This window comes from Antedon mediterranea, chromosome 10 (assembly GCF_964355755.1).
Source record: "Antedon mediterranea chromosome 10, ecAntMedi1.1, whole genome shotgun sequence".
NCBI lineage: Eukaryota > Metazoa > Echinodermata > Crinoidea > Comatulida > Antedonidae > Antedon > Antedon mediterranea.
Window position 1 is genome coordinate 16,537,182 of NC_092679.1, and position 1,113,657 is coordinate 17,650,838.

The 1,113,657-nt window shown below is 33.8% G+C and overlaps 77 protein-coding genes, 3 long non-coding RNA genes and 1 other non-coding gene across 133 annotated transcripts; 40 read left to right on the forward strand and 41 right to left on the reverse strand.

The window, feature by feature from the left end:
* Positions 1–10,446: 10,446 nt before the first annotated feature.
* LOC140059849 (probable cardiolipin synthase (CMP-forming)) lies at positions 10,447–17,181 on the reverse strand. 2 transcript variants are annotated; one of them, XM_072105800.1, is made up of 6 exons: positions 16,612–17,181; positions 16,160–16,297; positions 15,648–15,777; positions 14,921–15,075; positions 14,358–14,449; positions 10,447–10,651 (listed from the first exon to the last, which is right to left on the reverse strand). In XM_072105800.1, the coding sequence occupies exons 1-6, from the start codon at positions 17,080–17,082 to the stop codon at positions 10,624–10,626; spliced, it is 1,014 nt and encodes a 337-aa protein (XP_071961901.1). In that variant the 5' UTR covers positions 17,083–17,181; the 3' UTR covers positions 10,447–10,623. The 2 variants fall into 2 exon arrangements, with proteins under 2 accessions (XP_071961901.1, XP_071961900.1); XM_072105799.1 differs by lacking the exon at positions 10,447–10,651 and adding an exon at positions 13,056–13,898.
* Positions 17,182–17,404: 223 nt separating this feature from the next.
* LOC140059852 (glucosamine 6-phosphate N-acetyltransferase-like) lies at positions 17,405–20,852 on the forward strand. The gene is made up of 6 exons (XM_072105805.1): positions 17,405–17,496; positions 17,742–17,898; positions 18,274–18,336; positions 18,682–18,812; positions 19,329–19,390; positions 19,534–20,852. Exons 1-6 carry the CDS (start codon positions 17,491–17,493, stop codon positions 19,682–19,684), a joined length of 570 nt encoding a protein of 189 aa, XP_071961906.1. The 5' UTR covers positions 17,405–17,490; the 3' UTR covers positions 19,685–20,852.
* A 427-nt stretch (positions 20,853–21,279) lies between these two features.
* Positions 21,280–24,245, reverse strand: LOC140059850 (complex I intermediate-associated protein 30, mitochondrial-like). Its single transcript, XM_072105801.1, has 4 exons — positions 24,159–24,245; positions 23,183–23,615; positions 22,793–22,978; positions 21,280–22,353 (listed from the first exon to the last, which is right to left on the reverse strand). Exons 2-4 carry the CDS (start codon positions 23,585–23,587, stop codon positions 22,144–22,146), a joined length of 801 nt encoding a protein of 266 aa, XP_071961902.1. The 5' UTR covers positions 23,588–23,615; positions 24,159–24,245; the 3' UTR covers positions 21,280–22,143.
* A 4,883-nt stretch (positions 24,246–29,128) lies between these two features.
* LOC140061285 (sperm motility kinase X-like) lies at positions 29,129–29,893 on the forward strand. The gene has a single exon (XM_072107794.1). It carries the CDS (start codon positions 29,129–29,131, stop codon positions 29,891–29,893), a length of 765 nt encoding a protein of 254 aa, XP_071963895.1.
* A 4,035-nt stretch (positions 29,894–33,928) lies between these two features.
* LOC140060319 (betaine--homocysteine S-methyltransferase 1-like) lies at positions 33,929–38,654 on the reverse strand. Its single transcript, XM_072106471.1, has 7 exons — positions 38,584–38,654; positions 36,868–37,058; positions 36,291–36,485; positions 35,672–35,783; positions 35,027–35,220; positions 34,491–34,572; positions 33,929–34,373 (listed from the first exon to the last, which is right to left on the reverse strand). Exons 1-7 carry the CDS (start codon positions 38,600–38,602, stop codon positions 34,096–34,098), a joined length of 1,071 nt encoding a protein of 356 aa, XP_071962572.1. The 5' UTR covers positions 38,603–38,654; the 3' UTR covers positions 33,929–34,095.
* A 2,220-nt stretch (positions 38,655–40,874) lies between these two features.
* LOC140060539 (post-GPI attachment to proteins factor 4-like) lies at positions 40,875–43,038 on the reverse strand. 3 transcript variants are annotated; one of them, XM_072106800.1, is made up of 2 exons: positions 42,955–43,038; positions 40,875–42,431 (listed from the first exon to the last, which is right to left on the reverse strand). In XM_072106800.1, the coding sequence occupies exon 2, from the start codon at positions 42,402–42,404 to the stop codon at positions 41,151–41,153; it is 1,254 nt and encodes a 417-aa protein (XP_071962901.1). In that variant the 5' UTR covers positions 42,405–42,431; positions 42,955–43,038; the 3' UTR covers positions 40,875–41,150. The 3 variants fall into 3 exon arrangements, with proteins under 3 accessions (XP_071962901.1, XP_071962903.1, XP_071962902.1); XM_072106802.1 differs by lacking the exon at positions 42,955–43,038 and adding an exon at positions 42,730–42,799; XM_072106801.1 differs by lacking the exon at positions 42,955–43,038 and adding an exon at positions 42,714–42,728.
* A 388-nt stretch (positions 43,039–43,426) lies between these two features.
* On the forward strand, positions 43,427–57,690 carry LOC140060716 (CCAAT/enhancer-binding protein zeta-like). The gene is made up of 24 exons (XM_072107035.1): positions 43,427–43,592; positions 43,890–44,035; positions 45,053–45,218; positions 45,587–45,695; positions 46,597–46,853; positions 47,672–47,797; positions 48,262–48,351; positions 48,560–48,644; positions 49,104–49,188; positions 49,836–49,932; positions 50,310–50,394; positions 50,806–50,920; positions 51,548–51,689; positions 52,125–52,253; positions 52,718–52,877; positions 53,169–53,251; positions 53,805–53,958; positions 54,292–54,418; positions 54,659–54,768; positions 55,599–55,644; positions 55,803–56,014; positions 56,166–56,341; positions 56,750–56,831; positions 57,166–57,690. Exons 1-24 carry the CDS (start codon positions 43,443–43,445, stop codon positions 57,309–57,311), a joined length of 3,078 nt encoding a protein of 1,025 aa, XP_071963136.1. The 5' UTR covers positions 43,427–43,442; the 3' UTR covers positions 57,312–57,690.
* Positions 57,691–64,150: 6,460 nt separating this feature from the next.
* LOC140060771 (BTB/POZ domain-containing protein 7-like) lies at positions 64,151–74,313 on the forward strand. Its single transcript, XM_072107114.1, has 7 exons — positions 64,151–65,720; positions 67,198–67,406; positions 68,008–68,083; positions 68,767–69,071; positions 69,636–69,807; positions 71,478–71,782; positions 72,719–74,313. The coding sequence occupies exons 1-7, from the start codon at positions 64,541–64,543 to the stop codon at positions 72,935–72,937; spliced, it is 2,466 nt and encodes an 821-aa protein (XP_071963215.1). The 5' UTR covers positions 64,151–64,540; the 3' UTR covers positions 72,938–74,313.
* A 3,704-nt stretch (positions 74,314–78,017) lies between these two features.
* LOC140059756 (uncharacterized) lies at positions 78,018–104,409 on the forward strand. Its single transcript, XM_072105637.1, has 15 exons — positions 78,018–78,408; positions 79,690–79,886; positions 82,051–82,214; positions 88,254–88,442; positions 88,767–88,954; positions 90,652–90,758; positions 91,900–92,047; positions 92,566–92,696; positions 95,158–95,241; positions 95,922–96,058; positions 96,312–96,395; positions 97,284–97,426; positions 98,092–99,047; positions 99,961–100,085; positions 100,874–104,409. The coding sequence occupies exons 1-15, from the start codon at positions 78,329–78,331 to the stop codon at positions 101,084–101,086; spliced, it is 2,946 nt and encodes a 981-aa protein (XP_071961738.1). The 5' UTR covers positions 78,018–78,328; the 3' UTR covers positions 101,087–104,409.
* A 741-nt stretch (positions 104,410–105,150) lies between these two features.
* Positions 105,151–121,802, forward strand: LOC140060749 (uncharacterized). Of its 2 annotated transcripts, XM_072107086.1 has the most exons (22): positions 105,151–105,204; positions 106,531–106,619; positions 107,208–107,389; positions 107,721–107,995; positions 108,251–108,421; positions 108,849–108,987; positions 109,457–109,688; positions 110,277–110,425; positions 110,769–110,954; positions 111,506–111,820; positions 112,052–112,209; positions 112,809–112,968; positions 113,168–113,308; positions 114,451–114,504; positions 115,138–115,437; positions 115,928–116,104; positions 116,402–116,534; positions 117,114–117,251; positions 118,041–118,334; positions 118,720–118,912; positions 119,612–119,769; positions 120,160–121,802. In XM_072107086.1, the coding sequence occupies exons 1-22, from the start codon at positions 105,198–105,200 to the stop codon at positions 120,358–120,360; spliced, it is 3,852 nt and encodes a 1,283-aa protein (XP_071963187.1). In that variant the 5' UTR covers positions 105,151–105,197; the 3' UTR covers positions 120,361–121,802. The 2 variants fall into 2 exon arrangements, with proteins under 2 accessions (XP_071963187.1, XP_071963188.1); XM_072107087.1 differs by lacking the exon at positions 114,451–114,504.
* A 636-nt stretch (positions 121,803–122,438) lies between these two features.
* Positions 122,439–125,444, reverse strand: LOC140060092 (uncharacterized). Its single transcript, XM_072106159.1, has 6 exons — positions 125,300–125,444; positions 124,866–124,984; positions 124,407–124,501; positions 124,182–124,271; positions 123,316–123,436; positions 122,439–122,833 (listed from the first exon to the last, which is right to left on the reverse strand). The coding sequence occupies exons 1-6, from the start codon at positions 125,357–125,359 to the stop codon at positions 122,662–122,664; spliced, it is 657 nt and encodes a 218-aa protein (XP_071962260.1). The 5' UTR covers positions 125,360–125,444; the 3' UTR covers positions 122,439–122,661.
* A 58-nt stretch (positions 125,445–125,502) lies between these two features.
* On the forward strand, positions 125,503–130,515 carry LOC140060091 (uncharacterized). Its single transcript, XM_072106158.1, has 7 exons — positions 125,503–125,588; positions 126,124–126,196; positions 126,627–126,720; positions 127,391–127,528; positions 128,370–128,466; positions 129,351–129,427; positions 129,582–130,515. The coding sequence occupies exons 1-7, from the start codon at positions 125,547–125,549 to the stop codon at positions 129,781–129,783; spliced, it is 723 nt and encodes a 240-aa protein (XP_071962259.1). The 5' UTR covers positions 125,503–125,546; the 3' UTR covers positions 129,784–130,515.
* A 268-nt stretch (positions 130,516–130,783) lies between these two features.
* Positions 130,784–134,697, forward strand: LOC140060216 (rRNA-processing protein FCF1 homolog). The gene is made up of 6 exons (XM_072106336.1): positions 130,784–130,867; positions 131,429–131,496; positions 131,673–131,908; positions 132,160–132,320; positions 133,106–133,200; positions 133,481–134,697. The coding sequence occupies exons 1-6, from the start codon at positions 130,787–130,789 to the stop codon at positions 133,527–133,529; spliced, it is 690 nt and encodes a 229-aa protein (XP_071962437.1). The 5' UTR covers positions 130,784–130,786; the 3' UTR covers positions 133,530–134,697.
* Positions 134,698–135,881: 1,184 nt separating this feature from the next.
* Positions 135,882–136,984, reverse strand: LOC140060726 (uncharacterized). Its single transcript, XM_072107060.1, has 2 exons — positions 136,918–136,984; positions 135,882–136,615 (listed from the first exon to the last, which is right to left on the reverse strand). Exon 2 carries the CDS (start codon positions 136,579–136,581, stop codon positions 135,994–135,996), a length of 588 nt encoding a protein of 195 aa, XP_071963161.1. The 5' UTR covers positions 136,582–136,615; positions 136,918–136,984; the 3' UTR covers positions 135,882–135,993.
* Positions 136,985–138,883: 1,899 nt separating this feature from the next.
* LOC140059825 (tubulin alpha chain-like) lies at positions 138,884–144,935 on the forward strand. Its single transcript, XM_072105758.1, has 3 exons — positions 138,884–139,081; positions 143,068–143,287; positions 143,444–144,935. The coding sequence occupies exons 1-3, from the start codon at positions 139,079–139,081 to the stop codon at positions 144,565–144,567; spliced, it is 1,347 nt and encodes a 448-aa protein (XP_071961859.1). The 5' UTR covers positions 138,884–139,078; the 3' UTR covers positions 144,568–144,935.
* A 1,091-nt stretch (positions 144,936–146,026) lies between these two features.
* Positions 146,027–194,301, reverse strand: LOC140061143 (neo-calmodulin-like). Of its 3 annotated transcripts, none has more exons than XM_072107605.1 (6): positions 194,112–194,301; positions 165,119–165,152; positions 164,039–164,182; positions 152,174–152,300; positions 149,399–149,514; positions 146,027–148,416 (listed from the first exon to the last, which is right to left on the reverse strand). In XM_072107605.1, the coding sequence occupies exons 1-6, from the start codon at positions 194,112–194,114 to the stop codon at positions 148,388–148,390; spliced, it is 453 nt and encodes a 150-aa protein (XP_071963706.1). In that variant the 5' UTR covers positions 194,115–194,301; the 3' UTR covers positions 146,027–148,387. The 3 variants fall into 3 exon arrangements, with proteins under 3 accessions (XP_071963706.1, XP_071963705.1, XP_071963704.1); XM_072107604.1 differs by lacking the exon at positions 194,112–194,301 and adding an exon at positions 179,555–179,805; XM_072107603.1 differs by lacking the exon at positions 194,112–194,301 and adding an exon at positions 171,519–171,671.
* Positions 194,302–195,528: 1,227 nt separating this feature from the next.
* LOC140061168 (ADP-dependent glucokinase-like) lies at positions 195,529–206,839 on the forward strand. The gene is made up of 5 exons (XM_072107648.1): positions 195,529–195,898; positions 196,295–196,482; positions 197,815–197,911; positions 204,430–204,566; positions 205,608–206,839. The coding sequence occupies exons 1-5, from the start codon at positions 195,561–195,563 to the stop codon at positions 206,273–206,275; spliced, it is 1,428 nt and encodes a 475-aa protein (XP_071963749.1). The 5' UTR covers positions 195,529–195,560; the 3' UTR covers positions 206,276–206,839.
* Positions 206,840–208,509: 1,670 nt separating this feature from the next.
* Positions 208,510–214,057, reverse strand: LOC140061167 (uncharacterized). The gene is made up of 5 exons (XM_072107647.1): positions 213,921–214,057; positions 213,053–213,267; positions 211,926–212,050; positions 209,915–211,838; positions 208,510–209,528 (listed from the first exon to the last, which is right to left on the reverse strand). The coding sequence occupies exons 1-5, from the start codon at positions 213,989–213,991 to the stop codon at positions 208,981–208,983; spliced, it is 2,883 nt and encodes a 960-aa protein (XP_071963748.1). The 5' UTR covers positions 213,992–214,057; the 3' UTR covers positions 208,510–208,980.
* A 345-nt stretch (positions 214,058–214,402) lies between these two features.
* Positions 214,403–219,984, reverse strand: LOC140059826 (uncharacterized). The gene is made up of 3 exons (XM_072105759.1): positions 219,888–219,984; positions 216,601–218,011; positions 214,403–216,257 (listed from the first exon to the last, which is right to left on the reverse strand). The coding sequence occupies exons 2-3, from the start codon at positions 217,778–217,780 to the stop codon at positions 216,073–216,075; spliced, it is 1,365 nt and encodes a 454-aa protein (XP_071961860.1). The 5' UTR covers positions 217,781–218,011; positions 219,888–219,984; the 3' UTR covers positions 214,403–216,072.
* On the reverse strand, positions 219,694–222,957 carry LOC140059827 (interferon-induced 35 kDa protein homolog). Its single transcript, XM_072105760.1, has 5 exons — positions 222,611–222,957; positions 221,156–221,363; positions 220,762–220,889; positions 220,438–220,636; positions 219,694–220,054 (listed from the first exon to the last, which is right to left on the reverse strand). The coding sequence occupies exons 2-5, from the start codon at positions 221,361–221,363 to the stop codon at positions 219,858–219,860; spliced, it is 732 nt and encodes a 243-aa protein (XP_071961861.1). The 5' UTR covers positions 222,611–222,957; the 3' UTR covers positions 219,694–219,857.
* Positions 222,958–222,977: 20 nt separating this feature from the next.
* LOC140059828 (calmodulin-alpha-like) lies at positions 222,978–226,479 on the reverse strand. Its single transcript, XM_072105762.1, has 6 exons — positions 226,369–226,479; positions 225,720–225,750; positions 225,245–225,397; positions 224,708–224,834; positions 224,110–224,225; positions 222,978–223,932 (listed from the first exon to the last, which is right to left on the reverse strand). Exons 1-6 carry the CDS (start codon positions 226,369–226,371, stop codon positions 223,904–223,906), a joined length of 459 nt encoding a protein of 152 aa, XP_071961863.1. The 5' UTR covers positions 226,372–226,479; the 3' UTR covers positions 222,978–223,903.
* A 481-nt stretch (positions 226,480–226,960) lies between these two features.
* LOC140061110 (calmodulin-like) lies at positions 226,961–231,806 on the reverse strand. Its single transcript, XM_072107561.1, has 6 exons — positions 231,653–231,806; positions 230,457–230,487; positions 230,137–230,280; positions 228,810–228,936; positions 228,539–228,654; positions 226,961–227,344 (listed from the first exon to the last, which is right to left on the reverse strand). Exons 1-6 carry the CDS (start codon positions 231,653–231,655, stop codon positions 227,316–227,318), a joined length of 450 nt encoding a protein of 149 aa, XP_071963662.1. The 5' UTR covers positions 231,656–231,806; the 3' UTR covers positions 226,961–227,315.
* A 3,132-nt stretch (positions 231,807–234,938) lies between these two features.
* LOC140061109 (uncharacterized) lies at positions 234,939–242,763 on the reverse strand. 2 transcript variants are annotated; one of them, XM_072107560.1, is made up of 5 exons: positions 242,711–242,763; positions 241,728–241,925; positions 241,004–241,095; positions 238,222–240,841; positions 234,939–237,816 (listed from the first exon to the last, which is right to left on the reverse strand). In XM_072107560.1, exons 2-5 carry the CDS (start codon positions 241,912–241,914, stop codon positions 237,356–237,358), a joined length of 3,360 nt encoding a protein of 1,119 aa, XP_071963661.1. In that variant the 5' UTR covers positions 241,915–241,925; positions 242,711–242,763; the 3' UTR covers positions 234,939–237,355. The 2 variants fall into 2 exon arrangements, with proteins under 2 accessions (XP_071963661.1, XP_071963660.1); XM_072107559.1 differs by lacking the exon at positions 242,711–242,763 and having other exon boundaries at positions 241,728–242,664.
* Positions 242,764–244,480: 1,717 nt separating this feature from the next.
* Positions 244,481–246,559, reverse strand: LOC140060694 (uncharacterized). The gene is made up of 3 exons (XR_011847357.1): positions 246,467–246,559; positions 246,231–246,247; positions 244,481–245,769 (listed from the first exon to the last, which is right to left on the reverse strand). It is a non-coding gene; the product is annotated as an uncharacterized lncRNA (long non-coding RNA).
* Positions 246,560–252,542: 5,983 nt separating this feature from the next.
* On the forward strand, positions 252,543–312,297 carry LOC140060754 (protein PALS1-like). 3 transcript variants are annotated; one of them, XM_072107091.1, is made up of 18 exons: positions 252,543–252,658; positions 257,501–257,666; positions 258,270–258,387; positions 269,272–269,381; positions 271,979–272,039; positions 281,669–282,297; positions 283,080–283,197; positions 284,411–284,694; positions 286,246–286,389; positions 288,228–288,389; positions 288,894–288,968; positions 291,463–291,662; positions 293,362–293,486; positions 300,218–300,382; positions 300,708–300,910; positions 302,670–302,717; positions 307,116–307,226; positions 307,609–312,297. In XM_072107091.1, the coding sequence occupies exons 2-18, from the start codon at positions 257,535–257,537 to the stop codon at positions 307,783–307,785; spliced, it is 2,862 nt and encodes a 953-aa protein (XP_071963192.1). In that variant the 5' UTR covers positions 252,543–252,658; positions 257,501–257,534; the 3' UTR covers positions 307,786–312,297. The 3 variants fall into 3 exon arrangements, with proteins under 3 accessions (XP_071963192.1, XP_071963193.1, XP_071963194.1); XM_072107092.1 differs by lacking the exon at positions 302,670–302,717; XM_072107093.1 differs by lacking the exons at positions 252,543–252,658; positions 257,501–257,666; positions 258,270–258,387; positions 269,272–269,381; positions 271,979–272,039 and adding an exon at positions 275,287–275,767.
* Positions 312,298–312,601: 304 nt separating this feature from the next.
* On the reverse strand, positions 312,602–317,290 carry LOC140060127 (tubulin-folding cofactor B-like). 2 transcript variants are annotated; one of them, XM_072106204.1, is made up of 6 exons: positions 317,179–317,290; positions 315,252–315,395; positions 315,024–315,123; positions 314,396–314,599; positions 313,918–313,990; positions 312,602–313,658 (listed from the first exon to the last, which is right to left on the reverse strand). In XM_072106204.1, the coding sequence occupies exons 2-6, from the start codon at positions 315,381–315,383 to the stop codon at positions 313,550–313,552; spliced, it is 618 nt and encodes a 205-aa protein (XP_071962305.1). In that variant the 5' UTR covers positions 315,384–315,395; positions 317,179–317,290; the 3' UTR covers positions 312,602–313,549. The 2 variants fall into 2 exon arrangements, with proteins under 2 accessions (XP_071962305.1, XP_071962304.1); XM_072106203.1 differs by lacking the exon at positions 317,179–317,290 and adding an exon at positions 315,589–315,750.
* A 10,018-nt stretch (positions 317,291–327,308) lies between these two features.
* Positions 327,309–359,046, forward strand: LOC140061030 (striatin-3-like). Of its 4 annotated transcripts, none has more exons than XM_072107433.1 (17): positions 327,309–327,562; positions 330,432–330,535; positions 333,819–333,889; positions 334,497–334,575; positions 335,242–335,436; positions 344,953–345,142; positions 347,262–347,409; positions 349,450–349,563; positions 352,825–352,941; positions 353,037–353,173; positions 353,286–353,467; positions 353,943–353,990; positions 354,295–354,416; positions 356,017–356,184; positions 356,318–356,566; positions 356,879–356,965; positions 357,541–359,046. In XM_072107433.1, the coding sequence occupies exons 1-17, from the start codon at positions 327,344–327,346 to the stop codon at positions 357,708–357,710; spliced, it is 2,400 nt and encodes a 799-aa protein (XP_071963534.1). In that variant the 5' UTR covers positions 327,309–327,343; the 3' UTR covers positions 357,711–359,046. The 4 variants fall into 4 exon arrangements, with proteins under 4 accessions (XP_071963534.1, XP_071963535.1, XP_071963536.1 ...); XM_072107434.1 differs by having other exon boundaries at positions 347,262–347,394; XM_072107435.1 differs by lacking the exon at positions 349,450–349,563.
* LOC140061031 (uncharacterized) lies at positions 337,281–339,590 on the forward strand. Its single transcript, XM_072107438.1, has one exon. The coding sequence runs from the start codon at positions 337,962–337,964 to the stop codon at positions 339,489–339,491; it is 1,530 nt and encodes a 509-aa protein (XP_071963539.1). The 5' UTR covers positions 337,281–337,961; the 3' UTR covers positions 339,492–339,590.
* A 1,012-nt stretch (positions 359,047–360,058) lies between the features above and the next one.
* Positions 360,059–381,279, forward strand: LOC140060176 (methionine synthase-like). 2 transcript variants are annotated; one of them, XM_072106274.1, is made up of 26 exons: positions 360,059–360,192; positions 360,555–360,620; positions 361,350–361,580; positions 362,520–362,609; positions 362,851–363,013; positions 364,115–364,281; positions 366,532–366,727; positions 367,816–368,025; positions 368,181–368,293; positions 368,530–368,670; positions 369,305–369,490; positions 369,841–370,020; positions 370,663–370,779; positions 371,315–371,455; positions 372,060–372,149; positions 372,611–372,709; positions 373,296–373,466; positions 373,960–374,128; positions 374,389–374,591; positions 374,877–375,054; positions 375,572–375,727; positions 376,146–376,342; positions 377,331–377,525; positions 378,280–378,381; positions 379,228–379,431; positions 380,198–381,279. In XM_072106274.1, exons 3-26 carry the CDS (start codon positions 361,377–361,379, stop codon positions 380,279–380,281), a joined length of 3,756 nt encoding a protein of 1,251 aa, XP_071962375.1. In that variant the 5' UTR covers positions 360,059–360,192; positions 360,555–360,620; positions 361,350–361,376; the 3' UTR covers positions 380,282–381,279. The 2 variants fall into 2 exon arrangements, with proteins under 2 accessions (XP_071962375.1, XP_071962376.1); XM_072106275.1 differs by lacking the exon at positions 360,555–360,620 and having other exon boundaries at positions 360,094–360,192.
* Positions 381,280–388,305: 7,026 nt separating this feature from the next.
* Positions 388,306–396,836, reverse strand: LOC140060758 (L-asparaginase-like). 2 transcript variants are annotated; one of them, XM_072107098.1, is made up of 12 exons: positions 396,517–396,836; positions 395,969–396,092; positions 395,116–395,437; positions 394,719–394,845; positions 394,273–394,385; positions 393,058–393,243; positions 392,552–392,791; positions 392,009–392,104; positions 390,148–390,311; positions 389,807–389,893; positions 389,402–389,501; positions 388,306–389,239 (listed from the first exon to the last, which is right to left on the reverse strand). In XM_072107098.1, the coding sequence occupies exons 1-12, from the start codon at positions 396,710–396,712 to the stop codon at positions 389,087–389,089; spliced, it is 1,908 nt and encodes a 635-aa protein (XP_071963199.1). In that variant the 5' UTR covers positions 396,713–396,836; the 3' UTR covers positions 388,306–389,086. The 2 variants fall into 2 exon arrangements, with proteins under 2 accessions (XP_071963199.1, XP_071963200.1); XM_072107099.1 differs by lacking the exon at positions 392,009–392,104 and having other exon boundaries at positions 388,308–389,239.
* A 1,817-nt stretch (positions 396,837–398,653) lies between these two features.
* Positions 398,654–434,080, forward strand: LOC140061101 (SPARC-related modular calcium-binding protein 2-like). Of its 2 annotated transcripts, XM_072107547.1 has the most exons (13): positions 398,654–399,245; positions 404,966–405,134; positions 407,705–407,932; positions 412,818–412,862; positions 416,866–417,189; positions 418,146–418,226; positions 419,455–419,508; positions 424,090–424,137; positions 426,298–426,588; positions 428,423–428,525; positions 429,339–429,574; positions 430,161–430,211; positions 432,545–434,080. In XM_072107547.1, exons 1-13 carry the CDS (start codon positions 399,153–399,155, stop codon positions 432,556–432,558), a joined length of 1,737 nt encoding a protein of 578 aa, XP_071963648.1. In that variant the 5' UTR covers positions 398,654–399,152; the 3' UTR covers positions 432,559–434,080. The 2 variants fall into 2 exon arrangements, with proteins under 2 accessions (XP_071963648.1, XP_071963649.1); XM_072107548.1 differs by lacking the exon at positions 412,818–412,862 and having other exon boundaries at positions 432,545–434,079.
* On the reverse strand, positions 399,885–445,036 carry LOC140061102 (dnaJ homolog subfamily C member 4-like). 6 transcript variants are annotated; one of them, XM_072107553.1, is made up of 8 exons: positions 444,868–445,036; positions 443,798–443,895; positions 443,426–443,525; positions 443,141–443,340; positions 442,227–442,385; positions 441,736–441,822; positions 435,895–435,995; positions 399,885–400,190 (listed from the first exon to the last, which is right to left on the reverse strand). In XM_072107553.1, the coding sequence occupies exons 2-7, from the start codon at positions 443,881–443,883 to the stop codon at positions 435,902–435,904; spliced, it is 726 nt and encodes a 241-aa protein (XP_071963654.1). In that variant the 5' UTR covers positions 443,884–443,895; positions 444,868–445,036; the 3' UTR covers positions 399,885–400,190; positions 435,895–435,901. The 6 variants fall into 6 exon arrangements, with proteins under 6 accessions (XP_071963654.1, XP_071963652.1, XP_071963655.1 ...); XM_072107551.1 differs by lacking the exon at positions 399,885–400,190 and adding an exon at positions 407,867–408,235; XM_072107554.1 differs by lacking the exon at positions 399,885–400,190 and adding an exon at positions 421,125–422,500.
* A 250-nt stretch (positions 445,037–445,286) lies between these two features.
* On the reverse strand, positions 445,287–452,605 carry LOC140060592 (fibroblast growth factor receptor-like). Its single transcript, XM_072106870.1, has 11 exons — positions 452,485–452,605; positions 451,923–452,055; positions 451,457–451,677; positions 450,912–451,012; positions 449,716–449,867; positions 447,836–447,946; positions 447,223–447,410; positions 446,978–447,100; positions 446,333–446,541; positions 445,918–446,023; positions 445,287–445,691 (listed from the first exon to the last, which is right to left on the reverse strand). The coding sequence occupies exons 2-11, from the start codon at positions 451,978–451,980 to the stop codon at positions 445,605–445,607; spliced, it is 1,356 nt and encodes a 451-aa protein (XP_071962971.1). The 5' UTR covers positions 451,981–452,055; positions 452,485–452,605; the 3' UTR covers positions 445,287–445,604.
* A 1,059-nt stretch (positions 452,606–453,664) lies between these two features.
* On the reverse strand, positions 453,665–456,640 carry LOC140059974 (uncharacterized). Its single transcript, XR_011847267.1, has 4 exons — positions 456,529–456,640; positions 455,939–456,079; positions 455,653–455,852; positions 453,665–453,675 (listed from the first exon to the last, which is right to left on the reverse strand). It is a non-coding gene; the product is annotated as an uncharacterized lncRNA (long non-coding RNA).
* A 526-nt stretch (positions 456,641–457,166) lies between these two features.
* Positions 457,167–458,513, reverse strand: LOC140060797 (homeobox protein Nkx-2.5-like). Its single transcript, XM_072107147.1, has 2 exons — positions 458,399–458,513; positions 457,167–458,123 (listed from the first exon to the last, which is right to left on the reverse strand). The coding sequence occupies exons 1-2, from the start codon at positions 458,490–458,492 to the stop codon at positions 457,639–457,641; spliced, it is 579 nt and encodes a 192-aa protein (XP_071963248.1). The 5' UTR covers positions 458,493–458,513; the 3' UTR covers positions 457,167–457,638.
* Positions 458,514–461,453: 2,940 nt separating this feature from the next.
* LOC140060208 (LON peptidase N-terminal domain and RING finger protein 1-like) lies at positions 461,454–471,971 on the forward strand. 4 transcript variants are annotated; one of them, XR_011847295.1, is made up of 12 exons: positions 461,454–462,405; positions 462,843–462,961; positions 463,286–463,408; positions 465,496–465,729; positions 466,269–466,347; positions 467,695–467,790; positions 468,256–468,452; positions 468,549–468,670; positions 468,904–469,077; positions 469,555–469,724; positions 470,287–471,100; positions 471,173–471,971. XR_011847295.1 is itself a non-coding variant. In XM_072106326.1 (11 exons), exons 1-11 carry the CDS (start codon positions 461,808–461,810, stop codon positions 470,580–470,582), a joined length of 2,208 nt encoding a protein of 735 aa, XP_071962427.1. In that variant the 5' UTR covers positions 461,454–461,807; the 3' UTR covers positions 470,583–471,970. The 4 variants fall into 4 exon arrangements, 1 of the variants encoding a protein (XP_071962427.1); XR_011847296.1 differs by having other exon boundaries at positions 471,197–471,971; XR_011847294.1 differs by having other exon boundaries at positions 470,287–471,341; positions 471,387–471,970.
* A 4,173-nt stretch (positions 471,972–476,144) lies between these two features.
* LOC140060116 (3-hydroxyanthranilate 3,4-dioxygenase-like) lies at positions 476,145–482,795 on the reverse strand. Its single transcript, XM_072106194.1, has 9 exons — positions 482,545–482,795; positions 481,044–481,125; positions 480,671–480,754; positions 480,037–480,143; positions 479,567–479,700; positions 479,307–479,455; positions 478,944–479,012; positions 478,439–478,530; positions 476,145–477,527 (listed from the first exon to the last, which is right to left on the reverse strand). The coding sequence occupies exons 1-9, from the start codon at positions 482,625–482,627 to the stop codon at positions 477,446–477,448; spliced, it is 882 nt and encodes a 293-aa protein (XP_071962295.1). The 5' UTR covers positions 482,628–482,795; the 3' UTR covers positions 476,145–477,445.
* Positions 482,796–483,546: 751 nt separating this feature from the next.
* On the reverse strand, positions 483,547–486,891 carry LOC140060462 (N-alpha-acetyltransferase 80-like). Of its 2 annotated transcripts, none has more exons than XM_072106687.1 (4): positions 486,734–486,891; positions 486,234–486,382; positions 485,568–485,749; positions 483,547–484,560 (listed from the first exon to the last, which is right to left on the reverse strand). In XM_072106687.1, the coding sequence occupies exons 1-4, from the start codon at positions 486,799–486,801 to the stop codon at positions 484,342–484,344; spliced, it is 618 nt and encodes a 205-aa protein (XP_071962788.1). In that variant the 5' UTR covers positions 486,802–486,891; the 3' UTR covers positions 483,547–484,341. The 2 variants fall into 2 exon arrangements, with proteins under 2 accessions (XP_071962788.1, XP_071962787.1); XM_072106686.1 differs by having other exon boundaries at positions 483,548–484,560; positions 486,647–486,888.
* Positions 486,892–487,443: 552 nt separating this feature from the next.
* On the forward strand, positions 487,444–489,985 carry LOC140061171 (uncharacterized). Of its 3 annotated transcripts, XM_072107651.1 has the most exons (5): positions 487,444–487,530; positions 488,105–488,275; positions 488,445–488,538; positions 488,652–488,767; positions 489,095–489,985. In XM_072107651.1, the coding sequence occupies exons 2-5, from the start codon at positions 488,206–488,208 to the stop codon at positions 489,490–489,492; spliced, it is 678 nt and encodes a 225-aa protein (XP_071963752.1). In that variant the 5' UTR covers positions 487,444–487,530; positions 488,105–488,205; the 3' UTR covers positions 489,493–489,985. The 3 variants fall into 3 exon arrangements, with proteins under 3 accessions (XP_071963752.1, XP_071963754.1, XP_071963753.1); XM_072107653.1 differs by lacking the exon at positions 488,105–488,275; XM_072107652.1 differs by lacking the exon at positions 487,444–487,530 and having other exon boundaries at positions 487,642–488,275.
* Positions 489,986–490,519: 534 nt separating this feature from the next.
* On the reverse strand, positions 490,520–522,797 carry LOC140061169 (N-alpha-acetyltransferase 80-like). Of its 2 annotated transcripts, XM_072107649.1 has the most exons (6): positions 522,356–522,797; positions 518,827–518,881; positions 515,978–516,423; positions 514,807–514,869; positions 502,199–502,330; positions 491,656–491,745 (listed from the first exon to the last, which is right to left on the reverse strand). In XM_072107649.1, the coding sequence occupies exons 1-5, from the start codon at positions 522,428–522,430 to the stop codon at positions 502,199–502,201; spliced, it is 771 nt and encodes a 256-aa protein (XP_071963750.1). In that variant the 5' UTR covers positions 522,431–522,797; the 3' UTR covers positions 491,656–491,745. The 2 variants fall into 2 exon arrangements, with proteins under 2 accessions (XP_071963751.1, XP_071963750.1); XM_072107650.1 differs by lacking the exons at positions 502,199–502,330; positions 514,807–514,869; positions 515,978–516,423; positions 518,827–518,881; positions 522,356–522,797 and adding exons at positions 490,520–490,912; positions 491,241–491,419; positions 492,039–492,294 and having other exon boundaries at positions 491,597–491,745.
* LOC140060339 (uncharacterized) lies at positions 492,656–498,864 on the forward strand. Its single transcript, XM_072106498.1, has 12 exons — positions 492,656–492,785; positions 492,888–493,166; positions 493,585–493,646; positions 493,804–493,952; positions 494,127–494,200; positions 494,392–494,500; positions 494,793–494,917; positions 495,294–495,455; positions 495,792–495,824; positions 496,026–496,597; positions 497,312–497,485; positions 498,177–498,864. The coding sequence occupies exons 1-12, from the start codon at positions 492,750–492,752 to the stop codon at positions 498,382–498,384; spliced, it is 1,983 nt and encodes a 660-aa protein (XP_071962599.1). The 5' UTR covers positions 492,656–492,749; the 3' UTR covers positions 498,385–498,864.
* Positions 522,798–523,787: 990 nt separating the features above from the next.
* Positions 523,788–529,352, forward strand: LOC140060079 (UPF0764 protein C16orf89-like). 2 transcript variants are annotated; one of them, XM_072106146.1, is made up of 7 exons: positions 523,788–524,031; positions 524,325–524,579; positions 525,151–525,317; positions 525,760–525,922; positions 526,407–526,650; positions 526,987–527,066; positions 527,294–529,352. In XM_072106146.1, the coding sequence occupies exons 1-7, from the start codon at positions 523,836–523,838 to the stop codon at positions 527,644–527,646; spliced, it is 1,458 nt and encodes a 485-aa protein (XP_071962247.1). In that variant the 5' UTR covers positions 523,788–523,835; the 3' UTR covers positions 527,647–529,352. The 2 variants fall into 2 exon arrangements, with proteins under 2 accessions (XP_071962247.1, XP_071962248.1); XM_072106147.1 differs by having other exon boundaries at positions 525,154–525,317.
* A 2,495-nt stretch (positions 529,353–531,847) lies between these two features.
* Positions 531,848–537,108, forward strand: LOC140061286 (photoreceptor outer segment membrane glycoprotein 2-like). The gene is made up of 5 exons (XM_072107795.1): positions 531,848–532,024; positions 532,176–532,481; positions 532,668–532,807; positions 533,933–534,167; positions 534,459–537,108. The coding sequence occupies exons 1-5, from the start codon at positions 531,848–531,850 to the stop codon at positions 535,308–535,310; spliced, it is 1,710 nt and encodes a 569-aa protein (XP_071963896.1). The 3' UTR covers positions 535,311–537,108.
* A 154-nt stretch (positions 537,109–537,262) lies between these two features.
* On the reverse strand, positions 537,263–565,569 carry LOC140061139 (zinc finger FYVE domain-containing protein 26-like). Its single transcript, XM_072107595.1, has 40 exons — positions 565,012–565,569; positions 564,711–564,795; positions 564,065–564,148; positions 563,144–563,764; positions 562,489–562,653; positions 562,234–562,316; positions 560,493–560,641; positions 559,182–560,006; positions 558,668–558,837; positions 557,369–558,296; positions 556,773–556,872; positions 556,401–556,618; positions 556,021–556,244; positions 555,042–555,214; positions 554,698–554,783; positions 554,073–554,173; positions 552,833–552,925; positions 552,337–552,532; positions 551,121–552,016; positions 550,463–550,690; positions 550,180–550,245; positions 549,695–549,874; positions 549,477–549,572; positions 548,681–548,828; positions 547,995–548,185; positions 547,287–547,429; positions 547,106–547,146; positions 546,743–546,909; positions 546,177–546,337; positions 545,171–545,347; positions 544,639–544,804; positions 544,221–544,313; positions 543,853–543,915; positions 543,443–543,589; positions 542,691–542,888; positions 541,891–542,072; positions 541,418–541,571; positions 541,010–541,069; positions 538,896–539,129; positions 537,263–538,317 (listed from the first exon to the last, which is right to left on the reverse strand). The coding sequence occupies exons 1-40, from the start codon at positions 565,407–565,409 to the stop codon at positions 538,150–538,152; spliced, it is 8,658 nt and encodes a 2,885-aa protein (XP_071963696.1). The 5' UTR covers positions 565,410–565,569; the 3' UTR covers positions 537,263–538,149.
* Positions 565,570–566,595: 1,026 nt separating this feature from the next.
* Positions 566,596–582,241, forward strand: LOC140060326 (legumain-like). Its single transcript, XM_072106479.1, has 12 exons — positions 566,596–566,860; positions 571,341–571,438; positions 571,571–571,652; positions 573,987–574,072; positions 575,928–576,003; positions 576,491–576,553; positions 576,788–576,973; positions 579,058–579,222; positions 579,705–579,821; positions 580,586–580,753; positions 581,252–581,319; positions 581,683–582,241. Exons 1-12 carry the CDS (start codon positions 566,720–566,722, stop codon positions 581,732–581,734), a joined length of 1,302 nt encoding a protein of 433 aa, XP_071962580.1. The 5' UTR covers positions 566,596–566,719; the 3' UTR covers positions 581,735–582,241.
* Positions 582,242–590,673: 8,432 nt separating this feature from the next.
* On the reverse strand, positions 590,674–614,949 carry LOC140060814 (uncharacterized). The gene is made up of 3 exons (XR_011847373.1): positions 614,914–614,949; positions 592,871–593,167; positions 590,674–591,094 (listed from the first exon to the last, which is right to left on the reverse strand). It is a non-coding gene; the product is annotated as an uncharacterized lncRNA (long non-coding RNA).
* On the forward strand, positions 605,299–619,931 carry LOC140060812 (legumain-like). The gene is made up of 10 exons (XM_072107160.1): positions 605,299–605,486; positions 611,141–611,238; positions 611,715–611,796; positions 613,654–613,739; positions 614,503–614,581; positions 616,160–616,222; positions 616,705–616,881; positions 616,964–617,143; positions 618,018–618,146; positions 618,567–619,931. The coding sequence occupies exons 1-10, from the start codon at positions 605,427–605,429 to the stop codon at positions 618,582–618,584; spliced, it is 972 nt and encodes a 323-aa protein (XP_071963261.1). The 5' UTR covers positions 605,299–605,426; the 3' UTR covers positions 618,585–619,931.
* A 1,625-nt stretch (positions 619,932–621,556) lies between these two features.
* LOC140060813 (uncharacterized) lies at positions 621,557–623,556 on the reverse strand. The gene is made up of 2 exons (XM_072107161.1): positions 623,408–623,556; positions 621,557–622,791 (listed from the first exon to the last, which is right to left on the reverse strand). Exon 2 carries the CDS (start codon positions 622,757–622,759, stop codon positions 622,163–622,165), a length of 597 nt encoding a protein of 198 aa, XP_071963262.1. The 5' UTR covers positions 622,760–622,791; positions 623,408–623,556; the 3' UTR covers positions 621,557–622,162.
* A 738-nt stretch (positions 623,557–624,294) lies between these two features.
* On the reverse strand, positions 624,295–639,721 carry LOC140061350 (poly(A) polymerase beta-like). 2 transcript variants are annotated; one of them, XM_072107860.1, is made up of 24 exons: positions 639,539–639,721; positions 638,463–638,603; positions 638,039–638,187; positions 637,579–637,688; positions 636,826–636,879; positions 636,381–636,492; positions 636,162–636,251; positions 635,528–635,666; positions 634,962–635,037; positions 634,242–634,362; positions 633,730–633,814; positions 633,325–633,378; positions 632,234–632,350; positions 631,582–631,758; positions 631,061–631,346; positions 630,461–630,526; positions 629,826–629,927; positions 629,362–629,466; positions 628,941–629,039; positions 628,730–628,849; positions 628,070–628,132; positions 627,653–627,694; positions 626,862–626,984; positions 624,295–626,510 (listed from the first exon to the last, which is right to left on the reverse strand). In XM_072107860.1, the coding sequence occupies exons 1-23, from the start codon at positions 639,544–639,546 to the stop codon at positions 626,886–626,888; spliced, it is 2,415 nt and encodes an 804-aa protein (XP_071963961.1). In that variant the 5' UTR covers positions 639,547–639,721; the 3' UTR covers positions 624,295–626,510; positions 626,862–626,885. The 2 variants fall into 2 exon arrangements, with proteins under 2 accessions (XP_071963961.1, XP_071963960.1); XM_072107859.1 differs by having other exon boundaries at positions 624,295–626,984.
* A 16,065-nt stretch (positions 639,722–655,786) lies between these two features.
* Positions 655,787–658,999, forward strand: LOC140060767 (seipin-like). The gene is made up of 8 exons (XM_072107109.1): positions 655,787–656,144; positions 656,468–656,549; positions 656,644–656,719; positions 656,913–656,980; positions 657,121–657,255; positions 657,533–657,630; positions 657,762–657,982; positions 658,258–658,999. Exons 1-8 carry the CDS (start codon positions 655,924–655,926, stop codon positions 658,638–658,640), a joined length of 1,284 nt encoding a protein of 427 aa, XP_071963210.1. The 5' UTR covers positions 655,787–655,923; the 3' UTR covers positions 658,641–658,999.
* LOC140061287 (uncharacterized) lies at positions 658,926–662,983 on the reverse strand. Its single transcript, XM_072107796.1, has 5 exons — positions 662,687–662,983; positions 660,177–660,292; positions 659,766–659,879; positions 659,467–659,575; positions 658,926–659,329 (listed from the first exon to the last, which is right to left on the reverse strand). The coding sequence occupies exons 1-5, from the start codon at positions 662,981–662,983 to the stop codon at positions 659,204–659,206; spliced, it is 762 nt and encodes a 253-aa protein (XP_071963897.1). The 3' UTR covers positions 658,926–659,203.
* Positions 662,984–663,105: 122 nt separating this feature from the next.
* LOC140059832 (E3 ubiquitin-protein ligase synoviolin A-like) lies at positions 663,106–672,629 on the reverse strand. The gene is made up of 14 exons (XM_072105767.1): positions 672,451–672,629; positions 671,874–671,966; positions 671,600–671,752; positions 671,405–671,453; positions 671,128–671,231; positions 670,451–670,577; positions 669,540–669,639; positions 668,527–668,592; positions 667,793–668,040; positions 667,332–667,493; positions 666,817–666,930; positions 666,172–666,355; positions 665,656–665,822; positions 663,106–663,891 (listed from the first exon to the last, which is right to left on the reverse strand). Exons 1-14 carry the CDS (start codon positions 672,577–672,579, stop codon positions 663,695–663,697), a joined length of 1,893 nt encoding a protein of 630 aa, XP_071961868.1. The 5' UTR covers positions 672,580–672,629; the 3' UTR covers positions 663,106–663,694.
* Positions 672,630–673,376: 747 nt separating this feature from the next.
* LOC140060366 (speedy protein A-like) lies at positions 673,377–677,246 on the forward strand. Its single transcript, XM_072106542.1, has 6 exons — positions 673,377–673,708; positions 673,818–673,876; positions 674,042–674,127; positions 674,357–674,528; positions 675,041–675,317; positions 675,835–677,246. Exons 1-6 carry the CDS (start codon positions 673,438–673,440, stop codon positions 675,900–675,902), a joined length of 933 nt encoding a protein of 310 aa, XP_071962643.1. The 5' UTR covers positions 673,377–673,437; the 3' UTR covers positions 675,903–677,246.
* A 3,196-nt stretch (positions 677,247–680,442) lies between these two features.
* Positions 680,443–683,849, forward strand: LOC140061288 (transmembrane protein 26-like). The gene is made up of 3 exons (XM_072107797.1): positions 680,443–680,978; positions 682,274–682,433; positions 683,196–683,849. The coding sequence occupies exons 1-3, from the start codon at positions 680,728–680,730 to the stop codon at positions 683,847–683,849; spliced, it is 1,065 nt and encodes a 354-aa protein (XP_071963898.1). The 5' UTR covers positions 680,443–680,727.
* Positions 683,850–685,261: 1,412 nt separating this feature from the next.
* LOC140060705 (uncharacterized) lies at positions 685,262–688,954 on the reverse strand. Its single transcript, XM_072107024.1, has 3 exons — positions 688,699–688,954; positions 686,380–687,545; positions 685,262–686,193 (listed from the first exon to the last, which is right to left on the reverse strand). The coding sequence occupies exons 1-3, from the start codon at positions 688,868–688,870 to the stop codon at positions 685,804–685,806; spliced, it is 1,728 nt and encodes a 575-aa protein (XP_071963125.1). The 5' UTR covers positions 688,871–688,954; the 3' UTR covers positions 685,262–685,803.
* A 2,380-nt stretch (positions 688,955–691,334) lies between these two features.
* LOC140060101 (uncharacterized) lies at positions 691,335–701,294 on the forward strand. 2 transcript variants are annotated; one of them, XM_072106172.1, is made up of 4 exons: positions 691,335–691,766; positions 693,985–694,070; positions 698,725–699,123; positions 700,012–701,294. In XM_072106172.1, exons 1-4 carry the CDS (start codon positions 691,454–691,456, stop codon positions 700,198–700,200), a joined length of 987 nt encoding a protein of 328 aa, XP_071962273.1. In that variant the 5' UTR covers positions 691,335–691,453; the 3' UTR covers positions 700,201–701,294. The 2 variants fall into 2 exon arrangements, with proteins under 2 accessions (XP_071962273.1, XP_071962272.1); XM_072106171.1 differs by lacking the exons at positions 691,335–691,766; positions 698,725–699,123; positions 700,012–701,294 and adding exons at positions 694,342–694,679; positions 694,804–694,919; positions 695,997–696,808.
* On the reverse strand, positions 695,026–698,440 carry LOC140060102 (uncharacterized). 3 transcript variants are annotated; one of them, XR_011847280.1, is made up of 3 exons: positions 697,883–698,059; positions 696,802–697,581; positions 695,026–695,932 (listed from the first exon to the last, which is right to left on the reverse strand). XR_011847280.1 is itself a non-coding variant. In XM_072106174.1 (3 exons), the coding sequence occupies exons 1-3, from the start codon at positions 698,423–698,425 to the stop codon at positions 695,549–695,551; spliced, it is 729 nt and encodes a 242-aa protein (XP_071962275.1). In that variant the 5' UTR covers positions 698,426–698,440; the 3' UTR covers positions 695,026–695,548. The 3 variants fall into 3 exon arrangements, 1 of the variants encoding a protein (XP_071962275.1); XR_011847281.1 differs by having other exon boundaries at positions 696,802–696,983; positions 697,935–698,006; XM_072106174.1 differs by lacking the exon at positions 697,883–698,059 and adding an exon at positions 698,263–698,440 and having other exon boundaries at positions 696,802–696,983.
* A 2,063-nt stretch (positions 701,295–703,357) lies between the features above and the next one.
* On the reverse strand, positions 703,358–746,754 carry LOC140061190 (synaptotagmin-14-like). Of its 5 annotated transcripts, none has more exons than XM_072107682.1 (8): positions 746,618–746,754; positions 736,173–736,340; positions 735,433–735,597; positions 734,729–734,785; positions 716,504–716,625; positions 707,641–708,054; positions 706,331–706,526; positions 703,358–705,574 (listed from the first exon to the last, which is right to left on the reverse strand). In XM_072107682.1, the coding sequence occupies exons 1-8, from the start codon at positions 746,661–746,663 to the stop codon at positions 705,261–705,263; spliced, it is 1,482 nt and encodes a 493-aa protein (XP_071963783.1). In that variant the 5' UTR covers positions 746,664–746,754; the 3' UTR covers positions 703,358–705,260. The 5 variants fall into 5 exon arrangements, with proteins under 5 accessions (XP_071963783.1, XP_071963784.1, XP_071963785.1 ...); XM_072107683.1 differs by lacking the exon at positions 746,618–746,754 and adding an exon at positions 743,467–743,614; XM_072107684.1 differs by lacking the exon at positions 734,729–734,785.
* A 311-nt stretch (positions 746,755–747,065) lies between these two features.
* Positions 747,066–748,354, forward strand: LOC140060533 (optic atrophy 3 protein homolog). Its single transcript, XM_072106791.1, has 2 exons — positions 747,066–747,230; positions 747,616–748,354. The coding sequence occupies exons 1-2, from the start codon at positions 747,095–747,097 to the stop codon at positions 747,948–747,950; spliced, it is 471 nt and encodes a 156-aa protein (XP_071962892.1). The 5' UTR covers positions 747,066–747,094; the 3' UTR covers positions 747,951–748,354.
* A 1,733-nt stretch (positions 748,355–750,087) lies between these two features.
* Positions 750,088–765,821, reverse strand: LOC140059947 (centrosomal protein CCDC61-like). 4 transcript variants are annotated; one of them, XR_011847262.1, is made up of 17 exons: positions 765,687–765,821; positions 764,635–764,801; positions 763,632–763,714; positions 763,110–763,270; positions 762,478–762,583; positions 759,394–759,440; positions 758,032–758,248; positions 757,506–757,588; positions 757,189–757,412; positions 756,798–756,876; positions 756,566–756,642; positions 756,122–756,230; positions 755,798–755,855; positions 755,650–755,695; positions 754,500–754,596; positions 751,464–751,533; positions 750,443–750,462 (listed from the first exon to the last, which is right to left on the reverse strand). XR_011847262.1 is itself a non-coding variant. In XM_072105951.1 (16 exons), the coding sequence occupies exons 2-16, from the start codon at positions 764,774–764,776 to the stop codon at positions 750,374–750,376; spliced, it is 1,608 nt and encodes a 535-aa protein (XP_071962052.1). In that variant the 5' UTR covers positions 764,777–764,801; positions 765,687–765,821; the 3' UTR covers positions 750,088–750,373. The 4 variants fall into 4 exon arrangements, 3 of the variants coding, with proteins under 3 accessions (XP_071962052.1, XP_071962053.1, XP_071962054.1); XM_072105951.1 differs by lacking the exons at positions 751,464–751,533; positions 754,500–754,596 and adding an exon at positions 751,277–751,364 and having other exon boundaries at positions 750,088–750,462; positions 755,651–755,695; XM_072105952.1 differs by lacking the exons at positions 751,464–751,533; positions 754,500–754,596; positions 765,687–765,821 and adding exons at positions 751,277–751,364; positions 765,432–765,490 and having other exon boundaries at positions 750,088–750,462; positions 755,651–755,695.
* A 17,557-nt stretch (positions 765,822–783,378) lies between these two features.
* LOC140060391 (DNA replication complex GINS protein PSF1-like) lies at positions 783,379–790,659 on the forward strand. Its single transcript, XM_072106577.1, has 8 exons — positions 783,379–783,498; positions 784,105–784,169; positions 785,896–785,991; positions 788,541–788,631; positions 788,937–789,017; positions 789,420–789,452; positions 789,959–790,033; positions 790,352–790,659. Exons 1-8 carry the CDS (start codon positions 783,424–783,426, stop codon positions 790,418–790,420), a joined length of 585 nt encoding a protein of 194 aa, XP_071962678.1. The 5' UTR covers positions 783,379–783,423; the 3' UTR covers positions 790,421–790,659.
* Positions 790,660–794,930: 4,271 nt separating this feature from the next.
* LOC140059788 (serine/threonine-protein kinase D1-like) lies at positions 794,931–827,175 on the reverse strand. 5 transcript variants are annotated; one of them, XM_072105697.1, is made up of 18 exons: positions 826,740–827,175; positions 819,392–819,530; positions 817,407–817,538; positions 816,011–816,174; positions 815,154–815,358; positions 812,296–812,373; positions 810,170–810,241; positions 805,075–805,228; positions 804,232–804,355; positions 802,466–802,543; positions 800,854–801,130; positions 800,006–800,149; positions 799,634–799,740; positions 798,913–799,074; positions 798,231–798,329; positions 797,549–797,709; positions 797,053–797,245; positions 794,931–796,248 (listed from the first exon to the last, which is right to left on the reverse strand). In XM_072105697.1, the coding sequence occupies exons 1-18, from the start codon at positions 826,893–826,895 to the stop codon at positions 796,066–796,068; spliced, it is 2,628 nt and encodes an 875-aa protein (XP_071961798.1). In that variant the 5' UTR covers positions 826,896–827,175; the 3' UTR covers positions 794,931–796,065. The 5 variants fall into 5 exon arrangements, with proteins under 5 accessions (XP_071961798.1, XP_071961799.1, XP_071961797.1 ...); XM_072105698.1 differs by having other exon boundaries at positions 800,869–801,130; positions 816,005–816,174; XM_072105696.1 differs by having other exon boundaries at positions 816,005–816,174.
* Positions 827,176–830,880: 3,705 nt separating this feature from the next.
* LOC140060770 (kinase suppressor of Ras 2-like) lies at positions 830,881–836,411 on the forward strand. Its single transcript, XM_072107113.1, has 3 exons — positions 830,881–830,949; positions 831,694–832,458; positions 833,101–836,411. Exons 2-3 carry the CDS (start codon positions 831,733–831,735, stop codon positions 834,082–834,084), a joined length of 1,710 nt encoding a protein of 569 aa, XP_071963214.1. The 5' UTR covers positions 830,881–830,949; positions 831,694–831,732; the 3' UTR covers positions 834,085–836,411.
* Trnad-auc (transfer RNA aspartic acid (anticodon AUC)) lies at positions 834,710–834,781 on the forward strand. The gene has a single exon. It is a non-coding gene; the product is annotated as a tRNA-Asp (tRNA).
* A 6,570-nt stretch (positions 836,412–842,981) lies between the features above and the next one.
* On the forward strand, positions 842,982–848,213 carry LOC140060621 (uncharacterized). Of its 2 annotated transcripts, none has more exons than XM_072106911.1 (3): positions 842,982–843,124; positions 844,204–845,295; positions 845,906–848,213. In XM_072106911.1, exons 2-3 carry the CDS (start codon positions 844,273–844,275, stop codon positions 846,869–846,871), a joined length of 1,989 nt encoding a protein of 662 aa, XP_071963012.1. In that variant the 5' UTR covers positions 842,982–843,124; positions 844,204–844,272; the 3' UTR covers positions 846,872–848,213. The 2 variants fall into 2 exon arrangements, with proteins under 2 accessions (XP_071963012.1, XP_071963011.1); XM_072106910.1 differs by having other exon boundaries at positions 844,236–845,295.
* Positions 848,214–849,334: 1,121 nt separating this feature from the next.
* On the forward strand, positions 849,335–868,066 carry LOC140059883 (uncharacterized). Its single transcript, XM_072105857.1, has 27 exons — positions 849,335–849,535; positions 850,321–852,275; positions 852,496–852,949; positions 853,120–853,286; positions 853,491–853,616; positions 854,130–854,299; positions 854,701–854,903; positions 855,196–855,551; positions 855,733–855,984; positions 856,161–856,302; positions 856,386–856,946; positions 857,128–857,308; positions 857,460–857,595; positions 857,955–858,080; positions 858,177–858,324; positions 858,486–858,598; positions 858,733–858,889; positions 859,074–859,307; positions 859,484–859,723; positions 859,936–860,117; positions 860,582–860,786; positions 861,030–861,178; positions 861,554–863,393; positions 863,557–863,691; positions 864,340–864,450; positions 864,614–864,718; positions 865,037–868,066. Exons 2-27 carry the CDS (start codon positions 850,341–850,343, stop codon positions 865,849–865,851), a joined length of 9,243 nt encoding a protein of 3,080 aa, XP_071961958.1. The 5' UTR covers positions 849,335–849,535; positions 850,321–850,340; the 3' UTR covers positions 865,852–868,066.
* A 3,676-nt stretch (positions 868,067–871,742) lies between these two features.
* Positions 871,743–888,166, forward strand: LOC140059996 (intraflagellar transport protein 172 homolog). Its single transcript, XM_072106014.1, has 35 exons — positions 871,743–871,904; positions 872,230–872,373; positions 872,540–872,652; positions 872,779–872,964; positions 873,262–873,564; positions 873,927–874,050; positions 874,702–874,860; positions 875,293–875,445; positions 875,622–875,725; positions 876,322–876,520; positions 876,708–876,773; positions 877,129–877,230; positions 877,406–877,542; positions 878,080–878,272; positions 878,587–878,679; positions 878,960–879,037; positions 879,672–879,920; positions 880,291–880,369; positions 880,598–880,718; positions 881,203–881,437; positions 881,738–881,971; positions 882,281–882,397; positions 882,639–882,781; positions 882,889–883,047; positions 883,337–883,517; positions 883,664–883,773; positions 883,992–884,127; positions 884,379–884,651; positions 884,887–885,090; positions 885,460–885,690; positions 885,871–886,026; positions 886,382–886,480; positions 886,848–887,001; positions 887,222–887,313; positions 887,584–888,166. Exons 1-35 carry the CDS (start codon positions 871,866–871,868, stop codon positions 887,671–887,673), a joined length of 5,256 nt encoding a protein of 1,751 aa, XP_071962115.1. The 5' UTR covers positions 871,743–871,865; the 3' UTR covers positions 887,674–888,166.
* LOC140059998 (cytoplasmic dynein 2 light intermediate chain 1-like) lies at positions 888,137–893,924 on the reverse strand. 2 transcript variants are annotated; one of them, XM_072106016.1, is made up of 13 exons: positions 893,826–893,924; positions 893,365–893,435; positions 892,790–892,851; positions 892,534–892,638; positions 892,011–892,099; positions 891,276–891,462; positions 890,621–890,689; positions 890,307–890,384; positions 890,139–890,218; positions 889,885–889,955; positions 889,657–889,754; positions 889,138–889,230; positions 888,137–888,621 (listed from the first exon to the last, which is right to left on the reverse strand). In XM_072106016.1, exons 1-13 carry the CDS (start codon positions 893,834–893,836, stop codon positions 888,541–888,543), a joined length of 1,095 nt encoding a protein of 364 aa, XP_071962117.1. In that variant the 5' UTR covers positions 893,837–893,924; the 3' UTR covers positions 888,137–888,540. The 2 variants fall into 2 exon arrangements, with proteins under 2 accessions (XP_071962117.1, XP_071962116.1); XM_072106015.1 differs by having other exon boundaries at positions 888,185–888,621; positions 889,097–889,230.
* Positions 893,925–894,007: 83 nt separating this feature from the next.
* On the forward strand, positions 894,008–899,767 carry LOC140060301 (clathrin heavy chain linker domain-containing protein 1-like). Its single transcript, XM_072106449.1, has 10 exons — positions 894,008–894,056; positions 894,564–894,746; positions 894,825–895,012; positions 895,427–895,581; positions 895,921–896,250; positions 896,594–896,782; positions 897,511–897,685; positions 898,143–898,345; positions 898,610–898,795; positions 898,968–899,767. The coding sequence occupies exons 2-10, from the start codon at positions 894,567–894,569 to the stop codon at positions 899,168–899,170; spliced, it is 1,809 nt and encodes a 602-aa protein (XP_071962550.1). The 5' UTR covers positions 894,008–894,056; positions 894,564–894,566; the 3' UTR covers positions 899,171–899,767.
* A 101-nt stretch (positions 899,768–899,868) lies between these two features.
* LOC140060591 (leucine-rich repeat-containing protein 9-like) lies at positions 899,869–916,966 on the reverse strand. Its single transcript, XM_072106869.1, has 32 exons — positions 916,876–916,966; positions 916,313–916,450; positions 915,678–915,899; positions 915,112–915,252; positions 914,893–914,956; positions 914,675–914,745; positions 914,372–914,554; positions 913,960–914,115; positions 913,170–913,372; positions 912,250–912,381; positions 911,546–911,725; positions 911,322–911,445; positions 910,560–910,750; positions 910,054–910,240; positions 909,516–909,652; positions 908,862–909,048; positions 908,616–908,675; positions 908,057–908,188; positions 907,624–907,890; positions 907,139–907,316; positions 906,617–906,837; positions 906,380–906,502; positions 905,897–906,072; positions 905,130–905,193; positions 904,122–904,264; positions 903,850–903,923; positions 903,166–903,383; positions 902,817–902,885; positions 902,325–902,450; positions 901,869–902,040; positions 901,072–901,318; positions 899,869–900,840 (listed from the first exon to the last, which is right to left on the reverse strand). Exons 2-32 carry the CDS (start codon positions 916,397–916,399, stop codon positions 900,816–900,818), a joined length of 4,560 nt encoding a protein of 1,519 aa, XP_071962970.1. The 5' UTR covers positions 916,400–916,450; positions 916,876–916,966; the 3' UTR covers positions 899,869–900,815.
* A 5,057-nt stretch (positions 916,967–922,023) lies between these two features.
* Positions 922,024–932,615, forward strand: LOC140060014 (serine--tRNA ligase, mitochondrial-like). Its single transcript, XM_072106043.1, has 10 exons — positions 922,024–922,065; positions 923,451–923,778; positions 924,391–924,624; positions 924,990–925,108; positions 925,529–925,682; positions 930,477–930,722; positions 931,165–931,277; positions 931,698–931,791; positions 932,029–932,121; positions 932,448–932,615. Exons 2-10 carry the CDS (start codon positions 923,467–923,469, stop codon positions 932,613–932,615), a joined length of 1,533 nt encoding a protein of 510 aa, XP_071962144.1. The 5' UTR covers positions 922,024–922,065; positions 923,451–923,466.
* Positions 932,616–933,041: 426 nt separating this feature from the next.
* Positions 933,042–946,919, reverse strand: LOC140061290 (thioredoxin domain-containing protein 16-like). Its single transcript, XM_072107798.1, has 19 exons — positions 946,914–946,919; positions 946,634–946,796; positions 944,046–944,125; positions 941,901–941,980; positions 941,331–941,405; positions 940,467–940,588; positions 940,290–940,380; positions 939,906–940,062; positions 939,644–939,801; positions 939,050–939,155; positions 938,400–938,529; positions 937,571–937,726; positions 936,884–937,121; positions 936,298–936,434; positions 935,385–935,469; positions 935,144–935,288; positions 934,585–934,748; positions 934,158–934,351; positions 933,042–933,690 (listed from the first exon to the last, which is right to left on the reverse strand). The coding sequence occupies exons 1-19, from the start codon at positions 946,917–946,919 to the stop codon at positions 933,434–933,436; spliced, it is 2,544 nt and encodes an 847-aa protein (XP_071963899.1). The 3' UTR covers positions 933,042–933,433.
* Positions 946,920–947,586: 667 nt separating this feature from the next.
* On the reverse strand, positions 947,587–952,043 carry LOC140060275 (2-Hydroxyacid oxidase 1-like). Its single transcript, XM_072106417.1, has 8 exons — positions 951,849–952,043; positions 951,412–951,566; positions 950,733–951,000; positions 950,308–950,447; positions 949,851–949,942; positions 948,624–948,785; positions 948,009–948,078; positions 947,587–947,862 (listed from the first exon to the last, which is right to left on the reverse strand). Exons 1-8 carry the CDS (start codon positions 951,989–951,991, stop codon positions 947,789–947,791), a joined length of 1,104 nt encoding a protein of 367 aa, XP_071962518.1. The 5' UTR covers positions 951,992–952,043; the 3' UTR covers positions 947,587–947,788.
* A 428-nt stretch (positions 952,044–952,471) lies between these two features.
* On the reverse strand, positions 952,472–958,733 carry LOC140060276 (2-Hydroxyacid oxidase 1-like). Of its 2 annotated transcripts, XM_072106418.1 has the most exons (8): positions 958,531–958,733; positions 958,017–958,171; positions 955,719–955,980; positions 954,929–955,038; positions 954,182–954,273; positions 953,918–954,079; positions 953,715–953,784; positions 952,472–952,993 (listed from the first exon to the last, which is right to left on the reverse strand). In XM_072106418.1, exons 1-8 carry the CDS (start codon positions 958,680–958,682, stop codon positions 952,917–952,919), a joined length of 1,080 nt encoding a protein of 359 aa, XP_071962519.1. In that variant the 5' UTR covers positions 958,683–958,733; the 3' UTR covers positions 952,472–952,916. The 2 variants fall into 2 exon arrangements, with proteins under 2 accessions (XP_071962519.1, XP_071962520.1); XM_072106419.1 differs by lacking the exon at positions 953,715–953,784.
* A 2,809-nt stretch (positions 958,734–961,542) lies between these two features.
* Positions 961,543–1,004,247, forward strand: LOC140061010 (77 kDa echinoderm microtubule-associated protein-like). 6 transcript variants are annotated; one of them, XM_072107406.1, is made up of 20 exons: positions 961,543–961,680; positions 971,089–971,271; positions 975,239–975,277; positions 975,750–975,921; positions 980,947–981,006; positions 988,330–988,358; positions 989,951–990,077; positions 991,131–991,280; positions 991,389–991,461; positions 993,277–993,378; positions 994,554–994,649; positions 997,839–997,973; positions 998,352–998,451; positions 999,075–999,229; positions 999,588–999,713; positions 999,921–1,000,052; positions 1,000,339–1,000,495; positions 1,000,873–1,001,154; positions 1,002,025–1,002,155; positions 1,002,794–1,004,247. In XM_072107406.1, exons 1-20 carry the CDS (start codon positions 961,614–961,616, stop codon positions 1,002,923–1,002,925), a joined length of 2,448 nt encoding a protein of 815 aa, XP_071963507.1. In that variant the 5' UTR covers positions 961,543–961,613; the 3' UTR covers positions 1,002,926–1,004,247. The 6 variants fall into 6 exon arrangements, with proteins under 6 accessions (XP_071963507.1, XP_071963510.1, XP_071963508.1 ...); XM_072107408.1 differs by lacking the exon at positions 961,543–961,680 and adding an exon at positions 965,503–965,578; XM_072107409.1 differs by lacking the exon at positions 980,947–981,006.
* A 3,260-nt stretch (positions 1,004,248–1,007,507) lies between these two features.
* On the forward strand, positions 1,007,508–1,014,726 carry LOC140060527 (protein SPEC3-like). The gene is made up of 3 exons (XM_072106783.1): positions 1,007,508–1,008,185; positions 1,012,185–1,012,367; positions 1,012,739–1,014,726. The coding sequence occupies exons 1-3, from the start codon at positions 1,008,014–1,008,016 to the stop codon at positions 1,012,927–1,012,929; spliced, it is 546 nt and encodes a 181-aa protein (XP_071962884.1). The 5' UTR covers positions 1,007,508–1,008,013; the 3' UTR covers positions 1,012,930–1,014,726.
* Positions 1,014,727–1,014,819: 93 nt separating this feature from the next.
* LOC140060178 (uncharacterized) lies at positions 1,014,820–1,021,006 on the forward strand. Its single transcript, XM_072106276.1, has 3 exons — positions 1,014,820–1,016,042; positions 1,018,628–1,018,822; positions 1,019,272–1,021,006. The coding sequence occupies exons 1-3, from the start codon at positions 1,015,538–1,015,540 to the stop codon at positions 1,019,349–1,019,351; spliced, it is 780 nt and encodes a 259-aa protein (XP_071962377.1). The 5' UTR covers positions 1,014,820–1,015,537; the 3' UTR covers positions 1,019,352–1,021,006.
* A 2,466-nt stretch (positions 1,021,007–1,023,472) lies between these two features.
* On the forward strand, positions 1,023,473–1,030,691 carry LOC140060547 (protein SPEC3-like). Its single transcript, XM_072106809.1, has 3 exons — positions 1,023,473–1,024,150; positions 1,028,150–1,028,332; positions 1,028,704–1,030,691. Exons 1-3 carry the CDS (start codon positions 1,023,979–1,023,981, stop codon positions 1,028,892–1,028,894), a joined length of 546 nt encoding a protein of 181 aa, XP_071962910.1. The 5' UTR covers positions 1,023,473–1,023,978; the 3' UTR covers positions 1,028,895–1,030,691.
* A 93-nt stretch (positions 1,030,692–1,030,784) lies between these two features.
* LOC140060836 (uncharacterized) lies at positions 1,030,785–1,038,933 on the forward strand. Its single transcript, XM_072107188.1, has 5 exons — positions 1,030,785–1,032,007; positions 1,034,593–1,034,787; positions 1,035,237–1,036,937; positions 1,037,818–1,038,012; positions 1,038,904–1,038,933. Exons 1-3 carry the CDS (start codon positions 1,031,503–1,031,505, stop codon positions 1,035,314–1,035,316), a joined length of 780 nt encoding a protein of 259 aa, XP_071963289.1. The 5' UTR covers positions 1,030,785–1,031,502; the 3' UTR covers positions 1,035,317–1,036,937; positions 1,037,818–1,038,012; positions 1,038,904–1,038,933.
* A 5,719-nt stretch (positions 1,038,934–1,044,652) lies between these two features.
* LOC140060066 (transmembrane protein 26-like) lies at positions 1,044,653–1,059,238 on the reverse strand. The gene is made up of 3 exons (XM_072106124.1): positions 1,058,714–1,059,238; positions 1,046,762–1,046,927; positions 1,044,653–1,046,423 (listed from the first exon to the last, which is right to left on the reverse strand). The coding sequence occupies exons 1-3, from the start codon at positions 1,058,902–1,058,904 to the stop codon at positions 1,045,761–1,045,763; spliced, it is 1,020 nt and encodes a 339-aa protein (XP_071962225.1). The 5' UTR covers positions 1,058,905–1,059,238; the 3' UTR covers positions 1,044,653–1,045,760.
* Positions 1,059,239–1,100,139: 40,901 nt separating this feature from the next.
* LOC140060687 (fibroblast growth factor 12-like) lies at positions 1,100,140–1,104,191 on the reverse strand. Its single transcript, XM_072107000.1, has 3 exons — positions 1,103,676–1,104,191; positions 1,102,106–1,102,212; positions 1,100,140–1,101,432 (listed from the first exon to the last, which is right to left on the reverse strand). The coding sequence occupies exons 1-3, from the start codon at positions 1,103,911–1,103,913 to the stop codon at positions 1,101,184–1,101,186; spliced, it is 594 nt and encodes a 197-aa protein (XP_071963101.1). The 5' UTR covers positions 1,103,914–1,104,191; the 3' UTR covers positions 1,100,140–1,101,183.
* Between the last annotated feature and the right edge of the window lie 9,466 nt (positions 1,104,192–1,113,657).

Below are 1,113,657 nucleotides of genomic sequence, written 5' to 3' on the forward strand. Positions count from 1 at the left end.
GGTAAAACTAATACCTGATTATAGCAATGATCGGCAATGAGCCTCCATACCCCCTCCAATATCTCATTTTGAAACAATGGGAATCAATATCATTAAAGCAAGAAATATTTCTTACAAAAAACGCCGCTCAACTCAATGACAGTTTTAATTAGTGTTCTTTCTTCATTAAATGATTATTTTATTGATAGGTCTATTCTATTTAATAAATTAAGAAACACACAGTGATTTATTATCAATCCTTTTTGTTCAACAATCATTTAACATTTTAGATAACGTAAAATAACCTGAAATGCTACATTTGGTTACGTCGTTAGTTTTTGCATGGGTCGGTAAATAGAAAATCTCACGAGACTGCTCTCTTCTCCCAGACGTTTTGGGGTGTGCGAATGCCCAGTACGAGTTTACAAATTCCCATTTTCAGCCTTTCTACGTATATAGCTTCCGCGTTTATAGGCGTACTGTTTGTAATGATTCCGTCCTCTGGACTATATAATAGCTGCCTGAAAGGTGGTGCGCGCGAAAATAGAATAGGTAGACTTAATCAATTTGTTCCTGTTTAAGCTCTGCGCATATAGAATCTTTAGGCTCTCAATTCCGAAATACTAAGACATTGGAAATTGAAAATTTGAAAATTGGATCAAATTTTAAATAAATTGGATCGTCTATCTATTTTGGATATAACGTATTTGCCTAGTATGCATGAGTATACCATCAATTGTATTTTCAATGTTGATTGGATTTATGGAAATGAATGAATCTCAACTGCAATCTGAAAGCCAAAAAAAAAAAATTTAAAAATAGCTACCATCATGTTTCATAGAATGCTAAAACAAGTAACCCAACTCAACTGACAACTTATGTAGTGTCACATCTAATAAAACGATAAGGCACAACCTTTGGATTTTGTCTTTACTTAGAAGTTACACACAATGTTTATTAAATGAATGATTTATCGACACTGATTTGGTGGATTAGTCGATCATTTTGCCTGTAATAATCAGGCTAAACGCACGTGATGGCAGACACACTCGAATCATCAAATTGCAGAGTAAAAAAATCGATTAATATTGGCAACAGAGTAGTTGACAACTTGATTAAAATCGTACTCTAATATGTCATCATTGAGTTATTGCAACCGCCGCCTTAGCTGAAACATATTCATTTTGGTATATAGGCCTATAATGCTTTTGGTTACAGCATCGAAATCTTTCCTCGTCAGAGGGCTGTTTGCGGCCCATTCGACCCTCTGTATTTGGAGGGTGGTTGACACGACAGGCTACGACGAATTTTGGAGTTTTGCGTTAGTACACTACTTCTTGTTAATATTTGAAGGACTTGTTACGTGTGTTGCCACAAAGAAGGGCGAGTGGACAGTGTAAGTATTAGTTATTTGTCAGTTCTTTAATTCAGATAAGAAAACAATCACGGTTTAAACTTATATTTAATGAGACTATGTAATTTTATATTATTGTGTTTTAGCCTACAGTATTATTATGGATGTAATATTAACATCATAAATTCTTCTATCCGGTTCAGTACATTATAAATCATCAGAAAATGATCCAAGCCAACATACAGAATATATTAAGTTTAAGATTGCATTTTACAATGTTTAGACTCCTCCTACCACTATTTCAAATCATTGCAGACGCTGATTTCGCTGTTTCCTACCGTATCTTTTTCCTATTATAGCCTACTTTGGTTCCCACTCTAGAACGCAACGCAATGACGTAGTGAACGCGAGTTGACCATTAAAGCTTGGTTCCCACTAGAACGTAACGCAAGGACGTAAACGCAACGCAAGCGTTTTAACCAATGACAAGCGAAGTTATAGACAGTTAGTAATCACAAGCGAATAAGCCATCGCTTGTGATTGGTCAATTCATTTGCATTGTGCTGTCATCCTAAAGCGTGGTTCCCACTAGCGACGCAACACAAGAACGTAACGCAACGCAAGCGTTTTAACCAATGACAAGCGAAGTTATAGTTATCAACTCCATCTGTGACTGTAAAGCGTGGTTCTCACTAGCCATCGCTTGTGATTGGTCAATTCATTTGCATTGTGCTGTCATCCTAAAGCGTGGTTCCCACTAGAACGTAACGCAAGGACGTAAACGCAACGCAAGCGTTTTAACCAATGACAAGCGAAGTTATAGACAGTTAGCAATCACAAGCGAATAAGCCATCGCTTGTGATTGGTCAATTCACTTGCGTTGCGTTACGTCCTTGCGTTGCGTCGCTAGTGGGAACCACGCTTTACAGTCACAGATGGAGTTGATAATCCATCGCGTCATGATTGGTCAAATTGATTGCGTTGCGCTTACGTCCGTACGTTGCGTCTAATTCTTGGTTCCCAATAAATAGGAGGCAACGCAAGTATGTAGACGCAACGCAAGTGAGTTGACTAATCACACGCGACTACTGTTCGAATAATCTGCTTGTGATTGGTCAAATCACTTTGCGTTTCGCTACGTTTTTGCGTTGCGTCCTAGTGGTAACCGATCTTAAAGATGTAATGTCCCTCTGAAAAATTAATTTGTAAAAATGTCTTTGTTGAATACGCCATTTTAATGTTGCATAATAGTTATTCACTTTGACATAAAATTGGAACGGAAAAAAAATTATTTACCTAAAAAACTGTAATTTAAAGAAAAAAATAGTCAAATTGGTTGCCAGCAATGGGTTTTTGGTTGAATTTAATCGTTCATCTTTTCATTTTATAAGTGAAAACATTATTCTTCGGGGGTTTATTTTCTATGCAATTATTGATTAAAACTACAAAATTACCTATTCAAAGTCAGATTTTATTAATCTTCATTTTTCATGTTTTTGGGGGACAATACATCTTTAAGTGGGAATCACTCTTAAGCGGGAACCGAGCATTAGTTGTACCTTTTACTTTCAGATTTTCACCATGTGTTCTTATATATCTGTTGACGGTTATACCATGTATTTGGATCTTGGAATTTTATCTGTACGCTGATCAATTGGAATTTGCAGAGAAGAATGACGTTGAATGTGAAGAAGTGACTGACATGTACAATATAACTGCTATTGATCTTGAAATTGTAAGAATCCTCAACAATTAAGTTTAACAAACCGTTCGTGTTTATCTTCGATTTATTTTAATTAAAGGCTAAATTTGGCGGATTTAAGTAGGCTCACCGAAAACCTAACCTCGAGACGTGTTGCGCAAGAGATGGTTCCAAAGCTTGTTTCCCACTAGGACGCAACAAAGTGATTTGACCAATCTCAAGCGATGGATTATTCGAACAGTCACTTGTCATTAGTCAACTCGCCTGCGTCTACGTCTTTGCGTTACGTCCTAGTGGGAATCAAGCTTTACAGAATCAACTAGCGTTGGGTTGGGCTCACTTCTTCATCAACATCTAAACAACTTTCAGCTTCTAAAGCTCTGCCTATACTATCAAACTAAAATGTGTGATGTGCCCAAATATGGTAGTGATATGGCATCATAATGTCCATATCACATTTGGTAAAAAGTTTGATAGTGTAGACAGAGCATTAAACGAATGGCGACGCGTTAATTACAAAAAACGATAGGACACGTTACTGTCTGGATAAAGCAAAGTTTCCGATCATTTGCGACAAATTTAATCGTGGAAGGAAGGTCTAATAATACTATTATAAAATGAATGTTTAGACCTATGATAAAATAAATTCCTCGAAGAGGAACGAACTATAGAACTAAATATTATTGCGATTTTTAATACTTTGTTTCAGATACCCGTTGTACTTTACTTGGATTACCAACAATGGACTTTAGCGTTGCAGCAGATTTTCGTATTTGTTCTCATCCTCGGCAGATGGCTTTTACCGAAGGGGCACATGACCCGTGACCAACTGTCGCAGTTGCTACTGGTGTATATTGGCATGGCAGCTGACATCTTAGAGTTTATCACCGAAGGAGTGAGTATAAACCCCGTCAGGTGCTCTGCTCTTATGATGTTGTTAATCTTAAGTATCTGGTCATGGAGTCTGTTGCAGTTTACCATCGGTCTAACGTTAACAAAACGTCGCAAGACTCGAGCGCGCAATGATACGCAGTCATGTCGAATCGGAGATGCGATCTGCATCTGCTGCGAGACGGACGTATGGGCAATTATGATAACAGTGATAATGCAGGATGGTCCGTTTCTTGCCATGAGGATTTATATTATCACACAATTTAATTTCGTATCACAAATGATGTTTTTCTTTACCGCCAAAAATGCACTTGTTCTGTTTCTACAACTGTATCGTCTGGTTGTACTGTTTTGTGAAAAAGGGAAACCGGAAGAAGAATCGTTCTTGGCAGACGAGAATGAACGATTAGAATACGCGCCCGATTGGGATCTGGAATCAAATGCTGTGCTATCACAACTTAGTAAAAGTAACACTATTGTCATTTACAACTTTGGAGATTACGACGAAGACACGTGGACGCACACAAGTGAAAGAGAAGTTGTTGAAAATGTTGAGTTGGACTCAAAGGAGGAAACAGACGAGCCATTTCGATCATCGTCTGCAAGAAGTCGCAGTTACAAAACAGACGATAAAAATCAACATAACACGCATGCGCACGGAATATTTGGGAAAGCTTACAGATCAAAATACTTCACTCGCGATAACATGTTAAAAGTATTGAGATTGAAGCAAAGTAGTAAAAGAGAATTTGATGCAATGCCTTCAACAACCCAAGAAAATAAACGATCGGATCTAAATGACACGTTGCCTTCGAACACATTCTTCAATCCCACATTTGTGACTACTGAAAGTGAGATTGAAATGGACATTCCTACAGATAGACCAACAGACGTGCAGATGGAATCTGCAAGTTCTTCTGATACTAATAAACAAGTAACCCGCAAATCTGGTTTTACAAAAGAACACACTGAAGACGGTAGTGGTGTTGTAGACAATGTTTTAAATAAGGGTATACCGTTAGAAGAGTCTGCGGGTTATCTTGACATGATCAAACAAGAAAGCAGAGAATCTGGTTTTACAAAAGAAAATGACATTGAAGACGATGATAGGCCTAATGCTATTAACAATGGGCCAAAGGAAAGTGGCTAATTGCGTCTACGAAATCTCATGTTCTATTGTGATCACACCTACATTGGAGAAACGGGTCGTTGTTTTGGCACAAGGTTAAAAGAACATAGAAAAGAAACAGAAAAGATAACCCAACAGAGAAAGAACTTCACTCGTCAATCACATAGAGAATCAAAAAATGAACTGAGCAAATCAGCTATAGCAGATCATGCCGTCAAGTTAAATCACATAATAGACTGGACACAACCTAAAATCATCGACAGGGAACCAGATACAAACAACCGACGCATCAGAGAAGCCATCTGGATCCGCAGACGAGGAAACCAAATCATCAACAGAGACGAGGGCACCCACCAACTCAGTCACGTGTATGACCCTGTCATTAAACAGAATAGGCCCTCTAGAGGTCAGTCTGTTTGATGATAGATCGTCATTATTTTTGAAGAAGCTGTCCGATCAGGACAGCGAAACTGTCAAGGTTAGTTTTTACTAATTATTGGTTTGAAAAAAAGAATATTTTCAAGATAACAAATGTACGATATTGATGTCCTACCAGAGGATAATGAAAAAAAATAAGTAGGAATCATTCAATCTCAAAATTGAAACACTTTCGGATGTGACTACCTAAGTTGTTTCATCTAACCATAGGCCTACTGATGAAATTGATAATCTTGACACATTTTAGAAATTTGCTTTGTTTGCATATTTTTAAGTTATGGATCTGGATCATTATACTCCAATAAAGCAGGAAAACTGCATCAACCTAGAGTTAAACTGCATCACACTAGAGTTAGTTTAACTTATTAAATTGTCAAGTATAAACATGAGCGAATTCATTCATATCCGTCTTAAAGCTGGCAACCCTGTTCATCTCAACTTTTACTCCCGCCCTCACACCAAACAAAACGCAGGTGAAATCCAGGTGTGTAAGTGTGTGTAAAGCAAGTTTTCTAGTTAATTGGGAGTAGAGTTGATTTTTAATTATATGAAGAAAAAAAAACAGTAACCTGCCTGTTATATATAATGTTCTGGGAATTCATATTTTCTTTCAGCAATAGCAATTGAATATGCTTTGAGATATGTTCATCGTTAAAACTCACATTTCGGTGCATTTCAAATGTATTATTATTTTTTGCCGTGAGAACTTACCCCCCATTAAAATTGTATCCATTTGTTTTTTGCATTTCAGTAATTTTTTATTTCTTACTTTACTACAATCCAACACAAACTATCTTACATAATGAAACCAAGGTCAGTAAGTAAATACTGTATTTCTGAGTATTGTCTTTATATTATACACCGTTTACCAGAGTGCCACTCTCGTAATTTAATAATAATAAATCAGGCTTGATAGAGCGCATTATGCTAATAGCCCCAATGCGATTTACATTAAAACAAAAAAAAAACAGTCAAAAGATAGCTTAAATAGATGAGTTTTTAATAATTGTTTGAATGTAACGATGGTGGGTGCTTGTTGAATTGCAGTTGGTAAGTTGTTCAAAGAGCAACTGAGGCACAGATGAATGACCGACTTCCATAAAACTGTGTAGAAGGGCGGACAGAATGTGAGAGAAGAGACTCAGAAGAAGAAGACCTCAGAGTTCTTTTAGGAGCATATAATTTGATGAGTTCTTTTATAAATGTTGGTGAAGAGTTGTGCATGGCTTTTATGTAAGCAACATAATTTAGTTTCCTATTACATATTATAATGGCAGTTTCCGTACCAGGTGTTGAGCAACGCAAGTCAATAGTATGGTGAACGTATCCTTGGAGATGCCGATCCTCGTAATGAGAACAAATTGTTCCGTTATTTCAGCCAGTTTATTTATAGTTTTCATTTCATTTCAAAAGACATTTATTTTCCTCCATAGCAACACAAAATAGTATACAGAAATGATAAGTAATGAAGCAAAACAAATATCGATTTTGAATGATGTTGTATATGCCTATATCTTTTCTTATACATTTCTGGGGCGTATTCACTTTAAGAAAATGGCTTGCTGTAAAGTAATACACTCTTGCATCGTCAGAGTCACGTTTGCGGTTTATTGTATCATCTGCATTGTGTTCCTGATATTCAGGGGAGGTTATCATCCACTATGGGAATATGTGTTAGTATCGTATATCATATATTTAATATTCGGAGGATGGTTTACGTGTAGGCCTATCACAAACAAGTGCGAATGGTTAATGTAAGTATCATTTCAAGTAAAAGTACTTTACGGTTCATTCTATTAAGCCAGTCATTTATATTTTTAAAAGCCTAAAAAATCCCGTTCTTTAGTACAATTACAAACAACCAAAACAAAAAATATCTAGATTGCGCCAAAGAGTGTCAAAAGAGGCCGACCGCTTCTGTCGCCGATTAGGCGTGCCACTCGCACTCGTGCAAACGTAGAAATCAATATAAATTTATAAAAAAATGATATGGTTCTACAATGATTTTTTTAAATATCTTTAAAGATGTATTGTACTCCAAAAACATGAAAATGAAGATTAATTAAATTAGATTTTGGATAGGTTATTTTGAAGTTACTCACTTTCGTAAAAAAAAAAATTGGTTGCACTTATAAAATGACAAAATAAATTATTAAATTCAACCAAAACCCCACTGGCTGGCAGTCAATTTGGTGATTTTTTGCTTTAAACAGTTTTTTTCAGGTAAATAAATTTTGTTTCGATTCAATTTTTGTTCAAAGTGGATATCACTATTATGTGACATTAAAATTGCATATTCAACAAAAAAAAATGTAAAAAAAAATGTTGATAATGATGATTCCATACAATAACAAGGACTAAATATTGCGGATAACTAATACAGATTTTATACAATAAAAATAGGTGATCATTTAGAATATAAAATGATTCACCATGATAAAAAGGTCCATAGCAGAAATTGAACTATTAACTATTTGTGTAATTGTTATTACACCAATGGTTCATAGTTCAATTTAACTCCCATTTACAAATTTTGTATTGCAATTAGCATAATCGAATTCGGCACTAAGACACACAAATAAAAAAAAAGAGATTTACATTAACAGTAGACGGACGTAACTCTCGGGGTGCCCGTCTAGTTAAATTATTTATTGGTGAACATTATTTTTCAGCTTTTCACCATGTGTTCTTATACAAATGCTAACATCGGTTATACCATGTATTTGGATCTTGGAACTTAATGTCTATCATATAAATCTAGAGAAATTTGAACCGAAGTATGACTCCAGTATAGTGTTAATGGACAACACAACTACAAATTATTTTGTAACTGTAAGAATTCTTTACAATTTCTTTTAATGATAATAATATTTGTTGGGTCTTTCATTTCATCCGTATTTTTTTACTATTGACTAAAAAGAATTACATTGCTTCTCAAGAGCATTGTTCAATTTAAGAATTGTCTAAGATCTCTAATTCATTCTAATGAAAGCTAACTCTGCTAACAATTGGAGATGAGGGAATCACTGAAAGCCTCGAAGAGTAAGATCCAAAACAACTAGTATATTAGGTGGGGTTGACAAAGCTAAAACAATGTCTAAACGTAATAATGTTAGCAACGTTTGCAACAACGCCGTAGAAAACAAGGCCATATAGATGACTGCAGTCGCGTGCTCAAGTTAGTGTTTACCGACCAACTGACCGACCAACCGACCGAAATTGCTGAACATGTTTAAAAATGTTGAAAATGTTGAAAAACATTTTTATTTTTTTAATTTACACACGTGCGTAGCTTGTCTCTTTTGACGTGCTCGTATAACGTAATTTTGAGTTGAAAAGTGAATCAAATATGATGATATTATTATAGAAAAGTTGTAAAACAGAAATCGGGCAAAAAGAGTGCATATTAACATTTAACGCGCAGTGCGCGTGCAAAAATCTGCGCACTCATGGCAATTTTTGAAACGCTTAAAATTGCCTTAAACGTTGTCTTATTTCATCAAAAAAAAAATAAATAGAAAATTTTAAGCGCGCGTACGCATGCGTTACGCACGTAATTGTATTGCCATATGATGATTTATGCCCTGAAATTTATGAGTACCAAATTTTATTTAATTGTGATTCATGCTTGTGAAGATATGATTACAAACATGATTTCGTTAAATCGTGCGTAGACCGCGTAGGGGCGTGTGGTGCAGTGTGTTGGACGTTGGACTACCGATCGTCAGACCTAGGTTCGAATCCAACTCTCGCCGCATTGCTTGTATCCGTAGGCAAGATACTTTACTTACGTTGCCTCTCTCCACCCAGGTGTATAAATGGGTACCCAGTTAGATCTAGACACAACTTTGCGCTGGTTACCGGCTGCATGGGAGTATGTTTCCATACGTGTTTGATCCCAAAAAATACTGGGGTAATAATGCTTGTAAAGCGCCTTTGAGCATGATTACTCATGAAAAGGGCGCTATGTAAATGTGGTATTATCAAAGAACTTATAACGCAAGAATCTCCTGTTCGTCCGAAGCGCGTAACAATTTCGAAAGGCATTGTGGGATAGAATAGAGCTATGAGTGGCGCCATTGTGAGCCATGGAGTAGGGCGCCCGCATCAAATTAGAAAGTCAAAATCATAGAGGGGATCTGCTAATACTCTAGGGGGTAGAATAATTGACTTCCTAGTTTGGAGGGGGCGCTGCTCCATGCTGTGAAATGGCGTCGCCCAGTTTGACCTTTTAACCCTGTACTTCCGATACTGTGTTTTGAATGCAAATTGAAGAACAGGAGATTCTTGTGTTATAAGTTCTTTGGTATTATTTAATATTATTAATTTTTGATGGCGCACCGTGAAAACATAACCACATCGATTCCTGGCCATAAGGAATACACTGTGAAAAACTGACTTACCTAGGTGAAACTGATATCAAGACAAGGCCATATACAAGTTAGTGTTTACCGACCGACCGACCGACATAGTGAGCTGTAGAGTCGCGTTGAACGCGACTAAAAATACTGTAATGATAACGATATCACTGTCCTATAAAGCAAAGTTTCACGTGACATGGAGATTTAACAATATTCTAATAAATGACTTTAAATTTTATAAACTAAATTTATTGCGCTTTACATTTTTTTTCAGACGAGCAGTGATCGTGTCTTTGACCCACTTTCAGTAATAGCGCAGCAGATCTTCATATTTGTTCACATCATTGGCAGATTCTTTCTTCTAAGAAGGCGCATTTCTCCTGATAAACTGTCAAAACTGTTATTCATGTATATTGGCATGGCAGCTGACATCTTTGTGTTTATCACCGAAGGACTGAATGTAGTCTACATCAAGGATTCTGATGAAAGTACGATGTATATGATCTTGAGTATCTGGTCATGGAGTATGTTGCAGTTTACCATCGGTCTAACGTTAACAAAACGTCGCAAGACTCGAGCAGTTAGTGGTACTGTTACGCACTCATATCGACGTTTCTTTGAAACGGACGTATGGGCAATAATGATAACAGTGATAATGCAGGATGGTCCGTTTCTTGCCATGAGAATTTATATAATCACACAGTTTAATTTCATATCACAGATGTGGTTGTTCTTCACAGCCAAAAATGCACTTGTTATACTTCTTCAATTATTTCGCCTGATCGTTCTTTATGGTGCTATCAAAGAAGAAGACAGAACATCTAGTTTTACTACAGAACACACAGGAGAAGATCGTGATGTTGCTGACAACAATGGGACAAATGAACACGTTCCTTCTGATGCTATTAAAGAAGAAGACAGAGAATCTAGTTTTACTACAGAACACACAGTAGAAGATCGTGCTGTTGCTGACAACAATTCGACAAAGGAACACGTTCCTTCTGATGCTATCAAAGAAGAAGACAGAGAATCAAGTTTTACTACAGAACACACAAGAGAAGATCGTGATGTTGCTGACAACAATGGGACAAAGGAACACGTTCCTTCTGATGCTATCAAAGAAGAAGACAGAACATCTAGTTTTACTACAGAACACACAGGAGAAGATCGTGATGTTGCTGACAGCAATTCGACAAAGGAACACGTTCCTTCTGATGCTGTCAAAGAAGAAGACAGAGAATCTAGTTTTACTACAGAACACACAGGAGAAGATCGTGATGTTGTTGATAACAATGGGACAAAGGAACACGTTCCTTCTGATGCTATCAAAGAAGAAGACAGAGAATCCAGTTTTACTACAGAACACACAGGAGAAGATCGTGATGTTGCTGACAACAATGGGACAAAGGAACACGTTCCTTCTGATGCTATCAAAGAAGAAGACAGAGAATCTAGTTTTACTACAGAACACACAGTAGAAGATCGTGATGTTGCTGACAACAATGGGACAAAGGAACACGTTCCTTCTGATGCTATTAAAGAAGAAGACAGAGAATCTCGTTTTACTACAGAACACACAGTAGAAGATCGTGATGTTGCTGACAACAATTCGACAAAGGAACACGTTCCTTCTGATGCTATAAAAAAAAAAGACAGAGAATCTAGTTTTACTACAGAACACACAGTAGAAGATCGTGATGTTGCTGACAACAATGGGACAAAGGAACACGTTCCTTCTGATGCTATTAAAGAAGAAGACAGAGAATCTAGTTTTACTACAGAACACACAGTAGAAGATCGTGATGTTGCTGACAGCAATTCGACAAAGGAACACGTTCCTTCTGATGCTATCAAAGAAGAAGACAGAGAATCTAGTTTTACTACAGAACACACAGGAGAAGATCGTGATGTTGCTGACAACAATGGGACAAAGGAACACGTTCCTTCTGATGCTATTAAAGAAGAAGACATAGAATCTAATTTTACTACAGAACAAACAGGAGAAGATCGTGATGTTGCTGACAACAATTCGACAAAAAAACACGTTCCTTCTAATGCTATCAAAGAAGAAGACAGAGAATCTAGTTTTACTACAGAACACACAGTAGAAGATCGTGATGTTGCTGACAACAATGGGACAAAGGAACACGTTCCTTCTGATGCTATCAAAGAAGAAGACAGAAAATATAATTTTACTACAGAAAACACAGTAGAAGATCGTGATGTTGCTGACAGCAATTCGACAAAGGAACACGTTCCTTCTGATGCTATCAAAGAAGACAGAGAATCTAGTTTTACTACAGAACACACAGTAGAAGATCGTGATGTTGCTGACAACAATGGGACAAAGGAACACGTTCCTTCTGATGCTATCAAAGAAGAAGACAGAGAATCTAGTTTTACTACAGAACACACAGCAAAAGCCGGTGATATTGCTGTCATTGGGATAAAGGAACATTGAAAATATTACTGTTACAATTTTAATAGAACTGGTATTAGACTATGAACAAAAGCTAATCTATGTAGAACTAGGAAATCCTTTGTTGTAAATAGTATTTATGTATTCAGTTGAAACTCTGTGAGCGGCCACCTCCCTTAATTAGTACATTTGGTACCTTCCGTAAGGGGCCACCTCCCTTAATTAGTGCATTTGGTACCTTCAGTAAGCGGCCACCTCCCTTATTAGTGCATTTGGTACCTTCCGTAAGCGGCCACTCACCTTATTTAGTGCATTTGGTACCTTCCGTAAGCGGCCACCTCCCTTATTAGTGCATTTAATACCTTCCGTAAGCGGCCACCTCCCTTATTAGTGCATTTGATACCTTCCGTAAGGGGCCACCTCCCTTAAGTAGTGCATTTGGTACCTTCCGTAAGGGGTCACCTCCCTTAATTAGTGCATTTGATACCTTTCGTAAGCGGCCACCTCTCTTAATTAGTGCATTTGGTACCTTTCGTAAGCGGCCACCTCCCTTAATTAGTGCATTTGGTACCTTCCGTAACGGGCCACCTCCCTTAATTAGTGAATTTGGTACCTCCCGTAAGCGGCCGCGGCCACTTTTTTTTTTACAAAAAATTAGATTTTTTGTATGGTAAATTACCTCTCGTAAGCGGCCACCCGAAAAATTTGTATTGACTTTTGACAACAAAAATACAGTTTTCATACTTATGTGCTTTATATATTAGTTTTATTTCGAAGCGGTTTTAAAAACATTTCTGTAAAAAACATTCCTGTGTTTTTAGGTGAGATGAGAAAACTGCACAGATTTTGACCATGTTTTGACCGACCATTTTCATATGATAAAAGCTTCTAAAATGTGTCTGAAAATCATCATAAATAATACTAAACCACCTGATCATAAGCAATAAAATACAACCATTTGGAGAACTTAGAGGCCCGTTGCGTTAAAAACGCCGAAAATACAGTACATAGCCCAACGGCGCAGATCCGTTTTTAATAGTGAGGGGTGGGTAGGGGGGGGGGGTATAAAAATGAAATATTTTTCGAGCGAAGCGAGCAACATTAGGCTGGGGGCCAGGAGGCCGCCAAGGGGTCGAGGGGCGAAACTAAGATTTCATATTTTATTGGACCATGATTATTTGAATCTACTTTAATTTACAGGTGCAGCTAAGTTGAGAAAAGCTGTGGCAGATTTAGGATTTTGAATTACATGGGTAGGGCTCATTAAAAGAAGTACTAACCTAAAATATCTTTTACAATTGTAATTTTAAATATAAAATTTGCATTTTAACAATACAATTATAGAAATCAATGGAATTTAATTGCAGCATTATCATCAAATTGATTAGTTTTTTGTTTTAAAGATAAAAAATTAAAATTTGTCTCTAGTAAAACATTGTACAGTAAATAAAGTGCAGTAAAATATTAAGTGATTATTGTAAAATAATAATACTGTAATGCTTACACTAAGCTTAATAAATTCCTTAATATATTTACTTCATCTGATCTTCTTTAAATACTTGACTGTGTCTTTTGTGAACATGTAACTTAAACTAGATGTTATTGTGGTCGCTGCTGTAGTGTACCTATTACAAGGGAAAAAAAATGTGCTTTGGTCTTTTGATTGTGAGGGTTGGGTTCAAGTCCATATAAAAAATCCTTTTAACTTTTATACTTTCTCATTTGGGTCACACATGTCATGGTCAGAGAACACCTCTATTATTGGGACACTTTCCTATGATACAAACAAACTGGAAATATATTTTGTAACATATGATCAACCCTGATTCTGGGGACACCTCTATTCAGTGGATACACTTATTCAGTAAAGCGACTTTTTGTTGGGTCTCAAAGGTGTCTCCTCAAATTTGGAGATAAAAGAATTATAAGGATTTATAATGTTTTAACACTATGGCCAAAACTAGGTGATAAGTTTACTCAGGGGTCATCAGTATTCAGACGATACCCCTACTCAGACACCCGTATAGGAGGAATTTTGTTGGGTTCCAAGTGTCCCCCTTTAATAGGGGTTCCGCTACACTTACCTTAACATTTGTAGATAGGAATGGTCAACATAATTGAAAACAGGAGCACCAAGAGTGAATCCAAGAAGAGCTAATGTAACAGCAGTATGAAACTAAAGAAAATAATGAAACTTTGTCAAAACATAAGCTCCTAAGTGGAGGTAACAAAACTTCCTGAAATCTGGAAATTGAAAAATTTAGATCTGCCTATGTACATTAATCCATGGTGTTTTGTTCGTGTGTTCGTTTTCCCATGACATAGGTGTCGTAGGGGCGTAGCAGAAGCCATATCTCCTCTCTGGGCCGGCGTGGGTTTTTGCTGGATGGCCGTCGTCGGTTCTCTTGAACCGACGCCCTTGTGGGTGTCCAACCACCTTCCACACCATGCTCCTAAAGGAGTTGATATGGTTACCGGTTTGGTCGCCAGTTTGTGACAGTGGCTGTGTTTTGTTGGACTAGTACACCGGGGTAACCCCCTAAAGATGTACTAGGTTCTTTAAAGTGCACATGAGCTATGTGTACATTGGACTTACAGTTGAGCAAACAAATAATTGAACATCTTAATGAATGTATGAATGACTCACCTTTCCAAGGAATGTTGGTTGCATCTGAATGGTGGCATGCCGTACATCAAAGAACCGTTGTAAAGTGAATGGTGGTGGTAGTGATATAAAACGGTAATAAAACCCAGCAAGAACCAAACCAATATCTCTACCAATGATCAAGGCTGTCAGAGACACTGTAAAAGAAAATGTTCTTGAATGGAAACTGTACTACAGTGGAAACCCTATGTGTGTGTGTGCTAAAATTATGAACTACATTTTGATGTCTATTTAGTATTAATATTATTAATTACCAATAGTAAATAAATCACTGAATAAATCAGATAGGTGGTAATCCCCTTGAAGAGGGGCAATCTTGTGAACCAGTTCACCAGGGTAACCCCCTACTCGTCTCGAATGATGAACTGGGTTCTTTAAAGTGCACACAGACAAACTTTTATTTTATAATTGTATTTTTGGAATTTTTTTCTTTTTAGACACATTTTATGTTTCCTTTTCATTTTTCACTCCTTTTTAAAACATTGGAAATATTGTCGGTCTTTGTATTTGTATTAAACTTTTATTGAAAATTGTTTAATGTCTTTTTATGAATGTTTTTAATCTATTGTTCTAAAAAGACAGGACCATATCCTGTCTAAAGATGTTTTTAAATAAATACAAAAGTTTATAGTCCTCAATTTTAAAAATATCTTGGATATGCCTCTGAGTAGTGAATTTAATTTTTTTTTTTTTTAAATGGATAAAATACCTGGTATAAGTCCTTGCATACATAGTGTTATCATTAATATTCCAACCAGAAACTTATCTGCTAACGGATCTAAGATTGATCCAAGGACGGATTGCTGGTTTTTGAAGTTGCGGGCAATGTAACCATCAAGCTGAAACAAAAATGATAATTTTGTTGGTTATCCTTCTTTACTTTGAGTTTAATATAGACATTGTGGGTGTAGGGGAAAATTATGCTTGGTGATTTTTCCACCCACACCTCGAACTACAGTAGAAAATAAAGAACAAAAATTAAAGTCAAGATTGCGGCAGTTTTCCTTTTCTATATCAGAGCAATAATTGGAACGACTTATCACTTACTTAGAAAGCAGTTGTGGCACCAACGATTAATAAATATAAATCAGAGATTGAGAGCTACTGGACAAACCGCCCATTGAAGTTTAACCCATTAGGAGAACGTAGGAAGGAAGGCCCAGCGAGGCATATAGTACAAGCACTTGCTTTAAGTGCAAAAAGAAACTAAGTAAAACCAACCATATCAGTTATCCCTGTGAAAACGAATAATCCAAAGCTGAGAAGGTAGTATTCATTAAGCACTAGATAGCCAAGAACAGGTGAGAGAATGATTCTTGAGGTTGTCAGAAGATTTGGTATAGTCATGATGTTTTCTCTCTAAAATATAAACAATTAAAGTCAATTTTTTGTATGGTAAATTAATCAAACATTTAAATCAGGTCAAATTACCTGAATATTTGCATTTAACAAATCATTTATACATTTTTCTATTGTATTCAAATAACAATAATAATATATATATATATTTGCTTTTCTGGCTGTTTTGATTTAGCTTTTCTCTTTTTTTTTAAATCTCCATTGAGATCCAGCCACTGATACCCACAGCATTTCCTTTGTTTTGTCATTTTCACTAATTTGACTTTGGATTTATATAATAATTTTAAAAATATAATATCCGTTTCTAATCTTACCCATTCTTTCACTTTCTTCTCAACCTTCTTGGTCACATTTCTTGCTTTTGTTTGGATTTCTCTTCTAGAAAAGCTTTGGAAATAAATTGGTGACAGACAGCCAAACTGACGTGTCAATCTTCTGCAATCTTGACTCCAAAGTTGGTGAGAAGTCATTGATTTTGTTATTATTGGCAAATGTTTTATTGCATTATTAATATTAGATGAATGTTTGTATATTTCATTATCATAAAATGGGTTTATATAACAATCCGTTTGTAAAAACAAGTCATCGCCTCCATGTAGCTTCCTAGGCTTGCTTCCAACAGTGTTCAAAGCCAGCTTCTGTGTGTTCTGACCGTGGGGTGTTTCGGATGAGCAGTCCGTTTGAAAGTTTGCCACAGGCCTAGCCCTACTAGACCAGGAGAACGACGTAGATTCACAGGCTAACAACCTGCTTTGCAATCTATTCATTAAATAGTAACCTTTCATCTTTTCTACGCCATATATAATTGCATATTGTACTTAATAAATAATACAATTACCTAGGTCTAGTCTCTAGTCTGGCGAAAAAATGTTTGTACAACATGGGCGCAGACATTTTGATTTGCTAAGGCTTTTCAACATTTGTTTTATAGTATTTCATATTGTTAGACTCTTTATTTACCAAATAAAAATTTTAAAGTTATTCATAAAACATTAAAGTTAATATAATTATTATAAGTTATACTAAGTTGGAAAACTATAGTATATGTTTAAGTAAATATATGAATAAAACTAGTTTTTTTGCAAATGTTCGTCTGCTAACTTTGTAGAGAGCGTGTGACGTGTACTTGTCAACCGTCAACAATACCTAAAATTAGTTTTTCCTGTGTTTAATTACTTTTACATTCCTTTTAAATGGAGGTAGTATTTCAATCATTTTATTCCAAAGATATATTTTATAAAACATTGTATTTTTACTATATATCTGATCATAGTGACACCGAAAGTGTAGGCCGTTTTGAATTTGTGTAGATTCGCTGCGAGTTTAGCCAGAGTCGGCGTTTTTTCAGAGCTAGTGAAGTTTTAACTTGGTCGTTTCGTCCCAATTTGTATTCAAACATAAGGCTACTGTATATATAATATAATTTACTTTTATTATCTTTCAGAACGTAACAGATGACCTCCCAATTTTTGATCCAGATATTCTAAAAAGACTTGATTATGAAACCTTAACAAATCTATCATATTCCACGCCAAGGTCGCCACAAAAGCCAGGAGAATCTCTGATTATGAGACCACTGTCTGCCACTGATTATCAAAAAGGTTTAGTTTATTTAAATTGTACAATATAACATTTTTTTAAACTGTAAAATATAAATAGAATTGACAAACAATGATAAACCTAATAAGTAAGAGTAAATACATGGGGCATTCAGTTCAGTGTTGATTCATTAGTCTGTTTTTAAATATATATTTTTTTGTTTATATAATTTACATTACATACGGATGTCATATATCATTGATCCACATTAATCCACTGGATTATAGTGCTGAAATCAGCGATGTCCAGTCATCATATTGTTGTCAATATTTTATCTGTCAGCCATAATGACATTTTTCCATTTTTTTTCTCAGTATTTTTTTATTTTGTGACAACTTTTAATGTACTCTTATTTTGTTAAATGTCTTTATTTACAGGATTCCTTGACCTTTTAAGGCAGTTGACATCTGTTGGTGAAGTAACAGAAGAACAATTTATAGGTAGAATAATGTTTTAAGAGCAGGTTTCTTTATGAACCATGGTAATGCCCCTCCCCCAAATAAACTGCTTTATTGTACTCAAAATACTGTGTGCTTTGAGCACTGACTTCATTACTGTATAAGCACATTTCTTAAATGTGGGCTGATTTGTTAATGTTGGTGTTTCAACTTATTTCCTTTGCGAAGAAAAAGAGCATTTTGGCCAGATTAATGTTGGCTAATATGGTATTGGTATCAGCCACATATTTTGAGCATCAACATTTCTTGTATTTAGGTGATTAAAACTGACATAGAATTTCATAAATTGACATACAATTTCCATAATTAAAACATTTTTTATTACAGAGCAATTTGAACATATGAGATCATGTAAGAATACATATTATATAATAGTGATAGAAGATGTATCAACCGGGAGAATAGTAGCATGCGGAACATTAATAGTGGAAAGAAAATTTATTCATGCCTGTGCTACTGTAAGTATTCAAGCCATATTTTATATGTAATTCTATATAGCGCACAACCCAATTATATTATGTTGTGAGGTAATTTCCCGCATGATCACAATCAAAAACGGTACTGGGTTTGGTCTACTAGCAGAGTAAAATAATGTTTAGCATTCCCTAAAAATGACTTGTATCGGCAATCACCAACAAAACTCATTCGAACTTGGAATAGGTCTTTTAAAATTTCTTCTAAAAGCAGTTATCAATTTAAGGCATCTACAGTAGTACAGTAGAGCTCACCCTTATTGTTGACACTTTCCAGACAAACAAACAAACAAACAAACAAACAAACAAACAAACAAGGGCAATATAAGTTTTAACACAACAGCCAACCCCTATTATGCGGAGAATTTGTTGTATGGGATCAACTGTATTGCTTTTCAAGCACAAAGTAAAATAGTGTCCCAATGTGTCATTTCCATGCCATCAATCAAAAACCATTGTCCCTATTCAAGCAGTTACTAAAGAGTTTTTGTCATTTCTCAGAGAGGACTAATTGAAGAGATTGTGGTTGATTCAAATTATAGAGGTCAGCAACTTGGTAAATTGTAAGTACTGTAAATTATTATATCAACATTGATGTTAAATATTCATTTGATTTATTTAGCTAGATAAGTCTTTACATTTGTTGTTCTAAAAACGACTGATTATAAACACACTAAAACTAGTTTGTTTTTCATAATTTTTTTAGAATAATGGACACATTAACAATAATCAGTAAACACATAGTAGGCTGCTACAAGACGACACTTCAATGCAAAGTTGAAAATGTTCCATTTTATGAAAAGTTTGGCTATAAACAAGATGAACAAGTCTTCATGCAATATAGGCACAAGTTGTAGACTCATTTTAAGGGAAGTAACTATCTGCACAGTCAACCGTGCGTGTAAATTATAAAATTCTATCGGCATGGTCAAACATGCATCTTGCTCTCTATATTGATAAACTACAGAATAAAGGTGCCTGGTTGAATTTGCTTATAGAAAACATTGCCAAAGATCAATAGAAAAAATGAATTTACACATAAAGTCAACTGTGCCTATAGAAAATGTTAAAACTATAAGCACAGTTAACTGTACTAATAGCCTTTTCCTATTTAAATACAGCTTATAACATGAAGATTCATATTGAATGGTCTACACACACTAAAGAGGTTCCAATGTCAGGTTTCAAATAATAATGGGGTATACCTTGATTGGCACTTATTAGCCAATTCTGTTCAGTTTAATTCCAGACCAACATGGTCGTGACCTTCCATCCTGAAATATGTTAATATTATATTAATGTTAACATTTTGGACATGTGCAAATACACATTTGTTGTGAGTTGTAGCACAATATTTTATTATGCAGTCATTTTTAGCAGTTATTTATATTTAATTACATTTAAGTGAGCATCTTTTTTGTGTCATTTTTTTTGTTATTTTTAGGATATTTCATGTGTAAAGCGCTTAGAAATTCTATTCTATGCTAATATGAGACAATTGTTATTATTGTGGTGATGGGTATTTGTTTATCTGACTGTACTGCTCAATCAGAAAAAAAAATATGTTTACAATGAAGATGTGGTCTAGTTATAAACCTATTTTTTTTAGTCATTGGCCATTCTAAACAATTGTAATGCACTGCTTGGCACCAAAGACCTAAAGGAATAAGAGTGAAATGAAGTATGCACTTGTTTGTTATGATAGCTTCTGTTGCTATTAAATTCTGCAAAAGGTATCACAATAATTTAACCTGATTTAATATTAAGTATATGACCATAATAAAATAATAATGTTACATATTTGTATAATTATATTTGAATATTTTGAAGATATTTATAAAGACTATATTTCTATAAAGTTGACAGTACAGTAGTTTTATGTAAAGTATTTTAAAGAAAATGAATTGTTCTTAATAAAAGTATTTAACTTTAAAAACAAACTCAATATGATTTAAATAAATACATTTTGAAATATTGAGTCATGGCTTGCCTCACTTTTTTCAGTTTGTTTTAAACTATTGTATATCAAGTGGACATTCTAGTAACTTACTTAATTTTAAATTTAATCGTAATTTTTAGGTTTATTTTTGAATGTTACCTCACCATTGTATGTATGGACATTATTATTGTTTAAATAAAATCAAAGTATATGAATAATAATAAATTTAATAATTATGAAAATGAATAGTGTTACAATATATCTGGTATTGTATGATATTGTGTGTACAGTTTTGTAATTTGTTAGTGATATGACAAAGTAACATTGATTGCGTAGTACTTCATAAAAACAGCATTTCATGCAAAAAAATAATTTAGTAGCTTAAAAAACACATGATTCAACTTCAAGAATTTTAATTTTGCTATGTTTTATTTGCAATACATTTTTAAAAAGGTGTAGTTTAATTAACTACTAGTATATATAAGACTAAGTATTTGATGTCAATTTAATGAAAACACAAAATCAATATCACAGCGTAGTGTCTGTAGTCACATTGGTATCACTTTGTGGTGTTCTGTCTCCAGCAAATTCGACTAAAGGCCAATTTACAGACAAGCAGTTACGGTAAGCGGAAAACAAAAATATAGAACCATGTTATTTCTAATGACTATTTAACACAAAAACATAGATAGGATTGGCAGTTGAGCGGAAACATGCTCAGGATAGATACAGATTCTACATGGGACAAGCACACGGTTTTCTGCTTACCGTTACCGATTTTCTGTGTAAATTGGCCTGATTGGTTTGATGTAATATACAAATTTAAGAGTGGTCATTCACTAAAGCAGTTATACTACTGGCCCGAATTCAATTTTACTGGTCATTAGTAATCTTAACACATACAGTATATATGTAAAAACATTTAATGGTCAAAATAGGCCAGTTACTTGGACGTTTTACATGCCTGCCATAATTTTTACTGGCTACTGGTCAATGGACTTGTAGTATTAAATAAGATAAAAGATATTTTTAAAATGTTAACTTTTATTAGTATTTTTTGTATTTATCATGTATAGCCAGATTATTCAGTGTATATTTGTGCTGATTACTAGCTGCATTATGGGAGTATATTTCCATACGTGTTTGATCACAAAAAAACGACTGGGGTAATATGTTCAGCGCTTAGAGGTTTCACAACATTACAGTAGGCGCTATATAAATCCAGGATATTATTATCAATATTGTTATTATAAAAGATGACAAAGTTGGCAGCCGGTCATACCCCTTAGGAGTACTTTATAGATGCCATGCATTTACTGTATTGCTTGTACAGCCAGTTCAGTTTATAACTCAACCACAAACAAAACAATATTAATTTCAATATCTAGTGTCATACGTTTCATATGCAAAATCTTCAGTATGTGTAGGGTCGTATTCCGCTGATATCAAATCTATTTCTAAGGCAAATTCTCCGTCTACAGCGTCAGCCATCGTCAATCCAATACAGTTTATTATTTCTAGATCAATCGCTGACTGCTTATCTTGGATACGACCTTTGTTGGACAGAAAGAATTTTGAAAATGGTACCTGAAAAAGATTGAATCATTCTATTAATAATTAAAACAGTAAAAACAAAACAATTAAAAAAATGTAATTGTAAACTTTGGTCTTTTTCATTCAAGTGGTAGGCATAGTATCCTTGCACAGTCATATATCATTTGCTTATGGTTATCCTTGGCAATTTGCCTAAATATATAAAAAATTAAAACTTGGTTTAACTAGTTTCTAAGTCTTAAGATTGAAAAAAATTCCTTCCTAATATTTAAAATTATTAAGTAAATATGTACATTTAAAGTTATTTTTAATGTTTAACTGTCAGAATATCGAACTCTCTGAAAACATGAAACTTTCCCCAAATCAGATTTTTCTTTAATTCTTTTTTTAACCATTAAAAACACATTCCAGAAAACCAGACATATCAGTCCAAAAGTGTCCAGTATTGTGAGAGTTTACTGTAAATAATTACCGTCACTTCTTGCCAATGAGGGCCTCCTCTCGTGAACAGAAAGTAACTCCAGATGTCGTCATTTGTTGCAGTGTAATAATTATCAGCGTACAAGTTCACCATGTACGATCTTCCATCACCTCTTACTCGGAACTTCAATACATTAAATTGCGTTAAATCTATTTGAACTTTCTTGTCAAATGCACCCTTCAAAATGAAAAAAATTAATTACGATAAATGACTAGATGTCAGCTAAGTACAACTGATTGCTGATACTGTACATGAGGTTCCAAAATAAAGGGGAATGGGTGGGGGTTAACATGGTGTAGGTGGGAGTGATACATTGTTATTCCCATTTGAAATCAATTATACTAGAACGGATAGAAATATATTATTCATCATCATACTTACATATAATTGTTTAGATTTAATCCCACAGTAACCACTTCTTTCCGTTACTCCGTCTTTTGGTAGAGTTGTTTTTAGTTCGCCATGAAATAGAAGCCGATTATTTCTACTCATGCATAATTTCGCCCAACTTTTTCCCCCAATTGCGTGATCGGTATGAACGACAAATTTGTTTATAATATCTTTACTTTCGCTACTCATTATCACCTTATGGGTGTCATACATAGTATCTAATTTTGACCCCCTAAGTTTGTCAAAAACTTCGCCACTCAAGAGCTTCAGGTTCCTCCTCCAATATGCTGTTATGCTTTCATCGCCGCCAGTGAGCGTTTTGAGTTGGCGTGTCACTGTTGAATTTTTAATCATTTCCTTTCCAAAGAAAATGCAGTTTTTTAAAGTGGCCTGCATGTTGCTGTCAGAGAAGCATCATAGAAACCTACAAAATATTTTTGTAATGTATTATTATTATATTATATAAAAAAATAATAATTGTAATTTTATAATGTCACTAAAAAAAGTTTTGAACGAAATAGAAATCTCTCACATAATAAAAGAGAAAATGGGGGTGGGGTTATGGATGGGTTTTTTTTAAAAGGGTGGGGGAGGATGCCGTTGGCGTTGGATCTTTTTAGACTTTTTTGGGTCACAATTTTGGGAAATCTCACCCAAAAGCCAGCAGCAACTTCAAACTGGACATGCTGTAAGATGAGTTTTTTTTTATTTTAGCTACTTGGGAACTTTCATTAACTTAAATTGTAGGCCTAGGCCTAGTATACTAACCAAGCTCCGTTAGACTAGGTTAACGGGCTTCGTGAGCCGAACTAAACTTTATCCGATTCCCACACACCATCCCCATGGCGCCTACTACCAGGGCCTAGAGTAAAGTCTGCTCTTTCTACTTGTAGTAGACAGATCGTACGCTACACTTTGATCTCAGACTACTTATTAGCTATAATATTAACTATATTTTCTCCTTTACCTTGCATAAATATAAATTATCAGGGAATTATAATGCTTTTTAGGACCGGCGAATACACATTTCTCAAAGACCATGCAAAATATACTGTATTACTGGTTTCTTTTCAAACTAAAGAGGTCTCACTGCAGATTTGTGAAAGAGTGTGTGTACGTGTCATGATTGATCTTAAGTTCCTTTTAAAGATGAAATAACTAAGTTCGCTATTATTATATCTCTATAAGTTTAAATTAAACATTTCGTTTAATTTTGCTTTAATACACAACCATATGAATAGACTTATGTTATCACACCATGTTGAAATTAATAAATAGAAACAAACACAAAACATATAATCAATTGATGTCGATTGATGTGTAATGTTTCATAATAGATTAGTTGTCCTACAACATGTTGTCTGGTCAAACTCTCCACGCACTGTTTATGATAAATCAACATAGTTTTTTCTTGTGATGGGTCTCGGGCATTATCAGGTACCAAGATCAGGGGCGGACGCAGGGGTATTGTTGCCCCAGTTGCCTTGTAATTTCATACTAATTTTTTTTCTTCTGTCATTTAACCCATTTAATCATAATAATAATAATCATTAACGTCAGCATATATATAGGCCTATATATTTTTTTTTATTCAGGTTGAAATTATCAGACCGTTAGGTATAGAGTGCTCAATACCTAGGTAGAGCATAAATAAATAAAATAACAGCAGAAAACTTGGTTTCATTGTTTTAATCACTACAAATGTGTTTCGTGCGTCCAGCTACATGCTGGTCGTACGAAACAAATTTTAGTGATTAAAACATAAGTGACACAGTTGTCTCATAGTGCTTAATAGAAGTGAGATCAAGAAGTCGTATACAATAGCCTATTGTTTTAGATTTAGATAAACTATTTGGATCTGCAATTTAGTAAGAATTTTTTCCTATGTCAACAAGTAGAGACTAACTCGTTCTTACGGTTCAGTGAGCATAGCTCTGGTTGACATTATAATAATATAATTTTCATATATATACATAAATTGCATCTTTTGTTAATATTTGAGTAAGGTTTGCATTTCTTTATAATTTTCCATTTAATTGAGTAATTTGTTTTAGAGTCTTTAAGTGTCCATATATATTTACTGAGTTCCGTTGCGTTTCTTAGTTCGTTCCGGAATGAAGACGTATGGTTTCTGTATCTGGTTTTAAACTGGTTTTCAATTAGTCCGACATATGTTTCTTCTTTTGATGAATCTGCTCTCTTTACTGTAGCTTGGTAAACTACTACTATATTTTTGGTAAACTACTACTATATATATTTTGTAGATATTTTTCTGAACATTCTCAGAACAACATTTCTGACTGTTTGGATTGCTTGTGTGCGTCATGAGAGAGTACGAAAAGCCGGCCACACACACTGTGTTTGTGGAAAGCTCCGTCATTGATTTGCCCATAATTTTTGCATTTTGCCGGGATTCCACATCATTTAAGTATGCCGTAACGTACCATATTTATCTTCATTTCCCTACGTCGGTATTTTGAGTCCGTACTTTGAAATAATTCAGTGTTCAATTTCTCCTTTCTGCAAATTTCAATCATATTTTCTTTTCTGGAGTGTGATTTTTGTGGTTTGTACGTGCGAGAGTACCATTTCTGGTCATATAGGGGTGTCATCAAAATTCGCTTCCCTACAGGCCCCACAATGGAGGAAGACCTGTGGCGCAATACTTGATATCTACGGCCTTGGACTCTTAGGCAACCCCTTAAAATAGTCCTGGAGTATGATCAAGAAAGCCAGCTTTACTAATAGCCTACTTCTAATGTTCTGTTTGTGTTTTAAAACTACAGGCATGATATTCGAATTACAGTATTTTAGCACCTTTCCTTGTTATTTCGTTTTGTGTTTTTCTTGTATTGTAGGCCTATATGGCAGAAATTCAATAAATCAAATAAATTTCCTCATATTTCAGACAATAATTTAAATAGGCCAAAAATAATTAAAAGAACAATACGTATGAAGCGTGTTAGAACTTAGCAATACAATAGCTTTATAAAATAAATGATACAATACTTTTAAGACACACAGATTCACGGACACTGTTTCTCTATTCATGTTCGTTGTTGTTTATTAATTAAAAGTTTCATATTCTAGGCAAAAAATAATTATGACTATTTAAAGTAGGCATTATTGATTTAAACTAGGTTAGGTCCAGGCCTAGACTATGCCTACTCACTTTTATTAAAGAAAGCGGGACCAAGTGCGATTTTTATTTTGAATCGGAAGAAGATTCACCGAGAAAAGGGGTCAACCTTCATGAATTGAGATCCGGCCGGCCGTTTCCTTTCTCCCTGTTGGTGCAATGCTGCCATATTAATTATTATGTATTCCACTGTTATTTAGCAGGTAACATGTTAGGAAATTCTGGTAGCCCTTCCGTAAGCATTTTTTGACAATTTAAACATGAAACAGTGCTTTGGTTATTTTTTTTTTTTTGCAATAGGCCTACTGAAAATGGAATTCGATAGAATTTCGAATATTGTATCCTGGCAACCATAGAACATTTCGACCGTTAGAACCGCGCGTAGAACAAAAAGATGCATTTCGAACATGTGAACGCACACGCGCTCAAAATTATCTATATAAGCAGCGCATCGACGACCAGCTAAAAATCGACAACAACCTGAGATTTCTCTCAACCAGTTGTTTTTAACGTGCTACTGTATAGTCTACACATAACGTGTTGCTAAGCAAAATTCGAATTCGAAAATTCTAAGATTCTGTTAACTTAACAACCAAGCATCATGGCCAACAAATCGATTGAGCTTCAAGAAGAAGAAGAAGAAGGAATTATGATGGACCAGTCACAACAAGAAGAAGAAGGGTAAGTCTTTAGGCTAGTTTAGGCCTCGGGCTTTTCTAATGTAGCCTGCCCTAACTAAGCCTAGGGCCAGGCCTACTACTAGCCTAGGCCTAGCCCTAGCCTAGGCCTAGCCTAATACTTAATAGGCCTAGGACTTAAAAAACTTTAAAGAGTTTGTTTTACCAATATTATTAGGGTCTAGGCCTAGGCCTAGGCCTACTCTGGCCTAGCCTAGGCTAGCTAGCTAGGCCTAGTAGGCCCTAGGCTAGCCTACCTGCCTAGGCTAGGCCCAGATAGTAGGTAGCTAGCTAGCTAGCTAGGCCTAGCCTCTCGTCTAGGCCTAGCTTAGTAGGACTAGGCTAGGCTAGGACTATACGCTAGCTAGAGGGCCTAGCCTAGGCGCGCCTTAACTTAGGCCTACTAGTAGTAGCTAGCTAGGCCTAGGCCTAGCCCTAGATAGGCCCTAGCTAGGCCTACTAGGTCTACCTAGGGCCTAGGCCTATATAAGTATAGTATAGGCTAAGTATAAATAAGTATATGCCTACCTGTCCTAACTAGGCCTATATAGGATATGCCCATGGGCCCTAGCCTACTAGCCTAGGCCTACCTAGATAGGCATCATATAGGCTAGGTAGGTAGGCCTAGTTTAGGGCCTAACTAAATAGGCCTAGGCCTATAGCTAGGCTAGGCGGCAGGCCTAACCCTAGGCTAGACTCCTAGTTTTCTTTTAGTTAGGGATAGTCTATTATATAGTATAATAGGAGCTAGGCTAGCTAGGATAGGACCTAGCCATAGTAGGCTATGTCTATACTACTCTAGGCTAGGCCTAGTAGTAGGGCCTAGCGTGATAGTAGGCTAGTAAAAAGTAAAATATAGATAGGCTAGCCTAGACTACTAGCTAGGGTCTGGCCTACTGACTAGATCATATAGCATAGGTAGAGATGAACCTACTAGTACTACCTAGACTACTAGGCCTACTTAGTTACTAGGCCTAGCTATCAACAAGCTAGGAGTTGAGCTAGCTAGCTAGCTAGGGAGTTACTACTAGCATAACCATAGAATAGGCCTACTTATTATTAATATATACTAATTAGGCCTAGCTAGTAATAATAGACCCTTGCATGTAGCCCTTTAAAAACTAACCTAACCATTTAGTTAGGTATGATTTACAGTTCAAGATATGACTGTAAGGGCCTAGTAACCTAGTATTGGGCATCTCTCTGTAGTCTAGTACTACTAGTAGGAAGTAGACAGCTTATGTAAGTTCTAAGTACCACACACAAGACTAGCTCTAGTAGTAGCAATACTGTAGGTTACTTATACCAAGCTAGCTGGGGGAGCATATTCTTAATCTTATTATACAGATCTTATTAAATTATTATTATTGAGTAAATATATTGTGAATTTTGTTTCTCCAATTAAGTAGATCTCAACCAGATGCACCACAGCAAGCAAGAAGAAAGTCAGTATTTGGAAGGATTTGGGCAGCAGTGCTTCATCTTTTGTGTATCAGAAGCGACGAATCATCGGATAGCAACTTAAGTTCGTCATCGTTGTCATCATCATCATCGCCATCTCTATCAGCGGGCACAGTGTCGGCATCACTGTAAGGGGTACACGTATCAGTACGACAGTCATCATCAAAGTCTCTATCAAAGTCATCAAGATCACATTCGTCTCTGTGGCCAATGTCATCCACATCGTCATCTTCAAAATTTGCGCTTTTTCCAGGCCAGATACTTACCACACCAGGTCTATCACCAGGGGAGGTGATTCTCCCAAAGCAACGTGTGTATAGCTCGTCGTCGTCATCATCTTCATCGTCTACCGCTCCGGTCCAGCGTATTTTCAGACAACCAACATCAGAGTTATCACCCGGTGAGATACTAGAAAGGAGTGTGCCATCATCGTTATCATCGCAATGGCCATTGTCACCTGCCAGTAGCTTCAATGGTTCGTCCCGTTCTTCGAAAAGTAACACCACCACTTCAACACCTAAACCCGTCCTTAACGATATAGAGGCTACAATAAAACTTGCTGACATTCTGCCGCCTGCTCGGTTATTAGTTAGTTCAAGTGTTTCCCACCTTAGTAATCCTGTACGTCTTGGACAGGGAAGTTTTGGCCGCGTTGACCTGATGACATCCGATCTTTTTCCAGGCCACTATCACCTCGTCGCAGTCAAGACGGCTTCTTTGAACAGTTATAGCAATCCTAATCATGCATGGGCCAAGATGCTGGCAGAAGCGCGTGTGATGAAGTTTTTAGACGATCTGCCTTCTGTTCCTCGCGTCTTTGGCGTCTTCCGCCAAGGTGACATATGCTGTATGGTGCAGGAGTTTATCGGAAATACCTTCAGCCTTTCCAGTACCACATTCCTGGATGTATTGCGAACCGGACAGCCGTCTTTGAGCGCGCTTGAATGTATCTCTATGACATCAGAGGTTGTCATTGCGCTCAACGAAATGCACAAACGCGGGATTCTTCACAACGATGTAGCTGCGAGAAACATTCTGATCCACCACGATGGAACCAGCTACAGAGCGAAGCTTACAGACTTCGGGATGGCATGCAGAGTAGAATATCCAAGAGGTAACAGAAAGGTAATTTTTTCATCGATGGACGAAGTAATTCAATACATGGATAATCATCCAGAGGTAGCACCAGAAAAATACATTGACGGTGCTTGCGATTCTGTTAGCGGTGACGTGTATTCCATCGGTTATGGTATACGTATTGTAGGAGTGGCAATTAGACATAGTGACATGGTTGAATTTGGAAAGGCTTGTGCATGTTTCGACGCAGAAGATCGACCATCTCTGGATTGGGTAATCAACATCTTGGACATCTATAAAGAAAAGGAGAAGAGCAATCCAAAATGCCAGGGTATCAACGGGCCTTAGTTTTTTTTTAATATAGTTTTTAATTATTAACATATAAACAATATAAACAAATAAAGCTCAGATATAATAATAAGAATAAATTAATATTAATTATGTTTCAATAATGATTATAATAAAATAATAATAATATAGTAATAATGAAAAAATTGATAATAAATAGTATTAAAATGACAATCAAGAACATTAATAATAAAATCCCGCCAATTTATGTGCGTTTCTTTTTTAAGTTCATTCTTAATTAAACATTTTAAATAAAATTACAAAATAGATGAAGCTCACAAAACATTATTTTAAGAACGAACATTTTAAGTTGCTATTGGTAAGTATTGTAAAAAAGTAAGTATAAGACTTATAGTTTCTATTTTTAACATATATATTTAAAAAAGTAATAAAAAACTCTTTTATTTGTTTAAACAAGGTTAGATGTCCTATAATTTTTAATTATAATTCTTTATTATAATTTTTATATTTCAATATATTGTAATCAAAAACATACAAAAAGCTCGCGTTTATAAAACATCATTTTTCTTATATTTTTTTTTCTCTATTTTTAGGTTACCACGATACAGTCTTGCTAAAAAGTACATGACGTTTATTCACGAAAGTCATCCTTTAACCCAATATACTGTAGGTAAATTATTATTCTATTGTATTTAAGATTGTAATACATCGATCTATATATTTTATTATATTTATATTATTAAACGTTTTCTCTTACTCAAATAAATACATTTTATTATAGTATAACTTAACTTGTTATTTTTTCTTTTCATGCAAACCTGCCACGACTACAAAATGATGATCAAGAGGTAATTAAAATTGTATTTATTTCTTTAAATATTTTTGTGGAAAATCTGTGTATCTTTTATAAGCTTACCTAACTAACTGTTTTCTTTTCGTTAATACTTGTCGAGTAAATTACAATCAACAAGACCTCGATACCAGGCTAATGTTGTCAACATAATATTAAGTAAGAGCAGTCATAATTGTTACCTAAAACTCTATCCACCAAAATATTAAAAAACGTACAATTGATTTGTTTATAACCGTGTAATAGAGTAATTATTATTTATTTATTTTTTTAAATGTTGTTTTTCATTGATACTTGTCGGGGGAACTACATCAACAATCGACACCAAGCTGATGTTATCAACATTTTATGTAAGAAGAGTCACAATTGTTAACTACAACTCTATCCACCAAACTGTCATATACAATATTTGTTTATAAGTGTGTAATAATTATTGTTTTTTTGTTATAAATACTTTCTGATGGCGACACGACATAATCAAGTCAATATCAACATTTTAGGTATGAACATTTAATCACGTTATACTACTCTAGTCTGGCCAAGGCAATCGAAATTGGTCGAGCTATTACAAGTTATACCAACATTAAGTATTGTTTAATTTTATTATGTTTAAAACTTTGATAATTCTTTCATTTTATTAATTGGCGAGAGCACTATTACTACGACTTATCAAAAAGAAGTCAAAATCGTGATGTTAGCAACATTTTAGGTAACGACATTACATTTTTGTTATGAATTCGAATTTGAATTAACCTAGTTGAATTAGCCTAAGCGTTTTACATACAAATATCTTTTTTTATATAACTTTGTAATTTAATTTTTTCCTCTCATTTTCGGGAAGTACCACAACTTATCACCAAGAAGGTAATATTAAATTTATGTCTCCAACATTTTAGGTACCACTGACAGTTGATGTTTGAAAATTATATTTTAGTTTTTAAAAGTTAAATTAAACGTTTTACAAATAATATACAAATGCTTTACTTGCTTTGAAATTCTTTTTTCTTTTCATGAATACGCAAACCAACTCATCACCAAGAATTTCAAGATGATGTTTTAATATTTCAGGTACAACAACCAGTCACAGTTAAATTCGAGTCTAGATTGTGAAATTTTAACCATACAAATATGTATTTAGTTTATACTTTTATAATTTTTTTTTTCTTTTCATGAACGGGAAGCAACTCATCACCAATAATTTGAAGAGGGTGTTTTAATATTTCAGGTACAACGACCAGTCACAGTTAAATTCGAGTCTAGATTGTGAAATTTTAACCATACAAATATATGTTTTTTTATACTTTATAATTACGTTTTCTTTTCATGTGCTGGAACCTACCCAAGAAGTTAATACCAAGATGATGTTCTCAACATTTTAGTTTAGGTAAAAAGAGTCAACCTGATATGACCACAGTTGTTACTTTAAAGTTGAATCTACCTTGCTTTCAGATATGGCATTTATTTTATCTGTCTTGTCTTTTCATGAATACGTTTTGATGGAACTATCTCACAACTCATCAAGTTACTGTATATATTATCAAAGAGGATGTTCTTATTTTGTACATGACGAACCTTTTTATTCTTTTTTTAAATGACAATTTAAATTTGAGCGAGTCATATGGCCGAGCGGTTAAGGCAGGGGCGCCGTTTACCGTACCTAAAGAGCCAACAACAACATCGGCAAGGGTTCGAGGCCGACTCGCTCCTAGTTCTGGTGGTGGAACAAGTCTTCTCGGATAAGGACTATAAACCGTAGGTCCAGTGTACACAGTTATAACCTGTGTGTACTTTAAAGAACCCAGTTCATTATTCGAAAAAGAGTAGGGGGTTACCCCGGTGAACTGGTTCACACAATAGCCCATGTATCAGGGGGATTACCACCTATCTGATAGGACAGTGATTACATAACACTTGAATGTGTTTATTTAGGTGATCTATGTAACAGAATGAAAGATGATAATTCAGAATCGTGGTATTTTAATGATTGAATCCCCTGGACATTTTGATTTTTCAACTCTCATTCCTTTTAAACAAGTTAAAATTAGATCGTGGCGGGGTGAACATCTCTCGACATGCGGCCTCGGTAACAACTGTTATAAATAATGCTATTCATGAATGCAATAATAACGTCATTTAACACTGTATGGTATTGACAATCTAATAGATCTCAGATTCCTATTAAAATGATATAGTAGTTTGTATTAATATTAGTACAATGTGTTGCATCCGAAACATAACTTACTTACTTGTTAATTTAAACAAGAATATAAATCTAACAATATCATTACTACTAAGATCTGCCGTTTACAGTAGTTTAACATTTTAAATAATGACAATAATAAAGTTTGTTCGGCAGTTAATGTACTGGGGAACCTGGGGAAAAGTAAGTCATGCTTGTTTAAAAAATTCTCTTACTCTATTATTAACTATTTTGCTGCTATTACAAATAAATCAATTTAATAAATAAATATTACGGTACAACACATAATTCGTTATAGTATTCAAATTAAACGCATGCTTGTAATTTGTAAAATGCATTAAAACAATACATATTTGACACCTACTATCGTGTGTGTTATTATTCATTTGCAGAACTTGTAAGTCGTCTGTTAGTGTTAGTAGAGCGATTCCCAGAATCCTGAACACTAGAATCTTCCACCACCATTGTTTGTCGGAAACAACATGATTTTTCATTCGTGCAACACCCGATCAATTCCGAAATTATACCTCCCTGATTACAGTATATACTCGATGAAATGGGATCAACATTTCAATTTGGTGGCAGAAAAACATTTAGTATGAAATTAAGGGTGTTGCCTGGGCAACATCCCTGGGTCCGCCCCTGAAGATCCATCCAAGATCAAACTTGTTCTGATATATTGTTCGCATGATTGATGCAATTAAAATTAGAACAAATTGAATTAGAGCACATGGCTTATCACAGTGGCAAACCAAATTATTAAATTATCTGAGTATTTATTTTTTAAATAAGTTTGATATTGAAAATATGTGTAGTTGGTCGCTTCCTTGTAGATGCTTAATTGTAGATTGTATTTTCTTTTGTGCTCTGTTCTGGGTTGACCAACTAGCATATAGGTGTTTGGTATTTCTTTGCCTTTTATATTTGTTTTGTTTTCTTTGTATTGTATAATATGGCAGAAAATTGAATTAAATAAATAAAATAAATAAATAAAAGACAAGTAAAATTGATAATCTTAGCAGCATGCACAACGCCACGTAGTTTTATTGTGTCTGTAAAAATATAACCTCTTATTCAATTACACATTAAACCGTCTGAAAGCCTATTTTACCAAGTTAGTGCTAATGAAGAATCCTCGGATACGTGAACTTTTTTGCTTTTGTGATTCAGTATAAATTATCTTATTATGTCCTACTCAATTGTTATCAATTGCTTTACATCAGATGTATACCGCTTATTGAGAGACGTGTCGTCACCAAGCATAAAGTGCTGACTCATGTCTTTTGAATATTTTGAAGCAGGGGGACGATGCCCCACGCTTTCTGCCAGAGCTCGCGTGTAGTGAGGAGAGTTACCACAGCACACACCTACATAGCCAATTCCCATTTCTTTGCAGCGTTTTCCAAATTCATAGATGTCAGCTCGTGTACAAAGAGCACAGTCTAAGTTGTCTGGAAACAAACGTTTTCCTGTAGAATGCAAATAAAAAGAGTTGTTGCTTCCTTTTATACGGGAAATTTGAATACATAGAACAAAAAACGGAATTAAGGTATATAAACACTCGCAACAAAAAACAAGAATTAAACCTGTTTTTGAATCAGTTAAAAGCTGCATGTTTGGTTTGTCGTCTGTAGTGCGGTAAGGCACAGGTACGCAGGCCAGTGGTTTCTGAAAAGTAAAACAATTATACAGCTTTCAGTTTTATAAATGAAAGAAAATAAGAATTACTTATCTGTATATAAAGACAATTTAAAAAGGTGTGATCGGGTACTCTGTGAAAACGAAGGTTTTTACAAAAAAAATCCATATTGAACAAATGGATGTGGTGGGTACCCTCATAAAACCCCTCTCTGTCCACACGTCACTGCTTGACAGTACAGAAAAAAGGGATACAATAGACTGGCATGGGTTAGAGTTAATGATTTTTATTTATTTATTTTTTTATTCAACTTTATTTATAGAGGGTGACCCTCAGCGTATGCTGGCAATCAAGATAATTGTCTGTGTGTGACAGTGGCTGTGTGTATTAATACTGTTATAGTATTACGTATGCCTAAAACCCGATGATTCATTACTCGACACAACAATTAAAGATTGCCTTCTTAGCTCTACTTATATTTACCTTACAATTTTCCTTAACTATATGCATGATATTCAGTGTCGTCTCTGGTCCACGTGCGCAGTTCAGACCAATCACATCAGCTCCTGCATCTTCCAGCATCTTGATGGCATCACTAAGTTTTACATTATCAAGCGTAGCTGGAACGCCTTCGATTGTATTCTGGTAAATTGAAATGGTTACAACAGCTGGGAGACCTGTAGAAGAATAAGGAAATCTAAAAAATAGCCAATATCGATGTAATTTCCGAGAAAATTGACCGAATTCGCCTATCCCATTTAAAGCTCTGTCTACACATCAAACTTTATGTGACAAAAAAAAAATGTGATGTGCCCATATAAAGCTCTGTTACACTATCAAACTAGTTTGATAAAAAAAAGTGTGACGTGCCCAAATATGGTAATGACACCCAAATATGGTTGTGATATGACATCATCACGTCATAAAATGTGATAGTGTAGAGAGAACTTTATAGACATGATGATGTCATATCACTGCCATATTTAGGCATATCGCCACCATATTTGGAAACATCACACCTTTTTTTGTAAAACTAGTTTGATAGTGTAGACAGCGCTTAAGAATGGATATGAGACTCTCCCCTCAGTCCAATCCTATTCACGTTGGAGAAATTGACTCAAATGTTACCTGAACCATATTCCTTGATGGCTTTCACGGACAATAATGCTTCCCCAATATCACCACAAGTTTCAGATAGGATATAGTCTGCGCCTTCTTCAACAGCCCATACAATTTGTTCCTGAACATTAAAAGTAACTTAGTAGTACTTCGTGTTATTAAATAACACATTTTGTTGTAGGCTACACTAATAATTCACGTGATAGACCTAGATGTAACCAATACGTAAATAATCTCTCTACCCGACGCGCGACGACATCTGTAATTTCAGAGAACAACATTATCGTGCCCATTAATTTAGTTTTGATTTAAAGCTAAAAGCCAACTCTGACAGCGTCGTTTGAAACATGTTTAAAGTTCCCGCGACGACCTGCTAGCCCGACGCTATCTCAAGACGACTTGTTGTCAGCACCGACGAGTCAAGACGTTTCGTCGGGCCTCGTCGTAAGACTCTGTTTGAGCATGGACCTAATGGTCTGAGTTGGCCTTTAGAAAGTGGAGTAGAAAGAGTCGTGAGTACAAAATTACAACCCAGTGGCACAAGGTCAGGATTGAACCCTGGACCTTAGGATTGGAAGGAACCACCAATCTAGAGATCGACTACAAAAAAAAACAGCATTAGGCCTACCCTAAATATTTCCATAATTTTACTTTCACACGTAGGATCGTCTGGTTTATATAATGTTGTGTTGCAGATATTTCCCGCCATTAGCGTCCCAGTCTCGTCTGCCACCTCTCTCGCCAACTTTAACGCAGTTCGGTTCATTTTTTCAAGATCTTGTTCACGTCCTATTAACCTCATCTTCTCACGATGGGCATAATACTGAAATAGAGAACAACTTGTATTATCATTTTTCATCTTCAGGAAGAAATGGGTTACCTGCGTTTTCTAATAGGATAAGATACGTATGATTAGACGTGCGTATTAGGTTACGTAAACGCAATTAAATGGTATTATACGTTTTCGTCGTGTGTAGAGCGTAAAAGTATAGGCCTATTGAATTAAAAGAAATTCTGATTTTAATTATTTATTGTTACATGAGATTTATAACGCATTCTGAATTTGATGACAATTTTTGTATAATTCTGTTAAAACGTTTCGTATCGAGATATAATGGTCTCCATATCACATTTGACTATATTGAATAATGCCCCTGAGCGCAGTCAATATTTGTATTATATAAAATTGCAAAGATCATACGTACGGTAAACGCTACAACAACATCGCTACCAGCATGTGTGAATTCCCAGTACTGCTGACGAACCAACTCGGGGTACTCTAAAATAACTTCTGGGACAAAAGCCCCCGCTTTCAGCAAACCCCTTCTTTCAAACAAAAACAGGTATCCCTCAGCCACCACGACAGTTTCACCATTGTTCAAGCGCTCTAACAAACCTGATGAAAAAATGAAGTTTTTTGGTTTTCTTTATTTTATTACTAAAAATAGGCCTATATTCATTTCATAATATTCATAGCTTAACATATACAATACATCTCCTTAAATGTTAAGTTCTTAACACATTCACTTAGCGTATTAATTCTTTAACGTATTCATTTTCTTAAACATATTCATTTCTTAACAAATTCACTTAGCGTATTCATTTCTGAATAACGTATTCATTTTCTTAAACATATTCATTTCTTAACATAATCATTTTGGCATCCTTTCTTAACACAATTCATATTTTGGCATAGGCCTATTCATTTATTAACAATCATATTTTAGCATTCATTCATTTAATAAATTTAAGTTGCCATTTTAAAAATTCATCTAATCATATTTTTAGTTACCGGTACTTTATATCTATTTAAAATACTGGTAGCTCTTGTATTCAGTGAATTAATTGAAAAAATTTAAGGGAGTTGTTTCCCACAATGACGCAGGGGTGGGGGTGCGGTGGGGGTATACACAAGCCCTAAAGGTTCAAGGGTAAGCATTGGTGGAGTTTGGGAGCTAGAAAAATGTTTGTTTTTGCATTAGATTAGGAACACATTACTTAAACGAGAAAAGATAAATTAGTACGATAAGATTAGGGCGGAACGTTGTAAAAGATATACGACTGCTGTGCAATTTATTTCATAATATGGCCTATGTTGGCTATCCAAAGTAGTATTCATCGAGATAATTACAAAATTTTGGTTCCCACTAGCGACGCAACGTAACGCAACCTACGCAACGTAAGAAAATGCCCTTCCGATAATTGCGTTGCCCCGCCAGTGTGAAGTCAAACCTTCGATGTTGTTTGCAGCACTATTGCGTCGTCGGTTCCCGGTCCCACTTGTGATTACGTAACAATACAGCACGTCGATACGTCGCTGCGTTACGCTGCGTTGCGTTCTAGTGGGAACCACGCTTACCGTCGATGATGTGATATGATGTTACGTGTGATACAGACCGCTCTTGGCTTGTTTAAATTTAATAATACTTTTTTTTTTTTACAAATACAAATCATGGCTTGAACAAAGTAACCAAATTAGTCATTAGGTTAAAGTAGGCACTTCACTTTCCTCATATTTATGAACACTAATTACATAATGATTATTTCCGATAACAGTCACACAGAGACCAGGTCACATAGTAGGCCTATGCCTAATCGAGAACGTTTAGTTGAACATGGTTGTATGAAATAGGCCACACAATCAATCAAAATAGTAGCCCTATAAAAAATGATACAAAATGCATAATGCGTATTTCTCAGAGCTCAAGGCACAATTATTATCTCCTTTGATGTGTTTTACTGAACGATATATTTCCATGTGGACGTCAGGTTGAGCTAGCTTCGTACCTCAACATGTGAACGTGCATAGAATAGAAATGGTTCGAATCATAATGCTTCCAACAAGACCATGCAAATAAGAATAGGCCTTAAAGCTCAGTATTACGACAACCCAATTAATCTTCCACACCCCCACGTCCTACCTTTTACTTGTGTAGCCATCCTCACCCAGGTGCCTGCAGAATAATACAGTATGGTTGACCTTTTCACGAAAGACTGGTTTATCATAAAAAGAATGAGATTATATCATGGATGAATAAACACACATAAACGATTGAACTCAACCCTGGTTAAACATTTATGGACAGTGGAAGCAAATATGACTTACGAATGGAAGGGGCATGGGGGGACGGGAATACCCTGAATTTATGTTCTATGTGCTATGATTTAATACAGGTAATAGGACTACTTAGTCTTCTAAAATCTTGGATTGTCCAATGTATAAAATTAGTCGAGACGACAGCATTTTATGCCAGGGCCAATTCTAACTCAGCTGATCACACGCTCAAAGAAGATGCCGCATTTCATTGCTATTTATAGAGTTGCGATTTATTTTTTGTCGGACTTTTTTTTAATCCACTCCCCTACTACTGTAGTACTTGAAGAGTTGGGAGAATATTGACACGTAGGTGAATTTGTGTTAGTTACAAAATGATTGCACGAAATCATTCGAACTAATGTAATGTTAGTTTAATTTTCTAGCCAAAGGAAGAACACCCCACCCACACCAAACCATCTCACATTTTCTATGAGAGTATAAGAAAACAAAGACCAGGTTCAGGTTTGATTTCTCGAAAACAGAGAACCACTAAAACTACTCAAATATTATTACGTAATATAGGGTGTCAGTCTCTGTTCTCGTTTATTTCCTCGAACAAACATGCATATAACACAATATTTTAGAATTTAGTGGAGTTGTTGCTTGGTGGTTATGATGGCTACCACTCCTGGGTTGAAGTCCCGTCACATGTCAGGATTTCTTCTAAGGACAAAATTACAACTCCACTCCCAAAGACTTGTAATAAGACATTGTTTATGTAGAGCATCTTGTGTATATGTTTGTCTTGTGAACCTCTGATGATCCCTAATGATCAGCAATTGCTGGATGGATCACCCTCATTAAATATGGTAAAAAAACCACCAAAAAAAAACACAATGTGTAGAATTATTTGACTTCCGTGATCTACAATTTACCAAGCATTTTGACACAATATGGGGTATTTATTTGATTACATATGTCCCCCTTAAACACCCCCTCCCAAACAATAAACAATACGGAGTTCTAGCATCATGCTAGCTGCATGGAAAGTAACTTACCATGACCACCTGCAGAGGAGAAGAATGTGATTGGCAACATTGCCCTAAGTTTAGAATGAATATGGTATTCACTTATATTGCTGATTCAATATATAATATTATAAAATGAATTTTTCTATTATGTTATCTACAAAACTTTAAAAACTAAAAACAAAATACTCTGAAGCGTAGATGTTGTACTGCATTTATTCAATTAATCTTGAGTTGTACGTGTTACATATTTTAGCACTTCCTTGGATTTCTTACATTTCTATAATTTACATAAATGATTAATAAAATAATATATTTCATGAAATTTGGTCTGAAAACCCAATAACTAACCACCTGCGGGGACCGAGGTTCCTACTTGTGTGAAGTTTAATTACAGGTTTGATAATGTACAGTAATACTAGTACTGTACATTATTTATACCATACACAAATATTTATGGAATAATTAAAAATTCTGTTTCTTTACCAGCTTTTAAATGTAAATTAAAAAATAAATATTTATCACTGCTGTACCAACAATAATTTTATATAGCATTAATTAAGGTAGCCTTTTATATGTTTTTTTTTAATCTCTCGGGGTCATGGTGAGACAAGTTTTTTACTTCTGAATCATGACCCCAATGATGGCATTCCTTTCTATTGTTTACCTTTTCTTGTTTTTGTATTGTATTACTGTTTCTTATTGTTTATTATTCTTGTATTATTTGTCTTACCATTATTAAATAAATGTTATTATTGAAATATTATTGAAGTACAGTACAAACAACAGGATGTAACAACCTTAAATAACAAAGCACCCAATAGAATATTTAAAATATTAATTAACAACTTGAGTTAACATAATAAAAAAAAAAAACAGGAAAGTAAAAGGCCTATACATTCTATTTTAAAAAATCCCCAAATTAGCATTTTTGTTTGTTTTTAATTCCTTAAATTGGCAAGTTTTAAACATTATATAAGTTTGTTAATATATGTTATATTATATTTTATAGATATATTTAAATCAAATTTAAATTGGCAAATTAAAAAAAGAAAAAAAAAACAAAATTAGCATTTATTTTTGTTTTTAATTTTTTGAATTAGCAAATTTTAAAACAAATTATACAAGTTTTTAAATATATGTTATATTATCATATTATTATAAATTATATTTAATTTCATAAATTGGCAAGTTTTAAATCAAATTTAACATAATAAAATCTCTTATAAATTGACATATTAAATTTCTTATATTTGCATTCTCAAAATATATAACAGTGGTACAGTATTATGTAACATTTGATAACAGTGGTACAGTATTATGTAACATTTGATAACAGTGGTACAGTATTATGTAACATTTGATTTTTTGTGTTTATATCTACGCCCCCTCTAAAAAACTGAAATCACACATATATTATTCATTATGTCATAAAAGAATGTGGATCTTTTGGGGTTTTATGAAGCGATGAGAAAACACCAATATGATCAAAAAGATTCGGCACCACTAAATACTGCTTAAGAGATACGGTTTTAAAGAACCTACTTATGGCAACATCCAATGGAAAAGTTGTATAGCACTGTATACCATTCAAGTGGTATTCCAAATTCTGTAAAAACTCTGTTTTATAAAGCACCGCTGGTATGCAGCATTCTGGAGCACCGGTAACTGTGTAGAAATCCGGGAAGACTAACCTAAGCCACAACAAATATGGCCGTCCGATAACAAACATTAAAAGTCCGAAATAAAACGAGCACAACGAATACAACAGAATGCGCTGAGGGGTAGTCATAAACTTGACAAATATGTTAAAAATAGCGTAAAGAACACCGCCACCAAGCAAACCAGTGGCAATAAGCTCTAAAATTAGGTTATTGTCCGTCCCGTAACCTTCCCATTTTTCAGGAAAATAAAATTTCAAGGATGCTAAATTATCTAAGTTTTTTTCAAGTCTATCATGAATAAATTTATTCTCTATTCTAGTATTTACTATCCGATCCAAGTGTTTTATAAACTGCGGATACGGTAAGGCATCATCCTGAACGAGGATAGAATACGTTGCGTTAAATTTGCGCATTTGATTTATGCAAAAGACGTAATCCTGTTTTTCCTGTTCCCGTGCATGAACTGTACGCCGGTTAGTTGATTCTATTGGTTGCTTCTGAACTGACGGAACATATCTTGATAACTTTATAGCTGCTTCATGTTCCTCCGGCTCCGTCTGCGCATTACAGATAAAAAATAAAATATCTTTTCTATTGTGCTCTACGAGTAGTTGATCAAATTTGGCAACAACACGAGGTAGGTACTGTGGTGAATATGCCTCAGAATTCTTATCCACTGTATGCCTACTAACAGTGATAACTCCAATGGCATATTTTGGTTTCTTTTTAGTAAAAGCTTCCTCATAGAAATTTCTTTCTTTTAAGTCCTCCATTTCTGAGAAATACTTATAAGCTGCCTCCCCTTCAAGCCTGTCTTTTTTTATCGCCACGTCAAGAGTATGTGTGCTTTTTCCTCGGATGTAGTACCTCGAGAATGGTAGATTCCAGCATGTTATCGGTAATATTAGGCCAAATGTTAAAATGTATAGCACAACAATTATTTGGATTATATAACTGAATTTTTTAAACCTCATCTTCCACTTCCAGGTCAACCTACCATGGCAACCTACCATCAGTTGTTCATCAAAATCTTATTTTACCTGAAAATAAATATACAATTGAATGTAATAATAATAATAATCATTTTTAACTTATAATTTCTAAAAATTCAACACAATATAATATGATGTGCTATTTAAGTTACAAGTTTATTATGAAAATATTTACATAATACAAAATATTTATCGACCAAAATATGATTTGTTGTTGTTTAATAACTATATAACATGTCAAAATTATTGATTAAAAATAAATAAGCTCAATTTTTGCAGTTTAAAGTTTATTAGGTCAATTGTTGTATACTACAGTTAAAATAGACAAACCGGTTTTGCTGTTTACCATGGATATGATTTAGTAAAACCATGCGCTTTTCACCCACTACTTCCTGAAAGAACTGGACTTCCTGCAGTGTGTCTGCTGTGGGCCACATACACCATGAAATGAGGCCTAACTAATGTACTGTATTATTTATTATAGGCCTACACTGGGCCGGGCCCGTTGCTCCTTCTGTCTAGCTAAATACAGATAGGCTATGTTTGTTTTGCACTATTTAACAAATAATACCTATATTTATGAACCAACTTTAGGTATTTTCTTGCTAATCTTCGGCTGATAACAACGAGTAAAATCAAAGAAAATCAAAGCTACTTTTTTGGGAGAGGATGTGCAATATTTATTTGATATGGTTGAGTAGGTAGGCTCCTAGGACTATTCTATTATGAGTGAAGGGAAATTATATTATGTATTACTATATGAATTAAATATTTGTAGAGATATACCAAGTAAATTTTCTTTAAAAAATAATTATTATATGTTTAAATATATTTTAAAGGTTATACACTCTTTATATATTAAACTGCTAAACATATACTATGTTTGTAAAATTGTACCTCCCGGCCCTTGTTTTGGATTTTAAATTGCAGTATGGTGATTGTCTATATACACTCAGGTTTCATGTGATTTCGCTACTTATTTATACTAAAAGAATCAGATCAATTCCGTTTAAATAGACTTTTACACACATCAATCAAGAAGACCGATACACGTGAAAAATGGGACGTAAAGTTGGTAAAAGAAAACACAAATTTGAAGTAAAAAATGAGGCAAAAATACCCAAAGATGTAGTACAAGGAAATATTGATGAGAAAGAACAAAATGACAAGTTTGATGTGAACCTTGTTCAAGAACTTGGCGGAGACGAAGTAAAGTATTGTTTGACTATTTTATGAAGCAAGGCTAGGCCTGCCATAGCTAGCTGCTGGAGTGACTATCTGAGCCGTGTGATCTGAGACGAGGAATGTGTGTGAAAATGCAAGTTGTGGAGATGCAGGTCATTTCGTCCCAAATTCAATATTTGTGAATATCACAAAAACTGCACGACTGATCATATTGATAATGAAAATGATAACAATTGCCCTGTAATTCGTAAAATTTAATATTAATTTAATAATACCCTTACTTGCTTTAAATTGAATATGTAAATCTTTTTTTTTTTTCAGGAAGACTATAATTTATTAAAAGATGTTGAAGATGACCCGTTGAAGGAAGAGTTAGAGCTCAAAGATGATGGAACAGAGATTAGTCAACAAGAAGTTGCTGCATTCCTTAATAGTTTGGGTATAAAAAAGTCAAAAGATATCAAAAGGTTTGTCTATATTAATATTAGATATATTATTCATGAATTATACCAAAATGCTGGGGTATTGAATTACTCTTTAAACATCTGAATATTATCAGCTAATTAAAATATTTTTCATTTGTCATCATTGTTCTCGTTTGTGACTTACACCAAAATTATTAATCATGTTTTTATGCATAAATATTGCACAGCATTTTACAGAATATTAAGAAAAAAAACGAATTTACAATTTCTAATTATTATTTACATGTTTCCGATGTTTATGCACTTGTCAATTGCATGACCCACTATACGACCCCCGGGAGAGGTGCGTCATTTGTCCGATGTACGTCATACTTTTGAATACCATGACGCACCCGTGCGTCAAAAAGGTGACTTACCTTTAGGTGACCATGACGCACCCATTTTGACGCACTGTGACCATGTTGTTTATGATATGGTGGGTGGTAAAGTGACGGTCATTGACACACCTTGTTCATTGATGCGACGTACCATCTAGGTTTTTTGACGCACCCCTGCGTCAGTAATTATTTGTAAATGACGCACCCATGACGCACCTCTCCCGGGGGTCGTATAGTGGGTCATACAATTGAAAAGTGCATTATGTACTCAAAGTATCCCTATATAACTTTTTATCTTGTATTTTTAATCTGTTATAATACTGCACGTTTTTAAATTGTTGCAATATTGTTGTTTTAATCTACCAAGCAAAGTGAATTTTCATTTTTATGGACAAATAAAATTTCTTGAATCTTGAATAGACATTCATTTGTTTATAGTATATTTATTATTACATAATAAAAATCAAATAAAAAAAATATGACACTGCAAAGATAAATATTAAAAAAAAAATTCTAAAAGAATATAAGTTACACTACACAGTTTTAGTTTCATTAATCAATCAATTTTCCTCTTTATTTTAATTTATTTGAAAAAAAATAATTTTGTTTTGTCATCATTTATACATAATTATTCATTTTTAATTTTAATCGTTTGAGTAAATATTTTTTTTTTCATTTTAAGTAAAAAAACAAAAGAACAGAAAGTAACGCCAACAACCAAGAAGAATACACACGAGCAAAAAATAAACAAATTCATAATAAAACCAGATTTATTGAAGAAACTAACGCAGTCGCCTACTTACAAATCTTATCTATTCAAGCCTGGTAGTAAATGGTATGAAAATAGGGTAAGATCAATGCATTTATCACCTTTAACATGTGTAGAAGTGCATGTATTTTACTGGCGGAAAAAGTAGGCTATTATCACTTTTTCTGGCAAACTAAACCCATTTCCAGATCCATCCTGCCGGGGGCCTGTGCCTCAAATACTCGTGTCCGAACCCGCATTGTTGGATCCTGTCCACGGCCCTGGTAAGTTAATATACAATATCTGAATGTTTTTTTGTTATATCCAAAACAATCGAGAGTCGTTACGATTGGAATATTGGTAGACTTAAGGGTCTGATGTTAACAGGTCAATTTTCCAATGACACTATTAACTGTCTGGTTTTTGGAATACATATTATAGTGATAACGGTTTTAATTATTTTAACAGTTTAATGAGGATCCATTGAAATTTAAGCAGATCAACGATGAAGCACTGAAAGTTTTCCAGACCCATGCTGCTAAATTGTATGCTAATGAAGTGGAACTTTACAAGCAAAGTATGTAAATATTTTCCTATAGGTCCATGATTAAAACAAGCTAAATGCAGGTTTCAAGAGATGGAGATCAAAAGATTAATATCTGGTGTTGCATGTTAACCCCAATGGAATGTTATTTAATAACAATAATATACGTTATACTTACTTACTGTGACCTCTATCCACTCATATATACTGTATACTATCTTTTTTTTTTAACATTTGTTTGAAGAGTGGAAAAATAAACGAAACTTGGGCCAAGACATACTTAAACTTATATGACTAGATTCCTCCATTTTTTCCTATCTGCCATTATGACAGCCAGTTATTTTGTCTGCATACAAATCAGTCCCTAGTACATCAATTATAATATCCTTTATAAAGCGCCTAATTGGAAACCTGTAAAGTGTGTACGTATTATTATCCTACAAAGTTGTGTCTTGACCTTTCCAGGTACTCATTTGTACACCAGGGAAAATGCAAATAAAGTGTCTTGCATAAAGAACCCACTATCTCACAATCAGTAGACACAATTCTCATAGATGGCACCTTTCAATCTTAATTTAGATTGAGTTAGAGTAGAAGACTATTATTTGTATTAATTTCATACACATTTAAAAGTGAATTACAAGATGGATAAATTATAATCGTGCTTATAAACTCAGTTTTAGGCTTAGAGAGTGGAGTTAAAAGAGTTGTGAGGATTGAACTCTGACACTAGGCCAGTATTGAACCCTCACAATAGGCCAGTATTGAACCCTGACACTAGGCCAAGATTGATTGATCCCTGACACTAGGCCAGTATTGAACCCTGACACTAGGCCAGGATTGAACCCTGGACCCGGAGACTGGAAGGCTCTATTATGCAGTGGTTCCATTATGACTGAGTGAAATGTAAGAAATTATTTTATTTAATTTTTAGGAAAAGATTCTGGTAACAGCTCTAAGATGCAATGGATGAACACTGTGATATCAGCTGGTGTACTTGCAGACAAGGTTGCTGCTCTTACTCTACAGATACAGGACTGTGCCCTCCATAACCTGTCAAGCCTAGACTCTTTACTGCAAATGGTGAATAAGAAAGGCAGAAGAGAGGCTCTAACTGCACTGGAAAATCTCAAGGAGCTTTGGATGTCAGAGCTCCTTATTGAGGACAAAAAACTGAAGTTATTTTCACAGGTTTGTATGCCTAATAAACACATTCTTTATTTCCTTTACTGTACACATGGCTTGGTCACATTTATGCAGCGAAGCTTAAGCTTTGTCTACACTATCAAACCTTATGTGAAGTATATATATGGACATGATGATTGTCATACCATATTTGACCACATCACACCTTTTTTGTCATAGTAACTAGTTTGATAGTCTAGAAAGAGCATTAGATTTGGTGTTCCAAATGTTTTATTATGTTTTGAAAATTGTTTCTATTTTTTTTTCTTGTATCTATCAATAGTATTAATAATGAAATATTGTGTTTTGATTTGAGATTCAATTATTAAATAAAGTTGAATTTATAATATATATTTATTAGTTAAAGATGTAATGTCCCCCTGAAAAATAATTCTTAAAAACATTTTTGGTGAATATGCCATTTTAATGTAACATAATGTTTATCCACTTTGACAACAAATTGAATCAAAAAAACATTTATTTACCTGAAAAAACTGTAAATTAAAGCTAAAAATGGTCAAATTGGCTGCCAGCCAATTGGTTTTTGGTTAAATTTAACCATTTATTTTATCATTTTATAAGTGAAAACATAATTTTTTTTTTTGTGGTTTTTTCTATGGAAGTGAATTACTTTATTAAAACTACAAAATAACATATTCAAAGTCTTATTTAATTAATTATTTATTAATTTCATGTTTTTGGGGGACAATACATCTTTAAAATTTAGACATAACTTAAGGTAAAATATACCTACTGCATATGTGTCAAACTTTCTTCACATTAGCCCACATAATCCTTTTAATTCTGATTATTTTCATTGGCAGCATCCATTTGATCAGCTGACTGCAATATGTGGTAAAAGCAAAGAAAAACGAGACAAAAGGCTGCTGATGTGGTACTTTGAGGATGCTGTGAAGAAACGCTACTCAGAGTTTGTGAAGACATTAGAGGTTGGTAGATTTGGAATTAAGAAGAAAAAAAATTGGTTAAAATTATGAAATCACTATGCACTACAGAACAACCTAAAGCCTTGTCTAGACTATCAAACTAGTTGACAAAATAATGTGATATAACATCATTGCATGTTTTTATTGTCATTATTCTTTTTATATGTAGGGTATGCATACAAATCTTGAATTGCTGCAGTCCTAGAAAGCCCATCCTATTTTCTTTTAAATGTTTATATTGATTTTAACTCACTGTAACGTTTTATTCTCTCCCACCCCCCCTCCTTGATTTTTAACTGTATGTTTTGATGTTTTATTTTTTAAACAGAATCGAATACAATGATTTAGTCCATGTAGATTGACGCTGGTCTCCCCAAATTTCAGTTTCTTTTTACTTATGTAAATATTAAAAAGCACCAAATAAACAATGATATGATAAATAATTTGTTATTGCAATTTTTCCAAAGACCCTTTGTCAAGACACTGTACAAGCAGTAAAGACCAAAGCACTTAGCACAATGAAAGAACTGTTGGTTGGTAATCCAGAGCAAGAACAGGTAGGTTTCATACCAGTTAATTGATTATGCCTGTCCATGACATTTGATTGGTTAATTTCCTTCAGCATTAGTTCTATTGCACATTAAATATAGTTCTATTGAATAGTTTAAAAAAGTTTATAATTTAATTTGCAATGCAAGGTTGTTGACACTTCTAATATATGAAGTGAAACTAACTGTATTTTGACCTTTGACATTTCTTTGAAAGGTGTTACTTGGAAAACTTGTAAATAAGGTCGGAGATCCAGAATCAAAGGTCGCATCCAAAGCGGTCTACCTGTTGCAGCAAGTTGGTAAGTGAACATCATTTGTTCATGTGTATGGATTTCTAGGCCTACTACGTTTCTCTATGTGCATGTAAATGAGAGTTATTAGGCACAAATAAGTTGGCCTTTTGACTGCGTTTATGCTGCAATGGGATAAAGATAAACATCTATTGAGCCTAGATCGCTTTGAGTTAATGGATGAAGAAGGCTTATTTAAATAATAGACAATGAAAATAAACCTTGTCTAACCAAAGCAGTCTAACAACAAGACATTGGGCCCGCCTTGTCAAGATAGGAACTCGTAACAGTTCTTTTATTGTATGTCTGGCTGCGACAAATACCAACAGTACTGTACTATGTTCCGCAGTGTCTGTTAAGGGGCAAGGAGGAACTGATTGTGGCGGAGCCACAGATAAATCCTTTGATCTCTAAAGCTCAGGATCCTTAACCATACATTTTGAAATATTTGTTTTGTTCTATATTCAGTTTCAATACATCCAAGCATGAAAGGAATTGTTATTCAAGAAATTGAAAGAATGCTGTACAGACCTAACATTAGTGCCAAAGCTCAGTAAGTATCACTGTGAAATGTATGGGCTCATTAGATTTTAGGATTTCTGCAACTAAACTGAATGTGGTCAGATATTCCCCAGAGGCCATATTCTCCATTCAAAATTAAGCTCATTTGCATAAACTCACAGGGGTCGTTTACATTATGTTATCGAAAGCTACTGTATGTGCTGAGCAGTGAATCTTAAATGCTTTTGGTTGGGTCGCTTTCATAGCTGCTTTTTTTTAGCTAATTCGTCAAAATACACAGCTGACTGTAAGGCCCTCGCTAATGCGGAATGCTTCACCGTTCTTGATTCTGCAGATTCCGCTTTCAAACATGAGGTCAAGGAAGCCCTCCACATCATGTGAAGTAAACCTTCCTTGAACAAACATACTTGGATGTCATGCTTGCCATATGATTGTTTTACGCCTACGTTCCTTGTTGTTTTATCATGCTAATTACTTCCTCATTTACATACAACCTTTCCTATTGGTATATAAGTACTCTGTTTTCTGTTCTGATGATCAGAATAGTTTCTCGAAATGCCTCACAATCGTTATTTTAACTCGAAAGTTCAGTGGAATCATTCATGATTTATCTAACAGCTCACTCTATAATAATGCAATTTAATATTTAAATTAAATTTATTTTCCATGTCTGTCTAGGTATTTTGGTATATGTTTTATGAATCAAGTTATTTTAAGTCATGATGAAGAAGATTTAGCAACTAGGTTAATGGTCATATACTTTTCTTTTTTCAAGGTAAGGTTTGATTTTGACAAGAACTATGTTATTCTTTGAAGCTCTGTCTACACTACCCCACTTTATGTGACAAAAAAATGTAATGTGCCCATATATGGACGTGATGATGTCATATCACTACCCTATTTGGGCATATCACTACCGTATTTGGGCACATCATATTTGTTGTCAGACTACTTCGACAGTGTAGACAGAGCTTTAGCATTTTTGTGATTGGTTAAAAGACAACAAATAAATAAATATTTCTTTTACTGTAGCTAGCCAAGTCAAAGAATCGCATAATAAATAATTTTGTGATAAAAAGAATGGCAGACAAACTCATTTTGCCTAATGTGAAGTCATATATAAACAGTTTCTTTTATAACCAATGTTTGTAGGCTTGTACAAAAAAGAAGAAAGTCGATCATAAAATGATAAGTGCTGTACTCACAGGTGTGAACAGAGCATACCATTATGCTAAGAGTAAGTTAGTGTTTCTTCCGAAAAATTGAAACAAAAATGTGCACACAAGCCTGTGGTTATATTCACCAATCACACTTAAGTGAGATATTTCCCTTAAATATTAAGTATTTCATTTAACTCAATAAATATTTAAGTATTTCCCTTAGGGTAAGTGTGAATGGTGAATTAGGTAAGTGTACACTAAACCTGAATTTTTAACTAGTTATTCAAGAAGACTGTTTCTTACCACCAGAGGGCCCCTGGATCAGCTTGCCTGCAGGTTCAGCTGGAAGTGTTACCCTCTCTAAATAAATTTCAAATCAAGAATAAAATGGTCCTTTAAATGATTTTTGGCCTTGACTGCTCGACCACTCAACTCAAATTCATCCAGCATAAATGTTACTTTGTTTTTTGAATTTATGTTTTGTTTAGTTGAAGATGACAAGTTGGATGAGCAGACAGACATGCTGTTTAAGATGGTGCACACGTCACCTTTCAGCACGTCAGTACAGTGTCTCATGCTGCTGCATCAAGTCATGAGTTCACGGTAAACATTCAGATCTTCAGATTCACTATCCTTATAATACAGCCATACAACGGTTCTCTTCAGATCACTGAAGTTAAGCAACGTTTGGCCCGGTTGCATTCTGGATGAGATACCCTCTGAGAATAGCTGCAGGTGCTGTATATACCAGAGGGTGGTGATGTATGATAATATTGGACTAGCATGTGATAGGCATGGGTTAGAGCCTATCTGTACCATACTGATTGCATCCTTTAGGCAAGATGCTTTACTCTCATTGCCTCCTATTATATGCACATAATAGCTAATATTTCAAGTTTCACCTATAGATTATTATTAATATATTATATTAATTTAACGGTGAAGACATTTGTGTTTTTAATTTGATTATCTGCTGTCCCCTTTGATACTGCACAAGCCGGCATATTTAGAAACAATTTCATTAAAGAGTTTTCATCACAAAATTAACTTGTTATAAGAAGGAAAATAGAGCTAAAATGAATAAATAAATACTATATTGTAAAACCTCAAATCAGCTTCTTTTTCAGGTTTTACAATAGTAAAATAAGTACACTGATAACAAAACAACTGTATTCTAAATTACAAGATAAATATTTAAATAATAAATAACATTTTATAAATTGTTTTCAGGCAATCAACATCAGATCGTTACTATAGTGCACTTTTCAAAAAGCTTTTAGACCCATCTTTAAAGCAATCTCCAAAACTATCAATGTTTTTAAATTTGTTATACCAGTCATTGAAAGGTGATGTTGTTGTCAAGAGAATAAAAGTAAGTGAAACTACATCTAAATGTAGAATCTATATTAAAGGGACACCTTTGGGACACAAAAAAGGGTTGACTAATAGAGGTTGCCCATAGTGTTGAATCATTATGGGTATGTGTCCCCTTTATTGGCCGTATTGTTAAAACAATCATTAATAGATGTATCCTGAATAGTGCTGTCCCAAAGGATGGTTCTATTGTACTGTGTATGCTATGTCTCTCTGATGATATTGATATTAATTCCTGCATCAGGGTAGAAGATATTAAAATTCAGGTGTGAATGGAAGCCTCCCATTGCCTCAACAAATCCCTTTCTTAAACATACAATCTTTTCCAGTGAAATATTCTGTTTTTACACTAGTATCGTGCATAGTGTTATGGAAACCAGCCGTGGAATACCCATGTATGTTATTAACTTTTTACACCTTTTTTTTTTGCTAGGCATTCATAAAGAGACTCCTTCAGATCAGCTGTGAGCAGCAGCCTCCTGCCATCTGTGCAATGCTGTTCCTTATATCAGAAGTCATTCAGTCAAGGCCGCAATTGAAAAGTATAGTAGAAAAAATTGTGGTAGGTTACTTTTCCAATAGTTAATATACTACACAACCACATAATGTAAGGGTCAGTTTTGTCTTGGGATGTCTGCAGCGATGTTCACAAATTTTAGGGATTAAAAACATGTAGCTACAGGATGTACCAATAAATGTTCAGTCATTTCAGCTGTTGGTAAATAATTTTGATTGAGGACATTCGGAGGGGGTAGGTGTAGTTGGAAGAGGGTGGGGATGGTGTGGGTGGAGATAATTATTACCAGCTTTAGCTGAAATTCCTTTATGTGTTAAGCTCTGTCTACACTCTCAAACTTAACAAAATGTGATGTGGTATATATGGACACGATGATGTCATATCACTACCATATTTGGGCACATCACACTTTTTTTGTCAATCAAGTTTGATAGTGTAGATAGACCTTTAGAAATGTCTTGTTTATATATACTCTGGAACTGTATAACAGACTATCGCTTTTCTTACAGGATTCTGATGATGAAGAAGAACATTTTCATGATGTAGATGATGGCAGTACAGATGAAGATAAAGCTAAGGAAGCATTATCAGATAGTGTCGCCATGAATTCATCAAATACTGGAGAAAAACATTCCTGGATTCACAAGGATACTAAACCAAAAAACAAAGGTACTGTAAAAAAAATATAAAAAGTTCTCAAATTTTTGCCCATTCATGATGTCATATCACTAACATATTTGAGCATATCACTACCATATTTGGGCATATCACTACCATATTTGGGCACATCAAACTTTTTTTCTCAAACTAGTTTCATAGTGTAGACAGAGCTTTAGAAACACATGGTGTACTGCAAATTATATTGTATTTATATAAAGAGAAATTAGTCCCTAAGTAGCTGTTTTATTATTTACCATTTATTTATTTTTGCACTTAAAACTGATTTATTATTACTGACAGGGTTGAAGACAACTTATGACCCTTTAGCAAGAAATCCATTGTTTACTGGTTCTGAGAATTGTGTATACTGGGAACTGAGAAAGGTACAGTTATATTTTAAAAACTAATAGCATAATAGCTTTAAGTTTCGTTATACTAAAAAACCCCTATTTAGGGACAATATTTTTGGTCCTGAAGATGTCTCCTTAGTAGAGGTTCTTATTCAGAGACTGTTCACAGACTGTTTAGTCCCTATTATATGTTTGTCTGTGAATACATATTGGTATTTATTCTGATCAAGACAATCCCAACAACAGGACACTGAGCTCGCCTTGCCAAGATAGGAACTTTGATCTTATGCCTGGCTGTGACTAATACCCACAGTACTCTACTATGTACATATTCTCCGCGGCGTGTAGTGTATGTTAAGGGGCGTGGAACTGATCACGTCCTAGTCACAGATAAACCCTTTGATCTCCGAAGCTATGCATCCTGTTAGGTTGCCTTGTTGTGCCTGATTGAACCAAGAACCTTTGATGAAAAAGCAATCATGTAAAACCTCAAACTACTGTGCCACTGTACACTGCTTAATTGTCATTAATATACTGAAAGAACCATGTATTTATGTTAATAATATTTTATATATATATATATTAGCTTTCAGAACATTTTCACCCAACGGTATCGTTATTTGCAACGCATTTGCTAGCTGGTGATCCTATTGTCTATATGGGGAATCCCCTTCAAGATTTTACGCTCATCCGATTCCTGGACAGATTTGTCTACCGTAATCCAAAGACAAAAGAAACAGGTACGTTGATATTATTTGCATAATTTATTATTTATTATAGGCAGAAGTGTACAAAACAATGGTAATAATATCTTTTGTAGAACCCCTTGCAGGGGGACACCTTCAGAACCCCCATAATAGAGGTGTCCCCTGTATTGCCATAGTGTTAATATAACATATATTGCCCCATGTTAGTTTCATGGGAAAGTTTCTACATAGAGGTGCAAAGAATAAGAAACTCAATTCCAAAACACACACAATGTTCTGTACATAAATTATAGATATAAAAGTGAAAAAAAAGATAATATAATTCTTTTAAATTTAATTGATTTTAAATTGTTTTTTTTCCCTCAGAAAGAGTATCTGTCATGCAGCCTCGTGTTTATGTAGCCCCTGAAATCAGACGACTTGCTGTCAATAGTAAAGAGTTTCTAGATAAAGATGAGAACAGTATTCCGATGGATGAGCTTTTTTTCTATAAGTAAGTCATCTATATAAGTCATCAAAACAACTGATAGCATGGCCTGGTCCAGGATTGCTTCACTTAGCTAAAGCTCTGTCTACACTATCAAACTTTATGTTTTCAAACAGAATGTGATGTGTCCCAAATATGGACATGGTGATGTCATATCACTACCATATTACTTACATACTATGTACAGTATAATGCTACAATGTCAAATATTTCCTAACTGTTGCATTGTGATCATATTTCTAATAGGTACTTTGAGCTGAAGAATAAGAAATTTACCAAAAAGAAGGCGAAGGTAGTTGACGACATGGACTCTGACGCCTCAAGTGTCAGTGATGATGAGTTTGAGAAATGCCTTGGTAAGTGTGATCTTGTGTGTCATCCTTTGAATAGGAGTCTCCTTTGAATAGGAGTGAATAGTAGGTTTCCCCTGAATAGGGATCTTCTTTGAGTAGGAGTCTCCTTTGAATAGGAGTGAATAGAGGGTAACCCCTAGATAGGGGTCATCTTTGAATAGGAGTCTCTTTTGAATCGGAGTGAATAGAGGATGCCCCCTAAATAGGGGTTATCTTTGAATAGGAGTCTCCCCTGAATAGGGGTCTTCTTTGAATAAGAGTGAATAAAGGGTGTCCCCTGAATAGAGGTCTCATTTGAATAAGAGTGAATAGAAGGTGTCCCCTGAATAGGGGAGAGAGTGAATTTTTAAAATTTATTTTATTTAAAACATATTTATACAGGATAAGAACATCAGGTATCAGGTAGCACCTGTTTTAAATATAGTCCTGTTTATAGAAAATAAAAGGTTAAAACATGCATACAAAATTCTTTAAAACTTGTAAAAACAGTAAAATAACAAATTGATAATGAATATGGAATAGTGGTCTCCTTTGAATATGAGTGAATAGAGGGTGTCCCCTGAATAAGGGCCTCCTTTGAATAGGAGTGAATAGAGGGTGCCCCCTGAATAGGGACTGCCACAGTTCTGAAACTTATATTTTTCCTTGTTCATATCATAAGTAAGTTTCCCTGAATAGAGGTGTCCCAAAGGATGGGTTCTACTGTAGTTAATTTGTAATTAAATGTTTGCAATTTATATTTTATTTGCTTGTTTATGCAAGAAAATGTTATGAGTTCAAATTAAAATCTGTTTACCAAGCAAATTAATTGTTTTTACTCTATTGAACTCTAGATGAACTTGAGAGTGGCGAAATGGATTATGACATAGATTTTGCTGGGTAAGTCAACACAGTATATCCGATTTGTGAGACTATAAATATGTACCCAAGTTATTTAATCCTACTAAATGTTCCTAAATAAAACTTAAGAGAAAAGGCACATAATATCTTTTTTAAGCTTTTTTCAATTATTAAATTAAGCGTTCAATTTTTTGCAGAGATTTTCATAAATCAAAAAGCAGCAAAAAGAAACATCAAACAGATTCGGACGAATCAGATTTTTCAGAAGATTTAGACAATCCAGATATTGACGATGATTTCAGTGATAATCCAGATATTGATGATGATTTAAGTGATGATTTTGATGCAGATGATTTTAAAATTGAGAATGATAATTTTGATGAAGAAGCATTTGATATGTCTGAAGATGGTAAGATCGATATCCTAGGCAATTTGCCTAAATATATAAACAAAAAACAAAAAAAAATCTATACAATATAAAATACAATATAGAAAAAATACATAATAATAATAAACAATACATAAATTTAATAAACTAATTTTCTATATTTTTTAAATAGATGAAGAATTTGCACTTGATAGTAGAAAGGGAGGGAAAAGTAGCGCAAATAAAGACAAGAAAGGTTTAAAGGACAAGAAAGCGTCCAGTAAAGCTAAGAAACGAAAAACTGATTCTGAAAGTAATGTGTCGAAAAAATCCAGAACAGGAAATGATGTCACATCGGTTGTTGAAGAGGTTAGTAACATTTGCCATAATATTAATCATTTTAGCACCATGATCTAATGTCGCTGTTTCTCATTACTGTATACTTTGTCCAGTATCATTGCAAATTCTGTAATACAGTGTCATAATGTGTATCACATTGTGATAGCCTGAAAAGCCTGACCTAACAGTAACCTTATTCCCATCATTTCCATCATAACTAAACACCACCCGCACCACATGCCAACCAATGCTATATATAATAGTACCACATGTGTCTAAACCTAACACTATCCTGCTGCGGGTTTTATAATTCTGTATAGCATTGTCAGGCGTGTGATGTTTAGTAGGATCGTTAGCATTCCAATGTTATTTTTTTTCTTCATTTGTAGGCCAGAAACTTTACTTTTCTTTTGTGACATGTATCTTCTGTTATTTTAGTTTTCAATGCTTATGGATGAAAATGTTGGATCAAAGAGGAATGCCGTTGGAACACATGCTTTAATCAATCGTGACAAAGCCAGTAAGTAACGCAAATTAATTGTCTAAGCAAACCTGAATTGTAAACATTTCCACTGAAATCTATTTTGATTTTCTACATTATTTATTTGCCCTTGGCCTCCAAATAGTATATATATTCTTATTTTGCTCTCTTGAAATGCACCTTACAAATACTCATTTAAAACTCACAGGGTACTGCCGCAGATCCTGTCTTTCCCACCCCACCCTCCCTGGGCATATTTTTTGGAATGTGTGATGGGTGGTCACTTTTATGGCAAACCTTAACAGTTTGGGTAAATCAGAAACTATGTTTTAGGGTTTTTTTTGGTTCTCAAATTAAAATCATTTGTTTTCAGGTGCTAAGCAGCTTGATTGGGAAGAGAGGCGTGATAAATGGATGAGAGGAAAAGACGTAAAGTCGATGATGAAACTAAAGAGGGAGAGATCAAACCTCAGGAAAATAAAAGGACAAAAAAGCAACAAAAAATTCAAGAAAAAATGAAAGAACAATTTATTATAATTGGAATTATTAAATACAGTATGTAACAAAATAGTAACAATTGCTCTATTGTCTTGAACCTTTTACTACTGTATGCATCATTCTTTATATGTATCATTTGTTTGAATATATTAATAAAAGATTGAGGAAGAATATTTCTTATATGATTGTTTGCTTGGCTAAGGAGGTGATGCACTTTTCCTAACCAATCCAGGTTCTTACAAAAACTTTTTAAATGTATTATTTGAATAGCCATAATAGTTTTATTAGGATCGATCCGTTTTATTAATTTAATAAAAGTTAATAAATGTATTGCAAAAACACCATTGATTACATTATATGAAAGTTCAAATAAAATAAACATTTTTACATAAAAAAATTGTTGATACATCCATATTTTTGTTTCTTTGTGTAATATTAGTTGTGTTAATTACCACAAACTATAAAACGTAAATAAATAAAGATTATAATTTCTTAATAAAGAAACATAATTATTTAATTAATTTAATTTTAGATACAGTATTATAGCCTACTACTACTGTAGGCCTAGTAATTAATCTGACTAACTTGCTAACTGGGTATATAAGATCCTAGAGTTCTAATTGTTGTAGACACTTGTGTTTATTAAATATAGTCTTTTAACTTATATGAATGTCATAGTTTTCTTTTTACTTTGTTGGAATGATTAAATTCGTTGGATTTTCTATTATAATTTGGTTTCAAGTTAAAATGAAATTTAGCAAACTAATGGTAATATCGGACTAGCATGTGATAGGCATGGGTTCGAGGTTATCTGTACCATACTAATTGCATCCTTAGGCAAGATGCTTTACTCTCATTGCCTCGTCCTTCGGATGGGATGTAAAGCCGTTGGTCCCGTGTACTTAACAGTGCACGTTAAAGAACTTGGTACACTATTCGAAAAGAGTAGGGGATCGTCTCCCGGTGTGCTAATCTGGTAGGCGCTGCACTGCTGGCTGCCGTGGGTCCGTGGAGGGCCTAATCCGAATTTCCTCAGTTTCCAGTTAAGCTTGAGGACAAATACAGTATGAATACCTTTACCTTTACCTTTAATGTACTGTATTTGCGAATATACAATACAACCTCCATTCATTATTTAGTATGTTTTCACAACAATAACAATTCAAAGTTTAATTACGGTCCAAATTGTTTGACTTGGCTGGTTGTGGTTGTAGACCCGGAGTTGTGAGTTTGTTTCTCCGCTTGACAAGTTAGAATTTATGTAGTTTTAGTAATGATTAATAAAAATTAATTTTTTTATAAAGTGATTGTCCTAGAAATAAAAGGTTTATTTCTTTTTTTCTCCTATTATTAAACAATACAACTCAGTTTTTATTATCTATTTTGTTGTTTATTCACTCGTAATTACAAGGTTAATGCATGGAGGTATAATACCTCCATGGTTAATGTAAAGCCTCAGACATCACATCCTTAGTTTATTATTTTAAAGGATTTTATTTGGGTTTGATCTATTTCCTGTTTCAATCCAAAATATGATTGTAAACAGTCATAGAATTTTAGTTCTTTACAGTACAGGTTATTGTTGTTGTTTATTAGTTTTCCACAAATAATGATTTATATAATTTTCTTTAAAAATCATTAAATATTATAAATGTAGATGGTGGTCACAATACAATAGTCTAGAAGTACACTTTAAAGATGTATTGTCCCTTGAAACACAAACAAATTAAGGTGAAAATATTCTAAATTTAAATTGGCCATATCAAAGTAATATTAAAGTTATTTTTTGAACAAAAAAATGTCTGTATTTCAGTTAAATGATTTTTTTTCGACAAATTTTTGGTGAAAGTTAAGAACTATTTTGATACTTTAAAATTACCAACTTTTTTAAGAAATCTTTTTTTTTTTTTTTGGAAAATTTAGTCAAAGGGACAATACATCTTTAAGCAGAGGCTACTACTATTAACAAAATAGAAAAAACATTACAATGAGATTATTGTACAATAAATAAAGGTAGAAATTATTGGTTAATGCTCAATTCAAATCAGGGAATGAGAATATTTGGTCTGCAGACCACTTAAATGGGTCCTACCAAGCCCTACTGTACCAAGTCCTAATATACTGTAGTACTGTATTTTACAGTATTCAAGTACAAGTAGTAGTAGTAAGTATAGGTTGTACTTTGCATTTGTCTGATACAGTAGTTTAATGAATAAATAGCAAAAATGTACAATTAAATTGTTTGTATGAATCCGTTACTACTATTATACATACTAATGAAATGAAATATTGCAATTGTGAATCCGGTAGTAATTATGTTGCTTCTCTGTTATAAGATATTTCATACAGTAGAGGAAAATAATAATACATGTTTTTCACTATAGTACTGTATTTAAATAATAATACATGTTTTTCACTATAGTACTGTATTTAAATCAAAATTACTGAAAAAATGACATGTTTTGGGTATCAGTGGCTTTATCTCTATGGAGATACAAAATAAAATAATCAAGGAAGAGAGAAAAAACCAAAAAGTGAACCGAATCATCATTACATGGTTTCCCGTGTGCTGTGCTAAAGCCAGGACAATATTCAAAGAATTTGATTCTGTGATAAATATATTTAAAATTCATTTTGAATTTGATTAAATGCACAAGAGTAAAGAAATCTATATTTAGAAGCACAATAGTAAAGTAGATTAGTAATGAGCACTGTATTCTAAGTATTGATTTCAGCCTTATATTAGGAGTTTTCATATCATGTAAAATCATCGTGTATTAATGCAATTACATTTGTACGCTTCAAACGATCGTTTTTAGATGACTCTGTTATTGGTGACTCATACAGTAATGCAATCATACAGAATTATGTATCGTGTGCTGCTGGATATTAAAGGCTAATTGCTGTTAACTAGTTATTCCAGGTCATGTTTTGTTGTAAAAGGACTCAAAATTATTATTTTTTATCTAGACTACCAGGGGCGAATCGAGCATTATAGATGTTGGAGGCGGGGGCTAAATATTTCATTAATGGTAAAAACAATTTGTCAGATTGCAGAAAAATAGTCATTATTTTATTTTAAAAAAAGACATGGCTGTTAAATCTATGTCTTACTACTCTCTTTAGTATAGTTGTACAAAATTTAACTAGAGAGAAATGAATAACCAAAATATCAAATAAGCGAATGCAAAAAGTTTAATTTACAGAACTTGGCTGGCCATGCCTAGTCTAAAAACTATTTACTTTTTTTTTTTTCAAAATTACAATCCAGAAAACATTAGCTGGATTTGGAAAAGCACCAAAATATGAAGTAGGTTTCAATAATGATGTGTACAGTAATGATATGATACAGTACCTGTCATAATGATTGATGATGCATCCTCAATTCAATAACGATATAATTTAATGTTAAGTTTCTAAATGAAATTAAACAGATACTGTACAGTCAAAATATAGTATATTGATATTAATTTTAATTATGCACTGAAAAATTTAAAATGCATTTTACCATATTTCATTTTAATTTATTATTTTATTCTGATGGCCATGACCTAAATTTTGCCAGCAAACGTTTTGCTTCATTCTATTATTTAAATTTGTTTTGTGTGCAAAAAACATTAAAAACAAGTGTGCGGTAGGGTATTTTGTACATTTGCAAGAATATAAAAAAAAAGGTAAACATTCAAATCATTCTGAAAAGAGATTACAATTAGAAATTATTGTTTTACACAGAGTCTCATTTAGCTACAGTTATCACTTTTAATGTATTATCTAGACCCCAACATTTTGATATTGAAAATGTGTGCAGTTGGTCGCTTTCTTGTAGATGCTTATCATATTGTATTGTTTTGTTGGTTTATTTCTGTGCTCTGTTCTGGGTTGACCAAATAGTATACCTAGGTGTTTAGCACCTGTTTGGTATTTGGTCCTTGCCTTTTATATTTGTTTTGTCTTCTTTGTTTTGTATATGGCAGAAAATTGAATAAATAAAATAAAATAAATTATTTAATTGCATCTACAGTAACAGTAATAAAATTCACACAATAACCCATGACACCTACCTTCTGTCAAGGGAAGTGTCAATTATTCGATTACCGTAGGTATACTGTACAATTCAAGTACAGTGCTTGTGTCAAGATACAAGTATCATTATTGTGCAAGACAAGGATGTACTGTAGGCCAGGGATGGCGGTTAGTTAGGATCTATGGGTGGGAAAGAAATAAAACAATACTTAATACAGGTACCCAGAGTTTTCTTGGTAGTTTTTGCATTAAATTTAAGCTTGGTGGAAGGCTGCTTAGCACAATTACTGTTCTGTATGCTATTAGTTTCTTGGAAAATGTGTTATCTCTAGGGGTACAGTGTATAGTTAGATGGGTATTTAATGTGATTTTAGTGTGGGTTCAGTTAGACCAACGCTAATAATGGTTGATGGGGGTCATTAGAGCACCTACTGGTAAACCATATTAAAGGCCTACAGTACAATACAATGTGATTATTAAATGTCTGTATTTTTACTGTAATTAATGCTGCTGAATTATGTCCTTAACTTTTATATACAATTGGGAATAAATGTGTGAGGTAATAAAAAAACTGGTTGGTAATTACTGTACATACTGTAACTTAGTCTAGATTTTACCAAGACAGAGTTTTGACTTAATATTAGTTTAAAAATATTTTTGCACATATGGCGTTTCATACGTATACTACTTGAGCTCGTACAGACAAAATCGAAACGCTGACTGGTGGACTAACATAAAAAAGACAATAAATACAGACTTGGACAAGTATTACTGTAAAAATATCATTAATTATTACATTTAAGTATGTTATTGTTAGGTTATACTGTAGTAAAGATGGTGACCTTTATATAATTGTAGGAGAGCCAACAAAAATCATGTGCAGACTGATATTATGAGTTTATGGAGTATGATATAATTTGTCAATATTATAATTAGTGTATAAAAAATATTGCTGATCGTTGTTATGCCAACACTTAACAATTCTCAGAGGATTACGATAAATGTATTAAGTGCATTCAGTTATTTCACATCATATAATATTTATTAAATGGGAATATTTATTATGAATATACGAATATGTGCATACAGCTAACTAATTAACATATTGTTTCTGTAGAATTTCCACATTGTCTATTATTGTATTGTAAACCTAGAATCATCTAATCTAAAGACCAATACATCCGCCCACGCGAGTTATGTGTGGAAATTGACATTATAATATTTGCTGATATTTAAAATTAAAACGTAATTATAATCTGTGTAGCAGTATTGGTGAAAGAATTAGTGCATTACAGTATAACTATATAAAACAACATTATACTATTTTAAACACTTTTTTGCTGTCATGTCAATGTTTTATACAAGGGCAATTCTATGGTAACTAATTGACATTCTGACACAAATGTAGAGTAAAGCCTAAATTGTATTTTTTGTTGTACCAAAGAATGTAGCCACACTGTACATACTCTAACTCCTCTATCCAATTAAACCATTTAAAGGAGGGTACTGTACTATAGCTCCGGGTATAAAATTTCTCCTGTTTATTATAAAATATAAATGTTGGCAACAGATTAGAATAATCCCTACATATTTTCCGTAAGCAGTAAAGAGAAGGAACATCATGACATAAAACAATGGTGCTGCAGGACTTCTTATCTTAAAGCATTACAGTATATTAAAAATTGACTTTACTAAAAATACTTAACTGTTATTTAATTACGGGAAATATCTCACAAGAATAATTGGTGAATAAGGCCACAGTCCTGTACTTATTGAAACTTCTTTCATTTGTGTAGTAATCTCATTAATCAGAAATACTGTATTCCACCAATTTCAGTTAATATTGCACTACAATGTTTTGCTAAATCAACACCTCATATTTACACTACATGTCATTTGTTTGTTGTTCCTGCCTATGTATTGTATGTAGTTTATTCCAAAACTTATGGCTTCCTACCAAGAAAAACACACATCAATTGTATTGAGAAATTGAATACTCTTCTGTACTGTTAGTATTTGAATACCAATACATTTCTATGTGAATACACTCTCAGATAACACTTTACATTACTGCACTATTCACAAAATTCTTCAATAGTATTTAATCTATTGTTTAACATCCTTTTTAGAAAATCTGTTATCATTATGTCTATACAAATATTAAATTCAGACTATTGACAAATTAGTATAATACAGTAGTGTGGGGTTTGTGTAATCTACCATTTTGTATTTTTAAAGGAAGTAAATTGTTGATAAGTTAGATCTTTTCCATGGTATAAAATAAAAATATTTTTATAAAGTATAGTTAAATTCTGTGTACTGTACGTTATGATTCCTGTCTTCATAGTTTTTAAGAGGTTTATTTTTATTCGACCACTATATTATTAATAATGATAAAATAATAAGGATACGACATTTATATAGCGCTATTTCGTTAAGATCAGAGCGCTTTGAATGGATCTAGACTCTGAGCAGGAAATAGGGTAACAACCCATTAATGACAACAAAAATAACAAACAATATTTAACACCTAAGCTTTTTATTTTAGGTACAGTACTACTCTCGATACATAATAATAAAATCTAGAGGGTATAGTATTTAATAGGGTATAATATTATTATAAAATTGACCTCCTGTACTGTATGTACAGTATGGGAAATGTTTTTCAACATTAAACAATATTTAACACCCAAGCTTTTTATTTTAGGTACAGTACTTCTCTTGATACATTTTTCCATTTTATAAAAATAAAATCTAGAGGGTATAGTATTTTACAGTGTACAGTTGTTTTTATAAAATTGACCTACTGTACAGTATGGGAAATGTTTTTTAACAATGAGCTGTTTGGATGGGTCAGGGATGAGTCAATAACATCTACCAGGTGAGCTCAATTCTACTTCATAAATTTATATGAGTCATCCGGCTCTGTTAAATTCAATCTTTATAATTTTGTCTTCTAGGACGCAGAACAATCAGTGACATTAAGGGAAATCATCAACACATGCTGAACCACTGTTGCTTAGCGGATTGATATAAAAGATGTCTTGAAACAAAACCAAGAAAAAAAATCTGTTGATTGCGCACCAGTTGTTGTTTTGAATCTTGATTGATTGTAGCAAGTGTGTTCTGTACTATTGTGAAAAACACACTTGAATTTTATTGAAAATTATTACCATTATGTAAGAACGTATTTTGTAAAAGTTTGAAGTATACTCCAAAGCGTTGTTATGGGGAACAATGCTACATCGATACCTGGACAAGGTCGAGATAGGTCCAAGCATCGAACAGTAAACTTTGACATGGACCGTGAACATAGTGCCACTCTATTCCCACGAGATTCGTCTGTTCGTGGCGATGAGGTCCTTGAACCGAGGCATGCCACAATGCCCGTGAAAGTAGAGAAGGAAAAGAAGAAGAAAACAAGTTTAGCAACGATAAAGAAAAAGCTAGTGGGTAAAAAGAGACACACAAAGTCACTTGATTATGCTCGTGCAGTCAAAGACATGCTGTCGTCGTGGAATATACGTGATGTTAAAGCGCTAGTTGATGAATATGAATCCCTAGCAATTTTAAAACAAATGTCAATTCAAACGACATTGGCTCGACCGAAAACGCTTTCCTTAAGCCAGAATTTAAGCCATCTTTACGCGTGTCAGCATTGTGCTGACGTAGACTTGATTTTTCTGGGAACCGTGTTCCCGGCACACCGAGCGATTCTTTCTGTACGGTGTCGGTATTTTCGCGAAGTTTTAGCAAAATTTCCCGGCTACTGCAACAGTATTCCAATCAATCAGTTGCCAGGCGTGGACGTTACCATGTTTTCGGTGTTGTTGAAATATTTGTACACCGGAGAAATTGACACTCACGACCCACGATTAGAAAGCCTTGATGTGTTGATACAATTAGGAGATAAATTTGGTACACCAAATATTTTAGAACAAGATTTTAAATACTTATTAGATACGGGTGAATTTGCAGATGCTATTGTAGTATTTGCGTCGGATTCACAATCAAAACAAAGTGAACAAATGCCAGTAAGTGCCAGCAGATCCAGCAGAAACACATTCCTCTGTCACAAAGCCATCTTGTCCGCAAGGTCGCCATTCTTCCGCAACCTCTTGCAAAGGAAGCACAGAGAATCGGAAGAGAGGAGAGAAAACGAAATGCCAAAAAGGACCAAAATTGTACTGGACGCTAATGTAATTCCTAAAAAGTATGCCCATGTGTTATTAAACGCAATTTATTTAGACACTTTGGATTTGTCGTTGATTAAAGACGATGGGCTTGAGAGCAGTTTAGGTGAAGCTCAAGCTATGGTTCTTGGTAGAAAACCAGTTTCGCGGATTGATCAAGCTATGGAGTGCTATCAGATAGCGCAGTTTCTTGATATGACATCCATGGCACAAGGTAGGTCAGAAACAGAATCTCAGCTTCTTTTCAAAGCTGAAATCAAGGTCCATCCTTGTATAATTTATAATATAAAGAAATCCAATATGCTGAAAATAACTCTACTTGAATGTGATGTGGAGAATGTGATCGAAAAACGCTCTATTGAGTTTTCACAAGGAAGTTGGTAAAAAAAAACACACCTAGGCTATTAAAAGTTGCCCCATCTCAAACGGTGCAAGTTTTAGTCAAGTTGTTTAGGAGGAGTTCAAGTAACAAATTTTGAGTTGCTACAGTAGTGATTTTAGATTTCTGTTAAATTACAATAATGCCTGTAAAAGGGGTAAATATCTCATTAACTGCAGTGTAAATTGGTTAATATTTAATGCTGTGTTTACAATAAACCGATCATTTGAACTATAAATTACCTACATTTTAGGGAAAGTATTATTGCACTGACGGACAGTACAATATCTTCCTGTTTCCATATGAAATTAAGCAAGCATTAACAATTTATTGTAGAAAAACAGCTTGCTTCATTAACCAGTAATAAGTTCACTAGTAGCACATCCGTGTACTGTACATTAATGGAATTACTTTTCTGATTATGAATTTGTTATTGCTATTTTTAAAATGCAAAAGCTAGAAATGATATTAAAATATTGTGCAGTGATTAGAACTGCTTCTTGGAAAAATGATTCCTCTCAAGAATTAGAATAATAAAATTTGTATCAAAAACATTTCTCTCTGAAATTATTAATTTCTAAATTCATATTCGTAGTTCACCATTGTTTCAACAACGTACAAATATTCAGAATTAACATTGTAGAATAAGCATTTAGCCATTTTCCCGTTCTTACAATAATAAATGCATACTACATACTGTACATACTAAAGGTTATTTATTAAATAAAGTAACAACTATATTTCACTCTCTACAGTAGATTTTATTTGAAACTGAAATTTGTTTGTGACAATCTTTTTAAATGGTCCCTTTGCCAAAAAGGGAAAAAGTCAGATTATAAATTATTCAAGTATATTTCCTTCTTACTGGGAAAAAATGTTTTAGAAAACATCATTGAATTGTAGTAAAAATAGCCACGAAGAAGGATTTAGTGTTTTCCAAAAGCTTGGCACTGCTTTCTGGCTGTTTTATACCCAACTGTTTTTTTTAAAACTTTATTTGTATCTTCATTGAGATCCTGCCAGTGATTTCATTCATTCATATTTTCATTTATTTATTCGACATCATCATGTCCTGGCACCCCAAAAGCAACAGAGTCCATCATCATGTCCTGGCACCCCAAAAGCAACAGAGTCCATCATCATGTCCTGGCACCCCAAAAGCAACAGAGTCACCATAACATGAAATGCCTGGGGCCACAGAAGAACTTATAAAATTAAAAATCAAAATAGTTCAAAATACATTTAGCATTTTTTTTCAGTAATTTACCTTTGGATTAACACATTTTTTGTATATGTTATCTGTCTTCTATAGCCTGTGAAGATGTAATAGCAGAGAGTATCAGCACTGAAAACATAATTACTATTTTGAGTTGGAGCTGTCAACCTCACGGTTCAAGCTGGGTGCATAGACAAGCCATGCATTACATGAAAGAAGAGTTTCTGTCAATTATGAATTCTTCCACATTGTGTGACATCACAAAGGGTGATTTGCTAGCTGCCCTTAAATCAGACTTTTTGCAGGTGATTGGTGTTATTCAAATTTTCATTTCGTCTCTTAAACTCCGTGTACACTATAACAAATGTGATGTGCCCATATGATGATGATGTCATATCACTACCATTTTTGGGCATATCACTACCAAATTTGGGCACATCACAATTTTTTTCAAACTAGTTTGATAGTGTAGACAGAGCTTAATAAGATTATGTCATGTATAATGATTCAAAATGTTGTCTTGGTGCAGAAAATATACCCTATTGCTGATATATCTTCAGCCATTAGGCTTTGGTTGTCAGAGGTCTAAACTCACTTCATCTAGTAGTTCAGATTTAAGACAAGTCCCATATATGGACTTGATGATGTTATATCACTACCATATTTTGGCACATCACACTTTTTTGTCAAACTAGTTTGACCATATATTGTATTGTTGGTTGTCGTCTGCTCCTCTAGAATTAACTAAAACTGTGTGAGAAAGCTAGTGAGGAAGCATGTCCCAATGGCACTAATGGCACTGTATGTGCACAATGATAACATAACGTAACCAGTTCCTAAGTTGTTTCAAATTGAAAGCTCCCTACAGTAGCCCAATAATACAATTTAATTTATTATATTTTCTAGGCAAGCGAACTTGAAGTATTAAAAGCGGTGGTCAAATGGGGGGAACAGCAACTTGTCAAGAAAATGGAAGAACGAGGTAAATAATCAAATTAATTAAAAGCTAATAATACAGACAGGCCTTCTAAATATAAAAAATCTATTAGTACTAGATCTCAATACATGGAAGTTAAAATCCTAGCTTTGTCTTTGTACCAGTATTATGGTCAAAACAGGGCCACTTCCTCAATACCTTATTCAGACATGTAAAACAATTAAGATTGAAATGCGACACCCAATTGCACCTATTTATAATGCAAAACCTTATGTAAAAGTTATAGGATAAGTAGTCTAATAGAAGACCTTACTGAATATGAAAGTTAAATGATAACTATTCTATATTACTTTTATTGAATGTTGCAATGAAATTCTATAGTAATCGATCACATGGAATTGCTGTGCACTGATTGGCCGAGTTCACTGACACTAAAATTGTCATTCATGTACAAATGGTTCCTTCCGGGAATATATATATATATATATATATATATATATATATATATATATATAAATAAATCATACTGTAAATTATAGAAACAGTGCTCAGCTACCCTACATTTTTTTATTTTCCATTTTAATTTTCGCATTCAATTTTTTACCAGTAAGGTATTATTAATGCATTGTCATAAATGTGAAATATGTGAAAAAAAAATTGCTTTTCTTGATAACTTTACAATAGAAAATCTTTTTTTGATATATCTACTTGTATTTTTTTATTTTCAGAACCTAATGTAGTCAGCAACACGCAGCACAGCCTAAGTCGTAAAGGTATTAAACGGCGTGACTTGGACAACATGGAACTACGAGAGATTCTCAGTGACATCATACCATATGTACGAGTACAGCACATCATTCCACGTAATCATGACATTCTGAACAGCGCCATCAAGCGTGGACTAATCCCAATGTTACCGTCCCACATGGTTGATGGGGAAGAACCATTGTCTGTGAATTACTGGGTGAAAGGCAAATCAAGAAGACGGTATCCAAGGCCTAGGCTTTTCAGCCCTTATATGGAAGAAGCAAAGGTAAATGTCAATGAGGAAATAACCTGTGACTTGTAGCCTACTGGGCTGAATTGCCCACACGTATGGACGACACATATCACAACTTTCTTCTTCCCTAAGGATCCCTTCGTGTCGAGTGCTGCCACCAAACGGTGCTTATTCGTCTGTCCACAAAAACGGGCTGAATAGATTAGTATACCCGGGTAACTCCCTACTCTTCTGAAAGATGTACTCGTGCAAACGAACCAGATGTGTACACTGAACCTCCAGTTTTAAGTCCTTATCTGAGAAGACTTGTTCTACCACCAGAACAATGGTCGAGAAGTGTCTTAAACCTGTGCCGATTTTGTAGCTATGGTTTGCCGTGCCCCTGCCTTAACCGATACTCAACTGGGCAAAATAAAGCTGGTTTTCCACTATTGAAAGTGAATCGCAAGTGTTCATTAATTCGCATGCACATTTTCACTTTTGTGACATGGAAAAATGTTTGTGAGAATATATTTATGATTTATTTATATACCTGAGCTTGTATAGACATTGTATTAGGCAGTTCATCTACCTAATCTGAATGATTTTCTATTTTAGACAATGCTAGAAGAGCAAATGGCAGCAGAGATGGAGCTGGTACGTTTACGCATGATACGCATGTCGCACGTACCGGATACGCTCTATATGTTGGATGATACAAAGTACTCTCCAAACCAGCGAGGGCAGTGTGCATCATACCCACCATCAGTTGTTACAAATAACTTACCAGGTATGACATCATAATGAGAGTGTGTCAAGAAAAAAATAGATGTTTTTATTTCTGTGCCGCCCTCTATCTGTGTAAACTATTGTTTTTGCCACATAAGCTTAGAGGTGACTGAACGACAAATTGACTTTCAAGCAATTCATTTTTTTACAATTGAAATATATCCCATGATGCCTACTACATCCTTGTTTGTCAAATATTCTGCCGTACTTGTATTACATTAGGGATTACTAACCTCCGGATGGTATTCGCAAATTGCGGATATATCATGATTTTAACTTCCATTTGTCAGATGGTCAAAGGTTAATCTAGAACATTGACATTCTTTGTTAATGCTGTAGAAATGTTCTGCTTTGACCTTGCTGCTGTTTATATGAAGTCTGATATACATTGTAGTTTAATGTTTATTCTTGATAACTGTTCTAGATCCTGATAAATATCTGAAAATATCAATGATGATTAATATCAGGTCTGAGAATTAACACTTGTCTGGCTGAGTGTTAGCCCAGCTGATAAATCTTTAATTAGGCGGCTTCTGTCTAGGACTGTGACAAATCGTTAATTATTAGACCGGTCTTCTACCAGGATTTGAAACAGCTAGGGATTTATTTGAAAAATAATTTAGGCATTATGATAATAAAATCTTTTTTTTTCAATTTTACCATTTATGGAATATTTGGTAATGATCTAGTCACATGAAGTTAAGCATACACTTTACATGCATAATATATCTTAAAACAAATTTAAACACAGTGTTTAATATAAGGGACAGTACACTATGTAGCATAACTTTCAACTATTAAATAGATATTCTACCATAACTTGATGATGAAATTATGCTTCTTACGCGTTTCAAACCTGTGACAGGGCTTTTATACAATACAACACTTAATTTTTAGATTTCTATACATGGGTTTATAAGGTTTGCTTAATAATGGGGATATAAAATTGTGACAATACTGCTACATCTAAATCTGTCCAAAATATGTGCTGAAATTTATATCCTACAGTAAATACATGAAAAAATAGTGATAATATGATGTGGTGGAGATACATGTCATTGTATAAATTGCTTTTCCAAAATGATCTAGTAATTTGGTAAATGGTTGTGATTGTGTTTGGTAGTACATCAGCCGTACCCACATTTGACCATTCCAGGGTTGGATGTTGAATCATTTAGATTGGGGTCATGGCCTAAAACTTATGCAGACAGGGTCTTACAGTAGAGCTTGTGGGTTAAGTAAACAATCTTTTACTCACTAATGTAGACCGTAACCTTTACACATAATACGATTTGGTTGTTTAAACAAACTATTGGATTCATTCAAATTGATTTTTAGTTTGACATGTAGGATAAATATAGATTGTATTTATTTGTTCTTTTATAGTGTGTTCGCATTCAGTAGTTTTGTATTACTTTATTGTCCCCCAAAAACATGAAAATGAAAATTAATAAAATCAGATTTTGTATTGGCCATTTTGTAAGTTTAATAAAGTTAATATCTTCTGCAGAAAAAAAAATGGAATAAAATAATATTTTCACAAAAAATTGTTAACTTCCACAAAAAAAACAAAAAACTGTTTTTTATGTTTATCCAAAGAAAGCGGTCTTTAATTGGCGGCATCTTTGATGGAAGAAAACCTACATTTACAAATAAACTTGTATTTTTCAGTACCTGATAACTCGACGGTAACAGCAATGTTACAACGTGAAAAAGAGCTGAGAAGATGCAACCTTACGCAGCGAGCATTTGCTCTTGCGCATACTGATAGTGCAGCCGTTTCACGTGAGATTCGGACAAGGGTAGTCCGTGAATTTGGCCTGCCCGACGAGTCGGTTGAAATATTTCAAAGTATACCAGAACACTATGGCGAGGATTGTGGACGTGACGACGAAGAAGAAATGTTCGGACGAGTGTGGGATGTTCAACATGGCTCACAAGATGGCGCTGTTACTCCTACACCAGATCCACCTGAGGTACAGTGTATATTCATTTACGTATATTTAAAATACTCTAATACCATAAATGATAATTATATTAGGTAGAATGTACGATTGTTCCAGTTATATTTATGTTTATAGAACCCCTATTAAAAGGAAACACCTTTTTGACCCTAAATATTTGTATTGTTAAAACATATATTGCCCCTTGTTAGTTTTATATAGTTTATTTCTAGAATTTGAAAATGCAATGTATGTTTTTGTGGTTTCTTTTTTTTTCATTGTTATGGATTAGTCTGGTAAAAATATGCTTTTCTACTTAATGTAAAGTTCTCTAAAGATATACCATACCTGGGGATAAAGGAAAAATGTTTTAACAAAAGCACATTGTGCAATACATATGTACCACTTAGCTGTACAGCACATTATTGGAAATAACCTTTGCAACTTGTAATGTTGTTGACAGGAACTAAATGTATGATTGACAGCAAATAGGATGTTGTGGCTTTAAAATTATTTTATTATGTCATGGAGAGAATTAGTTGTCCTTGGCTCACAATTCACTCTAGCAAACTAGTAATTTTTGCCAGTAGATTGTTTTTTAATTGGTATGGATAAGTGTATATAATTATAAAAAAATAAATTAATTTCTATAGCCCTAGAATATTTGTTCCAAATAAAGCGCAATATTTTGACAAAATAATTTCTCTTTTTAATTATCATTTTATTTATTCATTGTAGTGGAGCTGTAGCTTGGTGGTTAACATTCTTTCTGACCTAGTGTCAGGGTTATAACTCACGACTCTTTCAATTCCACTCCCTAAGCCTCAAATGAGACTTTATTTATAAGCACGATAAATTATAAAATAGTTTATGCATCCTGTAATTGGCAAGTTACTCGATGCTGGATGTGTATGAAATAAAAAAAAATGTTGTTAACTAAAGATGGTTGTCTCTATTGACTCTGTTTAGGTTGCCGCTGCTGCACAAGTTGTACCCATGCTCAGCGACATCATGCCAGACATTGCAATTCCATCAAGTCCTGACATCACAATAGCTACAGCTCCATCAGTCAATCAAATGTTATTGCAGGAACCAGAACTTGGAGATGGCCACTTTTCACGTAGGAAAAAATCAAGTAATAAGCCAGGCCATAGCAGACGTGATACTAATGCATGTACAGACGTGTAACATGTTGTGTTTACATATAACTTTCATTTGTAGTGTAAAAGTTAATTATTAGATTATACAGATGCACAGTTTGGTGGTTAAACATACTTGCCTTCCATTATCAGGGTTTTAGGTTCAAATATAAAACTCTCACCCCACTGCAATGCTTTGTAAAACAAAGGTATGCAATTAGTGGGTTTGTCAGCTACTAAAACGAGGCCTAGAAAAAGGTTTTGCATAACAATAGCAATTCTTTTTTTTTTCTTTTATATTTTTTTATTTTCCAAAAACAATAAAACCTTAAAAAAACCAATAAAAAATCCTGATTGTTTAAAATACATACCTTTCAATATTATTTTAATTACTGTAGAACCTCTGTTGGGACACTCCTATTAAGGGACTCCCCTAATAAGCAACACCCCTACTAAGGGACCCCTTTACAAAGGGACACCTCTATTGAGGGACCCCTCTATTGAGGGACCCCTCTATTGAAGGACCCCTAATAAAGGGACCCCTATTAAGGGACTCTCCTATTAAGGGACTCCCCTAATAAGCAACACCCCTACTAAGGGACCCCTTTACCAAGGGACACCTCTATTGAAGGACCCCTAATAAAGGGACTCCTATTAAGGGACTCCCCTATTAAGCAACACCCCTATTAAGGAACATCCCTATTAAGCAACATCCTTCATAAATAACCCCCTATTAAGGGATTCCCTATTAATTATTCTATTAAGGGACACTTCTATTAAGAAACACTTCTATTAAGAAACACCGCTTTTAAAAGACACCCGTATTAATAGGGGTGCATATTTTAGAATTAAAAAAAATGTACTTTTTGAAAGTAGCTTAAATAACGGTTTTATATTTTTCTTTACTACTTTTAGATATATTATGTGTGTGTGTTATAAATATATTACATATATCTATTTTTGTATCCCTTTCTCTCATAAAAGAATGTAAAAATGCTGCTGTATTGTGAATGTGTACCTTTGTGTAATTATTATATTATAGAAGGAAAATATACAAAAATCTTATTATTTAAAAGGCAGACTCTAGACTGCTGCTGGAAAATGTTTTGAATATTTTTTTTAATGGATATTGTAAGTTGTGGTTGGAGAAAAAATATGTTTATAATAAATTAATTACAGAAAAGAGATATTTTTGGTCTGAACCATGATATCAGATTTCTAGGGAAATTTGAGAATGTTATTTTATGTATAGGAAGGACTTACCATGTCTAGCACAATCTTCCTATTTCTTGTTGTTTGTTTTGATAAAGTAGACCACTGTACATTGCATTTTGATATGCTAACATTTAAAACAATTTTCAGGCATGTAATAAAATTCAGCATTTTTAATACAAGAAATAAAAATATTAAATATTTTAAGAACATTAATATAAATCTGTATACGTAAAGTAAAATATTGTTGATGTAGATATGATTTTTAACGACTATGTTATAGAAAAGAAAAGTATATTTACATAGATTCTAGCTACTTTATTGTATATCATAAATTAATTAATTATTATGAAAAATATTATGAAATAATAATTGAAATTTAGTTGCTTGTAATTGGTGCATTTTTTGGTAGTTAATTTTGAATCGTTTTAATATTAAATTATTTATAGTATTTGTGCATGGGTATAGAATAAATGTTATATATTCATATTTACATAATCACCTTAATTTGCATAGAATATGGTACATATAGTGGAACCCATCTTTTTTGGACACACCTGACACATTGTGGAGTCCTCGTAGGTGTCCCCTTAATATGGGTTCTACTCTGTCTATTTTTCTATTTTAATATTTTTAATTTTAAACATGTATATCATGTACAGTATATAATTTAATTAAATATTATTATATTGATTGATTTATTGAAACAATTTTAATCTATTTAATCTCAGTAAATCATTTTATTATTATGTGACGTCATATTATGCTAAATAATCATGATTTTAAAATATTTCTCTGTGAAATTTTAATATTTGGTTTAATAATCCTAATTGATAATAAAACCAATTTATTTCTATATTAGTTGATATACATCATCTTGATAGACTGAAAATATTCAGTTTTGTCTTAGCCGATATTTTCCTTTCATATTTACTCTGTAAAGTGTTTTTATTCTGTAGCGATAGCATTTGTACAGTGCAAACTTTTTCTCCTTATGTTTAATAAACAATTAAAGATGTATTGTCCCTTGAAACACAAAAAAATGAAGGTCAAAATATTCTAAATTTAAAGTGGCCATATCAATGTAATATTAAAGTTATTCACTTTAAGTCGAAAATTTGAGCCAAAAACAACAAATTTACGTAATTAACAGGTAAATTAGTTTGATTACATTTCATCTGGAAAATCGTCATGAGCGAAAGTAAACAAAGATTTCAAACCATGAGTACGCATTATGCATATGCTAAATTAGGATTGTTTACAACTCGTCACGGTTAAGAGGGTATTTTCACACAGATCATGAGGAAGTTTTATTATTATGCATACAGAGTAGCCAAACAAGCGCGTTTCATTATGGGATATGTTTTGATTGAAAACTTTGACTGGAAGTCAAAGTTATTTTTTAAACAAAAAAACGTCTGTATTTCAGTTAATTTTTTTTTTTTCCGAAAAATTTTTGGTGATAGTTAATAACTATTATGATACTTCAAAATGACCCACCTTTTTTCGAAATCTATTATTTTTTATTTTTTTGGAATTAGTCAAAGGGACAATACATCTTTAAGTTTGGGAATTTCTTGGTGTTAAAAAGGAAACCCACTATAGAAACCACATTGCAGAAATGTGATTGTGGTAAAATACTTTCTACACCAGAGTTACGGGTTCAAGTCCCATTAGGATGTATAGACCAGTGGTATTGTCCACCAATTATACTTAAGTGAGATATTCCTTACATACTATATATACAAACATTTCATAAATCAACAAAATATTATTAATAATGTATTTACAAGAAAAAAATACTTGTCACGTAAAACCCATGGGCAAAACAAAATCACATACATAGTTTTTCACCCAAGTCAATAAATAAGGATTTTCCTAAAGTTGTGTTCACATTACAGTAGAATTTTTTGCTTGCCGTCTGTGTGAATAAGTGTGAACATGGCCACAGGTTTTTTGAAGAATAATTTAGCTTGCTCTGAGTCTAAAGCTCTGTCTACATTATCAAACTAGTTTGACAAAAAAGTGTGTTATGACATGTCCATATATGGGCACATCACATTTCATTGTCACATAAAGTTTTATAGTGTAGACAAGGCTTAAGACCCCCATTCATGTTTGTATTGATCTAAAAGTAATATTTTAAGTATAATCAGTATGATGTCAAATGAAAGGATTGGTACATTTCAACTTGACTATGTGCCCATACACTGTATATTGTATAATAAAATATACTGTAGGATTTATAACATTACTACAAATTATCTTCAATACACACATTTATGAATTTTATACAATTTTCTGTATTACACATTTCTGATTTTATATAGTATATAATATATCTTTTAATGCTACTGACATTTCTCTTTATATGCAGATGACGAGTGTATGTTATTTTCTGCTATTTTCTCCTCTGTCATTGTTTTTATTTATTTAAGATTATATTGTACAGAATATACATGTTGTAATAGTCAAAAAACTTTGCAGTAGAACCCCTTCTTTGAGACACTCCTATTAAGGGAACACTTTCCTGTGAAATGAACAAGGGGAAATATATTATGTTATAACACTATAACCTATTCAGGGGACACTCCTATTAAGGGGACACGTTCTTGTGAAATGAACATGGGGAAATTTAAGTTTTAAGAGAACACTTTGTTGAGTCCTGAAGGTGGTTTTACTGTTTACTGGTCCGACTCAAATTATAAAGTTCTCGGAATGTATTTTAGATGGTATGAAAGAATTGTAAAGGTTTCTAAGAAGATTTCCTATTTTCAGGAAGTGAGGTTTTGTTTAATCTACAGTATTACTGCTTCCACACCTATCAACCACTAGAAATTTCTAGATATGTGGAGACGAGTATGTCTGTAGGTATACATATTTGATTGTTTGGCCTTTAGATCACTGGTGCAAATCCTTGAATAAGGGAATTCCCCCAAACATGTTTTTTTAAAGATCTACCTCTCCCAATCCAAATATTTTCGGCAGCCACAGCCCCATACATGAACAAAATTATTTATGTCCTTTTAAACTTTGTTTGGCTCCTCGCGAATTCATTGGTGGGTTTCCCCTGCCCCTAGTTTTCAAAAAGTAATCTGTGTCGATGCATTGGAGAACTCTTATGAACTAAATAATAATACAATGTTGTTTTAATCTAGTATGTTGAAAATGTAGTATAATAAATTGAATTAGTTGAATTTTAATGATTTAAATTATAGATTCAGTCTTAATGGATTGAATTTAAGTGTAATAGATTGCTTTTATGAAAGCTCATTCAGTCAAAAAAGATTGAAACCGTGTGTATTATTAAATCTATAGTTTACTTTTCTCTAGTATGTTGTGTACAGCACTTTATAATATTTTAGTGCCATAGTTTTGCTACGGTGTTTATTGCTATCCCCCCGATTACCTTAGTTTTCAGTGCTATAGTATGCTATTCTATATCAATTGTATTTATACATCTGTCTCATTATATATTCATAAATGGTGTATTTGCCAAAGAATGTGAATAATATGTAATACACAGTGCCTAGTAACATAGTTTGTTTTTTTTTAATGAGTAAAACAAGCATGATTTGTATTCATTTGTAAGTCAGATGCCAGAGTTGTTAACCAACAGCCGTTTGAATTACCATACATTTAGATTGAAAATATCATCATCATCACTTTAATATTCATAATCACAATTAACATACAGATGTAGCCTTGGTTATGGTTAAATAGTACCCATTTGACTCAAAAGATATATATTGCAATACATTGATTTGAATAATTTAATAAAATTGAAATTTCCACTACAGTATAGAAGGGTAGGTAATTATGGAAAAAATCGTTTGACATAACATTTTTGGTTAAATTACGTCATCGACTGCCTCGTTTTCGGGATCGACTGACTTTTTTTAATCACAACACGCATCAGAGAGCAGCCATATTATACTTCTACGCCACCAGTAAACGTTAACAATAGAAATCGAACTTTAGGCAACCGATTACATCTGTTTTTATGCTGTGATTGATTGGAACTTTTTCTTCTACATTCCTTAGCAGTGTTCTAAGACTGTAGGTACATATAGTGTTATTATTGTTACTTGTGAAGTGTTTATAAGAAGATAATTCGCCCCTGTGTTCAAGGCGCACCACGTTTGTTCTCGTCACTTCTTGAAAACTCAGACAGGCGGCGAACCTTCGCCTTCGCCCGCCAAGTAATTTTTGAGATAGATCAGGAAGAATGGCTAGCACTAACACACTATGTAATGAACTATCCCGGAATATAAATACAATGCAACCTCCTGCAAAACCAAAGAGACGGTAAGCACATTGTTTTACTAGAATACATTAGGCTAGTAATAATTTGTACACAACTATAAATTTGGTTAATAAATATGATATTAAAATTATTATTAATTAAATAAATAATACTAATAGGGTAGGCTAGCTAGGCCTAGGCCTATGTCGATATAAATGATGATGTGTAATAAATATTGATTGTCATAAATGAACATGTTGGTCTTTTTAGTTAGTATAGCGCTAGATACTGTAAAGTAAGTTGAGTAAACTGAAGATGATTTTTATTCTACTAGCTACTACTATCTAGCCTAAAAGGGCTACAACAGGTATTTATACAATTATTAATATCATTGTATAAATATTAATTATGTAAATGGGTGTTGAACTGGCAAGATTATGGAAGGTGATGAGCTGAAAGCATGAGATAGTCAAATGGGAAAAATAAAAATTCACATGTGTAGAGAGTAAAAATCTCAATACTAAATAGGGATAACGATGTAAAATTAAAAGTTAATATTTTTCTTGAAACAAATTATACATTGCCTGTTAGTATTTTGTATCAATATTATAATAAAGAAAGAATTATGAAAATATGACTTGTAGTTTTCGAAATATAGGGTTTAAAACATCGCCGAAAATGATCGTTTTTAGCCACGAACGATGTAAACAAATCGCGCTCTCAGGCGACAATTGTATGAACTCGTCATTTTTCGTAAAAATAATTATATAAAATCACTGGTTTTAAGTAACAGATCTTCTATATCAACATTGTAAAATTCAATAAAATATGATATTACTTGTTTATTATATAAAAAAGAGTGTTTATTTAACCTCATTCAAAGAATTTCAATGCATTATTTTCCCGTGTAATTGGACAGGCCTGAGAGGTGCTTCATTTGTCCAATGTGTGTCATACTGTACCTTACCATAATGCAACCCCTGCATCAAATAAGTGACTTACTACAGTAGAGGTGACCATGATGCAACGATTTTGATAAGCATGCATTTTGACAATTTTGTTTCGTGATAAAGTATGGTGGATGGTAAAGGGACATTGACACACCATTGTTAATTGATGTGATGTACTGTACCTTTATTTTTATTTTTTTTTACTCCTCCATCAGTAATTATTTGTAAATGATGCATCCATGACGCACCTCTCCCTGCAATCGTATACTGTAGTTGGTCAAACAATTAACAAGTTTATTAGTTAGATTCACCTGGCTATGCTTACAGTACAATATTGCTCTGTGATATGAACACATATTTAATCCATTTTGAACCAATTTTATCCTAATTTAGAAATTCAGAAAAACGGAAAGAAAAATCTAGAAATGCAGCCCGGTGTCGACGAGGTAAAGAAACAGAAATATATTACGAGCTTGCTCGCCAACTTCCCCTGCCGTCAAACGTTTGCCAACACCTCGACAAAGCTGGAATCATGAGACTATGTATCAGTTATATAAGAACAAGACAGCTTATTCCAGATACCATTGGGGGTAAGTACAATGTAATGTCTACAACACTATCAAATTAGTTTGACAAAAAAAGTGTCATGTGCCCAAATATGGTAGTGATAATACATAATCATGTCTACAGTATATGGGCACATCATATCTTTTTGTCAGAGTTTTAACAACAAGTAGAAATTCTGTTAATTCTATAGATTACTACAGTAAGTTATTTAATGGATTCAAAATGTTATTGCCCTACTTTGGTTTTTTTTGCTTTTATTTTAATATTCTGTTTTTGTTTTTCTCATGGTTACACTACTTTAAATGTCTATCCTTGTATGGTGAATTTGTTTTGCTGTTGTTCGTTTTGATTTTAAACAAAATACTGTTTGTAGGACAAATTTATTTTTGTAATATGACCATTATAAGAAAACTCTACATAGGCAAATACTGTATTAAAAAGATGTATTGTCTCCCAACAGATTACTTTAAAAAAAGACATTAAATAGGCCATTTGCAGTTTTAATATTAGTTAATCACTTTTGTAGAAAGCTGAAAATTAGCGTTTTTACTAAAAAAGATAAAAATAAAATAAATGGTAAATTCAACCAAAAAATCAATTGAATTCCAGTCTATTTACAGTTTTTCAGGTAAATAATTTTGTTTTTGATCCAATTTTAGATGTAAGTGAACTTCAAAATGCTGTACAGTATATACAGTAGAACAAAAACAATTTCAACAAAGGTTTTCAGGGGAACAGTATATCTTTAAGTTTGGCAATCTCTCATACTCATATAAACTAGTGTGATGACATACAGTACATCAATTATCCTAAGGGTTTGGGCAATTTTTCATAGTGAATTATTATTCTTTCTTTGAATTGGATTGTTATAAAAAAACTGAAGGATATGAGATAATGTACAGTGAGCATATTTGCCAATTGCATCTTACTGTATGACACAATTACAACCTACCTGTATGGTTGAAGGAAAATATCTGCCAGTGGTATACTGATACTAATAGTCATTAATACTATTGAGAGTCAATAGATTAGGGCACGGACTTTGCAAAATGACCACCATATCCGACATTCAAAAATATTATTTACAGTAGTACTGGATATAAAAATATTATTTACTGTACCTACAGTACGGTAGACTAAAAGCTCTGTCTACACTATCAAACTTTATGTAACAACAAATTTCATGAAATGATGACGTCATATCCTTACCATATTTAAGTACCGTATATCACTACCTTATTTGGGCCGAGGAATATCACACTCTTTGTCACTTTTCTGAAAAATCCTAAAATCAATGTTTTGATGCAATATTCTTATTTATCAAGTATCATCAGTATACAGTAATTTTACTATAAACTGCATGTCAAATGTATTTCCAAAAAAGGAATTTTTATTTCTTTCTATTCTTGTGAATGCTCTATTCTACAGTAATAATAATTTTATTTGACTTATCTGCAGAGCTTTGAAGTAATTGTGTAAAACACTGCCAAAATATCTTTAACTTTCATTTTAAATTTTTTTTTGGGTTGCAACAACAGTCATGTCAGTCATTTTCTCAAAGATAAGAAATCTACCATAAAAAAAAAAATATCATCATTATTATAGACCTCCCAGTTCCAAAGCATGTGTGCATTTTTGTCAAAACGTTGTGAATGGGTGGAAAGAACTTTATAGACAGTTAAAAAGTAGGTAGTTGACCTATGACCCAATACTCTCTATCTTTACTTGATGAATCATACTGTACCATACAGTATATTGAATATTATATATTATAAATAAAGCAAGTCAGATATTGGTTAGAATTTGCTTAATGGCACTGGTATGGCATAAAACTGTAAATTTGCAATTTTATACATTTTCTCCTTTACTATCATTTGAGCAAATAACCAATTTTAAATAACTTTTTGAACAAATTATCCCCAATTTATTAAAAGAAACAATTACAAATTTCCGATTCAATTACAATCCATTTAACCGTTATTTTCGGACTACCTTTTTACTGGTTATTGACGTCTGTCCTGTTTTTGCTGCCAAGTAATTAAGTGTGTAAATTTATTCGCAGTCCTTTTTTTTGCAGCAGAAACCAGTCCCTTGATAAATTATATGTCAACGTCCTTAGTGGAGGAGGTAATAAAATATACTCAATATTTTAATGATGTATTGCAAATATGTTTATCTAAATATTAGAAATGTGTATGAGAAACAAGGAGAATGATTCAAAGGCTGTGCTAGACACATTAATGGATGATTTATATATCAAGTCACTGGATGGCTTTCTTTATGTCCTGTCACAAGAAGGTGATATTGTTTACCTGTCTGAAAATGTGTGCCAGTATCTTGGGTTGACGCAGGTAATATATATTTTTATTAACTTAAACCATTTATTAAATTTAAATTAAATTAAATATCATTTATTATTGTGTCAAAAAATGTTCTGGGTCGATTATAGCTTGGTATGCCATCATGGTAACTAATTTCAGCGAAATCGGCAAGTTGATCTCTGTGGGTTGCCATCATTTTTCTTGCATTTTGTATCGGGTAGCCCAACTCATTTCATGGTATTGAAACCCTCGTAAATTTTAAACAATGTACCTGATCAAAATATTCTTAACAACATTATTCTAACGGTATGGTAATTTAGAATTGTAAATCAATAGCTCTATTTTCTACTTCCAATTATTTCCCCTTGTCATTGCAACTATGGGTACGGTAGTACTTTTAAGTTTCTTTTTTTTAGAGTATATCATTAATTTGCAGAAGTTTCCTAATATTTAGTTATGGAATTTTTCCACGTAAAAACAAAGCCAAGCGAATATTACTAGATCTGCGAAACCCTGGTTTGACAAATAAATTGAGTTGATTGGCTATTAAAGAAACTGGTCAAATCGCTAACTCATTTTAACGTTGTTGTTCCTAGTGGGAACCAAGCTTTAAAGTTAGCTCCCGTGAATTGTATACAGTAGTTGGCTTATGTGAACCAGGCCTTAATACAAATTTAGTTGTATGTGTGGTGAACTTTACCAGACTATATTACACTACAGTATATTTTCAACATTAAAGGATGACAATGTACAGTAACCCATTCTGGATTACAGTATATAGTCTGCTAGTGTGAACCAGTCCTTAATAATAATTTAGTTGTACAGTATGTCTGGTGAACTTTACAATACCAGACTATATTATACTATATGTCTTAACACTTTGACTGCCAGATGTTTTTCCAGTTAGAAACTGCCACCGCCAGCGTTTTTAGCCCAATTCGATGTTTTTATTAAAGCTGATTGAAACTATGTATGTGATCTAATTTACATGTAATTTAGACTAAAATAATCATAAAGATTTTAGCTTTACAATGGTACCAAGAACGATTTTCAAATCGCAATATGTCATTCGTAATAGTAAAATGAAAGTAACCCACTTTTTGAGTTTTTCATAGTTTCGCGGAAGAAAGTCGAGATATTCGCGATTTTGTGCAAGACATTACAATATGAAAATATCGCCCGGTGAGATCAACAAACAACAAAAAAGTTACTTACACGGCACCGATAGGCCTATAAAAACAAGTTATCACTCTTGAAAAATGTATTACATTTATAAATCATAAATCTTACATCAATGTTTCGCCAAAATCCACATAGTAAAGACACCAGGCCTGTTTAACTAGGCCTAAAGTTGGTCCGGAACCGTTTTACGACTAGGCCTAGTCCTACTAGCCTAGCTAGTAAACTGATGATAATATTCATACCATTTATAAACAAGTTTGTTGCGTGAAAAGTGAAAAACCAAAACAATTAGGGTATACGTACAATAATAATATATAAATAAATATATATTGAAAATGACTCCATTATTTTTTATTCAGATAACAAACAAACATGCCAATCCACAAAAACCTTTGTAATGCTTCGGCGGCATAGCTAGCGCGCGACCGATACACAATGCGCCAAACCATTGCTGTACGCGCTACTGTGATGCTCGGTGTATGTTATTTCGACAGGTACCATTTTGACAATCGTTCGTAACCAGATTAGTTACTTTCAAAAAGTAAAATATTAACGGTCAAGAGCGAATATAGTGTCCATATTTATAGTATATACCAATAATTAACCTATCTACCGGATTTCGTAAAAAAACGCGAAACACAAAGATCTTCGTGTTTGGCAGTCAAGCGTTGTGTTTCCAGATTTGTTTGGTAGTCAAGCGTTGTGTTTCCAGATTTGTTTGGCAGTCAAAGTGTTATGGACTGACAATGTAACCCGTTATGGATTATAGTCTACTTGCTAGTGTGAACCAGGCCTTAATAATAATAGTTGTACAGTATGTCTGGTGAACTTTACAATACCAGACTATATTATACTAAATATGTCCTAACATTAATGGACTGACAATGTAACTTATCTTTAATGTATGGCCTTTCTGTGAACTGTTATCTGTAACTAGGGCATTATCCAAGTATCTTGCTTTCCAATCATACAACTTAAAATCTTGGCACTATAATAATGACTCACCGCATGAGATTCTTATAAAAAAAAACCACTGCAAGTAGAACTAGTGATGTCTTAATCCACTAACAAGTGAATAGACATTGTGCGGGCATGTTCTAGAAAAATAATTATTCCACGCTTATTACAAATCACAAAATATCCTTGTTGTTATTATAATATAACAATAACTTATGGTAATCAATTATTTTATGTTCCATATTAATTGTCAATACAACAATTGGTTTAAACAAATTTGTTGCTGGTTCAAATTCCCATTGGATTATTTGTTTGATTTATTACATTGATATGATAACAATGATAACAATATTAATGTTACAGTATATAAAGGTATTCAGTTCAAAATGAAAAACAGAAAGTGTGAAAGGAGATCAAGTTGAGTAGTACCTGTAGCTTGGTGGTTATTACATGTTTGCCTTCCAAATCCTAAAGCCCGGCGCACACTAGAGCTTTCGGCTGAGCCAACTGGCACGAGTAACACTTGGCTCACTAAAAATTTGCCGCAAACTATGTTCGCGTTCTATCGGACGCACACTAAACGCCTTCAGTACGCGATTTTCTGATTGGATAATTACTTTAACTACGCTATACAGCACGCGCTGAAATATCATAATAAATCAGAACATGTCATGCGCAGTGGAATTTTTTAGTGAGCAGGAAGCTCACGTTCGGCGCACACTTGAGGAAAATGGCACGCGTGGCAATAAATATTAAACACGATAGATATTTTCCTCAGCGGCATGCGTGGCCGATTCCTCACGAAATCCCCGGCGCACACTGTGAGGCAAGTGCTACTCGTGGCAGTTGGCTCAGCCGGAAGCTCTAGTGTGCGCCGGGCTTTAGGTCCACAAGGTTCAATCCTGATCTACCTGTACAGTGCTAGGATTATAAAGCTCTGTCTACACTATCAAACTTTATTGGCCAAAAAAATTAGATGTGCCAAAATATGGTATGACATCATCATGTCCATATATGGGCACAAAGATTTGATAGTGTAGACAAGGCTTACAGTACGGTAACTCACAAGTCTAACGCCCGTATTCTTAAACCGGACTTTAGTCGTAGTTCGAAGTTCGACTTGGAAAAGTCGTAGTTCGAGCTATTACTTCAAATTCGATTCAAAAACGAAGTAGTCGAAGTTTGCAGTTCGACTTAATGAAGTCGAGCTTTTAGTCGAGTTGCACACGTCTGGGTAACAAAGGCTATACATTGGCCAATGACAAGAGAGTATTTGAGGAGCAGACGAAATTTTGCGCATTGATATCACTTTCCATTTCTTACAACACTTTTTACGCATCAGGACTATATACATAAAAAATAATTTTAATCGTTAATTATTAGAACAATATCAGTATTAATGTAACAGTGAAGTATATTTGATTAACAACAAATAAAATCTTAAAAATACATTTAGGAACCATGGCGGTACGATAACTTTTATATTTTCTAGGCCCCCAACAAAGTATGATCGCCACGAACCACGCACTTCATAGCGTGACAAGAAAGCGCTAGGCCCCCTAAACATTCCATCGCGTGGTGAATTGCCGCATCTCCCATTGTCGCTATGGCGTGACGTAGCTCAAGTCGGAATTGCGCGAAGAAAATAATGTAATTTGTATACAGTTGTAAATAAAGATGATTTTCATTATTATAATTTATACCAATGTATATTTAATTAAGCTAATATAAATATAGATATTTCATTCTTCAATATCTGGCCAATATAACAACTCAATGACTGTTACGTTTTTTATAAACATCGTTTAAAAACCATTTAGTCGACCATTTAGTCTACCCCCTCCAGGACTAAAAAAATCAATCAAAATCCGTCTCGATTTAGTCGAGGTTGGCCTGATTTAGTCGGTGATTTAGTTGAAGTTCGGTTTATGAATTAAAATGACGTCATTTTTTTAGTTTTAGCTCGAACTACGACTAAAGTCCGGTTTAAGAATACGGGCGTAAGCCTCAAATGACATTTTTTAGATGATTATAGAACATTACTATAGTTAATAGTTTAACTGGTCCATATCTACTACAAGCTTTGCTTTCTTGGTACTACTGTAGTTATCTATCTTTACCATGGATTTTATAAAATTAGAAATAAAGATACACAAACTACAGAGTCAAGATTATTGAATGATTGTCTGTTTCAAGATTATCCAGTCAGGCTGAGGTTCTATAATAAAACAGACCTTGTTATTTTCAGATAATGTGTCCGGTTTATTTCAAATTTGAATGATTTATATCTTTACATGAAATAAACAAAATTTGAGTTATAACTTGAAAATTAAAATGGTTTTGCACATACCAAAGATAAACAACAGACTACCATTATACTATACAAATGATGAATGAATGACTTTTAAACAGAAAATATTCTCTCTTAATTCTATAATATAATATAAAACATTCATACTTGTTTTATAACGGTGCCAACACACGACGTACGGTTCTGTACCTAACTACAGTACTGTTCTAAAATTAAATCAATTCTATTTTGATTTGAATGTTGAATGATAGGATCATAGAAATATGGCGCTCGGAATTTCATCATGGAGTACTTTAGACCTGTTCGAGCAAGGCATACTCTAAAGGCCTGTCTACACTATCAAACTAGGTGCAATGTGCCTAAATATGGTAGTGATATATTCCCAAATATGGTAGTGAAACACCCTTATGTCCATATATGGGCATATCACATTTTTTTTGTCACATAAAGTTTGATAGTGTAGACAATGTATAATGTAATAATATGGATCTACAGTAAATACAGACAGGTGATACAAAATCAACCAATCAAATAATGCAAGGAGGATGCACTTGGGTGTGTGCTATCTAGATGAGACATTTGTTGATTTCTATCAAAGAAAACTTTAGTATTTGAATAGACTCAATATTCAATGTGTGCGGATCATGATCTGTAGCTACAAATAGATTAGGGTGGATGTTGAATTGAGTGATGTGTGTAGGTGGAAAGATACTAAACATAAAAACCTCACAGAGGTGGGTAGACATAGGACTAGACTATGAGGTATTTAATAAAAAGGTGAAGATTACAATACGATTTATATTGAGTAGAAGAAGAATTTCACACTTGATCGTCATAAGCCAAATATAATTTGGATATCTCAGATTCCTACCATATTGTCCATTAGCAGGTTTTTTACAGTATCTAGGCCAGTTTATATCTTGTATTCACACTAGGATAAAAAAACTTGGCAAATTAAGCTTTGGCTGTATATCTTGGAAAGGTGTCATCGTTCTTGACACAGTTCTAAATCCTGAATATTACTATTGTTCACATGTTTCCTTATAGTCTTCGTTGTTGGTATTAGGAAAGATATGGGTTGAGGAGGTAGTTGTTAGGAATTTGTGGGAAGTGAAATGCCCTATGTACTGTCATGTACAGTCATAAAAAGCACATAATTTTACAGTAAAGTCCCTATTAAGAGAACATCTTTGGACCAGTGTGTCCCATAGGGATGTTCACTAAATAAAAAAAGCATATATTTATACAGTAAAGCTCCCTATTAAGTGTACACATTCGGACCAGTGTGTGTCCTTAATAGGGCTACCCACTGAATAGGGGTTGACCATATAGTTTTAAAATATATATATTGGTACAGGAAAAGTTCTTCCCATTATAAATAGGGTGTCTCCTGAATAATTAGTGGGTGACAATAGCTTTCGTAAGGGAAAGATTTCCTTGTCCCAAAGGAGAGATTCTACTGTAGTTGATTATTAAAGAAGCATATGTAAATTTAACTTTTTTTTCTCTAAGCTAACAACCAGCCATCTCTGGATATGAGGAAACCGGGTCTGGTACATGATAAAGCTATAACTGTATATTTCAAACTTAATAAATGTTGTGTATTTCAATTTGATCAGGTTGAATTGATGGGCCAAAGTATTTATGAGTACACACATCCATGTGATCATGATGAGATTCGTGAACAATTAGCCGATAAGCAAGGATCAACATCGGCTTCAAGAGATCATCACAGCTTCCTCCTTCGTCTGAAATGCACTCTGACCGACAAAGGCAAAACAGTTAATCTGAAGTCGGCAGTCTACAAAGTAAGTGTATGAAGTGATCGCTTAACAGTGGCGGAACCAGGAATTTGAAATAAAGGGAAAGGGTGTGAGTTGGGTATTGGCCTAAACATGGTAAAAATAAAGTGCTGAACAGAGCCTACTCTGTCTTATCTTTTTCTTTGTAAATTTCAAAAGTTTTGCTGGGCCTCCTTGGACCCACTTACGGTTATTACAAATATACAGTGTGCCCTTCGAATAAGTGCCAATTCCAACATTGATTTACTATTAGGTGCTATATAAAACGGCCATTACTTGAAAATCAAAACTATTGAAGTACAGGATAATATGATGCTTTTACTTATTTAGGCTCTCCAGTGCACTGCTCACAAAGAGTGGATTGAGACCATCAATTTGTCAACATCTGCAAAAACGTTATATCTTGTTGTCGTGGCATGTCCTATTCCACACCCATCCAACATTGAACATCCGCTGGACAGTAAAACATTTGTTTCCAGACACAACCTTGACATGACATTCACAGATTGTGATGAAAGGTAAGTTTTGACTAAAGAGGTATTAACAAATTTTTTTTCTTCAGGAATATGGTAGAAAAAAAGGATCCTCTTTTGTTAACAGCACTTTGATCCAACCTAATATCCATGCCTATGGGCTTCTTTGCTCAGGCACCAGAGATCTGGAACCAACTTCCTCGTTCCATCCATTACAATCCATCCCCTTTTCAATTCAAATCTCTCCTGAAAACTCACCTATTTCAATAGTTATTCTTTTCATGTTATGCTGTGAGATTCGGTAAAGAGCGCTTTATAAATGTTTGATATTATTAGAAGAAGAGGAGTAATTTTACAAACTGTTAGTAACCTGTATTCTGTCCTCATTGTACAGCCGTCTCATGGTCTGTTAATTTTCTGTCTTTTTGTCTACCATCTTGAAATGAAACTATGCTAGGGTGAACTTGTTGCTGTTTCTGTCGTCTGAACATGGCTAGCCGATTCTCGGTACTGTATCTATTTCCGAAGTATCATAGAATTATTTGGCAATACAACATCACATGTGTTTCACATGTGATGCTGTATTACCAAATATTCCTGTGTGTGATATCTCGGAAATAGATTTATGTGGAGATAGAGCACTGGGAATCTGGTGACACGGCTTTAAACTGAAATAGTTTCATACGTCTTGAGATTTGATAATGAACACGTTGCTATGGGCATCTTTTTTTGTATTCTGTTTATTTTATGTGTCCAATATTCAACAGCGATTAAGAATTGGCAGTTCAATGGAATAAAAGAAACTCTGGTTGTGACGTACTCAACCTTGGTTCAGTCATGCCATGAGCTGTTCATGTGACTCATAAGCATTCTGTTAAATGTTAGTCCCTAGTGAAAAAACTTTACTGCAGTGACAGGTGATGAATTGGCCTACTTCAGCTAAATCTATAGCAGTTTGTTAGACTTTGACATAATAACTCTGCTTGATCAGTGAAAAATTTAAGGCCCTATAATTAATGTGTATCAGGCATGTAGGATTGATTTAAAGACCTATTGAACACCCTTATGTGTTCAACAAATTGTCCCCATGAGAGATGTAATTATGTGTGATATATACTGCATTGTCTAACAGTTACAGTATATGAAATTTCAATGTGGACAATGTTTGACTTCTTTCTGCAGAATGTATGTAGTGGCATATTTAGAGAACAATTAATGTAAATTTACACTCTCGCGAAAAGTTGGGAGGGCCCTTGGCCTATAGCCACGGAACAATAATTAAAGATGTTCAGCTTTTAATAACGTATCTTTACGCCACAAAAGCCTGATCACAATGTATTTCTTGGACTTTCAAATGTGTAGACTGTTTTCTATAGTCTACTCGACCAATATTGAAAACTGAAAAACAGAAACTCTTCCAAATACAGAGGTCCAAAAGGTGTTTTGTACCAATAAAAATGCATTCGGAATGCCAGACTTTGCAGAAAACCAGACATATTAGACAAACCCAAGAGTTTTTTGTATTGGCAGAGTTGTATATAAAATACTTATTTTCATAATCATGCTATATGGTGTAAACATCAATTAGTATTTATCTTTTCATCAGGCGCCTCTTAACTTTTATGGCTTTTAATTTGATTGATTTTCTGTATTTAAAAGATGCCTTGTTGTTTTGCGTTTTTGTCCATCTCTTATTGTGTTATTGTATTTGCTGAAATAAATAGTATTATTGTTAATTTCAGAATTGAGGAGCTGTTAGGATACAATGTATCACAAGTGGAAGGTCATTCCTTTTACAAATTCATCCATGCAGGTGATAACCAAGTTGTAGAGAAGAATTTAAAGAATTGTAAGTACGCCATTCTTCAAAGTCTTCTTCACTATTGTATGGCCGATCACAGCAGAACTCGTAAAACTGCTTTCTATTGTATTGTTTTTTAATATTATTTATATTTTTGTTTTGAGGAGCCTATTCACTACAAGCTATGCTTTTATTTATGCTCCTCCACTTTATATAAGTTATTAGTAAAGTGAAATAAATGAAATGAAATGGTGCTGTTGACCTCCCCATTTACATACATGGTACCCCTTGGTCTAAAGGAAGTTCAGATGAGAAAGTTTATAAAAGAAAAATTCTGAAGAAAACTTTATTATTATTATCAATATGAAGCATTCAAATATAATTAGTTTATTTCAATGTAAATACTCATTGTGTTACATTACTTATTAATTTACATTAAAGATTTAATGTCTCCCAGAAAAAATAATTTGTTGAATATGCCATTTAAATGTCACATAATAGTTATCCACTTTAAACAAAAAATTTATTTATGTGAAAAAACTGTAATTTGAAGCAAAAAATAGTCAAACTGGCTGCCAGCCAATGGGCTTTTTTGTTGAATTTACCATTTATTTTGTCATTTTATATGAGAAAACATTATTTTTTTAATGTTTTTTTTGACAGAAGTGATTAACTTTATTAAAACTACAAAATAACCTATTCAAAGTCTGATTTAATTAATCTTCATTTTCATTTTTTTGGGGGACAATGCATCTTTAAAAAATCTTTACCTCTGAGTTTTTTTTTTCACAAAGCCATAAGTAAAAAATAAATGACATCATTGAGGACTGTTTCATAAAATTGAAAGTTTTTGAATGAGAAGTGTGTGAATAAGACGATTTGGAAACTATGCAGTCCGATTTCGTTTCCGTCTAATGTTTTTGATACTTTCAAACAGACATGGGGTAATTCTATCACCTCATCATTTAAATTTGAAGGTGATGAATGAATTATTTTGGAACGCTAGTATGTAACCATCTGCCGCTACTATTAAACCTGTTTTATTTATTGCTATTAATTGTTACCTGGATTTTTTCGTGATAACAAAGAGAATTAACCCCCCTAAAGCATATTATATTAAACATACCAAAGTGCGGATCAAGACCTCCTTTATAAACATTTTCACTAACACCTGCGGTTTTGTTTACAGTATATGCCAAAGGACAATCTGTGATTGGTCGATATCGGTTTCTGGCTAAAGTTGGTGGCTATGCATGGATGAGCACAGAAGCAACAATCATATACCATAACAAGTCGTGCAAACCGCAGTGCATTGTGTGTATCCATTATATGATAAGGTATAAAATTTTTTAAAACCTCGGGGGTTCAATAACTGTGTGAAAATGATGAGAATTTGTCATTGTTCAACATCCTTTTGTACACATCATAAAGTATTACAATGCAAATCCTTTAAAAGCAATGCTTACAATAAGCTGATTAGAAAACTTGTTTTTCCATTTTTGGTATGATATAAAACTTGACCTATATGAAATTGGTGAAACGTCAGCAGTTGTATAGAAATAAAATGGTTGACAGTGTAAAAGGCAGGACAATGCAAGTCTAAAGCCTTGTCTACACTATCAAACTTTATGTGACAAAAAGTGTGATGTGCTCAAATATGATAGTGATATGCCCAAACGTTGTAGTGATATGACATCATCGTGTCCATATGGGCGCATCACATTTTTTGTCACATACAGTTTGATAGTGTAGACAGTGCTTAAGTGTAAAAAGGCATTATCAGTTTTTCTTTTTTTTTTATCATTTAACAAATAATCTTAACAAATGATAACCATACAAATTAATATTTTTTCAGTGATGTAGAAAAAGAGGAGGAGATTGTGTCATTACAACAAGAAGTTGAAAATTCAAAGACAAAACCAACAGCAAGCAAACAAACTAATGAAAGTCCCTTTTTGTACTGGAGTCCACACCAGAACAAGACGAGTACGTACTAATATTATTAGCATGTGTCATATCTTCTTTCATAATTGTTTGTAGAGTTTGCAGATGGGCTGGCAATTTCTTTCTTTTCCCTTATTTACCCCAAAAGGAGTTGGATAGCCGAGTGGTTAGGACACTTGACTGTCATACAGATAGACTCGGGTTCTATTCCCGACAACTCCCAGTCCACTCAACTGTATATGAGTACCTGGTTGAAAATACTAGGGAGAAAAAAGGCGGCGTGGAAAGGAACTGGCCACCGTACCACATAATGCCGAGGCTTAGTACAATGAGCTCCTAACAGCTTATTCCCCTACGTTAAATGAATACGGGACTCACCTTTACCCTTTTTTACCCCAAAATAAGTCAAAAACATTGTAAACATAAATTAAAATATAATACAGTCAACTCTCCCAATACCGGACTCTCCCAAAACCGGAATTCACGAAAAACCGGACTTTTTTGGAGGGCCCAATTTGTCCCTATTCTAAATGTACTGTAATTTAATCCGGACAAATTATGAAGTACAAAACACGAAAATTAGCGTCTGAAAACCGGACTGACAGTTAAAAAACTCCAAATATTTACGAAAACAACGTAACATCGTCGTCGCTGACTCGGATTCAATACATTCACAATGTACAAAAGCTTTTAACCATACCCTCACCATGCATGAAGTGCGCGACGTTTCGCGGTACGATCAAATAATGTTGCCATGGAGCACTACACTGTGATTGACAGGTCAGTTCATTGTTAACCCACGAGGCGGCAATTGTTGCGTATCGAACTGCGGTGGGCTTTTTCACATCGAAGCGCTACGTCTTAATGTCTATTGTTTTTAACAGGGAGTTGTTAACAACTCCCTGTTTTTTAGCATATGAATTGTTTTTTAATAAAGTTCAATTTACATTCCACTTTGTGTCTTTGTTTTGTTTAAATTATTGTTAAATTCACAATTGCAATAGGACTTTAAAAAGGAATGTTTCACTAAAAATGTGCATCATTATAAATTTGGAAATCATTATGGCAAAACGTAAACAGAATGAACTTGACTTAACTAGTGTTAATAAACTTTGAAATGTTACCAATTAATTATTGTGTCATTATTGCTTGGCTCGTTTACCTAATCAATTTTCATCATTGCTATCAAATTACGTCAAAATAAAGGAGCTTAAAAAACATGTGGTCTAGGTGTGGGCGTTTTTATTTGATTATGACACCTCTGCACATGCGCATCACTCAAAGCCCTTCACCCATGCTGCTGCTGCTGCTAGCTAGCTCACGAAAAACAATAAACAGACCGAAATTATGTTCACCGTACGTACGTAGGCCTTTTTGCCGTTAAAAACACATTGAGAAACAATAATTTACTATTGTAACATGTTTTATTGGTACAGTAAATAATGTAACTTTTAAAAAAGGTAAATTGAATTAGGCCCTAGCTTAATATTAATAAAGTAGGCCTAGGCCTATCAGTTTATTTAAGTAAAACTAGATTGACACAATCATAGCCTAGGCCTTCCCTACGCTAGGAGACAGTACCGGGCAGCATTCGGACCGATGATTCAAAGCATTTTCAGTGACAACGTGATGACTTTAAAAATATGTTTTCAGGAAACCGGACTTTCGAAAAACCGGAAAATATATGCCTGCCCAAGGGTGTCCGGTATTGGGAGAGTTGACTGTATATCAATGGAAGGGCTAAAAAATAGTCAAAACTAAGTTCAGCCCCTAAACACTGAGGACTAAATAGTTAATAAATAAATAATTAAGCGCAACCTTTCTAAACTCAATATACTTTTCTTTTCTTTCAGAACCATAGACTAACATAATACTTGAGATAAGATAGTTAAGAAATGACTTAAGTTAAAAAGCGAGGCTTTATTATGAAACCTCTCTTTTTATCTCATGAAATAGATTTTGTCGTAGATTTCAGAAAAAAAATACATAAAAATAATTATTATCTTGGGTTATATTCAAAATCATTGACTTAAAGCATGCAATGTTAAGATTATTCTAAGCAATTTGATAAATCAGAACCCAGGTGTGTATAACCCATCTTAATATAATACTGTCTGAGTGGCTGAACTATTGCTTGTCAAGTTTGCATTTAAGTTATTAATAGAAAACAACTTTGTTTAACATGAGGAATCTGGATTTGCGGTTAACAGATTAGAATTTAGTACGAGTGACCACTCCTAGTGTTGCATTCAAACTAAAAAAGAAACCAATGTGAATCGAATGTTATTGTAAAAAAAACATTCTTGTGTCTGAACAGGTGCTATGAGGTTTCATGCATGCTTTTTACTTACCCTTGATGCTGTGTGGTTTTCTGTGTGTTTACACTCATTAAAACGACATGTTTTATGTATGGCTTTTTCACCTGTACCACACTGTATGTAAAATGTAAGTCCTAGTGTATATAAAAAAAATGTTGATAACAATTTTTGTTTTCTTACTACAGTTGAGTTGGATCCTAATGAACTAGATTCACTGGCGCCCACACCTGGGGAAGAATTTGTGCCACTTTTCAGTTCAGCGATGAAAGGTTTGTGATTTTTTTAAAATTTCAACTTCCCACTAAGATGTAAATTAGTGAGAGATGGTGGTAAAACCTCTAAAACAGTCAAGTCACATTTGTATTATTATTTATTTATACTGAAGGGGCTGTGTGTGACAGTGGCTTTGTGAGTGAACTAGTACACCAGGGTAAACACTACTCGTCTCAAAAGATGTACTAGGTTTTTAAAGTGTACGTGAGCTAGATGTGTATACTGTTTAGTCCTTATCCGAGAAGAATCGTTCTACCACCAGAACCATGGAGCGAGTGAGCCTTGAACCATGGAGCGAGTGAGCCTTGAACCATGGAGCGAGTGAGCCTTGAACCATGGAGCGAGTGAGCCTTGAACCATGGAGCGAGTGAGCCTTGAACCATGGAGCGAGTGAGCCTTGAACCATGGAGCGAGTGAGCCTCGAACCATGGAGCGAGTGAGCCTCGAACCCTTGTTGATGTTATGGCTATACAGTTACAGTTCCATTCAGCCACTTACTCGCTTCTTAATGGAATATTAAGATTATTGATACAGATGGTATGCTGTATTTTGGAGTTTTCCTTTGGTCATTAAGCAAATATTGTTGTATGTGGAGATACAGCACTGAGAATCTGGTAATTATCACCGTAGCTAACATAACATAATAATACAATCATTACTTAACTTTCGTTTATAGATGGTGAGACGTGTTTAAGCAGAGAAGGATCTGTAAACTACTCCGATATGATGGATGGTCTTGGTGATAACTTTATGGACTTCAATCCATTTGCTCCTATGGATTTTGAGAGTGAAGACAAACAGATGTCACCACAGGTAACATAATATTCTTCACATAACTACAGTGACAATGACAATACCAAGTGAAGTGATTAAGCTCTGTCTACACTATCAAACTAGTTTGACATAAAAAGTGTTTTATGCCCAAATATGGTAGTGATATGGCCAAATATGATTATGATATGCCCAAATATAGTAGTGATATGACATCATCATGTCCATATATGGGTACAGAGCTTTAATTACAAAGGTTTCTTATATTACATTTTATGTTTTCCTTGTATAACAGGAAGTAAACATTGACCAGGACCAAACTGATATCCTTCCTAAGAAAGACCAGATTGTGTCAACAGAACAATACATATCAATTGAGGTGAGCCACCGGATTTATTTAAGCTAATTAATCATTATTGCAGTATTCTATGTATCGCAACCACAAACGTTTTTTTTTCATGCACTTCCTGGAAGGAGACATACATTTTCCTTTATAGATAATTTTTCTGTTTTAGCTAAATTGAGATTTAACAGAGCGGTCTAGCGCATTTTAACCCAAAAAACCCTTATATACCCATGCCATTTCTAATAATAATAAATGAACATTTCTATAGCCCCGATATCCTCCACTCAAGCGGCACCCATGGTTCATATAATGTTACATACTGAAAACTATTAGGGGTAAAATTACATAGATTGTACCTCTTGAAGTACTACTGAGTTATAACACGGTATCGACTCAGATGTATAAGATAGTTTTAACTGTTCACTCAAGCACTTAACCTGGTCGTATGGTAGCTATAGCATTGCATAAAAAGAGTTAAATTAAGTATGTGTAAACACAGCTGTAAGTGACATGGTAGCTATAGCGTTGCATAAAAAGTGTTAAATTTAGTATGTGTAAACACAGCTATAGTGACATGGCAGCTTAAGCGTTGCATAAAAAGAGTTAAATTTAGTATGTGGAAACACAGCTATAAGTGACATGGCAGCTTAAGCGTTGCATAAAAAGAGTTAAATTTAGTATGTGGAAACACAGCTATAAGTTAAGTTGGGTGAAAGTGGATGAGGTAAACTGTAACCGGAGGGTGTTTTTTATTTTACCCAGCCAAAGAGTCCAAATACCATACAAAAATACAATACATACTCCAAGCAGACACTTGGCTCAATAGTAATGCTTACTCTTGCCAAGAGGAATTGGCAGGCATATACCTAGACCTAGGGATTGTCATTAGAAAATTGAAACCCTGTATCTGATTTGTAATAGGATTCAAACATGGATGAGCTTGGCATGAATGCGCCTCTAATTCTAGATGAAGAATGTCAGTTTACCACCGACATGTTGACAGACTTGGATGGAGTATGTTGGAACAGTTGGAAGGAGGTTAATCCATTTTCTCTTCCTATGACGTAAGTCTCCCATTCCCACAATTTATTTATTTTTTAATTTTTTTCCAAACACAAAATAATACCCAGCCAAAGAGCCCAAATACGGACTTGGATGAAGTATGTTGGAACATTTGTAAGCCTGTTATCTGTTTTCTCTTCGTACAGTATGACGTAATATAAGTCTGCCATTTCTCCCACCCCTATAATTGCAAACAAAATAATTCAATGACATTATCACCACTAGTAGTGTAGTTGTAACTCGGTGGATAACATGCATACATGTGTAACTGTGCTATAATCCTTGCTTGAGTATAATTTATGCTAAGCTTAGACACATGATTTGAAATGCAATCCAAGTATAATTCAACCCCCTAATTTACTCCATATTCATACCCAGGCCTCATTGTCATGTGCAGTAGCTTATCCACCACCAAAATTCTGAGACACAGTCAACAGTTCTTCTTCCCCATCTCTTCTCTGTAACTACCTGCCTAATTTATATCAGTACCTTCATTTAACAAGTAACCCATCTTTTTCTGTTACAAAATAAAGATTTATTATTAACCTGCCTTTTTAGTTTACATTAATTTAACATAATTTCTTCCACCTTTTTGTACCTTTAGGGCATTCATGTTTTAGATATACAGTTATTTATCAAGTGAAAATTATTTGTTATTTTATTGCAGGGGGTCTGTTGAAGACACTGTTTGTGAGAGAGCTAATATCATGCCTGATACGCCATATATTGACCGTTTGAATACTTCTTTGAGTAAAATGACTGGTTTAAGTCGGAGCATGCCAAACATGTCGGTTGGTCCTGCAAGTACAAAGAACGATGACTTTTCAAGACCAATTCCAACTCCTGATATTGCCACCAACCAGATGTTCTCACCAGATAACTGTCTTGGGATCCAACAGAACATAAGTGATCAAAGAAATATTCCTCCAGATATATTGCAGGAACTACCAGGATACAATGGAATACAGGCATCACAAACAGCACCCAGACAAATGACTATGCAAGAATTGCAGATACTATCGCCAACACCACAGATGGAATCACAAATCTCACCCCAGCCATTGTTGATGTTATCACAGATATCACCATCACATACGTTATCACAGGTCTCCTCACAATCACCACAGATGCCATCAAAAATATTTCAGACCACACCACCACACATGTTGCTGAAAACATCAAAGCCACAATCATCTTTGACATCACCACAAATGTCACCGGTCTTAAGACAACTGCCATCAGAAGGCTCACCACTAATTTCTCAGATCTCAACAGGGCAGGTTTCACCAGTGCCGATCATGTCACCAATTATCTCGCAACAAGGGTCTCCAATCATCTCACAACAAGGGTCACAGATCGTTCCTCCGTCGGTACTCTCTACATCAACATCCGGAATGATGCTGTCGTTTCCTTATTTTCTGTTGAACTATCAATCGGAAAAAAGACCTTGCCCGGATCGGAAAGCAAGCGCGAACCTACCACAATCAGACTTAAGAATACTGAAGCGCAAAATTAGCATTGATGCTAACCCAATACAAGCTAAATTGTTCGCAAAAGCAGCTAAAAATAAAGAGACATTGGTGAAAAAAGAACGGGAACCAAATAAAAGGAATTGTCCTATTGGTGAGTATTGTGTTTTGTATTCAAATTGTATTATAATGGTTACCCTATGTTTGAGAAGAAGTCGGTTAAAAATTAATTAATTAATTAAGTTTGTCCCTTGAAACACAAAAAATGGAAAAAAAAATATTCTAAATTTAAATTGGCCATATCAAAGTAATATTAAAGTTATTCACTTTAAGTCGAAAATTCGAGCCAAAAACAACAATTTTACGTAATTAACAGGTAAATTAATTAGATTACATTTCATCTGGGAAATCGTCGCAAGCGAAAGTAAATAAAGATTGCAAACCATGAGTATGCATTATGCATGATGCTAATTAGGATTGTTTACAACTTGTCACGGTTGAGAAGGTGTTTTCACACAGATCGCAAGGAAGTTTTACATACAGAGTAGCCAAATAAGTGCGTTGCATTATGAGATATGTTTTGATTGAAAACTTTGACTGGAAGTCAAAGTTATTTTTTGAACAAAAAAACTGTATTTTGGTTAAATTATTTTTTTTTTCCACTAATTTTTTGTGAAAGTTAATAACTATTATGATACTTCAAAATGACCCACTTTTTTTCAAAATTAAAAAAAAAATTTTTTTTGGAATTAGTCAAAGGGACAATACATCTTTAAATAATAATAATGATAATAATAATAATATTCGTTCTTATAAAGCGCTTATTGCAGAATGCTTCTAAGCTTTATTTTTTTTTCACATATGTAAAGCATAGTAAAGTTGTGTCTTGATTTATTCCGGTTACCCATTTTATATACTTGGGTGGAGAGAGGCAAATGTAAGTAAAGTATCTTAAAGGATACAAGCAATGCAGCGAGAGTTGGATTCACAATCAGTAATGCAACGTCCAACACACTGTGCCAAACACACTTACAAATAATAATAAATGTTTCTGTTTATTTTTTTAGATAAACAAACTGTGAGTACAGTAGACTTGAACGCATGGGCAGATATTCGTAACCAATCAGAGTACAGCACAGTCGGTAGCAATCTTACTCATTCAAAGCTGTTACAACAAGTAGCCATGAAAGCGGTATGTGAGGAAAATGTTACTCTCTTTTTTTTTTCACTTTTTAAGCTAATTTTGTATTAACATGACATAAATAAGTTTGTAGTCTCTGCTAAAACAAGGCCATCGCAATCTCAAGTTAGTGTTTACCAACCACCCGACCAACCAACCGGTTGTGAGGAAAATGTTACTCTCTTTTTTTTCTTCACTTTTTAAGCTAATTTTGTATTAACATGACTTAAATAAATTTGTAGTCTCTGCTAAAACAAGGCCATCGCAATCTCAAGTTAGTGTTTACCGACCGCCCGACCAACCAACCGACATAGTGAGCTGTAGAGTCACGTTGCATGTGACTGAAAACACTAATACTGCTCCAAAATCTAAAATAAATAAATAAAAGGGCTCCAAAAATTACTCATGCATGCAAATTTAATACATTTAATAAATAATAACCAAATAAAAAAAAAGGCCAGCATTAGATTTGATTGAATTTCTGAATTTTTGGGCTCTGCCACAACAATTGGTTTAGGTTGATTTTGTTCATGAAATAATATCAACTCGGGTGTCAATACCAATATGGTGTGCATTCTGGTGTGAGTTTTGGTAGGCGATGTGAAGGGTATTGAGCGCTGTCTACACTATCAAACTTTATGTGATAAAAAAAATGTGATGTGAGCATTGGGCACATCACAGACTAGTTTGGTAGTGTAGACAGAGCTTTAGAGATGTGCTAAAATACTATCAGTGTTTTCATTATGATTTATTTATTTTGACAGTAATAAACAATTTATTTTTTACTTCTGATATGATAGAATGAATCATCAAAGAACACTCCACGTTCACCACCTCCATCATTGTTCAGCACAATGTCGATTGCGAGCCTCATCAGCTCGTCTTCTCAGCTTGACTCCATACCGCTGATCAACCAATACGATGCCGAGGTAAACGCACCTATCACCTCCTCCTGTCTGCTCCAAGGGGATGAACTTCTCAAAGCTCTTGACCAATCAAAAGGGGACAATTAATATATCATCATTAGTACATGTTCGATCAAGCTACTTAAATTGTTGCGTACATTTATGCGTATCTAGCAGCTTTATGCACCAAGCACTTTTCCAGTTATTGATAGTTGTTTACCAACGTATTCTTTTAATCAAAGTATGTCAGTGGTTTAATTAAGGGTTAATTGAATTAACACTCCTAACAATATTTGTTTAGTCTAACTTTGTATAAAGTATTAAGTCAACCATGCATTTAAGATGCTAAGTCTGAATAAAATGTTTTTACTTCATAAAGTTACGTTATAAGTGGAGAAGTTGTGGAAATAATTGAGTAGGTTATAGATACTAAATAAGTGTAATGATAATTGCTATATTCATAATCAAAAGTTTAGTATTTCATTATGTGATGCAAAGTTAAGTTTGCTTTTTGCTTGAATTTTCAAGAACATTCTTTTTTCATGAATAATCTTGCTTACTAACACAGTTCATGTATGAGAAATCACTGAATGATGTACTGTATATACAGGTAACACAGCACTCACTAAATCTCACTAAAAACAAAACAAGCATTTAGGTAATTAAGTAAGTGTAGTAAGTCTCTGTATTCGTAAGCTATATTTTATGAAAAATCTTGTATAACGGAGAAACTAATGAATATAAATAATAACATGGCGTTTTATAGCTCCGTGGTAATATTACATACTTTAAAATAATAATTAGTTATTAACTAGATTTATTGGTGTTTGACTTTGTGCACATTTTTTATTGTGTGATACAGTATTTCACTGTTTGCTTATTCGACAATCAAATAATGTTTATGATTTTATTTCATATAATTAAAAGTGTAAATATGATTGCTATATTCATAAGTGTTTATTATTTTTATGTGATAGAAAAAATTAAGGAGTTGATTTGCTTGAGGCAGGATTTTTTAAGAATATGCTCGCCTCCAAAACAGATTTTTAGAAATTGCAATGTCTCTGTGAGATTTAGTTAGTATATTTTTAGTATCTTCTGTATATGACGTTTTAGTATAACATTTGCATATGATGGTGGTGGGGTGCTGGCCTTCCAAAACCATTGACTTTGGTTCAAATCATGTATATCATTTGAAAGTTTTATTAAAGTAAAACAGGAAAAAAAAATATATACTATTTTAGAGTGACACTTATCTGAAATAAGAGGGAGGTAATAAATAGTTAATAAATGCTTTTAGTTTATGAAAAAGAAAATCTATATTTTTCAAATATGTTATACATAAATTGATATATTTACAATATAGAACTAATACATTTTAATTTGTAGCTGATTTGTGTTTATCACAATCTATTTCAAGCCCATAGCCAGGAGGGTTTGGAGGGTCAAATGCACCTTTCCAACTAGCCCTTTTTCAAAGGAGGTGTTAGAAATAATAATCCTAGCCTAGCTCATCAGTAGTAGTAGGCCCTCCACCCATGGCTGATCCAGTGGGGTAGCACTAGACGCCCATTCTCCCCTTTTGGACAGCAACTACTACTTTTTGATATCTGATTTTAACTATTGATAGAAAGATTAAACGAGTACTTACCTTAAGTATGAAGTTTAGTCTCCATTTCATGAAGTAATGGTAGTTGGTAGAGATTCTAACTGGTATCCCTTGATAATATTAAGCACAATCTGATCAGAAGTGTATTTATTCCACTCTGAATCATAGTTTCTTATCTGTCCCCCAATAAACTGATTGGGATTTAAGTATATACTTACCTCGTTAGTTATTTCTTTTCTTGTGTTGACAAAGGAGCTTTGGACTTTGTGAACGGTTTCTTGTGGCTTGTCCGCTCCTGAGAGGTTGTCGTAAAAAAAAACCCTAGAGTATCCAATGCCTCTAGCTCCTTCATAAGGGTTAAACCGCCAAGTGCCTCTACCTCTGTTAACGACTCTTCCGCTGAATTGAGATTTTCTCTTTTATGTCATTGACTCTTTTTGCCAAATCATCTCCAAATAGCAATGTGGAGACCGGTATGGATGACTTACACAGCGCCTGCTTGTATTTTTCATCTAATTCAGGTTTTAAATTCTCACGTCTGATTAGACTTAGTTCAAAGTTGGTGTATGCCATCAATGCTATTATAGCTTCCTTTGTTGAGGAAGGTTCATTTTCTTGTTGGTTCACCATGGCCGAACTAGCCCCACCATGCTTCTCTTTACGTTGTATTTTCAAGTCCGATGACTTTGATGCAGCTGAAATATTATCCCATATTATAGGGTTAACCTTTGGTACTACCAAGTTTTCTAGGATGGCTGGTGGTGGTTATTTATCAATTGTATCATTAATTTGTTCATCTTCCAATTTCTCAGAAATCAGTAAACTAACAGTTTGAGCCAATTCTTTGTTAATATTTGACCCTGTGGGTCTGGTCGCCTTAAATCTTTTTGATATCTGATTTTAAATATTGATATCATGTTATTGTTATGTTATATGTTATTTCCGTCATTAAAAAAATCTTGGATCTGCCTCTGTCTGTCACCCCTCTTACAACAATCCTGGCTACAATCTTGGTACCATCATAGAGATAGCATGTTATAATGAACTAATATCTATTACTACCTGTGTATGTGAGATGTTATAGTGAACCTATATCTAGTACTATGGTGTCTCTTAGATATGAAGTTATGTGATAGTCACACAATTGCAAATCATATCATTATTGCTTATTATATTTCATATTTGAAATTTTCTATGTGTATCCAGCTTCAATGCAGTAATGCATAATTTGTTAAGAATTTGGTGTAGGTCTATTACTAGAGAGCTAACTTTGGTTATATTGTTTCACTTAAGTGAAAATAGTAAGGTAAAAATAACTAATAAATAGTTAAAAAATATATATGTTTAAGTTGATTCACAATCCTACAAATATTGTTTTTGTTGTTGTAAGGTACTGTAAGTATTCTGTTCTATTTAATAGGTTATGTTTTCAAATCATATTCATATTTGATAACACAGAGGCGCATGAACAATTTTTATGCTGGAGTGTTAAAGTGACAATATTGTGAAAGTTTTAAGGATAACAAATTAAAAACTATGATATTGACCTTCCATTTTGGAAGATCTTTACCCTTCTGACTACCAACTTTCCTTGTTTGTTATGTACATAACGTAAAATATGATTAATTTGAGTCTGAGAAAACATAATTTCTATTTATATTTTATATGCAAATGACAATAATTGGAAGTAATTTTCCACTGATGAATGAATGGGTTATCTTGGGGCGGTCAAGTTTTTTTCAGAAAGAAAGTCTTTCTCTAATCAAATCTTTCATCTAAAATTTTAAAAAGTATATTTTTTTTTTAATGTGGACATATGAAAGGGTAATATTGAGCAGATCTGTGCTGTTTCCTGTATTTAGCGAGTTCTTTAAGACGCTGCTGCTTTGTATGCATGCTTGATAATACAAAATTAAATGCTACCAACATAGTTGGCTATTTGTAGCAATATTATATGAATATATATTCATTATATACAATAAAGTTTGCAAGGTGCATGTAAATAGTTGTTGCTAAATTTCTTTTTTTGCATTCCTTAAAAATCAATCAATATTTAATTAATTAAATACATAAACCTATATAATATTCATTAATTATACAAATTAATGAATATACAAATTAATTATGCAAATTAATGAATGTGCAATGAACATTTAATTAATTAACTTGCACACTGAGGTCATATTTCCTTTACATATTGATTTGTTATTAGCTTATATACTTCTTATTGATTAAAATAATTTGTAACAGTTATAATAATCTTTAGAATTCTATATAAAAAATGTATATTAAAAACAGTTTGTACGATGATTACTTCAATTTATAGGACGTGGTTTCAGCTTTATAGCCTGCTGCAATAAAAGAAAAATCGATATTCTTTTCATGCTATACTTTCTGAAGACATTTCACGTCTTATCAAATTACGTCATGAATATTCATTAGTTACCCAACAACCATCAACACAATGCTGTCGTCTGCTTCTGTGCTTGTGAAGAAAACAGTGACACACGATCTTGAAGTTCCGAATTCTTATGTTTATTTATTTATGTTTACGTTCTTAAATAACCTACAACGATGCTTGGTAGGTGGTGCATGTAATATACAAACGATATGAAAGGTAAGAGATATTTGATTACTTGTTTATCATCTCAATTTCTTAAAGGGTTTTTGAGATGACTACTTGAGCCCAGCTAACTAAGTTCACCTGCTGAGAAGCCTGGTAACGAAGGATAAGCCTTTCTTCCCCCTGTGTGTAAGTGGGATGTAAGTGTGTAGCCTGGTTCAAGCCTACGGTTTTGGTATATAGATTATTAATAGATAAGTAGGACCTACTAGGTCCTTGGTGTAGTTAGGCCTACTTCGATTAAAAAAAAATACAATATTAAAATTTATGAGTTTAAATAAAATGCAATTTATTTATTCTGAATATTCAAGGTGGCCAGTCAAAAAAGAGTCTTAAAAAAAGTAAGAATACGATACATAAAATCCATCAAATTAATAGAATTAAAAATTTTTTTCAAGCAGTTAAATAGTGTACAGCATTTTCTTAATAATAAGCATAAATACAATATCAATTAAAGAATCTGTATGATATCAATTTAATTATTGACGGATAATACTTTAGAAGTGAATGTTAATATTATAATTTTACTACAATAAAGGATTTAATAGATCCGCCAAGTTGCTTGTAAAATGTAAAATCAGTCACTGAAACCACTTTGTACACACTAAATACAAAAGCATACCAATTTGTTTAAATATGCCTGTTGCATGTGAGAAATAGAAATTATACATGTCATACTTCACTTGTTATGCTTTACCTTGGAAACGTAAGATAATAGTAAAATATCGTTTAAGTGTTTTAGTATGTTTGTATAGTTTTGCACTTGTTTGTTTAAATCCTTATCAGCATGGTAGTTTGGTCCACACAACAGTAGAGTCTTACTGTTAGTATGTGTTGTACATTAAGTACATACTTACCGTTTAAAGTATGAAATGCTTGAAATATAACCATTTTTACAATGATTGAATATACTATTGAAGATGATCAGAAGTTTCTTGCTTGTAAGCTTTTCTTTTATTTCATAATCATATATCAATTTCTTTACTAGCATTTAGTTATTTTGTAATAGTACTGTATATGTATAATTGCTTGGTTAACAGCCAATCAGCCTTAAACTATACTGTATCTATAAGCAATTGAGGTTTAAAAGGTTTCAACCCTATTTCTATTTCACTCAAGTTTGAATGGTGATTATTTGGTATTGGCTAGAAATGTAAATAATTTTGTATGGAACTTTGGTATGGAAGTATACAGTATATGCTACTGTATGTCTGTGTCACGTCAATACAGTGTTGGTACGGTACAGACGAGTGCAACCACTATTTTGAGCAATGTCCGACTGATTTCAATTAATTACTATTTCTATTTTTTTTTTTACAGTAATTGAAGTCAATAAAGAAAACTTTGATGCCCTGTTGGCATACGATGATGTCTTTCTGGATTACTTTAATGCTTTCCTCCAACTACCAGTTAGTACATAATATGGTTTTACTCTATAAATACTTTTATAATTAGTTAGTTGTTAGTTTGTTCTCTAGAAAAGAGTCTTGACATTAGTATAATCCCATGCTATAATCCCACGACCTACCTTAAACTAAATTCAGACTGTTGTAAATCTACTCCAGAGTCCAATGCAATCAGAGCAAGCTTGATTAGGTGTTAGAAAAATTGTTGTTGCACGTGACCAAGCCTCTGTTACCCTCTGGGCTGTTAGCATTGTTTTGCCAGGGGAGAGGCGGAGGCCTGGGACGGGTGAACAACATTGGTGTTGATCCTTTTTGATTAATCCAAATATGTTCTAATAATATTAATATTGTTAAAAAAACAATCAAGTGGGGTGGGGGCACCTGTGGGTAATTCTCATAAGGGAGGGGGAAGTGCCCTTTTTTGGGAAAAAAGAACCCCCTGTGAAAATCCTGGTTACAGGCTTGATCAGAGTATAGTTTTACCTGCCCAAATTACCAGGCCCCCAGGGACCATACTCTTGTCATAGGGGTTATTATATGTACACAATAAGGTACAGTAGACAATGCAAACAGTTTTGTTTATTTTCACAGGCATTCCCACAGCCATTGTATTACAACCGTTTGACTGGATCATTCCAGGAGGTTGAAGATGCACCCACTGAAAGGTCACTACCAACCAATGAGCAACCACCTGCTCAGTTGGCACCTATTGACGAGGAGTTGGATAGGATTATGGAATGGGCTATCAACGAGAGGCTACCACTTTTTATGAGGTAAATTTGCTGCTCCTTGAAGGGAAGAATGAATGAGGCAGCTAAAGCTCTACCTACACTATCAAACTTTATGTGACAAAAAAAATGTGATGTGCCCATATATGATATCACTACCATATTAGGGCATATCGCTACCATATTTGACTAGTTTGATAGTGTAGACAGAGCTTTTAAAATATAAAATCAGGTGTTAAGTTTGAGAACTTTTAAAAAAGATCTCAAACTTCACACCTGCATATGGCATTAAAATATGAACACAAAAAGTTAAAATACAAAGATGCAAGATAATTTGAAATTATCTCTTCTTACGTGTGTTTCACATTTTATTCAGAACAAGACTATTCCTCGAGTACAAGCTATGTAAATTACTTCTACGACCGCTTGACAACCGTAGCAGTGCCATAAGTCGACAAAGTAGTACTGGAGTACAGGGATACAGTCGTCAAACAACCAGTTATGCTACATCCAGTTTGATACAAAGTGCTGTTCCAAGTGTGTATGACAATGAAAGCAATCTCAGCTGGCCTGATCTGGATCATACCGGTTTATTTAAGTATCTTCGACCAGGCAGTAGATGTCAAAGCTTACCTGCTACATTAGGACTTGGTGCGTTGATAATAATATATGGCATTTATAAGGCGCTCTTCCAAAAAAAAAAGACCAGAGCGCCGCGTTAAATACTGAAATGATAAATCTTAAAATTACAATCATTAAAACTTACGATAAAAATTATTAGGCTTAAAATTGCGCAATATCTTAGGCAGATCTTATAGAAGGGTGTTTATAGATGCATCAATTTGGATTAAATATATCATCCATGGAAAATATATTTTTTGATTTTGATCACTTTTATTTTTTAAGGTCAGTACCATCATGGATATATGTCTTCCACGTCTGGTGCAAGAGAAGATGTCTGGCATAGCAGTAATGTAACGCCTAGCAACGAAGTAAAACCATCTCAAATTAGAAACTTTACCCAGAATATTACAGTTGGTAATGACTTTAAAGAAGGTTACGAGTCTCACAGTCCAAGTAAGTAGTTATGAGAACAATCAATCTTTATTCTCATATAATGTATACAATAACATGTGAAAAGGAGCAAAAAAAAAAAAAAAAAAATAGCTTTCACTAATTTGGCACAAATATAAATTAGTCAATAGATTGATTGAAAATAAAAAACTTAAAAAAATGATTAAACAAGAGATTTGAAAATGGCAACTTGAATTTAGATAATCAGTAGAATGCCTAGTAAGGGGACACCTTCAGGATCGAACAAAGTATCCCTTCAATAGGGTTGTTTCCTGAATAGGGGTTGTCCTGCCGCTGTAGTGTTAAAACATATATTTTCCCTACTTTGTTTTATTAGAAAGTGCCATATTATTATTAGTTTTGTCTTCTGAATAAGGGTGTCCCAAAATGAGGGATTCTATTGTAATAAGTAAAGTTTTTTTGTCTGTAGGTAAAAAGAGTTCATTAAAAAGTCCAGGCTTGAAGACAAGTGTGTTGAAAAAGCATGCAACAATTCAGATACCACACAGTACAGAGGAAGAAGACACAGATGATGATGATGATAGCTACCAGGAACCAGTACAAAAACGGTTTGTAATTCAAGGCTTTTTGTATTTGTGTATATTCTGAACAGATATTGCCTACTTAGAGATGAAATATAAGGGAATGATCATTTTCTTGAGGGAATACATGTTTCATATATATTCATACTGAACAGATTGGTATCGGAGATATATCCTGCCAGAAACCCAGTGTGGATTTCGTGAAAACTGCAGCACAAATGATATGATTTTTCCTGTGCATCAAATACAAGAAAAGTGTATAGAGCGGAATACACACCAGATAAAATTGTTTTACACATGTATTTTATATATCGTTTTTTTAAAAAACATCACTGTCAAATATTGTGACTCGTCCATCGTCATCAAACTTGCTGTACACAGACATGCTATGAAATTACTTTACATGCAAATAATGTGAAATAGATAAAAGAGTGAGTAGCAAATATTAGGATTAAAGGTTATTATTAACACATTTAAATAATTACTATCTTTATAGAGTAATGTCAGCACCTTTGAAAAAAGAAGATATTAACCTACTGTCCCCTAACCAGTCCACATATGGTGAGTTCATACAGGAGGTGATTGAAGACGATGATGATCAACCTAGCTTGATTGAATACGATGATGAAGATCTGATCACCTATGAGAGAACAGAATCTGAACTGCTTCAAATAGTAGGCAAACATCATATAACATTCCAACAACTCAAAGAAGAAATGCTGGGAGGAGTAAGTACTAACATTTCTTTTTTACATTTTTTTTATACACGTGATTGAAAATCCAAATATGGAGAAATTCTGTCTAAAACCATGTCAGTTTTGTATGATCCTTTGCCCGGATTGGTCCTTGCATTGTGGTCAAGTGAGAACCAAGATATATTGACCAAAATAAATTGAATTAAGATGTGTTTTTTCTGGCCTTGGATTAGCCCTACTGCTATAATGTAAAGCTCTGTCTACACTATCAAACTAGTTTGATAAAAAAAGTATACAGTAGTGATATGCCCAAATATTGTAGTGATATGACATCATCATATCTATATATGGGCACATCACATTTTGTTGTCATGTAAACTTTGATAGTGTAGACAAAGCTTATTCTCCAAGCCTGTATCCACCTTTTTGCAGATGTGCCCTTTTCAAACTAGAGGCCCTAGCAGTGGAAATAATAGTAACAGGCCTAACTAGCCTAGCTCATGATGATTTTTCCTCCTTTTTGGAAAATTTCCTTTTGAAACATACTGACATGGTTCACTTGCAGTCGTTAGTAACCATTATATATATATACTGTCTAATTAAATGTAATTATATTTACAGATGTTCGGTATGGATATGTTCAAGTCTTTCCTTGTTGGTACAGCTGGAGAGAATTTACTTAATTTCTGGTTGGACTGTGAACAATATCGTGACAATGTACAAGCATTGGGGAACACAGAAACCGTCATTACAAGATACAGACTATTTAGGTATGACTTCATATTACATTTTATAAAGACATTTCTTTTCTAATTTGAAAGTGGTACGGTGATACTGTAAACACATCATTAAATTTCGGAAAAATACCGCAAACATCACTTTATTAATAGAGAGATTTTGATTTGTGACGAACAAGCTACAGTATGTCATGTAGGTTCATTGTGCACATGCAGAGATAATGAGATGTATGTCCTTGCACCCCACCTTGACACAGACTTGATGGTTTCTAGTTGTTCTAGTCGTCACAAATCTAAAAGCTCCTAATGAAGAAACCTTCTTTAACATTCTTAGTAAGGAAACAGGGTTTTGATTAATTGTTAATTAATCCTGCAGAGATATTCAAGACAAATATAAATTTAAACTGACCAAAGATGCACAGGAACAGATTCAGATTGCACAGGGTAACGAGGGATTCAGTGAATCAGTTTACACAAGGACACAGTATGATGTATTGAGAAGGTTACGAATGTACTGGCTCCCACGCTTTCTTATACACCAAGAAAGAATTGCATATTACACGTATGTTTCTCAAATGTTATTTATGAATATTTATTTTTATTAATATTATATATTATATATATATTTTTAATATGAAACTTAATTTTTTCCTATTGCTTTTTTCAAAATAATAGTGTAAAAAAATCCATAAAATTGTTAAAAAAATATGTGGTAATATTTTAATTGTTTGTTTATTTCTTCTTTATATACTGTACCCCAGCACACTGCTGGGAGACTATCCCATACTCTCTACCAAGTTCTTAATACATAAACCATAGTGTGAGGAAATTATATTAAAGTACTGTATCTTGCCTAGGATCCAAGCAGCAGGCAACAGGTCTTAAACCCATGCCTCTCACATACTCGGTGATGTAGTCACAAGAAATGGTGGTTCGGTTTTCGCAAGAAAAGGGAACAATCTCTGTTCAAGCCTCTGGGTTGTCAAAGGCCTCTGTGAATAAGTGGTCAGGTTGAAACCTTGCAAACTGGTGTCTCTACGGCCATGATACTACTACTGCAGTCCAAGATACATACATTTACATATGGTTTTTATTTTGCATTTCTCTAAACAGACCTGAAAAATTTCAAGAATTGCATGATAAAATGCAAGAGGAGAATTATAAGAAATATAAAGTATCATTCTTGCCCTCGATCTCTCTTGTAAACTCTCTGCCAGTCCGCCCTGGATCTTGCTATCGTCTAGCTTCAACTGTCAAAGACTGGAGTACTATTTCTAAAGCTGGGCGAACTGTGCAGGATGAGGTGCAGCCAGGCCAAGTTGAGGACTTATCACCTAGGAGCATAGTAAGACCAATGTCAGCAAGATTCAAGATTGGCCTAGAAAATGATCGAGAAGCTGGACGGCCATTCCAGAAATACCTTGAAAGGTGGGTGATAATGAATATGCCTTAAAAAAAATTGCCTTTATTTTATTCATCATTGTAATATACTGTGCAAAAGTGTAATAATTAAATTTCTCTTCTTTTAGCAGAAATGCACAAACATTTAATAAATGATCATTTGATTTGATTTGATTTGATTGATTATTTGCACACTACAGACTATTTCATGAAAGTTATTCATAGAATACATTTTTCAATTCCTTTTTTTAATTTTAGACAAAGTGACGTAAGATTATTAGCCAACTTACTGTTTTTGCAAGATGTCACTGACTATGGAGAAGCGGAGGAAAGATCAGCTGATAGATTACTTAGGATGAGTCAAGCCTGGCTTATCTTCAACAAGTACATCATTGACGGCTCAGTGTGGGATTTAGGTAGGCTTAAGTCGTGAATGTTGAGTGGTGACTGATATGTCACTCAGGGATATTAGGTCTATACATCTACTGCCCTATTTACAATAATTTTCAATCATGGGGATATAGGATGACCCACTAGATTTTGTTATAAATTTTTTAGTATAATTTGGAGGTGATATAAAAATAATAATAATAATTACCATATTTGTAGCATCCCTTTTTATGAATAATCATGCTCAAAGGCGCTTTACATTATTACCCCGGTTATTTTTTGCATCAAAATGTATGGAAACATATTCCCATAATGCAGCTAGTAATCAACGCAAAGTTGTGTCTTGATCTAACCGGTTACCCATTTTATATACCTGGGTGGAGAAAGGCAAATGTAAGTAAAGTGTCTTGCCTAAGGATACAAGCAATGCGGCGAGAGTTGGATTCGAACCACAGTCTCACAATCAGTAATCCAACGTCCAACACTGCGCCACACAGAGTGAATGTTAAAGGCATGTAATTGTACCGTAATATTAAGTAGTTTGTTTTATTACTTAATATTTACTAAAATACAGTATATGATTTAAAAAAAGGTAAAAACGAATTAATTTTACAATTTTTTTTAGATTTGAATTCTTCTGAACGGAATAAACTCCATCACAAACTTCTGACAGCCAGTGATTTTGTTGCGGTGAAAGCCTTTGAGAAGATTAAAGAAAAAGTGATGAAAAAATTACACCGGGAATGGCTCCGATATCTTCATCAAGATCTCAAGACATTTTTAGAGTAATTATCACTTAAATTATTGTTATGTCCATTACACTGTTTTTTTCTTTAATAATGAAAACGTTCTTAACCTTTTCTTTTATTTGCAATTTTGACATCTGTTTTTCTTTTTAATTTAAAGAAAATAAGAAACTTATTAAAATCTTCATTAAGCCGCCATCAGTTGTATAACTTTAATTTTTAACGTCATTTTTTTCAGATGTAGAGCAAGACAAGAAGATTTGCTAACTCAATCACGTAGTTCGAGTGATAATTCAACCAGTTCACCAGATGAGTTCACAGGAAAGACACCATTAAAACCAATAAAACCAAGGGACAGAAGAACACATAAGACAAATAGGTACGGTAGTAGTCACATTTGTTATTTAATATTCAATATCACCAATAAAACCAGGGGACAGAAGAACACATAAGACAAATAGGTACAGTAGTAGTCACATTTGTTATTTAATATTCAATATCACCAATAAAACCAGGGGACAGAAGAACACATAAGACAAATAGGTACGGTAGTAGTCACATTTGTTATTTAATATTCAATATCACCAATAAAACCAGGGGACAGAAGAACACATAAGACAAATAGGTACGGTAGTAGTCACATTTGTTATTTAATATTCAATATCACCAATAAAACCAGGGGACAGAAGAACACATAAGACAAATAGGTACGGTAGTAGTCACATTTGTTATTTAATATTCAATATCACCAATAAAACCAGGGGACAGAAGAACACATAAGACAAATAGGTACGGTAGTAGTCACATTTGTTATTAAATATTCAATATCACCAATAAAACCAGAGGACAGAAGAACACATAAGACAAATAGGTACGGTAGTAGTCACATTTGTTATTTAATATTCAATATCACCAATAAAACCAGGGGACAGAAGAACACATAAGACAAATAGGTACGGTAGTAGTCACATTTGTTATTTAATATTCAATATCACCAATAAAACCAGGGGACAGAAGAATACATAAGACAAATAGGTACGGTAGTAGTCACATTTGTTATTTAATATTCAATATCACCTATTGTAATTTCATAATCTTGTAATGTGAAACTATATAAAAATATCTTGTAGATGGAGGGTTAAGGATGAAAATTGTTGTTATAAGCTTCTCCTTCATAGTTACAGGCTTGTTTCTCAACTTAATCCTTTGTTTAACCTCTATGTGATACACATGATAGACTTAAGCTCTGTCTATACTATTAAACTTTATGTGACAAAAAAATTTGATTTGTCCATATATGGATGTGATGATGTCATATCACTACCATGGGCACACCAAACTAGTTTGATAGAGTAGACAGAGCTTTATACATTCTGTAGTTTATGTATCTTAATTGAATATATACAACAATATAGTTTAGAATTACTTAATGCTAACAGTTTTTCATCTTGTATTTTCAATATCCATTCTAATATTTGTTCATTTCCTAAACTATACTTTTGCTTTGTATGCATTCATTAGCTTGACTGACATAGATGTCAATGAAAAATGTGAAGAGACTGACCTTGATACCAGGTGACATACCCATCATGATTTGCTTTATCAATATTATTCTTGTCTTGTTTCTATATATTCTTGGTTCTATTATATTTAGTTATGTATATTCATAACGTTAATTAACGTATGTAGTATGTCTATTTAAATTGATACTGTAGAGGCATAAAAATAGGTGTTAGATTTATAAACATTCACAATTAGGGTCATATCCAGATTTCAGTTTTAACCTTTAAACTTTGCTTTTGGCTGAATCTTCTTGTTTAAACATTTTAACCTACTCTACAATATTGTTGAAAATAAATTGTTCCCCAAAAACATGAAAAAGATTAAGTAAAAAATACTTTGAATAGTTTTATTAAAGTTAATCACTCTCATAGAAAAAAAAAATGTTTTCACTTAAAAAGATGGTTAAATCCAATTAAAAACCCATTCCAGTAAATTTGAAAAATTACATTTTTTTTTTTTTTTCAATCTAATTTTTGGTCAAAGTGAATAACTATTATGTGGCATTAAATTTGCATATTCAACAAAATATAAAAAAAAACTATTATTTTTTCTGGGACAATAAATTGTATTATTTATCAATATCTCATAATCTTATTTTAGTTTTATTTGATTTATATGTGTGTTTATTGATTTATAATACTTTAGCTATCCAAACAAAAAGTCTAAACAGAGAGGCAAAAAAGTTGAGCTGAGTCCAGAAGAAAAGAAAAAGGCCGCAGAGAGAAGGAAAAGGCAGAAAGCTGAACAAAAGAAATTAGTAAGAAAAGTGAAAGCAAGAGAGAAAAGCCAGAAAAAGAAAATAAGAAATGATGTAAAAGGAAGCGTTAAATTCAAGACACCCCAGGATGAAAAGAAGGAAAAAGAAAAGAAAGCAGAAGAAGTACAAAACACGATGGAAGAGTTATCAAAAGATGTAACATTTAAAAAGGTTTCGAGAAACAAATCGTAAGTCAAATTGGTATTTGTTATCTTAAAAATCTACAGGACTTATGGAAAGAAGTGGATTGAAATTATTATAGGAATATTGGAGAAGGGTCTAAAAAACGTAAATTGTGTATACAGTTTCTGCTGTGTTCTCATCTTTTGCTTTGATTACTTCCTCCCATATTATAATACTACTGTAGATACTCCGGCTTATGGCCGTTTTAGCCGTCTAAACAATATTTTACAATGTGCCTATACTGTACCCTTTGAACATAAATCTACCCTTAGAAATTCTTCCTAAGATACCTAGGCTAGGCTTAAGTGGGATAATGATGATGAATTTGTTGATTTTTAATCTGCCAAAAAAAGTGTGATGTTCCCAAATGTGGTAGTGATATGACATCACATTTTTTATCACATGAAGTTTGATAGTGTAGACAAAGCTTTTGAATATTCTGTATCACAAATGTGACAAAGTTAGATTCATTGGATAGACATTTTTATATTACAGATTAATGGGCTTATTCAAGTCATACCTGCAAGATGCTGAGAATCGTGAACGAGTCAATGAGTTTAATATGTTTATTGATACTGATGTCTATATAAGGCTTCCAGAATCTCACGGAGAAAAGAAAATAAGTCAAGGAAGAATGGTCATGTCTAGCTACTTTGATCCAGCCTCTAAACGGTATGTTTAAAGATATATATCTATATATATTCGATTGCAGACTTTAAGTATTTGTTTCTCTGTGGAGTATTTAGTTAACAATATGTTAAATTTATAGTTCTGGTCCTCAATCTTAACTGGAAACTGAAGAATTTTGGATTAAGTTTTAGTACACAACAAACAAAGCTTCTGTCAATCATTATCATTTAATAAAAATAAACAAATATTCTGTTTAGAACAGAGGTTTCCCAAGCAAATACACCATACTGTATATTAATGTACGCCATTCATTTTAATTCTGGTGACGTGTTTGTTTAGGTTTGTTTCACTCCCACAAGATGTGACAGAGAAGCTGTCTTCAGAAGGCAATAAACCAACAGTGAAGACGCTAGAACTTGCCCAGAAATCTGTCCTACCAAAGCTTGAGAACAGTTTCCATGTATTTTGGAGTGTAAGTACAAAATTTTAAAGTGAGGTGCCACTTAACCACGTAACTGTCATGTACAAAAGTCATTCTATACATACTCATTTGTTCAGAATGGTTTTACTGCTGTGTCATCTTGAAAACTGTTAAGCATCCTATTCAATTGCACTGATCAATCCTGACTGTTCTCCCAGAGTGGCTAGTGTACAACTCCCAAGACAGTTAACAAACCATCTGGTAGTGTAGGCTTGGTGGTCTAGAGGTTTGAACACCAGGCAAATGTTCTAGAGGTCATGGGTTCGAATCCCACCTGAGAATTACTTATTCTCAATGTACTGTACTTGGTATTAAGTACTAAATTATGTTTAGATTAGAACCAACATCTGACCAATTATTCAACTCCGTTCTGCAAAGATACTCCTCATGGAGTCGTAAATTACAAATATCATCCAATTAACAAACCAATATACAAAATAACCATCACTCACCTACCATTTGATGATGCTGCCCATAAAAGCTACCACCTCCTACATGGATTGTTTATTGTTATCATAAGCGCATTCACATTTCCTTTTCATTTGCAATCATTTCTCCACTCATTTCTAGGCTCATGTCAATTCACTTGAAGAGCAGGGAATTTTCATTGGTGGAGACCTATCCAAGGCTGAGTTAGCCATGAGGTCTGAAAGCTCACAAAGCTTAATGGTAGCCTGGAAAAAGAAACGAAAAATGGGACGAGGCACAGTAAGTTAATAGACCCTCTCAAATACAGTGTTCATTCTGCAGGCTATGGGAGTCATTTTACAAGCCCCCATTCGCCTGCTGTGCGGTGTCTTAATTTCACTGTCTGCCATGCTGGCTAGGCTGATCGTACCTTTTTTAGATAAGATTTAACAGTAAAATACTGCTTGTTCAGTGTGCAATTCAGACTAATCTTGTATTGCAAAGAGCGCCACTGCCATCATGTTCCACGTCTTGTGAATGATAATAAAAGATCATACATGCCAACATCTGAAAAAAAACAAAACGGGAGGTGGTGTTGTTTTAGCTCAAAACGCCCTTTATCTATTTTCGAGAATGTAAGAAGTGCAGTGTGTGACGTCATAAGCGGTATCCCGTGGTGGCTATGTGAGGGGAATCCTTTCTGTAAAAAAAAAATTATGACTGCAGATGCTCGTACAATGGCTTAAATATGTAAATTTGCTCGTATGTAAGCCTTTTTGTTGTATTTTAATGTAGAAAATATGTACATAAACATTCAGATGTCTTTGTAATCCAGGAGAAAAGATGCCAAAACAGGAGAACAATGTTAGGCTGGGAGACAAGTCTAAAATATGGGAGTCTCCAAGCCTAAACGGGAGTGTTGGCATGTATGAAAGATACGGACTAAATAACTTTTGTTACTCTACACATATTTAATCATCTCTTAACATATCGCCCTCAGTTGAGACTTACACGATATTTTAACAATAAGCATATACATAAATTTGCTTTTCATTTGCATATTTTGTTATCAATCATGTTTTCTTATAGCAATCTGGACAGCATATGCCATCACCTCAAGACAAAAATGAATTCATATCATTCCTAATGCAACTCTCTCGTGGACTGCCACCTTTGAAGATGATGCACTTCCATCGATACCTCATTGAACACGGTGAGCGAGACGGTTTTCCGCTCATGGCAAATGATCTACGGTTCTACATGGAGGCGCAACGATTCAAGGATGCGTACAACGGGGACACAGAGTTGATGATGTTGAAGAGGAAAGTTGAGGTTATTCAGGATTGCTTTTTTGAATCAGCTACTGGAGCAACTGGTGTCCAGGTATAAAACACCTCTAACCTGTCTAAAAAGTAGTAGTAGTGTAGGCCTGTAACAGTAAAACAAACAAAAATTATAAATGCTTGTCTTCCTAAAGCTATATCTATACAATCAAACTTTATGTGACAAAAAAATGTGATGTGATGTCTATATATGGACATGATGATGTCATATCACTACCATATTTGGACATATCTCTACCCTATTGGTAGTTTGACAGTTTATGTGTTGTAAATTGAGTTTACAGCAACATTGCTGGTGTTTTGATCCTATAATTATCTTTATACAATCAATTACTAAAACTAGATGTAATTATTTATGCATTTGAGTAAATTTAAAGTACAGGTATAGTGTAAATTAATAAATAAAACATATAAAAAACTTTCAGATTGATGTGAGCCAAGAATTAGCAACAAAGGTTATCAAAATGATAGATAACTTTCTAAAGGATCGTGGGAAAGATCCACATCCTGGTAACTTGTTTGAGGAATGTCAACATGCCGTCTTCAAGGAACTCTTACCCTATTGGGCTGGATTTAATCGACGTTACACAGGATCACTTTTAGAAAACAGAGTACCAGGTAAGAATTTTATGAATGTTCATGCTAAGCTTGGTTCCTAGCGACGCAACGTAACGCAATCAAGCAACATAAGAAAATGCCCTTCTAATAATTGTGTTTGCCCCTGCCTGTGTGAAATTAAACCTGCGATGTTTGCAGCACTATTGCATCGTCGGTTCCCACTTGTGATTACGCAATACAGCACTTTGCGTCAATACGTCGCTGCATTGCGTTCTAGTGGTAAACCACACGTTGAAGTTTTCCTGCAGGTATAAAGTTTCTAGTGTCTACTATAGAATATAAAACTTTGCAACAACCTTGATAATAATCCCTACTTATTTTTCGTCTTTGGTAAAGGAGAATTTCATTGAGGTACCTTTAATTTATCTGTAGCTGTAGATTAGTGGTTAACGTGCTTGCCTTCCAATCCCTGGGTCCAGGGTTCAATCCTGACTTAGTGCCAGGGTTGTTACTTGCGACTCTTTCAACTCCACTCCCTAAGAGACTGTTTATAAGCACAATCAATTATGAAATAAAATAGTTTATCCATCCTGTAATTGGAAAGTTCTCACTGTTGGATGCGTATGATATAAAAAAAAAAACTCCTGTAGAAATGACAGATAACAGATTCCCAAAGTATTTTTTCACAATTATGGATGATTTAAAGAAAAAGAATAATAAATTATTATAAACTATTTTCTATTTTGCTCATTTGTTAAGCAACCAAAATGGAGCGTTTAACACGAGAACGTCTGAAGAAATTCATAGAGATGGACACACCCCAGAAAGACTTCTCTCTACCAGCCATTGCAGCACCTCAAAGTCGAAGTGGAGGAACTTGTATCTCTTTCACGATTAGTGATGGCATACAGTGGAAGGTACATTATTTTAATATGAAAAAGACTCCTTTTACACTTAAAATTTAGTCCTGGGCCGCTCCAGAGTTGGGTCAAGATTTAATTATTCTGATCCAGCGTGTTTACATTCATTTATTGTACTTTATTTTCTCAAGCCCACAGTCAGCCTATCGTAAGTGTAAAGGGGTCTAAATTATCTGTTTTAGTATGCTCCTGAGAGATGAAAAAGTATTAAGTAGTTTTATGTATTAAACAATGATATAAAATTATATATCATTTGAGCTGATATATCCTCCATACTTGGAAGATGGTCACATGGTATAGCATAGTTAGGAACAAATAATTTACACAGTATTAACATCTAAATTTACATACTGTATGCAAATTGTTAAAACAATTTAAATTTTGCAGGTGTATGAATATGCAGATGGAGCCAGCTCACATGATGGAGGGGCGTCACCTGCCAATCTGAGTCATATAGCAGGTTCGATAGAATCCATCAATACATCCGGAACCAATGAGAAGCAAGGACGTAGAAATCGTACTGGCAGTATCCTCGGAGAAGTCAGGTCAAGAATTGCTGGCTCACAAAAGGTTAATGTGTCCTCATAGTTTTCATATTACCGTATATGTTTAGTAGATGCCAGTATATTGTTAAATATACACAAGGCGTCTACTGCAAATTGAAACGTATGAAGACACCACATGTGTTTTTAATGTATACACCAATTTCAAAGTTTTATTAGTATAGGTGTATTGCCATGAGTTTCTCAAAGAAAATTACTCTTCCAAGGCCAATTTGAGCTGCCGGCAAAAAAAAGTTGGAAAGGCTCATATCATGTTCTAATAATAGGTGATTCGTTCAGGCATAACATATTCACAAGATGCTCTTCAGTGGAGTTCCAACTGCAGGAGAAGGATGATTAGAACAGTGGTGTAATGGCTATGAGTGGTCACTGGCTAAACTTAGGGGCCTCAGAGCTTATTGGGCCCTGAGCAGTGCCCTGAAGAAAAAACAGACATTGAAATATGTCGAAAAAGGCTAAAAACATCTGAGGCCTCCAGCGTTGGAGGGCCACTTAGAGTTCCTAAACCAGGGGCCTCAAACTGTGTTACGCCACTGGATTTGAACTCATGATTATCAGGCAATCAAAAGAACACTACCTACAAACTACACTAAAAAAACACCAAGCAGTATTCTCTTGAAGAATAATACTGCAAAAGAGACTAAAAAGTGTGAAATAGTCTTAATTGAAATTAGCATAAGCACTGCTTAAGGAAGAAGACACATTGTGCAAACGGCTGAATTTATTGCTGAATTAATGGATGCAGTCAAATCTAGTCTGAAGTGATGGAGAGGTGGTTAAATCTTCCGTTTTCTATACGTTATGTGTACTGTAATTGTTTAATAATCTTCACACTTTTGGAGGTTTAAATCAAACAGAAAAGTTTTGTGCGCTAGTATTTATTATAAAGTGTCCAAGGCATAACTGCATGATGTGCATTTTCCAGGAATAAAATTCTATTTTTTTTAAAGGAGTTTATATCTTCAGGGAAACAATTTAAAGCTCTGTCTACACTATAAAACTTTGACAAAAAATGTGATGTGCCCATACTGTATTATGATGTCATATCACTAAAATATATTTATCACTACCATGTTTGGGCACATCACACTTTTTAGATAGAGCTTTAGTCTCATGGCTTCCATTTTGGTGGATAATTGTCACTTTTGATTTCACTTTTAAACCATGACTAAAACTTCCAATTTATGTTTATTATTGCCTCTCTGTGTGAATAACACTGTGCTGCTAACTAATGGTATATTGCTATTTTTATAAAGTGCAATTTATTTTTACCAAAACGTGTTAAAATTATTCTTAATCTTTTTATATTATTATTATTCTTATATATTCTGCATGGTAAAATGCTCAATACAAATATTGCGCAATTATGCTAGATTAAATTACACAATTACAAACTTAAGTAAAGTATTAGAAGCTAAATTATGGATATTTTAATAACAATTTATGAGGCTTATTAATTCTGAATGATGTGCTAAGCTTTGTATATAAATCACAATTATTGTATGAAATGAATTTGACTAAAAATAAAGTATTTATTTATAAATGTTTGTGTGTTTTGGTATCGTACAACTAAATAAGTTATCATTTGAAACCATATTATAAATGGATGGATCTCAACCACGGAATATTACAGTACTTTTTCGTTCAGCAACTGTGGGGAATTACAACAGGGACATTTGGTATTGTACATTAATTAGTTCCTATTCATCCCATTGGGACATAAGGTTGTGGTTTCCATATACAAAATGATTAGCACCAGGGGCTGAAATGGACCAGGACCTCGGGGTAATCCTTACTCTTTCCAAAAGGTCCACTAGTTTATTGTAAGTGGACCAGCACTATAGTGCCTTGAACCTGTGCCAATATTGTGGCTATGAAATGCAGTTTTTAGCTCTGTCTACACTATCAAACTAGTTTGACAAAAAAAAAGTGTGATGTGTCCATATATGGCAGTGATATGCCACATCACATTTTCTTATCACATTTTCTTTTGATAGTGTGACAGAGCTTTAGGAAGACAATCATTTAGAAATTCTTTTTTTTCGCTGTAGGCCCACACTACTACTACTTTTTAGACAGGTTATAAGGGTTTCATACCTGGACACCAGTTGCTCCAGTAGCCGATTCAAAAAAGCAATCCTGAATAACCTGCAACTCAATTTATTCAATATTGTACCTATTCAATTATATATTCTTTTATTTTTTTAGATTAGAAATGTTTGTAGAAGTCGTGATAGTAACTAAAGATTTGAAAGTTGTTTTTAATGTTTATTTGCACATTTAATTTCATTCTAAACACAATAATTGTTATTGTATATTATATATATTAGAGTATTTGAAATAGTTCCTTATCAAAGTATTTCCAAATGAAATTCGTAACAAATGACGTTGCAGTAGCACCAGAGGTTAAATGTTGAACAGCTTCATGCTCGAGATGGGTCACATAAAGGTCAGAGGTGGTATGATATATCAATCCATTTTTAAAAGGTTGACCATTCCTAATGGAAATAGAAAAGTGTCACCAATAAAAAAAATAATGAAAAATCATAAAATAATTTGTGCAAGATAAAATACATACATGATTAAAATGTCATATTTATGTTTGTTGAACTATTAACAATTGTTCATGTGGGTATATGCGGCTAACCACAGTTTTACTCTATAGGCCAACCTACAAATTTGGGTCATTCGTTTATGCCTGAAATAGCATGGTGAATATAGATATTTTGAGATCCATAACTCTTTATTAAAAAATGACACCGCTTACATGTTGTATACCTCCATGGATACTAACATTACAAAAAGAAATGGTTGGTACAGTACGGAGGAGTGTGCCCAATAAAGGACATGGTTGACAGATTATTCTATCATTATATACGGATTTTTTAGGAAACTTTACTCTATTCAAATCATAGCTCTCCATGGAAACACCGGCTATTGTCGGTTTATCCAGGTAAGCTATAGGCACGAAATAGACTACCTGTTGTGTGAAATTGTTAAATTGACACAAATTTCTTGGTAGCTAGTTGAAAAAGACAATGTTTGAATGCCAATTGGTTCTTCTTCTAATCTGCAATTGTAGAACAGCCTATTACCTGTTTCTGTGAAACAATTTTAAGATTTTATTAAAATTGATAATTATATATAATATGAAGGGCACTGATAAAGGGCTTATGTTTACCCGAATGCTTTATCTGACTGTTAATTGTTTTGATTTAGCCTTTTGCTTATCCAGCCACTGATATCCACACTATTGCTATTTTTTTCAGTAATTTGCCTTTGGATTTACATATACATAATATATTATATACTGTACCTGTATATATATATATTTATATATATTTTTGGATATGATGCGTAAAGATTTTTTCAGCAAATGTTTATTTATTGACAAAACAACTATGTATTTTATATTTTTTGTATTTTGTATTAATATTTGTCCTCAGTGAGGAAAATCGGATTAGGCCCTCCACGGACCCACGGCAGCCAGCAGTGCAGCGCCTACCAGATTAGGCAATGAGAGTAAAGCATCTTGCCTAAGGATGCAATTAGTATGGTACAGATAACCTCGAACCCATGCCTATCTCATGCTAGTCCGATATTACCATTACACCATCACTCACCAGTATATACAGCACCCGCCACGATTTCTATACGGTCTCCCATCCAGAACGCAACCGGGCCCAACGTTGCTTAACTTCGGTGATCTGACGAGAACCGGTGTTTCAACGCAGTATGGCCCCGTATATGTCTAGAAACTACCCTACTACTATGCCAAGTGCTCAAAGTTGTGTCAGTTGGTCTTATGCAACACTAACAGTTTGTCAAGGCCTTATTTGACAGTACCTGTACACTCGTCTGTATTCTGTATTTCTATCCTCCATTTTTCAAGTGCATTGTATTCATTATCACCAGTGTTCACCACCAATTGTAAACCTGAAAATATATATATTTTTTTAAAACAATTTCCGTGTACAAAACTGACATTTAAAAACATTACAAGAGTTTTTAAATTAGCTACTTAAAAAATGATGTTACAGGATTGTGGTGGTTTAGTTGCTGGAAACTTACTTGTTCTTTTTAGAATCTGTTCTTTCTCAATTTTCGATGTTCTAACAAATTCTTGCTCATTGCGTTCCAATTTCTTTAGACAGGTCTTGTCAAATCTAAAAAATTATTTTGCCAATTGAATATGGTTGAAGGAATTTACAATGTGACCACAAAAATAATTGTTTGCACAATGTAAATGTCAGTTCTTTATAAACGCTATATTGCATCATGCAATGTGCAAGCTTCACTAACTTTTTAGAAAATCGACCGGCTCATAAGTATTATGAAAAACCTTATTCACATGCGCCAAGAAGCTTCTGAGAAATAGTGTGATGAAAGAAAAACAAAATATAGTTACTGCAGTATATGCAGTAAAATAATTGTGTACATGGTCGATCCTCGATTTTTACAAATTTGTTGTTAATAATGTTATATTATTGCTTTAAGACATAATACTTTATGTTATTTTCTTACACTTACTGTGAGTCTTTACTAAGCTTGTTTCTGGCAGTGGAAGTGACACACTTTTTATTGCTGGTGATGTCATCTTCCGTCAATTTTTCTTTGGATGTTTGGCAGAATCGTTCCATGTCCTGAAGCTAGAACAATTTTATTTGTAAAAACAATGGAAAATGGGAGAATATTGATACTAGGCCTAGTATAAACACATTTTCAAAATTCCTTCGGAAACTAATTTGCATATTTAAATTAAACACGTGCCCATTATACTGTAGGCCCAGCTAGTGGTGCCTATTGACAGTACTTTCCTGCCTCATGTGGCTTGCTCCCTGCCTGCCTCTCTCTGGTTCGGGTGTAGAGGTAGGCCTAATCTAGTATAGTATAGGCCTAGTTAGTATAATTAATATGTCTAGGCTGCCGTTTTTTAAATGACTAATTCTCAATTTTTTACCAACCTTTTTTAAGTTACTTCCAAGAGTATGAAGTGTATTTTGTAATGTTTGTAATTCTGCCATATTTACGGATTGGGCTTTTTTTTATACAATAAAAATACACGAAATTTCTCTCCTTTTTTCAATTCCCCCACACAAAACACATTTTGTTTTGTTTATATTACCGCCCTCTACCGATTGTCGATTGTCTCGAAAAAAACTACTACCACCAGCATCGCGACGCGACAAACGATGAGAGACCAAAACTAAGATGCCTAGCAAAAAGAAGAAATTTAATGCCCGATTTCCCCCAGTAAGTGTAGTTTTCAGAAGTTTATAAACTGTGCCTTATATTTATGTTGACGGTTAGTTAGTTCTCTAGACCTAACATATAATATAATAACTAAAGTGGACACCCTAAGCTAGGCCCAGCCCGAGGCCTCATCATAAATAATAAGGTGGGCCTGTCTCCCCAGCCTTGATGGATGGGTTGAGTGGCTTCCACCTGAAGTAGCCTAGACCAGGGAGTTGTTATTAGACAACTCCCTGCATAGACTAAGCCTAGCTTATGATGAATTGATCAACATCTTATTACCAATGACAATGTTGCATTCGTATTATACAATTGATAATTAACATACAATAATGTTGCCATAAAACATTTACAATTAAAGTTATGTTATATATAGGCCTATATGAATATGATGACAGCCTAAAAAAGGAGCCCTAGATAGATACATTACTAGGCCTATAGGCTATATATAGTTAAAAGTTAAAATAGGCCTAGTAGTAGTACAGCCGAATAGTCCAAATAGGTGGGATGTATGTATTTTTTATTCTTTTTTTAGGCAAGGATAAAGAAAATAATGCAGACAGATGAAGATATAGGGAAGGTATCACAAGCAGTTCCAGTTTTAATATGTATCCTTTTCTATTAAAAATAAAATCAAATCTCTAAAATCATCCTAAAGTTGATTGAATCAACAACAATTTTCATCAAACATCAACAGCACAATCATCAACAACAAAAATCAATCATCAGCCGATTCTTGGTATTCTATCTATTTCCGAATTATTATACAGTAGGAAAATGTAGTAATACAACATCACATGTGTGTCACATCCATGTGTCTAGTAGTAACCTAACTAACCTTTAAACATGATACAGGCACAACATGAGATGCTGTATTACCAAATATTTTCAGAGGTACAGCACTGGGAATCGGGTGCAATCAGTGGGGGTCAAGGAATCAGAAATATGACTAGCCCACTGCTAAACGTTGAAGTGCTGATCTTATTTAGTTAATCAGTTGTATTGTTTACATGTTTTTCCTTAATTGTATATAACTAGCAAAAGCATTAGAAATTTTTTTAGAAGCATTAGTGAAAAAATCGCATGAGAAAACCAAAGCTAGAAATGCAAAAACTATGACTAGATCACATATGTAAGTATCCTGCCTCTACTTCCTTCTCTATTTTGTTTCCTGGTCTTCTTCCTCCTCCATTTTTTCATTCATTTCTTGTCTTTTATTTTCCTTCTCTACCATTCTTCCTCAATTCTACACCATTCTCTAATGGCCATATTCACCAATCACACATAAGTGAGATATCCCTTAAATATATTATCGCATAACTCAATAAATATTTAAATATTTACCTTAAAAATTGTATTCACTTTTTTAATTTTAAGGGTAAAGAATTTCCCTTAGCCTAAGTGTCAATATTGGTGAATACGGCCACTGACTTCACTCCTCTTTCCTTCATTTCTTTTTTATTGCCTTTCTTTATTTCTCCCTTCTTCTTCTCCTACATTTTATATCTAAACCCTCAGATTTGATTCCATGATAAAAAGTACACTACTCTTACACAGTGAAATATTCTTTTTCAAAAAGATTGATAAATGCTTTTAATCTGTATAACACTTCGCGTTTAAAGTACATTTGTGTGTTGTATTATTATTGTGTTGAAATCTTCTGAATTTGTATCTATGTATTATCTATTTGTTTTATATTTCTAGCCAGTTTCAAATGTATTTTCATTTTTTAAAATAATACTATGGACAATAAAATAATGTCAGTATCAGTATAATTTCTTTAAATTCGTTTTTCTTTGTAGAAAACAATGCATTGAAAATGAAAGTAAATTTGATTTTCTGAAAGATCTTGTCGAAGGGGTTCCTGACATGCCGTGTGAAGAAGATGACACGAATAGCAATGAAGCACACACACAAGAACCAAAACAAAAACATGCAAGGTAGTGTCATTATTTAGATCCATAGAACACTTGTTTTGTATTGTCCGCCAAAAACATGAAAAATGAAGATTAATAAGAAAAGACTTTCAATAGGCTACTTTGCAGTTTTTATAAAGTTAATCACTTCTATATATATAAAAAAATAATGTTAAAAAATAATTCAATCATAAAAAGACAAAATAAACAGTTAAATCCAACCAAAAACGGATTTCCAAAAAATTTGACTATTTTAAATTATTTTAGGTAAATCATTTTTTAAAATTCAATTTTTTGACATTAAAATGGCATATTCAAAAAAAAAAAAAAAAAAAAAAACTTTTCAGGGTGACAATACTTCTTTTTTTATTATTACTGTACACTAGGTCTATTTTCCACATGTCCCTGCCTCTTGTTTACCGATACTGATGCCTAAGATTTTTGTAATAGTGCCCTCTATAGTTTTATGTATTTAAACATTTTTATAGAGCCCTTTACAGTGGTTAGGACACTTGACTGTCATACAGATAGACCTGGGTTCAATTCCCGACAACTCCCAGTCCACTCAGCTGTAAATGAGTACCTGGTTGAAAATACTAGGGAGAAAAAGGCGGCGTGGAAAGGAACTGGCCACCCTACCACATAATGCCGAGGCTTAGTACAATGAGCTCCTAACAGCTCATTCTCCTACGTTCAGAGAACCTTTATAGAGCCCTTTATTGTTTGACCATGCTTGCTACTGCTTGCTTTCCCCATAAAGGATTCAATTCCACTTGTTTGAACCAGTTATTCAATGCATTAAGTTTAATTAAAGATCAACAATGTATTCATATGCAATTTATATGGTTGTTTATTTTTTCTTTAGGAGAGGGCGGCCACCAAAAAAAGCACAGGCACTAGCAAATGTTGGAACAAGCAGTAAAACATATCGCCAATCATCGGAAGAAGTATCATTTTCTGAGGTAAGATTAAAAGAGCATGAATTGTTCTAGCTTTCACTAAAGTCCACTTCCTTTATTGCTTAGTTCATACTACCATCTATTGCTAAAAAAGTACAAATTTTTCCAATCTTGTTGTCAGTACACAAAAAAAAAACCAATTGTATCATCTTAAGATTCAATTACATTTTTCCAGTAGAACCCCTCTCTTTGACACCCCTACCAAGAGAAAACCCCTACCCAGAGGACAACCCTACCAAGAGGAAACCCCTACCCAGAGGACACCCCTACCCAGAGGACACCCCTACCCAGAGGACACCCTACCCAGAGGACACCCTACCCAGAGGACACCCCTACCCAGAGGAAACCCCTACCCAGAGGACACCCCTACCCAGAGGACAACCCTACCCAGAGGACAACCCTACCCAGAGGACACCACTACCCAGAGGACACCCCTACCCAGAGGACAACCCTACCCAAAGGACACCACTACCCAGAGGAAACCCTACCCAGAGGAGACCCCTACCCAGAGGACACCCCTACCCAGAGGACAACCCTACCCAAAGGACACCACTACCCAGAGGAAACCCTACCCAGAGGACAACCCTACCCAGAGGACACCACTACTCAGAGGACAACCCTACCCAGAGGACACCCCTACCCAGAGGACAACCCTACCCAAAGGACACCCCTACCCAGAGGCAGTGCTGCCCAGAGGACAACCCTACCCAGAGGACATCCCTATTCAGAGGATACCCCTATTAAGAAGACATTTTCTTGGAAACAAACAAGGGACGATATATGTTTTAACACTATGGCCAACCTATTAAGCAGACATTTTCCCGAATGTGCCTACATGTATTTAAATTTCTTCATATATATTTTCTAATGTTGTATTTTTACTGTAGGATGATTCTGAGGCATCAGAAGATGACACAACGGCAAGTGAAGAAAATATGAATCAAGTAAAGCATTCACGATTACAGTGAGTATACTGACGTATTCCTCTACAAATATACACGTTTGACACCAATATTCAGGTGTAATATTTTCTATATTCGTTACATTTTTTAAGCCTAGCTACTCTCTGTACAGATTTTCAAATTCTTACAATATTATGATTTTAATTTATTTCACAGGGATGCTAGAGAAGATAAAACAATACCACCACAGAGAGAAAAAGCACCGACACAATTGATGCCCCCTCATCCTTTATTCCACACTGCCTCAAACCCCAGTGGTAACAGTAACCATGGTGACAATTCTCTTGTAATGGGTTTCTACCAACCTTCTCTTAATACGCAACAAAATGACGAAGACGAGGAAGACTATGATTGTTAGGTTGAAAATTGTTGGAAAAAAAATTATAAAAGGGAAAAATCCTCAACTCATAGTTGACTTTATAATGTTAAAAGCTGATCATCCATTTAAAAACTTGTTTAACTTCTGCAGAAAAAAAGAAAATAAATCGCTTTACTACATGTGTTTAAAGTTTGAAGTAGAATCTAAAGTTTTAATAAGATTTTTGGTATTATGGGTATAATACAATCCATATACCTTACTGTTTGATTTTATATACTGTACTATATATAGGCCTAAGATATATGAAATAATATTTTAGTTTGCTTTTACGAGGTTTTAGTAGGGTTTGGTTGAGTTTCAAATAGAAATTAGGGTCATATGATGGGGCTTATGATTGTTGAATTTTAAATTGGTCCTGTTTTATTTTAGTTGTGATAAAATAAACTTTCTGTATGTTGTAAGTTGTGTACAAATCCCCCAGGTTTAGCACTCCTAAGGGGCCATCCAATGCTAAACCAAATTTCATTGAGGCTGCTTGTGCTCTGGGGCCTCTTAAGCTTTGGGCCCAGGGTTTAGCCAGTGAGCGCTTATGGCAGTTACACGACTGATGTAGCACTGACTTAAAACGTGACAATAACGTTTGATCATAAGTATGAACTTATATGACCTATTGTATTATTGATATACTCCGTTAAAAATATTATATAAACTTAATTTTGAGATGGTCTGTTGATTGCTATATTAAAGAAATTATTTTTATTTAAACTTCAATCTGTTGACTCAGTGGCTAAAAAGTTTGCATCATGAGAAGTTTTTGTTGTTCTCTAATGTTCATGTATAAATTACCAAAATAAAGAAAGCTGCCTATTATATTGAAAATAACATAAAACGGGCAAAAAACAATAATCGGCAGAAGAATTAAATTTTGGTATCGCGGCGGTTTTGTTATTGATTGACAGAGCAATTTACGGAGATTTTGATGAGGCGTCTAAAAACAAATTCCAACCGATAGTTGGCGCCCTTGTCCGGCAGACGATCATCGATGATCAACAACTGCTGCTGCATGCTCGCGTTTTACGCAACATCTGTGACATGTGTGCATGAAATATCCAAAATAAACATGGTAAGAAAGTGTCATTTTTATACAATTAACTATATTTGGCGTATATTTAATATCCAGATAGTTATTTTTTATGTATTAACAGTTATGAACAAGTATAGGCCCAATGGCAGCTAGGCCTAAACTGAGCGAGGCTAGCTAGCTAGGCTAATATAATAGTAATGAGGCCTAATAGGCTAGTAGCCTAGGCCTAGTAGTAAGAGGTACAGTCCGTGTGGCAGTCGCTATCAGTATCACAATCACAGGACACTAGCCTAGCTAGTTAGTGTAGCAGCATACTCATAGCTAGTCTATCAGGCAGGAGAGCTAGGCCTAACTAGGTGGCTAATACTAAGTGGCATGGCTTTCCTCCTAAACTAAAAGCCTAGACTAGAGGAACAGCACTTTCTAGACCAGCTTTACTAGTTAGCTTTTTTGCCATTTTTGTTTGTGTGGATTTGATTGATTTAATTGTATTTAAAATCTTTAATGTAAAATGTTAATTCAATGTTTATGGTCAGTGTACAGCAGTAGTTTACTTTATACTGATATTCATATAATGAATTTTCTTTTGTTTTATTGAAGGGCAAAGACAAAAGAACCAAAAAGTTTGCAACAATGAAACGAATGATTTCACTGAAGGACTCAAGAATGTGAGTGAAAATTGTGACATTAATTAAAATTAATTATGTTTTTGTATGGTTCACTAGTTTGTTTAGTGGTACAATTTATTTTTTTTTTTCGGTGAAAATTTCATGTATACATTGTGTATTATCAAATAATAAAGAGTATTATTTTTACTGTAACACTGTATTTTTTTCCAATTTAGAAAAGACACAGATAAGAACAAACAAAAACCCAAACCTGTTCCAAAATGGAAAGAGGAAAAAGAGAAAAAGATTGTACCCAAAGAGGTTCCTCAATACTCGTCCGCTTTATTTTTCAAGTACAACACGCAACTTGGTCCACCATACTATGTCATTGTTGATACAAACTTTATCAATTTTGCAATAAAGAATAAAATAGATTTAGTACAAGGCATGATGGACTGTCTTTATGCAAAATGTAAGTATTTATTCAGCTCGATCAATGGAATTAACCAGTTGTACAGTACTTTTACTTGTTAAAAAGCTTAAATACTGATTATGTACAATACAGTAAATTATGAATGTTTATGAGGTGAAATGGAAGAATATTAGTTGAAATATTATTATTTATCTATTCATCAAATATAAAACATTCTTTACTGGTTTTTTATAACACACCTGCTTTAGATTTAAAAAAATAAGATACAGTATATATCTTCTACCTTCCAGGTATACCATGTATTACTGACTGTGTAATGGCAGAATTAGAAAAACTTGGAAGGAAATATAATGTAGCACTTAGATCAGCTAAAGACAAAAGATTTGATAGGCTGCCATGTTTACACTCGGGAACATACGCAGATGATTGTATTGTACAGCGAGTAACACAGGTTAGTCATTTTCACATCACACCTTGGTAAAAAGTACCCAGAGTTTTTGGTTCATTGTTGTACCGGAAGTAGGACTGTCAATCCAAAATGTATAGCAAAGTAAAACCCAGTTGTGTAACGGCGATGAGCGCTCACTGGCTAAACCCAGGGGCTCCAGTGCATGAGTAGCTTCAATGCAACTGCCTTGCTTTGGCCCTTTACACCACTGGTAAAACCCCTATTTTGCATGTAGTTATGGAAACATGAAGAATTGATGGACCCTACTTTTTGTTTTATATGACACATACAGTGTGCATTGTTTTCACCTGTTTATGTAAAGATGTGCCTACTCAAAACCCCACCATCTCTTTTAAGAGATTATTAAAATTATATTTAAAGGGAGCTTTTGATTTCCAACGACATAGAATCTACCTATATGTCATCAGTACCTAGAAAGTACCAAAACTATGCCAAGGAATTGAGCGAGGAAGCCCTCCAAAATGTTCCTGTATGAATTAACATGACGTACTACCAGTTCCTAGGTCGTAATTCAAAAGTGTTCTATTTTAATCAATTCTCCCAATACAGAGATTCCATGAAACTCTCCCATAATTTGTATAAATGTTTCTATAATTCCAGACTTTCCAGCAATATAAAAAAATTAGTCAGGAAGCATGTTTTATTTTCATGCAATGATACTATATAGTAAATTTAATAAAAGGGAGCAGAATTTGGGATTTACATTATAATATTTTGACAGTAAGTTGTATTATTTAACAATCCTTTTTTTCTTCTATACTCCGCAGCATAAATGTTATATAGTTGCAACTTGTGATAGAGATTTAAAAAGAAGAATTCGTAAAGTACCAGGAGTGCCTATCATGTACATGTCTCAACACAGGTATGTTGTACCTTGCATATTTATTGAAAGCTCTGTCTACACTATCAAACTAGAAAAAAAAAAGTGTGATGTGTCCAAATATGGTAGTAATATTCTCAAAAGTGGTAGTGCTATGACATCATCATGTCCATATCTGGGCACATTTTTTTGTCACATAAAGTTAGTGTAGACAGAGCTTTAGTGAAATACTTTGTATTTAAGGGAAGTATTCCACTCAAGTGTGATTAGTAAGTATGGCCACAGGTACAGAATATATATATATATATTTTTTTTATTACAGATTCACAATAGAACGCATGCCAGATGCGTTTGGAGCACCCAAAGTGTGATGATGTTACAAGGATATTCTATTACGGTAAAGCTGGTATTTCATACTTGGTTTTTTGCACAGTTTTGGAAGGGGGTTGCAATTACTATCAATTGTGATGTGTAGCTTACTTGCTGGAACCAATTTCTCCATTCATTTGATTAAAATGAATACAATATAACTATGTTTTTAAGGAATTTTATCAGCGTGTTCAGAACAGTGATCAGATTAAAAACAAAGTTGATCATGAGTGAGTTACTAATGATAAAATTTATCACATGAAGGAGTTACTCATGATCAAGTTGATCATATGAAGGAGTTACTCATGATCACATGAAGGAGTTACTCATGATCAAGTTGATCACATGAAGTTACTCATGGTCACATGAAGGAGGTACTCATGATCAAGTTGATCATAAGGTAGTTAATCATCATTAAGTTGATCTTGAGGGAGTTAATCATGATCAAGTTGATCTTGAAGGAGTTAATAATGATCAAGTTGATCCTTAAGGAGTTAATCATGATCAAGTTGATCTTGAAGGAGTTAATCATGATCAAGTTGATCATGACCAAGAAAAACTGTTATCGTTTTTTTATATAAAATCGTTATTATTTATGCAAATGCTGTTCACTGTTGCATGAAAACACTAAAAATACTCAATGAAATGAGCTACTACAATTGTGCGCGTACTGTATGCAGTGTTCTTTTTTGTAAAAAAAAAGATTGGTTAACTTAGGCTGAACTTTAACTTGAGTTAACATGATGGTTCATGATGTTGTAACTTTGCACGAATTTACATGCTTGAAAAAAGCATGATCAACGCTCTTATAGATTTACATAAAAATGAAATATTATGCTCAATAATAGCATGATAAACGCTGTTGGACACATAAAATACATCGTGGTTTTAAAGCTGTTGATGATCAACTGAGAATGTGGACTTTGGCACAGTTACACACACTTACGGTTTTCACAAAACCATCTTGGGAAGTGTGAACCCACTTTTAGCTGACTGGAACGATGCTGAGAAACCTGGATTCACACTATATTAAACAATTTTTACGACCGCCGGCATTATTTATTTTTTGTAGCATACTTCTGAGATTAATCCGCATTTTAATAAAATAAATTACATTTCTTTTATTTTTATTGAATAACTAATTTAAACGGAGGAAAATTAAACGTATATACAAAACATATTTTGTTTGTACAATGTACTGTAATATTTCTCAGTGTTATAACAAATTTTTTTTTGTACATTTCGCTGTGTTCACACTATTGACGTTTCCTGCGTCCCCTCTCTAACCTCAAATAGTGTGCTCAAGCGGTCAACCATATGTTCTATTTTGATCATCGGTCTTCTTTAAGCGATTAAGTATATTCGTTTAAAACTTATCCTAGCGTACTTTAGCGTTTGCAATATTAAGCTCCCGTTTTAACTAGTTGACCTCAAGGCAATGTTTTATGCCAATATGTACAAGGTTATATCCCCGAATGAAAGATTCAACAGAAATTGCTGTAATAATTTATAGTGGTTTTCAAGCCATGATATGCTCATTAATATTTTTTTAATCGATCATGGTTAACTTTTTATAGTAGAGCACATGACAGTATCTATGTAAAAATGTGCTAACTATCTACATTCAGATGGAATATATCGTGTAAATGTTGCCTAACTATGAGGATAACTGCGACTTTATTAACAATATTATTATGAAATTAATTTGTTAATGTCGTCGATTAATCGAAAACTCCGCCTAAAATTGTGCTGACTAGCTACATTCAGACGGCGCCGTTTTGTAAATATTATGGAACATCGTGTGAAATTTAGCTTAACTATGATATAGGCCTAATTGTTGGAATTACTGTGAAGTAGCTTGCGTCAGGATATCTGACGAATTCATTTGACACGCATACAAATTAACATTACATCCGAAAGATCTCGTGGATGAAAACGCAATGTTATCGACGCTAGAATATTTCACAAAAAACCGATTGATACAATTTTTCATTGTTTACGATTAATCGAAAACTTCCGCTCCGCATACATTTCTCATGAAGTGGATTTAAGTTATCTAATTTCATTTTATTTACAAGTATAAGAAAACGCATTTTCTCAACTGCGTCTAGATCTCGCGCAACGCAAGATTTCTACGATTTTTAATTATATCCGAGATGAATAAAATACTACGTTGAGTTTTCCAAATTGTTGTCGTAAAAAGAAGATGCGATTGAAATCGCTTCCGCCGACTGATACGTCTGTACTGAAAATGTACCTACCCATCGTCATTCTCATTGTTTTCTCAAACGTTTTCTTATTTTCACACGAAAAAAACATTATGTACTAATTTGTTCATAAATATATAACTTTATTGCGGAATAAATTGATATAATTTCTCTTATTATTTATCTGCGTAGTGACGACATTGCGTAATACTGTAATTAGATTTTGAAATAGCACATTGTTTCGCTTTAAAGTAATAGGCTAGATTTTTTCTTGTGGTCGAGAGATCGGCAATGGTGACAGATATCCCTTATAATCGTCGAGTGGATTCACGATCCGTAGCAAGTCATGTGTATCGGACTCGGTCGTCGTCGGCTCTGTGACGACTAGGCCAACCTTTTCACCAGTTCCTCGAACGACGATTTTAGTGTTATCACTTTCCTTCTTGTCTTTCTTTTTCTTGTTTTTCTTCTTCACTTTTCGGTCCTCTCCTTTCCCTTTGTTTTGTGTTGGTTCTTCAGCTGAGGTCTTGACTTCCTTTGATTCGGATTTTGTTTCAGTGGCATGTGTGGTTTCCTCTTTGCCTTTTTCTGCCTCCTTGACCTTGCGTTCTTCTGCCTTACATTCGTCTGCCACTGGCTTGCATTCTTCTGCCACTGGCTTGCATTCTTTTACCACTTGGTTGCATTCTTCTGCCACTGGCTTGCATTCTGTTGGCTTGCATTCTTTTTCTAGGCCTGCATTCTGGGTATTTTCTACCGGTTGGTCTTCAGTCTTTACCCTTGTCACTTGAGAATCCGCGTAGGTCGTGGTCTTTTGTTTTTTACGAATACCTACTGCGTTTCCCATTTTATAACGATATATGGAAGAATGGAGTAAAATTCTACAAAAGACAAAAATCATCAAACAGTTGAAAACAAAATGGATTTGTAAGCATACTACTTGGCTAGGACCTATCTAGGCGCCTAGTCTCGGTCCATTAACAACTGTTATTTAGCCATTAGGCCTACAAAGAAATAGCATTTTTTTTTTTAAATTAGCTATAGGCCTAGGCCTGGGCCTACTTCGTTTGTTGGCTTTTACCAGGCTAATATTGTTTTAACTACTGAGAAGATCCAGCATTGTAATTTTCTTCAGTAATTTTTCTTTGAATTTAGTTTTTGTAGATAAATTAACAATACTTACCAGAACAATTTCTGTAAAATATTATTTATTCAAGTAATTTTCTGTTTTTAAATGTGCTTAAAATACAAAAACAGAGTTCGATGCGTCCGCGCGATCGAATGTGTTCCGTGTACGCCGCCCTGTGCGCCAAATTCAATTGGACGTGCGCAACAAAATGACGCAATCAAAGATTAAGCAGGCAAACTCAAATCTTTTCTAATAAAACAATTAATCTAATATTAATAGTATATAAGTTAAAGCTCACACTTGTTCCATTTCACGGAACGGAGAACCGTGCGGTTCAATTTATGTAGTTCTTTGTTATATGATTTTCCATTAGGGTTTACACGGCACTGTCTTCCGTTCCGTTTCCGTGAAACGGAAAACAAGTTGGAAAGTGTAACTTAAAACTTATCAAATGAAACATGGTTTTTAATATAATCGAGACCTATATTGAATTGGAATGTGAGCGGGGTGGGAAGGTAAATTAAATGTCAAATGTTTAAGCCTATTCAAATGTGTTTTTAAAAGAAAGTGTCCTAGTCTCAGGCCTACAATCTGTGTTTGTCTGTGCATCGAAAAAAAACCACACTTGAGCAACACTACGAAACAAACTCATTGCATAATCATATCAACAGGTACGCCAAGTGACGGCTGATTAAATACATCGCTTGAGTAGCGATTGGGATTTCACAGATGAATCCACGAAAGGTATGAAATGAATTATAATTTCGTTTGTACAGTTGAATTGATCTTGTGCCTCGGCCGCCGTACGTACCCCGAGTATTGAGAATCGCATGTATTTGGTAATACATCATCATATGTGTTTCCCGTGTATCTAGTAGTAACTCAATGATACAGGCACCACATGTGATATTAATGAGATGGTGTATTACCAAATATTCCTTTGACACTTCGGAAAGAGTATGTGGTGATACAGCACTGAAAATATGTATGTTTTTACACTATATTATAGCCAATATCTAAAAGACGCTTTCCTGCAAAACGCGAAAAACTACTTGAAATATATTTTTAAACACTGCTTCCAACCCCTAGATTAAGGGTACACGTTAATGCGAATCGAACGAGAGAAAATATTATGTTTTAACACTATGGCCTATTTAAGAAAAAAGCCCTACTATGGGGGACTTTGTTGGGTCCTGAAAGTATCACCGTAACGGTGGTTATAGTTAAAAATCACCTTATCTCCTTACATACATGTGATTTGTTATTATAGTGAGATTAAAATGTGTATTTACGAACCGTAATGTTGGTTTGCCTGACATTCTAATAATTCATTTCACATTATTTGCCGCATTATGTTAGATAATGATTAATAAAGCATCTCTATTCATTTTGTAATACACACGTAAACTAGTTTTGACAAGGACATTCCATAAACATGATTTAAGTAAAATGTTTTTATATTATGTATTACAAACTGTAATTTCTTCACCAAAAGCTAAAACTTGGTTCGACAAAAAAGTGTGATGTGTCCAATACGGTAGTGATGCGCCCAAACATGGTAGTGATATGATATCATCATGTCCATGATGAGCACCTCACATGTTGTCACATAATGTTTGATAGTGTAAACAGAGCTTTGCTTAAAATGTTCTACAACGTTTTCTTTTGAGAAATCCTTGAGCATTTCCGTTTTCAACATGGCGCGCGTAATAAACGCTCGTACGTCAAAATAGATATATAGTAGCGAAACTGATCAACCTCGCAGCATTTAAACTATAAATTCGTAAAAGTGACAAGTACATTACTTTCAATCGTTAAGTATTTTTTTTTCTGTTCGGAATGTGCAGTTCCGTGATATGGGAGAAGAGTTTCGAATCTCTATGTTCATGGCAGATTACTCATCGTATTCCAAATATGGTAGCATCATCATTCATCTGGTTATTCTGTTAAACTGCATGAATGAACGATTAGGATGCGTAGCGGTAGCCATACGCACCAGATGGAGGGAGGTAGCCAGCCATAGACAAGTGAAACACGGTGTTCTGGTGCACAGCTGTCGCGAGTAGGAGGCACAGGTTGAATTTAAAAGGCTGGGTTCGCTCTAGCGCCCGTCATTCCGTATCTCACCTCCGCGTCGTCATATCGCAACCCGTGAGTGCCACTCTCTCATCTTTGAGACTTTGTTATCTGTGTGTAATCATCATCATCAATAAAAATGGTAAGTTCATGTCATTTTTTTCCAATAATTTTCGTGCGTAAAAAATATATATTTGTATATATTTAAATTGAGATTCCACACATAAACAAAGACTTTTTGTCTTGATCTTTTATTTATTTTATGTAGAACAATAAAAAATTAAATAAACTAGATTAGGCCTATTATTTAGTTTTTCTATCTTTAAAATACCTAAAAATAATTTAAATATTGTTTGTAAATAAAACATGGGAATATAATGTAATTTTATTTTCCATACAATAGTGGAAAGCTATGCAAGGCTTGAGCTAGCTAGAACCATGGACCTATAAAATGTATAGGTCCATACTATAACCACTAGAAGAGGGTAATTGTGGTAAATAAGGCCAATAGACGAGCGGTAATGGTAATAAAAATATAGAATCTATGTTATTCCTTATGACCATTTCACACAACGCGGAGTGGACGATCGGGTTCCGCTCAGGATAGATACAGATTCTACGTGGGACAAGCTACGTGGTTTCTGCTGGCCGTTACCGCTCGTCTGTGTAAATTGTCTTTAAAGCGTGGTTCCCACTAGCGACGCAACACAAGGACGTAACGCAACGCAAGTGAATTGACCAATCACAAGCGATGGCTTATTCGCTTGTGATTGCTAACTGTCTATAACTTCGCTTGTCATTGGTTAAAACGCTTGCGTTGCGTTTACGTCCTTGCGTTACGTTCTAGTGGGAACCAAGCTTTAGGCAGATTACCGGCTCGTGTATTCTGAATATTATGCAGTACTTTACATTATTGTGTGAAAAGGATAATGTTAGCGATGTAGCATATTTAAACATGATTAATATGTACAGAAGGAACATGGATGCACTATAAACAATCTCCCGGATAATCTAACGAACACTTTACACATTTCAAATACATTGCAGTATATTAGCTTTCAAATAAAACTAGAAAACCGCCAGAAATTACATAACATTAATCTAACAGCGAATGTTTTATGCTGCTATACTATTTATTATAACGTGTAATGTATATATCCATGCATTGTGTACCCTGCTATGTGATGTGTACATTGTTTGGGATTCAAACCAAAATCTTTACGCGGATAGTATTCCTTTTCAACCATTGATTGAGGCCCATACAGTGCGTGTACTATAAAGTTGATTATTCGTTAAACATGAATAAAAAGAATTTGTATTTGAATTCGTTGGAACGAAACGGGTCGGAATACCTAAATACTGATTAACTAATAACGTAGTTTTGGCGAATTAAAACTTATGATAGAATAGTAACACGATCGAGTTAAAAACGTATTAAAACTATAAAGTAAAATCTGTTACGACCTCAATGGTTTAAATTAGGCCTAGTGAGCTTATTTTCGAACCTCGGTAATTTTCTATGAGAATATTTAGAAATGAATCTGATCACGATCTGTAAACAAGTTTAATTAACAATGATAATACTGAATTTGATGAACCCAAAACAAGACCGCAGTTCACGGTCATTCAGGTATCTTAGAAAATATACACAAATTACCGCCAGAATAAACTGTATTTACGAAAACAATCCAATCCACACGTTATTACGCGTAAATTGATGCAGTGTCTTTAATAAAAGATTTTTGATATTCGTTCCGACTCGTATTTATTATTACCGGCGTATTAAATTCTGAAGTTAACTGGATGAGTGACAAAAATGAACAAGTCAATTTTCCAATAGGTTTAAACTAAAAACATGCGTATGAAATCGTGTAATTAGACGCCTGTACACCCGACTGGAAACTTTGTATATTAGGTTACGGCGGGTTTATTAAAGCTCTGTCTACACATTCAAACTAGTTTGACAAAAAAGTGTGATGTGGCCAAATATTGTAGTGATATGGTCAAATATGGTAGTGGTATGACATCATCATCATATATGGGCACATCACACTTGTTTGCAAAAATAGTTTGATAGTGTAGACAGAGCTTAAGTTGATTCAAGTTGGCTTGTGCGCATACCGTGAGATGGAAATATATAATATTATTATGATTGTATTCATTATTATGATTGCTAATTTAAGTGTTTATCGAGCGTGCTTTTGTCACAGACCCAATTAAAGCTTAAGGAATTTCGACCAATCAGAGGTTAGCAGTGAAAATCTATTATCCCAAAAAAAATCAAACAACATCGACAACCGTACAAACTCACTATCTTTTATATATTATCCTCTATGTTCTTATAGAAATTTTAACGTAGGCCTAATAACGAAAATAATACTTTTTTATCGGTAGTGTATGGATTTTTAACTGGCAGTGTATCTGAGCCTAACTTACTTACTCCCAAATTCGCCGAAATTTGCGGGTTTTTCGTATCAAACATTTTCAATAATCTCAATTTTTACCTCTGTTATGAGTGCAGTTAAAATAGTGTACATTATCAGAACATATTATTTATCATGTTTGATGTTAACTAGGGCCCTACTAGACCCCTTTTTAGAGACACCTATAGACGAACGAAAACCGTTGAATTTAAAATAAATTGCTGTTAATGTCAATATGTTATCAATATTGAACAGACATGTTATTCCTTAAGAAATAGAACGGCATTTACGACACCCCTTAAAGGCAAATTTTAAAGCCTATTTACAAGCGAAGTAATTTATGTTCATAATTATCGTAAAAATGTCTATAAATGTACAACTATTTCGGTTTTTTCTCCAACAAATTAAGCTATAGATTATTGAAATGAATTGCAAACTTTGACACATAAAAACCACGAGAGAGTCCACAAGTTGGTGGTTTATGATAGACTACTATTTACCAGGTGTAGCGATAGCCAGCTGCAAAAATATGACGAAAGGGTGCTAAAAAATGTCGTTGCATGAAGTATTTAGAAACACATTTTTTACCGTTGATATTTCGAATTTGGTTGTAGGTGTTTATCGAGTTCCACGCGGAGTTTTTGCCTAATATTAGTGAAAAGATAGATGAAAAATATTTTGGCACATACGTATACTACTTGAGCTTGCAAACTTTCAGACAAAAATCGAAACGTCGACTAGTTGACTAACATAAAAAAAGAAAACAAATACAGACTTTATCTATTGGACTACTAATTACATTAGTTTTATGGGGACAAACATAACAAACATTTAATGTTTTACCAGTGACAAGGGTTTTTTTTTATATACAATATGAACAACACCTCGTATTTCATGTCTAATGTAAAAAAAATCGTAAATATATCCGACCGTCAGCTAGCTATCGGCACGTTTTGCTGACAGCTATTGTCACGTTTTACGTGACATGTACCTTTTGCCAAGCTCTCTGTTTCATGTCCTAATGAATTTATACATCAATTAGACGTTAAACGAATGTGATTTTTTTTGTGGAGATAATACTTTTTCTGCAGTTTGTGAATATTGTAGTGATTGCATTTGTTCGGTTTAATAGGCCTACTCTTAATTTTTTCCGCCATCCTGTTTTATATCTATTGTTTTTAATTTACCCGTAAACCACTGCCCGGTCGGTAAACCAGTCGATGCATTGAACTAAAGTTCCTTTTTGTTGTATAAGCCTATGCTGTGTTTAGGCAAATTAAATATAAAATTTTTAGTCAAATCGTTGCATTGCTACGGTACTTCTTTTCCGAGTTCAATTTCCAAATCATGTTAAATAAATAGGGTACACGGTATCCAACTTAAAACCCAATCCATCCCCCCTCCATATTCTCGTAACCCGGCCTTTTAGACCACTGGAAAAAAAAAGTATGTACAGTATTTATCAATTCCAACTCTCCTGAGAGGGAAGCCTTTATTTGTATATAGGTCGGCAGCCTTAATATAAATATTACTTTATATTTAGTGTGCCAAGTAAAATTTATATGAAAGGTTTATGCATACTATTTCTAAAGCCGTTATGTTTCTATCAAACGTGTACCGTGTTAAACATTATACATACATTCCCTTTAAAAGGGAAAGAAATAAGTAGAAGTATATTTACCCAGTTGTTATTATTTGTTTCCAGCGTGAATGTATCTCAGTACACATTGGCCAGGCTGGTTGCCAGATCGGCCAATCCTGTTGGGAGTTGTATTGTAACGAACATAACATCAGCCCAGACGGTCACATCGCCGATGACAGGCAGAGCAATTCCGACGAGTCGTTCGGCACGTTCTTCTCGGAGAGTGGTGCCGGCAAACATGTGCCCAGGGCCGTCTTCATCGATTTGGAACCTACCGTTATTGGTACGAATCTGTTCAGTAACATTCGGTATTCAGTATAACAAAATAATAAGCTATAGAAATTTACATTGTACATATTATTTTTTACTGTGATTTGATGAGTAAAAGTATTTGTTTTGTATATTGTATAATACTAACTTACAACGTTTGCTCTTTCAGATGAGGTTCGATGTGGTATATACCGTAACCTCTTCCATCCAGAGCAGATGATTACCGGAAAGGAGGATGCTGCCAACAACTACGCTAGAGGTCACTACACCGTGGGAAAGGAGCACATTGATAGCGTATTGGACAGAATCCGTAAGCTGGCAGACAATTGCACCGGACTTCAAGGATTCTTGATCTTCCACAGCTTCGGTGGTGGTACTGGGTCCGGATTTACATCCCTGCTGATGGAACGTCTTTCAGTCGATTATGGCAAACGTTCCAAGTTGGAATTTGCCGTTTACCCGGCACCTCAGATATCTTCAGCTGTGGTTGAGCCTTACAATTCCATCTTAACAACCCATACCACCCTCGAGCACTCTGACTGTGCATTCATGGTAGATAATGAAGCTATCTATGATATCTGTCGCCGAAATCTTGACATCGAACGACCATCTTACACCAACTTGAACCGTCTTATTGGACAGATAATCTCGTCAATTACCGCCTCACTCCGATTTGACGGCGCACTCAATGTCGATCTGACTGAATTCCAAACCAACTTGGTACCGTACCCACGTATTCACTTCCCTCTGGCAACTTACGCACCAGTGACGTCAGCCGAAAAGGCCTACCATGAACAGCTGTCTGTTGCTGAGATTACAACCGCTTGTTTTGAGCCACAGAACCAGATGGTGAAATGTGACCCACGTCATGGCAAGTACATGGCTTGTTGTCTCTTGTATCGTGGTGACGTCGTGCCAAAGGATGTCAACGCAGCCATTGCTACCATCAAGACCAAGAGATCAATCCAGTTCGTCGATTGGTGTCCAACTGGTTTCAAGGTTGGTATCAACTACCAGGCTCCGACGGTTGTACCAGGAGGCGACTTGGCTAAGGTACAACGCGCCGTGTGTATGTTGACCAACACCACAGCCATCGCCGAGGCATGGGCCCGACTTGATCACAAGTTCGATCTGATGTACGCTAAGCGTGCCTTTGTACATTGGTACGTTGGTGAAGGTATGGAAGAAGGAGAGTTCTCCGAGGCTCGTGAAGATCTGGCAGCTCTGGAGAAAGACTACGAAGAGGTCGGCGTAGACTCTACTAGCCCAGACGATGACAACGATGAGTATTAAGCTCATAAAATATGATCTGCTTCCAAGTGCTTTCATCTCTACCTTACAATCCTAATTCACGCAATTGGTAACATATAAATATAAAGACAAAGCCCTTTCTATTTATAATAAACGACAAATTAATTTTTTTTTTTCGTTAAAACCGATAATACATTACTTAGTTTATATTTAAAATGACAATGCTGGATAATTCTTTTTCTTCCTTTAAACGTTCCCAGCAGCAAATAGTTTTAATAGTTACTGTTTTTGATTCTGAGCTTTTCAAATGTATTCTTCTCAGGCTAAAATGTAATAAAGTCCCTCTACGAAATAGGTCTCTGTTCATTATACCTACATCTCTTTAAATAAAACGATATCTTTGCTGGAAATGTTTGTTCATTTTTGTTATGATTGTAGACTAAATAACGCCGAATAACAATTATAAATATTTTGTCATCAACATTAGAACGGTACAGCGAGTGAATTTGATTGTAAGTTAACGCGCGCACATGCAAACGATCGGACACCATCAACGTGTCTATTCGTAGCCTAGGCGGCCGGTGTCACCATAGAGGAAAAATAAATATTTGAAAAGCATGTTCTTCTAAGTGACGACACGTATATAATACAGTAAAACCTAGCATACGTTTCATATTTGATATTTCAAAGAAAAGAAGAAAATGTATTAATACGACAGCCACATCAAGCCTTGGTATGAATGTAACCAGCGCCCTCTATATCGTCACCGATTAAACCAAAGATCACACAGTTTCTGAAACATAGAAATTTAACAACTTCATTTGTTAATGAAGTCTACATCAATATTAGATGTGCTATTCTTATACCATCGACATGATTGGGGGTAAATGTTGAATCATGGAGTAATTTACTCCATGGTTGAATTCAGGAAGTAAAACAAAAATAATTTAGAATATTAACCGAACGGATAAAAGGTACACAAGAGTTGAAAATGAGTACGTGCGAAATTAAAACAATCATTTACTAATCTGGACCGCAAAATACTTAGATTGATAAATCGTGCTGCTGGTGGGGAAACATTAAGTTGGTGACGATATAGAGGGCGCAATTTTAGTTTGTTCACGTTTGAAATACAATGCAGTAAAGCGATGTCCTAACAAAAACTCCCTCTCCAAACGGCGAGGTCATTTTCAAAGGAATTGTTAATAATATCTGAGGGTAATGCGTAACCAATTACGTATATCGCAACGCACTGTTGTTTAACGTTATAATAACGTAAGACTTAAACAATTACGTATAAGCAACGTACCGTTGTTTAACGTTATAATAACGTAAGACTTAAACAATTACGTATAACGCAACGTACTGTTTAACGTTATATTAACGTAAGACTTAAACAATTACGTATAACGCAACGTACTGTTGTTTAACGTTATTGTAACGTATTTGTATGTATGTGTTTGTGTGATCTGCAAAAGGAAAAACAAAAACAGAAGCAGAATTAAATAAAAGTGTAGGTGTTTATTCATACCACCTTGTATTTACATTTATAACACGTTGCATAATTTTAAATATGGCAACATAATTGGACAATCACGTTAAAACATTTACATACGCACGTACTGTTAACACTACCATAACACGTTGTATATCCGCGTGTATTTTTCGAGTGAAAATTATGCTGCATGGTGTTTCATATAATGCATTTCCTGGTCTTCACGAGTAGTTTTATACTGAACGCGTGTTACGCGCGAGGCAGTCCTGGTAAAGATTTATGTTATCAGTACGGTATACGTCATACTTAAGTAAGCCCACTCACGTAAGCACGTGTTATAAAAACAGAAACTAAATGATACAAAACAATTGCATATATTCAAAGAATAAGTACATGTTCAGAATTAACAAATACGTTAAAAAGCAGCAATTGGGAAATAAAATACAAAACTGCTGGCACAAAATCCAGTTTGGTTGTCTTAAAATCGACATATGACTTGGAACAAAATTCCAAAAGCAAAACGTTACTATTACGTCACAATTTCAATATATATTTTATATTACAACAACCACCTCTTATTTACATTTACAAATCTAATCATTTAGAGATAAAATAAATGTTACTTTATTAGAGAATTTGAGAAACACGAAGTCAACATTATGTCCCAACATACACTATGTATTCTCCTATTTTTTAAATCATGTACGTATGTGTGTGGAATAAACTTGCACGGTACAGTACAGGGAAGAGTTAAAGCTTGGTTCCCACTGGGACGCAACACAATGACGTAAGGGCCCGACGCAAGAATGTTAGGACGCAATGCAAAGACGCAACGCAAGTAATTTGACCAATCACATCAAAACTGTCGTTTGTGATTGACCAAATTACTTGCGTTGCGTCTTTGCATTGCGTCCTAGGTGGAAACTAAATTTACGAACGTACGTACGCAAGTATGGTAGTGTAAGAGCCAGGCCGGGAACATACCAAATGCATGTTGGGAAATATGTTTACGAATGCATTTTGCGTTACGGTAACTAAAAATAAATCTTCACTACTGTCAATATGGTTATATAACATTCACATTCACATTTAAAATTCTAATAAATAAAATTCGTTTAACTAAAACATTTTCCAACACACCAGCCGAGAGAATTAATCGTAAAATCAGGAAAGCAAGACATTACCCTCATACCTTCTCTACCAATGTATGTATGTATACATCGATCACTAATTATTATTCATATTAATACATACTTAACTTACCAGTACTTAAAAAATATTATAAGGCAATAGCACTATCGTATTGCCTAACAGTGGAAGTTTAGGAAAAAATGTTGGCGGTAGAATACACCATTGTTCACTGTATTATTAATTTCTTCACACACATTCACAATTATAAAGGTACGAGGTGGTAGGACCTACTGTTACTAGGAAACAGATATTTCACTCTTCCTGGTGATATCTAGATAATTATGTATGGGCTTTCTCATTATTTATTTCAGATTTGTAAATTATATGTCAATTTCGAACTGAACCTAATCGTACAAACGATAAAGATGTGACAAAGTCGCCTCTACTGCACTGACACCATTAAGCTCTGTCTACACTATCAAACTAGTTTGACACAAAAAGTATAGTAGTTGTATGCCCAAATATGGTATTGATATGACATCATCATGTCCATTATGAGCACATCACATTTGTTGTCACATAAAGTTTGATAGTGTAGACAGAACTTTAGATCGTGTAGACAGAACTTTAGATCGTGTAGACAGAACTTTAGATCGTGTAGACAGAACTTTAGATCGTGATTTTCACTCGTCTCACCGTTTTCGTTGGTTTTCGATATTACGCATGTGCAATAAAGGTTCTTCAAATGTATATTTTTTTTCTGTCATTGAATTAATTAATGCTGTCTTAAGCTTTGTCTACAATATAAAACTTTATGTGAGAAAAAGAAAATATGATGTACCCATCATGATGTCATATGACTACCATATTTAGGCATATCTCTACCATATTTGGGCACATCACACTTTTGTGTCAAACTAGTTTGATAGTGTAGACATCTGATGAGGAAGTTGATCACTGGTATCTTTATTGTGTGTTGTTCTACCTGAATTTAAATTTCACTGCAGCTAATTCGTGATGCGATAGTCTGTCTTTGTCTGACTGTCTTACGCATTACACGGAGTATAGTTTTTGGCCTAAAATATATTCAGAGCTGGAAAGATGTTTATCTTTTCACGCACACAAACACACACTGCCGCCCTCTCTCACGCACTGATTCATTACGTCACACATTGGCACACCCATAACTCTTTTTCACAACTGAACAAAAACAAAATACAGCATGGGCCCAACAGGCTACTTATCCACCATTAGTGCGACGAATTCTGAAAAATATAAAAAAAAAGTAATCGTCTATTTATTAGTACTGTATATAAATCCAAAGGCAAATTACTGAAAAAATGACAATGCTGTGGGTATCAGTGGCTGGATCTCAATGGAGATACAAAAAAAAAAGCGAAAAGCTAAATCAAAACGATAAAGTAAACAGCCAGAAAATTTAGCAGAGCTTTCGGGCAACACTAGCCCTTCATCAGTGCAAGTGAGGGAATTTGGATAAAGTCATAGCAGGGAGTTGTCTAATAACAACTCATAGCATATGAGTTGGCAAGTGCTGCCTGGGTAGACAGGAATAAAAGAAATAATACAATAGATAATATATATATATATACATGTTGACGTACCTACTAACATTCAGTATGGTATGGCAATGCGAATAAACCATGTTCATATATAGACCTATCTAAATGAGTCATATATGATTCATGACTTTCATATAAGTCATTGTAAACATTTTAATATTGTGAATCCATAGTTGAGTTATTGTAGACCTATCTTTCTAAGGTATGTAATTTACCAAGCAACCAATTGAATAAGCGATTGAAGATACCTATTCTTACGCCTTCTAGGCGATATTTTTTCGCGCGAATCGAAAGCGCCAGCGAACAAATTCGCCTAGTGGAAAATCGGTTTAGTATCGAGTATAATGGGAGTAGGCCTAGATGAAAATAGATGAACAGTGTGAAAAAAACACACTCTTGAAGCCCGCGCATTGTGACGTTTGTCTCTCACGCTCCGCCAATTAAAACAGATCTGAACTAACAACTTTGCTGCGCTTGTTCGATTTACGGTGAACCATGACACATTATGAAACTAACCATTAACAATAATTTTACACAAATTAACCTGGACATATAACGTGGAGAAAACATTCTCGGTTCTACTCCCTTGGGGTTCGTTTCTGTTGGTGACATGTTTGATGCGCTGTTTTTGGACAGTTACGAAGGTCTCTCAGGTGTCATATCTTACCTTGGTAATCAATTGTGCCGTCATTATCTTTGTCGGCGTCTGTTAACAAATCTAATATATCTTGATTTGAAATCCCACCGTTGGCAACTTTCAAAACAGCAGCGAGTTCCTCGGCTCTGAAATAGTTTAGTAATTTCCAATATGTATTATTTCAATTTAATTACATGGTTTGTTTTTCAATAACTATCACCTTTTAAGTTTGGTTCCTATTCTGTGACGCAGCGCAATGACGTACACGCAGCACAACATAATTTGACGAATCAAAAGCGACAGTTCGGGATCACCCGTCGCTTGTGATATACAGTAGGAGCAATTTAGGACACCCCTATCGAGGGGACACTCCAAGGGGGGACACTTTCACGTAAAATGAATAAGGGAGGAAATAGGTTTTAACACTACGGTCAAACCAAACCCTATTGAGTGGAAATACCTATTAAGGGGACACTTAGTTGACATAGTCACTCACGAAAAGGGGTTTAGGTTTAGGTTGAGGGGAGGGGGAGGGTAGAGGTTCACTAAACCAACAATTGTGATCGTGTTTAAGTCCAAGACAATATACAATTGAATTTAACGTGTGAATAAAGGTTGAAAAACTGTAAAAAACAGTTATTTATATTTCAGTACATTGTTAATTTTTAAATATTTGTTATTTAAGCAAAACTAAATCATATTTTGTTTTTGTGTCTGCCGTAATTGAGACGCGATCCTAGATTGAAAACGTTGCTGACGATATAATTAAAATGGCATGCGATTTATGTTCACAATAATATTCTAAATGTTTCTATCAATTTCCGGCATATTATTCAAAAATACGATCGACTTAGCAGTTTGGCAAAACGAGCTAATGTGCATAGTGCGTGAAAACAGTTAAATTGTCTTGTTAGACAAAAACAAGGTACTGGGATGATTGTCTCATACGTTGCTCTCCATCTCACTCGACTTTCAATTCCCAAGACACAATTATAAGTTTATATTTTAAAGCGTCGTGCGGTAGAATGATCCAATTAGAGGAGTGAAGTGGTATTCTGGGCTTCATTAACGGTTCTGTCTTATTGCCAATTTACACTACAACGACGCTAAATATGTCCATTGAAAAACACAATGGTGTGAACTGCTGGCATACATCAAATTATTTCTGTATTCGTATAATTATTTATTGTTGATTGAATTTGGCCAATGACCCACAGCCTATGAATAAGACTGCAGTGCAGTTATCGTAACATATGTTTTTGTATGAATTACTACTCTTAGTATTTTAGTAATGAGCACGACTCAATGCGCATATGTGGTGTGCACCGTAACGAATGACTGGCCAATTAGTGAATGCTTGGAATCTACTATCCCTTGTAAAGGTCCAGCTAGCATTTAGCTCTGCTTTTCTTGTATATTTCATTTACCATGCAGCATTCTGTATAATTATGAAATACTAGATGGTACGCTCGCGTACCATCTAGGTCGTGCCCGCAGGTGGTTCTCGAATACACAGTAATTTCAGCGTAAGAAAAAAACTGGCGATTTAAAATGTACGTACCGCAGGATTATAATACATTGTCGTTAACAGAAACGAATAAATAGACACGATGATTTATGTAGTCAACTAAAAGAGAAACTTGTATGAGTCCAAATTTTTGCTTTAGACTCATTTAAACTAACCTAATTTGTGTTTTGTTTGTAACATTAGGGTTGAGGGATGGGGATGGGTACAAAGAGGAACAATTTTAAAATAAATTCTTTATCCAATCAGTAACGAAATATTGTTTCATGTTGTATAGGCCTATAAATAATATTATATCACTAAACACAGTAAAACATTTGCGATTTAATACTTTGTTAAAACTGTCACTGTCATAGTCAATTGAAATAGTAAGTACATTTGACGAGATACACCACTACCACGTTTATATTTGTTTGTAATTATTAATTAATATAAACGTTGAGAAGCAACTGTCAGTAATAAAGTTTATTTGTATATTATGTGTTTATATATATCTAACAGTAGGGCCTACCCACACTCACAGTAATAAAGTGTATTTGTATATGTTTTTATATATCTAACCGTACCCACACTCACAGTAAGAAATTTGCGATTCAAATGGCGACCAAAAATGGTTAATACGTATTTACAGTATTGTCAAAGTATACTATATCTAAAGGTTTTAAGTTTATCCCCAAGGGCCTATACATTTACCTACGTGTTAAACCAAATGATTATACTAATGTGATGTTGTATTACAACATATTCCTACAACATATTCGTATAATACTGAGGAAATCTAGATAGGCCTACAGTACCGAAAATCGGATGATTTTGGACACCTATATTCTCTGGCGACACTTCTATTAAGGGGATATTATGTTTAAGGGGACACTTTTTGGGGGTCCCGAAGCTAAAATACTCAAAGAACGCCCTCATACACTGTCTAGCGCCCTCAGCCAACTTTTACTTTGCCCTATTTTCCATGATCATGTAATTTTAAATCTAGGGAAGTGTAATCTGAATCTGTTGTGTTTAAATGCAACGTTGATTCTATCCTTTTAAATTTGTTATTGTTAAGATAGGTAGCAGTTACAGTACCTTATTCGTATATAAACATACATCCGCGTAAATCTCAACGCAATCATTCAACTACTTAAAAGGATTTTACCAAGCTTAACTTTTCTAAAGGGGAAATCAGAAAGATGTAGGTCTGTTATTAATTTATCAGGCTATGAATTGTATACGTAGGCGGCCTACTATAATACATTTTGTGTACGTGTATTTGGCATATTCGTTACCTGATATAACCCCTTTGATCCTTGTCAAAGACTTGGAAGGCTTCTCGGATGTCTTCTGATTCGTCGCTGTCTTTTAGCTTCCTTGACATCATTGTGCAGAACTCTGTGAAGTCAATGATGCCATTACCTGTTGAGACAAAATTCAAAATTGTCACGTCAATGTAGTGTAGACGTAGTACATTATGATAGTGAGAATCATAGGCGGATTCCCTCTAAGTTTTGAAAATGACAATGCAAAAGATAGAACAGTCTAGAACCTCATTTCACCAATTTCATAATAATTGATCCGCCACTAAGATGTTATTATATTTTATTTTACATCTCCCCGCTAAGATTAAGTTTCAAGGTTCAATTGAGTGTGTAATGCATTTATCGAAGGAATAGCATAGGAATATACAATGCTATGTAGTCTAGGTTCTAGACTGTGTTTCTACTTAATATTAGTAAAAAGATAAATATTTTGGCAAACATGGCGCTTCATACGTATAATACTCGGAGCTCAACAACTGTATTTTCCAGACAAAAAATGAAACGCCGACTAGTGAACTAACATAAGAAGAACGAATTAAATACAGTCTTGGGCGAAGTCTATGTTATAGCTAATGTTTTACTAGTTAATATAGATGAATGTTTACACTATGTCTTTTACAGTGATTATATCGCTGATTTAAAGCTTTGTTGCCACTGACGCAGCGCACAATTATTTTGTTTGTGTACGTCATAACGTTACGTCCTAGTGTAAAGTTGAAGTCTGTAGGTCTATGCACCCATTGAGTAAGTAAGAATTATTCTTAAATACGCAGTGTTGTTAAGCTCTGTCTACACTATCAAACTTTATTTGACAACAACAATATGATGTGCCCATATATAGACAGGATGATATGATATCACTACCATATTTAGGCACATCACACTTTGTTGTCAAACTATAGTTTGATAGTGTAGACAGAGCTTTAGAATCGGCAGTAAATGTTTCAGGAATAATACATTTCCGCTTTATTGATCAAGAATTTATGATATTAACTGTGTTGATAATTTCATTTGTTAAGATAAACTAACAAGTTTGTAATACCATTAACCAGATTAAACATTTCAGTACTGCTAGTCATGCACGACTATTACATTTACATGAGTGTCAATATCTTGTTAATTGAGAGGTTAAAACGTAAATGTTAAATATGTTTATCCAAACTAAATATGAAGCTTTCTTTGTGAGCATTTAAGCGACCGCCTTAGTAACATGCGCAATGCTTAATTCATATGACATCAGTCGATAAGCTGAACTTTAAAAAAAACCGACGGTTTTATTAACCTTTTGCATATAGGCCTACTATAGATTTTTTTAAATGTTAATCCGCTGCAGGTAGACACGATATTTCGGTTTCACTATATATAACAGAGGTGGATTATTATTTTAATAAATCTACTATAAAAGTATTCTTTTACGCCATAATTTATTTATGATTTACATTATAAATTAGATTAGGTGAACTTTAGGCCTAGCACTAATGCTATTGGGATAGGCCTGCTGCATACAAACATGATGGAAGTTGAAGGGGGCCGCGAAGAGGTTCATTTACTGACCGTAGTTTATGACAACATCCCTACACATTATACGACGGACGATTAGATAGTGTAGCACGTGGGTAAAGTTCTGTTTCTACACTATCAAACCTTAGTGACAAAAAAATGTCATGTGTCCATATATGGACATGATGATGTCATATCACTACCATATTTGGGCATCACTACTATATTTGGGAACACCAAACTAGTTTGATAGTGTAGACAGAGCTTTAGATTATTTGGCCATATCACTACCATAGGGTACCATCACATTTGTTTTGTCAAACTAGTTTAATATAGAGACAGAGCTTAAAAGAAAAAAAAAACCAATTGTCTGAAATGATGATATCTATACGACAAAGTTGTACAATACTAGGATCGCTTAATATAACGAAAGTGATCAGATGGTGTCAACATACAATTTCCGCCATCGTTTCATCACCTAAGCGAACGAGATGGCCGACTAGGCTAATTTAACTAATCAAATCATGGAGACAATTTTGTTCATAGCATCAATTTACTTCATTATTACGATCGATGTAGAATGTATTGTGAACCTCAATGTATTTTACAACATCCTGTGCCTTTTCATCATCAGATCATATAATATAATATGACCACATATATAACACATATCATATTAGTAGCCTACAATATCGATTTATGTTATTTCAATATCAAATCACATCATATCGCGTCACATCATATTATGCACCGTGACATACAACTTTTCATCACATGATATATATTGTTTATATTAATTAGTTATCATACTTAATATCGTGTCAAAGATATTATCTTGTATGTCCAGCAAATTATCTTCGTCTGTGACATCATAAAGATGACACACATAGGCCCTACATCATTAGTTTGTGTTAAAACGCTCTTAATGCTATGATAACGGTTTATGAACGCGTTGAATTGTCTTTTCCGGTTGATGTTTCTATCATTAATTAGTGTAATCTGGGTAATCAGGGAAGAGTTCACTCTTCACTTATGTAATTTAGAAGCTTTTAAATTGACATTAAAAAATTGAAACTAGACGCTTGCGTTCAAACTATATAATAAAGGCCAATTTACACAGACGCCGTAACGGTAGAAAAAATAATATAGAATCTATATATGTTATTTCTACGACCATTTACACAAAGCGCGAAGTGGACGTACGGCCACCGGTTTCCGCTGAGCAGAGATACATATTCAACCTGTGTACGTGGGACACAAGTTACCGTTACCGCTCGTCTGTGTGTAAATTGCGATATACGTTTTCAATCTCGGTACTGCCTATACATATAATTTGCAATTCGACAAAACCTCTGCTTAATGTTTCCCATCCATCCTTAGTTCGAATATTTAAATCTTTTCATTTCGATACTGTTTTTCTATCCAAATTATATTCACATCCGTAGTTCGTGTACATTCAATGTTTTTACCTCAATATTTTTTTTATTTCGATGTATGTTGACGAATTGTTTACATTACACAAAAATGAAACACGGTTTTAATGTTTTTTCATATCCTCAGTTCGTGAACGTTAAATGTTTTTTATTCAAATTTTTCTTTTATTCTAACTTTTAACTACCCTAAGAGACATTTTAACACATAGTTTGTGTGAATGTCTTAATTGCAAAAGACGTTGATGTGCCTTTGAAATACTTTGCACATACAAAGGTCGTTTACACGAGCCTCTAGTGTTACCGTAGGCGTCCATCATAAATAAATTACAAATTTTGTAGATACTGATGTTCCTTTATTTATTCTCTGAACTATCTCTTGTATCTCTACAAATTACAGTATCATTAGCAACTTGAATAAACACCGTGAAAACTATAATAAAACAAAGATTAGCATTACAATGTAGGCCTAATCATATCATCATCGTACAGGCAGACAAGCACAGGTCTGACTCATGGGGCCGGGGAACATGGTACCCTAAGGCCTAGGGCTAGCTCTCAGCAATGAAGTAAAACTCAACTAATTAAAAATACAAGTCATAAGTTATAATTACAATCACATGAATAACCATGTGTAAATACCTTGTAGCCTTATTGGAGCCTATGGTAAAGATACTTTTAACAATGATTATCTCTAAACTTTATGTCATAAAAAATGTCTTATTCTCTCTTATCACTTTTTATCTATCTGAGCTCTAGAGGGCCTCCTGTAAGTAGGCTGCAGTTACACTCCCACCCAAATCATCTATGATTTAACCTAAACTTCCACCCGTGCCAGAATAAACACAAGCAATGCAAAACTGGAAGTACCTTAACAATATTTACCAAAACTATTGAAAGAATAAGTTAACAGTTTGTATTTTCTAAAATCAAGGTTAGTTTATGAATTGGCCTTTCCAAATATGTTGCGCGTTTCAACCGTTTTCCATCATTATCGATATTTGTGTCTGCAACAATTAACCTAACTTTTCTCACTAGTCCGTCCTCACTTGGCATTAATTCAGATATTCTGGCCAATTTCCAGTCTCCGCGTATCAAATGTTCTTCTTTTAGTAGTACTATGTCTCCTATCTCAAGGTTTCGGCGTACTTGGTTCCACTTAGCTCTCGATTGAAGGTTGGTCAAATATTCCTTTTTCCATCTTGACCAAAATTCATTGGCCAGAAACTGAACTCGACGCCATCTTCTTAATGCATATACGTCTTCCTTGACAAAGAACCCAGGCGGTGGAAAAACGATTTTCGATTTCATTGTGAGTAGCTGGTTCGGAGTTAAGGCTTCGGGTCCATGTGGATCATTTAGATTTTCGGTTGTTAGAGGTCTACTATTGACGATAGCCATCGTTTCGTACAGGAATGTACGGAGAGACGTGCTATCTAATCTTGACTTGTATTGATTAAGAATGGAATAGAGAACGTTACGGATTGTTCTTATTTGTCTTTCCCAAATGCCTCCCATATGACTGGCGGAAGGAACATTAGAAAAGAAGTTACAGTTTTGATCTGCTAGGAACTTTCGCACCTTATCTTCTTTAATCTCCTTAAAGGCCTTTGTGAGCTCATGTTGTGCTCCCATAAAGTTACTGCCTTGATCACAACGAAATTGACGAACATTGCCACGTATAGCAATGAAGCATCTAAGAGCGTTGATAAAGGCGTCTGTTGTCATGTCGTCGAGCATCTCTATATGAATGGCTCTTGATGCCATACATGTGAATAACAATCCATACCTTTTTAATTCTCTTCTTCCCTCCTTAACCAAAAATGGTCCAAAACAGTCAAACCCAGTATATGTAAACGGAGGGGTTGGTTCCAATCTTTCATTTGGTAAGTTTGCCATTTTTTGGTCTTGATTACGCCCACGTAATTTTCTGCATTGAACACACTTGTAGATATGGCTTGATACAGCTGAACTTATTCCAACTATCCAAAATCCATTGGATCTAACTGCATTGGTCGTAAAGCCTCTTCCTTGATGGGCTGTTTTCTCATGGTAGTGTTTAATTATTAAATGTGTTACATGGCTTCTTTTTGGCAATATTGCAGGATGTTTAACACCCATATCTAGAGAGGTGGCTCGTTTCAGGCGACCACCAACTCGCAGTAATCCGTCAACATCTATGTACGGGTCTAACTTCGCAAGATTGCCTGTGCACTTGGAAGATTGCCTGTAGAGTTGGTCGATGTCTTTTTTGAAGAACTTATGTTGGACCATTTTGATGATGGTCTTTTCAGCTTCGATTCTGTCTTCTACAGAGGTAATGGTATAATGATTTTTGGTTTTTCTTGTTTTGATGAATTTCTTAAGAGCGGCAACTCCTGTAACTGCTCTCTTATAATCGGAAAAACGTTCTACACGATTTAGCAAGCAATTTTCTTCAGTGGAATTTATTGCAAGCACGCTAGCTTGGTTTACTTCCGGATCGTTGGAAGATACGTCAAATTTTTGATTATTTTCCACTATATTTCCGCATTTCCAAAGGAGTTTTGGTCCTTGAAACCAGTTGGATGTCTGTAAGTCCTTTGCTCCAAGACCTCTTGAAGCATGGTCGGCTGGATTCTCATTCGTAGATATGTAGTTCCATTGTTCAGGATTTGTGGTATCTCTAATGCGTTGGACGCGATTAGCTACGTACACATGGAAACGTCTGGCTTCGTTTCTGACATAACCAAGTACTACCTTCGAGTCAGTCCAGAAGTAGTGTGCTGAATTTTTATATTCTAGTTCTTGATATAGAATGGTACTGACTTTTGTTGACAACACCGCGGCTTGTAGCTCTAATCTTGGAATACTAACAACCTTTTTGGGTGCCACTCGGGCCTTTGCCATTATCAGCGCACAGTGAATCTCAGAGAAGTCATTTTCAAGTCTTATATACGAGCACTGCCCATAACCAGAATTACTTGCGTCGGAAAAGTGATGAAATTCGACCTTTCTTTGTTGGAAATCTTTTGGTTTGAAGCACCTATTAATCGTAATGGTGGCAAGCTTTGGAAGGTCTAATCTCCATTTCTCCCATTTTGGACGAAGCTCCTCGGAAAGTTTTTCGTCCCAGTCTGTTCCCTCCTTGCACACTTCTTGCAGTATTTGCTTACCCTTGAGTGTAAATGGGGCAAGAAGTCCAAGTGGGTCGAAAATTGATGCTACAGTGGATAGAATTCCTCGGCGTGTCAATGGAGTGTCTTTCATGGTGATTCTAAATTGAAAGTTATCTGACTCGACGCACCATTGTATTCCAAGGGCCCTTTCAACTGGTAAGTCTTCGAATGATAGGTCTCGATCTACGGTTCCTTTAGCCTGTTCTGATTTTGGGATGGTAGACATAACGTCTCGTTGGTTGGAAATAAATTTATGTAGTCTAAGTGAGCCCTTTGCACACAGTTTTCTGGCATCTTCTATTAATTCAACTGCTTCAGGTACAGTTTCTACGCTCTTTAGACCATCGTCTACATAAAAGTTGTTCTTAATGAAGTTAACTGTCTCTGGTTTGTGTTGTTCGGCAAAGTGTTCCGCCATGTATTTTAGTCCGAAATTAGAGCAACCTGGTGAGGAAGCGGCTCCAAACAAGTGGACCTTCATTCTGTAATCTATGGGTTGCCTTTCGAGATTTCCATCTTCCCACCACAAGAAGCGTAGATAGTTTCTGTCATTCTGGTTAACATGAAACTGGTGAAACATCCTCTCTATATCACACATTATGGCTATGGGTTCTTGTCTAAATCTGCATAGTACACCTATGAGTGTGTTGTTTAGGTCTGGTCCAGTAAGAAGATGTTGATTCAAGGCTGTACCTTTGTAGTTAGCGGAGCAGTCAAAGACAACACGAATTTTGGTGGGTTTCTTAGGGTGGTAAATTCCGTGATGAGGTATGTACCATGCTGGCTCTTTTTGTATTTCATTTGCTGGTACTTTCTCGGCATCTCCATTTTGAAGTATTTCTGTCATAAATTTTTGATAATCTTCAAAGTACTTCTCATTCGTCAGGAAACGTCGTTTTAGGTGGTTCAATCGATGCAGTACACAAATTCTGTTATTCGGTAATACTGGCCTCTTTTTAAAGGGTAATGGCATTTCGATATGTCGGTCTTCATTGATATGGACTTCCTTTTTTAGAGTATCCATAAACTGCATGTCTTCTTGAGAGAGAACTGTGTCTCTTGTAACTTTCTCCGTGAAGTCGTACTCCAAGGCTCTTATTGCATCTAATGGAGTAACTATTTCTTTAACAGCTGTTTTTAAGACATAGTGAACTTCTTTGGTTGGTTCCGATTTCAAATTAGATTCGTACGTTAAGTGTAGATCGTTTGGAATTTCCTTCACCATTACTCTATGACTGTGACCGATTTTATCTTGAGGAACATAAGATGTCTCAGCTCCTCCTCCTACCACACTCCAACCCAATTGAGTTTTGATAGCGAATGGTTCATTTCCATTTCCTGAAATATGGTCTATGGGTGCCAGAGCCTGTGGAACGTTATACCCAATAAGCAACCCTATTTCACAGTTTTGTCTAGATGGTATCTGTTGACTTATCCTTTGTAGATGAGCATAACATCTCGTCTTTTCGGGTGTAGGAATATGTGATTGGTCAACTGGTATGTATTCTCTAGTATATGCCGTTGGTAGCTGAATTTTTGTTTCTTCAAAGAAACCTCTAATCATTAGGTTGTTATACTTCTTGCAAGATACGACTTCCCTTTTAGACGTCATCGTAGTCAATCTTAGTGTTGCTGGTTCGCAACTTGCACCAATTTGGTTTGCAGTATCTTCTAGCACAAAGGTTGTGTCGGATTGTGTGTCTAATAGGGCATATACAAGATGTTCCTTTTCAGGTTTATGTTCATTGGATATCCAGACGGGAACTATCATTGAAGACATTGTGTTGTTTGTGTTTCTGCGGACATTTTTGCAGTTTGAAGTCTTTACTGATTTTACCACTTCAGACTTAGCGTCACCATTCGGCCGAGTCTCGGCGTCAATCTCGTTAGCCTGATCTCTCTCCTTTACATTTGAAGTCTTTACTGATTGTACTACTTCAGAATTAGCGTCAACATTCGGCTGTGTCGCGGCGTCAATCTCGTTAGCCGGATCTCTCTCCTTTACATGGAGACTTGTTGGATGTCTCCTTTGGCAAATTTTACAAATACTTTTCTGGTTACAGTTCCTTGACACATGGCCATGTTGTAAGCAGCTGAAACATAGACCATTTTGCTTGATGTATTGCTGTTTTTCGGTATCGGGTTTTCTGGCAAACGCTCTGCAGTCAATTAGGTGATGGTTATTCATTTTACACATGAAGCATGATGGCATTCCACTGATACTGGTGGCTAGCGTTTGAGATTGGTTTCGATATCTTGAACTTTTCTCTGTGAATTTTGTTTCATTTTCTGGTATTAAGGTAACAGGATCGCAAACAATTTCAGCTTCGGTCGTCAAAAATGTGGAAAAGTCATTGAATGTTGGATAACTACCCTTGATTTGCATAGCGCTCACTGCGTTTCTTCGCCATCTATTCACTAACCAATCTGGTAATTTTTGAAGAATTTTCCGGTTTTCTCTGCTGTCATTAAGAACTTCCAAGCCTTTCATTTCTCTCATTGCTATGTTGCATTGGTTCAGAAAGTCAGAGAGTCGCCTAAGGCCATTGTAATCTCTTGCTTGAATCCTTGGCCAGCTGTCTAATTTGTCTCTAAATGCTTCGGAAACTATAAATGGATTTCCATATCTTTTTTCTAAAACTGCTTTAGCGTTTTCATAAGCATGTTCACCTTGTAGCAGAAAGTATCCACTGACAACTTCCTTTGCTGGGCCTCCTATGTATCTCTTAAGGTAGTGAATTCTGTCTGCCTTAGAAATTCCTTTATTTTCGATTAAACATCTAAAGGATGCGTTCCAATCATAGTACTTAAGAGGATCGCCATCAAATATTGGTGGCTCTGGTGCTGGTATGCGGTTCATACTGAAGGCTGAAGAAAAGGCTTCTGCTAAAGCGTTTAAGTCTGTGGTACTGCTAGATTGATTTTGAGGCATTGTCGATTGGGCTGTTGTTGCTTGTGTCTGTGTCATTAGAGGTTGAGGTTTGGTTAGGTTGCGAAACCTTAGTGCATGATCATTTGAGGTTTGGTGTGGGGTGGTCATAATTTCTCCATATCCGTTCTGAATTTCCTGTTGAATTGCATCAACTCGTGCATTCTCTACAGCTGCAGCTTGTTTAGCCTCTAAAACTTTGAACTCTGCTTCAGCTTTGGCATGTTCTGTTCTTTGCTGTGCTTCCCGCCTTATTTCTTCAAGCCTTGCTTCTGCTTTCTTAATTTCCATTTCCGCTTCCTTTGCTGTAAGGTCTGCTTTCTGTTTAGCCATTTTTTCAGCAAATTGAGCAGTTTTGTTGGCTGCAGCAGCATTCGCCACAGCTTGAGCTTTAATGCTAACAATAGATCGACATGAACTCCTTGATGCTGCAGATTTTGAGGCTTGACACTCCAGGGCTAATGCATGTGCCCTATCCATAGCGCTTGTTATACTAGCTTGGATGGAGTTGGTAATGGTGAGATATATGTTCTCATTCTCCAGGTGATCTTCGCGATGAATACCATCTCTATCTTGTGCATACAATTTATTCAATACGCACCAAGCATCACTATATTCCTTTAATGCAGCTTTAGCTTTGCATAATGCAGTTTGTATCTCAAATTCGTCGCTTGGAACATCTTCTAGTTCACTTGATGCTTCTTGAGCCTTTCTCTGAGTTTGAGTCAACAGTTTTACTTCAGTAGCAATGCTAATTGACAGGGCCTTAGCTGTAGGGCGTCTCTCACTCTGTTCTCTTAGATTCATTGAGTTTTCATCAGCTAAGTTTTCACTGTTACCGTAGGCGTCCATCATAAATAAATTACAAATTTTGTAGATACTGATGTTCCTTTATTTATTCTCTGAACTATCTCTTGTATCTCTACAAATTACAGTATCATTAGCAACTTGAATAAACACCGTGAAAACTATAATAAAACAAAGATTAGCATTACAATGTAGGCCTAATCATATCATCATCGTACAGGCAGACAAGCACAGGTCTGACTCATGGGGCCGGGGAACATGGTACCCTAAGGCCTAGGGCTAGCTCTCAGCAATGAAGTAAAACTCAACTAATTAAAAATACAAGTCATAAGTTATAATTACAATCACATGAATAACCATGTGTAAATACCTTGTAGCCTTATTGGAGCCTATGGTAAAGATACTTTTAACAATGATTATCTCTAAACTTTATGTCATAAAAAATGTCTTATTCTCTCTTATCACTTTTTATCTATCTGAGCTCTAGAGGGCCTCCTGTAAGTAGGCTGCAGTTACATCTAGAGAAAATTAATTGGCCATATCAAGACACGAAACAATATACTGAACTGTTTTATGGCCTACTCTGCACATGAACTCTAATGAACAGATAAAAACAATAAAATATGGTAGAAAGAGGAAAGGCTATTACGATTGCTAAAAATATATGTTGACAGTCTGTGTTGAAGTACAATGCATTATACACTACGTTTTTATATTGTAATATATTGCTAAGATAACACCGTATAAAATACACATCTATCTCACAGTAATTGACATAGAGTATATGTATGTATACAGTAATGTTAAAGTGATAAGGTTGTAGCTTTGCATTACGCCGTTTTTACGTTAACTTTCAGATATCGTTTCCTATGTGATGTATATGTGTTAGGCGTAGGAAGTTATGTAATGTATATACACAGCAAACAACAGCCTATTATTCGTTTCATTGGGAGGTGTCCCCTTAATAGGGGTGTCCACTGGCTGGCTGCTATAGTGTTAAAAACATATAGTCCCTCTTATTAGTTTAATTGGGAAGTGTCCCCTTAATAGAAGTGTCCACTCTGGCTGCTATAGTGTTAAAAACATATAGCCTATTATTCGTTTCATTGGGAGGTGTCCCCTTAATAGAAGTGTCCACTGGCTGGCTGCTATAGTGTTAAAAACATATAGTCCCCTTATTCGTTTAATTGGGAAGTGTCCCCTTAATAGAAGTGTCCACTGGCTGGCTGCTATAGTGTTAAAAACGTATAGTCCCCTTATTCGTTTAATTGGAAAGTGTCCCCTTAATAGAAGTGTCCACTGGCTGGCTATAGTGTTAAAAACATATAGCCTATTATTCGTTTCATTGGGAAGTGTCCCCTTAATAGAAGTGTCCACTGGCTGGCTGCTATAGTGTTAAAAACATATAGTCCCCTTAAACGTATCATTGGAAAGTGCACCCTTCATAGGGTGTCCACTGGCTGTAGTGTTAAAAACATAATAGTTACCATTTGTGACTGTAACCGTATTCAAAACTATGCATAGGCCTATACTATTAAAGAAAAGATATATTTTCATTTATTAACAAAAAATCCACAGACCCTCAACTTTCGTCTTTCTTTGAAAGCAGTCATTAAATTTTTAATAAAATATACACACAGTTATTGTATATTTATAAAATAAAAATACTGTATAACATAGGACACAAAATAAAAAATATATTTGCATTCATTTGCACTATTGTATTTACGATACACAGATAGTTAAAACAAACATTTAAACAGGCAATTTAAGAATGATATAAAATACCGTAACCAACGTGCTTTTCAACATTTTTTTTGCCACACATGGCATGTCATAACATAACTTTAATAAATAATATTTAAGCTGGAATTTCGTTTTTAAACTGCACGCTCTGGTACACTTATGTAAAAAGAAACGATAAGTAAAGACTTACGTCAAGCCAATAATTAGTATACGATACAGTGCGCTTGTATTGAAAACAGACAGTCTTAAAAGTTCATCAACTTACCATCTGCATCAAATTCATTGATCATATCTTGTAGTTCCTTATCCGAAGGGTTTTGCCCCATAGATCTCATTACCGTTCCCAGCTCTTTGGTCGTTATCGAACCATCTCCGTCTTTGTCGAATATCTCAAACGTTTCTCGTAGCTCTAATTGGAAGAATAAATCGAAACAAAACATTCTAATTATGTCAGTTCAGTGAAAGGATATCGCTTTAATTAATCTTCTTCGACAATTGAAAGATTTCATCAAGAATTATGTCTCAAAAAGGCAGCTGGTAATAAAAAAAAGATTGGGATGGATGATGAGAACACAGTGAACGTTATTAGAATGATGAGGATGGAAATGATATGATAATGTCTGATTGTGAAGATAACAATGATTATGGTAATGGTGGTAATATGACGATGATGATATTGAGGATGACGATATCTGATGATGACGGTGATGATAAAGTTGTTGAGGGTGATGATGATGTTTATGTGTTTATAATGATGACGTTGATGGTGGTATACGGATGATGTTGTGATAATGATTATATGATGATAATGAAGATCATGATTGTGACGATGATGATGATGATGTGATAATGATTATTATGATGATATTGAAGATCATGATTATGACGATGATTATGTTTTCATAATGATGATGATAATGAAGATCATGATTTTGACAATGATTATGTTGTGATAATGAAGATCATGATTGTGACGATGATCATATTGTGATAAATGCTTATTATGATTATAATGAAGATCATGATTATGACGATGTGAGAATTATTATTATGATAATGAAGATCATGACCATGACGATGATTATGTTGTGACAATGAATATTATGATGATAATATGGTTGTGACGATGATTTTAGTAATTATGATGATGGTAGGAAGACGTTGGCTGTGATAATGACGATGGTGATAATGATAATGGTAATAGCTCGAAGATGTTATTGATAATTATGGTGATATTGATAATGGTGATTTTGGGTTAATGATATTATAACTGATGCTGATCAAGATTTAAGTATTAATTTAAAACAGTGCTAATAATATAAAGATAATAGTAGAAATCACTTACGTTCGAGTTCGAGTTTCGATAGTGACAGGTCCTCCTATAAGAAAGAAAAATATACCACACGTTATTTGATATACAGTCGAACCTATACTGTGACCCCTTAATAGGGGTGTCCCTTAAATAGGGTAGGGCTGAAACAACAACTCCCGTTTCGTTTCACGGAAAGGTATCCCTTACAATACGGTATTGCTTAAGTACGGAGTATTTTATAGAACCCAAATCGGGGAAAGCAAACTAATTGTTAATATTTAACATTCAATTTTAAAGCCCGTAAGGCGCAATATTCGTTGTACTCTTTGTATGATTAATATACTGAATACTGAATACTGAAATGCTTTATTTGTCCATCATCATCATAAAATAACAACAGAAATTCTTCTTGAAGATTGACAATTATTCGTAAAATAATAAATAGATATACAATATAATATATTATGTACACACACATAATTGCACAAAAAAAATATAAGTTATGAAACACGGTGTAAAAATGACTAGGTATTAAAATTGAATATATTATTTTAAGAAAAGTCCTATCGCAGTACAACTATACTGTAGGCCTACAATTATTCATGGCATGGTATACTTGTTAGGCTTATGCTAATTTTTAGTATTATCCCAAATATAGGTAAGTATGGCCTGTATAGGTCACCAATACAGTTTTAATTATTTCTATCATATCCATCAATATTTGAATCATAATTGAATGACAGAAATTAATCCTTTATTACACGCATAAAACCTGTTCGTTCTTTAAAAAAAACTATTGCAAATCAATGCCCCGTCAGACAAACGACTGAATCACGAAGTGTTGTTATTGAATATCAGTTACACAGCTTCCTAATTCCATCACAGTAGAAAATTATGAAAAATTGAAACAGTGACGTCACTAAAGTTGATTTGATGACGTCATAGAACTGATACTTCTCAACACAAAAGTATATATTCCAAATTAATAAAAACATGATGGTCTACAGTTACCGTACGTTGTTTGTTTATTGTGTGCTAATGTTTATTAGGACAAATGGCCTATATACGTTTCTTATAATATAGAATAAATAAAAAATAAGTGAATTATTTTATGTTTACGTCAAGTAAAATAAGTCGATTGTCGATGGCAAACGTCAGCGAGTGCCGTCGTACAATTAGTGTTTTTTGTACTACCGCGAGTTTTAGAATTTTCATTTACAGAAAAGGTTTTATAAATATCATTATATAAAAAAGATAACACTGTAAATGCCACATAAAATAGATTGGTATCTATCTAATATAGTATAGTTATTTATTCGCTAGCTCTCGATGTTCTGTCCTCACGCGGCATTTGTAATCATTCGATGTGGTCGAGAAACTACACAATAACCCGTAAAGCACCGGCTTAGCACACAGACTTTCCTTTTAATTATCCTCAGTGTTTTACGAGTGTATTATCTTTGTCGTCGACGTGCCAAATTTAGCTTAAGAATTCAGCTTCTTTAGTTGTTGCGTGTATGTCGTTCCATTAACTAACAATTGTATCACGACGCTATCCGTCGTTCTTAATCCGTGTCTTCATCAACTTAAAATTGGTATGTGTTCTGATAAACACAGTACACTCACTCAAAGGTTTTGCAGCAGACGTCACAAGTAACTTTTTTATTCATAAATGAATATGTTTGTTACTTTTAATGCGATAAAGTTTAACAACCTATCCCCAAACCATAACTCTAAGAATATGTACTATTAAGAACCGCATTCGAACCCATTTTTGTGGCCCAAAATGTTTATGACAAGCCTAGGTATTGACAAAAGTGGCAACCTAGTTCGAAAGTACGATTCACCAAGTCAGAGGTGGATCCAGGATTTGGAAAACGATGGGTAAGGGTGGAGTATGATATCTTCAACTCGAAAATACGTGTGACGGTATAGTCGGCTCGTCAGGCGGCGGTATAGTCAGTTGCTGATGGATGCACTGCGCCTACACGATCAAACTTTATGTGATTTACCCATATATGGACAATATGATGTTATATCACTACCATATTTTGCCATTCACGGTACCATATTTGGACACATTTTTGTCAGTTTAGACAGAGCTTAAACCATGCAGTTTTTGTGGATCAGAATGTCTGCTAATGGTTGACAATTGTTTCGTCGGGTGGCCATATCTCATCTATGGCCTATCTAGGCCTACACATTAATGTCATGCCTGTGTACTATGTAACACATGATACAAATCGTCTCCTCCTTATGCCCATGCTTGTTGAAAGGCATAGGAGGAGCAACAAGCAAAGGAACTGCCTTCTGAAAATAATTATCGACTGCAGTATATACTACAGCTGCATGACAGGTGAAAACTTCATCATCATTGTGTATGCTGCGTTTATGAAATTATAAAATCGTTCAAGCATTCGTGTTGTAATCATGAAAAGAAAACGAGTAAGCCATCATACTAAAATCACAACGTTCTTGTGACGTAGGTACACTGTGGTACAATAACGAAGGCGTTAAAATAACGATTTACAATAGTGTCAAAGACCTGCCTTCAGCTCGATAACAAGCATATTCCAAAACAATAACGTTTCTTTGGGTTTAAGGTTATTTCAATGATTACATATCAGGGGTTTAACGTAAAAACGCACGTCGTGTATACATATCTTTTAACAGAAAAAAAATATAGAATATTATAAGTAAGTTTAAAGAAATATGCGGTACAAAAATAGTTAGGCCGTAGTCGCAATTTACACAGACGAGCGGTAACGGTAAGCGGAAAAATGCTGAGCGGACGGGCCATAGATACAGATTATAATTATGGAACAAGCTACGCGCTTCCGCTTACCGCTCGTCTGTGTAAATTGGCCTGTATACGACCCTGATATCCAGCACGGTGGATTGTGCGCTAAGCCATTTCAATATACTTGAAATATAAATTAAAAGCAATAACAAGAAAACAATTTACGAAGAAGATAAATATGTTTGTTAACAAAAAGTGCATCGAAACCGGGCGTTACATTTTAGGCCTATTCGTAAAATAGGTCGAATGAACCGCTTTAGAGCTCCTGAAGTTGGACGTCGTGCTTATAGTGCATTATTTTTTTAACACAGATATATTTTAATCTACTCGTGCAACTTTTCGGTAGGAATTTGCACGCCATACGCGAGATCAATTTGTAAAGTATGGCGTTACATGTTGGCATATTCGTAATATAGGTCGAACGAACTACTTTAAAGCTCCTGAAGTTGGTCATCGTGCTTATGATGCCTTATTTTTGTAACACAGATATATTTTGACCCACCCTTGCAACGTTTCGGTAGGAATTTGCACGCCATACGCCTAAAGCGTTTAACAGTCTTTAATATTATTTGAAGACGTTATTTTAGTACCACGTGGCATGTTCTGATTGATATTATTAATCTTCATTTCAAACACGTAAAACCTGTGAACTCTACAGTGTAAAGAGATAAGGTGGCACTAATAACACAATTACGACCCATCATGCCAATCATCAAAGACGCATATTTAACATACACACGTACGTACGTAACAGATACAGTAATCCCGACTGGCCGTTTCTCATTGATTAGCGACCTTTAATTTTTGGATGTAGGCCTAGATGAAGGATAAATGTCAACCCGACCAAATAAGTCCCGATAATTAATAAACGGAACGGTGTATACTGGGGAAGTGGCGTAACGGCTATGAGCGCTCATTGGCAAACCCAGAGGCCCCGGAGCTTATGGGGCCGCTGAGCAGTGCCCAGAGGAAAAACAGGCATTCAAATATGTCGAAAAAGCTAAAAACGAGGCCTCCAGCGTTGGAGGGCCACTTTGAGTCCCTAAACCAGGGGCCTCAGGCTTCTGCGTTACGTCACTGTACTGGGGCCTAGACGCAGACGATAACCGTCTACCCAAGGCAATCTAATAACAGGACACCGAGCTCGCCTTGTCAAGATAGGAACTCATAACAGTCCTTTGATCTTATGTCTGGCTGCGACAAATACCAACAGTACTGTACCATACATTCTCCGCGCGGCGCGTGGTGTCTGTTCAGGGCGCGTGGAATTGACGTGTTGCAGCCACAGATCAACCCTTTCATCTCCGGAGCTCAGCATCATGTTTTAGATTGCATTGGTCTACCGAACGTAAACTCCGAGTTCAACGTCCCCTTTAGGTTTCATGGTTACTCATTCTTGCAGTATCAAATAGAGAAATTATAAAAATTTGTTGTACCAGAAACGAAACGAGCAGCGTCGATCTTTAAGGCTCTGTCTGCACAAACTAGTTTGACAAACAAGTGTGATGTGCCCAAATATGGTAGTGATATGCCAAAATATAGTAGTGATGTGACATCATCATGTCCATATATGGGGACATTCTTACAAGATTATATTTCGGTTACATTTTGACGTAAATCGTACGTAAATAGGATAGTCCATCTCGGCCGGCCGCCGGTTTTAAGATGATGTTTATGGAGAGGAAGGATCAATTTCAAAATTCATCATTTTAAACTCAATCACTGCGTTGGCAAATAACAAAACGCGTTTCAAAACCACTGACTTGTGTTTTACTCTCGTCGTACAAACACATGGTAGAAATCAATAATGTTAGTTGGAGATGGTTGTTAATGACAGGTCTTTTACTTATCGTAATTGCAATTAAAAGAGTTAAAGCAAGACCTACTCTACTCTGATCGAGTATTTTTAAAACGAGTTAATCTTACGGTAATTAAAAAATCGCAACAAAAGTTCACCGTCCTGTGGATGAATGACGTGTTAAGTCTGATTTACACGCGATGCGACTTCCAGGTCCGGGGTGACGCAAGCGACGAGATCAACAACTAAGTTAAAGCCTTGTATTATATACGCTATGAAACTTTATGTGACAAAAATATGTGATGTGCCCATATATTGACATAATGATGTCATATTACTACCATGTTTGGGCATATCACTACCATATTTGAGAACATCACACTTAGTAAAACTAGTTTGATAGTATAGTCTATAGACAAAGCCTAAGACACGCGAGTCCACGAGGCCCCCTGCAGGTGTGTAATAATCCCTCTCACAGGATCAAGGTTTCCATTGGGACATTCCATCGCTCGTGTTCTAGTTCTAGCTGTCCCATGTACTAGAGGATCGTAGGGGACGTAGCAGATATAGTCCTTTCATATAGGGGAATTAGTAGTTGTACTCATCATGATACGATACACAGTCAACACATATACACAGACAATACTTTTTAAAATGCGGATATGTAGGCTAATAGAATTTGTGTCAAGATCATCGTTGTACTGTTGTGAATTATTGACCTAGTAACTATAGAATCACAATGTCATTGTTGTTTATCTGGAAGATTATTTTGGTCTTGACAATTCATCTCTATTGTACTAAAAATGATATGATACGGAACTAATCTATCCCCTTGATAGAAAAAACTAGATATGTCACCATAACAATATATATTTACGCATCGTAAAACCAATTCACGCCTTTTTTTTGTACATGAGGACGTTATAGGTTGTATATGTATACGTTTGTATACCTTGTTTTGTGTGATCAAGGCAATGAAATTACCTTGGTGTGATCTATCAACTTAATACTGTATGCCTAATATCAAAACTATGAGCGTTCAGATTCAGATGATGCCAACAATAAGTAAGCACCTGGATTGCACTCGAAAATGACTTTAATTGAGTATTCCGCGTGTTACGACTTTTGAAAAGTACTGTTACGTCCGTGCTACAGTTTATTGCGTGGTAATACATATTACATACATATATACTGATAAAGACGCGACGTTATTTGATAATTAGCCTGATACAACATACCAGAGTGTACAAATGATTAGGGTTGGTTGATGTGTAGAACAAATTAACCGCTTAGGTCTTGACCATTACCCGGCATCGCTGCATATGGCGTGCCACAGTGCAATGTTGTCACAACATGACTCGGTTCATTCTCACTGTGATCGTCAGATCGAAAGCGCAAATGCACAATGCGTACATTACTGCAGTGATAGGATAGATTGGTTCACAATTATCAGATAGATTATATCTAGCTGTACTATCCGTGAACTATAGTAATGTTCATGTGGTTGCTTCCATATCAGTCGAGGGTCCATGATTTTTAAATAGAGAGGTGAGTTTTAAAATAATAAATCCACACCCACCCTTTTATCGGTTGTGATTTGAGATGCATGTACTGTACATTCAAAATAGACAAATCAAATAATGAGAAAAGTTTGTCAAATCACAGGGATGTAATTAGGGTTGGTTATAACCAATTCACCACTCCGTGCACTGTAAATAGAAACAAGTACATTTATCTTCGACTCGGATGGTGTTGATCGACATCGTTTTACCATGTTGCCTATTTTAGGCGAACCTAGACGCATATAAATTAATGTATAAATACAATATGCCTACCTGTAATAGCTTTTCATAGCGCAATCGCGTGAACATTGTGAACGCCCGGTCTGCAAATACAACGTGTCGGCGACACAAATATCTGTTAGAAAGTAACCTACGGTATTTCTGAGCTAGGCCTCGAGCAATATAGTGATGGTGATATGAGTCCCGGCTCCTCCGTTAGAAAGACGATGCTAATGATTTGTTTTCATTTCTTCAATAGCATTGGAAATTCAGATACGCGTTCTGCAGAATGGTGACACGTCAGGAATTTCGTATGAAGTCAATCAGAGTGCCGTAATACCCGCGTTAATTAATTACAGCGCACTGATATCATAATTAAATGGCAAGAGGGTGTTCGTACTTATACTTTCTCTCAATGTCAGGGTTCACCATTTCGTGTTTGTTTCGTAATACACACGACCCTCTTACAACAACCTTTTGTCGGAGCTCAAACTGGGTACAGACGGGAGTCCTAATCAATGTCCCGTGACGAGAAAATTCTGACAGCGCTCTTCTGTTAAAATATTCTCAGATAAACGATGTTCCCGTTGCGAGCAAATTACCAAACCGTTGACCTACAGCCTAGCCGTGATGACTTTCTATTAAACCATTTAAAAGGGCCTCACCCCCTGTCATACAATGATGGGACATACGGCTGCTGAGCACCCAGTTGAGCTCGAAGTGTGTACACCTCGTATTTATACACCCATCAATCTCAATTAATAGACCCAGGTTTTTTTCCAACCTTTAAAAAAAAAAACCTGTACTTTGGGCTTATATCAGATAATTTTACTGGTTGAGATTACATTTGTAGTCTTCCCCGGTAGAGTCTCCTCAGATATGTTTTCGTCCACTGTTCATATAACATTAATAATACATTTGTTTTGAAACGTCACTGCCCTTGATTTTATCGATTAGTTTGCCACCGTATTTTCCATTTCCGTACCCTAAGACACAACATGATTTACAGTAACATAGAATATTAATGCTACATAATGACATGTCTAATGCCTATTTATTAAACACGTCATGTATAGTACACACAGTACACATTAATTAGGTTTCACATAGAGACCGCCGCCTGTTAATGTACTTCTTGTTTTTGATCAATTCACATTGAATTTTACAAATGTATTAATTAAGGGCCTCGGGAATACAGTATACAGGCCTACATTTTCAGTCAATAATAATTAACACGGATTCCGAGAGTATTGGGCATTGTCTCTTATCCACAGACCCAGTTCCATACGTCTCGCTTTCCAGATATTCTGTCAATAGAATGGAAGTTCGTGTAGCCGAGGTAAAGAATACAAGCTTAAGCGTGGTTCCCACTAGCGGCGCAACGTAGCGACGTATCGACGCAAAGTGCTGTATTGCGTAATCACAAGTGGGAACCGACGACGAAACAGTGCTGCAAACATCCGCATGTTTGATTTCACGCAGGCGGGAGAAAACACTATTATCAGAAGGGCATTTTGTTACGTTGCGTAGGTTGCGTTACGTTGCGTCGCAAGTGGAAACCAAGCTTTAGCTTAACCATAAAGATGGGACCGAGATTGTGGTTAATTCAATATACAGGCCCAGTTGATTCCAAATATTGATGGTGGGTTGGAAATGGATTGATCTGAGACATGCGCACTATCGTTAATGTCTTCCTTAATTCGAATGTGTCGGAATTAATAGATACTTATATGAACTGCAGCTGACAAAAGGGATTGTACTGTAGCGTGCAGTTGGTGGCATCAATTAAATATCAATTTGGACAGGTCATTGCAGTAATTTGATTAGCAACCCAAACATTGTCCACTATGCACCTATACTGTGTGGTATTTGCCTGTGGTTTAGGCCTGTCCATACAGTAGCGTTAAATTTGTTACATACAATTCGATTGTATACTTAATAAAATATAGGTTATTGTTTTATTCCCTTCATCGTCATAGAAAATATAAACCGTATAATATTATAGCAGCACTACTGAAGCAACCAAAATATATGCCCACCAAGCACGTATGTTGGGTATTTAAGCCTGTCCTACAGTAGCGTTTGTTTGTTTTATGCTTAGCTGCTTGGTGCATGCAGTTTACTGTATGTGTGTTGACAGGGAGTAACATCAACTCTCTGGTTTTCGGTAAACGATCCCAGGGTCCTGGGTTCAAATTCTGTCAGGTGCCATGTTTTTTTTTCTCGTGATAGAACACCTCCACACCCGAAGACTTTTAATAAGACTTTGTGTAGAGCATCTTGTGTATATTATTTGTCTTTGTGATTATTTAAGGGGGGAGATCCCTAGCCTTACGGGCCGGGTTATGTGGCTATCTGGTCTCTCCAGGAGACCTATAACTGTAACTGTATAAAACGACATTGAAAATACATACAAATACATAAACTGGTACGTTAAACTTTTAATAAAGAATAGAAGTTATTTTTTATTCATTTCCTCGTATTATATAAATCTAAACCAGTGTAGCAAAACAACCTAACAATGTCCACATGTACTCCAGATATTATAAGCTTGGTTCCCACTAGAACGTAACGCAAGGACGTGAACGCAACACAAGCGTTTTAACCAATGACAAGCGAAGTTATAGACAGTTAGCAATCACAAGCGAATAAGCCATCGCTTGTGATTGGTCAATTCACTTGCGTTGCGTTACGTCCTTGTGTTGCGTCGCTAGTGGGAACCACGCTTTAGGCATTTCACTCTCCCTGTTACGTTTGTTACATATACTATTCGATATATTGATAAAATAGGCTAATTTTGTCGCTATGATATATCTTACTCTACTAACCGTACAGCTTAACATCACTGTCATTAATGATATTTAAATGTTGAACATACGTTCTGTAAAAACATAATGAGTGTACAGTAAAATGGTTGCGTTATAAATGTGTGCAGTGTGAAATGTAATGAACATCCTAAAATTGCCTAACAAGTCAACTACTATAGAGATAATCGTTTGAAACTTTCATCAAATAAATTAAAAGGTGAAATGTATGTCACATAGAGGCCTTAATGTGTATAATAATAATATGTATCAAAAATAAAACTTGCTTTATGAATGGTATTTTTGACATTGATAACAGTCATGTGAGGACGATTAGTCCTACGTCAAATGGAGCGTTGTAATGAAATACACAAAACGTTATATTATTCGTTTAACCCTGTTTGTTGAAAGCAAAATAAAAATTAGAAACAAAATTCAAACTTACTTTATGAGCCACGACATTTTCGACATTGATACAGTCGTGTGAGGATAAATCAAACGGATGTTATTTATACGATTTGCTTTATAATGAAATACCCGTAGACACAGAAACGTTCTATTATTCGTTTAACCTTGTTTGTTGAAAGAAAAATACAAATTCGAATGGGGATTATAGATAAAATGTATCTTCCATTAAGGTTCATCGTTCGGGTGACCCAGAGATATTGGTATACTAATATTGGTTATTTAAACAGGTAGGCCTAGGTGGTTCCTACCCAGTGACGTTAGCGACAACTGTGCCCATACATCCAACTTACCCGGGGGATACCAATGTTAGTTATTTAAACAGGTATGCCTAGGTGGTTCCTACCCAGTGACGTTAGCGATAACTGTGCCCTTACATCCAACTTACCCGGGTAATACCAATGTTAGTTATTTACACAGGTATGCCTAGGTGGTTCCTACCCAGTGACGTTAGCGACAACTGTGCCCATACATCCAACTTACCCGGGTAATACCAATGTTAGTTATTTACACAGGTATGCCTAGGTGGTTCCTACCCAGTGACGTTAGCGATAACTGTTCCACTACATCCAACTTACCCGGGTAATACCAATGTTTATAGTTATTTAAACAGGTATGCCTAGGTGGTTCCTACCCAGTGACGTTAGCGATAACTGTGCCCTTACATCCAACTTACCCGGGTAATACCAATGTTAGTTATTTACACAGGTAGACCTAGGTGGTTCCTACCCAGTGACGTTAGCGACAACTGTGCCCATACATCCAACTTACCCGGGTAATACCAATGTTAGTTATTTACACAGGTAGACCTAGGTGGTTCCTACCCAGTGACGTTAGCGACAACTGTGCCACTACATCCAACTTACCCGGGTAATACCAATGTTAGTTATTTACACAGGTATGCCTAGGTGGTTCCTACCCAGTGACGTTAGCGACAACTGTGCCACTACATCCAACTTACCCGGGTAATACCAATGTTAGTTATTTACACAGGTATGCCTAGGTGGTTCCTACCCAGTGACGTTAGCGACAACTGTGCCACTACATCCAACTTACCCGGGGGATACCAATGTTAGTTATTTAAACAGGTATGCCTAGGTGGTTCCTACCCAGTGACGTTAGCGACAACTGTGCCCATACATCCAACTTACCCGGGGGATACCAATGTTAGTTATTTAAACAGGTATGCCTAGGTGGTTCCTACCCAGTGACGTTAGCGATAACTGTGCCACTACATCCAACTTACCCGGGTAATACCAATGTTAGTTATTTAAACAGGTATGCCTAGGTGGTTCCTACCCAGTGACGTTAGCGACAACTGTGCCACTACATCCAACTTACCCGGGTAATACCAATGTTAGTTATTTAAACAGGTATGCCTAGGTGGTTCCTACCCAGTGACGTTAGCGACAACTGTGCCACTACATCCAACTTACCCGGGTAATACCAATGTTAGTTATTTAAACAGGTATGCCTAGGTGGTTCCTACCCAGTGACGTTAGCGATAACTGTGCCACTACATCCAACTTACCCGGGTAATACCAATGTTAGTTATTTACACAGGTATGCCTAGGTGGTTCCTACCCAGTGACGTTAGCGACAACTGTGCCACTACATCCAACTTACACGGGTAATACCAATATTGGTTATTTAAACAGGTAGGCCTAGGTGGTTCCTACCCAGTGACGTTAGCGATAACTGTGCCCATACATCCAACTTACCCGGGTGATACCAATGTTTATAGTTATTTAAACAGGTATGCCTAGGTGGTTCCTACCCAGTGACGTTAGCGATAACTGTGCCCTTACATACAACTTACCCGGATAATACCAATATTGGTTATTTAAACAGGTAGACCTAGGTGGTTCCTACCCAGTGACGTTAGCGATAACTGTGCCCTTACATACAACTTACCCGGATAATACCAATATTGGTTATTTAAACAGGTAGGCCTAGGTGGTTCCTACCCAGTGACGTTAGCGATAACTGTGCCCTTACATACAACTTACACGGGTAATACCAATATTGGTTATTTAAACAGGTAGGCCTAGGCAGGGTACATCTGCCTGGCCTAGGTGGTTCCTACCCAGTGACGTTAGGGATAACTGTGCCCATACATCCAACTTACCCGGGTAATACCAATGTTAGTTATTTAAACAGGTAGACCTGGGTGGTTCCTACCCAGTGACGTTAGCGATAACTGTGCCCATACATCCAACTTACCCGGGTAATACCAATGTTAGTTATTTAAACAGGTAGACCTAGGTGGTTCCTACCCAGTGACGTTAGCGATAACTGTGCCCATACATCCAACTTACCCGGGTGATACCAATGTTTATAGTTATTTAAACAGATAGACCTGGGTGGTTCCTACCCAGTGACGTTAGCGATAACTGTGCCCATACATCCAACTTACCCGGGTGATACCAATGTTTATAGTTATTTAAACAGATAGACCTGGGTGGTTCCTACCCAGTGACGTTAGCGATAACTGTGCCCTTACATCCAACTTACCCGGGTAATACAATGTTAGTTATTCACACAGGTAGGCCTAGGTGGTTCCTACCCAGTGACGTTAGCGATAACTGTGCCCATACATCCAACTTACCCGGGTAATACCAATGTTAGTTATTTACACAGGTAGGCCTAGGCAGGGTACATCTCCCTGGCCTAGGTGGTTCCTACCCAGTGACGTTAGGGATAACTGTGCCCATACATCCAACTCACCCGGGTAATACCAATGTTAGTTATTTACACAGGTAGGCCTACTGTAAGTTGGTTCCTACCCAGTGACATTAGCGACCCGGGTAAAGCTTAGTTCCCACTAGCGACGCAACGTAAGCAAATGCCCTTCTAAAGCGTGGTTCCCACTAGCGACGCAACACAAGGACGTAACGCAACGCAAGTGAATTGACCAATCACAAGCGATGGCTTATTCGCTTGTGATTGATAACTGTCTATAACTTCGCTTGTCATTGGTTAAAACGCTTGCGTTGCGTTTACGTCCTTGCGTTACGTTCTAGTGGAAACCAAGCTTAATAATTGTGTTTTCCCCCGCCTGCGTGAAATCATACCCGCGATGTTTACAGCAGTATTGTGTCGTCGGTTCCCACTTCTGATTACGCAATACAGTACTTTGTGTCGATACGTCGCTAGTTGCGTTCTAGTGGGAACCACGCTTTAATAACTAAAGCTTGGTTCCCACTTGTATGCAACGCAAGTGCAACGTAAGTAATTTGACCAATCACAAGCGATGGACTATTCAGTGGCTTGTCATTGATCAACCCGCTTCTTGCGTACGTCCTTGCGTTGCGTCTCTAGTAGGAACCACGCTTCATATGAGTTTGCATTGCGCTTACATCCTAGAACCAAACTTAAGCCTGAACGTGCTCTATAAATCTGCGCGGTGATTCAAAGGTATCTATCGAACTGTAGGTTCCGATTATTTAGATTTCTGTTAAAGACCCGAATGGAATGTCATACATCCAGGCCTAGAGCATCGCGGATCATAAGTGAGGATGTATACGGTCAGCAAACGGCAAATTCTTCAGCTGGTTGTTGTGACTAATGTAATAAATATATTATTCCATTCACAGCTGGTGTATATCAATTTGCGAGTAGTGTGTGTACATTTTCAAAGTAATATAACCATTAGAAAAACACATATCGGTGACATCACAGAGAAACATGATGTAGACGCGCGCGTCCACAATACGTTTTATCAGAAATTGTACGCGCGTGGTGAGTGTGCGCCGAGAAATTAACATAATCTCAAATCTCTCGCATACTAATTTCTATAAATTTACACAAATGAGACTGCTCTTCTTTTAAGCGGTTGAACAAACCAACAACCATAATTATACAGACTAAGCATTTGTTAACATACGGAATCTAGAATAATATATCCAAAATTCTAGCCTGATTTTAATAATAATAGTATACAAAATCAGTCTAGCATGTTGGATATTTATGTCATTGTCGTATCTATCTATTTCTTTACAGTGCGCATTTATCCCATTATTGAAATAATTTATATATGAAAACACTAGACTGCAATCGTGGGCGTACTCTTTCACAACTTTATGTATACGTTGTTGACAAAATCAAATTACCCAACAGATTTGTGTATTATATATCATTATTTCACACGGTCATAAAAGGTATTGTGCAGCTATGTATATTATAGCTCATGTACTTATGTATAGCCTGGGTATTATTAAAAACGGAACAAATTGTAAATTAAATTGCTAAATGACATACCGGTAAAAACTACGATATTTGTAGAAAAAATTATGTTTGTAATCTAGTGAATGATTCCAGTTAAATGCAACCGCTGCTGGAAAATTACTATAACGAGAGTCCCCTCTCTTACACACCTCCTATTCAGGTGACACCGTACCTAGGAACGACGGGAAATAAAGTGTTATCACTAATACTGCCAACCCTTTTTCAAGGGGACATCCTTTGGAACACTTTCCCGTAAAAGGAACGAGTCGAGGTTTAATAATCGGTTAACACTATACTGCCAACCCCTTTTCAGTGGACACCCCTATTAAACAAACGCATTATTAGTCCAACACTATATACTGATGACTTTGAACTTATCTGAAGAAATCCACATTGCAAAGGTTTTATACACAAATATAACGTACACAGCAGTAGGCCTACTATTCCATACATTTGCTTGTTTTTAAATTAGTACGGTAGGCCTTACAATATTAAAACAGATATCTGATATGAACCAATTATCAGTTCAGACACACAAATGTCATGAGCCTCGGAGATAATTGATAATAATGATATGAATATATTTAGACCTACCATTATTGATGCCATCCTTCGTCCCTGTCTATACGTCCCACTCACCGATACGATCGTATATATAGATAAATATCCTTAAAGTATAGGTATGTCAATAACAAAAGAGCAATCCAAACATCGTCTCAATTCCATAACACCGTAAAGTTCAGTGTTGGTTTCTTTTTTAAATCGGATGCAATTGAATTTAAACGCTTTAATCAAGCATTATGTGACGTCAGAGGGGAGGGACGAACCCATTCGAAAGCGAACACTGAACTAGAACCGACGGAATAGTATGTGAATGGAATAAATACAGTGAATTGATAGTCCATCAAGGGTGACAGAAACTAATAGGACATGGTGCGTGCGCAAGTATTTGAATAATACGATGACGTCATATCCCCTGAGGCACAATCTGTCAACTAATAAAATAATAGGTACATACTGCAGCAGTAATGTTGTAGACTAAAACATTATTTTTAAAACCAATGATGCGTGCAAACTGAATATTGTATAAAGGGAACATGTTGCTCATTTTTTATTAGCGCATGCTCTAATTAAGACGTGTACAAGCCGAAGACAGCTGTTTCGGTATAGTGCCTATATTCGGAGTCTAATTCTGAGTCCGCGTGTTTAACTTCGGAGTCCGTGTGTTTAACTTCGAAGTTCACGTATTTAACTTCGGAGTCCACGTAGGCCTATTTAACTTCGGAGTCCCGTGTGTTTAACTTCCTAGTCTCGCGTGTTTAACTTCGGAGAGCATGGTCATATTATCAGGCTTGGGAAAGTATTTCTTTTCATTTTTTACACATTTTCACATTGTAATAAAACACAATAAAACGAAATAGGTGGAAATAATTCCCTCACATCTGAATCAGATTTTTGGTTCGTATTCTATATACCGAACGCTCTTTACATAACATACAACACAAGGCCTAGCTTCTGTCGCTTTGTATTTTGTGAAGCTCGTGAAGTAAAACTATGTATTGTATGCTCTTATGTTATAACGTGTTCTCATACCGATACAAAAAAAAAGAATATCGATAATCTGTCAACGTCAATAGCTAGACGATTTGAAGAAATAATCGATCGTCGTCTGCATTATTACCCGCCTAAAATACAAAACAATCTTTACAACTATTCAATCTCCCAAAGAATTCATTGCTTTGTGTATCAAGGCAATCGAACCCTCGCCTTGTTTCTATACTGCACAACACATGTAACTTGTGTTGTAGTATAGACAACTTAACTGTTATATAATACTGAGGCCTAACAAAAACGGATGCTTACTCCTCTGAGGGCAGTATGCATGATAAAAGGGCTGACAGACTAACACAACGGAACTGGGAATGAAAACACACGCTCTGTATTTCTATAAATCAATTAAAAATAAATTGTTGTTCTAAGATTTATAAATCCGTTTTTTCATGTAAAGAGTAGCAATGTCCATGGGTGTAACACGTAATTCAAAAGTAGTAGTAGGTGCGGATCCAGGGATTAATAGAGGAGTGTGGGGGGGGGGGGGAGGGAGGGGGGTTGTGGTGTGCAACCTGGCCTAAAATGGTAACATTAAGTGCAGAACTTAACCTATGTACGGTACTCTTTGCGTTGGTAAGCTTGGTTCCCACTAGGACGCAACGCAAGAACGAAGACGCAACGTAAGTGAGTTGACCAATCTCAAGCGATGGATTGTCCGAACTGTCGCTTGTCATTGGTCAACACGCTTGAGTTGCGTTTACGTCCTTGCGCTGCGTCCTAGTGGAAAACAACCTTAATTTTCAAAAAGAATGCGCATGTGTCTCGCAATGTATCTTTAAAAAGAATGAAAGGAAATAGTTTAGACGACCTAAGGATATAGAAAGGCGTCGACAACAGGAAAGGCTTACAAAGCAGCGATGCAATAAAACATCAAACCTATTCAACGTTTTCCAATACTGAACAAGGCTGTATTGAATGACAAACATTAATTTGTATCAACGAACAAAATGCTAGTAATAATGATCACGATCATTTACAATTAGCCGAGTAAAACGAATGACATATTGGCCATTATAAAGTGATTCAAATCTTTCTTTAATTACTCACAGATATTGTATATTACGTATGTTAGTGCAGAATAAAGATATCGACCTGCAGCAGCAGACCGCTTTCAGTTCTATCCTATACGGTCGTCTCCTTATTTATTATGATACATCGTGATTGAGTTTATCCCTTAATTTCATTATCATGGCGACCGTGTGATGGGACTGAGTTCTTTGTCGCAATGAGACGCAGAATTAATACATGTTTTTAGCGTTAAAAAGTAGAAGTCCGGTTTATAGTAAAATCCAATGATGACGGGTTGAAAGGTGTCAACGCAATCGAACAGACCGCCGTGCGTTCAGCTGACCTTGTAACGCGTTTGATCAATGTTAAAAAGCATAGAAGTCCGGTTTGTGGTAAAATCCAATGATGACGGGTTAAAAGGTGTCTACGCAATCAAACGGACCGCCGTGCGTTCAGCTGACCTCGTAACGCGTTTGATCAATGTTCAATTTTGACTGTGATCTATAATTGAGTTATTGCATTAAATGATGATGTCATTTAAAGCACTATATGAATGTAATGTAAACCATTACTGTCTGTCAATGTAACCAATGTTGTCATGCTCTTTATTCGTGTAACACTTTGATTTCAAGATCCATATGATATAAAAACTGCTTCTTTTCCTCATAATTGGCCTAAGCCTATATTTTAAAAAATGTCAATTATTTATTATGTACGAATTAATTAATTCCAATAGTTCGAAAGAACTAAGGATGTGTTCAATATGTAGGCCTACTTTTTAAAATCTAATTATCTGCACCCAATTCTTTACGGATACGGTCTTAAGCTCTGTCTACACTATCAAACTTTATGTGGAAAACAAAATGTTATGTGCCCATATAAATATGGACATGATGATGTCATATCACTACCATATTTGGGAATATCACTACCATATTTAGGCACACTACACTTTTTTTTTGTCAAACTAGCTTGATGGTGTATACAGAGCTTAGTATAAGTTTAATTTTGCCAGTTTTGTTGTTTTACATATTATCATGTAGGTCTATACTGTTGGGTTCCCATGAGACACGTCAGTTTTTCCTAAAAATAAGAGAATTAAACCATAATGATGTTAGTTTCTGGTCATGCAAATTGTTGTTGTATGTGGTATGTAATCCATACCTTATTCTTTGTCTGCATCAACCAATTAATAGAATCTATCTCTACCTCCTTTAGACTCTTAAGAGAGGGTAAACACACTTTAAACCCAATCTGAAAATGCCAATACCCTAAGCTCCAATTTAGTACTACGACAAGTGGTTTATCAACAATCAGTAATAAACTAGGCCAATTTTCGAACCAAATCTTTGATTTTTAACCTAATCATAGCTTGATTATTCCTTATTAACATGCACAGCATCACCAGAGAAACTCAATACCTTCAAATTAATTACTTTTTTTGAGACGATTAATTACGTGTTCACATACATGATACCTGGCATGATTTAGTTATTTGATCATCATGTGATTTTGATTAGGCCAAATAGAAAAAATGTCAGGAGTTTGATTTTTTTAAACATTATGAAATATAATGTTACTGTTTAAAAAGCAATGAAATGATCTGTTTTTCTTTACATAAATCACTATATAATAACGATGCTTGAAGTCTCGAAAAGAAGCCCAATTTCAAGATAATTGTAATCCTGTTTATATAATGTCATGATTGATCTAAATTGTAGATTAAATATAAATTACTTTATTATAAAAAAAACATGAATCACAATCATAATTTCCCTCTCTTTATTTTGGAATAAGTTTTATCCTGTGATTATTGTTCTAATTTGATGGGGAAAAAAATCATTATTTAGGCCTATGTGAATGCATCGAATTTTTTTATTATGGTTTAAAAACAACAACTTCCACACCAGCAGCAAAAGCTGAAAAGGGTGGATTACAATACAAATTATTCCATCAAAATACAAATATGAAAAACACAAATTACAAGTAAACCTAAAAAGTTACAAGATTCTAGCTAGGTACGGTATTGTTGACTTTTTTAGATAGGCCTTTTTTAAGATAGGCCTACTGCAGGCTGCGTTGATAGTCCTATACCCTTTTGATGCACCTGATAATCATTGTCGTGGGTCAATAGTCTTCCGAAGTCGTTACTGGTATGTTACATTTTAAATGCGTAAATCTAAGAACCAACATAATTAAGACCAACAAAATATGAATTAATTATCACATTATACGAATCTGTGTAAACAAAATGTCCCATACAATGGCATAAAGATAGTTTACATTCAAATCCAAAGGGAAGATGGAGGTTAGAATATAGATCAGACGTCCTAACAAGAATCTTAAAATAATGTTAGCCTAACTCCCTAAATGCCGGACACTGAATAGTAGTAAAAATATTTATTATTAAAGCGTGGTTCCCACTAGCATCGCAACGACGTGTCGACGCAAAGTGCTGTATTACGGAATCACAAGTGGGAACCGAAGATTCAACAGTGCATGCTGCAAACATCGCAGGTTTGATTTCACGCAGGCGGAGGAAAATGCAATGCATTCCCCACTGGCGACGCAACACAAGGACGTAACGCAACACAAGTGAATTGATCAATCACAAGCGATATTCGCTTGTGATTGCTAACTGTCTATAACTTCGCTTGTCATTGGTTAAAACGCTTGCGTTGCGTTTACGTCCTTGCGTTATGTTCTAGTGGGAACCAAGCTTTACGTTGCATAGGTTGCGTTGCTACGCTTTCAAACAAACCCAACTATATAAATTATTATATATCAGATACAATGCTGGTGTGGTGTTTATACCGTAATTTCCTTCCTTGAACATCTCTTTCACTTGTTTTCACAACGCTTCGAAACTTTTCGTTTTTTTGCCCTTTACAAATTCAAACCCTATCTGCATACAGTTTGCAGACCATTCTCATGATTGCTGCAATGTAGAGCTTAGAAACCTTAATCAAAAATCTTGTCTAAAAAAACTATTGAGGAATCGATTTGTTTGTGTTGAAACTAAGAACTAGGTCTCACATATCTGATTTTAACAGGTTTTCACTGACAGTTCGTACGTTCAAATGTTTCCTGATAGTACTTGTGACATAGAATTAAGAGAGTGGATCATTGTGGAGAATGAAGCTACGGTTTACAATTAGCGTGTAATCCAGACATACTTTTATATTTATCTGCTGACTATATCTCCTACTAATCGAAAGGGTATTCGAATGGAACGTTTGCCATATTAAGTTTACTCTTTGACGGATTTGGCTCATTTCTTAAACCGCCAATTCAGACAGAGGACATTTATCTCATCTTGACCAAGTCTACCTTCGGGCAGATTAGACAATATCTTTGCGAATTAAATTTACTGCATTTTGTTCTTCAATTTCTTCATGTATGATATTGTAAATTATTATTTACATTTAGAACAAACGAAACATTTGCCCGTAACAATTAGGCCTAGAAATCTAAACTTTCGAAACTTGACCCAACTTGAAAACGTTGTAAACAATCGTAAAGCTCTGTCTACACTAAAAATGTGATGTGCTCATATATGGACATGATGATGTCATATCACTATCATGTTTGGGCATATCACTACCATATTTGGGCACTGGGTATTGTACGAATGATTTTAGGATACAATGTAGGCCTACTACACTGTAAAAATAGTGTTTAGATCTTGCGAGAAAAACATGTATTTTGTACCCACTTTTTCCACACATTTAGCCTTAAACATGTTTAGATGTGAAACATGTTTAGGTTCTAAACACATTCTAAACATGTAGTCTGTACCCAACTCAACACATCAGTGACGTATTGATTGTTAAACATGTGAAGCAATATGAAGACAAGATTAGGTTTAAAACGTGTTTAATTTGCCATGTGTGGAGCTCATGTGTGGAGCTTTTTTCCGCCACAGTAAAATCGTATGCACGCTACGCTAAACACATACCTAAACATTTTGACTGCTAAACATGTGGAGTAATTGAACATAATATTGACATTAGTCAAGTGGAGGAAAACAACATGTTGCTATAAACACGTTTAGCTTTTAAACACGCTAAACATGTAACTCGTGTCTAAAAGCTAAACGTGTGGAAAAGGTGGGTACAAAATAGGTGTTTAAGATGTAAACACTATTTTTACAGTGTATTGCAGATCCTGGCTACTTTAGGCATAGCTACAGAACGTTTCTGATAAGAAGACCTATTTAAACATAAAATCGAGAGTTAAAAAACTAAATGAAAAATACATCATGTTCTTAACAACATTAATCTATAAAAATATTAATTGCTTTTCACAATTCAAGGTCGTGTGAAAACTTCTCAAACACAAAAATCAATGCTAAAGATATAATTATAAAATGTCCGGATATTTAGTCAAGCATTTATTGACAAAGTAATTAGCATAATTATCGATACAGGTGGCTGATATATCTAATCCGTGTCTCGTTATAGTTAATGCCCATGACCTAATAATTTACTATGATCGAGCGAAACCATAATTAAGTATAAATAATGTATATTCCATGCTTCTGACTTATTCGCTTTTCGTAAAAAAATTGTTAAAATATATTTGTGATATTGCTATGCTATTTTACTATAAGATATCTCACCGTGCGGTTAGATATCTATATTATACGCACCGTGCGGTTAGATATCTATATTATACGCACCGTGCGGTTAGATATCTATATTATACGCACCGTGCGATAGAACTATAAGATACTACAGTAGATACTAACCGGTTAGAATATACGCTATATTAACCATAGATATGAACACTATATATATTTAACGCTATAAATACAGTAGATCAAACTGCTACCACAAAATATCACAACAGTACTGTAGATAAATACACAGTTAAGTCGAACAGTAGATCAAAATAACCGCTGCCACCAAATTATGTCACGAACTCCTCTTACGTATGTTTCCGAGCGGTTGAAAATACTTTAGGAACTCCCTTGTGACATAAAAGTATACAAACAAAATCCACAAAGTTGTAAAATAACTCAAAAACAAAGCTTTAATTTCAATCAACTTCAACTTTTAACAATCCAGTAAGCACTTTAAACAACAGCTTCACAATGACTTTACAATATAACATCCAACCTCTAATCCAACAACCTTACAATAGTTTACATCCCTTTATATACAAGATGCTCCTATCCTTCTAGATCATTCTTTATACTTCTCATTATTACATGATTACAGTTTCTATTAATAGCACTTCTGGAATGTTCTTGATTGTTCTTATTAATTATACATGGTTTATTAAATCAAAACATCTTATTCTAGAATGTTCATGTAAATACTATGTTACTCTATATGTTAGGGAATGGTAATTTATTACAATGATTAACACTATATATATATTTAACGCTATAGAACACCTTAGGCCTAATACTTGTTACACATCTGTACGCTATGATACCCTATCTAACCGCGTCAGTTTATAGATACCATCGCTATTGCCCTTATATATATAATATAGCCGCATTAACGCTTATAGATACCGTATCTATAGGCCACACACTATAAACATCTATTTGCTAGATCTAAGCGCATTAACGGTTAAATATAATGCTATACACTATAGACATCTATTCTCTAAATATCTAAGCGCATTAACGGTTAGATATCTATAGGCTACGCTATAGACATCTATTCGCTAGATATCTAAGCGCATTAACAGTTAGATATCCATAGGTTATGCTATACATCTATTCGCTAGATATCTACGCATTAACGGTTAGATATCCATAGGCTATACGCTATAGACATCTATTCGCTAGATATCTAAGCGCATTAAAAGATATCCATAGGCTACGCTATAGACATCTATTCGCTAGATATCTAAGCGCATTAAAAGATATCCATAGGCTACACTATAGACATCTATTCGCTAGATATCTAAGCGCATTAAAAGATATCCATAGGCTACGCTATAGACATCTATTCGCTAGATATCTAAGCGCATTAACGGTTAGATATCTATAGGCTATACGCTATAGACATCTATTCGCTAGATATCTAAGCGCATTAAAAGATATCCATAGGCTACGCTATAGACATCTATTCGCTAGATATCTACGCATTAAAAGATATCCATAGGCTACGCTATAGACATCTATTCGCTAGATATCTACGCATTAAAAGATATCCATAGGCTACGCTATAGACATCTATTCGCTAGATATCTACGCATTAACGGTTAGATATCTATAGGCTATACGCTATAGACATCTATTCGCTAGATATCTAAGCGCATTAAAAGATATCCATAGGCTACGCTATAGACATATATTCGCTAGATATCCAAGCGCATTAAAAGATATCCATAGGCTACGCTATAGACATCTATTCGCTAGATATCTAAGCGCATTAAAAGATATCCATAGGCTACGCTATAGACATCTATTCGCTAGATATCTAAGCGCATTAACGGTTAGATATCCATAGGCTACGCTATAGACATCTATTCGCTAGATATCTAAGCGCATTAACGGTTAGATATCTATAGGCTACGCTATAGACATCTATTCGCTAGATATCTAAGCGCATTAACGGTTAGATATCTATAGGCTACGCTATAGACATCTATTCGCTAGATATCTAAGCGCATTAACAGTTATATATCTATAGGCTACGCTATAAACATATATTCGCTAGATCAAGCGCATTAGCAGTTAGATGTCCATAGGCTACGCTATAGACATCTATTCGCTAGATATCTAAGTGCATTAACAGATATCTATAGGCTTATACGATATAAACATCTATTCGCTAGATATCTAAGCGCATTAACGGTTATTATCTATAGACTTATACGCTATAAACATTTATTCGCTAGATATCTAAACGCATTAACAGTTATATATCTATAGGCTACGCTATAAACATATATTCGCTAGATCAAGCGCATTAGCAGTTAGATGTCCATAGGCTACGCTATAGACATCTATTCGCTAGATATCTAAGTGCATTAACAGATATCTATAGGCTTATACGATATAAACATCTATTCGCTAGATATCTAAGCGCATTAACGGTTATTATCTATAGGCTATACGCTATAGATATCTATTCGCTATATCTAAGCGTATTAACAATTAGATATCTATAGGCTACACTATAGACATCTATTCGCTATCTATAAGCGCATTAACGGTTACCGGTAGATATCTATTATATAGGCTATACGCTATAGACATCTCTTCTCTAGATATCTAAGCGCATTAACAGTTAGATATCTATAGACTATACGGTACGCTATAGAAATCTATTCGCTAGATATCTAAGCGCATTTATGTTTAGATATCTATAGACTATACGTTATATACATCTCTTCTCTAGATATCTAAGCGCATTAATAGTTTGATATCTATAGACTATACGCTATAGAAATCTATTCGCTAGATATCTAAGCGCATTTAAATGGTTAGATGATATCTATAGGCTATACGCTATAGACATCTATTCGCTAGATGAAGCGCATTAACGGTTAGATATATATCGCTATAAATAATATGTAACCGTTAAAGACGGACGGGTCATCTCATTATTCCATGATTAGTTTAGGACAACATACAGTAATCATTAGAAATATTAATGATTTATGAGATTTTATGAATATTAAGAATATTTAATGACCGAGAGTCACATTCGGTAAAGATTAGATGAAAAGATTAAATAATAACAGTTGTAATATTTCAGTAAAGCTGAAGCTTTATTTTGTTCATTAGCCTCCGAATACGAGGCGCCCCAAGGAATTGGTAAAATAATAAGCTGTTTTAATTTGATAATCTAAGAAACAACTCGATCTGTCCCAGGAGACTACGAAATCGTTTTCTGATTTCTGTTTGTTAACTAAACGTCGGCATGAAATTAGATGATAGTCATAATTGTAATATTGAGATTAATAATTATTATTTTGAAAACATTGAGAAATGAATTGAGATGCAGTATAATAAAAATTATATATTATAACATTCATGCGAATTTGCGGAAAACTGTTTTTTTTAATTGCATACGATAAAGCAGTTACCTTAAACTGTAAAAATTGAAAATATGAATTATCAAAAATGGAAAACTAGGCCTACAATTGAAACATTGTACATGAGACGAAGGAAGACATCAAACATTAAAACATATGAATACTCGTGGATTGAATAATAAAATATTCATGTATTACGGTATAATCTATTTCTGATATGGGATTTTTAGTGATACCGGTATATGAAAATCAATATTGTGTACACTGTCTTTTTCAACCCCACCAGTCTGGACATTTAATAGGCCTATGTTTGTAATGGTATTCAGAGACCTTGCTAATGCTTGGTTCTCACTAGAGACGTAACGCAAGGTGATCTGACCAATCACAAGCGATGGATTATTTGCGCTGTCGCTTGTCATTGGTCAACACGCTTGCGTTGCGTTTACGTCCCTACATTGTGTCCTAGTGAGAAGCACGATGATTAAAGGCTGGTTTCCTGTCGACGTAAGAAGTCGAATTTTGTAACGATTCTTGCGTTTCATACGTTTCTTACGTCTCTTACGAAAGTTGAGAAAAAATTGACGTCGTTGACGTTAGTCAAGATCGTGTCGGGCCGCAGAAAAACATCTGTAGTTATGCTGCTCCCGAAAGTTGAAATTTTAGCTGTGAAACACACGTCGTATGCTTACGTCGATTTTAGTGTTGTTACGAAAGTTGAAATTTTTTTCTTACGTCGGTCAGATTTATGACGTATTTGAAACAACATCTCTGATTGGTGTTTCTTTTTAGAGCGGGTTTTATCATTTTTCGCGCGAAATGTTGAATGATGTTATTGTACCTGTAGCTTCTCAGCATCAGTGTCAGTGCAACTCAGCATCAGTGTCAGTGCAGCACACCAACATATTATTTTTTAGTAGATAGGCTAGGCCCTAGTATTAGTAATAATACTTAATTAATACTGTACTAATAGGAATTGATTTGACCAAAATCTAATCAAACTAGCCTATAAGGAGCCTAGGCTAGTAGGCCTATGTATTATTGTATGAATCAAAATATGAATGAATTATCCTGGCCCTTTAGGCCTAGCCTTAAATAGTTTTCAAAATTAAAAAAAGGCAAATCATTTCGGGATTCCTATTATTATTAGACCTACCTAGGCCCTAGGCTAGGCCTTGGCCTATGGGCCCAGGCATACTTTAATCGAGCATGAGATAGTACTACCGCAGTAAGATACCCATTATTTACAGGCCTATAATAAGAATAAATTTAACAAAACAATATAAATTATACAAAATCAAGCAAACAATTTTTTTTTAAAGTTACATAATAATATTATATTGCTTACAAAGGGGCTTTCTATATCTTATCTTGTTGCAAATGTTCATTTTCGTGACGTTTCTACCGATGCTGATTGTTTATTGCACGTCCATAAATAAGAGTATTAGATTTTGATATGAGTTGTAAACTCCCTGATTAGAACATTATTAGGCCTATTATTGACACTACTGTGCATTTGTAAAGTATGTACAACATCGTAAAGTGGGCTAAAATTATAGTAGTAAATACATACAAATGTTATTGTCCGGCTTTATTTCACTATAAGGACATACACATTACGTCATAACTCTTGTCGCTCATTGGTTGCTTGTTACGATTGCGCTTACGTCTCTTGCGAAAGTTGACTTCAAGTCAACTTTCGTAAGAGACGTAAGAAACGTGACGCAAGGGCGTTCATTCAAGCGTAAGATCAAAAATCCCGGTTTCCTGTAAAATCGGAAGAAAACGTCGTAACGCAACAATTGTTAGGTCATCGGTTTCCTGTAAAATCGTTTGTCGTTACCATTTTTCTTACGTTGCGTCGATTTTGTAAATTTTCGATCGTAATCGGTTTCCTGTAAAATCCGCATTTCTTACGACAAATCGACGTAGTCGCAACAAAAGTGATGTTCTTACGTCGACAGGAAACCAGCTTTAACTCTCTATACAAAACCCACATTATTCTTTTATATTTTTAAAATAAGCCTTTATATGAAAAAAAATAAAAAATTAATTAATTTAGCTATAAAAACGACAATAAAAAGAGAAGAAAAGATATTCTTAAGTATATAATATATATTGTTATTTAATGCATGTGAACTGTATTATTTTGTATTTTTTATTGCATAATAGTACAAATCAAGGTTTCTTAGGTAATATTTAACGGTGTTAATGCGAAATGACCAATCAATATTGTAAGCCTGTGATTAGCATATGCTATTGAGATTATCGACAGAATCTTGTAACAATGCCCTCTTCGCGGTCAAAACACATACTACTGTCTGTGTTTTACGGATGTGTTTCTGACATATTTAAAGCTTCCAAGCCTATACCCCCCCCCTCCCCCCGAAAACCCAACATTCGCAGAGATATATCCTAGTTCACAAATGGAATTGGAGGGAGGTTGAACAAGAATAGTGAATCAATCTGTTTTCGTTTTTCAGATTCTACAATTGCGTATCCAGATGATTGGTGGTGTTTGGGGTATTTTTAAGTACCTCTTGTTTTGCTCTGAGTATAGATTTTTAGATTCACATTTTAATGTTGTGCAAATTCTCGGTAGAAGAGCTCATGCTTCTAGGACGAGGGTACAATTTCCTCGTCTTTAAGTTTACATTATACAGGATGTATGTAATCTGAAGTATTGTTATTGTGATAAATAGTTTGTAATGTAATGATTTATTGTTTCCTAATAAAAATAATGTAGGTAATTATCATAGCGATTCACGTGACGTACTTACGTCTACACAATTCTTGATTGTAATAAAATTGTTATATGAGAATGACTTAAATGACATAGCATATCATATTATAACGTACATTAAAGTAGAACTCCTATTAAGGGGACACCTTCGGGAACCAATAAAGTGTCCCTATAATAGGGGTATGTCCCCTGAATATAGGTTGTTCGAGTACTGTTAAAACAAGTTTGCTTCTTGTTCGTTTCTCAAGAAGTGTCCCCTTAATAGGGGCGTGTCCCCTGAATATGGGATATATTAATTATGCGTTGGAAAACATCATAGAGGCCCTCGTTCGTTTCACAGGAGAGTTTACCTCAATATAGGAGTGTCCTCTGAATATGGGATGTCTATGTGTTGAAACACATCATTGGCCCTGGCGTTCGTTTCACAGGAGGTATCCCCTTAAAGGCCAGGTGCGGGCAAAACAATTTCTATTGATCATACATTCCAATAGTTGTCGATCTATAGTTTCCCCCATGTTTCATAATTTTTGGAATTTTATTTATGTTACACAAGCTTGTTGAAAATAAGCACTTTCTTATCAGTGGGGGGATAGTTCAAATTACACAGTAAAATCTCTATTCTTTTGTACACAAATTTTGTAAATAGAGAGGAATTTTAAAAAGCTATAAAAAATAAACGGTGTGGTAAAAAACGTTATCAGATGACTAAATATAGGTAATATAACTTTAATATTACATTTCTGATATTTTTATTCAACTTCAGATTTTTATTTTCATGCTATAGCAAAAATTATCCACCGTATATTCACCATCTTTTTTCACCTTCTAGGGAGTCACCAGACATGTTATTACATTAGGTTAACTACCTAACTACTGAAAAAAAGTCTTCTTGGTTTTTATAGAAGAATTTTGCCAAATTTTGTATTTGACCATATTAAGGGAAATTCATATTTTTTCGTCTTGATTTCTGTTACAAATATTTTATTTATGTACAATTAACCAAATATTATATTTAAATTCATGCCTGTACTTGAGCTTTAATAGGGGTGTGTCCCCTGAATATAGTTTGATATGTGTTGAAACACATTATTGGCCTTCGTTTGTTTCACAGGAGGTGTCCCCTTAATAGGGGTTTGTCCCCTGGTTATGGGATGGATGTCTATGTGTTGAAACACATCATTGGCCCTCGTTCGTTTCACAGGAGGTATCCCCTTAATAGGGGTGTGTCCCCTGAATATAGTTTGATATGTGTTGAAACACATCATTGGCCCTCGTTTGTTTCACAGGAGGTGTCCCCTTAATAGGGGTTTGTCCCCTGGTTATGGGATGTCTATGTGTTGAAACACATCATTGGCCCTCGTTCGTTTCACATGAGAGGTTACCTCAATATTGGTGTGTCATTTGAATAGGGATGCATGTCCCCCGGGATGTAAACAATGAGGTTCTACTGTATACTGATAAATATGTTGGTGCTACTGTAAAGTCTAAATGCCAAGTACGTTTGAGAGAAAACATAATGTAGGCTTTTCATCAGTCTCCGAAGCATATTAATTTTTCAATATACAATTAATATTTATTAGTACGTTTATTAATTTAAAAAATAATGAATTTCGCAACCTTATAACACAGTGGAATTAAATTATAAAATAATTGAACTTCTACAAATTGATGTCAATTGGTTATTTCTACGTAATCAGAGCATAGTTACACAAGACGAAAGATCCCATTTCTAACCAACGGAACGGCTTAATTTATTCTCCTTTTAGAGATAATTGAAAATGTACTCACCATTTTGGACCACGTATAATTATTAAGCACCTTATACTCGTCAAGAGGTCTGTTTCATCTCGCCCCATTTAACGCCAGTCACAATCTAGGTACCTATAGTGTGAAACAATTTGGCAGTGAAAACACTAACTGTGGGCTAAGCATCGATCGCTGAACGTCGCTATTTCTTGAAAAACTCCGCCTGATCGGCTACCTACCCCGGGGAATCAAATGAACTATTCCATACGCGGGTGTCAAATAATACGCATTGTGTTAAGTACGTATGCTAATTGTCAGATGAGGGCGCAGTTCAAATAGGTTCCCTGAAACGAACTCAATATATACATTTCCTATTAACGACGTTCACAATCATTTTTAACAACACATATTTCGTTCAAATGATAGATTTTAAATTCAGTAAAATTGATTAACACGTAAGCTAGGTCTATCAAAATATTTCCATGCGCCGATTTCGCTGAGTACCGGTACCGTACATAATACCCGTAAAGTGGGCCTAAAGATGGATTCAAGATTCAATTTATTGTCACATAATATTACATACATGATATTTGTTTTCCTGAGCTTAGAAAAGTAAATACAATACAATTTAAAACACAATATAAAAACGTAAAACCTTAACTGACTCATATGATTACTTCATTTTATTTATTCTGTTTGTTATTATATTGTGGAAATAAAATTAAATTGAAATTAATTATCTTGTCAATAATAATCTGTACTTAAAATGTGTAATTTATAACAAAGAATGGCCACAAATATGCTGAAATGTTATCAGTGTGTGGGTTCCATTCTCAGCCTAACTATTGTACTTAGAAAGCTAAATAAATATAATCGTGATGGGACCATTTAAAGTTGTGCTCGAGTTAGTAAAAAAATCGACAAGGACATTCTCTAAGTGATCGGGTAATATATGAGTTCTATGCTGTTCATATATATATGATACACTGTTAGGAGCATAAAAACGATAAACTGAAAAAACCATCAAATTATCAAATGTATATATCTTTATATATTGTATAAAGGAATTACTGAATCATTGTTACTGAGTCCTGGTGGCCGAGGTAACTTTTGTTTTTCTTGACCTGTTTTTGTTATTTTTTTGGTCAAATAAATAAATGAAATGAAATAACTTAGGCCTAAATCATAGGTTCATTAACATTATTCACTAGTAAAAATAGATTTTAAATTATTTATTCAGGGAATGATAAATATAGGCCTATCTATGTATTACTTTTGTTTTAATAGAATTATAAACATTGGTTTAAAACAAAATATTGATGATGGTATGGTAAACATCAACTAATTATTCATTAGTCCAATGTTTACAAACAAAGTCCATGATTACTAATCCGGCTGGACCAGTTCCAACCAGCTAGTATAAGTTCATACTTAGAGCGCGCACTCACTCCTCAGCAAGCGAGAGCGACGTGTCACCGGGAATCGTCAGTCATGGCTAGCAAAACCTACACGATCGGTAGTATACTCTCCGTTTTAATTATACTATTTGCTTATTTATACAAATGCAACCTAGACGAGCAGCTCAGGGAACATTTAGATAATGTTCTTAGAAATTTACTAAAGGTTGAAAAGAAGTTCAAAATAACGCCGAAAACGAAGGTAGCGCTAGGCCTAGGTTCTTGCACAGATGCTTTCGAAGATGGTCTTGGACTGATGAAACGTTCAGGGATAGATCCCGCTGCAGAAGCGAAACACCACAGCTACATCTCGTCGAAAGAAGACCTAGCTCAAACGTTTGCTTATTTCTTTCAACATGGTGCAGCAGCAGAGTAAGTAAGCCCTTGTTGTCTAATTTTTATTTAGGAATGTTTTTGTGACCTATTTAGGTTTGCAATAAAACGCTTGTCATTGTTGTGATAGTATTTCTCTCACGATGTCAAATTAATTGTCGCCGTTGAGAGCGGGCTATTTTGAATTGTCAAAAATAGAAACCAAATAGTTCGCGTAAAAGCCCACTACACCAAAATGGTTCTGATGTTTGTTTTTGTTTTACCAGGTATCAAAATGATATATATACAGTATATTTTATACAGTATATTTATATTAGGTTTTGGGGAAATACTGTATTAGGTTATTTCATAGACATTTTGTTGCATTATTTTGACGTCTTTTTTTATACCGGTAGTATTTGTTGCAGAAGTTAATTAAATTTTTTTTCATTTCAGACGTTTTGTATCAGATAAAAGCCTATTCAAAACCCTTGTACAAGAATCAAAAGTACCTGATACACGTTGGGCCATTGGAGGAAACGCCCCTGCCATGGCCCGCAGGATGGCTATGGAAGGACTTGAAGTGTTGCTAGGTAGCAGGCTGTCGACTAAACAAATGAAAGAGCTTGGAACCGATGTGAAATGTTAGTATTGGTGAAACATTAAAATAAAACCGTAATTTATAGATGTACCCATTTTACAGTATCTCATTGTGTACTCAGTGGCGTAATAGCTATGAGCGCTCACTGGCTAAACCCAGGGGCTCCGGAGCTTACAGTATGGAGGCCTTGAACAGGGCCTAGAGGAAGAAAACAGGCATATGTCGAAAAAGACTAAAAACATCGGAAACCTCTGGTCTCTTATGGTTCCTAAACCAGGGCCTTATGCCTCTGCGTTACGCCTCTGTGTGTATTTTATTATTCTATCAAAGAATGATTACATTTTCCATTTAGTCTACAGAGTATAAACAAGATATTGATAAATTCATGACAATCCCTATTAAAAAGACATTCAGATTTAACTCATAGAGAGAGTTCACTATAATATCTCTATGGATTACCAGACTGTCCAGACTTAACTAGACTTAATAGCCTAGCCCAATAGTGCGAGAATTCACCTAGGTATAGAATACACTGATCTATTATCTTAATGATTTTCAATTTGACACCCTATTGAAATAATCATTTAAAATGGGCATGAATAGTCTCATTGTACAGTACAGTGGTATGAATAGTAAAGTGCCTCACGCAAATGAACATATAACAATTTGTGTAGAAATTCTACTATGTATATAATACCTATGCTTTTAAAGTTTTCTAAATGAGACATACAATAGAGTAAAGATCCCAAACACATCTGTTTTATAAGTTAGTGAACTAGACCTACAGTAAAGTATTGTAACAAATAGCAATCTGATATTTTATCATATATTTTTGTAACATATATTTTAATTTTTGTACATACAAAAATGAATCACACAACTACAGCAGCTTAATTTTTGGAGTAATATAACTTCAGCATGAACAAACCTTGAGTTTTTGTAATGTGATCAATTTAAATTTATTATTTATGAGTCCCTAAAGCTCTGTCTACACTATCAAACTAGTTTGACAAAAAAAGTGTGATATGCTTATAAGGGTAGTAGTATGCTTAAATATCGTAGTGATATGACATCATCATGTCCATATATGGGCACATCACATTTTTTGTCACATAAAGTTTGATAGTGTGGCTAGAGCTTTAGTCTATAATGAATAAAAGTAAATTACAATCCTTCCTATGTACTGTACTACATTGCATGGCTGTTGTTGCTGTTCAGTTTTTTTTAGTTTTGACATCACCACTGTATAACCATTGTTTTGCTTCTTAAAACATGCATTAATAAGCAGGGATTAATTTATATTGAAGTGTGTGTTCTATTTTTATAATTTATTATTGATGTAAATATATTATATTATTTTTATATTTTACAATAGCTGTTGGAAAGCCTCTGGAAGATGAAGATGTACACATTATATTAGAATATGATAAAGATGCACAGTGGGGGACGTACAAATCACCTCGAGCAAACCGGTTAGTAATCATGTTTTCTAAAGCTTGGTTCCCACTAGAACGTAACGCAAGGACGTAAACGCAACGCAAGCGTTTTAACCAATGACAAGCGAAGTTATAGACAGTTAGCAATCACAAGCGAATAAGCCATCGCTTTTGATTGGTCAATTCACTTGCGTTGCATTACGTCCTTGTGTTGACATTTCTGACTCTTTGCATGTAATGTTATTGTCTCAAATCAAAAGTAATATCATCATAATCATTGCATTGACTTCTTATGACGTTTTCTCATGATTTTCACCTTTTGTATTTTACTTACCCATTTTCGCCATCGATTTCGGCTTGATTTGTTTGTGTTTTATTTCTCTGTTTTTTGTTTTATGTTATTACCATATTCACACAGAGTATTGACCTTTGTATGCTTCAATATTCAATACGTTTGTGCTTGGGTGGATGGGTGTTGGTGTGTGTGTGATGGTGTGTTTGTGTGTTATATCTTATTGGTATCTTAGTTTTTTTCTTCATTGTTTCTCAGTATAAAAAATCTTTAAATAATCAGATTACATTGCCATGTGTCATTGCTTTGAACACTATTATCATCCAAGTGTTTAAGTGCCTGATTGCCATATTCATGTAGTTTTCATAATTGTTTATACCATTCCATAATGTTCTCTTGTTGTTTTGCAATTTTTAGTTCCTTGCCGGAGTTCTGCTTAACTCGCCTTACTTTGACAGTCTTGTTTTTATGCATTGTTAATTTTTCTTTTTTCCAATATTCAGTTTGACCTAATATTTGTTTATTTATTTATACAGTGTATATTTATTTATATATATTTTATACATATATTTTAAATTTTATATTAACTAGTATTTTCACTGAACAGATTTCTCTTTTTATATTTTCATTTTTTACTTGATGTACAACCTTAACGCAGATGACGGAACATCGTACCACGACCGATTATCAAACATAAACTTCTTCCCCTTGCCCAGCTATTCAGACAACCGTAACATTAACAGGAACCTTGGCAATTCTACATCTAACATTGATCCCGACTCTAATTTTTTCACCAACAGCAACCACAGTCCCTCTCAATATTATGATCCTAATGAATTTCCTGTTGACTCACTTTCTGATTGCTTCTCCACTATTCATTTCAACTCTAGAAGCATCCTCAAGCACATTGATGAAATTAAACAACTCCTATCATCCATTAATCTGCCTTTCGATATTATTGGAGTAAGTGAAACTTGGCTCAAGTACGATAATCCTTTGGTCCAACTCCCAAATTATAATTTTGTCTCTAACCACAGAACCCATAAAGACGGTGGAGGAGTCGCCATGTATATCCTTGATACTCTACAATTCTCCATTAGAAGTGACCTACACCCACACCCTTCCAACTGCGAATCCATCTTTATTGAAATTAAACGGCCTCATCACAAAAACATTATAGTGGGTACTGTATATAGACCCCCCTCCTCTGACCCAAATCAATTCTTAATTGAACTTGACATTGTCCTTTCCAATTTAACAAAAGAAAATAAAAATGTTTATATTCTTGGAGACTTTAACATTGACATTCTTAAACATGAATCCGACAATACTGCCCGTCAATTCATTAACACACTGTTTAGCAATCACTATCTTCCACTTATCGACAGACCATCCAGAATAACAAATTCCACAGCCTCATTATTAGATAATATTATTACAAATCAATTTGATTGTTCTCATATAAGTGGTCTGCTATATAGTGATATCTCTGATCATCTCCCTGTTTTTAATATTTCAAACCTCTCTGATAGTTTTGCCACTAGCTCAAACAATGAAGAGATCCCATCTCTCAGACAGATTAACAATACGTCTCTTAACAACTTTTACCATGATGTCTCTAATCAAACTTGGTTTGATATCCTTAATTCTAATGATCCTGACTTTGCTTATGACCTCTTTGATAACACACTTAAAGCCCTTTATGACCAACACTTCCCGTTACTGAAAAGGAACAATACAAACAAGAACAAAAAAATTAAATCTTGGATGTCAAATGGACTGCTAAAATCAATAAAGTATAAACATAAACTCTATGCAAAATTTCTTCACCGCCCTTCTCCTGCCAATGAAATCAAATATAAACGATATCGTAATAAACTTAACTCCACTATCAAAATTGCCAAAAGAATCCACTTTCATGATATTTTCACCAAGCAAAAAAAATGATATTAAGGCAACCTGGAAATCAATTAACTCTTTATTGAACCATAAAAACCGAAACCAACACAAAGGCAATACCCCTGTCAACTGTAACGGAGTACCAACTAAAGACCCCGTCATTATTTCTAAAGCATTTAATGATTTTTTTGTCGAAATCGGACCCTCTCTTGCTAACAAAATCCCTCCCAGCAATGTTTCTTTCAAAGAATTTCTTCCTCAACCAAATCCGAAATCAATGTTCTTAACCCCCGTCCTAGAAGAGGATATCATAAGAATTATCTCCTCCTTCGATAACAATAAAGCTCCTGGTACTGATGATTTCCATACTAAAGCCATTAAACATGTTATCAACCTTATCTCCCTTCCCTTGTGTCACATTTTTAATCTTGTCCTCTGCAAAGGTGTTTTTCCGAACAGGTTGAAGCTGGCGCGCGTTACCCCTGTTTACAAATCTGGCCCCAAATCCAACCTTTCTAACTATCGTCCTATCTCCATCCTGTCAATCTTTTCGAAAGCCTTGGAAAGAATTATCTATGATAGAACATTTTCATTTATCAGCAAACATAACATCCTCTTCAAGAGACAATATGGCTTTAGAAAAGGACATAACACCTCCATGGCTTTGATCGACCTCACTAACAAAATTATTCATGCATTCGAAAATCGTCAATTTGGAATCGGACTTTTCATCGACCTTTCCAAGGCTTTCGACACCATTGATCATAATATTCTTCTTTTTAAATTGTCTCACTATGGAATCCGAGGACCCGCCTTAAACGTTTTCAAAAGCTATCTCACTAACCGCTCCCAATGTACTAAATATTTTAACTCTATTTCTAATTTTTGCCCTATCACCTGTGGCGTTCCCCAGGGCTCCTTACTTGGCCCGCTTCTGTTCACCTTTTACATTAATGATATCCACCGAACCTCAAACCTGCTAAATTTTTTTCTATATGCTGATGACACCACAGTTTTTCATGCCAACAAAAATATCCAAACTCTTTTTGACACCTTTAATACCAACGTTATCCCCTTGTCCCAGTACTTTATTGCCAACAAACTCTCCCTCAATCATAATAAATGTAGTTACATCCTATTCGGAACCCCGCAGTTGACTAGAGGTATTGATGTGTCCCCATTTAAAGTCGTTATTGATAATCAAGAAATCCCCTCTGTTAAGTATAATATTTCTTGGCATTATCATCGACAACTCTCTCTCATGGAAACCCCATATCCAAGAAATTGAGAACAAAGTGTCTAAGAACCTTGGGATCATTTCTAGGCTTTCTTCCTTCCTCCCAACTAATATTCTCAGGACCCTTTATTGCACACTCATCCTTCCTTATTTGAGCTATGGTAACATTGTCTGGGCCAACACTTACCCTTCAAACATCATTAAACTCTCTATCCTACAAAAAAAAGCTATCAGGACTATATCTGGCGCTCATCCACTGTCACATTCCTCCCACTTATTCTCCAAACTCAATCTTCTCAAACTCTCGGACATTAACCTATCCCAGCAAGGTGTCTTTGTTTTTTTGGCCACTCACTCACTTCTCCCTTGCCATCTAAACGACCTTTTCGCTCCTAATAATACCGTTCATAAATATTATACTAGAACAAGAAATAACATATATATCCCTAACCATAACACCAATTATTTTCAACATAGCATTAGATATTCTGGACCTCTATTGTTTAACAATTTACCCCCCTCAATTTCCTGTGCTGCCAACCGCTATTCATTTAATAATAACATAAAAAATTACCTTTTGTCTCATTACTGATCGATATGATTGATATGGTCGTTTTTTCCATGTTCCGTGACTTGCTATCTTTATTATTCAATTGTCATCATATTCGCTATATGCCATGCAGCTGTACTTTTTTCTGTTCTTTTTTTATTTTTTATTCCAACTTTTATCTACTGGTTTTATATATATTTTGTATTTCTTTATTGTCTAATTAATTTATTTTCTTTATTTATATATTTTTTTTTTTTTCTTCTCTTATTTAAATATTTTGTAAAGGCAATCCCGTCACAAGATTGTAATCTTTTTGGGATTTGCCTTCGTCCATTTTCTTGTTTTATCACTTGCCATTTTGTTTTTGTTACTTTTGTCTTTTGGACGTGAATAAATGTTCCTTGAATTGAATTGAATTGAATTGTGTTGCGTCGCTAGTGGGAACCACGCTTTATGGAGAGTAGACCTATGTATATTACTAATCTATACCATATGTATAATTATTGTACAATGTGTTAGTATATAAGTTGTTAGGCCTACTAGTGGTTTATGTGTTTGTATATAAGTTGTTAGGCCTACTAGTGGTTATGTGTTTGTATATAAGTTGTTAGGCCTACTAGTGGTTTATGTGTTTGTATATAAGTTGTTAGGCCTACTAGTGGTGTATGTGTTTGTATATAAGTTGTTAGGCCTACTAGTGGTTTATGTATTTGTATATAAGTTGTTAGGCCTACTAGTGGTTTATGTGTTTGTATATAAGTTGTTAGGCCTACTAGTGGTTTATGTGTTTGTATATAAGTTGTTAGGCCTACTAGTGGTGTATGTGTTTGTATATAAGTTGTTAGGCCTACTAGTGGTGTATGTGTTTGTATATAAGTTGTTAGGCCTACTAGTGGTTTATGTGTTTGTATATAAGTTGTTAGGCCTACTAGTGGTTTATGTGTTTGTATATAAGTTGTTAGGCCTACTAGTGGTTTATGTGTTTGTATATAAGTTGTTAGGCCTACTAGTGGTGTATGTGTTTGTATATAAGTTGTTAGGCCTACTAGTGGTGTATGTGTTTGTATATAAGTTGTTAGGCCTACTAGTGGTTTATGTGTTTGTATATAAGTTGTTAGGCCTACTAGTGGTTTATGTGTTTGTATATAAGTTGTTAGGCCTACTAGTGGTTTATGTGTTTGTATATAAGTTGTTAGGCCTCCTAGTGGTGTATGTGTTTGTATATAAGTTGTTAGGCCTACTAGTGGTTTATGTGTTTGTATATAAGTTGTTAGGCCTACTAGTGGTTTATGTGTTTGTATATAAGTTGTTAGGCCTACTAGTGGTTTATGTGTTTGTATATAAGTTGTTAGGCCTACTAGTGGTTTATGTGTTTGTATATAAATTGTTAGGCCTACTAGTGGTTTATGTGTTTGTATATAAGTTGTTAGGCCTACTAGTGGTTTATGTGTTTGTATAAGTTGTTAGGCCTACTAGTGGTTTATGTGTTTGTATATACATTGTTAGGCATACTAGTGGTTTATGTGTTTGTATATAAGTTGTTAGGCCTACTGGTGGTTTATGTGTTTGTATATAAGTTGTTAGGCCTACTAGTGGTTTATGTGTTTGTATATAAGTTGTTAGGCCTACTAGTGGTTTATGTGTTTGTATATAAATTGTTAGGCCTACTAGTGGTTTATGTGTTTGTATATAAGTTGTTAGGCCTACTAGTGGTTTATGTGTTTGTATAAGTTGTTAGGCCTACTAGTGGTTTATGTGTTTGTATAAGTTGTTAGGCCTACTAGTGGTTTATGTGTTTGTATATAAGTTGTTAGGCCTACTAGTGGTTTATGTGTTTGTATATAAGTTGTTAGGCCTACTAGTGGGTTATGTGTTTGTATATAAGTTGTTAGGCCTACTAGTGGTTTATGTGTTTGTATATAAGTTGTTAGGCCTACTAGTGGTTTACTGAAAATTAAACTAGACTAGGCTAAAATAGAATAAACTAAACTGTGATGTGCTCAAATATGGTAGTGATGTGATATCATCATGTCCATATATGGGCACATCACATTTTTTTGTCACGTATAAAGTGTGATAGTGTAGACAGAGCTTAACTTTCGAATTAAGAGACGTTTAGTACTATAATTTTTCGGAGTTATCATCATGGAACAATTCTCAAGAACAAATGACTAACTTGATTCTAGAATATACTAAAACTAATCTAGTGATCCTAAAGTTTACTGATGAATACATGCAATAGCCAAACACTGTAGTAGAATGCACTTTTATATACATATATAAACACATTAGGCATAGAACAATAATTCTTAACCGCCCGGTGATATACTGAAATTTAATTAATTTGAAATGATAAGATGAGGAAATCTGTGAGAATGAGAAAAAGTCGCCCCAACCGAGCATTCTCCCAGTTTTCCTCCTCTTAAAATGTCAGTATATCACCGGGCGGTTTAGAATTAATGTTCTATGCCTGATGTGTTTATAATATATATCTATATATACTGAAATTTAATTAATTAAGAAAAAGTCGCCCTTGTATATTTTTTTTCTGAACAGTTTCATTGTGTATGTTTTAGGTTTATTGTGCATAGTGATGAATCTAATCCTAGCCTCGAGTCTCTTGAAGACTTTGCAGCTGCAGTCAAAACGTTCAATCCTGCAGCTCTTGTTATCGGAGGCCTGCAAATGATGGATAACTACCCATTCAAAGAAGGTATGTAACTCAACAATTAATAGCAAATAACCCATCTATGAGGGGTTAAGCCCTCAGTGCTATGATTTATTTTAGTAGCCAGACATCGTGAACTTCTTTCTTGTATACCGGAAAAAATACACAAGTTATGAATTACATTGTGATGATTAATTATTATTATATAACATTACTTGCCATATTCTTACCATATGTGAACTTTTTCTTAAAAAATCTTGGGTATTTTCTTAAAAGTTAAGTCAGAGTTGCTATACAGTATGGTGTTTGTATTTGTGCATAGTAATTTCTTTCTTCTTTTCGTTACTTGAAAGTTTTTAAAAATAATTGCAATCGATTGGTTGTTGATCTTTATCTCCCTCTGTGTGCAACGCAATTAGGCAGTTATTTATTTTAGTTACTTTTCGCTCAAGACAATATTTTTTGTACAGAGAATTTCAGCAGATAATCTATTCTATAGCCAACTAAATTACATGTGGTTGTTTTTGCGTTATTCACAAGAAATTCCTTAAGTTGTGAGATATGTTCTATGTGCTCTAGGTGCAAATTTTCATGAATAAATTAAAGAATTGTTTTGACTAGATTATCAGCTGTCGTTTTAGACATTTTAGTCAATAAATACCAGAGGGCAGCCAGCACTCAATAATGGCGTCAAATCAGTAATCAATTATTACAGTAATACTCTCTGACGTAATCACTGTCCATTGTCATGACAATTAAAATACATTTCCACAACATTTTTCCAAAAAAAAAAGTTGTAAAAAAATCTCTGGATATTTATAATACAGTATTCGTGTCGCCCTCTCTGTTAAATGGTTGGAATTGGGTTAATTATGAAATTACAGAACATACAGTCTGTTCATTTTAATTTTTACAAGGAAAAACGCTTTTTAGTTTTATTTACAGAAAAAATGGAACACCCTATTTAAGGGACACTTTCTCGTGAAACAAAGAATATTGTTTTTGACACTAAGGCCAGCCCCTATCGCATTCAAAATCAACCTATTCATTAATTATTAATATAGCTTTTTCATAAATATTATACAGGTGTGCGGAAAGAACGATTACTGTTGTTACAAAAAATGCTCGCTGACTCGCCTATGTCTGTACGCAATCATTTTGAGATGGCGTCTTTCACGGACGAAAACCTCATCAGCGATGTCCTTGATCACGTTTTGCCGTTTGTTGACTCAATCGGGACCAATGAGCAAGAACTCACTAATTTATATAGTATCCTGAAATACGGAAATGTCACGCTGGTCACTCCATCTTACCCGCGAGTGGCCACCGTGCTCGACCAAATGCGGGGAATCTACAACATTCTTAGCAATACAAAGGAAATGGAAGGTCAACGTAAATTGACCCGCCTTCACATACATACGCTAGCTTTCCAGGCAATTTTAACCACGCATAAATCATCATGGAAAAACACAATGGCTGCAGCGGCAAAATCATCGCTAACTGCTTACCGATATGTGTGCGGTACGAAAGAAATCGATGTCGCAAAATCGCGTATTCTAATGGATGAGGGGTTTTCGGTATCAACAAAGAAAGACAGTAAAAAAGTAATGTTTGAAGCGAACAGACCGGTGTCATGTTGGGACGAAAACGATTATCAGATTTGCATCGCGCCCGTTTTAGTTTGTACGGAGGTGAGACAGACCGCCGGCGGAGGGGATAATGTATCTGCCGCAGGTCTTGCTATGCAGATTTAAAATAAACTTATAAAGGTGAAAACTTTTCTATTTTTAAAAACCACCGATTATTTCTTTCATTTTTTATCTAAACCCATCCCATCTCTTTTTCCATTATTTGTCTTTCTCGCTTCCCTCTGTTTAATGATTTACCTTACTTTGTAACTATACATAGATAAAAGAGTAGGGTTATATTTTTAAGGCGAGGTGCCAGCTTACTAGTATCCTGTTAAATGAAAGGTGAAAGTCATATTTGAGTTTGATGTGCCCATATATGGGCATGATGATATCATATCATATTTGGGCTCATCAAACTTTTGTTGTCAAACTAGTCTGATTAAGGTCTGACTTAACTTTGATGGTGTACAGTAGTACTGCAACCATTAAAACAAAAAATTCGGACTGATTCACACTCGTTTTTATTGTATTGTACATTTTTTGTATTTTTGAAGGTAAGTATAGTTTTGAGAGACTTCATAGTTTTATTCAAGTGCCTAATCTATATATTTTTTTATTCTGCACTTACAGAAATCTGAATCAAACTTATTTTTAAACACAAATTAGACTTATTAATTAGACAATTAAGGAGAGTGTAAAACCACCAGCTTGTTTAATGATTACACAGTGTGTTCCTATGGTTAACATCTCTGTGTGTTACGGGGTGTGTTGTGTGATGACGTGTGATGGTTTAACTTGTTGCAGGGTGTGTTGTGTGATGGTTTAACCTGTTTTTTTAGAAGTGAGAAATCATTAAGTACAAATGTACTGTAATTACTTTCATTGATATTTAGACTAATAATTTTATAAGCATTATGAAATACAGTACTGGTGGCTTATGACATTATTGCTAGGTTTATATATAAATTCTATGACATATTGTCATGATTTTATTAAGCTATGATTTATAACCAATCAGTTCTAAATGTGTTTGTAAGTTGTGGGAAGATATTTCACTAACACAAGTATCCCCACTCTACTGTAGGAACCACATATCGAAAGCTTTAGCTTTCGTGACTGTAATCGTCAAAATATTGTCGTTTTGTTTCAAAGTTCCATATATGGCACGGCAGAAAACTTATAATTCCTTGCTATAAGTGATGGAGCATTTTACTCTTTTATTAAGTATTAAGTTAAAGTCGCTTTATTATTCTAACTTAAGATTCATTTAATAATGATATACTGTACTGAACTTTTAGTTTAGTTATGCTATTTGAGCACTGTATATTTCCCAGTTTGTTATACAGTTCAGATCGATTTGTTTACAAAGTGGGCGGAGCTTGCGCGTTGCATGTTGGGGCGTTGAAGTTAACGTTTACGTGCTCGTGTGAAAGCTATAATGTTTCTAGTTAGACACCGTACTGTTCGATACAATTAAGTTCTGATTATAAACTTTGGACTATTCCAAGTCCTGATAAGTAGTGATGTAATTTGTACTCTCAATTCTGGCATTATTTATGATTTTATTTTGAAAATGATATTTGATTAATGGCATTACGTTTTTGTGAATTTTCATTGTTTGGTAATGTAAGTTGGTGAGGTCTTAAAATAACAAAATCACAAATATATTTAGTGGTATACATTATAGTTATCACCAGGTTGGTGAATAATTTATTTTTATAAGAATTGTTTTACGATAGTACAAGTTAATTTAATCCACAGTCCCCATTGAGATCTTATTTTATCTGGTTTTATATCCTTTGGTGATAAGCGTGATTTTAAACATGATATATGTGCATGCATTTAATACTTATGACATGTTTTTATCACAATAATTATGGCAACGTATTGTGCAATAATAAATTTTATATGACATTATTTATGTTTCTTGCACATGAATAGCATGAACCTCCAAAAATAGATTATTGTAAATCGCTCATCTCGCATGGATTTTGGGTTACAGATTTTAGTGTAATAAATTTCAGTACAGTAATTCTTAGCGGTTTTATTGTTTAATGTGTTCATCGCCCTTTAAGTGGGGATATAGGTGTTATACATTAATCTTGGAACAAAAAAGTAATATTTATTATCTGTGCGAACTTTGTAAACCTTTTTCGAAGCCTAACGGAAACTACCGTATTTATCTCGTTAAATACGGAGGCTTTTGTGATTTTAGCAACGATCCCAAGTGAAAATGAATAATTGAATATAAGGTAAAGATAATCCTGACATATAATTGCTCACAAGTGACTAAACTAACTAACCTTATGTAACCAAAATGTGTGACGATATAGAGGGCGCACTATAACTTTTACAGAGTACAGTACTTCAATTCAGAGCCATACACAATAATATCGCAGGGCCCCTCGAAAGAGCAGTTTTTATTTTATTACTGAGAGGGCTACCCTACTGAAAGTAAACGAAAGTAAAACGTACTTTCTTCCTTATTACGATACGATAGTATTTATTGTCATTTATAAAACAAGGTACAACTGAAATTTGGTTGGTTGATTTACATTTGATATAAAGACAATAACATATTAAGTTGCATTCATAATTATCAGTGTCTCTCAATCTGATAAACCGTAAATTACCGTGTGCACTTTAAAGAACTGTGTACACAGCCACACGACCTGGAGAGAGAGATGGGCTCCATCAGGTGTATTTGGCACGCTACACATTGCCAAGCGACCCTACGGCCGGCCACACTCAATCACCACGTGACTAGTGATATGAAAACAGCAGTTAGTGTCTAACATAAGGAAGGTAAACGTATTGGTATTAGTTTACTAAAATTTTGATATTTGAAGTTTAGAGAAGGACTTAAAGCATGTAGGGCACGCCCTTTTCTCGTGTAACTCCATGCCCTTTGAGCAAATGTGGCAGATGATGTGCTTACAAGGTATATAACCAAAAAACCCTAAACTAACGCGTCGTGTGCATAGGACGCAGGATTCAAACTTCGTCTCATCAGCAGTGTCCGAAAATGTTCGGTACTTCTTTACCCATTTTCTTTCTCTTTCATGAAAATTTTCGGAGCTCTGTCTGCGAAAGGTTTTTTCAAACCCTGATGGCGGCGTCCTCTCGACAAAACCAGTGGGCAATGGTTCGCCGTTGTCAGTCGTTTGACGGTATATCTCTGATAATGACTGTTCGTATTCACCCGCCTTTTCTGGATGTTTCAGACGACTTTGGAATTCACGCTGCAGCGCCTGAAGAACACGGAAATTCAAGTCAATGAACCGGATCTCCAGCATACGCCCCTTGGCTTGGAGGAACTCCTTTAACGCGTCTGTCATGATTCGTGCATACACATCACAGGGGAAGTAGAATCTTCCTGTAATATACAAAAAAAAACGTTCACATTATTAGACAACCTCGATTCAAATAAGTATGTCGAGTGCCCGAGCGATTATGACAGAGCACAGCAAACCAAAGCCATAATACCGGCAAAGGTTCGGCACTCCTCGGCCATAGTGGAGCAGATCAACCACTTTAAACTGGTACGGTGTATACTTACGGACTTGTGTGCACTTAAAAGAACCCAGAAAGAGTAGGGGGTGTTGTTCATTTTCTCAACAAGTCTACCAGTTGAATTACTTGCGTACAGAAAGCACGAGAGTGGTCCCCTATGTCTCCCAATTGCACAAAAAATAACTAATTATACAATAGTTATTTCTTTATAGTTTATTTAGTTTGTGAAGTATTTTCCATTTGACTTACCTGTGCCAAGACCAGGGATTGCTACGGAACTCACATTCCGCGTGTCTCTAGCTTTCTGAAGAATATTCTTACAGCTCCGTCGCAGTTGTGACTCCAAATACGTCTGATCTTGATCGGCATTCCAATTGGGCATCACAATAAAGAACACTTTGTTACATGGCAGAACTCCTTCTGATTCAATCTCAACAATTTGACCAACAGCTGGTAAACCGTAGGCATCCATCCACTCCAGACACCTAGCGTGGATAATTGATCCACTGTTTTTATCAATAGTTGATGAAATTGCTCCTCCACAACTGAGTTCAACGTCATTGGAGCTTACGATAACTGCAGCACGTTCTTTAGCAATATCTCCTCTTTTAACAGTTATGTGAACACCATTGAAAATGGTATCGTACATGTATGCCTCACTAGAACTACCGGTTGACTGAAAGAAATTTCTGCTGAGGAACGCATGGAATCGAGGGTTCAAAGGTCGTAGCGTTGATGTTGGTGATGTTTGCTTACGAGAATGCCTGTCATGCTCCACTGGTACTGGTGATTTACTCGAATAATCTCTTTCCCTTCCATTAGCTTTGGAGGGGACTTCGCTATTGCGATAACCGTTACTTTTTAGTGAGTCGTCGCTACCATCAATGCTGTCACCATATTCGTCGTTAAGTTGATGTTCATTTATTGGTTCTAACCATTTGTCACCAGTACTTGGTGGTGGGAGAGGTTGATCTTGACCAACGTGATTTTGCGTCATCGTTTGATCAGCTAGTTGAGTTTGAGGTATGATGGCAGTTTCCACTTTAATAACCTCTTGATAAGAATTTCGTTCGACTTCTCTAGCAAGAGCTTCTCGCTGTTCCTCTCGTGCAATAGCTTCAATACGTTGTGCCTCCCTCGTCTTTATTTGTTCCAACTCTCGCGCATAGGCTTCCCTCAGCTCTGCTTCCCTAAGCTCTTCCTTCCGGCGTTCTTCCTCTGCATCTCTTGCTTCTTTTTCTTTTCTCTCAGCTTCCTCTTTTCTCTCCCTTTCTATTTTTAAATTTGTTTCTCTTTCCATCTCTTTTGATAACATATCCTCTGCCTTTTGTAGTTCTTCTTTAACAGCTTCACTTTGTCCATAAACCCGAAGGACGTTTGAATCTGATTGTCTGACAACCATCATTGTAACTATGTTCATCAAAGTACTCTCAACCGTTTCTCTGAAATTCTCGCTTACATCGAACTTTCCAAGATCAAAACTGTGCACTGACATTTCTTTCTCGATCTCGCTAAATAGCAGTTTTAGAAGATCAACCGCGTTGTCGACGTCTGTTTCAGTTCCTGGAACGCTGTCAGACAACGATATTTCTACAGCACCGTTGTCCGTGCATTGTATTTTCACATAACATGTTTGTCGAATTTCATCTACCTTCATTGCATGTATGCTCATCGCATATCTTATAAGGTCTGGTTCAAACTTTACACTACGTGTTACATTGTCTGCTTTGGTATCACACTCCATGTTGTCACTGTCATCCTTGACATCATCTACCGCTACTTGTTCACCAGATGTCACTGGATTATAGTTCATAACATCTTGAATTTTAGTCTGTGAGCAAACATCATCTGGTAGTGGTGGTGCTGCTGTAGGTGGTGTTCTATTCTGTATGTGGTCTAACGGCACTTCTTGTCGACCTTCAGACATCGGCTCAATATCCATGTGTTCATCTTGATTGACTACTACGCCACGTTCATCAAACATAAGCCACTCTATCTTATTTCGAAGTTGAATTAGAATTTCAAAGTTACCGCTAAAATAACATCCAGTGTCTGTCTTTGTTGACTGTAACCCTAAGTTTAACGCCATCTCATTTATTCGCTCAAAGTAATGGTTTACATCTGGTAGCCATTCCTTTGTGATATTCACCGTAGTTTCACCAAACAATGAACCCTTAAAAATGAAAACAAGACGTTAGTTATTAATTTTTAATTATAAAAGATTAATAAAGATCTGAAATTCTGAAGATTGTAAAACTACCTTGAATTTATTGCCGTTGTCTTGGTTCTGATTATGTTCATACTCGTACAGTGTTTCGATCTTCAACGACGCCCCGAGGAAGTTGATGCCATTCTCTCTGGAGTAAGCGATGAGCTCGGTACATACTGAGAAAATAACAAGTTATAATAGTATAATTTAGCATGCTTTTAAAACATGTTATTGGGTTACAGTGTAGCTCTGGTTGCTGCATGCTACGTAAGTTCCCTGTGTTATTGCCATAGTCATTTTACAATATATTATGGTATTGTGTTAGTAACTGTAGGTTACGTTTTTCAGAGTAAACAACCGTAAGGTTTGAACATAATCAAAAGCTCTGTCTACACTATCAAACTTTATGTGACAAAAAAGTGTGATGTACCCGTATATGGTAGTGATATGCTTAAATATGGTAGTGATATGCTTAAATATGGTAGTGATATGACATCATGTCCATATATGGGCATATCACATTTTTTGCCACATAATGTTTGATAGTGTAGACAGAGCTTTAACAACCTATTCCTAATATTAAGTGCAATTAGTTTTGAATATAAATTCACTAGTGATATTAGTTGTTTGTCGGGACTTTTAAAACATCATTATACCAACAAAGCAATAACAGAAAATCGATATTGCAATATAATATTTAAATTATACTAAAAATACTTGTGTGTGTATTGTCCCCCAAAAACATGAACAATGAATATTAATTACATCAGACTTTTAATAGGTTATTTTGTAGTTTTAATAAAGTTAACCCCTTCCATAAAAAAAATCAACAAAATAAATGTTTTCTCATATAAAATGACAAAATAAATGGTCAAATTCAACCAAAAACCCATTTGCTGGCAGCCAATTTGATTATTTTTTGCTTTAAATTACAGTTTCTTCAGCTAAATAATTGTTTTCGATTCAATTTTTGTTAAAAGTGAATAACTATTATGTGACATTAAAATGGCATATTCAACAACAACAAAATTTAAAAATTATTTTTTCAGGGGGACATACTTTAAAATTGAACGTGAAATCCAACAACCATAATTATACAAAGTCAAGTTCACCTGACAATACAATGGCCTTCACTTAAATAGTATTAGACTGGTTTAAATAGTATATACTGGTTTTACCTTTGCTTTCAAAAAACACAATGATGGCAGACGATTCATCTAGATACTCAATCCGCTCTATATAGCCCGCACAATTGGCGGATTTACTGAGGTATTCTTCTAGTTTGTTTAGGAGGTCGTCTTGATTTGACGGTAGGTTGCTTACGACTGCTGTACGTTCCAGTTCGGCAGCCAGCTCCTGGTCTATCCACCGATGCAAACGCTCTTCCATCGTCCTAGAATAAACAGGACAAAAATACAGGCGTATTTAGGTATAATTAGGTAGTAGGCCTTTTATTAAGTCACCTCGATCGTAAATAGATTTGGCCACTAATTCGAGGTACGGTCGGAATCTTAAATGTTTAGTCAATCATTATCACTTTTCAAAACTTCGTTTCTATATTTCTTTTAGATATACTTAAATACTAATTAATGCCTTAGAAGTCTATCGTGTGTTTACTATTTTTCTTTCGACACACTGTAGGTACTGTACTTTTTTAGTTACTATGTATATGATACTATGTGTATAAACTCAAAATATAGTCTGAGGAGTGTTTCATTTCACTTGTCGCTGGTCTAAAATTCCGTTGAGAAATTTCTGTTATGTTCTCGTTCATAATTGAATTGCTAAAACTATACTCTCGTTAGCTCCCGACGGAGTATAGTGTTTTCTGAATGTTTGGCGTTTCTCTCGGCTATTTTTACATTTTAGTTTTGATTTAACCGTTATAGTTAATCATTTTCTAGCCCAATCTAAGCCCTTTTACTATATCCATGATACTATTTTACCCACAACATTGCTTTTTGTTTAGTAATTGCCTTTTACACAACAAATAAATCAATATGTTGTTATTTCCTGGTGAATATTCAATAATAAATATCTACTTACATGTCATCACTGAAGCCGTCAGTAGTAAACTGTAGCTCCGGACTGCATGCATCCGGGCTATACCGAAACATTATGTAGGCGGAATCAACAAACTTATAAAAATCGCAGGAAGAAAGCACTGTCGTTTAAATACCTGGAAGCGCCGAGGCCTGACGTTCAACTTCGGGTCATTAGTAATCTTTCTTTTACAAGTTGATCATAGAAGTGTGGATTTGTTTAATTCTCTTCTTTTTAAAATCGTTTTTAATGCAAATCGTTTCCAAAGCTAATAGTTATAAAAACTGTCACAACGACAATGCTGGCCTAGATTAAAGTAACTTTCAGTTAGGGCGAAGGTCGCTGTCTGTTCGTTAGTAGTTTACGGAACCTATAGTAGTACTGTATAGGCCTACAATAATGACTGTTTAATTAGGAGTGCAATGGTGCATGTATTTTCATGAGATGATAATAGAATATCAAGTTAATCTTTCACAGAAATGGCTTTATTTCAAAGTAAATGCATTTCTTTTCTTGAAATGCAATAAACGATACATATCTATCTATAAAATATCAAACAACTGGACGGAAAGTTGACGTGCCTCAACTTCACAAAACACAGTTTCCAATGATGCCGATACAGTTAATATTTTTAGCAAATTATAATTTCCATTTTATAGTTTATTTTCTAACTACAAATGTCAACTGCTTCGATTTTAGTGCTGATTGCTGCTTCAAATTATTATGTAGTTTACCTTATATTTTATCAGCAAAATGATAATGCTGTTTTCGGACGGTTCAATAATTTCCGGTAACGGTTTGTTAGTATTTTCCGAGCATCTACATAATGTATACACTTGCCTGCCACTAAAATATGTTAAAGCTATTTAAAGAAACACTATAGATATACATTCTTTACTTTCTGAATAAAAATGACGACTAATCGGATACAATTTGATTTTACACGTTTTGACATATATACGGCGCACATTGATATTTAAATTGGTGTGGTGCGAAATAAAACAATTATGACTACAAGAAGTACTTAAACTTAAACACCAAAATCAGTTATGCTATTAAAAAAAAAACACTTGGATATACATTCTTTACCTTCTGAATAAAAATAGTAAACTTTCTATAACGACTAATCGGATACAATATTTGACTTTACACGTTTTAACATACGGCGTACATATTGATATTTAAATTGGTGTGGTGCGAAATAAAACAATTATGAATACCTACAAGAAGTAATTAAACTTAAACACCAAAATCAGTTATGCTATTAAAAAAAAAAAACTTAGATATACATTCTTTACCTCCTGAATAAAAATAGTAAACTTTCTATAACGACTAATCGGATACAATATTTGACTTTACACGTTTTAACATACGGCGTGCATTGATGTTTAAATTGGTGTGGTGCGAAATAAAACAATTGTGAATACAAGAAGTACTTAAACTTAAACACCAAAATCAGTTATGCTATTAAAAAAAAAACAACTTAGATATACATTCTTTACCTTCTGAATAAAAGTAGTAAACTTTCTATAACGACTAATCGGATACAATATTTGACTTTACACGTTTTAACATACGGCGTGCATTGATGTTTAAATTGGTGTGGTGCGAAATAAAACAATTATGAATACAAGAAGTACTTAAACTTAAACACCAAAATCAGTTATGCTATTAAAAAAAAAACAACTTAGATATACATTCTTTACCTTCTGAATAAAAGTAGTAAACTTTCTATAACGACTAATCGGATACAATATTTGACTTTACACGTTTTAACATACGGCGTGCATTGATGTTTAAATTGGTGTGGTGCGAAGTAGAACAATTATGACTACCAAAATCAGTTATGTTATTTAACATACGGCGTACATATTGATATTTAAATTGATGTGTTGCGAAATAAAACAATTAAAATACAAGCTTAAAAACGGATAAGTGCTCAGGCAGTCCATGCTATAAGCTGATGCTACACTAAGAACGGCAATCTGTCAAAAATGTGTATTAACATTTATTGTTTAAACCCACCCTGATCCTTGTTTAACATAAACATTATTAATACAAGAAATAAACTAAACTTAAAAACGGATAACGGTACTCGGCTATAACAATTGCTACAATAGAACGGCAAACTGTCAACACAACACACAGTCATTGTTTAAACCATTGATCCTTGTTTTCCAAAGTCCACACTGGATCCAAATGTCTTTCGCAATTCGGTCAAAAGGTATGATTTCTGGTCAATCAGTGTGATATTCTTCAGAGTTGATTTTGAACTTAGTTCATCTTGCATGGCAGTTAACATCCCGTTCACGAAAACAGTAAGAGGATAATTAAAGGCTCCTGAAAACAATACAAGAATGGTAGATATAAAACTATTCTCAAAACTTAAAAAAAAACCAATTCATTATGTCTCCTAAAAAAGGCGGAGTTAACATACAGTAACTGATAACAAAATATTATCAAGTCATGCGAAAAATGAATTTGCCATTGTCATTTAAATATTATCAAAATAAATAGCTCCCTCTCTAACATTGCTATACAAATCATAACTAAATCTAAATAAAATGAGCATTGATGAAAAAATGAAATTCGTCAAAAATGTCGTTCCAATTGCAAAGGTTACATAGTTTATATCATTGATTATGGCGTGTAAAGTATTCTAAAAAGAAAATACAACACCCACCTGTTCCTAATCCAGGTATTGCGGCTGACCTAGCTCCGATGTAATGTAACGACTTGAGTACTTCTTTGCATAACCGAGTCATAATTTTACAGTTTTCTTCAAAAGATTTAAAAACGTTACAATCCGGCATTACAAGAAACATAATACATTTACACGACAATGATCCACTACTAACGTTGAAAACCTTTCCAGACGTTGATGGTATGTGCCTAATATACCATTTCTGGCATTCTTGTTTTATTACTTCACCACCAGCTCGCAAAATGGCACTTGCCAAACCTCCTCCCATGATCATTTGGCAGTCTACCGAGCTTACAATTACATCAACTTGTTCCTTAGTGATATCTCCGACCTTTCCGGTGATTCTCACGTTGTTGATGTTAAAGATATCATAAGGGTTACGAGAAGAGGAGGAAGAGGAATTGTTAGAAGGAGAAGGAGAATATTGCAACTTTGGCTGCCAAAGTATAGGTTTATCGTGACGAGATTCCAGATAGGATTTTTCTGATGGTTGATAAGCAGAGCCTGCAGAATACGGATATGTGTCCTTGGTTACAGTTTTGTTGGGTTGTTGAGTTGGGTAGGACTGAGTAAACTTTTCTTCTTCCATATTTCTTGTGTCATGCGACGTAACGTGTGATGGCTGGTTAGAGCTGCTTGTCTGAAAATGGCGGTCATAGGCAGTCTTATTTGGGTACGACTGAGTCAACTTTTGTTCTTCCATATTTCTTGTATCATGCGACGTAACGTGTGATGGCTGGTTAGAGCTGCTTGTCTGAAAATGGCGGTCATAGGCAGTCTTATTTGGGTACGACTGAGTCAACTTTTGTTCTTCCATATTTCTTGTACCATGCGACGTAACGCGTGGCTGGTTAGAACTAGTTGCCGGCAAAGACGGAGGTGTGTAGTGTTGAGACGTTTCTTCCTTCTTAAACTCATTCATACCGCTTGTACCACGAGAAGGCACTTGTGATGGCATATCAATGGCAAACGATTCATCAGGATCGTCCTCTTTTCCATCAATGCGACCGTCACGCTTTCCTAATCTAGGTCTACTTTCGTCATCTTCTTCTTCCGTCGTACTCGTGACACGTCTCATTTGACCTCCCTTCGCATCTTCCTCGTCAACTTGTGTATTGCCATCATCGCACTCTTTAAACAACATGGATTTTTTTATCATATGTGATCTAAAATCACCAACTGCGTTCCAATCACCTTCCAACGTTACGAATTGCTCTTGTTTTGCGTTCCAATCTTCTTCCAATTTGAAAAACCTTTTTTGTTTTGTAAGGGTAAAAGAAAGGTCCAGTTTTATGGAGAGGTGTCGTAGAAACGATAAGTCATCATCTAGGATATACGGATGTTCTTTTGTAGAAATTGTAACTTTTACATTTTCAAACGGCTCCACGGTCTGAAATTGTAAAATTGTGCCCTGATAACAGTGTCTCAATTAGTAAGAAGTTTATTTTATTTATTTACACAATTTCTCAACAAAATTACATTCGCTCCCCGTGCCCATAGACACCTTTTCACCATGGCTGATTTCTTTCATCAATATTGATTTTGATGGCCAGAAAAAATAGCAATTCTTGCTTTAGAGAGGAAATATTGTACAGATATTGACTGCTTAGAGGTTAAATTAAGATTTTACATCCCCGAGTGAAGGATATTTTGTTCGAGGAAATATAAAATTCCCCGAGAACATAATATCATTCCCGAGGGATGTCAAATCTTATATTTTACCGATATAACAGGCGATATCTGTAATATTACATAGCCAAAAACAAGTAGAATATCTGCTGGGTCGGATCAGGGAGATGTAAACTACATTAGCTATCCGACCAGGGAGATGTAAAATACATTACAGACTTGTTTACATTGGCAGACTTGTTTACATACAATACAAAAAGGAGGCCTAGCCTAGCTATCCGACCAGGGAGATGTAATGTATTTTACATCTCCCTGGTCGGATAGCTAGGCTAGGCCTCCTTTTTGTATTGTATGTAAACAAGTCTGCCAAGACAATAATGTTTTATATTACATAGCCTATGTAAATACGCGAACGTGATTGGTTGAAACTGCATCACATGACTACGAGGATCGTAATTCGTATATATCCTCGAGAACGATGATATTGACTGTGTAATTTTCGCGTAATTATCGTGTCCCCTGTCATTAATCATATAAATTCTCGAGTACGATGATAATGACTGTGTAATTTTCGTGTGCGACACTCGCGTTTGCCGATAAATAAACAAAAGTCATCTACTGGTCTTGAACTTGCGATGCAATTGTCACTCCATCACACGACAACGCTTCAACCGCTGCGCCACAGAATTTGCTTGAAGAAATTAATCTTCTAAACTATTTAAGCTATGCATACATAGCGCCCTCATTTATTATTAGTCCACCCTAAATGTGATGAAACACCGTTTGTGATTGGTCAATACTCACGGTGTAGTAACCTAGTAACTAGTACGCGCTGAACATCCGGTGATTCGGCTCCTCGAAGAGAAGAAGAAGACGAATTTTTATTCGGCCTACCTGATTATAATATTATTATTAATAGGCTTATTGATGGAAATTCTTCTGTTAATTTCAACGACCTAGGCCTAAGTGAATATTTTATTGCCAAGGAATCATTAATTAGTAATTATCTGTATATTATTCTTCGCAAGGTAAGGTGTCTAGGCAGGCTTATTTAAATACAAATAATATAGGAGGCCTAGCCAACCCAGCAGACTTGTTCTTGGCTATATAATATAACAGATATTGCCTTTTATATCGGTTAAATATAAGATTTGACATCCCCGAGGGGATGTCAAATCTTATATTTAACCTCTAAGCAGTCAATATCTGTATAATAGTTTTTGTTACAGAGGGCAAACAATGCTGTATCTTTGTGGCGGAAAAATAACGAGACTGAATAAAGTAGAAGTTCTTTTATGAACTTATGTTTGTACCACAATAGTTGGTAAACTAGTAGCATTAAATACAAATAAAAATATATATGTTGATGTACTTTTGGCAATTTATTATTATTTATAATTGTTTGCTAAAGTTTTTAGGACCTATATAATTAAATATGCCGTGTGGTAAAATTATGTTTTGGTAATTAAGTGTGGTAACGATGTATTCAAAACAATATTTTAAAGATCTCTTTGTTTTTCTTTAAAAACAAAATTGTAAATTTATTTGTAATCAGCTGTACCAAATTAATTAAAAATATATAACACATTTGTAGATAGATTAAGATATTAATGGAAGTACATTGATACTTCACTTACCTCTCGTTGACCCACGTCTTCTTTAAGTGTTTTTGAAACTCGAGTAGGCCTTAATTCCGAATCAGGTGTGACGTCAGAATTCTTCAACCGATATGTATCAAATGACATTGCTTCAACTTCAGATCCATGAAGTTGATGAGGACTCTTTTCAATAACCAAATCAATCACTAAGAACATATAAATATGATTTAAGTAAACAAAATATATGCCCAAAGCATTATTGCTGTTTAATAATTTTCCTTTGTATGATACCGTATAGGCATATAACAATATGGCCTAAAGTTAAATGTGTAAACGTTACAGAGGGAAAAAAATGTTGTATCTTTATGGATGAAAAATAACGAGACTGAATATAACGTATAGAATTCGGCGTGCATTTCCCTTATGAAGTTATGTATACGTTTGTACCGCAAGCAGAATTCAATAGACATGTACGTATATTGTATAACAGATATTAACATATTATTGCACTGCCATCATAAATGCATAATCATAAAAACTATATTGTACTTAATAATACACATTATAACCAAAGGTGACGTGTGCTTACCGTTCTCTTTGCAAAACGTAATTAATGCCGCATCTGTATCGATTAAATAAACGTGTTTGATATCTCCTCCGCCATTCTTCTGCTGTCTAAAATGTGTTTCAATTTGATCTGTGACGTGTCTAATTCTTTGGATTCCCACTACCACTAACGACCGTTTCTTGTCACTATCGGTGAGTTCTTCTGTCACTGACAAAAAACTCTTGTATGACGACATAAAAAAAAAATCATTAGAATTTTAAATTCAAAATTATTTTTGGTACGGATAATAATGTAAATGTCTTAATACTACTGTATTTCATTAAAGAATTAATTTATTACCCTTACTTTCTGTACGTCATCTGTATTTGTAGGTTGGTTGACTTTAGACTTCTTCAGCATACTGCTTAATGACGTCACCTCGACTGTCTGTCCGTTAAGCTTATGCGAACCATGTTCAATAACCGATTGTATCACTAAAAATCAGAATGTACAATACAAAGCGTTTGATTAAAGAATAATCAGTTTGTCTAAATAAAAGATAATATCGAATGAGATGTTATTTATTATTTTGTATTGTACGCATATAGGGTGCCCAATATTCGTTACATTATAGTGCCTTGTAGTATAGACAATTTTAGAGAGAAAAAAGAAACATCTGACGACCGGCCGGAATGTAAACAGTGAATTAGGACAATTAATTGTGTAAAATTAATTATAGTCACATGTATTATTTGCCTACCTTTTTCTTCGCCAAACGTAATTAATGCCGTGCTTTTGTCCAGCATTATAATCTTTTCAATGTCCCCTCCACCATTGACCCGTTTTCCAAAGTATATCTCAATTTTATCTTCGTTAGTTAATGTCGGAATTTCCGATACCAGCACCGACCGTGTCTTGGCGCTTTCACTGAGTTCAGCCATCAGTGATGACATTACGTATTCCGACATCTTTAAAAACGACAGGAAAAATAAAAAATATTAAGTAACTTTGTGTACTATTGAACAGTAGGTCTTTCTAACATTGAAATGTGTTGATATGCGTCGTTATTTGTCGACTGCGTCGTTACGGTATTTGTCGATATGCGTCGTTATTTGTCAATATGCGTCGTTATTTGTCGACAAGCGTCGTTATTGGTCGACATGTGTCGTTATTTGTCGACATGCGTCGTTATTTGTCGACCATGCGTCATTATTTGTCGACATGCGTGGTTATTTGTCGCCCATGCGTCGTTATTTGTCGATATGCGTCGTTACTTGTCGATATGCGTGGTTATTTGTCGACATGCGTCGTTATTTGTCGATATGCGTCGTTATTTGTCACTATATGCGTCATTATTTATCACTATGCGTCGTTATGTGTCGGTATACGTCGTTATTTGTCGATATGCGTCCTTATTTGTCGACATGAGTCGTTATTTGTCGACATGCGTCCTTATTTTTCGATATGCGTCGTTATTTGTCAATATGCGTCGTTATGTGTCGGTATACGTCGTTATTTGTCGATATGCGTCCTTATTTGTCGACATGAGTCGTTATTTGTCGACATGCGTCCTTATTTGTCGACATGCGTCGTTATTTGTAGATCGATAACGGAGGAGTAGGCTACTGTATAAAACCAACTTAGCAATCTTAATTAATCCTAATTATTTCTATCTAGGAATCAATCTGGTATGAGAAAATCCTTGATGGCACACATTGAACAAAAAAAAATTTCCCAAACAACATGATGGAAAAAACATTTTCTTATTTCTGTTTCAAAATGTCTTTGTAATGTCTATGTATGCCATGAAGAAATAAGTAGCTGTGGATAGGCCTACTACTAGTACTAGGTATATATATGGCCTACTATCATTATTATATTATTTTATTGTCCTACCTTTTATGGTTATGCTTCCATTCTTTGTACCCACGCTATTGTTGGAGGTTATTTGCATTTATCAAACAAATACTGATTACAAAGAATTGAGAATATAACAGTGGTTGTACGGCTGATACTGTATGTACTTTAGTATATTTGCCTTTACATTATTGTAACGATTAAGCATTCTATACACTTTTCATGTTTATCGATTACGTTACGGTGGCCTACTGTTAAATAGGCCTATCTATCGATCCTATAGCCTACGCACAAACTAAATTGAACGGACAAACACTGTATAAATTAGCCTATTATAGTATAAAGATAAAACTGTTACCGTGTAAAACGTATCTTCTTACATCGACGTCAGACTCAACAAAAATGGAGTTTTTGTATTTGTATATATTATGTACAACATTATTTTTGGACTTTGGAAATTCCCGTAGACAAGAGATCATGTATACCGCGATGCATTGTGGGTGGTATGCAAAAGTGCGCCGCCTTACGACAGCCTACTCCCGTATAATCATGGACTATAAAAGTCCATGACATAACAGAAATCAATGACACATCATATAATTGTGGTTAAATTTTGAAGGGTCAGGGTCAAAGATCAAGGTCCACAAAAAAAAAATAAATAAAAAATAAAAAAATAATTAAAAAAAAACCCTTAGTGGGACTTGAACCAGCGATCTCAACTGTGAGAGGCTGGATACATAACAATTACACCACACTTTCATCCACAACTTTGTAGTGTGCAGTTAGCCTATTTACACTTAGAACTAAAAAAAAAAATGTAAAAAAAAAAATATTCAGGGGCATTTTATGTAGGGGAATTTTACAGTAGGCGGAGGTTTGTACTCTCGGAGTACCCTCTAGTTTATAATAAAATTATGATAATAACTTACCAAAGATGCTTTTAAATCCATCCAATGGTGTTATTTTTACCCTCGTACTACATTTGCACGAGTTAAGTAAAGCAATATGCCTATTCAACTCTGTTAACAAGTAAAAGATCCAATTGTCCGAATTATTTTTCTCATTTTCTTAATAGAAAGATGCAATCCTTAGTGGGAGAGTATGTAGACATTTTCCAATTTCTGATAAACGTACATTCGGATCTTTCTCAGATATTAATCATAGGCCTACTCGCCATCTACAAATAATTATTGGGGCAGAATGCTTAAATATAATATTTTTACTCCAAGTATTGTTCATGGCCTAGTAACATTATAGTTTTTACAGATTCTCTTAGATTTTAGACCATTAACCTTTCCAATATTATTTATTCCTTGGATAGTCTTTGGTACTACTAATTTCAGCTTTTTTCAACTTCAAACATAATTATGTTTTGGCTATTGGCAAATATGGTTTTAATACAGCTTCAAATATAGCATCTGGCTATTCCAAAATAGGGTTTTAAGAAATGAAGAAATGTATAAAACAGCATTTATTATGAAAGAAGGTTTATACGAATTCAATGTTCATATCTTGTGTTCTCCAAATTACACAAGTATAATACTTTTAAGCGTCTTGATAATTAAGTAAGAATATCGCGTTCATTATTGAATTATCAAAATACGTTAAATTTCCCTCCGACATAAAAAGGATGACCATCTAAATTGCTGTTCTACTTTGTCGTAATCACTTTTACAAATTCTGTAATGAAAAAACACATCGTTACTTCCTTTTTGTAGAGTTTTTCAAACATTCATTTTAGGCCTCTAAAGGTACGCGAGTGGATGCCGTTTGGATGTGTGTAGAGTATCATAATAATGGGTAGTTAAATGTAAAAACGAGTACGCGACTGTCATGTGCGATGTAAACAATATTTACGTTCGTAGTAGACTTGGCCATCGCCATCAATGCCTGCATCCCTGATCATTTCATTCACTTTATCATCAGTCAACTTCTCACCAAGGTTTGCCATCACATGCCTTAATTCAGCAGCGCTAGAAATAAACAATAAAAGAATAAACGTAGATGGAAGAATGACTTGATAGGTTGATTCGTTAAGCTCTGTCTACACTATCAAACTTTATGTGACAAAAAAATGTGATGTGCCCATATATGGACATGATGATGTCATATCACTCCCATATTTGGAGACATTATAAGTGTTTTTGTCGAACTAGTTTGATAGTGTAGACAGGGAGCTTTACACAAGTTGGCTTATCATAGTTGTGCTCCCATCAACAGACAAAAGAGGATCTATACGGTAACTCGTGCATTATCGAAACCGTTGTATGTATGGAAATATTCCTACAGAAGTCCGATCCTGACTTTCTGATTTCGTTTAATCGTGAAATTCGAATCAACAATTTTTTGCGTAGTGCTTGCGCAGGCGCAGATTGATTTGTTTACAAAGTGAGCGAAGCTTGCGCGTTGCATGTTTACGTGATCTGCGAAAATCCCTAATATCGAAAAATCTTACCTGATGTAACCACTGCTGTCTTTATCAAACACACTGAAAGCGATTCGAATCTCTTCTTCAGTATCTGTGTCCTTCAATTTTTCAGCCATTATTGTAAGAAATTCTTGGAAATCTATTGTGCTGTCAACTACCATTTCATGTATTGTCCCCCAAAAACATGAACAATGAAAATTAATAAAATATAACTTTAAATAGGCCATTTTAGTAGTTTTAATAAAATTGTTCACTTCTGTAAAAAAAGAAGTATTTAAATTATAAGAAGACAAACGAACCGGTTAATTTTAACCAAGAAACATTGTCTGACCGACAATATTTTTTGCTATTACATTTTTTTAGGTAAATCATTTTTTTTCGATCCAGTTTTTGGTCAAAGTGAATAACTATTACGTGACATTAAAATGGCATTTCAACAACAAAATTGACGAAAAACTATTTTTAGGAGGATAATATAACTTTATACTAAATGTTTCTCTCGGATAATTGAATCTAATGAATGTTCATATTGACGAAATGTGGACGGGAAAAACCAAAACTTACAGTCATGATCGACGACTTCATCGATCATGTCCTTGAGTTCTGCCTCTGTTGGGCTCTCTCCAAGAGATCGCATGATAGTTCCGAGTTCTTTAGGGGTGATGGTAGGCCCACCATCCTCATTTTTGTCAAATAAGAAGAAAGCCTCCTTAAATTCTGAAAAAACCCAGTGTACCGATTTAAATAAAATATTATCTGTTTTTATTATGTATTTATATTGTTTATGTGGAAATTTTCCCTTGATGACATCAGTAGGTAATAACATTGAAATAAAAATACTAAAATGAATGTGTACACAAAAATGCCAAACTGTAAGCTATACTGTATATTTCATTCACCCACAACAACTTCGCGTGCTACACGCTGGTGGTATACGAATCTTGGTTCCGCTTTGAAAGGCGAATTGATTATGTTTTGTTTAGCGGTTTGAAAATTATATCTGTTGATTTTTAGGCCTGTAACTCGTAACGTTTCTTACCTGCAATTTGCTCCTCTGTAAATTGATCAACCTAAATAACGATTGTGTACAAAACATTAAGCATTTAATAGTATCACACAATATTTCAATACTATGAGTTAGGATACCTTATAATGTTTAGATACTGTATACAAATTAAATCGATTGTTTGTTTTTTTTGCTGTATGTCCACATTTACAACTAGGCTGTGGCATCATAATAATATTGATTTTATAGTGTCATATCCGCAAAAAAGTACTCATGGCTCTCTCAAGTTAACAATAGAGGGAGAAAGGGGATTCCAAGTCTGTATTTTCGTTTCGAATTTTGTCTGAAAATACAGTTAACAAGCTCAAGTAGTATACGTATGAAATGCATATATGCAAAATATTTATATTTTTACTAATATTAGGTCAAAACTCCGTCTGGACTACCAGAGTTTCTCGGTTCGAATTTATTGTGGTGGGCCATTTCAGATTTTAGAGCAACGGTATAAAAATCTCTTGAACCCAATTGTTTTCGTGGTCGGCGCTGTTCTTCAAGAAGTTGTCAGATGAACGCATCATTTCCATAATTTGTATTGTTCACTAATTAACAATTTCAGCCCAAACAATGACCTTCGGCTGTGTATGACAAATAGCCTACTACACGCTATCCTACTAACACTCACCATTTTAAAATAGGTAGGCCTACAGTAGGCAGATGATATCGAGTAGTAATGGTATACAATTTAATTGGTAAGACGAATCGGTGACTGCATAATCACGTACAACGATAATATATTTATCAAGTAACAAACAACATGTATACAACATTATTTTTGGACTTTGGAAATTCCCGTAGACACTTCATCATAATTGCATAATGTTGTGGGTGGAACAAAGTGCGCCATCTTGCGACTGGGCATAATAGATAGAATAGCTAAAGATTATATATAAAATAGGCTTCGGCTTTTATTATATCTATGGTTACAGTACTGTAGAATAAACCCCAAACATTTCCAACCATTCAAGAAAAGCAAATGAATGAACAAGTTGATCGATCCCTCCCGGAGAGATTACAATTTTAAAAAGTAGTATGCAGTAGTAGTAGTATCGTATTTTAGTGTTTTTTTAAACGCAACCGTTTCCAGTATTTTAGTAGCCACTGGATAATGCATTGAGAAGGAGAGGAGAAGGGTATCTTGAAGAGATCATTCTGCTGATAATTATATTATTTTCTTTCACATTTTGATAAACAAAACAGAAGACATTAAATATGTCTGAAAAGTGCAAAATTTCTTTTAATAATGTTATTTTTACATTAACAGCAGGACATGAACAATATTTAGGCTAGGCGTATCTATAAAACAAATTTAAATAAGACATCATAGAGAGCGTTTGATTTTCTAATCTTCAGTCCTTCTTCACACTGTATATTTATGCTATTTTAAGGTTGAGCAGAATCAAAATATAGGCCTAGTGCAATGTAACATAATTTACAGATATATCTACTAAAATCAATTGATACGTATTGCTGGTATTTTCATAATCGTTGCAATATCGAAGTCATGCGTCGGTTAGGCCTTCGTATTTTCCATTACATAAAAACAAAATGTTGATCATCAAAAGGACTGTTCTACTTTGTCGTCATCATCTTTACAAATTCTGTAAAAAAAAACCCGATGGATTTAGAATAGACATGCCTACAAATTCTGATAAATAAAGTGGACGCCGTCTGGTCCGTACAGGAGTAGAGGCCTATCAAGAATGGGAGCTGCAGACGTGCCGAAGATACGGCTAAGTACATCACTATATGTGCTATAGGCCTAGGCCTAGTCTGGGCTCCAGACGGAGTTTTGTAAAAATATAAATATTTTTGCACATATGGCGTTTCATACGTGTATTACTTGAGTTTGGATACTCCGTCTGGGGAAACACGCATAAGTCACGTGGTTTGACACCAAGAATTCTTGGTGCATAAATTATCCAGTTGACTAGTTTCAGCCGCATGCCATTGGCTACTCACTCGTACATCGTTTTAATATTCATATCTCAGAATTTCAAAGACTCAACGTCTATGTTACGTTTAGACAATGTGTACTTAGGTACATTGATGAAAGTTTCCGAAGGCTAAAAATGATTTTATATGCCTAGTAGTCTGGTAAACAGTTGATGAGATTTTTCCCAAGAACATGAAAACTCGTCTTGATAAGATAGGCTAGCTTCTCCGCCAAATCAAACATTGAATGGATCATTTATTATGCGAAAAAAATTAGATTTAATTCCCACCCAGACCCTGTCCTGTTCTGTGTGGTGGTGTAGCCTGTTGTGTGCCGGTCGGTGGTGGTATGTAGGCCTACCTTATTGGCGTTTTATTTGGAAGGTCATACGTACGAGTTGAGTAGCCCTACGAAGGAGGCCTAGGCCAGGACTAAACAATTAATAAACAAAACAACTTGGCAACACGATTTTATATTTCAACAGTTGTTCAGTCTCATCGTACATTCAGCATACTGTACGTACGTACGTACTCGATCTTTTTCATTTTGAAACAAAATGATCATTGGTTGATTCGAAATCCATATTTACATACCGCCCGCCCCATATAGCCAAATACGGTATGATAACCTACGTCATTCTTATTGGATGTTTGCGGTTTGCAAATCGATTTCTATACGTGTTTCACAAGTCTGTATTTTCAGACAAAAATCGCGGTCGAAATAAAAACAAATAAATAAAAAAAAGGACAATAAATACAGACTTGGGGCAAGTCTAGCCTAGGCCTAACGATGTGCGATGAAAATGATTTGCGATAAAAATATGTATAGCACACAGTACACCTCAAGTCGAATTATTTACCTTCGTAATTGACTTGGCCATCGCCATCAATGTCTGCCTCTCGGATCATTTCGTCCACCTCTTCATCAGTCAACTTCTCACCAAGGTTGGTCATCACATGCCTCAATTCAGCAGCGCTACAAATAAAACAATATAAAGAGTAAACGGCCGTAGAGATGACGTCCACGCAAGTATAAATAGGATCCACTCCTGTCTCGGAGCCTGGATTTGAAAATACATTTCTGCGGACGTGATCCGAATTTCAAATCAAAATAAACTCGACAAACCATACCTGATGAAACCGTTGCCATCTTTATCAAATACACGGAAAGCTTCTCGAATCTCTTCTTCGGTGTCTGTGTCCTTCATCTTTCTTGCCATCATTGTAAGAAATTCTGGGAAATCTATTGTGCCGTTACCTTATGAGAAAAACAAATTTAAAGTTACAATACATTGTTTTTTCTCCGATAATTGAATATATGTAATAACCTTTTCACATTGAAACGAAATATATTGGGAACCCCAGGGCCGTAGCCAGGATCTGTCAAGGGGGGGTTCGCACACTAAGTATTTGGGTCACCCCCACTCCCATACCTACCCCCCCCCCCCCTGGGGTGGGGCCTGAGGCGAAGCAAATTTTGTTAAATGACACCCCTAGATGGCCGGAAAAGACACTCTCATGCAGCATGCTACCAATGAGCAAAACGATCGTACTTGGACTCGTGGACTATTTAAACGATATCATTTGTTGCCGTATGTTAGATGCGCGTGCTCTGTGCGGAACCGCCAATTGTTTGATCATTTACTCGATATTTTGTTTTGCGTTCAAGTTCAATGCGAACGTACGTCTAGGAGAAGCCCCGAAAAAAGCACACTGGGTGAAGGCAAATGCAATTCTTATTATAGCTCTATCTATAATATTTATTTACAGCAATTTGTTGAGGAAATTAAATATGCCAATGTAAATAGGTGATATTGATACATTTGAGTACGTATCGGCTGGTGGTCTAGAAAAAAATAATCGAATGCCATAATGTGAACTACAGTACATGATACCATAGATATTATAGTGTAAAATATTAATATTCACTATAATCCTCTATGATACATTATACTTCATAGCCACACATAAATACTGATGTATGTCGGAAGGCTATATACTTTATGCATGCTGCCTGACCGCCAGTGATCTAAACAATTGGTACGCAGTTGTCTGGCGGTGTCCTTTGTACGAATCGTTCGACCCCCAGCTCGCTGTGAGACGCGTCAATATCATGTTACATGCAGGGACCAAACATTTATTTTTCAGGTTAAAATCGGCAATTCATTTGCAACTCTTAGAAATTTACAGACTATATCGCTCAAAGTACGCTCATACAGGGAAGAAGGTACTGTATGAGTTATTCCGAACGAGTTTACGATTGTTTAATTTACGAACAACTTTTTGTACTGTGGGGAACGTATTTGGACGATTTTCGGAGATGAGGGTGAGGTATTGGGCATGTCGGGGATGGGGGTTCGCAGTCGGTTAAGGGGGGTTCGCTGTAAAGGGGGGGGGGGGGGGGGGTTCGCCCGAACCATAAAAACCCCCCTGGCTACGGGCCTGAACCCAAACCTACCGTCGGCATCTACTTCATTGATCATGTCCTGGAGTTCTGCTTCCGTTGGGTTCTGTCCAAGAGATCGCATGACAGTTCCGAGTTCTTTGGTGGTGATGGTACCATCTCCATCTTTGTCAAACAAGGAGAAAGCTTCCTTAAATTCTGAAGAGAGAAAAATAACACCGTACTAATTTGTAAAAACGAAAATCTCACTGCAAGCATTCCACGTGGCCTCGTCATTGTTTAAATTTCGCGCGCTAACAATGTTGGTCCCGCTCTTGAGTTAATCGAAAGATGGATTGTTTTTTCGGGTAACTGTAATTCATAACATGTCTTACCTGCAATTTGCTCTTCTGACAATTGATCAGCCTAAAAAAATGATTGTAATCAAATAAATTGTATATAACTAATCGATAATTCAATACACGTTGCGATATGTCTTAACGTTTATAGATACTGTACTGCTCTGAAAGGCATGTTAACACAGTAGGCCTATATGTTTCAATTAAATTAATTTATTCAGTTGAATTGCATTTCCTTCCATTCCAACGTTTTGACGTACAACCTATATTCGAAATTACCCCTGCCTGTCCATTATCGACATACACAACACGAACTAGCACTCGACAACACTCAAAACATTCCGTTTACAATGGAAGTGCTAATCCGATATCAATAATTGTTAGATAAGTCGTAGATTGTTAATCATTAATCTGTGTTATTGAAAGTGGGCTTCCTTTTGGGTCAGTGAAAACAAACGAATAGTAAATTATTATAGTAAAATCAAAGGTGTTTTACACATTATCCAGGGCTACACATACCCAGTTTAATCATTATTTTCCTTGATTACACTGCATTGGCTCCGCGGAACGGAAACGCCTATTGCCCATCTATAATGGGAACTAAGCCCCCTGAGTTATTTTTCTTTAAACACCGTTAACAAAAGAAGTGACACGATTCGTTGAGCAAGTACCGCAATGCGGCAAAACGTTCATTATTTGAACACAAAAGCATTTGACGTCAGTGAATACTGGGATTACAATGCGAAGTTCCGGAGTTCTAGATTTGTTTTTAAATTCGAATTTACTAGGTTTTGCATGTATTTAAAGGTGCGGGGGTTCTTAATTTGCATATGGACCTATATTTGCCTCACGAAAATGTCACCCATTGCAGATGCATATAGATAATGGAGAAACTAACAATTCCCTGCATATTCGGGTTTTAAAATATCATTATTAATTGTTATATAAGGCAGATCTATGGTATGCATATCTTGTTTGTTCCGCATTCTATTAAATCAAATCTGTCGTATGTAAATAAAACCTCCTATTAATTAGAAATTAATGACGGTAGGCCTACATATAATATCAGCCCCAATGAAGTGTAAATGTGCACATTAGATCCAAAAAGGAAAGAATTGCAGTTAAAAAATGCCCTTCGGCAACTGTACCAGATATAACAACATAAATCAGTAAACATAAACTCAAAGTGACAACTTTTACAGAAAATAAAATCAACAGATCATAACACTTACCATTTTGTAAGAAGGTGGTATGGATTGATGAAAGGTAGTTAATCTACGGTGGTTGCAGCAGAACTGAAAGACAATCTATGTGGTGATAGGATTGCGAACAAACGGTATGCAAATGAGCGACCTGTTGAGACGAATCGCTGATGACTACTGCACAACTACTAAATTGTTAAGTTTTATTCATGCATTCTTTGTCCGCTAGTAACCACTCAACCGATCCGTGCCAACGATTTGTATTATCCTTTACCCTGAAAATATCGAGGTTAATCTTGTATCTCATGAACTGTATGCCAATTTGTCCTATTATATATATGAGCACGGCGGATCCTGACAGAGAGCCGGGGGAATCGGGCAACACTTCCTCCCTAATAACCTAATTTGGGGAATTTCAGCTGTATATTATTTTATATTCAATACTGCCAAACTAACATTGACAATTTGGTATAAAAATCGTGACTAATAAATTAGCATATGGTTAATAATACGCATTTGCGTTTGTATCTAGGCGCGCCTATATTTTATTTTCAATCAAATTCTTGACAGAAGATAAATGTTATTACTTGACTAATGCTTACAAAGCATTTGGCAAGTATAACAATTGCTTGGTATGATCATGGACCTATACATTAGGTCCATGGATGAATGTATACATTATTTTTCTGAACGGTTTTTAGTCGCGTCCAACGTGTCGGTTGGTCGGTAAACACTAACTTGAGCACGTGACTTCAGCCACATGTATATGGCCTTAATTGTTTTTAGATTCATATTGCTAACCAAAGCTATCTTTACTTTGGAATCTTGCTAAACATTTAAGTGTATTCCTTACTTATTTTCAAATAGATATATACCTACAGACCATGCCTATTGATTTTCATGAAATAATGTTGATGAGGTCACAAACGTATATTAAAAGCTGGAGTTATATATATGTATCTTCAATATTGTCCAAAATAACAAATATCGCGCTCTCTTCCGGGGTGCGCATTTTCCAAGTTTCTGAGCGCATTGAATTATAAGTATAAAACTTTATTTAGAATGACCCATGCAACAACAACCAAACTTATTATTTGTATTTGTTCAGGGCCACAATATTATATATTAAAAATAACCTTACAAAGTATAAGCAAGTCTACTGAATTACTGTAACAATCATTACAAATTCAGTTGACCATATTTGGTCAGTTAAAATAATTCGTATTTTTTACATATTGGTAATTAGATGCAAAGTTAATCGAAACTCTTTACTCATAAATAAAAATTGGAATCGATCGCTATACTGAGTTTCAATTATGTATTGTTTTCTTATCATTTCTTGTATAGCAGTAAAACTCGAACCAGTAAAAAACAAACAATTAAATTTATATATAACTCTGGCGTTATATTGTCTTAATGCACTGCGACTCATGATTACAATAAACTTTGAATTGATTGATAATATAATTATAGCTAATTTGTTATCTTAAATTGAATTATATTATTATTATTACCTGATTAATTCAGAGCACGAAAGGGAGTGGCAATAATTATTCAATAATTTTAGAAATTATGTCCGTGACTATTGTGTCGTTATTGATGATAAAAAATTTACACAAATAATAAAAAGAAAATAGAGGTCAGCTTAGAAAAGAACTCCTGGATTCAGGGATTGTTGTTAAAAAATTAAATAATTGCAGCAGTGTTTTCTGTTATAAAAATAAAATAAATCCTATAAAAATACAATAATGTACTATCGTATTATTACTTAATCGCATTCAGCATATAACTGCAAATATGTCAAGTTTAAATCAATCATATACTCGGTCTATAGTTTACAACAAAAAACTAATGAAAAAAGTCAAGTCAACTTTTCCTTCGGACAGACATGCGCAACAGCGAATCAGCTGGCGCCTTTTATGCTAAGTTGAAAAAAGTTGGTGACGTCGGCCATATTTTGAAATTGTTTATGATTAACATAAAGATGAAAAGAAATAGACTTTAATATGTCTATATATCGTTGGTTCCCTTCCGCATGATTGTTAATTATGCAAGTCAAAACAAATGCCCACGACGAATGCTATCGATCATAATTCTTGTTTTAATCGATGAGAAAAAGGCGGACGTTTTGTAGATTCAATAAACCTGGCTACTTTTTCTAAACTAGAGTTAAAAAACTGGCGATTTCAAATGTACAATAATGCAGGACAATAATATATGTCGTTTACAGGAACGATTAAATAGACACTGTGATTTATGTACTCAACTAAAATTAGCACACTGGGAACTACTTTCGAAAGAGAAACTTGTCACAAAATGAGACCAATTGTTTAAGTCAAATTTAAAAAAACTTAATTTGTGTTTTGTATGTAACATTATGGTTGAAGGATGGGGAAGAGGATAGGTGCAAAGAGGAAAAATTTTTAAATATATTCTTTATTTTGTAACGAAATATTAATTAACATGTTTTACAAATAATATACCACTAAACACAGTAAAACATTGCGATGTAATACTTTGTTGAAACTATCACCGTCGTAGTCGATTGAAATAGTACAGTACATGTAACGATACACTACGACGTATGTTTATATATAATGTTAAACAATTTGTGAAAACCACCTCTATTCGGGGCAAATCATAAATTCGATTTAATCGGTAATAAATATTAAATTACGGCGACTGAAAACGCTAGCTCATTATCCGTTTCAAAAAAAATTATATCCAACCTCTGCAGCACAGATTGAAAAAAAAATGGATCAAATTTCTGTTATGAGTATACAGTACTTTCCTTTACGACGCCTGAGGGAATAGACACTTGTGGAACGACACAGAGATTGGAATGTTCCATTCATCGCAAATCAATACATTTGTATAAACGTATATTAAATCTATCAAAATAGTATTTTTTTAAGAAAACATCAACATTATGATACTGTACTCGAGCTGTTCAACCGGTTTTCAGCTATTAAAAACAATTATCGTAGGAGGAGATAGGAAAATGCGAAGCCTCCTCGCATTTTTGTGGCGGATATTTTTCAAGATGGACATCCATTAGACAGTGTATACCACGATCGAAAAACACCCCTATTTGGGGCAAATCGTTGAACCTAAATTCGTTTTAATCGTCAATAACTAATTATCGAACTCAATTTAATTAGTAAACAGGGTTACATCAGGTGGTTAAAATCAGTACCGAAAGTACGAACCAACTTTATATACCATCGAGTAAACATTCTAGAAATAACGCGTGATTTACCGAATTTTGCCCTTACGTAAATTTATATATAGATACCTGCTGACAACAGGACGGAAGTAAGATAATATTTTCTTTTGCAAGTTCAACGCAAAATTTGGGACGTGGTTACTGCATATACGGCAACCGTTGCACATGCTGATCGGCAGTGACCTTTTCACGCTTACCTGATCGGCAGTGACTTTTCTACTCTTCCCTGATCGGCAGTGACCTTTTTCACTCTTCCCTGATTGAGAGTGACCTTTTTTCACTCTTCCCTGATCGGCAGTGATCTTTTTCACTCTTCCCTGATCGGCAGTGACCTTTCACTCTTCCCTGATCGGCAGTGACCTTTGTCACTCTTCCCTTATCGGCAGTGACCTTTGTCACTCTTCCCTGATCGGCAGTGACCTTTGTCACTCTTCCCTGATTGGCGGTGACCTTTGTCACCCTTCCCTAATTGGCAATAACCTTTGTCACTCTTCCTTGATCGGCAGTGACCTTTTTCACTCTTCCCTGATCGGCAGTGACATTTGTCACTCTTCCGTGATCGGCAGACCTTTGTCACTCTTCCCTGATCGGCGATTCGGCACTGATCTTTATCACTCTTCTCTGATCGGCGGTGACCTTTGTCACTCTTCCTTGATCGGCAGTGACCATTTTCACTCTTCCCTGATTGGCGGTGACCTTTGTCACTCTTCCCTGATCGGCAGTGACCATTTTCACTCTTCCCTGATCAGCGGTGACCTTTTTCACTCTTCCCTGATCGGCAGTGACCATTTTCACTCTTCCCCGATCAGCGGTGACCTTTTTCACTCTTCCTTGACTGACAGTGACCTTTTTCACACTTCCCTGATCGGCAGTGACCTTTTTAAATCTTCCCCGATCGGCAGTGACCCTTTTTCACTCTACCCCGATCGGCAGTGACCCCTTTTCATTCTTCCCCGATCGGCAGTGACCCTTTTTTTTAGAAAAGTGGGATGAACATTAATATAAGACAAAAAAAGAACATCAGTAATCGTCATCAATATATTGTGCTATGTTACTATGTAAACATTTATATTATTTTGTACTTACTAAAATAACGGCTTGTGTTACAGTATATAACACATTGTTTTCATTTATTATGCTTCACAAGACAGACGCAGACACATGAAAGTATGACGTGATCTATAATGTGACAGTATTATGACGTAATCTATAACGTGAAAGTATTTGACGTGATCTATAACTGATGTGATAGTATTATGACGTAATATATAAGGTGAAAGTATTATGACGTGATCTATAACGTGAAAGTATTATGACGTGACAGTATTAAATATTATGACGTGATCTATAACGTGAAAGTATTATGACGTGATCTATAACGTGAAAGTATTATGACGTGATCTATAACGTGAAAGTATTATGACGTGTCCTATAACGTGAAAGTATTATGACGTGTTCTATAACGTGACAGTATTAACTATTATGACGTGATCTATAACGTAAAAGTATTATGACGTAATCTATAACGTGACAATATTATGACGTAATCTATAACGTGATATTATTATGACGTGATCTATAACGTGACAGCATTATGATGTAATCTATAATGTGAAAGTATTGTGACGTGATCTATATCTTGAAAGTATTATGACGTAACCTATAACAAGAAATATTTAACATGATCTAAACTAGTAGGCCTGGTTAAAGATTAGTGTAAAAGGCATTCCATGCGTTACAGGCGGTTAAGGCTTATATATTATACAGTAACAATTATAAGATACCTTAAAACTAATGAATACCATGATCTACAAAAGTATAAAGTGGAATAATGATTGTATTATAATATGGATGTTCTAATCTCTAATAACATTATATGACTAGTAAAGTTATTATATATATTATGTAGTTTCAACATTGTTTAAATATTTTAATAATACTGTAATAATATACGAATGTTTGGAGTATCAACTTTCCCATTATGATTATACACATGTTAGCATACTAAGTGGACGCCATTTATATCGATTGCAATGATTAATATCAAGTACCATAATAAGATAATACGTGGAATGTTGGAGTCCACCAGCGGACGTTTTATCGTTTGATAATGTACGGTTGATAAAGATTTAACAACCCGTTCCATTCATCATAAACATTGACGAGTATTTATTTATTTATAGGCCTATACAGTATACAATTTCACAGTGTAAAAGGCAGTTTAGATCTAGAAGATCAGGTGATCTTTGCTTTAGTTCAAGTAAGATTGTTTGGCAATCAAGGTATATTTAGCAAATCATAATTTGGTACATTTATTTACATAATGCAAGACATTTGACATTTACATGTTAAGACCAACCTGCGGTCATGGTGCATGCTATGTTATGTTTTGTTGATTGTATATTGTTAAAATAATTGTTTATGTATGTGTTTACAAGGCGGCTCCTTGATCACAGTATCTGCTATTTGTTGTTAGCCACAGTAAACAAAACACTCTATTCTAAATTCTACTTTAGTGGCTTTCGGCAAACACCACAGTTTTGATTGTTACTTTCTAATTGTCGGAAACAACTTCCACAACATGCGTGCGAACAGTACACTGGAGACTTCTTATTCCGCAGAGGTCCCCAACAAATTGGACATTTCTGATCATGATCGCTGGCAAACTGATCTGTAGGCCAAGCATTACTGTGTATGCCTACACTTGAGAGATTATCCTGGAAGTCTTCTTCAAGAAATGCAGAAGAGAAGTACCCAGTATCCATTGAACTTCTCGACAGTAATGTTGGATCACTAGTCGGGATATTTGTGTTCAATTGCGGCAATCTTTCTTCGATTAAAGAAATCCCCCTTTCATCCCAGTCTACTATTCGAATCTCCCTTACATGTTTAGTTGGTTTCACCAAGAATCTAGAAAGTGCATTTACAAATGATTTTGCAAAAACACTACGTGGTATACCATAAGAAGCTGTAGATCAAAAGAAAATGGTGTAAGAAAGTCAATACACAAGAAATAATAAGCAATACTGCATGCTTTACGAGTATACCATCATTATGTCACTTTTAAACTACGCACTTTTGCCGCAACGCAACGTAAGCACATACTCTTCTATTAATTTCGCACCCCCCTCTTACGAAAAAATAAATGATCATTGTTGCAACGTGCGCAATATGTCTACGGCACCATGATTACGTCACTAGCTCTGGCACGCAAGGTTATATTCTTACGGCACTTTGCGCCGATACGTTGCGTCTACATCTTGTTGCGTCCTAATGAGAACGAAGCTTTAAGAGCGTTCTTTTGCAGCATATATAATTGATTGATAATGTTTATCTATACCCATAACTTGCCAACACATTATTAAAGACTTACCTGTTCCAAGAAGTGGCAGTACAATCGAATTTGCAGAGAGATTATCTCGTCCAGCTTTAAATATTTTGAACAACATTCCTTCAAGAAGTTGTTCTGTGCCATATTCATTCCAACGAGGAACCACGGCATTTACAACATGTGAGCAAGCAATGCCTTCATCAACGTCCACCCATACAATCTCACCATCTCTCACATTTCCATGATTCATGATCCAACGGGCACATTGTGATTTGAACTTTGGCCCACAAAGTTCACTAATTTGTCCTGCAATACCTTGATTACATTGCAGTCCGTTATCTGATGAGCAGACAATGACACTTGCAAATTCATCGAGGATGTTACTTTTTGTCCCGATAACTTTAACATTTTTAACTGTAATTTCGAAGATTTTACGACTACCAGAGCACATAGAATCGGAAAAATCACAACCACCTCTCTGTCCATTACCTCTTTTAGAATTAGCTGAGGGAAACGATCTCTTGGGGATCACAGCACTATCAAACTGATGTCCATTTGTTATCCCTGTTGGTTTCCTACTGCTTGGTTGATGAACACTCCCATTACGTGGTAAGGGGTTTGTTCGAGTATCCGACGAGTTAGGCTTTACTTTTTGGACTGCTTGTGAAGTGGTGGCAGTCAAATATCTACTACTACCAGGAGAACCAAGCATCTCTCTAAATTTGGTCTTAGCAGAATTAATATCTTTACTCTTTCCATAGATATAGAATTTGTTTCCAATTACTTTTACCAATACAGATTTTGATTGAGTCAACTCTTTTTCTGCAGGAATATATTGCTTTGAATCTGCTTCCTCTGGTGTCAGGGTAAACATTTCTTCTTCAGTATTTAACTCGATGGTGTCTGTTAAATTTCTAAATTCCTTAGTAGCTTCTTGTAGCCCCTTGGTATTATCAGATACATTTGATTTTATGATAACTGCTGTTCCTTTTTGATTGATGGTAACTTTATTTTTTCGTTGTATGTGATCCAAATCACTGGAATGAACTTTTTGAACATAATTCAATAGGTTTTCTGATCCCTTTACCGTGTGTGTTGTACTTGAGTGTTGAAAATGAGTGTTACTATTAAAAGAATGAGTAGAATCTTGCGTGTCTTTACTCTTTGAGTCATGTTTTGTTAATGAAGGATTGTTATGGATGCCTGTTCTCTTTGACGCCGTTGATGAAACTGACGTTGATGTTTTTCCACTAGAAGGTCCAAGCATCTGTTTAAGTTTACTTTTAGCAGCATCGATGTCAGGTCGTGTTCCATAGAAGTAGAATTTTCTTCCTACGACCTTCACCAGTAGTCGCATTGATTCGGTCAATTCTTTTTCGGCAACAAAATAATTCTTCGATTCTGCTTCTTCTAAGGTCAATGTAACAACTTCTTCTTTAGTCTCTGATGTAACCTTTTTTATTAAGTTCTTCAGTTCTTCAACAGCTTCATGAGTGTTATCGGATCCAACTGATTTGACGGTAACAGTTGTTTGGCTTGTCCTATCAAAATTTACTTTATTTTGACGTTGCATCCGATCTAATTCTTCATGATGGAAAACTTGAATATAATTTAAAGCGTCCTCTTTACCTTGTACACTGATTGGTCGACTTGAATCACTGATTGTTTTTCTGTTGACACCTTTTGGTTTAGGACATTTCTCTTCTTCGTAATCCATTTTTTCACTGTCATCACTTGAAAATACATCTTCCACTTTATCTTTAAATTGTACATCGATTGTTGACCTGTTGGTACCTTTGGGTTTTGAACATTCTTCGTCACTTGAAAAAACATCTTCCACTTTTCCATTAGAATATACATCACATAGATTCTGTTGCCGACCGGAGTATCCACTAGTAGAAGTATGTGCCTCTTCTGACCTTTGATTAGAAACTTGCACTGTTCTTGTTTCATATTTAGTCTTCGAGTCGTGTTTTGTAGCTGTCGTTGAGTGATTGCTATTTCCACTAGAAGAGGTTGTAGACTGTGAAGACGTGGTGCCACTAGAAGATCCAAGCATCTGTCTAAGTTTGCGTTTAGCAGCATCGATGTCAGGTCGTGTTCCATGGAAGTAGAATTTTTTTCCTATGACTTTCACCAGTAGTTGCACTGAGTTGGTCAATTCTTTTTCTGCAGCAGAATAATTCTTTGATTGAGCTTCCTCTGAGGTCAAGGCAACCACTTCTTGTTCAGTCTCTGTTAACACCTTTTCAACCAGGTTCCTCAATTTGTCTGCTGCTTTATGAATATTACCAGAACCAGCTGATTTTATGATGACAGTGTTTTGATTTGTCTGATCAACAGTTACTTTGTGTTGACGTTGAATCCTATTTAAGTCTTCAAAATGGACAGCTTGGATATAATTCAATGCATCCTCTTTACACTGTATACTGATTGGTTGACTTGAGTCACTGGTTGTTGGTCTGCTGTTACCTTTAGTTTCTGAGCTTTCATCTTCGCAATCCATGGTTCCACTGTCGTCACTTGAAAATACATCTTCCACGTCCTCATTAGACGATGCATTGCCTGTACCTCTATGTTGTTGCCAAGTGGAGTAAGCATCGCTATTGGATGTGTATGCTTTTTGTGACGTTTGATGCCATTGAGTTGCAAACCGTTTCTCCTGAAACAAATATTTAAAAGTTTTAAAATTGATTTTTTTTGTGGAAAGTTTTTATATATTAGATAACAAATCTTGTGAATAAATCCTTTAACAATCCAGGTATTTACTTTTGAAGACATCTATTAACAAATAGGAAACAAATTATTGTTGATGTTACACTACCATTTTGGTTGTCCTTGCTTCTTTGGTTTGTAGGTGAACTTTGACATTTCCAATGACATGACACCTTGATGACCTCATTAACGAAGATGCCACTGTGATGGAAAATAAAAAGAAAGTGAAAACAAAATTATTTTACACATGTAGAGAGTTTTTGGAGATGCTTCTTTGTGAAGTATGATTAAAACAGCTCTGTCTTTTTTTGAATTGCCCCGTGTGGGATGATTAAAGAATTTTGAATTGAATTGAATTGAATTGTCTACACTATCAAACTTTATGTGACAAAACAAATGTGATGTGCCCATATATGGACACGATGACGTCACTTTTTAGTGATTATTCAATCTCATATAATTTAGTGACTACTGTTTTACATGATATCCACTAATTAAATTTAAATTTACGACCACATCAATTCTATAAAGGGAATTTAAGTCATCTATGATCTTTGTTAATACAGTACAAACTTTATTGCGGCAATAGAGGGCAGTGTAGGGGTTTTTCTGTATTGGAAATGCAATTTGTCGTATTCGAGTGGGACCGTTGAGTAGTAATGGCATACTGACTCAATGGCATATTTATGATGTGTTTGTCCCAGAAGTTGATTGGCTGTGCTAGGGGTACGCGCTTACCCCTTCTGACATCTAACTATTAATGTTATATGTATTGTTAGCGTTCTGTTTAAAAACAATCCTGGATTTTCCCGCCCCGCAAGATTTAAACCTACCGTCAGGATTATCAAACATGATAACTGCTGTGTCTTCATCAACCCTTATGATCGTATTTATATCACCACCACCATTTCGTCTTTTTCCAAAGTAAAGTTCCAGCTTGTCCTCGCTGTACCCATTAATCTCTTTGATACCAGTCACCAGCACAGAATTTGGATGCTCCACACACCTTACAGGATCCATCACACACCCTTCTATTCCGAACAAGACATGTACATTAGAGGGAATTGTCATTTGTGTTTTATCGGAACCTTTTCCCTTTACAATAGACATGTTTATGAGGTGCATAGACAAAAGGTCATGGTGATAAAAAATTAAAGATTTAGATACAACGGACTGACCGTCTGACGGCAAACAATGAGTTGGATTAGAGATGCAAGTAAGGGAAACTGTACGCCTACCAATGGGTTCTGCGGCCGATATTTGTCAGCTCATGGTGTCAACCGAGGAGCAAAAAAGTGACTTAACTCTATTTTAGGTAATTCCATTTTCTTATAATCAATCAATCAAAATAACATTTATTTCCGTCATTCATACACAAACATAGGCTATGATTTCTTACAATAGGCCTATACAAACATAAAAGAGCCACAGGTTTAAAAAAGAAAAGCTTGTGCTGACAGTGAAGGAGACAGGTGCTACATTCTTTCACTAGAATAGAATTATACTAATTCCTGCGTGAATAGCCTAGCTACATTGGTGGCTCAGGCTCAGAGCATTTTAGTCTTTGGCTTAGAATTCTTCGTAGTTTATCAGTAATTATTCAATACAAATAATTAGGTTGATAAGAGATTCTGAAGTCGACCACGAAAAGTATATTTTCATGGGCAATCCAGACGTTTTCCCGCCGGCAGCCTCATAGTGCCAACGCCCTACAGAGTCTAATCCTTGGCCACATGTGCGCGCCTAAATACATAAATAAACCGCAACCCTCCCGACTCAATCATCTGAAAAACTTACTAATATTTATATTACTTACCCTTTCAAGCTTCCTCTGAAGAACTATACGACCACCACACTAATTTAGTTCAGATTCAGTCTGAAGTCCATCAAACTTACACTCTACTAATGGATAAACCAAATGATGTAATAATTCTATTTTCAATGCATTTGTTATTCTAATAATCCTGGGAATTCCAGTGGGGAATTTTCTTATCGATAACGTATAGCGCCCTCTTTAAACCCATTGAAAACTTGTTTTTAGAGTTTCCGGCCATAATATTATATCCACACATTAATTTGTGTTTTTGAGTCGAGTTTATAAAATAAAGTTAGAGTTCAACCAAATTTGTTTATTCGTAGGCCCTACTGTTTTATTATTTTGCTATGAGTTGCTGACCGGAAAAGTTGGGGGTGGTTTACTATTTTCAGATGCCTAATTTAAGATTAGTAATAGTAACCCACTACTCTAATAGTAACCCCCATTCTAATAGTAACCCACCAACTCAAAGAATAATAACACAGGGTTACCATTAGAATAATTACGGTATTCCATAAACATGTCGTATTAATACATTAGGGAGGTTTCGCAACCTTACGAATACGATAACGAAAACGGATACGTCATACATTTGTGAAACTTTTGAGCTGATCCCCATTTCATATTCGTAAAGCGTAAAAGCGTCATAATAGGGAGGTTTCGCAACCTTACGAATACGATAACGACAACGGATACGTCCACGCACACGTATTCGTTTTTCGTAAGCCAGTAAAAATCTGTTTCGCATTGCAACAAAATATGACTGCGGTAAATTTGAGCGAAACGCAGGTACGTGTTGCTTGGTGCTTGGCTGCCTAGGCCTAGCGTAACATCAAAGCGAGTGAAGACTTTAAAAACTGCTATTTATCAAAGTTGACCTGGCATTTTAGTAAATTACTTTAGTAAATTACTTTCAATAAAGGTATAATTATATTATAGTCATGAATCATTCCTGATTTAAATGCAAAATGTGCAAAATAGATCAAAAACTATACTCGTTTTGTAGTTACGAATATGACTGGTGATATTCGTCAACACGAATACGCTTTACGAATATGAAATGGGGATCAGCTCAAAAGTTTCACAAATGTGTGACGTATCCGTTTTCGTTATCGTATTCGTAAGGTTGCGAAACCTCCCTATTGAGGCAGTTTTAACTTGTTTGATTTTTTCTATCTACCCTTGAAGCTCTTTGATTTATATAAATAGGCTAATTAGTACATGTAGGCCTATTTTATGGGGCTATCATCAAATCTTGAATGGTAATTATACCTCCTCCATCAATACAAAAAAAATGAATAGAAAATGAATTATAAGACAAGAGCTTGTAGTTTTTACCTTATCGGTTGTATTTTATTTAGTTTCATTAACATCGTGTTCACGATCTCTATTTAAAACTAAGATATCTCTATTTAAAACTAAGATATCTCTATTTAAAACTAAGATATCTCTATTGCTTGAATAAATGACAGCTTGGCGCGCCATACTTTAAGAGGATCGTTGTATAGTGTCAAGTTTGGTTTTCTACATTGACGTTGCAATGATAGCTAAACTCCGCGGTAAATCTGGTTATCTATTGGCGAAGGTTGCCAGATTTCCGAGAACGAATTTCGGAATTGTTCGGGTTTTTCACGAATGAAAAATCATGTTGTTTCCGACAAACAATGGTCGTGGAAGATTATAATGTTTATGATACTTCGCTCTACTAACACTACAGACGACTTACAAGTTCTACAAATTAATAATAAAAAACACGATAGTAGGTGTTCAATATATATTTCAATGCACTTTAAAGTAATTTACAAATTATAACTTATAAGCATGCGTTTCATTTAATTGTTTTCAAGAATTAAGTGTTGTAATAATAGGCCTATTTATTTATAAAATTGATTTATTTGTAATAGCAGCAAAATAATTATTACTAGAGTAAGAGAATTTTTTAAGCAAGCATGACTATTACTTTCCCCAGCTTGCATTGCAATATTTGCCGAACAAACTTTATTATTGTCATTATTTAAAATGTTAAATTACCGTACTGTAAACGGCAGATCTTAGTAGTAATGATAGTGTTGATTTATATTCTTGTTTAAATTAACAAGTTAGGCCTAGGTTTAATAACATAAGTAAGTTCATTATTCATAGCATTGTACTAAGATTCATTAAAACACTATACTTCATTTTAATAGTTATCTGAAATATTATATTATCAATAACATACAGTGTTAAATGACGTTATTATTGCATTCATGAATAGCATTTATAACAGTTGTTACCGAGGCCGCATGTCAAGAGATGTTCACCCCGCCACGATCTAATTTTAAGTTGTTTAAAAGGAATGAGAGTTAAAAGATCAAAATTTCCAGGGGATTCAATCATTTTAGGAATAACTAGCTAAAATACCACGATTCTGAATTATCTTCTTTCATTCTGTTACATAGATCACCTAGATGAACACATTCAAGTGTTATAGATAACTAAATGTCCTCTTGATTATGCTTGATTGTACATGTTCTGGTGGTGCATCCAGAATGGATTTTGCTTCGTCCGATTGTCATTTAAAAAAAGAATAAAGGTTTGTCATGTACAAAATAAGAACATCCTCTTTGATAATATACAGAGTAACTTGATGAGTTGTGAGATAGTTCCATCAAAACGTATTCATGAAAAGAAAAGACAGATAAATAAATGCCATATCTGAAAGCAAGGTAGATTCAACTTTAAAGTAACAACTGTGGTCATATCAGGTTGACTGTTTTTACCTAAACTAAAATGTTGAGAACATCATCTTGGTATTAACTTCTTGGGTAGGTTCCAGCACATGAAAAGAAAAAATAATTCTAAAGTATAAACAAAACTAGACTCGAATTTAAATGTGACTCGTTGTTGTACCTGAAATATTAAAACATAATCTTGAAATTATTGGTGATGAGTTGCTTCCCGTTCATGAAAAGACAAAAAGAAAACGTTTAATTTAAATTTTAAAACTGTCAGTGGTTGTTTTTACCTAAAATGTTGGAGACATAATCTTAATATTAACTTCTTGGTGATGAGTTGTGGAACTTCCGGAAAATGAAAGGAAAAATAGAATTACAAAGTTATATAAAAAATTATATTTGTATGTAAAACGCTTAGGCTAATTACTTCAACTCGAATTTATAAACAAATGTTGCTAACATCATCATGTCGACTTCTTGTTGGTAAGTCGTAGTAATAGTGCTCTCGCCAATTAATGAAAAGAAAGAATTATCAATGTTTTAAACATAACAAAACTAAACCATACATTGGTATTGGTATTGGCTTGTAATAGCTCAATCATGGCTCTAACAATATTAGATTGCCTTGGCTAGACTAGAGTAGTATAACGTGATTAAATGTTCATACCTAAAATGTTGATATTGACTTGATTATGTCGTGTCGCCATCAGAAAGCATTTATAAAAAAAACCCAATAATTATTACACACTTAAAACAAATAAAGTTTGGTGGATAAAGTTGTAGTTAACAAATGTGACTCTTCTTACCTAAAATGTTACACCAGCTTGGTGTCGATTGTTGATGTAGTTCCCCCGATAAGTATGAATGAAAAACAACATTTAAAAATAAACACTTTATTAGTTATTGATTTTAGCTACGTGTATGTATACAGGCCACCACACAAATATTAATTACTCTATTACACGGTTATAAACAAATCAATTTTACGTTTTTTAATATTTTGGTGGATAGAGTTTTAGATAATAATTATGACTGCTCTTACCTAATATTATGTTGACAACATTAGCCTGGTGGTATCAAGGTCTTGTTGATTTTAGTTTACTCGACAAGTATCAACGAAAAAAATAAAGAAAACAGTTTAGCTATATTTACCTAGGTGCGCTTATAAAAGATACACATATTTTCCACAAAAATATTTAAAGAAATAGTATTTGATTAGCGGTATTAAAAATAAATTTGAATAATTTTGTTTACCTGAAATGATGTATCTCTTGATCATCATTTTGTAGTCGTCGCAGGTTTGTATGAAAATAAAATATAACAAGTTAAGTATACAGTAATAAAATGAGGATTTATTTTAGTAGGAAAAACGTTTAAAATGTAATAAAATAATATAGATCGATGTATTACAATCTTAAATACAATAGAGTAATAATTTACCTATCTTGGTTTAAAGGATGATTGTGAATAAACGTCATGTACTTTTTAGCAAGACTGTATCGTCGTAACATAAAAATAGAGAAAAAATATAATTAATATAAGAAAAGTGATGTTTTATAAACGCGAGAGCTTTTTGTTATGTTTTTGATTACAATATATTGAAATATAAAAATTATAATAAAGAATTATAATTAAAAATTATAGGACATCTAACCTTGTTTAAACAAATAAAAGAGTTTTTTATTACTTTTTTTTTATAATAGGCCTATGTTAAAAATAGAAACTATAAGTCTTATATTAAAATACATTACAAGGAAAAATTTAAAATTAACAAATTGTATATACTTACTTTTTTACAATACTTACCAATAGCAACTTAAAATGTTCGTTTTTAAAATAATGTTTTGTGAGCTTCATCTCTTTTGTAATTTTATTTAAAATGTTTAATTAAGAATGAACTTAAAAAAGAAACACACATAAATTGGCGGGATTTTATTATTAATGTTCTTGATTGTCATTTTAATACTATTTATTATCAATATTTTCATTATTACTATATTATTATTATTTTATTATAATCATTATTGAACCATAATTAATATTAATGTATTCTTATTATTATATCTGAGCTTTATTTGTTTATATTGTTTATATGTTAATATGTTAATAATTAAAAACTATATTTAAAAAAACTAAGGCCCGTTGATACCCTGGCATGTTGGATTGCTCTTCTCCCTTTCTTTATAGATGTCCAAGATGTTGATTACCCAATCCAGAGATGGTCGATCTTCTGCGTCGAAACATGCACAAGCCTTTCCAAATTCAACCATGTCACTATGTCTAATTGCCACTCCTACAATACGTATACCATAACCGATGGAATACACGTCACCGCTAACAGAATCGCAAGCACCGTCAATGTATTTTTCTGGTGCTACCTCTGGATGATTATCCATGTATTGAATTACTTCGTCCATCGATGAAAAAATTACCTTTCTGTTACCTCTTGGATATTCTACTCTGCATGCCATCCCGAAGTCTGTAAGCTTCGCTCTGTGGCTGGTTCCGTCGTGGTGGATCAGAATGTTTCTCGCAGCTACATCGTTGTGGAGAATCCCGCGTTTGTGCATTTCGTTGAGCGCAATGACAACCTCTGATGTCATAGAGATACATTCAAGCGCGCTCAAAGACGGCTGTCCGGTTCGCAATACATCCAGGAATGTGGTACTGGAAAGGCTGAAGGTATTTCCGATAAACTCCTGCACCATACAGCATATGTCACCTTGGCGGAAGACGCCAAAGACGCGAGGAACAGAAGGCAGATCGTCTAAAAACTTCATCACACGCGCTTCTGCCAGCATCTTGGCCCATGCATGATTAGGATTGCTGTAACTGTTCAAAAAAGCCGTCTTGACTGCGACGAGGTGATAGTGGCCTGGAAAAAGATCGGATGTCATCAGGTCAACGCGGCCAAAACTTCCCTGTCCAAGACGTACAGGATTACTAAGGTGGGAAACACTTGAACTAACTAATAACCGAGCAGGCGGCAGAATGTCAGCAAGTTTTATTGTAGCCTCTATATCGTTAAGGATGGGTTTAGGTGTTGAAGTGGTGGTGTTACTTTTCGAAGAACGGGACGAACCATTGAAGCTACTGGCAGGTGACAATGGCCATTGCGATGATAACGATGATGACACACTACAAAGACGTTTCCTTTCTGGTATCTCACCGGGTGATAACTCTGATGTTGGTTGTCTGAAAATGCGCTGGACCGGAGCGGTAGACGATGAAGATGATGATGACGACGAGGAGCTATAAACACGTTGCTTTGGAAGAATCACCTCCCCTGGTGATAGACCTGGTGTGGTAAGTATCTGGCCAGGAGAAAGCGCGAATTTTAAAGATGACGATTTGGATGACATTGGCCACAGAGACGAATGTGATCTTGATGACTTTGATAGAGACTTTGATGATGACTGTCGTACTGATACGTATACCCCTGGCAGTGATGCCGGTGATGCCGACACTGTGCCCGCTGATAGAGATGATGATGATGATAATGACGACGATGACGTTCTTAAGTTGCTATCCGATGATTCGTCACTTTTGATACACAAAAGATGAAGCACTGCTGCCCAAATCCTTCCAAATACTGACTTTCTTCTTACTTGCTGGGGTGCATCTGGTTGAGATCTACTTAATTTGGAAAAAAATTTACAATAGATTTATTCAATAATAATTTAATATAAGATCTGTATAATAAGATTAAGAATATGCTCCCCCAGCTATCTTGGTATTGGTAGGCCTTAGACTACAGTATATTATCAGGCGTACACAACTATAAGTAACCTTATTATTACTACTACTAGAGCTAGTCTTGTGTGTGGTACTTAGAACTTACGTAAGCTGTCTACTTCCTACTAGTAGTCCTAGACTACAGAGAGGCCCAATAGCTAGTCTAGTAGGCCCTTACGGCCATATCTTGAACTGTAAATCATACCCAACTAATAATAAATGTTTATGTTAGGTTAAGGCCGTAAGGGCAAGGGTCTATTATTATTATTTACTATTAGTATTACTGCTAGGGGAGGCTAGTTTAATAGTTAGGCTATTTGTAGACTAGACTTGGTGAATCTGGTAGACTATCTAGGCCTAATTAGTAATAATAAGTAGGCCTATTCTATGGTTACCGTATGCTAGTACTACTTACTACGCTAGCCTAGGCCTAGACTAGTAGTAGTAGTACTAGTAGTAGTCCCTAGCTAGCTAGCTAGCTAACCTCTAAGCCTAATTGATAGGCCCTAACCTAGCTAGGCTTCTTAGGAGGCCTAAAGCATATCATATCCAGTTAGCCTAACTAGTAGGCTCACCTCTATCTAGCTAGGCTAGGCTAGCTAGCTAGCTAAGCCCTAGTTAGAAGTCTAGCCTATCTATATTTTAGGTAGGCCTAGGCCTATCTTAACGCTAGCTAGATGCCCTACTAATACTAGGCCTAGTAGGCTATCTAGGCTAGGCCTACTACTAGACTAGTACTAGTCTAGGCCTATGTAGAGTAGGCTACTATTTACTAAGTACTAGACTAGGCCTAGGCATATTATTATTAGTAGGCATAAGCCTCTAGACTAGGCCTAGGCCTAAACCTAGGTCTAGGCCTAGCTAGCCTAGGGCCTAGGCTACTACTGTACTAGCCTAGCCTAGTAGGTTAGGCTAGAGGGGCCTAGTTAGGTAGGCATAAATTAATACTAATAATAGGAGGCCTAGGCTAGGCCTAGGCCTAGGCCTAGGTAGGCTAGGGCCTACTACTACTATCTAGGGCCAGGCCTAGGCTAGGCCTATAACAAAGTCTACTAGCTAGGCCTAGGCTAGCGGCCTAGGCCTCGGCCTAGTATTGGTATAAACAAACTCTTTTTTTTCAGAAAGTCCTAACATTAGAAAGGCCTAGCCTAGTAGGCTAGAGCCGGTAGTAGCTTACCCTTCTTCTTCTTGTGACTGGTCCATCATGATTCCTTCTTGTTGAAGCTCAATCGATTTGTTGGCCATACTTTTTGTGGTCTAACTCTTAAGAATCTTAGAATTTTCGAATTCGAATTTTGCTTAGCAACACGTTATGTGTAGACTGCAGCACGTTAAAAACAACTGGTAGAGAGAGAAATCTCAGGTTGTTGTCGATTTTTAGCTGGTCGATGCGCTGCTTATATAGATAATTTTGAGCGCGTGTGCGTTCACATGTTCGAAATGCATCTTTTTGTTCTACGCGCGGTTCTAACGATCGAAACGTTCTATGGTTGCCAGGATACAGTATTCGAAATTCCATCGATTTCCATTTTCAGTAGGCCTATTGCAAAAAAAAAAAAAACCAAAGAACTTTTTCAAAAAAGGCTTACGGAAGGTCTACCTAAATTTCCTAAAATGTTACCTGCTAAATAACAGTGGAACACATAATATTAAATAAATATGGCAGCATTGCACCAGGAGAAAGAAACGGCCGGATTTCAATTTCAGGAAGGTTGACCCCTTTTCTCGGTGAATCTTCTTCCGATTCAAAATAAAAATTGCACTCGGTCCCGCTTTCTTGAGTAAGTAGGCCTAGTTTAGGCCTGGACCTAGCCTAGTTTTAATCAATAATGCCTACTTTAAATAGTCATAATTATGTTTTGCCTAAAAATGTGAAACTTTTAATAAACAACGAAAATGAATAGAGAAACACTGTCCGAATGAATCTGTGAATGTGTTTGTCTTAAAAGTAGATTGCAATAATTTTTAAAGCTAGTGTATTGCTAAGTTCTAACACGCTTCATACGTATTGTTCTTTTAATTATTTTTGCTCTATTTAAAATTATTGTCTAAAATATGGCGTAATTTATTTTATTTTATTTAGTCAATTTCTGCCATATACAATACAAAAAAAAAGACAAAACGAAAATATAAAAGGCAAGAAATTGCCAAACAGGTGCTAAATTCCTATGGCCTACTAATCGAATATCATGCCTGTAGTTTTAAAACAGAAACGGAACATTTAGAGTAAACGGCTGGCTTTCTTGATCATACTCAGGGGCGGATTGCAGGACTATTTTAGGGGTTGCCTAATAGTCCAAGGCCGTAGATATCGAGTATTTGCGCCACAGGTCCGAACCATGTAAGGCCTGTGGGAAAGCGAATTTTGTAGGCTTATTAATTAATAATTAAAGCAAGTTAGACAAAAAATATGAAGCAGCTGCTACTAAATATTGAACTAAACATTAAAAAGTTAAATTGTTATTATTTTGAAATAAATGCTAAATAAGCATTTTCACTTATCCAATCTGTACAACACAGTGTTGCTTAAACCACCCTCCAGAGAAAACTGAGAAAATATTATCGAAATTTTCAGAAGCAATTGAATACTGGAGTTATTTCAGTTCGGAAATTCCGTAATTAGGCTACTAGCGTACTACGAACATTCGGCCCAATTATATACGGGACGGACGTAAGGAAATGATAAATAGGGTACTACGGAAATACTTTAGGTCTATGATGGGGAACTCCGGCAAAATGCAATCAAATCAACGACCCATATGAAAGGGCTTTCCACAAACACAGTGTGTAGTGGCCTTTCGTACCTTCATAACGCACACAAGCAATCCAAATAGTCAGAAAATTAGCATGTTCAGAAACATAAAAACTACAAAAAAACATACGCTAAACCGCCGGTAAATTGTGAGCGGTATTGTTGACTGCAGTGTTTAATTTTACGCTACCTGTCAATTTACAATGGATTTTCCAATCCCGGACTTCTATAACGTTTTTGGTTATTATTATGATGAAATTGGATCTAAATTTTAATTTAGTGACAGAAAAAACATTTAGTATGAAATTACCGGGCAACTGGAGAAACACCTGCAGCTGCGTCCGCCCCTGAAGCACAACGAAAACTGGGAATCTGGAAATTTCAATGTTCCAACCATAAATAATAATGTATTCATTGCTATCTACTTCATCTATTTACATGTATTAATATTTATTATTGATATTGTTAATCACGCATGTTTTAGTTGTTTTGTACTGTATTGTGTGTACTACTCAAGCAGGTGACGCATTATACCACCAGTGGGAGTAATGACGATAATTATAAAAGCCATAATAAATAAGAGAAATTCGCCTCCTCGACGAGAGAGGGCTATAATTCAGGATGCAATAGCTTGGTGGTTTTTAGATTATTGACATAATAATACGTTAATAAAACCTATTTAAAATCTACCTTTTCTAATAATTGAAGGATAATACCTGTGGAATAAATTCCAGAACGCAATTATAGGTATGTTTACAGTGAATTATTAGATTTACTTGTTATTTATCATCATACACTAACGTCAATTCAGGTCCGTTTGAATTTTGTTCCTAGCCCAACAGTCTGGTTTCCTCTCTCTCATCTCTCAGTACACCTGTGGTGATGTGACGTGATGTAAAAATATACTCTCCTGTTGGTTTACTTTAGGCTAGGCCGGCTTAGTATTAGGAAGGAGTAGGGGGCGCGCCTATGACATAAGTGTTTTGCCATGCCATGTTATTACTTATGTCTAGTAGGTCGTATTTAACTTGGCAACCAAAAATACTACTTGATAATAATAATAAATGGTAATGTATTTTTTTCCTTCAAATGAATGAGCCTTGATTGAGGAGTGCAGTTGTATTGTATGTAGTGGTGGTGGTAGCCTCTTCTCTAGTCTACTACTACTACTACTAGTGGCCTATAGGCCTAGTAATACTACCAAGTAGGCCAGTCACTCAGTTAAGTATCATTTAGTGTGGTAAAAAGAATTGACTTTGGAAAATTGGGACCTCCAAGTCTTATTTTAGGTCTACACAGAGTGTCAGTACAACGGTGATATTTATTTTTGTTGCCATTTTTTTTTTTCACCTAGAGCTAGTCCTGCAATACAGTACACATAATTGCAAATGCTAACTTTACTCCCTCTACCACTATATTTAGCCTTGACCGACCTAGAAGGGTTTATTATTTGGTACGTTCTTTTGAGTGATGATAACCAGTAATTATTAACAGCATTTTTAGCTAGCGAAACTCCAAACCTATTAAAAATCATTTGAGGACAATATTATTTTAATGAAAATGTTTCCATTCAGTTTTGTACACGAATATATTGTATGTACTTGAATACATGACATCAAGTAATCCACAACTATATAAAATATTTCATAAACAACAAATAAAACTACAGGAAGTTGAAACCTATTTTAATGTACTTAACTGTAGTAAAATTAGGACACATCAAGTACTATACATTAATCATTGTTCCAAGTGTTTTTATATAGATTGTTGTAATGTAAAACTGTTGAACTGTACACAATTAGGACAATGAGAAGGCTTTGTTCTTGTAAGTGCTCTTGGTATGCGTACTGTTATACTTTGTTCTGAAGAATTTAATTCATTGTTTTTTGGGGGAAAATAAGAAATTACAGACATCCTGGATATCAAAAACATAATTTGATTTAGTACAAAATATGAAAATTGTGATAATAGAGTTTTATTGTTTAAAGTTCCATTGTTTTTAGGTTTTAAAAGACTAAAGCTTTGTCTACACTGTCAAACTACTGTAATTTAATAATCATGTCTATAATAATTGTTTATGGACACATTACTTTTTATTTTTGTCACATACTGTAAAATTTGATAGAGCTTTACATTACGCTGGTGTTGAAAGAGATACTGTACTGTAATGTAGTAATAATTATGTTCAATTTTTTTTAATGATTTTCTTGAGGTGTTTTGATGATGAAAAATGTAATATTATTATTAACTGTAAATAAATTAAATTTAGTAATTTTAGTCATTAAAATCTTTATTCTGAAATCTGCATTCAAATGAGTACAGGTTTGATTATTGCAGCCTGTGTAGGTATAAGTAACTTTTCTACTGTATGCATAAGAAAATCAATACCAAAATTGTATGTGAACTTTACAGAAGCCATCGTAGTAATTTGTAAACACACTGTACAGCAGTCTCAGTACAGACTATTGTAGGTCACCACTTGTTTTGCTACACAAGCACAATCAGTGTAGTACTATAGTTCTCACTGTATGCTCCATATTGACATAAGCTGTGAGTTCCTCATATTTTCATTTCATATTAAGTATTGATCTGAGAATAATAACAAAAGCTTGTGAATATGGTGGTTACTTTAACAATGCTTTACCAACAGTGGGTTAGTTATTATAATTGATGGAAAAACATTGAGTAGTAGGACTAGTAGCAATAATGTTGAATATCTCATTATTTCCTTGTATAGTAATAGTAAATTGTTTGGTGATTTGTGTCTTCTAAACACCTTTTTATTAACTGATAATGTAGTCTACTGTATTTCATGCATTCCTACAGTACACCTACTGAACAGAACTGATAGCTTTATGCACCTGGATAAACCGAGCACAGTCTGTCCGAAGAAGAATTTCGGTTGAGCACTCTATCAGATAATGCCTGGTGTCATCTGCAAGCGTAAACCATCCTACCTGCCCCTCCCCCACAAAAAAAAAAAAAAAAAATCATTATCCAGACTAAGAAATCAGAACAAATTAACCAACAATTTAAGAGTACTATACTTTTTAATTTTCACTTCATTAATTATTTGTTATGCTTCTTTCATTTTCTGTTGATTGTTCAGCACTTAGAGAGGCACCCTGCATTTCGCGATACAGTATATACTGTACATTGAACATTATTATTAGTAAAGATTATAAATTGGTCAAATTTTCTTGTACAGTATTTAAAAAAACAATTTCTTGTGATTAAATTAAAATTAAGTGAGTCACTGTTCAGTAGCTTGTAGTATATCTTTTTAAAAAGAATATTTATATGTATGCTACTACGTAACTGTAGTACTACTACAGTAACTGTATACAAATTCCTGTAGTTTAGTTTGTACTCTGTACAGTAGTGTGTATAGTAGATAGGAGACAGTCTACTGTATTACAGAGATCAAAGTTCTTACAGCAAAACTGTAATTTGTCACATTGACGAAATGTTTCCTAACAAAAATGGCACTGTTAAAGTGTGATGAATGTTTGAACCTACACAGGTATTATGTATAGCTGTAATGTCAAGGTGATCATCACTGTTTGACTGACTGTTTACCACTCCATTCACTTGCTATAGTTTGTCTACCAACTACTGTACATAAAAAGGAACAACTGTTCTGTGAACTTCATAAAGAAATAGGTCAGACTGAATCTCAGTTGACAGTTCGCAATGCTTTTTTTTTATTATACAGTATGGGGTATGGCCAGTACAGTAAGCCAATTATTTATAGTTAATCTATAGTACTACTGTATACTTGTAAGATTACATGTACCTACTGTATTGTATGTACAGTAGCAATACTATTTTACAGTTGGCAGTGACTGTCGTACAACAGAATTAAATACCTACAGTAATGAATTTCTTAAGCCTAGAGTTTGTACAGGAGTCCCACATTTTTTGTGAATGTCCCACATTTAAGTTTATTTGTTATTGCTGTCCTATAATATATGCATGCCTATAGGATATTATGAAATGAAATTTTGCACAGATTTCTATACATGACATTGACAATGCAGTTGTATACTGTAAACAAAGTCACCATTTTAGAAAATAACCCATATATAGGTATACTGTAATTTAATAGCAATGAAATGGAATAATAACAGTGCCTGGTTTCCATGTTGTCCTATAACATCTATTTTTAAAAAGGTACCGGTAGACTAGAATAGAACAGAACACAATTTGGGACCTTAAGAATTTAAGTCTTTTTGGGAGTGGTTTGGTCTGGTTACTACAGTACAGTAAGTCTCTGTTATTTGGATACAGGTACTTACTGTACCCTAGTCATGACGGTGTACTGTACAGTCCATTTTAGAATCCTACTGTACATTCTGTACAGTATTAACAACTTTCAAGTACAGTACAGTAGTTTAACTTGGTACTTTCCTCATACAGTAAAACAAACACTAGAAGAAAGTAACATTTATTAACACGTTGATAAACACAAGGTTTGTGTGTTGTACTATTTGGATATTATAATCCAAGGGCAGCAGTGAACAACAGGCCACAATGGGTTAACTTCTGCATCCATTTGATGCCTGTTATTAATCAAGCTACAGCTGTATGATGATTGATCGAGTGGAAGAAATATTAATATAAATACAGTAGAAAGAAAGAAAGTACTATGAATGCCAAGTCATTGCTAATAAACTGTAAAGATTTACTGTGATGTCAAAACGATTCATTATATTGGATCTTGTAATACAGTAGCACCATTACCTGCAAAATTGGTGTTATTGAATGTTAGCAAGGATTTACTGTTCTTGTTTGTTCTCAATGTTATCCAACTGAATAGATTGACGATAGATATTTTATTTAAGGGTACATATACTGTAGTATACATTTGATTCATCTCGATTCTTGTATAATGTTAACATCAATAGAATTTGCCATACAGTACTATGTACTGCGTGCGTTGGTCTCTTTAAAGCCAAACGAAGCTGTATAATGTGATTGAGTGCAGGTAAAGCGTTAGAGCCAAAATTTGCAAAAACTAATGCAAAAGGAAAATTGACAAAGACAAGAGTGTAACATTAAATCTGTACGGATGTTTTTACCGAAGCTACAGTATACTGTGATTGAGTGCATGTGAAGCGTCGGAGCCAAAATGTAATGTACAGTACAATTTAAAGGAGAATTGACTTGAAAGCTCTCCTACCCCATCTGGCAAATCGCCATGTTCTCCCTAATTCCATTAATACAACTGTGGTTGCTCACATAAATAGCAAGGGGGCATGTGGTCCCCGACACTGTGCTACCACACATCGACGTTACTAATGTGGTGCACAGACCACAACGTAGAAAGCTCAGTGGCCCAAGTTGCGAACTTGGGAGCGGACACTCTGTCCCAACCCACATCTACGTCCTACGGAATGGCGTCTCCTTCCGCCGTTTACGGAACCACTTTAAGCGGCCCCACATAGATCTATTTGTGACGTCAGGCAGCATACATCTTCCGGCGTTTTGTAGTCGATATCAAGAATTGACGAAAACAAGATTGTAACATTATAACTGGTCTTGATTTGGATTTAACTTTACTGTATCTAATTATCTTTTTTTCTTCAGAATTTGCTTGATAATGCATTAAAACGATTATAAGATGGCAGCTGTAAGTGGAAATTTATACACGGAGTATCCCGGCAGGATGGGCCAGAAAATAATTGTTAATGGACAGATACCGTACCCATCAAATGGAAATGTGCATCACCACAATGGTTTTGATGACGGCCAGGTAGAATGGATTTTTTTGCCTTTTGTACACTCACAATGATGTGACTTACATTACATGTATAATCTATTGTTATTTTATAATAATAATTTAATACTAATAAATAGTGTATTAAATACTGTAGTCTAATTTCAGTGAATTTAAAAGAACATAAATTAGCTTGGCAGAGTGCCTAAGTAATGAGTTTAAATTTATTTGGTACGCATCAGGGAAAAATTTCATTTGAAAATTTTGTTTAGCAAAATTGCTAATCAAACTGATTTTTTAGTCAAGAAACATAGTTTTGTATTGTATTTTTTGCTACACAATTGTAGAAATGTGTAGCAAGAAGGTTGTTTTGTATAGCTTTTTGCTATGCTACACTGGCGAAATTATTCCCTGCGCATTAATTTTTTGTAAAATATAATTCGTTCTAAATGGCACAATACAGGTACTGTAAATTTAGATTACAATTTACATTTATCAAAATATTTTTTTTTAATGATTTATCAGTAATATCTGTCTGGAGTGGAAAATGTTGATTTTACAATATGTATAAGGGTGTATTGTTAAATTCTTAAAAGTCATGGCTAAATTTTGTTTTTGATTTTGTCTCTTTTGTTGTAGGATGAGGAAGAGTATGAGATATCAATTGGCATGTACAAAAGTGAAGATCGTTTTGGATTTTCTATAATGGGCGGCGTAGACGAAGGGTTCATTCCGAGGGTAGACGCTGTTTCTAAAGGTATGAGCCTAGTCAATCATTTCATTTTAATACAATAGTACTCGTAAATCAATTGGAATTTATGTCATTTGCTTGAAGAGATGTAATCTTTTTGAACTTTCGACATACATTTCACATTTATAATCATACACGGTTTAACAAGTACATCCTTCATGTACGCAAACAAGATCAATCAAAGATTAACGTTTTCATTCACTGCGCAGTGCATGAAAATCTGCTATAAACCGTCTGAAACATGCTCTACAGTAAAATCAAAAGAACGCGTATGTGCATTCTAATATATTTTTTTTGTTCAATTTTCGTATGATTATGAGGTGATGTGAAGTTTATGAGCCCTAAACAGTGTATTTATGATTTCCAGTTGTGAATAGTAACAATGTGCTTTTAGGAAATTGCACATACAGTACAGTACAGTAGATCCCATTACTAATGGAGTCATCTGTGGACTATGTCCTATTTACATGTATGACCATGGTAAACATTTTGGTCTTAATGTCTTCAATTGCTAACAGACAGATAGACAAACAAATAAACACACAGACTCGCAAGGTGATCGCATACTGTAACCTTCTTGGTGGAGGTAATAAATAGGTTCTTCCGTTATGCGGCACTGCTCACAATATCGTCCCAGCAAACTAGATAGACTTCAATGTATGAATTTTAAAAATAGTTTAATTTTAACACATGTACTACTGTACATATTATACTGTGTAGTATAAATTAATGATACAGTAAACTAATACTTGGACTGCTGCGAGAGTGTTTAATAGTTGACAGAATATTACTGTATAAGAAGGCCTGCCCACACAGTATCATTGCAATTAAAAAGATCATTCAATAACAAGACCATATACTGTGTACTGTAAGTGCAATGTCAATGAATAAATAAGCGTCTCATTGAAACAGTTCCACTGCAGTGCATGTAATTTCTCTTCTTCAAATCAAATGAATAATTATGATTTGGTGATAATGCTGTGAATTTCTTCCAGTTGGTTTACTGTTTTGTTCAAATCGCAGAATGATTTAGAATGCCAGCTGAAGCATAATAACAGTCACAAGAATGTGATGACAGTGTTACATGGACTTAATTAATTCTAACAGGTTTCCACTCTGCTGTTAAAGTTATTTATGACTCTGTCTATTATTATACAAGATCTTGTAATTGGTTCTTTGTATTCCAGATCTATAATGGATCTTTAGTATTCTAGAAGACTGGTTTCTAGTAGATGTCTAAAATAGTCGAAAACCTTCATTTTTTTGGCAGTAGAAATATAACCAATTTTTTAATAGAGTAGAACCCCTGCTTCTGTAAAGAGGAAAAATAGGAATGTTCAACACCATGACCAACCCCCTATTCAGGAGACACACCCTCTATACAGGAAACACACCCCCTATTCAGGAGACACACCCTCTATACAGGAAACACACCCTCTATTCAGGAGACACACCCCCTATTCAGGAGACACACCCTCTATACAGGAAACACACCCCCTATTCAGGAGACATCCCCTTTCCCTATTTAGGCCTAAAGTTGTCCCCATAGGGGTTCTAATCTAACTGGTTAGGTGGTGTTAAAATAAAGTCACTTCAATTATTTTACTTTTAGCAAAAGTGCACCAAGAATTTTATATTTGTAAACTTGAATAAAAAGACTTCATGCTCACTCCATGTTTTCAGTATTAGTACAGTAACTGTATTTTTTTATTTTAACCATATTTAATGAGGGTGATACATCCAGCAGTTGCTGATCATTTGGGACTCTCAGAACAGATACAATACACAAAATACAACAACAAAAAACCCAAAAAAGTGAAAGAAAAACAAAAATCAAAAAATTAAATTAATTGCATAAGAATAAAAATCTGAATAATAAGAAAATTTGGAATATAGAAACTAACTGATAATGTTAAATTAAGCAAAAATATATAATATACACAGCAGGCAAAGAACATTAATTCTATAAATATTTAGATCTAATATTTTACAATTTAAAATCTAGAAAGGGATTGCATAGTTTTGAGAAAAGTCATAAGTCTAGTTTTGAAAGAGGAAAAGGATAAGGAATTGCGGATAGATAGAGGAAGATCATTGTAGAAATGAGGGGCCTTGTAGCTGAAGGAGAGTTTGAAAATTTTAACTGTACTGTAGGTGGTTCAGGTTTTTTTTCTCTGTGTAGGATGATGTAATATAAAGGAGGCCCTCTATTGTCTCTGTTTCAACAATCACTAATAAATGCAGTTCATAAAAATTGGATGTTAATTTCAAGGTTTTTTAAAATTAATTATTCTACTCTCAAATTAATTGTCAATTTAATTAAGTCTTGCTAAAATCAAAATCAAGAATAAGTTAATTAATAAAGAGCCTGTTTAGGAGGAGAATATAGCTTTAATACTACAGTATTATTTTTAAGCACGTTTTTCCTTGCCAACAGAAATGAGTCCAAAAAAAAAAAGCTATCTTAAAACGACCTCTATAGATTGTTGAACTGAAAACATTCATACAGTAGTTTGCTTCCGCAAATGAACTGTGTTGTTATTGTGGTAGTAACAATTCTCTATATTTTTTTATTATAAATAGCTGCTACCAAAACCAGTTTTGAGGAAAACACTTCTTGTAAGATTTTTTTAATAGAATGAAAATTGAGCCAAAGAGTAAAATAACTTTTAATAAATAATAATAATATAATAATAATAAAATAGTATTTAGTTTTACTTACTTCAATTTTACACAACCACTTACCATACCATATTTATTCAAATATTGTAAACAACCACTTTACTGTACCGTATTTATTCAAATAAACGCCACCCTTTGAATAAACGCCTCCCTCAAATAAATGTCCCGGGGCCCTTATTTATTTCCTCGAATAAATACCCTGCCACATGCATGCATATACATACAAAACACATTACAATTTTTACTGTATTTTATCATGTCTCGATACTAATTATGTTGTATTTTTTTTATATCTAGGGGTTATTTATTTGATTATATTACATAGCCTATGTAAATACGCGAACGTGATTGGTTGAAACTGCATCACATGACTACCGCTGCGAGGATCGTAAATCGTATATATCCTCGAGAACGATGATATTGACTGTGTAATTTTCGCGTAATTATCGTGTCCCCTGTCATTAAACATAAACATTCTCGAGTTCGATGATATTGACTGTGTAATTTTCGTGTGGCAACACTCGCGTTTGCCGTTAAATAAACAAAAGTCATCTACTCGATCTTGAACTCGGGTGGAATTGTCACTCCATCACAAGACAACGCTTCAACCGCTGCGCCACGGAAGTTGCTTGAAGAAATTAATCTTCTAAACTATTTAATTTAAGCTATGCATACATAGCGCCCTCATTTGTTATTAGTCCACCCTAAATGTGATGAAACACATTTTGTGATTGGTCAATACTCACGGTAGTAACCTAGTAACTAGTACGCGCTGAACATCCGGTGATTCGGCTCCTCGAAGAGAAGAAGACGAATTGTTTAGTCTATATCGTGCCTAGCTTACCTGTATAAACTGACAATAGCCCGTGCTCTCCAGAGGGAGGGCTTAGATACGAAAGTGAAAAGTTCCTAGAACACCCCTGCATTATAATGGACCCGTCCGCAACCACACCCTCATGTGGGAACGTACCAACGTACCACCGTCATCATTTTCTTTCGTAACGTGAGAGCGTTACGTCGTATGATACCAAGTGTTAGGATTGTACACTGTACATACTATACAAAGAGTTCTATTACGCTGATTACTAGTTGACTTGGCCAGGATATTGAGTGTATTCCCACGGCCTGTTGCAGTACCAGCAGTTGATATTGTTCATATATCGTTGATCCGTTTTAAGTCGGGGTCTTCCTTAGATATAAGGAAGATTAAAAAGGAGAAAACAACACCCACTTCGTTGGATTTTAGGCCGGAACGGCCACGCTACCGGAAGACAAAGGAAAAGCAATTTGCATTGCCACCTGGACTGCCTCAGCTGAGGCGTGGACGCACTGTTGCGTGAAACAACAACAAAGCCGTCGTCAGGTTGTATTGTTCTTTATCTTGCTAGGTTGCGTTCTGTGCCCGGATATGCCTAAGTCTGAATGTTGGCAATGCAGGGGCCAGCGTGCGACAGTCAAGTGGGACCGCCACTTGCTGTGCATTCACTGCCGCACCTGTAGCCAGGAGTCGCCGTTGGGGCGTGCGCGGGTGGTAGACCCCGCACCCGTGGAGGTTTAGGTGGAGCCCCCGGCCCCGCTAGTAGAAGAGACCGCGCGCTTGCAACGGCCGCTGCGCCTCCACCGCAGAGTGGTACGCAGGACGATGGTTTGTTCCCACCCGTACTGGAGGCCATCGCAGCAGCGGTGCGAGCTCTACCGAGGGAGGTTGTGCCCTCGGCATCCTCGCTTAATTATCCTCCTGTGCCAGTTCTGCCTCCGCAGTACTTTCAAGGTCGAGGGACGCACCCATCGCCGGATGTCGGTGGGTACGACAGTGACAGGACCATGACCTCGCTGCCTAGTGAGGATCGCTCCGAGGTTGCACAGGGTGGAGACGGTTTGCAGGCTCTTGTCAATCGTGTGGTTCCTGCTGTACTTTCGTGCATTTGAGTAGAGTACGCCTATGACGCGCCGACGCCCGCGCCGGCTTCGAAGAGGTACTCTACCTTTGGAGTGCGTGCTCCATTGAAGCGGGTCACGACTTGTCCAGTTGCGCCGCTGGATCCCGAACTTGTCGCTAGGGTAGAGGCTATAGCGAAGGAGCCTAAAACCCGTAGAGCTGCATCTCAAGATCTCGCAGCAGCCTTCCCGCTTCCGCAGGACCAGTTTTCAACGCTATATATCGGCACCACCGATCCCGGATGCAGCGAAAGAAGCGTGCGCGCGAGGATAGAGGTCTCGACGCCAACGGCAGATTTCTGTCTCCTTCGGCCGCCAGAACTGAGGAGGCGCTAATCGCGGTCGACCGTGGCGCACGCGAGACGTTACGAACGGTCTCGATGTCGGGCTACCTTCTGTCATTCCTCGCGGATCCGGACCATCCACGGCACCTTGACGCGGACGTGATCTGCTTGCTTCAGCAGTTTACGGGCCTGGTCGCGGACCAACAAGTGACAATTTCAATGACCTCGGCCGCCGTGCGGAGGGTCAATTGACCGCTTCACAACTAGCGAGTCGTTCGGTGCTGTGGATCTCTTCTACGGTAATTTCGCCGAGAAGAAAAATAAGTGGGCTCGCGAGCGAGAGGCACGTCGCGAGACGAGATCACGCAAAACGCCTCCAGCCCCACTGCCGGTGGTGCCATCGATCTCACAACCGCCGCCGTCGGTCCGTAATCAGTCTGAGGTTGGGCAGACTCCTGGGCCGTCGCGACCCCGTAATTCCCGCCCCGCTCGTGGCGGTAAGCCGGGTAGGAGAGCACGTCGGGACCGCGGTTCGCGACGTGGTGACCGCAGGTGCCGGTAACGTGCAGGCGAGGTCCGTGCCGTCCGGGGCCGGACCAGTGGGAGGTCGTCTCCTACGGTTCGTCCGAGAGTTGGAGTAGCTGATGGTAGACAGCTGGATTTTCTCCACACTTAGCTACGGCTACCGCATAGAATTTACGAGCCCTCCAGTGTGTGGAGGTCCTCGTCCGACCACAATCCCCAAAGATCCAATAAAGCAACGAGTGCTTATGGACGGGATTGCCGCGCTGCTCCAAAAAGGAGCCGTAGTAAGGGTCGAAGCACATCATGCGGGCTCGGGCCACGAATCAACCGTATTCTTAACCAAGAAGTCCTCGGGGGACTGGCGACCCATTATAAATCTAAGACGTCTGAACAAACGATTTATTCGGCCCCGCAGGTTTCGGATGGAGACAGTCTCATCGATCCTGTTAGGGCTAAGACGAGGAGACTGGGCCGCATCGACAGATTTAAAAGATGTGTACTTTCACGTACCAATCGCAAAAGAAGACCAACGTTGGTTGCGGTTTCGAATCAACAATTGTCTTCACCAGTTCGTCGCGATGTCGTTCGGCCTATCAACGGCTCCGCGCGTGTTCACGCGCACAGTTCGAGCGCTCGGTGCGTTCTTTCACAAGCACGGCATTCGCATATTCATGTATCTAGACGACTGGTTAATCGTGGCTCAGTCCAAGGACCGGCTGGTGAGCAGTCTCAATTGCGTCCTTCTCGTAACGGAACGCGTAGGGTTCATAGTGAACCGGGAAAAGTCGTGCCTGGTGCCGACTCAGCATCCCATGTATCTCGGAGCGCAGATAGATCTCGTGTCGGGCAGAGTGTGCCCCTCACAGAAACGAGTAACCTAAGCCCTTGCTGCTATACAAGGCCTGATTACCGCTTCCGCTCCGACAGCATACGACTGGCTGAGAACGCTAGGTTTCCTAGCCAGCTTTGTAGTTCTAGTTCCGTTTTGTCGGCTACGGATGCAGCCGCTGTAGTTCATCTGTTAGCCTTCTACCGGCCAGGTTCAGACTCATTAGACAAGTGGTCCCGATGTCGGCGTTCATTGTAACGCACCTCCAATGGTGGCTAACGGACGGCCGATTGTTAGTGGGCAGATCAATTCAGAGATCAATTCCGGACACCCGAATAGAAACGGACGCGTCCGAAGCGGGTTGGGGCGGTTGCTCCAACCAAAGTCACGTCTCCGGCGTTTGGAGTGCCGAGGAGGCGTTAGCCCACATCAATCTCTTAGAACTTTGGGCAGTAGACCGAACGTTGAAAGCGCTACTTCCAAACATAAAAAATTCACACGTCCATGTCTGCTCGGACAACACAACCGTGGTCGCGTACATCAACCGACAAGGAGGCACGAAGTCTCCGACTCTTTGCTACCACACATGGACGCTCATACACTGGTGCATCGCGCACAGAATAACGCTGACTGCATCGCATATTCCGGGCAGCCACAACGTAGTCGCGGACACGCTGTCCCGACTCGCTTTACGCCCGACCGAATGGCGTCTGTTGCCGAGCATAGCCACCCAAGTATTCGACCACTTCGGACGGCCGCACATAGACCTGTTTGCGACGTCAGAGAACACGCAGCTCCCGACGTTCTGCAGTCGATTCCGGGATGCACGTGCGTGGGCGGTGGATGCCCTGTCCATGTCATGGGACGGTTTATGGGCGTACGCGTTCCCGCCAATATCGATCATACCAATAGTTCTGACTCACATTCAGCGCTTCCGATGCCGAGTTCTGTTGATCGCACCGTTCTGGCCTCGACAAGCGTGGTATCCGCTTCTTGCCAGTCTTCTTTACGATCACCCGCTGCGTCTTCCGGTCCGCGCGGATCTACTGACGCAAAATCGTGCGAGGTTCTCGACGATCAATCTACAATCCCTGAACCTGACTGTTTGGCCATGGTCAGGGATCAGCTCAGAGACTCGGGCATATCATCTGGAAGAGAGTCGACTCTCACTGTCTACAACAGCCGTCTACGACACTTCTTTCGCTGGTGCGGACAAGATAACATAGACCATAAGGCGATATCCTTGGGTCAGATCTGCGCTTTTCTGCATTACCTGTACGAATCAGGCTTGCAAGTGCGCACGGTGTCAGGCTACCGGTCAGCGATTGCGGCCATTACGCCGCCATTCAAGGATGGCTCGACGGTTTTCAACTTCCGCAGTAATCACGCAGTTGTTACGCGGTATGTTCAGAGAGCGACCTCCGTCTAAGGTCTTAGTTCCACGTTGGGACGTTAACGTCATTCTATCCGCACTCACTCGCCCGCCATTTGAGCCAATGAGCAAGGCTTCATTATATAATCTCTCGCTTAAGACAGCGTTTCTGGTGGCGTTGTCCTCATGTAAACGCTGAGGCGAGCTACATGCGCTCACGCTAGAGCCAGGCCATATACGATTTGAGCGTGGTGGAGTCCGGTTATTATTCAGGAAGGACTTTCTGGCCAAGTCCCAGACGTTAAATTTTTCGCCGGCTGTGTTCGTTCCATCAATGTCCGCATTCTCGGGGGTAGTAGAGGACACATCCTGGTGCCCGGTAAGAGCACTCAAATTCTACATCCACCGTACAGAGACGTTGCGAGAGGGTATATCTCACTTATTCGTCACATCGGTGCCCCCGTATCGGCCGGCCGCAAAATCCATGATTGCAACTGGGTCGTGGCAGCGACTCGGGCCGCTTATGAATCGTCCAGCACTTCGCGTTGTACGCTGGCGGTTCTATATCAGACATTATGACAGCGGCATGGTGGCGGACACAGTCTACGTTTGCTGAGCATTATTTAAGGGACATTTCTGCAACCATGGCGCCAGTAGCAGCAGCGGTGCTAAAGCCTAGGTTATAGGTATGTACACCTCACTTGCTCTGCTCTTTGTTAACTTACTCCCACCGCCGACTAGTTCTAGTCCGGTGCTAATCTGGCTATTGTCGGTTTATACAGGTAAGCTAGGCACGATATAGACTACACAAACCAGTAGTGGTGTTAGTAGTCTATGAGTGCTAGCTTACCTGTATAAACTCCCTCCCGCCGTCCCCGCAGTCAAGTACGCGGAAAATGATGACGGTACGTTGGTACGTTCCCACATGAGGGTGTGGTTGCGGACGGGTCCATTATAATGCAGGGGTGTTCTAGGAACTTTTCACTTTCGTATCTAAGCCCTCCCTCTGGAGAGCACGGGCTATTGTCAGTTTATACAGGTAAGCTAGCACTCATAGACTACTAACACCACTACTGGTTTGTGTATTCGGCCTACCTGATTATAATATTATTATTAATAGGCTTATTGATGGAAATTCTCCTGTTAATTTAAACGACCTAGGCCTAAGTGAATATTTTATTGCCAAGGAATCATTAATTAGTAATTATCTGTATATTATTCTTCGCAAGGTAAGGTGTCTAGGCAGGCTTGTTTAAATACAATACAAATACTACAGGAGGCCTAGCCTAGCTTCACCCAACCCACCAGCAGACTTGTTCTTGGCTATATAATATAACAGATATTGCCTTTTATATCGGTTAAATATAAGATTTGACATCCCCTCGGGAATGATATTAAGTTCTCGGGGAATATATATTTCCTCGAACTTAATATCATTCCCTCGGGGATGTCAAATCTTATATTTAACCTCTAAACAGTCAATATCTGTATAATACATGTTACCTTTATTACACCCAAAAAAATAAACGCCTCCTCTAAATAAATGCCTCCCTCGAATAAAAACTCCTCCCTAAAAACCCATCTGAACAATAAACGCCCCAAGGCATTTTATTCAAATAAATGGTAATCTTGCAATTATATTCTTGCGATACTATTTAACATAAACTGCTCTTCTAGCATTAGCAACAGAATAATGTAACGTTGAGTACTGTTCCAATCATAAATAATGTAAATTGATATTATTAAATAAGAAATTATTATAGATCTGAAAAAGTAATTATTAAAATGCAATGCATTTAATGCTTGAGAGTTCATTAGAAACGGAGTTGGCACAGATTATTCTGTTCTACACACTGTAGTCCAGGTTTAACTTGTTTGTTTAAAAGTGAACAAACATTGCTTTTGTTTAAAATTAATTTATTACAATCATGGTCGACTTAAATGGCTACCTGATTTTGGTTACGGAGACTCCAGATAAAAAGATGAAGTTGTTTGGTAAGTTGTGACACTTTAACAGGGCTACTGTACCGTAAGTCTCTAACTAACAATTGTGGTTTTGTTTTCTGAAAGCGCTCCTGTCAGGCTTACAGTACAGTAAATTCCATTGGATTTAATTAAACAATTTGAGTTCTACTCCCGGTGTTCTACTGTACTCCACCGTTGGTAGTACCATCAACATTCTAGCCAACTAATATAGTAAATTGATACTTACTGTAATAATATAAAGCAAAGAACTTATAACACAAGAATCTCCTGTTCGTCCGAAGCTAGTAACAATTTCGAAAGGCATTGTGGGATAGAATAGAGCTATGGGTGGCGCCATTGTGAGCCATGGAGTAGGGCGCCCGCATCAAATTAGAAAGTCAAAATCATAGAGGGGATCTGCTAATACTCTAGTGGGGTAGAGTAATTGACTTCCTAGTTTGGAGGGGGCGCTGCTCCATGCTGTGAAATGGCGTCGCCCAGTTTGACCTTTTAACCCTGTACTTCCGATACTGTGTTTTGAATGCAAATTGAAGAACAGGAGATTCTTGTGTTATAAGTTCTTTGTATAAAGTGTAAGAGATTAGACTAGCACCAGGCTAAATTAAATAACGGTAACACTAACAGCAAAATTTAGTTTATAGTTTAGTCTACAATTTATAAAAAAAAAGCAAAATTATGATGTTATCTTAATACTTTTACTAGTTAGTTTGATTAAGATGTTAAAGTAATCTAATCTTACTGTACACCCCACTGCGAGCATACTGTATTGTGTCATCACTGACATTAGGTCAGGTAAATCGAACATGGCAGTCATTGTATTGTGCACTGAACTGTTTCGTTTGGTTCTTGGTTCGAATCCCATAACCTGAATGTTCCAACTGACAAGAGTAGAATACATAATACTATTGGCTTTCAGTTCTCTCCAATGAGAGATTTATTCAGTATATATACGGGCCACCAGCCCCTATCTCATTGGACAGAACTGAAAGATAATACTAAATTAGTGAACTGTCTGTCCAATCATGAAGTGGTGCAATGTACAGTATACAATACGGCTCATGTACATGTTAAAATTACAGAGTGTATTGTAGTCTTCTTGTCTCATAGTTTGTTGCTTGCTGTAAGTTACGGGCTCTAATTGACTAACAGTATACCAACTAAATTCATTCTTTCTCAGAAATCATTTTGTATGAAAATTACTTTTCAGAAGACCTTATAGTAACTGTACTTGCATCACCTCCTTTTCATACAGCTGATCACTTTCATTTTTACAGGTTCCCCGGCAGAGCGAGCTGGTTTGGAGCTTGGTGACGAAATAATCACTGTTAATGGAGAATCTCTGGAAAATGCTACCCATCATCAAGTTATTGATTTCATTCATAAGGTAAAAAATTAATAGTTTTGGTTATTTATTATTTAGGGAATATTCAAACTCATTTACATATTGTAGTACTACTGTTATACTTCTACTCCAATGATGCTGAGGAAGTAAACTAAAGATTTTGTTGATAGAGTATTAGGAAGGTTCTTTAGGAAACATGAAAATGTATCTTAACAAACACATTAAAGATGTATTGTGATCCAAAACATTTAAAAAAAGGAAGATTAATAAAATCGAATTTTAAATAAGCCATTTTGTAGTTTTAATAAAGTTAATCACTTCCGCAGACAAAAAAAATGGTGAAAGATAATGTTTTTACTTATAAAAAGACAAAACAAATTCAAAAACCCATTAAATTTGACTATTTTTTTCTTTAAATTACAGTTTTTTTAATAGGTACATTTTTTTTTTCTAATCCAATCTTGGATCAATTTTTATGTAACATCAAAATGGCATATTAAAAATGTTCAACAAATATGTTATCAATATATCTTTAAAAAATAAAGATGTGTTTGTTTTTAAAAATGCTTATCCAATAATTGGTGATGGTTGTAAAGTAGTTCTATTATCAGGGAGTTGTTTACTTTCAAAGTAAAAACCTCAGAGTTGATTAAATGTATAGTTGCCAGAAATGAGTTCTGTTATAATGGTGTTTTCACCGTTTTATTCAGTGAAAACAAGCCATTAAAACTGAACTGAATGGTTTAAAATACAGTACAATCATTATAAAGACTTTAAATACAGTAATATTCTGTGGTTAAAGTGCACTATAAGTAGGTTCAACCAATTTGATGTGTTCCAGTACAGTAATTGTGTTATTTATTTTTACATCTAATTTTTTAGAAACTACTGTACAAACAAATTATTATGTCATATAGTAATGCATTATTTACAGTCACAGTACTGATTTATGCGCAAAATTCCCTTTTTTAGTTATTTTTTTTGTTGGAACCGTAATTACGTAGCCATAACATCGGCAAGGGTTCGAGGCTCACTCGTTCCATGGCTCTGGTGGTAGAACGAGTCTTCTCGGATAAGGACTATAAACCGTAGGTCCAGTGTACACATAGCTCATGTGGACTTTAAAGAACCTAGTAGTTCCTAATAGTACATCTTTCGAGACGAGTAGGGGGTTACCCCGGTGTACTAGTCCACACAAACACAGCCACTGTCACACACAGAAAGTGTGCAATTGGGACTGGACCGTTTTAGAGGTGTTTACCACCTGTTGGTCCAGATCCTTCACTAACAGTGTTAGTGAGAAGTTGAATAAATTAAAAAAAAAATCAAAAATACATATTTTTTTTAATTTAGCTATTTGTAAATATGTTGCTAACCTTTACTGCATAGCATTAAAAATGTATTAAAGTGTTATAAAAACCATTATTTTGTTGGTTTTTTCGAGGATGTTTCGTAAGATGACTCATACATGATTTGAACCAAGGTGTTATGGTTGTAGTGCCAAGTGTTATTCTATTTAGTAACCTCAAATGAGCTAATTAGCAAGTCCTATTGACTTTATCTTAATTGCTAATTGGATGTTTGTTCAAGTAAGAAGAGCGAGAGTTATAATTAATGATGCCTAATTAAACTACAGAATGATAATAATGATTGTAAAGGCATAGAGTACAGTGCTATCAATAATCGCCACTATTATCACCCAATCAATGATGATGGAACTGACCTGTACTCTGGTGAATGATGATAGGCTATTGTGTGAGTTATATAACCCAGAAACAAGTACTCTAGTAGTAATACTTTGTAACGTTTACATTTTTCATCCCAATGGAAATAAGCCAATAAGCTTTTTAGGCTATCCTGCTGGAAATCTTTTATAAATGTATTATTTGTAATGTCAGTAATTTATGTTATCACTTTGTATGCATTTTTTTTATGATGATTTATTTATTTATAAATTCAAATCAAATCAAATCAATAGTACATTGGTACACTGATGAAAGACAGCTCTGTGTACACTGATCCAACTTTATGTGACCAAAAAATGTGATGTGCCCATATATGGACATGATGATGTCATATCACTACCATATCTGGGCATATCATCACCATATTTGGGCACATCACACTTTTGTTTGTCAAACTAGTTTAATAGTATGTACAGAGCTTAATGTTAGTCCGTCGGGACTAAACAGTGCCTTTAACTTACAATGTTTTTGATTAACTGTCTGACGTTATTTAGGTTATACTGTAACTACAGTAATGTACTACTGTAGACTGTAAATAAATTTTGTTGTTTTTAAAAATTTGATATTTTATTTTAACTTTTTGAAATTGCATTGTTAAAGTACAGTAGGTTTGAGTAATTATACAGTACTTACAAAAAGATCTGATTACACTGTGTAATATTGATAGGGAAACCTTTGCTTTACTAACAATACATTAAATCAGGAAGAAAAGCCATATTTCAACTGTCATTGAAAAACTTAGATGTCAAAGGTCATTCAACTACTGCAGGTTTCAGTAAACTGCATGCAACGTTTTCTCTGCTTCTAATCTTACTGTACAGTAGCTACTCAAAGGATACCATACAATACATGTTTTCTCCATCTTGCTAACCATATAATATTATTTCTTTGTAGTGTGTAAAGACAAGGAATATTTGCCTGAGAGTTCGACGACAAGTTGGATTAGAACTAGAAGGTAAGAAAAACAATGATGATAATGTTTTTTTTATCCTATTTATTTATTTGTTGGTGTTCAGTCACTTGGCTATATTCATATAATAACACCCTTCCTACTTTACACACCTACTATGTGTGTTTTCACAGACGTAGGTCAATCCTCTAAACTGAGCCGTTCATACTGGTTAACTGCCGTGTTATGAACAGAACCGTGTTGATGTAGCGTTTCGTATAAATGGGCCCTTATTTAAGTTGGGTGTCTTTCATTGTCTTTCTATACCTTACAGTAGCCATGAGAATTTAAGTGGTTTGGTGGTCATAAAATGACCACGGGGTTGTCAAATGCCTCTTCCAAAAAGTGGTCAGGCTGAAACCAAGTTGGTGGCTACACCCTGCAACATTCACTGTTTTTTTAAATACAGAGGTTTTAATTGCATTCAAAATTTAATGTTGAAGAAATGAATGTGGTATGGTGGATATACAGTTGCTGTAATTATAACATTAATTGATGTCTGAAACAATTAGGAAAAAATACATTACATTATAAAAGTAAAAGTTAATTTATATTGGTTAGTGTGTACACCGGTAAGAGTGTGCACTGGTAATATTAAAAATAGACCTAATATCAACTTAATTAATAACACTTTATTATTAGATATTTAATTAAACACTTTTATTGTGGTTTACCAGTTTGTCTTTGATATAACTTTGTTGAAAGTCAAAATGACAAAGTTTAATGTATTTTTGAAGAGTGCTTTTAATGGTCATAGACATACTGTAACAAGGATGATGCCATCTGTTAATATTATCATAATAAAATAATATTAAACTTGCTTGAAGTCTACTAAACTGTATCAGTGTAAATGATTAACCACCTTATAATAACACATGTTAAAACTATTTGAAACAAATGTAAAATCCATTACTAAAACAAATATAATTGTAATTGAGGATATTATTTTGACAGAATATTATGCAATTATTGTAACCATGTTGTTTAAATATGAGTCATTTTAACATGTATGTAATCGACAAGAAACAAGAATTTATTAAATAGCACCTCTGTATATTACAATTACATCTACCTAAATAAACATCTTTATTCTTAGTTGGTACATACAAAAGAAACATTATAGATATGGTGTATGTATTGGGTTATTATGCAATTTATTGTAACCATGCTGTTATGAGTCATTTTAACATTTGTATTAAAATTAATCGGCAAAAAAACATTATCAAATAGTACCTCTGTATATTACATCTAACTATTAAAGTAAACATCTTTAATATTGTTATGTGGTACATACATATTAAAAGGCTTGGTTTCCACTAGTAGCATGCAATAGCGTACACGTAACGCACATGGTTTGCTAAAAAACGATGGATCAATCGAACTGTTGCTTGTGATTGGTCAACTTAATTGCAGTGTGCATTCGTTCTTACGTACCGTCCTATAGGAAGTTTAAAGGCCAATTTACATAAAGTTATTACCGTATATTTCGGTGTATAAGTCGCACCTGTGTATAAGACGCACCCCTAACTGAGAGTAAAATATCAGTATTTTTTATATCGTCGGTGTATAAGACGCACCTTATATTTCATCAAAACAATGTTTTTTAAAATTGTAATCAATATTATTGTAATAATATATTTTGTTATATCTGCAACGGCGTCCTTTATTTAGGTTTTTTCTTACCTAGGCTCGGCCGCGCCCAGCCTCAACAGCCGCAACATCGAGTGCATGACCATGTGTGTATACACGTACATGTGTGCTAGCCTCGCTCGATCATTTCGAGAGGGCGGACGTTTTCACGGACAATCGTATTCGATTAGTATCCATGTATCTAAGAAGTGTATACGCTAGGTCCATGCTATAATCACCTGGATAATATACTAGTCGAATACCGTACACCATGTGGCCGCCAAGAAGGGCTTGCGCTGGGGGTACGGCGATCGTGCGTATAACTACTGTATAAATAAATACTATTCCAATCGTACGTACGTAAACGTTTACAAATGAAATTTTATCGCCATAATGAACAAATCTTTCCATCATATTTTTAGTATAACATCATGCTAAAATGCCTTGAAAACTAGGCAGAAGCAGGTTGCCGTTACGTTAGTTAGTTACTTTAGCTAGGCCTAGCCTACTCAGGCCTAGCAAACGAGGTGACGATAGCCTAGGCCTATGTACAATCTGTGTGGTGAGGCATTTATGTTCGGTGTATAAGACGCACCCTTAATTTAGAGGTCAAATTTGCGTGTCAAAAGTGCGACTTATACACCGAAATATACGGTATTGGTAAACATTAAACAAATATATAGAATGTTATTTCTAATGACCATTTACACAAAACGTGGAGCGGAAGGATATTAAACGGAAACTCCCTCATGATAGATACAGATTCTATGTGAGACATACACGATTTTACGCATACCGTTTCCGATTGTCTGTGTAAATTGGCCTTAAAAACATACATTTAAAAAAAAATGATTAGTCTTAATAATAGTTTACTGTAGTTAATAAATCGTACGATTACTGAAGGTGATATAAAACCAATCCAACTGTGAAATAAAAAGAATAATATGAGGATTGTTTGTAAAGAATTTGGTCAATATTATGACTCACACTTAGGAAATATAGTTTAGTTACTGTTTGGTTGATCCCCTTCTTTGTACCTCTCAAACAATAAAGTACATAAGTCACTATATAAAGCTCTGCAAATGGGGGTTTTATCACTTCTATGCTTAAATGCCTCACAATATAAAGCTTTATTTTCATAACGCTATCAAGAGGCTAGCTAATAAATAGAACACAATTTCATTATACATTACAAGCACTATATTTGATTACATAATGGAAATAGATAAACACCACATAACACCAAATAATAGAGGAATGTATGGGTTGAAGAAATCATGATTCCGTATGTTATCTTGTCCCTGTCTTAACAATTCTTGATGATATGAATCTCTTTTTAATGATGTCAAATTGTATTCTTTTTTTATTGTTTTTATTACATTACATTAATTCCAACACGTTTGTTATTGTTTATTAATACTGTACAACAGTAAACAATATTGTTCTAAACAATATTGTTGAAACGTTTTTAGTTCATATTTTGAGGCAACGATTTATCGCCATGTTTGATAAAAACAATACTAACTATTATCTACAGTTAGTTATCTATTATTAATAAATAGATTATATTTGTCATTCTTTGTGTTGATTTAGAAAAGAATTCCAAAATTAACTCCCCATCGTCAATAAATTTCCCTACAATAGCAATGGAATCTTCCATTTGGCAGAAAGCCTCTGGAATGTAAGGTATTCCAGATTAGCAAGGTCAGTGGTTTGTTGAGTCAGTGGCTGCTGTCCAACTTCTACCTTCCCTAAAAAATGATGTGGTGGTGGGCTGTCTTACAAAAAACAATCGGATCGGAACGGAAGTAGTCAGAACATTATACATTTCTATGGATTGTTACATGTGGATAATAGATTATTGCTAAGAACTAAAGGTATCAAGGAATAAAGCTGGTTACACTGGGAATTAATACTTTTTAAACTTGTTAGTTATTTGTTGGATATAATTTTAAATACTTGGGTGTGACATGTTGGCTTGCTTAGCCAAGTGCTATGGATTTAATAACAGTGGGATTCCTATTCACTTGTAATATAAGCTGTAACGACTGAGCTATAAATTCGTTCGTCCATGTTGTCTGTTGATACACAGCAGTGGAGTGGAGGTATTTCTTCTTTATAATTGCTATATTTAATTCTTAAAAACGTTGATTTTCTTTCACTTTCAATTTCATAAAAAAAAAATATTGTTATGTACATTTCATTTAGCATTGTTGCCATGTGGCTATTGACTACTTTAATATCTGTACAGACCATTATTATATAAAAAAATGTCTGTTGCTTTCAAAAGTCTAATTTTATCTTTAAAATAGTTATTTCCTTTTTAGTAAATATTATCTTAATTGTTGAATTTAGTTTTTTTTTGTAACTACAAAAGTTACCATGTCTATAATTAGTTTTTTTGTTGTTGCATCACAAAATGACTTTATAATATTCATCATGTTTTATATTAACCAAATTTTAAAGTTAATTAATAATTTTAAATTATGGTACTGTACATTGTTTGTCAATTATAATTCTATTTATAAAAATTATATTTTCCAATTCTAACTACCGTAAATCTGACAATGTTCTTTGTTTTTTGCACTTGTGAAACTTTTTCCAAACTTTTTTGGATATCAAGTTAATCTGAATTTAGTAAAACACTTAAGTTTGCACCCTCACCCCATCCACCTTTGTACAATACTTCAAACCACTGTATGGTATGTCTATCTGAGATATTAAATAGTGAAGATAAAACTACAGAAGATTATACTGTATGTACAGTACTACTGTAGGTTCACAGTCAGAGGAAAAATGGCAAAAGACTTCCTACTTTCTACGATTTTTATCAGTTAATCTATATCATGATATTGTTTTGACAACTCTTGTAAAATGACCACAGTGCTGATTTTGCCATTTTTTATTCTGTTCATTTCATCTGTTATTAACTATATTTCATTTCTTTTACAATTAATGACACTGGATAAATACGTAAAACACATACAAACAAACATAAATATTGAAGCTGGGATACATTTAAAATTAAATTTTTTTTAATGAAAAAACAGAATTACAGAATGTCTAGTTTTCAACTCCCTGGTTTGACCTTGTCAGCCATGTTTAGGTCAACTATGGAGGAATTTTGTTTATGGTCAGCTGTCAGCTACAGGAATCTTATAATAACCTTGATCTATGTTGGGTTGTCTTGCCCTTGGACTGATTTTACTGTTTGTACCAAAGTTGACAAGAACACAAGTTTTACTGTCAACAGTATCCACCTGGGCAGGGTCACACACCTCCTGAAACTGTTGAGTTTATTTCAATAATTTATTGTTTATACTTCCTGGAAAGAGAAAGTTATGGACATTTTAATAACAGATTTATTTTCAAAACTAATATTAAAATATATATATTATAAAATATATACCATATTAAAGTAGTACATTCTTCCCCAGGGTCAGTATGGTTATTACAGTAAGTGGTATAGTAATATTACAGTACGCCAAGTATTCATATTATTTGGGTTGGGGAGATTGTCTTAATACTTTTTAAACCTCAAAATTATTTTTATGTTTCATAACTGCAGGCCCCGAATTTTACCGCGGCCACCGCGGCCAGTGCCGTCGGTGCCCTCCCAGTTGGCCTCAATGCCCTCGAAAATTAATAGCACCCACGGCCACTACTGGCCTGCCCTTTTTTTTGCGTTGGCCGTGAGTGCCCTTCCCGAGTTTTACCACAATAAAAACCACTGAAGTAGATAGAAAATAATGTCAAGAATATCGGACGAGACGCAAAACTATCGCCTGTCTTCGTTGCAAAGGGGATTTCCCTAAAAAACGCATTTACTTAGAGAAAACATCGAACATATTTATATAACCAAAACAATATCGTCCCGGCCGCCGTGCGTGGTAAATAATGGTATAGATAGTACATTAAAATACAGTGGTGTACACTTTTAATAATAAAGCTAAAAACGTTCCTCGATCGGAGGTCACTGAAAGTATTAAAGTCGCACCACCCCCGCCTCAACAATCGAGCTAGCCGCCTTCGTTGAAAAAAAAATTACACACTCCTAGCCTAGCCTATCCTCCCGCCGCCGCCGCCGAACCGATCAAGCACACGCGATTCAATACATTGGGAAAACAATTCCATTTGACGCACACGCACCCTCTGATAAGAAATTTCACACGAAGAGGATCGGTCGTTGGAAAAACAATTCCTTTTGACGTACACGCACCCTCTGATATGAAAATACCATGTGCGTTCCTGCATGGTGTAGTCCATTCCATTATACGTGTAAAATTAGGGGTGTCAACTTTTAGTACTAAAGTTAAACCGGTACCTCAACCCGAAGATCGTTGGAAGTATATTATATTTATATTTTATCGCACCCACCTCAATAATCCAGCCGACAGATCATCGAAAAATCTTGTTTAGCGACGTCGTACACTAAATTAACAAACGCGTTTTTACCGAACTCAAGGAAATGGTATAGTCCACAATACACGTGCAGAAGCCTAAACAGAGAGAGGGGTCGGCGTCCGTCCGTGTTTTGAATTCTTATGAATATGGATTATACTAACAAAAAAGCTTCAGAAATCGAAACTCGGAAAATAACAATAATTTATATTCTACAACATAATGTCATTGGCTTGATTTTTAGCGTGGTTAACACTCTGTGTATGAATAGTTGAAGGCCTACAAACAAATTGTTTTTGTAACCTGTGTTCTCCGTCCGCTGCGCCTTTATAGTGTAGGGTCTTTACCTGTTAGGCCTGGCTTCACATGCCTTTTTTTTATCGCATTGTTTGAAACTAAACGAAACAACTGTGAACGCTAAACATCGTACCTTAATAATTATTATTTATATGGATCGTAAATACACTACATCTTTTTGTATTTCATTATATATAAATATTACAGTCCTCTCCTACTACTACTACGCAATCTGATGAATAGGGGAAATTCACCCAAAAATGTTTGCGGGTAGAATTTTTTTTTTTTGAAAAAAATTCCACCCGGGCGCTCAACCGGAAACAAGCTATTTTTTAATTTTGGCCTAGTTATTAAAATATTTTTTAATTTTGGCCTTGGTGCCCCTTCGATTTAAAACAAATGGCCTTGGTGCCCTCCCATTTGGCCTTGGTGCCCCTCAAATCAACGAAAACCGGAGGCCAAATGGCCTTGCCCCTAAAATCCCCAAATTCGAGGCCTGTAACTGGTTATGACTTGAAACATTAAGAAGGCATAGTATTATTGGACACTGTTTTTTTTGTATAAAATAAGATAATATCACACAGTATTCTTCCCCATGGTCAATTAGTTATACTTAAAATACTGTAGTTTGTGGTATGGTACAGTAATTTTATGCCAAATATTCATATTAATTGAAATTAATTGAATTGTCCCAACACTTTTCAAGCCTCAACATTATTATGTTTATCAAATCTAGTGTTTAACTTGTTTTGAATTAAAGCCTTTTAAGTATTGCACACTGTTTTTGTTTGAGTTTACAATTGTTTTTAAACAGATGTGGTTTTTACCTGAATGAAATATGAACATGCTTTTGAATAACTGTAGTGGTTTTTATTGATGATAATTTTAGTGATCAGATTGATTATATAAATCAAATACTTCCTGAATCAGAAAGCTATTGTAATACCAATTATTTCCGGTCTGTTTACTCATAGAGATAATATCTCTATGGTTCAATGTATAGGGCCTGTTTCTGCTGCATAAAAATAACCGGTTAAAATCGGTGTGAATAAATTAAAATCGGTGTGAATAAATTAACTCCATTTTCTTGGCAGCAGAAACAGGACAAATTTGTGGTAACCGGTTAAAAGGCAGCGCAAAATAACCGGTTAAAAACACCAATTTAAATCGGTGTTAGAACGCCGTTTAACCGGTTATCGCTGGGCAATTCTTAGCTGCAACACGAAATAACGGTTATTTGATTGACAGTTGTGACCCCGGGTCAGATACCGTCGCATACGGTGTGTGTTTTCCTCGTGGTTTTGACAGTCGAACGAAGAAGTGAACATGTATGTGGATGAATGAAATCACAAGATATGTTATTCAGTTGTGGAGGGAGAGAAAGTACGGGGAAGGATGGCAGGCAATAGAAAAGAATCACAGATAATAAATAAGAGCATTTTTGCAAAAGTAAAAGAGGAATTTGGGGTGGAGTTCCGGGGACTACCCAAGCTAAGCAATTTGAGGCGTTAGTACACGCTCGCGAAGGGTATGGATGGTCCTATATTAACACCAAAACGGAAACAAAAGGGACTCAAAATGTTGCAAATACCTACCAAACGATAGTAGATAATGGTTAATTAATTATGAAAACCCAAATTTTATAGCAAAAATCATCCGAATTTATGTTATAAACGATGAATTTAGCAACAAAAACTTAATCCAAACGAGCGTATTTATGGCACGCCCTTAGTGCCTTTAATAGGAGAACAATGAACAATCTTAATTTGATCGTTTTATAAAATTTTTTTAGAAAAACATAGAAATGTGTTATTATTTATGTTAGTACATAATATTATGCGAAACAATGTTTAATACTCATTATTCTATTAAAGGCACTATGTGCGTGCGATGTTCTATGACTTGGATACTCTCGTTTGATTTAAGTTTTTGTGGCTAAACTCGTCGTTTTTAACGCAAATTCGGATGATTTTTGCTATAAAAGTTAGGGTTTCATGAATCATAATTAATTAACAATTATCTACTCTCGTTTGGTAGGTATTGCAACATTCTAAGTCTCGTTTTTGTTTCCGTTTGGTTTTTTGTAGGACCGCGCCCGCGAAAGACAACAGTCGTTCCACGTGGTAAGGGCCGTATCATCATCGCCTTTGTTGATGAATTTTAGGCTAGATAAAAATTATCCTAGGCGATCGGGCGCTGCACGACCCTCCCCATGTTATTGAAGGCGCCATGAGAATTAATTTTATTAGCGATCAGTAAGTAGGCTTTACAAAAAACAAAACTTGTAGACCTGTAGACAACATTTTATTATTTTAACATGTTTGAGATGTTCGGCGATATACACACGTGTGTACTGACGACGTCGATGTAAACAAACAGCCAACTTACTACTTCCGTCTGAGTGTATTGCATTTTGGGTAATGATGACGTTTTGCTCGACGACCACCCATAGATTTAACCGGTTATTTCGGAGCACAAATTGAGCAGAAACGCGGTCTTGTTATTGTTATCTATTTTTAATCTATTTTAAAATAACCGGTTAAATTGCGTTATGCAGCAGAAACAGACCCATAGTCAACTCCCCAAACTCTCCAGGCTAACTTCACACCATGGACCTATAAATTAGATAGGTCCGTGTTCACACTAAGACTATGACGGTATTAGTTTACGATGCTGATAGCATGGTCAAATTGGGAACCACAGAAAAAATCCAACTTCTTCAGACACAAATTTAGAAGCTTTATTTATTAATCATGGAAATTTCACTTCCTGTTACTTAGTGTTAATGGGGGACCGTGTTTCCTGCAGAAAAAAATTAACTGATAAAAAGTAACCGATAATAAAATTCCTGTGGCAATGCCACGCAAGAAAAATTAACCAATAATTATTTCATTCAAATGAGATAATTTTCTGATTAATGCGATTTTTAAAGGAAGGAAGAAAAATTGTTGCGTTGTGATTGGGCACATGGTTGTTTGGTAATTCTGATCATGGGCACTTAATTTTTTTTATTAATTATGTGATTAGTTAAAAAATGTTGTTATGGCCTACGGCCTACTGTAAGTTATGTTACATCATAAAAAAGATTCTGATTGGATAGAATGTTAAAATTCTTAGACACTGTACTATACATGCATCTTATGCCACATTTTTCAGAAACACTGACGGTACAAACAAAAGTTTTAGTGTCGTATGTTAATAAACCAACTAACTGTGTGAACACTCTAAGGGGACATAAGCTACACCAGACTTAAAATTAAAAAGTCCGTCTGTATTCAATACTAATTGTTTTTTTTTTTTTATTACAGGGGGTTCGCTTGGGCAGAATAACGTTCACGAAGCCTACGTCATTGCAGTAGACACTAATGCAAAAGAGAAGCTAGCTAAACTTACTGCACAAAAGAATGTGACGACCATAGATATGGCCACCATGCCACCTTTACAGCCAGCCAAAGAGAATGGTTTAAATGAACAGACTACCTACAGTTCTTCCAACTCCCCAGACTCTACAGCAAGAGCAAATGTGTCAATCTCAGACAAAGGTGCGTACGCACCATTACTAAGTAAAAACTCTCAAGGTACAACAGATAATGTTGAACTACACACGTTAAACGGCCATCATTCAAATAAATCGGACAATAATTTTGGCTTTGTCAATGCTGCATTCGAAGATGAGCTAATAAACGGACACGATGAACCGGTTGTGGTTACAATGCGCACAAAGACGCAAAAAACGCAACAGAAAAATGATAACACGCAGCAGAAGGATTACCATTCTGCTGATACTATCCCAAAGGGAGCGTTCAGGGAGATGGCAGTAGACTGCCCGGCAGATTTTGTCGCTGCGAGTGGTATGAAAAACCCACCAGAATCAGCAACACAAGTTCCAAATGGGGCTTTACCACAGAACGGACATGATGTATCAACCAAGTATAAGGTAGGAGATTTCAAAATAATTGAGCTACTTGAATTACTGTAATGTTCTTACTTCATCTTTAAATTATTTACTTAATTTCCAGACTGTTCAATTCATAAATGTAGTCGCCTGGTCCTCTGTCTATGATGTTTTTTTTTGGCCAGTGGTATTCCAGAGTCGGCCATATTTTTTCGCAATTCGGAAGTAACTTTTATTTATGTATATTTTTTTTAATCCAAAGGCAGGTTACTGAAAAAATGACAATGCGTTAGAGATACAAAATAATTTTAGGCAAAAAGCTATATCAAAACGATAAAGCAAAAAAGCTAGAAAAATTTGCAGAGCTTTCGAGCAACACTAGCCCTTCATCATTGCAAGTGAGAGTTACTTACACAAAATGGAGAATATTATACTGTAAAGCAGTGAAGCACATATATTTTTCATATAAATTTATATTTGTCTTATCGTGTTCTTCTATTTTTATTTGTTGTTATATTTACATTTTATCATTGTAAATGCTCTTTGTACACAGTATAGTAGTTCACAATTTTTATATTTTTACATTGTAAATACAAGACGTTTAGCCCTTTGGTGGTATTTTTATACCTGAATAAAATTGTAAAAAAATATATAAAAATATTTTATGTGAAATATTATTTTTAGAACACAAACAATAGTAGTTTACAATTTTTATATTTTTACATTGTAAATACAATACGTTTAGCCCTTTGGTTGTATTTTTATACCTGAATAAAATTGTAAAAAAATATATAAAAATATTTTATGTGAAATATTATATTTAGAACACAAACAACAGTAGCAAAATAAACCCATCGGTTAGTGACAAAACACAAACACAACAGAATCCAAGTATGAAATACCAAGTTGAAGAAACGCCCCCTGAGCCACCAAAAACAATTGGTAAGTAAACAATATTGATTGTGTTTAAAAATAAAAAATAATGAATTACAAAATCAAAATTTCTTTTAAAGAACATGAAGTTTTAATATCAAAATTGCTACCAACCATATTCTATGTTAATTTTGCCATCTGATTTTTAAAAAAAAAAGAAGTTTTTTAATGTAGAATTTAAAAAAAAAAGATATTGCCTGTTTAAAGGTGTAATATAAGAAATCTTTGAGGGAACTATATTTTTCTTGAGAAAAACATTTTTGATCCTCAAAGCGGTAGTCACCTGATGCCATTTCAGCCAATCACGTTTTTTAATTTAAATTTTGTTGAGTAGTTTTTAGTTTATTTATTTATTTTTTTAACAAGGAAATCAAATTTAAAAGTTTATTAGTGTAAATTACATTAATTATTTCATTAAAGATGTTTTACATAACTGATGTTAAAATTGTACTATGTGTACCTCCCCAGTACATTGAGAACACCACAATGTGCATGTTATTCCCAGGTGGGACTCAAACCAATGTCCTCCAGAACACTAGCCTGGCGCTCTGACCAAGCAATTTTAATGCTTTATTTTACAATTTATCGTAAATACTTATCAGTTATTACCAGCTTTTGTACAGTTTTTATTAACATGAAAGAATAATATAAACAATTGAATAGTGTGATTTGAACTAAAGGAATTAGTTTACATGCACTTGACCTTTGACTTTAGGGTTGTAAATTACTTGTGAAGACTTGATTGCAATTAGATTCACCAGGTATGTTGTGAGTCACCAAAAGGGCAACTTAATAAACTACAATGTACTGTATACAATCATGTTAACAAGATGTTGTTATCACATTGTAAATAATATTCACACATCAACTATAAGCAGAGGCGTGCATTGTATAGTATATGGAGGCGAATGGGTTACCCAATCTAAATTCTTTCCACCCAGAGGTTTTTATTTTTCTACCACCCACCATAAAAAAATTGGGTTAATAATTCTCATAGCTTGTTTTAGCAAAACCACAGCCGAACCCCCGATATCTGCCCACCCACACACACACACCAACAAAATATTTTAAAATGCTGGTGCAAAAGATATGACATTTAATGGACATTAGTTTAAGTTCATCATTTTGACATCTGCCCTCTTCTCCTATTTTAAAATCCTAATGTAGATCCGCCATTGATTCATATACTGTATATGTTTTTTTCCCTTATGTCTCATGATAGGTTTAGAAGATTTGATGCAAACATTAGAAAAAGTTCAAAAGAAGCTAACCAGTATTGAAGACCAGAAGCATGTCAGCTTTCTGCAAGACCTCTTCACAACCAAACATGTACAAGATTCTGTCACGACTCATAACAAGATGATGGAGGTTGTAAGGTCAGGCAATCGTGACCCGTTGGTTGACCATTCGGTGGTGTTGTTGGAAGATGTCCGTGAAGTTTTACAGACCAACGATAGCAAGGAAGCAGATGAACTGAGGTGGTTATTTGATAGTGTGAACATGAAGGTAAGAGTTCTTTCATGTTTTTTCTAAAACCTTCTTCACAATGAACTTGAACAAGGAAAAATGTCATCATAATTGACCGATGTTTGCACTTGAATTGATATTTATTAGTTTTACCATGGGTTTACCAATATATGGCAATGTCATTGGAGTTTTTATAGCATTGTTTTTTTTCCAAGACCATGTTAAGTTCTACTGGGCAGGCAGTGGTTGTTAAAATTAACATTGTGCTTGGTCAATTTAACCTTAAGGGAATATGTAGCCAACAATCGAATTAGATCTTTTTGGTTAATTTACCCGACAACTTGGTTAATTTCAAGTAAGTCCTGTGCGATCAAGGCCTAATTCTCCCAATACCAGACACCTTTGGGCTGGCCTAATATGTCTGGTTTTCTGTAAAGTCTGATATTCGGAATGTATTTCTAATAGTAAAAATCAATTTGGGACCTTTTGCTCCTAAAGAAAAGTTTGGGACAATGTTCAGCAAGTTCGATATTGAGTCGACTGTATATATTTACCTATTAAGACTATACTAAATTCTCAGAGCTAACAATATCTTACATTAATTTTAAAATGATTTTCAGGTTTCTAGCCTAGTCAGTAACACACCAAAATTAAGTTGTAAAATAGTAGGCCTGGTTTTCTCCTAATGTTGATAGTAATTAGCTTGGATTGACTAAGATGAGTGGAATTTGTACAGACGCCACTTTGTATTAAAAACACATAAAGCACACGCTAAAGTATAAGCCATAGCCATGAAGACATTTGTGCTGGATATAGTATACAGTACTGTACAGTATACCAATACCAAGTTGTTTGACATTTATGCTTGACCTATCACAGGCTTAACAATCCATGCATTTAATGCATCATAACCCTGGGAATTTATTGTGCTTTCATCTACTGTGTGTGGTATCAGATGACATCATCATGCTTTATTTTGTCAGTATTCTTTATTAATATTATATACTATTCTACACTGTACCACCTGCAAAGAGAGTGTTTTAGTTTGGTTTCCATAATTGTCATTTCATTGTTATTATTATAATAACTTTGTAGATAAGAGACAATTCTCATTTTCCAAAAAACTATGGGATTTGAATGATTTGTTTCTCCAGATATTTTAGTCTATTTGATCTATTTAATTTTGATTTAAACATATTTTACCAGCCCACATATCATTTTACTAGTACAAATGTGCATTTATTTAATAGTCCAAATACCACTTTACTAGTCCAAATGCCACTTAAATGCCCAACTGTCACCTGACTGCCGAAATACCGCTTGACTACTGTAGCCCACATACCATTTCACTAGCCTAAATACCATTTCACTAGCTCAAATGCCATTTCATTAGCCCAAATGCAATTTTTTTAGCCCACATACCATTATACGCTGTACACTCATAAACTTATTAGTACTATACTATCTTTCATATTCATTGTACTGTATGATAATATTAATAATATATAAGTTTTATCAAAATCAATCTATTTTAGATTTCCTTCTTTGTATAATGTAATACATAGAGTAAGATAAATAATTTTGTTTCAGTGCGTTCTCAAAGCTCATGATGACATTGCTGAAGAAGAACTCATGAATCAGATGTTGGCCGAGGAAGATGATCTAGAAAGACAATCGATGGTCACGGAAGATTCTGTCAAAATTGTCCGCATTGATAAAAGTGAAGAACCATTGGTAATAATGCTATATGATTATTTGTTATTATTTATTTATGTTGCGCAACCTCTTCAGTCAAAGACTGGTCTCCCAGATGGCCCCGTTATGATCAGTGGATGTGATGTACTAGTACACCGGGGTAACCCCCTACTCGTCTCAAAAGATGTACTACTAGGTTCTTTAAAGTGCACATGAGCTAGATGTGTACACTGGACCTACCCTTAAGCCTTTATAGTAGTTATCCGAGATGAATCATTCTAATACCAGAACCATGGAGCGACTGAGCCTCGAACCCTTACCGATGTTATGGCCACTCACTCGCTTATTATAATGCTTACATAGTTTTTATAGGATATTGTGTTTTTTTTTTTATGATTTTGAATAGTGATAATAGATAACCAAAGTACCTGACATGAAATAATAAACAAAATTTATACAAGGTTAATCGCCACTACCAATATGTAGGCCTACCTAGGTGACTGGTAAAGGTGAACAGGATGCACAAATAAAAAATAAACAACAATTAACCTTTGACAAGTGTTATGAATAAAAGAAGCAGCTGAAATAATGAAAATGTCATGATGATTATGTCTACGTTGTTTAAATTAATGTGCATTCATCAATATTATGATTATGATTAATTCAAACTGATAATAGGTCATGATATGATTCAAACTGATAATAATAGATTATATGATTCAAACTGGTAGATCGTTTTAATAAAACATGTTTAAAGGTGTATTGTCCTCCAAAAACATGAAAAATGAAAATTAATTAAATCAGACTTTGAATAATGTATGTTTTAGTTTTAATAAAGTTAATCACTTCCATAGAAAAAAAAGACCAAAAAAATAATGTTTTCACTAAATAACATAATAAATGGTTAAATGCAACCAAAAATCCATTGGCGGGCAATTTGTGGCTTAAATTACAGTTTTTCAGGTAAATAAATTTTGTTTAGATCAAATTTTTGGCGAAAGTGGATAACTAAATTATGTGACATTAACACTTTCACCGCCAATTTGACTTTTTATTGCACAATTTGTTAGATCAGGTATATATGGACCGCATGGAGAAATTTCAACATCCAAATCGATCTGGACCGTAAATATTTTGATACTTTATTAACCCCTAGTGCCATTGACCCAGCTGGCCTACATCGCGTCCTATCCGTATCCAACAACATAATGTGCTTTACTGCAGACGAAGCAATTGCAGAAATATTTGCCGACTCTGACTCTGAAAATGAGTATTTATTATCCCCAGATGATGAAGGTATATTTGTACCTAAATCTGGTTTATAAAATGTAATAAATAATTGGAGATAATTTAGCTAGCCTAGCCTAGGCTAGTTTGTAGAATAGGTTGAGAAACGTGACACTGACAGACAGTGCAGCCAGGCTAAAAACCTCATTATCTCTGCTTTGTTCTCCGATTGAGCCTAAAGTGCTAAAAGTGAGCCAAGTTCTTTGTACAATTATGTGGTATTACAGTTTTATTTCAATAAAGTGTTTGGTACCATTGGAAAGTTTATTTCTATCTCATTATTTGAGTGTATATTGCATGTTATTCTGATTACAAACACCTTTGCTATGAGCTTTGAAAAACAGGTATATTTATCTAAAATGGCTGGCGGTGAGGGGTACTTCCTTTATTGAATGCCTGGTGGTGAAAGTGTTAAAATGGCATATTCAACAAAAAATATTTAACAAATTATTTTTTACGGGGACAATACATCTTTAAATATGCAAATAAAGACAAGAAAAACAAATCGTTTATTATAAAGTAATAGTATGAGAAATTATTTGTAAATATAGTGCAACAGTAATGCACACAAATACTTATTATTTTTATAGGGCGCAACCATTTTAAACCAGGGGGAGTGTGTGTACATAGGGCGCATAGTTAAAGGAGGTGCTGCAGATAAAAGTGGACTGCTCCATGAAGGTGATGAAATATTGGAAATAAATGGTCAAGACATCAAGGGGAAATCAGTAAATGAAATTTGTGAATATATGGTGAGTTACTGCCCGACAACTCCCAGTTCACTCAGCTGTAAAATGAGTACCTGGTTGAAAATACTAGGGAGAAAAAAGGCGGCATGGAAAGGAACTGGCCACCCTACCACATAATGCCGAGGCTTAGTACAATGAGCTCCTAACAGCTCATTCCCCTACGTTCAGAGAACACGGGACTCACCTCACCTCCTCATGGTGAGTTAATTTGGTCTGTATGTAAATCTTGTTTATGCTGAAAAAACTCATGAAATAATTCTGGTACATTTTTTTTATTGCAATGCTAAATAGCTTTTATTTATTGAGTTTTGTGTTTATTATACCTTTATTGAATTAAAATATGTTAATGTAGAATTTGTTATTGTTTTGCAAAAGACTTGTAGGCTGGGTGACTGCGACAAATTAGGAAGGAGTTAAAAAGCTTTATTTCCAGTCCTGTTTTAATTATTTTGTATTTTATCTATATTCTCTATATTATGTAATTTTTAAATTAAAATAATTTTCTAGGGTTCGTTATCTGGAACGTTAACTTTCTTACTAATTCCATCGAGAGACTCAAAACCACAAGTTGGAGAAAATGTTGTAAGTATAATCATTTTAATTTCAGTCCTTAGATGGTACTTATTAAACTGTTTAAATCAGGGCAGACCAATAAGAAGAAAAAATAAATCAATAGTAGGATGAATTCCAAAAGGTTAACCATTAATATAATATAATAGGTTTAAATTATGATGGATGAAAATAAACTTTTGACGTTGAAGTTCGGCTAGAAAAACTAGATCCGTGTGGAACTATTTACAGGTTTTGCATTTTCTAAATTTGACTTATTTCAAAATTTAGGTCGTAACTCACAATAGAACATTTACGCATCAATAAAGATGGAATTTTTTTTTAATGCTAGATAATATAAAGGTTTTTTTGTAAACATTTTAAATGTATATAATTCTCAATCTCTGAAAATGGTGTTTACACCCCTTTGTCTAAAATGGTATGATCCAAATGTCAATTTGTTTTCTAGTTCTAAGTTTGTTTTGTTTCATTAAATAGGATGTATCTGATTCATATCACACGGTATTAATAATTGTACTATTACAGTGTTTACATTATTGCAATATCTAAAGTATACAAAATACTTGATTGTTAAAGATATTGTGCACAATCCAACTATAAAAGCAATAATTAATACAATTAATAATAGTAATATAATACATACTCTACACACAAAAAAATACCCAAAACAAACAACAATGATTTTTAAATTTAACCAAAAACCCATGAACTCATGTTTACCAATTTTTTAAAAATTTATTTATTAAATCAGACTTTGAATAGGCCATTTATAGTTTTAATAAAGTTAATCACTTCCATAGAAAAAAAAATGGAAAAAAAAATGTTTTAACTTATAAAATAATATTAATGATTAAATTCAACCAAAGATCCATTGACTGAGAGCAAATTTGACTTTTTTTTGCTTTAAATTAGTTTTTTCAGGTAAATAAATTTTGTTTAGATCCAATATTTGGTCAAAATGGATAACTATTATGTGACATTAAAATGGCATATTCAACAACGAAAAATTATGTGTTAGGGGGACAATAATCTTAAACAATCTTAATCAATAATCGATTTGATTTAGGTATTTTTGCAGTTACCACAGGTTTAAAAATCATGGAACTTAAATTATATTTGACACAATTTTCTTCATACCATAAACTATAGTATTACTCATTCAATCAATAATTCATAATGATTAATCCGTTTGTTTAGGCAGACCATAAATCATTGTTTAAACTGTTAGTGTGTAAACAGATTTTGTGAATGCTATAGTTGTTAGACTTGTGATTAATTATTAGAATGTATTTTGGGTGTTTTTATTTATGTCTTTATATGCACTTGTATTATAGATTTTATTGTTGTTACTAGAGTCATAGAGATCTCTATGCTAGAGTATACATGTATAAGTAATGACATCATGCTACCATTTTTGTCGTTATGGCTGAGTGATTTTCATTATTGTCTTGTAATAATAATAATTTATTAGGAAATGACACCTTTGCATCGGTGGCACACACAGAAGTGGTGCATCCAATTTAACATAATACATCAAAACAATACATTATATGATGGATACAGGTTCTTAAACTATTTCAAAAATATAAAAGAAAAATCATTATCAACATGGTAATACAGGTACTGTATTAAATTGTCCTACAGTATCATAATTTTGAGTTGATAATTTAAAAAGGTATATAAAAATAAACATAAAATATAGTAAAGAGTTTACATAACAAACCATTGTGTTTCAACATCAGGTACTGAAGACCTATAGTTGTTATCACAGGTGTCTTGGTTTGTGTAATACTGTACCTTTTCAAGAATACAGCAGACATATTTTAAAATTGAATACAGACAGAAAACTGACCATAATATAATTCTCAATTCCCTTAACCCAGAATTCCTTCAAAATCCACATTATTTTCTGTATAAAATCCAGACTTTCAATTGTCTTGAAAATCAACAGTTTCTAAAGCTCTGTCGACACTATCACACTTTCTGTGACAAAAAATGTTATTTACCCATATATGGAAATGATGATGTCATATCACTACCATATTTAGGCATATCACCACCATATATGGGCACATCACACTTTTTTGTCAAACTAGTTTGATTTTGTAGACAGAGCTTATATTAATAAGACACTTTATTATCTTCAACAATCCAATGAAATTACAAGCGCTTGTAATCAAATATACATAAAAATAAAATACAATCTGTTTACCTATAGAACATATGAACGATTATAGTCCCAAGTGGCCTGGGTATACATTCGAGGAAAGTAGAGGCATGATTATTGTAAAATTGGATTGCATTAAAAATAAAATGTACAAAATTCTTGTGTCCGAAAATAGTCTAGTGGTGGGATTATCTTTGAGCATGGGATTATAATCGGTCGTTATTAGGTATATTGAAGTTGTATATTTTTAAAATTTGCATGGAGTACTAAATTTGGAAATCCCTAAATTGTCATATATGTTATAGCTGATTGTCAAACTTTTTATTTCTTTATTTAAAGGTACATGTGAGAGCCCATTTTAATTATGATCCTGAGGATGATGAGTACATTCCTTGTCGAGAGCTAGGCCTATCATTTCAAAAGGGAGATATTTTACATGTTATCAACCAGGATGATAATAGCTGGTGGCAGGCTTACAGAGACGGTGAAGAAGATCAAATATTAGCTGGCCTTATACCCAGTAGATCATTTACACAGCAGTAAGTTATCTGTCTGTAATGTTCACTTGTTAATCTCTGTCTACACTATCAAACTAGTTTGACAATAAAAGTGCGATGTGCCATATATACTAGAAATAGATATTCCCATATATGGTAGTGATATGACATCATCATGTCCATATATAGGCACATCACATTTTTTTGTCGCATAAAGATTGATAGTGTAGACAGAGCTTTATAATATAATCATTATGTATTATATAGTAGACCCCTCTTTGGGATACCTCTATTAAGGGGACACAAACCTCTGAAAGAAAAGAGTAGAAAAATATGTTTGAATATGACAGTCAACACCAATTCAGGGACACTCCTAATATAGGGACACTTTCCTGTGAAACAAAGGGGAAATATTATTATTAGTAACACACGGCAAACCTCATTCAGTTGACACTTTGTTTAACAGGTTTTACTGTATTGAATTGCTTCCCAATTTAAAGACCTACAAATATTTTTTTTGCTGTTAAGTTTGAAGATTTAAATGTTAGGATACTGGTACATTGGTCCCTGTTCAGTTTTGCAGAATGAAAAACAAAGAGTGTATATACATTAGCTGTACCATCCAAGGACATGAATCTTTTAGCATAAAAACTTCTCTGCAATTGGCAATGGTCTTATAAAACTAAAGATGCTTTGAAAGCCTCACTTTGATATACAGTATATTAAACCTATATGTCTGGAAGAAATCAATAAATTACTATAATACGTGAATGATTGTTTTGGATTTATTAACATTACAATAATCGCAACAATTAGTTTTTTTCATTACAGTACTTTGTCATTAAAGGTCTTTGACGTCATTACATTTATGTAGTATTGAACGTGTGCAATGATAAACAACTTTATCTTTCATACAAATTTATTGTTAATTGCTACTTGCTAATTGATAGATAAATGATACGATTTTCATATAATATAAAATAGTTAATTCAATAAACCTTACTATCGAGTAGTTTTATTGATTTTTATTATTAATAATGATGAACAGCTATTTATTCTAAGCTGAAACCAGATGAAATTATTTGTACATTTGTATATATTAATATACTTATATACTTATTACTTATTATTAATTATGATTTACTGTATATAATGGATAAATTATGTTATGTGGAACGGTAAACAAGGCAAGGGTTTAAGACTCACTTGCTTCATAGTTCTGAACATAGATAGTCCAAATAACTGTTGGCCATTTTGGATTATGGCCGCCATCTTGAAAAATCGGAAACTATGTCGGTGGCTCCTAGGCAAAAATCAATCAGTAGGTCAAAACAAAGCCTCATGCCAAATTTGGCCCTTTTGTCCGCCGTGTAACAATTAAGTCGCTAAGCCACCTGACTAATAATGTGACCTTGAATTGAAGCTCTATCTACACTATAAAACTTTATGTGACAACAAAAATGTGATTTGCCCATATACTGTATGGACATGATAATGTCATATCACTACCATATTTAGGCATATCACTGCCATATTTTGATACATCATACTTTTTTTTGTCAAACTAGTTTGATAGTGTAGTCAGAGCTTTAGGGAGAAGCATGTTATCGAAAAGTGTAACGTCAAAGTCTACAGCCTTATGAGCAATGGTCATTGAAATTGTGCTATACAAATGAAAACGTTATTGTGGACATTTTCTGTAAATATCAGAGCTGTGATTTTTTAAATTTTGTGTTTACAGACGAGAAGCAATGAAACAAACGTTACAGGATGATCCAGAGCCTCAGAAAAAGCTAATGTGCGGCTGCAAATCAAAAAAGAAGAAAAAGAAGAAGAAAAAAGTGCTCTATAATGCAAATGAAAATGGTAACGTTTTTGATTAACATGGAATATAATTATATTATATATAAAAACGGAACTTAACTTAATTAAAATCGGTTTCGTGCGATGAAAATAAATTAATTAATTTTTAATTTAAAATTAATTCAGGATTATATAACGTGTTATGATTAAAAACTTCAGTAACTATGCCAGAAAATTTTCAAAATATAAATATGTTTAAAATGTTCACCTTTTTAAACATGTACATTTTAAACATTTTGGAAATTGGAATCCGGAAAATAATTATATTATATATGGCTATGGAAAATTCTGGGCTTAATTATAATCAGTTTTTTTCATGTGGGGATAAATAATTAATTAAATAATATTCGAGGATTTAGCTCATGTTGGTAAAAGCCTTAATGAGATTAACATAAAATAAAATGCCATTAAATTAAGGAAGTTAAAGTTAAAAATGTGAGTTTTTAAAGGTGAAAAATAATTATATTTTATGTGAGCATTGATAATTAATTCTAAGCTTAATTCTAATATATATATATAAATATATATATAAACAAATCAGGCAAAGAGCATTAATTCTAAACCGCCCGGTGATATACTGAAATTTAATTAATTAATTTGAAACGATAAAGATGAGGAAATCTGTGTGTAATTGAGGCTTTAGTGCATAATGGTAAAAGCAATGCACTTTTCAGTAAAAATAAAATAATTGAAAATTAAGAAAAATACAAGTTAAAAATGCAAGATTTTAAAGCTGCCTCAAAATTAACAATAACAATTAAAGTTTTCAGACGCATAGAAACAGGAAAAGAAGTCTCATGGAAGACAGAGGCCCAAGAAAAGGACTCTATGAAATATATATAAACTTTATTTCTTCACGAAACTGGTGTATACTATATATATGTATACCATATAATAATGATACTAGTCTAGTAGGAAGGAGGGGTTACCGTGCACCCCCATGATGTATTTTTTTAATGTACATTTTTGTAATCCTGAATATATGTAATTAACATTTTTTGATGTTCCCAAGACGAAATATTGTCCCATGGGTTTTTTTTGGGGCCATTTTGGTGGCCATCTTGGATTTATCAAAATCATAAATATAGACGATACGTGACAAAGACTGATCATAGAGGTCTGATTTTGGTCTTAAATTGTTCAGAATATGCACATTTCTATGTACTATAATGAAAAGTTTTTGTTCAAAATGGCCGTAAATGCCACTTTTGACCTTTGACCTTGTTTTTACATAAGGGTCATATCTTGGTAACCCCTGGTCATAAAGATTTTATTTTTGTCTTAAATTGTTCAGAATATCCATATTTATATTCGCTTTAATGGAACATATTTTTGAAATTTGACGGGAAATATCATTTTTGACCTTTGACATTATTGCATAACGATTTTCGCAATAATTTAGGTTATTTTTGTATTTGACCTATATCTTGACAACGAGTGATCATAGAGGTTTGATTTTGGTCTTATATTGTTCAGAATATGCACTTTCCTATGTACTATAATAAAACATTTTCATGCAAAATGACCGGAAATACGACTTTTGACCTTTGACCTCGTTTTTACATAAGGGTCATATCTCGGTAACCAATGGTCATAACGATTTTATTTTTGTTTTAAATTGTTCGGAGTATCCATATTTATATTAGCTTTAATGAAACATATTTTTTAAATTTGATGGAAAATATCACTTTTGACCTTTGACATTATTTCCAACCGAGGGTCATATCTCGGTAACCCCTGGTCATAAAGACTTTATTTTTGTCATTTTATTTATTTTAATTTTATTTTATGTCTTTAGGCAATGTGGCCAAGGATTACCAATAATGAATTAATCACTGTCCTATCAGATAGGTGGTAATCCCCCTGATACATGGGCTATTGTGTGAACCAGTTCACCGGGGTTTATATAAGATTTAATAAAACATATTTTTGAAAGTTGGCAGGAAATACAACTTTTGACCTTTTACCTTGTTTCCACCCGAGGGTCATATCTCGGTAATCCCTGGTCATAAAGACTTTATTTTTGTCATAAATTGTTCAGAATATCCATATTTATATAACATTTAATGAAATACAACTTTTGACCTTATTTTCACTTGAGGGCCATATCTCGGTAACAATTTTTTTTTGTCTAAGATTGTTCAAAACATACATATTTCTATCCACTCTAATGACTATTTATTTAAAACAATGATCATAAATGTTACTATCAATTGTCACATTTAACACCTTCCACAGAATTCTCATACAGTAAGAATTTTTTCTGTTTTAAAGTAAAAATAAATTTAAAAGATGTAAATAAAATAACAACATGCTGAGAAAAAGGGAAAATTACAGACTTTATAAAAAACTTTTGAATATACATGCTATCCACTGTAATGATGATTTATCCTAAAAAACTGACAATAAATGTCATTTTTTACCTTTGACCCCTATTTAAATATAATTTACATATAATGCGAGAATTCTTAACAATTCTCAAATTAGAAAAAAGTATCTGATAAATAATTAAAAAAAAGTGTCTGATAACACGTTTCATTACATAATTATTCATAATTAAAGGTGGCTACAGTACTTTTAGGTCTGCAAACAACTTTTATCCAATAGAATGTGTTTATTGTCCAATTGGAAGAGACAATAACAAAATTAATGTCAACATCTTCATAATCTTAATTTATTTTGGAAACAGTACTGATAGACGGCTACAAAAATACATTTTCTAATCAAATTCTATTCTTCATTAAATAATGGAAAATTTAGGGAAAGAAAAGGGGATAATTGTATTTTACACGTGGATGGTATTCTTGACATAACACTCGATCTGAGGACAGGTACCTTCCACCCATATACACCAAACCAAACAATACGCCATTATATGTACATCGTGAAAGTAATCATCGGCCATCAATTACGCAATATACCACTAGCAATAAATAAACGACTCTCAAACATCTCATCCGATGAAAATTCGTTTAATGCAGCAATACCTCAGTACCAAGAAGCACTTAGAAATAATGGATATGAACATGAGCTACACCTGAACAAACAACCAAAAAGAAAACCCGAAACAGAAACATCATTTGGTTCAATCCTCCGTACAGCAAGAACGTAAAGACCAATATCGGACCCAAATTTTTACATTTAGTGGATGAGTGTTTCTCACAAGGCCATAATCTCCAAAAGACTTTTAATGTTGGCATTGATTGCTGGTGGTATCTACAATATCTAAGGTTACGCACGGTATACTTATGGTCAAACTTTAGAGGGTCTGCCAGGGCCAAGGCAGGGTACAGATAGTTTGTAATAGGTTGGTATTCCTTACAATGTGCTAAATCATATAACATTGGTTGCTGGTGGTATCTACAATATCTAAGCTAGACTAGTTGGAGGAAGAGGGTCTCTAGTCAAAATTTAGAGGGGTCTGCCAGGGCCAAGGCAGTGTACAGATAGTTTGTAATAGAGGTCATTTGGTATTCCTTACAATGTGCTAAATCATATAACATTGGTTGCTGGTGGTATCTACAATATCTAAGCTAGGCTAGTTGGGAGAAGGGGGTCGTTAGTCGAACTTTAGAGGGGTCTGCCAGGGCCAAGGCAGTGTACAGATAGTCTGTAATAGGTCATTTGGTATTTCTTACAATGTGCTAAATCATATAACATTGGCTGCTGGTGGTATCTACAATATCCAATCTAGGCCATTTGTGGGAAGGGGGGGGGGTCTCTAGTCGAACTTTAGAGGGGTCTTCTAGGGCCAAGGCAGTGTACAGATAGTCTGTAATAGGTCATTTGGTATTTCTTACAATGTGCTAAATCATATAACATTGGCTGCTGGTGGTATCTACAATATCTAATCTAGGCCATTTGTGGGAAGGGGGGTCTCTAGTCGAACTTTAGGGTGTCTGGCACTTGCGGTGCAGCAGACAATTAGTCTGTCGTTACCCATTTAGTATTGTATGAACACAACTTGTTCATTTGGCATTAATTTTGAGTGGTACCTCACTCAGCTATGCTATCACCATTTGTAGGCCCTCCCTCGGGGGGTCTGGTGGGCCTATTGCAGAGGAAAAAATGTTTGGTGATATGATATTGGTATTAGATGCAAATGGGCATCCCATGGTGGTGAAATTAGGTGGTATCTCTCTCATCTAATTGGTGCCGATTTGTTCGGTATAGACGCAGCAGGGGGTATCCGGCAGACTTCCATTTACATTGACTTCAAGTGACCTCCAATTAACACACTTAAATAGTCAGATATTGGTACCAGCTCATCTAACCATGGAGGTATGCCATTTACTGTATAGAAGATGTTCGCAATTGGATGACAACAAATTACCTAAAGTTGAATGATGGAAAGACAGAGTTTATTATCGTCGGGTCTAAATGTAACATCTCCAAAATCAACATCACACATATCAGAATCGGAAACTCTAACATCGCTCCCTCATCGGTGGTCCGGAATCTGGGAATCATGCTGGATAGTAATCTCACTATGGAAGCACAAATAACAACTGTATCCAAAGCAGCATGCATATCGATTAGGAACCTTGGTCGTATTCGCGGTAATCTTAACAAGAAAACAGCTGAATTGATTGTACACTCATTTGTCACTTCTAAAATTGACATTGGTAATGCCTTGTTGTTTGGCATACCAAAATCTCAAATACAACGTTTGCAGCGCTTGCAAAATATGGCAGCTAGAATTGTAACTTATACAAAATCAAACGCTCACATAACTCCTGTCCTGATGGATTTGCATTGGTTGCCTGTTCAACAACGTATTAAGTACAAACTTGCGTTGTTTGTATTCAAGATCCTAAATGACAGTGCTCCTGCTTATTTATCTGACCTTGTGGATCGTTACGAATCATCCCGCAGAGGCCTACGATCATTGTCAAAAACCTTCTTCAAGAGCGTAGAGCGAAAAATCAGTGGGGTCAGAGATCTTTTTACGTTGCGGCCGCAAGTGTATGGAACAGCTTACCAGCAACAGTTAAATGCTCAACTAGTCTAAACAGTTTCAAGACCAACCTAAAGACGTCGCTATTCGCTGATGTTCTCGCACGTTGTTAATGCACAAAGCGCCATGAGCGCCACATGGGTGGAGGATACCGGCGCTATATAAGTTTTCATTTATTATTATTATTAGTAATACAATAAATACTAAGCGGTCAGAAGATGCTGCTAATCAATCAATCAATCAATCATTCGATTTATATAGCGCCATTCCAACAGTCATTGCTCATGGTGCTACCAAAAATATCAGAAAATGTGAGTTTTGAGTAGTGACTTAAATGTGCTCAATAATAATGTTTGTTTAATGTTCAAAGATAGGTGGTTCCAGAACCTACTGTAGGTCCAGCAATACTGAAAGTCCGATCTCCCCAACTACAGTATGTTTGCGCCTCTGAATGTCCAGTAGCACCTGATGACTAGATCTTAGTTCTCGCTTTCTCTTATTGATTGTCGATCATTCTGAAAGGTATTTGAGAGCGTAACTATTTATGAATCGGAGCACCAGCAGGATCTTAAATTGAACACACAACTCCACTCCAAATACGATCGCCTCGGTCTTTTCATTAAGCTTGAGGAAGTTTAAGCCCATCCATGTCCTAATCTCAGCAGTGCATGCTTCTAAACGTTTTACGGCGGTCAGAATCTCAGTCTGACGGGGCTTGACAGAAACATAAATTTGTATATCAAGAAGTTGACCAGGAATATGTCCTCTATACATTTGACCTTCCTCTTATTTGGAAATTTCGTGATGTAGGGCGTGCCAAACTGTCATTTAATCATTAAAACAAGATATCAAAGTGATATTTTCCATCAAATTTCAAAAATATGTTTCATTAAAGCTAATATAAATATGGATACTCCGAACAATAAAAAAAATAAATAAAATCGTTATGTCCATTGGTTACCGAGATATGACCCTTATGTAAAAACGAGGTCAAAGGTCAAAAGTCGTATTTCCGGTCATTTTGCATGAAAATGTTTTATTATAGTACATAGGAAAGTGCATATTCTGAACAATATAAGACCAAAATCAAACCTCTATGATCACTCGTTGTCAAGATATAGGTCGAATACAAAAATAACCTAAATTATTGCGAAAATCGTTATGCAATAATGTCAAAGGTTAAAAATGATATTTCTCGTCAAATTTCAAAAATATGTTCCATTAAAGCGAATATAAATATGGATATTCTGAACAATTTAAGACAAAAATAAAATCTTTATGACCAGGGGTTACCAAGATATGACCCTTATGTAAAAACAAGGTCAAAGGTCAAAAGTGGCATTTACGGCCATTTTGAACAAAAACTTTTCATTATAGTACATAGAAATGTGCATATTCTGAACAATTTAAGACCAAAATCAGACCTCTAAGATCAGTCTTTGTCAAGTACTGTCTATATTTATGATTTTGATAAATCCAAGATGGCCACCAAAATGGCCCCAAAAAAACCCCATGGGACAATATTTCGTCTTGGGAACATCAAAAAATGTTAATTACATATATTCAGGATTACAAAAATGTACATTAAAAAAATACATCATGAGGGTGCACGGTAACCCCTCCTTCCTACCCTACTATACCTACAAGAGCCTATTTTGTTGTTGACTTGATAGGAACACTACACTCTACTCATTTGAAATCATATTAACCATTTTCACAAATACTCTTTATCAGAATTACAAATATAATATTTTATTTATATAATATTTTTACTTAGAATATGAAAGTGAAGAAATTTTAACGTACGAAGAAGTTGGACTGTACCAACCTAACGTCCAGCGGAAGCGACCTATAGTCCTTGTAGGGCCACACAGTGTGGGTAGACAAGAATTAAGACAAAAGCTGTTAGAAGATTCGGATAAATTTGCTTCAGCGGTGCCTCGTAAGTGTCGATAGTTTAAATTATAATAAACATTCTATTTAATAGTTCTCTATTCCACGTTCAACTTTGTGAGAATTTTCTGCAAGGCTTGGTACGTAACTAACCTGTAGTGTGCACCGTCTAAAATAATTCTACCCTACAGATATAGTCAAAGCCTTACCCCCTTTAAATGGCCTAATACCCCATCTAGCCTTTGCCATTGATTTTGGAAGCAGATTAATTACCATAGAACAGTAGGTGTGTTATAGTACAAATAATCAATGCTCCCCGTCATTAAATAGAACAGCTACCTTTCAACTCATAAACTTTCACTATTTGTTCTCAGACACAAGTCGAACAAAGAAAGACATTGAAGTAGATGGCGTTGATTATTACTTTGTGCCTCGGCAACGATTTGAACAAGACATATTGGCGAGCAAGTTTGTGGAACACGGAGAATATCTGAAGAACTTATATGGAACAAGTCTTGATGCTATACGGCTTGTTATCAACTCTGGCAAGTCGTGTGTTTTAAACCTACAGCCTCAGGTAAATATAGACTACCATAGTAGAGTTAATGCTGTTTGGGACACCCTTATATGGTTTATCGCTTGATTTCGCAAAAAAATGTCATTGCACATTGCAAAATGAGAAGGTTTGGGAGCAAATTGCGCGACGTGTACATGCAAACAACTAATCACGTACGTATGCGTTGTGATGTTTGCTCCCAAACCATTCCCATCATCCATCGCGTACGCTATTTGCGATAAACCTTATTTAGGAGAAACTTGTATTATGGAACACTTTCCTTTCAAACAAAACGGGGGGAATTTTTTTTTCTCTGTTGAGACCAGGGAAATTTATTTGTTGAGACTAGAGGAAATATTCACGGTGTAAATCTATGTCCATATTCTTTACCAAATCTTAAGTCATTTTACTGTCTGCCATATCTCTTTATTATGCTGTTAATTTAACCTTATGTTGAAGTGAGAGAGTCTTATCTCTCATTTTGTTTTGTCATGTAGAGAATCATATTTATGTTCAATACATTATGATGTCATATTTTTTTTGTTCACAATTATCAACATTACAATGACGATTATTGTTACAATTCTTGGAAAGAGTGTAAACAAAAACCGTAAGGAAAGAAAACAACAGTGAAACACTGTACTGTGGTCATTTTAAAAGCATGTTACTGAAGACACATGGCCGTCATTCACGGATACTTAGTATCAGTTGACTTCACTGCTGGTGTACTTGAGATATATATTTAAATATGTTATATCTCTGATACCACTAGTACTAAATCTTTATAAAGTTATAATTTGATTTCTAATGGGTTATACTTATAGACACCCATTAAAAAGTGTCAAGTTTTATTGTCCCTTTCATTCATTTATTTGTATCATAAAGTTTAATGTTGATAATTATGTTCATACTAATATTTTTTCATTTATTTGGTTTTGGAGATCTAACCCAATCATATCATTTTTAGACTAATTAATAACTAATTAATAAGATGGTAACATTGTAAGTAACAAAAATAGAATATTAAAAATATTGTCTTTGTCAAAGTTAAATTATACTTGATTGAAATTATTACAAAAGCATGATTAATAATTAATATAATGCAAATAAACTCTTTATTTAGATTTTATTATGGAACTAAGATAAAACAATTAATGACAAATGGTTATATTACTTCCTAAATTAAAACTATTTTAAAGAGATAACATTTTGAAAAAGGTTACATAACATTTTTACATAACAGTATTTTTGTCTATCGTTTCAATGTTACCGAATCTTTATTGGCGACTAAACAACTAGGGGTGTATCCAATTCTAACAATACCGTACTCGCTTGAACAAGTGTCCCGCACAAATTGGAAACAAGTTGTTTAAATGACTTGTTTCTCATTTGTGCTTAAAAGCATTCTGCTCTGAACCTATTACCCTCAACACTGTGGTAGTGGAACATTCTATTCCTAGGCCTACAAAAGCTGGGATATATGTTCTTAAACTATTAAGTGTGGTTCTCACTAGTGATGCAATGTAATGGTAAGAAATTGGCCTTTCAATTACTGTGTTTTCGCATTGATACGCTGCGTCCCAGTGGGAACCACGCTTTAGGGCACATACGTTAATGTTGAGGAGTAAAATCCAGTATTCCCTATCATTACCGTTGAGGTTGATACCACATCGAATTAAGCGCCCCTGTGCGTATAGTTGTTCAAGCAAGTACGGTACCCTGATGCTTTTTCCCGCCATATACTGTTTGTTTCACCTAACTCGTTTTCTTTCCCAAGCAGACTCTAGTAGAGGAGATGCCAATGCAATGGAATTCTTCATGGTTAATGGTGTGTGTTAATTAATTTTCATTCTGCATCTTGTTTGATGTGTTTTTTTTGTTTGTAGTGCTTGCTCTTTAAACTTAACATATGTTTACTTGTTGCTATTTGTATGTACAGTATATCTGTGCACTGTTTTGTATTGGCTTGCCATTTCCTATGCTAAATTTTAATAACAATCTTTCATTTTAACCGAATGAAGTATACTTAATGTCTAGCAGTCACCAGTACCAAGATTAACCATGGAGAACTGCTTGTGTACCCTTTTCCCTTAGAAAGCGATATTGTAGTGTCACTCCCTGTTTTTCCTATGTCATTTTATTTAATGGAATTGGGTGATAAAAATCGGTAGGTGGGAGACATACTCCACGATCACTAATATTAACATTACATAGCATACAGACTATGATATGCTCATAATCAGTGCTGCTTTACAAATGATTTTTCTTAATTGGATGAAGGACTATAAATTTATAGTATATCAAATAAAACAACTAGTTTTCATTGTAACAATGGCAATTTCTATTATGTAATTGTTTACTTTACTCTACTTTTGCACATTTGTTTTTATTTTTTGATAATAGTAATACACTTTTTATTTATAAATTCATGCTATATGAAATTTTTCTTTACTTTAAACAGAGTTTTGCATGCTTATTGTTTTTTTACTCTAATTTTGTACATTTGGTGTTTTTTTTTAATTGATATACAATTTTAATAAAAAGTATGTTTTTATCAATTACAAAAAATTAAAATACAACTTAAGAAAGTGTGCTGGTTGTCTGAAAAGTTATGTTTATTGGAAATTTTCTTGACTTTACTAAAACACAATAAAGACAATTTTTCAAAGTTGTTTTTGTAACAATTAACACGTGTCCTATTTATATGAATGTTTTTTTATTATTCAACTACTGTATTTGTCCCATAGTCTCCTCACAATACTACATTTAATCAATTTATTTACCTATTAGTCACTGTACTCAAATTGTACTATTCTATTACTTGTGTTTGCACTTAAGTATAATAATTCTGTAAACTTGATACCATTTCGTCTGACCACAGTTTGAATTGCGAATGCACGTCTAATTGTTGATATAGTAGTATGCACTGTTTCTTGTAAAAATTTTACTGTAAGAATTGCACAGAATAATGCACTTAACACAAGATGTGTTTCACATTAATTTTAATAGAATAGTTTACAATTTACATTATTTCTTAATGACTAATTGTGGTTGTTCAACTTTGTGAATATATCAAGAATTAAATCAATCTTATAGTCCCTGCTACTCAAGTTTTCATCATCATCATCGACATTTTAATTTTAAAATCAGAATAAAACATATACAAATACAATAAAAATGATAAGAGCCATGAAAATGGATAAATAATTGACACACATTCCAATAGTCAGTAAGATTTAAATTTGACAAATTTATTTTATGAAAATAGGTAAATATTTCTTTTTATATAATAATTTTACCTCCCAATCAAAGACCGTACCCGCAATTAGAATTTCACATCAAATTATAGCTAGACATTCTAAATATAGACCATTCTGCTATTGATCACAAAAGTAGCTTGTAATTTTTGCCCTTTTTACCAGTATAATATGACCTTATTAAGAAGATATTTGTACTTTTTTGTATATTTAATACTTTCCCGTTCATGATTTTTTTTTCAATTTTACCGCATACTTGTATTTCTTTGTTTGGTGTAATTGTGATTTTGCAGTATTTTCATTTACATAGCTGTCACATTGTCATTTAAATATTGTGAAATTCCAAGTTTGAATTTATTTCACTTTCATTGTTGTGGGTTTTGTTCAGAATAGTAATTGTTTTCAGTATAAATATTACGCTTTTATCAGACCATTTATTACACATAACTGTATTGAAACTACATACTTGGATTTTTGGGCGCTAGTTCCGTTTCGCACCTGTAGTTTATTTTGACTTAAAATTGGTTAAGTAACTTTATCGTGAGTACCACACCTTAGAATTAGGCCTAAAAATACTTTTACGAAGGAGATCACACAAAAAGTAACAAATAAATCCTTTAAATTGATGAATTTACAGACAAGTTTCTCGCACATCGGTTCGTGAATTTCTCATACTCCATGTTCAATGTTGTTGTTTCTATGGAGCGCCAAAAGAGCGAATCATAATAGAGGGCTAAAAACTCAGTATAATGCGTATATTTAATGCATTTATTGGTGAAAATTACGTTCAATTTTATCATATTTTGTCAATGTCAATGCAACAAAAATATTACTGTTGATACTGTACATGGTTTTTGCAGGAACTTTTAGGAATGAAAATCGACAAACTCATCATCATATTGCATGTACTGTAGGGGTATACCTGATCTAAATAATATTCCTCTTAGTATTACTCTTAGAGGCCTAGGGTTGGTTGCTATTCGAAAACAGCACATTATTAGCAGTAAAATGTTGCAGCATTTTTATTGACAAAATATATTAAAATTAAACGTGTATTTCAATTATAAATGCATTAAGGAGAAGACACATTCGCTGAGTTTTTAACCATCTATTGTTATTGCTCTTTTGGCGCTCCATAGAAACGAAAATATTGAAATTCGAGTATGCTAAATTCGCGAACGGTATGTGAGAAACATGTCTGTAAAATCATCAATTAAAGGATTTATTTGTTACTTTTAATGTGATTATTCTTCATAAAAGTACTTATGAGGCCCAATTTTAAAGTGTGGTATTCACAATAATTTACTTAACATTTTGGAGTCAAAAGGAAGTCGAAATAAAAACAGGTGCGAAACAGAACTAGCGCCGATTTTTGTTTCTGTTAAAATATATATACAATACAATAAGGTTAGCAGTGTTGGATCCAGGATTTTGAAATAAGGGGTGAGGGCTCCAGGGCCTAAAAAGTTTAAAATGAATGAATATACAAAAGTCAATATACATTTTATGTAAAATTTCATATTTATTATATCATTTGTATAAAATACATAGAAAATTAAGTTTGCTCTGAAACTACAGCACAGTAGTAAGCAAAGGACAGAAGTACAACATTTAAAAAATTGGGATATGCTTGTAGAAGCGGATTTAGAGAGGGAAAATTGTTCAGACTCGCTTTACTAATACATTCGCGAACATCTGGTATGCAGGAGTAAATTTGATTGGTTGGAGGTCAAAATCGTTTACTTTCGTATTGTAAGCATCGTTCACTAATCTCGTACCTTGAGCTATCGTAACGAACGAAAGATCAGTGTAGTAAGAGGTGGCTTCCACTAATCTTTTCCTGGTTCGGACAGCATAATTCTGTAGGTCTGAACAGGCCTTTTTACACAATACTGGATCTGACACTGCCTTGTTAAAGCGTGGTTCCCACTAGCGACGCAATACAAGGACGTAACGCAACGCAAGTGAATTGACCAATCACAAGCGATGGCTTATTCGCTTGTGATTGCTTACTGTCTATAACTTCGCTTGTCATTGGTTAAAACGCTTGCGTTGCGTTTACGTCCTTGCGTTACGTTCTAGTGGGAACCAAGCTTTAGTAACTGTAGTTACAATATTCAAGTACACATTCTTCTATTGCATCAACAGAATTATACTTACACAGGGTTTTTCTCGTAGTCTATATTGCATGCTATGGACAGTATTAATTAAACAGTGTGTTTATTTATGCATGGCAAAATGTAGATGACTGTATGTAATTGACACTAAACAAACCAATATGATAAAAAGGCATTATTATTATTATTAAATGTTTAACATGTACCCTGTTTGTATTACTGAGTATAATCCCATGCCCAAATATAATCCCATACCTTCATTTATCCTTGATACACTTAATCTGATTAATAGTCCAATGGTTGAATATAATCCTACATCCTAGTTCATGTTTGATTCAGAATTCATCCTTTTTTTTCGAGTATAGTTTTAACTTGGGTCATAATCTATATACCAGTCTCAATGCCAATGTCTGAGGCCCAAATATTTTAGGCCCAATATCTTGTGGCGCAATATATCAGGCCTAATATAGCAGGCCCAATATATCAGGCCCAATATTTCAGGCATAATTTCTCAAGCCAAATATCCTAGACTCAACATCTTAGGTACAGTACCCCATGCCCAATATTCCAGGGCAAATATCCCATGACCAATATCATAGGCTCATTATCGAGAGGCCAAATATCCCAGACCAAATTTCCTGGCTGTTATGTTATGCACTGGTTATTTTATTACTATTACATATCAAATGGTGTATTTTGTGTGTTCAAAATATTTAACATTGTTTTTCCTAATAATCATCATTACAAGTCAAGTGAAGATGTTAGACAATATACTAACACATGTGCTATTAAGTGTCCGTTTTTCAGCCATGTAAGAACATTTTATTTTATGTTATTTATTTATTTTTTTAGTCTTTGAAGATTCTGAAGAACTCTGATTTGAAACCATACTTTGTGTTTGTGTATCCACCCAACATTGACCGGTTAAGACAACAACGAGCTGAAGCTGGCGAAACTTTAAAGGTAAGTGTCACTATGCAGTTTGGCTAACAGCAAAGCAAAGGAGTGGGTGAAAGATTGAAACATGTATGGCTGTGGGTTCAGGGGTCGGTGGGCCCTAACATTAGCTTGAAAAATAAAAAGCTTAGGCTAATTTAGAAACAAAAACATCTGTTATATTCATTGACAGATATCACTAGAGTTGGACTACAGCTAGCACAGTTAGTTTGTTTACTCTTTTCAGCTGTACATTTTGTAAAAACCCCAAATGTGTTCGTGTGAACAGTTCTAATATCTTAAACACTACACCTATTTCTCACAATTCATTTCCTGCAACCAGACCAGATTTCGACCTCAGTGTGAACGTAGGTTAAATAATAATAATTTTATTTTATCCAATTTGTAGGAAGAAGCATTACGTGACATCATTGAGAATGGCAGGACGATGGAAGATCTTTACGGTCATTACTTTGATTTCATCTTAATTCACCATCATCACGAGAGGGCGCTGCACGACCTAATCACAGAGATTGAACGCATTGAGGGAGAGCCACAATGGGTACCAGTCTCCTGGTTAGGTTAAACGGATCTATCGATCTTTACATGTAGCAATAATATTTTTAAATGAAAGCACTATACAATGGAATATTCATTTTATCGCATTTATCAATTTAAAAAGATAGTTTAGATTTTCAGTGCGACCACACATCAACACTCATACATAGTAAGGTGGAGAGAAATTGATGCATCCAAAAAGTGTGTAATACCTCTCATAGACCACACTATGTATAGTTAGACTTTAAGATAGGTTCAAAAAGTTACAAATTCATGTGGTAGAATTGACAATACAGAGAATTCAGTATGTATAATTTGAATGGCTAAAATCACAGACATTTTTTGGTGAAAAAAAATGACCAGAAAGAATCTTGAAATCACATGCTTCAGTGTCTAGAATTATATAGGCTTGGTAGTAATAATGGTTAAAAAATGTAGCTATCAAACTTTATGTGACAACAAAATGGGATGTGCCCATATATGGAAATGATGATGTCATAGCACTACTATATTTGTGCATATCACATTTTTTGTTCACATAAAGTTTGATAGTGTAGACAGAGCTTTATAATTTTAATTCTCTTATCAATCCATATGCAACCATGTTTATACATTTAAAACATTATCTGCTGATAATAAGCCATGACTGGCTTTGTTTTGAGCAGACAGTCAGCAGATTTAGCCCAACAAACTCCTCATTGTTTAAATGCGAGCAGCGGAAGTAGCTCACTGCGAGGTGGTTGCGAGTGACCAGTGGATCACACCTAATACTACTTTTCATAATCGTTCGTTTGAATGAGTAAGAATACAACGTAATCAATCAATCAACTGGTTAAGAAAACTGAAGATTCCAATTTGTATAGTGTTTTGCATTCCATATATATTTGATTATTAATGTCATATAAAGATATTAATTATTTGCCTAAAATATATTTCCTTTATTCTATATTATAATCAATTCAATATATCAGGCAGATCCTTTTTTTTTAATCTACTCTCCTTGCGTATACCTTGAATCCGATAATTTACATAGAATTAACATAAAACCACCTTGGTGTAGATATTTCCAAATTATATTTTTAATGCTGAAGTATATTAAGTTAGATCTTTTATGAATTACTGATTTCTCAGTAATCTGGATATAACAGAGGGGGAAGAAATGGTTCTTAAATACCACAATTCAAATCATATAAACTAACTACTGAGGTATAAGCCTATCCCTTGATCTTGGGATTATATCCGAGGACCAAATGCAGAGTGTGAGCCTATACTCATGAATTTTTCAGCATTAACATGAGCCCATGTTAGTAGTTGAATTTAAACCCCAAGATGCATTATTTTTAGAAGTACTGTATTACATCCAGCAGAGGGAGTATGAACAATACTTTAAACCTTTCACTAAAGGTGTAGTTTACAATAGAATATTGTTATTTTAATTGCACTTCTAAATATGGCATCCTTTATTATATTTTCCTGTGTAGCGTCAGTTTTTTTAGCCATAAGTTTATTTGTTTGCAATTTTTGAATGGCGCTAGTAACATTTTAAGTTAGAAGTTATATTGTTGAATAATTAAAAAGTGTAAATTTTATTATTTTATATTCTGTGGTGCGTAGGTTATATGTAAGATCCACAGTCAATCCTTGATTTAATTACCTTAAAAAAATCTACCTTTATATAAATTGTATTAAAATGCTAAACTGTACACAAATTTATTTCATTTTTAATACATAATACCAGGATGGAAATTAATAATAAATTGTACATTAAAATTTGTAAAAAGTAATTATTTTCCCTGGAATATAGTGGTGTTGTTTGATGAAGTAGTGGAGAAGAGAGGAACAGGTTTATTTGGTATATTTAAATGAGTCTTGTACATTATTACTATCCTTGTTTATAGATAATTGCTATAGCTTATAAATACCTTTATTACACTAATGGAAGCACTTGCAAGCTTGTAGTGCCTTTGAATATTTAAAAGAAATAATCGTCTTCCACAAAAAGTGTAAAAAGCTGTCAAAAAGATTTGGCTTTTGTCATCCATTCATTATTAACTTTATAATTATATTACTAATATTATTACTGTTTCACTATTTTTAAATATTATCATTTATATAGCAATTTATTCATTATTATGATATTAATATGTACATGATATTTGACCAATTGCAATGCTTTATATTTTGCATGTGAATATTATTAACCTTTGACCCGAGTGCATTATAATATTTAGATGTAGTCGTGTGTATATTATTACAATATCAAAGCATTCCCCATTGTGCTTATGTTTTATCTGCAAAAGTGTTATAACCTTACGCAATACACCAGGATAGCATCATTATCGTAGCGCCCCCATTCATACCTCAGTTTGTTGGCAGCAGTCTAGTCCTTAACACGGTAGTATTAAGTACAACATGTACTGCGATCGAGTCTACTGCATCGAGTGTAATACTAGAATACCAAAATACCAAAAAGTGTTAACACAATGTTTGTTTGGTTAAAGTATTATGTGTGTATGAAAGCAGTGAAGTCACAGTCATTGTAGTGTTGTCGAGTTTCTCATAGTTATATACTGTATCAAATAATTTTTCATTTCTCTTGATTAATTCACAAGTTTGTTGAACAGCCGACCCACCTTGATTAGGGAGCGTTCGATTTGCGACTACTGACGACCAAAGACACATTGGTTGACCTGACCGGTTGACCTGACCTGGTTAGGTCGTCTGTTCACATTGGTCGGTTGACAATCATCGCTCCTGATTAAATCAAGTGTGGAGTCCTACATCAACTGTTTTTTGTAATTTGGCAACGTGTACTACAGTATTATGTTTTGTTAACACTACTCTGTCTGGTTAACATGTTTGTACGCAAGCAATGAATTCACATACGTAGTGTTGTCTTTTTGCTTTTAGTTGTACTGCATCAATTTAGCTGTTAGCTGCAGTAACAAGTTTCTTATTTGTTGTACAGTCAAACCAACACGACTAAATCAAGTTTGGTGTGTTCCACTGAGTTTTCTGAGATTCAGTGTATTTTGTACTACAGTAGTACTATGTATGTAAGCAATGAATTCACAGTCTAGTGTTGTCGTGTTGCATAGTTAATAATTTAAATTAATTTTTCCTTTTACTTGTTTAATTAGTTGCTTAAATTGTAACAGTTAATTACACGTTAAGTCAACACAATTTTATAGGATTGTAATTAAGAGCCTCAAGTTTACTGTTATAAATGATATAGGCTAGTAAAAGCAGTTCATTTGCAGTACAATACTGTTATTGTGTTTGGTTAAACACTAGCACGCTGGAACACCATCATGTTTGTGTACGTACAACCTATTCTAGACAGCATTTCAGCTTAATATTCATAAACATACATTTTAGCACATTTGGCATGCCATACCTATACTTGAGGTGGAATAAAAACCAAACTATCTTCAAGTGGCGATTGTAAAGGATGTAACAGCGGCAAAAAACAATAACCAGAGACTAGTTACAAGCAATTAATTCCATGTTTGTCGTGTTTCTATGATTTTATTATACAAATTTTACTTCATGCTACGTTTTTCTTGATGCCATGTTTTTCTCGGTACCGTATATATAGCTAACGCAGTGTTGAACAACAGCGCAATATTAATTCATGTGCTTTTTACCGTTATGTCAAATATGAAATTAATTTTAGTTACATTTTGTAGATATGCATATATTTTAAGCGATGAATTTTTCAGTTTTCAGCATCGAAGCATAATAATTGTTTCCGTAAATATATAATTGAGAATATTTACTTAAAAATACAATGTACAATTTTATATGTTTTAATTACAAAGTGAAAGCAAATGTTTACTACTAAATTTATTTGCCCGATAGTAAATGATATTATTTTGCGTAATGTTTGCCAAAATTTAAAATGAAATGATTTAATGAAACATATGTTAAAGAGTTGAATAAAATTTTCTGAATTTACATAAGCAAAATTTGTACATTGCAACTTGTGGGTAGGATGCTGACTGGATAAAACAAACATATGCTTTAATTATTTTAAATAGGTGTTGACATTCCATTGATTACACAGCAACTCAATATTATACCTTGTACGAATGTATTCCTAAGATTTGATACCAAGGGTCAGTCCTGCCCCAAGCTGATTGTTGTCTATTATATATTTTTATTGTAAAATAATGTACTATTTACTAATTAAGCTCACATTTTGTATGAATTGTCAAAATACAGCAAATAATGTACACTTGTAAAAATAAAGGAGTATTCATTTGTGTTACATGAGTTGTGTTACATGTTATGTATAGATACAGTATTATAACACACCTACTGTAACTTGTAATTGTATCCTTGCTATTTGATTGGATGATTATGTATCACATGCCATGTATCCATCCTCATGATAGCTGGTGGTACATTGCACATTTAAGTTCTTGTTGAAATGTTGTGCAACTCAAGGCTGGTTGTACGTTCACAGAGTCATCCTGTATTGTATTCTGTCTACAACTACTCAACTTCATGACCAAAGTTTGAGCGCTATATTTTTTGTTGATGGGCCTTTCAAATTTAAAGTAGTTGTGTTATAAAAACAAAATAATGTTTGTATTATGGAATGTATAGAATATTTTCATGAGTTGAATGTGTAGAACAGCTCAATTCCTCTTTGAGAATGTGTACTCAAATACGGTACTTTAAAAGCCAGATTTAAAAAAAATCAATTCTACCAAGATCATAAGGAGTTATCGGTTGGCAGAACGGGTTTGTGGTCTTGCTTTTATTTGCGTAAATATCTGATTGAACTGCTTATAATTTTTGTACCAAAAAAGTAAGGGACATTTTTTTTTATTTGTATGCAATATTTTATTTCAATTTTTGGTAGCAATTTTTCTTTATGACAGCTTTCCTCGTTATGAGGAACAGAACATTTTGCAGCAACTTAAATTAAGCTTAGGCCTACTCTGTATATTATGTCTTGAGGCATTCACATTAAAATATAAAGCTCTGTCTACACTATCTAACTTCATACAAAAAAATGTGATGTGCCCATATATGGACACGATGATGTCATATCCCTACTATATTTAGGCATACCATTACCATATTTGGGTACATCACACTTTTTTTGTCTAGTTTGATAGTGTAGACAGAGCTTAAGATGGGATAAACGATAACATGTTTACACTAGTTTATGTACAAAGAAAGACTTTAATTTTCTTGTTTAGGCCTATTTCCTCTTAATTGATGTTTATTGATTACTGCTGGTCTTAAAAGTCAGAGCAATTAATATGCTAACATGGTCAGCTCATAATGAACACACTTTATATTTATTCAATCAATTGTATTTCTTTTTGCACCTACACTACAGACAATGTATTCCAACCAGGTATTCAACTCAATTGTTCTAACTGCTAGATTTTCATAAGGTAAGAGTTAAGTTTTCATATGCACACACTAGCAATGGTTTAATCTGAACCTTAATAATGACACCCTCCTAGAGTGACCCAGACCTTAAGTGTTTATGCATATAACCCTAGTACAGGACCAAACAATAATGCGCTTGCAGTAGTACAGAGCCTGTAAAGAATACCTCTCAACAGACCTAAGTGTTCTTCATCATTCGCATCAATTGCTTTAACAAATACAAAATGTATGCAAGCCTTTAATAGCAAAACATCTGTAAATTGGCCAAGATAGTGAGTCTGCTGATCTTATATTAACAAAAAACAGAAGTTTCCATTGCACTCAATCATTTGCCTCTTCAACCAGCTGACGTCAGGGTACGATTGATGAACTTTGACCAGTTACATTTCATCAAGATCTTCCTCTGGGAAATCTCCGACCGTCACAAAGTTTGGTTTGGTAAAGCCGCCGTATTTATCTGGACATTCAAAATACTTCTTTCCACCAACACTGTGAATACAGAAAAGTATTACAACACGATTTATAGTAGTGATATTGAACTGGTTGTGGATTTGGGGTTCAATAACTAATACTCCTGTCTGCAATCTAAGCAACTGTGTATGCTAAAGCTTAGATGCAATACTGGGTCATAAGCGCGCTCCAAGTAATTTGACCAATCACGACGCGATGGATTGGTCAACTTGCTTGTGTTGCACCTATGTCATTGCATTATGCCCAGGTGGGTACAAAGCTATACTGATAATCTCACCTGCCATCATTCTTTCCATGAGGTTCATCATACTGTATACCAACCCACCAACCTGGTTTAAAGTCTGTTTTACCTATAAATAAAAACAAAACACATTATATTCACAGTGTAAATATCATTCCGTATTCTAGCACAGGATCAAGGCTCTCCTCGACTTGGACAAGTACTTAAAACTGGAGGTTTAGTGTACACATATAGTTTGTGTACACTTTAAAGAAATCAGTGCATATTTCAGACGAGTAGAAGGTTACCTTGGTGTGCTAGTCCCAATGAGTGCAGTTTGGTGGTAAACATGACACGACTTCAACATGAAGGGACCTTTGGGTGAAATGACATTTGCTGTACACTATGTGACAATTTCAGTTCAATGCTAGTTGGGAAAATCACCACCAAACCTCGAGAACATTATTTACAAAGCGTTTTTTGCAGGAAAAAATGTATTTAGATCAGCTTGACAAAACAATTCATATATCCTCACCTACGAACATGACAGTTCCTCTTTTTACAGGGGGTACTTTTGGATTATTGACCTCACACCTTGACCCTACAGTAATAGCTTTTGCTAATGCTTCTTCTTCTGCTGCTTTCCTCAACTGTTCTTCCTCCCTCTTTTTCTCTTCTTCCGGATCCTTATCAGCGTATTTCCCAATTTTATTCTTTATTTTAAAAGCACGAACTGAATCTGAAAATGAATAATATTTTACAGGACTATTTCATTAATATGTGTAATGAAATTTAAGCGTTATTGTGTTTTACAGTGTACATCATGCGAATAGGCCACATTGCATCACCTTTTCACTGATTTTTTTTGTCCATATATAAGTAAAATATTCAAAATACAAAAAATATAAACAAAACCTTAGGCTGCGGAGAAAGTTGTTGACAATGAACGTTGATATAGATTATTGTAACAATTGTAAAGAATGAAAGTGAATCTCACAAAAGACAAAAAAAGTCCCTTTATTCATAGCGGTGTAACCTGAATATTAATAGTTGTCCCGAATGAAGGGTTTTACTGTAAATATAAGACTGTCAAAAGAAAACACTGTCACAAAGTAAAAAAGGTACATATTATAAGAAGATAGTTTAAGACTCCTTTTGTTTACCAGTTCTAGCGCTATACTCCTCAGCAGAAATCTCAAATTTCTCTACTTTTGAAACATCTTCATATTCGCCAACAGTTCTTGTGGCATCTTTATCAATAACCTATCAAGAAAAAAAAATGTGATCAATATATTATGTAAATTCAAATCTTCACAGTGAGCAGTTACCAAACAGGTAGGGATTTCCCCAACTAATCATCGGTTTTTTTCCAACATCATTACACCACTTACATGTATTCTCATATTATCTTCAATTGGAAATGATCCTAGTAGCGCAGCATCGTCTGACATTGACACCATCAGCTTACCATTAGCATCAAATAACTGCAGCTCCATATATGATGCTGAAGATCCAACAATCATCTCTAATTTAGACTTTAAAAAAAGAAGTGATATATATATATTACAATCGGTAAAATGTCTGATACCTCTAGGCCTGACATACTTTGCTATGACTGCTGTCTGGGTGATGGGCCGGGCGATAAAGTTAATATCTAAGGCTAGCAAAAGCAGACATCAAATTGGACCAACTCAAACAGCTAGGCCTAGGAGGTTACCACGTTTTTACCTTTACTTCAGAAATGGTTATATCTTTTGGAAATCTACGTTGACTTCCAAATGAATTTAATGAACTAGAAATAGCAACATTCACAATATCCTGAGTTACGACGGAATAAGACATGTTTTCTAACTTCTTTTTTGGATTGGTTTTTTCCCGATTCTGAATTTGTTTAGGTCTATATTACTATAGCGCCACCAACGGAGCAAAATGAATTATAAGAAGATTTACAGGTATAGTATGTAGTTGTTTTTTGATAACAGAGAGCTATCACTTATGCCATCCTCGTATATAATTAATTTCGTACGGAAATACATTTAATTGATAATATCATTAGGTAGAGTATCCTTCTTACAATTAATTATCAGTAATATATATAACTTTTTAAATGTTAGGGATATATTTTAAAATAACTATAAATAGATATATAATTACACAAACTCAAGATGTTCTTTTCTGCCTGAAACCTAGGCCCACCCTAGGCCTCCTCCTCTGTGCTCTCACCAAAGATCGTATAGCGCCACTTCGTGGCGCTATAGTATCTTTGGCTCTCACTTCGTTCGTTTTGCTACCTGATCCGTGCAGGCCTAGGCCTAGGCTAGACTGGATATTATGATTGCAAGCCAAAAAGGTAGATTTAGAAGCATATTTTATTGATTACCCATCATCAGTGTCACCCTTAACAGATAGTTAAGCTATATTTGTAGGTCATAGCTTATTTCAGACAATATTTTAGCCTCCAAAAAGGGCAGATTAGGCCTAGGCTAGGCCTAGCCTATTATTATAGCCTACTGTATAGGCCTAGGCCTAGCTAGAAAGAGGCTAGGCCTAGGCTAGCTAGGGCCTAGGCCTAGTTAGGCTAGCATCTCGCTACTCTAGCTAGTAGTTTAGGCCTAGGTAGGCCTAGTACTACTAGGCCTATAGCCTAGCTGGCCTACTAGTACTAGGGCTAGCCTAGTCTTGCTAGGCCTAGAAAGAAGTAGTAGGCCTAGCTAGGCTACTACGGATCCGCTACTACTACTAGCTAGGCTAGGCTACTAGGCCCACCTGGTTAGGGATCCCCTAGTTAGGCCCTACTAGGGAACTGGTAGGCTAGCTAGCTAGGCCTACTTACTAGCTAATAAATAAGTCTAGGCCTAGGCTGCCTAACTAGCTAGCTCTATGTATTCTAGTTAGGGCCTAGACTAGTTTATTAGGCCTTTGTTTAGGCTGATTAGGCCTGCCTAGTCCTAGTTAAATAAATAGGCATATAACCAGGCTCAGTCTAAACACTCTAGGCCTATCTATATGAGACCTGTGCTATTAATTATAGGACTAGACCTAGGGCCTTGCTAGCTAGCCAGCAGAATGGTCTAGAGAGGCATAGGCCTAGCTAGGGATAGGCTGGGGAGTCATAGACAGCCTATCTATATAAAATATTATTATTTCATTGCTAATGCCAAGGTATTATTTAGGCCTGTTTATTTTCAGGTTGAAAGCAATGGATAAAGAGAGATTCAATTCTACAACAAAAGTCAAACTCAAACTGATAATTAACAATGTTTCCAGTTAATTAATGTTAATTATTTTAATAGATTGTAGTGACCCTAACTACCTTACTGTTTGTGTATGGCTGTAATATTATATTAAATGTCATCACAATTAGTAAGGTTGTGAGGCTTCACAATTTCAAACAACTCTTCACTTCTTCATGTGGATGGATTAAAAAATACTGTGAGTATTGTACACTCTTTATATGAATATATCATCAATCACAATATCAAATATGATCAGTGTAGTCAAAATTTGATAACTTAGCATGAATCTTTTAATATCTACATCATCAATAATTAATATTAATATAAATCTACATCACAATGTTGGATATGATCTTTGTAGTCAAAATTTGATAACTGAGCACGCATCTTTTAATAACTACCTTATCAATAACTATTAATAATGTCCTATATCACAATGTACAGTAGGATATGATCAGTGTTAGTCATAATTTGATAACTGAGCACGCATCTTTTAATATCTACCTCATCAATAATTAATATTAGTATCATATATCACATTGTTCGATATGATCAGTGAAGTCAGAATTTGATAACTGAGCACGCATCTTTTAATATATACCTTATCAATGACTATTAATAATATCCTATATCACAATGTTGGATATGATTAGTGATTAGATAAATGAGCACGCATCTTTCAATATCTATTTCATCAATAATTATTTGTATTTTGTATTTGTATTTTTGTATTTGTATTATAATAATTATTATTAATAATTTATATCACATTGTTCGATATGATCAGTGTAGTCATATTTGATAACTGAGCACGCATCTTTCAATATCTATTTCATCAATAATTATTTGTATTTTGTATTTGTATTTTTGTATTTGTATTATAATAATTATTATTAATAATTTATATCACATTGTTCGATATGATCAGTGTAGTCATATTTGATAACTGAGCACGCATCTTTCAATATCTATTTCATCAATAATTATTTGTATTTTGTATTTGTATTTTTGTATTTGTATTATAATAATTATTATTAATAATTTATATCACATTGTTCGATATGATCAGTGTAGTCATAATTTGATAACTGAGCACGCATCTTTCAATATCTATTTCATCAATAATTATTTGTATTTTGTATTTGTATTTTTGTATTTGTATTATAATAATTATTATTAATAATTTATATCACATTGTTCAATATGATCAGTGTAGTCATAATTTGATAACTGAGCACGCATCTTTCAATATCTATTTCATCAATAATTATTTGTATTTTGTATTTGTATTTTGGTATTTGTATTATAATAATTATTATTAATATTATATCACATTGTTCAATATGATCAGTGTAGTCATAATTTGATAACTGAGCACGCATCTTTCAATATCTATTTCATCAATAATTATTTGTATTTTGTATTTGTATTTTGGTATTTGTATTATAATAATTATTATTAATATTATATCACATTGTTGGATATGATCAGTGTAGTCATAATTTGATAACTGAGCACGCATCTTTCAATATCTATTTCATCAATAATTATTATTAATAATTTATATCACATTGTTCAATATGATCAGTGTAGTCATAATTTGATAACTGAGCACGCATCTTTCAATATCTATTTCATCAATAATTATTTGTATTTTGTATTTGTATTTTGGTATTTGTATTATAATAATTATTATTAATATTATATCACATTGTTGGATATGATCAGTGTAGTCATAATTTGATAAATGAGCACGCATCTTTCAATATCTATTTCATCAATAATTATTTGTATTTTGTATTTGTATTTTTGTATTTGTATTATAATAATTATTATTAATAATTTATATCACATTGTTCGATATGATCAGTGTAGTCATATTTGATAACTGAGCACGCATCTTTCAATATCTATTTCATCAATAATTATTATTAATAATTTATATCACATTGCTGGATATGATCAGTGTAGTCATAATTTGATAACTGAGCATACATCTTTAAAAATCTACCTCATTAATAATTAATATTAATAATCTATATCACACTGTTGGATATGATCTGTTTAGTTTTTTAATATCTACCTTATCAATAACTATTAATAATATCCTATATCACAATGTTGGATATGATCAGTGTAGTCATAGTTTGATAACTGTGAGCATACATATTTTAATATCTACCTCATCAATAATTATTATTAATAATCTATATCACAATGTTGGATATGATTAGTGTAGTCATAATTTGATAACTGAGCACGCATCTTTCAATATCTATTTCATCAATAATTATTATTAATAATTTATATCACATTGTTGGATATGATCAGTGTAGTCATACAGTAATTTGATAACTGAGCAAAAATCTTTTAATATCTACCTCATCAATAATTAATATTAATAATCTATATCACATTGTTCGATATGATCAGTGTAGTCATAATTTGATAACTGAGCACGCATCTTTCAATATCTACCTCATCAATAATTAATATTAATATCATATATCACATTGTTCGATATGATCAGTGTAGTCATAATTTGATAACTGAGCACGCATCTTTTAAAATCTACCTCATCAATAATTAATATTAATAATCATATCGCATTGTTCAATATGATCAGTGTAGTCATAAATTGATAACTGAGCAAAAATCTTTTAATATCTGCATCATCAATTAATATTAATAATCTATATCAAACTGTTGGATATGATCTGTTTAGTTTTTTAATATCTACCTTTTCCAAAATAATATTCTATATCACAATGTTGGATATGATCAGTGTAATCATAGTTTGAACTACCTCAACAATAATTAATATTAATTGTCTATATACCAATATCAAATATCAGTGTAGGCCTAGTCATTTGATAACTGAGCATGCATCATTTTATATCTGCTTCAAATATTAATATTGTCCGAATATAATAAGTGGTTTGAAGGATTTTTGCAGATGGCCTTTTTTGCATTGTAAAGTTTACACTTTAAAATCTGTCAATTTATCCAAAAAGGTCAAACTTTGACCTATTTCAATAAAATCATTTCATAAGTTGTCTTCTTTTATAGTTTTAGTGATAATCAATATTAAGTGGTTTTTTACCCCAAAAAAGTCAAACCTAGAGCTATTTTAATAAAATTATTTCATAAATTGTCTTCTTTTATAGTTCTAGTAGTGATATAATCAATATTAAGTGGTTTGGATGATGTTTGTGGGGTGTTTTTTTAAAGTTTGCACAGTTTACATGGTAAAATGTGTCAATTTATTCCTAGAGCTATTTCAATAAAATTATTTCATAATCACCCCAAAAATGTCAAACCTAGAACTATTTTAATAAAATGATTTCATAAATTGTCTTCTTTTATAGTTCTAGTAGTGGTATAATCAGTATTCAATTGTTTGAATGATGTTTGTGGGGTATTTTTTAAAGTTTGCATTAAGTTTACGCAGTTTACATGGTAAAATCTATCAATTATCCAAAATTGACATTTTTCACCCTAAAAAATCAAACCTAGAGCTATTTCAATAAAATGATTTCATAAATTGTCCTCTTTTATAGTTCTAATAATGATATAATCAATATTAAGTGGTTTGAATGATGTTTGTGGGTGTTTTTTTAAAGTTTGCATTAAGTTTACGCAGTTGAAATGGTGAAATCTGTAAATTTATCCAAAATTGGCATTTTCACCCTAAAAAATCAAACTTAGAGCTATTTCTATTAAATTATTTTATAAATTGTCCTCTTTTATAGTTCTTGTAGTGCTATAATCAGTATTAAGTGGTTTGAATAATGTTTGTGGGGTGTTTTTTTTAAGTTGGCATTAAGTTTACGCAGTTTACGTGGTAAAATCTGTAAATTTATCCAAAATTGACATTTTTTACCCAAAAAATTCAAACCTAGAGCTATTTCAATAAAATTATTTCATAAATTGTCCTCTTTTATAGTTCTTGTAGTGGTATAATCAATATTAAGTGGTTTAGATGATGTTTGTGGGGTGTTTTTTTTAAAGTTTGCACAGTTCACATGGTAAAATCTGTCAATTTATCCAATATTGACGTTTTCACTCCAAAAAAGTCAAACCTAGAGCTATTTCAATAACATTATTTCATAAATTGTCTTCTTTTATAGTTCTAGTAGTGCTATAATCAGTATTCAATTGTTTGAATGATGTTTGTGGGGTATTTTTTAAAGTTTGCATTAAGTTTACGCAGTTTAAATGGTAAAATCTGTCAATTTATCCAAAAATTGATATTTTTCACCCGAAAAAATCAAACCTAGAGCTATTTCAATAAAATGATTTCATAAATTGTCCTCTTTTATAGTTCTTGTAGTGGTATAATCAATATTAAGTTGTTTGGATGATGTTTGTGGGTGTTTTTTTAAAGTTTGCATTACGTTTACGCAGTTTAAATGGTAAAATCTGTAAATTTATCCAAAATTGACATTTAAAAACACGAACTAGGTTGTAAAAAGTGAAGGAAGTCATTATATTTTATTATTGTTTGGTCTACCCATAGTTATAGCAGGGAAGAGTTAAATTTAACTCTTCCCTGGTTATAGGTAATAAAGGATGCCTATCATAGTCAAATGGCAATAACTGATTAGCCGAGACCAATGACATTTAAAACAACTCCTACTTAAAATTCCCTACTTATACAGTACAGCAGCTTTTTGATTGGCTGCAAGTTTAGTTTTCTGTTCGTTCATCAGAAATGGTATACATAATTATTAATCAATAAGATTACTGGATTTCTTTAGTATTTCTGACACATTTCCAATCTTAATTGAATTATTAATGTAATGGAAATTGGTCATAGGCCTATTATAGCAACATATCATTTCTGGAAGAGTATTACGGTCTGTATAGATCGATGTTAAAACACACGTCCTCATTTATCAAATAATTCATTCACTGCACATTTATTCTGTTAAGAAGAACTGGGACCCTCAATAGAAGCCAAAGCATGTCTCATGATGGCCTCTACAATACATATCAAACATAAAAAGATATGGAATATTTTTATTTTTACAGCGGCACACGTTCATCATAAACGATGCGTTCTTAAAAGTATAAATTTAAACAGCAAACGGATACAAATCAATAGGGTAATTAGGAACAAAAGAATAACACATTTTCAAAACCCATCGACTCGATCTCTTGTATACAGTAAATCTAACAAAATCACACTGATCATATCCAACATTAAGTATTAATAATTATTATTGATTAGGTAGATAATAAAAGATGCGTTATATCAATTTATGAATACACAGATCATATCCAACAATGTGATATAGATTATTAATAATAATTTTTAATGAGGTAGATATTTAAAGATGCGTGCTCAGTTATCAAATTATGACTACACTGATCATATCCAACAATGTGATATAAGACATTAATAATAATTATTGATGAAATAGATATTTAAAGATGCGTGCTCAGTTATCAAATGACGACTACACTGATCATATCCAACAATGTGATATATGATATTAATATGAATTATTGATGCGGTAGATATTGAAAGATGCGTGCTCAGTTATCAAATTCTGACTACACTGATCATATCCAACAATGTGATATATGATATTAATATAAATTATTAATGAGGTAGATATTTAAAGATACGTGATCAGTTATCAAATTCTGACTACACTGATCATATCCAACAATGTGATATATGATATTAATATAAATTATTAATGAGGTAGATATTGAAAGATACGTGATCAGTTATCAAATGACGACTACACTGATCATATCCAACAATGTGATATAGATTATTAATATTAATTAATGATGTGGTAGATATTAAAAGATGCGTGCTCAGTTATCAAATTCTGACTATACTGATCATATCCAACAATGTGATATACGATATTAATATAAATTATTAATGAGGTAGATATTGACAGATACGTGATCAGTTATCAAATGACGACTACACTGATCATATCCAACAATGTGATATATGATATTAATATGAATTATTGATGCGGTAGATATTGAAAGACGCGTGCTCAGTTATCAAATTCTGACTACACAGATCATATCCAACAATGTGATATATGATATTAATATAAATTATTATTGAGGTAGATATTAAAAAATACGTGCTCAGTTATCAAATTATGACTACACTGATCATATCCAACAATGTGATATATGATATTAATATTAATTAATGATAAGGTAGATATTGAAAAATACGTGATCAGTTATCAAATGACGACTACACTGATCTTATCCAACAATGTGATATATGATATTAATATAAATTATTGATGACGTAGATATTAAAAGATGCGTGCTCAGTTATCAAATTCTGACTACACTGATCATATCCAACAATGTGATATATGATATTAATATAAATTATTAATGAGGTAGATATTAAAAGATGCGTGCTCAGTTATCAAATTCTGACTACACTGATCATATCCAACAATGTGATATATGATATTAATATAAATTATTAATGAGGTAGATATTGAAAGATGCGTGCTCAGTTATCAAATTCTGACTACACTGATCATATCCAACAATGTGATATATGATATTAATATAAATTATTATTGAGGTAGATATTAAAAGATACGTGCATGCTCAGTTATCAAATTCTGACTACACTGATCATATCCAACAATGTGATATATGATATTAATATAAATTATTAATGAGGTAGATATTGACAGATACGTGATCAGTTATCAAATGACGACTACACTGATCATATCCAACAATGTGATATATGATATTAATATGAATTATTGATGCGGTAGATATTGAAAGACGCGTGCTCAGTTATCAAATTCTGACTACAGAGATCATATCCAACAATGTGATATATGATATTAATATAAATTATTATTGAGGTAGATATTAAAAAATACGTGCTCAGTTATCAAATTATGACTACACTGATCATATCCAACAATGTGATATATGATATTAATATTAATTAATGATGAGGTAGATATTGAAAGATACGTGATCAGTTATCAAATGACGACTACACTGATCATATCCAACAATGTGATATATGATATTAATATAAATTATTATTGAGGTAGATATTAAAAGATACGTGCTCAGTTATCAAATTCTGACTACACTGATCATATCCAACAATGTGATATATGATATTAATATAAATTATTAATGAGGTAGATATTAAAAGATACGTGCTCAGTTATCAAATTCTGACTACACTGATCATATCCAACAATGTGATATATGATATTAATATAAATTATTAATGAGGTAGATATTTAAAGATGCGTGCTCAGTTATCAAATTACGACTACACTGATCATATCCAACAATGTGATATATGATATTAATATAAATTATTAATGAGGTAGATATTGAAAGATGCGTGCTCAGTTATCAAATTCTGACTACACTGATCATATCCAACAATGTGATATATGATATTAATATAAATTATTATTGAGGTAGATATTAAAAGATACGTGCTCAGTTATCAAATTCTGACTACACTGATCATATCCAACAATGTGATATATGATATTAATATAAATTATTAATGAGGTAGATATTTAAAGATGCGTGCTCAGTTATCAAATCACGACTACACTGATCATATCCAACAATGTGATATATGATATTAATATAAATTATTATTGAGGTAGATATTAAAAGATACGTGCTCAGTTATCAATTTCTGACTACACTGATCATATCCAACAATGTGATATATGATATTAATATAAATTATTAATGAGGTAGATATTTAAAGATGCGTGCTCAGTTATCAAATTACGACTACACTGATCATATCCAACAATGTGATATATGATATTAATATAAATTATAATTGAGGTAGATATTGAAAGATGCGTGCTCAGTTATCAAATTATGACTGCACTCATCATATTCAACAATGTGATATAGGATATTAATAATAATTCTTAATGAGGTAGATATTGAAAGATACGTCCTCAGTTATCAAATTCTGACTACACGGATCATATCCAACAATGTGATATATGATATTAATATAAATTATTAATGAGGTAGATATTGAAAGATGCGTGCTCAGTTATCAAATTCTGACTACACTGATCATATCCAACAATGTGATATATGATATTAATATAAATTATTAATGAGGTAGATATTGACAGATACGTGATCAGTTATCAAATGACGACTACACTGATCATATCCAACAATGTGATATATGATATTAATATAAATTATTAATGAGGTAGATATTGACAGATACGTGATCAGTTATCAAATGACGACTACACTGATCCTATCCAACAATGTGATATATGATATTAATATAAATTATTGATGACGTAGATATTAAAAGATGCGTGCTCAGTTATCAAATTCTGACTACACTGATCATATCCAACAATGTGATATATGATATTAATATAAATTATTAATGAGGTAGATATTAAAAGATGCGTGCTCAGTTATCAAATTCTGACTACACTGATCATATCCAACAATGTGATATATGATATTAATATAAATTATTAATGAGGTAGATATTGAAAGATGCGTGCTCAGTTATCAAATTCTGACTACACTGATCATATCCAACAATGTGATATATGATATTAATATAAATTATTAATGAGGTAGATATTAAAAGATGCGTGCTCAGTTATCAAATTCTGACTACACTGATCATATCCAACAATGTGATATATGATATTAATATAAATTATTATTGAGGTAGATATTAAAAGATACGTGCTCAGTTATCAAATTCTGACTACACTGATCATATCCAACAATGTGATATATGATATTAATATAAATTATTAATGAGGTAGATATTTAAAGATGCGTGCTCAGTTATCAAATTACGACTACACTGATCATATCATCAACAATGTGATATATGATATTAATATAAATTATTAATGAGGTAGATATTTAAAGATGCGTGCTCAGTTATCAAATTACGACTACACTGATCATATCATCAACAATGTGATATAGGATATTAATATAAATTATTAATGAGGTAGATATTAAAAGATGCGTGCTCAGTTATCAAATTCTGACTACACTGATCATATCCAACAATGTGATATATGATATTAATATAAATTATTATTGAGGTAGATATTAAAGGATACGTGCTCAGTTATCAAATTCTGACTACACTGATCATATCCAACAATGTGATATATGATATTAATATAAATTATTAATGAGGTAGATATTTAAAGATGCGTGCTCAGTTATCAAATTACGACTACACTGATCATATCCAACAATGTGATATAGATTATTTATATTAATTTTGATGCGGTAGATATTTAAAGATGCGTGCTCAGTTATCAAATGACGACTACACTGATCATATCCAACAATGTGATATAGATTATTAATAATAATTATTGATGATGTAGATATTAAAAGATACGTGCTCAGTTATCAAATTATGACTACACTGATCATATCCAACAATGTGATATATGATATTAATATTAAAATTGATGACGTAGATTCTAAAAGATGCGTGCTCAGTTATCAAATTATGACTACACTCATCATATTCAACAACGTGATATAGATTATTAATAATAATTATTGATGAGGTAGATGTGAGATGCGTGCTCAGTTATCAAATTGTAACTACACTGATCATAATACTGTACACATAGTCCTTATGCAATTAGACATTGATTTAGTAGTACTACATATCATTTGTTAAATTAAGAATGTTGTTTCTGTGTTATTAAAAAACTTATTGAAATTTTTTAAAGTAAAAATATCAGTATTGATACCTATAAATTTGTATATCATAATAACATGCTTGATATTATAATAATGTGTTCTTTATTACAACTAAGAAACAATTATGTACGAGGATTATACACACTGATAGCTCTCAGTTATCAAAAAACGACTACACAATATAGCTCAGATTTATCATCATCCCCTTCGAAAAAGTCTACGATTAAAATATCGATTTAATAATGTATTGTTAACCTTTGGTACTTTTCAATCATTGCAATAATATATTCTGTTTTTAAACGACACTACAAAATAGTCTTCACTACCAGAAGGTAGACTAAAATATAAATATATAGCCCACTGAAAATTTATTAAAACATATTCTCAATCCCTTACACATACAGTACAGAGTGTTAGAGAGTAATTGGAATTTTACCCACAATACTTTGCTAGACCACCCTTGTTTCAATTGCAAGTATGGCGGATGGTTTGTCATCATAACAGCAAAGATGATTAGAATGGAAAACGGGGCTGGATCATCTCCGCAGCATTTAAACCAGTTAAATGCTGGCACAAATGCTAACTTAAATGTTTTAGGAAATAAATTAGAAGATGACAATTCACGATCGAAGTATACAATACCCGGAATATTGCATTTTATTCAACATGAGTGGGCGAGATTTGAGATGGAAAGGGCTCAGTGGGAGGTTGAACGAGCCGAGTTACAGGTAAAGCTATGGGAGTGAAGCCCTGTCCTGGGTGTATAATGTTGGCCTAAGAAACCAGCTAACCGAAGATGTGATTTATACTGTCAATAAACGATTACTATGCGCCCTAATATACATAAAACAGTAATAAATAAGCTGAAGGAAATTCAGATAGTTTGTTGTGTGTTCATTCTTCAAATCATTTGCAAAAAAGTCAATAAATAAATGATGGAATTTTAATTTTGAAAATACTTTTTTTGTTGTATCATATTCTATACTCTGTGTGTAGGCCTAGGTTGTGTCACCTTTATCTTCTTTTTATGCCGTAGCCTTCTAGTACTACCATTTACCCAGGAGAGGAAAGCCTAGACCCAAATTGTTTACAAAATTCTAATGCCAAACCATTTCACAGTGAAATTTCAGGAAGTGCTATACCGGTAGATTAATTGGCAATTATTTGTTTTGCTATTAACTTTTTTCAACAGGTTTGTTCTTCGATAATTTCTTTCAATTGCAATTTTGTTTTCTTCCTTTTTATTGAACTTTTTTTACTTTTCAACTGTATTTTAGCAGAATTTTTGTTGATGCTATATTTCTTTCTTTCACAGTAGCCTGATGCTACACTGTACTTTATTTCAATAACATTTCTTCATATTTTTGTATGACAAAATATCATAACAAATAAAGTGAAAATTTGTTTGCATAAATTTGCCAACTTTGTCATTTGGAAGGTCTAAGAATATACATTTAATTTAATTGTATACAAACATTTAATTTTCATCATTTTGACAGCATGGTAGACATTTTTTGTACAACCTCTACGTTTAACTAGCCAGGAAGTATTGTTCAGATTACTTCCAAAATTGCTTTACTGTAGGTACATTTGTAAAAATTATGAAGCTTTGACCTTGAGAAAAGACCACTAATAGGCTACTGAGACCGACAATAGATGTGATTCATTGGAAAGCTACCTACATTAGTATTCTTCTAAAAACCACAACAGTACTGCAGTAGACCAACATTTCTGTATATTTGTGTGTCGAAATAGGTTGCACTGATGAAACATAACTTGTGTGTATAATTTATTTTTTTGCATTCTGTTTTGTATGCCAGGTTTTTATAAGACAGAGATGCAGGATTCTTTTCCAAAGCTATTTTGGTTAAAATTGGTTTATGCTATTTTTTTAAATCTAAGCCTAAGTTAGACTTAGGTTATTAGAGGCTTCCTTAAATCCTGGATACCAAAATGTTTCTCGTATATTATTTCTCCCTTTAAATATAGATGGACCATTTTGGTATGAAGGATTTAAGGAAGGCTTACTGTAGGTTAAAAAAATCTTTAAGAAAACCCCTCTATATAGATTACCAATAAATAAAGGTTTTATACAGACTTTTACCTAGCAATTTTGGTTTTGATGTGGTATTTTTAGGTCTAGGCTAGAGGCAAGTTATTAATAATTCATCGTATTAAATGCTTAAAAGATTACTGTTAGGCTAAAAAAAATCTTTAAGAAAACCCCTTTATATATACAGTATACTACCATTAAAATTGTTTTATTATTACAGACTTTTACCCAGCAATTTTGGTTTTGATGTTGGGTATTTTTTGGGTCTAGGCTAGAGATAAAGTTTTTAATAAATCATATTAAATGCTTTTTTCCCCCCTATTTTTATTTTATTTATATTTTTATTTCATGACTTCTATTTTATATTTAAAAATGGAATGGACACCAGGAAACTACTGTACAGTATAGTATTGCTGAATGAAGTTTTTACATTATTGAAAGAAAACTTTACTGTACATCACTACTTTAGTAACCCCCAAAAATCCCAACGTCAAAGAATTTTGTTTTCATTCAATAAAGGCCATTGAATGCGTTAGCTTTCCGTGAATTCAATTGCATTATTTTACTCTGTTGACCCAAGTTTATTATTCATGCATAAACACAATTCATATTGTACAATTTTTTTGGACACTGTATCTATGATATATGATACAAAACAGCTGTATTAATGAGCTATTATTACACAGTATAGACACTGTTATTGTGTTGGTCATTGATGAGTTTTTTAAATGAATGAACAAGGTTGTATAGGAAAATTATTTACTATACATTTTTTAGTATGCGCCCTCTCTGGAGCCGTGATTTGTTGCATCTCCTCTATAGCCGTAATTTAGGTTTTTTTTACAATTCTGGAGTAGAAACCGCTCATTTGGAACATTTATTTAGGGTAAAAATTTAGTACACTCCTATTATTTATTAAGGGACACTTTCCTGTGAAACGGATGAGTTCAATATATGTATACAGTATCACTATCAGTATGTCCAATCTGTAAGCTGGAGCGGGGACACCCTTAAAATAAAGGCCAATTTACACAGATGACCGGTAATTGTAAGCGGAAAACTGCATAGCTTGTCCCATGCAGAATAACTGTCTATCCTGAAACCCTCCCGTCCAATCTGCCTTGTGTGTAAATGGTCATAAGGAATAACATAGATTCTATATTTTTATTTACTGTTAGTGTTACCATTCGTCTGTGTAAATTGGGACATTTCTATGTACAGTACTGTATACTCTTAATAGGGTTTCTAAACTGTGTGTTAATATTACACTTTTTATTCTAGATAACAATGACATTTATACCTGCAATGTCAATGGGCTCTAGTTAGAATGGATACAAATTTGTAATTTTTACATAAATAGTTTAAAAAGAAAATTGTTCACATACTGTGATAATTATCAGCATTAAATAGCATTAAAAAAATCAAGGCTAAATGTGTTTGATGTTTTTCATAAACCATATTATTATTAGGATTATCTCTGCATCCGCATTTGTGTTTTTTATGTGTTAATTAACATACGATGATTTATGTTTTTAATTTTGCAGGCAAGAATAGCATTCCTTCAAGGTGAACGAAAAGGTCAGGAAAATCTGAAACACGACTTGGTTCGGCGAATAAAGATGTTAGAATATGCGTTAAAACAAGAGAGGTGAGTGACTCATTGTAATACATTAGAGCCTCATCATCATCTTAAACCAAGATCGCTAGCTACAACCAATGGACAGTTTGTGTTTATCATATCCTGGACATTTGGACATCTGGGCATTTGAGACCGATTGATGATCTAATTGTATTTTTAAGAAGGCTACTGTAACTTGTAATTTAAAATTGTATTTAGCTTTGATATATTTAAATCAATTGAATTAAAATTGACAGCAGACATACAGTATTATAAGTCAAAATATACCTTTTAATTCTAAAAATATAGAAACTTGTTCATTGTATTGGTAAGTCTAGGCCTAAATTACAACTTTTAATGTGCCTCGGTAGTGATCAGGTGTGGGTGTCCATTTTTCCAAGCTACTTATCTCTGGAGAAAAAAAATGTATTTTGGCTCAGGTACACTACAGTTTGTTATTGTCTAAAACATCCTGGTTTTCAGCTCACTTAAATCGGATTACTAACTTGTGAGTTCTGAGTGTTAGGTCCTGTTCAGACCTTCAAAGTTATGGTTTTGTATTGTACACTGCATAGGAAAAGATTACTCTAAGCCACCTTTTATGACGATATGAAAACTCAAGATGCTTATGATACGAAAGTCGTGCATTAACGTTTATATAGGTCTGTGTTGCGTTTCAAATTTGTTTTCCCATAATTTGTCTCCTTATATAGTTCTAGTTGTTATCTAATCAATATTAATTGATTTAAAGGAGGTTTGCGCAGCTTTTTTTTTAGGTTTGCGCTGTGAAATCAGTAATTTTCCCAAAAATTGAAGTTTTTCACACAAAAAAAGGCAAACTTAAAGGAATTTTAAATTTTTTCCCCATAAATTGTCTCCCTATATAGGTCTAGTTGTGTTTTAATCAATATTAATTGATTTAAAGGAGGTTTGCGCAGCTTTTTTTGGAGGTTTGCGCTGTGAAATCAGTAATTTTCCCAAAAATTGAAGTTTTTTACCCAAAAAAGGGCAAACTTGAAGGAATCTCAAATGTTTTTTCCCATAAATTGTCTCCCTATATAGGTCTAGTTGTGTTTTAATCTATATTAATAGATTTAAAGGAGGTTTGCGCAGCTTTTTTTGTTCTTTGCGCTGTTAAATTAGTAATTTTCCCAAAAATTGAAGTTTTTCACCCAAAAAAAGGCAAACTTAAAGGAATTTCAAATTTTTTTCCTCATAAATTGTCTCCCTATATAATTCTAGTTGTGTTCTAATCAATAATAATTGTTTTGAAGGAGGTTTGCGCAGCTTTTTTTGTTGTTTGCGCAGTTTAGCAATACCCACGATCAGTGACACTTTGACTTTAAACAAAAGCTTACTTAATCGAATCTGAACATTTTGCTAATTCTTGTGCTAATTATGTGAGTTACCGTGCTTTAAGATAAGAACAATTTGTTGGTCTGAACATACCCTTAGAATACATGCCTGTCATGTGTCGGCTGTACTAAAGAAAGTTTATTTATTCCCTATAGGACATGTCAATGAAACACAATAGATTTTATTATGGACATTAATTTGGTGAATAATGTAAAAATAGCACTTTATCACTATCATCAGTTCATTAACGGGAATAATAGTATAATATCACTGTTCAGAAAGTACCAATGATTAATCAAAAAATAAGGTTATGCAAATGTACCATCTGTTTAACTTTTTTTTTAAATACACTTGAATGATGTCATCATAGATATTATGCTGATAACATTATTATATTTTATTATTAATACAAATAATAGATTTATAAGCTAGGAAGCCGGTATTAGTAATTCATTTCTGATTTCATAAACCTTTACAGAAAGTTGAATTTAAACATCTGATTGTCAAAATGTGTTCTCGGTAGAAAGTGAAAATTCGTAATTAATAAGTTAATTGCAGTTTGGTAATACTACTCTATATACTTTAAACAGATTTTGTTTTCTGTACAAATGACACAGATGCAATTTTCATGAAATTCTGTAGTAGAACCTCTCTTTGAAAGCACGTACCTCAAAAAAGACATCCCTACAGTAGTAGTATGTTTTAACCAAAGATTTTATATAGCCGAAGGCTAGATCGCAAAGAACAATGTTATAGCAGTTCAAAAAGTGATTCTCCATGGAGAAGGAACCAACAAGATGGCGGCTGCATTCGACCAATCAGATATGCCCTACGCAGTACGCACTACTACGCCTGTGTTGAGCCTATCTGCGGGAGAACGATACGCAACGCAGCGCATTAAGCATATAAACATGAACGTATTCTATATGATCTGACCTCGTATACAAAAAATGCTAGATTACCAAGAAATTATTCATTCTATTGCGATTAACAATAATTATATTTAATTTTATAACAACTTTACTGTGCTTTGACAAGAATATGTGTTGTAATTTATGTGGTCTTAATGTATTATGTTAGATTATTATTTTTTATATTATTAAATAATGTTTTTGAACATCTATACGGCCACCATCTTGTTGGTTCCCCTCCTGTTGGAATCACTTTTCAGTCTGGAATACATCCTCTAGCCTTCGGCATTACCTCACTGGTTTTAACACTACTGTACAGTACTACAGACGGACATTTTGTTGTGTCCCAAAAGGTGTCCCTTTAATAGAGGTTCTACTGAAATTTAACTCTAGTATTTTAATTTATTGTTGTTGTTAATGTTAGTGGCATTTACTGTATTTCAGTTCACTTCAGAATTACAAAATTATGTACAGATTTGTTTAAATTAAAATTATTAAAAATTGTTACTCAAACCAATTTCTGTTACTAACAACAACATCAGTACTTCTCAATGATACTGTAGTATCAGTATTCTATTAGTAAACCTATAAACTCTTAAGTTCTATGGAGTATTTGGCAATGAAAACTACATATAAAGTACTGAGCAGTAGCATAAAAACCTAGATTTACAGTATAAAGTACTGTACAAAAAGCTAACATAACCAATCAATTTGTTATAGAGCACTTAGCATAGCTTCAGGCTATAGATGTTCCCATTGTTACAGTAATTATCTCTCAGATACCTATCTGCTGTTGACATTTTGGGTCATGTACTATTCTGCTATTGGTTGATTATATGTGCCCTGTACATGTATGTCATCATAGGTGTATGAATCATCAAGGTACATAATAATCTATTCTATTTATAATCCTATGGTAAATTCAGGAATTGATTTTTTTTTAATTCATTAGCTATTTATTTATTATTTTAAGTTGTTTATCATTTTTTGTTTGTTTAAATAATAATATTTCATATCTTAATATTTGTTTTGTGTTTTTCCTTCAGATCAAAATTTCACAAATTAAAATTCGGAACTGATCCTTCTGGGGAATTAAAACCACCAACGTTTGAAGGAGGTATGTATAAATTTATACTTTGATACTGTGTTTGAATTAAGAATAAATTCTTAAAGATATATTGTCCCCTCAAAAAATTATTTTATACATTTTTTAATGAATATCCAAAAATTGGATCAGAAAAAAAAAATTTTTACATGAAAAAAAATTTCAAATTGACTGGAAATCAATGGGTTTTTAAAAGAGCCAAAATATTAAAACCAAAGCACTATCAGTGTCAGGCAAAAATCGGAGACAATTTTAGACTTACTCATGATGGAATTTGCATTTAATTCTGAGGTAGGACTCAAACCCAGGACCTACAGATCACTACCCGACGTTCATCCTCTAGATCATTAAGCTTAACTCACATTCTTGTGTCTGATTGGTAGTTGTTATTTGATAATAAATTAATAATAAACCACAATGATGCTTTTATTTTGTTCCCCATCTTTCGGATTGGACATTGAGAACTAGGAATGTGCTTAGTTGTTAGGTTTTCATCAACAGAACTATACAAAGATTACCATACAGAGTTTGGTATTTACCATTGTCTCTTATGTGATTTATTAAAGTGGTCATTTGTTCGTCACACCTGATTTTATTTCTTTTTTTTTTTAATTTTCAGATGATATAAGTGAAGATGACTCTGTTATCTCTCCAAATGCACAAGTCAATTTCAAACAAGGAAGGCAGTTACTTAGGCAGTAAGTAATCCTTATGTGTGTCACATGACTGATATTGTGTAAACAAATGCAGTGGGAGCGGGGATGGTTATTGTATTACAAATTGTAAATGAAACATAAATTATAATGTCACCTTTCTTTATGACTGACATTGACAACCTATTGTTCATGGAACCATAGCAATACACTGTTGTGTGACTGTTATACACAAGTGGTTGTGATACAGTGTCGTGTGCTACCTGTATCATAGGAACAATGTAAAGATCTGTCTACACTATCAAACTTTATGTGACAAAAAAATGTGATGTGCCCATATATGGATCACACTTTTTCTGTCAAACTAGTTTGATAATGTAGACAGAGCTTAAGAGACACTATATGGATTCTAACCTTACTGATCCCATTAATTAATTAATTTGATGCCAAAAATATAATGCTTACCTTATTAAAGTGATTCTTACCTTAGTGAAATAAGGAGGCAAAGAGTATTACTCGTATAGACTGCCTCCTCTCATAGTGTTTATGTGCGAGTCATATGTACGTTTAAAAGTTTTTAGTGTTGGGCTTGAAACAATGTGGTAAAGGTAATAAATTATCTCTACTAAAGGTATTAAACCGGGATTTACACAACTTAAAACGATGACCTCGCCATAATACATAATTTACCTCTGTTTAAACTTGTTTCAGATATTTACAAGAGATTGGTTATACCGACACAATCCTAGATGTACGATCAAACCGAGTGCGGTCTTTACTTGGCCTACAGTCCGGTGAACAGAATTCAAATAATGTAGAAAGTGATGGTACCTCACCTGTAGAGCCATTAGTGAACGGAGAGAGCCCAGCAAAACCAAACCGATCAGACCCAAATGCAATTAAAAGGTATTGTAATGTATAATTATTCCATTAATATACTATATAAATAATGTATAAACTACATTTAAATCCATTTGATTTTTTAATTTTGTATCATATCCTGTTCATTATTGTTTCACATTTAAACAGGTTTTTATCAGATAAAAAAAAACGTTGAGCTATTCTTTAGAATGACGCATGGTGGAAAATAGTGTGTAGTATTTGCCATTTATAACTGCCCTATCCTGCAGCCAATTTCCGAGTGCAGTATTTTTAACGGGCCTAGCCTGACAATTTTTAAACTCCACTCCCAAAGACTTGTAATAGGTATCCCAATGAAAGCGCACAGAGGGGTATCACTTTTGAAATATTGACGAAATTCGAAAAAGTAGTATGACTTTGATGTTAAATAAATCGTATTCAATCTTAATTAATACTTACAAAATTTATATTGTTTGAAAGTACTTGTTTTAATCTATGTATAAGTGTGTTTATAATTAAAATTAATGAATTAGTTGCCGAGAAAATGCGATTTTAAAACGGTTCTAAAATCCCGTCGAGCCGATTTCCGCGCGTTGAAAACCTCATCGGAAAATCCCCATCAGTTTTCAAAACACGATCGCACGATTACCATTGGAGCTAGCGGATTAATTTTTGTTGTATGTTATCAGGCTTTAAATAAGCTTTAATTTGATACGAAAATCGTCTTCTATAAATAGGTTTTTCGTAACGAAAAGGTAATTTTTGTGACAAAAATCCAATTTTGATTCACCGTTTATGGAAAAATATTATGGATTTTGGTATTAAATTATAGCTAAATCTACATTGAAATCGATAAAACATAGTTTACAAACGTATTGTGCATGGTAATTGAGCGAACTACATTTTAAAATGGTGCATGAGGCGTAAATCCCGTTCAAAATTTTAAAGATCCAACCATTATAATCCGGTGAATATTGTAGTGAGTAAAATATTGTACTCTAAAATACGCGCGTGTTTGTTGTGGCGTTTTCCGTTAAATACATTAATGCACCCTATCAGCGAATGGTACGTTCCATATTTTGAACACGTTGTTTAGTTTTCCTCGCTCGAGTTCGACCGGCTCGACGCGAGATGTGTGACAGCAGCGATGTCGGAGATTGACATGTCCTTTTCCGTCGTAGAATATCTGGTTTTACACATTAATTTAACAACTTAAAATTGATGTAATGTGCGGAAGATTTATTATGCAAGTATACAATGCAAATGCGTTAGGTTAAAATGTACCGAGGAAATTTATTAAGCTAATTTACCAACGTTACATTTGACTCTGTATACGGCGGCCGAAAGTCATTAACTGCGACCGAAATACTTTAACGGAGCGACTACTGATCGCGAGTAAGCCGTGACTTGGCCTAAACTTTAGCTCCGTATTTCAATTTAATAACGTAATAATACGAAAAGAAAACAATTTTTATAATGTTATATATACTATTCAGGTAAACAATTAATTGTTTTAATTAACATTGATTATTTTAAATGAGTTTATTTTGACCCATACTGTGCGTTTGCCTTAAAAGAGCATATTTTACTTAGCAGCCCGGCTTAGATTTGGTGTCATAATCATATGGGCCTAAAATCTTGTTTTACGTATTCAAAAGTTATATATAATAGTATTTATGATTGAAATTATAAATATAAAGTATATTAAAATATTCTAATAATTATACTTACCGAAAATTAGTGTAAAAGAAAGGAAACAGTACACACCGTTTTTAACATACTTTTTCATTTTTTCTTTTTATAATTTTAAATTTCACCATTAAAACAATTTTTTTTTTTCATATACACATCTAAAATATATTTATTAATGAAATATACACTACATTCTAACAAGTACAAAAAAAAATTCAATGAATTAGTACAGTAGTTCAAAAGTTACAGATCATTGAAAAATAGCAGTTTTTTCATTTTTTTAGGGAATTCCAGCAAAAATGGGCGTTAAATGCTTTCCTACCACTTTGCGGACCAATAATTTAAAAAATAGGTTTCGTTGAGGCTCCAAAAAAAATAGAGTTGTACAGTCTATATCGTGCCTAGCTTACCTGGATAAACCAACATAAGCCTCTCTCTCCGACGAGAGGTAAACATTACGAAAAGAAGAACATTAATAACATTAATTTTTCCCCACCCCCGTCGGATAATGGATCAGTCCGCCACCAGTACGCCCTCAAGTGAGACACACCCACTTATCATCGTCATCATTTCTTTTCGTAACGTCGTTGTGTACGTACGTCTTTTCTGAACACATTCCTGGAATTCCTGAGGAATTTGCGATAAAGACTTTATACTGTAGACTGGAAGAGAAGAATAGAGCAAGAAAACGAAGCTAAGTGTAGTAGATCGTTATCTTGTGGTTGGATACGTTTAGAATCGTTACCCTTGGCTAGTTGCCAGGAGTTAAAATTTAGCGTTGTAAGCCGTTATCCAGTGTGTTTCACCTGGATAGAAATACTGGAAGATCTTTTGTTGTTCGTTAGGCTAGTGGGGAAAAGTAGGTCTGTTAGATCACCATGCCTAAGCAGGAGTGTGTTAAATGTAGGGGTCCCCGCTCTACCGTGAAGTGGGACCGCCACTTGGAGTGCATAAATTGCCGCACGTGTACCGAGTTGTCGCCGTGCGATGTTTGTGTCCGCTGGACACCGTCCAAGTTCAAATCGCTCACTAGGCCTAAAGAACGCACGGAAGCTGTACCACCTCCGGAGGTGGGTACCGCTGATACGGCAGGCCCTCCTGTCGTTGCGCCGGAAGTTAGCCTTCCAGATATGCCTGCACCGGCTGCGGCCTCTGCGGTTCCGGGGGTGAATGAGATTTCTCCGGGGTTACTGCAAGCCATTGTTGCAGCTGTGAGAGCTCTGCCGAGGGATGAGCCTGAGGTACCCTCTCAGATTAGACCTCCTCCCCAGATTCCATACATTGATGTTGGCCCACAGCAGACCTCGTTTTTCGATGGTTCGTCCGTCCGGCAAAGGGACTACGATAGTGACAGGACGATGGCCTCGCTCTCTGACGATGATAGAGATAGCTTACGAGAGCAGGCCGGGCCAGGGGAGGAAGGTCTGCAGGCGCTAGTTATGCGGACGGTCCCCGCGGTGCTGTCCTTTCTCGGCGTCGATTTCACGTATCGCGAGCCTAAACATACTCCTTCGTCTAAGCGGTTTTCCACTTTTGGCGTACGCACGCCCTTTAAGAAGGTATCTTCGTGCCCGGTTACGCCTCTCGATCCAGAACTTGTGGAACGTGTGGAGCTGATCGCTAAGGAGTCCAAGATTCGTAGGCCTATGCCTTATAGCCTGTCATCGGCTTTTCCGGTGCCGCAGAAACAATTCGAACTGTACATCGCGGCGCCGAGCGTCCCGGAGGCAGCGAAGGAACGGGTCCGTGAGGACCAGAACCTGGACCCGTCCAGGACTAATTTTTTGAAGCCTTCGGAATCCCGCACAGAGGACGTCCTTACGTCCGTCGACAGGGCCGCACGCGAGACGCTTAGAGCCGCCTCTATGGCCGGGTACTTGCTATCCTTTCTGGCTGATCCAGAACATCCGCCCCAGGGCGATTCGGACGTGATAGCTCTACTACAGCAGATCATGGGCCTGGTTGTTGATCAACAGGCAACGATCTCATTATCTGCGGCCGCGGCCCGTCGCGTTAACGTCTTGGGTGCAACTGACATCGCACCGACCGATTTCCGTAGGTTTACTACGTCTGACTCCTTCGGGGCGCAGGACTTGTTCTTTGGCTCCTTCTCACAGAAGGAAGATAAATGGGCCCGTGAGAGGGAAGCTCGTCGGGAGACAAGAGCGCGCTTCCCGCAAAAACGCCGAGCTAGCAATTCACGCTCAAGGACAGCCGCACGACCGCCGCCTGCCCCTGCTGCTCCTCAGCAGATGCAGCCTCCCCCGCCGCCACCGGCTCAGCCTATGCAAAGTCAGGCTTCTACATCAAGACAGGCTTCACACCCCCCTCGCGGAATGCGAAATAGGGGTGGCAAAGGCGCCACCAACAGGAGTGGTCGCCGGTATTATAATGTGAAGCGCCGGTGACGGCTTGGGGGCGCCCGTCCCTCCAAGCGAGGGCGGGCAGGTGGGGGGTCGCTTGAAACGGTTTTCACGGGTTTGGGAGACCCTGACCACAGACAGATGGGTTCTCTCCACCGTGACACACGGGTATCGTATCGAATTCTCGAGCCCTCCGGTGAGCGGAGGTGCCCGGCACACGAGGATTCCGTCAGAGCCGGAAAAGAGTCAAGCGCTCATGACGGGCCTCGAAGCACTGCTCCAGAAAGGAGCTGTGGTGCATGTTCAAAAAGAACAACTTACGATCCCGGGACACGAATCCACCGTTTTCCTCGCCCAGAAAAAATCGGGCGATTGGCGACCCATCCTAAACCTCAAAAGTCTGAACAAGCGGTACATTCGGCCCCGCAGGTTCAGGATGGAGACTGTCTCATCTATCCTGTTGGGGCTAAGACGAGGGGACTGGGCAGCCACAATAGACTTGAAAGACGCGTACTTTCACGTGCCTATTGCGCAAGAACACCAGAGTTGGCTGCGCTTCCGCATTCACGATCAGGTATACCAATTCGTAGCTCTGCCGTTCGGCCTCTCAACGGCCCCACGAGTGTTTACTCGTCTAGTGAGAACCCTGGCGGCGTTCTTTCATCAACACGGCATCAGAGTGTTCATGTACTTAGACGATTGGTTGATCGTGGCCCAGTCCAGGGACCAGCTGCTGAGCAGCTTATCTTTTGTCCGCCTCGTGACGGAACAAGCAGGGTTCATAATAAACGAGGAGAAGTCATGTCTTCTCCCTTCTCAGAACCCTCTGTATCTCGGAGCCCAAATAAATTTGGTTACGGGCCGTGCGTGCCCATCCATCGAGCGTGTGGCCAAGGCAAGAACTGCAGTGCTACATCTTATCAATGCTCAGGCTCCGACGGCGTACGACTGGCTACGCACCTTGGGGTCACTGGCCAGCTTCGTCGCCCTCGTTCCGTTCTGCCGGTTAAGGATGCGGCCTCTACATCTGCACCTTCTGGCAGCATACCGCCCAAGATCAGACTCTCTACACAAGGTGGTTCCAACGAATGCGTTCATTATCTCGCATCTCGAATGGTGGCTCGTGGAAGACAGGTTACTTGTGGGCACACCTATACAAAGGTCAATTCCGGAGGTCCGTGTGGAAACGGACGCATCCGAAGTAGGCTGGGGCGGTCACATACCGTCTCCGGACATTCGCGTCTCCGGCCTCTGGTCGCCCGAGGAGACGCGCGCCCACATCAACCTGCTCGAACTTTGGGCAGTCGAGCGCTCATTGGAGGCTCTTCTTCCCCATCTGGCAAATCGCCATGTTCTCGTCAATTCCGACAACACAACCGTCGTGGCATACATAAACAGGCAAGGGGGTACACGGTCCCCCACGCTATGTTGCCACACGTGGACGTTGCTAATGTGGTGTATAAGACACAACATCCAACTGTCAGCGGCCCACATTGCGGGTCGTCTGAACATAGTGGCGGACGCACTGTCCCGTCCACTTCTACGTCCTACGGAATGGCGTCTTCTTCCAATAATCGCCACCCAGATCTTCAACCACTTTGGGCGGCCCCATGTAGATCTGTTTGCGACGTCAGGCAACACGCAGCTCCCGACGTTCTGCAGTCGATATCGGGATGCACATGCGTGGGCGGTGGATGCCCTGTCCATACCATGGGACAACCTTTGGGCATATGCCTTTCCACCGATTTCAATACTGCCACTGGTCCTGACGCACATTCAGCGCCATCAATGCCGAGTCCTACTAATAGCGCCGTATTGGCCCAGGCAGCCGTGGTTTCCACTGCTTCTAGGCCTTCTGTACGATCAGCCGTTACGTCTTCCGATTCGGAACGACTTGCTGACGCAGGGCCGAGCTCGGTTTGCTCTACCGAACCTCATATCCCTCGACCTGACTGTATGGCCATTGTCAGGGATCGTTTCAGAGACTCAGGCATTCCAGATGGTCCGGCCGCCCTCGCGGCGAAATCCCGACGGGAATCCACTCTTGCTGTCTACAATAGCCGATTAAAACACTTTTTCGAATGGTGCAAGCGCCAGAAGACCGACCCTATGAAAGTGACTTTGGGCCAGGTCTGCGCTTTCCTACATTACCTGTTTGAGTCAGGTCTGCAGGTTCGCACCGTATCCGGCTATCGGTCTGCCTTGGCTGCAGTAATTCCGAATTTTAAAGACGGCTCGACCATCTCTTCATCCCCTGCAATTTCCAGTTTGCTTCGCGGGATGTTTCGAGAACGGCCTCCTACTAAGGCCCTGATTCCACGTTGGGACGTCAATGTCGTCCTAGCCGCTCTTATGCGTCCACCCTTTGAGCCCCTGAGTAGGGCATCACTTTACAACCTGACTCTCAAAACTGCCTTTTTGATTGCACTAGCCTCGTGCAAGCGCAGAGGTGAACTGCATGCTCTTTCTCTGGAGCCAGGGCACATCAGGTTTGAACGGGGTGGCGCGCGGTTGGTTTTTAGAAAAGATTTCCTTGCAAAATCTCAGACATTGAACTTCTCGCCGCCGACTGTGTTTATTCCCACCATTGCTGCATATTCAGGGGTTGAGGAAGACAGACTTTGGTGCCCGGTGCGGGCACTAAAGTTTTACATCAAACGCACAGAGTCCATTCGGGTCTCAGCGTCACATCTGTTCGTATCGACAGTTGCACCCTTCCGACCGGCTGCTCGGTCGACGCTGGCAAACTGGGTCGTGGCAGCCATCCGGGCTGGTTACGACTCCACAGATACGCCTCCTCCGGCACATATGCACCAAGTGCGTGGCATAGCCGCTTCATGGGCGCTGTTTGCTGGGGTGCCCCTTCCAGACATCCTGCAAGCGGCATGGTGGCGATCACAGTCCACCTTCACATCCCACTACCTGTCGGATACCTCCGCAAACCAGTCTACGGTGGCGGCTTTAATCTTGAAGCCCAGACACTAGGTATGTATGACAATGTTTACCTTGCCTCCCGCCTCCGACTAGACTCTAGTCCGGTGCTACACTGGCTTATGTTGGTTTATCCAGGTAAGCTAGGCACGATATAGACTACACAAACCAACAGTGGTGTTGGTAGTCTATGAGTGCCGCTTACCTGGATAAACGCCCTCCCTACCGTCCCCTCAGGCAGGTGGTCTTGAGAAATGATGACGATGATAAGTGGGTGTGTCTCACTTGAGGGCGTACTGGTGGCGGACTGATCCATTATCCGACGGGGGTGGGGAAAAATTAATGTTATTAATGTTCTTCTTTTCGTAATGTTTACCTCTCGTCGGAGAGAGAGGCTTATGTTGGTTTATCCAGGTAAGCGGCACTCATAGACTACCAACACCACTGTTGGTTTGTGTAACTCTGTGATATCTATAGGTTTAACAAAATTCAAAACTTTTAACTAATTATTGTAAAAGTTATAACCTTTTAAAAATGCTTCCAATTTCAACTGCAAAAAACACCATTTTTAGGCAAAAAATCGTATATTTTTTTACCACTTTAAATAACCATAACTTTAGAACGGGTAATCGGATTTCAATCATTTAAATCGCAAAATGCTAATTACATTAAGTTCTTTATGGTTAACTGAAAGAAAATGTAAAAAAATTAATCTGAATTTTTTCATTGGGATACCTACTTGTAATAAGACTTTGTTTATGTAGAACATCTTGTGATGTTTGTGTTGTTTACAGGATTCCCACCTTTAAGAAAGATAGTGAATGAATTTATCCTTGTAAATTCACCTAAATATAAAAAAAAACTTTTTATTAAAAATGGAAGTGGCAATTCATTGAATAGAACAATCTTTCAACGTATAAAAATATCCTTCCCATTCATAAACTATGACATTGCTAGAAAAGAAATAGACTATAAGAATTACAAAACGAATTACTCTTTAGTGTTCTCAATTTAGTTTCTGTTTTTGTATCAAAAGATCAGCCCCTTTTTTTGTGTTTTTTTTATGGGCATTTTATCACAATAATATTATTTTCACTTGGCAAGGGCATAATTTGAGATAAAATCCTGAAAAAGTCAAAAATACAAATTGATATAAATCGCCTTCATACAATCAAATGTGCAATCTTATCATGAAAGCTATTTTTACCGTTGAACAGTGAAATTTCACTTGTGTAAAACAGAAAGTACTCGTCGGTACTTCTAATATTTTGGCAACTTATTCAATGTAGTCGTGACACCCCTTTGATAACCTGTACGTTTAGATATGCACTTAAATCTGAACTATAAATCATTTTAGTATCCTGTTTTTCTTTCTTTTTCTATTCAATGATAAGTTGGTATTCTTATTATGTACCTTTACTTGGCATTAATGTCATTTTTAATACCCTAAAAAATTCAGATGTACTGTAAGCTCACCCTGAGTTTTGATTAATTAATTTTACGCACACACAGGAGCACACGGTTTCATAGACAGTATGAAATTGGTATTAAACGTGGTTCCCACTAGTACGTCAAGCAACGTAAGAAAATGCCCTTCAAATAATTGTGTTTTCCCCTGCGTCAGAAAATCAAAACCTGATTGTTGTACTTCAACATTGCCGTAGACTTTAACCTGGTTTACTCCACATACTTTTGAGTACGTGTTGTACTACTGTATTTTTCCACTGTTCGTTTGCGTTGCTGCATGAAATCAAACTGATTTGATTTCTTGTAGCGATGTTTTGCAGCACTGTTGCGTCATTCGTTCCCACTTGTGATTGCGCAAATATAGCACTCTGCGTCGATACGTCACTGCATTGTGTTCTAGTGGGAATCACACTTTAGACTTACACATTGTTTTCAAGAACACAATTTTGTACAATTGCTAAAAATATTATCTGTTGATATAAGTTTGCGGTACACCACGTATGTCGACGTTTCGATCAATATGCTTTGATCGTCCTCAGGAGTGTGAATGCAGAAAGTCATGTACCGCAAACTTTTGATTTTGATTTTTGCCATGCAAATTACTAAATAAATGCGTGAATCTCACAAAAATAAATGCATATTTAGTTCAATTATGAGATTAAAAACAAGCAGAACTTCCTTTTGTATAGAAACTGCTATCTTGCTTATGTTTACATTTCATTTTATAGTTGTCAGTTTCTCCCTTTATTTAAATTAATTATTTATTTTGCACGGATTGGTAAACTACTTTTAATTCCTGAGCTCACGTTCATTCTGTTTAATTAAGATACTAATCACTTAGTAGGAAAGATGCGATATTGATTAATATTTGGTTTGATGTTTTATTCATCTTTTTCATCATTTTTCATATTAATTTATGACATGTTTTGTACGGAATCTAAATTAAAGTTAAATTACGATTTTCTTGCTACCAGATTCCGGCTTCAGTCTGAATGTTTAGACTTAGACTCGCGCTTATTTGATCAGATTTATAAAACAAATAAATTAATACAATTAATAGAATCCAGTAATAGGTTGTTGACAGATTTGTTTATATTATGTTAATTAGGCAAGATAAAAGAATACCTAACCAGTTACCCGAGGGCGTATTAGATAATGTTCTTTCGTCGTTTGAATTACTTGGAAGTGAAAACGTTGAAGAAACCGAAAATGGTGACCTAGAAGATGGCGGTACAGCAGATGACGAGGCTGATGATAGTATGAACAAGAATATGGCAACTATTATTAAAAGGAAAAAGGTAATTTAATTTTTTATAATAATTGTTACATAATATACATACTACAAGAGAAAATGTCTGTATGTATCGTTTTTTTAAAATAATAATATTTTTTGTTTGTATAGTGCCATTCCAACGATCATTGATCATGGCGTAGACTTGCCCAAGTCTGTAGTTATTGTTTTTTTTATGTTAGTCCACCAGTCGGCTTTTTGATGTTTGTCTGAAAACTACAAGTTTACAACAAGCTCAAGTAGTATACGTATGGAACACCATTTGTGCCAAAATATTTATCTTTTTACTAATATTAAGTCAAAACTCCGTCTAGAACCTAGATTAAGCTCTAGGCCTAGCTGTGAATAGGTTGGTGCTGTATCTTAGGTTAATGCCTAACATTGCAGTGCAATATAAAAAGTAGGGCTAACATCTTAAATACTGCATCCGTTCACAATTTATAATTTCTAAAAAAAAGAACAATCAATATTTACTCACAAAAACATTGTGATTATAATGTGTAGCATTATTAACTGCTTTTGGTCATTTCAATCTACTTCCTTTGACAGCAAAAATTAGAAACTTGATTGTTCCTTAGATAAGTTTGAGGAGGCAGCCAAACATTTAACAGGGACCTTAAGCGAAACGAGATGGCCCTGACAAGTGCCGATCTTACACTTTTCTTATCAGGAACGAGTGGAAATGACGCGCATTTGTTTTATAATTAGAAACTATTAGTAAAGTATCTAATTTCAAACTTTAGTTTTTCATTTGATTTTTTCTGGACTTGTTGTACTTGTACCTTTAAAAACAGTGGGTGATGATTGTTTATTTTATAAGTGACCATACAATGAGTGTTTAGAGAAATGTTACTGGAGAAACAATATAAGGTAAGTCATAGGGTAATATATAAGTAACTATTTTCAGTTTATGTCATCTATATTACGGTGATTTAATTAAATATGTTAGCAATTAGTTGCTAATTGTCAAAACACGACAGCGATGATTACGGCTGCAACATTATGGGAGGCTGTTTCCAGATGTGTTTGATCCAAAACATTACTAGGGTAATAATGTGAAGCGCTTAGATGCTTTGTGCATTAAGCTCTATAAAAGGAACGACGTATTATTAATTATTATTATTATTAAATCATGTTAAATTTATTTTGTTCAAAAAATCAGCATGTAAATCTAAATTATTATTTGGATGCATGTTTTTTTTTTTAAATATAACTACAGTAGAAATATTTAATATTAATTCATTATTATAAAATACAGAATTGGTAATTATTATTTTACCTTAATATGCTCAATGTTTCGTTATAAATGTTAATACTAAATATTAAATAATGCAGTAAAATGCTATAAAATAAATATTTAATTTTGTCATATTAAATCAATGTTAAATAGTGAGATTTTTTTATTGTTGTCCAATCTATATTGGGTTAAAAATAATCATGATGAAACGCTACATTAAACATTTAATCCTGTCTGTAGGCTAATGAAAGTTGATGTGGCCCTTCTGTACACCCCTGATAGGCACACGTTTCACCCCTGTAACAGGAACTAACTCTAATTCAATTTTCATTATTTTGATAAGAGCTGGCTAAAGTACCTCTGTTTTGTCTTAAAAAGTTGACTGCGCTGTACTCTTAGTAATAATAACAACTTGTTTTTATTTTAATTATTTGGCACTTTTTGTATATTAATTTTTTAAAAGAAATATATATCTTTACACTTGACTCCTACTGGAATACTGGAAAAAAATATTTTTTTCTCCCTGACATCAGTACTTTTGTGCCAATCATTTTCATTTTTCAGAAAATAGAACTGAAAAATTGGTTTTTGTTTTTGTTTTTTTAAAGACAAAGAGAGAGACGTTCTAATCTAAATCATGATCATGAGAAAAAACAATTGAAATATCTGCCAAAGTGAAAAAAAAAATTGCTTAATTTTCTTGATATATGCACTGATTATTAAACTACTATGGCTCAAAAACACTTTTAAAATTTAAATCTCAAAAGAGATCCATAAATATTTATTGACTTAAAGGTAAATGTCACTTGAGTGTGATTGTTATGGCCACAGTGCTATCATGGTATTTTAAAATCAGATTTTAAATAATTTTCCCTCTTTTTCTTTGCAGCCTATTCTTGGGAACGAAAGCATGGTGGAAGATGTTGTCACAGATCCAGACACGGAAGAGGCACTGGCAGAGTTTGACTTCCTTGTGGCAGAGGGCGGCGAGGGAGCTGGAGAAGCACGCACCACTGGCGACGGTACTGAATGGCTAGGTAGTAAATTAGCAAACAAACTAACACAGTGGTCGTTGTGTAAGAGCTACAGTGGCGTCCTCATTGACAATCGTGTAATTGTATGACCAATTGACGTAATGTCTGTGTTGGGTGTTCAATCTTCTGCTTGCCCTCCCTCCTTTATTCCTTCATTTTCTATTGTCCTAGCATCTTGACATGTTATCTGTATATCAATATTTCCTACAGTCCGTAGAAAAGTATTTGATAAAAGATTGTTTAACTTTGATTAACAAAAAACAGTATTTAGAAACTAATAGGTTTTGATCTCTAATCTAACTATATTAGAGGACTAGTAGATGATTTATTTAAAGGTAGTCCCATAGCATCTATGTATGAACTGTGGCAGGTCAAAATGCTTTGATGTCTCCATGCACTTAAATTAAATGAAATTTCCATCCTACAATACATGCATATTTGACAATTAGACAAGATTTTCTTGTGAAGGGGAATACACCAACTGTATGCCACTGTATCTACAGCACATATAATAGTCAATAGGAAACACAAACTCTACTCCAATCAATTTGCACTATGCTTTAAGCTCTGTCTACACTATCAAAAAAGTGTGATATGTTCAAGTATGGTAGTGGCATGCCCAAATATGGTAGTGATATTGATAAATATGGTATTAATATGACATCATCATCATTAAATGGGCACATCATATTTTGTTGTTCCATAAAGTTTGATAGTGTAAACAGAGCTTTAGTTTATAATCCCATATAGTAGAACACCTGTTAATGGAACACTTTAGGGACCCAACAAATTGTCTCCGTAATAATAGGGTGTTCCCTGAATAGGGGTGTCCCAAAGAAGGGGAGTCTACTGTATTAACAGCCACGTTTAAAACTTTCATGATCGATAGAAATGGCTAGCTCATATGAATTTAAAAATAGAATATTTCCATTTGCATGACAAATTATTGGGCCAAAACAATCGGCAATTAAAGAATTTAGTGTATTTTGAAGAAGTCCATAATATATTACATTTTAAAGTTTTAGGAGCCCAACTAATGAAATGAGTCATGCCAGTAGCGTTAAGCTCTGTCTATTATTATTATCAAACTTTATGTGACAAAAAAATGCGATGTGCCCATACAGTATATGAACATGATGATGTCATATCTGGGCATATCACTACCATATCTGGGCATATCACTACCATATCTGGGCATATCACCAGCATACTTTTAAACTAGTTTAATAGTGTAAACAGAGCTTTAGCATCTTCTTAACATCTGTAGTAGTTTGCCAAATCTTGTTAGCATCAATAAAGTAGATTGTGGTTTAAGTTGGTCTGTTCTGTAGGAATATAATTGTTTATCTTTTGTCAGATACAAGCCAGACATAGAAGGTGTCAATGTAATTGATTGCCTCATTTGTATAGAAAACACTTCTAATTCACACTTCCTTTTTAAATTTGTTTGCCAAATATTACCCATAATAAACACATCCTTAAATCTCAGACATGTTTTTGCTGGTTTGATATAGACATCAACCTTACATCTTCAGGATACTTTGTTTTGTAATTTGACATCTAAACTTAGTACAGTACAGTGGATTCCAATATTGTGACGCCTCTCTTTAAGGGGACAAATGTTTTTTTTTAACCCTACAAACCTCTATTAAGGGGACATTGTTGGTCCATGGAAACTTCATGGAAACTTTTGGGTCCCAAAGGTATCTCCTTAAGAGCTTTAATATATTTCCAATTAAATATATAATTTTAATTTAATTACCTCTAACTTTTGTAGGGTTTTATGATTGATAGGTATACATATTATTAATATAGAATTATTTAAAATGTCGGGAATATTAAATTAACATATTTTTATTTCCAGTAAATAATAATTTTTTTTTATCAGTTCTTGCCAATATAAACTCATTTTGCATGCTGTGGAATGTTTTATTTGCCTGTACTGTATACTAACCTAATATTTGGGTCCACGCAAAGAAAAAAAAAGAAAAACACACCATGTTGGTGGCCTTTTAGCCTAACCCATATCTGTTCTGCTTGCAGACACGAAATTGGACCTCTCTCCTACGAGTGAGGACTGGGGGGTTGATGAGGGAATGATCAGTAAGCTAAAAGAAGACTATAAAAAGGCACGGAAAGGCAAGAAGCCTGTCGTTCGTAAGTTGAGGGCGCTGTTCATCAGCATGGGTTGCATGATTGCACCTCGTATAACATCGCTTTAACGCTTGTTCATTTTGCACTACGCATTCATTACACACGGCTAAGGCGCTGTGCTTTTATTAATTTTGTTACGCTCTTTATTATTCTTACTGCTAACAAAGCTTTTTATTTAGAAATTTTAATAATTTGCTATTAAAATATTTCAATTTTTTGACATTTTTTTTTATACTTGAATTTCAAGAGTATCAATTGTAACGTAAAAATAGCTATATTATAATAACATTTTATTAGTACAGTAAAATTATCTTGTATGCTGACCGCTGTTGCTACAAAAGAAAAATATATTCTGTTTATATTATCTGATTGGATGGGGTATAATTATAATTACTGGCTAATTACAAACGACTTATCATCTCTACCTTATATAAACAATATTATAAATTTATCTGTAATCTCTAAGGGATACACAGACGAAGTACATGATACTTTACTGTTCCATAGGCAGTTGAAATAAACGCCGCAGTTTTCAGATGCATTTAAAAAAAAATCTAGAATATCCTCAGGCTTATCCCACGGACCGATTTTAGGCCTCTAGATATCTTTTCACTCCTCTGCTCAAAAGTAAAATGTAATGAATAGAACCCCAATTTTTTAAAGCATTGAAAACCTTTGATTTGTCAATCCAACCATGACGTCTTTCATCATTTGCATGCTTATTTTATTTTCGTTTGTTCACATTTTTTGTATATTTAGCATTTTTATTTTGCATGTTTCAGTTGCATCAACTAACTCACTACACCATGATGTACCAAGTTTTAATGAAAACAATTTTTTTAGGGTTTTCTAATAGGACGAGTGATCGTCTCAAATCTCAATAGATTAATACCATAGTATATGAAATTGAATACTAAGGAGTTGTTTTATACTTTTGAATGTAATACAGTCAACTATCTCAATAGCGGACTCTCTGAAAACCAGAAACTCTCCCAATACCAGACTTTTCTTGAGGAGCAAAAGGTCATAAATTGATTTTTACCATTAAAGACACACCATACTTACATTTGGTCAGCCCAAATGTGTCCAGTATTTAGAGAGTAAAACCTGTTTTCCTGTCGACGCTATCATTAACAATAATCGGCAATCTTCTATGTAAAAATTGAAATGTTAACGATTTACAGGAAAAGGTACTCGCTATCGTTATCATTTTAACTAGATAGTTTTCAAACGATCGTCGTTGAACTGTTAGCGATCAATGTTGATAACGTTGACAGGAAAACAGGATTAAAATACACTGAATATGCAAGTATTTATGGGAGGTAGATGTTGATCAGTTAGTGGAGTACATATAGAATACCCATAGTTGTAGGATGGAGGAAATATTTATCTGTGGTTGTAGTGTTTTCCGGCGATTCATAGAGCATAACAGTTAGATCCTCTTTAATAATAAATTAATGAAGGAGAAAAGTCGCATCACCCAGGATGTTCCCTTAATTTTGAACATCAACTCTACACACTGTGGTATGGCTTGTACTGGTGTAACATGTTTCTCCTCAGTCCAAGCTGCGTTCGTACTTATAACTCGGGCAAAATAATGTTCTGTCTTCATCTGTGATACGCTATACTGATGTTTTAATTAGTTTTTGTAATATTAATACTCGTGGTCTGGGAAATTTAGAGTTGTTGACCTAGCATTTTTAGACATCATAGCTGTACATGTTGTTACTAGGGATCACGTCTGCTGTGGTTTTATCTTTTTTATGTAGCTTGGATTGCGTTTTGCACCATGGTTTGTGAGCACTACATGTTATTGTTTAATGATGATAATCATCTATATGCAATTTGATTATATAATATTAATATTAATGTAAAAATATATTAAGTGCTTTTAAATTGCATATTTTTGCCTACTATGGGAAATGCTGGAATGAATTGTTCATTATAACATTCAAATGCTTTTATTGTTTATAGAACATTTTTTAAACTATTGATATTATACAAAATGAATATATAGTACATACAATACCTAAAAATATACTTACTTCGCAAAAAAAACAAACTTTTAAATACAGTATACATGGCTATTATCACAATACTTATACAATATTACTATATATTAAATATATTGTATTGATGTTTTACAAAATTCAATATAAAATATTGAAGTACACTAACTTTATATATATCCTTTCTCATAATGCTATTAAATAATAGCACAATACATTATTTTATTGGAATTTAAATACTGTATTTCATCTAGTAAATAAATATTAATAATTGCTTTATTAATTTTGAAAATATATGCATATTCAAATTATAAATTTACTAAACTATAAGTAAAATAATTAATTTAAAGTAAATAAAAATATTAATCATTGCTTAAATAACTTTTGTATAAAATATTATTTATTAATTACTCTTCCTACTGACAAAAATATTTAGGCATTTTTTAACATCCATAGTATTACCCAAAAATTGCTATAATGCCATACTTTGTAATTCATAAACATTTCAGAAAAAATAACCCCTTACTTTTTATATTTACATGTGCCCTGCTCTGTTGCAATATTTAGCCAAGTACTTTATGTATAGCACAATTTCATTTTTTTCTCAATTGATTTCATCCCACACAATCAGTACAGTGTCTGTGAACATTTTTTTTACATTTACATTTTATTATGCATTTATATTTAGCTCTTCTTAAATTTTAAATCCCAAAATATTAGAAATTTTATATTTGACATTAAATTAATGTGCAATTATTGTCCCATTCTCTCATTTAGTAATCCATGCCGTACCAACTCTGCAAACAACAAAGCCCGCCCTCTATCGACAATGTGTTTGTCAGCCATACTTCAAACAAGCTTATACTCCACAACAAAAATTTTGTTCGGCTTTATTGCTTAACGTGCGAGCTTGATGTTAAATTCAACATCCATTCTTTTAAGTATTTTTTTTTTTGTAATGAATGTGAATTCTGTCCTGCGGCTTTAAATAAAAAGCTTAACATTTGTAATCTGAGGCATAAAAAAGACAAGTTTAATTACTCTCAAATCCAAAATACAACGCACAATTAAGTCGCATGAACTGTGGTATGGATTAACGGAAAATTAACCGTATTAATAAACATTTAGCTTTGGAGAAAATATTGTCTTGTAACTAGAAATGTATATTAAATATGTACTCTGCAATATTATTGCCTTGCATATAGTCATTTACTACTGCACAGTTGACTTGCAAATAGCTTTTAATGTCTTACAGGTCCTAAACGTTCAGCGTTACAGGCGATGTTGGAAAATCTGGGTCGTGATGAGGGAATTCCCCCTCCCCCTCGAGGAAAACCAATACAACAGGAAGTTGATATCCCAGAATCTGCAGGTAAACAAACTTCAATCCAAGTTTCAAACATCAAAATCCTTTTTATTCTGTATGGTATATATATGCTAAAAACTCCTCTTAATTGTGATTGACAGCTCAAGGGGCGTTTCCAGCAGGGCGTAGACCAATGGTAGGAATCGGTGAAGATGAGGCAATAGAGACGGCGCTCGGGTTAGGAGATCTTGCCAAATTAACAGTTTCAAATGAAGCAGACGCCCTTTCCAGTTACGATGTAAGTTTTTTCTGCTTCTATTTCCTAAGTATTTATAAAAAATATCTATTCTAAGTATTGGTTGGTTAAAAAATTCAGTAGATAAACCTACGGTAATTCATTTTAATTTTAGGTGAATGCCGCTGCCACTAAAGACACATTCAGGAAAACATGGAATCCAAAGTATACATTACGAAATCACTTTGATGCTGTTCGAACACTGGCCTTCCACCCCGTAGAACCGGTACTTATCACCGGATCAGAGGACCATTCACTCAAATTATGGAATCTAGACAAAACAGTGCCAGCCAAAAAGTAAATAATGTGGAATTTAAATATCTGTTTTATTTTGTTATTTATTTTGTGCCAATATTTAGGTAACAGTAGGAGTGGAATTGCTTTATTTTTAGTATATAAAACAATGACACAAGATGGGATTTGAACCCAGGAATTTGGAATTGATAGGCAAGCATCTTAACCACTAAAGCGTGGTTCCCACTAGCGACGCAACACAAGGACGTAACGCAACGCAAGTGAATTGACCAATCACAAGCGATGGCTTATTCGCTTGTGATTGCTAACTGTCTATAACTTCGCTTGTCATCGGTTAAAACGCTTGCGTTGCATTTACGTCCTTGCGTCAAGTTCTAGTGGGAACCACGCTTAAGCTACAAATCCTCTCCCCAAGTTAATAATTTGTTCTTAAAATGTTTCTTTGCATAGAGTAAAAAAGTAAAATTCTAATACTGTACTTCCAATAATCACCATTTCGTTTGTTCTTTTCTTCCAGAACTGCATCATTGGATGTAGAACCAATCTATACTTTCCGAGGTCATTCGTAAGTAGACATGTTTTACGGTTGAACTGGGAAAACTTTTAATACATATTTTTTTGTGTATAAATAATCCCTTTTTTACTAATTATTGAATACACACTCACTCAATAAAGCTCTGTCTACACTATCAAACTTTATGTGACAAAAAATGTGATGTGCCCATATATGGACATGATGATGTCATATCATTTTGATAGTGTGAATAGAGTGTCAGAAAAATTATGTGAGTGAGTGTTCAAGATTTGACTCTCATTTAAGTAAGGAAAGCATGTATGTGTAACTGTCATGTCATAAATTATCATTATAGGGCGGCTGTACTCTGTCTATCTATCAGTGCAGATGGGTCCAAGTGTTTCAGCGGTAGTATGGATTCTACTATTTGTTGTTGGGGTATGCCAGATATAAATATGGATCCATATGATTCCTATGGTACGTACAATTGTCGGTAAATGTTACAAAAGTAATCTGCCGAAATTACATATAAGATAAGATAAGATAACTTTTATTGATCCTCAAAAAGGAAATTCATTGCTCGTCATAATAACAAAGAAAACACTATAAAAACAAATATAGCATAAAACCATTCATATAAAAACATCTAAAAAATTACAATATAAAATTATCTTCTTGACTTCCTGTTGTACTGGATGATACCGGAGGGAATAAAGGATTTAGCAAATCGATTTGTTTTCACACTGAGGAGCCTCAATCTACCACTTGGATTAAGTTGGTCTATGATCACTTTGTGGAGAGGATGAGAGGCATCCGACTCAATGCGTTCGAAATCTTTCTGGAGGTGTTCTAGGTGCACTTCGGTAAAGGAAGGCAGTTCCAGACCAATCATTTTACCAGCCCGACGGATGAAAGTTTCAAGGCGTCCTTTATTCCCTCCGGTAACATTACCAGCCCAACAGGAGAGGCAATACGTCCAAACACTACATATAACGGATCTATAGAACGAAAGTAACATCAAATCACAGGAGTTAAATTTATATAAAGTTCTCATACAATACATTCTGGGACTTAATTTTTTGCTGATGAAGTCTATATGGTCTCCCCAACTCAGTTTATCATTGAAAACAATTCCTAGATACTTGTACTGGTCAACAATTTCAATTTCTTTACCTTTGATAGTGATTGGTTGAAAATTAAATTTATGTTTAGTCCTAAAATCAATGATCATCTCCTTTGTTTTTGATGCATTTATTTGGAGATAATTATCGTCACAAAATTTAACAAATCTTTGTATTTCGCTACGATAATTTTCATCATTGTTTGAAACTATGAGACCAATAGTGCTAGTGTCATCAGCGAATTTAACAACGGGGCAAAGCTCATCATTTAAAGATCTGTAATCCGCCGTATACAAGGAATATAATTTAGGTGCGTTGACAGTACCCTGAGGAACACCGGTGTCAGAGGTTACGATTTCTGACTTAACACCATTAATATTAACAAATTGTTTTCTATCACAAATGAAATTTAAAACTAAACGAACAATCGGACGGGGAAACTCCATATTCAACATTTTGTCTGCTAAGATATGGGGTTGTATGGTATTAAACGCAGATTGAAAATCAAAATACATAATACGTGCCGAGTGGCCTTTCTTTACATTATCTAGATGTGAATACAATTTATGTAATTTAAAATAAATCGCATCACTGGTACTACGGAGTGATCGGTAAGCAAATTGCAACGGGTCTAACACTTTTTCAGCATAAGGTTGCATAATTTTTAAAATAATACGTTCCAATATTTTCATCGCGACAGACGTGAGTGCAACGGGTCTCAAATCATTCATGCAGTTAATCTTAGGTTTCTTAGGTACCGGTATTATGCATGAAAGTTTCCAAATATCCGGGAACGCATGATAAGAAAGACACATATTGAAAATAAATGTAAATATACCATCAAGGTGAGGAGAGCAGACCTTAAGTACTCGTGGTGGATTTAATGGACTTAAACAATTTTTGTTTGCCTAAATTACGTTGATTTACATATTATTATTATTATCTTTATTTCCCAGATTGCAGTATATTGAAAGAACCATTGATCGGCCACACCAATGCAGTGTGGGATATCGCATTCGACGCCACCAAAAACCACCTTGTATCGGCCTCGGCTGATGGTACTGTAAGGTTATGGAACCCTCAACAGAAGTCTCCACTTCTAAATAAGTACATTGGAGAAAAATGTAAGATATGATATGGTTTATCTCTCAGTCATATCTCATGACTAACAATACGGTAGAACCTCTATTTAAGGGACACCTTCGTGACCAAACAACTTTGATTATCATATTTCATCATTGTCTTGTCTTTCTTTAGCCTATGGAGTTCCAACCACTGTTGATTTTGTACGCTGTGACCCGTGTCAAATTATCGTTGGCTACAAATCCTCAGATGCTGTCATCTATGACCTGGAGACAGCGAAACCAGTGATAACGCTAGATAGCAAGTTATTGTCCGACACTGATGGAACCACACAGATTAATTGTGCAATTAGCCACCCAACTCTACCTATAACCATTACTGCACACGAGGACAGACACATACGCTTCTTTGATAATAATACAGGTAAATCATATATGTCTCTATACCACAAATAACATACATAAAATGTTTACAAAATCTGTTTTATCTTTGTATTTGTGATTTTTATTTGTTTCTGTCTTTTCCGTTGGTTTCCTGTATAATTTTTACCGTTTTTAAATACTTTTATCAGTTTATACATTTTAATGTAAATACACAGTAATTCAGCTTCGGCTGCGGCAGTGATATGAATAAAAGAATATACTCAAATAATGGTTCTATTTTATAACGGCTTCATAGTGGTCTAAATAAACTAGAAAATGTGAATTGTCATGCATATTTCTATTCATGTTTTAGGTAAAATGGAACACAGTATGGTGGCTCATTTGGATGCTGTAACTAGCCTGGCCATCGATCCAAATGGATTATATCTCCTATCTGGAAGTGAGTATTTGAATAATGTCTTAACTGGTTTGACAAAAGTGTGATGTGCCCAAATATGGTAGTCATATGCCCAAATATAGTAGTGATATGACATCATCATGTCCATATATATGGGCACATCACATAGTTTGACAGAGCTTTAGACCAATATGCTCTACGGTAACTACAATACTTTGAACCCATCTTTTTCTGTCTTGTTGTGTTTGACCAGATTCTTTACTTTCATTGCCTCGTCCTTTGGATGGGACATGATGTCACTGGTCCTTTTTTTAAAATTTTAATGGATGTGGTCCAATAGGTGGTCTAATTCGGTGCCATTCTTTATAGATGATAGGTAAATGCCTACATAATAATTTACAACCTAATTAATATATTTTTATAGTTATATGTAACCTTTTTATGGTGGTAATTTTTTATATTTTTGTATAACAGAACGTTTGTAATTTTGTAATTTGAATAATGCTTTTTACCTGTATTTTATATAAAGATATTGATTGCTATTTTTATTCCATAATAAAACAAATTCCATAGTTGTTTTCTATATTAATAATTGATGTTATTGTCGTTGCTTCCAGGTCATGATTGCTCGATTAGACTGTGGAACCTAGAAAGTAAAACGTGTGTCCAAGAGATAACGTCACATCGAAAGAAGTTTGATGAAGCGATATACTCGGTAGCCTTTCACCCTAGCAAACCCTACATTGCAAGTGGGGGTGCTGACGCTCTGGCCAAAGTCTTTGTATGATGATGTAGTGTGATGTAAATTGAACTATTATAGTGCAGGAACTTAACTGGAAACCGTTCGGTTCTATACACATATGCACGATTTGAAGTAACCTATCCAGACGAAAAGCTTCAAAACGGAACCTTGATGGAATTATAATCTGGATTTTATCGAAAATTCAATGTCGGGGTCTGTTTTTGTGTGTATGTGTACAGCGTCCAATGTGCATTGTTTTAAATAATACATGTATAACACGTGTATAAACTTACTCTTTACAAGAAGTTACTTCGGTATTATATTACAGTCATTGAGCAGATCGGAAGGGGATCGTACCCAGCTCTGCGGTTTTAAACCAAGGGCGCACAAAACTGATGACTTTCGAATTAAAATGATTAATGTAATTAACGCCAATTAAGACTCGAGGTTTGTCTTATTTTTAAATTAATTTCACAGATGAAATATTTGTTGTAAAATAACTGATGTAATTGTTTGATATAGAATGAAGAATGAATGAGGTGTATTAAGGTCATGTCGGGTCAGGTCAGGTCGATCAATAGTTAACCATAATGTTGTAATTGTAGCAAATATATTATCGTGTATGCTTGAATATTTATTTAACGATCTAGCTGTATAGTTTTGGCAATCGCATTTTTACCTTTGCTTTTTGGAGTTTTTAATAGACTGGAAGTCGGTTGCTCAATTTCATACAACCATGGATTTTCATAACAAATCAATAATTCATATCCTGTACAATTATCGTTTATGATTTATTCTACTTATTGCTAATATTTATTTGTCATATTTATGATTATAATATAACATAAGATACTATTATTTTTTCATTTATTGTCTGTAATATTGTTTTATTTTTTTGTTATAAAAATGTTTTGATATTTTTTTTAACTAATAGATTATTGTAACTTAAAATAATATAATAATTTCATTTAAAATGTGTAGCTGGTGACGTCCGATTGATTTTGCATAGACATAATAAGTCGTGAAAAAAAATAAAAACTTAGAATTTAGTCTGTACTTTGATAAGCCGTTGCGTAAACCCAGATAAACAATAGAACATTCATTAAACCGTCAATTATTTCCTCCACAGATTTATGTGTTGTAAATTACAGTCTTTCTAAACTATAGGTGGCAGCAGATACATTTATATGATCATGCAGAAATCGTTAAACTGTTCAGACTTTAATCATGGAGTAAAGAATAATTATTCTTATTCTTTACTCCATGCTTTAATACATAGTAAACATTACATTATTAGTGTAATAAGATGAATAGTGACAAATATCCATGAATGTAATATGGCAACCAATTAAAGAATTAAAGACGCAACAGCTGACATGTATTCTATTCATATTTGATTTTTTTTTACCTATATTGCATTTTTTTCTTTTTTAGAATACTCTATGCTCTATAATACCTCCTATTATTCATTATTTCTTTGTGGTACATTTATAAACACCAAATAATACCTCTTTTATATGTACGTTCAGCAGTGGTTTATAAATTAGATAATGCTTGACCTTGACCTACCAATTTGGTTTATTGTTTATACCGCTGCTGAATTCATCCATGCTTTTCATACGTGTTTCTTTTTTCCGTGCATCAACATACGATTTTTTATACGCCGTGGTTAGGATTCCGGCACCGGAACTCAACTGCCCACCGTTAGGGAATCCGACACGATATTGCGCATGCCCAGAGCTCTGGGAAGTGAATTATAGCTTGCACTAATAGTGCCACACACCACACCACCGAGAGTCGGAGTGTTATAGGGATTTACTGTAGCCTAGATAGTCGAGTCGTTGCGCGAGCGAGAGATGGATGAAACTTGGCCTATGCCATACATGAATTAATAATTAAAATACGACTACGCCACGCGTTAAAATAATTATAATGATATTAATAAGAATCAGTATCTATCTAAGAATCGTAATGCTGTTTTTAACGTTGCGACCCCGAATTCCCGAACAGTTTTTTCACATCCACGCGGTGGCTGCCGTCAACAAATCAACTTGTGAATATTGCATGTTATGTACAGTATATTAAATGCGTTATGAAAAACCATAAAACTAGTCATGTAATTATATAATTCATAATGATATGAAGTTTATATATGAATGCAGCAACCACTTTTTAATTACAAAATAAATAGGCCCACTGGTCACGTCTAACTGGTAGGCCTAGATTAGTGGATCCCGCATTATTAGTAGGCATCTAGGCTAGTTCGCCGTGTGTGGCGGCGCAGCTATGAAATGATCCATCGCTGTATAGTCAAAGAATTGGTATAGTATAGAGTCGCCGATTACCTCGCTCTGGGCATGCGCAATAGCGTGTCGGATTTCCTAACGCTGGGCAGTTGGGTTCCGGTGCCGGAATCCTAACCACGGCGTTTTTCGCCAGGAGTTCAAGAGGTGCTGGCTAGATATAGAAGTTTCTGTAGGCCCAAATATTTTTGTAAGGTGAACTCAAAGCAACATGAACTGTCCAGGTGAGTTTGTACTGTAATTTGATAAAGATTTGACAACCATAATTGAATATACGCTAGCCTACCCTCGTCTAGTAGGGTAGGCCTAGTAGGAGGTAGGCTACCTAGGGCTAGGGGCCTAGTTCAAGCAGGTTACACCCGCCCGGTATACCACGAAGGCTAGCTGCTTGACCGGCTAGGGATTAACTAGCCTATATTATATGCCTGGCCTAGCCAGTTCTATTACTACAATACATGCTACCACAAACTAACTAGGCCTAGGCTACACTGGTTATGAAAAGTAAACAATCTTTTATTCCAAGTGCCCCATCCATCGTTCAAAATTGTTATTTTTAATGAAACAATTTTTTAAATTTAAATTTTAGTTCAGATTTATATCAGGTGAAACCACAAGGCAAGTCTCTAATAATTCATCAATTCTTTGAAACAGGGTAAGTTCTAATGTACTGACTTTAGTCAAAGAATCTCCTGTTCGTCCGAAGCGCGTAACAATTTCGAAAGGCATTGTGGGATAGAATAGAGCTAATGGGTGGCGCCATTGTGAGCCATGGAGTAGGGCGCCCGAATCAAATTAGAAAGTCAAAATCATAGAGGGGATCTGCTAATACTCTAGGGGGGTAGAGTAATTGACTTCCTAGTTTGGAGGGGGCGCTGCTCCATGCTGTGAAATAGCGTCGCCCAGTTTGACCTTTTAACCCTGTACTTCCGATACTGTGTTTTGAATGCAAATTGAAGAACAGGAGATTCTTTGCTGTAGTTAGTTGTTGTTGTTGTCTAATTGTCAATAATATGTTGTTATGCCTAGAGAATGCACTTGTGAATTATATGACACACTTTAAAACCCCTAGGAGAGCTGTGTCATTTGTCTGATGTGCGTCATACCTTATGAATACCATGACGCACCCGTACAGCAAAAATATGAAACCATAAAATTAAAATACTAGTCTTTAAACAAATAAAAATATTCAAATCGTAAGCATTCATTATTTATTTTATAATATACAGTACTGTATAAAATAATGTGTTTTTGTTGAGAGTTTTTAAAATTGGTATTGTTTCGTGTTGATATAAATATTGTAATTATGATGTATTTTAAGACGAGCAATGTAATTTTCTCATTGTGGGAAAGAATAAAGATGATACTTGATACTCTCTTCTAGAGTGGTTGAAAATAAATATATATTAAAATGGGGGTCGAAACGGAGATTGCCAAGACACTGCAGGAGCGGATTATGATCTTTGATGGTGGAATGGGTACAATGATTCAAGCATTAAAATTTGATGAAAATGAGTTCCGTGGCGAGGAGTTTAAAAATCATCCAAAATCATTGAAGGGTAACAATGATCTGTTGTCTCTTACACAAGCAGATGCCATCTTAAAGATACATAAGGTATGATTGAACATTTAAAAAAAATGTAGTGTCTAGTCATAGATGCAATCCCCATGCTATACCTATGACAACAAATTTTTTTTACTAAAGAAGATACTATGAGTTTCGAACCGTAGCCTAATGCTACAGCATGATGTTGCGAAACCCAAGCTACCGACCAGCTTACAGTACAATGCAACGACATTAGTTTTTTATCTAACGTCATTGGTGGCACTATATACATAGATATACTGTAGTCTGGAGATTGTATCTACGACTAGTTGTAGATGCAGCCAGTTTGTTAAAAAAAATAAGATAATAAATTATTTGATTTTGTTGATTGCATAAAGCTCTGTCAACACTATCAATCTTTATGTGACAAAAAAATGTGATGTGCCCATATATGCCCATGATGATGTCATATAACTACCATGTTTGGGCATATCACTACCATATTTGGACACATCACACTTTTTTTGTCAAACTAGTTTGATAGTGTAGACAGAGCTTAATGTGGCATTTGTTCATTTTATTAATGCAACATGCTACGCTCGATGGTCTTACCTTTGACATCCGGAAACTGGTTTTGACAATTTTCTGTATGGATAACAATTTCTTTCCTTCTTAAAAATTAAAAACAAATATAGATATAAAAGGCAAGGAAAGACCAAACAGGTGCTATTTACATGTATGCTAATTGGTCAACCAAAAACTGATAAAAACAAGATAAATAAATATCTACAAATTACAATATTTAGACGGTCTTTTAATATAAAAGGTCTTAAAAAACATTGGAAATCATGATATATGTTGGCCTACTGTATGTCTGATTTTGTCAAAAACTCTAACCTGTGTCAACTGCAACAAATTCCACAGTCTTGAAGTTTTTCTCCTCACTTGTAGTAGGGGTATCCTTAGTATCGACAGGTAATGTCTATTTTCATTTTTATCATATTTCAGGATTACCTACTAGCAGGTTCCGACTTTGTTGAAACAAATACATTTAGTGGAACCAGTGTTGCACAAGCTGACTATGGATTAGAACACATTGTAAGTATTATTTTTATTTGAGTATAGGCCTACATGTATACCTTTAATTAAAGACGGCCACCCAGCAAAACCCTGCCAGCCTGGGGAGGAGATAGGCACCACTTGGAGATATGACTTTATGCCTGTGTATCATATCATAATGCTCGTACAACTACTGTATCTCATCTGCAACGCATGGGGCAAGAGAGGACGAGAGAATTGTTTTTAAAGATTTTGATTTACTATATTATTTCACTCACAGGTTTACCGATTAAATAAAGAATCAGCACAAATAGCTAAAAAGGCTGCAGAGGAAGTGACTAAAGAAACAGGTGTCCAACGCTATGTTGCAGGGGCTTTAGGGCCGACTAATCGTACACTATCCATCTCACCATCTGTTGAACAACCAGAGTTTAGAAACATAAGTATGTTTATTCATTGGATTCTAGTCTCATATCAAAATATTGAATTGTAAATCTATGCTAATATATTTCATTAATAATGCTTATATATTAGTAAGTGAGTGGCCGAGCGGTTAAGACAGTGGAACCGTAATTACATAGCCATAACATCGGCAGGGGTTCAAGGCTCACTCACTCATGGTTCTGGTGGTAGAACGAGTCTTCTCGGATAAGGACTATAAACCGTAGGTCCAGTGTACACATCTAGCTCGTGTGCACTTTAAAGAACCTAGTACATCTTTCGAGACGAGTAGGGGGTTACCCCGGTGTATTAGTACATCATAGCCACTGATCATAACTGAGCCCTCCGGGAGACCAGTATTTGACTGAAGAGGTCACCCAGTATAAATATATATTTCAATCAATCATAAACCTTATTTTGTTGAGTCAAGTGGTTAAAGCAGGCTGAGGAACACTCTGCAAACCATGTTGATATTGGCCCAGGTTCCAGGCTTCTCGGTAAAGAAGACTTAAATTAGGGTTATCCTGGTCCATATACACCTAAGCCCATTTAGTGGTAGTTCTGCACAAAGGGAAAGTGTACACTATCAAACTAGTGTGATGTGTCTAAATATAGTAAGTGATATGACATCATCATGTCCATATATGGGCACATCACATTTTTTTGTCACATACAGTAAAGTTTGATAGTGTAGACAGAGCTTTAGGGAAGATAAAAGTCCACTGCACTTTAATACGTAAAGCATTATAAGCAATTTACAGCATATTTATTATTCTAGAATCTGGTGGTAATTTTTTACTAGGCCATTTAGCACAGATTTTTGACCAGCAAATGTGATTTTATTAACAATTTATATGCAATGCTGGTATTAAATCCAATCATATTAAGTATTCAAACAAATTATGAAAGATGTTTTTTTTTGTGATTTTTGAACAATTAAATTTTGAAATTTTACAAAAAATGTTTTGAATTAGTAGAGGCATACACAAAGCAAATTATGAAAAAGCGTTATTGTGTAGTTTTAAACACTAAATTCAGAAAATACTATGAAATTTGATAATGTATAAAAGTTAACATATTACCGTGTAATGTTTGTTTATTAGCTTTTGATAAACTAGTCGAGGCATACACAGAGCAAGCAAAAGGACTACTAGACGGCGGTTCAGATGTTTTACTCGTAGAGACTATATTTGACACGCTTAATGCAAAAGCCGCCCTCTATGCTATCCAGTTGCTTTTTGAGAGTGAATACGAACCAGTTCCACTCTTTGTAAGTAACAACCTATACAGTTTCTTTCAGCTCAACTACACTAAATTTTTAAGTTTAAATAATTTATATTATATCAAAGGGCAGTCAAAACCTAGTAGATTTTATACATTTATATTTGTCATTTTGTGTATTTTGGAGGAAATAAACAAAAAAGAATTACTTATAAATTGCATTGTTCAATAAAATGATTATTTATAGTATTGACCCTCACAAACTATTGTCTTATAGGTTTTTATTAGGCATCATTACATCTGTGTGGTGTTGGTATTATTTATCTAGTAAAAATGGATATGATAATGCTGCAGTTATATAATGATAAGAGTCACCCACAAGGGTAAAATCTCAGATATTTTAAATTTGTGTTTTTACTAAATTTTCAGTATATGCACATTTTTATATTCTAAATGTTTTATCTGTAATCAGTGCAAAGGATACACTTACTAGATAGTGATTAGTTTCATTTTTTAGGAATCCTTGTATTAAATATATATTGTTTATTTAGTATATATGTAGGCAAAATAAATATCCAATCACTTGTTCAAAAGCTACAACGATATTTAATTTTGATATTTAATTAAAGCATGGACCTATACATTTAGTTTATAGATCTTTGATTAAAGCACAGTAGACTAAATTGTAACTTAAAACATAGTGGTATAAAAAAGGCCAAAACATAGGGAAGTTTTGTTGTTGTTACAATTAAACCTTTGTGATGCAGTCATGCATTACAAGGTCACAAGATGAATAAGTTACCAAATCATACTACACACTGCTGATTTTCTTTCCAGTTTTGATTCAAAAACTTTGTATAGAGTTTAACATAGCACCATGTTACACCCTTTCTGCTTGAAAGATTCCATAATCTTCTACAGTAGACCTTCAGAAATAGGCATTTAAAATTTACTGTAGAAAGGACAAAAGCTAGCAGCAAAGCTGTTTTGATAAAATAAAAGCTGAGCTCTACATTTTTCATCCCCTACATCGTGGCTGTGCTGGCGGATCTTTTAATATACATACAATATTCGGCAACGGAACTACTAGGGCTATGCTGTTCAATGTTGTGTTCGAAATATCTTAAATATTTTAGCCAGGTTACTTAAGAATGCCCAATTTTTTCCTAACCACCAACACAAGGTCCCTAAATAATAAAATTAATGAATTTGAAGCCGTTATTAACCTCTGTCTACACTATCAGCCTTTATGTGAAAAAAAAAAATTAAATATAATATGTGGGCATGATGATGTCATATCATTACCAAAATTTGGCCATATCACTACCATATTTTGGCACTTTTATTTCTCAAACTATTTCGATGTTGTAGATCTTTTTATAGTTTTTTTATATGTACTTTTACATTTTTTATACTGTATCTTTTTTTTTAAATGTTTAATATATTTTTTATAGGTTTTGATGTTAAACTTTCAGTTTTAAACATGTCTGAACATCACATGCAATTCAGTCTTTACCACTGGCCAATTGTGATTTTAATAACATGAACTTAATATACAAATGTATACAGCAGAACCCCTATTAAGAGGACAACTTTGGGACACAAAGTGTGGTTTTATTATCTGGTGTCCTCAGATTCGGGTTGGCCATATTGTTAAATGATATAGTGCCTCTTGGTTATTTTGTGGGAAAGTGTCCACTTAATAGAGGTTTCCCTGAATAACAGAGGGGTTCCACTGTTTAATTTGTATTAATTCTATTCATTATTGTTTATGTTTTCTTCTCTTTTTGAGAGTGGAGCTGTTCTTGGTGGTTAACATGCTTGCCTTCCAATCCAAGTGTCCAGGGTTCAATCCTGACCTAACGTAGTGCCAGAGTTCAATCCTGACCTAACGTAGTGCCAGGGTTTAATCCTGACCTAACGTAGTGCCAGGGTTTAATCCTGACCTAACGTAGTGCCAGAGTTCAATCCTGACCTAACGTAGTGCCAGGGTTGTAACTCATGACCTAACGTAGTGCCAGGGTTCAAACCTGACCTAGCGTAGTGCCAGGGTTGTAACTCATGACTCTTTCAACTCCACTCCCTAAGCCTCAAATGATCCTTATAGTAGTTTATAAGCATGTGTAATTGGCGAGTTACTTGCTGTTGGATGCGTATGAAATGATAATGATGATAATAATAATTTTAAAAAATAACATATTTTCTTTATAAATCTTTGTTTTTGCCACTGTACCGTTTATGTACAGTATGTATCAAGTTGTAATTTTCGAAACTAACTGATTATTTTTTCCAAATTCAGATTTCTGGGACCATCGTTGACAAAAGTGGAAGAACTCTGTCGGGCCAGACGGGGGAGGCCTTTGTTATCAGTGTGTCTCATGTGAAACCAATGTGTCTTGGTCTGAACTGTGCTTTAGGGGCCACTGAAATGAGACCGTTTATAGAAGCCATTGGACTATTCACTCCCTCATATGTTATATGCTACCCCAATGCAGGTATATTTTTATTATTTACATTAAAAATAGTGTGATCTGTTTAAAATATGATGTAATGTTTACACTTCATAAATTAATATTCAAACAACAATGGAACATGATCTGAATTCCATTTTTTGACAGGAAATGGATCTTTACCACTAGACTATAAAGTATCATGATTACAGGTCAACACAATTTTCTATATCATGCAGTATATCATGCAGTATATCATCAATATATACCATCATGGAGTACAGTATACTGTGCATTATATCATGCAATATATTTTTCAGTGTATTGTGCAGTGTATCATGCAATATATTGTGCAGTATATCATGCAATATATTGTGCAGTATATCATGCAATATATTGTGAAGTATATCATGCCATATATTTTGCAGTATATCATGCAATATATTGTGCAGTATATCATGCAGTATATCATCAATATATACCATCATGGAGTACAGTATACTGTGCATTATATCATGCAATATATTTTTCAGTGTATTGTGCAGTGTATCATGCAATATATTGTGCAGTATATCATGCAATATATTGTGCAGTATATCATGCAATATATTGTGAAGTATATCATGCCATATATTTTGCAGTATATCATGCAATATATTGTGCAGTATATCATGCAATATATTGTGTAGTGTATTGTGCAGTGAATCATGCAATATACAGTGTAATGCAATGTATCATGTATTATATTATACCATAATCTCATGCAATATATCATTATGCAGTATATCATTCAATGAACCAGGTACTGTATCATGCAGTATATTGTGCAGTATATTATACATAATCTCATGCAATATATCATGCAGTAAACCATGTATTTCAGTAATAAGCAGTATTTGTATGAAACAGTATTTCATGCAATAAGCCATGTACTGTATCATGCAGTATATCGTGCAATATACCATATAATATGGCGTTCAGTATATCATGCAATATACCATATAGTATGGCGTTCAGTATATCATGCAGTATATTCATACCAAGCCTTTTTCCCATACCCTCTTGAAACTAGTGTGTAATTGTACAATCTGTACATCTCTCTGCATTGTCTAATAATTGGATTCCTTCTTTAGGTTTGCCGAATACTTTTGGAGACTATGATGAGACTCCAGAGATGATGTCCTCGCAGCTAGCTGAATTTGCTAAAGACGGCCTGTTGAACATTGTCGGTGGATGCTGTGGCACAACACCAAAACACATCAAAGCAATCAAAGAAGCAGTTAGCGTCTATAAACCAAGAATTCCTCCTAAATCAGTTCATCCAGATGCTCTGATGACATCTGGTAAATATATTCAAGCTTCACTTGAATCTTTATAAACGCAAAGATATAGAGCACTTAATAATATTATCTGTATGAGTTTAGTTTTAGCTTGTTTTGCTGGTGGGTGGTATTGGAATAGATCCACTGAGAACCTCTATTTCATGTCTTTATTTCAGGACTTGAACCCATGATAATGGAAAAAGACTTTTTATTTGTAAACATTGGTGAGAGGTGCAACGTAGCTGGTTCAAGACGCTTTGCTAAGCTAATTGCGAACAATAAATATGAGGTAGATATTAAAACAAGTTTTTTTAAATTTAATGCACCGGTGTTTGTCAACACAATTTGCTCATGTCTGGATTAGACTCTCTACAGCAGTTTCTAAAAAAAATATATTGAAAAATGGCTGCAATTTTTTATTATGCAAAAGGCCAAAAATATCCTAACATTGTTTTTGCCCAAACATTGGAAATGTTGAATCTTTGCACTATATTTTTCTTCAAATTTTAATTGCATTTTTCTTAGGATGCGCTGAGTGTGGCTAAATCTCAGGTTGAGTTAGGAGCTCAAATTCTTGATATTAATATGGATGAGGGTATGTTGGATGGTTTGAAAGCAATGAATAAGTTTATCAATTTAATAGCATCAGAGCCTGATATCAGCCGGGTAAGTTGCTTGTGTATTGTGCAGGGCACTATTCCAATGATAGTTCCCTTGGAATGATTTTAAAGCATTAATAGCTTCCTAAAGGGAATTATTTTCCAATAGTATCCAGACAATAATTGGATATTACAACAGTGACGTCTGAGTATATTATCACAAGCCATTCAGTATTTAGTTCTATTGCATGGTAAAAATTCTATTTAACGGTTCTGTTGCATGCTCAGCCTATTGTAAATATAACAAACATGAGTGTATCCTCGTTGTTTGTTTGATGGTAAATTAATTATCATAGGCCATTCAATATTAGTTTTATTGCATGGTAAAATGTCTATTTAATGGTTCTATTAAATGGTTCTATTGCATGTTCATGTAAACATTTTGATAATGTGCAAGGCTGGTGATTATTGCATGTTTGAAAACCAACGGTGTCGTTTCTACTTGTAAATATAAATGGGGTCCGGAATAGCCTGCGACTTGCAGCCTACTGGACTGAATTGCGCACAGGTGTGGTTGACACATACCACAACTTTCTTCTCCCCTAAGGGTCCCTTCGTGTTGAGTGGTGCCATCAAAGGCACCCTTTAGTTTGTCCAGAACCAAAATCCAAGCATACATAACTTTTTACCTACTTTTACAGGTCCCTCTTTGTGTAGATTCGTCAAAGTTCCAAGTTGTAGAAGCAGGGTTGAAATGCACACAAGGAAAATGTATTGTAAATAGTATAAGTTTGAAAGAAGGAGAGGCTGATTTTATTGAGAAAGCTAGCATTATAAAACGACATGGTGCGGCTGTAGTTGTAATGGCATTTGACGAAGTTGGACAGGTAACAATCTCACGAAAATCACTTTTTAGCTGATAAATGATTTTATTTATTTTTTTTTTTATTTTATTCATTTCGGCAATAAACATAAAATAATAATTACAAAAAAAAACATAGAAATATATATATATATATGAAATACAAGACACGAGGCCGAGGAAGGACAAAAGCATTAAACAAAATGCTGTCACCGGTAACGTGTGTCTCTCCAACAATGATGATGATACAGCAGCTTTAAAATTAAACTGAATGCCATTATTTCTTAATGGACACCCCTTCCAAGTTTATAACCAGTACTACACACTAAAATAGTTGCTTTAGTCATAAGTTATTTAATTTTCTTTTTTTCACAGGCGGCTGACAGCCAAAGAAAGATTGAAATATGTACACGCTCTTACAACATACTGGTGAACGAGGTCGGATTTAACCAAAATGACATCATATTTGACCCCAACATTCTGACGATAGCAACTGGTATAGAGGAGCACAATACATATGCTATAGACTTTATAAATGCATTGAAGGAGATTAAGGTAAGATTAACATTAAGGTAACTTTGTTTAAATATGTTTATGGTTTTTTTACATATGGAAAGCCAAATCTGCCAAAAATTTACAATGCATACATATTATTTTTCTACCGATCTCTTAAAATTCACGATTCTATTTATGTTTTCTGCGCATCTTGTGTTCGCGAGTACGTTTTTGTGCATGTTTTATTCTGCGAATACATTTTTGTGTGTCTTTGGTTGTCCTTTTCTACACATGCGATGTGTGTTTGTAGTTGTATTTTTGGTTGCTCTCACCTTGTCTTTGTACGTTGTGTGTTTGTATTAGTACATTGTGTGTTTGTAATTGTACTTTTGGCGAATTTGGCTTTCCATAAGGCAGATGAAATGCATTTACATCATAATGCAAATTGATCAATAATGCAATTTGAATACTAATATTATGGTATTGTGACATTTATTTCTCATTTATATTTATTTTGTTTTGGTATAAAAAAACATATATATATATATATACAAAAAACAGCAGAAGCTGAAAGTATTGCATTTACAAAAATACTGATTAAGAAGTACACAAAACATCAAACATTAACATAAGAGGCAACCCTGGTTTAATATTAAAACATTAGGTAATAACAATTTATATTTACCTGTTAATATTTTATAGAGAACGTTACCAGGAGCTCGCATCAGTGGTGGACTGTCTAACTTGTCATTTTCATTCCGTGGAATGGAAGTTGTACGTGAAGCCATGCATAGTGTGTTCCTATTCCACGCTATTAAGGTAAATTGTGGCAATTATAGCTCTAATTGCCAGTGAATATTATACAGATATTGCCTGCTTAGAGGTTAAATATAAGATTTTACATCCCCGAAGCGCTGAGGGAAATATATTTCCTCCAACAAAATAATCATTCCCAAGGGGTTGTCAAATCTTATATTTTACTGATATAAAAGGCGATATCTATTATATTACATAGCCAACAACAAGTTGAATATCTACTGCTGGGTCGGGTATAGCTAGCCCTCCTTTGTAATAAGCCTGCCTAGTTAGGCGTTGCATTCACCTTACCTTGGGAAGAATAATATACAGATAATTACTAATTAAACAATGGAATATCTAAAATAACATCAATTTTTATTTGTTGTGAAAATGTTGGGCTTTACATTATAAATATATAAATTCAATTCAGTATTCATTTCCTTGTATCTCTGCTAATATACAATAAAATATGTACAATTTACTATTTAAAAAAAAGATATAAATATATAACCACCTTTTCTAGTATGTTAAAATGTAGTGTTGATAATATCTTTAGGCTGGTATGGATATGGGCATTGTCAATGCAGGTAATTTACCAGTGTATGATGATATCAATCCAACGTTACTCCAACTCTGTGAAAGCCTTATATGGAACAAGGACCCAGATGGCACAGAGAAACTACTAGCCTACGCACAAGTAAGTTAAAATGCACTTATCACCAGTTTTACTTTACTGGTCATGGGTAATGACATGGCTTATTGTGGTGTGGTGATTATGTTTTGTTTTGTAAACCCACTTGATTTTGTTCGTATTTGGGAATCCTGTCTCTCTCTCTATTGTTTATTTTTTGTTATATGTGAGACGAAATAAATGAAATGAAATGTAATTTTCATCTATGTACATCAGTACAAAGGTGAAATAAAGTATATTGAATGTTTGCACATTTCCACAGTGTTATAATACTGTATGTGTAATACAGTAGAAATACCCAACAAATTGTTTGCTTAAAAATGGGTTCTAATGTAAAGCTCTGTCTACATTATCAAAATAGTTTGACAAAAAAAGTGTGATCTGCTCAAATATGGTAGTGGTATGCCTAAATATGGTAATTATATGACATCATCATTTCCATTTTAGGGCAAATTTTTAGTCGCATAAAGTTTGATAGTGTAGACAGAGCTTAATATATTATAATACAGATAAGAAAGGCCTTTTTGTGGATCAAATCACTCAGAGCCTTGATAAAGATATGTGTTTAAAATATAGAATTGTAGTAAAATAACAAACATTTTTATTTCAGACTTTAGGAAAGGGAGCCAAAAAAGTGGTTGAAGACAATGAATGGAGAAATATGCCAGTAGAGAATAGATTAGAACATGCATTAGTCAAGGTAATTTAACCACACCAACTCATTTTAGCCATATATATATATATATATATTATCTATCATAAAATAGTCTATGATTCTGTATGTCTACAGTACACATCCTTACGAAATTACTTGTACACTTATTATTATTATAATATATATTATACTTACTGTATATATTGTCCCCCTGAATATGCAATTTTCATGCCACATAATAGTTATCCACTTTGACCAAAAATTGGATTTAAACAAAATTGATTTACCTGAAAAAACTGGAATTTTTTAAAGCAAAAAAAAAGTTAAAATTGCCTGCGAGCCAATGGATTTTTGGTCGAATTTAACCATTATGTTATTTTATAAGTGTTTTTTTTTCTACTAGGGGAGTGATTAATTTTATTAAAACTACAAGTAACCAAAGTCTGATTTAATTAATCTCCATTTTTCATGTTTTTGAGGGACAAAACATCTTTTTTATCTTGCAGGGAATTGACAAATATGTTGTTGAGGACACTGAAGAAGCGCGTTTTGATAAGACCAAATACCCGCGACCATTAAATGTCATTGAGGGTCCACTGATGAAGGTCAGGCATAAATTTAATTACATTACTTTTTCAGTTCCTTCTTTGGGACACCCCTATTTAGAGGAAACATCTATTAAAGGGACACTTTCCTGTGAAATAAGCTAGGGGAAATATAATTTTAAGACTATGACCAATCCCTATGAATGGGATACTTTAGTGGTTGTTCCTTTAATAGTAGTGGTACTGTATTCATAATATATTTCATCAAAATGCCTATCCGATAAAGCTTTGCTTTCACTAAGACACAAAGTAAATACATATATGTAATGCATTAACCAATCACAGTGAAGGATCATCCTTTTTTCATTTCTTATTGGTCAAATTATTTTGTAGTTTTGTAGTGGCACCCAAGCTTTTGATGTGAACAGCTATGTGTGTGTGTGTGTATATAACCATTAAATGGTCTATTGTATGAAGGTTAGCATGGAGAAATCAATATGAGTTTTTGGTACACCACAGCTCTGAAAAGAACTGATTGAGTTTTTCGATGTTTTGATCAATGTACTTCATATAACATTGTCATCGTTCATCCTCCTCTTAACTGATTTTTGTTGGCATTGTAATCAATATTTTCACAATTTTTTAGGGGATGAGTATAGTAGGAGATTTGTTTGGGGCGGGTAAGATGTTTTTACCGCAAGTTATCAAGTCTGCAAGAGTAATGAAAAAGGCTGTTGGTTATCTTATACCATATATGGAGAAAGAAAAGCAAGAGATGTTAAAAAACCAAGAAGGCGGTGAAGAAAGATCACTAGAGGTATTTGTTCAATAATTAGATACGATTGTATTTATTGTCATTTTACAACAAGTTTAAATAAAATGTAAAAAAGTAAATTTAAAATGATGTTTATTGGAATACTACTGGAGCCAATAACTGTATACATAGACAACGGACTCATTAGGTGTCATTATTTATACTCGGCTAATTTGCATATCCATTAGGTTTATCATTCTGTTGTTTATGCAGGTGTTTCACCAAATGCTGACATACTTTGTACCAAATATTAGATTAAATTTAGTGCAGCTGTAGCTTGGTGGTTAACGTGCCTTCCAATCCCAGGGTCCAGGGTACAATCCTGACTTAGTGCCAGGGTTGTGAGACCAAGTTTATAAGCACGATAAGTTATAAAATAGGTTATCAATCCTGTAATTGGCGATTTGCTCGCTGTTGGATGCGTATGAATTAAAAAAAATAATAATAACAAAAAAAGCCACCCAACCAAATTATTGGTATATTTATTTTCTTGCAGGATTTAAACAATGGGACTATTGTTATTGCCACTGTGAAAGGCGATGTACATGACATAGGAAAGAATATTGTTGGTGTGGTCTTAGGTTGTAATAATTACAAGGTCATTGACCTAGGGGTCATGACCCCTTGTGATAAGATCCTGAAGACTGCAGTAGAGATGAAAGCAGGTAGGTAATAAGTAGATGTATATATTTGCCAGTAATATTAGTTCCTGGAACTAGAAAGATTTGAGTGGTACAGCATCCCACAATACAATGCACTTATATGTATCCCACAATACAACTCACTTATAATGTATCCCACAATACAATACACTTATATGTATCCCACAATACAATACACGTATGTATCCCACAATACAATACAACATTTTGAACTGAATTGATGTGTGGCAGAACAAACAGAGAATAACTTTTCAAAACTTCAGATATTGTTGGGTTGTCTGGACTTATTACACCGTCACTGGATGAAATGATTCATGTTGCCAAGGAGATGGAGAGACTAGGAATGAAGTTACCATTACTTATAGGTGGCGCTACAACTTCTAAAACCCATACCGCTGTGAAGATCGCACCTTGTTATTCTAACCCAGCAATACATGTTTTAGATGCTTCAAAAAGTGTTGTAGTAGTAAGTGATGTCTGTAATTTTGTGTGTATGGATATTAAAAGGATAATGTTTTCAATTAGAAACTAGGTCATTAAAAAAGGCAGCGTTTATTATAAGGCCTGTAACAGTACAGGCTACACTCACCAGCCTTTGATTACACAATATTATAAACATTTGCTGCCATTTAATAGAACCATTAAATAGAACTTTTACAGTGCAATAGAACTTAATATACTGAATTGCATGTTATACAAAATTATCATAAAATGGAAAAGATACACTCAGGTAATTCTTTTTCTTGTCTAGGTTTCATCATTATTAAAAGAGCTTGATAAACAAGAATTTTTTGAAGAGATACAAGAAGAATATGAAGAAATACGTGAAGATCACTACGACTCCTTGAAAGACCGACACTTCTTCACGATGAATGAGGCACGGAAAAAGAAGTTTACAATTGACTGGAAAAATCCAGACACCAAGCCCAGTAAGTAGGAATTTTTTTTTCCAACATATTAAGGCAAAAATCATGAAAAATGCTTAATTTGAAAATTAAAAATTAATTTTCTTTGATAAAGAACATTCTAGAAATCTTTCCTAAATACTAACAAAAGCTCGGTCTACACTATCAAAAAAATGTGTGATGTACACAAATGTGGTAGTGATATCCCCAAATATGGTAGTGATATCCCCAAATATGGTAATGATATCCCCAAATATGGTAATGATATGACATCATCATGTCCATATATGGGCACATCACATTTTTTCACATAAAGTGAAGTAATCACTTGCGCTATAAATAGAAAAAACGAATGACACCAACGAGTTGTTGAGTTTCTCAACGTTTTGATCAATATACTTGGATCGCCTATTCTAACACCTGAGGATGATCAAAGTATATTGATCGAATTGTCAAAAAACTTGACAGTTCTTTTCAGAACTATATATATGTGGTGTACCCCACATTTTATATCAACAAGATGGTACTTTATTTATTTTAGTGAAACCAATGTTTATTGGAGTGAAAGTGTTTGCAGACTATGATATCAGTCGCTTGGTATCATACATTGATTGGAAGCCTTTCTTTGACGTCTGGCAGTTACGAGGGAAATATCCAAACCGTAATTACCCCAAAATATTCAAAGACAAAGCTGTAGGTAAGTAAGAATAAATGATAAATTTATATATTTATTTTGCTTCATTGAATAGAACATTCAATCTTTTAACTCATGAAAATATTCTCCCTATTCAATTTACAAACATTTATTATGTGTATATTACTTATATTCAGTAAGTAAAAATAGTGGGTGTGTCATGACACAAAGGATAATTTTATATTCACTTCTCTCCATTGAATGGAACATTCGATTCTTTAACTCATGAAAATATTTTCCCTGTTCAATTCATAAACATTTATTATTTGTATATTTCAATACAATATATATATTACAATATTACACTTTGCATAAGTTCATACAAGATAAAGGATTTTCCTTTTATAGCCAAAAATGTCATGTATTTATTTCTGTTGCTGTGATTGGCTCAAAGATAAACCACAAATGTATTTTGTTAAAGGTGAAGAGGCACAAAGGGTATTCAATGATGCACAGACGATGTTGAAGCGCATCATTAAGGAGAAACTGTTGAAGGCTACAGGCATCGTAGGTTTCTACCCAGCTCACAGTGTTGGCGACGATATACAAGTGTTCACAGATGATGAGATGCCACGACAACAAGACCCCAAAGCTGTTTTTTATGGCCTTCGACAGCAGGTGAGACAACGACAGATTATAGCTAGTTCTCAAAATCATTGAAACATTTTTGTTGAACAGAGCAGCTTAAATTATTTAATTTAAAACATACATTCTTATATTGTTGGAAAAATTCCTTTTGTACAAAAAATGGACACATTTCAACTCTCTTATATGAGTGGTTAAGACAGTGGAACCGTAATTCATAGACATAAAATCAGCAAGGGTTTAAGGCCCATTCACACTAGGACGATAACGATCGATGATAAATATATAATCATGCATTTTTTTAACATAAAACAAAAGAAATTAGAAAGGGTTTCGTTCTAGGACTATAGGATAATCATTTATGCTGTCTTCGATAAAAATAATATTTTTAAAATTCCAATCAAATGACGTCATGATACATAAAAACAATAAAATCGTTGTATTGTCACGATATTATTGCTCTTACTAATCATGACGTCATTTGATTGGACGTGTGAAAATATAATTTTCATCAAAGGAAGCATAGATGGCTATTCTATAGCTCTAGAATGAAAAGGTTTTATATTTCTTTTATTTTATGTATGAAAAATGCAAATAATTGTCTATTATCGTTGATCGTTATCGTCCTAGTGTGAATGGGCCTTTAAGGCTCACTTGCTCCGTGGTTCTGGTGGTAGAATAAGTTTCACAGATAAGGACTATATGTAGGTCTAGTGTACACAAAACCTAGTACACCTTTCAAGATGAGGGGTAACCTCGGTGTGCTAGCTCACACAGCCACTGTCATGGACAAACGAATGAGCGCTAGAATTGGCAGAACTGACATGACGTGACCGTAGGGGGAGAAGCATATAGTTAAAAAGTGTAACATTTAAGTCCACAGCGCCATGAGCAGTGATCGTTGCAATAGGGATATATAATTGAAAATATTATCATTAAATATTAACAGTAATACAGTATAGGCAAAACTATAGAAATATTTTGAAAATAAGCTTGAACCATTAACACATTTTCATTGTAGGCTGAGAAAGATTCCGGGCCATATACCTGCCTGTCCGATTTCATTGCACCTGCTGAGACTGGCGTTGCGGATTACATCGGAGCGTTTGCCGTGTCCGTTGGATTCGGTACATACGAACTGTGCCAACAGTATGAACAGGATTTTGACGACTATAGCATTATCATGGCCAAATCTTTAGCAGACCGTTTGGCCGAGGTGAGGATTTAGCAGGCCTTGATCTTGTGATCTTTGGAGACTCTTGTCATTAATTAAGACCTACTTTGGAATGTATCAGAGCCAACATTTTTAGGCACCACAGCAAACATTACAAAAAAACAGCTACACTCCCAAAATCTTGGAATTAGACTTTGTTATGTAGAGCATCTTGTGTATACGTTGTGAACAGTATTACCACCTTTAAGAAGGATAGTGAATGAATTTGCTACGGTTATCCTGGGCAATATGCTGAATTGAGAATAAGAATAAGAACATCCTTGGTGCTGCACATCTAGAATTTTTCTCAGTACAACAAAAACCCTAAAATTAGATGCACTAAACATAATGAATTTGTTTGGTCACCTAGGTAGGGGTCCGGGACCGCGACAGAACGAGAACGGATGGGGACCCTCCAAAGAAATTGCATTTTATTTGTCAGGCATTTGTATGATTTGTTTTTATTTTTTGAATGCGCCTTGAGCACTCTTGAGTGGTATGTGCGCTATAAAAATCCTGTTATTATTATTATTATTAAGATATTATATTTGTATGATGTAGACAGTTTGAACCATGTTTTACTGAACAAAGTTTTGACCATGCTCTGTCAGAAGAAATCTGTTGTCCAACAATGACAGCCCAGGCAGTTCCTTACACGTGAATAGAATTGTTAATATTTCACCCATATTTATTTTAATTCCCTGGACTAACTGCTTTAAACAGAAATTTAAAGATATATATCTAATTATACTTATAGGCATTTGCAGAAGAATTACATGAAAGAGTTCGAAAAGAGTTTTGGGGTTATAGTTCAGACGAATCCCTTGATTCTAAGGACTTGCACAGTATTAAATATGCTGTAAGTATACCACCATTCAATATACAGTACTTTTCTATTGTACTATTGCAGAATTGCAAAGACCACGTATTTGTACATAGAAATATTAGACACCCTAATTAAAGACCACATATAGTTGTACATAGAAAGCCATAGACAATTAGTAATAGTATTTCCGGTGACATTTTAAAGATGTATTGTCCCTCTGAAAAATAATTTTTTGTGTTGAATGTACCATTTTAATATCACATAATGGTTATCCACTTTGACCAAAAATTGGATCTAAACAAAACTTATTTACCTAAAAAATGAAGTTTAAAGCAAAAACTGGTCAAATTGGCTGCCAGCCAATGGATTTTTGGTTGAATTTAACCATTTATTATGTTATTTTTATAAGTGAAAACATTATTTTTCATTTTAAAACTACAAAATAACCTAATATAATAATACTACATTATTTATATAGTGCCCTTTTCATGAGTAATCATGCTCTAACGCGCTTTACAAGCATTATAACCCCGGTACTTTTTTAGATCAAACACGTATGGAAACATACTCCCATAATGCAGCTAGTAATCCGCGCAAAGTTGTGTCTTGATCTAACTGGGTACCCATTTTATACACCTGGGTGGGGAGAGGCAAATGTAAGTAAAGTGTCTTGCCCAAGGATACGAGCAATGCGGCGAGAGTTGGATTTGAACCACGACCTCACGATCGGTAATTCAGCGTCCAACACTCTGCCGCACACGCCTTACGAAACCATGAAATTCTGATTTAAATAATCATGTTTTTGGGGAACAATACATCTTTAACCAAATCTTAGTTTAAAATTAATGACCACATATTTGTACCTCGAATGTTTTGTAGGGTATACGACCAGCTCCAGGTTACCCTAGCCAACCTGACCACACAGAGAAATTGACAATGTGGAAACTAATGAACATTGAGAAGAACACTGGTATTAAGCTCACCGAATCTTTAGCAATGGATCCAGCGGCGTCTGTGTCTGGCTTGTACTTCTCTCACCCGCACTCTCATTATTTCTCAGTTGGCAAGATTGCTAAAGACCAGGTAAGGGAAACTGACTTAAATTGTCAGCCAATTACACTAGAAATGCAATGCAAGGATATAGACACAACACAAGCGAGTTGACCAATGACAAGCAAATGTTCAAATAATCCATTGCTTGTGATTGGTCAAATCAAATCAGCAAGAATAAATGTAACAAAAATTGCATGGTTCAAACTCTAGCTTATGTTTGCAATTGACAGCTTTGGTTCAGAAAAAGTGTCCACTTACTTAGTGTCTATGAGTTGGTTTACAACTTTTTTGTGGACTTCTCAACCTTGTTATGCAGTACTGCAGTATTATATATGTTAAAATATACTGAATATTGTGTGGTTGGTTTGTGAACTAGTGAATCTTATATATTGTGTGTATATATATTACAGTTTATTTTCTTAAAGTAATGTATTGTCCCCTAAAAACATGAAAATTAAAGATTAATAAAATCATACTTTGAATATATTATTTTGTACTTTAAATAAAGTTAATCACGTCCGTAGAAAAAAAAACCGGAAAAAATAAATGGTTAAATTTAACCAAAAACCCATTGGCTGGCAGCCAATTTGACTTTTTTGCTTTAAATTACATTTTTTTTTTCGATTCAATTTTTGGTCAAAGTGGATAACTATTAGGTAATATTAAAATGTTATATTCACCAAAAAATTGTTTAAGAATTATTTTTTTAGGTGGACAATACATCTTTAACTGAATTGTTGTTTTTTTTACAGCACCATATAAAAATAACAATATTATTTAATTACTTGTTTATTAGGTTATAGATTATTCTACCAGGAAGAAAATGAATACCAGCGAAGTAGAGAAATGGCTTCGGCCGATTCTGTCGTACGATACATAACCTCAGGACCGACTGATATTCCAATTCTGACCATTTTAAAGAACAATATTTTTAAACATAAAGGTAGTGTAAAGATATGGTTAATAATATAATTATTTATGGTTTTATTTAATACACTAATAATGTTTATTCCTTGTTAATCAAGGGAAAAAAATCACTGTACCAATTTTAACTATTTAATTTTTTGACATAATCTTGTTACCATAATACCATTCAATTTAACTTAACATTTAATAATAATATTAAATCATTTACATCGCACCAATTCCAAAAAGTTTGTCAAATGCACATTGTATCCTGAAATTTATGAAATAAACAAGTTTTTATAATAATTTTAAGTCAAAGGTGGTGAAAGTTTGATAAAAAGAGTTAGTTTCAATGAGAGGAAGCAACAAAAAGAATAGGAGCTTTTAGGAGTAGAAGTCTTAGTCCCAAAAAAAAAACAAGAATAGAAAGCAATGATTTGTCAGATGAGCAAAGGTGACGAGATGGAACATATCAAAGAACAATTTAGGTGATATAAAATGGACGGGGGAAAATACAGCTTTGAATGTTACAAATTTCTTTCAATTGAAAAAGATAACACAGAAAATGAATGTTATCAATGAAGACAATAAGCGAGAAATGTAAAAACAGTTAAAACATGAAATGTTCAAACTGAAACTTGTAATAGGCTAGCCTAAGAAAAAAAATATTTTAGACTATGGAAGTAAACTTTAAATATTGATACTACTTCGATGATAAAATAGATTATCTTGATTGATTATGGGTCACATGATATTAAATAAATGTTTTATTGAATTTTTAATTTTGTCATGCGATGTTAAATGTAAGTACTTAATGGTTTTATATTCGTGCAATTTCATTCAGTAAAATATAAAAATTATTTTCACCTCATAAAGTTATTTGCACCATTGCACTCATAACATTTTATTGCCCAATAGGATGTAAGGGGAACGCAACTAATTTGACCAATCACAAGCGATTGATTATACTGTCTGTTGCTTGTCATTATGTCCATGCTTTGTATCCTAGTATGAACAAAAGCTCAAATAATTAGCTATGCAACAATATAATAATATATAACATTTAAAGTATTATATGTTTGGACTTGTATATATGGCAATACTACGTTGAAACACCAGTTCTTGTCAAATCAATGAAGTTAGACAACGTTGGTTGTTGACTAGAACTTAGATCGGTGGGTCCTATATAGGTTAGTCCAGCGCATGTATCATTTAACTATGGTTATAATAAACATGCGCAGAGTCGAATAATAGGTTCTGCGCATGTCAATTATGCTATAGTAACCAGTTTAATCGAAAAATAAAAAGGTGGAAATTTCGACATTTTTTGAAAAAATACCTGTACTATAGTACAGGGAAATTTTCGAAAATATGCCAATTTTCGACCCTTTTATTTTTTTACATAAATGGTTACTATAGCGTAATAAACATGCGCAGAGTCGAATAATGGATTCTGCGCATATCAATTATGCTATAGTAAACAGATTTTCGATATAAATGGTTACTATAGCATAATAAACATGCGCAGAGTCAAATAATAGGTTCTGCGCATGTCAATTATGCAATAGTAACCAGTTATATCGAAAAATAAAAAGGTCGAAATTTCGATATTTTTTGAAAAAATCCCTGAACTATAGTACAGGGAAATTTTCGAAAAAATGCCAATTTTCGACCCTTTTATTTTTTTACATAAATGGTTACTATAGCATAATAAACATGCGCAGAGTCGAATAATGGATTCTGCGCATGTCAATTATGCTATAGTAAAAAGTGTTTTTATATAAATGGTTACTATAGCATAATAAACATGCGCAGTGTCGAATAATAGGTTCTGCGCATGTCAATTATGCTATAGTAACCAGTTATATCGAAAAATAAAAAGTCGATATTTTTCGAAAAAATGCCAATTTTTGACACTTTTATTTTTTGACATAAATGGTTACTATAGCATAATAAACCTGCGCAGAGTCGAATAATGGGTTCTGCGCATGTCAATTATGCTATAGTAAACAGATTTTCGATATAAATGGTTACTATAGCATAATAAACATGCGCAGAGTCGAATAATAGGTTCTGCGCATGTCAATTATGCTATAGTAAACAGATTTTTGATATAAATGGTTATTGTAGCATAATAAACATGCGCAGAGTCGAATAATATGTTCTGCGCATGTCAATTATGCTATAGTAACCAGTTATATCGAAAAATAAAAAGGTCGAAATTTCGAAATTTTTTGAAAAAATCCCTGAACTATAGTACAGGGAATTTTTCGAAAAAATGCCAATTTTCGACCCTTTTATTTCCTGACATAAATGGTTACTATAGCATAATAAACATGCGCAGAGTTGAATAATGGTTCTGCGCATGTCAATTATGCTATAGTAAACAGATTTTTGATATAAATGGTTACTATAGCATAATAAACATGCGCAGAGTCGAATAATAGGTTCTGCGCATGTCAATTATGCTATAGTAACCAGTTATATCGAAAAATAAAAAGGTCGAAATTTCGCAGTAACCAGTTATATCGAAAAATAAAAAGTCGATATTTTTCGAAAAAATGCCAATTTTTGACACTTTTATTTTTTGACATAAATGGTTACTATAGCATAATAAACATGCGCAGAGTCGAATAATAGGTTCTGCGCATGTCAATCATGCAGTTATATCGAAAAATAAAAAGGTCGAAATTTCGACATTTTTTGAAAAAATCCCTGAACTATAGTACAGGGAAATTTTCAAAAATATGCCAATTTGCGACCCTTTTATTTTTTTGACATAAATGGTTACTATAGCATAATAAACATGCGCAGAGTCGAATAATAGGTTCTGCGCATGTCAATTATGCTATGGTCAAACGTTTTTTTATATAAATCGTTACTATAGCATAATAAACATGCGCAGAGTCAAATAATAGGTTCTGCGCATGTCAATTATGCAATAGTAACCAGTTATATCGAAAAATAAAAAGGTCGAAATTTCGATATATTTTGAAAAAATCCCTGTACTATAGTACAGGGAAATTTTCGAAAAAATGCCAATTTTTTCCCCTTTTATTTTTTGACATAAATGGTTACTATAGCATAATAAGCATGCGCAGAATCGAATAATGGGTTCTGCACATATCAATTATGCTATAGTAAACAGATTTTCGATATAAATGGTTACTATAGCATAATAAACATGCGCAGTGTCGAATAATAGGTTCTGCGCATGTCAATTATGCTATAGTAACCAGTTATATCGAAAAATAAAAAGGTCGAAATTTCGACATTTTTTGAAAAAATCCCTGAACTATAGTACAGGGAAATTTTCGAAAATATGCCAATTTGCGACCCTTTTATTTTTTTGACATAAATGGTTACTATAGCATAATAAACATGCGCAGAGTCGAATAATAGGTTCTGCGCATGTCATTTATGCTATAGTAAACAGATTTTCGATATAAATGGTTACTATAGCATAATAAACATGCGCAGAGTCGAATAATAGGTTCTGCGCATGTCAATCATGCTATAGTAACCAGTTATATCGAAAAATAAAAAGGTCGAAATTTCGACATTTTTTGAAAAAATCCCTGAACTATAGTACAGGGAAATTTTCGAAAAAATGCCAATTTTTGACCCTTTTATTTGTTGACATAAATGGTTACTATAGCATAATAAACATGCGCAGAATCGAATAATGGGTTCTGCACATATCAATTATGCTATAGTAAACAGATTTTCGATATAAATGGTTACTATAGCATAATAAACATGCGCAGAGTCGAATAATAGGTTCTGCGCATGTCAATTATGCTATAGTAACCAGTTATATCAAAAAATAAAAAGGTCGAAATTTCGACATTTTTTTAAAAAATCCCTGAACTATAGTACAGGGAAATTTTCGAAAAAATGCCAATTTTCGACCCTTTTATTTTCTGACATAAATGGTTACTATAGCATAATAAACATGCGCAGAGTTGAATAATGGGTTCTGCGCATGTCAATTATGCTTTAGTAAACAGATTTTTGATATAAATGGTTACTGTAGCATAATAAACATGCGCAGAGTCGAATAATAGGTTCTGCGAATGTCAATTATGCTATAGTAACCAGTTATATCGAAAAATAAAAAGGCCGAAATTTCGACATTTTTTGAAAAAATCCCTGTACTATAGTACAGGGAAATTTTCGAAAATATGCCAATTTGCGACCCTTTTATTTTTTGACATAAATGGTTACTATAGCATAATAAACATGCGCAGAGTCGAATAATAGGTTCTGCGCATGTCAATTATGCTATGGTCAAACGTTTTTTTATATAAATGGTTACTATAGCATAATAAACAGGCGCAGAGTCAAATAATAGGTTCTGCGCATGTCAATTATGCAATAGTAACCAGTTATATCGAAAAATAAAAAGGTCGAAATTTCGATATATTTTGAAAAAATCCCTGTACTATAGTACAGGGAAATTTTCGAAAAAATGCCAATTTTTTACCCTTTTATTTTTTGACATAAATGGTTACTATAGCATAATAAACATGCGCAGAGTAGAATAATGGGTTCTGCGCATATCAATTATGCTATAGTAAACAGATTTTCGATATAAATGGTTACTATAGCATAATAAACATGCGCAGTGTCGAATAATAGGTTCTGCGCATGTCAATTATGCTATAGTAACCAGTTATATCGAAAAATAAAAAGGTCGAAATTTCGACATTTTTTGAAAAAATCCCTGAACTATAGTACAGGGAAATTTTCGAAAAAAATGTCAATTTTCGACCCTTTTATTTTGTGACATAAATGGTTACTATAGCATAATAAACATGCGCAGAGTCGAATAATAGGTTCTGCGCATGTCAATCATGCAGTTATATCGAAAAATAAAAAGGTCGAAATTTCGACATTTTTTGAAAAAATCCCTGAACTATAGTACAGGGAAATTTTCAAAAATATGCCAATTTGCGACCCTTTTATTTTTTTGACATAAATGGTTACTATAGCATAATAAACATGCGCAGAGTCGAATAATAGGTTCTGCGCATGTCAATTATGCTATGGTCAAACGTTTTTTTATATAAATCGTTACTATAGCATAATAAACATGCGCAGAGTCAAATAATAGGTTCTGCGCATGTCAATTATGCAATAGTAACCAGTTATATCGAAAAATAAAAAGGTCGAAATTTCGATATACTTTGAAAAAATCCCTGTACTATAGTACAGGGAAATTTTCGAAAAAATGCCAATTTTTTCCCCTTTTATTTTTTGACATAAATGGTTACTATAGCATAATAAGCATGCGCAGAATCGAATAATGGGTTCTGCACATATCAATTATGCTATAGTAAACAGATTTTCGATATAAATGGTTACTATAGCATAATAAACATGCGCAGTGTCGAATAATAGGTTCTGCGCATGTCAATTATGCTATAGTAACCAGTTATATCGAAAAATAAAAAGGTCGAAATTTCGACATTTTTTGAAAAAATCCCTGAACTATAGTACAGGGAAATTTTCGAAAATATGCCAATTTGCGACCCTTTTATTTTTTTGACATAAATGGTTACTATAGCATAATAAACATGCGCAGAGTCGAATAATAGGTTCTGCGCATGTCATTTATGCTATAGTAAACAGATTTTCGATATAAATGGTTACTATAGCATAATAAACATGCGCAGAGTCGAATAATAGGTTCTGCGCATGTCAATCATGCTATAGTAACCAGTTATATCGAAAAATAAAAAGGTCGAAATTTCGACATTTTTTGAAAAAATCCCTGAACTATAGTACAGGGAAATTTTCGAAAAAATGCCAATTTTTGACCCTTTTATTTTTTGACATAAATGGTTACTATAGCATAATAAACATGCGCAGAATCGAATAATGGGTTCTGCGCATATCAATTATGCTATAGTAAACAGATTTTCGATATAAATGGTTACTATAGCATAATAAACATGCGCAGAGTCGAATAATAGGTTCTGCGCATGTCAATTATGCTATAGTAACCAGTTATATCGAAAAATAAAAAGGTCGAAATTTCGACATTTTTTTAAAAAATCCCTGAACTATAGTACAGGGAAATTTTCGAAAAAATGCCAATTTTCGACCCTTTTATTTTCTGACATAAATGGTTACTATAGCATAATAAACATGCGCAGAGTTGAATAATGGGTTCTGCGCATGTCAATTATGCTTTAGTAAACAGATTTTTGATATAAATGGTTACTGTAGCATAATAAACATGCGCAGAGTCGAATAATAGGTTCTGCGAATGTCAATTATGCTATAGTAACCAGTTATATCGAAAAATAAAAAGGCCGAAATTTCGACATTTTTTGAAAAAATCCCTGTACTATAGTACAGGGAAATTTTCGAAAATATGCCAATTTGCGACCCTTTTATTTTTTGACATAAATGGTTACTATAGCATAATAAACATGCGCAGAGTCGAATAATAGGTTCTGCGCATGTCAATTATGCTATGGTCAAACGTTTTTTTATATAAATGGTTACTATAGCATAATAAACAGGCGCAGAGTCAAATAATAGGTTCTGCGCATGTCAATTATGCAATAGTAACCAGTTATATCGAAAAATAAAAAGGTCGAAATTTCGACATTTTTTGAAAAAATCCCTGAACTATAGTACAGGGAAATTTTCGAAAAAATGCCAATTTGCGACCCTTTTATTTTTTGACATAAATGGTTACTATAGCATAATAAACATGCGCAGAATCGAATAATGGGTTCTGCGCATATCAATTATGCTATAGTAAACAGATTTTCGATATAAATGGTTACTATAGCATAATAAACATGCGCAGAGTCGAATAATAGGTTCTGCGCATGTCAATTATGCTATAGTAACCAGTTATATCGAAAAATAAAAAGGTCGAAATTTCGACATTTTTTTAAAAAATCCCTGAACTATAGTACAGGGAAATTTTCGAAAAAATGCCAATTTTCGACCCTTTTATTTTCTGACATAAATGGTTACTATAGCATAATAAGCATGCGCAGAATCGAATAATGGGTTCTGCGCATATCAATTATGCTATAGTAAACAGATTTTCGATATAAATGGTTACTATAGCATAATAAACATGCGCAGTGTCGAATAATAGGTTCTGCGCATGTCAATTATGCTATAGTAACCAGTTATATCGAAAAATAAAAAGGTCGAAATTTCGACATTTTTTGAAAAAATCCCTGAACTATATATATAGTACAGGGAAATTTTCGAAAAAATGCCAATTTTCGACCCTTTTATTTTCTGACATAAATGGTTACTATAGCATAATAAATATGCGCAGAGTCGAATAATAGGTTCTGCGCATGTCAATTATGCTATAGTCAAACGTTTTTTTATATAAATGGTTACTATAGCATAATAAACATGCGCAGAGTCAAATAATAGGTTCTGCGCATGTCAATTATGCAATAGTAGCCAGTTATATCAAAAAATAAAAAGGTCGAAATTTCGATATTTTTTAAAAAAATCCCTGTACTATAGTACAGGGAAATTTTCGAAAAAATGCCAATTTTCGACCCTTTTATTTTCTGACATAAATGGTTACTATAGCATAATAAACATGCGCAGAGTTGAATAATGGGTTCTGCGCATATCAATTATGCTATAGTAAACAGATTTTCGATGTAAATGGTTACTATAGCATAATAAACATGCGCAGTGTCGAATAATAGGTTCTGCGCAGTGTCGAATAATAGGTTCTGCGCATGTCAATTTCGTTGCTTTTCTGTCTTCACATTAAGGTGTAATTTTTTCTGTAGTTTCCACAAGGACATCTCTAATTTGTCCTGCAGCTGGTTAAAGTATTATGGAATCTTTTATCAATTCTTTGTTTTGTAATCTGGGTTTCGGCATGTCCATACTCTTCTTGGGTGTTGTCGGAACCGAGTATTGCTGATCATCAATTTATTAGTTTGCATCACTGGATACATATTTCACTTCATTGTTATGCTGTGCAGTCTTCTGCCAATAAAAATAGGAATTCACCACTCTATGTGGAAAATAGTACTGATAGGGCACTTATTTATTTTTTATCATGTGAGCCACAATTGTCCAATCAAAATGACAGAAATTTATTTAGGTGTTATATAATACACACAATCCCTCCTTCACCAACAATATCAGAACAATGGACAAGAATCTACATAGTTATGTTAAATACGGTAAACAAATTTTTTTTTTTAAACTTATTTTATTTTATGACATAACTCGTTACTATTGCACTATAAGAGGAACAACGTACAAATATGGAAATATCATCTTATAATATTGATATTTTGATAAGTGCATATATTGCTGTATATGAATGACCATTCTCTCACAGGAATCCGTCAATTCATTTCATAACATTTGTTGATGACATTTTTCAGATTTTTTGAATGATCGCCATATAAGCTGTGTTCCCAAGAACTAGAGCTGAGCGTTCATAGAACAAAGTTAGGCTGATCCGAATCACACCTCTCTTATACCTTTGTGTCGTTGACTCTAATCTACAACCAATTCCATAAAAGATACATCTGACGTCACATGATGTGACTTCCCAATATACTGTAACTTCTAAACTCCTAATAAATATAAATCCCAACGTACAATGAAGACTAAAACTCCGATAGATCGCAATATAACCACGATAAAGAAATTAGTGTTCAAACATAGTATAGCAGTAAGAATAATAGTTCATCCTTACTATATAATATAGAGGGCCTACTGGTCTGGTTAGTTAATTCATCAAACATCACAATCTTTTTCATTGATATGCTTCAAAGAGCTCTAAAATCTGTTTGTTGTCAGCAGCTACAGCAAGAGATAAAGGCGAGTGTCCATTTCCGTCTTTAGCCTTAATGTCAGCACCCCGTTCTATCAAGTACTCAATACATTCAATTTTTTTTAATGTGACCGCCTGCAAAAAGGAACAATTTTACATCAAGATACCCTAACATCGAAAAACGAATTATCTTTTTTATTCAAATAAATGCCCTTTCTATTTATAACTCTCTTGATTTATGCAAAACAAATGTATTCAATTAGGAATTGTTCAAAAGGAAATGAAAATTATTCATACCACATGAAGAGCAGTCCTCCCGGTGTAATCACTACATTTGAAGTCCACTTCAGCCAGAGCAAACGCCTCTAGGCCAGCAACATCTCCAAGTTCTACAGCACTAGAGAGTAAAATAGAAATTGCAATCATCATACATATATTTACATTCTTTCTTTATCACTTGATCATGTGATCAACCATTTCAGCTAGTATAGATGGTAAATGGTTAAGCTACCTTATAATATAATGCAAATAATGAATGTGCAACGGTACAAATAATTTCATGAAGAAAAATGTGAATGAAATCGTTTTTTACAAAATGAAATTATTTGTTTTATAACACACCCAAATGGTTGTTGCTAATTGAATGAACACACAATATAACAAAATTCAATGCAATTTATATTAGTGTGAAAGGAACTTTACCTGCACAATAAAGATGCAAGTTCTTTAGTTGTTTCCCGTATGAAGTGACCTCCTGTCTTTTTGATTAGTTTAATGACTTCAAAATGTCTGTAAAAAAACAAAATTATTGTAAAATGTATTGAACCAATACACCTGATTCTCTGTACTGTATCTCCACATATGGATTTATCTGTGCAGTATCATAGGCAAATATGTAATACAGTGTCACATGTTTCACAAGAGGAGCCTTTATTATGTTATGTTAGGGTTAGGTTAGATACAGTATGAGGAGTTGGCTAAAAATGTATATATGGAATCTCAAAAAGGGAGATCTTTGCCAATTTGTAAATTGATAGATTTACCTGCATCTAATGCTCTCCATAAATGGTGTGTTGCCATAACGATCTCTATCATAAATTGACGTTCCATTTTCCAACAGATATCTCACAACATCTATGTGACCTTCGGCCGCTGCTAGGTGTAATGGTGACCTCTGGTCATAATCACAGAGACTTAAATTGCCACCCTAAAAAGAACAATGATTGTGAAGACTTTTCATAAATACACTTGACCAAAGTGGATTGAGGACATGCATCTTTTGAGGTGTCAAAATGCACCTTCAATGTTTTAGTGTGTAAAACAATAATGATATTTAATGTATGACTACAGTAACAACTTTGTTTGTGACACCCCTCTTCACACCTACTGTAAGGGGTGATAAGAACAAGCTATATACAAAGTGGCTTTTTTCTCCACTCCAAAAGATAGATCTTGTGTATATGTTTACCAGGATTGCCACCTTTGAGAAGGATAGTGAATGAATTCGGAAACAAACAACAAAATATATGTTTTAAAACCAAGGACATCCTTGTTTGATTACTAAAAGTGTCCCTTAATAGCGTTCTACTGGTTCTATTATATAATTCTTTTTACTATATGTTATAGAAATTCATTTATTCTTCATGACTGCAATAGTAAAGAATAACAATTAGTTACAGTAAATTACCTTTCCAATACAGTATATTATCCATTCATTCATCCCCAAATTAAAAAAAAGCTCTGTCTACACTATCAAACTAATTTGACAAAAAGGCCAAATATGGTAATGATATGACATCATTGTGTTCATATATGGGCACATCACATTTTTTTGTCTTTGATAGTGTAGACAGAGCTTTACAGATCATTGAGTTCCGAAGTGCTCAACTTCTGTAATCCCATTAAATGTAAATTAATATTATTATGCTTTAGGAATTGAAGATTGAATTGCGTCCATCAGCTGAGCTTTGATCAATATATTAGTACGAGTTGGGAATTTCATATTAATTATTATTCCTAACGTCATTTGGCAAGTAGTCTGTGACGTCAAAATGAAAACATGGATAATAGTAGAAAATTAAGTTCTTTATATGAGAGGCTCAATCTCTGTTTTGCCAGACAAGATTAATCAGTTACTGAAAATGTTTATTATCAAACACTCACAAACTTTCATTTTTATTTTGACACATAATTTTGAAACAAAAAATTTAAATCTTACAAATGGTATCTGCTTTATACTGAAAACATGCTATTTCATTAAACAACAATTGATTGAAATATATATTTATACTAAGTAACCTCTTCAGTCAAAGACTGGTCTCCCAGAGGGCCCAGATATGATCAGTGGCTGTGATGCACTAATACTCGTCTCGAAAGATGTACTAGGTTCTTTAAAGTGCACACAAGCTAGATGTGTACACTGGACCTACGGTTTATAGTCCTTATCCGAGAAGACTCGTTCTACCTCTAGAACCATGGAGTGAGTGAGCCTTGAACTCCTGTCGATGTTATGGCTACGTAATTACGGTTCCACCGTCTTACTGTAACCGATCGGCCACTCACTCACAATAACAATAATACAGCACAGCAGAACCTTCAACGCAACAATGCAAAGTGCATAATCATAAAGTGGGAACCGATAACGCAACCATGCGGCAAACATCGTTTTGATTTCTTGCTCGCGGGGGAAACAATTATTGGAAGGGCATTTTCATCCTTTGCGTAGGTTATGTTACATTGCGTCTCTAGTGAGAACCAAGCTTTAAGGGGACAATTTTTACCACTACATCCATCCTCTATTCAGAGAAACACCCTTATGAAAGAGGATACATTGTTGAGCCCTGAAGATGTCCCCTTAATAGGTGTTCTACTGTATTGTTTAATAGAAATATTCCTCATACACACCATTGACTTATAATATTTTAGAGAGTTAAGATCACCATTCTTAGCAGAGGCACACATCAACAATGGCAACAAGGCAGTGCTAACAGACTTTACTTCCTGAGTAAAAAAAATAAAATAAGAAATTAGAAATACTGTACAAAAAAAGTGCAGACTAGAAATTACAGTATAATAAAACAGAATCTATGATAGTTTGTTTTATAAGATCATAATAATACAAATTTAAACTATGGTCATAAAGATGTATTGTTCTCTCTCAAAAACATGAAAAATAAAAATTAATACAATCAGACATTGAATATGCCATTTTGCAGTTTTAGTTATTTGCTTCCATAGAAAAATAATTTCAATTATAAAAATATGAAAATAAACGGTTGTAATTCGAAAACATTGTTTGACAATTCTTTGTTTTAAATGAGAGGTATTTTTTTTTTAGGTAAATATTTTATTTTTTGTCCCAATTATTATGTGAAAATGGTATATTCAACAAAGACATTTTTTGAATACATTTTTCAAGGAGATAATATATCTTTAAAATAAATTTACCCGACTGTTTGAAATGTTGAGAGTTTGAACAATGGCTTGGATGAATTTGGAGTCTTCAAGGGAGAATTTCTTTACCTCTTCTTCAGCAAAGACACGAATCTCACCTCGTAAGTTGCTTTGCAACATCTCCAACTGCTGTTGTCGCGTCAAACCAGGCTTTCCGAGAACGTAGCCAAGCTTAGCCAGGGCTGCTTCAGGGTTGATGTCAGCGCCTGGTATCACACCAGCATCCATCAGAGCCTACGATGGTAAAGACACAGAAATATGAGTATTTTCAATAGAGCTTCAGGAATGAAAAAAAATTGTCCCCTCAATAGGTGTTGAATAGAATAGGGTTGGCTGTAGTGTTATTGAATATATTTCCCTTCACAAAAAAGTGTCCCCATAATAGGGGTTTTCCATGAGTAAGGGTGTTCTAAAAGGGAGGTTCTACTGTATTGTAAAGCTCTATCTACAGGGGTCCTACTATATTATTATTATTATATTATTATACTAATAAAACATACCTTTCCAGTTTCATATGAATTGGAAACAACTCCTTTTATACACTGCGTGCAATTCAAGATCAACACGCCTCTGTCTGCTGCCTCCTTGAATTCTGTCATGAGGTCCTTTCGATCGCTAGGGCCATTACCAGCTCCGTATGTTTGCAGAACCACGCCCTGCATCGGGTGCTGTAGGAATGATCTGACCTGCAGTGTGAATACAATATTTAAATTTATATGAAAAGAATATTAAATATCAATATATGTTTAACACTACAGGCAACTGCCAATTAGGAGGCATCACCAGTGGCGTAACGCAGAGGCCCCCTGCTGGAGATCTCGGATGTTTTTAGCCCTTTTTATTGTTTGTTTTAATGCCTGGGGGCCCCTGGGTGGGGGGTTAGCCAGTGAGAGCTCATAGCCCTTACACTACTGAGCATCACTATTAAAGGATTGGGTTTTGAAAGTTTCCCCTTTTACTGTAAAGATACTAGAATACCCATTTTAAATATTTTGGCCCATTTTAACTGAGTAAAATGAAGTCTTAATTCAATATTGACCTGTTTTTTATTTTACTTTTGAAAGGAAACCCTTTGTCTCCATGTTACTGGATTATTGGATTACTATTGAGATCAAGTTGTTGGGATGTCTTTTAAAACAACTGCTAAAAATAAATTATATTATACTTTATGAAACCTTGAAATTACACAGTTCTTTTTATACCATTTGTCCAAGGAAATACTTAACTCTCAATTTGTAGGTTGGTTACAAATTTGTACAATATAATTTATATTATTTTTCCTTTCAACAAGTCATATCAAGACTATTAAAATTAATGCTATGACTTCAAGCGTTTATACCTAATAGTTACATTTTATTAACATGCAAACTAACATATTATGAATATTATCTAGGTTATTATAAAAATTGAAGGGTAACAAAACTAGTGTTTAAGTTTAAGTTGTCTGTTGGCAAAGAATTATAATACAAGTAAATTATATGGAATCTAGATACGAGGCCCTTAACATATCATCTCTGTTAAGTCATGCTTTGCATGCAATTTAATTGGGTGATTTAAAAGTGGTCCAATCATAGGGTGACAGCAGATAAAGTACAAGACCTAAGTTCAACTCTTTTCATCTTTGAAATGTACACAATAATTTATTCAAAACAGATGGTTTTATGAATATAATAATAATAAATAATAGATTAAATATTAATTAGCGTGTAACTCACTGTTTGTACTGTTATACCTGGAAACAACCTGAGGAGGCCTACATTACAGTTTAAGTGGGTATGAACTGTAAACTTCTCCGTCGACTTACTGCGGAATATACTATCCCAGTCAACTGAACAGAAAACATAAAAGAATTTTAAATTTTCAGATCCTAAAAACATGTCTGAAAAGGTATAGAAGGCCCCTGTTATTGCAAACCCATAAAAAGTGTTTGGTTATAAAATATAAAGTTAATGTGAACTCTGACCTTCCAGGGTAGTAGCCACAAGGACAGTTGGTAAGGGATCAACCTGACCACCATTTTTTTTCACAACCACTGTACCTACCCCGGAAAACTTAGCAAACCTTTTTCGGCAAACTTGCTCTAGTTTGCGCAATAAAACCTCTTCTGAGCAACACACAAATCTCATGTTACGTTAATAAAACATTCAGATCACATATTCACCTATTACGTCAACTTCCATCCTGGCAAGGGGGTCAAGGTTCGGCGAATCAAATGCATCAAATTGGTTGTTGACTAGCTTCGTTACTCGATTCCCTCTGAACAATTTCTTGTCAAAAAATAATGATACCTAAAAAATACAACAAAACTAGAATAATAACTGCAATATATTACTTTGATAATGCATACAGTTGGATTACAGTAAACAATAGTGTATCTAGGAGGGAGGAGGTGGAAGCCCCTGATCTAACAAAAACAAAGTGTTCAAGGTACTTCTTGGTTTGGCATTGTATTTTTCAAGCCCATATATCTGCAGGAAGGCAACCTCTCCCTAATGCAAAACAATTTATCTCATATTATCTAAGACTGTGAATAAAAAATACACCAAATTCACACTAACTTCTGGAATGACATAATGGCCAGCAAGATACAGCGCCCCCAGCAAGTTCTCCCTCCCGTCACTACGGATTTCTTCCAACGGCACTTGAGAACCAGTAAAGATGACTGGTTTGCCAAGGTTCTCACACATGAATGACAGAGCAGAAGACGTGTATGCCATCGTGTCAGTACCGTGGATGATCACAAAGCCATCAAATTTCTCGTAATTCTCTTTTATGTCCTCGGCCAAAGTTCTCCAATCTTCAATACTGATGTTGCAAGAATCTTTAGGTTCCGGATATTCAAATATACAGTACAGTATACGTCTATTATGGCTACACAATCTGAAATAGAGATTTGAATTGCTAAATAGCTTCATAGGCAGGTGGTGTACGGAAATAAATAAAACAATTAATAATAATTATACAACTGCTGTATGGCTTAACCTGCTGGATTATAATTGCTGGCAGATAACTTATGTTACTACATTAAAATTATGTCTCTTTCTTTTATGGTATTCTCAAAATTATTGACTATTTTATGTTTGGCAGTATACACAGGCCTTGTCTTTTGAAAAATATATATATATATATTGCACTCCTCAATACATTCAGGGATGCTGTAGGTGTGCTGTTTGTATTTTGGTGTGTAGAAGTTTACCAAATTTAAGTATGTTGTAAATCGCACTCCTCAAGGGCAGTATAGGAGTGTGTTAGGTGAGTGATCGCACTCGCTCAACTTAAAAGACAAGGCCTGTATACATACGGTTAGGATGAATATTAATTTACTAAACAATTAAAAAAAATTAAGATAATTAAATTAAAAAACATTTTTTTAAATATTTCAAATACAGAGAACAATGGTGTATAACATACGGCAGAACAAAAGTTTCTCCCAGGGCCTCGTCATATTCTTTGAGTTTATTGGCATATTCCTTATCATGTAAATTTGGGTTTCTTCGCACTGCCTGGCTGAAATAGTCTTTCTGTGGTGTGTATACTAAAAAAAAGTAAACCTCATTATAAAATTCAACTCATGTTTCCAGCTATAAAATTGTTTTACATAACATTGTAACAATACATTTCAGTTTACAATGGATTTGAAAGTGAAGCATTTAAAATCGGTTGCTTTTTACTTGGGTCACAATACAAAGAACTCTGGTATTTTGTATTTATATCGGTAGCATTTAAAATCAGTTGCGCTATTTTGAATGGGGCGTTAGGTACATAAATCCTTTCCATACAACCAAGTGATTAGGCTTAAGTCCTTTTCCCTTAAAAAAGTGGTGATGCAACTTCAGAACATAACTCACAGGGAAACCCAACACTGAGTGTTAGAAACATGACATGGTATTATTAGGCCTACTATCTATAAAAATAATGCTAGGTCCTACTAACTCTAGGCCTAGACTAAACAAGCCTACCTCCATCAACCCTGGCCATCCCCAGTGTACCACCGGTAAACATGACCAGTATTCTGGATTCAGATGATTCGACGCTATCCTGCGAACTGATTTTTCTCAGTTTATCACTTAGCTTCGGATCCAATAAGGGTTGTAAACTTGGATTCAACTTCATTGATATATCTGAACTACACCGTCGAATAGGCCTACAAGACATGATTGTTTTCAGTATCAATTAATGTAGTAACAACATGGAATTAAGCAGTCGGTACGATCAAAAACATCTTTCAATCTGGTGCGTGGGAATGGCTACAATTTGTTTGCTCACGTGTCATGACGTACGTACGTATACATTGACATCGTAAAAGGCTCCTTGATTGTCTGACGAATGGAAATCCAGTATAATGACACACCTCCAACACACCTCCAGTTTGATCCAGAAAGAGGGCGTAAGACTGTTTGATAGAATTCTCTCATCAGAGTAATTTAATACTTTTCAGTTTTCTTTAAATAATAATAATATATAATATTAAAATAATAACTCAGAAATAGGCGAACTAGGAAAATGTTTTTTATAACAAATTACTGATACGTTTTCTGGTACGAAAAATCTATAAGCTAAACAAGGCGATCATTTTTAACCAAGCGTCAATTCCGGATCCAATAAATATGACAAAAACTTAGATGAATAGTTTGATAATATTACTAGCAGGATTTGTTTTTATACAATGGATTATACAATGTTTATTTGAATTTTAAAAGATAATCATGAAGAAATAAGTTGATAATGCTGAAGCCATGTTTGTTACGTCAGTGTTCTAAAAGCCGCCATTTCGCTTGATTCCTCCATTAAAGAATTAAGCAAAGTATTTAAGATAAAGAGGCGTGAAGTGGTATATTGATTAAAGTGCGAACTTTAATCGGATCTTGGCTGCTAAATTACGAGTGTGAAAAACAACAATTAGGCCTAAACGCAAAAAAAAACAAGATAAGTTTTTCATCTAGCAATAATCACGAATACAGTTTTGTTTCCGCAAGGACGTAAGCGCAACGCAAGCGAATTGACCAATGTGTGATTGGTAAAACTTCTTGTAGTGCGTTTTCGTACGTCATTGCGTTGCTTAGGAAATCAACCTTTAACCTTTGGCTATATATCGACTATGCGCGCAAAACAAAACATCAGAAAAATGTTTTAAAAAGTGTTAACATCGTTTATTTTGATTGGCAAGCAAGTGTAAAAGGATGTTACTATTTGTAGAACATAATTATTCCTTTACTGCTTTTTGGATGCAGTTGGTTTTCAAAAATCCTAATTCTATACCGTTGTCTATAATTATACCAGCCTTTAAAATTCTTTAGGCATTTATAATCGTATTATCTCGATCGTTATTGTGTATACAGGTGGTCTATTGTTATTTCTATTTAAAAGAAACAACAAACAATGGTTCTACATTAAAACGAAACGAAAATATCAGAAACCAAAACGTTATTTTGTTTAGTGAAAGATCTTAACCTTACGAGAAAATAATGTCTTGCAATGTATTCGCTCGAATCTACTATGCGCATGTGTATTAATATTTCAACTTTTTTTTGCGAAGCGAAAAATCGCGTACCAATCAGAGCTCAGGGATGTCGGGTCACCTGTAGAAGAATACTATAATTTAACTGTGGAAGACATATTCCCTGTGGAAGACATATTCCCTGTGGAAGACATATTCCCTGTGGAAGACATATTCCCTGTGGAAGACATATTCCCTGTGGAAGACATATTCCCTGTGGAAGACATATTCCCCGTGGAAGACATATTCCCCGTGGAAGACATATTCCCCGTGGAAGACATATTCCCCGTGGAAGACATATTCCCCGTGGAAGACACATTCCATGTGGAAGACACATTCCCTGTGGAAGACATATTCCCTGTGAAAGATATATTCCCTGTAGAAGACATATTCTCTGTGTGTGGAAGACATATTCCCTGTGTGTGGAAGACATATTCCCTGTGTGTGGAAGACATATTCCCTGTGTGTGGAAGACATATTCCCTGCTAGCTAGTACCCTATATTGGAATTCCTCAATCGGATCCCATCATCGGAGGAAACATGTATTTAAATGAATAAAGATCTGGAAATTACGGTCAATAACGAAAACAGTAGTCAAGATAAAATTAAGGCAGTGTGACGTCATTCAATATAAAAAGCACATTATCAATCATTATCAATCAACTGTTTTCTGGTTTAGCAAATGGTCAGATCCATCAGCTTGTATAGCACCACCCATTCTTACCTAAAGAGGTATTTAACTTGTAACAAGTTTAATCCAATAGGAATGATCACCCGAAAAGCCCCGCCTCCTCAATTCACAAGTGTGTGTGATTTGAAACGAGAATGTTTTGAAAGGTACTTATCTGTCGTTGCCTCGCGAGTGGTGAGCGTCAAGAACTTATTGCGTGTGCCGCCGCTGAAGATATCAACATCACATTTATGTTTTTATTTTACCGCCTCAGGTATCGCAAAATTGTCAAAATATTTTTCGACCGTCGGCCAGGTAACACGACGCGGGAATTGTTTGTGCAGTACACACCGGGGTTTAAATCACACTTAATTGGAAGGACTTATTTAGGGTTATATTAAATTGTTTCGACTTCATAAACTTCAGATATGGACATTTTATTTCGCCACTGTCTGCCTCTTACGGCAATCATCTTTAGCATATTATTTATGGAACATGCTTGCGAGGCAAGGCTTGCTAAGGTAAGATAATTATAATTCATTTAACTTAGGCCTAATTAAGTACGGTATCTGAATTTAAAAACAGGCATGCGACAAAGCAGGTCTGCATACCTTTGTAAAATGGAACGTCCGTCTTTCCCTTGCAAAAGTGGCTACTGCTACATGTGTCCTCTCCTCTTGCATATTTCACCAGCATATTTTCTGAATCCCCCGGCCGTATGTAACGGGCTACCTCCTGCCGGTATCTGTATAAAGTAGGCCTGAGTCGTATGATATTTGTTTATCGATAAGTCCATTTACGGATCATCTGCCACTCAAACATGTTACAATGAAATTTGATAACGAATAATTTTCCCCTTAAAGTTTCTTCTTGGTGAAGTAACCTAAATGCCCTAAATATAAATCAGAAGTAGCCTCAAAATATAGGCCCTAATATAGACCCACACTTCTCTGGTCATATGATATATTAAGTTATACGGTACATGTCGATTCCAAGTGAATATTAATGAATTGATTAATAACGGTTCAAATGATATAGGCCCATCGGCGTCCTTTAAGCCTACCTTTCCATAAAATACGTGAGACCGGTTTCATGGAGTGAAACCAAGACGTCAAGATGGTGTACGAGAGGAGAGGGCTAGATTTTCCTGTCGCCAAGGGTAAGGGTGGTGGTATTATTCTCCCCCGTTGAGAAAGTCAAATTGCTTTACGGGTTATTTAAAAGCTATAATCCTACCTTTAGTGTTAACCAGCGAAATAACAACAGATCTTTTACTAAAACCCAGTATCATTGACGTGTCGGTATGAACATTTTCGTCATTTGACAAACGTCGGCATTATGTGGTAGGGTGGCCAGTTCCTTTCCACGCCGCCTTATCCTCCCTAGTATTTTCAAGCAGGTACTCATTTACAGCTAAGTAGACTGGGAGTAGACTGGGAGTTGTCGGGAATTGAACCCAGGTCTCTCTGTGACGCAAAGTGAAGTACAATAATGTGCTTTATTATAGTGACCACATTCAATGCCAATTAATAGGCCTACACAATACGCAACTAAGCATATGAAGTTTTGTAGGCCACATTGTTTTGGTCATATCGGTCGACTAGACAATAACTTTACAGGATCACCATTAATAGTGTTATAATGTGGCCCATAAATAAATTATCAAATTGCATCCGGTTGTATGTATGAGAAAACCGTTCTTTTAAGGCCTTTTCAAAAATCCATTAAAAAAAAAATTGAAATGACGATTCCCCTTTTTTCGATTTGCTAGATAGTTTTCGCAATTAATAATAAACATAGCTTTTTTCATAGATATATATTTTCCATGGTGTAAATAACATTATAAGTAGGCCTATATAGGACTTCATGATTGCGTGTTAACGAACACCAAAATATTTTTAATGGCAAGCATGCATGTTGATGGGACATAAGCCACATCACGTAAATTTCACTAACAACTAAATTTGGCAAAAATTGCAAAACATCAAAAAGAAGCACATGGGCTTCTTAATTAACCAAGAGCACTTTGAATGGCGTCTTTTATAGATGGGCTACTTTTCAAAATAAATGCTGTAAATTTTTTTTAATCAAACCATGAAATTATGTTGAAAATAAACCCATGACCTTCATTTCGAAAGCGGTCGTTTTTAGATTACTTTTGCAAACCAAAAAGGGGATTTTTTTGTTGATGGGCTTCTTTCAATGTTTTACGGTATCTGATTATCATAATGATTAAACAATAACAAACCATCACCGATCATCGTCTTCAATTAAATATTCATTTCAAAATGTGTTTATGAAAAATAAAATTTAATATAATGGATTATATACCATTTCATATTCAATATCGTCCCAGTCTGCGTTTTACGTCATAAATTACAACAGCATAATCCGCCGGTCAAATCCCTTCACCCAACTAGGCTACATCATTTCTAAAATTAGTTTAGTCTGAGTTTCTAACTAGGTTATCGGTACATCAACACGATTTTGCATATAGTTTAAGTAGTTACAAGATGTTTATTGCGGTCAAAATAATTTTTAATATCTTATCTCCACTGATACGTTGGTCAACATGTGTTATCGAACATAGCAAGTCAAGTAGTTCCAATTAAAAACGGAGTACCTGAACCATGTGATCGATCCAATGAGTTTATTATTCTCTGCAATATGCACTGTTAAAATAGTGTTTAGATCTTAAACATGTATTTTGTACCCACTTTTTCCACACATTTAGCCTTAAACATGTTTAAATATGAAACATGTTTAGGTTCTAAACATGTAGTCTATATCCAACTCAATACATCAGTGACGTGTTGATTGTAAAACATGTGGAGCAATATAAAGACACGTTTAAGTTTTAAACGTGTTTAATTTGGCATGTGTGGAGCTCATGTGTGGAGCTTTTTTACACCACAGTAAAATCGTATGCACGCAACTCTAAACACGTACCTAAACATGTTGACTGCGAAACATGTGGAGAAATTGAACATAATGGTGACATGTTGACTGCTGCTAAACGAGTGGAGGAAAACTATAGCTGTCTATAAAGACGTTTAGGTTTTAAACACACTAAACATGTAACTACGTGTTTAAATGTGTCTCACTGTTTTTACAGTGTGGTACCCGGATTTAATTTCACACAAACTTAAAACATAATATTTCTCTTATGTCTACTTTTTTTTTTTCTCTCTTTTGTGGCGCAAACACCACTTTTATTCACATTCATATTATCTCATATTACATAAAATCGTATTATTTAACTTGTAAATGTCGTTACAGTTCATCATTCTTATGTCTACTTACTGATCTCATTGAACTAAGCTTAGAAAATATTTGTGTTTTTTCTAAAATCAAATTAGAACCGAATTTTTTTAACGATGCAGTGTACATTATTTGGGCCAAAGGACAAATATAATAAAATTTAGATCTTCCAAAAAAGAAGATCCATCTTTTCTTTCTATTTTCATATAAACATTCTATTTATTGACCTAGATTTTGTATGAATTATTAAATAGACTAAGAGACATCATTGAAAAGTTGTGTACTCTATTGCAAGAATACACGTACTGATAGGCCTACTTTATTTTTGGAGGATAAACTTCCGACCAAACAGTACATTTTGACTGCATGATGTTTCCTGATCATCATACCATGGATCATACCATTTTATACCTCAATGATCATATTTTATATTAACGCACAGAAGCTCTGACCCCAACGAGATGTCGACTTGACAGTGCAGATCGGTATTCCGAAATCACTTACTGTTAGCGATTAGAGTAGTTACCGATTTTTACTCGAAACGGAAGTTCACACAACGGAATACCGATCTGCACTGTCAAGTCGAAAAATAAAGTAGGCCTATCAGTGTATTCTTGCAATAGAGTACACAACTTTTACCCCACTACACGCTACTTGTAGGTCTACACATATTTGTTTGCGGTTCGTAAACATAATTTATAGTAGAAATACTCCGATTTGAAAATAACATATGTTCGCATTCTTGTGTTGTTAAAACCACTCAACATGACAAATTCGTTTCACCATTCAATTAGCGTTCCAATTCATCGTATTGCAATTTTACTTGTTTTATAAATAATTTAACCACATTTTATTTTCCAATTGTATTACGTAGTATTCTACACGTCTGGCAACAATAAATAAACTACATCACACGTGGTTTGGGTTTATTTTCAATAACATTGTTCGGAATTGATGGATAAGTACATGCGCTCAATTGTAATTTACGTGTTCATTCAAAGAGATCTCTATACCTTTAGCCGAGTTTAATTCCTGGTCCGACTTATCATGACCCGATTGAACTTTTACAATCCAGATTAACTGATTATTTGCTATTTCATTGACTTTAATGGTACATAGTCTTTCGATATCACGTTTAATTCTCTCGTAATATTTCATTCGTTCAGTCGCCTGTGAAACAATTCTCGCGTGTTGCTGTCAAAACTAAACCAGGTGAAATTGTTTACCCAAAATGCCGAGTAGGCCTACCGTAATAAGTCATTTAGCAATTGAAGGTTCTTCTTTCGAAATTGGTTTCGATTCGATAGGGAATGCTACAAATAATATAAGAGAATAGTGTGATAGTATTAGTAAACTAGATCTGAACTCGTCGTCAAGACAAGTTAGACGACGCGATACATAACGTAAAAGTCTGTAGACAATCAACTGTACACATAAATGGCTCCTGTCTAACATAATGTAACTTAATGTAAATGCATAGGCCTATACAATGTTAATGTTTAATTTACATTGACGAATACAGTATAAGAGATAAAGGCCAATTTACACAGACGAGCGGTAACGGTTAGCGGAAAACCGCGTAGCATGTCCAACGTAGAATCTGTATCTATCCTCAGCGGAAACCGCCCGTTTACTCCGTGTTGTGTGTAAATGGTCAAAGAAATAACATAGATTCTATATTTGTATTATCGTTACCGACCTTTAGGCGGTGACGGTAATGTTTCCATAGAACCTTGTTGGTTTACGTTGGTAAACATTCCTTCACGGTTGTAAGAAACTATTATGTTTAAATTATAGGCTAATAGGTTACCGGGCCCATCATCTCAATAGATTAGCCTAATTTAAAGATTCTGTTTTTAACCAATTTTGGTTATATTTAGAATAAATCGGATGTTTACATAACAAGTTAAGTTTATGAGTTCGATTGGAACAGAATGGCCTGCTACCACTGGGGTCCTAAACAGATTAAGATCGCTGATGTTATCACTTGCCTGTTTCCAAAGAGAAACTATTGGCGATCACACAATACAGTAGAACACATTAATTTGAAAGGAACATCTTCGGGGTTTAATAAAGTAACCCATTATTAAAGGGGTAACAACAAGCGAAATTCATTCGTACTAATACGTGCGTATGAAAACAAAATCTAATCATGCATAACGGATTGTAACTAGCGCCATCACATACTTTTAGAAGCGACTGCGATGACTTCTATTACTAACTCTCAATTCACATACTTGCCTAAATTCAACATTATCCAGTAAGCAACTAATATTCGCATTCTTACCAAATGTTTTAGTTATCTACTGTATATCCCTCATAGTCTTGGTATTTAATATTGATTTGTTGGTTATCATACATGCGTTATTTATCATCGTCGGTAGAGGTCATTTAAAAGCCGACTGGTTCCGCACGTGACATTGACGGATAACTTACTTTTTAAAGCAGAATGCACACTGGCGCATAATTATACATTCATCATTTTTTCAAGGCCTCCTATAGGATTTTTCTTTCACTGTATAATAAATTTAACTAATTGTTAATGCATTAGGCTATATATACATTACATTAAATATCAGCATTTATAAAACTGACTAATAATATATTGTTCTTCCCCTTCCTCCTTTTCGCCACCCTTACACTTTCCCCTTAAATTGAACGCAGGGCAATATTTTGCCCGGACCTCCTTTTAAATAATATATACTATGAAATAAAAGTGGGGTGGGGATGTTCTACCCGCCACACAAGCGGTATCACAATACTACTGTTTGTTTAACGTCGGTAGACGGATACCGTACCTGAATTGGCTGAATGTTCAATATCTACAAACTTCTATGATGTTTTAGGAAATTATAAAAGTACAACTAATGATACATATACTGAATGTCAAAAAATAAACTTTAACATCAGTAAATTATAATACGCATAATACACGTAAATCAATATTTATAATATAGTAGTACACTGTTTGTTTTTGCAGTTTCCAATTGACAGAGTAACAAATCCAAGTTGTAATTCAGATTGTACAGATGCACCAAAAAAGTTATTATGCGGCAGTGATGGGTTGACCTACAACTCGCGGTGCCAGCTACAATACGCTAAGTGTATAGGCAAGCAAATTGCAATCATCAAAAAAGGAAAATGTGTAGGTAAGGTCATCTGTTGAGTTGTTCGATTCACTATTTAATATTTGTTTGATAAATGTATTCATTGATTCAAGTAATGATTAATTCAATAGATTAATGATTTCTTTAATGGATTGGTTTGATTGACTTGTATTGATTTGGTTTGATTGACTTGTATTGATTTGGTTTGATTGACTTGTATTGATTTGGTTTGATTGACTTGTATTGATTTGGTTTGATTGACTTGTATTGATTTGGTTTGATTGACTTGTATTGATTTGGTTTGATTGACTTGTATTGATTTGGTTTGATTGACTTGTATTGATTTTGTTTGATTGACTTGTATTGATTTGGTTTGATTGATTGTATTGATTTGGTTTGATTGACTTGTAATGATTTGGTTTGATTGACTTGTATTGATTTGGTTTGATTGACTTGTATTGATTTGGTTTGATTGACTTGTATTGATTTGGTTTGATTGATTTGTATTGATTTGGTTTGATTGACTTGTATTGATTTGGTTTGATTGACTTGTATTGATTTGGTTTGATTGACTTGTATTGATTTGGTTTGATTGACTTGTATTGATTTGGTTTGATTGACTTGTATTGATTTGGTTTGATTGATTTGTATTGATTTGGTTTGATTGATTTGTTTAATTGGATTGAATAGTTGGTTGGATATTGATTTGGTTTGATAAATCGATTTTGAATGATCAATTGCATTAAATGAATTGTTGGAATATCGATTTGGTTTGATTGATTTGTATTGATTTAGTTTTGATTGATTTGTATTGATTTGGTTTCATTGATTTGAATTAATTGTATTGAATCATTTGATGAAATGTTGATTTGGTTTCTTAAAATGATTTAGTTTGATCAATTTCATTTTGAATATTTGATTGGAATACTGATTTGTTTTGATTAATTGATTTGTATAGATAAACTGTATTGAATAATTGATTGGAATATTGATTTGCCTAGATAAAATCGATTTAGTTTAATTAATTGATTGATTAATTGGGATATTGATTTAGTTTGATAAATGGACTTGTATAGATAAATTGCATTGAATAATTTATGGGAATATTGATTTGGCTTGATTAATTGATTTGGTTTGATTAATTGATTTGGTTTGATTAATTGATTTGGTATGATTAATTGATTTGGTTTGATTAATTGATTTGGTTTGATTAATTGATTTGGTTTGATTAATTGATTTGGTTTGATTAATTGATTTGGTTTGAATACTATAATGATTAATTAATGGAATATTGAATTGGTTTGATTAATTGATTTGGTTTGATTACTATAATGATTAATTGATTAGAATATTGATTTGGTTTGATTAATGGATTATGGTTTGATTACTATAATGACTAATTGATTGGAATATTGATTTGGTTTGATTAATTGATTATGGTTTGATTACTATAATGACTAATTGATTGGAATATTGATTTGGTTTGATTAATTGATTTGGTTTGATTACTATAATGATTAATTGATTGGAATATTGATTTGGTTTGATTACTATAATGATGAATTGATTATAATATTGATTTGGTTTGATTAATTGATTATGGTTTGATTAATTGATTTGGTTTGATTAATTGATTTGGTTTGAATACTATAATGATTAATTAATGGAATATTGAATTGGTTTGATTAATTGATTTGGTTTGATTACTATAATGATTAATTGATTAGAATATTGATTTGGTTTGATTAATGGATTATGGTTTGATTACTATAATGACTAATTGATTGGAATATTGATTTGGTTTGATTAATTGATTATGGTTTGATTACTATAATGACTAATTGATTGGAATATTGATTTGGTTTGATTACTATAATGATTAATTGATTGGAATATTGATTTGGTTTGATTACTATAATGATGAATTGATTATAATATTGATTTGGTTTGATTAATTGATTATGGTTTGATTACTATAATGACTAATTGATTGGAATTTTGATTTGGTTTGATTAATTGATTTGGTTTGATTACTATAATGATTAAGTGATTGGAATATTGATTTGGTTTGATTACTACTGTATAATGATGAATTGATTAGAATATTGATTTGGTTTGAATAATTGCATTGAATAATTGATTAGAATATTTATATGGTTTGATTAATTGATTAACTGGATTGATTAATTGATTTGGTTTGATTACTATAATGATTAATTGATTGGAATATTGATTTGGTTTGATTACTATAATGATGAATTGATTAGAATATTGATTTGGTTTGAATAATTGCATTGAATAATTGATTAGAATATTGATATGGTTTGATTAATTGATTAACTGGATTGATTAATTAGAATATCGATTTGGCTTGATAAAATAATCCATTTGAATATTGATTTGGTTTGATTACTAGATTGAAAAAAATTTATTGGAATATCTATTTGGTTTGATTATTTGGTTTGATTAATTGCATTGAGTAATATATTGGAATATTGACATAATTTAATCAATTTATTGATCAATTGATTGATTGGAATATTGATTTAGTTTGATTGATTTGGTTTAATTGAATTAGATAGAATATTAACCGTCATTCTCAAATCTCACAGAAAAAACAAAATGTCAAGCTGAGAGAGAATCTTCTATTAGTGTTGCAGCTGGCAGTTCATCAACTAATGGTGTGTTCATCCCACAATGCAATCTAGATGGAACATACTCATCAACGCAATGTCATAGTTCATTCAATTACTGTTGGTGCGTGGATGACCTGGGTAAACCGATTCCTGGTACATCGGTACAATATAGACGGCCAACTTGCGACGGCGAATCTTCTCCAGGTATGGACTTTATTTACAGTACTGTACATATTTTTGTTGTCTGTTGTGAGGCTCACTCACTTTCATGATCATGCATAATCTAATCATTTTTCCTATATATTATTATTATTATTACTATTTTTATTATATTTTTAAATTGCTTGATTTTAAAAAAATAAATCAACCTATTATATTTATTAGAGCATGATCAACATCCTTTAAATCTGTATTCAGGATTCAATCCATCTGTGAGAATTACATTTCCACAAGTGCTGTTTACACACATATGCATTTAGTGCATTTTGGTCAAACATACTACCATATCTGTGAAAATATTATTGATGTTAATAGTACAGGGTATTATAGTTTTAATTTCAAGTATTGGAAGTACAGTATGACAATGCTACATTAAAATGTTAAATATTCAATCCATTAGTAATTTTCAATCAATATCAATTAGAATTGTAATCAATACTTGATACTATCGCATTACCATATAGAAGAACTCTTGTTGTGGGAAATCCCTATTATGGAGATATATTTTGGCACATATGGCGTTTCATACTTATACTATTTGAGCTTGTATTTCAGACAAACATCAAAAGTCTCGAAAATAACTACAGACTTGGGACAATTAAGTCTAAAGGGTCTTTCACATCTGTTCCGGCACGGCAAATCCAACATCAATGTTTCGTTTTCACGACGCTCAACACCAATCAATATGCGCATAGCCGCGTACGTGAAAATGAAACATTGACGTTTTTTTTGGCTTTTCCATCGCCGGACCGAAACCGTGCCGCAACAGGTGTGAAGGGCCTGTATCATAACACTATGACCAACACCGATTATGGGAGACACCTCTAATAAGGGGACAATTCATTAAAAGTGAAACACATGCTGTTACAATTATTATATATTCTAAAACCAAAATAAAACGCAGTAAACAGGTGTCACACCACATTAAGTAATTTTTCTCCAGCCTACAAGCATTTTAAGACATTTATTAGTAAATATTGATATTATTTTCAATAAAAATGATACTATTATTTTCAATAAAAATGATACTAAACAATAATAAAACATTTTGTGATATACAATTTTAATGATGTTAATAAACCAGATCAACATGTTTTTTAGCAATGTTGCTCGTAATTTTACCTTATAATTATTCATAATTTTCAATCCTACACCCACTCATTAATCAATTTGCCCTAAAAATAGCCGCATTGACCTTCCAAATTATTTTAAAGTAAAAGTTTGGTTTTGTGACTCACATTGGATAATGATTTATAAGTTCAGTCTATGTTATATAAACTTAACTAAACCCTTCAATATGTACATTAACAAAAAATATTATTCTAGAACATGGTTGTAGTATAACAACCAAAAACATTGAGATTTTCCCAACTTTTTAAACCTTTTTTTAGGAACAAGACAGTAGGCCTACCAAAATACCTAGTTATTTTTCAACATGCAAACTTTAATAATTATTTCAGTCTATGTTAATTAAATAAAAAACTTTAATATATGAATATGAAAAAAAACCCCTAAATTTAACACGGTTGTAGATTTGTTTTTAACACATTTTTTAACCTCTTTTTAGGAACCAAACAGTGTATACCTACCTAAATACAGTACCTTAATTATCTGAAGTTTTTTATTTTACTATAATTAGGAAGTTTTCTAAATGATATATTCTGAAATCATCTGAAAGCTATCATAATCTTAATGTTAAAAATTAAAAATAAATTATTTTTATCGATTTTGTGTAGATGGCTGTCCATATTGACATAACATACTGATTACTATTTTTCTATTTAAACTGTACGTTTTTAAATTAAAAAATAAATCAAAAGTACTTGTCGCGTTTCTATTTCTACTACCGACGTTTACATTTCAAAGTTTTACGTTATTTATTGTAATCTTCTACATTATCGTTTATATATAAATAGAGCTGCACTGACGAGATCTAATAAGATCGAAACAGTACTGTCTGCAGATTGTATATATATATATATATATATATTTATTTTCTTCTTTATTTCTAGCAACGCCAAAATGGCTCAGTTATAAAAAGAAAGGGAGAAATCCTAATAAAATAAATAATTTTACAAATCTATCTACACTAGGGTTGACAGATCAAGTCAACTATATCCATTTATTGTTTATACAATACCACAATATATTTAATTGAAACCGCCAGAGCCCATTGCATTTTGGGTAATGCTTTAAACGGATATAAATGAGCAAAACTTGATCAGAAATGCAGTTGAAATATACTTTATATTTTAAATCTATTTTTAAATAAACGGTTTATTTGAAGTAATACAGCAGAAACAGACCCACAGTAAAATCTTCCTTTCCAACTAAATTAATAATAGACAGATGGAAATGACTAGCATTACATTAAAATTTGTAAGCATGATAGGATATCGAGTATGTAGTATCGTAGTATATACACAAAATAAGTGCAGTTGTGATTTACGTCATTAAGTAAAGTTCGTAGTCATTAAACCTGTGACTCATAACATCGTAAGGTAAAAAACCAATAATTGTCAAGTAGTCTCAGTGAAAATTACCTGAAATATAATTGCCAAAATGTCTAACCTTTTACATTTTTTGCAGATAGATTAAATTAGATTAGATTAGATCTTTTTATTTAATCCTTTAATATAATATATAAAAGTATAGAGACACTATAAACAGGCCAGTGATATACTGAAAATTAATTACGGTAATTGAAAATGAGGAAATATGTGAAAGGGAGAAAATGCTGCCTCAACCGTTTTTCAACAACGATTAAATATCCAAACAGCATTTAACATGATGTTGGCATGTAGTTGATAACATCAACAACATGATTAGATTAGTGTAACCGTCACAAAAAGTTGTATACATCCTCACTTATGGCGGCGCCCTACCACATGGACAATATTACTGTTACAGGGAAAATCGCGGATTACTCATTCTTGTGATATATATTCTTTAGTTACAGATACTGTATCCTACCATTAAGCTCTGTCTACACTATCAAACTAGTTTGACAAAAAAGTGTAATGTGGCCAAATATGGTCGTGATATGACATCATTTATATATATATATGGGCACATCACAATTTGATAGTTTGATAGTGTAGACAGAGCTTTAGGCTACCAAGGCTTTCCTAGTTCAAATTCAATCAGATACTGTTATAAATCCCTACACCCCAACTTGGTACATATCAAACAGATTATCTCATCTGTATTATTCAAATTAATTAATTTTCAGTATATCACTGGGCAGAATTAATGTTCTGTGCCGGTTTTTATATCTATATTTTAGAGTATCGATTAATTAATTGCCATAGAAAAACTTTAAACCATATACATATTTATCAACCTTATATTTGAATGGGCATAATTGAACAGTAATTTTCAAGGAAATATGTATGTTTTGAATTTAATTTTATGTATATTAATAGAAAGATCAATAAAATATGAAATTTAGCACATACTTTCAACCATAATTGAATTATAAATATTATGGAAAACAATGTAAAATTTGACATTGAAATTGTTGGTTTAAACAATTTTTTTATTATCATGGTTTATACTGTACTATATTTGGCTATATGTACAAAATGTGTCTTTCAAAACTTTATACAAACATCAGTTTCTAAGACAATGAGGGCGCTGTCATTTTTGTACCGTTAAATCCGTGTTCTCGAGCAGTGAATATTACACAATAACTGGGAAATTCTACAAATTTCAAAGATTTTGATTTACTTTAAAAAGTTTAGATGGTAAAATATCTGACTTTTGAGAATCAAGCTTCTGTAGTGCATGTATTAGTTGTCAATTAATCTATCTATCTGTGGATATGGATATCTGTCTAGATGTAAATGTCCTATTAAACCTTTAAAATGTTGAACCTATCTCCTGCATTATATTATTTTAACAGTAGAACCTCATGATGGAAAACCATGTTTAAAGAAACTTTTAGATGAAATATAATAATATTTTAACACTATGGCCAATTCATGTAAAAACCCCTATAAGGTGATAGGCCTAGTTTGCTGGTAAAAACGAACAAGGTGCAATAAATGTTTTAACCATGTATTAGCTTGACATCCTATTAATGGGACAATTTGTTTGATCCTAAAAGTGACAGGTTTTACTGTAAGATATCTTATAAAATGTTTTTTTTTTTTATAGATGATGTTTTTTGTTTTCATTGCTGCTATTATTAAGGATCTCTGTTAATATTTAACTTATTTTATATTAAAGAAATTTCTTCTTCAATTTGTTTTATTATTTTTTTGTCAAAACGTAACACAAATAACCTTGACATGAATGTTTAAATGTTTCTGCAAATTCTTTCATCTATTTCCTTTTCATCTGTTAAAAACCACAATTTAGATATAAAATGTTGATGACACAGTACAAAATTTCCGTTTTGTAAGTCATGCGCCCTCAACGTCCATACCGCAAGAGAAAAACCTTTCTAATTAGATTCGAGGTGGTCATGGCTTGAAATCCGTACTATGTGGAAAATTTACTAACATTAAATTTGTATCAGCAACTTTTAATTTTGTGTCATTGTTGACATTTCTCTCATAATGATGGTGTATTCGATAGAAATTCATAACAAATATACAGTGTATACATTTATTGGCCAAATAAACCAGATATATAACAATAAACAGATAAATAGTTTACAGAAAGACTCAACTACTTGAATAATAACAAGTTTTCTAACTCAACCTAACCACTTTTACGTGTTATTTTTATTTTTTTTTACTACAAACCTTATGTTATAGTTATTATCGTAAACAATGTGTGTATTTAAATTTATAATTTTGGCCCAACCATTTGTAGTTAATTTGTTGTTTTTTTTTTGTATTTTGATTCTTACCTATATACACAGATGTGCCTATATTAATAACACCTCTACCAGTACAACAAAGTCCAGGTAAAGTTCCTTCTTTATTCCTTTATAAAATTCTAAATTTGTATTACTTTTGTTGAATTTATATATTTTGTTTATATTTATTTGTGATTTATTTAAAATATTTGTTTAATTTTTTTTTACACAATGTCATGTTTCGTTGTCTTCACTTTATCACAAGCTCGGTTCACTAACATAATATTTGACGGAAGACCTTTCAATAAACCTGAAAGGATTCATTTTCAGCTGCGGTTATTTTTATCCATAAATCTCAATTAAAAGGATAAACGTCCAAGTTAAAAAGCAAATTTTGTATTTTACACTTTGACTGATGGAATTAAATTGGCTGAGTATTGAATTAATTGTTTCCATTAAATCACAGTATAATGGTTCAAGTTTTAAATTAGGGTCAAAAGGCTATGATGAGGCTAAGATGAAAACATTTATTTTTAGTTGAATTCAATAAATAAAATGTTCTTTCTTGCTTGTTAACCGTCCTCATATTGAGAACATCAGGCGCATCATTGTCTGGTTTCATTTGACATACTTGTTTTGCCTTGAAATTTGATATAATATTTTTCTTGTTTTATTACACCTATAACAGAACGTACAATATAGGGAATTTTTGCTCAAGAAATATTTTCCACTTTTTGTTGAATAAGGACATAATAAAATACTGTATAATATCTCTTACTAAATTGCAACTCTCTTTCTACTTTATTCAAGTACTTGCACTTGTATTGATGAAGGGCTACTGTATCTCCATTGAGATCCAGCCACTGATACCCACAGCATTGTAATTTTTTTCAGTAATTTGCCTTTGGATATACTAAATTTCTATTAATATAATTAAACATTATAAAGTTGAGAAAACACCAAGCTGAATAGTAAGTAATGAACTATCAGTACAATGAATGACGTAAGATGTTGGTGTTTCCAAACTGGAAAACTGGAAACATTTGTTTATATAATTTTAGATTTGAGAATAAATTGAACAGTAAATAAATCAAACTTTTCATGGAATTAATGGTTGCAAATGTGAAAATCATAAAACTTGCAGAAAGAGCTTGACTATACCTTGTTGTTTCAGCCTACCCATAAACACCATTATGTACATATATAATTGTGTAATACCTATCTAAACAGCTCAATCTAAAAACAATTGTTAAGATAAGCCTTTTAGTAGAATCTAAGTGGTTTGCAAATACCCGTTAGGTGTAAAAAAGTCCCTGAAAATTTACCCAGGTGTTTGAAAACAAACACTAATTCTATCCCTTCTCAGAAGATGTTAATACGAGTGGCTTAAAATTGTTTCTCATAAGAAATTATTCAATATGGTTTTTTGAGAAAAGGTTTCTTTGTTAGAAACTGTTGAAGGTTTTTTTAATGTTAATATATTTTGCATAATTCATTTCAAAAAGATACAAAATGAAAAAAAACTATGGGGGATCATGGTAGGCCCTGTTGTCAGTGGTTCCCATGGGCCAGCTAAATGCTCTCTGTACCCCTACATTCAGCTTTATCATGCATTTGGGAGCTACTGTAAGTTCACTTAATATTTGCAAGGCTTTCCATCCAGAAATGTCACCAACTTTCCTCTCTCACCCACTCTACTGATAAAAAAAAACACCTTCATGATAATACTACCCACTCTTAATTTTCTGTACCTAGGCATAGTTTTTTTAAATATATTTATATTTATTATAATATAATAGAAAATAATTAACGATAGAAAAATGTATACAAGCAGGTGGAAGTATCACTTATTAGATATTAGTATGATAAAAGAAATGTTACAAAACAGGTGAACTTACATAGTCCAAAGGAAATTACTTTATAAGGGGTAAAAAAAACATTTTTAAATAACAAATAAAGAATCTAAATCTTAAACTTAAAAATGATAATGAAACAAAACGTATGATATAAATTATGTAGCAAGGAACACTAAACTAAACTATAAAAGATTAACCAGACATAGATAATGTTTAAAAAAGCTCCAGATTATTTTACATATGTTCATTTTGAGAATATCTTTGTATATAATTCCAGACGATGGGAAATGGGAGCAAAGTGATTACTTCTTACACATTTGTATAAATTATTTTAAAGTATATACTATAAAAGAAAAAAAAATTAAAAATTTATTTACAAATTTGAAAGCTTCAGATTATTTTACATGTGTTCATTTTGAGAAAATCTTTGGACAAAAATGACAGTCGTGTATATAATTCCAGACGATAGGAAATGGGAGAAAAAAGTGGTCACATCTTGCACATTGGTATACATTATTTTACAGTATAAACTATAAAAGAAAAAACACTATAAAAAATGAAAAATTTATTTAAAAATTTAAAAGCTCCAGATTATTTTAACATATGTTTATTTTGACAGTCGTATATGATTCCAGAAGATGGGAAATGGGAGAAAAAAATGGTCACTTCTTGCACATTGGTATACATAATATTTTAGTATTTCGTTAACTTTTGCAGTGTTTGATACAAAAAAAGGTAACATGACCAAAAGAGGCAAGGAGATGACACTGTAGCTTGTTGCCTACTTGATGTCCAATCTCAGGATTCTGGTTTCAAATGCAAATCATGTTCAGAACATTCAGTGCTAACTGCCTATGTGACTAATTTAGAAAGTATGGCAGGCTAATTACATTTGCTGTTTTTGGAAGTTAAATGTCCACAAAACCACATCCTGGTCTGGTTCATAGCTTTTGTCAAACTCTTCCTGAAAATGGTTTACCACTAGGCAAATTTATTGCTGGTTGAACTATTAATGCACATGTGTATTCATATTTTCAAATTTTATAACTTGAAAAAATGCAGAGGAAAAAAGTAAACAATAAAAAAAAATGTCTGAAATGGCAGATTTAGTTTGTACATTTGAAATTAAGAAAAAAAAATGGTCCTGTTTTGAGACAGCAACCAAGAAAATTGAGTAGCTAAAAATTGGGATGGCATTAATTTATGTCCACATAAAATTACACTACAAGCTAATCAAACAGTTAATTATTTAATGCATGCAATCAAAGCAATTATTCATGGGACTGTTTTTATTAATGTAGTACGTTCTACAATCCACTAATTTTTTTGTTTTAGATTAACACGATTAAGAAATTTCTTAAATTAGTATACCTGCTTATTAACGGTATTGACAGATAAAAGAGAGTTCTATTTCTGTCCAAGCCTAGTTTAACTAAAATGACTATGCTCTGTCGCTGACGATGCAAATGACAGAATTAATAAACAAGAATAAATGGCAAAGGAGCAAATAGACACACAACCCACACACCTTCAAAATTAATTTAAATCCATATATAGTATAGTATATATTAATATTGTTTAAGTATTATACACAGTGTTGATATTGGACATTTCCTATGTATTGCTAGAGGATTTATATTAGTGTTTTTTTGCATGTAATAATAGTATTACAAAAATGATATTTTTAAGTGGGCTTTCCACACCTTTATGTCAGTTATATGATGTAAACCATTCTATGCTAGTTACATGCACCAGCAGATGGTATGCGTATGTTTGCCATAGATAATAAAAGGTGATCACATTCACGAATCAGTAAATAAATTAATTTAATGATAATTGGAGTGTAAATTTATTTTCTTCCGATTTAAAGAATAATATGAAGAGAATTTTCAGATTAAAATTATGATTTCCTAAAGGTGGATTACCAATGATCTATATAGTGTATCTAATAATAATACAGTATACCTATATAGTATATCTATATAGTATAACGGTGTAACCTATAATTGGGAACAACTAATTTCTGAGGGAAATACTGAATGTTTCAAGGGCCCATTGGTACTTGTGAGGGACACCCCTATTAAGAGGACAATATCATGTATCCCAAATGTGTCCCCTTAATATATTGGTTCTACTGCAAGTCTGTCATGATCATGCCTAAATGTATACCATAGTAAAATATCTAATAGCATAATTTTAACGTGTACATTTGTCTGTATAGGCAATATACAGTAGTATAATTTCTTCCATTGAAGGTTCTTGTAGCCAAACTGATCGTGCCGAATTCAACACGAATCTACGAGCTAAATTCCAAGAAGAATACAATCGTCTGCCAGCGTTGGAGACGTCCAACCACATCGGGGATGTTGAAATGCGCGTCATTCAGTGGAAATTCAATCAGCTTGATTTGGACAAAAACGATGAGATCAAACTAAGCGAGATCAAATCACTTCAGAGGATGTTAAAAAAGTTTGTGAAACCGAAAAAATGTGCAAAAACATTTTTTGTGCATTGCTCTTCTGCGCATAACGGCCAGATTACAAGGAAGGCGTGGTCACAGTGCTTAGGCCTGGCGACGAGTAAGTCCTTTATTTAAAGTAGAAATGCATGAGAATGTGAGGTTATATAGCAAGATTATCCGCACTGCATCCAATACCTGAAAAATGGTCAATGCACAAGCATAAAAGTACTACAATTTGAAACAATTTGGTAGGGAATTCCCTAAATTTTAATTTTCTTTTTAATTAATGATTATTTTTTTATTTTGATTTTCTTAACTTTTGATCGTCTTAATTTCAAAGGGTTGGAGCACAAACACATTATATTGATAGGGATAATTGCACTTTAGAGCACTGTATTGTAATGCATGTTGGAATTGAAACTCATCATTATCAATCCAGTCACCCACAAGATGAAAATTAACTTCAAAATAAAAATTTCAGCTTATAAATCATACTGGCTGCAAAAACTTATTCAAATTGACTGAACTCTCGTTTCCAACAATTTAAAGACAGCATTTGCGATTCTCAATTTTTAAAGTGTTTATAGAGGCAACTACAGTTTGATTAAAAGTGTGGTTCTCACGCTGTGAGGTTGATTGGTTTGTGAAATGATGACAAGCACGTCACAGAGCTGTCTGTTTATTAGACATTTGTTGATATATGGTTCTATTCAGAGAAATAACATTAACACTCCACGAAAATTTAATAACTTAAAATTACAATTTCAAATTTGAAAACTAATTAATACAAACCAAAGATAATTATTAGTGAATTTTACATTTAGGGATAGTGTCAAATTGATTCTACTGCAGGTACTGCAGTAACTGTTTACCCTGTTTATTCAATACTAAATCATTTGTAGAAGAACAAAAAAGGAAATTACTGCAGTAGAATAATTTTGACCACTATCCCTTGCATCCTCAAGTAACATTTTCCAATTTTGAATTAATAGTTTGTAGTTTTTGTTGTTGCTATGTACTATTTTTGGCAATACCAGTTGGATGTTTCATTAATAATTTTCAGTTCACTCCTAGGTATGATTGAAAAGGCCTTTTGGATGCTTTCCCCCTCCCCATCAGGGTCAAAAGCTGTAGCTGAGCTAAGAGATACATCAGGTATCAAAGTTTCTTTCTTTTATTGTGGAAACAAGTCCAAATGTAGATACATATCGGGTGTTGGGATGTCCTCCCTAGCTTCTAAGAACATGTACCGTATACCACACAATCATACATTAGTAACCTTTCTTTGGGTTCTGCCTTCCTTTGGGAAATTCCTATAGTAGGGAACACATTCCTGTTAAAGGGGAAATATACATTTTAACACAGCCAACCCAGGCCTGGTCTTTTAAGGCGAGTGAGTGCGATCACTCACCTAAGACTCCTAAACTGACCTTGAGGAGTGCGATTCACAACATGCTTAAATACAAACATCACACCACCTACAGCATCCTGAATGGAGTGCAATTTGTAGCACACCTATAATTTTCAAAAGACAAGGCCTGCCAACCCCTACTCAGGGTATTTCTCATTTAAGGGATACTACTGTATGCAGGGTCATCAGGAAATTGATTTATTGATTAATGGAATGCTAAGAGAAAAAAAAGAGATATCTGTATTTCTTCAATCTTAATTATATATCTTTGTACATTCTTGCATTCTCAATTGTAACATATTACATATGCTGCTTTAATAGGGAAAAAAGGAAAAACTAGGTTAATAGAAACGTTTTTTTAAACTTTTTGCCCATTATAATATTTCACCACCGCACCCTAAATTCTTAAAATATACCTTAATCTGTAACTACATCTTTAAGCTCTTAAATCTGTTCATTCATTCTTTGGTTGGGTTAAGTTGACTTAATGGATATGTGCTCTAACATTATCTACACATAACCTTTCAGCACAGACAGATTTCGAAAATCACGTTTTATGCCCAGAACACATTATTTTTACACAAGCTGCACATTACCGAAAACATGTCTTCCGGAGAACTTAAGATTAAGAATTATTTAAGGCCTTGCTTTTTATGTGTGGTCTACTAAAATAAGGTCAAGTTTTAATAGCAAAATAAGGACTACCCATATTCTGAACTTGGTTGAGATTAAAAGTTACTCCAATTAAACAAATTTAGATGTTAGAAGTTATTAAACACTTGGAATTGTATATGAATGTGAGCTTTTGTGGGTTTAATGGTATGGCATTTGCCTAATATGCAAGAGGTTATGGGTTCAAATCCTAGTGAAGTTCCCCTTGAACTTTCCCTTGAATTTTATTCTTTTGTTAAAATGTGTTTATATAAAATTTATATTATGTTTGTTTTCGTTATTCGTTTAATCCGAACCCAGATGAGGAGAAGTGTTGCAAGCGCCCTCTTTTGGAAGAAGTAAATTCACGGGCCGGTATGTTTTTCATTCTTTGATTTTTTTTTCTGTTTTCACTTTCTTGTTGTAGTATTAGACAGTAGTCTAGAGATAGATTTAGTAATATTGCATATCATTCATTTGTTGTATTGATTGTAGTTGTATATAGATAGTAAATAGAGTTATTAATATTTTGTTGGTTGATTTGTTTGTTTAGAATATAGTACAGAGTACTCTAGTTGTGTTCTATTTTTTTCTTTCTTTTAATGTTACTGTAGTTGGTAGATTTTAAAGCTCAGGTACAGGCATGAATTTTAAATATAATATTTGGTTAATTGTACATAAATCAAATATTTGTAACAGAAATCGAGACGAAAAAACATGAATTTTCCTTAATTATGGTCAAATACAAAATTTGGCAAAATTCTTCCATAAAAACCAGGAAGACTTTTTTTCAGTAGTTATGTAGTTAACCTAATGTAATAACATGTCTGGTGACTCCCTAGACGGTGAAAAAAGATGGTGGATATACGGTGGATAATTTTTGCTATAGCATGAAAATAAAAATCTGAAGTTGAATAAAAATATCAGAAATGTAATATTCAAGTTATATTACCTATATTTAGTCATCTGATGAAATTTTTTACCACACCGTTTATTTTTCATAGCTTATTAAAATGCCTCTCTATTTACAAAATTTGTGTACAAAAGAATAGAGATTTTACTGTGTAATTTGAACTATCCCCCACTGATAAGAAAGTGCTTATTTTCAACAAGCTCGTGTAACACAAATAAAATCCCAAAAATTATGAAACATAGGGGAAACTATAGATCGATAATTATTGGAATGTATGATCAATATAAATTTTTTGCCCACACCTGACCTCTAAACTCATATTTATTGTTAAAAAATTTCAAATGATTTTGATAGGCTAATTGGACAAATGTATTTTAATCACACTTTTTACATGTTTAGTGTTTTATTTTATTCTATTTTAACCAATTTATTTAGTTTCAATATAAAACAATCTTTTATGATGACCACACCCAAACTTCAAAAATAAATTTAAAATATTAACATTTTTTTCTCAAAAATAACTGCTAAATGCATGTACGGAAATAGAAGAAGTGTGATGCTAGGTTATATCAATAAATCTTGTGGACTTTAATAATCATAAAAGATATATTACACTGTGGCCACACACAAGATAAATTTCTTGTCTGGGTCTAAACCTGTATCCTATATAGAATTAACATTGGATAAGATTTCGTAATTCGACACTACGGAAACATTTCATATTGAGATGTTAGGTGCAACAAGGTATTTTGATTGGGGTCATATAACCAGTTATTAAACTGCTGATGACATATTGAAATTGACACAAAATCGCTGTCATGCGAAGACCACTCAAAATCTTTGTTTCTCTTAGCCTTTAATAAACCATAATGGATTGAAATCACACATGTATACAAATGCTGTTGGGTACACCTGGTTTGGATTTCATGTAAATCAAAAGTCGGTCATACTACACATACTATACATTACACTATAAGGATTGCGGCTATGTGCTACAAGGTATTTTGATTGGCATCGTATAGTTGGCTATTAAACCAATGGTGATGTACTGCAATAGACAACTTTACAGCTGCTTTTGCGCTTCATAAGCATTGCTTTTACAAATGGCTCCGATACCATACAATGAATTGAAATGACACTTGCATACAGATCCTGTCAAGGAGTGGCAATAGGTCCTCTCACAAAAATATCTTTTTATCATAAAATAAATAAACATAATCATAGTGTTGCAATCATTTTATTCTAGTGAAAATAATTTAGTTTGGCAAAAAGAAGAAACTTTGCTAAAACTTAGTCGTGTGCTTGACGTATAATACAGCAGTTTACAGTCCGTTGGTCTTGTGGTCCGTTGGTCTTGTGGCCTAAAACAATGTTATGCTGTGCTACCATGGTTGTATGTCAATTATGAATAAATATTTATATTGAATATAAAAGGCACGGTGGCATCCATAATTCTGAAAATTCTCATCATTTCAGTAAATATTATGTGTGTAAAGAAACAATAGATGGAAGTATAGAGTGCACAGTATGATATAGAGGATCCGTTGGTAGCCCATGCGGTTCAGACAGTTGACATCTTAAGTAACTATCTACAGGTCACACTATTATGCAAACGATCTATAGATAGGTGGTCTAGCAGTCTTTATTAATAATAATAAAAAAAATACATTACCAATAGTGTTTAATCATGTTTAATTTAGTTATTGTGAATTTGGAATATATAGCATCTGTAATTAGAACAATTTCATATTAAAATTACTCAAAACCTAAATAGCTACAGATCACAGTATTATATTAATAAATAGATTTATATAGTGCAAATAAACTATGTCTCTATGTGCTCAGCAATAAAGAGAAAGAGTTGAAACCAAAAGGAAGAGAACAAAAAGACAAAAACACCAGCTAGCATCCAAACAGGTGTATGGGGATACACCATCACCGCTAACTGGGGATAAAGTGTGTAAGTACCCCAGTTAGCATCGGTTAAGTCTTGATCTTTTCAGGGATCCGGTGCCTCCTAGCCTAGTCAGAAAACAACAACAGGCAAGAAAGGTGAACAAAAGCAAAAATTTAAAAAAGGACTGCAGGTTATCCATCTCATAGGTGGTCTAACAGTCTTATAATTAATAAAATATACAATAACAATATAAAATACCAGTAGTTCAATTTTTTTTTTTTATGAAATGAGTCAACATTTGGAACAATTAAAACCTTATTAGCAACAAATCAAAACTGTTTTAATAAGACTTGACATCGATCAGCTGAATAAAGAAATTAACAGACTAAATCGAGCCTGAATAAATAGTTATTGACTTCACTTAACCTGACTTCATGGCGAGCAAACGTCTTTTCTGGCCTGGTTTTCTTCGTATCAATTTCACTTGCCACCTACCTCTTTTACATATTCACTTTTACGACTCAGTGGGTTGTATCGACAGATCAAACAGTCGTTTCCTTCAACGAGGAAAGAATCAAAATTATTGTAACTTGAGTAACAATTAGGTAACACTCTTGTGATTTAGATTATGTTTCAAAATTAAATGCTTCCTAAATTTCAACCGCATTACATTTTTTTTTTTCAGATTTTTTTTAAAAAACTTTATTATACTAAAATTAAAAATGTTATTTTGTCTGAAAGGGTCATAGAGGTCATAACGTCATCTTCTTCATCAACAGAATGTTTAACTGTTTCCTAAACAGGAAATATACATAATATTTGTGGTAAAATTGTCATACATTTATCTAAAAGTTTGCATTTTGAAGAATAAGGGATATTAAACAAATGTTTGCAATATCAAGTAATACTAATATAGCCTAACAATTGATTATCATATTTATTAATTATCAACTAACTTGCATGATAGAATCTCAAATGCATGGCCTATTAAAGTGAAACATAGCAAGTTTATGCTATTTTATTAATATTGTATTGCTTCTTGTGTATGTAGTCAATGCAAAAACCTATCACACTTAAAGATGTATTGTCCCCCTGAAAAAAAATTTTTTGTTGAATATGCCATTTTAATATAACATAATAGTTATCCACTTTGACCAAAAATTGGATTAAAAAAATGTATTTTAACTGAAAAAACTGTAATTTAAAGCAAAAAATGGTCAAATTGGCTGCCAGCCAATAGGTTTTTGGTTGAATTTAACCATTTATTTTGTCATTTTATAAGTGAAAACATTATTGTTTCCATTTTTTTTCTATGGAAGTGATTAACTTTATTAAAACTACAAAATAACATATTCAAAGTCTGATTTAATTAATCTTCATTTTTTATGTTTTTGGGGGACAATACATCTTTAAGTGAGATATTTCCTTTAAGTATTTCATTTAACTCAATAAATATTTCCCTTAAATTGTATCCACTTACCGTAATAGGAGATTTTTTATTTTATGGGCAAGTGTTTATCTTCTGAATTGACTCAAAATAATTTTATGAAAAAAAAGTATGTAAAAATATTTGGATTTAGGTTATTTTGAAAATTTACTTTTTTAAATTTTTATTTATTTATTTATTTATTTGCTATTTTGTTAAAAATTGAATTTATCTAAGAATTTTTGAAAATTTGGTTTTGGGAACAATTTATAAAATAGATTCTTGCAAATTTTACCATACCAGACCTTATTGCAATAAAGACCTAAATTATTATTAGCTAAGCCTGATACATACAATATAAAACTTTATTTAAACAAAGACCATATTGTGCTGTCAAATAAAATTGAAATATTGTAATAAAACATATTTAAATTTTGATTACTTCAGTTGTCTCAAACAAACAAACATGCAGTTATTGATGCAAGATACCTATATACATATAGCATATTGTTCCAAATAAAAATAATAATAATAATAATAATATTTTGTTGCTATTTTAATTTCTTCTGACCAATTTTTTACCTGATAGAACTATGTACGATTTAAGTGTTTGTTTAAATTTGGCAAAAGTAAATAACTTTAAAGTTACCTAAAAAGTGAAATATGAAGTATGAAATATATCAGAATGTTCTTTTAAATCACATTTTTTTTTATATATAGATGATACACTGCTTGAAAAACCTGAAAAGACTACATCTCCTCCTGATGGTAAGTTAGTAAGATTGTAATACAGTAACCTTCAGCACCTTATATTAAAGGGACCACTTCAGCACCTTAAATTAAAGGGACACCTTCAGGTCTTTTAATTAAAGGGACACCTTCAGTGCTTTTAATTAAAGGGACACCTTCAGCACCTTAAATAAATAGGACCACTTCAGCACCTTAAATTATAGGGACACCTTCAGAGCTCTTAATTAAAGGGATACTTCAGCACCTTAAATTAAATGGACACCTTCAGGTCTCTTAATTAAGGGGACCACTTCAGGACCTTAAATTAAAGGGACACCTTCAGCACCTTAAATTAAGAGACACCTTCAGCACCCTAAATTAAAGGACACCTTCAAAGCCCTTTAAACGAAGTTAATAATGTACACTGAATATGTGTTGGCCTTATTTTAAAAACATATTGCTCCATGTTACTGTTAGCTAAAATGCAAAAGTACTTATGCACATATTCATCCGGTTACTAACACACAATCAAGTGAGTGAACAAAACAAACCAATTTTAAAGTGCACGCAAGGATATGAAATAGAAAGTTTCCCTCAACATTTCATTTACATATAATCCTGATAATGTTCTAATGGCATCTGACAGCTATCAGCTGTCAAATTTACCTCACCTCTGAGTGGCTTCCATTCCATACTTTTGATGGAACTGTAAATTTTATTCTTGAATTTAGATTGAATGAATGAAACATTTCATTTCAGTAATTGAGTTATTTGCGATTGCATTTTAACTTTTTAACCTTTTCGTGACATGCAGAAATATAGGCCTTTAAATAAATCCTGTAGAACCATTTAAAATCTTACTAAACACTAGATCTTGTCAGATTAGACATTTCTAAATACTATGTTTCGATTCTTTTTTACTCTTCTGTGACATGCAAAAATGTAGGACTTAAGGTGATCCAATTAAAGGAGATTTTTTTTCAGAATTTTGCTAGCACACTACATTTTCTAAGACTAAACTTTTCTAAAATGGTAGCCAAAAAAAAATGTTTTGGTTTACTGTACTTAAGTTAAAGAAGAAGCATTCAAAATATGTTGATGTTTTTTTTTTACAAAATCATGTACTACGCAGATTCTTGGATTAGACATTTCTAAAACGGTTACAAAAAAAACTAATTTCAATTTTGTGTTAAGCTCTTCTGTAACATGCAATAAATGGATATTGTATTCAGAATTTTACTAAAACTAGATTTTCTGACAGAAGTTTAAAAATAGATTAAAATTATCTAAAAAAAAATTAAATTGTGTTCCAACACTCATGTTTTTAACTGAGTATTAAATTGAAAATGTTGGTAATTTTAACGTTCAAACACCATTTAGCCAGTGAATATTTCTAGTCGATGAATGTGACTATTGTTTTACTATCAAAACAGACATAAACAATTAACTACCTAAAACTGTAACCAATTATTCAGTGAACTGTTACTGAAAAATGTTACTTAAATTTCAAATAATTAAATTCTATATCTTGCTAAACAAGTTCACATTTCATTTATAAGAAAATCTGAAACTTTATCAAGCACCTTTAAGTTATTCTGGCTGCTGAATCGAGACATTAGGGTGCCTCAAAGTATATCCCACTTCATAATACTACTTCAAGTTATGCCTCAAAAGGACAAGTGCACTAAAGGGATATATTGTATCAATATTCAACATTAAATTGTTGACAGAGACAAAAAGTGCTGGAGAAATTTGAATCTTAGAGTTGTCCATGTATTAATTAAACCCATTATAAATACAGCCCTGGGGAAGAACAACAATGTGTTGATCTAGGCATCAATGGATAAATAAAGCAAATAGCCTATACATGCAGTATGCTTTAAATTAATTTAGTCTTACAAAATAATCTAAAGAAATCTAAATAAAAAGACAAAAACAGTTAACATCGCTGTCAAACTTGCTAATCACCCTTAGACAGTACAACCAGAATAAAAAAATTTAATTAAAAACAAGTCGCTGTAGGTAGAACATATGGGTTTTGTCAAGAAAAGCATCTATAATATCTTAAGTATCATAAATATTTGTCTGTCTGTTACATCACAACAACATATGTGGAACATTGGAACTTTCTGTTCTTAAGATTGAACCAGTAATATGATTGTGTACGTTTTCTACTGACAATTATCAATTTATTATTAGACTACCCGTGTAACGTAGAACGTGCCGACGCTTTAGCAAAGGAAAAGCAAGCACCCGAGAGAGGCGTGTTCATCCCACGGTGTATAGGCAGCAACTACGACCCCATACAATGCCACAAGGAAGCAAAATACTGTTGGTGTGTTAATGTTACAACTGGACACCCTATCAGTGGAACGTCTCTGAAAGTTGACGTATCTATTCCTGGTTTTGCGTCTACACTGAACTGTAACCAAAATGTTGAAACGAGTACAAACAAAGTTGATTCTACACCAGCTCCTGCTGTTTTTAAAGGTAAAAATTGTTAATACACTCTTCCTCTAATTAAAAGATCATTTATGGGACCCAGGTTTTAGTGATCTTTAGTAGCTTTGGTCTCTAGAATCCCTTTAACTGAAGACCGCCACTAGAAGTGGTCTTTCAATTACACTATTTAGCGGGAAATTTAAACGTCAGAGTGGTTACTGTACTACGCTATCTCCCATACTAGAACTTTTAAACATTTTACTGAACTTTGGAAATTTGGTAAAGCAGACTTCATAACATGTTTAACAGATTTATATATAGATCTGAAAAATAATATATTAATTACTTATATAATGGTCATGGCATTTTGGATAATGGTTATTTTAAAAGGTCATCAATAAGTTATGGAATTCAATTTCACTTTAAAAGATGTGTGTGAAGTTGCATTCTAAATGGCCTGTTAAATAGATTCACATTCAGATTCCATTCCTATCGTCGATAATAAATACAGTTTGAATACTTTTAAGTCATAGCCATATATTTTTATAGTATTCTGTCAATGATGAAAGGAATAAAATACAAATTAAGTAAACATAAAAAGAAATACTGTATAGTAATAGTAGACTGTGAAATCTATGTTTAATCTGTCTGAAAAATATAAAGCATCTCGCTGACTAACTGATAGACTTTAAAGCGTTGATTATTCTAACAGATTACCAACAGATTTCCCATATATACTGTCTGAAATATTCACTTGTAGCATTGACTAACCATACTGACTAAATTCTGAATGATTGTTGACTAATACTAGACTGAACGAATTTATGGATTGACTTTGGACTGATTTTTAGATTGACAATATTGATACCACCATGAATTTCCACTAACAGACTTGATGGGACTTAAAATAAATAGATTGAATGACATTATGGATTGACTAATGGACTGACTTTTAGATTGACAATTGGTACTATGTTTACTAATTAACTGAATTTCCACTAACAGACTTGATGGACTTAAAACTAATAGATTGAATGACATTACGGATCGACTAAATGGACTGACTTTTAGATTGACAATTATACTATCTTTGATACTAATTAACTGAATTTCCATTAACAGATTTTGATGGACTAAAAAACTATAATAGATTGAACGACATTATGGATTGTCTAATGGACTGAATTTTAGATTGACAATCGAATCAACTGAATTTCCACTAACAGACTTGATGGTCTAAAAAACTAATAGATTGAATGATATTATGGATTGACTATGGACTGACTTTTTGATTGACATTTGATCTAATCAACTAAATTTTGATTAACAGACTTGGATTAAAACGTATAATAGATTGAATGTCATTATGGATTGACTAAAATGGACTGACTTTGATTGACAATTGATACTACATGTATCCTTACTAATTAACAGACTTGATGGACTAAAAACTAATGGACTAACTTTTATATTGAGAATTGATACTATCTTTACTAATTAATTTATAGATTGAATGACATTATGGATTGACTCATGGACTGACTTCTAGATTGACAATTTATACTACTGTGACTAATATTATCTGAATTAGCATATAAAGAGTCTGATTGATGGAGGACATTATGGATTGACTACTGTGACTAATTAACTGAATGTCCACTAATATAATTTCAATATATGAATACAAATGACAAAATTAAAATCTATTGTCAATTTTGATGAGCTTAAAAAATCCAAATCGTTTGCTATTTTTATTTCTCCTCTCATCAACAGAATGACAAAGTAAGGGTCAATTAATTACCCCCAATTCCCAGACAGAAAGAAAATTTATGAATATAAAGTGTATTATGAATAAGTTATTACAAATTTGTATCTGATATAGGATGCACAGGGAACAAGCAAGCAAAGTTTTTGAATAGTATCATGGACATGTTAATAACAGAGATGATGGGTGAACCAGCCTCATCAGTGACTCAAAAAGATAGGTATGTTGGCAAATACAGAAATATATCGTTTTTTATATCTTCTTAGTTTTTTCTGGGAGCCAAGGTATAAAGTTTTAAACTTATATAGGTTTCCTTCCACACATATTATGTTTTTATCTTGCGTGTTAATATTATTATTTTATGTATTTTTAATATATGTGTGGAGAACATTTATTGAATATTTATTAAATATTGAATAAACGTATAAAGAAGTGAAGCATAACAACAAGAAAACACAAATTTATGTTGAAAAATACCAATACACAAGTTAAAATTGTGGTACCAAAGAGTACTATTGTACTGTTGATTTTATTAAAGAAAGTGAATAGAAAGATATTTAGAGTGAAGGATAAATGCAGGTGAGCATTTTTTTGGAATGTTTGCAAGATTTAGTAATGAGAAAGGGAATATCAGAATATAAAAAGAATATTACAGTACAGTCGGTAGTATACTAACCCTACTCTATATATTGTATATAAAGGAGAATAAACTTGGGACACACCCTAAAAAAAAAGAAGTTAAAATTGTGGTATAGTACCATTGTGCACTTTCGAATGCCATATTTATAAAATATTCCATAGACTTGGTTCACACTTTGAATGCAAAATGCAAGGATGTAAGCTAACCACATGCAATTAGACCAATCACAAAGCAGTGGATCATCTGAACGGTGGCTTGTGATTGGTCAACTGCTCACTTGTGTTGCTTCTACGTTGTTGTATTGTGGCAACTTTGATTTTAAAATCATCAATATAGGTATGATAATTATAACAATTGTTAAAATTATTATTTATAAAAAATAATTTCTTGTAGCTTCACAGATGCGAGTAAATCAGTTACTGAACGAGTAGCTAGATGGAAGTTCCTACATATGGACGCAAATAGTAACAATGCCATTGATAAGCGAGAACAAAGAGAATTTAAATCTCAATTGGATGATCTGAGTGCCAGAAAAAAGTGCAAGAAGAACTTCATCCCCTACTGTGACAATGACAATGACTCTCGATTAACAATGGATGAATGGTTGAGCTGTTTGGGAATCAAAAACAGTAAGCGTTTTCGCTTTAAACTTCATTTTCTTTTTTCCAATTTACAATATCAAACCCGTAGAAAGGATTTTTACAGGGGGTTTGTTTTTTCAAGCAACTAAAGGAAAGATGGCTAGGTAGAAGTGGCCATAAAGGGGGAAAGTGCATGGAGCCTAAGCAACTGAAGAAAAGATAGATTTAGGCCTACCTAATAGATGAAAACAATTTGCCTGCTGGCCATAAAGTTGTCATAAGTTATGCCTTATTTACTAGAACTTTTGCTGTTGTCTCTACTGTAGTTTGAAAATGGATAAGTAGTAGTAGGTTCACAAATTCAGATTAGATAATCAAAATGCTAGGCAAGTAAAAGATCATGCAGTCAAGGGCAATAAATTAATACTGTAGGTGAAAAAAATCTTCACTGAAAAATCATCTTTGCTCTGAATGAACATTTTGACGATATGGTGAAGCAATTATCCATACCGAATTGTGAAAAAAATTGATTGGGGGTTTTATTTATTTCTTGAATAAACCTGGGGGAACAATGAAATGAACTGTTTTTCTTTATTTTTCAATCTATGTAATTAAGAACTTTGTTTCTTTTCAGCTTTAACTCCAACACCAACATCGGTGACTCGACGGGGCAAGAATCCTTTCAGTGAGTCTGTACCTCCGTTTTTTCTATGACACTGCACCCAGCTATCTGTTGTCTACCTCTCTGAGTCTTGCACATAACAGTAGTAAAAACCAGCATTCATGGATATTATTTATTGGTTCATAGCATAACAAATGCTTGTTGGTATTATAGATGCAATATAGCTTGAATATGAAACTAAAGGAGCACCAAAAATATTATCACACAAACAACATTCTAATCAAATTAATTTATTATGATTCAATATCAAGTATAGAGTTATTTATTAATTTATTTATTATTAGTGATATTTTATGGTAGATTAAACAACCATTCTTTGAATCAAGTTATATTATCAAAATATTTAGTTTCATAATCAATGTTATATTATGGTAATATAAAAACTGCTATTTAAACCTAATAACTGTAGCTACTGGGATATGTTATGTTATGCTTTGCCATGTTTGTAGTATAGCTATATAAAAGAAGTTTGCTTGTGAGATAAATAATAAATTAACACTGGACTTTCATTTCTAAGCTTGTATTGACTGTATTTGAAATTTGCAGCAATAACAATTAAAATTTCTTTAGAAAATTATGAACAACATTCACATTATTGAAAACAAAAATTAATTAAAAATGTTCAAAAACTCTAAAACCAACTAAAATCATGAGTATGTAACCAGGGAGTTGTAAAATAACAATTCCCTGGTATAACTGCTATAAAACATAATCTTTAGTAGAGTACAAATTATATAATACAAATTCAATATACAAAATTGAAAACAAAATAAAGCTTCTACGAAATCCATAAAAAAACATCTGTCTGTGTGTACTTGTACAGTTCCACATACACAATGGAAATCAAATTAGTCTGACCTAAACGGACCACGCCACACATGGAACCAGATGATATTAAAATCAAGTTCTAAAAAAAAAAATCAGATTAATATAATTGACCTAAATATTACAATATCATTGCAATGTGGAAGAATTTTATAAGAACATTAAATTGAAATTTAATTGATTTACAACAGATTCGGAAATTTAAAATTTCTGGAATAAATTTAGAAAGATGAAAGTGGACAAAGTTTAAGGACATAATAATTAAGTTCAGAAATTGAACCCCTGTTTTCACAATATTTAACCTACGCCTACGCCAGTTAATATACTTGGTCAATATTAATGTTTTTTTTTATGTTTGCGATGTTTAACATTATTTATTATGTAGTTTAGTTGTTATTTCTCTGACAAAGTGATTATATAAGTCTCCACCACCTCCCTCTCCCGTCACTAGGGAGCTTTCCATTTGCGATCGCCCACGGCAAAGACTAAACTATGTCATGTTAGTTCATTGTGCGCATTCATGAATATCGAGATATGTGTTCTCGCTCCCCACCTCGGCACAGGTTTGGTGGTTTTTACGTCCAGGCAATGACCGACGACACATCGATTGACCTCACCTAGGTTGGTTGCCAGTCGTCGAAAATCAAAAGCTGCCTATTATTTGGAATGAGTCTTAATCTGTAGGGGGACATTATGGTATGTTATCGAATGATTACAAAAAGGCATTTGCACAATGTTCTCCATCTTCAAGATAAAATGAATTATCATTTCTGGGCTAGTCCACCTCCAGGACCTACAAAACTTATTACTGTATTAATCTAGGAGCCCAGGTTAAAGAGGTCTTTGAGCAAAATTCACTGAAAACTATTTACTGTTTCTTAGAAAATCATAAAAGCCACCTGTTGAATTGTTAATACATGAAAATGGAAATCAAATTAGAAACTGACCTAACTGGACCATGAAATGGAATTTGTCCTAATTTACATTATTTACTGTAAATGCGCTTTGTCATGTCTTTTTGTAAACTACATTATTAGTACTTTTGCATGGTATATTCTAGTAGCAATGATTATATCACACATAAATCACATAATGGAGAAGGTACTGTTGCACCTGTATAAGGAATGCACTGACAACACTATATTTATTGGTAGTTAGAAATGATGGAACAATTGCACTATTCTGTCAGTTATTGGCTTTATTTGCATATAGTGAGGAACCACCTGTATATATTCAAATATGCACTAAACACTATTAGTATTATATTGCACTATTATATTCTCATTGTACTACAATCACACTAATTAATAAGTATAATTAACGTCGTATAAACAATGTGTTGTCATACTGTAGTATTAGTAATTAGATAATGGCTAATTTGCATATGAAACACCTGTATGATAAATATGCACTGAACCATGTAATACATGTAACACTGTACTATATGTTGTGTTGCTTTATTCTACTATCATAAACTGTATTAGATAACGTATTTATTAAATATTTTACAGGCATATTGTCGTAACGAACGAACGAGCTGTTGCAGGATCGACGTAGGCTCCAGAATAAAAGACATTTAATTTAAAATACAAAACATGTGTAAAATGTCACCTACCGCTTTTAAAGTATATAAAATAAAATGTTGAGCCTCGAAAGGGACAAAGTCATTTACTATAGGCATTCCATAATTATTAATTTTATAAGGCTTTGGTATGCTTTACAATGTAATGTAAATCAATGTTAATTGTTGCGTTGTTTGAAAGTGAAAATTTGTGAGGGATGAGCGCAGAAAAAATAATAGAACACATGTTAATAATTGTTAATAAATAATTTTAAAAATTAATGATTATTATAGAAATTAATAGTTTCCATGTAAAAATTACTGAGAGACAATAATTGACTATTTAATTAGGAAAAGCAATACCACTGAATTAAAATCAAATTTATTGATAGTGTTTGGTAGTCTATAAACGGTAACGTATTCTTTGGAACATACTGTACCTATTTTGGGGACACCTTTCTGTGAACAAATGATAAGAGCAATATATGTTTTTTTTAACTAGGTCAAACGGAGAAAAGGAGAAAATAGATTTTTGGGTAGTCATCCATTGAAGTTAAATGGGGTGGGGAGAAAATTCTATGATCATTTTGCAACTCCTACCTAGGGTGTGCTAATTGTACCACAGGGTGTGCTTAAAAGATTAACTTATTAGGCCTAGCATAAATTGGATGCTGTGCTTTTTTAATTATTATAAAAATATATTTAAAATATTACTTGGTTCTTGTTTATGGAACAATACATTGCTAGCCTTAAAAAGGATACATACCTGTACATGAATCTATACAATGGTACTGTATATTTATAATCAAACAATTGTGTAAAAAATAATTGGATGAAGGGTCAGTTGTCAATTGTAAATGAAACAGATATATAAAATGCAAATGAAAATACAATACTGTTGTCCACTTTTTGTATAACTACTGTATCATACTATAAAGCTAAGTGTTCAAAATATTTGTGCTGTAAATGCTTGTAAACTGATCAATGGATCAAAATGATAGAAAGCTAGCCGGGAAAGGATAGAAAATTGACCTCTATATCCTTTTTTTTATCTTTACGAAATGTAAAGAATTGAACAGAACTACTGTTAATATATTATTTTTCACCATGAAAATTTATACTTAAATGTGTATACAACATAAAGGCTAACACTGAACAAATGGATTAACAGAACATCAATGTAAAGTTTTACTGATGCACATGTTCAGACTAGAAGTGTCATGGTTTCTTATCTAAAGCAAGACCTTTTAATTTTCTAAATAAATGATGCCTAGAATTTAAAATGGAAGTTCTTTCGTCAATGGTTGTGATCACAGTTGTGCCAATTTCATTGTTGGTCAATCGCAAAATCACTGATGCATCCTAAGTAGTTTACCTCATGCATTGTGAATTCCAGATTTGAAGAGCAACAGATGTCTTCCGTCAAAATATGTGGTTCACAAATGATGTAATCACGAGTGTTACTGGTCTATCACTGATTTTAACTTAGACTGTACCATGCATGGAGTGGGGGTGGGAATTAGTGGGTACACTAAAAATGTATAATTTTAAAACTCATTTGACACAGTTTTATTTAAAAATTAAATCGCTTAAAATAGATATAGCATTACTAATGCATATTAAAGACACCGTCGTCACTACATGCCTTCAAAATCAAATCCTTTTTCAATCCAAAAATCAAATATTTGCTTCTTATTCTTATTTGTGCATCACAACTACTATACATACAGTAGAACTCAACATTATTCATTAATAAAGTTATACGTGTTACATTAAGCATTACTAATATTATTTTATTTTTGGACTGTCAAGTTTTATGCGACAAGGATTTTGACGTCAGGAGACACTGGAACGGGTGGAATCATGACTGTAATGTTTGCACTTAATGCCCTTGCTTTCAATAATAAATAAATCATCATCACTGACATTGACATTATCAATATTTTACAGTCAAATGTCAGAAATTAAATTTTTTTTTTCAACTTCAAGTGAAGTTTATGATCACATTGCTGTCATTGAAGCATCCGAGGTCTGAGGTTAAAAGCTAATCAGAAAAAAAAAAGATTTAATTTCGTTCATGTTTGTATAATACATATTTCATACTTTTTATTGAAGTCAGCAAAAGACATGCTTTTCCATTTGGAGTAAGATCAATGTTTGGAGTCAGAGTTTTCAATAAAGTAAACGCTCTATGCTTTAAGTCAACACAAACGATGGTAAAAATCCAATAATTTTTCTTTCAAAGTAGAATAATGATATTTAATTAGTTTTTATAACATTCTTTTCCATTTGAAGTGAGATCAATGTTTGGAGTCATAGTTTTCAACAAACTAAACGCTCCAATTTATCACTGTTTTGTACGCTGGGTACAAGAGTTCTTTTGAGGTATAATACTGATATTTAATAGTTTTTATTAAAATCTATACCAAAAGACCTGTTTTCCAAGTGATTGATGTTTGGAGTCTCAATTCTCATAACGTAATGCTCGTTGATATACAAAACTGGTTTTTAAAAGCCACACAAACAACGTTCGCACAGAGAAACATGAAGCTAGTTAGTATAGTATACTTCTGCATTAATCTGGCTGATTGGTTCGTCTGCTACAAAAGAAACATTTTCGACACATAGTGGAGATGCTTCAAATCAGAGTTTCAATTCCAATCACAAAAACATAACACTCGTCTCAACTAGATGTACTGTATATTACTAGTTTTTTTTTTAATTCATACAAACGACGTACCGGTACTAGATGATGATTATCGAGTTTAGAACTTATTGTCCTATCAGAAATGTAAAGCGAGTTAGTATAATGAACTTGGCGATTGCGTATTAATGAAAAAGTGCGATTGTGTTCACTATTGGTTTAACTCCACCTCCGCAATTAGCTAATGCCACTGGCACAAATACACAGCAGAATTTTAATGATGAATTAAAATATTAATTGAAATATTAATAATAAACATGTTTTGAATTGCACCCAAATAACTGTTCATTCATCTTTGAATTGTCCATTTCGACTTCCAAACGTAGCTAATTAAAATAGTTTATCATCAGATGATATTGATATTCTCAAAAAAACCAGTAATTCGTCTCATAAAAATATATTTATATTTTATCTACAAATTGCGGAAAATTCAATATTAACTCTATAGTGGCACGCATCCAACAATTCAATCAAGAAATTTATATCATTGCAATTTTTATGACATTGATGCACGTTGGGATTTACAATAAAGACGACCTACCCACATCATTCAGATTGCGACAACGTTGATAACTGAAAACATGTCAATCAATTACCTGTCAATTAGTCATCATCCTTTATGTACTGTAACCGTTTGGCTTGAGAATCTTCGTGTTTCTTGCGTATTAGTTGCATCTGTCTTTTATTTCCATTTTTCCTGGAATAAAACAACAAATTCACAGTCATCGTACATTTAACAAATAAAAATGTTATCGGTATTTGGCAGAAGTATTTAATATTTATTTTTAATTTCATGCGCATCCAAAAGTATGTTTAATATTTTTTTTAAATTTCATACGCATCCAAAAACAAGAAACTTGCCAATTACAGGACGGATAAAACTAATTCTCTTTGAGTGGAGTAGAAAGATTTGTGACCGACACAAGGTCAGGATTGAACCCTGGGATTGGAAGGTAAGCTAGTTAACCACCAAGCTAAAACTAGTTTCCAATTCCACTGCTTATACTGAGCTTGTTTCTACATACATTGCTGTACTTTTGGTCCTGGATCGTGAGCCACTCTTAATCTATATATAAATTTACGTAAGGGCAAAATTCGGTAAATCGCGCGTTATTTCTAGAATGTTTACTCGATGGTATATAAAGTTGGTTCGTACTTTCCGTACTGATTTTAACCACCTGATGTAACCCTGTTTACTAATTAAATTGAGTTCGATAATTTCAACGATTTGCCCCAAATAGGGGTGTTTTTCGATGGTGGTATACACTGTATAATGGATGTCCGTCTTGAAAAATACCCGCAGACAATAATACGAGGATGCTTCGCATTTTCCTATCTCCTCCTACGATAATTGTTTTTAATGGCTGAAAACCGGTTGAACAGCTCGAGTATAGCATCATAATGTTGAAGACAGGCCGATTTTCTTTAAAAAATACTATTTTGATAGATTTAATATACGTTTATACAAATGTATTGATTTGCGATGAATGGAACATTCCAATCTCTGTTCCACAAGTGTCTATTCCCTCAGGCGTCGTAAAGGCAAGTACAGGTACTGTATACTCATAACAGAAATTCGATCCATTTTTTTTTCAATCTGTGCTGCAGAGGTTGGATATAAATTTTTTTTAAACGGATAATGAGCTAGCGTTTTCACTCGCCGTATATTATGTACACATCTTTATTATTGCAGTTAAACCACCCATATCATCACCCTTCCCTCACTGGCATGAGTAGCGTTGTAAAACCAGTAGAGGATAGGCCTACGGTACATCACATGCCCTAAACGCAACTTTGGTGGGTAGGGGGTGGGTAGGGTAGGAACCAACTTAAGTATGAATTTGCTCTAAGAAACAATTGAAAACCATTAGGCCTACTAATTAAGTTGAGTTAGATAATTTAATATTTATTGACGATTAAATCGAATTTATGATTTTCGCCGAATAGAGGTGGTTTTCACAAATTGTTTTACATTATATAAACATGTCGTAGTGATGTATCGTTACATGTACTGTACTATTTCAATCGACTATGACGGTGATAGTTTCAACAAAGTATTAAATCGCAATGTTTTACTGTGTTTAGTGGTATATTATTTGTAAAACATGAAAACAATTAATATTTCCTTAATAAATGGGTAAAGAATATATTTAAAAATTGTTCCTCTTTGCACCCATCCTCTTCCCCATCCCTCAACCCAAATGTTACATACAAAACACATTTTAAGTTTGTTTAAATTTGACTTAAACAATTGGTCTCATTTTGTGACAAGTTTCTCTTTCGGAAGTAATTCCCAGGGTACTAATTTTACAGTACATAAATCACAGTGTCTATTTATTCGTTCCTGTAAACGACATGTATTATTGTCCTGCGGTAAGTATACATTTGAAATCGCCAGTTTTTTTAACGCTGAAATTATTATGTATTCGAGAACCATCTGTGGGCACGGACCTAGATGGTACGCGAGCGAAGCGAGCGTACCATCTAGTTGATACAAGCGTCACAATCAAGATTAGATATTAGTCAAGTCGACGATAAAGGTTTTCATAACATGAAATACCACATAGTTGAGTGACATTGGACATCCCTAAGCTGTGACAATTTTCACATTGAAAATTTTGGTAAAAAGGCAAATTAAAGCACATTTAAGAACTTGGTACATCTTTCGAGACGAGTATGGAGTTACCCCGGCGTACTGTTTACACACTGAGCCACTTCGTGGACAGATGTAATGTGGCCGTAATTGACACGATGGGACCCTTAGGGGAGAAGAATGTTGATGAAAAGGTGTAAAAGTTAAGTCCACAGCGCTCTGATCATGAAATAGCGCTATATAAATGGTGCAGAAGATCCGGTTCGAATCTTGGTTGGGGCGACTTTTTCTCATTCTCACAGATTTCCTCATCTTATCGTTTCAAATTAATTAATTAAAATTTCAGTATATCACCGGGTGGTTTAGAATTAATATTCTATGCCTAATGTGCAGCTCAGGTTTCGAAATGAAATGTACCGTATATATGATCTTTTCATGGATTTGTATTCAATGTTTCAGATTAAGTTTTAAAACAAAATTATTTTGATTTGAAAAAAAAATAATGATACTATATTATGATATTTTTGCAATATTAATATTGCTTTAATATGGAATACTAGGAAGATATCAAATTTCTTTTAATTTAGAGAGCAATTAAGTTGAAAATAATTAATTTCTCACGTTCAAATTTTAATAGGTAACTTTCTTTACAATGAGGAAATGCAATAAAATTAAATATGGTTAACGTCAACTGCTCGTATTAAAATTATTTAATAACTGACAGAATTTTTCATATTTCTTTGGGTAATTACTCACAGCCCACGCACTGCCCGTGGGCGTTTAAAGCCACAGCCAAAATACTTCACCGTCTCAAATTATACATTAAAAACTTTTCTTATTAATAACTTATTGACAAGATCAAATAGATTAAAATTAATCAATAATTCACCAGTAACCACGCACATTAATACGATTTTTAAAAATCGTCAAATAAAAAAATTGTATTAATATTAAACGTGTGTATGATATTTGACAAGCAAGTGCGGGTGCTAATCTATCCTATATAAAACCTGGTAATTACACTATTGAACCTAATGCGATGGAATATTATTGACAAGTCTGGCAAAGTGTTGGTTTTGTCTAGGGCTTTAAATGTCAATGTGAAGTTTAATTTTCAAAAAATATAAATCAAATATTATTACTGTGAGTCATGCACAGGTAATAGGAATGTAATCAATAAATATGCTTGTGCAAAAGTTAGTCAGTAACATATTTAGGATTTCTAAAAGGCTTTGAGTAATCATTAAAACCACACCCACTAAGAAGCATCAGATAGTGACGTACCAGTAGCAGGATATTATATTTAAGATTTATGAAAAGCTTGGAGGTATATTAATGATTGAAACCACACCCACTTGGGCTAAGAAGCATCAGATAGTGACGTACCAGTAGCAGGATATTATATTATTTAAGATTTATGAAAAGCTTGGAGGTATATTAATGATTGAAACCACACCCACTTGGGCTAAGAAGCATCAGATAGTGACGTACCAGTAGCAGGATATTATATTTAAGATTTATGAAAAGCTTGGAGGTATATTAATGATTGAAACCACACCCACTTGGGCTAAGAAGCATCAGATAGTGACATACCAGTAACAGGATATTATATTTAAGATTTATGAAAAGCTTGGAGGTATATTAATGATTGAAACCACACCCACTTGGGCTAAGAAGCATCAGATAGTGACGTACCAGTAGCAGGATATTATATTTAAGATTTATGAAAAGCTTGGAGGTATATTAAAATGATTGAAACCACACCCACTTGGGTTAAGAAGCAGCAGATACTGTAGTGACGTATAGCAGGATATTATATTTAAGATTTATGAAAAGCTTGGAGGTATATCAATGATTGAAACCACACCCACAAGGTTGAGGCTAAGAAGTATCAGAGATGACTTCTGAGACTTTGTAAAATAATTAATTAAAAAATATTATCAATTAAAATGATTCTAATGATCGTCGCTATGTAAACAAACAAAATAAGGGGCGACATTTACAATTTTATTTTATAAACCCTGGTGTTGCTAGGTAGGTGTGAAAGGGGCATCTCTGGAGTTTCTCAATATTTTGAATGGTCATAAACCCAGGGGTGTCTCCGGAGATCACTCTGGAGTTTTGGTGTGAAAGGGGTATATTTGATGAGTAGGCATCAAATCAAGTAGCAGTTTGAGTTGAGTTTTAGCTTGGTAGTAGATAGATACTCGGCTGGAAATCCTTGGTTCAAATATGTCACATGTCAGGAATTTTACTTTATCCACAAAACAACTTCTTTCTTTCCCTTTTTTCTTTCTATACCATTTTTTATGCAGAGAATTAGTCACTTATATTCTGATATAGTAGAAATTTCCAATTTACATTCCTTGTGCCTAAAAACGAATGTCACTCAATTCCCAGTGCTGTATCTGCACATACTATCTATTTCCGAGGTATCATAGGAATATTTGGTAATACAGCATCACATGTGTATCATGTAAGGTTAGGTTACAAATTAGGTTACTATTAGATACATGTGAAACACATGTGATGTTGTATTACCAAATATTCCTAGGATACTTTGGAAATAGATACACAGTACAAAGAATCTGCTGCGTATGTTGTGTGCTTTCATGACAGAATGAGTAGGATGTGCACCCACGACCCAGTACTGTGGGCTCAGTAGCCAAGAGCATAACCACAAAGCTTATGATTATTCTCCATTCATTAGAATATGCAGAACTGTAGTCCTACTTCTAGAGCTCGACTGTCTGTCGCCAGACACGCCTACGGTTACAACAAATGTCTACTGTTCCTTTATATATAATACTTCCCAGAACAAATTATTTCGTGCTACATAAATAACTTGATTCTAAATTCAAGATTCCAAGAAATGTTGTTGTCGTTTACAAACTCTAAAGCCCATATATGGACATGATGATGTCATATCCCTACCATATTTAGGCACGTCACACATTTTTTGTCAACTAGTTTGATAGTGTAGACATAACTTGAAATTGTTTATTTTGAATATAAATCTCTGTTTGATTGCTATTTAATCAATATATAAATTAAACAGTAAATTTAATACTCTGTAATTTCATAAATTAGTATCACTAATATCATTCAATCTGACAGTCTACTAAACGTGGGCGGTAGCATAATTGCTTATAAAACAACCAAACTTATTTATGTTAGATACAATACTATATATAACGTTAAATACAGTACAAAATTTAATGACAAAAACATAAGATTTGTTACAAATAGTACCTTATTGTTAAATAATATTTCCCCGGCGTCACAAAGTTAAAATTCCTCTATATTTTGTCATTAATGTTTATGATACTACTGTAGAACTTTATATATATTTTAATTGAGATTTTAATCGGTTACTGATTTATAATCTGTACAGATCTATCTTCTAAAGTGATGTCATATTTAATTTTAAGCTGGTATATTCCTATTTTGTTTTTATTTATGAACACCCTACACTGTTGTGTAATAGTATTTGTTATTGTAAGGTAAAGGTGAGTCCCGTGTTCTTTGAACGTAGGGGAATGAGCTGTTAGGAGCTCATTGTACTAAGCCTCGGCATTATGTGGTAGGGTGGCCAGTTCCTTTCCACGCAGCCTTTTTTCTCCCTAGTATTTTCAACCAGGTACTCATTTACAGCTGAGTGGACTGGGAGTTGTCGGGAATTGAACCCGGGTCTTTCTGTATGACAGTCAAGTGTCCTAACTACTCGGCTATCCAACTCCTTATTGTAGGTGTTACTATTATGAGCAAATGAGGGCGCTATAACTTTTTCTTGCAATGTCCAATGTAAAAAAAAGAGAAAGTTTATAAAAACAAATTTACTTACAATGCTTTTTCTTTAGCTGTATTATATAATGCAGCTATTTTCTTGTCTTTTTCATTCATTTGCTGTTGTGCATATTCACTACTTTGTCTTGAAAAAAAAAATGTGATTTAATACAAAAAAAAAGTGGTATGGCACCCTCGTACCATGTATTCATGTCATTATTCAGCCTCCCATACTTTATTAGTTTAAATTTCTTGAATTTATCATTTTCAATATATTCTGAATGTAATAATATACTATTTTAAGGTATAAATCAGCTAATTAAATACTTCATATTGTAAATATCCCACTAATATATTACAATTCTGCACGATAAACTTCAGTATCTCAATCACATGATACGAAAATTGAAAAAAAAAATGTGTAGCATATTGGAGCGAGTCGGCCGAGAACCCTTGCTGATATTGTTGGTTCTTTACGATAAACGTCACCCCTGCCTTAACCGCTCGGACATTTGACTGTGTGAATGTAAAATAAAAGGAAAAACTTACTGATAAATAACGAAATGGAAAAAAACGCCAAATGCAAGGTAGATGAGGACACCGTATAATATAGCATTATTACTCAGTCTGCTTATTCCTCTTATGCCGTAGTAGTTCCTTGAGGCATCTCTTTCTTCTGAATATTTTGAGTAGTCCACTTCTTGATACCTAACGAAATGTAGAGCCTCAGTCTACACTATCAAACTTTATGTGATGTGTCCATATATGGGCATGAAGATGTCATATCACTACCATATTTGGGCATATCACCCCCATACTGTATATATTATATGGGTACATCTCATTTTTTACCCACATAAATTTTGATAGTGTAGACAGAGTTTAAGGTAATGACATACAAACAGTACATACATCAAATGTTGTTCTCACATTAAAATATGTAATAAAGAAAAAATTCAAACCAATATGTTGGAGCATTTAAAGTTTAATGGGCTTGAATCTAATTACCCAAGAACATGAATGGAATCTTGCTGGGGGATGTGGGTGGGCTTACACCAAAAGTCTTTCATCCACCCTAAAACTTATTTTAAAACCTTTCAACCAGTATAATTACAACACAGCACTCACTTAAGAAACATGGGTAGTACTGTGAGTACAATCTTTTATGTTTTTTTACCACCCACCCTAACAATTGCTTTAGCTACATTTCTGCATGCTTGGCGATCTAGAGGGTCAAGTCTAACATACAGTACAGTACATACTGTGTTTATGGCAAGAATACTAATGTCAAGAAAACAACCAGGAATTAAATTAATATATGCCATGAAACTGCAAAATATATTATAGAGGGTGTATAACATTCTAGGCATATTTGGTACAGTAGGGTGGTGTGTTGGGTGGCGGGGGAAGAGGAAGATTTGGACTCAAGCTACTGTAATGATGAACCCTCTTTCCCAACTTACCAATTATAGTGGTTGGAATATTGACTGTTGTATGCACTACTGCCCGTAGAACCATTATTTCTCTGTTGTCTATACATTGTAGTAAATCTTTCATCATACTGACGTCTGGTGAGCGGTTTGCTTAGTATGCTATAAGCATCATTTAGTTCAACAAACCTTCTATGCTTTTTAGGATCTGAAGGATTTCGATCTGGATGAAGCTGAAATAAGAATGTGATAAATACAATTAGTTGACTACTTTGATGTAGGGAAAATATTTTACCAACTAACAGCTTGTATCCTTACCTCTTTTGATAGTGAAAAGTAAGCATCCTTAATCTCCTTAGTACTGGCCGTTTTTGTAACATTCAAAATATCATACAAACTAGATGAGCCAAGATATAAGCTACAAAAAGAAAATATCAACATTACCGGAATTGTACTAATGGGAGGTTTAAAACTACATTTAAAAACTGGCATGGATGGGTTGGGAGTAATGACTGGAAGTTGTACTGGAGTAAGAGAGAGGTACCTGCTTAGGGTATTCATTCATTGGCTACAGCATACACATTTTACCTTTACTGGAGTGGCCTTAAAATGGTAACAGAAAAGTAAAAATACATTAAATATTACAATTATTTGTATTGTAAGCCAAATATCCCAAATACACTACGGTACCTTGAAACTGAAAATGTCCTACTGCACATTGTGTAGTAATTATAGTATTTTACACATCTAGCACACATTACTGTTAGTCCTTCCATCCTAAAACATTGCTTCATTGAGAAGAAAAATACAATATTGTATTATAGGCTCCTACATTCATTTCTATTGTATATTATAGAAAACTTGAGCCTCCACATCAAATATTAAAAATATGGGCCTACTAATAAGTACTTATTTGTACATGGACACAGTTTACTGTGCCAATAAGACGATTTTCGTGCTACGGAAGAAGCCATCTTGCAGAGATTTTAAGCGGTGAAAAAAACCATACAGCCAATTTTTAAAGCACAATTTAATTAATAATTTTTTTTTAATTAGCATGGTGTCCTGTGAAAATGCTGTTATTTTTTGTTTTTTACGCTCGGCTGGTCACGACTGTCATCTCTGCAAAATGGTGTCCGTAGCATGAAAATCGTCTGCCTCCATTCCCTTACACAAAAAGGAAGCAATTAGTTAGCACGATAAAAACAGTTTACTATAATTATTACAGTACATAAAAATAATTTAAAAAAAAAAAATTTTACTAGGCTAGACCTATACTAAACAATCATTTCATGTGATATAAAACCATACCAGTACCAGGTACAAGAAAGGCTGGCAGGCTAGGCCTAGCGGTATATGACCAAAGCGGCCGCGAGCGAAAGCGGCATTGAATAGAATATATACTTATACTATAGGCTATATATAAGCCTATATATCAGTCAGTGTGTCCGAAATTCCCTACTCGCCATGCCCAATATACGATAGGCTAGTCCTTTATATGCCACCCTACTTAGAGTAGGATAAGCCTAGTAAAGTATAAATTATTAGGCCGCCTACTATCTATGCTATCCCCTGTAGTCCTACGTTTAGCCTAGCCTAGAGTTTAAATTAAGAAAGTAGGCCTAGCTAGGCCTACTAGGCTATAGTATAGCCTAGGCCTAGGCTAAAGCCTAGTAGTAGGGCCCCTACCTAGTAGTAGTAGAGGCTAGCCTAGTTAGGCTGCTTTTTTAATTAATGTGTAACGTCAGGATGTTTGTTACCTCAGACACAAGAGCCTTTGGATGATCCGAGCCTTTTTAACACGCTCACACTTATTGCTGTTTTATTTATTACTACTGATTTCTGACATTGTTATAATGATTTCACCCTAGGCTAGGCTAGCCTCTCTAGTCTCTTCTACCTATTAACTTAACACACCGGGAACAGACGTACGTACTACGTGTAGTTGTTTTTATCGCCGTTTTTTTTCAACCTGCCCTCTATCGTCTTTTCTAAAACCATTATGGAACGCTAAAAGGGACTTAAATTGGAAGACGGTACCATTTTCGAAGTAACAATGCGAATATTAAATGAGCCAAATTGATTGACTGGAGCAACCTTCACCATGGGAGAAGAGCACCTGATATCCACTTCTCTCTCTTTCTTACTCGACTCAAAATAAATAAACAAATAAATAATATGTGATTTCCGTTCCCGTTTTTATTATTGCCCGAAATACAATATACGGCCTATTACACATGATAAAGAAAGTTTGAAAATGCTACTACAAAAATGTATACTATTCATGCTCTTCTATATGCCAAGGTGGGTATTATTCTGTTAAGAGCACCGCTCACACCATTCTTTCTGTTGCAGTTTGGTTTGTGAATCACGTTTCTTTTTAAAATTTACAGTTCAATCTCCAATACGAGTCGTATAGACATATTTTTTACTTGACAAAAGTAATCCGATCATTTATAATTTATTTAACGGATTCATCGAAACTGTATTTTGGATTTTAAGTTCGCAGTTGATTGTAAAATACTTTTCTATCATGGAAGGTGGTAAGCGGGTGATCTCCTAATGCGTTCATATCCAAATAATCCTAAAAGAAAAAAGAAAAGTAAAGAGTATATTATTCAAAAAAATTAACTGAGCCTAAGTCTAGTTGCTAGAGAATAGTGTACGTTTTACAGTTTGTAGATATGGTATGATTTCACGGATACGGCAAATAAATTTCTTTTTTAAGAGATCAATAAAGTTTTTTTTTAAGATTAGTACAAAGTGTCTCCAGAGAATAACAATAATTTATTGCTCCATGTTTTGTGTACCTGGTTTTTTGGCATTTCTGTGATTTGTGTAAAACTTTCCATTAATTTTGTAAAGTTTGGACGGGATGCTGGATTTGTTTGCCAGGTTTCCTTCATGATCTCATATCTAATTTAGAAAAGATAGATTTTTATAATAATACAATGCACTTATAATTATTATTAATAATAAGTGTGCGATCAAAATAGATAACAACAACATTTCGAAGAAAATAAAGAATTTTTGGACAATCTGTTGTTTCAATTTTGAAAAATCTGCTATCACAGTCTCTTTCTACGGCTTCGAAAAATCTTCCTGCCACAGTTGTTGAAAAACTGGTGTAAGTTTTGAAAATTATGCTGTCTCAGTTTTGGAAACTCTACAATCAGTAATGAACATTAAATCAAACAGAATTAAATGATTGTAAAACATAATTACACTTCTAATAAACAATGGTGTGGCTTTTCCATTCTTTTTCCCTTTTTTAGGTGTTCAAATATACTTTCTACCGGAACACTGGGATAAGGTGTCCCTCCAAGCGTCATAATCTCCCACAGAAGAACACCGTAAGACCAGACGTCACTCTTCGTGGTAAAGAATCGGTCAAATAAAGCTTCGGGAGCCATCCACTTTACAGGTAAAGGTGCCTGAGATAAAAAATAGAGACATATCGGTTATCATGAGTAGTGATAGATTCAGTCACCAACCCGGATAGCTTGTCCCCCTGAAAAAATAATTTTTACAAAATTTGTTGTTGAGTATTCCATTTTAATGTAACATAATAGTTATCCACTTTTACCAAAAATTAGATCGAAAAAAAAATGTATTTACCTGAAAAAATGTAATTTAAAGCAAAAAATGGTCGAATTGGCTTCCAGCCAATGGATTTTTGGTTGAATTTGACCATTAATTTTGTCATTTTATAAGTGAAAACACGAATTTTTTCGTTTTTTTTCTATTAAATTGATTAACTTTATTAAAACTATAACACAACATATTCAAAGTCTGATTTAATTTGGTCTAATCTTCATTTTACATGTTTTTGGGCACAAAACAACTTGACTTGATACAAAACCGACTTACATTTGTTGCTTTCTTGTAGTAGTCTGCGTAATGGATATCTCTTGCTAATCCAAAATCAGCTATCTTCATTACTAAATCTTCAGTAACCAATACATTTCTTGCAGCTAAATCTCGATGAATACACTTAAAGAATATTAAGAATTGTTATACAACTTTAGTTTGGAAAGACGTTCTTTCAGTGGAAAGATGTTTTGATTTCTAATAAAACAAAACGTTCGCTTGAAATCAATGGCTAATAATATTACCTTTTTAGAACACAAAAATTCCATTCCTTTTGCGACCTGGTAAGCCATGGTAATTATATCTCTATTGGTTAGGTTTGGAAAGTCTGCCAATAACGCAACCTGTTGTGATGTATCAGGTGGCCTGCGACTGCGCAAGAATTCACGTAAATTTCCGTTTTGGGCGTATTCCACTAAAACAAACAACGGTCCTGTGAATTCAAATAAACAAGTTGTCTTTGTGAACGCAAGGATGTAGTTGTTGTAGGCAATGTATGGTTACGCTTCAAACCTATTTTCTAAAATGTTTCTAGTTTCGGACTCTCGAGCTTTCGGTATAAGGTGAGCTTTCGGTATTAGATGAGCTTTCGGTATTAGATGAGCTTTCGGTATGAGGCAACCTTTTTAACTTATTCTGAATTGTTATGATGTTTGTTTCATTGAGGAAGAATTTGACAATAATGTAATCTTGAATCTTAAAAAAGTTTACAAACGGAATATTCAATTTGGTCAAATCGCGGATTAGGCTTTTATACTAGTATCGTACATTACAGTAGATATGCATTACTTTATGGCGGGGGGGGGGGGGGAAGAATAAGGTATATTAGGAGAAATGTGATACAGTATGTGCACTCACCATCTTGTGTACAGCAACCTAGCATGTTAATAATATTCTCATGCTTCCCTATATTCTTCATCATACTTATCTCGGACAATAAGGCATTTCGCTCATGATCAGTTGAATTGACTGAGGAGGGTAAAGGCATTTTATTTAGCCAATTTTCGTGTTACTGTATAATTATGTATTGCGTATTTTCCATAGGCAAATTCCGTGATACAGCATCACATGTGCTAACTTTTAACGTAGCCTTCCATGATACACGTAAAGCGTGGTTCCCACTAGGACGCAACGCAGCAACGTATCGACGCAAGTTTTGTATTGCGTAATCACAAGTGGGAACCGACGACGCAATAGTGTTGCAAACATCGCAGGTTTGATTTCACGCAGGCGGGGGAAAACACAATTATTAGAAGGGAATTTGCTTATGCCTACAGCGTGGTTCCCACTAGCGACGCAACACAAGGACGTAACACAACGCAAGTGAATTGACCAATCACAAGTGATGACTTATTCGCTTGTGATTGTTACTGGCTATAACTTCGCTTGTCATTGGTTAAAACGCTTGCATTGCGTTTACGTCCTTGCGTTACGTTTTAGTGGGAACCAAGCTTAAAACCTAGATGCCACTAGAACGTAACGCAAGGACGTAAACGCAACGCAAGCGTTTTAACCAATGACAAGCGAAGTTATAGACAGTTAGCAATCACAAGCGAATAAGTCATCACTTGTGATTGGTCAATTCACTTGCGTTGTGTTACGTCCTTTTGTTGCGTCGCTAGTGGGAACCACGCTTTAAGCTTGGTTCCCACTAGAACGTAACGCAAGGACGTAAACGCAACGCAAGCGTTTTAACCAATGACAAGCGAAGTTATAGACAGTTAGCAATCACAAGCGAATAAGCCATCGCTTGTGATTGGTCAATTCACTTGCGTTGCGTTACGTCCTTGCGTTGCGTCGCTAGTGGAAACCACGCTTTAGATGCTGTTTTAACGGAATTTGACTATGATACTGGACAAACATACCAATGTAGAGAAAGAGCACAGAAATCTTTATTAGGGCTTTGTGTGAACGGTGTGTGGTTCAAAAACTTGGTTCCCACTAGCAACGCAACGTAACGCAACGACGTTTTGAAGCAAAGTGTTGTATTGCGTAATCACAAGTGGGAACAGACGACGCAACAGTGCTGCAAACATCACAGGTTTGATTTCAAGCAGGCGGGGGCAAACACAATTATTGGAAAGGCATTTTCTTACGTTGCGAGGTTGCGTTGCGTAGGTTGCGTTACGTTGCGTCGGTAGTGGGAACAAAGTTTTATCAACCATGGTGCGGGAGTGGTTTCGCATCATGGTTGGTTGTTCTAACTCCGGCTGTTCTAAGTAGGCCTAGAGTTGAATGCCTGAACCGTTTGTTGGCTCATCTCTTCATTCTTTCAAAACCATAAGAATTTATGCTTCAATAAATATTTATTCTGTAACTTGGCAATGTGAATATGCAATTTATAATACCAGCATGTTTAAGAAATATTTTAGTTTGCTAATATTTGCATGATATTGTTTTTTTATTTGGTTTCCACATTTTATGAAAAAAATTTACTAACTCTAAAATCTGTTCTGAGATCTTCAAACAAATGGACAATTATTATTTATAAAGAAATCTAAATTCTAAAAAAAAGCAGCAATTTCAATTTCAAAGAAAAGGTTTTTTATTCAAACGATATGTAACAATAATATACTGAAAGAGAAAATAAGGTGAGTGAATCTAAAAAAACGACAAACAAAAAATGATTGACTGTTCTATATTGTTATATTGAACAGTTAATCTTTCCATGACTCATGAAATATATCATTAAAAGAAATCATTCTTTGTATAATATATAATAAAACTTTACAACGTACCCTTTAACATCTTGACTGCAACCGTATGTTGTTCACAACTTGTATTACGCCCAGAAGCCTCGCAACTGTTTGAACTGTTGAGCCCCGACGCAACACCAAGCACTACTTGCCCAAACGCTCCTTCACCAAGAATACTACCACTTAATATTAAGCTACAACAAACCAACATTAGACAGAAAAGAAATTTTAACTCTTCAGGCTTAATTTATTTTCCAGGGTGACCTACCAACCGAGCGAACTTACAAACCAAGCGAAGCGGGTAAATACCTATAAAGCCTGTTTTCCTGTCGACGTTATTCCCACTAGCGACGCAACACAAGGACGTAACGCAACGCAAGTGAATTGACCAATCACAAGCGATGGCTTATTCGCTTGTGATTGCTAACTGTTTATAACTTCGCTTGTCATTGGTTAAAACGCTTGCGTTGCGTTTACGTCCTTGCGTTACGTTCTAGTGGGAACCAAGCTTTAACAATAATCGGCGATCTTCTACGTAAACATTGAAATGTTAACAATTTACAGGAAAAGGTATTTGCTATCGTTATTATTTCAACTTGATCGTTTTCAAACGATCGTCGTTGAACTGTTAACGATCAACGAAATAACAAATCATCCGAAATGACGCTTGTCATTGGTAAATTCGCGTTTTAAGTGGGAACCAAGCTTAAGCAACACAGTTTGTATGTTTTAACAAGTTTCTCATTCATGCGCAGTGTGTGAATGGCATTCATATTCGACATATTCGATATTGTTTATTGGCGTTTCTGTACAATAGACAGACTTGTATATCTTGTTTAATAAAAACACCAATAGTAATTTAGTAATTCAGAAATAAAAGATTTATTGTAACTTCAGTCATAATAATCGGTGACGCTAAGTGAGAATAATAAAAATTAAACGTTCGGCACGTAAGTCTCTTCAATTCTATTTTTTTTTAAAATAAAGTACACTCCATAGTTTTTCAAATAACGGTAGTTGGCCAACATCGACATCTATTTTAATCACGTAACATGTACTTTTCCTGTAAACTTAAATAGTAACTATTGAATACTAATAATAAAAACACACTATAGCATAGTAAAGAAAATCTGGAATCATTTTAAATGCTATATAAATTATTATTTATGAAATAAACACATATTAAACTGGTTCGTGTTCTTTGCTTAAATAGTTAGGCCTACATTACAGACTCTTACCGTTCACGTGGAAATTCAAATTCAGAGTCGGTGGTTGTCCACGACGAAGATAGATATCTGTGCATGGATGTAATCAGATTTGACGATGGATCAGACGAATACTAGACACGAAAAAATTATAATATTATGAGTTTTGTTAATTTAGGTATATAAGTTAAGCAGATCTTGGCGGAGGTTGAGGTTCTTAATTGTGCTTTTCCCACTAGGACACAACGTAATGACGTAAGCCGCAAAAGCAAATTGACAATGACAAGTGACAGTTAGAATAATCCATCGCTTTTGATTGGTCTTCGCTTACGTTTTTGCGTAGCAATAGTAAAGCTTGGTTCCCACTAGAACGTAACGCAAGAACGTAAAGGCAACGCAAGCGTTTTAACCAATGACAAGCGAAGTTATAGACAGTAAGCAATCACAAGCCAATAAGCCATCGCTTGTGATTGGTCAATTCACTTGCGTTGCGTTACGTCCTTGCGTTGCGTCGCTAGTGGGAACCACGCTTAACGTTCAGTGACGCATGCTCGCACAAGAGTGTACATTTGACTTACATGACCATTGGAAATCATATTGTGATGTACGCGGTGGAGGTTCCTTTGGTAACATCGTTTTGTAAGTTGGCAGAACATCTTTAACGCAATAAAAGACACAATAACGAAGAATAATACAACAGACACTACGATGGCACCAATCTGTTTCGTGTCAGACTTCGCTTTCTGTAATGACGTCACTTCTTCGGAAGAATTATACATTGTAATGGTCGACTCTGAAACTAAAAATAGGATTACAATATGTATGGATAGCAACGAGGGCTATACTAGCATTTCAGCCATTTTGATGTTGATTCCAAAAGACTGAGGAAGGCTGCAAAAGGATGGATGCCAAAACTGTTAATAGGACTTATTGGAACCATTGGTTGGCACAGCATCGCTATGCATAGAGACAACTTCGCTTCTTAACGGGTGCAGGGGCTTATAGGCAAGAAGAATACCAGCAATTAAATGCTGTGGAGCTTACCTGGTATGACGTTCAAATAGGCATGTTCATGTGATACTCCAAATGTATTGGTAGCCATACAAGTAAAATGGCCACTGTCGTTAAACTGGGCGTCTTTTATCTGAAGATCTTTCACCGAAAGGCTATACTTGTCCTAAATTGATAAGATACCCTTATCATTAGCAAACACAACATTTAAATTGGTTTTTAGTTATCCGCACTTAGCGGATAACTCTTTGTTTATTTTGTTTTGTTTTATAATAATAAATTTGTTATTTGTGTTCTTCTTTCATCAACTGAAATGTACAAACAAAATCTCTGCGCATTTTCGGGAAATATAATTGAAAAGGGTTAGATCTCTCATACTAATGTCCTCTTTTTGGCCGATATGGTTATAAAAATAAGTGCCAGATTACTGTGGTTTACGCGAACAACCACATAATTATATATTTTGAATTAGGCATAAAAGTAAAATATTCAAAATGTTCACATTTTTTACAAATCGGAACTTCCCTACTGGACAGTTTTCTACTTTCTACGAATTTGCACTTGGAAGAAGTTATTTAGCAATAAGATATTTTACCTCTTCTTCGTATCTGGTTTTGCTAAAAAGGCATGTAAACGGCACATCTTCTCGCGCTTTGAAGACCACACTTGCAGCATAAGTACAGTTCCAATGAGGATTCAGAAGCCAATGTTGCTAATAAAATAATAAGCATGTTTGAATTTGTGCAAAAGAGAGATAATCAACCAACAGTCAGTGATGTATTTTAAAACTGTCCACAAGTTAAGCTTGGTTCCCACTAGAACGTAACGCAAGGACGTAAACGCAACGCAAGCGTTTTAACCAATGACAAGCGAAGTTATAGACAGTTAGCAATCAAAAGCGAATAAGCCACCGCTTGTGATTGGTCAATTCACTTGCGTTGCGTTACGTACTTGTGTTGCGTCGCTAGTGGGAACCACGCTTTACGTAGTAATATAGTACCGTAATGTTAGTAATGCTTTATACCAGTTGCAAGGTATACCGTAAATATTCTAATAGTACCGTAACCCACACTCTAATAGTAATCTCAATTCTAATAGTAACCCCAATTATAATAGTAACCCACCTTTAAAGTAAATCTATAATAATAACCCACTACTCTAATAGTTTACTATTAGAGTTACAAAAACTTATGATGCAGCCGTATTTTGAAAATAAGGAGATACTGCATGTTGATCTCGAGAGTGGAGGAAGATTGGGTGTTTTTAAGTTTAGAAAATAAAGTTAGAGTTCGACCAAATTTGTTTATTCGTACTGTTTTAATATTTTGCTATGAGTTGCTGACCGGAAAATTTGGGGGTGGGTTACTATTTTCATGCAAGTTATCTTATTATATACTGTATTTAGCAACTGAATAACATGTCATTTACTTGGTTATAATAATCGTAGGCCTATTGTACAGTATACGCAACCATGCAATTAACTATATAAAACAATGTAATCTTATGTCCTTATAATGTGTGTAAATTGTATCTGATTTTTAATTGATTTTGGTGTTTTTTTGTAAATAAATCGTGGAATCATAAAATGGAATAAATAACAATGTAATTAAATACCCATAATTGAATGTTGTGATAGTGAGTTAGGCATATTAAATACAAATTAGAGACGCTATAGAATGTCACAAGAGTTTTTCCTATACTGTGCGCATGGTTTTTTTTTATTCACCAAATAATAATATATAAGCACCACATACAAACTATTCCTTAATCTTACCTGGTAAAATTCCTAAGACAAACAGTAGTATCCGTGTAAACATGTGTAATTAGGAATTAGAAAACATTAAGTAACATGATTTGTACAAATAATATAATGTTTACTTGTAATTTACCTTCAGCCGGATGAGACTGTCTCATTTCATTGAAAATCGCATGTGTACATAACAGACGCGCTTAAGACGACATCGAACAAAATATAGGCTAAAGCCAATGGTTTGAGATAGGCAATAAAATAATCTTATGATTATCGTTAATTAAAGATGTATTGTCCCCCAAAACAATTGACAAATAAAGATTAAAGACACCTTCCCTACAATTTGTGACGTTTTGTAAAAATAATATATATATATATATTACTTTAAAAACATTAGACCAGGTCATTCCTTGTCTTAAATGTACGTTTTATGGTAAATTATAAAATGTGCGAAACAATGCACTACCTAAAGCCGATTTTCCACTAGGCGAATTTGTTCGCGCGAATCAAACGTTTCGAAGAGAAAAAAATCGCCTACTCTCTTTCCACTACATGAGCGAATAGCTGCGACGTTCATGTTCCTCGCGTGGTTGCTGAGCATTTCGATTCGCATGAGTGCTCATGAAAGCGTCATAGCTCATTTCCTGAGCTCTGATTGGTTGCGCAATATTTCGCTTCGCAAAAAGTAGAAACAATTCGAACTAGTAAATTTCGCTGAAGTGAAAAATCAAAGAAGGCAATATGACAGACAGAAACGCGAATACGCATGTGCATAGCATGACGCTTTCGATTCGCGCGAACAAATTTGCCTAGTGGAAAATCGGCTTTAGTATGCATTTTGGGATTTATAGCGGGCCGCAATAATTATTAATCGACTTATTTTTCACATTTTTAACCATTTAAAGACGAAAAAGTTATCGCAATAGGACCATATAGTATTATTTTTACATTAAATATAGTTTGTGATCTTAAATTAGATCTAAAAAACGTAGGAATAGGCCATTGTGCAGTTTTAATAGTTCACTGCTGTAGAACAAAAATGTAAAAATTATTTCACTTATAAAAAGACAAAATTTTAACCAAAAACCATTGTTTTTTAATCCAATTTTATGTCAAAGTGAATAATTATTATGTGACATTAAAATGGCATATTCAACAAAAAATTTGTAAAACAAAATTATTTTATTTTTAATTAATATATTTAAATTAAGAATGAAATATTTGTAGAAATAAAAAGGCAAAATTTGCGTCGTATACATTGACAAGTTGAAAGTGAAATATAAATAGATTTGGATGGTAATAAAAATTCGGTAATGAAAATTTATGATACCGCTTTTAAAGATAAAATACAGTTGATTGCATTTTTATTTTGCTATAAAAATTCCATATGGACATTGTAATTTGTTCAAAAAGCTGTTCTGCCATATGAACATATTTTATTGATTGTTTCTGGTATAAAAGTAGAAATGATTTAGGAATAAGAAAGAAAAGTACAAAAAGCTTAAACGTAATCTTATTACTAGAGATTTAGATCTTGTAGATATTGAGGAAAAGTCACATTTGCGCAGTTATACTAAGAATGACGTTGTTACTTCATTATTTTTAGTCTACAGTGGTCCCAACATTATTAACTATGGAAAATTGACAGTTGAAAACTGCGCAATATCATTTATGATGCTTATGCTTATCAAACAACAAAAGTGATCCAAATTGAGAAACATTTATTATCACTTTCTTATAAAATGCCTGCTGATGTGCTGGTTGAATCCGTTATATAGAAATTCTTTCTATGTGACTTGATGCATGTCTAGATCTAAATATACGAGATAAAGATGTCGTTTTTCTCTTTAAAAAATCCATATTATAGTCAAAGTTTATGGAAAAAAGAAAAACTGTCTGAGAATAATAATTTGGAAAGAAGAATAATAGACTAACTAGGCCTAATTTAAAATTGTTCAAAGAGCAGTTTTAAATTGAAATTTAAAAAAAAATAAAGATTTTCAATATACTTACTCCAAATTTTTCGAGAGTTTCATTGCGTTCAGATTCTGTAATTTTGCTTGAATTTCCTTCTTTCCACTTAAGCCAGACTACGTACGGATACAGATCAATAACTACAGAACATTGAAAGGTTACCGAGCTGCCCTTGACAACTGTCTGATTCATCTTAGGTTTAATGTGCCTTATGTGTGGTAGGTTACCAGTGCGAAAATCTTCGTAAATAATAGTTTAAAAAATGTGTAAACATGTTTATCGTACAGAAAAAACAACCACTTATTTCTTTCTCAGCCATGCTCACCTGAAGGAAAACGTAGATCGTCAGCCAAGGCGTACAAATGTATTTCTGTAATGCAGAGCAATGCCACAGTAAACTTTTTCAATTCCTGCATCTTCATTTGAAATTCCAAACTGCTTTATGACTTATTTGACCATTCTCTAACTGTAAAAGAAATGTTATTTTTCAATATGCCTCACCTTGTATGCTGTATTATATTAAACGTATATCTACACTAGCTCACTATTAGGCCTATATCACTCACTTTCATAATTGATTAAAGTTCCCACTTGCACGCAACATAACGTAACCGCAACGCAAGTACAACGCACAACGGCATGGCATGGACCACCCGAACTTTTACTTGTGATTGGTCAACTCATTTGCGTTGCGCCTACGCCATTTAAGTTGCGTCCAAGAGTATAGGAAGAAAGCCTATACTGGATCGTTTCAAATCATAACAATACTTCTTCAATTTCTATTAATTAAACTAAACTTGAAACCTTTATTAATGATTCTATGAATAATAATATAGACATGATGAAAATTTAATTACTAAATTATTTATTTAATTAATAGATTAAAAAATATGAAAAAGAAAAACTTCTACTGACCTCACTATGTTGCAAAGCTCGTTTGAAGTGTAGCATCTTCCGAGTGACGACTTACCGGATAGGTGGCGTGCAACATCTTGTAATAATGAAACATTACACTGTGTTGCAACCGACCCGTCGAATATAAGGTGGCATAGTATATACTAATAGTATATTAGCCTAGCCAGTTATATACATATATGTTTAGTGCGCATGCGTGACCATGTAATACGTGATTAAATAACGACCCGAGTTAAGCATCAATCAAGAACAATTTAGCGGGTGGTTGAAATTACTTTGCTTACTACACACACGAGTGAAAGAAAAATGATGACTCTACTCAACGTACTATAAAATAATGGTGCTTGAACATGGACATTAAAAAATTTTATAAACAATCAATGCGCATGCTTGTAACTTTTTTGCCAAAGGCAAGCATGGGGAAAATGTAGGCCTATGCAATGTATTGGCAGACGCGTTTTGGTAACAAATTTTTCTGTTGTTAGGCCTAAATAGAAAATAACAATAACCATTTATTTTACCAGAAACACTCAAATTGAAAGTGTTTAATTATTGTTGTTAAAGAAAGTATTTGAATTGTAAATTATTTACCGAAGAAAAACACAGAATTCTGCTGATACACAGAGTATCGTTTAATAACATTCAAATAATATTGAATAATATAGAAATAATATGAAAATAATTAGTTATTGCAAATGTTATAACATGAGTAATTTTATAACGATATAGAATTGAATCAAATTCACTTCATTATTATTAATCATCTTTATGTATAATCTTTAATATGAAACAAACATATTATTCTTTGAAGAAAAATGTCCTTGTATTAAGGCCTATAGAAGATTAAGCCTATACGTTAGCTCGCCGTTCAAATGAAGCAATATCATCATTCGGCTCATTTATATAAGAAGAAACAATTGACTTTATTACCAACAAAATGGAAAAATATAAATTAATATTCGTAGTATAGGTCTACAGAAACAACAGAAAACACCAAGATAGATGAAAGACTTAATTATGACACAAACAATGCAAGAAAGATTGTAAGGGAAGTTATGATATTACTTAATACATAAACATTATAGAATCAATAAAACATCTCACGATGAATTATTTCTTCCTATAGTAATACAGATCGAAATATGAAGGATTACAAATATAACACATTGTTGGTGGTGGTGGTGGCGCAAAAATCGCATTTTTGTATGCCTGAGAATCTATCATTCTTGCTGCTGCATTTGTAGGCCTACATGGTATACCATCTCGAACCAGCACAGACACTGCGACCCGTCGGGGTGCGATTGATTTCAGGCCGTCTTCTCCTCTAGATTTCTTTAGCTTGTAGCGATGATTCTGAAACCAGATTTTGACTTGTGTTGGAGTCAATTTGATGAGATTTGCCAGACAGTGACGCTCACTTGTCGACAGATATTTTTGCTGACAAAATCGCCTCTCCAGTTCGTCAGTCTGAGCTTTTGTAAAAACTATTCGTAGTTTACGTTTAGTTACTAATTTAGGTCTAATTTTAGTAGGACTTGCCAAAAAACTACTGCTAGACTCGATATCAGATGCGTGAGTTTTCAATTCGTCTTTTTCTGAAACAATAACAAAAGTAAATGTCTAGACATGCTGTACATCTTGTTGAAGTAGAATTAAGCATCGACAAAGGAATTTTTTTGAAGATAATTTGCAATTTAATATTTTACGCTGAAAAATAACTGTATTAGAAAGTGCTATATTATCGCTTCCATAATTTGTATTATACTAGTACAGATTGTATAGGGTAATCTTATTAATTCATACGTCTTTTAAAAGCGCGTTTGTTCACGTGATAGTAACTGTTCAATTGTATTTGCATTCTGTAACTTACCTTTGATCACCTGGCCGTAATCTTCAATAACAACACTCCTATTCCTCTCAGGTTTTAATATATCACTCACAGAAAAGGTAATGTGTTTGGTCATACTCTTTTCAAATTAAAATTACCCTGAAACGAACGTGTATAGGCCTATAAACAACATGATAATTTGCTCAACTTAAAAACAAAGCAGAATCGGTCAAAATGTTCACATATGGCACTGGCACTTTGCCAGTCTAGGCCTCCTAAACTGACATTCTTTTGTTTTCAAACTTGAGCACACTCGGTGTTCCAATGTTTGCTAAATGTCACTAGTTGCCCAACTTCGGCAAACTGCAGAAAACAAGTTTGCCTACACTTTGGTGAAGTTTGTGTTAATAGAGTTTTACGAATATTATATAGGCATTCACTTAATAATAATAATAATTTACGAATCAGAAGAAAAAGAAATCATAAGCTTAAAACAAACAAAGAAACCATACTGTGCTTTTTAAAATTCAAATCTTACACCAAGTTTCATGCAAGCGATTTTTTTGCTTGTGTTGCTAGGCCCTAACAAATTCAATACAAATTAATCTGTAGTCTAGATTGAGACCGTGTTTCGATTTAATATTAGTAAAATTATGTATTATTGTTAGCCATAAAAAACTATAAATATTGATGCACTACATTTAGACTATGTGTTAATGTTATTGGACTTTTAATAGTCATAAATGTATTATGTTTAACTGTTCAAATACAAAAACAAGCACGAATGTGCAATACTCGGGTACAGCAAAAGAAGCTGTAATAACGTCATAAGACCGGATGTAACGTCACATACACATCAATAACCTCGCTACTAATAATAAAATTGCAGCCAAAGTCCGAATTATGCATACATGATACAAACAATAACAATCTTAAATTGATCAAATTGCATCTAAACCACTGAAATTGTTAACAAAAAACGTTTTAACAATGTATTTGTTATACATTTGACTAGTATTTCTCATTAACAAAGCGCATAAGGTAAAACATTATTATTAGTATGGTTTTTTTAAACAAAATAATTTCTGTTTTCTATAGGACAAACAAAACCATCTTTATAACAACTGAATAAAAGACGTACTTACTACAAAAATAACACCTAACCTACCTGATATATTATCATTCAACCAAAACCAAGGAAAATAAATCGTAGGCCTACTGCTCTCAATGAACTTCGGAATGTAAGTAAGTTAGCAGTCTTTGTGTTATTTTAACGTACCATTATATATAATGATACATGATTTTAATTATACAAATTATATAAAACATACAGAAAATCGATGATTTATAGACCTCATAAACTTAAAAAGGTATAGCTTGACTCGTAATAATTTTATAACTGATCATTATTCATTTTTAGGCGCCAATGAGTAGCTTAATTACATTCCCGTATATAGACAACATTTTCACACAAAAAAATTATCTGAATACATTGTTTCAATTTAACTGAAAACTTAATATGGGATGCCTTGTTTACCTACTAAAGTAAAAGCGATCCCTACACCGATGTTTCTGTTGTTTCTTTACCTTACCAAAATTAACTTCCGCGGCCATAAAAAGTAGTAGCCTATGCGCAAGGAATTCGAAGCCTATATTAAGCTCTGCCTATACAGTACTATCAAACTAGTTTGACAAAAAAGTGTGATGTGTCCAAATATGGTAGCGATATTCCCAAATATGGTAGTGATATGACATCATCATGTCCATATAAGGGCACATCACATGTTTTTGTCACATAAATGTTGATAGTGTAGACAGAGCATTATTAGTTAACAACGTAAACATTGAGAACATTTTGAATGAACTCAACAGTTGGGTCTATTGTAGCAGGCGTCTTTCACACACGTCTTTCGGCACGGTTCCGGTCCGGTGCCGCCAAATTGAACGCCAATGTTTCGTTTTCCCTCGATTGATTGGCGCATAGCCACGTGAAGCGCGTCGTGAAAACGAAAAATGGGCGTTAGATTAGGTCTAGGCCTATAAAATAGAATTACATAGAGCTCCGTCTACACTACCAAACTTTATTTGACAAAAAAAGTGTGATGTGCACATATATGGACATGATGATTAGGCCTACATATCACTACCATGTTTGTGCATATCACTTCCATATTTGGGCACATCAAACTTTTTTTGGAAACTAGTTTGATAGTGTGGACAGATCTTAAGGTGGATCATTCAAATTGGGTCATTATTTCTGAATTCTATTTTAGGCCTAATGATAAGCTTAAAAGTTGTCATTATTTTATTACGGAAGAACATCGATTACTACCCGCACAAGGATGATCCACGGAGAGCTTAATAAATCAGTCATGCCAACCAATAAAAAAAATAGCCTACTTCATATAGATTTAAACTTTTTAAAACATAATGATATGTATCTATAAATATATAGAAAAAAAACAACAGAATAAATTCGAAACCGCCCGGTGATATGAATGTTAATTCATTTTGAAACGATAAAAGATTAGGAAAGCTATGAGAATGTGGAAAGCCGCATCCGAGATTCGAACCCGAAACCTGCTACTGTATGAAGATGTCCTAACCATTAGACCACTGGGGCTTTCATTGAAGGCCTTTTGGCGTGGTGTACGGCGAAGAGTTCTCATTATTATTAAATTTACAGTTGAATCTCCCCGTAAGCGGTCACATCTCGTAAGCGGCCGCGGCCACCTTTTTTACTATTTACCTTTTTATATTGTTTGTTTGGTAAAAAACCTCCCTTAAGTGGACGTATATACAATTTTGATAATTATTGTTACTTTTGCTTTCGAAGCTTGTGTGCAAAATCTTTTTGTTTGATTTATCAGGCGTTTGATTGAATTAATTATTATCTGATTATTCTTGCACATATTATCTATTAGGCCTACTTGAAAGTAAATAAATAGATAAATATACGACTAGGCCTGGTATTGTATTGTAACAGATTTTTTCTTTTTTCCCCCAATATTTTCAAGAAATACCGAAAATCTGTTCACTTCATTAGTTAGGCACTTTCGGCTTTCCATACTATAAACATTACATAATTGTTTTTCAGTTTATTACATAAGTTTATAACAAGGCGTCAAACAACGTTCGACTGCATTGATGTTGTTGTTGATTAAAATATAGGCCTATTAGGCATTTGGTAGTGCGTAAGAAGTATCAATCAAATACCAAATATTTTCAGTTATGATAACAAAAGTTAAGTATTTGTAAAATTAGCCAGTCGATTTAGGCCTATCGTGTCTGTGAAACGGATCGCGGGGTGTGGACTGCATGAGATAGAGACCCATAGAGACTCGGTCGGACATGATAAACAACATCATAGCTGCCTAGCCTAAACTCGACAAAAAAGCCAACGTTTTATAGGCATAGGAGACTGTTTTTCATATATTATTATGTCTTTATCATGTCTTTTAGTACATTACAACTTGCACGTGAAGCGGTAGACAACAGTAATTATGACTTAGCAAACGAAATTTACGATAGATTGTTGAAAGAATCTAAGCCGTCAATTTCAATTCTCGTCGGTAAAGGTGAATGTTGTGCTAAAGCTGGCAGGCTGTCGGAGGCGTTGGATGCCTATGCTCAAGCATGTCGTTTGGGGGAAGTTAGGCCTGAAGAGTTAGAATCTTTAGTCGATTCTTTAGTTGACAAACTGTGTACCAAAGATGGCTCTTCTTCTGTCGTCGTACAAGAACATTTACATGAACCGTTGGATATGTTTACATGCATATTTTGTTATGGAATCATTTACGAGCCTGCAACTTTGAGTTGTGGTCATGCGTTTTGTAGAGTTTGTTTTGAGCAAGATTCTACTAAAAGATGTAAACTTTGTAATGAAAGACAAGAACAAGTAAAATCGGATGTTCTGTTAAGTGGACAATTTAAGAAATATTTTGCAGATACTTACAAAGCTGCTAAATTAAGAACTGAAGGGTTTTTGATGTACAATGAAGGAAAATATGCAGAAGCCATGACATTATATACAGAAGCAGCTGAATTTGGTAAGACAATTAGCATGTTAAATCCGAAATTCAGGACACTGCCGATCTTCAACTGATTTTTTTTTGTAACAGCTAACATACAGTAATATAAAACAATAAAATAAAATTTAACTTTAGCTGTTATTAGTGTCAAAAGGGGAGCATGTCCCTAATGCTACCCGCTGGATGCTACCCGCTGGATCCTCCCCCATTTATTTATAGTATCTTATTTGAGGCCGGTCAAGGTCCATAATTCAGTCGCTTTTCTAACCTTCAACACATTCTAGTACAGTATGCACGTCTTATTTTTAACATATAAAGTTTGATAACTTTTTAATTTTTTTTTTTTTTTAGTCTGTTAATGTGCCATGTGTGTGCGAGTTTATGATTGTATTCATTTCAACATTTTAACCAACCCTCCGTACTTTATCCATTTTCTTAATTTGTTTCTTTTTTAGCACCATCTGATCATCTTATAACAAGCAACAAGTCGCTTGTTTTCATAGCTCAGGAAAAAGTTTCAGAGGGCATAAGTGAAGCCAATTGGACATGCGAACTACAACCTCGTTGGCCAATGGTATATTATAATAATAATATATTAAATCCCTTCTTAAGGTGACAAGGGTTTGGTATCAGTGGCGAATCCAGCATTTTTATTTAAGGGGGTGGGTGTCAATTTGACACACCTAATCAAGTAGTATTTTTTTAGTATGTAGAAGTATTGCCCCTTGTGTCTCTAATATTAAAAATGCTGTTAATAAACTTATTGTGCACCATTATAAAAAATGCACATGAAAGATACTATACTGTATATATATATCATAAATAATGGCCAACAAAAATGTTTGTTACCATTTGCATACTGTGTACTGTAACTACAGTACTTCAATCTTCTATTCAGGGTTATTTCAGAAAGGGGTCTGCCTTAATGGCTGCAAGACGATATGAAGAAGCTTTGACGTGTTTGCTTCAGTGCCTATCCCTGGACTCCACAGCCACGTCTGCTAGAGTTACATTAGCTAAGGTAAGAACAAATGGTACACACGTTTTAAAGACCACAAAACCAAAAAACACAAAATAGTATAATATAATTGTATTTTCTTGATTTTTACAATCATTGACATGTAACAAAATACTGTAGGTTATGAAATTCTAATAATTAATCTATATAATTGTTTAACATAATTAATTTATATAATAGTTATGCAAGTATTACGCAGACAGTACAATCACATGACTTCTCAGTGTGGTCTATCTTATAATAATCTTTCAATTGCTGATAACTATATTGCTGTTATGTATGAAAATTTTAACATACACAAATATAGTACTGTAGTAGTAGTAGTAGTAAAATTAATTTTGTTTATTTATTCGACCAGCATAACTGCAATACAACAATAATAAACAATGTACAGTAAACCATAATGAATGATAAATGCTGGGTAGGGTCTGTGCTTGAATTGTTCATTCCAACCATGGAGGAAATATATAGATACTATACAGTATATATTTGCTCCATGTTCAGTCGTAGTTAAAAATAGTTTTTAAACTTGTTCCGGAAATTAAAGTAGAATTAGAAAATTAATAAAATCTATAGAATTTTAATATAGTGTTCTTTATTTATTGCAAAATTCATAATAATATAACGTAGCCTGAATATTTACATTGATAAAGCATTATACATGTGTATAAAACCATACCATATGAAAAAAAAAGGAGATATTAAAATTTGGATTATTTAAAAGGCAATAGGATTGCATAATCTGCAATTTACAAATTCCTATTTTTCATATTTCTTCATTTTTCTCTTAAAGTTATTAATCGACCATATAATACGGATCTTTTCCTTCATGCCTAACAAATGTATATTCTTTGTAATACATTTTTTGTAAATCAACATGATTTTTATTTATTAATCCACTATAAACCATAGAGATATTATAATCTCTCTAACTAATGATTGACATTTTTTATTTGTATTATTTGCTATTTATTTATAGTTATCGTAACATAAAGCTTTACATTTATCTTCCTTTTCTTTACTTTAAATACTGTACGTTAAATTAATTATTTCAACATATGGCATATTTCTTTATTATACTATTTCTTAGGCAAGTTGGTGTTAATCTTTGATTAGTTTTTCTTTTAACTATATCTTATCACATGGTTATGTTGTTTTTTTGTTGGCAATAAATCAGTTATAAATATTATAATACATTTCTTTGAATTGGGTGTTCAGGGAATTGAATAGTTTAGTTATATAATTTGGATATTAGTGCTTATATAATATAATTTTTGGAAACTGTGGCATGGCTTTAAATGGGTGTTCAGGGAATTGTGGTTTAGTTATGTAATTTGGATATTAGTGCTTATATAATATAATTTTTGGAAACTGTGGCATGGCTTTAAATGGGTGTTCAGGGAATTGTGGTTTAGTTATGTAATTTGGATATTAGAGCTTATATAATATAATTTTTGGAAACTGTGATTGGCTAGCAGTAGATAAGAGTACTTTGAGTCATCCATACTTTAAATGGGAGCAGCTAGTGAGTGGCAGTTATTCACCAATCAATTGTGGGTTATTGTCACTAGTAAATACACTTAAAAGTCAATAATATTTTAGGAATTCGCCCTTAAATACTATTATTCACTTAAAAGATGTTTAATTATAAAGTATTTCCTTAGTCTAATTGTGAGTAGTGAATATGGGATGGCCTCTTTATAGCCTATAATTGTAAAGGTATCGTTAGCCTCTAATTGTAAATAGTGAATATGGCCACTGTATAGCCTATTATTTGTGAATGAAAGCACTTACAATAAGCTGTTACTATTTTCCTTTTGTATAATAAAGATGTACTAAATCTTATCTAGAGTACGAGCCTAATTTAAAATACGATAATTAAAAGAATTTATATACTGCTAATATTATAATAATAAGACAACAACAAAAAAGCTTATCTGTATTTTAGAAGTTGCGGACACTCACATGTTATGGCGCATTGGCCGCTTGTGTTGAATAAATAAATGAAAAAAGATGAAATGAAAATAGGCAGCAAACTGTGTACATTAGCATTCATATTGAAAATCATGATATTCTTATTATACTTTCAGGTATTGCAAAAAATGCTATCGCCTCTAGCCACTGAAAATTTAAAACATACTGAAATACAAAGTCTTGGTGGAACCACCAAAATAGCGAATCCGATAAGCATCTTCTCGACAGGCTGGGACAACTTGGCCTCGGCTATATCAAGGGGGTTTGACAAATTTGAAGGCAAAAGGCGTATTGGTAAAAAGACCAAAAGCAGTAACGCATCTGCTTCTTCCAATGACATCGCATCAAAGGTAATTTCAATCAAAATTTCACTCTATTCTACTATAATGCAAACTACTTTATGCCGTAAAGGCTCTTAAAATATACAATGGATTGAAATACCAACAGTGATCTTTGTAGTCTATGAGTGCCGGTTACCCGGATAAACCGACAATAGCCTATACTTCTTGAAGAGCAATATATTTACACAAAAATACCAAAAAAATTCATTGAACACCCCTCTCCAAAAATGGAATAATATAAACTAAACATTCTACAGTATATCAAAAGTTTTGTCAGGCCATTTTCCAGTTTATTCGAAATTATTCAGTGGCCACCTACTGTATGCAACTAAAGATGCATTCACACTTGTGAAAAAAGGGTGTACCATTCAATCCTTTATGATGATTTTTTTTACTTAACGACAAAAAATGTGTGAATGTACTCAGTTCTGTATCTTTTTAGTAAATACAGTACCTTGCAGTAATTTAATTACTCAAGCATGTTAAATTAGCCAACAAGCCATAGAGCCAATGTTTACACATTTTAATCTTTTTTTTCTTCTTTCTAGACAATTTGTAGTAAGCAATCACCAGTACTAAGAATTGAAACCAACAAATTTGAAGAAGTCTGTTCTACCTCTCTACAAGGTTTAACGATAATTTTTTTGTTAAACACCATTTTTCATCCATTGACTAATTATTGTTTAAAAAAATCAATATTAAATTCTGTCCATTCATTTATAAGATGTAGAATCATATTCATGTGAAAGAACTATAGAGATAATTTTGCTTGTAGTTTTATGTGTCGTAAACTCTGTCTACACTAAACTACAAAGTGTGATGTGCCCAAATATGGTAGTGATATGACATCATCATGTCCATATATGGGCACATCACATTTGTTGTCACATAAAGTAAAGTTAGTGTAGACAGAGCATTAGACAACAAAATAAAATTTTTGTATCGATAAAAAGTAACATGAGAAAAGTTCAAATTTGAGGTTCGTTCGTTTGGTATTCTCGTAAAAAATACATACTGAGTGTGATAGACTTATTTCATGTCTGCTAATTCTATTACTTTGAGCTATTAATGCTTGTTCAATATGGCTACACTATTGTTTTTATTACAGTCTGGTTTTCAGTGGTTTATTTTTAGATTATCTATTATATAATAGCACAATAGGCAACGAATAATAAAAGTTTATCTACAGTAGGTCTATCAGAATTACATTGCGGTTAGGTGTGTACTGTTTTCATTAGATAATATCTCTGAATGAAATCTACTGTATTTAAGTTATATCGATGTTAGACTTGCACCAAGTTATGCTCTATGGTACTCCATGTATGAAACACCATGTGTGCCAAAATATTTATCTTTAGTAGCGATATTAGGTTGAATTGGCGCTTGGAACCATGACTATTAATATTACAATTTTAACATTACAATGGTATAAAGAGTTAAAGATGTATTGTCCCCCTGAAAAATATTTTGTTTAATTTTTTGTTGTTGAATATGGCATGTTAATGTCACATAATAGTTAATGACTTCGACCAAAAATTGGATCAAACAAAATTTATTTACCTGAAAAAACTGGAATTTAAAGCAAAAAATGGTCAAATTGACTGCCAGACAATGGATTTTTGGTTGAATTTAACCATTTATCATGTTATTTTATAAGTGAAAACATTATTTTCGTCCGTTTTTTTTTCTGTGGAAGTGATTAACTTTATTAAAACTACAAAATAACCTATTCAAAGTCTGATTTAATTAATGTTCATTTTTCATGTTTTTGGGGACAATACATCTTTAACTGAACACAATTAGTTATCAATACCGTGGTTGACTCTACTCTCTATGCATACTTAGAATGTACAAAGTTAATTCTAGTGCATGTAAACATAGGGCTAAAAATGTCGGTCAGATAGTTAGGCAGGTAGGGCAGAACCACATAAATTCTGACAGGACAAAAAAATTGATACAATTATTTGTTTTTAGACGAAAAGTCAGTTGACAGTTCTTATGGACAAAAGAAACGCAAACATTATCAGCAAAATGGATCACCTCCACCATCGCCTGACAACAAATACATGCGTAAGTATCTATTCTTTTAAGTGGTTTAAGCTCTTGGGTTCGAATCCAAAACATTGTATCGTGCCAATTCTGTAACTTAAATCATGGATATAATTTCACTGAGCAAATGTGGTCGACTCAAACTTATTTTAAGGCCTTTCGCCCAGTCGAATTTTAATACAGCGCCTTAGCGAGAGGTTGAAAACAGACAAGGCAAAGATGCTTTAAATAATTAATTAGGGGTGTTTGGTGAAAACTGAAAATTTCAGACTAGGCGAGCACCTCGTCTGCCTCATGGTGGCTATCGCCCTGGCACCTACCTATGAACCTCTGGATGCCTACTAAAAGTACTGTTTTTATGTTATCAACAACCACACTCGCTTTGTAACACCCAAGCTTACTGCCTTTTACTACATTACATTAATTGGATAACCCATCAGGTCAAGGTTCAATCAAATACTTATAAATTCAAACTTATGCCACCAGATACAGATATCGAACAAGCACTAAGAATCATTCCGGAAGACCTACTGGATCGCAGTGACTATGAGTGTTGCCTTTGTTTACGACTCTTTTACGAACCAACAACAACACCATGCGGACACACATTCTGTGCTGGCTGTCTGAATAGATGCTTAGATCACAAGCCTGAATGCCCGTTATGTAAGGACCCTTTAATGGAGGTAAAATATTTGTTTTCTCGTTTGTTTAAAATAATTTTTTAAATATTCATTGGCTATAAATTGTTCTATGTACTTATATTCCTTTTGTTCTTGTAGTTTTTAGCCAACAAGAAACTTAAGGTGAATATCTTGGTAAAAAACATTTTAATGGAATACTTTGAAAGGCAATTTCAAGAAAGATCAGAAGTACATGCAAAAGAAATGCAAGAATTAAGAGGGTAAGAAAAATATAGCTACTGTAGTTTACCACAATAATACAGTACTACTGTATAATAATATAAGCTCTATTACTAATTAAGAGGATACTTTAGGATCCAATTGTCCCCTGAAAAGAAGTTGGTTGCTGTGCGACATACTGTACCCCTTTTTGGTGTCCCTTTATTTTTAATAGGTGTGACCCAAAGGAGGGGTTCTTCTGTATCTTTAAATAAAATGCACACATTTTCTGCAGATTTGGTGATGACCCAAATTGTGCAGTGATACCAGTGTTTATCTGTACGATGGCATTTCCCTCAGTGGTTTGTCCGCTGTACATCTTTGAACCACGCTACAAATTAATGATTCGTCAGTGCATGGAATGCGGGACAAAACAGTTTGGTATGTGCGTCCCATCTGAAGAAAATTCGTAAGTATAAAGGTTTTTTTTATTAAATGCTCAACCAAAACATTACAATGGAATTTTGGAATACATTTGCAAGCAAGTTAGAGCAGGGGAGTGATTGATTGAAATATATATTTATACTGGGTAACCTCTCCAGTCAAAGACTGGTCTCCCAGAGGGCCCAGTTGGTGATCAGTGGCTGTGATTTACTAATACACCAGGGTAACCCCCTACTCGTCTCGAAAGAAGTACTAGGTTCTTTAAAGTGCACATGAGCTAGATGTGTACACTGGACCTACGGTTTATAGTCCTTATCCGAGAAGACTCGTTCTACCACCAGAACCATGGAGTGAGTGAGCCTCGAACCTCTGCCGATGTTATGGCTACATAATTACGGAAGCGGGGTAAAATTGCCTAGAGATTCTCTCTTATAAAATTTGTTTGGAGAAAGACGACCAGCACAATGAGCTTGATCTCCAATATTGAATTTTTCTTGGGTAGGTTTTCCGATATTGGCTGCATGTTGAAGGTTCTAGAGGTGGAAACATTACCGAACGGGCGATCAGCAATAAGGACGGTCGGGTCACGAAGATTTAAGGTGATAAGCAGAAATATGCGGGATGGTTACAATACAGCGTATGTCAGGTTTCTGAAGGATGAGCCAATCCAAGGTGAGTTCGTTATAATTATATTTTTCTTTTCAATTTCAAAGTGTTTTTCTTTCTTTTTTTTCGTATATATATGGTGTTGGATTATTTTGTAATATCACAAACTTCTGTAAAAAAAATTGTTGAAAAAAAAGTTGATTGAACGAGTTGTACTGTACATCAGTCTCGTGAATAAATAAAGTTTATATACTGAATTATAGATGAGGGCGTATAAATTTGATCTCTGGTGCGCGTGCGTACAACTGAGGACTAGTTGTGTGCCGAGAGTGTTAAAGGGTCGTTATCCAATCGAGTTAAAGAACAATACCATGAAAGCCCCAGTGGTCTAATGGTTAGGGCAACTGCATATCAAGCAGACGGTCCGAGTTCGAGTCTCGGTTGGGGCGACTTTTTCTCATTCTCACAGATTTCCTCATCTTTATCGTTTCAAAAATTAATTAAATAATTTTCAGTGTATCACCGGGCGGTTTGGAATTTATTTCTATGCCTGTTGTGTTTATATATATATATATCTAAAAACGCAATTGGTTAAATGTGTTTAACTGTCTTTTTTTTTCTATAATAGACAGCGAGTTTAAAAGAATCAAAGAATTACATGGGTCCGTATATGCAGAAGCATTTGCCTGGTTTAACGCACAAGACGAAGGATTCCATTTAAAGGTTATCCAATATTACGGAGCTATGCCGGCGTTACCGGAAGACCTACAGGAATCGCCTAATGGACCAGATTGGATTTGGTGGATCTTGGTTATCTTGCCGGTCTCGCAACGAGCGCAGTTACATTGTATGGCGTTAACAACGATTAAAGAAAGACTATTGTTTTTACAAACATGTTTACATGGCGCGTATACGATTTCTTAAGGTAGCGAGATTAGTTATGGGTTTTCATTTACTGTATGGTTTGCCTTGTTTAACATTAATAATAACATCAACACTGAAATGAATTGAAAACCAGACTATAACAATGCCCATAGCTGCTTTCACACTGCGGCCGGATTTCGTCTGGTGCCCTGAGAAAAAGATCGCGGAAAATGGGTTCAATGGTAAAGCATAGGATCGTTCACAACAAATTCGTACGATTTGAATCTGTACTCGATTCGGGCTCCGAATTTGTAGCGATGGATGTAGAAGTCATTTGTTTTCTGAAATCGTACGATTTTTTTCTTTCGTCCAATCAGCAGGGCCGAATCCGTGCGCGATGTGAAAGTAGCTTTAATCAATTAATTGTTGTTGTACAGCAAGGATTCAAATAGTACTTTCCTACAGGATGTGGGTTTCATAGGACTTTAGGATATAGCTAATAGAAATATACTGTATTACTGTATATATTTATCATAGAACTTTTTATAGGTATCCTACAAGAGTTTCCTAGGATATAGGTATCCTACAAGACTTTCATATAGGTATTCGTTTCGTTTATTTTTCCACTCACTTATATAGATAATGTAAAGGTATCCTACAAGACTTTCATATAGGTATCCTACAAGACTTTCCTAGGATATAGGTATCCTACAAGACTTTCCTAGGATATAGGTATCCTACAAGACTTTCCTAGGATATAGGTATCCTACAAGACTTTCCTAGGATATAGGTATCCTACAAGACTTTTTTAGGATATAGGTATCCTACAAGACTTTCCTAGGATATAGGTATCCTAGGACATAGGTATCCTACAAAACTTTTCTAGAATATAGGTATCCTACAAGTCATTCCTAGGATATAGGTATCCTACAAAACTTTCCAAGGATATAGGTATCCTACAAGATTTTCCTAGGACATAGGTATCCTACAAGACTTTCCTACGATAGTTATCCTACAAGAATTTTCCTAAGATATACTGTATGTAGGTATCCTACAAGACTTTCCTAGGGTATAGGTATCCTACAAGACTTTCCTATGATATAGATATCCTACAAGACTTTCCTATGATATAGATATCCTACAAGACTTTCCTATAGGTATACATACTTTATAATTTTATATTATTGTTATCGATCAATATCAATGCATTTTTAATATTATTATCTTAATGTATATAATATCGAGAGATTTTTTTTAACAAACCAAAGATAGAAATAACTATACAGTATGTATTAGAGTTAGAATAAAAAAACATGTACTTTAGTTAGAATCAAAGGTACTATTTATTCCTCTGTATTATTATAATTGATACTAATATTATTTATTATTATAACCATTCATGAATCAATACAAGATTATTATTTATAATACATTAATTAATAGTTAGTTAGAATCAAAGGTACTATTAATATTTAGTCATATTCTGTATTAATATAATTGATACTAATATTATTTATTATTATAACCATTCATGAATCAATACAAGACACATTAATTAATAATTCAATCCCTTGTCGTGTTTATTACTAATCATTCGAAAAGGATAATCAATAAAGGATAATCAATAAATGATAATCAATATTGAAAATAAAAATGCTGTATGAATTTGCCATTTTTAATTTCATTATAAATATTTCCTGAAGAAATTTATTTTTATTAAGCCGTTTGATAACATATTCCCGGGTTAGATTCGAACCCACTACCTCTAACTTACAGGACGAGCATTGTCTAACAAACAATCAATATTAAAGCAACAAACAATCGATATTACGGCAACAAACAATCGATATTACGGCAACAAACAATCGATATTACGGCAACAAACAATCGATATTACGGCAACAAACAATCGATATTACGGCAACAAACAATCGATATTACGGCAACAAACAATCGATATTACGGCAACAAACAATCGATATTACGGCAACAAACAATCGATATTACGGCAACAAACAATCGATATTACGGCAACAAACAATCGATATTACGGCAACAAACAATCGATATTACGGCAACAAACAATCGATATTACGGCAACAAACAATCGATATTACGGCAACAAACAATCGATATTACGGCAACAAACAATCGATATTACGGCAACAAACAATCAATATTACGGCAACAAACAATCAATATTACGGCAACAAACAATCAATATTACGGCAACAAACAATCAATATTACGGCAACAAACAATCAATATTAAGGCAACAAACAATCAATATTAAGGCAACAAACAATCGATATTAAGGCAACAAACAATCGATATTACGGCAACAAACAATCGATATTACGGCAACAAACAATCGATATTAAGGCAACAAACAATCGATATTATGGCAACAAACAATCGATATTAAGGCAACAAACAATCGATATTAAGGCAACAAACAATCGATATTAAGGCAACAAACAATCAATGTTAAGGCAACAAACAATCGATATTAAGGCAACAAACAATCGATATTAAGGCAACAAACAATCAATATTAAGGCAACAAACAATCAATATTAAGGCAACAAACAATCAATATTAAGGCAACAAACAATCAATATTAAGGCAACAAACAATATTAAGGCAACAATCAATTAATAATATCTAAATACATGTGTATTATGTACAATTATTTCTTTTTTGAAAAAATAAACATTAAATTGATATGTGAATACGTAAGTTATAATGTTACGTTAAATAGTTGGTACGGTTAAACAATCTTACACGTAGGCCTATATACAGATTATATTTTATTATTTATTAGATGACTACCATAGGCGGAAAAGCATAAGAGAATAGATAATTATAGTAAATAAATATTGTATTTTTAAAAATACTTAATATTGGTTTTTCAATTTCCAAGTGTCGCTTCAATTTAAATGATTTATAAATTTAATTCTTATTTTTATGGACAAAATGTGTATCGAATAATTCAGGCCTATAGACATTTTCACCAAGAAAAATAATTAGACCGAAATATACCTCCAAACAAGCCCTGTCTATGCTATCAAACTTTATGTGACAAAAAAATGTGATGGATATATGGACATGATGATGTCATTTCACTACAATATTTGGGCTTATCAATACCATATTTGGGCACATCACAATTTTTTTGTTGAACTAGTTTGATAGTGTAGACAGAGCCTATCTGTGTATACAAAATATATATGTTAACATATCATTAAGATTAATGTTTTCTTTATAATTTAAAGCTATATTTATGGTTTTAAATTTCTGATAAATAAATTAACAAGTTAAAAAATCTATATTCTTACGATACGATACGATATGAGGAAAGTGTATTGCAATTTCAAAATACATTAAAATTGAAGTTTAACCAAATAAATTATGTAAAAAGATATAAATTGTTCTTCATCTGTTTAACTTTAAGCGTAATTCAGAGGAAAAAACGTAACGTAATTATAGCGTAGCCTACCTACGTCAACGTGATTTCTGTTCTGTTGTTGAACAGACAACCATCGGGTAAGTTTGGTTCCCACTACTAGAGACTCACGGAAGATTTGACCAATCACAAGCGATGGATTATTCGAACTGTCGTTTGTGATTGGTCAAATTATCTTTTCTAAACTCCACTGGGTTTGATTCTTATTCTCACTGTATATACCTATTTATACATGGTCTTAAAACAGATAAAGACTTAAGCTCTGTCTACACTATCAAACTAGTTTGACAAAATAAGCGTGATGATATACCTAAATATGGTAGTGATATGCCAAAATATGGTAGTGATATGACATCATCAGGTCCATATATGGGCACTTCACATTTTTGTCACATAAAGATTGATAGCGTAGACAGAGCTTAGGTCTAACCACATTCAAATTGTTCTCCGTATGCGAAATGGACTGAAATTAAACTAATCCAAACTTGCTTGAGCGATTTACCTCGATAATATAAGGCAAATTTTTTTCTTAATGTCTTATATACCTACTGTATGATAGAGAGGGAAATGGACAGACCAGGCAAGTCCCGGGACAGACAGACAGACAGCACATAATGTTTTTTGGCTGACAGACAAGCCAACTTCCCCTATTGCAAATGATGTGATGTGTCAAAAAAAGCTTTTCAACGACACAACATCATTAATCAATTAAACAAGCAAGTGCTGATCGAATTGCTTGGATGTAGGGACTTATCTATGCAAGTATTGTATTATCCCAACTCCCTCATTATAAGCTTATTAGATATTATTTTGTATTTTGTGCTTTTTAATTTCTTTCAAATTAAAGTAATAATCTAAGTTTAACTTTATTAACAAATAATTACAATATGAACTTTTAGATACGGACAGAAAGAAACAGACGCGCCTATTTTATTGTAATTTTCAGGCATACATTTTCATTTTAAGTCCATGCCTCCACTTAATGTATCACTGACTGAACACCGAGTCGAATCATTTTAAATATTTGAAAAGACATGACTTACCATTCTTTGTGTTCTGAGCGTATGTCCGACTTCCCAAGGAAAACTTTTCTTCATTGCAAAACAACGTTTAATTAAACAAAAAACGCATGAAAGGTACGATTTAGCAGGAACAGTAAATTCGTAAGTTCAGAGCACTGGTATCAACAATGATTCCTTCACGACTGGTAAGATCGAAAACATGTTAATTACGTAATAATACACCTGGAAATTACGTCACATACCACCTAAATATACAAGTGTATCCCTACGGCAATTAGTTTATTTGTACGTAATAATACACCTGCAAATTACGTCACACATCACCTAAATGTACAAGTGTATCCCTACGCCAATTTGTTTATTTGTACGTAATAATACACCTGCAAATTACGTCCCACACCACCTAAATGTACAAGTGTATCCCTACGCCAATTAGTTTATTTGTACGTAATAATACACCTGGAAATTACGTCACACACCACCTAAATATACAAGTGTATCCCTACGGCAATTAGTTTATTTGTACGTAATAATACACCTGGAAATTACGTCACACACCACCTAAATGTACAAGTGTATCCCTACGCCAATTAGTTTATTTGTACGTAATAATACACCTGGAAATTACGTCACACATCACCTAAATGTACAAGTGTATCCCTACGCCAATTAGTTTATTTGAATTTAAATACCGTATTTATTCTAATAACTCCCCAGTCGTTTATTTTTCAGGGGGAGTTTATTTGAGGGAGTTATTAGGGGGAGGCGTTTATTTTTTTCAAGGTAATATGGCAACATGTATAAATACAAATAAATACCCCATATATTAAAAAAAACAATAATAATATAATAAGTGATAATTGTTTTGTAACTATTGTGGAGTACGGTAGCTTTGCGTCAGGGTGTTGAGTAATTGGTAATTGGTCAGGTTTCTGACCAAGAAGTGATAAAATACAGTAAAATTGCTTGGTAAATTGTAGATCATCAATGAATTATTCTACTACAAATAGAAATGTGTTGTAATACAATATTGTGCATATATGCATGGGTCGGGCCATTCGAGGTAAACAAATATGTTAGTACATTAGCCACCATCCATTGGTCAATTCTAAAAATAGATCATTAATAACACAGACACAGCACACGTTATAACTGACGTATCTTTATTACTGTAGTTAACACATAAGTTAAGAATTTGCTATTGTCATGGCGACAATCTTCATAATCAAGATTTTCTATATGTCCTATCAACATTACCTAGTACTGATAATCGATACCAATCGATAATCGATGCATACCAAACATCATCATTATTATAGTAAAACTGCTTGAAATAACGGTTTACCGCAATCTAATTAAAATTGTAAATTTTAAATATACAATGTTATTCAAATAATATTAAAATTTTTACATTGATTATTCTGATTACAAAATATATTGTTTTAAAACCCATATAATGGTTAACCTTTTAATAGAAATAGTATTTCAGTCTATCTACAGTTTGTTTTAAAAACATACAGTATATCAATGTTAACCTTTTAGCTCCATTCAGTACAGCAATCTGTAGTTTTTACTTACAAAATCATATTATTGCCGTAAGGCGCCAGAAATAATACAAATTTTCAATTCTTACTTCTTTAGTATGTCTGGGTAATTTTCTTTTTTTTTAAAAAAGTATTTCAGTAGACTAAACTAGATTTTGCATGTTCAAATTACAGTTCCTATTTGTCATGTCCATACAGCCTCTATGTGTTCTCCTTAAATGACAACAGTGCTGTAATACTCTAATTACAATTAAAACAAAAACAATACAAATTTAAAAGATATACTTAATAATGGTTTCCAATTGTACATGACCGAATTGTGTACTGGGAATACATTCTTTATTCCTAGTAGAATACTTGTTTTAAAACCCAAGAACACAACAATTTAAGAAAGAATTAAGAACCTCAGCTACATAAGTGTGATCAACCCATGTGCGACTATACTCAAATGAGAAAAAGGAAGATGATATGATGAAGAATCAGGGATCTAGTGGGCTGCGAACCAATAGAAATGTTATGTTTTTTTTTTGTTTCTTGTTGAGAACCATTTTTTGTTTGTTTTTGGAAATGAAATAATAATAATAAGAAGAAGAAATGTTATATCTATGGATAACCTGCACTGGGTTAGACTAGGGGGGTGGGGAGGGGCGATTGTCGCATGAGGTTGTGGAAAACACAAAAGAATTCTCTCTCAGCTTGTGGTGAGGTTTTTTATTACACTTGGACATGAATCATCTTGGTTTTAAGAATAAAGTTCTGTCTGCACTACCAAACTTTATGAGACAAAAAATATATATGCAGACACGATGATGTTATATCACTACCATATTTGGGTACACTTTTTTGTGTCAAATAGTGTAGACAGAGCTTTAAAAATGCCAGGAGCCATTTGTTAGTTCTCCGGTTTCTTTTTCTTTGTTGGATCCTGGATGCAAACAAGACAAAGAGAATCCTCTTCCAGTTTCAAAGTGCATCTGTAAATACAAGAGAAATATGGTATAACATATCACCATGCAGTGGTATGAGTAGAGTAGTTAAAAATGGCCATCAAGGGTTTGGGTTCAAATCCTCAAACAATTTCGATGGCAATCAGAGCATGGATCAGAATGATCTGAGACACTATATTCAAATAAGGTTGATTGATTGAATTTATTCGGTTCATACATAAAATACATTTTAAAATGGCACAGAAAACATAGGAATACATCATTGTTAAAACAAACACCAGAAAAATATCACAAAAAAAACAGATGACGTCAAGCAAGGGAAACAGAACAAAATGAACCAAGGATAATTAGATAAAGTTTTACATTTTCAGTGTAACTTATTTCCATCTAAGTCCTTACGTACATTTAACTGAGACAAAATGTAGACATCATTAATTATAGTTATTTTAGCAATAATAAATGCAATTATTTTAAGTAAAAATATATATAAGAACATTTTGATACATCGCATTCTTAAAATATTCTTTGACTTTGTGTTTAAACAGCTTAGTAGAGGTTGTGGCCTTAATGCAATCTGGAAGAGAATTCCAGTTTTTTATTCCATTATAATAGAAGCTGGTTTGTCCAACACCATTTAGGCGAGGGATTTGAAAGTTATGTTTTCTGGACATTATGCACAATAAAGGAAGACGATGAAAAAAAATGGTAGTGGTAGGCATTTTTATGGCAATAGAAGTTTGAGTAGAGTTTGTAGGTCCTGGGTTCAAATCCTCGAAGAGCACTCTTCCATTTTCCAATGCTGTGGGTATCAACGATTGGATCTCAATAGAGATACAAATAAAATAAGCAAAAACAACATTAAAACAGTAAACTGGGACAGAAAGAATAGGGCAAGCTTTTAGAAAATAAAAACAAGACATTCTCAAATATTATCTTACTTTTCGCCAACCGGTACCAGTACACTGTCGTCTTTATTCAGCTCAAGTTTCTTTAGTTTTTCCTTTCCGACAGAAGCATCACATTTTCCTTCCTGCAATTTGAACAAATGTAAATTTAACAGAAATAAAATTCTCTTTAAATCCAAGTATAATGCATCTTGTAAGCTCTGTCTACACTATCAAACTTTATGACAACAAAATGTGCCCATATATGGACATGATGATGTAGTATCACTACCAAATTTGGACATATCACTACCATATTTGGGCACATTGCCATGGTTGCAAAGCTAGGACTACTTTAGATTTGCTAGTTGTAGAGCAGCATCACCTATTAGGCAAAATCGCAGAATAAGGTCTATTCACGAATGGTTTACAAGGGGTGGGGGGGGGGGGGTAATACTTAGTAACTCTTGACAGATCCTGGCTACGGCCCTGGTATACAGATAGTTAATATAAAAACCAGATGAAAAAATTTTTCGGAAAAATTTGAAATATAAATTACCAATTGCAAACACCATGTTCCAGCAACTTCGGATGTGATTAACGCTTCTCCTGCACCATAAACTCTAACCTAAAATATAATTAATATAAGTTATTTATGGTAATTACAAATTAGAAGTATTGCAAGGCCTCCAGGGTCGGTGAAGATGTGACTTTGTAGCAAAGATGATCCTCTGATTACAGTAGGCCTAAAAGTTGCAGGGGCGGTCGCAGGACTATTCTAAGGGAGTTGCCCCAAGAGTCCAGGGCTGTAGACACTGGGTATTTGACCCACAGCTGGCCCCTATTTCTTTAAAACTTTAAGGTAGGGCCCTTGGACCCACCTATAAAGGAGTACCCCTCTATGTCAGCTTATTTCACTTACACTGAATTGATTTTCTTCATCCCACAAAGTCTTGTAACCCCATTTTTTTATTTCTGTCAAATTTTCCGCAATCCATTCTTTTAAGTTAAATGGTGACTGTAGTTCTCGTTTTGTGTCTATTTTCACAGGTGGGTTTTCAGGAATAGTGCCTGAAAAAGACAATACAGTAAGTGGACATGAATGAAATGACATGCTTTGATGGGTCTTTAAAGGGGTCCTCTTAATAGGTGTTCTACTGTATGCGTATATTGTATACAAACCTGGTATTGGCTTCCCAGTCTTGAACTGCTCAGATGCGAAGAAGCGTTTGATTATTGGCGCTAGCTGACTTCCAAGATCACCACAATGAAACCACTCTTCATATAAGGACTCTGTTGTGCCGTCTACAAAATATCTGTTAAATTACAATTGATTGATTTAATAACCATTACACCTGCATTGGGGGACACCTTCACAATCTTACAAAGTGTCCCTTTAATTCTTTAAATTTCTCTGAACATGAATTGACCATATTATGTTAAACATAATATATTGCCAATTGTTTCATTCACAGGAAAGTTTCCTCTTATTAATAGAAGGGACACTAAGGGTTATACTGTAAAATATATTGAGTCAACATTAGACATTCGATTTGATTACATTCACTTGTAAAAATCCATACAAAAATGATTACAATACAGTATATAAACAAATCATTAACATAAATTAACATAATTAACGATGACCTGACCTCAAACCATCTTTTTCGTCGTCTGCTCTCTCTCGTTCTACTACCAGACCTACTGTGTCTTTTTCACGCTGAGGTGAATGAGGAATAAATGCTGGTAACAAGAACACCTGAGTAAAAGGTAATTAATAATATTTCATTATTTTTCATATATTTCAATATTTTATACTATATGGCAAGGTTTCCACATCTTTACAAGCCCTTGCAAGTTTCTGTACAGTGGAATTTTTTTATCTTTAATTTGTGTATATTTTGATTATTTTTCCAAAAAAGTATGGAAAATATATTTAAATAATGTATTATTATTATAGTAGGATTTTTGGAATCAAGTCTTTTTTTTTGTTTGTATTTTATTAAACACATTTCTACACTAGGCTTATTTTTGCCTCAAGATGGTTAAATTAGTTTTAATAAATAATAAATAAATATAATTAATAAATTAATGTTTATTATGATACACACTACATTATATCAACATCAATGCAAGCACAAAAAAAAAAAAGATTTTTTTCCCAATTTTGTTTTTGAATATGCCATGATGATCTAGCCTTCGGCTATTATAAGATCTTTGATTGATAAAGAACTTTCTCTTTATAAATACCTTGATACTTTCCCACACTAAGCACTTCACACCTACCTCTCCCTCTTTTATGTGTATGTCTCTATGCTGGTTCTTTTCCACCACTTTCAGACGCATATCACCTTTTCTCATATAGAAAAACTGTAATAAAAACACCAAATGTTAAGCCATTAAATAAACTAATGTAATATATTTATGCTCTACAAAATTTGAATTTAACCAGATAGCTATCACATCAGTACAAGCTAGGTGGTCTAGAGGTATGGATGACAGTTATTGACAATGATTTGGAGGTCGTGGGTTCTAGTCACAACCATATTATATTTACTTACTTGTAAATTTGTTCATAAGTACAATTTTTGCCAGAGTACAGCAAAAGCATCTGACCATTTAAATTACTAAAATCATTCATAACAATTATAAATTGTACCTCCTCGCCTTCTTCAATGTGGTAATCTTTACGTTGGTTAGGCCCACCAACAAAGAACAATTTCAGTTGTCCCTTCTGATGCCTGAGAAAAGTTGTGAACAAAAAAGGTAAACATGGACATTTTACTTAAATTGCAGCCTAGTGTCAATTCTAAGTAATAGTTAACATATAAATTTATTATGAGCAGACTAGCTAGTTGGCAAAGTATCAATTATGGCAAATCATAATATATTACTCGTAATCGGTGAAAATTGTTTACAGATGGTGCATGCATGCAACAAAGAAATATATTTATTAACTAGGTCTATCTAGGCCTACTAACTACAGTACCAGGCCTACAAACTACAATATACGCAAAGCCAAATGCACTGGCCAAGCAAAAGTGTGGGCCTGTCACACCAAAATCAGTTCGGGCCAAAATCGGTCCGGCGGACCAGTTTTGGCTGCCAAAATAATAATAATAATAATAAATGAAAACTTATATAGCGCCGGTATCCTCCACCCATGTGGCGCTCATGGCGCTTAATCAGTCCGGGGGACCATTTATGGCTGCCAAAACCTGTCCGGCCGGACCAATTTTGGCCGCCAAAACTGGTCCGGCCTGGATAAAATCGGTCCGGGCAGTAGGACTGTTTTTGGCCGCCAAATATGGTCCGGTCTTACAAATATATGGTGCGCAAAATGAGTCATAATGTATATATCATAAAAAAAAGGCCATGATTAGTCATTATTGAAAACTACGGGGATTTATTTGTTATTTTAATATTATAAATTAAGCCTGTTTTTTTTATTATCATTATTAGTAGTAACTCATCAATAATTAATACTAATTGTTAAGCTTTTTGTATACAATATGTATCTCTGCCTGTTTTTAATCCATTTTTTCTTTTTTAACATCTTCGTTTCCCCATGATGGATGTTAAAAACAATTTAATTTATTAATTATTTATGGTTAATCAATCAATATATCAATTCAATACAATTATTATAAAACAATTATCCAATATTGATTAGGCTGAGGAAGGAAAAAGGCCTCAATCATAAATAAAATCTAGCTGGCAATATCAGCGTCTCATACCCGTTTATGTGAGTGTGTGACAGGCCGAAATATGAGTGAACACCTAAGTCATGTTTTTAGATAAAATACATTTATTTATACTATAGTATTTATCCGACAAGATAACTTACTAATATATATCATGGGATATTTTTCTAGCCATAAACAACTTAAAACAGCATCATAGGCCTAGTAATTCAATTAAAATCGACAGAAGAAAAGCCCGGACCGATTTTGGCAGTGGCGGACTGCTTTTGGCCACAATTTTAGAGCCAAAACTGGTCCGGCCGGACCGATTTTGGCCCCGGACCATATTTATCGTGACAGGCCAAGATCAGTTAAATTAGAATAGGCGGCTGCATGTTGCAACATTGCAGCAGTATATGATAGCCTAGTCCAGTCACCATACATGCCTAGTTAGTAATGTTTATTTATTATACTCACATCATTTTGTTACACACAGGAGGCAAAAAGAATTGTTTATTTTCCTCAATCCATGATGAGATATTAATTACTGTTGCCGCCATATTTAACACTGACGTACGTAGCACTGATCTTGGAAAACACAGCGCTTTGAAACCTTTGTCTCTTGCGCTTTATAAATGTTATTTATTATTATTATTATTATTATAATACTAAATAGGCCAGTAGGCCTACGAACAACTTTTATTACCGCTGATCTGCATTTCTATGAAAATGAAAGTCTATTGACACGTGAATAATTCAAGCGTGTCAAGACTTCACGCTTGATTAAACATCCCGCATGTATACAAAAACTGTAGAGAGGAATTCCCTCCATTAAAAAAACGAAAAAAAAAAACACCGGAGCGTATTTTAGTTACTGGAGTCTACCATTTATCGTATGCCTACCTTTGTCAAATAATAGGCTAAAATATATAGACACTTTAATAAACACACATTTTCAGTAGTACAGTATTGTTTTATATTGTGGCGAATGAATTCATAAACTTGAGTGGCCAGATGGGGTTTTCCGATGATCCAAGTTTAGTGTCTCATGTTATTTTTCACGCTGCTGTTCTAGCCCGCTACGTCACACGAGATGATTCATTTATTAGATGAAATCAAGCAGCAGTTATAGTACTACACTTTGACATTTTTGCTAAAATGGAAACTCGACTATAATTTATAGGTACCAGCTGCATTTCTGGTATTTATGAGTCCCATGATAATACTGTATTTCACTGTCAGATAATCTATGAATTATTATCAAAACAGTCCATGAAAGTTTTTGTTTGTAATATGATACTTCACACTTGAAGTATCTAAGGCGTGATGAAGTGACCCCCAGACTTGACCTTAGCAATAAAATAAACTAAATTGAGTCTGTTTCATAACAAAGTTATTCGATTCTGTAACAAAATTCACATTAAGAGAAAAGAAACGTTTAATTATAACTCAAAAACCACATTGTCTGACAGACAATTGAAGTATTTTTTGCTTTTAATTACATTTTTTCAGGTAAAATAACTATTTTGTGACAATAAAATGACACATTCAAAAACAAACTTCAAATAAAAAATATTTTTCAGAGGGACAATATATCTTTAAAACTGTTACGTCAATAAGCGAGCAGCGTTTTTTGTAAGAAATATTTCTTGTTTATTTTAAAGCTACAAATACTCCGCGGTGTATTTTACATTAATCGTTTAATCCTTTAACTTGAGTTGGTCCCCCATCCATCAAAGGCTTCCAAATTGAAACCCTATAAAAATCTACGGCCTGGAGTAGACCTACGGTTCGTAGTGTATCATTTTAGTTTATATCGTGCGATCCTCCTGAATGGAAACATCCTGACTAGCTACGAGCAAGTATTGTTTATTAATTATTACTTTATATTTTTCATTCCTATAGAATTGCCTCTCGTTTGTAAAACAGGAAAAGTGTCCCTTTAATAGGACGATTTTTACCATTTTACCATTCGAATACAAAAAGTACTCAACGAATCTTGTTTTATTTTATTTTGTCTATAGTTCCCATTAATTTATTATTTTTGATTTGATATCTGCTTTTTACATTTATTTTTGTTGGTGTTTTCCTTTGAGCACGGTCTTACTGAAAAACAACTTTTAGTTGAGTTAAGTATCCGTGAGTAAATAAAGCTTATTATTATTATTATTATTATTACGTCCCCTCTGAATAGAGGTGTCTCAAGTGGGTTCTACATAGCCTATGTCCTCTCTTTTTCACCCCCTAATATGTTTTTTTAGTTCATAATTATCTTCAGATGTCCTTTTTCATCCATATTGCACAAGTGGTTTCATTCTGAGGCATATCACTCGTTAATTCTTTCTTTGCTTTTTTACATTCTGTTGGACCAGCACAATTCGAAGTGTCTGAACAAGATCCCCCGTCCATCTTTTTACATTCTGTTGAACCAGCACAATTCGAAGTGTCTGAACACGATCCATCGTCCATCTTCATTTTACAAGTGCTTAGCATCTGGAAAACCGAAATAATCATCGTTAAAAGACTCTCAATGAGAATCTATTTCACGTAAATATTGTAGGCCTACACAAAAAATATGGCCCGCCGCGGAGCATGCATTAGATTAATATATATAAAATATGCATACAAGATATTTCACATCGCGCCCTATTCGGTCCGCCGGTGCCCTGAGAAAAATATTTGATTAATCATATTTTAAAGCATGATTTTATAAAAGGAAAGGCAGCAGAATAATTCACAGCGAAATACAGTAGTACGTGCAAAAAAATGACAATTTCTGATTCAGAAAATTCACAATTGTCGTCGTATTCGATCAACTTTTACCGTTGAGTACAGTTTTTCCGTTGAGTACTTATTTAACGAAGCATTCTGAGCGTTGAGATTGCTTGCGTTGTCAACATTTTCTATTCGAATGACTTTCTGTTAAGCGCAATCTATTAAAATTTTACCATTTGAATACAAAAAGTACTCAACAAATCTTGCTTAATGTTATTTTGTCTATAGTTCCCAATCGAATACGACAAATGATCCCGGGTTCGTTGTATCGCTTCTATATACCAATATACGAACATACACGTGTCATATATTCCAAGCCCCCCTTTTTTTTTTGTATAGGAGAGTTACACCAGACCAGAGATGTTGTTAATGGGACAGTTAGGCTTACATCTAGACCGGAACTGGGATTAGTGTGTGAACGTAACTTAACTGTAATGGTTTTACATTATTCAACTATTCGATGATTTGTTGCATTTTAGCACGTTTCTGTCCGTTTAGGCTAAGTTTCATTATTCTAACTTAAAGATGTATTGTCCCCCTGAAAAAATCTAAATTTTTGGTTGAATTTAACCATTTATTTTCTCATTTTATAAGTGAAAACGATGTTTTTTTTCTACTGAAGTGATTAACGCTATTAAAACTACAAAATAACCTATTCAAAGTCTGATTTAATTAATCTTCATGTTTTTGGGGACAATACATCTTTAACGGTAACACTATATTACCTGTGCTCCTTTAGTCGGTACAGAGCTACACCCAGTATATCCAATGTGCTTATAGAACTCTTCGGCATTATTCGTTGCCACTACATACACTGTCTTGTAACCCAATTTCTTGCAACATTGCTCAGTTAGATCCATCAATAGTTTTCCAATTCCACAGCCTCTATAGTCTTCTCTCACTAACACTGTATTATGTTTCACATGAAAATTAGGAAAATACAAATTTATTTAAAAAAATGCACAGTCCAAAAAAGCAGACAAAAAAAACTTTAATAAATGTGATTGATTTGACGGATGACAATGTGAAGGAGCATGGCGATGACGTCAGACGTACGGAGAGGCTAGGAAACAAATGGTTGAAGAAAGAAGTGGTAATAACGTCGTCAAGAACAGCATTGGAGTGAGTGTAAAGCGTGGTTCCCATTAGCGACGCAACACAGGGACGTAACGCACCGCAAGTGAATTGACCAATCACAAGCGATGGCTTATTCGCTTGTGATTGCTAACTGTCTATAACTTCGCTTGTCATTGGTTAAAACGCTTGCGTTGCGTTTACGTCCTTGCGTTACGTTCTAGTGGGAACCAAGCTTTAGAAACAAACTTTACTATGGCTTAGCGGCGGACCATCAACACACAGTTATCAGTCACCTGCCAACATTTTATACTCACCCGATTCAACCAGAACACTATTCGATGAATCGTTAACCTCCACTAACCGACTGTGACCAATGGTATAACACGATTGCCTACATGAACTTAACTCATTTAGAATCAGAAAAACTGGTAAGGCTTCTGACTTATCATCGTGTGGACACAGCCTAAAAAAATTAATTATCAGGGACTTATTATTTAATGTCATCATAATAATATCTCGATATTCCTCCACCCTCAACAAGCCACACCCTCTTATGGTAACTTGTTAAAACTTAAACCTTAAAGTCTGCACAAATGTTAATGTAGGCCTGTGTAGTTTTTTAGTGTGATGGCCCATAGAGATATTATAGTGACTATAATATCTCTATGGATGGCCTCAAACCTTAACTCATCCGGTATTGCATAATAGTAAAGCATCTGTACTTTACCTTGTGATATCGCAGTCAGGCCATTCGCTCTGCAATAGCGATACACAATCTTTATGGAATAATGGAAAGTATTCCTCTAATGAAGACCTTTGCAATGCTTCAAGATTGAACCAGTGGTACGGATTTTCTTCATACGTACACTTTTCGATGGGCATTTTTGGTTTTGAATCTGTGTGTTTTCAATGGGCGAGTTCTTCGCAGACAGATCAGGGAAATGACGTCATAGTAAACGTTTCTTGTATGACGTCATTTTCCAAAATGTTTAGGCGTGTATATAAAGACTAATAGGCCTACGTGTGGTGCCCTAGTCAAACGGGTAGGGAAGCTCCATTAATTATTGTGTCTCTTCCTCAACCTTCACTGATAAATATCCTCATCAAATATATATATAAAGGCTCAGAATTTATGAAAGCATAACCGAATATAAAAACACACTAACCTAGAGGGAGCTATTAAAACCAATATTTACAAGATACCAATAATATAGTAAACAATTTCTAGACATGGCAAAGGCGGAAAATGTGTTGTGGGAAACACATTATAAATTAGGGCGTGAAGTAGGCCATATAGTGCCCATATTTAAACTAATTATCAGAAGTTGTTGCCACGACTTAGATGCCAAAAAATCGAAATATCGGGAACCTCCAGCGATTATAGATTTGGGAGGTGTGACATAATAAACACCGATCATAGTTGCCTAGCCACGATGACGCGTAATTAATAAGATATAATTGATTCATTATCGATGCGTTATACAATTAAATTATGCGTAATTATTGGAAAACAGAATCTAAAAAGCAAACACCAACATACACAACACAATATGAGTTTGACAAGAAATGTTATTGGATATATTGCGTTAATTTTTAACATTTACTTAGATTGTAAGTTTTTAATTTTAGTAAGTTTGTAAGTTTTTTACTGTATGTTTTTGTGTATTTTCAATTAGGCCTACGTTCAATAAAGGTCAAGACAAAGTAGAAACGTATTTGAAAACGACGACGATCAGCAACAGTGGTACGTCATACTTACAACAACCTGATTGGGACTTTGAAAGCTTCAATATCAAATGTGAAATTCTTTTAAGACTTCTAATAACGCTATCAAAGGTTAAAACCTTTGATAGCGTTATTAGAAGTTACTTTTATTCGGCTCAATTGTCTGGTTCTCGAATCTAACTCAAAGGGGAAAAAACCAAAGCTAGCTAAAATTGTAAAGTTGGCCTCTTATTTCACTTCATGGAAGGGACATCCTAAAAACTGTCAATACAATTCGTCAAGATCCCGATCACCCTCTAAATAAATTCTTTAAGCTTGGCTAAACTGAAAGACTGATTACTCTGAATCAAAACACTAAACGGTGCCGACAATCAGTTTGTTTATAATTCTATTGTTGTATTTATATCAAATGTAATTAAATCAACCAACCAAATTTCATTAATGTTGTACCTTGTTGTAGAAGATGACAATAAGATTATAACTATGTAAACAACTGAGTAGTACCAACAGTAGAAAGTACGAATAGGAAAGGAACGTTCACACGTACGGTCGCCGGATTCGATGAGGTACAGGTGTGTCAAGACTATAGTACAGGCTACGATATACATTCACACACTTGCGTTTTGTACAGGTAATACTGAATCCGATAGTTAGTGAACGGTTCTATTTTTAAACACTACAGCAGGCTGACTATTATTACGATTATTTATCCGGCCACCGGACCGGAATCCGGGCTATGTTTAAAACCATTTTTAAACGATAAGGAAGAAGGCGTGACTAAAACTAAATTAATATTTCAGATACGACTGCTTCTTGTGATGAGTCGTTTCCAAGTATATATGATGGCGATTACGATGACTGTTGGAATGATTGGGACAAAGAAGTTGACAGAGGGTATGTTTTTCTTGTATGACTACCAACAATTTTTTTTTTATCAACTACCTTTTTAACGTGGGTACTGTTTCTTGTTTTTGAATTTATAGTTTTATAAATTTTATCTGACATAGGTTTGGACTCTTCGTCAGCTTACTAATTGGTGCCTTCGCCTTTACAACCGTTGTAGTTATTTTAATTGTGGTTTGTTGTGTATGCTACAAGCAGAATCATCAAGCACCACATAGCAGTGAGTATAAAAGTAACCGTTAAGCATATTACTGCAGTTCTTTTCATGTACTGCAGCAGCGTGCAAAATCACATCACTTAATCTAGGCCTACATGTAATATAAACTTCTAAATAATATCACTACGAAAAAAAAAACACGCACTGTGGTTCGAACCGATGTCTACCGAAATGGAAAGTTAAAACTTTAAACAATCAGAAGACACGATACTGCATTATGTTTATTGTCACTAGACAAGATACCGGCCGATCATGTGACAAAATAACACATTTTGAGACGATTTTAATATACGGTGACATTTCAATAATACATAATATTTGGTTCTTCAGGTACACAAACTCACATTGGACTATCTGTCATCCATCCAGCACCACATGGCCACACCGTTTCCACACATGGTCATCAAGTTTCTACACATGGTCACACAGTTTCATCACATCTGCCATACCAACACAACCACGCGGCGATGACATTACATTTTTCCCCACCAGCATACAACTCGCTTTCACTTGGACCGATGTCACCGGGCTACCAGTGCTATGGTCAGCCTGTACAGCCTTCTTCTTCTCAATTTCAGCCTTCCTATGGGCTACTTGTACCTCCATCGAATGGACAACCTGCAACTCCGTCTTACGGTTCTCCATCGCCAGTTTTCTCTTGTTCACCGTCTCCTCAACCGGGTTCAAATACATCTAATGGTCCTGGTCCACCGGCAGTGTCGACTTAGGGCCAATTTACACAGACGAGCGGTAACGGTAAGCGGAAAACCACGTTGCTTGTCCCACGTAGAATTGTATCTATCCAGTACATTAGGAGAACACTCACAGAACCAACAAGATAACAGTCCTCTTAATCCTTCCGGAGGGACGATGTTTACAGCCAATAGCAAACACAATTTTTGTATTCGTTGTTACGTTTTCTGAATTCAGAGTCACTCTCTGTACCTTTGTTTAAGCAATTTAAGATGTTTATAGGCCTAAGAGTTATATAAATTTTATGTATTAAAATATGTTTCATGTCTTTCTAATTTGTTTCCTTTTCTGGAGGCAAACCACTTTTATTTCATTTTAACTTTAGTAATTGGTATTTTAAGAAATGTAAATAGATCTGTAAAATGTACATGATAAAATTTAGTATACAAAGAATAAAAGTATTTCTTATTGTTGGTTAGAATCTGTAGATTACCACATCATCAACTTATATCGATAACACACACCAGCACCAAGTCTATATTTATTGTCTTTTTTATATAAGTTCATCAGTCGACGTTTCGATTTTGTCAGAAAGTTTAAAAGCTCAAGTAGTACACGTATGAAACGCCATGTGTGCCAAAATACTTATCTAATTACTAATATTAAGTCAAAACTCCGTCTGGAACCCAGACTAACTAGCACCCTGAAAACACAAGATTTTTAATGACCCATTAAACCCAATACTCATTGCTCAATTGTCAGGGCACAAATAAATGGAATAATTTACCAAGTGATATCAGATACTACTGTGTAGTTATAAGAACTTCTCTGACCAGTCGAAAACTCAAACAAAAGTTTCGTAATATTTTTTACTGTACACTGGGCTATAAAGGTTTATTTTGTTGTTGTCATGGTTTTCACAAACGCATTGAGCACTTTCTGGATATGTGCGCTATATAAATTTTATTATCTTATCTTAAAGGTAGGCAAAACGATGGTTATATTTTCTAGTATAAAGTACTTTGCAAAATCCACACTACATTTTTCTTTGAGTGTCTGTATAAAAACTATTATAAAATCTTATCAAAATGTACTAATAATAAAATCTGTTGATATAAATTGTTGTTTGCTTAGTTAATTATTGCATTTCTTTGGCAAGTTTTATAGAAAATTTCAAACATCCTTTTTCATCCAAACCTGAAAAGTTATCGGTGATTGGTTTATCGTTGGTGGTGGTGGCGGTGGAGGCACTGGTGGTGTTGGTGCCGAAGGTGGTGGTGTTGGTGCCGAAGGTGTTGATATTGGTGCCGAATGTGATGGTATTGGTGCCGAAGGTGATAGTGTTGGTACAGATGTTAGTAGTGGTTTTTGAACTTCAGTATTTTCACAAGAATTTGAAATCAGTGAGTCTTGATAAGATACACCATTATCATCTGTGCCTAAGTTGCTTTGCATCTGATAAGAAAATATAAACAACTATGAAAACAAGATAAATCATATATGATTCCACCAAACTTTTGAGTTAAAATCACGATTGTGAGGCATTTTATAAATAGGAATACTGCTTTAAATTGTCTTCCCTATTCACCTCATCAGAACAGAAAACCACGCCTAGAATACTTATATAACAATAGGACAGGTTGTATATCCTATCCTATATGGTTATTTTCAACAAGCTTGTGTAACACAAATAAAATCCCAAACTATCAGATCAATAACTATTGGAATGTATGATCAATAGAAATGTTTTGCCCGCACTTAGCTAGCCTTTAAAATGAATTACCTGTGCTCCAATAGTATTAACAGGGTTGCAGACACTGTAACCAAGATGACTATAGAACCTCTCCTTGTCTTTTGTTGATAGATATATTGTAGTAAATCCTAACTTCTTACAACAAGTTTCAGTCAATTCCATTAGGATCCTTCCAATGCCTTCACCCCGTCTACACTTTGGCACGACAACTATAAAAGAATAATTTGAATCCATAATAATTATCTATGACAATCTATAAGTAATAAATATCTAAAAAATTTACATTTAGTTCTTGATCATGAACTATTACACCTATATTATTTTGTAATTGTTAATTGTGTATTTTTCACTATGGTATCTGAATGAATAGGCCTATGCTTACCTACCAGATTCAATAAGTACACTATCTGGCTGACCCATGACCTTTATTATTCTGCTATGTCCAACTGTGCTCGAGGACTGGGTACAGACATCTACTTCGACCAATGCGAAACATACTGGTAGGGAGTCGTTGGACTTTTTTAATGAATGTAATCTGAAAAAAAGTTAATTTGTTTAGTAATATGGCAAAACAGCAACCGTAAATTAGATGTCCTTGAAACACTAAAAATACAGGGCATAAAATATTATGAAAAAGCGGATTAAAACTATAATTAGGCCTATATTAAATTGCGGTTTTAATGTCACCCATCTCCAAGAAGTCCACTAAAATAGGGCTAATTAAAAGGACTGGCCATAACATATGCAATTATAATATAGTTTATACAAATTTTCCGACAAAAGTTTAGGCCTAGGCCATAGGAACGCGTTTCTAAACAAAGTTCTCACCTTGCGGAGTGACTGCGCGGCCACTCACTATTCAGTAGTTCTACACACGATTCAACTAGGCTTAGGCCTAGGCCTGTATCATGGAGAGCAACAAGATCATACCGCCGATTATTTGGTATTTTTAGATAACTGCATTTTTTAATCATCGTCTTAACTATCAAATACTGTTTAGAAATAAATATTTTCGTGGTTAAATCATGTCATAAAACAAATAAACACAAGGTTAACTTTGTAAACACAGCAGAATATCGCACATGTCAACAGCAATCAGCAACTATTTCTTCCAAGGTCACACGACAAATCATCCAGGGTCGCAAAAGTATAGAGTGCGCCCTTCAAAATATTACGTAATAAATATTCTAATTGTAAACAAAATAAAAATTTATTCTTCAGAAAAAATAGGTTAATGTAAAGTAATTTTATTTCACGAGTTTGCAGAACATTATTTATTATGCGTATACTGTAATAGTACACGTACGTATATGTTTGAACATCGACTGTGTTTGACGTCAGGTTGTGTCCGGTCCATGCGGCCGCGGCGTCGCGTTTAAGCGTCACGTTAGCAGCGGCATTCGAATAAAAAAAGAAATTACGCACATTTTATTGTTACGCCCATCCAATTTAATTGAGAAACAAAAACAAACACAACCAGACCAAAATAATATTCAACAGGTTACGCATACAACTTTTGAACCATATTTTGACTTTAAAATGACGGCAGCAGGTGGTGATCAAGAGCTTCTTCAGGTGAGAGACAACAGCCAAAGAATGAGTAATGTGGCCTTATTTTAATGGACCCTAGACTAGAGTTAGCTCCAGTAATTTATAATTGATCATTCTTACTTTTAGAGTAACCAAATCAAATTATCAGCGGTCAACGAATCAGCTTTTAAATATCACGATGAAGGTGGAAAATCAGACTCTAGGCCTATACGAACTTTCCTTACACACCGTCGTCGATGTTCAAAAAGCACTTCGTCGGTAAACATCAAAGATGAAGATCAAAGTGATGATGGCGACGCACCTGTCAAGGGAAACCCATCTGCAGTCACACGAACTGGAAGCCTGCCAGAAGTAAATGGGTTACTCAAATGCAAATCAAACGGCCAGCTCCGTGATTTCATAGTAGTATGTCTTATAATATTATTTTAATCTGAATAAATACACTACAGTAAAGGATACTTAGGCCTGATTGTTATAAGGGAAATAGGACATGCATATTAAATATGATATGCCTAGGCTAGTCATATTTGGATGAGCAGCATAACATCAAGCTCTCTCACGTAATAAATACGTATAAATTTGATAATTAAACAATAATTTGAGGTAAATCTTTCCTTGAATTTAATTGAAATCTGAAGAAACTTTTCCACAACATACACAGCAGTAGTCTTACTACACTATTACGTAATGTGTAATTGCAAAAAGTGGTCCTGTATAGTGTTCGGGAGATTTCAACCAAGGTCTTGCATTAAGAAAATCAAGTTCAACAGAATGTGACCAACAGCTTTTATACAATTTATTTTATATTCTTTTACAATTTTAGTTAAAAGAATCAAGTTGTCCAAAATTGGAACAGGTAAAAGCTGCCGATAATTGCTATAAAAAGTAAGATTGTTATCTTCACTATTATGATAATATCATCATTTATCTCTATATTATCAATGTAAGTTCAATGTGGGAAGAGTTGCTTTACACCAAAATTCACCAACAGACATTACTGCTTTTGCATGCTCAATGATTATTTTTTGTTCCAATTGTTTAGTCTTGGAGATTTACGAATGCCTCGTGTGAATCAAGAACGTAAAGAGTCTGATAGCAGCTCAACTCAAACAATATCTACACTAGTGCCTCCCGATATCAGTACCTTTGCAACTCAGCCAAAAATAAACAGTCCTCCTTTGAAATCTCGTGGTAGGTCCAACAGCAAGGGCTCGGAATATCGTAACAGAAGTTTTAAAAAGTACCGTAATGCATATATTTCAATGGTAATCAGGTGAAGAAAAGCAATATTGGTTGCAGTAACGACAATCATGTAATAATAACTTAGGCCAAATATGAAAATGAATTTAAATTTTTTTTGGATAGGTATTTTAGAAAAAGAAAAGATAATGCTTCTTATTGATGATTACCAGAAAAATCAAACGACACTCCAGGAGCAAGTAAGTATAAATTGTAAATATAAATTTATTTTAAACCAATACAAGCGAGGTACCAGTGAATTAAATTATAGGCCCGCGTGAACGCACCAGATCTAATTTCAATCTAAAGATTCCAAAGACTTCGGATCTTGTGTGACTTCAGTTTCCACGTCTTTTTTAACGGTTGATTGATTTCTTTGTTGCTGTTCCAGTTACGCGAACTTCAGCAGCAATGCCAGGAAAAGGAATTCCATATGAAAAAGATGACGGAACAACTCTGCAAGAGCATGGTCAGAAATACGAAACTAGAACATGAAAGAAGTAAGAATTATTAAGGTCATGTGGCTACATCTCATGGAGTAGGGGTTAGATATCAGTTTTCAATAGGCCTACGTTGTTCTTTTTTTTTATTACATTTGACAAAACATGCACTGATTCAATTTCTCCTTTTCAGTTGATATATCTTTCTTTTCTGCCTTACAAACATCATGATCAATTTTATCGATGCTAGATTGGACGGGATTGTTTACAATTTATTCATCTCTCTTTCCATTTTTGTTTACGTTTATTTCACCTGTTTTTATAATGAATAATTGTGTTGATCATTTGATAGCAATAATGCAATCAACTGTAGAGAGACTTTCCAGTGATCAGCATGAAAAAGAACGAAGACTTATAGCCACTGAAAAGAACCTGAGGATGACGCAGAAAGATCTATATGAAATAACAAGAAAAAGGGTAATGTTTTTTTTTTTCAGGTCATTTCCACTTAACCTTGTTCGTACTACTGTGTGAATATGAGTGTTTTTCTCATTTCTATATACATTAATCTCATCTGTCGTCCTGCATTAGTTTACCTCCTACAACTACTACACTTTCGCCAGTGATTTTTAAAGAATCGTCCTCCTGTACATTATGCAAATTGGATCAAACTTCATATCCACGTTATTCCATGGAAGAGTGAAATTACTCATTACATTGTAATTTCACTCTTCCCTGGTATTCTATACCTGCGCCTTCATCAATGCTTGATCTTAAAAGATACAGCTAACACGAGGTATATGTTAAGTGGGAATAAGTAGATGTAAACTTACTTTATTTTGTATGGTATTAGGATAAGCTGAAGAAGGACTACCAAGAGCTGTGTGCAACGCAGAACACACTGGTCGAAAGTAGCGTGGCACCGTTACATGATAAAATAAACAATATGAAGGAAGACCGAAAAAAACTTCGTCAGAAGATAAATAAATTAAAAGATTTGCTTAAAGGAAAAGAGGTTAGTTGAATGGTGTTTAGAACAACAGAAAAAATAATAAACAATTAAAATAAACAACAAATAATTTTATACAATGTAATTCCATTAAGCATTGTGAGTTTGAAATTTGTCGAATCTCTTGTATCATTTTGTACCTGTGTTTCAACAGTGGAAATGTTTCTAATTTTTCCAATTTGTAGACAAATTGATTTGATTTCTTTCTCCCATTTCTACGAATGAAACAACACTTGTCACATTTTTTCTTTTGTAGTCCTATGTATGGACACTACTGTTAAAATATATAAATATTTTTTTTCTATTTTATTTTTCATTTTCTTCGAATCTTTTTTACCGAAGAATCGAATAAATTACACGGAAAACAAACTACTCGTAAGTAACCATTTATCATTTTAGTTAAAAATATTACGTTGTTTTCTATATTGTGGGCAAAACGAAGTGTAAACACGATGATCTAAAAACCCAAGTTCACTGAATCAATATGCACATGTTTACAGAACCATGATTGTCACACGTTGACCATTTATGTATTGTTAATAATTTTCAATAATTCCATTGGTTGGATGATTCTAGGCTCACAAAATTCTTCTTGATACTTTGAAACATGTGGTATCGCCAGAACCATGTGATGTGACTGACCAATTTGGATCAGCGTTGCACGAGCAGGCAGTGGACAGTGAGGAGCGCACACCTGAACAAAACTACTCCAGAAGACATTCAATTGAAGGCAATCGGGATGAGCAGAATAGTAGTCTTCACAAATCTAAAAGCAACACTCCAACAGAAAGAGGAAAGTCACACACACGAAGCAGATCTAGTGGTAGTCGTCAACGAAAACACGTAATTGAAGACAATTTAGAAAACAAAGAAAAGTTGTTCCGTGACGAGAACAGCAAACAAGATCATCTGTTCATAGATGACAATCCGGAACAACAGGACATTTTCAGTAATGCGGAGGAACATAGCAGTCTTCTTAGTGGGCCTTTAACTTTTTTACAATCGGATACAGTAGAGGTGTCGTCCCTGTTTAAGGAACTTGTCTCCTATGATTTAAGTGGGTCACCGAATGGTGCAAATGATTTAGCAGAGGGTCTATTGTTAAGAAAGCAAGAATTAGATAACCATTTTATGAAAGCAAGAGATAGGTAAGTGAGTGTGGTATCAACATCGTTTGCAAATAACTTAATTATTTGCAAGTAATTCTAGGCGACAGTCTGGCTATCGTTGTAGCGCAACGCCTAATACTTGCGTATTCCTTGAATACTTAAGCCGGCACACGAGCCCGTAATTAGAAAGTCACGGAACCAATTCCAATTATATCAAATTTCATTACCGTTTAATTACATACTTGATGTAACATACATGCAGCAACTGACCTAATTATTTCGCAGTTAATTCCCATCGTTTTACTCAACATTATAGATATAGTGTTTCGAGTATTTGTATATTTACACAAGTAAATATAAAGTTACGGAAACCCAATAAAATTGAATAATGCATCTTACGCATTGAATTACATAACGTACACGGTCTAATTACAAGATACTGCACATAAATAAACTTCTAAAATTATCATACACCATTACCTTATTAAAGTCAAAATATATTTAAAATATAATAAATAATATTGTTTACATAATTACATTAATGTCATGATATTTAAATACAGGCATGTGTTTCCCACAAAAGAAAAATATATAGTTTGCGTTGAATGGCCGATTAACATAGAGTTCACCAGATAACCTAGTTGGCAGGGTTATTACACAGAAACACAATAGTCAAAAGTGAGCCAAAATATCGTGGGAGTGGGGATTAAAATTACATTTCTGCAAAATTGTTTATTGTTTGCATTGTGAAAGGTCTTGGCAATATGTTTACGTGGTCCAACGAGACGGGTGCTTAACATTTTATGAGAATAAGAAACAAGAGCAGAAAGAAATTCTGAAAGACGCCTGCGCAGTGCAGGACCTTCGAAATGCGATTGTGACCCAAGCTGTGGATTATTCAAAGAGAAAACACGTATTTAGAGTTAGGTAAGAAGTGCTATAATTATATATAGCTATTAGTAACATTGATAATTGATTATATACCGATGACATCCAGTGATATCGAACGCGTCAACCAATGACGTCATTTGCTACACACATCGTCTGTTCTTGTCTCCTGTAAGGCGCGATAATGCCCGATGATTTATATCTTTGGGAAAACTCATCATTAAGAAGCTTTTAAATCGATTAAAATATGAATCAAAACCAATGGAGGAAGATTTTGTTTCTTCATCAAGCATATTATTTCCATTAAAATATGCAACGTTAATTTGCTGTATTTTGTTTCACTTGCTTCTGCTTTATATAAATTCAGCAGCAAACGTAAATTTGGTAATTAACTGCAAAGTTAATACCGGTTTCAGACGTGCTAATGTAACAAAGTGTTACATGCATATCTCCCAGGATAATTTTCCGAGTTACAATGCTTTCACACGATAGTTTTTCACGGTGGTAATTTATGCAAGTGCCATGTAAGAACTCATCAGAAATACTACTGTTGTTATGTACATCGATGCAATCTTTACAGACTTAGCTGATGGACACTGTTGTTACATTTTGTATTTTTGTAGTGTGAATTGGTAAATGTCTCCTTTTCATCAGCACTACTTCTCATTGATGTCGTTTCAGCAACGTTGCTTTCGTAATAGAGCGGTTGTTTATTTGCTCTTCATTTCAGGTTTGCAAATGGTCTCCAGTATTTGTTTCAAGCCCAAGACGGCCGAGAGATGATGTTCTGGATCTGCAGCATGGACAGTGCTTCGAAAGGAAAGAGATTCCTACCAGAAGGCTCTAATCTCCTCCAGCCGCAGTCAGGCTCACCGGGCAAGGTCGACAGACTGCATCAATTCATCCGAGGTGGGATTTCCGCTCTGGCAAAAATGTAATAACATAAATTATGAAAGATAGTTGTATTTTTAGTAAACTTACAAATTGATAACAATGTATGCCTTCAATATGTCTTTAAAATGATATGATATATTTTGAGAAAGAATAAATTAATTTAAAAAACCAATGAAATGATTAATTCCTTTAGTTTTTAAAAAATAATTGACCAATTTTCAGTGGATTAGCCAGGAGCGAGATGTCAATGAATCAGACCTTTATTTGTAGGTAAGTTCAGTTAGTTTGGTATCCTTGTTTCGTCCTCCTTCGGACAGGACAAATTAATTCGGTAACTAAGAGAGCAGATAGGGCATATTCTCCCTACCTAGAAAACTTATCCCTGTCTGCAAGGTTTCTACAAATCTCTCTGCCTCCTCGGTCAAGTTTCTACAAATCGTCCCTCTTCCTTCTCGTTCAGGTTTCTACAAATCTTCTCTCTGCTTCTTCGGTCAGGTTTCTACAAATCTCCTCTCTGCCTCCTCGGTCAGGTTTCTACAAATCCTTCCTCTCCCTCCTCGGTCAGGTTTCTACTAATCCTCTCTCTTCCTTCTCTGTCAAGTTTCTTCAAATCGTTCCTCTTCCTCCTCGGTCAAGTTTCTACAAATCTTCTCTCTGCCTCCTCGGTCAGGTTTCAACAAAATCTTCTCCCTACCTCCTGAGGACAAATCTTTTCTTTGTCTGCAAGGTTTCTACAAATCTTCTCTCTGCCTCCTCGGTCAGGTTTCTACAAATCTTCTCTCTACACCTCCTCGGGCAGGTTTCTACAAATCGTTTCCCTGCCTCATGATTCAGATTTCTACAAATCTTCTCTCCGCATCCTGATTCAGGGTTTCTACAAATCTTCTCCGTGCATCCCGATTAATGTTTCTACACATCTTCTCCCAACCTATTGGGCTAGGTTTCAACAAAATCCACTCCTTCCAGGAGTTTCTACAAAATCAGCTAAAACACAACAGTCAAATAACCACTTGTTTTTAGTTTAGAAAGCTATTTAATATTTAAATGTATAGCTCTGTGCAATCAATGACTTTGCCAAAAAAATTACCTGAATATTTCATTTTTATTCACTAAATTATACAATAATATATATAGAAGACTATAGTGTAATATACAAAACTCGTAGAAGAGCCAACAACAAAGATCGAGTGTTTCCTATCGACCAAAAATGCCTTTGTTCTGTACTGATCTCTTTCATTATTTAGTATTATTACAATATTTTACTGCAATTTCATTTTACTAGTTATAATACATCAATACTGAATACTGTATTTAGGTCATTTTTTTCATAAAGGGTAGACAAGAATACATTTGTAAAAGTTAAAGCCTCGCGCACACAATTGAAAAAAATATTTTAGCAATGATGGTACCAAAGAATCTGTACCCAAACAAGATATTTTAATCAATCTTGTTGATACATTTAATCAATCTGATTGAATGAATCAATCAATCTGATTGAATGAATCAATCAACCTGAATGAATCAATCTGATTGAATGAATCAATCAATCAATCTGATTAAAAGAATCAATTAATCTAATTGAATGAATCAATCAATCTGATTGAATGAAAGAATCAATCTGAATGAATCAATCAATCTGATTGAATGAATCAATGAATAATGAATCAATCTGATTGACTCAATCAATATGATTGAATGAATCAATGCATACTGTACATAATATGTTTAGATTTTATTTAAACTTGAGGGAGATAGGTACATTGAAGACAGGACTACAGTCTTCATTTCAAATCAATTAAATCTTGTTATATAAATTTCTAACATGTCATTCAATTTATCCCTTAAATTCAGACTACTTTTAATCTAGACTTTTTATACAGAAAGATTTTTTTTTTTCGTTTTTCTTTTTTTTCATGCATGCTTGAATAAAAAGTTTACAAATTGTATGATGGTTACAGTTTTCATATACATCCCTGGTTATCTCATAAGCAAATGCCTATAACATGTAATAGGACATTTTTGTAATAGTTAATGTACAAAATAAAAATTCTATTGTGAGGGAGTATGTTAAAAAGAGGATAACTATGGATTTGTGCACAGTATCTAAAATCATTGGTAGCGCCAAGTTTAACAAAGGAATAGGGCCTTTTGATGTTGTGACATAGGACAAATACTAAAAAGCAAGAGCTGGGATGGTGCTATGACATTACAGTTTCCAATGGAAATAGAGTAGCAATATTGTCAGACAATGCATATCTTTTAATCTTTACATGAAAAGTGTTCCTTATCGTTCAAACATTGACAAGGTTTTTTCACATTGAACTAGGTTGGCATGGTTTTAATTTGGTGGTTTACACTATCTGATTAAGCCAGCTTTATTCAAGGGATTAAGACTGTGCGTAAAACCATTTCATAGCAATTCCCAGAGTTTAACATAGGGAGCTTTACCAATCAACAGTAGAAAGATAGCTTAAGATGGCTACTCAACCAAACCGAACCTATCTCACTGCTGATTGGTTAGCAAGCACACTCAAGTGCTTTTTATGCTCTTTTGCTTTGGAGTCGTTGGTGCTTAAGTCCCTATTATTATCGGCGACACCAATACGTCAAATTATACTGTTTAAATGAAGTCTTCTATAAAGAATCCCTCTAGTTAAAGAACATGTTATCTATGGAGGATTAGTATCAATTATACATACTAATGCAATTCTGGGGACAGAAACTGTTAATACTATTATCAACCAAAAAGTAAAAACAAGACCCTTAATAATGCGGATGCCGAATCAATGAATGTCTTACAAAAAAACTGTCAATTCTGACATATATAAGGCAAATAAGATAACATATCCAGATATTATATCCAGAAATTTATAATTAATGGGATGTTAAGTCTAAATTGTTTGACCATCAATTAATGTACTGTACAGTATATAATAACTTTTGATGGGTTTTAATCATTATTAAAAAAATGTTAAGGTACTTTAAGCTATTTCCATTAGAAGAAAAATTCATATCTTTTAATATTCACAGTTTAGTGTTAGTTGAATGGCTGTCGAGGGCATTCTGAAATATCAGAAACCTAATTATATTATTTCACAAATTTAGAATGGTAAATGTAGGTCATATAGATGACACGTAATTCACAATCAAAGTTAGTGATCCAAACAGTCACCTTATATGCGAGGATTGATGGTACTTGTGACATGACTATCCAATACTGTTGGCCTATTAGTGTTCATTATGGAAATAGTAGTACCGGAATGTGATGTTTATACCAAGTTTATAGAACATAAAAATATATCTAGGAATACAACTTTTCACTATTACAATCTCAAAAAGAGGTAGATTTATGTCATCACATCTCAAATAAAAAATTCAGGCATTTCATTCGTAAAAATTTATATAGATCTTTAGCAAATTTCACACACTCTTTACACAGCGGCTATCATCTCCATCCCATATGATTAAAGTCACACACATTCTTTCCAAAATATTAAACCAAAAAGATATCACTTTGGAACCCAGACAAATACATCATTGTACTACAGAAAATGTTGTCAAATATACGTGTGTGGCGCACCTATTTATCAAGACCACATATAATATACTGCAACACAAAAATTTATGTAAAGTAAACATTTTTAAATTTGTGGTACACAAATATTTACTGTGAATCTTTATTTTGAAGCATCAGTATATTTGTGACAAAAAAACAAACAAAATTATATATACTGTGGTAGTACAACGTATTATTGCCACACCTAATTTATTTTGTATACTATTATATATTCATGACACACTAATTTCTCTGTGTCATTACTAATTTATTCGTCGGGAGGGAGCCAGATGGTATAATACCTAACAGGCGGTGAGTGCAGTGGAGTCCTCAACTGGTGTCATGGAGTTGATAGTGTTCAGAGGTCTGAATGAGAAGATGGCTGGATCACACAGAAGCCTTGGAGGAATGCGACTGTTGCAGTTCGACACACTCTGAAGGAAAAAAAAGAGAAAGAAATTTAGAAGACATGAAATGTACTTTTTATTTTTTAAGTTTGAATTTTCTTGAATACCCAGTTGAAACCCCTGGTTTCAACTGGGTACACTATCATGTACATTACAGTGCCAGATACACAATGTTGACATAGGGTGGGGCCTAACAATTCTAACAAGGCCATATACTGTACATGGCTGCAGTAAAATCGCTACACGACAGAGCGTAGCGATTCTATGGAAACGCTAGAATTTATCGGGGATCTAGTACGCGAGCGCTAAATATTCTTTGGTACGCGTATACGATTCATCGCCGACACAATCGGCAAAGTTAAACATGGTTGAACTTTGCCGATTTGACTGCGATGAATCGGTTGCGTCGGCGACATCTGCGTGTGTAGCGATTTGAATGGAAACGCTGTAGCGACGTGTAGCGATTTTAATGGAAACCAGGCTTTAGTGTTTTACCGACCAACCGACCGACATAGCTGTAGAGTCGTGTTTGGACGCGACTAAAAATGTACTGAAATAACTATTCTAACATAACACCCTGGTCGGTTGACAGAGAATAGCTGTACATTTTGAATGTAAATGCAACTTTTAAATTAAATATTAATCACAAATATTGAAGAATTCTATTTAAATAAATGCAGCTTTCAAATTCATGTTAATTATAAATATTGGAAAAAATCTATTAATAGTAGTATTTATGACTCATGGCTGTCATTAGCAAATAAATTATCAATTAGTTAAAGTACTAATTACCTATTACACTAATTAACTAGGGTCACCTGACGCAGGTGAAATACAAGTATAGCATCATCTATTACAGTATAATATTAACACAGGTATATTTTGTATGGAGGTCAAACAAACAGAGCAATTAAAATCAATGTGGAATATGCTAGGACTGCTTTTTTCGAATAGAATAGTCTTTAATAAATATCAAGCCTTGGTAGATAGAAAGCAAGCATAAGGTCTACCGTAACAGCATGATATGGCATCCAGGCAAGTTAATTGAGATTAGGTGCCTTGATGGTTAAGATTTTCATCCAGGGACCTATGTTAATAATGTTCTATCAAATATAACCCACGCTCATAATGCATCATGGAGAAACAAGTAAAACCACACTCACTTTAATTAAATTACATGATCTGGAAATATCTTACTGAAATCTATACAAGAAAGGTAATAAATGAGACTGTATAATAGATCTATAGAGAAATAACACCCACATAACACCAACAAATTTATGTTTTTATTTTTTTTTTAAACAATGTTGGAAAAAGTAATTCCTGTTATTCGGGGACTATCAATCAGTATACTTGGTCTTAAATTCTTATTATTTAAATATTCACACACAACAATTGATTGTAAATCACAACAGCCAACTTCATTTGTTGTCAATGCATAAAGAATCCAGATAATGAATTCCATAAGGGTGGCAAACTAGCCATACAAATAGAAATAATAAGGTATTTAAAAGAAAAGTAAATATAACCATTGTAAATTTATTTAAGGCCATCGTTAGTGTATGGTAAATCGTCCCTACTGTATTATGCTGTATGATAAATATTCCTTCTGTATGGTAAATGGTCCCTATATACTGTACTGTATGGTAAATGGTCCCTATATACTGTACTGTATGGTAAATGGTCCCTATATACTGTAATGTATGGTAAATGGTCCCTATATACTGTAATGTATGGTAAATGGTCCCTATATACTGTACTGTATGGTAAATGGTCCCTATATATACTGTACTGTATGGTAAATGGTCCATATATACTGTACTGTATGGTAAATGGTCCATATATACTGTACTGTATGGTAAATGGTCCATATATACTGTACTGTATGGTAAATGGTCCCTATACAGTATTCTGTACTGCACATGGTAAATGGTCCCTACAGTATATATGGTAAATGGTCCACACTGTACTGTACATGATAAATGGTCCCTATATACTGTATGGTAAATTGTCCCTTTGCACTGTAGTGTACAGTATGGTCATTAGGCGCAGGAGCCCCGGATAGCGTTACGAAGTCGTTAACTCTGTCAGCCCATGGTCAACCCAACTAATGTGTTTTTCCCAAGGACAACTTATCAATAACTAAACTTTGTCACCACCCATAAGTGTGCTGTTCATTTCCTATTGACCAATGAACACCAATGTAACTGGAGCTGAGTTTCTTGCTATTCGACCTTGGGTGCAAATTATACAATTAATTGATGTTAAGGCCACTGACTACTCTTTTCTGTATAGAAACACTGAATTGACTGAATAATAAGAAAACCCTTCAACAATTTCTACTACTACTTGATATGGTGTTATACAAGAACTATATTAAAAGAATTGAATGTATGGAGAATGAAAAGTTAAACGTTATAACTTATATGTAAAACATCACTTAGATGATATCTATCAGATATATCATTTTCTAAAAATTGTTTCATTAGTTAGAATAGATCACGGAAAACCAATACCAATACTGATCTGGACTCGGAAATTCAAAATGTAGCAGGCAACGTTTCACCAATGAAAACTTTCAAGACAAACAAAGTATCATAATTATCATGATATCCATTTTTATTTAATAACGATAAATGGATATAAATATTTCGTCTTTTTTGTTATTTTGTGATGGAAAATATATTGAGTGAACATTGGCACTGAGCTTAAATGTTCCCCGTCCCCTTAATGTCCGCTTTATAGGAGTGTCCCCTCAGTAAGGATTTGCTGTTTTTCCCCTTAATAATAAATTATGATGTCCATCTTATCCTCTCAATTTTAATGTGCTACACCCGATAATAGAATACACATCTAGCTCGTGTGTACTTTAAAGAACCTAGTACATCTTTCGAGACGAGTGGGGGGTTACCCCGGTGTATTAGTACATCACAGCCACTGATCACCAACTGAGCCCCCTGGGAGACCAGTCTTTGACTGAAGAGGTTACCCAGTATAAATATATATTTCAATTCAATTCAATAGAATAACTGTACAGTAGGCTCCCATTTGATGCAATGCGTTACCCAATGTGCTCAATTTGATTGTGCTACCCAAATCCATGCTATCCATTTGAAATAATTTGCTATCCATTTGAAAGAATGTGCTACCCGATAATCCGTATAGAATAATGTACAGTACAATTATATCCATTTGATTGTGCTACCTAATGTGCTATCCATTTGAAATAATGTGCTATCCATTTGAAAGAATGTGCTATCCATTTGAAAGAATGTGCTACCCGATAATCCGCATAGAATAATGTACAGTACAGTACTATGATCCATTTAATTGTGCTACCCAATGTGCTATCCATTTGAAAGAATGTGCTATCCATTTGAAAGAATGTGCTACCCGATAATCCGTATAGAATAATGTACAGTACTATATCCATTTTATTGTGCTACCTAATGTGCTATCCATTTGAAAGAATGTGCTACCCGATAATCCTTATAGAATAATGTACAGTACTATATCCATTTGACTGTGCTACCTAATGTGCTATCCATTTGAAAGAATGTGCTACCCGATAATCCGTAGGCTATAGAATAATGTACAGTACAATTATATCCATTTGATTGTGCTACCTAATGTGCTATCCATTTGAAATAATGTGCTACCCGATAATCCTTATAGAATAATGTACAGTACTATATCCATTTGATTGTGCTACCCAATGTGCTATCCATTTGAAATAATGTGCTATCCATTTGAAAGAATGTGCTATCCATTTGAAAGAATGTGCTACCCGATAATCCGTATAGAATAATGTACAGTACTATATCCATTTTATTGTGCTACCTAATGTGCTATCCATTTGAAAGAATGTGCTACCCGATAATCCTTATAGAATAATGTACAGTACTATATCCATTTGACTGTGCTACCTAATGTGCTATCCATTTGAAAGAATGTGCTACCCGATAATCCGTAGGCTATAGAATAATGTACAGTACAATTATATCCATTTGATTGTGCTACCTAATGTGCTATCCATTTGAAATAATGTGCTACCCGATAATCCTTATAGAATAATGTACAGTACTATATCCATTTGATTGTGCTACCCAATGTGCTATCCATTTGAAATAATGTGCTATCCATTTGAAATAATGTGCTATTTGAAAGAATGTGCTACCCGATAATCCGTATAGAATAATGTACAGTACAATTACATCCATTTGATTGTGCTACGTAATGTGCTATCCATTTGAAATAATGTGCTATCCATTTGAAATAATGTGCTATCCATTTGAAAGAATGTGCTATCCATTTGAAATAATTTTCTATCCATTTGAAAGAATGTGCTACCCGATAATCCGTATAGAATAATGTACAGTACTATATCCATTTGACTGTGCTACCTAATGTGCTATCCATTTGAAAGACTGTGCTACCCGATAATCCGTATAGAATAATGTACAGTACTATATCCATTTGATTGTGCTACATAATGTGCTATCCATTTGAAATAATGTGCTACCCGATAATCCTTATAGAATAATGTACAGTACCGGTACTATATCTATTTGATTGTGCTACCCAATGTGCTATCCATTTGAAATAATGTGCTATCCATTTGAAATAATGTGCTATCCATTTGAAAAATATGTGCTATCCATTTGAAAGAATGTGCTATCCATTTGAAATAGGCCTAATGTGCTATCCATTTGAAAGAATGTGCTACCCGATAATCATAGAATAATGTACAGTACTATATCCATTTGATTGTGCTACCTAATGTGCTATCCATTTGAAATAATGTGCTATCCATTTGAAAGAATGTGCTACAGTATCCATTTGAAAAAATGTGCTATCCATTTGAAAGAACGTGCTACCCGATAATCCGTATAGAATGCACAGTACAGTTATATCATCCATTTGATTGAGCTATCTATTGTGCTATCCGTTTGAACTAATGTGCTGTCTGTTTGAAATAATTCAGGTTTTTTTTTTAAAATATGGTTTGCTATCCATTTTAAACGTGCTAAACAAGTTACATATTTGTTGAAATAAATTTGCGGTACACCACGTAGGCCTATATTAGTTCTGAAAAGAACTGTTGAGTTGCTTGACGTTTCGATTTAGGCCTACTCCAAAGTCAAAGTCTCCAAAGCTATTCCATCATGTCGTGTTCGGGGAATCGCCCACAAGTGTTTTCTGTATGGGGTTCTGTATGCTATTTGTTAATGATGTACAAAAAATGAAATGAAAAATCATATTAATTATCGGTATGTACGGAGAGGAAGCTCGAACAAGACGAAGCGCGAAACAAATAAAAGCGCAGCGCGAAACATCTGAAATGATATACAATTTCTCAAAACATGAAAACACAGAATATATTATATTAATATAACTTTTTAATATTTCCAAAGGCTCGGACAAGGAAGAAGGGCCTTAAAAAACTGAATTGCTATATGTTAGACCACATTTCCATAACTTTTCAAAACTCATCGAACCCTCTGCTAGTAGGCCTAATTAATATAGGAGCGTATCGCCAAATCATTAGAGAAAAAAAAACATGGCATGAAGATGTAATTAATCAAACAACGGCCAAAGAATACCAACAATTTTAATTTAGGTTTCGATTCGTAATTACTAATGTGGTGGACTAAGCCTAGTTTGAAACTATAGTGACCATTTATTTTAGAAAGAAAGATAGACAAATTTGTTTCCATCTCCATGTTATTGTTAATACCAAGGCACTTTTCAATTAAAATCCATTTGAAATAATGTGCTACCCGATAATCCTTATAGAATAATGTACAGTACTATATCCATTTGATTGTGCTACCCAATGTGCTATCCATTTGAAATAATGTGCTATCCATTTGAAATAATGTGCTATTTGAAAGAATGTGCTACCCGATAATCCGTATAGAATAATGTACAGTACAATTACATCCATTTGATTGTGCTACGTAATGTGCTATCCATTTGAAATAATGTGCTATCCATTTGAAATAATGTGCTATCCATTTGAAAGAATGTGCTATCCATTTGAAATAATTTTCTATCCATTTGAAAGAATGTGCTACCCGATAATCCGTATAGAATAATGTACAGTACTATATCCATTTGACTGTGCTACCTAATGTGCTATTCATTTGAAAGACTGTGCTACCCGATAATCCGTATAGAATAATGTACAGTACTATATCCATTTGATTGTGCTACATAATGTGCTATCCATTTGAAATAATGTGCTACCCGATAATCCTTATAGAATAATGTACAGTACCGGTACTATATCTATTTGATTGTGCTACCCAATGTGCTATCCATTTGAAATAATGTGCTATCTATTTGAAATAATGTGCTATCCATTTGAAAAATATGTGCTATCCATTTGAAAGAATGTGCTATCCATTTGAAATAGGCCTAATGTGCTATCCATTTGAAAGAATGTGCTACCCGATAATCATAGAATAATGTACAGTACTATATCCATTTGATTGTGCTACCTAATGTGCTATCCATTTGAAATAATGTGCTATCCATTTGAAAGAATGTGCTACAGTATCCATTTGAAAAAATGTGCTATCCATTTGAAAGAACGTGCTACCCGATGATAATCCGTATAGAATGCACAGTACAGTTATATCATCCATTTGATTGAGCTATCTATTGTGCTATCCGTTTGAACTAATGTGCTGTCTGTTTGAAATAATTCAGGTTTTTTTTAAAAATATGGTTTGCTATCCATTTTAAACGTGCTAAACAAGTTACATATTTGTTGAAATAAATTTGCGGTACACCACGTAGGCCTATATTAGTTCTGAAAAGAACTGTTGAGTTGCTTGACGTTTCGATTTAGGCCTACTCCAAAGTCAAAGTCTCCAAAGCTATTCCATCATGTCGTATTCGGGGAATCGCCCACAAGTGTTTTCTGTATGGGGTTCTGTATGCTATTTGTTAATGATGTACAAAAAATGAAATGAAAAATCATATTAATTATCGGTATGTACGGAGAGGAAGCTCGAACAAGACGAAGCGCGAAACAAATAAAAGCGCAGCGCGAAACATCTGAAATGATATACAATTTCTCAAAACATGAAAACACAGAATATATTATATTAATATAACTTTTTAATATTTCCAAAGGCTCGGACAAGGAAGAAGGGCCTTAAAAAACTGAATTGCTATATGTTAGACCACATTTCCATAACTTTTCAAAACTCATCGAACCCTCTGCTAGTAGGCCTAATTAATATAGGAGCGTATCGCCAAATCATTAGAGAAAAAAAAACATGGCATGAAGATGTAATTAATCAAACAACGGCCAAAGAATACCAACAATTTTAATTTAGGTTTCGATTCGTAATTACTAATGTGGTGGACTAAGCCTAGTTTGAAACTATAGTGACCATTTATTTTAGAAAGAAAGATAGACAAATTTGTTTCCATCTCCATGTTATTGTTAATACCAAGGCACTTTTCAATTAAAAATTCTGGCCTAGTATTCTTGCAAGGTCGTCACAGCTCCAGTTACAAAGGTCGTCACAGCTCCAGTTACAAACGGTGATACAAAGTGTCAATCATTTGACCAGTGAACAGCCCACTGGTAGGATAGTCCTTGAAACCGTCCGTAAAACACATTAATCACTCACATCAGTCATGCCGCTAATGGTTGAAAACCCCACTTTTTGGGGTTTTCAAACGTAACGCTATCCGGGGCTCCTGCGCCTAATGAAATGGTCCCTATTCTATATGGTATGGTACATGGTCACTATCTGTAAACTGTATGCTCAATGGTCCCTATCTGTATGGTAAATGGTCCCTATAATGGGTCAACCGGCTCAGCTACAGTGATTAAGTTCACTTAGGTTGACCCTGGTCTCCCAAATTTCAGTTATTTTTGTTTTGTATATACTTAAATAGACCAAATAAATAATGAAATGAAATGAAATTAGTTCCTATACTGTAAGGTAAATGGTCCCTATATACTGTATGGTATTGGTCCCTATAAACTGTATGGTATGTTCCCTGCTGTATACTGTATGTTGATAAATTGTCCGTATTTGTATGGTAAACGGTCCCTACAGTATACTATGGTACAGTAAATGGTCCATACTGTATGGTAAATGGTCCCTATATACTGCATGGTAAATTGTCACTATGAACTGTAGTATGGTGATAGGTATCCCAATGAAGCGGATTTTCAAAAGTTAAGAATCATAAAGACGGGAACTTTTTGGACATTTTTTTTAGACATTCAGGAATAAACAAGCGCAAAAGCCCCAAGACCAATTTTGAAGGGCGATATTACATTGAGATACCTAATGATAAATGGTCCCTACTCTATACAGTATGGTATTGTCCCATGTACTATACTGTATAATGGTTCATACTGTATGTACTGTATGGTAAGTGGTTAAAATACTGTATGGATATATCTTACACTACAGTATATGGATGCCATTGCCATTCAAAGTTTATTCCTAAATAACGAGAAAACAGTGGAGAATAACAAACTGCAAAACCTGCCCTGAATTTTTGAAAAATATAATATAATACATGATAACAATGGAACTCAATCAAATTGTATCTAGGGACTTGAAATGTATCAAGTTAGTAGTACAGTACTAGCAAGAATCCCTATAGTTAATGTTTTATGCATTTAAAATACTATGCTTAATATCCATATAATGACGATTTAATCTCCAAAGATAAGAGAATTAACATTACAACATCTGAATTTTAAATGAAAAACATCTATTCAATCCAGGAGGCTGCAAATTTATTCAAGATTAGCATGGTATTTGTAGCCGATGAGATCCCTTTAGTTAAAAGTTTAACGCCTTTCAAATTGATAGCATGTGAATAAAAGCTATTGATTTGTGCCAAGTCTTGTATGTTTCCATTGATCTTGTTAACAACATACCATACGCAGAGTAAAAACCAATATAATTAACATACACGTTAGGCCTAGACCTTACTAAAAAAATTGCCTGCTGAATTATGATGCGTACAGTGTGCACAGTTAAAAAAAAGGCCTAGGTTGTGGGTGATAATAGCAGTAAAGAGTATAGAGTAACACAAACATTGTTAACATGCGGAAGCCTGGTCAATCAATCAATCAAATAAACATTTATTGCTTTCATATTCATATTTGAGTAAAACATTATAATTTCTGATATTATATAATATTTTTTTAGAGATATAATACAGTAAATCATAATGTATGAAAAAAAGATGATTCAGTTATATAAAAAATGAAAGAGGCAAAAAAACCCAAGAAAGTATCGATCAATTGAAAACTTGTATATTGGGAAGCCATGTAAGAAAATTATATACTTATATATATAAATGTAAACATATAACTGCACATACACATATAGATCAAAAGACACACACACCAACAGTAAAGGAAGCTATTTTGTAAAAGTTTCTAAAGTTAACAAAATATTACAAAATAGAGAAAACAATTAGTTATAATTTGAAATAAGATATTCTTTAAGTTTAAAAGAGAAGATTTTGCTAGAAGACGATGATGAAATTTCGGGAGGTAGATTAATTATCTACCTATAAATTATATCTTTCCAAAAACCTTGGCTGTCGGTGATAATGGTACAGTATATTACCATACAATGTGCGGGGCAAAACAAATCATTAACATACACGTTTGGCCTAGTAAATTAACTTCCTAAAAAATTGTCACTTAGGCCGTTGAATGATATTACCCGTACAGTGTGCACAGTAAACAAACAAAAAATAGGCCTAGGTTGATCATGGCAATTAATTGTGTAGAGTAACACAAATATTGTTAATGGTCAATTTATATCTCTTTCCAAATACCTTGGCTGTGGGTATTACAGTGCAGAGTACAACAAATATCATTAACATACCGAATAGGTATATGTACAGACAAATTTAAGCCCTACAGTATGCTGTTGGTGATAAAAATGGTATTACATTATCACCCACATGGCCTACAAGAAAACTACTTCAAACTGCATATATTGACCCAATTTAACACAGACTAAAAATAAATGTTTAATACATAAGCATATTTGTCCAGGGGCTGCGAATGTAATCAGATGTAGATCATATGGGATTTGTAGCTAAAGTTCCTTTACAACAATTTGTACAGTATGACTTTTGATCGACATTCTGTGAATGAAATGTTACCATAGTGAGGTTTGTTTGTTTATTGTTACGCAACGTTTTGGTTTAAATTCAAATGGCAGGATATATCACTGTGTATTAATGTATGTCCAAAAAGTTTTTCCAGGGCTAGACAACAATATTTTCCTTGCAATTATCTGTCTCACTTCACTTCTCATGCTAAACATGTTCACACTTCAGTATAGGAATTGATCTAATGTTCATGTAGTCCAATGGTCTAATTCCGAAAAAGGAATAATGCATTGAAAATACCTATTTCTTTATTAAATGATTACAGAAAGTGTAATGATTGTGTCTACTGTCTAACATCAATGAATAAAGTAACTTTACCAAGCCTGACAAGAGAGGTGAATGGTTCGTTGGGAAAAAGTTCTAGCAAATATGCTAATAGCTTCAGTCTATTTGGCTAATCCTATCTAGGCTTGTATGCTGTACAGGTAGTCCTTTTTTAGGGGGGAAAACTCAATTAACAGTACTGAGTACTATAAAATATAGCATTTTTAATGCGGTTGGTAATTGGTATGGTAATGTAATAGGAATTTTCAAATAGTACATTAATAGCACATAAGCGTTTTAAAATGTAATACTATACTAAAATACTGTATGCTTGGATCCAAGTAAAGTACACTATTGACCTGGGAATAATTTAGTTGCATTTGCCAGGATCCAAATTTAGATTGCTTTAACATACTACATCAACCATTGAAGTACTGTATACCTCCATACGTCAACAAACCAATGCAATTACACTGTGTAGTAGTATACTAATTCAATGTATACACTCCGTATTAGCACTAGAAAGTTAAATATTTACCCAAGCACATCTCTTTTCTCAGTCAAATTAAACAATCTATTTAGTTTTATAAAATAAGGTCAGTATGACAATTCTGGTTCAAAGTTGCTATCGGGTAATTTGAGATTAGTTCCGTTGCCCAGTATCTTACCTTGGGCGTAGCAAACTAATACTGAAGAGACTGATTAAGGTGCTTTATTTTGCTGGTGAGGTTTGTTAAGGTTCAAACAAACACCATTTTTTCCCTAAAGTCAGAAAGATAACGGCAAAATAAAGGCTAAAATAAAAGTGCGATTGTTACTGTGTAACCGAAGGGACATGGTGGGGGTATGGGAAAAAAATTAGGTGGGATAATAAGTTGCATTAACACTAACAGTTCAATTTATTATTGTGTCCCAATTTTGAACTAGCGCATGGGATTATACTCAGTCATACAAAAGTCATGTAACACCATATTATGGTAATTACTATGCAACACTTTTGACATGGTATCGTAACTATAGTACTGTTGCGTGCTGGAAACACTTGAGATAGTATAGTAATTGTTTACATAGTCCAATGACATTTTTATCTATGACCCTCGTTATCTTTATTTTCCATATAAATGTATAAATTCATGCACGCTTGCGCTATTGAAGTTCCCCGCTAATCTGTGAGACAATGGCACCTCCTATCTACGCCTCATCGTTGACTAAGTTCTTTCTATGTAGCTTATTTACATATTAAATTATAAATCCATTACTTGCCAGCGATATAACATTGTATGTAAATTTGTATCATTATCTTTTTATGAATGCAAATGAATTAGTTCTACGCTTCAGAGAAAATCCATGCTTTCGTTCTTTCAGTACAGTAAGTGCGCTTGTAATTGTCAATGGAACTTGAACAATGGCCAGTAAGAACAACAAATATTTAACAGCAAATAACATGAATACAATAGATATACCAGTCTCTATCGTAAATTAAAATCCATTTTATCCATGGACTAGTAGTCTTACTGTAGTAGAGTAACTAATACATGTTGGAAATTTTAGAATGGTTGTGATGTGCCCTTGAAGTTAAATTGATTTAAAGGCATGTTACAACTATAAGTATACAGGATATAATTTGTGTAATAACAATAGTCATATACCGTTTCTTATTATTACCATACGATACTCATAAACTTGGTGATTAAAATGCACATAGCTTGTAAACAAAGTTTTTAGTGAAAACAATATCATTAGAATAAACATATTTCACTGTTAGAAGAGTATATTATACTGGTTGAAATGATGTCACAGGATTTTGAAATTAGGGAGGATGGGCCTACAAATGGTATCCAATAAAGTGCTGAACAAAACCTATATATCTTTTCCATTGTAAGTTAAATGTGAAAGGGGAGGGGCCCTGTAAATTAGCATTTAATAGTGTATACAAATGAATATGAATCCAGATTTGGTATTGCTACTGTATATAAAAGCAACAACTGAGTATTGTTTTCGTTTTATTCACAGTAAAATCAATACAGCACAATCTTTAAAATATTACTGAATAAACTTACCCTAATCCGTACAGTCTTTGCCGCCCTGATGCCGTAAGGACATTTCTTCCTTACAATGGTTTTCTATTGAAGTAATAAAATGAAATTAAAATAATAATCAATAAAGATAATAATATTCATATGCAAGAATAATCTGGAGTCAAATGGATTACCATATTTCAATAAGGGAATGGAGACTATGACAGTAGAACAGCTATTAAGAGCGTGTGGCGCAGTGTGTTGGATGTTGAATTACTGATCGTAAGATTCTGGTTCGAATCTCTACATTGTTTGTATCCTTAGATCAAGAGACAACTTTGCACGGATTACTAGCTGCATTATAGGAGTATATTTCCAGTGTTTGATCAACAACAAAAAATGACCGGGGTAATAATGTGCAGCGCATAAAGAGTTTTTTTATATGCGCTATAAGAATGAACTATTATTATTATTAAGAGAATGTCTTCAAGACCTAAACAAAGTTACCCCTTAATAGGGTAGCCTGTAATATAAACGAAAAAGCCGCCTGGTTTGTTTCATAAGAAAGTGTCCCTTTAATAGGTGTTCCTAAGGAGGGGTCTAACTGTATGTACTTTAAACATAGCATTCATATACTAATGCGGTGGTTAAACCCAAAACCACAAAATTGCATTGTTTATTGAAAAATGTAGTACTGTATTACACAAATTATGGCTGTTTGTCAGAAAAAAAATATATTGATTGATAATTTGTTTTGGCTACATCCCAATAGTTTATCATTTCAGTGGAAACACAAACAGAAAGTTAATCATAAAACCACTTGTAGTAGTAAACACAAAATGGCAATAGATTTAGCACTTTTACGTCCCCTGGATTTTCAGGTAGGCCTAGATAGGTATAGGTAGATCGTCATTTTTTGTATACATATTAGTGTGTTGTTTACTGTATATTGAGCATTCATTTAATGTTTTCTATAGCTACTGTAACTTTAATATTCAAATTAAGGAAAACAAAACATCCTGCTATAGCTATAGGATCTACTAGGGGTCAATTTAAGGTCATTCTAGGTTATACGGTTCTCATGTTTTATGTATAACTTCTGATCTGGTACCCTGTAAAAATGTGTCTCTTTAAACTGTACTGTCATTCGAGATACTAATTATCTATTTAAGAACGATTGTTGTAATCAAAGATGACTTTACCCATACCATACCTGCTGCATCTTTTCGAAATCTAAACTAGGTCGCTGCTTGCATCCATCCGACCTATACCGTTTCCTAGGCGACACAGAATCAATCGCAGGTCCAACATTTGCAAGAAAAATGGCTGTTTTATTTTCGGGTAATCTTATCCTCTGAATCTGTTGAGGAGGCAACGAGCTGAATTTAAGCGGAACTGGCATTATTAGGTCTTTAATCTCTTCCTCTCCCGAACTGCTATCGCCACTCACGCTCCATCGGCTGACCCGTGACCATTTTCGTTTTGCATTTATGTGAGTGTTTGATTGTAATTTCTCAATGTTTAAGAGTTCTTCTTCGGAGCTATTGCATTCTAGTTCATTTTGAATGTTCTCTGTCGACCTATTTTCTACACGAAGTTGCTGCTTGGCCTGCAACGCAGCTCCACTAGGCCAGTTACTATTTGATGTTACTTTCCGATCTGTAAGAAAAGGAAATACATCAAATGTTTGTTTGTTTCTTAATAATCATCCTCTACTCATATGATTTGAATAAAAACATAAAATAATAGGTCAAACGGTAAAATATTTATAAAAAAAAATTAAATTCAACATTACAAATGTACATACCCATTATGCAGATCTTTAAAATAACAAGAACGTTTAGAAAATATACACATTAGAATGTAGTGTAGAACAGTAGTAATTATTAATAGCAATGATTCACCATGCTATAAGTATTACGGTATTTTCATAATTCTATTTTTACCAGTATCAAAATAATCAATAATTCTCAAATATTAATATTAAATACATGTAGTAGTAATTTGCGTTGGGAAAAAAATTGCAGCATTAAATATTTAATTATTATTAAATTCTCATGTCAAGCAAAGAGAACTTAAAAATTAACTAAACAGTACTACTGCACTAAAATAAACAAAAATTAAGAGATGTACAGTTAATACAGTACAGTACAAGTGGGGAAAACCAGTATACGTTTAATTCATTTTTTTTTATTCTGGTACTTTCCACAATTACTAAACTACTCTATTTATACTAACAGTAATGGTGATGAAACTCTCGAACATTCAATATATTCAGTAAACCGAACAACAAAATAAAACAAATATTCAAAAGAGTTAGTAAATGTCAATGTATTTAAAAATCTGAATCAAAAGTAATTTATGTATGCTCAACATACTGTATGAAAATCAAAAAAAAATCATTTAAAGAATATGATGTCATTGTGTAAAATGGCAAATTGATAGATTATAAAGTTTAACATGATAAGAACTAAGGACTATAAACCATAGGTCCAGTGTACACATCTGGCTCATGTGCACTTAAACCTAGTACATCTTTCGAGACGAGTAGGGGGTTACCTCGGTGTAATAGTATACACACAGCCACTGTCACACACACAGACAATTATCATAACTCTCAAAAAGAGGGTCCCTTGATTGTCAGCATACGTTGGTTAGGTTAAAAAATAATGTGAAATAAATAAAAGCTATTATTAGTCGAAAAGACATTTCGCAAACAATCAGAAACACGAGTATGTGCAGAATCACATTATAGTTGAAATCAATATCTTTAGGGAATGGGGGGGGGGGGAGATTTTACTAGTTGAGTATCAACATGTAAACTATTATGCAGTGACTCAGACTTCTTATGCTATTTTATTTAAAAAGTGAGTTTCTTCCGAAAGACCTTAGGTTTCAATATAAAGATAGTCAATATAAATTTAAATTATAAAGCACTGTAGATAACTGTCTGCAAGCAAGCAGTGCTGAGATTCATCTCTGTGATATATGTGAAGTCATTCGTGATTCAAGGTCCTTCTTCACTTGCATTTTTTTCATTCTACACGAACACTAATCTCGCACATTATTTATTTATTCCTTTAAAGCTCAGGTACAGGCATGAATTGTAAATATAATATCTGGTTAATTGTACATAAATCAAATATTTGTAACAGAAATCAAGACGAAAAACCATGAATTTCCCCTAATATGGTCAAATAAAAAATTGGGCAAAATTCTGCCAAAAAAAAACAGGAAGACATTTTCAGTAGTTAGGTAGTTAACATAATGTAATAACATGTCTGGTGACTCCCTAAAAGGTGAAAAAAGATGGTGGATATACGGTGGATAATTTTTGCTATAGCATGAAAATAAAATTCTGAAGTTGAATAAAAATACCAGAAATGTAAAATTAGAGTTATATTACCTATATTTAGTCATCTGATAACATTTTTTACCACACCGTTTATTTTGCATAGCTTTTTAAAATGCCCTCTCTATTTTTAAAATTTGTGTACAAAAGAATAGAGATTTTACTGTGTAATTTGAACTATCCCCCCACTGATATGAAAGTGCTAATTTTCAACAAGCTCCTGTAACACAAATAAAATCCCAAAAATTATGAAACATAGGGGAAACTATAGATCGATAAGTATTGGAATGTATGATCAATAGGCACCTGGCCTTTAAACTAAAAAAATTCTCCAACTGGTTTTAAATTTATTATTTCTCAGTACAGCTGGAAAATACCAAGTGATGCAATGTAAAGTACTATAGGAAAAACCCCAAAAGAAATGACTAAACAAATATACTGTACTACTGTATCATACTAGTACTGTACATTGAAATATAGTGATTTTAACAAAATAAAAAATAATACATTTATTTACTGGCGGTAATACCGTTATTTTATCAATTTAATTTGAATTCTTTTACATTTTTTTCATACCAGATTTTATCATCAATTTACTGTAGTAACAATTTTTTTTTTTTTTTTTATTATTAAGACAGGATGAAAATAACTGATGATACTTTAATAAATAATCTATATTATCAGTAATATATTACTGTAGATAACATTACCTTTGAATAGTAACTCAACTTCTTTATTCTCATCTTCAGAATCGGAATTCACTTCCTGAAAGAGAATGTAAAATTATTTTCCCACTATCAGCTTTCCATATTATGAAAATAGATCAAATTAATGTGTAAACAATACCAGTTTAAAAAAATTATATTACATGAAGTTATTTGCATAAAACTGTAACATGAGGAGCCTTGCTTTATTTTAAGGTTAAATATATAATTATTATTTTAAGGTTAAATATATAATTATTATTTTAAGTATGCTTCAATTTGTTTACTGGTTGATCCAGAATTTAAATCGGGATGGGCGGGGCTTTCATTTTGATTCATTTATTTAATCTAATTTATTGACCAATTGGCGTTACCGTTTATTGACCAATTGGCAGTTTTGCTAGAATATTTAATTGGTAATGGTATGGTATATGTTGAGCTGTCGCTGTTAAATAGTTGGAATATTGCACGGCCTGTTAGTGTTAAATAGTTGGAATATTGTGGCCTATTAAATAGTCATGGGCTGTTGAATAGTGTAACATTATGACCCACAGTAATAAACAAAACAGAATATTAAATTTGTAATAATGGTATATGTTGAGCTGTTAGTCGTCGCTGTTAAATAGTTGGAATATTGCACGGCCTGTTAGTGTTAAATATTGTGGCCTATTGAATAGTGTAATATTATGACCCACAGTAATAAGTAATGGAATATAAAAATGACCTAATAAACAACAGAATTACACAGTGGAATATTATATAATGCCCTAATAAACTTTGGAATATAATGACCTACAGTGTTAGTAAACAGTGGAATATAATGACCAAATAAACAATAGAAAATATTGACCTAATAAACATTGGAATATAACAACAGTTTTAATAATAGTGGAATATCATGACCAATTAAACCGTGCAAAATAATGACGTACAGTTATTTTATCTTTTAATTGTAATTTTGTTCTTTATGATTTTTTCTGTATGTTTTACCATATTTTCTGTAGAGGAAAACAATTTTTCCATGTATAACTTTTTATATATGGAACGAATAAAGATTTGATTTGAAGTGAAATATAATGACCTCTAACAAACAGTGGAATATCATTAACAACAGTGGAATATGAATATGACCTAATAGTGAAATATCATGACCTAAAAAAAGAAAATATCGTACTAATATAAACAGTGGAATATTGTGCTGTTTAGAATAGTGGAAAGTACAGTAGGCCTACTGTAAACTCTGTGACCTTATGTAATCAATTATATATCAAAAATCTAAATTTACTATGACCTTACATTCAGTATTTAATTTGCTGCCTGAATGCATTGCATAGTCAGCTTGGAGAAAGGCTCACTGGTGGTATAATGTATCAAATTAGACATGAACTGAAAACACATCATTTCTTAAATACACTCGTTCTGCTATCATGAAACACAATGGAATTAATTTTGGACAAAGACAATTTCTTCTGTTACTCAATCAAAGATACTATCATTATAAATGCAGCAGTTTCTCGTACTGCAATGGTTTAAACTAAATGTCTCTTTTTTAAATCATGAATTTATACATCAAAAGAAGTTTTAAAAAAAGGATATGCCCCACCAAAACTGTTATAATCATAATTAAAAGCTTATTTCCTGTCGTTTTTCCTTTTTTTTTTAATTTGTCAAACTACTCTGAATTGGCACCCACCTTAATTTCAATAACTATAAATATATTGCCTTCTTTGACCATTTCAAGGACCACTGTTACTGTACAATCACTAATTCCATTTTTGAAAACAAAACACCCTTATCTGATAATCAATAATGGATTTTAAAACTACAGTAGCCTCATAACACGTTAGTTAGTAGTATTTAACTAAATTTAGTAGTATGGTGCCCAAAGCCTTCCACTTAAATAGATAATAAGATATCAGTTTTCCTGCCAAAATTCACTTCGTCTTGATTCAGAGAATTTCAAGTAAAAACTTTAGGCGTGCATCAAGGCTCCAGGCATGCATGATTGATTGTAACGTTGAAACTACCAACCTTCGCTACCTCCTACGCCCCTTAATAGTAGGTAAAATAGGTTGCCAAACGGGTCTAAAATTCTTAATTTTATTCCTATTACAATAATCCAATAATACGAAATATGGTCATGAAAATGTTAATTGGTACATGTACACTAGTGTATAAACATAGAATCGGAAATCTACTAAATGAAGAAAACAAGTTAAAAGACAAGTCTATGCAAGTCTATTTGATTAACCAAGAGATAACTGTAAAGTTCATTATTGAAATACACAATAAACACTTTTGTTCTGAATAACCTCAAAGTTTGATCAGGCCTATCCGTTGGTACAGTAGGTATGGAATTACACAAATAATCTTTGGATTGCAACATGGAATATACACTATCTATAATGCTAATGAATTGGTCGCGTAATTTTACGTACTGTATCTCATCCGAAACCGCTGAATGATACATGCTCACATTTGGCACACTAATGGGCAGCACACAATAAGCAAAACACTTTCCAGAATTTTAAGGATAAACACAAAAAAAAAGGCAAAAAATAACAGGAAGGAATACTTTGTTATATGGGCGTAAATAGTTCCAAATTTTATGGACAATTTTTTTTTTTTTTAATAATTTGTCAGATTAAAATTTATCCACGAAGAGTGTGCTTTTAGTACACTTATTCATCCCATGCGAATTAGTATATAAACCACATATTAAGGCAGAAAAAGTTGTTGCTGCTAGTTCCATTAAATAATATAAGTTTGGGGGGAAGCATGGGTACACGCACAACATTTTTAAGAGGGGAATGTCACCCGTTTGTTACCGTATGTCAACGCTTCCATATTCTAGTTTCTAAAGAATTGCTAGAAAAAAAACAGATTGCCGAATAAAATTAAGACCTACAAAATATGGCACTTCACCAGGGGTGTTTCGATCAAAATACTAAGTTGTAATTCTCCTTAACAGAGAGTAAAGGTCTATGTCGGTTTATCTAGGTAAGCTTGGCACTCAGTTAGTCGTGCAGCTCTGTAATTGGATTGCATACCTTGTTTTTTAGTGTGTTGGTGTACGGGTTACTGTGTCGTTAATAATATGTAATGTATTTGAGATGATGCAACATGAAAAAAGAAAAATATTTTTCTGTATTAATATATAATATGTAAATACCAAAATATTCAGGAAACTGATTAATAATATAATTATGTGATATGATGCAGTGAAATAATTAGTTGCAGCACGGCGGAGTTAGTAAAGCTATGCATGTTGTAAGGATTTAATAAAATAATCATCTTTTTTTAATTGAATGCTAATATAATAGGCCTAATTAATAATAGTAATGCCTATCATTCTAGTCAATCTAGGCCAGACAGGGCCTAGGCACATTACTATAATATTTACCATACATATTACGAAAATATTGAAGGTGTTTAATTCAAAATCCGGGTTCAATATTTTATTAGTAAAATACTGATGATTATTTGCTAGTACAGACAGAGCTGAGTACAGTATTGGACTTTTGCCAAATCTTACCTTCACATTTAAGACAAATGGCTGTATTTCATTGAGAGATTGAGCACGAAGTCTCTGTGTAATAAATTTCAACATTTCAGTGAATGTTGAAGGTTAAACCACTGAAATTGTCTTTGTTTTTGTGAAAATAATTGGCCAGTTCTTGGAGTTGGATTTGGCCTTTCTGTATCTCTCCTCTCCCCTTGTTCACTTGTACCATCGTCGTCGACAGAAAAAAACTCACAAACAAAACCTTCACTGTCATGAACTACACCGCCTAAAACAAACGGGTCACGACATCTGTAAAGTCTAAAATACTTATTGAACAAGTCATACAGCCATTAGGCTTACAAACAACAGATTTCTAGACAATTTTGCCAACAAAAGACATTCTACAACAATAGTATTTTGTCACTAACGTACGCCTTCTCTTGGAGTAGGTTGACACTACGTGCGATTCCGTGTAAAGCGTACAGTTTTATAGGGGGTCAGTCATGATATACGCTTCCTGATTGGACAATTTTTGACCTCTTTAAAGGATCTAATAAAAAAATATTTTGCTTTGTGCTGAACATAGACTTTCTGCATTGCAATGACATCTACTAGAGTGATTGTCTACCACAGCAGGATTTGCGAGATAGTTACTACAAGAAAGAGAAGTAATCACGTGGGTACTCGTAAGACTTTACAATGTTAAAAAATGTCACATTTTAAAATACTGTAATCATGGAGGTATAATTTAAATAAAAGTGTAATACTAATTTTGAGGAATGCGGGGAGAAGGGAAAATGTTTCTTAATATTCATTATTAATATATAATATCTTTATATATCATCAACATAATCATATGTTTTCATCTAGTCAATTTGTATTATAAAATAAAACTTGACTTCCAATAGCAATACAATATTGTTGTATACATTTATCTTCTAAAACGTCCTTTTAAAATTGTATTTATGCAACCCATCTGAGTAATATCATTATTATATGTCATATTATACAAAAATGCCTACTCAATTAATTGAATCAAGATAATGAAATGAAGCGAAAATTTTAATTAATATTTAAATATTAATTTATAATAATAAATATTATAATTGCAGTAGGTTCGCGTATATATAAATATCGTTGCATATTTATTTTTACACTGTATTTTATCTTTTTAATAATTTTTTTTCTTTTGTATTTTAAATGCAGCCACGTGAAATTTTATTAAGAGTTCTTACAAATTTTTTTTGGGCATCGAACTATTTATACAGTAATGAAATATCATCATTATTTTTGGAATTATTATACAACTAGTAGTATATATTCAGAAGTAGCAAAATAAATGCTGAGTATATTGTCCCGCGATATGCAGGCAGTCAAGAAACTTTTGTTTTGATCGTTACGCATGGGTGCTTCAAAAACATGACACACTTGACCTTGTTTTGATGATGGTTTCGCTTCAATGATTTCACGATAGTTTGATGGCCGATCAGAGCGAGCAGCACGACGCATCATGATAAAGATGTCGTGGTATTTTTTACTTCATTTTACGGCGATTATTTTATCTTTCTTGACAAAACTCAATGCTGCAGAAAATTCTGCTGGTATTCAAGATGTTAATGGTGCTCTAACACGGCTTTTATACTTCCTTGACGATCAGCATCGGATGATAAACGTAGACTGTATTTTTAGCCTCAGGATGGTTGAAGGTAGAGCGCCTCGCTGCAGCTTGGCTGCCTGCCAGGGCAACCTCAATTACGCCTTGTCTGGGCCTAGCTAACATGTTAACATGCGCATGAACAATGATATTCTTTTAACAGTTCTACTAATAGACCGCTTGTGTCAAATAAATAACTGAAAAAAGTGATAGGCACTAACAGCAAAATTACTAACTAAAAAAGACAAGAGTTTTGGACAAATTTAATTAATCCCAGCAGAAAGAGAGGAGTACATACAGTTTGCCTAGATTTTATAAACATACATTTTTTTTTTACTATTAAAGGTCAGCTTGCATCGGTACAAGATTCATACGCAGAAGGAAATCTACCACACGTACATAATACAATTATAAACTCCCTCAACAATTTACGAAAGAAGACTGGCCTCATCAACAGAAAGGCTCTGGGATACACGTTGGGCCGAGATCCAGCTTATACAAAATCGTTTCTACGTGTGATCGATACACCATTTCAAATCAAGTATATGTTTAGAGAAATTCAGCCTGGTTTTTCACCAAAAAAGGAAAGAGGCATTGATGGTAGGTATCATACAGTAACATCATTGCAGCACTTATATTGGATATGAAGGATCATTTTAAACCCTATGTTGTCCCCCTTAGAAAATATTTTTTTCAAACTTTTTTGTTGAATACTGTATGCCATCGCCGTTCCATAATAGTTAATTAATTTGACCAAAAATTGGATTTAAAAAATATATATATTTACCTGAAAAAAACAAAAACTAGTCAAATTGGAATCGGTTTTTGGTTTTATTTAACTGGTTGTTTTGTCTTTTTATAAATAAAAACATATTTTTTGTGCAGAAGTGATTAACTTTATTAAAATTACAAAAGGCTTATTTAAAATTACTTTTTCTCATGTTTTTGGAGACAATACATCTTTAAATTTAAAAGAACATGAATTTTATTACAATTTTTGTCTTATATTTTATATAAAAAATTCTTCATAATTTAACTCAGAACAATCTTACATTTTGAAACACAAAACTCTAGGCTTAGCCATTCAGAAATTGATCTGCACACCTGTGAATTAATTTGTTAACTAATAATGGGTAATCATTTTCAAGTATTAAATAATTTGAATTGCCAGCAGATTTTACAGAAGATCTAAGTGATAAATGTGTATCAAATCTCCTTGGATCAGAAATGTTTGAACCTTGTACTTTCACTAATGAGTGTTGGCACTTCCTAACAATGCCAGATACGTCAGGCTACACTACTACTCACCAAGCCCTGTTTTTACTGATTGCGGAAAAGGTAATTTCTGTTCAGTTCTCATTATATGATGACTATAAAATGTAAAGAATTTAATAAACATATAAATATCAAATAGAAAGCCACTCTGTAAAATTCTTCTATATAAGATTTCTCCGGGAAAAATATATAAATCCAAAGGCAAATGACTGAGGGTATCAGTGGCTGGATCTCAATGGAGATACAAACAAATAAGCAAAAAGGTAATATGCATAGTGCATTTTGCAGTGTTATTTCAATCCATACATAATATTAAAGCTTTTGGGTGCATAGCTGTTGAGAACATGTACTACAAATGAAGATAGGCATTATATACCAATAGATAAAAGTTTTGGTCCTCTCTCCTTCATCTTTTTTGTTTTCTTTGTAATGTATTATACCATATGGACAATTGTGTGAAATAAAAGTTGAATTGAAATTAGAGTGTGATTACATTTGTTTACAGGCCAACTGTATGTATAAAATAGCAGATAAAGCAGCAGAAGTTGGGTTATATAGTATTGATAGGCTTTATGAAAGAATATGTACATTAATATACCACGAAGCTAAGCAACTAGCAGAAATGGATACATTTCCGGACGATGACAAAGATTTATTCATGGAACAAAGTAAGATATTCGCATAGTTTGACACAAGGGTTTTTGGGAGTGTTTGTAGGAAAGAGTTATTACATAAAACACAGGAGTAAAATAAATAAAAAGGTGTTTAGCTGTGCCTTGGGTTGTGTGGCTGCAGCTTGGGTGGGTGGCTGTGCCTTGGGTTGTGTGGCTGCAGCTTATGTGGTTGGCTTGGGTGGGTGAGTGGTGGATGTCTGCAATGGTGTGTGGCTGCAGCTTGTGTGGTTGGTTGGTGGTTGCACCTTTGGTTGTTAGGCTGCAGCTTATGTGGTTGGCTTGGGTGGTTGCACCTTCAATTGTTTGGCTGCAGCTTATGTTGTTGGCTTGGGCTTGGGTGGCTACAGATTATACTGTTGACTGGAGCTTGTGTGGGTGTCGTTGGCTTTAATGGATAGATGGTACGATTGTGATTAGCCACTTAATAGTGCTACCTTCTGTTTCCTTTTCATATTACCATTATGTATGTATATTTCAGTTGCCATATGTGGCCATGCAGGATTTTATCAGTTTCTGAACCCAAAATGGCTACAGCTAGTTTTATCATGGCAATCTGAAAGCGGTTGCTATAAGATAAATGATGAAAGTGAAGAAGATGAAGAAGACAGTGATAAGGATGAGCATGTGCAACGCGAGATGTTTGGAGGTGACAATAAAGAACAGAGCATTCAAAATGAACATCAGGATATTATTGTACAAGAATTTGACAATGGAGATATTAGGTAAGTGTACAGAGTTCACAAATACTACAGAACAGGTCAGACTTTCATGAAGCACCAAGTGAAAACACAACTGCTCAAAAACAGAATGGCTGTGATACGTAACAAACTTCTTCAATTTTTATTAGGACTACTGATGTTAATTATATCAAGTTGAGAACTCTGCTAGTAATTTCTAGCGATGCTTATTCAGATTGATAGTCTTAATAAGAATGCATATCCTAGGTTTCTAAATATAAACGAACAACCTTCATTTTAGAATAAGATGGACACCCTAAGTTTCTAGTTTTAAAGTAGAAAAATATAGTAGCTACTCCATGATTATGATTTTTTTTACAGAAGAGGGGTTAAACCAGCTGAAATTACTTCAAAATTCACAGGAAGAAAATTATTGAAAGAAATAGTTCTACCAAATACAGGTAAATTTCTAAAATTAGGCCTACTGATATGCATTCAAGAAAAATATTATTTGCCCATCCTATACTAGATGTTACCTAATAATGAATTTGCTTTTACCTTTTACATTGATAGAGATGGCCTGAAAATGGGCAAGAATTACAGAACGTCATATTGGCTATTGCATATTCAACATATACATAAGTTTACATTTAAAATATTCATAACTCATAAATATTTAAATTTACAGGTGGTTGTTTATCTCACATGTCGGGAATAGCAGCCGCTTGCCTTACCATGTTTTTCCGTTACTTCTTGTCGGTGGATAAATACATGGAATTTTTGTCAAGGGATGGAAATATCGGAGTAGATCTAGAAGGAAGAGTTATTCGCGTGCACGCAAATAATCTAGAAAACATTGATCACTTTAAAGACATTACGTTAGATCAAGTTTCCCATGACAAAGATCGATCTGTATCCATAATTGACAAAGTATCCGTGCAGGGTATGATCATGATTTTCATCTGCGTCTGTTTGATGATATGCTTTGTGAAAAATATGAGAAGGGGGAATATTAGAACTTGGATAAAGAGGCGTTTCTGAAGAGAGACGATAGTATACAAATAACGATTGTTTAAGAGTTGAATGGTGCGAATATTGCATGACTTGAAAGATTGAATGCAGAATAGTAAACTTTTCAACTCATGAAATATTCTCACTATTCAGCAAATACTAAACATGTGCTGCTGTTCTACAGTAAAGTCAACTTTTATTAATTTAAGTGCAGTGCTCAGATTTTGGCCGCTTAGTAAAACAGTTGGCGCACATTTTAATACCGGTTGGTATTTTAAAGCAAATCAGTCACAGCCTTGTGTTGTGCACAAAGTTTACAAAAAGCTAAATGTGCAATAGTACCATTACATATCGCAAATATTGAACAGCATGTGTAACAGTAATTAACCAATCAAATGGCAAGGATAAACTAGGATCATACTAACTAATAATACTACTTGGGCTATTTGGCAAATTTTTGATAAATAAATAAATACTTAATAATACTACTTACTGTTTCTAAACAATTCAACACTATTGGTCCAAATAGTTTGTTAAAACTGATTTTCAAGTTTAATTTAGAATTAGAACAGCCATAACATGCCAGTTCTTTCATTTATAAATACCATTTCTTGATCAAGGTATATTGTATAATTTGATTGGTTGAGAGAAAACAATAACCTGACAGTGTGTGAATCCAAAACCTATTGTCTTTCAACTCATTAAGTGGACCATGTTGTAAACTGTATGTATTTAATACAGTTGTAATTGACAATCAGTTGAAATAAAGACACCAAAACCCAAAAACTCAGAAAGGACAGATTCTACAAAACTCTGTACAATACCACTGTAGTTATTTTACAGTATCCATTGACATAGAAATGTCCACAATGGTTACTGCCTAGACTTGCCCCAAGTCATTGTCTTTTTTTTAAATTTATTTGTTTTTATTTATCCAAAATCAACTAGTATACGTATGAAACGCCATATGTGCCAAAATATTTATCTTTTTACTAATATTAAGACAAACCTCCATCTGGAACCCAGACTAGTTACTGCTAAGAAATAAATATATATAGAAAGTGTGTGCTGTAGCTGTGCCATTATAGATAAATGCCAAACTATCTGCTGCTTGCTTATCATGTCCGCCCAAAACGTTACTATATATAGTAACTTTTTAACCTAGTTAACCTATAGTTGACTAGGTTAACAGAGGCCTTTTATTCTGTATTCTAAACCTAGTCAACCTATAGTTGACTAGTTTAACAAAGAGGTCTTTTATTCTGCATTCTTAGTAAATGCAGACGTATACAGTACATACATAAGTGTGTGCTGTAGCTGTGTCATTATAGATAAATGCCAAAATATCTGCTACTTGCTTATAATGTCCGCCCAAAACGTTACTATATAGTAACTTTTTAACCTAGTCAACCTTGACTAGATTAACAAAGAGGCCTTTTATTCTGCATTCGAAGTATGTTAATGTCATTTACGTATAGGACTATCACGACAGTTATGCTCAGAAAGAATGGGGCCCCAGACATTTCATGTTATGGTGACTCTGTTGCTTTTGGGGTCCCAGGACATGATGTCATGTTATGGTGACTCTGTTGCTTTTGGGGTCCCAGGACATGATGTCACATAAATGAAATGAGATAATTTTTTTAAACAAATTGAGTATGTACATATTGATTTGATCACCGATTATTATATTTGGATGTTTATAATAAATTGTTATTTTAATTGTTTTACGTAGAAAGGCAATAAAAATGTTTTATGTTATTACAAGTTGTCAATGGGTGTCTCTGTAAAATCGTAGAAACGCACATTTCACAACAAACGAGAGCAAAATCCATCCCGGAATCCATCACTTGATGATCGCCGGCGACGGGTTATGATTCTGCTTGAATAATAGACCATCGCAGCCGTGTAATAAATAATGTGTATAGGAAAAAGAACACAGTGAAGACCATCCTGGATATCGCGGCGGACAAAAAAATGGTCAGAATTTATGATCTAAAAACCATTGTCATATATTGCGTGTGTATATTAATGAGACAACTATTACAATATATTGTAATCTCAGTTTTATACAGTATTTCATATCTAACTGCACGCTTTCAAAGCTAAAAGGCCTAATAGCCAGCAACATCGTTTAGACGTTTTTTCATCCACATCTCAGAAATTATCTATATCGTCCAACTTCCTTCGTGTTGTAGGCCTACGTAACAACCTATCGATCTTTATCCGTTGCTTGGTTATAGGTGAAGCGACACATTAAATGCCCTTTCAAAGACACCTATTGTTTTTTTGTCTATCGATTTTCCACTGTATTAGTTGTACTTCTTATCGACCTGTGTCTTTAAACAACTAAATTTTACAATAACTTTAGTTTAAAATGAAGACGTACGTATACATACATTATACTCATTATGTGTAAAGAGAAAACAAGCAATTACACTATACTTACAAGCAAAACAATAGCTTTAAATCAAGGTTGAAGTTTGTTGAATTATTTAGTATTTATTACCCCTTTGGAAATAGGGGCTGCAATGATTAACCATTACTGAGGTGTTGCTTGTTGTAGGCCTACTTAGAAAATAAATATTCGTCCGAAAAACCGACATTAAGTCGCCGTCAAAGCAATAACATGGTTTAAATAACAGCATGGAAGTGGAGAAGAGACTATGGCTACACACATTTATAAATACAAGTGCATTGTCATTTTTTATAGCCACATTTTCGGCTCAAAAAAGAGCGGCTACACAGAGTTATTGTAGTCTGCGTTTCTTGTTACTTTATAAAAATGGCAGACGATTCATGGATGTTACCGTATAGACAACAATTACGTCAACGGAACAAGAAATCGTCGAAGGAGGCCGAAGTTCTTGTGAATTGCAACAAAGTGACGCAACAAACAGAGTTAAAACACAAAGTTTGCCAACTAAATCGTTCGTACACTAACTTGATGAGAAAACATAGATTGGATATCTTAGAATTACGTAGCTTTTTAGGAAATGTAACGGGAGCAAATGACAAAAACAAGAAGAATAAAAAACATCATAAACTTATGTTAGCTAACGGAGTTGCCATCACAAATTGTGAACCAGCTGATGCCGCCATAGATAAGGTAGCAGAAGAGAACAGAGTAATGGAAGCTACGGGCCTTGGAGTTATAAGAGAAAGAACATTACCAAATAAGCAAGCATTCGCTAGGCGTACAAATACCTCAGGAATGCCTTTATTGAGTTCTAAAAGAAATTCAACTACTCGTATGCCAGAGATGGTTCCAAACGGCAGTATACGGTTTCCAATGATTAGGAGTAAAACATCAAATAATTTAGGCCATAAGAATAGGCCTAGTAAAAGTGTGTTTTCACAAAAGAACTTTTTACCAATTATAGCAAAAAGACCATGACGATTACGAGATTTATTAACTTGGCAAAAGATCATGTTTTGTATTAATACAAATAATATTTATATGATTCTAGTTATAGAAATAAGTTCCAACACAAATTTATGCTGTAGAATTGCATTTAGGCCTATAGTTGCTTGGCCAACAAAATTAATCGGATAAAGGGATATTTTTCGGGACAACTTTGAAAGGTAGTCCATTTCCATCCATTTTCTTGTGGTTGATGAAAGGAGGAAAATACACTTTTTGCCAATCATTTTATCCGCAATTAAATACGAAGAAGATAGTTCTAACCCCAGTCAGACGATACCGTACAATGTTAAATATATGATTGTGCAATACTGTAAATTGTATAGTATAGGTTATGCTATATGTTATACTGATGAATACACCACCGAAAACATTTTAAATAAATATAATTATTAAAAGTCTATTGTAATTATGTATGAGAAAATGTAGTCTATTTTATAACAATTTCCATAATACCATAATTTTTCGTATGATATAATATAGTCCAATATTTCGATAATATTAAACGGCTACTTTAAAAATCAATACGTTTTTCTTCTTTGTAATCATGTAAAGGTTTTATAAAAAGAAATTAAGAGGCCAGCGGTTTAATATCATTATTGTAGAAATTTCACATGACATTTCATTATACTGTATATCAAGAAATTGTGCATGTAATCGCACGCGCTTTAATAAAACGCGTTCTAAATGTACGCGCTAAATTCAAATGAAGTAGCACACACGATGCTCGATAATCATAGGCCTAGGCGCGGCTAGGCCAAAATAATTTCATTTATTTTTATGAAACATTAATAAATACTTGTTAAAATGGCCTTTGCAGCTATATATTTTAGTGTGGATCGACGTCAAAAACTCGCAACAATTCTTCAGTTTGTATCGTGGGCTTGTGTCATATGTGGTATTGTTTTAGTTTCTCTCGGTACATTTATTAGCTTGCACGTTCAAGCAAAGGTAAGTCTAATTATAAGGCTAGGCCTATTTAATTAAAATAGATTTTAGGCTATTTTCCTAAGGTGCCCTGAGCATTTGACAAAATCAGTGCATGACACGTTCGTAAAGTACGCTTTTTCCTCGCTTTTATTTAATTTCATTCAATTATGCCTAGGGTTAGGCCCATTTCATTACAACGTAATATCACATACTATTGTTACCACAACAGATAAATCTAATGGAAGGATACGACAGCTCCATGCTTCCCAAAGTTTTAATAATCGTCGGTTCACTCGTTGTACTACTTGACCTGGTGTGCGGTAAGATTTGTCAAGATATCTCAGATCATCGGCGACTGCACAGATACGAAATGTTGCTATTTCCTTTGGTGATAATATTGTTTGTACTTGATGTTTGCCTGTTGACAGCCGGGTGTATGTGTTTCTCACATCGGGCCAAACTCTCGCACTCGATTAACGATGGATTGTGGAACGGTATGATAAAATACAAGGTAAGGCCTAGAATTAATTGAAAAATTAATATAATAGGCTATTTTGATTGTCAATGTATCGATAAGGATAATGACGATCCACTGATAGTAATTACTAATACGCAGATGCAAATTTACCACTAATGATTGAACCGAAACTCCAGGATTAGTAACGCATGTATGTTGATTAATGTGTTTACGTTTTAGGACAACATCACTTTCAAATATGAAATCGATGGATTACAAATGGAGTTTGAATGTTGTGGAAATAATGGATATGAAGATTGGTTTAATATGCAATGGATTAGTACGCAGTTTTTAGATATAGATGACAAGGAGATACAAAGGTAAAGATCAGCACCGGTGGTGACTAATACAAGTTTTAACTTTACTTACTCCTTAAATTCAAGTGCAAACTTTAACTTAATAATGCTATCCAACTTTCGTGACTGTCATGTTGTTCCCAAACCTCAACAAGCTAGTCTGTCAAGAATGGCACATGGTATCTTGCAAACTAGTTTGTCAAGACTGGTACATCGCCTAACTTCTGAAAACCAGTTTGTCAAGACTGGTACATGGCCTAATTTCTGCAACCTAGTTTGTCAGGGCTGGTACATGGCCTAAATTCTGCAAACCAGTTTGTCAAGACTGGTACATGGCCTAATTTATGGAAACTAGGTTGTCAAGGCTGGTGCATCGCCAAATTTCAACAAGCTAGTATTTCAAGACTTGTACATGGTCTCTTGCAAACTAGTTTGTCGAGACTGGTACATGCCCTAACTTCTGCAAACTAGTTTGTCGAGACTGGTGCATGCCCTAACTCTGGCGAACTAGTTTGTCAAGACTGGTGCATGCCCTAACTTCTGCGAACTAGTTTGTCAAGACTGGTGCATGCCCTAACTTCTGCAAACTAGTTTGTCGAGACTGGTGCATGCCCTAACTTTGGCGAACTAGTTTGTCAAAACTGGTACATGCCCTTACATCTGCAAACTAGTTTGTCGAGACTGGTGCACGCCCTAACTTCTGCAAACTAGTTTGTCAAGACTGGTACATGCCCTTATATCTGCAAACTAGTTTGTCGAGGCTGGTGCATGCCCTAAATTTAGCGAACTAGTTTGTCAAGACTGGTACATGCCCTAACCTTTGCGAACTATTTTGTCAAGACTGGTGCATGCCCTTACATCTGCAAACTAGTTTGTCGAGGCTGGTGCATGCCGTAACTTTTTGCAAACTAGTTTGTCAAGACTGGTGCATGCCCTTACATCTGCAAACTAGTTTGTCGAGACTGGTGCATGCCCTAACTTTTGCGAACTAGTTTGTCAAGACTGGTGCATGGCCTAACTTCTGTAAATTACTGTTTTCTGGAGTTTGGAAAACTTTTCATGCTAAATTCACAGTTAGCAAACAATACCATTTGAATATCGTGATATCGCCTAATCTGTTGGTTTCTACTTTTCTGTCAAATTGAATAGCAAAATGACAACGGGATACTACCTAAATGATGACGTGCCATTTAGCTGCTGCGTAGCGAAGACGACACGCGCATGTATACATCATCACGTGACGAAAAGTGACTTGCACTTCAATTACCGATTTCCCGCAGATATTACAATATATCCAGTAGGTTGTAGAGATAAATTGATTGACTATTTCAGCATAAAATTGAAGAATATCGGAACAGTGGGATTGGCTGTTTTTGGACTGCAGGTAAGGAACGTAGGCCTACGACTGAGTTAGGACACAGCAAACCCCCAGATGTTTACCTAAGCAAATTAAGTCTCAATATAACTATGCATATTCTTTAGTCTCTTACAGTTGACTATTACATTTAAATCATTGCTTTTACTTTAACATCTTACAATTTTAAATTAGCCAAATCCAGTTTCAATCAAAAGGTTAATTCTGTCGATAACGTAGTAACTGACCCTTTTTGTTAGGCCTAGTGTATTATAATATTCGTAACATTTTAAAATACTACTGTAATTAATTATTTTATAGTTTATAAATGTCATCTGTTTGCGGTATTTACAAACATCAATAGCCAATGCTAGCAAGACGGGCAATCCGAAAGCAGACGCGTGGGGTTTTCTGTTCGACAAAGATGCTGGTAAAAACGACGATACAACCGGAGACGACGCGGCACTTCTACAAGCCCAACATCAACAGCAGCAAGACTCGTCGAATAGCGACGATTTTACTAGTGATCAATTTTCATCTGATGATGACGACTTCGGTGGTGGTGTTGGCGGTATCGTCGGTGATATCGTTGGCGGAGGAGGAGGCGGAGGCGGAGGATTTGACCCTATATATGAGAATTTACCATTGCTTGGTGGCGACATGCCCCAGCAAGATAAACATAAGTCAAAAAAAGATGGGACTGATAACAAAACAGATAAATCATCAAAAAAGCAGAAGGAGTCGCAGAAGACGAAGAAAAACGAACCATCGTCTCCGAAGAAAAACAAAACGGACAGTTCCAAAAACAAGTCACCGTCTTCGAAAACAAACAAGTCCTCACCATCGAAGAAAGATCAACATTCAGGGTCAAAGAAAAATAAGTCACCGTCGTCTACAAAAAAGTCCCCCGTGTCCACAAAAAAGAAGTCTCCAATGTCTAGTACAAAAAATAAGTCAATGAAAAAACCCTCTCCTGGTAAAACAGGGTCAAAGAAGGTTGGTGGTAAAGGAAAGGGAAAAATGCCTGGTAAGAAAATGGGTAAAGGTAAAAAAATGAACAAAAACCGACACAATAATTGCGGTTACCTCTCGTGGACAACGTCGAGTAGTAGTTGCTTTACAAGCGATGACGAATTTGAACCAGGCGTATATTACATTAACGAAACCTTTTGAGTAAAACTAAACAAAAATATGCATTAGGCCTACTTACTTGATCTTATTTGGTTCCTCGATACTCGATGGTCTCTCGATGAAATCCACATTCTTTCAGGTATATCCATAGGGCTGAGCCATTGGCTAGAAATTTGTCGAGTTTCGATAAGATAATTTCCATTACGAATACAAATATTTTAGTTCATCGTCAGAATGTACTATTTTCTTCTTGAAATACATTTTAGAATCAGTTTATATAATTCCCATTCTACTATCCATGGAGTGTCGAGCTTGTATTGTTTACGACCAGCAAGCAGACAAATTAACATACATATGCTATGTGTAATTTGCATAGAATTTGAATAGAGGTGATGCAGTCGCATAAGCCTACAATAGTGTGCCTAAGCCTAAATGGAATGCTCAGTTGTTTTTACTCCATTTATGATGGAAACCCAAGTTGCAAATGAATACGTTGAGTCAACAACCTCAACAAATAAATTTTATTTAACTCTACTAAAGATACGTTTACACTGAGCTGGGATTCTGCCCGCCGTTTGCCGGAGAAAACTTTTCGATCACACCCGTACGTTTTGTACTGAATCCGGAATGAGTGTTAACGGGTTATAGATTTAAGATCTGTCTACATTATTGACAACAAACGTGTATGGACATGATGACGTCATATCACTACAATATTTGGGCATATCACATTTTGTGAGTGAGTGGTCGAGCGGTTAAGACAGTGGAACCGTAATTACATCGGCAGGGGTTCGAGGCTCACTCACTCCATGGTTCTGGTGGTAGAACGAGTCTTCTCGGATAAGGACTATAAACCGTAGGTCCAGTGTACACAACTAGCTCGTGTGCACTTTAAAGAACCTAGTACATCTTTCGAGACGAGTAGGGGGTTACCCCGGTGTATTGGTACATCACAGCCACTGATCACCAACTGGGCCCTCTGGGAGACCAGTCTTTGACTGAAGAGGTTACCCAGTATAAATATATATTTCAATAAAAAAAAATCAATTTTCCGACTACTTTTTATAGTGTACATTATAAAACTTTATGTAACAAAAAAATCGTTTTTTGTCATATTACTACCATATTTGGGCACATCACACTTGTTTGATAGTGTAGACAGAGTTTTATACACCAATTTTTTTTAATCTCACGATGTTCTATCCAGCTACCGGCATGCGGGATTTTTTTTTTTACAAATAGGAATTCGGTAGCTGGTTGTTGTGGCGCCGAACAAACTGGGTTACCATCATAGAAAGAAGCCGAGTTTTATGATGATATTGTTTGTTTGTTTTTATAATAGCGTGAGACACTACAATTATACTCACCCAAGTCGGTGCCCATCGATCCAGTTTGCCGAATTCGAAGTCAACTCAATAAAAACAAAACAAACAAAAACAAAACAAATTCAACACTTTATACCAAATTCCAATTCGCCGATTCACACGAGGAATCAATATTTCTACTTCGTTTTCGATTTTCTACGACCTAAGACTCATGTAAATTACACATTAGGTCCGAATTTGTCCAAATAATCGATTTGAGTTCATTTTCGCGATGACCGTAATCCAAAAAAAAGTATACAAAATCGACAAAATTACCAAACTAAACTCAACGTATAATAGTAGGCCTACCATTGGAAATAAACCTTTTTTTAGCTTTATGGGTAATCCTTGGTATGTTGGTTGTACCGAATAAAACAAACGTATGGAAATAGTAACTCCATATGACGTCATAAGTACTAGGTCATTGCGAAATTTCATAGATTTGTAGCAAAAACACTTTTGGTGAATATAATATATTAATTTATTTATCATATATAATACAAAATAATCTTGGCAATATTCAAATTGCACTAACTTTACAGTTTTTTAGTACATCATCTTAATTAGTTTCATTGTTTAAATGTCATTTCAACCTATTGTTTGGCTTTAGTTTGAAAGATAACATGAATATGTTTTGTACTGTAGTGAAATTCCGTTTTGTATATTAAATTCGGTTTTTAAGTGAAATTCTGATTTCGTGAAATTCTGATTTTGTAATTAGCATTATTGTGAATTCATGCCATTATGATTTCGTCACATTATGATTATGCAAGTGACATTGTGATTACGTGACATTACGATTACGCAAGTGTGATTTTACAAGTGACATCATGATTAATACGTAAGTGACATGATTACGTAAGTGACATTCTGATTTCGGAAGTGACATTCTAATTTCGGAAGCGACATTCTAATTTCGTAAGCGACATTCTGATTTTGTAAGCGACATTCTGATTTTGTATGCGACATTCTGATTTTGTATGCGACATTATGATTTCGCAACTGAAATTCTGATTTTGCAAGTGACATTATGATTTCGCAAGCGAAATTCTGATTAGATAAGTCACATTCTGATTTCGCAACTGTAATTCTGATTTCGCAAGCGACATTCTTATTTTGCAAGTGACATTCTGATTTCGCAAGTGACAGTCTGATTTCGCAAGCAACATTCTGATTTTGCAACTGACATTCTGATTTCGCAAGTGACATTCTAATTTTGTATGCAACATTCTGATTTCGCAAGAGACATTCTGATTTTGTAAGTGACATTCTAATTTTGTAAGTGACATTCTGATTTTGTAAGTGACATTCTAATTTTGTAAGTGACATTCTGATTTTGTAAGTTACATTCTGATTTTGGAAGCGAAATTCTTTTTTTGTGAGTGACATTCTGATTTTGTACGTTCAAAACTCATTCAAGCTAGTTTACAATAAAAAAATTAAATCAAATTTATGAACACAATTATAATAATAGTAACAAAAGTAGTACTGTCATATGTATTATGATTTACATTTTATCATTTTATTCCCTTGGATGCGAGCCACTTATCACAGATAGATTTAACAGCGAACTGATTCGTTTCATGTGCTGCAGCTGCAATGCGTTTGACGTCATCCACACTTTCTGACTTTACAGCTATTAAATACGCTGACTTGAGTTTGCCACATAATATATAAGCACTTATCTATAGAAAGCAATAAAAATTAAAATTATGAATAAAAATTTATAATAATTCAAGTATATGTTTAATATTATGTAAGGGAACAAGGTAAGATTCCATAGGATAGTAAACAAATGAACTGAAACTGGATAGGACATTATAAATATGGTATTGAGCATAATTCACACATACACCAATCAGGCAAATAAGATTGTTCATTTAATTTAATTTTATTCGAATTCAAAACAAAATAACATTAAAAAACAGTATGGAATGCATTCAGGGTAGCACAAAAAAGTAACGAATGGTCATAATTATTTCCATTGTGGCACAATGCTCCACGTGGCAATGCTCCAATCTTTGTACTCGATATGCACACGCCCATTTCATGCAAACGAAAAGTCGCTGTTGATGTACGAGCAATCCGACACGAACTTGAACTGGAGCCGGACCAGAGCCGGATTGAAGCAGGCGTTAAAAAAACTTTATTTCTGTATAGTTTTAATGATCTGCTTTGATTGAGTGGACACATCAATAGACCTGATTGATAGGATAGGAAGCTACAAATAAAGTTAAATTTTATTCCATTCACAACCACATACCTGGTTTGTATACTTCTTCATCAGTTTTACAAGGTATTCCGTTTCCTTAACAAACTGCGGATCAGATACAACAATCTTGACGCAAGCACCGAGAACACTATCGCCTGTGTCTGCATCACAGTATTTATTGTTACGAAGCTTCTCCATAAATGCGCCTATCTCTTTCACCTTGCGCTTCTCTGACAGAGCTTGACCAACACGGGTGAACACGAGTAAGGCAGAGAGACGATAAATCTAAAGGATTTACATTGTATAGAAAATCAATTAGCAGAGGAATGGTAACTCAATGGCTAAACTAACGGAATACTGTAACTAACTACTATATAACTTAAATATCTAACTAACTATCTACAGTATTGTAACTACCTAACTACCGTAACTACCTAACTAATATATCTGACTATCTAACTACTGTAGCTACTACTATACTACTCTAAAACTAACTCTACCTACTTTACCTTCTGTAACTAACTCCTTAATTTAACTACTGTAACTAACTACTCTAAAACTACCTACTTTAACTGTAACTAACTACCTACTTTAACTACTGCAACCAACTAACTGTAACTAACTAATCTAACTACCTACTTTAACTAACTAACTGTACCTACTTTAACTACTGTAACTAACTACTCTAAAACTACCTACTTTAACTGTAACTAACTACCTACTTTAACTACTGCAACCAACTAACTGTAACTAACTAATCTAACTACCTACTTTAACTACTGCAACCAACTAACTGTAACTAACTAATCTAACTACCTACTTTAACTGTAACTAACTACCTACTTTAACTACTGCAACCAACTAACTGTAACTAACTAATCTAACTACCTACTTTAACTACTGCAACCAACTAACTGTAACTAACTACTCTAAAACTACCTACTTTAACTGTAACTAACTACCTACTTTAACTACTGCAACCAACTAACTGTAACTAACTAATCTAACTACCTACTTTAACTAACTAACTGTACCTACTTTAACTACTGTAACTAACTACTCTAAAACTACCTACTTTAACTAACTAACTGTACCTACTTTAACTACTGCAACCAACTAACTGTAACTAACTAATCTAACTACCTACTTTAATTAACTAACTGTACCTACTTTAACTACTGTAACTAACTACTCTAAAACTACCTACTTTAACTGTAACTAACTACCTACTTTAACTACTGCAACCAACTAACTGTAACTAACTAATCTAACTACCTACTTTAACTAACTAACTGTACCTACTTTAACTACTGTAACTAACTAAATCTAACTACCTACTTTAACTAACTAACTGTACCTACTTTAACTACTGTAACTAACTACTCTAAAACTACCTACTTTAACTAACTAACTACCTACTTTAACTACTGCAACCAACTAACTGTAACTAACTAATCTAACTACCTACTTTAATTAACTAACTGTACCTACTTTAACTACTGTAACTAACTACTCTAAAACTACCTACTTTAACTGTAACTAACTACCTACTTTAACTACTGCAACCAACTAACTGTAACTAACTACTCTAAAACTACCTACTTTAATTAACTAACTGTACCTACTTTAACTACTGTAACTAACTACTCTAAAACTACCTACTTTAACTAACTAACTGTACCTACTTTAACTACTGCAACCAACTAACTGTAACTAACTAATCTAACTACCTACTTTAACTAACTAACTAACTGTACCTACTTTAACTACTGTAACTAACTACTCTAAAACTACCTACTTTAACTGTAACTAACTACCTACTTTAACTAACTAACTGTACCTACTTTAACTACTGTAACTAACTACTCTAACTACCGAACCAACACTACTGTAACTATGGTAATATAGCTATCTAATCTTTTTATTATATCACTATTCTGATTTTTAGGTTTATCGTAAAATCACCTGAGGGACAGTCATAGCTGATCAGTACTGTATCAGTTATAGTTAATGATTTACAATATGCATTCATTAAGTCACAATTTACGATCATGATATCGTGCTGTTAAATTAGTATTTTGTAAGAAGTAATATTAAAATAATACTTATAATAAACTCCTAGAATCATACCAAAAGTGGTCTTTGACAAACATTACTACTATTACCTGAATAATCTTGTAGCCAAGGTTAAAGCTTCGATCCATATCAAGTCCTATCATTAACATCTGTGTTGGAATAAGAAAGGAATATGATCATTATTATTACTATTATCAACAACCATTGTTTCCAGTAAGAAAGAGAGAAATAGTGTTTGAAAGGGTCACCATTATTTATGGTTATCTGGGTCTAGCATCTTGACTGATATATTCTCTCATGACAAACTACTGAAACATTTTCAATAATTAAAAGTAATCTCCGTCCAAAGATATTTAAAGAAATACATTTTAAATCATCTACAATGCTCCTTCTACTGTATAGCTCCTAATGACACCCTAGGCAAATCACCAACCCCTAAATAGCTCCTTTTTTTTGGCTCCACCCCAAAAATCTGATCTACCTCTTAAGATACACACCATATATGCTACTTGTTCTTTTTCCTTCTTGCCTCCAAACAGTGTAGCAACGTTTTGTTTAGAGGCATTTGAGAGCATATTTGAGATTTCGGATTGTTCCACTTGATGGAGACACTTGGTGACTTCTAGTTGCATCTCAATTGTTTTTATGTGCCTGGAAAAAAAATTATATGCACCTGATTGTATTCTTGTAATTTGATTGGTCAATTACTCATCATTTGGAATTAGCTAACAAAAAAGTGGTGATATTTAACACGCTCTAATGCACGTTCAGCTTTCTGTCTGAATTTTTGCCATACTTGTCGTGTTCGGAAATCAACTTGTTATGAGAGGCATCTATAAACTGTTCTACTCCACATCTAATGTTGGCACATTGCTTTTTAAATGGCCTAGCTTCCCGGCCTAGCATCCGTCAATGATTTACGATTTGAATAACAGTAGGTGGGTCATTCATCTACACACCACTGACTTACTTTGCAACATCCGACGCTGACAGGGACATCTGATGTCCAGGTGATGACCCTCTTGAATCACTGACCATTTTCAAATGGTGTTTTGCTGTGTCCAGATAGTGTAGTCGTTCAAATAAATCAGCATATGATTTCACATGGTCTTGGAAAAACCGAATACAAGTCATCGATGCCCGAACATAATCCTGAAAGTGTAAGTTATTTCTGTCACTATTCATTCGGGCTAGTAGTTATTTGTTGATTGAATATTCTATTTTACTACCCCATTTGCCCACACCACACAACTAAATTTTAATGAGATGCTTATTAAGTCTAAAGTATAGCTCTTGGTAATAGCATGGTGGTCATGGTATATACGGGGAAAACAAAGATGTTTTCTCCAAGGATCATTTCAATGCACTTTGCAAATGTAAAGCTCTGTTTACACTATCGAACTAGTTTGACAAAAAAAATGTGATGTGCGCAAATATGGTGGTGACGCCCAAATATGGTAGTGATATGACATCATCATGTCCGTTATTTGGGCACATCATAAATTTTGATAGTGTAGATTTGTTGGGGAAACAGTAAATTGATATACATTTGATGGCGAATACAACAAATGTGTATTACTCAGCAGGATCTGTGTAAAAGTATCATTTCAATGCATTAGGCAGATTCAGAGGCTCTGGTAGTGGAGCTTTAGGGAACATTGAATTGATATACATTTGATGGCAAATACATCAAAATGTGTATTACTCAGAAGGATCTGTGTAAAGGTATCATTTCAATGCACTAAGCACATTCAGAAGCATTCACTTTACCTTCATAAAAACCTGGAATTGATACAGTACATGCATATATCGTTTGCTGGACAAATATCGACATGTTGCTGTCAGGTACTTGGACCACATATTAAGACTCGAGTCAACCAACATCATCTGCTCGTGGAGTTTATAAATACCGCCCTCTTTAACGCATGTAATGATGATACCCTCTATGAATACGGATGCATCACATTTCTGTATAGTATATTAAACTTCATAAACTTAAATTTCATAAAATTGTTGTCTTATCTGTCATATGATTAAGTTTGGCCTTAAAGTAATAACACTTTACTTTTTTGAAGTTAAAACATTTCTTAAACATAATTAAATTAATATTAATCTCATGTTCTTTTAAATGTTTTTCATCTATTTCACTATGATACAATTCAAATATGTTTTATGTTTGAAATACCTTACTTTTTGTTCAACTGTTTATACAAAATTGAGAAACAAAAATTGATGAACAAGTAAAAGAACCAAAATGGAATACACAGGATGCATACAGTTTCTCTAGAGTAATTTCAGTGAGTGGTCTGGTGGTTAAGACAGTGGAACCGTAATTACGTAGCCATAACATCGGCAAGAGTTCAAGGCTCACTTGCTCCATGGTCCTGGTGTTAGAACGAGTTCTCTCGGATAAGGACTATAAACCGTAGGTCCAAATTTCAATAACTTTCCAGGCCTGGGAAATATTTTAACTCCCGGTTTTCAATGACTGCATGAACCCAGAAACATCCTTATGACCTTACCTTAGCAATGATATAAAGTAGTGCTTTGGGTAGGTAATCATGCTTCATATAAAACTCCACCATCAGTAGATGTGTACCGAACGTCTCTATATACCATTTGCACTGCTCAGTTGGTGCACGGTACATCTGCTCAACAACAGATGTTATCTAGAAAAACAAATCGAAAAAGAACGCCAATAAGACCCTTAATCATGATATTGTAAGTGTTTACTATTCCATAGGTAAAGCATGTAATGTGCTATTCATATACGGTAGAATCCTTCTTTGGGACACCCCTATGAAAGGGAAACGTTGTCATGAAACGAACAAGGCGAAATATAGATGCAACACTATGACCAAGCCCTATTCAGAGGACACCCCTATGTTATCCCTACTGTAATATATTATTGCATAAATAACATTGTATTTACCTGTTTCGGATCAGCAAAATACTCTCTAATATAGCTTGGAGATGACTTGCTGATTTCCTGAACCTTAGAAATAAGAAAAAAAGATGTTATTAAAATATTATTTCACAATACCGGGGTACGGCGGATAAAAATAAGTCAAATATCAAAGGAGTAAAGCTGTCTACACTATCAATAAGTTTGACAAAACAAGTGTGATGTGCTCAAATATGGTAGTGATATGACATCATCATGTCCATATATGGGCATGGGTATGTAGTTTACATATGGAGCTATTAAATGTCGGTATACAGTATTTCTCCTGCATGTGACAACAGTAGATAGTAAATTTCTTGAAGACATAATAGTAAAAATTAATAAATCAAACTCACCGAAACAGCCTCAGTGTTGACAGACTGCAGGAATTGAAGAATATCTGAAAGCAGCTTAGACGGAGGATGGAGGCTATTCTTGTCATCGATGGTCTGAAATGAAAAAAGAACTCTCAAACCTCATTTGAACCAACCATAATGGCAGTAGTTTGGAAAGATACCTATTTCGGTAGAAATGACAGAATGGAAAAAAAATCTACACACATTGTAAAGTATAAACCGGTTAGATCAAGACACAACTTTGCGCTGATTACTAGCTGCATTATTATGGGAGTATGTTTCCATTTTTTTGATCCAAAAAATGACCGTGGTAATAATGTGCAGCACATTGATTGCTTGCTTATATGCTCTATATAAGAATGAACTATTATATATTATCATTATAGCTCTAACATATGTTTAACCTCATTTTTCGTACTTTTAAAACTCTTTTAAACTTCTCTTTTGCTCCTTCATAATCTCCAGACCTCAGACAGCTCATGCCCCAAGAGGCCCACACAGCCCCAGTGTCTAGCCTGCACTTTGTTGACACTTCCATGGCAAGATTCAACCTCTCACTCTCTAACAATCTATCACGGATCAGCCTGAAAATGTAATTGTTTAAAAATATTTACTGTTTATTCAGTAATGTATGGTGGCATTGTCAGTCAATATGTATATAAGTCATAAAATACCACCAAAATTACGAGTGAGAATCAATATCATCATCAAAAAAAAAATCATTGGCGATTGAAGCTAAAGGCCTGGAAGCTAGGCCATTCAAAAAAATGCCTCAACTTTGACCGAGGAGTAGAATAGTTATAAACGGCACGCACTACAGTTATAAACGGTGCGCACTACAGTTATAAATGGCGCGCACTACAGTTATAAAAATTCTAAAAATTTTCAAAAAGTTGAACCTGCATTTATAGAATTTATAGCTCATTAGATATCACTTTTCTGTGCCTAACCTTGCAGTGTCAGGCTTTGTTAACTGTTGAATACTTGGAATGTCTAGACAGTTGGCAGTGACAAAGTTGGACAGCAGATCAACCAGACTGATGTATGTATCACACTGCTCAATCTTGTGGATAGCTTCTGCTTTCATGAACTTTAACTTGGCATCAAATAAAAGGGTTTTAATCATGCTGCAATAAAAATAAATAATTTAAAGATGCATACTATTACTAATTGTGTTATTTAGAACCATACCAGGTATGAACCATACAAGGTATGAACCATACAAGGTATGATGAACCATACAAGGTATGAACCATTAAGGTATGATAAACCATTAAGGTATGATGAACCATACAAGGTATAAACCATACAAGGTATGATGAACCATACAAGGTATGATGAACCATACAAGGAATGATGAACCATACAAGGTATGATGAACCCTACAAGGTATGAACCATACAAGGTATGATGAACCATACAAGGTATGATGAACCATACAAGGTATGAACCATTAAGGTATGATAAACCATTAAGGTATGATGAACCATAAAGGTATAAACCATACAAGGTATGAACCATACAAGGTATGAACTATACAAGGTATGATGAACCATACAAGGTATGATGAACCATACAAGGTATGATGAACCATACAAAGTATGATGAACCATACAAAGTATGATGAACCATACAAGGTATGATGAACCATACAAGGTATGATGAACCATACAAGGTATGATGAACCATACAAAGTATGATGAACCATACAAGGTATGATGAACCATACAAGGTATGATGAACCATACAAGGTATGATGAACCATACAAGGTATGATGAACCATACAAGGTATGATGAACCATTAAGGTATGATAAGGTATAAACCATACAAGGTATGATGAACCCTACAAGGTATGAACCCTACAAGGTATGAACTAAGGTATGAACCCTAGACAGAACTTCAAATGTTTTACTATTCGAAACATTAAAATCAACATTATTTGTAGAATTAATACCTTATTAGTAAGTTGTAGTCAATCTCTGGGTTTGGTACGCCAGGTTTCAACGGTCGTAAATTCTCGGACAAACTTTGACATAGTTCAAGAACCAAGACTCCGCATTCACTGGGGTCAGTATGTAGGTCAAGTATGGAAATACAAAGTGATGTACTTGGTGCCTGAAATAGGAAATCAAATATATATGTATTTTTTAATCTTACACTGTAACACTGTAAATCGTTACTATCAAAGAAATATACAGTATAAAAGTGATCTATTTCAACATCTAAGTATTAACTTTTTTTTTTCTTTTTTTTAAAAGAAGATATTCAAAGAAAAAAAAATATACTTAAATAGGTAAAATAACATAGCAATACGAAAACGTTATTCAACCAAGTTCTAGATAATGTTGGAATGGTCAAACAAGCCTTCATTAACAACTCGAAGGCCCGCTTATTTTGAATCGGCATTTATTTATCATATGCCATCTAGAACACTGTCCGAGTTAGAGATTACATTTTTAAATATAATAATAGCAAAAAAAAACAACAACAAAAAAACCCCAAATATAAATGACTATTAACCTGGTCGTAGCAGAACTCGTCGCGGACTGTCTTGTTATAAACTGAATCGTGCTTTAGCTTGAAATGCGTTGCTCCAGCACGAGGTAACAGCAGTGGGGTAGTGCTTCTAGGACTGGGGGATGGTGTACGACTTGTTCTGCGATCACTACCTGGCCTTAAACTGGAACCTACGAAAAGATAAAATGTATACTCTAAAATACATTAGTACTATTGATAGATGGTCAGTAAAAATCTATTTTAACTAATGTTCGAGGATAAGGTGACATCTAGTGTTTACAAAAAGTTCACAGGTGACATAGAGGTCTTGGAAACTTTAATCTAACAAAAATATCTGTACAGTACTTGTAATAAAATATACTATACCTGACATCCTTCGTGGAGACATGTCTGGTCTGACAGAGATCCTAAAAAAACATTTATTTTATTAATTCTAAAATCAAAATTATGAACAAATAGATTGAATTGAGCTGATGGGGTTTTAAAAGCACATTTTACATAATAGTATTAACCAACTGCTAAATATGGTCTGTGGTTCAAATATTACCTTCTTGGCATAATGAAATGACGATAACAATCGTCGCATATTCGCACAGGAACTTCACCGTAACCTTTGACAATAGCTTGAAGCTGTGAACAGCGCCAGCAGACTACTCGTCCACAACGGCGACAATGATGCCTTCTATTGAACTATAAGATAATACATAATTTAATGGGCTACAACCAAGGCAATCTAACACTTAAACAGGATGCTGAGATCTGGCAATCAAAGGGTTTATCTGCGGTTGCGAAACGATTAGTTCCACACCCTTAACAGACACCATGCACTGCGGAGAATATGTACACAGTACAGTAAGTCTGTTGGTATTTGTGGCAGCCAGACATAAGATCAAAGGACTGTTACAAGTTCCTATATTGTAAGCGCAGTGTCCTGATGTTTGATTTTCTTGCTATATCTATGTGGACTGGATACAAATTCCATTTTTTATGGTTATAAAAAAACTGCCGTTCTCCTAAAAGAACACAATGCTCACAATTTATAATCATGGGGATTCACTCTAAAGCTTGGTTCCCACTAAGGATGTAAAGCAAGTTTGAATAATCCACTTGTGATTGGTCAAATCACTTGTGCTACAATTACGTCCTTACGTTGCACCCAATGGGAAACAAGCATTACAGTTTGCCTCCTCTACTCATTGTTCGTGCGTAGAAAAAAAATAATTTTCCTATCAAGACTTTTAGAGTTAAAACGTACCATACTAAATTTTTCAGTTTTGCAAACCATGCAAAACGTGACATCCATGTCTTTAACCCAGTCTTCTTTCTTGGGAGGTGAAGAGGGTAATTGGTGCATCAAGTCATCTTTCATTTCATCCATCATAGAGCTTGTCTCTGGATCATCAGGTACTGTACATTGTACAGGTTCATCCTCTATAAAACAGTCATCTATAGAAATATATTTTAAAGAAAATTGGAAAAAAAAGGGTTTCGTTAATGTTAACAAATCTTTGTAACAATACAAAAATATGTTTAATACATAAAGAAGCCAATTCTCATATTAATTTGTATACCACTAGTTCGAGGGTTCAAAACCTCTTTTTTCCATTGAAGTCCTTTTCAAACTGGAAACCACGGGAGTGATGGTAAATATGACTATCTCATGGTATTTTCCCCTTTTGTGACAAAACAAACACTACCCCTGTAGAAATCATGGCTAGTGGCTTGTTGTATACACTATTTGTATAGTGTATATTTACATGTTTTTACAGTTCTGAAAAAAATTTAGATACAGTAGCTGTAATTAACTGTAAGAAAAATTAGTTGGGTCAGGTCCCTGAGCATGGGATGTTTGTCTTTTGTTTTGTTTATATAGATAGGATAATAATAAAGAAAACAATATTTTGAAAAAAAAAAGAATTGGGTAAAATAAGTTTTAATTACCCCAAGTTTGTGCAATTGTATTGATAACAAGCGCCTCTCTTGCATATTTTGAGACAAGCTGATCAATCTCGTTCTTCCAACATGTCATATCTGGTTGACCATCAAGATGACCAGTCAAAACAGACATTACATTGCTAGCAACTACAAGCTATAAAGATGAATGCATATAAAAATAAATTAAATCTGAATAATCGCGGGAGTTTCTGGACATTTCTACAGATTGTTTTGAATATACAAAAAAATCTTCCCAACCATGCATCAGTTTCCATTTAGTGAGTAGACAGTGGAACCGTAATTACGTAGCCATAACATCAGCAAGAGTTCAAGGCTCAGTCGCTCCATGATTCTAGTGGTAGAACTAGTCTTCTCAAAAAAGGACTTTAAATGTTAGGTCATGAACCTAGTACAACTTTCGAGATGAGTAGGGGTTTATTCCAGTGCATTAGTACATCACAGCCACTGATCATAACTGGGCCCTCTGGGAGACCAGTCTTTGACTGAAGAGCTCACTCAGTATAAATTTTTTTTTTTCTTAAATAGGTTCTGCAAATAGGACTAAAGATGCAAAACAGTCGCATAGTTTTCTCAATGGTTTGGTAAAAAGACTCCTGTTCGAAGTACAACATCTTTATTCATTCACAATTACAATGTTTAATAGTACCAAAAGAAGCTTGTCAGTTTGGATACCATATACATACAGCAGACAACATTCATGAACGAAAACAAATTGAAATAAAAATAATAAAAATCAATATGGGTCGCCCACTACCGGTCAGCACATCCTGTGCATTCTTACATTGGAATTCATAATTAACTGCTCCAGTATTAACAGTGGTTTGCTCATCAGATGTTCATATCCAGCCTGTGTTACAGATGACATACAAAGTAACATCTACAGTACAAAAGACAAATACATATAATTAATTGTGCATTAAACCTTGATTTTTTTTGGAGGATACATTTAATTATAAGAAATTATAGGTTAGGGACAATTGTATAGATCATTCTCCTTACATTAACACCAATTGTTGTTGCATTGAATTCTTGAAGCTGTTTGGATGGAATGTGGTCTGCAAGGTGTGTTGTAACAAACTGTACAATAGATAGTATACCATGTAAGCTAACACCAGATGTCTCCAGAAGAGATTTGCACAGAGAAAAGCAGTACTGTTTGTCATTGGTGCTCTCAAGAATCTGGTTAAGCGATAAAATAAATCACAAAGAAATTAGATCCCTGTGACGTCTATTTTACAATGGTTTACAAACATGAAAATGTTGCATAAAAGCCATGAAGCCAATATTAATTGAATTAAAAATTATCATATTTTTAAAGAAAATCATAAAGAAATTAGATCACAGTGGTGTCAATTTTACAAATGTTTAAAACATGAAAATGTTGCAAAAAGCTTTTCACCATGGAGCCAATATTATATAATTACTAAATATAAGGATATTACTTTATCATCATATTAGCATATTATTTATATAAAATTATTTACCTGGTATATTTTGATATTTGGATGACTTTCTTTAAGCAGTGACACTAAGTATTTCTTCTCAATCAACTATAAAAGAAATAATAAATTACGGTAAAAGTAAACCACTTTTGTTATCAACAGGATTTAAAGCAGGCATCTGTCACTTGTATTCACGCCTTGTAATCTATTCCTTAGTATGTTCATTCTGTCTTGTTAAACAACCTCAAATTCTAAATAAGTTCATAGGAAATTAATATTATTATTTTAAAAACTCCTTTTAAACAAAATATTATTCTATTCCAACCTGTTTTAATATTATACTTGAGTTGTGAAGATCAGCCCAAGTGAGAGCAGTTTCATATTCGTGACATGACAAAATAACTGCCAAAACTTGTTTCGGCTTTGCATATGATTGCTCCGCTATATACTGCCATCGTTTGTAGCTAACCAAATCATTCCATAAATCTTCGCTTTCTTCTTTTGTGACTATGTCACATGACCGTGGATTGAAGGACTTTGCATATTCTGAAATCTGAAACAGAGTAAAAAATATTTAGACATGTGAGCATGCTTGAACTTTATTGACAAAATCCACACAACTAAAATGAATATTTAAAAAATTTGCATAGTTACTGAAGCTATCACAACATATATACTGCCTATCATTTAAATTAATAATTAGTTAAGTTCTGTCTACACTATCAAACTAGTTTGACAAAAAAAAAGTGTGTGGCCAAATACGGTAGTGATATGACATCATCATGTCCATATATAGGCACATCACATTTTTTTTGTCACATAAAGTTTGATAGTGTAGACAGAGCTTAAGAAAATGCCCAAATATGGGAGTGATATGCCCAAATATGGGAGTGATATGACATCATCATGTCCATATATAGGCACATCACATTTTTTTTGTCACATAAAGTTTGATAATGCAGACAGAGGAAGATGTTTCATACCTTACTATACAATTGCATCTCTTTATATTTCTGCTGAACTAATTGCACATGTGGAGAGTCTGGAGATAACTGAAAAAAGCAGTGTTCTAGCAACTCCAGACAGTCACCAGAGGAGTAGTATGAAAGAGAAGTAAGCACCGAGTTCACTAGAAGATCATGATTCCGAACCTGCATCAGGTACTTCTTTGATGCCGCAACATCCAAACTGCGAGAGTCGACATGAAGACCTATTAAGACATAGTCACGTAATGTCACCAAATCACTAGAATCAATGTTTTGAAAGTGTATCAGAAGGTCTAGTATATCCAGAGTTTGCTGCCATTTTCCATTCTCTAATACCTTGTTCAGATCTTCTCTAACAGTCTCCTGAAAAGTGTCACTGTCTACTCTTCCAAAGATGTAAGAGTAACTGTTACCACAAGCATCCAATAAAGATTTTGCTTCACCAGTTTTATGATTCTCATTATGAAAACTAAGAAAAACACCTGCAAAATACTGTAGATATTTCTGCAACACTGGAAAATCTTCCAATTCCTCAGAAGATGTATCACCACTTATCAGAGCTTCAGTGACATCATTGATGGCTTCTGGTGATATATACAACTTCCAACCACACCCACCATCAAAGACACCAACCACTTTTGATATTGTCCATATGAAACGATTCCTTGCTTCCATGTATTGGAGAGTTTCCTTGTTTGGTGAGAACACTGGTTTTTGATGGACATGCTCATATTCATCAGCAAGTTGGCTGAGATCAGGTGCAGAAGATCGTCTTTGCATCCGTTGGCCATATCCAGATGCATAACTGAAGGTATAACCAAAATTGAAGTCCATCGTATTTATCTTAATCTTTAATCCGTTGATCTTGCTAGTTGGTTCATCTGGAAAATCTTCTAAAAAACATAAATCATAAACGGTAGAGACCAATGTGCTTATGAAGAGTGAAAAATTATGTCAACAATGTCAAATAAAGACAACATGAAAAGATATGGCAAAGTAATCAAATTGGATCAAATGATAATGCAAGAACGAAAGCAGATACTGTAGCAGCTGTAGTAGTAGCATTGAATGAGAAAATCTGAAAATAATGATGGCTGTGCTAGTTTTTTTCTGTCAAAGTCAAACAAGTTATCCAATACTTCTGACATAATCATATTAACAGGTACAATAAGGAATAGAAAAAAGCGTTAATAAGTTAAGTATCAACAAATACCTCTTGTAAAGGCCTCAATTCTTTTGGGGGAGCAACTTAAGATGAGTGAATCTAAACTGGTTCCAAGTTCTTCCGACACATGTGCTATCAAAAAGTGAATCAATCCTTCAAAGATTCTACCAGATTCAATGTTCTCTTGCAGGTTCTTGCCTGTAAAATCCTTGCGGAACCAGGCAACTTGTTGAGGAATTGTTACCTATGGAAGCATAGAGTTTTATCAATTTTAGTAAACAACCGCTCTGTCTACACTATCAAACTTTATGTGATGTCATATCACTACTGTACCATATTTGGGCACATGACTTTTTGATAGCATAGACCAAGCTAATATTAATCAATGTTTGGAATTATAGGTAATAAAGTTTGATCGTTATTATAGTAGTAAATATATTTATAAATTCAGTGACATTTAGTTTGAGTTCCACCGGAACCTTTTTACAGAGTTTTCAGTAAAACTTTGGTGGCATATGGATTGAGAAACAATAATGCGTTTTACCTGCATCAGCTCTTTGTTCACTAAGACATGGCTATCAAGATATGATCTCATGGCATCTGACAACTGTTCATATAATTGGTCTTCCTCTAAAACCTATAGACAGTCAACATATAAGCATGCAACATAAAGTTGGTATAGTCATTATTGATTTAAAGGGGAATTTTGGGTTTAAATTAGTTTAAAATATTGTTTATTTATTAAAGTTAAGAGATAAATCTTACGATCAGAGATTAAAAGAGCTTGGATTACCTACACTGAATTACAGAAGAAGGAGAGCGGACATTATACAAGTGTTTAAAATTATCAAGGGCTTGGATGATATTGAAGCCGAAACCTTTTTTGACTTTAGAGAGGACAGTAGAATAAGGGGCCATCAATTCAAATTAAGAAAGCCAAGAGCCCGACTGAAAATCAGAAGCCACTCCTTTTCAAGTAGAATCGTCAACACATGGAACAATCTATACCACACTACAGTACAAGCAGAAAACATAAATGCATTCAAGGATCAACTAAACAAAGACAGAGCAATGGGAGATAAATTTTGCTACCAATTCTAGATAAATACAGAAGAAATGGAGGGCGTTTAAAAGGCATTTGCCTTAATCAAGAGCCCGAAGATTCAAGTAAGATTCAAGTAAGTAAGAAATAAACTAGGCCTATTATAAAAATATAACCATATCAAAATAAAAAAAATTTAATTTCATATACATTTTAGACTAAATTCATGGAAAGTCTGTTTTCAGCAACTTAGGGAAGCTCATTAATATTCATGAGATCAAATATTCACAAAGTCAGCATTCAAACTCGCATCACGTACATATACGGAAAATGAAATTGTTTTATTATAATATTATGTATCATATAAATATTATACAGTGTATGTATTTATGTTTGTTATCATATAAATATTATACAGTGTATGTATTTATGTTTGTTATCATATAAATATTATACAGTGTATGTATTTATGTTTGTTATCATATAAATATTATACAGTGTATGTATTTATTAACGACATACAAAATTAGTACAGATCGTGTCAAAGACCACAAAATGTCTTCCTGAAAAATGGAAGGCTGTGTTTCTGGCATATTTTAGGTTCCCATTGGGTCCTTCCCCTTAAAGAAAATTGTTGTCATCGCTGTACTCATTGCAAAAGATTCTTCCGCAACAGAAAGGAATCTGCATGTACGGCTGAAACACCTACAGTTACTCATCAGACTCGATGGACAAAACAAACCTGTAAAATAGGCGATGAGATACAGCTATCGGCAACCACAAACAACAATCTGCTTTCAGATTCAGGTAAATATTTCTTCCACTTTGATGATCTTTCGAGGCCTTTATATATATATAAAAATATTGTATATTAAAAGTGAATAGAATTTTAGTTAAAAAGCTGTATTTCTATCAATATTTATATTTTTCAATATCTATTTTCACTGGCTATAAAGAATGGAGGATTATAGATGTATTGTCCATCAAAAACATGAAAAATAAAGAATAATAAAATCTGATTTTGAATAGGCCATTTTGCAGTTTTAATATAGTTAAAAAAAAATCAACAAATATAATTATTACACTTATAAGAAGACAGACGAAACGGTTACTTTTAACCAAAAACCAGTGTCTGACAGACAATTTAGGTATTTTTTGCTTTAAATTACATTTTTCAGGATTTTTTTTTGTTTCAATCCAGTTTTTGGTCAAAGTGAATAACTATTATGTAATATAAAATGGTATATTCAACAACAAAAATTTAACAAATTATATGTTTAGGGGACAATATATCTTTAATGGTGCCAAGTGATTTTGTTTTTCAAATACTTTGTTATCCGTCAGTAGAAATAATGAAAGAACTATACCGGCATCCAGTTTCTTTAGTATTGGTCCGAGCGAAGCTGGCGCTGGAAGCTCGTTGTGGAGAATTGAAAATCGTAAATGAAATGCACTGTAAACAACCAGAAAAATAATATTGTACACTCAACGATACAAATAAATATTCTTTTTTAATAACATCACTGAGCACCATGAATTGGTACAGCAGCTTTTTATAAAGTATCTTGTATATATTAGTATAGATTAGGATCCCACATACTTAATTAATGTCTTTTGGTAATCTGTGTAACCATCAAACACTCCCTCACCTACAAAGGTCAGAATTCTTCAGCAATGTAAATAAAATATAAAATATGATAGCAAAATTTACCTAATAACTCCAAGCTGTCCAACTTTGTACGAAATGTTTGAGTAGTATAAAAGGCGATCTAATGTTGACGATGAGCAACATGCTGGTTCTTTGACGTTCCAATCCCGAAGACCGGACTTACAACCTAACGAACCATGACGCGTGTGGCTCAGTGGATTCTGTTCCATGTTTACCTAAAATAGATAACATACACATTTACAGTCCATCACGTAAGGAAAAGGCAGGAGAGCACTAAATTGCTCTCCTTGTGTTTCCAAGGAGAGCAATTTGCTCTTTTAAAGAATGAATATGCTGTGAGGTACTGGAAGTAAATTCGCACTTCAAAGCAGGCAGGGAAATCCTCTTTTTTTTTTGGCGAAACTGATTGCTGATTTAAAAGGTAGAGGTAGAAAGAAGTGCGATCGCACAGGAACTTCTTAAAAATGATGAACTGCATTTAGATTGAAAAGAGGCCACTCTCTCAAAATGTTATTAAGAGAGTATAGCTGTGCCAGATCTGTATGTCACCTGACATGTAGGGGCGCTCTTTAAAATGTATATAAACATAACAAAACAGTCTATTAACATAAATTGTATCATAACATAGTATAATAACAGTTTGTCTTCTTGTAAAGTTTGAATAGAAAAGAATTATTATTATTATCAAATATTCTTATTTCATATCATCTTCAAATGTAGATCACATATTTTATTCAAATTCTTTTTATTATGTTCTATTGGTTAAATAAATGTTACCAAATCAAATCAATCAACATTCAAATCGAATACATATTAAGCAATCAATTATTAAATGTATGTTATAACAATGATTTGGACTTACCATGTTTTTGATGTTTTTTATATTTAATCTTAAAAGCTTTGTCTGTGTACAAACAACAAGTTTCAAATAATGTTAAATATTAGATAATGAATGCTGTACAAGCAGTGCCTTCATAAGTGACATATCTTTAAATATTTAATATGGTGTAGGCTGTGTTACCTTGATTTGTCCATGTATATAACCAATAGCAGAGTGAGCTAGTAGAAGATTCAAAAGATTCGTAAAGAAACAGATCTTCTCCTCATTAGTAATCAAAAGATCAAGGTCAACAGCCTGGAGTTCACAAGTTGCCGTGATAATGTCAAACCACTCTGGCATACCACTCGCAAGAAATGCGCCACCCATGTCAAAGATGCCCTCAGTGTTGGAGCTTCCAATGTGATCTGCAATAAGTAAGAAAATTCGTGTTTATTTTTTAAAATTGGAAATGTGATTTACAAGATTACACAAGAAAGCCCTGGGAAAAGTTCCAGGTGCTGGCATAAACTATTTTTCTACTTAAGCATTTTCTACCTTGATTTAAGCTAAAAATCTCTTACTTTTCATCAGTCTGATCAATCGAGATAGTAGATCCTTAACGACAGTAGCTGGATGTCGAGCTTTTTCTGTCCACTCCTCTCCACCATTTAATACCAACTGCCCATCAGGCATTTGTGATTTGATCACTGGTGGCAAATATAGTGAAATAGTTGGACAGCAACTTTTTACCATTACGTCCACAAGATCAAGTTTCAAACTTTTCGCAATAGTTTCCAATCTATATCAAGAAATTCAGGTATTTTGATGTTTTGAAAATGTATGCTTTGCTATAAGTGAGAAAAATTAATTTTTACTATAGAAATGAATCCAATTCTAAATTATCACCACTATTATTAGTTCATTGCTGGATACTGTAAAATAAAATACATTACCTGGATGGTGAAATGTTATCATGGAACATAAGTTTACCAAGTTCAAAATGAGGGCCTTTGCTGAGCACAGAAAATGGGTTTGATGGCTTAGGTTGTGTACCTAAAAATAAATGTTAAAAATACAGTTCAAATCTTCAGGACACTCCCAGTGGACACTTTCCTATGAAACGAACAATGTGCAGTAAAGGGGCACTTTTTTTAGTTATTGAAGGTTATTTGATAATAAATTCTGTACAAGCAGTGCCTTCAGAAGTGACATATCTTTAAATCTTTAATATGGTGTAGGCTGTGTTACCTTAATTTTCCATGTATATAACTAATAGCAGAGTGTTCTACTATATATAAGTAAATATTAACTTTAGTGCAATTTATTTGACATTAATAGAATTCTTGAAATGGCAAGTAGCAGTGGTAAGTAGTGATTTTTAAAAGAATATAAACAAATCTATTTTTTTTTTCTTTTTTATTGAAAGTTTTGGTAGCTGAATTTTTTTTTCTTCAAATATTAGTATAAAATAAAATCATTATAACAACACAAATTATTTACAAACAAAATTTACAGTGTAGCTTAAAGTAATACTAAATATATTTCTTACCAGATTGACGATCTGGAGATTCTAGAAGTACACTTGCCAAGGTGTTTACATGGTCGCAAATTGTCTTCAAATAATTCACCTGCTTCTGCGAGTGTTCCTCTCCGTGACTGTAGTACTTTGATACCTTGAGCTCTTTTGTGACATCATCATCCAATACCTGCATGAGTTTACTGGAGCACTTTTGGACCGAGGCTGTAGTTACTCCATCCTTTTGGTGCATTCGTTTCAAAGGAGATTTCTTGGGAGATTTGGAAGACTTTTCTGGCGACAGGGATTGCTTAAAATCCATAACTGAATTAAAAAGTTCTCTGTGCCATCTGACACTCCTCTCAAGATTAGAAGACTGGAGAGGTCTGCTGCCACACAGAAGGAGTTCATGAACACTTTGTTTTAAGACGTCAGAATGCATAGCATCTTTTTGAACTCTCAAGGCTCCGTACAAAAGTTGGACAAATTCACCAACACCAAGCATACTCAAATCATTTCCTTTCGCAATGGCAGTGTTAGAGACGGTAGAACTCTCAGCTCTATCTAATAAACTTAGTGATGTTTCGTAGAACTTACTAGCCGTACATGCCAAGTCTAGTGCAACCATACATGAAATATTTCTACCCTGTAAATGACTGTACAGTTCAACAAGACCTAGTTTATCTCTTGCGTATGGATTAAGATCCAGTGGTTTATATAAATTTGACGGCAGTCTTGCAAGAGTTTCGTCAACGACATTGCCTGCGGACATTGCTGAGACGGCAGAGTTTGCGATGTTAGCAATGACCCCTAACCGGGAAGATTGCGACGTAGGTGCCGATAACCTCTTTATTGCACTGACATCTAAACTTTGAACTTGTTCGATTGCGGAATTCCAGTGTTGTGAAAAATGCACTTCTGAAACTTCGCAACCTTTGTCCATTCCAAACATGTCAATCACCTAAAAAAAATGTAACAATTTGTTAATCCAAAGAATGTAGTTTCTACCAATGTCAAGCTTTACACATTTATAAGAATTTTCAGTTGAATGTCATTTTTGTCTGTTAACCTCTCTGAAAAGCAACACAGTACTGGAAAGTCGAGTTGGTGCTCTCTATATTTTTCACCCGATGCTTACCTGGATGGGAAAATTTCAAAACTATTTTAATGAGAATTTACAGGACACCAGATTGTTCAGATGACCTAAAATGTGTCATTTATGGACTAGGCATTGACACATTTTCCATTCATTGTTCTTATCGTAAAGATAATACATAATGTCTGCTCATTTTGAAATCATATGTTAAAAATAATAATCATAAAATTCCATACCTGTTTGGCTTTCCGAAACTTTCCGTTCACCATGCAAATTCTAACTAACATCTCCTGAGTTGAAAGCATGTATGAAATTATTCCATCAGAAGTCGCTGGTTTGGATACAGCAGATGATTTTGCATAGTGGCTAATCTTTCTTTTACGTCTATCACTGCTGGTTGATAAACCTGAAGAGAGTTTGTGAAACCATATGTTAGTTTACAGTAACTAGTGGAAGTAGCACGGGATCTACAGTGGTATGAAATAAAAAATAGGTCACTCTAAATAATAAGAAAGTGGAATGACATAACAATGGTAAGTGTGTTAGACTAGCATGTTACATCTGTGACATGTTTCTTGTATTCCTGGGTTGACGTAAAGCTGTTGGTCCCATTGCACATGTTCACAATAAAGAACTTGGCACACAACTTAAAAGAATAGGGGAATGTGATCTTTCTTGTACTAAGAGGTCAAGACAAATATATATATAATTAATTCTGACAAAATGTTGAAAAAACTAAAAAAATCCTACTATATGGACTGCCAGGTTGAACATTCTTCTTCTGCCTGGTTAGTTCTTCCTTTTCTTTCTGTACCTCCTCATCAATGAGCCTTCCAAGTTCATCATCTACATGACTGCTGTATCTATCCTGCCCTTTGACCTTTTCAGATACTAACTGGAAACGCCAGAGAGCTTCGTTTGTGCATTTCTCAAGTCTGGCAATTCTTTGTTTCAATTCAGATTGAGAGATTGAACACTTCAAATGTTTGTGAAGCTCTTTGCTGTCTCCAAGACTGCTTCCATCTGACTTCTGAAGACATGTGTCACTCAAGTCATTCAGACACTCTTTAAAAACCTTCAGAAAGATATCAATGACCGCTGGTGACGCTAAAAATCCATGAGAGGTCATCTGGTTTGACAGACCCGATAGACTGCTGCTGGAACCACCAGATTCAAGTTTTTCTGAATTGTACAGGTCAGAGCTACTAGTATTCTTACGTCCTTGTCGTACAAACCCAAAACTGCCGTCTCCTAAAGGTTCGTCGCAATCACTTCCAGATCTTGACGACCTCTGATCGTCAAACCTTACAAACAAGAGCGAGAAAATGTTCTCCAGGGTTTCCACACGAAAGGTCAGAGGGTAAATGTTGCGGAGGTTTTCTTTTGCATATATCAAAGATCTCTGGAACACAGTAGTTTGTTGAGTTAAGGTGGGTGTTATATTCGGTCTAGCAACTGCTTTGGCGAATTCCATCGTTGCAATAAAACTCATGTACACCGACAAATCCCTTGCTTGTTCAATGGACCGTACTTTATCTGCAGTTTGTTTATTCTTCGCAATTGATATCATTTCATCTGAGAAAAAAAATGGAAAGGGAAAAAAATTAGTGATTCAATTTAGTGTAGATGCAGATGGTAATTCCATTCCAACTTCAACACCATTTAAGACAGCATATAACTTTAAAACAACAGAAAGATAATATAACTAGTGCAACTTAACTTAACCCATATAATCTTCTATTGTCTTGCTATGTGAGGCAACGGTACTGGCACTCTTTTGCCAATGAAAACAAGTCTTTTACCAGGATTTTTTATTTGTTTGAATTGTAGTGTTTTGGCAAATATACATAGTCTAAAGCTCTGTCTACATTATCAAACTTTATGTGACAAAAAAAATATCACTACCATATTTGAGCACATCACTACCATATTTGGGCATATCACTACCATATTTGGGCACATCACACTTTTTTTGCAAACAAGTTTGATAGTGTAGACCGATCTTAATATAATTCTGCTATGAGGGAGTTTGGAATGGTGTATAATGTTAAACTTGCTAACCTTCTGTAAAAGTTCCACTAAGTGCATCAATCACATCTGCAGGCTCTAGACTGAAGCAGCAGCCACAGTGATGAATGACACTCAATGCTGACTGGCCACTTAGAAGGTTAACCTCAACATCTCTCCTTTCACCATCTTCATCCACAGTACTAGACGTAACATAAAAACCACTATGATTATGTACAATCCTCTCGATTACAAACATTAAAATATTTGGCATACTATCTGGAATCAGAATCTTATAAACAAGATTCATCTCTCATTGCATCATCCTTTAGATGGAATTTTAAGAAGTTGATTTTTACAAGTATTTAGCTCTGTCGACACTTTCAAACAAGTTTGACAGGAAAAGTGTGATGTGGCCAAATATGGTAGTAAGGCCAAATAAAAAAACATACTTGTTAAGCGTCACCGCCCGCTCCTGATTATCCAGCCGCCTCTCTTTTTATTTTTATTTTTTTTTTACCGATATACAACGGAAAGTTCAGCGGCCCGGCCCAGCTCCAGAGTAGGGCTCGAAATTCACGCTAGCAAACTAGGATTTTGCTAGTAGATTCTTCATAATTGCTATTTGAAAATTTCAAAACTAGCAAATATTTGTTAGGCTAGTGTAATTTTTGAAAAATACGTACTTTTTAGCTTAGACAACGCTAGCCGCCGATCGCTCTATGTCGACAACGGCAATTTGGTGAAAACAATTGTTTCATTTACACGCCGCCGATTTACGTCAAGGAAACGCGAATAGCACCGTGAATCATGTAATGTGGTAAACAGCATGCTTTTTCCCCAACACATTAAATCATGTGCATTTAGTACGTCGCTGAGGATTACATCATCAGTCACGTGATTACAGAATACGCGATTATCAATTTAGGGATTTAACGAAATAAATATTTTGCCTACACAGTGGTCGAAGCGCGTTTTTTTATAGGTTCGTAAATAGGAAACACCCCATACATAATGGACTCTACCAATTTTGTTTACGATGATCTCGCGCTCGAGATCGGCACACCACGAGGTCCTGTTGGGCGATGGGTTTCCTTATGCCTGGTTTACCTGTGGAATAATTACATACACTTTTTGCATCACAACTTTAAATACTGATTTACACAGCAATTGGCAAAGGATTCATCAAAGAAGAATGAATACGTTGAATAAAAATTCACTTAAGAAATGCCGTAATAAGCTGTTTTCAAACTATAGTATAAATCAGCCCACTATTTAGTATTATTGAGACCAAATCATGCTTCTCGCGATAGGGAATTTCCTGGATAGATGAGTCGAGCGAGAGACGGCGGATGGCCGATGAGTGAGGTGGGGGTAGCAGCTTGGACGGATTAGTTAGCCTAGGGCCTACAATTTTGCTTGGTGGCAATTAAATTTAATGTTTTAATTACGTCTGGATATAAACAATACAAAACTCAATTTTGTCATAAGCAATAATATTTCATACATAGTCAATTTTGTTCTGTTTCGCATTTTTAAAGTTTGACGTTTCGTCCTAAAAAAAGTGGGGCAAAACGTCCACCGCGCAAAAATATACCTCTATAAAAAGTAAAAAAAAAAAAAAAAAACCGTCCCCCCGCCCCTGAAAATTTATGAGGGTGTGACGCTTAACAAGTATATTTTTTTATTTGGCCTAATAATGACATTATTGTGTCCATATATGAGCACATCACATTTTTGGTCACATAAAGTTTGTGTAGACAGAGCTTTAACAGCCTATGTAACATTCCTATACCTTGTTTTATCCATACACCACTTGATTAGTTCAATGCTCTGTGATAACCTTTGACATGCTCCACTCAGAAGAGAATCGTTGCTCTGTCAACAAAAAAACAGTAAATTTAATGAAAAATCAGTTATCGTGGAAGGCATTCAACAGTCAGTATAATTGGTAATTAAATTAACTAAAATTCTTTTTAAACCAAGTCGCAGATTTGAACCATCACCCTGTGATTTGTAAGAAAGAACCAAGCTACAGTGTCATTTTTACCTTAAAATCAACAGCTTGTAGAAGACGGCTAGCAGATGAAGATGTTGTGACAATACCCAGACCAAGCAAGACAACCAATACCCTGAGATTTGACAGCTCTTGTGGGGCTAGCAGATCAGCTAATTCCCCAAACATTTCTTCTTTGATAAATGATAAACTTGATAGCTGAGGAAGAATACATATAAAGCTGTCTACCCTATCAAACTAGTTTGACAAAAAGTGTGATGTGCCCAAATATGGTACAGTACTGTAGCGATGACTTCATCATGTCCATATATGGGCACATCACATATTTTGTCAGACAAAGTTTGATAGTGTAGCCGGAGCTTTTAATAAATGGTTGACATGACTTCTTAACAATTTGACTTCAGCCATTGGACCTTTTTCAGAAAAGTGTCTTAATGCCTTAATTAAAGTCTTTGGTGGCAACATTTGGAGAAAGCAAAGTGTTATTAAAAGAGAGAACATAAAAACAAGAGTTAAGACAACTTATTATAAGTAAAAGTTAATATATCAAGAGTTTTTATACAGTAATTACAACTAGAGGGTAAACTCTATCAAAAGCATTTGACCATGGGATGGGAACATATAATATGGTTGTGGCTATCTCCTAGTTGACTCTCTAGTTATATATTAATGCATCAATACATCTTACCACAATCTGTTCAAGCACATGCTGCTTGTGATTCCATGACTGGAAGTAAAGTCGTTTCCAAACGGATTCACGATTCATACTGTTCATTCCCAACATGGCGTACCCGTTGGCGATATCCTCTCCAGATTCCAACTTGTCTTTTGGTATCAACCTTCTTCTGTATTCCATCATGAATTCATTGTTAATTCTAGAGCATAGTTGTACAAACTTGTCCTCCTTGTACACGATACATGAATACAGAGTGTGTAGCTCAAGACAAGGCTGACTGACTGCGAGGTTTAAAAGTTCTCTACCCATGTTCTTCACGCTCTCTGTTGTCTCATCTAGCGGCCACTGAGTTTTTGCGATTAGATCGTATATCTTAAGGTACAGTGACTTATCGATAGCTTTAGAACTCTTTACCATATTTATAAGTGTGGTTATTGTTGAAAGGACAATGGCTTTAGAGGAAGTCTGGGACGAAAAGCTATTTAGAAAGTTGATGATTGTACATCCTAGAATGGGATCTTTTATAAGAATATCCTGAAGGAGTCGTTGACAACTTTTAGACATCTGTGAATTTTGACTCCTTGTTGAGGATTCATCCTTTCTTTCGAAGAAGTAGAAGTACTGATAGAGTTCCTGAAAAATAAATCAAATAAAAATTCAATTCATATTCAGGACACCCTACTTAAGGGACACTTTGTTGAGTTCTAAAGGTGTCCCCTTAATAGAGGTTCTACTGTATGACCATTGCTTTGTTGTGTGTACAGTACAGTGGGCTAAATTATTCTCGGCCCCTAGAACCAAGCTCACTAGAAGAAGACAATATATACGGTAGGCCTAGGTAGTAAAAATCATGAAGTTTTGTAAATGCTACAGTAGTTTGTGTTAGAAAATGATTGACCACTGTTAAATGACTATGAGGCCTACTGCAATTACCTTTAAGGTGGATTTGTTAAAACCAATATTCTTGCACATTAACAGAAGTATGCTAAATTGAAGGTGATGTAAAAAGCTGGATGTCTAGAAAAGAAAAAAAAAGTTTATATTAATTGTACAGTGTGTGGCCAGATAAGAATTGAAGTATCTTTTACCCCTTTTGTAATTGTATAACCCGAGTTATACCCGGGATGCAAAAATGAGGAAATGTAGGCCGGTGTAAACGACGTAAAAAGTTACCCGGGTCACTGAACCACCCAGGTAAGTGATGCTGAATGTATTTAGCATCAAGTCAATCCGGGACACACCCGGGATGAATTTGTGTTTGCAGTGTAAAACGCTCAGCGTATCTTTACCCATTTGTTTAATATCCTTGCTCACTATAGTATTTAATTTACATACAATTAAGATAAGATTGATTTTGTTTATTCGCTAATTTGATAAATAAAACTTATGGTTACTTGTTATTCATTTTTATTTCAAGATTCAATTTTTGTGTGTATTGCATTAACATTTACACGGGTTGGTATTTTGCAGTGTAAATTCCAGGGTTAATAAATCAGGTGTGAAAAGGAAATTTATCGAGACACGACACATGTTTGTTATAAGCTCGGCGGTGTAAAAGGGGTATATGTCAAACGCTTACTTGAGTGTGAACACTTTTGTCCTGTAGAAATTGGCAACATAGTAAGGAAAGATGCTCTGGTGACACAACACTCTGTGAACCAAAACTGTAAAGAAATACATATATGATAAATATGTTAATATTTAATTCTTTAAGTACTATAAATGAAAAGGAAAACAAATAGTTATAACACTGTATAATTTGTTATATTTTATCAACAAAGAATAAAAAATTATAGTGATAATTTGTGAACAACTAAAACTTAATTATTTTTTCTAATACATTATTAGCCAATAAAAGTTAGCTTAGTACTTAGACATACCTGTATTTTTCTGGATTTTGTATTGCCCAAAACATCATTTTTTCAATCATCAACCTCTCTTCGTTATCAAAATTCTCAAATGCATAGCCATCAACTAATTCATCAAGCCCTAGATTTGGATTTTTATGCACGTCACCATCTTGAAATTTGACTTTACCACAGCAGGAATTCTCTACCCCACCTCCTAGATTCCAAAAAGTCAAAGCGCATGCCCTAGCTAGCTCCCACTGCCCAAGTTGAAAATACTTCCTGAACGACAGCATTGAGTGCCTGAGTAAAACGCTGCGACCACTGCGACAAATGGGTGCTGGCCTAGGCCTAGCATTATATGGCGTCAGCTCATTTTCTGAGATAAGATTAGCTTCTCTTGAGGTTAATTCTGATAGTACCGTAGTCATTATTGACTGATATATGCTCCGATTTCCAATTACTATATTATTATGATCATTTTGGGTCTTTTTTTCGTTCCTAATTCCTCAGTCTGCCACATTTCTGATGACAATTTCTCAGCTGATGCATGTTTTTATAGTGCGCCCTCTGTAGTCGTAAAACTTTTCGCGGATATTGACCTCGATATGGATAAAAAAAAAGATTTTTTATTGAATATGAATAGCGCCGCCGTTATTATTATTTGTCAGAGCCATATATATAAAGAGTTACGACATTGAAGATTAGAAGCCATGTTTGTGTCAAAGAATTCGCACGCTGAGGGCACGCGCGTCTATTTTGTATAGCGTTTTCCTGTAGTTCATGCATTATTTTTAGATTTTTTTGTCTATGAAATAACGCTTATATTCCGTTTTTATTTTAGTAATTAATTTTATTAATGGTATTAATTTTGTAACATATATATATTGTGTCTATAATAACAAAATAATAAATTTTAGGGCCTACATGCAAGTCAGAATACATCAAAGCATGAACCAATACAAATTCACCCCTCTTTTTATACAGTATGCTCTCCGTGTGTTTTTGATACAAACTTTCCGAGACTCGTTCATCATTTCATTTGTAATAATTTGCCTTTATTATTTTAATATTGTTCATACCCTATTCAATATATTAACAAATATATCCACGACACTTTATTATTTTATTTAGTCATCAAAGCATGCATTATGAATTGAAAATATTACATATTAATTGTTATAGGACGTAGTTATGGGATGTTTCGTTCCAAAATCAATCAATCGAACTTTATAATGTACTAGCGCACGCGCGCGCAATATTCTTTGCCGCAAGTACTTCTGTACGCTGTGCACATCGATATTACCGTAAAATGTGCAATTACATTTTTTTAAATATAAGAAAAAGTTTAAAGTATTTTCTTGCTCCTATACTTTACATCAGACAAGTTTGACACAAATTGATATGCATATCACGTGACTATAATCCAATGTCGTAACTCTTTATATATATGGCTCTGTTATTTGTTTTAATAGTGCGCCCTCTGTACTTTAAAAACTTTCCGCGCGGATAACATTTTTTTTTTTTCATATTGAATGTGAATAGCGCCGCCGCCCCGTTATTAAATTCCGCATATATCCGGGTCACGTGTAAATCATTGTTTACGTTACAAACAAATCGAGTTTCTGATAATAATATTTATTGTTGATGCATGATCCTGACCTGACCACACACTGACCACACACTGCTCTGAAAGTGTGTAAATTGTTATATTGTAATAAAACAAATCACTGAAAGAAAGATGCTGTTTGTTTCTCTCCTGCTTGTTTCTTTAGCGTCAGTAAACTGCCGAATATTTCCAGAAATTCAGGACGATTTTGAAGGCAAAAATTGGGCTCTCATCGTAGCAGGATCGAACGGATGGGACAACTATCGGCATCAGGTACGATCACCTTGTAACCGAGTTAGCCGGCCTCAGGCACAATTAGCCTAATTATAGTAATTCAAGGCTAAGATACAGTAAAAAGTATTCAATTAAAAGTATTCAATTAAAAGTATTCTGAATAATACTGGATTTAATCATGTATTTTCAAATAACATACCTATAAGATTCAGCATGGTTTAAATCTTTTAAGTGTGTTAATCGTCAAATGTATGAATTGGATTGGTTTAATAAAAGCTGTACCAAACCATCATTATCACTTTATGTTAAATTTAAAAAAATGCCTGAGTTAGAAAATTATCTTACTGTTAAAACTGATTTTCATGGTGCTCAATTGAAATTTAAGGCAAGGTCAAATACTCTTCAACTTGAAAGTAGATTAAGTAAATGGGATATGAATAATACTGGTAATTGTATGTTATGTAAGGATGAACCTGAAGATTTATATCATTTTATGTTAAATTGTAAAGTACTACAAGAAGTGCGAATTTCAGAATTTGAATGCTTGGAACAAAACCTTAATGATTCTGGTCTTTCAGATCTATGGAATTCACTCCAGTTAAATAATTCAGAGGTTATCTTAATGATTATGTTATGCGCGATTTGCGCAATTTGAAATTGCGCAAAAAAATCCTTGCGCAATTTGAAATTGCGCAAAGAATTCTTGCGCAATTTAAAATTGCGCAAGGATTTTTTTGCGCAATTTCAAATTGCGCAAGAAAATCTTTGCGCAATTTTAAATTGCGCAAGAATTCTTTGCGCAATTTGAAAACGAACTGTAAATTTTCAAATTGCGCAACAAAATTCTACCAGACAATCGGTATTATAATAATTTATTGGAAACTAAATAACTCAAAATAAAACATAATAAATGCGAAGATAACATGTGTATAATAAATACATAACATTTATTATTACAATTAAATAATACTATCACTGTATTACTTGAAATAAATCAAAATAAATGTAAAAATTAAGTTTTTAATATTAGTTTAAGCTAGGCCATGTAACCTAGTCAGTATCAGTAGTCCAGACCCTAGCTAGGCTAGAGTAGTATAGCCGGCCGCCCGCGCCGCGCCCGCCTGGTGGAACACCACCGCTTCGTTTTCCTTCGTCGGTTCTTCGACGGTATGCTAACTTATAACAATATTTGCACTACTAAAATAAGGAAATGCGATATTTATCTTTAATTTTGAATCATTAGAAATTACTATAAAAATATGGGTGTGCATGATTTCACAATCTGTCGAAAAACCTTGCGCAATTTGCAGATTACTTGCGCAATTTAATACGTTGCTTGCGCAATTTGAAACACATGTTTCAATTCAAATTGCGCAAGGATTTTTTTTGCGCAATTTCAAATTGCGCAAATCGTTCAAATCGCGCATAACAATTATACTTGGTGGTGATTGTTCTGTTCTCATTCCAACAATGTCGATTAATATGGTAAAAAGCCCATGACATTCTTGATAAATTCTGCAAATCATATCTTAAGAAAGCATGGGCCTTTAGACAACGTATAAAGTCTAACATTATCGAATGATTTTTTATTTTATGTAATTTGGTTTAGTTATCTTACTTTGTTCTTTTTCTTTTTTTTTTATATCAATTCTGTTTACAGTCATCAAATAATTCACCACAGCTGAAATAATTTAATCTATGCTTTCCTGTTTATTGATGTCCCTAATTTGGGTTCCTATTGTTCCTTATCATTTTTGCTGGTAGACACTGTGTTTCAAGAGTGTGTATATCTTAACATAGATTCTAAGTACTGTATATTCCTTTGTTCATATACGGTACTAATTATTATGCTAATTTAGTGTCCAAGCTTATGTATGTGGGTTGCATTTAATTGGTATAGTATTACAGTTTATTTTTAATTTGGTTTTATCGAACTTCCGTTTTATCTGAGCATTATCTGTTTTAATCTAGTCTATCTTTATTTTTATACTCTTATATTTTTATATTGTATGTTTAATTGTTTTAAGGATGCACCATTATTATGTGTGCCGCTGTTCAAAAAGCGTTTTCCAAATAAATTATTATTATTATTATTATTAGTAGAAATAATAATGGTCAGTTTTAAGTGTGAATTAACGTGACCATGCTTTGTGGTGGAACAATTCAGGGAAAAATTTCATTTGAAAATTTTGTTTAGCAAAATTGCTAATCAAACTGATTTTTTAGGGTATTGCTAAACTGCGCAAACACTGCGCAAACAACAACAAAAGCTGCGCAAACCTCCTTCAAACCAATTAATATTTATTAGAACACAACTAGAACTATATAGGGAGACAATTTATGAGAAAAAAAATTTGAAATTCCTTTAAGTTTGCCTTTTTTTGGGTTAAAAACTTCCATTTTTGGGAAAATTACTGATTTCACAGCGCAAACAACAACAAAAAGCTGCGCAAACCTCCTTTAAATCAATTAATATTGATTAAAACACAACTAGACCTATATAGGGAGACAATTTATGGGGAAACACATTTGAAATTCCTTTAAGTTTGCCTTTTTTTTGGGTGAAAAACTTCAATTTTGGGAAAATTACTGATTTCACAGCTCAAAAAAAAAAAAAAAGCTGCGCAAACCTCCTTTAAATCAATTAATATTGATTAAAACACAACTAGACCTATATAGGGAGACAATTTATGGGAAAACAAATTTGAAATTCCTTTAAGTTTGCCTTTTTTTTAGTGAAAAACTTCAAAACTGTAATACTAATACTGTACCAATTAAATGCAACCCACATACATAAGCTTGGACACTAAATTAGCATAACAATTAGTATATGAACAAAGGAATATACAGTACTTAATCTATGTTAATATATACACACTCTTGATACACAGTGTCTACCAGCAAAAATAATAAGGAACAATAGGAACCCAAATTAGGGACATCAATAAACAGGAAAGCATAGATTAAATTATTTCAGCTGTGGTGTTACATTAAAATGGAATATTCAACAAAAAATTGTTTCCCCTTCCCTGCAATTTTGGACGTTTTTTGGAAAATAATACATATATATCACTTTAAAAACATTAAACCATGTCATTCCTTGTCTTAAATGTACGTTTTATGGTAAATTATGATAAAAAGTGAGAAACAATGCACTACCTAAGTAGCTCGCGGCGATCGACCTCTCGTGGACGGTCTTAGGCCTAGCCTGGCTAGGCTTAGTTTTGTAGGCCTAGCTGGTAAACATCGGTAACGTGCGAACATCGTACGCTAGCTATATACCTAGCCTGACGTTGTATAGTTGCTGCATTAATTGTCTTTCTATTTTTGCCAGACTCCGTTGATACAAATTGGGGAAAACCCGGTATTTTCGCTGAAAAGTTAGGAGTCTTCCATTTGTTTTGGCCTCACGATCGATCGAAAAGTGGGCGAATTACAGGTGAAAAACAAAAATATCAATCCGCGCGCAATGCATTTTGGAATTTATAGCGGGCCACTATAATTATTAAAATCGACTTATTTTTCACATTTTTAACCGTTTAAAGACGAAAAAAGTTATCGCAATAGGACCATATAGTATTATTTTTACATTAAATATAGTTTGTGATCTTAAATTAGATCTAAAAAACGTAGGGAATGGGGCTTTAAGAATTATTTTTTCAGGGGGACAATACATATACGTATAAGCTCCATGGTTTTAAAATCATCAATTTTGCTCAGTCATCAACATGTGACTCTGTATCTGACACTTTTAGATTAGTATCCTATTATATCTTGTGTAAATATATCGAAGCATTATAAAACCATAAAGTAGTTACATAAGGTAACATAAGATAACCGAATGCATTTTTTATCAGTTTATTAACTATACTAACTGGCATTTTATAGTATCAGGAATGAGTAATAGTGTACTTCCTTTGTTATTATGAAATGAATCGCTACATTTGTTCAGTTCAAGCAGCAAATATGTTTGCTTATTTCTGACCTTATACTCATGACTTTGGTACTGTATACAAAGACAGGCTCAAACAATAAGTATACCACATGACATAATAATGGTATCCACATTTCACCATTTTGTTTATTTTGGTGCTTTTCTGACTTTTTAAGTTTTCTGACTTTGAATTTTGTGTACAGTTGAGTCCGGGATTACCTTAAGTAAAGCACAAGACATACATCTGATTTCCACATACTTATTATTTAAAACCATGTGACATTCAGTTAGTTTTATGATGCAATTAAGACCTATGATGACTCATACATTTATCTTTTCAGTAGTTATTCTTAGTTTTGGATAAATTTTGCAGACAAATTTAGGTTTAGTACGGCCTTGTTTCCTGGTATTTTTATTTTAAGTCTGGCATTTTTTATTTCAGGTGTACGTTTTGGCAACCTAAATTATAACTGTATTATTATGATTAAATATTCAATAAAAAGTCTGTCACTATCCACAATAATCAATGAATGAATTATAAGTTTTATTTTTATTTATTAAATCATGTTTTTATTTTCTAAATAGGCTGACGTTTGCCATGCCTACCAGATACTGCATCGTAATGGCATTCCTGATAAACAAATTGTTGTGATGATGTATGATGATATAGCAAATAATGAAGAGTAGGTTTACAGTCTTTTGTTCAGCCACGCTAAAGCAGATTATTATAAGTTATTCATTTACGTTAATTTTAAATTTTATTACCATTTTAAAATATTGTAATGTATAATCGTGTATTGTTTTTTTTTTTAAAGAAATAAAAGGCCGGGCGTGATCATCAATCATCCAGCTGGTGATGACGTTTACCATGGTGTTCCTAAAGATTACAATGGAGAGGTATAATAATAATTTCCATAATTGACTGAAGCTCTGTCTACACTACCAAATATAATACTTAATAGGGATATGCCCACATATGGTAGTGATATGACATCACCGTGTCCATATATGGGCACATAACATTTTTTGGTCACATAAAGTTTGATTTAATCAGTATAGGGCTTGACGTGTCACTATAAGGTTGAGTGGTTAAGTATGTTTTGCGATGGTTTTCTAATCGCACGATCAGGACTTTTCTTCCAATTGCTTGCGTCCTAAGGCAAGGGATTTTCCTTATGTTTGCCTCTCTACACACCACTCAGGGGTACAAATGAGTAGGCCAACCTGGTCCATACATGTTTGAACCAAAAGGAACCGGGCAATAAAACATTCAAGCAAGAACAACATATTATTATCATTACCATTATAATTATTACCGTATAATCTAGGAAGGTGGGATTATACCAGAGGATATACGGTAATGTAAGCACAGCTGCACCCTCTATATTTATTATATATTTTTTCCAATTTGTTTTGGCAATAATTCATATTTATGTCATAACAAAATAAAGATAAAGTGACCAGTTTTTTATTTTATTTTTTTATATAGAAGGTTGTTTCCTTATCCTTAAAATAAAAATATTTCCTGAACCAAAAGGAAATAACTAACAGCCAGTAGAAATTGAAAGTCTCATAATATCTGAAGTTATAAGATCTATTGTGTGTTCCAACAAAGACCTATGATATAGATCAGTAAAGTTCACATGACTGAACAAACAAGTGTCTACTAAAGACAGTCCAGAAAAAAATTCTTTGATATTGTTTGAAGATTACTGCTGGATATTGCTTTGTGTCTGAACAAGATATCTTTAAAAAAGATTACGTTTTAAACCATCCTGCATAAAAAATAAAGCCTTTCATATTCATTTGTTTTCCAGAAAACATAATTAACACAAAAATTATACATGATGGATAACAATACAAAAACCCAGGACACCATTCTGGCAGATAGTCAAAAAGCAATAAAAATATTGCTATAAACAGACTCTCTTATAGTGCTGGTTGACGAAAAAATAATTATAAGCTTTCGATTTGAAAGAAAATGTGTGAAAATCAGGGAGAGAGAAGGGGCTCAGCTTTAATCAGGTGTCACCTTCCACCACCTAAATTTGCTTTACCACAGGTCCCACCATGGGGGTCTGTGGCTCAATTAGTTAGTGTCTCTCTCCCCCCACCCACCTCCAATTTCAAAATTCTGGATCCACGCTAGCCCTGTACCAAATTTTTCATACATGCCCCTGTTATGCGCGATTTGCGCAATTTAAAATTGCGCAAAGAATTCTTGCGCAAGGATTTTCTTGCGCAATATTAAATTGCGCAAGACTTGCGCAATTTCAAATTGCGCAAGAAAATCCGTGCGCAATTTTAAATTGCGCTGCACAATTTGTAAATTGCGCAAGATAGTTCTTGCGCAATATGACACCTTTGCGCAATTTGAAAACGAACTGTTTGTTATTTTTATTATTGTACTCATTTGTTGTTGAGAATGGTACCGAAAGGTCAATCTTTTTTGTCATTAAATTAAATTTTTAAGTTAAATAGTAAATGTCTAATAATTCGTAATAATTATTGTTTCTAAAAAAAAATCCAATCATTATTAGTCTTATTAATCGTCATTAGTACTGATATTTGAATTGAAATTATTATATTACTATTGGTATTTATTTATGCCTTCTCCTCATATTATGTGTGAATATGGTATTTTATAGAACCATTGGGAATTCGAGATTTTTTTTATTCGGAAAAAAAATTCGGGAGGGAGGCTCCCGGGAGGGTAAGGAAATGCGATATTTTAAATTTTGAATCATTCTTAAAAATTACTAAAAAAATATGGGTGTGCATGATTTCACAATCTGTCGAAAAACCTTGCGCAATTTGCAGATTACTTGCGCAATTTGAAACACATGTTTCAAATCAAATTGCGCAAGAAATTTTTCAAATCGCGCATAACACCTACACTCCCATTTTGGCCGTATTTTAAACTCATCTCCACTTGTGACGTCACACACCTCTCGATAATAGATAGAGGGCGCTGTTGACTGAAAAAAGGAGCACCTCCTGTTTTGCTTCTCCTGCTTCAGATGTTGCATGTATGGTTTCTTTATAGTGTACTTTTCGTGCAATGTATACAGCTTTACATTACATCCAAAGGATGAGGCAATGAATGCATCTTGTTTTAAAGATACAAAGCAATTATATGCCAACTTATAATATCAGGTCTTAATTATTTAAAAACTTTCTGTAGTGTTTAAATAGTAATATACATTTGTGGTTTCTTTTTTTTTTGTTTAGGACGTGACTCCAAAAAATTTTCTGAATATTCTTCAAGGGAAAAAATCAGCAATGGCTGGTATAGGGAGTGGCAAAGTTATAGAAAGGTAAACCATGGAGTAAAGACAATTTTTAAATTGAGATTGTTGTGAAGAACAAAGGGAATTAAAACAATTTAGGAAGCATTTGATTTTTCACAATAAAGCAGGAAACATAAACTCCTCAGGCATTAATCTCTCTCTACACTATCAAAATGTATGGGACAAAAACATATGATGTGCCCAAATATGGAAGTGATATGCACAAATATGGTAGTGATGACATCATGTCCATATATGGGCACATCACATGTTTTAGTATCCTCTAAAAATTACATCAGTAAAAGGTAGCAAATGCAAAAAGTTAGTAATTATGATTGTTGCAGAATAATTGTGCTACTGTATTAATATTTTAAAATGGTTTTGAAAAAAAATTATAAAAGCATACCGTACATAAGAATATTATATTAGTCAAAAGAAATTAATTATGATGATATAGAATTAATTGAAATATATACTTTTTGTGTTTTTCAATTCAAAACATTTATTCAATAATAATAATAATAATAATAGTAAGACAAATAATACAAGAATAATAAACAATAAGAAATAGTAATACAATACAAAAACAAGAAAAGGTAAACAATAGAAAGGAATGCCATCATTGGGGTCATGATTCAGAAGTAACAAACTTGTCTCACCATGACATTATATAATTGAAATGAATGTTGGATAAATAACCTTTGGTCAACGCACAAAAAAATTAACATTTTGGTCTATTGGTTGGGCTCAATGCGGACATGCATAATAATTGAGGAATTATACATTACAATAATTTAATAACAAGTGCATTTTCTTTTTGTGGGTTTTTTTGTAATCACATTACCATTCCTAAACTTCAGTTTATGCAAAAAACTATTAAAATGAATGTTGGATAAATGACCTTTGGCCAACGCACAAGAAAATTAACATTTTGGTCTATTGGTTGGGCTCAATGCGGACATGCATAATAATTGAGGAATTAAATATTACAATAATTTAATAACAAGTGCATTTTCTTTTTGTGGGTTTTTTTGTAATCACATTACCATTCCTAAACTTCAGTTTATGCGAAAAACTATTAAAATGAATAAAATCAAGATCAAATAAGTTAAAACTGCCTCAATATAGATTTATTTTAACGACATGTTTCGGGCATAGCCCATCATCAGGTGAAAAGAATTGTAACAAAGGATAACATATATAAGTCACAAAATTACATAATAAAACAAATCAACCAATCAAAGATGTTAACAAACAAAAGGCATAGTTATAAAGGCACGCCTCCAAAAGCTATGGGGTACAAAGCAGGAATGGTTGCTTATAAAGCAGGAAATTTAAAACAAAGACAAAAGCTTCTATGCCTTTTGTTTGTTAACATCTTTGATTGGCTGATTTGTTTTATTATGTAATTTTGTGACTTATATATGTTATCCTTTGTTACAATTCTTTTCACCTGATGATGGGCTATGCCCGAAACATGTCGTTAAAATAAATCTATATTGAGGCAGTTTTAACTTGTTTGATCTTGATTTTTTTCTATATCCTGCCTATGCAGCTCTTTGATTTATATTAAAATGAATGTTGGATAAATGACCTTTGGCCAACGCACAAGAAAATTAACATTTTGGTCTATTGGTTGGGCTCAATGCGGACATGCATAATAATTGAGGAATTAAATATTACAATAATTTAATAACAAGTGCATTTTCTTTTTGTGGTTTTTTTTGTAATCACATTACCATTCCTAAACTTCAATTTATGTGAAAAACTACTTGAATATTGTGCAAGATTTTCCACATTAAACATTAAACATGCACGTTTCAGTTTCAAATTAATTTAAATTAATGTTTTTATTTATGTGAGTTTTTATTATTCTGTTTAGTGGACCCAATGATAATGTGTTTGTGTATTTTACGGACCATGGTGCACCTGGCCTCATTGCCTTTCCATCTGAAGAGGTGAGTCTTGACAAGTAAAATAAATTATACGTTATATAAATAGTTTATGTATAAAAGTAGACACTATTTTTCTGGGGGAGGAGAGGAGGGTGGTGTAATACAGTAGAGCCCATTCTTTGTTGAGACACCCCTATTAAAGGGACACCATGGTACCCAACAAAGTATACCCTTAATAGGGGTTCATACAATAATAAAATCAGATTTGATGGTAAAATCAAAAGTCACATTTATAGAAGGGCATGCAGGGTATCCGTATATGTCTGTATAGAAAATGTTTTTTAAGCTTTGTCCACACTATCAAACCAGTGTGATGTGCCCAAATATGGTAGTGATATTTCCAAATATGGTAGTGATATCATCATGTCCATATATGGGTACATCACATTTTTTTGTCACATAAAGTTTGATAGTGTAGACAAGGCTTTAGATATACTGCAATTGCAACTGCAAGGACAGTTAATATTGTTTTTTGTGTTTTTCTTTTTAGCTACATGCAAAAGACCTAATCACAGCATTGAATTCTATGTACAATGCGAAGCAGTATGCAAAGGTACAACAACTTTACATTATTTTCAGTAACACAGAAGCTACCATTCAAAGACCCTCAGTACAACAAAACTTTGGCAAAAAATTATTCAAATGGAAAATTATATATTATTATAATTCTAAAAATGTTAAAAAGAAAAGAGTACATAACTTGTTGGTATGAAGAATAAAAAGGATTAACAAAACAACATTTTTTCCTTGACGATATTACAATAATTACAATTTGTTGTTTCTTCAGCTGGTATTTTATCTGGAAGCGTGCGAATCTGGTTCAATGTTTAAAGACCTTTCATCCACAATCAACATCTATGCCACTTCTGCTGCCAACGGCAAGGAGTCTTCATATGCCTGCTACTTTGACAAAACCCTGGAAGTGTACTTGGGTGATCTGTACAGCGTCAAGTGGATGGAAGACTCTGATACGGTTAGCAAATGAATGAATAATAGCCTTTTCACATTAAACACTGGGAATAAAATTTGAAGGTACACTCATGTACCCAGAGTCCTAGTAGTACCATTCACATTGCCTAGTATTGAAGGTACACTCATGTACCCAGAGTCCTAGTAGTACCATTCACATTGCCTAGTATTGAAGGTACACTCATGTACCCAGAGTCCTAGTAGTACCATTCACATTGCCTAGTATTGAAGGTACACTCATGTACCCAGATTCCTAGTAGTACCATTCACATTGCCTAGTATTGAAGGTACACTCATGTACCCAGAGTCCTAGTAGTACCATTCACATTGCCTAGTATTGAAGGTACACTCATGTACCCAGAGTCCTAGTAGTACCATTCACATTGCCTAGTATTGAAGGTACACTCATGTACCCAGAGTCCTAGTAGTACCATTCACATTGCCTAGTATTGAAGGTACACTCATGTACCCAGAGTCCTAGTAGTACCATTCACATTGCCTAGTATTGAAGGTACACTCATGTACCCAGAGTCCTAGTAGTACCATTCACATTGCCTAGTTAGTATTGAAGGTACACTCATGTACCCAGAGTCCTAGTAGTACCATTCACATTGCCTAGTATTGAAGGTACACTCATGTACCCAGAGTCCTAGTAGTACCATTCACATTGCCTAGTATTGGAGGTACACTCATGTACCCAGAGTCCTAGTAGTACCATTCACATTGCCTAGTATTGAAGGTACACTCATGTACCCAGAGTCCTAGTAGTACCATTCACATTGCCTAGTATTGGAGGTACACTCATGTACCCAGAGTCCTAGTAGTACCATTCACATTGCCTAGTATTGAAGGTACACTCATGTACCCAGAGTCCTAGTAGTACCATTCACATTGCCTAGTATTGGAGGTACACTCATGTACCCAGAGTCCTAGTAGTACCATTCACATTGCCTAGTATTGAAGGTACACTCATGTACCCAGAGTCCTAGTAGTACCATTCACATTGCCTAGTATTGAAGGTACACTCATGTACCCAGAGTCCTAGTAGTACCATTCACATTGCCTAGTATTGGAGGTACACTCATGTACCCAGAGTCCTAGTAGTACCATTCACATTGCCTAGTAGAAACTCCAGAAAGACCTCATTCAAATCAATCATGAAATACCAGAATTGTATTTATTATTTAATAAATGTTCGGCTGAGGGTGAACATCTGACCATGTATAACAACACCAGCGTTTAGTCAGTCAGTTTAGTCAGTACCTTTCACATTGAATCCCTAATATGTTCTTGGTGCATTTGTAGAGTTTGAAGAGTTGTTGTATTGTACTGTTTAGTTGGTTTCTTAATTTACACCAAACAAAACGCCAGTATTGGCTCCAGAGTCTTAAGATAAGATAAGATAACTTTTATTGATCCTCAAAAAGGAAATTCATTGCTCATCATAATAACAAAGAAAACACAATAAAAACAAATATAGCATAAAACCATTCATATAAAAACATCTAAAAAATTACAAGATAAAATAATATTCTTGACTTCCTGTTGTACTGGATGATACCGGAGGGAATAAAGGATTTACCAAATCGATTTGTTTTCACACTGAGGAGCCTCAATCTACCACTTGGATTAAGTTGGTCTATGATCACTTTGTGGAGAGGATGAGAGGCATCCGACTCAATGCGTTCAAAATCTTTCTGGAGGTGTTCTAGGTGCACATCGGTAAAGGAAGGCAGTTCCAGACCAATCATTTTACCAGCCCGACGGATGAAAGTTTCAAAGCGTCCTTTATTCCCTCCGGTAACATTACCAGACCAACAGGAGAGGCAGTACGTCCAAACACTACATATAACGGATCTATAGAACGAAAGTAACATCAAATCACAGGAGTTAAATTTATATAAAGTTCTCATACAATACATTCTGGGATTTAATTTTTTGCTGATGAAGTCTATATGGTCTACTGCTTGCTGACCAATGCAAATAATGAATAGTTCACAGTTCAATACATTATTAGACAACATATGAATGAGTTAATGTTCTAAGTGTTCTAATTATTTATGCTGTTAAGTGTTATCCTTTTTGTAGGAAAACCTTGGCAAAGAATCTTTACACAAACAGTATAAGATTGTGCGAACAGAGACGAACCTTAGCCACGTACAAGAGTTTGGTGACATGAAGATGAGCAAGTGTAAAGTTGGAGATTTCCAAGGAGACGAGGCTAAGCCACTAAATCCGTTACCTTTTGCTCCTGTAAGTGAATCCAACCACTCTTCTAAAGTTCTTCTTTAAAGACTTCAACCTTGAATGTCATAGACTCTATTTATAACCTGTACAGCCACCAGTATGGTTGTTCAGATTTCAATCTGAATAATCTTCCAATCACAAATTAGTTATGAAAATATCAAACATGAATATCATTCTATAGAATACCAATAATAGCTAATTTAATTTAGAGGGGATGGGATAGGTGTTCAACATATTCCACAGGACCTTAACCACTTGCCCCACTCCACCCCCTTTATGTACATAGGAGATTTATTTTTTCAGCATTGACCCACTGGAATTATTTATTGTTAAAAGCATAAACAAGTTGTGGTATGATTATTAAAACTATGTCATTCCACAATACTGTAATTACTATACTATAATTCAACAATACTGAATCTATGGTTAAAGATATAGAAAACTGAAAAAAAGCAATGAAGATTGTTTAATGGTTTGTTCTCTTTCAGTTGAATGCCATACCGTCTCCTGAAGTACCTATGGCAATCCTCTATCACAAGTTGGAAAAAGCAAGCTCTCTGGAGGAAATGCAGAAGATCAGGCACAAGATCGAGGACATGAAACGGGTACAAAAAAAACAATATGACTACTGTATGAGATTCAAAGTCTGGCAAAAAGGCACTTATCCTCATTCCATCAGCCTGTGCCATCAAAATCTATAAACCCTAAAAGTTTAATACAGTATGATCATTGAATTGGTTATTACTAAGCCTGTGTGCATGTAACCCCAACATATCCTTGATTTGCCCACTGATAAAAGACACAGTATCTTAAAGTGATGTTATAATATGTACTGTACTACAATACTGCACTGTACTAATCTGTGGAATCGGTTACCTTTACACATTCGTTCAAGCAAGTCTACTGATGTTTTCAAGAGTGCGCTTAAGACACATCTGCTGTCGGCTGCTTTCAGCAATTTGTAAGATTTAATTTGTTTAGCTAGATACCCACATCACTGAGAACACCTGTGAGTTATGTACTGGCTGGTCTATGCACCTTAAATTGCTGGTAAACGGAAGCAGCGATGTGGGTTTGATTGGTCTTGTTTATTTTTTTCGGTTTTTGTCAAATTTATCAATTGTATTTAGGTTTAAGGTTTATATGTTTCATGGTTTTTCACAAGCGCCTTGAGCACTTTTGTGATATGTGCGCTGTATAAATCTTATTATTATTATTATTATTATTATTATTAAAGGGTCTTTCACTTTCCGTGCCGGAAAAAGGTGTGAAAGACCCTTTAAGCAGTTAAATTGTACTAACTGTCAACCAGGTCATGCTATACACTCCCAGTACATTACATTTACAATTGTTTTTTTCTCTTGTGTAGTTAAACGGCAATATCCATAAAACAATTGAGACGATTGTAAGTCAGTCAGTTAAGAGTGAGGAGGATGCAGACAGAATTATGCAAGCAGAAACTAAAGATATAACTGATTGGAACTGTTACAAGCAGGCTACTACCAAATTCTCTAAACAGTGTTATACACTGGGCCAGGTAATTGTTAATCAAGTTGGACCTTAATTACTGATTCGTTCCTCCCTTGTTTCTCCTACGTTATGTTTCCACTCTTTCTTTGATCTCTCATAAATTTTTTTCTTTCCTCCCTGAAAACATCTACAGTGTAGCTCAAATAAGTAAAGTAATTGATAAAATTGATGTTATTTATCTGTATTATATATAGTACTTAGTAGTATAATATACAGTACATTATTATATATAATATACATAATATTAATTTAAATATAGTACTATAAAAATCAAAATACCTATAAATTTGTAGCAAGATTTTAATCCTGTTTTCCAGGTGGCATAACGCTTTTTTCAAATCATTGAATTTGAAAATAAATAACGACAATGATGCATTTATTTGTACGCCTTTTCTTATAAAATCGTTGAATTTTGGTCATTTCGCCGCAACTCAATTTCGACTGGAAAACAGGCTTCAGACCTGATGTGAAAAAAACATAATGTAAAATTTGTTTTATTCTTTAGCATGACTATGCCATGACACTGATGGGCGTGTTGGTCAATTTGTGTGAAGAGCCAATCGAAACCAGCATGTAAGTATTTTATACAACTGATTGTTTAAAATACAAATTACCATTCACTATTTATTATATAACACCTACATAAATTCCTGTCATTTGATTGGACAATTGTGGGTCACATGGTGTGCAATAGTATGCACTATTTGATTCAAATGACAGGAATCTATTTAGATGTTATATAAAACAAATAATGAATGTTTTATATTCATATAATGGTACAAATAATGGCATTTGGTGAATGATGAAAGGTTATATCAACTCGGTTCACATCGTGCCATTATTTGTAAAAAATCAACTATAATAACACTTTTAGTATACATTTTTTAAAATAATACCGTACTGTATTATTATTTCTTTTCCTTGTTTTATTTCTAGTGTTCTGCAAACAATTGACAAGGTTTGTAAACTTGAGACAAACAAAGTTTAAACTGGACAGTAAATGTTTTCTGGACAAGAAATTACGATGACTATTAATTATAAACATAGCATTTTATATTGAAGGTTTTAAAGATATTTATACACAGACTTTCATTTTAAAACTTTATTTTAACAAAATAATTCTACAGTACTTTGTTTTGATTTGTTACTGAAATTGTTTTATTAAAACGTTTTTTAGTTATCAAAAACATACACTGGGGCAATTAGTACCTTAAATCAGCCAAATATTTGTAATTAAAAAATATTTTAATGAAATTTAATACTCGCTGTATTATTAATTGTTTATAGATTTTTTTGTTATGCCAAAATATGTGCTTCTCAAAATGGAAAGTAGTGATTTTTAATTATCAATCATTTTGAAAAAATAATTTAGTTTTTTCCAGACAAATAAGCTGCAATCTCAGTGTTAATGAGCATACAATTAGTATATAATTATAATATTATAGCATCATTATTAAATTATTTTAATATGTAAATGCGATAATGTAAATTTTACTCAGTGTTTAAAAATTTTATAGCAATAAAATAATCTCATCTATTAAATTGCCTGTTTTTATGTTGAGTACCTATACAGCTGTTTTTATATATTAAATATTTTTATAGTAAGGGTGTAGTAGAATATGTGAAAGTGCAACCACTGAGTCTCAAACTTCACTAGGGGTAGTCACGATCCAATTCATGTCTAAAATGTTAATGAAGCCTAGGTTCAAGAATCCTGTGTAGTGAGTGTGTAAATTTTCCTTATTGGATGGCTGGTCGAAAAAGCTGGCTACTGATTCACAAATTAGGTCACCAGGTCAAGATCAACATTGGATCTTAAATGTTGTCACACGAGTTTACTAAATTGGCATTGAATGTTTGTTTTGAATACAGTGCAATGCAGTAGATGTGGTAAGTGGTTACTTATTCATTGCAGAGGGATTTCAAGCAAATTAGGTCACTAGGTCATGGTCAACATGACCTAGTTGATGGTAATTATTATTATATCATATATTATTATTATTTAAAAAAAAGTTGTAACTGTCCCTTTAATTGAATTTGAATAAGGAACTAGGGACTTGGCAACAGCCAGTTACTTTTCATCTCCTTTGTTTTAGTGTTTGGAAATTATGGGATCAGCCAATGAATGCATGCCAGATTCTTTTATTCCTCCAATAATTCCAAACTGGGCTCTTATCGTAGCGGGATCAACAGGATGGGATAACTTTCGGCACCAGGTAAAAATAAATGCAATTTATTTGGTTCTGTGGGTGTGGCCTTTGTTGATTTTACCATTTTATAAAGTGAAGCTGTAGCTTGGTGGTTAATGTGCTTGCTGTAGTGAAGCTGTAGCTTGGTGGTTAATGTGCTTGCTGTAGTGAAGCTGTAGCTTGGTGGTTAACATGCTTGCTGTAGTGAAGCTGTAGCTTGGTGGTTAATGTGCTTGCTGTAGTGAAGCTGTAGCTTGGTGGTTAACATGCTTGCTGTAGTGAAGCTGTAGCATGGTGGTTAACATGCTTTAGTGAGTGAGTGGCCGAGCGGTTAAGACAGTGGAACCGTAATCACGTAGCCATAACATCGGCAGGGGTTCGAGGCTCACTCACTCTATGGTTCTGGTGGTAGAACGAGTCTTCTCGGATAAGGACTATAAACCGTAGGTCCAGTGTACACAACTTGCTCGTGTGCACTTTAAAGAACCTAGTACATCTTTCGAGACGAGTAGGGGGTTACCCCGGTGTATTAGTACATCACAGCCACTGATCACCAACTGGGCCCTCTGGGAGATCAGTCTTTGACTGAAGAGGTCACCCAGTATAAAGATAAAGATAAAACAAACTGTAGTGAAGCTGTAGCTTGGTGGTTAATGTGCTTGCTGTAGTGAAGCTGTAGCTTGGTGGTTAACATGCTTGCTGTAGTGAAGCTGTAGCTTGGTGGTTAACATGCTTGCTGTAGTGAAGCTGTAGCTTGGTGGTTAATGTGCTTGCTGTAGTGAAGCTGTAGCTTGGTGGTTAACATGCTTGCTGTAGTGAAGCTGTAGCTTGGTGGTTAATGTGCTTGCTGTAGTGAAGCTGTAGCATGGTGGTTAACATGCTTGCTGTAGTGAAGCTGTAGCTTGGTGGTTAATGTGCTTGCTGTAGTGAAGCTGTAGCTTGGTGGTTAATGTGCTTGCTGTAGTGAAGCTGTAGCTTGGTGGTTAACATGCTTGCTGTAGTGAAGCTGTAGCTTGGTGGTTAATGTGCTTGCTGTAGTGAAGCTGTAGCTTGGAGGTTAACATGCTTGCTGTAGTGAAGCTGTAGCTTGGTGGTTAACATGCTTGCTGTAGTGAAGCTGTAGCTTGGTGGTTAACATGCTTGCTGTAGTGAAGCTGTAGCTTGGTGGTTAACATGCTTGCTGTAGTGAAGCTGTAGCTTGGTGGTTAATGTGCTTGCTGTAGTGAAGCTGTAGCTTGGTGGTTAACATGCTTGCTGTAGTGAAGCTGTAGCTTGGTGGTTAACATGCTTGCTGTAGTGAAGCTGTAGCTTGGTGGTTAACATGCTTGCTGTAGTGAAGCTGTAGCTTGGTGGTTAACATGCTTGCTGTAGTGAAGCTGTAGCTTGGTGGTTAACATGCTTGCTGTAGTGAAGCTGTAGCTTGGTGGTTAACATGCTTGCTGTAGTGAAGCTGTAGCTTGGTGGTTAATGTGCTTGCTGTAGTGAAGCTGTAGCTTGGTGGTTAACATGCTTGCTGTAGTGAAGCTGTAGCTTGGTGGTTAATGTGCTTGCTGTAGTGAAGCTGTAGCTTGGTGGTTAACGTGCTTGCTGTAGTGAAGCTGTAGCTTGGTGGTTAACATGCTTGCTGTAGTGAAGCTGTAGCTTGGTGGTTAACATGCTTGCTGTAGTGAAGCTGTAGCTTGGTGGTTAATGTGCTTGCTGTAGTGAAGCTGTAGCTTGGTGGTTAACATGCTTGCTGTAGTGAAGCTGTAGCTTGGTGGTTAATGTGCTTGCTGTAGTGAAGCTGTAGCTTGGTGGTTAACATGCTTGCTGTAGTGAAGCTGTAGCTTGGTGGTTAATGTGCTTGCTGTAGTGAAGCTGTAGCTTGGTGGTTAATGTGCTTGCTGTAGTGAAGCTGTAGCTTGGTGGTTAACATGCTTGCTGTAGTGAAGCTGTAGCTTGGTGGTTAATGTGCTTGCTGTAGTGAAGCTGTAGCTTGGTGGTTAATGTGCTTGCTGTAGTGAAGCTGTAGCTTGGTGGTTAATGTGCTTGCTGTAGTGAAGCTGTAGCTTGGTGGTTAACATGCTTGCTGTAGTGAAGCTGTAGCTTGGTGGTTAATGTGCTTGCTGTAGTGAAGCTGTAGCTTGGTGGTTTACGTGCTTGCTGTAGTGAAGCTGTAGCTTGGTGGTTAATGTGCTTGCTGTAGTGAAGCTGTAGCTTGGTGGTTAACATGCTTGCTGTAGTGAAGCTGTAGCTTGGTGGTTAATGTGCTTGCTGTAGTGAAGCTGTAGCTTGGTGGTTAACATGCTTGCTGTAGTGAAGCTGTAGCTTGGTGGTTAATGTGCTTGCTGTAGTGAAGCTGTAGCTTGGTGGTTAACATGCTTGCTGTAGTGAAGCTGTAGCTTGGTGGTTAATGTGCTTGCTGTAGTGAAGCTGTAGCATGGTGGTTAATGTGCTTGCTGTAGTGAAGCTGTAGCTTGGTGGTTAATGTGCTTGCTGTAGTGAAGCTGTAGCTTGGTGGTTAATGTGCTTGCTGTAGTGAAGCTGTAGCTTGGTGGTTAATGTGCTTGCTGTAGTGAAGCTGTAGCTTGGTGGTTAACATGCTTGCCTTCCAATCCCAAGGTCCAGGGTTCAATTCTGACCTAGTCCCAGGGTTGTAACTTACGACTCTTTCAACTCCACTCCTTAAGCCTCAAATGATGATAATGAAATGACGATAAATTAAAATTATAAAATAGTTTATACATCCTGTAATTGGCGAGTTTGTGCTCTTTCAATGCGTATGAAATTAAAAAAAAAAAATATTTCCTACAGTATTTTAACTGGACTCATTACCTAAAACCTATTTAAACAAGCTTCATCGTTGGCTATTTTTAAGATGAAATATAAACTTTCTTTTATTAATTTATACTAAGCTAATGTCTATATATATTATGGCATGATTACATGCATGCATGTGTATGTATAATGTAATGTTTCGAACCTCATCTGGTATTTGGTTGTCCTGGCAATGGTATTCCCTAACATTCCCTATAATTAATGGTCTATTCGTCTATTTATTTATTTGTTTATATATATACAGTATATTCTTTTTACGGTATCTTAATTAATGTAACTAGTTTTTAGTGGGCCTTGTGGAGCCGTGAAATGTGCAAAAAGTCACATTTGTGCAAACAACCACATTTGTGCAAACATTTTACCTTCAAATGTGCAAACAACCACATTTGTGCAGACATTTTACCTTTAAATGTGCAAATTTGTTAAAATCCATTACCCACAAATGTGCAAACATCTTGCCGTTAAATGTAAAAACGGTCAGTTTTGACGTTAAATGTGCAAAAGGTATTCTACAAATGTGCAAATCATTTATTCAGTCAAATTCCTATTACATTTGATATTTTTGGTTCGTAGGTCTTTCAGAGTATAAATAACAATAGAGTATAATAAATTTAAAATGCTCAATATCATAATAACTAATTATACTGTTGTATTTTATTATGATCAAAGGCTTTAACCCGTCTCAGTCAAATTCAAGTCGACCCCAAGTCAACTCGCCCACAAGTCAACTCGCCCTGAAGTCAACTCGGCCTCACGTCAACTAGGCCACCTTAAAGTATGAAACGCAAAAAGTGCAAATGAATGGGACAAAATAAAATGAACAGAAGAAAATAATAAAAACGAAGTACGCATGTTATAGGGATGAATATTAGAATGAATGTGAATGTTAGTTGACCGATTAGTTTTTGGCCGAGTTGACGTGAGGCCGAGTTGACTTGAGGCCGAATTGAATTTAGCCGAGGCGATTTAGAGCCTTTGATTATAGTAAAATACAACAGTATAATTAGTTATGATATTGAACATTTTAAATTTATTATACTCTTTTTCCTATTGTTATTTCTACTCTGAAAGACCTACGAACCAAAAATATAAAATGGAATAGGAGTTTGGTTGAAGAAATGCTTTGCACATTTGTAGAATCCTTTTGCACATTTAACGTCAAAACTGATCGTTTTTACATTTAATGGCGTGATGTTTGCACATTTGCAGGTTATGAATTTTAACAGATTTGCACATTTAAAGGTAAAATGTTTGCACAAATGTGGTTGTTTGCACATTTGAAGGTAAAATGTTTACACAAATGTGGTTGTTTGCACAAATGTGACTCTTTGCACATTTCACAGCTCCACAGGCCTCCTATCACAAGCCCCTTTGGGGTTTCTTGGAGGTCCCTTTCATCGTATAAAATATGTTTTACTCTACCTTGCTTGTTTTTGTTTGTTTATGAGATGAATAAAGAGATTTATGTTATGTTATTTTAAGGTTTTTTCATTTTTTAGTTCCATTTTCATCAGTGTCAGTGAAATGAATTAAATACTGTAAGTGTATACGAGGGATTTAGACATAGAATAGAACTAGAGGAATAATATACTGTATACTGTATATACATATTCAAAATAAACACTCAATCGACATGAAAAACTACAACATTAATATCAAGAAGTTAAAAATACAGTAGACCCTATAAATTGTATCAAAACTCTTTGTAAATTGTCTTCAGTCAAAAAAAAATCTGTGTGTTTAGTATTGTGTGTGTTTGTATATGATGTGGCTGCATTTATTCAAAGTGAGGCGTTTATTAAAATAAATATGGTTTTTTTATGTATTATTGTAAACCAATAGGTTGATGTCTGCCATGCCTACCACCAGATACTGCATCGTAATATGGCCTCCCTGATGAACAAATTGTTGTGATGATGTATGATGATATAGCATATAATAAAGAGTAAGTTTTGCAAATCACAGGTACTGTAGTTCTCAATTTTGTTAGGGAACATGTGTCAAAATTAGTTCAGGACTACTGCAGTTACTGCAGTAACTACATTTTGTAATTATTTACCAAGTTTTGTGGATAATCATAAATAAATTAAAGACATGTTATTGCAGTGAAAAAATGTAGTTACTGCAGTAACTGCAGTAGAAAAATATTTGAACTCTTGAACCAGATTTTTAAAACACATCCAATGATGTCCTCTATTTATCAGATACCAAGCGATGAGCGCAGTGATGACTAGCGGTGAGGGGAATAAGCAATCAATAAATTATGACCATTGATATAAAAATTCAGAGTTATCCTTGTAAAAATGTGAAAATGTTTTTATGTTGTTTTTTTTTAGAAATAAAAGGCCGGGCGATAAATAAACAAAAGTAATCTACTGGGACTTAAATACACCATCACAAGACAACGTTTTATCTATTGCGCCACGCAACTTGCTTGAAGAAATTAATCAACTAAACTATTTAAACTATGCATACATAGTGCCCTCATTTGTTATTAGTCTAGTCCTCCCTAGATGATGTGATGACAGACCATTTGTGATTGTTCAATACGCACGGTAGTAACCTGGTACTCGCAACGCGCTGAACATCCGGTGATTCGGCTCCTCGAAGAAGACAAATTATTATTTATTCGGCCTACCTGATAATAATATTATTATCATTAATGTAGGCTTATTGATGGAAATTCTTCTGTTAATTTAAATGACTTAGGCCTAAGCGAATATATTATTGCCAAGGAATCATTAATTAGTAATTATCTGTATATTATTCTTGCTAGGTAAGGTGTCGAATGCAACACCTAACTAGACAGGCTTATTACAAAGGATGAGGCCTAGCTACACCTGACCCAGCAGTAGATATTCAACTTGTTGTTGGCTATGTAATATAACAGATATCGCCTTAGATAGCTACTCTTTATTCATTTTCCTATAACCCACATCCTTAATCAATCACTGTTTCCTCATCATCAAGGAAAGTCCCCTCCCAGTACATGCATATTAATTAGGACACATATCACATATTATAGAAATAAATTTTGAATCAACTTTGGATAATCCAAATCATCCAAAATCTATATCAACACCCTTTTGAATAACATTGATGACAAAGTGATTTAGCAGATTTATTATTTACGGCAGGAGTGCGTTGAATCCACCACTCAAGTAACGTACAACAACCCCATCCAACACAACGCTACACAACAATACAGGTAGACCTGCTGTATCTGTATACACTACTATAAAAATAAAGCTGGTGCTCAACTGAACAAATTTCCTATCTTTTGCATTAAAAATCATACAATTTGGATTCTCCTGCATCATATACAGTGCTGTACTTTTTTGACTCAATACAAAATATTCCCTGTATGGTTAATTACTTTCCTATAACCTTATTTTATCATGCTTCAATGTTATTTGCATTTTGCTGTTCAAATTACATATTTTTTCCAAAGGAAGACAATGTTTCCTCATATTTTAAAAGGACAATACACCTAGACCAAAAGGAAATAACCTTGAATATCTAAAACAAAATTGAAAGTCTTGTGATTTCTCTGAAGAAGGTACAAAATCTATTGTGAACAGTTCCTTATTTAACCATTAATAAAAATAGATAACAACAATATATAAATTCTGAACACAAAATAATCCTCAAAACTCAGTGTCAGGTTACGAGTAAGTGAGCAATTCCGAATGCCACAATGAAGTATAACATTATACAGTAGTAGTAGTAGGAATGAAGGGCAAAACACTATGGGAACTTTGTTGGGTTCCAAGGGGATTGATTCTTTAAAGCTCCCTATTGTATGTGCCATGATTTATTGATGTTCTATGTGGGGGCATAGACAGACTTCTAGTCAGGCTTTAAAAACATGTTATTTTTTAATATACTGTACAGAACTATGATGATTTTTCTTTTTATGATGCGAGTACTCCACAAAAAAGGGAAAAAAAAATCAGCAATAGCTGGCATAGGGAGTGGCAAAGTAATAGAAAGGTACTTAACACAATTCAATGAGGAGCCTAGTATGAATTTTATGTGCGAGAGTTATTTTCTAGGGGCGTCATTTAACTAAATTTACTTTGTACAAATAATCAGTGTGACATGCCTTGCCTGGAGCTCCTCTATTGAAGTGGCTTGGTGGTTCATGATGCTCCGCTACCAATCAAAGGGTCCTGTCCTTGGCAATTTGCCTAAAATATATATTCTAAAATCCTGGATCCTCATACATTGTAAACCCTGAAATTCCTCTGTAGTCAAGTTTCCCAGAAAGTCTATCCAGGAGTTATAAAAATCTGTTATTCTCTAGGTGTTCTTTGTTCATATAACAATACTCAGAAAATAACAACATTTAGAACACTTTTAAGTTATTAACTTTTTTAAAAGCTTAGGATTTAAGATTTCTATAGTTTATTTATAAATAAAAACCTTTGCTTATTAACAATAACCAAAGCTGAATGCCTTCGCTTACCATTCACAAAGCTTTCGAATGCTACTCCTGGAATGCTATTATTGGCATTCGAAGGGCTATATCTTAGCATTCAATGACTAATTAGCATTCGAATGCTTCTTAGCATTCGCTAAGGCTTCGCTAAGGCTTCGCTAAGCCTTCCAGATTTAGCATTCGCTAAGGCTTCGCTAAGCCTTCACTAAGCCTTCCAGGGAGCCGAATTATTCGAATGCTAGTGGATGAATGCTATACCAGCATTCGAATGCTAGTGGGTGAATGCTACACTAGCATTCGAATGCTAGTGGGTGAATGCTACACTAGCATTCGAATGCTAGCGGGTGAATGCTACACTAGCATTGGAATGCTAGCGGGTGAATGCTACACTAGCATTCGAATGCTAGTGGGTGAATGCTACACTATCATTCGAATGCTAGTGGGTGAATGCTACACTAGCATTCGAATGTTAGTGGGTGAATGCTACACTAGTGAGCAAATTACATGTTAGCAGGGAAATGCTACATAGCATTAAATACACTACAGTATTGTAATAGGAATTCAGGGTTGCAACAAAACAAGTTAAAACTCTCATCAGACTACAGTATGTTATGATGTTAAACTAGGACCTAAAATAAAAGGCAATTCAACACAATATTCGGACATGAATAGTACAAGGCCTTAATTTTTACTTTTATTGTTTTGATATACTGTATAAATAAGATGCTTCATTTATCAGTCTAATGGGTTAAGGATGTTAACCTGCTAAGGTCTTATGTCCCACATATAGTACCGTGTTTAATTAATTGTTTAGAAGTACATCTATTCAAACTTTTATTTATTTTTTTTGTGTTGTTCAAGCAACTCGCTTCTACTTTAGCATTCTTCTCCGACAATCATTCTGAAAGATAAAAATCAATTATTTGCAAAGGAGACCTGTTCCTTTATGTACAGTCACTATTAGCAGATAAAACTGAATTATGCACTACATTCTCTAGTCTGTAGAAGGACTATTATATTAGTATCATTCAGGTTTAATAAAAAGGATTTTATTTAATATTTACCCTTTTTAAAATAAATACTTGTTGTGTTACTGTTTTTATTCATTTCAAATGTTGGAATTAAGGAAATATTCTGCCATGGCATAAAAATGCCTCCACCATCCCATTGTCTTATAATAAAATAAACGATAGAGTGAAAACTGCTTTAATTTATAGTTTAGTTAGCCCTTCTTTTTGATCAGTGATACAATGTGGTTAGCTAGGCCCAGAGTATACTATAACTAGCCTAGGCCAGCTACACAATATAACCAGGGAGTGACTTAGGGGATTCGACTTTTGATAGGACTTTTTGATAGTACCACCACAACTGAATCCCAAACCACTCACTATCTACTGCAGCCTAGCCGGTAGCCGATCACTCCGGCCGCGCTTCACTCCGGCCGCCGTATCAGTTTAGCGCGATGTTGCACTTCGGCCGCTATTCAATTTGACTTCCTGTGCAAAGGGGTCGTTAGTATGGAGCGCCCATATCTACGTTTTCTATACTGTTCAGTGTTATAACAAATTCTTGGTGAATTTAAATGGATCAACTAGTTGAATATTTATTAGCAACAATTTTACTTTTTTCATTAACAATAACATTCAAAGAAGTTGGAACTGCTTTTTCTTTCAAACTAAACTTAACTTAATTAAATTCAATAATAAAATAATAATCAAATACCCGTCTAATTAATGCTTGAATAACAATATTTAATTTCTTTCTATGTACATTTATTTTTATAACTTTACATTTATTAACATTAAAAATTAGTTAAAAACCTTTTTTTTTATAACACTTTATCTTGCCAGTACCCATACTTACTAATTATAGTTAATAACAATATGTAAAATATTTTAATTTATTTATTTCAAATAATCAATTATTATTGATGTTTGTTATAGTTAATAACAATATTTACAATATTAATTAATTTATTTCAAATAATCAAATATCCGTCTAATTAATGTTACCTGGAATTGTATCAAGAATTAATATATTATTTTTGTACAGTCCAATTTACAATGATTTTATATTTTAATTTATATATGATAAAAATAATATGACATATAGGGTACATTGCAATAAATTACATTAATTAATCACATTATAAAATAAAATAAAAATAAAATTATAATTAATATACTAGCCTATTACATTGGATAAAACACATAAATTATTTTGTTTTAGCATTATACCTAATTTAAAACACTTGCGATGTTGTTGTGATCCTGAAAGAGAAAAAATATACTGTATGATTACAAATGTTTATTTTGATTCTCTACAAAAAAACGTGTCTCGGTTGTAAAAGACTCATTGGGCGCTCCATAGCTGTGGCCGGAATGAATCGCGGCCGGAATGAATCGCGGCCGGATTGAAGCGCGGCCGGATTGAAGCGCGGCCGGATTATTGAAGCGCGGCCGGATTATTGAAGCGCGGCCGGATTATTGAAGCGCGGCCGGATTATTGAAGCGCGGCCGGAGTGATCTGTATTCGCCTAGCCCTGGTCCCTCTCTGCTGAACTCAACTTAGTAGGCTGTGTGTGGCTATAATACTCCTCCTATTATTATTAGGCCTAGCTAGTTAGTAGCCAAATACAGAATGATAAAAGAACAAGTATAGCTACTAGCTACAATACCTTTTATATCAGCAAAATCTGTGTCACGGTTGCCAGCAGGTAAGCTGTAAAAAAAAGGAAGGCTGCAGTCTATTGTAGGCATCCTCACTCTCACTCAACTCAGCCTTTCTCTAGCCATTGGTCCTTTGAATTTGATGTGTTATGTTAAAGAAATTGTATCCAAAGCCAGCAGACGTCTGCATATATTGTGTAGATTAAGAAAGTTCAATCTTCCGAAATTTGATCTTGTAGATGTATTTAAGAGTTACATAAGACCAAGTGTTGAATATGCTGTCCCAGTATGGCATTCTAGTCTCACTAAGAAACAAAGTGATATGATAGAATCTGTCCAAAAAAGGGCTTGCAGAATAATATTGTGTAATGACTACATATGTTATGACCAAGCACTCAATGATCTTTCTCTAGACACCTTTTCTGATAGAAGGCGTAATCTATGCTATAAGTTTGCTCTGAACTGTTCAAAAAGTATTCATTTTGGAAAATGGTTTCCAGTGAAGAATGTAAACAATACCATACCTTATCTCGCTTCTAAATGAATAATCAGTATATATAACCCAGTACAGCTATGCGTTTTTTTTGTTGTTTTTTTTTCTATTTTAATATTTTAAAGCCCCATTCCCTACGTTTTTTAGATCTAATTTAAGATCACAAACTATATTTAATGTAAAAATAATACTATATGGTCCTAATGCGATAACTGTTTTCGTCTTTAAACGGTTAAAAATGTGAAAAATAAATCGATTTTAATAATTATAGCGGCCCGCTATAAATCCCAAAATGCATTGCGCGCGGATTGATATTTTTGTTTTTCACCTGTAATTCGCCCACTTTTCGATCGATCGTGAAGCCAAAACAAATGGAAGACTCCTAACTTTTCAGCGAAAATACCGGGTGTTCCCCAATTTGTATCAACGGAGTCTGGCAAAAATAGAAAGACAATTAATGCAGCAACTATACAACGTCAGGCTAGGTATATAGCTAGCGTACGATGTTCGTACGTTACCGATGTTTACCAGCTAGGCCTACAAAAATAAGCCTAGCTAGGCTAGGCCTGAGACCGTCCACGAGAGTTCGATCGCCGCGAGCTACTTAGGTAGTGCATTGTTTCTCACTTTTTATCATAATTTACCATAAAACGTACATTTAAGACAAGGAATGACATGGTTTAATGTTTTTAAAGTGATATATATGTATTATTTTCCAAAAAACGTCCAAAATTGCAGGGAAGGGGTCTTTAAGCTAAACTTTTTGAATGTTCCTGTATTGTATTTCTTGTGTAAATTGCCTCCTTTTTATATATAACTAGCAATTATACCCGCCCCAGGGAGGGTTTCAAAATTAGTTTAACAGCCTTCTCAGTACATAACATAATGGTCGAAGTACACTTATAATATAGATTATCATTGGTTTTATACTTTTATACAAATTTTAAAGCCCCATTCCCTACGTTTTTGAGATCTAATTTAAGATCACAAACTATATTTAATGTAAAAATAATACTACATGGTCCTATTGCGATAACTTTTTTCGTCTTTAAACGGTTAAAAATGTGAAAAATAAATCGATTCTAATAATTATAGCGGCCCGCTATAAATCCCAAAATGCATTGCGCGCGGATTGATATTTTTGTTTTTCACCTGTAATTCGCCCACTTTTCGATCGATCGTGAAGCCAAAACAAATGGAAGACTCCTAACTTTTCAGCGAAAATACCGGGTTTTCCCCAATTTGTATCAACGGAGTCTGGCAAAAATAGAAAGACAATTAATGCAGCAACTATACAACGTCAGGCTAGGTATATAGCTAGCGTACGATGTTCGTACGTTATCGATGTTTACCAGCTAGGCCTACAAAACTAAGCCTAGCTAGGCTAGGCCTAAGACCGTCCACGAGAGGTCGATCGCCGTGAGCTACTTAGGTAGTGCATTGTTTCTCACTTTTTATCATAATTTACCATAAAACGTACATTTAAGACAAGGAATGACATGGTTTAATGTTTTTAAAGTGATATATATGTATTATTTTCCAAAAAACGTCCAAAATTGCAGGGAAGGGGTCTTTAATATTGAGAAAATGTAAATATCTTTGTATTTCAGCTAAGGCTGCGATGATGATATTGAAATAAATGAAATGAAATGAAAAAAAAAAAAAAATTAGCATTCGAATGCCTAGCGAATGGTTAGCGAAGGCTATTTAAGCATTCTCCTTTGGTAAGGAGGCTTTACTAATATTTAGGAGTATCAGAGGTATTTATATTTGTCCTCAAGCTTAACTGGAAACTGAGGAAATTCGGATTATAGGCCCTCCACGGACCCACGGCAGCCAGCAGTGTAGCGCCTACCAGATCAGCACACCGGGAGACGATCCCCTACTCTTTTCGAATATTGTACAAATTTTATTTATTTATTTATTTAATCTTTCTTTATTCTGAAATACACTTTCATTTCAATACAATGTACTGATTTCCAAAGTAGTTCTTAACTACATAAATGTAAACAAAATACAGTATATAAATGGACAAAAGAAAATATAAAAATAAACCTAAAATTATCAAAATCAAATCTATATATAAATTTACGTAAGGGCAAAATTCGGTAAATCGCGCCTTACTTCTAGAATTTTTACTCGATGGTATATAAAGTTAGTTCGTACTTTCGGTACTGATTTTAACCACCTGATGTAACCCTGTTTACTAATTAAATTAAGTTAGATAATTAGTTATTGACGATTAGAACGAATTTAGGTTCAAAGATTTGCCCCAAATAGGGGTGTTTTCCGATCGTGGTATACACTGTCTAATGGATGTCCATCTTGAAAAATACCCGCCACAAAAATGCGAGGAGGCTTCGCATTTTCCTATCTCCTCCTACGAAAATTGTTTTTAATAGCTGAAAACCGGTTGAACAGCTAGAGTACACCATCATAATGTTGAAGACAGGCCGATTTTCTTTAAAAAATACTATTTTTATAGATTTAATATACGATTATACAAATGTATTGATTTGCGATGAATGGAACATCCCAATCTCTCAGTCTGCCAGAGTTTGGTTTAACACAAGTACTGTAGGTAAATTTATGAGCCCTTGGTTTAACACATACGGTAGGTAAATATATGGGCCCTTTGAGAATAAACTTGCAATACTTTGACAATACTGTAAATAACTATTTTTGGAACTCATTTGAATCGAACATTTCTTACTGTGAATGTTCGTCCTGTTAGATAATAATAAACTGTATTACTGACATTGTGGATAGGCTCTACTGTTAGATATATAAACACATTATTATATACAAATACACTTTATACTGACAGTTCCTTCTCAACGTTTGTATTAATTAATAATTACCAAAAATATAAACGTCGTAGTGGTGTATCGTGACATGTACTTTAATATTTCAATCGATTATGACAGTGACAGTTTTAACAAAGTATTAAATCGCAAATGTTTTACTGTATTTAGAGGTATATTATGTATAGGCTTATAAAACATGAACAAAATATTTCGTTACTGAGTGGATAAAGAATATATTTAAAAATTGTTCCTCTTTGTACCTATCCGCTTTCCCATCCCTCAACCCTAATGTTACATACAAAACACAAATTGGGTTTCTTTAAATGAGTCCAAATCAAAAATTTGGACTCATTTTGTGAAAAGTTTCTCCTTCGGAAGTAATTCCCAGGGTGCTAATTTTAGTTGACTACATAAATCATCGTGTCTATTTATTCGTTTCTGTAAACGACAATGTATTATAGTCCTGCGTTACGTAGATTTGAAATCGCCAGTTTTGTTACGCTGAAATTACTGTAGGCCTATATTCGAGAACCATCTGTGGGCACGACCTAGATGGTACGCGAGCGAAGCGAGCGTACCATCTAGTTAACACAATTAAAGTAAGCACATTTAAAGGTAACAACAGAAATAATTGAGATTTTTAAACAAGATAAAAGAAGTTTTAATCATTGAGCATTAATTAGATTTAGTTTTGAATTAAAATTAAAGTTTTAAAATGTGTGATATGAAAGTTTATACTGTCATATCATAAAGATCATTTTTTATTTTGTTAGGTAGAAAGTTTCATAATTTTGTAATTAAAAGTTCTTTTACCTCGAGTATTATTCCATTTAGGTATTATCAAAGTGTTGTTACTTTGACTTCGTGTACCTTTATTGTGACTATCTTCAGTAAATATAAATTGAGTTGATAAATAGGGTGGTGCATGTCCATTTAGGCACTTGAAAAGTAATATTAAAATATGTTCATTCCATTTGTCCTTTAGTGTATTCCAACCAAGTGAGTTTAGGATATCACTAACATGAGTTTTGATATCTACTGATAATAATATTCTACCTAATCTATTAAAATTTGAAGAGAATCTCAAAAGTTTACTTTACAATTTGACCAGACACAACTACAATAATCAAATAAAGGAATAACTAGTGCATTGGCTAACATTTTCAGAGTGTTTGATGGAATAAAATATTTTATACGACGTATAACACCAATGCGCTTGGCAACTTTTGATGAAAGGCTATCAATATGATCCGCCCATATTAGTTAAGTGTCAAAAGTTACACCTAAATATTTAAAAGAATTACTCTCTCAATAAGAAACATAGATATTTTTAAACTTACTATACATGTGATTGTGAGTAGTACTAAAAACCATAAGCTTTGTCTTTTTAATATTTAATGTATAGTTGGTTATCATTATTAAACCATTTAGTAACTTGATTAAAATTTACATCTATTTCATTTTTAAGCCTAAGTGAACTACATAAAAGTGTGGTATCATCAGCATACATGACACATTTACATGATAAAAAATTAGGAAGTGAGTTAACCTATAAAATAAAAAGCAATGGTCCTAATATTGAACCTTGAGGAACTCCGATATTTACATTCAGTGATTCAGATTTACATGAATTATTACTAACAATTTGAGATCTTTGACTAAGATATGATTTAAACCATTTAAGCTCGGTACTACAGTATTTATTCCAAAACTCCTTAATTTATTAAGCAAGATTTGATGATTTGATGGCCTTTTTTAGGTCCAGGAATAATATAGCAGCTATTGAGATACCTTTATCAAAATTATTTAAAATATAGTCTGTAACATCTAAGAGAGTGGTTTGGGTAGAGTGATTTTTTCTGAAACCTGATTGAGAAGGATTTAGAAGGTAATGCGATTTTAAATAATGATATAATTGGTTCTTTAACATGCACTGTTAAGTACACGGGACCAACAGCTTTACATCCCATCCGAAGGACTAGGCAATGAGAGTAAAGCATCTTGCCTAAGGATGCAATTAGTATGGTACAGATAACCTCGAACCCATGCCTACCGGGGCCCAACGTTGCTTAACTTCGGTGATCTGACGAGAACCTGTGTTTCACAACGCAGTATGGCCGTATACATAATACATTAAAGTTACTATTACAAAATAAGTATATGACAAGATAAGATAAGATAAGATAACTTTTATTGATCCTCAAAAAGGAAATTCATTGCTCGTCATAATGACACCTAATCCTGTCATTTGATTGTACATTTGTGGATCACTTGATAAAATCTAAATACCCTATATTTACGCTCGCAAGCACGTCCTCCAGCATGGTTAAAGCTTGGTTCTTCTACTACAAAACAACGGAGCGACACAAAAAAGTGCTGCATTGCATAATCACAAGTGGGAACTGATGACAACGCAGCATTGCTGCAAACATCGCTACGGGAAATCAAATCAGTTTGATTTCACGCAACAACGCAAGGCAAAACACACTGAAAAACAGAGTACAGCGCATACTCAAAAGTACGCCGGGTGAATCAGGTCAAAGGCTATAAATACCAGAATGCATCGCACACGGATTAATATTTTTGAGATGTGATGCTCCCTTTACGTATATTTGGGGTCTCCCTTTTCATATATTTGGGGGCTCCCTTTTCGTATAGTGGGGTCTCCCTTTTCGTATAGTGGGGTCTCCATTTTCGTATAGGGTCACTGGTATCTGGTCTCGGGTCTCTAGTTTCGAAACACCCTATAGACTATCTACAAGAGAACATTCGACAGGAGCTATTTTGTGGTAGTGCATTGTTTTTCTCTTTTTATCGTAATTAATTATGTATGCCCAGGCCTATATGTCATATTTGAAACAATAGGCCTACTGTGTTTGCTGGTGCAGGTTTATTGTCATTTATGTATTACTATAGACTAGATGATGTCATATTATCACTACCATATTTGGGTACATGACACTTTTCGTCTAGTTTAATAGTGTATAAGACAGAGCAGATAAGGCATATGTTTACCACTACAGCAGTTAAAACATTTCTTCTGTTAATTGTCAGTTGGACCATAATTGTTAATTGGCTTTTATCCAATAAATATAAAGTATTCCAAATCATTTGGTCAGTACTCACGAACCTGCCCAGAACAGGTCCGGCCAAACCAATTTTGGGACACTGCATTCACTTTCCTGTGAAAGGAATGAAGGACAAAACACTATGGGAACTTATTTGGTTCCAAGGGGATTGATTCCTTAAAGCTCCCTAAAGCCTGGTTTCCATAAAATTGCTACATCTATGGAAACGCTAGAATTTATCGGGGATCTAGTACGCGAGCGGTAAATATTCTTTGGTACGCGTATACGATTCATCGCAGACACAATCGGCAAAGTTGAACATGGTTAAACTTTGCCGATTTGACTGCGATGAATCGGGGAGCCTTCCCGATTGCGTCGGCGACATCTGCGCGTGTAGCGATTTTAATGGAAACGCTGTAGCGATTTTAATGGAAACCAAGCTTTTTTGTGTGTGCCATGATTGATGATGATGATGATGTTCTGTATGGGGGGATTACAGACTTCTCCTAGTCTTTAAAAACATGTTATTTTTTTATTATACTGTACAGAACTATGATGATTTTTCATTTTATGATGTGACTCCACAAAAAAGAAAAAAAATCAGCAATAGCTGGTATAGGGAGTGGCAAAGTAAATAGAAAGGTATTAAAGTAGGCTTTACAAAAAAACAAAACTTAACACAATTCAATGAGGGGCCCAGTATGAATTTTATGTGTGAGAGTTATTTTCGACTATCTAGGGGCGGCATTTAACTAAATTTACTTTGTTCAAATAATCAGTGTGACATGCCTGGCCTGGAGCTCCTGTATTGAAGTGGCTTGGTGGTTCATGATGCTCGGCTACCAATCAAAGGGTCCTGTCCTTGGCAATTTGCCTAAAATATATATTCTAAAATCCTGGATCCTCTATACATTGTAAACCCTGAAATTCCTCTGTAGTCAAGTTTCCCAGAAAGTCTATCCAGGAGTTATAAAAATCTTTTATTCTCTAGGTGTTCTTTGTTCATATAACAATACTCAGAAAATAACAACATTTAGAACACTTTTAAGTTATTAACTTTTTTAAAAGCTTAGGATTTAAGATTTCTATAGTTTATTTATAAATTTATAAATAAAAACCTTTGCTTATTAACAATAGGGACTTTACAAAACACGACGGAAGCCACGGGACGGTGCTCATGAATAATTTATGCATGAGCTTTAACAAAGTAGGCGGAGCTTGCATGAAATTTTTTAGGACGATTAGATAACGTTGCCATTTTCCCGTTTACGTAGAATGACTAGAAATAATATACCCTTAAACATACAGTTCAAATTACACTTAAACATGGAATTTTCAAAACTCTAATAAATAATATTTGAACTTCTAATTTAATTGTTTAATGAAATAACATTTTTGTTGGGTTAAAATGGCTGGTGTTAAAAGCTTATGCTATATCACCATAGCCAAGCGATTCAGAAGGCGCCACGAGACAGGGGATCAGAGACAGATACTGCCTGTCGTCGTCCTCGCGCAGGGTGCGTAACTAATAAAACGGCTATGTTGACTCTATATGATTTTAAAAAGTGATGCAACATGATGATTTTTTTTTGTTTTTAAATAAAATAGAAAATTCACAAAAATGACGGAAAAGTTATTTTTCTCAGGGAAAAAAGTAAAAAAGAACAATCAATTTTACACAGGAAAATACAATTTTCATTACAAATAGTTAAATTCAGTGATCAAATGTTTTAATTTTTTATACTATTCATTTTTTTGCCAATTCTGAGTGCCATACTGGCATTCAATTATTGTAGGATCGCTAATTGACACAGATAACGATATGAAACACCGAAAACAACTCGCAATATCAGCCTTCAACAACTACAAAGAAATTCTGACGAGCAAAAACTTATCACTAGAAGTAAAAATGAGACTATTCAATGTATATGTCAGAAACATATTCATGTACAACTCAGAATTATGGACGATAACCAAAAAACATGGATGGATACCCCAGCCAAATTAGCGTTGACAGAATTCCATTAGAAAAGTTAACGACCAGTTGGCAGACCAAAAACTACCTGGATAGGAAACATAAACAAAGAACTCAAAAAAGTAAATACATCGATCGCAAAGTTAATGACAGACCATCAGACCACCGAAAGAGAGTCATGGAAACGATTAGCGTACGCAATGTCTACCCAAGAGGAATAGCGTAACGGATGATGATGATGTGAAAACATATGGCATTAGATCTGACCCTACGGGGATACATTGTATTAGAACTGTTACAGATTAACCCTAAAAATGGCCGTCCTCCTCCAAGATAAATCATTTAAAAACATAGATGCCTAAATGATTTAATATGTCGAATAATAACTAAAATATCATCGTCTTCTTCTTGTCCCATCATCTTACATAATCTATGATATACTTCATAACTATCTGTATCAGAATCAAAATTCGACTACTAGGCCACATTATTCAAATTTGCTTCATATAAGTTATCAGTATCACATCAAATATAACGTTTCCCGGCTCTTATTCTCCTGTCAATATTTAGTGGTAGCGATGGCCTTCGAGGCACTTAGTGACCATCCCATTGTTATATATCCCACATTCAGTGGATGCGGATTCTGAGGTGTGTACTCATAGGGGGCAGTGAAATAGATTTTGTGTGGAATTATGGAATTGTGTGATAGAGGCAAGCAAGTGCATATAGTAAAAGCACTATTTTTGTTAGGCCTATGCATGTTAAACCTGGGCACTGACTAAACTCAAGATCAGTACTTTTGAGTTATGATACACTATCATAATTGACATATGCCAAGCCCGTAGCCAGGGGGGTTCGTAGGGTTCGAACGAACCCCCTTTTTCCTGAAGTGCCCTTTTAAACCGTAGATGGGCAGCCGTCGAGAGCGGACGTATTATTTTCTACTCTCTCCTCATCGGAGTGTATTTACACAATACGATCCCTTAAAATGCCTGGATTGTTGAAGTGTTGAAAGGAGGTGAGGTTTAGATACCATATTTATGTTTACTGTGGTGTTTAATAATTATTTTAACGACATTATCACGATATATTTGAGAGAAAATGTCTAAACAACATAAGAAATCTACAGTGAGCCATGAGCCGGTCACTAGTGAAAATTTGCATACAGCGGGAGACAATGGTGCGGGTTATCAAATACAATGAAGATATTAATGTCTTCAAAGTCTATAGCTGATATGAAGAGTTGCATATGCGATGTGCTCACTAAAATGGTAGCAATGGAGAAAGATATCGCAATACTCAATAAGGAAAATAGCGGTTTACAGAAGGAAATTCGTGACTTAAAAACTGATATGCAGGAAAACGCAGACTTTCTCGAGACGCAAATGATTGATGTAACTGAGGAGAAAACACAATCCATAGCTCAAGAAATGGAAGATATTAAGGACAAGATTGATAACATCGAGGGACGGAAAAGGAGAAATAATCTGAGATTTGTAAATATTCCCGAACAAGCCGAAGACGGCGAAGGTTCCACAGGTAAATTTCTACAATCTTTCATAAGTAAAACTATTGGTGTTGACTTAATGACCGATGATATACAGTGTGCTCATAGAGTGCGAATCAAAACAAAGTCAGGCAGGCCACGACCCATCGTTGCTTTTTTCCTTAGGTATATTCAACTAAAGAAAAAATAAGGAGGGCTGCCAGAATATCTAAGCCAAAGTTTAAGGGGACTAACGTGTATGTTAACGATAACTATACCAGTAGGGTACAGCTCAAGCGGAAAGAATTGAATGTCGTACTAAGATCACTTGGGGAAATTAATGTTAAATGCTGGCTCCATTTTGATAAACTTCGTTTTGCTGACAAGGATGGTCACCTGCGAACCTATATGTTTCTGATTCTCAACTACATGAATACTTTCCCGAGCCACCTGCTGCTACCGGCACGACTCCTCAAGGGGAAAACCAGCCCACTACAGATGACTAGAACCTACGGGATAGAGTAATCTCATCAATTCCAAAGAAGTGAACATTATTACATTATAGAGAAACTAACATTCTTTTTTATTTTATTTATGGTATTCTGAACTTCAAACCTCTTTTCCATTAACATTCAGAAGCAATCGTATACTTAATTTCATCTGCAATTTTGTTTCCATATAATATTATACATTGTATTTTGATGTTCATATTGTATTGTATACTTAAATTCATTTACAATTTGGTTTTCATTTATATCATATTATATTATATTTTGATGTTAAACATTTTTTTTAATTGTCTTTTATTTTTTCTTTTCGTTGCAATTTTATTATAATGTATTCTAATTAATGATTATATTGACGGTCACTTTAACAATGGTTATTTTTATCAAGTACAGTTCTATTGACAAATCAACAGATTATTTTATGTATGATGGCTGATGAACAAAGTGAAGACAATGTACCAGTAAGAAATTGTAAACCTTATTCTTTTAGTGAATTTTGTAATTTTATCTGTAATAAGCTGATTCAGTTTTTTCTATATCTCATTTCAATATCAGATCTCTCAACAAAAACTTCCGACGAATATTCATTTTAGAATATCGAAACAAATACTAAATACAGGCCCGTATGCAGCATTTATAATGGGGGGGGGGGGGAGGGTGGGAGCGAAGCGAGCAACAATGGCTGGGGGCCAGGGGCAAATTTTGCGTTATTTGACGTTCTAAAGACTGATTTAAGACTCTCTGTTGTGGCTTGGGCTAGTTGAACGATGGACACCAGAACTTAACGCTTTCATGATGAGGCCAACTCAGACAGCGTCGTACGACGCTGTCTGAGTTGGCCTTCCCTTGTTTAGGCGCCGTATTCGATAGTGTCTGTATTTCCAGCAAACACTTTACCGCGTACCGCGTACATGAAGCGCTAAGCTATTGCTTGTCGTCACATGATTGACTGCGCATGTTTTACATCGAGTTTGTAGTCAGTTCAGATTCCGTAATTTAATTACCGGTATTTTTTCATTTTATATTAGCATATTTTTGTTTGTATACCATTGATAATGTAAATTTTGTATATATATAATGATATTGTCCTTAGTTAAACAAGACAAGAAAAAATACCAACCGAGGAAATAGTGGACCTTTTGGGACTTGAGGGGGGGGGGGGTGCGTCTGCACCCAACGCACCCCCCCTGGATACGGGCCTGTAAATAGTCATTTTTGTTTGAAGATATTCTAATTACTATGGTTTTGTAGAAAACTTTAAAGTTCTTCACTTTTAAAGTGGGAGGAGGAGGAGTCTACATCCCTTCAGGGGGATGCCTAGTGCCCGGATTCATTTTGACCGATTGCTTTTCTAGGTTGGTTATTCATTTTGTTTGACAGACTCCAAGGTTGATTGAACTCCCCATTGCTTCAAGGTGGGGATGGGATCAAATGTCTGTAAATTTCCCGGGTATCTTTAATAGAACATAAGAACAATTAAATGAATGTTTATGAGTGTGTGGTATATATAATTTTATTCGGTGAAAAATGAAGGTTATGTTTCATGAGGCGACAGGCCAAGTGAAATAATTATGATCTTTCATCTTTTCCGAATTAAATTATTTATACAAAAACTAATTATATAAAAACATTAATTCCGGTCTTCAGCTGGTTGCTATATTCTCCACGCTCTCTCTGGAGCATGTGGAGCGATTGATAGGGCATTTCATTTTTATCATGTGACCCACAATCGTCCAATCAAATGACAGGAATCTATTTAGGTGTTATATAAAATAGATTATTGAAAAAGTGTGTCTAGAAAATTCTTTTATCTTTTGCAATTGGGGGACTCAGTATTGTGTGGTTTCTCTGAACTTGCACAATCTATACGATTGTCTACAATATGGACAACAAAAAAAACAATTGATAAACACACCTGAACATAGACAAGAGAAGATGGGCTGTTCGGTTGCCTTGCACAAAACGTACACGTGAAAAAGTATTTATTTCTAACCAATCAAATTCTTTGCAAGGTCCTGATTGGCTGAGGATATACTCTATTTTTTGTATAAATTTGTCCGTTTATGAGGCAGGGTCACTTAGTTTGTTTGCTGTTGTTTGGTTTGTTATTAGTTTGCGTTGTTGTGTTGGTGCCCTCATTGTCCGTAAAACTACATCAAGCCCAGATATTCTACATGCCGATTGGTGCAGACGCTTGAAAAAATTTGATCTCTCCAAAAAATCGAAACGATGAAGAATTGGGCTCTTCTTGTAGCAGGGACAAGAGAATGGCATAACTATCGGCATCAGGTATTCAATCTTATAATTTTATATTTTCTTAAATGTTTAAATTTTTTATTAGGTGATCATTTAGAATAAAATGATCACCTATTGTTATTTTACAAAATCTTTATTGTTGTTTTTTAGTTATCCGCATTCAGCGGATAACTCCTTGTAACTGTCCTGTTTCATCATCTTTTTTTTTCTTTTCTGTATTATTAGTTATCCGCATTCACGGATAACTCCTTGTAACTGTCCTGTTTCATCATCTTTTTAGTTATCCGCTTAGTAGCGGATAACTCCTTGTGATTGTAGTGGATCAATATTTTTTTTTTTCTGTATTATTCTTCTTTCTTTCCCGTTTTTTTGTGGCTCACGTATCTCTAAAATGTGTAAACATAATATTTCATAACTTTGACAACATGTGGGCATTTACGTAAAGTTGTGCACCTGCATTTTGTACAAGTGCTAAAAATGGTAAAAAATAAGGCCTTTTTAAAATGAATATAACTCTTCAGAATGGCAGGTGACCCCCGATTTTTTTAACATATTATGGAAGCCAATAAGTTGTAGATACAAATGTATATACACATTAGACGTACAAAATGGTATGATGTCATCAAATGGCCACTTGAATTAAAAAATTAGTAATTTTTATCTTTTTGTGTGGGTTATCACATTCAATAGAGCGCATCTCCGTTATTTAAGCCCGATTTTTGCACAAATTTTAGTATGTGCTTGCTCAATTAATTATCTTTCTCATGAGTTGTCAACATTTTTATTTTGATGACGTCATCATGCGTAAAAACTTGAATAACCTAGGTCGTGTAATTTCAGCTACACCATACATTTGAATATCTTATAGCTCTTCAGAATTAAAGGTGACCTTGAAGATTATAACTTATTATGAAAGCTGATGAAATGTAGATATGAATTCATATCAAAATTAAGCCTATCGGATGTTGTGATGTTATCATATGGCCAGTTGAAGTTAAAAAGTAGTTTTTTAATTTCTTTAGTCGAAGTTATACAAATTTCAAAGAGCGCGCATTGCGCTTCTACGTGTCAAATTCTCTTCCAATCCTTATATTTATCTGCTCAAAATTCATTATCTTTCGAAATTGTCATCTTCGAGTTTATTTTGATAATTTCATCATACCAAAAATTTAGAACACGATGTGGGTCCCGTAATTTCACCTATGCTACACTGTATATAGATATACAGTATACTGTACATTATTGTATATGTCACATAATAGGTACAACTCAGCGCTATAAGCGTATATGCATCATGTCATAGGATGGCGTACATCAACTTTTTACGATGGTGTGTTAACGTACGTGCATGTTTAAAAAATGTTAATTTCATTAAAATGATAAAAATGATCACCTATAATTCGTCAAAGTGACGAATTAAATTCTAGTTTATGTATAATATTGCACAAGACCAAAATTACAGCTTACAATACTTTGGCAGCATATAGGCCTGATCATTTTTGTTGATCAAACAAAGTTATTTGATCAGTCTCCACGATTTTATTAATTTTATATTATTAAACAAGGTATGTCTTTTAAAAAACAAGCAATACGTGAACCACAGGTATGTGTTACTTTCAGTGCTAAAGGCACAATCAGTAACTATTAACATCTAGGAGTACCTAGTCTAGGTATTCCAGATGGAGTTTTGGCTTAAATATTAGTAAAAAGAAAAACATTTTGGCACATATTTTTATACATACTACTTGAGCTTGTAAACTCTGTTTGGTGAAACACATACAAGTCGCATGGTTTGAGACCAAGAATTCTTGGTGCATATAATTATCCGGTTGACTAGTTTCAGCTGCATGCCATTGGCTACTCACTCATATTTTAATATGCATTTTTGGAAATTTCGAAGATTCAACAACTAAGATGATGTGCATCATGGATTAAAGAATAGAAGGATATGCATCGACGTGAGATCAATGGTTCCTTGACTCTCGCCGACAGACCGCGGACCGCCCACAATGTTACAGTTTAATTAACCGCATGGTAACAACGAAACGGTCGCGTGCCCAATATATTGTTTACTGCACATGTGCAACGACATTTAACCTTGTTGGCTACGCTTCTTTCGCGCGTTCTTTGGTGGCATGATGTTTGTAGATGGTCTGTCACGCCAAAATCAGTCCGGGCCAAAATCGGTCCGGCGGACCAGTTTTGGCTGCCAAAATCAATCCGGGGGACCATTTATGGCTGCCAAAACCTGTCCGGCCGGACCAATTTTGGCCGCCAAAACTGGTCCGGCCTGGATAAAATCGGTCCGGGCAGTAGGACTGTTTTTGGCCGCCAAATATGGTCCGGTCTTACAAATATATGGTGCGCAATATGAGTCATAATGTATATATCATTAAAAAAAAAAGGCCATGATTAGTCATTATATTGAAAACTATGGGGTTTTATTTGTTATTTTAATATTATAAATTAAGCCTGTTTTTTTTATTATCATTATTAGTAGTAACTCATCAATAATAAGTACTAATTGTTAGGCTTTTTGTATACAATATGTATCTCTGCCTGTTTTTAATCCATTTTGTTCTTTTTTAACATCTTCGTTTCCCCATGATGTTAAAAACAATTTAATTTATTAATTATTTATGGTTAATCAATCAATATATCAATTCAATACAATTATTAGAAAAAAATTATCCAATATTGATTAGGCTGAGGAAGGAAAAAGGCCTCAATCATAAATCAAATCTAGCTGGCAATATCAGCGTCTCATACCCGTTCATGTGAGTGTGTGGCAGGCCGTAATATGAGTGAACACCTAAGTCATGTTTTTAGATAAAATACATTTATTTATAGTATTTATCCGACAAGATAACTTACTAATATATATCATGGGATATTTTTATAGCCATAAACAATTTAAAACAGCATCATAGGCCTAGTAATTCAATTAAAATCGACAGAAGAAAAGCCCGGACCGATTTTGGCAGTGGCGGACTGCTTTTGGCCACAATTTTAGAGCCAAAACTGGTCCGGCCGGACCGATTTTGGCCCCGGACCATATTTATCGTGACAGGTCAACTATTGACTATGTTGTAGGCCTAATTTAGTAATTAGTATAGGTTTCTGCCGCGATTGATCTACGCTAATGATTTTTTATGATTAAAGTAGCATTTTATGACCGTAAATATATCAGTCATATATTCGGGAGTCATTTTATAGTATGCATTTTAAAATAAGCCTTGCAGCTCGTTTTAGACACTTATTAAGTGTTTTATTATGAGAAGCATACCTGCCACCCCATACTGTACAACAATAGTCTAATGACGGCCTTACTAGACTAGTGAATAGTTTGTTCATGCAGCCTTGTGGGATACAGTCGCGAATCCGATTTAGCATGCCTAGTTTAGAAGAAACTGTTTTGTTCACGTACTCGACATGCGGTGACCAACTTAACGTTTCGTCAATTATGACACCTAAGCATTTAAAGGATTTTACCCTTTCAACTGAATTGTTTGCAATTTTTAGATTAAGGTTGTTAGTAGATGTTTTCTTTTTCGATCCAATGATTTGATTTAGTTTTGTTTGCATTTATGGTGAGTTTGTTTCTGTTTGCCCAATTGTGTACTATATCTAATACTATATTTAAATTTGTTTCAATTTCGTCTATGGTTGGTAAACTACATGTCAAGGTTGAATCGTCAGCGTACATGAACAACTTACAGTTTTTAAGAATACAATTTTGTAAATCACTTGTGTAAATGATAAAAAGCAGTGGCCCCAAAATCGAACCCTGTGGCACACCAATGTCGTCGCGACTTCGATTTTGTGCCACCAATGTTTACATATTGACTGCGATCACTTAAATATGATTTAAACCACTCCATTACGGATGGTGACATGCACATACATTTGAGTTTTTTCATTAACTGAGTCAAATGCCTTGCTCAGGTCTATGAAAACAGTACCAGTCATTTTACCCTGTTCCATGGCATGTAAACACTCGTTGGTTAAGTCATGTAGTGTTGTTTCAGTTGAATGAAACGGTCTAAACCCTGATTGACAAGATGGGATCAGCTTGTTCACATCAAGGTACGAGTAGACGGCCGAATGTACCCACCTTTCAAAAATTTTTGAAACAATTGGTAGAATGGAAATTGGCCTATAATTATTAGTGTTACTTTTGTCTCCTCCTTTGTGAATAGGTGTAACAGAAGCCTTTTTCCACTCTGTAGTGTAATGTCCGCATCGTATTGATAGGTTTAGGACATGGGTTAATGACTTTGTCACGTGTGGGTAAGCTAGTTTTAGCATTTTTACACTGACGTCGTCAGGACCTGTTGCTACCAGCAGACATTACTAATATTTGACTTTGAACAAATTCTTCTGTGATGTCTGGCAATGTACATTGTTCGAGTGAATTTGACTCAGACGTTTTGGTTTGATTCAAATGTACTACTGGCTGTAGCATTCGCCATACGTTCACCGATTGTGGAGAAATGTTCATTCAATATATCAGCAATGTCGTCAGGATTGTTGATAGTAATTCCAGTATTGGAAATAATACAATTTGGGGCTGATTTTGTATTGCTTGGAAGGACCTCTTTAAGTTTCTTCCATAGCATTGACGAATCACCTTTGTTCTTTTCGATGGTTGTTTTAAAATATTCACTTTTTTTGGTCCGGATTTTATCAGTAACGTTATTCCGTAGCGTTTTGTAGGTGTTCCAATCTATTTCTAAACCAGATTGTTTAGCCTTTTTATGCGTGCAATCACGTTGTCGCATAAGTTGCATTATTTCACCATCAAGCCATGGCAGCGATGCGTTTCGGACGCGTTTACATTTGGTTGGTGCGTGATAGTTAAAAATACCCATAAACAACGAGGACCACACTTTCTTAACGCAAATACAGTTAAGTACATTATTCCATGGTGCACACATTAGGTCGTATTGGAGGGCATCATGGTTTATATCTTTGAAACGTCTAAAGTGTAATGAACGAACGTTTCCGTTTTTAGGAGTTTTCCAATTTTGGATACCGTACACAACATAATGGTCACTAATTAGAGCAGGCAATACACCACTTTCGCTAACAAGTTCAGGATTTGAGCTAAATATTAGATCGATTGTGGTGTGTGTTGATTTAGTGACTCGAGTTGGCTCATTAATTAATTGGGTCATTTGGAATTGGTCAAAACATGAGGTTAAAGGATTGGTACTGTTTTTTTCATTAGACATGTCAATTTGAGGCACTGAGTTTTAGTCCCCTATTATCGTTTCTCTTTTTGGCGCTCCATAGAAACAAAAATATTGAACATTGAATAAGTGAAATTTGCAAAAAACACACATGTAAAACATTAATTTAAGGATTTATTTGTTACTTTTTTATGTGATTCTTTCATTGAAGTACTCATGAGGTATACTTCTAAGGTGTGGTATTCACACGATAAAGTTAGTTATCAAATTTGGAGTCATGTTTAATTAAAACATTCTTTTAAAGTAATTAGAAAGTAAAAGAAATTATTTGTCTTTCTGTACTTTACATGCACAAAACTGCCCTCAATTTCCAATACCTGGCACAAAGAGCTGTAGTAGAGATACAGTTCTACACTGCAGGGCAAGGAACAACAACTAGAAGAAGAAAAATAATGTAATTTTTTATTTATGTAAGTTTTATTTGTAATTTAATAGGCCAATGTTTGCCACGCCTACCAGATACTGCATCGTAATTGCATCCCTGATGAACAAATTGTTGTGATGATGTTTGATGATATAGCAGATAATGTAGAGTAAGTTCACTGTCTTTGTTTATGACTTACCTACACTGCTTACAATGAGTTGAGTCTCACCATTTTCCTAGAGGGGCGTCGGCCTGATCTTGTAATAGGGAAGATCGTCATAAGTATAGCTTATTCATACAACACGTCGTATAAAGCAAAGCCATGACAAAAACCCGCTATTACTCTGTAATTTAGTTAGTGCCCTTTAGTTTCTTTTCTTTGCTTTGTTGATTCCTCACACTGCATTAGTTTGTTTTTAAATTGTTTTATTACAAACACAAATACCATGGTGGTGGTGGTGGTGGTGGGGGGTATATTCAGGAAGGCAATGGGATCAAACAACCTCTATAATATTAAAGTATCAAAAAGTATTGTATGATCATTCTGATGGATTTTGTTTATTTTTACTGGTTGTTTTTTAAATTAGTAGAATACTGTATGGTCAGTTATTCAGTTCCAGATTCAGTTATAAAATTTGTTTTTAGAAATAAGTATGACGGAGTGATTATCAATCATCCTGATGGAACGAATCTTTACAAAGGCGTTCCTAAAGACTATACTGGCTTGGTATGTATTTAATTATTTTCTTTTATTACATTAATTTAATCTTTTTAAATTAAGATTTGTTTACATGTACTGTATAAAAACAGGGGTCCAGATATGGCTTGTGCACACTGTAAAGAACGCATACTGTAGCATCATTTGTGATGAGGTTTTCTGATTCAAATTCAGCCCCTGATGATTACAGCAGTGGTAAGGAATTTTTGGCGTTTACCTGGGGACGGTTAAGCTTGTATTTACATTTTTTTGACGACGATTACTATTTGTACACGCATTTAAAATTCATTGTGATTTCTCCGACGACACAAAATCTTGAGTCTAGTTAGCTGGGGCAACATTTTTCATTTTGGCATAGTCCTACTTTCTCCTCTACTGCTTACACATATTTTTAACTTTTAGTATGGGCAGTTCATTACAATTTGTTTTGTTTTTTTTGCCTATTTAATTTTAGTGCGTCGGGCTCTTATCAGTTGATCTCAATCTGCTCCCTAACACAGTGGTGAACCATGTTGGGTCGTTCCACTTTACTAGGAGGTAACTTTCAGACAGTTAACAAAAGCTTTTAATAAAAGAAAACAAAACAATACAATAGGTACAAAAGAACAATGTTAGAGAACTATTTATTAGGAGACTACTCCCATTAAAATAACTATGGTACATTAACAATAAGTATTGTGTAGAAAAAAAAAGCCCAAAAGGGCGGAGGCTGATACAGAAGGTAATAATAGAATATCATACTGAACTACGCCCGATAGGTAATCTGTTCCATAGGCATAGTGCGTACACTTAATCTGTTAAATATTAAATTATTTCTATTTTTGTAGCAATCTTCAAATATTGCACAAACAAATAAAAGTAATAATAATTTTAGTAGTATACAATTCATTGAAAAATCACCAAAACAAATTTAAAGTGCAGTATAACGGTATGTAAATGCTAACTAGTACAATATGAATATATTATATATATTACATAGAGATACTAATAATATAATATTAATTTGACATTAGAAAACAGAAAGGGAAACCATATAGGTCAAATTCAACGTTTTGTGCTACAATCCTTTTCCTATTAGTAAAATGGACGAGTCCGCCAATACGGCAAAAGCACGCTGGTGGTTTTCAAATAAACCAAGTGTTTTAAAACTACTTATATAAAAAAATCTGTTGCCTTATCTTAAATACATTACATTACAAATAAGGGATAATAAACTCTTAACTTTCGTGAAAAAATAAAGCGTTTTGGATAAGTAGTTTTTCAGCAACTGTAATTCTAGTTGTAACGTTACGTTCTGACTGCTCAGGAAAGGTTGGACGACTTCGAACATTTTCGCCTATCCTTTAACACTAGCCGGTCACTGACAAACCAAAACACTGCTTCAAAAAAGGGGCTGTGCCGACGAAGTATCTGAACCAATCACATTTTACTTTAGGTCATTAGAAAGCTTGATTGATTAGCTTTTGCATGGTGGAACAGCCAATATCATTGGATAACTAGGTCAAACGTTATGAACGTTTTTGTAAAGATCTCAACAAATTGGCAAAACAAGCCTATTCTTTAACACAGGGCAATTTTCAAATCGTCTAACTTTAAAAATCAATGCCGACGACGTTTTAAGTTTTTTTAAATTAAAAATAACATGACATCGTAGGTACTTAATTAGGCATTACAATGTCGAAACAGCCATAAAAATCGGTCAATTAATAACAAAGTTACATTGAAAAAACCTAAAAAAAATAGCTGTTTTTCGGTGATTTCGTGCCGTTTAGCGGAAATCGCCCGGATTTTTGGGTACATAAAACAAATTGTAATGCTCTCTTTTCATATTAATATTATTATTATAGTAGCATTGATTTTGTTTAGGATGTGACTCCAACAAACTTTCTGAATATTCTTCAAGGGAAAAAATCAGAAATGGCATGTATAGGTAGTGGCAAAGTTATAGACAGGTAATATCACACGATTTTTATATTTCAGATTTTTTTTCCCAATTGGAAAAGTTACAGTACATGGATTGAGCTTTTGATTTTCAATGAGCATGAAACAAAAATTATGAATATTCTCGCATTTATGTTATTAATATTTATAACACACCTGAGTAGATTCTTTCTTTTTTTATTTGATTGGCGGAGTGGGTATGGCATAATATTCAACAGAATACTCCAATGAATTCATACGTCACCAATTTTGTTATATGTAAATGCAATTTTGTTAAATTAAATACAAGTTGAATTCTGTTATGTACTATCATTTGTTACTTACAATCAGGCTGAGCAACCACGCAAGACACAAAGATCAATTTCGAAAAAGAATGGGAAAATAATATGTGGAGGTGCAGCATTTATGGAGTATATTTACATCCCGTGTCAAAATGTCACAACTTATCGCAGTTTTAGCGGGTATTTTAACTATACTGGATGCTAAGCTCATCGCTAAAGGGGATCCCTACAGTACTGTACCTTAGTTTGATGACAAATAAAAATCCTATTTTCACCTCATGAAATATATTGCTTGCAGTCGTAAATATACATTATTTGTATACTACTGCACAGTGAGTCAACTTTCTGAAACTACAGAGCCAGCTTCTTTTACTAATCACTAATAAATAACACTACTATACTATTACTGTTATTATATCATGATGGTATAGTACTCCTAAATGTAATGTTAAGTGTGATTAAAATGATTTTATTTTTATTATTTCATGTTTAGTGGACCCGAAGATAACGTTTTTGTGTATTATACGGGGGACGGGGAAAGCGGATCCATTTCCTTTCCATATCAGGAATGGGTAAGCATTGCTTAATACATTATCTGGAAATATAAACAATGAAAACTAATTAGTAATAGTCAAATTGGATGAAACAATTTTCCTGAATCCTTGGATTTGTTAAATAATTTATCATTGGGCTATGCGATGCAATTTATCGCAATCTACTGGTTGCCAGAAGACAAATTGAAGTGGATGAATTTGAGAGTTTCAAAGAGTTAGAGTAGACTAGAAGCCTAAAACTAATATCCAATATTATTAGTAATATAGTACTACTAAAATAATTGTTACCAAATTAAATTATTATTATTACAGAAAATATAATTATCACTATAATAAAATATTATTTTTACTTGTTAACTGCTGTTAGTGTTAGCTTGGCCGCGGCCATTCCGGAGTCCACATTTCAAACTTATTGTCACAAAAGTAATTTTTATTCAGCCTCTGTGTACAGGATCGCAACGAAGGTCATTCAATTACTGAAGCAGGCAGTCAGAGATAAGCTATGGACTAGTCCATTTCCAGAGGGGGTTAATTAATGCGATGTGCATTTTTCATAGAAAGTGAACATACAAAACATACTATGTATTATAAAGTATTCCCTCTAAATTAAACATTTTACAGTATTATTAGAGCATTGCTATAATTTAAATTCATTTAACACAACCACCACTTTACGCTAGCTGCACATCCCCGCTCCGGTCTATCCGGTCAACATGGACTGTTCCAAACCTCATAAAAACCCCGATGAACGCTACACAACAGCAGAGGGCTTTGATTGACTAGCATTTTTAACATACGATTATACAAACAATATACAAGTACACTCAACGATACTTTATCTACAAGTTAATGAAAGCTATATTATACCTACTTAAAATCCAAAAAAGTAGAAAGAAAACGAAGTATAAATAAGGATAATCAAGTGATAATGTCAGCATAAATACGGACGTAAAACGAGGATTTCAAAATAGCGCGTGTATAAAAGGATACAACCAGAATCTTTTGAGAAATCTGACGAGCGAATTCGACGAATCAGAGGCGGTTTCTTAGATATGTTAATCAGAATTAAATAAGGAATCGTTTGCAGGAACTCCGGTGAAATTCGTAGCCCAATAACGTATTCTACTGAGTTGATTTTGTGAACAAAATTCGCTATAATATCCATACGATGTTTCCGGTTTCACGCAGTGAAAATGGGCGATAGGCACTCGCGTTCTTTCGTTGTCCGGAAAAATTACTATCATATTTGTAAAAAAATATATATCATTTAAAAGAATATTAAATTTCCAAACAAATGGAGCAAACTCTGGTGAAAATCGGACCATAGTAAGTGGGTCAAATAATACGAAATATGCTCCAAAACGCTGATTCTCTGTGTTTTCGGTAGCGGTTGGGGCGTATTGAGCGAATTTTGACACCAAAATAAGTTTGTAATGATTGAATTACTTGGGAGCATACTGTAGTGCCATAGGATAGGAGCTTAGCAACATGCAGATCTGCAGTATCTTGCGCAGAGTAGATTATGCGCTATATATCTTTGCTTGACAGTGTAAACAATTTACTGCGGGTCAATTTTATGTGGGTTTTTTTTTTTAGCTAAAGAAATCTGAATTGAATGAAGCATTGACTTATATGCACAAGGCAATGAAGTATGCAAAGGTATCTGTATTTTAATATATTTCTGAAATGTATAATTATTATATTAATATTTGAAGTTTCAATAGCTTATTCAATAAATCTAACATCAAGAAACTTCATCAGGAATAAAAAAATTAAAATAAAATTTACACTAGTACAGTGTATACTGTATAGAAAAATGGAAACCATGTAATTGTGCAGACATTACACCCTTAGCAACTTCCTTCCACAACAATATTTTCGAACACCTGGGAACGCCTAATTGCATAATATAATATCCTCTGTACATATTTTATTGTTCTGTGTATTTTACTTCATGTTTTAACATTTTACTGATTATAATATATTTTTATATTATGTTGCCATGAGAAAAACCAATTTCAGATCTTTCGTTGACAAACTATTTGACAATAAAAATAATTATCTTGTATCTTGTATAGAAAACCTAAACAATTATACTTTTTTTTCACCATATTGACACCACTAAGTTTTTGCTCTTTCAGATGCTATTTTATTTGGATGCAGATTTTGGTGATTCAATGTTTGCCAATCTTTCATCTTCAATAAATGTCTTTGCCACTGCTCCTACTGTACGTCAATATGCCTTTTACTACAACAGCACCCTACACGCGTACTTGGGTACTCTGTATGGTGTCAGTTGGATGGAAGACTCTGATACGGTTAGTGAAATGAATGAATACATCATGAAAAAAAATATTAAAGGGAAGGATAATTTGTTATCATTGTCATATTATTATTTAGAACGACCTTGGTCAAGAAACCTTAGACCATCAATTTGATATAATGCGTAAAAGAATGTATAACCGCCGCGCAAAGAAGTTTCGGACCGAGAAGTTTGGGGACGAGAAGATGGGTCACCTTAAAGTTGGAGATTTCCAAGGACATGCTGGTAAATCATTACCTTGTGTGGTTTCTACTGACGTAAGTAAAAGTATCAATATCAATGTTATAAATCACAGTGAACCTACAGTAGCCCATCATACCATTCTCATTGACAATTACCCAAAGGGTCTGTTGAATCGGTGACGATTCGACCTGGAGACGATTCAGCCCATTCAACCAACAATGATTGTTAAATTACATTTTTTAGGTATTTATCAAGTTATTATTTAGGTGTTTAAACTACTCTTTAATAACATATGATATTGCCAATTTATGTTGATATACAGTATATAATAAGATATATAAAATAAATTACTAAAAAAACTTAATTTTTTATGCAAATATTATTTCTTTTTGTGCACTTGCTAAACGGCCAAGAGAGGGTGTAATTTGTTTACATCATTCACGTAGCTAAAAAATGATAATTTTCGGCCATGTTTTAGGCATATTTAAAAAATATTTTATTGCATCATTATCCCTAGTACCCGTGTAGTAATACTATCCTATAGTCTCTCTGAGAAAAAGTCTTATAAAATACATATCAAAGCCGATAAATATAAGTGGGCCGAATTGACCTGTGCATAAGTATAGCTCGTTGTGATTTCATTTTAAAACTTGCAAAAGGCATATTGTTGCTTACAAATTCCGCAGGAATACCATGTCTCGCGAATTCAAGATTGGAGCATCAACAGTATGATATTCTATTATTGTAAATCTGGCCAATATCAATGACATACTGATTAATGCACAGACATTATACTGTTTCTGACTTTCAATTGATTAGGCAAATTTTAAAATACATCCTAACAAAAAAAAGAAACATGTTCAGGCCTCTGCTTAAAACACCATTTAGAATGCACACATAGTATCTACCAGCACATTTGTACAGTACCTATGGTTTGTTCTATTTCAGCATGAAGTCATGCCATCTCATGAAATACCAATGGCAATCCTCTATCGTAAGTTGAGCAAAGCAACCTCTGTAGAGCAATCGGAGGGAATCCAGGAGGAAATCCAGAAGAAGTTTGCAGCCATGAAACAAGTAAGCAACATACACTTTAGCAGAGAGAACAGGTCGCCATTTATGCAATTACTGTATTCTTATCACAGTATTTAACAAGTACATTTTATCATGCTATTGTAGTTACACAGCGATATCTATAAAACATTGAAGATGTATTAGGTGGGGGTTGGGAAAGAACTATTAAGAATTATATTTACAGTATCATTACTTACTAGGTCATACACGTATAATTAATTCTCAATAAAAATTTCAATTTTAAATTTTAACTGTTCTTCATACTATACTACTGTATTACATGTAGTAGTATTATAGTTGTTACATGTTTTGATTTTATACACAAGGTATGCCCTACCAAATTCATAATTTACGGTTACAGTACTTGTGTAACAGTTTATAATGGTGTATACTAAATTTGATTTTCTTTTTTTCTATTTTCAGAATGCTAAGAGCAATTAACAACGTTTGCAAGAAGTAAATAAGTAAAGTGTTACTGGATTGGAGGAAAATACCTCTTTCTAGACACAGGACTATTTCTTAAAATAGCAGCAAACTAATAGCATTTTTTGGGTAATTAGAGGTTTATGTAGTATAGTATATACACAGAAGTTAATATCATTAAACTAAATTAAAGACCCATTCCCTACAATTTGTGACATTTTGTAAAAATAATGCATATATATTACTTTAAAAACATTAAAACAGGTCATTCATTGTCTTAAATGTACATTTTGTGGTAAATTATGATAAAAAGAGAGAATGCACTACCTAAGTACTGTAGCTCGCGGTGAATGTACCTCATGTTTTATACACAGAAGTTAATTAACTGTTCATTAATAACTTTGATATAAATAACTAAATAATGTTAGTTTAACTTTTAGAGGTTCATTTACAGTATTATACACAGAAGTTAACTAACTAAATTAATCACAGGAATTATTGCTAAAGCATAGTTTACTGATGAGATGAACCAATAGGGAATAACTCCCATACAATTCCTAATAAGTTTTTCATATGATAAATAATATTATATTTGTTTTAATCAGATGTTTAGTATTATACAGTACATGGAATTTAAAATAAAATTAATCATGAATCAAAACACGAATTTAGATTGTTTAAAACAATAGGAATTCCATAGGTTCCCTAAGTGTGATGATAATATAAAACTCAGAAACAAGTAAAAAGGGACTATTTGGTTTTGCTTCTGAACTTTTACCAATAAAGTAATAATCATTAGTAACTACACTAAGGTAATTATTAGTGAATTAAAGGATCAGCCAATATTTGATTGAAATATTAAAATATACTTTAATAAGTACAGTAAGAGTAACTTCCACCATGTATTTACATGATTTATATCATCATAACAGTATAGCTTTATATCACCATAGAGGAATTATCTTGAAATAATTCCATTTGGATCCTAATATTAGTATAGAATAGAAGAGAAATTTTTCTTTTTTGTTGATCCAATAGATTGAAAGTACCAAGTCGTTGTAAGTACCATTTTCAGTACTTTCGATCTATTGGATCAATAAAAAGATAAAGATTTCTCTTTTCTATGGAGGAATTACTTGCTTAATTTAAATGCTAAAAAAGATTAAATAAACCATACACTAGAGACAATAAATTTTTACTTCTATACTTACAGTATCAAACCATCTAAAAAAAGATCTCATTTCTGGTAATAAGTCACATTTAAGGTTGAATTTAATTTAAATGAGGATAAAATGATGTATTAGCATTATTATCAACATTTATTTTCCTACCTGAAAATAACAATATAATGCATAATATTTTAACCCAGTGTTTTCGCATTTTATATGGATTTATTACATCAATAAAGTTTTTTCATACTATTAAAATTGTTTTTATTTTTATTTATTAAACTTTACAAGCACTAGAGTACTTTGACTTGCAACATAGGCAGAAGTCACTGTATCCCAGGGTCTTAACTAACAGGACACAGATAACAAGCAGTTATACAGACCTGCCCGCCAGCTTACTCAGCAACTCGGTTTTCGGGGTTTCTTAAAAAAAGGACTCATCAATTCTTCTCCCGATTTAATTTTATATACTATTCAATCCACACATTATACTCCAATGATTTATGAATATATTTAATTCAGATCTTTGCTAACTACCTTCATGCGCGGTCCGAAAATAAACAAAAAAAGCTAAAATGGCTATCGCAACGAATTTAGTTGAAACCAGGAAGTCGCAATGTGATGACTCACCAAAGCCGGAACTAAGTTTACCATGCCAATGTTTAAAAATCTACGGATGAAATCCAACATTTTGTTTTAAAATCCTTCATGATATCTACCTATTAAAGAGAGAAGAATGGAACAACATCTGCTAAACTGTTGTAGAATACCTATCACGGTACACACAGAACAGCTTGGGTAAGTAACCGACAAGAGTTGGTGACAAGCGTTTTACATTGTGTCTACCTATTCCAGAAATAAGCACAATTTAGAGTGTTGACAAAGTGCGAGGCAGCGAGGCATGCCAAATATTTGTGCGAGGCATCATTTTATCATTTCCAAAAGTGCAAGGCATGCGAGGCATATAGTTTACAATTTCAAAAAGGTGCAAGGCATATCTTAACGTGCTATTATGCTATATTATAGGCATAATAATCAATTATTTATATTTGTATAATAATAGGCCTAGCGTATCTAAATAAATTTGTGTATACACTCCACCAAATAATACGTTAAATACATATAGATTCCACAGAGTTTTTAGCCCTCTAATTAATTTTTCTCTTTTGGCGTTCCATAAACCAAAATATTGAACATTGAGTGTACAGTATGCGAGAAAAACGTCTGTAAAATCACCAATTTAACGGATTTATTCTTCAATAAAGTAGGCCTACTAATTCTAAGGTGTGGTATTCAGGATAAAGCATGGTTAACAAATTTTGAAATAAAATACAATGCAGGTGCAAAAGGGAACTAGCCTAATAGCGGGCCTAGGCCTAAGCTACTTCAATTTCGGTGATTTCCTGCCTCGCAATTTTGAGAAATGATAAAATGATGCCTTGCATTTTTTGATGATGGTAAAACGATGCCTCGCATAAATGTGTGACTTGCCACGCATGTCTCGCCGACTCGCACTTTGTTACTACCCCACAATTTATATATACAAGAAAAAAAAATAGAGGCTAAACGCCAATGGACACTAACAGGTGAATTGACACTTCTAACTAGCTCAGTTGATCATCAACAACTGTTTTTGTTTCCAAGCAAATCTTTTAAAATAGTAGGCCTACTATAGAAATATTTTAAACTGCATTCATAAATAAAATAAAAATGTCACTGTAATAACCATTCAATTGCAAATTTATAATTTATTAACCAAACACAATGTTTGAAATGTTTTACATACAGAACTTTAATAAATATAACTTTTTTTTTTGTTTTTAGCAAAAATTTCTTTTCCAAACTTCTATAAATATATACTTCATATTGACAATAAATATCTAACATCAACTTACTTTAAATACTAAACATGGAAACAACATTATCTTCAGTACAGTGCATTTGCTTTGAATGGACATGTGAATGAAACTACCGCCTTTTGCAACAAATATGAAATTCCAACAATCCTAAAAATGTTATTCCATTGTATACATATCGCCAAGACAACGGAAGGAATAGGTTCACGATATTTAAATCAAAATGTTCAAATTTGTGTGTATAGGCAAATTCTTGCTTTTTGGTGCAGCAAAGTGACATCAAGGCTTATTATTACAAACCGTTATTTAAATATTTTTGAAAATACATTCTAAATTCAAACTACATCATTTAATCAGGGAGATCTCACTGAATTAATGCCAATTATTAATATATTTTTTAAAGTTATATATTTGATTTTGAACAGTTGTGATATGTAAATCTAAGACCTGAATGTATTTTTTTAATTAATAAAAAATATTTAGCACAAATATTTCAAATAGCACTGTAGGTACAAAATAATACTTTGGATTTAATTCTATTATCACAGTAGTGTGACAATTATTGCATAGTTCATTCTTCGCTTTGATACCAGTTTGGCACCAACTGTTCCTCCTCCTCTCTTGCTGTACATCTACGACGTTCAACCTCCATTCCAGGGACTTCCCTTTCATCATCACTAACATTGACAGCTGCAAAATTTCCTCTAAGATCATCCAATAAAAGAGCATTTGAACTTGTGGCATAGTTTGTTCTAAAAAATGAATGTTCACTGGTGGGGTCATCCGAATCCTTATAACAACCAGTTTGGTGGTTTGTGTGAATGGTTGTTGTTGCAGCATTAAGTTGATGTCGCAGCTGTGGGCTTCGTGGCGGGGATTTCACTACCATACTAGATGGTTTATTGCATTTCTGAAGAGTCTCCGACTCTTCCTCACTTTCATCGTTAAACAGATCTTGTAACGAACCGTCATAGATGGAAGTGACCACCGGTATGGATTCATGGGTTACTTGCAGATTTGGAACCAAACAATCATCATTTATGTATTCCTCAACATAGTATCTTCCTGTCTTTTGGTTGGCAATTCTTTCATCAACATCATCTGGTAGTAAAGACTCAAAGCAGGTAAGGTCAACAGATTGAGATACTGCTGGTACAAAAGCAAACATACTTGATCTGCCTCACAAATGCCCAGAAAAAACTAAAAAAAAAACCATTACTTTTGGCAAAACGGGAAGCGAACGACTTACTGAATGAACAAAAATGTGTTACAAAGTATCGAGTGTTGTGGTCAAATGAATGCAGTCGAGTACACTACATTACGAGTGCTTGGGTATACCTAGGCTAGGATTATAATCTAGTAGATAATATAGTACAGTAGGTAGGCCATTTTTAAAGTTTGTAGGCCTAGGCCTAGCCTAGGTGACAACTCGAAGTGTGTTACATGCCGATGCGAAAGTATTAATACTAGGGCCTAGGCCTAGGTAGGCCTATTAATAATAATAATAATAAAAGGTAGAAAAATGTAAACCATCCCATGCAAATTTTAATTTAGTGTCCATCTTTCTTTCAAATAGTGCGAGGCCTAGCCTGTTATACCTCCAGAGGCTGTAGACTTTGGCCTACTAGAGGGGGCCTAGGCCGATGAAGTAATTTATGATGAACAGGCATTTGCACTTTGGAAAAAAAACGCCGTCCGTTGATGATCGGCGGCCGACAAGTCAGTTTAGTATTTACATATTGTTTTATAGCCTAGTATATGACAATATAAAAACAAGAGAACACTTAAATTATGTATTATAAGGTGATAAACTTACATCCAATATTAACTGTCCGATGCCTCAACCTCGAAGAAAACACAGTACACAATGTAAAGTATGTTGAATGGCCTAGGTTTTGCTTCGTCTCCTCGTCGTGTCGTCGTCGTCGTCTTTCTGAATCTGCCGCGCCTTATTTACATAATATGCAAATTTGTGAAGTCATCCGCCGCGCGTCGAGCAAGATATTTATACTTTTAACCAATCAAATTGTTGATAATTCTTCATATACTGATAAAATAAGCAGCTGACTGACCGCACAATACAATGTAAAGTCTTTGTTTCGCACTATTTTTCTATCCGATATCTTTATCTTGTTGCACAAGAATGAAAAGACTATGATAAACACCAAAAGTATTGATGAACAAAAGTAGATGATTTTTAAACATGTAATCAAATTGTTTGAATTATTTTTTGTGTATTCTCATTGATTATGATATCACTATTATTATCATCATCATCATCACCTTTGATGCACTCATCATAATTTATATAACTTATCATAATAATATAATCATATCATTTATCATCATCCATTATTATTTTTTGTAGATAAAATAATTAAGATAAACTTTAAAGATTTATATAAAGAAAAATGAAATTAAACTTTGAATAGACCATTTTGTTACTCAATTCCACTAGACAAAAAACACGAAATAAAAACCATTGACTTTTTTTATTTTATGGTTTTTAGGTAAATAATTATTAATATATTTAGTATATTTTTAAATTTTTATCAAAATGAATAATGTGATCAAATGTGATTAAAATGGCATATTCAAACACCCAAAAATATTTGTTTTTCAGGGAGGGGGGGGGGGGCAACATATCAATTTATAAAACAATGAGGACACAAGAAAATACAATTATAATGCAATAACCTTTATTTCATTAGTATGCAAACAAAATGATCTACAAGATACAATTTGTTTCAAAGCCAATCTACACTACTAAAAAACAATTATCTACAACATACAGTTTAAACATTTAGGCAACAAACAAAACAACATTGTTTTATTATTTTAGGAATATGAAATTATCTGTAATATGGAAAAAAATTTAACGATTTTAGTGCCTATTTTAAATTAATTAATCTTTCCTTGGCAAAGCTGGGTTATTTATAGAAAAGTTTAAAGAATAAATAATGCAACTGTAGGCTTTATCACGTAGGATTAATTCATCTGTATTACTGTATTATTTATTTACTATATATATAAAAACATTTATTTCTATATACAGTATTTTTTATGGAGATTTTGTGAACCCAAAAAGTATCACCCATCCATTGTACAATGTATTGATAAGATACAAATAAATATATGTAACAAAATTAATATTTTAATTCAGCCACCAGGACCAATGTTCTATGTAAAACATTAAGTTGAACATGATGAGTCTTTAGCCATTCACACATGGTCAGGATCAACTTACTCATGATGTAGCACCATGTAGCTGCAGTGTTTACTTTTCGACCGGTTGGGTGTAGAATTGAGTAGGTAACATTTGAATAACACAATTACAATTTTTAAAAGATTACAAACAAAAATAATTAAATATGTAAAAATTGCCTTTACTTAATGTTTAAATCTATAAATTTCTAAAATTCTATCTTTAATATTTGTACTATTTTTTATACTAAACCTTGGAGACGACAACTTTTTGTATGGTTACACGGTTTTATTTTACCTTTAATGCAAATTGAACCTGTTCTGAAAATTGTAAACATTTTTTATTTTACATTTTTCCTCCATTATTCTACAAGCTTCCTCCTCTACAATTTCCTCCTTCATGTTAAATGCTTTCTATTCATTTTCAAAATGTTTGAATATTATTAACACATTTAACAACATAAAGTCAAAAACCAACACTATTTCAGTTATCTTTATTGACAAATTCTGTGCTAATCAAATATAGTACACATGTCACACTTTCTTTTATCGGAGTTACAAAGCAAAATTATTTTTTTTTTATAAATCATTTTTTTTAAAATGAGTTTTACAATAATGTATACAAAGATCTTAATGAAAAATATTTTTTGTTTATAATTGTTAAATCTTGTAACTAGTTGCAATGGCGTAACATTTGGATGAATTGAGGTTAAAGGTCAAGACCCTAAAACTAGATCGCAGTGAAACTTTCCTTTAAGGTTGCTCTTGGATTCTATACAACAACGTTGGCACAACGCAAATGAGTTGACCAGTCACAAGCGACAATTTGGATGATCCAATGCGTCGTGGTTGGTCAAATTGCTTGTAGTGCGTTTAAGCGATTGTGTTGCATCCTAGTGGAAACCAAGCTGTATACAAGATGAATAGCTGACTCTTAAACAGGTCAGTCGACTCTCCCAATACTGGTCTCTCTGAAAACCAGAAACTCTTCCAATACCAGACTTTTCTCAAAGTTCAAAAGGTCACAAATTCATTTTTTCCATTAATAACACATTCCGAATACCAGACTTTCCAAAAAAAACAAACATATTTGGTCAGCCCAAATGTATTGAGAGAGTTGACTGTATAATTAAACATCCTACATACAAGAGGGTTTATATAGGTGCCTACCTGTTTATTACAAATATTATGTATAATTTATTAATTTCATATAGACACATGCCCATATGTTTTCTAATTTATTTCATGAAGCTCACTCATACTGATTTTGATATGTCAGTATACAGCCAACTGTAAATTAAATCGCCACTTGTAATCTATGCTTTCTGATTAGGGAGTTTTCGATTTACAACAACCGACAACCAAAGTCATGTCATGTCATTGTAGGCATGCAAAGATATTAGGACATGTATCCTCAATCTCCACTTGGACACAGTTTGACGATTGCTATGTCCGAACGACGACCGAAAATACTGATCTGACTGATCTGACCTAGGTAGGTTGTTGGTCGTACCAAATCAAAGGATCCCTATTTAGGAAATAGGCAGTGTTTTGAACCCATGACCTTGGAAATAAACCACCAAACTACACGCGCCACTTCGCTTATATACAAACAAGACAAAGTTATTGCTTTTAATTACCTTATTTCCAATCTACAAAATCTTGTTGCATACATTTTAATTTACTTTTACAGATAGGAGTACAGTACATCTAGGCTTAGAAAATAAAATTGTTATATGCATATTTATATTTCAGTGGTATGAAATTTACTGTAATATTATGGATGACATAAAACCATTTTTATCCCCACCAAACCCACTTTCAAATTAATCAAAAGTAATTTGCTTGTTACGCCACTGACTAGTTCATTTACTGTAGTTAAACTAACAGTAACTGTTTAAAAATATATTTATTTGATAGATTACTGTTGCAATAACACTACTAAAAAACAAAGTTTATTGTTTTTTAAATTCCCCTCTCATCCTCCTTAAAAAACACACTACATAAATATCGCTAATATATCTATCCCTCTGTCAAACTCTTCCATGAAAAATGTTTCTACTTACAAAGATGTACAATTTTTTAATTGGTTATTTGTTTAGTTTAAGTCGTATCGAGTTCTTCACAACAGGAATAGCTTGAGGTACTGGAGACATAATATCACTCAGTTCATTGCTGCTAGGAACTATCTGAAAGACACAAACAAAGCAAAAGCAGGCCTTTGGTATAAACCAGTTAATTTGACATTTTTACGGTAATGTAGTGATGTTCTCGAACAGACAAAATGGCTTGGGCCACACCATGTATGGGTTACTAAAAGCTTGGTTTAAACGAGACGCAAGGCAAATTTACTAGTGTCAATCAATCCGGTTCTCAAACACGCGCATCAAAGCTCAGACCATGCTCGACTGGCTAGCCTACGTGAACTTAGCAATGCATGTGTGCCTAAGAGCAAGGCCTAGATGGGTCAATAGTCATTTCACACCAATATTGTATTTTTTTTTTTGGTAATTATCCACGCTTAATGTTAATTTGAATGCTAATAATTCGTACAGCTAATTTGTAATTTATCTGTTTAGGTTTGCAGCTTACCATTGACCTGTAGGGGTCAGGCTAAGGCTCTGTCTACACCATGAAACTTTATGTTTAAAAAAAATGTGATGTGCCCATATATGGACATGATGTCATATTACTACCATATTTGGGCATATTACTACCATATTTGGGCATATTACTACCATATTTGGGCATATTACTACCATATTTGGGCATATTACTACCATATTTGGGCATATCACTACCATACTTAGTCATATCACTACCATATTTGGCCACATTAATGATTTCTCAATCTTACCTTGGAAATATCAACTTTGGGTTTTTCTGGAGTAGAGGTAGGCTGAAATGCAACACAACATGTTTAGTATTTCTTAGAAATATTATCCACCTAGTGTCAGTTTTTGATCGCAATAGCTGAATGTTAATATCTATTAATTGTTCCACTAATATTAGTTTCAATTTGTGATCGCAATAGTTGCGTGTTAATTCTCTATTAATTAAAAAAAATAGTTTTATTAATTTTTGCAATTGTTAGGTATCAATTATCTATTAAAAGTTGACCAAAAAAAATATCATTTTCTGTTCACAGAAGTGAATGATGTATTAATGAGAAATGAGTATTAACTATCTATTCATTTTCCAATCAAATTAGTATCAATTGGTTTGCAGTTGTTATATTACAAGTAGAACGGAAAAATGAAAAAGATCATCTAACCACTTGTTCAAGAGACTGAGAACCATTCTTTTCCGTTTCATCTGTATTGTGATTTTCACCATTCTGAAATAAATAAATTTAAAAAAATCACTATCTCAAAATAAACAAAAAATGCATCTCTTTAGTATTCAGTACCATTACCAGTCATGTACTTTTAATAGTAAGACTGAAATATTATGTTTCAATGACTGAAAGTAAACTAAAGCTCTGTCTCCACTATCAAACTTTATGTGACAAAAAATGTGATGTGCCAGTATATGAACATGATGGTGTCATATCACTAACATATTTGGAAATATCACTACGATATTTGGGCACATCACACCTTTTTGTCAAACTAGTTTGATAGTGTAGACAGAGCTTTAAGGAATAATATTATATTTAAGTTTAAAAAAAATGTTTCTCTCGATTTAGAAAGATTAATTTCTAAATATTAATATTAACTTAACTTATGTAATGTAACATTGTAATTGTATTTTCGAAAGTTGGATTTTAACATATGGTTGAATTTTATTGTAATGCAACATTTTTAGCTGTGTGCTATCGTTTTGTACATTTATATACTGTATAAACAGTATTAAATTTTTTAAATGTAAACAAATGGAATACATTAACATTATAGCATGGAAAAATGTCTTGATATTTGTATATACAACCTACCTGAATTTCTGTTGAATTTGTTGCACTATCCTGCGAGTTTCCTGCTAGATCTTGGTGTGTTTTAGATTTCTTGGTAGGTACAAGACTCGGTGAAGCTGTGGCAGTACGTTTAGTAGCAACCTATATTCAAATACAACTTATCTATTAAAAATGTTCTAAAATTTAAAATCAAAAAAATGTTACTATCAAGTTTATATGCCCTATCACATACATTTGAATCTTGTGAATTCCCTGGATTTTTGTCGTCTAGTTTCGATTTCTTTGGATCTGATGGAGTTGTTGAATCAGAAGACGCTCGCTTAGATGCACTCTTTAAAAAATGAATATCAAATAAATGAAACTATATAGAATTGTTTACGAATAACATTCAATAATTTATAATAAACTTAAACTTTATTTTTTTTATTTTATTCATTTCGGCAATAAACATAAAATAATAATTTAATACAAAAAACATAGAAATATAGTATAATGAAATACAAGACACGAAGCAGAGGAGAGACAAAAGCATTAAACAAAACGCTGTCACCGGTAAGGTGTGTCTCTATTGTTATAGATGCAGCTCACAGTTTACTCATATAAAAATCTTTAAAAAAAAACATTTAGGGCAAATTCCAAAAAACTAAACAAACCTTTAAATCATTGACTTGTGAATTTTCTGGTATATTATCTTCCAACTTCTTTTTCTTGAGATCGGAGGAAGTCGGAGATTCAGAAGAAGATCGTTTAGATGTACTCTAAAAAGACAATTCATATAGCATAATAGTTTCCAATTAATTAACAATTATTTATTTTTAATATTGTCTACTGAGTTACAAGCGTAGGGCGGATTGCAATAAAACAGCCCGATTAAAGCTGAAATTATCAGATAGACGGTCTTACTAAAGCCACCCCTATTAGACCATTGCTATAAAACAGTCTTAGCTATTGACCGCCTAAAGTAACAAATTGAGGGTGTACTTTACAGGTAGAATACCAAATAAGGTAATGTTCATCACGCTAAAGCGCCACAAAAGACTGCATAAGACAAATGGCAATCATGGTTGAAAGATAGCGATGTCTCTACAACACTGAAATTATTTTAAAATAAAAATACCTTTGAATTGTTCTCTTGTGAGTTTTCTGTTTTATCATCGAGTTTGGATTGCTTGGGATCGGAGGGAGTTGGCGATTCAGAAGAAGATCGTTTAGATGAACTCTAAAAAGACAATTTTTGTAATTGTTGAAACTGTTGCACAAATACACTCAAACTCATGGACCGTATATCCTCTGGTATAATCCAACCCTCCTAGAGCACAACACAGGGGCAGTGGGTGGTGTGACTATACCCAGGGAAATCCTGGATCAGAAAAAAAAATGTTTTGCAAGCATTTCTGGTAAAAACTCATCTGAACTGGCTAGAGAGACTTGCATCCAGACCAAAAGTCAATACTGGGACTACACTCGTTGATATGCCTGTTTGTGAAATCAGACATAAAGTAGTGGGTGGGATTAGGCCCGAAGAGGGATTATACAAGAAGATACAGAGTGACCAGCCGTATAACATCTCTTTAGTTTCTTTTTGATATAAAGTAGTGCCTGTTTTACTTTCCCATTTTGATTTAACTGTTTGTATATTTTAGTTGTATCTCCATTGAGATTCAGCCACTGATACTCATTGCATTATCATCTATTCAGTAAATTGCCTTTGGATGTATAAACTTATGTTTAAATAAAGATCTAATGCTCTACCTGTGTATTTTCTGCTGTGTTGGACACTTCATCAGGTGTAGTACTTGAGATTTCAGATGAGGGTTGCTGCAAAAATAAACATGTTTAAAAAAAATTTAGATTAATATCAAATGTTCAGTTCAATTATCATACAACTACGTAATACAAAGAGTTGTATCTTATGTATACTTAAATTGTGTATTATGTAATAGGAAAAGGCATCTATACACTTTGATGCAGAATAGTAATAGTAAAAAAAAAAAACATTTGGTAAATGTAAGCAATTTGAAAGTAGTTTACATGCAGTAGACTACTGAGATTGTTCATAAATTCGGTGCAAACTCAGTAAATACAGCACGTTGTGCACTATCGTCATGTTTGTTCCTGGAAAACGGCCAAACAATTGGCTCACATAATTTAATTAGTAGATTTGTAAAAGGAACATTTAATCTAAAGCCACCCATGTTTATAATATTAAACCAATGTAGCAACGCTAAACAATATAGTTTAATTAGTAAGTCAAGTCTTTATTTGGAACCTAAACCTTAGTTGTATGTAAACCGTTCATTATGAGCAATGAAATAAAAAAAAAAAAGTTAAATAATCAATCAATCAACTTACCTCATTTTGGTCGTGATTAGGAATCTTTGCATCAGAGACTTTGTCTTCACCTTCGACCTCCAGCGACGAGCTACTCGATACAGCATCTCCATTCTGGTTCTTCTCCGGTTCCTTTCCGTACAAAAACTCTTCATCGGACATGTTTGGAGGTTTCTTAGCCGCATCTGGAATTTTGGGAGCATCTTTAGATTCCAGTATTAAAATCGGTTTAATATTGTCATTGCCTTGGGACAATTTCTTCTTACTTCTCACTAGTTCTGGAGGTAAATACTGGCTTAATTGCTTTCTGAAAAGAATAAATATTTATTTATTAAGTTTAAGAATTTGAACTAAGTCACACAAAGTGAAACGCCTCCTCTATTGAAGGGACAATTTGTCATGAACGAAATGTGACCAAGTATATGTTTTAACACTACGGCCAACCCCTACTCAGGGGACCATTATAAAGGGACAATTATTTGGATCCCACAAAATCTACAAGCTATCCTAATTGACTTACACAAACTACAAGGCACACCAACCTTTTAACATGCTTTGCTTCGATCTTCATTCCTTCCTCAAATAACTTAATGTTTAACGCTTGCCTATGAACCGTGTCAACAAAGTTTTGAATGTCAAAGGTCAAGTTGACATTAGTGCTTGGGTCAATCTGGGCAAACTCTAGCCCAATGAACCACATGGACACAAAAAGGTCAGATCTGTGAAAGGAGAAGTAGAAATAGAGTGAGAGAGAGAAGTGATTGGTCACTAGACAAATTAGCATTAGTTTGTGCCCATGCACATTTTTATCTTCCAAATCCCTTTCTACAACAAATTTTATGTCGAGTTATTTGTTATTATTTATTCATACTAGGTGACCTCTTCAGCCAAAGACTGGTTTCCCAGAGGGACAAGTTATGATCAGTGGCTTTGATGTACTAGTACATCGGGGTAACCCCCTACTCGTCTCGAAAGATGTACTAGGTTCTTTAAAGTGCACATGAGCTATAGAAGTGTACACTGGACATACAGTTTATAGTTCTTATCTGAGAAAACTTGTTCTGCCACCAGAACCATGGAGCAAGTGAGCCTCGAACCATTGCCGATGTTATGGATACGTAATTACAGTTCCACTGCCTTAACCTTCGGCCACTCACTCACTTCAGCAAAATTAGTAGTGCTTTAATAACTTACTTTTCATCTGTGTTTTGAGGTACGTATGATTTCGGGTTAACATGGGCAAGTTTTATTACTGGATTTCTCTCTAGGTTACCAATCAATATCCTGATCTTTGACTCAACAAGGCCAACCCTGCATTAAATTAAATCAGAAACATGAAAAATAAGCACAAAATGTTTATTCTACAAGAAAAATAAAATGTTTTCTATTCAAGATTCAAGAAATTTAATTTTTCCATAAAAATGGAAATTCACTTTGCTTGGTAGATTAAAACAACAGTATTGCAACAATTTAAAAACGTGCAGTATTATAACAGATAAAAAATACAAGATAAAAAGTTAAAAATACTGTTAAAAATGTAAAACTATTAAAAATTGCATTAACGTCTTACATTAGAATTAAAAATATGAATGCTATTTACAACGAAGGATTTTCTAGTTCTACAAAGATTTGCTCTTGGAGGTCGTAGCCTAATGCCTGATCTATTTAAGTTATAACAGTAATGTAACGGATGAGTGGGGTCTTTCATAATATTGTTTACTTTTTTTAGAATACTCTTTTCATAGATAAATGAACAAGGCGTTAGATCAGCTTTAATAATACGTTGTGCAATTTTACGTGGTCTCTCAATATTTTTCTTATCATTTTCAGTAAAGTTACCATAAAAACATCCAATGCTAAAAGATAAAATACTTTGAATAATACTTTGATAAAATAGAATTAAAATAGTGTTATCAACTCTAATTTGCCTTCTTCATTATTCTTTAGGTCTAAATATGTATTTTTTCACATGTTCATTATTCTTGTCATGTTCATACAGTAGCCTAAAGCTTTGTCTACACTATCAAACTTTATGTGACAACAAAATGTGATGTGCCCATAAATGAACATGATGATGTCATATCACTACCATATTTGGGCACATCACACTTTTTTTGTCAAACTAGTATGATAGTGTAGACAGAGCTTTACCTATGCAGTAATTACTGAATGTGCCAGTGGAATTAGCAGTGTAAGTACATCTCAGTGCTCAGTGTACAGAACTTTGAGCTTAGCATACAATTTGAAAAATGGTCTTTTTGTTTGCCAATCTAAGTCATACTTACCACTTTAAGTGATCCTTCTCTGAGCCTGCACTAGCACTCAATACAATATAATGCCTGTATAAAAAGCAAATACAGCATTAAACAACACTAGCATTGTTCGCATTATTACTAACAATTACCGTATATTAAAACAGTAAAACCCCTCTTTCGGGACACAGGTGATATTAAAACAGGGATATTTTCCCATGAAACAAACATGTTTTAACAGTCAATCCCTATTTAAAGGATTCTCCTTAAATCCTCCTCCTCCTTTTGGATCCTGGAGGTTTCCCTGTTCTACTGTGTGCTTAGAAATAATAATTTAAATTTTATATAATTTAATTATTATTATAATATAATTATTATGATAATATAATTATATTAAAATATATTAAAATATATCGTAATTAAAATATAAACACTTACTTGTACTGATGAAAAAAATTAGTTGGCTCAAATAATTTTTCCCAGGATACTTTATTCTTCACAATTTCCTCTGTTATCTCTAAGCCTGAAAAATATCATAACAAACTTAATCTTAAAGCTCTATCAAATTATGTGACAAAAACATGTGATGTGCCCATTATATGGACATGATGAGGTCATATCACTACCAAATTTAAGCATATCACTACCAAATTTAAGCATATCACTACCATATTTGGGCACATCACACTTTTTTGTAAAATTAGTTAGATAGTGTAGACAGATCTTTAGTATTGTGTAAGAGTAGGAAGTAGTAATCAAACCTCCACTCAACACAATTTTAAACGAGCAATCAACATTTAAATGAATGTAATGTTTTAAAAGATTTGGTTTTGATGTGTATATATATATATATAGAATTTATTACAATACTCCAAGTATAAAAGTTCTAAGTATAAAAACATCTTGAAAGTCCAAATCAAACAACGGATCTTCATTATTTCAGTACTTACTTTTTTTAAGTTCCTGTTCCATCACAGTCTTGGTAGACTGAGTGACGTTATAAGTGGAATTCTGTTGTGGGTAAGCTGGGGTTATGATAGGCATCAGGTGAAACCGATCAGTTACATTTATCTGTTGAAGAAGAGCACAACACATTAATAATGATGGTGGCAAAACAGCTATTTATAAAATGCCATTTCGGAAAATTCTTTAGAATATGGAGAATTATTAACATCTCGCTATTGCATACATATGTTATTTTGGTCTACTGCTGTTTTTTGCCCTTTCAACACCTGGAATTCATCTGAATACTCATTGTTTAATATGAAAACACTTTAAGATAGCATCCTCTATAGATGCATTTTAAAAAGATACAGCACCCTCTATTACTTGACCATGATTTATTAATGTCTCCCAATATTAGGAAGTTTTCGATCTGAAACAAACAACAACCAACCTCAGGTCAATTGATGTGTCATCGGTCATTGTCTGGACTTAGAAATCATCAAAACTGTGTCCAAGTGGGGAGCGAGGAAACACGTCTCAATATCTCCGCATGCGCACACAGAAATAACATAACATAGTTTGGTCGTCGCAAATCAAGCTCCCGATTGAGATAATTCATTCACTCATAATACTGTGTCCACAAGACAAGTATTCCATGGTACAACATGCAAAAATTGGGCAATAAGGTAATATAAATTATAATAGTGTTATCAGCCTATACTCACCCTAGGATCCCAAACTTGAAAGGCGAGTTCGTTCTCCTGTGATGGCTGTTTTAAAAAAACTGGTTGAGGCCACTTCCTATAAAAAGATTAAATTTTCCGATAAAAATAATAGATATACGATTGGGTTGAGTAACAGAGAAAGTGTGTTTATTTCACACGTAAGCTATCAAACGTTAAGTGACAACAAAATGCAATGTGCCCATGTATGGACATGATGTCATATTACTACCATATTTAAGCATATCACCACCATATTTGGGCACATTTTTTGTAACATAGAGATTGATAGTTTAGACAGAGCTTTAATAACACTCAAAATGAATCGCTCTGATCTCATCTCATAGCCTATTTCACCCACTGCTGTGTGAAGGCCTCCTCCAAATGAATCGTTATAATCTAATAAAAAGATATATATTAATTTGAAAATGTTTCATTTATTATCAATGGAAATTTGATATATTTAATGCAGCTAAGACTTAAGTAGTCTTTACTAGAAATACATTAAGTACAGAAGAATAAACATGAATTTAAGAGCTATCAATGAATTCAATAGTGAATCTACGTACCATTTTGTAAACACAAGAAAAAATTTATGTACAATTGTTGCTGCAGCAGCATTAGGGTATAGTTGACAGGTCCTGGCTACTAACATAGCCCATGAGACACCTCCTAAAAAGCCCAGAGCGTTTGAGTATACTCCATGACCTATAGATTAACAAAAAAAGTGTTGTTGATATAATGGTGTAACATATCTATTATTAGGTATTTTGAGTTTTCAATTACAAGAGAACAAATTTAAAACACTGTGATAAGAAAATTCACCAACGTCAAAGAGATAAGATACAAAGTAAAATGGCAATGGGAGGTCATCACATAACAAGAGAAGACAACAGATGGACAAAAAAATTAACAGAAAGGCAGCCAAGAATCGGCAAAAAAAGACAGGGAGACAATAATGCAGATGGAGTGACGACATAACTTATACAGGAACAACATGGGCATGGACAGCACAGAACAGCAAGGAATGGGAAAGGTTTGAGGAGGGCTACATTTGACAGGGATGATGGAGTTGAGGTAAGAGGATAAGGTAAATCCAACAAAATAGTGTAAATGAATTAACATTACATAACTAGTCTTCAGTTCACAATTTTCAAATTTTACAAACAGACTAATCTATAAAATAATTTTAAAGAATCTTACGTTTTGCCCAAAGCTTGATAGCTCTTAGTGCTATTTTAAAACTGTTCTTGTTTGGAACCAAATTTAGTATTTCATCTGTGACACGAGAACCTATAAAAATAAAAAATAAAATTTTATAATATAATTTTAGGTATTACAAGTATGTTATTTTTTTAACTAGATAACTAGAATGGATTTTTTAAACGACAATAAAAAACACAAAGGGGAGGATGAACCTACCATTGAGACTGCGTACACATCTTTGATCCAGATTCTTTAGGAGATTATCATCAGTCAAATCCAGATCATCTGGGATTACTGGCAGAGCAAGCCTTGCAAACAAGATATCCATCTATATAATAACATTCATATTAATTGATTGATCCCCATCAGATCAAGATAATCTGGGATTGCAAACAAGATATCCGTCCACGGCATGTATAAATAGTATTAATAATATTCATATTGATCCACATCAGATCAAGAAAATCTAGGATTATTGGAAAAGCAAAATTTGTAATTTAGATATCCATCTCAATAAATAGTGTATAATGTACAAATAAAAGTTGACTTTCTTCAATGGAAAATTTACTATATCAGTAAATAAATAAAATGTAGTATTAAAATAGAGTAAATTCTAAATTATTTAATTTTGTATGAAATATAGTAGTATTAAAATACAGACCTCAATACCATCAAATATCAATTTTATTACAGGTACAAAAGCTTCTTCGACAGCCTAAACAAATGAAATGAGAATAATTTATCATTTTAATATCTAGAGAATTTGCTGATTGCAGAACATTAAAAAGTGTATTCGAAAGTTGTAAGCTAGCAGCCAGGGAGTGAAATTCTTTTAACAACGCTTTAAAAGTATATAGTCAAACTAGAAGGGCAAATTTAATGACGTGTTCCCATACAGCTATGAAACCATCCTTTAAAATCGGGCAATAACTATAGATAGCAACCAGGGCTGTAAAAACTGTATTTGTATTGCAACTTTCTATAAACAAAGCTTGTTTTAGTTTTTTTTTACCATCATTTGTCAACATTACAATATGTAGGCCTATTCTTTAAAAACCTGAGCTATTTTTGTACTATATAAAATGAATGTGTCTAGTAAATTGAGTCCAGGCTAGTAAATATTTTAGCCCAACTAGACCATGGTCTAGCACATTTTTTATACTTTTTACAGCCCTGCAAAACACAATTGATACACACGATTGACCTCATAACCTCTCGTCATTAGACTAGCAGAGGTAATAAAGTATACTATAACCAGTGATGTTGAATTGAATGTGAAAATTGGCAAATCGTATAGGTTTATTAAACGACACTACAACAGCACTACTACTGTACCAACAGTTTGGTAAATGATTTTACATTGAAAGTAGTAATCTCAAGCTTAAAAACAAAAATGTTATTAATTCAAACAAACCCTTATATCCTTAGCCTCTGGACTATTCTTGATGATTTCAAGGAATGAATTAAAGAAATCTTCTCTATCTATATGACGAGGTGAAACACAGAGGGCATCAATATCACCACCTGAAATTTAAAACAAAATTATAATTATTCACATAATAATAAACAAGATATGCAAATCTATAAATAAAAGAAAGTAATGATTTAATTTTATCAGGACCTACCTAGGTGACCAAACAAAGGAGCAGGAACCACATATATGGGCACATCACATTTTTGATAGTGTGGACAGAGCTTAATGCATTTTCTCTGTGTTTACAAAGATGCACATGTGTGTAACATCAATTTTCAACATGAACTTGGTTATTTAAAACTTCAATTCTGCAATTTTTTTTCTAAATAAATATTACTGTAATTATTAAACATAGAAGAAAATAAGATTCTGAATAAAAACCAATTTATTTAGAATGTACCTTTAGTGTGAACACCAAGCCGGTAAGATCCAAAAGTGTAGATTTTTCCACCAACATGTTCAGCTAAACTAGGAGGCATATTCTTTTTCAGACTTATATCTTTAATCCACTGCTTAACCATTGTATCCAATTTTAGTAGTACATCCACCCTATTAAAGATTTTTGATAACATTTAATATACTGTACATGCAGTATTTTATATTGCTATTAAACACAATATTTCCACCAAACGGAGTGGTCCAGAGACACCTAAATTAAAACTAGATAAGCTTTCGGTGCTTTAAAACAGTAATGTCTCAACAATTAAGTTCTACAGTATCACATTTATGCATCTACATTAGTTTACTGCAAATGCAGCGGTGCATATCCCTGCGATAATGGGACTATTTACAGCCCAAGAGTACATCACATTACTATTGTTTACCTGTGTGCCAACTCTGTATCGTCTTCAAAGACTCCATGAGGTTTCATGGCCTCCACCAAGTCCGAGGTCAGTTTCAGATCCTCTGGTCTTGGCTCGGCCAAGCTTATCGGGGATGTTATCCCATATACTTTTGTCTCTTGACTATAAAAAAACAAATGTGGTTAAGTAAAATAATCTCCCTTTTTTGTAATAATGTCAAGTTTATTTTCAGTACATTATTAAACACCATTTTTGAACAGCTTGAATTAATTTTCTGTTAGCCTTCTTGGGATTTTATGTGTGTTGACATTTCTGTGACATGGTATTTCTACTCATGCAGTAAAAATAATATTATAGGCCTAGGCCTAGTCTAATTGTAGTTATGCACTTGTCAATTGTATGACCCACTATACGACCCCCGGGAGAGGTGCGTCATTTGTCCGATGTGCGTTATACCTTTGAATACCATGACGCACCCGTGCGTCAAAAATGTGACTTACCTTTAGGTGACCATGACGCACTGTGACCATGTTGTTTATGATATGGTGGGTGGTAAAGTGACGGACATTGACACACCTTGTTCATTGATGTGACGTACCATCTAGGGTTTTTTGACGCACCCCTGCTTCAGTAATTATTTGTAAATGATGCACCCATGACGCACCTCTCCCGGGGGTCGTATAGTGGGTCATACAATTGACAAGTGCATTAAATTGACTCACTACTTTAAATTTACAAAATAATGATACCAATTTAAATATTAATTTAATAAATCGAGAAATTAAAAATACAGGAACTTCTTTATTTTGTATTATTTGAATTTGAAAACATTTTCGTTTATATTTTTGTATAATATTTATTATTTACTTATTTTATTTAACATAACATTTGACACACAGACTACCATACCACTCTGGTTTGTGCACTGTAAACAGGCTACAATGAACTAGGCCGATGTCTAGCCTGACTACATCAATCAAGTCTTTCCTCCACAACAGCCGACTGCCCACTAAAACTGGCCTCTGATGCCTGTCTGACACTATGACATTTTAGGCCTACCATAGCACTAACTAACCAGTCGCCATTACCCTACTTACCTAGACATGTTTATGCTTCTCTTTCTAGGCAAAAACAATCTAAATCTCTACATTTTTCTAAAGAAAAGCTTTGTAAAATGTGAATATATGAGGATCTTATCCTCGTAACATAAAATCAAAACGAAAATTCATGTCTTTCGGATCCAAATCCTTTGTCCAATTTTTGGTTCACAGGTTGTGTGTGGTCCGCGTCCGATTCCGCGAGCGAGAATTTAGAGATGGTTAAAAATGGCCAATTGAGGGCGACATTAGTCTAAATATTGTAAGCCTTTATAGTGCTTGTGTCAAGCTAGCCGACAATAAGCCAGCCGACAATAAGCCAGCCCACTTTTATTTTTTCCAGCCGACAATAACTATGAAACGCCGTTTGTGTATTTTTCACATTTTCAGTATTGCTTAAGGTTTTTATAGTATTAGAAATTCAATATTTGTGAGAAAATGGCGGATTGCTCCTGGGAGTCACTTGGTGGGATTATACTAGGGTACCTCCTTAGTCGTCCAGTATAAGTTAGAGTAGGACCGCTGGTCCTGTTTACTCAGCCCTCATCTTTTAAATCTGAGTGTAACTCAATTACGATTTTTAATATTATAGTGAAATTTGATATTGTATTTGTGAGAAAATGGCGGATTGCTCCTGGGAGTCACTTGGTGGGATTATACTAGGGTACCTCCTTAGTCGTCCAGTATAAGTTAGGGTGGGACCACTGGTCCTGTTTACTCAGCCCTCATCTTTTAAATCTGAGTGTAACTCAATTACGATTTTTTATATAGTGAAATTTGATACTGTATTTGTGAGAAAATGGCGAATTGCTCCTGGGAGTCACTTGGTGGGATTATACTAGGGTACCTCCTTAGTCGTCCAGTATAAGTTAGAGTAGGACCACTGGTCCTGTTTACTCAGCCCTCATCTTTTAAATCTGAGTGTAACTCAATTACGATTTAAAATATTATAGTAAAATTTGATACTGTAGGCCCTATTTGTGAGAAAATGGCGGATTGCTCCTGGGAGTCACCTGGTGGGATTGTACTAGGGTACCTCCTTAGTCGTCCAGTATAAGTTAAAGTAGGACCACTGGTCCTGTTTACTCAGCCCTCATCTTTTAAATCTGAGTGTAACTCAATTACGATTTTTAATATTATAGTAAAATTTGATACTGTATTTGTGAGAAAATGGAAGATTGCTCCTGTGAGTCACTTGGTGGGATTATACTTGGGTACCTCCTTAGTCATCCAGTATAAGTTAGAGTAGGACCACTGGCCCTGTTTACTCAGCCCTCATCTTTTAAATCTGAGTGTAACTCAATTACGATTTTTAATATTATAGTGAAATTTGATACTGTATTTGTGAGAAAATGGCGTATTGCTCCTGGGAGTCACTTGGTGGGATTATACTAATGGACCTCCTTAATCGTCCAGTATAAGTTAGAGTAGGACCGCTGGTCCCGTTTACTCAGCCCTCATCTTTTAAATCTATCTGAGTGTAACTCAATTACGATTTTTTATATAGTGAAATTTGATACTGTATTTGTGAGAAAATGGCGGATTGCTCCAGGGAGTCACTTGGTGGGATTATACTAGGGTACCTCTTTAGTCGTCCAGTATAAGTTAGAGTAGGACCGCTGGTCCCGTTTACTCAGCAGCCCTCATCTTTTTAAATCTGCGTGTAACTCAATTACGATTTTAAATATTATAGTGAAATTTGGTACTGTATTTGTGAGAAAACGGCGTATTGCTCCTGGAAGTCACTCCGTGGGATTATACTAGGGTACCTCCTTAGTTGTCCAGTATAAGTTAGAGTAGGACCGCTGGTCTTGTTTACTCAGCCCTCATCTTTTAAATCTGAGTGTAACTCAATTACGATTTTTAATATTATAGTGAAATTTGATACTGTATTTGTGAGAAAATGTCGGATTGCTCCTGGGAGTCACTTGGTGGGATTATACTTGGGTACCTCTTTAGTCGTCCAGTATAAGTTAGAGTAGGACCGCTGGCCCTGTTTACTCAGCCCTCATCTTTTAAATCTGAGTATAACTCAATTACGATCTTTAATATTATAGTGAAATTTGATACTGTATTTGTGAGAAAATGGCGGATTGCTCCTGGGAGTCACTTGGTGGGATTATACTAGGGGACATCCTTAATCGTCCAGTATAAGTTAGAGTAGGACCGCTGGTCCCGTTTACTCAGCCCTTATCTTTTAAATCTGAGTGTAACTCAATTACAATTTTTTATATAGTGAAATTTGATACTGTATTTGTGAGAAAATGGCGGATTGCTCCTGGGAGTCACTTGGTGGGATTATACTAGGGTACCTCCTTAGTCGTCCAGTATAAGTTAGAGTTGGACCGCTGGTCCTGTTTACTCAGCCCTATTCTTTTAAATCTGGGTGTAACTCAATTACGATTTTAAATATTATAGTGAAATTTGGTACTGTATTTGTGAGAAAACGGCGGATTGCTCCTGGAAGTCACTCGGTGGGATTATACTAGGGTACCTCCTTATTCGTCCAGTATAAGTTAGAGTAGGACCACTGGTCATGTTTACTCAGCCCTCATCTTTTAAATCTGAGTGTAACTCAATTACGATCTTTAATATTATAGTGAAATTTGATACTGTATTTGTGAGAAAATGGCGGATTGCTCCTGGGAGTCACTTGGTGGGATTATACTAGGGGACCTTCTTAATCGTCCAGTATAAGTTAGAGTAGAACCGCTGGTCCCGTTTACTCAGCCCTCATCTTTTAAATCTGAGTGTAACTCAATTACGATTTTTTATATAGTGAAATTTGATACTGTATTTGTGAGAAAATGGAGGATTGCTCCTGGGAGTCACTTGGTGGGATTATACTAGGGTACCTCCTTAGTCGTCCAGTATAAGTTAGATTTGGACCGATGGTCCTGTTTACTCAGCCCTTATCTTTTAAATCTGAGTGTAACTCAATTACGATTTTAAATATTATAGTGAAATTTGGTACTGTATTTGTGAGAAAACGGCGGATTGCTCCTGGAAGTCACTCGGTGGGATTATACTAGGGTACCTCCTTAGTTGTTCAGTATAAGTTAGAGTAGGACCGCTGGTCTTGTTTACTCAGTCCTCATCTTTTAAATCTGAGTGTAACTCAATTAAGATTTTTTAAACAGTGAAATTTGATACTGTATTTGTGAGAAAATGGCGGATTGCTCCTGGTAGTCACTTGGTGGGATTATACTAGGGTACCTCCTTAGTCGTCCAGTATAAGTTAAGGTAGGACCACTGGTCCCGTTTACTCAGCCCTCATCTTTTAAATCTGAGTATAACTCAATTACGATTTTTAATATTATAGTGAAATTTGATACTGTATTTGTGAGAAAATGGCGGATTGCTCCTGGGAGTCACTTGGTGGGATTATACTAGGGTACCTCTTTTGTCGTCCAGTATAAGTTAGGGTGGGACCACTGGTCCCGTTTACTCAGCCCTCATCTTTTAAATCTGAGTGTAACTCAATTACGATTTTTAATATTATAGTGAAATTTGATACTGTATTTGTGAGAAAATGGCGGATTGCTCCTGGGAGTCACTTGGTGGGATTATACTAAGGGACCTCCTTAATTCTTCCAGTATAAGTTAGAGTAGGACCGCTGGTCCCGTTTACTCAGCCCTCATCTTTTAAATCTGAGTGTAACTCAATTACAATTTTTTATATAGTGAAATTTGATACTGTATTTGTGAGAAAATGGCGAATTGCTCCTGGGAGTCACTTGGTGGGATTATACTAGGGTACCTCCTTAGTCGTCCAGTATAAGTTAGAGTAGGACCGCTGGTCCTGTTTACTCAGCCCTCATCTTTTAAATCTGAGTGTAACTCAATTACGATTTTAAATATTATAGTGAAATTTGGTACTGTATTTGTGAGAAAACGGCGGATTGCTCCTGGAAGTCACTCGGTAGGATTATACTAGGGTACCTCCTTAGTTGTCCAGTATAAGTTAGAGTAGGACCGCTGGTCTTGTTTCCTCAGCCCTTATCTTTTAAATCTCAGTGTAACTCAATTACGATTTTTAATATTATAGTAAAATTTGATACTGTATTTGTGAGAAAATGGCGGATTGCTCGTGGGAGTCACTTGGTGGAATTATACTAGGGTACCTCCTTAGTCGTCCAGTATAAGTTAGGGTGGGACCACTGGTCCCGTTTACTCAGCCCTCATCTTTTAAATCTGAGTGTAACTCAATTACGATTTTTAATTTTATAGTGAAATTTGATACTGTATTTGTGAGAAAATGGCGGATTGCTCCTGGGAGTCACTTGGTGGGATTATACTAGGGTACCTCCTTAGTCGTCCAGTATAAGTTAGAGTAGGACCACTGGTCCTGTTTACTCAGCCCTCATCTTTTAAATCTGAGTGTAACTCAATTACAATTTTTTATATAGTGAAATTTGATACTGTATTTGTGAGAAAATGGCGGATTGCTCCTGGGAGTCACTTGGTGGGATTATACTAGGGTACCTCCTTAGTCGTCCAGTATAAGTTAGAGTAGGACCGCTGGTCCTGTTTACTCAGCCATCATCTTTTAAATCTGAGTGTAACTCAATTACGATTTTTAATATTATAGTAAAATTTGATACTGTATTTGTGAGAAAATGGCGGATTGCTCCTGGGAGTCACTTGGTGGGATTATACTAGGGTACCTCCTTAGTCGTCCAGTATAAGTTAGAGTAGGACCGCTGGTCCTGTTTACTCAGCCCTCATCTTTTAAATCTGAGTGTAACTCAATTACGATTTTTAATATTATAGTGAAATTTGATATTGTATTTGTGAGAAAATGGCGGATTGCTCCTGGGAGTCACTTGGTGGGATTATACTAGGGTACCTCCTTAGTCGTCCAGTATAAGTTAGGGTGGGACCACTGGTCCTGTTTACTCAGCCCTCATCTTTTAAATCTGAGTGTAACTCAATTACGATTTTTTATATAGTGAAATTTGATACTGTATTTGTGAGAAAATGGCGAATTGCTCCTGGGAGTCACTTGGTGGGATTATACTAGGGTACCTCCTTAGTCGTCCAGTATAAGTTAGAGTAGGACCACTGGTCCTGTTTACTCAGCCCTCATCTTTTAAATCTGAGTGTAACTCAATTACGATTTATAATATTATAGTAAAATTTGATACTGTATTTGTGAGAAAATGGCGGATTGCTCCTGGGAGTCACTTGGTGGGATTGTACTAGGGTACCTCCTTAGTCGTCCAGTATAAGTTAAAGTAGGACCACTGGTCCTGTTTACTCAGCCCTCATCTTTTAAATCTGAATGTAACTCAATTACGATTTTTAATATTATAGTAAAATTTGATACTGTATTTGTGAGAAAATGGAAGATTGCTCCTGTGAGTCACTTGGTGGGATTATACTTGGGTACCTCCTTAGTCATCCAGTATAAGTTAGAGTAGGACCGCTGGCCCTGTTTACTCAGCCCTCATCTTTTAAATCTGAGTGTAACTTAATTACGATTTTTAATATTATAGTGAAATTTGATACTGTATTTGTGAGAAAATGGCGGATTGCTCCTGGGAGTCACTTAGTGGGATTATACTAGGGTACCTCCTTAGTCGTCCAGTATAAGTTAGAGTAGGACCGCTGGTCCTGTTTACTTAGCCCTCATCTTTTAAATATGAGTGTAACTCAATTACGATTTTAAATATTATAGTGAAATTTGGTACTGTATTTGTGAGAAAACGGCGTATTGCTCCTGGAAGTCACTCCGTGGGATTATACTAGGGTACCTCCTTAGTTGTCCAGTATAAGTTAGAGTAGGACCGCTGGTCCCGTTTACTCAGCAGCCCTCATCTTTTTAAATCTGCGTGTAACTCAATTACGATTTTAAATATTATAGTGAAATTTGGTACTGTATTTGTGAGAAAACGGCGTATTGCTCCTGGAAGTCACTCCGTGGGATTATACTAGGGTACCTCCTTAGTTGTCCAGTATAAGTTAGAGTAGGACCGCTGGTCTTGTTTACTCAGCCCTCATCTTTTAAATCTGAGTGTAACTCAATTACGATTTTTAATATTATAGTGAAATTTGATACTGTATTTGTGAGAAAATGGCGGATTGCTCCTGGGAGTCACTTGGTGGGATTATACTTGGGTACCTCTTTAGTCGTCCAGTATAAGTTAGAGTAGGACCGCTGGCCCTGTTTACTCAGCCCTCATCTTTTAAATCTGAGTATAACTCAATTACGATCTTTAATATTATAGTGAAATTTGATACTGTATTTGTGAGAAAATGGCGGATTGGTCCTGGGAGTCACTTGGTGGGATTATACATGGGGACATCCTTAATCGTCCAGTATAAGTTAGAGTAGGACCGCTGGTCCCGTTTACTCAGCCCTTATCTTTTAAATCTGAGTGTAACTCAATTACAATTTTTTATATAGTGAAATTTGATACTGTATTTGTGAGAAAATGGCGGATTGCTCCTGGGAGTCACTTGGTGGGATTATACTAGGGTACCTCCTTAGTCGTCCAGTATAAGTTAGAGTAGGACCGCTGGTCCTGTTTACTCAGCCCTATTCTTTTAAATCTGGGTGTAACTCAATTACGATTTTAAATATTATAGTGAAATTTGGTACTGTATTTGTGAGAAAACGGCGGATTGCTCCTGGAAGTCACTCGGTGGGATTATACTAGGGTACCTCCTTAGTCGTCCAGTATAAGTTAGAGTAGGACCACTGGTCATGTTTACTCAGCCCTCATCTTTTAAATCTGAGTGTAACTCAATTACGATCTTTAATATTATAGTGAAATTTGATACTGTATTTGTGAGAAAATGGTGGATTGCTCCTGGGAGTCACTTGGTGGGATTATACTAGGGGACCTTCTTAATCGTCCAGTATAAGTTAGAGTAGAACCGCTGGTCCCGTTTACTCAGCCCTCATCTTTTAAATCTGAGTGTAACTCAATTACGATTTTTTATATAGTGAAATTTGATACTGTATTTGTGAGAAAATGGAGGATTGCTCCTGGGAGTCACTTGGTGGAATTGTACTAGGGTACCTCCTTAGTCGTCCAGTATAAGTTAGATTTGGACCGATGGTCCTGTTTACACAGCCCTTATCTTTTAAATCTGAGTGTAACTCAATTACGATTTTAAATATTATAGTGAAATTTGGTACTGTATTTGTGAGAAAACGGCGGATTGCTCCTGGAAGTCACTCGGTGGGATTATACTAGGGTACCTCCTTAGTTGTTCAGTATAAGTTAGAGTAGGACCGCTGGTCTTGTTTACTCAGTCCTCATCTTTAAAATCTGAGTGTAACTCAATTACGATTTTTTAAACAGTGAAATTTGATACTGTATTTGTGAGAAAATGGCGGATTGCTCCTGGTAGTCACTTGGTGGGATTATACTAGGGTACCTCCTTAGTCGTCCAGTATAAGTTAAGGTAGGACCACTGGTCCCGTTTACTCAGCCCTCATCTTATAAATCTGAGTGTAACTCAATTACGATTTTTAATATTATAGTGAAATTTGATACTGTATTTGTGAGAAAATGGCGGATTGCTCCTGGGAGTCACTTGGTGGGATTATACTAGGGTACCTCTTTTGTCGTCCAGTATAAGTTAGGGTGGGACCACTGGTCCCGTTTACTCAGCCCTCATCTTTTAAATCTGAGTGTAACTCAATTACGATTTTTAATATTATAGTGAAATTTGATACTGTATTTGTGAGAAAATGGCGGATTGCTCCTGGGAGTCACTTGGTGGGATTATACTAAGGGACCTCCTTAATTCTTCCAGTATAAGTTAGAGTAGGACCGCTGGTCATGTTTACTCAGCCCTCATCTTTTAAATCTGAGTGTAACTCAATTACAATTTTTTATATAGTGAAATTTGATACTGTATTTGTGAGAAAATGGCGAATTGCTCCTGGGAGTCACTTGGTGGGATTATACTAGGGTACCTCCTTAGTCGTCCAGTATAAGTTAGAGTAGGACCGCTGGTCCTGTTTACTCAGCCCTCATCTTTTAAATCTGAGTGTAACTCAATTACGATTTTAAATATTATAGTGAAATTTGGTACTGTATTTGTGAGAAAACGGCAGATTGCTCCTGGAAGTCACTCGGTAGGATTATACTAGGGTACCTCCTTAGTTGTCCAGTATAAGTTAGAGTAGGACCGCTGGTCTTGTCTCCTCAGCCCTTATCTTTTAAATCTGAGTGTAACTCAATTACGATTTTTAATATTATAGTAAAATTTGATACTGTATTTGTGAGAAAATGGCGGATTGCTCGTGGGAGTCACTTGGTGGAATTATACTAGGGTACCTCCTTAGTCGTCCAGTATAAGTTAGGGTGGGACCACTGGTCCCGTTTACTCAGCCCTCATCTTTTAAATCTGAGTGTAACTCAATTACGATTTTTAATTTTATAGTGAAATTTGATACTGTATTTGTGAGAAAATGGCGGATTGCTCCTGGGAGTCACTTGGTGGGATTATACTAGGGTACCTCCTTAGTCGTCCAGTATAAGTTAGAGTAGGACCACTGGTCCTGTTTACTCAGCCCTCATCTTTTAAATCTGAGTGTAACTCAATTACAATTTTTTATATAGTGAAATTTGATACTGTATTTGTGAGAAAATGGCGGATTGCTCCTGGGAGTCACTTGGTGGGATTATACTAGGGTACCTCCTTAGTCGTCCAGTATAAGTTAGAGTAGGACCGCTGGTCCTGTTTACTCAGCCATCATCTTTTAAATCTGAGTGTAACTCAATTACGATTTTTAATATTATAGTAAAATTTGATACTGTATTTGTGAGAAAATGGCGGATTGCTCCTGGGAGTCACTTGGTGGAATTATACTAGGGTACCTCCTTAGTCGTCCAGTATAAGTTAGGGTGGGACCACTGGTCCCGTTTACTCAGCCCTCATCTTTTAAATCTGAGTTTAACTCAATTACGATTTTTAATATTATAGTGAAATTTGATACTGTATTTGTGAGAAAATGGCGGATTGCTCCTGGGAGTCACTTGGTGGGATTATACTAGGGTACCTCCTTAGTCGTCCAATTTAAGTTAGAGTAGGACCACTGGTCCTGTTTACTCAGCCCTCATCTTTTAAATCTGAGTGTAACTCAATTACGATCTTTAATATTATAGTGAAATTTGATACTGTATTTGTGAGAAAATGGCGGATTGCTCCTGGGAGTCACTTGGTGGGATTATACTAGGGGACCTCCTTAATCGTCCAGTATAAGTTAGAGTAGGACCGCTGGTTCCGTTTACTCAGCCCTCATCTTTTAAATCTGAGTGTAACTCAATTACGATTTTTTATATAGTGAAATTTGATACTGTATTTGTGAGAAAATGGCGGATTGCTCCTGGGAGTCACTTGGTGGGATTATACTAGGGTACCTCCTTAGTCGTCCAGTATAAGTTAGATTTGGACCGCTGGTCCTGTTTACTCAGCCCTTATCTTTTAAATCTGAGTGTAATTCAATTACGATTTTAAATATTATAGTGAAATTTGGTACTGTATTTGGGAGAAAACGGCGGATTGCTCCTGGAAGTCACTCGGTGGGATTATACTAGGGTACCTCCTTAGTTGTTAGGTATAAGTTAGAGTAGGACCGCTGGTCTTGTTTACTCAGCCCTCATCTTTTAAATCTGAGTGTAACTCAATTACGATTTTTTATATAGTGAAATTTGATACTGTATTTGTGAGAAAATGGCGGATTGCTCCTGGGAGTCACTTGGTGGGATTATACTAGGGTACCTCCTTAGTCGTCCAGTATAAGTTAGAGTAGGACCGCTGGTCCTGTTTACTCAGCCCTCATCTTTTAAATCTGAGTGTAACTCAATTACGATTTTTAATATTATAGTGAAATTAGATACTGTATTTGTGAGAAAATGGCGGATTGCTCCTGGGAGTCACTTGGTGGGATTATACTAGGGTACCTTCTTAGTCGTCCAGTATAAGTTAGGGTGGGACCACTGGTCCCGTTTACTCAGCCCTCATCTTTTAAATCTGAGTGTAACTCAATTACGATTTTTAATATTATAGTAAAATTTGATACTGTATTTGTGAGAAAATGGCGGATTGCTCGTGGGAGTCACTTGGTGGAATTATACTAGGGTACCTCCTTAGTCGTCCAGTATAAGTTAGGGTGGGACCACTGGTCCCGTTTACTCAGCCCTCATCTTTTAAATCTGAGTGTAACTCAATTACGATTTTTAATTTTATAGTGAAATTTGATACTGTATTTGTGAGAAAATGGCGGATTGCTCCTGGGAGTCACTTGGTGGGATTATACTAGGGTACCTCCTTAGTCGTCCAGTATAAGTTAGAGTAGGACCACTGGTCCTGTTTACTCAGCCCTCATCTTTTAAATCTGAGTGTAAATCAATTACAATTTTTTCTATAGTGAAATTTGATACTGTATTTGTGAGAAAATGGCGGATTGCTCCTGAGAGTCACTTGGTGGGATTATACTAGGGTACCTCCTTAGTCGTCCAGTATAAGTTAGAGTAGGACCGCTGGTCCTGTTTACTCAGTCATCATCTTTTAAATCTGAGTGTAACTCAATTACGATTTTTAATATTATAGTAAAATTTGATACTGTATTTGTGAGAAAATGGCGGATTGCTCCTGGGAGTCACTTGGTGGAATTATACTAGGGTACCTCCTTAGTCGTCCAGTATAAGTTAGGGTGGGACCACTGGTCCCGTTTACTCAGCCCTCATCTTTTAAATCTGAGTTTAACTCAATTACAATTTTTAATATTATAGTGAAATTTGATACTGTATTTGTGAGAAAATGGCGGATTGCTCCTGGGAGTCACTTGGTGGGATTATACTAGGGTACCTCCTTAGTCGTCCAGTTTAAGTTAGAGTAGGACCACTGGTCCTGTTTACTCAGCCCTCATCTTTTAAATCTGAGTGTAACTCAATTACGATCTTTAATATTATAGTGAAATTTGATACTGTATTTGTGAGAAAATGGCGGATTGCTCCTGGGATTCACTTGGTGGGATTATACTAGGGGACCTCCTTAATCGTCCAGTATAAGTTAGAGTAGGACCGCTGGTTCTGTTTACTCAGCCCTCATCTTTTAAATCTGAGTGTAACTCAATTACGATTTTTAATATTATAGTGAAATTAGATACTGTATTTGTGAGAAAATGGCGGATTGCTCCTGGGAGTCACTTGGTGGGATTATACTAGGGTACCTTCTTAGTCGTCCAGTATAAGTTAGGGTGGGACCACTGGTCCCGTTTACTCAGCCCTCATCTTTTAAATCTGAGTGTAACTCAATTACGATTTTTAATATTATAGTAAAATTTGATACTGTATTTGTGAGAAAATGGCGGATTGCTCGTGGGAGTCACTTGGTGGAATTATACTAGGGTACCTCCTTAGTCGTCCAGTATAAGTTAGGGTGGGACCACTGGTCCCGTTTACTCAGCCCTCATCTTTTAAATCTGAGTGTAACTCAATTACGATTTTTAATTTTATAGTGAAATTTGATACTGTATTTGTGAGAAAATGGCGGAATGCTCCTGGGAGTCACTTGGTGGGATTATACTAGGGTACCTCCTTAGTCGTCCAGTATAAGTTAGAGTAGGACCACTGGTCCTGTTTACTCAGCCCTCATCTTTTAAATCTGAGTGTAAATCAATTACAATTTTTTCTATAGTGAAATTTGATACTGTATTTGTGAGAAAATGGCGGATTGCTCCTGGGAGTCACTTGGTGGGATTATACTAGGGTACCTCCTTAGTCGTCCAGTATAAGTTAGAGTAGGACCGCTGGTCCTGTTTACTCAGTCATCATCTTTTAAATCTGAGTGTAACTCAATTACGATTTTTAATATTATAGTAAAATTTGATACTGTATTTGTGAGAAAATGGCGGATTGCTCCTGGGAGTCACTTGGTGGAATTATACTAGGGTACCTCCTTAGTCGTCCAGTATAAGTTAGGGTGGGACCACTGGTCCCGTTTACTCAGCCCTCATCTTTTAAATCTGAGTTTAACTCAATTACAATTTTTAATATTATAGTGAAATTTGATACTGTATTTGTGAGAAAATGGCGGATTGCTCCTGGGAGTCACTTGGTGGGATTATACTAGGGTACCTCCTTAGTCGTCCAGTTTAAGTTAGAGTAGGACCACTGGTCCTGTTTACTCAGCCCTCATCTTTTAAATCTGAGTGTAACTCAATTACGATCTTTAATATTATAGTGAAATTTGATACTGTATTTGTGAGAAAATGGCGGATTGCTCCTGGGATTCACTTGGTGGGATTATACTAGGGGACCTCCTTAATCGTCCAGTATAAGTTAGAGTAGGACCGCTGGTTCTGTTTACTCAGCCCTCATCTTTTAAATCTGAGTGTAACTCAATTACGATTTTTTATATAGTGAAATTTGATACTGTATTTGTGAGAAAATGGCGGATTGCTCCTGGGAGTCACTTGGTGGGATTATACTAGGGTACCTCCTTAGTCGTCCAGTATAAGTTAGATTTGGACCGCTGGTCCTGTTTACTCAGCACTTATCTTTTAAATCTGAGTGTAACTCAATTACGATTTTAAATATTATAGTGAAATTTGGTACTGTATTTGGGAGAAAACGGCGGATTGCTCCTGGAAGTCACTCGGTGGGATTATACTAGGGTACCTATTTAGTCGTCCAGTATAAGTTAGAGTAGGACCACTGGTCTTGTTTACTCAGCCCTCATCTTTTAAATCTGAGTGTAACTCAATTACGATTTTTTATATAGTGAAATTTGATACTGTATTTGTGAGAAAATGGCGGATTGCTCCTGGGAGTCACTTGGTGGGATTATACTAGGGTACCTCCTTAGTCGTCCAGTATAAGTTAGAGTAGGACCGCTGGTCCTGTTTACTCAGCCATCATCTTTTAAATCTGAGTGTAACTCAATTACGATTTTTAATATTATAGTAAAATTTGATACTGTATTTGTGAGAAAATGGCGGATTGCTCCTGGGAGTCACTTGGTGGAATTATACTAGGGTACCTCCTTAGTCGTCCAGTATAAGTTAGGGTGGGACCACTGGTCCCGTTTACTCAGCCCTCATCTTTTAAATCTGAGTTTAACTCAATTACGATTTTTAATATTATAGTGAAATTGATACTGTATTTGTGAGAAAATGGCGGATTGCTCCTGGGAGTCACTTGGTGGGATTATACTAGGGTACCTCCTTAGTCGTCCAGTTTAAGTTAGAGTAGGACCACTGGTCCTGTTTACTCAGCCCTCATCTTTTAAATCTGAGTGTAACTCAATTACGATCTTTAATATTATAGTGAAATTTGATACTGTATTTGTGAGAAAATGGCGGATTGCTTCTGGGATTCACTTAGTGGGATTATACTAGGGGACCTCCTTAATCGTCCAGTATAAGTTAGAGTAGGACCGCTGGTTCCGTTTACTCAGCCCTCATCTTTTAAATATGAGTGTAACTCAATTACGATTTTTTATATAGTGAAATTTGATACTGTATTTGTGAGAAAATGGCGGATTGCTCCTGGGAGTCACTTGGTGGGATTATACTAGGGTACCTCCTTAGTCGTCCAGTATAAGTTAGATTTTGACCGCTGGTCCTGTTTACTCAGCCCTTATCTTTTAAATCTGAGTGTAACTCAATTACGATTTTAAATATTATAGTGAAATTTGGTACTGTATTTGGGAGAAAACGGCGGATTGCTCCTGGAAGTCACTCGGTGGGATTATACTAGGGTACCTCCTTAGTTGTTAGGTATAAGTTAGAGTAGGACCGCTGGTCTTGTTTACTCAGCCCTCATCTTTTAAATCTGAGTGTAACTCAATTACGATTTTTTATATAGTGAAATTTGATACTGTATTTGTGAGAAAATGGCGGATTGCTCCTGGGAGTCACTTGGTGGGATTATACTAGGGTACCTCCTTAGTCGTCCAGTATAAGTTAGAGTAGGACCGCTGGTCCTGTTTACTCAGCCCTCATCTTTTAAATCTGAGTGTAACTCAATTACGATTTTTAATATTATAGTGAAATTAGATACTGTATTTGTAAGAAAATGGCGGATTGCTCCTGGGAGTCACTTGGTGGGATTATACTAGGGTACCTTCTTAGTCGTCCAGTATAAGTTAGGGTGGGACCACTGGTCCCGTTTACTCAGCCCTCATCTTTTAAATCTGAGTGTAACTCAATTACGATTTTTAATATTATAGTAAAATTTGATACTGTATTTGTGAGAAAATGGCGGATTGCTCCTGGGAGTCACTTGGTGGGATTATACTAGGGTACCTCCTTAGTCGTCCAGTGTAAGTTAGAGTAGGACCACTGGTCTTGTTTACTCAGCCCTCATCTTTTAAATCTGAGTGTAACTCAATTACGATTTTTAATATTAAAGTGAAATTTGATACTGTATTTGTGAGAAAATGGAGGATTGCTCCTGGGAGTCACTTGGTGGGATTATACTAGGGTACCTCTTTAGTCATCCAGTATAAGTTAGAGTAGGACCACTTGCCTTGTTTACTATAATTTGTTTACTATAATTATTTCAATATAATATTTAAAATCGTAATTGAGTTACACTCAGATTTAAAAAGATGAGGGCTGCTGAGTAAACGGGACCAGCGGTCCTACTCTAACTTATACTGGACGACTAAGGAGGTACCCTAGTATAATCTCACCAAGTGATTCCCAGGAGCAATCCGCCATTTTCTCACAAATACAGTATCAAATTTCACTATATAAAAAATCGTAATTGAGTTACACTCAGATTTAAAAGATGAGGGCTGAGTAAACGGGACCAGTTGTCCAACTTTAACTTATACTGGACGATTAAGGAGGTCCCCTAGTATAATCCCACCAAGTGACTCATAGGAGCAATCCGCCATTTTCTCACAAATACAGTATCAAATTTCACTATAATATTAAAAAGTCGTAATTGAGTTACACTCAGATTTAAAAGATGAGGGCTGAGTAAACAAGACCTGCGGTCCTACTCTAACTTATACTGGACAACTAAGGAGGTCCCCTAGTATAATCCCACCGAGTGACTTCCAGGAGCAATCCGCCGTTTTCTCACAAATACAGTACCAAATTTCACTATAATATTTAAAATCGTAATTGAGTTACACTCAGATTTAAAAAGATGAGGGCTGAGTAAACAGGACCAGCGGTCCTACTCTAACTTATACTGGACGACTAAGGAGGTACCCTAGTATAATCCAACCAAGTGACTCACAGGTGCAATCCGCTATTTTCTCACAAATACAGTATCAAATTTTACTATAATATTAAAAATCGTAATTGAGTTACACTCCGATTTAAAAGATGAAGGCTGAGTAAACAGGACCAGCGGTCCTACTCTAACTTATACTGGACGACCAAAGAGGTACCTTAGTATAATCCCACCAAGTGACTCCCAGGAGCAATCCGCCATTTTCTCACAAATACAGTATCAAATTTCACTATAATATTAAAAATCGTAATTGAGTTACACTCAGATTTAAAAGATGAGGGCTGAGTAAACAGGACCAGCGGTCCTACTCTAACTTATACTGGATGACTAAGGAGGTACCCAAGTATAATCCCACCAAGTGACTCCCAGGAGCAATCCGCCATTTTCTCACAAATACAGTATCAAATTTCACTATAATATTAAAAATCGTAATTGAGTTACACTCAGATTTAAAAGATGAGGGCTGAGTAAACGGGACCAGTGGTCCCACCCTAACTTATACTGGACGACTAAGGAGGTACCCTAGTATAATCCCAGAAAGTGAATCCCAGGAGCAATCCGCCATTTTCTCACAAATACAGTATCAAATTTCACTATAATATTAAAAATCGTAATGAGTTACACTCAGATTTAAAAGATGAGGGCTGAGTAAACAGGACCAGCGGTTCTACTCTAACTTATACTTGACGATTAAGGAGGTCCCCTAGTATAATCCCACCAAGTGACTCCCAGGAGCAATCCGCCATTTTCTCACAAATATTGAATTTCTAATACTATAAAAACCTTAAGCAATACTGAAAATGTGAAAAATACACAAACGGCGTTTCATACTTATTGTCGGCTGGAAAAAATAAAAGTGGGCTGGCTTATTGTCGGCTGGCTTATTGTCGGCTAGCTTGACACAAGCCTTTATAGTACTGAAAAATTAAACCACACTTGTTTCTACAGATCAAACAATTCAAATTACATAAAAGCTATCATAAGCATTGAACTTTGACCCAATCTCCAAACCTCCTGGTTTGTTTTTTTATCACACAGTTTCGACCTGTGGTGTATTGCACAAAAGTTGTCTTTGATTTTTGGACTAGCCTAACTAACTTCTACAACAAAATCAGCAATTCTACACGTTTCTGTCGTTTTGTATAGTTATTAAACGAGATAAGAAACATGTTGGATTCTCTTAAACAATCCGTAAATTTAACCACACAGTGGATGTTGGATGAAACATACCTGTGGTATTTCTGGCTTCGTGACACAGTTGTGAAAATAACATTTGTTGTCTCAATTTTAGCATTATTGTTTTGGATTTCAACATTTTTGTATGGTAGTTTTTATTATGCCTACATGCCTACTGCAATACATTCAAGGCCTGTATATTTGACTTTCAGGTAATAAGGAAATTCAAATGGCTCCCTGATTTGCAGTTTCTTCCGTCATCATGATGATCGAGTCAAAATATTTTTTTTAGTTTACTAGCCTAGTACTTGCTGGTAGTACAGTTGTTCAATTAAGATGTCGACTAAATCTTGTTTGTGAAAATTCCTTCTACTTCAACTTGTCAGAATAAACATAATATATGCTTTACGTTGATTATACAATGAAAAATATGTTTTATTTTAAAATCATTTTATCTACCGTAGGCATTATTCTAAAGGAAATAAAAAAATGTTCACTAAAATAATAATTTCTTTTGAATTGTTTTTATTTTCAGTCCTTGTGAAGTTTATTCTGGATCCAAAGAATGTCATTTTCCATATGCAAACCTTACATTTGTAACACAATCAAAAACACAGGTAGGCCTACTTCAAAACATACACTTCATTGATATTTTTTAATTTATTTATTCAATCATTCAACTGCTTTCAGCATTTTTAAATTCTTTTCTAGTTTCTAATGCGAGGCCAAAGTTACAACATCTTTTTACAAATGGACGTCCCGCAGTCCCCAACTAATGAAAATCTTGGTATGTATTGTTAAATCATAATTAAGCAAAAATATTGAAAAATCTTTATTATACTTCATGGACTGATTGGATACCCATTTGCACACAAACATTAATCTAGAGACAGAAGGCAAACTATAGTAGTCACTCTGATTCTTATACCATTGAATTTTATCTTGCTTTTTAATACCATTTCATTTTTCTTTTCTTGTAGGCATGTTTATGATTAACCTGGAATTGTTTGCTAAGGGTGGAAAAATTGTTGACAAATCATCTCGACCTGTAAGTGCTCTTATTGCCTGTCTTCACCATTTACATCCCTAGCTTCCTGAAAATTTGCAGTACATCCCTAGCTTCCGATATCCCTTTTCATTGTATTTTGTTACAATTGAATCATTTCAATTCAACAATTTATTTTTCAGGCTTTAATCAAGTATAGGTCTGCATTACTGAAGTATTTGGAGGTTATGATTTTTTCGCCGTTCTTGATGACAGGCTACAAACATGAAAAAGAGAGTTTAACGGTGGAACTTTACGACAATTTTATAGACAATGTGGTAAGTATTGGGAAATGGAGTTTTGGTCACATTGGGGCTGGGACCTGAAGAAAGTATTGAGACTAGTTATCCAACAGTGTTCTGGTCAGCCAACCGTGTTCTGGTCAGTCAATCGTGTTCTGGTCAGTCAATCAGTGTTTTTATGTACAGTCAAAATTTGTATTTTTATAATATAAGCAAACAGAAATTGTAAATACATATAGTTTTGTCCTGTGTGATGTCAGTGTAACACATACTGTAAATCGGTAATTGCTATCAATTTTCTTTGTTATTGTAGTATCAACCAATTATTGGAGCAAATCTAATGATACAAGCACGTCGGATTGAAATGTACTCTTCGTCGTTGGAAGTTTACGCTCGCTTTAGTGGTCTCAGGTATTTTTACTCAACTTGCGTATCTGGACGCCATTTTCGAGCATTATGGTGGTGATATAATCATTTATATCATGTGGTCTGATATTATTGTGAACACTGTGTTAATTTGTATAAACTATTTTTGTCTTCAGGTATTTCATGTTCTTCTGGCCAGTGAGCTCTGCGTTCTTTGGCATTGTGGGGTTCTTCACCCTACTTTGTTTTGTCACAGCATTGTCCTGGTACAGATGCATAGGGTTGATATCAAAGCATACACAATCACTGATTCAGGCCTCCGGGCATGGTCCAGTACAAAATAGGTATGGTGAAAGGCTGCAGCAGGTACAGAGGATGGTGGAACAGGAAAGATTAGGTAAGTGACATTGGGAATGTGACATAATAGTGGCAGCCTCAGTACAAGATAAATTGATGTGTATAAATGTGTGGGAATAACTCGTGTCTTGCAGCCAAACTGTGCTGAATTGCACACAGGTGTGAAAGACATATACAAATATGTACACTTATGTTCTACCACCAGAGCCATGCTCAAGGATAACTCTTCTTCACTTTAACCGCTCAACTATGTAGGCTACGTTCCTCTTCTTTGTTTTCCATTTGGTACAAAAGTATTTCTTATTTTCAATACAGCCGAGATACGAACTAGACCAGCTCATGTAACTGTTCTGGACACCGCGTCAAGTGTTGCCCCACCAGTTGGTAGAGTGTCTGGACAACCAAAGGCATCAAGACAGACTCACATGGAAGACGGAGAGGAAGATGGCACTTTAGCTGCTTCTATCAGACCTAAAAGTAATGTGCAAACACTCCACCAAGGATCAAGACGACCAGATGTTTCAGAAGACACACCAGTTCATCTCTCGGCAAGTGATAGCAGTGGTAGTAGTGACAGTCTTGTAAGAGTTGGGGAAGAGGTTATGGCGGATGTCAACGGTATAAATAATGAACATCTGATCGAACCAGAAGAAGACGAAGAAGTAACAGTCAGACGTCGAAAACCTTTTGACCAATAAACCACACATTCATTTTTTGCCATTTTTGTATTCTAGAAAATCGTAAGTGTGCGTATAGGTTTTATATTTTTGCAGTAAAATGAATTCGCAATATTATATCATATATAAGTAATTGTATTAATTATTGTTTTATATATATTTTTATGTTTAAATAAAACTGTAACTATTGATGAAGTTAATTTCTTATGGTAGGCAATATTTATTTGTTAAATATGTTATTACGAAAACTATATTACTGATAATATTTAAGTTTCCAACACTTTTACTTAAATCTTAAATGAAAGTCTTCATTTTATTGTAATATGCAAAACAAAACTAAATAATAAAAAATAAGTTAACATGGTGATAAAAATGAAAGCAGCTGAATTAATAATTAAGCTTAAAAAAAATAATAAAAGTATGAACTGAATACAAGACTGTTGATATCTTGTTCATCTACTTACTAACTAGATAGTGCTAAAACATGTCAGTTCCAAGACCAGGGCCAACCCAAAATACTAGCTTGTTATGTGGAAAGAACATAGATCAAGAGTGAATGTTCAGCAGAAGAAAGATTTAAGATGTTAGAAAAGTTTTGTCTTTCCTCTTTGGTATTGTCGAAGCTGCCTTAATCCAGCATGTGCAGTACAGAAAAGTAGTCCTGCCCCGTGGCCAATCACAACACCAATTGAACATGATATAGGCCACACCTAAATCAGCAAAAAAAAACAGATAACATAAATAAAACCATTAGAAAGTTCTCGTTGTTCATGACAGGGGTTGGAATTAAAGCAAATAAGCAACTTGTACTGAAATCATTCGGAATAAAATTGTGATTAGGATTTACCTGCCAAGGCCTATCCCAATCTAGTGGTATCGGTAAAGCTCCTAGCCACGCCCCTAACAAGCTACAACAGGCAACTGCTAATACATAGCTTTCCACTCCTGGTAAAGTACTGAAAATAAAGCAATAAACAGGTTGGTTTGGAAAAGTGTTCTCTGTGGAAATTATAGGTGGCAGCAAACAGGTTTTATTAAAGGCAAATAATAGAATCATGTATCTTTAATAAAAAATATAGGTGGCAGCAAACAGAGTTTTTTAAAAGGCAAATAATGAATCATGTATCTTTATTATTCTGTACTCACCTTCCTATAATTAGTCTATTCCAAGCATCTTGATTAAGTTCATTAATTAATAAACATGGTAAAGAAACTAATGTTGACATTAACACAGAGAAAACAAATGTCTCTTCTATATTTCTGCAAGAATAAACAATCCATGGTTTGTTATACATTTTGTTGAAGGTTATGAAAAATTTGCATAACATGTGGTTGTGTGAAATATGTGCCAGTCTGGTATTGTTACTTCCGAAGTGCGCAGAGTGTATCATGGTCAACTTCTGAGCACTCCAGACACGCATATCATATTAGGTTTAGGTGATTCTGATGAATAAAGATTTTCTTTAGTGAGTGATTGAGCAGACAAACTAGTAAGAAAACAATGGTACATTTTTAACATTTAAAATGTTTAATATAAAATTTTCCTGTAATACTTACTCAAATATATAAGCACCATACAGCACTGAAATGACTTGGAAAGCAATACAACTGGCAACGTACAAGAAGAATAATAAAACTACATTTCTTAACTTGATCCAAAAAGAGATTCTCGTCTGATAAAAAATAAATAATGCTTTTGTTACAAGGGAGTCACATAAGAGACATTAAAATATACTTTATTTTTGCTTTATATGTAATATTTAACTGATTTAAATTAATGTGAAAAATTCCCACTATATGTGAAAAATTACTAATTGCAAATCTACTCGCTGCATACGCGCATACTCTATGGCAATGATTTTGAGGAATGAAGGCCACTTTTTGGCAAAAAACTCATAAATATGAGTACTGTTGTAGTTGAACCGTACTGCAGAGGTATGGGGTTACTACAGACAGAGATCATGGAGGTTCACTATAATATTTCTATGGGTATTTTAAAAACCATAGAAGCCTAATAATAATTAGTTATCCGCTTAGTAGCGGATAACTCCTTGTAATCGTCCTGGATCTTTTTTTTTTTCTTTATATTATTCTTCTTTCTTTCTCCTCCATTTTTGTGTCTCGCGTATCTCAAAAACTTGTAAACATAACATTTCATAACTTTGTCAACATATGGGCATTTACGTGAAGTTGTGCACCTCCTATTTTGAATGACGTCAGAGTTGCGCAATGTGACTTACGTGCGATTTTATGATTTTTTATGATTGATCATAGGCTAAAAACCAAGCATAATTTTATTTTGACACTTTCTGAAAATTTAAGTCATATCAAGGGCAAACTTTTTGTCGATTAAAAATGCCATGTTTTACAAGACGTTACGCGCGCACGCGCATTTCTCCTCTATTTTAGTGTCTCGCTTATATCAAAAATGTGTAAACATAACATTTCATAACTTTGTCAACATATGGGCATTCACGTGAAGTTGTGCACCTACTATTGTGAATGACGTCAGAAATGCGTAACGTGACTTACGCGTGATTTTATGAATTTCCCGTATTCAACATAGATTGAAAACCATATAACTATGTAAGTTGAAACTTAGCAAAAGTTTAATTTATATCTTGCGCTAACTTTTTGTGCACTAAAAATGGCATTTTTTAAACGAAGTTACGCGCGCACGCGCATTTAAAATTTAAAATGCACAAAATTAATTTCTAATCAACTTTCTACGCTGATCATGAAATTTTGAGCATGTCAAAAATTCCCACGCGCGCGAACAATTTTACGCGCGTGGTCCGCACGTAGCGCTAAAAACATCTGTTTTTGCGTGAATTATGTCTTTCCAGCCTTTTATAGTAATTTTATCAAATTTTAAAACAATTTAGACTTAAAATTACGTCATACGAGCACGTCGAATTATACAATTTGTGCGTGTTTTTAAAGAAAAAATTCAAAAATTCGTCAAAATTATGCCTTTTTTTAAACAATCATAGATTCTAAACTACGTGGAGAACTTTTTTTTACTTACATATTCTGGAAGGTGATGAGTTGTAGATATCGGATCATTAATCAATATGGCTAACCGGACATTGTGACGTCATCGTATGGCCACGCGAATATAAAATATAGGATTTTTGTCTCTTTCGTCATAGCTCATCACATTTAATAGAGCGCATCTCCACTTATTCGTTGTCCATTTTCACCCCGATTTTAATATATTCTAGGTCAATCAACTATCTTTTGCATGAATTAAATTTTTTAAAATTTTTTTAACGTCATCATGCCTACAAATTTAAATTACGTTGGTCATTAATTTCATCTTTACAGTAAATTTTAATCTGTTATAGCTCGTAAGAATAAAATGTGATAATCACGAATAAAACGTTTTCAGGAAGCTATTGTATTGTAGATACAAAATCATGTGAAAATTGTGCCAATTGAATGTTGTGACATCATCATATGGCCAGTTAAATAAAAAAAGTCGTATTTTCATCTTTTGCCTTATATTTCATTACATTTAAAAGAGCGCGCATTAATATTTCACGTATTCAAATTTCTTCTACACGTTAATATGTTGTTGCTGAGATAATTTTATTCTGAAATTTCTACTTTTGCATTTCATTTTGAAACCGTCAAGATGTTAAAAATTACAATAAAATACCGGTCCCGTAATTTCACCTATTTTACACTGTTTGTGATATGTATACAGATTGTACTGTGTATACTATATGACACAAAATTACAGAATTCAGAAATAACAACATATCATATTCTTCAGTTCAGGTCATAATGCCTTAATATTTTTCTGTGTGCAATATTCTAACGTATGACATGCACGTGGCGTTTGTCGAGCGGATAACTAACTCGTCAAAGTGACGAGTTTCATGTCTAGTTAATATTATTATTATTAATAAGTATAATTATATTTATTTCAAAAAATAAAATATCCATATTTATAATAAATATTTATGTATAACAAACCTACATAAAAAACAGCATTGATTGAAACATTGAATAAAAGAGGTAAAGTGTCGCATATTGCCATTTGTAGGCCCAAAAACACAAACCTTGTAAATCAATACACCCGTACTACTGCGATGGCTAGCTGCCTTGCCCACGCCTGCCAACTTGACCAAAACAAACAGCAACAGCTGAAACACGGCCCACGAACATGCTAGGGTTTTTATAAGAAAAAGAGGAGTATATACTTCCTCAATATCTTGAATTTGTAAAGAAACTAATGCAACAATTATATAAAATACAGATGTGATTGTAGCGAGTAAAGCAAAAGTATTAGTTACGGAATATGAGCCGGTTTTTCCATCATTAATTCTGCCTTCTACACTTCTACTGGGTGCTGCCATCTTGTTTACGAGCGAGCGCCCTCCTACGTTTAAAAAGTTTTGGGTGCGTGTGACAATTTTTCAAAATAATGTATTTGTGTTTGAACAAAGAAAATTTGCATAATAAATGAAAAAAGACAAAATTTGACAACGAAAAAATAAAATTTATTTTTCCATTAATAGGCTAATCAATAAGTTATTTAAAAAGGCAGAGAGAAAATAATTCAAAATTGAGTTTCAAAGACAGGTCTATGTTAAAAATGTTAACCAGTTTGTTATTTTTAAAACCTCCCCAACCCCAATAATTAGAACATACATATATACTTCATAAATAAATAATCATAATAATACTAGGCCACTAGGCCTACATAAGCATACATTTATACAGTAGAGTAAAATAAATTGTTTTTCACCTTGTCGGATAAAGAAAATCAGTAGTCAGTATCAGTACTGTAGAAACAAGCCTAATAAGATATGCATAACTTTACAATAAAAAAATAATTGCACATATCAAGTCAAAAAAAGAATTATCCTTAAAACTTAAAAAAGGGGTGGAAAATATGTGATTTAATTACTAAAAATTTACGAACGAAAAAATCCCTCCTCACGAGTGTTGAGCAGGGTGTACTCTAAACTTTACAATATATAATATTTATTTTATGAATTTTTATTTATGATTATGAATAAAAGAAAACGAAGATAATTTAATATAATCTATGATCTAAAAACTGATCATTGTAACGATGAATCCTCCTCTTGATTGTTTTCAATTTTTTCTAATTGTTCACTAGATAACCTTTGTATTCTACGTCGTCTAATTTCTTGGTGATCATGCTCCCCAGGAGTCATTTCAAATTTGAGTTCATAATCATCGGAAATAATCTCTGGCACCGGCTCATCTTGTCCGCCAGTGGCTCCTAATACTGTTGCTGAAAATAGAATTACAAAGCAAATGTTACTTACTGTGAACAGTCAAATCTGGAACTTTTCGAATTTGGAAAGTCTACCAAAAGCCAGATTTTTATAAAAAAGAATTACAGTACATCTACCCCTCCTTTGGGAAACCCCTAATCAAGGGACACACTATTAATCGGACACTTTCATGTTAAAGAACAAAGAGAAATATATGTTTTAACACCCCAGCCAATCAATATTCAAGGAACACCTCTAATTTGAGGACACCCTTATTAAGTGGACAATTAGGTGTGTCCCAAAGGTATTCTCTTAAAGGCCAGGTGCAGGCAAAAAATGTCTATTGATCATACATTCCAATAATTATCGATCTATAGTTTCCCCTATGTTTCATAATTTTTGGGATTTTATTTGTGTTACATGAGCTTGTTGAAAATAAGCACTTTCTTATCAGTGGGGGGATAGTTCAAATTACACAGTAAAATCTCTATTCTTTTGTACACACATTTTGTAAATAGAGAGGCATTTTAAAAAGCTATGAAAAATAAACGGTGTGGTAAAAAATGTTATCAGATGACTAAATATAGGTAATATAACTTTAATATTACATTTCTGATATTTTTATTCAACTTCAGATTTTTATTTTCATGCTATAGCAAAAATTATCCACCGTATATCCACCATCTTTTTTCACTGTCTAGGGAGTCACCAGACATGTTATTACATTAGGTTAACTACATAACAACTGAAAAAAAGTCTTCCTGGTTTTTAGGATATTGCTAAACACCGCAAACCCCGCAAACCCCCGCAAACCTCCAAAAAAACATAGCAAACCCCATCGAACCAACATAAAAGTGATTGAATCATGTAGTGTACAACCCACTGGGTATATCAATGTAAAAAAAAAATTAAATTTCTACATTTAACAACTTATTTTTGGGGTAAAACATCATTTTTTGGTCAAAAATGATTGGTAAACCCCGCAAACCTCCAAAAAACCATAGCAAACCCCACCGAACCAACATAAAAGTGATTGAATAATGTAGTGTACGACCCACTGGGTATATAAATTATTAAATTTCTACTGTTAACTACTTATTTTTGGGGATAAAACATAATTTTTTGGTTAAAAATTAGCAATCATTTTTGACCAAAAAATGATGTTTTACCCCAAAAATAAGTAGTTAACGGTATAAATTTAATATTTTTTTTACATGGATATACCCAGTGGGTTGTACACTACATGATTCAATCACTTTTATGTTGGTTCGATGGGGTTTGCTATATTTTTTTTTAGGTTTGCAGGGTTTAGCAATCATTTTTGACCAAAAAATGATGTTTTACCCCAAAAATAATTAGTTAACAGTAAAAATGTATTATTTTTTTTTACATGGATATACCCAGTGGGTTGTACACTACATGATTCAATCACTTTTATGTTGGTTCGATGGGGTTTGCTATGTTTTTTTGGAGGTTTGCGGGGGTTTGCGGGGTTTGCGGTGTTTAGCAATACCCGGTTTTTATGGAAGAATTTTGCCAAATTTTGTATTTGACCATATTAAGGGAAATTCATGTTTTTTCGTCTCGATTTCTGTTACAAATATTTGATTTATGTACAATTAACCATATATTATATTTAAAATTCATGCCTGTACCTGAGCTTTAATATGGGATCTACTGGCCAGCTAAATAATAGGGTATTTCCTAAAGTTGGCAAATGGAATGTGCATATTATTGTATTGTTTATAATTAATTAACCTATACAAAACAATAATACATACAATCAATTTCAGTTCCTTTGGTGGAACTATCTGCAGCTGCTGTAGTTTTACTTGTACTTGGTTGTGAATCTAAATCTGAAGTTGCCGAGGCTACTGGTGTTGTCACTGTAGTAGTGGCGGATACCGTAACAGTAGAAGCCGTACTGCTACTAGCTGGTACATTTATTCTATCAAAAATAAAAGAAATTGAGTGATGCAGAGAACTGAGGCCCCTGATCCCTCTAACACTGGAGGCCTAGGGCATTTTTAGCCTTTTTTGACATATTTTAATGAATTTCTTCTGCGCACTGCTCAGGGGTTTAGCCAGTGAGCGCTCATAGGCGTTATGCCACTGGATGTACAGAAGAACCGAAAGTCTAATAATTCCTCAACTTTGTTGGGTCCTGAAGGTGTCCCTCTTAATAGAGGTTTTACGGTACTACAAACAAGTCAGTCTCAAGATTCCAAAACAAATAAAATAAAAATAAAAATAAAAAAATAAAATAGATTATTTGAAGCAGGTATATGAATACTTACCCCAGGTTTTGCATTACTGTTGTATACTGTTGTATTTGTATCATAGCTGCATCTAGGAATGTGTGTATACTACGAAGGCATTCGATCCTCGCCTCCATATGAGATCTTTCTGTACCCTCCATAGCTCGTAATTCTTCATCATTCAAGCCTTGGAAATCTGGAGGAGGTCTAGGTGGTGGAATATCTGGCAAATCAAACACAAACAAATTATTTTTAAAATCGAAAAACTGTGGATAGCTACATATTATAGAGTAGAGTTGTGGCTTGGTGGTTATGATGCTTGGCTACCATTCCAAAGGTCCTGGGTTCAAGTCCCGTCACATGTCAGGATTTTTTCTAAGGACAAAATTACAACTCCACTCCCAAAGACTTGTAATAAGACTTTGTTTGTGTAGAGCATCTTGTGCATATGTTTGTCTTGTGAACCTCTGAGGGTCCCTAATGATCAGCAATTGCTGGATGGATCACCCTCATTAAATATGGTTTTTAAAAAAATGAATTGTTTTGTGTGATGTTTTTCTTGTTATTTGTCCATGTTTTTTACATTGTATTTTTATGGAGACAAAATAAATGAAATGCATAATTAAGTCTAACCTACCTACTAAAAAAATGTGGAAAATAAAAGCAGAAAGTTCAATTACTTACTAAATGGTGGAATCATAAAAGGTGGAGGCATCATAAATGGAGGGGGCATCATTCCCTGGAACAGTGGGGGCGGTGCAGTTGTTGTACTATCTGCTTCTGATGTACTAGTAGTGCCTAAATATAAAATAAAACATTTAAACAAAGGTAAAAAACTGGTGATCAACTACAGTAAATTTAATGAAGTCAGTCAGTGTTAGGCGGTAGGAAACAAAAGGTAAACCATTTATTTTATTTCAAAAGGCTTGAACGAAGATTGAATTGAAAGTTTGCGTTATGAAAATAAAAATATCAGAGATGTCACAAGAAATAAAGTGTTTTCGCAAGAAAAGGGAACAATCTCTGTTCAAGCCACTGGGTTGCCAAAGGCCTCTGTTAAAAAGTGGTCAGGTTGAAACCATACAACCGTACTGGTGGCTACAGCGCTAAATATGCAAAATAATCGATATAAATCGATAGGATTTTCGGATACAGTAAATTCATTTAGTCTAGAAAGCAAATTTATTTGTTCCAGTTACCTTGTGTGGCATCTGCATTAGCTTGAGTTTGTGCAGGCTGAGGTGGTTGTGGAAAAGCCATTCCAGGCTGTGGGAATTGACCAGGCTGTGGAAACTGCGGGAATTGTCCATGCTGCATTGGAAAAAACGGGAAGCCAGGAAATGGTGGCATCATGCCAGGAACTGCAAAGAAAATAAACAGAATTTTAGCTGATTCTTTGTTCTGTATCTATAATTTGTACAGTATCACAGGCAAATTGTTTGATACATTGTCACATAGGTATCACATGTAACACCCTTTGCATACTAATCATACCAACCTTAACATAGTACAGGTGCCACATGTGATAATTAATAAATATGTGACACTCTATTACAAAATTTGCATATGATATTGGACATTATTATGTATAATGCCATATGTGGAGGTACAGTACAGAGAATGTTTGCACACAAGGTCACGAGGTCAAGCCTTGTCTTACCATTTTGATTAGCATTTTGCTGTTGCTGAGGTGCCTGTGCTTGCTGCTGTGTTGGCGTTGTGGGCATACGCAATACATCCATACGGCATGTTGGGCAAGACTGTTGTCTTTGGAACCATGATCGAAGGCAGCTGGTGTGAAAGATGTGGTTGCATGGTAGCTTCTTACAGTTGGTGACCATCTCTTCACGGCAGATGATGCAGACGTTATCCCCAGCTGCAAGCTCTTCTGGTGTGGCATCTGGATAACTAAAGAGGAAAACATCATGACATGAGCCATTAAAGAGCTGAAAACCAATCACACATTATTGTAGTAGAACCCTCCCTTTGGACATTGGTAATCAGTAACACCTCTTAAGGGGACACTTTCCTGTTTAACAAACAAATTTTACAAACACTTATTTTATTTATTTCAGTTGACAACCAACAGCGATGAAACCGCCACTAACAGGTTGAATCTAAACATAATAAACTATAATAATATATTCAAATAAGCAACAATAACATAAACAAAGATTGGAACATTATAGACATTTAACAATTTTACCCTTAAATACATTTAAACTATCATAAAATAAATCAATATCCAAACAATTAACAAATAACCTATTAAATGCATTCAACACGACCATACGAAGGAACACTTTGTTGGGTCTCAAAAGTGTCTCTTAAATAGGGGTGCTACTATCATTTCTCTAATATATACGAATGGATACAAATGTATGTTCTACTTACAGTGTATTCATATTTCTGATAGCTCTTCTAGACAAAACGACATCATTGAGTGCTTTTTTGAATGACCTATCATAAAAGCAATATGTATATTAATAAAAATAAAATCATAATTTATTAAATGTTTCATATACTCAAGGATACACTGCTAAGTATATTTTTGAAAGAATGACATTTCTAATTAAAAAAGTGACTGTTCAATTTATTATTAATACCATATAAATAATCTACAATTTTATCTTTTAATCAATATGCAAAACCTTTTACTTAACTTATTACTTATAATAATATTTATTCGGTCATCAATGTAAAAATAACCAGGAATGAGAATAGACTAAAGCCCAAACAGATTCTGCACTCACTCCATACAATACAAACAGTTAAGATAAAAAATTAACATGATATATATTTACTTTCCGTTTGTAAAATTATAAAAAAATAAGTCTACGCAAGGTCAGCAATTAATCACACTAACGTAGTCAATAATTTATTTTCGCACTCCCTTAAATTTGAAATAAATCTGGTCCGGTATTGTTATACATTGGAACCTAATTAAAGATGAGCGTAATAAATAAAACTACCAACCATTAATAGTAAGTCATTTATTTTTCCACACACTAACATAAAAATACATTTCCTGGTTTGTTAAATATTGAAACATATTAAAGATGAGTCTATTGTAATAATATATATTAATATTAGAACTTATTATTTTCGCACTTAAATTCTACGAAATATGATATTTCCCTAGACCATTATTACAGTACATCATAATGTTCCCTTTTAATGTTCATTTATCTAATAATGACATTTTATATGTATTTTACATATTTATATACATTGATAAATGTCACTGAAGGTCCGTATATTATTTACATTTTATGTCATTATATAGATAAAAGTTGATATATTTATTGTATCAAGTTTTTTTCCAATCAACCACATTTTAAATTGCCTTGTTAATTTAAATTTTGATTTGAAATTATAACAACAAAAAAAGAATGTATTGTACTAACCTCATTGCAAGATACATTGGCCTGATCGCAAACAATGGGAAAGTGTGCACTTTAATCATAATAGCCATAAATGCTGTGTATAATATCACCTTTATGAAGCCTGACAAAAAAGTTCCATATAAAAATTATTGTTAAATATATAAATATTTGTAACAAGCTAAACTATCCAAGGAAATTAAGGTGGTGGCAGACTAAAGAATTATCTTTTGACTCAAATATTTGGGCATATCACTACCATATTTGGGCACATCACATGATTATTATACTTATATAGCATGGTTTTACTAACACTAACAGTTATAGATAAAATCAGACTTGCTATTTCATATGTAATTAAGAAACCACTAAAGCCTATGGTTGACAAAAACAGTGTTTTTTTTATGATTTAAAAAACAGTTTATTCAACCGTACATTCGATACTGGGAATTTTCAGTGTTTTAGTATTTTCATTTTCCTTATAATACACTCTTTGCTATCATTACTAAAAATGCGATTTGCAAGGAGCCTCTGTTAAATATTAATATATACTACTTCAACTTAAAAATATTATTAATATGAATATTTTCAATATTAATGCGAGTATTCTTAAATATCAATATGAATACTAAATGATAAACATCCATTACACCAAGATTATGTATGGTTAAGGTCACGAAAGCGACTACGTAGCACACTATATAGAACTAACAGATATCTTAATTCATTCGTCCCTTTTTCCATCCATGCTTTCAATGACAAATACAGTACTGTTGAATCACCTTGTAGTTTATTTTGTATTGTATATCTTTCTCTTTACTTGTTATATTTATTTTACTTATATATATTTTGTATGTTATTGTAATGTTATGTGAGCGATTTGTGGCTGTCATGAATTTCCGCAAGGGCCAAATAAATCTGAATCTGAAACTTACCCATGACAAGCTCTGTATAGAGTAGATAAACAGCCTTATTCTCCCATGGATTCTCACTTTGTAAGTCAATTGAATGCAAGCCGTACTTCAAGAAGACATTAACTACAACACTCAATAAAATAGCATACTGTACCAAAGAAAAAATGATTATAATATTATTCAAAATTAAAAAACACAAGCAAATAAATGGTATCTAAGGCTGAGTTACATACAGTTAGTTGGTTTAACTCCTGTATGTGGCATAGGCGGACTCAGGATTCCTGCAGTCAAACACCATCTAACCACAAATCCCACCTCACCCCCCATTCTCACACACATTTTAGTAATTACAATAAGAAGGATAGGATGATGTCCACCCACCCCCTTCTTCTATTAGAGTCCTTTAATGTGCAAACATATTAGAGTACTTTAATGTGCAAACATATTCGAGTCCTTTAATGTGCAAACATATTAGAGTCCTTTAATGTGCAAACTTATAAGAGCATAGTAGTAGTGCATGTCTGTTGGTCACATTATGCAGCCAAGCTTCTACCTAAATTCTTAAAATCTGTCACACGTTTCGTTTATTTTATTAGTTTCATTTATATCAGAGGAACATTAGATTTTTATTATTATTATTAGTATTATTTTTACATTTACATCACATGTTACATCACATGTTAAAAATAAAGCCTTACCTCAAAGCCAAAAACAAGCTGAACTGATGCGCCCTTAGTCAGCGTATAGTGGTAAGCATTGTGAATAAACAACATATCAAGACAACACAAAACCACCATTATCACTGAAAAAAAACCAAATAATCACACATGAATACTGTATACTAGTACCTAGCAACAACTGAAAATTCAATAGACTCACTGCATCCATGTAAACATTGATATGATTATAATAAACATTGAATGATTTAATTAAAATTAAATGAATGATGTACTTGGTAAAAATGAGAATACTTACTAATGGCTCGAAGATGGAATATCCACGATATTATTGGGCTTCTTTCCATCTAAAAAATTTTTGGGAAAATTGCATTATTTAAATCTTCTTTTATAAATTTGTTACACAAACAATAAAAAAAAAATGTTTAACCATCAATTAGAAATAAATTAAATTTATCATATTTAATTTTTTTAAATTTAAAATGGTAATTACATAATCTACTCTGTCTTCTGCCAGCCAATGGAAACACTTGAGAAACAAAAGAAGAGTGAACATGGCAACAAAGCGCGGACTGAAATCATCACGAAACACGGTGAAAGCAAGGCAGGTTTCCGTCACTGCATACCAAGACCGCTCTATCATGTGCTTAAAAAAACAAAACACAGTAATTTAAAGTATATATTTAGAACACTATATTTGAAATGATTGACATTTAGTGACTGGGGTGTATATGGTTGAATATTTTATTAACTTTTCGATTACGTACTTCCATTTCTGCATCCCGTAATTGACCGAAAAACACTTTCTTGAAAAGTTTTCCCATTAGGACAACAAACACCAAGGCTTGCGAGTATAGTACCTATAACATAAAATAAAACATTTATTTAATATTAGTACAGTAGTATGTAGAAAAACAAGGCTTTGTGAGGGTACGCCTAGTTACAGTAGCCTACTGTAGTATAGGCTAGCCTCTACTACGAGTACTATCTAGGGCCTAGCCTACCTAGCACTAGGTTTTAATGGTAGAGAGTAAAATTATTATATTATTTTATGATAAATCAAAATAAAATCATCAACAATAATTTTAATAAAGAAAAGACAAGCAATCTGACTGACTAATAATTAATATTAAAACATAAGAACTTCATACATTTATTTCTCTACTCTAGCCTACTTGACTATTCTAGGCCTCCTCTTACAACCCGAGCCAACTTCGCGAGGCAGCCAGGAGGAAAGGCGGACAAGGATGAAAATAGTGTTTTAATAGCCTAGGCCTAGGCCTAGCCTAGGCTAGATTATTTTTATACTTTATCATCAGCCGTTTTTCATCTTCACATACTTACCGCCATGCTTGCATTTGATTTTGTAATATACACCATTGACGGGTAAAATTGTTTCTTTTGAAAATATGCATGGCCAACGACTGCAAAAGTAAGCACAAAGCTTAAAGATGTAACAATTGCACCCCTCATTTTCTTGTAGGCATTTAAGCTAGGCTCGTCGTCGTGTAAATTCTTCTAGCGAAAAACGTCGAGTTGACACGGTTTATTTGAGAAAGTTCAAAGTTCATATTTATTACACGTCGTATAACTTTCTAATTTACATATGCCTTATATGGTAACTCATTTGCCTTTTATAAACAATAAAGTCTATTGCGTTTATGATTGGTTCAAAAGTACAGAATTGTTCCGGATGAGTAGTTACGCAGCAGCAGCAGAGAACCAGCTGAAAAAACAGCAGCCACAGCCTAAAAAGTTACAGAGTTAGGAAATCATTTCAACATTATGTAAGTTATTACTATTTATGTTATTAAATTCGATCCGACAGTCTTTACTGTTATATATGAAGCATTGCAAAATTGAATAAATGCTAGCCTATTTGTTATCTCTTTTATATAGGCCTACCTACCTGCTGCTGACTTTCGGGCGGGCGAGAGCAGACGTGCTGGGCATGCTGTGTGTAGTTCATATGCGCGTAAAAAAGCAGCCGATGCGTATATAAAAAACATAGCGCCTTCATTTACCTAGAAATGACAGCGTTATTCTTTTACTTTGTATTATGTTTTTTGTTTGCAATTGAAATACAATCTTATTTAGTCGTTGTAGAAATACCGTATAGGCTATTCCACATACGTTTTACAGAATTTTGTATTTCTGTTTAAAGTTTGATATATTTTAATAATGTATTTCATTGTTTAAAAAGTTTGATAGGGCCTACTTCTACTGTCTGTCAATAAAAGTAGCCTAGGCCTAGGCCCATATACAACAAGGAACAATCATAGCCATCTGTCTATGTGACCTAAATACCATTTAAAGCACCGGACTTGAAAAATGGAGGGCAACACTGAACGCATCTTTGAGCCATTGAAAACATTTATTGTAACCCCACCATCATCAAATGATGGTATCGAAAGTGGTCATCAGAAGATTGTAGAACGTGTCTTAGTAACTAGTGTACCAGATGCTAATGGATGGAAAAGAAGACATGACTGGCAAGGGATCGATTCGGACATGGTTGGTTCTCTAGCACCCATTAAAAGATTGAAGAACTCATCAATGACAGTAAAAAGCAAAGAGATGAATGCTTATTTTAAACTTTTTGGTATGATATTTTAAATTATTAATGATTAAACACAGATCTTGCTATTGTATTGATCAGTCTTTCAAATTTGAATATCCATATGTTTTATAAATTATTATTATTTTAACAGAAAATGAAATAATTCAGGATTTCCTATGGATGGACAAATGTGCAAAAATAGCTGACAAGGTACGGTATATTACCAAATCCTTTCAACTTTTCAACTACTTGAAATATGTATTAAAACATTTTATTTTTTGTGTTTAAAATGTAATTATAGTAAGAAGAAAGTATATAAGTGATAATCAAGTTTCTCAACAATAAGTTAGTTTTTAATGTTTTTTTTTCTTACAGTACCTTTTAGCAATGGTCTTTGCTTATTTTAAGAGAGCAGAATTTAAGATCAAACAGTTCACCAAAATAAATTTTTTTATTGCATTGTAAGTTTAAAAAGTTTATTATTGCTTTAAATAAATGTTTATTGTTTTGTAAGTTTAAAAAAAAAATTTTTAATGTTCAATACAAAATTGTGTTTACATTTTGTTTTTTTTTTATATAAATTGTAGAGTGTGTATTTTGTACCTTGCTAAAGGTAAATGTAATAAAAATATGAATATGTTAATATGATTTTACTTACAATTTCTGAATTGTATTAATACAAATTATTAGGTACCTTGCAAATGATATGGAAGAGGACGAAGAGGATTTTAAATATGAGATCTTTCCATGGGCTCTTGGCAGAGATTGGAGACATAAATACACTAGGTTTTTACGCAAAAAGGACCTTTTCTGGAAGTCGATTAACTTCAGAGCTGCAGTTAGTAGACGATGTTGTGAAGAGGTAGGCTTTTAATATATTACAGCCATTATTTAGTACACACAAAATGTGTATTCAGTACGAAAAAGCCACTTGATTCTCTGTACTGCATCATCACATTTGTATAACATGTGATGCCTGTATTATGTTGTTATATACACTGCTGCCAATGATTTTCACAGCTAATTTCAATAATATAATATGTCCTTACTGCTATGTATTAACTTTTGTAAAGGTTGCCCTATTAATGGGGCAAAAGAACATTTTAATTAAACATTACTATAAACTGCTAAAGGTTGCCCTATTAACTTTTGTAAAGATTGCCCTATTGATGGCACAAAAGAACATTTTAATTATACATTACTATACACTGCTAAATGTTGCCCTATTAACTGTTGTAAAGGTTGCCCTATTGATGGCACAGAAGAACATTACAAATATCTATTACTATAAACTGGTAAAGGTTCTCTAATGATGATAGTATTGAACAATACAAATTTATGCTTGGTTTGCTAACTAATACTACTTGTTTTAAGATAATGGCAATTGCCCCATATCATGGGATTTGGCAACGCAATAGAGCCGACCACCATGGTGGAGCTTATAGGAACTATGACACAGACGATGAATTTCTGCCCCGTGGGCCTGGCGCTTCACCGGTCCACTGTGAGGCTTGTGCCAAGAAAGGAACTTATGTATACACACCATCAAGTTCTGAAGAGACAGATGATGGCTACTTACTTCTGTATTCTTGCACCGATACCTCAGATGAGGAGACTGACCAAGCAGTACCAAAGAGTTTTGATATGAGAGGTGCAGTAATGTTTTCTTTAACATTTTCCAATTATCTAAAACTCTGTCCAAACAAACTTTATGTGACAAAAAATGTAATGTGCCCATATATGACATGATGATATCATATCACTACCATATTTGGACGTATCACTACCATATTTAGGCACACACTTTTTTTGTCAAACTAGTTTGATAATATAGACGGGGCTTTATTCAGATTTTGAAGGACTTTGAACTATCTACCTTTTGGCTCTTATTTTTAATACACTTTTACAAATCATTTAGTTATAGAATTGTCAGGTTCTTGAAGTGCTTGTTCAGACTTAATTCTTTACCAGGCTAGGTTGGCTTCTTCAGACCAATTATTGCTAACTTTTAAGTAGGTAGTTCACCAACTTACTTGGGTAAACTATGGAGTATTCTTTACTCCATGAGTAAACTAAGTGTGAAATGCACCCACATTTAAGTTATTCTTTCACCATTAAACCAGTTACCACACCGTGCCTGTTTACCAATATTTGTTGTATTTTTACAGGTCTTCAGAACACATTACAAACCAGTGATGACTCCTACTCATACTTTTGGGCTGATAAAGATGAGTAACATTATAATAAAGTTGTGCATTCTTCACCAATTCTTGTTGCTGTATCTCCACATACAGCAATATGTGTTTAGTATCATAAGCAACTTCCACAATAAAGCATCACATGTGGTGCCTCTATCATGGAAGGTTAGGTAAAGGGTTAGGCTAGGGTGTATGATACAGGCATCACATATGAATCACATGTGATACAGTATCATGGAATTTGCCTTGATACTGGACGAATTTAATACTAAGAAATGACTGGAATCTACTGTAATACAGCAATAAATAACATATGGAAGAGGAATACGAATCTTTCAATTATGAAAGAAATTAAGTTACAATTTTGTTGAATAAGTTAACAGTTAACTTTTTAAAGAAGAGTGGGGATTTATATAATAATATTTAAAACAATATTTTTTTTCCTGCTAAAATAGTATTGTATTATGTTTAGTTGTATACATGTAGAATGTATAGTACATGTAAAATAAAAATACCAAGCAAAAAAAGGTCAAGGGTCAAGCTCTTTTTGTCCCTCTTTGTGGGTAGAGGACTGGGGTGCAAATATGACCATGACCTTTTCAAATGGGGGAGTGCAGTATTTAAGTTTCTTAACAAATTAGTAAAACAAAGATCTCTATTTTTTGTTTAAAACTAAAAGATTAAAGAATATATAATTATTTATTCAAAATATTTGTTTACTTTCTAATAATTGAAAGTGATGAAAGTTTTATGTTTAGAGAATAGAAATAAATAAAATTAAAACTAATTTTGAATGTTAAAAACTTAATAAATTATACATAGATAGAAAAGATTTTTACTTTAGAAGAAGTACAGATTATATATAAAAAACCTATTTATTTATTTATTGTACTATTACTGTATTATAACAAGGGGAAGAGAAAAATTTGAATTTCACTCTTCCCTGGTACAGGTATAACATTTTTTTTTAAAGATGTACCTAGGCCTATTTTGTGCAAGGAGCAATGGGTTAATAAAACTAATATTTTATATAACATATATCTGTCCAATCAGAGACCGATGTTCTGTTGACTAGATGACCTTTAAAATGTTTTTAATTAGTGACATGTGCTGACCATATTTATTAACCATTTTTTTCTTATAGAAAAAAAGTACATAGACAAGTTACTGTATTCTATTTAAAGATGTACCTAGGCCTATTACTTATGTGCAAGGAGCAATGGGTTGATAAAACTAATATTTATTACGAAATATATCCATCCAATCAGAGACCGATGTTCTGTTGAATAGATGACCATATTTATTAACCCTTTTTTCTTATAGAAAAAAGTAGAAACAAGTTACAGTATTCTATTTATCTTAGTAGATGTACCATAATAATAAATATCAGTAAATTATTTGTTTGTATGGTAAATATATGGTTACTTTAATGTGATTTAATCATATTTATGTGATTGTATAAAAAAAAGACAATAAAGTTATGTTGTTATTTATTATTGCAGGTTTAAACTTTTATTTTTTGGGGTCCAATTTAGAATTTAGAATTATTTCTTTAAAGCTCTGTCTGCACTATCAAACTAGTTTGAAAAAAAAAGTGTGATGTGCCGAAATATGGTAGTGATATGACAGGGGCGTGTGGCGCAGTGTGTTGGACGTTGGACTACCGATCGTCAGACCTAGGTTCGAATCCAACTCTCGCCGCATTGCTTGTATCCGTAGGCAAGATACTTTACTTACGTTGCCTCTCTCCACCCAGGTGTATAAATGGGTACCCAGTTAGATCTAGACACAACTTTGCGCTGGTTACCGGCTGCATTATGGGAGTATGTTTCCATACGTGTTTGATCCCAAAAAATACTGGGGTAATAATCCTTGTAAAGCGCCTTTGAGCATGATTACTCATGAAAAGGGCGCTATATAAATGTGGTATTATTATCATCATGTCCATGTAATGTATGGGTACATCTAATTTTTTTTGTCACATAAAGTTTGATGTAGACAAAGATTTAGGCTACTAGTATTAGCTTAAACAATATCTTCAGTCTTCAAAATCTGAAATTGCCTTCAAAGTCTTTTGTTGATGAATGATGGTGTGTTTCTCTTTGATAGGCTACTTAGCTATTAAGTATTACCAATTTAAACAAACAACCACTTATTCATGATGATGTTGATTGAAACACCATCTAGAAAAACCGCAATTGGCCAATTGGAAAACACTATTTCTTTTGAAAGCCCAATCAGTTTGCCAAAAAGATGTTTTTATATTTCCACTCAATCTCTGATCGTTTGCATTTATCAGCATTTGAATATCTCTAGGCCAAGGGCCAATCTACAACTATGTGGCAGGGACAAATGCACATGCCTGGTGGAAATTCTTAATTCACCAAAGGATTCCAGTGAAAATTGATCCTCTGCTGTGTTGACAACGCTCAGAAATCTTAATCTGGTCTTAATACATGAATGTGTTTATTTAAATTTGTTTATTTAAATTTTTGAAATACATAAACAATATTTGAACAGCAATACATATTACTTTTTGCAGCAAAAACAAACAAACGGCACTACTGCTGTACTGAGATTACTCTACTCGGCTGCATGTTTTCAAAACAAACGCACGTGTAGTGTTAAGTTTAAGCAAAACTATCTTTATTATAGAGGGCGCTCATACTAAGAAAGTTAAGATCAGATCTATTTATAACAAGAAATATTTCTTACAAAAACCGCCGCTTAACTTGTTGACGTACAGTAACAGTTTAGTTATTGTTCTTTCTTCATCAAATGATATATTTTTTTAATTGATATTCTATTCAATAATTTAAGAAATATTGATGTATTATCTGAAATGCTCTATTTAATCATGAAGCAGGGCATAACGGGTATTAAACACGTAACTGTTTTAAGGATGTATTATTATGATTGGTTCCAGTTTTCCTTCTGTTGTTGATTTAGCTTATCAATTAATTAATTAAATCCGCAATCAGACAATCAACTTTTATTGCATAACAAAGTCTGTGGTCTATCGATGTACTGAGAACAAATATAAAACTATATAGTAGGCCTACTGTTCATATTCCGGCGTAGGGTCAACCAACCCCCAACATTCCAATTCCATCTATACACACCAGGGAAGCTTCCCAGAAACAGTACATACACAACTATTTACCATATAGGAAGGATTTGACCCGGCGTTATTCAATGATAAATGCCTACGTTAACAGCCAGATTACCTGTCTGATCTCATAGGCTATCTTTCCCCATGCATAAGGGTTTGAGTATTCTCAGTCCGAGTTTTCAATACCCATTTTTTCAGCCGTAGTATTGTCGTATTCGATTGGGAACTTTCGTTGTCAACGTAAAGATTCGTTGAGTACTTTTTGTATTCGAATTGTAAATTTGTGCTCAACAGAAAGTCATTCGAATAGAAAACGTTGACAACGAAATCTTTTTCGTTAAGAACAATCTCAACGCTCAAAATACTCCGTTAAAGAAGTACTCAACGGAAAAACTGTACTCAACGGTGAAAGTCTAAATCGAATACGACAATTGTAATAAGCTCCCGCATGTGATACAGCTCCTAATATTTCATCCTTAATATAACTGCGGCGCAAAAAAATGCCATGGTTGATAATTGAACCATTTGGGCCCAACGTTGGACATAAGAGGATAGGGTAACCAATAAACCGCAAAAGGAAGTTTTCCATACCGTTTTTAGGTTGTTTTCGTCGAAAAAATCTTTTCTTAGAAATTAGCCTAAGTTGTGATCAACGAAATTATCAGGACGAAATAACGGAAGATAGCGGTTGATGTCACTGTCCCTGTACCGCATCAACAGTTATCTTTCTTAAAAGTAAAGAAGATTGAGATTAAATTAAATTTAATTGATTCCCCATTTAATCACACCTGAATTTTGCCTTAAACGATATATGCCCTCTTAAAATTATTTTGTAACAATTTTGTTAAAATACCATTTTTGTCATAATAACTATGACCTGTGACTTTGACAAAAAAAACTGGATTAAAAAAAGTGAAAAACAACATAATTTAAGAATGGTTTGGCTATTTTAAATACCGGTACAGTATACGGTAATTGTTTAAATTCAATTTTGGTCAAATTGAATACAGTAACTATTGGTTAAATTAAAATGGCATATTCAACAACAAAATGTTTTAATGTTAAGTTCATCTGTTGTGGACGGGATTGTGGATTGAATGGGTATCGAAACTGTGTGGTTAATAAACGTGCTCAAAATAAATTGTTGTTTTTCCCATTTAATTCATAATAATTAGAGTTCTGTTCATACAACCAGTCTTATTACAATAGTGATTCTTCTGTTCTGTTAGGTAATCATCCGATAACAACTCATGGAGGGAAACCGCAGTTTCCAGGGACCTTCTGCTTAGTGGTCACGTGCACACCTTTGACTACAATTTCTATTTCGGAGATTCCCTTTTCTTCTTAGAGTATGTGTCGTAGGCCTGTTCCGGATATCTCAATTTAACAGTCAGTCTATCATTTCTATTCTTCAAGGAATATAGTCCTGATACATTTCCGTTTTATATGTTTGGGAATGATACCGGATATGATGACAGTCGTTTGAGCTGTTATTAAGAGCACGGAAAACAATTATCGGGTCTCCATAATATTGGGAGATTAGATGTAAGACTGGTGGTATATGATTGATTGCCAGCCCGGTTTTTTGGGTGACTTTTTTCTGAATACGTGTAATAGCTGTACAAACAGTTCATATACTTGTGCTAGAGACCACCACCCCCTGAGAGGTACACTGTGGAAAAGCAAGACTTTTGAGTACAATAGTCTGATCTGAGACTGAAAGTACAGACGTGTAATTTGGAGGCTTAAATATGCTTCCTGACCAGGAGGAGGTGCTTACCTTGTTTGGGACGGATCGTGCTATGCGGAAACATGATTGGGTAAACATCTTAAGAGGCCTGGTAGCAAGACTGTTGTTTACGGGGCATGTTGTTATCTGTGCAAAGCAATATTCTCAAGTTCTTTGTGATACCAAAGCCTGGTTTATGTTGATTTTGTTAGCTATTATATACGCTGAATTTATACTTCTTATTGTTCTTCGTCGGGGAAAGGAATGGAAATGGTAAGTTGGTATAGGAGGAGGAGGAGGTATAGGTGGGTCACGTCTATACAACTCACTGGGTAGAGGATATAAAATTCCTTTAAAGATGTATTGTCCCCCTGAAAAAATAATTCATTAACAACATTTTTGTTGAATATTCCATTTTACTGCAACATAATAGTTATCCACTTTGACCAAGGATCGGAAAAAAAATGTATTTACCTGAAAAAACTGTAATTTAAAGCAAAATGGTCAATATTGGCTTCCAGCCAATGAGTTTTTGGTTGAATTTAATCATTTCTTTTGTCATTTTATAAGTGAAAAAAAAATTTTTTTTTAAATATTTTTTTTCTACGGAAGTGATTCACTTTATTAAAACTACAAAATAACATATTCAAAGTTTGATTTAATTAATCTTCATTTTTCATGTTTTTGGGGACAATACAACTTTAATTTATGACATATCTTTTGGCCACAATTAATATTCAATAACAATTCATGAATTTAAAATTAAAACACTGGTCGGAAGGAATATACATTTAATATATCCGTGACAAAAATGGAGTGATTGACAACCGACTGATACACCAACTACTATATTCTTTACCATCCATCACAGAAATATTAACTATGGAAACAGACAGCATTATAACATAGAGTGGTTGCATTATAAACCTGACAAAATTTTATTTTAATTGTAATGCAAATTTTGATATGACTCCATGGGATATTGTTTCATGCATTTGATATACTCACCAACCAGCATGTTAAGATTCTTCTGCATTTCTTGCAATTAAACCAACACCTGGCCAGAAAAAATCAATATTAAAATTGATACACCAAACTCAACTTTAAAAAATGTTTTTTCTATGAGCTATGTCCCCTTAAATATTTGAACAAATTTAATACGCAATTCTTACAGTCTTGTGTAGGTTTGTCCCACTTTTATTATGATACTCTGTTACAAATATATATATGTGTATACATTTATAATTTTTTTTAAACATATTGTTTTCTCTCATTTGTGTGTTACTGTTTAATAGGCAATTTTCATAGCAATGACCATCTTACATGATTATTCTCTTTGACAAAAATTTGGATTAAAAAAGGAAAATTGTGTAGGCCTAGAAACCAGAAATACTGTACCAGAAGTTCATTTTCAGGTTAACTGCATATTTTATTTTGCTGTTTTTTTTATAAGAAAAAATCACTATTTTTTTTTTGTTTTTTTTTTTTTTTTAACATAATTGAATAATGTATTCAAAATGGCCAAGTAAGAATGCTTTATGATATATAAACTGTTTCATATTTTGTAGGTTTTTGCTCTCAATTCTGTGTTATCTACTGACTGTAGTTCCAACACTGTGGATTTTGGAAATCCGTTCCCTCAAAATTTTGGTGGATGGTATGAATAACAATAGTTGTGGCAATGATAGCAAGATCTCTAACGAAACCTCAACCATTTTGGGATTACAGGTATATATTTTGATATATGTATATTTATCCAAAGGCAAAATACTGAAAAAATGACAATGCTGTGGGTATCAGTGGCTGGATCTCAAAGGAGATACAAAAAAAAAGCAAAAAGCTAAATCAAAACAATAAAGTAAAACAGCCAGAAAAGTTAGCAGAGCTTTCGGGCAACACTAGCCCTTCATCAGTGAAGATATATGTATATATATAAATGCTTTTTATTTTGTATCTCCATTGCGATCCAGCCACTGATACCCACAGCATTGTCATTATTTTCAGTAATTAGCCTTTGGATTTGTTGATACACTGATGCATTTGTGAAGTGGTAGTGTTGACCGAAAGCTCTGCAAATAATTCTGGCTGTTTTACTTTATTGTTTTGATGTTAGCTTTTTACTTATTTTATTTTGTATCACCATTGAGATCCAGCCACAGCATTTTCAGTAATTTGTGTCCGGTGGGTAAAGCCTGTTTTCCTGTCGACGCTATCGTCGTTGATCGTTAACAGTTCAACGACGATCGTTTGAAAACGATCAAGTTGAAATAATAACGATAGCGAGTACCTTTTCCTGTAAATCGTTAACATTTCAATGTTTACGTAGAAGATCGCCGATTATTGTTAACGATAGCGTCGAATAACGTCGACAGGCTTTAGACTGCTTCCAAATAAACTGTTGCAAGTCAGGTAACTGTAACATACTCTTACAACTGTAAATATGCAACCCTTTAATTGACTTGCATACAAATGTAATCTTTTTTTTTTAAGATGACGCACCAAGAGTGGTCTGTGACCCTTCAACAAATTCTTCTTTTTGTGCTAATAATTGGTCGATGGATCCTACCGCGAGGACCAGTCACAAGTGACCAAATATCGCAACTGCTTCTAATCCAGATCGGCATAGGAGCAGATATCCTCGAGTTCTCGACCGAGGGGTTACGGCTGCCAGAGGTACAGGCCCAAAGTAGCGTTGTGTACGTTATTCTTGCGGTGTGGACTGCCAGCTTATTCCAGTTCACGTTGTGTTTGACACTTCGTAAGAGACGAAAACCACGGGCAAATGTTAAGGGTTTTCAAAAGTTTAAATCCTTTGCTGGTATGTGTTGTGCGACAGAAGTCTGGAGTATTGTCGTGACTTCTAGTCTTCAAGACGGCCCATTTTTACTAGTCCGCATCTATCTCATCTCGATTCAAGAAACTCAAAACCAGCTTCTAATCTTTTTTATGTTGAAAAACATACTTGTGTTACTTCTGCAGTGCTATAGATTATGGGTGTTGTTGAATAGGAGGCTAGACATGAGGCGTTCTCAGCGTATTGCTGTGAAGCTGGGGAAAGTTAGACATGGGGTGGGTGATGTTGGTACTTTAGATTCAAGAAATAATGGAACGCTGCGACCTGGCATTATGGATACAAAAGTATAATCTATGCGACTATTTAAATTGTGGGAAATCATTTGAATTGTGGGAAACCATTTGAATTATAAAAACTTATTTAAATTGTGGGAAATCATTTGAATTGTGGGAAATTATTTAAATTGTGTGAGATCATTTGAACTATGGGAAATTATTTGAATTGTGGGAAATTATTTGTATTTTGGGAAATAATTTGAAATGTGGGAATTATTTGAATTTATTAAAACTTCACTTAAATCAGTAGTACGCACTCATCAAAAAACACACAAATTGATACAATATCAATAACTTAAATAAAATAATTAAATAAATAAAAGTTTTTGAAATAAAAAAAAGCTGACACGGCCGGCGTTTAACCATATAAATGATATTTCTGAATTTTGGGAAATTAACTGAATCATGAGAAATGATTAAATTGTGGGAAATAATTTGAATTTAACTGCGGAAAAAAATAAATAATATTAAATTCTAATTAATTTTATTACCTACATATAATAGATAAATTGCTTAATTTTGATTAAGGCCTGCTATTGTTATATCTTACTTTGCTAAATCTTTAACTTTTGCGTGTTGTTATACAACACCAGAACAGGACAAAATAAATTATTATATACTATAATGAATTCGGCAATACATGGATTAGAAACTAAAAACACTTCAAAAATGAAAGAGGAAATTTATTGTTCTCTTTTTTAATGCATCAATTGATCAATTCGACAATTATTTTTGTAAAATCCTTTTGTAATATTGCTTTTGATCTATTTATTCGTAGCAAGGAACAAGGAAATTCCTTTCATAATACAGTAATACTGTAGTATAGTAACAGGAAATTTAACATTAAATTTGAAATTTAAAATTGCTATTACGATTTTCCACATTTTTTCAAGGTCAAGCTCAACTCTGCTCAGAGATATACTTTATTTGTATATAGGCCCTGCCCTAATATAAAAAAATATTAATTTAGTGTTCCTAATAATAATAATGATCGTTTTGTACTAGATACTACAATTTTAATTGATTAAATCAATTATTATTCCAACAAAGTCTTCCCAGTTGTATGTTATATATTTATACGTGTATTTTTAACAGCTTGTAAATAAGTTTTATCAAGATAATTTTACAGATTTTGTTTACATGTATAAAGTAAGTGTTCCTTTAATAGGAGTTTCCCCAGCTGAACAAGAGTTGGTAGTAGCATTAAAACATATCCCTTCATTAAGCAAATTCTCTTTAATAAGGGTGTACCATTGACATGGGCTAGTGTTAAGTGTTAAAAATGTGTATGATGGGAACATGTCCCTTATTAACTGTCCCCTTGATGGGGGTGTCCAAATGTGGTTCTGTAGCTGCAAACACGAAACTCACAAAACAATCATAATCATTATTAGGCATGTCACAATGTTTTTAATACTTGCCAACAGTGTACTAATTTCAATATTGTGAAAATTTTTAATAATATATGGCCTACTGCATATTTATGGGATATTATGGTACCAATACCAAATGTAGGTCTACCCGTAAGGTGATTACATTTTTTGATAAACTATTTATATACATAATGCCAAATTTTCTTCCATATTCAATTTAATATGGAAATAGAATGGAAATATTATATTAAATGTAAAGTATTTTTCGCTTTTGGTGCAAGTGATATGCTTGAAGAAAACTAGTTATAGTTGACATTTTAATGCATGCGCAGTTTGGTCGTTACGATGTTGATTAGTAAGTCTAGCCTTTGGTCTCCTGAAAGGGGAAAGTCTATTAGGCATATACACTATTTATAATCATCATAATTCTTTATTCACCAAAGGCAAAACGGTATAATAATATGTACAACGAGCTAGATCTATTACCTTTTTACAATAAGCAACATATGTTTTTAATAATGTAATATTATAACTTATATAAACCCATTGCAATAAAACATGATTTGTTGTACAACACTTCGTCTCATTTTTAAAATCTAATTATATTGATTTATTTCCAGTGTTAAACTTTGTTTTTCTTTTGAAAGAATTAGGTCTTTCAAGTTAATAGCCTTCGATCCTATAAGTCTCTCCTTCGCCGACCCATCATTTAAAACCACCTTAAACGCAATAGAGTTCAACGTATTAATATCAGAAAAACGAAACTTCTCCATAAATCGCACAGTCCATCCCTCGATCTTTCGTCGGGTGTAAGCCCGCTGGTTCCTTTCTGGCATCACCACAAGATGGACACGTACGTTAGATTTTCCCCCTGTTCTTCTATCTCTTGTCGTCAATCCATGCATCGATTTTAAAATCACGTATAGCCTTGAAGATTCAGACTTATAATCGAAGTCTAAATTTAACTTAACACTTGACATGTTATCCTGAAATAGACAAATATGTAAAATAATTAGACAGACATCTACTCAACACAAAATCCTCTGAAATCCTTCAATCGCATAATTCTGGGAGATTTCAAATTAGAATGTATATTCCTTTATACAAAACAAAATTGATTATTAATATTGCTTGAAGTGAAAGTGTATGGTAATAAGTATACAAATACTCACGTTATAACTTCCATTGCCGAATTCCATCATTTCAGACTCGTGCGTTCTTTCGTTGCTTGTTATAGTAGGCCAGTTTCTTCTCGATAAACTTCTGGACGATTCCATTCTACTGGATGAATTTGACATTGAATTTAGCGAGCTTGTTGACGATCCAAGTTTACTGGATCTGTTGACGGCTTGTGACGACCTGTACCTTGTAAAAGACCCCGATCCTCTATTGGACTCTGCCGATGACGAATAACTTGACAAGTTCCCTGTACTTGCGTACTTCCTTCCATTCCGATCGGCACCAGACAATCCTCGTGGTCTTGTTGATGACCTTGGTTCTCTCGTACTCCAGTGCCTCATTGAAGACCTCTCTAGACTTCCATCTGACGGAATAGACCAGTGCGTACCTTCTGTATCAGCGCGACTGCCGCCATTCCTGGTCATTCTGGCAGCAGTATCGATGGCAGAATCTTCTCCGCCATATGAGTACAGTCCGCCAGTCTTCTTGCTGTTTCCATCATATGATCCGCCTGTGGCATACTCGATCGGTGTTCCAGTCCACGGATATATTGGAACGCCGCTTTGGTAACTTATGCTACTGAGCCGTCGTCCGTCCAATGATGTTCCCCTGTAATCCACGACACCAGAATCAAAGCTGTTAAGACTACTGAAATCTTGATGTGATTGGAACGTTGGTGTTTGTGACTGACTACGTTCTTCGTACGATCTTCTATCGTAAGGCAATGACCATAGTTTTGACTCGCTTAAAATACTGAAATTACTCTCTGATGCCGATTCTCCGGCTTCGTAACCATTTTCGGGTATCGGATCCTTAGACTCCTTTGAATCACTTAGTTTAAATAGCCGTGATAAACTCTTTCCAAACTTCGTAAGTAGTCCCTTTTCATTCTTCTTCTCCTCTTTTTTACCAGTTCCATCTTTACTTTTAAACGCTTTAACTTCTTCGTCTTTCTTGACTACAGGTATAACCTTCTTAGAGTATAAATTAACGTGTGCAAATTCATCAGAATCGTAGGACGTTTGAGAAATAGGCCTGGTGCCATCATTTGACCTTTCTACTCGCCCCCAACTACTAGTTGGTTTAATGTTTTCTTTTGATACCTGTGATCTTGCCACTGCGTCACTCTTTGTACCATGTGATCTGTGGTCCTCTGCACCTTAATGAAATAAAAGTAAAATTTCTATTATATTTTTATTTTGTTCACACTACACGTAACCTTTATTTAATTTTACATATATTGGCCTATGCATTTGTATATAAATTTTGTAATCTTTTTAACATAACATAATTTTATTTTTTTAACTGATTTTTTCAAATTTCTTAATGTTTTGTATAAATTTTTGTATTTTTTTAAATGTTTCTGTTTCCATATATTTATATATATATTTTTGTAAATCAACAATTTCAGCCTTCGGGCTGCATGTTTTTATTGTATAAACCTGAATAAATAAATAAAAATAAATAAAGTAACATAGGCCATATTACATTTCGTTTAACACCCTTTTAGTGAAGCTATGCTATACACTATCAACATTGATGTGACAAAAAAATGTGATGTGCCCATATTATGTACATGATGATGTCATATCACTACCATATTTGGGCGTATCACTACCATATTTGGGCGTATCACTACTGTATTTGGGCGGTCACACCATACTTCACATCACATCATACTAGTTTGATAGTGTAGACATAAAATTAAATGTTAATATATCTAATTTTTCTATAGAAACTCATGTTTTTATGACGGAAGTTATTTTTGCAATAACAGGCTGTACATGATATTATATTAACTACTCTATTTTAGCCTGTTGGATTAGTTTTAAAAGGCATACTAAACGACGTATTATGGTCTGTTGCTGTTCCTTTGTACAGTACGGCTTTTCCTAAACACAATTTAGCAGAGATAACAAAAGAGATATCTCAGAGCTATTATTAACTGATTTCTATACTGTACTTACTGAAAAGTCGTGACGACTATTTTTACCACGTAACTAATTAGCTTTAATTTACTGCTTATGTGCTGTAAAATAGCAGCCTAGGGCTGCCGACAAATTAATATGTTTAACGTTCAATTCTAATTGTATAAAGACATTATTTATTAATATTAATACCATAGGTTTTACACCACAATTTGTCTACATATACTAATAGTATACTATAGTATTCAAAGTCTAATTTTCATCGGAAACAATTCTGATACTACAGATTATAATATATGCCTTCCGTTTCTGTCGGGCCATCCTCTTTTGTATAATAAATAATTGGTTTTTACTAACAAATAACAGTGCATTGGCTATACTTACCATTCCAAGGTAAATATGGTGGATCTTCTTCATTTTCTGAGTTGTCTTTTATCGGTTTGTCTTTTGTCGTCTGCTTCTTTTCGTCAAAGACCTTCTTTTGTAGAAGTTGATCGGCTGGTATATCGAGGAGCATAGCCGACTCTCGACAATTTTTAAAACACACGAGGCTCATATTTAGACAAACTACCTGTCGAAACTATTCCAATAAACTAAACCATGATCTTGTCACTTGTATTATTTGGTAGCGACTATATAATAAATGTGGAATGCAATTGTGTTTTCGAGGCGAGGTTGGACACGGACGAAAGCTCATCACGTTCGACGACTATTGTCTAGTCTTTTGGTCCTTTATATCTAAGCCTCACTTTAACAATTTATAGTGACAATTGATTGGAATCAAATTCAAGTACATTATCACTTTTAGTTAATCTGTATTTCGTACTAATATCTACCCCAATCGCATACTTTAAATTTGACATTACAGTATTTGATCTGATGTATACTATAATGCTCGGTTCGAAATCATTGTGCATGCCCTAAAGGCTTTCACCGGAGGCCTATGTAGGTCTGATTTTCCCTTCTTCTTTCCCTCTATCCATAGGCTTAGTTATCAAAGCTATAGAGCATCAAAGAAATAAACCAATACGACACAGCCCAGAATATTGAACAGAGAGAATGATGTTCGGCATTGCCAACACTGATAAATTATTTTTGATGCGGGGACATTATACATCAAGTCGACAAATGTATGATATTATCCCGTCGTTGACGAATCCATTATTAATGGCATAAGATCGTATATGTATATCTTATACCAAGGCAATCTATCAACAGGATGCTGAGCGCCGATCAAAGGGTTTATCTGTGACTGCGACACAACGCTTAACAGACACCGCGGAGAATATGTACATGGTACAGTATTGTTGGTATTTGTCGCAGCCAGACATGAGATCGAATGACTGTTACGAGTTCCTATATCTTGGCAAGGCGGGCTCAGTGTCCTGTTGTTACGTTGCCTATATCTTACCAATTACTGCTTCTGAATGATGTTTATTGTCTGAGAGAATCCCAATTCAGCCCGTTTTACTTTATTTGGGACGGAATATAACCAGCTTTCATCTCTATCTAGTACATAGACCTCTAATGGCATATTATATCGTGGAAATTTGCACGTGTAGTGTTCGTGTTTTGAATTTTAAAGTCGGCCCGGTGTTTACTCAAGAAATAATAGATTCCTGCGATTGTTGTGTGTCTACTTGTAGTTAGTATTTTTAATCGCTTTTCAACATTTGTATAGTATTTTCTTGTTCATCTTCATGTATAATTTTTTCTGAAATACACAGTGTAAGCAGAACCTGACCTGCGAGTTTATGTATACTATATTCCATATATTTTCGATCAATAACAAATGATTACAAAAAAAGGAAAATGTGGACTAGCGCCACCAAGTTGGTTTGAAAGTTAAGTTACAGAAATAACTTCTTACCAACAAACGCATTTGTGCTTGTTCAAACGTGACACTATGTCTACATAACGATGCTTTTCAACTCGGTTACAATTGATATCATGATAATATAATTTTATAAACACACTGTAACACATTATATCCTTCAAACACAATATGTACAAACGTTTTTACTGTTTAAATATTTTTTCCATACGTGTTAATCAATGTTATCATTGAAACTTTAAATGGCTATAAAGCAAGTAATACATGGAAAACATCTTATAATGGAAAACAATGTACAGTTAATTACTTTTTTACATCATGCTGATTGGAAAAAAATCATTTATATATATATATATATATATATATATACCCATTGTCAGAAGTTTACAAGTGGTTGTTTACCACAAGAGGAAAAAAGAACATAGATTAATTTGCGGATAAGACAACTATTGCTACTTCCGCCAGAATTGCGAGAGGTTATGTGATCGATCTCGTGTGTTTGTGTTTCTTTCTTTCTATATGTTAGTTAGCAGGATTACTCAAAAAGTTATATGCCTGATTTTAAAGGAGGGTTTTATGGGAACAAGTTTTTAAATGTTCATGCATGAGCGACGATCTGCGCGCTCTGAGTGCGCTTCTAGTTTAATTTATGTCTTAATTCATTAAACTTTAATCATTGTCTGTATCTAAAGCTAAATGTTTGGAGCAAACGTTAGTGTATTGAATTGATCTTGAATGGTTTTTTTTTTTTCGTTTAATAGTAGATTAAAGATTGATCTTGCTTTGGTCGTTTTTTTTTTACTTTGTTAATGGCGGGCTACTTACTATTGAATGTAAATTGAAATAAATAAGTGCTTACAGCAAGTGAGACATGCCATGCTGTAGGCCTACGAATGTTCTACTGAATAACTAATAAGTTTTCAGAATGAAAAGAAAAAGATTATAGTCAACCTCAAACTAATGTCAGGGGTTATGACTTAAAAAGTAGTCCTTGACTTTTAAACAGTGACAAGTTCAGAATGCAACTTAGTATGAATAAAAACTCAGTAACCGAACCATAATCACGATTGTGCAGTGCTTCAGTAATTTTGTAGAGAAATTTGCATGAGCCATTGTTTAAATTGTAAAGAAAGTATTAGGCAGCTAGAAACCATGTCGTAAAGAATAAAGAGATTTAACAATCGCACAACGTTCGATGACGGGGTCAATGAGACTTATTTGAGATTTACGAAATAGTTTCGTATAAGTAGAGGTTGTTGAGATTCGGTAAACTTTTATTCAGTATAACATTTGTAGGCCTACAGCATGGCATGTCTCACTTGCTGTAAGCACTTCCCACTAGGTTTCGAAGGTTTGTCCATATTTGGTAAGAAATCAACAACGGTGCGTAAACGAGCTGCTAGGCCTAGATCTGATGATTCTGATTCAGATGGTACCGAAATTAACTTAGAAAGTTGGATAGTGGAACCACCGTTTGAGCTTGATAATCCGGCATTGTTAAAAGACGAAGACGAGGAGGAGAAGGTGTCAATCGCTACCAGTAAAGATTCAGGTCATTTTGAAGGCACGGTAGACCCGGTTACAGAGGCTACCACATCCTTTGCAGAGGACGCGTCAGGTAATCGTAATGTTTTACTTTTTAAGAGACATTTGATATTTTAGACGGTTTAGGACTATACAAATAATACTTTCGTCTTATTCAGAAAGAAAACGGCATATACCTTAGGATAGGGGCGCGCGTACACACCCCCTTTTGACAGCTAAAATAAAATTAGATATAAATCTATATTTGACAGACTATCAATATTGAATTGTAAGCTCCCGTTTAAAAATCCTGGATCCGCCTCCGTGTATTACGCACGGCCGGGGCTATAATACTTTCAACTTGACGCTAAAACAGTTTTAACCACATTGTGCTAAGCCTAATTGTTTCTTATAAAAACAAAACAACCTTCTTATGCCTATATTTCCAATAAATATTTAAGACAATAGTACGTTTTGCAGTCCTAGAAATGAACAACAATCACGTGCGATGAGACACGACAGGCCTACGTACTAAACATTTAAGAGAAAGTTATATTTCGTTGTTCTGAACAAAATTGAACTTAACGTATAGAAGTGACAGCGGAGGCATCTTTCCAATACTGTATTTACCTATAGAGATCTGCTTTCATTAATCCTATACAAATATCTATAGTGATATCCTTAAATAAAGTATAATGATATTGAATTATTAATGGATAAACAGCTCGCATTATTGTATCTACGAAAAGAAATATTTGAACTGAATTCATTTGCAAGGCCATGGTACTTTCTATTAAATAAAAACTATTTGTCTAGTTGGCAGACGGTTCGGCTCAATAAGAGTTTAAATAATAACCGTAAATGCCAGAGCCTCTGCGGTTCATATCCCGCATTGTTGTTTTTTTCAAATCCAAAAGTCACTTTGAACACAATGACCAAACTTAAGTAATACATGCTGAGTTGACGCAGTATTAACTATACTAACGTGAATAAATGAAAAGACGTTTACTGATAAATAAAAACAACAATATTTTCGTTCGATTTATCAGTTTTAGGAATCGTTAAAAAAACATTAAGCATAGGCCTATCAAAGCAAACAAACGACCACCTTCTGCGTAAATGTCACCGAACTATCACCAAACTGTAAATGTCACAAGACTATATCACCGAACTGTAAATGTCACCAAACTGTAAATGTCACCAAACTGTAAATGTCACCAAACTGTAAATGTCACCAAACTGTAAATATCACCAAACTGTAAATGTCACCAAACTGTAAATGTCACCAAACTGTAAATGTCACCAAACTGTAAATGTCACCAAACTGTAAATGTCACCAAACTGTAAATGTCACCAAACTGTAAATGCCACCAAACTGTAAATATCACCAAACTGTAAATGTCACCAAACTGTAAATGTCACCAAACTGTAAATGTCACCAAACTGTAAATATTACCAAACTATATCACCAAACGGTAAATGTCAAATTCTCACCAAATTATAAACGTCACCACCAAACTTTAAATGTCGCTAAACTGTAAATGTCGCCAACCTATATCCCCAAAATGTAAATGTCACCAAACTACATCACCAAACTGTAAATATCACTAAAATCTCACCAATAATTATAAATGTTGCCAAACTTTAAATGTCACCAAACTATATCACCAAACTGTAAATGTCACTAAACTGTAAATGTTACCAAACTATATCACCAAACTGTAAATGTTACCAAACTATATCACCAAACTGTAAATGTCACTAAACTGTAAATGTTACCAAACTATATCACCAAACTGTAAATGTTACCAAACTATATCACCAAACTGTAAATGTCACTAAATTATATCACCAAACTGTAAATGTCACCAAACTATATCACCAAACTGTAAATGTCACTAAATTATATCACCAAACTGTAAATGTCACCAAACTGTAAATGTCACTAAATTATATCACCAAACTGTAAATGTCACCAAACTACATCACCAAACTGTAAATGTTGCTAAACTGTAAATGTCACTAAATTATATCACCTAACTGTAAATGTCACTAAATTATATCACCTAACTGTAATTGTCACCAAACTGTAAATGTCACCAAACTGTAAATGTCGCTAAACTGTAAATGTTACCAAACTAAATCACCAAACTGTAAATGTCATTGACTTATATCACCTAACTGTACCATAAATGTCACCAAACTTTGTCACAAATTTGTAAATATCACCAATCTACTATATGTCCCCAATACAAATTATACTGTCTTTTTGCTCATACAATGTTTTTGGTAATTTATTTTTTGTACCACAGCGACTGAAATAGAACCACAAGCAAGACCTCGAAGTGAAACCATTAGCACCAGTACGCCGAGTTCTGAAATTACCCATAAGCCACCGGTAAGGACCTCTAATCCAATTTTACACTAAAATGAACATTCGTTCTTAAGCTCTGTCTACATCATCAAAATTTATCAAAAAAGTATCAAATAAAATTTGATGAAACAATATCGTCAAAATACATCAATAATTTGATGCACTTTGATGAAACGTAATTAACAAATCTGATTGGTTGGTATGACTTTTAGTGTTTTTTTATTGGTCAAAAGGTGTTTCATAATTTTAAACGTCTACACTATCAAATTTTTTAATATCAAATTTAATCAAATAGTAGAAAGATGGAGCAGGAGAAGGTGGCTGCTGTGTGTCTCATTACTGGTATTATGTTAAAAAGAAAGAGAGAGAATGAAGAAAAGAAAAAAGAAAAGAGGATGTGGATTAAACCTTGGCTTGCGAGAAGAAATGAATTGGGAGCATGCGAGACACTAATGAGAGAGTTAAGAACGGAAGACAGAAAAGGGTTTGAGAATTATATACGAATGGATCACATACTATTTGATCACTTATTGAAACTTGTGGGGCCTACTATTAGTAGGAAGGACACAGTCTTTCGGGAAGCAATCCCAGCACACCATCGTTTAAGTGTAACTTTGAGGTTCCTGGCCACTGGTAAGTATTAATTTTATTATAAAATAGTAATAATGGCCAATCCTCTACTTCAGTTTAATCTGTTACCTGGCGTAGTTGCTTCATTGTATAACTTTTAGTACTTTACATTAATATTTTATTTCAGGAGAATCTTACACAAGCTTGGCCTATCAACATCGCATTTCTAAGCAGTCTATCAGCAAGTTGATACCTGAAGTATGCGAGGCAATATATGACAGCCTAAAAGATGAGTACATGAAGGTAAGCCATCGCTTTCAAAAAAACTGTCAAACACATTAAAAAATATCTACTTTCTCAATACTGTATGATAAAGTCATCATGGTAGTACAATAAAACAGAACACCTATAATGTGCAAAAACACTTTATTGACGCATTCCATAAAAATAACATTTTTATCAATTTATTGCACTCCACCCTTACCTGTTCTCATTAAATACTTTAAAATAAAATTAATAATTAAGAAGTCGAATTTGTTAAAGACACTTTCACTGCAACTTATATTTAAAAACTTATTTAAAAACCTTAAACCAGATCATTTCCTTTACGATATCACACCAAGTGGGTGTATCACAGAAGCAAAACAAAGATATCTATCTACGCGCAATGCATGCTTGTATTTATAGCAGACTATTAAAATCAACTTATTTTTCAAATTTTGTAATAGGCTCATATTGTATTTTTTAACAAAAACCCCATATTCTGACAGACAAATTGACTATTTTTTGCTTTAAATTACAGTTTTTTCAGGTAAAACACTTTTTTTGGCCAAAGGGAATAACTATTATGTAATATTAAAATGGCATGGGGACAATATATCTTTAAAATTAGATTAAAAAAATTTAGTAAAAAGTGTCTTTAATTTATTATATTAGTCTTCGGATTGACAAATAATTTCCTGAATTTTTAATTTAATTAGGTTAATTTTTTTGCGATCTCCAATTCTCTTAAGTTCAGCGGCCACATAGCTTCCAAAACGTTCTTCTGGACCATTATTATCAGCTGACAGCAAGACTTGAAGTGATTTATTTATTAGTTCATCATCTTGATTTGACCTTTTTTCTTTTTTGGATTTTTTTAATGGAGGGGGAATTGCTGAAACTGGTGGTAGGAGGGACAATTCTGGTAGAGAGGGAAGTTCTGATAGAGGGAGAAATTCTGATAGAGGGGGAAATTCTTGTAGAGGGGGAAATTCTTGTAGAGGGGAATCTGAATTAAGTTGTTCCTGGCTTGGCTCTGAGATACATGGGTTCATCTAAAAATAAAATATATTAATAATAATACATTCTGTATACATTTTAATTTTAATCTTTTTTTAGACTCCATCAACACAAGATGAGTGGAGAAAAGTTTCCAATGACTATTTCCAAAAATGGCAGTTTCCCAATTGTATTGGGTCCATCGATGGAAAGCATATCACTATGCAGTGTCCTCCCAAGTCTGGTTCATTCTATTATAATTACAAGGGGACCCACTCTATCGTCTTGATGGCATTAGTGGATGCTAACTATAGATTTCTATACATTGATGTTGGATGCAACGGAAGGATAAGTGATGGCGGTGTGCTGCGAAATTCAACGCTTTGGCAGGCACTGACATCGGAAAGCAACATGCTAAATATTCCAGAACCTTGCAAGTTGCCAGGATCTGACATAGTAACACCTCATGTCATACTTGCCGATGATGCCTTTCCTCTACACAGGAACATCATGAAGCCATACCCTCAAAGAGGATTATCAAGGGAGAAGAGAGCCTACAATTACAGGTTAAGCCGGGGCCGCCGAGTAGTAGAGAATGTATTTGGACATCTTGCTAACCGATTCAGAATCTTTCACTCTAAAATAATGCTAGTCCCGTCTAATTGCCAGAAGGTTGTGCTATGCACATGTGTGCTGCACAATTACTTAAGGGCAAATGGGGAGGAAATGTCAGCGGAAGCAGTATCAAAGCTTCAGAACTTAGATAGTCAAGGCAGCAATAATAGTACATCAATTGCTAAAGATATTAGAGAACAATTTTGTCACTATGTAAATGAAGTGCAACCTCTTCCATGGCAATATAATTGACCATTAAAAACTTTAAGGACCAATCTTAACCCTCACCTATAAAAAAAAAACAACTTACAGATGATGTTGATTTTCTTGGAGTTACATGATCTGCCAAGAAGGATAGGCTTGTAAAAAAGGGCCATCTTGATGTGTAGCAATTTAACGACCCACTCCCACTAGTCTTGCTTTCTTTCTCTTTTCTTTTCTCACACCGATAATATGTCCGCAGTGCGTTGATTTTGTTTTTTACTTCAGTTTCTGTGAATAAAAAAATGTAATAAATGTGGTAAATATGATGTTATAGTAGGCCTACTATTCATTTATTTATATATTAGCCTAATTATTAATCATTATTCACATTCATATATTTTCCTTCATACAGTACATACATACTAGATTAAACATTTAATAAACAGGGAATAAACATATGGTCTTACCTAGATAATAAAGTTAAGTCCTTACATACTATATAATAATTTATAGGCCCTACTTATACTAACTAGTAACTAGGCTACTTTCTTGGGCCTAAAAAAAAGAGGCCTACTCTAGCCTAGTAGTTATTAGGTAAAATTAGGCCTAGGCCTACTCTAATTAATTAAAACATAGGCCCTAAGTCCTTACATGTTAATAATAATTAATAGGCCCTACTTATAGTATATACTAACTAGGCTACTTTCTTAGGCCTAAAAAAAGAGGCCTACTCTAGTAGTCGTTATTTAGAGTGAGTAGTAGTTTAGAAGTAGGAGTAGTAGTTATTATAATAATTAAATTAGGCCTAGCCCAGTATAATAAATAACTATAAATATTATTCACTCATATAATCATTCCTAGCTAAGCATACCCTATCTAGTTAGGCCTAGGCTAGCCCTAGTAGACCAAGCCTACTATATAGCCTAGTCTAGGCCCTACCGCCGTATTTCTCCTTGTTAAAAGAGAGTCTCTAACGCGGGGAATACTGTAACTCTGTAAGTAGGGCCTAGCCTACTAAGTAATACTAGGCCCTAGCTAGGCCTAGCCTAGTTTGTTGGATTCATAATGGAAAAAAAAAATCAATCTAGGCCTAGCCTAGGCCCTAGCCTAGCTAGCCTAGCTAGGCCTCTAGCCTAGGCTAGGCCTATTACTCCTGATCAGATTAGGCTAGCCTAGGCCTAGTTGGCGAATGGTCCTGGAGGAATTATTTTAAAATATTTTGAAATAATTCCTCCATGCATGGTAATACGTAGGCTAGCTAGGCCCTAGGCTAGAGAGTATATAGATAGGCGGCCTAGGCCTAGCTAGTGTTCCGCGTGTGGTGTAGCTTGCGAGAGAGGAGGCAATGCGATGCTTTATCCCACCACCGCCGTCGGAAGAATAAATTGATATGCGTGCAAGGTCGCAGGTCGAACGTCAAGGGTGGTTGACCTATTTATGGGTCGTCGCGGGGCGGAGCGTACTCTAGGGACGTACGTGTACTTAGTTACGTAACTAATGTATCGAGAGCTAGGGGCTAAGCCTACTATGCGCTATCTGTATAATGACTAAATAAAATAGTGTTTACCAGGCATTTCCGGATCAAATTGTTTTCCAATTTGTTGGACAGCTTGCTGTCGTTTGACCCTATCATGGTAGGCCCTGCATTTGGTATCCCACAAACAGGGGGAACCAAATAGCAGGGAAATAAACTTTTCATTTTCTTCGGTTGACAATCGTCGCGAAGACATTTTTTCAAGAAACAAAAATACGGAGAGAGCGAGCTCGATTTAATAAATTTGATCAAAAAAATAACACACTGTGATTGGTCAATATAAAAATTTGACAACTTTTTGATAGACTACATCAAAAAAAGTTGAACATGTTCAACTTTTTTTTATACAATTTGATGATGTGTGGTATGATGTCATCATATCCATATATGGGCACATCAAATTTTTTTGTCACATAAAGTTTGATGATGTAGACAGAGCTTTACAGCTGATAATGAACTTTGCATCCTCTAACGACGTTTCACCATTTATTACAGGAACCAGAAATTGTTGGAGACTTGGAAATCAAACTTGCGTATAAAGAGAAAAAGAAACGCTTAAGTGTTGCAATAATAAAGGCCACTGGTTTGCCAGCAAAAGAACATGGAGGTGCACTGGGTGTGAGGATCCAGATAGCTCTCCTACCAGATAAACTACAGCGGGGAAAGACAAGGATACGCCTGGGACAAGACGTTTTATTCAACGAAGTGTTCCGCTTCACTAACTTGACGCCGGCGATGTTGCAGACGTACGCGTTACGGTTTAGGTTATTCGGAAAAGACAAATCCCGTCAGCAGCTTAGGATCATTGGAGAGAAGGTTTTTGATTTATCTTGCATCGACAAAGATTTGGCCTCACAGCTAATGTGTTTGAAATTAAATGCAAAGAGTGCTATTGTAAGTATATATGTCAGTCTGCCGTATCTTTATCTTATAAATCAATTGTATAAGCTTGGTTCCCATGGCACGACGCAAGGAAGTAAGCGCTACGCAAGAAATTTTACTTGATTTGACCAATCCCGACACGATGAATCATCTGGACTGTCGCTTGTTATTGGTGAACTCACTTCTTACGCGTAATCACTTATGCTATTATACGTTTAAAAGCTTGGTTCCCACTAGAGACGCAACGCAAACGCAAGGACGTAAACGCAACGCAAGTGAATTTACCAATCACAAGCGATGGCTTATTCGGGTTTGATTGCCAATTGTCTATGTCTATAACTTCGCTTGTCATTGGTTAAAACGCTTGCGTTGCGTTTACGTCCTTGCGTTACGTTCTAGTGGGAACCAAGTTTTAAGCGTGGTTTCCAATAGAACGCAACGCAACGTAACGCACCGACGTATCGACGCAAAGTGTTGTATTGCGTAATCACAAGTTGGAACCGACGATGCAATAGTGCTGCAAACATCGAAGGTTTGATTTCACGCAGGCGGGGGCAAACACAATGATTGAAAGGGCATTTTCTAACGTTGCGTAGGTTGCGTTACGTTACGTCGCTTGGTTTCCACTAGAACGTAACGCAAGGACGTAGACGCAACGCAAGCGAGGTGACCAATGACAAGCGACAGTTAGAATAACCCATCGCTTGTGATTGGTCAAATTCTCACGTTGCGTTACGTCGTTATGGTGCGTCTCTAGTGGGAACCTCGCATAAAGAGCTTGGTTCAATTCCCACTAGATTTGATCAATCACAAGCGATGGATTATTCAGTCACTTGTCATTGGTCAACTCGCTTGCGTTGCGTCTACGTCATTGTCGTCACATTATTTTCTCTTTTACAGTCTGAACCAGTTCATCCATCGAGAAGATCCTTCTTTAAGAAGAGAACAGGTTCATTGGATAATGATAACTCATCGTTGAAGATCAATAAAGATCCACGAAAGGCGCGCAAGTTGAGTACAGAGACGATTAAAACAACCGGGCAAGTAGCAAGTTTGGTGGGCAATAATTTCGGAAAGGGTGTGTTATAAGAACAGCATTCTGATGACGTAACACGGGGCATGCAACTGTGTATCACCACATCATACTATACTGGTTATATAGTTATATTTATATAACACCTATATAAATTCCTGTCATTTGATTGGACGAATGTGGGTCACATGGCGTGCAATAGTACGCACTATTCAACGATCGTTAAATAGTACTTTTTGAAACATTTTTGTGTACGAAAAAAAAACGTCTAGATGTTATATAAAACAAATAATGAATGTTTTGTATTCGTGTAATGGTACAAATAATGGCACTTGGTGAATGATGAAAGGTTATATCAACTCGGCTTTGCCTCGTTGATATAACCTTTCATCATTCACCTCGTGCCATTATTTGTACCATTGCACTCATAAACATTCATTATTTGTATAATATTATATACCAATAGGCAGATTATAAACAATACGGTGAATAATATCTTAGATGATATCTTAATAACGAGTTTTAATTTGTCAGATCATGGAGAAATCAGTTAGATTGCCATACCTGCATATTGAACGGTAGAAAACTTATTACTGTACCGTATACAAACTATTGAATATAGACCTACTTGACGTAGTATCAATTACAACAATGTATTGCTTATTAGTGTGCACTCAATATCATTAATTCAATATAAATATGTTATACATTAATGTTATTATTTATGTACATTACAATGAATGGCCGAATAGACAATCGAAGTACATTGTTATAGTACATAAACTAAATTTCATAGCGCGTGTTTCTACGAGCAGGAGAATACGGATTTAAAATACCGTATAAAAAAAACCATGTTTTCTTAATCTTGCCAGCAGAACGACCGATTTTAAAATACGGGTTTAAAACCCTCCAATGTTAAACTGCAACGCGATCTTTTTATGAAAACGGTTTGGAAGAAAACTTCTTTCCAATTTTTTCAGCAGAACAGCTGGCCTATAAAACTCAGAGGGGTTGGTGAATGAAAGAGGTAGAGCTATAATTTAAGTATTTGAGTGGGGAGGGTGGTTGCCAGATCACGCGATGATCAAGATGGCTAAATTCACAGATAGCGCGCGAACGATCTTGAATTGTTTACCGATCTGGTGTTAATGGTGGATGAGAGAGGTGGGGGGGGGGGGGGGGGGAAGAGGGGGGGGGGGGGTGGAGATTGACATCTTTGATATGTATATAATAACCAATATGATCTTCAAATTTCTCATAGCTATTTAATTATCTAAGTTGTGTAATTTTATAATGGCCAGCTAGAATAAAATTATAAATTGTATATATTATTATAAGAATAGAAAAAATCTAAATTGCGAATTATAGCCTTCGGTGTAAAAGGAATTCACAGAAATATTTTATTTATATTATCCAGATATTATTCTCAAACTTGCCCTGTTTTTGATATGTGTTATGTGCTTTTATACAGTATGGCATTATCTTATAAATGTTTTTTAGAATTATTAGATTGTAAATCTGTTACATTTATCGCCGATATTAAAGGTCGTCTATATCAACCTTCATTTACGGTAACTGGTAATTCGACAGGAACACAAAAATAACATGATTTTTAAAATATAGTACAAGAAGGGGCAGTATTTAACATGTTAAAATAGTGTAAACGTATTGTATTTATATTATAGTTTTTATACGGTGTCCCACCAAATTAAAAACCACGATTTTAAAGATGGTATTTAATTTGATGGAAACCTGTATCGATAAATTCAGGTTAGGCCTATACTATTTTTTTTTGTGATATCAATTTAATGATGATACAATTTCAATTTATTCTTAATTTTGTATTTTACTTTTGATAAGTCGAATATAAGCAAAAATATATATTGTACATATCAAGGTTGAATTTGCAAATTTGTTAACAAACCTATCGGTATAAAATAAAGACCCGGATGGTAAAAATTACATTCATTCATTCATTCATTCATATACACATTTATTCAGTTATTATATGACAACAACAACTGGGGCCCTCATTGATATATGAATGTTCTTCTTGAAGTCTGTTAAAAAGAAATTGTTAAATTAATTTATTAATCTTGAGAATTATAATATTATTACATTAAATGATTATTTCAGATTAACTTCACTCTTCAATATTATAATAAGTGAAGAAAAAATCTCACTCCGATCACACGCCCTCACCACACCAACAACTTACGCGTCACAATTTTCTCGGCTTTGCTATATCGATAAAACACGGCTGCGGGTTAAAATCCTTTAGGGAATTATTTGTTAAACCGAGCATTAGAGTATAATGATGACATTAACATCGTATTCCTCCAATATGTACTATATTATAGCCAAGATCTTTGCTTTTAGTACATGATTCATTCACACTATCGAGAAAATGGGAAGTAGGCCTCCAGTCTGATTCGAACGATTTACACAATCAATGCGTTACCGATAATCCCTTTGAAATGTGTTAAAAATCAATGTATTTATTCGAATTTACTTTAGTTAGGTTTTAGCTTGTTGTCGGCTGGCCAATCGATAATTGAAGAACTACACCCATATTAAGCTTTTTGCTAGCAATTTGAATTTGAAGGGAAATTGTATGGAAAACCGCGCTCCGTCTAGGAGGATCAAAATAGTGACCGCAATTGAAATTGAATACTAAAACTAACAGGGATACAAAGATCGTTCCCAATCAATCAAACTATATCGGTTCAAACATAAATATTCGCAGTAACAATTAAAATACACAATGCAAACAAAGACAGTTATATTTCCCAATAAAAGTTATGAACAAAATGATGGTATTCGAGCGTCAGTCTGAAGACTAAAAGCTCCGTCTCAAACTAGTTTGACAAAAAGTGTGATGTGCCTAAATGTGGTAGTGATATGTCCATATATGGGCACATCACATTTGTTGTCACATAAAGTTTGATAGTCACTACACAGAGGTTTGGAATCATGTCCGCCACGACACCACTACTTGCAGAGTTTGAATCCATATTAAATGTAGGCCTATGGCGATAGTGATCTCAGCTCATTATAACTTTACAATCATTTGTGACAATCCTATCCCCCTGGAGAGATAAATAATTTCAGATCAAACATCGCATCCTCATAAGAATCCATAACACCGTACATACCGTATGTAGTTATAATAATTTAATAAATCGCCACATATTACAAGTTAGAAACTGCATATACATATTCAGTGTATTATTATTAATACAGTCATTAATGATACATACTATCTTACTGTACACAGTGAAGCTGTATGTATGAGGCACCTGAATAAAAAGGAAACGTGGGCTTTGATATAACTACCTTATTAAGCCTTGTCTACACTTTCAAAAAAATGTGATATGCCCATATATAGACATGATGTCATACCACGACCATATTTGGGTATATCACTACCATATTTGGGTACATCACACTTTTTTTTTGTCAAACTAGTTTGATAGTGTAGACAGAGCTTTAGGAAGTACAGTAACTGGAAGGTTAACCCTTAAAATATTCACCAATATAATATTACAAAATTCCGTAAGCCAAATTTACTTGAATATTTCTTAACTAGTTTGATTAACTCTTCCCTGTCTATGCTTGGTGGTTGAGATGCTCGGCTACCAAACCCAAAGTCCTGAGTCCAACTCTTGTCAGACGTCAGAACTGTTTGTTCAACCACAAAAGACTATTTAAGACTTTCTTTCATCTTGTAATTTGCCACCTTTAATAAGGAGTCAAAAAAAAGCAAATAAATATTAAAAACTTTGATTGTAACTCGTTGAATTTATGCAAAAAAAACAAACAAATTCTAATTTTAAAATCTATACCTTAAAATCTTTTTAACCAAAACATTATCTACTAACCCAAATATTGACTTTGAATTGAAAGATAAAACTTTTTAAAACACTTTTTACAAAACTAAATGAATGTAAAATATAAAGAATATGTATAAAACAATTTTTGGTATAGAATAAACACAAATACAAGTAATAAAAATAAGTTTAAATATGTAAATAAATTTCTAAATGGTATTTAGAAAACAATGATTTTATAAGTTCCGGGTAAAATATTTTCAAACCATTATATCTTTCTACGTTATTATATTAATCAATAAATATTTTTGTACAAATTTATAAATACATTTTTAAAAACTGTTTGATCCTATCCATGGTATTAACCAAAAGCTTTAGTAATTTACTCTAAATTTCTGTTAATACACAAAATGTGTCTGTAACAACTAAACACACATCTTCGCATGATGGTAATAGACGTATATGATTGGTTGCTTACAAGCTCCTCAAAACGCTTGTAAAAAACATACCTACTTGCAGTGCTCGTGTAGAAACAACGAAGAGTCCGATGAGCTAGAAGACTTTAAAACAAACCTACTGTAAAGCTGCAGTTACTACACACAACGATGAAACAAGTTTCGGAATTGTCAAAAATTTCCCCATTAACGATTGACCGTGATTTTACCGTGTCAGAGAAAAAGGACACAAAATTATTAAATCCGACCAATCCTTTGCATGTACAATTTGGTTAAAGTCGGATCTTGTGCAAGTACACAACGATGACAATTTTTTATTTTTTTTTTCCGAACGCTGGCAATGTGCGCGTTTACGTATTTATAAATACGTCAATTTATATGATTGAGGATTGGAAAAAATAAATCATAAAATTTTCAACCGACATGCACAACCTGGCTATGTTTATATTGTTAGGTTGTGTGTTCTCATAAACTTACTACTTGCTGTGCATGTAGCAGTAAGTGCTCAACTTATTCCTCAATTACTCTCCATCTCAAATTTGTTAAAATATTGGTACACAAACAAATACGAACATTTCCCAATTCTTATACTACAAAACAAAAACAAAATACTGCCTATATGAAGAAGGGTGGGAATAGGAAATTGATTTGATAAACTTTCACCTTTGACCTCAAGTGTTAAGTAACAGTTATTGGGTATGAACTATGACCTTCACCATCAAAGGGTAAAGTATGTTATGGATATTTTAAAGCACATTTTTGGTTGTAGCACATGGCCTTTGAACTTATGGTTCAAGGACACGTTAACTGCATACTTGATGACCTTTGACCTTATGGTTCAAGAAGGGCGTGCCACCTGCACACTTGATGACCTTTAGAGTCTCGCATCTCATTCCAATGTGCCAACTCTTCCTCGCTGCTATTCTGCAGACCCATTGAGAACCAGCCTAAAGTCTCTTTACGCTTCATTGCACGTTTGTTGAAGACTGTGTAGAGTAACGTGACGTCAGGAAGCTGAAATTGAGCCACTTGAAAGATGAACGTCTCTTTGAATGTCGGGTTAGGCTGGCCTCGTCGTATCGACGTCTTGCTCTTGGTCATCTCAAACCCACTCGACGACATCAGTGACACACGCACATACGAATCTTAATATAATAAACAGTTTACAGTTTAATTGTATATAAAATTGATTGGATTGGAACTTAAAACTATAAAGAATACGCCTACCAATTTAAAAAACAAAAAAAGACTTATCTAAGTGAAAGGCTCTCAATTTCTTTATGATACATACTGTGACATATTACAGTACCATGTGCTACCCTTCTACCCAGCATATTTCATTTAATAATCACTTAAAATATCACTTTGTGACCAACATGTGACTTAAAACGCCTATATTTCACTAACAAACTTCAAGTACAAAGTACAACACATACTTAAATTAAATATGTCGTACTTACTATTCTAAGTTATTGAAGATTAATAAATAAACCATCAAACATTGTTCGATGACGACAAAGGGAGTCAGACAACAAAGAGGTAAATAATGCAGTTATTTTAATAGCATTATGAGATGGCAATAATAGTTACACAAATTAACTGGCAATATGAATCAGGCATTTATGCATAAAAGTAGTGTAGAGGTAGCGTGGTGGTTAACATGCTTGCCTTCCAATCCCAAGGTCCAGGGTTCAATCCTGACCTATTGGTCTTTTAACTCCACTTCTTAAGCCTCAAATGAGACTTATTCTATAAGCATGATAAACTATAAAATAGTTTATCCATCCTTTAATTAGCGAGTTTGTGCTCGCTGTTGGATGAGTATGAAATAAAAACTAAATAATTAAAAAAAAACTTACACAAATTAAAAACATTGTTGTAAAAATTTTAAAAATATTTACCTGGTGCACGGCCTGCAGCCAAATTCTTGAAATGGCTGCCTTTGAGAATTTCAACTGATAATCGGCCAGTCGTTGAGTTATAAGAAAGTCCGACTAAAAGTTCCGGCATACCGCCATGTTGCAACGACTGCAATGACGAGTTGCTTTCACTGTGTGATAGATCTGATGAACTAGAATATGGCGATGATGAACCACTCTGTATAAGAATAAAATGTTGAATTTTACAGAAGGAAAGTAGAATATGAAATAACAAATAAGTAAATTATACCCGATTAACGCACACAACAAAAAATGTAACTTTTACATATATATTTCCTAATTTTATCCAGTTATAATAACATATACACAATTCAAACAAGTAAAATGTAAATGCTGTTAAAACACGTACATTAGAACAATATGTACATATGTGCAGATATGGCTGAGCTACCGTACCTCGAATAGCTTGTTCACATATGCACAGATATGGCTGAGCTACCTCGAATAGCTTGTTCACATATGTGCAGATATGACTGAGCTACCTCAAATAGCTTGTTCACATATGCGCAGATATGACTGAGCTACCTCGAATAGCTTGTTCACATATGCACAGATATGGTTGAGCTACCTCGAATAGCTTGTTCACATATGTGCAGATATGACTGAGCTACCTCAAATAGCTTGTTCACATATGCACAGATATGGCTGAGCTACCTCGAATAGCTTGTTCACATATGTGCAGATATGACTAAGCTACCTCGAATAGCTTGTTCACATATGCGCAGATATGACTGAGCTACCTCGAATAGCTTGTTCACATATGCGCAGATATGACTAAGCTACCTCGAATAGCTTGTTCACATATGCGCAGATATGACTGAGCTACCTCGAATAGCTTGTTCACATATGCGCAGATATGACTGAGCTACCTTGAATAGCTTGTTCACATATGCGCAGATATGACTGAGCTACCTCGAATAGCTTGTTCACATATGCGCAGATATGACTAAGCTACCTCGAATAGCTTGTTCACATATGCGCAGATATGACTGAGCTACCTTGAATAGCTTGTTCACATATGCGCAGATATGACTGAGCTACCTCGAATAGCTTGTTCACATATGCGCAGATATGACTGAGCTACCTTGAATAGCTTGTTCACATATGCGCAGATATGACTGAGCTACCTTGAATAGCTTGTTCAGAGATTTTACATTGAGGTAACACAGAAAAGCTTTCACACATTTGTACCAAGTAAAAGATTTTTGTATGTGAATTTGGTATACGCTGTATTAACTAACTGCTATAATGTTCGCCTTGATTTTACTTACAGTATCGCTCCTGGCCAGGATTGGTATTGTAATTGTCTGCGTCGTTGTTGTATTGGTATTTAGAGACGAGAACTTTGTCACACATTCGCCAATTAACTGTTCCTTTCGCATTTTCTCGGTCCCGAATAACCGAAACCTCATTGATGTGCTTGCTAATTCATGCGGAAAGAGGCGTGTGAAGCGAAATAGTTCTTTGAATTCTGGATTCTCACCCTCGCGAATCCTTGTCTTTGCCCTTTGTCTCTTACTGGGCATGAGTGCCAAACGGACACGACAGCTTCCTGGGCCTCCTCGATCTTTAGAGGGTACGTCTGAAACTTTAACGACTGTGATATTCATCCTGCGTGCCTCTCCACTGTATGAGAATGCAACTTCCAATTTTCCGACTGTTGGTGGGGGTTCTCGAGGTTTTACCTGTCAAAAATTATATACAAGTCATTAATTATTCCATATTTTATAACTCCTAATGCTAGTGTTAGTGTAATAATAGCAAAAAAGTTTACTCTTTTACTATGGTAATAAAAAAACAGTAATTATCATATCATATACCATATTTGGACGTATCCACAAATTGGGCTAAGCTTAGTTTTTAACCAAAATGATATAATTGGTATAAACTCACTTTGAGATACAAACACCTTATATGGATCTGGAGTGTTTTTTTGTGCTCTATTGGTCCTTGTTAAAGTGTGCGCCCTCTATTGTTGTGGTATTTGTACACTTATATGCAAATTATGCTTGTACACTACTGTATAATGCCAATCACGTAAAACGGCATTGAAAGGGACATTGTGGTCGAAGGCGGTGTTATGTGCGAGGCCTTACAATTTATTATCAGTGTTTCCAGGATATGTATTGTAGTATCATACGTTATTGAAAGAATAAACCCTGCATAAAAATTAAGCCTTCGTGTACGAGTTATTAATAAAGTGTCGCTTTATTACAATAATAAATTGTGCCGTTATAGGAAGTACCTATAAGTCATTGAAGCCACTGTAGTTGATTGCGAAGTCCGCCATTGTTTTTTGAGTTGCAGAAACTGATCAGGACTGTATAATAATTGATTGCTAATTGTTACAAAATAATTTGGTGATCTAGGTTGTCTCTGTGTTGCGGAGGCCGCCATTGTTATCTGCGTTGCGGAAACTAATCGAATTTGTTAACCCAATTGTTTATTCTGTGTTGCGGAATGGAAGACGATTCGAAGTTTGGTTTAGGTGGATACAATTTGAGGAAGGTGCCCGCTCAAACTGAAAAAGGAAACCAATACAGGAAGGAGTTGGCACAGGAAAATCGGTATTCATCTAGAAATTCATCTCGTTCATTTGGAACAAGTGCAGCCAGCAAATCTACGCGGTCTATGCGAACTCGTTCTTCTGCTAGAAGTTCAAGATTTGACATAAAGGAGAAATTATTGAACTTGGAAGAACAAAAGGTGTCCGTTAAAGTGGAGCTGGAATTTGCGGAAGAAGAAATGCGGTTGAAACATTTGCACCTTGATAATGAAACAAAATTAATGAAACTTCAGCAGGAAAAGGAACTTGCCAAGGTGGACGCCGTTCTAAGTAAGGTAAAACAATTAGATTCTAAATCCGTTACCTCATTTATGGAGTACTTAGACGAATTACCTACACAATCTACAGATGATATTCAACAATATGTTGATAACATTCCCGAGAAGAACGTTGAACGTAATTCAGTTGATGCTACGTTTGCAACACAACATTACAATACGTATAAACGGCCAACAACGGTATCTTCATTTGGGCAGTATGCGCCAATACCTGGGGTTGTTACGTCGTCGATTGCATCTACTTCATATATGACAGTTCCTACTATATCATTGCCAATAATTACCGCACCTGAAGCTATGACAATTCCTGTACCGACGTGTGTTTTTGCTCAAATACCGGTACCTACAATGACTAAGAATACTAACTCTATGCCTGTTCGGGCAACGTCATCTTTGTTGCTTCCGTCGACATTTGTGCCAGTTAGAGTAACATCCACAATATCGTTTACTCCATCTCAACACATTACAGTTCCATCATCGTTTACTCCATATTCACTTGTTACTTCATTACCACCACAGCGTGTGGAGTCTCAATTCTTGATTCCAGTTTCATCACAAAATATGAACTTTCAGATTGCACCATCACTTGCTACTACGTTACCACCACAGCGTGTTGCATGTCAAGCCACGACGCCAGTCTCATCACAAAACTTTCCGATTTCGTCACCATTTGTGCAACCTTCACTGTTTAATCAGCCACAGTTTAATCAGCCACAGTTTAATCAGCCACAAGCACCGGTTATGAAAGAGTTAATAGATTCATTACGATTACCAACAGTAAGGGTGGAAAGGTTTGATGGAAACCCTTTAAAATACCCCATGTGGGAATGTGCATTTACCTCTTTAATTGAATCTAAAGCCGTATCAGTGAATGAAAAGTTGAACTTACTAAGTCAACATCTGTCAGGAGAGCCGCTAGCTATGATAAGTAACTATATGTTACTGCAGTCGGAAGAAGGTTATTATCGTGCACGTAGTGAACTTAAAAATAGATATGGTAACAATGCTGTTATTTCTAAGGCGTTTTTGTACAAGTTAGAAAGTTGGCCAAAGATCCAACCAAGAGATGCGCCTGGTCTTAGAGTATTTTCAGATTTTCTTAACGAAATCGTGGTAGCTAAACAAAAGATTCCGGATTTGGGAGTTTTAGATTACCCTCAAGAGAACCTTAAACTAATAAAGAAGGTACCTTATTTCATAGAAAATAAGTGGCGAAATATTGTACAATCGTATGCTAATGTTGACTCTTTTCCAAGTTTTGAAATATTTACAGGTTTTGTCAGAGCAAGGGCTGATGAAGCCAATATACCAATGTTTATTCAACAACCAACCGTACCACGGATCGATGAACCAGAGAAGAAGCATCAACGCCGACAAACATCTCAATCATTTGCCACCAAAGTGAACATGCTCTGTACGTATTGCACTAAGGACCATCATATAGATGACTGCGAAGGTTTTAATAAGCTGACAAGACGTGATCGAAAGCAGTATCTGTGTGAACACAAGTTATGTTACGGATGTGGTATGACTAATGAACATCTAGCATACCAGTGCTCTAATGCTATAACATGTAAACATTGTAAAAACAAACATTTATCAAGCTTGCATATTTTTAAGCAAAACGATAAACGCACTGTTAATACGTCTTTGTGCACCTCCGTTACAAGTAAATCATCAAATACTTCTATGATAGTGCCTGTTTGGTTTCGAAGTTCTCGATGCCCACAGAATGAAATTCTAATCTATTGTATTTTGGACCCCCAGTCTAATACTTGTTTTATTTCAGATAGCATTGCTGAGAAACTGAAGTTGGAGGGGAATAAAACCAATCTACTTCTGTCAACTATGCATAGCAAATCATCCGTGTCATGTCGCAAGTTTAGCCACATGGAAGTTGTTAGCTTTGACCGAAAGACTGTGATACCAATTCCTACAGTTTTTTCTAGAGATCAAATTCCAGCCACCAGGTCCCAAATTCCTACTCCAGCTGTTGCAAGTAAGTGGACTCACTTGAACCGCATTTCATCTGTTATTGTTCCTTATATGCAGAATGTGCCGATAGCAATGTTAATAGGAAACAATGTTCCAAATGCCATTAGACCTAGAGACATAATAGCTGGTGGAGAAGATGAACCATACGGACAACTATCAGCTCTTGGATGGGGTGTCGTGGGCACCATGTGCCAAAGGGTTCCGGAAGTGTCGGTGTCTAATCACATGGTTGCTTCGGAAAAAGACTCGATTGTATCACCGAAGAATCGTTTGGTTAATCAAACTAATGCCAAAGAGATGATTTTGATAATGTATGAACTAGATTTTAATGACGATAAGCCTGGTCAATCTGCAATGTCAGCCGATGATCGTAAATTCATGGATATCATGGAATCAAATGTAGTTCAGCGTACAGATGATCACTACGAAATGCCTCTGCCCTTTAAGATAAGAGAAGGTATGCCGAATAATCGTAACATGGCTTTAAAGCGTCTAAAACAGCTTAAACACAAACTAAATCATAATTCAACCTTTAAGAATGACTACATGAACTTTATGGTAGATGTTCTTGAGAACTGTTCAGAGAAGGTTCCTGTAAACGAACTGGACATGCGTAATGGTGAAATTAATTACGTTCCCCATCATGGTGTATATCACCCGAAAAAGAAAAAACTTCGTGTGGTATTCGATTGTTCAGCCGAGTATGCTGGAACATCATTAAATAAACGTTTATTACAGGGGCCCGATATGATTAACAATTTATTTGGAGTCTTAACTCGTTTCAGAAAGGAACCAATTGCTATTCAAGCCGATGTGAAAGGAATGTTTCACCAGTTTTTCGTTTCAGAGCCTGATCGTAACTTTCTTCGATTTCTATGGTGGAAGGACGGTTCTGAAGAAATAGTCGAACATAGGATGACTGTTCATCTGTTTGGCGCTGTGAGTTCGCCTGCAGTCGCTAACTTCGGCCTACGAAAGGCTGCTGATGATGGTGAATCTCAATACGGTAAACCAGTTGCTGACTTCATACGTAATGACTTTTACGTCGACGACGGTTTGAAATCTCTTCCATCGGAAGCTGATGCAATTCAATTGATCGACTCTTCTACTAAGATGTGTGCTAAGGCAGGTTTAACATTGCATAAATGGGTAACTAACAATAGACAAGTGTTAAATTCAATTCCCACAGATTTGAGAGCAACCGACTGGAAGGAGATTTCTTTACACGACCAGTTACCTATTGAACGTGCTCTTGGTGTTGTTTGGTGCGTGGAAACGGATACGTTCGAGTTTCGAATGGAATTTAAAGATAATCCTGTCACTCGCCGTGGGATTCTCTCTACTTTAAGTGCAGTATACGATCCGTTTGGTTTCCTGGCACCTGTATTGATTGTTGGAAAACTGATTCTACGAGAGTTGTGTATGTCTCAGCTTGATTGGGACGATCCACTTTCAGACGAGATGTATCATAAGTGGGCCAAATGGCGAAATGATATAATATCAGGAATCGAGAACATTAAGGTCAAACGATGTTTTAAACCGGTTGATTTTGGTTCCGTGAGCAAGGCAGAAATGCATTTTTTCTCAGACGCAAGTGAATTTGCTTATGCTCAATCATCTTACATCAGACTAATTAACACTCTAGGACAGGTGTCCGTATCTTTTCTTTTAGGTAAATCCAGGATTGTACCAAAAACCAAAACCACTACCATTCCAAGGTTGGAACTTGTTGCCGCAGCCTTATCAGCACGTATGAGTGGATTGATAACGAGAGAACTGGCTTACGATGCTACACATTATTATTGGTGTGACAGCAAAGTTGTTCTGGGGTATATCCGAAATGAAGCAAGAAAGTTCAAGGTATTTGTATCTAACCGCATACAACAAATTCATGACCACTCCAGTACCAATGATTGGCATTACGTTCCATCCGCATCTAATCCAAGTGACTCTGGTACAAGGGGAGTGAGTATTGTTCAGCTGACGAACTCTACATGGTTAAATGGACCGCCCTTCTTGCATACTAATGAGCCATTACCGACTGCTGAATCTTGTGTGGAAACTGCTGATGTTGACATTTCAGACGAGATGCGGAAGACTACTTGTGTATTTTCTACTTGCATATCTTTAGATTTGTTTCAGAAATGGTTTATTAATTTATGCAATAATTTCTCATCATGGACCAGGTTGCGCAGGGTAATCGCTAGATGTCTGATGTGGAAGAAACGACTGATGGACGCTGCTAAAGTTAATATAAAAGAGGGTAGCATGTTTAAATCGATTTCTTCTGACTGTACCATACCTTGCGTAGATGACATTCAAGTAAGTGAGAAGTTAATATTGAAACATGTTCAAGATCAACACTTCTACGATGAGAAAGTATTACTAAGTAAGCTGTTAAACACGAATAGTTTAGAGGATCGTAAATCAGATGTTCAGCTGAAAAGATCAAGTTTTCTATATGGACTAGATCCGTTTTTAGATGAAAACCAACTTATAAGAGTTGGGGGAAGAGTAAAACGTTCCAAGTTTGCATTTGATGTTAAGCATCCCTTGATCTTACCGAAAAGGTGTCATTTAACTAATCTTATTATCTCACATTTTCATGAGCAGATGAACCATGCTGGGAAAGTTTCAACCTTAAATGAAGTCCGACAACGAGGCTATTGGATAATCCACGGTCTATCTACAGTTGGCGAATTGGTTCATCGTTGTGTAATCTGCCGCAAGTTAAGGGGTAAATTATCGAACCAGAAGATGGCAGACCTACCAATTGAGAGGATTTCAGATGCTGCACCGTTTACCTACAGTGGAGTAGATTTATTTGGACCTTTTAACATAAAAGAAAGAAGAAGCCTCGTAAAAAGGTACGGAGTACTTTTCGTTTGTTTATCATCGAAGGCTATACATTTAGAGTCGGCAAATACGTTGGAAACAAATTCGTTCATTAACGCATTAAGACGGTTCGTTAGTGTTCGTGGACCAGTCAGACAACTACATTCGGATAGGGGAACCAATCTTGTCGGTACCAGAAATGAATGGCAAAACGTAAATGAAGACGAGGTCAAGAAATATCTTGTGGGCCAAGGTTGTGATATCCATTTCAAATTTAACTTCCCGTCCGCCAGCCATATGGGAGGAATTTGGGAACGCCAAATTCGTACTGTGAGAAATGCTTTGGCTCCTCTACTCAACATACATGGTAGCCAGTTGGGTGATGAATGTTTTCGTACGTTGCTTTCCGAAGTCATGAACATTGTAAATTCCAGGCCCCTTACTGTTAACAACTTAAATGACCCAAATTCAATGGAACCGCTAACACCTAATCACATTCTAACCTTAAAACATAAAGTTGTAGTTCCTCCACCAGGTATCTTTCAGAATGCTGATATGTACTGTAGACGGCGATGGAGACGAGTGCAACACTTATCCAACGAGTTTTGGTGTAGATGGCGAAAAGAATACTTATCGTCAATGCAGTCACGGTCAAAGTGGACGTCACCAAAGAGCAACTTCAAAGTTGGCGACGTAGTGCTTTTGAAGGGAGACAACGTTCCACGTAACATCTGGGAATTAGCCAAGGTTATTGCACTGCATCCAAGCGACGACGGGCTCGTAAGAAAGGTTTCAGTCTTCGTTGGACGACGACAATCCGTGCTGGAAAGACCTGTGCACAAACTAGTGCAGTTGGTGCCAGTTGATTGAACTTATGAACTTGATAATACTAGAATCATGGTTAGCCATGCTCTTTTATAAAATGTATTGCGAATAATATGGATTTTGGCGATTCGCCTATACTGATGATAATCTTTGATTGAATAGACCTTAAGTCTTAATCATAAGTAATTTCATTATTGTTTCAAATCCCCGTCAGTGGAGCCTTTATAACTTGATCGTGCTGTTTAATGTTTGTAATATGTTATTATATTTTATGTTTTGCAAAGATCTCTAGTATCGTTTGCAAGGGAGCCATGTTAAAGTGTGCGCCCTCTATTGTTGTGGTATTTGTACACTTATATGCAAATTATGCTTGTACACTACTGTATAATGCCAATCACGTAAAACGGCATTGAAAGGGACATTGTGGTCGAAGGCGGTGTTATGTGCGAGGCCTTACAATTTATTATCAGTGTTTCCAGGATATGTATTGTAGTATCATACGTTATTGAAAGAATAAACCCTGCATAAAAATTAAGCCTTCGTGTACGAGTTATTAATAAAGTGTCGCTTTATTACAGTCCTCATGAGTAATAATAGTTATGACCCCTTTAAGATCCTACAAAGTGTACCCTTAAATAGTTGTTAGTCATAGTGTTAACAAAATATATAGTCCTTCACTTCTTTCATAGGAGTGTATTACCTTAGGGGTGTCACCTGAAAAGGATTTCCCAAAGGAGGGGATTTGTACTGGAATCTACTTTATTGTACTCTACAGGGATTCTGTTGGGTTTTCCCCAAATGTCAAGGTTTAAAAATAGCATTTATCATGTTCTTGAATGTTATAGCTATAATTAGCATTGACAGTTGTTATTCATTAACACAATACCAGGTAGTTAATATTATACATCTTTTATTGTCAGATACCTGTATTATAGTGGATACACCACAGATACCCACATATTAAATTATTATTATGAGATACCTTCATATTCATAAAGGTCATAATACTGCTACTAACTGTAAGGTTCATTAAACATTGTATCAGTGTAAACATGCCAAAAAGAAGTTCTTTTTGTATAGATAATCCTAGCTATTAAATATAACAATACTTGTGGCCACTGTTTGAATATGTATTCTTTAGTACTATGGTTTCATTTTAGGATAAGATTAAACAAATGTTTTATGTATCAAAGAACTCAGTTGTCTCAGTATTGTACTTTGCTTTCCCATTATGTATCTATACTTTAAATACTATATTTCCAGTTTTAAAATATGGATACACCCATCCTCACTACTATCTACATAACCATTGTAACCCTTTAAAACAACTTTGAAAGTTGATGGTCTCATATACAGCTATGTAAATGGTATAACACGAGTGGTGTAACGCAGAGACATGACGCCCCTGGTTTAGGGACGCAAGTGGTCCTCCATCGCTGGAGACCATCAGCGTTTTAATTTTTTTCGACATATTTTAATGCATGTTTTCTTCTTCTGGGCCTGCTCCGGGGCCCCTGGGTTTAGCAAGTGAGCGCTCATAGCCGTTACTTTATCCCCATCTGGTTACCCTTAAAACAACTTAAAAGTTAATGGTTCCATACATGTTTGTATCTCTCTCAATCTAAATAAATTTACCTCTCCTCCCTCTAAACCAATTGTATCGTTTTCATCATCCTGGTCAAAGAGTCCAGCAGAAGAACCAAAACTACCGCTGCCTACGGTGCCTTGTTCTACATCACCAAGATCTTCAGTGTGTACTGCGAAAAATATCAAAAAATAAAACGTTTAAAATAAAGGACACAACACAACAATGAAGATTATGTTAAACAAGAGATTAAAAAAACAACAGTCAATTAAATTTTCAATTAAAAATTCAGCTGAACAATATTTCACAGAAATCCATCCCCATCCACCTCCTCCGCACCAGAAGAATAAGCTTCTGCATTTTTTGTTCAAACTGATTGGTGCAAAAGTATTCTCGATTATAACATAACAGACACAGAGTGCATCCTTGCCATTCAGTACAGTACTACTATTATACGGAAAAGTGATATTCAATGATGATTTTTAATGGTACTATTGTACGATGATTTTAAGAATTTTGTGAGAACATGTACTACTACTGTTCTATTCTATGTACACAATATGAGCACTACCTTTTGAATGGTATAGCATTTGATATTGATAGTGGAGTCTGTTAGGGCTGAAATAAGGGAGAATATATCCCTGACATACTCCACTATAATTAAAGATAGAAGGAGCAGATTAACTGAATATAAGTTTACTTTAAAGCTCGGTCTACACTATCAAAGTAGTATGACAAAAAAAGTGTGATGTGCTCAAATATAATATGACATCATCATTTCCATATATGGGCACATCATATTTTTTGTCACATAAGGTTTGATAGTGTAGACAAGGCTTTGAAAAAGATTTGGTGTGTTATAAAGAAAAAAACATTCCTCCTATTTAACTCAGAATCATTCATTATTTGTTGAAAATGTTGTGGAGGAAAACAATTTATTCACTAAAATATTTGTTCAATCTTCCTGCAAGTGCTGAATTGATCTTTTCCCGAACTCAAATTTACTTTAAAAGCACATGTATCAGAAAAATATTTGTTTATACCAGCAACAGTAAATTATGCTAATTGTAAATTATATGCATATGGCATAACAAGGCAATATATTAATACAGTAGTATGCATTGTGTATAAATAACCTATTTCCGAGAATAATAACAATACTGTTAATTAAACATTGTTGTTGTTGTTATGTTAGTATATAATTGCCATTTATAGTTCAGATATTAAATAGTGCATCTCAAATGGGGTTGGTGACATGTTCCTAACCACCAAACCATAGGCCTTTACAAAACAATTTACAAAATAAAATAATCATTTTCCTTCCTAAAAAAACTTTGAAACCATCGTAAAACTATCTAATACATCATTTGAAAAAAAAACCCACAAAAAATAATTTCCATTACAACAATCAATGCAATGGATTTAGATTTCACAGTAAATTTGAACTACATGCTTCTTCCTTGTCCAAGACAGTGGCTGTGTGAACTAATACACCCCGAGGTAACTCTCTACTTGTCTTGTAAGATGTACTACTGTAGGTTCCTTTTGAATACACAATATTATCTGGGATGTATAACTCTAAAATTATGATAGATACAAATCAATCATATAGTGGTCACCATATTATTTATTGCTGATCTACTGATCTAGTTAAAGATAGTATGAAGATATTATATTGACTTGTGATATAAAAAATGACATAATAAAAGTCAAGTCTATTTCCAGAATAGAATAATCTATTGAAAGAAAGAATGACTATCTAAAGAAATAATTCACATATTTATAAATTCTAAAATAAACCACTTCATATTTGAAAGGGTCAAATTAACAATGGCATAATTATCTATAAAACTAGATAAAAGTATTATGATTCAAAAAGTATATAAAGATTGTGGTATTAATTTTACTACTTAAATAGGCTGTTTGGCCATGAACTGGAAGGAACCGCAAGCCACATCGGGTAATCATGTTTTGAAAGTCTGATTTTTCCCCATAAAAGTCGACAGTTGGTAATCTTGTCAGACACACAATCAGTCATTCCTGGTCAAATCCATCAGTACTAATACCAGTCGCTGTCCAATCATTGAAACTTCAAAAGAATCCCTCCTTTTCAAACTAGATGCCAGCAGCATAAAGTTATACTAGTAGTTATAAATTGTGGTTACGATACAAGCTTACTTCACTTAAGAAAGTGACCCGTGGTAGTTCATGAAACCTTGGTTTAAGTTTTATAATACAACATTTTGATAAAAAAGACCTAGATTCCGCAACTGGGTTCATACAGCATGTAAAAAATTAATATAGTAGTTTTAGTCTTTGGGCTAGTTTACTGTATTTTATGGCAATATGCATAATAAACAATCATATATTTATATTTCAAATACGGTAATAATAAAGATGATTGACAGCGATGACCATGCTGTACTAGCTTTAATAAACACTAAGTGTACTGGTAGGCTAAGCCAATATGCTAAAACAAGTATAACACATTAAAAGCCCCAATGGTGAGTGACTCATAATCACATAACAAAAACATATAATTGAAAATGACATACATAGATTTTGTTCATTCCGTATTCTCACGCAAAGTTCGGGCCTACCGAGTTATGGTTTTGTATCATACACAACAATATACAACTGAACTAGGAAGAGATTAGTGGAAGCCACCATTTACGACACTGACCTTTTGTTTGTTACGAAATCTATGGGTACAAAATTAATGTATATTGCTTATGATATGAAAGTCATACACCAACAATTTTGCCCACCTCATCCCCCTCCCGCAACTACTGTTCTGCGAAACATCAATAAAAATAAACGTTAATCAAGTTGAACACTTTGCAGTTACGATACTAAACGTGAACTGGTTTACGATACAAAAGCGTAACAATCTATCTGAACATACTTTATTCTAAAAACAACAAACTGACAGCAAATCTTTTAAGGACATCATTAATACTCATAAATCATAAAATCAATAAACAATCCAGATATATTGTGTTTTACCTCTGTATACATATCCTGACCTCTCCGAACTTGTCCACGTACTACTACAAATTGACGAATCATCAGAATAATTAAAAGCAAAGCCAGCTAGTCCTGCGTGATTTTGAAGAAATGATGGATTGTTTTGTAGTCCTGTTTTACTACTGGCACTTATATACTCGTCCTGTTGTTCGTCCAAAATGTTATTTACCTCTTCGGCGGTATTCACGTTAACAGAACCATTTGCCTTCGTTTCATTTGATTTCCAAAAGGTGAAAATTCCAAAGCCAGGCTGTCCAAAACTAAAATTTGCACAACAACTCAAGCAACCCATGCTTTTAAGCTAACTATTCACACACAAATGAAAGAATCAGTGAATCGAGTTAAAGTCAATATGCAAATACTAGCAGGTCACATAAATTGACCTTGAATGAATTCAACCATTGTAAAGTTGAGAAAACTAAAAGCCTGTGGTATATGGCTTTTAACTGAGATAATATGGGTTTATGAAATGTACAGAAACGAGCTTAAATTTGAGATTATGTTCTAATTATCAACTCAAAAGTTCATAATCATAAAACTAGATTTTCTAAACCTAGAAACTCAATTCATAATAAAACACTATCTGATAATGTCCGTATACATAACAGACTCAATTATTGATACCACTAATGTTCAATATAAAACTCATGAGAAGGAAGTCTTGATTTAACGTTTTGATCTCTTCCTTTCAACCATTATAAATATGAACTGAAAATTATTGACAAATGAGGTCTATGATTTAAACAAATCTGGTGTTTTTTAATTATATAAAAATCCTTTTTTTCTTGATCAAATATATTATTCTGTTAAATATTTTTAAGGTGTTTCATAAGGACCAAAGTAGAAATATGTTTGGCAGGGTTATAGAGTTACTCTAAAACTAACCACGACACTCAGAAAGTGTTTTCCATTTATTTAAACATTATTATTTGATAAAATATTTGTAGAAATTAAAATGATTTCAATTTGAAAACATTCTAAAACATTTAATTTTGTTCATTAAAAAGCAATTAAAAAGTAAATATACGGTTGAATTGCATTCAAATTTCTTCAAAATATCAAATTTGTTTTGTTAAAATACAGTTTACTATTCATTTCATTTCTCTTGTTTTTATTTCAGACTACATATCCATAAACTGTATATATCCACAAACTGTATAAATAGGCCTACTGTGCATGTGTTTAAATTAAATAAAATGACAAACACTTTCCATTTTCTAAAAGAACCTTTGACTATAATATAATATATGATAATTATATGCTTATAAACAAAAGACCAGAAAAATAATACAGAAATGGTTCACAAACCATGAATACTAATTGAGAATTATGAATACCTAATTAGTTGAAAAAGCAATTTATATATTTATATTCATGTGAACACAATCAAGCACACAATGTTAATATTCTAATGTATATTGTATGGCATGATCATTACATTATCAACTGGATTTATCCAAGATGATCTCATTATCTTGTCATTGGTTGTAATGAATCACCAATCATTCATCTTTTTGACACAGCTCAGATGTACCATGTTAGTTCACTGGGGAAAAGCAGCTTTCACACTGCGCCCGGATTGGGAAAAATATAAAAATCATGAAATATTGTGGAAAATGGGTTCAGTGGAAGATCGTTCACACCAAATTTGTATGATTTGAATCTGTACCTGATTTGGGCTCCAAATTTGTAGCGATGGATCAAAAGCTTTGTTTTCTGAAATCATACAATTGTTTTCTTTTGTCCAATCAGCAGTGAGCATGAATGACCTCGCTTGACAACAAATAACCGAATTTGTGCATAATGTGAAGGCACGCTCGCTATATTTTTATAAGAGCGCCGGACCGAATCCGGCGTAATATGATGGCCACATGTGTACACTGGACCTCCATCCCACCCTCTGATATTTCACCCTATGATTTACTATAATTATATGTGAAACTCAAATTCTACATCCTAAACCCAATTGTAAGCCTGTCTGTTCAAGGTAAGGCAATTGTACCCAAGTCATTGCTGATGTATTAACATTGAAGAATTATCCAAATGATGTAAGTGTAAGCAACTTTGACCTCCTACTTTCAATGTTCAAACCAATCCTAATCTAATATTTCCATAAAAAACAACGATTTTTAAAAATCAAGGCAATGCAAGGTCTTAAAAACCATTGTCACAACTGTATGCATAGAATGCCCACTGATGACAAAAGGTAATCCTTATGCACATACACAAGTTTAAACCTCTTTATTTGTTAAAGATTAAAGAGACTGATATAGGACATATAAGATTAAGAGGAGACCACTGAATAAAACTACATTACAACAGCAAGTGATATGGGCCAGTGAAAACCATAAAGCACCTAAAAGCTGGAACCAACCATCTTCATCTATCTGTTATTATGAATATCTACAACTTTGTGAAACTTTTCTAAACTTCTTTCAAAGACTATAAACATTACAATCTTAAATTTCACCTTTTACACTGCTAATTTTGATGATTTTTTTTTACTGTAAATAGTTTATATATTTTCAGTTAAGGGTCACAGTTGTTGTTACGGATTTGGTTTACTTTTGTGTCCGCTGACTATCATCTCAATCTGTTTTTTGTTTGTCTATTCAATGTTTTTGTCATGGTAATAAAGTACGACAATAAAAAAAAAAGAGTGAAAGCTACCAATTGTATGTACCTAAGCAGCATTTGTTACATAGCAAAAAGTCTATTTTGGTTTACCAAAGGAAAAAATACAAACATAAATCATTTGAAACCAGATGAATTTTTTTAGAACATTTCTTAAATGTTTGACATAAGCTTCACCAATAACTACTTACAATCTTCAGAACTTGTTTGAAAGTTTACAATTTTGTGCAAAAATCCGAGAGTGAGTACTGCACCACCATTCATTTCAGCTGAAGAATCCTTGTCTACTTTTGGGCTAAGTAATGCAGATTTTGCTAAACTTGTCCACATATTTTCCTTCTTTTTTGATTCAGTTACCAAGTTGCTTGTTTCCATTTTGTTATCTTCCGGGTTGTGATGCGAAAAATCTGGAGAAGCTTCCGTGCCATCATTCAACTCAGCTGAAGAGTCTTTGTTGCCTTTTGACCTATGTAATGCCGATTTTCCTAGACTTTTCCAATTATTTTTCTTCTTTTTTGAATCAGTTACTAAGTGGCTCATTTCCATATTGTCATCTTCTGGTGCGTGATGCAAAAAACCGCAGCATCTTAAAATCCAATTAATCATTTTTGTTGCTGGTACTTTCCACTTTTCACCACAACACCAACATATACTGTACCTTGTAAACTTAATGTCACCATGAAATGAAAGACAAACTAATAAAAAACAGCAAAATAATTGACAATATGGCATGTCTCTAGGTATACAAACAACACAATGCTGGCAATAAAATGTTACCACAATGTGTATGGCCCTACATTTTTACAAATGAAGAACATCGACAAATACACTAACTGTATGGCAAAATAGTTGACTTTGACAAATTTACGCCTCGAATCAGTAGACCAAGTTCATATTAACAAAACTATACTAATCTACATTTGTATAAAAGAGTGTATCTAAACTTAGTTTAATATAATAGGCTTTGTATTTACCATTGACACTTCTTTTTGGAATAGCCCATTTTTTAACCTTTGCTATTTTAATTAAACAAAGTAATTGAAATTAGAATTTTTTTAATTCTGATTGTGAATAGTTGGTTTAGTTTAATGCCTTTACACCGAGTAGTCTTCTGACCACTTCACCTGGGCTGCTTTGGTGAGGTTGCAGATGAGATCTTATTATTAGTAACAATGCACCCAAAAATAATGGTAAAATTCTTACTTTAGTGGCCATATATAATTACCTATAGAAATGTATTAATATGATTTATACTGCAATTGGATTGTACTGCTTATGATTGTTTTTATTGTAATTTTCATTTCTGTGTATAATATATATATTTTTGATTGCTTTTGTCCGTTTTTGTTTTGGCATCTCTGACACAAGCATTTGCTTTCTTGGTGCCGCCACCATTATTTGGAAATAAATGTTATTTTGATTGATTGATTGATTTAACTAATACCGAAAATACAACTACAGGATAGAATAATTTCGCTGAAGACCTCTTTGAGATCAGAGGTTGGAATCTATAGCTCACCACTTTATGAATGAACATCGAGGTATTGATGAACTACATGCTATACATGGAAATAGAAATAAAAAGAACAGAAATAGGGTCAGCATCGCTTATTTGCATCAGCATTTTTCACCAGGATCACTATTTTATTAAAGAGCTCCTAAGGAGGTTGGAACCACTTAGCTCACCACTTTAGTAGCAGTATGCCTACAATTTCCATTCAGAAAGTTAATATACTGTACAGTATGTTACTTTATGAAGTTCATTCTATTGAATTTACCTTGAAATTAAGGCTAAAGCAAATTGCTTATTCGCCTCTCTGGAATTACACATCTCTTACATACGGCTGAAACTTTTGGTGGTGGTTCAATGACTTTGACTCTACTACAACTCTCGGCAAAGCGTTCCAATCGTTAACTACCCTTGCTCCAAAATTATTTGATCCCCATTTAGTTTTGACCCGCAGCTTTGATAGTTTGAAAGAATGACCTCTAGCCTGTCTAGGTTTAGCTTTATCTTTCGCACCATGTTTATCACCGCCGCCGGTAGCCATGATTGTACTACGATGAATAAATATAGGCCTATGTGACAACAGTAGGCTAAGAATTTTAATCTCGAAAAATAAACTCAATCCTAATCCTTAAAAACCCACAACTCAGATTTCAGTAACCTGTTCATGCAATTATTTAGAACGTTCTTTTTGTGGATAACCATACACTGTAACTGCTTCATAAACTTGTACATTGAAACAAATTAAAATTGTACGGAATCAAAGTAATGAGCAATCCAACTAGCAAACAGAAAATTTGTTTAATAAATCAAATAAAGTCTAAAATTACAGTAAGTTGAATTTACAGATATTGGCAGATCACGTATCAAGTACATTTGCTAGACTAAAAAGTAAAGATGGTTACATTAGCTAGTTTTGAAATTATAAAAAGGTAAATTTCTAGTACTGCTGCTGCAAACAATTACAAACATTTTAGCACCATCATGTATGGTGACAAAATACCAAATCATCTCTTTTAGATTTGAAAACATTTAACCATAGAAATATTATATAGTGGATATCTCTATGATTAAACTAATAATTCATCTATCAATAATACATACCAGATTCTGAATCATTACCAAAAAAAGACACCGGAGAAAATGCATTGAAGAAGCTTTTTGGTGCTTGTTTGGTAGGTGGTAAACTAGATTCTTCTGAACTATTGCTTAAGGAATGTGTACTTTCATAGCTTTTTGCTAAAGACTTGCTGCTATTGCTGTTTATCAATTTATTGATTTCCACTGATTCTTCATCAGATTGTGGTGTACATTTACAACAAAAATGGAACAACCACTCCATTGATGATACTTCTCTCAAAATATATGTAAAGTTTACTTAGGAGAAACAGTTTCTTGGATGTAATTGGTCAAAGTACTGTATATAAATTCAAAAGGAGCAATTAAAATTCAGTCACCAACATTACCATGAGGCAACTCTTCTTGGTAAAAAAAGGAAAAAGTACTTGGGAATACACATCAACTTCAAGACAGAATCCAATGGAATGCTTTTAAAGAAAAAGTTTCTTCAGTTAAAGTACTGCATATAAGATTGAGTAAACAGCAATTCAATGCAGTCACCAACAATACCATGAGGCAACTCTTGTAGCTAAAAATTATTATCAGGTACTGTAATATTCTAGTTTTAAATTCACACTCTAAAAGTCAATGGCAGGGTTCCTTCCTGCAACAGATATTCCAGAATGATTTGTGAAACCTGAATTTTAATCTCGTCAGAAGTTTCCTGATTGACTTATTACAATAAGTAAAAACTTCCAAATTGTCGATGTGAGCAATTATTTCTTGATAGAATATTTTCAAAAATACATTTCAACTTTAGAAAAATAATTTAGAAGCATACTCTATGTGTAGTACACTTTATCAATAATAGAAAAGCAAAATTAAAACTATAGCTACTGCATCAAATTGTAGACATTTTCCAAGTCCATTTGGTGACTGTATAAATTTACTTCAGATGTTTCCGAATAAAATAACTTTTAATCAAAACTGTTTGCTGCAACAACAATACTACATATAATTAGAATAATAAGCAGTAATAATTATAGTTTAGACAATAATCAATCCGACTTTGAGTTAAAACACCAATTCTAGTGAAATAATACTGAAAACAGCAGGTGTCAATTGTTCTTGCAGTTTGAATGGAATCTCTAAAAAGTAAACCACAAATGGAATTTTTTTCCACCTTACAGTGAGTTAATAATAACAACCTTGAATAGGACCAATTTTAAATGCATCAATAGTTTAAAAATGTACAATCATATCAACACTATTTATTTTTAGTATTAGTATATACAAATTGTGTACAATGAATTGTATGGTCTATAGCAATACCAATGATGGAAGAAGAAGAAAGGTCATTAGTTCAAGTTGGCTTATTATTTGTCAGCAGCCAGTTGGTGACCATAATCTCAAGTCTGGTTTTAGTAGAATCACTACAGATAAATTATATTATGTAAGTAAGTTCAAATGAGAAATGAACACTAGTAAAGTTAAGTTTGGGTTACACCATGTGATTACAAAAAATAGAGTAAGGTTGAGAATGTTCTTCTTCAATCATCTTCTGGAAAATGGTGCAACTAATGACTAATCAAAATATGATAAAGAGAATCATTCACATAGAAATCCAATTATTATCTATTTATTCTGATGAGTTGTTAAAGCGTGGTTCCCACTAGCGACGCAACGCAAGGATGTAACGCAACGCAAGTGAATTGACCAATCCCAAGCGATGGCTTATTCGCTTGTGATTGCTAACTGTCTATAACTTCGCTTTTCATTGGTTAAAACGCTTGCGTTGCGTTTACGTCCTTGCGTTACGTTCTAGTGGGAACCAAGCTTTAATGTCGTATGAGCCTATAACTTTTGCTACCGATGGGTGTGACCATGATCTTTCTAGGGAGTTGGTAGAAGAGTTTCAAATATCCATTGCGAGTGAGTTGTGGCTAGCCTAAACTTCAATAAATAAATATTTAATCAAGTTACAGTTAGTAAAAAGCCAAAAAAATATAATAAAATAAAATATGGACAAAAAGGAAGGAGAGAAAAGGCAACTACTGTACATGCATATTGAGCTAACTTCCATTTAACAAGGCCGGCTGAAATCGCGTGCTCAAATTTGAGTTAGTGTTTACCGACCGACCGACATAGTGAGATGTAGAGTCGCGTGCAAACGTGTGAGGAAGTACTTACCACCAGAGCAAAAACTACTGTCAACTGTGTAAGTAAAAGTTGGAATCTTTTTAGCGGGAGTGCAACTAGATCCATAGGAGTAACTTGTTGATGTTGATGAGCATTCTGAAGAATTTAACTTTGATGATTTTTGTTCTTTTGCCTTTAGTAGTAACTGGCTATTTTCCAAGCATTCATCTTCAGAATCCAACTGTTCTGAACAACAACATTTTAGCACATAGCACACCATTGCATCTGGTGACAATTTAATTATACCAATCTCAATGGTAAATAATCCAAAATTAATTTTATTATATATTTGACAACGCACAAAGCCTCAATATTGAAATTTATAATCTTCACTTAAAAAGTAACAGAGTATGTTTATGTTCAAATTTGCAGTAAACCATCTGGAGTATAATCTTAACTTAAACAGTAAATATATCTTTAAATAAAAGTCCAAATTGGAGACAAATTTTCTATACAGTATATTCCATAGTAGGGAAAGTACTGCACTACTACTACAGTACCGTATACAACATCTAAGAATCCAACCGAAGCAACAAAGTGATCACAAGAGATTGTACTGGTAGCTGCAACGATATTATGAACATCTGGAAGGATCATAAAATCTTTAAACTGTCCATTTAGAAATCAACTGCTAACAACGCTGGTATCAATTTACCTTTGGTATATTGCACCAAGATACAATAAAAAAGTTATTGATGCACTTTACTACTTTTACTTAGCATCAGTGAAAATGTATTACAGGATAGAAATATACCATTAAAACTGTCCTTCTAGAATACTGCAGAATGGATAAGTTTGGTGCCTCACAAGCACATAGAAAACCATACATACCCCACACAAAAATGTACACACAAATGCCAAAAAGTATACAGTATGGTCTTACTTGTGTATTTCAAAAGAGCTGTGATCATTCATATAATCTTATTCATTGTTCTTCTAAAAATAGTGTTAAATACAAGCCAACATGTATTCACTTTAAAACAAAAGGTATTGCTAGGCATAATTAATTGCTAAAATAAAAGCCACTACAGTATGTTAAATTATAAACTCTCTGAAAAGGATTGAATATACATATATTCTAAAGTCAGTCAGGGGATATTTGGTTTTGCAACATTATGGCAAGTTGAAACTGTAATGTGATATTCTACAGTAGTGTTTTCAACAGGAACAAAGGTCTATAGCAAATAGACATTTTATTTATAGGAATATGTGTGCAAATATATATTTTATTTATAGGAAAATGTGTGCAAATAATCTAAGTTTAATGACATACATACAGTAGTCGATAACATTAATCGCTTTATTCTAGATAGTAGGTATGATGTATACTATTGGTGAAATAAGGAAGATGTAATTTTGTTATGTTTTATTAATGTTATGGTTGATAAGTTGATTAATATTTTAGACCTAAAATAGATTTAAATAAATTTGTAGAGAATGTTTTACCTGCTCTTTCTGGTTCCACGTTTGGTTCAACGTTTTGTTCACCTTTGACATTTGTTGGGTAGAATTCCTCTGTACCTGCACTTTTAACTGACGAGGGCCTTCTAGAATGCTCATAGTCTCTCACGCTTGGAGATCTTGAACGTCGGATCTCTTCATCTGGAATGTCTTGTGCATCGTAAGGAAAGTCAGCTAATGACCCTTTCCGATAATCTAAATCCCCAGGTTGTGCAAACTCACTGGTTGCTCCCCTGATAACAAGCTCATCGTCAATAAGGTATTCTCCCTCATTATTTGGATCATTCTTTATTTCTACTAATCCATCTTGTTCATCATTGTTGTTATTATTCTCTCCATTTTCTTCTGGTTTTGGCTCTTTCTTTTCCAAACCAAAGAATGAGGTCACAGATGTGAAAGAATCTCCGACAGAGTCTCCTATTGAAGTGACCGTTGAAGAAACACTGTCGCCGATGGAACTAAACTTTCCACCAACCGTAGAAAAAAGATCGTCCAACGGCATAATGATGATCACAAAGTTAAAAACATTTAATAAAACACAACTGTCCTACTCAAAACAATAACCAAGACTATCATAGTTCCAACAGATAATGATGCGTCAGTATGCTTCCAACAAATCGGCAACAAAATTCCATATGAACAGAAATTTACATCGACAGAGGTGTGAAAAATCTATAAAGTTTAACTGAATCTGTTCCAAAAGGTAAATACAGGTTTGGTACTCTTCTCTAACAGATGTTCATTCCCAAGGAGACTACAGACTATAAGACCTGAAGCTTTGCTATCTACATGCATATAATACCTGCAATCAATTAACTAGAATATTAATATGACCATGGACCATGACGTAATCATGGATAAATAAATAGTTAGATAATGAACAAAAAAAACATTGGGAGTAGTACGAACACATAAAAAAAAGTTCAAATATATATACGGTACTTTCAAAGTTATTATTTTCATAATGTTTTTAGTTTGTTTTCAGAAAAATAAAAAATTTAAAAGGTGAATGATTAATGATACATAAAAAATGTCAAATTATTCAGATATGACGGATCAATGAATATACTGTACATGCAGTTATTTAAATTATCAGATCTTTTGAATGTCAAAAAATGCATATAAAATAATTTAAATTATCAGATTTTTGAATGTCATAAAATGCAATAAAATAATTTAAATTATCAGATCTTTTGAATGCCATAAAATTACATAAAAATTAGGTCAGGTAGTGTTATTCTATTTTACCTAACTTTAAAATGTATGAGTTAAACTATACTAAACAGAAAACTAATTTTCAAATACTCAAAAGTTCCTTCAATTGTTTTTCTTTAAATCATCCTTATAGTGATCATTCAATGTATCAGAAAACTCAAGGAAGGAAAACCCTGGAACGAGTTACCAGATGAAGTGTTAAACACCAAACTGTACTGGAACAAGTTACAAAATGAAGCGTTAAAACACCAAACAGTACTGGAACAAGTTACAAAATGAAGCGTTAAAACACCAAACAGTACTGGAACAAGTTACAAAATGAAGCGTTAAAACACCAAACAGTACTGGAACAAGTTACAAAATGAAGCGTTAAAACACCAAACAGTACTGGAACAAGTTACAAAATGAAGCGTTAAAACACCAAACAGTACTGGAACAAGTTACAAAATGAAGCGTTAAAACACCAAACAGTACTGGAACAAGTTGGAATAAGTTATGTTAAAGATGCAACTTCACCAGAATTGCTGCACACAAGTAACATTTACAATTGGAATCAAAAGCTTTTTCAGATTAATGTTTGTAGATCAGTTCCATTTTACGATATATCTTCATCCATGGGACACTTTTAGAAAATTATACTCCTAATAAGCGTACATGTTTCAATAAACATTCAAACACAGATAGAACTTTAACAAATTGTTGATGGTTCAGTACTTATTTCAAGTCTCAACTACAACTTCTTGAAATTACATATCACATGTAGATTAGAAACCGAGACAACGTGTATTCATGTTTGTTCTCTAAAGGCGTGCAGAGAACAAACAGCCAATCAATGATAAAGTATAAAACACAACAAAAGGATAAGGACAGAGAATCAATATTAGTTTGGAAAACAAACCGTTTATATAGTTCTTTACTGAACTTGAAAGCAAAACAAGTTGTAAGTTTACATAATGTTTGAATCATTGAAGGCGTGTTTATGTTGATTGTTGAGTCGTGTGACGTGATCTAAGTTGGATCGGCTGGTGCAAAGTATGCATAAAGAGTGGAGAACTTTAATTCAAAGAATATGGGAATTGGTCATGTTAAAATAGTCTATTTTGGATCTGTTGGGGGAGTGCACAATATTGGGAATACACGTTTAACATTCAATTGATCCTATGTTTCCTGTACTCTGACATAATTTTACTATAAAAAAAAAATTCAGGTAATTCAGGGGCATGACATAAACCCATGACGTTCACTAGCCTGGTGATCCTACCTATAGACCACCAATCTTTCTCTAATAGGTTCAAGCGATAGATTCAAGCCAGGAAAATTTAAAATAAATTTACTTATGTATTGAAACGAAAGAGGCCTCAAGAGGCCTAATGGTGGAAGTACCATATTTCATATTTAACGCAATTCACAATTGGCTTATAAAATCATTTATTGACTTGATTGATTTTCCCTCCCTCCCTAATATCCACTACATGTGCCTATTATTGTATACATTTTAAGTTTAACAATTACAAAGTGTCATAATCAATATTAATATTGATTTGCCATCTAGTATATCACAAATGATACAATGCCGTAAACACACCAAAACTTTATTATTATTATTATTGGCAGTACTATATGTCCCATTTATTTGTATCAACAGAATATATATACAGTATTTTTTTTCAAGAATATTTCTATAAGTTTAATCTAAATCATAATTAATGGAAAACGTATTTGATACAAAACGGATATGCAATGAGCCGAAGCACATTACCCTATAATACCGATACCGATATCTAATTAGCAAATAAAACAAAATTAAAAATAGAAATAAAATGTTAGCCCAATTTTTGTTTTATCGATACATTTTCAACTTGTAGAATTTAAGATTAATAAAATAATTGACAGTGTAGTTAAACAACAAGCTGTCGCTCAACTATTTTCAGCAAAATCCTGTAGGCAGGATGTTCACAGGAGATTATTTTCCGCAAAAGTGGCAAAAATTGTCACAAGCCATGCAAAAGCAAATGCTAAGCTATTTGAAAAGGGCATTTCAGGCAAAGAGGCAACTGGTTACGAGCTTCAGCGATATTTTCAACTATTTGTGCTCACGTTCAACCTAGTGACTGGTTCGTACAACGGCAATCAACATTGAATTTGTCACAACACAGAGAAACTCAATAAAACAAGTGATTAAAAGAGTTTAAATTTAAAAATTAAATTTACTTATTCAGGATAAGTTGGAAGCAAATTGTAACAAAAATTTAAAATAAAACCAAAATGTATTATATAATATCTAAAATTCTTGTGACAATATAATATATTAAGAAATAACTTTAATAACTATGTACATTCTTGGTTTTTAAATATTAAATCAAATAAAAACATACTACTCTAAAAATGAAATTATATTTCATAATAAATAAGTACCATAATATTTATGCATAGTCAAATAAAAAGAATTGCACTATAATTTACAACATAATATATTTTTTTATTACTCCTGTCATTCAAAAACTTACTTTTTTATATGATTAATATTTATCAATAGGACACAAATAATTTGTATAACACTACTTCCCTACTTAGCCTAAAGATGGAATGGTTGGAAATACACGATTTTAGTAATTGTATAACTCGGCACCTCTATTTATACGTCGTCTCAAGACCATTCTTTTTATCCAGTAGTTTGAGTATTGTTAGGCGATCTGTCATATAAACGCTTAATGATAGTAATAATAATATATAACAACAGATCTTTTTTAATAAACTATTCAGAATTTTTTTTTCTCAATAGGAGACTTTATAATTTGTTAAAACTGTATACACACTTTCTTCTTTATTGTTTTTTTCTCGATTTGGTTTTTTTTTCTCCAACAATAAAAGAGTTTCAATTAATCTGCAAAAAAAAAAAAAAAAACATTTATAACACTGTATATGATAACATTAATTTCTACTTGAGGTAATATAATAATATACAAGATACTGTATAACAGAGTAACTTTAAACATTTACTACAGATGTAATTAATTAATATAACTGTACATAATTGTAATATAACTGTACATAACTGTAATGTAACTGTACATAACTGTAATATAACTGTACATAACTGTAATATAACTGTACATAACTGTAATATAACTGTACATATTCAAATTACTTTATTTAAACATTTTGACTAATAATCTAATTGTATGCACTGCAAATATAATTACAGTAATAATGCTATACCTAACATTACATTAATATTATTTCCTCAATAAAGGATAACTATTGTAGTATTAATTTAATATGTAATTTAATATTATTAACTAAAATTATCAAAAAAACTCAACAATTAAAATATGCAATAAAGAATAAAAAAAATCCCCTTTCTAATGACCTTTTTTGAATATGTATAAAAATATTAATATATGTAAATATTATGCAGTTGGTGGTTATATTATGAGCCATAGCAAAGACCATTAAAATGCTAACATATGTTATAAAATAAATGCTATTTTACAAATTCTAAACAACCAATCGTAAAAAGGTGCAAAAGGAAAAAAAAAGAACCAAGCAAATGGATACTTACACAAATTGACATGCAAAAATGGTTGATAAGCATGATGATTGTGATGATGGATGAATGGTGCTCTACAAAATGCTACAAAAAAGTTGTAAAATCTTCATCCAAAAAAACGCATGCAATCCACGCGGTATCACAATGTGTGGAAAAAGATGCAAAAGAGAGTAAAATGTTTGTATCTTTAAACAATTAAATTTGTTTATAATCTTGATGTCTTTTAAAAGCTATTTAGAATTTGAAAAATATTTTATGAAATGATCCACTATATAAATTATAGCGGACAATACCATTGTACATTTCACAGTGTACAGTTTTGTTCAAATTCAAAAAATGAATTTGAGAAACTTTTATATAAAAATCATCTATTTGAAATAAAAAGAAGTATTTTGATTATTTAATATAAAGAAAAACTCACATGTAAATACATCTGTTATATAAAGAATATTTGAAAAAAAGAAGAATATTTTAAGTTGTATTAGAAATATAGTAAAATTAGTATGTGATATACTGTATAATAAAGTATCCATGCATTTATCAGAGTATATAAGGAAGGGTCTGTTCAGACTTAAGTTATTTACCCAGGTAAGTTGGTTTCATATGCACAGTAGGTATAGAAACCAACTTTACTCTGATACAAATAACTACAGTAGGCCTACAATAACCCTGAATTTACATAAAGTCAAATGTTGTGATAAATGGTTAATATTACATATAAATATTAGCATACAGCAATGCAAGAATATAGTATTAGTGCAAAAGATAAAGTCACATGACCATTAATACAATAAAAGCAAACATAAATATTAATATGAAGTTTTTATTTCGATAATATTATTTTAATGACTTGTTTTTGTATCACTGTATTTTCACTCTCTCTCAAATGATGAGCCTAGTACCCAGTGTATTTTGCATTGAATACTATGTCGGTGTCAAAAGTCTGAAGGGCTGAAACAGGTACACAGGGAGACTGTTTACATACTATAAACCTACATATCACATACAATTCATATACAGTAACAGTAGTACTAATAGTAGGCCTAATCCAAAAGACTTGTTTCATCTACAACTTGAGCCTCCAATAGGTCACTTGACGCTGCTGTATCCCAACAACTCAATTGTTGATGCTATCGATTTTCTTAGGCCTCTGTCATCCTTTGGAACGGTTTACTCATCTTTATCTGTCAGGCTACCTCAATCGCTTAGTTTAAGCCTGCTCTGAAAACTCACCCTTTTCTCTTATTTTTCAGATTTTTATTTATTTTGTTATGCGCAATGCTTTGCATTGTGCGCTATATAAGCCCATTTATTATTATTATGTTTTATTATCGTTTAATATACTATTAGTTTAAACAATTTTTTTAATACAGTACTATCCAATGCAACTCCTGATAATATTAATAGTATTTAAAATATTTTGTGCATTACCATACTGATTCAACTATAAGGTTACCCTGAGCCACATTCCCCTCCCCCTTACCCAAACTTGACCCCGATAATTGGTGTCGGAGAGGTCATGGAGCATGACCCTATAATTTAGTCAGTATGGTTGTAGTTGTTATCACTGCAAGCTTACTTCTTGATTAGTATCCTTTTAAAACTTAATTATTTTGATGTTACCTGCAATGTAAACTTTGGACTCTGTGGTTTTTTTAAGAAGGTTATAAAAACTTGATTCTGAAATGATTGCATTTTTATAATGGTATAAACAATGAACATAATGAATAGACAACACGAACCAGAGTGGTGCTGGTGCTGGTGCTGGGTGGTCTATACCTGCTGTTTAACTGGATAAACCAACATATGCCGTTTCCTCACAAAAGGGAGAACATAACTTTCCTAAAGCGTGGTTCCCACTAGCGACGCACCACAAGGACGTAACGCAACGCAAGTGAATTGACCAATCACAAGCGATGGCTTATTCGCTTGTGATTGCTAACTGTCTATAACGCTTGTCATTGGTTAAAACGCTTGCGTTGCGTTTATGTCCTTGCGTTACGTTCTAGTGGGAACCAAGCTTTAACAACTTTGAACGCCTGTTTAACACAGTGGTATAGCCCATGAGCCATGGTGGCAAACTTTACCATTTGAATGTGAATAAATTATTAATGAGGAAAACTTTCCAAAAAGAAAATGATATTGGACAAATTTTGATACAGTATGAAGAATTACATGATCCATATGTAATGTAAATAAATATAACACGCCAGCTTAATGAAAAACAGTGAGTCAATGTTTGTACTTGTATCCCAATAAAATCCACAAAAATGGGAATGTCTTATTGAACAATAAGAATATCCGTATGATATGGACCTAAGACTTACTTTCAGAGGGCACTCTTGATGCAGCTGCTACAGACTTCTTCTTATAACCACTTATGCTAGGCTGACGAGAAAGGCGACCGAAGCTGAGAGACTGCTGGTACTTCAGTAACATCTCATCATCACTGTCTGATGACGATTCATCTTCATCATAGCCATAGCTTCCTTCTAAAGAATAAAATGATTAAACAATTTAGCTTTGACTGAATCAGTTTGTTTATTAAGTGTAGGTTTCAGTTCTTTGATCCAAAGCATTTCCTTAATTAAACAATCAAATTTGAAACTTTTAATCATTTCAGGATATTGTCTATAAATCCAAATTTGATTTGACTTAATAAACAAACAGAATAAAATGATTAAAGAATGAAATGAAGAATAAAATGATTGAAGAATTAAATGATTAAAGGACTAAATGATTGAAAAATATGAAATGAAGAATAAAATGACATGATACACTGTAAATGTCCGGGGTTCAAATCTTGATAATCTTTACAGTGCCAAAAAACACTGCTACTGATATTTATTCTACTTCAGTTATTGCTGCAGTAATAAACGTAATACAGCAATAATAATGTTAGTTTACTGCAATAACTGCAGTAGTATAATTTTCACGAAATCCCAAGCTTTTTAATGAGAATTATATTCGATTTATGTGTTTAGTATTTTATTCTACAAACAAGTGGAGTAAACTTGATGTGAGATATGTGCTAAAATTCAAAATAAAGTTACTATAATTATCATACCCAAGCCTTGTTTTTGTTTTTTCTCTTTCTCCTTTTTCCCTTCCTCCATGCATGGACATCCTCCGCAATTGGCAAAACATAGTGACTTACTTAGGTACAAGAAGAACAAGATGACCATGAATAGAAGGACGACCACTACAGTGAGGAACACGATAGCCTGGTCAGGAACTGAAAATAAATTATTATTATTATTATTTTAATAAAAATAGGAATTTTCTTTATTGAGGTTTTATTTATGCACTGCAGTAATCTGAAAGGCTATTTGGGTCATTCCATGTCAGATCACCCAATGGTAAACACCCTACTGACTCGGATTTTAATGAAAATTGGTACAGGTGGTTATTAGCCTAAAAAAAGCTTAAATATAAAATTTTACGTAATTCAGAAAAACAGATTAAAAGTTACGGGCTGGACAAATTGTGGAAAAAACGCAAAAAACCGTAAAAATGGGTGCGGCCGCCAATTTTCAAAAGGCCATAAAACAAGAACTACAAGTCCAATTAAAAAAAAATAAACAGTATGGGAAAGGAAATGCCCCAAATATTCCAAATTTGTTATCAGAATTGTAGTAGAATGTCTTAAAATATATTTGACCTTTTGATATATAAAATGACCCCCGGTTTGACCTTGTGGAACGTATATTTTTTTAATGTCATTACTTTTTTTTTAAACTATAAAGTGGTATTTATAACATATGTAAAATGCTAAGATGTCTTTTACCTCATTTAGAAGATATAGTTATATCATGTTGTCTGGGTTTGTGTTTTGTATCAATCTATGTGTTAATTGATATACCAGGAGGATATTGATGAAGTAGAATACTGTACAACAAGCAATGGGTAACAACAGACCGCACAACATTAATAATGGTGAAAAAGTATTGAAGAATGCGGTGATGAGCTACTGTAGCTGACCAAATGAAGCTAACAAGGCACCAGTTACTGTTGCTGAAGCTCAGGGGTCATTTATCCTTTGCAGGAGATGATTTTGCTGAAAATTACGCTTTTGTCATCCAAGATGAAATAAAAAGCTTTCACTGGAAAAACAAACAGGCAACACTGCATCCATTTGTAGCATACAGATGTGAGATGGATGGAAATTTATCTAATTGCAATACACTCAACAACAGTGTGGACTTTCCAAAAAGTTGTTTTAAATCATTTGAAGGGTAAATTTTACGAAATAAAGAAGGTTCACTACTTTACCGATGGATGCGCAGGTCAATATAAAAATAAGTCCAATTTTATCAATCTATGCAATCACAAACATGATTTTGATTTAAATGCCGAGTGGAACTTTTTCGCCACATCACATGGGAAAAGTGAATGCGATGGAATTGGGGGGACATTACAACGACTGGTAACCAAAAAGAGTCTAAAACGTCCATATCATAATCAACTACTAACATCAATAGACATGTTTAATTTCTGTGTTGAAAACATTCCTGGTATCATTTTTTTTCATTTATGGGAAATGACTGTTTTACCTTTCTATTTACTTATATTGTTCTATGTAAAAGGGTCCTACAAAAAAACAAAGCTACAGCTTTTTTATGCAGGATCCCTGTTATCAGTTGTATTGCAATTATGTTGTAATTGATGACTAAATAAATGTGGAATAAATTGAAATTTCATCCGAAGAAATTAAAGAATCTGTAGCCCGACTGAAATCTCGATTTTCTGAAGCCAAAACCATCAAAGGCACCCTTCAACTGCACAGATTTGTACCGCAACAAGATGGTTCTCTTATGGTATACAAGTGCACAAAAAGATGAACCAAGGAAAGTAAACGTAACAAGCTGCCCATCAACATCTACTACATTTGCACGAGAAGTTCCACAATATGCAATTTCTCAAAATCATTTTGTGGCGTGTTTGTATGATGGTGTGTGGTGGATTGGGATGGTGCTGGATGTCATTTCAGCTGAATTTGGTGACTAAACAGTACTTTAAATCATTTATGCATCATCCTGGTCCTTCAAAAAATGTCCATTGGCCAGATAAAGCTGATGGATTGAAGAATCAAGTGACCTATGTCTTATTGATGCACCATCACTAACATCATCATCAAGTAGGAATTTACAGTATATCAAAACAAGAAGAAGATGCAATATTGACTACTTTCAACAGGAATGATATCTTTCAATAAAACATTTATAGAGGCAATGTAAAATATAACTGATTAAACATGTTAAACGCTGTTTTTCACATAGAATTTGTTTGATGTGCAATTTTGAAAGCCTATAAAATAGAACTGGTACAAAAGACATCTTAGCTTTATCTAACATTTTACAGGCAAGAAGTGTGAAAATATAAAAATTAATATTTAAACATTATAATTTTTGTTCCACAAGGTCATGGCAAAGGTCAAATTATAGGTCAATAGAACATTTTAAGGGAAATTTATAAGAGTTAATTCTGATTGCAGATTTGGAATCCTCCTTAAATGGCCATTAATTTGTTACTTGTTTCATTAAAATCGGACTAGTAGTTTTGAAAATATTCACGTTTTAAAATCGACAGTCTCGCGATATTTTGCTCTTTTTAACGATTTTCGGCCATTTTAAATTGCCCGTAACTTTTTAACGGTTTGTCAGATTTGAATAAAATTTGAAATTTTGGAATTTTTCATAGTGATTACCATATATTTCAAATTTGATCAAAATCTGAGATGGTGAGGTGTAAATTTTGGTTTTTTTTGGGTGATTTGACATGGAATGACCCATTTATAAGAATTTACCCTTTGATTGTAACATGTAGGTGGGAGAGGGAGGGAGAGAGATGGGGAAGGGAGGGAGAGAGGTGGGGGAAAGGAGAGAGGTGAGGAAGGGAGGGAGGGAGGGAGAGAGAGGTGGGGAAGGGAGGGAGAGAGGTAGGGAATGAAGAAAGAAAGGAGAAGAGGGAAAGAGGAGAAGGAAGAGAGGAGGAGGAGGAAGAGAGCAAGAGGAGGGAGAGGAGGAGGAGGAAGAGAGGTGGGGAAAGGGAGGAAGAGAGGTGGGAAAGGGAAGGAGAGAGGTGGGGAATTGAGGAAGAAAGGAGAGGAGGGAAAGAGGAGGAGAAGGAAGAGAGGAGGAGGAGGAGGAGGAGGAGGAAGAGAGGATGAGGAGGAAGGAAGGAGGGGAGGGTGAGATGAGGGATAAAAGTGGGGAGGTAGTAATAACCTCATTGACATGAATTTGATAATTAAAATTAGATTTACTGTAATTCCCCTACAATGACTGGTTATAAATTCTACTACAGTACATGTTTTTAGGGTACAGTATAACATGCATTATGAAATGGGGAAGAACTTCTCTGATTGGTAGGCCTTCTCTATCAGAAAATATATAACATACCGATATAATTTGAAAGGGGAAAAGGGATTTGATATTATAGAAAATAAAATGGACCAAATAGGTAAAGACATTGAACAACAAAACAGTCCTAACTACATACCACCAACATTAACTAGGTACAGGCTAGCTTACATTATAAAAGAAATATTGAATATCATTATCAAATGACTAAGTTGTACATTACAGCACATTAATAATAGACGTGTTCTATAGTATTAGGAAATGACTGAACTAAACAATCTTAAATTTGGTCAAACAACAATCACAACATTTATTTATTTAGTTCACTTAAAATGATGCAGAATCTCTGTAGAACAAGAACAAAAAACACCCAATAAAAAAATTACACTGGATAACAACACTGAAAATTACTGTACATGTACAGTAGTAAAATATCAAGAAAATCCATTCTAAAATACTTACGTGAAAAATCTATATTTTTGAATGCGGAGAGGAAAAAACAAATTTTTATATTCTTTCTTTCAGTACAATTCAGGAGTACACGTTTGAATATTAGACAAATTGAAAAAGGGCTGATCTGTTACTAAATTTAAGCAGAGCAGAAATTGAATATTTTTATACTGTACTGTCATAATTACTAATACAGTATACTTTATTCATCATTCAACACTGCAAAAAGCCTGGCAATTTTACTAATGTTGATAATTACTTTGATTTAACATCTGATGTACAAAGTGTAGCATTAAATAGTTTTTTTACAATCAAACAGATGGCAAAAATAAATTGGTTTCAGTATTGTATGCATGTTTATTTCTAAAATTTAAAGTAAAAATAAGGCCTTTTTTAAAAATAAAATTGTAGGTGTGCTACAAATTGCACTCCTCAATACATTCAGGGATGCTGTAGGTGTGCAGTTTGTATTTTGGTGTGTAGAAGTTTACCAAATTTAAGTTTGTTGAAAATCGCACTCCTCAAGGGCAGTTTAGGAGTGTGTTAGGTGAGTGATTGCACTCGCTCACCTTAAAAGAAAAGGCCTGATAAATAATTAAATTTACTATTTACTATTAATTTATGGATTTGTTATGAATGGTGATACAGTAGTAAAGTAGTTTTAGACTTAAATTATAACCAACAATCTTGAACTAAAGTAACCAAGCAAATACTTTATACTAAAAAATATCCAAAAAAATAATTTGTTTGATACAAAAACAGTGAAAACATCCTACCTTTTCGATACATTTGACTAGCATATGTTTGCTGTAGTGTAATCTTACTAACGATACACAGGACATTTTTATTATTAGACACCAGTGATGCATATTATCTAGATGGACTTATACTTTTACTCTCATTACTGGCCCATCATATTATAAGTAGTAGTAATAAATATGCAATTATTGCTACGGATACTTGTACTATGCTTGTACACAGTTTAAAGGGGGATTCTGGGTTTAAAATTGCTTTTAAATATCGTTTATTTATTAAATAAAAAATATTATAACAATATAGACATGTCAGAATGAAGAAGTAATAACGAGAAATTAAAAAAATTAAATTTCATATACATTTTAGGGTAAATTCATGGAAAGTCTGTTTTTCAGCAGCTTAGGGAAGCTCATTAATATTCATGAGATATTCACAAAATCACGTCACCAGTGGATTCCAAACTCGCGACGTCATGTACGTTGTGTTTGTCAACTAATTTACATCTCTCTCCCCTGTCAAACGACGACCACCCGATCATTGTGAAATACATTTTTTGTAGATTTTCTAAGCTAGGCCTAAAGTGTAATAATAACAGTAGTAGCATATATTTATTTGACATTTAATGAAATACAAAATTTAGTACAGATACGGAGTCATAAATTATACTATTTTTATACCTCTATAGTACAGATCGTATTATCGGCTTCACGTACAATACTACTCTAGGCCTAGCCTAATAATAATATGGGCGAGAGCCATTCTGACTAGGGATTCCATGCCACGATGGCTAGGTTAAAACAATGGGGCCCATGGGCCTAGCTAGCCTACTACTAAACGATTGGCCCATAAATAACAAAACCCATCCTATCAACCAAACTCCTAAACAATCTAAACCTAAAACGTTCTACAAAATCGGCTGTAAATATTGAAGCAAAACAAGGTCCGATCGCCGTCCACACGACGTATGGTGTCCCGATCGTCTAAGTAGGCCTAAAATAAAATAGGCTTAGTTTACTCTCCAAAAAAGCGGATACTCATGCATCAAGCAAGTAGACCAGGTAGTAGGAAGGAGACCTAGCCGATCCGGCCCAGTTAAAAATTGAGCTAGCTAGTGTAGTAGACCCTATGCGAATTGATACTACCAGGCCTTTTACTATAGGCTGCACTACACAAATATTCCAACTCTCTCATTCGAGCTATATTATCTATACCATTCCGGTAGGTCAAGTCGACCTTCAATCAAATACTGTACATCGTTCATGTTGTGATTATAGACGGGGTATACTCGACCCGACCAGTTTGGTATTGTATACTGTATCTGCTTATCACGTGACGATGCCAGGCATGGGCAGCAGAGAGAGCACGTGTATCGTCGTCTCCTCGATCCTCAGCAGGAATGTACAGTATACGTTACGCTTCATTGATTTTGATTTTTCCCTAAGTCGGTGCGAAAATCGGCAAACGTAAAGTGCAAACATATCTAATTTTTCACTGTTTTGATGAATTTTCATAAAAAATTGACTTTATAAATGGGAAGACCGACTAAAATTACATCAGATAAGTATAATTTTCCAAAAGTAATTGATATGGTTTATGATAACGAGTCGTCGGAAGATGGACCATTTCACGAATTTCCTATTTTGTAACCACAGTGTGATTTTGCCGTAGCTGCACTTGTAATCTGGCCTGATTTCACAGCCTTCGTTCTGCTTCACTGGGCGCTTATATAAATTGAAACTTTTACCGTTCAAGAGACAAACAAATATATTTTACATTTTTTACTATTCATTTTAAACCCGGAACCCCCCTTTAAACAAAAGAAATTTATAGGCTGTAAAGTTAAAATTTAATTGTAAAATCAAATGTTTAGCTGTGTTTATTCATTGAAATTAACTAAAAAAATGTATTTTGTGAATGAAGTTCCAATCATACAGCTACAAGAAATTTCTCTAATGGTTTACAAAAACTCAGAAGAATCTGGGAAACTGCCCTTTTCTGTCTATGGTATTCTAATAATACTAGAACGTAACGCAAGGACGTAAACGCAACGCAAGCATTTTAACCAATGACAAGCGAAGTTATAGTTAGAAATCACAAGCGAATAAGCCATCGCTTGTGATTGGTCAATTCACTTGCATCGCTATTGTACAACACTGGGGTTGAAAGTAATTTCAATTATTATTAAATATTACATTCAAAAATTCAGAGTCTAGATTTGTTTTGAAAATTAATCGAAAAAGTGCCCTGATCTTTACGAAAATATAATTGTCACAGTATAAAAAAAAATTATAGAAAATTTGAAAGAACTAGAAAAAAAATCGTAAAGCATTTAGTTTTCTGAAAAGTATAATTAATATTCTATTTTTCAGCAACTAAAGAAACAAAATAAATGTATAAAAAAACAGGTCAAAAAATACTTTTTATCACTATATGCTGATTAACAACACCTTTGTTTATTTAAGTTCTATATACTTGTTCTTATGTAAAAGGGTCCTACAAAAAAACGAAGCTACAGCTTTTTTATGCAGGATCCCTGTTTTCAGTTGTACTGTAATTATGATGTACTGTAATTGATGACTAAATAAATGTGGAATAAATAAATAAATGCTGAAGGCGCTGAAGGCACTGTAGGCCTATAACTCCCTGCCTATACTATCAATGACCACAAAGGAACCAATTTAGTGCATGTTATCCTAGCAGAGGTACGGTTGCACTACCATATGGTTGGCACTCCTTCACATAATCCTATTTAATATTTAAAAACTAATATTAAATAATATCTATAGTACTCACAATCACTATTTTCTATGGTTACCATAATTCCTCAAAGGTGAAGAAAAATCCCTATGAAGGTATTTCATATGAGTACCATGTAATAATATTGAATACCACCATTAGTTTTTGGTGGTTCAATAAACATAAAACTGTGTTATTATTTTGTTCATTCTTTTGAATTCAACAAGTGGAAGGCAAACATAGGAATCTTCCATTTTATAATAGGTGTTCATAAAGAAATTTTAAATGGGATAAAGCAGTAATACTGTAGAAAGTAGTTTTTCTGTATTTCAAAAGTCTTGTTCATCGCCCTGTTTTTATGTTCCATGCAATGCCCAGTGTAAGCAAGCTGAATGCGACCTAGGATTCTATGTACAGTTGAATGTACAATGCAAGCATAGATAAGACTAAGAGGCGAGTATGGTTTAATATATGTGAGTAAAAAATGTAGACAAAATGGGCAGATGGATGGTGAGTTGGTTATTGGCACTTGAGAGGTTGAGTGATGGCTGGCATGTGGATAGATGGGCATCTTTTATCTATTTATTTTTATTTTAACCATATTTAATGAGGGTGATCCATCCAGCATTTGCTGATCATTTGGGACCCTCATTGTGTATAAATGATAGATACAATAGTACCGTAAATCTTCTAATTGTAACCCTGGGTTATTATTCTTTGATTGTTTTTTAGGGCGGGTTACTATTAGAAGTAGTGGGTTACTATTAGAGTGTGGGTTACTATTAGAAGGGGGGTTACTATTAGAGTGTGGGTTACTATTAGAGTGTGGGTTACTATTGGAGTGTGGGTTACTATTGGAGTGTGGGTTACTATTGGAGTGTGGGTTACTATTGGAGTGTGGGTTACTATTAGAGTGTGGGTTACTATTAGAGTGTGGGTTACTATTAGAGTGTGGGTTACTATTAGAGTGTGGGTTACTATTGGAGTGTGGGTTACTATTGGAGTGTGGGTTACTATTGGAGTGTGGGTTACTATTGGAGTGTGGGTTACTATTAGAGTGTGGGTTACTATTAGAGTGTGGGTTACTATTAGAGTGTGGGTTACTATTAGAGTGTGGGTTACTATTAGAAGATTTACGGTAGTTGTGGAAAAATGAACCATAATGGGATGATGGCGGCAATATTTGTTACTGTCCTCAATATAAAATGGATGGGAGAAAATGAATTGAAGATGGAAAAGAATGAATAGGTATGATGGGTACTGTACAGTACAGTAAAGAGAAGATACTGTACTGTAGTGTAATAATTTTCTAGACTAGATTTAAATAAAAATTGATAATTTATTGTATTTGGATTAATTAATTAATATTATTGGGTTCTTACAGTATACTGTACTGTAGATACACAGGAGGTATAACTGATTTTGTATTGTGAAATATGTATTTGTGGAAATCTATTATTATCAAACGATTTATTTTTTCAACAAAACAGTTGATACTATTTTTATAGAGTACCTCAAACAGCATAATAAATTATGTGAAGAAAGTCCTACTGTAGGACTTGTTTCCTGTCAAGTGGATTTTTTTTTTCTGGGAAAAGAAAAAATTGTTGGGGGATTTCACCAATCATTTTACCAGACAGGTTTTTTTGTAATTGGCCCCGATCGTCTGTTCACCCCTACAATCCAAATAAAAAGGCACAATATCAGAATTTTATGTTACAGTATATCAAATTACAGTTTTACCTGTCTGTTGTTGGATGTAATTTTAAGTTTTTTTTAAATTATAAATAATACGCTGCTGAAAAAAATATATAAACAAAATTATTAATATTATATTATTAAAATTATGAACAAAAATCATAAATATTAAAATTCAAAATGTTTTAGCTAGCTAGGCCAAATACAGATCACTCCGGCCGCGCTTCACTCCGGCCGCGATTCATTCCGGCCGCAGCTATGGAGCGCCCAATGAGTCTTTTACAACCGAGACAAGTTTTTTTGTAGAGAATCAAAATAAATATTTGTAATCATACAGTATATTTTTTCTCTTTCAGGATCACAACAACATCGCAAGTGTTTTAAATTAGGTCTAATGCTAAAACAAAATAATTTATGTGTTGTATCCAATTAAATGTAATAGGCTAGTATATTAATTGTAATGTGATTAATTAATGTAATTTATTGCAATGTACCCTATATGTCATATTATTGTTATCATATATAAATTAAAATATAAAATCATTGTAAATTGGACTGTACAAAAATAATATATTAATTCTTGATACAATTCCAGGTAACATTAATTACACGGATATTTGATTATTTGAAATAAATAAATTAATATTTTACATATTGTTATTAACTATAACAAACATCAATAATAATTGATTATTTGAAATAAATAAATTAATATTTTACATATTGTTATTAACTATAATTAGTAAGTATGGGTACTGGCAAGATAAAGTGTTATAAAAATAAGGGTTTTAACAAATTTTTAATGTTAATAAATGTAAAGCTATAAAAATAAATGTACATAGAAAGAAATTAAATAGTGTTAACTGTTATTCAAGCATTAATTAGACGGGTATTTGATTATTATTTTTTTATTGAATTTAATTAAGTTAAGTTTAGTTTGAAAGAAAAAGCAGTTCCAACTTCTTTGAATGTTATTGTTAATGAAAAAAGTAAAATTGTTGCTAATAAATATTCAACTAGTTCCATTTAAATTCACCAAGAATTTGTTATAACACTGAACAGTATAGAAAACGTATATATGGGCGCTCCATACTAACGGCCCCTTTGCACAGGAAGTCGAATTGAATAGCGGCCGGAGTGCATATATATAGGTAACTTTATTCCAAAAAATGTAACAAAACCACGCACTGCCAGAGTGCATACCATCGCGCTAAACTGATACGGCGGCCGGAGTGAAGCGCGGCCGGAGTGATTGGCTACCGCTAGGCCTAGGCTAGGCTACCTGTTAAAATATCACTTTTCTTAAGTAGGCCTTTTCACAGTCTCTATTTATTCTACATTAATTTTAAAATCTTTTGCAATACTGCTAGGCCTTGTAGGTCCTACTGGGTGGGTGGTACCCAATCGTATTACCATGGAGTAAAGGGTATTACACTACACTCACTCACTTCGAACTAGCAGACGACAATTTTCTAGGCCCCTAAAACTAACTATCCAGTCATTTACTTACCGTTTGCTACGTTTTCTGTTGCTGTTGTTGGTGCTACATCAGCCATTTTGTTTTTCTTTTTTCAATCCCACTTTTCTACTACGATATACAATGCTTATGGTACCCAAACCAAAAACAGGTACTACTGAATACCCACAAAATCGAATTTTAAAACGATCGAACATCTTCACACGATTTTCTCCTGTCATGCAAATTTCCCTCGCACGTTGTTTCTTTTCATTGAGGAGACAGAAGAGACATGACAAGGTCATCAAAAGTATAATTTTTTGGCATTAAATAAAATATTTAATACAAATAAAATATGGAATTATTATTAAAATGTGGTTTTCCTTTATTATTAGTTATTGTTCTTATATTAAACATATTATTTATGAACGTAACGAATAAATGCATTAATATTAAAAACAATTTCATCATCCTCGACCTCATCACACAAAAAAACAACAAAAACGGAGAGACTCACTGGTTTTTAAAAAAATGGTTGCATTTCCGATGATAAAATTAGTCTCTTTGGCTATGAAACAAATTAGTAAACCTCTTGCTAAACGTATTCAGGTTTCAGCAAAGAACAATAGTTTTGTAAGACGATATATATGTATGCCACCAGCTCAATGTAAGCCATTTCATTTTGTCAGGCTATCGTGACCTAGGCGTAATACCATATTTTGTTTTCTAGTGTTACACCATCCAAGACCATCGGCAGGTTATATCAGCAAATCAAAGTCAATTCGTACCAATCAATTTAATGTAGGCCGATTCCGTCCCAGTGTTTTTAATTAAGTTTATATTAGGGGTTGCCCACTTTTAAGATGGTTGAAAAAAAATTAGTTGATTTTTATATCCATTTTTTCCTGCAGCAATAAAAAAAAGACAATTTTAGGACAAACTTTACTTTATTCCAACTTTGTCATGAAAAGTCAAAGTGTTTACAGTGATTTTGTGTTTTAAAAAATGTTAGGTACTCTACATTGTCATTGTTGATCTGTTTATTTTTCTAGTACACCATTGGTTAGAAGTAAACTTAAAGATGAGATCTCTAGGCCTAGGAAACCCAAAGAATGTAAAGCCTTTACCAGAAGAAGCTGCTGTAGAACTTGGAGCTGAGATGCTCGGTGAGGGCATCGTCTTTTCCGTGGCTGTTGGAACAATTGTCTTTGAATATTGGCGGCAGTCGAGGAAGGAGGAGCAAAAAGAGGACGTGCAAACAGAAGGAATTAGATCATTAAATGAACGAGTTTCAGAATTGGAAATATTATTAGAACAGCAAGATGCGAGGTTACGAGAAATGAACAGAATAGTTGTTGCGTTACCGTCCTCATCACCCAAAAAGTGAAGTGAAAGATTTAAACAAAACCTAAGGCTGTGTTCAGACTAGCGTATAAATCGTAAAGCGGGACGTGTTTGCACCAATTGTCAGATAATGTATACTGTAGCATTGATTTACAAAACAGAAATTTGAAAGAAACACAAAAACATATTAATATCCCGTTCTAAACAGTTAGAACATTTGCTGAATATGTTTTGAATCAATGAAATATAATTTAAAAATAGGATGATGAAATATAAATTTATAACAAAAGCAAGAACCAAGAGATGGTGGAAATTAAAGTTAGTTTAAATGGTGTGTACAGTGGTACTGTATATTGCAGACAATATACAGTAGTGCAGTTCAACAAATTTGCAATACAGAACTGTTGATGATGTGCTGTATTAGGGACTATTTTATGTAATAAAATATTTATAATAAACAATTTTGTAAATGTTGTCTGCATCATGTGTTTTTCATTTCAGCCATGTCACTCAAAATTTTTTTCTTGTATCTGTATTTATTAAAAACTTTAGACTTTAATCTATTTATAGAAAATTATTAAATAACCATGCTCATTTATACTGATTTTATGATTCGTGCATGACCGATTTCACTATAATAATCCATCAGGTAATATTGACCAGGTCAATGTTTAATGCAGCTTTGTGTGTGCAATGCCCAGGTCAGCATTACGTGACAGAGGTGTCAAAGTGACAATTTTTTGGGATATACTGTAGCCTTGTTAGACTTGGCCATTGTCTTTTTTTTTTATTTATTTGTTTTTATTTAGATTTTTTTCTGAAAATCAAGTAGTATACGTATGAAACGCCATATGTGCCAAAATATTTATCCGTTTTACTAATATTAAGACAGAACCCAGACTATAGCCTTGCCAATGGTTTGTTCAAACTAATAAATAATGGTATGTTTGGAAGTATGACATTACAAAATGCCATTTTGATAAAATACTTTATAAAATAATATTTTCCCCATAAATTACTATTATTGTTACACTAACTAATAATTAAAATAAAAAAATTAATTAAAATATTAAAATGTTTCTCATTTGGGGATGTGTATAGAATAGGGCTTGCTATAAAAACATGGAAATGGTGAGAGAGTACCTTTGAAACAACACGTACTGACCAGAGGCCTAAACCGCTAATTATTAGATTATGAGTTCTTATACTATAAAACCCAATCAAGGGCTCCACATTGACACTAGTAATAAATATATGCAACAACTTCAGACAGACAATAGTTTCAACAAGTTCTGTCATTTTCCCACACAAATATTAGTTCCGTTTGAATTCATTGGAATTTTATTGATTTTATCCAAACTCAATGTCAGACTAATTGAGGGAGCTATTTATTGGAGTACTGTATTTAGTGGTTTATGTAGAGGGCATTGGCTTTAATTCAATTCGTCAATTCAAATTAATAAACCAGAATCTACTGCAAGGCCCATTTTGCATTTACTGTATGCAGACATAAAATATGCAAATGTGGTTTGTATTTGCATCAAAAAAGTAACTTTAAGGTCATCTAACTAGCTTACATGTGGGTATGCAAAGTAGTAGATGATGGAATATAAGGTCTAAACATTTGTTACTTCTACTTGGTGTAAAGAGCTACAGAAGTCCAGAAAAATCTGACCTTGTGAAGAGGTCATCTGAGGTCAAATTAGATGGAGCTAGAAAAAACTTAGGGCAGATGTCAAGATCTGTAAACAGAAAATTCCACATGAGACCAATCAATGAAAAAATACATTTTACAAAGTACAAAAAAAAAATGAATGTTACCATCAATCTTATTGGACAAAAAAGTGTGACATATATGGACATGATGATGTCATATCAATACCATATTTGTGCACATCACACTTTTTTGTCAAACTAGTTTGATAGTGTAGACAGGGCTTTATGCATGGATGGATGGAGGTTATTAAAACTAGCATCAGTTATAACAATTTTTTGAAAAGATGGGGAATAAAAAAGGTCTCATGTGACCCAGATATATATATTAGGTTGGTTGGAATACTTTAGTTTTGGTAAAACTTCACACCACAAACATTCAATAGTCTCTGATAACACACAAAATGGTAAGAAATATATCTGCAAAAAAAATATTTAAAATATTATATTTACACATTGTTACCTCACTACATTGTATTACAACTTTGTTAAATGTCAGAAAATATATTTACAATTTCTACAAATTGATAAAATTCAAAATAGTTACAGAAGAAATTATGTACAAGTCTTGCATTATGGTTTCATATATGAAATGACTGTACAGATTTTCCAGGCTTATTTGCCATCTTGAATGAATGAAATGTTGCGAAACACGTCCATGCACCTTCCACTCTGCGTCAATAGCAGTATGAGAAACGTGGTGTTTGTTTTGCTTGGTTTTCAATCGGAGAGACTTGAGTAGGGTTCTCTTTATCAATCAATGTTGGTTTTCATGAATTCTTGCAGAGCTACCAACCTTGCATCAATGTCAGACATCTCAGCAGTTCTGTCGTAATAATCATCTGTAGATAAATGAATTAACTGATTTATTTTTTTCATTTTATTTAAATTCAAACTCTACAACCACTTAAGGAATGGAATACATATAGAAATACGAGACAACATGAACATCGACAAAAGGAGATATATATGCCCATGATGATGATACTATATTTTGGCACATCACACTTTTTTGTCAAACTAGTTTTCTAATGAAAGAAAAATGTCCTAAATTACGCAAAAAATTAAATAAAACATTTTAAACCAAATAAATTATTTAAAACTGAACAATAAAGAATTAACACCACAATAGTTAATTTAATGTCTTACATTTTCAAAGGCATTAAACATTTACATTATATTTATTTTAATAACTATCACCATACGTTACAGCATTGCCATAAGAACACATAGAAAACAAATAAAACACAAAATATAAGTGTTTACAAAAAATGATATGAATATAACCAAAATCAGACTTTATTCATACAAAATTTATTATATAGTTTGGAACATATTTCATCATAATCAATAAATCAATCAATCGTTCGATTTATATAGCGCCATTCCAACATTCATTGCTCATGGCGCTGTAAAAAAAAAATCTGAAAAGGTGAGTTTTGAGTAATGACTTAAAGTGACTCAATAATGATGTGTGTTTAATGTTCAAGGGTAGCTGGTTCCAGAGCCTAGGTCCAGCAACACTGAATGTCCGATCTCCCCAACTACATTTTAATAGAAAGTGAAGCTCAAACCAAGAAACAGTGATAAACCATAGATGAAAAATGACCACATATTATTCCTTTAGGTTTTAAAAGCGTAAAATTGTAGACTTACCATGATAAGTTTTCCGTGTATTGCTTGTATCAGCAAGTGGCTTACGTAACCTTACGTGATCACTCTCTGGGTTTGGTGTACTCATTACTGTATTACTATGTTAAGTTTATTCCACATGTATACTGTCTCATGTAATACCTATACCCATCTATCAAATTTATGATAACTATAAGCAAAATATATATACCATGCTTAGAGTCTTTGATTACAATGAACTCTCTGTGTCCTTATTCTGATCTAGAGAAAATGGCAGCGATCTATCAAACACAAAATTAAACTGTTACAAAGAAATTGGTCAAAAAGCAAAAAAACATTTTTTAAATGGGGGTTAGCGCTATTATTATTATTATTATTACTATTATTAAAGAACAACTCGACTCGACACAATGAACACCGACGTATTTTTGCTCTGTTGTGTCTGGTTTATTTCATTTACTTTCTCGTTTACCCCAACACAATATCCCTTTAATGATGATCACGAAGTGTTTTGGAGTGGTTATGGATGCAATTGTAACAACAATTTTTACCAATCTTTGTTCAAATACGTGAATTTTAGCACAATAAACCTAGGCCGGCAGAGCGAATTTCAAAGAATAGCATTACCGGTGTGTGAAAGGGTCTGTGTAGTCAGCTGTCCAGGTCAGTATGCAAATGTTAAATGGAGCCAAGTTGAAATGGAATATACAAAGCGTTCTATGAACAACTTTGTGCAATATTTTTTCTACTATTTTACTGATGCAGTCTACATTCGATTTATTCTTGACGACGATTTTCATCCGATACCATTTTATTATTCAAAATGTGCAATAACCAGCTGTCCAGGTCAATATGCACATGTTAAGTGGAACCAGGTAGAAATGGAACTTACACAACGTTCTATGAACAACTTTGTGCAATATTTTTTCTACTATTTTAATGATGCTGTTTACATTGACGACGATTTTCATCCGATACCTATTTATTATTCAAAATGTGCAATATCAATAACTGGCCTTACATCATTACAAGTACGAAAGAAATCGAAGGTTAAATTCCTTGGCAGGGCTGTGTCATACTATTCAAATTCGGTTAGTACTCTACGTATTTGGTCTGTTGTACTTGGAGGGGACATAGAAGTCAATCCTGGCCCAAATGCTACTAATTCGAATAATAAAAGTAGCTCTTTAAAGGTGTACTACCAAAACGTTCGTAGTGTAAAAAATAAAATAGAATCGTATAAATCGGAATTGTTTAGTCACATGTGCACAAGATACATAGACGTTGTAGCACTAACTGAAACCTGGTTAAATAACACTGTAATTGATTGTGAACTGTCTTTAGATGGCTTTAATCTATATCGCAGGGACCGGCAAGAGGACAAGAGAGGAGGTGGAGTTTTAATCTTAATTAACAACAAATACAGGTCGTGTCGTCTCATTAAGTTTGAAGATGAAAGTCAAGAACTAATGTGGGTTAAAATTCAACTGTCTAGAAAAAAATGTTTAATTATTGGTATATATTATCGCCCACCATCGGCACCTAAATCTCAAATCGATCGTCTCTGTGAGTCTATAAACAATGTGCAATATGAATTTCAGGGCTTCAATCATGACGTTATGTTATTAGGAGATTTTAATCTACCTGAGATAAAATGGCGTTTGAATAGTTATAATAAGTGCAATATTGTAGAATGTGAAGCTCCCGACAACTCTAATGGCAAATTTTTTATAGATAATATTTTACAGGGCAATAATTTTAATCAATTTGTATATTTTCCGACATGTGCCGATCACACTCTTGATCTTGTCTTGTGCAATACTATATGCCATGAAGTTTCATCCGGTGAAGATATTTTCACTTCTGACCACTGTGCAATAAATTTTAAATATCCTATAGAGTTTAACAAACACCTTATCAATAATGACGATCGATTGTTACATAACTTTAAAAAACTTAACAAATTAGATTTTATACAAACGCTTTCTCCTATTCCTTGGCATTTACTTGATCTTGCCGTTGACATTGATGAGGCAGTTAATTTATTTTATGATTTTATTTTTGCTGCTATCAAAGATCTTGTCCCTGTTTTTAGACCTAAGAGAAAACTCCCACCATGGTTTGATAATGAGCTCTACACTGCTCTGAAATCTAAAGAATCATATTTTAGAGAAAAAAAACGTAATCCAAATAGGTTAAATATTGAAAATTTTCGATTTGCTAGGTCAAATTTTAAACGACTTTGTAGATTTAAGTATCGAACCTATGTTAATTCATTATGTTGTAATTTAAGTTGTAATCCGAAACGTTTTTGGTCTTGGATAAAATCCTCAAGAAAAAATAATAATAACATCCCTTCAGAACTTCATTTTAATAATCAGTCAGCTTACACTGTAAAAGACAAAGCAAACTTACTTAATCAGTTTTTTTATTCTGTTTTTAGTCCTATTAACAACGATTTGGATATTCCTAATCTTCCTGAATATCCCATTGATTGCTTATCTAAACTTGAGTTTAATCAGGAGGTTATAGAAAAGCACATTAATGAAATTGATTCTCATAAGGCTTCAGGTAATGATGGTCTAAGTAATATTGTTTTGTCTTTAGCTGCCAAACCTCTTTCTTTCCCTTGTAAAATTTTATTTGAAAGATGCATTTCTGAGAAACGTTTTCCGATAAAATGGAAGCAAGCTAACGTGTGCCCTATCTTTAAAGCTGGTTCTAAATCTGATGTACGCAATTATAGACCGGTTTCATTGTTGCCAACTATTTCTAAAGTATTTGAAAAAATTGTTCACGACCAAATTTTTAAACATATATCACCAGTTATTAGTGACCATCAACACGGATTTTACCCAGGGAGGTCTTGTGAAACAAATTTGTCTGTTCTGTTGTCACATGCGTATGACACAATAAATGCAAAAGGGCAATGCGAAGTTGTATATACAGACATGGCTAAAGCCTTTGACAGGGTCTCCCATAAGTTAATCTTGTTCAAACTACAACAATTTGGTCTAAATCACGATTTAATTTTATTTTTTACAAGTTATTTATCGGACAGGTTTCAGAGAGTCACTTTTGATGGTAACACGTCTGAATGGCTTCCAGTTTTATCTGGCGTGCCTCAGGGGTCTATTTTGGGGCCTCTTTTTTTCATTATGTTTATCAACGATTTTTCCTTTGTTCCTCGTCATTCTAATGTTCTTATGTTTGCTGACGATTTTAAATTATTTAAGTCTATACAAACCTTAAATGATATGTTGTTGTTACAAGAAGACGTTGACAGACTCATTCACTGGTGCGACACTTGGAATATGTCAGTCAATGCCTCCAAATGCAAATCAATGTCTTTTACTCTTAAGAAAAATCCCATCTATTTTGACTTTTATATTAAGAATATTATACTTGAAAGAGTCTCTGTTCACAAAGACCTTGGTATTTTTTTAGATAGTTCATTAACCTTCTGTAAACATATTGATTTTATAGTCTCTAAATGCAACAGACTTTTGGGCTTTCTTTGGAGACATTGCAGACATATTAACGATAAAAAGGCATTAGTTATTTTATACAAATCTTTAGTTAGGTCGAATCTTGAATTCTGCAGTGTTATTTTTAACTCTATTTCTCTTGCCCAGTCTTCTAGATTACAAAGTGTTCAGAACAAGTTTTGTCGATTTTATGTGCGTAAATTTGGTTCTATTAGCAAAGACGTTCTTATTAATTTAGCGGGTAGGCGTAAGTTATTTGATTTAATTTTTCTTTTTAAGGCTGTGAACTCAATTTTCCATGGTAATTTTGAAGTGTACTTTCCTATTTCTGTTCCACAATATCAATTGCGTAATCCTGCTTTATTTTCTATATCAAGAGGGAGGGTAAATATTACTAAAAATGGTTTTGTTAATCGTTTGCCTAAGTTATACCACTCACTATGTAAAATTGATGGATCTGTTGATATTTTTTTTGATTCCCTTGCTTGTTTCCGTCACAAGGTTTTGTCTAATGTCAGTAATATTTAAATGTTGTCTTGTTATCTATTGATTTTTGCTTGTATATAATATGTTATATTTTACGACTTTCAACCCTGTTAATGGTGACGTTTGGTCACTGTAGGGTGATGATGAAATAAAATAAAAAATAAAAATTATAAATATAGATATTTATTATTAGGTAGCATGTTTTCGTTTTAAAAAACAAAGAGCTGTGCTCTGCATAGAATGTGATAGTTTCTTCAATTTTGTTCAATATGTTTTTGCATAAAATATTGCAGGTGTACAATATTCACTATACCTGGTCAAATAGTTGCTTTTCATCACCCGATTTGAATCACCTCCACCTCCCCTCACCTCCCACCCTAACACAACAAATTTGAAATGTGCTTTTATAAAGTATTAAAGGATATCTCCTTGGCTTCGAAATACTGTTATTTTTCTTCCTTTGGTATACCTTAAAATAAAAGAAAATACAATTGTTTAAAGTACTGTATTGTAACAATACATTTCTAGTTCAACAAAATATTTAATTATCTAAAATGCATATTTTACATACCATGTTTGGGCTGTCCCAATACGATGTCCTACTAGGTTTTGACACACCAGGCCTTTTCCTATCATAATAAAAAAAAAGATTTGATAATTAGAAAGTATTGAAACTGAGTGGTGTTACACAGATGAGCGGTAACGTCAGTAAAACTTAGTAGCTTGTTGCACAGATGCATGTATCTATCCTGAACGGAAACCGCCATCCACGCTTCTGCTCTGTGCTGTGTGTAAATGGTCATAAGAAATAACTGAGATTCTATATTTTTATTACCATTACCGCTCGTCTGTGTAGACATGAAAGCTGAAAAACACATTTCCAAATCATACATACCTATTCTTACCCTGAGATGCATCTGAAAAGTAGTCGATATCACTTAATCCAGTAGAAGACCGACGATTACCTCGACTCTCAATTGAAGACGGTCTGTAATTCCTGCTACCTATAAATACGACAATATTCATTTCATTCTATGATGTTTAAATACTTTAATGTTTTCAAAATTTATTATCAAAAAACAATTTAAATTTTTCATTAGTTGATAGTTAACCTACTCCCTCTATGTATTCTTCAGTGTGCAAAATATATATACAATAATTAAATAAAATTTTGTTGCCAATAATTATTTTTTTCTTCTTCCAGGTGTTTGGGAGATGGTTGCCAATTTTGGGCTATTAAATGGTGCCAATAAAATGAAAATTATGTTTGGTTAGTCTAGCGAAACCTCCTCAATTTCTATCCTATGGCACGGTCCAGCTTCAATTTTTGACATATTACCTGATTTTGTCCGTGACCTTGACCTTCCCCTTTCCTGTGAACCTATACCAGACATATTAAACCTTTTGTGTCTTTCTCTGAACAAGAAAACAAAACTAATTTTAATACAATGAATACATGTTATTTATTGAGTGTTCTGGTTTATTTTTTATTTTTTAATTAATTAATTTAATTGGAACGGATGACAAATTAAAGATACCTTTAACAAAATGTATAAGTTTTAAGTACTTACACCTTAGACTTGGTTTCTTGTTGCCGTTTCTTTTTGTCCTCAATGTAAGCTGTTGGATTAAAGCGAGGAACACGAGCACCTACAGTACAAAACAACAAGAAAGAAAGAACTGTAATTTTATATTGAATTAATATTACTGTATAGTATTGCCTAGAGATATAAATTTATATCTTGGCCAATAATTATTTGCTTAATTTTTTGAGAAGTGCTCTCAATGTACTGAGTAGGGCAAAACAATTAGTTGCCTGACTATTAAGGGAACACTTTGTTGGGTCCTAAAGGTGTCCCCTAAGTAAGGCTCTGCTGTAAAGTATATAGACAAAAAATGTAGTAATGCACCTATTTTAATTTTCACAATATAGAGGATGCTATGAGATGCAATCAATTTTACCTGCTGGTGAAGGAGACCGACTACCTATAGAAGACACGGATGGAGTACGTCCTCGTGAGGTAGACCTACGCCTTGGTTCTCGTGTGAAAGCTCGCTCACGGGATAATGACCTTTGTCTAGAAGCTTCACGTGCTCTATCTTGCGTGCTTAACGGCTGACGTGCTGGTTTGCGATGAGATGACCGGGGGGGCGGTAGAATAGGCGATCTGTTAGCTCTTCCATTTCTAAGATAGACAAAAATAGGCATGTAAATAGATATGTTTGGAATGTAGTAAGTACAAAGGGGTACATGAAAAGAATAAATAAAATTGTACTACCTTCGCTTGTAGACAGCTAGTTCATTTGTAAGGCTTTTTACTCGAACTCTTAAATTTCTTTCGCTGGCCCGAAGTTCCTCTACCTAGGATATAAAAAATAAACGTTAGTTTTCAAACTCCATATAAATAGGCAATACTTAAGGAAATTAAAGTCCCTTCATAAGTAAGCAAGGGTAATTTACAATAAAAGTGACAATCATATGAATTTTGTTTGTTTTATAAAATATTGTGGGTGGGATATTCTGGTATTTGGTTCAATGTAGACAGGAAAGAATTTTAAAAGGTCCTCTATAATATTGTTGGTCAGAAGGTTTTCACAATTTTTAGTATCTTATGTTGGCCACAAGTTTTGTATAAAATACACCTCATCAACATAAAATCAAATAAATGTTTAAAATAACTACTAAAATATAAAGTATAAGGTATGTTATTGCATGATGCAGTAGTACCGTACAACACATTATCTGTGAAATTGGAGTAGTTGCAGAAGGTATCAGTACATTTATTTTCCTTTAAGTTTTTTTACCTCTTCGACTAAATCTTTAAACTCTTGATTTCTTTTGGCAGTTGATCGTTGAAACTTTCGTCTTTCATTCATTAATTCTTCTTCAGAATTTTTTATAGCATTTTTGAGAAAGCGAATTTCTTTTACCGATGATCCTTTTGTTGTTGTTTTCAATTCTCGCCTAAACTGGAGAAATGACGCCTCTATTTCTTGCTTTTCTTGTAAAAGGATTTCATAACTAGAGAATAAATAACTCATTATAATGACATAACAGGTCAGTAGAAGGATGAGGATTGGTTAGAATTATAGCTCATTGCACAATTTACATTTATTTTATTCAATAACAATTTATAGAATGAGTACAAAATAGTAACTTTACAGTTGTCTTTGGTCATTATGCATTTTTTATGCAATTTTCATCAACCAACTGTCCTCTTTCTTAAACTTCATAAATTATTTTGTCACAGAACATTGAAAGTGTTATGCTCAACATATTAAAACACAGTATAACCCCTTCTATTGGCCAACCTCAATTCAGAAGTTCTACTGTAAGTGGTGAATACAATAGACAGTAAGTAAGTAAATGAATACTTTAGTAAGCTCCAATATCATTTATCCACAATAAATATACTGATACGATACAATATTATTTATTGTCATCTTAACAATAAAGTACAAATGACATTTGGTTGGTTAGTTTACATACAATTTACAGAATAAATACAATAAAAAGCATTTAACCAATGAATCTAAAAAGATCTTACAAACTAAATATGTGAATAGAATTATATAAACAATGATTGTCGGCAAATAAAGGCACAGCATTAGGCCTCTAGGGTTCTGTTTCTGCTGCATAACGCAAATTAACCGTTTATTTTAAAATAGATTAAAAATAACAAGACTGCGTTTCTGCTCAATTTGTGCTCCGAAATAACCGGTTATATCAATGGGTGGTCACTGACAAAAATAGTTAGAATTACCCAAAATGCAATTGGTCCTCTTGGTGGTTAATTCAAACGTTACTGCCGTGTAGTTGACTCGGGGTCAGCAGCTGTCAATCAAATAACCGTTATTTTGTGTTGCAGCTAAAAGTTGCCCAGCGATAACCAGTTAAATGGCTTTCTAACACAGAATTGAATGGGTGTTTTTAACCGGTTATTTAGCGCTGCCTTTTAACCAGTTACCACAAATTTGTTCCGTTTCTGCTCGCAAGAAAATGGAGTTAATTTATTCACACCGATTTTAACCGGTTATTTTTATGCAGTAGAAACAGGCCCTCAGTCCATAGAAGCCACATAGAGCAGTATCTATAATAATAAGCCAACAGCGTAATGTCCCGTCTTGAACACATATTAATATTGTAAAGTAGGGCAGAGTACTTACTCCTTTTGTAATCTGTGAAGCTCCACATTCCTGAATTCTGGCTGGAGCTAAAAATGAAACGTGTTTTTTTTAATCCAGAATTTTTGTTTAATATATAAAGGTAAATGCAAATTAGTATAAAATATAAGTACAGTATGTTATAAGCTGATTTTTAAAAATTAATTTGAAACCTTTCTAAAAATTAGAAGTCCCAAAATAGGATATATTTCCTTTTCTATAATTTAATCAAACGTTAAAAATTAATTGCTACTTTCTTTAATAATGTCAGTGCTTTCAATTCATTATTAAATTATCAATTAATTTAGTCTCGTTGACATGTTTGATAACGAGTTGATGATTTAATGTATACACAACTGATTAAAAATCCACTTTAGTTAATGAAAAACTTACATGGATTAGATCAGTATAATTGCTAGATCTAACAAACAACATATTACAATAATTAGCCAATTTTTACTGATTCCTTGAGGGGGCAGAAATCTCAATCTCGTAATTATTTTCAAAGTAAGTTATTGTAGTTATATTTAATATAGGGCATTATACCAAAATCTTGATTCAATTTGTTAAATTAAAAATAATAAATAGAAAAAACATCATATTATATGCTAACTAAAAGAGAATGAAAAACTAAAGAGGAACCAAATATAACCACAAGCATTCTAACTACTGCGAGAGGTTAAAAACAGACGAGGCAAAGATGTTTTAAATATAATAATTATTATAATAAAATAAGACGTTATCTGCTGGGAAATTCGGGTGTGTAGTGAAAATGCATGCTAGCTACGGCCCTGGTATGGTAACCAGTGTTCTCCCGAAGCAGGTTACGCCAGCAAGATTTACCTACAAGATTATAGTCCAGGAAGAAGGGCCTGAGTGGTGAGATTAGACTGAAAATGCATTAAAAACGATTTTCAATAATGAATTGTGTCAACAATTTTGCTTAAATCATATACCATACTAGCAAAGATAGGGCGGGGTTCAAATGTAATAATGTTATAAATCATTTCCAGTCCTGGTAAACTCGCTTTCTCTCTCTTTACAATTTAAATTTAATAATCTGATCAAAATCTAATCAATATTATTTTATTAAACAAGAGCAAAACATCTTTAATTACAATAATGTAATGAATAAATTGTGAAGTGTGATGGTTTTACTTATAATTAACTTATGCAAATTCATGTCTGAAATTTCAAGTTTTCTTTCAATCAAAAACAATTTTTAAAAAAACATAATAGCAGGGAGGGCTAGGGAAAAGTCACAGTAGATACATTTTACTTATCATATTGTTCAATTTTTTTTTAATTACCTGAATTTTCTACATATTAATAAATAATTTTGATAATATCTCATCTTAATTTAAATATTCTTTCTGAAGAAAGAAAGGGAGGTCAGGGTAATGTTTTGGTTAACTTAAATTTTCCTGGCAGTTTAGCACGTTTTGTATTAGGTACCACTATTCCAAAGAGACCCTCCAACACTGGGCTGCTCATGCTCTGGGGCCCCTTAAGCTCTGGTTCCCCTTAAGCTCTGGGGCCCCTTAAGCTCTGGTGCCCCTTAAGCTCTGGGGCCCCTTAAGCTCTGGGGCCCCTTAAGCTCTGTGGCCCCTTAAGCTCTGGGGCCCCTTATGCTCTGGGGCACCTTAAGCTCTGGGGCCCCTTAAGCTCTGGGGCCCCTGGGTTTAGCCAGTAAACGCTCATAGATGTTATAAATGCTACTATTCCAAATGTGAAGCATCTCAAATAAAAACATCACATGGAACTTATTTAGAAATTGATTTAACAATATAATTTTCACAAATTGAATAAGTACACTAGCAGTTACAGTACATATAAACAAGTGCAACCTCACAGAGTTGTAATTGCTAGTCATTATTTGATAATTCATTTTTCAACAATAGGTTTCAATATCATGAATAAAAATCGACTTGTAAAAGAACAATTGAGCGACCATGAGGATAATTATGAATGTCAGTATAATTCTTGTATTCAAGGATGAATTACAATAAGACCTCAATTACTGGTTGTTTTCTATTGTAATATAAGCAGCAATTATATATATGAATGAGCATCAAACACATTCACGTTTATAATCTCAATAAAAAAAATGTCTTAATTTAAATTCTAAAGTTAGTCACGTACGACTATTAATTTGATATGGATTCCAAAATAATAACTACTGCAATGTAAGGTCTTTCATTCAATTGAGGACCACTTTATTTAAAGTTGCCTCCAATTATAGACCACTTTTCTTTAGCCTGGATAGTAATAAAATTTGGCTCGATTAAGTAATATTTAATAATATTAGTGTTGGATTTTTAGTTTTTTAGTCTATTTTTTTATTTTTTTATTCTCATTTTAGGTAAATTGCCAAGAATAACCACAAGTGAATTCATTCACTATCCTTCTCAAAGGTGGTAATCCCGTTACATATACACAATATGCTCTACATAAACAAAGACTTATTATTACAAGTCTTTGGGAGTGGAGTTGTAAATTGTCATATGACAGGACTTGAACCCAGGACCCTTAGATTGGTAGCCTAGCATCATAACCACCAAGCAACAACTCCACTCCGTCAATGACAACCAAAACCACGGCCGAACCGGTTAAACATTTATATATATATCTTTATCGTTTCAAATTAATTAATTAAATTTCAGTATATTACCGGGCGGTTTAGGATTAATGTTCTTTGCCTGATTTGTTTATATATATATATATATATATTTTTATACCATTTTTTTAATTTAGAGAAAAAAAGATTATTTGATAAAGCAAATGTCAGTGCTTTGGTTTGTGTTGAAGTTTATTGATGGCTAGCAAAATTGAATTCGGGCCAGTAACAACATTGTTTACTGGCCCAAATATAACATGACATGATTCAGTTTACATAATTTTATTACTTTTAAATTCAGGGCCAGTAACAAAATTGTTTACTGACCCAAAAAAAACATAAACATGATTTTATTTACAAAATGTTATTACTTTTGAACTCAAGCCAGTAACAAAATTGTTTACTGGCCCAAACATGATTTTTTTTACAGAATGTTATTTTTCGATAATTTGTGATAATACATACTGTACCTGTTTCTTCAAACGCTTAATCTCCAATTTTAAGTCACGTACTGTGTTCTGTAAAAGCACAGGATCTGGTTTGCCTTGGTATGTTAACGGGAGCGGGTAGTGGATTCTAAAACACAAAAAAGATCAATTTATCAATTGAAACTGTACAAAGTACATTCTTTTTTATTATTTATATACTGGGTATTGAATTTAAATGCCAGTAAATGTTTGTACAGTGTAACTTAAAATTTGTGTTTTTATGCAACTTCGGATTTTGGTAGGAGTCACCAGATATAATACAGTATAACATGATTTTCAGCTTAAACTACTGAAAATAAAATCAGAATTTTGCCATTTAAAAAAAATGTTTGGGGTTTTTTTTTATTATCATTCATTCGTTCATTTTACTTTTATTCGGAAACAAACGTCCGCAGTTACAAAATTAATTACATAAATAAGTTTAAATAAAAAATCTCAGGACCTCCATCATTTTGTTATGAAGCCTGGATGATTCAAATGATGATACAATTAATATATATATGTTTGAACATTCAAAAAATATATATGAAAATTCATGCCTGTAGCTAAGATTTAAATGATTAAAAAATCAGTAGCCTTTGGGTTATGACATTTTCATAAAAAAATATGCATACCTATCAAACTCAACAGTGTAAGTAACGATCAAATAACGCTTTGAATTGAGTGCAACCTTTTGTGAACTTGGAACAGTTCGACTGGCGACACCTGCTTTTGAATTCCGTAACGATTCAAGATCAGCATATGTTAGCAGGTCGAGGTTGACAGATTCACTAGTCTTGTAAAAGGACAAAAGAAACAGATAATTTAAGTTATTTTTTTGCTTTAAATCAAACTTTTTTTAAGTAAATAATATTTTTTTTTTAATCCAGTTTTTGATCAAAGTGAATAACTATTATGCGACAAATAAAAATGGCAAAGTAAACAACAAATTTGAAGAAAAAACAATTGTTAGGGGGAAAATATATCAAATATTTTATATATAGGATATGAATACACTTATTATAACTAAAAATTCAATTATCACAAAAATAAAATGAAAAATGTTGCTGAATAACTGAACAACATAGGTCGGTTGGTAAAATATTTTTTGGTTTTGGCCAGTCGAACTTGGTCAACAGCTGACATATCTTACCTACCTTTGAAATTGCTGATTTTAACATATTCACAAAAATTGAAAACTGTTTAAAATTTCCTGTTTTGTGGGTCAAATCTTCTATATCTAAAAATGAAAATGTTTTCAAAAGAGTTACGCTAAAATGAAATGACTTTTATTGTCATAAGAAAATGCTCAAAATCTATGTATTAATAATTGCGTCAATATTGTATTGTTTTGACACAAACTTACCAGGTGACACAATACAGACATTATTGATGCATTGTACATTTTTTAGACTGATCGATGTTTTTAACATTTGGTACACCAAAATCACTACAAAAGTATGATTTTATTAAATAATGATGATAAAATGTAATAACACTCTAAATACAGGGAATAATTTCGCCAGTGTAGCATAGCAAAAAGCTATACAAAACAACATTATTGCTACACATTTCTAAAAAAAAAGACAATACAAAACTATGTTTCTCAACTCAACAATCAGTTTGATTAGCAATTTTGCTAAACAAAATTTTTAAATGAAATTTTTCCCTGAAATATATCATATTTTGTATAATTTACACTTTATACTGGTAGGGCTTGATTATTATTGATAGGACTTGGTATTCAGGAGGAACACAACATTCAAGAGTGTGATATAATTCCTTTGTGTTGTTAAAGATAATTCTATTGATCTCTTTTTTGACCGTTATAATTGTTTTTGTAATAAAATTAGTAAAATTGTATAAATTTGTATTGTTAGATTTTAAGATTTATATATATTTTTATATGGTATAGTTTATTCCATTGTGTAAGGGGCGGGTTTCCCGCTGTTGAATGAGTTTGAATAAAATAAAAAAAATAAAATAAAAATATGTGGGTTATATAAAGTGAATAATCATTTTTACTATACAAAAGATATTATGAGATGTCTTGAAAGGAGTTTATTCTTATCTCCTTATTTACAGTAGTAGGCTAAGTACAGTACATACATTCAACAACCACTTCTCCCACACTCTAAGATAGGCTCAGACTTCACTTACAAGTTGCATCAAAGGTATTCCGCCATTGGTCCGCTGAAAGACGATCCTCGACCTCTACCATGAGCTGATCATCAGTTTGCACAGTTGCTGTGACAACATACTCCATGCCACGGAACACAAACACACTACTATTGTTGTCCATCTTTACTTACAGTACTATTGAGTGTCTACAGTAAATCGATAAAAAGAGATTTATTCAAGTGAATTTTAAACACAAACAAATGTCATGGATGATAAGTAAGTAAGTAAATTTATTGCATTTGTAAATGCAATAATAAAATAACAAAAACATTTACATTAAAATGAATTGAACAGTTTCGGCTAAAAAAATAAATATAACTTAAACTACATGGTAAAACTAACCCATGCCAGGTACTATTCCGGCTACTTAAAGGTTGCGCGGAAGTATTAAACTATTACTAAAATAATAAGATGCTACTGGACTGCATTTTGCACATACTGAGAATGAGATTATCTGTTTATCGTTATGTTCCTAGTTTCAAGCACTGCTTAGCATTTATTGACGACTGACGTGACCTGAAGCTACTAGGGTAAAAATGCAGTGGCAACAAATATAAAATTAACACACACAGCCTATCTAGTCTAGGAGGCCTATCACTCAGCAGTGAACTGAGAAAAATATATCAAATAATATATAATACGGTATGCATAAAAAAAGGTATTTTGAATCTATATAACTAACATAGCCTATATAGAGGGCCTACGTACTAGTTACTACTGAGTGTACTACTCTACTTCTAGGCTTAAAACAAAGATAGACTCTACTCAGGGTATACCACTCAGTCTAGGCTTGTTAGGACCTAAGCCTAAGTAGGACTTGTCTGGCCCTGACCTTTCTTGTACTACGCGGCCTACTAGGCCGGCTAGGCATAGATAGGTGCCTGCCTACGCGGCCTATACTATAGCCTAGCCTAACCTTAGCTAGGCTAGTTTAACCTACTACTAGCCCGGCTCTCTATCTAGCCTAGCTAGGCCCCTAGTCTAGCTATTTAAGTAGGCTAGCAACCAACATAATATATACACACACTTACATAAAATTAAATGATTAAAATACTTGTTATCGTTTAACTAGACTATAGTATATAGCCTATGTATAGTATTCATTATTAAATGCACGTCAATTTTAATTTTGTTGTCAGTATCACCTTCTTTCATACTTCTCTCTCTCCTCTCGCCGCTTTCAGCTCTATTTTTGAACTGCCGCCTAAAAGCGCCCTCAACGCATCACATAACCCGTACTTATTTTTTGGTGATAAAAATAATTTCACCGTTTTTTCAGGTTTTAACCTATTCCGATATCAAAACATTTCTTTTTCATAGATTAGAATTTATTCACAATTTTAGGCAGGTCAAAATAAAGCAACAATTTTTGTTTTACTTTACTCGCTGATATGTAACATATTAGCAAAGAAGGCCTCCTAGCCTTTTAATTGTAGGCCTATTGTCATAGAGTTACCGTAGTGTAGTAGGCCTATCAAGGATTTTGAATAAAAGGGACCAATTTATACACATTTTTAAATGTAAATTTTTCTCAATTGACATTTCCAATGCTCTTATGTCTCCGTTTGTATTCTCATATGTCTTTTTTAATCATGTCTACTTTCTTTAATATTCTTCCCACAAACTTCCACATACATTTTACACCGTCTCTCCTGTGTGTATTTCATCACACATCTATAGGCCTAAAGGCTTATACTCAAATTGACAACATTATAATTTTCAATCTTTTAATTCGGAAACTCTGGTCCATATAGAAAGTATATATTATTAGCAAAAATAAACTGTAGGCCTAATAATTACATAAAAGCAAATCCCACTTTAAAGTTCTAAACCGCCTGGTGATATACTGAAATTTAATTAATTTTATATTTATTTTTTGTTTTATATTTGTAGGTATTGTTTCTTGTTTTGTATTTTTGTAATACAATTTAATTTAATTTAATTTACAGAATATAATTAATTTAATTTAATAATAATTTAATTTAATAATAATACAATTTAAAAATAATTTAATTTAATTTACATAATATAACAGATACCTATGATTCGTACAAGCATTTAATTTACTACGGCTGTGTTATGAATACTACCGAGTTAATAACCATGGTCCGGGTCCGCCGCCATAATATAACAGATACCTATGATTCGTTTCGTACGTATCAATAGGTCACGTGAGTGTTTCGTTAGTGTTGCTAGGTTGGTATCGATGTATCTATTCATCTTGCATATTAATTGCTATTTCACGATTCTCTCATTCAGGCTATCTAACGGTGATGATAATTTGAAGGAGAAGAGGAGGAGAAGGCCAGAATAATACGCTCGCTAACCATACATATACGACTTACTCGATCGCGTGACGTGATTGCACTGTTGTTGAAGACGCTTATCCTAGCATTTACACTATACAGTTGAGTACTTCACTATACTCTGAAGAAGCACGCAAGTAGGCCTTTTTGTTGGATAACAATTCATAAAGGATCCTGATGGTGGATGTGTGTATTAGCATATTAAATATACATTCACGTGTTATCTTATTATAGTACTGAAGTATAGGCAGGTGGTGAAAGAAAGCGAGACTATCGTCTATCTAAAAATGTAAAAGCTATCTCCGGTTATTAACTTCTGTCATGTTATATTGATTTAATCATTTCGTTATTCAGGAATCTTCGAGCAACATCGATAAAGAAATAGGACTTTAGAATGACATAATTCAAATGTTCTTCGTAAACGCACGTTAATATTGTATTATATTGAGCCTTTAATGACCGAGCTGTGAGTCAGTCGTTATGACAACTGGACAAAGTAAGGAAAGCACAGAAGAAGAAGCACCAAAGAACGTGTTTAGAAAAGACAGACAGCGATCGAGTAACATTCTTCGTCACTTTGGTGCAACTTCTATCGATTTAGGCGATGAGCAGTCTTATGAAACGGTAAAACAATTGCCGTCTTCGTACAACCACGCTTTTGAATGGATGCAATCTCATGATTCGGATATTATAAAAGCGTTACAGTTACTTCACATTTACCCGAAATTGATACGATCAGATATTGCAAACTCACTCTCGAAACTCATCAAGCCCCTTCTAAACCAAACTCAGCCGTTTGAGATCGAAGAGGAGGTTGCACCACCAATAGCCCTCCGTAAAGTTGTGTATGTTTGTGGACGTTCAGAATATGTTGGTGAGGGTGTTACTGCCAAGGACAGAATCATAGCCTCACTTTCTTGTTACTGCCGGGTACAAACCCACCCGGATCCACCACCACAAGAGGAGAACGTTCAAGACGCATTGGAAGAGATAAAATCTTCGGAAGTTTTCATATTATTACTGAACGACGATACGTTAAACTGTTGGTTTTCTTTATATCGACTAGCTGGAGCAGTGACTCACAACATACCTATCATTACAATTAGGGATTCAAGTTTTGAACTGTCGGATTCTTTACCAGAGTCTTTTTACCAAACAGAAATTCTTACAGATCACAATTTGAGCTTAGGTCTTAACGTAAGGAATGAATCACGAGAATATAGACTAACGTCATCGAGATCTAGCGGTTTCCATTCGGCTTGTAGCCAAACTAAATATTCAGAATCGGGTGAGCCAAATCATTCGGAATGTTGTCTGCTAGCTGATATTATTAAAACATGCTATTTATCTTCGATGAAGTACGTCTCCAAGTTCCACGATTCTTGTGTTGCCAAACTGTTTGGTAAGCTTTCGGACTATCTCGGAGAATCGTTCTTAGATCTTGAAATTAGTAATCATTTCGGACGATACTCACCGGACGCCGAGATCGAAAACGGAAAAGCATCATCAGTGTACTTTTCAAAATCTGCAATCTTACGAAAAAGGAATAATCTACATTTTAAACGTCGAGCCGGCAATGCAACAATGATTTCAAATTTAACGACGCCATTTTTAGATAAAACACCTTCAACCGACGGTGAAGAAAAGGCGGTGTCGCATGAGAGACAATTCGAAGACAACACATGCAATGACTGTGATTCGCCATTTGTGCATAAAACTAACTACATGGTTTTCCCTAGCAGGTCTCCATCAAGTGCCAGAAAGTCACCATATGTAGTATCATTTCCTGACGAAATTGATAAATTAGAAAAGGAAGACAATGATAATGTTGTATCTCCGTACGGTGATTTTGACAACGTTCCGTTAGATGTGACTGCACCTCTTAAGGATTCACCACCGTCATCACCTGCCTCCTCGCCACCAGGCCAATTGACTAACAATAAAGATGAGACGAACAAAGACACTAACGCCACTCGTGAAACCAAGATTCACAAAAAAGAGTCCAAAAATATCACCGTTGTAAAGGAAAATTCTGTCATACAATCGGCTACTAAAAAGACGATTGGCAGAAGAACCGCTAAGTTGCCGAAAATAAATTTAGAAGTGCATGATGTCCGTGTTATGAGAAAACATATTAAAACAAGAAAACTCGGGAAATCGGTCAGCTTATAATGAAGAACCGCTAAGTTGCCAAAAATACATTTAGAAGTGCATGATGTTCGTGTTATGAGAAAACATATTAAAACCAAAAAAACTCGGGAAATCGGTCATCTTATGATGATGATGTAGTTCGCAAAGCAAGATATAGGCTACATTATATGAAATCAAATTATCATAGTGACACTTGAAACTTATTGTGTGTGGTATATATTACATAGGCTAATTTGCCAGGCTGATCCAAATGGCACTCTAAATTTGGAAATTACAATGCAAAAGATAGGTTAGGTTTTCGTGTGGTACGCGAGACCATGCAGCTAAAATAGTTTATTAGAGCATCTTAAATGTTTTTCAATGTTTTAACTTAAGCGAAAATGGTGGTATACAATCCAGTACTAGACATTAGTTTTAAATACACACACATATTTAAAAATGCATTTTATTAGCATTATTGATCAACCAAGATGACGTATTTGAATTAAATTATGATAAAATTAAGTTAAATCAATTTTAATTTTTGATAATAATAGAAATATTATTTTTCAAATAATTTTCATAAAACCAGTGTATTTTCATTAGCATGATGATGGCCTAGTATTGTATACATTGTTTATACATTGTTTGTAGATATAAATTTAAGACATAGATATCGTGTATTAAAAGTAGCTCTACCTAATACAACCTTAGATGACTTGCAATAGCCTGTCAGATATAGTCTAGAGACAGCTACATATTCGGGTGAATTATAATTAACCTTTTACTTGTTAAACTACAAATATCTTATTTTATTAATCATTAATTGTAAAATTTATATTGTTATTACATAATAGTTTTTAAATATTAACTGCATATAGCAGAACTTACATTTCGTATACTGATTCATAAGTAGCCAATTAGAATATGAATAACAATGATAATAATACAATTCGGTTTATAAATTATAGACGATTTTTTAAAGCTTATATATTCGGTTGCCAAGGTTACAGAACATAAACATAAATTTTATAAATAAAAATTAATATAAATGGCTAAAGGCAATTAGAATTAAAAAAATATCGGAAATTATAAAATATTATTTGTCTTTTTATGCGAGTCACGTGCATAGGCAGGAGATATGAAATACAGCTTCGATATGATAACTATATTAATATAATAATGGTAACAAAATGAAACGAACAAACGAACCATACCATATATTATTTCTGCAGAAAGAATACAACAAATTATTAAAAACACTGCAGATGCTTTGGACTGTGATGATATTATGACGATGATGCTATGATAATGATGCCATGATGATGATGATGGTGGTGATGATGATGACGATGATGACGATGCCATGATGCCATGATGATGATGGTGATGCCATATGATGATTATGATGATAATGCTATGATGATGACGATGATGCTATGATGATGATGATGCCATGGTGATAATAATGCCATCATGAAGATGATAATGATGATGCCATGATGATGATGATGTCATATGATGCTGCTGATGATGATGCCATGACGGATGACATGATGATGCCATTATGATAATGATGATGCCATGACTGATGGCATGATGATGATGATGCCATGACGGATTATATGATGATGATGATGATGCCATGACGGATGACATGATGATGATGATGCCATATGATGATGATGATGATGCCATGACGGATGACATGATGATGATGATGTTATGACGGATGACATGATGATGATGATGCCATGACATGATGATGATGCCATATGATGATGATGATGCCATGACGGATGACATGATGATGATAATGCCATACGATGATGATGCCATGACGGATGACATGATGATGATGATGCCATGATGATGATGATGATGATGATGATGATGATGCCATGACGGATAACATGATGATGATGTCATATGATGATGATGCCATGACGGATGACATGATGATGATGATGCCACAGTGGTAAAGCTGCTAGGGAAGGACCAGGATATAACGAAGAAGGAAGTGGTGAAGGAGGAAGCCGAATATGGAAGAGAGAACAACTGAGGAGAACATGTCCAGTGATATTGATGGGGAAAAGAGGACGAGTGAGAGCTGAGCTTTTTAAAATTATTGTTAATCTCAATTTATTTATTAGGCATATTTCCACGGAAAACCATAATAAATATGATTTCATTCAATGTTCTTAATCAAAGTTCAATCTTTTACATGTAGACAAACAGGCCTCTACAAGATGTTCTATAAAAAGAAAAGTCTAATTATTACAAGTCTTTGTAAATGAGTTTTTAGACGAACGATATTAAACAGAGGAAATGATATGTCTAATAATTACAATATAACCATATTTCTTTTATATCATTATCTAAGATATAGCATTTCCCTCGTGCAAATAATCGCTCGGCGTGTAAATATTTCAATAGTTTAAGTTAATCGTGGACACGCATTGTTAAAAGAACACGACGATGAATGCCCATGACGCATACAATGTATGCACTAACATACTAAATTATCAAGCATTTTTCGAAATGATACCTATCACCATGGTAACATGTCCATTATACTATTAACGGGCATTATTATTTTTCTGTGATCGATATACCGCAATCTACAGCAATATGCATGTGCGTGTATTACAAAGCTCTTCTCGCCACCGTGCCTACGAATTTAATCCAACATTCTTCTAATGGATCGATGTAATTTCAGTCATTATAATTATTGTCGATAAGCATCTTTTCCTTCTTTTTTTTTTATCATCAATCATTTTTTAATAGATGACATTAATAATAATTCGTCATGATCATATTTCTTCGTTCTCGTGACCATCTTCATGATCATTTACATCTATCTCTCACATCCAACACAACAACAAAAGCAACAACAACAAAATACAGTTTGATCATCATCTTGACTTGCATAGTACGTTTGTTTTATTTGTTTACCACACACACTGTGGCCTATGATTAATAAATAAATGATAAAGATAGGGCCTCAGTGTGTGGTAGGTCATCAAAATTAAAGTTGAAAACCGTAATTTTTTAAGTTATGGACAGTTCGCGCGAAAAATTCATGGCCACCATTAAAAAGGGAAACCCGCGTGTAAGATTTGTAGGACTAAGGCCTATTATAAGTTATATTTACTGAAACCACGGTGAAACAGAGAATGTTCAACAAATATATTTTTAAAAAGCCGATGTGATATTATTAGTTTATAGTAAAATATAACACAGACGCAGAAAAAAGCGCAGATACCAATAATTAATTGTTTTAATCATTTTTTAAAATATCCAGCAACAACATCATTCATTATCATTCCATTTCTTTTCCTTCCGATTCTATCCTCGCTACTTATTACGAGCTATATATCCAATACCAAATTGGCGAGTAAATCATGTTTTACTTTAAATTAAATGTATACGCTCTTCCACAAGGTCAATTGTTAGTTATACATACAGACTATATTAAAACAATGATTTTGAACACGTAGGGCATTTCTTTGAATTCTTTCCTATTGTCGTTTTGTGGTAATTTACAGCTTTTTATATATTTAACAAACGTACATAATCAATTGCGTCTGCATCATGCTAGACTACAACTTCCGGTAGTGACGTAATCAGCATATTTTTGGTAATAAAACTTTTTCACTAAGCTAGGGAATCTTCTAATATCAATATTCATTAGACCGTACTTTAGTTAGCCAATCAAAATAAACGTATAAACAATTTTGCGGCGATGTTACATGTTGTTGAGGTAAAATATACTGTGTTTTACAATAACCAATTTGGTTAGAGTAAAACACAATGATAAAGAATAGGAAACATTTAATAATATGATAAATGACATTTACATAGCAATTTATCACTGTGTTTTACTATAACCAATTTGGTTAGAGTAAAACACAATGATAAAGAATAGGAAACGTTTAATAATATGATAAATGTCATTACATAGCAATTTATCACTGTGTTTTACTATAACCAATTTGGTTAGAGTAAAACACAATGATATAGAATAGGAAACATTTAATAATATGATAAATGACATTCACATAGCAATTTAGCACTGTGTTTTACTATAAACAATTTGGTTAAAGTAAAGCAGAATGATAAAGAATAGGAATTTAATAATATGATATATGACATTTACATAGCAATTTAGCACTGTGTTTTACTATAACCAATTTGGTTAGAGTAAAACACAATGATAAAGAATAGGAAACATTTAATAATATGATATATGACATTCACATAGCAATTTAGCACTGTGTTTTACTATAACCAATTTGGTTAGAGTAAAACACAATGATATAGAATATGGAAACATTTAATAATTTGATAAATGACATTTACATAGCAATTTAGCACTGTGTTTTACTATAACCAATTTGGTTAAAGTAAAACACAATGATAAAGAATAGGAAACATTTAATAATATGATAAATGACATTTACATAGCAATTTAGCACTGTGTTTTACTATAACCAATTTGGTTAAAGTAAAGCAGAATGTTAAAGAATAGGAATTTAATAATATGATATATGACATTTACATAGCAATTTAGCACTGTGTTTTACTATAACCAATTTGGTTAGAGTAAAACACAATGATAAAGAATAGGAAACATTTAATAATAATGATTATTTACATAGCAATTTAGCACTGTGTTTTACTATAACCAATTTGGTTATAGTAAAACACAATGATATAGAATAGGAAACATTTAATAATATGATAAATGACATTTACATAGCAATTTATCACTGTGTTTTACTATAACCAATTTGGTTATGGTAAAGCACAATGATATAGAATAGGAAACATTTAATAATATGATAAATGACATTTACATAGCAATTTATCACTGTGTTTTACTATAACCAATTTGGTTATGGTAAAGCACAATGATATAGAATAGGAAACATTTAATAATATGATAAATGACATTTACATAGCAATTTAGCACTGTGTTTTACTATAACCAATTTGGTTAGAGTAAAACACAATGATAAAGAATAGGAAACATTTAATAATATGATAAATGACATTTACATAGCAATTTATCACTGTGTTTTACTATAACCAATTTGGTTATGGTAAAGCACAATGATATAGAATAGGAAACATTTAATAATATGATAAATGACATTTACATAGCAATTTAGCACTGTGTTTTACTATAACCAATTTGGTTAGAGTAAAACACAATGATAAAGAATAGGAAACATTTAATAATATGATAAATGACATTTACATAGCAATTTATCACTGTGTTTTACTATAACCAATTTGGTTAAAGTAAAACATAATGATAAAGAATAGGAAACATTTAATAATTTGATAAATGACATTTACATAGCAATTTAGCACTGTGTTTTACTATAACCAATTTGGTTATGGTAAAGCACAATGATATAGAATAGGAAACATTTAATAATATGATAAATGACTTACATAGCAATTTAGCACTGTGTTTTACTATAACCAATTTGGTTATGGTAAAGCACAATGATATAGAATAGGAAACATTTAATAATATGATAAATGACTTACATAGCAATTTAGCACTGTGTTTTACTATAAACAATTTGGTTAAAGTAAAACACAATGATAAAGAATATGAAACATTTAATAATTTGATAAATGACATTCACATAGCAATTTAGCACTGTGTTTTACTATAACCAATTTGGTTATGGTAAAGCACAATGATATAGAATAGGAAACATTTAATAATATGATAAATGACTTACATAGCAATTTAGCACTGTGTTTTACTATAAACAATTTGGTTAGAGTAAAACACAATGATAAAAAATAGGAAACATTTAATAATAATGATTATTTACATAGCAATTTAGCACTGTGTTTTACTATAACCAATTTGGTTATAGTAAAACACAATGATATAGAATAGGAAACATTTAATAATATGATAAATGACATTTACATAGCAATTTATCACTGTGTTTTACTATAACCAATTTGGTTATGGTAAAGCACAATGATATAGAATAGGAAACATTTAATAATATGATAAATGACATTTACATAGCAATTTATCACTGTGTTTTACTATAACCAATTTGGTTATGGTAAAGCACAATGATATAGAATAGGAAACATTTAATAATATGATAAATGACATTTACATAGCAATTTAGCACTGTGTTTTACTATAACCAATTTGGTTAGAGTAAAACACAATGATAAAGAATAGGAAACATTTAATAATATGATAAATGACATTTACATAGCTATTTATCACTGTGTTTTACTATAACCAATTTGGTTAAAGTAAAACATAATGATAAAGAATAGGAAACATTTAATAATTTGATAAATGACATTTACATAGCAATTTAGCACTGTGTTTTACTATAACCAATTTGGTTATGGTAAAGCACAATGATATAGAATAGGAAACATTTAATAATACTAGAGGGTGAGCTCGCTTCGCTCGCTCCCCCTCTAGGAAGTGTAGACGATGGTTTTCGGAATGATAATGTTCTCCTTATACATTTTCTGTCGGTTACCATTATTGAAAATGCTTGACATTCGTAAAACTAAACTACTTTGTTTCAGAATCACAGTGTTTTAGATGATTAATAACATTTTAAAGTATAGTTTTTATTGTTTGGTAGGGCCCTTTGGGGAGGCGGAGGTCATTTGAGGGAGGTGCTTATTCGAGGGATATATGTTAAATTTTTTAGTTCTAATAATATGGTAACATTTATAATCAAATGAAATCCTCTCATAGATATGAAAAGTGGTAAAAAAGAATAACAAATGCTTGGTAAATTGCAGATAACAGTGCGGTGAATTCTACTACAAATAGTATAATTGTGTTATTATAAATATGTGGATGGACGTTTATTAGATAGTTGAGTTGGGGAGGGGGGGGGGGTGATGTTTTATTGGAGAGGCGTTTATTCAAATGAATACCATCCTAATAATTATTAATACATTATTTAATTTAATCATCTTTTGAAACTAACTGCCGTGACAGAGTGGGCCCAAGAAAGAAGACATTACGGCTTGCAACATGGGCAGACATCTCGGTCCTAACGGGACACAGGAAGATAGCCTACAGTTATTCCTGCAAGCTTACTCAATAAAACTCAGCTATCGGGATTTCACTCGAAAAATGTCTTATCAAATCTCCCTATGTAATTTTATAATACTATTCCCCACAATATATTCTGATTCTTTATGGCGTATATTTAATTTGATCTTTATTACTTTGCAGTATAATTCCTATTATTTAACTACTGTACCTTCACACACGTGTGGTATGTTTTAAAATAAACAAAAAACTGAAATGGCTATGATTAATGGCCAATTTTTTTTTCGTCTTCCAAAGGGACACTGTATTGATTGATGGAAAGTGCCTGTTTCCAGTCACCTTTAGGGTCAAATCTATTATTTTAACTGCTCCCTGGTGTATAAAAGAGAGAAAATATTTGAAACTAAGGTGAACTTATCTTAAACCCGGAAATTACTTTGACCGGGAAGAATTGAAATTGAGAGGAAAATCCAATGTTGAAATCATAAATGTTGTTAAAAAACTCTTTATAATATCTTCCTAAGATATAAATATGGAACAATAGCGTCGGCGTGCACACTAATGTTATCAAATCTACGTTTCGCGGTACATCTCGGATAGATAAGGTAGGTATCCAAGGCGGAGATTTGTACCGAAGTTTTTGCATTGTGCTCGCCTATGTCAGAATTAACCATAATTTATATATAGATGATAAATGACTTACATAGCAATTTAGCACTGTGTTTTACTATAACCAATTTGGTTATGGTAAAGCACAATGATATAGAATAGGAAACATTTAATAATATGATAAATGACTTACATAGCAATTTAGCTCTGTGTTTTACTATAAACAATTTGGTTAAAGTAAAACACAATGATAAAGAATATGAAACATTTAATAATTTGATAAATGACATTCATATAGCAATTTAGCACTGTGTTTTACTATAACCAATTTGGTTATGGTAAAGCACAATGATATAGAATAGGAAACATTTAATAATATGATAAATGACATTTACATAGCAATTTAGCACTGTGTTTTACTATAACCAATTCGGTTATGGTATGACGAGACGAATCGATATTCGACGCTTCGTGTGACGAATAATCGCCAAATTATAATTAATATAATTAATTAATGAAATAAGATACGCACTTGATGTTTGCATCAATTGTTCTTTAGAATAAATACTTTCGAAATACAAAACAAAAAATGTGTGGTGAGTGACGATATGTTCAATCATGGACCTATAAATTACTAATTTATAGGTCCATGATTCAATATCTGTAGCTTCAATTCAAACATAATGTAACAGAAAATTCGAAGCGTAAAAAACGTTCGTTTACACAACACTTTTTTTTATACTTTATTATTGATTATTATATTATACAGGAATACTATTTATTTCCTCATTTCTACCCAAGAATAAACAATTTTTGGATACAAAACTTTATGCATGTGAATTACATTACCAAAATATTAAAATGAGGATAAAAAAACATCGCGTAAAATACTCGTATTCAAAAGCTTCTGAAATTTGTAGATATATGTCATGAAAAAGAAATTTGACATTCCCAATAATTTTTTTTGGCAAAAATGTAATATATGAAACATACAATTTACATAGTTTATCATTGTTTTTTATTAGAACCAATATGGTTACACAGTTAAACATAGTGATAAAGAATAGATACTTGTTAGGTTACTACCCTACCCTCTAGTTTGAAGCGACATTATAAATTCATCGAGAAAAAAAACGTATCGTATTCAGAAACGTTTGACATTTTGTATAGATATGTTCAATAAGACGAAACAAATTATAAATTTCAAGACAAATCGATGACTTCCATTATTTGCATTTCTAAAAATTCACACTTATGAAAGACCATACATTTTCAACATATTCGTTTTTTCTGTGTACCGAGTTTAGAAACTTTTTGAATACCAGACGTATTTTTTTGTGATGCTTTTTCATTTGAATTGTAGTATAAAATGTCATTGAAACGAGATAAAAATCATACAAGACATGTTATAATAGGTTGCTCTATATACATAACAAAATTAGTTCTTTTTTTTTGGTAAGAATCGCCAATGAAGTAGAAAGTTATTTCAGATGTAGTGTGCATTTATACGTCATTAATAGTAGGCCTAAAATATAATATTAAATATTATAAAGAATATCAAACATTTTATGTTATGAAAAATAAAATTTACATATAAGTTTATCATTGTGTTTAAACACAGTGAGTGATAAAGAATAGAACTGTTTTAGTTTATTTAACCCTAACCCTAGTTTGAAGCGATCACATATTTAATATTCATCGCTAAAAATACGTATCGTCTTGAAAAACGTTTGATATTTGGTAGATATGTTCAATATAGGTTCTTACATCTATAATGCAAAAGAAATATCCTAATAGTTTTATTTTGATTTCTGGGAATCATCAATGAAGTAAAAATGTGTTGGAAATGTATTGTCTTTCATAAGTGTAAATGTTTAGAAATGCAAATTATTAAAATCACGAATTTGTCTTGAAACTTTTATTTTTTGTTTGTTTTATAGACGTAAGAACCTATTGAACATATTTACCAAATTTCAAATGTTTCTGAATACGATACGTTTTTTTTCGCGATGAATTAAGTATGTGATCGCTTCAAACTAGGGTTAAAGTTATAAAACCTAAAACAGTGTCTATTCTTTATCACTGTGTTTAACTGTGTAACCAAATTGGTTCTGTAAAACAAGGTGATAAACTATGTAACTTGTATTTATTATTATTACATTATAATGTATCCTATAATGTAATATGAAAAATAAAATGTACATAGTTTATCATTGTGTTGTACTAAAACCAATTTGGTTAAAAGTTAAACACAGTGTTAAAGAATGGAACTGTTAGGTTATTTAACCCTAACCCTAGTTTGAAGCGATCACATACTTAATTCATCGATAAAAATACGTATCGTCTTAAAAAACGTTTGAAATTTGGTACAGGTTCAATATAGGTTCTTACATCTATAATGTAAAAGAAATATCATAATTTGTTTTATTTTGATTTCTGGGAATCATCAATGAAGTAAAAATGTGTTGGAAAATGTATGGTATTTCATAAGTGTACATTTTTAGAAATGCAAATTATTAAAATCACGAATTTTTCGTGAAATTTATATTTTTTGTTTGTTTTATAGACGTAAGAACCTATTAAACATATCTAACAAATTTCAAAAGTTTCTGAATACGATACGTACTTTTTCGCGATGAATTTATTATGTCGCTTCAAACTAGGGTTAGGGTTATATAACCTAAAACAGTATCTATTCTTTATCACTGTGTTTAACTGTGTCACCAAATTGGTTCTGTAAAACAAGATGATAAACTATGTAACTTGTATTTATTATATTATTACATTATATGTATCCTATTCTTTATCATAACGTTTAGATAATAAGATATGTTTAATATAATATTTTGCTATGTAAATAACATCATATAATAAATGTTTCATTATCATTGTGTTTTACTGTAACCAAATTGGCTATAGTAAAACACAATACTAAATTTGTATGTAAATGTATCATATTATTATATGTTTTCTATTCTTTATTTGTGTTTTACTGTATCCAGCGCAGTGCTAAATATCATTTATCATATTTAAAATGTTTTACTCTAACCAAATTGGTTATAGTAAAACACAGTGATAAATTACTATGTAAATGTCATTTATCATATTATTAAATGTTTCCTATTCTTTATCATTGTGCTTTACTCTAATCAAATTGGTTATAGTAAAACACAGTGCTAAATTTCTATGTGAATGTCATTTATCATGTTATTAAATGTTCCTATTCTATATCATTGTGTTTTACTCTAATCAAATTGGTTATAGTAAAACACAGTGATAAATTGCTATGTAAATAATCATTATTATTAAATGTTTCCTATTCTATATCATTGTGCTTTACCATAACCGAATTGGTTATAGTAAAACACAGTGCTAAATTGCTATGTTAATGTCATTTATCATATTATTAAATGTTTCCTATTCTATATCATTGTGCTTTACCATAACCAAATTGGTTATAGTAAAACACAGTGCTAAATTGCTATGTGAATGTCATTTATCAAATTATTAAATGTTTCATATTCTTTATCATTGTGTTTTACTTTGACCAAATTGTTTATAGTAAAACACAGTGCTAAATTGCTATGTAAGTCATTTATCATATTATTAAATGTTTCCTATTCTATATCATTGTGCTTTACCATAACCAAATTGGTTATAGTAAAACACAGTGCTAAATTGCTATGTAAGTCATTTATCATATTATTAAATGTTTCCTATTCTATATCATTGTGCTTTACCATAACCAAATTGGTTATAGTAAAACACAGTGCTAAATTGCTATGTAAATGTCATTTATCAAATTATTAAATGTTTCCTATTCTTTATCATTATGTTTTACTTTAACCAAATTGGTTATAATAAAACACAGTGATAAATTGCTAAGTAAATAATCATTATTATTAAATGTTTCCTATTCTATATCATTGTGCTTTATGGGAAGAAAACGTGCATTGCGCACACTGTTTACGCGCCTCAACAATAAACGGCGAATATGCGATTCGTCACTAATTATGGAACGCCGTTTTACACAAGTTTTTGGCGATGATAAAAATTGCGTCGATGATGAAATTGCGTCGATGAAAATTGCATCGACGCAATGTAGATTGCGTCGACGCAATTTACATTGCGTCGATGAAAATTGCATCGATGAAAATTGCGTCGATGAAAATTGCGTCGATGAAAACTGCATCGATGAAAATTGCGTCGATGAAAACTGCATCGATGAAAATTGATGTGATGAATTTAATTGATTATGAAAATTCCAAATGGTTTTAATTCAATCAATGATGAAAATGACTACTAGTAAAGTAAATGATGATGTTAATAATGATGTTAATAATGTTATTATGTTGCTAAAAATTGACGGTTTCTGAATATTTTGATATGATAAACATGTTTACCGCTTGCGCTAGCGCGCGTTATAGACAAGCGCACAGTGAGCGCGCACTAAAACAATGTTGAAATATATGCACTGATTAACATTTTAGTGATTTAGTGTCAACACATTTTAGCAATGGATCCATTATTGTCCTTTCGGACACATTATATCTTCTAGCTAATTGCTTCCGTTAATCCACCAGTTCAGTACATAAAATTCAGATGTCCAGCATCCATGACATCATATTCAAATCATACCGGCAGGGAGATCACAATTTATCGATGCAGTTTTCATCGATGCAGTTTTCATCGACGCAATTTTCATCGACGCAATTTTCATCACATTAACGCAATTTTCATTACATCGACGCAATTTTCATCGACGCAATGTTCATCACATCGACTTATATTTTCATTACATCAATACTATATTCATCGACGCAATTTCATCACATCGACGCAATTTTCATTGCATCATCGACGCGATTTTATCATCGCCTAAACTGGCATTCCATACTAATTGCGTGTGATCTGATTGGTGTATTATAAATAAATTCATCGCGATGAATTTTTCAGTAGATGTAATGAGACAGTTCAGTAGATGTAATGACAGTTAATTTAATTGTTCTGCTCTTTTTGTACAAATCTATACTACTTTATATTATGGATTTTGTAGTACTGTTAAAATTATTAAATCTCTGGAAGTGTGTTTTACGAGTATGTCCGCAAATTTATGCGTTTACGGTTTTAAAATGTGAGTTTTAAATAGCGAACATGATCTTGTTAGGTGCACTGCGCACGCAGTATTCCAAAATGTCTTACTAATTGGGAGAAAATCATATTGTATCATATCATATTATATCCATTCTTTAAATTCATATTCTTTATCCAAAACTAAATTGGTATAGTAAAACACAGTGCTAGCAATTTATCATATTATTAAATGTTTCATATTCTTTATCATTGTGTTTTACTCTAATCAAATTGGTATAGTAAAACACAGTGCTAAATTGCTATGTGAATGTCATTTATCATATTTTTAAATGTTTCCTATTCTTTATCATTGTGTTTAACTCTAACCAAATTGGTTATAGTAAAACACAGTGCTAAATTGCTATGTAAATGTTATATATCATATTATTAAATTCCTATTCTTTATCATTGTGTTTTACTCTAACCAAATTGGTTATAGTAAAACACAGTGATAAATTGCTATGTAAATGTAATTTATCATAATATTATTAAATGTTTCCTATTCTTTATCATTGTGTTTTACTCTAACCAAATTGGTTATAGAAAAACACAGTGATAAATTGCTATGTAAATGTAATTTATCCTGTTATTAAATGTTTCCTATTCTTTATCGTTGAGTTTTACTCTAATCAAATTGGTTATAGTAAAACACAGTGCTAAATTGCTATGTAAATGTTATATATCATATTATTAAATGTTTCCTATTCTTTATCATTGTGTTTTACTCTAATATGATTGGTTATAGTAAAACACAGTGCTAAATTGCTATGTGAATGTCATTTATCATGTTATTAAATGTTTCCTATTCTTTATCATTGTGCTTTACTCTAACCAAATTGGTTATAGTAAAACACAGTGCTAAATTGCTATGTAAATGTCATTTATCATGTTATTAAATGTTTCTTATTCTTTATCATTGTGTTTTACTCTAACCAAATTGGTTATAGTAAAACACAGTGCTAAATTGCTATGTAAATGTAATTTATCATATTATTAAATGTTTCCTATTCTTTATCATTGTGTTTTACTCTAACCAAATTGGTTATAATTTATTTAATTTCATTTCAAAAGACATTTACCTAAATTTCTATTTAAATGTCATTTATCAAATTATTAAATGTTTCCTATTATTTATCTGGTTATATAGTAAAACACTGTGCTAAATTGCTATTGTATTAAGGACGAGTTCCGAGAAGATGTATTCAAAGCTACAACCAATCAGAACAGTGTTAATCAATATAGTCCATGGCTACAGCCAATCAGAAACGTCCAAATCGCAATAACCCCTAGGCTAATAGAAATTATTGGTCCGAGTAGCCTTTTCAACCAGACGTTGCGAGGTTTAAAAAGTAAAACATGATTTACTCGCCAGTTTGGTATAGTTTATATACCTGTTATTACATAATAATATAAGCCGGAAATGTATGTGCGCATGCGTAACTTGTCAATGTTTTGATCATTTTCGCGCGAACTGTCCAAAAATATTATCGATCGATAAGCAAGACATATTTTGAAATGTATGGTGAAATAGCTCTCGAATTAATTAGAGATCTCCAACGATCACTTGATGGTTCTCTCCTACCATTTAATGTAAGTTTGTGAATTCAGTAAATAAGCCAAATCGACAAATAACGGTATCTGGAGTAGTTAATTAATGATACTGATAGTGGATCGTATCTCTCTCTAGGCCGACCGGACAAACTAAAACATGCCAGCGGAAGAGAGTCTAGGCCTACCACTACGCTTGCCGGTTTACTACTAGGTAGCTAGGCCTAGATCTCGGTTTATTTATTTTGTCTCATTAGAATATTATTAAATATTGATATTAGTATACAATAAATGCAACTGTTAGCCCATTGAGTGGTCTAATTAAATGGCATAGTAATTTAATTGGGCCACTTTATCTCAATCTCATAAATTTCCACATCTTCTTTAACGTTTAAAAATGTAATTTTTAGCATATACCTGTGTTGTTTAGATTTTCTTAAATTCCTGTCAAATATTATAAATAAATATATATAATTATTAATACAGTTGGGATCTCATACCTAGTGAGTGCCAATTCAAATAAATTATAATAATCCCCATTTTCTATAATAATATTGATGATATAGATAGTAGATTGTAGGGCTAATTTATTCAGATATTTATTTTAAAAAACAACAAATATATTTTGAAACTTTTTTTCACCTACAGGATGACAGTATACGACAGGTCCTGGAAGAAATGAGGACGCTTTATGATCAAAATCAAGCGGATGTGTACGTTTCGAACATTTTGTATCACAACTAACAAGTCCAAAGAATATAAACTTTAAGCTCTGTTTACACTTTAAAAAAGTGTGATTTGCCCAAATATGTTAGTAATAAGCTTAAATATGTTAGTGATATGACATCATCATGTCAATATATGGGCACATTTTGTGTCACATAAAGTTTGATAGTCTAGACAGAGCTTTAGGCCTAGTATAAAAAAGTTTAAATATTATGCACCTGTCAATTGTATGACCTACTACTAAACGACCCCGGGGAGAGGTGTGTCATTTGTTCCATGTGCGTCATACCTTATTGAATATCATGACACACCCCTGCGTCAAAAAAGTGACTTATCTTTAGGTAACCATGACACACCAATTTTGAAGAACAGTGATGCATTGTGACCATGTTGTTCATAATAAGGTGGGTGGTAAATTGACGGACATTGTCACACATTGTTTATTGAAGTGACATACCATTTAGGTTTCTTGATGCACCCCTGCGTCAATAATTATTTTTAAATGACGCATCCATGACCCACCTCTCCCGGGGGTCAAATAGCGGATCATACAATAAAGTGCACCATATTTAAAAGGTAAATCTGGACAAAAAAAGTTCCATAGGCGCGAGGCTAGCGCGATGATGTAAATTTACATCACCGTGATAGGACCTAGATGGAAATTTTGTCCCGATTGACCTTGTAAATAGGCCGCTCTCTGGAGTTATCGAAGTCGCTTATTGACAAGTGGATTATCGTATCAAACTTATAAATGGAGCTTCTGGTTAACAGTAAAATTATAATAAAAAAGTCTGTGGTACACCGCGCATTTCCATTCTCTAGAAGCCGATTGTAAGTTAACAACCTAAACGTTGAGACATTCTCAAAACCATACTTTATATCCTTTTGTAAACACATTGTGTATTTTTTGATTTTTACAAAAAGAAATCTTGTTGTGTACTGCAAACCTAACTTTGCTATTGTTTATTCGCCATGCAAGCCTTTAAAAACAATATTGTAAAATGATGATACAGACTTACTAAGTTTAAAAGCTAATTAGCAGCGTAAGGACATATTTAATGTTTTTTAAATTGAACCATTTTCTAATAATCAGCTCACTTAGTTAAATGACATTGAATAAGTAAACAGCATGAGACTTGAATTGAAATTACCTAGTAAACAGCATCAAGATCAAGAAGAAGATTGAAAAAAAAGGAAATTTATATGCTAAATATATATATATATATAAATCCAAAGGCAAATTACTAAAAATAATGAGATTGCTGTGGGTATCAGTGGCTGGATCTCAATGGAGATGCAAAATAAAATAGGCAAAAAGCTAAATCAAAATGATAAAGAAAAACAGCCAGAAAAAATATATATATGTATAAATCAAAAGGCAAATTACTGAAAATAATGACAATGCTGTGGGTATCAGTGGCTGGATCTCAATGGCGATACAAAATAAAATAAGCACTGACAAAATGACAATGCTGTGGGTATCAGTGGCTGGATCTCAATGGCGATACAAAATAAAATAAGCAAAAAAGCTAAAATCAAAACAATGAAATACAACAGCCAGAAACATTAGCAGAGATTTTGGGAAACACTAGCCCTTAATCAGTGCAATATTCATCCAGATAAAAATAAGTTCAATAAGGAACGGACAGAACAAGTGAATACCATAATATTTTGAATAAGAGAATTGATTGTATACTTTATTGATTCTTTTAGATCGTCTACAGCAGCAGGTGAAACCGGGATGCTAGCAGGAGTTCAATTCCGACATGCTTGCCTCAACCGGAACAAAAGATTACTCCTTGCATACTTGTAAGTATACTGTAGTATCCAGTCATAGAGAGTTCACTACTGTATAATATTATCTCTAATGAGAAAGGAGAGAGCATTGTGTGATTTCAACATTTAAGGTGTGTGGGGGGGGGGGGAGGGAGGTTGTGCGTCTACTAACAAGTGCATTTTAAACAACATTTACCTCAGTACCAACAAAATGAGCCCAGTCATTCACTATAATATTATATCTATGCTGTAGTAAAGGAGAGAATATTGAGAATGGGGGTAGGGTTTTGTTTATATATTTAGGCAAATTACCAAGGATAACCTTAAGCGAAATTCATTCACTATCCTTTTTAAGGTGGCAATCCTGTTCACAAACAAACATATACACACACAAGATGGTCTACATAAAACAAATTATTATTGTGTTTGGGAGTGGAGTTGTAATTTGTCATCTTAGAAAAAATACTGAAGTGACAGGAGTTGAACCCAGGACCTTTGGATTGGTAGCCAAGTACCATAACCACCAAGCTACAACTTCTTAAGGGCTACAAACTGTATGCATGATTGGTGTAATATACACAATTATATCAAGTGCATTTAAAAAACAACCTAACCTCAGTACCAACAGAAAAAGCTCATATAAATAAAGATGCCCTATAAGCTTTATGTGCCCAAATATGGTAGTGGTATGACATCATCATGTCCATATATGGGCACATCACATTTTTTTGTCACATAAAGGTTGATAGTGTAGACATAGGTTAAGGAATATACTCTTAGGCCAACATGATAATGGATAATACTGTACTACAGTATAAATTTCAGTATTCACTTTAATGTCAAAATTAAGGTGTGTCTGTTTAAAGGAAAGGTTATTTTGCCACACAAAATAGAGGGTGCTGTAACAGTTTCAATTCCACAGCCACAAACTGTTTATTATATTGAAAGATTAGAAGCAACAGACACAAAATGAAGTAGAGTATGCGCTGCCAATGGTTGTAACATTCCAGGTTATGTGAGATTTATTCATCATTTCAATTACTAGATGGTACGCTCGCTTCGCTCGCGTACCATCTAGGTCGTGCCCACAGATGGTTCTCGAATACACAGTAATTTCAGCGTAAAAAAATGCTTTTTTTAATGTACGTACTGCAGGACGATAATAGTTATTATTGTTTACAGAAACGAATAAATAGACACGATGATTTATGTATTAAACTGAAATTAGCACACTGGGAATTACTTCCGAAAGAGAAACTTGTCACAAAATGAGTCCAAATTTGTTATTTGGACTCATTTAAACAAACCCAATTTGTGTTTTGTGTGTAACATTAGTTTTGAGGGATGGGGAAGAGGATATGGGTAGAAAGAAGAACAATGTTTTAATATATTATTTATCTACTCAGTAACGAAATATGTTTTTCACTTTGATAGGCCTATAAATAATATACCACAGTAACACATTTGCGATTTAATACTTTGTTAAAACTGTCACTGTTATAGTCCATTGAAATAGCATGTACATGTAACGATACACGTACCACTACAACGTTTATATTCTTTGTAATTATTAATTAATACAAACGTTGAGAAGCAACTGTCAGTAGTACAGTTTATTTGTATATTGTACGTTTTATATAACAGTAGGGCCTACTCACAGGCCTATAAATAATATACCACTTAATACAGTAACACATTTGCGACTTAATACTTTGTTAAAACTGTCACTGTCATAGTCGATTGAAATAGCATAGTACATGTAACGATACACGTACCACTACAACGTTTATATTCTTTGTAATTATTAATATACAAACGTTGAGAAGCAACTGTCAGTACTACAGTTTATTTGTATATTGTACGTTCTATATAACAGTTACCCACACTCACAGTAAATTCAATGGCGACCACAAATGTTAATATGTATTTACAGTAATGTCCAAGTATTGCAATACTTATCTATATATAGGTTTTAGGTTAATTCCCCAAGGGCCAATAAATTTACCTACAGCTGGTGGTACTTGTGTTAAAGCAAAGAGTTATTATTGGAATGTTCCATTCATCGCAAATCAATACATTTGTATAATCGTATATTAAATCTATCAAAATAGTATTTTTTTAAGAAAATCGGCCTGTCCTCAACATTATGATGCTGTACTCTAGCTGTTCAAACAGTTTTCAGCTATTAAAAACAATCATCGTAGGAGGAGATAGGAAAATGCGAAGCCTCCTCGCATTTTTGTGGCGGGTATTTTTCAAGATGGACATCCATTAGACAGTGTATACAACGATCGGAAAACACCCCTATTTGGGGCAAATCGTTGAACCTAAATTCGTTTTAATCGTCAATAACTAATTATCTAACTTAATTTAATTAGTAAACAGGGTTACATCAGGTGGTTAAAATCAGTACCGAAAGTACGAACCAACTTTATATACCATCGAGTAAAAATTCTAGAAGTAAGGCGCGATTTATCGAATTTTGCCCTTACGTAAATTTATATATAGATACTAGAATAATACTGTATCACTTGTATGGATGTATGCTGAAATAAACAACTTATTATCTCTTATTATTTTAGATACAACCGCTTACAAGTTATCAGACAAATGCGCTGGGAATTTGGTAGTGTTTTACCAGTTGATGTAAAACAAAATCTATCTGAAAATGAGGTAGAATTTTATGTTTAGAATTTAATACATTAAAGCTCTGTCTACACTATCAAACTAGTTTGACAAAAAAATGTGTGATGTGCTCGCTTAAATATGGTAGTGGCACATCACAATTTTTTGTCACATAAAGTTTAATAGTGTAGACTGAGCTTTAAAACTAAAACACTAAAGTTTTTTAAAACATTAATGTGAAGTTAAACAGGATTTTTTGTATGGAAATATTTAATTTTTAAGATAAAAAATGTAAATCAAATCTTATTATAATGACAACTTCCATAAATATAGAATGTTATTTTATCTTTTAGATGCACTGGTTTGGTCGTTACAACAAGTCTTTAGCTAAATACATGAGATCCTTGGGTAGTGATGGATTAGATTTAACACAGGTACGTGAAACAGGGACGCAAACCCATGGGGTACAATCTACAATTCCATTATTAAATTCATATTTCTACATGGTATGACCAAGGCAGTCTAACAACAGGATGTTGAGCTTTGGAGATCAAAGGGTTTATCTGTGGCTGCGACACCATCAGTTCCACATGCATTTGATGACGAATATCAAAGATGTTGGTGAAGTTTGGTCGGATACTACAATCTCTCTATGTACAAAGTACATTACTGTTGGTATTTGTAGCAGCCAGACATAAGATCAAAGTTTTTTTATCTTGGCAAGGCAAGCTCAGTGTCCTGTTGTTAAGATTGCTGACTGTAGATGTAGATTACTATAATGACGATAGCAAGATAAATAACGAAGTACTAATCAGCATTTTGTTAATTAATTTCAGGACATGAAACCGCCAAAAAGTTTATATATTGAAGTAAGTAAAATGATAATAGTATACATAAAAACGAACTAAAGCTAGTTTAAATGCCTTTTAATGAAATTAGTACATATATATCTCCAAATCGTACACAAAAATCTGCTGCTGTTGCTATCTCGCGGTGGTGTTAACAAACAGAGGAAGGACAACAGGTGGCGCTGTTGTATTTTACAGCAATTTGTACACTAGATTTTGTTTTTATCCACCAAACGTTTTTTTTTTCGTACACAAAAATGTTTAAAAATTACTATTAATCGATTGTTTAATAGTGCGTATTATTGCACGCCATGTGACCCACAATCGTCTAATCAAATGACAGGAATTTATTTAGGTTTTATATAATACTGACTGGTTAATGGCATATAATCCATTTTTAATCAGTGTGTGTGCAATGATTTAAACCTTTTCTTTGGGACTATATGGCCCACAGCAATTACATGTCATAATAATTATTGTTGAAAAATCATGTCTGTTTTGACTACTGAGTATATTGTATACTACAGGTACGGTGCTTAGTAGACCATGGCGAATTTGAAACAGAAGATGGGACAATCATTGTTTTAAAGAAAAATTGTCAGGTGGGTTTTTATTTGCTTTAAACAGGTGCATATGTAAACTATTAGTGGATGAGACAGGTATTTATTTGTAGGTGTTACATATTTATGTCAAAATGACAATGCTTTATGATTACAATGCCTTATCATAGAGCTTTCTCCATGATTTTAAGCAAGTATAATGATCTGTTTACACTACCAAACTTTTTTTTGTGACAAAAAAAATGTTTTGTGCCCATGGACATGATGTCATATTACTACCATATTTGGGCTCATCACACTTTTTTTTGATAGAGCTTAAGTGAAAGTTTATTTATAACCGTATTTTTTTTTTCTTTACAGCATTTCCTATTACGTTCACAGTGTGAGCATCTTGTGAGACAAGGAATTCTGGAACATATTCTTTCATGAAAATATGGAATGGTGTGGAATATCTAAGGCCTTGCATCTGCCTATGCAACACCAAAAAACATTTAAAAAGTTACATAAAAAAAATCATTATTTTGAAAAATGGTAACAAAAATTATCTAATAAAAACATGTGCAACTGAATTGTCTTGTTTTTGTTTATTATCACCATGGTGATATAAATGTCACCACCATAATTGAACAATACCACTCAAGGTCTGACTAAAAGCCTCTACACAAATTATGAATCCTCATTTAACTACAGTACCATTATTTTTCTTTTTACTTGTAAAAAATGGTGGGAGAGGGGAGGGTGTAACAACATCCAGATACGACTAACGACCCACATTCTTAAAATGCAATGCAACAACCAAACGTCATTATTTTTATCACAGTCTGAAAATGTGTCTACGAATTACGCGTCCGAGAAGTAACGTTCTTGAGGTATATACTACAATTGAAAGTTTTTTCTTTTTCGTCTCTATTTCAAATTCTAACTTTACTATTTAAAAATGTACACATAGGAGGACAACACATGGTGTTTTTAAAAGAACATGTTTATAAACAATTAATTTAACGAAAGTGAACTATCAAAGATGGCAAGATACAAGGAAAGGGTAAAACATAAATACGAAAATAGCATATATTGCCAAGAATAGTTTAAAATAGATGACGTACATTGAAATATAGCAACCTTATTCTATAATTGTGCTAGATATTAAATGAATGCTAAAAAGCAAGGCATGTTTTAAATACATTTCATGAAATGTTTTCATAAAAAATTACAATACATATATCATGTTTGCTGAATAATCAACTTCTTCATCTGTTGATGTGGGAGACACAACCACCATTTATTTTCTAAATAGAAAGTAAAATACTGTATAAATATCAATGCTATTTCCAGATAAAGGGGTTCAAAGGTTAAAATAATCCTGTTTGTTGTCATACAAAAAAAAAATGAACGTATTTCCCAATTTAAAAGATGTGTGGACTTTATCTAATCTGAGCACCACATTGTAATAGATGAAACTAATGTTAAGCTAAGGACCTTCGCGCAATGCAAGTAATTTGATCAATCACACAAAGCACTTGATGATCTATTGCGTCCTGATCTGTCAAATTCCTTACGCTTACGTCCTTGCGTTGCATTACTAGTGGGAACCATGTTTAGGAACAGAGTAAAAATTGTACTACTGCAGGTACTGCAGTAACTGTATTTTGTTTACTCTTTACACAGTTTATTGCAGTGACTGCCTCATAAAAATCATACATTATTGCAGTAAAAAATGTAGTTACTGCAGTAATTGCAGTAGAATAATTTTCACATGATAATTTCACATATATCTCTTAAACCCCTTGAATATATTCTGTGTCTTTAGCAAACATGTTAAACAATATTGATTAGATTGTACTTTCTATTTCTGAACGTTAATATAGTACAACTAATTCACATATATCTTTTTAACAACTGGTAAAGCATTAAAAAAAGTTGACTAGTACATATTTTGCAAAACAAAACATTTAGAAAATCTTTTTAAAAGCAGTTGTAACTTATAGAAATTATTCCCGAAACAAGAATTAGGGTCCAATTTCTGGAATGAATCTTTTTAAAATTGTAGTTAAAAACAAAGTTTTCTGATAAATATAAAAGGCAGAAGAAGCACCAGAAATTGAAGTATTTTTGTAGAATCTTAAAATTCACTGGTTATATAATAATCATAAAAAAGTATGTATACCTTACAATCGGCTATGATACAATGAATGCAAATACTGTATTCTACTTCACTATTTGGACACTCTGTGTTTAACATCGGCTTGAAAGACTTTAAGTTCACCTATCTAAAATCAACAATACTTTACAATTTTTTTTTTGCTCAAAATCATTGAAGGCAGCTGACTGTACATACAACAGTATTATTTTCTCAACGAACTACGCATTAAAACAATTGCTAATACAAATTGTACCCTAGATAATTTTCAATTCATTTATGGCTATCTTATTTTACATAATTGTAATACAGTGCTCTGTTTTCTACTGACCAATATCATTTCAATATAATTTGAATATCATATTATTACACTTTAAACTAGTATCTAAAATCCACAAATATATATAATTAAACAATGTTTGATTTGGCTGAAGCCTAGAAATCCTACCTTGCAATAGCGGTACTAATTGGGGACCACTTGAGAAAAAAACAGGTATCATAGATTGTTCAGAAAAAAACAATTCAAATGCTATTTTACAATAAAAAATCTTCAAAAATGATCTTTCATGATGATCTTTAAAACCTTTACCATTTTATCCTTAAAGCCAATTTACACAGACGAGTGGTAACGGTAAGCGGAAGACCGTGTAGCTTGTCCCACATATAATCTGTATCTATCCTGAGTGGAAACCACCTGTTCACTTCGCGTTGTTCGCATTTCTATATTTTTATTACCGTTTCTGCTGTTCTGTGTAAATTGGCCTTAAGTCCGATTTATTTAACACGCCTTTTTTTTCCTCTGAGCACCTCCGCCGCCATTACTGAAATGGGTCACCTATATCGAGTGAATATAATGGCTTGGTCTTTGCCCTAATGCAATACTCACAATTCATATTCTATATTCTAAAAATTGCTGAATAAATTTATATTGACGATCTACAATATGAGAAAGTATTAAAATAAAAACACATGCTCAAATATTTAAATCATCCAGGTAATACACAAATGTTTTAAGAAATTAAAAATGAATATTCAAATAAGATAAAAATAATTTAAAGAATAATCATTATCATTATTATAATATATGAATATTCAAAATAAAATAGTAAATTTAATGAATATTCATTACCACACATGAATATTCAAATACCATAATATTATTCATATATTTTTTTCTGACTTATCGTCAGTATCGTCCATTTCAAATACAATATTCAGTAGTCCCGACTATTTACTAAATATTTAGTACCCGATATAAATAATAAGCTACTGTATGTTCACATTATTATTGTTTTTATTAACATCCTATTAAACATATTACACACTCTGTCATTTTGGTTAAGTACTACTACTGCTGCTGCTTATATCCTAGTTAATGTAATGTTTCTAAATATAGCACATTTCCTCGTGGAAGAGTCCTTGGTCCTCTGTAGGTCATGTCACAAAAATGCACCCTATGACTTGAACCTATAACAAAACTTGGTAGTGTTATATTAACACTATTGTAAATAATATCACACACAAAATATTAATGCATTTTAACTAATAATCCTATGTGGTTTACCAAAAATCATCACTCTAATGGCGTAGAGCTAGAACAGTCCAGAGTCACCATATCTATGTTCAGTGTCTCAACCTGGGCTGGGTTTATATTCAAGCCAAAGGAGATGTACAAAATTTGTATTATTTTCACTCCAAGATTATACATGTAAAATTGTGTAATAAATGAAAGAGAAACTGTTTTACTGACAATGATTTCTCAGTTTAGTATTTCAACTTTCTTTTTGAAATATTAATTTGCAAAATCAATGCATAATAATATGTATATTACTCAAGAAAGAGCACTAATTTCATTGCAATATGCCATGAATACTTTTTGTATATAAAATGCAATTTATATACATTTAAATTTACTGATAGCATTAAAAAGAAAAGAAATGGTTTAAATTGGATACCAGTTTTCCTTTTATAAAAGACTGTGTTGACAATGATTGCCGGTGCTGTAATGTTTGACTCGTCCTTTAGATGCGCTATTACGCTGTTGGTTCTGTGTCCACAGGTTCACAAAAACGTGGCATGCTGGTAGATGATTCTCAGTCGCTCGAACTGTGGGACTATGTGTCTGAAATCATTGTAGTAGGTCTAAAAAGCCAAATACAAATAACCAGGCCACTGACCCTGTTTTGGAGTTTGAACACCAAATAACTAATTCTCTCTGTGCCATTTGTAGCTGTATTACATCACCACAAATTACCCTAATTTGACAGACTCTGGGTAAGTATGCATGCTGTCAAAATCTGCTGATGAAGTTATTTTTTTTAAATTATTTTTATATATAACGTTGGTTATAGTTTTTTTGTTGAGTATAATTTTTGTGTGAGTGTTAAATTAACTTAATTAAATTAAATAGAGTATTTTAAGCATTGAGTTTTAGTCAACAAAAAAAAAACTTGTGATTTTCAATGTTTAATATGTGAATGAAAAAATACTCTTTTCTGTTAAGCACGATTAGGCGTCGTCGATATACAGTACGCTTGCCAATTGGTGAAAAAATTAGTAGCTCAACGAAAAAGCTTGTGATTTTCAATGTTTAATATGTGAATGAAAAAATACTCTTTTCTGTTAAGCACGATTAGGCGTCGTCGATATACAGTACGCTTGCCAATTGGTGAAAAAATTAGTAGCTCAACGAAAAAGCTTGCGATTTTCAATGTTTATTATGCGAATGAAAAAATGCTCTTTTCTGTTAAGCACGATTAGGTGTCGTCGATATACAGTACACTTGCCAATTGGTGAAAAAATTAGTAGCTCAACGAAAAAGCTTGCGATTTTCAATGTTTATTATGCGAATGAAAAAATGCTCTTTTCTGTTAAGCACGATTAGGCGTCGTCGATATACAGTACGCTTGCCAATTGGTGAAAAAATTAGTAGCTCAACGAAAAAGCTTGCGATTTTCAATGTTTATTATGCGAATGAAAAAATGCTCAAAAGATTTTCTGTTGAGCACAATGATTAAATGTCGTAGATATATGCTTGCCGATTTTAATCGAATTGCGAACATTTTTTAATGACAATTCAATGTGTAATTATACATTCATTGCATTATTGAACACTTTTTTTCTGGCAAGACGTGATGCAAACCTATCTGTTTAGAATCAGATTTTCAAATGTTGCGTAGTCGCGGAAGTTATCACTGATCTCTTTGTAAGCATACGCTAATTCTCTACTATTTCTAGTCTTTTTTTATATCTATAATAAGTATACCACAGATAGCATCATTTTGTATGTACGAATGTTTTTAGAATTTTAAATATTTCTCACAGAAAACAATTGTATGTAATGCATTGTAATTGACTTTTTGAATGAATGAAAATTTCATTTTGATTAATAAATGTTTTATGAGTGGAAGTATGCGATGTAAATGACTTTTTGAAAAATTAAGGCAGCCGTCACTTGTTGCGACCACACAATTCAAAATTCTATAGCCATTGATACAATCATGTATCAAGGCGGCATTTTCAAAAATTATTTCTTATAATAGTGACATTCAGCATCTACATATTTATACATTGCTAATGCTGCAGAAAACTACAGCAGAAATGCATTAAAATGTTCAAAAACTGCAAAAAATCACGAGAGGTTTACTCTGTATATGGCTTTTGCCAACCTGACGTTTTCAATACTTTTTCGAATCTATCCAAAATGCAATCCCACACTTGAATGTGAAGATAGTTGTATCTTATTCTTGTGCACAAACGATTCCGTAATTCCCTGATGGCTTTAAATAGGGCAAATTAGGAAACCTTGTTTATCATCTCCATGGCAACCTGGAATTATACAGCACTTGTGTGTCACAATGCTATTTCTGTATGGTATCCAAGTTCCATGCTTGTCTTCCAAAATTACAGAGTGTATATTTCAAAAATTTTGTCTTCTCTATAATGTGCTGATTCGGTCCAGATGACGTCCGGGACTGAGCTGTACACGGTTTGTGGGCGGTTCCTTGTCTCCATATTCACGTGCATAATTCTCCCATCGTGCATCGTCGCTCTCATGTGTGAGGTATCGTTCACCAACTTCTGATTCCAGTTTGCGTAAATCTTTCCAAAGCGTATAGTTCTAGAAAAGATTAGATTATAATCAGATTAGATTAGATTATAATCAGATTAGTTTCAGACTGGATATGTAATGTGCTCTACATATGTAGTATATCATAATAAGGTTAAAATCACATGTTCTAATAATGTTTAGTTGGGATTGGATGGTGAAATTATGTGCATAACACCATACACATCAAGATATTTATTTAAATATCAATATTATAGTCTATAGTATATCATCCCATCGTTGAGACAAGACCTCTAAAATATCGTGCCGTCTCATCAACAAATAATTCTTGATCCTCTCTTCGTGACAGTTGTCATATAATGCTTTGTATTTCTTTTTTCTTTTCTTTTTTTTATTGTGTGTACTGTAAAATTGCAAAAAAATCAAGGGCGCACGAAAATCGTGAAATTCCTAACTATGTTGTTTACAGTCGATCAGCCCTAGCCTAGGCTTAGTTAGCCAGGCCTAGCCTAAATACAAATACATTAAATTCATTCGTCAATTTAGTTCAACAAATTACACAAGAAACTCAAATCAAAAATAAAAGGTCGCGAAATAGTTAAAAATGTAAAATCGCGAAATTTTAGGGCCGCACAAATGTTTGGCTTTACAGTATATTTTTCATTTAGACAGTTTATCTGCATTGAAGTTGAATTGAATTATCTTCAGTGTCTATGCTGGCATCTTGTTGGTCATACTATCTTGTCCCTCCATCCATCATTCTAATTTCTGTTTAGATCTAAAAACTGTCATGATCTAGAAATCGCAGACATTTTAAAATGTTTACACAAAAAACAATACAAAACAAATGCTTACCTGAAGCCAAGCATGTGATAGACACTTATCAACTGAATATCTTTTGCGAATTTTAACTTGTAACAGATTGCCTATCAGGTCGATAGCTTCATCTGATATCTCCTTCCATGGATTCGGAGGGAACATGAATGCAGCATTGTGTATCTGATCCGTTATCTCCTCATCTTCATTGAATGGAAAGGTACCACTTAAGCTGGTAGAAAAAGATACAACAAGTATTAACCAGGGGTGGATCCAGCAAAATTGTTCATAAATGATAAAACGATCCGTCAGGTTGCAGAAAAATAAAAATAGTCATTATTTTATTTTAAAAAGTTAAATTTTAGGGGCAACTAAAGCCTGTTTGGCCCCCGTCAAAATCCGCGCCTGCTAACAGAACTCCTAACTTTACAGGAGTTTCAATATATTTTAAGCGATCTCTAGTCTCTTGTTAATGCTGCATCCAGACGCTCACAGAAGGTCGCATTTCGTGAGTATTTACTAAAATGACATTTACCTTACATAAATAATGACGCCAACAGACCACATATCCAGCGACCTATTGTAACATTTGTTCCTAAGCACTTCCGGTGCCAGGTATGCTGGCGTACCAACCACTGACCTCCTGAAGGACTTCTCTCCTATGATTCTGGCAAATCCAAAATCACACAATTTCACCTGAAAGAAGGTCACATAAAGTTTGATAGTGTAGACAGAGCTTTAGACATTTATTGGTGTATAGCAATAGTTGTACTACAACTTTATTAACATATACAGTCATTACAATATTCATATATATTGCCAGTCAACATTTTGCAAGCAACAAAACAACAATTTATTTTAAAAAGTTGGTTATCTATTTACACACAATACTAATTGTACCAAAAACATGACAAATGAAGATCAATAAAAAAAGACTTTGAATAGGCAATTTCGCAGTTTTAATCAAGTTAATCACTTCTGTAGAAAATGTTTTCACTAAGACAAAATAAATGGTTAAATTCAACTAAAAACCCTTTGACTTCAGGTCAATTTAACTATTTTTTTTTATAGGTAAATTTCTTTTTTTCGATCCAACGTTTGGTCTAAGTGAATAACTACTTTGTGAATATTTAAATAGCATATTTCAACAAAACAAATTTTCAGTCGTTGAAAATATATCCGAGTTATTTATCATGAAGATGAAAATAACAACTTACCTGTGGAAAATCACCCTCTGATGATAATAGAACATTCTCTGGTTTCAGATCACAGTGAACAATATTCTTTATGTGTAGAAATTTCAATGCTACTAAAATCTAATGGGAAAAAATAAAGTTATCAATAGAATTAATAACATTTCAACAAGAAAACAAATACTCAAATTCTTGACCTAATAATACTAATCTGCATCTGTAAGACTAAAGGCAATAGATTTACAACTTGACACTGAAGGGTCAAGAAAATATGGACACTGTAGGACACTAGAATCTTCACCGAGGTCAACAAAGTGTCCTAGAGCGTATGTGTATTATATATTTATTATATATAGGATATTAAACAGAAAAATAGTCAAATTATGATATTTTAATTAAAATATTGAGTTCTTGGTTTTCACTCTTAAAAATGTTTAACTTACTTTATTTTCTTCACTGTTTACAGATTAACTTTGATTATAGCTCTGTCTACACTATCAAACTAGTTTGAAAAAAAAGTGTGACGTGCCCAAATATGGTAGTGATATGCCCAAATATGATAGTAATGTGCCCAAATATGGTAGTGATATGCCCAAATATGATAGTGATCTGACATCATCATATCTATATATGGGCACATCACATTTATTATGTTCACATAAAGTTTGATAGCGTAGACAAGGCTTTACTGTCTCTTTTCATTTACCTGATGAATAAGAAACCTGGTTACTCGAACATCTAGTCTGCCTTTCACACTAGATAAAATCATTTCTAACATGTCTCCTTTTAGTTTCTCCATTACAACAAACACACGTTCTGGAGTTTCAAACATTCCCTCCAAATTAACAACGCCACAATGACGAACTTTCTGCAAGAGGAATTTAAAGGAAATATATATACAGTACTGTATGTAGAAGAAGACTGACACTTGCAGGACACTATCTTTGCAATAAAGAAGAGATTATTTCAGAAAATATGGGCTTGCAAAACAAGACCAGCACTCGCATACATTGATGTACTAGAAACGGATACTGGTATGCAGAGAGAAGAACTGGTTGTCAAAATGGCAGATAAGAAGTTATGGAGGAATCTAGTTTGGGTGTATGTCCCGGACTAAGTACAGTAAATATATGCAAAATTAACCAAAAAATGCTGAAACAGAAAATTCAGCGCAATATATATGTCAATGTTTTTCATAACCATTGAAAAAAAATACACTACTATATGTATATTTGTTAACACTCTGTTTAAACATCTTGTATATGATTGTCTAACATGACTAAATATGACGTTTTATGACAATAGACTATACTGTAATATACATAAATATATAAATTGTCATAAATGTATATGTTAAAATGGTGTACTGCCAAAAAGGTGGGACGAGCACACAGAAGATTTAAACAAAAAAGAAAAGGATTGCTTACATGAAGAATAGCCACCTCGTTTTTAAGCTGCGTTTCCTGTTTTGTTGGGAATCGTAGTTTGTCAATAACCTTAATCGCGACGGACCTACTTGATGTTCGATGTACACCTGATTTGAAAGAAATGTCAAGAATGGTTACACACTCCTTTTTAATAGTTAAATAGTAATAACAAGTAAGCCTACTGTTTTATATATAGTTTGTTTGGTTGTTATATATTTATATTTCTGTACAACCTCAATTCTTTTTTTGTTGTTGTCTGTACAATGATTTTTTTAGATTAAGCTTCTTTTTTACTAATTATATATTATGTCATCATGGTATTTCCAAAATAAAAAGATGAATGAATGAATATTTAAAATAAAATAACTCTACCTCCATAAACGATCCCAAATTGGCCAGATCCCAAGATTTCATCTGGAAATATCTGATACACTTGACTTATATCTTTTTTCTCTTCTTCACTATCTTCATGGTTAAATATGTAGTGAGAAGACTTTGACGCAGTGGTAGGCACACCTAAAAACAGAATTACATGATTACCGTATATCCTCAGGTATAATCCCGCTTCTGGTCTAACAGAACTCCCCTATTTTATGTCTGATTCCACAAACAGATATATCCCCGAGTATAATCCCAGTATTGACTTTTGGTCTGGATGTAGGCCTCTCTCTAGCCAGTTCAGATGAGTTTTTACAAGAAATGCTTATCATGTTTTTTTCTGAATCAGGGATTGCCCCAAAGTCGGCCCAATATCGTGTTTTAGTTGGTGAGATTATTCCAGAGGATTTACAATATATATGTTTTAAACACTATTTAAATTTATAATTTGGTCAGTAAATTTAAACACATAAGTTGCCTACCAAGTCAAATTATTGTTGTTAAGCTCTGTCTACACTATCAAACTAGTTTGACAAAAATAAGTGTGATGTGCCTAAATATGGTGGTGATATGGCCAAACATAGTAGTCATATGACATCATCATGTCCATATATTGGCATTCACATTTTTTGTCACATAAAGTTTGATAGTGTAAACAGAAGTTAAGGTTACATGTATCATTTGTAAAATACTTGTAATCCTATAGTCTCAAGCGTACAGGAAAACCAACATAGTAAATGTGAGTGGATGTAGACAATCGTAAATTCTGTTACATTCAAGTATATACATACACATACACATATATAACAATATAAACACAAACACATAGATACTGTAGTTACCATTACTGGACGTACTAGTTACACTTGTTGAGCTCTGTTGTGGAGTAACTGGCATCAGTGCCTGACGGATTGATTTTTCCCATGACCTAGCTGCCGTGATTCCATGTCCTGTTTCCGCCATGTTACGATCCGATGGTTCTGTGCTGGGTCTACGTATATCTCCTATGTAGTAAATAACGCCTTTCGTGTGAATCTCGAAGTAGTGGCTAGCACGGGTCTCAGGAGCGGCAGCGCTCTTTGTTGCCTCTACGCAGAGAATTTCTGATAAAGGTATTTCCTGAAAAAAAAAAACGTAAACGGTATAAGCTATGTTTAAGCTATGGTCGCATTGAGCTTTAATTCCAGTCCGATAGCCTGATAAAAAACAAAAATTGTATGGTGTTTAGGAATAGAAACCGTGTTCACACTAAATGATTCTGGATTCCATACAAAACATACATATGTGATACAAAACGCTCAGATTGAATCTAATTGGATGTGGCTTCAAAGAATGTTTTGAACAATTCAGTTGCTTAATTAAACAGGCAATGTAACTTAGATAGGATCAAAGGATACACACTAGATAATTCTGATGTTAATTAAGATAAAACAACAACAATTATAAGGTAAGAATACGCAAACAACTTGCTACAATATTCAATCTACATTAGCGTAAATTAAAACATGCATCATATTTGTTTCTTAGGGATTTGTTTGTTTTATCTTTATACTGGGTGACCTCTTCAGTCAAAGACTGATCTCCCAGAGGGCCCAGTTGGTGATCAGTGGCTGTGATGTACTAATACACCGGGGTAACCCCCTACTCATCTCGAAAGATGTACTAGGTTCTTTAAAGTGCACACAAGCAAGTTGTGTACACTGGACCTACGGTTTATAGTCCTTATCCGAGAAGACTCGTTCTACCACCAGAACCATGGAGTGAGTGAGCCTCGAACTCCTGCCGATGTTATGGCTACGTGATTACGGTTCCACTGTCTTAACCGCTCGGCCACTCACTCACTCATTACTTTGTGTAAATTATTGCAATGTCTGTGGTATGTCATTCTTCAAATATTGTGTACACAAGTAGCTAAATGCGAACTTTATGTCAATGGCTACCAGATGTATATGAAGACGGTTACTTGAATCAGTACCAGAGTAGGGTATATATTTACCTCCGACAGAATGGTGAGACGTTAGGAGGGCTATTGTGTGTTTGTGTACGTGTTTCTTTTTATATTAGTTAGCAGGATTACTCAAAAAGTTATCACCCAATTTTCATAAGATTTTAAAGAACGCTTTCATAGCTGTATGGCAACACGTCCTCCTAGACAGAGGTTTGCCCTCTCTGAGTGCCCTTCTAGTTGTGTATATTTTTATCATTTTGGCTGCTTATATATCATTATATCGTATTTGTCAACAAACTTCCTTGTAGCAACATTTGTACAACAAATGAAGGGTTTAAATTAGAAAATTCTAAAAGATTAAAACTGTAAAACTCCATCAAACTATATGTGACAATAAATGTGATGTGCCCATATATGGACATGATGATGTCATATCACTACCATGTTTGGGCATATCACTACCATATTTGGGCACATCACACTTTTTTTTGTCAAGCTAGTCTTACCTTGTAGTATCTTGTAGTATTATCACTTTGATACATTGTTACTGCTTTGCTGTCCAATCTCCAATAGTGCCTCTTCCGCTGTAATAATTCCACATTTTAAGAAAAAACGTTACAAAAATGAAATGTCAAATCTACGTTTCTAACTGAAAATCAGATTGCATAGTAAAATATTTTTAAAGAGTAAGGCAGAGTTCGCCATGTTTGGTTCAAAGTTCTTCTGTAGGCTAGCTCATTTACCGTCTAATTCAAAATGATTTTGCAACGTTTTTATAAATAGGATATTCAAAATAACTATTATTGCTCAGATCACAAACCAACACAAATTAATAGCAAATACTGTATGTAACATGGTATTTCAAAATGTCACTAGCTTGTAAGGCATCAAACGCATCCAGTTGATTCAAAGTCCTTGGCATTCAAAATGTCTCACTAGTTACCCCACACATAGGCAAGGGATTCACATGCTTCAAAGTAAGGCTTCCTTGCACTCGTCTCTCTCGCAATACAATAGATTGCATCTATAGCATGTACCTCACATAGCCAAATGAGTTAGGCTTCCTTGATATTGCAAATCAGTGCAATAATATCAAATCTTGTTGATTCATTATGGTCAAGCATACCTTTCTAACTGGTCAAGCATACCTTTCTAACTGGACACGCCAAATGCTTTTAAACGTCCTCCTAGTTGTATTAACATGCTTGAAGCCTACAAACACTTTGTGCAAATCATTCTCGACACAAACAACAGCAGTGGGAAAAATTTGTCAAGGCTAACCGCACCACTTTCCAGAGTAATTAGGTTCTAATCTACTAATGCACAATCTATAATAATTGGTCTTTCATTATTGAAAATGAACACTTTAGATAACATTGACCATCCGACATTATCATTACAAAGGGATATCTCGCCCACCAGCAACTTTCACAGTCGGGAGCATGGTCATTTTTAAGTGCTGGTAATGGTTATTCACTATGAAGTGGTTGTGAAGGTATTTTGTATTATAGAATACTGGTACAACAGTACAAGAGGCAGTATATTGATTGGTACAGTAATTTTATGATAAAACTTATTTGAACCATAATTAATATGAATCTCGGCTGAATTCAATTTTCACCATAATCATAGAGATATTCTCTATGCTGTAATCAACTCCACATTGTATGTCATTAGCCTAAAATAATAAGCCTGGTCTATACTATCAAATTTTATGTGACAAAAAAATGTTATGTGCCCATATATGGACATGATGATGTCATATCACTGCCATATTTGGGCATATCACCACCATATTTGGGCATGTTACCACCATATTTGGGCACATCACACTTTTTTTGTCAAACAAATTTGATAGTGTAGACAGAGCTTAATATAAACTCAAAAAGCTAGATGTTGTATCATAATAAAACCTAAAGATTTATACCACATTCAATTTTTTTAATTAGAACAAATTTTCTTGGAAAATGAACCTAAATCACTGTCAAAGTTACAGTTAATGTTTGATCTGCCTAGAATCTTACTTTTTATTGCATATTTTGATGCAAATTTACCTCTGTTTTTAAAAGTTTCAATATTGATTTTAGCCTTAGCCTGAACTTTCACATTTTACCCTTTGCATGTAGGGTAAAATATACAGCAGGTTTTCAGTTGTTTGGTTTGATTTTGCCTTTTGAAGAAAAACGAATAAATTGAAGAGGCTGATGCTGGATACGAAGAATTTTTCAAAGCATATTCACAGTTTTAAATCAATAGTAAGAAAATATTTTACCATATTGTCTCTACTGGTATAGTGTACCATCCAGCCTTCTTTAAGGACTTGCGATCCTTTTCTCTTTGTCTGTTTTATAGATTGCACAATACGCATCAGGGGAATGTTGTTACTCTCGTTTGGACTAAAAGAAAAAAAATTAAATTGCTTAAATATATTAAAGTAAAGGTTGGTGATAAGATTAGCATTCCTAATCCCAGGTTCTTGGTCCAAATCTTGTACGAGTCACTTTCATTCCTTTCAAATCTTAGGTAGGGAATTATAAAAAAATGCAACTATATGAAGACCAACAAAGGGCATTTGACAAACTGTGTTGGACTGCTGATCGTGAGATCGGGAGTTCAAGTCCAAAGCTTATCGCATTGCTTGTGTCCTTAGGAGAGACACTTACGTTTGCCTCTCTCCACCCAGGTGTACAAATGGGTACCTGGTATAAAGGTCAGAACACAACTGCGCTAAGGCTGCATTATAGCAGTATGTTTTCATTTGTGTTTGATCCAAAAAAATATTCGGGGTAATATAAAGCGCTTAGAGGCTTTATGCATGAAGCGATAAATAAGAATGACATATTATTTAAAACGGAATTTGAAATTGGTATATTTCTATATTTCATTCTCTGTCTGTGGTTGTAATCAGTTTTTCTTTTGCCTTGTAGCAATGGTATACCTAAAGCGTGGTTCCCACTAGAGACACAACAGAAGGACGTACACGCAACGCAAGCAAGTTGACCAATGACAAGCCAATGTTCAAATAACCCATCGCTTCTGATTGGTCAAATCACTTACGTTGCGTTACGTCCTTGCTTTGCGTCGCTGGTGGGAACCAAGCTTAACTGTAGTTTACCTCAATGGTTGCGGAGTACTTTCGGTGTCTGGTATACTACTACCTTCCTCTTTTTCTTCAATGTTTTCAAATTCACTGGTGATGCTCTCCGCTAATGAACTACTGGTTTCCTCCTCATCAACTGATGTAGGCTTTTCAGGAAATTCATCATCTCCTGTAGACACAAACAAGTTCCAATAATCAAGACTTGGTTTGAATTTCTCAGATTTTATTAGTTAAATATTACCGTATATCCTCGGCGTAATCCCACTTCAGGTCTAATCCCACTCCTTACATTAGGTAATAAACATATCCCCGGATATAGTCATAGCATTGCTCTGGATGTAGACCTCTTTCTAGCCAGTTCAGATGAGTTTTTACATGAAATGCTTGAACTAGGGTTTCCCTTTCCCCGGGGTATAGTTCCACCACAACAGCCCCCCGCCCACCCCTAAAGTCGGCCTAATTTTATGTTTATCTAAGGCATGGGGTTATACCAGAGGATATACGGTAATATTAATAATTTTTGTTAATTCTGAAAATGCTAAATCAATCATTTTACATATTTTACTGTGAAATGTGTTTATCATTACTTCTTGAATTACCATACCAAGTGGGCTTGTAGTGGATTACAAATATACACATTATCCTTCTATTGAACATCTATACAAGCACTCCCTACCTCAATGTATAGAAGATGATGAACTGTATGGTTGATACAGTACAGATATTAATATTAAAGAGCTTTTGAGACGACCAATGACCTAGAAACATGTCAGGCCATGTCAATTCATTTTGTGGGAAGTTGAATGTTTCCTCCTCACACTATTCGTCAACACGGTTTTCGTGGGCTCTAGGTTTAGGCAAGGTTGTCGCAAATCATGAGTTTAGTTTAGTACATACAGATCATTGTTTGCAGCCAGTCCAATTTACACAGCCAAAAAAATACATTAAATCTCAAGAACCTAAGGTTTTAAATGCTAGTTTGTGCATAGTGATATTATAATGGTTATCTGTCTATGTCTAACCATCAACCATAAAGGATACCAAATAATAAGTAAGAAATTGAATGTAACAAATGCCACAAAATACAGGAACTTAAGGAGCTTTTCAGCGTATCTAAAATAACTAACCTCCTTAGTTAGACATAAATACTAGCCAGCTGTATGTATTCCACAATATAGTAATAAAACATATCTTATCAGCTTATATCATCTTAGGTACATGAGAATAGCTGAAAACTTTGATAGCGCCATCATCATTTCACAGGCAAGACATTAGTTTGAATGTTAACAAAACATCGTTGAAATTGAATTAGTGGCTGTTTTAACAATGCATGAATTACAGTGGAAATTGGTAATTCAGTATTACATAATACCACCATACAGCTACTTACCTATGATTATCCACAAAGCATTGTTGTTATAAAATTCATAGATAATTAACCTACAGTGAATCAGATTACAAAAATTTAGATATAATATCTAAATAAAAAAAAATTAATTAAAAATGTACTAAATTAAAAACGTAAAAACTAAAGGTAGATAAAAATTAATCTCAATGATTTGTTTATAAATAAACAACAAGGTAAACAGTTACATTAACCCAGACTAAAGACAAAGTCTGGTCTACCATGTTTTTCTTTTGCAGTTTTGCAGGTCAATATTTCTTTCAAAAATCAATAATAATATTTTCTGGGATAATTTGAATATAAAAATATAATTAAAACTGTTTAACATTTAATTTCAGTTAACTCTTCCTTTAACTAAATTTCTGGTTTCCTGTGTTAAAAGTCATATAATGCTTTTTGAATGGGTTTATGGTTTTCAGAGAATTTTAATTTTGGCAGAGTCCACCACAGTAAGTAACGTATTAAAATTTACAAACCACAGCATAAACATATGGTCAGCTTTAATTTTATTATAAATTAAATGAAAACAACAAGTAGATATTAAAAAATATTAATTAAATTGTTTATCTTATTTTTAAAATATTTTGTTTTGTTTTTGTTTTCAGCATTTATAATAATAATAATGGTAGTCTTATTTAGCATCTAATACAATGTTTCTAAGTGCTTCACACAAAAAATGATCCATAAAATATCAATCAGTCACAGGATGAGAATTACATTAATATTTACTAAACTAATTCTCTTAGGATTTGAACCCAGGAGCTTGGAAATAGGCAAGAATCTTAACCTTATACAGTATAACTAGGGAAGAGTGTTCACTCTTTCCTGGTATAACCAAGCCCAATACACCAATAACAAATGATCTAAATCTAGACACTCAGAAATTCCAACTTTAAAAAAAAAACTGATTGTTTATAGTAGTTTTAGATAATAGGTTGACTAAGCCTAAACATGACATCAGATTTGCATGAGTTTTATTCTTTAAATTTGTTAATACTGTATGTGCAATTTAAACAACTTAATATAGTATTACAAAGAAATCTAAACGCCACTTTGAATTAATTTCAACCTATAGATAGATATGGGTAAACATTAAAGTTCCATGATAAATACACATGTTCTTCCCTGAATTACAAGAAACACATAGTACTAAAATTGCTCAGGGCACGCACGCGAAGAAGAATTGTACTATTTAATAATATATTTCTTGTACTGTATTTTCTCCCCTATAGAGGTATGTATGCCCACATGTAACCTGTTTACAAAAAGCTCCAATCTCTATTCCACCCGAAACTTTCATGGAATTTAAATTTTAACTGGTATAACTCCCCTATGTATACAATGTAATCTTATGTTATAATATTTGTTGGTGTGCATTAATCTAAAACAAGGGGAAATCCAGGATTTTACTAATGGATCTGCCTTGATACAGTAGGAACTAATTGTTAAAAAATGTTTTTCCTGAAATAGATAGTAAACTATTCTTGAATGGAACCACCCATACGAAATATCTAGCTTTATCTTTTTACTGTATACATACAGTATATAAATTTTGAAAACGGTTGACAAATTAAATTTAAAAAAAACAAAAATAATATTAAATTGTCCAAGTTTTCATAATAAGTCGATTGTAGAAATTGTAATAATGATTATGATAACGAGAATGATTATGATAACGAGGATGATAATGATGAGAAATGTACTATGATAGTATGGCAAACCTCTTGCATTCAATTATGTTAATTGAAATAAGCACCTTTTAGACATTTGTACTGCATTGTACATGTAGTAATGTGCTCATTCATGCAAATCAATTGACCTGCTCGGTCAATCGGAACAAATTTGTGCAAACTCACTGACACCATCAGTAATGTTGATGACAATGATGATGACAATGATGATGACAAGAACGTGAAAATGTTGATAATAAAATAATTATTATATAAAAGTAATCAAATCTAACGTTTCTAATGTTAAATGTTTTAGTATCGCATCGTGTTAATTTAATATTACAAATTGTTGAATTTATTATGTTAAATAGAACACTTGTTAGACGCGGAATTTTGTTAGAGAGATTACAAACACTGTACTGTGTATTTTAGTCAAGCATATTGACCGGCACAATTGGAACTATGGAAGGACTGCCGTCGTACAATCAATACTGAAACTAAATAATAAAATAATTTTCATCAATAAGAAACAAAAACTAAAAAATTACAAAAATAATAAATATTTCTAACATTACTAGTTGGTATAATAATTTAGCTGTACTGGATTTACTTTCTATTTACATGTAGATAGCGATGGGTGCAATGATGTTAAGCTGTGCAGATGTGGGCGGGGTCGCCATACAATTGTAATGCTTAAATTTGAATCATTTAAAACTATACCCACCCTAAGAACATTCTTTATTCAAATATAGTAGACTCCAATGTATGGATGGTTTTGGGGACATTTTCCAGTTTTGAGAGTGATGACTAAATTCTTAGAAATCTAGCCACTTTACATTACACTGTTAAAAACTTTCCTTTTAGCAGCTAAATACATCTCTTTTAATGTTACTTATAAGTACCTTATAGTTTCCATAATTAAGTATATTTAGATGGTCGTTAATTTGTGATTATACTACACAAATATCAGTTAAAGTAATACAGTGATAGGCGTTTAAAATAGACATGTTTAAAATGTTATTCTGGCTAGTGTTGTTAGTGGCAAAAATAGTAGTATATTTAAGTCATTATAGCATTATATTAGTAAGAGCAGGGAGTTGTTAATAACAACTCCCTGGTAAGAGGTATAAACAGATAATATTATAGAAATTATGATGACGACAATGGTGATAGTAATGATGTTAGTGATGATGACAATGATGATGACAATGATTATGTTTATGGTAATGACGATGATGATAATGGCAATTATTATGATGATGACAATGATGATAATGACAATGATTATGTTGGTGATAATGATGACAATGATGATGATGATGACAATGATTATGTTGGTGATAATGATGACAATGATGATAATGACAATGATTATGTTGGTGATAATGATGATGATGATAATGACAATGATTATGTTGGTGATAATGATGACGATGATTATGTTGGTGATAACGATGATGATGATGGTAATGACAATGATGATAATGACAATGATTATGTTGGTGATAATGACAATGATCATAATGACAATGATTATGTTGATGACAATGATTATGTAGGTGATAATGATGATGATGATAATGAAAATGATTATGTTGGTGATAATAAAAATGATGATTATGTTGGTGATAATGATGACGATAATGGTGATGACAATGATGCTGTTTGTCATTATGATAACAATTGTGATGTTTTTGGTGATAAAAAAATAAATAAAATGATGTTTTTGAAGATAATACAGGTGATACAGGTTGTTAATTTCATGCTATTTGCCAGTGGTTGTAACCACTTTGAGTGTAAAAGTGTTTTCTTTGATAGAACTATGTGGTTATATCTGCAACTCCTTTTAAACAGCAGTAAGGGTAGTTACTTTACATAAGCTATTATTTCATGCTGAAAATTCCACCTCCATCTTTCATAGCAGTAGACACAAACAAATTAATACGATATTAATTATTAGCTGATGTGAGTGGGACTTGAAGCAGCATAGAACTGTGTTAATAAAAGGTTAGGATCAGCAAACCGAACTACCTACCTTCTTGACTCATAGACGACACATACCACACAGGTTGACCATCATCCGTTTCTTTAAGACTACCGCACGACCCTGAGAAAACACCACACATTCTACTCTATAAATTTTATACGACACAGTTTAAATCTAGTAAAGGTTATCTATCGAATGAAAAAAATTGTAAATACCCATCACCAGAAGAGATTCTACTATTAGGAAACTTTAAAACACTAATTAATGCTAAAAAGCCAAGCACCCTACTCTGAATGAAGAATGAACTATTTACGAGTACTACAGCTTGAGGCTCGGTAGTAATACACAGGTTAAACACACAAAAGACCTCAGATAGTTATAGAGTAAAATGATTGATACACAGCAGACAGTACACAGAGTGTTGAAAACTCAATAGAAATAGAAAAGTTAGATACTCTGATTAGACAAAATGTTGATGTCAATAGTCAGTTTAAAACAATAACAATCAAAAGCACAAACAATCCTGATATATTAATGGTTAAAACATGGAGGAAATATAGATGTAGAAAGATTAAAATAAATGATCAAATGAATAATCTTCAGCTTATAATGTCAGGCTTCAAACCCTTCCACCATCAGGAGGTACTATGAAACTACCAAAAAATTATACCCACTGTCAAAACCGTCTTGGAATGCTATAAAATGGATTTCCCAGAAAAAAAACCAAACCACTCGCCACTGTATGAAATTAATAATTACACTAAATTCTCTTTTAATTGGATAATCAACTATAAATACAATAGCTGATGTATGTGATTTGAAAAACATAGCTATAAATTCTAAAGGTCTGTAAACTAATTTGACAAAAAAGTGTGATGTGCTCAAATATAGTAGTGATACACCAAAATATGGTTGTGATATGACATTATCATGTCCATATATGGGCACATCACATTTTTTCAGAGCTTAATGGCATACATTTACACACCACAATCTGCAACAGTAGATGTGTTCTTCATCAGATTGGTATTCTTCAACAAACTTGGTTTAATTTTAAGCAAGATGTACATTTATGATGTTGGCCAGTTACTTTTACGTGGATGATGTCCAAGATGGGGTAGTATGGAATGGGATAGCATGGAATGGGATAGCATTGGCACGGGTGCCATACTTTTTATTTGGTTTGCAGATATGGTATCTCTTATAATACTAAAATGAATGTATCTACATATTTATTATTACATTATTTTTAGTATTAAGTATTTCAAATGGTTTTACCATGAATGGGTAGTCTTGACGAGGGCGGGGCAGAGATTTTTTCTTGAAAAGAATGGTGCCATACTTTTTATTAGGTTTGCAGATATGGTATCTCTTATAATACTAAAATGAATGTATCTACATATTTATTATTACATTATTTTTAGTATTAAGTATTTCAAATGGTGGTTTTTACCATGGATGAAGTGTCTTACAAATATTAAGGTCTTAGTATATTCAGTACTATAACTGTACTGTCCTATCATTTGATTTAAAATGTTTGTTATCCTGTTTACTTATGTGAATAACTGTTACCATAGCAATAGCATTCATGCATATTATAACATCTCTGATTATTATGGTTCAATAAACAACAATGACACCCCTATTGTAAAATGGTTTAAACCACAATCCTACGCATTACGTATAAAGAAAATCTAACAGCCATTGAGTGCTAACAAACCAACATGCAACCAGAATACCCACTAAAGTAAATAAAAGCCAAAAAAAAAAAAACCAAAAGTGTATTATCTAATAACCTTTTCACAATATGTAGATAATTTATAAATTTTAAAAGTAATAATAATAATTTAGATTATGTTTTAAAAACATTCAAATAATTTTAACTTTCCATTATAAAAGTTTTATATTTTTTTAAATAAATTAACGAAGGCGAGGCATAACTGACTAGGCGGAAAAATAATAATACATTTTTTTGTAATTGAGTGTGAAAAGGATATAAGAATCTATCATTGAAAAATGCAAAAGAATACTAAAATACACCAGAAAAAGTAAAAAATAATTTGTACAAATAAATTGCTTGCAGGCAAAAACATTGGTATATAAATATATGCAGAATGAATGTGTTATGTACTGCAGCAATCACAGTATTTTCAGCATAGATTTCTTAAGATTACCTTCTCTGAGTGCTGCTTCTCCAAGACAGTCCTTAGCAACTTTATCACAGCATTTCTTATGACAATTAAACTTACAATCTAGAAACAAAACATAAAAAAAACATATTTTTAAAATAAATGATGAGGATATAAATGTTCCCAAGAATGCAGTGTGGTTACTACACCTGCGTTCCAAATGTAGACTCGGACCGACGAGTCATTGATAGTCTGTACTTTCCCAAGCCATTGGTCAACGTCACAGTTCATTGCATTTAGGCTGGCTTAAAGGGTCTTTCACATGGCACAGTTCCGGTTCGGCGCCGGCAAATCCAATCGAACGTCGATGTTTCGTTTTTACATGGCTACACGCATATCGATTTACGCCTAGCCATGTGGAGAGTCGTGAAAATGAAACATTGATGTTCGATTCACTGGACCGGAACAGGTGTGAAAGACACTTAATTCATTTGGAACACCATGCAAGGTGGTTGAAATTTGGGATGTTCCAGAATGCCTAAAATTGATATTATTTGTTTTTATTTGATTTCCCTTTTACATCTAATTATTTTGTGCATTCTTTTATTTTGTTTATCTTTATAAATTCTATTTCTTAATTAAATTTTATTTTTTGCATGTTTATGTTCCTAATAATCTGGATGGACCACTCGTTAAATATTGTTAAAATAAATAAATATTTATGCGATATGCAAAAATACATTAATTGTGATTTGATTTGCTCTGAACATTGCAGTGTATTAGATTAGAATGAAAGATTTTAATACCACATAATTTTATGCTAATATATGAAAAACTAATTTATTTTATCACAAGTCCTTATGGAAAGAATGAGCTTATTCTGCTATTAACATAAAGGTATACAATGGCATATTCATTCACATAATCTATACCCGAGTAATGATATACCAATTTCATGATTAAAACATGTTTAGTTTTCAAATGTTATGTTAAATAGATCAGAAAAAATTGATTATTTGATTCAGTCTTCTATAATTCTTCAAGCTTTAAGCTCTGTCTACACTATCAACAAAATATGGTAGTTTGTTTGTTTGTTTATTTGTTTACCACACACATTTTAATACAAAGTAAGACAAATAACTGAAAGATATAAGTATATAAGTAGTGATATGCCCAAATATAGTATTGATATGACATCATCGTGTCCATATATGGGCATATCACATTTTTTGTCATATAAAGTTTGATAGTGTAGACAGAGCTTTATAAATTGATTTATTGCGAGTTTACTAAAGATTGTGTAGTACAATAGCCCCTACCTGGATAATTCAAATAAAACAAAATTACTTTAAAAACATCAAACCATTCCTTGTCTTAAATGTACGTATTATAGTTAAATATGATAAAAAGAGAGAATTTGTATCGCAAGAGGTCCATAGAGTATTTAATTTTACATAAAATTCAGTTTGTGGCCTTAAATTAGATTGAAAAAACAAATGTAGGGAATGTGTCTTTAAATAAATATTAAATCCAAATTACTGAAAAATTGAAAATGATATGGGTATCAGAGGTTGAAAATTAATGGATATATAAATGAAATAAGCAAAAAGCTAAATGAAAACGGTAAAGTGAAATAGCCAGAATGAAGTGCAAAGATTTCGGAAAAAACACTACTCCTTTGTCAAAAGAAATATTAATATCAATTATTAATAGACGCTCCCTCCCTTACCCCAAAAGTCAGTGGTACAACCTTGATGTTTAGGACGCATGTACAACACTATCATTATTTCAGTCTACAGGTATTATAGTAAAGAGAGTCAGGGAAACGATTAGCGAATGTAATGTCAAGACGAATAGGGTAACACAGATAATGATAGATATTGATGAGTAAAAAGAACAAGTACGTACAGTACTCACAACCTCCCTAGCCAACCTCCTGGTGCATGAACTGAAAATGACAATTCTTCTGGCTATGATCTAGGCTCTAAAGCTATATTCTGATGATCATAAAGTCGGGGATAGGATTATTTATACCCAAGGTGGTATTATACCCGGGGAACTACGGTAATTACTGTACAAATACAAAAATAACATTTTACCGTGAAAATATTCTGGTTCTGTATAACATTCCAGTTGTTTATTATTTGATAGAGTATGTGATCTTATGATGCTGGTACAGTAGGTGAACCTATATTAATATCTAAATACTAGGCAAATTACTGAGAAAACAACAGCGGCTATCTCAGTAAATTGAATAAGCAAAAGGCTAAATCAAAACGGTAAAGTAAATAGTTTGAAAATGTACTAAGCTTTCGGAAAACACTTTTCTTTTGTCAATGTCAAGGGTTAATGAGAGTACAGTACTTGGAAAACATGAATATTAATAATATCTGAAAGATGAGGGTTTATCAATTTGATATCTGTTGTACGTGCATACAATTAAGACCTAGTAATGTTCCGCCATACCATGCCAAAGAGTCCCTATCCAATCGCATTTGAAGAATGCCATGAAAGCTCTAGTGAATGGTTTAGACATATCAAGCAGAAGGTTCCAAGTTCGAATCTTAGAAGGTGGCTTTTCTCATTTGCACACAGATTACTGTACCTCATTTTCGTCTATGCCTGTAATTGTTAACAATATCTATATACCCTGTCATCCCAAGTTTATAAGTACTACATTTCACCAAATCTCTGTGTCTGTGCGTCTTTATTCAGAAACTAGGTGTCTCATGTAAAGTAATCCCGAGAATAGAGATAATCTGATATCAAAGAGGGGGGCCACCCAAGATGAAGGCTCAATGTAAAATTTCAAAATTACAGTCGAGCTGATACTTGGGAAAAGTAATCGTATATATAGCTACATTTGACACATATATTTGCTAGTCAATATAAATTATACATACCTTTACACTGCATCCCTTGCCTAAATAATCCAACTAACAGTTTCCTACAAAATTGACAAACTGTCGGTTTGGCGTAGTTATGAATCACGAATGTGTGAGGAACTTTGACCTTACTGGCCAAAGCTTTGTCTACTCCGATTGGTCGACAGCTCCACGAGTTCGACCTCTTCTCTTTACTAAAATCCGAGGATCTAGAGAGCAAGCTCTGAAAGGAAGCATAATGGAGTTTGATTAGTTTTCAGTTATTGTATGCACAGAGTGAGTGGTAGAAATGCCATCCTAAACTACATCCACAAGTATTGGAATAATGTTATATTTATCTTTTAACACTTAATTATTGTTTGACAAACATTCTAAAGCCCTGTCTACACTATCAAACTTTATGTGACAAAAACATGTGATGTGGCCATATATGGACATGATGATGTCATATCACTAACTATATTTGGGCATATCACAACCATATTTAGACATATCACAATTTTTTTTGTCAAACTAGTTTGATAGTGTAGACAGAGCATTAGAAATAAAACTCTCCTAAAACCAGACTTTTCTTGAGGTCCAAAAGATCCGCAAACTCTATTTATACCATTAAAAACACATTCAGAATGTCAGACAGTCCAGAAAGCCTGTATTTTAGTATACTGTAGCATGGTGCAATGTACAATACTTTATGTTAACATTTTAAGACATCCTCAGTGACAATTCTGTGCTCTATTTTTTTTAAACATGGCTGTGATTTACGTAGGTGGTTTACATAACTTGATTCTCTAGTATAATACCTGAATGAGCAAGACATATTTCACCATTATATTATACCGCCACCAAATTTTACAAAAGTAAGTACTGACTTTTACCGTGGTTTCATCTGCAGGGCCACCTGAAAGACTTTCTTGTGACATTGCCGTAAGCGGGAGACTGACGTTACCGCCCACAGACAATGATGGCCGCCGTATCTTAGATAGAGTACAATCATTTGGGATTTTCCAAGCACACCTTTTATGATAGTTACATCCACATCCTACAAAAAAGAATGCTCTTGTTAACATGGTTTACAACGAGTTGCTGTAGGCATGCCATTAGGGTTTTCTAGGAAGAATTGTTTCTTCTCCTCCAGGTTTTGGCAGACCAGTGAACCAGTACACCTACAATATCAGTACCTACAATCATTGGAAAATTGTGTAGACTTTGTCATAGACTTTGTTATATTACGGAGTAGATAATAACTGCAGTACTACTGTAGATACTCTATGTATTACTACTACTAAAAAAAAAACTTTTTTAATATTCCAAGTTCTGACAACAAAAAAACCCTACATGGAATGTGACATTTAATCTAAAACGTTAAATAATTATAATCCTCCTCATTCATTCAAACTGGACTAGGCCCTCTACAAACTCGCACGAGCCAGCATTGCAGCATCTCCTCAGCAGCATACCGAGAGACGATCCCCTACTCTTTTCAAATAGTGTACGGTACCTATCTTTCTCTAAATAAATAAACTGTCAATAAATTCTGAATAAAATTAATAGTATAGTATATGCTACCACTAGCATGCAGTGGGACAAATCCAGGGGCCCCAAAATTGTGTGTATAATGTATATGACCAACTGGAGTAAGCTTATTTGATCCAGGGACCTGAAATGTTTATGGTTGAATGCCTATTGTACATAGGGAATTGATGGTACATATGCAGGGAATACCAGCACTTGTGAAGCAATATCCAGGGACTTTAAAAATCAAAATCTTTAGATTTGTATGCATTATAGATTGTGCATAGCTATGGGAAACAGAGAATTGGGTAATGGAATGTCAATATAGAAGAAAACAAATGTTGTTACTGCATACTGCAGACTAAATTGACATTAAAAAAACCTCTCTTTGAAAAATGTTTTTATCTGGTTTTCATCTGTATACAATTCTTTACATTACAACTTGTTGTCAACAAAAGTCATCTAGAAATGACTGGATGTTAGTGGTTGCTACTGTAGGAGTAGCTAAAAACGGCAAATCGCAGACCAGGTTTGCCAATAAAGAGGGGGGGGGGGGGAAGGGGTTGCTTTACAACTAGCTAAGCTACGCCTAGCAACCACTAACCTCCAGTTTTTCGAAAAGTCGCACACATTCATATCTAATTACTGGTTTAACTTAAAGAATTGTATACAAACCTAGCCCTGAGTAGTATCATTTAAAACTAGCCAAATATTGGCAGGGAATGATTTTCAACAAGTAATAATCAGAAAATTTATTACCATCACATTTGATACCCTGTTTGACAAGTCCAAATAGCATCTGGCCGCAGAAGTCACAAAATGTTGGTACTTTGTACGAGTGAACATACAGTGTGTGTGGTCTGATTTGCATCTCTTCTACTGTCGCGTCAGCTATGAAAAAAAAGTCATCAAAAATTAATTTTATTGCACAAATAAGGATTATTGTTAAAAAATTTAACTAAATACAGTAAATAAAAATAACTAAAATGAAAAAACCTTTTATGTCATCAAAAATGAGGGTCTTAATATTATTATATAATAATTTATTTGGAAGCTACACTTTTGAAACAGTGGCACACTTCTTGAATGAAGGTGCGTCCTAAGTAAAATAAAACAATAGGCCTATTTACAAGGAAACTTAAAATAAATTATGTACAAGATATAAAAAATAACATTAACAAAAGTAATAATTAATATCGACTATTACATTGGCTATTTGCATGATATAGTGTACAAATTATATAGTAGGCCTAAAGTAGTACATTTAAATATGATAATTCGAAGGTCAAATCATTGTGCTTTGTCGTGCTTACTTTCATTACTTAAAACATTGATTACTTGAAACCAATTCAGTGCTTATTACAGACAACAGAGTCAATCAATCACATAATCTTGTATAGAAACAATGTTGAGATGTGTTTTCATTGGCCTTAATTTAAATAACAGTTGAGTTGTACTGCATACTGTAATATCAGACTGTGGTTTCGTAGTGGATAAATTTAGACGGCTAATTTTTATTTTTGACCACTTATAATAGATAAAGTAAACATTATTTTTCATGGCACTACTCCCGAGAAGAAGCCCTCTTTCGAGAAACCCTGTTCAGGGGACACTGTTAAGGGGATACTTTCATGTGCAACGAACAAGAAGCAATAAGCATTTAACACTAATTCTTATTCAAGGGACACTCCTATTAAGGGGAACACTTAATGTTCAGCCCAAAAGATGTCCCGTTCTACTGTTGTACTGATCTTCAGGTTGGATTGAATTAGGAACTTTTTTACCTCATGTACCTGTGTTCTATGTATGGAAGGCCGAAGAGGTAAAAATGGGTGTGGCCATACTGTAGCTAATAATGAATTGTAAACATATAGAATTTTCATGTAATATGTATGGAAGGCATTTAGTTAATGTATTGTAAACATATAGAGAATTTTCATGAATACCGTATTGTTCCTAATAAACGCCCCCGGGGCATTGCATTTTTTTTTTAAGGGGGTGAAATGTAAAAATCATAAATAGAGCCTAGGCCTAATAATGAGGCCTACCTACCCTAAAAAAATAAACAAGTTGCTTCTGACGGTCAATCAATGTTTTTTTGGGTGTGCAACAAATAAGTTCACAGGGTACCTCCAAACCCCCTGCTATGCTCTGTGTCTGCGTTTAGCTGTAATTTTTACTTTAAAATTAAAAATCTTGGATTGCTCTTGGGGCAAACGGCCGACGATGCAGCGTTCTTCGTTGTCTCTTTCACAACAGAAACAGCGTGGTTATCGTAGTTGTTTCCTTTATTGACATCTGTCCTCAACGTAATAAAAAGTTCTAACAACTCGAAAGGTCTTCATAAACTAGACGCCTTGTATCAATTCCGTGTTGTGTGAATAAACATGCAATTGTCTGATCTCCATTGTTTTCCTGGATTTTTAAAGACCAGCAATGTATGTTGTCGCGAATTGAAAAAACGTCCAGTGTCCTACACGCGCGAATTACCCTACGCGCCCGGTGTAGGCCTATATTGTTATCACAGTCGCTAAAAAATGTGACTTTCTGGGCTGAAAACCAATTATAAATCCTCTGTTTAGATAGATTAGACTAATAGATGTGTTAATTAGAAAATGAACAAAAAATAAAGGGGGCATTTATTAGGGGCGGGGCGTTTATTAGGAACAATACGGTATGTATGGAAGGCAAATAAGGTAAAAAAGGGTGTGGCGATGGTAAACTAAGATCAATAGTATTTATACCTGACAAGACAGCTTCTACCACAGAGCCATCTGTAATCTCATTCGGCGATGTAATGAGTTGTAGTATATTTGCACTATTTGGATCATGCCTAAAAAACCGTACCTTATCTCCAAGACCATAGAATTCATGTGTCGGGTACTGTGAATATAGAAAAATATAATAATTAATTTCTCCTTTAAACTGAAGGACCTCAATGACTGTTCTTCCAGAGAACCCAGTATACAGACAAAAACAAACTTAAAATATGACAAACACAACCCATTTCAAAACAAGAAATTTTTCTTACAAAAAACGCAACTCATCTCACTCAATATTTATCAAATGTTTTCATAGACTCTCTTTTCCCAGACATGGTTTGAGGTGTGCGCATACCCAGTCCGAGTTTCCAAACACCCATTTTTTCAGCCTTAGTAACCTATAAGCTACTGCATGGTAACTGTTTCCTAATGCTTCCGTTCTCTTGAATGTAACTGCCTTAAGGAGCGGTGCGAACAATTTACACTCTGTTGTTGTGCAGGAATTGATTTTACTTGAAAGCAGGCCTTGTCTTTTGAAAATTATAGGTGTGCTACAAATTGCACTCCTCAATACATTCAGGGGCGTGCTGTGCTGTTTGTATTTTGGTGTGTAGAAGTTTACCAAATTTAAGCGTGTTGTAAATCACATTCCTCAAGGGTAGTTTAGGAGTGTTAGGTTAGTGATGCACTCGCTCGCCTTAAAAGACAAGGCCTGTGAAAGTATACCATACTTGATTTTAAAAAATAATCATGTACTTTACACTAGTAAAAAATACCCAGAAAACGTAGCTGATTTAACTATGACATTTACAAAATGTTACTCAGAGCGGATAGCACAAGTCTGTTCAAAACTTGAAAAGACAATAAGGAGTCAATTGCTGAAACCCCGTTTTATATAAATTATTATTTTATTAATATGTATTTTTTTCTGTTTATGAGCATATCTCTTACAACTTTATATCCTTCAAGAAAATGAATAAAAAACAATTTCACAAATTATACAGTACACTTAAATAGTCAATAATAATTATCCTATTGATACTTTGAATCGCAATTAAAGAGAAAAAAAAATTAAAAAAAAAAAGAGTACTGATATACTCATTAAAAATTACTCTATACCACCACACATTAATATGATGAAAAGAAATTGCACGCAACCAAATTGGTTGTGATTTAGGCGACTAACGTAGTTGGGACTAACTGTTTAAATTAAAAATTATGCATGTCCCCTGGAGGCTGTGCTGTATGGATACTAACAGTAACTACTCAGTTGAGAAGCAGATTGCATTATCAATGAAACACTTAATACTCTCTGATCTATTTATACTCAGACTTGAACATCATTTTTTAAAGTGCTATTATATAATAAAAAGAATGTTAATTAATAATGTATTTGTATTAAAGATGTATTTTCCCCCTTTTTTTTTAATATACCATTTTATTTTCATATAATAGTTATTTACTTTACCAAAAATTGGATCAAAAAAAAAATTTTTTACCTGAAAAAAACTGTAATTTAAAGCAAAAAATAGTCAAATTGGCTGCCAGCCAATTGGTTTTTGGTTGAATTTAACTGTTTATTTTGTCATTTTATTAGTCAAAATAATATTTGTTCAGGTTTTTTTTCTATGGACTTGATTAAGTTTGTTAAAACTACATAATGGCCTAATCAAAGTCTGATTTTATTAATCTTCACTTTTCATGTTTTTGGGAGACAATACATATCTTAAACTATACAGGTAGGATTAATATGGTTTTGAGTATAATATAAATAGTACTATAGTGCAAACATTTTGAGTGAATGATACTCATTTTTTGTGCCATAATATTTTGAGTGCATGGTAAAAAGCAATACTGTGCGAATATTGCCATTGCAATATTAAAAAGAAATTTTGAAATAAATTATACAGTAGATGCAGTTCAAAGAATCATCCCAAAGTATTTGTTTTAAAACATTCAATTGGGAAAATAAATCTTGTAGTTTGCACTATAAATTATTTAATGTTTTAATATTCATAGAGTCATTTAAAAAATATGCAACAGATACAGTGACTAATCGAGGATTTTTAAATAGAGATGGGAAGGGGTGAATGAACTTTCATATGTCCTTACTTTTGCAATTGCAATGTTTTAACATTTATTTGGCCATCTTATAATCATCTTATCATCATAATTCTGTTTGTAATGTTTTGTTGTTTTTTTTTAGATAAATTGATACATACATTTGTCTTACATAAAACAAAATAAATTGGAAAGTTTTCGTTTTAGATAGGAAAATCATTTTAATATGCTGTCATTGATAAAAATAATATTTTAAAAAATCCAATCAAATGATGTCATGATCAATAAAAACAATAACATCGTTGTATTGCCATGATATTATTGCTCTTACTGATCATGACGTCATTTGATTGGACAAAGGCAGTATATACAGGTACAGTATGGCTATACAATACCGTAGTTATAGGATGTAAATTGTTTAGATTTCTTTTGTTTTATGTATAAAAAATACATATTTATCTATTTATCGTCGATCGTTATCGTCCTAGTGTAAATGGGCCTTTAAGCTCAATAAAGATGAAAGAATCTCAAATCATTAGAAAAGAGAAAAATGGATCAAAAACTTTGGATGCAAAACATGCAGTAGATGAATAGTATATATATGACAGTACAGTAGTAACAGCAGTGCTACAATAATAGTATACAGCTCTGACAACAGTAGGCCTACAATAATAAAGTTAGAAGACACTACACATTAAGGGCACAAGGCCGAATTGATCATGACTCACAAATTCTCCAATAAACACTGTATAATCTAATATACAGTGTTTGACAAAGTTTAAGCCTGGGCTTACAATATACTTCATCATCTCAGAGGTCTTGAAACAAACTTCAAACCTTTGCAAAATGCAGACCCGATGCTGCTGTTGGCCCTGAACTTGCTGAGTAAGTTCTAGCATAGCTTATATTATGTTTGATAAATAATCAAACATATGAACATAAATATACTGTAGTTAAAGTACAGTGTGAAACGTGCAATCAAAGCTCTCTCTCTACACTATCAAACTAACTGTAGTTTGATAAAAAAAAGGGTTTATGTGCTTAAATATATTGGAACATCACATTTTTTTTACATAAAGTTTGATAGTGTAGACAGAGCGTAATTGATAAGAAGAAAAAAACAACAAATAATCAGGATTAGTAAATATTAAGGCAACAAACATATAAAACCAAACTACAGTACTTATACAGTTTTAAACAAACAGTATTATAATAAATTTATTGTGGAATGAAGATAACTGTAGATATAGAAGTGTGAAGTGGTGATATTTGATGATAATAAAGATGACATAAATGATATTGATGATATCATAAATGATAATGATATATCACGAAGTATTGATGACACATTTTGAAAGATCAATACTATAAAAATGATATTAAAAATTTTAAAAACTTTTATTAATTAGTTTATTTTACAGGGAGCAATGTACAAAAATCTGCACTACAGTACAATTCCAACAGGAGATAGCAGTAAGAGAACCACACAGGTTTAACTGACCGTTAATGCAGTAAAGCCACATTCACACAGCTTATTTGAGATCATTGATACAACATTTGCAAATGTTAGCTTTAATATTGTAGTGTGAAAGGGTAGGAACACCAAAATGACTTTCTGTGAGACCTTATAAAATTCAAATAAATATTATTTAATTAACCATTCATGTCTTCAATTCTGTTTGTAAAGCATGTTTACCTCCATGTGTAAAGTAACAGATTTTCTGTAATTTGCGAATTTCGGCTTATTACACAGTGTGAAAGGGTCCAAACATCCAAACACCTGATTCTATCAGATTTCCTGTGAGACCTCGACACATCTTTTTGGGATCTGCCTTCGTCCACTTTCTTTTATTATTGCCATTGTTGTTTTTGTTACTATTGGTCTCTTGCACGTTAATAAATGTTCTTTGAATTCAAATAAATATTACTCTAATTAATTATTCATGCCTTTAATTCTGTAAAGTAACAGATTTTGTGTCTTTCGCTGAAACACATAGCTTTCTAGGTTCAACAGTAACATTACAGCAATACTGCCTTTTGTTTGAAAGGCAATTTATTATTAATATTGCCGTAATTTCTAATCTAGGTGAAAGGGACCTATGCCAACTGGGGTGCTAACCAATAGCAAGTATATAGACTTGCCATAAAATTCAATTCAAACTACATAAATTCAAAAAAGATAGTCTTACAGTTACAGTAAAACATAAGTTAGTCACTATACAGAAAACTATCACAGTGATCTAACAGTATACAATAACTTTATTAAATCTCAAACAAATGAGTTAAAGAGGTTGATTTGTTAATTTCCTGTAAAGGGACTTTTCTTGTAGATTTTTTTTGTAAAAGACACTTTTGTCAGGGTCAAACCAGCTCAAATCATACTACCATTTCCTCTCCTCTAATTTCCTCTATCAGTACTTTCTTCACACAGAGTCATGCGTAAAAGATTATTTACGTAACATTATGTACAGTACTGTATTTATACTACGATCATTTGGGTTTGTCACAAAATATTACAAGAATTAATGACTGAATTTTATAACAAATTGTTTTCATGTTTTGGAGGGTTTTTTTTTCAGAGTTTTTTTACTGATCTTGGTACAGTATTTATCTCAAATTTAGCTTAAATTTGAAGTGATATGAAGAACAAAATCAGTTTTCATTGCTGGTTTAGAAAACAGTGTTTAAAGAAAATTGATGACATAGTAACTAATTATTAATGTACACAGTATGTACTGTATAGAACAAAATCAGTTTTCACTGACTGTTTTAGAACACAGTATTTAAAGAAAATTGACCACAATTATTATTATTGTATAGTACACAGTACAGACTGTATGTATTTACAACAAAATCAGTTTTCATAGCTGTTTTAGAAGAAAGTGTTTAAAGAAAAATGACCACATAGTAACTAATTATTAATGTACAAACACAGTACAGTACTGTATGTATATACAACAAAATCAGTTTTCATAGCTGTTTTAGAAGAAAGTGTTTAAAGAAAATTGACCACATAGAAACTAATTATTAATGTACAAACACAGTACAATACTGTATGTAGAACAAAATCAGTTTTAATTGCTTGTGTTAACTTACAGTAGACTAGTATCGGTATATAAGAAAAATGACCAGAACTATTAATGTACATTATTATTTAATTGCCGTGGTTGTACTCTAATGTAAAAAAATCAGTTTACTGATGTTTAAAGATGACAATATTGAAATTTGACCACTAAGAAAAGAATAAACAATAAACTAATTAATAATGTATTGTATTGTTTTTTTATTTTTGTTTATGGTAAATTGGTAGAATTTGTTAAAGGCAAGAATTACTTTATAAAAAAAGATGAATAATATTGAACCACAAACGCAATTACAACACTCTCCGTAGTAAAACTGGTTTCTAGTCAATTGCATCATGTGTTGGTAAAATAGAATAACTAATGAGTTCTTATAAATTGTATAAACTATGCAGTGCTATATAATTTCATTTTTCCCCTGTAAATATTTACTCAGTATTGCATTATGAAAATTGCATTTAACCTAAAGTGGTGTTTTTAGTGGAAGAAAGTGGCTGGCAGGCTTGAATTTAAAATACTTTTTCTCCTCCAAGAAAGACTAGAAAAGTATACAAATGGTATAATCCACGAACTATCACCCCCAACCATTATCATTGGTTATCCGCCCGCAACAAAACGTATCTTACGCATTCAAGTACTTTTCAGTTATAACTTTTCCAAAAAGTAGCTCATTAAAAATTAAAACTGCCCTTTCAGTGTAATAACCAAATAAATCATTTTATGTAATTAGTTTCACTTTGTTTTCGAGAATAAAAAAAGTAAACATTGGTGTACTGTAGGTTTTCCCCAAATCCCCCCAAAAATTATTTATACTCAATACCATTATTTGTGAAATACTGTACCAAAGTAGGTACCTTAAGAAGAAAACAATATTTTCAATGTTATTGTATCAATAATATTAATGTTACTGTCTCAATAATTTTAATGTTACTTTATTAAAATCTAATTGTGTCTAAGCACACTACCCTTATAGGGTACTATAAATTGGTGGTTGGAAAGGATTTGATAGGGTTGGAACATTACCTGTAGTAGAGAAGTTATATTTTGATATTTTACTGAATTTAATTTCCAACTGGTACGTACTGTACAGTATGACCTAGGTCTTGTTTCAAACACCAGTATGTTTTGGTACTAGCAGAAACAGCCCATGAACGTGACAGAGTTCAAAATCCATTGAACACCATGTAAATCAATCAATCTGCACTAACTACAATACCAATATCATTTTTTAAAGATACACTCAATTATTATAAATACACTGGTCATATTTTATTTTTTGACATATCCAAACTTAATCAGTGTTACAGTATGATGGGTAAAAGGTTAAATGTAGCATAAAGCAATGAGTGTTACGAGTATTAAATCATGTTAAGCATGGCATATTAATTAAGCGCATTGCTTAATATACCATCGGTAATTGTGCCACAATTGAAACAATAAATGCGATATTGTGTAATCAAGCATGTCATTTTGTAGGCTTATTATGTGTTCTTTGAACCGTAAAGACATGACACGCAATCTAGGTTAAGTTTCAATCGCTTCAAACTTTAGGCTTCTCAATTAGCCCAGGTTGCTATACAAAACTAGCATAAATTAAGAGTGTTAATTTAAGCTATGTTCGCACTAGAAAAAAACTACATAATAAAATGTAAGAAAATATTCTTCCATCAATTTCGCATCCCCTCAGTCTTTTACAAGAAGTTGTATCATCACTACTGTGCGACATAAGCAAACTAGGGCATCGAGCATCAGGCATCGTCGTTTCCTAATTAATTGTGAAACGGGGAGTTATGTTCTTATGGCACCTTGCATTGATACGGAGCCAAACTTTAGGGCCATTTAACACTGAACAGGCTATATAAAAATAAACTGAAAATAAATGTTATCGTTACCAAGTATTAAAATGAATGTTACGCCTTATCTTATCTCTAAATTATGTACTGTATGTATGATAATATTATATATTTAGCCTAGAGCTTAGGTTAAATACAGGCCTTTAATTAAAGTCTAAGTACAGACTTAGCCTAGGGCTAACCTACCACCACTACTCTAGCCTAGCCAGATTCCTCAGGCGATAATAACAAACATCCACGTACACGGCTCGCTCTCCTCTCATCAACAATAGGCCTAGAAGAATATAGGTTTTAAACTACAAGCATATAAATGACTAGGTTTATTTTGTTTCGTACCTTTCGCCTTACTAGCTGGCTTGCTACATCTTTCAACACAGATATGCTCAATTCGACACCCTCAACTTTATTGTATGTTTCCCGTACCAGGCCGATTTGCAGCGAGAAAGAAAATTCTCGGTATGATGAATTATTTTCCTCAGTAGTAGACGACATTTTCAACAATTATAATTCCAAAAGTGTATTTCTTGAGCATCACATTAAATTGACACAACAGGCAATTTTAACGGGGAACCATAATATACAGTCAATATTTCCAGAAAATCAACAATGTATACCGTTTGTTTGATCATGATTTGATCAATCTAGGCCAGTCGGATTATTCATTCTCTGGTCGATGATGATGATGTTGTGTTTCGGCGAATGGGCTAAATCTTTTTCTAAAGGAAAGATAATGGTGGAACATCACGTGACTGGATAGCATGGGAAAATGCCGTTCAATACATCATTTTTCTCGCTTAAATAACAATAATCTACAATTTAGTGTAATCTAAAGATTTTAAACAATATTTAATATCATATTTCTAAATCAATTTACGTTTATATTGTATAAAACATGCATCATTTGTTTTATAAAAATACCGAGTTTTCATTGCGATCCCTGAACTTAAGTGACCTTCAGTTCAAGTCTAGTCTTAATTAAGCGAATAAGTATGACTTAACGCAAGAGGGCGCTCTTGTACTTTTTTAATTTATCTGGCGGTAATTTTCACATTTCCACTGACATAAAATTAAAACCGATTAATTTCGACATTTTCAAACATAAAGGCCTATTTAAATATTAAAAAGAAACATACAGTATCAGACATTAAACATAATTGAGTTTCCAAAACATAAAAAAAACATTTAAATGAAGAAAAAAACATAACAATAAAATTAATTATTTTCTTTTTTTAATTGAATAATGCAAAATCATTATTTTGGGGAAAAATGTTTAGGTTTCTTATACATTTGTATTAACTTATGTTTGTTTAAATTCAGATTAACAATATGGATTTAAAACGAAAAAAAAACCATCAATAAACTACAATTTACATACATACTACTAATAATGTCCTCAGCTCCCCTGCATAAAGTAGTAGAACTCTTAATTGCAAAAGGTTTGTGCTTGGGCACTAAATTAGAGAACTTGTGCCTCAATTTAGTTTTTTTTTTACCATACGCAACTGATTTTCAAACTAAGCACATACTGGTGGGTGAGTGGCCGAGCGGTTAAGACAGTGGAACCGTAATAATCACGTAGCCATAACATCGGCAGGGGTTCGAGGCTCACTCACTCCATGGTTCTGGTGGTAGAACGAGTCTTCTCGGATAAGGACTATAAACCGTAGGTCCAGTGTACACAACTTGCTCGTGTGCACTTTAAAGAACCTAGTACATCTTTCGAGACGAGTAGGGGGTTACCCCGGTGTATTAGTACATCACAGCCACTGATCATCAACTGGGCCCTCTGGGAGATCAGTCTTTGACTGAAGAGATCACCCAGTATAAAGATAAAACAAACAAACAAAAAAAATACTCTTCAAATCAGAATTATATTGGTCACCTGCTATATCGATGGTAAATTTGCAATTCAACTAGACCTGTAATACATCCTTGTGTTCTCTACAACAAGTTAGTAAATCCAAAGTCTAGACATCCATGAATTATCCATACTGTATGGGGTGCAAAACACTCTTTGATAAACATTGATATGGCACTAGAAATTATTTGTATTTCAATGTCTCTGAAAACATGGCATCTAGAGGCCTATACTATAATAATGCCAAATGTGTAGTGTCATTGTTGCTGTGTGTTTCTTTTATTGTAGTCCATTATGCACTTTCTGAATTCTGTTACTTGATCTTGACATTTCCGCCAGTCTCTGTTGTCTGCCATACATTCCTAAACAAGATCAGAAAGAAGTTATGATTAAGCCTAAAACTATCCTAGTACTAATAACCATGCATCAATGATCCAGGTCTCATTTTAAAACAATTTTTAACCAAAATATTTATTAGGCCTAGGGCCTAGGTTTAAGATCATATTATATTATTTATTAATAATATAATATTTTTGAAAATAGCAATCAAATATTAATATTATATAATGACAATAATAATAATAGTTAAACAACAAAATCAAACGAAAAGTGTAAGCCTAGGCCTATGATGTTGCTAATGTTTACGACCTATTTTAGCCTAGGCCCCCTGGTACCAAGGCATCAACTCACACTCTACCACGAATTAACCACTCTGGGCAGCCTACACCAGCACGCGGCGGTGGTACGGACGGATGGTAGGCTGGCATACTAAACTTGGCTTAATTGTTCGTTTTGATGCATACACGATAATTCGTAATTATTTATACCTGCACTTTATAATGAAGATTGAGACATCCTGTCTTTTTTATCATCGTATCAACAGGGTCATCCTCTTCATCATCTTCAGTATTGTTATTGTTAACACGACGACTCCAATCGTGTCCCCTGTGCGTCGCCATGTTCTTGTTATCAGGTGACTGTTAAAGACCAATCAGCAATCAGAAAAGTTAATTGGCACGTCAAATGTTGTTTCCTTTTTACTATTACAAGGAAACTTGTAGTTATGTTCAGAACTGCATTACCCTGTATTCTAAAGTTTATTTTGATGTTTAAACCCATCCTTATACTATCAATCATTTCTTCCAAAAAATTTGAATATTTATAGGCTACAAATATAGATTTTATTTTGTATATCAATTCAAGGCTATAAAAAACGTTATAAGCTTGAGAGTAACTGTGTCAAATATCAACCCATGTGTGGTAACAATCCTAAAAACGCGCCAAATGTTACTATAGGTTTCGTCTGTGTCAAAACTGTTTGTGTTGTAGGCCTACCTATTGCCTTTGAGGTCGATTCATCGTTTGTAAATTTGTAAGTAACTAGAATTCATTTTGAATTTCACATAATTTAGGCCACGTGTTTGAGATTAGGTACAAGGAACAATCATTGAGTATTGTCGAGTATTAGTTTAACTTTGGCCTTTTATAGACCAAGCCAGTGTCTGTCTGATATTTTATCACTCGTGTCGTGTGGCACAGGTGGTTTGCGATTCGATATGTTGGCAAGCTTGGTTTAGTGTCAATAGAAAACTACAGTATTTAGTTAAACCTCGGATAAAACCCAATAATGAAATAGGTGTTGTACACAAAGCATAATAATGAAAATGCATGCCAATTTAGTGCTGTGCCGATCTCTTTTGTCCGTGAGTCTTTAATATTCTTTCCAATAAGAGACCTTATGTAGGCTATAATTGTATAATTCACACATAAATAATACGTCAGCAAATCAACAATGAGTGAGCTCACGGTTTTATTAGAAAACTCAGTTTTCAGAATTAAGAACCATGAAATAATAGTTTGATAAACAGTGGAATTTCCCGGGGAATTTCCCATAATAAACACTTGAGTTTTCAGGTTAACGGTATTGGATTTTATTTTTGCAATAAGTAGACCAAATACCGAACAAAAGAACCATTCCTTGGGGCTATATAATAATTGCTCAAATGTCTACAAAACTGGAAATTCCAAAACCAGGTACGTCCAGGGGCGTGCCTGACCATGTTCCCAGAGCTTTAACTTACAACATGGAAGAAATACAGTAAATAAACACAAATTATACTATTTATATGACAGTATAGTATAAATTAGGAGAGGTCACAAAACAATTGACACCGACAAACTGGACGCCGAGATCAACTATTAAACAGTTTTTATGACGACAACTTAATTTACCTCCCAACAATCTGTACGGTAGGTGTTTTTGATTTTCAAAACGGTATTTTTAATAACACCGTTATTATAACTATTTTCTGATAATTATTTATAATTGCGATGCATAAAACAGAAAAATGTATTTGGAAATGGATGGCCTATACACAACTAGAATAAACAATCTTTACTCATTGATGTGAACATGGTTGATAATAATAAATCTTCCCTGGTTACAGGCGCGGCCTAATATTCATAGAAAATAACAATCAATAATACTCAATCAATTACAATACAAAGCAAGGAACAATACACTTCCTGCTCATTGTCAAAATTCATTCAAATCTGGAAATTCCCAACACCAGTATAAAAGAGGGGTTTCAATGAGGAGTGGTACATTTTGCCGTTGTCGAGGAATAGTGACATCTCTGGCTGCATTTTATCCCTTCAGTTATTGTATATTTTTTTGTTTGTAAGCAGGTAAGTAATATTCATTATTACAGTATATCCCATAAAGGTTAATCCGCCGCGCAATGAAAAGCTCAACAGTCGCCCCGACGATTTTTTTGGCTTTGCCCGTTTATTTTTAAAGAGTGTGTCCACCTGAAAATATAATTTTTAAAAACATTGTTATACGGCCTAAGCTATCAACCATCGCTTTATTTGAACGATAATTGGATGAAAAACTAGTATTTTCCTGAAAACCATAATTTATTTTTATTTATTCATGGTTTATGCGTATTCATCCATTAAATGCATTTCTCCGCGAAAATAATTAACCAATCAGAGTTGTTCAGCAGGTAAATGATTCACGCGGGTATATAGATTCGCTTATCACTAGGAAAACATGAAGTTATAAATAATATTGATGATCATTGTGTAACTGTTTTCTGTGAAACATTGGATTATGCCTCTGTTTTCAGTTGAAAGGTGGTACAGTAGTACAATAGTAATTTCACACATAAATGACAGTACATGTGATTATTTATTTGGAACTCTGTAGTACTAGGAAATAAGCCATCATTATCTCCGTAGATCTATAATTCACATGGACCTAGAGCCACGATACATGGCTCTGCTCCAGTATATAGCTATATAATACAATAAATAAAAGCCTTTCTTTTCTTATATTCGCAAAACTGTAGTTAAATTATGCAAATATCTTTTTAAATTTTTCACATTTATTTTACTGACATCGTGTAAATACATCATCTGATCTTGCAGATTACTTATTTACCTGAGTGGTAGCATCAACAGTTTAAAATGCCCCGTGGAACAACATACGCAAATAATGCCTCTAACAGAAGTCTTGGTAGGGCTGGTATGGCCATGGGTAGTGCGCCAGTATCGAGATCTAGTGGAGGAAGCTCAAGTGGTGGATATGGCAGTTCCGGCAGTTCTGGGTCTTCATCTAAAACCTATGTTGATAACTCTTACAACCGTAGCCTCGGTAGAGTTGGCATGGATCATGGATCGATGGTAGCCTCTCGCAGTTCATCCAGCAGCAGTTCTACACCCAAAACCTATGTTGATAACGCATCCAACCGTAATCTCGGTAGAGTTGGTATGGAACATGGAACCATGTCAGTCTCCAGCAGTTCCACAAGCAGCACACCTACACCTAAAACCTATGTTGATAATGCGTACAACCGTAGCCTCGGTAGAGTTGGCTTGAAGCATGGGACCATGTCAGTTTCCCGTAGTTCAGCAAGCAGCGATTCTAAGCCGGGTACCTACGTTGACAATCCATTCAACCGTAGCCAGGGTAGAGTTGGCATGGATTATGGAACCAAGGTAGTTTCTTCGAAGAGCTCAAGCTCCAGTAAAGATCAGCTGAAAAATCCTGAAGTTAAGCTATATAAAGATAACGCTGCCAATAGAAGACTTGGTAGAGCCGGAAAACCTCTTGGAAGTATGCCTGTGAGTTCGAAGAAAACCAAATCAACTGATTACCTGCAGAAGGCTCACGAACACATGATGAATAATCCGGTATGGTTTTTTTTAATGTTACCGATATTATCCTCACAACCTTACACAAGCCATCTCTACCATCATCAACGTATAACAATATAATTAATATAAAATGTTTTCATCTGATAGTAATATTAATAAAAACATATCATTAGAAATGAAACACACAGAATGAAGTATAAAACTCTAATTGGACAACATGCCTGAATTTTAAATTTTCCCTGATGAGCAGGATAAACAAAGCAATGAATCAATTAGTTATATTATAATTAGTGCACTATCATTGAGTCTACTTTACAAATGTGACCATTTATGTAGAAACTTTGAGTCGTCGTTAAACCATGAAGAACTTTTTTAAAGAGGGGGAGGGGAGAACTTTTAAACCGACCATGGTAAAGAAATAAGGTGAAAATAGGGGAAGAGGAGGAGTTTGAGAGAGAGAGAGAAAGAGTGAATACACATCATCGCCCCAATCCTAGTCTATCGACTATGCCCCAATCGATACTCAATCTTCATGATCATGGCTGAGGCTTTCATAATCATCGCCACACCTCTATTATAACCAATATTCACTTATGCAGGGAGTTGTTATTAAACAACTCCCTGACTTATGTTATAGGCTACACACACATTTATACTATTTGCTATTCTTATTTACAGTATGAAGAGTTTGAAGCGCCGTTTGAAGCAGACGGAAATTTGGAGTCTCATTTTATTGAACAGCTTAATCGTATGGAGTTATCAAGAAGTCGTACATCCACAAGAAAACCATTCGAATGGTACGAGGGTTCGATTATTAAGTTCGGTGACCTCACTCTTGGTAAGAAAATAGGTCATGGTGGCTTTGGCGACGTTCATCACGGCCATATGAAAGGAAAGGAAGTTGCTATTAAGAAGTTACGTGTGCAGCGTGTGAGTCAAAAAAGGTTGACTCAGTTTGAAGACGAAGTTCGAATCTTCTGCAAACTCAAACACAAGAACATCATTACCTTCTATGGTGCCTGTATCGAGACACCTAACCTCTGCATCGTGATGGAGCTTATGAATGGAAGTCTGTATGACGAACTACATGTCAAAGATTACCAGTTCAGTGATACTGAGAAGACATTTATTGCAATGGAAGTAGCCGATGGTCTGAAGTATCTCCATTCTAAGAATGTTGCTCACTGTGACATAAAACCAACGAATGTACTAATCAACATTGCTACTGAGGGTGCAGACAAGCACGAAGTAAAGATCACAGATTTTGGCTTGAGCAAGATCAAGAACTACTCCGAAACTTCGCATTCAAAGGCAGTGGGTGACGACATGGTACGTGAACTTGGTACTCCGCGTTATTCAGCACCAGAGGTTCTTCGTGGTGAATTCCTTGACACCAATGGAATGATGATGACAGATGTTTACTCATTTGGTTTGGTAATATTTGAAATATTTAGTGGAGATGAGGTTTTTGACGATTACAACGCACACCAGCTGAGGAAGAATGTTGGAAATGGTGACCACAAGCCGTCATTACATAATTTGCTGTTGTCAGGTAAGCTGCAAGACTTGATGAGAAAATGTTGGGAAAGAACTCCAACCACACGTCCTACTGCTGGTGAATGCTTTGATTCCTTAAAGAAGATTTACCAAACGAATGTTTAGTAGTTGCATCGGCGGAACGTCCTAATAAAGAAGGATGAGAACACCAATTTATTTTCTAAATAGGCAAATTTTGGTGATGGTTTTTTTATATCGATATACATGCGATAGCTAAATGTCGACACGCCTCTCTCAAGTTCAGTGAAAACAAATAACAAAACAAGAATATCACGTATGAATGTTGAATCATGACCTCTCGCCATGCTAGCGGAGGTAATTAAAAATGAAATATATTTCACAAATTGCGGAACGGTTTAATTCTGTTTAATTGACATAAACTATTTCTTTCATTCAATAGACTATACCTACCAACACGCGTATAATTTTAATAATGTAATATTTTTTATAGAAGAGGCTGCGCCAACCTTTCATTTGGTTATTTGTATTGATTATAAAATAGATATACACTGTGATATCTTAATATATGATTTAATACTATATAATATATATTATATATATATCTATCTTCGGAGATCCCGCCTCGTGAATAAAAATACTGTAAGATGAGGGCGTATCAATTTGATCTCTGGTGCGCGTGCGTACAACTGAGGACTAGTGCTGTTCCGCCGTACCACGCCGAGAATGTTAAAGAGTCGCTATCCAATCGAGTTCGAACAATACCATGAAAGCCCCAGTGGTCTAATGGTTAGGACATCTGCATATCAAGCAGGCGGTCCGAGTTCGAGTCTCGGTTGGGGCGACTTTTTCTCATTCTCACAGATTTCCTCATCTTTATCGTTTCAAAATAATTAATTAAATTTCAGTATATCACCGGGCGGTTTAGAATTAATGTTCTTTGCCTGATTTGTTTATATAATATATATTATATATATATATATTACATTTTTATTATGTTGTAGTTATAATCGACATTCGGTTTTAAGTTTTATAATTACATTGTATAATGTATGTGTTGTGTCCGGGCATTATATAAGGACCTTTTCTCATTTTTATGTTTCTTTGTGTATATGAAATTCAAATAGAGTAGATAGAATTGTAACTTTTTAACGTTTATTTTATATCTGTAAACAACATTGGTTTCTGCCATTTTATACTAGGCCTATCTTGTACACATTACTATTTTTCGTTTTTAGACTGAGATTCCGGTGGCAGGTTTTGAGTTCGTAAAATAATAATATAATATTTTAGTTAGTTTATATTCGTTATTGTTACGGAGTGTATCTAAATGCAAGTAGGATAGAGAATATAATGCCTAAGTTTCAATGTTGCTTATTTTATAAGATAAGATAAGATAAGATAAATCTTTATTGTCATGAACACAACAAGGCGAACATGAAATTGGTTTTCCTTGATGCTTAAAAACACATACAATATATAAAACATTAAAAATATCAATACAATACATTAAAACTATATACAGTAGTAAACAAGTAAACAAACTATCTTTGGAATGTTGTGTTGGAAACATGAATAGAGTTGTGGACAAATGATTTCCTACATCGAGTGGTATTGCACATTAAAGGACGAATTCTACCTGATTTATTAACAACATATTTATCATTCAATGGGTGTGAGTTATCTTCTTCCATTATTTTCTTAACTTGGCTAATAACATCGCGGCTGTAAACTGCGTCGATAACATTGACATTCCTTCCTATTATTTTACTAGCAGTTTTCATAGCACGGTCAAGTTTCTTTTTATCATTAGCACTCAGACTATTGTACCAAACAACACAGTTGAAAGTTGCAACACTAAGAATAACACTCTGGTGAAACATAAAAAGTACATCATTATTCACTCTGAAAGAGTTCAGCTTTCTGAGAAGGTACAGCCGTTGATTACATTTTTTAACAATATTTACAGTATTTGCATTCCAATTTAATTCACAATCTACCGTTGTTCCTAAATATTTATGTTCTTTTACAGTTTCTATCTTTTGGTCGTTTAATACAATATTATCAATAACACTTTTCTTCTTTCTGAAATCAAAAATTAATTCTTTGGTCTTATCCGCGTTTAATATAAGAAAATTTTTCTTACACCACGACTCAAACAACTTAAGTGTATTTCTATAATCATCTTCAGAGTTATGCTGAATTATACCCGTAACAACAGAATCATCTGCATACTTAACTATACTAACATAATTACTTTCAATTTTAAAATCATTTGTGTAAAGAGAGAAAAGAACAGGAGAAATAACACATCCCCGAGGGACACCAGTGTTAGTGAAAAGTGAAAATCTTATTAAAAGTATAAAAGGAGCATTGCAAATAAGAAGCTTAATAAATTCCAACTAAAACGTTGATTTATGGTGCTTTGTTGTCAGTTTAATTTATAAGAGATTACAGTACAGTAATTGCATCTTTAAAGAATTTACCAATCACAAAAGCGACTCGAATAGTCCATCGGTTGTGATTGGTCAAATCTTTGCGTTGCGTCCTAGTGGGAAACAAGTTTTAACAAGGAAGTTCGTAAATTAAACAGCGATCCTCAACTTCGGAACGGTTAGATCTATTTGTAATTCATGAATTAATAAAGTAATGCTTATTCAATATTAATTAGTCAACCTTTTGGTTTTGAATACATTTCTGATGAATAAACATCTACGGTACTAAACATGGTACGGTTGATAAAATTACATGTATGAAAATAAAATAAAAATCAATAATCCTTAACCAATCACAGAGCTCATTGTCTCAAATTTCGACAAACTCTGGAAATTCCCAACACTAGTATAAAAGAGAGTATTGATTTAGGTAGTGTCACATCGTGCCGTTGTCCGGGAACAGTGACATATCTAGATGCATTTTTATCCTGCACTTATTTTATAATATTGATTGATTGACACAGGAGAATAATATTTTGGCAGTAAGGCTCAGGTAAGTATTCTATATTACCTCCCTTTTTTTCATAAATTTTCTTATATTTTTCTATACTACATTTACAAAGGAAGTTTAAAAAGTTGACACAAAGAAGATATGCCCAAATAAATGCACCGTTAACCTTTTTTGTTTCCAAACATCGTTAAAACATATATATCATTGCTGTTAGGCAGTATTTTATGTAACATTTTATAATTGAATTGTGCTAGTTTCTTATCCTTCGTTTTACTTTCCGTAACCAAGATGTTTTCCAATCTATGATGTTGTCATAGAAGTACTCTTCCTATTAGTTGTGACATTGGAATACAGAAATATTTCACATTCTATTGTCTCGTTCGTGTTTAAGTAACCAGGGGAAAATGTCCCGGGGACAGCCTAGAAACATGTGTTTGATTAACTCGAATAGATTCGCCTATTACAGTGAAAAACAGGTGTTAAATATATTGATCTGTATTCTGGGAAACATTGTATTAGGCCATACAGATAGCAGGCCTACCTCTGTGATTAGCTGAAAGGTGTAATAATACAATAGGCCTACTGTAGTACAATACTCATTTCACGCATATTATTGATTTATATGTGGTTATTCTTTAGAAAGTAAACCATATGTGTTATACATATTTATTCATTACACACAATAAATAAAAGCATGTTGCATGTTTTCTACTTTATCTCCAAATAATAGTATACCGGTACATCTTGCAGATTGCATTTAGCTGAGCTGTGAATTAACAGTTTGAAAATGCCCCGTGGAACAACATACGCCGACAATTCCTCTAACAGAAGTCTTGGTAGGGCTGGTTTGCCTATGGGTAGTGCTCCAGTATCTAGTGGAGGAGGAAGCTCTGGTGGAAGCTTATGTAGTGGATTGGGAGAAATCTTAAGTGGTGGATATGGAGGAAGCTCAAGTAGTGGATATGGCAGTAGCAACTACACTGGTAGTTCTGAGTCTTCTTCTAAAACCTATGTTGATAACTCTTACAACCGTAGTATTGGTAGAGTTGGCATGGAACATGGATCGAAGGTAGTCTCCTGCAGTTCAGCAATCAGTGATTCCACACCTAAAACCTATGTTGATAACTCTTACAACCGCAGTTTCGATAGAGTTGGCATGGAACATAGATCGAAGGTAGTCTCCTGCAGTTCAGCAATCAGTGATTCTACATCTAAAACCTATGTTGATAACTCGTACAACCGCAGTTTCGATAGAGTTGGCATGGAACATGGATCGAAGGTAGTCTCATGCAGTTCAGCAATCAGCGATTCTGCACCTAAAACCTATGTTGATAACTCTTACAACCGCGGTTTCGATAGAGTTGGCATGGAACATGGATCGAAGGTAGTGTCCTGCAGTTCAGCAATCCGCAATTCTACACCTAAACCCTATGTTGATAACTCTTACAACCGCAGTTTCGATAGAGTTGGCATGGAACATGGATCGAAGGTAGTGTCTTGCAGTTCAGCAATCCGCAATTCTACACCTAAAACCTATGTTGATAACTCTTACAACCGCAGTTTCGATAGAGTTGGCATGGAACATGGATCGAAGGTAGTCTCCTGCAGTTCAACAATCAGCGATTTTACACCTAAAACCTATGTTGATAACTCTTACAATCGCGGATTCGATAGAGTTGGCATGGAACATGGATCGAAGGTAGTCTCCTGCAGTTCAGCAATCAGCGATTCTACACCTAAAACCTATGTTGATAATTCACCGAACCGTAGTTTCAATAGAGTTACCATGAAACATAGAACCATGGTAGTCCCTCGCAGTTCAGCAAGCAGCAAACCTACACCTAAAACCTATGTTGATAATTCACCGAACCGTAGTCTCGGTAGAGCTGGCATGGAACATGGAACCATGGTAGTCCCTCGCAGTTCAGCAAGCAGCGATTCTACAACTAAAACCTATGTTGATAATTCACCGAACCGTAGTCTCGGCAGAGTTGGCATGAAACATGGAACTATGGTAGTCCCTCGCAGTTCAGCAAGCAGCAAACCTACACCTACAACCTATGTTGATAACTCTTACAACCGTGGTATCGGTAGAGTTGGCATGGAACATGGAACCATGGTAGTCCCTCGCAGTTCAGCAAGCAGCAAACCTACACCTAAAACCTATGTTGATAATTCACCAAACCGTAGTCTCGGCAGAGTTGGCATGGAACATGGAACCATGGTAGTCCCTCGCAGTTCAGCAAGCAGCGATTCTACAACTAAAACCTATGTTGATAATTCACCGAACCGTAGTCTCGGCAGAGTTGGCATGAAACATGGAACTATGGTAGTCCCTCACAGTTCAGCAAGCAGCAAACCTACACCTAAAACCTATGTTGATAACTCTTACAACCGTGGTATCGGTAGAGTTGGCATGGAACATGGAACCATGGTAGTCCACCGCAGTACAGCAAGCAGCGATTCTACACCTAAAACCTATGTTGATAATGCCTCTAACAGAAGACTTGGTAGAACTGGGAAGCCTCTTGGAAGTATGCCGGTGAGTTCAAAGAAAACCAAATCAACTGAGTATCTGCAGAAGGCTCACGAACACATGATGAATAACTCGGTATGTTTTTGTTTTTTTTTTTCATTATACAATATCTTTCCTCTCTATCAACACCATCGTATATAAACATCATTTTTAGCTTTTTCAGGATTTAGTAATAATAAGCAAGATGGCGCAGGAAAAAAGTATACAATTAGAAAGTAGGCCTAACGTAATTAAATGAACATGCTTGAATTCTACATTATAGGAATGAATGAATTATTAATGTGCACCATATCAGAAGCAGTTTGACAATTATGTAACTGTGAAAGTCTTTGTTAAACCTTCATTTTAGAGTTAAGGAAATGCAAAACTAAGATGAAAAGTGGAGAATGGTGAGGGGTGGGGGAAGTGAAGAAAATGGCTCGAAATCTTCTACTCAATATGCAGACATCTTTAATTGTACACCATATATATTATTATTATATTATTATTACTGTTGCTGTTGCCGTTGCCGTTGCTTTTATTGTTATTGTTATTATTTACAGTATGAAGAATTTGAAGCGCCATTTAAAGCAGACGGAAATTTGGAGTCTCATTTGATTGAACAGCTTAATCGTATGGATTTATCAAAAATAAAAAAGAGAAAACCATTTGAATGGTACGATGGTCCGATTATTAAGTTCAATGACCTCGCTCTCGATAAGAAAATAGGTCATGGTGGCTTTGGCGACGTTCATCACGGCTATATGAAAGGAAAGGACGTTGCTATTAAGAAGTTACGCGTGCAGCGTGTGAGTCAAAAGAGATTGACTCAGTTTGAAGACGAAGTTCGAATCTTCTGCAAACTCAAACACAAGAACATCATTACCTTTTATGGTGCCTGTATCGAGAAACCTAACCTCTGCATCGTGATGGAGCTTATGAATGGAAGTCTGTATGACGAACTGCATGTCAAAGAGCACGAGTTCAGTGATACGGAGCAGACATTTATTGCAAGGGAAGTAGCTGATGGTCTGAGGTATCTCCATGTTTTGAATGTTGCTCACTGTGACATCAAACCAACGAATGTACTAATCAACATTGCTGCTGATGTTGCGAAGCACCAAGTAAAGATTACAGATTTTGGCTTGAGCAAGATCAAGAACAAGCATTCAGATGCAGCTGGCGACGACATGGTACGTGAACTTGGTACTCCGCGTTATTCAGCACCAGAGGTTCTACGCGGTGAATTCCTTGATACCAATGGAATGATGATGGCAGATGTTTACTCATTTGGTTTGGTAATATTTGAAATATTTAGTGGCGATGAGGTTTTTCACGATTACAACGCGCATCAGTTGAGGAAGAATGTTGGAAATGGTGACCACAAGCCGCCTGTACAAGATCTGGGGTTGTCTGGCCCGCTGCAAGACTTGATGCTGAAATGTTGGGAAAGATCTCCAACCACACGTCCTACGGCTAGTGAATGTTATACATCTTTACAGTTGATTTACCTAACGACTGTTTAGTAGGAAGGATTTTGCATCGGTGGAGCATATTTTTAAAGAGGAAAATTTTGGTGGTGTTTCTTTTTAATAGATGTCTATGTATCGTTGAGTGTACATACATACATGTTTGGTTTATAATGTTCATTTGTATGTAGTTTAAGTTGACTGCACCACTAATGAGTGTGTTGTCACTGATTCAAAAGTGTTTGTCAATAAAGTTACTACTTTTACAGCTACATACCTAAATACCAGCTCACCCCTTAACATTTTTTGAAAACAAATATTTTCTAAGGAAACTTGAATTCCTTACGGATAAATATCCTAACGTATCCTAACGCGTGTAATTAAATAAATAGTATAAGTATATTTTAAATAAGAGCGAACCTTAATTTGGTTATTTGTATTTGCTGATCAAATAGATATATTTAATTTTAATGTATATAGTACGTTGCATAGTTTTAATCGACATTTGATTTTAAGTTGTTACAATTACATTGTACAATGTATGTGGTCGGGCATTACATAATGTTCGAAATTGTGTATTTTGTGTAGTATATGATAAGGTGTTAAATATAGATAGAATTTTAACTTCAAAGTTTAGTATACTGTAAACAAGAATTTCAGCCTGAGTTTCCGATGGCAGGTTTGGTGTTAGTAAAACTATAACTATATAATATCATTCATTCATTTTATATTCGAAGTCGGAGTGTATCTAAATGCAAGTAGGATAGGGAGTTTAGGGCATATATTAAGTTTCAATGTTGCTTTTGCTAGCTTAATAAATTTCAAATACGGTAGGGCCTACAGTATGAATGTCGATTTATTGTGCTTTGTTATAGTAAAATATCATGATGAAGATGATGATGGTGATGAAAATGACGACGAGAGCAATAGACAGTATGGTATTGATAAATGTTCTCCGCATGTAAAATGGGTATGTGATGATGACGTCATACATAATACGGTTGCCAGTATCTTCATTAATATCATTAATGTTACTTTATTTTATTTTTTTATTTTATTCAATCAAAACCAACAGCGATAAATACCGCCACTAACAGGTTTGAAACATAAAACAATACAACATCAAAAACGGTTAACAATAAAATACAGATAAAATATATATATATATATATATAAAACATAGATTGGCATGCCATAAACAATTTCAATTAAAACAGGTTATGCAGGCTGTTCAAGAAGTGAACACATCATCGTCCTCTTAAAATAACCAAGTCTATCATTAAAAATATCGATATGATTGCTATTTAGATTATTAAATGTATAAGGTAGTCTATGAAAAAGTCCCCTCTTAGTACAGTCGACACGGCTAAAAGGAATATGCAATAAATGTCTATTTCGTGTACGACCAGGAACATTTAAACTAAATAGTGAAATTAATGAACAGTCATATTTAGAATTTAAAATATTATATAAAAAAACCATATCAGATATCGTTCGACGATTGCTGACAGAATCAATGGAAAAGGCAAAATTAACACAGTTATAAGACAGGAATCGAACAAACTTCCGTTGAACAGTGTCGATTCGACGGGCCTGACATGGAGAAATTGAATTGAAAATTGCGGAACAATATTCAAGGTGAGGACGTATAATAGATTTGTATAAAGATAAAAGTGCCCTGCCGTCGTTCATAAACCTACAATTTCTCCATATTAAGCCCATCATTCTATTAGCTTTTGACAACACATGATTAATATGTGAAAAAAAATTTAATTTACTATCAATAAAAATACCTAAATCTTTCCATACATAAACCATCTCAAGATCATGTCCACTCAGATTATAATTGAAGAGCACAGGCCTTTTTTTTTTTTTTTTTTTACAAGTTACAAGTATTATATTAGCCTATAGCTACTTATCAGGCCTAATGAATATGATTATGACATTTCCCGTCACTTGAGGAGGAATGTTGGAAATGGTAACATTCACGGAATAATTAAGTTCAGTAGTGCCGTGTGCAAACCAGCCAATCAGGTAGCTCAGTGGTCGGTATTTCCAAGTTTCATCAAGACGGGGAATACCCTCCACCTTCTCACTGAACAAGGAAAGGGAAGAGAGGCAACGATATGTGTTTCATTATATGAGTTACCGTATGTTGCCGAATGAAAGACTAATATAATTATATATTTATCGACTGATGATCCGAACGAGGCAACAAACGTACGAGCTAGGTCCAAAGTCCACACTCTGAGACTGAGTAAGTAATCATTATCAAGCCTACTAGACTAACTAACTAAGCCTAGGCTATATATATTCCAATGAACCATCATATCATATTATCATATAACTGTCTAACCTAGGCCAGCCTACCCTACTAAAGGGGGTGATGTACACCATTAGCGCTACCTCCTGTTTTTGCGCTCGTTACAATCGGTAATTAATTAAAAATATCAACTAACACTATTTAATTTATTGATAAAACCACAGTTAAATAGGCCTAGGCTCTGAACAAATAGACTTATCCCTATCCGGAGATCATGCTAGCTTGAACGATATGCGGGCCATGCCAAACAGCCTTTATGGCATAGTTTTAATGTTGCTTTTCCTAGCTTAATAAAATTCAAATACGGTACAGTATAAATGTCGATTTATTGTGCTTTGTTTATGATGATGATGATGATGGTGATGATGATGATGGGGATGATGATGATGGTGATGATTATGACGACGAGAGCAATAGACAGTATGGTATTGATAAACGTTCTCTACATGATGTAAGATGGGTATGTGATGATATGTCTAATTGACCATCATACATAATACGGTTATCAGTATCTTCTGTTACAAGTACTATAGCTACGCTAATCAGGCCTAATTAAAATGATAATGACATTTCCCGTCATTGTTATTCCTGGGAAAAAGGAAGTAAGTTTATGGATTAATGTCATTTAAGTAAGTTCCGTCTGTATAATCAATGAGGGAGCTCGGTGGTGGGTATGTCTAAATTTCCAAACAGGAAAGTGTTTATTTTAGTTGCCGAATTTAATGAGTCATATCCGTTGCTGCTTTACAATGTTTGGTGTTTTGCCGTCATAAAGTAAGGGGAGCATACGTTCCGTGCTCCTCAGTACTACTAAATACGTAGCTCATTTCACTTAAAAAGAATCAGGCGAATTCAGGGTAATTTAAATAATATTAATAGTAAAAAAAAATAGATGTCAAAATTACTTAATTTTTTAGCTGTCAAAGGAGGAGAGGGCATCCCTGGATCCGCTCCATGTAAAATGTAAATAAGTGTTTACAGTTAACATAATTATACTTATCATTCATTTTTAGTGACATCCAAAATGTATAATGACGTCTTTCAGATTACATTTAGCTGAGTTGTAAGCAAACTGTTTTAAAATGCCTCGTGGATCAACATACACTGATAATGCCGCTAACAGAAGACTGGGTAGGGCTGGTTTGCCTATGGGTAGTGCTCCAGTATCGAGATCTAGTGGAGGAAGTAGTTATCTTGGTAGTTGTGGGTCTTCTAAAACATACGTTGATAATGCATACAACCGTAGTTTTGGTAGAGTTGGTATGGAACATGGAACCATGGTAGTCTCTCGCAGTTCATCAAGCAGCAATTCTAAACCTGGTACCTATGTTGATAATGCATACAACCGTAGTTTTGGCAGAGTTGGTATGGAACATGGAACCATGGTGGTCTCTCGCAGTTCATCAAGCAGCAATTCTAAACCTGGTACCTATGTTGATAATGCATACAACCGTAGTTTTGGTAGAGTTGGTATGGAACATGGAACCATGGTAGTCTCTCGCAGTTCATCAAGCAGCAATTCTAAACCTGGTACCTATGTTGATAATGCATACAACCGTAGTTTTGGTAGAGTTGGTATGGAACATGGAACCATGGTAGTCTCTCGCAGTTCATCAAGCAGCGATTCTAAACCTGGTACCTATGTTGATAATGCACACAACCGTAGTTTTGGCAGAGTTGGTATGGCACATGGAACCATGGTAGTCTCTCGCAGTTCATCAAGCAGCGATTCTACACCCAAAACCTATGTTGATAATGCATCCAACCGTAGTTTTGGTAGAGTTGGTATGGAACATGGAACCATGGTGGTCTCTCGCGGTTCATTAAGGAGCGATTCTAAGCCTGGTACCTACGCTGACAATGCATTCAACCGTAGCCAGGGTAGAGTTGGCATGGATCATGGAACCATGGTAGTTTCTTCGAAGAGCTCAAGCACCAGTAAAGATCAGCTGAAAAATCCTGAAGTTAAGCTATATAAAGATAACGCTGCCAATAGAAGACTTGGTAGAGCCGGGAAGCCTCTTGGAAGTATGCCTGTGAGTTCGAAGAAAACCAAATCAACTGAGTATCTGCAGAAGGCTCACGAACATCTGATGAATACTCCGGTACGTGTCTTATTTCTAATAAGAGTTTTTAAATTACAATTACCTAGCTAAAGTATACTATATCTTATACCCCACACTTTCTTTCCTCTCAAATCCATTCTATCGTTATCAGAATGTGAAAACGTAACCTGCTCTAAAAAAAATCATCGTATGAAATAGAAAATTGTACGTATTGTGAAATGTTTGAATACAATACAAAAGGAAAACAAATATGACAATTTATTGCTATTAAACAAAATATAAGGTACTGTATTATTATTGCTTTCAATTTTTTATTATAATGTTATCATATTATATAATACAGAATAAAATGGATTAATATAAAATCTTGTATACATCATTATGCTAACTATTTTCTTTATGATGATTTCATTCCATTAATATCAAACCTTTTTTAAATAAATAAATAAATATCTTTAATCTGTAACTCTAACGGAGTGTTCTAGATGGCATATCATAAATAAATGGCCTTCGAGTTGTTAATGAAGGCTTGTCTGTCCATTCCAACATTATCGAGAACTTTGTTTTGGCTATACGACTTCATTCATACAATTTAAATACGCATCTTTTTGCTATCATTATTATTCTTGTTATTATTATTATTATACAGAATGAAGAGTTTAAACCACTATTTAGAGCAGACGAAAATTTGAAGTCGCATCTGACTGAACAGTTTATTCGTATAAACTTACTGCGGAAACAAACCAGTGCAGCCACAAGAAAACCATTTGAATGGTTCCAGGGTCCGATTATTAAATTCTGTGACCTCAGTCTCGGTGACAAAATTGGTCACGGTGGCTTTGGCGACATTCATCACGGCTATATGAACGGAAAGGAAATTGCTATTAAGAAGTTACGTGTGCAGCGTGTGAGCCAGAAGAGGTTGACTCAGTTTGAAGACGAAGTTCGAATCTTCTGCAAACTCAAACACAGGAACATCATTACTTTCTATGCTGCCTGTATCGAGACACCTAACCTCTGCATCGTGATGGAGCTTATGAATGGAAGTCTGTATGACGAACTGCATGTCAAGGAAACCGAGTTCAGTGATACGGAGCAGACATTTATTGCAATGGAAGTAGCCGATGGTCTGAGGTATCTCCATGCTAGGAATGTTGCTCACTGTGACATCAAACCAACGAATGTACTAATTGCTGCTGATACCGCAAACAAGCTTGATGTAAAGATTACAGATTTCGGATTAAGTATGATAAAAGACTACTCTGACATGGCACGTGAACTTGGTACTCCGCGTTATTCAGCACCAGAGGTTCTACGTGGTGAATTCCTTGACACCAGTGGAATGATGATGGCAGATGTTTACTCATTTGGTTTGGTAATATTTGAAATATCTAGTGGCTATGAGGTTTTTTACGATTACAACGCTCATCAGTTGAGGATGAATGTTGGAAATGGTGACCACAAGCCGCCGGTACATAATTTGCTGTTGCCAGGTAAGCTGCAAGACTTGATGCTAAAATGTTGGGAAAGAACTCCAACCACACGTCCTACTGCTGGTCAATGCTTTTCATCTTTAAAGGATCTGTACAAAAACTATGTATTCAATCGGTGCTGAACCAAAGCTGTGTGTGGAGTGAGCGAGTGATATGTGGCAACATGAATTTAAAATTTGCACCGTGGAAAAACGGTGGTGATGCTTATACGGTACAGTGTGGTGTTTTTTTTTTAATGGATTTTAAGCGGTGAAAAATGTTCTAATTTCTTCCAATCATTTACAGCCAATCTTTTAAGAACATTTTGCAGTAATTTATTTTCTCATACGACCCTCCGTTGAGGAATTATTCCATAATTACACCAATACCGGAAAATGCATATAATATATATAAACTGATACAAGAGATAGGTACTTGTCATTTCAATTGCTAATTTGACCTGCATTAAAGAAAGAATAAAAGTAAGTGTAATTGATAATATCGTATTATATTGATATATATTCCCTCGAGCAAAATATCATTCCCTCGGCGGGGATGTCAAATCTTATATTTCACCTCTACGCAGGCAATATCTGTATAATATTGCATTTATTACTGTTAAGTGTTATATACGTGTCTGTATTGTGTGTAATATAATCATCAAGGAAAACAAATTTCATGTTCAAATATGCCAAATGTTTAGTCTGTGATATAAAGAAACATCAGTAAAATATAATAATTGAATTTGTTTATTGTTAGGCTACTTTTGCCTATCTGGGTATTGAAGTGTTTCTTCAAAACAATCACTAATGTGCACTTATAGGGTAAATTTACCGAAATTAGGCTTCCATGATGTTTTTATAATAAATTAATGCTTATTCAATATTAGTAACTGGAAGCTACATTTACCGTATTTATTCGAATAAACGCTTGCTTAGTTAACCGCAGGGCCGAACTACTTTACTGATATGTGAGTTTTACAGAATCAATAAACAACGACACACATTGCTGGTACTAAAAACTAACAGAATAACATTAATTGTATCAACTAACAAAAGTTTCAGTTGACTAACAATAGAACAATTAGGCTACCAACACTGTGAAAATTGTAATACAAAATCAAAAGGGGTGGGACTGAATTCCTTATAGTAAATTGGACGCGCTTGTTAAAACGCTACAAACAAGAGTGAATTTGAAAACAAAAATTGGGGTTTTAAAAACTACTCATATAAACAATCCTGTACATTCAATCAAATTGTATTTTAAAGTCACAAATAGGCCTATTACTCTTGCCTCTCGTACAAAAATGAAAGAAACGAAGAGCAATATCAACCAATCTAATTGGAAAGCTAGGATGGGTCCTCCTAAATACCAAGACCTACCAAGAACTACCAAGACCTACCAAGAACTACCAAGACCTGTCAATTTAAAGTGTTAATTTAACGAAATATGATAGATATAGACTTCTAATAGCATTTCCAACAATAAAACCTTAATTTTAGCGCGATATAGACACCAATATTTGACGCAATACGGACTTTGTGACGCAATGTATGCATCAACTCAGTTCGTTTCACGAACGCAAAGCTTGTCAATTATTTAACATTTTTGGTGTCTATATCGCGCTAAAATTGAGGTTTTATTGTTGGAAATGCTATTAGAAGTCTATATATATCATATTTCGTTAAATAAATTAACACTTTAAATTGACAGGTCTTGGTAGGTCTTGGTAGTTCTTGGTAGGTCTAGGTAGGTCTTGATATTTAGGAGGACCTCCAATCCTAGCGGGTCCTCCTCAATACCAAGACCTTAGCTTGTCGATTATTTAACATTTTTGGTGTCTATATCGCGCTAAAATTAAGGTTTTATTGTTGGAAATGCTATTAGAAGTCTATATATATCATATTTCGTTAAATTAACACTTTAAATTGACAGTCTTGGTAGTTAGTTCTTGGTAGTTCTTGGTAGGTCTTGGTATTTAGGAGGACCCATCCTATAGTTTTAGCATGGTCAAACAGTCATCAAAATCGGAGAACAAATTGTAATGCTCGATTATGTTTCTCTTTTAATTTATAGGGATTATTTGAATATGCATGTTACCATATTACACCCCGTATTACACCAAAAACACGGCGCATTATGACCCATATTCATTATTATTATTTATATTATTTATAGGCTTTACAGAGAATATTATATAGAATAATAGGGCGGTATTGGTTGGGAGTTCTATATGGGCCCATACGAAGATGTCACAATATAATATAGGCTATAAATACATAATAGTGAAACAAACTAACAATTACGAATAAATTAGAAAAAAATATGGAAGGCTACTTATTATCAGGTATATTTTTATTTTTATTTTTTAAACTAACATCGAACAAATCCATCAATAAAATAGAATTACTGTATAACACCATAGGCAACTTTCTATTGACAATGATAACACATTGGAATTTCCAATCTTGTAATTAACTGGAAAAGGAATGAAGTAAAATTCACGGAATAATTACTATAATCAGTAGTGCCGTGTGCAAACCAACCAATCAGGCAGCTCAGTGGTCGGTATTTCCACGTTTCATCAACACGGGGAATACCCAGCATCCACAATGAACAAAGGGCAGAGCGACGATAGATATAAACTACAATTACTGTATCTCATTATTATGAGTTAGCGTATTTTGCCGAATAGAAGAATAATTATGTATCAGCATTGCATATTTGTATATATTTATCGACTGATGATCCGAACGAGGCAACAAACGTACGACGAGCTAGGCCCAAAGCCCACACTTCGAGACTGTGTAAGTATGTAATCATGGCGGGAATACACGCGAGCCTAGGCTATATTTTACAGTGAACCCTTCTATCATATACTGCCTAGGCCAGCCTACCCTGCTAAACAGACTAGGCTAGCTAGCTGTAGAGTGATGGGACATCTACTGTAGTAGGAAAAGTAACATTCATGTTGCCCTGGTGTGTAAGTTTGCTGCTAATGCAGTTTCGTATAATTGCGAGTAATTTTAAGGGGTAAGTTTGAAACTGCATAATAGTAGTGCCCAGTCTGTTTAATGAACACTATGCATGCATATTTAGTATTTGACTGGCTATCAGCACTAATTCAAGTGTTCTGTTTTTTACTGGCAACGTCAATCGTACATAATCATTAATTCTATTGTCTTATCGACACAGGGAACTAGAGAACCGGACTAACGTAATTTTACATATTATATACAGATAAAAAATAATTTTTAATTTCATTTTAGTTATCAAGAGAGGAGGGGAAGCGCACACCACTAGCGTTCCTCTTGGTTTTATGCTCATTACAATCAATACTTAATTAAAAATATCAATTAACACTATATAAATTATTGATAAAAACACAGTTATACAATGCATTTCAAATGGAAATTTAATTTGTAAGTCTTTCTTTATTTGGTTCATCCAGTTATTTCTTGGTCTTCCTACAGGTTGTTTTACTTTCCTGTTAGTTTCCTTCATTGTTTGTTTGATTAGGGTATCATCCGGTAATCTAATTATGTACTATATGCTAAAATCGATAAACAAACTTGTTATATTTGTTTTTCAGTAATACTTTCTATAGGCATCATGGCGCAAAAGCATACACACAAAGATGATATTAAGAAAAACATTAAGGAACTTCTTGAAAAAGAATCGGGTGAAATTCCAATAAATGACCTGGCAACCAAATATAATACCTACTTTAAAAAAGATATTGTATTACGCAGATATGGTATCAATGGAATTAAATGTATACCAGACGTTTTTAACTGTTTTGAAATAGTCAAGAAAAAAGGAACAGCAGTTTTGCGATTAAAAAAACAGGTAGTCAAAGTCCCAAAAGAAAATGTGAAAAGTAAACCAGTTGCAGTCACCTCAAATCAGGGCTCAAGTGTTACCAAAAAAGTTGAAAAAACTGTCAAAAGCAAAAGTGCTTCAAGTACTTCCACCAAGAAGGTGCAAGAAACGGCACAAACTGTATCACAGTCTCCATTATTGCCATTAATGGGCATTGATACTGGCAAATTTTTTTCTGAAACCCTTGAAAATACTATAAGATCTCTTAAGGATCCTGTTGAAAAAACAACAACCTCCCAGCAACCTGTAACAGCTTCAGGATTTTTCCCTGCCCATCAGATGCCCACTTTCGGTAATATTACTTTTGGAGATAATGTTACCCTACCAAATCAATCATTTGGACAAGAGAATGTAAATCGGCAGCCAAGAAGCGAAATGCAAATTAATAATCCTTCACAATTGCTCCAAGAGTCCCAACAAAAAGAAAAAGATCTTCAGCAACCTGGAAAAGCTGCGGAATTTTCTCAACACTTCATGTCTCCTGCCCATCAGATGCCCACTTTTGGTAATATTACGTTTGGAAATAATGTTACCCTACCAAATCAATCATTTGGTCAAGAGAATGTAAATCTGCAGCCAAGAAGCGAAATACAAATGAATACTCCTGCAAGATCCCAACAAAGACATGAAAATCTGCATCAACCTGGAAAAGCTGCAGGATTTTCTCAATATTTCATTCCCTCTGCCTATCAGATGCCCACTTTTGGAAATATTGTTACCCAACCAAATCAATCATTTGGTCAAGGTACAGTAAATAGGCAGCCAAGAAGCGAAATGGCAATGAATACTCCTTCACAATTACTTCAAGAGTCCCAACAAATAATCGAAGGCTTTCCATTATCTCCACAAAGGAAAAGAAATATTCAGAGTTCAAAACCCTCAGTGGTTTATGACAATTTGCCTCAAAACATTTTAGACACAGATGAATTCTTAGTTGGTGTGAACAGTCAGTCCAGTAATTATTGGCCATCATTAAATGAAGGCGCAACAATGAAAAAGAAAGACAAGAAAAAGAAAGATCCAAAAGCAGAATCAGAAAACCGCAGGATAAAATTTGATCACTTGGATGTTTCTACACTTCAACAGACAAGGGGCAGAAAAAGACCAACAAGAGAGGAACTCAATTCACGAGCTTCATTTCATATCCAAGCACTCTCAGAACAAAATGAACATGTTAGTATTGAGTTGGTTATGAAAGGTGTCAGAGAATATTTTGGCCAGAATAATATCAAACAGCTTGGGTTAAATAGAGAAACTGATCTGGAAGTAATTCGAGAACATCAACGCTTACTGTGTCGCATCAATGCCTACATATCAGCTTTTTGTAAGTGTCGTTCTATAGCAACACTGTTTGAATTACTTGAAGATCTTCACAATATTCAAGAGGGCAAAGACAGCTTTGAGGATTTAAACGTGGGACCTCTTAGTAAATTCCCTGAAGTTTATAATGTTTTTAAATTTCCTCCGTACCAATCCGATCAAGATATTATAAAAGTTACTACAATGGATATTTTGGGCCTTTTGAAGGAACACATGTCAAGAAAGGACCTCTGGAGAACCAAGGTTGACTTAAAGGAATTCATGGAGTACATAATGAGCCACTATGAAGTATCAGACCCTTATCAACTTGGAATTCGTGTGCAGAGTGTTGCACTTGGAGTTTCGGTAAGTATACCATACATAATTGATAAATAATGATATAGTATGTCTGCCTGCAGTGGTGATTTAATAGTACCATGTATATTCACCACTAACAAGTTGAATGGAATTCTGTTTAACTGCACAGAAGAGCTTATTTTAAACTCTCTCTCCGACAGGAAGCTTCACAACACTTCTTAAAAAGAAAACTAGATTTTATAGTTAATTACGAAAACAATTTTTATAGGTTATCAAAAAGGCTCAACGAGAAGAGAAAACCACAATGGAGCAATGCCGTAAAACAATTGTAGAACAGTTAAAGCAAGAGGTAGAAGCATCACTGCAAAGTGTCAAGAAGTCTATACTTGATCCAGCCAATGTTAACCGTGAGTCATCGAAATTGGACAACCGGAAGCGATATGCTGATATGACTGCTGGGGAAGCCATTCTTAAGGTCTTTGAGAATGCTCGTCCGTTGTTGGAACATGAGCCGAGGCTTCGAAGTTTGTTTCGTGCACTTCCTGCAGTTGTAAATAACGAGGTTGCAAGGAATCTTTTCCATCTTGCTGTATGTCTTGGCAGCATGGAAATTCCTGAAGAATACCAACCAGGATATGAAGAAGAGGCAGTCGAAACAATCAATGCGTTAGACAATAAAGTTGAGCAAGAACCTGTATGCACCAATAAGATTCCTGATGAAGGTAAACTATTGCGGTCATTTTCAGAGTTACCCTTTTCATATATAATCTCTTTTCTTTTTTGTTGATGTTGTTGTGTTGCATCCTCTAGTGCGAGTGACCACGCCAGTATATTGTTGACATACTAATTGTAACAATTGAAATAAATTGAATCAATGAATTGATTTTTACAGATGAGATTATTTCTGACATTGGGCAGTTTCTTAATAAAATCAAAGAGGTTCCAAATCTTAAAGACCTTTGCTTAATTGAAATAAGATTGTGCAAGAGTAAAAAAGTATCAAGTTTTTTGGATTTGAAAAAGGGAACTTTTCTGCAGTTTCTTACAAAAACTCCAAAGGTTTGTTTATTTTATTATTGAATAGTACGTTATTTAAATTTGAAATATGTAATTGTGCATAGAAACAATCAAATACTTGTTGACTTATGAAATCATACAGTACAATACTCTACACCAGTTACACAACTTTCACATAAACATTAACAAAGTATAGATAAATCACAAAGATATTTAGATATATATAATTTCATGTGTGTGATACAGCTTCTTCAACAGTTTGGAGGCAGTATTATTGGCACATCAAGCAGTTTGAATGCTAATGGAACACCATACCACCCTTCTACACATGATCTTACTGACTTCATCAGACAGTGTGGAAAGCAGAACATGGTTTGTGCTCAATTAATATACTTAGGTAGTGCATGAAGGTATCCCCATGGCTGGTGCAAGATTACGAAAGTTAAGTTTTGGCCAGTCTAAAACGGTTAGGCTGCTGTAAACAATGGATTTTATGCAAACTGTATGTAACTGATGCCTAATAACAATTATATATCTGTTATAAATTGATGCACAGTACAGCAACTGTTGACAAATGAAATGAAGGGCCTTAGCCACCTGTCCGTTTGGTAAGGTTTCAATCTGACCACTTTTTCACAGAGGCCTTTGACAACCCATTTGTTCTTGCGAAAACCAGACCACTTTATTTCTCATGGCTACTGTACATCACTGAAATGCCACATGCATGTAGCTGTATTAAATCAGTTATTGTGGAGATACCATTGACTACAGAACAAGAATGCTAAGTTGGAGAGAGTTAATGATAGTGTCACAATTTTATTTATATGGTAATTGGTATTTTGATATACAGACTATAAATATAATAGCTATTTTATTTATTTTCAGAATGATGTTAAAGCTGTTGAAACTGCTTTGTGTGAGCATTTCCAGACAACATCAGTTGATACCATCGGAAAAGGTTCTATACAACTACTTGTTTCCAAGGCAAAGAACATCCCCCAAAATGATGAACAAAACTGTGTTACATATGAACAAGCTGTGTGTTCTCAAAACAGGTACCACCAGTAATTTGATAGTACCAGCCGGTTACACATGTCTGTTTATTCTAGTTAACTGATATTCCTGCAAATGTCTAGTGAACAGTTTCTTCACTAGCCAAATGTAAAATTATTTTTGGACAAAACAGTAGATACTGTAGTTTATGTTCACACAGGCACAGAACAAATTATATATAGTAAAGTATAGATTACACAACCTTTTAGATAAAGTAAAGTTATTTGTTTGGTTATCATTGGTTGCCGCTCTCTTTATTCTTATTACAGTTTGTGTTAGAATTTTGATTATATTTTGTTTTTGCCATGATGGTTTTAATATAAAATGTGTGGCTTGTCACTTGTTATTGTGATACACAATGATAAGTAAACAATTAATTATATTCGTTAATTTATTTTATAAGAAAAAAAGGATTCTCGGCCAAGAATTTTGGATTACGTGGGCACCAAAGTGTATGTAACGCCATGCTAGTTCTGAATTCTACCCCATTACTGAACGACTTTGCCGACTGGTCTCAGTGGGATCTGATCTTTAAACCTGAACATGGAGAATTGAAACATTTCATTGAGAAGTGGTCTGGTGTAATGGTTCCATGTGAACAAGATGGTAATGAATTAAACGTGTTTATAATTTAATTAGTTAAAATCGTACTTGAAGGATTGTTATTTTATTGAAACCTTATGCAAATATGTCATTTGTGTACCCCAAAAAAGTATCTACAGTATAACAATCAATGTACAGTAAAGATATACAGCAGAGATGTAAAGTAGATACAAAATGTGGGCCAAACATTTCAAGAGTGGCTGCTTAAATTACGCTATGGGAAGACTTGAATGGGTGCTATAGTCAACTCTATCCATCAATATAGTTTGTAAACCAGATATATTTGTTTTTTCAGATTACCAACTGAATGAGCCTATCAAGATACTTGCATTGGAAACTCGACCTGGAGTTCTGTTGAAGTTAGCTTCTGAAACATCAGTTGATTTGTTCAAAACATCAGCAATTCAAGGAGATGCTAGGCTTACTGCTGGGCACTTAGTTTCAATTGTAACCAAGGACGGTATCCAAAATGCTCCTCTTAACCTTCTGCAGAATCATTATGAGTTGGCCCTAAATGAGATACTGGCTAAAGATTATATGCCAGTTCCTGGTGGACCACCAGAGAAGTCTGATTCTGACATCAAAGTTGTTACTTTTGTTCTGGATTGTCTAGTTCTACTACCAACCAACCTTTGTTTTGCTGTGTCAGAGGCAAGTACAAACAAAACGGTGCAAGTGTAAATGTACACTGTATATTTTTTTAGAAAATGATAACAAGATGGAAATTTGTCTTTATTTATGATAGAATGCATTAATGTTTAGGAAAGAATTAGGTTGCTGTAGATTTGAGAACTTCTGTAAAAGTTTTAAATATTTATGAAATTTTTTTTAGGTTTTTCTAAAACCACTGTCCACTGTAATAGGAGACAAACGGTCTAAAAAGTTACTCAATGAAGCTTGCATGACAACAAACCAGTTGAACAGGATGCAACGGCTTGGTTTCTTACTAGGAATTGTTGAATGGTCAGAAACATTTGACCTGAAACTAAAAAATCCTAATTTTGCTGACAATTACCAAAATGATGATGATGAGTCAATTGATATTGCTGACCTTTTGCCAGAAACAGAAAATGACCAACCAGAGGTAAATAGTTGTGCATACTGCTGTAATCACGCATACTTTTTATTTTCAAACTACTTCTAACTGTAGTTACTGTAATTTTCCCATGGCCAAAAACACCACTACCTAAAAAGCCTACATTGCCTTGATTTGGATTTATTTGGACAATTTTTTTTCTAATAACTGTTTTATATTTTAAGATTCTGGAATTAGAAAGGGAAGAGGACATAAGTGATGAAAGTGAAAACTTCTCTGAAACAGATACAGATGAAACACCACCAGCTACAGAAACACCATCATCTGTAGATGAAACACCACCTGCTACAGAGTCAAATGAAAATGGTATGTAATGTCCTTTTATAATTCCACATCTTAATCCGTTAAGATTCAAGAAGGATCATTCATTAAATATTATTTTACTTCAGAACTTTCATCGTCAAGTGAGAATTTGAAAGAAAAAGACCCTGAAATTGAAAAAAATGATGACATCAAAAGTTTAGAGGAAACAGGCGAAGGTGAGGATACTGATAAAGAAAATGAAGAAGTAGATGTCCAATCAGAAGAAGAGACTGCTGCTGATGATGAAATTGTGGAACCAGTAACCCCACTCACTCCACGGCAGATAGAAATGCAAGAGTGCAAAGCCATTGTTGACAAAATTCGCAAAGATGAATTTGGTATCAATGCCGTATTGAACAAAGATGGTGAAGAATTGATAGCAAGACAGAAACTCAGAATCGCCAGAAGTTTAGAGAGACTGTCCTCTGAACTGTACACTAAAGATACACACTTTGTACTCGAGTTGGTTCAAAATGCTGACGATAATACTTACAAGGAACAATGCCAACTGCCTTCATTGTTGTTTGTTTTGGAAGATGGTAGCATTACTGTCTACAACAATGAGAGGGGCTTTAGTGGTGAGAACATACAGGCATTATGTGATGTGGGTAAAAGTACCAAAGGCAAACACAAATATGGTTATATAGGTAATTCTGTTTTTTTTACAATCATTTATAATTGAATAGAGAATCACCGAAGTAATGAAAAAGAAAATATAGGCATGCATGTGATATACTTATGTGGAAGTTAAGTTTAGAATTACCAACTAACTCCATAAAAATATTACCTGTATCACCTTCTGTATTTATATACACTTCTGAATTTCAGGTCATAAAGGGATTGGTTTCAAGTCTGTCTTCAGAGTGACTGATAGACCAGAGATACACTCAAATGGATTTCATATCTGCTTTGACCGTCAAACTGACCCCCTAGGATACATTCTACCCACCTGGATAGGTGCCTCCAAACCAAGAGATGTTACTGAAGAAGATGATGATGATTCAAAGGGGTGAGTGCTGCTTCATTTTCACTATTTTACGATTATTTATTCTATTTTGCTTACATAGGGTCACTAAATTCAAATTGGGGTCAATTGAGTGCTTGAATGAGTAAATATATATTGTATATTATTATTTTTAAACTGTTCATTTTTTCTCTAGGTGGCAGACAAGAATTTTACTACCTTTGAAGAGTGACGTTTGTAAAACAAACAAACTCCTGAATCGATTTGATGACATTCAGCCGTCACTCCTGCTGTTCCTGCACAGACTACGTTCAATTCAAGTTGTTAATCAGGTAAGAAAGTATAATACTTACTTCAAGCAATGAATTATACAAGAAAACAAAAAGAACAAATAAAGTATGAAGCTCTGTCTACACTATCAAACTTTATGTGACAAAAAAATGTGATGTGCCCAAATATGGGCATGGACATTTTTTTGTCATATAAAGTTTGATAGTGTAGACAGAGCTTAATAAAACATGTGTACTGATAGTTTTCTTAGTTGGACTTGCTTTCATTACAAGTATACAGTACAATAGAAGAATTAATGATACAACATACCGACTTCACTACTCTCCTAATTAAGCATATTATATACAGTAGTAGTAATGAAATATTTTTAACATTATACTTTAATAATCTATTTTTACAGCCAAAACACACAAAGGCAGAAATGAAAAGGATTGATCATCCAAAGAGTGTCATTGAGATAAAACACACCAATGGAACTGACTTTTGGCTTGTTGTCAGAGACATGATAAACGTAGATGAATCAATGGTATGTAGTTTAAACCCATTCTTAATGAAATTATAATTTTATAGAAAATTTGCATATATGTAATAACTCTTTTCATTTCAACATTGTTGTTTTTAGTGTGACAGAGCTAACATGGAGTCCACTGAGCTTGCTTTGGCTTTTCCTCTGCCAAAGGACAAAAGCATATCTGAAGTTGTTATGAAGGATCAGTATGTTTTTGCATACTTGCCTCTGAGGAGCTATGGATTCAAATTTATTATACAAGGTAATTTTATATGTCAAATTTAAGTATGACTTTAAAATTTTTACGAGTGAGATAATGTTGACCAATGTAAACCACAACAAGTAAAGTAGATAACATTGTAAAGTGGTCTACTAGAAACCATACAATTTTAATTTAAACTTGTTATTATAACCTTGTTTTAGGTGACTTTGACATCCCATCTTCACGTGAAGATGTTGACAGTGACAGTGCCTGGAACCAATGGATCAAACAGCATTTACCTGCTCTTTTTATTAAAGCTCTGCAATACTTTAAGGTAAGTTGTTATTAAGTAAGATATGTAGTACTTTTAAGGTACAACATTATCAAGATTCAAGTAATTAATGCAGTGGCATTACTGTTTTTAAACCAATGATAACATTGTATTTTATGATGTTTATATTTATACAGGAATACTATGGTTGCAAGGACGAAGAACTAGCAGTGTGTAGATTCCTTCAATTTGTACCAGTGGAAGGCCAGATTTTAGGCTTCTTTGAGAGTGTTGCCAAAGAAATTCATCAAAAACTGAAGTCTTCTCCATGCCTACCTGTTGTGTCACCAGATGGTATATATTCTTTTGTTCTAATATTAAAAGTATTTTAACATTTAAAAAAATGCATCTTAAACAGAATGTAAATGAAATAGAAATTGCTCCTATATCTCTTCAATAAGATTTCTTGCAAAAGATATTCTTAATTGTTTATCTAAATTTGGCAGGAATTATGATATTAATTATTAATCTTTAACAGATACTGGATCAACCATCTGGAAGCAGCCATCACAAGCCATCATTCATGATCCATTGGTACAAGAACTTGTATCTTCAACAGCTTTGAACCGCCATCTTGATTGCTATTATCTTAGCAACACTGTTAGCAAATTGCTTAATGCTTCCCTCTTAAAGAGTCTTGGTGTAAAGACAATCACGACTACTAACCTTATTAGTCTGTTTAAAGGAGAGGTCTTGCAAGCTAAAGCAAATGGTAAGCTAAAGATAGCAAAGTCAGTATAAGCCTTTCGATTTCTATATGTTGGCCAGGAATGTGTAATTTGTTTTCCAAGGTTTACTTATTTTTTCCCAGGGATGAGGATAACTCAAATAGTCTTAATATCAAAAGGTGTGTTCTTCTTGTACTTAACTTCTTCTTTGTTTTACCAGGTGTTTGTTTGAAAATTGATTCTGTTGCTAAGTGGTTGACTTGTATCTATCGCTGTCGTGATATGGAACATGACATATCGGAGGAACCGATTAAGGAGATTCAAGCCCTTCCCATCATTCCACTCAGCAATGGAATGTGGACAAATCTTGAAGACAAAAGTGTTTTCTTTTCATTGACTTTTGAAAATCAAAGGACTGACATTTATGCAGAGAAGAAATCTATTAAGAAACAAATGCAAGGTAATTTAAATAATGTTAATACGACTGAGGAAGAATTACAGTACTTTATCTGAATTTGGTTTAATTTTAAACAAAAATAAAGAGAATCATCACAATATAGATCAGGCATTATTGAGGACTAATGCAAACAATAGAACTACAAAAGCCTTAACGTTAGCATAAAGATAAATTGCTACTTTATAACATTGGACCTTTGAATCTATTCATTTCAGGGAATATCCAGACACTGGAATCAGACATGAATATTCTACATGGTGACCTTTTGACTTGTCAAGATGGTGTAGGTAATTCACAAGTTATGCTAATGATGGAGCAGTTAGGAATTTGCCACATCACCCCATATGATGTTATTCATAATCACATCTTGCCAACACTTAAATCTGAAGATTGGAAGGTAAGATAAGAATTAAGACCTATAAAATTAGCTTTTTGGCAGCTGTGGTCTTCAGTCTGATATCCCTTTTAAAGAAGAGATGGCATGAATTTGGGATAGATTTACTGCCATGTAGGCATACTGATAATGAGATATATTAAACTCTTGGTCAAGAGTGCACAAATCATAGAAATTGGGTAAATCAGATAACATAGATATAGACATAGATAAACTTTATTTGTATAGATAGGATATAAAATACATTAAAAATACTTAAGAAAGAATAAGAAAGATATTAAAATACTTTTAAAATACATTAAAAATCTGATAAAACATACAAATATTGCAGCATTTAAAATACCGAATAATGATGTATAGACATTCGTTGGAAAGGGGTGAGCTAAAATAGAGAATCATGATGTTTTAAGTTTTTTTTCATTGATTTAATTGATTTTGACTTCTTTTGTGATTTTTAAAAAAAAAAGAACAAGTCACCAGCAGTGTGTGTAAGTTATGTTGTATACATCAAAGAAGAAATGCAAAATCAGCCTAATATTTGCAAGTGGGAAGATTTAAAGGAACTGGTACAAGTACGAACTGATAAAGGAACATTTGTGAATCCTAACAAAGAACCTGTCCACTTTACAATGAAATATGGTAACAAGTATGATCTTAAAAATGACTTCAAAGGTAAGTCCTGCTTTATAAACTGATATCAGTATTCCCTAATAGGTACCCCAAAAGGAAAGTGGAACAGTCCAGGTACATCATATCTCTTCTGCTCCACGAAACATCCTCATACAGTAACCATGCTATATCAAAGAGAATGATGAAACTTCAAGTAGTTTACATAGACTTTATAGACAACATGGTTGGTTTGTGTAATTCATAATTGAAGATACATTTTCTTTTATCCATTGCTATCACTTTTAGGAGGTGAATGGACTTTTTTGGATGAATGTTACCTAACTTGTGGAAAACGGGGAATTGGCCATGAATGGAAGATATTTTTAGAAAAACTGGGAGTTTTGAGTTTGATAGCTATTGAGAGGAAAACACTAACACTACAGAAGTGTGCTATGGTAGGTTTGGATGGCAATAATCTGATGGTTTCTCTAATTTCAAAATTTTTCTGCAACTATAATTCACAATTCTTTAAAAAAATGTTAAATCCACAAATATGAAAGTTACTAAACTATTTACTTTTCTATTCTAAATTCGAAATCCATACTTTTTTCATAAATTTACAAATGTGAACACCAAAGTCTTTGTTCAAAATACAGCTGTTACACTTGATAAATCAAAAATTTCAATTCTAGTTTGAAGTTCAAAACAAAATTTGTTTTCATATTCATTGTAATGTGTGTATTTATGACAAATTTTTGAAACAATGTCTCCCATACAATGATTATTATTTTGTAGCATATTAATTATAATAATTCAATATTTCTGTTTAGGATTCATCAGTTTGGGTTCAGGAATATGATAAGTGGCCAGTATCAAGTGATGGTTGTTATCACATTGAAGATTGTCGGAGCAAAGAACTAGAGACACTTATTGAAAATAACACAAAGAGCAATAATCCTAGTAGTAGTAAAGTTATGGTAAACTTGCTAAATATGCTGGGAAAAGAGTGGAACTACTTCAGGGAATTTACCAATGCCTTTGTGGTTATCGACAACGACAGAAAGAGACAAATTGATTCCAGCTTTGCAAAGTTGTTACTGAAGTCCTCCTGGATTCCCACAACATCAGTAATTAATCCAGATGGAAGTAGAACAGATAATCGACTACTCCCACCAAATCAGGCTTTCCTTTTTTCAACAAGACTATACGCGTTTTTAAATAACCATGTTCCGTACTTAGAAGGTAGGAATCTGGAGAATGTAGAACTGAAGAACTTCTTGCAGATGAAAGGAGAGAATAAAATTGAAGATATCAATTTTATTTACAGCATGCTTCAAGAATGGTGTACAAGAGGAAAAGACTACAAACCAGATGAAAAAATGAAGTCTGGAGCGACATTTGCCACATCCATTGATCATATGTTCCAGGTTTACATTCATCTACAACTTCACTCACCTCCAGACAAGCTTGAAACATTTTTTGCTAGCTTTCCGGCTATTTTTGTGCCTACACAACCATGTTATTCAAGGAATATTGCCCGGAAAATTGTCATTGGAACATTTGTTTCTAAATCAATGACATATTGGGAAGATCCCATCCAACTATTTCAGACCTACTCTAGCTTGGATAAGCATTCTCTTTCAGGAATATATGAAGAAAGGTCAGATTTCTTTCAGAGGCACATTAAAGTAGATGATACACCTAATATGCTTGAATATCTACAGCTGCTAGTAAAGATTTCGAGTGAAAATGAGTTGCCCAATAAAGTTGTTCATTCTCACGTCCTAAAAATCTTTGGAATCCTCGGTGAAAAATGTGCTATTTCCGGTTCTACATATCATGTACCTACTGACCTTGACACAACCAGGGCTGCGTTCTTGAAGAGCAATTTGAAAAGTTACAAAGTTTTTCCAACGAAGGCTAATAAATGGGTTTGTCTTGAAGACCAACCTATGATAGCCGATGAAGGCTCGCAAGAGATGGAGGAAATGTTTGCATCCGAACCTTGTGTCAATTTACTTTTATTAGATGATAGTAGTAGCGGGAATGTAAGACAAAAACGAAGAAATGATGCACAAGGAATGCCTAAGCAAGAAAATATCCAGCGTTTTCTTAAGGCATGTGGAGTAAAGCATCTGTCGGAGTGCATGGAACAAGAGCCAATCCAGGAAAATACTAAACTATGTCCAAAACTACAAAATGTAATGCATCGCATTGTTCCATATATTCAAACGTTCCTGTTTTCAAATTTTGAAGAAGTGCATCAAATACTTGTGGAAGACTTCAAGATAAAATCAAAACTGAAAATCATGAATTTTATGACTGCTGACCGACTTGAAGTTGCTTATCGACTTCTAGACTACTCCAAAGAGAAAGTAATAGCTGCAAAAATTCCTAAGAAGAGTTGTGCAATATCAAAAAATTTCTACATAAATAAATCACTAGAGAACAGTGTTGAGACAGATAATTCAGTAAGGAAAGAAATTGCTAGATTCTTTAGCTGTAGCAATCATACATGTCAGAAAGAGCTCCAGAGATTTCTTATACTGGTAATGCAGCAGTCAGAAGGTATTGGTAAAGATTTTATAAAACAAGAAGGTTTATCAAGACTGGATGAAGGAGTTGAGCTGTGGGCAGTTGAGAAAGCTGAAGAACCTAAGCCTATTCCACGTAAGTGCTGTAATAATAAATTATAATTTTGATACCGTGGAGTATTTATACAATGCATGATTCTGGTTGGCTAATTAAAAACACCTAAACTGACATTGTAAAATGTAGATAAAGTATTGTAATGTACATTTATACTATTATTATTATTCACTTTCTATTATAGCCCCTCCAAAGCCTGTGAAAGTAGAACCATTGGTTAAAGAAGATGCAAATTCAGCCAAGCCTATCGAAAAAGATAATGGAGGCATTCACAGCTGGCCTCCAAAATCCAGTGCTTATGGAGTGATCCACACAGAAAGTAGGTTTATTCTGATATTATAGAAAACATTCATTATTTGTTTTATAACACACCTAATTTTATTCTTTTATAATTATTGGTCTTTGGAAAAAAGAATAAATTTTTATAGGAATTTCAGTTGATCATTTAAAATAAATTAAGTGTTCAGAAGCTGATCAAAATGCAGAGAAACAGATTTGGTGGTTATGATGCTTTGCTACCAATCCAAGGGTCCTGGATTCAAGTCCTGTCATAAGTCAGGATTGTTTCTAATACAAATTACAACTCCACTCCCAAAGACTTGTAATAGACTTGTTTATGTAGAGCATCTTGTGTATATGTTTGTCTTGTGAACGGGATTGCCTTTAAGAAGGATAGTGAATGAATTCGCTTATAATTATCCTTGGCAATTTAATTTGCCTAAATATATAAAAACAAAACAGAGGGCAATGCTATTTAGTATTCTGGCCATTATTGAAATATTATAAAATACAAGGTCTTTTGATGATATACACAAAACTTCAACCTGATAACTTGAAAATTGTGGATGTTGCGACCAAACAAACATACAAGCCAGTAAACTTACTTGGTATTTTGCCAAATAATTGAATTTGTCAAGTTCACAAATATTATAATATAATTATTAATATTATTATTTTATTTTTTCAGAAGGAAAGAATACTGCTGAAGAAGCATCTTTGAAACATTGGCCACCACCACAACCAGCCCAGGTTCAACTAGATACACAGCCAAGGCAAATTGTTAATCTACAAGAAAATGGTAATCTGAATTTTATGTTACGTTTTTCTTAATATCAGCCATCTACCACCCAACTCAGAATGGTAAAAGAAGAAAAAAACACCCTCTATATACTTGTATCTGGGGAAGGATCCCCAGTTAGCCTTTAACAGGAGAGATAAACTAAATATATTTTTGCTTTTAGATCTGAAAACTACAACAAAAGAAGCATCATTAGAACACTCACCTCAACCAGGTCATTCACAGCTAAATCATATGCAACAACCAACAACACGAGTGAATGAACAAGGTACATTGTATATTCAGTGTAAACTTGAGTAATAAACGTAAATAAGCTTAGAGAGGTGTATTTTTTCTTACATCTATATACAGTAGTAAAACTAATTTTAATGTTTGTACCCCTTGAAAATAATGCATTGTAACAGCTCACTATACAGTATTTTCCGATTTTTTAAATCAGCATAATTAAATCACACAGAGCCAACTGAGTTTTATGCATAACAGTATTTTTATTTCTTGAATTGATTCAATCATTGAAGTTGTAGGAATGTGTGACTTCACAAACGACATAAAACTATTTTGAAATATTGTGTTATATTTTTAATAGACATACAAGATTTTAGAGGACTCAATAGAATTCCAAACTCAAACATAGAAAGACAAGTTAATGATGGTCAGCCACAAACTACAACAAATCCTGGTAATTTGTTTGGCAATACCCAGCAGACAGCTATTGCTGCCAGTAGTATGAATTCTCATCCAGGTATAGCTGGCACATATGGCATGGAAAAACTGCCAAATTTAGAGAATAAATCTATGGAAGGTAGGCCTTCTCATGTAGCTGACCTACCAGTTCATAATTTGCCTAGGCCAGTCCACACTGAAGGTTCACAATTTCAAACACCACCAAACCCTCAAAGAACTGTGCATAGCGGTATGTTCAGTGGGTCACTTTCTACTGCTGTTGAGTTAGTTGAAGAAGAACTGAAACCTGATCTTCTTGATTTATCACTCCCTGATCATGATGCCCTTAACAACCAACCAAGCCCTAAAGACGAACTTGTAGGAAAATATGGAGAAAAACTTGTTTATCATCTGTTAAAGAATCAGTACGATGATAATGCAACTGTACGTTGGGTCAATGAAGAATATGAAACCGGTTTACCATACGACATTGAAATTCAAACAGTTGGAGAAAAAGCCTGCATAGAATACGTGGAAGTAAAAGCTACAAATTCTTCAGAGAAGAAATTCTTTGAAATTTCTTCCAACGAAGTTGCATTTGCGCAGCAACAAATGCCTAACTACCACCTATATCGTGTTTACAATACTTTAAGAAAAGAAAGTGTTAGAGTTTGCCATTTGAAAAATCTAGGTGATAAAATGAATAGAAGACAAGTGGTATTGTTAATGAAAATTTAATATAAGCATAAAATCATGTTATGTAGTAATTGTTATTGCTAGCCAATTTAAGTGGTATATTTTTTACGGCTGCCAAACCTTTTTTATACTGTAAGTTCTGTCACATGCCAAAACAAGTTTACCTGTACAGGTAAATTTTTTACTGTATATCTCATCTTCAAAATAGTATAAGGATATGCTAAGGATGCACACCTTTTAGTGCGGAAGTTGCTTTACCATACTTCGCATGCACTGTACACATTTTCGCAAACACAACATATGGATGTTATGTTCACACTATTGTCTAGGTGTATCTTCTCTGCACTACTCTGATGTTTTATGACGTATAACATGCATTTTAAGTGTACATTGATATTGATAGTCATTCATATTTCACTTTATATTGTACTAGAAGTATTTTTTAGTCATAAATAAAAGTATATATAAGTATTAATATGTCAAAATAAAATCCATTTAATATTCTAGCCAGACAAGGCCCTAATACAAATCAGTTTAATGTAGCATATTAGCCGAGGCCTGGCTGTATAAACTAGGATAATACCTTCTATAAACTTCACTAGGCCTTTCTAATCTCACCTAGGCCAGTTAGTAGGTTGCCAGCCTAGCTTTCTTAGCTGGCTATATTGGATAATACATTATAACATAGACTTACTACTTGCTAAGCCTTAATTCCAATCTTAGCTCTAGGCCTAGGCTAGTTGCAGAAGTTAACCAGCCTATATAGGCCTTTTCTAGGCTAAACGTACTAGAGTAGGCTGGCCTAGCTTAATATTATTAAAACATTACAAATTGGGCCTACCTTCTACTCCAAGTTTGGCAATAATTTGCTAGTGGCATTTAGCCTTCTATTTTTGTAGTCTGGTAACTTTGCATTGTAATGTTTTTCCTAAAATAGTCTCTTAAATCTTGATTGTAAATCTTAGAACCCCGCTTAGAACTTAGACGACTACAGCACTTTGATTAAGTTTTGTCGTCTGACAAAATATCTTTAGGCCTACTCTGATTGGTTGAATCTTCAGACTTCTCACGTACAGACGTGTCTAAAATAAATAAGTACGTACGATACGATACAATAATATTGTTTGTCATTTTAACAACAAGGTACAAATGAAATTGTGTTTGTTGACGACACTACATTGTTGTTATTATGCTTAACATACATTTTTCATTATTGTCAGTATAGTATATACATATAGTCGTGAGTACTAATTATGAGTATTTAAAATATGTATTGTCCCCATGAACATTGAAGATTAATAAAAATAAAACTCTGAATAGGCATTTTTTGCAGATTTAATCCTAGTTATAAAGAATATTTTTTGCTTTATTACATTTTTCAGGGATTTTTTTTAATCCAATTTTTTTTAAAAGTTGAAACTATTGTGACATTAAAATGGCATATTCGAAAACAAAAGTTTAAAAAACAGTTAGTAATTAGGTTTCTAAAATGTTTAATATAAGATATTAATACAGTGTAAATTATAATGACTTTGTTGACGAGTATATAATAATTAATAATAATGAATGTTGAAACTATTATGAGACATTAAAATGGCATATTCGAAAAAAAAAGAGTGAAAAAAAAACAGTTAGTAATTAAGTTTCTAAAATGTTTAATATAAGATATTAATAAAGTGTAAATTAGAATGACTTTGTTGACCCACCGCTAAGCGGCATTTGTTTTTTGATAGTGAGTATATAATAATAATTAATAATAATTGTGAATATTGACAATATAAACATTGTACATTTACATTAATGGATCGGTAAATGTAAATTCGCTATAGTTAGTACAACAGATGGTTTAATTATAATATAAGATATCAGGTGTCATTCGGTCATTATCAAGAAATAATCTATTTATAATCATAAATACTCAGTCAAAATGTAATGATGATAAAATACCGTAAAAGTAAAACAAAATCGCTCAAAGCGAAACATAGAAGTTTGTGCTTAATAATAAGAAATATGTTAATTTTTATAACGTTTTCACTTTAGTTTAAGTTTACTTTCATGCACTTTTTAGAATATGACTGGTTATTTTTAGTTTAGTAGTGGAGTTTATAGCATAACCCCTATTAAGGGGACACATTCAGGCCCAAGTGTCTCCTGAATAGAGGCTGGCCGTATATTAAAAGATATATTGTTTCTCATTCGTTTTACAGAAGTGTCCCCTCGGTAGTGGTGTCTCTGAATACAAGTGTCCCAAATTCAATTTTTTACCTTATCTTTGTCATTCTTTTCTACCAGCTCCCATCACCATATACGTACATATATGTTCATTATTGTTATTAATTACAAAAACTTCCCAAATTCAATTTTTGACCTTATCTTTGCCATTCTTTTCTACCAGCTCCCATCACCATATACGTACATATATGTTCATTATTGTTATTAATTACTAAACTTTCCTGGTGTTATTATTAATATTAATATCTTGATAGTCTTATTTTATTTATTTATTTATTTATTTATTTATTTATTACCATATTTACTGAGGGTAGCCTATCCAGTTCCTAATAGAACTGATCATTCAGGGCCCTCGATAAAACAAACATACAGTACAACACATAAAACATTCTTTTCTACCAGCTCCCATCACCATATACGTACATATATGTTCATTATTGTTATTAATTACTAAACTTTCCTGGTGTTATTATTAATATTAATATCTTGATAGTCTTATTTTATTTATTTATTTATTTATTTATTTATTACCATATTTACTGAGGGTAGCCTATCCAGTTCCTAATAGAACTGATCATTCAGGGCCCTCGATAAAACAAACATACAGTACAACACATAAAATATTAAATATTCAAATGACATAAAATATATTAAAGGCTTAAAAATTTACAATGATTATATAAAATTCATATAAAAGTTAAAATCGTTGACAGAAAAAAAAATATATATATATATATACATAGTACGAACAATATTATCTGGAAATAAATAGTTTAAGGAAACGTGTAAAGGAAATAACATTTTCAGATTGTCGAATGATTTTAGGAATCATATTAAAATACATAGGCGCTTTATAACTGAAACATTGTTTAAAAATCTCTAAAGAAGGTCGAGGAATAAAATAATTACAATTAGAGATGGATCTGGTAGTAGGTCGACCTCCGGGCTGAGTCCTGGTTAACATGCGACTGATGTAATCCGGACGGAACGGTATTGATGGAAGCCCGATAGGCGAGACAACCAAGTTGAAACTGATAACGTTGAGAAACGGATGAGATAGAAATGGTGTTATCAATAAGGTGGGATGGGGTATGAGGGTGAACTTTCAAGATAACTCTTTTAGACTTTGGACTTTAGCAACGAGTGGTGCTCGTGAGCCCCAGAGAGAACAACAATAGTCAATATGAGGTAAGACAAGAGCATTGTATAACATAAGAGATGTAGCTTGGTGGACAAATTTTCGAGTTCGGGCGAGGATGGAGATAGAGGAACTTAATTTGTTGCACAACTTATCAACGTGCGGAATAAAAGTAAGATGATAGTCAAGAATGATGCCAAGATGCTTATGTTGGGTAACCTGTTTGATAGGTAAGTTGCTAATAGAAACATTTATAGGCCCGAGTAAAGAAAGCCTTTGTGGCGTTCCAATTACCATCACTTCAGTTTTTTTAGTATTGAGCGCAAGACTATTAGCTAGAAGCCAAGTGGAGATTTTATCCAAGTCAAAATTAAGATTGGTTACAATATCGTCTACCTTATCGCTAGAATTGTAAATTATGGTATCATCATCAGCAAACATATCCATTGAAGAGTACGATAAACAATTGGGGAGATCATTTATGTATATGGAGAATAACAGTGACCCAAGGTTGGATCCTTGAGGTATACCAGCGTTGACATTAATAGATGAAGATATAGTTGATTTATAACAGACATGTTGCTGACGTCCAGTAAGATAGGATGTAAACCATTTCACAGACGATTCAGAAAAACCATAAAAGGGAAGTTTACGTAACAGAATTTCGTAGTTTACAAGATCGAAAGCTTTCCTTAGATCAATAAAAACTGAACCAATGATTTTACCTTCATTAATACTGTGGATCCAGCTGTCATGAGTTTTAGTAATAGCAGTGAGTGTAGAGTAAGACTTTATAAGTCCATGACACTTTAGCAATAACATTTATTTTTGATAATGTGCAGTAGAATTTAATACGTCGTTACGAACATTGCGTGATTACCGTGGTTCAAATGCATTAAATTTGATCATACAAAAATACTTAGATGTCTTTCTGTTATTGCTTACCATATTTGAGCATCACTACCGTTTTTGGAACATCACACTTTGTCAGTTTGATAGAGCGGCAGTAATGGGTAAGTTCATAAGAAATAAAACCGTAATAAACGTACGTAAGAAATCAGTTTCGTCAAGGTAGCTGATCAGAAAGTGGTGGTGATCAGCTCAACAAACTTTCAACAATTGTTGTTGTACTGCTTTCATGAACTACTAGAAGACCCGTCCAGAGGTAGCTCACCCCAACCCTAACTCCGACACGACCAAAAAGACGGAGAACTCCACTACTGAACCAGTAAATCCACCAATCTATGCTCTATTGTCTTATATTTTTGCATATGACTGGTGGAATAACATAAAAAAGACTGTACTATTAAATACATACTTGGGACAAGTCTAGTAAAGAAGGTACACTTGAATATAATATAATATAATATGAACAACAATAATTATTAGTTAGTTCAATTATGCGTCTGATACTTAATGACGTGAAGAGAAATAATTCGTCAGAATAAGACACTGAATACTTTGCAGATATAAGTCGGTGTCGAAAGAGAGGTCTTCACAACCAATTTCCAAGTGTGACCTGGCGTTACTATTATAATGTCAGTTACAAATTCAGATATTTTTTTACACGAATAGTTTTTATCCGAAGAACATCAGATATTAGAACGATTGTATTATCATCATTTTTGGCGATTGTTCAACGTGTTCGTTTGATTCTAGTCATGAGGAGACTTCCCGAATAATCGGAATCAAAACGGTGCTGGATTTGGTCTACTAGGATTCCTGTTCCCAAAAGTCATCCATTCATAGATACACTGATGAAGAAAGTCTATCCGTGGTCTACCGGCAGTACAGTATTAAGATTTGGAGCATTATTATATGAAGAGACCGACCAATAGATTGAAAATATTTTTTTTATACGAATGGTTAGGATCCGATGTCATGTAACACCTGAAGCAAAGGAAATGACATGGTATTGTGCATATAAATGCATGACTTTAAGAACCATGTCAGGTATAAATTCAGAATTTTGAAATTGGCCCAACAATTGTAAAACAAAGTGCGGAATTAATATGCCTAATGTTTACATTGTATTCCTAATAGTTTTTCAATAATGTGTCAAACACAACACAACAAAAAGTTATGTTTTCAGGGTAACATTATCATTATCAACAGTTTGAGATATTACCTTTTGTAAAGGACAAATTATCGATTAGAAAATTGTAATTTAAACAATTACCATTTTGCGTTAAATATTGTAGAGTCGACCTTATAAACTAACATTTTGTTTTATTGAAAAAATAAATGTTAGTCCCAGCTTTATAGGTAAGATTACATCTTACAAATCCTGCATATTTACAAATTACAATTACAAAGTCTAAATGCTATCAACTAATAATCACATAAATGTACTACTGATTTGGAAAATAGAAAGTTGGTTTTTCATCCTAGTAACCATTTATACGTCTTCGACACTAAAATCAGATGATTTAATCAATAAGCATATTATTACATATATACAATCGCGCTATGGTTAATTTGGTCATCTAACTAAAGTAGGCTTTATTCTCCAGGCGTGTCGTTTACGCTACACCACCTTTATTGGGGTGGTAGTAGCGTATTAGCAGCACAGAGTAACTGCAGAGAGGCTACTGCTAAAATTCCTTGATCGCGGCTAAGTAAAACATTTTGTGTGTAGGCTAGGGCTTAGCTAACATTTCGTTAGTGGCTTCTTAAATACAGGAAAATGCAATTGAAACATACGAAAACATTCCTTACTCCTCAGGTAGTGTTGTGTATTTGATTTCTAGAGTTGTGTGTACATAACACGTATTAATTTACTGTAAACAACTTGCGTTGCTTAGGACGCTGTTATTGTTGTCAAGCTGAAACTGGCCGGGTGCCGTGAGGTTAGGCCCCCGTACCGTGTAGTCAGAACACTGACCTAGGCCTAGCCTAGAATTTCAAACAAAAAAATTAACCTTATCCTCTGTTAGCGTGGTAGGACTAGGTTCTTATTTTCAATTTAGTATTATAATACTACAGAATTTAAATAGGCCTAGGATAATTAAAAAAGCATTTACAATTTTAAATAAATTAAATTTGTTCAGGATGGAGCTGCTAAAATCACAGCATTGGCATGGTCACCTAATAACAATAAGTTAGCTGTTTGTACTGTTGATCGTGTAATTCTACTTTATGATGAACACGGTGAAAGAAGAGATAAGTTCTCAACCAAACCCATTGACTCAAAGGTACAGTAAAATATATTAATTATAATATTGACTTGTTGTATTGTATCTTAGTTAGGCCAGTTTTATATATACTTATTAGAAAATTGTGTAAACGGCGGATATCTCTGCATATCTCGGCACGGTCAACAGTTGAGTAATAATATTAATTTACAATTTTATTTTGCAGTATGGAAAGAAAAGCTACGCAGTGAAAGGTTTGGCGTTTTCACCCGATTCAACAAAAATTGCTGTTGGTCAAACAGACAACATTGTCTACGTGTACAAAATTGGAGATGATTGGTATGGGACATCCTTGGATTTTAAAAATTCTATGTTATTACAATTAAATACAACTTCATAAATACGTTTGATAAGAAGTTAAAAATCTGTTTTAAAATTAATTTCAAGAATCATTTGTCAATTTAGGGACTCAAAGAAAGTTATCTGCAACAAGTTTGTCCAGCAGAGTGCTGTTACCTGCCTAATCTGGCCTCCTGACAACCAGATCATTGTAGGCCTAGCTGACGGAAAGGTGCGAGTGGCTAATACCAAGACCAACAAATCATCTACAGTGTATGGTACTGATTCTTATGTAGTGTCTGTAGCACACAAGTGAGTATATGCATTCAATCTTTTCATATTGGTTTTTAACAGGTTAAAACTGTATAATTATATAAGGGCCAGCGCTGTCTGAGTTAAATCCTGACGAGTCGTCTTGAGATAGCGTCAAGCATAATTTTTAGGTCGTTTTAAGATGCTTAATTTTTTCCCGACTAGACTGTTGGGCCTTGTCGTACGACGCTGTCTGAGTTAAATCCTGACTACTCGTCTTGAGATAGATGTGTTTTGTCAATTATGACACAATACACAGTATAGATGTGCCAAATTATTTAATGAAATTTCTTTCAGTTCATCTGGAAAAGGAATTGTATCTGGTCATGCTGATGGCACAATTGTCCGCTATTTCTTTGAAGACGAGGGCACAGGAGAGTCGCAGGGAAAGATCTGCACACACCCATGTCCTCCGTATAGCCTCTGCTGGGCTGGAAGCAGTGTCGTGGCTGCAGGATGTGACAAAAAGATAATGGTGTATGGAAGAGATGGTCGTTGCATCCAGCAGTTTGATCACAGCAGAGATCCAGATGAACATGAATTTACAGTGGCTGCCAACAGTCCAAGTGGCCAGTCTGTCGTTATTGGTAGCTATGACAGGTATGTCCTTTTTTTATTAAGTTTTTGTTAAGTTTATTGATCTACTATCCATTCTGTTCGATATGATGACGTAATGGTAAGGGAATTGGACTAGCATGTAAGAGATTTGGGTTCGAGTCTTGTCTGTGCCATATGATTGTATCCTTAGGTAAAATGCTTCATACTCTCATTACATTGTCTGTTAGATGGTATGTATCACATTGATGCTATTTAATGTACTTGGTGTTGTGTAGAAGACTTACATTTATAGTGTCATTCTGTAAAGCAAAGTTCAATTGTTGTTATTGTATGAAATAATATGGAATTGTTGTTCAGAAGCTATAACATGTTTATACATATGTTGCTATTGTCAATTCTTGCAGATTGCGTGTTTACAACTGGTCACCTAGGAAAGGTATATGGGAAGAGGCTAAGAGAAAGGACATTAAAAATCTATACACGATAACTACACTAGCCTGGCGTAAGGATGGATCCAAATTAGTAGCTGTAAGTATATCAAATTGAGTACATAGTTTTAAATAACACAGTAGGCCTAAAAAAGTTTACATTTTCAGAATGTATTATACAAAATAGAGACTAAAAGCTTCAAGAATTCTGGTTTTCATTTTCTAATTACCTGCTTTGTTTTTTTATTCCTTCTGTAAACATAACTTTTTTACGTAAGCGTGGTTCCCACTAGCGACGCAACACAAAGACGTAACGCAACGCAAGTGAATTGACCAATCACAAGCGATGGCTTATTCGCTTGTGATTGCTAACTGTCTATAACTTCGCTTGTCATTGGTTAAAACGTTGCGTTTACGTCCTTGCGTTGCATCCTAGTGGGAACCAAGCTTAATATAGTTTTAATGTATTGTATTGATATTTTTCAATGTTTTATATATTGTATGTGTTTTTAAGCATCAAGGAAAACCAATTTCATGTTCATGACAATAAAGATTTATCTTACCTTAAAAGCTTCAATTCATACTGTATAGCACAAAAAACATAATTTCTGGTGTTGATTCCTACTGGCTTTCCGTTTGTCCACTGCGTACCACCCATCTCAATATTAACAACCGAAATCAATCGACACTATGATGGTTAAATATTTAGATCTAATAAAGCATTTTGAAACAACAATCTTAATTGTAATAGGGAACACTTTGTGGTGGAGTGGAGATGTTTGATTGTTCGCTTCGTCGCACTATTTTCAAAAACAAGTTCGAGATGACTTACGTGGGTCTGAGCCAGGTCATAATAAAAAATCTTTCATCTGGAACACGAGTTGTACTTAAATCACACTACGGATATGAGGTGAGTACGGAAAAATTTGATTTTTGTGTGGTAACTAATAGCTACTGTACAATAATTGATGTACAATAGGTATAGTTAAGAATCTATACAGTCTGTATTGCTTTAGTACACCGTTAGAAATTTAGGATTAGAAATATTTGTATATGTAAAGCTCTGTCAACATTATCAAACTAGTGTGATGTGCCCAAATATGGTAATAATATGACATCATCATGCCCATTTTTTGATAGTGTAGACAGAGCTTAATATTAAATCTCTTTCTCTCAATTATAACCATTTTTATATCCACTTTTACTTTAGATTGAGCCTGTATTGCATTTAGTACAACTACAACATTACAAATTTGGGATTTGTCTTCACTAATGTATTTAATATTTAATCTCTTTCTCTCAATTATATAGTTTTTAACCAATGTGTCCCCTTTTATTAAAGATTGAGGAGGTTAAAATCCTGGGTAAGGATCGCTATCTGATAGGGCACACATCTAACACTTTGTTGCTGGGTGACTTGTCAACAAACAAGCTTAGTGAAGTTCCTTGGCAAAGTAGTGGTGGCAATGAGAAGTTCTTTTTTGATAATGAATGTGTAAGTATGCTGTTTGATATTCATTCATGCAAATTTATTCAAATTTACAATACACTTTCTGTGTTAGTTATCTATACAAATTAATTCTAAATTACATAAATATTAATATAGTAGTACTAGAATTAATCCTATTGAAATAAAAAATTCAAAACTTGTTTAAATGTTTTTTTTTTCAGGTCTGCATGATCTTCAACGCTGGTGAGCTTTCCCTTGTGGAGTATGGCAACAATGAAGTACTGGGATGTGTTAGAACAGAGTTCATGAACCCTCATCTTATCAGGTAAAATATTTTTTCCTTTAACAATAGGACCTATGCATTGATGTGTCATTGGTTGTCGTCCTGACTCAAAACCATCAGAACTTAGAACCATCAGAACTTAGAACCATTAGAACCATCAGAACTTAGAACCATCAGAATTTAGAACCATCAGAACTTATAACCATCAGAACTTATAACCATCAGAACTGTGTCAAGGAATAGAGTGAGGAAGCACGTCTGAACTTTCCTGTATGCTCACAATGAATTAACATGACCTGACATGTTACGATAATAATAATACTTTAAAACAAGATAAAGTATAGTTAACTCTCATTGTATGGGCATACATTTTTTGGTCCCTGTCATTGTTTCGTTTTATATTTGGCATGTTCCTTTATCCAATATTTCATTTAATATAAAAAGAACTTCTAAAGCTTGGTTCCCACTAGAACGTAACGCAAGGACGTAAACGCAACGCAAGCGTTTTAACCAATGACAAGCAAAGTTATAGACAGTTAGCAATCATAAGCCATCGCTTGGGATTGGTCAATTCACTTGCGTTGCGTTACGTCCTTGTGTTGCGTCTAGTGGGAACCACGCTTAAATTTGTATTACAGTGTGCGTTTGAATGAGCGCAAGCAGCTTGGTGTTGATGACAACAAGAAGATGGCATACCTTGTAGATCTGAAAACCATCGCGATTGTTGATCTTGTTACTGGATTCCCAATGGCCACCATGGCACATGATTCAAAGATTGATTGGTTAGAGTTGAACGAGACAGGACATAAGCTTCTATTCAGGGATAAACGATTAAGGGTAATTTATATAGTTGTTAATGAAATAAATAAATTCCAAATTTTAGAATAAGCTAGATGTCAAACTTAAAAATGTTATTCTTTAAGTTCCCTGTAAGTGATTTTCTTGTATTAAAATTGATTTATATATTTTACATTGATTAAATAATGTCGGGTATTTCACCTTTTTTTTCCTCTTCTTTATCTAGCTTCACCTCTTTGACATCATTACTGAAACAAAAACAACAATACAGAATTATAGCTCCTATGTACAGGTAAAAGGTTATTGATTATGTGATTTGTATATGAATACCAATTTATATTTTGAAGATTACAAGAATGATTAAAATATACATATACCTATCGAAATTTAAATATAGCATGGTACAATCCTGAGTCTATTTTGAAGCCTTTAAAATACTAATATTTAGTATTAATGATGCATTGATAAATCGAATGTTTCTGTTTATCTTCAGCAAATCCTTTGTAAGAACAACAAACAAATCATGTAGCGCCTGCATTAGAATCAAAATCAGAACTTCTAGAACATTTGTCTGTATGTGCTCATCATCTTTTTTATTCATATATAATGTATGACTCTTTTATTTTCTACTGTTTTCTTATTTTTAGTGGGTTCCTCAAAGTGATGTGGTTGTTGCTCAGAATCGAGACAGTCTCTGTGTTTGGTACAATATAGACCATCCTGAAAAGGTTACAATGTTTCCTATCAAGGTTTGTACCATTTTAAATTTGATTTGTATTTATAACTGGTAATTGATTGACTTTTTGCATCGCGAGTGTGTGCGTTCATTAGATAAAAATTCTGCCGATTACATCATATTGTTTACTGTATTGTATTTAGTATCATGTGAATTAACAAAGATTACCAATTACAACTTTTTTGTAGGGTGATATTATTGATCTTGAGCGTGTAGATGGTAAGACTGATGTGATCGTTAAAGAAGGTGTTACTACTATCTCATACACATTAGACGAGGGATTAATTGAGTTCAGAACGGCTATTGATGATGGAGATTATTCAAGGTATAGGGCGAAAATAAATTAAACAGATATAGATTCTTTTTATTGTCCAATATAAATGGAAATTAAAGTGCTCATAAAATAATTATCTTAATAATTACTTAAATAAATATAAGGGGAAAAAAAGAAACTATCTAAACAACAAATCTTTTGTTATAATGCCATATCCCAGCTGGGTAGAACAATATTGATATGGCAACATTCATGTACTTGTTACTAGATGTATGCTTCACACATTCCTAAAAAATCTCTCAAAAATGCTGCAATATGTTAATACAGTAGAACCCCTCCTTAGCACTAAGTGTATACTTTCCCATGAAACAAAATATTAATATGTTTTAACAGTGACACTACAGAAAACACTATTAAGGGGATACTGTTGGGTACCAAAGGTGTCCCCTTAATAGGGGGGTTTAATGTAATTAGCAAGACAATGTTATTGTTATTGCATGGGTGTTAATTTCAAATTAACATTATAAGTAACCTTATCACAAAATGTTATATTATATTATTTTATTCATATCTCAAAAATTTGTATAGAGCTGTTGCTTTTTTGGAGACCCTTGAGATGTCGAATGAAACTGAAGCTATGTGGAAAACCCTAAGTAAGCTATCGCTTGAATCCTGCTATCTGCACATCTCAGAACGATGCTATGCAGCTCTTGGTGATGTGGCAAAGGCACGATATCTCCGTAATCTCAATCAACTTGCAGCCAACTATGCTAAAGAAATGGTAAGTTCATTATTATACAAATAATGCAAAAGTCATAGTACGTTAATGCGGCACATTTGAGGGTACTTTCACATACTTTTGTGGGTGAATACACCTAGGCCTAGCCTAGGAGCTAGGCCTACCGCGGCAAGCACCACTCTGCTCATCGACCAGATCACTGCCTAGCCTAGGCCTGGCAAAACAGTTGTTTACTTATTGTATCCGAGACAACAACAACTAACTGAGAGAGTTTTTTGACATACACATTTGCCATTGGCAGATGTGCACAATAATCTTAAATAAAAAGATAAGATTCTTTAATTTATGTTTTTTAGAGTGGTGATGGAATGGCTCATTATGAAGTGCGAGCAAAACTGGCCATCTTGAAAAGGGACTTTAAAGAGGCTGAGACAATATACTTGGAACAGGTATTTTATTTTGTAAATTTGTGGAACCCGAATAAAGAATTCTTAAATAGCAATTGTTGTTAACATTACCTTACAATTCTAATGTGCAGGGATCAATCCTTACCTACTGCTAGTGTGCCAACTCACGACTGTAGACTACTCCACTCCCTAAAGGCCCATCCTTTATGTATGTTTATTTATTATCGTCAATTGTTATCGTCCTAGTGTAAATGGGCCTTTAGCATCAAATGAGTCTTGTTTGAACTGTTATCATTTGATATGGAGATGTCTTCTTTTTTAGAATATGATTGATGAGGCCATGCAGATGTATCAAGAACTGCACAAGTGGGATGAGGCTATTGCTGTAGCAGAAGCCAAGGTAAACATCATATATTAGTATACTTAATACAGTCAACTCTCCCAATACCGGACTCTCTGAAAACCAGAAACTCTCCCAATACCAGACTTTTTTTGAGGACCAAAAGGTCCCAAATTTATATTTACCATTAAAAACACATTCCGAATACCAGACTTTCCGGAAAACCAGACTTATTTGGCCGGCCCAAAGGTGTCCGGTATTGGGAGAGTTGACTGTACTTACTTGATAATTGACCCTTCATTCCTTAGGGTGGGCCCTCATTTTTTTAAGAATAACTTTACACTAGGTACAGAGATGATCTCATCTGGTATTGAATTTCATTTATCCACAACACGATTTGAAAAGAACTGTTTTCCCACATCTGTTCTTGGATAACTTCCTTGAGTGACCTCCAGCTATGATTTTCAGACCATTTTTTAGGGATAGTATGCTGCTGCTCTAACTTCTTCATTTAAGCTCTGTCTACACTATAAAACTTATGTGACAACAACATGTGATGTGCCGATATATGGACACGATGATGTCATATCACTACCATATTTGGGCACATCACACTTTTTTGTCAAAATTGTTTGATGGTGTAGTCACAGCTTTAGATATGATTTATCAGTAATAGAAATGTTAATCTTTCCAGGGACATCCGGAACTAGACAATCTTCGACAAAGTTACTACCAATGGCTGATGGACACTAGCCAAGAAGAGAAAGCTGGTGAGATGAAGGAGAACAATAACGACTATCATGCTGCCATCAATCTATACATGAAAGCTGGTATGCCTGCACGTGCCGCACGCTTGGTAACTAGCCACGAAGATTTGATGTCTAACCGGGATCTTGTTCAGAGGATTGCTGCATCGCTTATTAAGAGTGATTTTTATGAAAGGGTAAGTTTGTTTATTTTATTTTAGTTGTGTGGAAGTAACCTTTATTGTCTTTGAGTTTAAGATACAAACATACTATTATTATTATTATTATTATTATTATTATTATTTATTGCCAAAAACCAGTTACAAACATACAAAAACACAGAAACTAAGGGAGTAGGCAGGAACCTAAAAGTGAACCTAATCACTATAACAAGAGTTCAGGTTCCGTACTCCCAAAGTAACAACTATGATAAATTGGTATATTTAAGTACTGTATGCAATATCTTTTATCATTACAATAACAAATACCTGTACCTTAAGTAACCAAAGAAGTACACATTCTTTTTGGCAATATGAGTAAAATAATACCTGATTTTACTTTACCTAGGCAGGGGACTTGTTTGAAAAGACTGGGGATGAACAGCGAGCCATGGAGTGCTACAGAAGAGGAAAGTCATTTCGTCGAGGTATGCAGCAATGTTATACATTTCCTGTTTGAGAGTAAAAAAAAAGTATATTATATTATTGTATTAGAGTAAAATAATCATGTCTAAAGTGCTGTTGTCTGCAAACTTTATGTGACAAAAAAGTGTGATGTGCCCAAATATGGTAGTGATATGACATCATCATGTCCATATATGGACACATCACATTTACATTGTATAAGTGTAACTATATTTGTTTGTTTTTTTAAGCTGTTGAGCTGGCTCGAGTATCTTTTCCTAATGATGTTGTCAAATTGGAAGAAGAATGGGGTAGCTATCTTGTCAGTCAAAAACAGATGGACGCTGCAATCAACCACTTCATAGAGGCTGGGTATGTGAAGACTAGTTTGACAAAAAAGTGTGATGTGCCCAAATATGTTAGTGATATGCTCAAATATGTTAGTGATATGACATCATTTCCATGGGCACATCACATTTTGTGTATAGTGTAGACTGAGCTTTAGAATCCATTACAAATTGTATCACTTTACTTGTTTTAAAGGTTTTTATCGTTACTACTTTTTAAAATCATTGTTGATTGAAATTAATGCTGTATTTCATTGCAATTCAGTATTACTCTGAAGATGACGTTATTAATAAATATTATGTACATAAACGATTATACAGTCAACTCTCCCAATACCGGACTTTTTTAAACTAATATGTCTGGTTTTCCAGAAAGTCTTGTATTTCTTGTTTTTAAATGGTAGAAATGAATTTGAGACACTTTGGTTTTAAGAGAGTTTCTGGTTTTTAGAGAGTCTTGTATTGGGAGCGTTGAATGTATAACATAATTTATTTCTTTTTATATGCAGTTGTTCTGAGAAAGCTATAGAGGCAGCAATTCACTCCCATCAATGGAACAAAGCCATTCAAATTATTGAGATTCAGGAACCAAGCATGGCTGAGAAATACTATGCTGATATTGCCCGTCATTATGCCTCTATCAAGGACTATGAGACAGCAGAGAAATTCTATGTACGGGCAGACATGACGAAGATGGCAATTGAAATGTACACAAACGCTGGAAAATGGGAGGCTGCTCATAAAGTAGGTTTAAACAATTTCAAGCCAATAGCTTTTATTTTGTTTTTATCTTTTTTTACAAAAATGAGCTAGGCTAGTAGGCCTATGCATCACTGCTGCTGCTGCTGTAGTATGAAATAGGAATATCAGCAAGAAATGTGTTTTCGGGTTTAGGGAAGCATGTTCAAACAGACTTGATATATCTACATTATTGTAAAGATCATGCTACAATTGTAAATCATTCAAATTTAGTGATGGCCAGGCAATAATGTACAAACATAAGAAATTCCAAATATTTAAAATTACTTTTAAATTCACTTTTAGCTTGCAGTCACTTGCATGAAATCTGAGGATGTTGCTGTGCTCTATATTAGTCAGGCCCAGCAATTGGAAGCGCAGGGCAAATTCAGGGAGGCTGAAAGACTGTACATTACCGTTGAAGAACCAGATATGGCGATTACCATGTACAAGAAGCAACGTCAATATGACCACATGGTTAGGCTAGTGAAACACTACCATCCTGATCTGCTACAAGACACGCATCTACATCTAGCACAGGTAATCCAATGTAAAGAGTTGAATAGTTTAGTAGATGTTCTACTGAGAATACAATGTGAAGATATTAACAATTTTGACTGAAACAAGTCCTAGAGTATTATTATACTTACTGTTGGAGAAGAAATGATGTCTTTCCCCATATATTAACTAAAATTTAATTTAGAATCTACATATAAATTGATTTCATCAGGAAATTTACATGGTCATAGTTCAAGATACACTAATGATGATATTGAAAAAAATTTATCTCTGAAATTGTCATTATAACATCGTATCCCTGAGCTTTGAATTATTAATTATTTGTTTCAGGAAATGGAAACTGATGGACAATTACGGCAGGCGGAGTATCACTTCATTGAAGGCAAAAACTGGAAAGGAGCAGTCAATATGTACCGTGGTGCTGACCTGTGGGATGAGGCATACAGGGTCAGTATTATTTAAAGCTTTCATTTTTTCATCAGTTTCAACATTTTGTCATAAATAATTTTACTACTGAATTACTGGTATTGGCAGCTCCTGCTACCACAATGCCACAAGAATTAGTCACATGATCAATTTCATTTGAGCTCTACATGCTTGAATAATCTTGATTATGATATACTCAAATAGGTTTGCGGTATTGTTGTATATTTAATTAAATTAGTTAAATAATTGAATTGCCTTGCAGGTAGCCAAAAGCCACGGGGAAGCTGATTCTACAAAGCAGGTAGCCTACCTGTGGGCTAAGAGTCTTGGTGGTGATTCTGCTGTCAAACTTCTCACCAAGTTTGGCTTACTTGATTCTGCCATAGAATATGCTGCTGACAATTGGTAGGTTTTGCTACTTTTATACGTATTAACAGTATTAATCCTAAAAGCACAACATATATACATTCATATATTACCGTTACTAAAATTAATTATGTTCTCACCCACAGTGCATTTGAATTTGCATTCGATTTGGCCAAAACATCTGCTAAAAACAAGATACCAGAGATCCACTTGAAACATGCCATGTACCTTGAGGACGAGGGCAGGTTCAAAGATGCAGAGGCGGCATTCATCAAAGCTGGAAAACCCAAAGAGGCTGTATTGATGTAAGTTTTTGTGCCAATTATGGCATTATTGAAAACTAGGGCCCATCAGTTTCAGTTTTATTTCATTTGTACTTATAAATATTAAATAATAATAATACATTTGATTGTGTGTGGATATATCAATAAGCCACAATGGCTTTAAGTCTGAACCTCCAGACTTTGACAATCCTGAACTTTAAACTTCAGGCCTAGAAATAGTTGTTGATGTCATCAATAGTAGGCCTAAGTTTCTGTTGCAAGCCCTGTGTATTCTATGTTCATTCCCAGTTCATTGTTGTTTCTGTTATAGGTATGTACACAGCCAAGATTGGGATGCAGCTCAGCGGGTGGCAGAGAAGCATGACCCAGACAGCGTTGCTGATGTCCTAGTTGGTCAGGCTAGATTTGCATTCGAACAGAAGGACTTCCAGAAAGCGGAGTCATTCCTTCTGAGGGCTCAACGACCAGAACTTGCTGTAAAATATTACAAGGTAACCAGAAGAAATAGATTAACACTGTGTTAGTGATTTCAGCTTGTTTTACTATTAAACAGCAACAGTGCTACTTTACATAGTTACTCAATTGAGTGTTTAATTTATTTGTTACCATTGAGGGAAATGTCTTATGCTCTCCACAGAATGCTGGTATGCGGCAGGACTGTCTACGGGTCTGCAAAGAGTATGTGCCACACATGCTGCAACAGCTGCAAGAAGAATTTGACAGTGAAGCGCTGAATCCAGAATTGGGGTAAGAATTAGGCATCATGAATGATAAATGTCCTCTTTCCAGTTTCATTTCAATTCACATTTACTTTAGCTATCATACAGTATGGTATAATGTATGAAGATCTTCCACTGAGAATGAATTCTATTTTACCTCAAAACTCTTTTAATGTAAAGAGAAAGATTGTATAGTATTATTGTTCTTTTAACACATTTTTTATTTTTTTTTATTTACTTTTACAGTGGTGTAGAGATATTGATTTCCCAGGCCCGTGAATGGGAAGGAGCTGGAGAGTATGCCAGAGCTGTGGACTGCTATTGTAAGGTGACACCTAAGCATACAAATGACACCAAACTTCTTGAGAATTGCTGGTCAAAGGTAAAAGTTGTATTTGTTTTTATTTCTGTTTTTTTGTAAACAAGATTCAAAGAATTGGATCAGATCCTAAATTTAGATTTTTCAGTAGAATCCCTTCTATGGGCAAATCTTCAAAACTCAATTCTAAATTGAATAGTGGTTATCTGTTTATTTATCATGAGAGTACCATGAATGAGTGTGTTGCAAAGGAGGGGTTCCACTGTCCTGTATATGCGATAAATAAACTATGTGATCCTGACCTTTCACCACAGGCTGTTGGCATAGCTATGAAGTTCATTGATAAGTCACGAGCCCTGTCAGTAGTGAAGCAAGTAGGCCCTCAATTGGCTGGTATTGAAAAGTACAACACAGCAGCAGAGTTGTATCTTCAGCTAGACTTGATCAAAGAGGCCATTGACGTTTTGCTAGATGGACAGGAGTGGGTGAAAGCTAAGAAAGTGGCTAAAGAGTTGGAGCCTAGGTACGAGAAGTATGTTGACAGCAGATATAAGGAATTCCTGAAGGAGAAGAATGATCCTGATTCGGTATGTTTTTTCTTTTTTTGTGATATCTACTAAACATCTATCCTATTAAACAGTATACTGAGTACTGTATAGTATTTTGTTTTAAACAGGTATTCACCTGTCATTTAACAATAACTGACCAATTAATATTATTATTCCTAGTTTACGCTGATGTTATGTGCTTCTAGGGGATACTGCATGCATATTGTCCTTTTTAAGTGCTACCATTATTTAAAACTAAATGTATTATTTTTAGATGATGGATCTGGAACCGACTGAAGCCTTAAACATGTATGTTGAACAAGGCAAGTGGGAGGAGTGTATTGAAAAGGCACAGAAACAAGATTTCAAAGTACTTCATAAGTACATTGCTCTCTATGCTGCACACCTTATCAATGAGAAAAACATCCAGAAGGCACTGGATCTGTACGTCCAACATGGAGCACCACCAAACCCAGAGGTATGCAGTGTATTTTTATAATGTATGATGAAAACTTGTCACCATGTGATGTGCCTACGCTGGTTGACCCTGCTCAGCACTATCAATTTCTGCACTTTTGGCATTAATTAAAACAAAACTAGCGTTAAAAACATCAAAGGTAGACCATTTGGAATCTGAGCTACTTTCATTGAAGGAAGTTATCTCAAAGATAAGAGGGATACCTCTTAGACCTTCACCCAGGACGATGTCAATGCACCGGGCACTTAGATATGGCTGGGCACATCCCTATTGTCAATGTGTGTCTTTTTATTTATGTATGTTGCCTACATTATGTTACAACATCCAATTTGTTTTTTATCTCTGTAAATTTATTTCTATGTTAACTAGAACTTCAACATCTACAAACGAATCTTTATGGAAATTCTTTCAATGCCAAACCTGGACAGACCACAGGCGTACCATACATGGGGAGATCTGCGGGATATGTTAATGAATCTGACCGAGAACCTTGCAAGATCCCCTGCATCAAAAAATCCTGCATGTGAGGAATTTCAAAATATGCTGTTAGTAGCACACTACTATGCGACCAGGAGTGCTTGCTTAGGGCAAGAAAAATTGGTAAGATCTTTGTAAAGCCCTCTATTTTCCTGTAACATTTTGATATAATATTCTAAGCTAGGCTAGTATATCAACTCCTGTGGCTGGGAAACACCCTTGAAATTAATAAAATCTCCTAAAAATGAATACTTAAGTTTGATGGTGAATACGGCCACTGAACTGTGTTTATTTGGTTTACAGGAGGTACTTGCTGCCAAATTGTCTGTTGCCCTGTTGAGACACACTGAAATAGTACCAGCAGACAAGGCATTCTACGAGGCTGGCATTCAGTCACGGAAGCAGGGCTGGGATAACATGGCATTTGTGTTCCTTAACAGATTCCTGGACCTCACTGAGGTAAGATATCAACAATTATATTAATTAAATTAGATTTATTATTGTATTAATAAATATTCAAAGGTATTATTCATACTGTACAAGTCCATCTGAAATCTTTTGATCAAATTTTCTATTTTATTTGATTATATCTACTGGAGCACTGTAACCAGACAACATTTTTGACTTGTTTTATGCATTATAATTACTTTATGTTATGTAATACCTTACAGTATTATTACAGTTTGCATGTCGTGGTTTTATGATTACTGTAGGCACAGTGCAGAGTTTTTCTCAGGCGGGCCACGAGTCATATTTGCCAAGTAGTATTATGGTGACTTAACATACAATTTGTATTTCTGTGGTTCTTCTCCAGGCTATAGAGGACGGCAGTTTAGACATGCTTGATCACTCTGATTTCCAAGATACAGACATTCCTTTTGAGATTCCCCTCCCAGAAAAACAACATGTAACAGTAAGTTTTATTTCACATTTTATGGTAGCTGTAGACATGGATTAATGGATCATGCCTATACACAGTCTCCTATTACCTTCATTACTCAACAAAGTGTCCCTCAATACTGAATAGGCTGTAGTGATAATAATTTTTTGTTTCATTGGAAGTGTCCACTTTACACAGATGAGCGGTAAGCAGAAACCAAAAATGTAGAATCAATGTTATTTGAACATTTACACAAAACTGTTTCTGCTTTACCGTGTAAATTGGCCTTAATAGAGGTGTTTCTACTGTGCAATAATTACAAGAAAATTATTTAAAATTTAAAATTACATGTATGAACCTGCAGGTGTACGGGGTAATAACAATTTGTTTGTACTTGTAGGAAGATAAGAAGGAAGAAGTGAAGGAATGGGTGTTGTCAGTTTCAATGGACCAGAAGGTGGAGCAGTGTCTTGATAGAGATGAGAGAGATACATACGTTGCCTCACTTATTGCCCCAAATACTGGAGTGAGATCTCCACCTTGTGTTATCTCAGGTATGTGTAACGTCACTGTGGTAAATGGTTGTAGAATAGTCATCAGTGTTTAGGATCACTAAGTGGCCCTCCAAAGCTGTAGGCCTTGGGCGTTTTTAGCCTTTTTTGACATATTTTAATGCTTTTTTTCTCTTCTGGGCGCTGCATGCTCAGTGGCCCCATAAGCTTTAACCAGATAGTCATATGTAAAATACATTAATATTCTTTATCAAACCTCTAGGCTACCCTGTTCTTCGAAATAAGCTGGACTTTAAGAGGAATGGACATGCAGCTAATAAAGATGACTGGAATAAGTTCTTGATGTGTACTAAGGTAATATAAAAATGTTTACCCCATTTGAAATAATAGAATCACAAACCAACAGTGGTATTGGTAGTCAATAAGTGAGATACCTACCTTTCGAGGGGTGTCCATAATAAGAATAATGGCATATGTAGATTCTATACAGGTAGGGATTTCACAAAATAGATCTGGCCATTAACTGTAAACACAAAATAAGGCATGTGTAGACTGTGTATACTGTACATGTTACTGATGAATTAAAAGTTGTGTATTTAGACGCTTAATTTATTAAATTTTTAGATGTCGCACAGTACAGAATGTCAAGATGTTATGCGGTTTGTAGGCCAATGGAGTGGGAGCACACCAAGTCCCAGCTATACATTCCAGTAAACAAAATCAGAAAGAACTGCATGTATTTATATTGATTTGACCTGTAAACCACAATTATTCATTTGAGAAATTGCATATTTATCAGCGATTTGGTTAAAAACCAGGTTTATATTTCTATTTTTAGCACCTTGATTGAATTAGAATAGCATTCAGATGTATCTGTACACAAAAAATATTAGTACAAATAAATACTGTTAATGGAAATAGGACATATTTGAAACAATAGAAATGTAATTATATTTAATGGATGTTGAACAATACTGTAAAACAAACATGTATATTCTATTTTTGTGCATATGTTTTAGAACAATAAACAACATGTTTGGTCAGATTTGAATTTTAGTTACATTTTAATTGCACAGAACTACTTACTGGTCCCAACAGTCAAATTGTTACCACACTACTTGAAATACATTTGTATTTAAAATGTAAATTACCATAAAAATCCATCAGTCAATATATAGATAATTAAATACAAAAGAATACATTAAAGCATACAGTCGGCATTTTGATTTTTGTCTTAGAAAAATGAAAATAAAAGCTCATGTATTATACATATAAAAACACCATATGTGCCAAAATATTTATCTTTTTACAGTATAGTACAATTTAAGTTTATAGTTTACATATATTTCAAGCCTGGACTTGAGGTACTGATGTTATATCCAGATGATTGATATAAACTATAATCCTCTGTCTACACTATCAAACTGACAAAAAGCATGATGTGCCCAAATATGGTAGTGATATGATATCATTATATCCATATATGGGCACATCACATTTTTTGTCACATAAAGTTTGATTGTCTAGACAGAGCTTAAGAGATGTGTACTGTAGTAGCTTAGGAATTGGTTTAAAGTCTGTTCAGTGACCATCGCCCATTCCGGCTCCCATTGCACGTTCTTTGGCTCGTCTTTCAGATACTTTACGATATCGTGCCAATTCCTGAAAGATTAAACAATGATAACTAAGTATTGTTAATTACTATACTAATATGGTCCACTTAAATTTTCTGCAATTGAGCCGACAAATATAATAATTCTAAAAGCTATGAATTTCCAAATTTAATTAGATTTCTATGGTTATAATGTTTCCAATTCCAACAAATGAAATAAAAACTAAAAAGTTAGATCAAATATTTAAGATAAACATCAGACTGTAACAAAAAGATTAAAAAAGGACATTTTATTAGTAAATAAGTTAAAAAGCAGAAAATTTAACAACACACTTTTACATCCCAGAATGTCAGATATTTTGTCTCACAACACAATCTCAAACTTCTTATCTCAACCTTTCTCTAAACATATATAGTAAGTAAAACAATTTGTGAAATATTGTTAGTACTGTATTAGACTGTTAAAGAACATAACGCAAAGCTACTATTTTCTCAACACTCACAGCCACCCTCAAAGTCTCTCACTTAGGCTTATTAGACTGATGTATATGTTCCTCCTGCAATACCTCATCTTTCTGGGCCCGCATGCTGTCCACTTCAGGCTCGGCATACTGGGGATCTTTAGCTGGATCGTCTGAGATAGAAGCACTTCCAGTCGCCTTAAAATAAAGACGGAAATGATATTAGATCTATGAATAGATTTGTGGCCGAGTAGTTAAAGTAGCCACAACCCATAATATTGGTACAAGGTGGAGAAAAAGGACAGGAATTTGCAGTGTACTCATCACAGCCCAGGATTGGCAAACTCAGATACATTTACAGCAAAACAAGATAATTATAATGTATTCATTTTTATAGCGCAAATCCCATATATACAGTATACTGTATAATGTTCAAATAACGCTTTCCTATTATTACCCCGGTTATTTTGATGAAACATGTATGGAAACATACTACCATAACGTTAACCAGTAATCAGCGCAGTTGGTTGATGAGATTATGTCAGATGCATCTGCTTGATATTTGATATACTATGATTACATAACTAACAGGCTACCACAGTCAATACTTTACTATATACTTACCTCCTGAGGGAAATATGAAGTAAAAGCCTGTTTCCAAAGATCAAGCGGGCTTCTTGCTTGGATTTGTCCAATCGAGCCATCAGTAATTGGAGGACCACCTATTAGATAATAAAACACTCAGGTGAAAATAAAGTCTCAAATAAAGTAATAGCTGTATAAACAAAACAGTGATAGACGATGTTAAATTATTTGTGAATATACGAAACAATGGGAACTGACAAAACATACCGATTTGGTTCATTGAATCCGTTCCACAAGGTGCTGATATTGGTTTGTTATGATCAACACAATACGCTTTACTGTGAAAAATATAATAGATATAAAGCAAGTACTAATTTTAATGTAATAATCTAGGCCTATAGTTTACTTTTTGTTTCCAACTGTTATTGAACTAAAGAGAAAAATATATGAAAACAAATTTAAGTAGTAAGCAAGTACAGTCAAAATTTTCAATAAAAACACAAAAAGGAATTTTGACTTACTTCAAATTTGTTCCAAAAACAAAATGACTCATCAACGACCTCACTCTCATCAATATCGATTCATTCTTTGAACTAGAGAACTAAAAAAGGATTAAGCAATTATTAATATCAGCTAAATAACATTTAAACAAAAAAAAGACTTTTCCTTAAATAATATAATAAACTTACTAATAGTGTTCCACCGTAATTATGAGCCACAAATCGTAAAGTTCGACTGATAACTTTCCTCTTTTCTGAGTCAAAATTCTGATAAGAAAACAATAAATGCATAGTAAGAAATGCTTTCTAAAGCTCTGTCTACACTATCAAACTAGTTTGACAAAACAAGTGTGATGTGCCCAAATATGGTAGTGATATGCTCAAATATGGTAGTGATATGACATCATCATGTCCATATATGGGCACATCACATTTTTTGTCACATAAAGTTTGATAGTGTAGACAGAGCAGTGAAACTGAAATACAGGTAGAGGCTTACTTACCTGGAATAAGTCATACTTTGTTCCTAAAATTCCAAATGGTATTAACATCGGCTCAACCAGATCTCTATCCTACGAAAACAAAAAGGCACGCTTTAAATGAAATGTAATAGAATGGGGAAAAAAAATCTAACTGACTTTACTAACATCATACTTAGTTCATTTAGTTATAAATCAACTAAGTTTAGTTATAAAGATACAGATATACACAACTAGATGAATGCAGACCTCTCAACTTGGAAAAATGAAGTATCGTGGGGTTTTATGAAACTATAGAGGGTGCTATAATAATAATTAAACTGTAGATGGTGCTATAATTGTAAACATGGGGTATATCATGCATGCCAACAGTGGAAAATGTGATGCCAATTCATTATTTCACTTATTAAACAATGCATGAATTATAAACGGACCAATATAAAGTATGTTTTCTATTTTCTAATGACAGTATTAGAAATGATTAATTGATACATATTAGGAGATTTTTTTGATTAATCCAAAATAACAAGAGCAAATGCACTTTATTGGCAAGCAGGAGATTACTTGAGGTATCTGGAGACTCCTGCCATTACCGGAGGAGTTGGAACGTCCTTGAATTAAATATTCTTGCACTTAATGGTGTCACGATGTTTTAAGTGAGAACCTGATTCAAACTTACTGGATGGTCAAGTGCAAATCGATTGAATGATTTTCTTCTCAGCCTTTCTTCAATCTGGGGATCTTCAACGGCAAGCTTCTTAATAACCTGTTTTATACGCTCATTGACAGCTTTCAGCGATGTCTCAAGTACTGTCCACATTGTTTCTGGCTTTGATAAATCCACAACTAAAACCACTGATAGTGCCCTAAAATAAAAATTATTATTTGAATGATTGATAACACTTTGTAAAAAAAGCAAAAGAGTATGTATGATTCAAGCAATATTGGTATCAGCTTCACAAGAAATACAAACCTTTGAAGACCCAACAAAGTGTCCCCTTAATAGGGGTATCCTTTAAATAGTGGTTGACCATTATGTTAAATTGAATTGAAATTTATATTTATACTGGGTAACCTCTTCAGTCAAAGACTGGTCTCCCAGAGGGCCCAGTTATGATCAGTGGCTGTGATGTACTAATACACCGAGGTAACCCCCTACTCATCTCGAAAGATGTACTAGGTTCTTTAAAGTGCACACGAGCTAGATGTGTACACTAGACCTACGGTTTATAGTCCTTATCCGAGAAGACTCGTTCTACCACCAGAACCATGGAGTGAGTGAGCCTCAAACCCCTGCCGAACTACCATAGTATTCTCTATGACCTAGGATTGGCAAAATTGAGTCCTAGCAAAAAAATCTGATATTGATTTCTTATTTTTTAGAAACTGCAAAACAAATGATAATTTATCTTACTTAAGATTGCTCATGTTGATTGGCACTTCCAAAAGCTGAGTCATGTTTGTTCCACCCCCTAATTCCCAAATGTGCCCAACATCCTTTCCCTGGAAAAAAAAAGTTAAGCCTGAAACCATGACAACATGCAATGTAAAAGTAAAGTAAGTAAAACTTTAAAAGATTTAAGAAAATGCATTTATAATAGTACTTCCTATACACACTAAGAATTATTTTGCAATTAAAATTCTATAAATAACTGAGTAACAACTGAATCAATGGTAATATATAGACATATTTACAAATTTTGTTGACAGCATTAAAAATACATCTGTCTACACTAACTGTATGTGAGTGATGTGCCCATATATGGACATTATGATGTCATATCACTACCATATTTAAGCATCACAACCATATTTGTGCACATCTCATTTTGTTTTGTTTTGTTTTGTTTTTTATCTTTATACTGGGTGACCTCTTCAGTCAAAGACTGATCTCCCAGATCACATGAAGTTTGATAGTGTAGACAGCAGAGCCTTACCACATTGTGCCCCTTTGATCGTCTTCCAAATGTATACTCAAGAGCTATCGTAGATTTTGGTATGTCATCACGGTCGAGAAACCTACAGATGATTGTTGTTTTACCCTGTCAAAAAAACATTTAATAGTTTATTAGTGTTTCACTTATAACTTTATTTACAGAACTGTTTTGGGAGTACTGTATACTCTTTGTAAATTGCTCAGATTAAAATACCGTACTATTTTAACAAAAATGAGAATTAAACTAAAAATCTTACAGCATCTTTGCCGCCAAAGAACAGTATACTGGATTCACCTCCAGCTCTTCCATCCTCTGTAGCTATTAAAAAGAGAAACATTATTAGGTAAAGAGGAAAATGTAAATTAAATAATAAAGAGGAAAATGAAAGTATCAAATCAAAATAATAATAATGATAATAAAAAAATTATTATTTCCTTCAATAGCAGAAAAGATAGAAACAATAACAACAATGAAATGTAATAGGGTTTAAAAAAGAAAACATAAAAATCATAAATTTCATCAGACAATCATAAAACAAGATTGAAAATGTTCATCTGGTTTGTTAGTATAAGTATATTGAAAATATTCTTTTTTTCAAACCAATAATTAGTAAAAACTAACCTTGACAGTTTCGCTGTCCTGATCGGACAGCTTCTTCAGAAATAATGACAGCGAAACTGTCAAGGTTAGTTTTTACTAATTATTGGTTTTAAAAAAAGAATATTTTCAATATAATCATAAAACAATGTCAACATTTCTATTTATAAATATTTCTGTTAAAAATAGAAAGCAAGTAAACAACATTTCAACATACAATAGATCAATATTCACCTTCTTGTTCTGTATTTGCCTTTTCTACTTTCTCAGCCTCATATACAGAAATATCCCAAAGTACCTTTTCTCTATTTTGTGTAAAATAAAACATAAATATACAATTACAAGATATAGGGTAGGCCTAATAATAATTATAAAATAACAATTAAAAACTTATAATATGACATACTAAAGTTTAAAATTAGCCAATGCAGTGGCCGATAAATAATACATTTTAAAAGGCTAATTCATATTAAAGTAAGAAAATACCGTGTTTAGTGTTTAGTTCCAGGCCCATGTAAGATTGATATTTGCGCACAAAGATTGTCAACGTCCAGGCTTAAACTGCATCCTTCCCGTGAGAAATAATTACTTCATACAGAGATTTAAAGGCCTAGAGTTTTCATAAAATTCTTTATTGTAATTAGAATCAAATAAGTTTAAAATACAAACCACGAACTGAGAAATTATTATTTTACCCTTTAGGCATGTCTGCCTTGGTGAATTTGTTTGTTATTGTAGGATTTAAATCAATTTACAAGCACACTTCTGTACCGCACACATTTATCAGAACAATTTTCTTTAGTTTACTGTCACCAGGTAATATCGTGACGTCAGAGATTAAGAATTTTGATTGATTGTAAGTTTTCAATTTTGTCAACAAAGAACTAACTGTCTGTGATCTGAGATTGGTTTGAAGGAAACATTTGGTAATAATTTTTTTAAATTGATTGAGATTAATATGAATGTGTTCATAATATGTGTAAAATAGTAAATAATCCGTAGGAAACTTTTGCCCTTTCTACTAATATTTAATAATAGTAAAGGCCAGGCCTACTAGTAGAGCCTAGAGGGGCCTAGACTAGGCCTAGAGGCCCCCTAGCTAGTAGAGAGTAGCTAGCATGGTTAAGCCGGGAGGACCAGGTCAAACTAGGCTTGCCTAGGCCTAGTTAACTTGTTGGTGGGGTGGTAGGCCTCTATTACTAGTAGGCCGAATACTCCAGTTCGATAGGCCTAGGCCTAAACCCCTGAGTGCCTAAGTACTATTAGTTAGCAGACTAGAGGCCTATAAGTTTAGCTGTGCAATCTGGTAGTCTTTCTATTATAAATCATGTGGATAAGTAGACTGTTACCTATTCCCTTCATCTAGTCTAATTGAGTATTACAAAAAAATATATAAATTATTTATCATTAATTGAATCTTTTTCATTTGACAGATAATGCAGAACAAACCAACTTCAGCCCACAGACGTGTTCTCCCACCAATCTGCAGCGAAGCGGACAAGAAATTTCTTCTTCATCTTGATCAATTCATCCAAAGTGAGTTGAAAAGACTGGACTGTCCAGATGCCGGACCCGATGACCATCGCTACCATGTCTACAAGCAGTCTTTTGATCAGGTATGATCAATTTCAAAGAATTTGTTGGTGCTTAACCTTACTTGCAACCTTTTATGTATAAAACCTTTTTTTTTATAGCTTATAGATTATGTCTGTGCATATCGCCCTCTGCTGACTATGATTAAGGTGGAATACGAAGACTGTATCAATGCTGTCAAGCAGGGTGAAATGGATGCGTTTTACCTGACGGGAAAGGTTAAATCTATGGCAGCCGAGAAAACTACAGTGAGCAACTATCGAAGACGAGCAGCTGAACTTGAAGAAAAGTAAGGACTTGTGTTGAGTGCAACCCGTTTAAAATATTGAATTTTAATGCTACCATTAATTAAATGCATTTAATTTAATGCTAACTTCTTTCTTTTATTCAATAAAAAAGATTACTAGATAATTTATTTCAGTGTTCAAAATTCAACCATGGATGGTGGTGGATTAGCCATATTATTATTTGAATATCAAGAATAAATGTGCATGGTCGAATCTAGGGTGATTTTGAGAGGCAAGATCCAGGCCATGAATAGGGTATCAGAGTTGAGCCTACTGCTGAGGGCCTTGTGAGCGAAGGGCTCCTGTAGCCCTTCATTTAGATCATGACATCAGACAATGTCTATCATGAATTCACAATGAACCAGTAATAGTACTATTCACTTCATAAAAATACATGTTTGTTTTTACTTTCTTAGAATATCAATAATATCATCAGATAATACACGACTACAGAAAGAGTTAAATGACATCTTAACAGAAAGAAGAGAAAAGTTAGAATTGTTAAAGAGAGAAAGTGAGAAGGAAGTTGTAGAGAAGAAGATTCAAGTTAATCCAAACTTGCCCATTCCAGGTAAAGTAGAGCCCCTTATTGGGCCGGACACCTCTGATAATGGGAAACTTTCCTGTGAAGGGAACAGAGGGTAATAAATATCTCCACACTGTGGTCAACCCCTAGTCAGGGTGGGAAGCTCTATTAAAATGACACCACAAAGATGTTCCCTTAGTATGGGTTCTACTATATAGATCAGTAAAACTAAAATATATCAAATTACTTACAATGTACATTATAATATACCTGTTTCTATCTCTCTTATTCTTCCCTTGAACATTAAAATATTCGTCATACTCAACAATCCCCAATCTCTAGACATGAATTGATATGACATTTTCTTGTGTACATTTATTTCAGGGCTAACTTTAGAAGAATCAACTGACTTGACTGTACTAAAAAAGACAATGCAGGAATTAGAATTGAGAATGAAGAACCTTGTCATTAGCAAGGACACCAGACATCAGCCTCGCGAGTATAAGGAAGAGCTTAAGCAGCAGTTAAGTGGCAAGATCCAGGCCATGGATAGAGTATCAGAGGTGAACCAACTGCTGAAGGCTAGGTGTTGGAAACTTAGGCTAGCTCTGGATGCTCTTAAGATGTATTACAGGGATGGAGATCGCAAACAGTCTGCCTACGAGGCTGTTGCAAATGCCTTTGCAAAGTCTACATCGAAGATGAGCTTAAATAGTGAGTTTTTTTATGTTGGTAATAATTGATAACAGAAAACTTTTGTTTCAGGATAGATAGATGAAGGACAGACATTAAATTGATCAAATGCCATACTAATAATGAACAAAAAAGATCTCCATTATTGAAATAACAGACAGTTACCACCTTAAATCTACAGTAAGTCTCCAACTACTGTCAGTGACTCAAGCCCAGCCAATCAGATAAGAACACTAAAATCCAACATTTTCTTTGGTTTTACCCTGATCCAAGAAATTCCTGACAGAATCACTGCTACAATCACACTCAACATGGTCAGAAATACTTGATTATTCAAAGGTCACGATTTTAATTGTTTTTCTAGGCCAAGAAACAGTCACATCATTTGATGATGATGATCCAACCAAAGAAAAAGAGGCTGAACTGCTTCTTGATTACATTGAAAATTTTAACGACCTGTTTGACAGTAAGAAGTATGTACAAGCTGCAATGCATGCTGCTAACAGTCCAAAGGGAATACTAAGGAACACCGAGACAATGGAACGATTTAAAGGTTATTATTCATCATCATCTAACTTTTTCATCTATTTTATGTTATTCTAAATCTCTGTCTACACTATCAAACTAGTTTGGCCAAAACATGTGATCTGCACAAATATGGTAGTAATATGACATCATTATGTCTATATATGGGCACATCACGTCAAAGTTTGATAATGTAGACAGAGCTTAAGACAACTCATCTAGAGTGGTTCTCCGATACCAGTCTTGTCTTTCCCTTGTGTTTTGGATTTAAAGCTCGTCTCTATGCTTTCTGTTTTTTTTTGGGTGGGGCAGTCAAGTTGATCTGTTCGTTAGTGGCACCAACGTATTAACCTCTGTCTACAATATCAAACTAGTTTGACAAAAAATGTGTGATGTGCCCAAATATGGTATTGATATGACATCATCATGTCCATAAATGGGCACATCACATATTTTTGTCAAACTAGTTTGATAGTGTAGACAAATTGGATGGAAAATGTCATTTATTATTAAATGACGAAATAACTAAATATATAATGTAAAACTACTGTAATAATAATAAAGGGGGCAGCCACCATTACATTATGTAGATTATGGTATTGATATTACATCTAATACCTTACATTACGTGCTTTAGTAGCGTGAATTTGCAATTGGTAGCATGTATTGGCAGTGTGAACTTACCATTTAGTAGTATTTTCTTTAGTAGTGCTTTAATTACTTTTCTATTGATAGAATGTATTATTATTTATATAGCCTTGGAGGTAAAACCTGGAGAAAAATCACCATTGTTATCTTATTGTGAAGTTTTGATAGACTCTGTTCCAGCTGTTGGTGTGCTTCCAGATGCACCAACCTCACTGGAATGTGTAAAGTGTGCACTGAAGGAGGATAGGCTAGACTTGATTTATCATTGGCTTGCCCAAGATAGGTATTTATAGTAAATATAAACGATAGGTTTATTGACAGAATTATTCAAGAAACAACTCTTTGCTGTTATTTCCTTTTAAAATGCAATGTTAATAGGATATTATGGATATTAAGATTCTGACAGTAAATTATATAAATTTAAAATTGTGAAAGGCTAAACAATAACAGAACATAATTTTGTTAGGATAATTAACAGCAGAACTACAGTATAAACAATCATCCACTCATTTCTCCCGTTTCTCTTATCAGTTTACTTTTTAATAATTGTGTTGAAAAAGATAATTCCATTGATCCTTTTTTGATAATTATCAATGTTTTTGTAATAAGGTATGTGATTTGTTTAAAGTTTTTATGTTTTAAATATTTTGAATCCATTCTATTAGTGGCAGGTTTCCCACTGTTAATGTGAAATTAAATAAAAATAAATTAATATAAAATATTTCCTTGTTTCTCACCAGGTTAACATGCACAGATGTATTGGGAAATGCACTCTATAACTATGCCGAAGGAAAGAAAGAAGACGTGATAAGGACCGTGATGGGTCTTGCGCAGAAGACATACGCACACGTAGATGCTCATGTGCAAGCTTGTGTGTGCATGTGTAGGCAGGAGAGGATCCTGGCCATGATGGAATATGCAGATAGCAAAAAGTTCACCAAAGGTAGGATGTGTACAGGCTTTTGTTTAATTTATATATAGTAATGTCATTGGTAGATGTCTGGGGAGGATGCAGAATTCACTGGTAGGGTGTGTGACACATCCTCAGCCCACCGATGGTTGGGGCTGATGTAAGAATATTTTCAGATTGTTAATGCATGGAGTTATAAAATTTATAAAATCTAATTGTATAGCTCCATGGTTAATGTACTATATCATGCTAGTGAAATGCTGCTAATTTCAACAAAATTGTTCTCCCCATTTTTAGATGCTTACTTGGCTGTGCTAACAGCATGCCCAAGCCAGCGTTTAGCTGAGGAGATGATAAAACAGAAGGGTCCTGAGGGGGGCACATTGCTGTATCTTGGTGTAGTGGTCCAAACGCTGCTAGCTACCGAGACATTTGATGTTGGCCTAGAACTTTTACAAAATATTAGAGCTGGAAAAATTGAAGGTAACAAAAACAGTAACCTTTTAATCTATGTTACAAAAAATGTGATTTGCCTATATATGGACATGATGATGTCATATCACTACCATATTTGGGCACATCACACGTTTTTGTCAAAATAGTTTGATAGTGTAGACAGAGCTTAAGTTATTTTCTTCTCTTATCATTTCAACAGATACTGTAGGGTTAAAAGAAGCTGTGTACATCGACCAAGAGACCAGCCCAGAAACTTGGTTTGAGATCGTTGAAAGTTGTCAAGACTATGGTCTTTATGACACTGCTCTAGAGCTTCTGGCCGCTGTCACCGTGAAGCTAGCCATCTATAAAGCAGTTACCAAGCATGAAGATACAAACCATAAGTATGACATGTATTATTAGCCAAAAAGCACTCATTGTAATGAAGCAGAATACGACGACGCAACCCAAACTGTTAAATAGGACATCTTAAGGGCAATTTACACAGAAGAGCGCTAACAGAAAGTGGAAAACGACCCATGTAGAATTCTGTATTTATCCAGCTTCTATATATCGTTTATCCAAAAATGAACTACAGTCAAAATGTCAGTCATCTTGGAATTAAAAAAAAAATCTTTGTGCTATGTTAAGCTCTGTCTACACTATCAAATAGTATTTTTTGACAAAAAAAGTGTGATATACCCAAATAGGGTAGTGATATGACATCATCATGTCCATATATGGGCACACCACATTCTTTTGTCACATAAAATTTGATAGTGTAGACAGTGCTGTACAGTGTGTATACTTATGTTTCCAATAGTAAATTTGTTATTTAAAATCACTATAACTTCCATCCATGCTAAAGGAAAACTTATTCCGTCCAAACGAAGTGTATTTTATAAATTGTCCACCTATAAAGAATGTAAATATTGAATATTCTATATTTAAGATAATTATATCAAACTTGCATATTCCGTCCAACTGTAGTTACCAAAGTGTGTTTTATATTGTCTACATATCAATCTGTATGTATATTTAAATTAAAACTTGCAAAAATAGTTTAAAACAGACTTGATTTTTAGCAATTGTTTTATTTGCATAAAAAGTAACATGTTCTTTCCATATAAACATTTTTACAGCCAATAAAATAACTAATATTCACATCTAATATACAGTATATAAAATAATAACATAATATATATAAAGACAATGATTGCAAAAAGAATAAACCAATCTTTTTTTTCTTCGAACACAAATATAAGTTACAGGATAGTCTGGGTCATCTAGCTCACTATTAATACTACAATTTATTTGGGAAGCTGCACCTTTTGGAACGGTCACAAAACTGTGATGTGGTCAACACCAAAAAACTACATGCCAAAGTTTAATAGTCAGTAAGACAATTGGAGAGACATTATGAAATACTTGCAAAAAGTCGCCTTCGGTGGCCTTCCGCGGCCATCAGGATACGTTTGTGTTGTGGGGATGGCTACTCCAGATATATTACAGTATCTGCAGTGTTATATATTCCAACAATGGATTAGTGGTGAAAGAGAAATATGAAAACACATAAGGTACAGTAGCTTATAATGTAGTAAAACAATACTTGAAGCCTAATAAATAAATGACAATTGCACCAGCAAACACAGTATCGTTCGTATGACATACAGTATAGGCCTAGGCCTACATAATCCTGGCGCCACCACTGCACTTACGGCTGCTGCCGATAACAGTACATACAATAATGTAGTTTCGTACCCACCCCTTAAAATTACTCAATTGTTTCAGTCCTTCATCCTACCTACACAGGGGTTGTCTTCAACATCCTGTAAGCATACAAATCGATATTTTTAATATTTATAACTATTTTTAATCAATTAATAATTGAGCACCCTTCAGAAATCCATCGCCAGCTTAGCTTCGTGAAAATCGCCACTACGGGAAGAATAATGGCTACAGGCCATAACATGATGTATAGTAGTCTTTGATAGAACTATGAGGTACCTTTAAATTATAAGAGTACCTCAAACAGCAAACCTCAGATAAACTGTTTATACATTTTGCTTCATCTTCGGCCTCCTTTTCCATACCTACAAAATAAAAAACAGCATTTATTAAAAACTTTCCAAAATACCTACCTCTGCTCGGATAGAAACGCGAGAAATTGAGTAATAGACCAGTCAAATAAGCCTACTGTTTATTGCATTGACTGCCTCATAAACTACATAAACTAAAATATGCAGTTACTGCAGTAAAAATGTAGTTAATGTACAGTAGTTACTGCAGTAGAATAATTTTGATCATACAAAAACACAACATACCTGTTGTATGGATCAGTATGCAAATTGTAATTGTCATTCCGATACTCATTTCCATGGTTGTTTCTGCCATATTCATTGCCTCTGGCGTGGTGCGGGATGTATGGAACCTGATGCGACAAATGGTATTGCCGGGTGTAGTTAGCCTGGTTCTGATCATGCCGTTGTCCAAGTCTGAGACCACTATTGTGAGGCGAGATGCTTGGTTCGCCGCGTCCATCACTTCTTCTTTGACGGCCATGTTGGGATACTATTATAAAGTAAAAATATAGTCATAATCTCACTTAACATTTTTTTGTAACCATGTTAAAGGGCCAACTGAGATAAGTTTACTTCTAGGTTGGTCCTCATTTTTATGCTCTGTATTTGTATGGCATTTGATCGAATAAATGTTTGATTTGAACTTGAAAAATATAGTCAGTCAACATGCTCTCACTAGGTTTTAAAAAGAAAGTTTGGACTTTTAAATTGCTTAACAAATTACATCATTTGGGATATGGCTGCCAGAGGAATAGGACAAATATATGGTAGTGATATGCCCAAATGTGGTAGTGATAAGTACATCATCATGTCCAAATATGGGCACATCACATTTTTTTTGTCACAGAGTTTTATAGTGTGAAAATGGTATAATCAATTTCATTTTATACGTACTCCACAAAGTTTGATAGTGTAGACAGAGTTTTATAGTGTGAAAAGGGTATAATCAATTTCATTTTATACGTACTCCACAAAGTTTGATAGTGTAGACAGAGTTTTATAGTGTGAAAAGGGTATAATCAATTTCACTTCATACATACTCCTTATATCCTGCTGTATGGAAGGTTGTTCATCCACAAACTGTACTGATTGTCCGTAACTGTGTCGTTCCAGTGGTGCACCTTGTAATTGGACATTAGTAATTTTGACTGGTGATGTATGATGCTTGTGTGTGACAATACCTGGAAGCGTGTTCTCTACTGTATTGTTTGGCTGTGATAAAAGAAATAAGAATTTATCTTATTTTTTATAGAAATATTTATTACGGTCGTGTACCATATAAACTGGTTTATTGTTTATGAAGACTGGTGTATCTACATAAATATAATTAACCATAATTTAAAGATGTAATTGTCTCCGAAAACAAGAAAAACAGATGACTTAAGACGACTGATAGTTTCAAGGTAGTCAATTTTGACTTTTCATTGAAACAGTGCTTTTTGATAAATTATAATTTGTTTGTTTCTCGTTGGTAATACATAATTTAAAAACCTTACCTGTTGTTCCATAAAATAGACTTCAGCCTTGGTTCGTTCCTCGATGCTTACTGGTATGCCATCGATACATAACAAGTTAGATTGCCGAAACACAAGCATTGGACGATGCATCAATCGACGAGAAACCTGAGATAATTAAATATGTAAAACATGATACTACAGTACATGATGATTCTGGGCAAGCCCTAATGCTCTGTGATGTGCCTAAATATGGTAGTGATATGCCCAAATATGGTAGTGATATGACATCATCATGTCCATATATGGGCAAATCACATTTTTTTGTCTCTTAAAGTTTGATAGTGTAGACAGAGCTTAATGCTGATTCCAGGCAAGCACTGGGAAAAGAGGTATTATGACATTATGTTGTCTATCATCATGTAGAAAATACAGAAAATTTCATTTGATACAAATACATTAGAACTCTATAATATTGGTTTCCCCTGAATGGGGTTTGCTTTAGTAGGAGGGGTTCTAGTTTACAGTACATACCGGATTACTGATGACAGAAAGCTCAATCAAATTTGATAGCACCTCCAATTTCTCAAGCTCACCAATATCCTAACAAATAGCAAAATAATTCACATAGAAGTAATTGTTTATAGTTAACTATCACTGTTATCAGTTGATAATGACATATTAACAGTTGATAATGACATAATAACAGTTGAGAGTGACATAATAACAGTTGATAATGACATATTAACAGTTGATAATAGTTGATAATGACATATTAACAGTTGAGAGTGACATAATAACAGTTGATAATGACATATTAACTGTTGAGAGTGACATAATAACAGTTGATAAATGACATATTAACCGTTGATAATGTATTTACCTGGATTCTGTTGCTTCCAAGATAAAGTCTCTGCAGGTTCTCCAGATGGCTGAAATGGGTGAGTTCTCTTACTCTGTTCTCTTCCATGTGAAGCTCCACAAGATTCCACTGGTTGATGAAGGAGTGCTCGCTTAAGCTCTTGATCTTGTTCCGGTCCAATACCAGTTCACGCAGATCCTGTAGCCCTTCCAACCCCTCTACTTTGCTTATTTCATTACCTTTTTGTTTGCATGAATTGAAATTATTAGTTAGTATTACTGGCATATTAAAATTGTATATGAATACAAGTACAAGTACAGTAAGTAACATGTTGATAATTTAATAACTGCTGCGAAGTAGCTTTACATCAGGGAGATACATTAATTGGTCAGATGCTTTGCTCAACACTGACATAAAAGTACATTTGATAAATCCACAAGTAATTCTTGGTGGGACTCAAACCCATCCCCTCCTAATCACCAGCATTCCTACCTAGACCACCAAGCTTGCACGAATGACTATGGTTAGATTCAGGCCCATAACCTCCAGGTGAATGTAACACATATAACAGTTTGTTTTGTTTGTTTGTTTTATCTTTATACTGGGTGACCTCTTCAGTCAAAGACTGATCTCCCAGAGGGCCCAGTTGGTGATCAGTGGCTGTGATGTACTAATACACCGGGGTAACCCCCAGTTAACACATACCTTGTAAAAACAAAGCTTTGAGTGATGTCAGTCTTCCTAACTGCAACTTTGACAGATCGCTGATGGCATTGTAACTATAAAATAATGTTTATATTGAAAATGAATGTGTGGGAGACACCTAGTACAGAACCTGGGCTGTTCCATTTTCCTGTTGAGGGCTGTCTATTTTCTGGGAATAATGGTACTGTAATTGTAATTATGGTAAGGATTTTAGGAAATAGACTAAATCAATCTATCTACTAAATTAAAATAATTTCTAAATCTCTTCTTACCCCAGGTGCAACACTTCTAGATTCTCCAGCACTGGTAGATAGTTTTCAGGTGCGTAAACTTCAACCTCTTTCACTCCTTTTTTATGACTCTGCTTCATCTTTGGTATAATATGCTCAACATGATTGTGGTTTAAACATAGCACCTACAGTACAAAATAGTTACGTTTAATGCTGTTAAGCTCTGTCTACACTATGAAACTAGTTTCCACAAGTGTGCCCAAATACTGTATGGTAGTCATATGACATTTTTTTTGTCACATAAACTCTGATAGTAGCTGACAATGGGGTTAAGTAATGCATCAATATACATGAATGATCTGAGTGATGTCCATTGCATTATTATATCAGTATGTTTGATATGCTTAAATATGGTAGTGATATACCATTTTATAGTTTAATACAATAATTACATTGATAATAAAGATACGTAGATACTGTACATAGTTTATGGGTTAAGATACACAGAAGCCAAAGTGGCTTGTCTTTGTAGTCCTAAGCATAAACATAAAACATATACGGATGCATTACATTAACAAAAAATGACATTTTGAGACAGAAAAAGAAAAAAAAACAAAGTGAGATAAGCAAAATATTTACAACCCCAATTTTGAAGTAGCAATAGTAGCTAGCAATATGTTTCAAATATCATCTTTTTAATATTGTACTTTAGCATAGGGAGCGAGGTCATGTGATTTTGTTCTAGAGTAGACTGAAGTTTATTCCAGTAAGTTGGTCCTTCAATGAAAATTGATCTTTTATTAATTTCTAGTCTACTGTGTGGAATATATATCTTATTTGCGTTTCTGTACAAATTTAAAAGAATATGTTTAGGAAATAATATGACAACTCTTTAAAAGGATATTGCTGTGCTTTGTTACAATATCCTTGTTTTTAAATGTTAAATAGCTATCTACAGCTATGAACTATATCTCATAGTTGTACTTATGTTCTTTCATTGCATAGATACAGGCCTAGTGTAAATGTTAAGATCTGACAGATAACACTTACACGAAGATTGATGAGATGGATGAGGCCACTAAAAGATGTCAAGTTATTGTGCTCTAAATTAATGCTGAAAATGGAAGAAAAAACATTATAAATAAGTGGCTAATTTTAACATAATAATTAGAAAAAAAAAGAGTAAAGGCGTGCTTGCTAACTTATTACAGAGCCACGTCAAGTAAAAGCGACAGTAAGCTCTAACTTTAGATGAGGAGCAGAACAGTTATAGATGGCACGCACAATAAGTTGATGACATGGCAACAATTCTCAAAATGTTTACAAAAAGCTGAATGTGCATTAGAGCGTGTAAATTATTACCACTATATCACTTTTCTGTTAGGGCTAATTTCAAATGACATTGGATGCATAACTAACCAATCAAATTACAAGAATAAATTCAGATGTGTTATAGAATAAAATATCCTGAATTGTGAAACTGAAAGACTGCAGCAAGGGCGTGTGGTGCAGTGTGTTGGACGTTGGACTACTGATGTGAGATCGAGGTTCGAATCCAACTCTTGCCACATTGCTTGTATCCTTAGGCAAGATACTTTACTTACATTTGCCTTTCTCCACCCAGGTGTATAAATGGGAACCCGGTTACATCTAGACACAACTTTGCGCCGATTACTACAGTAGCTGTATTATGGGAGCATGTTTCCATGTACGTGTTTATCAGGAAAAAATGACTGGGGTAATAATGAAAGCGCTTAGAGGTTTCACAACATTTGGTGCTATATAAATCCCGGATATTATTATTACTATTAGCTGACCTTCTAAGATTGATGAATTGATCTCCTATTCCAAGATCAGCATGCCTGATGTTACAGCCTGGAACATCCAGCTCTCGTACATCTAAAAAGTTGGCATGGCCGAGCCGTTCCGCAACAAAATCTTGTGTCAGTCTTCCCCCAAATGCATCACGGGCAGTGTTGCCTTCAATTGCCTCCTGTAATTACAACAATCTGCATATTCAATTTACGCATTTCATTTTTAATTGTGTTCTTTTTATTAAATTCTTATATTAATAGCAAACCTCTGTTTTGGGATGGTACACAAGTAACAAATATGGAATCAACCAAATTCGGTCCCGATAATCAAAGGAATGGCCCATAATGTGCTTATATACATATGCAGATTAAACCTTTGTATAAAATTACCCTCTCCTTCATTTACCACCACAAGGTGAAAGCTAGCTATTCTCTGAAACTAACTTTGTATGCAATGTAATACTGCATTTTTTCTTTTTGACTTACAATAGCTGTACCATTGAGCGCCTTGAGAGTTTTTAGATGGTATATAATGTACAAACGACAATTCTCAATCTCTCTTGATATCGGATTACCGTAGAGATCCAGGATAACAAAACTTGGAAGGTTCTAAAAAAACAAAAATCCAATTTTTCAGAAAATCAAAACGGAAAGAAATACCATTGTACAAATTAATTTAATTTAACCAATCAGTCAGTAACATGAATATACAGTACTACATACTTTTAGGTGAAATATTTCTCTGATGTTCCTTATCAAATTATTTCCCACGTAGAGTTCAATGAGAGAGGTTACTTTGTCTAAGCCGTTGAGAGAATTGATCCGGTTGTTCCCAAGGGAAATACTTTGTAGCTGGGGCAGCTTGTCCAGATTGGCTCCATCTAAACTGACGATGTAATTGCTTCCAATGTTCAGAGTGTGTAGGCAGGCAAGTTTCGAAATACCTGGAATATGAAAATTGTCTCACACCATAAATACGTATGAAGCTCATTTGAACCATTGACTACTAGTTTTAAATCTCCTTTTCTGTTGTGACAAGCTCTTATTTTGGAGCTTTAACGTGCTGAGAGCGGAGCAAAGCAATCTTATTTAGGTTACTTTTAGGATGTTTCATGGCCTATTTAACTTTTAAAAACGACTATATAAAAAAATCATTATTAAATCATGGACGTAAAAATTAAAGCACACCAGACACATAGAGTTCAAGGGTCATTATAATGCCCATGATCCAGGTTGACATCATACCTTCTAATTTATAGATACAGTTGTCTTCTAGGGAAAGTTCCTCCATCATTAAACAGTTGTCCAGCCCTTCAATCTTGGTGATGTCATTGTTATTGAATGAAGCCCAGCGTAGGTTCACCAATCGGTCAATGTTGGACAACTTGCTGATGTGTTGACCATCCAAGTTCAGAGTGGTCACCTTCATTAAAAAAAATATTTTAATGTTTACAATGATATATTTGTTTACTAAGAGTAAGAAGGTAAATCATCAAATTTTTTTGGAATGGGAGAAAAAAGGGTACTCATATTCAAATGAGGTACTTAAATGAGGTCAAGTGAGTTGTATTGATATGTACAAATACTTTTATTTATTTTTTTGTCACATAAAGTTTGATAGTATAAATAGGTCTATTCAAATCAAAGGCCTTTTTTACATATATTTTTATCACAACCACATTCTGAGTGAACCTAGTATAAAATATAGTTACAAAGAACTCTCAACCTACCTTAGAATACCATTGGCTATCATTCTCACTAACCCTGTCAGGTTTCAGTCGACTGGTCATAGACAACAACTGAGCGAAGGATGCCAAGCTAAGGCTGCGTGGCCTACTCTGGTCTAAACGTGAATGCGCAAGGAGAGAAACCTGGGATATACGTGACCCAGCGGCCATACGTAAGGCTGCCGTGGCTTCAGCCTCTGTCACTGCTTCACCGTTGAACTTACACAAAGATTTTAGCCTTCCTATTGCTCTTAAGCGCAATCCTTCAGGCTATAAATAGGGGAAAAAAGTAAAAAATTTGAATTGTGCTCAAATGACGCAAACAAGAACAAATTTTTAACTAACAATATTCCACAAAAATGTTAACGACGATCCACAAAGGATTCAAATTTAGCTTATTTACAATATAATACAACTCCAGTACAAACAAACTTACTTTCTGCCAGTTGTTATGCCGTAGATCTAGTGTGGTCAGACTGCTAGCATGCTTACGAAGAACAGACAGATCATCCCGTGTATTAGTAAAATCATTCCAACTTATATCTAAGTATTTCAGCTTTGTCATATTCTAAAAGAAAGAAAAACATCAATTTTTCTTACTGTTTTGTTAGCTTTCTTTCTCTCTGACACACAAACATTATATAAACTGGACATCTATTAAAGAAATTCTTTCCAGATAATCAACCATTTTAATCTGGACTAAAGCTGTTCATTTTTATTCCTCGTAAAGTTGGTTTTTCGTTTTATTTATATATTTAAATCTAGCTTATTTATCCCAGAGTTTATAAATAGTTTTACTAGAGGGTGGACTCCAATGTCATTGTAGTTTAAAAAGTGATTCTTCATGAAGGAGGGAAACAACAAGATGGTGATGGCGACTGCAATCGACCATTAGATATGCCAGTCGCGCCTCTTCCACACTCACTCACTCACAGAATTAAACATACAAGGTATTCTTTACATCTCTAGTCAATCTTATAAACTCTTTGATTTACCCTCAATCCATCCAGTGTAAACAGCTTGTTGAAACTTGCATCTATATATTCAAGGTTATTCTATGTTACAAAGAAAAAAATGTTTTACCAAATGTGTTTCCAATACACTTTCAATAGAAAATAATTGAATTAAAAAATGTGGCTCATTTAATTAACCTTCAAATGTAATGAGATTGTTTTGTGAAATTAAGGTAATTGTTCATAATGGTCGATAGTAGTGATTCAAATACTGAAAACAATATATACCATGTTAGCTATATCCTCCAACTTTGTAAGGTCATTGAAACTGATGATGAGCTTCTTGAGTGATGCAAGTGTGGCCACAGGCTTAAGCTTAGCTAAGCTGTTACCATTCAGATTTAACACAGTAAGACCAAGCATTGACTTGGTGTTGGCACTCTGCATTATTAACTCTTCATTTAAAGTGATTAACCTGCAAGTAAATAAAATAGGAAGTACCAAAATGTAAATAGACAGCTTTCGATTTCGACTACCTATGCCAAACTGTGTTGAGAAATTGAGTGAGGAAGCACAATAAACTAACATGACATAACTGGTCTTCACAAATCGGAAACTCTCAGGGTCTTTCACACCTGTTCCGGCACGGTTCTGGTCCGGCGCTGGAAAATCAAACGTCAATGTTTCAATCTCACGAAGCTACAAGCAATATTGATTGGTGCATATATCCACATGGAGCGTCATTAAAACGAAACATTCACGTTTGATTTGATTTGCTGGCATCTGACCGGAACCGTGCCGGAACAGGTGTTAAAGACCTTTAATGTATGGATTAGATTTACAGAATTAATTACTGTTAATGTTTACGGTTTCTGACAAACTTAAGCCAAGGCCTACAGTTCAAAAGCAAACATTTCCCATTCCAACATTAAAATGAATTACCTAGGCCTTGGTTTCACAGTTGGTTTCTCTTGAAGAACATCATCATCAATAGTCTCATCCAACGGCTGTTCAAGTAACTTAGTCTTTTCACTTTGTGAAAGTTCATTCATTGAGACAAAAGGAGATGGGTGAGGCTCCTGAAAACATTAATAACATTTAATAATATAAGACTTTATTCAACAGAATGAAAGTACTGTAGATGTATATTTAAATTGGTAATATTAAGCTCTGTCTACACTATCAAACTAGTTTGACCAAAAAAGTATGATGTGCCCAAAAATATGGTAGTGATGCTCAAATATGGTATTGATATGACATCATCATGTCCATATATATTTTGTTGTCACATAAAGTTTGATTGTGTAGACCATGGAACTATAAGAGCTTTAGACAGACAGCAATTATTATATTAGACAAGTTGTGAGGTAAAAATAGTTTAAAACTCCAATTAATAGGGGGACACTTTTCCGTGAAGAATGTAGGAGGCATTTCTGGGGACAACCCCATAAAGGTTTTACTTTATTAATAAACTTAATACCTTTGTTTTATACTCAAAGTCAATGACATATTCTGGTAGTACCATTTGATGATCAAAGATAAACCATTCACATTGCCTAGAACTGCATTCGCACCATTTAGCTGATGGGTCCAGGCTAGTGGCGGTTTTACACTGAGACTTTGGACGGAAAACTGAATTGGCTCCTGGATAGAACTCTTGCCTCAATCTAAGTGGAACACTTTTTAAATTAAACATTTGGATATTTGTTTTACAATCTGCAACAAATGATCAGCTTAAATTTAAGAATTTGAATCAAGGAGGCCATAACAATGATCAATTCACCTTAACAAAACGAATGTTATTAAAACGAAAAGTAAAACAAAATGGTAAACAAAACATTGGCTATTTGGTTGTTATTAAAGCAATTGTACAGCCTATTACATGAATGTCAGACTTAAATCAAGGAGGGCTTATACGATCGCTTGTGATAAAAAAACCTGGGATTAAACAACTTAAAGTAAACTAATAGTCACACACAAACTTACCCCATTTTGAGATCTAACGCTGGGCTACTTTTACCAAGAAACACTTTGCAAACATATAACTGCCCATAACGAAAAGGACACGGATCGGCAGAGGGCGTCTTTCCAGCTTTGCGAAGTGCTGCGCTTATTCTTTTCTCTTCACAGACACTGAGACTATTAGATAGTGGAACTGCAGCATCTCTACCAAGTTGCTAGAGAATATAATAAAGTATAATAAGAATATATATAAATTATTCCACCACACATAAAGGATGTAAAAAACATATAAAGCTCTGTCTACACTATCAACAATATGTGACAACTAATGTGATGTGCCTATATATGGACATGATGATGTCATATCACTACCATATTTGTGCATGCCACCATATTTTTTTTTGAGTGAGTGGCCGAGCGGTTAAGACAGTGGAACCGTAATTACGTAGCCATAACATCGGCAGGGGTTCGAGGCTTACTCACTCCATGGTTCTGGTGGTAGAATGAGTCTTCTCGGATAAGGACTATAAACCGCAGGTCCAGTGTACACATCTAGCTCGTGTGCACTTTAAAGAACCTAGTACATCTTTCGAGACAAGTAGGGGGTTACCCCGGTGTATTAGTACATCACAGCCACTGATCATCAACTGGGCCCTCTGGGAGACCAGTCTTTGACTGAAGAGGTTACCCAGTATAAATATATATTCCAATATTTGAGCACATCCCACTAGTTTGATAGTGTGGACAGAGCTTAGACATGATTGAATGTTTGCATGTTAAACTTACCCGATATGTTTCTGCGTCCAAACAACCCTCTTCAAGCAATCTCATTGGTTCGTTCTCATTTCCTGGCAAGTCAGGGTCATACACAAAGAACAAGTATTCTTGGAGTCTCTTTAGAGACTGCCCTCTGTGAGCAAAAACAACAGTCATTAAGTCCCTATAGAGTTCAATATTTTCAAAATTCCATAAGCACAGTTATTAAAGTTTCTGAGACAAAAAATACATACTTGCTATTGAATGTTGACTCTTCATTTTCTGCTAATTGTTCCATCTTTTTATCAAATTTGTAGCGTAGTGTTCGATTGTGCACCCTCAAGATATGATGGATCTTAATACCCAGAATGCCGTGCGGCTTGTAATCTGCTGCACAAAAACGAGCCAAGATCAGATCTTGACAAGATGTAAACCTTTATGAGAACAAACAATAAAATCATTATTAGGGGCCATATATATGAAAAGCTGAGGTTAAAGCTGCTTTCCCATTGCGCCTGGGAAAATGTAGTGGAAAATGGGTTCACACCAAATTCATACTATTTGAATTCGTACCTGATTTGGACTCCGAATTCAGTGCGATGGATCAACAAGCCATTTGTTTGTTTTTAATTTTGACCAATCAACAAATCTTTATACCACCCTCTATTGGACGTTATGTGTATTCAATATATTCGAGGGTTACAAGCATACCACTACAACTATAAGGTATACAAATTCATACAGGATAAAGTGAAAACAACATTTCATTTCATTTCACATTTATTCAATTAATATATATAAACAAATAAAGATTTCATTAATTTGGATCAGACTTAGAGGTCAAGGCCTGTCTCAGAAAGACCCAACAAAACATAATACAAAATAAAAATGTATACAAATTAGGTAAAAGTGGCATAATAATAATACATTTATGAATGATAATGTTTTTAATTCATACCAAATATCTGAAGGTTTGCCATCTTCAAATCTAACATTGCCTCCGGTCTCCAGCTCTGTTAGTAAACGTTTAACAGACAAATCTGTTTTGGATCTGATTTGTGCTATGCTTTCTTTGTGAAATAAATCTAACCTGAAAAAAACAAAAAAACAATAACAATAAGATCACAGTTATATTAGAAATTAATTAAATATATTTGGAACTTGTATATCTTTATTTATAAGTTATCAGTGTTAAAAGCATGTTAAAAACAAATTTTTTCCTTGTATTTAAATTGCTAATACAGTAGAACCCTTTTTAAAAGACATCTGTTCTTCAATTTGCATTCAAAACACAGTATCGGAAGTACAGGGTTAAAAGGTCAAACTGGGCGACGCCATTTCACAGCATGGAGCAGCGCCCCCTCCAAACTAGGAAGTCAATTACTCTACCCCACTAGAGTATTAGCAGATCCCCTCTATGATTTTGACTTTCTAATTTGATGCGGGCGCCCTACTCCTCAGTCAATTACTCTATCCCCCCTAGAGCATTAGCAGATCCCCTCTATGATTTTGACTTTCTAATTTGATGCGGGCGCCCTACTCCATGGCTCACAATGGCGCCACCCATAGCTCTATTCTATCCCACAATGCCTTTCGAAATTGTTACGAGCTTCGGACGAACAGGAGATTCTTGTGTTATAAGTTCTTTGATCCAATCAAGTGTACCTGTAATAGTGGTGTCCTCTAGATAGGAGTGTTCCCTGAATAGGGTTGATCTTCGTGTTAAAACATATATTTGTCCTGGCTTTTTTTACTCATGATTAGGAGTGTTAAAAAGGATGGGTAAAATAGAATAAACTTTATAGTAAATCTGTTGCCCTCCTCCGACCTTCTAAATATTTTAAAATATATATTCCTCAAAGTTTTGTCTTTAATTACTTTTCTAGTTCTTCGTAACATGTTTTACATCGCTCTATCAGTGCTATCAGCTTCTGTTTAGCAGATTCAACAAAATCGATTTGCTTATCTTCTTCTTCATGATGGTCGCTTTCGGTTCCACTTCCATGATCCTCTTCTTCTCCCTTAGGAGCGTTGATTACTTGAGCCGGTTTATCCTTACTTTCCTCTTGTAGACGTTCAATCTGTTAAAAAGAAAAAAGAAATGAAAGAGATTATTGAAGGTGCAAACTAAAATGTTATAATAGAGATTTGTACCAACAACTAATATCCTTTTCATATCTACAAAATGTAACAAGTTGTAACCAGGTTTGCATAGTGTGAATACAATTTTGTAAAAAATCTCCTGAGAAAAACACACACTGATGAGATGCCTGTTTTTGCCTATTCTGAGTTCTTACTGCGCACGCATGTATTGCCCTAGTATTAAACTGACCAAACATAGTAATAAAACACATGCAACTACGATTTCCTTCCGAGGTTTCTTAAGGTTCGCGCATGCATGTATGAAAACGTGTAATGAATCGGAAGATCAAACCTGGTTACAAGTTGTAAACATTTATGCAGTTGTGAAAAGGGTATTAGTTTTCCACCTAAAAGACAAGATAATGGTACAGTAGTATTAAAGTATAGAGAACACCAGACAAGATGGTCTAGGATTCCTTACACTTCCATTCATACTACAGTACTGCAGGAATGACTGGTATCACTGCTCAGTCATCACACATACAGTATTTAAAATGTCCTAAAGTCTATTTCTGTACAATAATACCTCTTTTATCATGAACGAAACTTTTCTTATTCGTTCTCTGGTTACTTTGGTAATAGCAACTTTGTCTCTTCGTAACTGATGGAGCATGTCCGCCATGTTTCTTTTCAGGGTTTTTACTCGCATGTTGTAATACATTTTCTTCTTAACAACCGTCGCCTAAATAAACAAAATTAAACACAGACTTTCAGTACTTGACAATTGTTACCCAGTCATCATACAAAAATCAATTACACAGTGTACTGATTTTCAAAGAATTTTGTTTGCCTGTGGAATCTATGATATAATAGAACCTCTATTAAGGGGACTTCTGGACAAGTATCCTCTTTATAGGGGTGTCCCAAAGGTTCTCCAGTATTTACAGGTGAAATCTTTTTTTTCATTCTTTTTTTCATCAAGATTGTTTATGTCATACCTCTGCTAATTCTCTCATAGCTTTGTTAGAGACATCTACTGTATCCAATCTTTGCAGCAGAGGTAGATGATAGAGTATTTGTGTTGAATAGTTACATAGACAACAGACTGGATTGGGAGCATACATTGGATCCTTCAAACCAAGAGTGTGTACATTTGGTAGCCTTACTAGTCCAGTCAGATCCTACAAAAAATATTTAAATTATCAATATAGTTGTGCCATGAAGTCAATACAATTTAAATATGTTTGCTATAAAACTTAATTCATGTAATTTTAATAAAAAATATTTATTTGTTGCCTTACTTTAAAAGAACAAATTCTGTTTCCAGATAAATTGAGAACTTCAAGACTGGCAAGGCTATCGAGACCACGCCCTAAAATTAAAAAAAAGCAAAATAATAAAACTAGACAAAATCTAGATGTAAAAGTATACAGTCACAAACTAACTGCAAATATTAGTAAACCATCACTAAAAGTCAATTAAAGAAAATCATTAAAAATTGTGTAAAATATTGACATACCGATTTTTTCAATTCTGTTATCTGCAAGATTAAGCTCCTTCAACTTTGTAAGTCCATAAAGACCCTTCAACACAATGAAACAAAAATTCATTACAAATTGAGAAAGTTTAAAGACACTGGACGACACACCATACAAAAAACTGGTTTTAATATGTTTGTAAGCTAGGCGACGTGAAAGGGGCAATTGACATACAGCAAAGTAAAATAATTTTAACATACCTCAATGTTTGTTATTTGATTGCATGACAACCAAAGCAGTTGTAAGTCTTTTAAATGCTCTAAATTCTCAAGCTTTGATATATTGTTAGCATAAAGATACAATCGCTGTAGCTTCTTGCAATCTTCTAAACCTTCAATTTTCTGCCAATTTAAACAAAGATGGTGCATTAAAGTACATGTACAATCTTTCTGTTATAATGCATGGTTACTGGGCCGTACTTAGGTGACTCTCTCCAATTCCCATTTTCTGCCCTTCATTCCTTTGTTTTGGCCTCTGCCATCATTTGGAATGGTCTACCCATCTCTATTCGCCAGGTTACTTCTATCGTTTATTTTAAGGCTCTGCTCTGAAAACTAACCTTTTTAACTCTTTTCTTCTTTTTGTTTTTCGCTTTTTATTTCTTTTGTTAAGCACATTGAGGCTTTTGCATAATGCACTATATAAGCCCCATTTAATATTATCAGGGTACATAGGCTATAAAGTTGTTATTGAAATTGGAATGTATAGTGTCATTTCAACAATGCATTGCAAGGCTGTGAGAAAATCTATTTTATTTTTCACCCACCTGTATTTTACATTCTGATAGCCAAAATTCTTTTAACTTCTTACATGTTGAAAGCCCACTGATCTTAGTCACCTCAAGGCCCATGAATATCAACGTTGTCAAGTTGCTAAACAAGTGCAGTCCAACAATTTTGGTACAATTTGAGAAAAATAGTTCCAAAACCTGCACATTACTGCCGGTTCCCTGATCCAACCTGTTGTATTTCACTCCATTAACAGTGCACTATGGGTTAACAGACAGAAAAAATGTTACATACATAATCATTACAAATAAGATTTAACAATACATAAGTCATGAATACTGTATATCTCTTAAAATTTATTTATTTTCTACATTGTTCTAGTATTTATAACTTAATAAAAAATGAATACAGGGAATGCTAAATGAGAATACAACAGAACTAAACGATTTTTAATTCATTATTCATTCATTATTTTCATTTTTAACAGAGGTAGTGGAACTTTTAAAAAGTATGAAAAAATGAAAAAAAAAAAAAAAAAAACTTGAAAAAAATGAAGATTAATAAAATCGGGTTTTGAAGGAATAGACCATTTGTAGTTTTAATAAATGTAATCACATCCTTAGAAACAAAGAATGTTTTTCAGGACAAAATGTCTTTTTAATGATTATTTTACCAATTCTTTCAGTGTGTTCTCTTCCTCGTCGGAGTTGAGAAGTCGGCCCTGGACTTTCACAGGAGAAGACGTATCTGAATCAGACATGTTTTATTTATCACTTCTTCAGCTGTAGTGTAAGAAATCCATCTATAAAATCTGTAAAAAACAAGCATGAAACAACCCCATCCATGCCAACACAAAACATGTCATTGGATATTGACACAGCGCAGCGGTTTAATTAAATTTTTTAGCCAACGTAATTAAGTCTACCCTACTGGGCTAGCCTAGCAAGTAGTAGTAGGCCTGCCAGGCTAGGAATAGGCCTAGCCTAGGCTAGCCTATTATTAGGCCTACTGGGCCTACTAGCTGGGCCTAGTAGTAGGGCTAGGCTAGGCCTACCCTACCCTTTATTTAGGCTAGGCTAAGATTAACATATTAAAAAAAATTATTATAGCCTAACCTAGGCCTAACCTAGGCCATGGATACCTCCATGCCTAGGCCTAGGCCTAGGCTATATGATCTATTAATTAAATTTTATCAATATCTTATTTACGGTCTCAAATCAGATTATTACTTCTTACTGTATTTAAATCATACACCAAAAATTCAATTCAACCACAAAAAACAGATTTCAGTCTACTTTAGGTCCACTAAAGCCAATTCTAATCACAATGACAGAAACGGAGATTGCGGAAAGAAAAGTTAGTTCTGAATTTCCAATTCCTCCATGATGTTTATTTTTTTTTCAGCTCGTTGAGTGCTTATTGGTTGAAATAGTCACATGGTATAACCGTATCTAGGCTTATTTGACCTTTGCACTTGACAACCATAGGCTCAATAAGCCAGTCAGCATGTAAGGATTACACATAGTCTGGAGAAAAAGCCTAGATGAAAATACTAAATAAGTTGAAAGTAGTCAAGAAAACTTTATTTGATAAATATGTTGTTACTATATTTACATAAGATGGAAGTATATGTCTATTTGGTGACTTAAATGCTGCTTTTGTACTTTTCTGGCAGTTTATACGCCTATTAGCGTGGAAATACAATTCATTTTTTAGATCCATGAGTGCATGATTAAAAAAAAGTGTTGATTTTTCTTACCTTTTTGTTTGTTTTATTTAAACAGTATTTTTGTAAATGTAAATTATCTTAGTTGCCTGAATAAATAATAATGATAACTCCAAACTAAAAAATAGAACATGTTTTATTTGAAAGTATTTTAGTAATAATAATGTTTTGGCACGCATATCAGCAGGCATGGGATAAGTTCCTGAGGAGGGTTAAAAGCGGTCTAGCGCCCTCTATTTTAGTTAAAAGTTTCGTGCGAGAGTAGGTGTTGAACGTTTTAGAAAAATTATCCAATCGTTGTACCGAGAGTTTTCAGAATACCCGGGTAGCAACAGCAATATCTTTCCTGGCCAATCAGCGTATTCCAAAATGTCATCATGTAATTTGCATATAGTCTCAGCCAATCAAAGTAATTAATCTACAAGTTAACCCACATCAGACGAACTTATTTGCCTTTTTGTGCGCGGCAGTGAGGATCGGAAGACGGTGTTAAAAAGAGAGCCGAGAAGGTAGGTGCTTTATTTGTTTGAATTATTAATAATAATACAGTACTTTTGATTGAGGAATCGACAACAAACAAAACAGCAAACTTCCGCCAGTTTTACTGGCCAGGATTACACAAGACAAGACAGACTTGAACTTGATTGAAGACGATAAACTTAGGTCTGGCCTAGGCCTAGCCGGCCCTCATCATGTGAACGTTTGCTATAGATGTTATATTACTGTTACTTAAGTTGAGTACAATATATAATAATTGTGACATTATACTTCTCTGTATTCTTAATTTTGTTTTGGCCTATTGAATTGCCTACTTAGTTTGTTTCATCTATTGCCCAAAAATATTAAATTTAAATAGCCTAGTGTAATAAAATCAAATAATTTCTTTTGCAGGTGACATGTCTGATTTCAATTTTAAACCACAGTATTTATTGTTTAAAGAACAGTTAAAGAACAAAATGCTTTTCGTCTACCTACTTGAGTCTCTTGACCCTGTGTGTGTTAATGCAACATTTCAGCTTTGGAAAATGAACCAACATCAAGTATAAAACAATAGCAAGATAGCAGGTATTTTAGTGATAACCATCACTGTCATCAGCTAGTAGTATACAACATTAAAATTACAGTTTGAACAGAACATTGCTGTCAACCATTCTGCATGTGCAGTCCTGAAATAAATTGACATTAAAGTTAATGAAACATTTGCCTTTTCAACATGTATGTACTTTTCATGTTCCAGTCGTAGGCCTATTGATGAAGACATCCAAAACATAGTAAGACTTAACCAATAAAACCAATTAAACTAACATATAAATAATGCAAATTATCATATTTATCTATTTGTTAGTTTGTGGTTATTGCCTTGCAGGTGTACTAACACATTTTAGAGTAGAGTTTATATTCACAGGTTGATGATGATCTGGTCCTGGATTGAAGACCCCCCCCCCCCCCCCCCCCCCGCCTCTTAAATCCATCCACATGCAAATACAATATGATATATCATATACAAAATATATGATATAAAATATGTATTTGCTTGTAGGCTGTTGTATCATGCATTGATAGGATCATTAGGTTAAATTCTAACTAAAATTTGTTTATCGGAAATGTATTACACTATAGTATTTTAAGTTTTCATGTTTTACTTGCAAAATATTATTTTTTTTGTCTGTTATAAAGGTATGTATTGTATTATAACTATACATATTCATGTTTTATATAACAACAATTATAAATATATACAACTTCCTTTTATTGTAAACATTTTGTTTCAGTTACTAACACACACAGTAGAATCAAGTCAAGAAAAGGCTGATTAATATGTATTGTTTTAAATTAAATAAACTGTTTATACAAATCTGTTGGCTTAATCATGGAATGTGAAAAGCTATGTGTATCACACAGTAGACATAATTAATGTCATATAAATATTTACAAAACATGAAAAGCTCATTGATATTAATTGTATGTTGTTATATACATTACTTAATTATATATTTATCATAATTACAATATTTACATGATTGTTACAATTGTTAGTTAATTATATTTAAATCGTATTTTAAAATTGAAAAAACTATTGCTTTAATACTTCTATACCTATTATTATAACTAACACTTAGATAATGCATGATACAACTCCAGTTGTGCATTCCCCTATTTCTTTGCACACTGGTATTGTTTCCCCCTTCCCCACTTTTTTTAAAGGAAATGGAAGCACAAAGGTAGGTTACTAACGCAGCAAGACATCGCTTCGAGCATCCAAGCATCAAAACAAGTAAGATTTGTAACTAGCTGTTAGGGTTGTACTGTTGATGAAATGACACAATGTTTTGTTGTCTTCTTCTGTTGTTGCTATGATGATAGCTTTGCCATGATGCCTGATGGCATCTTGCGGCATCTTTTTTGTTGCATTGGTTTCATTGCTTGTTGTCATGATATGGCATGGTATCTACCTGTAAATCTACATTAGGGGCTTATTGTTTTTTATAGTTCGCTTTTTTTTTCTACAGATCATTTCATTTTGAATAAATTTTGTTCAAACAAAAGTGAGTCTATCTTTTTCTTTGTTTTATTGAACAAAAACATAATTACACTTGATCATAATTTAAGTTCATTAATAAATTTAACAAATAAAATGTTTTGTTTGTGTCGTTTTATTTCTGTAGTTTAAAAAAGAATGATGTATCACAATTATTAAAATTGAAAAATAAAGAAATAAAATATATGTGTCTGTTATTTATTTAAAAACATTTAATATGGATGTTTGTCTTTCATTGTGTAAACAACATTCTCAATACATTGAAACTTTTTCCTTTTTTAGAGTGTGTATATATTGGTTTTGAAATCCACAGTCATTTTTTTTTTATAGTTTTCAATAAAAAATTTGAACAGCTAAAATGTTGTATTTATGTGTCTGTTTATTTCTTTAAAATGTAATGATGTATCATATTATTTAAAATCAAATATATTTTACAAATAAAAATGTGTGTTTGTGTCCTTTGTTTCATTATTACTGTAGTTTAAAAAAAACAGTCACAACATGTTTTCACATCACATCAGAACAATAATTTAATATTAACACTTTTTTCCTTTTTTAGAGTGTGTATATAATTATTGGTTTGGAAATCCACAGTCAAACCTGTTTTTCATAGTTTTCAATTAAAAAATTGAACTGCTAAAATGTTGTATTTTTGTGTCGGTTTTGTTTTGTGATGTATCATATAAAATCAATTTTACAAATAAAAATGTGTGTTTGTGTCCTTTGTTTTATTACCACTGTAGTTCAAAATAACATTCACAACATGTTTTCACATCACATCAGAGCAACAATTTAATGTTATTAAAAGTTTAAAAAAATTTATTTTTGTGTCTTTTGTAAAACTGCATACATAATACATTGACAAAATATATATCACCTAAAACATAGTTGTCAAGTGAATAAAGAAAATAAATTGTCTGTGTCTATTTCATTAGTGTATGTTTATTTGCATTTTGTTTATAGCATCAATCAATAATTCACTTAACAATTGTCTTGAATGTCTTTTTATTTCTACAGGTCACAGGTTAATTTTGAATAAATTTGTATCAAAGCTTGGTGTCATTTGTCTTGTTTTATTATTTTAAGAAAAAATACTAAAGTTGGATAAAAGAAATTTGTAAATAAAAAATAAAAATGTTGTCTTTGTGTTTATTTATAAAAAAACATTGATATTCATTAAAATAACAGATTTATCTGTGTCTTCTATTTTATTAGAAAAACATTTTTTTAATATATTTTTCCATCACATTTTTTTTGGTATAACATATTTTGAATTAAATGCAAATAACAAATGATTTGTTTTCTTTTTGTTAATTGTTTTTAAACATATAAATCTTAAAGCTTTTTGTGAAACATATCAAAAACTGTTGTTTGTGTCTAATTATTGCCATTCATTGAAAAATTATTTTATAGTTATTTTTCATTTATATGTCATGTGTTTTATCATAATGTAAGTAGAAGTACACTGTTATAAAATCAACAAGATTTGAATGATGAAAACTACATAGTTCTTGTAATATAACTTGTTTTCCTTTTTTTGCAGATTTTGAAAATGACGGTACTGATACAAGACTGGTTTCACCTATTACAGAATAGGTAGAGAATAATCCAATACATATGAGTATATAACTATAATTATTTCCCTTCTTTTTTTTTGCAGGTAATTGCCAGTAGGTACTGTTGTTTTGAACATAGATGGTTTGAACCAATCACAGGTAAGGTCAAGGAAATTACGTACAATGTGTATATAAAACTATTTTGTTTTCTTCTTTATTGCAGAACTCTTGCAAATGGTCCAATGGATGTTGATTGAACCAATCACAGGTAAGGTATAAAAAAATTACATACATTGTGAATAACTATTTTTTACATCTTTATTGCAGATCCTCCAATAGAGTTGTTATAAGGCTGGTATAGACACTAATCTGCATAACTATTTTCTCCATTTGCAGATTCTATTGTTTTGTTATTATTTGTGTTGATATGTTGACAAAACAATTTTTGTTTTGGCTTATGAATTTTAGTTCATGTGCAGGCTATATAATAGAGGGCGCTATTTTAATTTAGAATGATTTCTTGAAAATGCAGACCAACCAATAGAGGGCACTATAACGAAAACAAAATACACAACATGTGTGATCGAGTAAATTAATTGCACAAAGTACGCCTAAAGTATATTACTTTTAAACAAATTTAATTTTTTTTTTCAAATTGTGAAGTTTACATGTAAAGTTGTACAGTATTTTCCGATTATAAACTTTGAATATACCTAGCTAGCCCTCTCTCTAGAGGCTTTATAGAGCCTAGCTAGCTAGGCCTAGTAATATAGTAAGTAGTAGACTAGTAGTAGTAGAAAGCCTGCGTCCCCTTTGTTCAGTGTTGTTGTTTTGGTAGCTAGCTGCAAGGGCAAGCCCTACTCTACTACAGTACTACTACTATAGCTAGGCCTGCTGGTGTGTATGTTTATGTGCTTTCAATGTATTGACTAAAAAGATACTTGAGTCCCTGTTGTTTCACTCCTGGTTGTTTTGAGGGGATCCAGTCAAGTCGCCCCATCGCAAAGTCGCCCCATACAAAGTCGCCCAATACAAAGTCGCCCCATCGCAAAGTCGCCCCAAAACAAAGTCGCCCCGGCACAGTCGCCCCATCGCAAAGTCCCATAAGTTAAAAAACATTTATTTATAATAAAGTTTTTGAAGTATATGAATGATTTATTATATTGTTTATGTTATGCGCGATTTGAACGATTTGCGCAATTTAAAATTGCGCAAAGAATTCTTGCGCAATTTGAAATTGTGCAAGGATTTTCTTGCGCAATATTAAATTGCGCAATCAACTTGCAATTTGAAATTGCGCAAGATAGTTCTTGCGCAATATGACACCTTTGCGCACTTTGAAAACGAACTGTTTATTATTTTTATTATTGTACTCATTTGTTGTTGAGAATGGTAGCCTACCGAAAGGTCGATCTTTTTTGTCATTAAATTTAATTTTTAAGTTAAATAGTAAACGTCTAATAATTCGTAATAATTATTGTTTCTAAAAAAAATCCAATCGTTATTAGTCTTATTAATTGTCATTAGTATTGATATTTGAATTGAAAGTATTATTTACTATTGGTATTTATTTATGCCTTCTCCTCATACCATTGGGAATTCGAGATTTTTTTTATTCGGAAAAAAAAATTCGGGAGGGAAGCTCCCGGGAGGGTAAGGAAATGCGATATTATCTTTAATTTTGAATCATTCTTAGAAATTACTAAACAAATAATGAAATATGGGTGTGCATGACTTCACAATCTGTGGAAAAACCTTGCGCAATTTGGAGATTACTTGCGCAATTTGAAACACATTCAAGGAATTTTTTGCGCAATTTTAAATTGCGCAAGAAAATCCTTGCGCAATTTCAAATTGCGCAAATCGTTCAAATCGCGCATAACAACTACAATCTGATCCTTTGTTTTGTTAATTGATATTATTTTTCATCATGAATCAACCTTTATAATTCATTTCAGAACATTAATAATAATATTTTATCTCTTCCCAGGCAAATTCATATAAAGATGTTACCATTACTATGTCAACATACTAAATGTATAGCAGTCAAGACCACTCTTCCCTGGTCAAAACTTTACAGTTCATACTGCAAGATAAGGAAGTGTATTCCTAGCCATCTTTGCTGTCGTAGGTTCCATGAATTTAGAGATTATTGTACCACCAGCAATGCCAGTAACGAGTTCCATAGTAGATTTCGGCATTGGAAAGACAGCGGAGCAGTAAGACCTGTATTTAACATGGAGCATGTGATGGAAAATGTGGAAGAAATTAATAACAATAACTTGCATCGGAAAGGTGATGCAGATGTATTCCAAGTGGTATATTGATGTTTTTACTTTCATTTCATTGTTTTCGTCAGAAAAGAACAAATACATAACAAAACGAAAAACAAAAGAAAATTGTTCAAAATCCAAAAAACAGGTTAACCAAAAAACGAAATAACAGAACAAAAAACAAAAAAAAATACTTCAAAATCCCAAAAAAAAAACAGGTTAACCAAAAAGCAAAATAAAACACTCAAGTGGTTCACCAAAATGGGAATTGAAAAGAGTTTTACAATTATAATTAAAATACATTCAAATTCTTAATAAAAAAATTAAAATCAATATAATAGTTAAAATCTATATGTCTCCTGTTCGAAAGCCAAAATTAAATTATGGACTTGTTCATATTACTATATTTTGACATACTATTAATAATTACTAATAATAAAACACGTCTTTAAAATGTAAAATTGCACAGTGTAATGGGGCAAGCACTTGTTAGTGAACTCCTGTTTCAGAAATCCTGGATTCCCTATTTGCATAAATCCTGGATTTCCCTTTTGCATACAACTTTTACTCTTATATGGTTGAATGTTGTAAAAGAATATTATGATAAATTAGTTAAACCATTAATTATTATTATATTATAATTATTTTTAATTCCAGGTTGAGTTTTGGAAAAAGTTGAAGAAACTTGAAGATGCAATTATTACATTAAAACAGGAAATAAATGATTTAGCTTTAAAAGTACAAACTGATGTTGAAAATAAAGATGCTTTAGAAAACAGAAAAACGTATTTAATCAGTCAAAAAAAACAAATTGAATCAAAAATTGAAGAACACGAAGATGCGTACTATGAAGCTGCACTAAAACTACCAAATAGAACACATCCAGATGCGGTGAGATATTTTGATTAACTATAAAAAAAATGTATTTTTGCTTTAAATGCTAATATATTTTATACTGGAAAAAATACTGCCTCAGAGCGAGTACCTCTCCACCACCCCACCCCAGTAGTTTAAAACTTTCCTATTACACATTCCGGTCCTGTTGATTCCCCATTGCTCTCAATAATAAACCTGTCTGTGACGGTTGTCAAATGTAATTTAAAACCTTCTGAGTACAGCTCCGGTCATTTTGATATTCTAAAACTGCAAAACCCTTCCCATGTGTGATTCTAATGTACAATACCTGCACACTACCTCCCAGCCCCTGCCCTGGGTATGTACACTCTATAAATGTTTATTTATCGTTTAATCTTCAGCCAATTGGAGAGGAAAATCAGGCCAGAGTTATCCACATTCACGGGGAAAAACCTAAATTTGATTTTCCAATCAAAGGACACATAGAACTAGGAGAGAATCTGGACATACTACGAATAAAGTAAGTTTTAATAAATCTATAATAATCTATATCATTTATATCAAGGTCTATGAAATACACTGTGTGTTATTGTGTTAATTTATAGAATTTTTAAAGAATCCAAGTGTGTCGAAAGTAAACAACTTTATTATGCTCGCAATTGTACAACATTGTGAACCACTTTAAAGTGCACACGGACAAACTGTACACAGGACCTACAGTTTATAGTCCTTATCCGTGAAGACTTGGTCCACCACCAGAACTTAGATTGAGTCGGCCTTAAACCCATGCCGATATTGTAGGCTCTTTAGGTACGGTAAAAGGCGCCCCTTTCTTAACCGCTTGGCCAGTTGAGTTGGTTAGTGCTAAATGGCAGATTTAATGTTACTGTATATTCTAAGAGGATTTTTTTGTGACAATTATTTTCTATTTTTTTTCCAGAAACTTGGGTAATGTAACAGGCAACAGGTCATACTATTTGAAAGGTGCCGGTGCTCAACTGGAGGAAGCCCTCACTTGTTACACAATAGAAAGACTATTACAGAAAGGTTTTAGATTAATTTCGGTGCCAAATCTTATTCAGCCTGTAGTCTTTGTAAGTTTCATTTTTATTATACTGTGTACACATTCTTCACTAGTCATAGTACAGTAGAACCTCCATTTTATGTACGGTACGGGACCGAAAGGCGTACGTAAAACAAGGGATTCGTAAAATCAAGGTTGACCTTAAATTGACCCCAAATACGTAGAGATCGTAGCTAGCCGTATTTGCCTACTTCTTGTACTGTGTACAGTATGCGTCACTAGCTTAGCTAGGCCTAGGCTATTCAGGCTAGGCTAGCAGGCCTAGCAAGATGTGAGGCCTAACTAGAAAAGTACAGTATATACAGGCTGTGCGATGTTTAAATAAAGTGTAAAATATAATTGTTTTCTATCAATAAAAACAGTCGCTGCTTTAGGGGGAATGCACGTGCGTAGCTTGTCCCACACACAGCAGAATTCCTCACACAGCCATGATTGTGGCTTTGTGTGCTTTGTTGTTAAATTGCGCCTCAATGTAAGAAAATGATGACGTCATCGGTTATTTTAAGCGTACGTAAAATCGAGGGAACGTAAAATCAGGGTACGTAAAACACAGGTTCTACTGTATTTATTTTAACAGTGTTAATATAACACTCTTTTATTGCCAACAAACAAAATAATTAAAAAACACTGATTCATCACCATCCAGGCCTCGAATTTGGGGATTTTAGGGGCAAGGCCATTTGGCCTCCGGTTTTCATTGATTTTAGGGGCACCAAGGCCAAATGGGAGGGCACCAAGGCCATTTATTTTAAATCAAAGGGGCACCAAGGCCAAAATTAAAAAATATTTTAATAACTAGGCCAAAATTTAAAAATAGCTTGTTTCCGGTTGAGGGTGGAATTTTTTTCCAAAAAAAAAATTCTACCCGCAAAATGTTTTGGGATTTCCCCCTATTCATCAGATCGCGGAGTAGTAGTAGGACTGTCTACAACAATACATCTTTTTGTATTTCATATAAATATTACGTGTATTTACGATCTATATAAATAATAAATAGGTACGATGTTCAGCGTTTATAGTTTACCGTCCTGTGTTGAATGTTTCGTTTAGTTTCAAATAATGCGATAAAAAGGCATGTGAAGCCAACTAAGTAAGGCCCGGAAAAGGTATAAAAACCCTTCCAACAGCAAGCTACTTAGCCTTACTTAGCTAGCAGCCGACGGAGAAAACATGATACAAAAACAATTTGTTTGTAGGCCTTACCTACAACTATTCATACACAGAGTGTTAACCACGGTAAAAATCAAGCCAATTACATTATGTAGTAGAATATAAATTATAGTTATTTTCCGAGTTTCGATTTCTGAAGCTTTTTTGTTAGTATAACCCATATTTATAGGAATTCAAAACACGACGGACACCGACCCCTTTCTCTCTCTGTTTAGCCTTCGGCACGTGTATTCTGGACTATACCATTTCCTTGAATTCGGTAAAAACGCGTTTGGTAATTTAGTGTACGACGTTGTTAAACAAGATTTTTCGATGATCTGTCTGCTGGATTATTGAGGTGGGTGCGATAAAATATAAATATGATATACTTCCAACGATCTTCGGGTTGAGGTGCAGGTTTAACTTTGGTGCTAAAGGTAAACACCCCTAATTTTACACGTATAATGGACTACACCATGCAGGAACGCACATGGTATTTTCTTCTCAGAGGGTGCGTGTACGTCAAAAGGAATTGTTTTTCCAACGATCCGCCGATCCTTCGCGCGTGGTACTCTCACACGACGTTTTCTGTGTGTGAAATTTCTTATCAGAGGGTGCGTGTGCGTCAAATAGAATTGTTTTCCCAATGCATTGAATTGCGTGTGTTCGACCGGAACGGCGGCGGGAGGATAGGCTAGGCTAGCTAGGAGTGCGTGTACCGTAATATTTTTTTCATCGAAGGCGGCTAGCTCGATTATTGTGCGACTTTAATACTTTCAGTAACCTCCGATCGAGGAACGTTTTTAGCTTGATTATTAAAAGTTTACACCCCTGTATTTTAATGTACTATCTATACCATGATTTACCACGCACGGCGGCCGGGATGATATTGTTTTGGTTACCCTATTGCAATGTTCGATGTTTTGTTTACTGTTTGTGTATTAATAAATGCGTTTAGGGAAATCCCCTTGCAACGAAGACAGGCGATAGTTTTGCGTCTCGTCCGAGTCGTTGTAAACAAATCTTCTTGACACTATTTTCTATCTAATTCAGTGGTTTTTATTGTGGTAAAACTCGGGAAGGGCACTCGCGGCCAACGCAAAAAAAGGGCAGGCCAGTAGTGGCCGTGGGTGCTATTCATTTTCGAGGGCATTGAGGCCAACTGGAAGGGCACCGACGGCACTGGCCGCGGTGGCCGCGGTAAAATTCGAGGCCTGACCATCTAAATGTTTCACAAAAAGTTACAGTACTACATGCATAATTAAACAAATGTTCATTTTAATTACTCAAATTAAATTATGATGTACCGTATATTTCGGTGTATAAGTCGCACCTGTGTATAAGACGCACCCCCTAACTGAGAGTAAAATATCGGTATTTTTTATATCGTCGATGTATAAGACGCACTTTATATTTTATCAAAACAATGTTTTTTTAAATTGTAATCAATATTATTGTAATAATATATTTTGTTATATCTACAACGGCGTCCTTTATTTAGGTTTTTTCTTACCTAGGCTCGGCCGCGCCCAGTCTCAACAAGTTCTTTTTAACTTGTTATTCATGAGTTTCGCACCCGCAACATTGAGTGCATGACCGTGTGTGTAACACACACGTGTGTGGGCTAGCCTCGCTCGATCATTTCGAGAGGGCGGTTTTTTTTCATGGACAATCGTATTCGATTAGTATCTATGTATCCGAGAAGTATGTATGTTAGGTCCATGCATGGATTAAAGAATAGAAGGATATGCATCGACGTGAGATCAAGGGTTCCTTGACTCTCGCCGACAGACTGCGGACCGCCCACAATGTTACAGTTTAATTAACCGCAGGGTAACAACGAAACGGTCGCGTGCCTAATATATTGTTTACTGCACATGTGCAACGACATTTAACCTAGTTGGCTACGCTTCTTTCGCGCGTTCTTTGGTTGCATGATGTTTATGGTCAACTATTGACTATGTTGGTTTCTGCCGCGATTGATCTACGCTAATGATTTTTTTATGATGATTAAAGTAGCATTTTATGACCTGTAGTAGCCCTACATCTGAGACAATAACTATTAGTTGTCTCATTTGTTGTAAAATTACAAAATCAGCAAGAATGCTAGCCTAGCTAGGCCTTGTACTAACTAGGCTAAACTGGGCTAGTAAACCCTATGATTTGCCGACATTGATACTGCCTAGGTAGGCCTAGGCTAATCTTAAATACTCACCGTTGTCTTACTTCTTGTGTGAATAATAATAGGTAGGCCTACTTCGTTTGTTCGTGATCAAGTTTGCCCTGCGTGTACTTTTCAAAACGACCGCTAGGTAACGAATCGCAACTATACATAGCCAGCCAATCCCGGATCAGGGATCGCTGTTTTCATTCAATTAGGCCCGGTGATTGGATGTGATGTGGATGACATAACCACTAGCCAATCACCAGGCACTACAGTTTAAATATAATCACATCGATAATTAAGGAGATTTATGAAGAAACCACTGCTTAGCCATATATTAAAAAACACGATTGTTGTATGTCTGAACACCGGCCACGCTAACAACATACATGGTCAAATGCAAAATTTAATATTCTATAGATTAACGCAATTTTTAATGACAGAAGATGGCAGGCAAATAAAGATAATTCAAATATAAAAATTGCATATTTTATTAATATTACCAACTACTTAAAATTACCAGTCGTAAGAAAGTGAACTTTTCGTAGTCCGATTGTGATGAAACTAAAACAGAATTATTCAGCAATATATGTTTGTTATCAATTAATCATCGACGCAGACATGTCAATAGAACATTCAGACTGCGCATACGATTTCTACATGGTTACGTTTTGGTCTCAAAAAAATGTAACAGTTGATTCGCAGCGTTTTACAGAGGGCCGCGGTTAGAGACATGGAGTTCAATGAACGTGTTTGTTTGATTGGCAGCAGTGCTTTAGTATAGGCAAGCGCGTTGTAAAATCGTTTGATGTCACCGTCGATGCATATCCTTCTATTCTTTAATCCATGGTCCATGCTATAATCACCTGGAGAATATACTAGTCGAATACCGTACACCATGTGGCCGCCAAGAAGGGCTTGCGCTAGTGGTACGGCGGTCGGTGATCGTGCGTATAACTATAAATAAATACTATTCCAAATGAAATGTTATCGGAGCGCCTAAGTAATACAGCTCCATAATGAACAAATCTTTTCATCATATTTAGTATAACATCACGCTAAAATGCCTTGAAAACTAGGCAGAAGCAGGTTGCTGTTACGTTAGTACACTGTAGCTAGGCCTAGCCTACTCAGGCCTAGCCAACGAGGTGACGATATGTACAATCTGTGTGGTGAGGCATTTATGTTCGGTGTATAAGACGCAGCCTTAATTTAGAGGTCAAATTTGCGTGTCAAAAGTGCGACTTATACACCGAAATATACGGTACATTCTAATTTTTGGTTTTCTTGTGGTTTTTTTAATTGACATTTTGATGCATTTGATTGTATTGTATTTGTAAAGATGTTTATCTCTTGCCTTGTCCATCTTGTTAATTGTTTAACAAAAATGAGTGCATTTAAAAAAACCAATTGTTAGTTTAAATCAGCCCTATACTGTGTATTGTTTCTGAATGTTATTTAAATTGTTTTCATATTTTGTCTAAAATTCAGGAAGGTTGTGGTATGAGAACAAAAGGTGAACACACTCAAGTATACTGGCTTGACCCTAGCCAGCACTCTCATAATATATGCTTAGCTGGTACAGGAGAAGTAGGCCTAGCCGGCTATTTTATGAATAAATTGTTAGCTGAAGTTGATTTACCACAGAAGGTAATGACAGTTAGTCAATGCTATCGTGCAGAGACAACACATTCAGCTGATGCTAGAGGGCTCTACAGGGTACACCAATTCACAAAGGTAGTTGTAACCACAACCTTTAAAGCTCTGTCTACACTATCAAACTTCATACAAAATGATGTCATATTACTGTACTACCATATATGGAGTTTGATAGTGTAGATAGAGCTTATCATTTATGCTACAATTTTTACTAATTAAATGGCATGTCACAATCTTGAACGACCCACACAATGCAATCTTTTTGCTTGTTAGCCCGAATAATAAACATTGATTAGTATATTTTTTTTAATGCAATAATTGGTCTCTCCCCCAAGGTGTAATGGTACGGTCGAACAGAATTTATTACAAGCATAATTATGGGAGCCAGTTACATGTTTTATCCATAATAATTATTATATTAGCAATAAGAACATTCTATGTAAACATCCATGTAAAGGTTTTCCTATTTTAATAAGCCATAATTTTACAATTTGTGTGGTTTCTTAATTTTGTTTGTCAGATTGAAATGTTTGGAGTAACATCACAAAATTCTGGTGACGAGAGTTCAGAATTGTTTGAGGAATATTCAAGTGTACAAAGACAGCTGTTCTCTGGTCTAGGTTTACATTTCCAGTAAGTATGTAGTTAATCCAGACCACCACAAACATTAATTTAATGTGCTTTCTCCCTCTGCTCTACACATTTGTGGTAGTTTGTAGGTCCAGGCAACCAATGACACATCAATGTGGTTGCCACAAATCAAATGCTTCCATCTCTATCCGCAGGCTACTTCAATCGCTTAATTTAAGACTGCTCTGAAAACTTGCCTTCTTTTTTCTCTTACTTTTCTGCTTTTTATTTCTTTTGTTAAGCACATTGAGGCTTTCCACAATGCGCTTATATAAGCCCTATTTATTATTGCTATTCATGGACACCACTTTTCTCGTCAAATTTGCCTAGGCTAGTCGTCATACGTTTTTGTGATATTATAGTTTGTTTTTTTTTGCAATTATTATGCCATAAATGCTAATAATGTATATTTTGCCTTTGTAGTGTGCTTGATATGCCTTCAGAAGAGCTTGGAGCGTCGGCTAACAGGAAGTACGACATTGAGGCATGGATGCCTCACAAAGACAGCTATGGAGAGGTATTCAATCAATATTTTATTTCGCAATAAATTCTATATCTAGTTCTCAAAAACCATTTAAATATCAAGAAACAAAGCAAAAGATGGTGACAAACATTGCAAGACACCCCCCCCCCCCCTTAATTTGTGTTTATGCTACCAAACATCATAAAATGTATACTAAGGCATGACATTGATTACCGGTAGAGGTAGTAGTTTTACTGTATTTGTTACTGTACAATAATTTTATTCACATAGATTTCTAGCACTTCAAACTGCACTGATTTCCAGAGTAGGCGTCTCAACATTAAATATATTAATTCTGACTCAGAAAAGAAATATGTCCATACGGTAAGATGAATAAAACTCTGTCTACACTATCAAAAAAAGTGTGATGTGCCCAAATATGGTAGTGATGTGGGCACATCAGATTTTGTTGCCACATAAAGTTTGATAGTGTAGACAGAGCTTAAGAAAAATGAATATATAATTGTAGTCTGAACTCATGTTTTACTACATTTTAACTATATTTATAAATTATTGTTTTAACGTTGGAGCAAGAGAAGTTCAATCTGTTCATTTCTTGCTCCTGGCAAGATTGTGCTTGATAACATGACAAATAAATATTATTAGAATAAAACAATACAAAATCTAAATTCACATTTTCCGTTACATAGATAAATGGCACTGGTTGTGCCGTACCTCGAATGATTCTAGCCATCTTAGAAAACTTCCAGCAAGCAGATGGAAGCATTCATATTCCTAAAGTTCTCCAGCCGTATATGAATGGACAGAGCAGCATCACAAAGCCTGACAGAAGACCGATTCATTACACACGATTATGATAAATTATACTTTATCTAATTTTGTAATGAAAGGTACAGTACACCAGCTGTTTGCTATTATCTAATCATAGTTTATGATTTGTTAGCCATGATCTAAGTGCTTTATTGTAGTAGTATCGGATCAACCCTGTTCCAATTTTTCTCTCTTATTCTATTTGTCCATTTGTTGTACAAGTGATTTGTGATACAGTTTTTAAACGATGTATTTATACACCATGTACAATATATGCTGTTTTACTCACGTTTCCATAAAGAAAACAAACATTTCAATACCGCAGCACAATATATTATTTTTTAAATAATTTTGTACAGATATAAAATAGAAAGTTTATCCAATATCCGTGGCTTGATATCCTTTTTCAAATTATAACAAATATATAAAACCAATCATAAACATAATCCATTAATCAAATAAAAAATATAAAATACCCATCAATAATCTAAGTACTGTATAATATTATTTTTTTATTGTTGTCAATATGCCATTAAGTTCTACATTTCTGGTTTTTCCAATTTGTGAAAACAATTCGGGTCTTTCGAGACACCATATATACTACAGACTGCATTATTAGGCATTTAGTAGGGAGCTTTCGATTTGCAACGAAACCAAACTATGTCATCTTAGTTCATTGTGCACATGTAGAAATATTGGGAGGCGATGCCATGCATCGGCACAGGTTTGATGGTTTCTAGGTCCAGACGACGATCGACGACACATTGATTGACCTGACCTAGATCGGTAGTCTTCGCATTTCAAAAGCTCCCTAATGATAATTGATTCAGCAAGAGATTCATATACACTATTGTACTTAAAAATATCAAAGTTCTATATGTCTTTTTGCCTCATTCAATGGAAGGTCTTCTAACAGATTGTCATTGTCCTCCCCAGTAGAAAGACCTTCCTCCTCGGATGATTCTTCCCTAATTTTGTCATCCTTTTCTGGCATTCGTTCAGCAGACCTACTGAATCTCCTGTTCTCCATTTGTGCCATTTCAGTTAGTTCCTCTGCCTTAATCATCGATAAGAAATCATAACCAGTTGTTAGAGGCGTCCATTTCTTTTCTTTTAACATTCCTGAAAGAGAACATTTTTGCATGATGGTACTATAGCCATTTGTTTAAGTAAACAATAATAATATTATTATAGTAGTAGTATAGGTCACGGAGCAACAACATTAGCCTTCCTGACCAGCATATACACCGTCTGGTGCGAGCGGCTCACGCTTGCTTATCCTCTTAGCCTCTCACAAACCTAAAATCTCTCTCTCCCACCAATCTCTATTTACACCAAACCTTTTTTCATAAGTACTTCTAATCTTTGATCCTAGATCTCAATAACAACTTTTGGAGTATGTTTTTCAATACAATATTTTCTAAGGATAAAATTAAAACTTCACTCCCAAACCTTATGAAGAGCATCTTGTGTAATGATCAGCAATTGTTGGATGGATCACCCTCATTAAATATGGTAAAAAAAAAAATCTACTGTATGGACATTTGAATACAGGCTTCTGTAATCCACCAATCTAAAGCTATACCTACCTGTTCTATCAATTTCACCATTCAAAGTTTTCTTTATCCAGGGCACTAACACCTTTTTCCTGTAGTCAACTGATGTGCCATAGTGATACAGGTTCTGAGACTTAAAGTCTAACAACACGATTGTCGGCCTAAACTTCACAAATTCTATATCGTATTGTTTTAGTAGATGCAGGCCAATAGTGTCAGAGGATGACCTAGATTAGAAAATTACAATTCTTTGTTTTAAATAATAAAGAATGATCTTTAAAGTTCAGTCTATACTATCAAATTAGTTTGACATAAAAAGTGTAATGTGCCTAAATATAGTAGTGATATGATGTCCATATATACGGGCACATCATATTTTGTTGTCAAATAAAATAGATATAGCTTATTAAGACAACATTATTATGAAATTATAATTAAAATGTACACTCAAAATACTTACGAATCCAACCAACATATTTGGACGGTTGGGAATGTCTTTTCACGAGCAATTTCTGCGAGAGACTCCTCTGCAGATTCTGAGTAATGATCAAATCCATGAAACAACATCAAGAATGCTGACTTCTTTTTCATGAAAAATGGGAAATTTACTTCATTCAGCTCAGGCTAATAAAGTAAATCAATCTTAAAATGTTATATATTAAGAATATATTAAAAATACATGTAAACTTGTTTGTTGTGCACTTGTATTTTCCTCTACACAATCGGAGACTCCTCACCATCTAAGCACACACCAGTTGTATATATATTATATCATAATATATTGCCCCTCAACCCAGTCAATATTTGTATAATATCCATGCCAATCCCAATGTCTATCATGAAAACCAATTGCAAATTCATGTCGACCCAATTCTCGCAAGACATTCTTTGCCGTTGCACCTCTAATTGGAAGTACTACCTTATGTTCTATGAGGCAGTTAAAAATCTGTCATCCATTGAAGAATGATAATTAGTCAAGTTTAAGGTGTTATATTTTATGAACAGTGAATTAAATTTACCATTATTTTCTCGGATGATTCCAGCACAAATTTCTTCAGATCTTCCTCAGTGTAGGGCTCTGTATACAAGACTTCTGGCTGATTCACATCCTCCCATTTGATAGTTACAACGGTAGCTTCAACACTTCCACCTATTTGACCTGCCCTACGAATATATATATTCATGTTAATTTTGATGCAATGCATAATTAGGGTTAATCAGACCCAAACTAATACCCTGATTTACATTAATATTACTTACAAGGATTTAGCACAATCTTTGACACAGGATGCCATCAGGTACTGTCCTCTTAGCTCTTCTGCCACCTCTGAGAACACCAAACGTTCTATGTAAAACACAAATTTGCAAGTTCTTATATTACAATAGTAAAGAAAGGACACCAGAGACTTTATCTGTTAAGGAAGCTGAACCATTTTAATGTCGATAAAGTAATTCTTAGGGTTTTTTATAATTCCTTAATTGAGAACGTTTTCCTTTATATGCTGGTTTTTTTAGTCTTAGGGACAAAGAGAAAAACTCACTACAAAGAATTGTTAACTTAAGTTCTAAATTAATAGGTTGTCAACTTCGTAGCTTATCTTTTTTCTGTGACATGCAAACTCTAGAAAAAAGTAGAGCTATTCTAAAAAATATTAACCATGCCTTGTTCAGTGATTTCGAGCTCATGCCTCATGGGCATTGCTTTTGATGCCTGGCATGTAGAACAAACCGTTAAAGGAATTCCTTTTTGCCAGTGGCCATCCGACTCTTAAATTCTTGAACTTTGACTCTTGTTATATTGTACTGTGTATTGTGATATTTTGTATATTTTGTAAGATCATTTTAATCCAGACCTTTTTATTTGAATTGCCCCCCTGTTGGATGATTAAAGAATTTTGAATTGAATTGAATTACAGTGTTCCAGAATTGTATTCCATAGCGCTCTAATCTAATAGCGCACAGTGGAATGCTATTATGAGAGTCGCGAACTGTCAGACATGACGGATACGTACCAACCAACTAATAATCAGGGAAAAAATGGTTTCCTACTTTCTAGGATTTTTATCAGATAATCTATATTGTTTTAACTCTTGTAACATGACCACAGTGCTGATTTTGCCATTTTTTCTCTAACTGTAATTAAATTATTACAGTATTTACTAGGTTATTTTACCTTTTGTTGTTCCTTCTGGGAAAAAGCCAATTGTAAAAGCATCAAGGTATTTAGAATTCCAAGAAGGATTTTTGGCGTCCATAAATTCTCTTCCTTTCTTCTCTGTCATTAGTACTATAGGAGAATTAACAGTCAGCCTACAAAATAATAAGACATATTCTACAGGTTCACATAAAAAAAAAGATCCAAATTTTACCATGGAGTCAAACGAGTGAGCAGTTAAGGCCGAGGTGTTGTACTTTACCTAAAGAGCTAACAATATCGGCAAGGGTTCGAAGCTCTGGTGGGGGAATAAGTTTTCTCGGATAAGGACTATAAACCGTAGGTCAAGTGTACACAGTTATAACCCGTATCCCAGTTCATCATTCGAGACGAGTAGATTACCTCAGTGAACTGGTTCACAAATTAGCCCCTGTATCCGGGGGATTACCACCTTTCTAATAGAACAGTGATTAAGTTACTTTTTGTGTTCATGCACATGTTGTAGATGACACTTTAGCGATACATTTTTAGAGAGGTTGGCAATCTGGTTACAGATGCAGACAAACCAGGTTACAGAGGTAGGCATACTAGTCCAAATACTTACAGTAAATAATACTTCAAGAAGTAGAATTCATCAAGAACACCTTTGTATTCAGCAACCTCCTTTCCCTTTTTGTACATTTTAATAGTAGGGTAACGAGTCACATTTGCTTTGGTGCAGACATCTGGCCAATCAAAACAGTTCACTCGAGCAAGAGCACTTTCATTTGTACGTTTAATCTCCATTATCTCCACTGCTGCAAGTCCATACGGTTCACGAAAAGCCAGGCACCGTGGGTCCCCTATCAAACAAAATAAAGCTTTGCTAGAATTTATATTTTAAACTGGAGGAATCCACATTTTTTGATTAGGAAACCTACATTTTTAGTTGAATGGTTTAAGCTAATAATTAGCATTGTACTTAATGTCACACCATATGTCTTGCATTTGACAATTAAAAATGTCTCTGAACACTAAAATGCAATCAGGATTGTCTAGTGGGTTACAGTTTATTAAATGCGACATCTACAGGGGCATCTAGTGTCTAGGATATCATTATTGCACTCTGATTCGATGTAAAGGATCTTTTACACCTGTACCGGTGAGGTGCCTTATATTTGACATGAACAAGATGGTAGTAAAGCCCTTCTTTACAATGTAATCAGGATTGTTTTGTGGGTTACAAGTATATTAAATGCGAAGCTAACTGGTGACAAGATCTATTCTAGAATCATTAAAAAGAATGTCGTACATTTGACATGGAAAAAGATGGTAGTCAAACCCTTCTTTACAATGAACTCGGGATATGTCTTATCAGTGAGTGCTTCAGTATGTATGGTGTCAAGATGTTGAATTGATCGTTCCTGATAAGTTGCGTCTTGAACTGGGTCATCTTGAAGCTCTTCAACTAAAAGACATGTAATCGATATATAAAATAAATAATACTCTCAGAAACTGAGTAAAATATTTGGCAAAATGCAGAAGGCATGCTATTTAATATTTGGTCCTTATTAAAGATACAGATATTGGGTTTGTTGATATATACAGATACAGTAGCTATTTGCAAAAAAAACGAATTGAAAATTGTGAATGTTATCATGCAATCAAACTATAGAATCATACACAGCAAACATGTGGTTCTTACAAACAAGGAGACAAATTTGAGATTCTAGACTGAATTTCAACTTTGGCACAATTGTTTGGCACACATGGCATTTCATACGTGAGCTTGAAAGACAGACCAAAATTGAAACACCCAGGTAGAACCCTCAAACCCCTTACTATGACATTAGCATGAATTAATAAATTATAAAAACTTCCTATTGGTATTTGTTGGCATCTTATTTCAGTAATTAGGGAGACATAGTTGTATATTAATTCAGAATAAAATATAAAAGAATAAAATATAAAAGAAGAAAAAATTTACTCACATAAAATAAATTTAAATTTGTAAAAGAAAAGAAAGTTCATTTAAAATTAAAATATTTTTAAATGAACTGTTTCATATTTTTGCAAATAAAAGGCTGAGAATACTTATGTTCCATAAGAAAATTGTTGTGTTTGTGTTTATAACCACTTACTGTTCTCATCGTCATTAATTTCTTCATCATCAAGTTGATCATCTGGTACCGTTTCTCCAAGAACATTCTCAATAAAATCTATAACCTTCCCCACTTCCGTAACACCTTCATGCATTTCAAAAAATTCTCCCTGTATAAATGTAAATTTGTTTTTAGTTTGAAAGCAAGCAAACTATATACACATATAGTTATAAGCAAAAGCTTGTGAGTACAGTACTAAGATGAATGTACATGCATACATGAGCGTCTATTACTCCACGTCTCTGTGATATGCATCTGCATATCAGTTTAAAACTACATTGTTTGAAAATTGTATTAGTCATTAATGTCCTTCATGGGTTAGGGTTTTTTTGTCACATAAAGTTTGATAGTGTAGACAGAGCTTTATAGTGCTGTGAGACATCAGTATAAAGAGTAATAGGTTTAACTCTTTATACAAGAGAACGCAATGGTATTCAAATTTATTTGTAACATTATATTAACTTTATATTAACATTGGGTAGTTGACATTTATCGATCGACATAGACCATCTTGACCACTCCTGTTGCCCTGATTACTCGATTGGGTTCAATCAAGAAGGAATTATTTCCTCCATGGTTTAATCAAGTTGAACAGTCCAGCACTATACATGAAAATCATAAATACTTACGTTATACGAGTGTCCAGGATCCATTATTAAATAAGGTAATTTACGTTGCTGACCCAGAAGAAATTTTATTTTCAAAGATGGAATTTTCTGTAGCTCAACAAAGTTCCTGGAAGATAGACAGGGAGTTTAGTTTATAGGGTACAAGTAAGAATTATATATTTGTTATCCTAGACCAGTTAACTTTATATTAATATTATATATTTTAAGTTAGTGTGAGCAGTTCTATTCTGATCTGGTAGGTGCTGCACTGCTGGCTGCTGTGGGTCCGTAGAGGGCCTTACCCGAATTTTCTCAATTTCCAGTTAAGCTTGAGGACCAGAATAAATACTGTCAATTTACCTTTAACCCATTTTTCACAATTTACTGGCATTTCACTGACATCAAGGTGAACTTAAGGTTGACTGATTCATAATCAGGATTTTGTTGCAGGCTACGATTTTTTAAAATTTGTCCTCAAGCTTAACTGCAGCCAGCAGTGCAGTGCCTACCAGATCAGCACACCAGGAGACGAATAGTGTACTTTTAACGTGCGTTATGTACATGACCAACGAGGCAATGAGACATTGATGATATTGATAATGTTTGTCAACTTACATATCAACTATTACAAATCCAACGCTGCCAAGGAACATAGGAGACACCTGCTCAATAACCTTTTCAATTTCCGGAAATTTCTCGCATTTTGTTATCAACATTACTGTCGGCATCTTCAATTCCATGTGTAAACTTTTCCCACCATTGTCAATCTTGCTCTAAAATGGAATACATATGATACAATATGAATGAATGCAAACAGTATTAAGTTTTGTCATCAGTGATATGATAAATTGTCTGTATACTCGTAGTGTATACTTACAATCAGTGGTATATCCAGTGCTTTCATAAATGCTGGGAATTCATTCACACGAAGGAGTCCTTGATATCTTATACGTTTACACTCTTCATTGAGCAGAGCTTGGTGACACTGAAACAACCAAACACCATCTCGTGTTTCTTCCCACATTTCAACATCACTTGAAAGAAAAACCATTCAGTGTTTAAAGAAATGTAGCACATATGCAAATCTTAAATTTGATCACAATCATATAATAACAGCATAAAGATATTGATTTGGATAGGAGAAGATGGAGATTAGTAATTACCAATTGGAAAATGGAATTATCCATTTATGGGGTCTCATTGAAAACTAATCACTAGATATTCTGTACAGTGTGTAGGAGTATGATTTGGTTGAACTTACCTTTCCTTAAGAACATTCTTTGAACTTGTGGTTACTAAAAATTTATAGCGATGTCCATATGCAAAAGCAGCTTCCATAAACGCCCTATGTTCTGAGAGTAATAAAAAGGTAGAGTTGAAGTAATGGTCTAGGGGCTTTCTATTGATATTGATTTAATACTGAGATAAAGATAATTACCTGGCGTTCCAATAGCCAACACCTTAGCAAAGATGACATCTTGTTTAGCTCTTGACTTGCGTAGTGTTGTAAATAGCTCATCATGGTTCTGTACGATTGGTACTTCTTGTAGAAGGGCGAGGCTAGATTCAGAAAAAGATGGTTATGGTACAATAGTTAATCTATATAATTTAACATTTTATGGAAATGTAAGTGGGAGAGGACGACTCAAAAGTGCTGGTTTTGCCCAATTGGTACATACTTTATGAAAGGGTGAGAGGATTGCAAAACATTTTAGTATATAAATATATACTATAAATGTTACTGGTAGTGCAAGATTATAATCAATGCTCATAGATTGTTCTACTTTATAAGGGCTTTATAGTATTGACAAAAACACCCTGATATTTGATATTTTAACCTACAGATAAAGATAAGATATGGGCATACTGCGGTGAAACACTGTTTTTTGTCAGATCCCCGAAGTTAATCAACACTGAGCCCGGCTGCGTTCTGGATGGGAGACTGTATGGTGAGAGTGATGGTGTAATGATAATATTGGACTAGCATGTGATAGGCATGGGTTCAAGCCTATCTGTGTACCATACTGATTGCTTCCTTAGGCAAGATACTTAACTCTCATTGCCTCGTCCTTCGAATGGGATGTAAAGCCGTATCGTGTACATATAATACACGTTAAAGAACTTTGTACACTATTTGAAAAGAGTAGGGGATTGTCTCCCAGTGTGCTGATCTGGTATGCGCTGCACTGCTGGCTGTCCTGGGTCCGTAGAAGGCCTAATCCGATTTTCCTTTATTTCCAGTTAAGCTTGAGGACCAGAATAAATACATTTACAAGGTAGAGTGCCACTCTAAGATACTTACTGTAAAGAACTGGAAACAATTGAATTGATGTCAAACAAAGTATCTGTTGCCAAATCTGTTAGAGATTTACCATCCCTATAAAATACATACAAATTATATCAGTATCTACAAAAGGAATCTAATATCATCATATGCTTTAATATGGTAGTGATATGACATCATCATGTCCATATATGGGCACATCAAATTGTTTTGTCACATAAAGTTTGATAGTGTAGACAGAGCTTTAATTTAGACAGATCCCATTTGGCCTAGAGCAAACCCTCCATTCCCGACCACCATTTTTTAAAATAGGCAGGAACACTAGGTAAAATTTACCACTTTTTTTTTGGTGAACTTTTTATTTGAACATCCTTTTATTAACTGTTAAAGTAAATTACTTCCTTATTATTTAGCGTGTCATAGACAAAAGAACGTTGGATGGTATTCAAAATGTTCAAGTGACCTACTGCATATCCAGGAATAGTAATAATAATAGTAATAGTAACTTATTTGTTATAGTATACTGTATATGATACGATTATTATACAATGTGGTACTACTACTATTATATTAAATTGATTAACAAACCTAAAAACAAACACCTTTGTCCTCAAATCCTCTGGTTTTTGCGTGCAGTATTCTTCAATGTAATTAATGTTACAATCAACCTGAAAAAATGAAATGATAATAGTGATAAATAAGATTAGGAACTGCAATGTTAAGATAGTGTAGCTAAAGTGAGGCACATCAACTTGCACTACATGGTAACATAAATTTGCCCCAACCATCTCCCTGCCCTAAGTCTGTAGTTATTGTCTTTTTTATGTTAATTGTTAGTCGGCTTTTCAATTTTTGACTGAAATGAGTTTACGAGCTCAAGTAGTATGAAGTGCCATATGTGCCAAAATATTATCAAGTCAAAATTCCATCTAGAACACAGACTACATGGTAACCCAGAGTTCTCAACATACTATAAATCATTTCTAAAATTCATTTAAATACAACATAAAAAAACAACATGAAGAGGAGCATTTTAGAAAAACATTAAAACATATTTATGGAATGCAAACATGAATTCATCAAAATTATCAATGTACATAACAAGTATTAGATACTGTAGATATTACAACCCAACACAATGACAGCTCAAAAAGCGAACCAACATGGAAATAGAATGGCTACATCACATTGGCATTGATCGGCGTATGCCAGTCATGCACAACTATACATGCGGTGAGGCATGTTGAGCATACCAGTGCAGAGCATATTCCATCAAGATCCCTCATATTCAAATTTGTCATTTTATTGCCATTTTAGTACTAGTCAATAAAATGTGTTCTAATATGTTATAATATTCACCTAGTTGACACACACCTTGATAGTACTATTTTGTATTGAAGGTAAAACCAAATTTGATACCCTTGTTATTATCATTTAATTAATTTTAACCATGGAGCATTGTGGATATATGTTTAAACTGTATATTTGGATGTTTGTTGCAAATTCATCTAGTTTCAATCCGTACTTTTACTTTCTCTTGCATAAAAAACATGTGCAATATATATCAGTAATGGTTCTTAATGGAAAAATCCTAGAATATTCTTACTCCATAGTAATATCAGGGTAATTAATTAATAACTCCCTGGTGATAAATAATCACTTTATTATGAACTGGTCAGAATGATATTCCATGATTTGAAGTAATCATCAAAGCATTAAAATAGTAAATTGTGGCCATTTTTAATTTATGCTAATTTAAACACTTTCCGACCTTCGATTTTGGGAAATTTTGTATATGATATTCATTTAGACCATATCGACAAACAAATTACAGCAATTTGTTCGTCTGGTCGACCTGGATACTTTTACTGTTGGTAATTACTGCATGTAGGTATAAAACCAGAGTGAGAATTGTATGTACAGTACTGTGCACAGCTTTTCTGCTTGTGAAATGCATGCTCTAGTTCTAATCATTAGCACACAACTAGTATGAAATTCTAATCTATGCATGTTGGCACACACAAAGGTATTTTCACACCTTTTAATTTTAATTATAGTAACAATCAAAACGTTAAAAAAATTAATAAATAAAACAAAATATATAAATAAAGCTGTCAAAATTTTTGTTTCATTTATTTTAGTAGGATTATAGTAGGCAACAATGTATAAAATAATATAAATACAAGTTTATCTATAACAGGTGTTTTTAATATAATAGTCATCAATACAAATCAATAATTCATTGACATGATCCTATGACCTTTTGTTAGCAAATTATAATACTGTACTGATCAGAGCATTTTACCATGGGAATATTTATTATAATTATTGATTATTGACAGAGTGTTGACTTTCATCATTTTGAAATACACAAAAAGAACTGTTGCATCAATTCTAAAGCTTTGTCTACACTATCAAACCAGGGAGGTAACTTATTTTTATACCTCACTGATCAAACTGTATGCGACAATAAATGTGGTGTGCCCATATATGGACATGATGATGTCATATTACTACCATATTTATGCATATCACTATCATATTTGGGCACAACACACTTTTTTGTTGTCAAACTAGTTCGATAGTGTAGATAGAGCTTAAGTTTAAAAAAAAAGTAGAGATTGGTATACCATCCTATCCTTTATGCGCCAAGATAAACACTGCATTTATTTTTACCAAGTTGATTTTGTAAAAATTAAAAAAATAATTTAATTAAAAATTTAAAAATCTTACCACTCCAAGTTTGATCCTAAAATCAACAAGATATTCAGATGCTTCAAAAAATCCATTTAGAAATTCTTGATATTCATTATCTGAGAAAAGAAAAAAAAACAATAATGGTAAATTATTGTGACTCCTGAAATTGAACTTTTTATTACATTAGACACATTTGTACAGTTTCAATCAATATCTACATTAAATTCCTGTTTATTGGATGTTCCAAATACAGTACATCCATTTTGTTCTTTTTCCCCCTTTGCTGATAAATTAATTTGGTGTATTTTCAAACATATGGTTTATAATAAATAAAATAAAATAAATAAAATAAAACATAGTTATTATTTAATGTAACCATGGAGAGTGTAACCAAGTACAGTATATAATTGTCCATACAGTAATTGATATGCTAATTAAGTGTCCACTGGTATGAATGTGGTGGGTTGCATTTTAGAGAATATCTCCATGGCTGCATTCTGTTTCTACATACGTTGATTGTAAGTTTTGTTTAGTGGTGGGTGGTATTATTTGTTCTTACAACTCCCTGAAAACACAATGTTTCGAGGTCAAACTGCATTATAATTAAAATGGCTCATCCTACCAACCAGTGGTTTGTATTACCTGGGACAGAGTGGAGAAGAGTTTTTCACTATAACTTTGTATTACCATGGAGGTATACAAATACAGTACTGAAATATTGTTACTGGTTAATAGTATCAGTATTTTATTGGCACTCACTTTAGAATTTATAGTGGTACTGTACCATGAATCTTTCAATGGTGCGTCCATCAAAATATAAACAAAGGGAAAATCAATCTTTTATACAATAGCTTAAAAAGGGAGAAAATATATACTATATTAATATACACAATCAAATTTTAAAAATACCATGAAAGTGGTCTAATGGTTAGGACATCTGCAAATCAAGCAAAAGTTTCTGTGTTCGAATTTTGGTTCGGGCAACTTTTTCTCATCCTCACATATTTAATCACCTTTATTGTTTCAAATTAATTAATTTTCAGTTATCACAAGGCTGTTTATAACTTATTCTGTGCCTGTGATGTATAAATATATACAATATAAATATACTGTATGTATACAGTGGTTAGTGATTATTCTTAAACATCTATGGTTCCATCATTCTGGAAATCTGGTGAAGACATTAAAATTGAGTGATAAGCTTAATGATAATTCTCAAGTTAGATGCTGATAATTCCCAATAACTTCCTATGGGAAGTCTGCATGGGTGATACCACTGGGTTAATTCTTGCGGATCTTTCTCAGGGACAGTTAGTAGAGTAGTAGTACTTTTATCTATAGAATTTTACTGGCCTGGGAATTAATTGGAAAATGATTAATTAAGGTTTTATGGTAAGGGATTTCTCGTTCCTAGAACACACAATTATCATTTTAGTTTTCTTCCGGACTTATTTTGGTTCATTCAGGAACATTTTGATTACAGAATAATTCTACTAGGATTGTAATCTTATGTTAGATACTTTAAATTACATATGAACAATGTAATAAACAAGAAAACCAGGTCTTCATTCATTATCATTTAAAAAAATAAATCATGCAAATGAACAGTGATTCAAGCAGCATTTGGTCTGTCACGATAAATATGGTCCGGGGCCAAAATCGGTCCGGCCGGACCAGTTTTGGCTCTAAAATTGTGGCCAAAAGCAGTCCGCCACTGCCAAAATCGGTCCGGGCTTTTCTTCTGTCGATTTTAATTGAATTACTAGGCCTATGATGCTGTTTTAAGTTGTTTATGGCTAGAAAAATATCCCATGATATATATTAGTAAGTTATCCTGTCGGATAAATACTATAAATAAATGTATTTTATCTAAAAACATGACTTAGGTGTTCACTCATATTTCGGCCTGCCACACACTCACATAAACGGGTATGAGACGCTGATATTGCCAGCTAGATTTTATTTATGATTGAGGCCTTTTTCCTTCCTCAGCCTAATCAATATTGGATAATTGTTTTATAATAATTGTATTGAATTGATATATTGATTGATTAACCATAAATAATTAATAAATTAAATTGTTTTTAACATCCATCATGGGGAAACGAAGATGTTAAAAAAGAAAAAATGGATTAAAAACAGGCAGAGATACATATTGTATACAAAAAGCTTAACAATTAGTATTAATTATTGATGAGTTACTACTAATAATGATAATAAAAAAAACAGGCTTAATTTATAATATTAAAATAACAAATAAATCCCCGTAGTTTTCAATAATGACTAATCATGGCCTTTTTTTTATGATATATACATTATGACTCATTTTGCGCACCATATATTTGTAAGACCGGACCATATTTGGCGGCCAAAAACAGTCCTACTGCCCGGACCGATTTTATCCAGGCCGGACCAGTTTTGGCGGCCAAAATTGGTCCGGCCGGACAGGTTTTGGCAGCCATAAATGGTCCCCCGGACTGATTTTGGCAGCCAAAACTGGTCCGCCGGACCGATTTTGGCCCGGACTGATTTTGGTGTGACAGGTCCAGCTGATTTCTGTTTAAAAAAATAAAATTATACTCTCTGAAAGAATTAAAAAAAAACAGCTCATATTATCTACTTACTTGCATTTTCAATATGAAAGTGGATGAGTGAAATTTGACTGGAAGTTATAGCCTCTTTGAACTCAATTTCATTTATATATTTTCTATCTGCTTCTCCATTTGTTAATAATACTAATTGAGCAAATAACAATAGAAGCAGGCATTGAATTGACAGCATCTTTAACTGTAATGATAAAAACAAACAAGTCCCATAACAAATATGTGTCGCTATCTAAAAGCCTATACTGCACTCTCCCCGCAGATAAATAAGTAGCTAAAGCCTAACAATGAAGGTAAGTACCTCCATCCTGTCATGTCCCTACTGATGATATACCTAGCTAGCTGGGCCAACAAGGCCTAGCCTAGTAGTAGTACATTGCACAAAGCCTAGCTAGGCTAGTCACGCAAGACGGTAAATGCTTAGCTAGTATCAAATTGTAAGTATTACAATTAAAACAAATGTGTTTTCTTACCAATAAGCCTGTGTTTAACAGAAACTCTTATCACCTGGAAACACCACTAACACAAAAATGAAGCGGATGCAATAAAATTAAAATCCCATACTATTTATTTTGAAAACAGCGCCACCACAGTTTTCCCAGGGGCGTGTTTTATGTTAATCAATCACGTGACAAGGTGGCTGGAATCAAAGATAGTGTACTATCTCTTTGCTGGAATCATCATTTAATAGAGCATTCATCATATCGTCACACGGGCGGAGGATCTCAGTCTAATATAAATATATCGCAAAAGTAATAATTAAACTTTGTTGGAAATAATATAAATATATTTCGACGGTAATAATTAAACTTTGATGTACTTTGCTGTTCATTTATTTCCTCCATGATTTTTTTTAGTGTGGGGGTTTTGATTATATGAATGATTGACTCTGACTCGATAACAACCTGGTTTACCCTATGAAAATTGAGAGTGAGTAGTCTAGTCAAGAATAGCAAATTCAGTTTTACACCAATTTATTAAGATAGATATGTTTTAAAAATATACAATTTCAATAATATATAACATTAGTCTGCAGTTTCAAACTTATCAATTAATTTGTAATGACCAATACTTATATTAATAATGTTAATACAATAGAAAAAGAAAATATGAAAGAATACAGAATACTTAGATGTTCAACTGTCTAAATAATAAATATGATTATTTAAATATTTATTACAGCTTGCATTTTCTGTAGTAATCTTCATGTACCACCATAGATGGTTCTATTTCATTGACATTTCTACATCCTAAAAAACAAAAAATAATTTTGAAATTTCTGTTTAGTATGCAAGGGTAATATCCATATACCACTTCTATTTGCTATACCTGTGCCCTTGTCAAATTATAGCAATTATACAGAATTTTCACTGTTTTATTATTATAACCGACCTACCCATGAAAGCCATCACTTTCTCCACCTCATCCTTTAAAATATCAAGAACTTGTTTGGCGCCCTCATATCCCTTAAAAAATAAAAAAAGTTTTACAAACAAACAAGCATAAATCACAATGGATATACTGTATTTTGAATAAATTGTGATAAATGTTTATTTTTTTATTTTTTTTTATTATTATATATATATAATTATAAATTGTGATAAAATGCCTCAGGATTTGAAACCACAAAGTGAGTGTCATAACCATTTGACCACAGAGGCTTTCTGGTTGAAGTTCTTTACGGTGTTAATGGCACCTTTAATATGAGTTATCTATATTCTGTTGAATTTTAATTATAAAATTATAAATGAGACATTTTATAATCTGTGTTATAACTAATTAGTAAAAGAGAGTTCAATAGGTTTTTTAAATATTTAATACAATCTCATTTTCATGGGCAATTAAATTTTACATGATCATTAAAGATTATTAATCACTGGTCAAGCATTATGGTCAAACCTTAAGCAACTATCAAATATTGGACTTAATTCATACTAACTACAGCCAAACCTCCAGCACCACAATTAATCTAGGAGAGAACACACATAATTATTCCTGACTGTGTACATACATTGCATGTCAAACCCCATATGATTGGTCTACCAATGAAAACAGCTCTTGCTCCACGGGCCAATGCCTTGAAAACATCAGTTCCATGTCTTACACCACCATCCATGTAAACCTCAACACCAGAACCTGCAACAGCAGCAACAACCTCTGGTAGGGCATCAATCTAGAAAAGTAAAATGTACTCATTAAGTTAGAATCATGTTTTTATTATGATAGTAATAATTTATACAGAAGATGGCATGTGTATTAGCCCGGTATACACCATTCTGTATTTAGTCAAAAAGAGAGTAAATGGCCGAGTGGTTATAGAGCCAACAGTATTGGCATTTGTTCGAGACCGACTCGCTCCTAGTTCTGGTGGAGAAACAAGTCTTCTCGGATAAGGACTACAAACCGTAGGTCCAGGGTCCAACCACCCTCTTAAATTTGCGCCATATTCAAGAGTTGATGTAATTATCAAGAGGGGCTTATAGGCATAGCCTAGCCTCGACTCCGGACCCAGCATTGCTGAGCTCCGGAAACAAGTAAAGTAAGTAAAGTAAAGTTATAAACTGTATGCACTTTAAAGAACCCAGTTCATCATATGAGATGAGTAGAGGATTACCCCAGTGAACTGGTTGACAAATTAGCCCCTGTATCAGGGGGATTACCACCTATTGATAGCACAGTGATTAATTTACTATTGGTAATCCTTGGCCATATGTGCCTAGGCATACAAACAAAAATTTAAAAAAAATAAATAAAATTTACAACTATATTCTATCTAACTACCTATAGCTACCTATAATAAAAAAACTCAATAGCAGGGTAGCTATATCATTTGAGTTAAAAGGAACTTTGCCTAAGCTGCCCCATCCCGGAACTTTTCTTTTTACGAGGTAATGTCATTATACTGGTAGAATAAAGTTGGCATTGGTTCTAGATTGATTCTTGGCTTCTTTTCACATTATATTGTACTATTTATTTATGTATGATGTGAATAAAGTTGGTATTATTATTATTATTATTATTATTAATATAAAACAATCATATCAGTGGCGGATCTAGGATTTTGAAATATCTTTTGCATTACAATTTGGGCTGGCAGCCTCACTAACCCCAACCCCTTTGACCTGTCCCTAAATATGACATCAGATCCACATTCAGCTGCATTTCTGGCTTAGTAACCTACAAAAATAATAGCTCATTGCAAACCATGTCTAGCCTAAATTAGTTTATTTGTATGTACGGTTGCTGGCAGATAATCTAGTTGTCGCCCGCCGTGGTTAGAGACCAATATACCATCAACTCCACACTCTACTGCATTTTTTGCTTGGTCACCTGTGAAGTGAAGTTAGAGTACTAAGATTAGGTCAACACTTTCAGGTTTCCATCACATAATAGTTATTCACTTTGACCAAAAACTGGGGGAAAAAAAATATTTACCAGAAAAAAATGTAATTTAAAGCAAAAAGTCAAATTGACTGGAAGTCAATTGAATTTAACAGTTTAGTTTTTCATTTTATAAGTGAAAACTTTTTTTGTATTTTATTTTCTACACAAGTGATTACCTTTTTTAAATATATTAAATAATCTTCATTGTTGTTTTATTTACATTGCCAGTTAAACATATTGCAAATAAACACGCCACCAGAAATATATCTATTATTTCTTACTATTTACAAATATAGCATAATGTTTCTTACCTGTTGTTATACCTTTAAGAACCAATGGTAATTTTGTGAAATATTTCAGCCATTTCACATCTTGCCAAGTTGCTGAATCGTCAAATTTTGATATAATCTCATTCCCATTTGTATAGTTATCTTTAGGTAGATTAACTGGCCTGCAATGAAGATACACAGATATAACAATTGTTAATCAGCTGTTTTTAATCATGGCAGGACACTGCCTTGTCAAGATAAGAACTCGCAGCAGTCCTTTAATCTTACGTCTGGCTGGGACAAATACCACAGTACTGTACTATATACAATTTGATAATGTGCCCAAATATGGTAGTGATATTCCTAAATATGGTAGTGATATGACATCATCAAGTCCATATATGGGCACATGACATTTTTTTGTCACATAAAGTTTGATAGTGTGGACGGTAAGAGTAAAAACTAACTTCTCATGGTCCTGAAGCTGAAATTGTAAAGCATTCTTAACCCTCATAATGCTGTATTTATCTCCGATTTTTGGTTGATCAACAGTCACAAGTAACGCTGTGAATCCAGCCTTTTCTGCCCGTTTAATGAGAACCTCAAGTTGTGCTCGTGGCTTATAGAATTGCACCTGCATCCATCGAACACCACGAGGTGTCACGGCGGCTACGTCTTCTATTGTACGTGTTGACACGCAACTTAGTGCCATCGCAGACCCAACAGATGCCGCAGCTATATTTTAAGATAAGAGTTATATGTACTTGGGAATCATGGAATACAATCATTACCACAAATAGCTAAAACTAAAAAAAAACTGTATGCATTGACATTTAAAAATAGTATAGCATAGCAGCATTTTATTGACTTGATAGGGGCCTTGATACACTGTACAAAACATGTAAATACTGAATATTCAAATAACACATAATCTAGTATATTTTATCCTTTAAATGTTAAAATTGCTGACAGATTAACAATATTTTCAACTGGGTTTTCGTCGAAAATTTGCATCTGCCCGCTGCTACTTCTTCAATTGTGTGCAAGTCGAAAAAGAATTTAAAACAGATCATAAGGATGAGCGTCTACAGTATATAATAACAATTGGTTACAGAATTTATTGACCCAGATACTTAATTTTATTACCTCTAGCAGTTGCAACTTCACCTTCATTATAATCAGCCATCCTGTGAAAAGCTGTTGGTGATAAGCAAACTGGCCAAGAGATACGCTCACCCAATATGGTCGTGTTCAAATCTATATTGGATACATCCCGCAGAATCTTTGGTCGCAATCGGTATCTGTATTGTATACAATTGAAATAAACAATTTTTTGTGGGTTTAAACAAAATATTTACTCGCCATTGGCCTTACTCGTCATTTACCTACTCTACTACTAGCTAGGCCTAGGCCTTTACTAGCCTAGGCAAGAGAAGAGATAGGCTAGTTAGGCTCTATCTAGTATACTATATAGTATAGGCCTAGGCCAGGCCTAGCCTAATTTAGGCCTATCTAGCTAGGGCCTAGCTAGTAGGCCCTAGCTAGCTAGTAGGCTACTACGACCCCTACTACCTAGATTATACCTTTTGAATGCCTCTCGATTTTCTTTCAATGTAAACTGTTCGTTACAGCCATCTGAAAAATAACTAAATCTTGATGCTTCTAATATTTCACGGCTATCATTCTCAAAATCGTCTAAACACACATACTTATTTTTGTCAGCCATTCTTTTGTCTATAAACAAATACACATGGTGACCCTTGACATGGTACCCTGGATATAATAAACCAGAGATTCTCGATCTGGTATTGGGCACCTTGCACCGTCCAGCCTATCATGTTTCTGAACCCCAATGGAATTTAAAGTATTTTACTTTTGGATACTGTATCCTTTTAACTCGAGTCTTGTGTACCGATTGTTTATAATTGTATATTGTGACTAATAAAGTAAAGCAATACCAATCTGAATCTCCCCAGCCTCACCTCAATTATTATTAGATACAAAATGTTTTTTCTTTATAATAGTTTATGGTGTAAAAAACATTCGATATACCACAATTTGAAAATTAGCAATTATGACTATTAAGAATGTTTTAAATAGTTTAATTCCCAACAATGGATCGATAGAAGCTATCCCTCCCATATTTGGTAATATTATTAACCATTGGAAGTTAGGTTTCTGTTTCTTCATGTTTTAATCCACTTCATTGTAATATCATCTGTTTTTCATTTCAACTGAATTAACATGTTTATTAAAACTTTAAAATCAGAGAATATTATATCTAGGCCTATAGGCCTAGTTAAAGATGTATTGTCCCCATTAAAAAAATGTTTTTGTTGAATACGCTATTTTCATGTCATGACAGTTATCCACTTTGTCGAAAAAACATTTATTTACATGAAAAAACTGTAATTTAAAGCTGAAAATATTCAAATTGTGGTTTTGGTTGAATTTAACCATTTATTTGTCATTTTATAACTAAAAACATTTTCCCCCGTTTTTTTTTTCTACGGAAGTGATTAACTTTATACCCTTACAATGTTTACACTGACTACTTAGCACCAACCAAGCATCCGATAATATAATATCATCCCGTCAAATTTAACTAATTTTAAATTTAATATATTTCAACAAGCGATACGTGATCGGTATTATAACACTGTTGGCTGCCTGTAGTAATCTTCATGTACCACCATAGACGGTTCTATTTCGTTGACATTTCTACATCCTAAAAAATAAATTGTATATGTTTCAAGTTTATTGTTTCACACAATACAATACAATATGAACAGAAACATAAATTAATAAATAAAATTGTGTGAGGAGGAGGACGCATTAAGCCAAGGCTTTAAGTTTGGTCCTCCAGATATATTTAAGTAAGTAATATATTTAATTATTCAATTTAAGTGAGAGAACAAAAAACACTTCTTTCTTTCAAATTCTTTCTGTCAAATTGACAAATAAAATTAAGCAAAAAGGCACAAAAAAGAGAAAAAAAAAACAGTCTTAAGGAAATTGTGAATTACTAATGTTCTAAATAGTTTGAAATAAGTGTTTGTATTTCGTTTTAAATGTATTTATGATGGTTATTGCTTTTAGATTGAGCGGTAAGTTGTTCCATATATACGGTCCATTGTAAATAAAAGATGTTCTTCTAAGTAATATGGTATGGTTTTCGTATATTAGATTTTTTGCAGTTGAAGATCTGGTGTTATTCTATTAAAGTCAGATTCAGTTAGTTAAATGCACTTACAGTTTTTTTTTACGGTTTATTTGTCCAACGTTGTATTAGTGTAGCATGTATTATTTATATATTTAGACGGAGCAAACTATCCACGTCTGTTCACTCACTTAGCATTGTCTCGTGTGTTAATGTGATATAATAGTTCTATTGTTATATAGTGAAGTTAAGTTAATTGTTAGACTGTTTTGTAATTGAATAAGATTACCCATTAAAGCCATCGTGTTCTCCACCTCAGCATTTAAAATTTCAAGCACTTGTTTGGCGCCTTCATATCCCTTAAAGATTAAATTTAAAGACTTAAAAGAAAGATAACTATGTTACATGTATTAAAACATGGCTTGCGATCCTCAGACGGCACCCCCGAAGTTTAATGTATTTTTTGGAAATAGTTCACGTTGTTTCCCATACCTTACACGTCAAGCCCCATATGATTGGTCTACCAATAAAAACAGCTGTCGCTCCACGGGCCAATGCCTTGAAAACATCAGTTCCATGTCTGACACCACCATCCATGTAAACCTCAACACCAGAACCTGCAACAGCAGCAACAACCTCTGGTAGGGCATCAATCTAGAAAAGTAAAATGTTGGCGCACTTTAGGATGAAGAGATGTAATATAATATTTATGACAGGGAATGACGCGTCTGATTTTTGTTGTTGTTGCATACATACAGTTGCTGGCAGATAATCCAGTTGTCGTCCGCCGTGATTGGATACCAATATGGCATCAGCTCCATATTCAACTGCAATTTTTGCTTGGTCACCTACAAAGTTAATAATAATGAGACATGACATAAGCAAACCACGTAGAGACTAGTGAGGTTATAATTAATTTAATAATGTAAGTTCGTGGGTAAAAAAGAGGCAAAAGTTAATTTTTTTAAATTTATTTATTAAATTTTCTGCCATATACAATACAAAGAAGACAAAACAAATACAAAAGGCAAGGAAAGACCAAACAGGTGTTAAACACCTATGCTAGTTGGTCAACCCAGAACAGAGCACAGAAATAAACCCCAACAAAATATTACATTCTACAATTAAAGCATCTAGGCCTACAAGAAAGCGACTACTCACATTTTCAATATCAAAATTATTAAAAAAATAAATATTGAGATAATTTATAATTTGGTTAATAAGTTCGAGGCATATTCCTGAAAGTGTTTACTGAAAGTCTTGTTCGTTGAAAATAGTATGAGAAACATCGAACAATGCTCGCCTGCCATGCGCATGTAATGACTGTCCCCACAATCATAATGGCGACACTCTCCCCATATTTCGAGACATCAAGTGAACGCTTAAAATGTAATTGAGAGGTCTTCCCTGCTATCTGTTACATTTATTGTATTGTTGAAAAAGATGTGAATTTTATTAATAAAATAAACAAATAATAATAACTCAATTAAAAAAAATTCTCACCAGTAATTATTCCTTTAAGAACCAATGGTAATTTTGTGAAAGATTTCAGCCATTTGACATCTTGCCAAGTTGCTGAGTTGTCAATATTGGTACTGCTTATATTAACTGGCCTGAAAATAATATATCCACATACTTGAAAAGAAGTTTATGACATTTGAGATTGGGTTCTTTTTGAGATTCTTTTGCAATCTCAAGAGGGAGGCGAGGGATTCTTTTCGAAATGATTGTGTTAAACGTTCAACCTGAATGGTTTTTTTTCTTAAAGATGTATTGTACCTTGAAACACAACAAATGTCGAATTAATTCGAGCCAAAAACAACCCATTTACGTATTAACAAGTAAATTAATATGATTACATTTCATCTGGAAAATCGTCACGAGCGAATTGAAATTAAACAAAGATTTCAAACCATGAGTATGCATTATGCATGATGCTAATTAGGATTGTTTACCCGTCGCGGTTGAGAAGATGTTTTCACACAGATCGCGAGGAAGTTTTATCATTATGCATACAGAGTAGCCAAACAAGCGCGTTGCATTATGAGATATGTTTTGATCAAAAACTTTGACTGGAAGTCAAAGTTTTTTTTTTGAACAAAAAAACTTCTGTATCTCAGTTAAATTTTGTTTTTTTCGACAATTTTTTGGTGAAAGTTAATAACTATTATGATAATTGAATTGAACCCACTTTTTTTTCGAAATATTAAAAAAATATTTTTTTTTAATTAGTCAAAGGGACAATGCATCTTTAATTTTGAAATTACGTGACGAAAATTTGTGTACTACTAACTTTGCATGAGCCGTGAATAATGGTGTTTTGCCATCTTCCAAAGTTCTTTGTTTCTGTTTACAAACTGGTTGATCAATCGTTACAACTAACGCCGTGTATTTCGACTTTTCTGCCCGTTCAATGAGATTCTCCAGTTGTTTTCGAGGCTTATAGAACTGCACCTGCATCCATCGAACACCATGAGGTTTGACAGCGGCTACCTCTTCTATCGTACGTGTTGATACACAACTTAGCGTCATCGCAGACCCAATAGAAGCCGCAGCTACAAAACAAGTAAAGCTTGTTCTACGAATGGTGGAATAACACTGGACATGTTTTACCGCCATTACTTCTGTTAACGTTTGTTCAATGTTATTTTTGAAGGATGTATCGTACCTAATCCAGTAGAGTCTTAATATCTTAATATAAATTTTTTTTTTAATCTTAATTCGAAACAAACATAATCTGGAATTGAATTCATTTCCCTTTAAGTGTTGTTATTATTGGTCTTATGTTTATATGAACACATTAACATATGAGCCGGGTTTTTACGGGTATCATTATGTTTGATTACATACAGGGCGCGCCTTTTAGTAAAGAACATCTCGAGGAGTCTGAATGAAAATGATATCATACAATATTAAACAACAGTTAAACGAATAATTATAAAATAACTTAATTTATTAAAATATACTTACCTATAACTAAAAATGGAATAATCTCAAGCGCAAAATGGATAGAGGGCGGAACTACATAATATAAATCTATGGACAAAATGTCCTAAACTAAAATGGTACAAAGATCATTTTTTTTCCTGTGTAAACTTGTCTACACGGTTAAACGTCACGTTATCATCCCAAATTTTTAACAAAGCACTGGTTGATTTTCCTGAAAATCGATGACGTCTATCTATCTAAATTTTTTCGCGTAATTTTACGTATTGTACCGGTATCTCATCCAAGGTCGAGCTCGCATTTGGCAAACTTTTCTTGAGGGGCCGCACACGATAGGCTAGATCACTTTCCTGAATTTAATAATAAAGACTAAAAAAGGCAAAAAATAGCAATTTAACCGTAATTTTCTAAAGCGTGATTCCCACTAGCGACGTAACGCAACGCAACGACGTATTGACGCAAAGTGCTGTATTGCGTAATCACAAGTGGGAACCGACGACACAACAATACTGCTAACATTGCAGGTTTGATTTCACGCAGGCGGGGCAAACACAATTGTTGGAAGAGCATTTTCTTACGTTGCGTAGGCCGCATTGCGTCGGTAGTGGGAACCAATCGTGCATGGTGGGCATGTTTCGCGAGTTGTTACGTCACGTAACTACTCAACCTCCTCTGTAGTGTACCACCCCCATGGCCATATCTACAAATACCATGCCAGACCGCCAAATTAAAACAGTGTTTAGTCTTGGCAGCCGGCCAACCAAATTACTTAAACCTATCCTTTTCGTACATCACGGCTAGTTCAGTAGTGAGAAAAACGCCGTGGCAATTGATATCAATGCTTAGTACATTCGAGTTCGACTCCGCGAAATGTGTAAAAAAAAAATCAAAACTAGACCATAATTTAATCATAAAAGTAGGAAAAAAAATAACAAAGTTCCCACAACAAAATAGCAAAATATCAAAAACCATTGAAATAAAAAAAATGTAAATTAATAAAAATAAACACACACAAAACGGATCCACATATTACGGAAAATGTGTATAGGCCGTGTTTTTTCATTTTATTGATTATTGATCTAATTAACAAACAAAATATCAAATAATAGGCCTACACCCATGATGTTTCCGCGCACCGCATCATCTAATTTCGACTACCACCAAAATGTGTATTTTTGTGTGTTTATTATAAGTCCGTAAGCAGCTGTAGTTTTATTATTCCAATACTGCATATCTTATTTCTATGAATTACCAATTCACATTAATTGAAATATTTAGAACTCCTTATCCTGATTGACAGACTGCAACGTGTATGTCTCTCTCATGCACGTCGTAACTTTCTGATGCGCACCCTAGATTAATATTCACACGGCACCATTTTTCTTTAGCGTCTTTTATATTCGTCAAGTCCCATATCCAGTATTCATTTTTTAGCTTACTTTATAACTAAATCAATGACCGTAAATAATTTCAAATTTCATTTTTGACAATTTTGTCTTTTTTTGTAATAATTTGTCAGAGTACTTTTATCAGGGAAGAGTGTGCTTTTATACATACTCATCCCAAGTGAACTAGTATAACCACATATTACGGCAGAAATAACCTTGCGTAGCACGGATTACTCTTAGACTAAATTTGATTTTACCTCTAGCAGTTGCAACTTCACCTTCTTCAAAATGAGCCAGTCTGTGAACAGCCGTTGGCGCTAAACAAACTGGCCAAGAGATACGCTCACCCAATATGGTCGTGCTCAAATCTATATTGGATACATCCCGAAGAACCTTTGGTCGCAAACGATACCTGTACAAATGTAATACATTTTATATATGAATAGATATTATTTTTAGAAGAATGTTCTAAAAGCTCTGTCTTCACTATCAAACCTTCATTATCAAACTGGTTTGAAAAAAGTGTGATGTGCCCAAATATAGTGATATATATGACAGCATCGTGTCTATATATTATGGGCACATCACATTTTTTTGTCACATACAGTTTGATAGTGTAGTCAGAGCTTAATTATTCTCACATCGTACCAGGGATTCATTGAGTTTTTTTCCCGCCCATGAATTATTTTTGCTCTCCAGTCTACCATATCAACTTAACTACCTTACCTACTTTCTTTCCCATAATAAGCAAATTACTTCTGCCATACACACCTTTTAAACGCCTCTCTGTTTTCCTTCAATGTAAACTGTTCGTCACAGCCCTCTGCAAAATAGCTCCATGACGAACTTTGTAACCGTTTATTTGCAACTTTTCTGAAATCTTCTAAACAAACATAATCTTTTTTTTCGCGAATTGAATGCATTGTCCCTTTAAAATGGTGTTATTATTGGACTTACGTATGTCCATGAACCTATAGATGTGCTGTGGTTTTAACGGGTATCATTAATATGATAATGTTTGATTTTAGACATTATAGTAGGCCCGCCTACTAGTAAAGTACATAGTCGAGAAGTCTGAAAGAAAATTACATCATACAACTTAAGCAACAATTAAAAGAATAATTTTCATTTGTAAAAAAAGACAATTTATTAAATAATTTGATGAATAAAAATAGTATCACATTTCTTTCGGTACAAGTTTGTTTGAGCGATAATTTAAGAAAGAGCTTACCTATAACTAAAAATGGAATAATCTCAAGCGCAAAATGGAAAGAGGGCGGAAATACTGAAATAAATATATCGCGGAATATAAACTAAAACTAAACATGACGTTCAATAATGAGTTATGTCCATCCATGCATACAACATCTTGTGAACTCCTGATCGCCCCTCAGATACAATTAACAAATCGCAAAAGGTTACGTAATGGTTTCTAAATTAAAAAAACTTTATAGTTATTTTTTAGACCATTAGAACACATCATTTTTTGTAATATTTGTACACTTGAATGTAAAAGCATATAATATAATTATCCTAACTTCTCATTCATCGTCATAACCGTCGTCATCGTCATCGTCATGATCATCATCATCACCACTATCATCATCATAACCGTCGTCATCATCATCATCATCATCACCATCATCATCATCGTCATAAATCATCATCATCATCATCATTATCATCATCATCATCATCATCATCGTCGTCATAAATCATCATCATCATCACCATCATTATCATCATCATCGTTACAGGGAAACCCACGAGTTTTGTACGCGCGCGTCAACTTTGTGTCTGAGAATTATAATTCATAATATTCCGGTACTAAATAAAGGAATGTGAAACTAACTAGTGATCAACGTACTGTAGGCCAATCAACAAACACGTAATGCGGCATACATGTGATTATGGGTGTTTGTCGAAATCAACATGCAAATATGTACGTATGACCTTAATAATTACTGATGAATCGATGAGAATTTTACGCGTTTACACCTACATACAATCAAGCAATTAAAACAATAAATAAATTGTTTACACCCAAAACGCATGAATCAAAATATTCTGATAAATCTAACAACCGAATGACTGCATGTTTTTGTGTCGATAAGTTAGAATATTGTATTTAGATAAATCGTCTGCCTGCTTAATCTTTTAACCACCTGTGTTGTTCACGCCTCCAATGCTATGTTTGATCAAGAGGCGGAATACACAGACGACGACCACAGTGCTCTAAGCATGGCTAGTACGTTTACGTTCTTTTCAAAGTCTGTGGACAATTCCACTACTGACGCGCCGCCGAAAACCGAGCCGCCAAAAACAGATAATGACCACGTTGAGGATGACGACGAAGCGGGACCATTTCAAAAATTAGCCGCCAGGTTGTTTTCTAGGAGTAGAACTAAATCACAAGAGGAACCAGTTCCACCACCTCCCGTTCAAGATGAGCTCAGTGTCGACCGTGAATCCTCGGCTTATGATAGCTCACCCGAACCACCTGTGTTCGATAGCGATCAAATCGGGACGGACAAACCTGCAGGAATACTTTTAAATGGATTAGCTTCTAAATCAAAGAAAACTTCTACTATAAAGTGGAAAAATCCAGATGGCACAGGTATTTTATTTGTTGCTGTATTATGCCTCTTTTATCTATGATCTATTTTATTATTACGTTTCAGAGTCGGATACTTATTACTTATATGTCATATATTGATTTGATAAAAGTCCAGTCAAGTAGAATAATAATAGAATCGGGGCCCATATGGCATTTTGATTATCTTACGACAGGGATCAGACATATCTAATTTTAACTGCTTGTTTATAGTAATAATGTTTTTACATTATTATTGTAATATATGATTTAAGCCTTATATTATTAACAGAAAAAACTTAAATCAACTTTAAAGGTTTATTTGTGTTTCCTTATTATGACCCAACTAGGGCCGGCCTTTCGATAAATACAATGAGACTTAGTTTATTGGGCGTGTATAAAATTAAACAAACAATTTTTTAATAATAAAGAGCTTTTAAAAAGTACACTTCAGTAAAATGTCATATAATAACCAATTTTCATTTAAAAAAACCGGTCATTTTTGTTAACAACGCTCTGAAACTAAAATATATTACGATTTTTAAATAAATAATAAAATGCTAATTCCATCCGCTGCATCAAAAGGCTGGTAGAAATTAATTAGTAATATAAATTCCAATGCATTAATTACTATACAAGCGTCCATTGATTATTGACAAAGGGATCTGCTAATATAACAATAGACCTGTCTACCTAAATACAACTGTTCACACAGCGGATGCGTTTGCATATTTTGTGCATGATAATTATAATTGTTATGAAATCACGTTTTATGAATTACCATAATTCAATATTCACAATTTGTTTGTTCATTAAATCATGGAATAATAATTATCACATGGTCACCATCGTCAACATAATCCTCGTTGTCGGTTATCGTTGGATCATAACTTAATTATTATCCTCATCATTCATTCTCCTCCTTTCTCATCATCATCATCATCATCTGACAGACATACATCATTATCTGTTTTATTTCTTATTCTCATCATAATATTCATCATCATCATCTTCATCTAACCATCATTGCTACAACCATTAAAATAAAAACCAATGAGTTTCTAGAGATTGTACATCGATGATAAAATCAAAACGACGGAATTTTTATTATTATCTTCCAAGTCAAAGTATTTAGAGAGCGCGCCCTCGTTTTTTAATCCCGGATACACAGTTCGTACAGTCATCAAAAGTCGAGTTGATCCGTAGGTCCTCTTGTCCCGTTCCGTAGTGTATTTTTCACACGAGTGAAAAAATCAAAATCATGGAGGCCAACGTAGAACAAGGACCTGCCGGTGATGTTGTTGAAAACACTCCTGGTGAAAAAATAGGTAAATATGTAATGTCAATCACTATGCTAGGTAGATATAATATCTGGCATCTGTACACGTGTGATGGTAATTGAATAGAATAGCATAAAAGGCTTTTTCTGCTTGAATTGGCGCGGTCCTTCCTAGGCCCCAACCTGTTCCATCGATCTGTTGTGGATAAAAAAGCCCGGGATTTACCAACTTTGGGGTGCGTCAGGTAGTTTCATTGATGGAAGTTTAGTAACACGTTTGCGGCACATAGTAGCCTAGATCTTTAAATGGATAGCAATGTGTACTCTATTCACATTTTATTTTTTAATAAAGTATTTAGTCTTTTGATACTTCTATTGTTTTTTTGACTAGGAGGCCTATCATATACAAATTTAACATTTAACAATGATGTGATTTTTTATGATTTAATAAATAATATTAATAATATTATTAATAATGAAAAATGAATAAACAAAAACATACAGGGTAGGGGGGTACAGTATATATTTCATTTTCAATTGAAATAATAACTAGGTAGGCCTGCCCTAGCTAGTCTATTTCTAGCCAGATACAGCTAGGCATCTTCTCAAAAACCAAATGAAATCTCTCAATTATGTAAACATGGTTTTAATATTTTATTAATAAATTGTCTGTCCTGCAGAAAACTGTTTGTTTATTTATTCTCTTTGTGATTTTAAATCTTTTAAAATCTAAATAGTTAGCTTACCTGGATAAACCGACATAGGCCTTTTCCCCTTCGAGGGGAAAACATTTATAAGTAAGTTTAAATAGAACAAGTTACCCACCCCTCCATTGGTTTGTGTAATTTAATTTGAAAACGCCACACAAGATGCCACTTAAAATATTTGACTAATTTGTATTTTGCTAAACCATATTCACGTCGTCAGGTAACATTAAACAATTAATATAATAATAATAATGTATCTTACTTAAGGTGTTTACGCTTGACCTCAGATGTTTAGTTTGATTTAATCAATGTTATTACAGCTTGAAAGCAAATAAGGGTATTTTAATGATTTTGTGCTTTTTTTTCAATCTTTCAATTCATCTTCAATCCAGAATTATTTTTACACAGTATTGGATATATCTTGCTTTTTAAAAAAATGTAAGAAATTGTACTATTGACGACAAGATTGAAGGAGTATATGTATTCACAATGCGATGACAATCCCACTTCCATAATTTTCAACATAATTCATTTTGTAGATTTTTAAATTAATTATCTGTACAGTAGTGTGATTTATATAACCTTTCCCTAGATCCCCATTTTCCCCACTCCTCCCCTTTTCAACCTGACTCAATTTCGTATGACTCATAGTTGTATGAACTTCCAGTCATACAGTATGATGTTACACTGAATTAAAATTTATTTTAAATTAAGCTGTATTTAAAAAAAGCTTCACATTTAACTAATAAAATACATGCTAATTTTTTATATTTGTTAATATGCCTGTGATGTGTTGTTGTGATGCTGTACAGACATCCCGTCCATCCCCTTCCTGTTTCTTACTAAATGAGTTTCCTGGGTCTGACATAACCGTATCTCCTTCCAAATTCCTGCATAAATTTATAAATTTTATTTGAATCATCGGTTTCCAGTTCCTGTGATCGAGCCCATGACAGCTACAGTAATAAAATACAATCCAACTTTATAAGGAAAATGTTTAATTTGAATAGTATCAATATCAGCTGCTATTAGTAATTAGAATTGACTCTACTGTAGTATAGGTCATCTCAAACTGAAAAAGCTTGCAATTTCTATTCTATGAATGGTATCTATTTTCACGGTCTGCAAAAATATCGACCGGCCGCATGATTTCTGTTGAATATCAAAAGATTATAGAAGGTTAAGTTCAGTTATTAAGGGGTTAGCTGGAGATTTAGGTACAGTAGGAGCGACTGATTTCATTGGCTATAAGCAATGTAATCCCTTTCATTCACAACAGTATTCTACTGTACTGTATGTCTAGCCCGGATTCCTCCAAGAAAAATATTTGAAAGTCTCATATTTTTACCCTGTCAGACACAAGCAATCTCTAGAGTAACGCGATGAACATGTCGGCCTAACAAGCAATATCCTTTGCAATCATTGTCTTTCTATTAAGATGTACATAGATTCCTAACGATCCGGATGTAACCATAAAATTATATTAATTCAACATCCCCCTATGCTCTGCTCCATTATTCGATGCCAGACAGTTACTCATCAATGTAGCTGATTTACTTTATTGGCTGGGCTGTACTGTATGTTGTGCACTCAAGTTAAATAAATAAACATGGCTTTTTAGATGACACTTGTTAATATTTTGGTGTCTATTTCAATGTTTAAAGGTCATTTAGTTTACATGCTCAGTTATTTTCTATGGCAAGAAGGATCTATCTAGATTATAAAATCTTCACACTTAAATTTATGTAGATCACTTTGAAATTAAACAATGATGATGATATCACCATAACACATTCTTAACAAAAAATAAGAAGCTTGATGCATTATCTAGAATATAATAACCAAATTAATTTTAGATCTACAGTATTATGTTCCCACTTTCAAAAATGATTCTCATGAAAAAAATAAATACTCCACTATGCCCTAAACGTAATATCATCAGCAGCTCGTGAAAATTGTTGCCCCTTTTGTGAAAAAAAAAGAATCCAACCCTCCCCAATTGTGTTTTTATCGTTGCAGTTTCTTTACAGTTTCGAAATACTATTAAATAATTTCAAGTAGTATTGTATACAATATCCCTCGGAGCACTTGATCTATTTCATATCCTGATAATCTTCATTCAGTAGGTTGGTATCTTTAACAGGAAATAAGAGAGGTCATCAATAAACAGACTTGACATCTTTATGCCATGTATAAAATAGTATTGAAAAGGTCAGTTGTAATTATTTACGATTTGATCATAAAAAATTGAAAATGATAATGGTAACATAAGTAGTAATTTTTAATAAAGGTATTTTGTTTTTAACAAAACTACAGTACAGTATTCAATTCAATAAACTACATATAATTACAGTACAGTGCAATAGGCTTAGTGTTAAACTACAAATAGAAAATTAACAACAAATGTTAAATGTATTCACCCATATTTGATTTTAAGGCTTTTATCCCACCTTAGTTTTCAACTAATGTATAGCACATCCTCAAGATTTCTATAATTTCCTTCCTTTATGTTCAGTTTCATTGCACCCACCTATTAACTTAGAATTCATCCTAAGCATATTCTGCGCTTAAAATCTCTGGAAATTTACTCAAGTCATAGTACTTACTTTAAGTTGTAACCAAGAAGACAGTAGTAATAGTATACTGTAGTTTAATATTGGGTACTGTACATTTACTGTACAGTACCCAAGTCATAGTACTTACTTTAATTTGTAACCAAGAAGACAGTAGGTTAATAGTGTACTGTAGTTTAATATTGGGTACTGTACATTTAATATACAGTACTCAAGTCTCATAGACTGAGTACTTACTGACCCAGCAAAGACACTCTTTCATAGGTGTAACCCAATTTCTAAAACCCTCTGTGCTTTAGGTACAGACCCTCCTCAACCCTTGACTAAATTCAGCACTAATTAAAATGAATATGCACCGAAATGTGGCCTACAGTAGTAAGTTTACAAATAACTAGCCTAATAATAGTACAAAAATAATAATAAAAAAAATAAAATAGAATTTATGAATGAATAAGTGACATCAAATGTTCTGCCCGCGGCTCACTGTGGCACAATTTTGCATAATAATCGCTATATAACATTGTTTATTAGTTGGCAAGCATGCTGAATGTAGTCATTTTGTTGTCGCCATCAAAATAAATTAGATATTGGATTCACGTACAATCAGCTAAGTAGTATATTTTGTTGCCATATTGGAAGTTGGCTAGCATGATGGATACATGGACTGGTAAGACAATCTCTATATAATTCAGTATGATTATCATACTCGTGGATTAAATCTTTGTAATCTTATGTAGCAATACTATAAGTCTGTTTAGCTTGTGCCACTCTAGATTGAAAGTTCTGGTTATACTGTACAGCTAGTAGCCTAAATAATATTGAACAGTTCAAACAATTAATTTTACTGTACATGTGGCTGTGTACAGTATGTTTTTAAACATTTTGTTTGTGGGAATATAAGGAATAAAATGATATGGTATTTGAATGTAATCGGATGGTTAAATCGGCAGTTGATGATTTTTGCAACTTGCATAACCGTAATTAATTTAAAGTGCCAATGTTTAATGGCCTTTCCTCTTATTCAATATTAGCAAAAGTTGAAATAATGTGACCATAAGTTGTTAACATACTGGCACTGACAGTAGATTACTACAAAACGTATTATCTGTATCATTTCTGTATAAAAGAAATTGATATTACACCATTACTGTACATTACCTGGTGGCTATTAACAGTATAGTAGTAGTAGTAGTAGTAGTAACTTTCATACTCAGTACAGGTTTTACATAATAATATGCCATAATACCACTGCCTACTATTTACAGTAGTCCAGCCCTTTCTTTAGTTGTCTAGAAACTGTAATACCATGCATGCTAACTGTAATAATACTTGGCTAAGTATCTATAATATAAAGCTCAATCAGTCAAAGCAATTTGAGCATGCTAGCTTTTAGTGGATTGTAGTACAGTTTAGCATCAAGGCCACTGGGTGTATTCAGTGTTTTTTAACAGTGACTGATTGTCTTCAAATCTTCACCATTCATGAAATTATTTCACTCTTCTCTACCTACCTTTTGGGACAAGGACTAACAATTGGTTAGTCTATGGAATGCACATTTTCGGAATCACAAACATGATATAAAGAAAAAGTGAAAATATAAATTTAATAATATTAAACAGTAGTTACTGAAACTTTGAAAGGTACAATAGTGTTTTCTAGAAAACTAAACTTAAAACTACTGTAGGGTCCACATTTTACATTATTTTTAAAAAGAATATATTTAATTTTTCTACTATATTATCTTTATTTCTTATGTTTTTTTTGAATAATAAAATCTTTACTTAAATGGTTTAAATAACAATTTTGTATTTTTGGAATGCCATTTAATGATTATTATATGTCCAGTTCAGTTTCAATTTTTGCAGTACTGTAGCTTAAACCTTCCATGCTTTAAAACAGACATTCATTTAGCATAGACTGTTATGTATGGCGACAAACATTATTTAAAAAAAAAATTCATTTCTCTAGAGGCTAGTTAAATACTGTAATGTACAGATAATGCAATTAATCCAATAACATGGAATTTCTAACAAAACAGTAATCCTGTTTTGGAACAGAATTTTAAGCGATTTCTAAACATTTTGTTGCAAAATATTAAATGTTAGTTGATCATTAGCCTATTCAGTTTCCCTTTAGGATGTAGGCCAACTTCTCTTTTCCTGTATTGGTTATAACTCATAGAAAAAAAGGAAGTTAAACCTTTGAGTTGACTGCAACTATACAAGCTCTACACTTTAGCCAAATCAATAAGATTTTTAAGGTATAAGAACTGGGGATGATCATACCTATGCAAATGTCGCGTTATAATCAACAAAATATACTATTATTATATTCAATGTTTGCTCATGATTGTGCTAACTATTCACACTTTTTGGCCCCATGTGTTTTGCATTTGACCCCATGTGTGCTCCATTTGACCTTGTGAATATCACTAGGGATATTCAAATAGGGTACAGGATAGAAAACTGGGGAATTAGATAATGAGTATGATGGTAGCCTTGTATTCTTTATTTGTACAACACACCACAATACATAATGCCATTGGGGCCAGCTAAATATCTACTACTGTACATACAGTAGGGCCTACACAGTAACGTTCAGCCGTTTTATCCCAAGAAACTAAAAAACTGATGCAAACTAAATCTTTATTGATATTGATGGCCTATTCTTGACTATATTTGCGAATTAAAACCTAGACTGATACTGTAGCTAATATAATACCACCACAATATTATACGAACTTTTATTTTAATTGTACATACAACACTATCGCATGCCATTTAGTTCCTGATAACATTCAATGTCGGTTTAGGTATGACAATAGATTGTTTTTCCCATTGAATCACATTGTAAATGTACAACTTTTAAAGTCTACTGGCCTTCAAATGTAAAGTTTGTATTAAATCTAAAAGGATATCGTCATTACATTTTAAAAACAATTTCCGAATGCCTGGTTGCAGTTAGGCCCACTGTATTACTACAGTACAGTAGTCTAATATAGTTTAAATACTAGAGATAAAACATATTACACTACGGTATTTAAAAAATCGGTAATTTATAGTAATAAAAGATATTCTTCTTCCACCAAGAAATCACTACCTATCCCTTAATATTAAAACATTGGTGAACGTGAAGCACATACTGTACAGTACTATTACATACAGTAATACTGTAATAACTAGACATGTAACTCGTCACTTTGACGAGTTTGGTTATCCGCCGCGCAAGTGGTGCAACATTAACATTAAGGGGATAGGTTGAGGACAAAAGGAAGTGTTCACGTTGGCATTATGACCTGAACTGAAGAATATGATATGTTGTTATTGCTGAATTTTATTATTTAAATTCATATATAGTATACACAGTATAATCTGTATCCATATCACATACAGTGACATACATAGAATAGGCGAAATTACGGGACCCGTTATTTATTGCAATTTTTAACATGTTGACGGTTTTAAAATGAAACGCGAAGGTAGCAATTCCGAAAGGAAATTATCTCAGCAACAACGTATTAGCGTGTAGAAGAAATTTGAATACGTGAAATATTGATGCGCGCTCGTTTAAATGTAATGAATTATGACGCAAAAGATGAAAATACGACCTTTTTTATTTTACTGGCCATATGATGACGTCACAACATCCGATTGGCAACATTTTTACATAATTTTGTATCTACAATCCAATAGCTTCCAGAAAAAGTTTTAATCGTGATTATCACATTTTATTCTTACGAGCTATAACAGATTAAAATTTACTGTAAAGATGAAATTAATGCCACACGTGATTTAAATTTTTAGGCATGATGACGTCAAAAAAATTAAAATATTTTTAACTCATGCGAAAGATACTTGATTGACCTAGACAATATTAAAATCGGGGTGAAAATGGAAAACGGATAAGTGGAGATGCGCTCTATTCAATGTGATGAGCTATGACGAAAGATACAAAAATCCTAAATTTTATATTCGCGTGGCCATACGATGACGTCACAATGTCCGGTTAGCCATATTAGTACCTGATCCGACATCTACAACTCATCTACTTCTAGAATATGTCATCCACAAAAATTTGACCGTCTAGTTTAGAAAGTACGACTGTTTTAAAAAAGGCATATTTTAAACGAATTTTTTAACCTTTTCATAAAAAACGCGCGCAAATTGTCCAATTCGACGTGCTCGTATGACGTATCTTTAAGTCGAAATTGTTTAAAATTTTGTAAAATTACTAGAAAAGGCTGGAAAAACATAAATCACGCGAAAAAAATACGTTTTCAATGCTACGTGCGCACCGCACACGTAAAAATGTGCGCACGCGTGGGAATTTTTGACATGCTTAAACCGACATGAAACGCGTAGAAAGTTGATTAGAAATTAATTTTGCGCATTCTGAAATTTTAAATGCGCGTGCGCGCGTAACTTTGTGTAAAACACGGAATTTTTTTTCAACAGAAAGTTAGCGCATGATATAAATTAAACTTTTGCAAAGTTTCAAGTTGAAATGTTATTTGGTTGTCGAGCTATGTTAAATACGACAAAATCGTTAAATCGCGCGTAAGTCACGTTGCGCAATTGTAAACGTCATGAAAAACTTCGCTTGACGACGTTACGTAAATGTCAATATGTTAAGATAGTTACCGAAATGTTATGTTTGCGAGTTTTAGAGAAAAGCGTTACACAAAAATCATACAGAATGATTTCGTACAATCACAAGAGGTTATCCTGCAACTTCGTTGCGGATAACCAAATACAGTACTGTAAATATGATTTAATTTGGGCAATGCTTACAGTACTTCACTGTCTGGTATATATGATTGATGAGGAAGTTCCTTTATTTTTGAAAATAATTGACCTTACCACAAGATTTATTCATGAGAATTAAATTAATTGTGTATTTGTTTAATAAGTATAACTAAGAGATAATAATTGGTTGAACCATGGGTTATTATTGAATGGAAATCAATGACTTAATAGGAATGTAATGCATTTATGTACAGTCAGTACTGTGATTCATGTAATAAAATATTTCACTTAGCATTTTATGTGGTATTTTTTTGCATATTTTATACTGTATTTTGTACAGTGTCGGTTACTCTTAAAATGCGAATATTATGTATCAACAACAATCTTTAATTGAAACAAAATAATAAATTAAAGGTATACCATAAAAGTAATTAAACATGAACTAATTATGCACAGATTAAACTTATAAAGAACACAACAATTACTTACAGTATGTCATCGAAAATTATGTTCGATATCAATCATCAATCAATAAAGATTCTTTAAGACGTTTTTTTCCATGTTCTGTAAAGTACTATGGTAATAGTATATACAGTAAGTATGTTTTCCTATGATGTTCCTCAAGTGGTTTATAAATACAGGAGCAGAATGAACCCATATTACTTGGAGAACATAAGAACAAAATCACCGTAATAATAGGGCTTTGTTTTGGGAGTGGTTTTTTCTAGTGTATGATACTCAATGTATGTTGCCTTTTTTTTGGTTCATTTCTTTTGAACCATCTGTGCCTATTGATGTTGCTCCAAATATGTACATTACACCAAACGATATGGGTGACATCACAATATCATCTGCTCCACAACACTAACACAACTCCAATGCTGCAATTAAAGTGAAATTCTTGCTTATGGCCGACCTAACAAATACAACAAACTGGAAAATAATATCATAAATGATTTATCAATTAGAACTTTTCGTTTGTGAAGGATTTTTATATTTAATTGTGTTCTGATGTCTAAAGCATGTTTGGTAATAAGCAATATTTTGTTTATGAAAGATCGGAAGATTCAGATTTATTTGAGGTTGATTCTCTTGAAAATAATTCTCAACTGGAATCATTGGTATATGAAGGTATTGGTTTGGTTACTTTTTAGATAATTAATTACAATTAATTTTATTCAATTAATTGTTAGTTTCTCAGATTTACAGGTTATAAAAAATAATTTTTGATTATTGTTCCAATGGTCTAGCAAGAATCGCAATACAAACAATGTTTCCTACTCCAAATTCAGATTTATTAGTAATTATGGCTAATCATTTTTAAAAAAAATCATATCTCTTTTACTCATCTTCCTCCTCTCTATCTCATTTTTTGTGGTCTTTGTCAAATATTAATCTTTTTTGTTTGATTTTAATTCTTATTCCTCTCTAGATGATCTTTTGTACACCACAAATGACTATGGACTGGACCTCCATGAGCGTGTCGTTGAACTGGAGAAGAAGGTCAAAGAGCAAGGAGACGAGCTGATGTGTATGAGGACGGCAATGGCTGATGTTGTCCGTCGTTTAGGTGATGTTGAGAGCAAAAAAGATACAAGAAAAACTACATCTAGAGGTAGGTATAAGTAAATGGTGAAAACAGAGTACACCAAATTCTTCACATGGTATTGTATTGTATATGAACAGTGTCATGAGCAAATTCTGTAATACAGTGTCATATATCACGCGCCTGTATTATGTAGGTTAAGGTTATTATGACCTATGATACAGGCATCACATGTGATACATATGTGACAATGTATTACAGAATTTGCCTATGATACTGAACAAATAATTAAACATCCTATACATGGTGGTTACTGAGAATCGGCTTCTATCTCAGTATTTAGTATAGAAGTAGATCTTTACTGAAATTTTGTGGGAGGGGGATGAGAAGAAATTTATAATAAAATCAGCAATGGCTGATGTTATCCGTCGTCTAGGTGATGTTGAGAACAAAAAAGATACAAGAAAGGTTACATCTAGAGGTAGGTATTTAAAGTATAAAGGTAAAAATGGAGAACATTTATCTTTCTAATAATATCATCACACACCATCTTAAGATGTGTACAATAAAGTAGGCCGTTTCTATGTATATTATGCTATCCTTTTGGGAAAGGTGAGTGAAATGTTGGGGAAATCTACAGTCACTCAAAATGTAGTGTACTGTTTAATATCAAACTAACTACACTATCAAACTAGTTTGATAAAAAAAGTGTGATGTGCCCAAATATGGTAATTATATGACATCATCATGTCCATATGTGCACATCACATTTTTAGTTCACATAAAGTTTGATAGTGTAGACAGAGCTTAAAGCAGATACTATATTAATTTTAAAAGATGTCAGATTCATTAAATATCTTTTCATTGAGTTTGCATTGTGGATTCAAATTATTAATGCATTATTGTATATTTATTATATATTATATTAATCTAAACATTATCAATACTTTATAATTTAAAACATGATTGTATTGATTCTATTGTTTGTGGTTGTTTTTATGATTGTGATTCATTTTGTGAACTAACATTCAAATTTGCACAATAATATTATCGATATTTCTTTTTTCTAATGCAAACACTAATAATGAAGCTTTTATTTTACTAATATTGTTTTTTTGGGTGTTAAGCTCTGTCTACACTATCAATCTAGTTTGACAAAAAAAAGTGTGGTGTGCCCAAAAATGGTAGTAATATCCCCAAATATGGTAGTGATATGACGTCATCATTGTCCATATGGGCACATCACAATTGTTTGTCTTATAAAGTTTGATAGTGTAGACAGAGCTTTAGAAATGTACTGTGTCTGTCTGTCTCCTTGTTGTTTTATGCATAGAAATCATCGGTCTTCAGCATTATATCATAAATATTCAACAAGCTGTCCACTCATGCGTATCATCCATGGTACTGTATATTAATTATGAATGTTGTTTTGTAAATAATGTATTCGCGAAGCGGCCATTTCATGTTAAATATTGTGTCTTACATTCTGTGTTTGTGTTTCCTTTGTAAATTGTATTTCAAAGTCGGGTTTTACGTTGTAGTATTTTTCTGTGTGCGTACTGTAAATTAATACTGGCGTAGAATTTGAAAGTAATGTTGTAATATGCTCATAGTAATAGATATAGGGACCCTCTATCGTGGATGCCTACCCCAATGTCTATTACATAATACAGTTGTAATTTTGATAATATATTTACAACAAATTGCAATTGTACCACATTTAGCGTTTTCTATCTTTTTCTGTTTTCAAGGTATCCTATCATATTTTATTTGTGTGGATGTGGCAAAGTGAAATCAAAGAGCTATATAATTTTAGGCATTTGCTTTTTTCAATAAGAATGTACAGTACTACATTACTGTATACTATTTATCCTGCCATGGTGTACACTTGAGTATAGATGTGCACACAAGTTTGAGACAATCTATTTGCATTGGCAAGTTTGGTCATTTTTTGACTATTACAAACAATTCAAATGCTGACCAAAAAAATTTAAATTTTTATTGGTAGTTTCCATCAACATCTATATGCTTACTGCCTGTTTTGTTTTACAGTTTAGTATGTCCGATTTTACTATCGTATGTTATCAGTGTAATTTATCAACCAGGTTAAATCAATATTCACTAGTATTTGACTGGACCGGTAGATTAGTGTTTCCTATTGATTTTTACAAATTCCTGTATCACTTTCCATCCCTATAAATTTCATAAAACAAAGCAATTATGATTGGTTGATTAAATTTCACCTACGGTACTGTACTATAGATAATGTATGCAAGTCAAGATTGACTAATTGTCCTAGTAGTTGATAGTGTACTGTACTACATAAAGCTTGGTTCCCACTAAAACGTAACGCAAGGACGTAAACGCAACGCAAGCGTTTTAACCAATGACAAGCGAAGTAATACAGTTACCAGTCACAAGCGAATAAGCCATCGCTTGTGATTGGTCAATTCACTTGCGTTGCGTTACGTCCTTGCGTTGCGTCGCTAGTGGGAACCACGCTTAACACCTTGGGATGTATAGTAGTAGAGTACAGAAGCAACAAAATAGTATTTTAAACTATATGTAGTTTATTAAAGTCAATATCGTCTCTCGTTGTCCTGGTATAGCAGTATAGTAGTACTGGGATGTACAATAGGAAAAGAAGCATTATGGGTGGGGCCAGCGTGAATTTTAAACTAATACTATAGACCTTTTTACGATAGGCAACTAGTACTACTACAGTCAATCTTCTAATAGTAACCCATACTCTAATAGTAACCCCCCTTATAATTAGTAACCCACCTTTGTCAATCTATAATAATAACCCACTACTCTAAGTAACCAATGGGGGTTACTATTAGAGTCACAAAACTATTGACAAAATGATTGGTCGTTTTTGGTGCAGCCGTATTTTTAAAATAAGGAGATAATGCATGTTGATCTCGGGAGTGGGGAAGATTGAGTGTTTTTAAATTAAGTTCAAGTTCAACCAAATTTGTTTATCCGTACTGTTTTATTATTTTGCTATGAGTTGCTGACCAGAAAAGTTGGGGTGGGTTACTATTTTCTTGTAATTGATTTCCTAAGCTAGAAATTCATTAGCATCTATGTTAGTTGCAATGATAGTAACGTGATGTATGGGAAGTCATTAAGAATTTTAATCTACAATATGTGATGAATGATGCGATCAATGCGTGTATTATTTAGCTTCCCTACTGATTCCATAGTTAATCAGCAAAGTAATTCACCTTTCAACAGTTGTCAATCTGGTATGACATGGCTTTATCTAAATTGACATATAAAGTAAAATAAATAAATAGAAATGTTTACCGTTTATTGCCTCAAATCATAATAGATTGTTTGATTTCACTCGATATAAGTTCTACTGTATTACTAATAATTATTGTGTAATTGTAGTTAAAAATAATGAAAAGATTACAGTAACCTTCATTAAATATCTTCTTCTATACAACAATAGATTTAGTTTCCCCCAAAAAACAAAAGGTATGTCTACTTGCTTATGTCAGATGAAAAAGAGCAGCAAAATTATAATATACATATATAGTATTACCTCTAAAAAGAGACCTTGAAAATTTTAACCTCTGCCAACGCCTTTCAACTTTTTTTTGTTTAACTACTGTATGTCTACTTGAAAAGTTTATAACTTTAAAGTTATTCTGCAGTGCAGTGCGGTGTGTTAGAGAGTATAGTACCATATAACATAACACAATCTCTACACTAATCTAACATTTCACAATTAGTATACGTTAATACCTATTTTTAAATTAAAATTGTTAACATTAGATCAACCTTTAGTCCATGGAACAACTCCTGCATGCTACTAATATCACTATGAATTTGACGTTTATTCACTATTTTTGTAATTCTATTTTAACCCTGCAAATAACTTGCATCAAAATAAAAATGTCTGCATGGTATCGCCGTCATTTCATTTGCTTTATTCAAGTGCTAACCTCGCAAAGTGTCCGTGTCGGAATTGTGATCTTTCCAATTGTTTCGCAAATGATTTTTACGGAGCTGTTTTTTCCTACAGGTGGTTCGGCACCAATGCGAGCTGTGAAAGATTCATCAGGTATGGTGACTCATAGACTATAGTTTAGTTTTGCAGTTTTGTTTGTTTTTTTTCCAAATCCTTTGATGAAGATGTGCTTATATTATATGCTTTTTAATAGATGAATTTATCAATTGAAGTTTTGAGTATTATGAGATTATTGTTTATTTTGGATGTTTACAATCTTGTTCTTTTTATTAATTAAGTTTTTAATGTCTTTATGTTGTGTTATATTTGTAATTTTCGCTGCTATTGTAATTAAATGTTTTTGTTTTCAATTACTGTAAAACATGTTTATTATATTTTGGAAACCCAGTAATTTAATGAGTTGTGTTAGATGTGATAATTTTTGACCATTACGAAGCCATTCATCTTGGACGTTTAGTGAGGACAGATTATAATTTTTGTTCTATTTTAAAACATAACCATATACACAATAATAATAATAATACAAAAAATACTTTATTTATTTGTGCTTTATATGTTTTTATAGGAATGCTAAATCAGACCCTACCGTCCAAACTGTCCGTTCCTAATGGCACATCACGCCATAAACGACCGCCGACTCCAGATTCAAAGCGTCGATCATACGGTGGCGGCAGCTCTTCGGGTAGTGACAAGCTAAAGAGGTGGAGCTCAGCTGATAGTGGCAGTTTCCCAGCCGGGTAAGACCTCCTAGAGTACACTTGCATGATGTAGCATGTCATTTATTATGCAGAGTTGGGGAACAGCTCTCTGACTTGGCCACAAACATGAATATTTAACATTTATTCAGCAATGTTAGATTTTTTATACAATGCTCAATTAATAAATTTTGCCAATGATTTGCAATTAGTGTTAATAATGTCAGAAAGCTGTTCACTAAAATGTTGCAATACATTACACAATTTTAAAGTATACTAACCAATAATAAATGGAAAGGTTTTATTTTCATGGCATATAGGATAGGTTGCATGTCATAGCTGTTACATCAGTTGGTAGTACCCACAACAGCTTCACACCATTGCATTATGAAGAAATCAAAATTAATAGATTATAGATCACATGTCCATGTCACCTACATAGTATGCTTAAACATTGCCATCATTGGTGTGTCATTATTTTTTCTCAGATAAAGATCTATATACTGTAGGTCTTGCATTGCATATGATTCTAAAGAAATGCCTTTGTTGTCTTTCTGTTGTTAAACTAGATTCTTTATCCTCATTGCATCATCCTTTTGCTGTCGGTCCTAGACTAAGTGCTCTCTGGCTTCTAAAGGTTTATTTTTCTCTCCTCGTAATTCAATCTCATATCATTCATAGAGTTTTAAAAGTATATCATCATAATATACCACATCATATTAAATAATTCACTATAAGGTAGTTGGTAACTGTGCTTCTATTTTTACTAAACAGTCCATACTATTTTGACTATTTTGGTTTCTGGAGACCTACTATAAGGTATGATGCAGTGAATTCGAAAATTGTTTATCCATGTTTCTAATTTGGTGATTTGCTTTTTACTAGTTGGGTTTATAGAATTTAAATTTGAATCAAAGCAAAATATAAATACATTCAAACATATTTAGATATCTATGAAAATATAAGACGAACCAACTACAGTAGTAAGAATAAGGTATGCCTGTAATTAAGGTACTTTAGTTCCTGGTTTGATCTATGCAGTTCTGAATCTCAAACTCTCCCAGCTGGTACCAATTTTAACACAATTTAATGTTCCTGCTAAAGGAAACCATAACCTCATGCGTCATCTATATATAAATTATTAAGATCTCACTTTCTTAAAAAATGTACAGTATATAAGTACATTGATATTTATAGCTAGCAAAGTACTAGTAAACTAATACATACATTGATTGATATACAGTAGAACCTCTTCTTGGGACACCCCCTATTCAGGAAACACTTTCCGTTAAAAGTGAAACGACTATATAAGGCAAAACTTCTGACCAATTACTCAACTTCCTGACGCAAAACTATTCCACAGTAGTTACATACAATTATCATCCTGTACAGTACTCACTGTTAAATTGGGCTCAAATCTATTCCCTAGCCATCAGCGCAAGCTCAGTGGTCTAGAGTATGAACGCCAGGCTCCAGTGATCGGGAGGACGTGGGTTCCAGTCCAACTTAAGAATTCAATGTACTTTAGTGTGTATAAAGTACAAAATTATTTCAGAGTGTGGCAAACATCTGAAAAATGTATATATTTATATATGGCCAACCCATACTCAGGGGAAACCCTTATTGAATTGAAGAGATACTTTGTTGGGTCCTGAAGGTCTCCATTTAAGAGGTTTTACTGTAGCTACCATTTTCAATATCTATCAAGCAAGTAGCGAAGCACATATAATAAACTTTCCAATCTTTCCTGTGTATTAAAAAAAGTAATTATTTTACTGGTTTAACCATGGAGGTATTATACCTCCAGGGTTTAACTGACCTGTTTAGCATGTCCAAAACAAATGCCTTCAATCTCATAATCGACTAACAGCACAGTTAAAAGTGGAGGTGATGCATATGTCATATTATATATAGCATTTGCATGAAGTAAAATTAATAGTGTGCATGTTGTGTAAGCTATACAAGTTTATGTTGCACAAGTTCCTTATTGAATATTACTGTGGGGATTTTAAGGTTCAGTAATGGTGAATACGCTATAGTTGCTTGAGCTGTATGATTTTACATTTGTTAATAAACTTTTGTTGTAGATGATGGGTAGCGCTCAGCGATATTCTGCTTTTACATTGCGTATGATGACGATGCAGCATATTTAAAAACAGTGACTGGTTTTAAAGTGTGTATAAAAAATACAATTTCAATAGTTACCACAATGAACATTTTTAGGCATTTAGGGTAAATCATTGAAATCGTAATTGTAGTTATTTAGATAATTTGGACTGTGTGGTACCAAGTCGCAATAGAGCAAAATTTGAATGTCATCAGCCTAAATTCAGAGGCTATAGCTTTAGATGCTTTGGATGAAAAAGAGTAGACAATACACAATTCTGGTGAAGGTTCGTGTGTCAAAGTTCGAAGAATGTTCCAATTGCATGAGACTGTTATTTATAAATCATGAATTAATAATTTGTGAAATGATTTTTTAGTAGTGAAATGAAGAGTATAGATGTACAAACGACAATTTCCTATCCATCTAATGCTACCATCAACACTGTTGATAAGTATGACCAGCTTTCAATTGATACCTACCTAACTAAAGCAAAATCAATGGATACTGGTATCTTCCCAAGCATACCACATGCTACTATGGAACGAAATGCATCAATATCAGGTATGGCGTACCAGGTGAAGCATTCAAAGCAATGGAAGTCTGAAGCTCGTGTTGATCAACCAGAAGCCATACATAGAAAGCACCATCATAGAACTGGTGGACATAAGTATACTGCTGATAACTTAAAAAGGAGCAAGTCAGAAAATCAGGTATGTGAACGAAAGCGTAGTTCCATGCGGCCAAGCTTCTCCGAGGAACTTCCTGGTCTCCCAGGAAACAACATGAGAAAATGGATGTCTCAATTGCGTGTTTATACGCCGAAAGAAATAACACCGAAAGAAACTAAAGGTCGACGAGAGAGCCTGTCTGAAACGCAACCAATGAGCAAAATAAGAAAATGCAAATCAGAAGTGCAGGTAAATGCATCGCCGCAAAAAGAATTTCCTTCATTAAGTACGCCTTATGTTGCCACTTTACCATCTGCTAATGAGAAGAAATATTCACAGCATTGGAAATCTGAGGTTGCGAGTCAAGAGAACAAAAAGTCTAACATTGTTCAGAGGTATTTAGATTGTTTACCAGGTAACGAGTCCAAACCACCAACTACACAAAAAAAGCTGAACAGAATGTGGTCCACGGAGACATACACAAAAGATACATCTTCACGTAGATCTTCAAGAGCTGGTAATTTGAAAAAAGCACGATCAAGTATAGATCTGACAACATCCAGTAAGGAGAAGAAAGTGCAACTCATCTTGCCAACTAAGGAAAATATGAGTATAAGTAGAAGAGTCCGAGGAGAGACGGTAACGTTAAAATCTAACAAGTGGCGAACTGGAGGAACGTTTAACACCCACAAAAAATGGTAAGAACGGAGAAAAGTGAAGCGCAAATATTAGTTTTCTCTGCTTGGTTATAGAAGGTTATGGGAATATTTTATTGCTGACTTAAAATTAAGTGTGAATTGCGGTTGCCTATGTCTAGGCTGTGTAGTGTGAGCTTTTAGATTTAGTTTTTAAAAACAATCCTTGAATATTTCTGATTGGTAGCTTATCTGTGCCAAACTGACTTTTTTTACATATTTTAGTTACTGTCTTATAACTATATCTTTGGTTAGGTTTGGAAACTGCTTTATTTAGAAGGAATAAGCATCTTAACAGAATAGTACAGTCAAATATCGGAATACCAGATTTTGGTTTAATGCTCTAAAGCTCTCCAATTTCATTGCTTAGTTTGTATTACACAAAACAAAGTATTCTGCAATGCAAAGGTTTTGAAATATATGCTGCATAAAGAAAAGCAATGCTTTAAGTGTTAAATGCAAATTCAGAGAAAGAATGTTTTAAAATAGTATGCAATGAGATGTGGTAATAAACATAGTCAATAGAAAGTAGTTTAAATTAAGCTGGCCTGGAAATGTAGTCTGTGAAAGCCAACCAACAGAGGGCAGCATCTAGTTATCAAAGCTAAAGTGCTCTTACAGACTGTTACTATTTTTCCGGTTGAATACTATAGTTGAAAGCAATAAAAGTTAAATGACCTTCATCATATCATCATGATTGTTGAAGGTGTGGTATTGTGATAGTATTAGTTGTAAAGACCAGTCACTGTTTTAGCTACTGTGTTGTTGATTGTCTGCCGCTCTCTTCTCACTGAACAGTTTGCAGAAACTTTTTGTTGCATGTGATTGTGAAAAAGCTTTCCCAGTGCAAGTTATTTTTCTGTGATTTTAAGATGCCGCGCACCTCTGCATCTCCTCGGCCAAATTCTGCTCGCCCATCATCGGCTTCAAAAGCACGAGCTGCAAAATCGCGCTTTCCAAAAAGGTTAGTTAATCTTTAATAACGGTAAATCATTTTTGGGTATTATTTACATTTTTCATATTTATACCAGCAAAATTGGATGATGCAGTGTACAATGTTTCTTGGCACGCTGCCAACTGTTGAGTGATAACACTTTGTAAAATCAATTTACTGCCAAAATCTGTCACTTTCAACAATACCGGTGTATTAAAACAATTTGGATTAAAATCTGTTCATAGCTTTAAGTTAATTCTAACATTTAAATTCCTAAATCATTCATCCTGAAATGATATACTTTCAGCAAATATGAACTTGAATATTGCTATTCTCTGTTTGCTATCTCTATTTGTTGACTTTTGAATTATTTAAAACAACATTCAATACCAGAGTTCTTTTCATCTATCTATGTAATTCAAAATGGTCTCAATAAGATATGGTGCGGTATTTACCATCTCTAAGAACTCTTAGTTAAGTAAGTCACTTGAATTGAGTCATTTTCAAATCTAATCTAACAAAATTCAAAATTGTTCACAAAGTTTTAAACAAAATTGCGCAAAGATTGCACAGTGTTTATTAGCAACAGTTGACTAGCGGAACAAGATCATTAGGTCCCGTAAAATCTGGGCGGAAACGTTTAACCGAAGGATTCTTTTTCAGTTCTGCTAAGAAGAGTTCTTCTTTGACAAATTTATCTGGACGCAGATCGTCCACATCTGGGTGAGTTTTAGTTGTGAAATAAAAATTTATTTTTTGCAGGAAGGTAGTGCTATATACATTATAATGTAGTGTTTGTTTTTTGTTTTATATTTAAATTTGGTTATTTTTACAGAATTATTATGAGTTGCCATTTACTGTTGTTTGTCTTTGGTCATTTTTTTATATACAAATGTTACTATGTACTATTCTATGGTTACAGTTTTAGCTTAAAAAACTAAGTTTCTAATATATTTTTTTTCAAATTTGGTTTTTACTTGCTTGTTTATTTTGCATTTTTTTAAATGCACCTATCAGCCATTTTAATATGTCATTACTATATTATAGACCAAAACACTATTTTGTTTGCAGGAGATAAAAATTGAGAAACAAATTCTCAAGTATTGAATTGAACATTCAGTTTAAACTCAGAGTAGAGTAAACTTTTTACTTGACTGTAAGCTACTTTTCATTAGTTAAATTATCATCCTGTTTGTGTAGTACCCACTACTTCCTTGAGCTTAGCCATCAGTGCTAGCTTGGTGGTTTAGAGGTATGAATGCCAGACTGTTGATCTAAGGGATGTGGGTTCAAGTCACACTCAAGAATGACTTGCAAATATTTTTGCAAAGTGTTCCCAATGTTCCGAACATTTAGGAGTGGGATAAAACATCTGACTTATAGTTGTGTAGTACTGAAATTTGATAGTACTTTATGTCAATTAAATTTCCTACAGTTAAACAATCTTAGGCTCATTAAAATTAGTTACAACCAAAATAACAAAAGAACATCTCATCCAAATAGCTTCATTTAAGTAAAACTTTACCTTGATCTTTCACTTGATATGAGTTGTGTTTTGACAGACAACATAAAGTTCAAACAAACTTAAGGATGCATGATAAATGATAAAGTCTGTGCTTAGGTATAACTAACAATCGGCCACTATTGATGGTATGTGAGTTGTGTGCCCATATTGCCAGGTATCTATTGTCCCAACTGAAATGTACACTAGCATACGGCCTAGCAGATATGGCGACAGCTTGGTTTTGATATGGTTATTTGGTGTTACTGAAGACAAATCAGTTGATGAAATGAAATATTATTGTTTAGATGATAAATAGGTAATTCAGAAAATTCATTGGAATGAGAAAGAACAAATTGTTACCTAATTAAATCAATATAATTAAACTTATTTTGCATTATATGAAATGTTACCAATTGTTGCCAATTTAGCAGAGTACTGTAGGAGTATTGTTAGAAGTTGAATTTAAGCCATTATTTGCACAAAGCATACTTGTTATGATAATTAATTCATTAATTCTTTTTATTGGTATTGTTATTCATAAAATATTATTAAATTAGAATGTAATGATTATATACACAATGTGACATTCCAACTGAAACTCAAATTTAGAATATTGCTTTAACTGTACTTTTTTGTAAAAGCACCATCATGAATTAATGTGGTATACAGTAGTCAATATAAACATTGATGGTATACAGTAGTCAATATAAAGAATAATATATAAACATGTGTGAGGACACACCCATTTGACTTGCAAGTAGTAAATAGATACTATACTGGTAATTAAATAATTTCCATCGGTAAGGTACAACTGTACTTATGTAAAAGCACCATCACGTATTAATGTGGTATACAGTAATCAATATAAACAATGATATATTAACATGTGTGAGGACACACCCATTTTACTTGCAAGTACTAAATAGATACTATACTGGTAATTAAATAATTTCCATCGGTAAGGTACAACTGTACCTTATGTAAAAGCACCATCACGTAGTAATGGTATACAGTAGTCAATATGAACAATGATATATTAACATGTGTGAGGACACGCCCATTTGACTTACAAGTAGTAAATAGATAATATACTGGTAATTAAATAATTTCCATCGGTAAGGTACAACTGTACTTATGTAAAAGCACCATCACGTATTAATGTGGTATACAGTAATCAATATAAACAATGATATATAAACATGTTTGAGGACACGCCCATTTGACTTACAAAGTACTAAATAGATAATATACTGGTAATTAAATAATTTCCATCGGTAAGGTACAACTGTACTTATGTAAAAGCACCATCACGTATTAATGTGGTATACAGTAATCAATATAAACAATGATATATTAACATGTGTGAGGACACGCCCATTTGACTTACAAGTAGTAAATAGATACTATACTGGTAATTAAATCATTCCCATTTGTAAGGTACAACTGTACTTATGTAAAAGCACCATCACGTAATGTGGTATACAGTAATCAATATAAACAATGATATATAAACATGTGTGAGGACACGCCCATTTGACTTGCAAGTAGTAAATAGATAATATACTGGTAATTAAATAATTTCCATCGGTAAGGTACAACTGTACTTATGTAAAAGCACCATCACGTATTAATGTGGTATACAGTAATCAATATAAACAATGATATATAAACATGTGTGAGGACACACCCATTTGACTTACAAGTAGTAAATAGATACTATACTGGTAATTAAATAATTTCCATCGGTAAGGTACAACTGTACTTATGTAAAAGCACCATCACGTAGTAATGGTATACAGTAGTCAATATGAACAATGATATATTAACATGTGTGAGGACACGCCCATTTGACTTACAAAGTACTAAATAGATACTATACTGGTAATTAAATAATTTCCATCGGTAAGGTACAACTGTACTTATGTAAAAGCACCATCACGTATTAATGTGGTATACAGTAGTCAATATAAACAATGATATATAAACATGTTTGAGGACACGCCCATTTGACTTACAAGTAGTAAATAGATACTATACTGGTAATTAAATAATTTCCATCGGTAAGGTACAACTGTACTTATGTAAAAGCATCATCATGTATTAATGGTATACAGTAGTCAATATGAACAATGATATATAAACATGTTTGAGGACACGCCCATTTGACTTACAAGTAGTAAATAGATAATATACTGGTAATTAAATAATTTCCATCGGTAAGGTACAACTGTACTTATGTAAAAGCATCATCATGTATTAATGGTATACAGTAGTCAATATGAACAATGATATATAAACATGTTTGAGGACACGCCCATTTGACTTACAAAGTACTAAATAGATACTATACTGGTAATTAAATAATTTCCATCGGTAAGGTACAACTGTACTTATGTAAAAGCATCATCATGTATTAATGGTATACAGTAGTCAATATGAACAATGATATATAAACATGTTTGAGGACACGCCCATTTGACTTACAAGTACTAAATAGATACTATACTGGTAATTAAATAATTTCCATCGGTAAGGTACAACTGTACTTATGTAAAAGCATCATCATGTATTAATGGTATACAGTAGTCAATATGAACAATGATATATAAACATGTTTGAGGACACGCCCATTTGACTTACAAGTAGTAAATAGATAATATACTGGTAATTAAATAATTTCCATCGGTAAGGTACAACTGTACTTATGTAAAAGCATCATCATGTATTAATGGTATACAGTAGTCAATATGAACAATGATATATAAACATGTTTGAGGACACGCCCATTTGACTTACAAAGTACTAAATAGATACTATACTGGTAATTAAATAATTTCCATCGGTAAGGTACAACTGTACTTATGTAAAAGCATCATCACGTATTAATGTGGTATACAGTAATCAATATGAACAATGATATATTAACATGTGTGAGGACACGCCCATTTGACTTACAAGTAGTAAATAGATACTATACTGGTAATTAAATAATTTCCATCGGTAAGGTACAACTGTACTTATGTAAAAGCACCATCACGTATTAATGTGGTATACAGTAGTCAATATAAACAATGATATATAAACATGTTTGAGGACACGCCCATTTGACTTACAAGTAGTAAATAGATACTATACTGGTAATTAAATAATTTCCATCGGTAAGGTACAACTGTACTTATGTAAAAGCATCATCACGTATTAATGGTATACAGTAGTCAATATGAACAATGATATATAAACATGTTTGAGGACACGCCCATTTGACTTACAAAGTACTAAATAGATAATATACTGGTAATTAAATAATTTCCATCGGTAAGGTACAACTGTACTTATGTAAAAGCATCATCACGTATTAATGGTATACAGTAGTCAATATGAACAATGATATATTAACATGTTTGAGGACACGCCCATTTGACTTACAAGTAGTAAATAGATACTATACTGGTAATTAAATAATTTCCATCGGTAAGGTACAACTGTACTTATGTAAAAGCACCATCACGTATTAATGGTATACAGTAATCAATATGAACAATGATATATTAACATGTGTGAGGACACGCCCATTTGACTTACAAGTAGTAAATAGATAATATACTGGTAATTAAATAATTTCCATCGGTAAGGTACAACTGTACCTTATGTAAAAGCACCATCACGTAGTAATGGTATACAGTAGTCAATGTGAACAATGATATATTAACATGTGTGAGGACACGCCCATTTGACTTACAAAGTACTAAATAGATAATATACTGGTAATTAAATAATTTCCATCGGTAAGGTACAACTGTACTTATGTAAAAGCACCATCATGAATTAATGTGGTATAGTCATATGAACAATGATATATAAACATGTTTGAGGACACGCCCATTTGACTTGCAAGCAGTAAATAGATAATATACTGGTAATTAAATAATTTCCATTGGTAAGGTACAACTGTACTTATGTAAAAGTACCATCATGTATTAATGTGGTATACAGTAATCAATATAAACAATGATATATAAACATGTTTGAGGACACGCCCATTTGACTTACAAAGTACTAAATAGATAATATACTGGTAATTAAATAATTTCCATCGGTAAGGTACAACTGTACTTATGTAAAATCACCATCATGTATTAATGTGGTATAGTCATATGAACAATGAAATATAAACATGTTTGAGGACACGCCTATTTGACTTACAAGTAGTAAATAGATAATATATTTATAGATAATACCCATCTATAAGGTACATATGCATTGAACTAGGTCCTGCCGAAACTGTTGCCAATGGAAAAACAATTTTGTCAATATGCAATTTTCGTTCACCTGTGTCTGGACCTTCACCTGACATGTGTCAATATACAAAACCAGGTTTAGGTCTACCAGTCAAAGTGTAAATAGTATATTACTCTGGATTTCTATGTTGTTTAAAAATAAATGTTTGTATTAAAGGATATAATATCATCTTTTGACTGTCAATATACACTGGTTTCCAAGAGCAGGTCCATCAATTAGCTACAACTCATCACCAAATTAAGGCTTATTTGTTATGCATGATTTTGTTTTGTAGAAAGATTAGTGGAATAACTCATTTACCTAGCTAATCATTTTTGGCTTTTAGAAAGTGTTCGATCAGATGTGTGTGAAAGCGGTGTTAGTTAAAATGCATAGAATATTCACATCTGCTGGTATTGAAGGTGATTGCTATTGTTAAATTGATATTGTTTGTGAGTGGTATTTGCCGCATACATTAGGGATAACCTAGCATAACATAACTCTATCCAGCTAGTTCTAGACATAATGGTGTCGAGACATGTAGTATTACTGGTAGAGATGGTAACACTACATGAATTTGTTTCTCCTAGGCCCTAGTTTATTTCAAAATGATCTAATTCAATTTTAACGTCTAGTATAAAAAGCTCAGTTTATCTTTCCAGAAGCATGATATGATCTTGTAACCTACTGTAGCTTTGTTTTTCTCCTGGTTTAAATTTTTTTTTTTTTATATGAAACATAAAAGTAAAACGATAGACAAAAACTGTAATGGACCAAAAAAAAGGGCGTGTCTCCAATCTCAACTAACAAAAATATAAATACATTATTTAAAAAAATGTATAGGCCTATAGGACAAATTATGTACAATACAAAATAACATTATACCTTTGAAAGAGAAAATGTTTGTGTTCCAACGGGTTCTACTGTTATTATTTATAAAGAGTAAAATCAAAGTTTTTAATTTTATTACAAATTTCCAACATGTTTAAAGAATACCGTTTATCATACATTTTTTTTTACTTTCGGTAAATTATTCATATTATTTGAATATGCAATACTTATTTCCCTAACCACACATTTAAAAATCTTTAAAAATGTAGTCTTGTGCAATTACGACATATATGCATATCTTGGTGCCTGGATTTCCAAAGCCATTTAACGAAAATTAGTGGGAAAAAAAATTCCACAAATTGAGTTATAAAAGCTTTCCTGTGGAATAAACCATTCAAAGTCCAAGGTTTTTTGCTTAGAAACATTCCAAAATTAAGATATTGAAAAGAAGATTATTTTATTTTAATTTTCACATAACTATTATTTAATTAACAGTTTAGAGTATTACCACTTTTCATAGAGGTGTTACCCATTATTAAAATAGTGAAAAAACTATGGCAAATCATTAAATCTCCCCAATGATAAAGTGGTTGAGGCCACTCCGTCAGGTCATGGTGCCTTATATTAGGAAGTCCCAGCCCAAAGGGTGATCATGGTACGTTGATTGTTGAATTTTTATCGTATTTTATATCGAAGAATAAAACATTTTTAAAGATGTATGGGAGAAAAAGGTAATATTTTCTATAATATATTATTATACGTTTATATTAGTATTATCCCAATGGTTGTGATTTGTTAAATTAATAAATTAGTAACGGAAGTGTTTGATATTTGAAGTATTTTTCCTTCGGTATACTTTGAATTAGCTCATTACTGTCATCTATGTGTAAAATAAATTTAAATCCAAAAGAAACATAATTTAGTTATGGTTTCTTTTGGAATATTTTGTCAAACAAACATGTTTTCATTTTGTTTTTGCTTTATATCCATTCTTTATTTCAGGAATTTTAGTCACTAAACACAGATTATGGCTGATTCTTTTGTTTTAAAATATATATATTTGTTAAATTCTGTGATTTATATTGGGTTTTTTTTATGCTTAATATTGCTATATATTTTGTTGTTTCAATTGTACTGGGTTACCACTAATTGTCATCAAAATTATTTTATAATTTTTTAATTTTTTTTTTACCAGTAAAAATATGAAAATCCCCTTAATCTAAAAGTTTCATGAACTTCTACATGTCAATAGTTCTATTCTATGGATGGATCACCAAATCTAATATTGATTTTGATCACCATTTGGAAAATTACCTTGTACAAAAGATTTACCAACTAAACCACTTATTTGGGGATGAACCTATATCATAATGAAAACATATCCACATTTAAAAACACAAACATTTATGATTTTTTTTTTATTTATTTCACAGACCCAACAAAGATGCAGAATTCAATGCAGGTAAATTTATATCTTTTGATATGTTCTAAAGCACTGTCTACACTATCCAACTTTATGTGACAAAAAAAAAAAAATGTGATTTGCCCATATAATATATGGACATGATGAAGTCATATCACTGCCGTATTTGAGCATATCACTACCATATTTGGGCATATCACTACCATATTTGAGCATATCACTACCATATTTGAGCATATCACTACCATATTTGGGCACATCACACTTTTTTAGTTTGATAGGGCAGGGAAAAATGTCCATGTAGTGTAGACAGAGCTTTGTATTTCTTATAATAAATCAATTTTCATATTCAAATTCACCAAACATTTATTTCTTCAATAAATACATATTAGGGTTACCTTAAAATAAACTTGATTGTGAGAATAATTTGTAATATGCCAAGTATGAGTCATATGATATGATATATTCAGTCATTATTCTTTATGAACTCTTCATTCTATCTCGGATACTAATCTCTCTTTTTTTTGGTGTTTAAATTGTGATAAGATCTTGTGTACTTTTAATATCCACAATTAGTATTTTGTTCTACTTGCTTGCTCTTGGCTTAATAATAGTCTTTTGATAACATGCCTTCTGTCTACACATGGTCACTCTTGTTGCTCTTTTTTTCCTAGTTCCTTTATTGCAAAGTTACAAAAATAACATAATTTTATGGCACAGAAAACCGAATGAGCCAGTTAACAGGGTATACGAAAACAAAGCTAACATTGTATTGCTTTAAAGCTTGCGTTTTCCACATTATTCGGTTGTAAATTTTAAAAGTATGAAAGCGTATTTAAATAATGTAATGTTATCTTTAATGCATAAAGCATACTCCAGAGAAGAGAGTATTTTCAGACGTTTTTTGTTGAACAAATAAATGAAATGACACAGGAATCATACTCTAGGTGTTCCTATTTGTTCACTTTAACTTTGATATTAGGTCGATTTAAAAAAAAAACTAAGAGAGGAAAGAGCATTTTAAAAATGTAATGTATTTTGTTGATACATGACAAATATTTTGATGTTCTTCGTAAATGACTTTAGTTTTAGATATTAGATAAAAAGCCTTGATAATTTCTTGTGGATTTTGCATAAATATTATTCTAATGTTCCACTTGCCTGGTCTTTGCTTAATGGCGATGTTGTTTCTCTATGGATTGCATCTCTGGCGTGAACCAACATGCATCATTAATCATCTGTAATAATATTCTACTTATACTAAAAATGCTATAATTCTATGGAGAAAAAAGTGCAATGCTTTAAGCTCTGTCTATCAAACTATTTAAAATAAAAAAGGTGTGATGTGCCGAAATATGGTAGTGATATGCCCAAATATAGTAGTGATATGACATTATGTCCATATATGGGCACATCACATTTTTTTGTCACATAAAGTTTGATATTGTAGACAGGGCTTAAATTTGACAAGTGGAATAACATGGCAGATACAGATTGCGTATTTAAAATGTTAAAAATTACATTATGAACTGGCACCAAAATTTAAAAAATGTAATTTAAAATATACAATAATATCAATTGATATAAGAGGTCAATGATGCTATAAATATTATTTTACGTTAATTTTGCAGAAGAAGGATTGGTTCGCATATACATGAGAGGGCGCCCAGTTACCGTTTACGTTCCATCTGACGTAGAGAATTTTGACATTGGATCCAAGATATCAGCTCCTGCTGAAAAGTTAAAGATGGAGTGGATGTATCCTTGATGTATTTGACCTGTAAAATCAAAAAGGTCAACTTATATGTTGTTGACCATATTAATGTGTTTAAATGAAAGGGGTCGAAGGGGTGGGAGGATCTGCCCTTGACTTAACCAGTTTGATGGAGTTTACTCTACCGAAACATCTCATCAAACAATGAGGCTTTGGTTAGTTTTTTTTTTTTATTTCATATGTCTATTATCTTTTTTCTAATTTCTAGTACATGTTGTTCAGTTTATTCTGAACCATTAAACCAGTCACAGTATCTAGGCCATTATGAGATTTCACAGCATGTGTCCTACTACTGCGCTATGAGTTTCAACGCACTCATAAATTGAGTTTTACACAAATTGCTAAATGCATTTTATGATTTATCACTTCCATTATAGTAATTTATGTATAGTATCCTCATAAAATTATGAAATTTTACTAGAGACTCTCTTGGTTCATAGTGGTGTGGTGGAAAAAGTTTTCTCGCGTCCATTGTACACATGACTTGTGTGCACTAAAAACCCAGTGTGGTATGTAAATGTTTCCCCGGCATTGTGGTTCAATTTAGCGCCTCATTGTTACAATAGTTCTAAGGGCCTGCAGTTCATTTAAGCCCTAGTATCACCATAAGTTCTGGGGGCCTGCTGTACCTATTAACCCCTATCACCATAAAATCATAGTGCAAAACCTTTGGGCTAGAAGACTGCAAATGAGAGAGAGATACACACTATTCACAATCATTCTATATTATTATACTCTGGTGTAATTTGTACTTTATACTATTAGTACATTAAAAATACAAGTAATTCTTGGGTGGGACTCGAACCCACGGCGCCCAGATCACTTGCCTGGCGTTCATACCTCTAGACCACCCGGCTGAGCTTGTGCTGATGGCTAGGGTTTTTTCCCTCAATCTTGTTATGAGAAGAGGTGCACTAATAGGCGATAAGACAAATCTGTTATTGGATTTGAACCAAGAAAGCATGTTACCTAACTAATGTATATTGGCACTAGTTCAACCAGTCATTTTCAAGATTTTCCTTAGCATTTGTTATCAGGTATGGTTATCGCGGACGTGATTGTCGCAGTAATCTCCATCTACTACCGACCGGTGAAATTGTATACTTTATGGCTGCCACTGTGGTCTTGTTTAACGTTGAAGAGGGTCTGCAACGCCATTATATGGGCCACAATGATGATGTTAGATGGTAAGGATGCACTGTGTTTAAAGACACTGAAATGCATATCAAAAAGTGCATACTGTATTAAAATATTAAAAATTATTTAATTCACAATTTCATACTTTGTGTTAACAGTATTGCTGTCCATCCTGACAAAGTAACTATAGCAACAGGACAAGTTGCTGGACATGACAAAGTTGAAGGAAAGGTAAAAATGTTTGTCTTAATTTACAACATAACAATTTTAAAGAAGATAAATTATACATTATTTCCAATTACAATACTGTATGTTATTAATAATTACAATACTGTATGTTATTAATAATTACAATACTGTATGTTATTAGTAGACAAGGCTTCAAAACAGTAGTAAACCTCTTTCTATTGGACTAATGTTATATTAACATAACCCTCATTTATTTTTAACCACACCATAATAATGATATGAACATACATGTTTGTAAGTGTTCATTTTACATATTTGTATAAATAAAATAAATTATAACTTTGTTCCATTTATTGATAGCGTTGGAAAGTTAGGCAAGGTGCAGAGGTAATTCTTGTGTTCCACACATAAAAACATCACTGTTTTCCCCCTTGCTGTCATTTCAACCAAGCTTCCCATGTCATGATTTATGATGCTATAGTTATTCTTCACAATTTGAATACTTTCAATAGATATCACAGTAAAACAACTGGTTATAAGCTTTAGTTATGTAATAGTATTTGTTGTTTTATAATTTACAATTGTTTTATGAATTATGGGAAAACAGATAACAGTTTACTACCTGTTCTTTCCCCACAGTTTCTATTTTAGTTTCCTTTTCCATGTTATATTTTTGGGGCATTATTTAGGGTATTAAGTAAAAATTTCCATTTTTCTTTCCCTTTTCTTCATCCCATTTTATTTTTTCGTTACCTTCTGTAAACAAAACACAGTTCAAATTCACTAAAGCCCAGAAACAGATATTAGAAACACTCTGTAAATATTAATGATATGCGATGGAATTATTTTAGTGGCTTTCCTAAATAATCTTCATGGAAGCCTACTGTATGTGAGAAGTATATTCAGTTGTAGCCTTAGTATTTTTGAATAAATTCTGTATTATTTTGTAAAAGCAACACATCATTTTTGTCACAATATTGTTGGCTTCAAAGTATTAAGCCCTGTTTACACTATTAAACAAAAAAATGTGATGTGCCCATATATAGACGTGATGTCATATCACTACCATATTTGAGCATATCACTACCATATTTTTAGGCACATCACACTTTTTTTTGTCAAACTAGTTTGATAGTGTAGACAGAGCTTTAGATCTCACCATTATTATCACCTATTATTTTACAATCTGTTCTTGATCTTCTTTACAATGCAATATGTTTCAGTAGCTGCTTATTGTGCTAAAAGTGCTTTGTGTTGTGGTATTGAAATATATGTAAAACACATTTCATATGTAGTCTTGGACATGGTTTATGTAGTGTATGGGCCTAGTTGTATTTGAGGCGAAATTGGTTGGAGAATAGACACTCTGTGCCTAAATTGTTTCTACCATTTCCCAGCTCCATTTTACAACAGTAGAAGCAAATTGCCACAATTATTAGGATCAAAAGAGACGTCATCCATTCAATTATAAATAAAAATATTATTTTTCCGATTGTAAGAAATTTTTTCCACGAATAAAAAAAGTTAAACAAAATGATAACAAGCCCAGTGATTTACTGGTAGTTCTAGTCTTGGTTTCACTTGAAATAGCTTTTTTCATACTGTTCACAATATTAGGATATGTTGTTTTAAATTTAGAAAAACTGAAGTTGCTTTTTTTTTGTATGTGTTTGTTTCAATAGAGGTATCCAGTGTAGTTTACTAGATCATCAAAACGGCCATCCATAACCACTTCTCAAAAAACAGTCAAACAAATCACTTATTTTCATTTTGCTTTTAGCATTTTGTATATTGTTGTGGCTCATATTATTTTGATAGATACTTTTAAATCAAGTATTTTTTATCTTTAATTAATAGCCTCATGTTCGCATTTGGGATTCTGTAACTCTCAACACCCTCCATGTAATTGGTGTAGGCTCCTTTGACCGCGCTGTCTGCTGCGTTGGATTCTCTAAATTTGTAAGTATTTTCAATAATATCGTATACAGGTATACAATATTTTTTTCTAGCATCACTAAAAATATGTTAAACATTAATTATTAGTGATAAACCTTAGTATTTAAAAAAGAAATTGTTATTTCTATCAGGTTAATAGTGGACAGTAGATAGTTTAAAACATTAATAATTGTTTATTGTTGTGACTTTTAATGCATATTTATACTTTCTCTAATTGAACCCATGACTACATCAAATATTGTTGGGACTTATTTCCTTTTTAATGTGATTATAGATTTATTGTATCTATATATAAATTTACGTAAGAGCAATATTTGTAACTTCTAGAATCTTTACTCAATGGTATAAAACGTTGGTACATACTTTCTGTACTTATTTTAACCACCTAATGTAACCCTGTTTAGGTAATTAGAATAAATTAAATTCAAATAATTTCAATTCAAATAAATGTATTTCTCAAAAAGAACAATAACTAATATCTTGAGAAAATGATATTCCACTTTAAGCATAGCTTTAATTTTGGCCTCCAAGCAACATTATTATATGAGAACAGACGAAAAATATAATTTGTAGCATTCTTTATAGTGTTTCACCACAGGTTTGTTGCTTATTCAACGGTATCACAGCCTTTTTTCCACAGATCACATGATCCTCCCATGGGAAACATTTCTGGATAATTCCATGCTTATGTTAATATAGATATGAAAATATTATTAACATAACTAAGTAGATAAGAATATGTATTCCAAATCAATAATTCAAATTTATCACAAGACTAAGTATAACTTAAAATAACAAAAGCTGGATTACAAAAACCCGATTTTTTTTTTTTATATTCACTTATCCATTTATATATCCAATTTTGTCAAAACAAAATTCTATACACTACAGTATTGGATGAATAAGAAACGAATAAAAATCTATTAAAATATCTTTATTGAAACTAAATTGTATTGCTATATATATAAATAAATATTGTGCTTTTAACAATAACATTCATTGTTTTTTTCAGTTGGCGGAACATGCAATAATTGTTCTTTTATCATTACATTTAAAACTATTTTGTTTTTTTACTATGAATATGTACTTTGCAACAAGTTTCATATTCAATGTGTAATTTGTTTTTTTACCTATGAATAACTTTTTGAACACTCTAAACAAATTACCACACCATGTAGGATGGTGGTAACACATTAGTAGCAGTTGATGAAGCAAATGACCACTGTATGTCTGTGTGGGACTGGAGCCGCGAGAAGAAACTCAGCGAGAGCAAGGTAACACGTTAGAGGTCACGGACACGTCGTCTGTGTTCCTCTCTTTGTATGTTGCATGCTGCTTTGATTTAGAGTGTTGTTTTCTTTTTTTGCATTTTGCTTGATTCGTCAAGGACGAAGGTGTTTCCCTCTTAGCGTTGGATGAATCCAACGATCATGTTATGTCCGTTTGGGACTGGCGCAAGCAAAAGAAGATTTGTTCGACTAAGGCAAGTTTTGTGAACCTTTCTATTGGTTTTGGTGGCTGTGTTTTTGCAAACTTTTTCCACCTTCATCGCCTTCATCTCGAGGAAATGAGACGCTTGTTTTCAATTCCTCGTCATCTAACTCATTTCAATATCACCGTTTGATCGCACGCTAGTGGCTCGCCCACGTAGCAGCAGCTTTGCTATCTGAAGCATGTTGCGCAATGGTCAAGTGTAGACTTCCTACCGTTAGTTGATAAATTAAAACAGTAGTGGCTGTATGAAACATTTAATGCACTTAGCTGGTTGATATTTTTACTAATCCTAGTTTTAGTCTGACCTCACGACCTCACCAGGTTATTTTTAAATGTTGACAAAAATCCTAGATTGATTCGGAATACATTTTTTCCCAGGGTGTTAAAAAGTTAAGGATGGGTAGTGGGGAAAGAAAGTACCTATAAGTCTTCAGAAGTTATTTGGATGGGTACTTATGTTGGCATTAGGCTGGGCAAAAAGCGTTATGAATAAGCTAGCCTAAGTGGAGGATTTTGAAGGAAGCTATCCCTGCTTAATGCCACCCAGCAGTATTTGATTCAAGGGTTTAATGTCTTCCAAATATTAGTAAATATTTAATTGTTGGTTGGTATTAGAGAATTACAAATATTTCAAAAGCTGCTGGACAAAAAATGGTACTGGTATTTACATCAATGATAGATAGTTTAATGTAGAAAAGGTGTAATTGAGTTTTAAAAAGCACTGCCTCCAAAATTATTTCCTGAAGTAACTCCTCAATTCAAAAGGAAAGAAAAGAGTTTATGTAGTAAATTATAATAAATGTAATTTTAAATAAAGCAATGGATTCAATTGGTTTAACCAATTCGTAAAATTGTACCCATTGGCTAATTATAAATGCATGAAAATTTTGGGATGACCTGATTGGACCTACACTTGCGTCTGAACAAATGTTCTCTTTGCACATATTACTAACACTCGATGAACTATTACAAATTTATTCTACTGCAGTACGATTTTTACAACATAATGTTACTTAAACTTTATTTCCAAATGCATATCATGAAATCTCTGGCCTCTTTAAATTAATGTGTTTGGCATGTGTTGAATTAAATGTCTTGATGTGCAAGCTTAAAACATAAGAGCCACAAATAAAAAGCTTACTTTGAGAAATAAGGTACGTTGATGTCTAAAGCCTTATGTACACTATCAAACTAATGTGATGTGCCCATATATGGAGGACATGGTGATGTCATATTTGGGAATATCAATTCCTTATTTGGGTACATCACACTTTTTTTTTGTTAAACTAGTTTGATAGTGTCAGACAGATATGTTTGAAATTGCATGGCTTTATGCAGCTTCAAGCATTGTCTGCACTAAATGCTATATGTGTATACAATATCCATACATTATTTACTGCATCAACTGATTTAATTTACTGCAGAAACTGCAATAGAATACATTTGACATAGTCATTGGTAACAATTCTTCAGTTTAGATTTGTGTACCAGTCTTTACTTCAATTCTATTTTTTTATAACATTTTTACATTTCAGATTTTCAAGAGAAACTAAACGGTTCAATATTATAAATTGATTTATAAAAAATGTTAAATTAGATTTATTTTGCTAAAAAGGTTATCAGTTCTTCAGAATGATCTAACAGTAGTTTTATTGGTTGAATATTTTTTTTATACTAATATGATTGGCTTAGCACTTAATCTATCAATTTAACAATGATTTCATTGGATCTTTGCTTTCTGCCTATAATTTACCTAATACAAAAAGTACAAATATTTGATTATGATTGGCTTAGCACTTAATCTATCAATTTAACAATGATTTCATTGGATCTTTCCTTTCTGCCTATAATTTACCTAATACAAAAAGTACAAATATTTGATTATGATTGGCTTAGCACTTAATCTATCAATTTACCAATGATTTCATTGGATCTTTCCTTTCTGCCTATAATTTACCTAATACAAAAAGTACAAATATTTGATTATGATTGGCTTAGCACTTAATCTATCAATTTAACAATGATTTCATTGGATTTTTCCTTTCTGCCTATAATTTACCTAATACAAAAAGTACAAATATTTGATTATGATTATGATTATGATTGGCTTGCTTTGATTTGAAAAAAAAAAGCTAACAACCATGTTTTCTTTGAATTATTAATATTGCTATTATAACATTGATTAGCTTTTTGAAAATAAACACAAACAATGCACATAAATACCGGTAATCAATTTTTATTATTAAATTTTAAACGTTTAAATAGTATACAACACATTTTCATACCAACTACAATTTTAATCTATCACTTACAATATCATATTTTAAAATTAAATTTTAAAAATAATTATAAATTCCTAGTACATAAAGATTCTTCAATTCGTTTTTTGCATAACATTTGTATACATTATATTTGGACTTTCACTTCACCAATTTTTCATTTTTCATACAAACAGTTTTTCATAATTAATCACATTATTTAATGTTGGACTTCATAACATTAAGGTTAACATCAACTACCATCCTATATCATTTACAATATCATATTTATCTTTTTTAACATTTTAAAATATATAATATTATATTTAAAGTAAAACAATATTTTTTACATTACATTTTTTATACATTTTGTTTATATAAACATTAGTTTACCTATTTCTATACATTAATAAACATTATTTAATTTAGTTACAGAAAGAATTTAATTTCTATTCTTAACTATAATCCATCATTTTCCAAAAATCATTTATAAATGAAAATTCAGATTATATTACATTACTTATAATCAATATAAAAAATGACAATTAAAAAATTCACTCATATAATTACAATTATATTTTCCATTGCTTTATTTTTTTCACAGAAATTTACTTTTTCAAACAATATATTTCTATTCTAACACAAAATATTCAATTTTTCAATATTTATAAATTTTTTTTTACGATTACTTTGATATTTTATAAACCTTAGACCATTCAAGAGCCAGTTCTCGCTGCCGAGTTTCACCCACTTAGCTCAAACCAAATTATTACATGCGGCAAGAGTCATATCTATTTTTGGACGCTGGATGATGGAAAACTTACTAAAAAATCTGGTATCTTTGAGGTAACCACTTTTGTTTGTATATTTGTTATGGTTTTAATTAAAAAAATTTGATAGGAATTAATTTAGTGATTGTTACCCACTTTTATAGCAATATGTAGTATATAATATGTATTTTTATTTGTCATATCTTCATCCATACTTTGCCTCAAGTGTAGTGTATGTATTGTCTGTAACCCCTTTTTGTCCCTGTATATGAACCTTGATCCACTACTATTTTTTACTCATGGTGGAACCAGTGTTAAAGCTCTTTGAGCTTATTTGGTCTCTCCACACACAATGGCAAAATTATTTACTGCATTATGTTTATCATATTTATGAATATTGTTTTGTGCGAATAAATGAACTTGAACTTGAAGATTGTTTAATTTCTCTTTCTAGAAACATGATAAGCCAAAGTATGTTCTATGCATAGCATTTGCCGATAATGGTGATGTCATCTCTGGTGATTCCAACGGTAACATCTACATATGGGGTAAAGGTAAGTATGAAGGACAAAAACCATGTAGAGCCAACTATCCTAAGACACCTTTGGGCTGGATTAATATGTCTGGCTTACCAGAAATTCTGGTGCTACAAATGTGTTTTTAATGTGAAAATCTGTGAACTTTTGAACATCACAGAAAATGTTGCTTTTGGAGAGTTTTCCTATTTTTAGAAAGTTAGGTATTACAAGAGTTGAGTTGTATTTATTTTGCAAGTCTTCTACTTTAATAATCTTGCATTAAGTTTTTTACAACGTATTCCTCAAAGTCAAATCAATTTTCATTATGTTTATATATTTATATTTTATAGTATTTCTTATACTGTGCTTATGTGTGTTATTGGTGGTACTGTTATTGGCTTTTTCTGTAGTTTATCATCAAACAACAAATTTCCAATATTTATTTTTATATGAATTATTAGAAAATAAAAGTTTTTTAAATTTTAATTTGTGTACATGTCTACTAATTTCATGGTAAAAGGTTTCCTACTTTCTAAGAGTTTTATCAGATAATCTATATTGTTTTGACAACACTTGTAACATGACAACAGTGCTGATTTTGACATTTTTCCCCTAACTGCATACTTTATACAAATGTCTCGTTATGTTTCTATTTATAGGCAATAGTCGTATTCAGTATGCTGTCACTGGTGGACATGAAGGCCCAATCTTTTCCTTGTGCACTCTTAAGGATGGAAGTGTTCTATCTGGTGGAGGAAAAGATCGCAAAATTAAACAGTGGGACAGAAACTACAGCTCCACAAGTGAAACAGCTGTGAGTTAATTCATAACAAGAATTGTGTAACATTTTCGTGATTCGGAATCCTATGTTCCTACAGTAGAATCTTTTAATAAAGCATGGTTCCAACAAGAACCCAGCACAGTGCAATATTGAGTAATCACAATTGGTAACAGTGCTGCAAACATTGCTACAGGAAATCAAATCGGTTTGGGTTAGAAATCAAATTGGTTTGATTTTTCACAACATACACAACATAGTAAAGCGCATAGTTAAGTATGTGGGTGAACCAGGTCAAAGTCTACAGCAACTAACGTTCTTCTAATCTTTAGAAACATTTCAAAATACTGATATGTACTATATTTGAATTCTATTTGTCTTTGTTTTTGTGTAGATCCCAGAGGCCACTGGTCCCGTACGTGTGCTATGCCAAGGAAAAGGGGATGACATTTATGTTGGAACAACACGTAACACCATTCTACATGGGGATATTGGTGGTGACTTTGTTCCAATTGTGCAGGTAGGCTGTTGACAAAAGTATTGTTCATGGCGCGATAAATATTATAATACCCTCCATTGTTGTAACCTAAACAAACGTATATGTTCGATAGAATCGTCGGTATTTTATTAGATAACTATATTAAATTTGCTTTGTTACTTCATTGATATACAATAAATGTATGCAGTAGCATCAATAATTTATGAAATAAATTTGTACCAATTGTAGGCACACACTGATGAACTGTGGGGAATGGCCATTCACCCAACCCAGCCTTTGTTCCTCACCTGTGGACATGACAAGACAATTATAATGTGGGACAGTGAATCCCATCGACCATTATGGACCAAGACAATTGAGGTATGTCTCAAGCTCTGTCTACACTATCAAACTTTATTTGACAAAAACAATGTGATGAGTCCATATATGGACATGATGATGTCATATCACCACCATATTAAGCATATCACTACCATATTTGGGCACTTTTTTTTCAAACTAGTTTGACGAATTGACAGAAAATAGCTTATGTATCCCATGTGACCATATAGTCTGTTCTCTATGTATTTGAAAGAAACTAATACAGTAATGACCTTATAGTATGTGTTAAAATTACAATATTATCTTATATATTTTGCATTTGTAGGATTCTTGCCAGTCTGCTCACTTCCATCCTTCTGGTGAGGTCTTTGCAATTGGAACCACCACAGGCCGTTGGATTGCATTTGATACACAGAGTAAAGACCTTGTCACTGTCCACACTGATGGCAATGAGCAACATGATATTGTCCGATATTCTCCAGGTATAATTATTTGCTTTTTTGAGAGGAACTTAGTGCAGTGGTCACTGTACAGCCTAAAAATGTTATCTGTTTTTTATATTAACTATCTGTATATAATTCTTTACGCTAAACCATTTATGAATACATACGTGTGCGACGTTTTGACTTGTTTTCAACAAATCTTCATCTGGCAATGACTAGATGTTAGTGAAACGTCACACATGTATGTATTTATGAATGGTTTAATGTAAAGAATTATATACAGATAGCCTAAAACTTATTAGGATTGTTTGTGGTTGAAAATGGATCTATTGCCATTGTCCCTACATGCATGTAAAAATTATGTATATACTTTACATCTGCAATCACAAAGTATATTTTCTTGTTTGTCTTTTCAGATGGAAACTACATTGCCATCGGTTCTCACGATAATTACATTTACGTCTACGCAGTCACCGAAAATGGCCGAAAATACAGCAAAGTAGGCAAGTGTAGCGGACACTCTAGCTACGTTACCCACTTAGATTGGTCAGCTGACTCGCAATGCCTTCAGAGTAATTCTGGAGATTACGAGATTCTTTTCTGGACAGCATCCACCTGTAAACAAATCACTTCATCTTCATCGATGAAGGACACTGAGTGGGCAACGTTTACTTGTACTCTTGGATACCCAGTCACAGGTGAGTGTAAAGCGCTGTCTACACTATCGAACTAGTTTGACTAAAAAGTGTCATGTGCCCAAATATGGTAGCGATATGCACAAATATGGTAGTGATGTGACATCATCATGTCCATATATGGGCACATTACACACATATAAAGTTTGATAGTGTAGACCGAGCTAAACGACTATAAATTGAGATAGATAAACTACATTGACCTTTTTCACATCTGTACTTGTAACCAGGTTTGATCTCCTGATTTATTACATGTTTTCATACACATATGCAAACCATGAGAAATCTTGGGAGAAAGCATAGTTGCGCGCTGTTTGATTACTGTGATTGGTCAGTTTAATACCAGGGAAATACATGCTGCGCAGTAACTCGGGACATCTCGGAACAAAAATAGGCCTTTCATCGTTTCTTTTTTACAGGGACAATTTCCTGAAAATTGTCTTCACACTGAAGGCAAGGGTAGCATCAGTTGGGGACAGCCCCATGCAGGAAATTGATTGGGGGGTGGGGGAAATGTTTAAATGATACATACGTTTAAGTAACCACAAGCATCATTTTCAGGTACTGTGTCAGTATAATGTTGGCCACCAGGCTATTTTTAGTAAAGCAGTTTAAATCTTGATATAAAGTTTGCAGTACAACATAGTAAGGACTATCTAAGTATATTGAATTGTCCCCTGTCTGGTCACAGGACCAAATCCTGGTATCAATGATTTAAAATATTCCTGCTCCTTGCATTTTAATGCATTACTCCATCATATCATGATAATAGTGTGAGTTACAATAGCTGTTTTCATAAGAATATGTTCTTACCTTAATGGACACATTTCATTTCATGTTCACTATATTAATTTGTTATTTTGTCTTTATCAGGAATTTGGCCTGAGGGTTCTGACGGAACAGATATCAATTCAGTAGCTCGTTCCAACAATAGCAACATTTTAGCAACTGGTGATGATTTTGGAAAGGTTAAATTGTTTAAGTACCCTTCAAATAGACCAAAGGTAATTAATACATTCATATCCTAAAAATATTATATAGTATTAATTAGTAGTAGTTTTTCAATCTTGACACAATTGTACAATTATCAGCATTAATTGTATTGAGCCTATTGTATAGTATGTACTTATGCTTTTTATGTTGTTTATTTAAAGATGTATTGTCCCTTTGAATAATTAAAAAAAAATTAAAAATTAAATATTTGGCTACTCTGTATGCATAATCATAAAACTTCCTTGTGATCTGTGTGAAAACACATTCTCAACTGGGACGAGTTGTAAACAATCCTAATTAGCATCATGCATAATGCATACTCATGGTTTGAAATCTTTGTTTACTTTCGCTCATGACGATTTTTCAGGCGAAATGTAATCAAATTATTTTACCTGTTACGTAAACTTTTTGTTTTTGGCTCGAATTTTCTACTTAAAGTGAATAACTTTAATATTACTTTAATATGGCCAATTTAAATTTAGAATATTTTGACCTTCATTTTTTGTGTTTCAAAGGGCAATACATCTTACAAATAATTGTATTAAACAAATGATGTTTTGCAAACAATGAATAAAAAACAGTGAACAATGGTTTTTGTGTTGTGAAAAAGTTACTCATTGTTTTGTTTTTTTCTTCTGTATTTTTTTAGTCTGCTTCTAATGCATTCTCTGGCCATAGTTCTCACGTTACATCAGTGGATTTCTTCAAAGACGACTCCAAGCTTATTTCGACAGGGGGCAAGGATATGTCATGTATTCAATGGAAGATCGAGCCATTCTAACCACATAACATGCCCCTCTGCTAGAATCCAGCAGTCATTAGAAACAAAACCTAGAGAGGGCAGTATTTATAGTCTCAGAAGATTTAAGAATGCTTGCTTTGTTTCATGATGTTCGTTCTCAAACGCTGCCCTCTAGAGTAAAGATTTTGGTAACGCTTGTATTTAACGTAAAGTTGAATAACAAGATTTTACACTTGGTGGAGATGAATGGAATTCTTAAATGTGTTTTTGTCTGATATTTTGGCGTGTATTGTATTCTTTGCTAGGCTAACCAAATCAATACATGATTTGGTTATAAAACTATGGAGATGGTACAATAAAAATATAAAAATAACTTTTTTTTAAATGGTGCATAGTATAAAGTTACTAATAAAATAATGAAAATATCTTTTAAATCTATAATTATAATATAATGCCAAAGTTGTACACTTTAAAGAATTAATAACATTTCTACTAAGAACAAATTGAGCATTTTTGAACAAATTTATATTAGATAAAAGCATTTTAGATGTATTTTTTAACAAGTTTAAACAAAGAAACTATCATGCAAAAAAAACGAACAAACTATTCACCAAATAGTGATGGCGATCCGTTTCCCAAACGTATATTTCTGAACTAAAGAAAACATGGGAAGCTTCAATTAATTTTTTTTTTACAGGGTAATTAGCAATTTAGTACAAAAACAGCTTTTAGATGTCCCTGTATAAGCTATTTCAAATTTTACCTAAAATGAATGAATTCACTAAAAAGAAAAAAAATTCAATTTATATTTTGCAAAATAATTGGCAAACTATGTTTAGTACCGTAGGATTTGTACAAGGTATCAGTAGACGATTTAAAAAAATGTATACATTTACAATTTTGTCAAATGCTTGCTTATGTTTTTATTTGGATAATTTAAAATTTATATTTATTTATGGCTAATATCTGACCCTTGACCCATAACAGTAAGCAACGAACAATTGTATACTTAAGTACAACAGTGTATAAAATGATACTGATTAATTATCAGAAATTGCTAAGTGACTCGTGTAGTTAGTAAATTTTTAAGGACGATGAGTCGCATATGGTACTAGTTTACTTACATAATGCATGTTTATATAATATAGTGTTATAGATTTTCTAAAAGACAAACTGGTGATTTTTCTTTTTTTCTAGATATATATTTCAGGATATAACATTAATTAGTTTACTAGATTGTCTTTTCATACAAATGTCAACGTACAGGAAATAATATCCTATTTGAAGCTAGAGTCTTTTGGCATGAATATAGATTTTCTCTATTCCGTAAAATGATTATAGAATAAATGCGACTACAGGCATAGCTTTTTTTATGGTGTTTATTATATTTATTAGATTATAATTTGAATATTTGTATTTAGTTTTCCATATAAATTCAGTTCCAGGTATTGATAGTGCATCGCAATACTAATTCGTGATTATTGACTGCGAGGCTTATTCGTTTATGCCACTTATTTGATTGTGGCCTTATTAATTTGCACCGTGGTACTTGTTCTACGCTGGTGGTGCTTCTTTGTTTGTGGTACTTATAGTATCATAGAACTTTGTAAAATTCTATTGTGCTTGTTTGTGGCACCGGCATTTCTTCGTTTGTCGCACTTCGTAACTTTTTTGCGCTTTCAGCGGCGTTTTGTCACGCTTCTTCGTTTGCGGCGCTTCTTCCTTTGCGTCGTTCCTTAGCTTTGTTTGCGGCACTGGCGTTTTTTCGTTTGTCGCACTTCTTCGTTTATGCCTATCTTTCGTTATAGTACTTATTCCATGGTTGCGATGTTTATTTGTTGCGATTCTTTGTTTCTGGTACATATTCGATTGCGATTCTTCGTTTGTTGCGTTTCTTCAATGAATTATATTCGTGTTTGACGCTTCTTAGGTTCGTGTCTGGTATACATATTCGATTGCGATTCTTCGTTTGTTGCGTTTCTTCAATGAATTATATTCGTGTTTGACGCTTCTTAGGTCCGTGTCTGGTATACATATTCGATTGCGATTCTTCGTTTGTTGCGTTTCTTCAATGAATTATATTCGTGTTTGACGCTTCTTAGGTCCGTTTCTGTTACTTATATTCATATTCATTTATTATCCAGAAAAATAAAAACAATAATACAAAAAGCATAAATTACATAAAACAAAAACAAGCATAGAAAAACGCAGGACACTATCCTGGTATACATATTCGATTGCGATTCTTCGTTTGTTGCTTTTTAATATTTGTTGCTGATATTTCCTCGTTGTTTTGTTACTTATTTGACTAACGGTTAAATCGACAAAAACAAAATAAAATAACGGAATATATACAATTGTTTTTCCTTTGTCCTTTCGTAAAGCTAAAGACATTAAAACGTCACAAGTCCTTTGGTGTAAAGTGTTATACAAATACATTTACAATAAAAACTCGATTAACGTATATTACCTTGTCCAAACAATGTTGATTCAGACAACAAAAGCATAATATTCTTTATTACATAAATTAAATAATCAAGGATAAACATGCTTTTGTTCCGCTTCTTCTCGCATAGCAACCGTGGTCGTTCAATATAAAAAAGCTTTTAAAGAACGTTCGCATGAATGAATTCGCTCTTCCCTCCTGGTTCACACTGAGCCGAATCCCGGTCCTAAGATTTGAGAAGAAAAAAAATGAAAATGGGTGTTACATACAGAATAGGAGCGTTCACACTAAAACTTGGTTCCTGCTAGGACGCACCGCAAGCACGTAAACGCAACGCAAGCGTGTTTAAGCGTGGTTCCCACACTAGCGACGCAACACAAGGACGTAACGCAAGTGAATTGACCAATCACAAGCGATGGCTTATTCGCTTGTGATTGCTAACTGTCTATAACTTCGCTTGTCATTGGTTAAAACGCTTGCGTTGCGTTTACGTCCTTGCGTTACGTTCTAGTGGGAACCAAGCTTTACCAACGACAAGTGACAGTTCGAATAATCCATCGCTTGTGATTGGTCAACTCACATGCGTTGCGTCCTTGTGCTGCGTCTCTAGAGTGGGGAACCAGACATTAGGTATACTGAATTCCGTACGTATAAGTTCGGATGCACGGATTTTGGAGCGATGGATTTCTTGAGATCAATTTTGTTTTTGAAATCGTAAGGTTTTCCCTCTGACCAATCAGCGTTTGTGCTGAAATTGTGACGGACTGTAACTTCCCTAACAGTAATTAATAATATATGAGTACGATTAAAATACATGATAATAAAAAACGCAACAAGTATGTAACGTAAGCCTGACCTGGTTAGTAACAGGTTACTTGTTTGATCGAGACAATTGTTTGTCCGCCTATATTTTTACAAAAACGTATCCTGCTGTAGGCCTAAGAGGTGCAAATATTTGTACGTCTACTATCTGAAAGAAGGTGGAATAACAAATATTGTTCTACCGAATTGCTGTCTGCTGTAAAAGCACAAGAAAGTACTGTACATACATTAGGACTTCTGGGGTGTTTTTTTTTAAATAACATCCCGGACCTCAATATTGACTTTTTAAGGCGACCACATGCACATGAACCAACAACGTAAGCGCCCGCAAAAAATGTGACCAATTACAAGTTTCTTGACGTTTTTACTTTATGCTTGGTTTATACTCTAGGACGCGTCGCAACGTAAGAAGGGCGCAAACAAGAATTGAAAAATCACAAGCGATATATACTGTCGTCATTGGTCACGTTGCGCTAACGTCCTTGCGTTGCGTCCTAGTGGAAACCAAGCTTTGTGCGTTGGATACCAAGTGTTAGCGAGGATGACACAATTAACTGTTAGTGTTATAGATTTTAATTTTATACCTCGATGGGATAATTTCATATTTTCGAGAACATGAAACAGCGGGCATTGTAACGTTGTTTTGTAAGCCAGTCAAAACCATACACTAACATTCATTATTTGTTCTGGAAAGTACGGTAAATTGAATAGTTCTATCTATTCTTATCCACCATACATAGTATTATTTTTAGACGATAGAGATTCAATTCAATTATTGTTAGTTTTGTGCCTTAGGTCCTGTAATGTTGTTTTGTAAGCCAGTCAAAGATCATACACTAACATTCATTATTTGTTGTGAAAAATACAGTAAATTGAATAGTTCAATATATCCTTATCCACCATGCATTGTATTATTTTTAGACGATAGATTAAATTCAATTAATTGTTAGTTTTGTGCCTTTTGACAACAATATGTTATGCGTTGACGATTTATTACAAGAGTGTTAACGAAACTTAATATTTTTGTTTACATATAATTTGAATGCAATAGAAACTGAAGATTTTGAAATGTTTTCAATTACTCTAAAATGTTCCTACTACTAGCCTAGTACTAGTAGTTTGAATGCGATTTTTTGTATTGCATTTAAATAATGCAATTTTAAAATGATTACTGTTAAAAAATAATTACTGTAGTTATTATAATTATGTTAAAAACAGTGAGTTATTGGTTGTTGATAGCGTGACTGACGCGCCGTAATTCGTTCCAAAAGTACGCGTTACCCCCATACGCGCGCGAACTATTCGTGCGATAGAACTTAATAACGTTAAATTTGCCAAATAAATTCATTCGGTCGCGGCCATATGCCTTTAAAAAAATCTGTAACCTGGAATTGATAATACTGTTAGGCCTAGGCCTACATCATATTCAGAATCTTCCGCGTTATTAATTTTGTTTTTTCTATTTGAGGAGGAGAGCGCGTCACTTCCTCCATCAGCCAATGAATGAACTTGTACCAATAGCACCAACACCACTCAGTGTGTGAGGAGTCGCAACTGACAAGTGACAGTTCAACCAACATAACTTAGCCTACGTTAGCCTACTGGGTTTTCTAATGTTAGCGTAAACACAGTAGCTGTTTCCTTGGTTGCCTTAAGTTAAGGATTAAGACACCACGAAACTAACCGGTCATCACAGACAAGCGTTGGGATCCTACGATATCTGGTGATCGACGATTTCTAGAATCTGGCGGACAGTAAATTGACTTTTTAAAAAACCGCTTTAGCTAAAGTTTTTGGAATAATTAACGCGAAATTAGGCCTAAGGAGTTTTATTTGTTAAAGCAGAGTTAAAATTGAATATGGCAGCACCTTATGGACAACCACCGCCTCAACAAGCGGGTGGTACTGTTACTACTGTTACGGTCGTACAAACGGAACAGAAACCTAATGCCTGCCGAGCCGCAATTCCCGCCATGCACATTGCGATGGCCGTTGTCTGTTTGATTTTCAACATATTCATTCCTGGATTTGGTAAGTATCTGGGCTTTATTAGGTATCTGTAGGCTATATTAATACCACACATGACATTCTTTGAAAGAAGGCGAAACATCGAACTTTTAGAAATAACTTTCTTTATTGTAACCTACTTAGGACCTAGGAGTACTTTATAATCGACAACTTTATTTATTCACGAAATTATAAAATACAAAAGAAGAAAATATAAAACTCGTTCGCCATAAAATAAAGGTGTTCTCCCACAGGTTCGTCATAGGTAATATACAAATAATACAGTGTATACAGTGTATATACATTCTCAATCAAAACTTATTAATATGAAACAATATTATTTCGATTAGGCCTAGGGCCTAGACTTGCTTTCTTACATTGATATGCCTAGGTAGGGCATAGGCCTAGACCACACTTTTTATTTGGAGAACCACTTTTTTTGGAGGGGGAGGGGGTGGGAGGAGGGGGGGGGGGTGGGAGGGGGGGGGGGTGGCGGGAAACAATCTGTACCTTAGTGGTGTCGGAGACAAAAGTTAGCTAGGCTAATTACTTGAAAGTAATGCATGATACATTTTATGGAAACCAGTTAACTACACTGGATAACAAAATAAAGAAATAAATATGTAGACTTATAGGTAGGTTAAACAAAGTAAAAATGTAGATGTTGCTTTTCGTAGGATTTAAAAATAAAATAGAATTGTTAGCTGCGTTCTGCGCCTAGCTGAAATGACCCTTTAAAAGACATGGCACGTGGATTAGTCGCGCGAAAGGAAGAAGATAATTGATTCAATTCAATTCAATTTCTTTATTGCTGCAAATGCCATCAAGGGCTAATATCCGCTTAAACATACTACATCATACAAACATAATTATACATATTTACATTTAAAATTTAAACACATAACAATTATAGTCATTACTACTGTAGTTATTATTATTTTTGATTATTGTAATTATTGTTATTATGATTATTGTTATTATTGATCTGATCTATATTGCCTAATACTCCTATACTATTGTTTACCGTATACAAATTCGATTTTCTATAATAATAATTCATCAAGTACGCATAATAATTCTAATGCACAATAATCGATTTAACGACTGAAAATTGTATCTTCTTCCAGTAGTATTGTATCTTGTATCTTGTATCTTGTATTGTAATTTTACGTTTTATGTTATTATTATTCATGCATATTCCCTCTCAGTCGCTGTGTTCGTCTGTTCTAACAATACTAAATATTGTGAATGCATAATTGTGTATTTTGCATGCAATGAGGTGGGGAAAAAAATACAGAATTTGAGTTAGTCGTGCGAAGAAATACATTTTCTTTACATTAGGCCTGATCCAAATATGGAATAATAATTAATGCCAAAATAAGTGCAGTAATAAAAATGAATTATGACCGTAATGATGTTTTGTGCGGGTTTATCTTTTATGTATATCCAAGTACTTTTGTGATTGAAATTATCTCATCATAACATCATCAAAATCAAAATAAGATTTTAAAAAAAACAAGCTTTTTCAAATTTTATTCTAACGGTGATAGGTAACCTAACCATATACCTATTGTAATTTTTAAGCTCTGTCTACACTATCAAACTAACTTGACAATAAAAGTGTAATGTGCCCAAATATAGTAGTGATATGCTCAAATTTGGTAGTGCTATGACATCATGATCCATATGGGCACATCATTGTTTGTCGCATAAAGTAGACAGAGCTTTTATGTTTGTTTTTGTCGATGGGATACATGAACACTGTTGTTGCTTGGTAACTCATTATTTGGCATGGTTACTTGGTAACATAAATTAAATTATAAATGTTGTTTAAAATGTTACCATGATTACATATGAATTCAGTTAATACTCATTATGGAAATATTTCTATGGGAAATTTAAATCATAATTTAAAATCGTACGGTAGATCGTTTAGGCCTATAATCATGGGACACGTATAGGCGGCCCCCTCCATGGAAGCTGCTGCGTATTTGACGTCTGTTTTAAAGTTCAGATGCAGAAAAACACTACTTATCATACATTCTAATAAATATCGATTTATGTTTCCCTTGTTTCATAATTGTTGAGGTTTGTTCACGGAGTTTTTGGATAATTTATTGGGGATGGATGGGGCCGGTGTTGTAGGTTAAAATTCATATAATTTTGCGTACAAATAATATTGTAAATAACGAGGCATTAAAACAATTATGAAAAATAAAGTATGGCAAGCATTTTTTATCACATTCGTATATATAAATGTTCTAGGGAGTCATCACTGTGGTAACCAGGTTAAACTACCTAGCTAAATGAAAAAAGAAGCTGAAAATAAAAATAAAAAACAAAGTACAGATAACATTTTCTAAATAATAGATAATACATGAGAAAAGGGGGTACCCCACTGGAAGCTTAAGCTTTAAAATGTGGGTCCAGGCAACATAGTTAAGTAAGGTAAGAAACATGTAAAAAACATGATAATGAACAAAAATGGCATTTAACTTAACAAATGCCGTATAATTTAACTTAAAACAGATTATATTAATTAACTTAAACAATAATAGTAGAAACAAGGTATTCATTTAATTTGAACTTAAACAAGAGATAAAATTAATAATGTTGAGTTCTTCTGCTAGAGAATTCCATATTTTGGGTCCTTGAAAAGTTTGAAATTTTTAATAGCATAAATTTGCAAAATTCTGTATTTGATAATTAAGATATTTTTTTAAAAAAATGCACATTGGACAATACTAGCTATTAGCTAATTAACCTAATGGGTAATTTATCCACTATCTATATTTGTAATTCGAATGCCGGTTATAATTGGCCTACTAATAGAGATTGATGATCTATACTCTATGCGCCTGTTACGCATTTTATAATACTAAACTTGATTAAGGGCCCCATTATACTAAACGATATTCCTATCAAATGCAATATAGTAAGAAGTTTATCTGCTACTATGGACATTTAGGATCATAATATTATGATGTTGTTATGGTGGCATGTATTTACCTATCGATTTGTTTAAACAGTCCACAATTGTGTTTTTCCATTTTGGTCCTGTTTATATACGTTGAATAGTAATATGATATGTACACCAATTTGATCATAAAGACACATCTCAAATTCAATACGGAGACTAATAGCTTAGATACCACCTGATAAGCTAAATTTATTTTGTAATAATTACGGTATTGTAAAATAAATGGTCGCAAGATTCTGTTCTACTATAATATAGCCTATATAAGGTCAATAACGTCAATAACGTAATATAGAAGCCTCTATAATTTGTTTAAAAATAAATTTATAATAATAATTTATATAATAATTACATGGACGCAAAATTCTGTTCTATTATAACATAGTCTACTTAAGTGAAAGTTGGGCTTTGGCTTTCGTCGTAATACAGAAGCCTCTATAATGTGTTTACATTGAATTAGGCCTAAAGGCCATTTATTTTAATGAATTTTGTGAATTAATCATTTAGTATGAACTAACTATCCACTGGAGCTAGCTATATGTTGAAACTTTTCATTGTCTGTATTTGTAATAGCTCATAATTCGTTGAGTCGTGTTCCGTTTTACGTCGCTACTCAATTTTTTTTCTTTCTTTTTTTCTTTCATTTATTTGGCATCTCAATACATAACATTAAAAATACATCAATAGGCCTAATATATATTATCACCTTAATACGATTTTCTAATATTTATCGAAAGGGTGCTGTTCAAAATCAATTAGTTACCATTGGAAACATTTTTTTTACAAAGTGAATATGATAAAACGATTATGTGGAAATAATTAGGATTGAGTAAATGTTGGTATAGGATAAACACTGTACGTTATGCAATTGTATTAATATTAGTATAGTAAAACATGTTCACGTTGACACTGTTGTTTGTAGGCCTACGTAAATAACCTAGTATAGAAATGAGTAAAATACACATTGTAATCAAATACTGTTTTTCTAATAATTGTAAATTATTCTAGTAAAATTAATTTAAAATAAATTATATTTATGATTTTAGGTACAATTATGGCGGCGTTTGCAGTGTTCTGCTGTGCGAACACAGGCCAGTCGGGTGGAGGGAAAGTTGGTACGTTTTGTCTCAACTTCTGGGTAGGACTTCTGCAGTTGGCGACGTGTTGGATCTTTTTGATTGGCTGGATCTGGAGCATTATGTGGGGAGCTGCTTTTATAGGAATGTCAGGTAAGAACGTGCCATTATCTCATCATTTCCATCATAATTGAGTTTATAAAGTAGCATAGGGATCGATTGTATGACGTCATTTGTCTCAAGTCGTCGAGGTCCACTAAAATCGATTTCGATCCGACGACCGTAAACCGAAAAGAATGCGCATGTCTGTGACATCCAGGTCGTCACCTGAACCTATATGTGCCGCACCAAATTCAAGCTCACGATGCGCTTCGACACAGTTTTGGTGGTTTCTAGGTGCAGGCGGCGTCGACCGACGATACATCGATGCGTAAGACCGGCCTAGGTCGTCACAAGTTAAAATCTCCGTATTATTGTGTTGATATATACAGGTACAAATACATCTTTTTAAATGTTTCTTTCAGCTGATTATCATTCAACTAATGAGCCTACAACCACAGTAGTGACGACAACGGCAGCGGCACCACCACCACAACAGGCAATGGTTGTAACTAATCCGCCACCATACAGCCAACCACCATACAACCAGCCACCCCCAGCTAACCTACCACTTCAGCCAATGCCTGGTCAACCAGATTATCCGGAGAAGGTCTAGAAAAAAACAACTTCGTTGTGTATTTTTACAGACATTCTATATATTTTTTAAAATCTGATCGATTCCACCGTGTGATATAAGATAATAAAATTAGATAATTTTGGTACTGCAGACAACTTGATTAAAGTGTATATAAGCCAACGTGAACATATTTTCGTTTGTTTTTTTCGTCTAGTGGGTTTAAGTATTTGTTTTCTTAACCAATTGAATCTGTGATGATGCCGCATAAGCGGATGATACGGATTATTAGATAATGAACTACGCATGGTCAATTTCTATAGTAATACGCGCCCGTATAAACATTAAACTTGTATCACTGTTTGAATGCGTTTGAATTTTTCCGCGCTATCTTATTTTTGTCAAATCAACACAATGTTAAGCTCTGTCTACATTATTAAACTGTATGTGAAAAAAAAAAGGGATGTGCCCATACATGTCGACCTTCATCGACTTTTTTTTATTGTAATTGTTGTTTACATATTTTGTTTTTGTATATTTCTTATGGATGCACCTTCCACTTGGTCTAGTGCCACTAGTGTAAACTCAAAATAGATTATTATTATTATTATGGATACGATGACGTCATATCACTACCATATTTGGGTACGTCACATTTTTTGTCAAACTATAGTTTAGACAGAGCTTTAGAAACAAATGTCACTATTTTTTATACAGGCTATAGTTAGTAGCACGCCTATATTAAGGGGACACCCCCACCCCCGACACTCAATAAAGTATCTATACTCCATATAGTTATCTCTGAATAGGCGATACTGGACTGTTAAAACATGCATTTTTGTTCGTTTATCATTAAGTTTCCCTTTTTATGGAAATGCGTAATACGCGTATATACAAACCTACTTCGGTAGTTAATGTTGTTATATAATAATGTATTTCCCTGTATGAAGCTCAGTATCAGTGAATTGAGCGCCGTTTGCTTTATACGAAACTGATTTTTCAATAGAGGCCGGCGGCCAAGTTTATAATGAATACATACTCGACTCCCATATTGTAGGTGTTGTAAATAAACGTAACTAAAACTGAATTTTGAAGTATCTTTTTAAGAATTAAAGTAAGTAAAATATTATTTCTTATAAGTAGACACTGTTGATTTAGCCTAATAAGATTAAGAGGGAATTTGACGTTAACGATAAATGAAAGATATACCTCTAAATGTATTTAAATATGGTCTCCTCTGACCTCATCCTCAGCGTTTGGACCTTTTTTTTGTGGTTTAGCTCTGTTTTACATACTTCTCGCAGGACGTCTGCTTGTAATACGCTAAATTAAGTAGCCATCATGGTACGGTTTACCCAGGTACTTCCCGGTACTTACTAACTGTGTTCTATGCCACTGGTGGGCCACACATTGGTTTTTAATTGGATGGTTTCTTATTATTGATTTTAATATGGTCTTTAATTAGAGGAATACTTCGTACCGGTATATGTTTGTCTATATTAAGCCTGGTTTCCATTAAAATCGCTACAGCGTTTCCATTAAAATCGCTGCACGCGCAGATGTCGCCGACGCAATCGGGAAGGCTCCCCGATTCATCGCAGTCAAATCGGCAAAGTTCAACCATGTTCAACTTTGCCGATTTTGTCGGCGATGAATCGTATACGCAAAGAATATTTAGCGCTCGCGTACGTACTAGATCCCCGATAAATTCTACACGACAGAGCGTAGCGATTTTATGGAAACCAGGCTTTACTAATTCGTTTGGTTACTACTTCACATGATAAGTAATGTCAAATTATGTTTTCAAACATTGTGAATAAATTAATTTTATATTATTAATAGTGTGTCTCTTTGAATGTATTATTTTTTATAAATCCAACTTTCATTTCAGACAATGTCCATCTAAAATTGTACTGTAATTTATGACTTCTTTCTGAATACAATGTTGTATGCAGCTTGGATTAACGTACAGTTATTGTATAAAATAGACGTACGGTTTCGTTCCTAATATAGCCATTAGTACGGTGATGACGATGATAATACCATACGAAATGAAGTACCAGAGATGAAGTGAACTTATGGTTTTTATGCTTAAACGAGTTTTCCTTTTTATTCTCCTGTGTTTAATATCAGAAGCAAATACTCACCTATAAGTACATGATATAAACAGATTCTGACATTTTACCTTAATTGAAGTAAAAATTGAGGTTTTACAATTTTAAAGTTAAGAAATAACAAGTGGGTATCAGTTTCATACAGCGCCCCCTATCGTTTGATTCAATCGCAGATGAATTTATAAATGATAATATATCATCTTTATTGAGTGCTAATAAAATATTAAGTAACAGATACCCCGTATGTTGGCTTGCAAACGTCAGCGATCCGCATGCTGTGCGAGAGAAGTCAAAATGTTTGTGAACAATCCATCAGCAAGCTATATGTAAGGAATATGCATATCGTCTGCTACCGAACAGGTTTTTATTTTTAATCTTCATGCTCTAACTTCGGGGAATATTGTATGATTTCTACTAATTTGTTCTTCTTGATTTACATCTCTGTAACATTTTTTTAGTAAATTAAATGGATTTTTCTTCAATAATAATCTTTCATTAATATTGTTGTTTTTAAATGGAATTTTTCGAAAATTAAAATGACGTCAACAGAGACAGTACCAAATACCTCAGAAGTAAGACTCAGTAAGACGACTTTGAACAGCAACACTGAAGATCCTTCACGTAATTCTGCGGTAGTTACAGCGGCGGCACACTGGAAGAGCAATCGTCTGCAAAGTATCTCCCTGCCACCGAACACAAATCTTCTAAGGGCCGATAGTGCCCTCAAGGAGGAGGATGCAACTTCTGATCCATCTGATCAACAACATTCAAGAAAAAACTCAAGAACGTCTTTGATTCCTGGAAGTCTGCCTCATAATGTTGCCGCTCAAAATGGCCAAAACTTAGCTCCGTCTTCAGAGATCATTAAATACCAGATACAAGCTGCCGCCGTCATTGGCCAGGGAATAAACGCACAGAATGGAGAACTTGTAGAGAATGCCAACACTCGTGTTGGAGATTCCCTTCTTTTTACAATTCCATATATGGATGTTAAGCTTGCCTACATCTGCCTGTTTCTGAATATTGTAATCCCAGGACTAGGTAGGTCTTTTTCGTTTTCTTAAATCATCATTGATGCCCAAAAAAAGTAACACGAATGTCACTATCAGAGTGGTACCACTACGTCACTGGTGAAAACTTCTCCCGTCAAATGACAGAATATGAATATATTTTTATTAGTTGAATTCCACATTGTTCGTATTATTATATTATGTAATTTAAATTTGTAATGTTGTACTGATGACTACATTGCCGTATTTTATTTAAATATTTATTATATATTTGAATATTTCATTATAAAATATTACAAACATTAAAAATTGTATGTTCTAATAATCTGCTTGGCATTTTGGGTTATACACAATGAACGTAAGATCATTGTAAAACTGTGTTGAATATTATTACAAATATCAATTAATTTAAAATTACTGTTTTAGAACACATTATTTTCAACCATAACAATCATTCACTCAAAATTCCTTTATTAAAAGAAAACATGGTTCCAGATAGACCATTCATTGTTTTTTTTTTGTATCATTAGAAAATATATTTCCAAAAGTAGTATTTTATTGTAGATATATGAACATTATTTCGTAATGTTTTTGGTAATTGTCGACTTTAAACTAACGTTTAATTGTGGCATTTTTCTGTTGCTCAAACCAATGATATGCGATTTGTATTAAGTAGGCTATTTGTAACGTTGTATTGATATTCATTTCGGTTGCCATGTCGACGCTATAATAAAGACTTATTAAACTTCTTAATAGTAATTGCATTGGATTTGCTATTTAATCTAGTGTTCATTTATGGCATTCAAGCGTAAATGATGATTATAATGAAATATTCAAACGATTTCAAATTGTTTTGGAGAAAATTTACAAAATGGGATCAAATTACATCATTATTACCGGTTTCATATTATAATTATCTCAATTTTAATCAACGTAATATTAAACAACCTTGCCATGATGTGACGTCATAATCATAATCATCATCTTTGGCCATACACAAATTATAGGTTAATTTTTGAAACAATCAGATAAATTATTAAAAAAATAAATTGCGCATGAGCAGACATTACCGAACAACCAAGATCCCAATTACAACGCAACAATTTGTTCTTCAGGGTTACACATTATCGCATTTATCCGATAATTATTATCTGATTCGAATGAGAGATAATTATCGGTTAATTTTCGAGCGGAATCGGTTAAACCCCGTTTCTACAGGAACTTTATCGGTTTTAAGTATACAAATTATCGCATTTATCCGATTATCTGATTCGAATGAGAGATAATTATTGGTTAATTTTTATCGGGTAATTATCGGTTAATTTTGGCTGCGTTCCATTATCATCCTCTCTGTCATTATCATCTTTTCATTGTTCTGCATCTTCAATGGTCATTAACATTTTAATATTATAATTATCATTATTATATTACTGTTATTAACAACATTTCAGGCAACTCACAATATTATCAAGCATGTTTTACGTATATGGTTATGCAAATTGTAAACAGTCTCAACCTATATTGAGTTTAATTACATTATAACATACAATTGAAATTTAGACCGTATTGCACGATCTGCCATAGTATTATAATGGCTGTAAGATATTGAGATATACTCACTGTATTATTAATAATATTCTGTGCGTAGGAATGAAAATAGGTAGAATAACTGATCATAATAATCATATTGATTTTATTCTGTCATTATTAGCAATTTGTATTCTATATTGTTCATCTAGGATAAGTTCAAATAAGTAATAACAGACACGAAGTAACAATAATAGCAATTGAAGTGATCGTTGCCAATCATTTAAATATAAACATTAGATTTGCCTTAAGTCTGTATTTATTGTCCTTTTTTAGTCGCGCGCAACGCGACTATACAGCTAACTATGTCGGTCGGTTGATCGGTCGGTTGGTCGGTAAACACTAACTTGAGCACGCGACTGCAGCCATGTATATGGCCTTTTTATGTTAGCCCACCAGACGACGTGTCGATTTTCAAGTATTATTTAATTTCTTTTCATTCACATTTATTTAAAACATAACAGTAAAAGAAACAAACATACATTTACAATATTATACAAATATGAAACGCCAAATGTACCAAAATAGTTATCTTGTTACTAATATCCGATAGATAAGTACTGTATTACCGGTAGATAATTTATATTATGTCTTATACACTATCAAACTATTAAAAAAATGTGATGTCATATCACTACCATAGTTGGGCAAATCACACTTTTTTTGTCAAACTAGTTTGATAGTGTAGACAGGCCTTAAAATATCAGTACTGATAATCCTCTAGATAACTGAGGTTGTCCCGATCCGTTAGTTAGCTAGTTTTCACACGCTTTCCATACATTGCGTCAAGATGAACGCAACGCATTTTATTGCCAAGTTAGGTCACCTGTGCTACCGGGATATTCAAATTTCCTTTGATAAGTATGCTCTATCTTGGAAACGATATACAATAGGGAACACTGGCTTGAACGGCACTAAAGCTGTTAAATTATTCAAAGTACAGTAACTAGTGTTTTGGAAAGTAAATAATTGTGTTCTTCACTTAAGGTAAGGACAGGCCTAACATTCTGTTCTCTGTTTTTCTCTTAGGTACAATCTTGTCCGGGTTTAGTGTGCTCTGCTTAAGTAGCAGTACACCTCAAGATGACCGTAAGCAAGACGAAGTAATACAACTCTGCTGTTCCAATCTCTGCGTAGGCCTGTCACAAATGTTCACGATTACTTTCTTTCTGGTTGGCTGGATATGGAGCATAACGTGGGGTGTCAATATGGTTCTTTTAGCAAGTTAGTTTTGCTTTTTGTGGAATTTTCCATCTTTTATCATAAATAAGTAAACGAGTGTTGGTCTCTAGAAGAGATATCATTGTTCGAACACATTTACATGTGCCTCTAGCTCACCACCTCACCACACTCGTCGCGGTAATACACCGACAAAATTGATAAAAAAAGGGAAGAAAAAGACTACATTCCCGACAAAAACCTGTTATTTTTGTGTGTATGTTTTATATTAATTTCCATATCAATCGATAACTATATTGCACGGTCGGTCATAAAAGGCTTATTACACACTCTCATGCAGTAATAATAATAATCATAATGAAACCATAACAAGACCTGAATTATTATATTAGAAAAAAAAATCAAACGTAACAATATTAGTAAAAAAACAAAATTAATAAAAACAAACTTTTCTCTACTCGACTACTAAAGTGTTCAAAATCTTCTTTTTTCAGACCATCACAGGAAGACCCAACAAGAGAATCGTAACCTTAGCACTACTGTGTCTGTAGCTCGAGCGTTTATGAGGATGTGACCACCAGAGGCTGCAACTAAGACAATTAGTGATGTAGAATAAGTATTTTGTGATAGGACTGTCACTTTTTTTCATAGTGAAGGTCAATTACACAGACGAGCGGCAACGGTAATGAAAAATATAGAATCCTTGTACATATTATGAACATTTACACAAACGCGGAGCGAACGGGTGCTTTCCGCTCAAGATAGATACAGATTACACGTGGGACAAGCTCGCAGTTTTCAGTGTAAATTGGCCTTAACTGACTCTCATTTTATGAATATTTAATAATTGTATCAACTTCTACTATTTTATAAATACACATATATTAGTTTACGAATTAAGAGATGTTTATTATATAACCATGGAGAAATCTAAATCTAACTTAGGCCTATTTCTTCATGATATAACTTTAAAATAAAATTTAATGACAATGGTTTTGGAACCATTCTCAAAATAAAAAGCACCAGAGGGTGACAGTAAATACTTAAATAATTAGTTACTAAGACTAAAAGCCTGAAAGGCTAGGCACTTGCTAGTTCCTGAAAATGTTCCACGATGGTTCCGAAACGTCAATCTTTTTGAAAAATTATTTTAAAGATAGTTTAAGTACAATACTTATTACTAGCCGATTTGTACACATATAGCAAATTATTTCACATATCATAAAGCTCTACACTATCAAACTATGTGTGATGTGCCCAAATATGGTAGTGGTATGACATCATCGTGTCCATATGGGCACATTACATTTAAGTAGACCTTAAGTATAAGTAAAACAAAAGTTTGAAATAATGAGTAGGTTCTGATGATTTCACGTGATTCGATTTTGAGGAAGATTGTCAGTGGTTGAATGCGCGGGTCAAATTTCGTCACGTAGCGTCAATTAAGACCTTGGGGATAGAATATTATATTTAAAGCGTAACAAATACAAAATCGACGTATAAGAAGTAAGATTATTGACCAAACCTATTCAAAAGTATATAAATATGTAAATACGGACAATTGAAAATCGAAAGTCACTTAACGAATCATGAAGTATTGTTGCTCAATGTAGTCGTTAAGAAAACAATGCAATTGTGCAAATGATAACCAATCGATGCAGGTAAATAAATACAGCTTTCAAACATACAAGTTTGTGAGACACTACTTAACACCTTTACTGCATAATTGTGAATAAAATAAAGTCATTATTGTTGGATAGGCTAATTACGTTGTACGAGTACTAAATTGATACGTTAAAAAGAATGGAATGGTATGTTTAGTAATCGTGGTAGAAGATCCTCAATCGTAGAACCAATGATGGAAGCTGAGGTGGTTAAAGAATTCCAGATAGATGAGTCTATAAAGTATAATGATGCAGCTGTGGAGGCTTTTAAGGTGTGGCGAACGAAGACTGAAGCGAATAAAACAATTGCTAATGCCTCTGCAAAGAAAGGCATTTTGAATCGGATAGCTGGAAGTTTCAAGAAGAGCAATGACAACCGGGAAGAACGGGAGTTCATGGCAAAACAAATGGAACTATCTGTAATCTACGCAACGATTTGGGAAAGTGACTCTCTATTATCGACTATACCTTACATGCCACTTAAGCTGGCCTTTGTCTGTGCATTTTTAAACATAATTTTACCTGGGATTGGTAAGTTTATTCTAGAGTATAAGGTTTATTCTGTATAGTATGATGTGTAGTGTTTCTCTTTCGTATCATACATTTATTTATTCTATTAGATATTGTTAAAACATTGAAATGAATTATCTTCGAACTATTATAGTTTAGGATTTTTAACTGAAACTGCGAGCAGCGACAAGGTTGCTTGTTAGCCGGATTATGATATTGTGGCCTTATTAATTTGCACCGTGGTACTTGTTCTACGCTGGTGGTGCTTCTTTGTTTGTGGTACTTATAGTATCATAGAACTTTGTAAAATTCTATTGTGCTTGTTTGTGGCACCGGCATTTCTTCGTTTGTCGCACTTCGTAACTTTTTTGCGCTTTCAGCGGCGTTTTGTCACGCTTCTTCGTTTGCGGCGCTTCTTCCTTTGCGTCGTTCCTTAGCTTTGTTTGCGGCACTGGCGTTTTTTCGTTTGTCGCACTTCTTCGTTTATGCCTATCTTTCGTTATAGTACTTATTCCATGGTTGCGATGTTTATTTGTTGCGATTCTTTGTTTCTGGTACATATTCGATTGCGATTCTTCGTTTGTTGCGTTTCTTCAATGAATTATATTCGTGTTTGACGCTTCTTAGGTTCGTGTCTGGTATACATATTCGATTGCGATTCTTCGTTTGTTGCGTTTCTTCAATGAATTATATTCGTGTTTGACGCTTCTTAGGTCCGTGTCTGGTATACATATTCGATTGCGATTCTTCGTTTGTTGCGTTTCTTCAATGAATTATATTCGTGTTTGACGCTTCTTAGGTCCGTTTCTGTTACTTATATTCATATTCATTTATTATCCAGAAAAATAAAAACAATAATACAAAAAGCATAAATTACATAAAACAAAAACAAGCATAGAAAAACGCAGGACACTATCCTGGTATACATATTCGATTGCGATTCTTCGTTTGTTGCTTTTTAATATTTGTTGCTGATATTTCCTCGTTGTTTTGTTACTTATTTGACTAACGGTTAAATCGACAAAAACAAAATAAAATAACGGAATATATACAATTGTTTTTCCTTTGTCCTTTCGTAAAGCTAAAGACATTAAAACGTCACAAGTCCTTTGGTGTAAAGTGTTATACAAATACATTTACAATAAAAACTCGATTAACGTATATTACCTTGTCCAAACAATGTTGATTCAGACAACAAAAGCATAATATTCTTTATTACATAAATTAAATAATCAAGGATAAACATGCTTTTGTTCCGCTTCTTCTCGCATAGCAACCGTGGTCGTTCAATATAAAAAAGCTTTTAAAGAACGTTCGCATGAATGAATTCGCTCTTCCCTCCTGGTTCACACTGAGCCGAATCCCGGTCCTAAGATTTGAGAAGAAAAAAAATGAAAATGGGTGTTACATACAGAATAGGAGCGTTCACACTAAAACTTGGTTCCTGCTAGGACGCACCGCAAGCACGTAAACGCAACGCAAGCGTGTTTAAGCGTGGTTCCCACACTAGCGACGCAACACAAGGACGTAACGCAAGTGAATTGACCAATCACAAGCGATGGCTTATTCGCTTGTGATTGCTAACTGTCTATAACTTCGCTTGTCATTGGTTAAAACGCTTGCGTTGCGTTTACGTCCTTGCGTTACGTTCTAGTGGGAACCAAGCTTTACCAACGACAAGTGACAGTTCGAATAATCCATCGCTTGTGATTGGTCAACTCACATGTTGTGTTATAGATTTTAATTTTATACCTCGATGGGATAATTTCATATTTTCGAGAACATGAAACAGCGGGCATTGTAACGTTGTTTTGTAAGCCAGTCAAAACCATACACTAACATTCATTATTTGTTCTGGAAAGTACGGTAAATTGAATAGTTCTATCTATTCTTATCCACCATACATAGTATTATTTTTAGACGATAGAGATTCAATTCAATTATTGTTAGTTTTGTGCCTTAGGTCCTGTAATGTTGTTTTGTAAGCCAGTCAAAGATCATACACTAACATTCATTATTTGTTGTGAAAAATACAGTAAATTGAATAGTTCAATATATCCTTATCCACCATGCATTGTATTATTTTTAGACGATAGATTAAATTCAATTAATTGTTAGTTTTGTGCCTTTTGACAACAATATGTTATGCGTTGACGATTTATTACAAGAGTGTTAACGAAACTTAATATTTTTGTTTACATATAATTTGAATGCAATAGAAACTGAAGATTTTGAAATGTTTTCAATTACTCTAAAATGTTCCTACTACTAGCCTAGTACTAGTAGTTTGAATGCGATTTTTTGTATTGCATTTAAATAATGCAATTTTAAAATGATTACTGTTAAAAAATAATTACTGTAGTTATTATAATTATGTTAAAAACAGTGAGTTATTGGTTGTTGATAGCGTGACTGACGCGCCGTAATTCGTTCCAAAAGTACGCGTTACCCCCATACGCGCGCGAACTATTCGTGCGATAGAACTTAATAACGTTAAATTTGCCAAATAAATTCATTCGGTCGCGGCCATATGCCTTTAAAAAAATCTGTAACCTGGAATTGATAATACTGTTAGGCCTAGGCCTACATCATATTCAGAATCTTCCGCGTTATTAATTTTGTTTTTTCTATTTGAGGAGGAGAGCGCGTCACTTCCTCCATCAGCCAATGAATGAACTTGTACCAATAGCACCAACACCACTCAGTGTGTGAGGAGTCGCAACTGACAAGTGACAGTTCAACCAACATAACTTAGCCTACGTTAGCCTACTGGGTTTTCTAATGTTAGCGTAAACACAGTAGCTGTTTCCTTGGTTGCCTTAAGTTAAGGATTAAGACACCACGAAACTAACCGGTCATCACAGACAAGCGTTGGGATCCTACGATATCTGGTGATCGACGATTTCTAGAATCTGGCGGACAGTAAATTGACTTTTTAAAAAACCGCTTTAGCTAAAGTTTTTGGAATAATTAACGCGAAATTAGGCCTAAGGAGTTTTATTTGTTAAAGCAGAGTTAAAATTGAATATGGCAGCACCTTATGGACAACCACCGCCTCAACAAGCGGGTGGTACTGTTACTACTGTTACGGTCGTACAAACGGAACAGAAACCTAATGCCTGCCGAGCCGCAATTCCCGCCATGCACATTGCGATGGCCGTTGTCTGTTTGATTTTCAACATATTCATTCCTGGATTTGGTAAGTATCTGGGCTTTATTAGGTATCTGTAGGCTATATTAATACCACACATGACATTCTTTGAAAGAAGGCGAAACATCGAACTTTTAGAAATAACTTTCTTTATTGTAACCTACTTAGGACCTAGGAGTACTTTATAATCGACAACTTTATTTATTCACGAAATTATAAAATACAAAAGAAGAAAATATAAAACTCGTTCGCCATAAAATAAAGGTGTTCTCCCACAGGTTCGTCATAGGTAATATACAAATAATACAGTGTATACAGTGTATATACATTCTCAATCAAAACTTATTAATATGAAACAATATTATTTCGATTAGGCCTAGGGCCTAGACTTGCTTTCTTACATTGATATGCCTAGGTAGGGCATAGGCCTAGACCACACTTTTTATTTGGAGAACCACTTTTTTTGGAGGGGGAGGGGGTGGGAGGAGGGGGGGGGGGTGGGAGGGGGGGGGGGTGGCGGGAAACAATCTGTACCTTAGTGGTGTCGGAGACAAAAGTTAGCTAGGCTAATTACTTGAAAGTAATGCATGATACATTTTATGGAAACCAGTTAACTACACTGGATAACAAAATAAAGAAATAAATATGTAGACTTATAGGTAGGTTAAACAAAGTAAAAATGTAGATGTTGCTTTTCGTAGGATTTAAAAATAAAATAGAATTGTTAGCTGCGTTCTGCGCCTAGCTGAAATGACCCTTTAAAAGACATGGCACGTGGATTAGTCGCGCGAAAGGAAGAAGATAATTGATTCAATTCAATTCAATTTCTTTATTGCTGCAAATGCCATCAAGGGCTAATATCCGCTTAAACATACTACATCATACAAACATAATTATACATATTTACATTTAAAATTTAAACACATAACAATTATAGTCATTACTACTGTAGTTATTATTATTTTTGATTATTGTAATTATTGTTATTATGATTATTGTTATTATTGATCTGATCTATATTGCCTAATACTCCTATACTATTGTTTACCGTATACAAATTCGATTTTCTATAATAATAATTCATCAAGTACGCATAATAATTCTAATGCACAATAATCGATTTAACGACTGAAAATTGTATCTTCTTCCAGTAGTATTGTATCTTGTATCTTGTATCTTGTATTGTAATTTTACGTTTTATGTTATTATTATTCATGCATATTCCCTCTCAGTCGCTGTGTTCGTCTGTTCTAACAATACTAAATATTGTGAATGCATAATTGTGTATTTTGCATGCAATGAGGTGGGGAAAAAAATACAGAATTTGAGTTAGTCGTGCGAAGAAATACATTTTCTTTACATTAGGCCTGATCCAAATATGGAATAATAATTAATGCCAAAATAAGTGCAGTAATAAAAATGAATTATGACCGTAATGATGTTTTGTGCGGGTTTATCTTTTATGTATATCCAAGTACTTTTGTGATTGAAATTATCTCATCATAACATCATCAAAATCAAAATAAGATTTTAAAAAAAACAAGCTTTTTCAAATTTTATTCTAACGGTGATAGGTAACCTAACCATATACCTATTGTAATTTTTAAGCTCTGTCTACACTATCAAACTAACTTGACAATAAAAGTGTAATGTGCCCAAATATAGTAGTGATATGCTCAAATTTGGTAGTGCTATGACATCATGATCCATATGGGCACATCATTGTTTGTCGCATAAAGTAGACAGAGCTTTTATGTTTGTTTTTGTCGATGGGATACATGAACACTGTTGTTGCTTGGTAACTCATTATTTGGCATGGTTACTTGGTAACATAAATTAAATTATAAATGTTGTTTAAAATGTTACCATGATTACATATGAATTCAGTTAATACTCATTATGGAAATATTTCTATGGGAAATTTAAATCATAATTTAAAATCGTACGGTAGATCGTTTAGGCCTATAATCATGGGACACGTATAGGCGGCCCCCTCCATGGAAGCTGCTGCGTATTTGACGTCTGTTTTAAAGTTCAGATGCAGAAAAACACTACTTATCATACATTCTAATAAATATCGATTTATGTTTCCCTTGTTTCATAATTGTTGAGGTTTGTTCACGGAGTTTTTGGATAATTTATTGGGGATGGATGGGGCCGGTGTTGTAGGTTAAAATTCATATAATTTTGCGTACAAATAATATTGTAAATAACGAGGCATTAAAACAATTATGAAAAATAAAGTATGGCAAGCATTTTTTATCACATTCGTATATATAAATGTTCTAGGGAGTCATCACTGTGGTAACCAGGTTAAACTACCTAGCTAAATGAAAAAAGAAGCTGAAAATAAAAATAAAAAACAAAGTACAGATAACATTTTCTAAATAATAGATAATACATGAGAAAAGGGGGTACCCCACTGGAAGCTTAAGCTTTAAAATGTGGGTCCAGGCAACATAGTTAAGTAAGGTAAGAAACATGTAAAAAACATGATAATGAACAAAAATGGCATTTAACTTAACAAATGCCGTATAATTTAACTTAAAACAGATTATATTAATTAACTTAAACAATAATAGTAGAAACAAGGTATTCATTTAATTTGAACTTAAACAAGAGATAAAATTAATAATGTTGAGTTCTTCTGCTAGAGAATTCCATATTTTGGGTCCTTGAAAAGTTTGAAATTTTTAATAGCATAAATTTGCAAAATTCTGTATTTGATAATTAAGATATTTTTTTAAAAAAATGCACATTGGACAATACTAGCTATTAGCTAATTAACCTAATGGGTAATTTATCCACTATCTATATTTGTAATTCGAATGCCGGTTATAATTGGCCTACTAATAGAGATTGATGATCTATACTCTATGCGCCTGTTACGCATTTTATAATACTAAACTTGATTAAGGGCCCCATTATACTAAACGATATTCCTATCAAATGCAATATAGTAAGAAGTTTATCTGCTACTATGGACATTTAGGATCATAATATTATGATGTTGTTATGGTGGCATGTATTTACCTATCGATTTGTTTAAACAGTCCACAATTGTGTTTTTCCATTTTGGTCCTGTTTATATACGTTGAATAGTAATATGATATGTACACCAATTTGATCATAAAGACACATCTCAAATTCAATACGGAGACTAATAGCTTAGATACCACCTGATAAGCTAAATTTATTTTGTAATAATTACGGTATTGTAAAATAAATGGTCGCAAGATTCTGTTCTACTATAATATAGCCTATATAAGGTCAATAACGTCAATAACGTAATATAGAAGCCTCTATAATTTGTTTAAAAATAAATTTATAATAATAATTTATATAATAATTACATGGACGCAAAATTCTGTTCTATTATAACATAGTCTACTTAAGTGAAAGTTGGGCTTTGGCTTTCGTCGTAATACAGAAGCCTCTATAATGTGTTTACATTGAATTAGGCCTAAAGGCCATTTATTTTAATGAATTTTGTGAATTAATCATTTAGTATGAACTAACTATCCACTGGAGCTAGCTATATGTTGAAACTTTTCATTGTCTGTATTTGTAATAGCTCATAATTCGTTGAGTCGTGTTCCGTTTTACGTCGCTACTCAATTTTTTTTCTTTCTTTTTTTCTTTCATTTATTTGGCATCTCAATACATAACATTAAAAATACATCAATAGGCCTAATATATATTATCACCTTAATACGATTTTCTAATATTTATCGAAAGGGTGCTGTTCAAAATCAATTAGTTACCATTGGAAACATTTTTTTTACAAAGTGAATATGATAAAACGATTATGTGGAAATAATTAGGATTGAGTAAATGTTGGTATAGGATAAACACTGTACGTTATGCAATTGTATTAATATTAGTATAGTAAAACATGTTCACGTTGACACTGTTGTTTGTAGGCCTACGTAAATAACCTAGTATAGAAATGAGTAAAATACACATTGTAATCAAATACTGTTTTTCTAATAATTGTAAATTATTCTAGTAAAATTAATTTAAAATAAATTATATTTATGATTTTAGGTACAATTATGGCGGCGTTTGCAGTGTTCTGCTGTGCGAACACAGGCCAGTCGGGTGGAGGGAAAGTTGGTACGTTTTGTCTCAACTTCTGGGTAGGACTTCTGCAGTTGGCGACGTGTTGGATCTTTTTGATTGGCTGGATCTGGAGCATTATGTGGGGAGCTGCTTTTATAGGAATGTCAGGTAAGAACGTGCCATTATCTCATCATTTCCATCATAATTGAGTTTATAAAGTAGCATAGGGATCGATTGTATGACGTCATTTGTCTCAAGTCGTCGAGGTCCACTAAAATCGATTTCGATCCGACGACCGTAAACCGAAAAGAATGCGCATGTCTGTGACATCCAGGTCGTCACCTGAACCTATATGTGCCGCACCAAATTCAAGCTCACGATGCGCTTCGACACAGTTTTGGTGGTTTCTAGGTGCAGGCGGCGTCGACCGACGATACATCGATGCGTAAGACCGGCCTAGGTCGTCACAAGTTAAAATCTCCGTATTATTGTGTTGATATATACAGGTACAAATACATCTTTTTAAATGTTTCTTTCAGCTGATTATCATTCAACTAATGAGCCTACAACCACAGTAGTGACGACAACGGCAGCGGCACCACCACCACAACAGGCAATGGTTGTAACTAATCCGCCACCATACAGCCAACCACCATACAACCAGCCACCCCCAGCTAACCTACCACTTCAGCCAATGCCTGGTCAACCAGATTATCCGGAGAAGGTCTAGAAAAAAACAACTTCGTTGTGTATTTTTACAGACATTCTATATATTTTTTAAAATCTGATCGATTCCACCGTGTGATATAAGATAATAAAATTAGATAATTTTGGTACTGCAGACAACTTGATTAAAGTGTATATAAGCCAACGTGAACATATTTTCGTTTGTTTTTTTCGTCTAGTGGGTTTAAGTATTTGTTTTCTTAACCAATTGAATCTGTGATGATGCCGCATAAGCGGATGATACGGATTATTAGATAATGAACTACGCATGGTCAATTTCTATAGTAATACGCGCCCGTATAAACATTAAACTTGTATCACTGTTTGAATGCGTTTGAATTTTTCCGCGCTATCTTATTTTTGTCAAATCAACACAATGTTAAGCTCTGTCTACATTATTAAACTGTATGTGAAAAAAAAAAGGGATGTGCCCATACATGTCGACCTTCATCGACTTTTTTTTATTGTAATTGTTGTTTACATATTTTGTTTTTGTATATTTCTTATGGATGCACCTTCCACTTGGTCTAGTGCCACTAGTGTAAACTCAAAATAGATTATTATTATTATTATGGATACGATGACGTCATATCACTACCATATTTGGGTACGTCACATTTTTTGTCAAACTATAGTTTAGACAGAGCTTTAGAAACAAATGTCACTATTTTTTATACAGGCTATAGTTAGTAGCACGCCTATATTAAGGGGACACCCCCACCCCCGACACTCAATAAAGTATCTATACTCCATATAGTTATCTCTGAATAGGCGATACTGGACTGTTAAAACATGCATTTTTGTTCGTTTATCATTAAGTTTCCCTTTTTATGGAAATGCGTAATACGCGTATATACAAACCTACTTCGGTAGTTAATGTTGTTATATAATAATGTATTTCCCTGTATGAAGCTCAGTATCAGTGAATTGAGCGCCGTTTGCTTTATACGAAACTGATTTTTCAATAGAGGCCGGCGGCCAAGTTTATAATGAATACATACTCGACTCCCATATTGTAGGTGTTGTAAATAAACGTAACTAAAACTGAATTTTGAAGTATCTTTTTAAGAATTAAAGTAAGTAAAATATTATTTCTTATAAGTAGACACTGTTGATTTAGCCTAATAAGATTAAGAGGGAATTTGACGTTAACGATAAATGAAAGATATACCTCTAAATGTATTTAAATATGGTCTCCTCTGACCTCATCCTCAGCGTTTGGACCTTTTTTTTGTGGTTTAGCTCTGTTTTACATACTTCTCGCAGGACGTCTGCTTGTAATACGCTAAATTAAGTAGCCATCATGGTACGGTTTACCCAGGTACTTCCCGGTACTTACTAACTGTGTTCTATGCCACTGGTGGGCCACACATTGGTTTTTAATTGGATGGTTTCTTATTATTGATTTTAATATGGTCTTTAATTAGAGGAATACTTCGTACCGGTATATGTTTGTCTATATTAAGCCTGGTTTCCATTAAAATCGCTACAGCGTTTCCATTAAAATCGCTGCACGCGCAGATGTCGCCGACGCAATCGGGAAGGCTCCCCGATTCATCGCAGTCAAATCGGCAAAGTTCAACCATGTTCAACTTTGCCGATTTTGTCGGCGATGAATCGTATACGCAAAGAATATTTAGCGCTCGCGTACGTACTAGATCCCCGATAAATTCTACACGACAGAGCGTAGCGATTTTATGGAAACCAGGCTTTACTAATTCGTTTGGTTACTACTTCACATGATAAGTAATGTCAAATTATGTTTTCAAACATTGTGAATAAATTAATTTTATATTATTAATAGTGTGTCTCTTTGAATGTATTATTTTTTATAAATCCAACTTTCATTTCAGACAATGTCCATCTAAAATTGTACTGTAATTTATGACTTCTTTCTGAATACAATGTTGTATGCAGCTTGGATTAACGTACAGTTATTGTATAAAATAGACGTACGGTTTCGTTCCTAATATAGCCATTAGTACGGTGATGACGATGATAATACCATACGAAATGAAGTACCAGAGATGAAGTGAACTTATGGTTTTTATGCTTAAACGAGTTTTCCTTTTTATTCTCCTGTGTTTAATATCAGAAGCAAATACTCACCTATAAGTACATGATATAAACAGATTCTGACATTTTACCTTAATTGAAGTAAAAATTGAGGTTTTACAATTTTAAAGTTAAGAAATAACAAGTGGGTATCAGTTTCATACAGCGCCCCCTATCGTTTGATTCAATCGCAGATGAATTTATAAATGATAATATATCATCTTTATTGAGTGCTAATAAAATATTAAGTAACAGATACCCCGTATGTTGGCTTGCAAACGTCAGCGATCCGCATGCTGTGCGAGAGAAGTCAAAATGTTTGTGAACAATCCATCAGCAAGCTATATGTAAGGAATATGCATATCGTCTGCTACCGAACAGGTTTTTATTTTTAATCTTCATGCTCTAACTTCGGGGAATATTGTATGATTTCTACTAATTTGTTCTTCTTGATTTACATCTCTGTAACATTTTTTTAGTAAATTAAATGGATTTTTCTTCAATAATAATCTTTCATTAATATTGTTGTTTTTAAATGGAATTTTTCGAAAATTAAAATGACGTCAACAGAGACAGTACCAAATACCTCAGAAGTAAGACTCAGTAAGACGACTTTGAACAGCAACACTGAAGATCCTTCACGTAATTCTGCGGTAGTTACAGCGGCGGCACACTGGAAGAGCAATCGTCTGCAAAGTATCTCCCTGCCACCGAACACAAATCTTCTAAGGGCCGATAGTGCCCTCAAGGAGGAGGATGCAACTTCTGATCCATCTGATCAACAACATTCAAGAAAAAACTCAAGAACGTCTTTGATTCCTGGAAGTCTGCCTCATAATGTTGCCGCTCAAAATGGCCAAAACTTAGCTCCGTCTTCAGAGATCATTAAATACCAGATACAAGCTGCCGCCGTCATTGGCCAGGGAATAAACGCACAGAATGGAGAACTTGTAGAGAATGCCAACACTCGTGTTGGAGATTCCCTTCTTTTTACAATTCCATATATGGATGTTAAGCTTGCCTACATCTGCCTGTTTCTGAATATTGTAATCCCAGGACTAGGTAGGTCTTTTTCGTTTTCTTAAATCATCATTGATGCCCAAAAAAAGTAACACGAATGTCACTATCAGAGTGGTACCACTACGTCACTGGTGAAAACTTCTCCCGTCAAATGACAGAATATGAATATATTTTTATTAGTTGAATTCCACATTGTTCGTATTATTATATTATGTAATTTAAATTTGTAATGTTGTACTGATGACTACATTGCCGTATTTTATTTAAATATTTATTATATATTTGAATATTTCATTATAAAATATTACAAACATTAAAAATTGTATGTTCTAATAATCTGCTTGGCATTTTGGGTTATACACAATGAACGTAAGATCATTGTAAAACTGTGTTGAATATTATTACAAATATCAATTAATTTAAAATTACTGTTTTAGAACACATTATTTTCAACCATAACAATCATTCACTCAAAATTCCTTTATTAAAAGAAAACATGGTTCCAGATAGACCATTCATTGTTTTTTTTTTGTATCATTAGAAAATATATTTCCAAAAGTAGTATTTTATTGTAGATATATGAACATTATTTCGTAATGTTTTTGGTAATTGTCGACTTTAAACTAACGTTTAATTGTGGCATTTTTCTGTTGCTCAAACCAATGATATGCGATTTGTATTAAGTAGGCTATTTGTAACGTTGTATTGATATTCATTTCGGTTGCCATGTCGACGCTATAATAAAGACTTATTAAACTTCTTAATAGTAATTGCATTGGATTTGCTATTTAATCTAGTGTTCATTTATGGCATTCAAGCGTAAATGATGATTATAATGAAATATTCAAACGATTTCAAATTGTTTTGGAGAAAATTTACAAAATGGGATCAAATTACATCATTATTACCGGTTTCATATTATAATTATCTCAATTTTAATCAACGTAATATTAAACAACCTTGCCATGATGTGACGTCATAATCATAATCATCATCTTTGGCCATACACAAATTATAGGTTAATTTTTGAAACAATCAGATAAATTATTAAAAAAATAAATTGCGCATGAGCAGACATTACCGAACAACCAAGATCCCAATTACAACGCAACAATTTGTTCTTCAGGGTTACACATTATCGCATTTATCCGATAATTATTATCTGATTCGAATGAGAGATAATTATCGGTTAATTTTCGAGCGGAATCGGTTAAACCCCGTTTCTACAGGAACTTTATCGGTTTTAAGTATACAAATTATCGCATTTATCCGATTATCTGATTCGAATGAGAGATAATTATTGGTTAATTTTTATCGGGTAATTATCGGTTAATTTTGGCTGCGTTCCATTATCATCCTCTCTGTCATTATCATCTTTTCATTGTTCTGCATCTTCAATGGTCATTAACATTTTAATATTATAATTATCATTATTATATTACTGTTATTAACAACATTTCAGGCAACTCACAATATTATCAAGCATGTTTTACGTATATGGTTATGCAAATTGTAAACAGTCTCAACCTATATTGAGTTTAATTACATTATAACATACAATTGAAATTTAGACCGTATTGCACGATCTGCCATAGTATTATAATGGCTGTAAGATATTGAGATATACTCACTGTATTATTAATAATATTCTGTGCGTAGGAATGAAAATAGGTAGAATAACTGATCATAATAATCATATTGATTTTATTCTGTCATTATTAGCAATTTGTATTCTATATTGTTCATCTAGGATAAGTTCAAATAAGTAATAACAGACACGAAGTAACAATAATAGCAATTGAAGTGATCGTTGCCAATCATTTAAATATAAACATTAGATTTGCCTTAAGTCTGTATTTATTGTCCTTTTTTAGTCGCGCGCAACGCGACTATACAGCTAACTATGTCGGTCGGTTGATCGGTCGGTTGGTCGGTAAACACTAACTTGAGCACGCGACTGCAGCCATGTATATGGCCTTTTTATGTTAGCCCACCAGACGACGTGTCGATTTTCAAGTATTATTTAATTTCTTTTCATTCACATTTATTTAAAACATAACAGTAAAAGAAACAAACATACATTTACAATATTATACAAATATGAAACGCCAAATGTACCAAAATAGTTATCTTGTTACTAATATCCGATAGATAAGTACTGTATTACCGGTAGATAATTTATATTATGTCTTATACACTATCAAACTATTAAAAAAATGTGATGTCATATCACTACCATAGTTGGGCAAATCACACTTTTTTTGTCAAACTAGTTTGATAGTGTAGACAGGCCTTAAAATATCAGTACTGATAATCCTCTAGATAACTGAGGTTGTCCCGATCCGTTAGTTAGCTAGTTTTCACACGCTTTCCATACATTGCGTCAAGATGAACGCAACGCATTTTATTGCCAAGTTAGGTCACCTGTGCTACCGGGATATTCAAATTTCCTTTGATAAGTATGCTCTATCTTGGAAACGATATACAATAGGGAACACTGGCTTGAACGGCACTAAAGCTGTTAAATTATTCAAAGTACAGTAACTAGTGTTTTGGAAAGTAAATAATTGTGTTCTTCACTTAAGGTAAGGACAGGCCTAACATTCTGTTCTCTGTTTTTCTCTTAGGTACAATCTTGTCCGGGTTTAGTGTGCTCTGCTTAAGTAGCAGTACACCTCAAGATGACCGTAAGCAAGACGAAGTAATACAACTCTGCTGTTCCAATCTCTGCGTAGGCCTGTCACAAATGTTCACGATTACTTTCTTTCTGGTTGGCTGGATATGGAGCATAACGTGGGGTGTCAATATGGTTCTTTTAGCAAGTTAGTTTTGCTTTTTGTGGAATTTTCCATCTTTTATCATAAATAAGTAAACGAGTGTTGGTCTCTAGAAGAGATATCATTGTTCGAACACATTTACATGTGCCTCTAGCTCACCACCTCACCACACTCGTCGCGGTAATACACCGACAAAATTGATAAAAAAAGGGAAGAAAAAGACTACATTCCCGACAAAAACCTGTTATTTTTGTGTGTATGTTTTATATTAATTTCCATATCAATCGATAACTATATTGCACGGTCGGTCATAAAAGGCTTATTACACACTCTCATGCAGTAATAATAATAATCATAATGAAACCATAACAAGACCTGAATTATTATATTAGAAAAAAAAATCAAACGTAACAATATTAGTAAAAAAACAAAATTAATAAAAACAAACTTTTCTCTACTCGACTACTAAAGTGTTCAAAATCTTCTTTTTTCAGACCATCACAGGAAGACCCAACAAGAGAATCGTAACCTTAGCACTACTGTGTCTGTAGCTCGAGCGTTTATGAGGATGTGACCACCAGAGGCTGCAACTAAGACAATTAGTGATGTAGAATAAGTATTTTGTGATAGGACTGTCACTTTTTTTCATAGTGAAGGTCAATTACACAGACGAGCGGCAACGGTAATGAAAAATATAGAATCCTTGTACATATTATGAACATTTACACAAACGCGGAGCGAACGGGTGCTTTCCGCTCAAGATAGATACAGATTACACGTGGGACAAGCTCGCAGTTTTCAGTGTAAATTGGCCTTAACTGACTCTCATTTTATGAATATTTAATAATTGTATCAACTTCTACTATTTTATAAATACACATATATTAGTTTACGAATTAAGAGATGTTTATTATATAACCATGGAGAAATCTAAATCTAACTTAGGCCTATTTCTTCATGATATAACTTTAAAATAAAATTTAATGACAATGGTTTTGGAACCATTCTCAAAATAAAAAGCACCAGAGGGTGACAGTAAATACTTAAATAATTAGTTACTAAGACTAAAAGCCTGAAAGGCTAGGCACTTGCTAGTTCCTGAAAATGTTCCACGATGGTTCCGAAACGTCAATCTTTTTGAAAAATTATTTTAAAGATAGTTTAAGTACAATACTTATTACTAGCCGATTTGTACACATATAGCAAATTATTTCACATATCATAAAGCTCTACACTATCAAACTATGTGTGATGTGCCCAAATATGGTAGTGGTATGACATCATCGTGTCCATATGGGCACATTACATTTAAGTAGACCTTAAGTATAAGTAAAACAAAAGTTTGAAATAATGAGTAGGTTCTGATGATTTCACGTGATTCGATTTTGAGGAAGATTGTCAGTGGTTGAATGCGCGGGTCAAATTTCGTCACGTAGCGTCAATTAAGACCTTGGGGATAGAATATTATATTTAAAGCGTAACAAATACAAAATCGACGTATAAGAAGTAAGATTATTGACCAAACCTATTCAAAAGTATATAAATATGTAAATACGGACAATTGAAAATCGAAAGTCACTTAACGAATCATGAAGTATTGTTGCTCAATGTAGTCGTTAAGAAAACAATGCAATTGTGCAAATGATAACCAATCGATGCAGGTAAATAAATACAGCTTTCAAACATACAAGTTTGTGAGACACTACTTAACACCTTTACTGCATAATTGTGAATAAAATAAAGTCATTATTGTTGGATAGGCTAATTACGTTGTACGAGTACTAAATTGATACGTTAAAAAGAATGGAATGGTATGTTTAGTAATCGTGGTAGAAGATCCTCAATCGTAGAACCAATGATGGAAGCTGAGGTGGTTAAAGAATTCCAGATAGATGAGTCTATAAAGTATAATGATGCAGCTGTGGAGGCTTTTAAGGTGTGGCGAACGAAGACTGAAGCGAATAAAACAATTGCTAATGCCTCTGCAAAGAAAGGCATTTTGAATCGGATAGCTGGAAGTTTCAAGAAGAGCAATGACAACCGGGAAGAACGGGAGTTCATGGCAAAACAAATGGAACTATCTGTAATCTACGCAACGATTTGGGAAAGTGACTCTCTATTATCGACTATACCTTACATGCCACTTAAGCTGGCCTTTGTCTGTGCATTTTTAAACATAATTTTACCTGGGATTGGTAAGTTTATTCTAGAGTATAAGGTTTATTCTGTATAGTATGATGTGTAGTGTTTCTCTTTCGTATCATACATTTATTTATTCTATTAGATATTGTTAAAACATTGAAATGAATTATCTTCGAACTATTATAGTTTAGGATTTTTAACTGAAACTGCGAGCAGCGACAAGGTTGCTTGTTAGCCGGATTATGATATTATAATAATAATAATAATATTTATTCGGCATCATCAAGCATAATCTTATTAATCGCCAGGAGCTGCAATCAACAGAATTAACTACTCTTGCTCCAACGAAATACAACAATAATTTATAAACAAAGTTAGCAAGTTAGTTAAAATGACATAAAAACAAAAACTAAACTAAATATACAAAAGATTATACATGATTTAGGCATACATTAAAAATGAAAATATAAAATAAAAGGGTATATTGTCAAAGTTAGTATGATGAAATCAGGTGATCAAATTTGAGCTTTAAAGTTAGTGAACAAAATGCAATTTTTAATATATCTTCTGGGATCATTTTTCCATAGTCTAGAAAAAATTACAAAAGAGAAGTTTAGATATAGATAGGCAGAACATAGATCGTCTGGTAAATCTTTCTAGTGTAGCACTTATGTTATGCTGTAGGCCTACTTTTAGTGTATAAAAAAGTATTTTTCTCCAGATGAAATTCCGTACTAAGTAGTTTTTAGGGATAAATTAATGTCCATGTTATTAATTCTAATATGCATTAATTCCTTAGAAATCACAAAAAGTCTTCGGTTTTCAGATTAGGAAGTTGTATATCTAAATATCTAGACGTATCTTAACATTTAATCCGATCTAATCAACTCATTCAGTAATTATTTTTATCCATAATTTTGTTTTTCTATTCAGGAACGTTGATTGGCGCTGTGAGTATATTTGTATGCAGTAATCCACAAGGTTTGTCAAAACGTGAACCTGATGTTCTACAAGAGGCCTTTATAAGCAACGTGTGTGTTGGCTTATCCCAAATGTTCACAATCACGTTTCTTCTTGTCGGCTGGATATGGAGTATCGTATGGGGTATCAATATGATACTTGTCTCCAGTAAGTGGCAATTGTTTCTATCGTAATTTCCATCACGTTATGGCGACAACCACTTTATGTCTTGTGCGGTTTATTCATACATCCAATGATACCACGTTCTCTCTTCTCTTATTACTATTTCACCCTTGTCTTGTTACTATTTCACCCTTTTCTTGTTACTATTTCATCTTCCTATTTCACCCTTCTATTATTACTATGTCACCCTTACTTTTTTACCATTCTCTTAGTACTATTTCACCCTTATCTTATTACTATTTCACCCTTCTCTTATTACTTTTTTACCCTTCTCTTACTACTATTTCACCCTTTTCATTACTATTTCACCCATTATTAAAACTACTGTTTTCGCTCATTTTCTGTTCATACTTATCATTATCATTCACATCAATTGAATATTCATAATCATCGTCTTATCCATTCATAATACTCCACATTATCGTAATTAAACATTCTATAATAATCATTACATTTCAGACCAATGTCTGTCTTGTTCAATAGTCATAAAATTCAGCTGTTACCTCATATAACATTTTGTTAATGCATGGAAATTACAATTAAGTGTATGTAAAATATTAGTAGGCCTACACTGAAAGCGTGGTTCCCACTAGAGATGCAACCCAAGAACGTAGACGCAACGAAAATGGGCTGACCAATGACAAGCAACAGTATAATATATCAATCAACGTTGCGTTACGTCCTTGCGTTGTGTCTCTAGAGGGAACCAAGCTTCTTATGCAACAGAAATATTTGTTTTTGTTTTTTTGTTGTAAAAATCACTGTAAATATTCGTTATTATGGTTACCATTATAATACCAAAAAAATGTACGATTGATTGAATAAAGTTCACATATTAATTACATACAATACTGTTTTTTCTATCTTTTTTTTTAGAACACCACAATAGTCTTGTTGATAGAGAAATACATCGAATTAAAGCGTTATCGTTGACAACCAAGCTGTTTGGTGTTCAAGACTTATAGCCTAGCTATAATAATTACATTGCCTCGACAATTAATAAGATCATAGCCTACAAACAGCTAAAAGCTGATGGTAACAGAGAAAAAAAAACTATTTATTATGTACCATAATTAATATTTGTCTGAAGTCTAAAATTATAGTAAAATATAAAAAAGTCACTAAAGAGTTATTTTATTAGAATAAATCCTTCTTGGCACCAACACCCATAATATGTTATTAGGGATATTATTAGTAAATCTCTTTATATCACACTCATCTTCTCTGAATTTCGTAACCAATTGCAGGATCTTTTATTGTAGACAAATTATTTTTTTAATGAGCCGCTAAGAAGGCTTAGGCCTACTGGCCAAATTTACTGTGAAGGGCAGAGCAGAATGAGATACAACCTCTCTCCTTGATTGAAGATTCTGTAGGCCTATATTGAGTGATAATTTTTACGGATAATAGAAATTCAAACCATCATTATCGATTTATGTTTTCATTATCGATTATTCACGAATTGAAATGTGTTTACAATGCCGTTTAACATTATGTACATTATTTACTTTTAGCGTTATTTTAAGATGTACATATAAATGATAACGCTTTATATTCGCGCGAATAGATTAGCTAAGTGGAAAGGTTTTTATCAGCCTATAGACCTATTTAATTATAGTAATTAAGCCTAGTCCCTGGCCTACTGTATATCTTATTACCAATGGTCTGTTTCAATCCTTTACACGTATTTTTTCATTATTATCGTAAGATATTGATATAGAATTTTTAATTAAGAAATTGATTAATGTTTCTTGGCAACTTCTTTCTAGTGACATAAGTATCAGGTATTAGAGAGGGCAGCATTTAAATAATTTTCCGAGATCAACCAAGGAAGACAGACGCTCTCAGCGGCTATATTGGAGCGTGTAGTAGGCCTAACAGTGTTTGAAACCACACGATAGAGGACGACATTTATTTATAGAATATTATTCAGTTATATTCAGAATATATTTCAGTCATGATTGATTCAAATGTCGGTTATGACGGCTAATTGGAAATCAGTTACTATAACCGCCGCCCAAATTAATATTATTTTATGCTATGGCGAAGATGAGTCACAGCATACTTCTTAAACGGATAACATAATTAGTTGGTATGGATATAAAATTGATGGTCGAAATTGTACATATATGAATTTGCGTTTTTTTTTTGTAATTAAGAGTTGTTATCACTACGTAAAAAGTGTTTATACACTAAACCGTCTTAGCGCAATGATGTTTCTCTCCGTGGCCCTATCTTCACAGGGACTTAGGCCCCATACCTGTATAACTTGCAAGAGTGTCTTGCAATTATCGGGTTGCATGCTACCTCCACCATAGACTGCCATAATGTTAGTCAGTCATGTCACCAGTCTAGATTTTTAGTCTAGAAACTTCGACCTCAAGTATATTACCTATGAAACGCAATGTGAACATATTCTTTTTACCAATAATTAAGTCGAAATACACAGTAGAACCTAGGCTAACGCCACCAAAATATAACGCTTATTCGCCAATGGCAGTAATCCGCGTAAGTGCTAAAAACTGCTCATTATTAGTATTATGACTAACGAGAAATGTTTTATAGTAATTGATATTTGAACTCCTGTGTTTCACCTACATTCATGTTATAGTGCCACATTCTCTGATCTTACCTTTTCATAATGTAATTTTATTTATTTTATGACAAATAAAATTTTATCTATATCTATCTATCTATCTATCTAAAAACAATGGTAATGATAAAAATGATAAACGTCAATCGGGCAGGACGTTACGTCGTATTTGGTCTCGCTCGTAAATATTATAGATATGATTTTCAAAAATAGAAGAGTATAGATTCCCAGTGTCTATTATTAAACAAAGTGGTTACCATGGGTCTGTAGAGGAACAATTGAATTTCATTTCAGTAAATACAAGAGATGCATTAATTTTAATTTGTGTTTTAGCATTTCCCTAAATTCAAAATAGATTTATTTATTCAAACCAATACAACAACACAATACAGTGGTTGTCTGTTGTAGTGAACAAAGATTATACCCCCCTAAGCAAAAGATATTTGAAGTGAACAATAATATTGATGGACTTGTTTAGTTACAGAATACTGTCTGGAATGAATAGGCTATAAAAACTATGAACAATTATGGTATACCAAATATAACCACGCTATCATACACACACTGCGTGAATAATAATAATAAATAATACAAGTAAATTTATTCATTCGTTGATTTCTTTCATATACATACATCCATAGTAACATACAAACAAACAGTACAATCAGACAATCAACCAGAAAGAAATTCTTCCACAAAATTCACCCATAAAAAGTGCCCCCCCCCCCCCACATTTTTAAAAATTAAATATTTCACTCAAAGGCTCATCGAAATGCAAAGCCTTAGTCTCGAGACCCCTTTTATAATAGGGACGTCCCTAAATAATGACCGTATTGCTAAAGCATTTCACCCTCGTCCGGTTTTGGAAACATGTTCCCTTAATTCCCCGAATAAGTCCCCCTACGGAGGGGTTCCTCTGTAATTGTAAAAGAATATTTTATTATTAAAGCTTTGTCTACAGTATCAAACTAGTTTGACAAAAAATGTGGCCAAATATGGTAGTGATATGCCTAAATACGGTTGTGATATGACATCATCATGTCCATACATGGGCACATCACATTTTTTGGCACATAATGTTTGTAGACAGAGCCTAAAGGAGTATTGTCAGATATTCAATGATTTATATCATAGTTGATTGATCGAATGATCATTTCACCCCTTTGATCGTTATGTATAGTGGTGACATTTTGTGGGTTTAAAGATAATTTATAGGTGTAAAACAGAGTGTTGAGACATTGTGATATTCTTATGACTGTTTAATTAAATGTTTTATTAAAACAGTATTATGAATAACATACGTTAGAATCCCTTATGTCATTAATATCTTATTACCTGTACCTATTTCATTATCGTAGTCAAGATCATAAAAGGAAATTGCCGACCTGTCGGTCTGTGTGTCTAAGGACATAATCACTAATAATGTTAATAAATACTATAATAATAATGATACAGACGTCCTCCTATAGAATGCTGGACGTGCTTAATATGATCTTTAATTTGGTTCATAGAGTAAATCGGTTAAAAAAGTAAATAATTTCATTTCTTGTTCATTATGTTAAAAATGTGACCTTCGCATTTCTGTTTACGTAATAATTTTCATTACTATCACTTATTAAACCTAATTAGTTGTCTGGTAAATTTACGCAAACATAATTGATTGTCGAATTAACATGACGGAGTTCATTATTCAGATAATAATCATGGTATCAGTTTCGTAATTATTTTTTAAAGGATAATTATGGTAATACTATTATGACATATCCATTATTACAAGAAAAATAATAATAATTTGATAAATAATGAGTAATTGAAAGACGAAATGATAGTCTTAAGATATTTAGTGTTATTAGCATCAACCCCAAGAATCTTCTTCATCACGATTGTTCTTTAGATCTTCTATACCCAGACGTTTTATTATTGTTATTTATGAACTCTTACATTGTATATTATTTGGGTCAAAGGCTATATAATAAATGTTTCTTGGATATTCCAAGGAAAGGAAGTTAGAATCTGTAAGTACAGTAGGTTAATTAAATATACTGGCTTTTAACCACATGCACCCTTAACATCACTCCCCCACAGCATACCGCAACATCTCCACAGAACCTCTAATCACCCCCATAACATTACCCTCACAGCAAGCACCCTATATAGTATACCCGCCTCCCCCTCCCCTCCCCCCAGTATCCCACCACCATACCCACATAATCCCCACAGGCTTCCTCACCATACCCTAAAACAGGCCCGTATAGCCAGGATTTTTATGGATGGGTTCGCTCGAATTTTAAAAAAATGGAGCCTTAAGTATGGTTAACTGACCAACCAATTACGTTGTAATAACGTTAAAAAATTGGACATACTGGGACGGATGTCGTAGTTGAAATGGGGTTTGGGGTCCAGATGAATGTGATTTTTGCGACCAACCAAACCAACAGGGGACTCCAAACTCGCTTCATCCCCACTATGGTTGAGATTAAGATGAGCAAAATTTAAATAGGGCACCTGTCGATACTCGGAAATGGCACTCTCATAATAACATTTTTTTGGGAGTCTGCAATGTTATGTTGATCGGTAACGCATAGTTTTTGTGACGGAAATGTTGGCTAATATTGTCCATAAATAATGGCTTATTGTAAAATATTCAATTAAATATTAACATCAAAACATTTGTTTCTTTTCATGAATTAATGTTTTCATTCATTAATTTAAAAACATTCAAATTAAAATAAAAATTTATAATAATGGCTTATTGTAAAATATTCAATTAAATATTAACATCAAAACATCTGTTTCTTTTCATGAATTAATGTTTTCATTCATTAATTAGAAAAAAATTCAAATTTAAATTAATTTTGAATTTTATTAGTACAGTATCAATTTTTATATTTTAAAAATTTGAATTAACATTTTTGTTTGTTTGTTATAATATGCTCGAGGTTCATGGTGACGGTTTGTGATTTAAATTAAGTTTATATTTATGTAATTCATTTATTTCTTTTGATTTTTTTTTAAATTCTTTTTCTCGGAGCCTGTTAGCAAACTGCGTGCTTCGTTTGAACCCCCCACCCCCTGGCTACGGGTCTGTAAAACAAAGTTGTTTACTGTACTTGATGGTCAAGCTCACTCTGTAGTATCTGAAAGTTAATCAAAAGTATCCGACAACATTATAATATATAAGACAGAACCATGTTACATTTAACACAAATAAAGTTCATGAACATATTTACACTCTATTTTGAATGTTTACCCAAGCGACACAATATGTTTCTACTTGATACGAATATGTTAATATTTAATGATTTCCTACAAGGAAACAGTAATTGTATGAACAACATTAGCATAAGACGCACTGTGACAATTGAGTCGCATTGTATCCGTCAGCTCAAACTTTGTTTTAATGTGGCAACGGACATGTTCTATTTATAGACAATTCCCACAGGAGCTGTTACTATTAATTAGAGGATGATTATAAAATATTGCTTTTAAAATCATAACCTAAATTATTTTGTTTTATTATTATTAGTATGTATGATTCCTTCATGTATCATTATTTTAAAAGAAAGTGTTAAATTGAAGCAATTTAAATAGATTGGCAAATTTAATCTGACAAGGAAACATAATTACGATATTGAGAAAATTGTCAATATAATCATACCGGTAAGTCATTTGAAAAAAGGCTGTTGCGGTAGCTTAGTTTACCGACAGTTAATATCAAACAGAATCCAAAGAGGTTAAAATGAAGGTTTAAATAATGTGCATAAGTGAACGGCCCTAAAGCTTGGTTCCCACGCAACGCAAGGACGTAAGCGAGTTGACCAATCACAAGCGGACAGTCTGATAATCCATCGCTTGTGATTGGTTAAATTGCTTACGTCGTTGTATTACGTCCAAGTGGGAACCAAGCTTAAACAAAATGGAGTTACTGCAGTAACTGCAGTAGAAGAATGTTTACACTAGCGAACATAACACATAATTCAAGACATCCGTTCAAAGTTCTAATAATGTTATTAGTCACAAAACTAACCGTTTTTTCACAAAACATCATGTTAATAAATAAGTTATATTACTAAATTATTTATGAATTTATTTAATGGACTCCATGAACCGATGGTTATTTAAAGAAAATGTACGTTGTATGAGGCAGTTTACCTTATATTGCGAGATTCCCGTAAACAAACAAAGGCGGGAAATATTAATGTTTTACACGTATACCAGAAAACAAACCAAATATCATCAGATTTCCGGTGCTGTATCTAGATTCTCAGTATCATAGAAACATTTGGTAATACAGCATCACATGTATCGCCTAGTATCAAGACCATAACCCACCTCTTACAATACACAGACACCAAATGTAAAACAGTCATATTACATGGCTGCAGTCGCGTGCTCAAATTTAAGTTAGTGTTCCGACCGACCGACATAGTGAGCTGTGGAGTCGCGTTTTCACGCGACTAAAAACAAATGATGTATTACCAAATTTTTCTATAAAATGGGAAAATGTTGTAGATTGAGATATAGCACTGAGAAAATATATATTTATAGTAGAAGTTTATTAATTATGTAGAATTATAAGTCATAATAATAAATAATATTGTAAAGGATACATGACATACATTCACAGTGGTACTCAATCACATCCAAAGCCATTAATCAATGATTAGTATCAAAAGTGCAACAATAACTTATGAAAAGAAATGATTTTGTTCAGACTACTGACTGGAATTACATTTAATTAATTTAAGTCCATACTAATTGCTTCTACATGTATAAACCTAAACAGGGCCTACAAATTGTCTAAAACAACAGCTTCTGTGTGAAACTTCGGACTCTATCTCTCTGTCTATTTCAAAAGCCAGTCATATCCATGAAATGGTTTTGTGGCCGCCGCAATCGTTACCCTCTCCATCCTCGATCTAGTGCACCTTGCTGAGAAGGTATACAGGTACCATAGAGAAGGAGAGGTGCTTACCGTCCTAGAGCAAGCAATTACATTTTATTAGAAATACGTGTCAATGTTTCTGTTGTTTAATGAGTTAACCCTTTAGGCTTTTATCTAAAAAAAAATCCTGGAAATTTACATTTCAATATACATTTTTACATTACACTTTCAAATTTAATTTACACAGGGATCGTCTTATTCACCCTTTACATCTAGTGCTACCATGTCGCCACTCTGAGAACTCTTCTTGCTCGGTTCACTTGCGTCTTCCATCACCTCAACAGCATCACCACTATCCTCCGCTGGCTCGATCTGATTTGAATCGGTGCAGACGATAAGAATTCTGTAAGCCTGCAACATTATGACTAGAATGTTTTTGCACGTGAAGAAAATCATCATTTGGTTGACAACGTTATGGTGGATAAGAAGATAAAGCCTCATCACCAGGAACGGTCCATCCTGCATCAGTAGCGTGATCGACAACGCCCATATCTCATTCTCGCAGCACAGACACGCTCGACAAATGTATATCTTCTTCGTCTTTCTAAACATTCGCACCTTGGCGCCGCTGACGGACGTTAGCACGAGCGTAAACTGGAGTAGGCTCCAGGCCCAGAGGCCTAGAATCATATAGATGAGTACAGCATTGCATTTCACATTGTCTTCTTTTAAATTTTCAATTGAAAATTCAAGAATGTCAGCTGCCATGCCGATGTAGACGAGTAAAAGTTGCGATAGTTGATCACGTGTCAGTTCCCCTTTTGGAAGCAGCCATCGTCCCAGAACCAAAAGACACAGTAATATTTGTTCAAGTGCGAGCACCCAATCACTTTCACTCAACGATATGGGTATGGTTACCTGTTTAAAGTAAACAATTAATTACTTTGCATTTCAAATTTTATTTTTGAAGCAGCCATTTTAAGATTCCATTCATCTTACGAGTGCGGAGTTGTTTGTTTCGCAGTAAATGCCCCTGTATATAGTTAGTGCCCAGTGGCGGATTCAGAATGTTTAAAAATAGGATGGAGGAATGTTTATCTTTGGAATTGTATTTTGTACACGTAAGTGGTTGGGGTGCCTTGGATCACCGTGTATAGGTCTACATTAATGTTTAACTCTGAATCCACCCATGTAACATAATGCACATTATATCGTACTGACAAATTAGTGCTGTAAAAAATAAATTAATGACGTACCCCGTTAACTTCTGAAAGGGCCACAGTGCTGTCATTTGCATAGCTGACACATTCGTCCCATCCCTGTTCATCACGATAGTCGATCCGGTTTTCATACAGTTGTAACTCCAGTAAGTAGATTCCGGGAACGACACTTGCTAGGTACAGCAACACACTTGGACAAAACCTAGATATAATAAAAACAATAATATAATTGTTTCTGACTGTATTGTAAGTTGTGTGTTTTTAAATGTCAATAATAAAATAATTTATGATATGTATATATATATTTTCAATTCAATTCAATTCAACTTTTATTACAGACAATTGTCCATATGGTATAATACATTACACACAAAAAATGAAGGAGAGAGGACCAAAACTTTTATCTATTGGTATATAATGCCTCTCTCCATTTGTAGTACATGTTTGAATCAATCAACAAATATTTATATATACAAATTAACATTCTGTTTTCGCTTTTCATTATTCTTGTAAGAAATCGGTAAGTCGAAATCCTTAAATATTCATAAAATGATGGAATATTGTTTTCCACAAACAAATTCCTCGCACTAACAAATATATAAACCATTGTTAATAATTTTAATAATACTTTGTTGGCAAGTATATACTTTATTTTGTATTATGATATATACAGTATATTCAATCTATTGTCTATTGATATACACCTTTAAAATGATCAATTTTGCAGTATTGTTTGTTTGTTTTATCTTTATACTGGGTGACCTCTTCAGTCAAAGACTGATCTCCCAGAGGGCCCAGTTGATGATCAGTGGCTGTGATGTACTAATACACAGGGGTAACCCCCTACTCGTCTCGAAAGATGTACTAGGTTCTTTAAAGTGCACACGAGCAAGTTGTGTACACTGGACCTACGGTTTATAGTCCTTATCCGAGAAGACTCGTTCTACCACCAGAACCATGGAGTGAGTGAGCCTCGAACTCGAACCCCTGCCGATGTTATGGCTACGTGATTACGGTTCCACTGTCTTAACCGCTCGGCCACTCACTCACTCACAACTATCAATCAGGACTTAATCATTTAATGATTAAGTCCTGATTGATAGTTGTGAGTGAGTGAGTGGCAGGTGTATATACTTAATGATTAAGTATATACACCTGCTCTTCAATAGTTTTCGATCACATACTGCCGTAAGTAATTTACATACGAATGGACACAGACGGTTAATTAGAATCTGAAAACAAAAGCATGACAACAATGGCTTCAACCGGTGAAGACGTGCTTAACCCACTATAGCTCCTGTGATTTTCAATTTTACAATTGTACCTATGTTGGTCCTATGTAGTGTCACTCTTCGCAAATGCATTGAACAACTCCAACCTGCCAGAAAATCTATGTCACAAACATATTACTTTTCAATTAAATGAAAAGGTACGGTAAATATTGAAGAGGAATGCGAGGATTTCCATTTTTCGATTGCTGTATTGAGGTTAAAGATTAAATTAAGGAAACACAATTACAACTATTGACCATTGACATGATAATGAGTTTTCATAACTGGAGAAGGAGAACTTGACCAACCCGAACAAGCTAGCGAAAGTTAACGTATTCAATGGCGATACTTAATCGATTATCGGACAGAAGCCAGAGAGGTTGATGCATATTTCTTAAACAGTAACGATGTCATACAGCCATTATTGAATAATAATAATAGAAACAAAACACAATGACACAATACATACTACCTCTGTGGATATCTTTTGGAGCTTTCTGATCAAAGCTTCAAGTCTATGGATGATACGCGACAATGTCATGACGCAAGGATTGGAATATAGCTGCCTTGCTCATCTTCATTTGAAGTTTCGGTAAGAGACATACATATTCACAATTTAACAACTTTTCATTTTTAATCATTTCTTATTTTACCAGGGCAATTAGTTGTTCAAAGGTTTTTAAACTACGTAGTCAACCGCTCCCATGGTGATTTCATTAAATAGGTTCTTCCTAGGGTCCTACTAAACACCACCGGGTACCACCGGAAAACTACCGGAGCCTAATCGACAATGTTGCATGGGATTTAGACTTTTAACTCACACAAATTGCAAGAAAAGGTTTTTTTGATGAAATGTGTTCTTTAGACCCTACTGAACACATTTATCAACGTTAGGACATTTTTCGACAACAGGAAGTAGCCTAATTTGCATAATTAAAAATGGCGGCCATTTTTAATAACGTACTATGTATCTTGGAAACCGCTAGTCACAGATACTTAATTATAATGTTAAAATCGTTAGAATATATGTTTTTATATTCACTTTAATGAAAAAGTTTGTCCAAAAATGAATGGAAGTGCTATTTCTAACATTATTGACCTTTGACCTTGATTTATCATATCTCAGCAACCACTAATCGGAGATATACAAATTAGGGCTTAAATTGTTCAGAAACTACACATTTATATCCAGTCTAATGGCATGTTTTTGCAAAAAAATGGCGGATTCTAACATTATTGACCTTTGACCTTGATTTATCATATCTTAGCAACCACTAATCTGAGAGACACACAATATGGCTCAAGCTGTTCAGAAACTACATATTTATATTTAGTCTAATGGCATGTTTTGGCCAAAAATGGCCGATTCTAACATTATTGACCTTTGAACTTTGCACTACATAATATCGCATAACTTTGAAAATATTGTACATATGAAATTATTTTTAGTGTCAAATTATTCAGAACATACATGTTTCTATAGAGTCCAATGACACATTATGTCCAATAATGACCTATTGTATGGTTATTAACATTTGAACTATATTTGAAAAGGATTTTAAACCCGGAATCTTCTTCATGTAGGCATTCATTAGAATGAATTGTTTCTGAACAATTTAAGCCCTAATTTGTATATCTCCGATTAGTGGTTGCTGAGATATGATAAATCAAGGTCAAAGGTCAATAATGTTAGAAATAGCACTTCAATTCATTTTGGACAAACTTTTTCATTAAAGTGAATATAAAAACATATATTCTAACGATTTTAACACCATAATTAAGTATCTGTGACTAGCGGTTTCCAAGATACATAGTACGTTATTAAAAATGGCCGCCATTTTTAATTATGCAAATTAGGCTACTTCCTGTTGTCGAAGATTGCGTGTACTATCTATAATAACGTGTACAGATTATTGTAACAAATCATAATTTCTTGTGTCGTATGTCACATTGTTTTTCCCTGTACATATAGTACCTTAACCTGAACAATCCATGAACAAATTAATTAATAATATATATATACAGTATATATATTTTATGTCGCATCTGGTATTCGATTTGCAGATGATGACATGCGTTCTCGTTGGAACGCTGTCCTTCACAAAAAAGCTTGTCAACTCAATGAGATCCAAATTGGCAATTGCCGCAAAATCCTCACTGAGTTTGAACTAAGAACTAAGAAGTTGAAAAGAGAACTTCCTGCATCCGAGTTTCAAAACAAACTCAGGATTATCGCCAATGATTGCCGTAAGCAATCAACGGCAATGGCCCGAAGGGGACATCACAAATTTGGTCTACCTGCAGACTTGGTCATTTCAACACAAATGACTCTACCTTCGGATGATTTCAGGGCTTTTAGGAAACCCTGCAGAAGGTTCGTTCGGACTTATAACAAGAATCGGAGCAACACCTCTGATTCAGTTGTTGAAATTAATTGCCGACTTTCCGAAGGAGAGAAAACACTTATTTCCCGAGGACTTAAATTCTGCCCAAAACCAAGGCAGGTCGGCGCACAACAACTATCTTTGGATATGGAGTCTTTCTCCAGAAGATTACGATTACGTGAACATTTTGCTGATTCAGACAGCAGCACCACGCAAAACGAAGGCAACGCTAACAAATTTAAACCAAAAAGTTCCTGGAATCCACCTAAAAATCGTTGTCCAGCTTTAGAAACATTTATTTAGGCTGTTGAGGAGGATGTACAAAACTACGTCCCGAGTCCAGATAAACGTGACAATTTCTCAAAACAAGAGAGGCAGGCCATTGCCAAATTGCGTCAGCGTAATGATATTATCATTAAACCCGCTGATAAAGGTTCTGCCACTGTTGCCATGGACATCAAATTTTATGAAGAGGAGTCCTTAAGACAGCTAAACAATCCTCTTCATTATCGTAAACTTACAATGGATCCCACCCCGGAAATTGCGGATAAGGTGGCCAAATCTGTTTCTGTGATGGTAAAAAAACACTCCATCGATCCTAAGATTGGACCTCATTTGGCACAGGTCAATCCAGTTCCAGGCAGATTTTATTTCCTACCTAAAATCCACAAAGCAGGCAATCCTGGTAGACCCATTATTTCGGGCAATGGCACTGCTACAGAGAAAATTTCTGAATATGTGGATGATTTACTTAGACCATATGTGACTGATCTCCCTTCATACATTCAGGACTCCACGGACTTTATCCGCAAAATTAACCAAATTCAAAATTTACCTAATAATTCTGTTCTGGCTACATTAGATGTTTCATCATTGTCCTAATATCCCTCATGAAGAAGGAGCCGACGCATGTATTTTAAATTACAAACAAATTCCAGACAAAACGCCTACTATAAGCTCATTTACGAGAACTGGTCATGTTGATTTTAACCAACAACAATTTTATTTTTGGAAATGACCATTACCTTCAAATTCATGGCACAGCGATGGGCACAAAAATGGCGCCATCTTTTGCAAATTTATTTATGGGACAATTTGAGGCCAATTTTCTGTCCCTCCAACCAAATAAACCACTTGTTTGGTTTAGATACATTGACGACATCTTCATGATCTGGACCCATGGTGAAGATAATTTGGAATCTTTTCTTCTCAATATTAATTCAGCCCACCCAACTATCAAATTTACAGCTACCAAATCCACTAGTAGCGTAATAATAATATATATATATATCTTTATCGTTTCAAATTAATTAATTAAATTTCAGTATATCACCGGGCGGTTTAGAATTAATGTTCTTTGCCTCTTGTGTTTATATATATATATATATATATATATATATATATATATATATATATATATATATATATATATATATATAAATAATATATAAGTAATTTTAACGAACATGTGATGCTAGCCAATGAAAGTCTCATGTAGTGATAGCACAAATCAAAGATCGGAAGAATCTGGTTTCCGATTTATTGGATTTGCTAATGTGCCTGATGGCTGTAGGCCTATATAAAACATTATCATTATGAATGTTGTACATCGTACAATACTAAGCAAAAGTTGCAAGTGCATACTATTTTTTTAACCTAATGTACAAAAGATTGAGCCATGCGCTAGTATTTTACAAAGGCTTTTTAATTCATATGAATCCGCTCTGTTTTTCCATTTAACACTGTATATTCTGTCAATTGATTTCTAACATCTTAGAATTTATATTTTAAATAGTCTTTCACCTCGGCTGCTGACGTGCTTAAAGGCTTAATCTAATGTGTTTTTATACACATTTAACATCACTTTTCAATCAATTATTTAGATTTAACACATAGGTTTAGTGCCATAACAAAAAGTCAATTTTCATGCTTAAACCCCAAGAGCAAAAGTACAACACGTACGTGACTTAAAACCGTAGTAGGCTTCTTGTAACATTTCTGGCTTAGCTGCTGCACAACCGCAACATACTAACAAAACGTACACTTAAATACAGTAAACAATCCCACCGTAGCGAATAGCAACTACAGTTTAGTACGTTTTTTTATATCAAATTATAACATAATAATAATAACAATTACAATGCATGCCATCTTTATTACAATAGGCATTGTATCTGATTAGATAATCGTATCAGTATGTTATAGTCATTATACTTAAATATTTTAAAGCTTAAGCTTCCTTTTCTCATTTATTATGTATTATTTTAGAAAAGGTTATCTGTACTTTTGTTTTTATTTGAGAAATACAATTTATTATTGATATTATAATAACTAGATGGTACGCTCGCTTCGCTCGCGTACCATCTAGGTCGTGCCCACAGCAGATGGTTCTCGAATACACAGTAATTTCAGCGTAACAAAACTGGCGATTTCAAATGTACGTACCGCAGGACTATAATACATTGTCGTTTACAGAAACGAATAAATAGACACGATGATTTATGTAGTCAACTAAAATTAGCACCCTGGAAATTACTTCCGAAGGAGAAACTTACCACAAAATGAGTCCAAATTTTTGAGTTGGTGTTTTGTATGTAACATTAGGGTTGAGGGATGGGAAAGCGGATAGGTACAAAGAGGAACAATTTTTAAATATATTCTTTATCCACTCAGTAACGAAATATTTTTTTCATGTTTTATAGGCCTATAAATAATATACCTCTAAATACAGTAAAACACTTTGTTAAAACTGTCACTGTCATAATCGATTGAAATATTAAAGTACATGTCACGATACACCACTACGACGTTTATATTATTGGTAATTATTAATTAATACAAACGTTGAGAAGGAACTGTCAGTATAAAGTTTATTTGTATATCTAACAGTAGAGCCTATCTACAATCTCAGTAATAAAATTTATTTGTATATATTTTTTTATTACATCTAACAGTACGAACATTCTAAGAAATGCTCGATTCAAATGAGGACCAAAAATAGTTAATAGGTATTTACAGTATTGTCAAAGTATTGCAAGTTTATTCTCAAAGGGCCCATATATTTACCTACCGTATGTGTTAAACCAAGGGCTCATAAATTTACCTACTTGTGTTAAACCAAACTCTGGCAGACTGAGAGATTGGGATGTTCCATTCATCGCAAATCAATACATTTGTATAATCGTATATTAAATCTATCAAAATAGTATTTTTTAAGAAAATCGGCCTTTCTTCAACATTATGATGCTGTACTCTAGCTGTTCAACCGGTTTTCAGCTATTAAAAACAATTATCGTAGGAGGAGATAGGAAAATGCGAAGCATCCTCGCATTTTTGTGGCGGGTATTTTTCAAGATGGACATCCATTAGACAGTGTATACCACGATCGGAAAACACCCCTATTTGGGGCAAATCGTTGAACCTAAATTCGTTTTAATCGTCAATAACTAATTATCTAACTTAAGTTAATTAGTAAACAGGGTTACATCAGGTGGTTAAAATCAGTACCGAAAGTACGAACCAACTTTATATACCATCGAGTAAAAATTCTAGAAGTAAAAGGCGTGATTTACCGAATTTTGCCCTTACGTAAATTTATATATAGATGTACAGTAGTATTATATTAACGGGACCACACAAAGTGTCTAAAATTATAGGATGTGTAGTCTGGTAGTGATAACAAGGCCATATACATGGCTGCAGTCGCGTGCTCAAGTTAGTGTTTCCGACCAACCAACCGACCGACATAGTGAGCTGTTAGTGTCGCGTTGCACGCGATTAAAAACCCCTTGCGTTTCACGGGAAAGTGTGCCCTTAGTAAAGATGTACACTGAATAAGGAGGGCTTCTGATTGCTCTAAAAAATAAACATAACTAACAGTGACTTGTTTAACAGTTAGCCTATTTATAATAAAACATACGTAATATAATCAAGGAATCAACAGCCTTCCGTGATATATAATAAATGCAGGGTCACTGTGCTCGTGGTTTTGCAGTAACTCATGGCGATCGATACTAACCGTTAAGTTGTTTATCAGATCCACAAATTAATTACTAACATTATATTCATATTAATTAAATTGATATCATATAATCAGTCATGTTTAATGAAGAAGAAAAGGTAATGGTTGCCAGACCACTTGTAGCAAACGACAACAGCAAATAATAGCGGTACGGTAGAGGATATTGTTGTTTGTAGAAGCCTATGACCTGAAAAGACCAAGCCTATTACATTAGCCCATTAAACCGATATTATCGATTTGTCACAGAGCTATGTGTATTAACGTTGATTTGTTTAGTAATGATATCCGTTTTACATTGGGCCTGTCGTGTTTGATCATTCTTAACTTGTTCATACTTCCCAGAAAATATACATCCTGAGACGTACACACTTTTTAATTAGGCTTAATAATTTCTCCATAACTTGAAATATGATCAATAACAATATCATATTTTCTTGCAATTTAATTTTTTTATGACTTTGCATAAATAAATCTTTTGTTCACCACTGTCTCGAAGTTATTACTAATGTGGTTGCACATTTTAATTAACAATAACAATTCGTTAAACCCGGATTTTTAGTGGTTTACCTTGTCCATGGATCTTGGAATATAGTTCTTTGTGATCGACTTAAATTAGGCCACCTATTGAATATATTGAGTTGTCTTACATTGCTTACTGAAATAAACATTTACATTCAAATAAAGATTAGGCCTACGTTAATGATAAATTGATGTCTTTTAGTAGTACTATACATTCTTTTTCATCAACATCCACAACATTTACCAACATCCACAACATTTACCAACATTTACCAACATCCACAACATTTACCGTATCCATACATAACCCTGCGTATGAAAAGTTGCCTAATGTGGTTATTACAATGTATCCGTGGTTTACTAATAAGGTAATACATTATTATTTTCTTAAACCATGCTTAACCCATTATGTAACACCGTCATTTTCTTAAAATTGGCGTACGTTAATGATAAATTCAAATGACTTTTACAGTACATCATTCTTTTTATCAAAATCCATTGAACAACAGTGAAACGTTGCGGCAGTGTAACCCACTGAATGCGGTTACATAAAGCCATTGGTATTCGCGGTTTATTAATAAGTGTAGACGATGGTTCTCGGAATGATAATGTTCTCCTTATACATTTTCTGTCGGTTACCATTATTAAAATGTTTGACATTCGTAAAACTAAACTACTTTGTTTCACAGTGTTTGAGATGATTAATAACATTTTAAAGTATAGTTTTTATTGTTTGGTAGGGCCCTTTGGGGAGGCGGAGGTCATTTGAGGGAGGTGCTTATTCGAGGGATATATGTTACATTTTTTAGTTTTAATAATATGGTAGCATTTATAATCAAATGAAATCCTCTAATAGATATGAAAAGTGGTAAAAAAGAATAACAAATGCTTGGTAAATTGTAGATAACAGTGCGGTGAATTCTACTACAAATAGTATAATTGTGTTATTATAAATATGTGGATGGACGTTTATTAGATAGTTGGGTGGGGGGGGGGGGGTTTATTATTGTGATGTTTTATTGGAGAGGCGTTTATTCAAATGAATACCATCCTAATAATTATTAATACATTCTTTAATTTAATCATCTTTTGAAACTAACTGCCGTGGGCCTAAGAAAGAAGACATTACGGCTTGCAACATGGGCAGACATCTCGGTCCTAACGGGACACAGGAAGATAGCCTACAGTTATTCCTGCAAGCTTACTCTTAATAAAACTCAGCTATCGGGATTTCACTCGAAAAATGTCTTATCATCAAATCTCCCAATATATTCTGATTCTTTATGGCGTATATTTAATTTGATCTTTATTAATTTGCAGTATAATTTCTATTATTTAACTACTGTACCTTCACACACGCGCGGTATGTTTTAAAATAAACAAAAAACTGAAATGGCTATGACTAATGGCCAACTTAAAGCTCCAGTCCTACTATCTGATTTTTTTTTCATCTTCCAAAGGGACACTGTATTGATTGATGGAAAGTGCCTGTTTCCAGTCACCTTTAGGGTCAAATCTATTATTTTAACTGCTCCCTTGTGTATACAAGAGAGAAAATATTTGAAACCAGGTTGTTGCAAGGTGAACTTATCTTAAACCCGGAAATTACTTTGACCGGGAAGAATTGAAATTGAGATGAAAATCTAATGTTGAAATCATAAATTTTGTTAAAAAACTCTTTATAATATCTTCCTAAGATAGAAATATGGAACAATAGCGTCGATGTGAACACTAATGTTATAAAATATACGTTTCACGGTACATCTAAGATAGATAAGGTAGGTATCCAAGGCGGAGATTTGTACCGAAGTTTTTGCATTGTGCTCGCTCGCTGATCACTTACAAAGCGTTACATGGGCTTGCCCCTGATTATATTCGCGAGCTCATTTCTGAATACATCCCGTCGCGCTCTTTAAGGTCTGGTGATCAATTTCTTCTAACATTACCAAAATCATCCACTGCTTATGGTAGAAGGTCTTTTGCAGCAATAGCACCTTCATTATGGAAAAAACTTCCACTCTTTGTGAGACTTGCTCCTTCAGTCAGTATTTTTAAATCACGACTGAAAGCCCATCTGTTCTCATCCGGTATTAATTAACTTATTCATTCATTCATTTATTCCTTCCCCGAAACCTTGACTCAGAAATACCGGGATGGTGTCCGGCGGGGGATAGTTTAACCCTAGCTTAAGTTGTGCATGCTTCATTTTACTCTCTATTCTTAATTCTGGCCCCGAAACCTTGACTCAGAAATACCGGGATGGTGTCCGGCGGGGGATAGTTTAACCCTAGCTTAAGTTGTGCATGCTTCATTTACTCTCTATTCTTAATTCTGGCCCCGAAACCTTGACTCAGAAATACCGGGATGGTGTCCGGCGGGGGATAGTTTAACCCTAGCTTAAGTTGTGCATGCTTCATTTACTCTCTATTCTTAATTCTGGCCCCGAAACCTTGACTCAGAAATACCGGGATGGTGTTCGGCGGGGGATAGTTTTACCTTAATTAAGCATAGTTAAGCTTAGTTACATTTTTTTTTTTCACATTATTGATTGTCTCCATCCCCAAAACCTCGACTAAGAAATACTGGAATGGTGTCCGGCGGGGGATAGTTTATTACCATTAGTTAAGGTCCTATGTAAAGCACCTAGAGGGGTCAGTGATCCATTAGGCGCTATATAAATACTGTTTATTATTATTATTATTTATGTCAGAATTAACCATAATTTATATATAGATGGTAATATTTATTATTAATTATTATTTCCTTAAACCATGCTTAACCGAATTAAATAACAACGTCATCATATTAGTATTATTATTTATATTGTTTGTTTTCATTGAGACAAAATAAATAACTTATCTCATTCTAATTTTATACATTCTTACATTTAACACGCATTGCTACGTGTGCGTTATGGTATTTTACCTCGATTTTTCAATAGTAATTTCCTGTTATTTCAAACATCACACACAAACGTCGTGTACTTCCGATATTTTTGTGAAAATCATTACTCTTTCTATTATTTTCAACAATGTGTACATTTTTAGTAGGATAGTAAACAACACAAGTATAGGCCTTTAATGCGTTTTGTGTATTTTTAAATATAGAATCTTGACAAGTTAAACTTACATCAATAATGCTTAGATTTTAAAGACAGACGACAGATTTATTTTGTCTGAGTGATGTACATATTTATTTTTATATACAGTACTTCATTATGTTAATTATATTAATTTAAATTAAATAAATCACTGTAATAACGTTGCAGGATTAATGACTAATTTGTTTGACTAAAGAAGAGTCTTTTTGAATTGTTGTTTTGATTATATATAGAGGGCCCATAGATAATTATCATCTCCCCGCTGCGAAGGAACTGGAAAGGCCACTGTCTGTAAATGTTGAAATAAAAAAGAATAGGTCTAGGGCACCTCGTCTGTTCGGATCTAGGACTCCTGAAACGCGGGTGCCTATGTGTTTTATTGGTACTCTATACCTTCTCTATACTTATGGTTTTATAAACAAGGCTATATACATGGCTGCAGTCGCGTGCTCAAATTTAAGTTAGTGTTACCGACCGACCGACATAGTGAGCTGTAGAATAGGTGATATGAACAGGTTGGACTTATATGAGTACGATATCAGCGCTTTATCTTATATGGTTTAAGCAATCTTAGACATTACGTTTGTTTGTTTTACCATGTTTCTTATAGACACATATTTAAATATAATATTCTTAATTACCTCTTGTTTCTGAAATTATTTGTTAAAATTGGTATTAAAAGTAAGCACCTACCATTTCCATTCACCGTTTTCAGTAAACTTCAACGTAAAAATCATCTCCACCGCCAGTAAAACCACCGGTATAAGGAGCAGATAGTAGATCTGATCATCCTCTAAATCGGTCACTCTCCACGCGACCAAAACTCCATGTACAGCGAATAAAAGTCTCGCCACTACCGCTTTGATGAGAGATATTACAGACATTTTGATTATTTACATTTAGTTAACTTAGGCATAGACCGCAATTTTCGAACACAATTAGCCTGTTCGTATAGTCTCCTTGTACAACAATCCTTTTGGTTATTCTAAAATACAATGCTAGAAACAGAAGTATTCCTTTACAAAGCTTGATTAAAAAACTGATATAAAGTTAGTTTACTGCTTTCAGTACACAATTTAATCCCAAATTACGACTAGTTCCAATCTTGAAAAAGTTTCAGTTTAGAATTGGAATAATCACAATCCGATTTGCAGTTTCTTCGGCGCATTCATGGTTGTATTCGACAGAGAGTAATCGTGAAAGTGTGTGTGTGTGAGTTTTCCCATCACCGAGTCGTGACAAATATTTCTATTGATCAAAAATCCATGTGTCGGAAACGTCATCGGCTAAATCCTATAGGACAATCGTTTTTGTTGCTACGTTACGTGATACAATGGACAAATAGTTTGTTTTGTTGTAATGGTTCGTTGGTCTTATTCTTTTAAATGGATTTAGCAAGAATTATCATACAAAGTTGATGCACAGACGAAAGGCTAAAATGCTGTATTATCAATAAACACTTCATATCAGTTAAACTTTTCGTTATTTCGGATTGAATGTCAAATGTGAACGCAACGCAATGGAGTTGTTTTCAATTAATTGATAGCAAAATAATATTAATCACGAATTAAACTATAGTTTTCCATAAAGATAATGATCCAATTATACAGTATTAAGAAAGATCTTTAGCTATATAACTATAAGTTGTTTGTTACGGTGTAGGTTCAAAACTGTATTTCAACAATATAAGCTAAATATTTCGGCAAATATAGCGTTTCATACGTATAAAAAATCGAAACGCCGACTGGTGGACTACCCGTTTTATTAGTCTCATATTACTATGTGATTTTTTCTTAAATGCTGTAATATATTATATTGATATAGGCCTAATTTCATTTTTATATATGTTTTAAGGATAACCATAAAGTTTTATTGAAGATAATTATTTTTTTTTTTGTGAAAAACCTCGATTGTAGAAAGTGACATGTAATAATAATATTCAAGAATTCAAATAGAATGTGGATAGATTTATGCTAAGAAGGAAAATACAAATAAATAGTAGGGCGCGTTCAACAGGAGTTACACAGTGTGACGTCGTGACATGCTAACTCATAGGGACATGTAGAGAGACATGGGAAGTTCTTTCACTCCATGATCAACACAGTTTTGGTGGATTTTAGGTCAAAGCGACGATATGCACAATTAGGTCGTAGGTCACAGGTAGTCACAGACCAAAACCTTCTTAATCTATTTATTTAACAGTAACTTAAGTGTGCAAAATGTGGTTTTTTTTTTACATTAAGCAATACAGACACATAGGGGGCGCTTGACTTCAACAACTGTACCTTCCAAAAGTATAGTATTTGTAATATATTACGTACTCCACAATACTCAAATGTAGGTATTTGAAATTAAACACAAATAATGCACTAGTACAATAACAACGCTTGGTGACATCCTGTCAAGTTTTATTAATTGTTTCTTTATGTAATTCCCGGCATGCTATTTCCTGCTGGAGTCATTGCCATTTCTTGAAACTTCTTGTTTTTGGCTGCTAACAGAAAATATTTACTAACTGATACAATACAAACAAAATGCTCCAATATTTAATCTTTAATCATCTACTACGATGCAGACAAATTGTTGACAAATACAATTTGATCGAACGCAGATCGATATTAAAATACCAAGAAGTTGGATAATTACCAGCAGTTCATTTAATAGTACTATATCATACTTCTGTACAAACTACTATAAATTAATGGAAATACCCTTTACTGCATTTTCTTGTTTAACTTCGGTTTAAATTCTTCTTCAATTCAATTCCTGTCCTATGATTTGCATAATAGACAATTATGTCGTTCTGGGACCGCATCATAATACAATATAAAAATACCTCCAGAAGGTTACAAAAGCCATGACACATCATCTTTTGTTTTAACATACCTCTATATCCTTCCCTCTATATGCAGCAGATATTAGTAAACCATTGACTTTGTATTTCTTTTTAACTCATTTATTCATGCTTTTTCCAGTGGAATGTACGGTTTTTACTGTATATGAAACTTACACACTTGGTTTTCATGTCTGTTTATTTTTTAAATATTCTAATTCAATTATACACCAATACTACAGTTCGCATTTGCATACGGTTTTAAAGCATCATCTAATATTTATTCAAATTAAATAGAAGTTTACGTTTATTTCTACAATGGTTCGTGTTATGATTAGACAAACATAATGCTAGAAGTAAAATATACACACTTGAAAGACTTTTTCGACAATAGAAACGATAAACGAATTTGCCATTTAAACAGATGTTTAGTTTATTTATTGTTATAATTATAAATTACATAAATAGAAAATGCCTGTATGTATTATGAAAGTACGTTTTTTTTTATATTTTATTTATTTTTTTCTTTACATCTGAAGACTAAATATTCTGAATGGAAGTTTATTCAAGCATAACGACTTTGTTAGGAATGCTGATAATATACAAATAATGAATGTTTATGAGTGTAATGGTACAAATAATGGCAGGAGGTGAATGATGAAAGGGTTATACTCAACGAGGCAAAGCCGAGTTGATATACCTTTCGTCATTCACCAAATGCCATTATTTGTACCTTTACACGAATAAAAAACATTCAAGTAGTGTACATGGAGGCCTAGTCAGTCGTGGTTATAACAATGGTTAACAATGGGGATAGTATAAGACAATAGAGTATATCATTTAACTAGAATTGTTATATAGATTTGTTATATATTAATATACATTATAATATAAAATTAATAAATATTAAATAAAAATGATATGGTTATTTAGTTGCTTGTGATGAGAACAAATGGTTTACATTGGTTGAAGTCAATAGGTGTTATGTTTCGGATTATAATACAATGGTTAACATAGGGTAAGGAAGTGAGACAATATAGTTTTTGTAAGATTTGAATTAGTCATGGATTCAATAAAGATGCACCTGGTTAATTAAAACTAGTTAATTGAGGTTTTTGCTTGATGTATGCCGACATAATACAAAGACATAAGTTATTTGATCCGGATATTATAACAATGACTAAAACAAAAAGATAAGAATGAATAGTTTAAATAGCGTTTACAGGCAAAATATAGGCAAAATTGTAAGTATAAGTCAGATGTACAAATTACTGAAAAACAAATTACTAGGAAGTATGAAACAATAGTTATTGTGTTTCGGGGCATATAACAATATATGTTAAAGGTGTCTTCCGACATATAATTAATACGGGGTATTTTATAACAAAGACAAAAATAAAAAGAAGACTATAATGAAGTGATATAATAAGTATGTCTTGCTTGATCTTTGGCGACATAATCCAAAGACATAAGGCATTTTCTTCCGGATATTTAGGATTTGAAAATAAAGGTTATTTAAGTATGTACAATTAAGTAAATAAAAGGTAATCTTCTGATGTCATGCATAAATTAATTTGTTATGTTTAAATATCGGGGGGGGGGGGTATTATTTGAAATTCTATGTCAGTGTTTTCAATTACATCGAAGTCACTCAAACTCTAGTACTAGTTCCAAAGTATTACCGTTACACGAGGTTAAAAGATTAATTCTAACGTGCATACCGGTAATGAACAATAATTTGAAAACAGCAGTCTTAGCGGTAACGAGGAATTTTTGTTAGAAATTCTTGATGACAACGATGAATTGGTAAGTTGAATCAATTTGTACAAGAAAAAAAAAAGAAATTTACGTATATTATTTTCCAAATGTTATTAAGATTTAATTTGTTCTGTCTGTTACATGGGGTCTTGTTATTTAATTTTCAGATTCGATGTATAGAAGAGTTAATTGATGATCAGAACGAATTATGTAATGAAATGGTAAGTTACTATTTCTATAAATTTATTTTTAAAATGGTAATAATATATGATATTTAGTCTAATATAAACAACATTTTGTATTACAGTACGGTATTTTGATTGAAAGTAGTAATAACGAAAGGGAAGAAACACTTCAATTAGAGAATGACATGGCAGTTGCAGAAATTTGCCGCATTGCAAGAAACAAAAGAGGTAATTTAGACGAAGAAGAAAATGATTTATGAGTATGATTGCACTTCGACCAATGTTCCGACAGGAAATACAACAATGACAATTGGCTGAAACAAATTTAGTAAATGCCGAATGTAATCCTTTGACTGTATATAACTCTCGATTATTTTGTAATCTTTACCTCATTCTACAACGCTACAGCGCTCGACAAGACAGACCAAAAACCAACAACTAGTTACTATGGTTTCCGTGATTGAAATCATTGATCTTACTATGGACTCTGATGTCGAAGAAGATGTTATATATATAAGCAGTGATTCGGAATTTGAAGACGATTTTACAGCAGAGGAGGAGGAAGAGATGAGGGAAGAGATGGGGGATATGACGTGTTTAATGGCGATTCAACCCCCACCTCCAATGAACGTTGATTTCAATAATGTATCTAATACTGAAGAAGACGAACATTATATATCGAGAATAATTTCTGAAGAGGAGAGGATTGTATACGACGACACGTCATCGGTAGTTGACTACCACCTATTTCTGGCAAGAAAAGCCGATGTAGAAGATGAGGTAGAAGATGGGGTGTTTGCGGAAGAGTACCTGAACCCTGTGCTGGAGGCGGAGATTAAGAAAGAAACTACCGAACTTGAGTACAAAGAAATAATGAGAACAATTGAGAAGGTTTTCATAGAAGAATTTATATTCATTCTGAAGGACATGGTTGAACGTTATAACTTTCACGGCTCAAGATATGAACAACTCCTAACATTTTTTCGACCAATTCTGGCATTGAAACTTGTGGACAATAGCGCTACCCATTTTGAATGGGCGCTAAACTACTTTCATTTACGTTGTATAAATGTTGATGCGTTTGCTAAAGCCATAAAGTTGATTACAAATGATTCAGAACTTTTTAATAAGATTCTTTACCAATTGTAATTTGTACAAATTTAAAATAATATCTTAACACTTTTCTAATTAATGTTACATATTTTTATAATTCTTATTTCTTTTCGGTAAATTTATTATTATTATGGTTGTAAATTATATTGAAATAGAATATGTGTTAAAATAAAGGTTGTGGTTTTTCTTTTAATAGCAACAACAACGAAAATGAATTTGATCTTTGCGTGTTATTTAAGTATTTTATTTATTTTTTAAATTTTCATTTGGGTGAATGAGGGTAATGAGTATGGATGAGTACTTAAGAAAAGTATATTACGATCCTAAGCATCCTGATAGTTTTGGTGGTGTGGACCGACTTTATCAAAATGTAAAATACGATTTAAATATTACCAAGAGACAAGTTCAAGACTGACTGAGCAAGCAAGATACATATACATTACACAAATCCATTCAACGTAAATTCAAACGAAACTGGGTACTTGTAAGTGTTATTGATGAACAATGGGGAATGGATTTGGAAAAATAACGTGTATAAAATTTGATTCAGACAAACTGTTTGACTTTAAATTTCCAAAAATCAAAGGAAGTCAATTTTGAAATAGTTGGTAGCATGGTACAAGGAATCGGACTGGAAAAAATAACAACAACTAATCCTAACAAAATAACCCGTAAACCAAAATCTCACTCTCTACCATTCAAAAATGATGTAGCGATTTTTTCAAGCGGTATTGTCATGAACGTATTGAAAAGAAAATAGTTTTATTGTCAATGATTTGTCAAGTGTTTTATTTTAATTTCAATTACTGTTGTATTGTATTTAGTTTTACCCGTTCATGTTGGCATGATCAATATTTGCTCAAACTCCATTTTATCGTTATGTTTGTAGTATTTTATAGATTCCCGATCATCGTAATAATGATATAACTAGAATTCGTAACCGTGTGTTAGATTCCACGCGTATTATATACATATTGTCTTACTTTAATTCCTTCTCTCGTTATTCACCCGATGTAGTTTGATCAAACAATTGTACCTGAGCCTGAAAGGTTAGTTGTTATGGTACAAGGAATCGGCCCGGAAAATAATTTGTTTTCTTTTCTGTTAAATTATTATTATGTTTGTGAATTGTGTATTGCAATAGATTTGTTTAATGAAATTAAATTAATTAGGCCTATGTTTTGACTTAATTTACTGTCAGTGTAAATTTTTTAAAGTAGTTTTCCTACTTTAATTCACGGTAAATTTATTTATCGACTTAATTTAATTTGTTTTCTTTTCTGTTGTTGTTAAATGTAATTGCAAACACACGTAATAAATGATTGTGATTATAAATATTCTGTTTACTTCTTTTAATTTTAAACAGTACAATAGATCTGTAATGTAAAGTTATATTTTATATATAATAAGTAATATTACAAAAATAAACATACAAAATGTATAAAGCATAGATTAATTAAATTTAAATACAATTTCTTTATTTCAAAATGAATTTCATTTTCTACGTGTTTTCAATTTTAAATCTTTTAAGAAAGACACAATACGTACTGCTAAAAAAATAAAACGCACACAAAAGAAAACAAATTTGAGACGCACGATATGTAACGACGGTTTCAATAAAAAGGCATATTATAAATGTATTTTTACCAAATTTATAAAGTAAAGGGTTATTATTGAGAAATATACATTTTAGATAAATGATAACACATCTAAAATTAATTAGAGAGATCAATACAATATGGTGTTCATAATAATTTGTTTTGATGACTAGAGGAAACATCTGAAGACATTCAACAAAAAACAAGCGTTAACACCATACCAGTCACTAAGAATGCTACTACTCTGAAAAAAACATCTCCCTTCCAGCACAGAAACAAATTCTGAACGAAAATAAAAAATAAAAATAATTAGTAAACGAAACACGCGCATTATAAATAAAATGAATAATTTAAGAAAAAAAAAAAGAAACATACTAACCGATTTATCGTCATTACGAAGTTCAAATAACGAAAACTTTTCCTTGAAAAATTCACAAGAGACACGTTTTACATTTTCTAACTGCATTTCAGTGTCACATTGTTTCGCAACACATGTACATACAACGAGTCCTGTCACAAATCTGCCGACATTTATTTTTTTATCGCTCATCATTTGTTCTAATACATAATACAGCGCTTCCGAAGAAATATCTTTACACAATTCTAACACATTAAAATTGTTTTCCAACTTTTAAATTTAATTAATCTATGCTTTATACATTTTGTATGTTTATTTTTGTAATATTACTTATTATATATAAAATATAACTTTACATTACAGATCTATTGTACTGTTTAAAATTAAAAGAAGTAAACAGAATATTTATAATCACAATCATTTATTACGTGTGTTTGCAATTACATTTAACAACAACAGAAAAGAAAACAAATTAAGTTAAGTCGATAAATAAATTTACCGTGAATTAAAGTAGGAAAACTACTTTTACAAATTTACACTGACAGTAAATTAAGTCAAAACATAGGCCTAATTAATTTAATTTCATTAAACAAATCTATTGCAATACACAATTCACAAACATAATAATAATTTAACAGAAAAGAAAACAAATTATTTTCCGGGCCGATTCCTTGTACCATAACAACTAACCTTTCAGGCTCAGGTACAATTGTTTGATCAAACTACATCGGGTGAATAACGAGAGAAGGAATTAAAGTAAGACAATATGTATATAATACGCGTGGAATCTAACACACGGTTACGAATTCTAGTTATATCATTATTACGATGATCGGGAATCTATAAAATACTACAAACATAACGATAAAATGGAGTTTGAGCAAATATTGATCATGCCAACATGAACGGGTAAAACTAAATACAATACAACAGTAATTGAAATTAAAATAAAACACTTGACAAATCATTGACAATAAAACTATTTTCTTTTCAATACGTTCATGACAATACCGCTTGAAAAAATCGCTACATCATTTTTGAATGGTAGAGAGTGAGATTTTGGTTTACGGGTTATTTTGTTAGGATTAGTTGTTGTTATTTTTTCCAGTCCGATTCCTTGTACCATGCTACCAACTATTTCAAAATTGACTTCCTTTGATTTTTGGAAATTTAAAGTCAAACAGTTTGTCTGAATCAAATTTTATACACGTTATTTTTCCAAATCCATTCCCCATTGTTCATCAATAACACTTACAAGTACCCAGTTTCGTTTGAATTTACGTTGAATGGATTTGTGTAATGTATATGTATCTTGCTTGCTCAGTCAGTCTTGAACTTGTCTCTTGGTAATATTTAAATCGTATTTTACATTTTGATAAAGTCGGTCCACACCACCAAAACTATCAGGATGCTTAGGATCGTAATATACTTTTCTTAAGTACTCATCCATACTCATTACCCTCATTCACCCAAATGAAAATTTAAAAAATAAATAAAATACTTAAATAACACGCAAAGATCAAATTCATTTTCGTTGTTGTTGCTATTAAAAGAAAAACCACAACCTTTATTTTAACACATATTCTATTTCAATATAATTTACAACCATAATAATAATAAATTTACCGAAAAGAAATAAGAATTATAAAAATATGTAACATTAATTAGAAAAGTGTTAAGATATTATTTTAAATTTGTACAAATTACAATTGGTAAAGAATCTTATTAAAAAGTTCTGAATCATTTGTAATCAACTTTATGGCTTTAGCAAACGCATCAACATTTATACAACGTAAATGAAAGTAGTTTAGCGCCCATTCAAAATGGGTAGCGATATTGTCCACAAGTTTCAATGCCAGAATTGGTCGAAAAAATGTTAGGAGTTGTTCATATCTTGAGCCGTGAAAGTTATAACGTTCAACCATGTCCTTCAGAATGAATATAAATTCTTCTATGAAAACCTTCTCAATTGTTCTCATTATTTCTTTGTACTCAAGTTCGGTAGTTTCTTTCTTAATCTCCGCCTCCAGCACAGGGTTCAGGTACTCTTCCGCAAACACCCCATCTTCTACCTCATCTTCTACATCGGCTTTTCTTGCCAGAAATAGGTGGTAGTCAACTACCGATGACGTGTCGTCGTATAAAATCCTCTCCTCTTCAGAAATTATTCTCGATATATAATGTTCGTCTTCTTCAGTATTAGATACATTATTGAAATCAACGTTCATTGGAGGTGGGGGTTGAATCGCCATTAAACACGTCATATCCCCCATCTCTTCCCTCATCTCTTCCTCCTCCTCTGCTGTAAAATAGGCACCAGTCATAGCTAGTATGTCTTCGTCTTCAAATTCTGAATCACTGCTTATATATATAACATCTTCTTCGACATCAGAGTCCATAGTAAGATCAATGATTTCAATCACGGAAACCATAGTAACTAGTTGTTGGTTTTTGGTCTGTCTTGTCGAGCGCTGTAGCGTTGTAGAATGAGGTAAAGATTACAAAATAATCGAGAGTTATATACAGTCAAAGGATTACATTCGGCATTTACTAAATTTGTTTCAGCCAATTGTCATTGTTGTATTTCCTGTCGGAACATTGGTCGAAGTGCAATCATACTCATAAATCATTTTCTTCTTCGTCTAAATTACCTCTTTTGTTTCTTGCAATGCGGCAAATTTCTGCAACTGCCATGTCATTCTCTAATTGAAGTGTTTCTTCCCTTTCGTTATTACTACTTTCAATCAAAATACCGTACTGTAATACAAAATGTTGTTTATACAGTATTAGACTAAATATCATATATTATTACCATTTTAAAAATAAATTTATAGAAATAGTAACTTACCATTTCATTACATAATTCGTTCTGATCATCAATTAACTCTTCTATACATCGAATCTGAAAATTAAATAACAAGACCCCATGTAACAGACAGAACAAATTAAATCTTAATAACATTTGGAAAATAATATACGTAAATTTCTTTTTTTTTTCTTGTACAAATTGATTCAACTTACCAATTCATCGTTGTCATCAAGAATTTCTGACAAAAATTCCTCGTTACCACTAAGACTGCTGTTTTCAAATTATTGTTCATTACCGGTATGCACGTTAGAATTAATCTTTTAACCTCGTGTAACGGTAATACTTTGGAACTAGTACTAGAGTTTGAGTGACTTCGATGTAATTGAAAACACTGACATAGAATTTCAAATAATACCCCTCCCCCCCCCCCGATATTTAAACATAACAAATTAATTTATGCATGACATCAGAAGATTACCTTTTATTTACTTAATTGTACATACTTAAATAACCTTTATTTTCAAATCCTAAATATCCGGAAGAAAATGCCTTATGTCTTTGGATTATGTCGCCAAAGATCAAGCAAGACATACTTATTATATCACTTCATTATAGTCTTCTTTTTATTTTTGTCTTTGTTATAAAATACCCCGTATTAATTATATGTCGGAAGACACCTTTAACATATATTGTTATATGCCCCGAAACACAATAACTATTGTTTCATACTTCCTAGTAATTTGTTTTTCAGTAATTTGTACATCTGACTTATCTATATATAAATTTACGTAAGGGCAAAATTCGGTAAATCGCGCCTTACTTCTAGAATTTTCACTCGATGGTATGTAAAGTTGGTTCGTACTTTCGGTACTGATTTTAACCGCCTGATGTAACCCTGTTTACTAATTAAATTGAGTTAAATAATTAGTTATTGACGATTAAAACGAATTTAGGTTAAACGATTTGCCCCAAATAGGGGTGTTTTCCGATCGTGGTATACACTGTCTAATGGATGTCCGTCTTGAAAAATACCCGCCAAAAAAATGCGAGGAGGCTTCGCATTTTTCTATCTCCTCCTACGATAATTGTTTTTAATTGCTGAAAACCGGTTGAACAGCTAGAGTACACCATCATAATGTTGAAGACAGGCCGATTTTCTTTAAAAAATACTATTTTGATAGATTTAATATACGATTATACAAATGTATTGATTTGCGATGAATGGAACATCCCAATCTCTCAGTCTGCCAGAGTTTGGTTTAACACAAGTACTGTAGGTAAATTTATGAGCCCTTGAACACATACGGTAGGTAAATATATGGGCCCTTTGAGAATAAACTTGCAATACTTTGACAATACTGTAAATACCTATTAACTATTTTTGGTCCTCATTTGAATCGAGCATTTCTTAGAATGTTCGTACTGTTAGATGTAATATAAAAATATATACAAATAAACTTTATTACTGAGACTGTGGATAGGCTCTACTGTTAGATATACAAATAAACTTTATACTGACAGTTCCTTCTCAACGTTTGTATTAATTAATAATTACCAAAAATATAAACGTCGTAGTGGTGTATCGTGACATGTACTTTAATATTTCAATTGATTATGACAGTGATAGTTTTAACAAAGTATTAAATCGCAAATGTTTTAGGCCTACTGTATTTAGAGGTATATTATTTATAGGCCTATAAAACATGAACAAAATATTTCGTTACTCAGTGGATAAAGAATATATTTAAAAATTGTTCCTCTTTGTACCTATCCGCTTTCCCATCCCTCAACCCTAATGTTACATAGCGAGGAGGCTTCGCATTTTCTTATCTCCTCCTACGATAATTGTTTTTAATAGCTGAAAACCGGTTGAACAGCTAGAGTACACCATCATAATGTTGAAGACAGGCCGATTTTCTTTAAAAAATACTATTTTGATAGATTGCTAGAGTACACCATCATAATGTTGAAGACAGGCCGATTTTCTTTAAAAAATACTATTTTGATAGATTTAATATACGATTATACAAATGTATTGATTTGCGATGAATGGAACATCCCAATCTCTCAGTCTGCCAGAGTTTGGTTTAACACAAGTACTGTAGGTAAATTTATGAGCCCTTGGTTTAACACATACGGTAGGTAAATATATGGGCCCTTTGAGAATAAACTTGCAATAGGTTCGGAAAATGTTAAAAACCAATTTCTATTATTTGAATCGGTAAACAGTTTCCATTTATTATACATTGATAATGAAACATGAAATATTCCTATTTATGTCCCTCGAGGTTCATTACAATTTATATTTAGTAGTCCCACGGACTTCATCTTAGCCACTCCCCCGAGTTCTAAGGCCAAATTTATGATACCCTACTTTCTATGTAAGTTTAGTTACAGTTAGTTCTTGACGATAATACAACGAATTTAGGTTACACCCTTCGGCCGCGAAAACGTTTCTGTACAAATATGATACCGATTGGCTTTATTTCATTCAACAGCGACCATAATCTCGCCAATTACAGGATAGATAAACTATTTTATTATTGATGTGCTTATAAATTAAGACTCATGTAAACAGCTTGATTACATCATTTTACAGACAAACGAAACTTTTAAACCTACTGTTTCAATAACTGAGTATAATACTGTATACGTTTTCATAAGTAAGTGCATATACATTTTCGTGTTTTCATTGACGAGATTGTAATAGTAACTTCAGTAACTATTACAGTACTTATTTATTATACGATACAAGACAATTGTATCTGACAGGTACGTACATTATTCTAAAAAATAAGTCTAGATAGATCCCTTAGGCGTCATAAATCACAGGCCAACAAATCAGTACTCATGACAGAAATTCGACCCAGTTTGGTTCACACAAATGTTTACAGGAATTTCAACACCACAACCGATGATTTGCCCTAAATATTTAGGTAGACTACAGTTTAATTTTTCACTGAATAGGAGCTTGCATTTCCGATTTTCATTTCGCAGAATGTCTAGGTCTATTTATTTAGTTTGGTTCTTATAATATATAAATACAATCAACTTTATTACTGCGGTTCCATCACCACCACCACGTGTCGCCCAATTCCCGTACATACATTTCCATTTCTCCCTAATTTCTTTAATCTATATATAAATTTACGTAAGGGCAAAATTCGGTAAATCGCGCGTTATTTCTAGAATGTGTACTCGATGGTATATAAAGTTGGTTATAATCTCGGTACTGATTTTAACCACCTGATGTAACCCTGTTTACTAATTAAATTTAGTTAGATAATTAGTTATTGACGATTAAAACGAATTTAGGTTCAACCATTTGCCCCAAATAGGGGTGTTTTCCGATCGTGGTATACACTGTCTAATGGATGTCCTCATGAAAAATACCTGTACACAATAATACGAGGATACTTCGCATTTTCCTATCTCCTCCTACGATAATTGCTTTTAATAGCTGAAAACCGGTTGAACAGCTCGAGTAGAGTATCATAATGTTGAAGACAGGCCGATTTTCTTTAAAAAATACTATTTTGATAGATTTAATATACGTTTATACAAATGTATTGATTTGCGATGAATGGAACATTCCAAATTATTTGGTTTAACCATGCTTGCATACCTCCATGATTTAACACAAGTAGGTCAATTTATGGGCCCTTTGAGAATAAACATAAATAGTATTGTAAAGCTATACAATACTGTAAATAGGTATTAACCACTTTTGATAGCCATTTGAATCGCAAATTTCTTATTGTGTGCGTTGGTAGGCCTACTGTTTATTATAATATAAACAAATATACTAATAAACTTTATTACTGTGAGTGTGGGTAGCCCCTACTTTTAGATTATAAACACATAATAATATAATACTTTATTACTGACAGTTGCTTCACAACGTTTGTATTAATTAATAATTACAAAAAAATATAAACGTCGTGGTGGTGTATCGTTACATGTACTTTACTATTTCAATCGACTATGACAGTGACAATTTTAACAGTTATTAAATCGGAAATGTTTTACTCTATTTAGTGTTATGTTATTTATAGGCCTATTAAAAAAAAAACCCAACCCTCAATAATGTTAGATACAAAATACAAATTGGGTTTGTTTAAACATTTGGACTCATTTTGTGAGAAGTTTCTCTTTTGGAAGTAATTCGCACGGTGCTAATTTTGGTTGACTACATAAATACATAAATAAATGTTTTATAGTCATGCGGTACGTAGGCCTACATTTTGAAATCGCCAGTTTTTTTACGCTGAAATTACTATGTATTCGATAACCATATGTGGGCACGACCTAGATGGTACGCGAGCGAAGCGAGCGTACCATCTAGTCCACATAAATTAATTGTCCTTTATGGAATTCAGTATTGGTTTTGTTGTCTCTATTTCTGAATACCCCAATTAGGGGGACACTTCCGTTTTTGTTTAGTGTCCCAAAAAAGTCCCCGTCCGTGGATTCTACTGTATTCGAGAACCATCTGTGAGCACCCCTAGATGGTACGCGAGCGAAGCGAGCGTGCCATCTAGTACTTACAATTTTGCCTATATTTTGCCTGTAAACGCTATTTAAACTATTCATTCTTATCTTTTTGTTTTAGTCATTGTTATAATATCCGGATCAAATAACTTATGTCTTTGTATTATGTCGGCATACATCAAGCAAAAACCTCAATTAACTAGTTTTAATTAACCAGGTGCATCTTTATTGAATCCATGACTAATTCAAATCTTACAAAAACTATATTGTCTCACTTCCTTACCCTATGTTAACCATTGTATTATAATCCGAAACATAACACCTATTGACTTCAACCAATGTAAACCATTTGTTCTCATCACAAGCAACTAAATCACCATATCATTTTTATTTAATATTTATTAATTTTATATTATAATGTATATTAATATATAACAAATCTATATAACAATTCTAGTTAAATGATATACTCTATTGTCTTATACTATCCCCATTGTTAACCATTGTTATAACCACGACTGACTAGGCCTCCATGTACACTACTCATTCATTATTTTTTTTATATAACATCTAAATAGATTCCTGTCATTTGAATCAAATTAAAGGTAGCCCTAGCCTGGCCTTCATTTAATTCACATTGGCCTAGCCTAATAATAACAGACCTAGTACACAATAGGTGGCGCTGTTGAAGTTCAAAGGCAATAGTCCGTAAAAAACAAAATATTTCCAAACGCGAAAACGCGAAAAGATTTTTTTTCCGTACACGAAAAAAAGTACTAGTAAACAATCGTTTAATAGTGCGTACTATTGAACGCCATGTGACCCACATTCGTTCAATCAATTGACAGGAATCTATTTAGGTGTTATATAATATCCTTTATAAGTATCCTATAAACTTGATTAAAGGGTAGCTCCGGCTTCTACAGAGTCAACTTCTTTGGATCGACAAAAAGAATATTAATTTTTATCTTATCGTAATATTTATGTAGCACCATTTTTCCGTTCTGCTTAACCGCTGACGAAAAACAAGTGAGGTTTTTTTTTTATCAATGTTGTTCCAAACTTTTATATTTTATAATAAACAATAGAAAGTAGTCCGGAACTACTTTTTAAGCATCCTTTTTTTTTAAACTTGATTAATTACATAATAATACTTTCATGATATTAGTAAAACATTGAAGTAGCTAAATTAGCATTGTCACCATAGAGATTATAATGTTGTAACTAGTGACAATTCAAGCGTGGCACAATGCTGGTAATTAATTTAATAATGAATATTATACAATATAGTGACTGTTAGTTGAATGGAGAGTGCAACAGTCAACGAATAGCAATATTCGTTCCATTTAAAGATGTATTGTCCCCTAAAACATGAAAAATGAAGATTAATTAAATCAGACTTTGAATAGGTTATTTTGTAGTTAATTTTTAAGTTAATCACTTTCATAGAAAAAAACCCCGGAAAAAATAATGTTTTCACTTATAAAATAACATAATAAATGGTTAAATTCAACCAAAAATCTATTGGCTGGCAGCAAATTTGACCATTTTTTGCCTTAAATTTAATTTTTTTTCAGGTAAATATATTTTTTTTTTCCGATCCAATTTGTAAAATGTAAAAATTATTTTTCAGGGGGACAATACATCTTTAAAGAATCTACAACAAAACACACCACAGGCTTCAAGCCTTTAATCGACAAAAAATCCGCCATTTATATCTTGAACCGGATGCCAAGCTACCGGTTCACGCATTTTTTTTTTGGCCGCAGAGCAAAGCAATAATTAGACAGCGCACTATTTGGTTGCTAAATAGACTACAGTAAGTCCTATCTACCGGCCTAGCCTGTCGCATGGCACAAAAAGCTCAAAATTGGACAATGAATACGAACGCAACAAATCAAATCATGACAAGGATATTGGGACTGGGACCATGATGTATGATTTCTACACCGCGCATGAATGATAGGCTTACCTTGCATCGTGGTGCCACTGATGATATACAGCAAAGTAGTTCGGGGAGGTTTATTTGTATACCTCCTGGGTTAGAAACTAGGCCTAGTAGTTAATAATGCAATTTACCCCGAGTGAACATTTTGTTATGGAAATAGATGTTATAGGATTCCTCGAATATCGTCAAGGCCGGATTTTATCTCCCAATTTTGTTTACGGCTATAGGCTAGGCCTATTCAAGTGGTTATAACTCATTTCAATTTTCAGTTTTCATATTTTCTGGTTAAGGGTTGTTTTCATAACCAATACAGTATTCAATAAAAATTGGAGGAAATAAAAATGAATGTATTTCTAAATTCGTTTTGTGTATCAGAAGATGCGACACGACCACGTCTGCTTACAGTAAGAAAGCGCCCTCGTTTTACTTGGTCGCTAGAGGGCTCATTTGCAGGTCGATCGCGAATACCAATTCTGAATTGTATTAATGATTGAAAAGAAACGAAACATGAGCGCCGACTGAAGCTTTCTCGCCACAAAATATCGAAATTTTCTTCACACAGAATGTTTGACTCTGTATTCTGAAAAAAAAAAAGAGATATATTTATTATTATGCATCCTATATAATTTTAAAGTCAGCAATATTGGTCTAATGAATGTGTTTTTGAAAGATTCGAATAGTTTTCAAGCTGGTTTAACTATTTAGCTTGATTCACTTCTCATTGTTCTCATGAGATGAAACATTTTATAATAAAATTGTAAGGTATTTAAAATTTACTGGCTTTTTCCTAAATCATTTGATTATTATTTCTTCATCATACATAAGTTATGAGATTAAGATAGATACGTCTGTATATCAACTAACATTTGATTATTGTTTAATTGTTTCTGTTTGAAGATGAAAACTCATTTATATTTAGTGCTGGATTGACCTTTATCGATTTTCGGTAACAACAGGCAAGAAAGTATTGAATATAAAGACACATGGATACTTACATTTCTAGCTGAAATCTTGCCATGTTTGTCCATGGACAGATAAAGACCAGTATCTGCACCCCGGATAATAAACAAACTAGGTCCAACAGCAAATGTTGTCACAAGAACTGAAATCAAATTTGATTTTTATATTTATTTTTTGTTAATATATATATTTAGGCAAATTGCCAAGGATAACCATAAGCGAATTCATTCACTATCCTTCTTAAAGGTTGTTCACAAGACAAACATAAACAAAGTCTTATTACAGGAGGTATTTGGGAGTGACGTTGTAATTTGTCATTATAAAACTCCTGACATTATGAACCCAGGACCCTTAAATTTGTAGCCAAGCATCATAACCACCAAGCATCATAACCACCAAGCATCATAACCACCAAGCCACAACTTCACTATTTAGATTGGTCAGTTAAGCCTGGTTTCCATAAAATCGCTACACGACAGAGCGTAGCGATTCTGTGGAAACGCTAGAATTTATCGGGGATCTAGTACGCGAGCGCTAAATATTCTTTGGTACGCGTATACTATTCATCGCCGACAAAATCGGCAAAGTTGAACATGGTTGAACTTTGCCGATTTGACTGCGATGAATCGGGGAGCCTTCCCGATTGCGTCGGCGACATCCGTGCGTGTAGCGATTTTAATGGAAACGCTGTAGCGATTTTAATGGAAACCAGGCTTTACCAATTAGGTTAGAACCATACAGACATTATAGTGAACTAGGACTATTTTGTAGTTATATAGTAGGTCTATTCTAAAACTGGAGGAGTATACAGTAGGTCTAAATTAGAACTGGTATTAGCGTAATAGTATACAATTTTAGTATGTATAGGATTAGGCCTAGTCCAGCTACTGTAAATGTAACTGGGGAAATAACCTGCGACTTGCAGCCTACTGGGCTGAATTGCAGAACTTCATTAGTACTTCTGAAGGGTGGATTACCAACAAAACAGTCAGTTACTTAAAATAGTACAACTAAGCCAACTGAATAGCCAGTAGTGTGTAACGCCTTATTTTTCTGACTAACAACCGGATAGAAGAGTATTAGTATTATTATTTCCTGAAAAAACCACAGATAGTTCTAAGTAAATCAAATTCATTTGTCACTCACCGTATTTATCTTTACAGTTGGTAGTTCCACTGACACGGCCTTCAGGACCAATACGAAGAAAGAAACCATTTCGTGATAAAATCTTTTTCACAAATTGGTGGTTTTCGTTCACATTTGTAATATTGGAACCCATCTCTTTACTTTCTGAATTTAGTCCGTCGTTGAAGTAATCAACGATTGAGTCGTTCATTTCACTTTGGACAGTTGGCTCAACCAAGAAACTTACTGCTTCTTCGATTCCCCAGCTGATAAAAGCCCACAACAAAACTATTTTCAGTACTGAATTCATCTTTCATACAGTTCAAAAGTTCTGAAAAAAAGAGGAAACGTTGATACTGAGATAATAGGTAAAAAAAGATGTAATTTTTGTTTATTTGGTATGCATAAACAACAAAAGATAAAGATAAACGGGTATTGTAATTTTAAGTTATTATGCTAATTAATTTGATTTAACTTTCCCGTGTAACTTTGTGGAACAGAAATATAATTGTAATTGGGAAAAAATCTGTGTCTGCATAGCTAGGTACTAAAGGCTCTAAAGACTTTACCACACTAAACATACTGCAATGCAGATCTACATAGCTACTATAGTAAAATATTGATATCATTGGACACCTCATACCATTCAGGGGACGTTGCTATTAAGGGGACACTTTTCACGAAACCAATCAAGTGAGTGAAATGTATTATACAGACAACCACTAAACCTACGATAGGGATGCCGAATACGCTTTGCGTGAGAGCTAAATAGACTCACCGTGCTCATGACAGTTGTAGTTAATTCACCAGCTTTTTGTACATATAAAATATGGAAAATAAAGCATCTGAATGATAGACAAAAAAACCGGATACGTAACAGCAGGCTAAGACGAATGTGGACAAAGCCTTGACCAATACAGACCGGTTGATGTGGAAGGTGCGCAAGGACATGCTCAGGAAATGTCAGTGTGGGAGGTTATTAATTGATACAAGGAATAGATAAGTACTTAGCTTCTTGCTCAATACACGGAAAACAATCAATGCTAAAACAAAGTCTACAGCTGCAGGTTTTTCAATCGAGTAATCTGTATTTCCACAATATTTCATAGCAACTGATTTTCATTTGTTCATTGATTCCGTCATCACTGACGGTTCGAGACTGCAATGATGGATCGCAAATTAGATCGGTCTTCAGTAAGTTGATATATTATGTGTGTATAGGTTGTCCAATTAATTTACTTTTGTCGCAACTGATTTGACAAAAGATGCATTTTCTTGTATTGTTTTGTTAAAGTTTTAAAAAATGGAAAATATTGTTGCAGTATAAATTGTCTTCTCAAAAGGAAGAATGATTTGAATTATTCTTAATTTATATGTCAGTGGAACTTTTCCGAAAGATTCACTCTGAAGGAGTAACAATCTGAACGGCACTCAACCAAACGATTAACTCTGGTTGGAGTGAATCACTCTAAAGCGGCCCTCTGTAGAATGATGATACACTCAGAAGGAGTAACAATCTGAACGGCACTCTGCCAAACGATTAACTCTGGTTGGAGTGAATCAATCTAAAGCGGCCCTCTGTAGAACGATTCACTCTAAAAGAGTAACAATCTGAAAGGCACTCTGCCAAACGATTAACTCTGGTTGGAGTGAGTCAATCTGGAGCAGCCCTCTGTAGAACGATTCACTCTGAAGGAGTGGATCAATCTAGATTAAACTGATTTGATTTAATTCAGCATCATACAAAACAAATACAGATAAAATTCAATGAATATACAGATCGAAACATCAACAATATACAAAAAAGGTGATACCCAAGGATAAGCCATAAAAGTGAATTCAACCTAATTCCCACCCACTCCTAATACCAACTTAACCGTGACATTGAAGAATATCTTTATCATATTTAATTGGCTAATCTTATCTTATATCAACTAATCTTTAAAATGTGAAAGTCATGCAACTTACTTTCATTAGTAGGCCTACCGTAAGATAGTTAGAAATATTTGTTATATTCTCCTCGTTGAACAACCAGGCTGCTACTGGTTATAACAATTCCTTACATCAAATAAATGTTAATGATACATTAATTAGCATAAAAATGTTGAATGTGTGGGTATTTTTGTTTATCTATAAGTTCTACATAAAAAACACCGACCTTTTGTTTATATCAAGAACAAGCAGTTTTCTTTTCCTTTTTTCGATACGCTACATCATTCTCAACTTTTCTTTGTTTTTATTTCTGAAAATGACTACATACTTCTACATAAACAAGCCCATATACATAATTGTAGTCGAGTGCTCAAATTTGAGTTAGTGTTTACCGACCGACCAATCGACCGACATAGTGAGCTGTAGAGTCGCGTTTGCACCGACCTTTTGTATATATTAGCACATTTCTACATTTCAACTTTTCTTTGTTTTTTTTCCAGAAACTAACCTTACTAACACTACTTAATATGAGGTGTGGTACCCAACATCCTTCAACAATCTGAACCAAAACTTTACAAATCAAAAGTCATTTTCCACAATCAATATTTCTTGTCGGTTTAGGTTAAAGTTTATTTATTCTTTTTAAAAATTGATTTATTATTCATTATGATTTTACCTATGGGCCTGTTTCTGCTGCAACTGCTCAAAATACGGTATAAAAATACGGTATAAAATACGGTATTTTTTATACCGTATTTTTTAGTACCCCGTTTCTGCTAACAATACTTCTTGGGTGGTCGTGTTAAATTTCATCTTTTTTACCCAAATTGCCATTCATTTATTTGATCGATAATTAAAAGTCGCAATAAAGGAAGTTTTACGTCTCACTTTCAACAGCCTAGCCCTAGTGATAGAGATGTTGTGAGAGCACAGAAAACATCGTAATGGGGACAATTAATTCGTTCCCTCCCCGAGTTATTGTATTTTGCAATGTTGTACTGCTTTCGCAGGCTCTTCAGCTTTGAGTTTACTTGCTTTGGAGACAAGTTTATTCCATACTCCTGCTTTATTTTTTTAGAAATGTCTTTATAAATGTGGTTGTCCCTTTTATTACCTTTTAGTTGGTCAGACATTTTAGCTTCCCCACACACATTTATTTAGTAAAACTGTGACGTATTCGCTCCACATTTTCGCCGAATATATCTATACATGTGTGTAAAGCAGCTAACAGCGACAGAAAATAAAAACACGAATGGTGACCTTTTGTCATGTAAAAAAAAAATACGGTATTTTTTATTGGCAGTAGAAACGGGTACAAAAAATACGGTATAAATTTGTAAATACCGTATTTTATCCACAAATTTTGTGGGGAAAATACGGTATACAAAATACGGTATATTTTTTATGAGCGCAGTTTCTGCTGCCAAAAATATACCGTATATATACGGTATTTAGTTGGCAGCAGAAACAGGGCCTATGTCATTGGGGTTGTAACTATTGTAACAACTTGTGTGTAAGCTTACTGGCAATGACGCATGCGCAGTTTGATTTCTAGAATATAAATTATGGATCGGATTCCTGTGTAGTCACATTTAAATATTACAGATTGGTGGTTGGTATGCAATTAGAACCATCATTGTTCAAGGTTGTCAATCAATCAAATAACATATTTCATGATATGATATTTAAATTTTAAGAAAGAAGCGGGCGAATCCAACCGAATAGGCCAAAAAAAAAAACGCTTTACGCGTTGGAGTTTAAAGGTCAACTTTACTATGGTTTTTAGTAAAACGGTCCTCTAAATTTCTTAGGTGTTACTTCAATAATAGAAAATAAACATTTATAGCTCATCTTCGTTACTGTAATCATTGGGTTGACATGCTTAGCCATATGGCAAAATAATTATATCTTCATTTTACTGTCTTATAAATATTTATTTACACGTTACTCAAAGAAATTTACCGCACATAAACATATTGGTAATCAGGAGTAGATAACCATGGAGTAAAGAATAATTATTCTTTACTCCATGAGATAACATACATAGCTACCTATTATAAAACTGAAAAAACACTTCAGGATTACATAAGGTCATATACTATTACTATATACATAATATTAATAAATATTTATTTCTCTTTACACAAAGACATTTTTCTGAACATAAAAATGTTAATCTGCGTTATATATAATCAGACAGCCACCGTTCCGTAACAAAATCATTGGTCTAACTTACAAAATGAGAATGTAATGAGTATACTGTAGTCAACGCATACGTTAAGTGCTTTTACAAAATAACGAATGGAGTTCAGTTGGCTTTAGTTTACTTTATTTCAAGGTAAGTGATATTCATCAATAAAACAAAATTTAATTTTCTTAAATTTACAGTAAGAAAATAAACTTCTGGATTTATTTTTTCTTTTCTATACTATTTGGAACATTTTCTGTAGTTTTTTTGTAAACTTTATATAATTAATTCAGTTTTATCTACTTATAAATAGTAATCCCCGAAACCTTGAAATACCGGGATGGTGTCCGGCGGGGGATAGCTTCACCATGTAATATAAGTTCTATTTATTTTTTATTAACTGAAAACATTTCAATGTAAATGTTTTTATATGTTTACAAATGACAATAAATTTGCTTGACTTGACTAGTGCATTTTCTTAAAATGTAGTTGAAGTATGGTTTTGTTCAATATGTCAGCAATTTTATGCTAATTTTGTTAGGTTAGCAAAGTCCTCCATTGTGGGAGATGACTTACATCCTAGAAACGAGTTATTCTCATTAATACGGAGCGGTCGACGCTATAAATCTATATCTACCTAACAAATAGGTCATTGAACAGTTTTTTTCCGTCAGCCATTAGGGCACTCAATGACCAGTAATGTGTGATCAAAGATGAATGCAAAATGTTGTATATGTAACTAATTGTATATTTGATTATTTATTAACACTGGAACCAATCAATTTTCTATATATGTATATTTAATGTCGGACAGAATCAAGTATTGTATTGTTGAAACTCTACTTTTGCGATGATATAGTATTCAATGAAAAAAATACAAATTAAGCAAAAGTTAAGATACTTGCAAAATGCAGAGGGCGTGCTATTAATATTTTGGTCTATATTGAAGATACAGATAACTCGAGATTTTAATAAGATTTTGTGATGATGTCACCAATATATCTTTTTCCTGAAATCAATAGGCATGATAGGTTGGTGTCTATTAGCAAAACTAATCAAGAAATCTGTGGAAGTTATCGTGCAAACTTACAAAAACATTGATACTTATTAGAATGCTTTGGAGCATTTTGCCAAAGTATTTTATCTTTAAACTTGACATGTAAAACAATAATGTATCGTACAAACTGAGACACATAAAGCAGGTAATAAACATTTAACAAGCAAAATCGTGAACGTAAATACGAGCGAAATTAGTTAAAAGAAGAAGAAAAACATCAGAGATAATTTTGATTCCTTAATTAATTTATTTTGCAAATACACAGAATAATTTTTTTAAAGTCTGGTCACACTCTCGTTATTACGCCTACATCATTTTACACTTACTTACGTACATACTGTATAAAGCGTGGTTCCCACTAGCGACGCAACGCAAGGACGTAACGCAACGCAAGTGATTGACCAATCACAAGCGATGGCTTATTCGCTTGTGATTGCTAACTGTCTATAACTTCGCTGGTCATTGGTTAAAACGCTTGCGTTGCGTTTACGTCCTTGCGTTACGTTCTAGTGGGAACCAAGCTTAAGGGATACCCGAGTATGTGTCTTCTGAGTATAGTGGTGTCTCCGAAGAGAGTGGTTCTATACTGTCCATAGAATGCAGTTTCTAGGCTATAGTGTTTTGATATTTGTTTAGATATCTGTAGATTCATTTCATAGACAATGATAATTATGTACGACATTTAAATAACCTTTTGACATTTTGACCGTTTTGTGGCAGAATCATCATAATCGTTATAATTGTGACTTACTGGTAACTGACTGGTAACCGCTGTATGAACTTACAAATGGAGTAAAACTTTACGTAATTAAACAAGAATTCTGTAATACTATAGACAGTCACATTAATTTCTATTTGATCTTTTATATAAATCTATTCATCGTCGTTACACCATAAGTATGATAAATGCGTACTGTACATTAATAGATGAATTAAACGTTATTAATATTAGGGGGTTTTCGATTTGTGGCGACACACGACCTGGAACAAGTTGGGACAATTGATGTGTCGTTGGTTGTCGCATGGGCCTCTAGACACAACCAAAACTTCCTTAATATAACGTCCTCGCATGCGCACAATTAATTAATAGTCATCGGTCCGACGCGTATTATAAAACTGAATGGTCCTTTTGGAGGCCAAGCAGATACTCGGTTAATGCAAGCGATGTGTATAGGATGGTACTCGCTTAAGTTCGCGTAAATTGTTCTGAAAAATATATACCGGTAGTAGAATAACAAATAGCAAATAACCCCAATTTTATTACATATCAAAATGTGAAAAACTTTCTAGAAAAGATCAGAAAAACATGAAAAACCAATAATATTAAATATTATACTATTTAATACTATATTAAAAACTATTGAAATCCTTAAGTTTTTTTTAGATTTAGAAAACACCTTAACCAGCAGAATTCAAATTTAGTAATTTTATCTTAAAATACATTCTTAAACTCAGTTAAGTTTAATGTATTTCAGGTCAAGAAACCATAAACAATATTAATTTAAGGCATACTGAAAAACCCCGTTTTAAGGCAAAGGGAATGCTACATGTCATGCACTATGTCGCCATCCATTTAATGGTATGTTCACACGTACGACGCAAATAGTAAGGTAATTCACGGATTAAAATACCAAGGTGTTCACACGTACGGTGTACGTTATATTAATAAATTGCGTTAAGCTCAGTTCCCACGATCGGTTTTTTTCTTCCGTCTTCCAAAGGGACACTGTATTGATTGATGGAAAGTGCCTGTTTCCAGTCACCTTTAGGGTCAAATCTATTATTTTAACTGCTCCCTTGTGTATAAAAGAGAGAAAATAGTGACTTATAATTAAACACACAATTCTGAGCCCCCTACTATTTGGTGTGAACAGATTGGCATACTATAACTTATTATTATTATTCTTTATTTGGTCCAATTAAAAAAAATACATCAGAAATTCCTCTTATATACACTGCAGAGATAGTAACAAATATTCATACAAAATACAAATCAAATACAAATGTCGACGATTTCACTCCATTTCGAAGTGAGGAGGACACGAATTGATGTTCGGATGAAAGTATGTGTAAAACTGTGGCATGACGGCGAAAAAAATTGTTGTTCCTCTCTTCTCATAGGCCTATATGGTTTTAATCTCTCTTATTATTTCCTAATTTCTTTTTACTCTCTTCCCAATTTCATACTAAATGCTGAAAGCGACAAAGAGCGCGCTATATCGGTCCATATTATATAAGACACTGATAATTTGAGGCTTTTGTGACGTCACAAACATATATTTTCTGATAATCAATGGATATGTTTTTTATCGTGCAAACAAAATGATATTTAACATGGTTGTCACAAACATTTGCACCGCCCTATTTTTAATACTTTACAAAACGATGTTATTTTTGATATTATAACATTATTTCCCAACCTGCAGACGACAGGTTAATTTAATTTTATGTTGACCAATTCCATACTTTAGCCTAATAAAGTTTTATCGAGGTTAAACATACGAATTATCAACACATTAAACATTTCAGTTTGTTGCTTTCAAGCTTTTCCATTTTTTTTACCTTTTCAATTACATTGAATTTGAAGAAAATTAATATTTAACCAAAAGCGGTCTATATCTTGTGGGGTCTTGTACATACAACTTGTGTTAACATTTATAATCTGTGTTTAGTAGCGTCAGAGGACGCCAATTCTATAACAGCTTTTTTATCGCCTGCTTTGTACAATGATTTGATAATACCACGTATATGTGAAAAACTCATATCGTTCTTTAATTAATATGTATACATTTTTATTACGTCCTTCCTAGAAATGTATATAAAACTCATCGAACTCACGAACCTTTGCACTCGCCCTTTTGTTATATTCTACAAAACGATGTTATTTGTGATATTATAACATTATTTCCCAACCTGCAGAAAAAAGGTTACTTTAATTTAATATTGACAAATTTCATATTTTATCCTAGTTTTTATCGAGGTCAACCCATTGGCCTAAATTTCAGTTCGTTGCTTAGGTTTTTTGTGGTGTTTTTTTTTCAATTTCTTACATTGAATTTGAAGAAAATAAATATTTATTGAATGAATGAGTGAGTGTTAAGTTTAAACTTAAAAAGGGCTCACTATATGAGAATGTTTACCAGGCGCATTGAGTGCTTTTACAAAATAACGAATGGAGTTCAGTTGGCTTCAGTTTACTTTAGTCTCAAGGTAAGTGATATTCATTATCCCCGAAATCTCGACTAAGAAATACCGGAATGGTGTCCAGCGGGGGATAGTTTATTACCATTAGTTAGGGTCTAATGTAAAGCACCTAGATGGGTCAGTTACCCATTAGGCGCTATATAAATATTGTTTATTATTATTATTAATATCAAAAAAACAAAATTAAATTTTCTTAAATTTGCAGCAACAAAATAAATTTCTGGATCAATTTGTTCTTTTCTATTTGGAAATTCATATAATTAATTCAGTTTTATCTACTTATAAATAGTAATCCCCGAAACCTTGAAATACCGGGATGGTGTCCGGCGGGGGATAGCTTCACCATGTAATATAAGTTCTATTTATTTTTTATTAACCGAAAACATTTCAATGTAAATGTTTTTATATGTTTACAAATGACAATAAATTTGCTTGACTTGACTGGTGCATTTTCTTAAAATGTAGTTGCAGTATGGTTTTGTTTAATATATCAGCAATGTTATGCTAATTTTGTTAGGTTAGCAAAGTCCTCCATTGTGGGAAATGACTTACATCCTATAAACGAGTTATTCTCATTAATACGGAGCGGTCGACGCTATAAATCTATATCTACCCAACAAATAGGTAATTGAACAGTTTTTTTTCCGTCAGCCATTAGGGCACTCAATGACCAGTAATGTGTGATCAAAGATGAATGCAAAATGTTGTATATGTAACTAATTGTATATTTGATTATTTATTAACACTGGAACCAATCAACCAATCAAACTGAAACACATAAAGCAGGTAATAAACATTAATAACAAGCAAAATCGTGAACGTAAATACGAGCGAAATTATAGTTAAAAGAAGAAGAAAAACATCAGAGATAATTTTGATTCCTTAATTAATTTATTTTGCAAATACACAGAATAATTTTTTAAAAGTCTGGTCACACTCTCGTTATCACGCCTACATCATTTTACACTTATTTACGTACATGCTGTTGTATAAAGCGTGGTTCTCACTAGCGACGCAACGCAAGGACGTAACGCAACGCAAGTGAATTGACCAATCAAAAGCGATGGCTTATTCGCTTGTGATTGCTAACTGTCTATAACTTCGCTGGTCATTGGTTAAAACGCTTGCGTTGCGTTTACGTCCTTGCGTTACGTTCTAGCGTTACGTTCTAGTGGGAACCAAGCTTAAGGGATACCCGAGTATGTGTCTTCTGAGTATAGTGGTGTCTCCGAAGAGAGTCACGAGAGTGGTTCTATACTGTCCGTAGAACGCAGTTTCTAGGCTATAGTGTTTTGATATTTGTTTAGATATCTGTAGATTCATTTCATAGAAAATGATAATTATGTACAACATTTAAATAACCTTTTGACATTTTGACCGTTTTGTGGCAGAATCATCATAATCGTTATAATTGTGACTTACTGGTAACTGACTGGTAACCGCTGTATGAACTTACAAATGGAGTAAAACTTTACGTAATTAAACAAGAATTCTGTAATACTATAGACAGTCACATTAATTTCTATTTGATCTTTTATAGAAATCTATTCATCGTCATTACAGCATAAGTATGATAAATGTGTACTGTACATAAATAGATGAATTAAACGTTATTAATATTAGGGGGTTTTCGATTTGTGGCGACACACGACCTGGAACAAGTTGGGACAATTGATGTGTCGTTGGTTGTCGCATGGACCTCTAGACACCACCAAAACTGTCTTAATATATAACGTCCTCGCATGCGCACAATTAATTAATAGTTATGTCATCGGTCCGACGCGTATTATAAAACTGAATGGTCCTTTTGGAGGCCAAGCAGATGTATAGAATGGTACTCTCTTAAGTTCGCGTAAATTGTTCTGAAAAACATATACCGGTAGTAAAATAACAAATAGCAAATAACCCCAATTTTATTACAGATCAAAATGTGAAAAACTTTCTAGAAAAGATCAGAAAAACATTTAAAAAAACAATAATAATAAATATTATACTATTTAATACTATATTAAAAACTATTGAAGTTTTTTTTTTAGATTTAGAAAACACCTCAACCAGCAGAATTCAAATTTAGTAATTTTATCTTAAAATACATTCTTAAACTCAGTTAAGTTTAATGTATTTCAGGTCAAGACATGGAAACATAAATAATATTAATTTAAGGCATACTGAAAAACCCCGTTTTAAGGCAAGTGTATGCTACATGTCATGCACTATGTCGCCATCCATTTAATGGTATGTTCACACGTACGACGCAAATAGTAAGGTAATTCACGGATTAAAATGCCAAGGTGTTCACACGTACGGTGTACGTTATATTAATGAATTGCGTTAAACACACAAGTCCAAGTTTGAGCCCTTACTATTTGGTGTGAACAGATTGGCATACTATAACTTATTATTATTATTCTTTATTTGGTCCAATTAAAAAAAATACATCAGAAATTCCTCTTATATACACTGCAAAGATAGTAACAAATTATACATACAAAATGCAAATACAAATGTCGACGATTTCACTCCATTTCGAAGTGAGGAGGACACGAATTGATGTTCGGATGAAAGTATAATGTGTAAAACTGTGGCATGACGGCGAAAAAAATTATTGTTCCTCTCTTCTCATATATGCTTTTAATCTCTCTTATTATTTCTTAATTTCTTTTTACTCTCTTCACAATTTCGCTGAAAGCGACAAAGGGCGCGCTACTTAATATTTCGGTCCATATTATATAAGACACTGATAATTTGAGGCTTTTGTGACGTCACAAACATATATTTTCTGATAATCAATGGATACAGTATGTTTTTTATCGTGCAAACAAAATGATATTTAACATGATTGTAATGTTTTATCACAAACATTTGCACCGCCCTATTTTTAATATTTTACAAAACGATGTTATTTTTGATATTATAACATTATTTCCCAACCTGCAGACGACAGGTTAATTTAATTTTATGTTGACCAATTCCATACTTTAGCCTAATAAAGTTTTATCGAGGTTAAACATACGAATTATCAACACATTAAACATTTCAGTTTGTTGCTTTCAAGCTTTTCCATTTTTTTTTACTTTTCAATTTCATACATTGAATTTGAAGAAAATTAATATTTAACCAAAAGCGGTCTATATCTTGTGGAGTCTTGTACATACAACTTGTGTTAACATTTATAATCTGTGTTTAGTAGCGTCAGAGGACGCCAATTCTATAACAGCTTTTTTATCGCCTGCTTTGTACAATGATTTGATAATACCACGTATATGTGAAAAACTCATATCGTTCTTTAATTAATATGTATACATTTTTATTACGTCCTTCCTAGAAATGTATATAAAACTCATCGAACTCACGAACCTACGAACCTTTGCACTCGCCCTTTTGTTATATTCTACAAAACGATGTTATTTGTGATATTATAACATTATTTCCCAACCTGCAGAAAAAAGGTTACTTTAATTTAATATTGACAAATTTCATATTTTATCCTAGTTTTTATCGAGGTCAACCCATTGGCCTAAATTTCAGTTCGTTGCTTAGGTTTTTTGTGTTTTTTTTCTTCAATTTCTTACATTGAATTTGAAGAAAATAAATATTTATTGAATGAATGAGTGAGTGTTAAGTTTAAACTTAAAAAGGGCTCACTATATGAGAATGTTTACCAGGCACCCGAAGGCGGTCTGATTGAATACGGTCTTTATTAGTTAGTTTTGTTATTGTATAGCCAGATAACAATTAACAGCTGTTCTTCTGTTCTATAATTGTACATTGTTTATATACACAATTGGATGGGGTCTTAAGACACATTGCATTATGGAGGAATTAGTAACTAGTTTATCTATGTAAGTATATCTACATTATTATTATGCCCGGTTATTATGTCTGTCTAATGACAGGGCCATACACGTGACTGAGTTGGTAGGCACCTCCGTCTGTGTTGATGGTTTGGGTTCCACGTCGTCGGATCCAAATGGTATCTCTGACGCGTCTGTTGTTTACATCGGTTCTCTATTGATGATTTTAAGTTTTGTTCAGTAATTACCCAGAATTGGCCCTTTAAAGGTAAATCTATTTAATAACATATTTGTTACTTTTCTGAAGAAGCTTTTCGAGGACGGCGAAACTGTCAAGCAGGTTAGTTTTCTCACTCATTTTTGGAAGTTTTTTTTTCAAAAAGAATTATAAATTCATGAATATCCAAAACCATATGAACATTTATAATCACATATTATATATTATTGTCTAATAGATTTTTGTTAAGCATGCGTTTATGAGAGCGCCTTTAGAAAGCTAAACTTTTTTTAGAAACTCAAATTCTATTAAGTAGTGATGGAATCTGTCGACCTCTGTTTCGAAATTGTGTGAAAGTAAAGATTTTCTGTTATTCTCTTCTCTGGCAATGTCCTAGCCTATATACGGTTTGCCTGTTGTTATACACTTAAGCTTATACTGGGTATAGTAGCATGATACACATAATGAATTTGTATGAGTTGAATGGGAAGACTATTTTCATTCGTTGAAAGATTGTTCTAATTACCGAAGCGGACTCGTGTTATATCGACAGTGCTTTCAACGAATAAAAACGTTCTCCCCATTCTCAACTCACACGAGTTCATTATTATTTTTGATATTAAGTGTAAGTGTAAAAGTACACTTTTATTCAATGAATTCTCTGCTTCAATCTTGAATTAAATAATAATAATAACTTTGTTATATAAGAATAGTATCGAATTATAAGGTACACTGAGTAAACATGAACTTTTAGCGGTAATAACTGACATTTTCAAAAACTGTATTCGGCAAATGTGTACATTATAAAACATTTTCAGACCTATTTTATGTGTATGTTGAACGTTGTGCTGTTGTTGCTGTTTGTCATCGATTTTCAAGCCTGTTTTCCAGTCGACGTTGAGTTGCGGCGAGTTGGCGTTGAATTGATCGGAATTTACAGGAAAAGGTGATTCTAAATGATTTCTTTCCAAGAGATATCGGGGGATACCTTTTAGGCATTGTGGTAGAAGTAACTACGCTCATTGTGACCATTGTTTGAACCTAAACGTGTGTGCTTGTTTTATTTTATTTAGCATATCGGTCGGTCAAATTTGAACAAAACCATATACATGGCTGCAGTCGCGTGCTGAAGGTAGTGTTTACCTACCAACACAGTGAGCTGTAGAGTCGCGTTGCACGCGACTAAAAATGGCGGGAAGTAGACCTAATTAGGTTATATGCATTAATGCATATAACCTCTTGATTCTGTCAGGATCTTTATTTATTTATTTATTCTTTCCTTAGCACTATTTTGCCCGTGAATTATCTTTTTTCATTTTTTTTTTTTTTTTTTTTTTTATTTATTTCAAAAAATACAACCATAACACAAAATCACTTAAATATAAAGTAATAGGTATCAAAATGATATGACCGTTTAAATAAAGTAACTTACAGTGATAAAACAATATTAAAAACTATAAATTATTAATTCCATTCTTTTTTTAATGTAAATAATTAATTAATTTGGTAAATGCTGTGTTTTCCACAATTATGTAACTAATCTAACTAAATATAATTGTATTAATCAAATTAGCCAAAGATATACATTTACTAACATATTAATTTTTTTTTTGTCTTTACATAGTAATAATAAATAATACTCATATACATACACACACAAACACCCAAATATATCTTAATCTGTACTATAACCAAGGAACTATTATAATTGTATTAATTAAAATCAGATAACTACATTTAACAACATAACCATTTTTGTTTCTTTAAAAAAATACATAATATATTTTTAATTATCTGTATTGTAACCAAGGAACTAATAGTATGCCTATAATAAATAATTAAAAATATCTAACAAGTGCAAGTAATAATTTCTGGTTTACATTTTAATTCAATACAATAATAAAGAGCAAGCGTAATAATAATAATACACAAAAGTAAGTCATTTTCTCGAGAAACAGTATCATTAAGTTATTAAATATAGGCCTAATCAATTTACTTTGAGATGTTGGTATTTTAAAGATTTTTTTAATTAGGGCTCTGTATATATTTTTTGTACTCATACTTTCTAATTCTTGTTCTTCATTCTTTACTTCCACTATAAACCCTCTCTTTTTATAATTTTTTCGTAAAAACCCTAGCTTCATGTTTGCTTTCCACTGTGGGAGTATTGCAGATATCGTCATTCTCCAGTTAGCCTCTCTTTATCCACGTATTAAAGACCCCTTCCCTGCAATTTTGGACGTTTTTTGGAAAATAATACATATATATCACTTTAAAAACATTAAACCATGTCATTCCTTGTCTTAAATGTACGTTTTATGGTAAATTATGATAAAAAGTGAGAAACAATGCACTACCTAAGTAGCTCGCGGCGATCGACCTCTCGTGGACGGTCTTAGGCCTAGCCTGGCTAGGCTTAGTTTTGTAGGCCTAGCTGGTAAACATCGGTAACGTGCGAACATCGTACGCTAGCTATATACCTAGCCTGACGTTGTATAGTTGCTGCATTAATTGTCTTTCTATTTTTGCCAGACTCCGTTGATACAAATTGGGGAAAACCCGGTATTTTCGCTGAAAAGTTAGGAGTCTTCCATTAATTGTTTTGGCCTCACGATCGATCGAAAAGTGGGCGAATTACAGGTGAAAAACAAAAATATCAATCCGCGCGCAATGCATTTTGGGATTTATAGCGGGCCGCTATAATTATTAAAATCGACTTATTTTTCACATTTTTAACCGTTTAAAGACGAAAAAAGTTATTGCAATAGGACCATATAGTATTATTTTTACATTAAATATAGTTTGTGATCTTAAATTAGATCTAAAAAACGTAGGGAATGGGGCTTTAAAGGGAATGATATTACCGTTTTCATAAAAAAGGTCGCTTACTAAACATATCCCAACATCTCTGAGGCTCTTGTAATAAAATGGCTTGCCATGTATATGCATGTGCCTATTAAACCATATATATTGGGACCCTTCGTTTACTGTATCAGGATGTATTAATTCGAAATAAGCGTTTAACATATCCTTATAAAACAATGGAGTATTTTTCCAACTACGGACACAGTCCGCGCTTACATTACAATAAAAAATAGTGTCGCCTCCTTGCTTATTTAGGAACCTATGTAGTAGAGATCTCCATGCTGCATTGACATTTATGTTATATCGTTGTATCCATTTTATCTTTAATGCCTTAAACATACTTTTGATATCTACCATTTTTAAGCCGCCTTCTTCAATATTCCCAATTAATATTGTTCTTTTTATCATACCTTTACCACCGTTCCATAAGAAATTGAATAGAATTGTTTCAATTGATTTAACTACATGGGGCGGTATAATGTATGATAGATGCTAAATATATAAATTGGGATATTGCGAATGTTTTAATTAAAATAATTTTTCCTGCTAAGGTTAGTTGTCTGGTTCTCCATATGTTTAATATTGTTTTTAGTTGTTTAATTATCGTTTCGAAATTACATATTTCCCGTTGTCTTTCATTATAAGAAAAGTAAACTCCTAATGCTTTTACTGGTTGTTGTGGCCATTGCATATGTATTGGTTTGTTTTTACATCGCCTATTTTTTATTTTTATATTTAATTTCAAGCCCGATATTTTTGAAAAAAAATTTTTTTTGAATTATCTTGACATCAGTTTCATCTAGCTAAGTCAATTTTTCAGAGTATATTCCCTATGGCCAGGAATCGATGTGGTTATGTTTTCACGGTGCGCAATCAATCATTACGCGGTCTACGCGCGATTTAACGAAATCACGTTTGTAATCATACCTTCACAAGCATGAATCACAATTAAACAAAATTTGGTACTCATAAATGTCAGGTCATATTTCATCATATGGCAATACAATTACGTGCGTAGCGCATATAACTCTTGGGTACGCGCACTTAAAATGTTCAAAATTGTCAAAATTTATTTTCGATGAAATTAGAGTACGTTTCAGGCGCAGATTTTTGCACGCGCACTGCGCGTTAAACGTTAATGCGCACTCTTTTTGCCCGATTTCTGTTTTACAGTCTTTCTTTAATAATATCATCATATTTGATTCACTTTTCAACTCGAAATTGCGTTATACGAGCACGTCAAAAGTGACAGGCTACGCACGTATAAGTTAACAAAATGGTGAAAATATGCTAAATTTTTAAATTAATATATATCGTCAGAATGCTGGGGAACACCTATTTTTTATTTCATTTTCTTGAAGTGTATGTATCATATGTATGATTTATTATCAAATTAAGAGAACGAAAGTTGATTAAGTCTTCATTAATTGCATATTGAATTAAAAAAAAAATAATTTCGACAATCAAACAAATTATGACATTTTCTTAGGCCGAAATAACAAACTTAACATTAACTTTCTTTCTTAAGAAGTTCATATATTAAAGTTAAAAGTATATAGTTTGACAGTGCATCATTTTTTTTACATTTTTAAAGATGTCATCATAGTAAAAAATTATAATTCATTGCGGTATGTAATAATCTATTTGCACCAAAGTGGTTACTGCATAGTAAATACACGGAGGAATTTTTCTACAACTTTTAGTCAGTTGTGTATGGCTCGATGGTCTGTGCTCGTGTCTATGGCATTCAAGGTACCGAGATCGAGTCTCACCTTGGGAAACGAAATAAGATTTTTTTTATTATCCGTATTGTTTGTTCAAATTTATTTCTTAGTGTATAGATTATACACATGATTTATAATGAAATCTAGATAAAAATTAACTTATGTCTTTATTATTATGTAACAACAAATGTGGTTTATGACATTATACGCATATGGATCTTTGATCGCATCGTGATACCGGCTATGGTGTTCGCGTTAGCAAGGTCCTATCATATATTATAAATAAATAAAGATTCTGAGAAAATCAATCAATCAATATATCTTTTAAAAATCAATTATCTTTATCTAAATCAATGCATATAACCTATAATTCGTCATAGTGACGAATTAAATCTATTTTCAAAATTATTTTTACAAATTTGAAATAAAACATAGTAGGCCTATATACTTCAAATTCAATAGACTTAAAACGTAAGTAGGTCTACTATCTCGTTACAATAGTCAGATTTTCATTAATGATAATACTGTAATTAAATTTAATCTTTATTGCACCAAGAATAAGCAAGAGCGATACTAGATTAAAATTTTGCATTATTTCGTCAGCTCTGTTAATTCAGGTGTTCTATATAGGCCTATACTAACTAACTATACTTAGTTTGTGATAAACTACATGTTTCCTCATATTTTAAAAACTTAAATTTTTATTATATCTCTATTATACATTATTACAATTATTCGTTCTGTTCCCTTTCAAAATTTATAAACTTTTTGTTGTGTTTTTCTAAATCTAAAATAATAATATTATGCTTTCGACTTAAATTCAACTTATGAATGAATGTACTTACCCTTATTTTTTAAACAGTAACAGTTCAGAGGAAAACTTCTTCAGAAATGGCGTAAAGCGATTTAGTTATTACAGTTGTTAGACGTTTACTGTTGTGAACATTTAAATAAAATGTATTATATAAAAATATTTTCTGGAACTTTCTGCCTAAATATGGAAATGGGCGTTACTACAAACAGAGATCAAAGTTTACGTCTAATTATCATTGTAGTTAAATTTTATCTGATGTAAAACAAACATTTTGACATGAATTACTTGGATAACTTTTGACTTAGACCTACATTACTCAAATTTAAAACGTTTCAGGTCATACCAGCTTGACAATAGAGAAACTTACTTTAAGGTCTTGCGCAATCCAAATTATCTGGGGAGATGAATAAAATCCAACTTTAAATAGGCCATTTTGTAATTTTTGTAAAGTTATTCACTTTCGCCGCAAAAAAAAAAAAAATAGCAAAAACATTTTTTTCACAAAGCTAACATTATCTTTTCCCGCGATTTATTTTGTATTTACGACGACAGGATCACGTGATTGTGTAATCCTGGATAAAGATGTTAAATAAGCTAAAATAGTAATGATTTTGCTTATATAAAAAAGTGAAAACAAACAGTTAAATTTAACACAAAAAAAACTTATTTACTTCCATGACAATAGGATTTCTTGACTATTTTATTACTTAATTTAAGCTACAGCTTTCCAAGTAAATATTTATTGACAATAAAGCTAAGCAGACCAAACAAGATTTTAACGAATATACAAATCGTTTTTATAAGATTAAAAACTGTTAAAAAACTATGAACGTCAAGTTTTTTATGCTGTTTATTTGTTTAGAAATACAGTGTTTCTTTTTAGTTATTGTATAAGTATCTTAGACATTGTTCATATACTAGATTCGCTAGACCCCCAGCTAGACAATTTATTGTTTTGCAAGGATAAGGCTGGCCCATCGGTTAAAATATTTGTTTGAGCAGGGAATATTCACTTTTCCCTGGCTTGAGTCCATCACTTGCAATTTGCAATTTATAATTTTAAATACATAATTTGTTGTTATTAATTGATACCGGTGTCTGCTTTTGCAAGTTTCTTGTTGAGTCGTTGAGTCTACATGTTTGCTTGGTGTCTAGTCTTCACTATTCCGGGCAGAAATAATTGTTTATACAGATAGTCTTTAAGGAACTATTGTCTATGGGCTATGTGCATTATTACGGTAGTAGACCTATTTTTCCTAACCTTACTGTATATCCAGTAGGTACGTGTATGTACATGGTTGGCACGTTATGATGTTTAGATTGAGAAGATAACCTGAACCATAAAATGAATATTTATGTCCCTCCCAACTGATCTTTGGTGTGTGATTTCAGTTGTTCATTGCCCGTACGGTTTAAATTTTTGAGCATTACAGTTTTTAGTCGCGTGCAACGCGACTCTACAGCTCACTAGGTCGGTCGGTCGGTTGGTCGGTCGGTAAACTCAAATTTGAGCACGTGATTGCAGCCATGTATTGTTGTTTGACGTTAACCTAACTTGAACCTAAACCTAACTGGACGCATGTTTATCGAGGAATTGTGATCGGTAGCTTAACTGGAATAATACAACAGGGAAGAGTGAGATTCACATTCCCTGATCTATTTGAGGGCCTAATTGATCCTTTTTCGGCCGAAGAGTAAGACTATTTGTACAAATCAAAGATTTAGTTAATACTCAGTAAGAAACTACATAAGAAAAAACAAATGATATTTACCATTAGAATACTATCTTGTAAGCCGGTTGTCCTGTCAATGTCGAGTTGCGGTGAGATGATTTGAGTTTCGTTGAGTCGACACAGTTACAGGAAAGGGGGTGAACATTGATATCAATGCAGGATAGATCACTGTCATTTTAATTAAATGACAGGAAAATTGGTTAAAAACCTCATAACAATCTACCGCAACCTCACATTGACATTGTAGTCAATGAAGACAGGCGTAAATTGCTTACAAATATTCGCTCGACTTATTTTGTTTTGCTTGAGTTATACATTTCAAAGCGTTGATAATTCATATTCGAAACTTAGTTCCAATATATCTTGAAATGTATATGCCATCCTTTTTTACTGTACACTGTAATTTATATTTCAATAAATTATTTGTTACACAAATAAAATAATAATAATAAATAGAAATATAACAAATACTGCGGGTATACGCACTTTGTATCACAGTAATGTTAAATACCAGCAATTATGGTTGTCTAGGTGTAACCTATGTTGAACTTGCCTTTCTGAACTTATTGTTTGATGCTTACCGATGCTTGCTAACCCTTCGTCTTTTTGAAAAAACAATACCAGAGACGTACACGATATTATTTTCCGTTCGTACTCAAAAAGACCTCTAATTAAAATCATAATTCGTGAGATGGTTGTTTTCTTCAGTGATGATAACTCACAACAAACTGTAAAATAATGGTCTGTGAGCTGTAGGTTAAGCCTGGTTTCCATTTAAATCGCTACACGCGCAGATCAACTTTGCCGATTTTGTCGGCGATGAATCGTATTCGCGTACCAAAGAAAATTTAGCGCTCGCGTACTAGATCCCCGATAAATTCTAGCGTTTCCATAGAATCGCTACGCTCTGTCGTACGTGTAGCGATTTTATGGAAACCAGTGGCCGTATTCACCAATCTCACTTAGGCTAAGGGAAATACTTACCCTTAAAATTTAAGAATTCCCTTAACAAAGGGAAACACTTAAGGTGTATTCACAAATGAGTTAAGGGATTCACTTACCTAAGGAAAAACACTTAATTTAAGGGTAAAACTTAAGGGTAAAAATAATCATAAATATTCATGAGTTTCCCCATTGTCCAATCACAGAGAGGATTTAATTCCCTTATGGTCCAATCACTTTCCTCTCTAAAACTAATTTGCATATTTAAAAAAAGAGTAAGGGGTTGGGGGGACGGGGAGGATGGAGAGAAAAGTGTGTGGACGATGATCAATAAAAAGAAAATGGCAGTCAAAACAAAAACAAGTAAATGAATATTATTCCTAGACTAATTTGTATGAGGATCAAGCAAAATAGGTCTAGCCTAGATGCTAATAACAAACCAACATTCTGTGTAGGCCTAAACCTGTCTGTATTGAGGCATATGCATCCGAGGGTGGTTACTGGGCAGACCAACAGGGAGCCTAGCATCTCTACCTAGCCTAGGCCTAGCCTACTACTAGAATGGGGGATAATTTCTATTAACAACGAAATGGGAAGCCATCTTTCACGAAAATCCACTCAAAACAAAAAATAAATGAATATATAGGCCTAGATAGACTAATTTGTATAGTGAAGATCAGCAAAAAAGGTCTAGGCCTACTCAAACCAAACATGAATCCTAGTCTGGTTAGTGGGCACACCAACAGGGGGCCTAGCATCTCTACCTAGCCTAGAGGGGCTATCTACAAGTAGGCATAATACTCGCACATACAGAATCGCCAGCACAACCAAGTTACTGAATAGTTTAGAGAACTTTTAAGGGACCTCGAAGGTCCCTTAAAAGTTAAGGGGAAATAGACCAAGTTAGGGTTTCCCTTAACCTTCAACCCTTTGTGAATACCACTTAAGTGAAACCCTTAATATTTTCTTGATTTAAGGGAAATTCTTAGGATTTAAAGTTCCCTTAACTATTCAGACCTTGACGATTCTGTATGTGCTATGCCTACTTGCAGATAGCCACAGTCTAGGCTAGGTAGAGATGCTAGGCCCCCTATTGGTCTGCCCACTAACCAGCCTAGGATTCATGTTTGGTTTGAGTAGCATTTAGACCTTTTTTGCTGATCCTCACTATACAAATTAGTATATGCCTATATATTCATTTATTTTTTTTGTTTTGACTGCCATTATTTTCGTGGAAGATGGCTTCCCATTTCGTTGTAATAGAAATTAGCCCCATTCTCTAGTAGGCTAGGTAGAGATGCTAGGCCTCTGTTGGTCTTCCCAGTAACCTGCCTAGGGTGCATATGCCCCAATACAGACAGGTTTAGGCCAGCTACACAGAATGTTGATTTGTTAGTATATATAAGCTAGACCTATTTTTCTTGATCCACAATTTAGTCTAGGTCTAATAGGCCTATTCATTCACTTGCTTTTGTATTGACTGCTATTTTCTTTTTATTGATCATCGTCCACACACTTTTCTCTTCATAGGTAAGTGAATCCCTTAACTCATTTGTGAATACCCCTGGAATTCTTAAATTTTAAGGGTAAGTATTTCCCTTAGCCAAAGTGAGATTGGTGAATACGGCCACAGGCTTTATAGTCCAGTAAAATATCACCTTCACCATTGCATAACGTTAGTAGTCAACGAGATTCTCACCGTAGGTTCTAAACATTATGTAAAGATCATTTATTGATGTTGCGTCGCGTAAAAGTTGGGATTTGTGGAGAAAATGAAGTTTTTATACGCAGTTTTTGCTTCCTTTCGTCGTGGTTTGTTTTCATCGAAAAATGACGTCATGGGGCATAAGTGAATGACACGCCATTGTCGACATTTGCGTTCGTATTAAAAAGTGAATTTTAAATGTACGAATATGGTATTAATTATCTGTATTACATTGTATTATTATGTATCACATATATAACAAGTCATTTTGATAAAAAATAAGTCAAATAAATATGAAAAACAAAGGAAAATTGTGATTGTAATTGTGATCCCAACTTTTACGCGACGCAACATCAATAAATGATCTTTACATAATGTTTAGAACCTACGGTGAGAATCTCGTTGACTACTAACGTTATGCAATGGTGAAGGTGATATTTTACTGGACTATTAGTACGCTAGCAAAAAAGTAGCACAAACAACCCAGCATAATATGATGTAACGGTGGAGCATATACAGTGTAATTCAGATGACGTCATTATATAGTTTAGTATAACAACATCCATTAATAGCCTACTACGGGTAGTAGGAAATTTCTTTTCTAGACTAAACAGTAATGACGTGCTTTGTACTGTATGTCTACTTTAGGTTCCAACCACGAGCAAACTCTTAATTCGCAGCGCAAACAAAAGATAAAGTCAAAAGTCAGACAGTAAGAACAAATTTGTTTTGCAAATGAAAGGAAATTGGTTATATTATTATGTGTTGTACTCTAATCTACCGTGTAAAAACTTGGAATTTGTGTTGTCTAACTCGGAGTTTGTACAAGTTTGCAAACCACAGTTTGTTAACTAAACGCCGCTTTTGACTGAGTAGGTGTTCTTTTTAATAAGACGTTCTTATCACTAGTGTTTGAAAGTAGGCTAAATTATTTTACTGTACAGTAAAGATTGTTTTATAGTTTCAGATATAGATTTATTTTATCAATGAAAAAACTAAATCGGGTGAGATAAGTTTCACTCAGTGTGTAACACCGATGTGAAATGGCATATTTTTTTTATATATTTTACAACAGCGCCCTCTTTTTTAAATACATTTTTTTTTTTAATCATTTTTTGCAGTTTTTAAATTTTAATCCTTTATTGTTGTAGGAATGTAGGTATTTATGTCTCTCCATAAAATAACAAGATAAATGGTTAAATTTAACCAAAAATCCAAATTTTTTTCAGGTAAATACATTTTTTTTTCGATCCAATTTTTGGTCAAAGTGGATAACTATTATGTTACATTAAAATGGAATATTCAACAAAAATTCTTTTAAGAATTATTTTTTCAGGGGGACAATACATCTTTAAAACAAAATAATAGTATAGATATAAAATATCTATATCAAGATCTATAATCATCAATCTATAATTACAGTATACGATGCCTACATAATACTAATTTCTCAAAAAGACTTGAGTTATCTAATAACACGAAAGGTAGGCGTAGGCTACCTATAGTATTTACAGGCTTTCATCGTGAGGCACTCGCCGTCATAAACGAATCGTCCTTATATAAAATGTGTGAATTAAACTTAATTAATTAATTCATGAACATCATTTTACATTTATGTTCATACGCTGATATGCATATTATTTACATGCTTTATTGTTAGTCTAACTAAGCTTAAGTTCACTCAGCTGTTACCTAGCTTTTCCTGCATTTAATTAAAGTAGAAAGAATCTCTTACTCTAGCTTAAAGTTTAAACAACTTTATTTGGTAACAAAAACTAAATTTCCTTGCGTTTAGGAACAAAACGAATAATTATGAAATTAAGATGAAATTGCTTTTAAACTCAACGTTATTTGCCGATGATGTAGCTCTTCCTCCCTTACCGATTGAAAGGTAGCGACCGCGTCGTTTTCCGTTAGAAGATACTGTCTGTGAGCGTACTTGCTTACCGACTCTGAATTGGGCTAAGGACTGGAACGTCACAAAGCACGAACGACGGCTGAACTTTTCGCGCCACAAAATATCCGAATTTTCTTTAGAAAGAATATTTTCAGCTGTGTCCTGTAATGTAAATAAAAATAAAAAGTTTATTTCAATTTTTAAGATTTGTTTTATGCTTATTGCCGTTCTCAACATTCGACTCATTGTTGCCAAGATATATTTCTTAACCCTTGACACCAAACTAGTATCATTTTTTTCATTATTTTTTTTTTATCTTATATTAAAAAAATGCAATCAACTTTTAATAAGCCATGTTTGTAATAATGATTTCACTTATTTATAAAAGAAAAATTATTAATTTTGATATAGTAAAAACAAAACACATATTGGTTAATTTTTGTTTTTTTTTAAATTATAATTTTATCAGCTAAATATTTTTTTTTTCGATTTACATTTAAACATGGTCTATTTAACAAATAAAGTTTATTTAATTTTTTTCATGGGAACAATTATATTGATATAATAAAAACAAACTATTTCCATACACACAATGCCTGTCGGTTAATTTTTTTTTAAATTACAATTTTATCATGTAAATATTTTTTTTCGATTTATATTTTTACATTTAAACATGTCATTTTCAACAAATACAATTTATTAAATCTTTTATGAAGATTAACACTGAACACTGAGAAATATTTGGCCCTGATAACAATGGTTTTGTTTATTAGAGTACAGTACATACAGCACTTTATGTTATGTTATGTTATGTTATCTATCTTGTTAGACTTACATTTCTAGCCGACACCTTTCCCGCTTTGGTCATTGATAAATAAAGACCTGACTCACTTCCACGAATGATAATTAAACTAGGACTAACAGCAAATGTCGCTACACGTACTATAAAGTAAGAATAATACCTGTAGTATATAAGATAGATAATGTTTTCAAACAGTTAATACTGTATTTACAGTAATGGTTTTTGTTTAGTCATGGCCTATAGTTTTCCTTTTAAAACTTATATTTTTAGTTTAGAATTATCAAAACAAGAATTATAATAAAGACATATGTTCACGTTCATAATTATGACAAACTGGCACAATGAATTCCAACATTATTATATCAACAAAAAAGAAAGAGAGAGAAAGGGAACTATAAATAATAGGTACAATATAGGTTAAGCGGAAGTCAAATAACTATTGAGGGAGGTAACATTCTTTATTGGAACCGCCGCCGTTTATTCGTTAACCTTGACATCATGTGACCTAAGAGAAGCTTGTGATGTACAGGGTAGGCCTAGCTATTTATTATGTGTAAACCATGTACCTGTAGGGCTAAATCAATCTGTAGTCCTATAGTATGCCTATACTGTACGTGTCAAAACTGAATTTTACATCGCACATAAGACTATACTAAAAATGCGGCCTTTTTTTAAACTGATAGATTGTAAAAACAATATTATAAGATAGAGTCTGGTGTGGTGACCACTTAAATTCGTTTATCCGACTGCTTTATTAGTGTTAGGTTTCTTCAAGAAGTTTAAAGTTGGGTATCATTTTTCTCTTTTATTATTTATTATTTCTAGAAAATGTAACTGTATTTTGTTTTTATTTGAGAAAATAAATTTATTGATTGAAAAAAAAAGTTTAATTTAATTCACCTTCAAAATTTACCAAATTTATCAAATTTATGATTATTTAATATTTGATTTAATGAAATATTTTCAAGAGAAAAAATCATTCTTATTATTACTCTTGATATGACATAAACTCTGTGATGAGTTTGTTTTAATGTGTAATTTCTTCCTGTACATTATTGATAGCAGTCTTAACTCACAAATTGGCAGGTACCGGTAGTAAGTAAATTAAACTCTATTACGAATGATGGAAAATACGAACGTAAATTGAGGAGGTTAATTTGCAAATTAACCTATCTATAAAATATAGAATTTAATCAAAAGGATCACGTGTGTTTACGTAATTTAGTACTATATTAAAGTGAAAAAAAAACTCTATAAAGTCAAATTAAATTACTGTGGATTTCAATGGCTGCGTCAAGAGAAATAAGCAAAAAGCTAAATCAAAACGATATCAGGAATAAATTGCAAAGTTCATTATTATTATTAAACCAATGTAGATGTTAGTGGCGATTTCAGCGCTGTTAGTTGTGAATTGAATAAAATAAATATACAAAATAAAATAAAAGGAATAATAAAACAACCAATATCTTTCTTTGAAACAGAAATAATTGTACTCTTTTTTTTCGTTTTTCCCTTGTTTCTTTCCTCATCATTTTACATGTGAATAATGGAACATTTATACATAATAATGAAAGTAAATTTTATAACATAATAGTTTACTTACCATATCTATTGTTACAATCGTCTGTTCCACGTACACGTCCATCTGGTCCAATCCATAGGAAGAAGCCATTTCTTGATACTATTTTATTTGCGTTTTCTGTTGAAGCATGAAAGCGTTTTTCATTGTATTCCGTTATCTTCGTGTAAACAGCTGGAATAACTTGCAAACTCACAGATAGGTTTAGAAAGGCAAACAGCGAAACCCAAGTAAAATATATTTTCCTTGTCTTGAACAACATTCTCAATTAACAATTTTATATCTGAAAATAAAACTAATTGCCTTGTTAATTATTTGTTTCTATCTTTCAAAAAAGATAACTACTGAAAATACAAATATCCACGTATTTTGAGAATGAAAAAAAAAGTTTTAAAACGTTAAAGATGTTTGAGGTAAACCTATTCGCCTGCTTTCACAATGTAATTTGATTCTGAGAGGCGCACAGAAGTTGTTCATCTTGTGACTAGGCCAGTCAGACTGAACTATACACTTTTGGGGTTACATATTATCGAATCAATTACATTTATTTTATCTGCCAAATCGTTTCAGGTCGATCCCCCTAGATGTTATTGAAACATTCCACGCTCATTGTAGAAAAGTGCAACTTATTTCTTTTTTATTTATGCTAATGACGTCAAACAAATGGTTTTCCAGATTTTAACTACCTCGCATTTAGGTGTCTTTATATTCAATCAATCTTATAATTTGTTTTCGACCAATTAATTTAAATTTAAATAGAATGTTTTGAGTTTCTTTAGGAATAAAATTCTTCATCAGCATAACAAGTCAGTAAAAGTAATGAGCTTTCGACCTTTTCTTTAATGAATATTTTTATCTGTAAATATCACAATCTCATGGGAAAACATATTTGGTAAACACGTTTTTTTTTGTAATTTGGAATTTGTGATTTAATTGATTCTGAAAAAGAGGGAGATTTAGATTAAGAATTTGATAGCAGCTACTATCCTTGTGCTTCCAACATATTATATGTTTATATTTTTCAATTTATGTTCTTATTTTTAAAATATAAACATTATTATTAGTTATGTTTTTTTTTATTTAGTGTCATAGCTAGAAATCAATGGAGAATAAATTAAAGATAAAATAATAATTTCCATGTATATTCTGTACAAATATAAAGATATATTTTTTCTTCAATTAGACAACTATTGCTATTCACTTAAACATTGTTTTTAATTATAATTATGTGTTAATCACTAAAAACAAATGGAGAATGACCGAAAGAATGAATTATGTCTGTAGATAAAAAGATGTCAATACTTTGCACTTTTAGATAATTAAAGAATACTTAACGAACAAAAGAGAAAACCGGTAAATAAGGATAAAATAATTTAAAATTACAATACAATACTACAGGACCCCAACGGAAATAAACCTAGGTAATTGGTTTTTTGGGGCTATCCTGGTCGAAATCAACTTAACTGTTTTATTCTCATGTTCATAACTTTATTCTGCTGTTCTCTTTTTAACTGAACGCTTTTTAATATTCTTTTGTCTTTTTATAACTTGTTTTTTTTTATGACTTTTTTAAACTATGGTACTGAACGATATTCTGTTTTAATGCTGTATTTTATGCCATTTTTAAACCATTTTTAAGCCATTTTTTAACCTTCATTTTAGACTTTTGCATTGTTTTTTGATTGTTTATAACATTTTTCCCTTCTTTTTAATTGTCTCAAGTTTTAACTTTTTGTATTGTAACATTGTTATGTAATCATGTATTGTATGTTGATTTTGACAGAATAAATGAATGAATGAATGAATGAATACTGTTGTTTTTTTTAGGATAAGTTATGCATGCTTGTAGCAATACAAAACAGATATCTTTAAACAGCATATTTTGAATAAAATAAAACTATATTAGAAAACCATTACAAATGTTCAATACGACATATTCATTACACAGGGGACTAGTAAATCCAATTCGAAACGTGTCTTGTTCTTATATGTAAACAAGCACGTTTAAAACAGATAATTGTTGTGCGTGACTTCAGAATTGAAATGACGTAAATTACTTTATCCTGCGTCAGAACTTTCGTGTACAGATTAATTGTTGCACGAACAAATTGGAGATTGGTTCGGGAGGGATGGCTCTGTCTTTTTATAATAATTTAAATCACTATTTTATTCATTATTTTGGCAAAATCGAACAACTGTAGAATGGCCAAATTAAAAGTTTGATTTTATTCATCTTTGTTTTTCATGTTTAGATGCACAATACATTTTGAAAATAGTTGGATTTTCGTGTTCTGCAGTGATATGAGTGTCAGTTTTACTGTTATATCTTCTGGCTAAACATATTGACAGAATTAATAACATTATGAGCATAATGCTGTAGTTAGGCCTATCCATGAAATAAGTGTACAGTAGTAGGGTAGTTACATATTATAATATGACAATTTCCTCTAATTTTGTATTTTAAATGAAATAAACGAACTATTCATTTTCAATAAATGTATTACATTAATATTATTACAATGTTTGGTATACCAAGTTTGTGAATTAAAATGCAGTAAAATATTAAATGTTTAAATTTGTTTTCTAAAAAAATGAATACAATTTTAGTCTTAAAGTTGCTCAATTTTGCCGATAAAAACCCCAAAATTTTGATTTCCCTGATTTAAAAAAAAGACAAAATAAATGGTTACATTTAACAAGAATTCCATTTTCTTTCCCCCCTTTTTTTCCAGTTTATTTGGTAAATATTTTTTTCGATCCATTTTGAATGAGTATTATTCGACATCAAAATGGTGTATAGGCGGCCTAAAAAAATACTGTACAATTTTATATTTTTCAGAAAGATTTAAACCTAGAACCAAAATAAAATATTAAGGCTTAAACAGTAAACGTGAGGTTTTCTATGGATTTTCTATCTCATATTATTCATTTTCCAGTTTAAAAAAAATCAAAAACACGACTGTCTTGATGTGTTGCCAAATATCAAAATAAAATGGCTGCTGTCGATAGGCTCTCACACTAAAAGTTAGAAACAATGCATTATATTTAAGCGATTAACACATTTTAAACAATTACAAAGGTACAGTATTAAAAATAAGTAATTTACAGATTAAAACAATTTTTATTTTAGTTAATATAAGTTTCCATTAATCTTTGTTTAATGCATTCTCGCAAACACCGCACTACTTGTTTATCAGCGCATGAATATTTGTTTTTCTCTCTTCGGTATTATTGATTATTTGTTCACACCATGAAGGAATAAGTTCAAATAAGTATATTAAAAAATCTTTTTTTTACAGATCTTCATCTATTAACTTAATTATAAAGCTTTCTTTCTTTTATCAAATGTGTATTAAACCTATAGGTGTTGTTGATTATCGAGTAACAATTTAATTCTAGCGTATTTCATTCGAATAATATTATCTCAAGTGATTCGTAATATTTTACCTGGCGTAAAACTGTACACTTTCGAATTTCGTATGGATCTTTTCTTTTTCTTTATTTATTTTAACAAAATGTTCATATATTTATTTTATATTTTGTAAGTAAAATTATGAAAAGTATGAATATGTAAAGTATAAATGTTTTTTCTAACTATGGTTTATAAAGTGTTATAAAATCACATTGCTTTGGTTGATAGGACTTGGCTACTTTGGTTCAGCCTCTCTGATTGGCCAAAGCGATTCTCATAGAGTTGATTATCTGTCTAGTGACCAATCCTAGGGGAGATATTTCAGTGTACGTTTCCTCCGAAGTATAAATTAAAATCAAGAAGAACAAGCTCAATAGCTTTAAAATCTAAGTTTAATCTACATCTATTCGTTTCGACCAGCAGGCAGGTATAGAGAAATTTGAGGAGGGAAAGGTTTGTATTAGGCCTATAGTTGGTAAAGTTAAGCGTAATGTGAAATTTAGGCTTACCGTATACACTTTACGATTAATTTCAAAGTTAGGCCTATTGACACCCTTTACGAATTGTAAGTTAGGCCTACTGATACCCTTTACGATTTCAATGTTAGGCCTACTGTTTTTTAGTTTTCGTTCACTAAATATGTTGTTTTAAGGTTTTTCGTAGGTGACAAGGTATCAGAACGAGGAACAACAATTAGAAGAAAACTGTAGAAGGTGAGTTTTTGTTCGCAATTGTTATTTGTAATCGTACATCTAAATACACTTGTTAACATTTTCGGATTATATCTAAAATATTCGTTGATCGATAAGATAACACTTAACGTGACATAATTCTTTTTTTTATAAATAAACCAATGGTGATTCCAAATAATAAGGAATATATTGATATATCGATCTATTTGATCATCAATATGTGATCTGTTCCTTTATTTAGAATTACCCTATAGTTTTATTTATCTGAATTTAATCTGTGGATCTTTTAGATTGTTTACCACAGTTAAAATTAACAATTTTGTTCGTTGAAAGTTTCATCATTTCGTTCAGAGAGATTTAAAAATCGTTGAAACTTATGACAATGAATACTAAAATGCAAAGTAAACGCTTATTTTTTCTTTGAATTTAAAAGCAAATTTAACATATAGGTTGTTCAATTTGAAAAAAATGTAATATCTTTTTTTTGGTCCCTTTTTCAAAGTTTACAATAATTTTTTCTAAAAAAATTGTCTAAATTGTCAGGAGATATTTTAATTCGTTTGCCTAGTTTAAATTTGCATTAAAAAACACAGAAAAACATTAATATTGGTTAAAAAACATCGACTTGTTGTTCGGTTTGAAGAAATTAAATATTCTTCAACTTTTATTTTGTAGGCCTACCTCTTATTTTCATTTAGTTTAAATTAATATCGAAATGCTTAGAAGAAGCTTAGAACTTAGAAAAAAAAAATGGTTAAAAAGAACATCTCCTTATTGTTCGGTTTAAAAATCTTACATATTCTCTAACTTGTATTGTGCTCCTTTTGTATTTTACATATTTAAAATAAATTTTGCTTAATGCAATAATATCGAAATTATTTAAAGAACTCCGCCTTGTTGTTTGATTTGAAGAAAATGATTTAATCTATGCCTGGGCCTATCAGTTGCTTTTTTTTACAACATAATCAATTTTGCACAAGAAATTAAGATCGAATTGCTTAAGAAATTTTCATTTCGTTGAAATATTTTTCTTCGAATTCTAATTTAGAAAACAAATTGAATATTGTGTCTAAAACATCGCCCTGTTGTAAGATTTGGAAACAAAAATATTCTACAAATCAACTTTGCTTAATAACATTGTATCAAAATGATTTAAAGATTCTCATTAAATTATATTTATTTGAATTTTAAAACAAATAACTATTGGTTAAAAAACGTATTTTTGTGAGGTTTGAAGAAAATTATAATTTTGTTTTTGGTATTTTTTTTTAATACAACAAAACATAATATTAAACTGTTGAGGAGATTTCAAATCATTAAATCATTTTCCTTTGAATTAGAATTCCAAAAAAAAAACATTTTGATTGTTTCTAACGGATTATAGAACATCACCTTCTTGTGAGTGGTTTCTTTTGCTTAATTTTGTTAAGAAATTAATATCGAATTCGTTTTTCAATTATATTTCTATTCAGTAAGAAAATGTAGTATTGCTATTTTCTTTTCGTTTTTCATCGCAAAAATCATCAAAAAAAAATTCTGTTTACGAAATTAATATTTTTAGATACTGAGGTTTAAAATTCGTTAAAAAACTGTGAAATATAGGAAATAAAATTGAATATATTGCTGAGGTTGTGTAAAGTATCATTTTAAATGATTTTCAAATTTTTATTTTAAATTAAATTTTAAGAAAAAAAAACGCACTAACCATTTAATAAGATTTTAAATTCGTTAACTCTTTTTTTCGTATTTCATATCTTTATTAATATTCAGAGTTAAATGAAAACAAAACAATGATATTGTCTACATCCAGTAATAATAATTAAGTTTTGTTTTATGTTTATGGCCGACGTCAATTAGTTTTAAATTCATCTAAATGATGGATGAAACTAGTAACTAGTAGTATTATAATAATTAATTTGCTTGGTAAATTATATTATAAATATTTGTTTACTGAACTTGTTAAGTATATTCATATTGTACTACATTGTATGTGATGTATAAATATTTATATAATGATGCTACGTACTTGATAAAACTATAAAATATGGCCTCATACGTGTTATGTACGAAATAATCATCAATAGTTTATTTCGGTTTAAATGTATTAGTTACAGAGAAATTCATTGTTATGTTTCCTTTTTTGTTTGTATACTTTACGCGTCTTTGGGGAGCGCTCTATTATGTCATCGTCTCTGCTGAGTACTCATTCGTCTACATGAGCCTGTAACCGAAGTCCCTATCCTTTGCCTGAGTCGGTAAGATCCCAGCAACCGTCCCGCATTACCTTATTAGGGATCTTCCTATTTGCGAAGACCTACTGTAAGACTACCCATTATTGTGTCGTCGGTCGTCGCCTATACTTAAAATATGTCGAAGTGTCGAGCACACGTCCCAATGTTCCCGCATGCGCACAATGTAACTAGTCCTCGGTTCTTGGTCGTCGCAAATCGCCAACTCCCCCATTATTATCAGGGAAGAGTTAATTAATTTAACTCTTCCCTGTTATTATGTACACAATTCTACAAAAATAGTTATAGGCTAGTACTCTTGATTAGCAATATTTCTTTCGAAATAACGAATCTTGGAAATATGAAGTGAATTATTCAAATGACTTATTCTCTCGCGTGGCACGTCACTAACATTTGATTGCTATATTGTTTATTTATTATATCGGCCCACTTATGAATAAATAAAACATAGACTGCCCTCTATTATTGCAGTCGAGAAAACAACATACACTGTTTGAGTTGAGCTGCAAAAGAAATGAAATTGAAAATCAATTTAATGAAAATGTAAATAAAAATAAAAAATGGCAAACAGTGAGATTATTGACCCTGATTTAAACTTAAAGTTGATAATGTAGGCCTATTGTAGGCCTACTTTGGAAAGGAAAGAGAATCTACGCGAGTGAAAAAAGACTCCAGCTGAGATTCGAACTCGGAACCGTTTGATTTGATATGCAAACGCACTAGTTTTAATCATGAAGTCTGTATGTATTCAATGGTAGGGCAATTAATTATTCAAATGACTTATTCTCTCGCGTGGCACGTCACTAACATTTGATTGCTATATTGTTTATTTATTATATCGGCCCACTTATGAATAAATAAAACATAGACTGCCCTCTATTATTGCAGTCGAGAAAACAACATACACTGTTTGAGTTGAGCTGCAAAAGAAATGAAATTGAAAATCAATTTAATGAAAATGTAAATAAAAATAAAAAATGGCAAACAGTGAGATTATTGACCCTGATTTAAACTTAAAGTTGATAATGTAGGCCTATTGTAGGCCTACTTTGGAAAGGAAAGAGAATCTACGCGAGTGAAAAAAGACTCCAGCTGAGATTCGAACTCGGAACCGTTTGATTTGATATGCAAACGCACTAGTTTTAATCATGAAGTCTGTATGTATTCAATGGTAGGGCAATTATGTTTACTTTCCGTGTGTTGTGCAGCGACCTCAGTTCTCGACTGCGCACGCGCAACAGAAATCTATGTCTAAGGTAATTTTGCATTTATTGAAATGAGAGCTCGCGGAAGAGATACCTAAATACTGAAACAGAACACAAACCATGGTTTATTTACTATGTTTAGGTATCCATTACGAGCCCATATATTGTATATATGTATTATGTTAAGATCTTGCACAAATATTTTATAAATTTAAGCCTATAAAGGCCTACCCTACATTAATAAAATTCCCATCTTGGACCATGTCTTCATTAGTCCCATAAAGTTTATGCCTGTTGTACTGTAGGCCTATTTGAGTAATTTTTCTTAAATTAATAAAATCGTTGAAACAATACAGACAAAACTGCACTTCAGGCCCAAGCCATTCGCACCCCTTAACTCTAGTGCAGCATTCTAGATTTACCACCTGAGAAGCGATAGAAAGGCGTGAGGAAATAATGTATACTGTTTCATGTGTATAATGTTTTCCACATAATCATCCATGACGTTTTGTCGCTTGATTTTAGGCTTTCGATTATCAAATCAGATTCCTTAGATTATTCTTAATTTTAAACAGGGAAAGTGAGATACTCACTCTTACATGATTTTAACATCCTTCGTTTAAAAATGTAAATCTTAATTTGGAGAACTTAAAAAGGGCCAGCTTTTATATTGCCGTCCTTCTGCTTTCGTAATTATGCCATAAATATTATAATATGACCGTGAGTGAAAAAATGTCCCACCTGACTTTATGAGTAGGTAACATACAGAACACATTAACATTGAATGTTAGGCCCTGTTCAGACCCATGGCGTTAGACCGTTTTAGCGTACAACGTTACTAGCAAGGTCACGTTACAAACCGCAGAGAAAAAAACGAGGTGTTCAGACCCATAGCGTACGATTATCGTTACAACGGAAGTACGTCATTCAGGTTGTTTCTAGTTGCATATTCATGTGCTCTTACCCACGTGTTTTCATCATTATTTCCACTGTGTATAGGCCTAGGCCTAGATCTCAGCCCTACAATTATGACAAAGTTTGCCGTAAATAAAACAACATACCTCAGCATTTATTTAAGAAAAATATAGTAAAGCCAAATTTCTGTTTCTATTGTTTTTATTTTGTATTTTGTATTAAAAAACATTTTCCCCAGGTTCTTGTGTTACGAAAATAAAGCAGGCCTCCTAATGATGAAGAAAAAATTGATTGTGATAGTCTATCCAGTCCAGTCAAAGATATATATTCTTTGTTCCAGTAGGTTGAAAATAATCCTTAACTTGCTAATAAAAGGGACACAGCTCCCCTTGTTTGTTTACTGATTTTTTTAGGAGTTAGGGGGTTTTCAGCATTAAACTTGTCCAGTCTAGTCTGCCTTGTATATGAATGAGTGACTTGATGTCCCACGCTAGTTTTTAGCTTGAATGAAATGCGTGAATGACTCTAGGCCTAGCTAGGCCTAAAAGCGGATGGGATCGTAGTCCCTATGTTTAAATACAAGGTGCATGTATTTATGTCATTTGTTAGAAAATATAATGGTAATCAGTTGATAGTAGTTTGTAGCCTTTGTAACAGTTGTATTTGTAGTGTAGTTAGGCCTTATTTATTCTGGCCTTTTTGTTATTGAAATCCATCTCACACATTGACGATACAAGATGTCAGCCTAGGTCAAACCTTGTTTCGCGTCATAACAGGAAACGTTCTGATTGGATACAACGTTGACTTACAGTAGCGTCGTACGCTAAAACGGTACTATCAACCGTTTTCCACTACAACGCTACAACCGTTGTACGACGCGTTGTACGCTAATCCCCAACTGTTCAGACACACATTCTTTTAGCGTCGTACGCTAAAACGGTCTAACGCCATGGGTCTGAACAGGGCCTTAATGTCCTTTTCTAATTTTATGATAGTGTAATAACACTGGTAGACTTAAGTTATTAACCTCAGTCCCCATAGATTATGAAGCAGTGCTTTAGAAGTTAAAGTTCAAAATACTTATGGGTAAAACTTATAGTAATTTGTTGTATTAATTCACAGTCCCAAAATCACCGGAAAATATAGAAATAATGTATTCGCACGTCGAAATACGTTTCTGAGTTTCTGATTGGTGTAGGCTATAGCGTAGTTTCATCGCAAGTAAATTTCATTTATATGCATACGCATGCGTATAACTAGACACTTTCGACTCATTTTCGACTTATGGAAAAAAAGCTTATATTATTATACATTTTATACTGTAGAGATTTTTAAAATGGTTGAAACTTGAAACGTTTTACAATTTTCTAAACAAAGGTGTAACATTTCTAAAACTACCCTCCAAAACTATGATTAATATATTATGGTACAGGAATGGTTAGTTAATAGGCTTCAGTTTGTTAAAGATTCCACACATTGCGGATAAACCTATAGATTTTAAACCTACGTAGTTTTTGACGTCATCATTGCATT

Coding starts and splice junctions, on each gene's coding strand:
- LOC140059947 (XM_072105951.1), bottom strand. CDS start 764,776: ATGGACAACAATAGTAGTGTGTTTGTGTTCCGTGGCATGGAGTATGTT. Junction 756,643..756,797: donor CAAGAAACCAAGTCTAAGGT/GTAAGTACTTAA, acceptor TTTCTTGTTCAG/AGAAAGACACAAAAGGTTTA. Junction 750,463..751,276: donor TACACGGAAAACTTATCATG/GTAAGTCTACAA, acceptor ATTTATCTACAG/ATGATTATTACGACAGAACT.
- LOC140060102 (XM_072106174.1), bottom strand. CDS start 698,425: ATGTCTTCGCGACGATTGTCAACCGAAGAAAATGAAAAGTTTATTTCC. Junction 696,984..698,262: donor ATTTGATCCGGAAATGCCTG/GTAAACACTATT, acceptor TTTTATTCACAG/AAACTGAAGTAAAAAACAAA. Junction 695,933..696,801: donor CAAGAAAATCAACATCATCT/GTAAGTTGTTTT, acceptor TTTTATTTTTAG/ATGAACCCATGTATCTCAGA.
- LOC140060771 (XM_072107114.1), top strand. CDS start 64,541: ATGGGGAACAATGCTACATCGATACCTGGACAAGGTCGAGATAGGTCC. Junction 65,721..67,197: donor TATGACATCCATGGCACAAG/GTAGGTCAGAAA, acceptor TGTCTTCTATAG/CCTGTGAAGATGTAATAGCA. Junction 68,084..68,766: donor CAAGAAAATGGAAGAACGAG/GTAAATAATCAA, acceptor TTTTATTTTCAG/AACCTAATGTAGTCAGCAAC.
- LOC140061286 (XM_072107795.1), top strand. CDS start 531,848: ATGGCCTTTGCAGCTATATATTTTAGTGTGGATCGACGTCAAAAACTC. Junction 532,808..533,932: donor GATGACAAGGAGATACAAAG/GTAAAGATCAGC, acceptor CAAATTGAATAG/CAAAATGACAACGGGATACT. Junction 534,168..534,458: donor TGGCTGTTTTTGGACTGCAG/GTAAGGAACGTA, acceptor ATTATTTTATAG/TTTATAAATGTCATCTGTTT.
- LOC140060716 (XM_072107035.1), top strand. CDS start 43,443: ATGGGACGTAAAGTTGGTAAAAGAAAACACAAATTTGAAGTAAAAAAT. Junction 46,854..47,671: donor AACTGAAGTTATTTTCACAG/GTTTGTATGCCT, acceptor TTTCATTGGCAG/CATCCATTTGATCAGCTGAC. Junction 50,921..51,547: donor CATCAAGTCATGAGTTCACG/GTAAACATTCAG, acceptor AATTGTTTTCAG/GCAATCAACATCAGATCGTT.
- LOC140059849 (XM_072105799.1), bottom strand. CDS start 17,082: ATGAAAGGTTACTATTTAATGAATAGATTGCAAAGCAGGTTGTTAGCC. Junction 15,778..16,159: donor TCACAGGGATAACTGATATG/GTTGGTTTTACT, acceptor TTTTTGTTTCAG/CTTGATGGTTACATTGCCCG. Junction 15,076..15,647: donor TATGCAAGGACTTATACCAG/GTATTTTATCCA, acceptor TTTCTTTTACAG/TGTCTCTGACAGCCTTGATC.
- LOC140060116 (XM_072106194.1), bottom strand. CDS start 482,627: ATGGCGGCAACAGTAATTAATATCTCATCATGGATTGAGGAAAATAAA. Junction 478,531..478,943: donor GAACATGGTGTTTGCAATTG/GTAATTTATATT, acceptor TTCAAATTGCAG/GAAGGAAAATGTGATGCTTC. Junction 477,528..478,438: donor CTGGTACCGGTTGGCGAAAA/GTAAGATAATAT, acceptor TTGTATTTACAG/ATGCACTTTGAAACTGGAAG.
- LOC140059828 (XM_072105762.1), bottom strand. Junction 224,835..225,244: donor TGAAGTCGTCGATCATGACT/GTAAGTTTTGGT, acceptor ATGAAATGGTAG/TTGACAGCACAATAGATTTC. Junction 224,226..224,707: donor GACAGCAGTGGTTACATCAG/GTAAGATTTTTC, acceptor GTTTATTTCTAG/CGCTGCTGAATTAAGGCATG.
- LOC140060758 (XM_072107098.1), bottom strand. CDS start 396,712: ATGTCTTGTAGGCCTATTCGACGGTGTAGTTCAGATATATCAATGAAG. Junction 390,312..392,008: donor TAAAATATTATAAGTCAATG/GTGTGTATGAGG, acceptor TGTTCTTTTTAG/GGTGGCAATTTAAGTCTCTG. Junction 389,894..390,147: donor ATGGAGAGCATTAGATGCAG/GTAAATCTATCA, acceptor GTTTTTTTACAG/ACATTTTGAAGTCATTAAAC.
- LOC140060749 (XM_072107086.1), top strand. Junction 108,422..108,848: donor TTACGAGTCTCACAGTCCAA/GTAAGTAGTTAT, acceptor TTTTGTCTGTAG/GTAAAAAGAGTTCATTAAAA. Junction 117,252..118,040: donor GAAAAATGGGACGAGGCACA/GTAAGTTAATAG, acceptor GTTTTCTTATAG/CAATCTGGACAGCATATGCC.
- LOC140060014 (XM_072106043.1), top strand. CDS start 923,467: ATGTTACCATTACTATGTCAACATACTAAATGTATAGCAGTCAAGACC. Junction 925,109..925,528: donor CTGGACATACTACGAATAAA/GTAAGTTTTAAT, acceptor TTTTTTTTCCAG/AAACTTGGGTAATGTAACAG. Junction 932,122..932,447: donor AAAAGAAATATGTCCATACG/GTAAGATGAATA, acceptor TCCGTTACATAG/ATAAATGGCACTGGTTGTGC.
- LOC140061290 (XM_072107798.1), bottom strand. Junction 935,289..935,384: donor AAAGATTGTGCTAAATCCTT/GTAAGTAATATT, acceptor ATATATTCGTAG/GGCAGGTCAAATAGGTGGAA. Junction 934,749..935,143: donor AATCATCCGAGAAAATAATG/GTAAATTTAATT, acceptor TTACTTTATTAG/CCTGAGCTGAATGAAGTAAA.
- LOC140060687 (XM_072107000.1), bottom strand. CDS start 1,103,913: ATGTTGTTCAAGACAAGGAAAATATATTTTACTTGGGTTTCGCTGTTT. Junction 1,102,213..1,103,675: donor CGATTGTAACAATAGATATG/GTAAGTAAACTA, acceptor CTTACTTTATAG/TACGTGTAGCGACATTTGCT. Junction 1,101,433..1,102,105: donor GAAAGGTGTCGGCTAGAAAT/GTAAGTCTAACA, acceptor TTTACATTACAG/GACACAGCTGAAAATATTCT.
- LOC140059788 (XM_072105696.1), bottom strand. CDS start 826,895: ATGTCGTCTACTACTGAGGAAAATAATTCATCATACCGAGAATTTTCT. Junction 812,374..815,153: donor GCAAGGGATGCAGTGTAAAG/GTATGTATAATT, acceptor TTTTGTTTCTAG/ATTGTAAGTTTAATTGTCAT. Junction 810,242..812,295: donor AGAAGCAGCACTCAGAGAAG/GTAATCTTAAGA, acceptor GTGTTTTCTCAG/GGTCGTGCGGTAGTCTTAAA.
- LOC140060079 (XM_072106146.1), top strand. CDS start 523,836: ATGATAAAGATGTCGTGGTATTTTTTACTTCATTTTACGGCGATTATT. Junction 526,651..526,986: donor TTTGACAATGGAGATATTAG/GTAAGTGTACAG, acceptor TTTTTTTTACAG/AAGAGGGGTTAAACCAGCTG. Junction 527,067..527,293: donor AATAGTTCTACCAAATACAG/GTAAATTTCTAA, acceptor TTAAATTTACAG/GTGGTTGTTTATCTCACATG.
- LOC140059825 (XM_072105758.1), top strand. Junction 143,288..143,443: donor TTTGGAACCTACCGTTATTG/GTACGAATCTGT, acceptor TTGCTCTTTCAG/ATGAGGTTCGATGTGGTATA.
- LOC140060178 (XM_072106276.1), top strand. CDS start 1,015,538: ATGACGTCAACAGAGACAGTACCAAATACCTCAGAAGTAAGACTCAGT. Junction 1,016,043..1,018,627: donor TATTGTAATCCCAGGACTAG/GTAGGTCTTTTT, acceptor TTTTTCTCTTAG/GTACAATCTTGTCCGGGTTT. Junction 1,018,823..1,019,271: donor CAATATGGTTCTTTTAGCAA/GTTAGTTTTGCT, acceptor TTCTTTTTTCAG/ACCATCACAGGAAGACCCAA.
- LOC140060527 (XM_072106783.1), top strand. CDS start 1,008,014: ATGGCAGCACCTTATGGACAACCACCGCCTCAACAAGCGGGTGGTACT. Junction 1,008,186..1,012,184: donor CATATTCATTCCTGGATTTG/GTAAGTATCTGG, acceptor TTATGATTTTAG/GTACAATTATGGCGGCGTTT. Junction 1,012,368..1,012,738: donor TGCTTTTATAGGAATGTCAG/GTAAGAACGTGC, acceptor TGTTTCTTTCAG/CTGATTATCATTCAACTAAT.
- LOC140061190 (XM_072107681.1), bottom strand. CDS start 728,842: ATGCCGTTGGACGATCTTTTTTCTACGGTTGGTGGAAAGTTTAGTTCC. Junction 716,626..728,325: donor CGTGGAACCAGAAAGAGCAG/GTAAAACATTCT, acceptor TATTTTTCGCAG/TACACACTGAAGATCTTGGT. Junction 706,527..707,640: donor TCCTGGCCAGGAGCGATACT/GTAAGTAAAATC, acceptor ATTCTTATACAG/AGTGGTTCATCATCGCCATA.
- LOC140059832 (XM_072105767.1), bottom strand. CDS start 672,579: ATGAGGGGTGCAATTGTTACATCTTTAAGCTTTGTGCTTACTTTTGCA. Junction 668,593..669,539: donor CCAATGTATCTTGCAATGAG/GTTAGTACAATA, acceptor CTTTTATGATAG/GTCATTCAAAAAAGCACTCA. Junction 665,823..666,171: donor ACAGTAATGCAAAACCTGGG/GTAAGTATTCAT, acceptor TATTTTTGATAG/AATAAATGTACCAGCTAGTA.
- LOC140060391 (XM_072106577.1), top strand. CDS start 783,424: ATGTATGGTGAAATAGCTCTCGAATTAATTAGAGATCTCCAACGATCA. Junction 784,170..785,895: donor GATCAAAATCAAGCGGATGT/GTACGTTTCGAA, acceptor TGATTCTTTTAG/ATCGTCTACAGCAGCAGGTG. Junction 785,992..788,540: donor AGATTACTCCTTGCATACTT/GTAAGTATACTG, acceptor TTATTATTTTAG/ATACAACCGCTTACAAGTTA.
- LOC140061110 (XM_072107561.1), bottom strand. Junction 230,281..230,456: donor GTCAGAAGAGCAAATTGCAG/GTAAGACATGTT, acceptor TTCTCTCTTCAG/AATTTAAGGAAGCTTTCTCC. Junction 227,345..228,538: donor TGGCCAAGTCAATTACGAAG/GTAAATAATTCG, acceptor TTTTTTTTACAG/AATTTGTAAAGATGATGACG.
- LOC140061010 (XM_072107406.1), top strand. CDS start 961,614: ATGGAGGCCAACGTAGAACAAGGACCTGCCGGTGATGTTGTTGAAAAC. Junction 991,281..991,388: donor CACAATGATGATGTTAGATG/GTAAGGATGCAC, acceptor TTGTGTTAACAG/TATTGCTGTCCATCCTGACA. Junction 991,462..993,276: donor ATGACAAAGTTGAAGGAAAG/GTAAAAATGTTT, acceptor TTTAATTAATAG/CCTCATGTTCGCATTTGGGA.
- LOC140059827 (XM_072105760.1), bottom strand. CDS start 221,363: ATGTCGGAATACGTAATGTCATCACTGATGGCTGAACTCAGTGAAAGC. Junction 220,637..220,761: donor ATACAGATGACGTACAGAAA/GTAAGGGTAATA, acceptor TCGTCATACAAG/AGTTTTTTGTCAGTGACAGA. Junction 220,055..220,437: donor TACGTTTTGCAAAGAGAACG/GTAAGCACACGT, acceptor ATATGTTCTTAG/TGATTGATTTGGTTATTGAA.
- LOC140061288 (XM_072107797.1), top strand. CDS start 680,728: ATGCTTCCTGACCAGGAGGAGGTGCTTACCTTGTTTGGGACGGATCGT. Junction 680,979..682,273: donor CGGGGAAAGGAATGGAAATG/GTAAGTTGGTAT, acceptor CATATTTTGTAG/GTTTTTGCTCTCAATTCTGT. Junction 682,434..683,195: donor CAACCATTTTGGGATTACAG/GTATATATTTTG, acceptor TTTTTTTTTAAG/ATGACGCACCAAGAGTGGTC.
- LOC140060767 (XM_072107109.1), top strand. CDS start 655,924: ATGTTGGATTCTCTTAAACAATCCGTAAATTTAACCACACAGTGGATG. Junction 656,981..657,120: donor TTGACAAATCATCTCGACCT/GTAAGTGCTCTT, acceptor TTTATTTTTCAG/GCTTTAATCAAGTATAGGTC. Junction 657,631..657,761: donor GCTCGCTTTAGTGGTCTCAG/GTATTTTTACTC, acceptor TTTTGTCTTCAG/GTATTTCATGTTCTTCTGGC.
- LOC140060092 (XM_072106159.1), bottom strand. CDS start 125,359: ATGGCAGAATTACAAACATTACAAAATACACTTCATACTCTTGGAAGT. Junction 123,437..124,181: donor GAATACAGACGAGTGTACAG/GTACTGTCAAAT, acceptor ATTGTTTCACAG/AAACAGGTAATAGGCTGTTC. Junction 122,834..123,315: donor TTAACAATTTCACACAACAG/GTAGTCTATTTC, acceptor TATTTCCATTAG/GAATGGTCAACCTTTTAAAA.
- LOC140060621 (XM_072106911.1), top strand. CDS start 844,273: ATGCCTCGTGGATCAACATACACTGATAATGCCGCTAACAGAAGACTG. Junction 845,296..845,905: donor AACATCTGATGAATACTCCG/GTACGTGTCTTA, acceptor ATTATTATACAG/AATGAAGAGTTTAAACCACT.
- LOC140060726 (XM_072107060.1), bottom strand. CDS start 136,581: ATGGGAAACGCAGTAGGTATTCGTAAAAAACAAAAGACCACGACCTAC.
- LOC140061031 (XM_072107438.1), top strand. CDS start 337,962: ATGCCTAAGCAGGAGTGTGTTAAATGTAGGGGTCCCCGCTCTACCGTG.
- LOC140060533 (XM_072106791.1), top strand. CDS start 747,095: ATGGTTGCATTTCCGATGATAAAATTAGTCTCTTTGGCTATGAAACAA. Junction 747,231..747,615: donor ATGTATGCCACCAGCTCAAT/GTAAGCCATTTC, acceptor TTATTTTTCTAG/TACACCATTGGTTAGAAGTA.
- LOC140060176 (XM_072106274.1), top strand. CDS start 361,377: ATGGGGGTCGAAACGGAGATTGCCAAGACACTGCAGGAGCGGATTATG. Junction 362,610..362,850: donor ACTATGGATTAGAACACATT/GTAAGTATTATT, acceptor TTTCACTCACAG/GTTTACCGATTAAATAAAGA. Junction 368,294..368,529: donor TTGCGAACAATAAATATGAG/GTAGATATTAAA, acceptor CATTTTTCTTAG/GATGCGCTGAGTGTGGCTAA.
- LOC140061350 (XM_072107860.1), bottom strand. Junction 634,363..634,961: donor TTCAAGTTTGGGATCCTAGG/GTGAGTATAGGC, acceptor CTTCTTCAACAG/ATAAATGTAACTGATCGGTT. Junction 630,527..631,060: donor CTAATCACGACCAAAATGAG/GTAAGTTGATTG, acceptor TTATTTTTGCAG/CAACCCTCATCTGAAATCTC.
- LOC140060705 (XM_072107024.1), bottom strand. CDS start 688,870: ATGAGCCTCGTGTGTTTTAAAAATTGTCGAGAGTCGGCTATGCTCCTC. Junction 687,546..688,698: donor ACCATATTTACCTTGGAATG/GTAAGTATAGCC, acceptor TATTTCATTAAG/GTGCAGAGGACCACAGATCA. Junction 686,194..686,379: donor TCGGCAATGGAAGTTATAAC/GTGAGTATTTGT, acceptor TGTCTATTTCAG/GATAACATGTCAAGTGTTAA.
- LOC140060539 (XM_072106800.1), bottom strand. CDS start 42,404: ATGGTAGGTTGCCATGGTAGGTTGACCTGGAAGTGGAAGATGAGGTTT.
- LOC140060836 (XM_072107188.1), top strand. CDS start 1,031,503: ATGACGTCAACAGAGACAGTACCAAATACCTCAGAAGTAAGACTCAGT. Junction 1,032,008..1,034,592: donor TATTGTAATCCCAGGACTAG/GTAGGTCTTTTT, acceptor TTTTTCTCTTAG/GTACAATCTTGTCCGGGTTT. Junction 1,034,788..1,035,236: donor CAATATGGTTCTTTTAGCAA/GTTAGTTTTGCT, acceptor TTCTTTTTTCAG/ACCATCACAGGAAGACCCAA.
- LOC140059998 (XM_072106015.1), bottom strand. Junction 892,639..892,789: donor TCTTTGGCGGCAAAGATGCT/GTAAGATTTTTA, acceptor TTTTTTTGACAG/GGTAAAACAACAATCATCTG. Junction 890,385..890,620: donor CAAAGTATGACTTATTCCAG/GTAAGTAAGCCT, acceptor TTTTCTTATCAG/AATTTTGACTCAGAAAAGAG.
- LOC140060812 (XM_072107160.1), top strand. CDS start 605,427: ATGAAGAATTGGGCTCTTCTTGTAGCAGGGACAAGAGAATGGCATAAC. Junction 611,239..611,714: donor GATATAGCAGATAATGTAGA/GTAAGTTCACTG, acceptor ATTTGTTTTTAG/AAATAAGTATGACGGAGTGA. Junction 613,740..614,502: donor AGTGGCAAAGTTATAGACAG/GTAATATCACAC, acceptor TTTCATGTTTAG/TGGACCCGAAGATAACGTTT.
- LOC140060366 (XM_072106542.1), top strand. CDS start 673,438: ATGGAGGGCAACACTGAACGCATCTTTGAGCCATTGAAAACATTTATT. Junction 673,709..673,817: donor TGCTTATTTTAAACTTTTTG/GTATGATATTTT, acceptor TTATTTTAACAG/AAAATGAAATAATTCAGGAT. Junction 675,318..675,834: donor AAAGAGTTTTGATATGAGAG/GTGCAGTAATGT, acceptor GTATTTTTACAG/GTCTTCAGAACACATTACAA.
- LOC140060339 (XM_072106498.1), top strand. CDS start 492,750: ATGACGGCAGCAGGTGGTGATCAAGAGCTTCTTCAG. Junction 494,201..494,391: donor AAACGACACTCCAGGAGCAA/GTAAGTATAAAT, acceptor TTGCTGTTCCAG/TTACGCGAACTTCAGCAGCA. Junction 495,456..495,791: donor ATTTGCTTAAAGGAAAAGAG/GTTAGTTGAATG, acceptor TTTTTACCGAAG/AATCGAATAAATTACACGGA.
- LOC140061287 (XM_072107796.1), bottom strand. CDS start 662,983: ATGGCAGCACCCAGTAGAAGTGTAGAAGGCAGAATTAATGATGGAAAA. Junction 659,880..660,176: donor TATGGTGCTTATATATTTGA/GTAAGTATTACA, acceptor TTATTCTTGCAG/AAATATAGAAGAGACATTTG. Junction 659,330..659,466: donor ATTGGGATAGGCCTTGGCAG/GTAAATCCTAAT, acceptor TTGCTGATTTAG/GTGTGGCCTATATCATGTTC.
- LOC140061139 (XM_072107595.1), bottom strand. CDS start 565,409: ATGACTACGGTACTATCAGAATTAACCTCAAGAGAAGCTAATCTTATC. Junction 560,642..562,233: donor TGGTGTATGGATAAAACAAG/GTATAGGAATGT, acceptor TGTTACGTCTAG/TACTGTGGATGAAGATGGTG. Junction 544,805..545,170: donor ACAAAGCCTGACACTGCAAG/GTTAGGCACAGA, acceptor TTACATTTTCAG/GCTGATCCGTGATAGATTGT.
- LOC140060101 (XM_072106171.1), top strand. CDS start 694,349: ATGGAGCAGGAGAAGGTGGCTGCTGTGTGTCTCATTACTGGTATTATG. Junction 694,680..694,803: donor TTTGAGGTTCCTGGCCACTG/GTAAGTATTAAT, acceptor ATTTTATTTCAG/GAGAATCTTACACAAGCTTG. Junction 694,920..695,996: donor TAAAAGATGAGTACATGAAG/GTAAGCCATCGC, acceptor ATCTTTTTTTAG/ACTCCATCAACACAAGATGA.
- LOC140061102 (XM_072107553.1), bottom strand. CDS start 443,883: ATGGAAGGACTAACAGTAATGTGTGCTAGATGTGTAAAATACTATAAT. Junction 443,526..443,797: donor AGGACATTTTCAGTTTCAAG/GTACCGTAGTGT, acceptor TTCTTTTTGTAG/CTTATATCTTGGCTCATCTA. Junction 441,823..442,226: donor TTCCATTTCGTTATTTATCA/GTAAGTTTTTCC, acceptor TTTTTTTTCAAG/ACAAAGTAGTGAATATGCAC.
- LOC140059826 (XM_072105759.1), bottom strand. CDS start 217,780: ATGATAAAAAAATCCATGTTGTTTAAAGAGTGCGATGATGGCAATACA. Junction 216,258..216,600: donor AATACCTGGATTAGGAACAG/GTGGGTGTTGTA, acceptor TATTGTTTTCAG/GAGCCTTTAATTATCCTCTT.
- LOC140060319 (XM_072106471.1), bottom strand. Junction 35,221..35,671: donor CATCAAGGAATATGGTTCAG/GTAACATTTGAG, acceptor ATTCTTCTACAG/GTCTCCCAGCTGTTGTAACC. Junction 34,374..34,490: donor TTTAACTGATTCAAAAACAG/GTTTAATTCTTG, acceptor TGCATTCTACAG/GAAAACGTTTGTTTCCAGAC.
- LOC140060326 (XM_072106479.1), top strand. CDS start 566,720: ATGCTGTTTGTTTCTCTCCTGCTTGTTTCTTTAGCGTCAGTAAACTGC. Junction 576,004..576,490: donor TTGCCTTTCCATCTGAAGAG/GTGAGTCTTGAC, acceptor TTTTCTTTTTAG/CTACATGCAAAAGACCTAAT. Junction 579,822..580,585: donor AGATCGAGGACATGAAACGG/GTACAAAAAAAA, acceptor TCTCTTGTGTAG/TTAAACGGCAATATCCATAA.
- LOC140060301 (XM_072106449.1), top strand. CDS start 894,567: ATGCAGAACAAACCAACTTCAGCCCACAGACGTGTTCTCCCACCAATC. Junction 894,747..894,824: donor ACAAGCAGTCTTTTGATCAG/GTATGATCAATT, acceptor TTTTTTTTATAG/CTTATAGATTATGTCTGTGC. Junction 896,783..897,510: donor GACAATGGAACGATTTAAAG/GTTATTATTCAT, acceptor TTATTTATATAG/CCTTGGAGGTAAAACCTGGA.
- LOC140060208 (XM_072106326.1), top strand. CDS start 461,808: ATGTCTTTTAGTACATTACAACTTGCACGTGAAGCGGTAGACAACAGT. Junction 465,730..466,268: donor CCAATGACATCGCATCAAAG/GTAATTTCAATC, acceptor TCTTCTTTCTAG/ACAATTTGTAGTAAGCAATC. Junction 469,725..470,286: donor GAAGGATGAGCCAATCCAAG/GTGAGTTCGTTA, acceptor TTTCTATAATAG/ACAGCGAGTTTAAAAGAATC.
- LOC140061171 (XM_072107651.1), top strand. CDS start 488,206: ATGAGGTACAGGTGTGTCAAGACTATAGTACAGGCTACGATATACATT. Junction 488,276..488,444: donor CACACTTGCGTTTTGTACAG/GTAATACTGAAT, acceptor TTAATATTTCAG/ATACGACTGCTTCTTGTGAT. Junction 488,768..489,094: donor TCATCAAGCACCACATAGCA/GTGAGTATAAAA, acceptor TTGGTTCTTCAG/GTACACAAACTCACATTGGA.
- LOC140061285 (XM_072107794.1), top strand. CDS start 29,129: ATGACATCCGATCTTTTTCCAGGCCACTATCACCTCGTCGCAGTCAAG.
- LOC140059756 (XM_072105637.1), top strand. CDS start 78,329: ATGGCTAGCACTAACACACTATGTAATGAACTATCCCGGAATATAAAT. Junction 92,048..92,565: donor TGTATCCATTATATGATAAG/GTATAAAATTTT, acceptor ATATTTTTTCAG/TGATGTAGAAAAAGAGGAGG. Junction 100,086..100,873: donor AACAAGTAGCCATGAAAGCG/GTATGTGAGGAA, acceptor CTGATATGATAG/AATGAATCATCAAAGAACAC.
- LOC140060770 (XM_072107113.1), top strand. CDS start 831,733: ATGCCCCGTGGAACAACATACGCAAATAATGCCTCTAACAGAAGTCTT. Junction 832,459..833,100: donor AACACATGATGAATAATCCG/GTATGGTTTTTT, acceptor TCTTATTTACAG/TATGAAGAGTTTGAAGCGCC.
- LOC140060797 (XM_072107147.1), bottom strand. CDS start 458,492: ATGACCAAACACATTACCTTTTCTGTGAGTGATATATTAAAACCTGAG. Junction 458,124..458,398: donor TTACGGCCAGGTGATCAAAG/GTAAGTTACAGA, acceptor TTATTGTTTCAG/AAAAAGACGAATTGAAAACT.
- LOC140060127 (XM_072106203.1), bottom strand. CDS start 315,702: ATGTCTTATTCCGTCGTAACTCAGGATATTGTGAATGTTGCTATTTCT. Junction 315,396..315,588: donor TAACCATTTCTGAAGTAAAG/GTAAAAACGTGG, acceptor CTTTTTTTAAAG/TCTAAATTAGAGATGATTGT. Junction 313,659..313,917: donor CATGGAAAGAATGATGGCAG/GTGAGATTATCA, acceptor CTGTATTCACAG/TGTTGGTGGAAAGAAGTATT.
- LOC140060813 (XM_072107161.1), bottom strand. CDS start 622,759: ATGTTTGCTTTTGTACCAGCAGTATCTCAATCTGTTGACCTTACCTGC.
- LOC140061109 (XM_072107559.1), bottom strand. CDS start 242,019: ATGCACCTCATAAACATGTCTATTGTAAAGGGAAAAGGTTCCGATAAA. Junction 240,842..241,003: donor AAGCAAGGACAACCAAAATG/GTAGTGTAACAT, acceptor TATTTGTTTCAG/GAGAAACGGTTTGCAACTCA. Junction 237,817..238,221: donor ACTGCCACTTCTTGGAACAG/GTAAGTCTTTAA, acceptor TTTGATCTACAG/CTTCTTATGGTATACCACGT.
- LOC140060275 (XM_072106417.1), bottom strand. CDS start 951,991: ATGGCTGACAAAAATAAGTATGTGTGTTTAGACGATTTTGAGAATGAT. Junction 951,001..951,411: donor TGAAGTTGCAACTGCTAGAG/GTAATAAAATTA, acceptor CTTAAAATATAG/CTGCGGCATCTGTTGGGTCT. Junction 950,448..950,732: donor CAGCTTCAGGACCATGAGAA/GTTAGTTTTTAC, acceptor TCTTCATTGCAG/GCCAGTTAATCTACCTAAAG.
- LOC140061101 (XM_072107547.1), top strand. CDS start 399,153: ATGGACATTTTATTTCGCCACTGTCTGCCTCTTACGGCAATCATCTTT. Junction 405,135..407,704: donor CAAAAAAGGAAAATGTGTAG/GTAAGGTCATCT, acceptor CAAATCTCACAG/AAAAAACAAAATGTCAAGCT. Junction 426,589..428,422: donor AGCTCCTGCTGTTTTTAAAG/GTAAAAATTGTT, acceptor TATCTGATATAG/GATGCACAGGGAACAAGCAA.
- LOC140061030 (XM_072107433.1), top strand. CDS start 327,344: ATGATTAGAATGGAAAACGGGGCTGGATCATCTCCGCAGCATTTAAAC. Junction 353,991..354,294: donor TATACTTTCCGAGGTCATTC/GTAAGTAGACAT, acceptor TTATCATTATAG/GGCGGCTGTACTCTGTCTAT. Junction 356,966..357,540: donor ATTATATCTCCTATCTGGAA/GTGAGTATTTGA, acceptor CGTTGCTTCCAG/GTCATGATTGCTCGATTAGA.
- LOC140060591 (XM_072106869.1), bottom strand. CDS start 916,399: ATGTCTGATTCAGATACGTCTTCTCCTGTGAAAGTCCAGGGCCGACTT. Junction 905,194..905,896: donor CAATTCATCAATCTTAGAAG/GTCAGCTAATAG, acceptor TTCCATTTTCAG/CATTAATTTAGAGCACAATA. Junction 901,319..901,868: donor CATACAGCAGGATATAAGGA/GTATGTATGAAG, acceptor ACTTTATAATAG/TATCCCAACATGGCCGTCAA.
- LOC140060462 (XM_072106686.1), bottom strand. CDS start 486,801: ATGCCCATCGAAAAGTGTACGTATGAAGAAAATCCGTACCACTGGTTC. Junction 486,383..486,646: donor CCTGACTGCGATATCACAAG/GTAAAGTACAGA, acceptor TAATTTTTTTAG/GCTGTGTCCACACGATGATA. Junction 484,561..485,567: donor TACCGACTAAAGGAGCACAG/GTAATATAGTGT, acceptor TCGGTTTTCCAG/ATGCTAAGCACTTGTAAAAT.
- LOC140059852 (XM_072105805.1), top strand. Junction 18,813..19,328: donor TTATTCATGCCTGTGCTACT/GTAAGTATTCAA, acceptor GTCATTTCTCAG/AGAGGACTAATTGAAGAGAT. Junction 19,391..19,533: donor GGTCAGCAACTTGGTAAATT/GTAAGTACTGTA, acceptor TAATTTTTTTAG/AATAATGGACACATTAACAA.
- LOC140061168 (XM_072107648.1), top strand. CDS start 195,561: ATGGCTAGCAAAACCTACACGATCGGTAGTATACTCTCCGTTTTAATT. Junction 196,483..197,814: donor GCTTGGAACCGATGTGAAAT/GTTAGTATTGGT, acceptor ATTTTACAATAG/CTGTTGGAAAGCCTCTGGAA. Junction 197,912..204,429: donor AAATCACCTCGAGCAAACCG/GTTAGTAATCAT, acceptor TGTATGTTTTAG/GTTTATTGTGCATAGTGATG.
- LOC140060216 (XM_072106336.1), top strand. CDS start 130,787: ATGATCAACAACTGCTGCTGCATGCTCGCGTTTTACGCAACATCTGTG. Junction 131,497..131,672: donor TCACTGAAGGACTCAAGAAT/GTGAGTGAAAAT, acceptor TTTCCAATTTAG/AAAAGACACAGATAAGAACA. Junction 132,321..133,105: donor TTGTACAGCGAGTAACACAG/GTTAGTCATTTT, acceptor TATACTCCGCAG/CATAAATGTTATATAGTTGC.
- LOC140059996 (XM_072106014.1), top strand. CDS start 871,866: ATGCAATTGAAACATACGAAAACATTCCTTACTCCTCAG. Junction 875,726..876,321: donor ATGAACCCTCATCTTATCAG/GTAAAATATTTT, acceptor TTTGTATTACAG/TGTGCGTTTGAATGAGCGCA. Junction 880,370..880,597: donor AGGAAAGTCATTTCGTCGAG/GTATGCAGCAAT, acceptor TGTTTTTTTAAG/CTGTTGAGCTGGCTCGAGTA.
- LOC140059850 (XM_072105801.1), bottom strand. CDS start 23,587: ATGCAGGCCACTTTAAAAAACTGCATTTTCTTTGGAAAGGAAATGATT. Junction 22,979..23,182: donor TTAAATCTAAACAATTATAT/GTAAGTATGATG, acceptor TTCATTTTGAAG/GGTGCATTTGACAAGAAAGT. Junction 22,354..22,792: donor CTCATTGGCAAGAAGTGACG/GTAATTATTTAC, acceptor AATCTTTTTCAG/GTACCATTTTCAAAATTCTT.
- LOC140060091 (XM_072106158.1), top strand. CDS start 125,547: ATGCCTAGCAAAAAGAAGAAATTTAATGCCCGATTTCCCCCA. Junction 126,197..126,626: donor AGCAGTTCCAGTTTTAATAT/GTATCCTTTTCT, acceptor GTATATAACTAG/CAAAAGCATTAGAAATTTTT. Junction 127,529..128,369: donor CCAAAACAAAAACATGCAAG/GTAGTGTCATTA, acceptor TTTTTTCTTTAG/GAGAGGGCGGCCACCAAAAA.
- LOC140060754 (XM_072107091.1), top strand. CDS start 257,535: ATGGCAGCTGTAAGTGGAAATTTATACACGGAGTATCCCGGCAGGATG. Junction 272,040..281,668: donor AGTTGGATTAGAACTAGAAG/GTAAGAAAAACA, acceptor TTTTTATTACAG/GGGGTTCGCTTGGGCAGAAT. Junction 300,383..300,707: donor ATTTGCTTCAGCGGTGCCTC/GTAAGTGTCGAT, acceptor ATTTGTTCTCAG/ACACAAGTCGAACAAAGAAA.
- LOC140061169 (XM_072107649.1), bottom strand. CDS start 522,430: ATGTTGAAATTTATTACACAGAGACTTCGTGCTCAATCTCTCAATGAA. Junction 518,882..522,355: donor CATTTGTCTTAAATGTGAAG/GTAAGATTTGGC, acceptor ATTCTCTTTCAG/GAAGTGAATTCCGATTCTGA. Junction 514,870..515,977: donor ATTTCGAAAAGATGCAGCAG/GTATGGTATGGG, acceptor TTACTTCAATAG/AAAACCATTGTAAGGAAGAA.
- LOC140061143 (XM_072107603.1), bottom strand. CDS start 171,554: ATGTTCACGCGATTGCGCTATGAAAAGCTATTACAG. Junction 152,301..164,038: donor CAATGAATTTGATGCAGATG/GTAAGTTGATGA, acceptor TTGTCTCAACAG/GTAATGGCATCATTGACTTC. Junction 149,515..152,173: donor GATCAAAGGGGTTATATCAG/GTAACGAATATG, acceptor AAACTATTTCAG/AGCCGAGGAACTCGCTGCTG.
- LOC140060276 (XM_072106418.1), bottom strand. CDS start 958,682: ATGCATTCAATTCGCGAAAAAAAAGATTATGTTTGTTTAGAAGATTTC. Junction 955,981..958,016: donor TGAAGTTGCAACTGCTAGAG/GTAAAATCAAAT, acceptor CTTGTTTTGTAG/CTGCGGCTTCTATTGGGTCT. Junction 953,785..953,917: donor TATGGGGCTTGACGTGTAAG/GTATGGGAAACA, acceptor TTAATCTTTAAG/GGATATGAAGGCGCCAAACA.
- LOC140059883 (XM_072105857.1), top strand. CDS start 850,341: ATGGCGCAAAAGCATACACACAAAGATGATATTAAGAAAAACATTAAG. Junction 856,303..856,385: donor TACAGAGTCAAATGAAAATG/GTATGTAATGTC, acceptor ATTTTACTTCAG/AACTTTCATCGTCAAGTGAG. Junction 864,719..865,036: donor AACACGAGTGAATGAACAAG/GTACATTGTATA, acceptor TATTTTTAATAG/ACATACAAGATTTTAGAGGA.
- LOC140060592 (XM_072106870.1), bottom strand. CDS start 451,980: ATGGCTACCAATACATTTGGAGTATCACATGAACATGCCTATTTGAAC. Junction 451,013..451,456: donor ATATGATTTCCAATGGTCAT/GTAAGTCAAATG, acceptor TTTCGTGTCTAG/TATTCGTCTGATCCATCGTC. Junction 447,411..447,835: donor AGGTTGCTGTACACAAGATG/GTGAGTGCACAT, acceptor TTGAATTCACAG/GACCGTTGTTTGTTTTAGTG.
- LOC140060066 (XM_072106124.1), bottom strand. CDS start 1,058,904: ATGTCTGTAATATCTCTCATCAAAGCGGTAGTGGCGAGACTTTTATTC. Junction 1,046,928..1,058,713: donor GAAAACGGTGAATGGAAATG/GTAGGTGCTTAC, acceptor TATTATATCTAG/GTTTTGTCCAAGTGTGTTGC. Junction 1,046,424..1,046,761: donor CCCTTTCAGAAGTTAACGGG/GTACGTCATTAA, acceptor TACTTTAAACAG/GTAACCATACCCATATCGTT.
- LOC140061167 (XM_072107647.1), bottom strand. CDS start 213,991: ATGTTTCGGTATAGCCCGGATGCATGCAGTCCGGAGCTACAGTTTACT. Junction 213,268..213,920: donor GACGGCTTCAGTGATGACAT/GTAAGTAGATAT, acceptor TGTTTATTCTAG/GACGATGGAAGAGCGTTTGC. Junction 212,051..213,052: donor TGTGTTTTTTGAAAGCAAAG/GTAAAACCAGTA, acceptor TTATTTTCTCAG/TATGTACCGAGCTCATCGCT.
- LOC140060547 (XM_072106809.1), top strand. CDS start 1,023,979: ATGGCAGCACCTTATGGACAACCACCGCCTCAACAAGCGGGTGGTACT. Junction 1,024,151..1,028,149: donor CATATTCATTCCTGGATTTG/GTAAGTATCTGG, acceptor TTATGATTTTAG/GTACAATTATGGCGGCGTTT. Junction 1,028,333..1,028,703: donor TGCTTTTATAGGAATGTCAG/GTAAGAACGTGC, acceptor TGTTTCTTTCAG/CTGATTATCATTCAACTAAT.